Source organism: Hetaerina americana, unplaced genomic scaffold (assembly GCF_022747635.1).
Source record: "Hetaerina americana unplaced genomic scaffold, ioHetAmer1.1.p SCAF_4, whole genome shotgun sequence".
Classification (NCBI taxonomy): Eukaryota; Metazoa; Arthropoda; class Insecta; order Odonata; family Calopterygidae; genus Hetaerina; species Hetaerina americana.
In genome coordinates this window covers 101990742-103144174 of record NW_027286985.1, presented here as the reverse complement: position 1 = coordinate 103144174, position 1153433 = coordinate 101990742, and the positions used below count along the sequence as shown (strand labels likewise).

General features: G+C 39.1%; 13 protein-coding genes and 1 long non-coding RNA gene across 21 annotated transcripts in view; 5 read left to right on the top strand and 9 right to left on the bottom strand.

Annotated features, from left to right (window-relative positions):
* Positions 1-32605, bottom strand: part of l(3)80Fj (lethal (3) 80Fj) — a 65866-nt gene extending 33261 nt beyond the window's left edge. Inside the window, exons 1-20 of the mRNA XM_071590957.1 lie at positions 32568-32605; positions 32318-32476; positions 32139-32241; positions 31863-32058; positions 31498-31618; positions 26443-26667; positions 25316-25568; positions 22520-22698; positions 19373-19472; positions 17491-17588; positions 17152-17307; positions 16321-16486; positions 11863-12125; positions 11271-11457; positions 10333-10457; positions 10061-10239; positions 5843-6065; positions 4929-5127; positions 1911-2306; positions 246-415 (exon numbers count right to left, since the gene is read on the bottom strand). Of these exons, the coding sequence (XP_071447058.1) occupies positions 246-415; positions 1911-2306; positions 4929-5127; positions 5843-6065; positions 10061-10239; positions 10333-10457; positions 11271-11457; positions 11863-12125; positions 16321-16486; positions 17152-17307; positions 17491-17588; positions 19373-19472; positions 22520-22698; positions 25316-25568; positions 26443-26667; positions 31498-31618; positions 31863-32058; positions 32139-32241; positions 32318-32332 (3354 nt within the window). The 5' untranslated portion in view covers positions 32333-32476; positions 32568-32605. The remainder of the gene's footprint in view (positions 1-245; positions 416-1910; positions 2307-4928; positions 5128-5842; positions 6066-10060; positions 10240-10332; positions 10458-11270; positions 11458-11862; positions 12126-16320; positions 16487-17151; positions 17308-17490; positions 17589-19372; positions 19473-22519; positions 22699-25315; positions 25569-26442; positions 26668-31497; positions 31619-31862; positions 32059-32138; positions 32242-32317; positions 32477-32567) is intronic.
* Positions 32606-39588: 6983 nt separating this feature from the next.
* MCPH1 (Microcephalin) lies at positions 39589-59331 on the bottom strand. 2 transcript variants are annotated; one of them, XM_071590497.1, is made up of 9 exons: positions 58994-59331; positions 58790-58899; positions 58521-58715; positions 58232-58363; positions 53986-54116; positions 51766-52035; positions 51080-51245; positions 49475-49552; positions 39589-40042 (listed from the first exon to the last, which is right to left on the bottom strand). In XM_071590497.1, exons 1-9 carry the CDS (start codon positions 59058-59060, stop codon positions 39701-39703), a joined length of 1491 nt encoding a protein of 496 aa, XP_071446598.1. In that variant the 5' UTR covers positions 59061-59331; the 3' UTR covers positions 39589-39700. The 2 variants fall into 2 exon arrangements, with proteins under 2 accessions (XP_071446598.1, XP_071446599.1); XM_071590498.1 differs by having other exon boundaries at positions 39794-39957.
* A 99-nt stretch (positions 59332-59430) lies between these two features.
* Myd88 (myeloid differentiation primary response protein MyD88) lies at positions 59431-61837 on the top strand. Its single transcript, XM_071590499.1, has 7 exons — positions 59431-59691; positions 59760-59959; positions 60170-60265; positions 60337-60464; positions 60544-60712; positions 60784-60949; positions 61028-61837. Exons 1-7 carry the CDS (start codon positions 59543-59545, stop codon positions 61473-61475), a joined length of 1356 nt encoding a protein of 451 aa, XP_071446600.1. The 5' UTR covers positions 59431-59542; the 3' UTR covers positions 61476-61837.
* A 2304-nt stretch (positions 61838-64141) lies between these two features.
* On the bottom strand, positions 64142-80954 carry MED1 (Mediator complex subunit 1). The gene is made up of 10 exons (XM_071590818.1): positions 80683-80954; positions 80391-80515; positions 80189-80322; positions 79674-79809; positions 79344-79587; positions 72763-72964; positions 71842-72073; positions 71573-71753; positions 71283-71484; positions 64142-68955 (listed from the first exon to the last, which is right to left on the bottom strand). The coding sequence occupies exons 1-10, from the start codon at positions 80741-80743 to the stop codon at positions 64575-64577; spliced, it is 5898 nt and encodes a 1965-aa protein (XP_071446919.1). The 5' UTR covers positions 80744-80954; the 3' UTR covers positions 64142-64574.
* Positions 80955-81000: 46 nt separating this feature from the next.
* On the top strand, positions 81001-86894 carry Rala (Ras-like protein A). Its single transcript, XM_071590434.1, has 7 exons — positions 81001-81540; positions 81700-81826; positions 81909-82030; positions 82165-82251; positions 82340-82514; positions 85178-85294; positions 85535-86894. The coding sequence occupies exons 2-6, from the start codon at positions 81722-81724 to the stop codon at positions 85292-85294; spliced, it is 606 nt and encodes a 201-aa protein (XP_071446535.1). The 5' UTR covers positions 81001-81540; positions 81700-81721; the 3' UTR covers positions 85535-86894.
* Positions 86895-92064: 5170 nt separating this feature from the next.
* On the bottom strand, positions 92065-121692 carry Wdr24 (WD repeat domain 24). Its single transcript, XM_071590751.1, has 11 exons — positions 121443-121692; positions 121255-121362; positions 118741-118857; positions 115564-115786; positions 109104-109317; positions 104670-104921; positions 103971-104128; positions 103584-103794; positions 98460-99303; positions 95631-95941; positions 92065-94109 (listed from the first exon to the last, which is right to left on the bottom strand). The coding sequence occupies exons 2-11, from the start codon at positions 121349-121351 to the stop codon at positions 93822-93824; spliced, it is 2715 nt and encodes a 904-aa protein (XP_071446852.1). The 5' UTR covers positions 121352-121362; positions 121443-121692; the 3' UTR covers positions 92065-93821.
* A 6633-nt stretch (positions 121693-128325) lies between these two features.
* Positions 128326-199861, bottom strand: Prm (Paramyosin). The gene is made up of 18 exons (XM_071590924.1): positions 199574-199861; positions 198362-198418; positions 176287-176373; positions 174166-174332; positions 150018-150096; positions 147621-147740; positions 146681-146806; positions 144630-144826; positions 142723-142855; positions 141864-142080; positions 140642-140769; positions 138691-138803; positions 135914-136109; positions 134085-134213; positions 132840-133004; positions 132537-132743; positions 131129-131329; positions 128326-129735 (listed from the first exon to the last, which is right to left on the bottom strand). Exons 1-18 carry the CDS (start codon positions 199688-199690, stop codon positions 129523-129525), a joined length of 2652 nt encoding a protein of 883 aa, XP_071447025.1. The 5' UTR covers positions 199691-199861; the 3' UTR covers positions 128326-129522.
* Positions 199862-261419: 61558 nt separating this feature from the next.
* On the top strand, positions 261420-585332 carry Fhos (Formin homology 2 domain containing). Of its 4 annotated transcripts, XR_011701760.1 has the most exons (27): positions 261420-261463; positions 322361-322504; positions 323622-328920; positions 368610-368742; positions 370560-370641; positions 478826-478935; positions 516118-516176; positions 522198-522265; positions 529120-529225; positions 530203-530409; positions 532448-532628; positions 549959-550084; positions 556304-556674; positions 559397-559555; positions 561127-562044; positions 566154-566314; positions 568129-568311; positions 570312-570431; positions 572153-572287; positions 572966-573108; positions 576574-576648; positions 576736-576928; positions 577621-577747; positions 578702-578890; positions 581587-581731; positions 581818-581895; positions 584571-584593. XR_011701760.1 is itself a non-coding variant. In XM_071590660.1 (26 exons), the coding sequence occupies exons 1-25, from the start codon at positions 261443-261445 to the stop codon at positions 581880-581882; spliced, it is 9372 nt and encodes a 3123-aa protein (XP_071446761.1). In that variant the 5' UTR covers positions 261420-261442; the 3' UTR covers positions 581883-581895; positions 584571-585332. The 4 variants fall into 4 exon arrangements, 2 of the variants coding, with proteins under 2 accessions (XP_071446761.1, XP_071446760.1); XR_011701761.1 differs by lacking the exon at positions 581818-581895 and having other exon boundaries at positions 584571-585332; XM_071590660.1 differs by lacking the exon at positions 581587-581731 and having other exon boundaries at positions 561127-562043; positions 566156-566314; positions 584571-585332.
* A 5738-nt stretch (positions 585333-591070) lies between these two features.
* LOC139691968 (peroxynitrite isomerase THAP4-like) lies at positions 591071-597202 on the bottom strand. Its single transcript, XM_071589942.1, has 4 exons — positions 596832-597202; positions 596476-596676; positions 595293-595470; positions 591071-592889 (listed from the first exon to the last, which is right to left on the bottom strand). Exons 1-4 carry the CDS (start codon positions 596991-596993, stop codon positions 592102-592104), a joined length of 1329 nt encoding a protein of 442 aa, XP_071446043.1. The 5' UTR covers positions 596994-597202; the 3' UTR covers positions 591071-592101.
* Positions 597203-602209: 5007 nt separating this feature from the next.
* LanA (laminin subunit alpha) lies at positions 602210-749755 on the bottom strand. The gene is made up of 59 exons (XM_071590876.1): positions 749347-749755; positions 735671-735817; positions 711925-712052; positions 711386-711494; positions 707867-708037; positions 706568-706781; positions 705368-705577; positions 701678-701950; positions 699648-699785; positions 698018-698290; positions 695546-695680; positions 693542-693706; positions 692944-693102; positions 692197-692453; positions 690482-690757; positions 689044-689265; positions 683573-683747; positions 681671-681801; positions 678786-678938; positions 677733-677913; positions 675520-675677; positions 675215-675371; positions 674162-674398; positions 671884-672046; positions 671566-671686; positions 671253-671417; positions 670096-670348; positions 667807-668044; positions 665491-665719; positions 662950-663077; positions 662291-662415; positions 662000-662173; positions 658391-658521; positions 656739-656889; positions 654606-654832; positions 650490-650657; positions 650176-650338; positions 649220-649508; positions 648975-649114; positions 647624-647757; positions 645416-645571; positions 642911-643098; positions 641782-641990; positions 640882-641035; positions 632091-632274; positions 631184-631314; positions 627330-627614; positions 623384-623594; positions 623125-623232; positions 622468-622692; positions 621236-621576; positions 619498-619736; positions 619328-619360; positions 618269-618472; positions 616110-616276; positions 614727-614972; positions 613741-613894; positions 605721-605948; positions 602210-604169 (listed from the first exon to the last, which is right to left on the bottom strand). The coding sequence occupies exons 1-59, from the start codon at positions 749599-749601 to the stop codon at positions 603898-603900; spliced, it is 11058 nt and encodes a 3685-aa protein (XP_071446977.1). The 5' UTR covers positions 749602-749755; the 3' UTR covers positions 602210-603897.
* Positions 749756-759846: 10091 nt separating this feature from the next.
* Positions 759847-784753, bottom strand: Bem46 (abhydrolase domain containing 13-like protein Bem46). 4 transcript variants are annotated; one of them, XR_011701741.1, is made up of 6 exons: positions 784082-784753; positions 783763-783994; positions 781145-781338; positions 776818-776978; positions 772211-773276; positions 759847-759865 (listed from the first exon to the last, which is right to left on the bottom strand). XR_011701741.1 is itself a non-coding variant. In XM_071590494.1 (5 exons), exons 1-5 carry the CDS (start codon positions 784245-784247, stop codon positions 772743-772745), a joined length of 1287 nt encoding a protein of 428 aa, XP_071446595.1. In that variant the 5' UTR covers positions 784248-784753; the 3' UTR covers positions 772118-772742. The 4 variants fall into 4 exon arrangements, 1 of the variants encoding a protein (XP_071446595.1); XR_011701742.1 differs by lacking the exon at positions 759847-759865 and adding an exon at positions 766623-766749; XR_011701743.1 differs by lacking the exon at positions 759847-759865 and having other exon boundaries at positions 772118-772392; positions 772627-773276.
* A 57121-nt stretch (positions 784754-841874) lies between these two features.
* LOC139691842 (uncharacterized) lies at positions 841875-849328 on the top strand. Its single transcript, XR_011701695.1, has 3 exons — positions 841875-841958; positions 847511-847569; positions 849245-849328. It is a non-coding gene; the product is annotated as an uncharacterized lncRNA (long non-coding RNA).
* Positions 849329-850463: 1135 nt separating this feature from the next.
* Positions 850464-850850, top strand: LOC139692528 (uncharacterized). Its single transcript, XM_071590750.1, has one exon. The coding sequence runs from the start codon at positions 850464-850466 to the stop codon at positions 850848-850850; it is 387 nt and encodes a 128-aa protein (XP_071446851.1).
* A 13165-nt stretch (positions 850851-864015) lies between these two features.
* Positions 864016-894147, bottom strand: Edem2 (ER degradation enhancer, mannosidase alpha-like 2). Its single transcript, XM_071589632.1, has 19 exons — positions 893622-894147; positions 893438-893483; positions 888439-888539; positions 886714-886753; positions 885188-885300; positions 883925-884078; positions 882874-883002; positions 881997-882200; positions 880624-880749; positions 880434-880538; positions 877674-877861; positions 876403-876562; positions 875472-875675; positions 873453-873551; positions 872121-872348; positions 870182-870301; positions 869281-869509; positions 868478-868584; positions 864016-865983 (listed from the first exon to the last, which is right to left on the bottom strand). The coding sequence occupies exons 1-19, from the start codon at positions 893756-893758 to the stop codon at positions 865444-865446; spliced, it is 3030 nt and encodes a 1009-aa protein (XP_071445733.1). The 5' UTR covers positions 893759-894147; the 3' UTR covers positions 864016-865443.
* Positions 894148-1153433: the final 259286 nt, after the last annotated feature.

The following is a 1153433-nucleotide window of genomic DNA, read 5'->3' as shown; positions in this document are numbered from 1 at the left end:
TACAAGAATCACATTTCATACTGTTGATTGTTGCCAGTACGTAAAAAATTAACCTTGTAGGAGAATTTTATTGTAGGACTTGGTACAAGGTAAACTTTGCCCTCATCTAAAAAACAACCTTTGGGTTAATCACTGTGGCTTGTTTTGGTGGAAAAAATTTAATGTGTGGTAAAACTCAAGTCATAAAACCCAATAGATTAACACTAAGAGCAGTCTTTTAAATTTAAAATTCTCCGTGACAATACCCGCAATGCAGCATCTCTGACAGCAGCTGCAGAGTCCTGAAGAGCCACCAAAAGGCAGTCAATCTCCTCAGGGCTTGCGCGAGCACACCCATCTTGCCCTGAGCCAGAAGCCGCCACCTCCAACAATGCAGCCATGGCCTGCTGTTGCACCCGCCCCACTGTCGCTCGCCCTGACAAAGAAAGAAAACCACATAAATATTTCACATTCTCAGGGCAATGAGCAGTGGAGATATTACCCAATTATTGGCATTAAAAAGAGGTCACCATAAACAGGACTGATATACTATGTGAGTCCTCTTTGACTGCACAAAATGCTACTTTTAAGCAAATCTAAGAAGTATTCGAGTTGGTAGTTCTTTTGCAGAGTCATGAGTTGATTTCAAGCTTCTGAACACTGATCATTATGCATAAATAAATATCCCAGTTTTACACGGCTTTAGTAGTTTATTTTCAAAATATTCTTAGCTATTTAAAATTATACATACATCTATTCAATGCCATAATAAACCAACTGGCATTTGATGTTGATGAATAGAAAAAGAAATAATAACAATAGAAAAACTAATAATTTTTTTAATAGATTGGACCTTTTATTTCAAATTGTTTTAAAAGTGAAAATGATGCCTAAAATGTTGAATTTGCCAGGGTCAAAAATGAAAAATATGCTGCCAACGTACCAAAGCATGCTTTTGCACTGCCCATCACACGTCCCACTCTAGGGATCTCTGCCCTGAGTACATTGTCATAATTTTTGTACTAAACCTAAATTATTCAATTGATTGGCTGTGCATCTTGGAATGTGAGCAAAATGAATATAATCATCTCAAGAATGGCAGACTGGCCCTTCAATTGTATAACCTGCAAAATCCTTCAAACTGGAGCTGTCCAGACAATGGACACACCCTTTTCTTAGTACTGATAAATTCATAATAGAGAGATTTCACAACATGCGAGGGTCATCTGAAAATTCACTGAACTCAACATGAAGATACCGCACTCTCCAACAAAAGTTGGAGAATGTATTTCCCCATTCATTGAAAGGTACTCACCAAAATCTCAGCTATTTTGGACACTCAGTTGTTGTTCGGCTATCATTTGAGTGATTTAATGTTTGTTTTTAAAAGGCAATACACCTACACAAATCAAAGATGAGGTGGACGCGATTTTATAGGGACTCCACAGAATCGTTTACAACCGTGCAATATTGGGCAGCTAATTTTAAACGTGGCCATACCACCTTGTCTCATGGTGAATGTTTGGGATGGCCAAAAACTGTAACAACCCCCCATAACACCAACAAAGTTAACTAAATGGTATTGGAAAACCATTGAATTAAGGCTAGAGAGGTAGCAGAAGCTATGGGCATATCGAAAGAATACAGTTTTCATACATTGACTGAAGAACATCCGTAAGCCATCAGCACGTTAGGTCACTTTGGAACGAAAATGCCCTCACATGAACATTTCCAATTCCACAAAAGTGAGTGAGGGATTTAAATATGTTACTGGCAAAGCAATACGACATGGAATTCATAAGCTTAAGTTATTCATAATTGAGATAGATAGAGAATTAATAAAGATTAAAAGTTAAAGAGAAATGGTTAGACCTTCACTTGGGGGCACAGAAAGCAATGCTCTCCAAAAATTATCAGGCTTGAAAACTCACCTATGATGTCCACTAGAAGCTCAAGCATTTGCCGCCGGGGCAGTAAGCTTGGGTGATAGAGATTCACTGGTCCATTTGGAATTGGCTTGATGCCTCGCATCTGGGCATGCTCAGAGATGATTCGCAGCTCAGTTGTGATGGGGGCACCATGTTCACCCATTGCAATGGACTTTAACAGGGCTGAGCGTAAAAGTGGGAAGCAGTAGCAAAATGCTGGAGCCGTGAACGGCTTTGCCTTGCTGCTCCCACCACCCCTCCCATCAGAGGGAACCGTTTTACTGTAGAGGGAAGTGACTGTCCGAGACACAGCTGAACTGAGGTCTTCCTGCTCCCAAGAGGGATCCATGTCACAACTTGGCTGCAGAAGCCTGAGGGTGACGTGAGCCAACTGGTGACCTGCAACAAAAAACATAAATCATTTATTCATCAGTTTCAAGATCACATGTCTATCCAAAGAAAAACCACATGAATATTACACATAGGCATTTTCCGTTTTGAATTACTATAATTCTTTGCAAAAAATAATGCATAAAATAAAGCAATCGCCCAAAAAAGGATGCAATCAAGAAAACTACCACAGAGGATAAGTGACTCACAGCTAATTAACAAGGAAAGATGTTTCCACCACCACAAAAGATAAGTGACTCACTGCTAAATAAAAAGGAATGATGTTTCCACATAAGGTACAAAGGCTGAATAACAAAGAAGAATTTTTTTTTCAAATTTTCACAATAATATTGAATTATTAAGCATAAAAAAATTTCTAAGAGCCTCAGTTTGATTTTTGGACAATATTAAAGGGGCCTGGGCTGTTGTTTTTGGATTTCCAACCTTTTAACAATATATTTCTATTTCTTAAATAAAATACAAACCAAAAACAAATTTCACAGAATTTCTAGTATATTGTGGTAAGGTATGGACAGCAATAGAAACAGATAATTGAAACCATAGGAAATTTAGTACAATACTTTCTGGTAAATATCTGTAGGCGACCTGCTAAATATTGGTAAATTCACCTACTAGACAAAAGCCCATGACAAAAATTCCATTTGCTGTAATAATTGCATAGATAACATGCACCTCAAAAATTTTATTACTGTAAATATTGCATAATAATGCACTTTTAAAAATATTTGTTAATGTTTTCATGCAATGCACAGAGAAATTCACCTTGAAAAATGAGGAAATAAACTTACTTGTTCCTTCTCACATACAAAAGAGGAAATAAACTAATTTTTCACCCAGCATCATAAGTTTTTTCATTGCAATTACTTCTCAATTCAAGAAACCATGGAAGATAGAAAATAAAAATTTTGCAAATTTTATAAGGCTCAGTATAAATTATAAGTTTTCCAGTTCACATAAGCAAAGTGCAATTGTGAAGCTGGGAGAAAAATCAAATGTCAGGTGAAGCTAGTCTGAGAGAATGGTGAAGGAATGAAGAGGTTAAGAGGAAACTACATCAGGAAAATAAGCCTTGAATTACAGGAAGTATTTTTAGCCGGCGCTTGAACTGTACAACTGGGTGATCCTTGAAAATTGACAGGAATGAGTCCCTTAACTACTTGAGTTTTCCCTCATGCAATTGCAGGACTGACTTTAAAATATATCCATCCAGGAGCCTCTGATTCATGATATTTCAAAATTTTTTAATTATGCATAATTGTTGAGCCTACTTAACACCTTCAGTAAAAATTTGATAAACAGATAATCCAAATTAGCAATTATACCTGGAGGACTGAAAAAGAAACTTCAAACACCCCATTTAACAGTGAATAAATCACCCAAATCAAACCTTCAAGTAAAGTGGGGAGATTTATGGCAAGAATCCATGAGTACGTAAACTCTGGAAAGATAAAAAAGTCATCCTTTGAGGATATCCATGAATAGATATCTCTAAGCTTCCATTCTAAAACAGTAACTTGCATCAAAAATTATTTCTATTATTATTTTGAGAGTTGCGGGTAAATGAATCACCATAATCCGTCGACAAGAGTTAGTGAAGAAAATGAAGTTACTGGAGTATGTGTAGTTGCTGATGCTTTGATTTGGATGTTGCAGTAGTTATGCACCTTGTGCCACAGTCCACGAGGTTAAATCCAACTTTTAAAAACTAGAGTGTTTACCTTGGACTGTTAAGTCTGTTCAATTCAAATTCACAATTGTCCATATGATATTTCATCATAACATCTTGTCTTTTAAAACTGCCAAAACTTCAGTGCAAGAAGACACCTTGGTAACTTAGTAGCTAAAACACTCGACTGGGCATCAAGGGATCTGGGTTCAAATCCTAGACAAGGCGAATCATTTTTATACTTTGAAATTACATTGTATTGTAAATATGAGTAATTTTTTTTAGAAATTTGATGCTCAATAAAAAGAGATTTTCCAATGTATACACTGCATTATTAATTTCATGATTTTTCACATCTTTTGTATAAATGCACACATGCACATTATCTAGCAATAAGAAAATATAATAACATACAAGAAAATGATTTAGATTGAATGGACAACTAAAATAATTAACAAAGCAGTTCTATGTAGAGTCGGTGAAGAAAAATGTCTGGTGAACAATCAAAAGAGAAGAAGGGATGAACTTATCTGGCACATTTAGAGGGATTATGACCTGATTAAGACACTCATCACAGAGAAAAGGAATGGCTTCCCTTTAACCATGACAAATGAACCACTTTCACCTGATTCTAGAAACAGCTCGAAAGATAATTAAGGCCAGCTTCTGATATAAGACTTATGGATATAGTCCAAGATGCATGATGTACGCATCAGTCTCCATTTGGAGGATCTCTAATAGTTTTCTTTATTAAGTGCCTTCTTCAGGTCTCTTCTTCACAAATATGAATGCAGGACATACACACAGGCAAATAAATACACATAAAAACAAACGCAATCGAAAGGTAATTCAAGGACATTTAACTCCATAACACATCATTAATGCTTAGGAATATACAACATAGGGAAAACAGAAAATTTTAATTCAGAGAAATGGACACATACCTAAAACTTCATGTCTTCCTTTGTAGCAGCATCTCCTCAGGTTAACAAAAAGTTTGGAAAAATAGGGCGCTGCCAGGGGAGACTGAAGATTCCTCAGTATGGAGAATAGGATCTCTTTGAAGTGGACTGAGAGAGCATCACCGTTGCCCTCAGCAGCAGCATTCACCATTGAAACCACAACTTCAATCTTTTGATTGAGCTAAAGAAGAATTGCATCATACATTAGTCGTCATGGTATTCTTCAAGAACCCAAAAATTAAAAAAAAATGTAATTTCATCCATGTATTATTGAACAAACAAATTTGACGACATCAATAAAATAATTCACAGGTTAGATACATTGGCAAATGAACCAAATCCAACAAAAATGAACTGATCCACTCAATGGACCACATCAGTAGTACATCAAGCAATCTTACTTGTAACCCACAGATCACTATAGTAACTAATACTATCATCTCCAAAAATAGATGAAAAATACAATTAATAATTACAACTCCAAATTAATACGACTTATTGTAATTGGCATGAGAAAAAAACATTAATAAATTGATATATTTTTAAATATGATAGCAGCATTTTTTGGGAATTCCAAGATGGAAGAGCCTGAAAATCCATTCATGACATGACCGTTCCATGCCAGCCCTGGCAGCGGCGGACTAATGTTCTCGCATGCCATTTAAGAGGTCATGGGTTCAAATTCTACCTAGGTGGATTTTCCTCCACCCAGAACATTGGTGTTTTTGCCAATATATATGAATTAATTTTGAGGGGTTAGGTGCAAGAAGAGACTATGTAGTCTCAATCTTGCCCCAATCAATTAGTTCAAACAACAAAAATAAAATAAAATGAAAAAATGCAGAGGGCACATTTCATGAAGATGAAAAGGACGTAGAATGCATGCACCAACACACCTCTCTGAGTTTGGCCCGAATGGCACTCTCCTTCTCCAGCTGCAGTCGCCTCGCCTCCTTCTGTTTGGGGTTCAGCTCAGGCTCCGCTTTCCCCTTACCCTGCTTCTTCTTCTTCTCCTCCAGCTCCCGCCTCAACTGCAACTCCTCCAACTGGTCCTTGTAACTATACACCTTACTCTCTCGCTTCATGTTCATTGTATTCATCATGTTCTCATTCTGGAGCCTGCAAAGAGGTGATGCAGCAATTCAAGCCAATTCTTTCTTCCTTCCTTCTGCGTGCAACTCTATTTGCTGATGACTTTCAACCTTTAATGCGTAGTATTACCACCCTATGCTAAAAATAGCCACATTACTATCACTCTTTTATTCTAAAATGAACATATGCGATATAAAAAAATCTTTCAAAATAATGTCACACAAAAAAATAGGAAACTCATTTGTTCACAACCTAACCTTAGTTTCATTACCGAGAACTTTCTTAACTCAATCAGAGCTAGTAAATTGAAAGAATAGTGGCAGATGCCACAACAGTAACTTTTAAGTCATCCACTAATATGCATTAAAACGCACAAATTTCAGGGAGTAAAAATAACTCACCATGACCAGGAATTGAACCCAGATCCCTCAATGCCTGGCAGATTGCTTTGTTCAGTCAAGCTCTAAAATTATTCAAAGCCCCAAAAATTCAGAGTTTAATAGAAAGCCTTAGCAGCTTGACTAAAGCAATTGGCCGCATATTGAGGGATCTGGATTCGATTCCTGGTCAAGATGAATGATTTTTACACTCTGAACTTTCTGTATTTTGTGCAAACTATTTAGTGTCACTTGTTTACTAGTAGGCATACTCATGCATGGCAAACTTTCCCAAAGCCAAAGAATGCTTTTATCAGAATAACCACATGAGAATTATTTCTCCTTCATTTGTAGCACTAAAATCATGACAGTGACCTTGCTTACAGACAGGAGCACACAGAACTTATCACAAATAAGATACAATTATTCATGTGAATTATTAATCATTTGCATGAATAAAACCATAAACAAAGGTATCAACTTGGTCAATTTGGTAGTCAATGATAGAGTTTATCCAATATTAATGAGCAACCTCCATCAAACAACAACAAGAGCCTTTACCCATCAATACACTACAAAACTTATCTGGCACCATCTTAAGGAAGGTTAACTTCATCCTAAACTACAGTACTTTCCTTCTTACAACTTCATTTTAAATGAGGGAGTGGCAGTTGCTGTGGAGTATACGATGTAGTTTCCAGCATTACTTCATATAAATGACCCAGGACTTCAAACACAGAAGATGACAAATGCGTTGAAACCTAGTTAATTTTAATAAATTTATTTGGAAATATAAAGTGCATTCTTTGAAGTTTGTGAAGCATATTTTTTGCCATCCCCCTTTGATAATTTTAATACATTTATTTGGAAATACAATGACTGCTTGTTTGGAAAGTATATTTTTTTCCCTCCTCCTTACTCTCCATCCTCCCTTCAATTACCAGATTGTTCTTCCCATCATTTGAAATGGCCATTCCAGGCACAGTAATAAACTGATCTGAGAACAACATCCTTACTAGAACTGCTACCCACATTACTTTCTTGTTACGTATGGTTGCATATATCTGAGGATGCGCGAACTCCTATTCTACATCAAAAATTTTATATTCCAAACTAACAATCTCATTTTACTTCATGCCTGATTTGCCTTCAAATTAATGCATATATTGTTTTACAATTTTGAATCTAGTTGCAGTATTTTTCATTTTTCTTCATTAAAAATTCACATTTTTAGCATTTCAAGTATTAAAAAGGCTAATTTGGATTTTAAAACACATTATTGATTAATTTTTAATCTAAGATACTACTGTCCACTTATTTGCACTTTTATTTACTGCACTACATGTGACATACAATTCTAAGAACTCTGCAGCATAATACGTACTTTACTGTTGGCCAGCAATTGGCTTATCTATTGAGATGCTTCTCAGTCAAATAATTATGGAAGAATGACAATGGTTAATAAAAGTCAAAGCAAAATTATTTAATGAAATCTGGAGGATGTATAGATATTTACATTATCACTAGGGTAATTTTAAATTATACATGGTGGTTCGCACTCATGGAAAAGTCAATCATCAAAGACCTAGATGATTATCACTTCAACATATGGTAAAATTCATTACATAAGTTTCTCAACATTTCCAGTAACTTTAAAAATGTCATAATATAGATTCTGTGAGACCTTAATCAAACGTTTTTGAACGTGGGCTCCTGCTGTCATAGAAAATTATGTTTGAATATTGGAATGCAAAAAAGGTGAGAATGCTTGTTCTACTGTCAAGATTTCCAACACTTAGAATCACCAAAATGAAAGAAATTTATCCAGTCATTTGACTATTAAAAAATTATTCAAATCACCAATAATTTCCATTAAGAATTTGAAAATGTTTTAAATGGGTGAAAGCAGTTAAAATGGGTAAAATATTGGACTGTTTTTACAGCCCAAATTTGAGGATGACAGACTGGGAGGAGCTTCGTAATAATTGGATCGATGTGATGTTGTAGAATCAGCTGCAAATCAATACGTAGTATCCTGAGCGTGAACAAAGAAGCAGGCAATGTATAATCTATATAATCAGATTGTCCTGGCAGTTTGATAGCATCTTAAATTAGTTTTTTCCCGTTTCATTAAATACATCTATGACGGGCAACACATGGGTTTACTCTAGATAATTAATTCATAAGTATACAGAAAATGCTGTTCCTGGATTTATTTATTGATGTCAATATATTTTTCACATAAATGAAACGAGATGCAGTGAGCAAATGCACATAGAGATGATGCAGTATTTTGGCAGAGAAGTGTATGCCTACGTGGACTTGATCAATCAATAAGTGGCACATAATTCATCACTCGGAAGTTATTGACGAATTGACAAAAATAACAAAATATTTCATAAACATCTACTCAATACCTGGCAAGCTGCCACAAGGGTGTGTGATGGGGTAAGTTTCGCATGTAGGGCACCATCCATACATGCACTGCTTAGTTTCTTAAGGGCAGAGTACAGCACACCCTCACTAATCCAGAGCATGCGGGTACGTGGGTTGCTTCAATAAGACAAAACGCGGAAAAATCTACCGACTTTACAACTATAACCCCAGAGAACATTCCCCATTTTTCTTGTGTAGCCATGATTGCTAATAATTTCTAATGACCCCATAGAATGCATTAAAAAGCTAAGTCACTAATATTCCATAAGGAACTTCAAATTAAACAATGGTAATGCATATTCATAGGTATCATTCCATCAAATTTACATTGACGTGCATCAAGATACATAATTGATATTCTCAATTAGCTAAATGATTGGTTTTTTATGACCATTTCCTTTCATGATATTTAGTTCTAATGATGCAATGCATATTTCCTGCTGTTCTCCTGCATGCTTAAAATGTTACCATCAAATGTATTTACAAATTTAATTTCCTCATGTAACTAAAATATTTAAGAATGTTACAGCTGATGATTTTGTATCAGCATGGCTTGGTTTTACCAATACTAGAGATTTTACTGAAATTAAGAGATTTACACTTTAGCAAGCAGACTTCTCAGACAAATGGCATTGAACAAAGTCAAATTCAGGGACAAATCTGACGGAACGGAGTATTTGTCGAGAGAGTTATGAATTTTTAGGGTTGGAAATGTATGATTTGGGATTTTCATTCGTCTCAAATACTTATAAAAAATAATTTTTATTCCTTCCCGAGGAATTCTCAGGAGCATCAATTTGATATTTGATTAACTTAAAGAGGTGAAATGATAATGGAGGCAGGCCCATGTTATAACCCTGGTATGCACTAGCTGAATTTTTGTATAATAGACATTAAGGTTCTACTTGGAGCATTGATGTTTTTCCAAGGGAACACACTTAGACTTGTTTCTATGATAAGCAATAGCATGCAAAATGCTCATTAACATCACTAATAGGAATAACGTCACATCGACTTGCATCTTCGAAATGACATACTTGGTGAGCAGATTCAAGAGATAAATAAACAAATTGTGCACACACCACTTAAGTCATTATAGAACAGGTGCATCAAATTGTAATTATTTCATAAGCATTTGAAATTCAATCAACTGCTTAGCCATGCATATTTCTCCTCGAGCGAATGAGCATTTAGATTTAATTTACTTACCCACTGACTACACTCTTGTCAAAAAGTTCCCCCTCGGGTGTCAAATAAATAAAATATTCATCCTTGGTAATATTGAGCACACTTGGATCATCCAACGTTTGAGACAATACTTTCACCAAAGGAGGTAACATACTATCTGGACTCAGCCTCGTTAATGTGCATAACAAATTTTCCCAACTCTGAAATTGAAAAGAAAAATGTAGCAGCAATGGATGGTGGTTATAACAAACAGGAAACAAAACAGAAAAGAGAATTACGAAGAGCAAACTTACATGATTATTTTTATAATTGTCTAATGCAATTTTCAAAACTTGTTCCTTATTGGTTTGTATAAAAACTTTTGGATTTACTTTCATATGCTTCAGGATCTTCAACCACAGATCAGGGGATGCAGAAACTAAAAAAAGATATAGTTTCAGTAAGAAATGCCAACAAGTCAAGCCATATATACCTACCTTCATGGAGGATTGATTAAAATGCTTTCTAACAAGAGGGTCCACATTCTAGTTAAACCCATATAGTAATTCCTCCAATTTAAATTTTAAAAATATGCAAAACTTTATTCTTAATCATAAAGTGCATAGTCCTGAGAGATTGAACAATTTTTCTACAGCTTGAATTTAAGCCATTCAGAGATTGTTTCATTGTGTATTGGGACAAAAAATATCAGCTTACATTGGGACAAATACAGTAAGAGGAATAAATCAAATGGACTTTCTGGCCAAAAATAAGGTACAGACTTCAAAGATACATTACAATTTTTATACTGTAGTGGTTTATATATAAATAATGAAAGAAGATTTTGCTTTTCCACATGGAATGTTTTTTTTATCATGACCTAGTTTTGTTATGGCATAACCTCTTCAGGTAAACGTGATAAAAAATAATTCAATGTGGAAAAGCAAAGTGCCTTCTTTCATCATGAAGCAAATCAAATATAAGTAACCCACAAAAATTCAAATTTCGCAATAATTTTTAAACAGACCTCGTATGTTAAAGCAAGCTTTCACATATTAGCATCCAAACATGTCACTCTTCCTTCAAATTGCAGTCTCTTCTCCATTGCTTTCATATTTAGTTATTGAAAAATGCAACTAATTTGAGAGAGATAGACTGATAAGGTCAAAGAACTAATTAGATTTGCTTGGGTATCCATGAAATTCCAAGACTACATTGAGGTAAAGTTGTGAGAAATACACTGAAGGCTTACCAATGGCAGGGTGATGGCAACATATCATACTATCTAATGCGAGGAGATGAGCATCTTCAATGGTGATGTTTGAACCTGAGCAGAGTGTAACAATACACTCAACTAAGAGCTTGGGGGGGATTTCTCCCCCCCCAACAACCCCGCCCGTGTCCAGTCCTTCTCGATTCTCTAGGTCAGCATCCTTGCCCTGAAAAATCCAAAGCATTAGATATCAGTTCATCCCTGTGGCAAAAGTCAAGAATAATAAAAATACCCTTTGTAATTACCCACAAATATTACTTATTAAAAGAGATAATGGTAAAAGAATATTAAACCAAAATTCAGGATAACACAGGCGCATCGTTAGGTAAGGAATATGCCCATGTTAATCACAAAATTGAATAAATAGCTGTATGGCCTAGTGCTGTCAGTGAATGAGAGTGGGTGTGACAAAAGATTTTTTTAGACAACCCGAGCTAATTAGCAGAGGAACAAGAACAGAAACTGATACCACTGAGTCATCTCATATACAGTACACTTGGGGCATTTGTGCTGCTAAAACACACATAGAGCCAAAAACATAAGTTAAGAAAAGGTGCAAAGGTCCTTTCACCTTAATCTTGGCAGTTTCCATGAAGCTAGTCAGCTCTGCAAGCAAAGATCGAGCCAACTGAGTCCCACCCAAGACCGACACCAGCCTCCTGACAACCATCTCCCTCTGCTTACGGACACTGTGTGAGGCACCTGGGTGGACCAAGCAAGTCACAACTGCGCGATGAACAGGGTTGTGAGGCTTGGATGAAGGCCAGACATTATCAAGTGCTTGCCCATGGTCCAACAGGAGGAGTTCACACAGCTGCAAAACCCTATTAACAGCTAATGAAAAGCACCAAGAGACACAAGGAAACTATTAAAACCAAATTAATACAATTCTGAAAGTTATTTTTTATTTATCAAGTATTAACCTACTCTACAATCTAGGGCTTCCGTATACATATAAACAACAGTGGAATCTCATAATACAAGTATGAACCATAGTAGTAATTTTTAGGGGAGGTGATCAACAGCTGGTCATTTGCACCATTAGGTATGGACAGTTGTGGAAGAAGGGTGGAGAGAAACCTGGCGTTGGCATTAGCCTACTCTAAATAAAAGGCGCCAAGGGGTCCGCAGCTTAACATCCCATCTGACAGGCAGCGTACCCACTGAAAGTGCTCTCAACAAAGCACCTCAAGTAGAAATCAGGATACCACTGACAATATGTGTCACCACCGGGATTCGAGCCCAGGCCCTCCGAGTAAAAAGCCAGTACGTTAGCCACCACACCATCCCAACCCACACATGAATCGTTCTCAGACCTTTCGTGAAAATGAAACACTCGTTTGCGAATAATTTTTTTCCATATAAATAAATGTAAAATACAATAATGCATTCCATGCCAAAAAAATGAATTTTGGGCACGGTTTATTCAAAGAAATTTATATTGACATTATTTCGGATCGTGGTTCACTTTCACCTTTTCTTCTATCAAGGAATGAAACCACTAGGAATTCAATTTGATTCGTAGAAAATAAATAAGAATCGAAATAATTAGCTTATTATTTACAATACAGTCATAATTCATTTTTACAAGAAACCTATCGAGAGACATTTGTTTTTACAGACTTCAATTTTCTTTGAGAATGCGACATTCATTAGGTAAATTTTTAGTACGCATAGCCAGTCTTGTTAAGGTGATGCTTCTCAATAAACAATGCAAAAGAGAATTATAGTCTTCATCTCTTCCTCTATCTTCGAATGAACCAAACTGGATTACGAATTAGATTAGTAGAAAAAACTAATTAAAATAATTAGTTTATTATTTATGATACATACCTAATTCTTTTTTACTAGAAAACTGTCCAGAAACATTTTTTCCGACTCTTCAAAATGTTGCCAAAATGCATCACAGCACTATTATCACATACAGGCCGTATTAGAGTGATGCCTCTTAATGTACAATGCAACAGTTTCCCATGCTTTCAGAATTTCTCTTATTGCGCTAAATGATTGTTGCTTTGCTGTTACCTCCTCCTCTCCACAAACTTTTCTCCCCAACTTCCCATAAACCACAATGCAACTCCATAAGCTCTTCAAGAGACACTTCTGCTTGTTCTTGAGGAGAGTACAAATATATGATGTCGATTGATTGTATGTGCTACGCTGACACCTCTTTCTTGCTTTTGAATGATTTCAATTTCCATTTCTGCAGTTATTTTTATTCTCTTTAGACTATCTTCTTGCTGCTTTTTCTTTTGGGACATTTTTAGAAATATTCATAAAATATTATTTAACAGTGCACCAAAAGTCACAATACACCTGAGCACAAGTTTGGGAAAATGCATGATCACTAACGACACAACGATGCTCGTGGAACTTGTGCTTAACACAAACGTAAACAGCCGGTGCAATCATTCAGGGAATTCTCCTCTCCTTGTAACTTGTTATGCAAAATGGGAGTTATGCAAGTTATTCTTGGGCACAATATTTTTGCTCACAATGCGAATTATTCTCTATCCGAGGTGCTTGTTGAGCAAGGTTCCACTATACACCTGTCATAATAATCACTCAGTTTTCAAATATACATCAAAATATCCCGAATAATGAATGTCTTGGAGAAAATTACAAAACATTTGTAAGTTTTGGTAAACCAAGTAACTCACTGTTATTTCTGTTTAAAAAGTTTAAGAATTTCATAAATAGAGCCCCAAAATAACATCATGGCAATGCTGTGAAGTGCCATCCTCGTCAATTGACCTCCTGTTGGCTGTGTCAACCTACCATGCTTAGTTTGATCACCCTAGAGCTATTCACTCACATTCATTTACAGTGCGTTTTAAGATACTTAAGAGTTTTAAAAGGATTTCAATGAACAGCGATAAACATTTCTTTCGCTTTGAGTTCAGGTCACATTTATCAAGACACATGAACTGATGAAATAAGTTTAGGGTAATGAATGTACAAGGCATACAAATTGCTATGAATGACTTAAGAAATTTTGGCAATCACAGATGATGGCAAGTGTTCTGGAAGGCTCTTAAGGTCATCTGATGATGGCCATTTTACACAAGAACATGAATTCATTGGTTCCAATCATTGTCTGACAGCATGGGAAATAATAGAATTGTGCAGTACATTAACAGGTTCATACCATAATGTTCACATGGAAAAAGTAGAAATGGAATGGGTAGCTGTTGATTTTATCTCACAAATTCTGAGATAGTTTCATAGAGATAGATGTCAGTTCCAACCAACCCATGCATTATGACCTGATTCTGAGAGAAAAATCATGTAGGTTCTCTCAAAAATTGTTAAGGAACTTACAAGTTGCTGAAAGTAAGCAAGTACTGTAAGAAGCTTACCAAGACTGTTACTACAAGAGGCAAAAAAAATGAGAGCATTGCATCAATGCAGGAGCAGAGTACTTCAAATAAAGCTCACTACATTGCAGGGGTGTCCATAAAATTTACTAAAAATCTTTCTGAAGAGACCTCATTTACTTTACACAGAAGTTCAATAATTGAGATGAGTGATTTTCACCTATGACATTTTACAAGCAACTCTTCTCAGTTGAACTGTTTTCGCTAAGTGGATTCACTTAGTACTTAAAGGAAAGAAACAAATACCACAAAAACCTGTTTATCATGCATACCTTTTTTTTGCCAGATATTGAGGCAGAAAGAAAGTGTCCATTACACAAGTTCAAGTCTACCTTTCTTACTTATCGGCCCTTCTCAGAAGTCCCTAGGGTAAATGAGTCAACTCCCATCTTCATCCCTGCCTGCCTCCTGAGCCCTAATGATGCAGAGCATGATATCAGTGCAGATAGGCACACTTTGCTTGATTACAAGTCAAGGTCATCAGGCACTAGAAAAGAACACTCTCTAACGACCTTTAAACAACACATTGAGATTGTTTCATAAGTACATGTTCTTCAGGGGCTTGACAGGACTATTGGCAAGTTTTGAATTTTCTGTGTGGTCACTTGTGTATACCAAAGCTCAGTACTGATCCCAAAATGAAAACTGCAGAACAACAGGCTTTTACGGACAGTGAAAAACTAAAAGTAATCGAATATGCTGAATAAATAGAAGCTCATGCTGAAGTATGATGGTACGATATATCAGAATGCTGCATGAGGAATTGGAGGAAGAGCATGGCTTAACTTCTTGGAACTATCGAGGACAGAAGAGTCATTGGGGAAATTCGGCCTTTTATCTATCCACCATTCAACCTGGCCAGTCAAGTAGTAAAACAGACAAGAGTTTGATTATGCAGTAGGTATCAACAGAAATGCCTGTGACTTGCCCGACTGACAATTTTGGTCAGCTATTTTTTGATGCTGACAAGAATATTTAGAAACATTTCCACAAAAATACTATATGCTACTAAAAATTTCATATAACTGTTTTTGCTTCCTTATAGAGTTATACTTTTCAACTAAGTCTAGCATTTCAGACTATTTTCTATACTTCATGAGTAAAAAATGGGGTATGCATCTTATATGGATGCACACAGTGCATGGGTTTATTATCTAATGTTATGTATTTTCAACGATGCCCTAAACCATGATTTACTGCATTCATTTAGACTGATGCAGGGAAGTACCTTCCTCACTGGCCAATCCAAATACCACACGTGTCAACTTGAGACACAAGGCAATGTCTATTTCAATAAGTTTTCTATGAGATTAGTGTATAGTACATCTATAATGCAGCCCTATTCAAGAACATTTAGGCAAACCACATGGGCACAATTATAAAACTATAGGTTCTATCATTACCCTCCTAAGTGAGTTTTTTAATCATGTCCTTACATTACATTAAAAGGACAAGTGAATGGCACTCTTACATTCTTAAGCAAAAGTAATTAATCTGGAAAAACAGGATGAGACTGCAAGCCAATACGACAGTGTATTAGCAGAGCCACGTTTGTTGAATGACAAATATTCTGTGTGGTGCCTGACAGCAACTTTGACTCCTAGCTTTAATCACAAAATACACTTTTTCATTAAACATAGTTATGTACTCACCATCCTCAGAAGCAAGGGAAAGGAACTTTTCTGAGACAAAGAGCTGCTTCTCCATGTCAAGCAAAATGGCCATCAAGCCTGTCATCTTTGATTGGACAGTCACATCAGCGGTGGATATTTTCAGCAGGAGGCAAGCAGCTGACAGTGCCTCTGTGACAACTGGTACCTATAAATATTTATTAGCAAAGTAATAATAATCTGAGTCAAAATTCCTCCATGATCTAAATTCATCATATTACATACATTGATTAGACACACAATGCATTTGAATATCATGGAGATAAGATTCATTTTTTGGATAATCTTTGCATGATTATTAATTTCCTTCACTCTTTTTCTCTTTTACGAAACCATTCATAAAAAATCAGATTTCTCTGAGCATTGGAAGAGCATTGGAGAATGGGCTACATTACATATTTGCTATTTTTATCTTTTGTGTTTTCGCAAGTCCAAGTCATTACAAAAAAAAATAATTAATTTATACATCAAAAGGTATCAAATAATAATTCCAACTACTGACTTAGGCAAGCACCACCTCACTTATACATATGACGTCAGTACACTTGCTTCTCCAAATAACTTGACAAAAAAAATACTATACCTCAGTATATAAGTCGGAAATACATAATTTCACATTCCTTTACCTTACCAACTCAACATTGTAATTCATGTTACTGAAGCTTATGGAATCCAAAACTAACAGACTAAAACAGCTAAACATTCTCTCATCACAATGAAAACCAACTAACTAAGAAGCATTTATTTACATTAACATATTGTTATAAGTAATGTTTTGAAACATTTAAGGGAATTTTTTGAAACATTACAAACCTGTGTGGGCTGAGCAAATGCCTTTTCAACAACTTTTTGCAGCTGTGGAAAAAATTCAGCCCCTTGATAAAGGGTATTTCCACTGAAAGACACAGCCATGCATTGGATATAAGATGTTCTCACAGCAACAGTACTTGTCTTTAGAGTAGGGCCTTTCTGCAAGTGAATGAATAAATAGCTACATCACAGAGGTTCAAAATTCTCATTTCTTTAGCCAAAAATTAATGAATCAAAATGTATTAAAACATAAACTCAATAAACTCATTTTCAACACTGAACTTAGCTTAAGCCTTAAATGACTCAAATATCCCTTAATGAAATACACCTTGAATCGCTCACCTTAAACCACTCCAACACATTATTGGGCACATCATTACTGAATTTGGCACACCAAAGGGAAAACATATCCAGGGCTTGAATGAGAGTCCCCTCATGCACTGCAAAAAAATTATCAAAAGATCTCATTCACATCTACAGCATCTTAACCTCAAATGTACAAACAAAGAAGGGTTTTCTTGGCAGTTTAACCAGAGAAGCAATCAATCATTGGGGATGGGTGACAGTCAGAAAAATGAAGGGCATTGTCAAAGCGGATTGAAGTCATGACAGTTGATCTGGGCATTTAAAAATAATAAGCAAACAAAATAAAGAGTGAAAGGAGCTGAGTAATGGAAGTTGAAGTTTAAAACTGGGAATCTACCCCTTGCCTATTGAAATTCACCACCTAATAGGATTTTTTCAGGTATGCATCCTTTCCATTCCCTCGGAACACAACAATGGTTTATACTATGGGAAAATATTTAACCTGAAATTTGGAGAAACAACAAAGAACTAGCATATTTTATTAATTTTTACCCATATCGACCAAACTCTTTTGCTAAGGTAAGGATGAAATGCTGAAATTAGTTACATAAAATTCAGTACAGCTAGCAGGATCAATTTTTTTCATAAACATTTCATTGAGATACAAGCTGAAACAGGTTGCAAGCCTGGCAGGAGGAATTTTAGAGTCATCAGTTAGTTCCGAGGAGGAAGAGTTAATATAATTCAATGACAGAGCAAAATGAACAACTAAATGCGTTAGAATTATAATACAATATTATCATTACACAACAATTAGTTTGGAGTTCAAGATTTTACCATCTTAATCATTTTTAAACTGTGAATTGACAGCATGACACTTGGGCATTTATTTAAACCTAGACACTTTCAACCATATGACACTGGATAGAGTAAGATGCATTACACTTTGCTGAAATTGTATCAAAATAAATTGTGCCATTTGACTGAATTTTTATAGTAGGCTGCATGACATTTTCATTGTAAAGAACTTTCAGGGATCTTTTAACTAAACTTTTTTCAGAGTATGGCCTATTGTACCACTCATTTAGCCTTGCGGAAATTAATCAGAACTCTTGATTTAATCTTGTTAAGTTTTGAGACAGTAGATATCCATGGGTTCAGATGAGGCACTTATATGATGGGAATCTCGGTTTATAAGTTTCCTGAAAAAGATGCCAAATTAATTCAATGATGAGTACAACATCATGAGCTGAATCCATCAAACTGCAGTTGGAGTGCGAGCATTATGCTTTTTGGGGTAATATCAATCATATGGGTAATGTTACTTGACCAGAACTGAAACAACTAGGCATCACCACCAGTTTTCATATGCATGATTAGAATTTGGTGTTTTCCCCAAGCACGATTCCAGTTAAGCCTTCATGTGATTTCCAAATGGTCATGATGGCTGCAAGAATATGTAATGCCCCTGCAGAACTACTCAAGAGTTTATAGGCTCATTCACAATAATGATGATGGAAGAATTTGACCAGAAGTTAAATTAACTTTAAATGTTAAATTAGCATTAAAAATTTAATTCAAAAAGCACTGATACAGTCCCATAAATGGTAAATGTACCAGTATATGAGGACTATAGAACCTTCAATTTGATTTCCCATGCAGCAAAGATAATAAATCCCTTGTGTTATTCTCAACACACATCCATTAGTCTTGAAAAAATTCAATGACTAGCTTTCATGGGATGCACAACAATAAGCACATAACATCCTCACCTGTCTTTCAAACATCCAGCAATATAACTTTCAACATGGCATAAAACCAGCATTGGTTTCACTTTCAACGATGACCCATATAACTTGAAATTACTACACTCTTAAGGCTTTTTTTTACTAATTTAACCAGTGAGAATATTCCTCACCTTCACTCTGAAGCACTTTTATGAAATGGTCCGCAGCAAAAGAGGCCAGTTTGTGGACACTGCTTCCAGTGACACCATTGTTACTCAGGTTTCCTGCACCCTAAAAGTGAACATATCATAATAATAAAGACAACAACAACAGTGAATAACACCTAATAAGACTCCCCTCACTAGTTGAACCAATATTAACAAAGCCCTGCAGGAATTGAGCTGAAACAGGCTAACATTTCATATGGCATGAGATGTGACTTCACCGATGACAGTGCACCAGAGCTTGCCTTTACAGTTGCATCAGTGTGGCTAAGTTTCTATGGTTCATTCAAGTTGACCCTGATGATGAGGTCGACTCAGAGGGGAAATAAGTGCATGAGAGGGGCTAAGCTTTAAAGGCAGATGTATAATAGACACCATGCGCACGGACTGACTTTGGTTTCGAACAGTCAATTAAGTTTATAACAATGCCCCTCCATTGAGGGGAGTGCACCTGATACATTCATTGGGACTGGTATGCTTGCCCCCCTTGTGGGTCGAGGAGAAGAAACTGAACCTCCCTCCAACTCTCTCCCCCATTCCCTTTAGAATCTTTTCTCTCCAGATTGCTGCTCATAAGTGTCCCTTCTAAGAAAGTAATACCCTCCTCATTATTTGAGATAAGACTAGACTGACCTGTGCAGTTTGCAGTCAAATTTTTGCTAATTAACAAACTAACTAAGCCTTAGTGTTTGCTGTGCTTCTCTGGGTTTTTTTTCTCCTATGATCCCTTTCAGATTCCCACCACTACAGCTCTAACATCCAATTAACTTTAGCTATTTGTTTCACCTCATTTGTTGTGTCCATGAACAGAAATAAGAAATTGCATTCAGCCTTACTTGTAATTTTTCTCACCCCCTATAATAGCATAAAGAAAAGCATGAAACCATTGATCACTTATTAAGCTGTTGTAGGCACTATGAACTGTAACAGGATAAAAATTATCCATGGCATGGGCAGTCAACAAGTCAATCGTGATTGACAAATCGATTTTGGAAGGGTTATGGCTGATCATACTAACGTTAGAAATTTTAAATTTCTTTCAACTTTGAAAATTAACAGAAATTATTTAACAGGTGCTGACAACACACTTTTTTCTAGCATGGGCACAATCAGTAGCTTAAATGAAACGGTTTTCAATAATGCGGCTCCATTTTGAAATAAGCTAGGTTTGAAGTGGATGGACCTAGCGACAGTGTATGCAATATTTTCATGGCATGAACTTGGGAGACAGAATGGACGCTAGTTCTAATTTCTTCACGACTCTCATTTCTCGTAACTGTTTCCCCATTTTCTGTTAATTTCCATAAGAAATCTCCTCCTTTATAGTCTTTCCTTGGAAGGCAGACTTTTTAGTTATATTTACAGGGTTGTCATTTCAATTAGTTCATGAATAAATCTGATATTGTTTTTCAGGCACTAAAAGGTTTCAGTTCCTTCATTGCTCAAAATAATTTCAGTGCCTCTTATTATTCTTCCTTTATTTGTAAATGAATTTTAGTGCCACAGCAATTTATGAGCGGATTATTTTGTTTTTAGTAAGTATCAGTGACCTTGGCTAATCAGTTGAATGAACTGTCTTCATGCACACCTAATTGTAGTGGCCATTTTGTAAAAATTGTACAAAATTTAGGAGAGAGAAATACAAATGCTCAACATCAAATTTTGCCATAATAGAGGAGACTTTAAAGCTAAATTTGAAGCTTTTAGAATATGCTTGTTTTTTTGCTTGAATGAGTGCTTCAATAAATCAAAAAATTATCAGTCCAAAGAAAAACTGGAACTTCTATACTTCTCTGAGACAGAAATTTCTCTCTGTCATTTGCAATTCCTTTATGGCTACAGCCAAGAATAAAAATTTGAAAGATACATCGTGATTCTACAGAAAATATATTTCTTTCCTCTGGAAATGAAGTGATGAAAAGCATACATAGTTGACCACCTGTAACCTAAGTTTTCAGCAAAACAAAAGCAGCAAACAAAATTGCACCCGAAATGAAAGGAGTTACCATTTCTTGATTCAAATTAATTCCTCTTTCAGTAAAAAATTGTCACAATGTTTTCCTATGGCTGATCCCTGAAAGAATTTATTGTGGACATTTTAATTAAATTTCTTTTTTTAAGATGTCAAATGAACAATTAAGCTGTTATTATAAACATTCCTCCTGCAAACTAGTATGATGAGACAAATAGGGAAGAATAGTGAAAACCTAGCACCTGCACAGTGAATTTAGTAAATGCGGTAGTTTATGTTTACTTTATGTAATGGGTCAACTGATATGTGGCTCATCAGAGGACCTTGTCTTCATTTGTGTGGTCAGGAGTAATGAAGAAGAATTACCCAGGATAGCTTATTTAGAAAAAAAAAAGAATGAGAACTTTTTCAGAAGTAGAGAAGTTATTTCAAAAGCATTCATATCTGGGTAAACCCTTTCAAAAGGGTTTTACATTTGAAATAATATCATATATTTAATAAATTAGTGAATTACTACAGATGGAGCAAAATCAATTATATCTATTAAATGTGACTTCATTGCCAAGGGCAAAAACATTAATGAAATTTTTATTAAATTATTATCATTGCATTATTCACCAAGAAGTATCAGAACATGTAACGGACATTTTATTATAAAGTTATTAAAGCAATTAGGGGTAACTCTCTTCAACAACCAATTTTTCAGTGAATTTAAGGATTGACCAGTGCTATCATTGCAGACTGCTTTCAAATAGCTGCTGTTGACTTAAGTTTTCCAGAAAGATCACCCTGGGTTATAATGTGAATGGGGTGCCCCAAAGAGGCAATGAGCCTTTGACCAGGAATGAGGGAAGGAGGGGATCCCAGGCCACATTCTCCTGGCCCAAGAGATCACACACTTAGAGATGAACTTTGGGTGAGATGAGATGCTTTCTGAATTGTCAAAATCCTGAGAATTATCTCACGCTATTGTTATTGTCATATCATTACCCTGAACGACATTCAACAAATGTAAAGCAAAGCAAAATTCAAATAAATTAATAATTTTAGAGATGCAAAATTGAATGCAGAGAATAACGAGGGCAAGGCATGTGACTATATGGGGGAATGTGCTCCAGGGACCACAGTGAAAGAAGACATACCTGCAGCACACTGATCTTATGTGTCGCAACTGTCAGCTTTCCTTCAGACCCATGAAACACAGCAAAAATGTGTTGCAGCAGCTCTTCAATAGATGCAGAGTCACTGCACTGTAGAGCCAGATAACGGCATGCCTCTGCTGCCTCATCCCTCGTAAGATCTTCCTTGCTGTGCAGATTGGCTAGATACAAAAATCAAGACGGACAATAAAAACTTGATTCACAAGTATAAAAATATTTTGAAGTATATTGATAACAAAATTAGGAAGTAAAAATGGATTAATACATTAATATGAACATTTCAAGTAGTAACAATGACTCTACCGAGATTCTTTAATAACAAGGAGCAAGGAGGAGCATGGCATGTCTGGTGGTTAGTCTTTGAAACTGCCGTGCAACCTCAGCTACTGCCCCACCCACCCTCAAGCAGTAGACTAGTGCCCCACTGATCACAACCACAGCTACTCCCCGTGAACATCTCGCCTGAATCATCATGCAATATAGTAATTTCCTCTGACTCATTGTTGCACATTAAGAGTCAGGGCGAATTCCTCATTTTCTTTTTAGACATTTATTTGATTTGCTGTACCTTGAGGGAGTTCTGTTGTTTCACAAATTAATGACATCATTAAACTGGAGAGCATTTCTTATTCTTTCACCCCCTAAAATTTGTAGAGCATGGTGTTGTGGGAGTTAAAAAGCTTTTCTGTTATCTACTCTGGAAAGTCCAATGACCAACAGGTAGTCAAGCTAGTTAAGTACCATATGCTGCAAAAATGGTTTGGTTGGTGCCACAATTCAAATCTTATTTTACTCGCTATGAATAGTGTGGATGAGTAGGACATGGGTGGCCTGCAACACTTGTCTTGTGCATATCATAGAGCTAAAAGAGCTCAGCTGTGTTACAAATTATTGAAACAAGCAATCACAAATGCTTAAATAAAAGATTTATTTTTGGTAAAACAACTGACACTAGTAAAGAAAGCATTACAAAGAGGAATATTATGAGATTAACTTGGGGAAAGATATCTCATTTGGGTTGGAGATAAACAACCAGGAAAAGTAAGACAATTAAGGTCAGATAATTAAAAAAATATTATAAGATGCAACAATAAGATTATTAGCAATCATTGCAACAATTTCAAAGTGTAAAAATCATTTGTCTTGAGCAGGATATGAACCCGAATCCCTCAATGTCCACCTGAGTGCTTTAGCCAGTTTAGCTACCAAGGCATCCACTCACATTCTTCTTTAAAGGGACATGGGCTTTAATGGAACAAGTCGTTATGACAAAATACCGTTAATCCAGTGTCACAGGTGTTCATGCATGTTGCACCACAGCCCACGGGGTTAAAACCAACGTTAAAACACTAGGGTGTTAATCTCTTTGGGCAAATTCAAAGAAACTGCACGAGATGCCATGACAGTAACTTTGAATGGAACCATTCATTAATGTGCATTATGATGCAACAATTTGGGATAAGGGCATTGCATCTAGTAAGGACTACACCGAGAAAGATCATCAAAATTTGGAGATTGACTACAGACGTCATTGAAAAAAAGCACAGATCATTCCTTATTGGAGAGCCCTCATACATCGTAAAAATACAGAAAGCATAAACACTTCAAACATGAAGTAGAGCTCTTGTCCTAGAGAGTCTTGGAGTCGTCCAAAAAGCCATGGGATTAGACTAAAATTTCATTTCAACAAATGAGCACTTTCAAGAGCAGAGGATTTGATGCAAATAAGTGACGAATGAGAAATCTAAGAAGAGGTGCATCTTCATACCTTGAAGATTTCTAGCAAATGCATAATTTAAAGATTTATAATGAAGGGAATTTAGTACATCACGTTATTTGAAGTGAGCTCCCTGATAAATTATTAATTGAAGGGTTACCAAGGGCAGAAAGTTCAACAGCCCTACACATGCATAATACTGGAGGTAAAGTCACCATAGAGCAGAGTGGAAAATAGTAATTGATCTTTATTTTTAAATATTCAAGATTTTGTAAATTACACCATAGCATAATGTGATGATAAACACACATATGATGTACAGTAACCTTCATTTTCTGCCTACAGTCGCAATACTGACCGAGTGATTGCATTTATTACTGGAATTTCAATTCACATGACACTGATCCCTCCTTTCGTCATGTTCTGTTACCTATCAAATGCAAGGCCAGTATCAAAAGGGGAAAACACCTTTGCCTCCTTTAAGATACTTACATAAGAGCCTTACATATATTAGATTACTTTACCATTAAATAAAAATAGGTGATTTATTGATTGACATAAAGTTTCAACAGTGGGAATTTTATTTAATCTTAGGCCAATTTGACCTACTTTATTGTGGACCATGAGACCTAACCCATATTTTCTCACATTCAGAAGTTTACCAACCATAGGATTTTCCAGGAATGTCAACATGATTAATGAAGGACACTCAAATTCAGTGGATAAACTCAAAAAGCTACTAAAATAATTTTAAAATCAATCTCAGATAGTAATTTTTTCAATATTCCAAACAACTTATTAAAAACCTTAGATTTTACCTTTAAATAGTATTCACTCCGAGTCTTATAGCTGTAACTCATTCTTTTGACTTTCAAAGAAAGAAATAAAAATAGTCTAAGAAGAAACTCTACTAATTTGTGATTAATTTTATTTGAAAAACATTTCTGGATTAAAATTATGGCCACTTACAGAAGGATAGAGATCATGGAAATACAAATGAATTATTAAGATCAATTCTTCCATGACCAAGGAAATCATCATTGAAGTAAAAAGTGCCTTACCGATGATGTTGCGGCCAAGATCAATGGCATAACGACTCAGGTCCAAGGACAGCTTGGAAAGGAGGATTCCCACACTCTCTAGGGCCACTTCAGGACTTCGCAGCATGGCCTTTTGCAATGCTGGCAGCATTGTCTCCCTGAATTCCTCGTGGGATGCATGGCGAAGGAGGGGCTCACACTCCCGAATCAAATATGGTGGTGGCTTCACTTTGCTCCCAATGGCAACTTTAGCCACAGATGTAGTGAGAGGGCCCTGGAAGGCAATTTAAGTTAGTCTTGTATGCAAGCCACATCCCTGATGAACAGCACATGACATACAGTAGAGATGATAATAATAACAACAGTACTGAAATAGCCTGTGTGTCATAATATTAAGAGGCAAATTACAGACACCAAATTGAATGAAGAAGTTAATGGATTTACATGATTTTCAACAGTTGGATATAACAAATCAGATTAGTTTGGATTCCAGTCAACCTTTATCAGATGGTACTTAAGATGACACATTCAAGACACCTGACAAATCGTGGCAAAAGCTCACCACTGGCTACCAAGGAGTGACAGCCTCGAAGCAGGCCACATAGTAATAATAGTTATTGGGTGGAGATGGGGACTTACAGCAAAGGTCACCTGTACCAATAGGGATATGTGAATAATTTGTTATTTGGTAAAGGTAAGATTTTCAAATATGGGTGAATGATATGAGAAAAACCCGGCATCTGCATTAGCAAATTCATAACTAGAGTCGCCAAGGGATCCACGATTTAACCTTCTTTCAGACAAAAGTTGTATGGACAGACAATATGTATTGCTTTCAATTAGGAACCCAAAGAAGGGATGGAGAAACCACTGAAGAATCCTGCGACCACTGGGATTCGAACCCAGGACCTCATGGCAATCTGACATAACATAATAGAAACATTTTATGACACAAATGAGAGAAAAAAAGAAAACTCAGACAAAAGCTTGAAATAACAGTAATGAAAATAAATTTATATTTCCTTTGGTATGAATTCACTGCAAGTAATCAATTTTAGCAATCATGTCAATTGCTTCCAAATTGAGTTACAATAATTTCAATAATAGAAAAAATATTTTGTGATAAAATCAAATAAGAACATACTAACCTTGTACTTGTTGATTAGATCTACTTTTTTTTCAGCTGACAGGTACTGAATCAGATATGCTCCTAGAATGGTATTTTGAGCACTGGGTTCACTTGTACCCGTTAAAATATTGCTGCACATATCAATGCACTCTGGTACCAGGCTCCAAGTCATTGATAGAGTTTGATAGGCTTTGCGAGAGCGCAGAGAATCTTCAGCCGCAACAACCACCAGGAGAAGGGTTGCCTGTGGAGCAAGAGATCATAAAACATCATTACTGAATGCTCACAAACCATTGTTCTTAGGCTCCACTTCATGCCTGTCTGAATGAAAAAAGCATAATCGTACACATTTCAAACCAGGGTTTCACTTGAGCATTATAATTTGCAATACACACAGCATTTTTTGAGACTGTAACATTTTGAGAGGAAACATTACTATATAAAGATATTAGGCTAGAAATATACATTGAATAAATAAAGATAAAGAGATAAAATAACCAAGATAAGGAGTCATAATAATATTAAAATATTATTGAAAATAATATTTTAATATTATTAATATGATACATATTAATAATATTATATTATTGAAAGGTTAAGAAACACGCAGAAATGTGTGACTCTGGATGGTGACTATGTAGAGAAGTCTCACGAATAACAAATCAAAGGAGGTGATTAGACAGGAGGCTTGTGGACAGGATTTTATTCCTTACACCACACCTAGAAGATGATTTAAAATGTTTAAAGAGAGGAGCCAATCCATTCCAAAGGAAGGTGGGCCCAGACCTTCAGTCATTTTGGAAACAGAGGTAAACATTTAAATCGTTGCTGCATCATGAGAGATGATAGTCAAATAATGTTAAGAGAAGTATCAGAAATATCACTGGATTCCACCCAAAAGTTGGTACCAAGGTGAAAAAAATTACATATGAGATGTGTTTGTGTGCAAAAGTTTCAAAGACTGCTCAAACCAAAACATTGGGACATTTGCGTGCCATTGTGTTTGCCGGTGGAGTTACAAGAAGATGAGAACTTTCTTTCACAGAAAATCACAGCAGATGAAACTGGCCACATAAGTTGAACCAAAGAGCAAACAGCAAAGCTCTGTTGGAAAATCTTCAGCATCACCAACACCAAAAAGTTACCGCTTCTGCTGGTAAAATCATTTTTTGATATTCAGGGAACGGTGTATCAGCCATGCACACACAATGGTAAATGGAGCATATGAAGGGAATATGCTGAAAATTCTCCAATGCCACATCAATCACAAACAGCCAACTTTCAAAGCAACAAACTGAATGCTGCACCACAATAACGCATGGCCACACATTGCAAATGTTTATGCTATCTCATGAAAATCATTGTGACTCTTCATTGCATCTTCTCTAATGCCCTGACCAAGCACCTTGTGACTTTTCACTAAGCCCCTAGTGGAAAAAACACCAGTGGGTAAATATTTGCCCTCCTCAAGATATCAAACTCAAGCCTACGACCTCTCATCAATAATGAAGTCAGGCCATGGCACCATGCTGTGCATGCCATGCATTTCCTACTTCTTTTTCTCCAAAATGCCATTACTGTACACTTGTTTGATTCTAATCTGCATCCCCAAGACTAAATCAAAATACTATCCTAATTGAGAGACAGCAATCTGGCACCTGCTCGAATCTTTATTAACATATGATATTGCACTGTAAGTAAATAATTTAATGTCACAGCTTAAGTGACAACTTATCATTATCATATGCATTAAAAAGATTAGGTGTTCTATCACACTTCCCCTCTGTATATTCACCTACTTTGAGCTCAAGTCACCAACCACTTATTTCTGCTTAAACTGGGATAAAAGACTCAAAACATCAATTTCTCATTAACACCAAAATGTTTTAATTAATACATCCAAATGTAATGAAGTGCAAATGCTTTCATGAAGTTAAAGAATAGAAACCTTCCTTAAATACTTTTCTCTTACTTTAAGGAAATCACAAGTTAATTGGCTCAATTTGTGTTTCACATGATTAACCTTTCTTAAATTCATACTGGGTAAGTCTTTATCTGTTCTCACTGTATAACAAGGTCATCATATTACCAACAAATGGCATTCTCACCCTCTCTGTTGCCACTTCAATTGATGGTGGTTATGTGAGCCATCTTCTAATCATGAGGTCCTCACGCCTGTACTGAGAGTCACATATACAAGGTCACCTTAGTCTCACAGCAATAAAAGACATAGTCGACATCAGATATGCAGCTTTTGGCATGACCCTGATGACAACAACTTATGAAAATGCTCCAAAGAAATGTATAAACTTCTACATCTACATAATACCCTGCAAGCCACCGCAAGGGCATGTGGTGGGGGGGTGTTAGGTCACCAACCGTAAAAAGGAAAAACTTCAGCTAACTCCTAGGATATTAAAGCAGGTATTTCTTCAGGCCTGGAACATCCTTTGTCTTTGTTACAGGGGCATTTTTCCTATTCCATTTCATGATTTTGTCTATTATTTCCTCAACAGGTGCTCGATAGAATAAGTTATGTCGCACCAGCAATTTTGGTAACTGCATACATTGAGGCAAAATGTTGGCCTTATTTACTTATTTCTTTGTTTCTGTTTCATTTCTCTACATATAGCAAGATTGACTTCACTTATTGTTCACAGGGTTTACATACATTCTTTTCCATTTGTTTAACATTCTTTGAGTTTATCCTTTTAAATTTTCTCCCTCTTTTGATCACTATCATTCCACTATTTTTTTTATTTTTTCCCACCCTGAAGCTGTCTTGCTTCTCTGTAGTCCCCTCAAACCTCTACTATTATATTTTAAGTGGTAATGGTATGTATGTCTCGATCTCACCGTGGAAAATGCAAATAACTTACATGCGTGTTATATAATGGCATTGACAAGTTCTTAAATTCTGGGAATTCATTTCTAAATTTCAGGAAACATTAAAACTTGCTTTTTGGAGTAGAAATACGCTATGGTTCTCTTTGATTACTGTCACAAGCTTGCATTCCAGAAAACTAACCTATTTTATAAGTAAATTTCATAATTTAATGGAAAAACATACTTTGCTGTTTGCTGTATTCAGTTGGCGAACTTTTTGTTCCTATGGCTTTGTATGTCTCTGCACTAATTAGCATATGGCCTTCATCTGGTATCTGGTCTTTTAGCTAAATTTACCCATCCTAATGCAACTCAAGTGGTTTTAGCAGTAAGATATTGGCACTTAAGAAAGATATTAACCTCATCATGTTTAGAAGTGGGTTTTCTGACTCGGAATACATTTATAAATGTATTTGATGCCCCATAATGTGACCAGTTCTACCCCTTATGCTCAACTCTCTTAGTTTGCTTGTATATCAAAGTATCCAATTACCTTCTGTTATGTCTCATCTGTAGATTGTACTCGGAAGCAATTCCCAAAATGAATATAAAACTGGCCTGAGATCCAAGCAAAACACTCCCCTGCTTCCACAAACCACATAAAACCTCTTTGTTTATTCCTTACACTTATTCCATTGAACCATGATTCATCCTACGAGTATATGGCCAGCCTCATGGCAGAAACTGATGTAGCAAATACATTGGAGAATGTACTCCACCAATCTTAAAATTCCTCCGAAATTATGATTCACAGATTCATTTATTGCAATATGTGCCACCACATCCACAATTCATGGCACTGACCACTACACGGTGTTGTTAGCTTGATCACTTGGAGTACCAATATTTCCTCTGCCTATTGATAGTGAGAGGACATTAGTCCATCAGCTTCACTAACCCCCTTATAGGTCCTAGTATACCATGGGGCTGGTCACCAGGTAACGCCTGACATTAGATTCACACTCCTAATTAATATTCCGTCCAGTACTCACTACTCATATTCAGTGACAAGCCCATAAACGTTGGATAGTTTTATTAGAAAACTGGAATATTTACTATAATACATTATTTTGGTATATTAATATTTATCAAATGATAAGCATGTAAAATTAAAATTTGTCTCCACCGTGACTTTATGGAATTAGCATAACATATTGGAATTACAAAGTGAATAATTTCATTTCAGCATGTATAGTTAAATTCTTGGTTCAATTGATAGAAATAACTACAACTTGAACCCTTCTTTGTATTTATTTGTTAAACTTTGTCTTGTAAAAAGAACCGATCTGTAAATGATTATGTATGGTTGGTATACATTTGATAAAATGATATAGGCAAAGTAGATATAACATAATTTAAAAAAGCATTTTGATAATTTTGCTACTAATCGTATAATGTTGGCCATGTGATTCCATTGTGTTCTTGTAATAAGCAGGACACTTGTTAGATTTTAGCCAAAGAATAAGGAAGGCAAACCACTTTTCTGGCCAAAGTTAGGCAACACAGCCACCCCTTTTAACGAGAAAGACGTCAAGTCATAGTAATAGGTACCTACTCATAATCTAACCACATTTATCAACCTGAAGGTCAGTTTAATAGTTGAGAGTAGAGCTCACATAGTGCTAAACCCAACGGTATGCGAAATTCATACATTAGGGTATGGAGATCAGATCCTTTCCCTATGCCACCAATGGTTTGCCAGAAAGATCTGGTACTCAAAAAATCACACAGCTTGGATGGAGCTGAGAGTGCCCAGAGGCATCCCCAGGAATCAAACCCAGACCCATAATCTAATACGTACATTATATGATGGAACAAACAATTCAAATATTACAACAGAGATCTGAGCTGCATGACAGAAAAATATGATCGCCAGATTAATTAAGTAATGTAACCAAATTAGTCCCTTAAATTATGAGGGCTAGCGAGGATTTTGGAATGTGAATTCATATAGGTTTCTCAATGTGGGGCAGGCATGCATCCATGTGAATTGCCATTAATTCCCCATACTTAAAAACAAAACCCAGAAATTAATCAATTATTTATCAAAATTGAATCAAGCCACTATGCATAAGACATTTGATATTCAATTCCTATTTCATACGTAGGAAAGCATTGACTCCTTAAATAATTCAAATGTATCATTAACTTACTTGAATTTAAGAGTTTAACCAGCAACATTACTCACCTGAACCTCCATAAGGCGCTGAAATTCACTTTTGGATGATTCGGAACACTCCTTCCAACCATTCTGAATCAACAAGCTGGACCATACCAGGGCATAGAGTCCTGTCTGAGCTGTATTTTTCCTGTAATATTTCATCAAATATTAACCCAATGAAATCATGATAATAAAAACAAAACATCACACTAAATGAATCAAGACGTAGAAATGAAAATCTTTTGTTATAGCGTTAAGATGATGTCAAACTTCAAGATTGATTCCAAATAATTCTAATTCGAAAAACACTAAACTAAACTAAAGCACCGCTTTAGACGTAATATAAAATACAGAGTTATAGCCTTTGAAGGAAAACAAAAACGTCTTCATACGTAGGAATCAAAGTCTTGTGCGCTACAGCGACGTCGCTCAACATAGATGTCATATGCTTGATGGTCCAGTCCCCATGGTGCTTCACCAAGGCTATGATATAATCTTTAACAACAGCCTGCGACCCACTATCTCGGTATCTTTGCAAGGCGATGTGTAAAACTTTACAAAGATTTTTGATGACATTCTCGTTGACACCTATACAAATTGGCAATTGATTTAATGGATATTGATAATATATGATGTACATCTGGAAGTTAATTTGAATTGTCACATACCTGGGTTTTTCAAAACCCCTATCACCTTTTCGATAACAGCTCTTCTCTCTTTGCGTCTAGATGTCTGCAGACGGATAGGGAGGTCCTTTAGAGCTTTAGATAACTGAAAAGACCATTAGCAATGTTTAAGACACACAGTAACGAAATTACCTATACAAAATGACATCAGTTTAATATACCTCTGCCTCCGCCATGAAGCCTGGATTATGTGGCAGGCTTCCGTATAGTTACTTAATCACAATACACTTAATTTCTTCTCTATAACACACGTGGTACCTTTCTGACGAAAGTGCCGCACATCCAATACAGTTGATATATGGCCACCAATGGTTTTGGCACTAAAATAAAGTAGAATATGATATTTTTATTAATGTATTTTCATAGCGTAGACGCGTTTTGATTATTTATTAAATGTAAACATCACATTACAATGACTTTCAATGAAAATGCGGCCTAATTCATTTCAGAATTCTCTTTATAATCATCATCATGAATCAGCGGTAGGTGGCAGCATTTGTCTGTGATGGCGGGACTTAGAATCCACAATAACAAAAAATTCACTTACAACTCTAAGCCAAAGCCAAGTAATGTAGTATGAAATGCTCATTCTTATGAAGGCGAAAATAAATATATGTATGATCGATATTTACAGTTTGATTCTTTAGACTACGATTTAATCTTGATATTAGAATCAAATTAAGGACAATGGGTGCACATTATGATTAATATCATTGGCTAAATTTGTATGTTCCCTGAAGAACATTCTCATATTAGGGTATGCAATAAAATCTTTCACAATGCAAGTTTTACTAAAAATGCTACACAGTACCATATTGTACAATAAGCTGCCTCTTTCTGCAACAGTGATTGAATTAAGTTTCAGCGACTAGATTATGTGAGTTCCTTAAATTAGCTTCAAATGATTAGCTGCTAATACAGCAGTTTAGTAAGATATCATTCTAAATGATTAAACATTTCAAAAATATGCATATCTGTAGCATGAAATCCTAAATAATTTAATTCCATCTTCTAGGGAATCACTAGAGTGAGTGACAATGATAATTGCCAATTCAGTAGCCCATGTTCATAATTCTATATTTGTACAATTGATTTTAAGAATGTGTAGTGTCTATATCAGTAACAAAGAAAGGTATACATGGGATTCCTTTTAAACAGAAGGAAAAGTGACTGAAACCAATTTCAATACATACCCCAACCTCCAAATTTTAACATAGGAAGAATAATTCATTGAATGTGTGGTTTATCAGGACAAAATAAGGTGCTTCTCTTTCCATTTATTTATGTATTATATTGTTCTGTCGACCAGGCATGTGACATAGCGCACAGTCATAAAGATATTTAGAAAATAGCATTAGAAAATCTTCAATGAAATATAACAGTCAACTTCATTTAAAATTTAGAGAAATACACTGAAGCAAAACATACACCCCTGTTCACGTAACACAGCTGACAATCAATTTATCACTCAAAAACTCATCCACACTGTAATAGCACGATTAATAGTAGCTTTTTAAGTTCAGTTAAAAACCTTTTCACTGTGGATTTATTTTTTATATTCATTGGTAATTTGTTTAAATAAGAAAAGGAGTTGTTTCCTTGGGACCTTTCTAAGACACACCAATAGGCTGTTGAATTAAATAAATATTGTCACTTCCATGAGTGAAGTGACAATGAATGGATGAGTCAGACAAAAATAAAACTGGATTTTATTGTGAGCAATGCACAGTAAGAGGTACATATGGATTGAAATTAAATTTAAAATACTTCGCCTTTCCACATAAAAAAACTTTCATTACAACCTAGGTTTCGTTATGGTATAACATCATAGGCGAAGTATTATAAATTTAATTTCAATATGAAGAATTGCCACCAAGTGATGCCAGAAACTGTTTCATTTCGTATATATGGATGGTAATGACATTATTTTGAACTAAAAAAAACATTGGCCGCCTAGGAGTTCTGATGGATACCTGAGCAACAGCTTTCAAAGACCTTTTTGCATGGTGAACGCGTTAGCCACAGCACTAGTGTCTCCCCAAAATTGCACCATAGGACATACATATGTGAATGCATTTTGGCATAATATTTGTATTAATTTTTTGACATCTGAAGAGGCCGCTGTAATAAGTTTACAAATGATGAAGACTCCTTCTTCCATTTTATTGGTCATATCCACTACGTGAAAATTGAGAGTATTTTTTAGTATAAATCCTAAACATTTTGTGGAACTAGATTGTATTGATTGATTAGCATCAGTTCTGAGGAGAGGAGTCGAAATTGGTAGACATATTCTATCATGGAAATTCAGAAAACAGGTTTTATTTTCATTGTTGTAAGTGACAGCGGGCAATCAAAATTATTATAGGTTTTAATATTCATTTTCGGTGCAGAAATCTTGATGATTGTGAACTGCTTTGACTGAACACTGAAAAATGAATACCATACACTAGAACTAAAAGTGATATATAATGCTAACATTGGCTTAATTAACAGTGCCTCTAATAAATTTAAGGCTGCCTGGACAGTAATCAAGAGATGAACAAGGATAATGAGAAATTACACCTCTGTTCCTATTGATCCAGACAATGTTAACAGCTACTTTGTTAATTCTGTGAACATCACTCCATTGTATAACTAGTCCAAGCTGCAATGCTATGACACTACTCAGAAAGTATCCTGTCATTTCTATTTGAATTCAGTGGTGCTGGGCCACAATCTATGTCATAAAAAAGATTTTTAAAGTCCACAAGTCCAATATCAATGGCCTCTAAAATTATGTAATCAACTTAGTTATCCACATGAGAGAAAAAAAATTCCATTGTTTGGGTAACTTCCTAAACTCAAGGGGAAGGAAGAGGGTTCAATCCTAGAGGATAATTGGAAGAGTGGGGAGACAATGGGGCACAGGTCTGAATTTAAATTATTGCAAGGTTTGTGAATGGAAACGCAAATAATAACAGATCTGGGCCCCTTGTCTGCCTACCTTTTCACCTTACTTACCTGTGATTTATGGTGTCATTTGGTAATCATTCTTCACCTTTTGAAGATGGCCTCGCCATCAAAATGGAATTGCACTTTCCTCTTCTTTTGATTATTTCTTAAATACCCTTTGCCCCTCACTACCTGACACTACCTTCCACCACATCCCTAAACAGGTGATCACCCATTATCTAGTGCCACTTGAACTTGGGGAAGGGGCCATCAACATTCACAAGTAATCTCTCAGGAGCCCAATCATGAAAAGATTTTCCAACAAGCGATTGGTCACCCTTAGTTACAATGTCCCTGTTTTGATCCTCTACCCACTTTACTCTAACCCCACATTAGAAGTTAGGTTTTAGAAGAGACTCCATAGTCTCAATCTCGTACCAAAATAGGCAGCTATCAATTATCTATCAGCAGCTATGAAAACCTTCTAATAAAAAATATTCCCATTTAGCCAAAATTAGAGGTCCTTTCTAACATACATAGTATACGGCAATAAAAAATACATAGTAAAGATTAATTAGGTATTCCTCTGGCACAATCATATTTTTGAGCCTCTGCAATAAGCATGCCATTCTCATCTGAGCTAGTTCTGTAGCCATACTCATATCCTTATACCTAAGGATATATGTGGTGTCATCAGCAAATAACACAGAGTTATAAGGAACGTTACTTGGAAGGCCATTTATCACAACCAGGAATAGGAAGGGACCCAAAACTGATTTCCTCCTGATGATAGATATCATCTTGCTTTCAAAAGAGTTTTTAATTTTCATTCCTATGTATAACAACAGCATAATTTTATGCAAAAGTAGTTAATTGTATGCTTATCTGTCAAAATTATGACCAAGAAACATTATGAGAAATTCAGAATATATATAATGGATTTCAAAGTAATAACAAGTTAAATACTGCAATAGTCCCAAATACTGAGTATTGTGATATATTCTAGACTTCCTGAATATCCTGAAACTATAAAAAATAGTAGTGGTACATACACTGTGCAACCTGTCTTAAACAGCCACTGATGAGTTGGAATTATTATTGGCTTCTTAATGAGGTGGCCTCTGGACAGAGATGACTGTTGCAGTGAATCTGATATTGACAGCTTTAAATTTCAAAAATATTTGCATAGTGAAAGTACAGGGTTTGGCAGTTATCTCCAGACAAATTTCAATTTGAATTTCCTGCCACATCATGGTTCCACTGGTGGTGGAGATTGGCATACGTGAAAGCTATAGGCATCAAGTAAACAGTCATAACCTCAAAATGGCCAAGATGTTACGTACAAGTGCAGAGTACAATCGAAGAGCCGCCATTATCCAAAGTGTTCACTCAGTGAAATAGTTCGATTCTTCAGACACCCCAGATCAACTGTTTATGATATTGTAGCTAAGTATAATGCTTCGGAGAAGTCTGGGGAAGATTCCAATAACCCGGCGAGAGAACCCATGCCACAAATTGCCGAAGTCATCGAGAAGGCCAAGGCTCTGATTTTAGAGGACCCAGGGTGATAGCTGAGGATATTGGCATCAGAATTTTGAATGTTAATGAGTGAACAATGCATTTGATGGTAGAGATGGACTTACCATACAAGCCGTACACAATAGAGGTGCGACACATGCTGTCTGAGGCTGCCAGAGCAAAGTGAATTGCTCGATGCAACCTGCTATTATGTTATCTAAAAATTAAGTTGCAGGGCAAATCAGATTCTTTCCTGATGAAAAAATTTTCACAGTCGTTGCAAAGATCAACCGGAGAAATGATCACTGCCTCACCCACGACCCCAAAGATGTCCCGATTGTTGCCCAAACAAAATTTCCAGCTAGTGTTCACGTCCTAAGTGTTGTGTCCAGTGAGGGTTATATCACGTCTTAGGTGTTGTGTCCAAGGAACAAACTATCACAAAAGAAGTATATCTGCAAATTTTGAAGAATGCCGTGAAACGGTGGATGGTAACTGTGGCCTCAGGGAGACAATATGTCTTTCAACAGAACGCTGCACCAGCTTATACGAGTCATTTAATCCAAAACTGGCTATCAGAAAACATTGTCATGTTCTGGTCAATAGAGTTCTGGGGCCCAAATAGCCCAGACTTGAGCCCCCTCAATTATTATGATTGGAGCGTAGTCAAAAGAGTTACCAATAAGACGAGGCACCCTAATATGGCATCTCTACGTACCGCCATCATAGCAGCATTCGTGAATATGGACAGCGCTGTTTTAAAGAGTGCATGTGATCGATTCAGGGCAAGACTGGGGGCGGTCATTGCAGCTGAATGGGGTTGAGCAATGTTACTCTTGACAGATACCACTACTTGTATGAAAAAGGATTTTCATTTTCATTTGTATTTTTAAAAATAAATATGCTTTTAAACAAAAGTTTCATTTGTCCGGATTTAAGCACCATACCATATACATGATTGACAAATTCCTACTTCATGAACAAAAATATTTTCTTCGAGAGATGCTTTAAATTTCAACAATTTCATTTAATACACACCTGGTGGTGGACAACTCAAAGAGCTTTCCTCCACAATGAAAGAATGATCTGCTTGAGCAAATTTATCATACAATTACAGCTATAAAATGCATTTATTCATAAATATTACTTACCTCATGTATTAAAGTTAACTTTTTGACATTCAAAAGTTGCATGTGAAAGTCTGACATTAAAAATATTTTTTAGCTGTTTAGCATTAAATATTAATATAAATTTTGAATTTGGCTTTAATGTTTTTAGTTTTGTTTGCAACTAGTAGAAAATACTTCCATTTGTTAATAATCGGCATACACATCTATGATGTAAAATCAGTTTTTTTATTTAAACTGTGGATTAAAATTTAATGAAAAATACTTACATGCCTCAATAATTCAACATCCCAGTTTAATCCAATGTATTAATTTCTTCCAGTTCCCAGGTAGTACACTATAAGCTATTTTGTCACTGATCTTTCTTGTCTCAGGATACCTCTCTTAGCAACAGGCATTTTATTAATCTTGCTGAGATAAACAATGCAAACACTTGATTGTCAGATAAAAATGAAAGGGAAATACAAGGAATAGAAACAATGCCATTAAAAAGTGATGCAGATTTTCTTAGCTGAAGTATTGAAATAAAATATTCAATTGTTTCCGGCTCAACTTTATGGAAATTCATTTAAATAAACTGAAGAATAGAATGTATCTTTCCACTGTCCTTTTATTCACGTACAACTAGTTTCAACACTCAAGCGTCATCATCGATGACGCTTGAGTGTTGAAACATTTAATTATGTTGAAATAAACATGTGTCAAGAGGGAATTATTTCAGAATGCTCCATTATGATTTAATAAGCGAGTCATCCGGATTATGGAGGATTCCCAAAAACAATTGGTGCTGCTCTAGAAAGAAGGCTTTCACATCCACCATGTAATATCTAGGTTTTGGCCCAGAATATGCACTTACACTTTCTGAGTGGGTGGTTACTTCAGGTGCTTATAAGATTAGATTCAACATCATTGGTCATTCAATCCTAAGATGGGTTGACTGCAGCCCTCCATCCTACCCTATCTGATGCTAATTGGATTTAGTTATAAGATTATGATACCTTATATACTATAAGACATCATCAAGACTGTGGGAATGACCACTCTGAAGTGAGTGGTCATTCCCACAGCATTTCTACAATTCAAACTCATAAATGATGAATTTTTTTGCCGGCTGTATTAAATATCAGAAAGAATATACTCGCTAGCAAATTCCAGCTAACTGTGCACAAACTTTGGCTATTTTTAATAGAAACTTTTCATGGGCATCCTTATATCTGTGAAGTATTTATGATGGAAAGTTACTAGATTAGCGATCAGAAGCTAAATACTGAAAGGTACCAGGGGCAGGTTTAACTGCATATATATAGCTCTTCATTTACTCACCTACCCTCATATCAAATTAATTGAATAATGTACAAACAAAAATACACTGAAGGCTTAAAATGCAGAAATATCGAAGTGTGATAGTCGTTCCCTTGACCTTTTACCTGTGAAATTTCTGTTGTGTTTCTGCATTTTAATATATGTTAGCAGATGACCCAGCACCAAATATAGCCTGACAAGATGAGGATGGCCTACGGAAATCATGAAATTATAGCGCAAAAAATAAGATCCAGGAACAAATACAGACTAAAATGAATTATGACATTTTTAATTTATATACATAACTATGTGAAAGTGAACTATGAAAACTATGACATATTATGTTGATACAGTAATGAATACCAATAACTGACTTTAACAAATATGTCTTGGCAATGGGCAATAAATATAATGCAGCAACATGCTGAAGCAAACCATAAATATCTGCAATAGAGGAGACTGAATCTAAGAATATTTAAAAAGGTTCCACTATTATACACTTCAGAACTAAAAAAATAAACTGATGTAACCATTTAAAAGTGTATAATGTATTGACAGTTTAAAATACTGTACTATTTTCAACTTTTTCACCAATAAACACTCACAGAAAGCTTGCATAGAAAATATTTTTATTTAGAATTGCCAAGAAAAACAAAGGCAATTTTAGGTAGATCTCCTTTTGGAGCGTGTCTCAAGTAAATATGGAGGAAGAAACGGGCAGATCAAGTCTTCACTTATAGAATCCAGGACCCACTTTTCAGTCACATAAATCTGGTCCTTTACACGCCTCATAGAGGTGGAACTGGACTTCCCCTGGCCAGCAATGACTATTTTAGCTGCTCTCGCACACGACACCACATATCCACCACAGAGCAATAATAGCTCTCTGACATCTGAAGCAGGAGGGCTGGAACACGAAGCTGCAACATAGAAAGGCCCATGTCTGGAGAACAGGTAGTGGCGGAATATTGATGGCATACTTTTTTCACGAGCAATTCGAACTTTCTGAGGAAAGAGAGAAAATAAAATCAATAGCAATTTAGCTGCTTTGAATGTTCTATGGCTCACTCACTCAGAATCCAAAAAAAAGTGCTGGTTGGGTAATCTGTCTAGCAATGGAAATAACCTTTCACAATGAAGTTTTCTCGGGTTTTCCCCCAGGTCAGGGGTTCCATGTTGGCCCGATTGATAGCCTGAAGGTCGCTGGTTCGAATCCCAATGACTTTAATTTTGGCCAACATGGAACCCCTGACCCGGTGGAAGACCCGAGAAAACTTCATCAAGCAAATACGCCGGGAAAGCACCAGATCTTACTTAACCTTTCACAAGTTTGATTTGAGTGCATAAATATAAAATACCCCAGGGATATATGCCTTATGAGTGTATACTTATCATACTGTTATCCCAATAGTTTACATATTGTATACTGAGTGTGCTTATATGAAGTAAATATTATAAATTGTAGAGACTGTTCAGAAAATCTACAGCCATCAACTTTTCCTTTCAGTGGGTGCAGGTCAAAGTGGTAAACTGTCAATTGATTTGAGAATGAGTGTTTTCCATATTTGCTTTTACTTTTTGGGTCATGTTGCGCTATCACTGCACATGCAATGAATTATGATCCATGACAAATTGGACCGATCATTATGGAAGAATAGCAGGAAATGCTAAAATTTGAAAATCATGCTGTGAAATCCTTCAGGGCAAACTTACTTTTAAAGAATAACCAAGAATTAAACAGGAGAGGGGTGTCACTCCATAAAACATTCTAAAAATAACACAAGATGTAATTTTAGGGAGAGTATCACTCCAGGATGCATTACTCTCGGAACCCATGGATTTAATGTAATTCAGAAAAAAATCCTCCTTCACTAAGGAGGTACTTACTTTTCATTACATAAAAATAATTTTTGTAGATGATATAATTTAGATGCTGAAGTTGCCGATTGAAACAAAGTATACCAGCATATTTTGTGAAATAGCATCAGGTAATTACAGAAAGTACACTTGTTTTCTTGGAAATTAAAATAATCAGAACCAGTTTTGATGAAAGAAAACTCTAAATGCCATATTTTACACAAACTGTTCACTTACCATTGAATTTGAATAAAATGTGGACATTTTAAAAGTTAATTTTGAGTTCTTGTTATAGTCAAACAGAACATTAGAACTTAAAATAATTTTTGATTTCCTCAATCTGGAGTATAAAGAGATTTTAAGGTATGCTCCTACTTGCTGGCTTTTGCTTTCTGCAGAATGAGAAACACATTCTATTTAACTGGCCTGCTCTGAAATCTTATTTTCTATCATAAGGGGAACATAGATGTTCTATATTTATTTGGGAAGCCTTTATGTAAGGATACGATAATTTATTGCTTTTGCCCATGTTATCATTTGTTTTTTGCAAAATAATATGAATATGTTTTACAGTATCCTGTGTGACGCGGTATTTAATTTATAGATAAATTTTCCCCGATACCGCGAGACAAGGGAGGCCGTGACTCTACTTGTTTTGAGGGCGCCAGGCTAGCCGCATGGCTAGCCGCAGAGTCACGCCGCTGGCTGTCACCTGGCCCATCACACTCCTCGTCCCAGGGGAGGGCTCGCTCACCTTTGATGTGCCCCGGGGTGGGCAGCGGCTCTTCAGCTGAAATCACGAGGGACGCAAGGAGGCGCATAAAAATGGACTCCGACGAGTAAACTTCATAAGAACTATTTATTATCACAAGAAAAGGTGTGGGCGCTCCCAAGCAAACATGACGCGCGGTGCCGACGCCTGCTGGGCCACGATGTTGGGTGGCCGCTCGGCGGCAGCCGAAGATGGCCGCCTCGCTGTCGACTGCTGGGTCCCGATGTTCCGGTCGGGGCCTGCGGGGGGCCCACACGGCGAGGTCGGTTGCTGGCACGCGCACCCCCGGTGTTCGCAGGCTGTCGGTGACTCGACGATGATAGCACACGACCTTCTCTCTCGGACATCTCACAACGAACTCTGCTTCCCACGTGTTGGCCGGCACTCTCCGCGCGCGGCGCGCTCCGCTCTTCTTTTTTTCTTACATACATTGTCGGCGCCCACAGATAGCGCCCCGCCGTTCTACGGCTCGCGAGAGGGGCGCGCGTATTCGAACTGGGCAAGTGACGCTGCGCCAAGCACAACGTCACATACCCCCTCCCTAAGCCGGACACTCGTCCGAGTGGACCGCTTACAAACGAGCCTGCAACTGAAACCTATGAACACAATATAATAACAACAATTTCACAGATTTCTACCAGTAGTTCACTCAGTTTTGAGATTCTGTCTTCAGCTATTGGATAGAAAATGGATAGCACAACTTTTTCTAATTTTAACCACATTCTCTATGAACATCAAGTAATACATTTGGTATGAACAAACTTTTGGCATGAATCTTTCATACATTCCAAGGGAATTTCTCACAAAATTTCAACAAAAGCATCACTCGCTCAGATAATTCACTCTATTACAGGCAGTACGTCCTCAGCTCAAACACATCACACCTCGTTTGCAAACTTTCATTCACCACAATTCAAGGGCTATGTGCCATAACAACAATAATGTCCGACAGAGATTTTCACATCATTGAAAAATAAATCGCTCACTTTGACACACAGACAAGATAACATGAGGCAAACACACAATATACCTATTGCATAATACCAAAATTCATAAGGAATTTTTTTGAGAGTGTGCTCCTTGGGCTTGGCGCTCGGAGAACTCACCACTTTGACGAGTGGATCTTGGTGCTATATATCGTTTCAAGTCACCAATATCTACTTTCGCGTTTTGCTTATTGGAACGCGTTTCTACTATATAGACTGTTGGAGACAGTTTTTTTAGTATCGCGATTGGTCCTTCAAATTTAGGGGCTAGCTTGGCTGAAAACCTATCAATCCCACTGGACAGATGGTGGGTCCTACGCATTACTAGGTCTCCTACATTAAATTCGATGTTTCTTCTACCCTTATTATACGCTCGCGCCTGTTTTTCCTGAGCTTTCTCTATGTTCTCGGCTACTAGATCTCGTAACAAGCCTAACCTATCGGCCCTCTTTTTCCACGCTTGTGGATCCAATCTGCTCTCTATGCCTTCCCCCTTCTCAAGCTCGCGCCGCAAACTCTTCACTGGCAGTGGATGCCTTCCGAAGTTCGAGTAGGCTGGCGAGATCTTAGTCGAGGCCTGCTTCGCGGTGTTGACTGCATGCCTTAGTTCTTGTAAATGCTGATCCCAGTCTCTATGGTCTTTTTCTACAAACATCGCGATGGCCGTCTTCAGCGTTCGATTGGATCTTTCCACTGGGTTTGCCTGAGCATGGTATGGAGGCGTTGTTGTATGCGTTATTCCATACTCTGCCAATGCTTCTCTCACGCATTTGTTATTAAACTCTTTTCCATTATCTGTCAAGAGATACTCCGGCGTTCCCCAGCGAAATAGGACAAGCTCCTCAAGTGCTTTAACCACGTTGGCCCCCGTAGCAGCTCTGACCGCCTTTAGCTCCACCCATCTTGAAAATAAGTCCTGAAAGATTATTAAGTACTTGTTCTTGGCTTTGCTAAGCGGAAACTCCATGAGATCTGCTGCTACGACGCTCCATGGTCTCTCTACCGTTCTTTTACCCAATAGTCCCTGAGGCGCTTGCTGCGACGTTTTGAACTGTTGACAGTCCTGACATTGCCTCACAAAGTTGTGAATGTCGTGATAGGCCCCTCTCCAATAGTAATCTCGTACGACTCGATCGAAGGTCTTTTCCACTCCGAGGTGGCCCGATGAAGGTTCACAATGGGCATCCCTTATGACCCGCTCTCGACATTCTTTTGGAAGCACGAGTTTCCAGCCCTCTTCACAATCAGCGATTGGATCGAGCAGCTCATCGTACTTGTAACGATACAAGTGGCCCGCTTCGACCTTCCAATTTTTATACCTCTCCGGATATTTGGTGACTTCCTCGACTCTGCGTTGGTAGTCCTCATCCTTTACTTCCGTAATTTCAGCGATCTTCTCTTCGCCAGAAAGTTGCTCGTACATACGAGATAGTGCATCAGGCAAATCATGGATTTTACCTCGACGATGCACCACCTCGAAGTCCCACTGCTGCAACTCCAGCGCCCATCTCGCGAGCCTACCCGTAGGTTCCTTGAGGTTTCGCAGGTATTGGAGTGCGGAGTGGTCTGTGATCACGAGGAACTTGTAGCCCTCTAAATAAGGCCTTAGTTTTTTTATGGCCCATAGAATAGCTAATAACTCTCTCTCTGTCGTCGTATAGTTTTTCTCAGCTGATGTGAGAACTCGGCTGACATAAACGATTGGATGTTCTCCGTCCTCAATCACTTGAGAAAGAACACCTCCAATTGCTTCACTACTCGCATCAGTTTGTACGATGAAGGGTTCAGAGAAGTCCGGCCTTGCCAAGACCGGGGCTTCCGTAATGGCCCTTTTGTATGTCTCAAACGCTTTCTGCTGTTCCTCTGCCCATTCCCACTCTTGACCTTTGTGCAATAACTTGACCAATGGAAGCTTGATTTCCGAATCGTCCTTTATGAACCGAGCGTACCATCCAATCATACCAAGAAATCGTCTTAGTTGTTTGAGGTTAGATGGTGCTGGATAATTCACGACTGGAGCTATCTTTTCCGGATCTGGTCTAAGTCCCTCTGCGTCTAACAGATATCCAAGATATGCAGCCCTGGTACAACAAAACTCGCTCTTCTCCTTATTGATTACTAGCCCTGCCGTCACACTCGCTAAATTCACTCTAGGCGTGGACTCCACGCCGACTCCCCCTCCCTGAACCGGACACAGCCTATCAGGTTTGTCCTCAATGGTTACAGGGTATATCACACTCTCTGCTTGCTTTGGCGGCTGGAGACAGGCTGGCCTGTTCGATCCTACCAAAGACTTAACCCTTTCGCTTTTTTCCGACCAAACGGATTGGCAGAGCGGAGCTGACTCCGTCGACCAATGCGCCTTCTGCCCCATATGCGGTTGATTTGATGGGCGGAGACGGGCTGACCCGCTCGGCTCGGCGAAATCAACGGCTGGACAGCAAATATCAGCTTTGCGGTGGAGGTCGGCCGTCCGTCTCGACTGCTCAGCTGGAGAGCTTTTCCTGATAGCTCCATTGCATTGGCCAGATCGATAGAGGTTGGCTGTCCACCTCGATCTGTAGATTTCTTCATCCTTGATCTTTGCCAACGCCTCAGATGGGTGGTGGATGTTGGCTGTCCAACTCGACCCAGGAGCAGATGTTTCATCTGGCCCATCTGAGTTTATCTCCCTTCCTTTCCCTATACAATCCTTTATTCCACTATTTACATCTTCCTTGATCGAATTTGGTTCGCAGAATTTGGCTGTCCAACTCGGCTTTTCCAAAATCGAATCACCATTTCCTAACCTAATTGACTTATTCCTATGATTATCTAAATCTAATTCAGCCGGTTTGTGTTCGACGGATTGGTTTGCGGGGAAGCCGCTTGGGCTAGGCGACTCCCCGCTTGTCCGTTTTCCTGCCGAGTAAACAGATGTTTGCAATTAGGGCAATTAATTGCCAATAAGCCGACCTTGCCGCAAAGTTGGCACTTTCCTCGTGTCCTACCCTGTCGACTGGGGCAATTGACACTGATATGCCCTCTTGCGCCACAGCTGAAACACTGGACTCTCGGGCACACATTTGCCCTATGTCCCGACTCTCCGCAGGAATAACAAGCTCCGTCAAAGTCCGGTCCCTGGTCTCTCGCCTGTGAAGGCCTAGACAACGTAGGTCTCGTTATGGCCCGGTTGTCCCATCGGCCATTGTAACCTGCCCCAGAGGAGCTGGGCGTGACCTCTCTCGGAGAGGACGGCTCGCCATTTTTCCCCATAGTGGGCGGTATTCTCCCTCCCCCATCCGTGATGGACTTTTTCTTGACCTCATTGGGTTGAAGTTCGTTAACAATGCTGGTCTTCTTATTCATTTCCTCCACATTGCTCCCCAGGGCCCCTACTTTCGCTAGTTTTCTTGATCCTTGCTCTTCTCCTTTCCTCACATAAGCGCCAGTCGTGATTAGCGACTCGCTAGCTGGCATAGGATCATGATAACGAGCATTGATTGCCATTCTTCTTTCATACTTATGACCACAATCCATCAGCTCATCCAACGTCTTAAGGCGTCGATCCTTTATCTCATTTCGATATTCTGGAAGTAGATTGCTCAACGCGACCTTGAGCAGTTTCCTCTCTGACAACGGTTTCTTCAAATATTTAGAAAGATGTTGTAAGTTGCCTATAAATTCTGCTATCTTCTCCTTCCTCCCTTGGGTTCTATTGGTAATTTCCCTCATCACTTGCTCTTCGTCCCACTCTTCGACGAATCTCTGTTTAAATCGTCGTTGAAAGTCATTCCAGTCTTTGATGTACTCCTCCGTGGCCGCATACCAGTTGTAAGCGGTATCTCGAAGAGTAAACGGCAAAACCTTCAAGATATCGCTATCCGAGGCATTAGTGCTGGCTCTGATGTTTCCCAACTTCTGGAGGTACTCTCTTGCCTTTGAATTGCCGTCTCCTCGAAATTCAAGCTTCCAACTCTGGAACGCCTTTATGCATCTTTGCGAGATCTCAGCTGAGCGTGACGAGCTCGTACGATGTCTCTTGGATTTAGATGCCAATTTTCTCGGAGCACTGGCCCTTCCTAACTCAGAGCTGATGCTCTGTCTATGTCCATCGTTCCCTGATGTATCGTCCGAGTCATCACTGCTGTCAGTAGATAACGACCCGCTCGTTACCTCCGACTCTGAAGAAGATGACGAAGTGGATGTTATTTCCCTCCGATACTTTTTCTTGGAACCCTTTCTCAAGTTCACTTCCTTATCGTTCTTCTCACTGCCCAATTTTTGTAAAATTCGGCTAATTCCATCCGTCAGGTTGTTGATCATCTCGTTCTGCTGTTGCAATTGACTCCGCAACTCCTTTATTTCCTCAGAGTTGCGGTCGCTCTGTACTGGTATCTCTTTCTGATTTGATTTCGCTTCCGAAGGCAGAATGCGCAGTTTTTCCTTTTCTCTGGTCAAATCTGACGCTTCTCTCCTTTCCCCCAACGGCGGAAAATCATATGAGTCCATCAGCGGCAGTTTGGGCTGAGGGCCTCCCGCTGCGTTTGCTGTAATGGTCCGAATGGGGTTCAGTTCCTCATTAATTTCTCCGTTGCTTGCGGCAACTTTCTCCGTCTCGATGTGCTTCTTTTTATGCCCCTTACTGCATGCTCCTTTCGTTTTCCGCCCTGCCTCTAGGTCTTCGTCCCAGTTTAAGGCGTGTAGAGCTCCTGAGAGGATTACATCGTCAGGCTGCACATCCTCGTCCAATTCTTTTGACCATGGTGTCCCTAACCGTGGTTGTGCCAAAAGAAGCTTAGCCCGCAATAATCGCTCTTTGCGTACTAAGAGTGGCCCTACCAAGGAGTGTCCTTTACTTGACAACTCATTTTCCACCTCTTCTTCACTCATTTGCTTAATTATTTCAAATTCTGCCTTTACCGCTGAATGCCGTAGCAGTGCCCTCATATCTCTCTGATATCTCGCCAAAAATCCAGTGTCACCCTCCATTGTAAATTAGGAAGAAGAAAATTCTTAACCTATTGAATAATTAAAGGATTTGCCCCACCTAACCTAAAATACGCTTACTGCAAAAATTTAATCCTAATCTAAAGATATTTCCCTGTTCTACAGTTATTATAACAAATAGGGTAGAATAAATCAGAATTCTATATTAAAAGCATAACCTAACCTCAAAATTCAAAAATTACAAACTCCACTTCCTCTTTTCAAAGGATCCTCTGCCACTCTGGGGATACGTGGCCACGCACGGAGCTTCCCTCACGCCAATAATAGTAGTTAATCTTAGAAACCGATCGTCCCTCCGCAACTTAACTGGAAACAAGTCGCCTCGGGAATGTTCACAGCTTTCATCCCACCCTCAACGCCAAGCAACCACTCAATGCAACCGCACAAACCACATTCAAGTACAAAAGATTGAGTAGAAATTATAATCTCTTATTTACTGCTTCCCTCACAAAGAATTTTAAATTTTTTTAATTTCATGAAAATGTATAGCGAAAAAAAAACTAATTTATAAATCAAATAGAAAAATTGTATACCGCTCGCGAAAGAGCTGTACGTAATAACTGGCGCTCGCGCGATGTTACTCACGCATCGTTCCCGCTCACACACACGCTATGCACACCATGCCGGTATCACTCCGCTCGCTCTCCTTCACACCATTGTTGCCTCGTCAAGGCCGACGCGACGCCATTTTACACTCGCGCCGCATGCGCACTCTCGAAATATAATTGTCACTTTTCTCGCACAACAATAGAAAGGCTGCCCCACGTTGGGCGCCATTTGTGACGCGGTATTTAATTTATAGATAAATTTTCCCCGATACCGCGAGACAAGGGAGGCCGTGACTCTACTTGTTTTGAGGGCGCCAGGCTAGCCGCATGGCTAGCCGCAGAGTCACGCCGCTGGCTGTCACCTGGCCCATCACACTCCTCGTCCCAGGGGAGGGCTCGCTCACCTTTGATGTGCCCCGGGGTGGGCAGCGGCTCTTCAGCTGAAATCACGAGGGACGCAAGGAGGCGCATAAAAATGGACTCCGACGAGTAAACTTCATAAGAACTATTTATTATCACAAGAAAAGGCGTGGGCGCTCCCAAGCAAACATGACGCGCGGTGCCGACGCCTGCTGGGCCACGATGTTGGGTGGCCGCTCGGCGGCAGCCGAAGATGGCCGCCTCGCTGTCGACTGCTGGGTCCCGATGTTCCGGTCGGGGCCTGCGGGGGGCCCACACGGCGAGGTCGGTTGCTGGCACGCGCACCCCCGGTGTTCGCAGGCTGTCGGTGACTCGACGATGATAGCACACGACCTTCTCTCTCGGACATCTCACAACGAACTCTGCTTCCCACGTGTTGGCCGGCACTCTCCGCGCGCGGCGCGCTCCGCTCTTCTTTTTTTCTTACATACATTGTCGGCGCCCACAGATAGCGCCCCGCCGTTCTACGGCTCGCGAGAGGGGCGCGCGTATTCGAACTGGGCAAGTGACGCTGCGCCAAGCACAACGTCACACCTGAAAACATTCCTTGAATCTCTGAAGAAGCTTGCTGGCCAAAAAATCTGCATTTAGAATAGATCATCTCTCTTGCCACTGTCATTGTACCAAAGTACAAAACAGGCATTCATATAAGCTGAATCCATCGATTCATCCATATCAACCCAAGCAAATTTATTTAAAGTTGAACATTAATAGAATTATTTAAAATATTAATTGAGGCCATCTGTAGCCTATTTTGGACTCTGGACATGTTAAAAATTCCTTTAAAGAACTGAGCATCATAATTTATTTATTTCATCTTTTACTTGCATGAATGTGCATTTTATACCAATTACTTCATTCTTACCATGATAGCAGGTAAAAAATAGTTCAATTCAAATTCCTCTTCATTCAGCCACTTGTTACTGTCCAGGGACTTCAAGATCTACGAAAAGGTAAATAACTTTACTCAGGTAAACATTGTAACAAGTATTTGAAATGCAATGTAAAAAGAATGGGTAAAAAGTATGACAGGTTATGCTACAATGCAAGACATGAAAAGATGGGAGGATTATTGCTTGAAATATGTAATTACTCAAGAAAATTTGCCAGTAAACAAGGCACACTATAAGATTAAAAAACACCAAAATTTCACAAAAGCAGCCACTGCATTAGTGGATATTCATCATGAAAAGTTAAAAATCAAAATAAATAGAAGAATTACCTGGTAAGAAGTGCATAAGCCAGGATTTTCAAGCCAAACACAAAATTCTTCACTAAAAAACATGGCATTTCTATAAAGGTGTCTACCTGACATATGAAATCCCCACACAGAAAAATTCAACAATTAGTGGGGCCAGGGTCACCAATTATTTAAAAATACAATGGACCACAGACATACATTTCAAGGAAAGAAGCTGTTTCACTTATTTTATGTTCTAATTTCCTCAGAAAGCCAAATGATTCTTTTCCAGCAAAAGGAGAGCTGGCAGGAAATGTGCTGAATCCCCATTATGGTGTGCCAATTCATTCTAATGCATTTCTAAGGATATACTATTGATACTGGCTGATAAGGACATGGAAAAGAATAAAAGGCACACAATGCCAGGTTACAGGATCACCCAGAGAGCTGCTGCAAAACAAAAGTTTGACAATCCAAAATGACGCTGATGGGGAATATCATAAATACAGACAAAAACGGTTAGGTTTAACGCCAGAGACAACAGATTTTGCAGAGAATATTGGAGAAAGTAATGGCTACCAAGACTTCATTTACATTGTTTGACATGGATGATTATGTGCATAACTTTCACATCTCTCTGATGATTAGGAGGGTGCTGTTTTGTTTAAAATTACTAAGTTTTACACTCAGCCAGCTGAAGACTATCGATTTGCAGTATTTATCACAAAAATTTAATTGAGTTACCTGACTAAAACAACACTTAGTTTACCTTAATACTGCATATATTTGGGACATTTTGGATGGCTCAAAACAAAATACGAGAACTTTGTCTGTTTAGATGTAAACTATTTCTAACAGGGCAATGCTCATTTGGTATGAGGTGACCTTGCAGAATGTAACTTTTATAGAGCTTCACAGGCCCATCTAATACTACTGCTGATATTTTTATGGAAAATTAGATTGGCGTCTCTCAACAGACTATACTATTTACCTCTTAGTTTAGGAAGTTATTTTTGAGTGTTCAAATCAAACTACTTACATTACCCATTATTTATTCTGGAGTAGGGGACTTTTTTTATGTTATATATATATGTTTGTAACTGAATGAATTATTATGATGAATGGTTGATTTATATCCTTTCCTTTGGCATGAGACTCATTAGAAATGGACCAAATTGATACATGTGCATTGAATGAGAATCGCTTCGCTTTGTGGATAAGAAGCTGTTTTGACTCACTCAGCCCCCTCAAAAGGTTTCATACATGGAAAACCCTAATAAGTCTACTCACCCATTCCTTTGAAAGAATCCAACAGCCTCGAGCTATGCCACGAAGCATGTTAACTGTCCTCTTGGGTGGATAACTGCAAACAACATGCCTGCAGCTGCTACTTACAGCCTTCTCAACTTGAAATCCTCCAATTTTCTCCACAATGCTAGTGAGCAACTGCACCTCCCTTAGGAAAGAAATGAAAAATTAAAACCTTGCCTAGCAAACCAGGGTCGGTCCCCAGTGGCATAAGTGCTCTAGGAGTGCAAGGACTCCAATGCAATCTAAGTGGGCAATACATATTTGTTTTGCTGGATTTTAATTATTTCTGGGAGAATGTAACAAGGAATGCATCAGGACACTGCAGATGGAATCAAGCAAACTATATCTAAGTGAAGCAGAGGTTCTACAATCATTTTGGAGACTATGAAGATTAAATGTACCTACACACATACATATTTTCACTTTTATTTATAAATAAGAGTTATACTGCAGACACACCAGTGTATGCATTCCCAAATCATATATGCCAGCAATTCAAACTCACCTAACGAACACCAATTTTTTTCTCAAGGCTCTTGGAATACATTATTTGGTGGTTTTATTGTGTCCCTTCATGTGCATGGGGTGCAAGTGGGAAATTTCAAAAGATACATTGATGACCTCTCCAATTTTATACAGAGAATCACAAAAATACTTATACTTACTCAGAATCTAATCCAGTAAATACAAGGCTGGGCATTTTATTGAGATTCAATGATGCTTTGAAGAAAAATGTGATAGGAATTTGTGCTTTTTTGTACACATTTGTTTCAAATCCCTTTGTTCCACCAGGCCACCCTGGAAATGTTTCCCTTGGGATTTTGAATTTGCCATTCTCACTTGGTTTGTCATCATCCTGAGCACTTAAATTGGAGGGACAACTGTGGCGCGATGAGGAATCTTGATCTAAATCTTCCTTCTCCTCAGCCAAAAACCTGAAGACAGATGAAAAAATGTTCATCACCACAGAAACCTGCTAGACAAATAACTCATGTTAATATAATAGTAATGAAGAAAATACCATACCGGTATTTTGGTCAAGGGAGGAGGGATACTTTGTAAAAGCATCAGTCGTATCAATCGGCTACTGGGAAGAGGGATGTTGTCTAAAGAACACCAGAGCACAGAGAAGACACACCTAAGTTGAAGCACAGACCACGTTAAAGTCAAGAGTAGATGGTTGCCTTGATGGATTAAATACTGGCATAGAAGTATTTTCTTCATTATAATTATACTGCCTTACAATGTCTTTATAGCAACTCACAGCCAATAGTTCACCTTTTAAATGTTATCAAAGAAACCCATACAGAATTTCAGGCTGTGTGTCTACTATGAGAAATAGCAGTCCAGCAAGGACAGTGCTGGGCTGCAGACTTAAGGGCCTAGCATTGATTCCTGGTGACATCCCTGCATATCCTTAGCTTATCCATAACTACAGTTAAGCTGTGTGATTTTTTAGGTTCCAGATCTTCCTTTTTCTAGACCTTCCTCCTATTTTTATAGTTGCATGAGTGGTCTGTCCAATAATTACGCAAACTGAGGCCATAAAAACTTTATTTTGCAAAATTTAGTCTGCATCAATTTTGTCCCCTTCAAAGTAAGTACTCTCCATTTGTTGCTATGCACTTATTCCATCTTCTTTTCCACTATTTAAAGCAACCTTGGAAGTCCTCAGCAGTTTGGCTTTTTAGTTGTCTCGTCGTTCCTTGCTTCATAGTGTCCACATCTTCCCAGTTATGTCCTCTCATTACATTTTTGCATTTTGGGAATAGGAAAAAGTCTGATGAATCTGGAGGACGATCAAGGATGGTGATTGAATTTTTTGCTATAAACTAGCGAACAATCAATGCTGAATGTGCAGGTACATTGTCATGGTGAAGGATTCATCCATCATGTTCGGTTAAAATAGTGTGCACTGTTGATTTTCCTAAATTCAGTTCATCAGCTATCATTCGGACAGTTTTTCGACGATCGCTAAGGAGAAGGGACCGCACACGATCAATGTTGTCATCAAAACAGGTGGTTTAAGGTCGTCCCTCAAACCAGGTGGTTGAAGGCCGTGCATCATCCGTGGCATCTTGCCAGCCACCTTTAAAATGCTTTATCCACCTGAAAACAGATGTTTTCTTCAGAGCATTATCACCGTAATCAACAGCTGTCACCATTTCAGTAATTTCTTGATAACTTTTACCGCACTTTACCAAAAACCTAATGTGAATTCGTTGATCTGTGATTTTGTCAATTTCCATTTCTGACAAACAGTAAAAACAAGGAAAACAGAAACTAACATAACTGGCACCATATGCACAGCTCGACGATCCACCAAGCAGAGACGGCTCATTATAGCGGGGTTATAGTCTGCGTCATGGCCACCAGATTGCACCAGTTCACGCATTTATTGCACAGACCATGCACACATCTGTATTTCCCAACTTTTCAGATATGCAAGGTAGGCTTCAGGCAATATTATATTGGATGACCTTAATTTTACAGTCCACATTATCTAAATGCATTCATACGTCAATTAAATGCAAAGAATAATATATTTTAAAAACCATAAATACCATAATCAACCTGAAAGTTGGTTGGGTAGGTGATGGTAGAGTCCACCATATACTAAGCCTGAAATTCCCATATCAGGGTAGGGAGCCAGATCCCTTCCCTGTGCTGGCTATGTTTTCCCAAAAGAGTAAACAACTTGGCTGGAGCTAAGACTCTTGCCTAGCAATCAAACCCAGACCCTAGGGACAGGAGTCTAAAGCTCCAACCCTGGACTTCCCACATTCCATTAATGATATATAATGCAATAAAAATTAATTTGCAAAATATATAACATTATCCTGCATGAGGCATTGTAAGAAAAGTAAAAAAAATATTCATATCACCTGTTGTATAATTTTTTGGTCAATGGCTCATTAATATCAGCGCTCATTTGACTACAGGGGAATATGTCGTCATCTTGAATTGATGAAAATTTCTCTCCTGTTACATGCTCAAGTGTTCCAATAATTCCATCCTGGAAAGAGACAAAATTAAGTTGCTGGGTGTGCATAAATATATAGTAAAACATTTCATGCATTCTAATTTTGAATTGGTTAAAATAATGAATTAAATGTGGTGTGCAAATACCTGATCAAGGGAGTAATTGGTAGAACTATTTATTTTAATTTTCATTTGTTTGAGTGACGGGTCACGGGCCTCTGGCTTCCCGCCAAACAATAACTTTCCCACCCCCTTCTATATTCCACCTATAAGTGCCCTTAAGTGTACGGCTTTGGGTTTTACTTTCTTTCCATGCACTCGGCCGTAGTACGTTCTTTATCTATTTACTGTAATTCCATTTTATAATATTTATGTATTTTCCATGAAAAATGTTTCATTGCAGCACAATATCTAAAATTTTTCCTGGCATAAGCAGTGGTGGTACAAGTGATGAATTGAGGGGTGAGAGACTGAGGGTATGTTATTCCGCCATAAGAAACCCATCAGTGAAAAATTTATTCCTTTGGTATAGGTATATTGATGATATTATTTGTACCAAAAGGCAACTGGAAAATTTCATGAATGTTCTAAATAGCCTCAACATATTTATCATATTTACATTTAAAACAAGAACAATGGAACTTTGAACTTAAGTAGTCGTCTTAACATATTTGTCAGCAGGCAAAATGCATTTGCATGAAGTCATCAAGAGTGAAACACAGGCAGACCACAGAAAATACCATAATTAAGGTATATATGAAATGCAATAAAAAATAATTAAAATACAATACACAAATTTGAAGATCAAAGATATTACATGTTATATGTCATATATTCACTATGTTATAAAACAAGTTTTTTACAGAGTATCTTATACACACAGTTTGGATTCCCTGTGCTCCAGGCATTTAACTGTAGATGAAGTTTGCTCAAGAGTTTGAATCCTTGGTGTCTGATGCTGCTGAGGCTTTTTGATGTTTAATGGCTGTTTAAATGAATAAGTTTAAACGATCTTGTGTTTTAATTATGGAAATCTGAATTATTTACAAAGGGATTATGGTTTTTGTGTTTGTGATTCACTGCGTCCAATATGTAAATGCATGAAGCTGCCAAAATGTAGAGTTTGGTACAAGCCAATGTAGTGGGAGTATCCAATGGAACTTGTTTTACTACTTTTAAAATTCTTCAATGCATCTAAAATATTTTTCTTGTATCATGTGAGGATCCCCAAAAGGAATTCCAAAGGCAATCCTCGAATGGATAAAACCATGATAGGCAGCCTTAAGAACATCCAGGGACATAGATTTTGCTAAAACACGCATAGCATTGCAGAGTGAGCTTAATTTTCTTGTCAGCTTTATTATATCTTCTTCTCATGATAAATTACAATCAACGCAAATGCCTAAAAAACTCCCCTCCTAGGAAATATTTCAACAAAAATAAAAAAAATACCTTCACCAAAATAAACGGTCAAAGGTCATTTTTATAACATGCACATTTTACAGAACATTTTAAATCATACCTAAGATAAAACAAAAATAGAAAAAAGAGCAGTCCATACAAATTAAAATGTAAGAATTGTAATGTTCTGTACAGGCACCACAGCATGAATGAAATTCAAAGAAAGATTTAAAAAGCACAAACTCTGATAATAAAAATAGAAATCCATCTTTGATTATATGAAGAGTCCACCTAAACTTGACCTTAGGAGTGTCAATTTGGCAAAGGAAAACTCCACCAAGGACCCAGATAGGGCAAACTCAAAAGAGTGCAAGATCATTCTGTTTGCTCCATTCAATAATTGAAAATTATGAATGCTTGAATAACTCTCTTTCTTTCTTCCAAGCATTAAATACCAGATCAAATTGATTCACCCACCCTCTTCGCCTCCTCTCCAACTGACATCCCCTCATTAAGCCCACTACATTTCTCAGGGATGCAAGAACCTCCCTCAACCGATCACCCCCCAGCAAACAGCGGTGGCCCAAGTTTCTACCTCTACATATGGTTCGCACATAACCCAGGACCCACCATCCGTACTTCCCCACAATGCACACACCCTCTCCCAATCCCCACCCATAACCCTCTTTAAGAACCTGGATAAAATGCAGATGTTACACTGCAATGGAACCTAGGTTGTGGACAATGAAGAGTAATCCTCAAGGGAGTGATCCCACCTTGTACATAACCACCACAGTGTTTACAAAGCATATTTGACAATGTCTTTCTAAACGCAAGTTCTCTTTTTCGAAATACAAACATGACACAGCTAGTATCAATATGAAAATTGCCATCAATGCAACCTGTTTAATATTCCCAGACAGCGGAAGACAACTTATTTTTTTCAGTCAAGATAGTGTATTGACACATCTGTCAAACTGGCAATTGAAGTCTCCTGAGTGTTGTAAAACCAGTAGGGTGGTTTAAAGGAAAATGTTTCTCTGAAAATATTATTTAAAATTTGACATATTTAACTGTATTTCATTCCTCTAACGGAATCTTCAACATCCCACTGCCGATCAATAGGCTTTTCATCCATCTTTCCTGTCCTCTTATAATTTCTCCCAACAATTCTATCTCCTACCCAATCATGCCTAGCACTTCCTCATTGACCACAATTCCTTTCTGTCCATTTCACCTTCTCCATTCTTCTCCACACCCATATTTCAAAAGCCTCCAAGCTACACCTATCCATCTACTCCAGTGACATGTTTCTACACCATAAATTACTATGCTCCATATCAAAGTTTTGATGAGCTTTTTCTCAACATCCTTACCCAACATCTCTGTCATCAACTCCCTCCTCCTCGTGAAAAAGTATGTAAAATACAAAAGGACCTCATCAAGACAATAAATATAATACAAACAACAGAAGTATAAAATAGGTACATCAAAAAACAAGTCCCGCAACAGCATGTGAGAAATATTCATCCACTGGATATAGAGATATTTGGAATGCTAGACATGATTTCATCACTGATTTGAATTTGGCAAAGTTGGCCATTCTTGCAGCTACTGGTTGATACTTAGACAATTTAATTCCCATATTTGAACATGATCGTTGAGACTTAGGAAACCTACATTGACTGAAATGTTGAAATGCACATACATTAAAAGCATTAAACAGTTTCTGGAATTTAATTCAATGATAAGAGAGCATTAATACCATGTCACAATAGGTACACCTAATATTGGTTAACAAAATCAAATATTGGAGTACATTATTCACAGTAGTAACATAAAAATGCATACATTATTAATGCAATTATGCTCTACATAGTGAAACAAATGTCAACAATAATGGAAATTCATAAAAAATGAAAGCAAGAAACGCACTAATTTTAAGAAATCTAATGAAAAGGATGGTAAAAATTAAAATACCCTATCAGGATAACATAAAATGACAATCTATTGATTTAAATGGCTATAACTGTTATAAGCTGAACATATATCTCAACGAATATCTGACGAATATCTCAACAATATTCCCAACCAGTAAGTTCATACTTTTAGTTTCTAGCAATGGTCATGGTCTGATTCATGTTAATGATCAATGATTTTTCTGAATTTGATATTGCACGTGCATGTTACAGCCAATGTTCATGGGTTTGTACCAAACGTTTATGTAACTGTGAGCATCATTTCTTTTATGTATCTTAATTGAGCCTGTGTCTTTGCTCCTATTTGACGTGCCTTATATCATGTACATACACCACCCACCTGGTATTTTTATATTGTGATCTCTGGGCAAATAAAAAGTAATAATAATAATATGCTTTTTCCCTAGCATTTATGACTATAACGTAGCTTCGAACAGGAAAATAATGGGAAAATCATACAAGGAAACAACAGAGGAAAAAAACATCTTTCAACCCACAGCTAACTCAACCTAAACTTATAGTTGTCCCAGCTCTGGGAGCTCCTATGACAACATTTCCCGCACGATATGTCAGAAATCTTCCATATTCACATGGGAAATTTTAACAAATATGAAACTCCGGAGGAGTTTCCGGAGCTCGAGGACAACTATAAATGAGCTTGAATCTTAAAATGCATTTCTTCTCACAATGGGAACCCAGTTTAAAACAGCTAAAAAGCATTTACTCACATAGGCTCCATTAAAATGCTTTCACTTAGTTTAGTACTTGCCTTTATTAAAGCAGCATTTTCATCGAACAAATCTGGATTGAAATATGCTTCATATGGCTCGTTTTCTTTTTCCTGGGAGGAACGTTTTTTCTTCCTGAATCCTCTGCGATATGGCACTGTTCGTCTAGGCCTCTGTTGAGATGAATGAAAAAATAACTTATTCAGCGAAATGTGATCAAAGTAAGGTTTAACAATTTTTTCCCAAGTTAAAAAATAATTTTAGGTTCACTGGTCCTGTTCAACATTTTACAATATAACCATCTGAGAACGGTAAAATAAAGTGTCACACCTTCGCTGACGGAGAACTGAAGATATCAGGTTCTTCGTATACATCCAAATGTAATGCACAGTACGTTTCTTCACATGCCCGACTCAACAAACGTTTACTCTCTTCGATCCACAGCACAGACAACAAGGGTATGTTCCTTTTCCTAGCTTTTTTGTAAGTGGTTCTGGATCCCTCGTTAAATAACACGTGAGTCACCTATTTAAGTAGTTAAATATTCACTTGAAAAGATATAATATAATGCGAAGAATCTTTTCATTTCGATAGCATACCTTGTTACTGAATTTTTCCTCTATCCTGGCCCCCAACGATGTTAATTGTGTTTTTACACACTCACTTCGGTTTTCATTACCCGACCATACTTCAACGTACGCAGTTACACCTTTAAAAATATAATCAATTTAAGTCAAACAACGTTCAACTTTCAAAAGAAAGTTATTTAAGAGATACACAATAAGAGCAGAATGAATACCTACCGGAGAGAATGCTAGTATCCCTTAAAGGTTGGCTCAGGTGGCACTCATCGGCAATATCTAACTCCATCTCCGTTCCGAAATTGTCACACGAAATGAATGTTTATAATAACAACTTCTTGGTACAGTTTTTTAAATAATCGTTGACTCAGTCTTCCATTCAAATTTTAAACAAAGCACCATTTTTGACGCACTGAAGCAGTCATTTATTTAACGCTCACTACTACTACAACATATTCATGAAAAAACGAATTCAGCCTCGCCATGGAATAATATAACTGTCAACCGGACGGTATCCTCAAATACTGTAGTTTAACATGCACGAGATATACACATTTAGATGAACTCATATTTTAATAAAATCAACCTTGATCATTGCAAGGGAGAGAGAGCATTGCGATTAGCGCCTCTAGTGAACATTCTTGACGTTCTCGATTCACAATTGCCGATCGTAAATAATTCTGGGAACATTAGGGTCACATCAGATTACAAAAATGTTACGATAAAATTTACCCTTGCATTATATCTTATATCACACGGACTCGCTTAAGTATGGGTGCTACGGACTGCTCGACGGCTGGTAATGACACTGAAGATCTAGTCAGTGTCTCCGCTCGTGCCTTGGGAGTGAACACCATCAACAAAATTTCTGTTTCCTTAAATACTTTGAAAGTTCTACCAACGGATGAAGGGCTTCCTAGGTAAGTCAATTTTACCGTAATGCATGAATGTGGGAGTCAAAATAATATAAAAATGCTAAATCTGACAGGGATTGGAGAGGCCTGGCTCAACTTACAGGTTTGGATGGAAACTTAACAAGGAGCTTGGGTTGTAAGCCTGATCCTACCGCTGAAGTCTTGAAATTGTGGATTAATAATAAAGCAAGCGAGGCATCGATCGGTTCACTGAAATCATATTTGAGCCAAATGGATAGATGGGACATAATAGACGACACTTCAAGTATGATAGGTAAGAATGTAGATCATGAACGTGCGCAATTATTCCCATCAATGTTGACTAAATTGTTAGAGGTCCACTTGAAAAAGTGCATCTCCTTTATAAGGTATCTGTTTAAACTGGGACGTGCCAGGCGTTGTGTCAACCATGTAACAGACGCGTCATTCGAATGAATCGTGCTGTTTGCAGTTATCAAAACACTAAAATATTTTATCGTTCCAGAGCAAGATACAAAGGAATTTACAACACGCTTGAAAAATGTGGATATGTCAGAAAGGCACCTAGCAGTGGAAGCGGATAAGCACATCCTTACTGTTGGTTTGTATTCCGATACAATTCACCAGGTTCTCTCAGTTACCACATAAAAATAAATTCGTTCCTTCTTGCAGATGACGTGTGTCGGCTGGAAAATGGCTTGCAACCTCAGAACTATGATGCTTTTCTCTTGTTTGCGGAAGAAGACGTTGATTTTGCCATGCAAATAGTTGGCAAAATGGAAGACGATTATGGACTCAAAGTAATTGTTTTACATCAATTGGGAATTCTAATAATTAACAGAGGTAGCATACACAAGTCATGTTATATATTACTTCTAGCTTTGCATCAAGGATCGAGATCTTGTTGGGGGTTTAACATTTGAGCATGAAGCCATAATGAAGCTAATAGCTGAAAGATGCAACCGGCTTATTGTTGTTGTTTCACCAAACTTCCTAAAAAGCGAGGCCAACAAGTTCTTTGTAACATTTGCTCAAGCCCTGGGTATAGGTAAGTAATTTTCTTAACTGTCAGTGGCCTTCTAATGATGAATTGATTTAATTCACTTTCTCCATCTGTAGAACAGAGACAGCGTAAAGTTGTACCTTGCCTATACCAACCATGCCAGCTGCCTCCAGAGTTAAGTTACTACTTCTTATTGGACTTCAATCGAGCTGGGAAACTATGGAACATCTGGGAAAAATTGAGGGACTCCATTCAGGCCCCTCCACTTAAGTCAGACAGCCGGTATATGCACCTACCATCTTAATAATCACTGTTCATATATTTGAAGCATCATCTCATGCTATGCTACTACTTTTTCAGAATTCCACTCTATGAAACAAGGTCATGGGCAACTCAAGCAAGGACTCCAAATATGAACTCTGCATCAACTGAGAACAGTCAGAAATCCCTGTCGCCTCTGCAGCAACGAGAGCCACCACCTCCATATTCTCCATCTGATATGACACAAGGGGCTGTGCATAATTCAGATGGTGGTATTTTCTCAAGTGCACCAGAATACTGCAGTTCCAGCAATGCAGTACCGGTGGGCTGGAACAAAATTTCACAAAGCACCTCTGAAAGTAATCTGATTACGCAACTCCATTTAAATGGTAATAACTTGATTAACGAAGTACATGGCTCAGAGTCAGATGTCTGTCATCAGTTGGAAGTTGGTAAAGAGAAGGGGAAGCCATTCCGCTGGCTCAGGAAGCTCCTCCCGAGAGAAGGGAAGAGAAAGCGACACAAAAAGAAAGCTGTGTGTAATTAGTAGGGACCCAAGTGTGCTATCTGTCCAAGTAACTTGCGAACTCCTTTGAAGGGTGATTCTACTGCATAGTTGAGGACCAACCTCTTGGTGGCTATAACTTGTGAAACTAACAGTCATCTTCAATGCTGAAATTTAAAAATTTTAGTCAGTAGTGAGCTGGACCTGGAACTTTTAAAGATGAGGTTAGATAGTCCTCAATGGCATTTGCCAATTTGCAGATGGCATTGTTCATATACAAACTCAGGGTCACGGTCAATGTAAATGTGATATTGCAAATGGTCTGTGAAAAATTATTGTACATATGTATTTTTGAAGCAATTGTTTTTATAATGTTTTGTTTCATATGGAGATTAATAAATGTTATGGCGAATTATGCAAAATGTTTTCATGCAGTTATTCTACTTAGTGCAGAAAGCTTAGCCAGTGATAATGATGGTTATATAAGAAATCTGGGTGCTAGAAAGTACACAATAGAAAGAAGCCATGCACTCCACACGATGTGCAAGCACTGAATTTCAACATCTTACCAAATATTGGTAAAGCCAATGACTCAATTTAATCCTATAAGACTAACAACCAAATTTTCCTACTGTGCCCTCTTATAGAAAGTACACTAGGGTAGGGGGGCCTTTTCCAGTACTTATGCTGGCTACTGATTCTCAGAATGCTTATGTCCAAAAATTTGAAGCCAACGCTGTAATAGGTGAGCAAATTTAACTCTAGATGCTAAGAGAACAAACACTATTGCCTATGGCACTATGTCATTCTACAGAAAACATTCTCAATATGCATTGGTACTAATGGCATATTATTTTGGCTTTATGAGACTACACTGCACATGAGACATCTATTTATTAACTCATGCTATGAATGTTTTATTCAATCCACTGAAAATTAAACACATTCAGAATTGGGTATGGTTCCGACTGGCTTACGTTATTGGAATATATATAAAAAGAATTCGTAGCTAGTGGATGTTTAAATGAGACAAGATGATGTGCACAGAATAATGTGAATTTGTCTTTTCCAGGGCACAATCAACCAGGGAATTAATTAAAAGTGAGCATAAGACCATTGCTGTCATGATCAATCTTAGTATTCTTTCTTCAAGTTGAGATGCAAATGAGGGTGCATTTGAACTTTCATCAAAACATTGTGTCTGAACACACTTAGCAAATTTAGATGTAAATTCTTTTGAGTGGGTAAAATAATCAAAATTTTCAGCGGTTAACATAGCCTTGTTCATGCATTACTTCAGTTAAACATTTGACCTAAGTGGGCACCACAATTGGAGTGAATATTTCAGTCTGTCGACCTTACCATGGAGTGAGCACTCCATTTGTTCTCCTTGTTTCTTCAGTGATTGGACATGTAAGGTCATTGGTATACATGGAAGTTTTAACAATAGAGTTGGATATATAGTGTTTTAACAAAATAGTTTGCCATATTCTTGTTACACCTTGGAAAGGGGTTCAGGCAATGCAATCCCATAGAGTAGACATTGAAAGGCAACAGATCAGATAACTCGAACCTCATTTGAAAGGAAGATGTTCTTTGCAGTCACCAAACCATCTCCATTATAGGACTTTATACTAAGGTTAGCACCATCCTGTTTTAGTCACGCCATTTACTATTGCTTCCATCTTCCACACTAATTAGTCTTATGTACATTGATTAATTTTCATATTAGATATTAATGCCAAAAAAAGAATATATGCAGTCTATATTTTAGACATATAATTAAGTAGTAACGATCAAGATATGACACAAAATGTAGTTGCTAAGTCACTAACATGCAGTCATCGATCCAGTTATATTTAACAGCTGCCATCAATTGTGCAGAGCATCATCTATGACATGCAAAGAGTTCTTTCTCACGTGAACCCAAACATGCTTCTCTAAAAGATTACTGGCAACTGCAAGGTAGGCAATTTGTGCTGCATATTGTCAACACCACAAGTTGCAATTACTATAAAAATTTCTATAAAAATGTGCAACTATGAGGTGAGAAACTGATCATCCTAGCATACATCCCATAAGGTAAGCCATGCTCTTTTCTGTATTACATAACTAATTACTATACTGTGAATACTGCCCGAGGATTTGAATAATAATTATATAATGAAGAATGCTCCAGAAAAAATTCAAATTAGGACATCAAAGAAAACTTCAAAACAGAAAAAACAAAATTGCCCAATGTTAAGTTTTTAAGTTCTTTATTGTTAGGAAAATAGAGCAACCCAAGAATGCGATAAAGGGATAGGAACGATGCTAAGCAGAAACGGCAAGCACCCTCACAAAGAGGGCATTGCAGTACAGGAACTTGTAGACGAACACCGACGTCACATACCGAACTTCTCTCTTCAGAACAATGGTGAGGTAGAGAGCTGGGTGGAGGTATGGGAAGGAAAGTGGATGGGATAGGCATTGCCTTGATGGCAGTTAGTGTTGGGGAGGGGATTAAGGGACAAACTCAACCTATTCACCTGAGTCAGATGAACTTCTGCTGCAGCACCTGCAACACATGACCATTGCTCTCAGAGAAAAGTGGCAGTAATTGCTCTACACCAGAAACAAAAAAATGGCCTCATAAAAAACAATGAAAAAAAGGAAAGAAAAAGCCATTAGGTAAGTTAATTAATGACATTGGACTGCTAAGGTCTTCATATTGAAGTGTATGACTTCCATCTTTATTTTTTAAAATATATTAACAGACATTAAAGGTTATATGTATGCTTTCTTCCAATAAATGAAAGAATAACAATACCTGTGAAAACACTGGCATAGTAGTGAACATCCTATAGATACAATTTCACTGGGTTTCGCATAACCCATGATTCATAATTTGTACAGCATATGAGTGATGCCCATGGCAAATGAGATACAACCTCAAACCTTTGTTTGCACAGCTCTCCCAATTATTTTATAATAGCCTTATTTACAGCAATCGTCCTCCAGAAATAAAAAAACAACAAAACATTGAAGCACCAACAAAAAAAAACACTATTTTTATTTTGGTGAAGTATTATCCCACGCGTCTACCCCTAGCAAGCAAAGCCCCCAAGGCTAACGCACCGAGGAGACGGCGGGATGTGGGTGCTACTTGCCCAGGCCGACAAGTGCCTCGTCCATCAGTTCATCGTCTGTGATACACGGAGAAGCCTGAGATACGGTCGAGTGGGGAGAGGCAATTACGAGGGGGCTGCGAAGGGGGGATGCCACTGGGGCCGGTGACTTTACTATGTGAACCGAAACAGATGGGGAGGCAGGGAAGGGCATTGGAGGAGGGGCCGGCTGCTGAACGACTTGCGATGGTGCCGATATACTTGCAATGGCCATTGGTGGGAGGGGAGGGGGTGGGGGGAGAGGATGAGAGGGCAGTGAGGTTGCAGTTAGGGGCGGGGAGGAGAGCGGAGGCGGCAGTGGGACAATGGGGGGCTGAGGCTGCATTATGGATGTGGACACAACACCCTCTCCTCGAATGGCAGGTGGTACCATGACTTTGATGTCCAGTTTACTTTCTGTCTTAGCCCTTACATCACCAGTATCCATTAATGTGTCCAAAGTGTCATGTGGTTGGAGGATTGAGGGCAGGGGTGGGGGGGACTGTTGTATGGTCTTTGGCACAATGAGAGGTTTTGACACCTCCAGATTCGGTCCCATTGGCACAACAGGCAATTGCATCACCTTATCATCAGTTACCGTTTCACTGGGGATTAATGGTTTTGGAGCAAGAACAGGCACTCCTTCAATATGAGTCTTGGAAGTCTGGCTGATATTATCCAGACTTGTAACCAGATCAGAAATATGCTTCACAGATTCATCGATTGCCTTTGGTGTAGTCCTGTGAGGTTCAGCCTTACATTCTCCAGTTTCCACACCTTCTGTGTGAACAACAGAAGGTTGAACATCACTTGAGTCCAAACTACCACTTACAATACACGATGCTGTACCACTGGACTGTAAATGTGATGAAGGAAGTTTTGGACTCGAACAACTTGGGGAGGATGTAGGGGGGATAGAAGATGCAGAAGCAACCAATGATGAATGTTCAGAAGGTGTAGCTGCCAGTGGCTTAGTATTCTTCTCCGGTACTGTCTGTAGCCTGTCCTGTTTATCTTCAGCCTTTGAAAACTTAATTCCAGTGGAAAGTTCCGTTGTACTTGATTCCCTCTTTATCAATTCATGGCGCGCTGAATCAAGCTTCTCTCTTTCATTTGAACTTCTCTTCGATCCCTCAACAGAATCGCCCAAGCGTGAGGGATCATTGGAAATATTTCGAGAAAGTTTTGGAATTTGGAACTTTGGATCAAGTTTTAGCCCTTCCAAAGGCAATATTGAATCTACCTTGGAGTGACTTGAAGACAGGGATGCATTTCCAGTCAATGATTTGAAAGTACCACTGTTACGATCACCACCATCAACAACTGCCATGCCTGCTTCTAGCCTATCATCCCTTAAAGAGGCTGGGCTAGATTTCCTTTGCTCTGATGACTTAGATCCAAAAGGGGACGACAACTTTTCTTTCGGGCGAATTTTATCCCTTCTAGTATCTCCAGGGCTACTCTGTTTGGGAGAATTGGAAGACTTTGACATTTTTGACACCCCCAAACCTGAACTGCTACTTTTCAACGAACATGATTTTCCTGAACTAGTAGGTGTAGGTGCCCCATAACTCTTGGAGGATCCTAAGGCAACTTTTTGTTGAGGTTTCTTAGATGCTGGTCCACTATTTACTCCTGGCTTCAATCCAGTGTGAGTAATTGATTTAGGAGAAGATGAGAGGGAACCACATTTCATGCCAGAGGACATCCTTGCTGATGAATCTTTAGTTCGTGTTTTATTGATTGTCAATTTCATACCATCCAGACTTGGTTTTACCATATACTCTGGATTTTTTCCATCTGCTATGCTTTTCCCTGGTTCCCTACCCTTATTCTCAGTAGTTTTCTGAGATGCTGTGCTGCCCATTGCATCTTTCTTTTCTTTAGATCGCTCACTAGAAGATTCCTTTTTGATATCTCCACATATAATACCATCTCCATAGCTGCCCATGAGTTTATCTGATTTGAGTTTGTCAATTACTGCAGAGAGAGAAGAACCTTTCCGATTCCGTATTTGCTGCTGTTTTGAGGGAGCAGATGATGCCATTTTGTCACATGATGCAGTAGGAGACTTCTCAGAAATTCCAGAGGATGACGGAGCACTGGATGAAACAGAAGAGGTGTTAGAAGTAATACACCCTTGTGAATTTCCACTTGACATCATTTTTGACACAGACTGTACTAATTCACTTCCCTGAGAAAAATCAAGCTGCTTCAACTTTACAGTAGAGGCTTTCAACTTTGGACTCTGGTGACCTGAGCTCATATTACTGCTCCCACTCATGATTTTGCGATCCTTATCTTTCTCTTTGGATTTTCCAAACTTAAGAAGTACATCTCCAGAGCTTGAGTTCCCACTGCCACCACTTTTACCAAGATTTGCTGATGCTGACTTGAGAGCTGACATACTGGGTTTCCCAGAACCTGACTGTTTTGGAGACAGTCCAGCATGTTTGGGACTCACAGCTGATGAGTGTTTGGGGCTGCCTGTGTTATATAAAGGGGAGGAGCCTGGATTACTCGAAGAGTGCTTTGGACTCTGTGAAGTCTTGGGCTTGATAAGGCCTTGAGAGGAAAGGGGTGACGCTGCACCACCCTTCATGAGGGAAATTGGTTTGACCGATGTTGAGTGGGTGGGGGAGGATGAAAATTTTCTCATCCCGGAAGACTGTAGCGGTGGAGAACCACTGGTTGAAGGATTATTACTTTTCAAACCCATAGATGAAGACATGGACTTACTACTAACCATTTCCTGCTTGTTTAATGACTTTTCCACAGATTTTCCAGGGATTTGAGGTGGCCCCATTACTTCCAGTCTTACTGTTGGCACTTTGGATTGCTTCCCACCATCAATAGGTGAAAGGCTTTCTTCCCGCCGTCTTTTCCGTTTCTTTTCTGCTCTCTTCCCATCATCATCACCACTACAAGGAGGATGAGGAGAAGATGACATTAGTCTTTTGCCATCCTTGGCTTTGGAAGTCCTTGCAGCATCATCCCTCCTATCTCTGCTCCCACCTCCCCGATCCTCACTTGAAGAAGAACTGGATTTTGAAGATATTGGAGTAATTGTAATTGAGCTAGGCAGAGTAGTGGTTGCAGAGGTCACAATGGGAATTATCTCTATACCTGGCCTTCTTTCCAGACCCATCCCAGTCAGCACAGATGAGAGGTTCGGCGAAGTTATAATAGATGATGATGTAATGGGAGTTATACTTACTGATGGAGCCACCATGCTCTTATTACTCTCAGCCAGATCCAGTATTATTGTCTGAGGAGTTTGACCTTCTGTGTTTTTACTCTCCTTGCGGCCCTCAATGCGAGAGGACAGTGATGAAGACGACGACTTTTTCTTCTTCTCCCTATGTCGTTCAACATTATGCACTGGAGGAATGATTGAAGCCATTTTAACCTCATGGATATCAGGGCTTACTTCCAGCTCATGTGTCTCTGGTTGAGTTTGCACAGGGACTTCCTCTTCATAATCATAGGGATCATCTTTGGATTCTGTAAAGTCAACTATTGGAATTACTGGGGGAGTAGTGTTAGCTGCTGGAACTTCCAGTCCACCCCTCCCTGCGCCACCCCCTCCCTCAACAAACTCATCTGATTTGGAGTACGATGAAATGGAAGAAGACGATGAGGATGAGGAAGATGAATCGCCCCCATGGTGACCTAAATCAGACGGAGCAACGGTGGTTGTGGGAGTGCCAATGGGAGTAGATTCTCCACTAGTAGCTATCGTATCTGGGCTAGGCGTGTCATACTCCTCACCAGCTGTGGTCATTCTCCTCTTGGGACTACGAGAACTCCACAGCCCAGACATGTTTTCACAGGAGTTGCCCTTTCGCTTGCGCTTCTTCGGCTTCTGGGTGGTTACATGCTGGTCGTTTAAGAGAGTTAAAAGAACGGGAGGGGACTTCTGCTGCCCTGCCGCCTGACTCAATCCAGTCGGCAGGGCACCAACCCCTAAAGGGTTCAACATACCTGGCTGAGTGTTCTCCAAAGGAGCTTGCAAATTCCCTGAAACAGTATTCTGAACGGGACTTTGGAATGGAGGATAGGCTTCAGATCGGGAGCTTGCTGCCATGGTTGAAAGCTCTGCAGACTCACTTCCCACAATACACACCTGACTCAAAATATTTTGATTCATCACTGAACCCAATTGATCATGGGATGTACCATTTTGTTCTGTCTTAGGTGTGATTTTCCCATCAAAATCACCTGTTAACTTAGTGTTCTGGCTTGCATCCCCCAAGGCACTCATGGAAAAATTTCCAATAGCAACACCGAAGTTTCCATTGGTCTGCACTGTCTTGAAATTCTGACCTTGCCACTTCCTTATCAGAGCTCTCATGGTAATAGGGATGGACAGGCATCTGCCAAAGAAAAAATACCCATCAATGAAGCTAACAGTAATTAAAAATGCACTACTGTCACTGAATACACCTTAGACAACATTTTATGCATTATATAAAAATGGCTAATAGAGACCAAGTTCCACAAACCATGTTGGTGTGTATTTATTACTTAGACCCCACGATTTTATTACATGGCTCTTCTTAATTAGCACTCATTGTGGTAGAAAATGACATCACCTAAATTTTATTTTAGATTTTAAATTATAGACAAATTGGGACAGGCATTTCTAAGTGAATGCATTCAGGAATTAAAAACATTATAATGGAAGTAATAGTGTAAAGGAAGGAAGATAAATTTTCAAGGTATAACATGAAATAACTTTCTAATCTCTAAGACAAGCAACTTAAAACATAATTCAAAATCTGGTAAACTATCTGATTATGATTCCTGAAATACAAAGGCCAGCAAACTTATCCAATTATTGTGATCCTTATGTGTGAGAAATTTATGTTTAAAGGAACACTGACTACATACAAATGGAAAGAAATGCATTTCTTTTATGATATTCAAATTCAAGCATCTCATAAGAAAGGCCATTCAAAATTATACCAATTAATTCCTACTTAGAAAAAGGCTTTCAAATGTTTCCCAAGCTGAAAAAAACTAGACATAGAGGGGAATTAGGTAATTTTACCAAATTATCAGCTTAAATTTCAAAGTAGACTGGATTTTTAGGACTAAAAAGGCAAATAGTGTAGCAGAACCAGTTTTGAAGATGACAACCAGTCAATCAATGCTGTACTTTTCCTCAGTCCTGGAACTTCCCAATTAAAGTAAAATTTACCACTTAAGATACATTGCCAACCACTCATAATGCTCTATTTCTCAGTTTCTGGTTCATCAGCAATCCAAAGCAGCCAATCATCTGCTTACCTTAGTTGGTATGAACTATATCACAAATCAAACATAGCTAATGTTATCCACAGCTAAACCTTCCTTCATCCCCATTTCATTTCAGATGGGACTATTAAACAATACCATTAATTCTTTTTTCCTACCTTATAAAATTTGCTCTGCAGTTAAACAAAAAGCATACAAGGCAATGATGCTCTCTTTATCTTAACAACCATTTCTCCTAAATGTGACAAGAGCCCTCAAAGCATGGCACGGTAGTAAGGCTCAAAAGTCAATGTCTCTCATATACCTATAGCATCATCAATCAAGAAATGTAAGATTAAGAAAGACAGTGAGGTGGCACTAAGTGCAAGTGATGTTCAAAGAAAACAACAGAAATTTAAAAGAGAAAAGACCCTAGCTAAATTGTCCCATCAGTCTAGATCCCATGACCTTTACCAAGAGCCAATCACAATTAAAGGGAAGCAGAAAATACAGATATGTTTAAAGACTAATATGAATTAGGCAGGTGAATGAGGCTGTATGGGTTGAAAATGACTAAGGTTTAAACTCTCAAAAATATATAAATAATCTGATAGTCAAGGAGGCTTTGAGTATGGAATAACATACAATTCATCGCTGACACATGCATGAAAGGTTTGCATTATCCTCGATGAACTTTGATTCCAGCATGAATTTCCAGTAAAAATTGGTACAGGGACTAAAACAGGTTGTCTTTGCACTCGTGTGGAAACACAACTTCTGCGGATACAATAAGGTGTAAGACCTTCAGAAAGTTGGAGAAACAATACACTTTAAATTAAGGAGATCATTTTAATAGTAGATAAACTTACATCTTAATAGCGGATTAATTAGCATGAATCAATTGTATCGAACATATATTATACATTGTGCGGCAATATTACTTCCTTTTTCAATGTGTTTTGAGTAGGAAAGAAGGAAGTTACATTGCCACACCCCGTGTACACATGATAACTTACCTTTATGAATTAAACTTGGAAAAAGTATAAAAAATACATATCTTCTCCATGACATAAGAGTGATTATATGTAAATTTTGAGTCGGGAACATAAATATGCTATTTGATTGTATTTATTTATATGGACACCAATTCAGACCATAAACATTACACAACATATCAGCTTGTATTTATGTAAATGTGGGATATCGAGAGTTAATTAAAATCACTTGTTTGATAACTACATTATTACTATCACTCAACTAATCAGTTAATCATTTCATTGACTCAAGGTGTACATCTATGCATCACTTGCTATATCTATAACTTGGATTGTATACACTATAATTAAATGCCATATCTGCTGGTCATTTCATCCCAGAGAAAATGAATAAAACCAATTTCAATTTGTATTAAGGAGCAAAACTGACAGTTTTATCAATTACAACAAACACTTCAAGAAATAATTACCTTTGTACTACTTTGCTGGCATACTCAGCTGTTGCCAATGTATTATCACTAGCTGTACTGTATAATTTGCACTTTACACATGACAAATCAGTGAGGTCCAATTCAGCAGTCGCCATGCTTTCTTCCAGTGGATGTTCAAATGATATAGACAAATGCTGCCAAGATAATGCAGTAACTTCAAAGATGATCACATTATCCAACTCTGTGAGTAAAGAATTCAGATTTACTAGTTAATCACAAGACTAAAAAAAAAAGAAATCCAACATTGTCAAACCATCATGGGGACAAACCTTGTTTACTGAAAGGACGAATGCAGCTGGCCACCAAAACATTAAATAAAACTTGCTGCCTCAAGAATACAAGTATCTGAGGTATATGGGCTGGATGCAGAAATGGTATACTATTGACCATTATACCTTGTAGATTTCGATTTTCAGTCATGAAGTAACAATGATACTGATCTGGTAGAGTCTGCAAGATGAAAACAAAAATCAAAATTAGGAAGAATTTTTCCATTATAAACTATGCCAATTAAGGGTAACATGCTAGGCACACTCACAACAAAAAGACCCCTGTTATTGGCGCAATCGAGCTGACCGTCAGAGGAATGTCTAGCTATGAGGCTTAGCAGTGGGTGGGGTGATGACAAATCCCCGCACTCCATCTCAGTGATTTGCTGAATGCGACGGGCCAGTGTGGTGCACATGGGCAAAGGCTGCTTCAAGTGGAGCACAAAACAGGCAGGGAGGGTGGCACTGTTAGCTGTCGTGAGTGCTGCATATGAAGGAGAGCTGCCAAATGACAACAAAACACAATGATACTCCTTTGCAATAAGAACAAATTAACATGCACTGTGGTTCTGCATGCACTTCCGGCACTATGTGTTGAAATGGGGAAGCACATACATGAATGGCATTTCCACCAACATAGGATACCTTAGCTAACAAATTACATGATATTACATATTACAAAAGTGAAAATTGGCTACAAAATTTTAGTTTAAATTCAAACTACTATTATGACGTTATAGCTACAACAATCCTGAGAGCAGTTACATGCAATAATAAGAAACTCAGAGACGATAGTTCTGCAATTTTCAATGAAAATAAACCAATGAAGGCCATAAAAAAATGAATACCTTTGGAATAAATAAAAATGCTTAAAATCTATAAAAATGAATTAAAATGGCTGATGAAGATTCTGAAAGCCATTTAAACCATTAATTTTATTTGATAAAATTACAATTTAGTTGCTTTTCTCCCACCTTAACTTGTGACTCTATTTTACATTAAAGATACACTTTAATGAAGCTCAAAAAGCAAGAAATTTATTAATTTACACTCTTATGTGCATGTTGAATTTCTCCCAAGTTCATCCCATGCAATTTAGATTTACGACTGAAGTGTGCCCTTCCATCAAATTCAGTTCCATCATACAGTGATTAAATAATTGACAAGAGTGCACTCGGTTTTATAATTACCTTTTCCCATTAGGACTCCTGTTGACTGTAATTAATGGAGTGATTTGAAGCTTGTGTGATGTTGAACTTTCTATACACACCGTCACACTATGGCCAAGGTTTTCCGAAATCACATTTTCCACTGTAAGTGGAATTGAAGACTTGGATTCCATATCCAACAAATCATACGGCGAGACGAAGTACGTGAGTTTCAAAGCGTGACCTACAAGATATTATACAGCTATCAATAATTAGCAACAATAGCCATTTGATTTTTACTTAAAATATAACAATTTCATGCAAAAAATTAGAGTGAATAACAAGGGTAATTCCTCAAGCAAAATAATGTAAAAAATTAAGTTTAAGTCTTAACCAGAAGATTAAAAGTTAAAGGTAAGAGCAAGAGGTAAACAGAAAGCAGATGTTTGCTGAAATACATTGAATAAAGGTCAATGGAGGCTTGTAATGACAACCTTATTCATTATCAACAATCATTTTTAAGTTTTCAAATAGCAGCCCTAAAACATTGACACCCAAGACAGATGATTTATCCGAGTGTTTGCCAATTCAAAAAATTTGCTAACCCAGACACTTGTACTAGACTGATCATAACGAATAATATTATTCATAGTTTGGCTCAAATTTAGAAATAGCATATTAAATCACAGTTTCCTGGGGTCAGATGTGGATTTAGGACAATTTGGTATTGATTGTTTAAAAACAGCCACCATTCAACAACAACAGCGACTTTTTCCCCATAATATTACATACTCTCCCTAAAAGATGAAAAGTGGTCGCTCTCCAGCAAACCAAGATAAGAAGGCACTTGGCAGACCCCAAAACGATCCTTTGTAACGAGTAATTGTACCCTCAAACCTCCTCCTCTCCCTCTGAGAAACTAACCTCCAGGGAAAAACAAAACCAACCCTTCAACGCATCTATCCCACTCCCATGCCATGCCTTGGCCACGGCACTCTTACCCTTAGCTTATCCAAACAACCCTAACCTCCCTTCTCTCTGTCCTATGCATACATATTCCAGAGCTGTTTGTAAATCATATTGGTATCTGATGATGATACAAGTCAGTAAAATGAGTTCATCATCTGAGGGAGAGAACTCTCAATAATAAGGCAGAAAATTATTTAATAAACCATAGGGTATTCAGAGGAGATATAAGGAATACACAGAGGATCTATACACAAAAGATATAAGACCAGGGCATTTAGACAGAGAAAATGGCATAGATGCGGATAGATTAGGTCCAGGCATACTTGATTGCTAAATAGATATTATATTAAGGAAATTGAAATCAAATATGGCCATGGAGTTATACCACATTCTCATGGAACCACTTTAGGATTCACGAAAATGTGTAAGTAAGAGTTTTTATAATTTTTCTGGAGCATTCATGAGAAAGAAATTTGGCAGGAAGATTTTGTCAGTTAATTCCCATCCCAAAAAAGGGAAAGGTACCAACATGTGAGAACTGCAGAGCTATGACTTAGATTTTACACTAAGTCATAGTGGTTCTCATGATCTTCAATAAAAAAGATGTGGAGGATGGCAAATGATTACTTGGGGGAAGATCAGTTCAGGTTCACCAAGTGGGAGGTACACATGATGCAGTAGCAGTAATGAGATCATTAATACAAAGGAACATAGAAGAACAATATTTATATTTATTTAACAATATTCAAATTTAATTCGCCATTTAAATTAATAATTTTTAAAGAATAATTTTATCATAGTCATTGAAAACACTATTTAATAAACACGCAAAAATTCACAATGAAAATAATTTAACCAGAAACTCTCCCAAATCTTCGAAAGATAAATAAAAGAACATGGCTGTAATTTTGTAGTACAATGACTAGTGTCTATGGAATTCATCATCACTAGAATGATGCAAGTAATTGAAAAAACAATGTAGCAAAATATGGCAAACATTGCAAATTTATGCTTAACACTACTGAACAATCTCATTAGACAAAAATATATCACTTTAAAGTCCTTAGATAATTCAATTTTTGTACAAGACGCGACAGACATGTTACTTTCTCACAGTTTTCAATTGGAAAAAGACCAATGTCTTAACCTTTACAAGGCATCTTCTGGTCAGCATTTAAGCATACAAATACTGAGAACAAGTACCATGCCTATTGCTTTTTGACAACAGTAAGTCAGTATCCAAATAAAAGAAGCCAATACCTTAAGAAATTCTACATGAAAATAAAATAAAAATGAAGCTATCAGCCAAATGATTGAAAAGCCTGATCCCTGTAATGTAAATGCCATTGGATAGCTCTATTTTTGTGAATGGAAACAAGAAATGATCAGGCACATATAGAATGACTCAATGCTCAGGCTCAAACAGCAAATGCTCATGAATTTGTAGAGTTAAACAATATTTTAAACCTACACAAACTGATGGTGGTCTAGTTGATTATTATCCTGTATCATGCCAACAAGCAGTCATATAGATACGATTGGACTTATACGACAATTGGACGATTAATCTTCTTTCAGAACATTCAACACAGTACTCACATTTGGGTGCTTTCAATTAAAAGTATGGAGAGATGGTGTAGGTTCTATCATACCAGCAGTGAAAAATATATAGTAGAATAAGGTCCATCATAAAATATCTATCATTCACAGCACTAACCAACGGATGTGCCTTAATTGGTATAACATTTTTTTCTTGTAGGATAATATCCACAATTACCACTAGTTTAGACACCTATAGTTGTTTTTTAGATTTTATTTTTAGCCCAGTGTGAATTTACGCTAAATTACATTAGCATTTTATCACGCTAAAACTGTTAACATAAAAGTATTAATGGAGTTGGTTTCCTTTCATCTACTTTTTTTTTAACTGACCCAAACTTTAACATGTATCAAAAAATCAAGTCTTAAACATATTTTCATGCATTCAAACATCATGTAATAAAACATTTTGAGCAGAAGACTAACTCCAACTGCCCACCAGGGGCAGTTTCACTTATTATCTACAGAGAATAGTGCTTCCGAATCTCCCAAAACAGCTGATTCTCCGAAGCCAAGTCTGCAACTTGATTTCCCCTGAGATAGAGAAATATGTCGCTCTCTGAGAGAAAATAGTCTCTTAGCCCAAGTCTGTAACTCACAAAGCAACTTCAGGGAGATTGACAGCAGAATCTATCAAGTCAGTCCAGAGAGGCTGTACAAGTTTTCTACTATGCAGAGCTGCATATTTTGGGATTTGTTAATTGTACACTAAATTGTGAAGCACGATATGGACAACTGAGATTAATTTCTGCAATTCGGAGTAGTTATATGGAAGCAATAATGTATAATTCTGTGGAAGACTCAGATAGTTCACAAATACTTTTATTTGATTACTGGAGGAATCCCTACATTACCCATCAAAATGGTACAGTGTTTTGGTGTTGTGCCCATCTGCAGCCTGTTTGTCAACGATTGTACAAGTTCATTTACATGTAAACATTAATCATAATTTATGTCCCAAGTAGTAAGTAGTTGATGTGCATAGCTAATTGTTGCATACAAATAAAAAATACATAAACACAGTAATCAACCTGAAGGTCAGTTTGGTAGGTGATGGTAGAGATCACCCAGTACTAAACGTGACAGCATGTGAAATTCACAAATCAGGGTAGGGGGGCCAGTTCCTTTCCCTGTGCCGGTTATGGTTTTCCAGGACAATCTGGTACTCGAAAAATCACATAGCTTGGTGGAGCTGCAGGTGCCCAGAGAGGCTTGCCCAGGAATCGAACCCAGGCCCTTTGATCAGTAGTCCAACACTCTGCCCTGGACTACTGCAACCTACTGCATACTTACAATCATAATACCTTCGGTACAAACGAGAAAGATTGCAACAGTGTAGATGAAGTAGATACTTCAACTTTAAAATTTGTTGTTCTTCCTGTCAACTCAGACCCCAAGGGTAACACCTAGTTTTTGGGAATATGATTATCTTAGTGCATTCATTAAAAATAAATTGGTATACGGCGTGTAATTGATATAGGCTGGTTTTGGTTGAGGTGCTTTGTAGGCATCAACCAAATTCCTTCTTACTTTGAGATAGAGACAAAGGCAAACACTATAGGACTATGCAAAGATAACTTCTTTGATTTGATCTGACTTCTTTTATCTGTATCAGTAAATCAATAATAGTATTTTGTTGCTCCAGGTTATAAGCTAATTGGTTCTGTTGTAAACATTTTCCGTAAAAATCATGAAAGGGCTGTATTATATTACAGTGTCATACCACTGATTGATTGATATGCATCATAGACTGTCATTGCTTAGAATTTGAGTTTCAAATATCGATGTAATTGAAAAATAATTATAAATGTTTGCAATATTATTTCATTTGTTTGTAAATGATAGTTTTTTGGGTGAATATAGCACGGATATAAATTGCTCACCATAATCTGCGAAATGTATCTTTCCGTTAATACAGTATTCATACATTAAACAAAAATTGTAATCATATGTTTCCATAGACTATGCTAATGAAAAGACTTAGTTTAGTCTTGAGTGAGGTAAGAATCAGTAATTTTAAAAGTGCTGGATAATTAATAATTTATTTTATTTGTAAAAAAAAGTGACTAAGCTGAAGCAGGTTAACTAACTAGCTCGGCTGGTGTTAGGTTACATTATTATTGACTAATATGATTACTTTAATGCAATGTGCAACTGTTGAAGTTTGCTCTGTACTCCTTTGAATTCATTATTAACCTGTAATGGAGCGGTTAACTAGGTACGAGAACTTCATTTCCTTTTCCTGCTGCAAAGAACTTTAGAGATTTTGCTAAGAATTCTAATGATGTATGGCTTGAGGATATGCTATTTAAGGACAGACCTTTCATTAACTAAATAAATTAATGCACTCTCTGAGAATGCAGGGCCATTTTCTAAAACAAAATAGCTGCAGTTCCCTAATTCATTCTTAGAACATACATACATCTACCATATTACCTTAAATCCCACAATTGCATGCACATGAAACAAATATAGATATATTTCAAATGATGATTTGATAAAATACTTTCAAACATTGACTTCATCGAAGCAGTTAATCTCGTGGCTCAGTTCTTGACCAAGGCAAATAAAATTGTCAACAAAGCTATCATTATCTCTCTCACATATTTTTCAAACGTTGCAGTCTTTTCAAGCAACCATTTCAGAGCCAAAATAAGAATGCACATAGGTTTTTAAAATCAAATTTCACTTTCTATTCAGGCCATCTTACCATGATTTGTGCTAGTTAAACTTCAACTGTATAAAATATCTCAGTATTACTTGAAGATGAACTAATAAAAAATCCCAGCTTTTTTCAACGTTAAAATGATGGAACATAATATTATGATTGATTAGATTCAGTATGTAAATATTTATAGAAGATTAAAAATTGGAAGGAGGTATTCCTTTGTTCTATGCTACAGCAGCTGATGGGATGAGCTTGGACAGATTTCAATGAAATAGGTTTTGATCTAGAAATTTTCCTTTCCTTTACATTGCTTTTATGATTACCATTATTAACTTGTAGCTGAATGGATAATGCTGCATACGTATGCATTCAAATGTTGTGTGAAGATTAATTCGATTGCATAAATATAAAATTACCTATTATCCACTAACGAAAATAACTATGTTGATACTAATCTACCAGCAGTATTTTTTAGGGATTCATTTTCCTATGAATGAAAAACTTCTGGTAGATTGTTGCAGTAGCATCCTCAACAATTTATTTATCATAATATTAAATATGAAATATTCAAATGATACAAACTCTTTCATGCTACGCATGATACTTGTCTGCACAATATGAATTCAGATGCAATACGTAAACAAGTAGTAACCAAAGATTTCATTGGCTCGTGAAGCACTTTCCTCGAGTACTTCTCATCTTCCATAAACTGTTTTGAGTCCATACTTTTCTACCACTCTTTCCAGTTGGCAGAAAAAGTTATCTAGCCCAGTTACGGCCTCTCATCTGGAGATATCTAGAGAAGAAAACTTTTTAACGTTTCTCCAGGAGAGAAAAGTTACAGACTTGACCCCAAAGCAACTCCATCCATGGGTTAGCATGATCAGTTAAGTTTTGAAATATTTGTTACTTGAGCCCTCAAGATTTTTCTCATGAAATTTCATGACTATGAATGGTTGAGATTTTAATATTTCTGAGCTATCAACTTTCAAAAATGAATAATTCGTTAGAAAGAATATTCAAATTATACTATATTATCTTAATAATGGTTATTGGCTCCTAAAAGGTATGTTTGGGACAAGCGTGGAACATACCCAGTCACATGAAGCAAAAGATTCTTTGGAGATGAAAATTTTTCCGAAATATTGTCTTATTTTTCTCATCCATAACATTCTCTACCGTATCTTAAACACGACCATCACGCTAAGAATAGAAAAGAAAGCAACACACATTTCTATGGTAGGGGACATGGAATCAAAGTGGTAAGAAAAATACTTCCAAATCATGAATATTTGTGTTCACAAGCAGAGATTCAGTGACAGCCTTTAGAATCAATTTTAATAGGCAAATTATACACTAATTAGAAAATTTCAAATTTAATTAATACCTCCTCTTCTCTTCTCCAGGATGCCCACTGGAGATTTGTGAACAAGATTAAATGGCTCCTTAATGAATGTCTGCAGTTGTGCCAATGTGCCCAGGTCTTTTTCCAATGACTGAAGAGCAAGGAAAGCTTTGCATTTAACTTTTTTCTCTGCATTCAATTGATATATAGACGCCAATCCCTCGAGCTGCTGAGAAAAGTCAGCAAAATCTCCACGAGACAGACAATCCACAAGTTCTTCACAACTCTGAAATTAATAGTATGCATTCAAAAGATTGTTGCGGAGGCATCTTTGCAATCAGAAGGGCAAATATTTGGCAGGTAACCCCTCACCTGCTGTTCCACTTTACCCTCATGGTGAATTTTAACATCTTTGACCACTCCAGATGGCTCTAAAACTACTTCCAAATAAAACATGTCTGATGATATAAACCAATCCACACCAGACGGGCCAGCCATGAATTTCAACCTTAGGATAAAAAGTGATGCGTACATTTCATTGAAATATATTAAGTAACAAAAAAACATTTATCGAGGTGAAATCGGTCGAGTAATAGTCAAATAAAAAGACAATATAGGCACACAAGAGTCAATTCACAATTCCAGTAAATGGGGCACATTCAACAGCAACGACAGCTGGATTCCAATTATAAAGCCAATATGACGATAGCGAGCAAAGTGAGACACAGTAATGAAAGAGCCCATCAAATGCATAATCCACGAGTACCCTACGAGTAATTGGTAAACAAACTATTATGCTAGCAGATGTCATTCGCCCTATAAATTGTTATTATTTATCTGTATGCGGAGAAAAACATTAAGTTCATAAGTACATAAATACAACTTACCCCAGTTGTCTCGTTACACTCTCCAGTCGTTCTACCATGGCCTGCAGTGTGGTTACTTTTATGGAGTGTTGCAACGTATCTAAACATTTTTGCATTTGGCTTCTTTCCACGGTGTCCAAAGGGTAACGTTTTTCCTAGTATTTAAAGTATCGTTATACCAACTCAAAAACTAAACCACAAGTTTCAGTGAACGAATACGTACCAATAACGCCATTCGCACAGCTTTGGCATTTTCAGCAAATGACTTGAATTGACCGGCCTTGGACCTAAGTTTTTCCATTAGAAGTTCCATTTGCCATTCTTTCGCCTTATCCCCAGGTCCTGGGCCTGAAATGATCAAGAGCAACAACATATTCACAACAAACTTACTACTGTTTACATTTGAGAAATTCTTTTTGAGCTATTAAAAATAGTTATCATTACCATATTTCCGCATTTTACTTTCATCTCGTATAATATAGCATTTAAAAACGTCTAAAGTAAGCACAACAGACCTGTGGGTTTCTGAATTCCTGGTCCTTCGACTGCTACCTTCGTTGAAAACGTGGACGCCATTTCTTCCCAAACAAATCCAGTCACAACATTAATAAATTACTAACCCACAACTAAATCTAACATAAATATCCTTTTCAGGACTCATGATTACACTAATTTATGAACTCAAAATATTATAATTTCACCCATTTAATATATTATTGGTGAAGAAAAATAACTGTTCGACGTGACATCGCTTGGCATCAAAAATTTTGGGGGCACATTAACGGCTTCGTTTGACTACTGCTGACACCTTGTATTCATTCCCAACATTAAAGCTTGCGGTGTTGATTGCTTCGAGGTTGTTGAAGTGCTTATCCATTTAATGAAGCTTGATTATAACGTTCATTTTTGTTAGTGTTCATTGCTACATTTTCATTTTGGAGGACTATTTAAAAATTAAGTAGCCATCCTTTGTTTTCGACGACTGAATTTAATGGTGGAACTGTTGAATGTGATTTGTGGTTTTAACTCGTGTGAAATTTGTAATATGCTCTTCACTGTTGAATGTGGAAAATATACCAGCACTGATTGAGCATTTTGAGATAAAAAGTAGATATCTCAGTGCTCCAGGGAGTGTTCCTCAATAGCTGTGATGGCTACGCCTCGAATGAAGTCACCATCGTCAGAATCCTGATTCATAAATAAATGTCTGTGCAGTGAGAGATGGTCTTAAATGAAGTTGTGTGAAATCTGATTTCTCTCATTGAACAGCGTTTAATTGTAGTTGGTAGACCGTGAAAGTCATCAGAGAAGTGCATTATCATTTCGTGACTCCCGATTTATTAAATTTCCGTTGGTTGGAATTATTATTACGGGTAAGGTTTTATGTCCTCTATTGTTGACGAATTTGTTTTGATTAAAACTATAGTTTGTAGACTTATCTTACAATTTTAAATGAAATTAACTAATTATATATCTACAACAATAGAAAATAAAAAATCACTGATAATGATGACACATTGAATTTCTTATAGATAATATTATTCCTACTGTAAAATGTCGAAGAAACCAGTTCCCCAACCCGGGGTTCATAAGGTAATAATGGTAGGCAGTGGTGGTGTGGGTAAATCGGCTCTTACCCTCCAGTTTATGTATGATGAGGTGGGTTAATTTAAAATACCTTATTTACTGCAGTAAAATGTTTAAGGCTTAGTAGTTAACTCTAATATTTTCTTAAATACAGTTCGTTGAAGATTATGAACCCACCAAGGCTGATTCATATAGAAAAAAAGTCGTACTTGATGGAGAAGAGGTCCAAATTGACATCCTAGATACTGCTGGTCAAGAGGATTACGCTGCTATTAGGTAAATAAATGTTTGATTACGATTTATTTTGTGCTAAAAGAATCATATTGCACCATGTTTCTTAGCAGTTAAAGGACAATATTGTCATCTTAATTATAAAATGACTTGATTGACATTCTTCTTTTTTTAAATAGAGACAACTATTTTAGAAGCGGAGAAGGATTTCTCTGTGTTTTTTCTATAACTGAAGATGATAGTTTCCAGGCAACTCAAGAATTCAGGTATTGTTTAATTATTAAATCAATTTATTTGTACCGATATAAGAAACCAATTGGTATATAATGCAACTTGCATGTGGTTTGTTTTCAGAGAGCAAATACTGCGCGTGAAAAATGATGAAAACATTCCATTTCTCCTGGTGGGAAATAAAAGTGACTTGGAGGATAAACGTAAGGTTTCAGTTCAAGAATCTCAAGCCAGAGCCCGCCAATGGTCAGTGCCTTATGTTGAAACCTCAGCGAAGACACGAGAAAACGTGGATAAGGTATTTTAGCGAAACATCCAGTTGATATTAGCAATGATTTATGATCTAATTTGATCATTTTTCCTGAAGTTAGTGGATTTATTTTCCAGTCTATTAGAACGAATATGTACGTACTTGTGTTCATTCCTATTTACTAGACTTCACTACAATTTAAAACTCATTAAATAATACAATTGCCAATTGTAATTCGTGGACTCGAATTATTAATGAGTTGGTCTGCTTCTGGTTCGTCTTATGAGTAACTTCCTATCAGATTTATGCAAGGTACTTACATATCTCTTCCAAAATTTTGATGGCAAGTTTGTTATCTTTGGGGCTTCTAGGTTGAGAAGTCCTGCAGAAAGTTGCTACCTAATTCATAAATTAGTGGAGATGGAGAGCTTAACCTGGCATAAGGCTAGAGATCAAACACTATTGAGTATATGTAAAAGTTGATTATCATGTTCCTGTTCTTCAATCAATAAAATAATTTCAGAATATTAAGGTTTTTAGAGATTTAATTTGAGGTTTGGATTATCTCCCCACAAGCTGCATATTTGACGGAAGGGATTGCATGCTCCTATTACACATTCAGGTTAATCCATGGATTACCTCCCTACAAACTGCTACCTTGACATGGTGAAAGTGCTTACATGTTCCTATTCCTCATACACCAGTGTCGGCAGCTGAATTGTTTTCGATAGAGTGACCCATGCAATACAGGTTGAAAGGTTGGATCCAACAAAAAGGAGTCCGCACAGTGGCTGTTCCTCAGTGAGGTCAGATGCCTTCATTGGCACATTTGAATGATGGTGTCTCACCAAAAAATTATTGAGGAAGGCAATAGGAAACTACATCAATTATTTCTAAAAGTCTGTTATGATGGGCACAACAATGCTAATGAGTCCTGGCGACTACTGAACTGGGAAGTAGTAAAATATCTAGTAAGAGGTGAAGAAAGGAAATACTCAGTTCTTTGGCCTATGTGAAATGAGATGGAAAGAAAGCAAGGATTATCAGAGTGATAGGTACAGAGTTACTCGTATATTTAGTAAGGGTGGAAAGTCAATGTGGGGTCACCATGGTAATCAATTGGGGATAGGTTGATGACAAAATTATTTTTAATAGTAAATGCTAAACAAATGAACCTGGTAATTGTTCAGGCCTGCATGCCAGCAAGTCATTATATGGAGGAGGAAATAAACTGTGCAATCATTTGGAGGAGATAATTGTGAGTGGTCCCGAAAAGAAACATCCGGTTGCTATGGAATTGGAATGGGGCTGTGGGAGAAAGGATAGATGGTAGTGGACTATGGTTGAGGAACAAGGAATGACCGTGAGGATTAAGTGATGGGGGTTCCATTGGGGACAGGAGTCAATCATAATGAATTGTTGGTTTCAGTATCACAATTTAGTGCTCATGAAGTATAAAGTGAGAAACTGTGCAATGAATATGGGGTGAGAATTATTCAAAGGAAATTGAAGGTAATAAGATACTATAGAAATAAGAAGGCTAAGATAGGAATTACATTTTGGGGACTCAAACTAGAACAGGTAAACAAGTTCATGTACAGGTATTGAGAAGCATTTTGGATGAGGTGGACAGATTAGTGAAAACCTGGAATGAAGGATTGCATTGGGTAAAAGAGCATGTATTAAGAGGTGGCAGCTGATGACTGTCGGCCCAGGTAAAGGTGTAAAGAAAAGACTTGAGAAAACTTAAATACAGAGCATAGTTTTATCTAGTTCAAGAACTTCGTCATTGATACAGGAGGATAAGCTGGAGTCTAGCATCTTGAAAATTCACTTGCTCTCAAAGCTATTGGGTGCTCACATAGTGACTCTGTATGCTATATGACTGGTATTTAATTGATTTTCCCTTGTCATTTTCCTATATTTTATCATTTTTCCCATTCCATGTTCTTCCTCCACTTTCTCATCTACATAATTTCCTTGTTTTTAAAAATACTTTTCATAATTCAATTTATTCCTTCCCATGAGGGTTTCATTTTGAAGGCTTTTCTTGGCAATTTTGTGTCAGCCATCAGATATGTGCAGTTAAGGGTCAAATCAACCTGATTAATGCAAGTGACATGATAATGATAATATTTTCTTATAACTATTTAACTGAGAAATGTTATGACTGTAGGTTTCTCAAGTCCACTTGGGATTCATCATTGTAATTTCCCCGACTACTCTCTGCCTTAGTTAAATTCTAGGATGAGATTCCTCCATGGGAATAGTGTGCAATTACAGGTGGTGCTTCATATGCACCACAGGGTTGTTTCCTTGTGAGATTTCCTTGCAGTGTTACTTAGTACATAACTGAATTGTACTTCTGCCATCATGTGCACCAGAAATAGAGCATACGTGGCAACATAAGAGCTGTCATTGTAGGTAGAGTGCACCCATCTCACGGGAGCAGAGCTACCCTATCAGTTCCGAGCTCACACAAGGGCCAGTCTTAAAGATATTTAGAAATCTTAATAGTTGACTCATTTATATTTTGTAATAAAATTAGTGACAGTCGATAAAAATTGCAGTAATTTACATTCTATAACATCTGTTGATTTAGTTGCAATGAAATAACACTTAGCCACAAAAGGACTAAATTTCAAGCCTAAAATTTACCATGTATGCAATTTAGTCGTCATATGGGAATATAATGATATATTTTTTTTCAGGTGTTCTTTGATTTAATGCGGGAAATTCGATCTCAAAAGATCGAGGACAACAAGACCAGCAATGGACGAGGGAAAGACAAGGGGAAGAGGAAGAAGTTGAAATGTGTCATTCTCTAGGTCAGGGAACTTCTCATTTCATTGTTGGCTCAAAATATCCTTGCAGCATTTTTCTTTCTTACTTTAATTTTTATTGGTAAACAAATGTTGTATGTCACACCTTATTACTTGCACACATCATGGCTTTATTTTTACTTCTATCATACCTGTCACATTTATTATTGTTGTTATCCATTGAAAAATATATACATATATTGTTTAACCATTGTGAAGAGTTAGTTCCTAAGTAATTGTTTTCAGATTGTCTTCAACCTTATTGAAAGATCAAACTCCAGTCATCATGTCAAAAGGAGTTGCCATGTAGGTGTAGCTGCATAAAATTGAAAAAACACATATCCCGGGAGGATAAGGCTTGAGAACTCATGATATTTTAATGGAATCACATGTCGTAGACGAATGGATACGATGAGACTCCATTTTAATGCAGAAATCACATATCCCGGATGAATAAGGAAGGACTAATGGGAACTGAAGAAAGTATTAGTTTTAACAATTAAAAAGGAATTGAATCTCATCCTCATATAACCTTGGAAGAGGAGTCGTGTGCTAGTATAATCGTTTTGAATTATGATGAAGTTTGGGATTGGGTTTATGGACACTTACAATTATTTTACTATTTCCTTCAAAAAATGCCTGCAAAGTTTTTTCGGCCAATGTGACAAACATGATTAACACCTCCCCCAGTATGACTGAGATGAAGCTTGTTGCTGAAACATTACTAACTGGAGAAGTCGAAATAGAGGAAAAGAAACTGTGAGGAAGCCTTTTTGTGGAATGGTGTATAGGAAGTTGATGGCACAATTTTTTACTCATGGTACATAGTTGTGATTGTGATAGGTGCCAAGGTTTTTTAGGTTGAAGCACCAAATGAAACTAATTGTTGGTGAAATCTTTTTAAAGCAAATGGGAATATTCCTCCTCTATGGTTCTCAAGGATTAATGTTTTTTTATAACTCAGCTTTATTGTGTTTCAATTGCAGAGGGAATAATTGTCATTCCTCAAGCATTATGGAATGCCCTTATTTCTGTTGTAAAGTTTTATTTATTTACTTTGTGCAAATGTAATTTTGGAGCCTTGTTATTTATATCAAAGTTGCAATTGGAAGTAGCTGCAAGCCTCCTGAACTCTTAAAAAAGCTAATTCGGCATCATATTTGTGGTTCTTTATTGTGAATTGTTCATGTACTATATTATATATAAATATTTGTCATGCTATATTGTGGAATAAAGTACGCTACATTCATACCACAGTTTTTATGAATGTTTTTGATGAATTTATAAATAGTGCTACTGCAGATGTTTTTCCACATTTAATTAAGGTAAGAATTAGGATTTACTTCCACATGGAAGTGTTTTGTGGTCATGAGGGAGATCCTCATTGAATGCAGTGCTGGTGAAGGATATGGCCTAGCATTTTAATGCTGCACACTGCATGGTCCCTGATAACTCCCTGTGGTATGAAAGTCTAATGCCCAGATGGAGACCTAATCTCACTGCCTTAAATCTTAAGCAATGATAATGTTATTAATTTTGCTTCTTATAAGAAAACATTGAATGTATTATTGTACATACATAAAAAAATAAAAATTCTGAAATCATCTATCCAAACTTTTAGATTGATCTTTTGCATCAATTTTGATTTAGAACCTTAACCATTTCAGTGCAGGAATGTGGAATTTTCAAAGGGTAAGGGCAATGACAAGAAGTAATTGGGCATATCGAAGAAAAATGCAAGGTTTCTTCTGAAAGAATGGCTGGAAAATTCAATAAATGCAAACGAAAAAGCATCGTACAATTTGCATTTCAGTTCCTAGTTAAGTATTTCTGCATTATATTGCCATAACAGATGGTTCAAACAAGAGGAGAGGATTGGGAACAACTCTTAAGATGGGAAAGACATTTTTTTTACAAATTGGTGGAGAAATTCCAAAGAAACTGCGGGAGATGCCGCAACAGTAACTTTTAACGGAGTCATCCGCTAATGTGCATTTCAATGCAACAATTTCAGAGTGTAAAAATCATTCGCCTTGACTGGGATTCGAACCCAGATCCCTCAATATCCGACATCTTGTTCCTTTAAAAGCCCCAAAATTTCAGAGTTTAAGAGGACTCCTCGGTAGCTTAAGTGGCTAAAGCACTCGACCGGATATTGAGGGATCTGGGTTCGAATCCCAGTCAAGGCAAATGATTTTTACACTCTGGAATTGGTGGAGGCTTTTTAGCATGATGAGCAATATAACACATAAATGGAGCATTTCTGGCTATGTATTTGTGGACTTTCATCAAATGTCATTATTTGTTTAAATGGCATTTGGTTTGCTTTCACCAAACTCAAATAACCAGAGAATCAGCTTCTTTGCTGCTGTCTATGAATCACCTAGCATGTATCACACCAACAGACAACTCCACACACCTAACTACAGCCAATCCAGAAACAGAAAACCTATTTATCCTCACAGCACCATCACAAACATTCTAATTACTCCAGCTTTTATTCCTCAGCCCATGTTGTGACCTCATGCAGTGCATTGACCTTTCCCAATTAACCCTTTTCTCCCTTCTTTCTCCTGCTCTACTCCTGAAGTCCATCACTCCTGCCTGAGGCTCAGTGCTCTTTGAGTTCAGCACCACCAACATAACATGGATGACTCATGGAGCTATACAGGCAGGAGCAATCCTTCTCCAATGTACCTTTGAAATAATTGTCCTGCCACTGAGTACATCTCTGGAGGTCAGTGGAATGAATACTTGAGCTCTTCCATCCCGCCATGGTGTAGGGTAGGATTTCTCTATTGCATAAATTTAATCAATAGGTAAACTATTCCACATACTGAAGTGGTACCTGTCTATAGTGAACAAGGACAGTTTCTGAGAAGTGTGTTCTCAAAGTTCGTGGTTTCCTTTGTGGGGTTGATAAAACGTAGCAGCAAGATTGAGTATACCTAGAGAACTTAGACTTGAAGAACCATGTTTTCAATAAAGCACATTTACATGGATGATACTATGTATGAAATATTGGGAAATTATATATCTATCCATCATTCTTAGAATACCATGAATATGCCTGGAATCGGACATCCCACGAATATGCCCATGCATTCCTATTTGTCTGCCCTGTCTCCTAATTGAACTATCAATACCTTTAGAGCACCATTGAGTCCTCATAAATGGTGGAAATCACTAAGGAAGATGAGCCAACCCCTTCGCCTCCATGAGGTGAGTGGGGTGGTGTTTTGTTTGCTCTTCAAGGCCATTTTTCACTGGATGGCTTTTGACATGTATAATTTGCACTGTTCATACTGTGAGGAGATTGTCTAATGTAGGTTCAATTAATATGGACTATTTTTGCCAGGAAATAATTGTTTAGAACAGGTTCTACCATCACTGTAAGTTAATTAGGAGTAAAAAGGAAGAAAGTAATATCCACCTCAAACTCATCCAAAAGACAACTTATTAATAATATTATCATATCTCAACTTTAACTATTGTATTCTATTGTTTCAGGCTTCACTTCGTGGAAGTAATTGATATCCATTATTGAAATAGAAAGAAAGACTCGTACTTTTCCACAGATTTTATTAAACGGCACAACGCGTTTCACCGACTTGCGGCATCATCAGGTACAAATTTGCAAAACAGACAGAGCAAGCATATATACCCTCAGGACAGAGTGGGGGCGGGGAGGGTTGGAAGGATTTGAGGGGGGTGGGGGCTCGCAGGTGCGTTGATGGATTGTTTTGACCATTTCCAGGCTAATTTCTCGGAGAGGAGTGGGGAGGGGTATGGGAATAATTGCTCATTACAAAGTGTCGTGTTGGGGTTCACCAAGTGCCTTCTAATCTCTAATTGCTCGAGAGCGTCCATTTTTAATCCTTTTGGGAGTGTGTGTAATATCTCTGGGACAAAGTCACTGCTGTGGTCGAATTCTAGTAAATGCTTGGCGAAGAGAGAGTTGTTATTCTGATTTTTGTGACACCTAGCGTGTTCCTTGACTCGTAACTTGATATTCCTGCCGGTCTGACCGACATAAACGCTGTTGCAATCCTCGCATTTCAGTTTATAAATGCCTGATTTGAGAAGGCTATCCTGGGTGTCTTTTCCATTGGCTAGAAGTTTGGAGAGGGTTATGGGTGAGTAGAAGGCTGCTTTGAGTGAGGTGGGTAGGCAGTTGGAAATCCTATATGAAAGATCTCCCAGAAACGGGATCGAGCACCACTTAAAATCTTTAGATACTGCGGGCTGAGATACGAAAATGCTTTTTATGGCCATTGCTTTTTGTTTTTTCCGTAGTAATGTGTCAACTAGTTTGGGGTTGAAACCATTGTTGGTAGCTATATTAGTGATATTCACGAGTTCAATTTTGAAGTTTTTGGGGGAAAGGGGGATGTGTAGGAGGCGGTGGATCATGGAGTGGAGGGCTGCGTGTTTGTGAGAAAAGTGGTGTGCGGAATCATTAGAAATTATATGGTCTGTATATGTGGGTTTCCTATAAATTGCAAATTCGTGTCTATTATCCCTAATTGTGATTGTCAAGTCGAGGAAGTTGATGGTGCCGTTGAATAAACTCGATGTAAAATTTCTATATTTGTATCATGTCACTTACCTCTATAGGTTTCATATGCTATGCTACGACATACCTCTGATAATAAGCCTTGATTCTCAAATGAAGAATTTAGCCCTATGTGATGGACCAAGTTTACAGGGTGGATGAGGATCTCCACTATCTCACTCCACACGGCTGGATCTCTTAACTTCCTTGTCACAGGGGTGATTAGAAAATATGATTCTTGGCTATTTGAATATGACAAGACTCTGATTCTGCAGTTTTATTCCCATAGAAAGTTCACATTATTCCGCTTCCCTTTTGAAACTTTCACAACTAATGTGACTTTGCTGCTGAAATAGCAGGGCTCTTCTACTCATGCAAGGGTGTCTTCCCTCCGTATTAATAGAAAATTGTCCAGTAACATGTATGACTTAATTATGACTAGTATTACCACCATATATTTCTTCTCTGAAGTGTAACCATGTTCTTTGCAAATCACTGAATGCATGTATGCATTGTTTTTTGGTTGTTTAATGTTATCTTTTATATTCTCCTTGATCTCAATTACTATTTTCTCACCACATATATTAAATGTCACGGGTCAAAACTGCCTCACTCCTCTCTTAACTTAAGCTTCATCTTTGCTTTCACCACACCTAAATGTTTAATTATGTAACACAGACATGCAACTTGTGCCTAATAAGTCAATCGCAAAGAGAAACCAGACTGTGTCACATCACGAGCAAAGTAATTTAAAAAGTAATACCACAGAATAACAAAGTAAGTACAGAAAATACACCTATCATTCAATAATTTATAAATTTTAAAAATGAGAGAAATCACTCAACTGCATTGGGATTTTGAATCCAATTCTCCCAGCTCCCATGTAAGGTGTGATAGTTCATTATCATCAATCTGCCTTGTTCCTAAACACACCACAAACCTAGATTTTTAACCCCTATGATACGAGTTAACTTGTGCAATACCGTACACTTGTTTAGTTTCTTTATTTATTTATTTTAGAAGTTTATGGTCTCAGTCTTTTTGTTTTCCTTGGTGATGCAAATTTCATATTACAACAATATTTTAACCCATGACCTGTCTTCAACAGTCATCCTGATAATTTTAACTTTTGTTGGAAACAGAAAGTAAGTTTCAGTTGGATAATAAAAAGAGTGCATGATAATTTTCTTAAGATACACAAATGATTCTTCATACATTCACCTAGTTCTCAACACAGTTAACATTAAGGCTGAGGCATCAGTGACACCACAGCGCCAACTGGAATTCTGCTACCAATCCCACAAGCCAGAAATGCACCACATGCCGCAAACCATCTATTATTTATTTGTAATAGGATGTGGTCCTTGGTGAGCCTTGTGTTGGTTGGTTGGAGCTGGTGCTCATTGTGTTGGATAATGCTTACTTTTAGTAAGCCTCATCTCTTACTAGACTGTGGTTTAATTTCAGCTACATCTATTGCTTGATTTCATTTTCATAGTTGATTTAAGCAACAAAATTTTGTTTATTAAGAAAAATGGAAAATAATGACTTTCCTGTAGTGATTAAACACTTTAAGAGATCAAAGCCGAGTTGGATGAAGTTCATGGCACATCTGTTCCTGCGATTGCGACTGTTTACATTTGGAAGAATAAACATGGGGGTACATCCACAAATGTTGAACATCGTTTGGGATATTCAATGGAAGTGACTTCCTCTGAAATTCACATCATGATTTTGACTGATAGACAAATCAAATTTCATAAAATTTGGTCAGGGGTTCCATGTTGGCCAACATGGAACCCCTGACCTGGTGGAAGACCCGAGAAAACTTCATCAAGCAAATACGCTGGGAAAGCAACAGCTCTTACTTCATGGAAACACTACATACTTCACTCCAGAGACAAAGGAAGAATCAAAACAGTGGGTTTCTAAAGGTGACCTGGCTCCAGAAAAGGCAAAAATAGTGAAATTAGCCGAAAGGGTGATAGCCATGGTTTTTTGGGATTCATGTGGAATGATGTACATCAATTACTTGAGAAATGAAAAATGGTAAAAGGATATTATTATGCATTATTGTTGCAATGGCTGAGCAAGAAATCTTGAAAAAAACCTTATTAAGCCAAGAAAAAAATTTTATTTCATTAAGAAAATTCATGGGTGCACACCTGCAGATTCGATGGTGAAAATTATGGAACTATTATTAGAATTAATAAAACATCCATCGTATTCACTGGAGTTGGCCCCAGTGACATTTTTTATTTCCAAACTTGAAAAAATAGCTCCGGGGAAAATGATACACATTGAATGATGATGTCATCACCAAAAAAGATGCCTATTTAGGGAACCTTCTGAAATCCTACCTTTTGGATGGCTTAAAAAAGTTGGGAGAAATGCTGTGAATATTGTTATCGAGCTAAAAACAGCTTGTGTCGAAAAATAAAAAAATTTATCCAAAATAATTTGTTTTTTTTCTAAGGACTCATTGAAAAACCCACATATCATTCAGCAAGAAGGCACTTGAGGTCAGCAACCGCTGCAATGACAAGATGATATGGTGCTTGCTCCAAAGATTTCTCTAAAAATTTTTTAATCGGCAATTAGTCTTAGCACCGACTGTGATTCATCTTGGTATGATGCTGACATGCCTAGGAGAATTACCACCCGAAATGGATGCAGCCACAGCATTTGATACTGACAAACAAGACTTGTATTTTTTTTCAGCAGGAGTGAGTATTTGTACAGCCAAAGCAGGGACTACTGTTTATTTTCCAAATTGCAGGAGGCAATGATCCACATCCCTGAGGTGAACAGATCCCACAGTTCCTCCCCTTCCTCATAGCATTTCATACGGAATGTCCAAATAGGTGCCATTCATTATTTTCTGTGCTCACTGGTTAACAATTTAGGTGCCATCTCATGAAAATTTAGGGATAGTGCGATCTACAAGACAATATTCCTTAAAGAACAGACATCAACTAATCTTGTAATTCAATACTGAATCCAGAAGTTGTGCATCAAAGGTACAGAGAATTTTTCCATTTACCCAATTCAACAAGCAAGTAAACAAAACCAGACAACCACTCTGGTCATTGCCATACACATTTATCCGTGCTTTGTTTAAGGCCCTAAACAGCTTTCTCCCTAATTTTTTTCTGTTAATTTTGTCTGCATACCTGACAAATTTTATGACATGTTTTATGCTGAAAGTTTGTTCATCTGCAGAAATTAAGTTACATAAAGGAGTTTTCAGACATCTGACGGGGTTTTCCTTCATCAGTTCATTGGCCAGAAATAATCAAAAAGTCAAATTAGAGTGACTCTGAGCATTTTTGGGTAGACTATGAGTTAGTATACACTAATGTAGTGCTCATGCACAGGAACACTAGCAAAATATGGGCTCATGAGGTAATACCATAATTCTTGATATTTAAAATGAATGAAGCTCCTCCTCTTTTCTGATAAAATAGGTATTCTATTTATAATTAAAATAAACTCATTTTAAGTGACTGCTCATGCATGCTTATAACAGATAAAGTGAAACTATACTTCAGAGGTATTGTGAATTGAGGGAAAAGGAGATTGGTGAACATCCATAGCACTACTGGATTACTCATTGATTGACATCTATTATGCTCTCTCATCTATTGTATCACCTTATGGGCCTAATCTAGGCTCTGTTTTGTGAATTGGGAAGGCAATTTTTATTGATGCTGCATACCAATGATTTTAAAGCTCTTCCTCTAATGTGTAACTGTGAAGATTAAATATTATCAGCTATGCGCTAAAGCTCACAAACTTAGCGCAGTCAAGAAAACTCTTGCTTAGCACATATTTAAAAAAATATATTCTCAGAACAGAAAACAAAACAAGATACTTTCAACAGTGGGGGATACGTTTGGGCAGGTATCACCTCCTTAACGAGAAGATGGCACATGCCCTCGTGAATTGATGTCCAAGCCAAGAGTTCAGACATAGGCCTCAAGTGTACTCGCATGCATGGCCACAGCCAGTGGGGCAGTATTTGTGACTGGAGAGCCACTGCTCCATGTGATGGAGGTGACCACCATGAGAGCAGCCCTGGCACCAAGTGTATAGCCCCCTTACAGGTTCATGGCACACGCTGCACCAGTTGGTCAATGAATGGCACCTGTCGCACAACCACCCACTACGATGGAGAGCTTTGCCACACCGTCCACAACATGTCTGGCAACGTGTTGATTGCTGACTTAACTGCGACACACTAGGAATCCATGACATTTTGATGACCTGTTCAAGGAGCAAAATTTCCTCATTAAGTAACAAAATGAGTTTCTTCACTTTCTAACTTCATTTATATAATGGTTATGTACACAAGTCGTAGTGACAGTCATATAAAATTGAAAAATATAACTCTTCAAAAGTGTAGCTACTTCATGTAACAAGTCATTTCACCATTGAAGTAATTTTCATTCCTTTCCTCTCATTGATATGCCTACTATAAACACATATTCCTGACTTTTAAGGTAATCAAATGATGAATTATATGGAAATTTCACCATAAACAAATAATTTACTTCAACACAATGTGGCACCAATATTAACTTTTAATGAAACAGTGAAACAGGTAAGCTAATTTGTAAAGTATAAATCTGGTGTTGATTCAATGAACAGTTAATTAGCATTTTGTTAGCCAAGGAAATTTTTAAGGACTAACTGAAACATACTTGCCATTTTTGACAACCATTACACTATCATTTGTTGAGATTTGATTTTTTTCAAATGAGGTGGATAACAGATGGTTCCCTCCCCAATGGTTAAATTTTTCTAATTGTATAATATCTCTTGAATGACTAAAAACAGATTAAATGTAACCAAAAGAGTGAATTTTTAAAGCTTAGACATCAGCCACAGAATTGCTTAAGTGATTACCAGGCGCCTTATGTCCCATTATACATACTAATTCAATTATAATAGTTTCACCCGCCATATTTGATATAGGATAAACCAAGACATGACATACTTAAGCAAAATTTGTGAAGTTATGACTAGCATATACTTGGTTAAGAAATTATTCAACAAACATCAGATTTCTCATTATGACTTGGATACTTGTAATAGATACTTTTTCTTCAAGTTTAAAAAAGTAAATTATGACATACTCTAAGCTTCATCTTTAGCCCATTACTATTTACACTCTGAATGATTTTTACTCCTGAAATTATTACATTCTAATTCATATTTAGCGCATGACTCTGTCTGAAAAGTTACTGTCATGGCATCTCCTGCAGTTCCTTGGAATTTGCCATTGCTATTTATTCTTTATACAAATAACCTTCCAGATAATTTTTCTAAAGGAAGTTTGCTGATTATACAAATATTCTTGCTGAAGCCCCAAATCAACAAAAGTTCAGGGAAAAAGTAAATGGTAGTGTACAATACCTTCAGTAATAGCTTAAAAATATATAATATATTGGCTACCAATCTAAAAACAAACTGTTTACACAAGCTTTTAATTGACAACATCAGCCAAATTTGAAACTATTTAACTCAGAAATATTTTTGTAAACTATCTTTTTTTTCCTGACATCACAATGAATTAAAACTATAAAGTGGTCCATACACAAAAGAAAACAACCTCCCAATTCTCAGAGACAATGCTTTAACCTTTACGCATGCATATTTAGCAAATTTTCAGGCCCTAATTTCTAATAGTATCAAAAATTACATCTTAGCAATTATACTGTGGAGGATTGACTGGGTAATTCCACTGTTCTCAAAACATGAAATAAACACCTCATGGCATTATACCTGAGTGGTAGCATCCCACAGTTTTCGCCGAGCAAGGAAGTCCAAGTAGGCAAGCAGCCAGTGCTCATGGAAGGCCTCGTTCTCTTCAAAGTTGGGAAGGGGGAGACCATCGGGCCCAACACGATCGTGCCTCTGGTTTCCAAGGGCAATCAATATGGAAGAAACGGTTTGCACATCCCCACCAGATGCTAGGAGCTCCATGGCAGCCCGAATGGAAGGGCCTGGATTCCAGGGTTTTATGGCAACATCATCCGCACACGGGTGGATCTGAAGAGGGGCGGGAGGAGGACCAACCACTCCCTCTCCCTTCCCTACCAAGTAATAGGATGTGATTCAGTCTTAGATCTACACAAGCACATTAGAATACTAATTACTCTTATTAACATATATTGTACTTGGTTTTTTTTATTTTTTTTATTTAGTAAAAATTGTGCACATACAGCAGGATTGCCAATTTATAGTGACACGTATAACAGCATCATGTAAGGGCACAAACATACAAACATCAACAAGACTATAATTAGCAGTTATTAGAAATAGATTTTCATAGAAATAACAAAAACAGAGAAAGAAAGCAACAAAACCGGGATGTGGGGGTGAAAGGAGAGATTGTGCTAGTTCTTTCGAGAGAGATATGTCAGAGAAAGGTTTATAAATGTGTTGGCTGGGAGTGAGAGGGGGTCAATGCTTTCGGGAAGGGAATTCAGTAAAGCGGGGAGACGGAAGAAAAGGGAACGCTTGGTGAGGGACAATCTGGGAACGGGTTGGTGGAATAAAGAGTGATCGCGGGTAACTCGGGGGGGGGGGGGGGGGAACTCTGAAATTGATAAGGGAAATTAGTTCAGGACAGTCGTTACTGGAGTTAAGGGTGTTATGCATGAGTTTTAAATCAGATTTTAGGCGTAAAGTGGAGAGATTATAAATTGAGAGCGAGGAAAGAAGTGATTCAGTGGGCGAGTCCTGAAGATGGGGGACTCTGTACTTGACAATTTTACCGAAAAAATTTGTTATCGTGTTAAGGGTATTAAGGTTAGATAGGGCAGACATGGACCATATAGGGGAGCAGTAGGTAACTGATGGTAAGATAATGGTTGAGAAATATGCGGTTAGAGATTTTTCATCTTTTATTTCTGTGTAGCGGTAAAGTAGACCTAGAAGAGACATGGCTTAGCATGTAACTGCTTTGATGTGATCAGAGAAATTTAGTTTGCGATCAGTTAATACACCTAGATCCTTGACAGAAGCAACACGATTCAGAGGAACTGAATTAATTGTATAGTTAAAGGTAAGAGGAGATATTTTAGGGAGAGAACTAGAACTGTCTTTTAAATGGTTAAATCCTTAGGCTGAATCTTTTTTGTGACCCCATCCAGAATAATTGCCAGTTTTTAGCACTTGCTTATTCATCCTTTAACATCCTCAGTAATATAAGAATGACAAGAGACCATTATTGACAAAGATTTTGGATTGAAAAAAGATTGTTTTCTTTTTTCCAAGCATCTAATATCCATTATTTCTTTTTGTTGATTGATCCATCCCATCTAATTTTCAGCCATTAAAATGTCTTTTGGCAAATTTCCTCTGCACAACGTTTTTCTCTTAAATACAACTGATGGTAGAAGTTTTCCCCTTTGGAAGTCGCACTTGAAACTGAAGTCGAATTCAACCTCAAGTGTCGAGCTGTGGCCACAGAAACTCCTTTCAAACGAAGTCCTTAAACCAGGGAGATGAAAATCTGACAGGTACTTGGTCCAAATTTTCAAATTGTGCAGGACCTATGCCCTAACAAATTTTCTTCCATATTAAGTTTAAATTTCTTGACTAAGGCTTCCCATAGTCATTGGACAGTAGATTTTCCACAAAACTGTCAAGGATGAACCAATGCACATTTTACTTCTTTTCAGAAATCTCAACACCCATGATCGACACCCCTTTAAATTTTTCTTTTAGGTCCTATTCTGCAATCACTTACGTCTTTTGCAAACACTACTCCCATTACAAACACTACTCCCTGTCAATCTCTATAAAAGAACCCAGCCAAGATCTTCTGTACCGCATCATGCATTTATTCTGGTGTCAAATCTGGTAGAATGGACTGGACTCTGTCCTAAACATCTCACGACTTCTTCTTCTTCCTTCATTCCCATAAAATTGACTATCAAACATTAAATATCCTGGCTGCCTAATGACTTCATATTTCTTTAGCAAAATTAACAGCTTCTAGTTTAAATGTCACTGTATAAGATTTTATCCCTGCAGTAATTTTTTTCTTCGAGGGTAATTTTTTCGTGAGCAATTCTCAACATAAAAAACAAGACACTATAAGAATACAAGTTCTCACAGACTGGAAGCAATGGTGACTCCAGTTAAATCTTCAGTTCATTCAAAATAGATACAGTTAGAGCCAATCATATGATTCATTAAAAAATAATGAAAGGATATCAGAAAATTTGTAGAATAATCAATTAAAATAATTAACTTTGCTAAGCATCAAACAATTGGCATTTATTAAAAGCTGCACATTGCACTGTTAACCATTCACCCTTAATACTAAGTGACTAGTAATAGCGTTAACAATTCACCCTTATCTTAACTGCTCATTTGTCCAAAACCTGCATTTTATAGCAAAAGAAATGAAATATGCACAAAATATATGCACTTTTCACGAGAATTAAATATGACAAGGAGTGCAACATCTAACTAGGTGTGCACATTATCTATGCACTTTCACCAGCATTAACAAGTAATAGGTGGGCAGCATACACGAGGCATGCGTTGTTGATGGGAAAATATCATATCGGTAGCATGGCGCCTTACTACAAACTTTACCTCCTTGATATTGTTTCTGCTGGTTGAATCCTGTGAGGAGGGGATTCTCCTCATTGGCACCATCCCCATCGCTGTCCCAGTGAGGCAGTGATATCGGAAGGGCCTCCAGGGGCAGGTCCCATGGGTCGTCATCGTCCTCCTCGCTTTCCTTGGAGTCCTCTAGTTCACTCGCCTCATGGCCCTCCTCTTCCTTCTCATCCCCACCACCCCCAACATCACCACTCCCCTCCTCACCCACCTTCTCCACCACCGCCACCGCTCCCCCCTCAGCCCTTTGCTGCTCCTCCTGCCCCTCCTCCTGATCCTCGTTCCCCGAGGATGGCTGATCCACGTAGAAGAAAAACTCGCCATATTCCTGGAGTGGGGGGTGGGACCCCTGTGCTGGCTGCACCGTCCCTCCCCCCTCTGGGTCGGACAGGCACAAGAGCCCACTTGCGATGGACGTGAGGGATGAGGCCCTCTCCCTCATGGGCCCTGGGACCAGCCCCTGCCCTCCACCAATTCCCACCTCGTCCCCCGTGACCGCTTCTGCCTCTTCACCGGCACCCACCACACCCTCGGTAACACCCACACCCCCGACCCCTTCCCCCCCGACCGCATCAATGCTGATGCCCTCTACCGATACCGTCTCGCTCCCTCCCTCGGGGGCCACAGACTCCCCAACCCTCTCATTGGCCGCATTGATGAGTGCGACCCCATCAGACGCCGGGTCACCCACAGGGGCACTGTTCCCACTGTGGCTGTCGTCGGCACACCCACTGGTGATCTGAGGGATGGTGGCGCCACCTCTCTCGTGAGTGCAGGTCGTGTACAAGACCTTCATTATGTTCCACATGAGACTCACCTGCGAACAAAGCATGAGTAGGAACTGTATGTGAAAACTACTCAAATATGTACAGTGAAGACAAATTATGTTGAAATGGGGTGACACTTAAAAGGCACTAAGGGCATCAATGGGATTTACAGATGGTGGTCTGGAGCATAGCTATAGAGGTAGACAGTGAAAGAAATGGAGACACAGAGTGAATAAGCATCTTAGAGCAATAATAGGCAGCACTTTGAGTCTATCCATGGTTCAGGAATATATACTACGATATATGAAACCCTGGTCCCCAGATGTTATAGAAACATGGCTATTGGATGGATCTAACATGCATAGTGGGCAACATCATTCATATTGGAAAACACTACATAGGAGAGGGGAGCAGCTTTCCTAATGCAAGGGGCTGGCAGAGCATCATTCATCTAACGAGACCAAATCAAAGTTTTTCTAGAAAACTATTTCAACTATTATAAATTACTGATCCAGGTGTGATGGGGATCGGGATGGTGTGTTGGCTAATGGACTGGCTTCCCATCCAGAGGGCCTGGGTTCAAATTCTGGAGGTGGCAGATATTTTTCAGAGGTATTCCAATCCCTACTTGAGGTGCTCTGTGGAGAGCACTTTGAGTTAGTAGGCCGTCCATCTGATGGAACGTTAAACTATGGACCCCTTGCCACCATTCATTATGAGTAGGCTAATGTTGATGCTGGGTTTCTCTCCATCCTTCCCCCTTTCCCATCCATCCCTATTGGGGCAAATGACCTCAGCTGTTGGTTGCCTCCCATTGAAAACTACTAGTACTGGAGGTGTGATGAGGTGAAACCATTCCATAATAACAGAGATGAAAACTTGCAATTTTCCAGTTAAAAAAGATTTATTTTTGACAAGAAAAGATTTATATCCATACTAAAAAGAAAGACTCTTACTTTTCCACAGATTTTATTATACGGTACAACGCGTTTCACCGACTTGCGGCATCATCAGGTTCAACCCCAAAATACTACACGTTGAGAAGAAAGAGAAGAAACTAGATGCCCTAGAACAATTATAAATTATTCAACACAGGATCCAAAATGACCAGTTATTAAATGATAATTTATTTCAGTCTCAAGCCCCATTACTTGCAATAACATTCAATTAATCCACATCTAAGCTGTCCATCAGTACGCAGTTAATGCACATGAGCACACACCTATCCTCGCTCCATCTTCCTGCCTCACCCCATCCTTCACAGCAGCGTCATTTCAAAGATCCTGGGTTTACCCCGATGGAGAATTAACATTTCTTCTCCCCCCTTCCAACAGTCCCTTCACTGAGGGGCACCATCCTACTACTCCCTCCAATCGTGAAGTGAGTAGACTGTTGGCACATGAAAGAACCCTAATAGAGGGGACTGATCGGCCAAAGAACCGAGTTGACACCACAGGACACCATCCTCCTTCCCTGCATGCCGTGGGTAGTTGTCACAAGGAAACCAGTTCAGTGGAGAAGACTGTCTCATTGCAACCGACTGAACTCTCCTTGCTCCTTCATCTATCCTCCTTCCTCTACAAGCCTTCAATCTCCACCCCCCCACTTTTACTCATTTTTCCTATCACTAATATTGTTACATGATTTTTCTGCATCCACTGCTGATAAAAAAATGATGGCTGAAAGAAAATGAATTTTATTCTCAAGAAATGGAGCAAAAATATTGATTTGGGCATGTAAATGATATTTTGTCTTGGAGAATGCTCAATGAAAAATGATTGTGTTAGCATTGCTCTCTCTCAATGCAGGATCAAATTCCACAACAGATAATGAATGGGAATCTCACTACAACTTGAGAAATAAAATAGCCTACTTGGTCCATTTTAATCAAAGTTAGAGTACCAAATGAAAAATAAGGAGTCTGCACAAATTTAGATTGAAGGGGAAAATACAAATGTAGAAATGTTTTCCTGAATGTGCAAGGGTGGATATTACAAACACATTTAATACAATATGATTCTCTTGGGATCTTCAGATCTCTAAGGTGAAATATCTAAATTGCAGAAAAGAGAAAAACATGGATTAATTATGGTAAATGTCAAAATTCACTTTCCAAACCACTTTTTTTGTAATTTCCAATTTTTCCTGTTCTCACTGGAATTGTTCAAGGAATATTGTTTTTAAAAATAGTCAAATGAATAAGATACAGATGTTTCCCCAAGACAAAAGTGGACACCAAGAAACTTACAGCTCAATACCAGCAAAATTTTCAGTCTTATTTTATTTTTCAAAATTGATTTCATAATGATTGATGCAGGGAGGGGAGAAATACAAGGAATCAAAGATCTCCAAAAAGGCTCCCGAACTTTTTTATAGCTTGCCTCCAGTTGGTTATTTTTTAATCTTCTTGGAGGTGTTATTGTTGTGTCCTCAGAAACTTCCCGAATTACCACCTTCAACCACTTGGTTGATATCTTGTTTTGTTCATCAGTTACAGCCGTTTATGTGCAGGTGTATTCGTGGAGTGCACCAAAAAATTGAATACACGGAAATGAGCTCTTTAAAGGAGCAGCATTGTCCAGTGAAATTCTGCAACTCCTTCACGGAAACTTTTGAGTTGATTAGCAAGACATATGGTGAGGATGCTATGAAATGTACCGCACATTATGAGTGGCTTACCTGGTTCAAAAAGAGGTGGCAATCAATGAGTGGAAGACCATCAATATCGACTGATGACCCCCAAATCAAGAAAGTGAACCATCTTGCAAATCAACATTTGACAGTCAGGGAACTTACGGAAGTGTGGCAATCTCGCTTGTTTCGAGCTATGATACCCTTGCTAAAAATTGAAAAAGTATTGAGTCCCAAACAATTTCATGCTTCGCCTAATAACAGCAGACCACAAATAACATCTGAGTTCAAGTCTGTCAGGAACTGCTTGATTGAGCGAAAGGGGATGAAACCTTCTTGTCCATGATCATAACAGGTGATGAGTCATGGGTTTATGGACATGACATCGAAACAAAAGTGCAATCTTCAAAATGGATTGGTGGAACATGCCCCAGCCCCATAAAAGCTCGACAAGTTCACTCAAATGTGAAGGTGATGTTGACTGTTTTTTCAATGGAAAGGGTGTCGTGCATCACGAATACCTACCTAAGGCCAGACAGTCAACACAGAGTTGGAGATTATTACTACCTGGGGGTTATGAAACACCTAAGAGAGAGAATCAGGTGGAAACTGCCTGACCTTTCGAAGAGCAGTGAGTGGTGTTTTCACCACGGCAACATGCCTGTCTCTCAATGTGGCTCATTTGTCTCTCAATACTTATTAGTTCTTAGCCAAAAACAAGAGTGCTGCGCTACCTCACCCACCCTACTCACCAGACCTGGCCCCATGTGACCTGTTCCTCTTCCCTAAACTAAAAACCAGGCTCTAAGGAAAAATATTTGGCATCATTCCAGAGATTGAGAAAAATTTGATGGGGGAGCTTATGAGCATTCCGGAAGAAGCATTCTTGGACTGCTTCAAAAAGTGGAAACAAGGTTGTGATGAGTGTATGCTTTGGGAAAGAGATTATTTTGAAGGGATCCCAGACCAATCATTTATTAATCAAGTATTTTTTTCTAATAAAAAAGTTTGGGGAGTTTTTGAACAGACCTTGTATTGTATTATTGGGTATCAGGTTGTTTTGTCAGGTGAGGCCAATGTACCATTACACAGACTGTGTTCATCCAAATCTACCTTAAATGGTAGAATACCTAATAATAATAAAGGCCATTACAGAATTTCATGATGTTCTACTGAAAATCCATTGAGATTCTCCCAGTAGAATTTACATCACACATGATTTTGTATAGCATTATATTTTGCCCTCAGTATTGTGTCTTTCATTTAAAATTCAAGGCTAGTCTTTCTCTCCATAAACGTTTGTAAAAAAACTTGCATTATCAATTTGTATGTCATCATGCTTTGTAGCTGAAAGGATGGATAAGAAACAACAATTTTTCAATGCTAAAACATGGCATCACAATAATTTTGATTCCTTATATTGAGTTTATTTTGAACTTGGTTACTTAAGTAAGATTTTTTTCGTCACTTCAACTTCCATGACAATGAGGTTTTCCTTTATTTGAAATATTCTACTCAACTACATGAATTTCTCAATCCTTCCATCTGGAACTTATTGAAAACTGAATAACGAAGTATAACCAACTAATAATTATACTCACGTATATTTCACTGTAACACTGTAATTGAATTCCATTAGAAACAAGGAGCAATAAAATTCATCTCCTTTGATTTGATGATGTTGAGACCAGGCCCTTACCTTATGCCTCCCAAACTCCTTGGCTATAGCAGCATTGTTATCACAGATTTCAGCAAGAGGACGGCCAGAAAGGATGTAGCGCTCAGTGCATTCTTGGAAGAATCGCTCAGCAGATGTTTTATGAACCTGACTGCTTTGTTTCTTGCGCAAAACAAACTGGTGCATTGCAGATGTCGCCTGACAGAATTGCTCATTGTGCAAGGGTGTTTTCCTGCATTAAAATATTAGGGTCATTAATTGAAAACAAATTAAAATTAAATAATTCTGATATATGCCTCTGTAACAGTAATGTTCATGATACTGACCTAATGAAAAGACATTAACAAGAGCTAAATCAACAAGAGTTCATAATACATGTGATTGACTCTCTATGCTAGTAATAATTACCTAAGGATTCCAGAAATTTTATGCGAAAAAGATGAGGTGAAATTAACTCTGCATGCATATGACAAATCACCTCGACTATTGAAACAGACACCTTGAGGATTGGCTTTACTTGATGGTCTTGAAGCATCTTGAAATGCATGATGATAGAGTACACAATCCTAAAATAAGTCGAAAGTATTCTTGACAGTAATTTGGCCATTATTAATTTTAAAAAATTGAAGAAAAACTCAGTAATTTACATGGGCAAAAATATTAAAATTTAACCATAAAGTCAAGATCAATACAACATTAAGGAGTCAAACAATCACAAAATGGGGCATGTGATTGACATCAGCTGATAGTTTCCAAACAGCAATTGACATTGATAAATTCAGTGACAGCAAATTTTGCACAATCCATTTTCTTATGAATATAGGTATCCCTCAAGTAAGTGCTGAGGGTACAATCCAAAAGAAAGTGACACAATGGAAATGGACACGTGGATGTGCTGTACTTCTAAGAAGTAAATTCTTAATTAATGTAATTCCATATTACACATATTTCGAGCTATTGTCCACGCTGAAGAATAATGCAAAAGATTTTCCCATAAATTATCAATATTTTGAGTTAAAAATATTATGGATTAAAGAAACACCTAACATTACAGAAGAGTCTTATAAAACACTTGGAATTGCACACTATTACAACATTCTCACTTACTCGGCTAGTGGACAAAAAAACATGGGGATCACCCTTCCATGCAATTCCTGTAGCAACATCTTTGTGCTCATTGAAAGCTGCAAAAGGGATGTATGGCCTGCGGACATCCCATACACTAATGCTGCAATCAACAACCAATGCACAGCTTGCAATATGGTAGCGCCTTCCTGGCCTCCATTTAACTCTCCCCACAGACGCAATGGTGTGTATGGTATGCTCCAGGCTTGGCTTTCCTGACCCCAGGTCCCACACCTGAAAGAGAATGACAACCATCAGAAACTGCAACCAATCAAAGGATTGGTTTAATAGTAAAGGTAAGGATTGCCTAGCACTTAGGAGCAAAGGTGTGTGAAATTCACCCATTAGTGCAAGAGGGTGGCCAGTTCCTTTCCCTGTGCAACCCGCAGCATCCCTGGAGATATGGTGCCTGAAAAATCAAACAACTTGGGAAAAGCTAAGGGTGCCCAGATGCGTCATCTGGAATTGAACTTGAGCCCTCAGGTCAAGGGCCTCGCCACATTGATACACAGCTTCCCATTAGATCATCAAACTTAAGAAATGATGGATCCGGACAGAGGCTGGAAGGGTGACCTCCATACCTTTACTGGGTGCTTTGTCTCCAGTCTGTCCCCAGTCTTCACAACCGTTTGCAGCTATTCATCAACATATTACACTGCAAATCTCATGAGAGCATGTCACAGGAGCATAAGGAGTGGTCAAACATTAGGTCACCAGCCATTTGAGTAATTATTAACTGATGTGCCATAAATAATGATTCCTATTGTTCCTGAAGAGATGCAAAAGTTATGCTTCTCATAGTTTAAATGAATTGAAAGTTATGAAAATGAAAAATTTTAAATTTTATATGTGATTCATCAACACTGGTCATCAACAGATGATTAGTTAGGCCCGACTTGGCGCTCAATTATTTGAATGACTATCCACTTCATGCCTGGTTCTTCTCCTCTATTTACCCATCATTATTTGTTTAATGTAACTCACATGGGATCTTCTTTCTGCAGTTCTTCCTATCATTTTTTCCTGGATGATGTGTCATTTGATCACTGTATCCCAAAATATATCTCATAAGATTATCCCTTCTTCCAAAGATTATAATCCTGACTTCTGTTTTAAAGAGGTGAACAATTTGTTGTCTCAGGCGTAACTTTGTGGAATTTGCATAACATATTGAAATGTGATGAAATAATTGACTTTGTAATTCCGCACACTTTTTAATTACAAAGTTATTAATTACAAAGTCAATTATTTCATCACATTTCAATAGGTGAACAATTATTCACTCATACTTTTCATCCACAAGTATTTGGCTTTTCTTGCTATCCGACTACTTTCACTTCTAATCCTATTATAAGACAAATTTATTCCTTCAGTTCTCGAACAATTGAATGGCCCTCTCTCTTTAATCATTTGCATTGCTTCATTCATGATTCCGGGCTTACCCTTATTTCCATCCCATCAACAAGTCAGTTTTGCTGCTTCTTTTATTTTAATTTTACCATAAGGCCATTCTTCCTCTGCTATGCCTCTATCATTACTTTTTAAAAAAATTCTCCTGACTCACTCAATATGGGAATGAATAATAGGGTACACAATTATTAAGTAGGGAGAGAGAAAGAGGTGGCATTGGGAAACGCATGGGTCAAAAATAATAATGCCTCAGTCACTGGATAACCCATTAGCAAGGAGTGCTTTGAGGACCAGCTTGATATCAACTCTTGAAATTTATTGAGAAGTGCAACATAATGAGTGGTCACTGGGGTAGATTGCACTATGAGGGAAAATGAGTGTAAAGGAAGGCGTGTGTCTGTTTGTGAAGGACAAAAGCCAACGGAAGAGTAATTGGCAATTGGAGAAAGTGCCATGGTAGACTGAATTATTTTTTAATGTCATCAACATAATGGAGAGAAAATAGTTGGAGGAGGATTTGGTGGTTGTGTTAAAATTGTTCACGGGCAGTTTAGCTGAAAAGGGAGAAAGAGGATGAACAACCAGTTGATGAGTTGAAAATAGTTTTAGGACATGCTAAGGTTGGCATGGCATATGCATTTACCCATTGCGAGAGGGTCACACCCTATACTTAGTCAATCTCAGTAGAGTTTCCCTTATATTTTGAGTGGTATGTATTCTTCATCATCTTCTCCAAGTTTTTCAAAGTCAAAAACATTTTCAATAAAGTAAAAAAACTTCAAAGAAACCGTGGGAAATGCCCCAACAGACTTCAGTGGAGTCACTTGTGAATGTACATAGGTTGCAAGAATTTTCAGAGCAGAAAAATCATTCATCTAGACAAGTATCCCAGTCTATGCAAATGGTTTTTTCACTTTGAAATGCCTTTCTTTTCTTTATCATCAAAAAAAGCTTTTTAAATTAATAGAAACATGCTCTTATACACAAAAAACATTTTCTATCTACTGCAAATGTTTTTAGATCACTGGTAAACATTAAAAATCCATTTTTGTTTTTATACTGAAAAGGACCATTCTGAAGAAAAATTTTCAAAATGAAAAGAAGTGTTTTGGTAAGAGAGATTTCTCTGTCAATGGCTAACATTTGCACCATTAAAGCACAATTTGAAAAAATTAAAGTAAACTCTGAATTATCCATGCTAATGGATGCATGATGAAGCAAGAATAATTGAAAAACATGGATAACTGAAATATATCTGGAAAATATGGTTGTGATATTAACGGCTACACATAAGGAGAGTCCCTTTTCTTTCCATATGATTAATTCGAATTTGCTATCAATGGAAAGTACATTTTTTCCATTTTTAAGCTATTTTTATAACAGTGGCATTACAACTTACAAGAATTCAGATCTTTCATCAAGTAAATAGCAGAATATATTTTCCTCAGAAAGTTATAAAAATCTGGTAGTCAGGGAAAAATATATAGCTCTCAAAGGATGAATATGACAAAGGATTCCTGATATGAATTCATATTTGTCATACAGGGTCCATAAAATAAGTATCGTGACTGGTTCGCTGTAGCCTCAACGGAGTGGTGGATGGGGGTCCAACCGGTTGGATCGGTAGAGGGGTCCCCCAACACTCCGGTACACTTTAGTTCAGTCACCTTCGGGAATGCATTGAGACAGGAGGTGGATTTTTGTGATGCGTGATTGTTGGTGGTGTTGTGATGCCAGCATGGAGTGCAACACTACGCTGTGAAGTTTTGTGTTCAACTCAGGAAATCTGCATCAGAGACCCTTCAATTCATTAAACAGACTTATGGGGATGATGCCTTAAGCCGCACAAGAGTTTATAAGGGGCACAAAATGTTTAAGGAAGGCCGGGAGCTTGTCAACGACTAGCACCCTGTCGGATGCCCAATGACCGCTCGAACCGATGCTCAGGTGGCCAAAATGAAAAAATTTTGGTCTCTGAAAGGTGTTTAACCATCACCCCTATCAGTGAGGAGACCTGCCTTTGAGTCAGAACCGTCAGCCACATTGTAACAGAGGACCTTGCAATGAGGAAAGTGTGCGCGAAGCTGGTACCAAAAGTCTTGAGCAAAGAATAAACCTGCCACGGGTGGAAATTTTGCAAGAAATTTTGGACTGCATCCAGGAAGATGAGGATTTTCTCAACAATGTTATTACCTCAAAAGGAGCTCAAAGGATATCGGTTCGACTCCATCGAGGCGGTTCAAGCGGCGACAACAAGGGCTCTCAACAATATTCCGAAAACCAACTTCCAGTAGGCTTTTGATGAGTGGCAGATGCACTGAACTAAGTGTATCAATGCAGAGGAATGTATTTTGGATATTATTAAGTAATTGTAATGATAACCGTAAAATTTTGATTTTTGGAATCAGTCCCGATACTTATTGTACGGACCCTCTATGATAACAATCAAAATAATGCAGTGTAGATGGTTTATGGCATTTGTTGCATAGTAAGGGCTGCATAGCTTTTGCTCGCCTTAAAGAAAATTGGAATTTCAGTGTTAATGAACGCAAAGGAATTGATAATGGGAAAGTGCGGAGAATAGAAAGATGTTTAAATTAAAACATTAAATATGCTTTACATTATATTCCATGAAAATAAAAACTTTTAAGAAAGCTATTTCCGTAAAAGAAATGTATTTCAAAAATGTATTTTTTGAAAACTATATCGAGGCTTCTAAGCATTTAACTATTATTAAGATTGTTTTTATTAAAATTTAGAGTTACTGGGAAGAAAATAGCATGGATAATCCACAAAATGAATAATTGAGTTTACTGTGAGTCATTGTCATATAGATAATATTGATTTCACTGTATTTCCTGCATGGGAGACTTCATTGTTGGTTTCAATTTAATTTCAATAGGGATATCCGCATGCAATTGAACAGAAATTGAATTTGTGGCCTTTGTATCACTTAGCATGAATCCAGCATAACGGTTTAATTTTTGCCTTTTAAAATGATAATACCTTGATAGTTTTGTCACGACTTGCAGTAGCCAGCCAAGAGATTTCAGGATGCCAATCACAAGCAAATATGGGCCCACTGTGGGCCGTGAATTGCTCCTTGCACCTGTCTGGTCGCCTTAAATCCCAGAGCTGCACTGTTCCATTTTCTGAGACACCCGCAAACAAGTGATGCTGCCGTGGACTAAACTGCACATCCCGCACACTCTCAGTGTTACTGTTAATTCAAGAATATCAAAAAATTATGTACTGGTTAGAATAGTTTGAGATTAATTAAGATTCCCTGAACACAGTTTTCACTCTCACAGACAAATATTGTCAGTACAATAATCAAATCAGTGGAAAAGGGAGGTTATTCAGGACTTCTTGTCTGTGCTGTAGGACAACAGTTTCAACAGAAACGAGGAAGATTTTGGTGGATCGGAAATTTTTGAAGCTGGTGAATACAGCTGCCCATATACACCACCTAAGACCCTGATGCTATGAAATGGCAAGGATCTAAATGGGGGACCAGTTTATCCCTCGAATATTTAATCTGAGAGGTTCCAGTGATTGCAAGTTGACATGCTCAACTGCCAACCCAGATGTAATGAGTCTGAATCCCAACTTGGTGCATTTTCCTCCACCTAGTGCTAGGGTGTTTATGATTGCTCTTGTTGCTATTTCATATTTTAAAAAATATCACATAAAAGGTCAGAAGGCTCTTTTCACATTTGTGCAATGAAAATAAATACAAATTTCATTATGTCATTGATCAAAAGAAATTTACAAGACAACTAAGCTGTAACTTCCCAGGATTGTACTGTGACTTTCCATTATCACAGCCACAAATATTACAGTGCACTTTACCATATATATATAATTAGTTGAGCGTTTTCATATTGGTTACAGGGGTATCCACTAGGACTCTTCCATAGAAGACTTGTTGATCTTTCTTTACAGCAAACACTTAGCATATTTATTGGTAGTTTTCCCTATGGAGAGTCATGCCATCTTCACAGATTTTAAGGCAAAGGTTGTAATGAAATATTAGTTTTGATGGGAGTGCCAAAGTAAAATTAATGGCCATAATTGTCCAAGGGTACGTAAGAATTACAGTTGTGCTACTTACCCTGCCTGCACTACAATGTTTAATTCGCACACAAACATTTTATTTTTTGTTGAAAGTTTACCTAAGAGTGTGCCATTGTTTTGAGAACAATATTTTATTTAATTTTATCATAATTTTCTTTTTCAAAACGTTTTTAAATTTTATAACACCCAATTATGATGGAATTTTTGAGAAGGCATTGCTACACAATTTCCTAAAAATGTAGTAGTTTGCAAAGCAAAATGGTAACCATGTTGCTGAATGACATTTTAAACCACTTCTACTGAGAATATGGCATGGTCCTGGCACAAGCAACAGGAGAAACTTCAACAAGGAATGAAGTCAAAATATAACCTTCACAGGAGAAAAAGTAGATCGGAGGACTTGGATAATGAAATGAACATGTGGGTTAGGGATCAGAGGAGCCAAAGTATTGTGATAACAACTAAAATATAATTTTTGGGTTAAATTGGGGTCAGCTGCAAGAGGGTATTACAGATCCATAAAGAGCCATGGATTAGGAATGCACATAAATACAAAATTAGCACATAAAATGAAAAAGGGCAAAGAAAACAAAATTATTGATTTTTGCCAATACATGTGTTATCAAACACAGAAAAGAAAACTACTTGGAACTATGTCAAATTGCAAATATGAATCATGTCCAATTGTCATTTGAAAGTGCATAAAGGAATTCACAATGATAAAATGTATTCAGTCATTCATCAGTGGATAAACTATAATGGAATGAAGTAGGGAACTACTACTTGAAAAGCAAATATGATTGGAGCACTTAGATCATACCAGAAGATTAATCCTCTTGAGTTAGCGAGAAAGAAGCTCCAGAGATGAGAGATAATTCACTGCTGGTTTAGTGTCAGTGTATGGATCTTAAAATGTTAAATCTTAAAGTGTGATGCACCCATGATGAGCATGGAATATTGTCCCTAGATGTTTCAGACACATGGTAGGCACAACAAGGTGATCAACTATTCCCTTATTACACATTCAAACATTTTACAAATTTTTCAAATAATGCAATAGAAAAAATGTTTAAAAGAACAAAAAACTAAACAAATTTGGGGAAAGAAAAACCTTATGTGAGTATTTGCACAAACTACTCAATTAAGTTACCAAATATTGCAATGTTAATCTCATAATTTATATCATTGAAGATATTTTAGCTTTACAATTTTTTATAATATTATATATATTATTTTTATAAATATTATATATAATATTTTAACATATAATTTTACACATTTAACATTCAATTTGACTAGTATTTATAATGCAATCATATACTTATTTAAGTAAATATTTTGAGCTGGTTGTGATGTACAAAAGTATACTCTTTGATTTACCTATGCCATACACTGATGCCTTGATTACAGGACTTGAATATTTTAACAATTAAAATGAAGTGCATTTTATGACCAAATTCTATTAAAAAACTAGAAAAGTATTAATACAAATATAACACGGCATAAAATGTTCACGACAAAGAAAAAAAGTCAGCATTTGTGACACTTTCTTCTCATCAGAATTGAAAAGGCACAAATAGACAAATGTTTTATGCACGATATGGGTTGATAAAACATCTATAACAGAACAGTTAACTTTGAATAATTTTTAATTTTTCCATAGCTATTGCTTATTACTCACATTACAATGCCTATTCTAAAAGACAAAGAGTGATTCAAATGAATTAAATTCCTAGGGTGAACTTTTTCATTTGTTTTGATGGTTAAATATGTGTGGCTAATTATGAATTTTTAAATATGGTTTGTACATTTAATCATGTTTGAATTAACATATACTTAAAAACTCGAAAATTTTTGATTTTGCATAACGTTTAATGAATAACAACATCAAATGTATGCCAAAAGGCAATAATACATGGAGGAATACACGAATGAAACTTAAATAATTTAATACTTATAAAATAAAGTATAATTTATAGATTACCTATGTATATAACAAAATGTGGCAATATTTTGGAGATAACAGTAGCAATAATACCATATTTGAATTCAAACATCAGCGACCACTTAGGCACAGTTTTGTTTAGACTTTGGCCATAGTATAAAATTGGCACATTCCTGCTGCATGGATAATTGTAATCACTTACCACCTGCCTTTATGCCTATTTAATACCCAAGAATTATTTTAATGTGTTTATTAGTTAATACCACATTTTCTTCAACTTTCCCTCATTTTCATATATTATGCTCCAAGTTTTATTTCCAGTTATTTCCTAAGCACATGTAGTATGACTTTATAATTTAGGAAAAAGGTGTGATTCTTGAATATTTGATATTTCAACATTATGATTCTTGAATAGCAGGCTGACTGAGCTTTGAAAAGCACAATAATGAAACAGGGCTTTCATTCATTTATTATTATTTCATTTGACAAATTTTCCTAATCTAGCATATGGTCATTGAACATTCATTTGAATGATCACTACAATGAAAATTGGCTACAGCAGAGCCATCTTCATGACTTGTATGTGAAACAGAAACAAGGAAAACATCTTGCGGCTTGATGATATTATTCTATGTATTACGCATGATGTTTGAACTCTGTTCCCATCAGCAAATGCATGAACCATCAGAGTGTGTTCAGAATGAATGCTGTCAGGGTGTTGAAGGCTCTCAACTTTTCAGCTTTGATTCTTAAAAAAAATGGATACTAAGTCTTATGGCAGGCCAAAACTGGCTATTATAATGCAAGAAGTAGCTAAAAACAGGGGAATGCCTTACATCAGAAAGTTTTAAAGGGAGGTGTACCATTGGAAGAAGTGGACTTGTGTTTGCAATGCAATAAGCTCTTTTTATTGCTTTCCTTTTCAGTGCCAATGATTCATGGACTGAGGGTGGTTTTCGAGGCTTCAAACATTTCCCCAAGAAGGTAAATAAGCATAGTTTGTCTAAGAAGTGCATAAACAATTGCACAAGCTTTGCATTTCTGGGAAAGGCTGATAAAAGATGCTCACTCACATGAAAAATATCAACAACCACGAGTTATGCATTGAAAGAAATAGAAATATTCTCTGCAAGATGATACTTTGTGTCAAGGTTTGTGGAGTATCTGAACTTGTTTTATGGGGACAAGAAGAGATGGATGAATCAAGTACCTGAGTGTTTTTTTTGGAACTAGTATGCACAGTTAGCCAAGGAGTTGAATGAATTTTTTAAAACATACCTAGAAGGCCATGCAGAATCCAAAGAACCATCAAAATCTATTCTAAATGAATTTCTACAGCGTAAGCTAGAAGTATGTTGTGTAGAAATGATGCATGAAGTGTTTGAGCAGAGAATGTTATCAACTGTGGGCGATTACATCACATTGAATACAATATGTACTTATTTCACCATATTTATCGAATAAAGAGAGTCTTCAAGAAAGGTTTTGGGGCTTTTTCAATATCAAAGAGCTAAATATTGTGAGTATCACTAAGCTAACACAATGAATTGTCAACCATCATTTTAAATAAACCCGAAAACTTATTTGGCAAAGCTATGACGGTTGTGCCATTTTATGCTTGCTATGTCAGCATGCTGGGTTCCACGACTACTAACTCCTTTTCAAATTCAGACAAAGCATGACCTGATATTGCAACTGTGGTGCAACCAGTAATCAAAGCGATGTGGCCTTGAAATTTTGCAATCTCCTTCTTATTCTCCCAATCTCACCCCAGGTAACTTTTTCTTATTCCCAGAACCAAAAAAAAAGAACATTGCTGGGTTTTGCTGAGATTTGACAACACAAATGATGTCATTCAAGAGGTGGAACAATCTTTTTCTGTGCAAAATGCTGAGTTCTACAATGACAGCCTTTGAAAGGTCAATAAATACTATGAGAAACTTATAGCTATAGATGGTGAAGATCCCTTAAGAATAACAAATTAAAATTAAGCTTCCATCTCAATTATATTCCAGTAATAACTTAAAGACTATAATACCCCTCGTACAAGGTTTCAAAGCCCCAAAGATCACCCATGCACTCCTGCAGCCATCATATATAATATCTCATAGTCCCTCCTTCCCACATGAACTGATAAGTACTAAAAATGTCTATGCAATGAGCTGATCTTCACATTTCATTAGATATTCCTATACTAAGGGCATACATGGTAATTTGAGTATATAAAGAATGGGTTTATATAGTTGATATAGTTTCATATTTCTATTTATATTTTTCTTTTAATATATGAGAAGATAAAGAGGGTGAGGCATGAATAGAGAAGAAATCCTAAGAGGAAAAATATAACAGAGAAAGATCAAACACCAAGTATCAAAAAAACTGCATCAAGGAATACAGCAGAGCAAATAAGATAGACTGAATTACCTGAAGAAGGCAGGAGGATGTGGCAATGTGTGAGGTCATAGGTGACCATGGATAGGGATGAGGAGAAATGAGCAGATTGAAGAAAGAAGAAAATACAGCCCCAATAGAGACAAAGAAAGCCAACGAAGAATTGATCAAGAGTTGCTTGGAAGAATAAAAGACAAGAGGAAATGCTGACACAATGCACAAACTGGTGAACATAAACTTTGGAGAAAGACAAAATCCATACAAATGCAAATGGGAAAATGGTGATAGAGGATTCACGTACAGTATCAACCTGAAGGTTGTTTTGACAAGCGAGGGTACAACTCTCCCAATACTAAGCAAAACAGTGTGAGAAATTCACTCATCAGGGTAAGGGCTCCTTTCCCTGTGCCACCTGTTATTTTCCCAGGAGGATCTGGTACCTGAAAAATCACACAGCTTGGGTAAAGCTTTGGGTGCCCAGAGGCATCCCCCTTGAAGACTCTTCAAGTTTCCCTAATTCCTGGGCAACATGCACAACACCAAAGCCAGCTAACCTGGACACTAGTAGTAGTTTTGAGGGGAGGCGACCGACAGCTAAGGTCATTTGCGCCATAGGGGATGGATAGGAAAGGATGAAGGGTGGAGAGAAACCCGGCGTCGGCATTAGCCTACTCTTTACGAAAGGCGCCAAGGGGTCCACAGTTTAACGTCCCATCCGACGGACGGCGTACTCACTCAAAGTGCCCTCCACAAAGCACCTCAAGTAGGGATCGAGATACCTCTGAAAAATATTCAACACCGCCGGGATTTGAACCCGCGCCCTCAGGGTGGGAAGCCAGTACGTTAGCCCCCGCACCATCTCGATCCCCCACCTGGACACTAAATGACTAATTTTTTTTGTTAAATAAACTCATTCCTTGCCAAGTATATCTGAGAGTCAAATGATTTATACAATAAAATACAAAACAGCTCAGGATGATCAGTGGAGTCATTCATTCTAGGTGGTAAAAAATGTCTAATTATTCTAGTGATTATAACACATGCAGGCATTACCTGTAAAACGTTCGAGTAGCTTCTTTAGTTCTCAGATCAAACCACTTCATAGTCCCATCTTGTGAACCAGATATTAGCCAATTGGGCTCCGCAGAATGGAAGCTGACTTTATTAACAGTGCGCTTGTGATCCCCAAAAACATGTTCTTGTTTGGAACGTGATGATCTACCCAAATTCCACAAGACAACAGCTCCATTTGTAGCAGCAGTAGCAAGAATGTTATCTGTTGAGAAAATAGAACAAGTTAGAGGGTTTTAAGGTTATTCCTTGAAAAACAAAAGAGAAAAAATACCCATTCATGCCTATTAGTTTTAGCAAAATATTTAGTTTAAGCTGAACATAATACACTTCATTAGATAAATTCTTTGATTGGACTGTCCATATTAAAATTGAATTCAACCTGAACTTTAGTTTGATGGATGTAAGGTAGTATAGTGGGTAGAGCACTCAGCTACAGCAACCACTGGCCTAGGTTCAAATATCTGGACACCCATGAATGAATTTCACATGCTATACAGGTTAGCCTGAAGTGAGCTCTACCATTACCTTTTAAACTAACCCTCAGGTGGATTACTGTAATTACCTAACTTGGATATGTACACTCGGTGGTGAAGCCAGAGGGTTGAAGTGTACACAGTCTTTGAAATAATTAGATGAACAATACATCTACATCTACATAATACCCCGCAAGCCGCCGCAAGGGCGTGTGGCGGGGGGTGTTAGGTCACCAACCGTAAAAAAGAAAAATACCACATGCAAAAAAAACAACACGGAAAATTACACCCACAGCAGCGCACAAACTCATGCAAAAATCCCTTCATCCAATACTCATGCAAACACATACTACCTTGATCAAAAAGTTCCCGGAATAACCACCGTGTGGCGCTCCCATCGTTCCGATTTGAGTTCTGTTTTTTTGTTAAATTGGTACATCTGTTGTTGATATTCCCTTTAAATCTTAGTGTCATAACTTGACATTTGCAAAAGTTACGTAGCCAAGAGTACATCTATCTCTGTGTGTGTTGGCGATTTTTTACAATTGCAGAAATGGATTTAAATTTGCAACAACGAACTTGTATTAAATTTTGCGTAAAAAACGGATTTAGTGGCGCACGGACGTTGGAAATGTTGGAAAAGTGTTTCGGCAACGATTCTCTAAAAAAAACGGTCGTTTACCAGTGGCACGAGCGGTTCAGAAGTGGTCGTGAGTCAATCGAAGATGATGAACGCAGTGGCAGACCATCGACATCGAAAGTCGGTGAAAAAATTGATAAAGTAAAAGAAATGTTGGTCAATAACCGCAAATTAACCATCAGAGAAATAGCGGAGGACTTGAACATTGCCTATGGATCCGCCCAAGACATTGTGGTTAATGATTTGGGTTTCCGTCGTGTAGCAGCAAAAAGACCTCAATTTCATGCAAAAAAGAGACCGTGTTGACGTCGCAAAAGACATGATTTGCGAGGCTGAATCCGATCCCACATTCATCAAAAGGATCATTACTGGAGACGAGACGTGGGTTTATGAGTACGACACGCAATCCAGACATCAGGCAAGTGAATGGCGTTCACCAAATGAGCCGAGACCAAAAAAACCACGTCGTTTTCAGTCAAAAAAGAAGGCAATGCTGACGGTTTTCATGGATTACAACGGTGTAGTGCATCATGAATTTTTGCCAGAAGGCCAGACAGTAAACAAAGAGTATTATTTGGGCGTTATGAGACGTTTGCGTGAAGCAATTCGCCGAAAGAGACCAGAAATGTGGGCAGAAAACTCGTGGATTTTGCACCATGATAACGCACCGTCGCACAGTGCTATCATTATTCGTAATTTTTTGACGAAAAATGCAACAAATACCATCCAACAGCCACCGAATTCACCTGATTTGGCTCCCTGTGACTTCTTTCTGTTCAATCGAGTTAAAAAACCATTACGGGGAACGCGTTTTAGCAGCCGAGAGGAAGTAATGGAAAAATCGCAGGAAGCACTGATGGACATACCGAAAACCGAATATAAAAAATGTTTCGAGGATTGGATCAAGCGCTGGCATAAGTGTGTTGCAGTCGATGGGGATTACTTTGAAGGGGACAATATAGATTTAGATGAATAAACTTGTATTTTTAATTTTCTGAATAAATTCCGGGAAATTTTTGATCAAGGTAGTATACCGCAAAACAACTAAAAAACTGCACCCCATGATGCAGCACGAAAGACATCCTACAACACGGAAGCCAGGACACAACAAGCAAGAAATTGAAACATCACTACCACATGAAAATGCACCACGAAACACTCTACCCCCAAAGAGTCTCTAAATGGCAGGGAATGCGACCCAACGTTGCAGGTAGCAGGAATTTCCCCCCGCGGAGAGGGACGAGGGATTGAAAGGGAAACTTAAAAACAGATGAACAGAACATGAATGAAGTCATTCGGAAAGAATGGGTTATTATAGCAAAACACATAAGGTTAGTGGAAGAGCATGCATTTAAATACAACTAATTATTTTTTTATTTACAACTATTATTTATTAATACCATTTGGGTTCTTAGTTTTTTCTCAAAATATTGAGCTATCTGGCTAGTTAAGACAACAATAACACATTTCATGTTATAAAGAGGAGACAGCTGATGAGCCCATGCTGTCTGTGATTTCTTAGAAAGAACTGGCAACCAGAAAATCACAAAACTTGAATATCATTAGCAGTGAGCAGAGATATCTCCTAAATTACAACCCAGAAGTCTGTAGGAGCCTGTCTCTTATAACATATTCAGGAAGAACATCCCAAAGATGATCGAACATAAGATTTTAATGGTTAAAATTTCTTCAAAAATCTCTAAAACACAGTTACATTTGTTTCGTATTTCGCCACAAAAAGATAAATTACTGAAAAAGTCATTTTGTTTAAATCTTAAGGCGACTTTCAGTTTTAAACACGTATTTTAAGAAGTTCATAGAAAATCATTATTAATACAAAGAAAATATCAATTTTTGAGTCTCAAGATTTGCAGCCTACCAAAATTGTAATGCACGAAAAATATGGAAAATGACAGCAGGCTTCCATAGCTGTTAGATGAAAAATCTCAGAACAAATAATAACTGCATTCTGGGATGTGATGCCTAACCAAGGATGGGTCTAAATGCTACAAAATAAAACAATAAATTTTACATAGAAATCACCTTCTATTGAATTCCAAGCAACATCATTGCATGAGAAGTTGAGGTTAATATTCTTTCCCACTCTCAAATTAAAGCACTCCACAAACTCCTCTTCATCTATGGAAAAGACCTTGAAAACTGGAAAGATAATTTTCACAAATAATTTTACACTTTCAAGTGAGAATAAAATTCAAACGTGCACAGACAAAACCAAAGCTCATGGCCCTAGTGTATCATGCCTGTTTTGGAATGGAGATCCCAAGTCACTCGAGAGAAACAAATGTTTGTAGGTGGATCTCTTCCTGGATCCTCGGAGGCCAACTTGCGAGAGCTGCTGAGTCACACATGGGTCAGGTGAAGTGACCATCAGGAGAATACTGCAGGGATAAGGACTCTACATGAGAGGGGGGAATGAGCACAAGGTTTCTCTGGTTGATACCCATGCTGGTCACCGCTTGTCCTTACCTCTCATAAACCCCTTCTCTTTCTTTATCCTCTTTTCATACCCTCTCTCCTAACACATTTCAGTGCCATGACCTTTTAGTTTTGTCTGCAGTATTAATTCAATTACTAATATTATGATTACTTAGGGTTCAGTCCCATTATTGTTACCATTTAGAGTAATATAGTCCCCGAATTATCAAGGATGAAAGATTACAAATATTATTCAGAAAATTACATATCATGCATAATTTCTATTCAATAATCCATTTCTACTAATAACAATAGTAATAAAAATAATAGCATTTATTTCAGTGGGCCACAAAATACCATAGAAATTGCCCAGATTAATTAAACAGTGAAATTAATAAAAAAAATATATAAACATATTCATAATCATGTAGAAGAAAGGAAATAAGCACACTACAGCATATTATACAATTATAGCAAATAGAGCACACTATATTGTACCAATCATTTAAAATTTGCATAGTTTTATAGTATCGTAGTATTGCTGTACTATGATTTCCTTAAAAATAAGTGTTTTAAATTTTCTTGATGCTCAGGAGTGATTTGACTGATTTTATGTTGGAAAGAATTTTATTTGGCGTCATTGGAGCTGCATAGCGAGATCCTTTCTGTTTAAGGGATAAGGAGCAGTGATTTGCATGAATATTGCCACTATTGTGGGATAGAATGCATTTGGTGATTTGTGGGGAAAAAGTTGAGGGGGCTGGTTTGATGAATAAGGTGCAGTGTGAATGTAAACCAAGGGAATAACGTGAGTAGAGCATGTATTTGAAATAGGGGTCTATCAGGGTAACAGGATGAGGGACTTAACATAGCCTTAAGGGCCCTTTTTTTGGGGTGAGAATGCCTTTTTTTTAAGGTTATTATGTTAGGAAATCATGTCACATGAGAGCTAAGGCTGAATTTTTGCATAGAACATGGGTTTCCAGGTGCTCAAGGAAACAATTGATTCTAGCTTCGTGATAAGGAAGGTGCCAGTAGTTATATTGGCCATAATAGCCTACATGTGGAGAGAACAGCCAAGGTTTTCATCAATGTGTGGCCCAAGAAACTTGAGCACATAAATCGAGTAAGGGGGCTATGATTTATTTGGAACAACAGGCCAAAAGAGGAAGGTTTTATCTTACACTACATTTCTCTGGTTCAAACATTCAACATGCAATGATAAAAAACAGTGAAATGGTAAAATTCATATTTCTTGTCCATAAATTTATTTTGACGATACATATTATGAATTACATTAATTTATTTCTAATAAGGTAACATTTTTCGACACATTTTTGTCTGCTTGGTTTTCTATCTCTACATTCACGTGATTTATAAAATGAACTTTTAGACATGTTCTAATTATCGATATGTATTCAAGGAAATTATTTCCAATAGTTTGTTTGGTCAAAAAATAAATTAACTTCCATTGCAAAAAATATAACATTATGTGATATATTTTTTAACTTTGACAACTCCAAAGTTGGCTAATATGAATAGGCGAAGATAGAAATCATCCTAAAACATGCTTACCGGAAATATTCCATTATTTGTGATATAATTTTTATGGATTTTATACTTGAAATGTCCCACCGGTGTACAACCATCAGGATTTTAGATAATATTAATAGTTTGTCACCACTAAACATTATTAGTATGAAATGTTTATCACCTAGTTCCTTTATATTAAATAGTTGCTATCGCTGTTTGGGCATATGCCTACCAAAGTTAGCCTCTAGGAGAAATAGGAGTGAGGTAATATTAACCCCAAAAATGATTTTTCAATGTAATGTGATCAGTGTAACAGAGCAGAGGATGATAGCCGGATATCTACACCTAGTGCCCGTTGAAAATCAAGATTAAGTCGACAGGGCGTCCAAGGCTCAGAATGTTAAACTATATCAATAAAACACTTAAAACAGACACAGAAATATGAATAAATAGAGAATCAAATGCCAGGGAGATCTGCTATAATCAAATATCACAATGAAAATTATAATGTTTGTTAGTTTGCAAAGCGCATTTCCCGTAATTCATTATTATATAAATAGAGTAATCCTCTCATCACAATGTACTGACCATTTCTGCCGGCTATAACAACTTGTGTATTGTCTTTGTTCAATGCTAGTGCATTGGCAGGCCCCTCTTGGGCGATGAACATAGTTCGGGACGACATGTCTTCTGCTACTATTAAAGTACAAATTACAGTTTCACTACCGAATATTTTCTGAATCACAAGCAATAATGATGCACAACTTAAAACTTACACCATTAACAGTATTCGTCGAAATAAATGGTCATTTCAATGGGACGATCATAGTGCCACTTATATGCATATTACCCGTCTAAACGTAGCATACACTAACCAGGTCGAATTAATATAATTTATCACATTTCTCGGAGTATCTCTTTTTCTGTTGAATTGTTCTACTTCCAAAATTGTTCATCATACTTAATTTTGATCACTTAAGTAGTACATTTTTCGACGACTAGAGAAACCTCCTAAAGGGGAGAGTAATGTCGTTTACGCCTCATACTACTCAATACAAGGGTAGTCCCGTAAGTACCCTTCCTGACCTAGAGATGGCGGTAGTTGTTGAAAATAACACTGTAGTAGAACATACGCAATCTATAAGGTATGTTTAAACTTTGAAGAAGTACATTGTTTGGTATTCGTTTGGCAGTCACTTTTAGTGAACGTTGTCAGTGAATTTGAGAAAATGGAGAAAATTGGTCATCGTTATGTGATACAATACTTTTATTTGAAAGGCCTCCGGCCAACCGATATAAAAGCTGAACTGAATTCTACTCTGGGTGAGTCTGCTCCTTCGTTTACAACAGTAAAATATTGGGTAGCAGAGTTTAAACGAGGCCGTACGAGCTGTCAAGACGAGCATCGCATTGGTCGACCAAATAAGGTGACGACTCCAGAAACGGTGACGAAAATCCACCAAGTGATACTAGATGATCCTCGACTGAAAGTGCGCGAGCTAGTAGAAATTGTAGGTATTTCAAAAAGTGCGGTACATCGCATATTAACTGAAAATTTGGGCATGAGAAAGCTGTATGCAAGATGGGTGCCGCGTTTGCTCACACTCGAGCAAAACCAGTGTCGTGAAGATGTTTCAATTGAGTGTTTGACAAAGTTTCAGAACAACAAAGCAGAATTTTTGCGCCGCTTCATAACCATGGATGAAACATGGGTCCATTACGTCACACCCGAGACAAAAGAACAATCGAAACATTGGATTCAAAAGGGAGAACCGCCTCCAAAGAAGACGAAGACCGTTTCATCTGCAGGCAAGGTCATGGCGGCGGTTTTTTGGGATGCACGTGGGATAATTTTCATTGATTATCTGGAAGAAGGAAAAACTACCAACGGCGAGTATTATGCGAACTTACTGCAACGTTTGAGCGAAGAAATCAAGCAAAAGCGGCCGCATTTGGCTAAGGAGAAAGTGTTGTTCCATCAAGACGATGCACCAGCTCACAAATCCGTTATTGCAATGACCAAAATTCATGAATTAAAGTTTGAATTGCTACCTCATGCACCCTATTCTCCAGATTTAGCGCCCTCAGATTATTTTCTGTTCGCAAACTTGAAAAAATGGCTATGTGGTCAAAGATTTTCCAACCGTGAAGAAGTGATGTCGGGAGTTAATGGCTATTTTGAGAAGCAAGACAGTTCTTATTATAAAAAGGGTATCGAACTTATGGAACATCGCTGGGGAAAGTGTATAGAGCTGGGAGGGGATTATGTTGAAAATTAAATATTTTTTTTTCAAAATTTTTGTGTTTTCTATTTTGGGTCGGGTACTTCTGGGACCACTCTCGTATGGTTTAGGCACGAGGGATGACCATTTGGAGAAGGCAATTGAGTTCTTCAGGAGACAGGGGTCAGTCATCACCAACAGTTGGTGATGGCTGGGACCACCCTCGTACTTAATAGTCAGCTGATCTCCAGCTAAGGATGAGCGCAATAAGTCACTCCTCTATCATCCCCTTATTTTCCATGATTTATCTGACTTGGTATAACGTAAAATAGAATTTTCTTGTGAGGTTACCAGCTTTTCTGGATTTCTCACTTTCTTTTTCTCTCTCCTTGCCTTGTATGTAAACAAAGTGACCTTTTTAATTTGCAGGAGACCAGATCAGCACACACTGATGGGGTTATTCTTAAGCATATGCACCATCCCCACTCTTATAATACGCTCATTCCTGGTATATTGTCTTTTAGCTGTTCACCTTTTCTCATACGTCTCTCTTGCAGACATTATGTCTGAAGTAGATTTTCTTAAATGATGGATAAGGTGGCTATGTTATTGACAACGTTTTAATTAAAGTGGGCAGCGAGATTTCGTGCGATGTATTCTTTTACCACCTGTTCTATCCTTCCACCTACTGAAATGCTGTTCTTCGGCAACATTTCATATTGTTTTAAATTCCAGCCAAATTGAATAGCATAAGGTTTGACTTTCCCAACCACAATGAACTGGATCTATTACAAAGCAGTGCTAAAGATTCCATTGACTTCCACTTGAGGAATGGTGTTTACAATAGTTTCTGTAATTATTTCACATATGATACTATCAATAATGAAATGTATTTGCATTATTCAAATCAATCATGATTACAAATTATAATATGCATGGATGAATGTTTGGATATGAATTTATATCTCATATCCCTCGTTTTACTTTGCATACTACTGTGCTCGTCATTTTTGGAGGGGATAAAGCTTAGTAATTTATTTCAGAATAATAGGAAGATGGAGCAGTTTAGGTGACATTTTACCTTTCTCATGTGATGAATTGTAAAAGAAAAAATTGGATATCTTTGTTAGAGGCTGATCTGAAGTATTTATAATTAAATTGAATTCGTCATTTACCATAAACATACAGATACAGATTCTTAATTCATCATTCGATCTCAAAATCAGTTCATGCCTCCTATGCCACCTTGTTTCCTAGAGGCTACATGAATTGCCCCTACTTGACCCTCTCAAATAGACCCCTTAATTTTAAATATTCAATTGTTCCTGGCTCAACCTTGTGGAAATTCATTTTAATAAAATTAAGAATACAAAGTAACTTTCCACTGTCCTTTATTTGCGTACAACCGGTTTCAATGCTCAAGCGTCATCATCAAGTACCTGATGATGACGCTTGAGCGTTGAAATCGGTTGTACGCTAATAAAGGGCAGTGGAAAGTTACTCTGTATTCTTAATTTTATTACCTTAATTTTAGTTGGATTTCATTGATAAAAAATTAAAAATATTCTCCATGAAAATTTTTGATAAAATATTTGCACGAATACTCTTGACAGGGTACTGGCAACTTCAATATTGATTTTTTCCTTTGAGGCTCTTTGAAAATTGTGGATTTTGCCTCCTTGCTTTCATCCTTCCATCTCTTAGTAATTAACAGCAGTGTAACTTGTGTTACTTCCTATAGTTGAACTCTCATTGATTAATTTATCTCTGTTTCAAAAATTAACTGCAGCACTTTTGAATCTGACCTTTCTGATCATTATGACCTAATTTCCTAAATGATACTAGCCGCAGAGAGTACATCTTAGGCCTTAGACCTGTCACAGAAATTTCTTAACTGGTAAATTAAATAATTTCTGTTAGCTGTTCTCTTGAATCTTGGGAAGAGGTTATTGTCAGAATTATTTCAGTGATAAGCTTAGACAGTTTTTCAACATATTTTCTGAGTTTTAATTATTATTATTATTATTATTACTTTTTATTTGCCCAGAGATCACAATACAAAAATACCAGGTGGGTGAAGTATGTACATGATCTTGAATATAGCTCTTCATATTGTAAATCATTAATTATCCTCTTTTCATGACTAGAAAACTTATTCTAAATCAATAATTTCTTAATTTAGGCATGCCCAATACCTTTACCAATGAACTGCAATCAGTTATCATGGTTGCTGGTCTATAAACCTTTAATCAACACTTTCTATGGCATTTCTAGGCATTGAACCACTGCCTGCAGATGTGGTTCAAGCCTCCTGCATATCTAATTTGGAAATGTGCACCATTCACCCCACAGTTTTGCTGAAACCTGCAATTCATGCCCCTGTTTTCTGAACTAAAACAATTATTTCGATTTTGACTTCCAGAATTTTCCTCCCAATTGCTTAATCTTTCTTTTTCCATCACATCATAGGAAAGTTCTGATGTCATAAATTCCTTTGAGGGGAAATGATCATCAGGAGTTGACGATATTCTCATAGTGGTTGTGTAAAAGGTTTCAGATTTAATTTCATTTCCACTTTTTGAGATATTTATAGTCAAAGGGAGTCATTCCTGGTCTCTTGAAGTATGTAAACGAGTCAACTCAATGAAAAAATAGGTGACATTACGGAGTCAGAAACCATTGGAATGAATGTATGGGAGAACAATTTCTGCAAGGTAAATGATTGAGTTATCAGGGATGGAAAATCCAATACCAAAAGGTGAAGACTGCAAGTCCAGAATTAACTTTTTAATATAATTTCACTTTTTCATTGTGATTATGAACTACCTATGTCTTATGATTGCCTTTGAAACATTTTAAAAGTGAAAATCCGCTGAATTCCTTGCTCCCATTCAGTTCCTAAGTACAAATAGTAGCATTATGAGACATGTTAATTTTCCTCGGAAATTTCCAGCCGATTTCTCTGAATCTAGATTATACTTTAGATGAATCAGTGTTAACATTTATTTTTTTAGTTTCAATGAACTATCAAAGGATATAGCAAACTATGGGATTCTTCTACTAATCCTTCTGCGGTGTGTGTGAAGAATATTCCATGACTGGCTGCTCCATATTTCAACCCCTGAAATGCTGAATTGAATGCCATGTCACTCCCATGGGATATCTCTTTCAGTGCTAACAGCCAGGAATTCTTTTAATTTTCATAAAATTGTGAATTTATTCTCTTATATTGTGTCATTGTGGAAAGCTTGTATGTATACCACAGTAATAAATATATGCATTTTTATGTTTTTCTTTTGACGACATCTATAGTGGCAAATGCTGCTCTTTGATGAATAAAGATTGATTTGATTCGAAAAAGATTAATTTAATGTGACTAAGGTGTGGCATATGAATGAGTGCAACTTGACAGAATTTCAAACACTAATTGCCATAATTTCAAAAATTAGTGATTCCTCAGCAACATATATACTTTTTGTAATTAGCTAGAATATATTTTTTATTTATCAATCATAATATCAAGTTTGAAGTAGTGTGCATCATGTGTTTTAATATCATTATAAAAAAATCAAAATAGGAAGAAAATAGCATTGTCTGCATGTAAATAATGTCTGGCAGCTATTCCATTTCATTAACTTATGGCCTCTTTTAAGAGTAACGTAACTGAAAATGGACCTGAATTTTATTGTTTAGCAGTGTACTCTAGGCATTGGTAGCAATATGATACTATCATACATTTGTATCTATCCTCGCCTTACACTCGCAGTAAAAATCATTCACAAACATTTTAATGCTATATCTCATCTTTTAAAGTTTAACTTAGAATTCATTAAAATGTCAAATGAAGTAGCTTCTTTGTTCAATTCCTAGAAACACTGAATTTATAATACTTAGCATTGCATTAAAGTTCCCCAAGCATGTTGACTGATATTTGTTCAACATCAGTGTTACATGCATAATTATTGCAATGGGTAATTACTCGGACCAATGCTTAGTAAGTGAAAACCATTGAAAGTGGGTAATTAGTAATGCATGTTTTTTTAATGAATGTAAAATAGTATTACATAAGGTATTTTTAAGTGGGAAAATATTGTCACTAATTAAAAATTGCTGGTGCTTTGGAAATGGGTAAGTAATTTTGTGTTTTATATGTGTATTTGTCCAATATGGATCGTAGTCTTCATCGTTGTCCAATATGGTTCATTTCCTTACTCTGGCTATGAGTGCCGTTAAATTCGCTGCCCCTACTCTTTATGACAATATGTATGACTGCTTTCACTGTTATCCTTCCTTCTTGTGTGCTCATCCATTTCTCTGGCAGTGGGTGAAAAAAGCTCCTGAGCGCAATCTCTTGGCCAAAGAATCAGGGTACTTGGTTGCTTAAACTCCCAGAGGATTTTCATTTCCTTGATAGCTTAATTGGTTGAGCATTGGCCTGACCAGTTCTGCTTATAGCTATCTTAATAATGTGAGATACTGCTGCCGGTCCTTTAGATTGATGACAAAGGCCCATTTATGAGTGTAGATGATGGAAAATACCTATGAAAGACATTTACCAGCTATATATATATATAAGTGGTAAATTGAAATATTTATGCATTGCAGGTATTTTCCATAACATGAGGGTCAGTTATCTCGTGAATATTAATTTTAACAGAATAACTTTTAGCCAATTAGTGTGCCAGGCCTTGGAGGGTTTCTTCCAAATAATGTTTGAGTACAATTAATATCCTATATTGGCTGAATCAGTTGGTGTTTGATAGACAGAACTGTGTTTATTCATGTTATTCCAGAATTTAGCTGAATTGTTTTACTTTATGCCAAAGAATTATATTTTTTTACAAAAATACTTACCTTTGAAATTGTCATTGAGTCATTGTAGCTTACTTAATTTTTCTATGGATATGCTAATATGTACAAAGATACCTTAAAGAAATCATCAGTGTGTCAGTATTAGCTTGCCTAGAACAATGTAAACCCTGAAGCCACATTATATATCATTTAAATCCAATATGAGATCACTAAAATATGATTCAGATCCTGCATAGAACCATTGGGATATTCCACCCATATCTTACAGGAATTGACTCACAAAGGAAAACATTACAGTTGGAGTGTGTGACACCGAAGCTTTTTTCTTATGAAATAGTATTGTAAACAATATCTACTCTCCAGTTAAAGTTTGTACATTTTTCAGCCAGATGATGTTATGAGACAAAACCAATTAATGTTACTCATATAATCTTGAATAAAATTTTCCTCTGCCTTGTATACTTTTGAAGTATGTGCCTGCTTTATTTATTTAATTATAGGTCCTAAATCAGATTACTAATTTGTGAACTTTGTTTGATAAAAGCTGTTTAAACTAAAACTGACCTAAAATTGTAGCAGCTTCTTTCCTGCTCAATACTTGAACTTACAAATAATGTCCGCAAAATATTGCCAAATAAGTTTATTTACTTTGTTGGTACAAAAGTTTTATCCTGATCATATGTTAATGTATTAAGACATTTTTAATTTAGCAGCCACAATAAGCTAATAATTAAATTTTACTGTGGATTTCTCCTTAACTCTAACAAATAAGGCTAAGGAAATTATTATTAGGAACCCTGCTCCCTCCCCTGCAAAATTTAAAACTGATTTTCAGTTTTTCTTCAATTATTAAACCAATGAATAGAATTCTATTGGTAGTTTTATATATTAATATGTACCAAAGTCTGGTAAGTATATATGTATATACACACTTTTAATCGAAGTTTAAATATTTAATATATTTTTGCTTTTAAGCTCAATACAAGTGAAGCCATGAAGATGTTAGCATTTAGGCACAACAAAACTTTGCATCAGCATTTCACTGTAGTTGTTGATATGATTGTTCCCTCCTCTTAAACTATGCCCTTGATGGAGTCAATGGTGTGTTATTATTGGCACTTAATTGGTTTCATTTTTTCCCTCTGATCACTTGGATGCTTCATATGAGGCATGCATTGTGTTCCTGAATACATTTTATATGGGCAACTGCAGCCTGCACTTAATGGTTGCACATAAAATTATTTTGCTACAGTGGAAAGCATATCGAGTCATCTTTGCATGTGATATGATTTATTGTTTTTAGTCACAGCCCAGCTTCATGAGGATCACTTAACCTATCCAAGCCTCTAGGTTTGTCATCACCCGAAGCCATTTTAGATTTTTCCAGAGAGAATTTCGTATACACTCGGTTTCCAGCTATTTGACCATTTGCTTGCTTTTTCTCTTTCTCTGTTAACAGAAGTCCATAGAAAATGTAATGCTTGAAACACAATCATCCAAACCTTATTCTACACATTTTTTTCACTTTTTCCTCTTTTATTTTTTTCTCAAAGGGTGGAGTTAACACCACTCCTCTGCATATTTATATTAACAAACAAAAATAATTGTGTGCAGTCCCTCTCTTTTTCTCCCATCCCATCTTCCTGTTGGAACTTGCATATCCCTGCCCCGCCCTCCCTACTCGTCCTCCCCGTCCCCACGGAAGCCCTGTCCCAACCCTGCCCCCACCCCATCTCTCCTCTGCCTCCCTTTCCTCTCGACAGCCTCCTCTCTCTCTTTCAAATCTTCCCCACCTCCCGTCAGTGCCAATAGGTGTTGCTGCTTAGAAGCCAGTCTCTGTGGTGGTGGTCTGCTGCCTTGTCTCCTGTACCAAGTACACTTGGCTACCGGGCACGGTGCTGGTGGTGACGAAAGTGCGGTGCTTGGCACGGATGAGGGAAAGGTTGTTCTCAGCAGTGTCAGCCCTGTCCTCAGCAGCCTCCAGCTCACGCTGGAAGCGCCTCACACGAGTCACGCTCTGCTGGGACATGCCCTCCTGAAATAGGTTAGGAAATGTGTTGAGCTACAGAGCCCTCCATCCAAGTCTCGAATTCATATCACCCCCTTTGACATAATGACTCATTGACTCATGAAGACTCATCATGATTTTACCCTCTTATTTGAATAAAGAAAAAATATGAAAGACCCTATCATGGGAGGGGAGATAAACTCATCTTGAACCAAAATATTAATTAGCCATTTGATGTTTAAATCATATGTTTAAGTATACAATGCCACAAGTTATATTCAAAGGTGTTAGCTAGTTCAAGAAGGGGATGAAATCATCCATTTTCTTCATTTGGAACCAGTGAAGATATCAAATTTAATCTAGCTCAATGGGATATATACGATTTCATTTTACCCTGTTAAAGTGTGTATCCAGTTACATAGTAGTTGCTTAAATATCTAGAAGGTTGGGGAATAAAAGTTCTTGATTTGATCTTGAAAATACATCTATTCACAGATCATGAAACAGGGTGGGGTGAAGGCTTCTATGATGGTGCAGGTGAGAAAGAAATGCCTCTTAGATTTTCTTTGTATGGTCTATCTGGTGCAGTGACAGTTTCACAGGTTTACCAGTTGGCTTCATCAGATCTAAACTACTTTGGATGGATACCCTTTGGCCACTTTATATTAGCCTCCTCATCAGTCTGGTGGGTAATGATGAGCCAGACAGAATGGACTGATGATGAGACAAATATCAAGAGGCCAAAAATGTTTCCAAAAAACTTCTTACCTCAAGAAGAAAGCTTGTGGAATACCTATAAAATTGCCATCAATCCAGATGGACCAACTGGGAGGAGTACCTGAGAGGTGTTCCTTATGAAATGGAAGTAAAATATATGGTGTTCTTGCATGCCAAGATATCAATATATTTTCATGCATTTATCTTGTTCACATTCACAATGTGGTAATAAAATTATCATATACTCAAAAAGGAAAAGTATTCTAATTGCTTTATTAGTACTCCCATAAAAGGTCTGGGATATATGTAAGAGGCATCATATTTTTTGTCACTGTGATAAAAATATTGACTTAAATAATCTATAATCCAGTTAATCTACCCCAGTTATCAGAAATCAGGCACTGCACTTGGTAAAAATTCTAATTGAGTGGGGAGGGTGATGATTAAATAGTCATTTTCAGTGGACCACTGGTAAAAATGAAAAATACTGAAGCATAATTTCTCATTTTCTCAATTATCATTTGACACATGATAGCCGTCCCATAGGCACTGTTGTGAAAAATTCTGTTAGAAATCGTTAATTGAATCTTAATTATTAATATCATAATTATTTGATCAGGATATAAAATTGAGGTTTTAAATAAAATTATCTATTATAGATATACATTTTGAGCCATAACACACATTTAATTAATATACTCACGCATTCCTGGAGTTGCCTCTTGTAGATGTTGACCTTCTGTGTGACCTTGTCAAGGGATTCTTGCAGCAGAGCAACATTCTTATGGTCTTCCTCACATTGCAGCATCATTTCCTTGACACTGCGCTCCTTCTTGCGCAGGATCTTGATTGTCTCTGCATGGCGACGCTTCTCTTCATCAAGCTCCAATTCCAGATCCCTCACCTAAATTGAGCAATGGGACATATAAGATGATGGCAAATGGTTTTGTAAGTGAACACAGCACATTTTTAAATATATCGTTGCCCCTGAATACCTCACTCCAAAGCACTTGCACTAATTAATGGAATTTATGGCTGGTTGAAATAGCTGATTTATCTACACTAGGCCATTATCATTCACTATTTTAAATGAATGCTTAAACAGTAGCTTTTTAGGGGTCACCCACTAGTTTTCTCATACATGTGAGAATTTCACTGTGAAAAAATCATTCAATTAGACTGGTATGAGTTTTGTATCTTGCTCTTTGACTAAGCCATTGAAATAGTTGTAAAATTTGCTACAGCAATAATTCATTGGAAATAGATACTGAAAAACAGTATTTTATTTTTAAAGGAAGCAGGAAGAATATTGATTTGGACTAATAAAAGATGGATACTCTAACATCTTGGAGAATGGTCACAGAAAATATGACAAGTATTTTGGTGCTGATTTAGTGTAATGTTTCCTTCTCTGAATGATAATATAAGAGAATCTGACTGCAGCTAAAGTGCACTCAGGACATTTTAACATAAGCAAGAAAAGATGGACAGACAGAAAAGATGATGTTGTATACTTTTCAATCAATGGGAAATAATAATTGAAAGATGCTACTTCAAACTGTACTTTCAAAGTATTAATTTTGCTGAATTTGCAGGTTAGGTTAATTCTGAAGTCCTCCATTTGCTGATTCATATCCATGTTATCATTTCCTTAACTTTTGCTAATAATCATGCCTTACATTTCTTTAAATATTCTTGGCAGAAAATAAGCATTTAATTCCTAAATATGGCATGAAAACAGAATCATCAATTTGCTAAATAAATTTTTTCAACAAATCAATGGACAGATACAACTATCACAAATTTATTATTCAAACATGGAATCATTGTAATATTTTTAAGTTCATTTATTTAGAAACCATATTTTTTCAGCCTAATCATTTTGGTGCCTTAATTTTCAAAATAGCAAGACTTTACTACACTTGCAGCCACAGTGTTCAAGTAACTCTATGTGGAAGGTAGCTGAATACTAAGTAGGGGAAGGGATATGGTTTTTTTTTAATTTTATTCATTTATGTTCCATTAACTAGTAAAAAGTTTCGAAAGGTTTTGGAGCAAGGTTCATCAAAGAAAATATCAACAATGATTTGAGAAAAAAATGCTCAACATACTCTAGCCTCCAGTTTGCTGATCACACGACGTCCTCCAACAATGGCATTTGCCTCAACCTCCTCAAGGCGGACTGACAGATTCTTGACCTCAATCTCCAGAGATTTCTTGATGGACTCAATCTTCACCACACGCTCCTGTTCCTCATGCAGTATCTCCACAGTGTGCTTAAGCTCAACCTGCACTCGCTGGTAACGCTCATCAGCCACCTGCAAGGATTAATTATGCATGAGCAAACTTCACGAATAATTATCACCAGTTCACACCTTCTTCACCACCGCTGGCTCATTTGCTTGCTCGCCTACCCTCAATTCTTTGGTGACTTCATCATAGTCAGAGGCCAGGGTGCTCAGCTCCTGCTCAATCTTGGTCTTGATGGCAGACAGGTTGACGTTGATTGTGGTGAGTTCGTTCACACGGCTCTGGGACTCCTCGTACAGCAGCTCAGCGGAACGCTTGCCTCGCAGAGCCTGAAACAAGATAGAATGAGTAAGATCACTGCTTGGTATTTTCATATTGTCTGCTTCCAGTTTATTCTCTGACTAGGTGGAAATCTTTCAAAATTTCTAAATGACTGCTTGCAGTTCAACAAATAAATTTTTCACCAAATAAATAAATTATGATTCCATAAAATATATCTCTATAACTTTAATACTTCCATGCCCTTTATCATATTTATTAGTTCAATTGAAGTTCAGTAAGGATGTGTACCTTATGATAAATAAATTTGTCTTTCTTTAAAATAAAACAGTTTCTGATGGAAACTCTTCATAGTGACATTGAAAAATAACCAACGTGGCTTTTCCACATAGAAAATTTTATTTATAACCTACGTTTTGTTATGGTATAGTAACGGAACCTGAAGATGTTATACCATAACGAAACCTAGGTCGTAAATAAAATTTTGTGTGTGGAAAAGCCAAGTTAGTTATTTTTCAATTTCAATTGTCTTTCTTTTTTCAGTTGAAATATTTTTATCTAAAATATCCTATCGAATTGAGTGGCATTAATAATTGACTTCCATAAGCTTATAAGCTTCTGTTGCAACATTGGCTAGCAAAGCTATATTTTTTGACTCCATTCCCCAATGTGTGAATGCAGCCGATTAAAGTTTCCCAATGATTTTAGGTGTTGAAATTTGTATATATGACATAGTGAGATGCAGAAATCATGCCATACAACAGCCTTTCTCACATCAAAATTAGTGCAAGGATGGTTTGCTGCCATTAATTTTCATCAAGTTTCAGTGCTTCTTCCACTTGTCATTGACCAGATTCTTTGTAAGGGTCACATGCTGCGCAGAAAAACACTGACAAACCTGCAGAGAAAGGCTTGATAGCTAAATAAAGTCAAGGAATATGCAGTGTATTTCCCACTTATTTGATGCTTTTTAAAGAAGATATATATTTAATACTTCCTGGTAGTCAAAAGATTAGCGATTATTCCAATATTTACAGCTTTTTAGCATTTTTGCCAGTTGGTTTACAATGATGAACTTTAGGGGCCACTCAACTTTTAAGCATTAATGGAAGCATGAAAATAGTGCTTACAGCTTCAAAGTTGCCTCGGACTTCTTCCATCTCAGCAGTGAGTGACTGGATGCGACGCTGGGCGATTCCATATTGGTCAACAGTGACCTGCAATTGCCTGTGGACTTCATCATAGTGAGCCTGGAGTTCCTGTTTAAACAATAAGCCATTATTACTGGAACATATCAAGTAACAGAGAATATGCTAGTGGTTGGAAAGTTTTAACCTGCATCATATACTCTAAGATGACTCCATTTAGGGATATAGATTCCAAAAACTAATTTAATAAATCAATCATTATACTGATATGTAAATTCATAGAACTAAAAATGAGTGCTCATACAAAAATGTAAATTCAGAGAATTAAAAATAAGAGTATGGGAATGCTATTGCTAATTTATATTATTACTTTTTGGGGAAAATTTCACTTCAAAAACAAACCCTGAAAACTGTGTGCTAGTAACATATCAATCATCTATCTGTGGAACACATTTAATCAAATTCATGGGAATTTTATCCCTCCCCTCCCTGTTTATTCTAAGCTATGCTATATTTAGCAGATAGTGCTCTAAATTGTTTCAAAGAAATAATGACCTACTATCACAAATCAAATTAGAAAATGGACATCCATGTTATGATTAACAAAAATCTGGTCTGGCAAAATGTAGTGAATTCTTTTCATTTAAGTAGAAAATATTATGTTAATAACCAAAATATTACAGTGCTTAGAATCATTTCCAGGCACACAGTTTGTAACTGAAGGCAATGCCAAGCATAAATACACTTCATTTAGAGAATGTTTTGAAATGGAAAATTAAAGGAATAATCAATTATTAATTATGGTTTGGCTGTCAAAAGTCAGTTATTCTTGAAGCTTTGACTTGGACAGGGCTGCCAGTAGAGGAGAGGGAAGATAAAGGCTGTCAAAAAAAGGACATGTGGCATGGAACCACGTCACATATCAAATTGAATTCACAACATAAACCTTATTCTGTTCTTTGCTTTAGTGTAATCAATCCTCTCTCTCTCTCTTCTCTGGTTTTTATCTGTCTCCTGATTCACATTAATTTGATATTTTTAGTGTTTTTGGACTCAATTACCCAGTTCCAATTTTATGAGTGCCTACTGTATTGGAGCTAGGTAACATCTGCTATGGTTTTGGCATGGTTATAACTTGTTAAAACTAACTAGAATTCATTAAGAAATGTATATGCATTTGTTCAGGCCTGTTTCTCATTATAATTAGATGAGTTTTCAGCATTAGCCTCTAGGATGGAAATCGTTCAGACTTTCAGGTTACTAAACTTCCACATTGATAACCGACATTCATTTGCCTGCATTTAAAAATTAATGCTGTTTTGATTCAATGTAATTCATCAGAAGGTATCAGCTATTGCTAGTCAACATATTTACAATAACAATCATTGTGAGAAGTTTGATGTGACTTTTTGCTGGGCGGGATGTTTGATAGTGGCATGGGATACAGGCAATATGAGACCGACTATAATCAGCAATGAGAAAGTGAGATGAATTCATGTAATCACATTAAACTGCTAATACCTAAATATGCATATTTAGCATAAGCTGTATATAAAACTTCCTTGAGTTCGCTTTCTGATATTTTCACCATATGATTGATCCTAAGGGATTGATTAATACTGTAAAGCAGAACTGTCTGTCAACAGCAGCAATAATGACACTACATGGCAAGAAATAAGTGAATGTGAACACAACTGTATGCTACTGAAGCCACAAAAACCAAAAATTTGGAAGTTGACATTCCACGGTATAATTAGAAACCCAACTCTCTGCATGGAAAGAATTACTCTTAACTTATAATGATTTCTTACTGTAAGCTGGAGTGATTGCTTCTTGATGGTCTTCTGAAGTTCAATGTTGTTCTTGTTGGCAACATCCAGAGACATCTCCAATTCGGTAATCTGGATCTGGAGCTTCTTCTTGATTCGTGTGACCTCAGTCTTGAGCTTAGTCTCAGCCTCAACCACGCGTGCATTCAGCTGCTCAATTTCAATGCTGGTCTGCTTACTGGGATGAGAATCAAATGTCTTATTGTTGTGATCACAAATTTATTCAAAGAGTGGCAAATTTTAATTAAAATGACACTCGTTTGAAAAAATAGAAATTATCCGATAAAAATATTTTGGATTTATTAAAAATTTAGGGTAACTGATTTTTGGTTATGTGAAATGAAATTTTTTCAAAACATCATTTATTAGTTAAATTTAAAATAAAACATGTATAAATTAAATCGAAGATTAATGACATTTTCTAAGTGATATCTGAATTAATATAATGACATATAGAATAAAATTTTTCTGTCAGTGAAATGATGAAATCAGAAACACTACTCAAACACCAATAGAACCACCTAAATTCAAGATATTGATAAGAAAATACAAGAATTGAAGAACATCATGCAATATTTGTTGATATATTTAATGGCTGATTCAGTAAAAAGGGGCAGCCTAGAAATTACCAGTAACACTTACCTATGCATCCAAATCATGCATTAATGTTTTTTTATTGTTCATTTTTTTAAAATTGTGATAAAAAATTTGCATCATTCATGAAAAATATTATGATTCTACTTACTTTTTATGAACATAGTAATTAGAGGCTTTATTCACAAAATTCTTCACTTGAACTTTTAAGTCATCAAGGGGCCGATAACATTGTTCCTCATCACCAAGCCTTCGTCTACGCTCATCCATTTGAACTGCATGTTTCCTTTCATCATGGGTAGTCATGGCTTGAACCAATTCTTTCCCTTGCCTAAGCAGTGTATTCGCATCCACGCCTGTTGTTTGGGATTCATTTTTCAACAACTCTGCCCTTGCTCTTGTTTCCACACCACGCAATGCATTACGAGATGCAAACTCGAGCGTCTTGACTCGCTCTAACCCAGAGAGCTTGGGAGTGTATTCACCCTCTGTTTCCCAGTCGGAGCCCCCTTCATCATCCGTTGCACCTCCATGGATAACCTTCCTTTCCATTTTCTTGCGCATGGTCACCTTTGCCACGAGACGCTGCCTCACCACTGATTCTGTGAGCAGTTGCTGTGAGATGGCTTTTGAAGACCTTGTAAGTTTCACATCTGATTTGCGGAGGGTTCCATCTTCCTTCCTCAAACCAACTTCTCTCAGGTCTTGACTGGAGCTTGACTTGAGACGGTCCTTCTTATCCAACATCTCCAACACTGGTTTGTAATGATCAAAGGCAAAACGGTAATTGTCCTCATAAAGCAGGGACTGGGGTTTCTGCCACTGAGGTGCTGGTTTTAAGTACTGGGAAACAGCCATATTTCACAAATATGAGATCCTGAGTAACTTTTTGGAAAGTGGGATTAAGTTCTCTATGGGTCACTGCTGTAGTTATCCAGAATCCAGGTCACAATATTTGGAGACGTGATCACTTTGTGATGAAGTCCAATTTGATCTTAAGAGAGCCTATTGCTGATGAATGCTTGACTGTTCAAACCTCTTTGATAATGACTTCACTACTCAGGGGTAGGTATATATATCAAGAGGATAGGCTACCAACTCTATATCTATTTTTAGACATTCTTGAGCTCCGTCTGGATGGTATCCACTTGAAAGAGGCCAAGAGTCTTTGGCTTTAAGGAATTTAGTGGACAGTTTTTGGTCATGGATTGCTACAAAAATAAAGTGCACCTTATACACAATTTTAATTGCCAGAGAAATGCCTTAAAAACAGACATTCGCAAATGAAAATTGCATAAAGTGATTATGCAATTATGGCAACAGTGAACAATGCACCTGCCCTACTAATGGAGTCATTTAGGCTGAATGATGTAAGCAGCAAAGATACCTGAGGCAAATGACATTCTCAAGGCTCAGCTGGCTGAGTCGCTGATGAGTGATGTCATGTTATTACAAATTTTTTTTTTACCCCTACTGACATCGCTTTATATTTTAGAATAAAATTATTGCAACTATTCCATGTTATCATTGTCACTTTAAATTTTAAATCACTAACTGAAATAAAACTCTCTATGTTCTAACCTTGAGGATATCTGTGTTGCTCATTTTTTGGCCGTTTATCAAAGGGCCAGAAAATCATATATGTGCTTATCATTTATTCTTTGGAAAATCATTGGTTCTTGAGAACATCTAGCATAATTACCACTTTTTTATTTAAAAATTACATGAACTAAAGCAGAATGAAAATACTTGATGAAATCCACCCATTAGAAGAATTTTCATTAATTTTGCATATGCTCTACATTGCTGAAGTTTGCATGAGGACTTCATACTCCATGGGTTTGAATAGATCAGCGGTGGAAAGTTTTTATCTGCAGATTAATGTAAATATATGACAGTAATCCACAGGTTTTAAATAAAAACTAACAATTCTATGTTGACTACAGTTGTATGGGCTTGGTTAAGAAAGTCATAGAAGTTAACCAAAAAATATATCAAATCTTCGGTGCTATTTTACGTGAAATTTTTTCTCAATGCTGAAAGTAATTGCCACACTTAACATGTCTGTTTAATTACTCTGGCTAATTAAGTATATCATGTGGTAATAATCAATTCCGTTGAATAGGCATTCATTTTGTGCATTCTCATTGAACAATGACACTCACCGAATGGCTTCAATTTCTTCATCCTTCTCAGTCAGCCTCTTCTCCATCTCATGACGGAAGTGGCTGAATTCAGCAGAAATCCTCTGGCAACGCTGTTCCTCAACCTTGCGTCCCTGTTTCACAATGCAAAAATAATACAGGTCAGTCACAATACAATGGATATTGAAATCATGACTACCTCATGCATCCTAGTGCTTCTTCCTCTGTGTACATAAACCTAATGAAGTGAAAAATATCACTCAATTTTTATTGCAAATAAGGCTGAGTTGTCACAGAAGGTGATCAATAATTATGACTAAAGCCTTCAGAGTATCTTATTTTTGAAGTGAATGATAATGCAATATTCTGAATCTTACATACATTATTACCCTGAGCATCATTACACACTCAAAACACGCAACCGGGAGAAAAGGGGGAAATAATGGAGTGATAAGTGGGTCACGGAAACTTTAAGATAAACATGAAGCTTTCCTCTTAGATCATTTCAAAATGAATGGAAGGATGAGAAGGTTGATGCTGGAAGTGCAACTACAACCAATACATACATTTAAATAAAAGATAGCACAATCAAGGAGGTACCAGGTAGCAGCTTTTACCAGTGTTTCTCTTTATTTTTTCATACAACCATGAATTATGCAAGGATAAAATAAATAGTTAAAATATTCTGTTTTCCCACCAATCTCAACGAATCATTCACCATTGTAAACTGTTTATCTAATGCAGGAATTGGATGACATTCTTCAATTACATAAGCACAGTCATATTAGTCATTCCTTCAAGTTTAAGAGGTCTCCCATTTCACATTTGCTTTCTTTTTTTAGTTTCTTTTACAAAGTAATGTCTTTCGTTTTGTCTGGCATTATTGTTTTTTTTAATGGATCCCAAGTGTCTGCAGTTGATTCAGTGATATGTCTAACTAAAGAAAATGGAATGCATCTGTCACTTTTTCATTACCATCTCAATCATATTTTTCCCTGTTAGCTTCTTCAAGGTGCTCAAGGTTTCTTTGCCACTTAAACTGTGTACATATTTCTTTTCCATTAACCCAGAAATGATGGTGACACCCTAACACAGTATGGTCAGCAGCACTCATTTGAACAACCCTGGGTGTGTGGGTAGATTTTCTCATTTGTTCTCTGACTAAATAATTGGAGTAACATTAATTGTTAGTAATAAATTGTGCAGTGGATAATTCAATTCAGTTCTACAGAGTCCATCATTTGTATTTGTTTAGAATCTGAATTTTTAATAAGGATCAATACAATTTCAAAAGAATGCAAATATTAACAACTGAAGGTTTGTGAATAAACTCCATGTTATGTTTGCAGATAAACTCCTTGAAAGCCATTAAAATAACTTTCAGTCATTAAACTGGTGAATTAATACCAATCTGGAAACAACTGTGCTTATTATTTAATACACCAGAAGGTCCATTGTTGAATTATACTTAAGGAATGGATGACATGTTGTCATTTGATGGCATATTATTCTCAGTTGAAGCTATTAGCAACTTCTTTTCTAGTGGCCCTGGTAATATCCTTCTTGATACAATACATTTTTAAATGTCCAGTTACTGCTTATCTCCCTCTTATGAAACAAGCAAAGGAAATAGTTAGGTGATCTTAAGACTTTGCACACTTGAAGGGACAGTAGACCAATATTTGAAGCAGGCTCTAACTTGGGTAATTATAATTTGATTCTTTGTATTAATCAGGAATTGCTTGCCATGAATTTCTCCCAAATTATTTTTGTTCACCTTTTACATTTATTGATTGCACTACATTGCATTCAACTAGCTTTGAAATTTCCCTCGAATCATGGGATTTCATGCCCTTCTCTTCAAAGATGGTTTGAATGAAAAATTTGCATTTCCATTCTCACCAGTTTCATACAATTTAGTAATATCAAGGTATTTCATAATTCTCCAGTGCACTCAGAAATATTGACTTACAGCCTCAGCTTCCTTGTATGCAGCACTGAGTTCCTCACGTTCATTCTCCAACCGGCGAAGCTCAATCTCAAGCTCATGGAGGCGGCGGTTCATGTCGGTAAGCTGGTTGCGAGCATCGTGCAGGTCATCTGAAACAACGTTATATTCCAATGAATGCAATTAAGTGAAAAGAGAATGTATGGGACTTCATGTAATAATATTTCATTTCTCTCTTGTTAGTTCGTTAGTAATCGTCTTCAAGTCCTACCTGGCATCTTATTTAATATATCTAATTCTTTCATTTAGGTTACCCTGAGATGGTGTTTTCTCCTGATTTGATGGCCCATATACAATATGTAGCTGAATACATGAGAAAGACCTAATAAACTATTAATTTGGTCTTTTGAATCTTTAAAGGTCAAGACCATAACTGATTCACAACCACTAACTGGCAAACATATCTTTCCAATTGTCAATGAAAAGAGAGAGACTTAAAAAAGTAGCATCCTTTGAAATTAGATTATTCTTTGCAAATGACAATATTGAACCTCATATGCTTTGTGATCAATTTTTCAACCAATTTTAGAAATATAATGAAACATGATGAAACTAATATTGAAGGAAGATGTTGAGAGGAGAGAAATTAGAACAAGTAAAATCTTTAACAAAGATTCCTTGGAATCAGCAAAAAATAGAATTGAACAAGTTCTCCATGCAATGAAGAATAGTTCAAAGTACAGAAATCTGAAGTTAAAATGCATTTATGATGAAGAAGCAACACAACTATATATGCTCAAAAAAGGTGTAGTTTTAAATCAGAAATGAGTTTGAGCACATTTGAGGTAAATTTATAATTTATTGATAGAGCCATGGACTATTGGGGAAGCAAACCAAAGATGAATGGCAGCCTTCAAATTCTGATGCTGGCAGATAAAGACAAAGCTCGAGTAAAATCATAAAATACTCAAAGTCTACAGGATAATAGAAGAGAACCATTCAATATGGAGTACTAGCAATGATAGAAGAACCAGATGCATAACACTCATTGAAATCCAAGGAAGTTTCCCTAAAAATCTAGGAAAAAATATGCAGGCCAAACAAAGAGGGAAGTAAAAAAGAAAAATTTCAAAGCATAGAAGAAAGAGCATGGGATTGGGAAGAGCATGGGGCTGCCTTTGAGCAGTCATTGGATTTAAAAAACAAATTATGACTGTGACTACAGTGGGTGAGGGACCATTCTTACCGGCAAGTTTCTTGTTCTCCCTAGTAAGGGCATCCTTCTGTTCACGGGTCTTGTCCAACTCATGTGTGAGACGCTGGATTTCAGTCTGCTTGTTGCGCACATCACGCTGGCTCTGCTCGTACAAGGCAACTGTCTCTTCCAGGCGTGACTTGAGCTCAATGTTCACCTTCTCCAAGTGTTCAACTCTCTTCTGGAGTTCCCGGGCAGTGTTGTTGGCCTATTGGACACACATTGACGTAGGGTGGTGGGTAAATTTAGAAGACATATAAACAACTTTTAAACCAAACATAAACCCTGTCTTTATATCAAATTCAGGAGCTAGATTTTAAAAATTTCCCATAGGATGCATAACTTCTTCAATGTTTGATTTCAATCGGAAGAACAAATATGGGCAGGTCTGAGCAAATATTTCACATTCAATGCTACTGTTGATTATGAGGAAATCAGTTTGTTTATAATTCATGAGCAAAATTATGCACAATATTCTAGAATAATTCATTTTTTCATGCAGATAATCACTCTCTCTGTGGGCTGTGGGCAGGCTCATGTCTAATTTTGATAAGACAAAGCATCTCCTATGCTGGGTTTGAAAGGAAAAATATGATAAATGTAGAGAGGATTTATTACAGCTATAAATTAGAGAATTTGTTTGCTTTTATTAGCTTTTTAGTTATCAAATAGTTTAGCTATCAATTAGAAAATTGATTTTGAATATCTGCTTTACATGTACTGTGGGACTTGCTTAGCAGTTGCTATTTTACTGGCCAGATTTTTTTATGCTTTGAATATGTTCCATTTGAGACTGTGCTCTTATTTTGCATTAAACCTTTTACTCATAGCCATAAATATGATTCTTTACCTTCTCCAAGTCAATGATGAGGATCTCCACTTCACTCTGAAGGCGAGACTTATGCTTCTCAAGAGCATTGACCTTGGCAATCAGAGTTTCAATGTGTTCCTCTTGTTCACTCAGACGGGCCTGGAACTTACGCCTGAAAAATGAACAGCAATTAAAAACCTGACATTGCAGTAGGAACTCCTACCTATAATCATCTTCAATTCAATGCTGCTAAATAATTTAAAAAATGGATCATCATAAATTTTGGGATTCTGATACACTTATGTTTTCAATAATTCACTCATAGCTTTTTACTGACCACTGTGCCCAGAGCCATGCCTCATGTGAAGGTGATCATTAAAGAATCACAAATATTTCGCATTACAATAACATTTTCACAATAATTTCTGAAGGCAAATGAAATGATATATTCTGATAATAAAAATTTTAAGAATGTAATTGAACTTAGGTAATACTATAAACAATATGGAAAAATGATTGTCTTCTTCGGTTACAATTTCTTATATATATGAAGTATTCCAATTAAGGTTCAAACTGAGTTACCATCCTTGGAGCAAATGAACTACAGAGAATTTCAAACCTAACTCACTAATGAAAGCCAATAGATTTTTGTTCCTGAAACTTATTTCTTAAGTAACATGTTCACAACAATAATCATAATAGCTAAGGAGTTGGGTAATAATGCATTAGCCACTTGATACACCAGGGAAAATATAATATTTGTATGGTAATATGTTACTCAGAAAATTTACTTAGAATGTTGAATGGGAGTAAGTGTGATTTTTCTCATTGCAGTAGAGGCACAAAGAATATTCATGCCATTTCATTCTTTTCCACTGAGCTAAAAAATGGTGCTATCTAGTAAACAAGACTAAATAAATACCATGGGAAAATTAAAATGTGAACATCTATTGCTTTACAAATTCATATAATAGTGCTTCTCTAAATCAGAGCAAAGAAGGGAAAATATTAGCAAGGAATGAAAGATCAATTTCATAATCGATTTTCCATTCCTTTCTGAACCAAACAATCCATATATATTCTATTGTTTCAGGCTTCACTTTGTGGAAGTATTTAATATCCATATTAAAAAGAAAGACTCGTACTTTTCCACAGAAAAAGCATTTTCCATAAAAAGCATTTTCGTATCACAGCCCGCAGTATCTAAAGATTTTAAGTGGTGCTCGATCCCATTTCTGGGAGATCTTTCATATGGGATTTACAACTGCCTACCCACCTCACTCAAAGCAGCCTTCTACTCACCGATAACCCTCTCCAAATGTCTAGCCAATGGAAAAGACACCCAGGATAGCCTTCTCAAATCAGGCATTTATAAACTGAAATGCGAGGATTGCAACAGCGTTTATGTCGGTCAGACCGGCAGGAATATCAAGTTACAAGTCAAGGAACACGCTAGGTGTCACAAAAATCAGAATAACAACTCTCTCTTCGCCAAGCATTTACTAGAATTCGACCACAGCAGTGACTTTGTCCCAGAGATATTACACACACTCCCAAAAGGATTAAAAATGGACGCTCTCGAGCAATTAGAGATTAGAAGGCACTTGGTGAACCCCAACACGACACTTTGTAATGAGCAATTATTCCCATACCCCTCCCCACTCCTCTCCGAGAAATTAGCCTGGAAATGGTCAAAACAATCCATCAACGCACCTGCGAGCCCCCACCCCTCTCCAATCCTTCCAACCCTCCCCGCCCCCACTCTGTCCTGAAGGTATATATGCTTGCTCCGTCTGTTTTGCAAATTTGTACCTGATGATGCCGCAAGTCGGTGAAATGCGTTGTACCATATAATAAAATCTGTGGAAAAGCACGAGTCTTTCTTTTTAGTGTGGACAAACAATGCATGTCGTAAACGAAGCTCAGGCCAGCCTCTCTCTTCTTACCTGAGCTCCTCAACCTCTTCAGCGCGAGCGGCAGCCTCTGTCTCATACTTGGATTTGTAGGTCTGGACCTCACCATTGGCTCGCACCAACTGGCGTTCCAGGTCCAGGCGTGCCTCTGATTCCTCCTCCAGTTGCACCCGAACGGACTCGAGTTCCACCTCAACCTGGTGCAAAGTGGCCTCCAACGTGGCACGCCTCTGCATGCAGAGAATGGGTGGGGTTAGACAAGTCTCGCTTTGCTATTTTGCCATACAATTTGGTACATTGTCAAGAAACCATAAGGTTCTAGTGTTTTTTCTACGAGGTTTCAATTTTTTTTCTTTGATTGTGTCAATTAGTGTCCAAGGAAAGAGTTTAGTACTTTTGCTGCATCTTATATTATCTGTATTTTATATTGCAGCATTTTATAGTATCACTAAGGCTCTAAATTTTAACTCATAAGTCTCAATGTTTTTTTGGAAGATTTAAGATAGCATTTATATTGATGATATTAAAAAAAATTGTTCAAAATATATGTACATAGGTCCTCAATAATATATGCCTTAGTGGCATTATCACTTATACGTTAATATGTAGAGCTACACTAAATGTTAATGTCATGCGACTGTATACAATGAATATTTTTATCATTTCCCTATGCTTTATGGAAACCGGAGCTTTGTGTTGGTGGGTAGGACACCAATTGTTAAAACCTGTGTCAAAAGGGATTTCCATTGCTGGTCACAAGGTATCTCAGAAGCATTAGCAAAATCATGGTTCAAATTAAAACTGAGGCAATATCATTGGAGAACCCTAGCATCAATCAGGTTGATGCTGAATAATTCATCTATTTCAGGTATGTATTTTGATTTCAAAGAGACCTCATAATGAGTGTGGCCCATTGTGTAGCTATTAAGCTCTAAGGTCAGAAAAGTTGATGCCATTCAAGTATTAAGACTTTCTCTGTGGTAAAAAAGTCCTTAATAACCTCTAGCAGCTACTATTCAGACACTCTGTCTATGCCAAAGCCCTTATGATTTACATGAACACATTTTCTGTATCAAAGCACATACTATTGTGAAATGGAATGACCTGAGTGGTGCTTTCTCATTTAATATTGCCCCTAGTATTTGGAATGAATGCTAGCAGTATTTAGGACAAAGCTAATGATGTTGAATTAAACCATTCCTAATATTACTAGCATGTGTATGTACTCAGTCAATAGCAATAATTTTGTTTTCACTAAGTGAACCCTCTCATTTGATCATATTTGAGTCACCTGTAGTTCTATCTAGGTTTAGTTTCTCCAGAGAATGAATCATGAAAATTATGTCTAAAATTTGAATATTGTAAATATGCCCAGGTTGACAATAAAAGTCAGATTTGGAGAAATACTTGACAGGAAAAGGAGGATGCTGTCTACTTTTGCTCATAATTCGTACTGATACAGAAACTAGGGACATATCTCCTTGAAACCTTGAATTTAAATTTAAAAAATTATTAATCTACACTAAAAATTTGTTTTCTGTGAATCTTCCCCAGTAGTTTTGTAAGTAATGGTTCTTCCATATGATTATTTAAAAAATTGGCTAAGATTGGCAGATTGGTTTGATTTTCAGGGACATGGTTGGAGACAAATACAAGATTATTACTATGGAATTAGAGTAGGTACTAGTAAATGAATATTTATTTGCTTAATAAGGGCTAAATTCATGTCTGAGTCCAATAATTAACATAGATAAATATGGTGTTGTGAATAATAAACATTAATAAATTTTACTTTTGAAAGTTGAACCTCATTTTTAGCATATGTTATGAGAAGTTCAGATATGAATAGGGTAGAAATCGGGCCAGATCCTTTTCCTGCTCTACCTTTAATTTCCCACAAGGTTTTGGTATGCACATTTAATTGATTGTTCAGGGGCATCAACCAGATTTGATGAACCCAGGACCCTCCCGTCAGAGATCGAATGCTTAATAATCCATTGGAGTGCCCTGTCTCCCTTTCTTTTGGCTCACAGAGCGGCACTCCCTCATCTGCACAACTGAGCATCTACATGAACATCACTTACGCGCTCATCATCCTCAAGACGACGGCGGGCATCTTCCAGTTGTCCAGCCAACTGACTCTTCAGGTATGTGGCGTTCTCAATGTTCACCTTCAGGTCCTGCACTTCCTTTGTGAGCTCAATGTTTTCCTGTGGAGATATGAAACAAGTGGCTTGAATGATGTCAACTGCACTTTTGATCGGTATCCTTTCCACATTTATATCTGAATTTTAAAATGGAATAGGTACACATTTGAGGAATCAGGTTCATGATACATTTTCCATGCATCTTAATATGGTTTTTACAAAGATAAGAATGAAAACTAATGCTCTTTTATTCATGTAACATCTTGATTAGATTTAACTCACAATAAATAACTGAAATCATTTAAATTAAATTTTTAAAAAGAACATTTTCAACTATTGTTATTAGTATTGCCAATTTGGCTTAGAAACCATGAGCCAGATAAAACCCAGGAATAATTGATACATTTTTGCTCTTTCATTTCTCATAATTTTATCCTTGAAGTTACTATTTCAGCTGGATATTTACATAAAGACAATTATTTGACTGTTTTCCCCATTTCCATCACACGATTAGTATTTATGCTATGACTTCCTTTTAGTCAGTAAATTACATGCATACATTTGATGCATGCACTTCATGTTTGCTTGAATTTCTACCAAAATTATTTAATTTGGTATTAGTTTTGGCAATGAACCTTGTGATTGTATTTTTTGGTTTGCAACTTGTGATTGGGTATTTCCCACAATGGATGGGTAAATACACTGATAATAGGCTTGGTTTGAAAAGAAAGAAACTAAACAATTAGCATGTGTATGGTAGAACCAAGAAAATTTTATGCCTTTTTCAAAACAAAATTATCTAGAGTGTACATTTGTTATAATGACAGTAATTGTGTTGCACCGCCAAAAAGTCAACAAATGCCATACATCTTCTTACCTGGGACAGACGGGTCTTGTGTGAGGTGATGTCAACAATTGTGCGGTTCAAGTCCTCAATCTTAACACTGTAGTCATGGATTGTGATTTCCAGCTTCTCCACTTGCTTGACGCAAATCAGCTGAAATTTTCAAAGAGTCAATATTAAAATTTAAGAATGGAAATGGAGACATAGTATAACCAAGAAAGATAATTCATGTACTACTTTAAAATATTAAAAAAAAGGAAGTTAAATTTGAAAAAATATTGAGATGTGGAACTTCAGACAATTTTATAAACTAGATGAGTACTATTAAAAATAAAAATCATGCTCATCGCTAGATTTTAAAGTTTTTATTTTCTAAATAGGTAACAATAGATTTTTTGCTTAATTATATCCAGTCACTTAAGTTACTGCTAAGTAACTATTCAGGTAATATGAGTGTCTATTATTTATAAGGAATCAATCAAATGGGAGAGAAAATTGAAAATTAATCATCACATGGGGTGTGAGAATCATATGTGTGTACATTCACCATTTAAAATATTAGAATTCAATTATGAAGGCTAAAACTCAGGAAGAAAAGACAAGAAAGGAAATGAGGGGGGTTTTGAATTCAGTATTTAGTGTAAGCATTGGCACGATACAGTGGATGAAAAAAGGAAGAAATATGCATTGTCCTCTGTTCTTATATGAATGCTTCATCTATTCACAATTAAAAGTTTGTAAAGCTTTATTTTGTTGGAATTTCCTAGGAGTGTGAGCAAGTATTGCAGTATGCACCCAAGAGCCTTAATATAATATGGCCTGATTTCACATAAAATTAGATTGCATACTATTACCAGCACATTCTTGATTTATTTCTGATGTATTTATTATTAGATTTAATGTGTATTGGATTTAAAAATTACAATTCACAGATCTCTGTATCCAGGGAATGCATACAATATTTTTTCTTCTAATAAACAAGGGGTGTTTGGATTTTCAATATCTGATTCTTATTATTTTTTATCCAAGGGAAAACTAATCTTTTATACTGTCTCTTAATATTTAAATTATACTCTGATGTACCAGGGTTTTGGTGTGAAAATGTATATGATTTGCATTATCAGTGAATGTGCTAAAAACATCATTTTCAGGAAATATGTGATGCCAAGAGAGAAAGCCCATCATCCCACACGCGATAAAAAACTACTCTCTCAGGAATAACCATGACAGTGTGATATTGCTTTGGCCGTAAAGATGAATGCACTTTTTTATCAGCTCAAAAATTAAAGCATTGTTGCAGGGTTTAATTAAAAAAATAGATAGAAGAAGCTTTTTTAACAAACAGCGTTAGAAAGGTTTTTAATGCATTAAACATAAACAGAATGCCTTGCTTCAGTTTTTTTAAACTTTCATCATCATAATATTTTAAATATTTTGAATTCCAGAAATGCATGACTTATGAGTAACTAAAATTCATTAGTGAACCTTTTTCAGATATGAAAATGATGAAATGTATTTTGTGGTACCTGCACAAGCTACACTATCACATTGCCAGGTGTATGATCTAAGCTACAAATAGTTCAGGTTTACAAATGATACTTTCATCACTACTGGAAATTTAAACTTGAGAGAATATAATCCATTTTGGCATCACTCCATTCAGCATAAAGATGAGTTTGCTACCATATTTGAAATGGACTGCCGAGAGTATATGCCTGTGGCTAGTGGAGGCATGGGTTATGCCACTGAAGTCAAATAATTTTGGACAAGGGAGGGTTGGGGGGCCAGGTCATATGGACATGCATTGTACTAGCATAAAGTCTCACAATAGTTAAAAACAATGGAGATTTTCGATATTTTTCCTGTATTGGAGGGTGACATGATTTACTCATTTTCTTGAGGGGGATGTGGAATTGGGGGAAGACAAACAAGGGGGGGGGGTGAAATCAACAATTAGCCCAAAACTTAATCATATCTTTATTCTTTTACCTTAAAACTGAACTTCAAAATTAACTTATCTTAATTCTATGACCAATACAGGGCTGCCTACATCATATTTACGAGATATTGCCAAGTGTAAAAGAAGGAAGGCATTACAGAAAGCATAGCATTAGATTGAGAATAGATGTGTAAAAAAGGTGGGAAATATTATTTAATTTGTAAACCATGCATAAGTGTCATTATTTTTCTCACAGGTGAGAATAGATTAGGCACATGAAACTTATCACCAAGAGTTGATATTGTGTGAAGCACACAACTCTATTATCACAATTGAACAATAATCCCCTTAAAAATGGTTTTATATTTTTTTGGTCCACATGGCTCCTAACATTTATGTAAAATGAAGCTTCCTCTGCATTCATTTCACAGCAGGATCGAATTATTGGAAAAGATTTTTAAGCCAGATTGAAAATGGACATTTGCACTCACCCTCTCCTTATTTGCTGTTTCAACCTGAGACAGGAGCTCGTAGACTTCCTGCTGGAACTTAGCCTTCTCTTTCTCAGATCTGTAAACAAAAAGAAATACCATGAGTAAGTCTTTCTACCTCCAAGTGTTAACATGATTTATATACTTATATATAAACATAGATATTTATATGTATGTATGTGTATACACATACATATAGTATATAGGGAACATGTTAGCCCGGGAGTAGAGCATTGGACTACTTACTGGAGGCCTGGGTTCGATTCCCTGGCATTCCTCTCAAAGCACCCTCAGCTCCACCTAAGCTGTGTGTAGTACCAGGTCTGTCAAGTACCAGGTCTTGCTGGGAAACCATAACCAGCACAGGGAAAGGAACTGACACCCCTACCCTGATGTGTGAGTTTCACACGCCGTTGGGCTTAGTACTGCGTGAACTCTACCATCACCTACCAAACCGATTTGTATTCATTTTGGGAGTACACATGGTTTGATTTTGGTCTTACTTTGACTCTACCATTGTCAACCAATACCTTTAGTGAACCCCGCTGCTACCTCATGAAAACCCATGCCTTGCTACATCTCATAAAATAATTGAAATATGTATCCTCATTGATTCAGGGTTGACTGTTGTAAAGATCCGATCTCATAATTTCGGGCGGAGGGGAGGGTTTCATGTTCCCACCCCCGGTTATCCTCAGATCCCTCCCCTCCCCCGCCTCCCCCTTCACGGCTCACCTGGGGGAGGAGCGGCCTCCGAAGTGGTAAGAAAGCTGGGGGAGAGGGTTGAGATGGCGAAAGAAAGAAGAAATATCCCCACAGGAGGGAGCTGCGGTCGGAAATAGAAACTTCGCTGGGAGAGAAAGAGAGAGAGGAGGGGTGGGGTGGGTGGTGAGCTGTGGGGTTGGGGGTGGGGTGGCGAGAGGAAGGGGGCGAGAGTGTGGGCGGTGAAGTGGGCTAACGACGCGGGCGAACGCGCGAACAATCACCCCCCGAGCCGGCCCCTGACAGCGGCGGCGTCGGAAGCGTGTGAGAAGAGGGAGGGGGAAAAACAGCGACAGCATCCGGAGAGATTTTCGCTTTGTGTTACCGCACACAACTCAATGCGTCCATAGCGCGGCGTGGCACTTGCTCGGATGACGTCAGGCGGCTCGCGAAATTGCATCACGTCTCAAACAAGGCGGAGTGCAGGGGTCTCGGAGAATTCAAGCAAGCGAGTTGATTCGGCTTGAAATTAATGCGGACGGGCGGAAGACAGACGAAACTTCCTCATCAATCATTCTTTCTTCTTTTTTTGAGGGAGTGTAATTTTTTGAAGAGCTGAAAAGTCTGGGAAATTCGCAGAATGAGTGAATTTTGCGATCGAGTATCCTTTCCCTTCTGACTGCGGCCAACCGAGAGGATCGATGGCCAACTTTTTCTACCGCTTCAGCAGTGGAGGCTTAGAGGCCAATGGAAACATCTTCTGAACCAAAGAAAGTCTGGTGATAAAATAAATGGTTCCGATACCTGCAGTAAGTCAAGAGGACTAGTGCAGATAAGAGACTTTCGAGACGTGGGTTTGTACAAAAATAGTGAAAGTAAGTTGGAAAGGGAGGAATACCAACGATGAAGTTTTACACGTGGAGGAAGAAGAGAAGAAGCCCGTATAGTCTTTGAAATTCTAAGAAGTGGGTGGAGGAGACACGATGAGGTAGTGGGTTGCTGAAGGTTTTGATAGATGCGAGAAAGTCTGGAAATCTAGAAAGGGAAATGATGAGGTTATGTAAACTTTTTCGATGGCATGAAATGTGCTAGAAAGTATGAAGAACTGAAGAAGGACATCATGTTTGCCAAACAAGAGAGTTTCGGCTGGAAGGAAATAAAGAGAAATCACTGAAGTTATCAACGTAAAAATCGCTCGAGACGTACAAAACCTACCTCTGATTGGTACATTCCTTATGATGATGAAATTGCAAAACAGAAGAAAGTGGGAAAGAATAAAATTTTAATTCAAATACGTCATATTACTTATTTTAAATGGCATTCTAATACAATATTGCCGTTTCCTTTCCACAATATAACACCACATGCCATGAAAGATTTATATGCGCGTGTGTGAGAGGGAGAGAGAGAGTGTGTGTAACACATTTAGACAGTAGATATTTGAACAATTTTTCCAAAAATGAGGCGGTTGGAATAGAACATATTGCACCAACATAAACACTAACTATTTCATAAAAATTAGTTCTGCCCGCAGCAAGGTTTTTATTCGGGAGAGATTGTCCATTGACAAGGAAATTTGAGAAGTAATTCGTACCTATAATTCTGTTGATAAACGATATTTTCAACAAATACGCAGCAAAGTTTTCCGTGACTTTGGCCGGTTTGCTTCAGTTAGCAAGTTCATTCATAATCACCAGAAAATCAAGTCAGGCTAACTCGTAGAAGCAGTAATTTTGGGGATGAGCGACCATGAATTTGACTGATCATTTTCATTTTTATCTTTTTGGTCATTTACACTTTCTCCCAGAAGAATAATTTCTCCATCTGTACACAATATAAATACATATTGACGAATTAGATCACTAACGGAGGAAAGGACTTCATTAGCATTGACATATCTATTTTTATTGTCTCGAAATTCAAAAAGAAAAAAAGGTATTGCAAATGCGGCTTCTTAAATCAAGATTAACGAATCGGGCTTTTCGTGAAGGATTCGGATTTTGTGTAATCAAGAGGACATGTGAGCATTCGAGAATGCACAAGGACGAATGAAAACATTGCGGAATAATATCGCAATGGAGTCGACCCCTTGTGTCTCTTTTGAGCAAGCGAGATTCCCCACGTGGTTTCCTCGTCTTCTCGCCGCTACAACCGCCGTACTGACTGACAAAGGCTGGCACCAATTCTACGGCTTACGCAAGCGAGCGCATGTTATCGTACACTCGGAGGAGTTGCTCTTAGTATGGCCGCCTTGACTCGGTCTATTTCGGACGTAAGTTTTTCGGGAAGTGAGGATAAAGACTCCATGGAGCGATGACTTCCTGGGCGTCGACAGAACGGCTCGACTTGAATTACTCTCGTCCTTATCACTTGGGCGCCATCGCTAGCTAGTGCACACAAATCGAAGGCGGTGGAGAAAGAAAGTGGAGTCTTAAGGGAAGAAGACGGGACAGGAATGAAAAGGAGTTGACCAAATTGTATTGTAATATTCTTCTATCTCTGGACGCCCCTGGTGCTCCGTGAGACCCTTGGGATTCCGATAAACCTTTGGCTGGTGATCAGGTTTCCCAGGGGCCAAGCCACCAGAGTTGATGCGACACCCACGCGGCAGATGTCAACTCTGGGGGGACTCGAACCCTCGACCTTCGGGTCAGCAGGTGAGCGCGTTACCCACCTGATTAGCTTGGACGGCACATGCAAATACATTCCCATTGCTATTAAAAATGCTGACCCGGCATTCCAAGTATTAAGTAAATTTCAATTTGAATTTCAAATGCAGTTTGAAAATTTCATTCAATTAATCGAGGTAAAATTTAGCAAAGCACCTCATTGTTTGAAATTAAAACCGATATGTTACTGATTTTTCAAAATGGATTTTACCAAGTTAAGCCTTAAGCCATCGGTATCACAAGTTTAAACTAGCCTGAAACGATTTGGCCAGCTATCTAAAATCAGGATCAATTCTTTTTAATTCGGTGTTTGTGATTAACAAGACAAGTTCCAACATTGAAAGAAGGGACAAGTTTTCAAAGAGATTACGCATTATGTACCGAACGCCTACGGCGGTGCAGAAACGTTGAGTCTGCTGTTTCCCCCATATCTCTTCACTTAACAAATATTCTGATCCAGTTAGTATTACAATGGCATGGCGAAAAGTTGACTCCTTGCAATGAAGATGGCTAACAGTAAGGGATTGTGCTTCCGGAATATTGATAAATGGCTAGCTGGGTCGATCGTTCTACCTTGGCCGGGAGATGCTTATCCGACCGGCTCCAAAAATTTCAATTGGTAACGGTCAAAGTTCACTTCAAGCTCTACCTCCGCCCCTAGCGATCGGCCGCTGTTCACTGACAATGCGACGGTGTGCATCGCGTGAGTACAGTAGATAAGAGAATATGGTTTGGGAGAAATGAGTTAAATAGGTGTGGCTGAAGGTGACCGAAGGGACTCGCTAGGCGAGGAATATCAGAAGTCGTCAGAAGGGAAGAGCACGATTGAAACAGTGCATGAACGTGACAGAGCTCTAAGCAGTATAGCAGAAAATAGTGAAGGGACGCACTTTTACTTGGTTAAACCTAAATTTAGGCTTCTTTGACTCTGCCAGGCTAAATTGACTGATGTTGACACGGGTGGGTGATGGCGACACGACCTGACTGCGAGGAGACCTTCTTCAAAGTTCCTAAGCGAATACCTGTCTATCCTCTCTCTATATTGACGACCTAAATTTCACGTAAATTAAGCAACACGTCAGTACCGTAAGGCTTATTGAAAAACTTAGAATCATTCTAAATACTCAAGCCATATAAATATTGATCATTGGAAGTTTTAAAGGTTAATATTTGTGCTCGACCCGCAACCTAAAAGATTTTTAAGCACGGAGATTAGGCTAATAATTTTTTTTTTCTGCAGGTAGTGCAAATCCATGCATGTGTGTGTGTATATGTATTATATATATATACACACACACACATACATGGATTTGCACTACCTGCAGAAAAAAAAATTATATATATATATATATATATATATATATATATATATATATATATATGTGGGGGTGTGTGTGTGTGTGTGTGTATGATGTGAGGAAGTAATGCACGGCTAAAACGAATTGGGTGTCTCGTGACATTTCTCGCTACCACCATTTGAGTCTTTACTCAGTTTAAGTTATATCAGAGTAACTGTGTTGATAGACCAACCCTCTCGCACACATGTGGCAGTTTAATTTTGAGGAATGAATGACTTCGTGGAACTAGTGAAATTTGAGCGATGAATTTCTCCAATATACCCTAACAAGCTGGGGAACAGGAATAGGTTATGCTGGGCGGTGGAAAACATGAACACGGTGAAAAATGAATTTAAGAAAATGGTAAACGACAAAATAGGGGGAACCTCCTGAGAGCGAGGAGTCATCATTATCGCGAACCCAGCGTACTGCGAAATTGGAAAACGTGAATTCCAAGGAAGATTCTCGGTTAATCTTTGTGGCTGGAGAATCTTCGCACAGATACTAGAAATTGACGAGTAGCAATCCCCCCACTGCGTGAGATTACTTATAATTAAAAAAAATCACTTGACAGAGAAATCCTACGTCCAGGATTCATAACTCGGATCAAATATCAGAGCGGACACAGTACCCTGATAGCCTCAATATCGTCACCACTTACTCTCCCAGAAATAACAAAAAAATTGTCAGACCTTAAAAGGAACTTCACCCAATAACAAAAAAATAACGATTCCATATCCCTCCTCCCGTTCCATCACTTTCAAACGCTCCACAAAATTGTGCGACTGATTCAAGTCCACAAGACGTCCACTTCGGCCCGCCCCCGACCCCCATCCTCCGCATTCCTAACCGTGCAAACACCCAAGGTATAAGTGCCCTACCCTCTTTCCGCTCCACGGTTTCTTCTTCTAAACAAGTCTCAAATGCCACTTGCTCTTTGAAAAATATAACATATAGCCTCTCTTGTAGTTTCTGCCCCTCTTTGTACTTTGGCAAATGTACCACTACTTTTCCCATCCACATCAACAACCACTGTCAATCCACAAAATCTCCCGCATATCTTGATCACCACATTCCTAAAGATACCGCTTTCCGCAATCAATCCTTTGATAACTGCTTCACCGGGGTAGAAACAGAAATTCTCTCAGAATCTGCAGATGGCATTGAGGTGAGGAATTGGCCCACATTGGGCAGCAATGGACTTTTGAGCCGCTCGGTCTAAACCACCAGTGACAATAGCCAATAGTCACCATTCCCTCCCTTCCACCAACATGGGTACCCACCCACCTCTCTCTTGGGAACCCTCTCCGTCTTAAACTGACTTCCTCTCACGGTCATCCCCATAACGTCATTTTTATTCGTTCATCAAAGACGGACGGCATGGCCGACGAAACGTAAAACAATTCTGTGGGCGTCCTCTTTTATATGTGAGCATGTTTTAACGGTGTCTACAACGAATCCGCACACAAAAACTGCCTCATAAGGTCGCTGAGAACCGATCCACATTCTATCATACGCAGCTCTTCGAAAATACTTTCGTCCGCAGACAGCTTTTCGAGGTAAAATCAATGTTAATCATCGATTTAGTTTTTTGCTTCGTTCTTGTGGATAATATGGCGTGTCAACTTATATAACAGTTTCCAAAAAAACTGTAAAAATTAATCATTACTGAAGCGAATACTTTACTCCCGACTCTCACAAGAATTGGGACATCTTCACGTAATTCTGGTGATTCACGACCTTTCACCGATTTCTCCAACACGTTGAAAAACTCATGGCTATTTTTTCTAATACCCGAGAGAATCCACGGTGAATAATCGATTTGGTAGAACGAGGAAGGGGATAAGCGTCACATAATGTGTGCGATCTGGGGTCCCTCCCACACTCCACCCACACGCTGCTATTACGAGACGGAACATGACTCCTCCGTCGAGAATCTCAAAAGCTGTAAGCGAACTCTACCTTTGGTGTGCACATGCAAGCGAGGACCGTCAGGGAGATTTTATTAGGAGGATACATATTGTAATTACTGATCCGATTGGTACTCATTCGTTTTAATACATACATATATTACTGTCTCTCAAGTGGCAAATGAGGAATATAATTGCTTATGCGAGGCACTACAGAGAACTTAATCGTTGATACTTGACGACCCAAAAGCTTTTAAACTTCCTGAAATCAATTATGCTTAAAGATCAAATTTTAATTATTCATATGAATCGTTACCACGTGTCACTTTAAAAACCGAAATTGTTTTAGGTGAAATATTTGGTAACATTAATTTTTGCAATGCATACTCGATAGTTAAGCTTGTAACGTTAATTTAATCGGGAATGAAACAGGCGTAACTTTGGTTTTACAATCATGCATCCTCCTCATCGTCCTCTTGCGTACAAGGTGGCTTTCATTGCAGTTAGTATTTGCTGTATTTTGAAACGGGAGCGTGGGATGATTCACTGGAGACCACGGTTGAGAGGGAACGCGGCGTGAGGGAGGAAGTGCTGCGGAAGGAGGCCGAGGATGAGTCACTAAGGGCGCCGGTGGGCGGGTCGGTGGCGAAGTAGAGGAGAAAGGTGGGCAAGAGGGCAAGAAACGGCTCCTAAAGACCCGTCGACGGAGTGAAAACCATTTATGCTGACGAAGAGAAGGCACTCTGGGAGGATGCCGAGGATGGGGTAGTTTGCAGGGTCCAGGGGGAGGGTGGGATCCCGCTGGCCCCTGTTCCACGGGCCCTTGATCGACGGCGGAAGGTGGAATAGGCAGACGTGGGGGGTGGGGCAGCCTCGGGAAGGAGGGGGGGCGAGAGAGGGAGCGATACTGTTTCGAGGCGGCGTCCGCCAGGGTTCCGTTCTCGCCCCTGGCACTCTTCCCCCGTGCACATATATGGCTCGGGCGGAGAGAGGGAGGGGATTGTGAGGGGGCGGAGGGGGAGAGGGCGGGGGCGTGGGAAGCGCGGGCAAAATTAGGGGTCGAGGGAGGGAGGGCACCAGGTGGAGGGGTGGGCGATTGCGGGGAGGGACGATGAGGAAGTACAGTCGGGCGGCGGGAGTACCCTCCTATGGAGAGGCGGCGAACTCTCCCCTCCCCCTACCTGTGAGCCATATTATAAGCCCTCGGAAAACTGTTGTCAAGCAATCTAAAATGCTCAAAATCGCAAGCTGTGAAATATGCTCGAGGGACAACGGTTTTGCCCTTTACTGCCATTAGAAGCATGTGCGTAAGAGAAATACGACTTAGGAATCGACATGTAGGAGAACGGCTTCTGGTTGAAGGTTTTGCAACGGCAGTGACATAAGAACTTTGTTTCCTTACATATGCCGGACGAAAATATCAATGTAAAACAGTGCGGATATAAGTATTTTCTCGGAAAGTTAAGCGACCATTTGAATACTGCAATTAAATTTCAAAAGTCATTTCCTATTTGTAAAACATGTCATCGGTGAGGTTTTTTACGTGTGGAAAGCCGGGAACGTTTTGTGTATGGAAGAAAAAAATCAAGGTAGGAACTTCTTAACTGTACGTTAACTCGCAAAAAGGAGGAGCATGCGGAGTTTCCTTGTAACGCCAGATGAATTTTAGGGTTGCGGGACTAGCAAGGAACCATCGGATTCTGTCCATCATCCACGAAGAAATCCGAGGGACAACTTGAGATGCCGTGACAAGGCACTATAAAAACTGCCGGATTTGATCACCCAGCGGAATGGGATACGGGAGGGGGAAGTTGGGAGGAAAAGTATTTTCGTGAGAGGAGAGAGAGAGAGAGAGAGAGAGGTGATTTGGGGGGCGGTGGGAGGGGGAGGCAAGGTTGGATGGGGTGGGCAGGATAAAGACTGCGACCTTGTGGACGAGGACAGGCAGGAGAGTGACTCCCGAGGGAGACGGAAGGAAATTGGACGGGTTTGGCCGACCCTACTCTCTTAATTAACAGGGTGACACCCTCATTAAGGAGTGTCCAAAGACTAGAAAAGTGGCACTCTTCAAAGATTTGCAAGTCGGTTAGCGCAGGGGCTGAGAGACGGAAAACTGGCGGGAGGGCGAGAGTCGTTATCCAATGGCCACCGCTGTAGACATCGGTTACGCCTAGCGAGGCGCTCAAGAGCGGCCCGCATGATTTTTGCACTGAATCCACGGTTATCGACGTTGCGATCAAAACAATTACATTTATCGTTGATTCTTTACCTGTCGGCATGCAGAAAAATATTCCGGAAATTTTGTAGCTTAATCAGAACTCTGGTCAGCCGGATATAAATGAATATATTCTCAACAAGTTATAAGGAATCATTTTTTTATTATTATGCTTTCACGTTCACTGATAAATATATACCACCGTAATAAACCTGAATGTAAGCTTTGATAGGCGAAGGATTACACCGAAATATGCCTTGGAACGCGTGAAAATGACACACTCGGAGTTAAAAGAAGTCACTTACTTTCCCTGTGACATCTACAGTTGGAACTGAAATGCTGATAGTCAGGAAATTGTATAGCTTGCATAAGCTGTTCCCTTAACCCACTCGGATGTCACATCGCTAGTCAATAAAACAAGAAATTGATTGAAAAATAAGTTACCTGCGTTTGGGGGGTAGAGATAGACTCCAAACCGCTGACACGGGAGAAGGGGGTCTTTGTCAAAATCAGTCTTCACATTATCTCGCGTCAACTTATAACAAATATTGCATGCCATTAATGACCGGGGTCATCTGGATCTTCTTTCACTGCTGAACTTTCTGTCTTTGTCCTTTGCGGAATCTTTGGATGGTGGCAGTTTTAGACTTCCGCATGGAAGCTAATTGAAAAACATTTTCCAGAATAAATAAAACGTGGCATTGAAATCGTACAATCAGAAGAAAAACCATTTGCTCTCTTTCAGGCCGATAGCTTCATGTAAAAAGATGATAGTGAGAAAGGAAACTGAAGCGGAACGGTTGGAGACTGCGACTACTAATCATATATTCCTCATATAAATAAGCGTACATCAATATTAGTGATCATTAGTTTTAAAATATGAGCGTGACAGAAACTTCTTTCCAATACTGTACGTAATCGGCGTGGGATGAATTGAAGTACGGAGCTTCCAAGTGGTTGCGGTTGTTAATTTACTTTTTAATTTGGAGCAGGCAAGAATTAATAAAAAAAGAAATACTGGAGTAGTTCTAGATAGGAAACAGACTTGCAACTCGCAGATCCTCTCGTTCCGCTGGCGTGGACCCTATTTAAGTGGGAGGGAGGAGGGCACGAGGGGTGACGAGGAGGCCAAGAACCACTTCCCCCATGAGAATCCACAATCGCCGCAAAGGATACGCCACAATTTAATGTCGACGCCTAGACTGAAGCTTTCGAATCACGAAATGATGCCAAATACTTGAGGGACCAGAGGCATAAGGATTTTTCCCAAGCACGGATCTATGAACTGCTCGCGGAGGACATTGAAGACCACTTATCACCACGGGCAAGGAACACCTTCATGAATGCAGACTCTAAAGATGCGAGCATAACAGTTTCAATCTTAACTTTGTGGAATTGCTGCGCATCATACGCAGCATCGAAACCATGGTGGTGTGAAGTATTAAATCTTGATGTGGAAGTGCAAAGTCTCTTTTTCTTCTCTCCAAAGACGTTTATTAAACAAAGCTATGGCTTATTTTCCAAATTGGCCTGGCGAGGAAACTGTGGTGGCTTGATTGCTTGAAGGTTAGCGGTGAGGTGGATGGTTGAGGGGGAGATCGATCACCTTTCTCTCTCTTTACGTGACTTAAACCAATGAAAGGGTAATTGGGAATAGCTGCGGGGGGAATAACTGGGCTGGAGGAGCTGAAAAAGTTCGTTTGAGGAGGCGGATAGGGAGAAGGCGAACGACGGAGGGGGAGAATCAAGGGGTGCGATGAGGGGAGAAGCGGGGAAGGGTGCTCTCTCACTCCTCCCCCCCACCTCCATCCACCCCACGGGCATTCTTCTCCCCTTATGTGTTCCCACGCAACAATTCATTCAGGATTCACCGCGCTCTGAAATAGCATCCCACGTGACCACGTCACGTGATCGAGGGGGAGGCGAGAGCGCATTTATAGAAAAATGGGGATTGCGGAATCCGTGGAAAAGCCGTGCATCTGCCAGGAGCACGGATATTGCTCAACCGGTACTCGGTCGGCGAAATTGCTGGATAATCCAAAGATGGCTATGCTGGCTCTCTTGTGGCGGGATGCTGATACCGGGCCATGAAGGCGAGCCTCCCGGAATAAAATGGATGCGTTCCCAATATCGGCTTTGCCCTAAAAACACTCCGATGGAAGAAACATAACTAATGTTGATATATTAAGATTCAAGGACGTTAGAGTTCTCTTATAACGCGAGAAGATCACGGTTATCGTATCTCGCTTTTATTGAAATCTATGCATCACGTACTAAGTAAACACTAAGAAGGAATAAGAAATCAGGTACCTCGGGATCAACACACAGGTTTCTCTGCTGAATTCAAAGTTTCTTTGAGAAGCAGAGAAGTAAGAAGGAAAAGCGTATTTTTTAATGTTTAAGTCCATTACTGTCTTCTCATTCTTGTACTTCCTGTTTTCGCTGTATGTTTCAGTTTCACATCTATCTCCACTAAAATCACTGAGCGACTGCACCAGCCATCAAGCTGCTCTTTGCGGTTGACCACGAGAAATATCCGAAGACAGAACTGAAGCTTGGCTGAACACTTAAAAATGTAGAGCTCACATCATACCGCCAAGAAGAATGAAGTTTTCCCTATATACCCCGTCGTATGCAGATGACGCCAGAATTGAGGCAATAAATAATTGACACAATACAATGTCTGTATACGAAGTATGATGCACGTGCAAGCCGATAGTGGCGGACATTTCGTCAGGTTTCCCTCTTCTGTTAACAATTTGATAACTCATTCTGTGGCCGGGATGGCCGTTATTGGGAATTGGAAGTAAGCAGTAGCCGTGGGGAGAACTGCGGTGATTACCCGCGGCGATGGAACGCCTCTGAAGAAGAGAAGCTGGCAAAGGCCGGGTGGAAGAAAAACACGAAGGGTGCGGTAGAAATGAAACAGGAAGGCAGGGGGAGGTGCTTGGGTGTCATGAGAGGGCGAGGCGGCGAAGGGGAAGGGTCGTGGGATGGAGGGGAGGGGAAGAGGGAGAAGGGGAGGGGCGTGCCCAGCACTTACAGCACGGTCCTCCTGTTTCCGCGGTTATAATTCCTCCGAACGTTCCGTTTTTGACCGTCCTACCGAGTGAAGAACCACTTAGACTCCTCGTAAAATATGCGTGGCTTAAAGTTGACTTGAAAAGGGCCCTAGTTCCCTCGTACAGTAACCACGATGTAATTTAGCACAAATTCGCGCCTTTTGGTTGGTCCGCAATCGGGTCACACACGAAAGCTCTTCCCCAACAAAATTTTGAAACAATGGTTTTACGTCATTAGGCTTTAATTTCGCGTGGAGAACTTTTAAAAGTATTGTTTTCGTTCACAATGTAGAAAGTGACGGTTTAACAACGGTTGCCCAGTTCTTAATAATTATTTTTGAATAATTGCAGCTCTCTCTTCCATTCTATTATAATGTTTTTATTAATTAAACACTGATTTTTACAGCTATTAAAAATTTTTCAGGACAAAGACAGCGTGCAAGTCGAATGACTAAATCCTAAGTCGCGAGATTTTCCTGAAAAAAACTTTGTTTTATTTAATTAAAATGTGCTAATTAATTTTTTTGGTATAATTATTAGTGTATGGCAATAATTATTATTAATACCTCGTGATTTGAAGCCCTTTAAATCAAAAATCGACTGAAACCGACTCAATAACAGATTTTTTCATCGCACACATACTAATTGATAAAAGCGTACGCTTCAACACTTTGCCCAGTGCGAGCAGCACAACTTATCGGAACTTTACCCTTCAAAAGCCAATGAGCTAGACGTGAGCCGGAGATCATAAAAGGTAAATATCGGGAGTGGACTAGGTGCGCATAGATAGGTCTAGGCCCTGGATGACGTGCATCCATACCGTCTTCTAGATTAGTCACCTCTGGGATACATTTTGGTGAATTAGAGCAACATAAAAAATGTCTAAAATGGGAAATATACCGTATTATGGTGTGCTGTTGAGGGAAAGGGACTGAAAATACGATATTCATGCTATTTTCGAGAGAAAATAATGGTGTGGAAATTTATATATGTATAGCATTGAAATTAAGCTTACCTGCATCTTATAAAATAGCGGAATAGTAATAAGGAAAATAATCTCTTAAAACTAGTTAGACACTTGAATTTTCCGTAAATTTCCCAAGTAATCGTACCATACGGAAAAGTTCAGTAATTCCAATTTGTCGTCAAGAAGAACTAGTGCTTTTTCATATAATTAAAACTTTAAATGTGACTCGCACGATTATATTTGGGAGAGATTTCCACCCTAGATTTTCTCGTGACCATTGCAGGAGTAAAAATTTGCTTTTGGTCACAGCTTTGTTTCTAAGTAAAGCTCGATCAAATATCCCTTAATTTCATAAACCACCACCTCCGAAGCATCTTACATCACATTCACTTCGTAGGCACGAGGAAATCGATGAGTTCTGTTTTCGTCGGTACAGAATTTCACGACAGTGATTTCAATTTGTAGCATCCGTTGAGTGGCATCGGACCGCACGATCCCGGATTCGTCTCCTGTTGGTACCTGCCCTGTTAAAGTTTAAGCGGCAAAAAAAACATTCCAATTTAAGATCCAAGGCGTTTGACTTTCTGGGTACCAGGATTTTTCGACGGATTTGTGAGGCCCGAACGCCGGATCCCGGGGCGGCCTGAAGGAACGCAAGAGGCGAGGGTGGCACGCATGCGCCTATGTGGGGCACTGCTTGATGGCGACCTGTCAAACAGAACCTTAAAGTAATGCAAAAGTCTTTGCTATGGTGGTGATAAAAAATTATGGACGTAAAATGTATCAATCGACAGGAATATGAACTAAACGAGAAAAACGGTTATTTTGATTCAAAGACTTGAAGGTCGATACGATTGTGGGCTCCCGCCGTCAATTCCCTCGCCTCGCACCCACTGCCCATAACCACCCACCTGCCTCTCGCAGGGTTCAACACATCGGGTGAGTCTGGGGGGCAAGGGGTAGCAAAAGGGGACACGCAGAGAGAACGGAAGGGGGGAGCTAGGGGTCCGCGACAACCCTCTCCACCTCTCCCGATGCTCCCGCGGGTAAAATTAGCGTGCCGTTTGTGCCCTGCTTCTATTTCCACCCCCTTCCCTCTCTCTCTCTCTCTCCTCCCCCCACTCCCACCAAACGACCTCATTCCCCTTCGCCCTCCCCCCCCCACCCCGAACCACCTTCAGTAAGTCATATGCCCGCCCTCCCGTCATCATCTCTCCGGCAAAGTGCCCCAGGCGCGACAATTGGCTCCCCCCCCCCCCCGCCTCCCCTCGTCTCCCACGATGGGAGATTCCTGAAATTCCGGGGGGGGGGGAGGGTGATTGTTTCCTTCTTCGTCTCCTTTGCCGTGTGGGGGAGGAAGTCCCATCTCGCTGGAAGGGGAGGTGGGGAGGGGGAGTGTGTTCGCGGGCGCGTGGTAGCCTCGGGTGCGTAGCTTAGAGAGAGAGAGAGGGCGCCGAGGTCCTTTGATGCGGAACATCTTGATTCAGTACTCGGAGAGAGGAAGCAGGATGATTACCTCCACCTAAATATAACCCAGATACGTGTTTAACATAAGTATATTCGGAGTCTTCTTTCGCCAAAACTAATCGCGATGATGGCTAGTTGGCGCGCGGAACGGCCGGACCACGGACCGGCAAAATGGGAGTTCCTCTCGGGAGTCCGCTTCCTCTCCCGGGTTACTCATACATGTTGTTAACGCCCGATTGCGATCACTTTGGATTATCAGAAAGAGCCCGCATTTTAGACCGCACGCTGATGCAGTCATGTATACGTAATTTCAACCCTATAGGCATATCGTATGGACGAATGATATCGAGAGATTAGTTACAGGAGATATTCCGAATCCTTATTACAAGATTGTTCCCAAACGTAGGACATAATCAAAAATTTCACATTCCTCAAAAATTGATTCTTTTGCTAATTGGTGCGGTTAGGTATATCTGGACCAATCCGGTCTTCACACTTCGGGCACGGCGAGAAGAAATACTATAAATAACCGAAGAAAAGTGTAATTCTCCAGGATTTTGGTGTCATACGATTATTGTCTTTTGTATTTCTCATATCAGCTCAATAGAAATATAAATAAATCATTTTTTAATCTATTTCCTTCACTGACAGTATAGAAAAAATCAGAAAATATAAAAGATGAATGCAAGTTGTCCTGAGCAAGTAAACAAACATTGAACAATAATGTCATTCAGTAAAACAAGACTTTATATTCCCGCTTAAAAAACTAGGTACCATACCGTAATGATTAGATTGTTCCCAAAAATATTCTTCAAAATACAGCACTAAAATATATCCAAATTTGTTTCGTCCATAGACGACAACAGTTTTAATTACGCTCAATAACATTAAATCTCGGAAATGGATGTGACATGATATTTGCTCTGGACGCTACCATAAATAAACACAAATAGACTTGGTCTACGCACAAAAAAATGCTTACAGAAAGAAAAATATTTTTTTTAAATACATATTTTTTATAATTTAGGTCACCACCTCTAGGAGTATAAATTCAATACTGAAAGTAATAGTCATACTATTGAAAAGGTAGCAGCCCACCTACGGGTAATATAATTTATGCAAAACCATATTGATTTCAGCCCTAAATTAAGGATTAGGGAGGCTAATTTCAACGTTCACTTGACAAAGACGGTCGACCCTATCGAATGGCATGCTCCTTGACTAATCCCAAGTACCATTTTCATCTCACATGTTAAGAACATTATCTCACGTGCGGGTGCTGTGTGCTCATTTTTCAAGATCAGTGAAATTACTAGGGATTAAATAAGGAGGAATACCTTCCTGTTTTTGATACAGTTCTTAACAAAGGAACATGTAAATTAATAATAAAACAACCCATGAACACGCAAAAATGTTTAAAATTCATAATACTAGTGAGGAAAACTAACAGAGACTTTATCTAAATATTCTCGAGTTGTATAGATAACAGAAACGCAGCAATTCCACCATTAACTACTTGTGGCACTTTTAATTGTGCGTGGAATTACCTCAATTGTGGAATTGCTGTTTTTCTGTAAATTATATTATGAAGAAATTCCACCGAGTAACGGCTGAAACCGTGTTATATTCCCTATTCGTTAAAATGAACGATTATACGTCGAGGAATGGGCTTTATTATTGTTTAATTATAAATAACTCGGATTCAAGGATAGCAAGTAACTGTATACGTCCTTTAATATACTGTATAGATAATTACAAAAAAGTGAGCATATGATTCGGGGACAGAAACTCCAAAAGAATTTGGTTTGGAGGAGCTTCTGGTCGGTGGTTCTGTGCCCAGTAACGCACGAAAGTTTCGATCATATCTTAGAAGTATGTTGTCTTCCGTGAGAGCCAGGTTTTCAATTTGATAGGAAGATTTAGTCAAGCAATTTTTGCCTCCTACTAGGGTATGCACGTTTGATTTCGAGAATACCGGGAAAAAGATTGAAAAGTCTATTAGAGAGTCATTTTTTAAAGTTTATTTTTCAATGATAAAAAAGATTATCGCATGAATAGTTTGCGTGACTTTAGGCGTGAATGTAATGAGATATTATTCAGCCGCAAAGAATCCGGTGAGTGTTTTGAGAATAATAATTACTGTAGCATGCATTTGTACATATTCAAGTGAAATAACATATAGACAAGGCTGAAAATGTTTTGTGTAGTAATGAGATTAGCCTTATGAGACAACATCCTTAAACTTGTTAAGTTTATAGGGTCTCAATGGGTTATGACTTTTGGTGAGCACGCTTTACCTTGTCCAGAGGAAGATCGGTTTTTGTCGTGGCAATATTCGAAAACATCTCTTCCATGACATAAAAGTTGAGGATTATAGCGCTCTTGGGGATGAATATCAGGTGTAAAATTAGCATCGTCGCCTTGCTTCAAGGTGCGTGCAGCTATTTTCCTAGGACCCAAATCGTTACCACTGTATGGTGCTCTCTGGAGCAAAAGGTGAGGTTTTAGAAGAGGCGCGTGGCGGCGCTGCCATGGGTCCCGCGAAGTGTGAAGAGTGGTCTGGGCCAGGCGCATGTTTATTCTCGTCTACTCCTCTCCTAGTCCTATGCCATCTGGGACGTACGAAACATAACTAGCGCAGAGAAGATCCAAATCCTTCTGCATACGTGATATTTTTAGAGCTTATTTGGTTCCGCGGCCCCAAGTCTTCTTGAAAAACCTCTTCCATTCCACTTAGCACAAAATGGCGCCTTCCCATCCCTGCGCGTGGTGAGAAATGTCTTCAGCTCAAACGCGGCAGCGGCCACTTCCGACGAATTTCGAAACTGACTCCCATCGACGACTCCCTTGATGCTTGGGGTGTCGGTGATGGGGTCAGACGTTTCCCGTTCACGAACTGGTTATAAATGCCGCACATTTAGACTATTTTTAGTCCATTCCCATTACTCGTGGTTGACATTTAAAGTGTTCAACTCATTTTTCAACCTCGGAAAGATAGTGAAACCAGAAAGGATGAAATAAATCAAACTTCCCAAAAACCATTACCAGGGACCTGTTACTCCAGTCGGTATAGTACTTGACTACTGGCCGTAGGGCTCGGGTTCGATCACCGGGGATACCTCTGGAAAAACCCATCTTCACCTATGCCGTGTGATTTTTCGGTCACCAGATCTTTCTGGACAGGCGCAGTTGGCAAGGAAATGTTCCCCACCCCAGCCAGATGCGTCAATTTCACACGTCGTTGGATTTATTATTGGGTGATCTCTACCTCACCTACCAAACCAACTCTAGGGTTGATAACTGTAATTGTGGATTAACCATTACCATATCCCCGCAAAAAAATTTACCCGCAAATATGTTACAATGAACAACTTAATGTATGCATCAAAATTACACCGGCCATGAAATATGGCCAGTTCAACAGAAAAAAACGATAAAAGATCGCTAGTACGATACTACCTTCGCTTTAGAGATGCCAGACTCTATTTGCAGAGCATAAAAGGGTGATTGCTCCCCCAGACTGTGTTATTGACGCCATTTATTAAGAATAAATAGTTGACAAGATCTAAAAATATTCAGGGAAAGTCGCGAGAATAGTTCATTATTCGTATTAACATAAGCAATCTATTTTTTCAAGCCTAGAACTGCTCGCGAGTCGCCACGGGCGAGTGTCTTTGGCGAGCCCTGGGAATTGCCGAAAACCTAAATGTGTTTTCGGGAGTTTGGCAAGCTTCCCGACGGCCATTTGGATTTTGGACAACCAATGAAAGGAAACCATTTAATAATAAAATTCTTTTATTGATTCATGTGGTGAATTGCGATAAATGAAACTTGACACGTCTTTCTTAGATCAGTGACTTTTATCAATAACTGGTAAAATTTCATTAATGAATTTATATTAATGCCAGAGTTGCTACCACTAATCCCGTATATTACGCCAAAACCGGCACCGAGCGGAAGCCAAACTGTTTAAGTTTTTCCCCAAAAGTTTCAGTCAAAACTTTCTGAGAACCAGCGAGATAGTATTCGAACCGTTCACAAGAACAAATTGATCTCTCAGATTCGCCAATAAGAGATCAGATTGGATAATGGAATCGTATTTTTCTGTTTAATCAGCGGTGATCGCGGTGGCAGTTCTAGAAAAGAGGGAAAGAAGCTAGGGAGGTGGATCATTAAAATCCATTTATTCACGATTCTGAGAAATATTTCAACGGCATTTTTGTAGAGTGAAAGGATCTGGATGTGCCATAGAAAAGGTCCGTAAATCAGTATCATAGTGAAACAACTCATAATTACAATGATCCCATGATGCCATATTAACTTTTCTGATACAACGCGCCACTTTGGAATATAGTAGTAACTTGAAATATCATTAGAAATGGGTTTTTAAAAGCCAAACACAACAGTCGTATCTCCATCTCACCTTTTTAATGATAATATTAGCTTATAGTTGGCAATTTGAACGGAATCAAGACGTTACGCTAGGGCACATGGATATGCGATCATTAGAGTGTTCACTTCGGATTGGCATTGATTTTAAGTTGATTTATTTCAGGAATTATGCACCCATCTCCGCATGCATCCGTCTGTTTTCACGCTCGAGTAAAACGTCAACGTCTCCTCAGGAATTTAGAGGATAAAAACCTTCGAGTGTCCAAGATTCTTATTCGGCGGTGTCGAGGGGTGGAGAGGGAGCTCGTGGCAATGTGCGGATCTCGGAAACAATACGCGTTTCCTTGGCACCCTGGCGGGGTGTCCTGTTTCCTAGACTAAGCGCTCAAGAAGTTTTGACTGTAAAGGTTATCCGCCTTGAACAACGCCTGCGCTATTCTTACATCAGCGAGAGGGGAGACGGGAGAGGGAGGGAAGGGAAGGGATGAGGGGTTGGCGGAGGGCGGGCGAGGGAGGGAGGGGGAAGTGGGCGCATAACCGCCGCCGCCGCTGGTCCACTTTCCTCCCGCCCCCACATTCGCCGCCCCTGCGGTTCGAACCCCTCTTCATCGCGCTCTCCGGCGCCGCTTGTCGACCATCACGCCCTCACCCCTCGCTGTGTGGGCCACGCTCCCTGCAGGGTGAGAAGAATCTTCCTCTCTTCCGAAGCTGCGATGCCGGCCCTAGAGAGTGACCAGCCCCTTGGATAGACCCCGGCTACCTTGCGACTACTCGAAATGACCTGAATATTTTTGGTCAGAAGGGTTTCTTTTTGATGGAGGGATCCATGTGAAGGGAGAACTTCCGCCCGTGACATTTCCCAATCTTGAAGTGAGAAAATACGAGCAATACGTATCAGCGTAGGGTTCATTTGCGGATGCTACCCGTGCGGAAAAATATACTTCATGGAAAATTCCATTAGGCCAATTGCTTTATTCTCTTTCTACTGGAATAGCTACGTGTCAAAATACTGCCTTTCTGATTCCTCTTCTGAAAAAATATGGATTTTAAAACCATTTTTATTGCGTCATTACGTATGCTTATCTAAAATACTGCTTCATTTTTTGGGTAAAATTTATAATATTCGTTGTAAGGAACGCCCATGGTCGCACGATACAGCATTAAATTCTATTTAAATAAACTCAACGGCCAAAATAGAATAAAATTGATGAGACTTGAAAAAACATTCATGCTTTATGAAAAATATTCAAAAGTCCCTCACATGAACGATTGTAATTTTGGCGAAGCTCTTCAAATCAAAATTTTAAGGGAAGATAAATGCTATTAATCCTGCTAATGTCTTTCACATTATGTTTGTTCAATATTCTCATAGGGAGCGTCAACTCAGATTCGTAGATATTATTTACTTTTCATATTAAGTACAAGGAAGAGGACTTAGGAAATGGGACATAATGTGTCTGTTTGCAATAATGAGATCTTGCTTTATGAAATAGAATCAGGAAAATTCCATTTTCAGATCCGTAACAATCATTAATCAGGGGGACGTGGCAGTCCAGTTTATGGAGAGTCGGACTACTGACCGGAAGGCCTTTATTCAGTTCTCGAGTGAGCCTCTGAGCATCCTCAGCTCCACCCAACATTTGTGATTTTTTGAGTACCAGATCTTCCTGGGAAACTATAGGTGGCACAGGAAAGGATCTGACCCTAATGTGTGAATTTCACACGCCGTCAGGCTTAGTACTGGGTGAACTCTACCATCATCCACCAAACCGACCTTCGGGTTCATTACTGAAGTTTTTTTAATGATAATTGTCAGAGAGAGTTAAGACAGTGAAATATGACTGACTTTGCACAATTCACCGATAAATGAAGACTATTCCGTAAATAATGCGTATAATTACTTTCATTATTAACAATAGGGGGTTTACGGTTTAATGTTTTTGAATTTTCAAGGTCATTTGATTCGAGACTATTTTATTAACCTACGACTTTCATTTCAGACCGCATGATCGATATTAAAATTTGCGGGTTGTTTACATGAGATCCCTTCTATTCATATGCAAAATGGTATTTTTTTAAGAAGATGCAGTCACATTAATTTGAGAAACAGTCTCCTTAACCAGGTTCTTCCATGCTCTTTAGCAAGATGATAACGCCGGAAACTAGATTCGAGCATAAAGGAATGCATGCGTAGATATCGAGAGAAAAAGCATTCTGCAGAAAGAGAGGTCACCACAAGAAAGAAATAGGTTGCGGTTAGAAAAGTTAATAAATTAACGCGTTAAAAGAAAACGGAGCAAAACAGTTTTTGAGTGATTCTCAATATATTTTAAGAATACGAGGAAAGGGCCGAATCAGCCGAATAAAATTTTTTGCAGAAAATATTTTCCTTAAAAGTACTTGATTTTTACTACTCACTTAGCCAACCGAAGCACCATTATAATACTCATGGGAATATATTATTACCTTTACCTTTCCATCACGTAGTTCTAACTTTGGTTGAACAATGGACTAATGAGGATAAGTAATAAATGCAGAAGTTGTAGTGCGAGAAATTCTACAAAGAATAAGAATGATCAGGGAATTATGAAGAGAATCATGCCAAGAAAGTAATAGACGAAGAGCTGATGAATGAGGCAAAATAATAAGCAGGATACGCAGTGAAACATAAAAAATAGCACCACTGATCAATTACTTTGCAAAAAATACCTTGAAACCAAGTTCTAATTCATTTGTCAACTGAATAATGGGCGCGATAAATATTATCATGGATTAATGCTAGACGTAGTTATAAAAGCGAAATCATTGAAACTCCTACACTTTCATCAAACTTGGCGGTATCCTTTAGAGATTGACACAGCCCAGTATATTGTATTCGAAGGATGGAGGGCAATCTTTTCTGTGCCACGTTTTCAGTTAAAACTTTCCATTATACCCGCTGGACTATTGAAGGAACTGAAACAAAAATGACTGTATAGAGGTGCAAAACAACTGATCTGACGACCAAACGAGGACCATTTTAGACAATTTTATACTAAATGAAATACATTCTAATTCCATGAGGACATTTTTACTTAATTAATTTGTGTTTTCAATATCGCTGCAATAAGAACGTTGCTATTGCCATTGGAACACTGGAGAACCGCATTAATTGCGAGTTCAAGTTATTGCAGCGTTAAGTTTTCCACAAAATGACGAAACGTCAAAATAGACGGAATAAATTTTAGGGTCATACTAGGGTCACTTTCTCTCCTAGTCAGGTGAGGGAAAGGCTTTTCAATCAGAGGGGGAGGGGAGGGGCGAGTTGGCGAGTCGACCCCCGAGGTACGCGGACGCCCGTCAGCTTTGGAGGTGGACGGATAGAATGGAAGGAAGGGGAAAGCGAAGAAGTGGGAGGAGCGGTAGAAAAGAGAGAGAGAAAAGAAAGGAAAAGGAATTCACTGGATGGAAACGATGACAGAAACCTGGCAGGTGATCATCGAGATGGGGGAGGGAGTGGAGCAGGGGGAAGAATTGCAGGATTGACTGAAACACTGGGGTGACTGCGAAGACTTTGGCGACTATGCTAATTGAGATACTACTCGTAAGCTTGAGAAAACATCTTTCGGTAGGTGCAGAAATATGCGACCCCTTAATTGTTCAATGATTGTCAGAAACATGCCCGAGCCAATTAAATAGAAACTGACGTCAAATTCCGGATTCCTTCAATGTGGGGGACTGAGTTAAATGGCGCAATAACAATTTGTTCAATGTTATCAAAACTATGTCCACGGGGCAAGAAAAAAGTAGCCCTGAGGAACAGCAATATATTTTAGGTATTCGCACAGAAATATTATTGGTTCGATCGCATGCAAATTTTTACACGATGTGCTTCAAATCTTTGTAAGCTATTTCAAACTAACTTATTTATTTGTTACAAAAGTGCTATTAATGTCATGGGATGACTCTGTATTTAGAAAACTTTATATCCGTAAATATAGGTGGGTATCGTTACCTTTGCCGTGATCCCCGAACTTGTTGTTCGGGGATCACGACAAAGGTAGCGATAGCTAGTAATTCTAATATTTACAAAAAAATCAAAATGGAGCCATTTTATAATTAGGTTTTTCATTTATTTCGCTTTTCAATCAAGAGTTGAGTATGCCATTTATCGATGAAGAAGACTCGTAGGAATCACATTTAGTCCGACGCCGTTGCCAAATCCATTTAAGAAAGGAATTCACGAAACGTTTGTTATCTCAATCGTCCAATCTCAGGTAATAGCAGCACCCTATATGCATACGAATGAGGCAGGTAGTGCTTCCACTAAACTGTCGAGGCTTCGAAAAACTCCACCCTTTTCCTCACAACCAGGGCAACAGCGCGTGAATCAGTGCCCCCAAGAGCCGGCTGCTGTGTCGAAATATTCAACTGTGGACCAAAAATATAAATGAACAAAAATCCCTCTTTAAAATGGCTTTATTTGAATTTTATTTTGGAAATCCTAGCACCTTAGCAATGGAAACATGATGAAGGATGTCGTGCGCTTGTGTTTCTGACCTATATTTACCGATATATCGTTGTAACGGATACAAATTAACGGATATAAAGTTAATAAAATCTTTATAAAAAGTGAATAAATATCTCAAAAACTTTTCATGAGGACTTATAAAAAATGGAGATATATTGTGCTCATATTTAGTTGCAACAGAATCAGCAACATATTGACGTTAATCCCCAAAATGAATGGTGTTACTCCAGGGGAGCTGAAAAATTGTCCCTACGGTAGACAGTTAAGTATTTATCGCCATTAATACGAGCGTATTTTTAAAGAGCACAAATCATTTCAAATTTACGACTTTTTCAAGAACCACCGGGGTCCTAGTCGTAAATATGATCGCGGTGAATACTTCTGCTTTCGTTCTAAATCCTTCATTGTTCCCCTATTCGTCGACGAAATGGTAAGCAGCACATAGACTACGATTTCCCAAGGTGTCAATCGTAGTATACTTAAGCATGTCACGGAATGTGCACCTTAGCATGCGCTCTAAAAGTAATATGCTGTATGATAAATAAACATTCGAAATTAGTAGTTACTCTTAATAGCATTTTCTGATTGTATTGTTACATATTTCATAAAGTCACGTTCACAGATCTCGATCTCAGAAAATTTTGAATGAATTGGCGTAAAAAGTAGGTCTTGTTGATACATCTCTGGAAGGCGAGTTCATTGGACGGCGGGCCGCGATGGGGATACCACAAACGTGGGGAGGAGGATCCGGACGAAATACAATCGCCCGGCACCCGGCCTTTCTCGATTCTGACAATTTTGGCCTTAGTTCTACTAAGATGGACTCTCCAGCAAACTGCCTCCCAAAGGGTAATAAGGGCTTCTCGAGGGCCGGGGTGGGGAGAGGGATTTGGGGAGGAGGCATTGGTGTCACTCACCGGGCCTTGGCCTTGGTGAGCTGGTCGATCTGTTCCTGGAAGTCGACGACGATCTCCTGGTGTTTGCGGCGCAGCAGGTGGGCCGTCTCCTCGGACTCCAGGTGGACATCCTCCAGGAGCTTGCGCAGCTTTGCCAACTCGGTGTCCCGCTTCTTGTTGATCTCGAACTGTTGGGAGACGGAGAAATGGAACGGTGGAGAAACAACGGAAAACCAGGTTTCCCCTGCGCCCAACCCCACCCCACTATTCAGCACACACCTTCTTTCAACAATTCCCGATCACACGGGAGTGATGGGGAAAGCTGATGCTTATTTCGTCAATGTACGCCTAATACTAAACCGAATGGGCTGTGCGATACTAAAATTTTTGGATCGCGGTGGGACGCAAAAGAGCTTGAATGTTAACATTCAGGTCTGCAAGCCATCTGATGAGCGTGCGGATGGGGTGTATATATATATACATATATATATATATATATATATATATATATATATATATATAATTGAAACGGAGGAGAGCGAGATAGCGCTCGCGAGCAAAAACACAAAAATACCCATTACACGTGTTCCGAATTTTCTGGGGAAAGAAGAAACTTCCTTCTTCTACAGAGGTGTTCCTCCTTTCCCTTAGAGGAAGGGGATGTGGCTACCGAAAAAATTGGAATACGTGTGAGTGTCATTTTTATGTGTTTCTCTGTGTTTTTGTTCGCTAGCGCTATCTTGCTTCTCTGGTGAAATTATTATTCACATCTATGAGACTTTCCTTCAAGTAATATAGTATATATATATAATATATATATATTATATATATATAATATATAGTATATATATATATATTTATTTATTTATTTATACTCTCACGCACGATAAATAGGGCGCATGGAAAAATAGAATATCGTACAGCCCATCTTCGTTTCATTACAAATTTAAAAATGCAACACGGAATATTTTCCCCAGGTGGAGCGAAATTATAGTGCAATATTGCATATAAATTCAGAATGCCATTCGTCATAATGGATAGGCCTTCATGCCTGCACCACCACTAAATTTGCTCGTAACTTTTTTACTGTCACCTCCCTTTCAGCTACCACCGTAGCAGCTCGCCTTAATCATCCTGGTGGTATAGGGTCTTGACGTACAGTTATGTATTGCGGTTCGTCAATATCGTAGGAGTTAAAAATTACTTTTTTTCACGAGGTGGCTAAACGGACGTAAAAGTGAAAGATTTGACCGATCGCTTCCGCGTCAAGCATTTCCATTTATGTGGTTAACGCGATTAACAAAATGAGAAAGTGGTTGCATTAAACAGCAGTACATGTAGTTTAATTTCTAAATTATATCTGTGAGCACTTTGGTCAGTTAAAGATGGAATATCCTTAGTTCTAGTATCAAATGATGGAACGCTAACCCCATCTTAAAAAATCTTCCCATTCGGAACCATATTTTATAGTTTGACTGATTTATAGTCGGTTATAAAATCTTTATTTAACCGTATATATTCTCTAATAATAATGCAATCCTATTCTATACGTTATGAATACGAAGTTTACCCTAAATTATGAGTACATGTTTATGCGTATGGTGAAGAAATGTTTTAAAACTAATTAGCTCGTATTCCGATTTCTATAGCGCGACATATTACTTGTTTTCAGGATAATACAATAAATATATTTCGTAAAGTTTTGCGCCAGCAACTAGAATAAAGGGCGTGAAAATATGCACAAAATAAGATATTTTACTTAAAATGAGTGAAGATCGGTTTCTCCGGGGCACCCGTTGTTGGAACATCACTTCTATTCGGAAGCTTACATGAAGCGAATTCCGACCGTGGAAATTTACGTTAAAATTAATGAATACTCAGTGACATTTTTCCTCGGAATTTGAGGAACGAGTTCACCACGCAACCTCTTGACACTAGTTCCGCGTGTTGTTTGTTGGCTGCACGTGCTTTTGACTCAGACGGGAGGTGACAGGCCAGGTGGAGAGAGGGGGAGTGGTCGATATAGGCTGGAATGCGCGGACGCCGCCTGGAGCCAATGGCAGCGAAGCCTTTGCAATCGCTTTCAGCCGCTCCTCCCTCGGCATTGGCTGTAAAAACCGGGGGGCGTGGCCTTCCTCTCACCTGGCTCTCGGCTCCGCCTTCTGCTTCCTCTAGCCTCTCCGACAGCTGGATCACTTGTACGCTGAGGTCGGCTTTCTCACGCTCTATCTGTAGTGGAGAAGAAAACACAATGAGGCCATGGAATAACTTAAACTCATAAATGTTGTTTTCGCTCTTTAGTGGTAAAGGTTACATGCATTATTTTTCTGTATTATATATATATATATATATATATATATATATAATATTATATTATATATAAATGTGTGTGTGAATAGCAGAGAAGAAAACAAATGAGGAAGTACTTGGTATGGTGGGCGAAGAAAGGGGTTTATTGGGAGAAATCCTATGAGGCAGGAAAAGTGGATGAAGGGGGTATTGACCGGAAAGGGGATGTTGAAGACATTGAGGGGAGAATGTTAGGCAAACGAGGAAAGGGAAGGAACAGGATAGGTATGTTGGACGGGATGAAGGGAGGAAGGAAGTGCTCAAAGCTGAAGAGGGCCTGATGTAGTGTGTTTTGTTAGGAGTCTCAAAATATTTATTTATTAGCTGTGTCCATCCAAAAACCTACCTTAACCGGTAGATTACCTAATAATAATATGTATATATATAAATATAAGTATATATATATATATCAATTAGACATAGCCATTTCCCAATCATTTAATTTTCAATTGCGATGCATTATGAAGGACGGTTGACCCTGAAGATTTACAAGTTAATACTTATACAAGGTTAGATCATAAGTGTAGGAGTTGAATGCACCACGTAGCCAAACAGACAATCTAACTGCACTTTAAAACATACAAATCATAACTTATGTCAACGACTAAATTGACTCACTGCTTCAAAACATTTAGGCCGCTGTTCAACCATATCCTCCGTGGTTTTCTACATTTTCTACATTCTGGAGCATGGGTGACAAAACTATTTCTATGTATTACAATGAAAAGTGTAAACGTGAAGAAGTGGAAGAACCTCATGTAACCAATCTATCTAACTACCAACCATAATAAATTTTTCCTCAGATTTGAATGCATGTATATTTTCAATTTTGTTGGCTTATCCCATTATTTTTAATTTATTTTCATTGACACAATCGAATAGACGCGAGAGGACATTACATTAAAGAATTATTGGCTTTAATGAAAAAATATCATTATTTTTCTGGCATTTTCTCCATTATGCATTTAGTTCATACGTGATCGTGCGGAGTAAGCAGAGCATCGATAAAATTATATTAAAAGAGGGAATGGAAATTTAACGCACTCAGATCTTGATGCATCAAGTTTGTGACACACTAGCTCGCCCACTTGCCTCCGGTAATATAGTACACGTAGCCATGAGGCAGGGGTCACCCGTCTCAAATGTTATGGAGGGCAAACATTCCACTGTAAATTCTCATTTTGATTGTTTTTGTCAGTAGTGATCACCTATTTTTTCTTGATATTGACTAATTGGGGAGTTTGGAAAATTTATTTTCTATTTCATAAAATGCTCTCTCCCAAACATTGTGCATCTATACATGCGTCTAAGACATAATATTATATCTGAGTAGGGATTTTTTTTCGAGTCCTGTGAACCGTATTTGGTTCTAAAAAATTAAGGCACAGTATTTATACCAAACATATAACCTTTCTTTGGTATCTATTCGATGCCTTAATTTCCCTTTCTGGGGCGTAGTAGTCCAGTGAGTAGAGTGCTGGGCTATGAACCTCAGGGCTCGGGTTCGATTCTCGGTACAGCTACTGGACACCCTCAGATTCACTTAAGCTGGGAGATTTTTTTCGGGTACCAGTTCTTCCTGGGAAACCATTGGCGGCACAGAGAAAGGTCTCCCTAATTCACTGAATTTGTGAACTTCACACGCCGCTGGACTCGGATTGCGCATTGCAAGGAAACCTTCGGGCTAATTACTGTGGTGGCATAATCTTTTTTTTACAAAAAGTCGAGATTGCGATGGATATTAAAACTAATTGTTGGCTGTTTTTAATTGCGTCCACATAAATAATCAAAATAAGTATCCATTTTGCTCAATCGTGTCTTTGGAGTATGACATTTTACCTGAGGATCATTTAGTTTGGTAGAAACTCCGATACAATTTAGAACTAAACTTAGTCTCCTGACTTATACAAGTACTCTGACAGTGCACTTAGTTGTGTAAGGTGTGTTATAGAAAGAGTACAATCATTTCCCAACAAAAGTACATCGACTCCTATAATCCGGGACTTTACCTTGCATGAAAACGAAAGTACCAAACAAAGAATGAATTCAAGATGGTAAGTTTTAGTTGTATGATTCCTTGAGCTTACATGACTTTGTCAATGATCTGACGATCGTTCCTTAAATTATAGATGGAAACAAGATGCATGTGGCTATTACCTGAAATGACATTGGACCATTATTTCACTTTGGATGAACTTGCATTTGTTTACAAAACTAGAATGTGTTTTCGCGACTATTTAGCCTGTCAATTAAAGTTTAGCATCAACGAAACGTAATCGCGTAGGTTGCTGCTTTCCCTTGCCCTCCTGCAGGAAACATTTTACTCATCATTTGCCCGTCATGCCTTAAACAGATTGCATCCTTCCTTCTGGTTACTGAGCAGGTCCTGCCTCTGGCGTTTAAACGATTCATTTTCCACATTCTGCGTTCAAGGAAACGCCTTTCCCTCGTCCCTTTGACCGCCTTTTGCAAACAAAAAGGTTTTTGTTTGGACTAATCAAGTCTGCTTCAAAAGATTCCATCTCCTGGCCTTCTGTTCGCCGAAACAGAAGCGCAGCGATTTTAGTAGAGCGCGCGCGTTCTAGGTTTATTTTTGGACGAAGGAAAAGCAGACTGTATTCAACGGCACGCGACTGAATGGGCGCGCCTTGTCGGCGATGGGGTAAACGCCTTTCAGCATTGTTGTGCGAAGCGGTAGTGATTCATGTGGCCGGCGTCAGAGTGCTGACCCAAAACCAGTTGACGTACGCAGAACATCCCCATTCTTACTTACTAACTGAGAAACCCAATTTATTCTCACTTGGAGCTCGTGCATCTGTGGCAATTTCAAACATAAGATAATAGTATTAAGAAATAATTAAATTTTAAATCACGAGGCATTACTCAATTTAAGTCTAGCTGGAAGTGTTTAATTTTTACAAATGTCGAACGATGAAATTTGGAAATGTTTTTCTAAAATGGCCGGGAAAATTAGTTAAAGTAAATGAATTCAATGAACCGAGTTCTTGACATCCATCAACTGAATTCATGTACCTAAAACGTGATTTGCCAATAATTGTAAATTATGATTATGATTCCGATGACAAACGTTCTAATTTTAAACAATGATATTGAAAGACAATGAAAATAAAATATTTGGAAATGGCGGATGGAGAAAATTTCGATCGAGTTGTTTCCGGGTGTGTCATTCGTAATCGTCACGCTCTACATAAACCCTGTGAACCCCCATGAGTTACAACCCCTTATAAGTCCGAAGCAAAGTTCATAGCAAACGGTGTGAACAAAAATAAGAGAACCGGATGTTTGCATTGATAAATTCTTTAAAAAGCGTCGCAGGGAAAATACGTCGGGATCCACCGGGATCACCCGTGTCCTTGGCACACCCGCGCACCAATGATATCAGAGGACGGGTCACAGGGATTTTTCGGTGTACCCGTCCCATTTGAGCGTGGGGAGGTGCTCATGGGGATCTGCGTTGGGAACTCTTTCTATCGGCTGAACTTCTTATGGTTTATTTTTACGGGAGCAGAAAACGGACTACACCTGTCCCACCACTTGATTTATGGCGGAGATTAGGAATTAAAACACGACGGACGGGAGGATGGATTTTTCCAAGTCTGAAAAGGGCAGCATTCCGCTTCCTTGCCGATTTAAACTCTCGGTGCCTCCCAATTCACTCTCCTCAAGTGCAGACAGGCTAATCTGTTAAATTTTCTGTCGTTTGAGAATGAACAATACTTCCTGTTTTTTCACGTATGATTAAACGATAAATGCGAAGGAAATACATTAAATTTCCATTTAATCAGCAAGAAAAATAAATACTGGTACTGAAATGGCTATCATGCGCAGAACGCAATGAAATTTCTTGGAGAACCATGCAATGTACAAGGCACACGAATTTGTACAGAAAATGTGGGCAAACTCAGACAAGAATCGCTGTTGTGCGGAGAAAAGTCGAGATAAGGCCACAAACAAGGCTGTGTTTACTTATCACAGACAGGGCTAGAAGGTGACACGTTATTGATTGTAATCCCTCAAGCGATTCGAGCGTAGAAAGACGAGTCTTATCTTTTGTTAATTATAGTTTCTTCATTACACCTCTGGGCGCCATTCCATGAGCTTTGATAAAGCTATATTATTTTGAAAGATCCGTTTACGATACTAGACTTTTTAAGAAACAATGTTTGGAAAAACTTTAGTCGAATTAAGAAACCTAATTAATTAGGGAAAATAAAAAAATCTGTGAATTAACAACGGAAATTGAGCATTCCTTGTTATCGGGAATAATTAGGAAATTAAAGATCAATATTGAGCTGAAATGTTATTGTAATCATAATTAAAACAAAGGTGCCACGACGAATTGAAATTTATTTGTGGTAATCGCAAATAAAAATAACAGAATAACCAGGAGGTCAGTCAGTACTGCTTTACTCGCATTCAAACGCCACTAGATGGAAAAGCAGAGAAGCATAAACAGAAGAAAAGATAATGGTACAATGCGGTGGAAATAAAACTTCCTATGACTTTCAGAGTTCATAACCAGAGTTATAACGCTATAAACACTTTCCATTAGCGATCTGCGTTTAACCGACAGTAAATTTCAAGTTTAGAATTTTGACAGATATTGGAGCTTTAAAGAAAACTAAATGCGGACACGGTGCATTGCAGTAGCCGTTTCGTCCTCAGAGAGTAATGCTGGGTATATATAATATTGTTAAATTGAACAGATATAAAAATAGTCTTGCAAGAGAAATGCGCTTTCTCAATTTTTATGAAAATTAGGAAGGGATATTTGCCTCCGAGGACAAGAATTTGGTTTGAATTGTCTGCCATTGACACCTATGTCAACTGATTTTTATGAATTTACCAATTCAAATTTTCATGATGGAAACCAGAGACCATCATATGTTTTGGTTATTAAAATTTTGAATCTATTTCAAATGTTACATCACTCTTGTTCCCGTATACGCACTGATGTTACAGAATTGTCAATGATCAGAGTATCGATGAGTCAATGGCATCTCCTGCCATGCAGCGGAGTACGAAATTGTCAGATTTAATTTGTACCATTTATATATTGGTACCAATGCAAAATTACGTTTTGTGTGACGACACACTGTCTGTAGCCTCTACCCGTTGTATTTTGAAAACATTTCTCTCCCGTATTCGGTGAGATGTACGAGGGTCATCCGGAAAGTAGTACCCGTTCGTGCCGCATGAAGTGCTGACGACGCGAGTAGCCGCTGGACGAGGTCAGATAGCTTCAGTGGCTTGTCTGCCTTCTCTGAGCCAAGTTGCGTGACGCTAGCATTGCCTGTGTTGTTTCTGTGATTGTTTACAATGTTTAAAAAAATTGAGAACGCCGCCAGTTGTGAAGTGAGGGCAGTGATTAAATTCCTCAATGCAAGAAACGTTCGCCCATGTGATATTCATCGCCAATTAAAGGAGGTGTATGGAGACAATGTAATGGACGAGTCGTCTGTTCGGCGGTGGTGTCGCAACTTCAACATGGGGAGGGGGAACACACACGACGATGAGCGTTCGGAGAGACCGTCTGTCATTACAGACCAACTGGTGAGCTCAGTTGACGAATTCGTGAGGAACGATCGGCGCGTCACAATTGATGACATCTGTGAGCATTTTCCCAATGTTTCTCGAACAATTGTTCATGAAATTGTTAAACACCATCTGCATTATGCAAAAATTTGTGCAAGATGGGTCCCTCGCGTATCTCAATGAGCTGGCGGCGAAGGACTATGCAGCAGGAATACAGAAACTTGTCACACGTTATGACAAATGCCTTAATTTGCTTGGAGATTATGTTGAGAAGTAGTTTAAAGTATCCTCTTTCAAATAAAATTTTTTATGTTTGTTAATATTTACTTTTGTGTCTTTATTTCACGAACGGGTACTACTTTCCGGATGACCCTCGTAATATTTGAACGGTGCTTACGGAGCGGATGATCCTTTCTGGCAGACTACGGGACTTAGCAGACAGACATTTGTGTGCACGGAATATCACCTTATCACCTTCATGTCCACTTTAAGGAAGAAACATAGAATTTTTGTAAATATATGCTCCTAGGTATTTGTCAAAAAAACTGTAATATAAGTAGCACTCGAAGAAACATTATGCCGTATGGAAAAAATCTCGATAAAAATGTTGTTTTCCAATATCATACCCGGTTTTATGTAAAAAACAAAGTGGTCTCCTTCCAGAAGCAATCGCAGAATAATCACTATCCAAGACTAAATATAGATGAAAAAATGTCAATCTTTTCCTTGCTTAGTGACGACTTCATTTGTTATAATTCATAATATAATGCAAGACGTGAGCAGTGAACTTAAGAATAATGTGTAACCTTATGTATGGATGGATGGATGGTTTGTACAGATCTTACATGATACTTGTACTTACTCGCGTAAGCATGCGAAATTTACTCTTATTCTCAATATTCAACATCAACAAATTAACGGTATTCATTTGTAAGATTGGTATGATGTAACTCTTTTCTCAAGTAAAATAACCTCTTGAAGTCTACATAATTATTCTCTGACGCTCATAATTGCCATTATTAATATAATATTTTATTTAAAAAGTAAAAAATCAATAAATTTAAAGAAACATCCAAGGACAAATTTGATCATTTGAAATCGTGTTGATGATATCGTGGGCGGAACTACGTTATTACCAGTGCCCTCTTCAAATTGATTACTTTGCGCTGTTTCTGACGTCACTGGACGCACTTGAGAAATGAAAATAAGCATCAAAACATATATTCCAAGCTAGTGTAAATTTTAAAGTTACGCCCAACGCGAAACTTTACCTGCATGATTAAGTCACCCGTAAAGAACCAGGTGCTTTCTACTTAAATAAATGGTTCTGCCCATCCTTTGAGAGCTATGCCCATCATTCGCTAAAATTATAGTGGCAAATTGCTGTTTGCCGGCGGGAAGTATTTTCACCATGATATTCATATGACTTCCCTTGCCGCGCCTGTAAAATGATTCGGCGAGGATGCCGCTTGACTTCTCTTTGCGAGCCCACGCCTTCCCCACCCCGAGGTCACCCGATCGCAGTCGCGCTCTCTCGCGAGGGGTCCATCGCGTCCGGCGGAGTCGGCCCTCGGGCGGCGCGGCGGGATAATAATCTTCCCGCTGACTCACGCCAAACCCCTCCGCAACCTTCCCCCCCCCCCACCTCTCCACCGCTACCGCATAACCTCGCCTTCTCCTTCCCCGTCTAAATCCGGATCTTTAGTCAGCCTTCGCGCCGCACTGCTCTCCCCGAGCGAGCGGCGCCACCTCCCAACTACGTAAACCCGCCTTTCTTGCTTCCCTCCTCTCGAGGGAGGGATTCCCGCAATACACGGACAAATCTCCGTCCCACACGCGCCCCGTCATGCTGTATTTCGGTCCGACAGGGGGGCTACGGTTTTCCGTCCCAAATATTCGGCGACGGACCGGCGCATGCGCGCGACCCGACTCACGCGGCCTCTGAGTCGTGCCGAAACCCTCGAAATCCGCTCTGAGTTCAATCAAGCGTACGATTTAAAGGTATCGGGCCATCCAAAATGTATAACAAGTAACTAGATCCATAGGATGTTATGAGTCTGCACTCTTAGAGGAAATCGCATCATTTAAAAATGCACACACACATATAGTATACACCGCGTGCGGCAACATAACTTCCTTTTTTCAAACGCAAAATGCTTTCAAAAAAGGATGTTATGTCGCCCTGTTTATCTATATGTACGTTTATATATATACATATATATATATATATATATATATATATATATATATATATATATATAAGATAAATAAAAATTAACTTCGACTTTGGTAAAGACAGTATTTGAATTCTCTCAGTTAAGATACCATTTCTAATTCCTCTGAGCTATGGCAACGAAAAGTTTAAGTTAGTTTTTTTTCTAAAAAGGATTGAGTGTTTAGTTAAAACTGCGGTTTGAAGTATGACAACGTCGTTTTCATCGGAAACTATAATCTCCATTATAATTGCTGAATGTCGAATTCAATAACGAATCTCCGATTTAGCATAATGAGTAGTATATAGCTTGCTGCATTAATTAGTCGCGCAGCACACCTGGAAGAAATCTGATGGGACACATTTCTAAAAAAGAAATTTCGTTAGACGGAATTCTTCTCTAAATTTGAATGGACGGTCTCATCTTGCGATGAGACAGTTCTATTTGAAGTTCTGATTTCCCTGCGATAAAGAAGATTAAAACGTACCACGTGAGTCGTTGAATTAACATTGGACTTGAAAATGAATTAGAAAAAATGAAAAAAGCGTAATTGTTTTACATCACATCCAGGTATCAAAAAGAAGAATGGTGTAGAGTGACAGAAATTAATAGAAGGCCGCATGATGATACTTAATATATTGACTGTTCCTCGGTAATAATTTCTGAGACAAAATATGATGAACGTCTAATAATTAGGCATTGATCGGCGAAACAGTCAGTGGGAGTCTGACGTGTACCTCCAACTGTCGTCTGCTTGCTCTATTCACAGACTGGGTGGCTCCCGGCCAAGAGATCATCTCCCAAGGGGAGAGGAGTCCTGCCGTCTTAATATGAGGAGTCCGGAACAGTTGGGCGACGACATTAGTTGGCGGCGGAAGACTAACACCTCCCTGAATCCTCCAAATTATCTCTTGGCTTCCCACCCTCCGCGGAAACAGTCGAGGTCCTGAGTACATGACTTGAGTTGTTCCTAACAGATATTTTCCATGGAGACATTATTGCTGTGCCTCTTGGTCTTTGGTAAGAGCGTGCATCTCCGCAAATGATTTCATCTTCAATGCTTTGCAACAATGGAGAGGGGATGTAATTGTCCAATAATTAATTCAAAGAAACATTAGTGATTCACTTTTCAAACCCATTTTTTCAAAATTGGCTTTAGACTGCCTCTTATATTTCGGCCAGTGATGTAAGTCCTTAGTATCCTAACGCATGAACCCTCGTAGAAAACGATTCAATGGGTTTTATTATCAAAATAAATACTTTTACGGCCATAAAACATACAATTTCCGTTTATATAACTGCGTGGTGATTGAACGAAGAAGTAACAATATTACTAGTTAAATAAGTGGTAAAAGCATATTTAAAATGATTTTATTGTTAGATACCTTTGAAACCCCTAAAATATACGAACTCGGCGATATATTAAGATAATAAAATTGCTAGTGAAATAAGCGGATTTGAAATGATTTTTTGTAAGGCACCTTTGAAACGCCTAAAATTTACGAACTCGGTGATAAATTATGTTAATAAAATTCCAGTGACCTTTAGTAAAAATGGACAATAAAAAATTGCTAAATATGCTCATTAAGTACGATTGTTTGCCATAACTTAATCTGCACACCATGTAAGTGGAAATATACGTGTCTGTTGATGAGTCCTTAATTAAATCCAAAGGATTTCACTATAAATATTGATGTACCTCATTCTCTTTCGATCTAAAAGTGTGATAAGCGTTCATTATTTACCCACCGTGGTGCTCGGTTCAAATGGGAGTCTCAAATGAAACCTAGGTACCTTCCGCACGAAAATATAAATCCAGCGTCAAATGGCGCCCAAGCGTCTTCAATCCCTGCTGTCGTGGTCGCTCATTTAGCTGTCAAGTTCAAAGGTAAACTACTCCTTCTCAGAGGAGCAATTGCATAAAAGGGTCGTGCAGATCCAGCGAGCCGAGTCTCGCAGAAACCGCTTCGGCATCGCGCACTCTATTCGCTCGCTCTCTCTGGCTCTCGTCTGACCTTTTCCTCGCCTAGCAGGGAATTTGAACTGAGAACTCCCTCGAATCTCCTATAGAAGAGGAATATGTACGTACGTTAAGAATGATTAATCAAAAATAATTTGAGTGAAAAAAAATTCACAAGGTAATCTGGAAACTGCAGCAAAGTTACAGAAAGTAATACTGCCTACTGTATTTGTGTTGTGGTGACAAAGTTAAGAGGTTGTGGAGGAGTTAACTTCACGTGCCACAAATCTTACTTAGATAGTCCAAATTTAAAGGCATGCAAGAATTATAAAATTCGTTGTCAATTTATTTCACGGATTTTTTAATACTGCTTGAGAAAATCACTTCCGTTAAAAAGGTAGATAATATTTATCATTTGATTATCTCAATATTTGTAATTCGAAATATGCAAGGAGTGTGTAAGGTGGCTTTCAATAATTAATGACGATATTTTGCTGTTCAGCTTAGTTTTTGGAAATCAAAACCGTAATAAAATTCATTTTTTAGACGAAACTGTATGAAATTAAATTTTGAGCACTGAGAGATTTAGTGCAGGATAAATTCTTACTTATAACTCATTATTGTGGATGTCCGGCTATTTGAAGCATAAATTATTGCTACCTTTCCATCTAGTCATTAGAAAACTTAGCAACTACCTTTGAGATGGGCAAACATATATAATACGCTCTATATAGATTATAATACGCTCTACTTACATTACACCAAGGCTGATAAATGCCATGTGCCTAAAAATCTCTATATACGCACATCGTTTTACCCTATTTCGGCACTATTAAAGAGCACACATGCAAAGGATAAATTTAACGATCAGCTTTTGGTGTAAAAGTCAGCGTAAGAAATTGGGGATTTAACGGGTGCTCGTACTTTGAAAAGCATACTCCATATTGAATCAAATGATGAAGTTGCCGTAATAATCAATGCAAATACTTTTTCTCCAAATATTTAAACTTTACGAGTTAAGATTTTCACGTTACAATTTGCTGATTCTAAATTTTCTTTTTATCTGGATTGAAAAGGAATGAAAAAAAATTCTACCCGTATATTTCATTACAAATTCGAAATTTTTTTTTATATATCTTGTAAAATAGAGTAATGACAGTTAATTAAAGTGAAACAATTTTAATACCCTACTATTTTCACATACCAAAAAGCCGAAGCGTTTATAAATTTGAAATATATAATCAATAAATACTATTTAATGGTGACAGGGGGCTGTTTTTATTTTTCAATTCACGGACTTGTAAGAAATGATGACACATTAAAAATTAAACCATGATAATGGTCGGAAACATATTTCAATTAAATTAAAGCACGTAATATATTGTAACGCTGATCATGGCTGAAGGCAGATCACATCTCCGGATTGCCCAAAGGAATGTTCAAGTGTCACCGTAGCTGAAACGACTGGAATGTTAAAAAATGCAAAATCAAAACCATTGGCAATTACTTCGATCCGGGAGAAGCAAACTAGCGTCATGAGAGGGCGTTAACAACACCACCACTCGACCTACGAATCCGTAAAAGTCACCGTGGGCTGCCCGGCAAGCAGGTCAAATAAACGTGAAAAGTTCTCTCTTCAACGAGGAAAAGACCTCGACTAAGGTTGTGTAATGTGGAAGTTAATTCATTTGATGAAGAATCGTACATATAAGTTATAAAGCGGGGCATTTTAGATCATATATCATGTCAATGAAAGCATTAAAAGAACAATTATCATGATACACGATGGTATGGACGTGCATGATGAGGGAACATATATATTATTGAATACAGGCACAGGATGCGTGGAAAGTCAGACATCCTCAGAGTTACGAGATCGAAGTCACTTGAAGGTCCTTCATTTACGTGTATTTGTTTTTTCAGTTAGACCTCTGCTATCGAATAATTCAGCCACTCGACGGAAACGAGGGCACCGAAGCACCAATTGTAAATACCATTCAGGATGTTAAAAAATGAACCCGCCGTTGTGGCAGAATTGTTTGTCATGCCCACTACTACAAACTGATAGCTTTGAAATGCATAAATATGTTCAAATATATTGAATTTATACATGAATTTTCAGCATACTAATTGGATAAACGTCCACCGTCTGACTATTGGATCAATAGGTACGTTTTAACCTTGAAAATTACTGGTTTTATTAGGGCTATAGAATTATTCTCATATATCTAATTGGTGTCAAAAAGTGACTTAATGCCGAAATCATATCAATATGTTCAACAGTTTAGTAAAGAATTAGAGTGATAAAGAAGATGTATCGTGACCTAAATTTTTGGGAAATAAATTCATGCTTGCTTAAATTTTAAACACAGTTTACAATACTTATATTCTGCCCTTCCAGCTAGTCCACAGTTATAAAACTCCATATGTTTGGATTAAAGAAAACCATTAGATTTTCCACATAGATTTTTTTATTGCGACCTAGGTTTCGTTACATTGTAACACCTACAGGTACCTATACAGAGAAGAAGTGCCTTCTTTCATCATGAAGGATTTCATTTCCACCACCTGAAACTGAAACTGTGTCATATGTTTGGGTGCTTTTAACATCATTATTAATTGGGTTACATATTTCAACGGCGCTTATCTGTAAGTGGCCAGGAAGACAATTCGAATGTCGTGATAGGTAAAACAAACACGTAAATCAATCAATCAAACTCAAGCCTCTTGATCCACCTTATGTTGCACCGACTGAAAGTTGAAGCTTTTCGTCTCCCACACTCCCCCCGACTCAAGCCTCTACGTGAAGTCCTTCTAAGTGAAGAGAGAGGGCAAGAGGTTGGTGAGAAGGGCCGTCCTTAAGAACACCTCCCTGCCCTCGCTGTTTGGGAGAGGAAAATCCTTCTCTCTAATGAGTGAGCGTAAGAGTCCTCTCCCCTCGCATTTGGAGTCCGTCCAGAGGCGGAGATTTTCGGGGAGAGGCTCTCGGGGGAGAGGAACGGACGTCTATTTGCGAAGGTATGCGCCCCCCCCTTTTCGCCCACGGCTAACGCGACCCTACCCCCCCTCCCCACTCATCCATTTTTCTTCTTCCACTTTTCACCCCTCCCCCCACACCATCCCACCCTCCCCTCAGCCCCCCCTGTCACTCACTCCCCGAGGACGATTCGAAGATAACTACCCGGATCGAAATAATTTTATAGGCATTTACGCATCTCGGATGATTCGTTCCGCGTGACGATCGGGCCTCCATCGGCCCCGCGTTGAATTCCTAAAAGCCTTGATGCGAGGGAGGGAGAGAGGGAGGGGAGGTCTCGTCATCCCAGAGTCGCCCCGAGCGCCTCCCTCCTCGGTCGGGAGTCGCCTAGCACGACAGTTTCCCCCCGTGTCCCCCCGTCATCCACTCTACCCCATACACACGGTGGCCTCGGCGAGGGCGTGGTGGAGCAAACGCACACCGTTCAGGGATATTCCCCGTTACTCTCCGGAGTCGCCCTCACGAGTGCTCTCTCATCTCTGCAGCGATGCTTCAAGAGGGATGTTCGACAGTTTCATTCAGCAATAATTCATAAATAGCATCCACATTTCAGCGTGAAAACGAAGTTTCAGTCTCAAATTTGAACATTGCTTCAGAGCTCTTTGTAGACAATGATGATGCAACTTATAGCTATAAAATTTTAAAACCGCCTTGTCATAACTTATACCTATTGAATTTTAAAAAGACAGAAGTTACGTTTACTATTAGTCTAGTACTAGTGAGATGTTACGCCCGGGATCCGTGTGACATTTACGTCCCAGCTGGATGATAGATAAATATTTAATTTGAAAATACAGCCATTTAACAGTTTCATCTCATTACATGCTATTTAATACTTCGTGCTAACCTACGATTTTTCAAATAGAAGCTGGCACAAATAAAAAAAATCTAACGCAGCGCTGACTGCAGTAACTCCTCAACTATGAGTATTGAAATTTATCACCTGGGGTTCGACGGTATTCTCAATTTCAAATTTAGCTGATTAAGACGTAAGTAGATTGGAGAGTTGAGAATGATCTAACAAGCAGCTCGATCAGTCACTATTCGAGTGCATGCGCGCGTAAGCACTGGGGGCAAAACTGAAGCCAAGCTAAAATCTAGTATACAGTAGAAAAAATAATTTAATTTCATTCACGGATGAAATCCTAAGACCGGCTCTAATGCATTCAAAGTTCAATGCACGCGTTCAAATCACGTACTAATTTTCAATACACTAAAAGTAATGTAATTTTGGGCTTTGATCTTAAATGGGTCATTTCCATTAATTCGGGCGTCAGGTGAATTACCTGCGCTCTAATAAATGCACATGGAGAAAGACTTCAAATTATCACACATCATTTCGTCCTTCATGCCAGCCATTAATTTTAACTGATTTCAAATTAACTGAAATTAAAAATTAGTCCCTGGATTCCGGTTGTCATATTTATTGCCCTTAATTTCTTATATGAATATTTAAGATTGAATGTAATTTTTTGTGCATTATTTTCATTTTAAGATCTCAATTTAAACTCTGAGATGAGTAAGGATATTATTCAAAGAATTAAAAAAACAACACTTTTTCTTGAAAAAAATATATGGCGCATTTTAAATGTGTGTTCACGAGTGAAACATTCACGCCCAATTGAAAACTTATTCCAGGATTCATTTTCAATCCATATGAATATTTCATTGCCTCTTCGTTTGAAATCTTTTCATATTTATTTCAGAACTTCATTCTTTGTGACGTTTTCCGCTCCCCACTGTTCAGTTCAGTGTATTAAGTCACTCTGTTTGATAAGCTATTTTACCAGAAGAGTTTATTTTGGCTGGCATTAGCTCCAAGGAGCCGAGAGAATTAATGTTACATCCCAAATCATCGGGTAATTTTAGCAAGGGCTTCATGTATTACCTTCTATTTTTTGCTGGAAATCTTATCGCGGTGGATATTAGACCGTCTGGCTCGCTGCCACTGGCAGAGCTAGCGTCGCGACCCTTAGTCAATGCCATAACGACCACGACTACTGCTAGCATGGAAAATGTTTAATAGCAGTTTTATAAAAACCACGCACAGAAGAGAAACGTTGAGAGTGAAACGGGAAAAACATAAAAAGTTTGCGGTAATGTTTGTGGTACTATATGCAGTGGAACTACACACAGTGGAACTACATGTGTGGAACTGAGAACTATTCATCATATTATACTATTGACATTTCCTGGTAACAATTGTGGAATAAGTGAAAGATGTATGTAATTATCAATCAAGATATTCGTAAACTGCCTAAATACATGTAATCTTTCCAGAAAAGAAATTTCAAATAATGAAATCAGTTTGTCACGTCCTCGGATAATCCAAACTCCAACGTTTACATGTGATACAAATTATTTATTAATAATACTGTGCTAATAATTTTTTTAGAACGATATAAATATTTTGCCTAAATTCGAAAAAAATCCAAACACTGACTTAGAAGCATCATTTGAGAAAAAAAAGATGCTTGGCTAACATATCCTTGCGCAAAGCACAGCGTACTCTTGTGTGCAAGGGATTTTTCTATATTAAACAGAGGCATGAACTTCCTCCTGATATAACAGTATGTTCCGGGGTGGGACTAAATGTCCTTAGTTACGCCCATGAAATCGGTTCTATCAGAGGAAAAGGGGACCGAAAACTAAATATAACGACACCTATGGAAACTAAATGGAAGAAGGGACCTTATGGTCTCAATTTCGCCCGAATAAAAACGTTTATCCATCTATTTCTGGGGACATTCCACTGTAGATCCAAAAGACTGATACGTTGAATATCCTACAAACCTGGTTTCTTACATGTAGCTCTAATATTCAAATTATCAATCGTAATCTAAATGTCAAAACTAAATCCTAGTCCTATTAATTACACTTAATACTAAGCAAAGCAAATAGTTAAAATATTATTGCTTAACCAAATGACAAATATTTCAACATTAGGGATAAAATATCCATTTTAAAACGGAATTTGCTTTCAAATTGTGACTACAGGCCATGCTCAAACTGTAAGGCATGCATTTAAACTGAATTAATCTTGCAATTGCGCACTTTTACGGTTTACTACTGATCGATATGAATCACACCATAAAATCCCACTGATTTTCGTCCCGAATAGTAAATGTTTATTGGTAGACATATTTTAAACAGTGAAAAATAGGAGGAAAATTAGAAAGGAAGAGCCATCGTAATTGAGATAATGCATGAAAAAGATGAAACAAATACATAAGTACACGAAAAATTACTTTGACAACCAGAAATATTGATATATAGGTCAGTATGGCAGATGAAGCCAGAATGAATCAATTTGTGATATTTCATTTGATTTTAACAGTAAAAATAAGCTTGAGTCCTCGTAACAGCCGTTACTATTACCATTATTTCTTGCTGTTTTAGAATTTTTGGGCTCTGAAGCGTTGTTCATATGCTCGGAAAATTATGTTTCGTACCCACTCTAGGATGCAGAGGAAAAACCATAGAATCGAACACCCATAATCTCAACGCAACGAAAGTCTTCAACAGAAATATTATTCCATCACTTGACGGAATTGACTAAGGTGAATTGACTAAGGTTTATTTGAATTTAGTGAGGAAAGAAAGAAGTGATAAAGAAATAAAATGTTACGTTTTCAGTACTGCGAAAACCTAGGATGTAATTGGGTCACGAACACTACTCTTGTTTCAATAAATAATTCAAAATAAGAATCTACATTTTAACTTTCGTGAAAATGTAGTTTTAGGTGACAAAATTCTAGAATAAGAGACCAGAAAGAAAAATATACAGGTGATGTATAATGTAATGTAATGTGTAATATATACCTGTACAATTAATAGGGAATAAAGTTATTAGTTGACTGACGACGCAGGTATTGAAGGTCCATATCGTATGATAAAATTGATTGTAGATCTTTTGATCTTAGTTCATGAAGAAAAGGAAAAAAAAGATATCAAAAATGGTTTTATGACCATCCTTACGAATTTCGTTATAACTAATTGCATTATTACGAAGTATCAATAGCATTAGTGTTCACAACCAGCTAAAAGCAAAACAGAGACGCGAAACAAATTGATACAATTTTGATTAGTCAAAACGGAGAACGAACTTTTAATTTTAAAATGTCAAAGAAATCTTATTGAAGAATTCAAATTCAGAGAGAACAAATAAATTAGCTCCTCACCCTAAGATTTATATAGAATTTGACATCTCAGTTTGTCACGAAACGCAATTTCCCCACGCATGCAGAAAAGCCGACCCAGTTCATGAATGGGGACAACACGCTGACCGGCTCACACAAGGACCGAGGGTACGATTACCATTTCGGAAATAGGAAATATTTTTGTATGTAACTGTATTAGGAGTTAGGTGGTAGGAAAGACTGCATAGTCTCAATTTCATCCCAAAATAAAGTTGACTATCTATCTATCTATTATAGTTTTCCTCGGGTTTCTAAAAATGTGTTCAGTCCTTTCAGCTGAAGAATGACCCAAACCACCTACTAACACCATCTTATATTAAAAAATGAGAAACTCAAGTAAAAACATTACAAGTGACCAAGAAGCTATATCTCAAAATAGCCCATATTAGTACGAATGTGAATTCCTTGTAGTTTTAGGCCTATAACATTCAAGTCCAGAGGCCTGAGTACAAAACAGTTGGTGAATACGGCCAATGCATTTTTGGCACACATGTCATTTGCTTTCCGTAAATGGTCCCGTGTGCACAATTCTAAGTGTTATTGACTAAGCCAAGCTATCTACCTTGCAAGAGTTTTTGTAAACATTTAATTAAAATACTAGCACGGAAATTTAGGATAGTCCATATTCACAATCTTATCCGTATCTCGTGAGGATTCGTCGAAAATTACAACACCAAATAAGAGCACGAGATAGAATTAATTAAGATACGTTTTATTTTGTCAGTTCCAAAGATATAACATGTAACCTCCAAAGAAATAGATGACAGGAAGTATCGACCTAAACTACAAAACACAAAACTCGCAACAACGACAACTCACAATCAGATCCGACGGTCCAAATACGAGGGTCATCCGGAAAGTAGTACCCGTTCGTGCCGCATGAAGTGCTGACGACGCGAGTAGCCGCTGGACGAGGTCAGATAGCTTCAGTGGCTTGTCTGCCTTCTCTGAGCCAAGTTGCGTGACGCTAGCATTGCCTGTGTTGTTTCTGTGATTGTTTACAATGTTTAAAAAAATTGAGAACGCCGCCAGTTGTGAAGTGAGGGCAGTGATTAAATTCCTCAATGCAAGAAACGTTCGCCCATGTGATATTCATCGCCAATTAAAGGAGGTGTATGGAGACAATGTAATGGACGAGTCGTCTGTTCGGCGGTGGTGTCGCAACTTCAACATGGGGAGGGGGAACACACACGACGATGAGCGTTCGGGGAGACCGTCTGTCATTACAGACCAACTGGTGAGCTCAGTTGACGAATTCGTGAGGAACGATCGGCGCGTCACAATTGATGACATCTGTGAGCATTTTCCCAATGTTTCTCGAACAATTGTTCATGAAATTGTTAAACACCATCTGCATTATGCAAAAATTTGTGCAAGATGGGTCCCTCGCGTATCTCAATGAGCTGGCGGCGAAGGACTATGCAGCAGGAATACAGAAACTTGTCACACGTTATGACAAATGCCTTAATTTGCTTGGAGATTATGTTGAGAAGTAGTTTAAAGTATCCTCTTTCAAATAAAATTTTTTATGTTTGTTAATATTTACTTTTGTGTCTTTATTTCACGAACGGGTACTACTTTCCGGATGACCCTCGTAAATAGGAAAGTTAGCTGGAGAAGAATTGATTCATATGTATACAAGTAGGCCGTGACCAAAAGCCATCCATGCTATTTTGTGCTATTCGGAGAAGTCTTAGTCAGTCAACTCCACGAGCTCTTGTAAAGGAATTAATGAAGCAGGGTGCTTATAGAAGCGTGAGAGCATTCTAAGCGACAGCTATCGCATGTAGACAACCACGGCATAGATTTCGGAAGTAAAAGGTTATGCCATTCGACAACCCACTACCCACCACAAATGTAGGATTTACACAGCCTAGTGTTTGGAAACTAATGAGACATCCCTCCTGGTAACCTCGGGGAGATACAATACATGCAGTCGCGATCGGCGTGTGCTGATCAAAGCCCAAGGGCACAAAACTAATCAACGGCTTTAGATTATGCACACAAAGAGATTAGCCGCCCTTGTCAAAGAATTTTAATCAGGCCGGGTGCGAATTGTTCCTAATTCAGTTAGTTCTTGATGCGAGCACTCTTGAATTGACCCTTCTCGTCATGTTTGCAGTGAGTACTGTGATGGAAAAATCTTCATAAATTTTATCGCTGGATTAAAACTTGGGGAAAATAAATAATACCATTATAGAGCATGAATTGATTTAATAAATGATATAAAATTCTTTGGGGAATCTACTTTATTTATTTTTATTTATTAATTTGTATATACCCTTTAAGCCACCGCCAGGTGAGTGGCAGGGAGTGAATTTACACCAGAATAATTTTACCCAAACATGACCCTACCGTGGTCGAACAATGTTATTATGATCCCCTATCGTTCGCGGAAACAATGACGTCCTAAATCTATCTGTTCTACACTTTATCTCTCTAATTTTATTAGCTTAATCTCTCCTACCGTATTGCGATGGGGGTAATAATACATTTTCAACATATCTGCTAAAGAGACTTCTTTCCAATTTATGCAAGAGCTTCAATCTGTAATTTAAATTTCGTTCCGTGAGTGATTCCCAGCCTAGCTCCTCTAATATTTTGAATACGCTACTAAGTTTATCATAGCAACGTTTTGCAAATCTAGCTCCTCTACGCTGCACGCGATCCAACCAGGCTATTAATCCAACTTCGTGAAGATCCCATATACTTGCAGCATATTCTAAATGAGGCCTAACCAGCGACAGTTAACATTTCTCTTTGACTTTTTCATCACATTTACCAAGTACTCTTCTAATAAATACTAATTTTTTGTTAGCTTGTCCACATATTCCCCGTATGTTTTCGCCCAGGACGTATCGTGAGTGAGGGTAACTCCTGGGTATATGATTGAGTCTGCGCATTCCTTTTCGGTGTTTCCAATGCATTTCCAAGTAGGTGTTCGGGTGGGAATTGCTCTTTTTCCAAAAATTTATGAACACGCACTTTTTTAAGTTTAATTCTAATGACCAAGTGTCGCACCAGCGTTGTATAGCATTAAGGGCATATGTTAATACTTGATTCAATTCTTTATTTGTTTCTTCGGTTTAAATTCCCACTCTCAATGTCACTGGCTTTCTTCATATCTAGCTCGCATCCGCCAGCACTTCCGTCGGAATCCTGAAATCAGATCTGCCCAAAACCGTCCTCGGAGAGCGGCGGCACGGTGAGACATGGCCCCAATTTCGGACATAAGACCCACCCACGGGTCCACCTGCATCACGAGGGCCGATGACATCTTCCCGAACTTGGAGCGCGATGAAATGAAATGAAGAAGCGGAACGGAGCACTAATGAAGCCTTAGAAAATCATGGAAATTTCCGGCGTGACAATTTACACGTGTAATTGCAAATTCGTAAGCTCACTAAGCATCCTGTCCTAATTGTTTCACTTGGCATTTCCCGTTTCTATTCCACCACGTTGTGCCTCTACTTACTCCATAACACCTCTAGCCCTCCCTCTTAGTCCCTTCCATTCCCCTCGCCAAAAGCTGAAAAAAACGTGTTTTCCTCGTCTTCGCGTTTGTAGGGGTTGCCATGTGACGTTTCACTGTAGAGAATACAGTTAATTGCGCAAAAATTCACTTTGTCTAACTCGAATGTCTCTAAGTGACAAATTTTGCAGGTTGATGCGACAAAAGTCACTATGGGGCGAACAGTCCCAGGAATGAAAGACGATGAACACAATAAGTGAAACTGAAAATTTGTGCATAGTGAAAAACTTGCTCTAGAAAGAAACGACTGAGTGGTGTGACATGGTGCACCATCATTTCCCAGAACTAGTTTGGTTAGCCACGTGGATGGGTGTATCGGAAGCCAACGCATTGGAGTTGCCATGCCAAACATATGATCAAACCAATCAATGCGGAAGAGTGACGGATGGGTCGTTAAGCAGGCGAATTAGTTGGTTAATAGTTAAAAAGAACTTTGTGTAAGATACGCCAGCGGCGAACGTCACTGAATATATGACGTATTTCTGATGGAATGAAATACTTATTTTGACCGAGAAAGGCATCGTGTTGAGAGAAAAACTTTTAAATGCCATTAATGACACGTATAATATTCAAGAAATCTTATTATAAGAATACAAATTAACGTAGAATTTAATAGCATGCTATTCATCAATCATTAGGATATATCATCTGACGGTATATTGTGAAATTTGAAATCTTTTAAAAAATACAAAATCGAATTTTAAGTTTTGAAATTGATCGCCTACAACATATTTGTAGATGCAAATGGGACGAATACTTAAAATGAACATAAAACAAAACTCATTTGGGGCCAGAAAGTTTGGGTGTGAACCCATTTAATTCGCGGTTTTCATCCGGAGACTTATGCCGATTTCCTCGCAAAAACCATTCTCGTTTCGCGGCGATTTCGGCACAAATTTTTATTCATCACTCCGGACGCCATTCCATTTTCCCAACGACGCATCCCCACGGCGGGCGCCCGCACTCTTAAGAAGAGGGGCGCATCAATTTCTCTCGGAATGAATAGGGTCGAAGGGCCGGAGGGAAGGCGGGGACGGAGAGGGAATGCGGGACTAGGAAGTGGAAGAAAGACGGATGGGTTGGAAAGGGAGAGAAAGAGAGAGAGAGATAGAGGAAAAGGAGGGGAATCGGAGGACAGCCTCCTCCCCCGCGTATTATGAGTGGAAGTGTCGCAACGGTGTTTCGCCAAGGATGCGAATGGGCAGGGGAGGTCGGCGGGCCGGGCCTGCCCCTCGACTCGCTGCCCCCACCACTTCCTCCGGTCGGGAAGTGAGCGAGGGTAGGGAGGAGGAGAAAAGGGGGAGCACGCGTGTTGAGGGGGGATTTGAGAGGGGAGAGAGGAAAGGGGATCCAAAAGACCGTAATACTCACCCTTTGTCGCAGCTCCCTTTCGGATTCCAGGTCCTCCTGGATGAGACGGATTTTGTCCTGCAACGAAGAGAGAGAAGGGCGTGAGAAGGCGTTCTCCCAAGGGTCCTTGGATACCCCCGCCGATCGTGTCGCTCTCTCCTGGATTAATTTAAGGCTCGAGGCCGCGAGACTAAGATGACATTCCGAGCATTAAAAAAATCAATGAGCACTACATAATTCACTGGCAAGTGAACAAAAAGCTTTGATAACTTTATGCGGACGGTAAATATGATGATACCTTAAAAATTACTCTGAAAACCGTGGTAGAAGTGGGGTTTGCCAAACAACTTTCTTCAATGTTGTATTGCAATTTCGGATTAATTCACCGCATTCACGCCATCCAGAGATGGACATGGCACGCGAAATCAAGTCAACCCCACCATTATTTTACGACAAAGTAAAGCCTTCGGCCTTCGTGAATAATTTGGGAAATACTTTGAATTTTGGTGCCCAAAAATATAACCTTAAAACTTACGCATATTGTAAAGGAAAAACGTAGCCTCGCGATATATATTGAGGGATATTTTCATCTTCAAAATAAAAATGAAATAAAAAATAAAAGCGTGAACTTGCAGTGTCATATCGGCTCTTAATTAATTTCATATCAATTAGGAAGACTACTCAAGAATTTGTTCCGTAGCCATTGCAAGTGGATAAGCCAACTGCGAGACTTGTGCCGACGCACCGCATGATCTCAAATGACACTCAAACTGCAATAATTCACTGAAATTCCTCTCGAGATGAGCAATTATTTGATTCTTAAAATTCTCTCATTTCCTCGAGGGAAGAGGGCGACCGAGGGTAGATTAATGAATCTCCTGAAGAGATTTGAAACTTCCGACGGCATCCCCACAGTTCCACCCGATCTATCCGGAGACATTTTTCGTCCGAACGTAATAATACGTAGCCACGAGGGGATGGGAAAACGCGATTCACGCATCACTGTTGAGTCCACTGTCGATCGGCGACCACGGTGCACCAGAGACACACGGGCCGGGACACGTGAAAGGGAAAGATCAGGGAAAGTGGGCCGCGGCGTGGCGGGCACGTCCTCTCGGTTCACGGAACACGCCGTCGGGGCTGTGCGGGTACGCGCGCGTGTGTTAGGGGATCACGCGAAGAAGGGGAGAGAGACACTCGCGAAGCGGAGGTATCCATGCGACGGTTGCCTACCTCCAGCCTGGAGAGAGCACTGAGGTCGGCGGTGTACTCGATGTTGACATCGGCTTGTCCGCCACCCGTCGATCGGTACGTGTATGATTTTGTCGTCTTGGAGACCGATGCGGACATCTTGGCGGCTTTTGTTTTTCTTTCTTGGAAAACTTTTTCGGAAGTAGGGCACAAGAAAATCCGCGCTCGCTAGTGTCACCGTTCGGGCACTATCGTCGAATAACACGGACTTCGGGACGGGAGGTCGGGTTTGCCTCTTCAGCCGCCACACTCGGACTGCGGGAACACCACACGCACGCACCACTCCCTATCACACTCTCTCGCGGCCCCCCTCCCCTTCCCCTACCACCCCGCACCCCCTCCGGGAGGGGTCCCGCACCGGCTCGCGGCGCGGCGCTCGCGAAGGGCGGAGGGACCACCATTCCTCCAGGAGTGGCGGCGGGAGGGAAGGGGGGTGGCGGCGGGAGGGGTAGGGGGGTGGCGGCGGCAAGCAGGGGGGTGGAGGGGAGAGGGGGGGTCTGGGTTGCTCCCGAACAGGGGTGCCGGGAGTGGGGGTCACGGGAGCGGCGTGATGACCGTACACCGGAACTAGTACCTGAAGAGTCTCTCTCGGTTCCAGGAAAAATTGATTCACCCATTATTCGGGATCAGTTCACTCAACTGCACCCGAAACGAGAATGGCGGGCGGGCAGATCTACTCTTTTACGCGTTTGAAAGAGTCCGAATGCATTGTTCCTCGGTGATCAGAACACTTGGGCTCCGTCTACACACATTGAGACTCACGTGGAAAAGCTCAAATTCAAATTAAGCAATTTGCGGTGTCACGAAGAACTTTAAGAAGATAATGTCTACGAGACGCACACCTGTAAAATACAAGTGAAACGAACAAGTCAAAGGGATCTCTCCCGCTGAAAGTGCTATTTATCGTTAACCAGCCTCTGATTCGAGTATTTTTAATATTGAATCATTTTATATTTTGACTGATCAATAATATCCTCACACTTTGACTCGAGAATTGAACAAAATACAGGGTACGGTCACCCTTCCCTGTCCCTGGAAAAATGCTATGAGAAGATAAGCGGCGTCATATCCACTTCCACTGCTTGACCTGGGATGGTCATGCCTGGAAACCCGAAGACGCCAACCTAGATTAAACAGATTTGAAAAGTAACATTCGCGGCAGCTTTGCTTGTGGTAGAAAAAGGGAATAATTCATAGCCCATTATTTAAATTGGAAAGCCAGATAATAATGGGGAAATATTAAAGGTAGAGCAGAGATATTCGGGAGTTTTCTTTTAATTTTTTCGGAGTTAGCGGCCACACGGGATAGAGTAGAGAAATATCAACATGTAAATACATTGTTTTCCTTCTTTAATGAGTGGTGGCGCACTTCCCACCACCGCCGGCCCTTAAGGTGGCTCACGGTGGGGGGGTTTCTTCGAAGGCGCACAAGGAAGGACTAAGCCGGGGGGAAGTATCGGCAAGGGGGTGGGGTTCGGCCGTTGGGGACCGCGGTGGTCGTCGGAGAGGAAGGGGGGAGGGGCGTGAGGGCGGAGCGACTCGGCGGCTGCTAGGCGTCCCACTAGGGGCAAGGGGGGCGGGTCGGGGGTGGGTGGGTGAGAGATGGGGGGTGCGGCGGGTCCATTTTACCAACTCGCCCAGAAGAAAGCATTGCGACCCGAGGGACGAGAGGGAAACGCGGTCGCGCTCGGAAGCGATCGCGGCGACTCCGCGCGGTCTGGAGCGAAAGGTAATCTTGTCGCGATCGTTACCGACGGGTGCCACGACGCGGCGTCCATCGCACCACGAAACCATCCCTCGGCCACCCGACTCAAGAGTCGAGTCGGTCGACGTCGAACGCTTCCCCGAGACGAGATTTTCCGCTTTCGCCAACTCTTCGCGAGGGACCCGACGGCCCTCGAAGGGGAACACCTTCGGCCCGCGGGGAAATCGGAATGGGGTGAGGTGGGAACAATCGAGAATATGGCCACCATTCCGTCATCTTTCGCCCTCGCAGCCATTTCCGGATTTCCTCGTCTCACGGCAATTTTGAGGGCCGGCAGGAGTTCGAACGGCGGCCCGACTCGCGGGACCGGGCGGGGCAGGGGGAAGGGGGGTTGGAGGGGAGGGCGACGGTAGAGAGGGGGAGGGGCGTATGTGTGTGTGTTTCCGGGGTGTGTGCGTGCGCCGCAGCCGAGGGGGGGGGGGAGAGGGTGGGTGGGACTATTTCTGTCCGCGGCTCCGGATGCCTCGCGGCGAGGGGGCGACGGCAGCGCTCTCTCTCTTTCCCCCCGAGAAGCACCCTCTCGGGTTACCGCGGGGACGGAGGGCGGTGCGGGGTGCGGGAGCCTGTGGGGGGGGTGGACGGCGGAAGGAGCGCCCCCTCCTTTTATAGACATGGGGCAATTCCGGGAAGGATGCGGCGGGAGGGGAGGCCTCATGCAAGGGGGGGAGCGTCGGGGGGGGACGCGGGCATGAGTGGGGCAGGGGCACCCACGAGGGCCGGCGGCATGGCGGAATACTGTCCCCATCGGACGGGATTTTAGCGCTGAGGATCGGGAGGAGGGATTTGAGCGGTGTTCCGGGACTTTGCGTCGCCATTCTTCAATTCTTTCGGCGGCTAGGGGTGGCTAGGGGCGGCCGGTGGCGCAGAGTCGGAAGCACGCACAAAAAGAGCGAACGGAGAGGTCTCCTCCTCTGGGGGCGCTAGGAGGGGATGTGAGCATGGTGGGACACGAGGGAATTTTCCAACACGAGGGTTTTTATCTAACACGGTCGCAAATTAAGATAAATGAGATAAAAATCAGTTTTACCAAGTCGTTTCATTTTTGAAAAAATAAAATAATCCTTTATCGTGACGATATTTTACAAATCGGCGGAAACCTGATCCAAGCCACGTGAATCATTTGTGAAGGGCTACTTGCACGCACCCGTAACATCACTGAGTTTAGGAGACTTTAGATTGTGCAGCTTTGATTGGCACGGGTGGACTACCGGCCCCGATGCCGTTCGCAACTTCCCCTTGGAGGCCAGGCACGGCTCCCAAGTATCCCACTCACGCGCTGGCCTCGGCAGATGACGCACCGCCCACTAGGTGATGAAACAATTCGACCCATTAACACACACACACACGCAGGCGACGTAATTGATTGGTTAAATTCTCGCTCTGGCGTGACAGTATCCAATGTCTCCGGGTTGATCACTTTATGTCTCAGAATAATGAATCGCGTATATGCAACGGAATCAGGACTTTAATATGGTACACGGTTATTGCAAAACCATTCTTTTAATAAAGTTCTACCAGAGCTATTTGTTCTCTTTTGAAAATGGCTAAAACGTTTTCCTGGTAAATCCATCACCAATGGTGACAATGCTTTTTTTACTTTGTTGCAATTCAGCTAGGTGAGATTCAGCAGTTAATATGTTAAAACCCTGAAATTATTAATAACATTATTTATTTCATAATCATTATTATTTATTTCTTGATATTTCCACTAGTTCCGACTCACAGGTAGCCTTACTTCTACGTCAGCCCTGCGAGATTTAATTACTTCCTTTAGAGAAAACTGGTCATAATTGTTTCTCCATAGGGAGATTTAAATTATTTCCCAAATGTTTGTATGGTCTTGTGTGGGTGTGAGTGGATAAATGATGAATAGGCCTTGGTTACGGAACAATTGGTATCGCCAATGAACCGTGAAGAGTTATGAAGAGCACATTTTCCCGTCATGTTTACGTTTTGCTTATAGTATCTCTGAAAGTGGCTCCAGGGGCATGTTCACTTTGTCCTGCACGATTCCCCACATGCAAGTATTCAGCGCACCTGTAAATAATGACTGGATGACGAAGAAACACTCGAGGGCAAGCTGTGCAGAACCCGGGTCACTCTTTCCGTCCAATGACTTCTCTTTTCAGACCACAGGGATGGCACTGAATTGCCCCTCCCCTCCCACGAGTCGATAGCCCATAAGAAGGATGCAGCACATTGAGTTGAATTATTCGCTAGCATTTTCTATCGCATGCTAAAAGAACTTCCTCACTTTCCTCCGCCCTACCTTCCCGCTCGAATTCTCCAACTTTGCTCTAGTTAGTTACCGAGTGTTGGGCAAAAGGACAACTTAGTCCCAAAAGCGAACCCCAAACCGGTGAATAATGCGACAAATTATAAAAAAGATTTTGAAAATAGGCAAACATATTACAATGAGGATCTATTTGTCGAAATAGTATGTAAAATATAGACAGTGGTAAAATATATAGTCCAAGCATTACGACAAGAACGCTAAAAGAAGCAAGACGATTCAGAGATAAAGAAACAGGTCACTTGGCCACGGCGGAATTCCATTTTGTTGACCCAGTAATTTGGCAGTTTAGAGAAAAAAACGACGCAACAAGATCATTGATAAACATGTAAAACTAATGAACATTCCCTTTGAGGAAAGGGTAAGAATGTGGAATCAATGAAATGGTGAATCAACTAGGTTCTAGACAACCGAAAGGAAATAGAGGTCTGGTAAGGGGAATGTGAGTTTCGGGAGATAACAAATATATCCATGAAATGACTATCAGAGGCAGGAAACTAAATACTTTGCTTCAGCAAACAAACCCGGAAGCGTTGCTATGATCGTTGGCAAAATGGCGGGTCCCTACTCGATACCCTACTGTTTCCTCTCTACCTCCTAGGTAGATGGAATCTCAGTTTGTATGCACAGGCAAAACGTATTTGGGAATTTTACCTACCGTATTCGATAAAAAATCTCCTCCTCTTGGCCTTGTTTATTGAGTGCCATTATTATGGTAACATCAAAGCGAAATTCACAAAAATATTCCGAAGGAAAGGGATTTCGTATTCCAAACGAGTCTGAAGGTCCCTGTTTCAAACGGCTCAAAAAAGTAGAAAGCCGATTTCAATTCTCAGAGAAGAATGAAAAGCTGCAAAATGACATCCATGCTTAACTTGTCCTTAAAGTGAAACTTGGTGAATTTCTTTCTCAAAAAGTACCAATTCAAGGGTCACGAAAAAACATGACATATTTGGCGACGGTACATGTGAATCAGCAGCTACAATTTTCTAAAATTGGAATACTATACATGCACGTATTTCTTAAAAGGTGTGGGAAAGTCAAATGATGTACGCTTATAGCCTTTCTCGGGAATGGATTTTTAGAAAAATTATATATGACTTGAGGATTAAAAAACCTCTAAATTGAAATTTAAAATGAATGCATTACCTGGACTGAAAAAGGATCGCATGCTTTGAAGAATAGGCCTAAACTGTGGGTTGCAGAGGAGAGAAAGGAGAGAAAAAGGATCATACAAATCCGTGTACCTCGGTATCATTCATTTGCTGCTGCAAACCATGAAGTGACAAAGCAATTAAGTTCCTTGATTTTTTTCCTACCTCCGTCTGCTTCTTTCTCCTTGTAAGAGAGCAGCGCACAATGATTTGATGCCAACGCAATTACGGCTAGATCATACGTATCCTCTTTCTTTCGTTCAGTACCTCACTTCATCGCCTCGATCAGCGCCCGGTTCAGCGCCGTGGAGCGAGCAGGTCGCGGGCGACAAGACGCCTCCCTCGGGAACCCGCAACGGGCGTGCTCGCGGGAGCTACGGGCATCGGCGGGCATTCCCACCCCCGCCCCTTTGTCTGGCGATTCACGAAACGGGCCCCCCTCGAGCGCGTCTGATAGGGGGGCGGGGACCGAGCAGCGTGACCGCCGAAAGGAAATCCGATGGGTGGAAGGTCAGGGGCGGCGGGCCCTGGTCAGTGGCCGGGGTAGGGGCGATCGTAAACAGCAGTTCGCTCGGATATCCCCTGTCCCCCCACCCCTCTACGCCCCCACGGCGGCGGGAGGGGGGGAGGGGTCTGGGCCGGGAGTCGCCTGAGGTCAGTGGTTGCCGATGTTTACGTGGCCGGCCGACCTCCTCCCCTACCCAACCCCCCGCCGTATCCACCCCTTCGCCCCTTAGGGTGTCCGTCCCCCCGCGACAAACCAACAAGCAGGGAGCAGGAAGCGGGAGGGAGATTTGACGACTGAGAGACGCGGCGCGGGGGCGGCCATGCGGGCCGCAGGGCGCAGGCACCCGCGGAGCCCTCTCGCGGAGACAGTCGGGGCCTGTGCACGCTCCCTCCCCCCTTCGACCAACCCGCAGTCCACTTTGACGTCAGGGTTGACCTTTCACTCCAATTGATCGAGTTACTTCATATCTGTATCAGCATTATTTTTCATCGACAAATTGCAACACGATTGCAATTGAGTTAAATATTACAATATGAGGACATTTACTATTGCAGGTAAAACATTTCACCTATTTGGGAAGTATTTCATACGGATTTGGACAAAATCAAATGAATATTAGGGGAAGAGGAATTATGTTCAGTATAAAATACGTCATTAGTAGGAGGAAACTGATAACGTCGATCTTAAGGAAACGAGCAAAGAAAAGATAAGTCAAACACATGAGGGGGAACGTAGTGTTTTATGGTTCCCAAATTTGGTCATTGAGAAGAGAGGCTGACTTTTGAGATGATTGCGGAGGAAAATGGAACCAATAAAACGGACGAACAGGAACGAGAATACAACATGAAGAACTGCAGAACAAAATCGCGTAATAAAAAAAACATTTAATCTGATACATATAGAAGGGGTGTATATGACCGATAGAATAACAACAGGAGGGCTCATTTCGTAATCGAGGCTTTGGTGGCTAGGGTTCGGGAAAATTGGAATCACCAATTAGTAAAAGGGTCAAATGTCTCCGGAGCCTCCACCTTGACAAAATTCACTCATCGATTATATTGTTTAGGGGAATAACATTTGTATTCCCCAGATAATTAAAAATAATGTAGTGCTTGATATATTTTTAACATAAAATAAATCCTCTTGCATTAAAAATCATTCTGATGGGAAGAAATGCAAAACGAACTAGTAAATTCGTCGAATGTTTTTCAGCAATCCATAATTTTGATTTTATCTTTTCAATTAGGTTACTAATATTGGCTGCAAACTCATAAGCCAAACGATTATTTAACGGTCGTGGTGTTTTGGCCGCAGAAAGGACGCCGTATTAATCAACTGACCTTCTAACCGGAGGCTGAAATTAAGGGTTTGGCAAGGTTTGCGGGTGGAGACAAAACCTTGGGCACGAATAGCATCTTGTGAGACATTGTACTTCTTGAAGCCTTTCAGTGGCCCTTCTGCCCGACACAAATTACATAGATATCAATTACGGCCACTGCAAGTATATTTGTCATTGATGGTCACGCTGTTTCATCTCATCCATTCCAAGGAAAACATGACACATGTGCGATAACTAACTTAGGCGACACACTGCAACTCACTCTCTATATAAGGGGATGTCTCATTGTTAGCTTCTCACTTTTATCAGCGATGATATTTTACCTTTGGCGACTCATACTCGATCGATCTGGCAAACACCAAGTATGGAGGTTGAGTCGCCGCAATCGTTCTAATACTCTTTATTTGTATCCCGGTTTTTTACACTCTGAAACTTTTGCATTGAAACTCAATATTTGCTTTTTTAAGGTTCACATCTACTCAAAAAAATTGAGGAATTTGGCATAATTTGAAATAATTAGACTAAACGCTCTACATTAATTTCAAGCGATAAAATTTCACAATAACCTTGTTCATCAAATATTAAGGTTGGTTTTATACCTTATTTGAGTGCAAAATATATATTATCAGTACATTTGGATGAAATAAACACACACAAATAAAATAAGTTTGCTTATCTTCTTTGGATCGATCGAAAAAAAGATTCAGAGGAGGTTATTTTTTACATAATTCATGTGATAATAATTAACGACGGTGGCAGAGAGGAGGAACAGGAAAAAATGTTTAAACATAGAATGCACATTCCGAAGAAACTGCGAGAGATACCGCAACAGTAACTTTTAACGGGGTCATCCGCTAGTGTGCATTTCAATGCAACATTTCCAGAGTGTAAAAATCATTCGCCTTTACTGGGATCCCAGTCAAGGTGAATGATTTTTACACTCTGAAATTTGTTGCATTAGAATGCACATAAAAAGAATATCCTCACTGGCTTCAATTAACGTTTCGGCGCCTAATGCTTTGCATAAGAGAACAGTGTCGTAATATTCAGTTTTAAATCTAAAATTTGAAAATATCCGATGCAATGAGCAGTTGGTGGCATGGTATTTTCTTGTGAGGGATCCTGTATTTTTATCGTCGAATTATATGATCGAAGCATTGAGTACAGATTATTTCCTATGCCAGCATTCTTGTATCAGTCCAAGAGAGGAATTGTCAATACTAATTAATTGAGAAATGTCACTCCATTGAATTTCATTCAAGGTGAGGTTTTACCAGTAATATTGGAATTTATGAAAAATTTGGCCCGGGTGAAGAGGCATGTGAACACTTATGAATCAATTAACAGTAGAATAGGGAGGGCGATTACAGTAAAAGGACCGCTGGATTCAAGCCAAGTTGGATGGTTTCTCCAGTGAATACAAACAATTAGTCGAAGACTTCAAAAAATAATGGCCACTTATTTTTATCTCACTCAGAAATCCTGGGATACCGGGTATAAAAATCATCATTTTTAGCATTGCTCATCAAAATGCATAAAGAGTGGCGAAATAAACATACCATTGGAAGTAAATGATCCGATTTGGTTCAAAAAATCATTTTTTCAATACATATGCCAGCATGCAGTATTTAAAAGAGTAGAAATAGCATTTATCAACTTGCTCCCATTCTTCAAGGAGGCAGGTGGGATCTCAAAAATCTATCTATTTTATGTATCTCAAATGACGGCATTGATTGGTTTTATTACAATAATCTCTGTGTCTCGATTTGACGGAAATTTGGACGCCAGTGAAAGGAGACAAAGAATTTTAGAACTAAAAAATGTAAAACAAGGCAAGACGCATTTGCCAAACACCGATTTACTTAATCGCAATTGGGAACGACCGGAGTTTGGATTCCATGCGATACTGAGCACCTTCGTTTATTTAACAGTTATAAAGTTGATCAGGTATTTTTCACTTGCGAACTTTCTGCCGGCAACATTGTCTAATCCCCGAAACAAGGCGTAAACAAAATGCCGACAAAGGGCTTTTGGCCTCTAGGAATAAGGCATAGCACGAAGTATGTGGTGCATGCATGTTTATTCCTACGCCAAAAAACCGCCATTACGATGGGAACATATTCATAAAAGCAAGTGGAAGAATCTTATGAAATTCCCAAATACTAGAGACCTACCACATTGATTGAGTTGTTGCTTGAATTCTCATTGAGCGCTATTATTCAATAGACCACAATACGAAACTTAACACTTGATATTTAATAAGTTCGCTGTTGGTTACAGAAATATTCTCCTCGCGGGAAGATCTCCTAACACCCAGTTCCGCAGTCCGCTTTGTCCTGGCATAACTTCCATAACGCAAGCCTTCTATTTTTACCGCGGGCGGCGGTGTTTTTAGAATACCTCTTCAGATGGGCTCCCCAGAATGTTTCCCTCGGCTAGGAAAATAATACTAGATGCCAGAAAACAGTTTTTAAATTCCTTATATTTGCAGCACGGCTGTTCGTCTTGTGGTTGTTCTAAAACACAACTACCGGAGCGATATACGCGATAACAACTATTTAATAATTCAAAAAATTAAAAAAATATCTCTTTTGTAATGAGCATTAAGATTTTTGTTGATACATCTGGTTCCATATGATGAAATATTTCCATAGACGAGTTTGAATTTTACCAATGAACTATTTTTAACTTCCTTAACATCCTATGGCGTTTACATTCAAAAGTCATTAGGCCAAGGCTTAGTTCAAATGGCCTGCAGATGAATGCTAGAATAAGTGCGCTTGCAAAGAAGAAGAACTGGCGAAATTTGCCTTTTCTTCTATTTTAAAAACATCGAGATGCAAAATGAATACATTTTTTATCACTATTATTATTACGATCCTAGCCAGTCTTTCAATTAGAGAAAAATATTTTTACCAGGCTCTTGAAAACTAAAACACCTAGTATTTGATTTAGGAAGGACTTATGCACATAATATTCTGCTTCTTACTATTTTCTTACTTAGCTGCTCACACTTCCTATTCCTTCTTTCAGCCCTTCATTATGCCTCTGCTTCCACTTGCCCAGGGTTCGTTCTTTTGTCGCGGTATTCGCCTTCCCACACACGTCTCAAAATCCTCTTCACCCACTTCTTTTGCGCTCTTTTCCTATCCTTTCCCGGTCAGAATTCCTCCCTATTCATTACTCATTCGTCTGCATAACCATATCTCCAAAGCCTCTAATTAACCATTTCCCTCTTTGGTCTTCCTTCAGCTTTCAAGCCTTAAAACGCTATGCTCCATGTCAATATTCTTAAAAGCCTTTTCGTTGCATACTTCAGTGCTCCAGTTGCATTAGCCCTTCTTCTTTGCATTTATCTCTTTTCTTGACAAAATTCATCTTCTAGCATAACAAAACTTTTATCTCAGTTTTACTTTACAATTCTGCTCAAATACAGAAAAAATTTATAACTTCCTATTTAAATGTTTCAGTTAGCATTTCTCATTCTCTAGAATCTCATATTTTAGAGATTCTCATGTAAGAATAACTTCACCGCTTCCTTTCACATTGATTTTTCATCCTACAATTCCCGTCTAATTTATATGAACAATCATTTCATTATTGGTACAAGGGAGAGCAATGATTTGCGCCGAGGGCTAGCGCATACCAGGAATTGAATTCACCATCACTTTTGCCTCCTCTGGTTTTCCGCTTCTCAACCACCCCCCTACTCACCCAACCCACCCACCCCGGGGGCACCCTCCTCCCTCCCCCTCTTCAAATACCTTACCTCCCCCTCTACCCCACCCCCTCCCGGCAGCTTGGGATTTTGACAGCTCACGCTCCCCCCCTCCCCCGCATTGAGGTCATTTACTTCGACTCCCTCAGCGCTGGAACTCGCATCTTTCATGGTTAAAAAGCGCTCCATCTTCCCTTCCAGCCTTCTGAGTCTTTTTTCAGTAATGAGAATGGCCTCTCGCGGTACTTAGTTTCCACATTCACTTTTTTCTGTCGCCTTGAAATGAATTCTAACCTTCCCGTCGCAGCGTATTGATAAATAATAAAAAAAACTTCAAAATACCAATTCTATCTTCAGGTTTTAAGATTCACCTAGCATGCCTGAATATTAAATTAATACGTTAAAAACTATCTTACAAAAATTACACTAATTGGACGAAATCGATAGAACAAGGTCATATGTGTCTAGTGTATAGCGTATTTTCACAAAGATTTGGCTTAATCTCTTATCGTTCTTAAACCCGCATTCATATCTTCACAATGTTTTTTTTGGATAAGCAAAGAAAAATAGCTTAACTTTGGTGACTTGAAAAACTTAATCTCACTCTAATAGTACTAATATTTCATACTACTTCCTTTGCCTCTTTCACATTTTCATGAATTAAAATTTTAGTGTAATTATTCTATTCAATCATAGCTCACATTTCGGATATACGATAATCCCATAATTTTCTATACACAGAAGTGAAAATAATACTTTCCCTGCTTGTTTAAACTTAAATATGAGCTATTAAAATGAATGACGTCGGTCATTTATTCGGTAAGTCAAATAATATCAGCATTAACCTTTTCATCTTAAAATAATATCAGGCGGTCTCATTCTGTCCCATTTAGTTCTAAATAGTAAAATTTAAATAAATCTTGTCAATTTATGAATGATGGAAACCAAAGTTTTAATCGTTCAAACACTACTCGAGTAGTTCTGGCGCCTGGGAGCTCTATTTGAAGTGCCTTTATGACGGGGAGGAACAACGGAACATCCCTTACTCGGAAACAATCCCGTGGCGATAACCGTTCCTTCCCCTTTCAAGATGTCTGGCTTTTGTAACGTGGGCGTGGCTCGTGCAACTCCTACACCAATCAAAATTCTTTCCGGCTCCACCAATCGCACTTCATCTCACCTTGCTTCTACCATGGATATTTTTTAAAAATTTAACGCCGCCTACCTTTGTATCCACGACTGTAGTTATTTTAGTGTTACTCGAGAAAAGCATTAACTTTCAGTGACGTCTTGCTAGGAGGCGATGGAATTGAGGTACCATTGCTCCTTTGTACATATTATTGCTTTTCTTTAGGTGAAAAAACAAAATTTGATAAAAAGGCGTATGATAGCTAGGTCGGGACAGCTTTTGATTAATTTTGACATAAAAACAGCGATTATTCGAGATAAACTATCGAGACTTTTTAATCAATTGTTTATAGACACACATTAGTCAAACTAGGTGAACAAAAATCCTGTTCGAGTCCCACCTCGGGATTAGGTGCTGTGGAAATTCTGGTGGTTCGACCACTGGTACACACCTGATGACAGGCGGGGTTCCAAGGGGCGCGTGGACCACCAGCGGAGTCCGTAGAGAAAAAAAGTGCAACTCTCTACTTCCCGGATTGAATGAATTCCATTAGTGCTTTCTTTTAGGGAGAAATACTATAATTAGGGTGACTAGAAATTAGATGGTTTCCTATTTCTGGTTTTTTCTAGGTTTTCAGTTCAAAAATTTGTTTTTCAAAGTTCCGTGCTCCCATTTTTGCAAAATCGTATCCCATTGATGTAATTCAACGGACACTGGCACATTCAAAAAAGCAACATTTAAGCATATGTCTTTACGGGTAGAAAATGAATCATTAAAAATTATTTTTAAAATTAAATGGCTTACCTAAATACAAATCCCAATTTCGGCAGAGTGATTATCTCGCTTAGTATAGTTTTGGAGTGCGAAGTTGGAGTTTTTCACTTTTATATGTGGTTAGGTGAATTTTCATCAACTCATGACGCTTTTAGGCCTTTATTGCAGGAATTCATATGCGTAAACGACTATCGATTCAAGGTCATGGCAGCTTTGGGTAATAAGACGCCATGACCCTCCCAGGAATTATTATTTCCTCAAGGATTAGCAGTTAAAAAATAGAGCGAAACTAATGTTTGAAAGGCTTTCTATTAACTATAAATATAATTAATTCTCTATACTTGATATTAGAGATAATATCAATAGACACATTTTTAGGGAACAAATCATTCGTTGTATGGAGTAATTATCCACTCTGACATTCTCACCCAAAAAATTAAATACCTAACAACAACTACTACTCAGTTTTAGTGCAATGGTTGGCAGGCAGTCGTTCTCGTGGGGCGAATCTCGGTTAGTCCGGATAACGTCACAAAAGCATGTTCAATGTACACGACCGATCATTCATTACGTTCTGGAAGAATAAGTAACACACTGAAAGCCACCAGTTACTAAAAAAAGAGCTTTTTTAGACATTAATTTTAAATTAAGCTGAAGAAAAATGCAAACAATATTTCATTCAATTTCCCCTGACTATAATCTGTTATATTAACATTATTTATCCAAAATTACAAGTTTTACTCCTCAATTCAACGAATTTTCCAGGATTTTTCCAATGTTTTACAACTTTTCGTGCATAGTATGCTAGTATTGATTATTAGTTCATGCTCAAACTCAACGTTTAATGATATTATCAAATAATTTATAACCCTGTAGTCATAGCTTCGTTCCAATAAAACAATTGGAAAAACAACCTTGATGACATTTATGAGAATTTGGCACTGATTACAAAGGACAACAGAGCCGGATTCGCTATAACAAAGGAGCTCTGTCAGAGCTCTGTGGGTTTGTTGCGTGCCATCCAAAATTAAAGTTAACAGTGCGACGTCTCTGCTACAGTTTGGGAGAGAGCTCGGAATTAGGGGATTGAAATCAATTTCACGTGAATAAAGTGATACTTGGATATTGATTCCATCACATAGTGATAACAAAAGGTGACAACATTCAAAATAAGCTGGCGTACCATTCCCCCTACAGAAATCGTTTTCAAACTTAAATCTACGGTAATAATATGCCAGTGTTTCAAATGACTATCACATTATTTTATAAGCAATAATGAACCATCAGAAACATTACAAGAACTCCGACTATCAAAGTTACCAAACCTCGAAAGTTCATATTAAAAGGGTCCGTACAAGGTTATGGATCAACTCTGAGCGTTGGAAACAGAATGACAACTGCTTAATAATTTTCAGGCATTCAGCTCATATTGGCCTAAGTCAATGAATAATTTCACTCTGCAATGTAGACAGGTTGCAATTTAAAATGCCTTAATTCTGGTTATACGTTAATTCACATATGTTTAATTACAGTTCCGCGATCGCACGCGCTATCTTGAAATATGTATCGTGTCCACGTGCACATAAGTAAATGGTCTGATTCCTAACGCGTTCTGACCCCGTGATAGATCAACCCCGACCTATTCCCTCAATGACAGTTTATTTCCACGTTCGGAAAGAAGGACGGTAGGAGGAGGCCTGTGAACGCCAATGAAAACTAGGAACACGTAGGCATTATTTATAGGGTTTCATAAACAGATGATTCTATGGCGTATTTCCTCTGGGGGTTTGCGGCTGTCATTTCTCTTGTTTACGTCGTGTTTTCTCCTCGATTCATTTCTCATTGATTCCGCTTCTTGTTAGTGCCTGCGGGAAGTTCACCATCACTTTTAGAACGCTATAAATGAAACATAACGGTGACTTTCGATCTTTCTGGATCTTTGGAAAGCTTTAAACGTTTATGCATCAACATTCCTTCCTCTTCCAGTCCTAAGCTCGACCAAAATGTAACGCAATTCCGGCTATTGCTCTCATTTCCCTGTGCCTGGCTGTCAGTTTTACTAAGTGAAAACAATAGAAAGGCCTCAGGCATGAGTAAACTGCGTGGAATCAAACGTGAAATCCTCCGCACGAATGAGATGGAGGGAGAAGGGTTCCACAGGAAATTTGGACGAGGTCCACTGGAGGCCAGGCGTAAGAGCTTCCAGATGAGGTAGAATGAGCGCTACTGCACAGTTCTAGCAGCGATGGAAAATAGAAATCTTTCGTTGACTAAGATGATAATATTAGACCGCTAACCTAATGTTAATAACATTGGGTAAATTCGAAATATAGCAAGATATTATCTATCAACATTCAGCTTATATATATTAGTTAAGATACGAATGCTTACATTGAATAATTTATTTCTTTGAAAAGTATGGTTTATGATATATTTTGACGAAGAAGAAGTTGAGAGCCCAAGTTCCTTCACTGGTTTGGACTGAAATCCGATGAATGTCAGTCGCCTTCTTAATTTTAAGGTCTGGAGAAATGACAACGTTACCCATCCCGGGTTTTAAAAGAATTATGGTAGAGATCGTAGCTCTGTAAAAATATGCGGACGAATTTTTGGTTTGTTATAATCCTTACTTTTTATTCGGCGATTTACTACCAACAAATTTGATTTTGTTATTTGCGAAGTAAAAATCGAGACCTGAATGGTACTTAAGATTACACTCGTTAATTCATTACAACGACTATAGCAGTGAGTTTTCAAATATCCACTGATGTGAAATATTACTAGAACATTATAATGCGACAATTCCAGGGTTTAAAAATCATTCGCCTTGATCGGCAGTTTCTTGACTTGAATGCTACCATCTAGAACATTTGATTTAGTAGATAATAGTGAAATTAGGGGGTTCCAAAGCATTACTTCTTTAACATATCGTATTTATATTGAAAGCGACTCGAAATACTTTGTCATTTGATTATTCCATGAATATAGGTCAGCATAAACTTTTCATAGTGGATCATTAGTCCTTACGACATATTACCATATGATACGTCGCAACGATGCCATATTGAATTAATTTCCATTAATGTGCCAGTGATAATGGAATAAAAATAGGTTAGTTGAGCTAGATTTGACTGGAACCGCATATATCTAGAGAGTAAATGGAGGGAAAAAACGGTTTATTGTTATAGATATCATAAAAACACTAACACGACACTGCCTCATATAATACCTGACCATGTAAGAGTATTCAAAGGATATATGGCGATTGACTGGATACAATTCGACCAACTAAGAAATAATATAAATTTTGCGATAAGAAAATATATTAAGTCTACTACTCAATAGATGCAAAGTCTCAAAATGGACTTGGTAGCTCAAGGATAATGATTCTCATTAATTAAGTGAACAGAGTTTGATAAAAATAATTCTCAAATAATTATTTATTCCACTGTATCATTGGAATTACGATTGGTCAAGGACTCCGAAATTGGCTGAAAACTAATTTTGTAGGACAAACTATCGTTTCAATAAAGATCGGAAGATGTGATCCTCAGCATAAACCTTAGATCAAGATCCGATATTACTTCACGGAAACTCATGCTTACATTTCCAGGAATACTATATTTTTGTACACCGCGTCGATTACTAGAGAAACAACGAGTGCACGAAACATTTCATAAAAACAGAAATAGTAACCAGGAACGTTGCACAACTACCCTGATGGTCAACGAAACTGCTCTTTTTCGCTCTTCAAATAGACGATACACTAGAGAAACCTAATATTCTGTACCGAAGAGTTTTTTAATATACGTATATCATTTTAACGTCAAATTGTAAAAATATGGCAACAAAGAAACAACGATTTCCACACTAGGATGACATTTTTCACATAATTATTAGAGATTATGTGAACGGATGTTTTTGAAATGCGTAAGCGACTTTAAACGAATTACTCCTTAGGTGAGCATCGGAGAGGATTGCATGAATGCTATCGTAAATTGGCTTCTTTGAACAAGTAATAGGTCGCCGTAGACTCTCAGCAGCGTTTGGTCAAAATCACATTAGAGCCTACAGGCCTTGTAAGAAATTAAAGCAATAAAGAGGCCTCTCACTTTGAAGATTATTATCCTTATAATTAGATTTTAGTGATAAAACCATGAGAGTTCGCAACAGGAAGTAGGATAACTCCGTCTAAACCCGTCTGTTCTGCATGTTAAATATTTTCTTGCAATTAAAGATAGATATACTAATTTCAGGCCGGAGTAGAACGATGCGTGATGAGAGGTAAGTAAATCATTTCTTAAATAGGCTCTGTGTGTTCGTAATAATATAGTCCACAAAAAGCATCTTTAACGAGTGTTTAAGTGGTTACATAAAAAAAGCTGTCAGTCATTTTTTCAAATATAACTTGATTATAATACAATATTTTTTACCCTCGTTGAAAGATTGGTTCGCCTCTTTTTAAAATACCATGATTTCCTAGAGCCTTCAAACATTAATTCTTAGCTCATGCCTGGCATATTATTAATAATAGCTATTTGCTAACACTGAACATTGCAGGCTTTTTAAAATCTTCTTAAACCGTTGCTTGAAGACTTAACGAGATCATTAGATCAAGACCAAATTATGATGCAGATACTCTCTGAGAACACTTAATATTGTAGAAAAACACGATACAAGGTCTTTCGAAGGGTTTAAATTCTTGACAAAATACTTTTGACGGATTAATAAATCTTTTTGCTTGTTAATTATTTTGATTTAAGCCCCTTATAAAACCTTTTCTCTTCGCATAAGCATAAGAAAGTACGTTTGTTACCGTTCCCGCCATCAGTTGCGGTATCCACTCTAGTTCTCATGGTCTACCATTTCCCTCCCTGCTCCTCCCCCGTCAAATGGTGGGAGGAGGAGGGCTGGTTCACACCCGCGCCTCCACTGACCACATCAATCTCATGCCGATCGTAAAACGTTGCCAGGAAACGATATTTAGACCCGGTAAATATTTCCTTGAACAAATACGTTAGACTGATAATATTTATTTCATACGTTTGGCGTATAAATCACTTATAGGTAGCGATATAAGCGGTAGCTCCCACTCGTTTAGGGTTAATAGATATAGGGGATTGGAACTGTTTAGCCTGGGTGAATAATGGGGGATTAAGTGAATATGAAAAAGATGGACGTAAGTGGAAGCCAAACGAGATTGGATAGAAATCTCTCGTGTACGTTTCATTTCGTATAAACAATGGAGGCCAACAAATTCAAAGTTAGGTGTCCGGAAAGTTACTGAATCTGTATTATTTCAATTAATATGTCGAAAACTGTCATTGCAATTAAACCTCTTTCGCAAAATGAGAAGAAAGAGCGGGTCCGAAGTGCGGGGAAAAGAAGTGAAATACACGTGGATATTCGATCACCTTGCCAGTAAATCGGCTGCATTTAAAAGAGGCCGCTACTAAGACGTGCATATGGTTCCCAGTCCCAGGAACTCGGTTATCCTTGAGTTATTATGGGAGTGGAGAAGAATTTTTGGAAAAAACAGGAGACGCCCCAAGGTTGGCGGGTAAAAGCATGATTTTTGGCAAATCCATAGATACCCAGAGATGTGAAAAACTTCTAATTATTATAATCCGACTGTATATGCACTTTGGTTTCAAGGACATCGTGTTTTTTTGAATGGGACATCTTTAAAGTTACCCTCATGTTTAGAGTTATTTAAAAATTAGAGTTGAATCCTTCATGCCTAAGAGAGTAAAATGGCTCGCAGCTTTTAATTCCAGCCGATGAATTTCCACAGACACTCTCCCACCGACTTCGAGATCGAAAGCTGAGATTCAAAACTCATCTGCACAAAATTTGACTCATTCCTGCCGCTCATAGATCCTCCCCCTTCGCAAAATTTTAGCTTATCTCCTTTCTCACTTCCCCTTACGACATAAATTCATCGAATTTTATGATGATGACAGTTGTGAATATAGAGTTTCTACAAAAATAACCCTTGGAGTGGATATTACTAACAGGGGTGCAATCGCTCCGAAATCCGAGGTATATACATTCAGAAACGTCGCATTGTACATTGAGTTTTGTCAACTTCAACGAAGAAAGTGACGATAGTGCACTTTAAATCTTGCGATTATTTAAACTTGAAAGATGGATATCACACGTATCATCCTAGTAATTTCTTCTCTGTATGAGCATGAACAACAGATATCGTTTCATGCCGATTTCTTTTTTTCATGATATAATTTTTTAAACTATACACTCTTGTGACCGAACTTAGCAGTTTAGCATACCTTCCACAACCACATTAAAATATTGTATGCTTTTGCACAGACTTTAATTTAAGATGTAATGCGTTTCATCGACATGCACCTTTATTAAGTGCCTAATGAAGCCGCAAGTCGGCGAAACGCGTTGCACTTTAAAATAAAGTCTGTGGAAAAGCAGAAAATCTTTTTTATGAGCACTAAATACTGTCACGAAGTGAAATCTGAACTCGCTGAGTACGTATACCTGTATACCTTCTACACATTCTCATAGATGCTTTGATAATATATGCAAACGTATGAGTTGGGATGCTTTAATAATCTTCAAGGAGAAACCGTCATATAATTTGTCTCCAATTTTTTCAATTTTCTTTTTATTGCAAATGTCTCCATTGGCTCTCCCTTCACTCCTCTTCTTCCTCCTTTTCGTTGTCTCAAACTATCCTGGCATTCCTAGTTAATACGCGTGCATGTGAAACCCTCCCAGTCGCCTCACACACCCCTCCCTTTCCATCCGTCCCACATACCACCACTCCCCCTTCACCATTTCTCTCACCTGAAGTTAATCTGGTGGCGAGGAAGGAGAGGGCGAGGAATGCGTCAGCCGCGCGCGTTATTCCGGGATCTGTGACGAAGACGTGGAACAGGCAAGAGGGTGGGGGGCGGGGTGGGGAAGAGGGTTGGGAGGCGGGCGCGGCTGGAGCGGCTCAACTTCCCACTTTTCCTCGAGCGGCTCATTCCTTCCCTCCTCCTCCACCTCCTCCGCTCTCCGCGCCGCCTCCACATCACGCCGACTCCGGTAGTTCACTCCGCTCCCATCTTCCACAACCCACCTTCTTGTGGTGCAAGGAGTACTTTAGGTGCCGGTGGTACTCTCAATAGCACCGCGAGAACAGATCAGCGGTTCATATACATTTATGCCGAGAAAATATTTTTTTTCCGAATTCATTCGTTGTAAAATGTTTTTGAATGCCGATATCATTCCTACTTTAGTGTCAGCAGTGTTTTCAATCCATTGAACGTAGTATATCACACGATCTCCGAGTTCGCGGTTCAGATCAGTCTCACCGGACGCACTATATGGAACATTGTTCAATAAATTACGAAATTATTTCCTTTGGATGAAAGGAGTTTTCTCTTTCCGGATTCTGGCGTTCCCTCGGTAATCCTTCGCTTGAAAATTCAACCAAAAAATGTATTAAATTAAGTGCAGGAGTCTGATTCCCTCTCACCGGGCTTTCATCGGTGGTCCTTCTTACGCAACTGTATAGTTACAGAACATCCTATTACACAGAGCTACCCAATACGAGATCTGACACGCAAAGAACTCCGCCCACATCTGTTGAAAAACGGAAGCTGGGATTTATTCTTTCGGCCATATATATTTACACTTTTGATCATTTTTATATTTTCGTAAATGAATGAACCGATTCAAAACAATTTTAATTTTCTAGAAATTCTCTCTTCTTGACTTGGGCTAGTATGTTCGAGCAGCAAAATACACCCATTCTAAGTTTTAAGAAGGAAAACCATAAATCATTTTAAATTATTATGCATGGAGGTACAGCTCATTCGTAAAGAAATAATTTGACAAAATCTGACCGATGCAATGCTATTTCCGTCTCCCCCAGCAGATGGAGACGGAAGAAGTCCGGGCGCCCGACTATTAGGCTACCCGCGAACTTAGAGAGCGTGCAGGTTGCCTAACTTGACGGCGCACGCCGCGCTCACTGGGACGCATAAATGCTCTGAAAACTTTTCTCATTTAGAATGGCCTTCAAGTCCACTTTTCCATTTCGTTTAGGGATTGAGTAGCTAATTTTAAGGAATTAAATCGCCCGTAATAAAAGTTATAGTTCTTCATTTGAAAAGGGATATCACAAAGGCCTCATTTAGCATTTAATTTCAGATTCTACTCTTTGAAAATTTTGACACATTGAGAAATTATTATCTGACAGTTTTAAATATCACAAAAGACGCGCTAATTAAATACAAGGCGACAAAATTCTGCGACTAAATATTCAAATTTTGAACTAATATAAGCAATTAACTAAATGAAAATTTTTACTACTTTTGCTGGGGAAAATGTTTGCAAAGAAATGCGTCCTTTTAAGATGAGAGTAAATGAATGAACTAGCGTATAGGCTGTATCATAAAAATTTAAATGGCTATTGATAGTGCTACGATTGCAATTGCACCTCAAATACACGGGAATGGAGTCACCTTTGGGTCCACCTATGACGGTGGATGCGATGAAGAAAATATTTTTATCTTTTCGAAGAAGACGACGTCAGAGACTGTTTTGCTTAAAACATTGAGTTATGCTTGTAATTGACTGAGAAGGAGATCGAGTAAATCATCATCAATGGCTAATCAAATTATTAATACTAAGGCTAACTTATTAAGTAACCTCAATTGATATCAACTTATTTAAAATAATGCCACCTGAACTGAAATTAGAATATTCCAATATTTCGGACCTTTAAGAAATGTATACAATAAATAACTCACCGTATAAAATACTTTATTTAATTTTAATCCTCATATTTTCAAGTGTTCATGCCATGCTACGTGTTGCCTATGATATAAAAAACCGAATAATTCTGAGTTTTTAATCTGAAATTCGACTGATTGGGGGGGGGCTTATTCGACTGATTGTGGGGGGTGGGGGGTAATAAGCTTTCCTCCTGATGAGGCATCAATGACGACCAAATCTGATTCATTTCTCCTCAGCCGTCTCTCGGATGCCGTGACCATGATCGAGTAATCATTTCCAGCTGGATGATCAAGCACGGGGAGGAACAAAAGAATTCCCAAGGCATGCCTCGCGAACTGAGGCATGAACACCGGGGACCCTCTGTTTAGCAGCTGACTGCCCACGTCGTAGACGTGATCGGTGAAACGACTCGGCAGCATAATGAGCAATTGTCCAACGGAGGCGGTCGTGACCTCATGATGCAAATAATCCCTCACCAGGTATTTTTTTATTTCGCGAACAGCCAAAATGGGCCGCGCGGATAAGATGTTTTGAACAAGATATGATGAGTACAATCACAAACACCTTGGCCCTAGATGGATGATTACACTCCATTACTCACCAACCAAATTGGTGCCCTCTGACTAAGCGGAAAAGATGCCGCCCCCACCAAGGATGTTAATGAAATATGGTACTTGATGAAGATTCGGAGGGAGAATATTTAAAGGTTTTAAATAAAGAACACGATTATAAAAAAATGCAAACATCACTGAATCGTTAAATGGTTTCATATTTTTAACGCAAAATCTCCTACGTGAGGTATTTTGTTCTATGAAAAATGAAGACGCTGAAGAAGTTTCCAAAAACTGAAAACTTCGTTAACGCCTGATCAGAAGAATTGATTAATGAAAGGAGCATACGGAGGAACACGTTTTTGTTGTGGACTGACTTTTGACCAGAGTTATACATAAATCAGCATCAATGAAAGGGACGAGAAAATATGAGCGCGATAAAGATTCGTAGAGATCCTCAACGCAACAGCATGTCAATTTTCTGAATATTGCGCACTTTCAGAAGTTTTTTGGTTATATTGGCGGCCGACCACTAAAAATGGGATATTTTCGTGAAGAAATCGACTAAGATAATGGCAACTTTGATTCCACCCTCTGTTCAAATAGTTGACTTCCAATTGGGCACGTAAGTAAAACAGAATAGAAAGGTGGGAAACAATGGGAACACAAGTAAGAGGAATATTTCCAATCTCAGTGGGATGATTAAAACCCTACTCTAATCATCCTTTGGGTTACAAATTCGAATTAACTGAGGGTCTATCATGCTTTTCATTCTTATTTCAAGGTAAATTTTAGCGCTTTTTTGGGTTTTTCTAAGTCTTAATTTTCTAGGCTCCTTGAGCATATTCCAAGGCACTTTCCGATAAAATTTATTTTTAATATTCAAAACGGTTACTGGTCGTCACTTAAACTTAAGCAGTAAATTCAAAGTCGTGACTGACAGGAAATCATCAGAGTGCTCCACTAATTTTAGTTTATGAAATATGAAGCAAAAATATCTATCTATTGCATATATTTTTAAGGTATCTATGTGCCTTATTGTGGATCAATCTCACATATAAGTAATAAGATTCTCCCTGATAAATAATAGAAATTTATTGAAGTTCAGTAGAGCAATAATTAATTAGAGCAATTTAAAATGTTAGCTAAAGTAATATCTTCCACCATTTAATATGAAAGGGAAAAAAAATTTATGGCATTACACCAGAAATGAATTGAAAGTAGTTTTCTACTAATTATCCCTGATTCATATGCTCAATGAACGCGAAGAGCAAATTTTTGCATATTTGAATTCATTTTACATCCATTCTATGCGGAAAACTGCGAAAATATAATATTTAGATCAATCGAGGCATGCTATTCAAAAATGACTCCGTGCGAGTTGTAGGGCTCATCTATTTAATGGGCGTGTACACCAAACCTCGGACATTATTTTACAAGGCTGTAATCTGCCTTAACCAAAGAAATATCGGTGAAATTTCAAGGTTTTACTACTGTTGAGCAGCTTAAGGGAACATGATCTTGCATAAATCTAATTTATAGAGCAGATGCTGCATTTACATTGTGTACCTACACAAAACTTGACAACACTTCCAAGTTGCCATGTGAAATAAAACCCCATGACTTTTTTCCGTAGTTGTAAACCCGTTTTCAATGGCAATCCTCAATTACCAGGGCGTTATAAGTTAAGAGGAGATCAAGTATGCCATTACGTAGACATAAGTATAAAAAATGGGAGTACCAAAAATAAAATGATACTGTAATTTATTAGCTGAACAATGGCACGTCACCGTATGTTGAAGTCTGAAAGAGGTCCGTTGTTATGTAAAAATATACTAAATTATGTGAAAATACATTGAGAGAGACTGATATATTTTACACTACCGCTTATATTTGGATTTTAATCTGCATTGAGACCTTTCCCATCGACGTGACTAATTGTAATCTACCAGAGGAGCGGAACATTTTTTTTTGTCGGAAGGCCAAAATGTTCATTAGCTTTCCATTCGAGTGAGTCAATGGCGTTGGATACTTTTGGAATTTTGGCGGTCAGGGTAATTCGAGGTGGAGTGGGAGGAGGACACCGCTAGCATCGCATTTCATTTCCAATTCCAAAACTGTGTAGTTCAAATATACTTGCATGAAATGCTCGGCTGTAAGTTTTTTCGATCAACTTAACAACGCAGCAGTCTGGGGATAGGTTTTGTTTGCAGTCAGAACCAAAGGGAAAGATTGAAATAGGCTCAGCAATGAGTTCCCTTTCTTCTCAGCAAAAACAAAGCAGTATTAGAAATCCCATCCATTAGTACCATTTATTATTTTTGTTTTAACTATTTTTAAAAAAGAATTTGGTAATACAAACGTATTTTCTTTTAACATACTTTTTATATTAACATACTATTTTACCGTACGCTAACTACATTTACACCAGGTAAAAATAAAGAAATAACAGCTACAACAGATGTAATTGAAGAAACGCACGCGTGAACGAGCAAATTACCTAACGATGTTTGTGGATGTATTTGCTCAAAAACGATGCTAAGTGTATAAATCTTATTTCTCCTATTTTTAAAACTTGATAGTTTTTTGTGGAGTGGAAGCGCAGTTTTTTAACGCTCGGCTATGCTCTGACGGGTGTCGGGTTCTAATCCGGGCGATGCCTCCGGCCACGAACACTCCATCATGCCAGTTGCGTGTGATTCTCCAGATTTGTCTGGAAAGCCGCAATCGGCGCAAATAAAGGAACGGCCCTAGCCATGATGCGTGGATTTCAAATTACACATAGGAAATTGAGCTCTGTCCTTACATATGCAACTATTTTTTCACGTAATTGTAAGCTTATCCTTTTGATTAGAGTGATGGGGATAATGATTAGTACCATAGAACAATTGGTTTATTCTCTTAAGCCTATTTTTATCGAGTGAATGAATGAATATTCTAATGATTTGGATTGACGTTGGACATGGCTTGTCCATCCGCGGATGACTTTCGTCCCCGTCAGTGATTTCAGAGTCGCCGGTTGATTATTCGCGACGTTCGAAATGGGGGCGACGCCGGTGAGCAAATAAATAAACACTGGAAACCCTTCGCCGGCGCCCTTTTAGGAGCCGAAGAACCCCACTCCGCGCCCTCGAGCGGACGAGGGAGGAGTTACGTGGGCACCACCTACCTCTCCCCTTGGAGTCGGGGGTGGAGGGAGACGGAGGGGAGACCGGGAGGGGACGTCTATTTCCGAGCACGACCTTGGCGCCGCTGAAGGAAGCCGTCCGCCCCCCGGACAACACCCGGCGCAGCAGCATCCGGAGAGGAGTGGGCGGGGCGGGGGCGGGAGGATGTGACGTCGGTCATCCGCCCCACGCGCGTGCATCGGCGCGTGCAGCTTCTCGCCGAGGCCGATAGGTGATGCTGTGGCCGGCCGTTACCCCACAGGCCTAGGATCGCAGCGCCTCTCCGCGCCTCCGCCCAAGTTCCATCACAAGGGGGATGATGGAGCAGTTTTTCCGCGGGATAAGTCTTAAATATTATCTGGCCGTGTTCAATCGGTTAATTCAAAAAAACACCTAATTATCCATGACCCTCACGCAGCATGGTGACGCAGATGACTCGGGGCGCGCAGCCTTGGAGTGCCATCCGGTCAATATCGGCTGGCAGAGTAAGTGGGAAATCAAACGCCGGAGTTGCGCGTATTGACCAGAGGATTAGTACCCATCGATCATTTTATTGGTGTTAGGACACGTTTCTGACTTCTATTAGAATAATAGAAAAATGTAATACATATTTTTTGACTACGTTTATTTTCGTGTTTCAATATCTCAATTTCCTTGGGTGGGACACAACATATGACTAAGCTGTGGATAAAAAAATCAGGGCAGTAGTATATTTGTCTAGAATTTGTAATAAGGATAATGAAGCTGCTTAACACAAATAATATGTCTATTAAAGGAATCAATCCAATCCAATCTTTCGCAATCTTTAGGTTCCGCATGCTGCAGGCATTATTTATTTTCCGGCTACAATTAAATATCGAATATATCCTGTTTTTTTCCCAATGATGGATGAACTATAAATACATTTTTTGAGTTTGCTTGAGAAATTTTATCAAAAAATCATAAGGAAATTTGCGGTCCAAAATAAACGAATAATATATGATTTATTCATCTTTTATGCCTTAACATTAACTGGGATTTCTAAAAATGGGAAAATTATAAATATTTAATGTTACCCTGTCAAAAAATACGTATTTGAAAGCCTGCTTACCAAAACATATAACAAAATATGCACTAATTAACTGCTGAATTAAAAAAAGCATCTACTAATCTATCGCGTTAGAAATTTAGAGATTTAAATATGGTAATAGTATGTGTACCAAATCCCGAGGCCGTTTGCGGCATTTTACGAGTGACGGCGCCCAGGTGACGGCAGAATTTCCATCGAAAGATGGCGCAGAGTAACTGAACGTAACACTGTGACACCAATTCCCAGGATTTGAACGCAGGGCGCCGCGTCGTGAGTCATCTTGCCCCACTTGTGTCGGGTGCGCGAGGGGCCAGGCATCTCAGGGCTCTTTCAAGCCTTGGCCAATATCTTGGCATTTACGAGTTTCACTTTTGATATCATCAGTCCGGATGAATCACGCGAGGTGAACGCCTCGAGGAAGTCTGCCTTTTATGCAACTTCTCCAATGCAACAACAAATATTATTCAGTAATGACACGCATTAACAGCCAGGGGAGAATGTTCTTCGCGGAAATTTGACAGAGAGCATATGCAGGAGGAAGAAGACTGCCGAAAATTTAACATGCTTGGGCGCACTCGTAGAAAAAGCGACGGAATGGACGCGCGCAGTTGTCCTTTGAAATGAATCATCCTTGTTGTAACCCGGTGAACAAAGGCTCACCTTGAGTTTTTCGCCAAAGATGAATCAACGGAAATGAGCAACTGGTCCAACGTCTCTCATCCGTCATCCTGGATGATTACTTTTGAGGATTCATTTGCTACACAAAAACTGTTTCATTTATTTTGAATGATTCCCATGGAGTAATCATCGAGTGTACATACACGTATCCTGGGTAAACACTCATAAGCGCGGAAAGGGATGGAAAGTGAAACGTAACTCTCGGAGTGGCCATCAAGAGTGACTCGAAAATGAGTGATGATTGGATTTGAAGTCTTCCATCTTGGAAGAATCATTCAGTGTATGTAACCAATTTTGCCCCCCGCGCGTATACACTTACAGCGAAGCGTAAGTTTTTCCCGTTTTAACACCGCTCGTCCGCTGTTTATTTACGTATGAAAGTTTTGATGCAGATGAACGACCAAAATATATTTATTCTGGATTTTAATTTCACTACCTTTTTACCATTGCAAAAGGAAAACACTTGGTGCACTCGCACGTTCACATAATACAGTTTACTCCTCGACTTCTCGACCTCGTAAACAAATGAAATGCGAGCGCTCGAATGTTAATGACGTGAGTATCCTTCATAGCAGCTACACAAAAGCGGCCGCCTACGTAGCACACTTGACAAAGTATGACGGATCTACTGCGAGGCAGGTCGGCTTTGAACAGTCCGGCAATTACATCACCCGCGCCGGAGCATCAATCCTTACGATTCGAAGATTGATCGATTGCTGCGAACAGAAAGACGCTGAGTTGGTGTCTGTCTACTCCTTCCTGGAAACAAACGAGTGCTAATATGCACCTCTGGTGTGCAATATGGATCGAAACTTCATATCATTTTGAATTAAATAGTCGTATAACGTCCTCATAAAGTATAGACCGCCATTAATTTTTTATGCAGATATTGGGAAAAAATAATTAGTGCGTATTCCTGCTTCGCTTTTGTCTAGAAACGAAAAGAAAAAAAACTACCAGTGGACGAAAAAATATTCGACTCGAAAATAATAATCCAATGTTTGTCCATATTTTTTTAAAAACAATTTGTTGTCTCCGGCGTACTTTTATGGAATTTGCTTAAAGTATTGAAATGAAATGAAATTATTGACTTAATAATTCCACACACTTTATTTAAAAACGCAACCCAGGTTTCGACGCTCAACGTCATCATCACCTGAAGATGCATAATTCATGATGCACACGCTTTTGCTTCTCTTTTATTTATGGAATAATAAAACGATGGAATATGTCAATTATATGTCAAGTATATACTCAGGCTTCAATCTGAATCGTAAAAGCGTATGAATTCAACTCATAAAATAAGTAAAAGATATTTCCAAATTACCTAAAAGGATGAAAACAGCCTGCAAGAAGAAAGGAGTCGCGTTAGAGTCTATCGGAAGACAAATGAACAAACGACATTGGCAGGCGTAGTTGCGAGGCGAGGTGCCGGATCAGCCAATCTTGATAAGATTGTCTCTTCATTACAAAATAGTACAATTCTCAGTTATTACTTATTCTCAGTTATTATACTCAATTATTAATCATTAATATTTCATATTTGAATTAATGCATTTTTAAATATTCTATATTTGTATAATCTGTTTGACGGATATCCTTGAAATTTTTCCATACTTAAATTCGAAATGATGCCTCAGTAATTCACATTTATCTCACCATATTTTATTTTTATTGAGTTTTTAGAAGGGCACGGAAATAACACCCTTATTACTTCTCCATTATTAACTATCAAATATGAAGGTCATTTTTAAAAGTAAAACAAATCAAGAAAACTAATTTGCCGGGTATAGAGTATCTATAATCTGATTTTCTTCAGAAATGTTAACAGCATAATTAAATCTGTAGTTGATTTTGCTGGGTTTGATTATTTTGACAGCAAATGTTTTAGATTATTCGATTTAATTTTTCTGGTAATATTTCTAATTATGATCGAAATAATAAATTACTGCGTGGGTAGATGATTAATAATTTACATGCGCGACCATGTGTTTCCTCGTAGTAATCTTAAACAGCCTCTGCTGAAAATTATTGTAATCGATGCGGTTCCCTTGGAAGTAACCAAGTGACACAAAGCAGAATATAAACGCCATTGCATGCCATTAATGTTTTAAAAAACACCTTATACGAGTATAAGTTCTGTACTTGTGAAACAAAATAGCTGCTGTATTCTGTGCTCATACATAAATACAGTTTGAGGGAAAATTACTTTAAAAATATGTATAGCTGGAGGCTGGAAAATCATTTATAACTTATATTCATCTCGATGTGCAGTGAATATTTGGTACTATATTAATCCCCAAGTGTAAATTGGAGAGGACAGCAGAGGAATTAGAGAGAGAATCATTCAATGCCAAATCAAACATCGAGAATTCCACAGTCAAGCCAACATAATTATTGTTATAATTCATGAAATGTGTTCCTTTTATATTTTTTATTACAAATAGTCTAATTTTTTTACAGTTGATAAGAACTATAGGTGTAAAAGGACTTGAATTTTATACTTAAAACTAGGCTTTATAATTGTTTTCGAGGCGAAATCTATCTTTTTAAACCATACCCATTTGATTGAATCATGGGTATCTTCAAGATTATAAACGTGTTTGGAATATTTTTGCGAAATGATCTAACTCAATCTGTTATTGAACAAGAGGAACTAACACTTTTGCTTAAATAATTTAGGCTTTTCATGATATTTCTAAATGTAATACATACAAGTCTCTCGAAATATATATATATATTTTTTTAAGGTAATCTACCGGTTAAGGTAGGTTTTTCGATGGACACAACTACCAAACAAATATTTTGTGACTACTAACAAAACACAACCCTAAATTCTACTCTACACCAGGTCCCTCTTCATCTCTGAGTACTTTCTTCCGCCCTTCATCCCGTCCAACATCCCTATCCTGTTCCTTCCCTTTCCTCTTTTGCCCAACATTCTACCCTCTATCACAGTCTTCAACATCCCACTGCCGGTCAACACCCCCTTCATCCACTTTTCCTGCCTCCATAGGATTGCTCCCAACAAACCCCTCTCTTCGCCCACCATACCAAGTACTTCCTCATTTGTTTTCTTCTCTGTCCATTTCACCTTCTCCATTCTTCTCCACACCCACATTTCAAAAGCCTCCAGTCTACGTCTATCCTCCTGCTTCAATGACCACGTTTCCGCGCCGTACATAGCTACGCTCCATATCAAAGTTTTTACGAGTCTTTTCTTAACATCCTTACTCAAAGTCCCCGTCATCAACTCCCTCCTCCTCGTGAAAGCCTCTTTGCCTAGCGCAATTCTTCTCCTTACGTCCCTACTACTTTGACCGTGTTGGTCCAAAACACTACCGAGATACGTAAACTGTTCTACCTGCTCTAGTTTTTGCTCTCCTATTTTAATGTTAAGCTTGCCCTTTTTCTTTCTAGAAAATCGCATAACCTTTGTTTTATTAATGTTGATTCTCATCCTGTCGCACTGAATTTCCAATTCACTCAGCAATGCTTGCAACCCCTTGGCTGACTGACAAACTAAAGCTTGGTCATCAGCAAACCTAACTGATTTTACGAATTCCCCGCCCACTTTCATTCCTACCTCTAGTTCTTCCCATGCCTCTTTGATCATTTCCTCTGCATACAGGTTGAACAGCAACGGTGATAATGGGCAACCCTGCCTTACACCCCTTCCTAACACTGCCCATCCTGACTCCCCGTTTCCCACCCGCACCTGAGCAGTCTGAGACATGTACAGGTTGCGGATTAGCCTCCTTTCCCTCCAATCTATTCCTATTTTCTGCAATATACTCATTAGTTTTTCCCAATTCACTCTATCAAACGCTTTTTCGAAATCTACGAAACAGGCAAATACCTCCTGGTTGTGTTCTATATTCCTCTCGATTAATAATCTCATTACTGCAATGGCATCACGCGTACCTCTCCCCTTCCTAAACCCAAACTGATCATCCCCTAAGTAATCATTTGTCCTACTCTCTATCCTTTTGTTTATGATCCTGAGAACAACTTTAGCTGCGTGGGATATCAAACTAATTGTCCTATAGTCCTCACATGACGTGTCCTTTACCTTTTTCGGAATCGGAACTAAAACTATATATATATATATATATATATAAATATATATATATATATATGAATATATATATATGAATATATATATATATATATGATATATATATATATATATATATATATATATATATATGAATATATATATATGAATATATATATATATATATATATATATATATATATATATATATATATATATATATATATATATATATGAATATATATAAATATATATACATATATTCATATATATATATTCATATATATATATTTATATATATATATACATATATTCATATATATATATAAATATATATATATTTATTTATTTATATTTACGACTAATTATTAAATAATTGATGTACTATACAGCAAATAAATGCAAAAGCATACAATTCATATTTGTACTTGTACGGTGAAATAAAATAAGTAAAATAAACACTGTTTGAACGATCAAATCTCCTGAGTACTTGCGCAAATTAGATATGAAATTTGTTGCAGCGGAAGTAAATTTCACATGCGGCAACAATCGATCCAAGGATCATAATTGTTAGGATTTCAAGTAAATTAACACTAAGTAAAGGTAACACAATAGCGAAAATAACTTCACTAGTAGTAGCTGCCTAAATAAATAGACGAAGATCAGTTTGGGTTTAGGAAGAAAAGGGAAATACGATACGCCACAGCAGATATGATAACATTATTATTAAGTATTGTAGAATATAATCAGAATATCCTTGAAAGCGTATGGTAAACAACGACGGAGTAGAGTAAACTGCGGCGATGATATTATTATAGGATATACTTAGACTGAGGGGGAGGGTGGAAGACTGGGGCAAAAGAAGCATTTACAAGGAGTGGGGAATCGTTGGCAGATACACCAAGTGAAGACATAGCGTAAAGATTATCAGAAATTTTAAACTGAATCACTACAAGGCTCGGAAACCTGGTATTAATACATTTTGAATACTCTATTTCTCGATGAAATCCTAAAAAGACAAAAAAGGTGGGAGAAAACATTGAGAGGAATCAGGATGTCAATAGTCCTCGTAAAAGGGGGAATGATAGGTAGTAAGTGGAGGAGAGAAAGATAGGGAATAGACCTTTTACAAGACATTAAGGGCAAAATGAAGTAAAAAGAACTGAAAAATTAAATAGCAGAGAGAAAGCCGTATGAAGTCTACGATAAATATAATACAAAATATTTGTCAAGAATACTCCAAAACATAACTTAAATATGCGGATTACTACTGGTGTAAATGTCCGAGGAAGGCGGTCGAAAATTCCGGATTGGTGGATGTCCTTCCGTCAGGCCGTTGCGTTGGGATCGTTCGACTCAGAGACGAGATGGAAATAGGCACGAGGCATTCAAGGATCTGAAAGATGGATTCTGGGAGGTGAATTTAAAACAATAGATGTATGATTAGGATTATACTTCTCAAAATACAGGGATAACATATTTTAAAAATTAAAAAAAAATCATTTGCCAATTCATTTTCCATGCAGGATGATGAAACAATATATTCTTCCTCCGTATATCCTATGGGACCTCTCAATATGTCCCATAATCGTTTGTATCCAAATGATAAAAAGAAAGAAACTTTCCGTTTGTGGTAAAGATGAAACTAGATTTTTACACCCGCGGAGATTTCACTATCATAGAAGAGAATGAAGTTGGTTACATGAATTACATCTCTACAAATGGATTGATTATTTTGCAATGTGAATAGTTATACTACATATATCAAATGATTACCAATAAAAATGTAGGGTGTGGTGAAGGAAATTTAAAGGGTGTGAGACAGTAAATGGAGGATATAATTTAGAGGTACAACCATAACAAATATTGAGAAACGAAAACTTAGGTTAATCTGCGTAAAGATAGGGAAGAGAGAGTCATTGCGGTGATGAGTATGCATATTTAATAGATAAGCAGTATTCAGCAACGTCCTCCTACGGTACAGGTGTTAGGGTTTAAACCTTAGTTTCATATGGCTGCAAAAAGTATGAGAAGAGACATAACATTAATATCCATCAATGCGGGAATGATTTATTTTATTTTATGGGAAGTCAAGGCTGCTGGCGTGTGGCTTTGAAATTCCCTTTGGTTCTGAAAGCAGAGCGCTTTGCAATCCTTTTAAAAGTATTGAAAGAACAAATCGAGTAGCTTCGGGCGGAATGTGGTGGAATTCGAGCAAAATGAATAACTGATCGTAGCACTTTTCCACTTTATAACCTTATCAAGTGGAAAAGTGCTACGATCAGTTATTCGTCTTGAAAGAAACATTTCTCTCCTTTTGAAGGATAGAATATTAGTTTCTTATCAATGCGTCTTGTTTTATAAATGTAATTTCAGTAAATTATGATAAATGTAACATAATTTAATGACCTCTATTAAATTATTATACTGTTTGAATTAAAATTATAGATATCATCTTACCGTTGTGTCGGATGTCAGGTTGTGTTTTGCAAGAAAGGCAAAGAAATGTGTCGTTGTACTCATGTCTACATCTACATCAATACCCTGCAAGCTACCAAAAAGGTGTTTGGCATGGGGTGCAGCACCAGGAGGAAAGGGTAACGGATGAGGGGGTTAGGGATTTTTAAATGGATGGTGAAAGGTGAGGGAAACCTGCAAAATATATATAAATATAATCGTATAACCATGCGCAGTCACTACCTTGTAGGTTAATACTTATTATGTCGAGCCGGCTCCTGGGGGATTTCGATTGCAAGCATTCTGGTCTCTTATTGTTCTTGGAAAAAATGACCATTTAAACCTGTCAGTCTTGTAGTCATTCATCTCTCTAATCTTATATCCGTGATCCCTCCGTCCGTAATATGTTGGGGTTCGTATTATGTTCTTGATGTCATCGGAAAAGGACCCATCTTTAAATGTTTTTAATAAGTTTAATCTATATTGTAAACCCCGCTGTGTAAGGGAATCCCAGCCTGAATTTTCTAGCAAAGCACGCTACTGCGTTGGTCATAGCAATTTTTGACAAATCTAGCCCTCCTCCGCTGAACTCGATCCAATTCCGAAATCAAATTTATCTCCTGAGGTTCCCATATACTGGCAGCATACTCTAGGGGCCTGACTCGGGCAAGAAAACATCGTTCCTTCACTTTTTCGTCACATTTACCCAGCACTCTTTTTACAAATCCCAATTTTTTATAAGCACGACCGCATATTTCTCGTATGTGCTTTCCCCAGGACAGATCGTGAGTAATTGTTACACCCAAGTATTTAAAGGAATCTATCCTCGCGATTTCTGTTTGTTTCACTTTGTAACTAAATGGGAGGGAATTACTCCTTTCCCATGTGTCTGTGTCCATCCAAAGCCTACTTTGAACGGTAGAGTACCAATAATGATAATATTCTTAAAAGAGTTAGGTATATAATTCTAAACAAATGAACATCCTCTTAGTTCAAATTTGAGAGCAAAACATATTCATTCCCTTCTCCTTCATTTCCTCTCCCTGGATGCTGGAAACCATGGAGAAGTGTGAAAAGTAGAGGTGGAGGCACAAGGGTCTCTTCTTTAGGTCTCAAGACCAATGCCATGTCCACCCACACCCAGACAGCTACATAAATCCAAGAGAATTGGCTAAGAAGCAACTTCAAACTATTTCTCGCCCTTCATTTATATTATCACTGTAGTTGACATCATAATGTGGACTGTTGATCGATTAAAAGGTACCGATTGCGACATTTATATTGTGATTGCTGAAGAAACTTAAAATTTAAATGCCCTCTTTCCATTAAGTTTATTCGCACAAGGCATAAAATGCAAATGGTACCTTGGTTTGGGTTCCTCATTTCCAAGAACTTACGATTTTTTTTGGGATATAAGTACATTTAACACTCTGATAAGGGTAATAAATAATTATGAGGCCAGTATTTGATCAAGTTATGTATCACACAGCTGCATCACGAGGTTTAACTTGAAACTCGGAGGTAGTTTGAGAGCGCACCACTCATACAAGAATATCTTATTCACTTACAAAACTTCATTTAACCTTATTTCCTTCGCATAAAAGATTAATTCAGAAAGAAAAGCAATTGGCCATCTCCAATAATAATAATAATAATAATACAACCGCGTGAAATACATGGGCAGCTTGGAGAAAGCGATTGACATACTCGATATAAAGCTTTTTGGTGCTCCACAACTGCCTCCACTCTCCCAGGGGGCAGAATCTTTCTCCTCTCACCATTCCCGTGTCTACGGGGGGTTCGAGCGACCCCCTAGGGGACACTGCTCGCGTGGGCGGGCCGCCGTAGTGGGGTGAGAGCATTCACACCGCATCATCCCTTCGCCACGGTTTATTTTTATTTGGAGGCGCGTTAATATTTTTCGCATTTCTAATTTGAAAGGTGGAGTCATCCAACGTTCCGGACTCTCAAATCGGTGACATCTGTCGCGAGAGAGATAGAGGGAGAGATGCCCCATTCACCCATGGCGGCCATCTAGCGGGTGATAGCACCATAGGAGAATGAAGTGAATGTACCCGTTCGTCCATTTGACCCAAGGTGGCGCCTTAAAATCACCAAGGGTTATTGTAAATCGATTTTCACTGAAAACCTCAATTTTTGAATTGCGTAGATAGATTGGTAAACGTGGATTAAAAATGATGTCGGAACAAAAACCAAGGAACGTGGGCAAATCATTGCCTTGATTAAAGTTTTGGGTGTGACTCGTCAAGATTTAATGTGAAATTATTAGCCTTCCAAAGTTCCGGATTTTGCCTTGGTTTATAACTGACGCTCTATTGAGCGACGGAAGGGGACTCTATTGTTGATAGAAGTAGCTTCGTAATCTATCATAATGTATTGTAACACTGCAATGTAAAGAGTTTGTTGGGCCATTGTGTTTGTTCATTGCTATTAACAACCAGAAAAAAGCTAACAGACGACGCAATGTCTTTGACCGAAATAGGATTTGAGCCCGTAACTTTGGGATACTAGTGTATAGCCAATAGAATTACCGAGACAGGGCCACTCATTGCCTTAATCCTAATCTATTTTATAGTCGGTCGTATTTTATCGCCGCTGTTTCCTCCCCTGTACTACGCATAAGAGCCACCACTCCCACCCGCCCGCTCCCTGGACCCTTCCGTAACATCCACCATCGTGCCATTACTCCTCAGAATTTGCCAGAGCCACTTCTCTTGCCATCTTAAAATTTCACCAACCATTCTCCTTTCGTCGCCCACCAACTCCATTGCAACTTGACTCATCCGCTCTCTCTAACATCTTCCAGACGCGCACCCACCGAGTCTGCAAACTTCGCATATCAGATCCCGGGCTTCTGAGCTGTGCGTGATATCTTTTCCCAGTTAAACTAATGAAGCATTTCCTCGTATTTCAATTAAGCCATAGAGTTTTCATGCTTTCAAAAGATAAACTTTGATCTGTATACTCATCAAAACCGAAGTAGTACAATTAAAATATTTATTAAATTCTTCCAAGCACCTTAATACACGTACATGTGCTCATTTGAGAGCAGTAATTTCTTTTATTCGCAATGACTTCCTATTCATCACTAATTTGCAACGTGAAAGTTTTATAAACAACAAATGGGCACCAAAACAGCTATAGTTAATACAATAATTCATGCACTAATGACAACTCACAAGAGATATCAGCAACCAATACCCAAGTACCAAATTATTACTCGGACCAATTACTTCACAATTAGCTACAGCTTGATTAAATTTATTCGATTTAAGTGGGAATTAAACCTTGAGATTTTAGCCTTACATATTATCGCACCTCAAAAGACGAATAAAAATCCAGATGCAATACAAATTTGAAGCCACAACATTATTTTATGTAACATTGACTAATAACATTTTCTCAATACTATTCCAGGTAGCTTCTGATCAAAAATTACTCGCAATGGTATATTTAATGATTTTAATGTTCGATTACTAACAAAATTTCATAAAAAGTCGCGACATTTAGCAAACATCTGAGGATATTCATCTTCAAAACGTGACCGTTTCGATTGATCGAAGAATGAATTGGTAAGGATTTATGGATTTTAAAAAGTTTCAGACGTTTTCCATTATTATTTCAAAATGAAGAGACCTTTAAAATTATTCATTGTGATAAATAACGGATTTATTGAATACTTATAAAGTGGAGACCTTTTAATAGTAAAAATAAGGAAACGTATAAACGCACGTGAAAATCCTTAGTCGTTGTTCGTTAATCGAGGAATGAAGCAAAGTAAGACACAATGCCACATATTACTCTGTGTTTATTATCAGATACTATGTTAACAACAATATCCTTGCATTTGTAAAAAATAAAGGAAAGATTTAAAGATCTTACAAACAACTCGAGGTTCATGACAGCTCTTCTAGATTTTGCGATTCGAGAATAATCTTCCAGCGGCTGAAAATAACAATTTGTATTAGGAGTTACATTGATTGCATGCAGGATTCCCTCCATCGCCTTTTTGTGACTCAGTGGAAATTGTCGGCGAGACCAAAGAAGTGATGAATAGACGTCCGCATTATCGGTAATGCAGACGGCTGGATCATCAAAATTTTATGCCATAATCCTAGAATATCACTTAATGTTGCCACCCTATTTCAACATTGCAATTATAATTTCATTTTTTTTCAATTTTTTTAGATTTGATGATACATGAACAAATTTCAGGTAAACATCATTCTAGCCAATGCGATTTTATTGCGCATTGTTCAGCAAATGAGTGATCTAAAGATTTTGAATTGATTTTACCCGGGTTCTCATGAAAAAAGCATGAGTGTTGCTATTCAAAACATACACGGAAAAGAAGTTTCCAAAGTCCCCATAAAACCTGACATAAGTTGGTCGTACGCAAAATCGAGAGCAAATTGTTACATTCCAACAGAGATGCAGGATGAAATGATTTTAATTTTGCTTAACTTATGTCCTTCTAAACGCTTATTTGTACCTCGACATTTGAATGTTTGCCATGCATCCTCGCTATGAGATTGAGAATCTGTAATTGTAACTTGTAGGCGTATCTGGATTTACATCGATCTAACTATGAGCTTCGATGCGACAATCAGAAGTTGAATTGAGCTTTGGAGGTTACGAAGACCGCGTCCTATCTTATAGCTAATATAAAAAGTAATAACGCATTATGTACAGTCACACAAATAATCCTTAGGATAGACATTCTTATCTCCCAGCATATAATTTATATACGACCAAATGTTTGCGATTAATCACCAGTGAAACTAGAGTTTTAAAGTAATCGAAGGTAAAGTGTACATGACAATCTCACTATTCTTAGCTTCTCAATCTTCTAAAGACTTCTAAATCAAAACAGACTGCGGTATAACCTCACTTGTTGTAGCTTATTCTCACAAAGCCTATGCGTACTTGAACGTGACGGATTACGAGTCAACTCTCCGTAATATGCTGCGCTGAGTGATGATCAACTATAGCGTGGAGATGATGAGATTAGCTTTGCCACAAACTTTTACATTTGCTTTAAACCTGCTGAATCACAATTCCTTGTTAATGATCTTGTCGAGATTACGATCTATATAAGAAGAAAGAAGAATTCATACTAAAATGCTGAAATATCCTCCACAGAGGAACAATAGTATGCGTTTTAGATATAGATTGAGTAATTTAGAAGATTCATTTTTTCATGAATTTGGGCATGTTTTCTTGCCATGCTGTTTACGCTGCGTTTACGTTACGATTTACACGTATTTTGCCGTGGGAGCTGTTGATCGTGCGTGAAGACAAGAGTGCCATTTACCCAATAAACCAACTTTTAGAGGCTTTCTTCTTCGCAATAGAAATGCGGGTAATTTGAAAGGTTCTCGGAATCGAATAGAAACAAGCGACTTATCTTAGTTAATTTTTTTTAAATGTATTCTATCTGCACACCAATGCACTTGGTCCGGTGATGCTGAAATGTCTTGATCCCATCTCGAAAATTAGATCCCTTCAGGCCTGCAAAATAATCATCTATCCCGGCTGTTAGTTCTTTATTTGTCCACCGAGGAAAATTTTGAGCTTGGGAAGGAAAGATGGATGAGATGGAAATGTGATGGATCTAAATCAGGCGAATACGGCGGGCGTGGCGAAAATTCGTATCTCAATTCATGAATTTTTGCCATAGCAACGACACGTGTGTGGGTGTGTATTGTCTTGATGAAAGAAGACTTTATTCCTTGCCAAACCTGGCCTTTATTCGTATATCTTTTGCTATAGTTGGTCCAGGAGATTATCACAGTATTGTGTAGTAATTGTTTGACCAGTGAGAAGATAATCTATAAGCAGAATCCCTTTTCGTATCCCAGAAAACTGAAGCCGTCACCTTTCCAGTTGACCGTATTGCCTTTGCTTTCTTTGGTGGCGGTGAATCAACATGTTTCCCTCGCGTTGACTGCTGTTTTTTTCTGAGGTATGGCAGTGGACCCACGTTTCATCTGTGGTTACAAACCGGCGCAGAAAATCTTGTTCGTTGCTCTTAAAACGGGTCAAATATTGCTCAGGATTTCAACTTTTGTTGCGTTGGTGATCCTGCGTCAAGAGTTGCGGCACAAATTCAGCAAATAATTTTCTCATATTCAATTCCACTGTTAAAATTTGATATGCCAGTTCAGATGATATCCCTAAGGCTTCAGTAATTTCTCGCACTTTCAGCCAGCGATACTCCATGACCATTTTATGCACTTTTGCAATCATTTCTGTGATGATGGTACATTTTGGCCAATCCCAACGCGGATCATCATTTAAGCTGCCCCGGCCAAACTTAAACTCGTTTGTTCACTAGGCAACATTAAATATGATGGAACAGAGTCCCTCAGAGTGTTCTGAAAATCGGCATAAATTTATTGTGCTTTCATACCTTTCTTTACGAAGTATTAAATCACTGCTCGAATCTCAATGTTTCATCTTAACAAATCACTACACGGGAACGACGACAGAGAGGCGTCCACAACACAGATCTCTACCCAGAATACTGACGCGTTACGTGTTTATTCATAAAGGATTACCCATTTTTTCAAGGGAAACTCGTTGCGCTAGCGTTGAAATCTGGGGGTGAATCTGATAACCTTTTAAACTACCCTCGTGACTGCCCCTCGGTGCAAACTTACTTCTACTGAAGATACGAAAGAAACATATGGGTGAATTATGCTACAATTTAGGAGGTATGATAATGAAATGCCTTCGGTAACTCTTCGGGTGATCTAGTATTGCACTATAGCTTGGCATGGCAAAGTACTTTTATATTTTGTACTTAAGATAGCAGAGACTTAAGCAGTCATTAATCCAGCCGTTACCTTTAATCAGAGTTAATGTTACTTAGCTCAATAAAGAAGAATATGTTTTCAATAAAGTCGTGTACCTTTGAAAATTCTTTTCTTGGTTTATATATCTAATCCCAATAAATATTGTTGCAGACAACGATAAGCAGGCCAATCGCTCGCTTATGGACATTGTTGATAAGAAAAATAACCCAAAAGCAAATGGAAACCGGGAGTGACTACTGGATTATTACAAACCTTTAAGAGGGGTGTCCATAAGTTAAAACGACTAAGCAATCCTGTATTTTGGCCTTTTAAGGGAGATGATCATTTATTATATTTTCATTTTAAACAGGCATAAGATTATCGAATGTATGGGTGTCGCACCAATTCTTGAGAGAAGTAATTCTAAGAAAGGCATTGCAGTTCAGGGCAAAAAATACCATTATTTCCTATTTCCACATTTTGGGCAGCTAATTAGAAAAATGTTGGAGAGCTGGATTATCCGTCAAACAGCGGTTTCCGGAATTCGAATGGAGATGGATCTGCCCCCCTTGTGATCTTTTTTTTTGCTCGAGCCCAAGTACTTCATGTTGGCCGTCATCGACGAAAGGGAGGCTCTATTTCGGTACACATGAGTTTATTTACCTTTACCGCCATGACGTAACTGGAATTGCCGTATAGAACGGAAAATAGATGATGGGGCCCCTGCACGAAAATTTCACTCAAAACCATTCTCAGGTTTCTTTTCATTCTTACTAGTTTACGAGGAGAAAACAAAAAAAAATTTCTAATTAAAAATAATTCAAAGATAGCATTGCATGAAACTGCAAATTACCCTGCCTTAAACCGCATTTATTTAGCAAATAATCCCGAAAAAGCTGAATTTCTGCCATTTACATTACGTTATGGACATGAGTACACAGCAAGAACAGTTAAAAATACCCTAAAGTTAGTTGGAAGAAAATTTATCCGGGCGAGAATCGAACCTATAGCCTCTGGAATAGCAGGCGTGGGTTTTACGCTACTGATACTGAGTTTGCTTTGAAATAAAATTTAGAAAATAGCTTCCAAATAATGAAACTACCGTCCTTTCTAAACCCGGATTTTAAGATCACGAAAGAGTTCTCTGAAATATAAGGAAGAAATGCAAGCAGACAATGAACACACAACATCCATTCCAACTGTCTAAAATATATAGTTGAAGAAGGTCCAAACACTATTTTAAACGTAGCGAGAGATATTTATGGAGAAGATAAAATTATTTGAGCACTTAAGTCTTTGAGGTACACAGTCGCAGTGCATGCAACGTCACCGATTTTCGACAATGGTTCACAATGACAAAGGTCAAAGGGGTTACTGGCCCTCTACTTCCGCAGCCTCCCGCCGATAGTCTATCGGCGCCAGATGCTTTGGCTGACGGATTCGTTCGCGGTCGGGAACCTTTCCGCGATCGCGTGCCAACAAATGATTTTTTTTCGTCCACTCGCCTCGCCAATGATGTTCCTTTTTCCCTCGGCTCCCGCTAATTAAGCGCCGCGAGACTTCAGCCCCGCCACCTTTCACCATCTTAAGCAACCATACATTCTCAACTCTTTGCTCGCTACTCCGATATGACATCAGAACATCAACGTTGGAGTATTTTTTTGACGAGGGTTGATAGCTTTCGCCCGGAGGCCGGGGTCGAAAACCCCAACGAGTTTGCTCCTCTTGCACGTGCTTTGAGACGAATGTGGGTCAGCGCATAAAACCGATGAGCCACGGATGTGAGGTAACAGCGAGCAGATGCGATGTTGGGGCCAAAATAATCTTACCTGAATGTTTCGCATGATATACCTCTTCATGAAACTATCTTCCACTATGACTTGTAATATACATTATATTAAAAGCGATCTCATCGTTATTATAAATTGAGTTTTTCGCGGCTTTAGGTTTGCCTATTCTCGCATCCTGAGTGCCATTTTTTTTCGTGCCAATCTCCTGATGACAGTCTTCTTCTAGCCACTTCTCTTTCAATGGCTTCCTGCAGTATTTTCCCTGATGGTTGCTTCATTTTCCTTTCTGCAGTCTGGAAGTGTCAAGCCTTCGGTGGGATTCTGGTCTCGTTCAATTCAGCGGGGATGGACGTAGCTTTTTAGCTGGCTTTCATTTATCACATCTATGACTGTGCTGTGGTCCGCCGTCTTATTTCTCCGTACTTAAAACTATTCATTAAAGTAACAGAGAAATCTCCTACATGCCGAATTTCCGGCCACAAATCATAATTGACAATAACATATCAGAGTTTCCTATTAATACTTCGAACTCATGCGTTGTACATTCATGAAAACACTCCTTTGTACGTCTTTTGCTTTTATTGCAACAATATTAATACGTGGATGTTAATACATGGATTAATGATATGTTAATATATGGTCGGAATCAACTTCTTGAACATGGCTGATTAGGTCCAGAGAGCTGTTTCTTTTCTGTCTTTGACCAGTCTCTTTATGCCATGGATGTGGTTATTCGGAGTTCCTATTCACGAATTTCGTTGGAGCGGAGATGGAAATGACTACAGTCATTCTCGGACCCGGAAACTATTAGTCGGGAGATGAAAGCATAAATATTTACTTTCCCGATCTTGAAGCGTATCCATATGCGGTTCACTTATTAGGCGATACTTTCGGATGAACAGGATGGTGCCGATTACATCCTTCAATGCAACATACCCCTAAATAGATCACTGATGTTACGTCGATATGGAAATTGTTATCGAAACAAAGAGAGGAACACCGAAAAGAGGCGATCACAACGTATGATTAGAGGAAGGAATAAACGCTATTTGGCCAAAACCGAGGTGCCCTTCAGCCTCGTCCGTGGCATTAACATAAACGTTTACTTGCCTCATCATTATCACGGTAATCAACCTGAATGTGGTTTTTGATAGGTTGTGCTCTCCCAGAGGAAAGCTTTAAGGCGTGCGAAAATCTCACTTTCAGGGAAGGGAATTGATGCATTTGCCTTTTTTTTCCTGCGCTTCCGTTCGGTTTCACACGAATTCCCAGCATCCAGGAATTTTCACCGCTTGTATTTCAGTTTGAGTCGTCCGAATGTATAAATACTTACCTGCCATTCATAGGCGTGAGGTTTCCCGAGGAATTGGAAAGGACCGCCGCACCTTGGCGATATCAATTGAGGTGATTTTCCTCGAGGCGAGTTCTATCGGAGACCATGGCTCAATGCTCTATAATTTCACCACGATGGAGAGGCGCACTCTCCGGCCTCTCGTATAAATAGAATAGGTCCTGGAAGGGATGGGGGGGGGGGGCGGGGACGGCGGGGATGGTGCTAGGTGGCGCATTTAGGGTGTCACTAGCCAACGCGACCTCCGCGGTCACTTGTGCCGCCTCGAGTGTCGCGGAAACGCAAGAATAACAGCCTTGAGATGACAACCGCGTTCAAAACAGAACTGCGTCACGCACGGCGGGGAGGGGGGGAGGATGAGGAGAGAGGGGATGCTGCATTCTGCATATATTCAAGGTGAGGCCCGGTGGGTGCGCCCTTCGAGATTTACCCGCTGGGGGGAGGGGGGGGGGTGGCGGTGGAGAGATTTGTGTAATCGTGATTTGGTTTGGGCGCGAAAATATTTACGCAGAGAGGGTACTTCTTTCTTCAAAGTTTCAGGTGGATGAAGACGGACGTACATGAAACATCATTTGGAGTCAAGAATCGAAAATTGCAAGCGGAAATCGTTTATCCACCATTTCACATGCCGGTTTAGCGTTATTCCACGACTAAGATATATCCGCGGCGTGATAAAGCTATAACGAAATCTCGAAGGAATAAAAAAGAAAATTATTCAAGGAGTGCATGGGCATGGGATGAACTGCGTCACAATAAACGTTGCAAAACAACAGTCGTCCAAATATTTGATCCAAGTGTTAACAGAATTTTATTGAAACCTGGAAATAATGCGGCACGGAATTTGAGTTAAATGATTAGTACAGCGAGTTAGTCGTAGGTTTTAAAATCGCTTCAACTGAAATGGGAACGCGGAAAAGGGTAATACTCCACCTTCCATTCCTCAAATCAAAAATTAACTATCCATAGACTTAGAAAATATAATTCCACTAAATTTATCAACCGCCTATAAATCTGAGGAGCACAGATTGAGCGCTTTGAGACGGAAGGAGCAACGCGTTTATTTCAGCTTTGGTACCAAAAAAATGGACTTACGTCTTAGTGTATGACTTAAAAATAGCGTTAGGGATTTCCGGAGCAGAAAAATAATAGAACCACGCTTTCTAGCGCTACAGATTACTGTTCAATGTTTTCGTATAAACTCGAGGTCAACAACCATGAACAGTAAAATGGATATTGTATTTTCGCCAAACACATATGTATCCATGGCTGCGCAGTAGATTGGATTGAAATTAATGTTATCAGTTTGTGCAATTTTTTCGGCAAGCACTCGTAATTTTTTACCGGCTATAAATATCAGCAAGTTCATTGTATCCTTAGCATTGCTGTTAATAATGAAATATGGGCGAGTTATGTTAGTGGATAGAGAACCCGGCTGCCAACCAAATGGGCCGGATTTTATTCCCAATGGCTTTGCTCACCCTCAGATTCCCCTTTACCATCTTGAAGATAATATCAGTATTTCAGTTTTATCTGTCATTTTTAAAAAGCTATAACAAGACTCTTACTTTGAAGGGAAAACGGAAGACAATGTAGGCATATTGTTGTAAAGTATAGGACCCATATTAGACGATTTTTGTCCAACATTGTCCAGTTTACCAATTGAAGATCTTTACAATGGATCCGTTTTTGATATTGAATGCAGAGCAAGGCGGTATTCACAACGCGAACGATTTGAACGCGACGTGAGTCGAAACAAATTCTCACCCTTCAAGGTCCGCAGAGACTCACTGGTCTACTACTACAGATCCGCTCCTTTTCCAAATAATGGCTCTATGGCTATATATAATATTTATATGGATCAATCAACTACCACGAGTATACATTAAGCGCCATTTGACCACTTATTGAGGGATGAATCAATGTGAGTTTATGCAGCGTAAAGGTATGGCAAAAAGAGAGACGTTGCATAGATTTGACCTCATATTCCACGCATCTGTCGAAGCTTCTGTCGGACGCGCAATTGTTTGTCACAGTTCAATTCTTACCGTACATCCGGGAAGATCTCAAGACTAGGCACTCACAATAAGAATAGAAAAACCAAACTTTTGGGGAAAAAAACGACCACAGTTTTAAAATAAAAATTAGAACGCAAAAAACAAATTGGAAAAAATACTCTTTTTTGAACAGAACTATTGTTGAATGGAACCAGCTGCTTGGAGGTTTGTTTGAGCCCTTTCCATCCAATTGAAGGAGTTTTAAGAATAAGTGTAAAGCAACCACGGGGTGATAAACTTCATTGATCAGTGATTATTACACTGTTGTAATTATTAAAATATTGTTTTTATATAATGTGCACGGCGTGAGAAGATGTATTGCAAAAGTGAATGATGTGTTAGCGGTGCGTGATTTTGAACGGTATATGAAACTGAAGAGTGCGTGAAGAGTGGTCAAAGTGCGGGGATGGTCGGAGCGAAGTATGGTGTCAACCTAGCCCATATGTGATGGTAAATGTACGGTTGGTAAACTTAAAGTTTTATTGTATGGCATTTTGACTCATTTCTGTTCTTCTTGTGTATGTATGTATGTGCATTGTAATAGTGGCCGTTGACAAGACTTGACCGTTGCCACCAGGAGAATTGCCTAATTGCAATGAGGTTTATATTATAATAACACTACCTGCGAAATATTTGTTGATAATGGTACCATAAACCATAAACAAAGTAATCAAACCGAAGGTCGGTTTGTTAGGTGACGGTAGAGTTCACCCAGTACTAAGCTGGACGGCGTGTGAAATTCACACATCAGGGTAGGGGGGGCAGTTCCTTTCCCTGTGCCGGTTATGGTTTCCCAGGGAACCCGAAAAATTACAAAGCTTGGGTGAAGCTGAGTGCCTTGCCCGGGACTCGAACCCGGGACCCTCCGGTCAGTAGTCCAACGCTCTACCCCCTGGACTACCGCGACCCACGATAATGATACTAGAGATATGTATTGTCTGTATAATATTAATTACACTGTGTTTGTGGAAACTCACTTATCTGTATCCTCTGTAATAATAAAACAATAATCTGTACGATTATAAGCTTGCAGCACTAAAAAAATTCAGGCAACCGCAAACCCCAAAGCAAAGAGAACCTCATAAGAATGCTATTGAAAATGAAATTGTCGTTCACTAAATTGTTGGACATTTTTCTCTTAAAAATTATTATTTGATGGAAAACTTTAAATATTACGGATATAAATAGGTCATGACCCAGGTTTCAGTGCTTAAGCATCATCACCCTTGGTGATGAATGGTAAAGTGGTGGAAAAATGGTGGAAATGGTAAATCATTTAAACCCGAGTAGTAATTTATCTATCAGCATTTGCATGCATACTTTTGAAATAAAATAGAAATTAGATCATGAGGAGTCGGCCCCTCCTGGGTCAACGCCCCGCAAGGCCTTGTCAAAAAAACAACGCAAAATCCCCTCGCGTGTTTGCGATATGTACATTGGACCAGTGCCGACACTTCCCCGACGCCCTTCCTGTCTGGCACGAGGGGGAAGGTGATGAGGGGGAGGGCTGCCGTGGAGGACGCCGAGGGCAACGCGTGGGCAAGGAAGAGTTGAAAACCCCCTGAATTACGGGTGAGACGCGCGTCCGCAGCGATTTAGATTAAGGGGGAGGTCGCGAGACTCACCTGGGCGCAGGAGAGGCGGCGCTTTCTTGGGACCGACGCCCACCGCCAATGGAGAAATGGGCGATTGGCTCGAGGGGGGGAGTCGCGGTAAGTATCGGTGGAAGGGAGTGGGGAGGGGAGGGAGGCGATGCCGGGATGCCAATGTGAAAACGATTTGATTGAGAGGTCTCATTTTATCACACACGTGCGCGTCGAATTTCAGGAGACCCAAAGCCCTCCTCAATTCTGCTAACGATTTTATTTTATATACTGGCGTACATTGTGAACGTTTAAAATATGTATTGCTTAAATTTAAAATAATGTTTAATGAAACCTTTGAATTCAGCTCATACACGGGAATGAGAAACGAGCACAAAATTCCAGATACTTTTGACTACATCCGTTAAAGACTAACAGAAATTAGCAATTTTAACGTAAATCTTACATGCGGATTACAGATTTTGGCGAGATGGCGCAAGGAGTTGACTCTTGTTCTTGCCAGTGCCAACATAATTTGTGCTAGTGACAGATCGTCAAGGCAACTATGTAGAATAATAGCTAAATGCTCAATCTTTCCAACGATGTACGCAAAGTTGAGAATTAATTTGATTTTTCATGAAAAAAATAGGAGATCTTTCTTTTCGAATCACCCTCATATGAATAAGGAATGAACTGAAACCTTATTTTTGAGAAAACAGGTTAAATAAACATACACCGAACAACTTTGACGTGTGGGTTAGGAGAGAGGAAGTAAGGTTGTGAAATGATGATCCATGTGACGCATATCAGTTTTTGGCTTCCTACTGTCAACAATAACATCAATGCGGGTTTCTATGGGGCCGCTAAGGAATACACGTTCTGGATCAGTTAACTTTGCCTCATAAAGCCACCGTATCAAAAGATAAGGATTAATCAAAATGCCTTCGACGGCTATATGGCGGAGCTAGAAAGTGTGGAAGAAATAAAAGGGTTTAAATATTGTATCTTTAGCATTCAGCTGGTAGCTGGATGTTAAGGGCTGTGACCAAAGGTAGTGAGTAGAAAGAAAAAAGAGAATGTAGCTTTTGAAATAAGGACAGCAGAAATTATAACTATTAAAAGACAGATAGATCAGATACGAACCTCATAAGTTGCGCGTTAATTCATAACCATGCGCATATCTATTAAATCCTAGGAGCCGTCCATCAACTATTTTAATGCGGAGGAATACCAGTAACAATATTGAATGTAGGATCAAATACGACGACTCAAATGAATGACCAAGAACTCTATTTTCCCCCGAGCAACAAATTATGTATCCATATGCAATATTCCCCTGTCATCTGCAGTTTTCCGGCCTGCTTCTCAAATTCCAAGATTGAAGCATCAGAAATTAGACTCTGATGGAATTACTAACTTTTTTCCAGTGGATAATTGCATTTGATGTTACAAAGAATAATTGCATTATTCCTTACATTTCACTACCATCAGATAACGTATGATTCTTCGTAGTTTTGACAGTTCTAAAGCAAAATGGATTTTTAATATGCTCAGAGAAAATAAAAAATACTTTCTCATTAGATATAAGGGCATCTTCAACATTAGTTGAAAGCAGGTTATTTTAACGTGCAATCGGAACTTCGTCGCACTATCAGAGTGTTATTACTAACATGATTGCCCAAAGGACTGTTAGGATGGTGTGCAACAAAGCATAAAGGGAAGTAAATATAATGCTTGTTTAGACCTAACTGATGCCAAGTCTTCATCTTCCTCGGAGGTCTGATGTAAGCAAATGCTCTTTTGAATTGAGTTAGGGGAGAGTGGGAGGGGCAACGAGAGGACGGAAAGGTGAAGCCGAGGGCGACCTGTCCGCCCCCGCAGCCCTCGCTTCGAGGTTGTACCACCTCCCGTCGGCTAACGTACCTCCGTTTATTATCATAAAGTTGGGACAAAATAGTTGGTGTCCTGGCGCCTCTTGAAATCTCTTGCCAATCGATAAAATGACTTAATTTAGAAGGCATCTTTATCAGTCTTTCCTTGAAGAAAAAATTACGTTTTTGAAACCTTCAAAATATTTCACACTGATAATAAGCTGTGTAAGTAAAGTAGTAAAAGTATCGCCATGAAAATTTAAACATACATCCACCAGAACCCCAGAAGCCGTGGTGTATTTCTTCCCCAGGTTAACTAAATACCCCTTATCTCGCAAACCAATTCTCGTATCGAGTTCATATTAAGTATTACTGTGAGTGGTCTAACGTTCCAGGTGGGCTTACGATGGATTCAGAGAATCCTTTTTGACGACGCAAAACACTTTAAAACGTCAACTGGACACACTTTGTGTAGACCCGCCCGATATACCTATTCCTTTCCATTCTCTCTCCATCACAGCCTTCAACATTCCATTGCCATTCAATATTTACTTCTCCGCTTTATCTGAATTCTTTGGGTTTCTCTAAATAACCTTCTTTTCTCCTCCATCACCCTTGTACTTGCTCATTTGTTTTCCTTTCCATCCAGATCACTTTTTCGACTTTCCCCAGACCTATATGTTAAAAAGTCTCCAATCCACCTCTTTCCTCAAAGACCAAAGCTCCGAATCGCACAATACTATTACGCCCAGTATTATAGTTTCCGCTGATCTTTGATTTTCACATGTACTAAAAAGTCCTGTCACCAAATCTCTTTTCTTTGTGAAAGTTTGTTTACTTAATACAGCTCTAATTCCGATCAGCTGACTCCGGCGCCAGCCTTCGTCGAAAGCACTCCTCAAATAGGTGTTTTGCTCCATCTCCCCTTATCTATGCCCCCGAACTTTAATTTTTCATTTTAACGTGGCGTAGCGTTCTTATTTCTTGAGAACCTCATCGCCTTTGTTTTATTTTCATTTATTCTCATCCAACTCCTGGCAAAGTATTATTGAAACGCACTCAACACCAATTTCAATATCTTAGCTCACGGATTAAATAAACCTTGATCACTTCCACCATTGCATGTGCAAATTACGCTATTTCTCACATTTTATTTACTTACTATAACGACAATTTTCTAACATTAAGTAAGTTTACCGCATATAACTGACACATCCCACTGTCAAAGTAAGAATAAGTTAAATTACATAGAAATAATTCATTTTCTAGTTTGAGGCTAGTGCAAACATTTGCAGTGGATGCAAACCTACACAAGTTCCTGAACTCTACGACATTTTACATATAACTTTTTTCCTGTCAAGGGTTGCATTAATCTTTTAAGAGTTGCTTATTTTCGTCCGTTTTTGTTGGAAGATAGCTGGGTGCATCAAATAGCGTTCCCGCAGCATAAAAAAAGCCTCGCAACTTAAGAAGGTGGAAACTCAGTATATCTACAAATGGTACACGTTCGAATTGGATGGCGATGGGACCTTAGAGAAATTTCATTGTTGAAGACAAAATCGATGAAGGAAAATCTGCAATAATGCCCGAATTGAAGCATAGAGAAATATTAATATCATAAGAATCCACCACAGTTGTTTTTTCATTACCAGAATATTTCACCGTATTAATGTGTCTAGAACAAAATTCTCAAAATTATCATAAAAAGCAAATAGAAATATATTTGTACAATAATAATATTTTTATCCAGAATAATATTACCTACTCGGATAAATTAATCAGGCACTCATACAGAAAACGAGATATTAGGGACGCTATAACTCAAACAATGGTAGTTGAGCTCATTTAACCCATTCCAGCAGGGAGCGGGCGTCTGCCCGCAGGTAGATTACAGGTTTTTGAGATATTTACTATGGTTTGCCAATTCTCAAAATTATCATAAAAAGCAAATAGAAATATATTTGTACAATAATAATATTTTTTATCCAGAATAATATTACCCACTCGGATAAATTAATCAGGCACTCATACAGAAAACGAGATATTAGGGACGCTATAACTCAAACAATGGTAGTTGAGCTCATTTAACCCATTCCAGCAGGGAGCGGGCGTCTGCCCGCAGGTAGATTACAGGTTTTTGAGATATTTACTATGGTTTGCCAAGGTATCAAGATGAAAACTTTTTTCAATGTAATTGAAGATATTTTGAGAGCAATTAAATTTTGCAAGATGAAGCGCGAACAGAAGTGAATGCAAGAAGCGATATTTCCGGGAAAAAAAGATTGATGCATCGAAAAAAATTTACACTTAGAGCAAATTTCTGCCCACATCATTTAAAATGTCGGTAATTGATGTTATTGAGTTCAGTTATTCCAAGCTGTATATATGTTACAACTTCATCATAGATCATTTCCTGCAGATTAAATCCGTAGTAATAATTCATAATTTAAACAAAATAATTCCCAATGGTTCATAATTTAGTTGGCAGTATATTTCCTATTAAATGTCAAATGTCTATCAAAAAGCCACACTGAAAGAAAAAGTAAAACTTCATATGCTACACATTGTCAACCCTTCCTTAGTCTTTCTGTTTTTTATTTCCCTACTCACAAGCGTGGCGAGCACAATGGCTTCCAGTTGACGGTAAGTCATTGGTAATAACCAATGGCCAAATGAAAATGCAATCCTTCTCGAAGAAAAAAAGGACCGCGCACAATGGATGCTAAAGCTTTTACATTGAAGGTAATTGCCGAGTGAATAGCAAGCCGTTCGAATAGATAATACAAAAACCAGCACGACTTGAAATTGACAAATAATGGCCAGAATTTCTTAAACAGCATGAAGGCACTGAACTCTATCGGAGCAGAGATTAGATGGCTTCTGCCGCGGGGCGACGCGACATCAATGTCACCACATCGAAAGAGGCATTAGCTGTCAAACCAGGCCTGTTCATTTAAAGCATTTAAGGGAAAATGTTTACACTCTGTAATACATTTAAGTTTGAACATGCACATTAGCAAAGACGGCAAATAAATTCGATTAAATACAAATTATTTAGCATAATTTTATAGTGGAAAATTGATTTTTAATTTGAATAGGTTTTCTAATAATCCCAATTACATTTAAATTGATAAGTAAAAATAAGTAAATATTGCACAACAGTTTCACTTTAAATCATCAGGTTTTTGGAAGAAGAGAAAAGAGATCACAGTTAAGACACCAATATCACTGAAATACATTATTATCAAATTTAAAAGGCACAATTTTATCACAAAATTTCATGTTTGAGGTCGTAATTAGATTTGATAAGTAAATAATAGAGGAGTGAAAACTTTAATTTAGGGTCTAACTGTTGTATGGTTCCTTAACATGGTTTATGGAAGCATTAGAACAGGGTTAGATACTCGCACCTTATTTTAGAGACGGGAAATGGGTTTGGAGAATCATGGAAAAAAGGACCGCAGGCAAAGAAATGTCAGGTGAAGAAGAGTGGATGTTGTGAGAATTTGAAGAAGGCAGGAGAACTAGATTCAGGAGATTTCCAAGAAGCATTCAATGCTGAAGATCGTGATAGGAGGGAGGGTAAATGTATATGAAGCCTTCCTTGACTTTTGCATAAAATGTTTGCCTAATAAAACCCGAATCCCACTTTGTTGTTGACCATGTTACTGTAAAAAACACAAACACGAAAAGTCGTTTGCTACTATGAAGTGGTGTCATAAACCGTTGTGAAACAAATGCTGATGTTGTTATATATCGGATGTGTAAAAATCATGACGCTTGGCTTAAAAATTATTAAATTCGTGAAGATAGTAGCAATAACAAAATTATTTTAAGTAGAAAAAAACAAAGGGCAATGCAAAGTTGTCTTTTTTAAATATTTCGCACATGAAGGCCAGGATTCGGTCGTCTAAATAATCGACTGAATCAAATTGAAAACATTTTTTTTAACTGCTACAATTTTAAAAGTTTCCTCCTCGTGACCAAAAATAATCCATTTGAATGAGCACTTTAAATATTGATGACGCGCCAGCCCTGATATTTTTTTAATCTTAAAATGGCAGGCGGACAGAAGCAGCAGGAACAGCTGAGAGCGTCGCAAGCCGTTCCTTCCTCCACTTCCCCTTCACCCACCTTCGCCAACCCCCCCCCCCCTCCCAACGCACACCAAGCCTCGCTATTCCTATTCACCCACTCTCCGCTTCGACCTCGCTCGACGCGGGGGCCAAGTGCCCCCCGCATCTGTCGATTTTCCGAACGGGCAGTGGCTAACGAGGATGATTGCAGGCCCTTTTCCGGAAATATTCGAATCGCAGGTCACAATATTGCGGGCATTCAGGTCGCGGGGTTTGCGACAGCCTTTGCACGACCACTTGCTACGCAATTGGTAAGAAAGGAACGGAACCCAGAAATGTTCATTGACTGCTCAAGTATATACCGTCCCGGTGAGTGGAGTCCCACATTTACTGGTCATTGTACATAAGAAACGCATGGTATTGAAAAATGAAACATGGGTGAAGTGAAAGTGTGGTTTGAGAAGCGCATGAAAAAGGGGTGGGATCAACCAACAGGCGTCCTTTCCCACCCACTTCTAGACAGACTGTGGATTTGATTTTTGGCACTGTTTTCGGGTCTAGGGTGAAAGTCAGGCACCAAATCTAGACTCACCGACACATTATTTAGATGCGGGGTGAATTCAGGGCAGTGCAGTGATCGTTCACTAATAAGTACTGCAATTTCGAAATAATTACGCGTTTCACCGTCACCCTCCCTTAAATATAATACCAATTATACCGAAGATATTTTGCAGGGTAAGTTTGAAGTAATGGAGACGTGATATTTCAATGGGTAGAGCTCTGAGCTAATGATTGTACGGCCCGGGTTTGATTCCCAGCCACGCCTCTGGGCACCCTCAGCTTTACCCAAGGTGTGTGATCTTCCGGGTACCAGTTATTCCTGTGTAACTGCAGGCAGCACAGGGCAATGATCTGCTCTCCCATCTACCCTAATGTGTGACTGTCACACGCCGTTGGGCTTAGTACTGGGTGAATTCTACCATTACTTATCAAACAGACCTTCGGGTTGACAACTGTAATTTCAAAAGTACGTGTGATACAGGTATGTGCAGTGTCTTCTGCGGGAGATTTTCTGTGATACTTTCCATTCGTCAAAACTTAATTCCGCGGAAAAATGTGTTTCTTATATGGAGTTGAATGGATAATGGAGAGAAAATTATTAAGAAAAAAAGGAAGGCAATGAAAAGCGTTTCTGCCATAAAAATTACTATGGTAGCCACAAAATATATGGATATGAAAATAAAAGCAATGAAGAGAGACATATGGCTGCAACCTCAATGTTCCGCGTTTAGAAAATTATGATGATGACGAATTGAAGTTGAAGAATGGCTGTGAGGAAGAAACAATCTTCCCAACTATATGTAATATATGTTTTCTCTATTATTTTACTGCTTCGAATGCAGGCTCTATTTTACGCAATAGGTCAAATGCTCAATTATTTAACATCTAAAGCAATAGAAAGAAAACTAGAGTCCTGGAAAGCTAAAGAGAGAATTTTCAGAGTGGCGTTGTGTTAAGAGAAGAGAAATCGGAATCTGCCTCGGACGCTGTGCAATATGGGATAGAAAGAGCTCGACGGATATCAAGTACGAAACAGTTTATGAAGGCAATTATGATGTCCAGGGTACTACTGCTGATCGAAGAAGATAGATCTGGTTTCAGGCAAGTGAGCAGAGGGAAGATATTCGTGTGGAGAGTGGCACTCAACGGATCAAAAATACAGGCCATTGTGCAAGTGAACTAAGAGAAGGGTAGAAGTCTTTGAAACCTAGTGCTAAGGATAGCATGGAGGATGAAGTGACATGAGTGGAAGTGTGCGAAAGAATAGAGGAGAAGTAAAAATGAAAAAGATAGCCATACCTATTATAATCCATACAAATACTCGTATATACACCGTTGGGACAAGAATAGAAAGGAAAAGGGATGGTAATACATAATGTATGTGGGAGACTAAGAGGCAAATAATGCACAGGCAAAATAATGGAGGAATGGAAAGAAAGCAATGGATAAATACATTAAAATAATTTCTTGAATGAAGGAGGAGCTATGTATTTAAAAAATAAAACCATAATTTTTCAAACGTGATCATTAACGCGCAATCAAACTCATTTTTGGCGACGGTACTTGAATAACTCTTAAAGCAAAGTGTTCAATTCAATTAATTGTATAATTACTTGTACAAATGGAACGTTCTAATTGTACTCAAATTTCACTTTAGAAGTATCCGTATGCAAATAAATGTGCAAATGTAATTTTTAAAAATCTCTGCCAACGAGTATATTTTTTATCGTATATTTTTATCTTTAAATTTCGATAATTTCTGGCCTCCTAAGACCTAAAAATGCCCGTCGCATTTCTCCGCCGAATCACCTGGAGCAGTTTCCCAAACCTTTTCGAGCCACCGCCCCCTTGGATCCATAAACCTACTCTCAATACCTATTATATAGCTTTAAAATAATCATCAAAATCATAAAATAAAATAACCAAATGAGGAACATTGGAATAATTCAATTAAAAACAATGACTAATCAAATGTTTATTTAGAATTCAATTGATGTACACATTGTTTTCATGTTAAATTTATGCAATAGACTTAATAAATTATAAAAGGAACTTAGGTGAGAATATTCTTTTAACAAAAAAATAAATTATCAAAACGAATAATTTTAAGAAAGCTTTTTTATAGTTTACCTGTAATGTTTTACTTAAATTGAGCAATTATATAGCATGAACATTTTCAAGTTATGAAAATGGAATAACCAACCACGTTTTGTTAAAATTAGTTAAACAATTAAGTGACCATTCATTATATTTATTCATGGTCTAGAAGTCATGTAAGGAGATTCTAATATCTAATTTCATAACATATTTCCATCAAATAAAGGTTTAATGCGATGGATGGGCTTGATGACCTAATACCAGTTTTCCAACGTCCGACTTAATGCCACTTAGCAGGATTCTTAAATCACCGCGTTCACAAACCTGAAGTCAGTTTCTCTGCTTGGAAATAAGCTGAATGACTGCACTAAAACCACGTTCCATCAAATATGAAGTCGAAAATGCGACATAGACTTTTTTAACTGCCATCCATAATGCAGAATAACGATCGGAAACCTCCTTCTGTAACCAAAGCAATTTGATAAATTATCTTAAACTTTGGTTTCAATTTAACTTCATTTTGTAGTCAAATGAATTCTTCCTCTAATAATCCAACTTCCTCAATATCTGTAAACGGGGCTGTCACACAGTCTGGAATTTCCAACACTAGAAGATCCTCAAATCGATGCGTCATATTTTTATGCAAGGTGGCTAAATGTTCACAAAAGACTCTCAAATCATCATCACTCATACCAGCTTGCTCTTCCAGCTTAAGCAGGGAATGAAGTGATCAAGCTCGCGGCGATCTATGCTGCGCTCAATTAAAATCAACATGGAAATAAAACAGTCACCACAGTATTTGCTTGCATAAGGTTAGTATCATTTCCCTGCAGTTGTAAATTCATTTCATTGAACTTTGCAAATAGTTCAGACAAAAATGCAACGCCACTCCTCATCTCTGTAAGGTTGTCGCTGAGCAAAGCTTCTTTCTCCTCAAAAAACTGCCCGAAAAATCAAAAAATTATAGATACGCCTTATAAAATTGCCTTTTGATAGCGAACGAACTTCCGTACGTAGAAAGAAACCTTTAAAATCTACGTCACTCTCATCACACAACTCTCGAGAGAGTCGATCATTAAGACCATTGAGTTGATTTTGTTAATCGCTGTCATTACGTCTAAGGACTTCTGAAGGCGATCATATAGTATTTTAGCCACCAGATTTTGCCTGTGAGTGATATAATCAATTGCAAAAACGTTTGGCACGTATTTTCTCAAGTTTGCAATACAACCATCCTTTTTTCCTGAAGAACTGCTCTACGATACGAAATATTGACTCCCTTTTAGTGTCAGTTTCTAATTGCCTTTTAAACAACGACTCTTAAGGTAGATTTTCATCTTAAATAAAGCGTACGTAAGTCAAAACACAAATTCATTTCATAGCAAAGTTGACTCGTCCAACTGCGATGAGAATTCTGTTGTTCTCAGGATGTTGCACAATATACCTTCCACATTTTCAGCCATTTCATCTATTCGTCGTTGAACTGAAATGTGAAGGACTGGATATGAAATGTACAGTACTATATGAAATGTACAGTACTGGAGAGTGCGGATGGACAGTGTTAGGAAAAAGTGTAAGGCAAGGTTGCCCATTATCACCGGTGCTGTTCAATGTATATGTGGAGCAAATGATTAAAGAGGCATGGGTAGAACTCGAGGTAGGAATGAAAGTGGGCGGGGAATTCGTAAAATCGGTTAGGTTCGCTGATGACCAAGCTTTAGTTTGTCAGGCAGCCAAGGGGCTGCAAGCATTGCTGAGTGAATTGGAAATTCAGTGCGACAGGTATGGGATGAGAATCAATATTAAGAAAACAAAGGTTATGCGATTTTCTAGAAAGAAAAAGGCCAAGCTTAACATTAAAATGGGAGGGCAAAAACTAGAGCAGGTAGAGCAGTTTACGTATCTCGGTAGTGTTTTGGACCAACACGGCCAAAGTAGTAGGGACGTAAGGAGAAGAATTGCGCTAGGCAAAGAGGCTTTCACAAGGAGGAGGAAGTTGATGACGGGGACGTTGAGTAAGGATATTAAGAAAAGACTCGTAAAAACTTTGATATGGAGCGTAGCTATGTACGGTGCGGAAACGTGGTCATTGAAGCAGGAGGATAGACGTAGATTGGAGGCTTTTGAAATGTGGGTGTGGAGAAGAATGGAGAAGGTGAAATGGACAGAGAAGAAAACAAATGAGGAAGTACTAGGTATGGTGGGCGAAGAGAGGGGTTTGTTGGGAGAAATCCTATGGAGGCAGGAAAAATGGATGAGGGGCGTATTGACTGGCAGTTGGATGCTGAAAACTGTAATAGAGGGGAGAATGTTATTTTTATTTGGTAGTTGGTATTTTTTGCATTTGGTATTTGGTAGTAGTAATATTTATTTGGTAGTTGTGTCCAAAACCTACCTTAACTGGTAGATTACTTAATAAAAATAATGCAGACCAAGTACTTATGCATATACCCATCCTTGCTAATATTTATTTGAAATTATGCCACAAGCACATAAATATTTTGTTTTGATGTTTTGCTTATGATTACTAGTAATTTCATTTTAAAAAGCAACCACTTGAAGATTGAATCCACGTCTTATCATTAACTCAAGCGTGTATTTATTATGTTTAGTTATTATAATTAAGTTTTATTTTGACAAAATTTAATATTTAAACCTTTATTATAGAAACAGAATGGCAGGAAATTACTCATTAAAGAATAAATGTAGACATGATAAATTGTTATAACTTAAGTATGGATTTACAGAGTCCCTAATAAACAAGAACATGACTATGCACCTACTATGTGAAAGGGTGTTCTCAAATGAGGCGATGGAACCTTCCAAACTAATTGACCATTTTAGGAAGGCACGTCCAGACAAGACTTTAACATTTTTTTCAATCACTTCGTGACATAGTGCAAAATCGCCCAACACTTTCAGGTATTTTGTTTAATACTTCAAAACACATCACTGTAATCATTTCATATAACAATGCAATTTATTTATCACGCTAGCGCGAATTCGAAAATGGTACGTAGGGAGTTTGTGCCAGAGGTCTGTCTGAACATGAACCTTTGCCGCCTTTCATAGAGAAACCAAACAAACACTCGGCTGTAAAGTAAGATCCTCTCGAATACGATTTATAACACTGGTCTAGTCAGTTGAGAATGAAATAATGTTTCTTTGGCTCCTATTATCTCCTTATGAGTCATATTAGTCCATGCAATTCCCTGAATTGTATTCATAAGAAAGGCAGTTCAAGGGACAGCTGCGGTGAAATTGGCTTTGGTTCAATGTTTAGATACTTGTGTGTGCGTTGGTTCAATTAAAGTTTATTCCATAGCAGGTCACCTTTTCATTTGATGATATATCAGTAAGAGGAATTTTGTGAAGAAGTACGTTTACTACTCAATTTATTTGTAGGGGCAAAATATTTCCAAAGTTTTCTTTTTATTCAAAGAATCATTGTGAATATTACCCATAGTTTGAAAAAAGCTATGCTTCAAGGAATTGCACAATGGAGGCAAAACTGCGACTTAGACCATTGAGTCAGGAATTTGTTTTATTTATATGTAGTCGGAGAAGGAAAAGTTCAATCGTATAAATACGAAGTATGAAAGAAAAGATCCTCTTTTTGAACTATACATTACCATTTCATGAAAATATAAACATTATACTGGCCGTTTATTTTCATAATGTACTTCACCAACATAAAATAATAAAAAAATTACATAATAGTACAATAAAAAGAATGATATCATGCGATAAATGAAAAATAACTTACCGCCACAGCCTTGATAATATCGTTGGAACCAAATTGTTTGGAAAATGATTATTATTTAATGTAAAACCACCGACTCTAATTATTGGATGAGCTGAATCCTCTCCGGATTTACACCTGTTTTATTCACACTAAACTTACTGCCGAAGTACGCAGAGTTGTGAAGTTGTGCTAAAGATAGACCAAATGAGAGTAAACCCTTTCAAAAATTTCCCTTGCGCGAGAAAGGGTTGGAAATATTTTTCAACCGTTCCTAATTTAAAATGTCAGTAAACACATGGTTTCAATTACTTCCAGATGCGGGAAGCAATGTAAACGTTAAAAACGAAGCTTTAAAACGGAGACAGAAGAAAGTTACCCAGCCTTCGCAAATGCCACATAATCAGGACCCTCCGGTGCCCCTTGCCGGCCCCTTACCTATTTTCGCCCCCATAGACTAGAGCACCGCCCCACGGGGGGCGATAGCGCCCACTTTGGGAAACAATGGCCTAGAAGTATCTAGTAATCATGCAAGCAAAAATGTCGACAGCACAAAATCCTTTTTGTGTCACTTCAAACTGATTTGCCAAACTAACGTCTCCTTATTTCATACGTGAGTTTACTTTTCTTCCCTTCCTCCAATGGTAACCACTCTCCCTTGATCTCGCTCTTTTTAAGTCCAACGCAAATTGCCTCGTCCGAGAAACCACGGTCCTCAACCATCCTTCCTTCGCTGCGCCCTCCGCCATTCAGAGGTACGCAGCACACAAATACCTTTACTTTACGCTTTCTTAACCTCCCAGCTCAAGTGTTCTCGTCTACAATTCCCTATCTATTGAAAACGATCCACTAATTATCGAGATGAAATCCTGGATGCCATTACAGCTAATTCCTTTTTACGTAAGATATTGCCAAAATTCGAAAACCGTCCCAACTTGCTCATTACAATTAATTACGCTCACTTCAATAACCCGCGGAAATACCAACGTAAAGATACGGCACATGAAACGAAACGGCATACGAAACGGATGCATACGGTTCGCATATACGAGACTCGTTTTTACCGTAAATTGCAATCCCTCGGTGGACTTATTCGTTGAGAAATTATAATCTAAAAGCGCCATTGACTCAAGCCACACATCACGGCTACACCATCCCTTGGCCAACCCTTTTAACCTTTTTCTTCTACAACACACCCAATGTTGCATGGCACGATATACGATCGCTATTGAAAAGGATTGAGGAGTGAGGAAGGGATTTAAAAAGATGGGATGAGAATTGAGGCACCTTAACGTTCGTTCATGTAGAAGAAATTCCTACATCAATTGCCTCTTGTATTTCTATCAATCGGAATTACTCACTAAAATATAGAATTGGCTTCCATATTCAGGAGTAAAGCGAACTCCTAAAAATGATTTCGATCCAAACATTTCAAACTATTGTGGGTATTAAACGACATGAGAAACAGTGAGTGCCATAACCTTTCCACTCACTCCCCCTACCGACCCAACTTCCAGCTTAACGAGAAACATGTCTTTTATCACACTGTGCCCCTCCTTCAACGGGTCGAATAATCTTTTCGCAAAAATCCCTTTATGGCCTTTTCCAAATCCACAAAATGAATTAACACAAATACATAGAATCTTCTATATTCATATTTAATAGTTTTCTCATAATTTGAATGACAACAAGGAATAACTTTCTTTGTTCGCCATTCCTCTCATATGAAAAACATATTCCCGTCCCACCGTAATATTTCGACAGTTCTATTCCGTTTGGATAACTGCAGTCAAATCACAACATTCCAATCACGGTGTGTCATGATCAAGCACGCAAGTCGAACTCAAAACACTTCCACGACCGCCATCGACATTCGGAGAAGCATGCAGGCATCGGGCGCACCATCGCATCGGGTCCACCAGCGGCGAGTTATTCGCGGCAAAGGTTTTCTGGCGAGAGCACACCTTCGGATCGCAATGAGGGGATCGGGGGGCCCCCAAAACCTCGGAAGTCTCTTGACCTGGTTGACGAGTCTTCTTTTCGGGCGGGAGGGGGCGGGAGGGAAAGGGTTTAAGGGCGGGAAGCGGGGCTGAGAGAGGGGGGGACCTGTGTTCCACCGCGTGAGGGAATATTTAAGTGTGGGAGGGGGGGAGGAGAATGAGCTTCCGGGATCGGAACGAAAGAAAGGGAGAGGAGGAGGGGGTGCGATGGAAGGTCTTTGATAGGGAGGCGAGGCGGGGAAGGAGAGTGGTGCCTTTAGGGGGGGAGTGATGGGGTCGAAGGGAGGAGGAGGAGGAGAGGGGTTCCACGGGGATGGAAATAGAAAGGAGAGAGGCGGCTGGCTAGAGACGGGAATTCCCCAAGGGGGTGGAGAGAGGGGGGTGGGAGAGAGTGAGGGGGGCGCGATTGAAAGAGAGAGAGAGGGAGGCTGGAGAGAAGGAGTCAAGACTGGCGGTCTAGAGGAGACCGCCCTCGGCTGAAAGGCGGACATGTCTTCCTTCAGGACTTACGTGAGTGCGAAAGTTGTTGTTTGTGCACACGCATCCTCCCTTGCAATTGCTTTTTCCCCGACTAACTCAACCGAGGGGGGGTGGGGGGATTCTCTGGCGTGAGGGCCGTGTATTTCATCCCGCCGGTTGTGACGCCGGGAGTGCGCTTACGAGAGCATCTGTCGCCGGGCGGATCGTTTTTCGCTACAGTTCGGCTGGGTCGGAGTGAAGGTGCGGTGCCGTGGTTCCCCCACCCCCCGGACTAACCCAAGCGCGACCTTTCGGCCCCCTGTACGCCCCTCGAGAGCGACAATGACCCGTGAGTGGTCCCCCTCCCTCCCCCCGCTGACCCCTTTCTCTGCCACGAGAGCGACCGGCCGGCGAATCCCTCGATGTGGGCGTGCGCGCGCGCCGCGGGTTGCCACCCCTGCCACACGCCTCGCACCCGCCAACCGTCGACGACGCCAATGAAAAGGGCCGCGATCTCTCGTGCCCCGGTGTGCATCCCCTGTGCGGGGATCGACGTCTTCGAGGGCGACCTCGGCACGCGCGTGTGGGTGTGCAGTGATGAATACCCCAAGTGTTTTTGACCTGGGCAGAGGATTTCCTGAATAAGTTTCCAGGTAGCCAGAAGAAGCGCTCGTATATTTTGACCATTCGACAAAGCCGAGTTGTGGTGGATTAGTCAAATCAAAAAAACGTTGCTTTTCGACGCAGAGGAAAGGCACTGAAACGATGACGCCGATTACGTTAAGGCTGCTCACGATATTTTAAAGGGTAGCGAATTACTCGCCCGATGAAAAAGTTTTTCACGGAGAGAGTAAGATTTATGTCATTTGCTGGCGACAAAATCTTCTCTCTGTCAGTGTCTTAAACTGTTATCCTTTGAGAAAAAATTTACTTGCTCTACTCGTGATTCTTGATAGAAACTTGATATATGCCGCATTAAACCGATAGCAATGTTCACAGGGCTCGGTAGACAAAATTTGGAAGCATCAAGAGATATGTATTATTTTGTGTCCAACGGTAGCGAGTGTGTGCATATGCTATTTCGATTTCTTGTACAAACAGGATTACTTGCTTATTTCGAGTAGATGTTGATGTCGTGCAGCAATCCAGCGCCGTCTATTGATATTAGATGAAAGCTTTGGTCAACAAATGAAGTCTAGTGACAAACAGAAATTCCGTAAATGCCATGCGAGCCATAAGAAGTGCAAATCTATGTTTTAAAAATCTACATCTGTGTTATATGTGTTATATATATATATATATATATATATATATATATATATATATATATCAACAGATACAGCACAACCACTTTCATTTTTTTAAATTGGGGAGACAGTGTCTATTGCAGAGGGAATCCTGTTCGGATATCCGGAGTTCACAACACGGAATATACGCAACTGGTCTCCTGACAGTATTTTCATTAAAAGGCAATCGTAGTTGCAGGGACCTTCCTCCGAAGTGACTGACGCTCTAATCCATTAAACGGAGACTTTTATAGTTTGTTTCAAATGTCACATATGTATTCCTTGCCTTTCGTATATCCTAATACTCTTCGTTTTTTAACAAAGCAACACGCCTGCTTTCGAGAATCATTCAAGTTGAAAATAATTGAAGATTATCAAACAAGTATTTTATTCCATTAATATTAAACTTATACACTCACTAATAGACAATTCCTCACATATTCCGAAAAAAAACTTCTCCGCATCCAATGAGAAATCGACTCCACGAGGGCTCAAAATTCGGAATAAATTTTTCAGATATTTTCGTTTCCCGCTATTGGATCGGATTCACTGTTTGTTTACCAGCAGAAGCCGCCTGACCCGGTGGTAAACCGGGAGTTTCTCGGTAGATTGTCATACAAGGGCCAAATTATCTGACGCGCCACCGTAAAAATTAGTTAACGCATGAGTCGTTCTAATTTCCCGGGACTATTTTCGTAGTCGGTTCACTCCTGCTCATTAGGCTGAAATATGACATTTTTTATGAATATCCCGTTCATCAAACTAGAAGTTATTTTTTCAAATCTTAAGGATCCTTTATATCAGCATTATTACCACTGTTGGCTTAATCATACCTTTAGATCCCGAGAATCAGATACTTAATTGATTCTTAGCAAAGAGATATTCAAAATTCAAATGTTATACTTAATTCCCAATGTTTCCGGCTAGAACGTGTTGCACCAAGAGTGCCGACTATGTTTGTTTCCCAAGGGCGGATGATTAAACCAAAATATTCAGCATGTAAATAATGTAAAATCTGCGTGTAACTGCTTAGCTTCACGTATCACATCAACCCAAACGAAATACTGTCAGGCTTATTCACTCGGTATCGTTTGCCATTAATCATTACCCTTTCTCTGTTGACTTGTATGACAAATGTAATAAAAAATTTTTATCATAATAAAATATTAAGTGACCCATCCATAAATTTCGCAATTCACAACATTTCCATGGACAACTTAAATTATGCGCAACTTTTCATCGCCAGAGTGTATAAAAGATTTCATTCAGTATTTCGCTCGAATAAATGTTGAACTCGGCACTATTTTTAATATTAGATTTCGAAAATTTGTTGATCATCAGCGTCCAAGAATCAAGGTTCACGTACATAGCAAAGCAAAACTAATGTCCTATCTTGAATATGAGGTCTTCTTATTTGAACTTGAACCTTTCCCTTGAGGAAAAAAACAGAATAATCCTGCCGATCAAATATAAATGCAGAATATATCTCAAAAATCATTAGTCAGTCATAAACTATAATCATTTAAACTACCTGAGAACTCTATTTTGTCAACTAGTCTCAAGAATCGTACTAATGTTTCGACATAACGGAAATATTCAGATGGTAGTTATTTTTAGAGTCAAAATTTAGTCTTCTCAGCCCATGGCCAGCGGGAATCGGATGGTTTTGCACTCACGCAGGTCAAAAGCTCTTTCCCTCCCCATCCTCCCTTCTGAACTCATTCCAAGCAAGTCTTCAAAATACGCAGTGCTACAAGAAAGAGGGAGGGACGACCAGCAATCGTCTTCCACAAAGAGAAAAGTGAAATGAAAACTACTATCATACGCTGATAATGATGAATAATGTTAAAAAAAAAACTTTGCAACTTCACATGAAAAAGTTAAAAACTATTGTTTAAACATTATTCATTTTGGAAAAATTCCACAAAGTTTCGCCTGAAAGTATTCATTGCTGCTAATGGTTACTTCCCTTTTTTGCCGCAGATAAATGAAACTTCCAATAGTGAAAGATATTTTCCTTAGATAGTATCTTATAATGGACAGAGAAGAGCAGAATGTAGTTACAGTGGTGCAGCTTTCGTTTGATTACGTGTGACCTATGAAAAAGAAAAAATATTGAAAGATGGACATCTTCAAACGAGAAAAATCGTCGTACTCATCAATGAAATATGATAGTTATCATCCCCAATTTTAATTTGCAGGGAGGGTCCCATTAACCAGGTTTCGGCCATCGCATTAGCACTACCTGACTAGTCTGGGTAAGAGGCACATTAAAACATTCCATAGGAGTGCTATAAAGTAGTAATAGGATCACAATCGCACGTTAAAAGATCCGCCCACATTGCGAACTGCAAAGTTTACAGAGGGTTCATGTATCCTGGCGTTGTCCAGGCACGGCAGTTTCTTTTGGCGAGGACCCACCTCCGCCTTCTAATAAATTTTGATCAACTTGACATTCGAGTCGTATTTTAAGATTTCGAAAGACAGCTTGCCTGCTTGCTCTGCGAGCGTAAACAAAGCTGACGCGCAGGCGCGGCTGGAAGAAAAAGAAAGGTGTGAGGCGTGAGGAAGGCAGCACTGACCCGAACACGTGCAATTGTCCATTTCTCTGCCGAGAGGCAAGCACGGCTGCAAAAAAACCTCCGCTCCGTCTTTTAGGGTACTTTGGAGGCTTCGTCAAAAGCGCTCATTGGTTTGCGTCCGCCAGCATTTCCTTGTGCAACAGAGAGCAAGTAATGAACATAAAAAAGGCCTCTTTGCTATGAATAGGTCATTGAATTGATTTCTCCTTTGCTGTTTCCTCGCGAGCAATATGTCGATATTGGGGGAATGTTCACACAACTACAAGTGTTTAACGGTTGACTGGGGGGATCGAGATGGTGCAGGGGCTAACGTACTGGCTTCCCACCCTGAGGGCGCGGGTTCAAATCCCGGCGGTGTTGAATATTTTTCAGAGGTATCTCGATCCCTACTTGAGGTGCTTTGTGGAGGGCACTTTGAGTGAGTACGCTGTCCGTCGGATGGGACGTTAAGCCGCGGACCCCTTGGCGCCTTTCGTAAAGAGTAGGCTAATGCCGACGCCGGGTTTCTCTCCACCCTTCATCCTTTCCTGTCCTTCCCCTATGGCGCAAATGACCTTAGCTGTCGGTCGCCTCCCCTCAAAACTACTACTACTACGGTTGACTGAACCTATAGCATGTTAAATTTGCGTAAACTACTTCAATTAAACGAATACTGTTTTCAAGTGCATGTTCTTGAAAACATAACCCAAAGCATGTCCAGAGAGCGTAAACTCTTCCTAATATTTCTTTCAACTAGCATCATAAACTTGCATGAATTTAAGTGCCTATGTTGTTTCGTTTTGGTAAAAAGTGAAATTTCATTTTCCATACTGCATCATTGATTTCTCTCAGTGATAGGAGATATTTTCAGCTAATGCATGATACTACATGTATTAAATACTTAAATATGGGAGGACATTGGGCAAGCTTTTGAAAAAAGTGATCGAGTTATCTTGCTGTGATGCTAATCATTCGAGTTTTAGCGATCATGCCAACGACTGCGCTCAATGCAAAAGTTTGGTCGTCTTTCTGTTGGAGGTGCCTTTCTTTAACAAACAATATTCAGTTATTATCTTGATTTTCTGCTCACTCCTCATCTTCTACCTACATATGTGCACAGTCTAATAATTATATTATAATTATTTAAATACTCTAACATTAGGCAAAAAAGGTGGAAATGGTGTTGTGATTCACCCTTATAATGAATAAGAACATATATATGAAACAGAATGCATTTAAGAGTAATGGCACTTAAAGATTCTCGAATTTCCCAATCGTACCTGTACCATCACATATGGCCCAGGTTACACTATACAAAACAAAGCACCGTCCAATAAAAGATAATTTATTCGCTAAATATAATATAATTTATTCGCCAGTTGACATTTTGTTTCCTATGGAATTGCTTTGACTATAGTTTCAAGGTGTTACTATTGGGATTGAAATGGCTAATGAAACGGTTTATGCATGATTAATTTGTAAAATGGAAGATGTGGAGCTATTGGCTGTTAAAGTAATAATCTCAAGAAAGAAGATCCTAAGGCCAATAAAAATAATTAAGAAGAAACTCCTATACCGGTATTTCGGTCACACAGGTGACCATCAACGGGGAGAAAATCAAATAGGGCACTTGAACTAAGAAGAGGAATGTGCACAGGCACCGTCCAAAGTCAAGTGGGTGTTCAGGTCGGGGGGTGAGGTATATATACCTGGAGGGGCAAGGGGGGAGGGGTTAAGTGATGGTCCGTAGGTGGGGGGGAGTTTGTTGAGGTCACGTGGGAAGGAGTGGGGGAAGAGTGGCGGATATTAGGAGGGGGCTGTCTGTTTCTGAAATGACTAACAAAATTAAAAAGTGAACTGTTGATGATGCCTGGTTCATTGTTCATAAGTTTATTCTTGTTTAAGTGTATGTGTAAGCTCTCACAGGCATCGAGTTTATAGTGTTGTATCGGTTTTAATAATGTTAAGTCGTTGGGAGTGATAGAGTGTTCCGTTTCAAAAATGTGTTTGGCGACCGCTGATCTATCGAAACGTCCGTTCTTAAAGTGTCCTATGTGTTCCTTGAATCTGATTTTGGGATTACGTTTGGTCTGTCCAATGTAGGAGAGTTGGCAGTGTGAGCAAGTAATTTCGTAAATACCTGATTTGTCTAACTGTGGTGTTATGTCTTTCGGGTTCCCTAAACACGTAAGAAGAGTGTTACGGTTCGCGTAAGTGACATTGGTACCAATTTGTTTAAAAACCTTATCAAGGCCTCGGGTTAATGTGGGGAAGAAAGGTAATGCGATAAATTCATTATTGTTGTCTTTCCGTTGTGGTAGAAGTGTAGTATGTTTATTGGCAATGGCATGGGCCCCACATTCACATGAGAAGCACGTTTTAAATTGTGGGGCCCATGCCAATATGGAACGGTTTTCCGTTTTTAAGGTGAAACGTAATTTTTTGTCAATGATTGTAGTACAGTGATTGAGTGCGGTTTTTGTGTCTGTAATCATTTTATTGAGTGGGTTCTTATGTATTTTAATGTATGGGCCTTCTGCGATTGTGTTTTCGGTGCGTTCAATGTAATCAGCTTTGTCGAGTATAACTGTGGTGTTACCTTTGTCAGCCTTAATGTAATAACAGTCTTTATTTCTAAGTTCCTTTATGAGTGCGCGTTCTAACGGGTCGCTATGCGGTCTAGTGTTAAGTTTGGTGCTGTTGCGTTCCAACTGTAATTGGCAGGCATGTCTTACGAATTGTTTCTCGGATTCTTTAAGGTGTTTAATGTGCGATTCTATGTCCACAACTAAATCTTCGGTGGGGGGATATTTGTATGGGAGGCAATGTTTTAGGCCTTTGTTCAAAATGTTGTTTTCTTCATCAGTGAAATGTTTGGAGGAAAGGTTTAAGATGAAATTTCTTACGGGATTAGGTTTACTTTCAGGAAAAGGACTATTTTTGTGAATAGCTTGGAATTTGCGGTCTAAAGTTTTAAGTTTTTTATGCAGTCTGTGTTGGTTTACTGTGTCCATGTTTAGAAGTCTTTCGTTAAATGTCTGTAGTTGTATGAAATTTAAGTGTTTCGTGATCTTCAGGTGTAGATTATAAGTCTGAGTTTCGGTGTGTGCAAGTTTAGCGTATTTTTGTTTGATTTCTGTGTTTAACCAATGTTTTTTCGCTAAGAGGATAGCTTTCGAGGCGTTAAGGTTGTTTCTAGGAGCAGTGATTTTCATGAATTTAGGAAATACGTTGTGTTTCTTGCAACGTTTTAGGAAGTGAATATCGGCAGTGGTTGTGTGCGATTTGAATCTGAGGGTTTGTAATAAGTTGAGCTCCTTAGGCTGGAGGGCCATATTCAAAATGGAAGATGTGGAGCTATTGGCTGTTAAAGTAATAATCTCAAGAAAGAAGATCCTAAGGGAATTTTACAAACAAACGCAAGGCACAGCTATGGGAAATCCTCTTTCCTGCTTTGTCGCTAACATCTTCCTACATTACTTTGAAAAAGACTGTAAACACACGTTTGACTATTTCCCCAACATTTGGCTTAGATACGTAGACGACATTTTTGCCATTTTTGACACCAGCAAGTGTGACATAAATGACTTTTTGGACCGGCTGAACAAAAAACACAATTCCATAAAATTCACCTTTGAAGTCGAACAACATAACTCACTGCCTTTCTTGGACATACTAGTAATTAAAAACCATGAGGGCTTAGAGTTTGACATTTTTAGAAAAAAGACCCACACCGACAACTACATCAAAGCAGATTCACACCACCCCTTTCAACAAAAAATGGCAGCTTTTAATTTTCTCATACACAGACTACTGACGACACCACTCAACAAACAACGCTATTTCAAAGAGTTGGAAAACATCAAACAAATAGCCATTAACAACGGATACACACCCCAAATTATAGACAAATTAGTTAGAAACAAAAAAAGAAAACTTGCCAATAAACATACTACACTTCTACCACAACGGAAAGACAACAATAATAAATTTATCGCATTACCTTTCTTCCCCACATTAACCCGAGGCCTTGATAAGGTCTTTAAACAAATTGGTACCAATGTCACTTACGCGAACCGTAACACTCTTCTTACGTGTTTAGGGAACCCGAAAGACATAACACCACAGTTAGACAAATCAGGTATTTACGAAATTACTTGCTCACACTGCCAACTCTCCTACATTGGACAGACCAAACGTAATCCCAAAATCAGATTCAAGGAACACATAGGACACTTTAAGAACGGACGTTTCGATAGATCAGCGGTCGCCAAACACATTTTTGAAACGGAACACTCTATCACTCCCAACGACTTAACATTATTAAAACCGATACAACACTATAAACTCGATGCCTGTGAGAGCTTACACATACACTTAAACAAGAATAAACTTATGAACAATGAACCAGGCATCATCAACAGTTCACTTTTTAATTTTGTTAGTCATTTCAGAAACAGACAGCCCCCTCCTAATATCCGCCACTCTTCCCCCACTCCTTCCCACGTGACCTCAACAAACTCCCCCCCACCTACGGACCATCACTTAACCCCTCCCCCCTTGCCCCTCCAGGTATATATACCTCACCCCCCGACCTGAACACCCACTTGACTTTGGACGGTGCCTGTGCACATTCCTCTTCTTAGTTCAAGTGCCCTATTTGATTTTCTCCCCGTTGATGGTCACCTGTGTGACCGAAATACCGGTATAGGAGTTTCTTCTTAATTATTTTTATTGGCCTTAGGATCTTCTTTCTTGAGATTATTAATTTGTAAAAGGTAATACCTTTTTAATTTCACAATACACTGTCATAAAAAATATTCCGTGCCGTAACTTAACAAACCATGATACGAAACATTAAGCAAGTGTATTGTAAATGGTTTTTTAATATCAGGGTAAGCTGCTGTGGTCAAGTTTTCCGTCGGAACATTCATTATTCCAACGGATGCTGAAGTACTGAAGTATCAAACAAAAAGCCAAATCCTAGAGTTTTGGCATCACCCAAAAGAACAAATTGAGTGGCTTCAGGCGTGATGTGGTGGAAGTCGAACATAATGAATAACTGATTGAAACACTTTTCCATTTGATAAAAATATTTTTATTTACGACCGGGTTTCGATGTATTACATCATCATGATGACCTGATGATGATGTAATACATCGAAACCCGGTCGTAAATAAAAATATTTTTATCAAGTGGAAAAGTGCTTCAATCAGTTATTCACCCAAAAGAAGGCTCGATAATTCTGAATACACTTTGTTCAACTAAATAATGCTCCGAGTTTGCATCCCCACTCAAACATACATATACATCAAAGTTTAATCCTCATGACTCTAAAAAATTCACTTTTCTTTATTATTAATACGACATCAGCAAGATTGAAAATATAAATTATTTGATCAGTAATCAAGATTTATTTTTTTTAACATAAGTCAGCGCACTCAAGCTAACTTCAATCCTGTAAGTAATAACTCGACTCTAAACAAGAAGACTTGACTAAAACCAAATAATCGTACTTACCATTCAGTTATTTATTCAAATGTAAAACTTCCCATTCACATTTGATGAAAATGATACCATGATCACTTTAAGTGAACTGGAAAGTATAAAGGATCAATCAACTCTTCCCAAACCAAGCAAAGGGTACAGAGTCTAGGGCTTAAAATGCATTATCTTATCATCATCAGGATTTCAATCCTAAGATTGATTTACTGCAGTCCTCCATTCTACTCTATTTAGTCTTAATTCTCTCGCCCTCTGATAGGTTCCCTGTTTTACGTCCTTCTTGATTTGCCCTATGCACTTGTCTCTTGGCCCTCCTCGCGGGATCTTTCCTTCAACTTTCCCTCCTCTGTATGTTTCTAACTAATCCATTATGCCTCAAGATGCGTCCAATCCATCTAGTTCTTCTTTGCAGTAGAAATCTCTACATGGTCCTTTCCTCTTCTGTTCCTCTATGTATATACTTCATCATTCCTCACTCTATCTGTCCATTTAATATTCAGCATTCTCCTCTAGCACCATGTTTCAAATACTTCTTTTCTTAGTTGGTCCACTTTTCCATGTCTCCGATGCGTATAGGGCCATGCTCCACATGAGCGTTTTGACGAATTGCTTCCTTGTTTGCAATCTTATGTCCTTTGAACATAGCAGTTGCCTCTTCTCAATGAACGCCTTCTTTGCTTGAGCTATTCTTCGCTCGATGTCGGTCGAGCTTCTTTCATCCCAAGTTACACTGCTGCCCAAGTAGATGAAAGATTCCACTTGCTATATGCATTATGAATTTATTATCTAAAGCTGTGACTCTTCTGCATCTACATCTACATCTACTTAATACCCTGCAAGCCGCCGCAAGGGCGTGTGGCGGGGGGTGTCAGGAAACCACCCGTAATTTAGAAAAGAAAAAAAACCGCATGCAATAACCACAAAATAAAAACATGGCATACATTCATGCATGAACACTTACACCCCACACACATGCAAACACTCAAACTACATCTTACATGCACATGCACCTGAAAGTATACCTAACAGCTATGTAGTGTTTCACTTTGCTTCGACTTGTAAATTCAATGTTTTCAATATTTCTAAAGTGACTTCGGTTTCTTACTATTATGATTTCTGATTGTTCGGGGAAAGAATGAGTATTCGTACCGATCTGTCTTAGAATCTATCTCCCTTAGTTTATCTTTGTGGTCTGATCTACCTAAGTGGTGTGGGGCCATTATAATTCCTTCAGCGTCATAGTTAAACTCGTTTGCTCTGAACCTTTCTAAAAGTCTAAGCCTCGCTTGTTCTCTCCGCACTTCAAGTGGTTCCCAGCCTAAATCCCCTAAGAGACCTGTCACACTTGTGTTCTTATCATAACAATTTTTAACGAATCTAGCGGATTTTCTCTGGACTTTATCTAATTCTTTTTGCCAAATTTTCTCCCAAGGATTCCAAATACTTGCGGCATATTCCAAATGAGGTCTAACTAGAGCAAAATACCACCTCTCTTTAACTTTTTCATTACATATCCCCACCACCCGTTTTATGAAGCCAAGTTTCTTTAAAGTTGATCCGCATATTGCCCTGATATGTGCTCCCCATGAAAGGCGTGGTGTTAGAACAACCCCAAAATATTTAACTTGATATGCCGTAGTCAATACTGAACCCTCTACTTATTTTGTAGTTTATATCCTGTTCCTCGCTTCCTGTGTTCCAAAATTTCAAAACTGCGCATTTATCTATATTAAGTGTTAATCCCCATTTATTGCACCATTCAGAGATATATTCTAAGTCTATAGAGAGTAGCTCGCGATCTAGTTGGCTCCTTATTTCCCTGTATACCACCGTGTCGTCAGTAAATAACCTCAGATTGATACCAACGTGTGTGCTTAAGTCATTAATGTATATTAAAAACAGAAGAGGCCCTATTACACTTCCCTGGGGGACGCCGGAGTTACATCTCTATCCGTTGAGCACAACCCGTCTATGACTACTATTTGTTTGCAGTTTGACAAGAGGTCTCAAATCCAATTAATTATTTTCTCGTTGATCCCATAGTATTTAAGTTTATGTGCTTAAGCCTTGCGAAATAACGTGCATCCACAACCAGCTCTTTCCTTGGTGAAGGAGGACACTCAGCTTTTCCACATAGAATACTTTTATTACAACCTAGATTTCATGACTGCGCCACATATTAAGGACCTTGAACGATAAGGGACCAGAATGACATTGTCGACCCCTTTAGGGTAAAAATTTGTCACATGTGTATTCAACCCCTTTCATGCACCCTATCGGTGGCTTGCAGGGTAATAAAATATCTAATATATCTTCCTGAAAAATGTAATTGGCATTATTCTTACTAAGAAATTAAAATGCAAATGACTTCGTTTTGAAACATTTATTTATTCAGATCAAAAAGGATATGTATTGATAACAAACATTTGATTATAATACACAATGTAATTCGATAAGTCGACGCAAAATATTTTATTTACAGGATTAATCAATAATTAGAATGATATCCATAACTTCCAGTGAATTCAGGACCGCGGTAATTCTCTTCGTAGTGTTTCATCATATCAGCGAGATGAAGCTGCTTCATTCGTAGCTCATGTTCGAGATCATATAATTCTCTGGAGCGCAATTCCTTTATTGCCCTCACATATCTTCTAGTCTCATACAAATCCAGCATCCCCTTTTCGATCAAATTTAGAAGATACACATTTCGACGCTCCAATTCATCCAGCTTATTCAAGAGTGCTGTAACATGTCTTGCCAATGCTCTATCGTTTTCATGCATTGCCTGCTCCCGTGCCGTCTTTGCCATTTCGTATGACCACCGCGCCCATTGATATTTCGTTTGAGCACGGCTTAAATCTTGATCAACATTTTCCCTCATTGAGGCCAGTCTCTGGTTGAAATAAGCATTGCCATCAGCCTGAAGTTGTTTCTTTGCACGTTTAATGATTTCTTGAACATGTCTTGTCTATTAAAGGAAGAGGCCGATGCTTAGAAATGGTGCTTCGTTAATATTAAATTATCAAATGCAAATGAAATGAAAAAGTAAATTTAAAGAGGTAACTCTATTGAAATACTGTTTATTATCCTCCATAATGCTATTCTCATGAATATTGATTGTCTACCTTTTATGTAAATGGCATGAATTTAATGATAAAAAGAATAAGAATAAGTTCACGCGGAGGGAAGAAAATTGTCGAGGACATGACAATGGGTGGTAGTGCGTATATAATGACAATATGCGGAGCATTGCAAACGGTAGTGTCATTTAAATTTCAGATACCATACCTCAGTGGATTGACCTCTTCTCATGTCTTGAGGTGCAGTAGCGGGAATCCATTGTTGCTGTGTTGCTCCAGCCCTTGCTTGTTGCCAGTAAATAGGATTCTGCTCAGAACGGCTTGGCTTTCGTCTCGCCGCATTTCTCCTCGCGTTCTCTCCAACTCTTTCTTGGATTGTGTGCGGACCCCCTCTTCGCATGTCGTCACCAGCACCTCCTGACATGCTCACGAAGCCGTAAGCACCCGGCCGCTCAGGGATGGCTCTGGTCGCAACGTATAGTCGGCCATCTTTTGAGATGTGACTGAACTGGGGATCCTTTGGATGGTCTGCAGGCGATGGCTCGCCTCCTTCGATCAGTCTTGTGACCCAGTCCGGAATTTTGAAGGCGCATTCCTCTCCGGGTTGACTTTCTTCAACCGGATGGTCCTCCCAGTTGAAGCGGGTAACGGTTGGCGCTGGTGGGAGCGCCTCGTGCCCTTTCGGGGGACTATTGAGGTATATTCCCCTTAGATTCCCTTGAGTCATATCCAGTAGGATGTTGACGAAGTGCACGTTTCTGATCCTCATCTCCGCTAAGCTGCGGGGTTTTGATCGGATCAAGAACTTGATCCATGCGCCCGCTTGTTTGCGCAGGGGTTTGGGAAGCTTATCGAGAGCCTTTTCTGCATGAGTAAGGCAGAAGAAATAATCATCCATGATTCTTTCATCTCCCGAAAATCGCTTTCCGTAGGGAGCACCTCTTCCTTTGCAGGATGCCATTATAGCAATTGTACTAGTCAAGCACTAAATATTACATAAAGTGATAAAGAGGACCGAAAAGTTAATTGATCTTCACAACTTCACCACTAGTAGCTTTTTGAGTATCGGTAACTATACATATATATATATATATATATATATATATATATATATATATATATATATTGGCGGTAGCATTGTTGCGATATCTCCTTGGTTGCAATTGTTATTGTTTCCGTAAACATACATAAATGGACGCGTCAAAATAAATAAATAAAATACATAAATAATTTAATTAAAACCAATCAACGAAAATCCCGCATCCAACATTCAAGATATAGTCATACCCCCTTTTTATATTAGAAGGGCCGACCAATGCCTCAAAATGAGAGAGTTAGATACTCGATATATATTCAACTATTTGTTATTCCCGCACATTATTCCCGACTGCAATAAATCGGGTAAAAATAAGATAGTAAAAGATACTTGATGTTGAAAGTATGGATACACATTATTAAATTTCCGAAAGAGATTTTTGAAAGTTTAATTTAGTATATCACTATTTTCGACGGCGGGAACCTATTATTTATTTAGGTATTCCCCCTTTTTACAGGATAAAACTCCACAAACCTATCTCCTTAGTTGTATGTACCCTTAATTCCTGTATTTTTATTGACATGGCCTGTACATTTTCACCATCAATGCTATAGGAACATCCTTCAAATTTATGCAATCTGTAATTTAACCTTCGCTCCGTGTGTGATTCCCAGCCAAGCTGCGTTAATAGTTTGCATACGCTACTAAGTTTATGTTTACAGAAATTTACAACGTACTTCAATTTTATCAATCAATCACACATTATAATAATCCCATATACATGGAGCATATGGCAAATGCACACACACCAGCAAAAGGCAAAAATTCTTTATTGCCCTTAAATTATATTTAATCTTCTTTAACATCCTATTGTTTTTAGCTTAACCACACATTACCCATATGTATTTCACCCAGAAAAGGTCGTGAGCGAGACTGACGCCTAGGTAATTCATCAAAACTATTTAATGGAATTCTAATTACCAAATGTCGCACCGGCGATGTAAATAATTATGGTCATCAAATAAAGCTGCTGTATCCTCGGGAATACGGACATCTCTGTAAATCTCTCCTTTGTCGGAAAATAAACGCATCTTACTTATGACTCCGGAGTCAATGTCGTTAACGTCAAGTGGGAATAAAAGAGGTCCGATGAACCTTTCATGGGGAACACCTGAAGTACCTTCTAATGCATTTGAGCAAACGCCATCTATGACTACGTATGGGAAGGGTAGTATCGTTCCTTTAATGTAGTTTTAATGCAGTCACAAGTTAGTTTTATTAAATTGGCGTATTTTCATACTTTTTATTTTTGTCACTGATTGTGCGAGGAAAGAACAATTTTTTAATTTTGAAAAATAGGGCACATTAATTAATGTTGGGTCACTGCAACCCTATTCGGTAAATGAAATGAACACTATCCTATGTGCCAGTAAGGTTAGTGTTCCACCCTTCCTCTGCTCCGCCATTCCCTTCTCCATTAAGTTCTGATGGTTTCATGCGAACGGTTCAATGTTTGTCCCTACGTGAATTATGACAACACTTTCATCACCATCACTAGCCATATTAGCTATTTTATTGTCCAATCGTTCCACTCTTATCCCCAAAAAACACTGAACGCTTTCATTGATACTTCCGCCACAATCTCTGACAAAACGTAGTATGGAGCACCAAATATTTTCACTTTGGGTGACCCTGGATCACCAAGAGACGTCCCCTCCCTTGACACTGTGACCTCCCTCATTGGAATCACTTCCCTCCTCGGTCTCGCATTTATCCTATACTTCCTTCCATCTCCTCCCTTCTTTGGCTGCTCTCTCCGTAGGATACTTTCCCGTATTCCTCCAGCCCAATCGGCATCCGCGTCACATGAGCTTGTATCACTTCTGGTCGGTCTTAAATCTTCCGGTTTCCTCTTATCATACCTTCGGACTAAGTGGGGATCATCTTCGACTTGCTGTTTCACCTGCCGCCTCATCTCTGTTAATGATGCTTCCAGTTCCTCCTTTTCAGCGGAAAGGCTGAAAATTGTCTTACGAGCGATGTTTAAATCCGCTTGCAGATTTTCAATTACCTCCTCTTTTTCTTCTAAACCTCCTCGATTCTTCTGACTTTCACACTTACTGCACTGCCAATTGTCACTCACGCAATCCTCCAGTTTACTCTTAGAGCAATTGAAGTGGTACCAAGAGCAACACCCACTACACTGGACTACAGTTCTCAATTTTCTACGGCAAATAATACACTTTACATCCACCATTTCGCCCTTTCCCATTTCGCCCACAGGAGTGTTCCTTCTAGCGGTCGCTAATGCTTTGCTTTGAAACACGACCGTCTCCCTCGAGGGTCCGTGAGTGAGTGAATGAAAAACTCTTTCAATTGCTTTAATGAAAAATTGTTTTATATACTGCAATGTTATTAAGATAAAGTGAAGTAATCAAAATAAATCATTAAACCTGTTCAATCATTATAAATATGGTTATTCTGAAAAGGTAATTTAATTTATATTCAATACAAATTGAAATATATAAAAATATAATACGAATATATATTTAAGTTCTGCAGTTAATCCAGCACTCAGGTTTCTATAATGTATAAGCTCCGCCTTATGAATTATTAGGAATATTCCTCAATAAAGTTACCTTTCAAAAACATGTTTTACCAAGATTCGGCCATATTAAAATCAAGACCAAAATTCAACACAGCCCTCTGCTTCCAAGAAAAAAGATACGACTTTTACGTATCAGAGATGCACATTTTCTTTTTCACTGAAAACAAAGAGACCTTAGGGGATTTTCAAGTGAAATATTACATTGTATATACCTTCAATATACTTAGCATGTATATAATCACACAAGGTCGTACTCGCGAGTTTCGAGTGATCAAATTTTTTAAAATATTTTTTCGGAAAGTACTATGTCGCTATTTCAATCGGCTGAATTTCCATAAAATATGCCAATGAGTGATAGAGATTATTTATTAAATTATTTTCCAAGTATAATAAAATAAAATACAGTAAATGTAATAAATAGATAAAGAACGTACTACGGCCGAGTGCATGGAAAGAAAGTAAAACCCAAAGCCGTACACTACGGCTTTGGGTTTTACTTTCTTTCCACAGTAAATGTAGTTTGGTCATTAGCGATCCTAACTGACTTAACGAGCTCGCCGCCCACTTTAATTCCTACCTCAAGTTCTTTCCATGCCTCTACAATCATATTCTCTACATATACTTTGAACAGCAACGGTGATAATGGGCATTCATAACTTGCAACTATTCCTAGCACTGCCCATCCGTACTCTCCGTTCCCCATACGCACCTGAGCAGTATGAGACATGTACAGGCTGAGGATTAGCCTCCTGTCCCTCCAATCTATTCCTATTTCCTTCAATATACTCATTAGTTTTCCCCAATTCACCCTATCAAGCGCCTTTTAGAAATCTACGAAACTGGCAAATACGTCCTCATTGTATTCTATATTCCTCTCGATTAGTGTTCTCAATATTGCGAGGGAATTTCGCGTTCCTTTCCCCATCCTAAGCCCAAACTGATCATCCCCTAAGTAACGAATTTCCTTGCTCTCCATCCTTCGTAGATGATTCTAAATACCAGTTCAGCTGCATGGGAAATGTACGGCGATTATCTTCATTTCATCAATTTTAGTGGCGATCATCTTCTTTGAACACGGCGTAATTATTTTTTAGCCTTCCTTTTCGGTGGGTCGAATCCACAAAATAAAAACATGGCATACATTCATGCATGAACACTTACACCCCACACACATGCAAACACTCAAACTACATCTTACATGCACATGCACCTGAAAGTATACCTAACAGCTTTGCAGTGTTTCACTTTGCTCCGACTAGTAAATTCAATGTTTTCAATATTTCTAAAGTGACTTCGGTTTCTTACTATTATGATTTCTGATTGTTCGGGGAAAGAATGAGTATTTGTACCGATCTGTCCTAGAATCTATCTCCCTTAGTTTATCTTTGTGGTCTGATCTACCTAAGTAGTGTGGGGCCATTATAATTCCTTCAGTGTCATAGTTAAACTCGTTTGTTCTGAACCTTTCCAAAAGTCTAAGTCTCGCTTGTTCTCTCCGAACTTCAAGTGGTTCCCAGCCTAAATCCCCTAAGAGACCTGTCACACTTGTGTTCTTATCATAACAATTTTTAACGAATCTAGCGGATTTTCTCTGGACTTTATCTAATTCTTTTTGCCAAATTTTCTCCCAAGGATCCCAAATACTTGCGGCATATTCCAAATGAGGTCTAACTAGAGCAAAATAACACCTCTCTTTAACTTTTTCATTACATTTCCCCACCACCCGTTTTATGAAGCCAAGTTTCTTTAAAGCTGATCCGCATATTGCCCTGATATGTGCTCCCCATGAAAGGCGTGGTGTTAGAACAACCCCAAAATATTTAACTTGATTTGCCGTAGTCAATACTGAACCCTCTATTTTGTAGTTTATATCCTGTTCCTCGCTTCCTGTGTTCCAAAATTTCAAAACTGCGCATTTATCTATATTAAGTGTTAATCCCCATTTATTGCACCATTCCGAGATCCTCTTAGAGAGAGCCATCCCACCATACGGAGATGCCGGACTGTAGATCCAACGCTAAACCACCAACTTATTAAGCCCTCCAAGAACTGCGTTCTCGGAGAGTGTTTTGAGCCTTCTAGGATCCTCTTCACCCCGCATGGCTAAACGGATGGTGTTTATCCCTCGATCACGCTGACCACCGCTCCTACCGGATCGACTTTCACACCCTCTTGAAGCAGCCCGTTCCATAAATGAGTATGGATCTCCTTAAGTGAGCCATGTTCATCCTTCGAGAGGCTTAAATGCAGTCTCATTCTCATATGGTGCATGGGAATGGACGCCTCGTCGAAAAATTCGCGAATTAAATCCGCCGATCCGTCGGTCGCGATCAGATGGTCGTCTCTCGAAGCGTTATTTTCTGCCGTTGAATTGGGGATGGACGGCATTTTAAATGGTATTTACGTCCGGCGGATTCATTTTTAGAGCGGGATGTAATATGGGTTGCACGCACACAGCTCGCGTGTCGTCGCTCCCATCTGCCGGCCATTGCTGCGCAGTCATCCCCGTCAATCGGCTCACTTGACCTTCGACCTCGGAAAATTACGCGGAGGCCACGAGGACGCCGATGCGAGACAGCATGGGCGCGCACAGAGAGCACGTGGCCCTGCGTTTCAAGTCGCATTTCACGCACTGAAGTGCTGATTGCGGCCACGAGAACCGACGTCTCACGGGAAGACGCTCTTTCACGCAATTGGACTGAACGAGTGGTTTATGAATAAATCGCTGCGAGTTGACATTTGGGACTGCGGGTGTTGTAAAAGAAAAATCGTCGTTGAAACGGCAAGCCCCTTCTACGGGTCAAAGGTTAAGCTGAACTGGGGTTGTTTAAAATTCCCCATCAAACGATCTCACGGAAGAATATGATTGCCTAAGTTACAGCTCGGGGTATCATGGCAATAGAATAATGATCTGAGGGATCGGGGAGCCTACAACAGTCTATCTTTTAAAATAAGGTCTTACATAAATATATATATATGGATATATATATATATATATATATATATATATATATATATATATATATATATATACACACACACTAGGGGCTGTAAAATTAAAACCGAGCACCCGCCATTCCGCACCGTCCGCTAAAAGCTGGAAGTTAGTTTTTTACGTATCGATACTGCCATCGCTGCGGTAGTAGAACTCAATAGTGACAACTCACGGGCGCACGCAGTTGTTGGGTTAAATCCTTGTTGGTGCGCGGAATGGTTGTTGTAGCGAGCGTTCGGTTTTTATTTGAATGCCCCTGATACACGGTACCCTGCAATTCACTCCTAGGGTGTGTGGTAGGGGGTGATTATTTACAAGACTACTTTTCACATAAAGTACTTTCCACCATTAACACAGTCGGTTTACATTATTCTGATTCCTTATCATTCGTGGGAAAATGACATCCTAAATACATTTGTTCTACGCTTATATCAATGATTTTTTTTCAACATAATTCCTAAAGAGACCTACTTTCTATTTACGCAAGAGATTTAATCTGTAATTTAACCTTCGCGCTGTGAGTGTTTCCCAACGTAACTCAGACTACGCGTGATGGACAACAAACTTAAGCAGCAATATGGAGTGCCTTTGATAAACGATTGAACATAGAAGGCCGCAAAGGAAAACCCCATGCAAACGAACGTGTACGATTTGTTCCCGCACGGCTCCCCCTCATTTTTCTAGCGAGTATTCTAACTAGTCTGCATCAATGCAAAACCGATATCCATTAAGTGAAGCAACCCAACGCGGGGGTCATTTGCGTCATTGTCAATAGGGTAGCAATACATTGAATATGGCGTGGCAGAAGAGAGGGCAGATCGTGTCCACACTGACCGGAATGTTACGAGTTCAAATGAGGGATGTGCATCTAGGCAAGCCGCCCTTAAACCCAAACTCCCTAGTCTAGGTTTCCTAGAACACTTTCGGGCACCACATGTGGCGTTCGGGATGGAACTGGGCCCCCTACCAAGAAGACGTGAATTCGAGAATCGAATCATGGGAGACACCAACTAGCGGACGGTTTTGAAAACAGAGCGCCAAGGATAGAAGTGTTGTGAGTTGATTTCGTTGGTGTTAACACGTTAAGGTTTCGCTCTTCATTTTAGTATTCAGCTCCATTTTTATTCTATTTAATACCGTAATTAATAGTTAAATGAATTTATAATTTTGTTGTGTAATTACGACTAGTTTTTCGTCCTATTTTATTAATTTCGGAATAACAGTAGGGTGTATCATAATAAGGGAGTTTATTACATTCTGTATTTATTTATATATTTGTTTCAGGTTCGTATTTTATTGTAAACAAAGGCTTACATTTCGTTCTTCATAGTTTCAGGAATTGACGGATAGTTCAGTGTTATTGACATTTGTTTTCCATTCGAATCAGGATAGAGTTAAGTCGAGAACCTTATTTTAAGTTTTTGTTCAATTATTACAATAAAATTTCGCAGTTATAATTTTTATTGGCGGGTGCTGTTTATTTCTTAAATTTTCGTATTAGTGGTGTTATTACGATAGCTTACGAATTTCAATTACGTTCGCAAGTTTATCATCGGCAATGGAGCAATTTCCCCGAAACCAGCAGCATTCTCGCATCTTTCGGACCGAGAAAGATATATGACAGATAAAAAATATTTTTTTTCCAACTAATGGTACAGTTTTGGTTGAAATATTTGTGAGTTTGACAGATATTGTGTGAAAATTGGGTGCTTAATACAATTTACTACAATGAGGTAGTTTTACCTCCGTGTGTCTCAATGTTCTAGTGCATGTCACTATTCTTACGAGAAGTAGTCTGATGATTGAAGGTAGGTCTGTGATGGATCCTGCGAATAGCTTTGCAAACACGCTGCAGACTGGCTAAGTAACACTCGCCAACTTAATCAACTCTCCGCCAACTTTGATTCTGATTTCCAGCCCCTCCTACGCTTCTCTCCCCTTTCCTTGAGCGTGTATGTGGAAAATAATGGACCCAAACTATATCCCTGTCTCACTCCCCTTCATGATACCACTCGTCGTAATTTTTCTTTGGCTATTATGAATCGTGCAGTCCACTGATCAAAGGACTATGCATGTTATAAACATTACTCCTTACGATAAAGTTATACCCAACAGTAATTGCAATCACGATTAGGTTACCGTATACACACTGCATTGATTACTATTGTGACCTTATAAATTAAAAGGTTTGGGATCATGCTTTCATTTCTTGTCAACTTTCTCATTCACATCACCAGGCACCTAAGCTGGGATGATCTTCTCTTTTAGTTTTTGGAAACCTAAGGATTTCTTATCTTTTGTCTCTGTATCTCATATTCCGTTCATTTTAAAGTGTGCCATATCAAATATTATCCTTTGGAATGCCACAATGTAATAGCTCACAGATGAGACACTAAGTGACTATTTGGTTACATCTTCGGATAAGCTGAAGTATAGATGACAGATAAGATCAAAGTTACCGCTTTACACCTACTGATAAATTTTAGATATATAAATATAGTATCGTAAGGTAATAAAGTATGGACACTCGTTACTCGTATATATACACCTACGTATAAGGTAATAAAGTAAGGACACTCGTATGCATGCCAATACGGTCAGCTAATTGCCAGGTCAACTACGGCACACAACACACGTGACCTGCCTGGCCTGCATATAAAACGACCTCTCCCCTTCCATTACATTTCGCTACTCGTCTTTTCTCTAAAATACCTCAATAGCTCCTCAAATACTAAATTTGATTTTTCGTTAATTCTTACATATAGATTCGAATTCTGTGCCACGAACTCATCAAAATGTTTGAATAACTACCACTGCACTGGCATCGCCTACACTCGTATGTGATGTCTCCTTTACCACCGAAGACTCGGCCATTTTGAAAAATGACGTAAGCGCCGCTGTCCGTGATGAATTGCACACGCCACATGGCTTAGCAATTCTACCTATCTCAACCAAACGTGGTAATTGACCCAAAAAAAGTGAGTCGATTACGATGTTGGTCGAGGCTTGTAAGGAGAGAGAACTGGCATTGCATCTTCCCGAAGCGTAAGGAGCCAAGGTGTTCACACATTATAACGTCCGCACGAAGAGCCGCGCTCGACATGTTACCCATGGTGGTATTCCGAGCCGTACCCCAAATAAGATTCGGCGTGACTTTGAAATATTTAACCCGTTAAATATTTAAGCAGCCGAAATGTCAAGGAAAATTATATGTATAGGTAGTTAACTGCCGAATTGAAAAAAATAAAGTCGCAGAATACCACCACCTTATTCGAGGCACAGGTGCTGCTATAATTATTGAAACTGAAAGCTGGTCATCCAATTGAAATGGCCGAAAGTGGAATTATTTTCCGTTTACAGAGTCAAAAGGGTAAATAGAATCGTAGGAGGTGTCTTAATTGCAGTTGTGCCTTGCTAAGGCAAGATTTTTCACTGAAATTAAGTGCTGAAATAATTTCAGATAACGGTTTGAAAGGTGTTTGTTTCTCAATATTAAAGTCTTGAATCCAAAAGAATTTATGTATGCGCGTTTAACAGGCCGTAGGATGGCAAAGATAGCTCAACACTAGAACTGGACCAACAAATCAATAGTTTCTCACCCAAAAACTACGAATCAGGTATTAAAATCGATGGAGATTTCAGTGCCCAATCTATTGATTGGAGCACGCACAGTTTTAATTCAGGGGGTAAAGATATGGATACCAGTGAGCCACCATTATACTTTCAAGAAGTTCTCTCGGGTTTCTCACCGGGTCAGGTTTTAGTACACCAGTGGTGTACTGTAACCTGACCCCGTGGGAAACCCGAGAGAACTTCTTGAATACCATACGCCGGGAAAACCTGATATCCTTCATCACCATTAAATTCCTTTATGTTGAACTCCATGCTACAACTTATCACTTCACTAGGTAAGGGCGAAAATGTTCTTAATTTGCAACAACTAAAATACTCGAGAAATGTCTCAAATATAGAAAATAGTAAAGGAATTAGTGACCACAGGGTAGTAAATGCTGTTTTCGCTAAATTAAGTCTGCAATAAGAAGATTAAAAGGAGAATTTACTTATTTAAGTGACTGGAATGGCTTAAAGTGCATGCTACAGAATTTATTTGCAATTTTAAGAAATATAGTAAATAACAAAATATTGAGGATGCGTGGAATCACTTCCTGAACATCACTCGCTCAGCAGTCATCGTGGTCATTCCAAGTAAATTTATAAAACATAGCACGGAATCTAGATGGTACATCGCGGGTGTTGGAAAATCTTTAGTAAGTTAAAAGCAATGCCAAACCAAGATGAAAATATAAGGAATAATATCTCTAGCGGAGGTTCAGGGAAATAGCAATACAGTAAATTCACTCAAAAACGGTAAAGGCGAAAGAGTAACCAGCGGTTGGGGAAAGTCCAATTTATTAAATTCCTTCTTTCAAAGCGTCTCCTCCAATACCTCAACAAATATCTCTGATAGATAACCAAATCGTTCCCACAAGCCGATGGCCAAAATTTAAATACCGTATAATGGAATAGAACGTTTTCTGACAAAGTTGACTCTAATAAATCCTCCGGGCCCGGTCAAATACCCATTCGTCGCTCCAGGACTCCTCGGCAGCTTAACTGGCTAAATCACTCGGCCGGACATCGAGGGATCCTGGTTCGCGAATGATTTTTACACTCAGAGGAATGAGGAATCCCGGTCAAGGCGAATGATTTTTACACTCTGAAATTATCACATTGTAATGCACATTTAGCGAAAGACTCCGTTTAAAGTTACCGTCGCGGCATGTTCTACAGTTTTAAAATCAGCTCGTATATTTAAAGATCTGCCGTCGGATATTGCGCCGTATCTAGAAATCATATTTAAGTAATCGCTGATAGATCACAAGGTTCCCAGTGAATGGAAACAGTAAATGTAACACCTACATTTATAAACGGAGACAGGGAGGAACCAAGGAATTACTAACCTTTTTCCCACACATCCGTATGGATCCGTGCCACATGGTTGTGGCACCTCGATAATCAGGAGTTATTGATGATAAACCAGCACGGTTTCTGAATGGGTTAATTCTGCGAGACACAACTTGCGCTTTTTTTTCATGACATTCTTGGTTCGAGAGAGAGCAATGAGTGACGCGGTTTTTCTAGATTATAAAAAGGCTTTTGACAAAGTACACAATAGTACACCACTCACAAAGCTAGAAGCGTATGGTAAAGATTGTAAAAATATCCTGGGCTGGATTCAAGTCTTTTTGAAATATCGCGTACAAAGGATAGTTATATATGGATTTAGGGATGAAGCGGTGGCTTACGTACAGGCTTCCCACCAAGAGGGCCCGGATTCAAATCCAGTCAAATATTTTTCAGTGGTATCCCGATCCCTACTTGAGGTGCTTTGTGGAGAGCACTTTGAGTGAGTAGGACGTCCGTCATATGGAACGTTAAACTGCGGACCCCTTGGCGCCTTTCGACAAGAATAGGCCAATGCCAACACCGGGTTTCTCTCTACCCTTCCTCCTTTTCCATCCATCCCTAATGGCGCAAATGATCTTAGCTGTCGATCGCCTCCCATAAAAACTACAGCGTTAAAAGTCACTTCAAGTGTTCCCCAGGGAAGTGTTATCGTGCCTCTTTTATTCCTTCTTAAATCAACGACATTGTTTCCGCAATTAACGGTAAGACAATTCAGTGGTTTACAGAGATGTCCGTTATCATGAGATTTAAGTGACTTAAGGAGATGGACGAAATTCTATACAACGATGGTGCGACACTTTGAAATAAGAATTTTACTTGAAAATTTGCGTAGTGATTGATTTTAGCAAGAAGAGCAGTTTCCTCCCTTACACCTACTGCATTAGGAATGCCGAAATAGAAAGACCGATTAAATGCTTGGCGTTACATTCATTCACGACCTCTCACGATTTATTGGAAGAGTATTGGGTAAATGTTATGAAAAGGTCAAAGAGAAATGTTATCTTTCGCTTATTAGGCCTCATTTAAAATATGCTGCTCATATATGAGATCCTGACGAAGTCGTAGTTTCACAAAATTCTCGCGCATGCGCGCACGCAAGTGGACGACTTTGCCAAAGTTATCGATGCGGCATTACACCTGTTTCGTTAAATGTTAACTTTCGTTTTGATGAATGCTTTATGCATAGGGATTATCTAGTATGTTAATGCTCTATCAATGTTATTTAAGGCTCCTTAACATTTATACCTGATGAACAAACCCTTGAAAAGCTCTTCATTCAATATTCAATTCATACCGAGAACTTAACTCCTTACTTCTTCCTGTTCTTACTTACGTTAATTCCATTTCATATCATCGAACAAACCTCTTTGTTTTTCTGATATCATCACAGTTAATTAATAGTGTTTTGAAAACTACGGTGGGTGGTACTCAAGTGGGTGGAACGTTTAGTAACTGGCCGGGGGTTCAGGCTGAATTACGATGCGTTATGACGTCAGACGTCCTCGTTACTTCAAGGCATTATTACTGACATCATTGCGTTTGTCCTTAAAAAACAATTTCCATTGCAAGGAGCGCGAGATGGTTGTTGGTTGCTCTTCAACCGCGCTTGAGAAATCATCGTGTCACGGTTGACGCCGAGCCTGGCTCCCTGATCGGAGGCGATGGCCAAGTGACCGTTTTATCCCGGTCGTCTGCCGCGAGAGGGAGAGGAGCGGGGGAGGAGGAAATTCATCGCGAGTGGCTCGCCAGGGCGCACGAGACTGGGTCCCAAGGGACTCCAGGTCGAGGACTTGAAATGGTGCCACGGGGCGCCCCCCGAAACGGCGCCGCGGGTCCTAGGACTCGGGGTCGATGGGATGGCCGAAGGGCAGGGCATTACGAATTAATGTCGACTCGCGGCGACAAATAACAAAGCGTATCCTGATTTCATTACACAATAAGCAATAGAGATATTTCCGTTGATATTTGGACACTAATGGATTATAAATTTAAGTTTAGTATCATCATGTGGATTGCTATCATATCATAGTCTTGGGATAATGGCTGGGAATACTACTGACTGTGACTACAAACTCCATGAAATTTAGCAACCTAGTGCACGATAATTAACAGTAGACATTCGATTATCTGTCCCGTTAAAAGTTAGTAATTAGAGTATTGCAGAACAGAAATACAGAGTAAATCAATGCTTATTAATTAACCACTCCAAACAATCAATTAAAGATTCAAATATCGATATTTTCCAATTATTTTCCACCAACTATGACCGCAAAACTGCGAAGCGCTCTGGATGATGCAAGCGAGTGTAGTTGTCGGCATCTGAGACTCCTTGCAAGAAGAGAGGATCCGTCCGCTCAGATGGAACTGGATCCTGGGAGTCCCCCATTCTTGCCACCTTCAGCTGGTGGCTGCCGATTGGGACGCAAGAGAAATTAGAAGAGCGAAGCAATTTCCCCTAGAGAACGCAAAGTAGTAAATTATTATTATTGGTAACCTACCAATTAATTTACAAAATGTTGGATGAACACAAGCCAGAAAACGGTACAACGGCAATTCCCTTGCCTCTCCAAGAAAAACAAAACCCAACATGTTATTCTACATCAAGTCCCTCTTCATTTCCACATACTTCATTTCTCACTTAATTCCGTCCAATACCCCTATCCCATTCCTTCCCTTTCCTCATTTGCCTAACATTCTCCCATCTATTACAGTCTTCAACATCTCACTGCCGATCAATACGCCCTTCATCCATTTTTCCTGCCTTCTTATGATTTCTCCCAATAATCCTCTCTCCTCGCCCACCATACCCAATACTTCCCCGTTTGTTTTCCTTTGTGTACACTTCACCTTCTCCATGCTTCTCCAAACCCACAATTCAAAAGCCTCCAATCTACGTCTATCCTCCTGCTTCAATGACCACGTTTCCGCACCGTACATAGCTACGCTCCATATCAAAGTTTTTACAAGTCTTTTCTTAATATCCTTACTTAACGTCCCCGTCATCAACTCCCTCCTCCTTGTGAAAGCCTCTTTGCCTTGCGCAATTCTTCTCCTTACGTCCCAAATACTTTGACCGTGTTGGTCCAAAACACTTCCGATATACGTAAACTGTTCCACCTACTCTAGTTTTTGCCCTCCTATTTTAATGTTTAGCTTAGCCTTTTTCTTTCTGGAAAATCAAAAGCCTCCAATCTAAACCTATCTCCCTGTTTCAAAGAACATGTTTCCGCGCCGTACATAACTACGCTCAGTATAAAATTTTTGACGTGCCTTTTCTTAATATCCTTTGCAAACGTTCCTGCCATCAATAGCCTCCACCGAGTGAAAGCTTCTTTGTCTAACCATAATCTTCTTCTTATGTCCCTACAACTTTGACCATTTTGGTCCAAAACACTTCCAAGATACGTAAACTGTTCTACCTGCTCAAGTTTAAAAACTCCTATTTCAATATTTACCTATTCAGCTTAAGTTTAATATTAATTGTTAAGGTAAATATTAGAATAGTGAAATTATGCGCAAAAACAGCTTCAAAGTAAACTGGAATAGGTGAGGAAAAATGAAATTTGTATGTATTATTACGAGTAATTCGCAATTTTACTTAGAGGTTTTTACAGAATATTGGTGAAGGAGCAGAACTGAAAAGATCAAAAATATGATTTTCGAATGCACCGATGGGAACATGGAAGAGCTAGTGTTCAGATATTCTGACTTTACTCAAGTTCACTACGTGAGAATAATGAAAAACCTCGAAAATCGAAATCACAAAAGCATACTGAAACGGAAAAGGAGACAAGCTTACATATAAAAGCAAGATATGGAACGCTCCCACAAGGAAAGACGAAAAATGCGGGTGGCGTATGAAAAGCACATTGAAGCTGGCAGTGAATAATAAACTTATTTACTTCATTTTTCAATGACTAGAATTACTTTATTGCACAAAGTGTGGGTCGAACACCTTCATAGGAAGATAAACGATAGAAAATTGTATCCATGTGGTTTAGGAACGATTATTTAAAACTGACCCAACATTTTCTCCGGATAACTTTCTCGAAGTTGTTAAATAAAGAATTATCATTATACTAAAATAACTTATACATTGATGGCATGAAGTCCCAGCATCCAACGGTGTGGAAATATTGACCCAAATGAGTCCATCCCCCTCTGAAACTTCCTCGCTGAAATGTATGCAGTCCCAGTTGGAGATACTGAACTGCTACTCTCGATCGTCAGCGCGTCGTCTAGGAGACACTGTTATGGCAAGCAAAATAGCCAAGGCAACAGATGCCTGATTTATTCATATCTGCTGTCATTATTTTTCATAATGGCCAAACTTCTCAAACATTTATCCTGAAAAAAGATCGGCCCGCTTTCACTTTTGGGCCTCTCAACGAGGAAATTCACTCCCCAATGCTCCTGGTCGCCCGTTAAATGTTTCGGGTCGCCGAATCGTATCTCGAGCGATGAAGGAAAGGAAGGCTTTGGCACGCTCAAGAGGAGAACCCCGCGTGCTATGCGCCCCCCGAAATAGGCCACTGCGACCACTTTCAATGTGTCGACATGGGCACGCGTGCATCGGTTCTCTTTCTATCTCTCAAGGTGAGCGGATGCCAGTCGTTGCCGCTCCAAGTGTGAATGCATCCTCGGCTGGGCGGTGAGAGAGCTTCCCTCGCCGCTGAGGATGTCGGAAAGATCGCTCTGCCCTACCGAGGGCAGAATCAAGAAGATCACAACTACGTAGTTTGATCCATCCCTTGAAGTCACACTTCTGATCGGTCCGGAGTACTCAATACCCTCACGACAATGTTCACATTTTTTTAAACTGATGATGCGTGTTTTGCATAGCAAATTACAGAAATAACTCAATGTTTGCTCTTAAGTTTATGGTGATGGTAGATGATTTCACTTGGTGAAATTGAGACATGCTGAATATAAGCCGCTTCGTAATGTTTCCATATTTTGCAAAAGCGAAGCCGAATTCAGCATACGTACATTCACGTCACCCTTAAGAGATGTGTGGCACCGAAAGTCATCAGAGGGATCAAAGCCTTTTGAAAATGATGTGATTGTACATTAAAAACGGTTAAGGCATTGCATAAAAGTGTGGAATATTCCACAGTATTTTGTTTTCATCAAGACATTAAGAGAATCACGAAGAGCGACTTCAACGCATGATGCAACTCCGATAGCAACAAACCCATTTATAAAAATAAAGAAAATTTTAGAACAGGTGACTTATGGTCTCTTCTTTGTAATCAATTGATAAACAAACTAATAGGTCACACTGTACAATTATTTAGGCTTTCTAAAAATTAGACCATTTTATACTATTTTGACATTTTTTAACAACTTTTTAAGTGTCAATAGGATTTTTATTAGCAGTAGTCTATCAGGTTAGGGTAGAGTTTTGTTGGCTGCGCACTGCTCTACTTCCAGTACCTAACTATCACGACCTTAATTTCATATTACAATAAGTTATTCTTTAGCTCAGCATACTCCCTTCCTCCCTTAATTCTATCCAGAATTCTTTTCCTCCCTCTGTCTTCACTTTCCCTGCATTCTCTTCTCTTATGACACCTCCAGAATCTCACTGGCTCTCATCTATCTCCAGCAACCTGTTGTCCTGCCCCCTTCAAATTCCTCATAACAACCTGCTCTCTTCCCCTACCATGCCCAGGACTTAATAGGTTGTTTTCCTTTTCGTCCATTACACTTCTTACATTCTTCCTCACACCCAAATATCGAAATCCGGCAATCTACGCTTATCCTCTCACTTCCAAGACCTAATTTCCGAGCCTACTACACTCCATAATGTTTTTCTTAACTTCATTACTTGGGGAGTCTGTCATCAACTCCCATCTGTTTGTGAAGGCTTACTAATACAATTCAATTCGTCTTCTTATGTGCGTACTATTTTCACATTCTCCTCCAAAGCACTTACCAATAGCTGAACTGTTCTTCTTGTCCTAGTTTCTGCTCTTAATGCGATGTTTGTCTAGGCCTTCCTACTTCCTGAGAATCTTACCTTATCGTAAGAAGACCTTCGTTTTCTTACGATTGATTTTCATACATACTCATCAACTTGATTCTGAAAAGCCACAAATAATAAGTACAACCCTTTGGCTGACTAGTTAACTAAAGCTTTCCAATTTTATAATTCCCAAATTTTGCTTCTACCCTCGAGCCCTTACCATGCCACCCTTAGGAAATCCTCCGCATATGTGATGAAAATAGCAGGTGATAACAGATCCTTCTAACGCTCCTCAGCCTGAAACTACCCATTTTCCGTCTATCTCACTTAGCTATCTTCACTTGTCCTCTCTGGGCCTTGTATAGGTTCTGGATATGTCGTGTATCCCTCTACTATTCTGCTATATTCTGGTACATATTAAATAAAAATTTCCATTAAATAAAACTCAATTTCAAAATTAAATAAAAATTACAGGGTAGCTGTAGAACTCATTCACAAAATTTATGAAGTATACAAGTACATTCTAGTGGTACTTTTATGCTCCTTGCTACTACGAGTAGTGAATTCATTATTTCCGTGACATCACGGACATAAGCGGCCTTTTTCGAAGCCCAGGCTAATCTCCTTGGTACCCATTTGTTTTCTTCTCTATCCTTAAGTTGATTGTTCAAAGTATTACTTAAACACATTACCCTAGCACTAAGCAATACTCCTAAATGTTTGATAAAGTATTCAGTTCTTAATCCTGCTTTGGATTTTTGTAAATATTACACTAGTCTTGATATCCCGATTATTTAATATAACGAAATATTTTTTTTTAAAGGAAGAGGATAACCTCACAAAGGAATGTCTTGACGAATATCCAATTGCAATTTTCGTATCATATATCCCAATTCTACTTTTGAAGAGTACCCTTTGATTGAAGTAATATTCTCGTTGGAAAATAACGAAATATTCATAATAAAAATAATAACCATTGCATTATTTTCAACAAAAACGTATAAGAAACAGAAGTGGCAACAACCCAAGTATATAACATTAAATAGATTTTATTTATAATATCCGTGAGATTAGACTCAATAATGGATAATTGTTACTTGAAATGTGAATTACTGTCTTCGAAATTCGACAGCCGTTAATTGGCAACGTTTATAAAATTCTGCGTAGTCAAATACTCGTATTTATATTATCCTTCCCAAGACTTTTATGATGGACAGTATAGAGAATATCAGTCCTGGTAACTACGGGACTCGGCCGTGTGTTGTGCCCAGCTGCGGGAGAAGCAAGGCTTCCGCGGTCATCTCACAAAACCCTTGCAAGGGAAAACGACAGCAGCAGGACCGAATATGTACAAGAAGAAAACCAAATCAGTTAGAATAGAAACTTGGAATGTTAGGACAATGTTGAGGACAGGAAAATTAGGGAATATGAAGTAAGTGACGGGAAGATAAAATATAGACATTAATTTTAATTTTAATTTTAATTTTAATTTTTAATTTTTTGGACCCATTTGACCAATGGTTTCCTGGGTCCACTTTTATTTTACTTCACAGTTAGTTGGGGATTCCTTTGAATCTTAGTTCCCCTTTTTACAAACAATAATGAGACATAAGGAAACAACATACATAACAAAAGAGACAAAAATAATCAGACATAAGGAAAGTTTTTCTAAAATTTTAACATCTACAGGTGCTTATATATGTTGGGAGTTAAACTAATGATAAACAATTCAAGAAAAAAAAATCACTCAATAGACATATAGAATACATTGCTACATTTTACATAAAATTTTACACAAAATATTTCCCAGTTAGTTCGCTTGTTGTGGTTCACTATTTGCTGGTTTTCTTATTGCAAATTTTCCGAGCAGGTTATTGTTGTTCTGTAGGCAGAATGTGATCATTTCCCTAAAGCTCGTTAGCTTCTCTTCCATATTGTTCCATAAGAGTTGCCGCTCTGTCTCATAGTAAACACAATCCTCCACTCTGTGTTCTGCTGTGTCTTCTTTTCCACAGTTACACAGAGGGGTAAAACATTTCCCTATGAAGTTTAAGTAGGAGTTAAAGTTTCCATGTCCGGTTAACACTTGTGTGCTTGCTGATGTGTGTTTAATATTTAATTTAATCCGGTCATCTATGTTCGGAAATATACGGTGTGTTTTCCTTCCCTTTTCTGTTCTGTTCCATTCGTCGTTCCATTCTCTATGTGTTTCCTGTCTCAGTAGTCTTTTTAATTTTGATATTTCTACTGCATTTTCTGCATCTAACGAGAGGTTGAAATACTCTATATTTAATTTTTTCCTCGATTTGTTTATAGCAATTCTTTCCCAAATTCGGTATTTTAGAGGTGGAGTTGCAGCCACTATACAGAGTGTGTCGCAGCTCACGGTGGAATAGCTGTTGCACATCGCCATCAAGCAGGCACGCTGTGTCTCCTTTAGCTTTCTCTCGAATCTTGCGAGATTGACTCTATGGGACCAAATATCGCACCCATAAGTGACAATGGGTATTACTACTCCCTCATAAATGTTTTCCATCGGTTTGAGGCCATATGTACAACGGCAAAGCCTTCTTATGGCACCAAAGATAGTCTTAACCTTCGAGCAAGTGTAGTTCACGTGAGGTTGGAAGGTAAGTTTATCGTCTATGTGTATGCCGAGGTATTTAAAGGTCTTCGTTCTCTTTAGCTGTTTCCCATTGATTTTACATGCCGGGTCTCTTAATATTTTTGCTCCTAGGGTCATGTATTGGCTTTTTTCTATGGATAACTTCAGTTTGTTACTTTTTGCCCAGGTTTCTAGGATAAGTAGAGTTTTCTCCGCCAACATTTCCAGCTCTTTTCTGCTGTTTCCAGGGATAGTTACTGCGATGTCATCCGCGTATGCGATAATATCGCACCTATCCGGGAGTTCTTCTCTTAAAAGCGAATTGGTTAAGAGGTTCCACAAGGTTGGGCCAAGAACCGAACCCTGTGGGCACCCCTTCGTGGCTACTTTAGAGAACTTGAGGTGTTTGCTGGAGTATTCTATCACGCGGTTGGTAAAATAGTTTTTTATAAAAAAAATATAGACATTGCAGGTATATGCGAAGTGATACGGAAGGATAGAGGTGATTACTGGAGTGATAGTTATGGTGTTATAAACAGCGGAGGGGACGAGAGCCAACAAAAGGTTGCCATAATATTGAATAAAAGAAGAAGTGTAGTCAACACAGAGCAATAAACGGATAGAATATTACTGGTAGAGATAAAAGCAGAACCGACGAACTTGGTCATTGTTCAGGTAAACATGGCACCGAGCAATCATAAGGAGGAAGGAGTGGATAGGATATACGAATAGTTAGAGGACGTAATCGCGTGTATTCACACAGGAAAACATTCGAGGTGATATGGGATTGTAATGCCACGGTAGGCGAAGAAAAAGATGGTGATTAGGTGCTGGACTACGGTTTAGGCTCGAGGAATCTCGTAAGCTTATCACTTCAACTTAAATTTTTGAAATTTATAGAAATTTTTAGAAAGTACATCAGTTTCCTAAAACTAAATGAAGCAGGAACTAGATTATTAATCAATAAATTATAGTAAAAAATGTGGACACCATGTGTTAAAATAAACCTCCTTGACGTCAGTTAAATGTAATTAAGTGCACTTATAGGAGGACGAGTAAGTTCGTGAAAGCCAAAGCCATTGACAATATGTGACATGGTTTGTCTGATTGTTTCATCGTAGTAAGCCCGCATCCTTCTAATATAAAAGTATGTGATCCATGACGAAATACCCATTTAATAAAGTGTTTTAATCGCAACATTTTTAACAGTCGGGTAAAGGCAACAGTGTCTCCTTGTTTTGCTTTCTTTATACCCATGATTATCTTAATCATATTATTTAATATGATTCATATTATTTAATATGATTTACCGATATTTAGCTTGTTTGGGTTTTCCATTCATCCAACATAGATAATACTAAAGCCTCCATGAAATACTTCACTGCCGTAGTACAGAAAACCTTCCTCCACCTCAGGTGTGGAGTTCCGGCAGGGTATACCAATTCACATTAGAGTTCATGCGACGGAGATCTTTGTAACCAAAATGTCCCTCAGTCAAAAGTTTGCAGAAACGAACTGAGTGGAGTCACGGTTCCTTCCTTGTCCTCGCTGAGCACAGCACCTGCCTTTTCCGGGTTATTCCTATTCCAACCTCTCTCCCAGGATATATAATCCGTCCGCCCCGACCTTATTAAGGAGGGAATTAATTTAGTTATTTTATGCGTGATTTAGGAACTTTCGGAGAGGGAAATGTGGCAAAAGGGGTTCAGAGGGAACACGAGACCAAGGGGTTCGGAGAAGGTCCGAGAGTCACGTTACGAAACGTCGCTTTGGAGCAGAGGTGACAAATTTGGTAGAAGTTAAACAATAATAAATTGCATGATGTGGAACCGGTGTGGCCTTGGTATGTCAGGAGCACTCGGTCGGAAGAACCATACGATTGATGACAAGGCAGTGTCCTGACCCACTCATACCTTGCCACGGAAAAGAGCTTCCACGACTCACCTGTGATGGATAGTGCAGGGAACCTCCCTACTGGCTTCCAATAAATATGCGAATGGACGCAGCTGCGTAGAAATCAGGCGAGACATATGAAGAAAATCTAGGGTGAAACTCTGCTCGTCTAAGAACGTCAATTTCATTTTTTTAACCGTGTTTATAGTTCAATGTCATACAAGAAACTTCAAATAATCGCTCTCCTTTCAAAAGTTAATAATTTATTATATTTTCAATCAATGCTTTTAGCTAAGTGATAGAGCCTTTTTGCGTAAGGTTCTCGTTGGTGCACAGCTAACTTAACCGTCGGCGCATCCCTCGCATCTGGCCCGCTCCATTTCCACTCGCGCCATTCATGTGTACGAACACATTCGAGAGGAACCATTTTTCAACGAGTTTTGTTTTTGTAATTCCATTCACGTCAAAATTCTTTGACAAGATACCGTAGCTGTCTTCTTCGCTTTTTCCAAATATTCGTGTTGCCGGCAAATTACTGCAAACTCGCAGTGCGTTAACTGTTTACAAGCATATATTAAGTATAAAGGTCACTGGCATTCCTGTATACCCGCTACTGGAGAATTATCTCTTCTTAAATAAAAATCCCTGGACATTATGATAAGGCATTGCAACAATATTTATAGCACCATTTGAATATTTAGATGGTTAATAATCGAGAGAACTATTCGAAAAGTGCTCACCAAAGGAGAATTCTAACGGAAAATGATATTTTAGTGCCGTGAGTCACATGGCAAAATAAGGACACCATTGGGAAACAGTTTAATTCTAAGTAAAAGCGTGCAAGAGCCCTCTGTCTCCTTGAAATATGTTGCGATGTATTTATTTTATGAAATAAAATGCGGAGTGATATTTAAGATAAACACTGTAATAAACCGAGTGAAGAGTAAGTTATTGACACTATTGAAAATGAATGAAGAAAATTTTAGTTTCTATGCCAAGTAAAAATAAATTTACAACGAGGAATTGTATGCTCCAGCGTTTTGGTGTGGTATTTTTTCCAAAGCATGAAGAGTTCAAATTTACAAAAACCGCCAGGGGGCAGCTATTCTTTGAGAGTTTACGGCAAGAGATCTGACAACGTTTGAATGTCCAGGGACCTTTTTCCGATAAAATTCATCACTGTCTCGCACCAATATTTTGACGCTAGAACCCGGAGGAAAATAGAGTGACTGGGGAATGCTATATTATAACTTTTCGCCAATTCTTTCAATCGCATTCATCCTTCGGGGTGTCGTCAGCGCGGGGCTCGGCGATTCGTCTTTCGCGGCTGCAGGCAACGACCGCCGGTCAAAGGGCCTCTCCCGCGCCCCTTCTCTTCCACCTTGACTCGGTTCCAAGAGACGTTTTCCTGTTTCCCCTTGCCAATCCCGAGAAACCTTGGCGACGACGGAACTACGCCCACGGCTGCTGTTGAACTTTTTTGTCCTTGGCGATTATAAACATTTTAAACCCGGAAACCGCATTTTTCTTGCTGAATTTCACAACATAACTTCGCCCATGAAAACACTTAACGCAAATCAATCATCAAATCAGTGTTCTCTTGGGTTTTATTTGAGGACACAGGATCAGAAAGGATTCTATGACGAGGATTTTTAAGAAATTCACGTTTTCTGTGGCGATGAGCTATTCATTGTAATCATTGTCATCATGACCATCTGTGACTCATCGAGGGTACGATTTAATGAACAGCTAATATCGTATATTCTTATGTTTCTGGCAAATTTAGTGCTTGAGCTTTATTTACCCCAGAATCCAAGGTCATTGTCAATAGAAACATTAATTATAGGAAAATTATGGATATGTAATTTTCATGTCCGAAACAGCATTCAAATTGGCGACCCATAATAGCAATTTTCAAGTACTTTAACTGTCCAGAAAAACTGGTCTGTATATACATTTGCGTCTACAGTCGATTATTATGCACGATTTTTTGCGTAATTTTCGTGATAAAACTATACAAAAATATTTACTTAGGGGCAGTTTCATGTGAATTTCAATAAATGTTTCCACGAGCCACTGTTTTGAAGAAAAAAATCACACCCCAAAGACGTTTAGTTAAAAGATTATATTGAATTTCTTATCATGATTTTAAATGCGGCTGAGTTTAAGATTTCCAAAAATAAGAGCTAATATACAACAGCATACTAATCAACGATGGAGTGGTGGTTTAAAGTACTTTAACTTACCCGGTATTCGACGAAAATAAATTGGAATTTTACCACGTAGAAAACGAATCTCGATTCACTTAAAAACTTTAATTACACATTTTTAATTTTGTTTTAGTTTACATTTCAAAATTGAAATCCGCTACCGTTATTGTAAGAATCGCAATTGGTAAAATTTTAATGCATCTTCTAGGAAGTTAAATAACTATTTACAATGAAAACAAAGCAAGGGTTCACAGTTATATGAAATATCTAATAATGAGATGTCGTGGACAAATGAATGGATTTCGACTTTGTACCGCGGCGTCCAGGTTCAAGCTGGACGAAAAATGTCTCGGTAAACCCCGCGGAACCCTAGCTTGAGATTTTCCAGGTAGCAGAACGCACAGCAAAAACCGTAGTTGGCACAGGGAAAGGAAACAGCAGTTGGCCCTCCTACACGATATGTGTGAATATCACACGCCGCAGGACTTGGCTCGAATTGAGATCCACTCTCATCTATCAAATACCAAATTTAGGGCTTAAATTATTTTTTGAATGTTTTTTTTTTAACGGTGATGAAGCTAGGGCTGCCAAAATTAACTTTTGCACGTTTTTTTATGAATCGGTTGGTAAAAAGTATAGGGTAAAAAAAATATTTTTCCGCTCATATGAAATTTCCATTTGCTTCATAGGCTGCGGGGAAAAATATACCCCTCCCTGCTCTTGTGATCCTAAAGAAGTTTTGGAAGAAAGCTTCACATACAACCTCCTTCGCACTGCCTATTTTTCAGTAATTTCCAAGGAAATCGAGCGATAATCAGTTGCTAAATCTAGAATATGAAAGTTTTCAATCAAACTAGGAGGCGAACATAATTTAGGGCTCCTCCAAAGGCGCTTACAAAAATATAACAAAATTAATATCTACATCCACTTAATACCCCGCAAGCCGCCGCAAGGGCGTATGGCGGAGGGTGTTAGGGCACTACCAGTAATTAAGAAAAAAACCGCATGCAAAAGCCACAAATTTATACAGTCCCCAAACAAAACGTGGTATGCATTCATGCAAAAACCCTTACACCCACACACGCACACATGCAAACACCCAAGCTACCAACTAACATGCACATGCACCTACAAATATACCTGATATAGTCGAAGTGTTTAATTTTGTTCCGACTCGTAAATTAAAGGTTTTTGTTATTTCTAAAGTGACCTTGGTTTTTTACTATTATGATTTCTGATTTTTTCGGGAAAGAATGGGTATTTGAATCTATCTGTACTGGAATCTATCTCCCTAATCAAATTTCGCAAACGACCATGCTAAGAGGCCCAAAGCTAAAAATTTTGGAAATATTGATAGAAAGTTCTGACATGTATTAGCAATACTTGTATCTAAATTTCTTTGTTGGATAACTTAGATTTTGTGCTATTAATTATATATTTTGCCAAATGGTTATCAAATTTGAAAAAAATAGATCAAATTAGACTTTTAGATAGACTAGAAAAGAAAAAAAAGAGCCGGACTCGAGAACTTGTACCAAATGGGCCATTCGTTCCAAGAATAAACGGAGGGTGCCTTTACTGACTAACGACCGGAGTGGCAGGCAATGATTTCCCCTCATTCGCGCTCCTCGCTTCCGTCTGCCGCATTACGCGTCTCGACGGCCACGGGCGCTTCTCTCACGCTCAGCTCTCGATCAGCTCGCGGGCGGGCGAAGGCGAGAGGAGGCCCGATGTGCCAAAAGAAGACATCGGAGGTATATACAGCCTATTATTACCCTCCGGAAATTAGTCCCTCTGGAAGCAAGGAGCATGGAGTGAGGTAATTATATTCAGAGCGATATCGAGTGTGGGTTATAAACTATAAATTTGGGACAGGAATGCAAGGATAGGGTAGGATTGTTTTAATTTAGGTAAAAAATCCGTAGAGGTTGGAAAGGATCTTGTTTAAAGGAAAGCGGTGTCATATTGGGCTGACGAGAAGTGGTTGGTAGGCGCATCAGACAGGAACGGCTGGGGGAAGGTTTGAAAGGTAAGGAGAACCGGTGCCAATGAGCCTTATCTTGTCAATTATTCTTTGATGCGGGACAGAAGGTTTAAATGGTTGGTTAATGGAAGGACGAAGTGTCATGTCATGGGAGAATTTCTAGTGTTTTCTCTTCTTACGTGCTAAGCTGGAATGACCGATGTTTTGATGAGGTATTTGGTGGGACCGACAGGAAGGGCATGGGACAATAGGGAGGACATGGATGACCATGTGAGTCGAACCAATCTACATCTACATAATAGCTCGCAACCCGCCGCAAGGGCATGTGGCGGGGGGGTGTTAGGTCACCACCTGTAAAAGAGAACAAAACTACTTGCAAAATCAACACTTCCATGCAAAACTATACCAACAGTGGCGTATAAATTCATGCAAAAATCCTTTCAACTTACATGCATGCAAATACATATACCATCAACTGACAAAAAATTCCACCTTATGATGCAGTAAAAAATTCATACAATAACGTGCTAGCGAGAATTTTACAAGTAAAAAGCGAAATTCCACTACCACATGAACACGAAGCATGCAATGATCTCCTCCCAAATTATAACGGTAGGGAAGATGACCCAAGGCTGCCGGTGGCGGGAGGCTCCCCCCACAGAGAAAGACGAGGAATGAAAGGGGAAACTTAGGAAGAGACAAAGCAGAGCAAGCAATACTGTTAAGGGCACTACATTATTTAATTGCATTCTAATGCGGTCATGCGGGAATGGTTTTGACAACAAAACACACGAGGCTAGTGAGAGTGCATGTATTTGAGTAGAACTAATTATTTACTAGACGCTGATGGTGGCAAGTGGAATTTTTGCTCTCTGTAACCCTGCAGTTGCTATCCCGTATTGCCCGTGGAAGGAGTCCTTGAGTCTGCTGGTTCGGGCATCAATTTTCCGAAATTTATATACATGATCCAAGCGACGAATGCCTGTTGGAGTGTGAATAATTTGCGAGATCTCGGTTCTGAAACATGCGGATGTGAATTTTTTTAGTAATTTCAATCTTGCAGTGAATCGTCTCTCTTCTAATGATTCCCACCCCAACTCAATATGCATTTCAGTGACGCTTTGCGCTTTATCGTAAGAATTTTTAACAAAACGGGCTGCCCGGCGTTGAACCTTCTCAATTTTCCGAACGAGGTCTTTTTTACTCGGATCCCATACGCTGCATGCATATTCTAAATGAGGCCTTGCAAGAGCTCGGTAACAACGTTCCTTAACCTTCGAGTCACTTTTGCCGACAATGCGTCTAATAAATTCCAATTTTTTACATGCTTGCCCCAAGACTTGACGTATGTGAGTCCCCCAAGTTAAGTCTTAAGTGAATGTAACAGCTAGGTAGTTTACCGCATTAACTACTTCTAGGTCAACTTCAGATAATTTGTAAACAAATTCCGTTGATCTTTTAAAGAAATTTAACACCGAACAACTATTGAGATTAAATGACAATCTCCATTCTGAACACCATTTAATAATGCGATCTAGATCCTGTGCTAGAATTAAACGATCCTCATTCCCAGATATCTCCCGATAAGTCACCGTTTCATCCGCGAACATCCTAATCTTACTTTTCACTTCGCGGTTCAAATCGTTAACAAAAACCAAGAAAAACAACGGCCTGATTACACTTCCCTGACCAATTTCGAAGCACTCATTGTCACCGCCGTTTGGTGTGATGCACAGCAATTTGCTGAGTCTAGAATGGAACACATGTACCTACTGATGTTTAGAATGAATTTTTGGGAACACATAAGCATTTGAAATTCGGTAGGAAGGCGGGCGAAGTTTTATGTACACCCGCCTGCAAATATTAAATGATTGGCATGTGTACCGAGTGTAAATATAAGCACCGGTTCAGAATTAAATGAAAATATTGCAAGTATTGGGAACCCATTTGAGAAAAAACTCGTTAAGGGATAAGCTGAATTCTGAAACAAGATAGAACACATTTGTCAAAGGCTTCCATGAGGAGCTAGCGTTTATAGGTCATCACAGAAATTACGATGGAAGCCCCCTCCCTCGTTTGAAATTATATGTACAATGTAAGCTGCCAAAAGGTCGAGTGGCAGGGGGTATTAAACCACCAGCCATCCTAATTTTATCATACAAGAACATTATGAGCAATTTGATTTGCGGGTAGTTCGAACTGTGGTATTTGACGGTTTCTTCTGCTTCGATTGCAATTTCTACGAAAGAAAAAATTTCTGCTCGGCGGTTGATATTTCCGAGGTTTCTGGTGGCGATCTCTCCTCCAAATACAATGGAAATCTGGAATTATACCCCCTCGTTCAGAATTGATCTTTAATAAATTATCCAGTCGGTCACGTCATTCATGTAATGGAATGACGTGAACTACGGGATGACTTACGCCGCAGAATTACGACGGGTGAGCATCGTCCTTTTTGTGGTTCCCTATTCATACTTTCAAACGCTGGTGTTTTCTATTCGCTCAGAACGATTTTTAACATACAGTTTCTCTCGCATCGCATTCAATTCAGAAATTAGGCACACGGGGTCAAATTTGCTCCTAGCACATTCAGGTTGTCGCCTAGCTAACGTCAAATTGCACCTTTTCTCAACTTTTCATTCCAACGTTTCCCCAGTATTGATGCGATAGAGCCAAGTCTCTATAATGCAGCCACGCAGAAGTGTCTTATGTGTTTTTTCTAATTCAGGTGGGATTTGGTTGTGACTCCGTGTTTCACTAAAACCACAATCTAAGCTACGCCCATTTTTGAGAGAGTAATACATGCTGATAAGGATGTAGTGCACCTCAAATTTACTCCTGGTGAATAATTAGAAGTCAAACTTTATCGAAACAGCAGGCCATCGAAAAGAAACAAGACAAAAAGGCTCCAACCCTCCTCCTCGCACAATTCCATATTAAAAAATTCACGCCACAAATTGTGATCGAAGTATCTTGTTGGTATCTGCTATTTCAATGAAACGCCCTTCATATTTAGTCTCAATGAAGAGATTATCGTAAACTGATGGGCTAACAAATGGGATGTAATAGGCAGAACACGAATAGCAAAGAAGGCTTTCTATCAGAAGAACAACTTTTAACGGCTAAAATACTGGCATAAAATAACGGAACTGATTCACTGAAGCAACCAATCGATTCCTTGGAATTAGTCAAAGTATATAATGAAATGCATTTTGCAACGACTGAGTGTCAACGAAAATACACGGGACCATTGAACGCGACTGATATGTGGAGATAAGAATGAATAAAACGACAAATTAATAAGTGAAGAAGCACTCAGTACAAGGTCGGATGAAGAGAGAAGCCCATAAGGCACGCTAGTTAACTGAATACTATATTTAAGGGAACTATTGAGGAAACTTATTAATGAACAAAATATTTACAGGCAAAGTAATTTTGGTAATTATGCATGGATTGTGAGTTGGACGCATTCAGAATCAAATATAATATGGGTTAAGCACTAAAAATAATTGTTGAAAAATACTTAAAGGATGCTTTTTAGCTCAAATATTTTCAAAAGTACTTCAACTGATAACTAATTGTTGTCTACAACTGGAACCAGGCGTATGGTGCCTGACCTTAGTGGTTTTGGTGCTATGCTACATAAATTGTTTTCATCTTGAATTTCGACTGAGTAACAACGACAAGAGGAAATCCTCCCTCCATCTCATATTATTCTTTCTCATAATAATTCACAGTAATGTTGTCCCTGTTGTTAATTCTGTCGCGTATAAACTTCGCTTTAGAACTAATAATGAAACAATATTTTTACACCAAATGACCTCAAGAGAATAGCATTGAGAATGCAAGCAAAATATTTTGAATTGACATCAGGGTGGCATGAATTGCTTAGATTGGGTCTACGTTGTATGTCATCTGGGTAAATATGTTCATTTTTCGTCTCACGAAGCGGCTCTCCACACAGGAGACGTCGGTGTCAACAGTGATGCTGTTTGATGATATTCGATACACTCGCTCTATGCTTTAATCATCGATATTTTTTAACAGAGGCAAATCTAGAACAAAAACTAATACAGTCATCAATCCGAAGGTTGGTTTGATAGTTGAGGGTAGAGCTCACCCAATACTAAACCCAACAGGTTGTGAAATTCACGCATTAGGGCAAGGGGGCTATTCCTTTCCAATGCGCCGTTTGCGATTTCCCAGGAAGATCTGGTACCCGAAAAATCACACAGCTTGTGTGAAGCTGGGGATGCCTAGAGAGGCCTACCCGGGAATGGAACCCGGACCAATTGGTTAGTCGTCCAACGCTCTACCTACTGGACGACCACATCCCTTTAAAATGGTGAATATCATAATGCTATTGGCCAACTACTTCGAATGTTCAAGGCATTTATTAAAAAAAAGAATATATAATGTTCTTTTAATGTATAATTTTCTTTAGATTAATTGCTCCATTGTCGATAACATATGTTCAATAATGATATTTTTATCTCAATCCATGCCTCCATCCTAAATCATCATTGTCTCGGCAAATTCTAAAATATCGACAGTTTATAACTAAAATAAAATATTGAGCAAGCACTCAAAAATCTTTTATATGATTATCAATCATCGTCAGATGATTGAAACATTGGAGAAACCAAGAAAATATACCTGCAAATGACACAGAACAGAGCCCAATGTTGAAAATACTTGGCTAATAAGCCGAAAAATAGAAGGAAAGACAGGAAAATGCCTCACGGTAGAGTAACTCGGAACTCTGGAACACCCTAAGGGCATGAGAGACAATACTCGGCTTGAGGGTATCGGTCGAAATTATGATACACGTACTTACTTGGGATGGACTATAATCACAGAAGAACAATCCACCACATCTACAAATATCAGGTGATCGAATGGAAAACTGAAGGACAGTATAAGAAAAAATGCAACAAAGGAGTTAGAAATGGATTCAACTTCTCGCCAGCATTACTAAGTGTATATATCTAAAAGAGACAGTAAAAGAAATCACAGCATTGGGAATCAAAGGGGTCAAATGCGAATGGGGAAGAAATTAACGTGCTTCGTTTCGCAGATGACATCGCAGTGGGTGAAGAAACGTGAGAGGACCAGCAAAAACTCTGAATGCTCTATGGAATAAGTCTCTCAGGAATCTAGTGTGAGGATCCATAAGAATAAAACTAAAATCCTAGTGCGGGGAATAGAGGAGCTGAAGACGGATGTCACAATTCGTGGAGTGAAACTAGAGCGAGTGGAATCCATTCACTGGGACAGCAGAACAACTTGGGATGGAAGAAGCTCGACCGAAATAAATAATAACTCATTCTAAAGGGCGTTCATGGAGAGAGGAAACTACTATGTTCAAGGAACTTGAGGTTGCAAAAAGGGAAGAAGCTCGTTAATACGCTCGTGCGGAACATGGCAGGCTGCATGATCAGAGACATGGAACATTGGAAAAGTAGAATGGTATGAGGCGCCACTTTGTGGAAGGGATTCATATCGGAAAAGAAATACTTAGTTATTCCACACATATTTTATTATACACGACCTAGGCTTCAACTTACAAAGCTGATGATGACTTTGCAAGTCGAAACCTCGGTCATGTATAATAAAATATATGTGGAAGAACTAAGTATTTCTTTTCCGACTGGGAAAGTAGATCAGCGGGATAGCCTTAGAAACATGTTGGAGAAGAATGCTGAATATTAAATGGACAAACAAGGTGAGGAATGAGTAAGAATACAGAAGAGGAAAGGACAATATAGAGCAGTCTACGACAAAGAAGAACTAGATGAATTGGACATTTCATGAAGCACAATAGATTACGTAGAAACATAATAGAAGCGAAGACCCCACGAAAGAGACCAAGAGATAAGTTTTAAGGATGTACCGCAGAAAATCTATGATGGGGTGAGGGAATTAAAACCGATTAGAGAAGAATAGAGGGCTACACTTAATGAATCTTAGGAAAAAAATACTAATAGTGATATTCATCCATCGACGGTTACATACATGTATAGGTGTAGTCGAACTGTGTGTGGATTTCCCCCATAGAGATGTGATGGGTCGTTGTTTGCGTTAAATATATGTCTTATTTCCGCCCGCTTGTCTCTTTTGAGAAGCTGGGCGCCCTCAGCTCCTGGGCCCTGGGGCCCCGCGGCCCTGCACCGCATGCGCATCAGCTCGCCCTCCTTCCCGGCCGGCGAGGCAGCCTTCCCAGAGAGCCCCGCACGTCACCTGCACTGACCACCGCCCGCTCCCTCCCACTCCCTCGCACTCGCCCCCCCCCCCCCAACCCTTTCAAAACGTCCACTCCCCCGCCCTTCCCCCGCCGCACCCCCTCCGCCCACTCGCATCGTCTATTTTCGGCGCGAGAAAGAAGCCGTCCCTGTCGCTGGGCCAAGGAAGGGCTGATGGGGGTGGGGGGCCCTTTTCCACACCCCTCTCGTCCCCCCCTCCTCCTCTTCACCCCCTCCTCCTCTTCACCCCCTCCTCCTCTTCACCCCCTCCTCCTCTTCCTCCCCCCCCCCCCCCGCCTCCCTCCCTCTTTCCCCGCCCCGCGATCCCCTGCTATTAACGGGCGACCTAAGGCTGAGGAGGCGTCGGCGAACAAAGGCGACGGAAACGCCTTAGGCCGCATGGACGGGCCACATCAACGCGGAGAGGACGGATTATCTACGGCGGGGGTGGAGAGAGAGTGAGGGGTCGGACGGGATGGGTGCGATATGGGGGCGACCCCTTTGAGAGAAATTGAAATCGAAAGTTACCATCTGCGCGTTGCTTCCTCTCTCGGTCGACCCTCGAGCAAAGTTATTCGCGGAGAATTGTGAACCTCAGGCTCCTACCGATTCAAATTGATTCGTGCTCGAGAACACGACACCAGGTGGCGCAACGATAACATGGGCAAACGGAGAGCCTTCATTCCATTCAGTGGACCCAGAGCATTCGGGTAGAACGATGCCTTACTCTTGGGTAATGCTATCATCTCGAAAACAGATGATATCAACATTGATGAGGCAGGTTGCATGCCTAAAAAAATCAAGAGTATTGAGAATAAATGCAAGACAAATTTAAGAAAATTTGTAGGACACTCTTTGTAATTTTTTTATTGGTTCAACTTCAAACTCTTCCTCTCTACTTAATTCGTGCTCTCTCTCAAGCAACACGCAACTTGATCCTGATGCAGATACCAAATTTCCGTCTCTCGATCTCACCCCACGCCAATTCCAAGTTCCCTATTCCATCGACTCCCCGCTACATTTAATTCCCTAAACATTCAGTACCCTTCCCTGGACCTCTCTTCCTCACTCACCGCTTTCACCTCCTTCCTTAAACGCCAGATAGTAACTCAACCCTCTCTGTTTGCGTATGCACTCTCTTGCTGTCTTATAGATGTTCTTGACATTTATTTTGTTGATATTTCATTATTGTTTATTTCTCCCACCATTTATTTGTCTTTATGTATATTATATCAGTCAATGTGAAAGCCTTTGTGCCGTTTTTGGCTGCTTTGTTAAATAAATAAATAGGCGGATCGTGAATATGAGGCATAGTAAGTCGCTGTAGCAATACGCCGCCGCGAAAAGATCTCATATTTCTTCCGCTCAGTTAATGCCTGCAACGATCAATATTATTCAGAAATCAACGGAAAATAGACTCAACAGGTGAGAGGAGTCGCACCTTCCGCTGGGAACTTTGACTCAGCCCGTGGTTTCCTGAGAAGACCTATGGTCTAGCAACATGAAACAGCTTTGGCGGAGCTGGGCGTAGGCGTCACACGGAATTGATCGTCCCGACCCAGTGGGAGCAGTTAATCAGTTAATGTCAAAAATGTCTCGTCACGACTTATAATTAAAATATGGAGAATTCGATGAGGTTCCGAGAAAATTCACTATTTTTGCTGAAGTTCGCCACGAGAGGAGAGTAACCGCGACGGGTGTGGTGGCGGAGTACTGTTTGGAGCCTCTTGTTCTCGAAGAGAGCAGACAGTTCTTCCGTTCTTCCCTCGCACGATATGAACTCATGACAAAATTGGACCGCAGCGCCCGAAATAGTTAACTTGAAACCAACCATTTTATGAATTAGCCAACAGTTATTGCATGGTGCATGTAGGCTTGTATGTGTGTATATGTACAGATGTTTTTGCGAACGAGTTAACATGTATTCAAGTGAACCTATAAACAAATATTTCTGTATGCGTGTCTGGTGAAGTGAATATGTCCTTGCGACAGTTTGCGGGGTAATGTGTAGATGCAGATGTAAGGAATAGAGTATGGGGTTAATGCGTTTATTTACATGTTGTGACTTCTTTCTGGACAGATTATGTACATTTTTTAGGGTGCTTTGCAAACTTTCATATGATTTGCGTACTTGATTAAACTTTTTGCCTTAGGATCTTTGCGGTGTGAGATATGTTATAACCCCATGTATGACAAATTGGATAAGATTATATGTTGATAAAATAAACAGTGACTGCAGGTGTTAATCATTTACGCTCCCAATGGAAAAATCAGTTGAAAATATCTTGAACGTTCAACTCTGTAATATTGGACCCTTGAAATTTAACCTTTTAATAATTGCATCATGAATATGCACCTCTGCCTACTATGTCACTTTGATTATGGTCCGAGTTTTTACATGGCCAATTATGGTGTGTCACTTACGTGCATAAAACTAAGACAAACGGGACAAGTGCAACGCTATGAGACATCCTCTTTTAGGGGCCGTGGCATACTGTGTTTCCAGGAATAATTCACGACTCCTTAAACGAGTAAGCGTGTAGAATTAATATGTATAATACGTGGTAGTTTCTTAAACTGTCATATGACTTCACGCCCGGTGCGCAGGAACCGTCCCATTTTTAAAGAAAACTCATTTTCTGCTATAAAATATTTTTTGATAAGTTTCTTTGATTTTTTTCTCATATTCATGCGTCACGTCAAGTGTGAAATAAGCTTACCTGTGCATTATGGGAAGACGAAAAAAAATACTAATCATAGCTTTTTAAGTGGATAGCCCACCTTTGCGTCAAAGATTCTATTAGTGTGAAAAACGTTCGACCATCTTTCCTTCACCAAAACATTTTCACATCCAATTGCTTATTTCGACCAAAGCAATGATGCTCTGGTGCCTAACACTCAGAATCGGTGGCCAATGGGTTGTCCTACAGTTCATCTACTTCTACTTCATACCCCGCAAGCTGCCGAAAGGGCGTGTGGCGGGGGGTGTTAGGGCACCACCCGTAATTATGAAAAATACCGAATGCAAAAGCCACAAATTTGTACAATCTAAAAAACAAAACATGGTATACATTCATCCAAAAACACTTACAACCCACACACATGATGCAAACACACAAACCACCTAACACACATGTGCACCTATGCCTGATGTCTTTGCAATGTTTATACCTATCGTCCTTTACGTTATGCTTTGGAAGATTGTGAGAATAGTTAATGCTTTTAAAGCCATTTTTGTAGGCGTAGTTCATGGTATGAAACTTAAGTTCGACTGTCATTATATAGCAATTCCCATCCGAACGTGTATTGCATTAGGAACACCGAAATGGAATGTGTGGACTCAGTTAAATACCTAGGCATTATCCTCACTCACGATCTCTCCTGGGTGAAATGCATACGGGGAATATGTGGACAAGCTGACAAAAAAATAGGATTGATTAGAATTGTACTTGGTAAGTGTGATGAAAAGGTCAAAGAGAGAAATGTTATCTGTCGTTGGTTAGACCTCATTTAGAATATGCTGCTAGTATATGGGATCCTCACGAAGTTGGATTGATTGCCGAATTGGATCGCGTGCAGCGTACAGGAGCTAAATTTGTAAAACGTTGTTACGATAAACTTGTTAGCGTATCCAAAATATTAGAGCAGCTAGGCTGGGAAACACTCACGGACAGTTGCCTTCAAGTATTCGTCCACTGAAGTATTAGTCTTCAGTACCTTCAAGTATAAGTCCATCGATGAGGCTTCAGTGACAGGACGCCCAATTAGGCTCGAGTATTAGCGCAGGTGTTTGAGGGATCGCGACGTACAATCGGCCAGAAGAAGAGGAGAGAATAAATGGCGCGCGGAAGGGCACTTGCGATAGGAGTTGGCGAGCACTCTTTACACGCCCTGGGCGAGATTCGAACTGGTGAACTTTGGATCAGCAGCAAAGTTCCACGATGATATCGACGGCTGCCTTCATCCTCCCATACATCATGTGGGAAGAAAAGAGGTGCTCGGAAAACTAAGCGTCCAACAAGTCAGTTCCAATGGGGTTCTTTATTATGCGAATGCGTGGGCTCTGCCCATGTCTCACTTCCGGGAATCAACCTCTTTTCCGCGGAGGGAGAAGTGTTTTTGGAACATTTTGGTAATAGGTTTTTCCAGTCGACAGAATTTCTTTGGATCGTGTTTTCCACAAATCGGTATTTATAGCATTTAAAATATTCCAGGACTGAATGCCAACCAAACGCATTCAAATAATGTTCTTGGAAACGGAAAATAATAGATTTTTACAAATTTAATCATTCCAGTCTTCTCATAATAATACATAAAGTACATCCCGTATGATTGGTAATACTTGAATGCTCTATGCATTCAAAATTCAATCTTCATTCATTCAATGTTTATATAAGTTCAAATGCAATGTGAATATGGGTAAATGAGTGCATTGGCCTTCTGGAGAAGGTATTCGGGGCATTACTCCCCGTGTCATTTTTTAAGTGAGCCCTTTGTCATTCAATTCGGTCAGGATGGGGAGAAATTTAGCATCGCAGCATGTGTCCGCAAATAACACGGGGCGTAAACGCACGTGTGGAGTTTGAATCTATAATTGGGCCGATGTATTTTAACCTGTTCGTTTCAACTACATACGTAACAAAAGACTTTTCTCAATCACGACAGTTTATGTTTGTGCCGAAGCCTCTCAACGCAATCCCTACTGTGCTAATTGTGCCAATCCTTCCACGAACCGTGTGAAACGCAGGCCCAAGACGCCCGCGAATGCCCGTGGCTTCACCCACCCCCTCGATCACTGCGGGGCAGCGAACGGAGCTTCACGGATGACGACTCTTGCTTTCAAGGCCACTTTCAGGTTAAGAGCAATTAAATGAGAAACGATTGCAGTCGAGTTGAATCCGTGAAAACCTCCTGGAGGAGAGAAGCAAGACCTAAGAGGAGATCAACTCTTGACGGACGATACTGAATCCCGTATGAAGAAATGAAATGACAAACAAGGAAGTATGGAGAAACGTAGAAGAAGTAGACATCATATGATTTCCAAAAGGAAGAGAAGGAACAGAGAGATGGGGTAGATCTTGATGAACACCCCACATACCTAGAGACAGATAGATTTCCAAAATGAAGAGGGATATATGCTGAAAATATCCGAGCATAAGACAACAGGCTATAGAATGTAAGGTGGTTGCCGTGAAACATTATTTATAATGACAAACTAATGATAGGAAACAATTGACAGGCGCAGGGCACATTCGTCCACATATCTGTAAAATGGAAAATAGTTGAATTACAGTTGCAAAACGCAAATGGGGGTGAAATTAAAACCTATTGCTTTTAAATATCTGCTGATCAGTTTTTCAAATATTTATACATATGTATGTATTTTACTTTAGGGCTAAGAATGAGCTTCTACGTTTCTAAAAATGGGTCTATCGAATGCTCAAGACCCCTAAGTAATGAACAGGAATAAGATTTTATTTGGTACTAAAACTCCTTGGCCCTATGACCTCTCGTTTTGCTTGAAATTCTCACCTGCATGTGCTACCCGGTCAGTTGTCCACGCAACAAAAACAAGAGGAGACATTGCACGTTCTCATTCGCACCAGGGCAACTAGAGTGTGTATGCTCCACGAGAGCGAAGGGAGGGGTGCGCAGAGCGAATAATCAGGGCGAAGTCGAGAGAGAGGCCGGGTCCCGTCTCATCGCCTTCCCGCCCCGCCGCTGCTCTCCCTCCGAGCGCCCCCTCCCGTCTAATCTGCGGGGGTGGCGGTGGCCCATCTCCTGGCCCCGCTCCAGGCGAGGTTAAATCTGATCGAAGACAACGGGGGGAAGGGACTCCATGAAGGGGGCACGGGCCACACACAGGGGAAGGGGGGGTCGTGACACTGGTGTAATTAAGGGCCAACAGCCGCCGCGCAATGGTTATGTACACCGCACGAGCGCACAAATAGGGGGCGTGAGACGACGGACCCCCAGGGGGCGCAAAGGATGGGAGGGGTCGAGATGGACTGCGTACGTTAGCCGCCCCGTGCGCCCACCTTCGGAGCGAAAAGGGGAAAACCCGAACGAACCCTGGAGCACCAGTCGTTTTCATCTGTTGAACTTCTGGGTGCGAGGCACAGCACCCGGGTCCGCCGTCGTCCGGGAAAATTTCCAACTCCTGTGATGCCGCTTTTGCATTGATATACGACCCTGGCGAGCGTACCTAAGCTCATTATTCTATTTGATCTTTGATCTATGATCACAATTATCCTGTGATCTTTGCATACATTGCTCCAATTTTCGATTTAAAGTTTAGTACGTGTATAATTACATATAACACTTGGGATTATTTGCGGAAAAATTGAAAAAAAGAAAATCTCTGTAAAAACCAAAATATTTAGATATGTAGTGACAAAAGACTGTTTCATGCAGGATAAAAATTAGGAATATCCGTGACTTCGGTAAGTTTGTGTTCACTTTTTATGTTTCTATCATTACATTGTAAGAACATATAGTGGGAGTTTACTAATAGTACTTACTTAAGGTACTTATATTTTTATTGCCACTGAGCTGCTCATTCTCAAATGAGCATTATCAAAATAACGGAAATTTTGTCCATAACGTGGCCAGTGACGGAATGTTTTTAGTCACATCAAAGAACTTTACAAAATTCGAAAAATCGGGAACTGCGATTGAAGCAGAAATACTCATTCCCATAATTTTAATTAATCACACACAATTTTTAAGCATTAGTCAAGGCCTTTTCTGGAGAGTTTTCAAACTTTATCATCTCAGATATCATCAGGTGTATCATCAAATTTAGATTCCAGGTCAATCCAACAAACTTAACCTGTCAACCACAATCTTAATTGTTACTGCTATGTGTTAAACTGTTGACCCAGCTTAAAAAGAGTTCGAATCGTATTAAAATTCATTCAGGGGAAGTTACCATTTCATGGAGAATTTCTGGAAACACATTTTTTCCACCTTTTATCATGATCTCGAAGCAATCTTTAGTTCCAGGAGAATTTCTTTTACGTATAAACATATAGAGGTGCATGAATAATTAAGACTAAGTCACACATGCATCAATGTTTACATAAGCAGAGATAAATACGTGAAGGGAAATGCCTCTCAAGAAATTATTAAGTCAATGAGGATAAGGGAAAGATACATAAAAGTTGAAATTCTACCGCAGAAATACGTGTGTCGTCTTTTACCTTCATCACGACTAAACTTTTCCAAATGTAACCGCATGAGATCGCCTCCAGAGTCCTTCTTCCTTTCCGTCCATGCGAGAATCTGGATTCGTTCGATTCCTAATGTGGCACGCCTGAAAATGTGCATTCGAGCACGTCCTTATGGTGCCCGACGCCCCTTGGATGAATTCCATCATGATTGAACTCAACGAAGGACTTACCAATGAATCCTCTAAAGTGCACATGCACGCATCATGTGCGTATTACAAGGAGTTTTTTATGGAAGTGTCTCCTTTTTTTCCAACAGTATTTATTCGATTGACTGAAAACAAAAGTGAAATAGCGGGAAGAATCGCCACGGCCGCGTCTATCCGTTCGATGACTGCACTCTCACGAGACGGTTTGTTGATGCGACGCGACTAACCCCCCTCCCCCCGCCCCTTGCGAGGCCTTGCCGGCTCCCCCCGCCCCGATCACGGCAGTTTCCCTCGACCCCTCCCCGCCCCAGAGACAGATAAAAGCGTGCGCGGCGCCGAGGGTTTACGTGCTCCAACCGTGACATTTTCCACGGAGATGGGATTTGAGAAGGGGCGGGAAGCCATCGGGATGGACGGGAGGATGAGAGGGGGAGAGGCGGGGGTGGAGGTGGGGGCGCAGAGAACGAAGGCTACCCGAGAGATAGGAGTTCATATCGTAGACGTGAAGGTTGGGAGGGGGAAATCATAGCCGCCACTCCGTGACCGTGAACGAAAATTAATCGCAAAGATTTTTCGTTTTCCACGACAGTCAAGATAGGTATTTAAAAGCCTTGCGATACTTTTAACGTCCGATTGATGCATAGCAAGCATATGGATTACCTTCGAATAATACGAGTGGGGTAGTCGTTCGTTTCCGTCCATCAACGTATGCAGCTGGCTAAGGTCCAACCTATTAATTTGAGAGAAGTGAAAACCCTGGTTGATACCCTGATTGATGATCCTGCATCAAGAGTCGCGGCATCCATTTAGCAGATAATTTTCTCATATCAAATCCTACTGCTTATTTATTTATTTAGCCTTAGTCCGAAAACAGCACTTCTTGGTCTTTACATGAGACTATTGACAGTGAAAACAATTGACACGATTACAAACACTCAAACACTCCGAGGTGGAGGAAAACCCACCCAGGACGGAATCGAACCCGCGACCCTTGGGTTGGCAGACGAAGACTTTACCCGCCACCATCGAGGCCGACAAAATTTGATATGCCCGTTAAGACGACAACCATACAGCTTCAGCTTCATCTTTCTCGCACTTTCAGTCGGCTGTCCTCCATGACCATTTTATGCAATTTTGCCATAATTTCTGGGGTGGTGGCACATTTTGGTCGAACACTACACGGATTATCATCTAAGCTGTCCCGACTGAAATTAAACTCGTTTTTCCCCTTGGAAACATTTTAATATAAACAAAAAGGGTCCCCCGGCGTGTTCGGAAAGTCGGCATGAATTTCCTTTGCTTTCGTACCTTTCTTTACGAAGCATTTAATCACTCGAATCTCAATGTTTTGCATCTTCAGAAATCACTACATGGCAACAATATCAAACAGGCGTCCGCACCACAGAACTCTTCCCAGAGCACTGCCGCTTTACGTGTTCACTCATTAAGGATTACCTATTACCGCGCAGGAAACTCGTTACGCTATTCCTGACATGTGGTGATGATTCTGAGAACCTTTCTAACTACCCTCGTGCAGCACAGACGATGCAGTTACAAATAGTTTTAATTTTCATAATATAATACGATAATTCAACCAGCTAAATCAGTAGCCTCACATATATTATTAATTTAGAATGTATACCATTTTCAGAGCAATTGTCATTGATGCAAGATATATGTGCATTTCATAATTTTGAGTCACTCCAGCATATCACCGTCAGCTTTAATTACGTGAAAGCTAATATTCATTTATTTTAATTTGATTATCGTCTTTTACTGGTCATTTGAGATTATATTCATTCTATTGACATAAAAAATAAATATTACTAATGTAATCACGCTTAATTCTGTACATTCGTTTCAAATGAAAGAAACAAAACAGTTCATAGTAATTTCCCTCACTTTAGTGAAAAAAATGTGCATGAAAAATTACAACAAAGTATTCCGTTTATGTAATAAAAATCATATGCTTAAATTTAATAAAATTCAATCAAGTATCGTGGTAATTATTCGGATCTACAGTAGCCATAGGGATAAGTATTACAGGGTATACAATGCATACATGCATGGTTACCTGCGAGCAACCGCAAGGGTGTGTGACAGGGGTGATAATGCACCAGACTATTTTTGACAAAAAATACCTTCCCCACTAACGCGTATCAATTAGAGGACATTACCCATCTCCTTGGAAGGAAAAATGTAATTGTTACGGGGCATTGTAATGGTAGTGAGCGAAAGGAAATATGAGAGTGAGGAAGGGGAATATTGTTTAACAATTGGGAATCTCCGCGGGGAGAAAACTACAGAGTTCTGCAGGAAACTGTTTAATAATAACGAACAAATGGTTGAAACGCCGCAGTAGGCGTAGATGTATATGAAAAATGCCCCGAGAGTCAGAAAGATAACCTATATTATGGTTAGATGCAGATTTAGGGACAGCGTGATCAATTTGCCGTTTCCCGGGAGCGCATACGGATTCAGACCGTAATATACAGTAGTACTAATGACGTGTAACGTCATATTCAAGAGGAAAAAAACAAGGAAGAAGGATGTGGTACTGGTACGCAAAAGAGATAGTTGGAATAAAAAGAAATTGATACCAGGAAGCAGTGAAAGGGGTTGAATAAGGACAGGGAGACGGGTACTATAAAAGAATGATGAAAAAATGGAATTTGAACGCTGCGAAAGAAACTATATGTGCAGTAAATAGGAAATTTACTAGAAAGCTATGGTTTACAGGTGAGATTATTGGCGGCAACCTGAGAGAAGGAAAAATGTGCAGTGGAAGACACAGTGCGAGGATATGGAGAGTTTGCAGAGAACGGGTTGAAATGGGCGCGCTGGACCAGGAGATGAAAGCGCTGCCAGGAAGGAAGAAAGGAAAATCCATGCACACTATCAAAGATAAGGCAGCAAAATAATTAATCGGTTCAAGAAAGATTGAAGAGAGGTGGAGAAGATTCGAGAGGATACGTATGGTGAGAATATTAGGCTAGCAAGTTTATACAATTAAAGAGAATATGACGTAGGTAAGGCTAACTTAGGTCCAGGAAAACTGATTGCGGGATAGAAAGGACATCAAGGCAACTGAAATCAAATATGTGGATAAAAGTTGGTGGTAATTAAAATGATTTACATGTACGTCACTCTCGGGATGAGATTCTATGAAGTTTAATTGGCTGCTTCGCGAATCAATTATTCAGATCATTGCAGTTGGTAAATTCATGTAAACATTTTTCCGATTGGACTACTATATGATTTTCTGGAGGGATATGGATGGAACTTATAAATCTCCATCAGAATTAAATTCCCACTTTCTGGAATTTTTAAGTGCTCTTCCCGCCGATAAGGTGGGGAAACTTTCACTTCCACTCGGGAAACGAAAGAGGAAATCAAACCGTCGGTAAATATATACGAGCATGCACCCACACTGTTAATCCTCGCCCCGACATGACTGGCTTCAGCATATGCCGAAATTCTTCGGCTCCAACCTCATCTTAGAAATAGACATTTTGATTTGATCATACTTATTTTAACAAGGAATTTCTGTTCAATGATTTCCATCATAAACACAGGATAACGTACAAGATAGCGTATCTATGACTACAGCCGCGAATACTTACAAGCATACACCTAAGACTGAAATCCTTTGAAACAAATTCTTCAGGGCAACCCTTATATAAAACTTGTATATATAGTTGTATAAAACTTGGCTAACCAGTTGATCCAGATTGACATGCTTGACCTAGTGTTAGCATTATCAATAGCTGGCATCAAACTTTTATGCATGATAATTTAGACAATTCGTTTTTCACTCTGGTGATAACGAGGTATTCAGGATACTATATATCCACCCTGGAAAGTGAAAGTCCACAATGAATGGCGAGGAGGCATACCGTGGGAATGTTCGACCAAGAACGACCTGAAGATGAAATGCTCGCATCTATCCGGATTAACTGAAGCAACTATCGGTACTACCTGGGTTAAGTGAAGATAAAGGGAAATTTTCATTCCTCAAAATAATGCTCACGGGGAAATCACTAAGGTCAATGGGACAGGCGAACCCCTACATGCCTCGACTCCTCTGTGAACCAGAGTTGTCAATTGACACCAGATGTGAAGCAAAGACGAATAAAAATGATTCTGGTCCCAGTTGCGATTAGCACGGGTGATCTAGAATATTAGCGATAACGGAATGGAAATGAAATGAGGAACGAAATGGATCCAAGCGAAATTGCGTGAAGGGTATTTTCGCTCGCTTTTTCAGCCACTGCATTAAGTGGCGGATCCCCTGATGAATAACGAGTCAGACATGGAACACAAATGATAGGCAGTGTGTGGAAAAAAGCGGCGCAGCAGCAGTGAGAATGGTGACCAAACAGCCACCCTTGGAGCCTCCAGGAAACTAAACTTTGCCATATGCATTAAGGAGTCAGGGAAGAACTGCCATAAAACTCAACGAGAAAACTCTACCAATCGCCACAAACGTGCTGATCTCGCTCCTGTAGCTTCTCCTCCGTAGTAGTATTTGAATGGAGAAGAATAAGATAAGGAATATGGCAAGAGAATTTTTTTCGGAAAGCGAAACCATCCGTATTCACTCCAATAGCGAGACAAAATCATGAAACGCATTTACATCAGATTAGCGACGCAGATTTCATTTCCTCTCCGAATCGGAACCGAGACGAAATCAAGGATTTTTTGGGAAGCTCAGCGTGGACGCGGGAATGATCGGAAAGAGATGGCGCTCTTTCGACGGCAGCGACGACGGATAACTCGCGCGGTGGTAAGGGCGGACGATTGCTCTCGAATTCGCTGCGACGACGACGAACACGGGAAGTACTCTGTTAAAGAGGGCGGCCTCTCCCTCCCTCCTCCCCGCCACTTTATGACCACTCCCCTCTCCCATATCCCCCGCCGCCGCGGCAAGTGGTTCACCCCCCCACTTCCTCTCCCCCTCCCCCCGCTAGAGAGCGCGACATGGCGAGGCGGCTGACGGCGCTCGCTCGCTCGGGCACGCGCGCTCGGCGTTCGCCGCCAAATTCACACGAAACACATTCTGCGTCTCCACGAAAGAAACGTATTCGCTTCGAACGTGGTTTAAAAAAATATCGCCGCGCAATATCACGAACCACTCGTATGGGTTTTGACCCAAGAGCACTTCACCGAGCCGTGGGCTACACTCTGCGACAGGATCGCGCTGCACTAAAGTATTTCATCCCGTCGAGGAAAAAATTATTTCACTTGATCGTCTCCCGAGCGGAGATTTCTCGCGTCTGATAGGATAACCCTTTGACAAACTTTGACCACAGCTGACAATTACAACTATAGGCCGGTTCAAATGGTCTATGTGCTTCCTTTTTGCCATATTTAAACAATGATGAAGTCCAAGAACAACGTACGGTCTCTCGACTGTTTTTCCGAGGTGGACCAAATTAATGACAAGATGACCAATACTTCGCAGTGGGTGATGAATTTGAGGACTTCTCCGAAGTAACACCGTCACATCATCGCCTTGGTATCGTCTAGATGATAAATGTTAAACGCCGTACTTAGTTCAGACAAACGCCTCACCCCAATCCAATTGGGGATTTGCGGGAAACATTCCCGACGCAACCCATGCTTTAGAAATGGATACTTACAGGGAGGAATTGATGGAATGACTAATTATGGCTTGGCAACCATTCCTTTGGATTACTCTCTCGACAATCATCCTTCTACAAAGGTCCTCGAGTCACTAAATTAAGAGAGTGAGTGATGCGGGTGGAATCACATCCCACCATTGCAGGAAATTAAGCAACAGTGGTGTCACCCCCAGATTTCAGAGCCAAGTGACTCACTGCGTTTACAAATTGAACCAAATATCTGTCTAAAGCACTCGATTGAGCAAAGTACACTGTAATGAGGAATATTCAGCGACTACGGTGAAATAAGGAGGGTTTGAACCGTTGGCTGTGATTTTGCAGTTCTATATCCAGTAATAATTTCCTATATGGTAATGGATTCCAATTCCAATGAGTTATTTCCTAATTAAGGTCACATTCACCACCTACGCCACAGTTTAAAACAGGCACATGATCTAAAACAACCGTAGACAATTCTTTAGGGAAATTCGAAATAGTGAGGAGGATTTTCACTCCTATTACCATAATGATATAATACCATAATGTTAATTTTCTATGATTGGATGCTTTTTTCATAAAGTTTTTTCATACTTTCTATGGGTCTATAGCGTCGAAATATCGAGTAGATGGTACCCATTACTATTTACTATACGCATAAGAAAGTCGTTTTCGTCGCTTCATGGCATCTCTTGACTTCCTTACTTCACGTTCACACTTGCTGACCGCCGTAATAGCTCTTTTACGATGGGATCGATTTAAATGGGACGCCTTGGAGGAAGCGAAGGAGTCATTCGCTTCGCATATTAGTCCAGTTGATAAGGCGGATGCTTAAAGCATTAGCTCGCATGTACAAAAGAGCACAAAGAAAGACATTCACGAACTCCATTTTACAGACTTTACAATAATGCAAAAGAAAAATGAATGGCCACTGTTTCTGTGAGATACTTGGTGGTGTTCTCTTTTTCGCCTTTGGCCAGGGACTCCCCTGCGTGCAATCGTTCGCAGGAGTTTTTGAGTGAAGGGTTTTGTGGCCTGAAATTTTCGTTTGAGTACAATATTGGTACTTGGCTTTTCTTTTTAACTCTCCCCTTTCCGAACCGTTTATCAGGATAAATCACTTAAGGAAAGTGAGAATAAGTTTGCGAACCCACGAAATTATTAAAAAATAACCTAGCAAAGACAACTGAGTTAGAGGGAGAACATTTGTCTGGAGAGAAAATGGTTCTTTTAGTGGGAAGATACAAAGAAATGAAAACAATGGCTTAAGACAAGAAAACATAAGAGGTCCACCAGGAGAGAACTAGCAATACGACAGAACAATAAATGATTGATTAGGGGTTCAACGAATGGAGACCAATATCAAATACGTATTTAGAAATAATAAATCATTTGAAAAAGATTTAATAGACTTTTAGATGCACACTAGATGAGGTTGGATGTGGGTTTATGGAGGCTGAATAATATTAGTGTAACCGTCATTCGTGGCGCACAAGGTGAATTGGAAGCATAATTATGAAACAGAGATAGAAACATTCTGTTTCTCGTATTCTATGCCTTTTGATCAATATCTTGTGTGACGTGTGATCGCAGAATGATCAAAAGTATATAGTATGTGATCCACAGTAGAAAATACCGATCAAGCATAGTAAAATCACAATACATAAAAAACTAGACTTTCGAAGTAATGGTAACAAGAAATCACCACCGAAATTGGCAAATAATATAAAATTATATTTATTTAGGAATATATTTATCATAAAATATTACTCTTCCAATTATTTTGTCCTTTTTTAATGGTTATTGTCCGCATTTTCTAGCTTTTAGTGACATTCCGGGTAATAATGCTAACTCATTTTAATATTATATCCTTGAAATAATCTCTATTCGTATCCAAGTTTCCGTCTCTCTTATTTCATGCTCTCTAATGCTCAAAAGTAATAAGTAGTACATCAGTGGAATCCCTAACCTGGTTCTGGCCAAATCGTTTTGCTTCGGTACTTACAAAATAACAAACAATTAAAAAACCAAGTCTTTTGCGTTCATTTGACTGCCTAAATGGAAATCGCAGACAGTACAATCCGCAATGGGTGGTCTAAAGTAGTAGAGACACGTTGTAATTTGTGGACATTGAACATACAGTGAAATTAATTAACAATTGGCAATATTTAATTAATCATAGTATTCCACCATATGACGCCTAAAACGTCTCTTTTTATATAGTGAAATGATACAATTATGATTGCAAAAATGGAGCAAAGCTTCCGTTACCTTCATATTCCTACAGTAAAAATCTCCGTAAGGCGACCAATACTATCACACCACCTTCTCCCTCTACACCCTCCCTGAACACCACCCACACACACAGCCTCCCAAATCGATTTTCCACCCGGACACCGAACCGCATTTCATAACGACTATCACCCACCTGATTGTGAAGTTATGGATTGAAACGCATTGTACGTAATAAATCGCGATGGAAAAATACAACGTTATCATTTCGCATTATGGATGGAGTAAGTGTGATTTTCTTTTCTTAAGTTTCTTCAAGATTTTTAAAAAGTAAACATAAGCAAGATGCCCTTGCAATATTTTTTAAACGGCGGTGTCTTAATGCGGATCGAAGAGTATCTTAATTGGTTTAACGCAATGGAAAAAAGGGAAAGGCCAACGAAATTAACACACGAGTGCATCCACTGCCTGATGTTTAGAGTATATTTGAGTTAAACCGTAATTCATACACGATAATGCCGTCATTACTCTTAGCACCTTTTAAGAGTAGTGAATTTATTTTTGAAGAAAATATGCACATTTTTGAAAAGAGTTTGAGTTTTTTCAATAAATCACACGCATGTCGACCATTTCATACGGAAACAATTTGAATAAACTAACCAACCCTACGGAACACTCTCTCCTCATCGCATTGTCTGATGCTCTGATATAGACTTATCACAGTTGCGGGCAACCATCTAAGTAATTTTATTTTTTGTGCCCTGTATCTCAGGTCTCCCCTTGGAGTAGCAAGGGTACGACGTCCTACACATCCCCTTCCTCTTCCTACTTGAGGGGCGGCAGTGGTCTGACGTCATCCTCATCAGCCGCCTCTGCCTCTTCGGGCAAGGATGATAAGCCATACGGATCGACGACGGTGAGTGACATAATCCTTTGTTTAAATAAAAGTTTCCAGCGTCACTTGGTGGAAAATCTTCATATTGAAATTGAAATTAAACCACTTGGTTTTTCCACATAGAACTCTGTGGAAATCTATGTGGAAAAGCCAAATGGTTTAATGTCAATATCGATTCTTTGTGTAATAATCCACGGACTGCGTATTCCAAAGTGAACTGACACCCTGCCCTGAGCGAGTGATCTCAATCACAAAATACCACCTCAATCAGTAAAGGCGCTCTTTAGTTGATTCCCAAAATGAAGCATCAAGAAACCCTCATTCTCTAACTGCCATTGGTCACCTCTGTACTCCAATATGACTATTCAAAGGACTATTGGAGAGCTTAAGGTGTGTAATTATGGAGCAATAAACCACTGGATTGGATATAATTAACTTCATTGGCAAAAATGCTTAACAATGCTCCATGAAATATAACAGGGGCATCTTCCTAGGGTTCAGATCTACAATAACACCTCCATTTAATTCACATTTCCGTCTTAGGGCGTATACATGGAGCTAAATATTAATCAAAAAGTCATTAAGAGCGATTGTTGGAAAACATTCGTGATTTATTCACTTTGATAAATGTGCATATCATTTTACTTTGATAATCAGGCAAGAAAATGTAAAAAACAATATTTAAAAGCCCATTTACATTTGTCTGATATCGTTTGCAGAAATCTTTTTGTAGACGTCTACTTATGTTTGTCAATACATTTCATTATTTCTTTTAATTTTTTTGATCCTCAAGTTTCAGACAACAAGATTTTCCTAATGAAAAAAACGAGCTACTAGTATCGTAAAAGTGCAGAAGATAATTTTCTACTCCGTACTTAAAAGAACAGACCTAAAAATATTTTTAATATACAACCGGTCACATCTATATACAAGTGTTTACCTCTAATGATAGCATCTATTGTTCTAAATAAGTTTCTGTTTAATTTTTCACAATTTTTATTCATATTAATTCCAACACTAGCAGCCCGTCGAAAATGAATAGATGCACACAATGATGAGGACTCATAAAAAAATTCACCGAAACTTTCTGCAAACTCGTATCCGTGTCTGACCTCTCATCTCTGCTGTCCTGTTTTAGGGTTCCTCTTATTCGCGGAGCAGATACGGAAATGCCAGCGAAAAGACGGACACGGGTGCGGACGGGAAAGATGGGAGCGGCACCACATCCTCTACGAGTGGCTACCGGTCCTCCAGCTCACTCTCGATGCCTTCCAGGCCCAGCAGTAGCACCAGGACCACGTACCGCACCACCTACGGAACCTCACCCTCTAGTTACGCCTCCCCGACGGGGAGCAGCAGCATTAGGGATCGCTCGGCGTCCAGGGATCGTCTGGGAACCTCCTACCTTTCTCCCCCATCGACCCCCACTTCCCCCTCCTCCGCCGCATCATCCACCTCTTCCTCGTCCAGGTTCCGGGCCTCATCCCCGGCACCCGAGGAGTCGACGACCAGATCGGCGGCCGCCTCCTCCTCCTCCGGGGTGGGCTCCTACTCGCGCCCCTCTTCCCTCCGTCCTCTCTCCTTGGCCTCCAGGGCCGGCTCCCTTAGGTCAAGGTACGATGCGGAGCGGTCAACGCCCACCTCACCCTCTACCTCGTCACCGAGTCTCAGGAGTCCCAGGACAGAGATTTCTACGACGTCCTCTCCGTTCAAGTGGACGAGCAGGTACTCGGGCTCCAGCGGGCTGAGCACGAGAAGTCCTGGATGCGAGGTGGCTCCCACGGTGTTTGGGGTGTCTGGGGTGCAAGAGGAGCCCAAGGAAGAATCCAAGACACCGCAGAAGGCCGAGCAAAAGGCAGAGAGCGCGGAAGAAATCAAGGGCGGCGAAGAAGAAAAGGACACCATCACCATGGTGACGAGGGGTACTTCCCCGAACCCCCCGGCCACTTACTCTCGGATCAGGAGGTACGAGTGCGCTTGGCAAATCGAGAAGGAAGTGCCGCGGCCGAAGGAGGCCGATAAGAAGCCATCGGTGGACGCCGAGGTGCAGACTGACAAGGAGAAGGAAGAGGAAAGCGGAGGGCATACGTCACGCTACTCCCGTTTCTCGAGTTCCCCTTCTTCCAGAATTTCCTCCTCCCCGTGGTCTTCGTATCTGGACAGATATTCCGGCAGCACCTCCTCGTCGTACGTCCCGAGGACCTATTCCCGATATGGCTCTCACTCTTCGTCTGCGGTTTCCAGTCCTTCCCCCGGAGCATCGAGGAAGACCTCTCCCGTAAGGTCATCCTCCGCTTCAGTTTCTTTGTCCACGTCAACCCCAACCACTCCTAACACGCCGACAGTGAAAGAACCCACCGCAGCTGTTCCGGCTCCCGACTCTACCACGATCGAGAATTCGAAATATTCAAAGACGAAACCTGATGGTAAGGGCACTAGAGGTGACGGAATCTCGCCAATTACTCACGAAGAAACAAACACTATGCTGTCGAAAACCCCGGGCAAATCTCTGGATTCGAAGACGAACGCCGCAAAAGCATCGTCATCAAACTCATCGGAAAATCATATTTGTCAAAGTAGATCAGAGGGGTCCCGTTTAGATCAACCGAAATTTGATGACAAATCCAATGAGAAAGCAAAGTCGTCCACTTCCACGTCGTTCATCACATCATCGGAAACTGAGCAGTCCAAAAAATCATTCCCAAAAAGCGTCAGTAAAGAGGACACGATGGAAAGCAATACTAAAACACCATCGTCAGAAGTGGAAAAACCAGGGCCCCTTAAATCACAATCAATGTCTTCAGAGAACTCCAAAAATCCTTTTCAGAAATATCCACTCAAGTCCTCCTCCGAGTCATCAAATTCGAAAAGTTCAATGTCGACAACATCGGAGAATTCCAAAAATCCGTTTCAGAAGTATCCGTGCCCATTATCTGCAGATTCATCAAAATCAGAAGTTTGTAAATCCTCAACTGCTGACGACTCAAAAAACCCTTTCCAGAAATATCCTTGTCCATCGTCGGAAAAGTCGTCAAAGTTGGAGAATACAGAAAAGCAACATATTCCGGACGGAAAAAGAACAGGAAAGGTCAATGGAGCTGGACCCCAAAAGTCCCAGCTGTCTCTTTCAGTGGGCTCTCTGTCAAAGGCATTGGAAAGAGAAGAGTCGCCGTCCACGGGTAGATCCTCCTCGCATCCACCCCGCGCCTTACCTGGCGCTTCACCGCCACTCTCTAGGCCAGTCTCAACAGAAAGATTAGACGATTCATCCAGTAGCAGGACGTCTGCCGGGGTAAAAAGCTTGCAGTCGCTGGAAGTAGACGTCTCATCCACGGCACCATCCAAGCGTTCTGCGGGAATATCCAAACTACCTCCCTCTTCGAGACCTCCTGCCCACCCAGCATCCCTTCAAAGATCATCCTCACTCGCTTCATCCCTCAATGTGGCGAACAAAGACTTTAGGAAATCGCAGCTTAACGTCTCCGAGGACGCTGGAAAACATTCGGACGATATGTCGGAACCACCGGTGAGAAAGATAACAAGACGCAGGACTGCTAGGACCCTGAGTGGAGGAGAACCACCACCCGAGTTCCTCTCCGGATCGTCGGCGCAGAACTCTTCCGAGGGAATCGACCAAATACCATCCTCATATTTTACCCCATTTTCAAAGAAAGCTTCTTCGAAGAGTAAAATGGCCGACAAAGAAGACGTATCCGACTCCGATGAATCGGACGCCACGAGTGCGGAATCTGTGGACGATGAAGATGACATGGGTGAAGTGGCGACAGACAATTTAGGTAGGGCCGGAAAACCGCCCCTGATGCCACGGAAGGAGGGATCGGAGGGGGGCTGCTCACCGTCCTCCCGCACCAAAACTCTCAACGCGCGCACGAGAGGTGAAGCGGGAGGAGAGGAACGGAAGGACGATGCCTCCCTTAGCTCCAGAAGGGTCTCACCCTCCAACCGACCTTCCCCTCGTCCTCCGTCCGAGAAAGTGACGGAGGAAGGTGAGAGGGAAGCTGAGTCGACGGGAAGTTCATCGGCCCGCTCGAAACTCTTCAAGTTAAGTAGGGTGGTGTCGGGTGAGAAGGCGTGGTGGATGGAGGGCAGCAACCAACCTGTGCCAGAAGGAATCATTGTGAGGGTGGACAGCGCCACCGATATTAAGGATAAACTCACTGGGGAGACAAAAAGTGGTTCGACGGAGAAATCCGGTTCCGACGTGATAAAAAAGAAGCTCTCCAAGCTGAAGAAGGTTGAGTCAGGTGAGAAAACGTTGTTGACGGACGGAAGCAAGGACTCTGTACCAGAAGGCGGAGCAGTCAAGGCAAGCACTAGCGATAGTCTAAGCGGCAAGGCTGAGGTCTTATCTGGAAGTAACTCGGAGAGCTCTGAATTATCAGGGTCACTCAAGAAGAAAAAAGGATACAAAATATCGAAACAACCATCAGGAGAGTTAGCTTGGTGGATGGAAGGAAGCAAGGAGCCCGTGCCAGAAGACATATCAAGAATAGAGAGTGGCCACAATCTGGCTAGCGTCCCCGAGGATTCAGAGGATGTACTGCAGACGACCCCTTCGACACTGGAATCGAAGGAGAAGAAATCAAGGAAGGTGCCCAAACATTCCTCTGGGGAATTATCGAAGAGGAGCGACACTAATTCAGAGAGCTCAGAATCCAAGGCTAGCAACGAAAAGAGCCTCTCCAGTGGCACAGGAGATGAATCAAAGCATATGCAAAATAGAGAAGGAGATAAAAAGAGAACGGCTTTCAAGCTAAGTAGGGTGGTGTCGGGTGAGAAGGCGTGGTGGATGGAGGGCAGCAACCAACCTGTGCCAGACGGAGTCATAGTGAGGGTGGACAGCGCCACTGATTTAAACAGCAAAGCCGCTACGGACAGTACGAAAAGTTCCTCAACGGAGAAATCCGGTTCCGAAGCAATAAAAAAGAAGCTATCCAAGCTGAAGAAGGTTGAGTCGGGTGAGAAAGCGTGGTGGATGGACGGAAGCAAGGACTCTGTACCAGAAGGCGTAGCGGTCATGGCAACCAGCAGCGACAGTCTAAGCAGCAAGGCTGAGGCCTTATCTGGAAGTAAGTCGGAGAGCTCTGACTTATCAGGGTCACTCAAGAAGAAAAAAGGATACAAAATTTCGAAAGAACCATCAGGAGAGTTGGCGTGGTGGATGGAAGGAAGCAAGGAGCCCGTCCCAGAAGGCATATCAAGAATAGAGAGTGGTCACAATCTGGCTAGCGTCCCCGAGGATTCGGAGGACGTGATGAAGACGACCCCTTCGACACTGGAATCGAAGGAGAAGAAATCCGTTGGATTGAGAAAGCGGCTCACCAGATATTCGTCAAAGAGGGACGAGGGTCAATCCGAAGGTTCAGAATCTAAGGCTAGCAGCGATAAAAGCCTATCCAGTAGCACGGGTCATGAATCAAAGAAAGTTCGGGCGGGAGAAGGTGAGAAGAAGAGGTCACCCTTCAGTATCCGTAGGATCGAGTCCGGTGAGAAGGCGTGGTGGATGGATGGCAGTACGGAACCCGTGCCGGAGGGGATCATCGTAAGGATGCCCAGCACAAATGACGTGCCCTCAATTCCGTCGTCATCAACGGAGGGAAAGTTGAGCGCAAAGAGGTCAGATTCGATAGAGTCTGGAGAGAGAAGGATAAGGTCAAGGAAATCTCTAGTGGGAGCCGACAGCAGACAGTCTTCTGGGGACAGATCGAAGTGGCTGGAAGGTGAAGACTCTAAGGAAAAATCGGAAGACAGCAATCAATGTGTGAAGACCAGGAGGCCACCAAAAGCTCCGTCGAAAGATGCGGAGTCCTCGGAGGGCAGCGAAGGGCCAAGGGAAGGCAGGAGGAGAATTTGGAGAGTTGAGTCCGGAGAGAAGGCGTGGTGGATGGACAGCAACCAAGCTGTGCCGGAAGGCATCGCCGTGATGCCCGGCGGCGACCAGGCTGCTAAGAAGGCGAAGGCGGAGAGGAGGGACAGTGCTTCCTCCGAGTCCTCCTCCTCGTCTTCGTCCTCGTCGACTTCTTCGTCCTCCTCGGACGAAGAGGAAGACATACCGAGCGAAGGCAGCTCGGAATCGGAGGAGGACAGGCAGGCTGGCCCTGCGCCGCCCCTGGGCGTAAGGACGAGTCCGGACGGAGTGGAGGGATCGGGAATCGACGGTGGCGTCGCGGAGCGGCCGGGGGGCGGAGGCGAGGGAGGAGCGCGGGAGGAGGATGAGGGAAAGAGGGAGAGGGCGCGGCGGAATCTCCGCTTCTTCATCGGACGGCATACGAACATCGACGACCTGCTGGGCGGGGTAGAGCTGGCGACGACCCCGACTGGAGAGACGGTGGCGGCGATGGTCGCGGCCGTGGAGGCGAGCCAGAGGACGGACGCCGGCAGGGGAGTGAAGATGGAACCGCGACCCTCGATGACGGGTAAGGCAGCTTTTCTCTCCCCCCATCTTCCTATGCTCTACTTCCCTACGCACTATTCGTGGCGCAAGGTCACATTATGGGAATTGCAATCCTTCAGCGTGCGCGAAAATTTCTCCGAAACAAGTGAACACAACAAGTCAACAAACATTGCTATGGCTGGAGAAGTTCTCCAATAAAGAAATGGGTGGGAGATGATGTGTTTATTATTCGCTTACGCGGGACCCACGATTGCCCGGATACGAGGAAAATTGGGATTAAACGATATGTGAAAATGAGCGTGAGAAGGAGCGTCTAAATCCTATGAAGCATAAGATGTTTCATTCGATGGAATGGATAATGTTGCTTTATTAATTGCAAAGTGTCCTAGGCAAATTAATTGTGTACGCAACGGTGTCAAGGCGGGGTGAAATTCTTAGGAGGTATTCTCCATCGGTTATTTCTAAATCCATAGACTCGCAAAGAAATAGTTTCATGTAACATTAAAATGTCAGAAATTTGATGAAATATTACCTTTACCAATGTTCAACTTAGAAGCGGCTAAAAACTCATTTAATTTGCAATGAAAAATTAAGTATAGAAAGTTCTACTTTGCCCAAGGAGATCTCTTTGTTTTGATGGATATATATGGTTTAGTCACGGATTTCTCCAGCCAATAATTGATATTTATCATTTGCTTTCGTATATGCTATTATAGTAAAGTGCAAAATTTCGAAATATTTTGTCTAGAAGAAGAGTACGATGTTAGAATAATAACTTGATCTCGGGACATTATTTGATTTAATTTACAACCGCCCGGGATATGAAAACAGTGTTTATTTGTTATATCCGTGGGCTACTTCACTGCGAGAGCCCAGCTAGTAGACAACTGCAACCATTACATATTGTTCATGCATTGAAAGATTCACTTTCATGAGTAAATAAGTGTAATAAAGTAGGAAATAAAAATATCCAAATATGTAGAAATTTAAACAACATCAACCCTAAAGAGGACAATTTGGGAATTTAAAATCGGGATGTTTATGACTGACGGCGTCTCAGTTCGCCCGTGTTGACAACTACTTGCATCGAACTGTTCCTGCTCATCCGAAAGATAGGATTCAGCGAAATGAAGTAGCAATCTCATGGTAAAATGAATCTTGGACATTGTAATTAGATTTGTTAGGTGTTATATCCGAGCCCCGTTTTAATAGGAGTTACCGTTTAAATATCGAATGTGAATTTTACACTAGTAAAAATGCATTTGATTAATGAGATAAGTAGAGATGGTTCCTCTACCCTGCTGTGTGAGTTTTACTCGCCATTGGGCTTAGTACTAGGTTAAATCTACCCTCACGTATCAAACCAACCTTTACTTTGAATACTCTTGTCAATGGAAACTTGTTTGTTCAATGTAATTCCTTGAGCAAAATATAATTTCAGACTATTGTTCAATTCTTTCCAATTACAGGAGAGTAAAATAGTATTTTACAGCGCTTCATTTGCAAGATAAATTGATTCTTTATCTTTTCCGTTCTTGTATTAATTTTGATAAATCGAGGAAATTTATTTAATATAGGAATAAATATGAAAATTAAACTGCCTTAAAAATATTAATATTTTAAAATATATTTTACCTATCGGATGATTTGCATGAGGGCAGTCTCTCTTTGGGTATACTACTAATATCGCATGTATTATTTAAATAAGATCAGGTCTGAGTTTCAAGATTTCATCAGAAGAAAAACGCGTTGTCATGTATCCGGCATGCGCTCTTAAAAAATCTTCACTCCTGGTGAATACATAAGAGTCGAAACCTTTACTCTAGATAATATTCAAGTGTTAATTGAAATTGAAAAATAAACAACTTGGTTTTTCCACATAGAAATATGTTTTATTTACGACCCAGGTTTCGTTTTGGTATAACATCTTCAGGTAAAATACAGGTTAACACAGTATATATATATATATATATATATATATATATATATATATATATATACATACATATATATGGACATAGGAACTGTATTTTACCTGAAAATGTTATACCATAACGAAACCAAGATCGTAAATAAAACAAATTTCTATCTGAAAAAGCCAAGTTGTTTATTTTTTTCAATTTCAATATGAAGATTTCTCTCCTTTATTTTTCAAGTGTTAAGTCTACAAGATTAAAAGAACCTCATTGGGATTCATCAACATTTTAGCTTTTATATTCGTTTCCGCGCTCACGCATTAGTATTAGGATAAGGAGAGGAAGGCGTTTGATTAAATCCGGACACAGCATTCATCCACTCCGAGCAGATAATGATAAAATAACATTGATAAAGCAGGAAATAAATGCAAAGTCATCGAAATGTAAAGAACAATACCCCCAGGGCAACAACTCAGGAATTTAAAGTCGGGGCGTTTTGACTGACGGAGGCACATTTCGCCCGTGTTGACACCGGTGTACTTGCGCATCAAGGACAGCTTCCCTTAACCTAACACTTAACTGTATCCGCTCATCCGTGGGATAAGAGTCAACGCAATAAAGTAGCGATCACATGAAAAATTGAAATTTGGATATTGTAATTATGTATGCTGGATGTTATTTTTATTCGCTTTGCCCACCACCCCCAAAGAGGTGTGATTTCATGAGAATGAGAACTGTATAGGAAACCGAATTCCTCAAAGGGAAAAATAGCAGTTTATGAGCATTAAAATTTCACAAGATATGTAGTAACGTACCAGATAATCTCGACGACCGAACCACTTTTAGTGAAAATACTATAGTCGCTCAATACTCAAGAGTTCCGATGATTCCCTTAGCATTCTCCTGTGCGACATACACATACGTTCAAGGGAAAATTACATATCCTATGAACATTATGTCTAGCGAAATAGGGATTCTTTTAATAACACTTTCACAGTTATAGCATAATAAATTTATATATATTCTAATTTAATAGCATTACGAATGCCTAATTGATCAAATAAAATATTTGAAAAACTATAGAGGAACACCAATTTTAAAACATTTATTCTAAGAAAGAATACAGAAGATAAATAAATACCTCAAAATACAGGACATCGGCATGATTTGGGAAATTAAAAGATTGTTGTACTTAAACGAATGACGCGTGAGAATAATCATTAAATAATGTCGTTGATATCATTTGACTGTGATGATTATATAGATTAGCCACAAAACATTGCTCATATCGCTGTGTTTGACTGTTTGTTTGACTTTGTGTTTGAATGTTTCAACACCAGAGCAACGCCACAAAGACACTGAAGGCCATAGAAATGGATGCAGCCACAGCTTCGCCAATTCGGAATAAAAGTGGTGATCAGCGATTCACGCGTGTTTACGCCATTGTCATTAAACATTGCATGCACTTGGCGAAGGGTCAACGAAATTAAACACTCCGGTATAACCCGGCAAGGCCTCAAGATCCGAACGACTCACGAAGTGATTGGCGCACGCGCTTGTAATGGACGAATTCTGTCCCGTTGACCTCCTTTTCGGCGAATGGATAAATTTTTGAACGCCTCCATATTTTTTTTAAATATTCGCAACAAGGTTTTCCATTTATAAAAAAATATTAATTAGTTCAAAAATTATTATTTTAAAATCCCCTAATATTCATTTGGTGATTCCACGAGCCAAAATCCGTTGCCCTGTTGACATATAAACCCTCAATTCTATTTCTACTTAATTCTTTACTTTCATTTTTAAATGCTTCCTGTCTAACAAAGAGTCACTCTCAAGCGACGAAGCCATCTTTTAGCAAAAGGTTCGGCTTTTAAAGCAGCGAACTTTCTTTTAAACTCGCAATAAATGCATGACTTAATTAAAACAATTAATAATATCCGAATCCCTGTCACTAAGTTTACCGCTGGGGCAACCGTAAAGTCCCTTTGGCGCTGAAACTGTTAGCTGCAACTTCAACGTGAGAAAAATAAATGAAATACGTAAGTGCGATATTTTTCAACTTAGTTTCAACTGATGAAGGCGCAGTTACTTGCTGGTGCCACAATGATCCTGGAAGAGCCTGACAGAGGACAAATAATAACCAGATTGACCATGTATGTAGTATACTCAGCTTTTTTCGTTATTTCTATAAAATTACGCAAAAAAAATCACATTTAAATGACCCATTATGTCATGTAAAGGCATTTGAAGAGCACTCTTAATATAAATCCCCGAAAATCAGATTACTATATGCAGTAACGATTTTGTCAGGGTAATATGTTCTGTAAATCGTACTTTATATAGAGCCGGAATTAAAAATTAAATGTTCTCTCATTGAAAAAGGTTGCATACGAAAGAAAATAACAGTTGACAACACCAATTTCCATTTAATATTCTCAGAGAAAATCGAATATAGTTGTTTTAATTTACTTCTGAATTATTCAAAAGGAAGAGGATCTCCTTTGCCATTTATGTTCTATGCACGTCTGTATATCAGTAGAAGACTGCACATATCGTATCTGAGATGTTGTTGATTTTCTACTAACCATATCTAAGCCATTAAAATAATATGTGTACGCGTCCATACGATTAGGAAGCAAGAGTTTCGGAAAGGAAAAAAATAAGAATTCTGCTACTTGCGATTACGTGAAAACATTTTTACCATTGCTGTGTTGTGCCATTTTAGTTACGAAAAATTGTCACCCTGTCCATCGATGCAAATAGAAGCCATTATTGGCCACTGAAATCGAGGGTAAACCTGGTGCATTTCTCAAACCAATTTGAATGGATGAATTAATTTATGAATAAATCTGCGATGGTGCTGCATCTGATCAAATAACTGCTTCACTCCGAGCATGGCTAAAGCACGTACTGCGAGTCTGCTGCGAACAGTGAAAGATGAACTCTAATTGTCCTCTGCGCCCAACTTCTCGAAGACTTTTACGATGGGCCTCTGGCTACAATTCCCCGACGCAAGGATTTTTTCGGCAAGAAAACCATATGAGTTTATCATCCAATTAAATTCGCAATCCACCGCCAATAAAGCGAAGAGTAATTCTAAGAAATTCCAAGTGACACTCGTTTTTCCGGGACATCGTCTTGTGCAAATATACATCAGAGAGGCCCATTTTCTCAATAGATTGTAATTACCAGTTGATTGACAAAATAATTGATAACAATACAGAGAATCTTCAAATTTATAATGTTCAGGAGTGCTCAGGTTACAAAAACATAAAAGCGATTCGTGTTATCCCTTTGCTAACTTTATGACTTATTTTATAAAGACTAGTTTTGTTTCGCTTTCTCCAATTGTTACTTCACTTAGCAGTAATGAAATGATCTAAAGATATCTTAAATTTCGAGGTGAATATTACCTGATTCTATTCAATAAATGGATTGATAACATAAAATAGGATAAAGTGAAATGAAATCATTTTGTAACATATTGCATTCGCCGACTTTAGTGTGATACCATCACTTAAGAACCAATTACCTAAGAACAAGGGTCGTTTTCCATTGGAAAAGATATAACGTTAAAAAGAAACACCATAGCAAGTATCACTCTCTGTGTGATAACACAGTTTTTCATGAATCCCCACGCCAACGTCTTCAGTTCTTTACAGCTTCAATATATATTATTTCGGGAAAAAATGTATACCCTAAGAGTCCGTCGTGACTCTTATGTCTTTTATGTAAGAGTGTGTTAGCAGATTTTCATTAAATATGCCATTTCAACTCTTATCAGGTAAATGAGGTGGGAATAAATGAAGAATCAAGCCTGTCATCAATATTCCAGCAGTATCGATATTTAATTGTGTTGATGTAAACAACCTATTTCGATGCAAACTTCATGCCTACAAAGAAGTAATCCAGTCTATAGAAGAGCTCTTGCGATCAAAACATAACTTCCCACCCGAATGTACGTTAATTTATGGTTACCCAGAATTTTCAAACTAAACTTGCTCGTTGTATTCTGTTAAAAATAGTGTTGAGTTGAAATTGGTTCAGGTCGCTCTTCGAGTTGAATACGGGTCTATTTACAGAGAGAAACGAGCATCCCAATAAAAAAGTGCGGCGAGAATGAAACAGTGACATTCGATACAGCTCGGAGAAACGTCTGAAAAAGGAATGGTCCCTCTTTCCGGAGATATCTTGTCCGAAAGAGATTTTTCAATATAGGCAATCAACGTATTATGCCAACAAACAATCGAAAAATACTCGTAAACCACGGAAAATGACTGATGGATACGATGAGCTTTAGTACATTAAAATTCAACCCTCGTAATATGTAAACAGATTAAAAATAAAGGGGAATCAAAATATTTGTAAAAGTGATCCTGACAAAAAAACTATCCTGATGGAAATGCCAGCATTATGTGATGGTATACATTTCACAACAAGTCAATACTATCACCTAGAGAAAAACGACATCACCGTCATTATCATAAACATGGAGTGTGCCTGTGCAACTAGGAAACAGTGATCGACGACTCCTTGACAACGAGTCAACTGTTAAGAACTCATCGTGCTCAAACAGAAACTGCTTAAATGGTTTGGCGAAAGCCAGAAATTCTAAATAGCTGAGGTATTCGAGGGTTGATCTTCAACACACACGAGCAGATCTAATGGTAGTTGTTTACATTTGTTCCCGGTCTGCCCCTTCGAGGAAACCCCAGGGTGTTCAGCATGAGTCAGCATTATTTTTTTACCCCAGGGGATGCTTTAAATAGACCATGAATAGTTACATTGGTGACGATCCTACGAAGACAGAATAACAGTATGAAAATGGAAAATGACGCTATATTCCGCAGTTATACGTAGTTCATCGTCTTTCAGTTTCACCAGACTTGGCATTTTACGCTATGGTAACATCGCTTTTGCGATATCAAAAAATAAGTTGTCATTACTTATTTTCAGGTACAGATTAGGTCCTGTAATGTCAACGTTTTAAAAATAAAATCAACGAAAAGGGTCCACAAACATAGATTCAAAGGAAACCATGTGAAATAGCAAAATTATCCACTACAACCAATATACGAGATATGAACCAGATTTTCTATGGCAGCTGAAATTTCAACAGTTCGCTGTGAGCAAAGTAGAAGATCCACAGTCTTCACCTTACCACAGCAGGATGCGTACTGAGTGTTAGGGAGGTTTAAATACCAATATGGTGGTGGCTCTAGCCCCATCAGCTGCCCCGATAGGCTGAAACGTAAGTTATTTGCTTGACAGCCATCGTATTCTCTTTCTCGTAATCTTGAGAGAGAGAGAGAGAGAGAGAATCTACCAAATGGCCAAACAATTGATTTTGCAAAGATTTTATTTTTCTGGCTAGGCAATTTGTGCCTGGCACCGTATTTATTAATTATTTGACTTAAACATGAATCATAATATCCCTATTGGTGAATCGTTTACGTCTTTTTTACACCTTAAGATGTCGTTTAAATGGTTTCAGGCGTACTACGGCACAAAAACGTTTTGTATTAAAGCCGCAGGTGTTTTCGCAATTCCTAACAAGTTTATATAAATCGAATTTAAAAAAAATCGGTCTGCTTTTTCATATTTATGGCCTGTATTTTCATATTTGTTTCTACTTCATGCCTCATAGAAATAATGCAAGAACAATTTTGCAACGGGAATGAAATATTTTCCTGGTTTTCAATGGTTCCAGCTGCCCAATACTGCTCAATGCTCCAGCGGCTCCGACAGCCTGGTTCGTAACGGGTCCAATGGGATCGCCTACTAAAGCCAAGGACGCAGGACATGAGCCCTGCCTTGGATACGGGTGTTTTTAATGCGAGGAGAGTGTAAGAGAGCGCTATGCCATTTAAATGTTTGACCGTTTATTAATAACGAACAAAAATATTTTAATATGATTCCCACTGTCATACAACGCTTTGATGAAGTTTTTATCCAATTTATCTTCGGAATTCCCTTGATCAGCGATCGGTAATTACATTTAAATTTCATAGGCAAGGGCAAATTGGACTTTTCATGGCGTAACGACCAACATCCGGATTACAATGCTGCAATAATTACACCCCATAAAAACAAGTACCATTATGAGCTCTCCCTCCAACCTCGTATGAATGTCTTCCATACAAACTGCCATCTTCCATCCGCAACCAGTGCGTAATGAGCACACGGGCATAATTGCTGCCCGTTTCCCAAAGGGATACCTGAAGATTTTCCTCCTCAAATGGTGCACGGAAATTTATCTGTGGCACCTGTTTTTTACAATCAAGTTCAGCATTGATGACCCCATCGAGTTGCATAGCGACTGTCTTGCATAAGATATTTAGATATTTATTTACGGGAATAACCCTTTTTACACAAAGAAAGGCAAAACATATGTTAGTTCCACAATTACAAAAAAACATTTACAAACAGGTACCAATTACATAAATTTACATAATCGTCATTGAGAATTAAAATATAATTTAGAATTAAAGAAGGCTTCTGATTTGCAATACATGAAAGATATTTTCAGATATTATACAGGTAAGTAAACATTCCTAAATTGGTAAATTAATATAGACAAAATATCAATATTAAAACATATTCCAAATTAAAAAAATGGAAACAGAATATTAGAAATATAGCATTTGTTAGAGGCCAGATGATAAACAATAAAATGATACATGGTACAAAATGATGAATGCTAGTTGTAGACATCGGCTAGACCTTGTGGCATTGATTTCGAATATTTCCCCAATGGGCATTAGGAACAACTTATTGACATCTACAGACATCCACTGTCGTGCGACATTATAACTTAACCCGGCCCCCATCCGGCGATTGCCGTTGATATTGGAAATCCCTAATCCAGATTTTACTCCCGCCTCTCTCGCCTTAAATTACAGCCACGCCATCTAAGGAGGAGGCAACACCGTATCTAAGACACCTGGCGAACGAAAGCACGCATGCACTAATGACTTAATTTCGAGTACACATTTCATGCAACACTATTGAGGTCCATAAGGGAAACAGTTCGGGTCAACTGGCTACTCCAATCTATTGTTGGCGATAAAAAAAATCCAGGGGAGTCGCAAATGGAAGCGCGAAGTCCGTCGTAGGGGCGGAAAGCAGGCGTGCGCGCGTTTCCTCGAAGCATAAAAAGCGTGGAAGTGGGCGGCGGCTGGTGGGGCAGGAGGGGTTGGAGAGGGGGTGTCGGTCGCATGGGGGTCGTGGAGGAGGAGAGAGTCAGACGAGGGGCGAGGGACAGGGGTCAGGGGGGTGGGTGGTGGATTCTGGGGATGGGGGACAATTACGCAATTGAAAGGGGGCGGTCCGCTGTCGCAGGGGGAGGGCCCCCTCCGCTCACCCCCCTCTCCGTTCGCGAACATACTAGCTCGCATTGGCCATTCGAATTTCGCTGCGAATATTTCGAATCCGGCTTGAATGTTTCACATATTCATGGCTCTGGACAAGCGAGGGAAGGAGAGCGGGGAAATTTCGTCGGAAGAGCGTAAAGTGGACCCGGGCGGCATTCAGTCGGGGGGGGGGCTTCTCCACTCATCCGCTCCGAGTCGAAGATTTTTGTACCGAGTCTACGCACCTGCGTCGAGCAAGTGTGTGAAAAAGTCTGTCCAATAAATACGCGAACTAAGGCCATACAAACTTTATTTTGCAAAATTTGGTCTACACCGATTTTTTCCCCTTCAAAGTACTCTTCATTCGTTGCTGTGCACTTATTCCATCTTCTTCTCCACTGTTTAAAGCACCCTAGGAAGTCCTCGGCAGTTAGGCTTTTTAGTTTTCTCGTCGTATCTTGCTTTATTGTGTCCACATCTTCCCAGTGATGTCCCCTCATTACATTTTTGCATTTTGGGAATAGGAAAAAGTCGCTGTTGGCGAGATCTGACGAAGAAGGAGGATGATCAATTTTTGGCGGTTTAATTTTTTGACAGAAACTGGCGAACAATCAATGCAGCTTGGGCACGATTTATGCACCAATGCATTTTTTTAAACCCAAATGTTCAGTTAAAATAGTGTGCACTGTTGATTTTTCTAAATTCAGTTCATCAGATATCATTCGGACAGTTTTTAGACGATCGGTAAGGACAAGGGACCACACACGATCAATGTGTGGTCCCTCCTGTACACAGGTAATTGAAGTTCGCCCCGACCTTGCATCATCCGTGGAGTCTTGTCGGCCACCTTTAAAACGCTTAATCCACTTGAAAACGGATGTTTTCTTCAGAGAATTATCACCGTAAATAGCTGTCAACATTTCAGTAATTTCTTGATAACTTTTACCGCACTTCACCGTGCTCCGTGATTTCGTCAATTTCAGTTTCCGACAAACAGTAAAAACAAGGATAACGGCTACTAACATAAGTGGCACCATACCCACAGCTTGACGATCGGACATGCACAGACGGCTCATTGGGTCTCAGGCAACTGGCGCCGATAGTGGGCGGGGATATAGTCCACAACATGGCTGCCAGATTGCACCAGTTCGCGTATTTATTGTACAGACTACGTACTAAAAGAAGTAAAAACTATTCGAGAAAGCTGTGAATGTATGGAAATTGGTTAATTTACACCATGGGGGGGGGGGATCAGGAGGAGTGCACCAAATGATATACTCTGTTCAGTCTTTCCTAACTAAGCATCCTCACCCTGCCCCCCTCCCCCGTTACTCAAAACCTGAAACAATGCCTCTTGTTACGGAGGCACTACATAACCCTAGAAGAAAATCCAATAGAAAAATCTATGGCTCAAGACTGCATTAATCCTTTAAACAAAGGTATAAATGTGCAATTTCTACATGCAACATAAGGAATAAAATCCAAACTTCAAAATATAGAGAACTATTAAAAATACACATTCATAAAAAGTCACACAGCTCAGAAATCACATTCAAGAGATCAAATAGTGTGCTTTTCCGTGAAAATGGAAATTCGTTAAAATTCACATTCTCTGTAAATGTTAACGGGCCGAAGAAAATTCCTACAAGAAAAAATATTATTCGTCAATAACGTAAACATTTTTGAGGTAATAGCCAATACGAATCAAAATTGGAAAAATTATATATTCATTATCATTATATCATTACGATAAAAATAAGTGAACCTCAGCGCGCCCATACTAAGAGATTAACGAAAGGGTACACTTCAAACTGTAAAACAATTTTTCCCCATCCGAAATGCTCTCTTAATAAACGAATTTTTCATTCATGATCCGATATCAAACTATTTCGCTCGTCAGAGAGAGAAATTATGAGAAATGCGGAATACGGTCGCATCAAATTGGAACTATCCCCCTTGTCATCGATATCACTTAGTGAATCATCCGAGATGATGTCATTTACCAATGTGGGATTTATTTTAATCGAAAGATTAATGACCAAATCGTGACACTTTTTAACAAGTTTGAACTATTTATTACCGACCAGTTTTCAATGTACTACATCATCTTCGGGTCTCAAGTACGGTGTTAGTCATATGGCACAGCGATACCTTAAAAATTTTTATCTTGTGGAAAAGGGCTATCATTTGGTCATTAAAATGTCCCAATTCTACCATATTGCGTCTCAAACTATTCTGAATTCATTCTGAACAAAAAAGGTACATCAGATATAAATTCTCGATTTCAACTATATTTTACCCTTTAAGAGAAAATTTAAATGTATTAATAACCACAAAAAACAATTTGAATCGGATGATCTAGCGTTCTGACGCTTGGGTTAATTCTGAAAGAGAAAAGGGAGGAGGTGATTATGAACAAGACGCAACGGACAGTCAAGGGAACCACTGGAAAGCCTTTTCAAGACATTTAATTACTACTTCGTCGCAACTTATTTTTAACATAAACAGCGAAGAACAACGCCTGTCGAGTTTCAGTTGACAATTCTTTCAAATGCTGGATTTCAAACGACTTCCGAAACAACAGCCTTCGTGCCCTCTTCGTCGAGATGCTGAAGGCGTGTTGGTACGGACATATTTAAGACTCGCCAAAAAAAAATGACAACGCCGTTCACCAAGCGTGAGAATGTCGCGGAAAAAGTCAATAGGTCTAATACGAAGTCTGCTCTAAGTTAGCCCTTTCATTTTGTGCGATAATCGCAATAGGATTTTTACTCGTTGAACGACATGAAAAAAAACATAATCGACAACAGGCCGGAAAACTCTCGTAAAATATCAATCCTCATGTCTATTACGAGAAACTTTTCCTCGAATCAGTCGCGACCTTTCGCTCGGTCCGCTATTTACCCCTCAATTAATGCTCTCTCTTCCATCTCCCCCCCCCCGCCAACCCCCTCGCCACTTGCCGGGTTCCCTTGCAAGCGCCCCACCTACCCACCCCAGTCCCTCCATCGGGACCATTCCCACCCCGATATTTCCCCTCTCCGCCCCTTTTTCGCCTCTCTCGCCTCAAGGTCTTCAATTGTTGCCGACGCGTCAACGAGCGAGTCCCACGCGGCGCATAGCGCCTGCGCAAAGCGAGGGACGTCGTGTTTTTGATGCTCAATTGTCCCTCGCTCTCTAGGTCTCCCCCCCCTCAATTGGCCGTTTAAGAGGGAGTGTGGGGGATGTTTAAGGCTTGAAGGGTTGGCGGGAGGGCGGGAGACGTTGGGGGCGAGCTGAGGTCGGAAAGGGGTCGGACGAATTACTACTGCCGCAGAGTAGATTGCTCCTCTCCCCCGCACTCCTCTGTTCGCGCCCCGTGTATCCTCCAATCCACATCCGTGCTTGTTTTTTGCTCCCGTCCCACACCCTCTCTTCCACTCCCCCAAAACACAGACACACACACACAAGGAAAGAGTTTCCCAGGACTCCGATAAGTGTTCAATTCGAAAGAGATGTCAAGTCATTTCTTCCATCATTACAGTACAGCCACGCTCGCGAAATTCAGTACTCAAGAAACACACGTCATCGTATATCGAATTGATAATATTCCTCGCTTTACCGGAAATAACTTTAGCTGTATCGAGTCACCGCAGCTCTATTTCCTTAGTCTTCCAATATTTATTTATTAGCCAATCATTTTATTTATTCACCATTCTACTTTCGATGCTATCGCGTAGTACTTTATTTCGCTACTAGTATTATTTTCTAAATCTTCAGATAGAGTTTTTCAAGGACTTTTTTTAGTTGATTGTCGACAGTCTTACGCCTCCGTTCCGCTTCGTCACCACTACTTGGGTATGTGCTCCTGATTCCCATCCACATCAGGACGCTTGGTGGCGTCCAGTTCTATTTGGGTTCGGATGGTGAGGAGAACTCCATTTATATCTTCTTTCACTGTAGCATGGGGTCAAATACAACTTTCAGGATTTCAAACCTGCCTTTGAGATCGCAACAGCGATAGATATTCCGACCCGAGAGGAAAAAAATGGCTCGATCATATTTTGCCATTTTACCGACGATGATTACCAAAGTGTGTATTGATAGAATTGTGTGTGTCTGCGGCGATGAATGGAATAAAGTGAGTACGACTTCGAATACAAGTTGGAGGGTTTGGGATTGAAATATTGTGGGAATTCAAACAAAAAATTATTATTTTCTATGAATTTTCATAATTTCCTTTTTTTTAAAGCGCATCGCCTACTAAACATTTTTCCCCCTCACACAGTTCTATAATTAAGTTAACACGAATAGAATGGTTTGAGGCGTCACTTTGTGGAAACGAGCCATATCGGAAAAGAAAATACTTTGTTCTTCCACACATATTTTATAATGCACGACCTCGGTTTTGACTTAAAAAGTCATCATCAGGTGAGATAGTATTTTCTCATCAGGACAAATTATTTACTTTTCCGATAAGTTAACACGGTTGGGAATTAGACTATATATCCTAGGGGACATCATCAAACATCTAACAGGATGGATCGAAACCCTTCTTGATCACAAGGTTACCGAACTGGGTCCTAAGTCCAGACGAAAGGCAGCCCTGTGCAGCGACTGCACTTGAGTGAGGCGACTGCAGAGACGTCGCACCCCGGTCTTTCACGTGAGGGCTCCCCACGTCAGATATAGTACCGAGGAAATAGACGGGAAACCGTCTCCATTATCTTCCCATGAAATTGTGATGGACGCAACGAACAGAGTAATGACTCCTGGCAACTGCTAGTGAAATCAACCCACTGGGGCGAGTGTCGAGCCCGGCGGGGAGGGAGACGAGGCCTCCATCGCACAAAATGCTCGCACGGAGAATCCAAAAGCAGGAGAAGGACTAAAAAATGGACAAGAGGACTGAAACCATGAGATTGTTTCAACTATCCTGAGTATGTGAAAGTTAAAAAATCAAGAAATGGAAAAGGAGGCACTTAAGGCGCATGTGAAATTATTTGGAAAGAAATTTGAGATTCTAGGCGCGCACATTTCTGAGTAATGTAGAGTGGTACGTTTAGTGGATTTGCCGAATCACTGAAGCAAATCTAGGAAGAAGATGGTAAAAAATATGAGAAATTCAATGCGATTGGTTGTAATAAATTATATTTAAAGCATTCAGTTGTTAATCAGGTGTACATCACATCTAGTCATGTGGAATGGGGTATACGTATAGCGCACCTGAACGACCAGAGGAAATTCATGATTGAATAAATTCCTGGTAAAAACCATTTGATAATGATAAACGATGGATAGGCAGTGATTGGTGTAGTTATAAGTGGGAACGAGGTAGAGGCACATGCTTAGAGACATGGAATAACCTCAGTCAGAAAAGCTAGTTAAAACTTCGCCGTGGGAATGGTTTAATACTAATTAATACTGATTAAAACACCATTACAGGAAGGTAAAAGAGGAAAATACCAGGAGCACACACATACACGTGATTGTGGAATGACGAATCCAAGATAAAGTGTCAAGACAAACATAATCTGTTTGTACATTATTCCATGCTTGAATCGAACATTAGTCCTCTAGTGACAGCATCTACCTCACCATGTGATGCTTTCAACACTTGTTCGAAGTGGGGCGTTTGGATGGAGAACAGTGACGTCAGTCCCAATCTGAATTCGGAGTCCTCGGATGGGAGTAAGGAGAGCGGTGGGGCGGAGCCGGTGTCCAGCGAAGGATTGCCGGAGTGAAAGGGCTGAACGCGGAACGTTTGGACGAGTAAGGCTGGAAAAGAACGATTTAACGCAACACAGTCTCCAGCGTAATTTTTTATGGCTTTTGGAATGTTCTCAAATTGGAATTGATAGCTTGGTTCCAGGAGCACTAGAAAGCGTTGTAGAGAAAGCGCAAAGGGAGGTGACATCGATCGAGGCAGCAGGAATAGATAGTATCCACTCAGAATTACCATAGAGTTTAGGGAAAGGAAGGAAGAGATTCCTTAGATTTATAATCCGGTCTTATGATGAAGGAGGAATTTGGCCATAGTATTTCCTCAGGCCATTTTTGATCCCCATCCCGAAAAAGTGTAAAGCCATGAGGAATATCTATGCAGGACTATACGATGAGGTATATATGCAGTAAAGGTTATTCTGAAACATCAATCGGAAGCATTATAAAATGGAGCAAACAACTGGCTACCATTTAGTTTGGGCTTAGAAAGGAAAAAGAGGAAAGCGCCAAGCCATTACAGGGATGAATACATTAGTAGACCAGAACATCAAATATAATCAGCATGTGTTTGTGTTCTTCGTGGATTTTGAGAAGATGTTCGGCCGTATAGAGTGGGCAGAGGTGATGGAAATATTGCAGAATATGGGAGTAATCTGGAGATATTTGCGACTTGTTTGAAACTTAAGCACGAATCAAACGGCACTGTTTAAGGGTCGCAAAGGGAAAATCAAGATGGGCAGTGATTGGTAGGGAAGTGAGACGCGATTACCCGTTATTTCCGATTCTTTTCGAAATATATGCCGAGGAAATGTTAGAGATGACACGGGAATTATTTGAGCTGGGAATAAAAGTGGATGGTGAGATGACTAAGCCGTTTGAGGTTGAAGATGTTTTAACTACAGTGAGTCCGAAGATCAATGGATAGTAAATTTTATTGAACGCTTTACTTGACCTAAGCGCGAGGTAAGGATCGAAGATTGCCCTGAATCAAACATAAGTAATGAGATTCTTTAGAAGTAGGAAAACGAAGTTAATCATATAAAAGTGAGGAATCAACTAGAACTGTAGGAGCAGTTCATACATTTGGGCAGTACTATTTTAGAGGAAAATGGGGATAGTAATATGGGCATTGGAAGACTAATGCGCAAGCGAAAGAACCATTTACAAGGAAAAGAGAATTGACGAAAGAACTCTAAGTAAAATATGGATAAAGGATTTGTAAAGACTTTAATATGAAGCGTGGTGGACGAAGGAAATATTAAGAGGTAGTGGAGTGAGTCGAGACGGCGACAGAAGGGATAATGTGGCATGAGAGGTAGAGGAAGGAAGGTGACCTTCTAGAAAGCCCGAAAGCAGGCAGAACTACGAAGAAATGAAGAAAGAAAAAGATGTAGGGCAAAAAGAGTAACTTCTTGTAATGCGTAGAAGAAACGTGTCATCACGGACCGTTAAAAATCTACCTGTGAATAGGTATAATACTTTAAATGGATGTAGGATAATTAATAAGGAAAATTAGTCGAAAATAAATGCACTTCAAGTTATATTTTCAGCAATAAATTTAGCTTTATGGACGAGCAAAAAATTAGAATGAATTATCAATGGATTATTTATTGTTGATTTGTAAACAATGAAACGTGTGGTAGCCCTATGGGTAGATCTACTGAGATACTGGTATTGGCTACTGACCGGATGGTCCGGTTTCGATTCCTAGAGACCCCTCTGGGCACCTTCAGCTCTTGCTAAGTTGTGTGATTTTTCGGGTTCGAGATCTAGCTGGGAAAACGCAGGCGGCAATGGGAAAGGAACTGTTGCCCCTCCACACTGGTGTGCGAATTTCACACGTCGTATAGAACTAAAAATTACCATTAGGTTAGCTCTGTCGTCGATTATCAAACCAATTTTTGGGTTGATCACTACGGTTTCGTTCTCTTTTAAATAAAATAAACAAGGAAATTTCGATGCGTTGCCTACAATATAAGCCCTTTCGCTTGGGTGTTATTACGTATTCCTAGGCAGAAAACTATCATTTCCCGAGATTTCGTATCTTCAGGCTGCATCTGCAAATCCATGAGCCTTCTGTCTCCAAGGGCAAGTGAACGTGGGGGATCAGGAAATCTCTCACGAGCAGTCGCAGTGCGGTGTCATTCGGATGCCCCAAAGGATGCCGGCCCGGCGCAATCCAATCCCAGCGCTCCTTGCTCGCCTAGGCAGCTCCAGCCGCTCCCTCTCCTCGCTCTCCTCACCGCACCACCCATCCGCCGCCCACTCGGACGCTCGGCCCGTGACCCCTCGGGACAATCCCCGGCCGATGCAAGGCGCTCGAACGTCCGCGAGGGGACGGAGCGACTCGAATCGCTTGAGCTCATTTCCTCCGACGCTCTCCATTGTGTTCAACCCGGATGTCGCGCCGTCCCTCATCGCCCGAGTATCCCGCCGCATAATTATTTAGAGGCTCGTTTGGAGATAGAAGAAATGAAGGGAGGTGGCCCAGGGTCTTAGAATATATACGAGTACATATACCTCGATCCTATCCAATTAGAGGCTCAGACCGTTGATGTGCAGCCTCTTTTACCACTCATAATTTCATAGCCTTGATTGGAGTGTAAAATTCCGGCAATTTCTTTTTTTTTAACCTGATCGATTCAACCTTCACTGAGGCAAAACAGTATGATGGTTACGTTAAGGGCCCATGCAGTACTCGTATCTATCTGGATGCTTTCACGCCAATGAATGTTTCTCAGTTCCCAGGATGAGTCTTCTTCTTCAATTGTAACTTTTACTGTTTCTTGAAGTGAAGAATGCCATCATTTTAATTTTCGGTATCATAAAAAAATGGCATCAAATAAAAGCCAACTTTCGAGTTTAAAGGCGCATGTCACCAACATACGAATATGATACATGCCAGGATATTCATGTCATATATTGTCATACATGTCATGGGCAGGTCTTGTGAAAGCTCAATGGGAAACCACACATTTTATAGAATTTTCAATTTTTATGCCAAGGACAAACGAAGAAGAGACAAAGTAACGAACGAGGAAGTACACAGACGAGAAGAAGAGGATAGGATCATATGGAGATCTCTACGGCAAAGAAGAAATAGATGGATTGGACACACAGCGAGGCACAATGGATTGATAAGGAATATAATAGAAGGAAAGATACCACGAGGAAGACTAAGAGATTTGTGCATGGGAAAAATTAAGAAGGACGTAAAACAGAGGAGATATCAAGGATTGAGGGCATTGACATTAAATAGAGTAGAATGGAGGACTGCACCAAACCAATCCTAGGATTGAAATACAGCTGATGATGATACAAATGACATGAAGCATAGTCGAGAAGCAGAGGAAAAAAGAGCAAATTACACCATGGGGGTCATCAATATTTTTAAAAATTCCGAATTCTGCAGATGTGAGAACAATAAGCAATGAGTCTCGTCGGCATCACATTGGACGACGAACGTATTTGTTTCTAATTTACCACCGTGGTTACGAAGGAGAGATCGGGGCACGAGGGCTTTTAACCGGCATCCGCAAACTCTTGCGTGGGATCATCGAGAGACGACTTCCTTCGCCGCTGTTATAGGCGCGCGCACGCACACAGGCACACAAACACGCACTTACTCCCTCCCTCGATTGAAAGACCAAGGCGGTCACCGCCGCCGAACCGACAAATGGACGATGAATCGTCCCCAGCCGTTCGTCTCGTTTAAACGGCCATCTCCTTTCTTCCATCCTTTATTCCGTTTTACATCCAGGACATTCCACACCATATAAAACTCTTCTTGCGCGCAAGGAAGCAGAAGTTTTTCGCCGTTAGCTCCCTGCTCATGCATTGGGGAAAACATGAGGCTCAGTTGGGACTCAAAAGAGTGTTCCTTTTCTACTGTGAGAATCACCAAAACCCTGAGTGATTAACTTAAAAGTTACGTCTTTAATTTCAGCACATATTCATAGGGCTTCTGTGAATTGTCTTTACTTGCAAATCGTCCGCACGCTTCAAGAATTCTCGTGTGCTAGATGGAGACTGACCTTTTGACCTAAGGTTTGTGACATTTCCAATCCGACTGAGCCGATAATCAAAACTCAAATTCGAAAGTAATGCAAAAAATTAAAATACATTTCGGCACGATAAAAAAGATTCTAATCCATGGCCTGGAAAGTACAGTATTTTCCCGCTTCTAGCGATAGTTTTTCGGCTTAGCTGCTCTTTAAATCTGATAACCAACACTCAAATGGGATAAATATTTTCTCTTGTACGTCTCAAGAGTATTTCTCGATCCTAGGATGCCATAAAGTTGGTGCAGGGATTGATGGGCGCATTTAAGTCTCGAAGACCAACTAAGTAAGAATCTGTAGTAGACACCCTAAAGCCATCGGTGATCGGTGCCATCTTCGCAAGCACTCTCTGTCCTAAGTACGGGCACACAGAAGAAAATACTCGCCACCCAGGGGTAATTTGGAGTCAAGGTCATGGCCACAGGAAGCACAAGCTTTTTATACATTACGCTCGCCACTTAGTCGAGTGCTAAGGGCATAAGTGCTTCCGCGTCCATTTTCAACCTTTCCGATTAGTTCAACCCTTTCCCTACATTCTTATTGATAAAACAATTCGTTTATTCATTTGAATGACGGTTGGATGAGTACGGGAAGAATTCATTTCTCATCTGCCTCCGTGGCGTTTGAAACTCACACATTGACAGCAAAATAGGGTGAACAAGTGGTAGTAGTGGTTACTGTGAGGGGTGACCGATAGCTGAGATAATTTTTCTCCGTGAGGGGCACGGGTGGGTATTTGGCAAAGGCAAGATTTTCAGGTAATGGGGTAAGGGTAGAAAGAAACCTGGAGTCGACACGGTTTCTTTCCTGTATGGTTTCCTCGGAAAGTTTTCCTAAAGAAAAGTAAAACAGGCCCTTGAGGTTAGCTGTGGATATTTTGCGAGCAAACTTTGGTCTATTACTCTGGAGCCGATGAGGATAATACGTTACCCGGGGGATGAAAACCAAAGCGCATCAAACTAAGTGGCGCTGTATTTTGTCCGCTGCGGCAGGGGCCGCGACCGATGGGGAACCTACGTCTTACACAATAACGTAGGCCCGAAGCCATTTATCCCAGGAACGCCGACGACGTGAGGAACTGCTCCACCCAATTCCTCAGGCCGTTTAAAGTCGGCCGGGCCATCCCCTCCCCCTGCCCTCCAACCGCCTGCGCGACCCCTTTCACGCCGCGCCCTCTCCCGCCCTCCACCAGTGGCGTTCCCCCACCCTACTTCGACCCCTCAACCCCCCCTCCCTCCCTCGCCCCTCCCTCCATCTTTCTCTCATTGAAATGAATTGCGTTGTTGTCGTCTTTCCCGAACGAGGACTGAGTCGATTCCTGCCCGGGCGATGGCCAAAACGAGGGGACAAGAGGTCGAAAAGGCTGCCTCGCGGGAGGAGTGAAAAAACAGCGGCGAGAATGATGACCGTCGGGGGAGTGGAGTGGCGGGGGAGAGGGGAAGTGGTGCATGCGTCGCCCGTGGAGAAATTCACGCATCCCTCGAAACCATTCGCCGCCTCCACACGCCCCCTCGCTCCGTGCAAATAGAGGCGCGGATGGAGGCGTGGGGGCGGCGGGAGGGGACAGTCTCAATGCACCACGCAAGGGAGGGTAAGGCGCGCGTGCGACTGCGAGGGAGAGGAGGGAGGGAGCATCCGTTGGCGGCGTCGCAGATGACTCCTCGCCCGCCCGCGCGCCCGTGATTTTCGCCGCGTTGCCCGCTGCTTGATGATGTCGACTTTCGGGGAGATGCACCCCGAGTCGAAGCCGGTTTCGGACGCGCTGGTGGATGTCCGAGGTTACCAATACGAGACCTAACGGACGAATCGAGTTGATTCAATTTCCGAAATAATTTATCTAATCAAGAGTCGATAAAACTTGACCCCTTTCAAACACTTCAACTTCCGTCGCAGACATAAATTTTCTCTCTACCACCATGTCGGGTGTCACCTCTATCGTAATGTCGAAAATTGTGTCGAAAATGCCTCCAAATAGCCCCATTCGATAAGTAAAAAAACAAAAGGCTGAGCCAATAATTTGTCACGCGGTCAAGTTATTGTTCCAATACCATATCAACATACGACCTAGAGGGGAAAATACACTGCTCACAGATAATTAATTAGCTATTTTCCCACAAGTTATGACAGTTTAAGATTTAAATCCATAAACGCAGTAATCAACCCTAAGGTCGTTTTGGTAGATGATGGTAGAGTTCACGCAGTATATAGTTCGACGGTTGTGTGGAATTCACACATCAGGGTATGGGGGCCAGCTCCTTTCCCTGTGCCGGTTATGGTTTCCCAGGAAGATCTGTTGCCCGAAAAATCACATAGCGAGGCTACCCTCGCTATATGATTTTAGCTGCAGCTGGCCAGAGAGGCTTGCCCGAGAATCAAACCCGGGCCCTCCGATCATTAGCTTAGAGCTCTACCGACTGAAATACCACGTGCTCCAGTTTAACATATGATACTTAGTATTTTGAGTGACTTTGAATTAGTCAGTAATGTATGAGAATGATTAGTCAAAATTAGAAACGATTGGGAGTATTCTCTACGTCAACCTCCAATTAGAATACTGAAAATGAGTAAAAATTCAGCTAAGCGAGATTGATAACGTACTCAAATGGAGTAGAGAAATATATGGCTACAACTATAAGAATGTGTTATATGCATTATTTCTTATCCTTCCTTGACAAGAGTCAGCACCTACTATCAGTTATAGCATAACTCGTCATATATATCAATGGCCTCCCTTTTGGAAGAACTAGAGGTTTAACACCATAAAATATGAAACAAAAGGAGTACTTGGTAGATGCTTCCAGTATCCAGTAATCCGTGATACTATTTCTAATATTGCAATGTAAGTTAATGCGCTAAAAAGTTCATGGCAACTCCTTAGAAACGCACCATATGAAGTGTTGGAGAAGAGCTAAGTCGGGTACGGCTCGAGAAAGAAGCGTGCTGAATGTAATACGTGGACGCCGACTTGATATTTGATTTTTTAGTACCCTAAAAGCCGCCACTAGGGTATGTGGCAGGCGGTGAATAAAATCAGATTAATTTGGACACGAATAAGACCCTACCGCGGTCGGACAACATTGTTCTGATCCCTTATCGTTCGTGGAAAAAATAACACCTTAAATCTATCTGTTATACACTTTATCTCTCTAATTTTATTAAACTGTTGTCCTTACCCTCCATCGGGAAGACCTTCATAGCTGCCACTGAAGCAGTTTTGATAAGAGAAGGGTGTTTTACTCAAGGCAGCTATATCCATTGATGATTCGCGAAAAAAACACGACTAAGATTGAGAAGATGTAGAGTCCAGTAGCGGACCCATGGAGTCCCAAGTAATATTTATGCCACTATCCCTCAGAACTTGACTGTACAAGGTCTATGATACCACAGAGACAATTCGCTCAACAGAGCCGTCTGATAAGAACAAATATGTGTGATAATATGAACCAACATTTTTGGTACTTAAGGGGATCGCTAGTTCACTGCCTGGAATTGATTGGAACCATCACCTGTGTGGTCTTCATTTGTAGTGACTGCTCCGGGTTGCTGCTAGCCGAGACACACCAAATAACGTTCAAATTTATGCACGAATATGACCTCCACAATGTCAGTAGCGACCTTTCTCCCTACTGAGGGTAATTCAGTTTCAAAAGTATAATCATTATGATTCATATTAAAATTATTATTGGTAATCTACCATTTAGGGGAGATTTTGGATGGGCTAAAGCCTGAGAATCATAACATTGATTAATTCAGTTTATCAAGGCATACCCTACGCCCAAAACTACTTAGAACCGTTCTTCGATTCCCCATTATTCCTTCTTCCCTTGATTTTGCCCAACATCCATATCTTATTCCTCCTCCTACTTCAGTTGCTTGACTTTCTCCCCTCTATCAGTCTTCAAAAGTTCAAGCCTCAATTGAAATGTTCGGCACCCTTCCTAATCTCTTTCGGAGTTCTCCGAACAACCCTTTCTTCTCCCCCATCATAACTAGCACCTTGTTAGACGATTCATACAGTTTTCAAATAAATGCAAAGTAAATTATGTGCCCTTTTCCCCGAATGATCCCGATAGCATCTATGACTTTTCGAGGGAACGGATCTGGATTCTACTTCCTAGCAGATACCATTTCAGTACTCGAATATTTGATTCAAGAAAAAATCCACCTGTACTCAGCCTCTTTTCTCGATATCAGGGTCTCCATGGCGTAATATGTCTTGTAAAGAATCGACTATCACGTGCAGCTAGCTTTAGAATCAATTGTCGTCCGTCACAGGCTTTAAACATTGGTAAGTCACGCATGACTATGTGACCGTCTGCAACTACTAATGGATTAAAAATCATTTACGGGTTAGAAATCATGCCGGTACATAATAAATCAAATAGAGTTTTGCTTCCATTGCTTTAAGCATCGGTAATATTTGAAAACCAGCAATAAAAATGTTTGAACTGGCTACAGAATTTCTCAAAATTAATTTAGTCAAAAAAATTTAAAATTGATGAAGTTTGTTTTTATAATTTAAAAAATTGTAACCGAAAAATAACGTTTTGGATTTTGGGAACTCGGTCAACTACTCACTCGGCGGTTCCTCTCGTAGGGAGAGAATTAGCGATACGTCTTCCATCCCTCCCGAGCGAGTCGTCCTCCGCCAAAGTTCCATTTGGTATGGACCTCCAGAAGGCCCGAAAATTTTGCAGCTGCTGAGTGAATTCTCTCCACTGCGTGTGATGGGGAGGGGGAGAGTGGTTGAAAATATTTCTTCCGCGTTTGAAGTGGAAGGGAGATCATACGTTTATTGCTTCGTAAATTGAGACAAAATGCTCTCTCCCCCGAGTTACATTTTTATTATTTCCATTGCTCTTCGAGGCAATTGCATGTCGTTTAAGGCGCTCATTCTCATTTGGCTGCATCGCTTCTACCGCACGATTTCCTATATTTTGTCAACACATAGATATCATCAGCAACATCACTGACAACATCAAACCTCAACATTTTGAGAAGGTGATCAGAGAGTGGACGTAGAGTCTGTTTGACCTCCACTAAAAGACATTCGTCTCTGAAAATGAAATTGAAAATCGCTAGGTTTAATGTTGCCCAGAGCGTACTTGCCTTCATATCTTTACATCTTCGCTTTATCTCGTATACAGGAAATGTAAACTCATTGCTTACCTTTTGACACGGTGCATATGGTTCAAGCGATGAGGCATTTTGATCCAACTGAAAACACACATCCCAAAGACTCCATCCCTGCAATTTAAAGAATAGGGTATGTATTAGAAAGATAGCGCTTTTTTGACAGTATCTTTCTTTGATTCGATATTATTAAGAAAAAACTATGTTTTTTTATTGACATACTCGTCTATCATATGCATAATTAATTTAACAACTTAAATGCTCTAAGGATTCTTAATTAGTAGTTTTTGTGGGAGGCTACCGACAGCTGAGGTCATTTGCGCCATTAGGGACGGATAGGAAAGGATAAAGGGTGGAGAGAAACCCGGCGTCGGCATTAACCTAATATTAACGAAAGGCGCCAAGGGGTCCGCAGCTTAACGTCCCATCAGACAGACAGCGCACTCACTCTAAGTGCTCCCCACGAAGTATCTCAAGTAGGGATCGGGATATCACTAAAAAATATCTGCTGCCTTCGAACCCGGGTCCTCTGGGTGGGAAGCCAGTACCTTGGCCACCGCCCCATTCCGATCCCGCTTAGACCCCTTATATATTGTCTCATAAATCCCTATGGTGCTAATTAATTTATAAGATAAAGCTTTATTCATAAATAAATAATTTTCGATTGCTTTCAAGAACAAAGATGGCCTTCGCAGAAATCTGCAAAGAAGAATGTTAGTTAATTTTTACAACTCTTAAAAGCTTGCATTTGGACTACTGACATTCTCATGAAGCTATAAGTAAAGTAGGAAAATTTTTGTAAAAGGCAGGAATTTTCCAAATAATTAAATTTATGAGACTGCTTGGAAAAATAACGGTACAGTATTATATAGCGTGAATGAAAAATGCAAACAAACATATATTCAGTGAGGAGAGGGAATGGGAAAATGATTATTTCACTTAATTCAATTTGAAGTCCAATTTGACTATTAAATTCTATGTAAACGCATTGGAAAAATCTCGTCGTCTCATCAACTCTCAAATCAGCTCCTCCTTCCACCCACTATTGTTTCTTCTCAAAATGAAGTCTGCGCGATTATGCACGCAAATGATGATTTTAAATAATGAAAGCAAACTGCCAATTATTCTCTTTTCATGGAATGTTTGCAGTTGGCGTGCAGTTTCTCTAAGCTCAATTTAGCTGTAAATTTTATTCATCACTTTCGATCAATTAGCATCAACAGAGTAACCTACGCAGCACAATTATTGTTATCCCTTTAATAAACCTAGCAGATTTCATTAAGAAAGTAAAATCTAAAACCCAACCCGATAGGTGAAACAGCGCTAGCATGAAAAAAGAATCTTAACCATAGGAATGCTTCCGTTCCACTTTACAATGCACACTAACGCTCAGCTATCACTCATAAATTATCAGCATTAGATATATTTTCACAAAACACATTTGCCGAAAATCCCATTAACATATTTAAAGAATGAAGTGATGATGAATACATGCGAAAGAAATAAAGACAAATACGGATTAAGAGAGTCGACTATCCTCTTAAATTCCATGAAATAGAATATCCCCATGAAGCATTTGTTTATGATTTTACTGCATCCGGAAGAGACAGCGGATTTAAGTCCTTTAGATGTGATGATTACTTTATTCCAACTGCTTGCTCAATGACACTGAACCAAAATGCGATTTAATCTAACGTATAACTTCCTTTTATTTAACAATTTTACTTCCATGTTGCGCACTACAGCTACCCTTGGCCGTTCCTCGGCCTAAAACAGTCTCCTCATATTACACAGTGTGCCACGTGTGCATAAAATAGGTTCCCCAGCCACTCTTGATGAAACGAGAGAAGGAGCGAGCACTTGTCGCCTTCTCTCACTCCCTTTAGTGTCGTAATCACGCTGGTCTCTCGGATAGGGTTCCGCGGCCGGTGACAGCCAGAACGACGGGGAAGTCCCTTGGTGCGTTTTTAAGAACATATCCCCCGCCCACGCACCCCTATAGACTACGAGGCTTGAGCCAGCCATTTGCCCGAGGGTGTACACCGTCATTATCATTCCAGTTAGCCCTTTAAAACTTCTTCGTTACGAGCAGTAATTATTCAAAGTGCCTTAGAATTAAGGAGGCACAATCAAGCTTTAAAATCAGTCTCTTTCAGGCTTGAATGAATGTAAAACTTCAATATCCGTAAACAGTTTACCTTTCTAAACAAAGTACAAATGAAAAATAAGTAATGCTTTTTCACCACCCCCCTCCCCCACAAATGTAACACTATATATTCTTCGGATTGCCCTTACCCTTTCTCACTTCGACTTGTGTTGTCGTGACGATTACCCTTCAGTACGCTGAAGAGGGCTACTTTGTGGCCAAAATACGCGTATTCGTATTCACCTTTCTTATCCTCTCCTTTTTTACCTTTTACCCCTTCTTGACTTGTGGCGCTAGCCAACTAATTTCATTTGTACTTCGTTTAGAAAGGTAATCTGTTTACGGCTATTGGAGTTTTACATTCATTCAATATTACTAGCCGTAAGAGCTCATTTCTATCAATATCTTTCAGGCTTAATCAGGCAAAATCAAGCTTTCAATTATTACCATTATCTTGATAACCTGTTAATAATCAGGTGAGATATGAAATATTTTGATAATTTTAATCTTTATTATTCATCGCTGGTCCTTAGTACCTCAGTCGGTTCAATCAATTTTAACATGAGTTGGAAACCTATTTCCTGATACCTAAATTCAACAATTGTCTTACTGGACACAGAACTACTACCATATAAGCCTCCTGAAAAATTGTATACCTACTTTTATACACCCCTGAATCTACAAGAGACTAGTTAGCCTAGTGGGTAAACCAATCATTTTCTAGCCAGATAGACGCGGGCCCTAATTGAGGTAGTGCCTCTAGGCATCTTCATTCAAAATCAAAGCTGCACGATATTCTGAAATGCTCAAATAGTCATAAACTTCATATGACACGGGGAAGGAAGTGGCTTACAAATGAGGTCTCTATTGGCAGGAACTCCACCCACACCCGACAAACGTTCGTGTTGAATATTATCGTGTTATACCTACGCCTACAAGAGGTTAGTTTGGCAACAAAAGGTTGATGGGTAGATGCTATCCGCCAAAATACTACTCTCGCACTAACCGCAGATTACTATTAAGGTTGCTCCTAAGTTAATATCTGAATTGCAATCTCATATAGTTTTACATGAAACGTAATTCCCTTTCAAACTGAAGAGCGTCGTTTTTTAGGCCTTCTCACTGATTGCTTGAATTCTCAGCCATGCAGCATTGCCCATTTCTCCGGCGGTGCAATGTTCGTCCATCCAAGCCACGGATACCTCTGACTCGAGCCTAAACCGGCTCCGTTTAACTACGCAAAATAGTGATTAATGGTGGCTAGAATGCGTGGGAAACCTATTTCGACTCCCTCGGGCTAGGTGGACATACGTCTTGCGTCGTCTGGGGGGGCGGCGATGGACGGGTGCCAGGTGAAGTGGATTGTTTCCAGACAGGAAGGGTCGAGACACGCAAAATCCGCAACCCCCCACTGCCCCCAACTCCCTCGTGCGTCCTTTTCTAGGTCGCGAGGGAAAATAAACAGGCAAGGAAACGTTTACGCGAGCCCTGACGGGTTGGACTGCGGGCGGCGTGACTTTCAGGACGTTGAGAAATGATGACCCTCATGAAACTATGATTAAGGGGTATACGATACTATCCAAGTAAATGTCGAGTTCTGTGGGTCCTAAATTGTGTTTACCTAATCCTATGGGCATGCTATTCGAAAGAAGGATTCGGCCGCGATTTGGCCGCTATTTCGGTGTACTGTGATTTATTTTTTTTAGCCTGTTTTGCCGTCTGCCTCCATTGTAATGCTTAATCATGCAAAACCAACAGTCTCAAATCGAAAATTTTCACATGATGTTGAGTCGCCGAACTTGGATTATTACGAAGTCCATGAATCAATGCGAACTTTCTTGATCACTTCGTAATTTGCATGAAATCACCCGCAGTCGAGTGTGACTTACGAGCAAATGAGTGACTAATTTGCCAGTACTATGAAAAAAATTCAGTGCTGTTTTAAGATAGCAAAACCTGACAGTTTAAACATTTTTTATTATATTAAAATTCTCTTGCAAGAAAAACTTCCTGAGTACCTCGCGCCCAGGATTATTATGGCAATAACTTTGCAGTATCAATGCATAAATAATGAGAATATCATTGCACATCAATATTCCACGGCTATAGTCGGGAATGAGGATAAACAGGATCTCAAATGCAATATTCAAATTGCTATGATTATGAGGGATGAAGGCTTCACAGGTGGTCTCGTGGACAACCTTGACGCAGTGGAAGAGCCTGTGTGTTGATGATCTCTATAGTTATACTAGCAGGGTCATCCATGCATCCATCCATAGGTCGAAGGGTAGGAGCCAGATGAAAGGTAGTTCGAACGAGTGTTCTTCAGTGAGGCGGCTAAAAAGGCCATTGGGTGATGGTGTCACGTTAAAAATACTGAAGACGGAGGCAACTGGAAACTATTTCAGTTGAATATCCCACGACTTAATTAACGTTGACGTAACTAAGAGGATGAGTCGTGGCAACTACGAAACCTTGCCCCTTGGGTCATGTGTCTTGCATCGCAGGAAGAGATGCAAGGCTTCCACGGTCGTCATCTCATGAAATCCTTGCAAAGCGGAATCGACGGTAGCAGCAGAGAAGGAGACGCAGAAGAAGACCGAGTCAGTTAAAACAGAGAATTGGAATATTAGGACCATGTAAAAGACAGGAATTAAGAAAATATAAAGTAAGAGATTGAGAGAGGAAATGTAGATACTTTAGGGCTGTCCAAATTGGTATGCAAAGACAGCGGGCATTATTGGTGCGATAATTATGGAGCAATCAATATATGCTCAGCGGATGGGATGAGAGCCCGCGAGTGGTGGCAATAGTTTTGATCAATGAGGTAGGAAAAAAGAAGAGAAATTAAACGAAGAGAAAACGAGTGGTAGAATATTATAGGTAAACTCAATAACTGAACCAACGAACTTAGTCAATATTCAGGTCTACATGCCAGCAAATAACGTTAGAGAGGAAGAAATAGGCAGGATGCATGCCCAATTGGAGGAAGTTGAGCGTTTCTCAGGGAGGAAATATTTAGTATTTCTAAAGGATTGGGATATGACGGTGGGCGAAGAGAGAGACGGTAGAGATATAAGACTACGGTTTCCTAAAAAGGAATTACGGCGGGGAGAAGCCATAGATTTCCGCAGGAGACAGGATTTAATAATAATGAACATTTGGTTGAATCATCACAATAGACGTAGGTAGGTACGCGAGGAAAATGATAACACAGGGAAGGAGATTGAGGAAATGAGATGTAAAAGCATTAACCGGGACGAAAAGAGAGAGAGTAGCAGAAGGCAGCAGAGAAAATTGCATGGAGAAGGAGACAAGTACAGCAAAAGAAAAATGACAATACATAGAAAAGGCATATTGAGGGCCACAAATGAAACTATAGGTGCAGTAAATATGGATAAGACTAGAAAACCATGTACTATTACAGACGAAGTGATTACAAAGACAGACGAAATAAGGCAGGGGAGTTATTAATAGACCTAGGAAAGATTCAATGGAGATAGAAATGAATACATACCGGAACTATATGTTAGGGATATTAGGTCGGCAAGTTTAGACATACAGAGAGAATGTGACGTAGATGGGGACAGCTTACGTCAAGGCATACTTGAAATCTGGGGAGAAAGATCACTGAGGGAATGAAATTCAAATAATGCTGTGGAATGGAATTCAAATACATATCCTCCCTTTAGAACTACTGAAGGGTCTAGGAAAACGTGAAAGGAAGAGATTTCAGGGGAAAATTCGTAGAATTTATGGAGGATGATTTGGCCGCCAGACTCCGTCAGATAAGTTCTAGGTCCTATCCCAAAAAAGGTAAATTCAACCTTATGTGAGGACTATCGAGCAATAATATTGATTTCTCAAATATGTAAGGAGGTACTGATAGTCATCAATAAGAAAATGGGGAGGGGGCGAAATGATTAACTGGGGGTGGCCAGTTAATCGAGGGTTCAAGAAGGGGAAGGTATTCGTAATGCCATAGCTTTAATAGCAGTATTGAGTCCACTAATAGAGAGTACAATCAGGATGTACTTGCCTGTTTTGTAGATTTCGAGAAGGCGTTCAATAAATAGAATGAAATGGATAAATACATTGCCGCACATAGGAGTACACAGTAGGGGTGGGAGAATTATCGGAAACCTGTACATGTCGCAGACCAGGCAGGTACGACTGGGGGCGGAGAGTCCGGGAGGGCAGTGTTAGGAAGAGGAGTTAAGGTATAGAAGTCAATCATCTCCCGTGTGGTTCAATCAATATAAATGCGGAAGAAATGGTTAAAGAGGCATAGGAAAAACTGGAGGAATGAATGTAAGTCGGCGGGGAATACATGAAATCAGGTTTGATCAAGCTCTACTTTGTCAGTCAACCAAGAGGTTTGCAAAAACGCATTTGAAAATCTATTTGATTGTATGGGATGAGAATCACTGCCGTCAAAGCAAAGATTATGAGGCTTTACGAGAAATGTGAAGTCTTATTTAAACTTTAAAACAGTCGGGCAAGAAAGAACTTGAATTGGTGGAAAAGTTTACGTACCTCGAAAGTGTTTTGGAGCAAAACGGTCAAAGTGTTATTGTATTTAAGTATTAGGGACATAGGAAGAACAATTGTGTTTGGTAGAGAATCATTCAAAAGGAACTTCATCATCGGAGTAAGATGATAAGTTCAGAATGGAGGCTTTTGAGATGTGAGTGTGGCGAAGGGTGTAAAAAGTAAAATGGGTGAAAAGAAAAACAAACGAAGACTACCCAGGCGTAGAGAGTGAGGAGAGCGGTTTGCTGGGCAAAATCCAAAGGAAGTAGGAATTATGTACATTCTTTGTCCATTCAAAACCTACCTTAAACGGTAGAATACCAAATAACAACATGCTTCGGATTTAAAGGTAACTTTCGGCTACCTTGGCCACCCTGATTATTCATCACTTTTATCGTTCAGAAGGGGGGCAAGGCAAACATTTTACAATGGAGGCTTAATTTCTTGAATGTTTCGAAGTATTAAGAGGCTATTTAAATGCCGAAGCGCGTCAAAATGCATAACTTTGATATTCTCCTCAAATTTACCTGAAATAAACGGTTTAATATAGGCTTAAATAATACTTTATCATGATTAACTTGCTAATTATTATACTATATCTCAATCAACGCGCTGAAATTTGGTGGAATGAAACCAATGGAATAGAAATCTAGGAAAGCATTACGCCGAAAAGAAAGAAATTCGAAAGATCAATGCCGCCGCGCTTCGAGCTCTACAGGAACACATACCATCGTATGTTGAGTCGAAAACTTTTTTCTTATTTTGGGTTGCTCTAGTTCGCGAAGGCCTTAGCTGTCGAATAAACGGAAAAAATCCATCGCCACTTCCAGGAAAAAGGCTGACGAGGATATTTCCGGATTCCTTTGATCTTCATTCAAGGGAGAATTGTTTCTCTCCTTGAAATATGTCAACTTAAAAGCAGCTTCGTGGCGTCATTCTTCTGAGCCATTAGCATGAGGCTTTCGGCACCCTTGTAGGAAGATACATTTTCCAAATATAGATCTTATACTGAAGGACTTAAAGTGTTTGTAAATATCCACAGCGCAAGTGCATTTAAGAGCATGTAAATTTTCCAATGCATGAATTTATACGCCAAATACGATTGCCAGGCCTAATGTCTTCCCTTATTATTTGCAGTGATATTCACGAGGGTTGTATGAAACTAAACGGCACGTAGAAAATACGGTAGTCGGCAATTTGTCTCATAATTAAACAGTTTCTTGGTACAAAACAATAAAAAATTGTTTTTATCAGTGGTATGACAAACAAATTTGAGTCAAGACACGACTTTAGGGACTCACTTCGAGGGGTAAAACAAACGCTCCGCCCCGAGTAATAGCGTCGATCTGGTCCGAACGTTCAAATTCAAAATTGGAACTCTGATCCTCCGTCGATCGAAGTGAGCAACGTTCGGTTCTGGAAACCGAACTGAATCGAAAGATTTCGACACCAAAATGTTACTTCACGAGCTACGACGAAGACAGGCCGTCAGGAGCAACCTACATTTTTAGAAGCATAAAATCAAATGGAAATCGTTTTAATATCGACAACGGAACCACTTGAGGGAAATGGGGAGGTATGAAAAACTGGGCAGTCATGCATTTTCGATAAACTAAGCCTCATCGATATTCAAAGATCAGCGGAAAATACCGCGACTGTTATTTTAATGGAGACATCCGCCAATGAGTATCGACATGCAGAAACTTCACGGCGTAAAAATTATTCAAAGCAGAATATCCCATCGGTATTGTAACTTGAGCTGCTCCTGTTTCTTTCCATTCAAGTGCAGACCATTGTAAGAAAGTATTAATTCAAAAGTACGTGGTTTATCAAATTTAGGTCTTTCATTTTCCTTGACACGAAAAAAGCACTATTTTCCATGCTGGACTACGGAGGTGATGAAGTATTGCATCGAAGCAAAGGTCATAGTAATCTTCTGGCTTCCCGTTGTACTTCAAAACCCACCGAATCTCGCATGAATCATTTCATATTATGCATCATTTTCCTCCGTGGCAAGTTTTTCACATGTGACAACGGTGCCTGAGCCGAAACATTTAAAAGGGTTCGATTAGAACGCTTGTCATTCTTTCTTACCTTCTTTCCTTCCTTACTTAGAAAGCACCACCATCTTGCCCATCCTCACCATTAAAATATTAAGAACATAATGCATGGCTTGTTTGGGCTGCTAGTATGCATTAAAATGCAGCCAATCATTCGCATTGACCGAGATTCGAACCCGGATCCCTCGATATCCGGCCGTGTGCTTTAGCCAATTAAGCTACCGCGGCGTCCGGATTATAATTCAAGCTAGGAGTTCACTGCTGACTCAATTTTACGTGAATAATAATGTGGTACTTAATAATTTCTTTAGAATTTGAATGCAATGAGAAACGATGGAAATAAAAACCTAGACATCGTTTGCCTCGAAGAATGATTTGAAATGCCGGACCGAGATGTTCTAACAGCAGATAGGTAATTTCAATCATTTTTCCGCCCATATAGCCAACAAGAAGAAAATACCCTGCGTAGAAATCATGAGAACGCGGAGTTAAACTTTAGTTTAAGTGTCAATTCTCGCCCATTCACGTGATGAGGACGAACGCCTTTCCTTGCCGTGCACTGCGAGCGATGGGGAATCAAAAATAGTCTCCTAGAGGGGACGACCTTGCGGCCACCTTGCGGCCAACGGGCGATGCATGTGGAGCGCGCCAAGCTCTCTTGCGACAGCGGCGCGCATTTCAAACGCTCTCGAACCAGCGCCCCCATCTCATGGCCTGGATGCAGCTTCATCAACCACGGAGCGCTTTGTTAAATAAGCATTTTCATTAACACAATTGAATTTAAATATTTTGCACCTTCACAAAGTACGAGGCTAGCGCCTAGAATATCTTTTTTCTTCCAGTTCTTTGGATTAAATTGTATCGCAGAAACTGAAAACGCGTCAAAGAAGATCAATGATTTTCATCGATAAAGAACCTACTTCAAAGAATGTTTTTTTAATTCAGCAACATACACTAACTGCTGTAGGTACTGCATTAGCATATCTATACTATCGCCATTGCGTAAGCCTATGCGACCTTAGGAAGGGTTATTTCACTTTTCAACCCTAAGGTCAATTGATAGGCGGGGTTGGTCCAAGGGTAGAAGTCAAGCGGTAGTGTGCCCAACCGCGTGTGAGATTGGTATAGGTGGTTACTGATCCAATGCCGCCTGCCATTTCCCGGGAAGTGTCCGTGATCAGACAATGAGTCAGCTCGTGCTACGAATCACCCAGATTTGAACCTGATAGGATTGAGTCAGCAGGAAATCACAACCCGCAACAGACCAACCCGTTATTCAATAAGTCCCTGAACTTATTGAATAGAATGTTATTTTTGGAGTGCGCAAGGTATAATTTACATCGAATACCTTGAAAAGGGAAAATCTATCAATGGCGTCTATTACATTGAGTTATTGGTGCTTTTGAAGGACGAAATCGCAAAAAAAAGACCGCACATGAAGAAGAAAAAAATCATTTTTCGTGAAGACAATGCACCACAGTGCCACAAGTCAATGAAAACAATGGCCAAATTGATCGAATTGGGCTTCAATATGCTTCCCCACTCACCATACTCTCCGGATGTAGCCCCCCAGCGACTACTGATTGTTTGCTGATCTCATACAAGATGCTCCAGGGAAAAATATTTGGCTCGAATGAGGAAGTCATCGCTGCAACTGAAGCTTATTTTGAGGATAAGGACAAATCGTTTTACAAGCATGGTATCTAAAAGTTAGAAAAGCGTCGGAGTGATTGTCATAGCTCTTGAAGGTGATTATGTTGATGAATAAAAATGAATTTTTCTAAACAAATGTTGTTTTCTCAGTTAGTCCCGGGCCTTATTGAACGATGGATTACCTTGTCACTAAGTCACAATAAATTACCATTCTCTTCTCATTTAGAGCAGAGCATGGGAGAAAAATTATTCAGGATGGCCAATCGGAATAAGAGTAGCTTTGGAAGGCGCAGTTAGATATTTGCAATTCGTGAGGCGATGAATAAATTTGAACTCTAGGCCATTGCCGCAACAAGCCCTTACTTTAAAAAACATCACAAAAACAGGAATTTCGATCTCAAGTATTTTATTTTTGAATCGCAATGCCAAGTTGGCAGAGAGAGAACGATAAATAAATCACATGTATCTCTACGTCAACATTAAATTCAACATCTTGAAAACCCGCAGCACGAGGCCAACTCCTATTAATGTTTATCCAATAAATTCTGCGGTAGAAACCGTCGAGTCTTCCCTTGATGCAGTATACATGTATAATCCGAGATATATAAAAATAATTTCTGAAGGTCTGAATGGCGATCTCACCAATATTAGTACTTGCTGTAATAAATGGGATATTCAGCTAAATCTTAAAATAAAACGCACGCAATAATACTATATATTACTGTGAAAATATATGCATTGATTCATAAGCAGATGGCATTGCAGTAGTTGCTTATAGAATCAAGTGGAGCATTTGTTATCGCACTAACATCGTATCTGACGATTGGAAAATATGTGATAAATATCTATTTCAAAGAAACTTGGCTTCATCGAGCGATGTGAGGAAACACTCGAAAAAAATGTCAGTGAGAGATGTTGATTTAATGTAGACCTCACCTTGGAGACTCGTTAAGCATATGAGATGCTGCGCAGAAAGATCTATTTTCTGATTTGACCAGAGATACAGAGAAAAGCTGCCAATTTCGGGAAAATTTCTCGGAGTATACAGAAAGCGTCCTCATTATTATTTTATATCTTCGGTTAGGAGCCGCTGAAAACAATTTTATTTATTTATTCACCCTGCAAGCCACTGCTAGGGTGTGAGGCAGGGGGTGAATACACACCAGAATAATTTTTACACGAACATGTTCCTACCGCGGTCTGACAATGTTATTATGATCCCTAATTGTTCGTGGAAAAAAATGACGTCTTCAATGTATCCGTTCTACCCTTAATCCCTCTAATTTTACTAACATGATCTCTCCTACCGTTGTATGATGGGGTTAATGATACTTTTTCAACATCTCTGCTAAAGAGATCTCCTTCCAATTTATAGAAAAGCTTCAATCTGTAATTTAAATTTCGCTCTGTGAGTGATTCCCAGCCTAGCTGCTCTAATAATTTGGATATGCTAACACGTTTATCACAAGAACATTTTGTAAAACTAGCTCCTCTACGCTACACGCGATCCCATTCAGCAACTAATCCAACTTCGTGAGGATCCCATATACTAGCAGCATATTATAAATGAGGCCTAATCAGCGACAGATAACATTTCTCTTTGACCTTTCTATCACATTCATCAAGTACTCTTCTGATAAATCCTAATTTTTTGTTATCTTGTCCACATATTCCTCGTAAGGGGTTCACCCAGGAGAGATCGTGAGTGAGGGTAACTCCTAGGTATTTAATTGAGTCTACACATTCCATTTCTGTGTTCCCAATGCAGTAGGCGTTCGGGTGGGAATTGATCTTTTTCCAAAAATGTATCTTTGTATTAAAAATCTATACAACTGTTCAAATTATTTGCTCTACATTCCATCTGATTCTCCTGTACGATATATTGGCTGGTGACCTATTACTCCCTTTCATGATTCTCTGAGGCGACTTGCAGTGTAATTGCTAGATACATTCGTAAGTAGCTTTGGAATAATGACGGCCTATTCGACGATTGGCTTGCGTTTTAACTTCTTACAACAACTTGAAATTAAACCACTTGGCTTTTGCACACACATTTCAGTGTGGAAAAGCCAAGTGGTTTAATTTCAAGTTCAATATGAAGATTTTCCGCCAAGTGACGCCAGAAACTGTTTAATTTTTTTACAACAAAAAAATTTACTTAACATAACGATCAGGGCATTACCCCTACCCTAGTGGCGACGGGGTAACACCTCGCTTGTATATCCAGAGGTCGGGGGTTCGAGTCCCGCCTAGGTAGGTCTTCTCCACCTTGGGCATGGATGTTTGTGACCACCTTTATGGTGATGCATTAGGGCTAGGTGGATGAAGGGACTATGAAGTCTCAATCTCGCCCCAAAGAAGTCGTTAAATAAATAAATAACATGTGATATTTATTTATTGAGTCCAAAGACAGCATCACGCAAATTACACCGGACGAATACTAATTAAAAGTTAACGGATAACTAATATAAAGCACCAGGAAATAAAAATTGAAGAACGGTTTAAATAAAAGAGGGAGACAAAATGAGAAGCAGAGGAGAAGGAGGTCATAAGAAAATTAGGAGGGAGAAAGAGCATGTTGGGAATGTGACGAAGTCAGGGAGGAGTTTCATCTTTGCATTGCAGATTGATGTAAATCTTAAGAATAATGAGCGTTTTTTGATAGAGAGGCAAGGGGCAAGATCTGATAAAAGTTTAGCGTCAAAGATGACACCTAGGTATTTTTGAATGGTGACTGCTAGCATTAATACAGCGGCATTTTGATTATCATGTTCTTTGAGTAATTTACGGAAAGTGAAGGAGAGAATATTTCTTTTCAGGCAGGATTTATTTTAAAGTATCGATTATCGGAATACTAAGCAAGTGAGGGAGTTCTGAAAGCTAGACATGTCGTCGATGGAATCGATTTGCTTGATAAGACACTCACTTCTATGATAACTCTTTCAAAATCCCTAATGGCGTCAGTTATTGAAAGTTGCGATGATTCCTAGGCAGCTGCTATTATACGTATTCAGAAGGTGATTAATAATTAAATATCGTACCCGTGATTTTACATCTAGCGTTTATATATTGAAAACGTAAAAAAACCGTATGAAGTACTCTACTGTTCTCGGGTTTTGAACAAAAACAAATGATGCAGAAAAAAGCATCGATTAGAAAATGTAGAGGGTATGAGGTCTATAAGGTCGGCGGCGCACGAGCACATCGCCCATTGATTAATAAAAATGCATGGCTCCATTGCCTATGGGGATTCACCGTTTTGGTGGATCCATTGTGGTCACGTAATGATAATTCATTGGCACACCTGTTGGCTAATTATCTTAACGAGACATACATCTGAAAGCAACTTTCCTGACTTCAACAGTAAGCCATATGGTGAAAATTAAGCGATAAGAAATGACCACTCTTCCAGTGAGTGACTGTCCGGATGCAGAATGAGGTACAATTCACAACAGGACATTTAAGACCGATTGAGGCGTGTAAGAGGCTTTAAAACTGTTCGTCTCCTACGGACAGTTCATCGATTGGGTTTCTCTGAAAATGCTGAGTGGGCTAATGCCGACGCCGGGTTTCTCTCCACCCTATATCCTTCTCCATCCATCCCTAATGGCGGAAATGGCCTAAGCTGTCAGTCGCCTCTCCTAAAAACTACTACTCATACATACGGAGGACCCCGAAACAGGAAGAAATGAAGAAAAATTAAGCGTGGCAACTGAACGTGTATTTCATAATTTTGGAAAAAAAATTAGTATGATTATTTGGCAGTCTTATACACACACACACGCATATATATATATATATATATATATATATATATATATATATATATATATATATATATATATATATATATATATATATATGCGTGTGTGTGTGTGTATATATATATATATATATATATATATATATATATATATATATATATAATGTATAACACTTAGCACTAGTGGACACAGACAAAAACACAGAAACACACAAAAAAGAGACTCACTATTTTTCGAATTTTCGGTGGTCGTTACCACCTTTATCAAGGAAGAGAGGGACAGAACTGAAGGGAATACGAGGGCTGGAGAGGTGGATGGAAGGGGAAGGTGGGGAGAGAATTCCGAAGGGACGGGTTTGGAGGGGCAGCGTTAGAAGGGTGGGGAAAATGTAGAAGGTGATGGGGGTGGAAGGGGGATGAAAATATAATTGAAGCAGGGTAATTAATGTCTAATATTAATTCCTGGCCAGTTCCAGGGCTCCAAGAGCCAGATGAAGGATTGCTCTAATGTTTTCAGTTTCAGAGGAGGATCAGAGGATGGGAGGGATGCTATGATGGGTACACTATAGCATTTATCAAAGGGAGTGTTGTGTTCGGAGGCGTGTTTGGGGATAGGGAGCATATCAATTAAGGAAGAGTTTTTGCATGAGGCTCGGTGGTTGTTGATTCTGATATTGAGGGGTGTGGTGCACTGCCCAATATAATAGGCAGGGCAAAGTTGGCACTTCAGAAGGTACACTACATTGCTAGATGTGCAAGTAGAGGAGGGAATTGGTGGGAGAGAGTTAAAAAGCGGGTGGGAGAGGGATGGGATTTTGGTTTTGAAAATAGGGCATGTTTTGCATCCTGGTTTATTGCATGGCGTTGGAGTGGTTTTAGGACGGGTTGGGGATTTAAGGAGTGGATTTGTTGATTTGAGGAGATCGGATAGGTTGGCGGGGCGTTTGAAAGTAACTGAAGGGCATTTGGGAAAAAGGTTGGCGGTGGCATTATGATTTTTTAGGATAGGGTAGAGGTCTTTCAGGATTGATCGTAGAGATTCTAAGCCCGGGAAGTATGTTGTGCAAATTGAGAGAGGGTGGGGTTCCGCGGTGGAGGAAGGTTTGGGAGTGTACATTAGTACGAGTCCTTTTTACAAAACGTGAAAGCTCACTCACTCTTTTTTATTTGCGTACCTGTCAAAGTTTAGTGTTAGGGTGCGGTGTTAAGTCTTAGTTTTGAAAAAAAAATTCGATTCAAATTTGAATACTGTGTCGCACATCACGTCAATACTTCTTTGAAACGAAATACTAAAGCCAATGTATGTAAAAAATGTGAGTGTGATCGGTTGCTCGCCCAGTGCCTCTGAAACGCTGACCTCTGATTCCCTCCCGTTTGGCTGCCCCCAGGATCGGACGAGGAGGAGGAAAGCAGCCAGAGCGCCTCGTCCCCCCTCGAGGAAGTGGACCCCAGCCAAGTGAGGATCCACGACAGCACTGCGCAGACGCCAACGCTGCTCTCCGGCACACCGCAGCAAGGGAGGTGAGTGACAGGGGGCAAGTACGTGTAATGGGCCGTAATCGCCTCATCTCTCGCGGCCCTCCACTTCACCATCAATTATCCTGTAACGCCATCCCATTATTATGACCTCGCAGATTCTCCCATCGCTAAGGTCACAAATCAAAGTGGAATGAGATCCAAAAGGCTTTCTTTGTGCGTGTGTTCCCAAATTGGGATCATAACATTACGAGTTGTGCTAATGGAAAATTATTTAAAAAAGAATGCATATTTTTTTCAAAATATCCGTTATGCATCTGAGTTGTGTAAGGCCTTAGACAAAAAAATCAACCACCTGGTATTCACACAAAGAGATTCAATTCGCTACTCTCTCTAGGGCGAAATGTGATATTTCGGATGGCCCATCCTGATGCACAAGTTCTATTTTCATTTGTTATTTGACGGACATTATTTTATATCACTTTCAATTTTGGGGAGATCATTGCAATAATTTAAGCTATTGATTCATACAAATTGTATTTCAGAGAACATCATCATCCTTCAAGAAATATATGTAGAAGTACTCTAGTAAATATGAAATATTTTTTCCACAGAAATAGTAAGAGCTGTTAATACATGATGTTTTAATATCATTTTTCAAGGCTTCTAAAACATTCTAACGCTTTTTGAGCAAAATGACCCGCACGAGTAAGGAGGGATTGCACTGCATATTGCGAGAACTTGTAGTGAGAAATTATATCAGGCGTCACGCCTTAATGGAATCTTTCACCGAGACACGAATTCTTACTTCTATTCACGATGGACGCACGTAATGATTCTGGGAGATAAATAGTTCAAAAATAGGTTTTGGTTTAACTAATAAGACGAATTTTAAAGCATTGATAACTACCCAACCACTCGTGGGTGGCTATTAGGTCAACTATCAGATGTCCGAGCGGTCCATTTAATGAACAGATTATGGTCAAGAGTGCTTAACGAAACAGCGACGAAGAGCCCTTCGACGAAATACCATATTACCACGACTATGTTTCACAAATTTATAATTCAACTACGGGACATGCGATGCAATTAACTAATATAGAAATATCCAGCATGCATAAAAAAGTTCCAATTTAATTAAGTGTAGACACAGAAACGATAGACCTTCCAACATCCTTAGAATCTTCGGCACACGAAATTATTCCGTGCACTGTCACTTTCAACTTGAAAATGTTCCCCATCATTTTTGATTCATCGAATCGAATTGCATACGTTTAGCGTAAGACTGTTTATTTCTAACCGATATTGATTAACTGTATCCTCTCTTAGGAGAGAATCTGTGGGATTCTATATCGATCAGTGAGAATTGAAAGAAAACACAATCAGGAGCTTGAAATCCCCATGTCTAATTAAAGAAGATGGGCATTAAATTCTGTGGTGCCGGTTAGATTAAGGACTCAGGTGAAAGAAGGGATTATACCTGTAAAGTCTCAATCTTGCCTCAATGAAGTCGTTAAATAAATATTCGAGTCCTGATTTGCCGTTGGCTGTCTACAAATGGGCAGAAGGCACACGAGGATACGCGTATGAAAAAATAGAAAGAGAACGTATACAAGGAGTAAATCCGCCAGTCGGGTATTGCATCATTCGATTTGGTTTTGGGTTTTGGACTTGGGCAACCAGGGCCAGACGTGCAGTTGACCTTGACCTCGTTGGCGGCAGTTGATGTCCGTGTCACCCACTCATGTATTTCGCACCTGTCGAGGGGCCAGGGGAAATCATTCACATTCACCGTTGTTTTCTCCCGCGCCCCCTTCCCTCTCCGTCCCATTGACTCTCATTTCTACCTCGATTCTCCGCAGGGATGGCGCCACTGCCGCCGCCGGAAGTGACGTGACGGGACGACCCCCGCCGCCTCCCCCGCCCCCTCCCCGTGGGCGAAAGGTACGTACGGAAGCCAACCCTTCATCCACTTCCACCCTCCGCGCGAATTCTGCCCGAGGAATACGTATTTCGCTCGTTTGAAGGAGTTCGAAAAGAATAAAAGGAGTGCTGAATTCTCGGGATGCTATAAGGCAATCTTTTCAAACTAAAAACATGCTTTGAAGTTCCTACAACTACTGAATGCCGTTCATCTTACTCCTCTGTTCTGTAATTTTGTTTTGTAACTGATTTATTCTAAATGCAATTACGCCCCGTGGATTCACCGTAAGAATAAAGCTCCCCTTAGAGTAACAGAATTTTCTAACCTGTGTAATCTTACGATGGGCAAAAGATAAGTAGATTCGAAGAGGACTCAGCCAAAGAATGTTTGGTTTAAGGAGAAAATACTCTTCGGATTTGTTTTTCTCACAGGAATAACGTTTGGATCAAACTGCCGTTGGCATGCGTATATTATTTACAATCATTCCGAAGACCCAAGACGGCGACAGAGTTTCGGACTCTTAACAATGGAAACATAAATTCTTGTGACCTTCAGCTGCAATTTTGCTTAACACTCCGCGCGCCATTCATGGAGTCTTAAGGAATTTCTCCGTCGTCGATATCTTTGTCTGTGGTGCCCAACCTACGATTTCGCGGACCCGACAAGTCACTCGATCCGACCTACGAGGGTCTATTGAGGAAAGAAATAGAGAAACTTTTAGATTTATTTTTAATATATTTATTTTGAGGCACAGCTGAACAGATCAAATGCACGAGAGTCATAAAAAAGAAAGTATAAGATGTAAATAATGCTCTATACTTGGTGTATCAAAAGAGTAAATTTATTCTTAGCGTTGATCAAGACTGAGAGAAAATCCAATCCACCTTACACATTTACAAGTACGAATCGTTACAGAATTCCCTCAGAGGTAATTGGCAATACTTGAGATGAATGTATATATGAATTAACTTTTGACCCTATAAAGAATGAAAAATAAAATGGTCGGTTCACAAAACGGAGATATGAACTAACTATTAAAATATCCACATCACGCTGGAAACCTGTGGCAGGAAGTGACCTTTATTTAACAAAAGTGAACTCGATTGCTAGCTATTAGACGCAGGCAGATGCCGAATTCTGTAAAAGCGGCTGACTGGAGCACAAATCGCCAACCATGCTAATTTCAGCATTTTATTTAACAACTACAGGTCAAATGGAAAACAAAATTGGGGAAATCATGACTTCCTTAGACCAGATGATTCAAAGATCACAAAGGATCTAGCTTCGGAAATTGCGCCGTATCTAGAAATAATATTTAAGAAGTCGCTGGTAGATCACAAAGTTCCCAGAGATTGGAAAATGGCTAACGGAACACCAATATTTAAAAACGGGGACAAGGAGAAACCGAGTAATTACAGAACTATTTCCCTCACATCCATTTTGTGCAAGGTTATGGAACATATAGTTGCTACTTTGATCGTGAGGCACCTCGATAATCAGAAGTGATTATTGGAAATTAGCACGGTTTCCGAAAAGATAGATCCTGCGAGACACAACTTCCGCTTTTTGTTCATGATATTCTTATTTCGGGAAAGAACAGTGTTCCAGTGGAAGCGATTTTCCTACATTTTAAGATTGCCTTCGACAAAATGCCTCATATTAAACAACTCGCAAAGCAAGAAGCATAGAGCATAGGTAAAAATATCCGGGGTAGGATTTAAAGACTTTTTGAATGGTCGGGTTCAAAGAGAAGTAAGAGATGGAGTTAGCTCAAATGTAGTAGAAGTCACTCCAGGTGTTCCCCAGGGAAGTGTCATCGGGCCTCTTTCATTCCTACTTTACGTTAACGACATTGACTCCGTAGTCACTAGTAAGATTAGTTTATTTTTGCCTTGATATCCGTGATCCTGCAACAGTGCTTGTGACACTTGGCAATTAGAATTAAACTAAAAAAAGTGCGCAGTGATACATTTTTGGGAAAAGATCAATTCCCACCCGAAAGCCTAGTGCATTGGGATCCGAACCGAATGTGAATGTGTAGACTCAATTAAATGCCTAGGAGTTATTCTCATTCACGACCTCTCCCGAGTGAAACACATACAGGGACACATATGTGGAAAAGCTAACAAAACATTAGGATTTCTCAGAAGAGTACTTGGTAAATGTGATGAATAAGTGAAAGAGAAATATTATCTTTCACTGGTTGGGCCCCTTTAGAATATGCTGCAAGTATATAAGATCCTCACGAAGTTAGATTAATTGCCAAATTGGATCGCGTGCAGCGTAGAGGAGCTAGATTTGGAAAATGTTCTCATGATAAACTTAGTAACGATCCAAAATATTGGAGCAGCTAGGCTGGGAATCACTCACGGAGCGAAGGTTAAGTTACAGATTAAATTGGAAGGACGTTTCTATAGCAGTGACGTTGAAAATGTTTTATTACTCCCATCGTACTACGGTAGGCGAGATCATGTCAATAAAATTAGAGAGATTAATTGTAGAACAGATTGATTGAAGATTTCATTTTTTCCACAAACGATAGGGGATCATAATAACATTGTCCGAAGGTCATGTTTGGGTTAAATTATTCTGGTGTTTATTCACCCCCTGCCACACACCCTGGCAACTAATCTAACTGATATAAACACAAATCTGTATCATTATTAGAATATATTCCAGATCAAGATGATGTCGGCGCGGAAAGTGAAAGACCAGAGTACGGAATAAAAAAGAAATAATGATCAAATAAAAACCATTTTGCTCCCCTTTTCCGGTTAGAGTATAATTTCGCAGTTTATCACCGCTTAGTTTGCATGAAGATTTATTTCAGCCGTCAATTCATGAGCGCGTATGTGTATAATCGAAATTAGCTGAACGTGAATTTCCTCGAATGAGTGAATCTAAAATGGAGCAATCTCGTGACTACAACCGGAATCTCTCCAATTCATTAAAATGTCATTAGTAGCTTTCGGAAGACTTATGTGAATCGACAAATTGCCCCTCCGATGCCAACTACCATTTCACCCCACTGAAGTCATGCGTAAAGAACCGATGATATTGATTTCCCAAATGGTGAATGAGGAGGATTCATAGAGACAATGATATCGTCCAATACAAGTCTGGACAGGTCGTCAGGGGTTAGATTGCCTTCGTGATAACCTTCAATGGCTTCAATTCTTCCAAAATGAAATGTGGGAAAATAAGAGAATAACTGTGCTCACATTTCTTCTGGTGATTTGGGAATATGTATTCTTGTATCTTTAGTCTTGGGCGATCTACTTCCGCTTACCAATTACCAGGACACAGGTGTGAAAGGATTTACTTGCATCACTTTTAAAAATATAGGCATACGTTTTCCATGCAGAATACGAAATTAAACGATTCTACCACATTCCGAGAGTAAAAAATGTTGGCACGTAAATACAGATTCCTGTTTAAGTTTTACCCGTGGAAAACATTTAAAATGACTCGTTTTTATTTCAACCTGCCAATTAAATGTATTCTAAATCTTCATAATTTTATTCTATACTCCGATTATTAAGGTGGCGTAATCGTTAAACATGTAAAATTATCCATATTAAATTCTTATCTCTAGGATATTTTATATTAATATCTAATTAATATTATATGCTTGATGATTTAGTAGGTTTGCGTCGTCGTCATTCCTCTCCCATCGATGCATTTTTGTGGAAAATTACGCCAAAGCATGCACATTTTTTCAACAAGGTCTAATTCTGATCAAGGAATACTTTTCAAAAGTGGAACTGGCTATTATAATGCGATCATAACAAGTGGTTTTTCGTCGGCAAAGCCCTTGTGTGAAAGTTGAAGTAACGCAGAGTAAGATCAAGAAAAATAACATTCTAGGGAAATTCGTTTGAATAATACTTAAGAACATCAGCAGAAGGATGAGATGAGAGGAAATCAGTACTTGGGAGAAGATCATTTTGGATTTAGAAAAGGGATACGAATACGCAGGATGCCAGAGAAGCCACTAAGAGTAAGGGACATGAGATTTTAATCGCGGTGAATTCGCATGCTTCGTGGATTTTGAAGAAAGCATTTGACAGAGCAAACTGAGGCTAATTAAAGAACATTTACAGAACATGAGGTAGACTGGAATGATTGATGAACTATCAAGAACCTACGGACCACAGACTGCGCTGGTGTGGATAGCTGATGGAGGGATGAGCAGTGCTGACAAGGGTTCATTATCACCTGATATTTTCAATAAATAGGCCGAGGAAATGACGAGGAAGACTAGAAAAGACTGGAAGTGGAATGAAAGCGGATGAGGAGCTCTTCGAATCAGAGGGATATGCGAATGATCAAGCCCTAGTGAGTCAGTAAGCAAAGGGTTACAGTTATTAATTAGGTAATTGCAGAATCAGTGTGATATGCATTGGATGAGAATTAATCATAAGAAAACGAGATACCTAATGAAATTCTCAATAAATGAAAAGCTGGCAGAGATAAATGTTATAGCAGAGGGACATAAACTAGAATCCGTTTGGCAGTTCACCTGATTGGCAAGTGCTTTGGAGGGGTTTGGGTAGAGTAGAAGGGGCATTAAAAAATAATTGGATTAGGAATAGAAGCGTTTACAAAGAGTTGGGAGCCTTAGTGGATGGCACCTTAAGAAAAGATGTAAAGAAAATATTCAACAGATTGAGTCGAGATGTAGTGGAAGTTCGTCATTATGAGAAAAACAAAATGTGTATATTTCCACAGATTTATTTTGACGTACAACGCGTTTCAGGTAATCGAACCATCTTCAGGTGCAAGACAAGATTCAACATGTGATACATCACCCACACCCACATACATTTATCCCTGTTTGAGGAAGAGGGGGGGAGAACAGATTTTGAGGAGTAAGGTAGGCGGGGACAAAGAGGGGAAACCCAAAGAAACAGGGAAACTAAATAAAGGTACAGGTAAAACTAAGGGGGTGGGGAGGATAAGCACTAGTGGTCATTATTTGAGAGGACGGTGGCAGGTAGCTGGTATCCTGGCGGTAGGAAGGAGGGAAGAATAAAGAAGGGTTAACATATTGAAATGTAATGAAATAATTGACTTTGTAATTCCACACACTTTATTTAAAAACACACGACCCAGGTTTCGACGTTGAACGTCATCATCAGACCTGATGATGACGTTCAACGTCGAAACCTGGGTCGTGTGTTTTTAAATAAAGTGTGTGGAATTACAAAGTCAATTATTTCATTACATTTCAATATGTTATGCAAATTCCACAAAGTTACGCCTGAGACAACAAATTTTAAAGAAGGGTTAAGTTGTATCATAGCGGTAGGTCCTTGTCTTGTACCTGAAGATGGTTCGATGAACTGAAACGCGAGTATGCTACAATAAATCTGTGGAGAAGTACAAATTTTGTTTTTCTCATATTGTAAAGAAAACACTAGTGAACAATTTCACATAGAGCGTCATTGTGTAAGGCTTGGAAACTTGATCTTTGGGGCTAGAAGATATGTGTGGCTTGGAGGCTTTCGAGACGTGGGTGTGGGGAAGAATGGGGGAGATGAAATGGAGGGAAAGGGAAACAAATGATGAAGCCCTGGACATGGTACGGGAAGAGAAGAGGTTGTTGTGAGAAATTCGAAGAAGGCAGGACAAGCGGTTACCGGGGATAATTAGAGACAGCGGAATGCTGGAGACTGTGTTAGAGGGTAGAAGGCTGGGAAAGCAAGGTAGAGGGAGGAAAAAATAGGAATTTTGGATGGAATTAAGGGAGGTAGTGTTAAAGGCTGAGTTATTGTAATATTAAATCATAAGGTATAAGTATATTTTGTGTCATTATAATAATAAGGCTTAGAAGTCGGGTCAGGGCCCATTACACACCTGCCCTCGTAGATTAGAGGTAACATTATTTAATCTCACGTTAAAACATACGCCCCTGTCCACATTAAACAATAATGGGTGCGCTCAAGAGAAGCCCTTCCTCGACGATTTTTGTTTTGTACCTTGCTAAACGTCTTTCCTGCTCCCTTCGCAAAGCAAGAGCTTCTCAACCTAATTCCTCCACCATACACGCCAAGCCTACTAATCATTTCTTGGAGTCATTTTTGATATACCTGGCGGATTCCCTCTGCATATTTTATCGAATTCCTTAATTTACTCTTTCTCCCATGAATCTCAAATACTTCTTGCTAACTGCAGTCTGATGAAGCTAAGTAACACCTCTCACTAACTTTTTCATTTCATCCTTTTCCGCTCGCTCAATCAAACTTAGTTTCTTTAAGACTGATCCGAATGATCTTCTTACGTGTGTGCCTACGGAAGCGTTTTTTATGTAAGTGTAACTCCAAAGTATTTCAACTGTTCAGAGTTGCTTAATAAAATTGCATGCACCTCATTTAGAATTTCAAAAAAAATATTAAAACGAAAACTAATGCAATAAATTATTTCTCTGTAAGCTACACAAAGCTGAATTAGTTGGAAAGAACGAAATATGTAGGAACATATGTTTACTCTCTGCTGGGAAAAAAGAGGACTGCGCGTACATAAACTAACATGAAATCATACTTTCTCAGCAAAAAGGCGCACATATTGCTTAAAAAAATTATTCCTAGTCATTACGAATCCACGCACGTTTTTTTCCTGCGACGAAACAAAAATACAATTCTCACAATTTCATTGCGCACGATAAAGCGTTTTCATTTTCTTCCCACGCTGAGGAAGGGCGGAAGGAAATACTCGTCGCAACACGAGAGAGAAGCATAACGTTCAAATCCACAGGTATCCTCCACGGTCATCGACCCATAAAAATTGCCCTTGAACCATCCAATATTCCCCTTTTTGTTACTTCACAAAAGATTTCGAGGACAAACCATTACTTCCGCCAACGACTCTCTGACCAGAAAAATGCGATTTTTCGCCCCGAGAAGCGCGCGGCGAAAAAAAAATGATAAAAAAACAAAGTCAAAGTCACGTATATTACACTCCCTCTCCCCCCCCAAGACTTATTCGCAGACGAAAAATCCAATCCTCCGGTCTGGACAGGGCGGCGCTTCCTCCCGCGTCGAAATCTGGAACTATTTCCACCGAAAGGAGGAGAAGAGAAAGTGAAAGTGTTTCGTCCTTTTCCCGCCGCCGACCGCGGCGCCACCTCCGGCGTACCTTGCTTTTTAACCCCCGAGACCGAGGGACGCGAAGGCGTTACACCGGTTCTTCGCCCCCCCCCCCCAAACCCCCCCTCCTCACAACACTCCTGCGTGTGCCCACCCCCTTGCTGCAGTCGCCCTCTCCCCCTCCACAAGTCTCCAATTCGACCCTCCTCTTTCTTAATACCTCTCTCCTCCTGCAGCTCACCTTCCTCCGCGGTAACATCTCGGCGCCGTGGGTACCTACCACCGGGCCCTCCCACCCCCGTTCCTCCCCCCGTTTCCTCCCCCCCATTCCTCTTCCCCCGCCGTCTCCCCGTGGGAGCGAGAGAGAGAGATAGCGAACTCGGAACGTCGGCCGGCCATTCAGTCAGTCACAGTTGGGCGTCCCGGCGTGGAGTATCGTCGTCTAGCAGTCCCCAGCGCCGGTCCGGGTTGTCGCGTGCTCCGCGAGCGGCAGGTCCGCGTCGTGACATCTCACGCCGGCGACGAGGGGGGGTTCAGTAATCGGGCGGACCGCGTGCTCAGCTGGAGCCGGGTTTCCCTCCTCTCTCATCAGTGCGTCGGTGAGGACGGGCGGCGTCGAAGGGAGATCGTGGGGATGGAGGGGGGGGCGACGGACGAGGGGGTGGCGTGCAGGGTGCAGTTCCTCAACGACATCGACCCGTTCACGTACGCTACGCACTTCCCGGAGCCGCCGCGGCCGCCGACCCACGTCTTCCGCCGCGGAGTGCCGCTCTCAGAGCAGGTGGCCGCCGTCCACGCCCTGCTCAGGGCGCCCCACAGGGTGAGTGTGCCGTCAGAACCCCCCCTCGAGTGGGGGGGTCTCGGGGAACACCTCGGGCCAGATGATTTCGTGATTTCGCCAAATATTTTCGCAAACTCAAAAATCATCACATCTACCACCATACGGCAACAAATCCGGCATCCGCCTGCCGCAATTATTGCGAGCCGTAATAGCTCTTGGTGTAACAATCCTGCCTACACAAGTAACACCACGGTAGCCTTTTGCAGTTAGGATTGGAAGACTTGGAGCAGATCTGGCCTCAGGGCGGTGCATAGTTTGGTCAGCTTACCGCTCTCGAGCAGGTATCCCATGTTTACGTATCCCACTTGCGACCACCTTCCACGTAAACATCGGTCCCACCCTCAGCATTCCCTTTCTAGCCACTTCGGTTGCCGAGCGACGATTGCACCCGAGGCCTCCTGCCCTCAGAAGCACGGAACCAAGGGAGTTGGTGACCTCGTAGTGAGAATTTTCAGGTCGGTACAGTGGACAAGACGACTCCGGATAAGGGTTCTCTTGAGCCCACTGAAAATGGATGCGCTCTCGTGTTTCTTTTACGAACACAACACATACCTCGAAGTTAATCATTCTTATTCGCCCGGCATTCAGGCGTAAGACCACCAAAGTGGCTCTCCAACTAGGGAACTCGGTTGGTGACTAGCCGATCATCTCGTTTGGGTCCATAAAATGCGTTCCTTTTTAGAATATATAATTAATTTACAGACCTCGTATAAGTTTTTCACCACGGATTTGTGAGAACCTACGTAACGCGGATGTTAATGAATGTTGATTCAATGCATACGTAAAACGCTGAAAAATTTGCATAGATATGTAGACTGTAATGCTAGTTAACTTAATCCCAGCAGCTTTTAGTGTATGAGAGACTCTCAATAAATAAATGTATAATGCCTGATTGGCACGCAAATATTTTTCCACACAACTTCCTATCCTTACCTGGACCTGAAGATGACGTTGAACGTCGAAACCCGGGTCGTCTCTTTTAAAATTTTTCAGTGGAATCACAAAGTTTCTATTTTTCATTTCCTATCCTTACTTAGTATATTCACTTCATTCACCTCCACACGGCGACTCATACGTGTATGTCGCCATTTTTCCCTTCGAATTGCAATACTTAGCCTCTTAAGGATATTCATAATTCGCATTCTAACTTTTTCCTTGGGCCATTTACATTTCCTGAGTGTATCCTATTTTCTAGTACTCCCATTAGTGACATACTATTGGACTCAAAATCTTTTTTGTGCTGTGTTGTAACTAGGTGAGCTTCCGAAACGAGGTGTCCTCGTGATTTACGCTGCGAATTGAGAATCACTGCACGTGCCTTTTCGGTCTCCCTCACACCCCACACATTTGTTTCTGAGATCTCGTTTTTGAAGAGACGACGGTCCACGACTCTCGTCTCGTTAGTTTTCCTGCTCAGTGCGGCGAGGCAGGTGGAATGGTCGCCGCTCTCCGATCTGAAGGTCACGGGTTCGAGTTCTGACAGTGGCCTGGACGCTTTCTCCGACTTTGAGGGGATTTGAAACGCTTGGAGGGATTCATCCCAGTGACTCGGCAGTAACGGCTCATGACGATAAATAGATCGTTGTTTTGCGCTTTGCCTCGGCTTCGAACGTTGCGCAGTGATCACATTTTTTGTGTTGTCAGCTAGTTAGGTATGGCTTGAAATGACGCCAAAACATTGAAATACTTTAGCTTCAGACTTCACGTCTCTTTACTCTCCGCTTTATGATGGAAAAATTAGTTCTGTCAACCGTTTGGGCAAGGGAACATCATTAACACAAATCACGGATTTTTATCGAGCCTTTTTCTCTTTAAACTTCTTAAAATTCCTGTAATATGCATTTTGCGAAGATTAGGAATGTTTAAATAAAGAATGACTAATTTCCCTTTCATCTTGAAGGGACGGCGGGTATCCTTCTCCTCCTACTTCCAAATCTAGAATGAATATTAGACTAGAGGCGAGAACTAGGAGAGCTTTATTCAAATATCCTCTATTATGTGGCAGATCAGGGGAATGAATATTGGGTTCTTCTCGCTCTCCTTGGATCCCCAATACCAAACTAAACTCAGGCACGCTCGAAGCAGTCACGCAGCCAGAGACCTGACCAACATTTAACTACCGTGGGCATGTACTCTTTTGCTCCTACCCATGACAGTTTCGATCTATAAATACCCACCAAACATAGAAATGCTCCTTACTTTGCCTCGACTTTCGGGTGAGCTGTCGGACCACGAGCACCCTGCCTATTCGACCCTCACCATTTGTTCGGCTTCCTCTCAATGACCGCCCCGTCGATCGACAGCCGGCGAATGTTGGTGAAAGCGTCCGCCACCTGCACCCATTGTGCTGAAGAGGGATTTGAGGGAAGAGAGGTTAGGGTGTAGGATGGAAACACAGCGGCAACACTGAGGGTTGGACCCCTCCCCCCCGATCTGATTTATTCTTTTTCTTTTTTTCTTTCTATCGCTGCAACGAAACACAGAACATGGCGGTTGTGTTGGTCTTCCGTCGGAGATGGGCAAACATTTTTTTGCCCACCAAACTTCCCTGGTGTTTAGACTTATTACAATACGCAACAATCACCCGGAAACACATGAACAATTAATGAAATTCCTAAATTTTGTGGACTTGGGAAAAATGTTATTCATTCAAAGTAAGTGGTGTGAATCGAAATGCTGCACAGCATAAGATTTGAATGATAATTAAAAATAGTTTTTTCAAAAAAATTATTGCCAAAAAATTCCCTTAATACATTTAATAAACAAGATATACTGGTACCTTAAAAAATGAATACCAATTTTAGGATTTCCTCATTTTTAACTGAGACAGTTAGTTATGCCTAGTTCACATGGGAACAGTAAAAATAACTATTATCCATTAACGAACTTTGGTTATCTTACGCTCTCAGAATATCTTAGCGCTGAATTACGAGAGGGGTAGCAGGAAGTGTTAGACCTTGAGGAAATAATTCCTAACCTGAGCAGCCTTTTCTGGTGGAATAAACCACTTGAACAAAGTCACTCTGGAACCTTTGAAAAGGCAGATTTGGCGTGAGGCATTCTGGGATTGGGCCTCTCAAAGAAGGAAATAACGGCATCAAGGCATTCATTGACTAATACGAATGAATAAAGTTGATTTGAAGGTGAAAACTTGGACACATTTGCTCGTATCGAAGATGAGCGTGAATAAAAACGATTTCATGCCTTGATCATCAAACCTTAATTTAACCCGACTAGTGATGTGTAAATCTTCGAAATTTCTCAAGCGTCCCAGGACGGGAAGCACGACAAATGAAATAGTAGTTACATGGCCGAGATTATTTAAATTTGGAAATTCAATGACCAAGTATTTATTCCCGAAATTTATTGGGCTAACTATAGAGCAGCAGATAAAAAAGATTGGAAGGGATGGAGATGTGGCGTTTCAAAAGAACACTGAAAAGATAATGAAAAGAATGGAGTAGTAAGTGAAAAAGTACTTCAAAGGGGAGGGGAAGAGAGAAGTCTACAGAGAACGATTAGAGGAAGAGGGAAAATGAGTGGACATTCACCCTGAGGGGGGGGGGGTATTGATGGAAGCGTGGAGTGGAAGAACCACGGAGGAAGGCTATTACGAGAAGCAGGTAATGGGAAATGGCGGTGCAAGGACCTCTGAAGGAATAAAGAGAAGGTAGGGAACAGAATAATTTGGTGAGCTACGAATTCACCTTCGGAATGATAACTTGTGGTGATGAACCTTAGTTTAACGACTTCTTAAATTATTCACTTACAAAATATGGGATTATTGCGTCAATCCATCAAAGAATGCATGTCGCAAGAGTCAGCAGGTCTGTTTTGATTGTAAACTATTCCAGTGCTTTCCTAGGCAGACGTAATGGTTATTTTGTGCCCCGGGAGTAAAACGTTAGACCCTCACGAGATACCCTTTCCCTATCTCTCTCCGGTCTAGGTCGACTGCGAGCCTGGGCGGGGGGGGGGGTAGGTGAAGGGGGATAGGGATGGATTGGGTAAGTGCTGGGGAGGGGGACAGCCGTGTGCTCCCACCCTCATTCGATCCGAGTCCGAGACGAGGTTCGGTCGCGATGGGGACCTCTCGCGAAGGCGGCACCGGCGAGCTCTCCCTTACGCCGTTACGACAACGAATTCCCTCCTCCGCATTCCTACTCTCAGAGATCGAACCCCGGCCGCCCACCTCGTCATCATCCGCCCTCTTCAGTCAAGCGTAGCCAGATATTCCTATGGCGATGATTCAAGAGCCGAAAAATCTAATTGGCATTTGTCGTTTTTGTGAAAACTTGAAAAGACTTAAGAGTTGGATACCATAAATCTATTCCACGGTGAAAAGTTCGTCATTACTTGGAAGGAAAAATATGAGATTATTTTAATGCAACAATTTCAGAGTGTAAAAATCATTCGCTGTTGCATTGAAATGCACATTAGCGGATGACTCCGTTAAAAGTTACTGTTGCGGCATCTCCCGCAGTTTCTTTGGAATGAGATTATTTATTCATGATCACATAAATGGTCCAAATAAATGATGAAACGGTCCACAGCGACAAATACCCTTCAATTTTTAACGTATCATGTTACTATTGCAAGGTTTGTATCAATGCCGTTCAAAAACTTACGAAACAATGGCGATATTTTAAGTTAATGAAATTTGTTTACGTGTATTCAATCTATTAATTATGTTTTTTACAGTGTACTTCATACGCCGCCGCCAAATACGAGAATTAACTATAACCTGACTATATTACCTTTTTCGCGACTCTTATTTTGAGCGAAACCATAAGATTGTACTTAAAAGAGTAATAGATTCTTGAGTCAAATTTTTAAGCGTCTTTCCGACATTTTTAAAGCATAAACATATCCCTTTTCAATTTGCTACTGTTTCAAAACTTTTTTTGCTAATAAATTTAGTAAACCTGCTTACATACAGTATTTTAAATATAAAAGTAACAGATGCAGCTCAACTAAACTTATAGGATGCAGTAATAATTGGGAAAAGGCATACTATTTGATTTATAATATTTTCTATAATAAATAAAAACAATAATCCCACTAATAAATAGATAAAGAACGTACTACGGCCGAGTGCATGGAAATAATGTAAAACCCAAAGCCGTACACTTGTGCAAAGTGTACGGCTTTGGGTTTTACATTCTTTCCAATAATCCCACTGGAGAATAGGCCTGGAGAGTTGAATTCCCGAAATAAAATCATAATGTCGATGATCACATGCCTATCATCTTGTTACTCGTCCTCACGCAGCATCCCATTTGCGACGTTGCATACGATATCATTTTTTTAAAGCATTAATGAATAAGCACACATTGAACGAGGGGTGTAGGGGGGATTAACATCATGCTCAATTTGAACAGCCTTGAACGTAACAAGGGGAACTCTTCCGAGTATCCACTTGGCAGCGCACTATGTACCTGTTCTTGGCACTATGTTTCATCCTAAGTATCCTGTGTTATTACTTCTCTTTCTTGAGACTGGTGAATATCTGTGGCGCCGAAATATTGATATTCAATTTTCCATAAAAAAAGGGCGTTCTTCGCATTGCATTCGCGACGACGACAATATCTGTCACAATGTATATTTATCTTTCGTGGGGTCCATTCAAATTAAAGGCTAGTTATTTCTTCGTCTTCGACATCATCTTGCTAGGAGTACTAACTGTGGCCGGTGGGTGTGTAGTGATGCGAGAATGGGAAGGGAAGAGCTCTGCCTGCTTTCCTGGATGCAACGCTTGAAGCGTCAGCGGTCGCTCTGGTTCCAGCCCCCTCAGGGCCGCCCAAACCTGTTCGTTCGTCTCTAATTATTATTTCCGAACAAATTAAGGAATGCGCGCCCGAGCCAAAGCGGCGAAACCTGATCGACGGACGCGGTCCGGGCTCCGACTGCGGGCCGAACTTAGCCCCCCGAACTCGCGTCCTTCGGCCCTGGGAACCAGACAGTGACCAGCCGACCGAGGGAGTCTGGCTGGCGGAGAGGGAGGGGGGAGCGACTCACTTAGGAGCGGAAGGGGTTATTGTGGGAAGTGCATTGGTAGGAAATGTTTCGTCTCAATTCTTTGTCAAAGACTCGTGGATTCGAAAGTGGTTCAATGCTAACGTCCAATCTTTCTTAAGAGGCACGAGAGTAAGTCAATAAATAACTGGCAAAACTGGATAGGGGCAATAATAATCAAAGCAAATTCCTGAAATTTATTTAACTTTCCTGCATATTCACCCTATTTATTCGGACACATATCCCATCTCTTTACAAGTCCTTGATAGCGGGCAGTTAAGAAGTATTTTGTATGCTCTCTCAGCCAACGGGTAACCTCTACGGCTAATGGCATCATAATTAGCTAGAAGTCGGCCGCCAAAATGAATTTTTTAAGGCCCGGAACAGATGAGAATCACTGGGGGGGGGGCTAAGTCGGGACTGTGGACGGTGGATATTCCAAGCGCCTCCAATGAAATGTTCGCAACAACTCCTCGATATTTCCTACATATTTATTGACTTACCCTCGTAATTATTTTTCCTCTTTTTCGCACAATTTTACAATTTATACTTCTTGCAGTTTTATATGATGATATGGCGGGATTTTCATGCTATTTCTGCGCCTTGTCACCAGTTAAATTTAATATTATTTCTTGAAAACGTGAACTATTTATTATGTGCCATTCTTCTGATTCGTGTTATCTCAGCACCCTGGTCGGCCGTTGCGTCGTGCGGCACTGGTGTGGGTGCCAACTGCCGCACTTCAGGGCGCACCCGCAAAAAACCGCCTCCTCCTCTTCCTCCCATAATCATTTGCGAACTTCGCACACCGTGCATTAGCACACCACTCACTGGCCCGGATTGTGGAAATTATTCTAATGAGATTTCGTTGCAGCTGTTGGGAAGAAAATGGAAAATCTGTAGACAAAATTATAGAAAATATTATTTTAATTTTTATACGATATTAACTTCTTGGATAAAAAATAGCATGCACGCCCTCTGGGAGAAAAAAATAGTGGTACCATCGCAGGCGCAATGGTTTTACGTAACGGTGACAAAAAGTATAATCCGACGAATCAAATTTAAAATAAATCTCTCATTAACCAGTATGGCTTGCCTCTCCTTGCGGAAGAAGTAGTGCATCAATGCTTATTGGAAATAAATAGGTGAACGCATATTATATTATGCACCAATAAAATGAGTGTTCCAAACGATGCCGAAGTCTTGAAATGAAAGTATCATCGACAGTAATAAAGTCGCGAGGGAGTCTTTTCGGCTTCTTCAAAACAGTTCCCAATGTGATTTATTTACGGTGGAAGAAAGACAAAGAACTCCTCTTAGCGGCGCGATGCCGCTTTGATTTCCGCTTAAGCTTTACTTTCGATTTTATGGCCAGAGGGTAAACGGTTCAGAATTTTATTGGCCGGGCATTCATTCCTGGGGACGAGTCGCCCAACCCATTCGATCCGGAGAGGGTATCCGCAGGCCATGGGAGAGCGGAGGCGAAGTACGTTGAACGATCTCTGGAGAAGCCGAAGGGAGGAGTGAGGTGGGGGCGGGGGGATAGTTGCATTTCTAAGGTTGAAAAGCACGCTTGTGTTACTTCGGAAAGAGAGCACCAAGGATGTGTCCTCATTTCAATCCTGTCCGCTCGGAGCATTCATTTCGTGCGGTCCCTAGATTCCTCTTTGTGAAGTCGAATTTACAAAGCGATGTATTTTGGTTGGTGCTTTCCTATGCGGTTCCCCATAATTAAAAGCATCACCTGATTATTAGGTACAATTTATCAAATAGTGCCATTGCTGTAAAATATAACAAGGTAAATTATATGAAGGTGAGTCCGTACGGACGGACAAATATTTTTCCATGCCCTCGTTACGAATTAAAACTCGTGAATATTCGTACAGTTTTCTCATTCACGAAAGATCCTACAACCTTGCCGAACTGACCCAAGGCGTCGGCCGATCTGAGAAAAACGAATGTTGTTGTAATCGATATCATGAATTTGAGTCGTGATGACAAAGAATATATAACCAAATGTATTTACTTCTGCTCACTTATATTTTAATGCAGTGAAACACATTGTGACGCTCAAAGTGCCTTCAATAGACGCATAATATAGATTGTTATATTTTGAGAAAGTGTAGCAGATGATAAACAGGTCCAGGTGAAATTAATGTTTGCGCAGAGGAGTACGTAAAAAGGTCCCAGTTTCGGCTGTATCCAGTGTCATCCACTGAGGCGTCTCTTTAAAAATATATATTACAACTGGTAATTAATTCAAAGTGAGAATGATATGGAACTATGTCTCATCCTGTGAAATTTAGAGAAGCGATTGGTGTTGTGACTTTGTAATTAGAAGGTTCATAATCATCACAGTAATCAACCTTCAGGCCGGTTGAATGGTAATGGCTAAGCCTTACGACGTATGAAAGTCACGCATTCAAGGTAATGAAGTTTTCCCTGTGTCAACATTCGATTTTCCACGAAGTTCTATTATCAAGAAAATTGCACCGTTAGCAAACCATCTCGTATTTTAGATGGGGTTTCTTCCAAGGCATCACTTGGAAGCCGCACCCGAACGCTCACACATTTCGCTGCCATGCCAACGACTTTAAAAAAACTAATTTTGTCTCTATATCCACACAATATCCCGAAAACCGCCGCTAAGGCCAGTGATGACGAGGGGAGGGGGATGGGGGGAGGGGAGCGGAGATAAATTGCAAATGCCTTCCTCATGTTCCTTCAGCATTCTAGCGAGGATTTATTCGGGACCTGTGGCTTCGTTTGTTTTATATTTTGCAACCGTTTCACTATCCTGGGGCAATAATATGCACTCATTAGCTACTTAGCCTGATTGGCCAACGGACCTTCGCGCTGTAATTTATAAATGTGAACGGCTTGTTGTTGGACGTATCGTTCTGCAGGCAGGGTGCGCATGAGTGGAGACGAGCAACGTTGAGCTGGAACTGAAGAGACCTCTAGAGAACGCCGACTAAGAACACTTCTGGCAACCATCGTGTTTTTTTCCGGACCCTCGGAATGTGATCGCGGAGACCAGCAACCGCAACAATCGGACTCTACTCTCATTTTCTTTTATTCTACTCCGGCACTCTCCCGAGCCAATGATAGAAAGCGCGGCGTTTGTATGATTTTCCTAGGATACCCGAACAAACTCTGGAGGTTGAAAAGTGTTGGAAGGAAGTGCATGCACTGTGTCATCCTACCTCGGAGATAGACGAGGGGTGCTAATGACCCGAGAGCTCAAAAGGGATTTGGTGAGCTGGAGAGCAGGGAGAGAGGAAGGGGGGTTAGAAGTGGATGTGGAAGAGGTTTTTGAAGCCTTTTCTTCCCTTTCATCCTTTCGGGATTCAAGTCGGTTCCGCATCATCTTCCGAACGTGAGGGCTCTTCCTCCTCCTTCCCTCCCACCCCCTCCGCCCCCTCCCGCCTGCCTTCTGTTGTCTTCCCTCCCCCTTCCCACCCCCTTTCCCCCTTCACCCACCCTATTCGAGCCACGCACTCCCCTCCCGCCGTCCAGGCCGGGCCCAGTCGGAGGCCGGCCCCTTCCCGCCCCCAGACCCTGCTCGCGTTCACCAAATCTCGACGCGCCCCTCCCTCCCGCCCCTTGACACGCACTCGGGCGAGGGCCACGCACGTGCATACCGGATTTCATAGCGTATCAGTTGGGTTGAGAAATCCTAGCAAGTTTTCCCGGTCAAAGTTTTCGACTCAAAATCCATGACTCGAGGAAAAGCTGAATAAGCATTTCTTCTACTGATATTTTTTCCCTGGAAATTAAGTCCTGGATGTTTTCTACATTCTTGACTCTTAATTAACACTAAATTCGACTAACCAGAAGCCAGACCATCATTCCTCACTCTTTATTACTCTGTCCCTCGGTCAAGCTTTGAGAGAGATATATATATATATATATATATATATATATATATATATATATATATATATATATATATATATATATATACGAGTATATATATATATACGAGTATATATATATATATATATGTATATATATATTTATTTATTTATTCGTCAAACCGTCATAATGTATATTCTTTGAGTTGAAATTGTGTTTGAGAGTATGTGTCGAGGACGAGTAAACAAGCACTGGTCACTTTCGAAATTAACAATTGAAACGAAGTCACAATAATGCGAGCAAAAGTAATAACATTGTATAAATAAAAATTTTAAGGACTGAAGATCAATTGACATGGTCCATGACTAGATTCAAAACCGTTCGTTTTGTTTCAACATGCATGAAGGTGGTTATTGGTTCTCCCAAGCCGAGTGTGGCATTTTCATCTTGAAAAGATCTGGTTATTTGTTGACTCTGTTTGGTGACCTCTCTTTCCATCTCTCGCTTTATATTCTCCAATTTTCCTCTCCTCCACATTGTCCGAACATTCCAAGTTCCTATTCTGACTAAATTGGTCTTCTTCCCCTGCGTCCTTTGTCCTGCTACTGTCGGTTTTCTTTTGCAAGGGACTCGTGAGATGACGACCGCGGAAGCCTTGCCTCCCCCGCTACCGGGCACGACACACGGCCGATTGGGCCGAATCCCGCAGTCTCGGGACTCATATTCTTTGTAGTGTCCATCATTTTGCTTTTTCCAATGATAATTGAGGTGGTTTCCCGTTGCCTTCCTCAATAGTGTTTTTAACGTGACACCATCACTCAATGGCCGCCCCACTGGGGTCAGAAGACTTTCCAGCCGCCTCACTGAGGAACAGACGCTGCATGGACTACCTTTCGTCTGGCTCCTAACATTCGACCCATCTTGAATAGGTGACCCTACCAGGAGCAATTATCATTGCTCCCGCCAGCACCACTCTAGGGTTCATCGGAACGCACAAGCCCTTCCACCACGTCAAGGTTGCAGTCCATGGGAGGGTTTAAATTTGTATATATTTTTTCTTTTTTCTTGCGTTGCCAAGAAAGGAATTTCTCGGGGACCTTAAACAAAGGCAGATATATTTTTGTAAATAAACAACAATTAGAAAAGAAATAAATTTGGCGACATTTTGAATGAATATACGGTGAAGCATTATGGTGGGAATAAATGATCCAAGCAAAATAAAATGTTAAATGAGGTGAGGAAATGGAAAAGGCTTTCCCTGATTTTTTTCCGAGTACGGTTTACGATGGCACAGATCTCGAAAATTCGATAAAGCTGTATCTATGGACTACTCCGGAAGTCACCGTATGGATGCGTGGCAGCGGGTGTAAGGTAACCAGCCGTAATACATCTAATCCAATACTTCCACAAACACATGATACCCCGTGATTAACTTAAAGCCACGTGAAAGGGATGTTGAGAGGCACGTTGAGAGAATACCCTCCTCTTCAGCCATTCTTATTTAATCCCATGGAAGTTAAATAAAGATTGATATCTATAGCACGAGCATGTGATGTTTCATGTGTTTGGAAACATCTCCATTCAACTTTTCATGAAGATTAAATTTCCTTCAGTTCATCTGAGCTCACTTTCGTCGTCCATTTTAGTTATCGTTTGACTTTCATGGACACCGAAAATTGACACTCCAGAAGTTTGTATATTTCATAAATTAATTCGAGCAAAGTTTATGAAAATGATGATATTCGAAACGTCCACTCAGCGCGAGAGACAGCAAAACCACGTCACTATTCTGAAAACGGAAAAGTTTGAAAACATTTTCAGGGATCCACTTTCATTTTGTGGACCGAAACGACGTAAAGTAGCGCTATACAGCTCCCCCCCCCTGCAATCACTCCTTGTACTCATCTCACTACTCAAATCGCAAGGTACCGCAGTGAATGATATCTTCGTCCCTCAGTACCAATCCATTGTCTTGCAGTGGATGATGGCTTAAGGCAGTGACATTCTGAGCCACTGCATCCTGGAATAATGCATCTGTGGGAGCACAAATAAACTGTATACACCCAAGTGGTTCACTGGCTATTGTTCGCAAGCTCATCAGCAGGCTATGCAGTCGCTGACTGCTTCTTCTGTTTGGTTTTGCTGGCCTACATTTTCAGTTGGTACGAATCAAGAAAGTAGCGTCATAATTCACCGAGTGATATTCGTCCCGTGATGCAAGGAAGCATTTTTCAACATGCATGTTCTAATACCCAGTATATCCATGGACAAAAACGTTTAACCGTACCTCAATAACTTCCCATATCCCGTGGCTCGGCCCTCACCTCGAATGAGCCCAGGTTCGGCCAAGTCGAGGAGGCATCCTCGGCCAGCCGCGGCCGATTTACTATTAATATTATTTGGTTCGGATCAGGGTTGGAACGCCTCGGGTGGGAATCAATATGGATTAAAATAATCGGTAAAGGACGCATCAACACCTTAACCGCCGCTGAAAATCTATTGCCGAGTCAATCGAAAATCGTAAACTACCGTCTCTTGGCCGACCAGCACCCAATCCTCCCCGTTGCTCTCCAAGGAGCCACCTTGCAGCGGAATCCCGAAGGAAGGTATCCTCCCCCCCCTCCACTTGAGAGAATTCCCCGCTCCCTCCTCGTCTCCCTGCCTAGAGTCCCGCTGGGTGGGTGGGGGGAAGGGGGAGGAGTAGCGGAAACGGAATTCCCTTATCCCCCTCCCACCTTCCCCTCCAGCACCTGTCTCCCCGCCCTCTCCTCCGCCTCAGTCCCCTCTCTCAAACGCACCCCCCCTTTCATTCTCCCTGCTACAACTATGTACGCGTGCACATTAAGATACCCCCTCCCCCTGCAATCATTCCATTCGCCCCCCACCGCCCGCCCCTTCCTCGGGATGGGATCGGGTTGGCGGCTTGGTTTGTGTCTACCTCGTACCTGTTCGCCCGGAAGGCCCGGATTCGGTGCCCCGGATGTTAACGGCCGGGCGGTTGGAAGGATTCATCCATCGACTCTCAGTTTCCTCGTGTTTACGGAGTCCTTCCATTCTTAAGCCACTTTCCACCCCCGTATTTCCTAATTTAGTTGGACTACTGTCTCTTCTTCTCGAAAAATACCTTGTCTTGAAAAAGTGGCACTCTTGAAACTTGAAAGTCGTTGAACGGAAAAGAAATAGTCGGAAAGGGCCTCTTATAATGCCAACATAAGCCAAATTTTTAATTTACCAAATGTTGCTGTGCGCCATATTTTACATTCACACATGAAATTAAAACTGCAGTGCCTACCTAAGTCATGGAGTAAAAATATTCAGTTTGTTAATTAAATAGGCCTGATCTGAAGCACCGAGAGAAATTGTAGTTATCAAAAGAAAACTCCGTTCTGAGTCGTTTTAAGCCAAGAGTTTTACGTTCTAGCGTATTTTGAATTTTTCCCAGGTGATTTAAGAGTAAGTTGACATTTTTATAAAATAATGCCACTTTGTTTGTGAGGAAAGAAACGGCTTCGGTTGTTACAGGGTGACCAGGCGGCTCTTTCTCCATCGTCACAATATCCATACAATTTTTTGAATGGGCCTCGAATTTTTTACTGAGATTAATATTCCTGTGGTGCATCGCCTTTCTCTTCGCCAGATATTACTCCTCGTTACTCTGCCATCTACCTTAGAAGCAGCATTTCGTTCAAGGAGATGAGGTTTGAGGAGAGTAACGCCATCAAAAGGAATGGCGTGATGACGTGCAACAAAGACTCTCAAGGTCCTCCGAATGTGACTGACACCGACATTTCCGGAAAAGGCAGAAAGAGAAGTGGATCTCATCATATGGGCAACAGTTTGGCGGGTAGATTTACTTTTCCACTAGTGAGCAATAAATGTATTTTACCTAAAAAATAACAGTATTGTTTATTATTAGTGCTTCGATCAGCAAACAAGTAATAGTGAGCCCGATGCACGAAGCTCCAGAGCGATGGTTTGGACTGCTTGTCAATGCCCCATTTTATGCCCGATTTGGACTGTGGTTGGCCTTGAAATGGTCAGGTACCAAAACTTATTAATTTCTATGAGCTTTCACGGTTCTAGTATCACACATAGGAGATACATTCAAACTCGAGAGATAAAGATTCTTCTGGCGCTAAAAAATGTACGTGAGGAGGAGTACATGCATACTGCTTCGAAGTGTTCTTTCAAATTCGTCATTAAGATTCATTTGCCATTCAGAATCTGATGCCTTTTAATCCAAACGTAATGCTTGATTTGAGTTAATAAAGTTATTATATAACCATTAGGATTCTAAGATAGAAAAAAAAAAAATCCCCATTGGTGCCACGAAATGACCCTGTCGTGCTAAAAACTATAAGTGGCTCAAACTCTATGTATATTTGCCAATTATGCTAAATACAGGGTCTAAAAACCTGTGATAAATACCAGAGGGATTGGAATCTGCCGTCGCTATTAAGCTAATTCAACATTAGCAGGGTGTGTTGTAAGTTAAAACTCGACCGGGGAAGAGATCAATGCAGAAGAACTTGCTTAACTGCGGGCAATGCCGCTGCATTGGTCTGTTCCCCGCTCGAGCCTTCTCACACACCTCACCCTGTTGATGGTCCACCCATGCTGACCGAAAGATCGATACTAGAGTTTAAGCATTGACGTTCATTTTCGGATGCCACACCTCGTAGGATTCATAATAGCCAACAAGCCCAATCAATTGCTTCATTAATATCTTGCTGGTGATAGATGCAGCACTGAACATTTGCATAGTGAAAGGGGGAAATGCTTCACTTGTTGAACGTATAACTTAGCATGTAAACATAAGGTTGCGTCACATTCTTCCCATGTTTAACATATTCCCTCCGCAGTAATCGGTCCAGAGGTTGCTTCTAATTGATGAGGGTGGAGCTCACTTCGCCTCGAGCCGTCTCAAATCCACACATTCCGAGGGCCATTTCCTTTCCCTGCACCACCCTACGTGTTTGCCTGCGAAGTTTCAGAGAGAAAAATGTCGCATTGCTTGAATTTCAGGTGGGGTGCACTAAGGGATTCGAACCTCGGCCGGTGGCCGAGCGCTTTAACTACTAGAATACCACCTCATCTGTATTTATCATACAATAGGTACTACTGGATACTTGGTAGAATGATACTTGCAAATGAAAGATGCCTTAGTGCTGGAGTGGCGCTAGTTTCTCGGGCAGATTCTCACGCAGTGAGATGCACTGAATTTTAAAGTTTTAAAACACTGGCTTTCTCACTTTAAGGGTAATTAGTGTAATCGGGGTTACCTCACTTACAGTACCGAAATACACCATGCATTCCAACTTTGAGTGGTTCACATCTTTTCTCTCTGCATCACTTCGCCCAAAAGCACCGTTTGATTAATCAACCGTGAACAGAATCGCATCAAGAGTATGCGCATGACTGGGGAAGTTGGGTGTCCAAAGAGGAAGCCATAACATTTGCGCTTTCATTATAAATGTATGCACAAAACCGCTGGTAGCGAGAAAGCACAGGAGCCCATTTTGTGACCACGAAATACCTTTGATTGGGGAAAAAAGTCTTTAAAGCTTCGAATTGCAGGAACAGGAAGCGTGTAGTATTCAGTGAAAGTATTCGAAGCCAGCCAAGCCACTGGCTGGCAAACCTCGAGGGGAGGCAATTGTGTGGAATTTTCCAAATTATCCTCTCTTGCATGAAAACTCTTTGGAAATGGGAGCGCTCAAGAGGTTCAGCCATTTCAATTGGGTCTAAATGTAATTCATTTGGTATTTGGAACGCTGAATTTCTACGCAGGTTGGTTTTCAGGCAATTATCATTATAATTCCTGGAAAAATGCTCTCTTGTTTTGTAAGAACAATTTTAATACCATGCCTTTCGTGGATACTTTTTTTCCTTAATTCGATGGTCAATCGCAATTTGTCTTAAACTCCTATAGAGATAGAATTGTGAAAAATTGATGGGTTACACTCTGGAGGGTTATTACTCCTAACTATCTTAAAATCCTCATAGGCCCGGCATCAGCTGTGGTAGCCGACCCATTCGTAATGCGCCACCAGTACCTAATGATGAAACTGCTGCCTTTCACCATTGGTTCAGGGATCTATTTTTCTCGTTGCCTCGTTACGAAATGTCTTCATTTTATTTTTTCTGTTAATGTGCGGTTGTTTCGTTCCGAAAAACCATTAAAAAATTTTTCTAAACTGAAAAATACTCGTCGGTCTCGCGAATGGAACCAGCAACCTATGGCTCCACAGGCAGGCACGCTACCTCTGGTCTACTACCGTCCCCAAATTTTAAGTAACGCTGCGTAAAAAAAGCAAACTATCCACTCACTTATTTACACGCCGGGACGGGCCTGTCGGAAATAAAAATAATGCGAAAGGCATTTTTGCTGTACAAACCATCATCCCTCAAAGTGGGAATCGCAGACTGGCTCACCATCCCATTAATCCAGATTTCTCCGGAAAAATATATTGAAACCAGGTAAGACATAACGAAATCCTCCATGAGACGTACCGCTCGGAACCGGTAGACTGGAGATACTTGGGAACAAAGGTACGTGTAGCGGCAATTGGAAAAGATTCGCAGGAGCCTTCGTGAGCGGCACTTTCGTGATCCCATCGCTACTTCATCAATTTTCTGAGAGAGCAAATGCTATGGGCGACGGAAAACAGAAGCTCGATCAATCGCTATCGTGGGAGTAGGACTACCTGGGAACTGCTAAAAGTAGGTAGTGTACCGTATCTACGGGCATACGATTTACGGTGCTGAGTTCCCGAGTCTCTCCCATAAAGACGACCAAAATCTGAGTTCCACGATGTGCTGATCTATTGTGCGATAAACTTCCCTCGAGGTCACAGAATTACAACCAACATTCAAAGGCTAACGACCAAAGGTCAATATAACAGAGCCGAAAGTCAGAACTTTATCACCCCAAGAAATGATTTCTTATCTGCCAATTTGGACTTCGCACGACTTGCAGAAAGATTTCGGGACCTAGCCTTTTGGAGAGTGAGGAGATGGCGAAACAAACGCACAGGGTTTAAACGACAGAATTGAGTTACGTATAAAAATCGCCTCCAGAATTTAACGGCAGTTTTCACTACTTAGAGAGACTTAACCCTCGGCAAAATTCATATGTACGTTTTTACAATGCTTCAATACCTGTATAAAGCCCCAAAAATTGAATTTATAACCGTTAGAACTCCAAAAGGTAGGTACTCTAATAAGTTCAGTTTTCTTGATGAAAACTCTCCACTCATAATATAGCGCACGTCAATTCATATAGTTTGCTCTGTATGAGACCTTTTCTTGCGTTATGACTAATATGAGGCGTATAATGAATTGCTTCATTCATTAATCTAGGGACACTAAATCTGAATGTACAAGGTTCTGTCTCATACAAAGGAAACCGTCATTACCCCACCCAAACTTGGAGATGATTGGGATAAAATAATTTTCATCATCGGTTCACTTTATTTATTTCGTGTGGGTGCCGTCATTACTGAGACACGAGTGGGCTTTCTAAGTTTCTTTTACCATTTAATTGACGATTAGTTACTTCATAATTTGAAAGAAATTATCTTCATGGAGCTTATTGTGAAATCTGGTCATCATTTCGTTTAAAGCAAATAAACACTTGGTGGTAATGAATAGTCCCACCAATTAATGGCGGGGTTTTGACGTTTCCAGAATATCTATCACATATCGCTGAACGTTTCCTTCCGAGTAGTAGTATTTAGGGGAGGCGACCGATTTGCGTCATTAAAAATGGGAGGGAAAGGATGAAGGGTGAACAGAAAACCTTCGTCGGCATTAGCCTACTCTTAACGAGAGGCGCCAAGGGGTCACACAGTTTAACGTCCCATCCGACGGACGGCGTACTCACTCAAAATGCCCTCCACAAAGCACCTCAAGTGCGAATCGAGATACCACTGAAAAATATTCAACACCGCCGGGATTTGAACCCGGGCTGTCTGGGTGGGAAGCCAGTATGATAGCCACCGAACCATTTCGATCTCCGTTTCCTTCCGAATAAACTCTTGTTTGCCCTGCATTATACCCCTCTTTAGCCTTTCATGCACTATACGAGCACCGGTCACACTGCCCTCCCAAAAGATAATCCTCTTCTTTTTTCTCCCTCGATTCCCTATCTCTCCCACTTTCAGCTTTCCACTTCCTCTCAATATTTTTCAAACCACTTATTTGCCATCTAATGTCATCTGACTTTCTTCTCTCTTCCCCATCGTATTTAAAATTTCGTATTCGCTTTTCTCCTTCGTTCTTCTCCTTCGTTCTTCTTCACACTTCTATCTCAAAATCCTCCAATTTATGCTCATAATCCTCTAGTCTCAATATTTCAAAATATCGGTTGATACAGAAAAAAATTCTCCTACCCGTGCTGTGCACATGCTAGAAGTTCCGATCTATAGTTAATTTCAGAGGAGTTACGACCGACGAGGCTGCTCGTCTCCCCGCCCGCCTCGTATTTATCTCTTCGCTGCCGAACGGTCAGGAATGCCCTTGCTTCCCTTATCGCCTCGGCCCGACTCGGCGACCTCTTCGCAATATACGAATATCTCTCTCTCTCCCACCCTCTTTCTCCACCCCCCTCCAAACACCAAGGGATCACGTCCGCGAGTTTCTTCAGCTGATGGCGCGGCCGGCCTTTTATATGTATACCGTTCGGCGGCGCTCCTTTCTTCTCGAATCACTCTCGTCTTCACCCTAGAGCAGACCACGTGACGGCGGCGGGGGGCCACCCCTTCCCCTTTCCTCTCTCTCTCCCCCCCCCACCCTGCCACCGCCGCCCTACGCATCCCGAAATTCACGCGCAATCGATAAACGGGATGATGTCTCGCGAGCAGCAGGAGGAGGGGGGGTCTTAATCGCAGGCCGCTTGCCAAAAACGAGAGAAGATGGACTTCCTTCCCCCCCCTCCCTGCACGTTTCCTCTAGCTTCACGCAAATGTGATGCTCGTCGACCGTGACCGGCAGCGGAGAGGGTGCATGCGACGCAGCATCCGGTCGGGTCTTGAAACATTTTTCGGGTTCCAGCGTCTCGGTTGCCACGGTAAACCGATTGGGTTACCCCGACAACCGAGGGACTGTGGACCCGCTAGTCTGAGGCGCGTCATCCAATCCCGTCGTGGGAATTCCTGACTTCAGGGGTTGGCGTTTGCCCGCACATCTTTGCCGGCTAAGGTCCATAGGAGCAGATATGATTAACAATCAAATACGTCACCTTTATGCGGTCATAGAACAGGTGGTCAACGCGATGCGAAAGGGAACCGAGAATGTTTCCATGGACGATATCCCTCTTGAGAAAGGAACTAAGAGACATTTCGGGTGCATAATTTGATATCATGGAGCTAAATGTTTTATTGTGATTTCCCATTACTCAGAAAGGAGATTCTTAATCATATTGCCCTTCAGAATGAATTGCCTTCATAAATTCACAATTCGGCGATGTGTTGGTTTAAATGAAAATATTGTCTAACATTTTCCTGACTTTCCTCAACGAATTATGAGCTTTCGAAGAAAAGGTTTCAGGAAAATTAGCTTTGTAAAATCCATTTCTTGAAATTCTGAGGATTTTCTGCGCCTTCCGAGACTTTTCTATTAGTTACGATGACGTCCTCACTACTTCGAGTCACACGGAAAGGCAATAATTGCATTCGAGGCACTTCGGTGACTTATGCAATCGTGAACAGTTGAAATGGGTGAAATTTCCATTGCCTCGAACGTCATTATCCTTTCCTGGGCAGCATCCGAATCTGCGACCTTCAGATTAACGGGCGTGCCTTTTACTGTTGGGCTAGTTTGTTGAGGTTCATGATACCACGTCAAGGGCCTTCCATCTAGCCAAATATTTAGCCACAATTTCTTCAAGAAGGCTATATTTATTGTGAAAGAAAGTAGAATCGCAATAGTGAGTATAATCGACTTGGACGATTAGTTTCCATCAAAGGCCTCGTTCGGGAACTTAATTTTTTTTTAATTTCTGAGATGCATAATGTTCTTCAATGGAATGAACCAAACAGACGACTTGAGAAGCGATAGACAACTGTCGATCGACATTAGCGTAAGAAGTTGTTACTTCCGTACTAATTTTTGGAGCCGTAGAATGACAGTCGTAGTTAATGCGAACCATATTTCCCTTCTATATATTCGAACACTTTTAAAATGAACGAATTGCTCGTCGGTTGTCATTTTCCACGAGTTACTGCTGAAAGTGTTGACGTTTTCATCGAAGGTGTTTTGTATGAAGCCTTTGCTTTTCCATTCTACTTAGAAGTCTTTTTTCAATTTTGAAGGTCGAAGTTTTACTGCCTCTTGCAGTATTTAAGCGAAAGAAGTTTTGACAGCGTTTATAAGCATAAAAAGGGTATGTTTTACGGCGATTTAAAAGGAAGAAATTGTTATGCTGTGTGCCGAAGTTCCATTAACATTCAATCTACTTTTAAACTCTCGCAGACAAAGCTATAGTCCTTGGCTCAGTGTCGCCGGGTATTACACGCAGGACCAATACACGATCAATGGAAATGTTGTCTAAATATGGAATACGAAGACCTCTTCAAAAATGGAATGACGGGACACATTTGAAATTCACGTTTAATCCATCTGTATAGTCTGCACTGTATAAATCGCGATGTTAAGCAAAGGAGCTTACGTCATGAGCCATTGCCTCGATAAGGGATGAATGTGGAATGAAAATCACTCAATCAACTCTCCCTCGGAGCATGGATTTCGACGTGCAGCAAAGGCAACCTCGTGCAAAAGTTACCTCATGCCGTCATTGTTGGACCGAGAAAACGTCGAAATTCTTTTAGCCCGTGATAATAACAGCATGTACGCATATTAATATAAATACAATTCATTCAAGGTAGGTTTTGGGCGATTTCTAACGACTGTTTATTTCCAAGCATCATGGGAATTCCCTAATGTTTCCCCCACATTATTGTTGTCTCCTTGATTTCTGCCTGCCTTCACGTTGTTTAAAATTAAGAGTAAATAAGGAATATCATGCAAATTAAGAGGCATAGGGCACGCCGAACTGAATAGAGGAAGTTCGTTGAATGACCGACAATCCTTAGGTTTTGGGGATAAATATTCAGAAATATCACCACTGGATGATATTTTCCAATACGCCAGTCGCTCGAGCTGTTTCACTAAAGGAATGTCATTTACGGCGATATTCTAATTTCAACTGTACTGACGGCATCTTCATGGAATAACCAAATGTGCACTGTGAATAGCAGTCTTCACAAATATCTACCGAGATTATTTTGAGTAATTACATGAATCGAGAATTCTTAGAATTTGCATAATTTCTCCTCGATCGGTGAATCCAAAAGCTCTCATTCCACTTAATAAATCAAACAGAACAAAAGTTTTCATAATTCGATGTTGTATTCTTGTTTGGCCAAAAAGAATATGTTTCCACTTCTTCCTCTCATCTGTAGTCTTGATGACCTGTTTTTGAATAAGGCATTTTCCGGATTTCCGTTTTGTAATTTTGGTGAATTGCGTCGGACTGCGCTTTAAACTCGGTCCGTTGGCCTGATCGGCTCAATTTTGCACAGGTCATGGAAAAGGTGCTGAGTGGATGGGAAATCTGCCCATTTGGCATGCTCGACGACACCACCGATATATGTGCGACATATTAAAAGAAAACAGGAAATGAAAGGTGAAGTGTGAGCATCTTATGAGTAAAAGTATGATTCCTGGAGAAAACGAAGCGTAGAAGATAGTTTCTCGAAGCTTCGTGCCATTTTTTTTATATTCGCAATGACTGGCCACGAATCTTTCACTTCCGTGTCGTGATTCTCCTTTAGATGTGTCGTTTAAGGTGCAAATGGCGTTGCGCCTGGATGGTCAAATCTCGGGGAAATTCTTTCATCATCAATTCAATTGGGTCACAAAAAAGTGGTAACGATCTAATTAAAATTCAGCCCAACGCTTACTAAGAGGGTACGCATGGGTACTGTTGTATCTTTGCGTTTGTCTCATTGTTGACATTAGTTAGCCCTATCAATTATATTATAGCTGTGTAAAACATATGGAGATCAATATATCAGCAATCAATCTGTTTTTTTTTTATAAGTCTGAGCATTCATATCAGACTACCGCACCTTCCGTCAGATCTCCTTAACGGGCGAGGGAAGGAGACACGGTGCGCGTTCATTTTCATGCCCGTTGTGTCGGAGAGTTGGGGATTCTCGACCGCGTGCACGCGTTGGTGTCATTCCTCGTGCCCATGGTGCTCGCCCTGGAACGGTGCGAGACTTGCGCGCAAAAGGAAATACTGCATGAAATGACGAGGAAAACTATGGAAAAAATCAAATCTAGTAGAAATTTTAATACGAATCAAACGCGTTGTGTGAAGTTATGTATCACGTTATTTTTTTCCCAATGAAAACTGAGTCCACGGTAAAAATATTTTGAAGGATTTACACTCATACCAGATGTATACGTACGACACTAAATAAATGTATAACCTTCACCGTCGCGACTTTAAAAGGCAATTGGGCAAATGTAAAGTTCAGTTTTAAATATGGCAAATACACTCCACGTATAGTACTACGGCTCATTTTAGTTCAGTGAAAGGTTCAATATATTTGATGAAGCATAAAATGAACAACACGCCAAGAGCTCAATTCAATTTCAAGTAGACTAAAGCGGAACGAGTTCTAGGCTATTTATATGAAAAATGATACCAATATTTTTCTAAAACTTTGGTTCCACTACCTTGTTTTCATTGACTTTTTTTTAAGTCCGGAGGATAATGTTATTTTACGGAAATAGAAATTGGAGTAATAAAAGCTCCGCTTCCCCACTCTTCGGTCTGCGGTGTGAGTAAGCGTCGGGAGGGGGGAGCGAGCCCGCGCACGCACTCGCGACAGCAGTGTCACCGTCTTGGGGAAATGTCGACACGCTCAGGCAAACAGCGGCTCCTTGACCTGCGCTGCTCGCCTTTTGACGAGGGCGATCTGGAGGGAGGAGGTGCAACCCGCCCACGCGCCATCAAAGGCTCCACTGCCCCTCCCTCCCCCTCTCTCTCCTCTCGACCCCTCACGGGAACTTTTTGCCACTCCTCGAACGGATGGGCGTTTATGAAGAAGAGTCGAACGACGGAAATATGTCGCGGAGTTGAATTGACCGAAAGTTGACTGCAAGTAGGATATTGCATTGGACGACTTCACTGTTATGTTCCCTAGAATTGCTGAAAATCAAACACCTTTAAAGGAATGCTTGGCAAACTGAGAGGCATATTTCCTTAATATATTGTCTGTTTTGTTGTGCTTGATGTGAAAGGTTGGCTTTATACATGCACAGCCTAAGTTACGTTCTGATATATATTGTGTTATATAGTGTGTGTGTGTATATATATATATATATATATATATATATATATTTTGATATTTTGTTTATGTTGTTCTGCGAAGTATATACACATACACACATACTGGTATATAAATATCTTCGAAATAGAACGCTCTTCAGCCACGCACAAATGTATAAAAACACTGATATAGGTTTTTACAACGAATAAACACAAATAACAGGCACTCACATATGTAGTTATGGCGTTTCGACGGCACGGCCGTCATCATCATCGGAATCTGATGATGACGGCCGTGGCATCGAAACTTCAAAACTACAGATGTGAGTGTCCTTTCTTTGCGTTTCTTTGTTTTAAAAACCTCTATCAGTGTTCTTATATATATATATATATATATATATATATATATAAGAACATATATCCATATATATATATAAATATATATATATATCTATAAGAACATATATCCATATATATATATATATCTATAAGAACATATATATATATATATATATATATATATATATATATATATATATATATATATATAGAGGTGTATGTGTACAGCTTCATTAACTCGTGCGAACATTTTCATGCGTGGTATTTTGTAATATCCCTCATATATCATCAGGTTAACTGCGTCTCGTTCTGTTTGACTTGTTCAGTTTCCACATGGGGACAAAAGAAAGCTACAGCAAAATCCACTATTAAAAACCTTCATTGCACGAACAGGATTTCAACATGTTATGTGGAACCTGAAGGTCACATACTATTTTTAAAAGTCCCCCCCCCAGCATGCTTGTTTAAACTTTGTCTTTTACCCTTGGCTTATCAATCGGCCTCTAGTTAAATAATATTGTCTGGAATGAAAGAGAATTGAAAAAAAATCAAACCGCTAGGAAAGCCTTGATTCAACCCGATTCAAGGAGAAACATTGCCTGGCAACCTTATTCCCGAAAAAAGCTGTAATTACGTAGACATGGTTTTGACAGTAATAAATCAGTAGGTAGGCTAGAAGGAAAGGGGTTAGACCCAACCGTCCTCGACGAAATGTTTAATGTAGTATAACGCCCCGTCGCGTCGTTTCCGTCTTTGGGTGACTCGTTCTCCGTGTTTCGGTAACTTCATTTACGACACTCAACGCCAAGAATGATTTATTTGCACTCATTCTTTGACGCTTACATTCGCGCTTTACTTCATTCCTCAACAACTGTAAAAATGGCGACGAAATGAAAAGTTTAGAACTAAAACAACGAAACGACATATTGAAGAACATTTGTGGGACCTATTAGTAATTAGAGTGGAAATAAGATGAGAATATGTAGAATAATTGAAACTGAAAGTGTTGAGGTTGTAGGAAACAACATTTTATTGAAAAGACGATAAATCGGGAAAAGCGGTAAATGCTAGAGGCAAACATATTTATTGAAGGATATTCAAGAAAGACAGCAAAAGTGGATAGAGGGTTCATACGGTTTGGTATGTATACTTTAGAAGGAATGGAATGTTGAAGGCCACAATAAAAAAAAGAATAATGGATATAATAAGACGAAGAGAGATTAAGAAAATTTGCAGGCATGAGGGTGGGGAGTTAGATATTATGAGGATTGGGGTAGAAAAATTCTTAAGCGAACAATTGTATCTGATACGTCGTATAAGTTGATCACGATGTCTTATATTTTTACAGGGATCGCCCATAACCTATCTCTACCCGGCAGAATAATTGGTAATACGTAGAACAGTTATGATATCGCATAAATTGAATAATATCATGCGACAAATTTTCGTTGAACAAATTATCACTCGTTCAAAGGACTTATTTTATATTTTAATTAATTTTGTCAATTTATTAATTAATCCTACCAGTGATATATATGTATGTGTGTATATGTATATAGATATACATATATATATATATATATATACATATACATATATATATATATATATATATATATATATATATATATATATATATATATATATATACACATACCTGTACATACGAACTGAATCTATGTTAATATTATTTTAATATATGTGTTACTGATTATATAACAGAGCGCCGTAAAAATGGCGACGCGATTCAAACACTTTGATATTGGTGACCAACACCCGATCTATATACGAGGATCTTGTGCGTCGAGGTTGGTCAACAAATGTTTACCCTGAATCTAACTTTCCCTTCGTTATTTTACCCATGACTAGTCAAAATATCACCCTTAGTTATTAACTCTGAAGTGTGAATTGTTCGATATGGAATGGGGAATTATTGAGTTCCGATTAATAAAACGTTGAGGAGACCATGATAGTCGTTTTTCTTGACAGTGGATGTTCAGGGAACTACGGGTTCTCGGGAACAGGAAATATTTCTCTTCCGTCTTATTTGTACCAATGGCATGCGGCAGCGATTCGAATAATACGTGTGTGGGATACTCCACTGAAGAAACAAGGCCATGAGCTACACTTAGACCTTCACTTCTGTTCAGCAATAGGTTTTCATTTTGCATTAATGCGAGCAACTATTCGCAATTCCTCTAGTGTTTTTGTCTCCATCCATCCTTCCATTTTAATTTACTGCGCATGTGAGGTACTAGGCAATTAAATCTGTGATGATTGTAGTAAACTTTTACATAGTTGTGAGTTTTCCTGTGTCCACACAGTTCATGGGCAAAAATACGTTACAATCAGCAGCAGCACAATGAATTATGCATTGAGTGCACTCTGTGTTTCTATAATTGGGTACGTCGATAAAGTGAATGGCCACTTTGTAGACAGACTATCTTGGCAGGCAGCAAATCAAACATAAGGGATTCCTCAGAAAAGAAATTCAGCCCCTCAAATTCCGATGTTTTTTTGAGAAAGGAGTAAATGTGGAAACTAACAAATGGTCCTGTCATTTCATAAAAATTTCTGAACATATTTTTTCGGGGTTCGTCGTTTTATTTTCGCTTCATCACAAGTCAAAAGCATTAATAAGGAGTCAGAATTACGTTTTTGATAAATTACTTTCAGTCATGGTTCTTACATCCTGGCCGTAATTGTGCCATATCAAATATTTCAATGCTCTTTCAAACGGAAAATTCTATGATCAAGTCGGTCAAGTGAGTTTTTACCTTTTTAGATTACGCAAAAATAACAGAAAAGCATTTTCAGGCCACACGTACTCTTGACTTCATTCCCTCGAGGGGTTCCCACGATATGCCCCACGTAATGAGTTGAGTAGGCCGTGAAGAATTTCGCGGAAGGATCAATTTTAATCTTCACATACTTAAGAACTTTTTGAATCCGTTTGAGCTATTTAATATTATATTTTGCAAAGATTTAGTTCTTCATCCAGAATGAAAATCAGCAGCTCTTGAGGGACTGACACAGGTAAAAGTGGATTTTTCTTCCAGGGCACTCGTATTGCTTTCGTTGATTGACTTATAAAGAACTTGAGCTCACCAAGAAAAGTTAATTGTTCATCCAGTATCACCAAAGCAAATTGAAAGAAATAAAATCTACTCTGGGGTATTCATAAATTTTCGAGAGCCTGTTTGTATAGTTTTTGGACGGGAAGAATTGTGTAAATAGTAAACTTCGTGACGCAGATGCTCGACAGCAGCTTCGAGATGTGAGATGCACTCCAGCGGCGCGCTCGGAGATTTCCTCCTGGACTTCCTGCCCATCTGAATGGAACAAGGCAGTCGAGTGTGTCAACTTCGGGGTCGCATTTCATAACATCGTGATTTGCTCCACTGGATGTCTTCTTTTTGACACGGAAAGATGAGACCAACGGTGACAGGCGTATGATTTCCCGATACCTCCACGATGTCGGAATAAGATTTCGTCTCACTTCATATCGCCCAAGAATTTTTCATTATACGTCGTCAGAAATGTTTGAATACTATTGAGGTGTTCTTGAAACGGTTTGAAATATAACTTCAGGTTTCTTATCGTTATTCTTGCGGATAATGTAACGCAGTTGTTACGTACAAATTTAAATGAATTAACGTTTTACGGATCTCTAGAATAAACTGTAAGTACTCTCATCGTTTATTATATGCCTCTATTCTCGTTTTTTTTCCTTCATATCTTGAAAGAGCATGGGTGTGGTGCCTAATACGGAGGGCGTTCGGATACTGGCGGGAGGGTTCCGAATTCTAATCCGAGTAATACGTCAAAGTACACACAGATGAACCAAACTGTTTAATTTTCTGAATTCGAGAGTCTTGTGGAAAATCGCATGTGGCAGTAAAACCAACCGTCTTCGTGGCTGACTTATCTTGTTAAGTTTCTGAATTATATTTTGATTTCTTAGAATGTTTCCGCGGCGTGTAGGCGAGGCGGGAAGATCATTCAGCCAGTGACCGTAATGCTCCTGGTTTACTGGTTAACTTTCCACTTTTTCAACTGTGAGATAAAGAATGTCACCGGCCTTAAGGCTTGTCACCAGTCAAGCGCTATCCTTACCAATTTAACCGACTCCTCTGAGAATGATTTGACGACCGGTTTGATTTGTTTTTGCGAAAGAAAAATGAGAAAATTACGCGGGTGAAACTTGTTTCGCATTGTTTAACACGGACTACGTAAGGTACCTAGGACGTAATTGCATCATCGAACAAATGCATATTGAAGTCTCATAAATGTAGCGACACGCCGAGTAATGTAGACAATTTCATGGACGCTGTTGGTTCAAGGGCTAAATATAGTATGAGTTGCTGGAAGTAAGAATGAGCGCTGTAAATAATTATAAAACAGGATGCGTTTTGTTGACTTTAGACTGAGGATGAAGCGGCCTGTACCAGAAGCGTAGAGCCTTCGAGGAGGTGACTGACTACATTTTGTTCCGGAAACCGTTAGGTTCGAAAATTGCCCGAGGGGCTTGTCGGTTGCCTGCATATCAGGGCTGAACCGATCGTGACGAGGCAGAGGTCGGTCGCATGCTTAGTGGCCTGGCTAGCAGGAGATTCCCGTCGGGACTGTCTTGGCTTTACACTAAACGTCCCTCTGTCCTGAAAAAAATTCATTTTCTCGCACTTTTTTCCGATTTATTCTTTAGAAGAATATCGACAGTAATTTTTCTGAAAGCGTTTCGATGTAGTATAATACAATTTTTGGGTATATGCACGCTACGGAATATGTGTAAAAGGTAGTAGTTAATATAATTGATGGTTTCTTGCGTAACTTTATGGAACCGATTCATTATAAATAAATGAAAGGACTAACTTTGTAGTTCCACACGAACGATTTGTTCACACTTGGTGAATTCATACTGGTGTGAATAAATCGTTCGTGTGGAACTACAAAGTTAGTCCTTTCATTTATTTATAATGTAGTAGTTAATGGCCAAGCATTATTGGAGTCATAGCGCGTATATATAGAGCACATATATTCAGTACTTATAAAACTACAGAAACAAAACTCCACAGTCGTAATACACGATGCACACGAAGCGAAGTATATAGCATACCTTCGTAGCTGTTTGCGGGGAAGTAAATTTATTGCCAGGGACTAGCCCGACTGGCGATAAGGAATTGACCGTTGAAACGATTATATTAACCTTGACAAGCTTGAGGAAGAGATCTGAAAATACTCGGTAGTAAAAGTGATCATACGGTAGGCTCATAAAATAATTTCAACAAGGTGAATTGAATTATTAAGTTTAAGAATAGAAATACGGATTATTTGAAAAGATAAATAAATCAGTTGGCAATGCTTTATGCTTTATCTAATAAGTGCCATTGTTCGGAGTAAAATGTATTCCCAAGCATCCGGAAGTATAATTTATTTTTTAACAGTTTTATTGGATTGGTTGAGGATACTCTGAGGTTTTGGGCCGGAACGAGGTGAATCCACGACCGTCAGTATACCCATTCGCTGTCTCAGGGTGTCGTTATGACCTCCGAAGGAAAAGCGGCCCTAATATGACTCGGTCCATTCTTTGGCGTCTCTGATAAAATTTTTTGTGAGTCTTTCGCGTTCAGTCTTTGAATGCGAATATATTTTAGACGGACGATGATTATTGTCTCATTAAATGAAATGTAGCATTTTGCATAATGAGCGATTTCACCTTTTTAATGTTGTCACACACGAACAGCGAAATAGTCTTTAAATCCAAAGTTTATTTTCCTACAAGCGTCTACCACCAACTTTAGCCCTTGCGAGGTTCCAACACTATGCTCCACTGATACTACTTCGCCGCCAGCTGATTTTGAGCTTTCGAATTTCTGGAAGCGCGCAATGTTTTTTTCTTTGTTCTCAAGGGATCGTCAGCGTTTGCTTATTAATTAATTCCACCTCCCACGCCGCTGCCGCCGTCCAAAACTCCTCTCTTGTAGCTGCAGTTGTTTGGCGAAACTTTCCCCGCTCCATAAACGCTTCCTGTATTCCCACGGCGCGGTACGTTCGTTCCTCTCGCCGCAAAAATGCGTCACTCCCGGCTGCTCAGCCTTCAGCTCGCCCCCCCCCTTTCCCCCTCCACCCGACGCCCTACCCCGATTAACGCGCTGCCTTTGTTTCCTTTCGGTTGTGGTGACTTTCATATCTGCTCCCAGTCCACACAAAATGTGCAAGCAGGCAGCGGTGGGCGATTGGAGGTAACATTCTAGATGCCATCGTGGCCAACGCGTGGGAATCCGCTCCTTTCATCGCATTCTCTATTTAGCTCTCCACGCGCCGAAAATCGAGAGACTCCCTTCCTTAACCTTTATTTGGCTTTGTTCAGCTATCGTAAACCATGATAATAAAACCAAAATCCTGAGTTTAAATTAATTTTAAAGTAGAGTGGGCATAAAAGAAAGAAGTTTTTACCCCAGATGTTTTCGTTATTACTTAACAAGATCGTTTCCAAATTCATAGTTCCGTCAATTCAGGCGATAAGGCCTGTTTCGCATTGCAATTTGACCTTCGTGGGAAGGATGTCTGAAGAGACGAAGATAATACTACATTCATTCATTCCGAGGTAAATTTTCAGTCAAATTTAACATTTATTGAAAGGTGAAGCGTTTATGAAGATGGAAATGTTAGTCCTTTGGCATTTTTATGTCATTTCTTCGATATTTATGTTAGCCTAAAAGAACTGGGCAACGTACGCATACTTTGTAATGTACATACACATAGACTGTTCTCTTCCGCGTATCTCGTTGTTGGTTAGAAATCGAAGATGAGAATGATTACGTGAAGGTTGATTAAGCTGATTGGAAAGGTCTGATGCTAAAGAATTATCATACCGCTAATCAGCACCGATAGCTACTACTACCTCAACTCATTGATGTCATTTCATGCTCACCTATCATTTAACTCCTTTTTTTTTTTAATAATACAGGGTTGTGAGTAAAAGCGGTTGTCATGGAACGTTAATTTACATTAGGTTTGGAGATTGAGGCTCCAAGCTGTACTTCAGAAAAGTGTTTTTGGTTTGTGGATTGGGGAGGAAGGAGGCGAGTCTTGACGCAACTCAAGATATCCGTTGGGAAAAGTTGTGACGATGGTTGGTTTTCCACAAAAATTTCTTTTTCACCAACCGATTTTTTGTTGACAATCGACATCAGCAAGTCACTACATCGGGCATTGGCCATCCACGAAGAAATACTTAATTTACGTTTTTCATTTTACTATGGAACGAATTCCACAAAGTTTCACCGAGTACAGGTAACTCAATGGGGACAGCCTACAGTGTTACATCAGCGTAGGGCATTGTGCTGGAAGATGAGCAGTATCCTAGAAAGGGCGCCCTCTTATGTATTTTTATTGCTCGAAGTGGGATACCAATGACACAACCCGGCCGCTCACCGCGAACCGAAGCCATTCTTCGAGGCATGGGAAACTGGGGCGTCAGTCACCACAGTGGTGCCTCCGACCCAGCGAGTGTGTTCCAGCGACACACATTTCCGCCGTCAGGAGCGGCACTCCTGACCGCGAGGCGACGGCGGCACCCCTTTGCCTTTTAGAATTCCCGGGAGGGGGGACTAGACACGCCCCTAGGGGGTGATGTGCTAAGGGGGTGAACGAGGCCACTTTTATTGTTTTCGAAAGGGGGTGAACCGTCGAGACTTGGAATCGGCCGCGATATGCCAACACTTAGACGACTGAATATATCGGTGGATATTCATGGGCAGTTTCATACGATATGCCAGAATACGTGCCGATGTAAATATATCGATACTTAGTATTAGGCGAAGGAGGTCGAAACGCCAATTTAGCCATTTTGGTAAGAAACCATGTGTAGTCGTTTTAAACCTCAATTGATTTCAATGAAACTCATGGCGTAACCGAAGAACTGCCCCTAAAAATGATCGCATGTTTAAAACATTAAGTAATTGATAAATTTATAAGGAGAGCTCCGAGTAAGCTTGATATAGTCAGCTATATATTTGATATTGCTGGTATCTACCGCGTAATCTGCCTAATGTAAAAGGAGCCCTTATTTAAGGAAAATATTTTCCCTCAACGTCATATATATTATAAATTTTATGTTTGTATCGTGAGAAAACCTCCAAAAATCCCATGTGAACAATCTGTGACAGAAATAACCCTTCCAATAAAGTAGTGGATGTGCAATTATAAGTGTAAAAACTGTATTATTACACGTAGATATTATTGATACATGACGACCGAGATTCCACTTCATTTGGTTTATTGTTAGTAGATACCTTTTGATGTCATCAACAGGCGAGATGCACGCGCGAACAAGCGCGCCCCTGATCCGTTCCATTTCCATTCACTTCTCTCCGGGCTGGGCTCTCGTCCTGACTCGGCCCATCTGGTGAAGGTGCGCGAGAAACCCATTCCGGCGCTCCCGGCGTCGAGATCGCTCGCTCAATGGGTGCCAAGTGGGATTGATTTGTTATGCAAATAAAAGGGAAAACTGTCTGCATCCAGGAAAGAACCGTCCCCGAGGTATGTAGGTGGATGTGGCGCGCGATCCTCTCAGAGGCTCATTCGGATGGCGCCGACATTCATTCGGGATCGGCACTGAGCGCATCGACGGCGAGAAGCGATTCATTTTTTCTTTCAATCCCCTAGATATTATTTTTTTGCACCCTTTACGCATCGAACCCGATCATTTCCAGTTATCTTTTAATTGAAAAACCATGTGACATACATAGGCCCATAAACCTGTTGAAGAAGTACATACAATCTGGAGAGAAGAAAGGAATACCATGAACGGTCGCAATGTTTGCTGTTCTTTGAAGCCACGCGAGAATCCTTTTGAATTCACCTCATTTAATAAATATCGATATTTTCTTACTGTATACCATCGGGAAAACAACCTAACATCGAATCTCTGATTGCCATCTGATCAAATTTTCAAAATATTCCGTTGCTTTTAGATTGTTGTTTGCATTGATGATATCTCTCAGGTGGCATTGTAGCCAAACGAGTAGGGGGTTTGCAAATGACGAGTTCAATCTGTGAAATTTGATGAGGTCCCAGTAAAGATTCTATTTGAAAAGTGACAACTCCCCAAATTATGATCACAGTTTAGAATTACATTTTGACGGACCTTTTCCCTAAGTGTACGAGTTATCGTAAGATGTCGCATCAAAATGTATGCACTATACTGCTCCTACTGTCTTTTTCATTGCGCCAACCTAAGGATGTTGTAATGAAGTATGTGACTACCGAAAGGTTTTCCTGACATCGAATGCAGGGTGATACACTTCGTTCAAGATCAAAATCTCAGTATCACAGCATCCGATATAGTGCTTAATTTTCCCGTCTTCGCATCTCTAGTGGCTCTATGGAAGGCATTTCACTTTCTCGGTCCTATGCATATTTTCCGATTTCCTCATTAGAGGTGGAATTTTGCAATTAGGTTGGAATCGGAATGAAACATTTTCCATATAGTGAAAGCCTTCCTTTCACTTCTCTCTCTCTGCTTACCAGAGCAAAAATCGCGCATGGACGGGGTCAGTTTCAGAGACCGTGACCCTGTCCGGTGGATCAATGGTGCGAGATTGAAAATAATAACATGAACGGTAAAGTTTCGCGTGCCAATCGGCGTCGTAAATCTATTTTAAAACACCGGGCGTCACGGACGCGTGTGTTTGGCTGGGGATTTGCAATCGATTTCTCTGCTCTCCTCCGTTGACCCCCCCCCACCCAACTCTAGCTAAGTTTGCGAGAGGAAATGTACGGGGGCAGTACAGTGTTTTGATTCTCGTCGCTAGGTGGCGTGCCACAAACTTCCCAGCCTCGCGTGCCATTCCTTCCTTGGTGCCCTTCACTTTCTCCAGCGCACTCGCGACCCCTGGCGACCGCCCAAATATCGAATTTTGGGTGCTCCGCTGTTGAAGGTGTGGGTCACTCAATTCCGGCCACATTATATGCCTTTGAAAACCAGGTGAACCTGACGACATCTGTCAGCGAAATGTATCTTCTGCCGCCGCCTTGTTTAGTCAAGAATGATTGGAAACTCATCTCTATTTCACCGATTGAGGTAGATAGACTATACTGCTGCAATAGAAATCTTTTTTTTTCTTCGTGCCGTCCTTGGATAAACATATTACTCGATTGTGAGTATCGTATTTATTTTGATGATAGGGATCTAACAGTAATTTACGAAATTTCAAAAATAATATGAATGGCAAAAAACCCTGGGACGTAGACCCTGAATCGGAAAGTGCTCACTAAAGGCTGAGAAGGTCAGTAGTACTATCTACCGTCGTAGTCTAAAAAGAACAAACAGGTTAAAAATCATGGTCTTTTCATTATTACTATCGAGCTGATTGGCATCTTAGCGCAATTTTGAAATTGTTGCTCTCACGAAGAGATACGGCCTGCTGAATAAAACCTATACCACTCATAAATACGTAATGATGGGCATATTTGTCTTGGTGGTGGCAGCGGAACGACCTCCAATAATCTTCCTCACATATCTTGGAAACAGCAATTTTAATCATTGTCAACACTTGCAACGTGACTTCTAGATGTGCTTTTTCTGAATTGATGTCAGAGCAAAACGTTTACTTTCCTTTCTGATGGAAATATTTACATTGATTTCGCAACAAAATAAATAACCGCTAATGCAATACTACTCGGACTACAATAAGGCCACAGTTCGACGTTAAAAGTATGCAAAACAATCCATGAATGAGCAAAAATCGTACTCAGTCGATTCAGTGAATGAAAGAGTTTTAAATTGCTCAAATATTCGATTTTTAAATCCAATCCTTTATTTTCAAATGCTCCATTTAACTGGTATCACTTCCATAGATTCACACACACACACACCTAGATTTGAACTGTTCCCTATTCTGTGGGGAGGCGGTATAACTCCGCTCCATCTAGTGGAGTACCACTCCTAACCCCAATACTTAATTTCTACGACGATGACTTCATTCCATTGCCCTGCTGCAAGAGAAAGTTCAGGTCGCGAATGCCAGGGATCTCCGCTCGCTCCTCCAAGGGGTATGCGGGGTCGCGGCGCGCGAAATATCCACGGAGGAACGATATTAATCATTGGCATTCGCCTTGACCGCGATGGGAAGCGGGAGGAGATGGAAAATACGTACATCCCCCCACCCTAGATCTGGGGGGGGAGGGGGCAGTGAGCTTTGCGCTCAAGGGGAGTGAAGCACGCTTGCACGCTCGCATGCCGGCCGGACCCACCTCAGTGCATCCTCGAGCAAGTCGACCGCTAAATCACGACTCATTGCAACGGAGCAGACGAAGAGAGAGAGAGATACCATTCCCTCGCACTCCATGGATGGAGCGCTAATTCCTCGTATGGGAGAAGAGATATGAGCGGTGAGTGCTCATGATGATATGGGGTGGGGGATGGTAATTGATGCGTCAAGTGACTCGTTTGACACAAGTTAATGTTATGAGCGTTCCCTTTAAAGGACATGGTGCGGATGAACGTGTAAATTAGGGCACCGCGGATCTACAAGTCCATGTTTTTCCACCCCCTCGGCCCCCCCCGCCCACTGGCGTGAAAGTGGCCGGCGGAATTCCCACGGAGAAATCCCACGCTTGGCTGACCGACCTAATCCCTCCTTCCCCCCGGGATGCACCTTCTCCTTCGCCCTTGGCTCCCGTTCTTTGGCGTAGGGCAAGTGAGTTTTAATTTTCCTCCGGCTGCTCCCTAATGATGATAGCTTTCCCTTTCACCCTGATGTAAACACAATTTTGGACAATGGTTTAACATTTCAATGAGTTTATTCGATGAGAATATTATCTAGTAAATAGACCACTTGAAGGAAAATAATTAGAACGTGACCCATACTAATTAAGCCTCGAGACTTTTACTCCGTGGTTTTCCACTTGAAAACAGTAAAGTTGAGGGAATTTATCCGGCACCTTATTGATTGGATCAAAGCGGCATGAAACAACCTTACCAGTAGAATTATTCAAGACACACAATCACCATAAATTACGACCGTGATACTATTTTATATGAATCTGAAAGCTTCTCGATTGCTCCGCAGATAAGGCGATACAGTGCACATGCATGGTTCAAAATCATTAGTCATTACGTCATTAATATCATTGGATATATTAGATATATTATATGTACATTATATATGTATATAATGGGCTGACACAATATAACACAAATAGAATATATATTTTCAGTCTCACTTCAAGAAGGCCTCTGAGAGGGCCGAAAGCGCGAACAATTTACCGTATGAGTTTTAAATGTTGCTATTATATTCTATTTGTCTTATATTGTGTCAGCCCATTATTGTGCTGCTCGTGTGAGTTTTTCCATACAATCGTTATATATATATATATATATATATATATATATATATATATATATATATATATATATATATATATATATATGTGTGTGTGTGTGTGTATATATATATATACATATACATAAATGTAATATATATACACGCATATATGTATATATATGTATATATACTCAATCATACTCATTATATTGAAAAGTGTGAACGATGAACACAGGGAAGGGAGAGTAGGACGTATAAAAAACACCATCGCAATCGAACACTGGCGTCAGCTCCTGGTTCCGCACATGCACTCAGCCTAAGCAGTGGACATCAAAACACCCATCACTGGCGTATTAAGACTCACCTCAATAAATAATCAGTACCAAAGTAGTAATGAAGATTAGATATACTAGTGAGCTTTTTTGCATATTCTAACACCGCATTCAGTAGAAAAATAATTTCATATATACAAAAGTCGTTATTACCTAATATTTACGAGGGGTCATGGTAGCTATAGCGTTCGGATGCCAAACGGTGGATTGTAATTCAACCACGGATGATGTATTTGGGTGCGCCCAGTTGAGCCAAAGCTATGTGTAATTTTTTCAGATAACGGAACACTCTGGAAAACCGCAGGCGGCGCAGGAAAACAAATTGCTTCCCCTAGCCTCGGATATGGTGAGCTATACCTACCCTAGCAAACTAACCTTCGGGTTAATTACTGCGGTAATAATTGATGACACAGTATCGGCATAATGTGAATATCTCGTGTCGGCCAGTGTTATGAATATAAACGGACTCATTATGATCAACGTATGGTGTAACACAATGTGTACGATCAATGAATCAACTAAATTCATCTCTTTCTGAAGAAGCAATGTTGATAAAACAGAGGTAATGAGGCCCAAGAGAAATAGGACAGCTAAGTTGACATTAAATTGCGAAGATTAACACTAGGACCAGTTAAAAATGTCACCCTTCTAAGAGGTGTTTTTGACGAAGATGGTCATATTAGTATAAAAATACGAATAACTACGCTCGGAAAAGAGGCTTTTACGAGAAGTAGACGTCCATGAGCGGGACGTTGAGTTAGGAGGTTAAGGAAAGATAAGTTGACATTTTGATATGGAGGAGTTTTGTGCGGCTGGGAAACTCAGTCGTCGAAGCAAGATGATAGGCGAATATATTGAAGTTTTTGAGATAAAGGCTCAGAGAAAGATCGAAATAGAAAAATAGTGTGACAGGAAAACAGTAATATATGCCTAAAAAGAAGTAATGGGGTCAGTATGAGATCAGGAAAGGTTGCTGGTAGAAGTGCAGATCAGGCTGAGAAAGTGGATGCAAGGCGTTTTGATTGGTAATAGAAGGGTTGAAATCTGTGATAGAGGGGAGGGAGACCGTTGAGCAGAAGAAGTTGGCAGAGGAAAAGAGTAGACATGCTGGAGGAAATGAAGAAAGGCAGAAAGTATTCGAAATGGGAAATGGATTTATTGCAGTGTCAGGTGTCACATTTCGTGTTAGATTTTAGAAATATAGCTGTGGGTGTCCATCCAGCATAGCTTTAAGGCTAACTCTAATAAAATAATAATTTTATATGAAAATTTAATGACTATAAACGGTTGTTATTTCACAAATGGGGACAATTAAATGAAGTATTTTGGAAATTACAGGTTTTCGAAATGATGTAAAATCAAAATTTGAATACATACTTATTCCTCAATAAGAAATTATCCCTTAATAAGACATTATCCCTCAGTTTGTATGCAAAGAAGATACTTTATGAATAGCCAAATTAATCAAAATATTTCTAAAATATTGGCATTAAGAACTTTGAGCCAGCGAGTGGAAAAGTATTGTGGTTAACCACTGCGTCAAAGTCGGTCTGATATTATTCGAGAAAATCGAAAAAACAAAATTAGCCTCGCACTTGGGCCACATCAGAAGGCTCCTTGTCTTTGTTTAAACAATCCCCGCTTAGGAAAATTGTTTCTAAAACTTATGCATTCGAACTTTGCATTGAATATTATATTTAATTAAAAGCGCCCCTTTCCGGCGATCGATGTCGCCAAAAATCAATAATTTACACGTTTGACTTAAACATTTTTCGCTCCTAGTTTTTAAGCTATCGTGCCCAAAAAACCTAATTTCCTTTACATACTTGTGAGGTATTCTCCAATAAATAATAACCAAATAATAGTCTTCAACCCAATGGTCGGTTTAAAATACAGAATGGATATGAAGGCAAGCTCAATTGTAAAACTAAAAGAATTTTAGCGTTATTAATTCGGTATCGCTTACATGTGAATTTCACCTCAACCACCAGAAGTGTTTTCTTGTTCTTAAAAACACTCACTTTGTTCATTTTATTTCTCGTTAATGGCGCAAAGCTTTCCGTGAATACGTTGCATTACCATGACATTGGCTGTTGAAATGTATCGTCTTAAGATCGAATTAATTCTAAAAACTACAAAATACTCCCTTCAGTTTCAGATTATGGATTGCTCCGTTGTTTCCAATAGCCTCAGCATTTTCATTTACATGATAGTGACTATATAGTTGAAATATGTAAAAATCAACGCACTGAAATCAATATATTTAAACATTTATACTCTAATACTGGTAATGCCGATTTGAAAATGTGTGCCCAATGCCCACCGGTTGTGATGAGATGAGACGTCTTTTATTATTTGATCATTTGTTTATTTTAATGCGATGTGCATGTCCGTGCACTCCCTTGCAAATTGAAACAGTACGATTAAAATTCATATCAATAGTCTAAGAGTTATTTTCTCTTTCGTCAAAAGAACGGATGCCCACTCTCAAAGTGTGGAAAACCGGCCGGCACCGATGGCGGTGGGGTAACGCCCTCGTCTGCCAACCCAGAGGTCGCGGGTTCGAATCCCGAATTGTTGGTTTTTCCTCCACCTAGGGCTTGGGTGCATGTAATTGTCAAATTTTTATATCAACGTTCAAATTCCGATGCAAAGGTCGAAGTGCTGTTTTCGGAATAATTCAAAATAAAAAATAAATAGATAAAACAGTCGACTTTCCATGGTAAAAACTTCAATCCTATCTCCTTAGCTTCACATTCTGACAGTGAGTTAAGAAATTAAGGGCTGACATATGGGACTACCATCGAATTTATCACAAAAATACGTCCCTACGGAAGGAAAAAAATGTCCGCGTGAGGACGAAGAACGACATCTCCTTGGAAACAGCCGCGACTCCAACCGTCCCGCTAGACGCGGGGTGCTGTGAAGCAAGTCGGTCGCTCAACCGGGTTAATGGATCTCCCTCGTGCCTTCTTTAGCGCCGGCGCCCACTCTCATTGCCGTTTAAGGAATCGCTCGTGCATTCCTTTTTGAGTGAGCACCTCCCATGTTCACCCTGACCACCCTCTTTACCCTTCCAAACCCCTCGATTGTGACTCGCGAGACATGCTATCCCCGCCGCGTGGGGAGCCGCACTCGACTCCAGTCGCAAGCGCTTCGTAAACATGTGCAGTGATGGGGCTCTTGGGCTTTCGAGACTTCGATGGCAACTGGGCTCATGGCAAAGATGTGAAGGCGATGCTTCCATGTGGAGCACGCTCATCCTTTTAAAACGTCCTTGATAAGGTAGAGAGATATTCCATTGATATTATGTATCTATTTTTCACTCATCTGGGGTTCCACTACCACCCCAGCGCCAAATTTGGGCAACCGGATCAGGGTTCGGAATTTTCCGCCAACATTGCGTTTGGAGCCTCAGATGCATCCCTTAGCATTGGACAAACACCCTCCCAATCGCTATCCACTGATGAGTTTTGTAAGCATTTGACATGCGATTTGCAAGTATTTCTGTGAGTGAATTGATATTCTCCGCAGTGCTAGCTCTTCATCAAAGAGAGTGGTGAAGGAAACTCGAAAACGCGAGGAAGAATGACAAGACCTTGTCATCAAAGGTTTGTTGTAGGAATAGATATACGGGAAGATATTAAAAATGCGCACTACACGTGCTGGGACCTCATAATTTTAAGGCCTCGAATAGGCAAACTTCATCTTCAAGGGAGGGGTGCATTGCGTTTGCTTCACATTGAGAGAGAGACCACGCGCAGACTCACCCTGGAGACGCACGTGCGTAAGTATTGTTATAAATGTACATGGCCCCCTTCGCCGCCACCCGTGCCCTCATTTCCTTTTGCGCCTTGCTTTCTCTCTCTCGTCTTCTCTCTTTCTCTCTGTTTCTCCGCGGCCGTCATTCTAGTCGATGCCTTCGCGGGGAGAGATTTCCTTCGTCTCCCCGGTGCGGTGCCCAACTCCCCCCGCCCCGATCCCAATGCCCCTTTCAACCCGCTGCGACCCGCACAATCCGCAGTCTGGGCGAGGGCACGTCAGTGCGAAACGTCAAGGTTTAAAACGTTTGGGTGATCCCGAACAATTGAGTTCTTTTCTCAGGCCGGAATGGCCCGGGGAAAAGTTTTATTTAGCCTCAACAGCACACTCTAACCCCACTCAAAGGGGATCGGAGCAGGGGTCATGCTGTAATAATTTTTTTTAACATCTCGAGTTAGCAAACTCGTGTACGTGTGTTACATATTTTATTCTGTTCCTATCAAGATTAGTGGCATATAATTAAGAGCCATGTCATAACATTAAAAAAAACCTTTTGTTTATATTTGATGGGGTGATGAGAAATGATTTCCCGGATGGAGCCGGGAACGGCTCCAAGAGTGGAAGGGTGCACGTCAGCACGTTATCCACGCTAGCCAATTTCACGATTGTAAAAATGTTTCCACTTCTTATTGAAATGTCAGTAGGAGAAACTTGAAGTTTTCTTCGACTTTTGAGCCATATTTCAGTGGCAATATAACGCGCTTGGCATATCGGGATACAGTCTAGTCGTGGTTATAGCTAACTCCATTAAATTGGTGATTAAACTGTGCAAAAATAAGTTTTGTGCATCTTTAATGCATTACATAAAGTATATACACTCTAAAAATCGCCTGATTAAAAATGATGTAAATCGCCTGAACTTTCAACGAAGCCAGGGGCTTTGAGTCACATCATGTGCATCTATGCTCGCGATAATTTTTCAGGGCAAACATTTATTCGATACCAGAGCCTCTCTCTCGCTCTATTTTCCTGTTCCGGATGTAAAATGAAATACCTACTCAGCCCTAACCACTTCTTATTTCCGTATTACAAAGCATAAATGACTTGACGCTAAATGAAGAGAGCTAAATGCTCGTGATTTATCTGCATGTGCAAGTATAAGAGTTTAGAGAGAGGAAGGAACAAAATTATTCTGAAAGGGTGAATATTTTAAAATTGAAAAGAATTGTTTTATTCATCCTGGCGTTCGTGCCAAAACAAAAGTGCTGGCGAGTATGTTTAAGTGAATGGACTGGATCGCGATTCCCCGCCAGGGGTCACCACTCTTCCTAGTAATAATTTAATCCTTTAAGCGAAAGTTTTGTGCCCGTTAGTCCTCCTTCCCCGTCCGCATCGACCCGACGTCCACCTAGACTCTTAAGCCCAGCCAAGTCGTCGACTCAAATGTCATGGAAAAAAAAGAAAGGGAAATGGTTACGTATCAAGGGCATTAGTTTGTGTTACCGTCCAACAAATTCATACATTAAAATTTTTAATTGCGGTAGTTTAATCAACTCGTTATTCTTAAAACCAGTTAAACATAAAAACCCTGCTTCCGTTTACCACATTAGACATGCGCATAAACTAGACGAAGCTCATAGTCTCAACTGTAAGTCTTCTGATAAAATCGGAAATGACAACAGTTACAATGATTGACGTGGTAGGGTTTTCATAGTTTTTCTTACCGCGATAGGATTTCTGCTCTTCACACGTAATTAATTTCTAAATGAAGCTGATCTAAGAATTCAAGGTAATTGGATTAACTTACTCCCAAAAGCAAGATACCATGGATACATTGCCGATCTCCATTCCCAGCAATCCAAAGGTTCATACTCGATACAGAACCACAGAAATATGTAATAGCATGTAGATATCGCACTTAAACCGCCAATTTTAATAAGAGCTAGTATATGGGATCCTCATGAAGTTGGGTTGCAGCGTAGAGGAACTAAAAATTAAAACGCTGTTCATGATAAACTGAGCAGCGTTTCAAAATTATCAGAGGAGTTAGGCTGGAAATCACTTACAGAGCAAAGATTAAATTATAGATTAAACCTCTTGCATTAATTTGAAGGATTTCCCTTTAGAAGTGATGTTGAAAATTTAATATTAGCCCCATCGTCCGACGGTAGGAGAGATTATGACATTAAAATTAGAAAGATTAAGTGCAGAATAGGTAGATTAAAGATTTCATTTTTTCCAGGAACGATAAGGGATCAAAATAACGTTCATTAAATGAAGAGCACAATGTATATTTCCACTGCTCTTTATTTACGCGCAACTAGTTTCAACGCTTAGGCGTCATCATCAGGTACCTCGATGGATAGATAGATTAACGTTGTCCGACCGTGCCAAGGAAGAAGAGTATTTTGTGTAAAAGGTAGTCCGGTATATAATCATCCCCTGCCGCACACCGCAGTGGTGACTTGCAGGGTACCATGTATATGTGTGTTTAATGTACTATATTGCTACCCTTTGTTTTTCATTACGTTTCCCCACAATCCGTCCGTCCGTAAAGCCGTAAAGCGAATTATTCTAATGTATGGGCCCCATGAAAGGTTAAAGACTTCTCTCGGAGATATAGGTCTTTTTTTCTTTCGAAGGAATGGGGCCTACTTTGTAACTTATCGCAGGCAAGTGTCTCGAGATCCTTAAGGCGCGTGCCAATTTTCAGCACCCGCACGCTCTCGGCCAAAGGAGCACCAGGGGGCCGACGCCGTGGCGACGGCGGTGTTTATGCGTCTGCCGCCTGCGCGTGAGGTGGGTTCAGGAGGACGGGGGGAGTGTAAGGGGGGGGGGCATGGATGTGCCCTCTCTTTCGCAAAGCCCCCACCCTCTACCCCCCAAGCGGGGAATGTTCCGCTCCACTGCGATAGCGGACCTCCGACGGCCGTTCTCGCGAGTGTATCGCGGATTTTCTCGAGGCCCATCCGCCGGGTGAAGCGGCGGACCTCCCCAAGGAATGCGTCGGATGGCCGCGATGATGCTGAGTCTCCAGTTACGTTAATATGGGAATGTTCCTTCCCCATCATCCAAGAGTGGCCGCCTCCGCATCTTCCTGCGCGGAATGACCTGACTTAAAAATGGAGACGAAATGGTAATGCTACTAATTCTGAAATATCGGCGCAACACGCGAGTCTCCACACCGCTATCAGAAAATCTGGGTTGGGAACACCAATATAACGAGCAATACGTAAAATATTAGGTAAATAAAAATCATATGGCACGAGCATTAATCCTGACACAGACGGAATAAATTTCCTCCCGCATTACATTGGTAGGCGAGATCACTAGGAGAAATTATATGTATATATAATATATATATATTATAATTATATGTAAATATAATATAAATATATATATTATATATATATTCAAATTATGTGTATATATAATATATATATATATATATATATATATATATATATATATATATATATATATATATATATATATATATATATATTTTTTTTTTTTTTTTGAAAGGAAACTGAAGGCCTAACTGATTGATGTAAAAATATTTTCCCCCGTACAATTCGTGACCACAGTGTTAACAACATTGACTCTGTTGTTACTAGTAAGTACGTTTATTTGCCAACGATACAGTGGTTTACCGTGATATCCGTAATCCAGAGGACAAAGCAGCTCTATCAGATGACCTTATTGCTATACAACGCTGGTGTGACACTTGGCAATTAGAATTAAACTTAAAAAAGTGCGTAGTGATAAAGTTTTGCAAAGGGAGCAATTCCATCCCGAACGCCTTCTGCACCAGGAACACCAAAATGGAATGTGTTGACTCAATTAAATACGTACCTAGGCATTACCCTCACTCACGATATCTCGTGGGTGAAACATACGGGGAATATGTGGTCAAGCTAACAAAAAATAGGGATTTATTGTAAGAGTACTTGGTGAATGTGATGAAATGTCAAAGAGAAATGTTAGCCGTCGCTGATTAGGCCTCATTTAGAATATGCGTCTACTATATGGGATCCTAAAGAAATTGGATTGATTCCCGAATTGGATCGCGTGCAGCTTAGAGGAGCTAGATTTTATAAATATTTTTATGATAAACTTAGTAGCGTATCAAAAATATTAAATGAGCTAGGCTGGGAATCACTCATGGAGCTAAGGTTAAATTACAGATTTAATTTCTTGCATACATTGGAAGGACGCCTCTTTAGCAGGTTGGCTGAAAATGTAGTATTACCCCTATCGCACTTCGGTAGGCGAAATAATGCCAATAAAACGTAGAAGTATCAAATTCGGGACGAATAGATTTTTGATAACATATTTTCCACGAACAGTAAGGGATCTTAATAACATTGTCAGACCGTGGTAGGGTCATGTTCGGGTAAAAATCAGTCTGATGTGTGCTCACCCCCTGCCACACACCCTATCGGTGGTTTTCAGGGTGCATAAATAAATAAAATTAGAATGCATCGCGTTCGATCAATCGAACTTCCCGAAAATGACGCATTTAAATTACTGTGCTCCCGCTGTCCCAATGGTTACTTCGTATGCATGACCCCAATGCATGTGAGCCATTAATCCGGGAGTGTCAAGCGTGGTTGACTAAATTCAATCCTCCGAGTCCCTAGGCGATGTGACAGCAACCTAACCGATATTTTCCCGATACCACGGACAGGAATATATGCGCACAGTAAATAATATAAATGGCGTGCATATAATAATAATACTTCAATTTATGGTGGAAAATGATCCCCGTATAGGTAATAATATTTAATACTGAATTAAGCAAACAAAAAGCGAAAACAACCAATCATGCTGCAGGTGAGCAAAAGGAAAGCTCTATGGATTTAAAATTCTGCTCTCTTGATTGAGCCTAATTAACGATTGGCGTCAAGATGGCGCACGGCATCATCCCTAGTAAGCACTTGCATGCATGTTCAGGCGTTTCACATCGTAGGGTGGCGTCAACGGCGAACTTCAACCGGCATCAAATATCAAGTTCACGGCTGGAGCTTGCGCATGCGCACAATGGGTCTCTATTGCAGCCTATCAATCTTTCATGCTGTTATCTGGATGGAAGTGTTACATGCACGACGTCGTAGACACTTAAAGGTGAACAATGGTTTTTTTGGTCAAGAAAACCTAAAAAGGAGGTATTATTTTTAAAAGCTAAGATGTTTGCATTCAACCGAGCAGGTGAAAGTGAGTCGACTTAGATGATTGGCAACCAAAATGCCATTTGACGGCCAGTTGGACACCGAATTCATGAACGCAAATCCATTCGCGGTTGGCATTCCAAGGTGACGCCAATCATAACCTTTATTAAACGTGGAAGTAAACGTGGAAACGTGGACTCACCACCACAGGCCCCCGATATTTTAGTAGTCGTGCTACCTCAGTTGCTGTGGTAGCAGGGTCTCCGGGGGTAGTAGTAGTAGTTTTGAGGGGAGGCGACCGGGTCGAACCTAACCCGAAGAACAGAAAGGAGCCGCTCGGAACCTCTCAATTTCGATAACTGGAACCCGACCACGTCTATCAATATAAAATTTGTTCTTGCGCGATTAATTTCTTGCGCTTGGGGTCGAAGTCGGAAGGGGCACTAATGATTTATGGTCGGTATGCGGTTGGGAACTTTGCTTCGAGTGGAGGCGGGCAGGAACCGTTGTTTTATATTTAATTCTTTTAAACGCGGCATACTGCTTAATATGTTACGTTACAATGAATAAACGTGCGTTATAGTGCAGATGCGTTGTTTTTCCAACCGGCTTACTGATTTTTTATGGAGTTTTCCAGGAGCTTCGTGATTTTTTATGAATACGTAATCAGACAAATTTTCTCTCCGTGCATTACGTAGCCCTTTGTAAGACAGTTATCGAATGAACAGGTTTAATTGCTACCATATTCGACATACCCTTCCACAGGGAGCATATCAGCGGATGACGTGATCATTTCTATTTATCTAAAGAAAATTCCTTTTCTTCGTTCCCAGAAGTAAAGAACCAACCTTTCCTTGTGAGGTGAGTCAATGACATTTTTGTGTCAAATTTATTGTTACTTGAAGGTTCCTTGGCGGCGTTTCGCCAGCGACATCTGATCGCGAACTGCGAATGCCCAGTCCTAGAAAATGAAATCGCGGTAGAGGGGCTAGGACAGGGGCAAAATAAAATAGCTCGCTCAAAAAATTTTCAAGTCTATCGATGTCAGATGTACGCACAAAAGGGAGTCATGGATGGAATCTATCACAGAATAGGACGTGAAAATTTGTGCAAGCGACTCAATGAATTAATATTTAGAGATCTGGGATGCATCACGCGTGGCTCCGACTTTGCTGAATATTACGGGGTGTGCCTCTTAACACACGCAGGGTGTGCGATCTTCCTGGGAAACCGTACTTGTCAGAGACGAAGCATCCGGAGCCCATTGTCACGATGATTTCATGCATCGCATGGGTTAGTAAGATATGAGCTCCGCTTTCTCATCTAAAGCCACAGTCACCGAAAATGTAACTGAAAATTTTATCTCACAATAGAATGTGCGCGCAACGAAGTAGACTAGTTTCGAAAATAGGTTCGCGAGATTATGGACTAATGTTGGAAAATATTACATATGACACTTGACTTATTTCCTCAGGTGAATTTGATTTTTTTCGAGGTCATCATTATATATTTTTTTTAGAGGTGCCGGGGCGAGATAGCTATCGGCAGGTTATGACAGAACTCCGCGAAAAGTTCCCCGTCGTGGAAAGAATGCCCATTGTTGAGGTGGGACTTGCGCAAAAGGGCAAAGTGTGCGATGAGGGGTTTGGGGTGGCCGTGGGATACTCTGCGATAGTGGTTTTCGGGGAGGACTTGAGAGTTTTTAGAGCGATACAGGAGAGAGGCGCGGGTCTCGGAGCGCTGGGAGTCATATTTAGTCTTTGCACGTACACGATGAGTAGGATTTTCGCCGTCTGAAACAGGCGAGTACTCTGGAGCAGATTCAATTCACCTGTAGCATGCAGGGTGTTGGGGGAGGGAGAGTGTCGGGAAGCTCCTCTCACTCTTTTCACAACAGGGAAGACTGAAGTTCGAACGAGATTCGAACAAGTTGCCGAAGTAATTTATAAAACTGAGCTTCTGTGTTCGCACATTAATCGCCTATCATTTTTTCAAATAAAAAAATCTGAACTTTCTAATCCTACCCTTGCCTTTCATGACAACTATTTCATCGTTTTATAATCTTTCATCGTATGATTTTTACATAGATGTATGAATCAATTAGCTAAAAAGTATATATTGGATATAGGGTTCACAAACGCTGACACAAAAAAATACGTATAAACGCTCTTCACAAACTGTTCCTCTCTGGAATCCTTGGTAAAGTGTAAATCCCTCGTTGCAATTGCCTGTAGACATCTAAGTGCTTTTAGGTGATGTAAATCGGCCAATAGAACAAAATTATGATTTCCTTTTGAGATATTTTTTAGCGTTCGATCACCATGTCTGGAACGCGGCTACAAATTCTCAGAAGGGAAATATGCATCGAAATTTTTAATGTACGGAAAATAACCACCAGTGCAGTCACTAGCGACTTCAAATTATTCTGATTTGTCGATTTTCTCTGCTTATCATGAAATAAGCCTCAGGGTTTTGAAGTTTCAATTTGCTGTGAATTAAAATTATTATGATGCATTGAAGGACATAATGAGTCCTTTTCGGTATTGAAATAAGAATATCAGCTTGAAACTAAAAATAATTCCACTCTATGTCAAATCGTGCATCGAACATTCAAGATGGAGTTAATGAATTGGTTGGATAAATTTGCAGTCATCAAAGAAAACAATGGCAGCACCTTGTAAAGATATTTTACGAGTGATTACTGCAAGAAACTTATAAAATAATTTTTGTGCAATGGCATCACGAAAGCGAGATAGTGGAAATGCGAGAGTGCTCATGGGATTCAAGGCGGTTATGTCGTTGCTTCCGAAAACAAACAAACCATACACTATTAAAAATTCCTCATGTGAGAAAAATAGTTTTTCATTGTCTCTCTGATTCATTTCCGGGTGATAAACAAATTTTGGAAGCAAATAATAAAGCTTTAAATGCAGCAATTAATTCAGCTTTTTCGTACTCCTCGTTTTAATTGGAATATAAATATTCATATCAAATTATTATCTCACTTTAGTGAGTTAGTTGGCTTTATAAAAATGTAACGGTTAATTGATTTTTGTTTTCACCATTGCTATCCGATTTCATAAACAAATAAAGACAGCTTCCTAAGAAAAACCCTTATTCTGACGTATATTCCCGATCACCTATAGATCCCTTAGTATTCCCAAACCCCTGCCTATGTCATACACCAGGTTAAGAACACTGTTGTCCGTTCACCAATTAAACTCTGTGTAATTTAAATGTTCATCGATTTTCTAAGCCAATTAAATACGGTGCAATATATTTGCGGAAATTGCCCTTCCAGGTATCGTCCCAGTATTTCGTGTCTGGCTAGCTGTAAACAGACGAGGTGACGCAGACAAATTTTCTCTTGAGTGTAACAGAAGCCATCTTCAATCCAAAGGTCGAACTGGTAGGTGAAGGTGCCATATGCATCGGAGGTAATCCAAGTATTTATCATCTGTCATACGGCACATACATTTAAAATACTCATTCTGGGTAAGGGTATTTTTTGTGGCCTGATATTTTTTTAGGAAATTGTAGTACGCTGAAAATTATGTCGTTGGAGCTTCAACTGAAAAGACTGTAAATAGTAGAAAATTCCACCTCGTGTCCAACCAACCATTCCGCCACATTAGATCTTAATTGAAACGGAGCTTTAATCGGTCGAAAAATTTCCTCGCTAATGAATGAAAAAACATAACAATAGTCTTAGGCTTAAATAGTTATTCGGTGCCATTAAATAGAGTGTGTTGAGCTCTCTCCAATCCAACCACAATACCATCCAACATAAATGGCTGTAGATGTTAAAAAAAACAACTTCAGTGAAGAGACCTGGGATTGTGTGCATTAGAGAAGGTTTCGCCAAATAGACAAAAGACGAGGACGTTTAAAAACTCCCTTGGCTCGCGGCCACACCTCCGGATCTCTCTTCTCTCATCAGAATTCTCCAGGCCTTGCGCATGCGCACCCGGCCAGCTTCCCCCACATACCCTCCCTCCCTCCGGGGCGTGACAGGAAGACGACGCCGTATGATTGCCCACAATCCACGACGACGACCTAATATACATACATTCGAAAACCTTCGGAATGCTAATTGTTTTTGCATATGCAGATTTTGTGGTGGGGGACGGATTAATTCTTACGGGAGGAGATTTTCGTCGCCTCCGCGTCGTCTTAATGACGTAACTTGAGACGCCCGCCGGGTGATTGGAAGAGGGAGAGTGTGTGTGTGTGGAATTTCGACGAAGGGAGAGGGAAGGGGGGGGGGAGGGCGTCCCTGGCGAATGAGGACCCGGAAGGTTTGCGGGGTCCGTGGAACCGCGTGGGTGGCGATTGAAATTATCGAAAATTTTGAGAGCTGAGGGAAGAATATCGAATGGAAACGACGCCCGGGGCCACGACGACCCTGGGAATTGACGCCCTTCGTGGTTGTCTGTCTATACGAGGATTCAGTGCCGCTCCAGTGTAAAAAGAAGTTAAGGCGCCATCACTTCCTCTTCGGCGGACTCCTGAAGGGGGTTATAACTTCCATTAATTGAGCAGAAGGTTTTGAAAATCTGGATAAAGGACTAGGGGAAACCTTAATTGAATTTCGTACTTCATGGCTCTTAACTTAGAAGGACCGTTTTCCTCATTGTCATTTGGACGATCATTCAAATATGCAGTATCGACGATCATGCATGTGTATTCTATTACTTCTTAATGCTTCCGTGTCAATGCTGTCTGCATGTCTTGTGAAGACTCGAGGTTTCACTCATGGTGGCTTCTCTAAGAAATATGAGAAATGAAGTTGTATCCACATTTCCCAATTATGAAGAGTTGGAAGCAGGGTTTAAAATTAATTACGCTCTGTTTAATTTTGTGGGAAGATATGGACTACGATCAATAAAATAGCTGAGAAAGTCACCCTCAACATGCTGCAATGATTTCACACAATATCCAAGGAGTTCATATGGCTTCCATCGATCACAGGGTTTCGATTTCATAAGCAAATATTTAGTCTAATGTAACTGTAAAACCACATTCATCAAACCAAAGGTTATTTGGTAGGGGAGTGTAGAGAATATCTAATGCTAAGCCCAACAGCGCGTGATAATCACGCATCAGGGACCAGTTCCTTTCATTGTACCACCTGTGATTTACCTGAAAGGTCTGGTACCTGAGAAACCACGATTGCCTTGGATGAAACTGTGTGATAAAAACAACAAGCAATTCAATGCCTTCAGGATCTAGATTCATTGCTCCTGCCTATCCCTTCCAGCAATACTAGGTTTTTGTCATCAAACTTCCATTCACAGCGAATTTCGGAAATTTCTCTTCACGAAAATTTCGGCCCAAAAATTCGCCGAAAGAAAATCCCAATGTACTCCTAGCGTCAGAATGAGAGTGAGAAATTGAAAGATGATTCAGAAATATTTTTCGGATCGAAAAAATGCGAGATTCTAATTTTATTACAGTAAAATAAATAAAATGGGTGGTCTGTTTAAAAAAATCAAATGCCAGTCATGTCTTTTTATCCGAAATTTCAATTATTAAGCTCTCTGTGTGAATCAATAAGAAATTTAAAAAAATAAAAGCCATTGCAAAGTTCATAGTCTCTGGAATCACCTGCCATGCGACTGTGAATCAATTGCCGAATATCAATTACAGTTTTATGAAAATGAATAATTATATATGTCTTGGGGTAGATTGTTGGTATATGACCCGTGGGTTCGATTCCCGGGCAAACCTCTCTGGGCACCCTCAGCTCAACTCATGCGGTGTAATTTTTCGGGTACCAGCTTCCTCATAGCTGGCACAGGGAAAGGATCTACTCCCCCTCCCCACCCTGATGTGTGCATTTCACACACAAAAGGCCTTAGTCCTGGGTGAACTCTACCATTACGTACCAAACCGACCTTAGGTTCGATTAATGTATTTATAGTTTTTTTAAAAATAAACAATTATATTTTACGAAAGTCTCAAGGATGTGACATCTATTTGACTATCTAAGATCGGCTAAAGTGCGCTCTAAATAGAGTCATCGAAAATCAATGAAAATAAATAAACATGGAAATGCGATGAGTGATAAGAATAATCAAGAAACGACAATCGCTTCCGTCAATTGAACTGAAACGTAATAACCACTAATTTGGCCAATTATTTTCCGATAAGCCAAAGTGTGAGAAAAGCAAATAGTTCACAGCCAATGTCTGGGTCTCATCATAATGATTCTAAGATTTCTAGGTTTTGGGAAGAAAGGTGGCGGTTACAATTAATATACAGCTCTAGATATTGCGGCGTGGACTGGGTCAAGCAGCATGAAGGCAGCGGTCAGATTTGGGAACGGTAACGAAAATAAATAACTGTCCTTTGCTGCAGTAGCTATTTTAATTATTGATCGGTTACTATCACCAATCATATTTTTTCAGTTTCATTTAACTCAACTAATCCTTAAGATTGCAATGCTCAACTAATCGCAATTGCATGCATGAAATTTGATCGACTATGTTGGTCTCATGTTGATTCTTGAACTGGTGGAAACATCGTCAATATCTCAACGTGTCTCAGCTTGTCGAATACGGGACGACGATTGCGGGCACTTTGGGTTTCAAGAAAGACAATGAAATATTCAGGAGGAGATGTCTTCATTCACTGCTACACTCGCTGATGCATGCGCACCAAGATGCTAAAAAATGAAATGCACGCGCAAAAAAAAGTGGTCGCCCCCCTTCGAGGGAGAGATTTCAAGTAGAAGCGGAAACGCTGTCGGAGGGCGTGGCGGCGAGGGATAAGTTCCACCACTACCCCCTCCCTGCCCCACCGCTCTCTTCTCCCCTCCCCTCACCTAAACCCCCAGTCCTCACCCCTCCCCCGACGATCCCCTAGAGGGAGGGGGCATGCAGAGTGAGAGAGCTTGAGCAAGGAGTCACGTATCTATAAATACGAAGGCTCACCTCCGCGCTCCCGGTACCCCCACCCCTCATCCCGCCGCCGACCACCCCACTCAACCGTTCCCCACCCACGCCACCTAACTCTCCAGCGGCGGCCCCCTCCCCCTTCCAGGGCCTTCTCCAACGGGGGACCGATTCCGCGAAGTCCCTTCCCCCTGCGTGAGCGCACGTTGCGACGCGCGAAATTTCGCTCTAGCCTCTCGTCCTAAATCTGGGCTTCCAGCGAGTCTCTGGGGCGAAGGACCTCGAATTACGGCTAGGCGATGTGTGCTGACTAGTGTGCTCTGACTATAGCCATTTGCAATTGGTAATCATGTCATGGACAGAGCCCCACCTTAGGTAAGAAACTCGGATAATAGATTTGGAATAGAAAATTAGAGAAGAAAATGTAGTTTCTTAATCTAATGTTGGAGACTCAAACCGAAGATCAAAACAAGTAGCGGAGAAGTACTCCTGGGAGGAAAAAGGTAAAGTGCAAAGATGATGAGATCACGCGGAGCCCCGAACGGGAAAGAGGGACGGATTTATTGGGCGCGATGAATTGGTTTTGGGCATGAACATCGGGAAGATTGAGTAAGACATGAAAATAAACACGAGCACAGTATACTTGTAGTGCTTCGTGCGTTATCTAAAGGGATGCGAGACGGAAAAACTATCAGACGTAAGGGAGTCTGCCAAAAGTCTCGGAGAACAATTGGCCTGAGGGAAATGAGGCGCACGTTATTATCTACGTGTAATAAACATCTGGTGGCAGTAATTGTCGAAGTGTGCCAAGGGTGAAAGTTATCCTGAGCAAGGAATGTTATTTGTCTCGCGGAGATTTTTTTAATGTCATGAAGATTTAATCTTTAGAGGGAATATCTGGGAAAGTATGTGATCAATTCTTTAATTCCAGAGCCAAAATGATGGCTGTTGATTGTTCTATTGAAAAGTATTTACAGCTTGCAAAAAGGAAATCCTGTTTTCCAATGCCGTCAAAAATGCGATAATTCGGACAGGATTTTAAAGATCTAGTTGAACCAGACTGTTCAACAATGGGTTATAATAGAAATCAAAAATATATTTGTTTGAAGTGCTGATTAAGAAACTTACCGATTTCTTGCAGTCTCTCGCTATTTTAGGAGAGTTGCTCAATCATCATGTCGAGGCGACATATCTTGCCCGCTCAATGAGGGCGCTTCCGAATCCAACTTTCAATGTGTTAATAATTTTAGATTTTCGGAAATTGTAAAAATATTGTCTGGTTCTTCAACATAGTTTTGTTTTGTGAATCATCTGGTGGGAACGCCGCTTTGGGAATCAGCTTCATATAAGCTCCATCTATTATCTCGCGCAGTTTAAACCATCAGAAATTTTCCACTCGCCATTCCAACAAACGAAAAATCGCGATTTTATTCCAGCAAACGAGAGCATCGTCACTGCCCGCACAAATGTGCGAGTAAAGCTGGAACTGTAGAGCGAGAGAATTATTGGCCAACTAAACGTTTGGATCTTTTTCTACTCTCGTGGTTAGGTGTATGGTTTGTGGGTGTGTGTGTTGATTTCTCATCGCCCGTCGTGGGCATAGTTTACGAGACACACAAACACAGGAAACGCGGACCAAGGGAGAATAACTTATTTCTCGATTACCACACGTACGGTCTGGGGTTCCTCTCACGCACATTTCTGGTTTCGCAATGGGTGATCGGCATAATATTTTTTCCTGTATTCCGGTGTTTTCTTTCGAAGTTTGGCCGCAGAAATGCGTTGCCCTTGGCGATTTATTTTTTCCTCCCTCTAGGCCCGTCTTTCCTTCTCCCCCCCTCCTCCCCGCATCTCCTCTTCCGCGTGTTCCCTCCTCCCGAACCACTTCCACCCCCGACTCCTCGCCCTTGACGAACCGCGGGGAGATGAGACCCAAATGCATCATTTTTTGTGGAAATGGTGACTCTCCGTCCACCTAGTCTGGGCCACACACGACGGCGGGATGTCTCGTCGGTGGATGTGTGTGTGTGCGTGAATGACAGAGAGAGAGAGAGATGAAAAGAAAGGTAGAGGGAGGAGATTGATCGAACCGAACCCGCTTTTCATGCTGGATTCCTCTCTCCAGTGAACCGAAACCCGGACGCACTTCTTCCGCGTTGACAATGATGACTCTGGTGCACCGGGAAACAGGGTTGGCGGAGATTTGAACGCGGTCGCCATCGCAACGGCCATTTTTAATGCCCCCCATCGAGTATCGGGCGAGGATGAGCGAACCGCCGTTCTCATCGTCACCATCTATTCCCGCATCCAACAACCTACTTGCGCGGATACCGGGTTCACCATGAGAAACGTGGGTCGCTTCGTAGCCATCGAAATAAAACGCTATGAATTTTCCGGGATGTGATATCCACAAAAATAACTTCATATCTCTAATTGAACTAGTTAAGGACGTATGAGGAACGATGGTATTACACAGTGGTAAATATTATGGAAATTACTTTTGTGTAGTTTCTCCCAATGTACATCAATTATTATCCGCATTGCTAATTTTACTGAGACAATAAAAATTATTTCCATGAAATAGTTCAGAGATTAACCTACAGCTCTTAGGGTGTCTATGCTGGGTCTATTGATGGGGGTATTTGGCATCAAAATGCAATAATTACACAGTAAGTTAAGTAATATTCGTGCAAATCCTTAATATCTTCCCTTTTTTAGTATTAAAGTTATATTGTAAATAAGCATTTTCAAAATTTTATATCTCGACGATCTTTCTACAAGCGAACAGGCATAATAGTCGACGGGAAGGACATTCCGGAGTATTTGAGATTATAATTTAATTTGGTATCATACGTTCTTACTGTTTTCTCTTCTTCCTTCTCTCTTCTGTTTGATTCGCTTCAGACACTCCACGGTGTAATTTACACTAGTGAGCACGTTTCAGAGCCGAAGTAGACAGAAAAACCAATGTACTGCCGTTGGCTCTGGAGACTGCGTCTGAGGAATCTAAGTTATTCGAGCTGTAGTTTCTCCCTTCCCTCCGTCATGAGCTGACGCGGGACTCGAAGGAGAGTGGCGGCGGAGGGAATGTAGGGCGGCGACGAAGAATACAAGTATACTCGTAGTTTGTTTCGTGAAGTTTACGAAAATGCAATCAAAGACTTCGTTGTCATCAAACTTAATCAAAAACTTGTTCCACCTTTGGATTTTGAAAGCAAATATAATCATTTGCGAATGCTGAAGGAGCAGCGGAACGTGATATTGTAAAACGTTTTCATCTAATGTTGCCAGAGCACCTAAAAATCCTCTAAAATATCAAATTTAACTATTTATCCTGACAACCTGAATTATCTTCAAATACGAACTAGAAGATTGGTTCTCTTTTTATAGTAGGCATGTCCTTTTTTTTGGAATGGCAAACGAAACGGCCTCCTCAATTTACAATGCTGCTTTCCGTTGAGACAATAGTGTATTATACGTACGATTGCCGCTGCTAACACTGGGTTGTTACCATCGAACCTCGGCAACTCCTTCACTCTATCCTTGTCACAGAAATGGAGGGGATTTGAATCACAACTAAGAACTTTTAAAAGAAAAAATAAAATTCTATTCCGCCTGATGATTAGAACCACTCCTTTCCCGTTAATACTCATGCGCAATAGAGGACCGAAGGCGGAGAATTTCTACTTTTACAATGCTTCGATCAGCTATTAAACAACGATGGTAGGCTGAAAACTAATGCACACATGCTTGTAGGCTGCAAACAAAATGACCATTAGAAGCACTCCTGGTGGCACGTGGAAGTAACATTCCCCCTCAACACGCATGCGCATGTCTGAGGTTGTAAGATTAATGCAGTGTATTGTGAGAAGCGGAAGTGTGGAGACGTGCTGTAATGCCATGTCAACGTGACTTTTCTCGAATCCACGACTTGACAGCTGCCTTCACCTCATCATCCGAGGTGTAATGATTATTTATTTATTTTAAAACATTATTCACGTACCACAGTAGCGCCAATTTAAAGTGAAAAATATAACAAACATGAAAGAGGACAAAATTCAATAACAGCATAACAAGAAAACCCTTGGCGTCTCTTGAGTTGAGGAAAAAAAATCGTGAGATGCAAGAATCGAGGGAATAAGGAATATGTGCAATCGGTTTAAATTTCAGGTTTTGCAGAGCCTCTCCAGTTGCGCGCGAGTGGTGTGGACGAGCGTTGTCATGCTGCAAGATTATTGGCGCCAGGTTGCCTGTAACACGACAAACTCGACCAATATGGTTTGCGATACGCTTTTGATTGATTCGCCGGTCATTTTGAATCAAATCTTCGACGAGTTTGCGATTTTTATCGTCTATGGCAGTGATCGGACTGCCTATGGCTTTTCCAGCCTCGCAATCGCGAAATTGTGCTACCCATCGATTTACAGTTGACCTATCAACAGCATCGTCACCATAAACAGTCTATAGACGACGATGAATCTCAGTAGGAGTCACTTTTTCAGCAGTTCAAAATTCAATAATAGCACGTTGTTTAACTCACGTTGACATAGCACTAGAACACGTCTCCATACTTCCGATTCTCAAAATACACTGGATGAATGTAACGACCTCAAACCTTCGCATGCGTGTTGAGGGGGAATGTTACTTCCACAGGCCACTAGGAGTGCTTCTGAAGGTCATTTTGTTTGTGGTCTACAAGCATGTGTGTATTAGTTATCAGCCTAACCTCTTACCACCTGAGCACTGGTGATGAACCGCGACAAGGGAGTACAGTGTACGCAAAAAGGGCGAATTGACGACACCCCACGATGTCATCGCCCCATGTGTATCCCTCAGGAGTCGGGGATCAGCTTTCGACTCTTGGTAGGGAACCGGACGTGAAAACGATTTCGTCGCCGATGCATCTTGGGGGGGGGGGTGAGGCGTTCGCCGCGGGGCGCTTCGTGGAATTGTTTCTCCCCTTTCATCATCGCCATCCTCTTCTTCCTTTGTTTACCCTCACATCGCAGCCTCTCCTTTGCCTTCGCCTCCCGAGTCTGCGGCGCATGCACGCTCGTGACCGAGAGGAAACTCGAAGGAACTTGTTCGTCGGGGGGGGGGGAGACGCGGCATAAGCGGAAAGGGGAGGACTGAGAGGGGGGCGGGGACAAAGGGGGCCGCGGCGGCTGAGGTCTGTTGATGCGTGAGAGGGGTTGGGGGAGGGGGAGATAGAAAGGATTGGCGCCGGGCCCAGGCAGCATTGTAAACAGGCCACGCTGTAAAACCGTGGCATGCCGTTCTGCCATGTTCGAGGAAGGAGGTACCTGGTGCCAAGCGTTGGAAGGCGAGACCAGAACCTCTGCAAGTTCCGAAAGTGGGTTACTGTAATGCAGCCAGCGAAGTAGTACTTCATCGACGCAAGAAAAGCGGCGTACAATGATTATAAAAGGGTCTCGCTTGGATGTAGTCGGTCAATTGCATTGGATCCGTACGATAGTGGTGCATGCGTGAAAGGCGGAAGGGATGGGAGGAGTAGAGTGGAGCTGGGAGGGAGTGTTGGTTGGTTTATAGGGGGGGGGAGACGCGAGGCAGAGAGTGGTTTCACACGCACTCTGGCCTTTCTTCAAAGAAGAGGAGGAAGCGAGGCGGGGACGAGCGGGTTGTGTTGACGCCGGAGCGTGCATCGGTCGGTGCGGGAGAAGGGAATCGCATCGGAAGGGAAGTCGTCGCGTCGATGCCGGGGGAGTTATTTCGGTGTCGGGAGAGTGTCTCTCTCTCCTGACGGGCGGGTTGGCGGGGGCCTTTCGGTGGCCGCTCGGGCTCTCGGGTCGCGGTCTGGCGGTGGAAGGGAATGCGTTTGAGGGTTATATCTGGATTTCCAGCCGAAGATATCTGACCTGAGCGACGGGATGAGGTCGCACCTCCTCCCTCCCGTGCAAGTGACTCAGTCGACGCCAAAACCATTCTCTCCTCAGCTGACACCTTTCTCCTCCTCCGCCACCAACGCTGCATCGACTTTCCAATCTTGAGGTCACGGATTCGACATCTTTCTCTCCACCTCCCAGAAAACCTATCGTTTCCACATATTTTCCTTTTCGTTCGATTGGTAGCGTGTGCGAAATGGTGGTCATCCAGGTTGAATTTCTGCCGAGGTCACTGATTTGGACCTCGAGTCAGTAGTTATGGGCAGAAATGTTTGTCGCGATGGGCACTTTTTCAGTCAAATTGTAAGAGTCGCTACATTCCGTGACAGTCGCCCAGATTGTCTCATTGTTTAAGCTCTTAGATTCAAACCCGCTTAGCATTTTTTTGATTTCGTATTACGTGTCATCGAGGATTCGACTCGAAATCGAATGCTCTATCGAGCTCGCTGCTGGAAGCTCGTCTTCGAAGGTTAACTGATGGAAATAGCAATAAAAAATAATTCCCGGAGAGTTGGTATCAATCAAGCATCGTTAACTATTGTAGACAGATCTTAATGAGACGATTGCACTTATGGTATTACAGTGTAGGTTATGCTTTATATCCAATTTACTGGTGAATTCGAAGTATTCGAATTTGATGTCGTAGTACGCTCACGGCTCACATCTTCGGGATTCATTTTGTTTGATTAAACATTTGGGATTTGTTTTGAAATTAGTCTCTTTAAAATGTCATTAACTAGATTCGGCGTCTTCCATGCTCGATATGGATCATCTATTAAGGAGAACGAATACCGAAGGTACCCACTTTTATGAAACGCGATGTTCAAGCGGGAAGGAGAGTTTTTAGGGAGTCCAACCGTCTGAAATTCATTTTAAGGAAATTTGAAATTTTATAAAAAGTTTTTTAAGTGGTGAGGGAATAATTTCGGCCAATTCTGACGAAGTGTTTTTTTCTACAAGGACAACGAATGGTTATACATATTTTAAAAACACGCTTCTAAAATCAAGAAATGCATAAAATGGAAAACCACAAAAGACGTCTTGAACTTGGCCGGAGTCTTATTTCCCGATACGAGAGACATTGATATTCTGGGGTGTGAGTTCGATGAGGACGGAAATGTAGTTAGGTGGGGGTGAAACGCAGAAGAAAGGGACGCAACAAGGAAGATGAAGTTGAAAAAAACGCCCTCGCTTCTAAGAAATAGCAGAGCGAAGGAAACTTGCGAAGTCACACGCCTCCAGCGAGAGGCAACACGTGGTTCAGCCCCCAACCGAGGAAGTAAGGCGCTCCCCGGGAGGGTGAGTCGAAGAGCGCCGGGAAAATTTTTGACCGCGAGAGAAGTTCTCCCGCCGCCCTCCGCTGGCATACTATATGAGGAACAGTCCCCACGATTGGCCGCGCTCATTAGTCGCGGGCTCCGAGTATTGGCACGAGGGTTTATAATTAAACCGAAACTTTACAATATATGACCCCAAATTGTTGCCGACACAGGGAATATATAAAATGATAAAACAGCACGAGTGCAAAAAATGTTCCGTCAGCAATACGGATATTGAGCACTCATTGTAAATAACTCGGCATTTTTTTCAAATCAACAATTTTAGTGAAAATAGTGAGTTATCTGTCATTGTTGTCACCACCGATTCATCTTCATCCAAATTAAAAGCCCATGCTTCCGAACACTGCATGCCCCTACATGTCCGCTTAGCCATTCGCAGGATATAAACATTTTTAACGGCACTATAATTGTTAAGCATGGACGGGGGTAGACCAGAGGTAGCGTGTCTGCCTATGTTGTCGAAGATCACTGGTTCGATTCCCGTGACCGGTAAAAACTTTTCACCTTCGAAAAAGTTTGTTAATGGTTTTTTGGAACGAGACAACCGTACATTAACAGAAAAAAATACAATAATGGTGTTTCGGAACGAGGCAACGAGAGAAATGGACTCTTACAAAAAGGCTACCCTGTACCCATGGTGAAAGACAGTAGTTTCGCCATTAGGCACTGGTGGCGCAGTGTAGGTCGGCCCGGCATCAACTGGCAGGGGCAGTGAATGTGAGCGAGAATGAAGTTCAAGGTATCAGCCTCAGTACTGCGATGTGGAAGACAACGGAAACCACCACATTATTTTCCCTAGAATAGAGTGGAATATAGCGCCTCTAGTAGTAAACAAATCCTAGGGTTGAAATTCTTATGATGATTACTATGCAGATAATGCGGGTCTAGGCAGGCAGGTATAGCCTCACCCTTTAACGCATTGCCTTACGGTAACCATTTGAAGGTAACCATTAACATAGTATTGCTCCAATTCAATCACTGCGGTTGTAATACATACTGATGAGAATAGAGGCATTCCGTGGTATACCCCTAAATTGTCGTGCCTGAAAGGTGGCGGATGTACGCGCGAATCTATTCAAATTGATGCAAGTTTTCCCTCGTGTGCCCCAGGGTCACGCGAATGGCCCCGTTGTCAGCCAATTTAGGGCCCCCAGGAAGCGAGCGACTGAGATGAAGGCCGCTGCTGCCGCCCCTGGAGGGCGACCTCGGGAATCTGGAATTAATATTCCCCCCTTCTCTCCCTCTCAGGAGAAAGAAAAGAGGCGGCACACCGGGAATTCGAAATTTCTAGAAATAATTTCGGCTCGGGATGACTTGACGGAGGTTCCAAAATACACCTCCAGCCAAACGCCGACGGGTGGAGCAAATTCTGCCCCCTCTTCCCCCCCACCCTACCACACCCCACCTCACGCCGCCCCTTCGCTCCGCCTACATTCTCCACCCATGGAAATGCCTCGGCGTCTATAATGAAGACATTTTTAATGAAGGGCTACGTGCGTGGACGGATTAAGGCGAGCGGGCTTTAACTCTTCGATTTCTGGAGGGGTTTGACCTCCCAGCGACCGGTACTCTGCGCCCCCACCCCTTATTAATAATAAATATACACAATGAATAAAATCAAGAATCATTAATGCGCTCATTCAGGTGTACTTTAAAAAAAAATTAGAATGTCTTGAAAGTAATGCTTTCGTCGCCGCAATATTCCCCGTTTGATGTCCTCACTTCTAATTGCATCTTCGTTTTGGATGATGTCCAATTTTGAAACATTTTCCACCTGATACATGTTTTGTCTTCATGATTCGGAACTTAAACTTCGCCGTCCTGCTTATCGTTAACATATTGATTTAGTTTTCATATTAATTATTTCCATAACGTACGTTAATGCCTTGCCTTCAAGTACATTTTTCATCAATTGCACACAGCTCTTCGGTTGACGTACAAGGATTTACCTCCTACTGACCATGTTTACTTATAATTCAAATAAAGCAAAAGCCCACACCTGAATCAAGTACTTCCCGAGTTAATTTCCTTTCTCCACAATATACACAATGATTAGCACCAGAGTTCACGGCTAACCATTAGAGGCGCCCATGTCATTCAGATGTCACCATCCCTACTCGACTAGGTTACCCTAGCTAACTATTTTGCTTAGTATTGCGTGTGTATACAGTGGTCCAGCGAGTGAGACGAAGCTGTCAGAGGTTTGAGATTGCAAATAATAATTTCATGAATTGTTTAGAAACAGGTTTATTAACAAAATACGAATAGTTTTGGCATTATTGGGATTCCGACCATTCCAAATAGACTGGGACAACCGGTTTCCAAATGCCTGTCGCTTTCCTGAGATTTTTTTTCAAACTATTCGATTTTTGATCTTTCCCATCCTCGATGTCTTGACGCAATGATCTGTTGAGTGGGAGTTACTGTCAGGGTACACAGTGCCAGGAAAAGCAGACGTGTTTTGACTGCGTCGTAAAAGCAAACGAAGCTGATAAATGGAAGTAAGATGTCATGTTCCTCGTTGCATATAGTACATGACATTCATTAATGGGAATCCGAATATTCATTACAAGCCCAGAAACGACGTCTTAAATGATTTCATGGGGGAAGTGGTTTTTAGAGGTGCATATATCCACAATTTATTAATCCACATTGGAATCTGGATTAAAATATTCCCACTAAACATTTTCAGGCTTTCATATATTTAACTACTCGAAGAAAAGTTTTGCTTTCATGTTCCGTTCAATTGTAATCATTTTCGAATTTTCTAAAGAGTGGTTGACGTTTTCTTTAAAACCCGCTGGAATTATCAGCAGTATTTCTTCTATAATCCTATATACGGATTTGATCTCTGGGGAAGCCTTTCAGTGGTACGAATAAACTTAACCAAAATTAAACGAAACAGTTTCTGGCGTCACTTGGTGGAAATTCTTCATGTTGAAATTAAATTAAAAATACTTCGCCTTTCCACATAAACCACTTTTATTACTACCTAGGTGATGATGTTGTTATGCCATAACGAAACCTAGGTAGTAATAAAAGTGGTTTATGTGGAAAGGCGAAGTATTTTTAATTTAATTTCAATTTACCAAAATTAACAAAGAAAAAACATATTTGACCGCTTGCCCATATTCTTTCATTTTCCACCTCTCCTTGCCGTTACTTCTCATTAAAGAAGAAAGTAAAATTATCGCCTATTTGTCTTCATTATTTCTGTGTGCATTCCATGAGAAGTTAGACCTGTGCTAGACTTATTCGGGGACTTTTTTTTCAAGGGCTGTAGGAATATCATCATCATTATCAGAACCTTCGGCTGTTCTGCCATGTGGCTGGTTTTCTTATGGCTGGCCTCCGTGTCTTCCTATCTTGAGCCATTCTTTTCTTTTTTGCGTATCTTCCCCAAATTTTAACCATGCCCAATACCGTATACCTCCTACCTCTTCCTCCCTTGTCCTCTCTTCCCCCATCATTCCCTCTTAACACAGTTTTCGACAGGCACTCCCTCCTCGTACAATGCCCTAGCCAATTAGCCTTTCTTTCCTTGATTCCACCAACTCTCTCTCTTCTCCAATCCTTCCTATTACCTTCTCATTCCTTACTCTACCTTCTCGTCGAAATTCTTTCATCCTCATCCAGACCCACATTACAAAGGTCTCTTAGTCTCTTTTTTACGTCATATTTCCACAAAGTTCATGTCTCTGCTCCATATGTACGTCATTACACTCCACCAATCTCTCCATTTCAGTTCATTTTTCAGTGGTCCGCAAGGTAGTTCCGTCTTCTGTTTTAATCCCTCTTATAATGGCTTTCATTAATGTTTCGCATTCCTCCATTGACACTTAAACTGCTCCGCGAATCAAAGGCGATGAAGTGGGAATTGACGCCCTTTCACTCGAATCTTGCCGACCGAGAGGTCTCGTGGTGGACGCCCTGGTTCGCTTCTCCACCGCCCTTCGCCGGGAGGAGGCGCGCACGCCTCTCCGCTCTCCCCAATCTCCTTGTCTCCTCCTGCGGCCCAGCCCACAATTACCTGCTGCCCTCCGCGAAGGCGCAGGTGACCTTAACTGTCGAGCGCCTTCCTCAAAAATTACCCACTTGGATTATTATGACTGCATAATTATGTACAACTTGACCTTGGACAGATGTCACAACAACATCCTATCGCCGGTGAACGACCATTCTTACATTTTCTATCGTTCACACGCTCGAAGATAATAATAGCACGCATAGGGGGATATTTAAAAGGAATTTCAAAGAAAACACTAGTTGGTCCTTGGCGTATTTTAACCGAGGTCAGTGCCCCTACATTTAATTTGAGTAGGGAATACAATTATTGTATTCTACATATATTCCAATGAAAATAGTCGTTACACTTTTATGCAATTTTACCCTGCGTCGTTTGCGACTATTTATTGAGGTTGCATCCAAAACACTCTAGGTGCACAATGGAGTGCGCAGTTTATGCTGTGGTATGATATCATTTAATGAACAAACATGGAGGTGAAAGAAACCACCACCATGATATTACGCTGTCACATCTACAATGCATTTGTTAAAGCATCCGATTAGTAAAATCCCCTTTCCATATATTCTTCATTTGTGCCTTCGTCTTAGACATTTCCTAGATTGAATGCTATCCGTAATTATATTTGAGTAACCCTTTTCTAGCCATACCGTTTCCTGTTCCTTATCGATTGCTGCCTTGTGCCTTCACCACCTGCACCATCTTCGGAAACAGAGATTGCGGAAATAGATAGAATTTGCACTTAACAAGAAGTTCCAAAAAGTTTAGTTTCAACCGATGACAATCTAGCCGAGATAAATTCTTAAAATGCACCTTCCCATCTCCAAACCGCTTTCGCGATTGGAACCTTCCGTGTTTCATCCATCGGGCGTTCAACAAATAAGAGGGGCCGTGGGGCAGCCAACCTCGTCCGCGTACCGCGCCCTCGACTCCCAAATTATTTTCTCTTTGCACAGGTATCTACATCTACATCTACATAATACCCCGCAAGCCGCCGCAAGGGCGTGTGACGGGGGGTGTTAGGTCACCAACCGTAAAAAAGAAAAATACCACATGCAAAAAAAACAACACGGAAAATTACACCCACAGCAGCGCACACACTCATGCAAAAATCCCTTCATCCAATACTCATGCAAACACATAAACCGCAAAACAACTAAAAAACTGCACCCCATGATGCAGCACGAAAGACATCCTACAACACGGAAGCCAGGACACAACAAGCAAGAAATTGAAACATCACTACCACATGAAAATGCACCACGAAACACTCTATCCCCCGAGGTGACCCTAAAAGGCAGGGAATGCGACCCAACGTTGCAGGTAGCAGGAATTTGCCCCCGCGGAGAGGGACGAGGGATTGAAAGGGAGACTTAAAAACAGATGAACGGAACACGAATGAGGTCCTTCGGAAAGAATAGGTTATTATAGCGAAACACATAAGGTTAGTGGAAGAGCATGCATTTAAATACAACTAATTATTTTTTAGACACTGAGGGTGGCAAGTGGAATTTTTGCTAACTATAACCCTGCAGTTGCTATCCCGTATCGTCCGTGGGAAGAAGGAGTCCTTGAGTCGGCTAGTTCTGGCATCTATTTCCCGAATTTTATATGCATGATCCAAGCGACTAATGTATGTAGGAGTACGAATAATTTGCGAGACCTCGGTGCTGAAACATGCGGATCTAAATTTATTTAATAATTTCAATCTTGCATTGAATCGTCTCTCAGCCAATGATTCCCACCCCAAATCCATGAGCATTTCGGTGACGCTTTGCGTTTTATCGTAGGAATTTTTTTACAAAACGGGCTGCCCGGCGTTGAACCTTCTCAATTTCCCGAATGAGACCTTTTTCACTCGGATCCCACACGCTGCATGCGTATTCTAAATGAGGCCTTACAAGAGCGTGGTAACAACGTTCCTTGACCTTCGAGTCACTTTTGCCGACAATGCGTCGAATGAATCCCAATTTTTTATATGCTTGACCGCAGACTTTACGTATGTGAGTCCCCCAAGTTAAGTCTTTGGTGAATGTGATACCTAGGTATTTTACCGTATCAACTACTGCTAGGTCACCTCCAGCTAATTTGTAAGCAAATCCCGTTGATCTTTTAAAGAAATTTACCACTGAACATTTATTATAATTTAGAGTCAATCCCCAGTTAGAACACCATTTAGTAATGCAATCTAAATCCTGCTCTAGAATAAAACGATCCTCATCCTCAGATATCTCCCGATAGATCACCGTGTCATCCGCGAACATCCTAATTTTACTTTTCACTTCGCGGTTCAAATCGTTAACAAATATCAAGAAAAGCAACGGCCCGATCACACTTCCCTGAGGTACCCCCGACGTGACTCGAACGCTGTCGGAACTAGCGCCATCAAGGACTACCCTCTGTTCCCGCTCTGAAAGAAAATCTTTAACCCAACTTATGGCGCCCTTGTTTATACCCGCGACGTTTAATTTATGAATGAGTTTACCGTGTGGGACCTTATCAAATGCCTTTTGAAAATCTAAGAATATGGCATCCACTTGCCTACCTCTCTCACCCGATAAAAGTAAATCATGTGTAAATAATCCTAATTGGGTCTCGCAGGAGCGGGTTTTCCTGAATCCGTGTTGATTGTCACTTAAAAATTTAATATTGTCAAGGTGTCTCATTATTGAACTGACAATTATGTGCTCTAAGATTTTGCAACAGATAGAAGTGAGAGATATAGGTCTGTAATTACCGGGATCCTCCCTGTCACCACCTTTAAAAATAGGCGTTATTTGCGCGGTTTTCCAAATCTTAGGTACTTTGCACTCTGTGAGGGATTTGTTAAATATAAATTCAAGGTACGGGGCAATGTTTGGAGCTAAATGTTTTATCACCCTAGCTGGTATATTTTCGGGACCCGGGGATTTGTTGGGTTTAATCTCGTTAAGCAATTTTAGAATTCCTTGTTGGTCCACTGTTATTTTTTCCATGGGTGGAGTATGTATTGTTTCTTGGAGATATGCGGTGGCAACATCATTCGAGAAAACGCTTTGGAAGAATGAATTTAAGATGCTAGCTTTACCCTCACTGTCTGTATGAATTATATTGCTACAATCCCTTAAGCAAGCCACGGTTTGTTTATTCCCTTTTACTTCCCTAACATATGACCAGAAAGCTTTGGGGTCAGTGTCCAAGTGCTCGCAAAGTACTTTGCGTTTAAAGTCCAGTAAAGCGCTACGTAATTGTGTTTTGGTTTCAATTTTGGAGGATCTATATGTGTCCCATAATTGTTTATTCTCAGGGGATGATGTGTTCACGCCTGCCCTCTTTACCCTAGAGTGTAGCATTCTCTGCTTTCGAAGGGCTTTTCTAACGTCTTTATTGTACCACCTGGGGTCGCGATTTGCTTTAACGTATTTTATAGGTATGAAATCTACGATTCCTTTTTGCATGATATTGACAAATTCTGTCCAAGTTTCTTCCACGTTGACATGACTTAAGTGGGTTTTGAACTCGGGTAGTGAAGAGTTTAATTGATTGGCAAAAGATTCAAAGTCTGCTTTATGGTAATTATAAATTTTTCTTTTTGGTTTAATGATCTTTTTTATTTCTATGTCCAAGTGGACATTAATTGCTTTATGGTCACTCAAGCCCTCATCAGTTGATACACTAATAATACGTTCAGGCGTGTTTGTAAGAAATAGATCCAATATGTTCTTTCCACGGGTGGGCATGCGTACTGCTTGATGGAGGGAGTTTCTTTGAACCAATTTTATCATGGAATTGCAAAATTCGCGATCGCGGGTCCCAGATTTAACGGGTTTTATCTGGGTCTTTTGATTTCACGTCAATCACTCATCAGAGTTTAATTGTTACTACAGCGAAACCATGGAGTCATTGGCAAAACTTTGGCAGGAAACAATTATGGATGTGAGAATTTTTGAAGATTTTGCATTTGAGAGAAAGGCGGAGGCCCTCTGTCTCCGTAACAATGCTTCGCTCGAAGCTCCAGTGTCGTTGGGTCCCAAGCCTCACTTTTACAAGAACTCCGTTTGTTCAACGCTGGAAGGCTGTCGTCTATCGAACAGTGTTAAGTAAATAAGTAAATGGTGATCCCTTCCGTGGAGGTTTACGCTCCAACACAACAGACTATCCTGAGGACTTGCCAAGGATCTTATAACGCCATGGGGCCACTCACCTCTCTATATCGTTGGACTCCGCTCCTCCCAGAAGTTACAATCCATTGACCACTTAATAGTTGTCTAAATATTTTTTTCAACTTTGGCTCCCTGTTCGTTTCATTACATCAAGTAACCACATTTAATTGAGCCACAGCTTTGAGCCTCGATCTAATCCTTGATGGCCATCGAATGAATCACAGAGTACCGCGTGGTAACTCGTGTCTTGTTGAGAGAGAATCGTGACGTTCTCAGTCTCCAATAAGTCAGCAGCGGGATAATAATGTTGGAGCGGTAGCCGTGGTAGCAAAGTTTAAAGCTAACTGCGTCTACTTAATGAATGCTCGATGATTTCATCGTGTAGTCATTCAGATGTACTCGTTCAAATAAAAAAGAATAATGGGAAATTCTACTGGGTTATTTAAAGGTTCCCATAACATAATTTCAATTTGATATAACGGCCAGAATTACTCATTTACCCAAGAGTTCTAAATAGTCAATTAATTCTTGCGAAACATAATCGTCGAGGTGCATCTAGCTATCTGTGATTCGGGTACGCTTTCTCGGAGAATCGACGAAATGATTTCTTTTTTAGCGACGGTCGTAAATATCATCAGAAAATCACTGATGCGACAATAGCATGAAACGCCTCCTAATGGAACAGGAAAAACTACAATGGGACGATGGGATTGGTGAAGACAGGTTCCGCCGTCGAGAACCCAAGGACAGAAGGGATGCCGTAAATCTCACACCCGCGTTTACGACCAACACTTAACAATTAACCTGAAGGGTCTTCAAGCAGGGAGAGAGAGGGCTTTTACGCGGAAGGGTAAGAGACCGCTCTCACGCTCATTGCTAGAGGCTCATCCCGTGCTGTCTCCGGCTCAGACGCGTGGAGTCGCGATTCCGAGAAATCAAGTGCTCACCGGAGGGGGAGTTGAGAGAAGGACACGATCTGGTCGGGTCGCCGAGCCACGCGCACAACTGAGCCGTCCGTGTCTTACGCAGATGTCACCTCGTAAATAATTTCGTGAATCCCTTCACGGAAATCAGATTCATGAAACCAGTTTCGCGATGCTGAATGTCGCGATATCACTCGGGCCGAAAATATTCATGAATTTAGGGGTGATCGACGACATCTAGGAGAAAGGTGGTGGTCCTGACGACGCGTCATGGTAAGGAGCAAATGTACAAAAGACTTGGACGGGAATTGAGGGGGGGGGGGAAACACGTCAAATAAAAGTATTTGTCGCCGAAATGACCCCCGGAGGCCTAATTGAAGAACACAGATTGTACTCAATAATAAAAACGGCGCCGAGAAAACAAACGAAATGGATTTCACACCAAGTTTTTGTCAATTTAATTCAATATTTTCAATAAGGTTTTCATATGTCGCTCAACCAACTCAACCTCGCCGGAAATCTGGTGAATTCTGCGAAAAATTCGTAATGCGAGGTATTTAGTGAGTAAAATCTTGAAAATCTCCCTTGATATTTGTAGACAGAACAGTGAAAGCTTAAAGATTCTAAGGTGGAGAAAATTATATACATTTTAACTTTGATTCCAAAGCAACGAAACATTATTGAGTTTGCGGATTGTTGTAAAGCGAATATATCGGCCACTGATTGACACAACTACCAACGTACAATAGTAGATACTAACTTAATAACTCTAACTACAAATCCAAAATATTAATTTTAGAGTCCTGCTAGGCTGGAAATCACTCACGTAGCGAAGGTTAAACTACAGACTGAATCTCTTGCGTAAATTGGAAAGATGTCCCTTAAGCGATGATGTTGAAAACTTATTATTAGCCCCATCGTGCAACGGTAGATCTTGTCAAAAAAATTAGAGAAATTAATAGTAGAACAGATAGATTTAAATTTCAGATGTCATTTTTCATACGAACTATAAGGGATCAGAATAACGTCAGATCGCACTAAGGAGGAAGGTGTTTTGAGCCAAGGGTAGAATGGTGTTTAGTGACCCCCTACCACATGCCATCGCGACGGCTTGCAGGGTATTATGCAATGTAAAACCTAAACGTCAAAACAAATGAAATGGCGTCGGGAGACCTTTTCCGCAATACTCGAGAACATTTTTACGAGGTACCAACCTTCTACTGAAATATCGAATGGACGATATAAATAGTGTGATTTCCTCCTCATGCGATATACACAACGAACGGAATGAGAAAATCTTTGTCATCTGATGAATTCAAACGTTGTGACAGCTCTGCAACAGACCTTGCTGCACGGCGTGGTGCGGCGCGTAGAAATGGTGCACCGCCGATCTCGAAGCATTCTCATTCGACACCTCGTCTTTCCGATACCTCGGCTGACCTCGACGGCAACCGCAAGTCGAATACGCCCGCGGGCACGAGACGGGACCCCGTCCCAAAACGACCAATCCGCAGGACGTTGTCGCCTCCCCTCGCTCGCCCGCTTCTACCCCCTTTTCATGGGCCGGGTCCCCGCGGGGCGTCGAAGATCCTACGCCCCTTCTTCCTTCCTCACCATGCGACTCCTAGCGCAGGGGCGCTGGGTCATCATTCTATTTGGAAGGAACCGGTAAGAGGCACATGGGCCCTGTGGGTTTGTAGGGAGCGTAAGGATTTGCATTTGCGGATGCAATTTCGACGCCATTTATATGCCCTCTTTACCAGAAAGGGTGGTAAGGAATAGAGTGAAATGTCTTGTTTTATCTCAAAGTCACAGTTCTGTCCAATGTGACTCTTACGTATATTTTTAAACAATAGCTTAACAGTGCAACTTGTAAATGCAGCATGAAAAAAAATTTGATCCCAATACCGGCGTCAGGAGCTCTAAGGGGGGGATCGCTGCCACGTACGCGACTCCCTTGTGACCGGGGCGACGGAGTTTGCACGACCACGGGCCCGGGGCGCATTCGTGACCTCTAGATTATTAAAACGGCGAAAATGCAGAAAACGGAGGAAAAGCTGCTCTCCTTTGAAAGGAACGATGAAATAGATGCCTCGATTAACATCAATCAATCTTTCCCTCCCATCGTGGACATTAGCCTGCAGAGGATGGCGATAATATGTTTTCGGTCCCGTTAGCTCCGTGGCTTCAATTTCCAAGGGAAGGCAAGAGGGGGGGGAAGTTGGTCGGGGGCTGGGATGTAGGAGGAGCGAGGGGTCCAGCCGCTGCCTCGGAGGGAGTGAGGGTGGCGGCCGAGGCCGGAGTCCACGGAGGCGCACGATCTCCAATGGCCGGCGAGCACGGGAGTACATGCATATTACGTGTGTATGTACCTGGAGGTGTTTGCAGGTGGGAGAGGGGGTGATAGGTGGAGGTTTTTAACCCCTTCCTGCCGCTCTGCTCCCTCCCTACCCCGGCTCACCCACCCACCCCTCTCCCTGCCTGACACACCCTCCCCACCCGAGCACTCTTACGCCACTCACTTCGCAAGGTCAGTGTCAGCCACTGCGTTATCTCTTGCTATCCAGCCGCGGCTGCCTTCTTCCCCAAGTCAATCCATCGGACTCTTTTTTTAAGTTTCCTTGTTGGGCACGTCTCGAATGGTCCTCGTATACGATAGCGACCAACACGGATTAGACCCCTTCGTGGACGCCATGGAGGTAGGATTAGTGCGGTGCGCGTTACTTTACCCGATAGGGAGGATCCCTTGTCGAATTAAGTGTTACAAGCGGAAATATCGTCCAATTACGAATCCAGATACATCCATACCTATCTATCCTTCTCTCTTACTCTCTCAAACCGAAATCCGTATTCTTTCATTGCCCACTTAGCCCTGAGACATGTATGGCATTAGCAATCGAGCACTTGCCACAGTTACTGCTTAAATCAAAGGTGGTTGATGAGAATTCTCGCGAATACATTTTTCTCGCTCAAACCGTGCTCCGAAAGAAGACGAAAGGGCGTGTGTTGAATTATTGCATCACATTGAGAGGTTGGATAATATTAATTTTAAGATTTGTTTAGAGGATATATACAATAAAAATAATATGGCATGCTCGGAAACAATCATTTTACATATTTCACAAGTTAAAATCTTCTTAAAGCTCGGGTCTATATTTAAATAAATTTCGGATCGTGATTGCAGGCCCTACCACGCACATATCTTGGTGGATCGCGGAGTGTTTGTTTAGATTTAGATGTACATAGATCTCGCGGGTTGACCAACAACCAATTCCAGATATATTTTTCACGTACTCCTTTAAAGTAAAATTTGGATTCATTTAAGGAAATTTGGAGTAAAGGAAAATTTGGAAGTTCAATTTTTTCATCATAGAGGAATAATACCGCCTGCACTGGATTGCCGTCTCGGCTCATGGGGGGGGGGGCGGGAATTGACGACTGTATTTGGCAGAGCGTAGCGGGGGATGGGACAAAATTGCCCTGCGCTATTGACATTCAAGAACACATTGCGGTGCCTTCCTTAGGTGTTTCAGACGCATATTTGTCAAATAGAGAGATGAAAGAGCGAATGAGAAAACGTGAAGGAGACGTAAATATTTCAAATGACTTCTCAATTCGAATATTAAGCGTTCATTTAATATTTATTACGGGAATGCTTTGCATATTGTGCGTATAAAAAGTGACTAGAAAAGCCGCCCGGTTCGTGAAATATTTTTATTAAAGTGCAAAAAGAGCTAGAGAGTTAACAAAGCAGGAGTTCTTGGAGATGCGAAGGACTCAAATTTAGATTTGACCGGTTTGTAAAGGTATCATTTGCGGACTTTATGCCTCCTCGCTACACTGACATGTCAAGAGCACCAAGAGGATGGCCTAGCTGGCAAGTTTAAGTATTCTCCTCTTCCCTCTGTGCAATCCACGACCGCGGCACCGTGTGGCAAGTTGTAAGTAAATGTAGACGTGTATGGGACCTGCCCATTAAGCTTCTCCTGGGCAAGGGGAGATCAAATGCGAGCTCGGCTAGGCGCCGCGTCCAAACCCGCGTCCGTCGTGAGCGTGGGCGTAGTGTTCCTCCGCAGTAACAAGACGCCGTTCGTTCCCTCGCGGATGCGGTGGTTCCCCCTTCGTCGGAGCAGACGGGGTGGAGAGATTAAGCGAGTGGGACTCTCGAGGGAGGGGAAACCTGACCGACGCTGAATACACGTACGCATGTGTGCACGGATGTAAACGTGCGTTCACGTGAAGGGAATGCAGGCGGGAAGTCCCACCCTGCCACCCCCAACCCCCCCCCCGACCGCTCCCCAAGGGAAATCCATGAATCCCTTAGGTTTTTTTGTTCGAGCTTCCGCTACAATCGACCTCGGGAAGCACGTTGCGTGTAAGTATGATTTGTAAACAGGCAGGCACCAGCTTTCTTGAGAGGAAATTTGTAAACATAGGATGAGAGCACCATCTCATTTCTTAACTCCGTAGAGTGGGGGAGGAATTCGTTGAAACCGAAACCAAATTTGATAAATATACAGGCAGGGTGACCACAAATTTGCAGGACATATATGTGTATAAAGTTGCTAGACTAAGATTAGCAGGTTATCCCGTTTTGTTTTTTTCCTGAAATTTGTAATACAGATGATCTCATGAAACCATGATAAAGATGCTGCTTCATTAGATGTAGATTAAATTCTACTGAGGAACAAATTATTCATAAAAAGAAGCATAATAGGTACATATTTCATAACGAGAAAGGTTTCTTCTTATTATGAAAGACATAAGTTTGCTGAGAAAAACGTAAGATGAGCGGATCTCTAAAGTAAGTGTACGTAAGGCTTTGAACAATGTCGACGGGTTACCCAAACACGCCCGGGAAGGGGCATTTAGTGAGAGGGAACCGTGCTCACAATAGCGACTGTGGGCTGGCAAATATATCACAAACGCTGTCGCCTTAGTTGTATAAAAATTTCAGGACAAATTTTGCATTTTTCCATGGCATTTCCTTACTCTCCAGACACTTTCTCAAAATCCAGTATTTTCAGGTTTCATGGGCGTACGTCCACTCTGATAGATGTCTTACGTACAATTAGTATTTTTCCATCGTCTCCTTTTTTTCACCAATCATCCCTTCAAAGCACGCAGGTGGATTTTCACACTCAGAGGGGGGGGAGAGAGAGAGAGAGAGAGAAGCGATAGGAATAAGGATAGAGATGTCGCTAATTGGCGTCTCCATATTCCGATCGCAATCGCGGTTGCGCACTTGCTTGTCTCGGTCGGACTCCACATCTCTTCACACTGCACCTGCGCACTAAGCATCACATACTTTTTCATTGTGAATCTGTGACTACTCAAAGAGCATTACGATCACGGGGGTGATTTAATTTCCAATGCCTGCCCTTAAGGGCATGAATATATGGATGGGAAAAGGAATGTTCTTATAGACGGAGTGACTGCCACACTCCGCGGCTGGAACCGCTTTCATTGACGTGCACCTGATGGAATTGCATTCCATCACGTCCAAGGAGAAGGAGAATCCAATGAGACATCTCACCGGAGGATGACTGATTTGAGTAATTTGAATTTCGGGCCCCTGCCGCCGCTCCCGGGGTCAGGTGGTGGCCCACGCGGCCGGCGGTGTCATGCGGTGCCCACACCAATCGTCACGATAAGTCACGCAACTGTCGCCAAGGGGGTAACGCAATCGTGCCTGGATAGGCCGGTAAACGGTGAACCCCCGGGAGCGGATCGAAGGGCTTCCTCTCCCGCCGCCTCTCTCCTCCCCTCCATTCTTTTGGGAAGTAAATCCCGTAAATCTACACCCGAAGGTACATTCTACGTTCACGAGGTGTTCTTGCAAACATGGCTGGGGCTAATCGCACTCTAGGCATGCAATGCCAAAATTAAAATTTACTTATGTGTGTGCTGGTGTAAATTGCATGTATGAATTGCCTGAATGCAAGCACATAAAAATCATGTGCACGTATTAAAGTTTTAGAAAAGTGCAATTTATTCGAGTTGAATACTAACAAAGTATTACTACTAACGCCGCACTACATTGGTAGGCAATGGGTACCACGGTGAGAAGTCAAGAAAAATTGACTGCTGAACCGGTCGATACATAAGAAATCATCTTTCCTTCGCACAAACCGAGGCCACAATAGATGGAAGCATAACTGACGATAAACTGATTCTGGGAAACTGATAAACTGTTTCCCAAACAACAATTATCACCAATGAACAATATCATAAATGGCTAAATACCTAACACCATCTCCCACACGCCTCCGTGACGGCGTGAAGGACACGAAATATGAGTATATACATCTGCATTTAAGGGTGAAACTTAATTGAGTCTTTTTATTCATAATATTCTGAAATCGGAGGAAGAGAATTCTACTGAGGTGGGTGTTGTCTTTTTAATTATGACAAGTCTTTGACAAGGTCTCTTGAGAGAAATTAATGCATAAACCATGATATTATGGTATTAAGGAGAAAGTAACTAACTGCGTTGGGGGCTTCTTATCTAAGCGTAAACAACAAGTAGTGATCAATAGGTTAAGTTCAATAGAGGAGTACCACAGGGAAGTGTTATTGGCCCCTTTCTTGATACTTCATTCGACTTTTCTCGAACACGCTGACAGCCTAAACACTTACGCATCAACATTTAGTTCATAGCAAACAACACCGTAATTTACAGAGAGAAATGACCCGAGCATATTGCAGGTTACTATCTGGCGATTTAAACCAGATATTGGTGGGTGTCAGGAATGGGGGAGTGACAATAAAATAGCCGAAAATGTACTGTATAGTTTTGGATTAAAAGAAAAGGGAACGATTTTATTTAATAATTTACATCTTGGACCATCTCGTCTTTCTTCCTAATTATCGCTTTTGCGTCTCGATGGAATAAATTGCTCTATCTCGTCACGCTATTTACCACCCGTCATACGATTTACAAACTGTCCCAAGGGTGTTTTGTGGCTTTGCAGTGAGTTTTTAACCTGAACGATTGCAGTTCGTCTTTCAATTTCTCCGGAAGCCCATAAATATACCTTTATTGAAAATACTTTACCTTGTTTTCCATCAATTCCGCAAATTTAGTTGTAATTTCTAAAAATGTAGTTTTTGGGTCACTAATACCCGAAGTCATGTTCACGTTTATGATAGACCCTGGGGTTTTAGTTGCAATTGTGTCGAGTATACTGTTACTTCGTGTCGGCAATTTAACTACTTGTTCGAAGAGAATTTGGCGAATACCTATATTTGCAATTTTTTTCGATGCTCCTAAGCAGTAATTGTCTCAATTAATATTCGAAGGATTTAATCCGGTGGAGATAAAGCTGGAAATACGTATACTGCTCCTATGGTTGATGGATATATTTGACGCATAGAGTGTAAATTTAGTCATCGCGCCTTGAGTTATTGTAGATGTTTTTTGGATTAAGGGGGTCTCCAGAATGAATAAATAAATAAGCTTCTGAGATTATAACCCTTCACATTTCACCAAACACTTTCTAAATCGTCGCCATCGCATTAATAACGATAAATAATGAGTACGTTAACTGGAATTTATAATCTTTCTCCGGTCGAGTCTTTCCTGAAGAAACCTTTCGGGAAAACGTCCCAGTCTGTGATATCCAATTTTTTGTGCTTGTGCTTCGGAATTTTCATGTGATAGCAGTGCATGTTTGTTGGTAGTGAGAATGGCATTGAGCTAGGTTTCTACCAACTGCGCTAAACTCTCTCTATGTAGATAGATGTAAGGATAGAAATAAGGATCAAATAAAATGCGTGTGCGCGCAGGCGATGGCCTACCTGTGATCTGGCTCCAAAATCAAGGAGAGGAGAATCATTATATATATATATATATATATATATATATATATATATATATATATATATATATATATATATATATAAATATTATCATTAGGTAATCTACCGGTTAAGGTAGGTTTTTGGATGGACACGACTACCAACTAAATATTTTGTGACTCCTAACAAAACACAATATCCATCATCCTACTCTACATCAGGTCCCTCTTCATTTCTGAGAACCTTCTTCCTCCCTTCATCCCGTCCAACATCCCTATCCTGTTCCTTCCCATTCCTCGTTTGCCTAAGATTATCCCCTCAATTACAGTCTTCAACATTCCGCTGCCGGTCAATACCCCCTTCAGCCACTTTTCCTGCCTCCACAGGTTTGCTCCCAACAAACCCCTCTCTTCGCCCACCATACCAAGTACTTCCTCGTTTGTTTTCTTCTCTGTCCATTTCACCTTCTCCATTCTTCTCCACACCCACATTTCGAAAGCCTCCAGTCTACGTCTATCCTCCTGCTTCAACGACCACGTTTCCGCGCCGTACATAGCTACGCTCCATATCAAAGTTTTTACGAGTCTTTTCTTAACATCCTTACTCAACGTCCCCGTCATTAACTCCCTCCTCCTCGTGAAAGCCTCTTTGCCTAGCGCAATTCTTCTCCTTACGTCCCTACTACTTTGACCGTGTTGGTCCAAAACACTACCGAGATACGTAAACTGTTCTACCTGCTCTAGTTTTTGCTCTCCTATTTTAATGTTAAGCTTGCCCTTTTTCTTTCTAGAAAATCGCATAACCTTTGTTTTATTAATGTTGATTCTCATCCTGTCGCACTGAATTTCCAATTCACTCAGCAATGCTTGCAACCCCTTGGCTGACTGACAAACTAAAGCTTGGTCATCAGCAAACCTAACTGATTTTACGAATTCCCCGCCCACTTTCATTCCTACCTCTAGTTCTTCCCATGCCTCTTTGATCATTTCCTCTGCATACAGGTTGAACAGCAACGGTGATAATGGGCAACCCTGCCTTACACCCCTTCCTAACACTGCCCATCCTGACTCCCCGTTTCCCACCCGCACCTGAGCAGTCTGAGACATGTACAGGTTGCGGATTAGCCTCCTTTCCCTCCAATCTATTCCTATTTTCTGCAATATACTCATTACTTTTTCCCAATTCACTCTATCAAACGCTTTTTCGAAATCTACGAAACAGGCAAATACCTCCTGGTTGTGTTCTATATTCCTCTCGATTAATAATCTCATTACTGCAATGGCATCACGCGTACCTCTCCCCTTCCTAAACCCAAACTGATCATCCCCTAAGTAATCATTTGCCCTACTCTCTATCCTTTTGTTTATGATCCTGAGAACAACTTTAGCTGCGTGGGGTATCAAACTTATCGTCCTGTAGTCCTCACATGATGTAGCCTTTACCTTTTTCGGAATAGGAACTAAAACTGATCTCACAAAGTCTTCCGGCCAGATTCCTTCCTCATAAATACTACGGATCAGCCCATATAACCTCTTCCTCCCACATTTTCCTAAGCATTTCAAAAGTTCCGCGGGAATATTATCCACCCCAACGGCCTTATTTAGTTTCATCTCCCTTAATGCCCTTTCTATCTCATCGTTTAGTATGCCTGGACCTAAGCTATCTTCCTCTACGTCATGATCTTTTTCTATGTCTAACTATTTTGGTCTAAGCTCTTTTCTATACAGTTCTTCTATATACTCCTTCCATCTCTCTTGGATCTTCCCTGCGTCAACTATTACCTTACCCGCCTTATCTCTAACTGCAATCGTTGATCTCCCTTTCTTACTTCCCGATAAAGATTTGACTCTGCTGTACAGCGCACCGATTTCACCCTTCCTCTGCAGACTTTCCATATCCTCGCACTGCGTCTTCCAACATGCTTCTTTTGCTTTATTTGTTGCCCGCCTCAATTTATTGTTCAATTCTTTGTACTTCATTTCGCCTGATTCTGTATTTATATTCTTCCATTTTCGCCGCTCATCCATCTTTGTAATCATCTCATCCGTGATCCATGGTTTCCTAGTCATTTTAGTGTTAACGGTTCCAATAGTGTCTTTTGCGGCTTTAGACAACCCTTACTTAATACTTTCCCATTTTTCTTCGATAGTACTTAGCTCTTTACCATCCTCCATGATTGACTCTACCGCCTGATTGTATTCCTTCCTTTTCAAACCATTTAATGCTTCTACATTCCATTTTCTGACGCGCCGCCCCTGTCTTATCTTTTTGAAACGGACGCTACATTTCATAACCACTAAATTGTGGTCAGAGTCCGCATCCGCTCCCGGGAAGCTGTGCGAATTTATCACACTTTTCCTAAACCTGTGTCTAACCAGGATATAATTTAACTGATACCTTTCTGAGTCACCTGGAATTTTCCATGTATACCTGCGTCTTTTGTGGTGTCTAAACCAAGTGTTGGTGATGAATAACCCCTGTCTCCTGCAGAACTCAACTGCTTTCTCCCCGCGGTCATTCCTCGTGCCTAAACCGTAGTCCCCGACCTCGTCACCATCTCTTCCTTTGCCTACCGTCGCATTCCAATCCCCCATCACTATCAAATGTTTCCCTGCAGGAACACACGCGATTTTGTCCTCTAACTGGTCGTATATCCTATCGACCTCTTCTTCTTTATGGTTGCTCGGTGGCATGTATACCTGAATAATAACCAAGTTCGTCGGTTCTGCTTTTATCTCTACTAGTAGTATTCTATCCGTTACCTGCTCTATGTTGACTACGCTTCTCCCTACCTCTTCATTTAATACTATGGCAACCCCTCGTTGGCTCTCGTCCCCGCCGCTGTATATTATTCTATACTTATCACTCCAGTAATCCCCGCTATCTTTCCATCTCACCTCACATAGACCTAAAATATCGATATTTCCTCTTCCCATCTCTCGCTTAACATTCTCCAATTTCCCTGTCCTCATCATTGTCCTAACATTCCACGTTCCTAATCTAACTAATTTGGTCTTCTTTTCCTGCGTCTTCTGTCCTGCTGCTGCTGGTTTTCCCTTGCAAGGGTTTCGTGGGATGACTGCTGCTGGTTTTCCCTTGCAAGGGTTTCCCGTTGCCTTCCTCAATAGTGTTTTTAACGTGACACCATCACTTACTGGCCGCCCCACTGGGGTCAGACGCCATTGCAGCCGCCTCACTGAGGAACAGACGCTGCGTGGTCTACCTTTCGTCTGGCTCCTAACCTTCGACCTATCTGGCATGGGTGACCCTACCAGGAGCAATAAGTATTACTCCCTCCAGCACAGCTCTAGGGTCATCGGAACGCACAAGCCCTTCCACCACGTCAAGGTTGTAGTCCGAGGAGGGAGTGCTATATACTATATAGTATATATATATATATATATATATATACTATATAGTATATACTATATATGTATACTATATAGTATATATATATATATATATATATATATATATATATATATATATATATATGTACCAATATTATGTTCTTATGTTCTTAATATTAGTACAAAGTAAAATTTAGAGTACGTTTTAACACTTTAAAAGAATCTCTGGGTCCTTAAAAAGTGTAAATTCACATCATACGCTTGTTAACTACGCATGGTTAGGTGCATCGTTACTTTTCACCACTAATTCCTCATTTTACCCACGATCGATTACGGATCAGAATAACTGTATCAGACCGCGCTAGGGGCGAAAAGTATTTTATCATTCAATATCTCATCTAGCCTCAGCTGTTGTCCTTCATGGTTTATAACAGTTCTCCTTGTATGCATAGAGACTTATATGTCAATTTAACACCGTAGAACACGTGCCATTAGTAATCATAAGCTGCATTATTTGAATTAATTTACATAAAACCTTTTTAGCTAAAATTTAAGAAAAACTTAATGTTTGATATTGAATGCCTGGTGCGTAATCACCCCCTGTCACAAACGCTAGAGTTGGCTTGCAGGGTACCAATTAGATAGCTAGCTGTACCACTCGTCATTTATGCATGATCTAGAGTGACACATTGAGTCGCCCGGGCACGATCGAGCCTCCGTAAGTCGGCGTGGCCGGGCAAGTAGGCATGGCGCCGTTCGTAAATGAAGTCGAACGATTTGTTTTGCGGGGTGGTCCCGTCCACCGTGACGCTTCCTGTTGGGGTTGGGGGCGAGGGAGGTCTTGGGCTCTCTGTCACGCGAAGTGAGACTAAACTAGTAAGTGAATCATCAGCGCTCTCTCCCCCCCCCCCTACTTATTCTGTCGCTTTGTATGAAGACCATGAGAGTCAACTCAGCACTGCGGAAAGTGGTTAAATGTTAATATTCCTCAATCTTGTTCCGAAAATTTTACACTTTGAATATTACCTATTTTCGTTTATATATATATATATATATATATATATATATATATATATATATATATATATTAATACAAGAAAATAGGTAAACCTCCCATGGACTACAACCTTGACGTGGTGAAAGGGCTTGTGCGTTTTGATGACCCCTAGACCTGTGCTGGCGGGAGTATAGCAGCACAATAGAATACTAAATAAATAAATATATATATACATATATATATAGGTATGTAGTCTTGCAGAAGGCCTTGGAGGAGGCCGAAGGCTCAAACAATCGACAATGTGAGTGTCCTTCATGTGTTATGTTTTACCAGTTTTATTTTGTATTCTATTTTGCCTTTATATTGCTCTCTTGAGTGATTTTGTATTATCGATATATATATATATATATATATATATATATATATATATATATATATATATATATATATATATATATACACACACACACACACGGTACGTTGCCAGCGATCGTATCGTAAAATTCTTGCAGGGACAATGAACCTGGTAGGAAGAACAACGATCAAATGTGAGCTTATTTCAATAATCACGCTTATTTATGATAATCTACTGACTAGCGGTAGGTTTTTGGTTGACCCAGTTAGTCTGTTGCAGGCAGTCGCAGTCCCTTGGGAACATTCGTAATCCCTGCTCAACGCGGCACAAAATAATCGCAATCCAATAATCTATTCTTTCCCTTGCATACTTTTTGTCTCCCTTCGCACCCTTCAATTTTTCTCCTTTTCTATTCCTACCTCGCGTACTCAACATTCGCCTCTCTATCATAATCTCCAATATCCTCATTATGCTTACGTATGGATTTTCTGCGGAGCTATTAATTAAAAAGGCTAATGAGAGGGGAGAACGGTGGCAGGGCGACGGAGGGGGGCGAGCGGATAGATTGAAAATGGCATAGGAATACGGTGACGTCAATTAATGGAAGGCCAATGTATTTTAATAAAGAACGGTAGTTTTTAAAACGTAGCCATCCAATGAGAGTAGAATTTACTCGTAATAAAATACACTCGCAAATGCAGAGATTTAAAGTTCACACCTAAAGGTCACATCTAAGTGACCTATTTGAAACAAATCATCAAAGTCGTCCTGTTTGCAGTTGATATAAGACGTTTAAAGGCGAAGAAAGACAAATAGCTCATGCTACCCTAGCGCCTTATGTGACTCATCTGTTTTTACTCCTTAGGCTATCTTCGTCGTTTTCCCACGAATATTAATTAAACGGTCACGGTCCCTTAGCCGCGTTATAGATTGCCACGCAGGCATGGGTGAGATATCCGTTCCATTAAAAGGAAAATGATAAATATTCACCTTCGTATTTGACGTTCGGAGGAGTTCTATGCGTGAAATTATGCAAAGCAGGATGCAGTTAAAAGAGATTGGCTTTGGTTATTTTCTTTGCCCTTCGTGGGCGCGAGAAAAGAAAAAACTGAAAAGGAAAATGGGATTTCCTCCAATTTTGTCTATGAAGTTGCCTGGCAGCATAGTTGACAAATGGCCGGGCATAAATTTAAACTTGGGAGACAGGAGAGCAAGACGTATGTGTTTATCATTCTTAAAGAAGTTTGTTCACACGCGGTTTTTTAATTTTAACATACCCACAATATACATCGGAAAAAAATTCTATGAAAAATAGAAGATTTGTTAGAGTTAACTATTTGTGTGTTACATGAGCAATCTAAATTATGACGGGCATTTTAAATGTCTCGCTAATTGCACGCTCTTATTGCGTGCCGAAATAATTAAAAAAGCTTAACAGAAATAACAACAGATATCAACCGTAAGGTCGGTTTGAGAGGTGAGGGTAGAGACGAAACCACGTAGTTAATAAGCCCTCTACGGCTTGTGAAATTCACACAAGGGTATGAGGGAAAGATCCTTTTCCTGTACCGCTTTTGGTTTCCCAGGAAGTTCTGGTTCCCTAAAAATCATGCAGTTCGGGTAAAGCTGAGGGTGCCCAGAGAGGCATAACTGGGTACTGAACCCTGGCCCTTAGGTCGATAGCCCAGAGTTCTAACTACCGAGATACCACCTCTCCCTCACAAAATAATAGCGACGAAATACGAGCATCAACTCAAAGGCTAACTTAACAGATGGGGTGGAACACGACTCGTCGCTTTAATGGCAGCGAAACTACCGCTCGCTCAATAGCGTCACCTGTACGCGTCCCCCTGTTTACCTCCGCGGCTCTCGACTATTCACTGGAGCGCCGGGTACTATTCCAGGTGAAGTCTCTGGATACCCTCACCTTGACACGACCTACTATATGTGATTTTTCGGATACCAGATCTTCCGGGGTTCTTCAGCCAGAAGAGGGAAGGAACTGCCCCCCTCAACACACTGATGCGTTAGTTTTACATACCATTTAGGGCTTAGAACTGGGTAAGCTCTACAATCGCCTAACTAACAACTCTTCGGGATATTGTGATACTTATTCGTTAATTACCTGTGAGTTCATTCCGTCAGTTCATGAAATCGAATATTACCAACAGTGCATTAAATGTTAATTAATAAAACATCCTAAAACGTTGAGCTCAATAATGTTGAGACACATTGGGTTGTAAAATAAACCTTTTAAAACTCTGCGCCTCTCACAATTAATGATGCAATTGGGTGATAGAGTCGGAAGGGGATGCAAGGGAGACCTTTATTATCTGAATCTATTCGTATGGGTCAATTATGATTTTTGGGGAGGGCATCGTCGCTCTCCCCCCTCCGTTGATTGCTTCCCAGATTGTGTCCCGGAGTTTCAGTAATGGCGCCAGTCGTAATGTGTTACAGAGCCCTGACCTTTTCCTCCTTCATCACCACCCTTTAGGGCTCTACATTAAATCCTTTCCTTTCCCGAGGGCCTTCGTCAAAAAAATTAGGGCCGCGTACCATCGCCCCTGGTCCACACCCAGGCGGAGCAGAGGGGGGGAGAGAGGCGGGCGGCAAAAGATGGCGTGCACGGGACCTATCAATCCGTGAGTCGGGCGACGGAATGAAAACAAAAGACGGCATCGGCCGGCCGAGATACGAGTTATACGTACTTATATAGCGGGATTCCGCGTTTGTGTCCACGCGAGATGGGAAAGGGGGGGGGGCTGCAGGGAAAAAAAGTGGATCCGGCTTTAATCAACTTTGAGGAATCCAATTTCCGTGAGAGGGAAATCGTAATACTGGAGAAGGGCCCTCTGGGTTCGGGGGGTGGTGAAGTCAGGCCAGGAGGCGGCCGATGGAGCGGGTTCTACTCCTCGGGGTGCAGATGCATTCATTATTGCATGTTACCCTGCAAGTCTAGGGTGTGTGGCAGGGGGTGATTGCACACCAGGCTACTTTTAAAGCAAGATATTATCCATCCCCAGCGCGGTAGGATAACGTTATTCTGATCTCTTATCGTACGTGGAAAAAATCACATCTAAAATCTGTTCTACACCTAATCTCTCTAATTTTTTTGACATGATTTCTCCTACTGTAGTGCGATTGGGGTTATAATACTTTGTCGACATCGTTGCCAAAGAGAAGTCCTTCCAATTTAAACAAGAGATTTAATCTGTAATTTAATCTTCGCTCCGTGACACCCTGCCTAGATCCTGTAATCTTTTGAATACACTACTCAGTTTACCATGACAAAGTTTTACAAATCTAGCTCCTCTTCGCTGCACACGATCCAATTCGGCAATCAAGCCAACTTCGTAAGGATTCCATGTACAAACAGATTATTCTAAATATTGACTGATTAGCAAACTATAACATTGTTTTTTAACCTTATCGTCACATTTCCCCCATACTCTTCCAATAAATCTTTACCTTTGGTAGCTGGCCCTCATATTCCTCGGATATGCTTCACTCAAGAGAGGTCGTGAGTGAGGGCAACACGTAAGTATTTAATCGAGTATACACATTACATTTCGGTATTTCTGATTCAGTTGGCGTTTTGGAAGGAGCTGATCCTATTGCAAAAATCCATCTCTACGCACTTTTTTAAAGGTAAATTCTAATTGTTAAGTATCGCACCGACGTTGTATAGCATTAAGATCATCTGCTAAAGCTGCTGTATTCTCAGGACTACGCATACGTATTTCTAGTGACCATGGAGTTACTGTACTCAACGTAGAAAAGGAATGAAAGAGGTTAAATGATACTCTTCTGCGTGAAATTGCGACAACCCGGACGGCAGCGCCCTCCTCGCATCTCCACTCGCGGACGAGAGGGCTGCTTGGGAGGAGGGGAGGAAGAACGGGGGTCGAAGGCCACTCTCCCTGCGACTTTTCCCTTTCAACTCCCAAAGTGCACTATGCTCTTATGGGCAGTTTTCCAAACCTGCGATCCAAGTGTCCTCAGAGGAGGCGCGGGCCGCTGCGAGCAATTCAAAATTATAAAAACGGTAGCGGGAGAGGGTGACAGTTTTTCATCGAGCTTTCAATTTGTGTACGCCCCAATACATGCACTCTTTCTCTGCTTCATTATTAAGCTGTTTTTAATGTCAAGGTCGGTTCACGTATTTCAGGTTACTGCGTATTTAAGTAAGGGCTGGAAATGTAGAAAATAGCAATGTCACAATTTACATATATTTTATGCATGTGAGAGGAAGGTTGGGGACCGCAGATCCTCGAGGGAGCATTGGTTGTGGGAAAATCTGGGGTGTCGTTGACTGAAGGGAAATTTTAACGGTCAACTATTGAATTAAAAAGAGAGCTCGGAGGGTGATTGTTGGTGGAGAGGACACAGGGAAGGATAGGGGTAGAAAATATAGTGAAAATCAGGGGTCGATAGCACTGGGTCTCATGCGTTGACAGCCATAAAATGGTCGCACTCGTTGGTGCCCAGCCAGACCACACTCACACCAAAGCGTCGGGCATGACGATGGCCTGCGTACCAGTCAGGTTTAGAAATAAAAACACAGCCGTGCGTGAGAACGGAAGAAATATAAATTATTCACAAAATGAGGACATATATGATGAAAACATGTGTCGACTAAAAGCATATTTATTGAGGAAATATTAAATGCAAGAGTTGATTTTCAGAATATAATTACAACTTATAGACATTGATATATTCCCTTCGCTCCAAGTCTTATAACCTGATCTATTAAAAAAACATTCATCGAACGTTAAGAATTCAGATGCATTTACCCCAGAATAGGTAAGAGGCGTCGTAGAAAAAACCTGTCATTAAAAAGAACCAGGTGCAGTTCCCGTAATAGGAAGTCGGTATCCGTGCTAACACCACCCTATTTCCGTAGCCTATGACCCCAAAAGTCCGTCCCCCTATGCCTAGCGCCTTTTGAGCAAACATGCATCGAATAGTAGGTCTCGCCTGAATGTAATGTGTAGGCCCCTTTGGTTAGCACACACGAGGCTTTGCCTGGGATTCTCACGATTCTGTTTGAGATCCTTCTTATGAAAATAAAAGCCCACGAGGAGGCTTGGTCGCTGAGTGAGTGTGATATATTTGCTCAGACCAATGAAACGTGACAGATGGAGGTAAAACACTATTTTGTTGCTTCGAAAATTTCCATATTCATGCTTTTGTATTTTTAAGTTCCGCTTGGCATTAGAAAGCTAACCACACCAAAAATATGCACGATCGATCGAATACCGGTGTATAGTGTTTACGTGTGATTCCGAAAGGTCAGACAAAATACCACGTAAAGTCAGCAAATGGTGTCAACAGAAAGCTGGACCTACCGACTACGTATGTTAGATTAATTCCAAATATACCCGTCACTGTGTGTATAAAAATGAGCAAAGTTAGTTTTTGATGCCGCGTGAATCATATTCTAGTATGATTCCAGAATACATTTTGAAATAATATGTTTTGAATGAAATAATTTGTTCACGGGTACAACTTCAATTTTGCAAAGGCAAGAAAACAGAATTTTACGAATACAAATGCACTCGTAAAGCATTTCAGAGAATTATATGACAAATTAAAAATGGTATGAATGAAATGATTTTAATAAAAGAAGCATTAAGCAATAAGCATGTATCGCAACTATTTTACACTACGCAATGAAGAAATTTAAGTTAACGGGAAGAAAATAGGAAAATATTTTTGATGAAGACTTTGAGGAGTGGTATTGTTTCGTGTTAGTTCGAACTGGTATGTCTGCAGCATTTGCGGCCCCGATCAGAAAGATTTAATATATGAATAAAAAAATATAAAGGAAATGAGTCAAATTCATAAAATAACTTGAGCGAATAGAAAGCACCACACGATCATTATAAATCCTGTGATAGGAGCAGCTCGAATCGCGTGGATTTCGTTCATGACTTAACCTCCCCGAATGCGTATAAAACCCGTGACTCAATACTGCCTCGAGAGTTCTTTCATATTAGTGTAACGACGTGGCACATTGTTGTGCCGGCATCCCAGCGATCATGGTATTTGTCGTGCAAATCGATTTAAGGAGTCATTTCTTATCACGCGGAGATTTTTTCCTAGCTCAAAGTGGATTACTGGGTGAAACCAAACCAAACCAATTAGTCGGAAATAAAGTATTACCTGATTGGGTTCTAAATATCATAATTAAAATCGCACATACGAGTGATCTAACGCCCCCATACCACCTGCCCGTGGGAGTTTCTGGATAAGTCTACATTGCACGAGCGTTAAAATACGTTATCATACCGCCTGTTTCTGATGATGAAAAACATTTTTTCCTCGCCGATATTTTTTTCACGCTGCGAAAAAGGGAAACATCCTCTAGGGTCGAGGTCTGGTCAACGGGAGGCTCGGAAACACGCACCACGGTGAATTTCACGATTACGTCGCTCAGTTAATGTGGCTGGCGATGACGCAATATTTTAGTCAAATCAATGTGAAGTGCATCACACAAACAATTTATATTAATCCATGTACATGACATAAAATTAAAATGTTTGCAAGATAAGTATGCGTGTAAAAAATTAATGATCAATATTTATTGAACAGATCTTGTATTCAATCAAGAAAAGTATAAATTGTCAGTGTTTTTGCTGAGTGGTGTACCGAAGATAATGTCGTTCCCCAAAACCCACCATCTTCAATAACGTGCAAGGCTGGGGTTCACGGGTTTATAACTACCGACATATTTCTAAACCACGCCAACTAATGAGGAAATAGGTGCTGGTTCTAAAAATATTACAGAAACTAAGAAAGTCTAATTAAAGAAAGTAAATAGTGTCATAGGACATTATTTAAGTAAACTATATTGCTTTGGTATTCATGGCGCGGTCGACCCTCGTATGCATAGGCAAGAGTATTTGTAAGAGTTATTCCAATATTAAGTATTAACTTAAAAATAGTTGTTTGGTGCCGAAAATGTCCTAAAACTTTGGAGAAAATACTGTCACGTTTTCAGATGACAAACGCTGCTTTTCTTTTATTTACGTTTCCCTAGCACCACTCTTTACGTATACACTTCTCTCTAAGTCTCCAAATGGAATCTACAGATTAAAATACTTACAATTTTTATGTTTTCTCTGGTCTGCAACAATCAAATTATGCTTAAGAAAAGGACCTTCCACTGACATAGCTAAGAAATTAGTATATAGATTTAGAATTTTCTCAAAATGTATTCAAATGCGGTCATTTGGATTTCATTCAACGATAGTGTGCGGGATAAAGACTCGCGGTTGTGTGGAAATTATCAAATAAATGATATCTCTATCAGCAGTGAGCGATGATATTTTGCATTTTGTGCTTATATTTCTTGGATATTGGTAGATTAAAAAAAATTCGCTGACATAATATATTATAACTATCGCACTACTTCTGCGAGTAGAGCGCTGGGATACTGAGCAGGGGTCCGCGGTTTGATTTCGGGTAACGATTCTGGGCAGCTCTGCTCGACCCATATTGTGTGATTTTGCGGGTGCTAGATGTTCCTGGGAAATCGCAGCCGGCAGAGAGAAAGACTCTGGCTCCCCGTAATTGCGACTTTGACACGCTGCCTAGAGCTTAATACTAGGCGAGCTCTACCCTCGACTATTAAACTATCCTTCGAGTTGATTACCGGGAACAATACATCAAAAATCATCGATTTTTATAAAACAGATCGTATTTTTAAAAAAATTGCAAAAAGATATCGAGAAGTCACGCTTTATGGACGATAACGGCTCGAATATTAGTCCAAATTTATCGGGAACGGCGTAAAAGTTGTTTTGGCATTAACGAGGGCAGAGAAGTGTTTGAACCCGTTCAGTGTTCAGGAAAGGGCTCCTTAATCCATCCTCCTTCGCCCTCTTCGTCCTTCTTAATCCCTATTACGTGGGAGTTAGCCAAACCACCCCTCTCCCCCCCGACACCTGACACACGCCAGGGGGATGAGGCTTTTCCTTCCTACCCCGCACCCCACCTTTTGTGAGGTTTCATTGCAGAAGGGGGTGAAGGAGCGGAGGAAGAAACCCGCCACCGCCCCCGTCGGCGCGCATATTGTGTTGGAAGGGGGGCACTCCCACGCGGGGGGGCGGGGGGAGTTAAGACTCAGGGGCGGGGGGGAATCGCTCGACCCAGCAAATTGATTACGCATGTAGCAATCCACGCTTTTGTGTTATAACAGCATAAACAAACGTCGCGAGTTGTGTGAGTCGAATGTGCTCTGTGGATTCGCCCGATCACTTTCCCACTTTTAATCACTGCGGGCAGCACCTGGCATTCATTGCCTTAATTCGGAAATTAACTCCCGCGATAATTTCGACGGCAATCCACGAAGCTGCGTGTTAAGGAGAAGAGCTCAATTTGCCAAACAATCAGAAAGATTTCTCTTAAAATTAGCTTTTGGTGTGCCACTGAGACTATTAATAATAACCGCGAATATGCCTGACGATTGAAGTCGAGTATCAAAGTGGAGAACTGAATTTGCCCGTCACTTCAGTACGTAAGGGCAACCACAGAAGCATGGGCAAGAGGGTGAGAGTTCATTTATAAACTGTGCTGAACGCATTTGGTGAATTGCTCGTACATGTGGATTTATTACATCTGAATAACTTTCCGGAGGAAAGCTCCGAAGCTTCGTTGCGGCGGTTTAACGGAAGATTCACGCGCATATTAACTTCACGCGAAAATATTACAGATTCTGGTTTCGCGAACTTTAGTAACACGTAAAATCTGCGGAAAGTTTCGCCCTTTGTGATTGGTCTACCTCGGGCCAATCAAGCTCCCCAATTTCCAGCGCCACTCCAATAATCGTTCAGCTACATATAGTTTAAAATGTTAAATGTTTCTGCGAAAAAAAAATATTTTAATTTTAAAGAGTAAGAATTTTAAAACAAGTATTTCTAAAGAAGCATTTTTATGGAGTTTAAACATTAAACATATGAGATGTTAACCGTTGATATTAAAACGAACTTCAACCTCAGACATTGCGCCGTTACCATAAACTTACCCAATTATAAAGTAGTGTTCAATACATGAACCTCATGCCTTCCGATAACAAAATATTTGTCTGTTTTCGCCCGATTACAAGTCAGTAGGCGAAAGATTTCCTTATATGTTCCATTTTATGCGCAAAGATCGAAGAAAAAATGTTTTTAGTTTATAAATACTTTTTAATATGAATTTTCATTTAAACAAAGATATTACTTCATGAGAACGGAGGTCTTAAATTCATGTTAGATTGTATCAGTCTATCATACAGTAGTACCGAAAATAATTTCATACTTTTGATTGTGTATCTTTCAAGAAATGTTCCCAGAAGAGTTGAATAATCGCTGATCTTCACTGATTTCCTAGTGTGAATTTGAACATTCAAGTTGAAGGTTATCAAACAAGTTATTCTTGTGAAATGCAGGAATTTCTCTATCAGATCGAATATGAATGGAATATGTGTACATGCCATTCTTTTAATGACGAGTTTAATGCCTTTATTTTATTATTTTTATTTAATAATACACTATAAGGTGTGTGGCATTGGGTGAATATGCACACACCGAACTATCCTGGACCCAAAATACATACTTTTCTCATCTACCGCGTTCGGACGACGTTATTTTGATCCCTTATCATTCGTGGCAAAAATGACATTTTAAATCCAACTGCCCTACCCTTAATCTCTCAAACTTTTCAGCCTTAAGTTATAGTGCGGCAAAAAAAATTCAATCCATACCATTCGTTTTACGTCATATCTATTTCGTCATTATTGACAGTTTTCAATGTCACCCTCTTATGAATGGGTTTAAACTTTCTGTCCCCGCGGGAGTTTAATTGAATAATTTTGTCCTTGAGCCAGGAGTTAAATCGTTTACATGAATGTTCAAATTTAAATGTCCATCAAAATTAGCGTTTCAGAATTTACTTTTACACCCATAAGAATTCAGGTATTGCTTACTTCAAATATAAAAAAAAAAAGATTCGAAGAAATTCAATGCAAGAGAAATCTCCATTTTTTCCCTACTAGTAAGCAATAGAAGCCACGTAGCCTTTTTTTCGAACTTAAAATTTTTCAAATTTAGGACACCTAATCCACTCAATGTACGCTTAAGAATCCGGAACTGTTTTGCACGTAATCAAATCGGAGAAATTTTGGACCGAACCTGTCTTCCGCCATTAAGTAGTAGCCACGCGCCGCCGGCTTCTAGAATTCTTGAAAATTGGTTCATATTAGGGAGAGAATTTTCCGAAATCGTCGCCAATATAATCCATCGCGCTGTGCCCGAAGGGACTGACGACTTTGGATTCCGCACGGGAGGTCCACACTCTCACGGGCTGGACTGGGCCCACCCGGTCTACCGGCCATCTCGCCCACCCACTCCCCTCGACTGCGGGGAGGGAGGGGGCGAGAGAATGGGGGGGAGCGATCCCCATCCATCCTCTATGCCTCTTTTGTCCGGCCGGCTGTTGTCGCCGAAGGGTGTTGCTGTACGATGCGGGAAAAGAGCTTTCGTAGGGTCGTGTGGGCGGTCGTTACACAACAGAAGCCTTAGGTGACCCTTAAAGGAGACGGCCGGGAGAGGGAGGGGAGGGAGGGGAGGGAGGGGAGGGAGGTTGGCGGGGAATAAGGAGAGTTCGACGCGGAGGTAAGATGAAAACACAATTGGAGGGAAAATTACACAATCGGAGGAGACTCTCTCTCTCTTGGATTTGCGCCGCTAGCACCTCGTTGGAAGGTTCAGCTGTAATGGTTCGTTTCTGATCTGCAGAGAGTCGCAAAAATTAATCTCCTCGGGTGAACCAAACCCCTGGAAAAGAATTTCTCCGTTGCTTTTCCAGCTTGACTTATTAAATCATGGATGGGAACACAATCAGCCACCGAGTGTCGCTGAAACGCAAACCCTCACTTTGCGAAAGGTATTCTCGCTAAAATCAACGTAGTTCCAAGGGATAATGCAGATATTGAAACACTGACCTACTGTAAAATGTAATAGCTTTTTCGATAATCTCTTTTAAATCTCTTCTAATTTGATAATATTTCTTTCAGTATGTCGCGAATTTAATCTGACTCCATAAAGCATAACCGTTTCTACACTCTTAAGGTTGTTGAGAGTGACCATCAGGAGAATGTCTCGTGAGCACGGATCCTTTCCGAACCAGTGTGCGAATACATTAATAAGGTTTTTCCAGGTATCACGACGAGTGAGACTACTTTTGAGTATATTTCATTTATATCGGTTTAAATATGAAAAAAACACAGTAATCAACTCGGTTTGGTACGTGATGACGGAGTTCACCAAGTCCTAAGCCTGACGGCTTGTGAAATTTATACATCAGAGTGTTAAGGGGGCCCAGTTCCTTTCCCTGTGCCGGTTATGGTTTTCCAGGAAGATCTGGTAGCCGGAATATCACACAGCTTGGGTGGAGCCGAGGGTGCCCTGTGAGGCTTTCCCGGAAATCGCACCCGAGCCCTCCGGTCAGTAGTCGAACGCTCTACCCCCTGTACTACCGCGACCCTGGATTTGAATATATAATATTAATTCTTGATTTCCTTTAAATATATTTGTTGTGTACAATGGAAAAAATATGAGAATTTAATTCGCTCGTTTCATTAAAAGATTGGATAAAAATACCGGCACTGGAAATTAAAGAGACTTCGCATGAAAATAGTTATTGCCTTGAAGAAAGCAAAATCCACCAATTAAAATTAAAAGTTGCCTCAAGAGTCATATTCGAAAAGCAAGATTGAGGGAAACATCTGGAGGAATTCTTTTGCTGATGCATTCATGTTCGAGAAAGCAACGCTGGGGAATTGTTGCGAACGAGATGGAAAATCTCTGGAGATTTTTATCCCGAGAGTTAATTTTTTCATCGTATTCCACGTAGGTAGCGGCAAGCGGCTAACGTTCGCGCAATTCATATCCCACTCCATCTTGGGAATTCTTCGCTTCATTCGTGTGAAGAAATCAATTTGTATTTCTTCGCGCGTCATCGAGCACGCCTTCCCGCTTGTCTGTTTCCAAGTGATTCGTGCGTGGGGAATATTGTTCTTTCGTTGCTTTCGTCGGCCGCGGAACAATTACCATCCGATTCGCGCCTCGAAAAAGTTCGTGCCGACGGAGAGAGAAAGAGAAGGAAAACAATAAACATTGAGTACTCCCAGCTGCAAGCCCTCGTGCTTGGATGCGTATGAGTGTGTCGGTGCTCGCGCAAATGCGCTCTAACGGTGTGCCTGGTATGTTTGCAATTATTACTCTCCTACAATTTTATAACACCACTCCAATTCTCTCAGCTCAACTTGACGATATCGCGAATCAGTATTCATCTGTTTGACGATTGTTCAACGAAAGAGCGAGCGAAGCTAACAATTTCCGAAGCCGCTTCATCATAGCAAGTGCTTACGAAAAGATCACTGCATATCCACGAAACACATTTAAATAAAATCAAAAGTCAAGGTATTGAAATGCCGAAGTTGCCTTAAATTTGACAAATAACGGTTTTTTTCAAATATTGAATTATTTTCCGCACTGCGCAACTAGTTATTGACTTTGGACTCCCTCTCTCTCTCGGTGTGGAGTGAGTGCATCGGCCACATCGGTCGTCTTCTTTCTTTCGCGGTTGATTTGCGTGTTTGCGTGCAGAGACAAGGGGATCCGCTCCCCAGTTCCGCTCGCGAAGATAACTGGGTTTAGCGGACGCTTGAGACTTCCAGCACGCCTCGGCGCTCCTCCTTTCCTCATTCCTAATAAGCATTCCCTCCGATGTCAATCTGAGGAAAATCACACACATTTCGCGTTTCTTATTTGCATCGGTGATCTCCCATACGCCTATACGATTCAAATACAGAAAATGCCGCGCCCCCGTCAAAGCGTTTTGAGAGATCTAAGGTCCCTTTCAAACACCTTCCAGTTATTTTGGTGGTAAACTTTTGGCGAGTCGAATACCAATTGTCAAAGGTCATTCATCGTGTGTAATCATTTGAATCTTCAGTGAAAATGGTACTTAGCGTTGGGCTGAGTAGCTAAGATACTTGTGGATAACAGGCTTTGTGCTGAGTCGGTTGAAAGTCTTCCAACCCTGATTGCAAGGTTGAATCATTAAAATGTTCAATCAATCATAAATGATCAGAATACTTAAAAAAAAGCATCATTGAAAGTTTAGTAATGACGTCTACAACACTTCGTTTCTAAATTCACAATTTAATGTACACGAATTTGGTTTTGTTAAAGGATGACATCTTCAATGAAAAATATACTTCACATCTACTCTTTACACGTCCATTCCTCGGGTATACGTGGCGATTGTAGAAGAATGGATTATTATGAAATCAAAAGTTTAAGTGTTGATCGGAATAAAAGGGGTTAACATTTTATTTACGACATCCAGTAAATTATTGTAAACCAGAATGTTCCAGGTTTTTTTACCATTAGCGCGTAAATAAAAAGTATTATCACCTTCATTTAATGTCGAAAAGGTGAGAGTACGTAGGTATGAACATTAACAAAGTTTAATTGAAAAATTATTTCTTGAATACGCAAACACTGCTATCACGGCCGTAATATTCACTCCTTACCATAATGATGAAAAGTTTTGCAAATTCAAAGAAAAAAATGGAACTTTTTTCAGTCTAGTCGTTTTGGATAAAATAAACCATTGCAAAAACACTTTTCCCGTGGCAAATTAAAATGAGCCTCTGATTCCCACGTGAGGGTATTTCTATCAATATAAATGAGCGCTTCCGCCTAATAATAGCTTTTTGACAAACACGTGTGTCGTCGAGGAAGCGGGCACGGTGAGCGGCAGCCAAGAGATTGGCCCGAGGAGCGAGTCAGGCGTGTGCGTGCGTGTTTATTCTTGCGTGCGTGTGAAAATATCGATGACGTCTACGCCCTAAATGCCCAACTTCGAGCTTGCTCAGCAATAGGCTTATTAATTGTATCTCACTAAGAGACGAGAAAAAATAAAAACGACCCTTATTCAAGGTATCACAAATAATTGCTTAGTTTACCTCATTATTCAATGACTCTGTTTATATCCTTATTTCCCTCAAAGACTTCTCTCGTATAATCCGGATGGATTACTGATTTTTCTTCCTCACTTGTGATGACAAAATCATCGCTTGGGGCACTGGTACGGAATAGAACGCGGAAATGAAGTCTAATAGGATAAGCATTGGGAAAAAATCGTCTATTCATCGAACGAATAGATGAACGAGTCGAGCACTGCGCGCCAACTATCCATTGGGAATAAAACAACGCTAATAGCCGAGAAATGTTCATTTTTTCTTCCTGACCGGACAATGGGGCGCACTTGTCGACCTGTTTATAAATAGAAGCCCTTGGAGACTGTACCCACGGCGCGTGGGACACCTGAAGGTGTACGCCCAAGCCCTCTCTCGGCTCTTCCGAAGGCGAAGCAAAAGAATAGAGTTCGCTCCCTCCGAGTCCTTTTCTTCTTCCCTCCTCCGCGACGACGGACGCACCATATTCTTCTCATTTTATTGTCAATTTTTTTATTATTATTCAAAGCGGTGGCGCGACTTGAAGAGGGCGAGGGAGAGTGGCGTGTGTGTTCGTGCGAGTGTGTGTGTGTGTGTGTGGTTTAAGTGTATCGCCAACCGGACGGCCGTGAGGGAGATGTAATCGCCTCTCCTCCCCTTCTCCCTCCGCCATCCCCACCCACATACTCCCTCTTTAGCCATGCAGAGAGTATCTCTGAAAAAATGCGTCTGAAATATGCGTAGAATAATGTGTTAGTTAAAAAATTATATCCAAATGGCAATTGAAATACAAGGAAAAATACCAAGAAAAAGACCGAGAAGGAAGACGTACGTTTACAAAATGAAGAGTAGGAATATAAGAAGGGAGAACTATCGAGGCGTAAGGGAATTAGCACTGGGCTGGAAGGATTTGAAAAGCTGCTCACAACCAACGTGCGGGTTAAAGGGCTAATGACGGAATATATTACTATCGTGTGCATAAAATTTCCAAATAAATAGAAGGTTTCCGTCTCTTCGAGAATATTTAAGTTACGTACATGAAGCTCCGCGAGTATTAGTGCAGTGCCCTGTTATATATATATATATATATATATATATATATATATATATATATATATATATATATATATATATATATATAATATTTTTTGTATTATATATATAATATTTTTGTATTATATATACATATATAAATGATAGAGCAGGCGCTTATCTGGCTCCTGGATGCCTGGAATTACACAGGAATTAATATTAGAATTAATTACCTCGATCTTCACATATTTTCATCCCCCATTCGCCCCCACACCTTCCATACAAACCTTTCCCCGCCTTCCCCTTCCATTCAGCGTTTCTAGCCCCTTCTGTTATAACCTTTCATTCAGGTCCTTCCTTCTCTTCCTTGAGAAAGGTGGCTTGTACCACCGAAAATTCGAAAACTTGTGAGTTTCTTTTCTTTTTTTGTGTTCTATTGTGCCGTCCCAATATTATACTGCTCGTGTGAGTGTTTCCGTATCGATATATATATATATATATATATATATATATATATATATATATGTATATATATATATATATGTATATATGTGTGTATATATATGTATATATATGTATATATATGTTTATATATATGTACAGGTATATAATGTTTACCAATACCTAGTAAAGAATCCGTATTATGAACTACTACCTACTACTACTATATTTCAGTGGGTCTACTTTGAAGTAGTATTCTGCCAAGATTACAACTGAGTGCAATACAATGGATAGCATTTTCAGTTCATCTACTCTTCAGTAAAAATTGACCGCAATGAAGCCAAAGACGTAGCCTTCAAATTGTCCTGATACATACTATATGAGACCAAACTTGGAAATGGAATGGCCATGTGTTGCTAGGCTCTTTTGAAAGGATTCGGCATATTCACTTACATTAATTTCGAAAAGATGCCATTAGTTGGAGGCGGCACGAGGTGCATACTTATGAGATCGCCCCGGAGTCGTGTCGTCAGCGAGGCAAGCGGCGGGGGAGGAGCGAGAGATTGAGCGAGGGGGAATGAGGAGGTTAGACGAGACGGCAAGGAGTTCGTGCGAAACGTTCAAAATTAAGCATCACTTCTCCCCCCCCCTCCCGCTCTTGGTACTAAAAGTTCGATTTTTTAATTCCCCCCATTAGCGCCACATTTGGGGAGGAAGCCACCGGCTCCTCATCTGCAGACTCGAGCGTTGATGTCACTTTGAAGGTCGGCCGCCGACAGAGACGAAGCGATTTCCGATTCGACAAAGACGTTTTCCACTTTTTTTATATTCGACGGGATTCCAATTGACTCGGTGAAAAATGTTCTCTGTCGTCTAAAACGTAATCCCCAAGGCTTCGAGAATGTACGGAAAGTTCAATTTCAACTTCGAAGCGGTCAAATAACAACACAAATGGTGACGGGCATTCGTTTTCCTTGACTGAGCAATTTGCGTCGGCAAACGTTCTCCGTTTTATTTATTGGAATATTTCTCGTTCGATCTCAATGTTTCCTGGCACCACTTGGTTATATTCCATAGATCACGATAAGGAAATGAAGCAATCATTTAATGAGCTTCATGACGGTCGTAAAAATTGTTAGTTTCCTTATAAACGATGGAATTCTGAGTTCCACTCAGACGTTGCATTCCGTTTCAATCTATGTTTTTAAAGAGCCTCGTTAAAATATGACTTTAAGCAATGGGTAGATTTAATCAGTGGACAATTAACGCGAGAATGCAGACCAAAACATTTTTTTCATAGGCGCAGAAGCTACGTTTATTTCATAAAGACGTGGACAGCCATCAGTCCGACAGGGGGTATATTTTCAATTGAGGAAAGCCGGTATAACGCTGATTTTTAAGAGGGACAAAACAATGCTAGATTCTTCCCTAAAAAAAACCGGAGTGGGGCCGGGAGGTGACGGGGCCGAAATCAAGGACGACCGCCACTCGAAAGCATTTCCGATGGAAGAACTTAGGAATGAAGACTTTAGCGTTCCACTGTATAAAGAGATTTTTTCCTTAAAAACATGTTTCACTACACTTTAGAATCTTCGGATATACTGTACAAGGCTTGACATTTTTTATTTTAAATCCTTTTTGTCAGCATTTTCAAGCCATGACACGACTCGGCAAGCGTATTCAAAATTAATGAACAAAAGTCGACTTTTCGTGGGACGGATGCCCCCAACCTCTCCCGTTCCTCGCCATCACTTCGACGGCGGCCCATTGTTCCTTTCCGATCACGAATCATAACGGTCCTCTTTTCTCGCCCCCCCTCCCCCGGAGGCTATCCCCCATCATGTCCCTCCCCCGATCGGCCCGCCGACGGGGGCACCAAATGAGACCCCCTCCGCCGGCTTTCTCACGGCCACCGCGCCGAACGAATCCTTCGAAGTCTCTGTGAGACCGGGGGACGCGGCGCGAGGAAAGGAGATGGGCGGACGACGACGAGGGAACCGGGCGATTGACATTCAAAGGAGGCGACCGTCGCCGCCGCAGAGGAGACGACCGTGCCCGCGCGTGCGTGCTGAAACTGGGGAAGGGGTGGGGGAATCTGAGGGATGGGGTTGGGTGTTTTTGCTGCTTCGGCTGAAAGGGAGAGTGTCCTCCAGGTGACGACGGGACGGTGGCTACTGCATTGGGATGCCAAATGCGAGGCCATCAATGGGAGCGCGTGCGTGAAGCCTCGATCGCTGGGGCAAGGTTAAGGGCAGAGGACCCTACCGAATGGAATGTGCAAGCGCAAAGGTCACGGGGGCGGGCTTGTCGGTGAACCGAAGATGAGCAGATCAGTTTGGGGGGGGGGGAATAGCAATTGCAACGCTATTGGCCCAACAGAGTAATCTCTTACTTTCATGTCGATTCCCTTAGTAGGTCATAATGTTACGAGCGTGGTATCATATTGGCACCGAGTTTTTATTAAACTGATTACATCATTCGGTCTTTTTTTCCCAAATTATTTTTGAGCGTTGAAATTTCATTGACTAATTATAACATACGTATTACGGCTCTAGTAGGCTGCTCTGATTTATTTTAACTGATGATTTAGTGGTGATGATTTAATTTGAAGAAATAGAATTTCTTGGTATACTTTCCTGATTTAATTAAATATAAATGTTACATTTCATCAAAATGAACACTACGATTCCACCAAGTGAAGCCTGATACCATTTCAAGTGCTAGTTTGGCGATTCAAATCCTGTCCAATTAGCCTAGTATAGAGCCCGAAAAATTAACTGTTTAGTATACTTTTTATTTTTATAGAATATGCATTTACTGCACCTGAATTGATTTTCATTTAAATTAATAACAATACAACATTTTCATATGCTATGAGTCCTTCATGCACATTAAAATAATATCCGCATTCATTTTACGTTCCTTCGATGGCATTCAGTGAATGCTCTTGTGACCATGACTCCAGTTGTTCGTTAAGAGGCGAATGTCAACTCCCTCTGACATTCACCGGGTTCGCCGCAAAACTCATTCGCCCTTGTTGAAGTCGTGAGCGCGACAGGGCGGGCCATCCAAGCCTCAGAGCACAGGGCGAACCTCTGAATTAACCAAGCGTTTTCTTTAAGCTTTCCCTTGTTGTATTAACCCTAAGCCACCATCTATTATCTATTCCGCTCCATCCAAATGATGGAGCGAAAGGGAAAAGCAATGAATTAGCACGAATCAAAAACTTTAATGGTACCAATCGGAGATTATTGATAAGATCGCAGTGCTTTCGGAGCAACCGATGTCACTATCAATTTTTTTCCAAATTACCTCATCATGTAAGTGGTATAACTTTTATCAGTGTTTACAGGTTTTTTAGCCAGTTTTTAATCTTATTAATTCCCTCTTCATACAAATACCGTCGTCTGGAGAGTAGAGCTAAGTCACTTCCGGCAGGTGAGCGATTGGCAATATTCACAAATCAGTGACAGGAAGAGACATACGAGGGAAAACCGGGCGTCTTTTCATCAGCCAATAAAGATCTTATCACGACTGATTAAAATCTCATTATCTCCTTCGATATGTTGTAGATCTTCCATTAGAGAACCCAGTTCGCAAACCAACCCAGCTCTATGATTTTCGGATAGGATATGCAAGCTCCTTGTTTGTAAATAATTTATGTATAATCATCTACTGGTGAAATTAAAATGCTAGGATATATTGGTTTATTAATTTTACATAAAAATGTCTAATGAAGACGTTTAATGAATCGCTAATTTTGGTAATATTTCATGTGGCTCTCAAATATGTCTTAGCTAAGGAATAGATTGGACAGTGGACCAGCATGCTCTTGGTTTATCTCTTGAATTACCCTTCTCGAATCTTTTCCGCTTTTGTTAACCATTCGTGACTTCTTCATTTTCAGTTGGACGATGTTGCTTTGCAAGTGTACAAAGATGGCGACTACGGCGCCTACCTGGACTTGGAGGCGGCTATCAGTGAGCAACCAGAAGAGTTTGAGGGATTTCAATCCAAGTGAGTACAACTTACGTACTACTAAGTAATCGTTAATAATTTTGTTATTATTAATTATTTCAACGGGAGTTTTTCACAAAAATATAACATAGAGGCCCACTTCCTTGGCAATCAACGGGTAACATTTAAGAAAGCACATTACTCGAACTAGCATCGAATAAGATCACATACATAGATGGAAACGCCAATGACGAAGATTTGATGTTGTTTTCTGATGCTTAAATTTCGAATTTAATTACGACTGTGCAAGCAATTTTGGTTCTCAGGGTAATGCTTTGACAAAAAATCACATAATGCCATCTTTGCAAAGGTAAACTAATTTCCTTATTAAATGAGTTTGTAATTTTTCTCATACTTTATTTCACAGTACAATGCGGTTCACCAACTTGCGGCATCATCAGATACATGTACTGTGAAATAGTCTGTAGAAAATTGCAAACTCATTTAATACGGACATCAAACAGTTCAACGAAGTGGAGCCCGAAAGTGCAAAGTATATTTGTGAATTGATTTGCCTGGTGACTCATCTGGTGAAATGATTCCCCTCCCTACATAAAAATTTTCCAGTTAACATTAAGTTGAACAGACGTGGTTTTGCAGCTCAAATGTAAGGGATTGGAAGATAAAATGATGAATTTCAAAATCTTCATTGCATGGGGATTTGCAAAAGTATACGCTTAAGTTTGTGTGGCTGGATAGTCCGCTTCGTTTTTCCGTCGATTGTTTTTCGAATAAATCCAATGAAAGCGAAAGAACAACAGAAAAGAACGTTTGATGAAAAATGTTTTGCGCGTAATCAATACAAACTCAGGAAACTACCACAGCACATAGATTATTTCGATGTATACGGATTATGCACGATAAAAAATCCCGTTTGAGAAAGGTTTTAAGCACCAAATAGCGTCCTTTTTGGAGAGTCATTTATTTTATCATTTCCTTCAACAATTTATTTAGGTGGCGTATAATTATAGATACGTAACTGCTGTTAAAAACGGGACTTTGAAACTCATGTCAGAGCGACGTGCACAATTGATCTCTACCGTAAATGCTAGAGTGAGCTTACTGGGACACCAAAAATCTGCCCTCTTCACTAAAGGAAGATGTTTTACATTGAATTTTAATATTTCTATAGAGCCATATTTTAGTATCAGGTATTCTAAACGTTAGTTATAATTTTTGTCTATAAACGTCTATTAAGGAAAGTAAATATAAAGGTAAACTTCGCGGTGAGATGTTTGCCTCAATGTTACAGTTTATTTTGTCAAGATGAGAGGAATTCCTCTCGATAGAATGGATAATTTTTTTGTGAAGTTGGTGAAACTTGACTTTCTAAATGTTCTGAGCTGCAGGAAATCGAGGCTTATCGCTTAGGTATTAATATCAATTATTCCTCGTCGGATTTGGAAGGAGTATGCGAGAGCACACGAGCTACCTCTTTTGTCCTAACTCCCCAGAGCATTGTCTCGAAGGGAGCAAATATACCGCCCGGACATCATCGGTCATAGAGACGCGTCGATGGACCGATCGCTTAGTCACGCATTTATAAAATTCAAATCTGCGCCGTCTAGCTTTGGGGTGTTTCACGTAAATATGTCTTCATAAAATTTTCATACTTTGTACTCTTTAAACATTAAAATTTGGTGGAAAATTTAGTTGCAATACATAGAGATATTACAAAAAATAATAGTTTTATGGAAATTATTCTCCCCCCTCCTACGGCCTCTCGCTGAGGATCGGCGAACATCGGCTCACGGACAGACGCGCCGCATCCTCTGGAACACCATTTTGAGAAATGCCGAACCTGGGTGTTCGCGAGCACCCGCCGAATTCGAGAACCCTCTCAGCCAAAAGTCTAGACCGCTGTCCGCGAGACAACCGTGTCTGCAGTGCAGAAACAATTGATCGATAATTATTATGCTCTTTTAGATTCGAGAAGACCCCTGATGCCATTTACATGACGGCAAATGGCATTGGAAGCGGTGGGAGGGGTGGAGAAGACGCCAAATGAGGCGAAGGAGCATGGCTGAGCAGGAGAAGGGCGATCGTTCGGGGGGTTGGGGGGGGGAAGTGGAGCGAGTCAGTGGGACCCGATAACTGAATGCTAAGAGCGCTTCAGGGCCTTAGAAGGACATTACGGTCTCGATTCACGAATTTTCGCGAATGAAAATCGACGGCGCTACGTGGGGGACATTCGAAATGCTCCGAAACCAAAGGAATGAATGAATATATGACTATTCTTCTTGTCGCGTCGACATCCTCGACGATTCCTTCTTTGTCTTCGCGTCCCACAAGAACAGTGCCTTTGCAAATGCATTCCGCGGGAAGAGCATTTCGACTTCTCGACGTTTCCAGCGGTCCCCTTTGAAGAAAAAAATGGCGAGACTTCTATGCTCTATGAACACCTGGGAAAACGATTCTTTTTTCCTAAGGCTATTTCCGATCGACCTCGCCAGGTGTCGGCAGCAGTGGCGGTGGTGTGTGGGAGGATGCATTTTATAGCTCCTCGTCGCAATAACGCTCGCGAGTTATTATTTTTTGTAGGCAGATGGAAACGTGTTTCCCCACGTCTTCCCCTCAGCATTGCGGCGCAAATACGCTCTCTTCGGAGTTCGTTTTGAGTTGAACCTTGCTCCTTCAAAATCAATGTAAAAATATTCTCGAACGTTTTTCGCTTGCAATAATTAATATTGTAAGCGATAGTGGTAGCGGTTATATCTTCGCGTAACACGATTCCCTAAACTCCAATTTCCGCTAAGGTGGTTTATTGCTATAACTTTGGTTGAAAGTGAGTTGTGAAAGAATTATTTAAAAAATTGCCTGAGGAAATCAAGGAATATTTTTTTAATAACTACAATGCGTGCTCTCAATAAGCTCGCGTTTTAGTGTTATTATAGTGCGCGTAAATCTTGTGACATTTTCTCTCTTTCAGTATTACTGATTCTCTGAGTTGAGTGCAGGCAATTTTGAAAAATGCCCTTGATATTAATAAAGTGGTTGAAAATTCCTATCATTTTGTGCAATGAATGTTTGAAAGTTTTTTTAAGGAAAGGTTCTGGCCCGATCATAATCCTATCTTTAGAACTGTTCGAATAGGCATAACGTAGAGTAAAAATACTAATGATAAAATGTTGAAAAATAGTATTGGTATAACTAATTATCTAATTTATTCGAAACCACGCGCCAGGCAATCGTTTTCCAAAACAATATTACACAAAGTATAAATCTGGAATTGTAGATTATAATTATTTAGAACTCTAAACGTTTAAAAAATTGTATTAATTCACTTAGGATATCAAGATATCTAGTCGGGTGATATCTAATGATCAAGACATTAAGAGATGTAAAGATATAGCATAATTATATTCTGAATTACAAATTATACTGATATAAGATTATGAACTAATGATTAAACGAAAATGTCTCTGGCTCTAATATGTGACACTACTCCATCAAGGTAAATTTACCTGTCACGGCCTAGGTTTCGAAGGTGTCATCCACAGGACTGAGACCTTAAGTTGACACCAAGTGCCGAAACTTTGGTCGTGATAATAAAATATTGAAGTGGACTATATTATGCTTGCATCGTGCCTTCCTTAAACGGCGGTCTTACGAAAATTGCTAGTATCCCATGGGTTATGTTGATTAAGCCGCAGGTTCTGATTTGATTTCACCTTCCCCCTCTGAAACATTGTTGCATCGGATTTAACTTAATTGATTGCAGTGACATTCAATCAGTCCTTGGTCTATTGTCCAGATTATTGAAGACCTGGACGTGTACTTAAATATACTCAGTTGCAGATGAGGGTCCTTCGGATGTGTCCTCGACTTTTCCCAGGAGATACGTGATCATAACGATTCAGCTTCGTCTCGACCCGTCTGCGACTGCAAAGGCAAAGAACCCTATGAACTGGGAACACGGTACAAGTCTACTAAGATCGGGAAACATTTGATGAAAATATTGAATATTCGTTTGGTGATTCTAGAAACTTCATGCACGCCACCATTTGTCCTTTCCCAGCATCTCCGCTGGTTTTGAAATGACCCGTTTATCGGATATTCTGTTTTTTTTACCGAAGAGTTAAGAAACTTGCTACTTGATTGACATTCCTTCTGAGGATGGAGGCTTCAAATTTTACATCCCATAGCTTCGTCGGGTGATTGTAACTACTACTAGACGTGCCCTGCAGCCTATGCAAGGGCCGATCAGTAAGGGCATAGGAAAAACGATGGAATTGGAACATGCACTGTATTGAGGTAAGATCGAGAGATTGAGATAAGAAAGAGAGAACTCAGCAATAATTTAAAATAATGTTTATAATGCGCACTGAAGCGTATTCTAGCCGAATTTAACTCGTCACTTTGAATGTTTTCTACGAGACCAGGAGAATGATTGCTGAACTTTAATCAAGGGTGGTTATAGAAAATTGTTGATTCAGTCCTTCATTAATACAATTCAAAATTTTACTAGCCCAATTATTTATTTAATTTTAAAATTCTCCTATTCCCTCCAAAATGATTTATTTCTAATTTGCACTAGCATTCAATAAATACTCTTCGTCTTATTCAACTTGATTCAGTAAAGAGTTAAGTATTTTTCACACATTATTCCTTAATGTTTAAATGATTTTAAAATATCTTTTTCTGTTGTATGTCTACTTTGCGGAAAAATATGGCAAATAAGTTCCTATACTTACATTCGAATACTTATGACTTCACACACCCTACCACACGCCATGTGGCTGCTTGTTGGGTTCCGCGTAGGGGTTTAATACTTCACCCCCAATAGATATCCATTCACACTATTATTTAAAATTATCTAATTCATATTCCCTCCAAGATTTATTCGCTTGATATTACTCGAGAAAAAAATTTAAAAATTCACATCTCCCCTCATTAGTGCGAAACAAATTCGAGGTCTTTCCCGCGTATTTCCTCGGCAATTCCCGGCCAAGTGCCGACCTCCACTCCAGAGGTACGTACGTAGAGCATGTCGGCGCATGAAGCGAGAGAATGGAAACTAATGAAGCCTTGGAAAGAGCTGACGAAACTTTCACCTCTCACTGCAACGGGAAGAGTGAAGCGATGCAATATTCGGTCAAAATCCGGTGGAGGGCTTTGACTCCCCCCGGGGAAGCCTGCACGCGCTGCTGCGAACAGGGGGGGGGGTACACTTCCTCCCGCCTCTCCCAGAGCCCAGAGTGCCAGCGAAGAGGGGGGAGCGGGAGGAAGTGGGCGCCCACGTGGAAGAGGCTGGCTGCGAGTGAGAGGATGGAGACGGGGATTGCTATATTTTTCCTTTTTTGAGTCTTTCATCTTGAGGGCGGGGAGGACGTCGTGCGAGGACGACGCATTCACGGCGCTGTCTGCGGGATATTTACATGAAAAAAAGTGGAAATTTTCACTACTTGAGACGGAAAAAAATGACTGAAAAATCACCTCACGGGTCAAAATAAGGTGCGAAACCTATTATATTCTTCCAGATAATTTATAGAGCTAGTACGGAAAGAAAAAAATGTAATTTTGAGTATCCACTGCAGAAAACTGATAAATCCCAATTATTTCGCTTTCGGGGATAAAACGGATCACCTTCATCGCCTTGAGGCGAAGTTGAGCGAGTCACGGCGGCCGAAGGGTGCTCATTTTATTCAGGTAAGCATTTTCCAAACATGAAGCACCTAGTAAGTATGGCGCGGGAAGGAATAGGAGGTTGTTTAAATAATAACTAGGAGCTATTAAAGTTTAAAATAAGAAGAAAGTTCTCTTGCTATATATAAAGACCATGTCTCGTGAGAAGTAAAACAATATAGTATTCCTCACTTTGATAATCAACATCCATATAGTATTTGAACAGTAGTGTAATTACCGTGCACGGAAAAGTCACACTCTAAAAAAAAAACTAAATTTTAAGGTTGCATTGGGATGCTGTATGGGATAAAGCGAGGAAGGAAATATGCGGAATGAAAGAGGGACTTGTTGTAGAGTAGGATGCTGGGCTGTGTTTCGTAAGGAGAAACAAAATATTTATTTGGCAGTTGTGTCCATCCAAAACTTACCTTAAACCGGTAAATTACTAATCATATTAATGGACAAGATATCGGGTATGTCTAATAGAATGACTGAAAAATTAAAATAGTATTCAGAAAAATTCTCTAAGTTCGCAAAATGGTTACATGTTTCATTCCGGATAATTCTTCGGGAAAAAATTGTTATACGCCCACTCACAGAAAGACGTCAACGACTTGCCGTCAGAAAATTGGCGGACAGTGAGAAAAAGGACCGATTGGTGGCCCTGCCTTAATTCATGTGTGTGTGAGCAGAATGGGGGCGAGGGTTGGAGGCTGGGAGATATCCAACGCAACCCCCGATCTCCCCCACCCCTTTCTTCGAAAGGAAGAGAGAAGGGCCCCAGGGGACGGAGGAGGGGTCGAGTGGTGCCGGGGGGGGGGGGTGCATCCCTTTGCGAAGTGCCACCTCTCGCGTTCCTTCTGGAGGACACTCCTCTCCCTCCCCCCCACCCCCCGACCCCTCACACACACACACACTCACACAGACTCACTCGCAGGCCGGGTCGCACTCCGCGTCGCCCATGGACCCCATTATCTCCTCGCAATCTGTTCTCACATGAGCGAAACCATCACAGGAAAAAGGAAAAGGGTAAATCTTTCACAGGAAGATGAAGCTTTCACAAATTTAGCATTCCGCTGATTATTCCAAAGTAGACACAGCGGTCGTGCTATGCGGATGGTGCGCAACATTAGTTAGGTAGGCCTTAATAATTAATGGAGGCGGTGAGATAAACAGCGGAGTGAGGGAAATAAGGCGAAGGGAAGTTAAACGTACTTATTTTGAGGAAAACACCAGATCACCTCCACCATTTCAGCTGCGGTGAATCGGGAGAAGGGACATCTTACTGAATCGTGTCATTCTATTCCGTCTCTATTACTGACCCAGTTGTGTCATGTGATTGTTTAGGACCTCCTCTCCTTGATTGCTATTCATTAACAGCGTAAGAGGGCTGCGAATCTAAGGACCAATGCTAGGTTTGATGCCTCAAGTATTCGTCTATTCAGACCTTTCTCAGTGTTACATCTTTCTCTTACGTGCATTTTAGTTACTCTTATATTTGCAAGAAGAACTTTTGAAAGATTCCTGATAATTTTCTGAAAGAGCCCCGTTTTCTGTGGATATGAATCGGCATCAATTGGTTAGTTTTGCATGTGGTGTTATTTTGGTGTCCTAACACACTCGGCACACACCCTTGCGAAAGCGGATAATTATATATATATATATATATAATGTATATATTATGTATATACTATATATATATATATATATATATATACCGATGATATAGAAACACTCACACGAGCAGCATAACTTTTGGACGGGACAATAGAATACAAATAAAATAGATAACACTTAAAAGGACGCTCACTTTGCATATATATATATATATATATATATATATATATATATATATGTGTGTGTGTGTGTGTGTGTGTGTGTATACATATGTGTATATATACGTGTGTGTGTATGTATATATAAATATATATATATAGTTCGTATTTTCCATAAATATGGCTCAGGCTTTTGATTATCCCATTATATCTTCAAAATTTCGACCCTGATATTTCATTTTGTGAAATGAATTGATCCTTCGAATACTGAATAATCATACTAATAAATTCAGCTTCTCCACGCTCGTGAAGGTTCTAGAGCAAAGGTCAAAGTATTAGTTTTTATGGAAGGCGACCGGCAGCTAAGGTCATTTGTGCCTTCAGGGGTGGCTGGGAAAGGAAGGGTGGAGAGAAACCCTACTACTATTATTAGCTCGCTCTTATCGAAAGGCGCCAAGGGGTCCGCAGTGTAACGTCCCATGCGGCGGACGTCGTACACGTTCAAAGTGCTCTCCACAAACCACCTCAAGTAGGGATTAGGATACCACTGAAAAATATTTGTTGTCCCCAGGATTTGAACCCGGGTGGGGAGGCTGTACGTTAGCCACCGCACCACTCCGATCCCCTCACTGGCTAAAATATACGTAGAAAGTCACAAAAACACTCTCAGTAATATGAGAGCGTTTATGAGCTAAATGAATACCAAAACTCTCCAAGAGCTGGCAAAATGAAGGTGAGCATTTTAAAAGTATAGCTGGTGGTGCACTATGGAATTTTCAACGGGGACGCCTCTTCAAACCCTTTCATTATCGAAGAAGCCCTTCGCGCTCCCTTTCTCACGCACGAACGTACTTAGTGCCCTTGAGTCCTTTGCACTTAACAAGTAATCCCCTCGGCCCACCAGGTTTGCAGATTAACAGTTGAAAGGAGCGCGGCCTGCCTTATCTACATCCATCGAGTGCTGTGCCTCCAGCATCCAGGGAGACGTTTTACAAGAGTGATAGTTGTTGCTCGAGAACCACTCAAGAGAGGAAAAAAAATTGGCTGTAAATTAGGTTTTAAAAATGGTTCACCAATTGTGCGTCGGTCTTCAATCCCTCTGATGACTGAACCAGAAGTCTCTTTGCCTCGAAGATTAATAACACTCATATTTATTATAATTAGCGTAATTTATAATGTGGCGGACACTAAAGGGGCATCCGTACTGCATGGCAATCAAGCACACGCCTAGAAGTGCAGGATTCTTAGAGGCTCGGATGCTGTAGGCTTGGATTCTGAAGAGCAGATGAACTAATAAAACGAGAATAAGTGTGCAGAGGAAGACCAAGGAGCAAATACGCTGACGAATCTATAAGGAATGCATGAGACGAAATAGGGTATCTCGTATGGGTGTGGGAACTTGAAAGGTAAGAATGGAGAGGAGCTCTCTTACCAATCTTCAACTTGCAGAAATGATGAGTCAATGAATGAATGGCCGTTCTTCTACCACCAGGAAGACGCGACGAATTAGCTTAATTTGGCTACCATTAGCACCTTGGTCCTTGGACACGGATATTTGGACGCGGATGTTGTACACTTGGTTCAATGTAAAACTCTGAACTGAGTGAATGAGGCTGGGTTTTCAGTGATTGGACGTCGCAGTGCGGAGGTTGCTCGACCAATTAGGAGAAAGGACTTCGATGAATGCGTGTGGTGCGGTTCCCTTCTTCTAACACAAGTTTCCTTTCCGAGTCAAGATGACTGACTTTCAATCCATGGGGAAACCCGAAGTAACTCTTTCGTCCGCACAACAGTACCAAAAAAGCAACCTCTGCATATTTACATTAATAAATAATCAATTACTCATTAGTTTCATGGATTTCATTAACGCGAAGAGTGTGTCAACAGTTTCACTATCCATATTGTGATTGTGAACGTCATTAGTTTGTTCTCTATAAGATTTGAGATTCAGGAAACGTTGGTTTAACTTGTATATTTTATCGATCCATAAGTAGTAGAGTAACTCAAATATTTCGTCAATAAATAAGAGATAGAGGATATTACCGGTTTTCTTATCTCCAGAGATAGTATCTTGCGTTTATAAACCAGTTCTCAGGAAAAATTTAATGAAAGAAAAATAAGCTGTTCTTCACTAATTAAAAAAACCCAAAGAGCATTTAAGCTATAGTTTTGACCTTGGTATAACTGTCTCTGGTGTGCCATCAACTCCTCACTGTATTCTCTCGAATGCATAAGAATGGACGTACGATATGCATTCGTTTTGTCCCAGCGCACGAAGGGGACCGATTAAACTGAACGAGAAATGGATTTTGAGAAGAAAGTGAGAGTTGGCGACGCGCGTTTCTCTTGCTCGGTGAAAACTTGAGACGTAAAGTGCTTTCAGATACGAATGAGTATTAAAGCAGTGGTGTATTAAGTGGTCTAATCTAATTGGTAATGCTCATTAAGGCATGAGGTGGTATTCATCGCCGATGTTTCGTTTTCCTCCCCGCCAGTGGGAGGAGGGAGGGAAGGAGGAGAGGGAAGAGTCGGGACGCGATCGATTTGAACCGCGTACGTCCAGAACAAAAGGGATGCATTCATTTACACGAGGGAGGGTGGGGGGGAAGAAGGGTTTCTCAAGGCACGAAACCCTTTCATATGCCTTAGCCTTCGCTCCCCACAAAATCCTCGTGCCCCTTGACTTCCCCTTCCCCTCGCAATTATGCTCTCAGACCCTGGGAGGCTTTGTGCTCGGAGCAGCACGAAAAGGGAGACGGGGGGGGGGGGGAGAACGTGGGTGGGAGCGATTGCTCGAAACCTGGGACGGCGGTTCGGATGGGGCGATCCTCGGAGGTTAACCTATAGGGGAGGGGTGTCGGAAAGGGGCGAGCTGCGGGGCTGGGCGAAGGAGGGGGACGCCGGGGGATGGTCGCCTCCTGAACGGCGCACCCTTCAGTCCTCCCCCCCTTTCCACACGCCCACAAGACTGCGTTGACAATATATTTCTGAATACTCATCTCGGAGAAGATGCTGAGAATCAATTGGATGTTGATAAGGACGTCAGAGAAAGAAGAATGATAGGAAAGCAGGGAAGAGAAAGGAAGAAGATAGGCATGTGAGATAGGCATTAGATAGGCATGGAAGATAGACATGTGGTATGAGGGCATGAAGGCAGATTGTAAGCATGTGGAAGTGCAAACAGGAAATGTTGTGGGCAAAACAGGAGGAAGTCTGCATAAAATTTCATTACAAAAGTAAAGTATTATTTCCTTAAACAGTTTTTAGGAACCGCCCAAATCCAGCCTATAAAGGTTACGTAGATCATCCATGATTATGACGACATTAGATCTGTTTTCCCCGACCTTTTGTCTTGAGGCATCTCTCACTATATTCTAACAATGTCAAACATCAATAATGTCTAAAAATATGAAGAATGTCATGGGGAGGAGAATAGAATCAGTCAATGAATTGTAGTGAAAAATAATTCAACCATGATTAACTATGCCACGGTGATACAAATTATAATGTACACTTAATAACGTCAAAATTGACAGTAAAAACGTACTAATAACGGATGTTTGAGTATCAATCTTTGAATTAAACTTCTCGTGTACCACTAAAGAATACCTCAAGAGAGCGCATCGCGGTTTGGAAAGCGGTTATAAACATACACTATTAAATGCATTTCCAAAACATTCGCAATGCATTTAAACGGTTCAGGTGTAGTTGAAGCGATATTCTCATCGAGATAGTCACGTGGTGGTTTCCCAAATGTAACTGCAGAGGGAAGATAGTGAGGAAGTAATGAAAATCCCGGCCCTCAGAAGAATGACGCAAATAAAATGGTTTGACAGTGTGACAAATGAAGAATTACCACGAAGAGTGGGTGAAGAGAGAGGCCTCTGGAGGACACCTACGAAGAGAGGGAAGCTAATTGCGCAGAGATGGAGGAACGATAGTTCACTGAAGACTATAATTGAAGGGACTAACTACAGAGGGGAAGATTTATGGAGGGATGCCGAGGATAAATTCCAAGAAGCAGGTGTTCGAAGATGTCAGTGTACAGAACTATGAGGGAATGAAGAGAATGACAGGTTTTTACAGGGCATAGTGTGGAGTACTCCTACAAACCAATTCTGTTTTATAACCTGCGATGATGAGGCGTAGTTGCCGATTGGCTATAGCATTCAATTGCGGAGAGATGGAAGGGTTCAGGGCTCAGATCTCGGTAATCCTTGAAACACTCCCACGTAATTCCAAACTGAATGGTTTTCTGGAAGGCGAAAAGTCTTCGGAAACCACTGACGTTCAGGAGAAAGAAAATTTCCCAATAGATGATAGAGAATAAATGATATAATGACATCCTCGGGTATGATTTTAAATTAAAAATTAAATCCCTGCAATACGTTAATAGAAACATTTTTAAAAGATTATTTCAATTCAATGAAGGCTGCGCTACTCTTTAAAGTGAATCGGTCAAGCACGAGAAAAGTAGCAAGGGGTTCAACACAGAATATTTCGCTGTTAATACTTAATTCATTTCTGTGGAATTCCAAAAGAAGACACATCTTTATGTAAGAGCAACACATCAACTTGTGCGCAAGTCTTCCAGTGTTTAAATAAAATTCTGGTCCCTCCCCACAGATACCTGATTTGTTTTAAGCCGAAACGACTCCAGTATCAACCTAAAAAACGCCATTTTAAAGGTTGGAGTGTGAACTTCGTGCATAGGGTGGGTAAGTACTCTGGCGAAGATCCTCCTTCCTCTCTTCCGCACGTTGAGACCAGCACCGGTATTGAATTAACACCCATGGGAGAGTGAAGGCAATGACTTTCTTTTCAATGCCATTTTTATGCTAAGTGAAGCCAGAAACTGTTGGCATTACCAGTTGTTCGTTTGGAAATGTCGGGAGGGCATGGATGCTGGAGCCTCCACCATCATCTCTTATGGCGGCGAGGACGTGCACCCTCTGTATTCATTCCTTCCCACCCTTCACACATGCGGAACATAGATATATATATATATATATATATATATATATATATATATATATATATATATATATATATATATATATATATATGTACATATATATAAATAAATCTATATGTATTAAAATATATACACAATCATATATATATAAACCATAAACACAGTAATCAACCCGAAGGTCGGTTTAGATGGTAGAGATCACCCAGTACTAAGCCCTATACGGCGTGTGAAATTCACACATCAGGGTAGGGAGGTAGGTAAGGTAGGTAGGTAGGAAGATCTGGTACCCGAAAAGTCACTTAGCTTGGGTGGAGCTGCAGGGGCCCAGAGCGCCTCGCCCGGGAATCGAACCCGGGACCCTCCGGTCAGCAGTCCAACGCTCTACCCACTGGACTACCGCGACCCACATATATATATATATATATACATATATATATATATATATATATATATATATATATATATTTGTGTGTCGCCGAAGAGCGTTCCATTTCGAAGATATTATATATATATATATATATATATATATATATGTATATATATATATATACATATATACACCTTCGCCATTTGGTCTGGATGGTCAACGTCGCACCGCCACCCTCCGGCATCCTCCCACATGAACGACCCCTTTACATGGTAAATCTTCCCAGAAGTCATTCCTCCAACCACCACCAATCTAGCAAAAGCTCCGGAGTCAGAATACTGAACCTCCAGATTAAATGGAAGCAGAGCTGAAGATACGGACTTCCCTTCTTGGTGTAGCGTCGACGCGCTTGGAATCCTTTAAAAGACCTAAAGGCTCTTTGCGAAACCTTTTAGTTAATCTAATTTTATCACTCTATTTCAAAATTGTAGAGGTGATGCCATTGCATTAAGTTTTCTCTTGAAACAAATTAAATGAACAGACAAAACAGTACTCGCCCTAAGATTGATTAATTCTCGAATGTGTAACATTAGGCCTGACCCTACGTGATGAAAACATGGTATTGGAATAAAAGAATTCACAACGGATGTTGCACAAGTTTTAAAATTAATTCTACCGAACAATAATTCATTTATGATTGATTTGAACAAAGTTTCATCAGTCCTCGCATTATTTGTTTTCTACTATTTTCAATGAACGTTTTCGTGGCAATAAACCGATATATTTTGTTGGCATGTGAAATTAAACTTTCATTTGTTAATAAAATATGAAGCTGTTAATTTAATTGAATTGATTTTAATGTCGTGCCCAACAAATTGCGCTACGCGCCTTCCTCCTCACGGAGAGGGAGGCAATGACGTGTCTCGTTCGAGATGGGATCCGTGAGGAGTGAACGAAGGCATTTTATCCCCCTCTCCCTCCTGCAAGCCCTACCTCCCCATCAATCTCCTCCCCTCAGCCTCCCTTTCCGTCCGCTCCGCTAACCCTGCCACTGCTCCCTGAAAACACAAGTGAAAATGCGAGACGGCGACTTTCGAATGGCACCCTCGGGTCCGGGGAGGGAGAGATTTCGGGGCGGAGGGCGAGCGTCGCGCATGGGGTGCGCAAGTGGCCCGGCAAAGATCCTTATCGCGGATGGGGGAGGCAGGGGGGGAAGAAGGGTTCGGATAGAGAGGTAAATCATGCAGTGCACTCATTAATAAAGCATCGTAAAAGGAAATATGCATCTTTTTAGCGATCAATTTTAGGCAAACGACAGATGGTCATGTTAAAATATGGGTAAATAGTCGGTAGGACGATGCTTTCGTTGCAGGAAACGTCACTTCAGACGATATCGGAATTCCGTGTATGAGTGATTTACAAACTCCGCTGTATGGGCTCTACGCTCCTCTCGGTAAATGACCTTTTCAAAAATGCCAGTTTTGATGCATGCAACTCGAGCTCAAATAGCCAATACTTAAATATATTCGAAAACCGAAATTTTGCGTAAACACATCGGTGAACACGAGGTACTACAGACACTTAATGTCCGAGAGTGATACCTTTGAACACATATCGCGGACATCATAAACTTTCATACAGCAAAGAGCCATGTAGTGTAACTAAATTATTTTTTAAATGAATTGATCTATAGCCTTTGAAGACGTATCATTATATCTAATATATTCCTTAAATAGTTTAAACGACGTGCGTGTTGGGAACATATGACAAATAAGACTCGACATGCGAAGACGGCGAGAAATGAAATAACTAAGACACGATGAAGGATGATAAATGCGGTAAACCTGGAGGGGAGGAAATTATCAAATCCGCGGTTACTGGAGTCCCACTGTATGTTCTCCATTCATTCGGGACGAATAGATAATTTCCCAGCCCTTTGATATACAACTCCCACGACTACGTGGGCGTGGCCGTAGTGCGAGGAGAGATGCGAGCAAGGAAGGGATTTTTTCCTCTTCATGGACAAAGAGTTGTGAGGGCGGTGGTTGCCCTGGCGACGAAAAATATCGCGGGAGCGTGAATGGGTGAGTGGGGGAGGCTCGGCCGTGTTTAACGCTTTGCTTCTTCCTCCCCCTCCCTCCCTCTCTCTATTCCCCGCAAGGGGGTGTTGTGGGGGAGGAGTGGGCGCACGTGTGGGGAGGGGAGCGAGACGCGCGTATCTACGGGCGCAGTAAATGCGGGAAGGGGGGGGTGGAGGGGCGTGTGAAGGAGGGTCCCTCTCTCTCTCTCGGACGGGGAAAGGGTGTTCAGGGAGGGAGGGAGGGGACAAAAGAAGAGAGAAAGAGAGATGGGGGAGTTATGCATTCAGGAGGGTGGTGCTGTTGGAGGACGAGGGGGTGGCTTGTGGGGGGGAGGGGGCGAAGGGGCGAAAATCGTCTGGGTAGCAGGGAGGGAGATGAGCCGCGGGGGTCGACGCGCAGCCGAAAAAAAATTAATAAAAAAAGCGAGAGAGCTCCCATTTAATTCCGTCGCCGTCTGCATCCGGAGGAGGAGATCTCCGTCTCGCGGGGAAGCAGCCCTCAGACGAGGAGGAGAAGGGCAGGAGGAGAATGGGAGGAGGAAGTGCGATCCGACCCGACCGCTAGACTCACGCCACCGCACTTTGGAACGCGCCTCACCTTCCTCCCTTATTTACATCCTGACTGCGAGTCGCATACCCTTAATCTCGAAGAATTTTCAAATACGAATTTAAACTTCATTCCCAGGTTATGGCGAATGACGAAGATAAGGAAAAATATTCGAAAAAAATGGAAGAGGTGGCACACCTTCAAACCACGGTAAGACCCACGACCCACGGGCAACACTGATGAAGGGAAGGGTAAATGAAATGGGCACGTTCCGAGGTGTGGAATCTCTATTGAAACAGTTTTTGAGTCGTCACAGCTTGGATGAAGCGTATGGGAAAACCAAGACTGATGTAAATGAAACGAACACTTATACGATATGGCATTTTTCGATATCAATACTTTAATAGAAAACAGGGCCTCTCGGTTAATATTTTTATTTTCCAAGTAGTACAAGGAGTTTTTACCCATTATAGCATTGCAATATTTATGTTCATTTGCTTAAGATTTCTATCTGTTCATATATACAAGAAATTATAGTATGATCTTAATGGTGAGGTATTCAGCATAATGACTCATTCACAATGGCGTTCTATTTGCTTCCGTGAGGATCTGATCACGAGAGGATATGGAATTAGTCGCTGTTACATTTCGTCCTTCACAGAGATTAAGCGATAATGGCTTGGTTTTTTCCCTACTATACTGCTACCTTTTTCTCTTCTTATAATATCCCTTTCCTAAACGAATAATATACAGAATATCGGAACGCTCCCTATGTAAATTAATCGCCAAGAACCGGAAGATGTGAAAAGAATGCCAATTTTTGCTCAAATTTCTAATTAGGATAATGCTTTCCTTGTCTTTTCTATAGGAATAAGATGTCACCTTCAGGATTTTTTATAGGAACTTGAAGTATATCCTTGGTTTTTTTGAGGGGAATAGCTTGGCTATAGCAATGATTTTGGCGAACTTAGGGAACGAGGATTGATGCAACCGTTTCAAAATTTTGTTATCTACGTATGTGAACAGATGCGGGAGCTATCCGTCAACAATACCTGCCCGCGAGTAATTCTTCATTCATTTCAAAGAACCTGTTAAATGTTTTTAGAAATCCAATGCACTCACTGCCTGAAATTCGTAGCCTTTTTAAAAGGATTCTCCTTGTGGCAGCAGAGATGAAAACCCTTCGAAAGGCATTCGCATTTCCGCTTCCACCCCTTGCACATGAATCCACGCCCCGATGCACCCAACCCGCCCCGCACGCCTCTTAGGGCTCCCCGCCCCCGCCTCCCTCCACAAAGCCCCCCAAACACACCCCCACTCGCCCTCTAGTTTATTGCCCGCAAATCGATTCGGAAAGCCTTCGCAGTCCCTTTCTGCAATCGGAGTGGATTTATGAGGGCTTTGCGGAACAAAGCGAGGGAGAGAGATGCCACTCAATCCCTACATCCCCGTACGCCAACAGTCAAAAGGGCTTCCACCGAGGACGTTAAAACACCCCTAGTCCAGATGCTGGTTTTGATGACACGGGAAACAGCAGCGACGTAGGGACACCTCGGGCGTTGCGCATTAAGGTGATGTCGCCCGCGCATGCGTTTAAAATGCGGATTTTTTGGGGGAATGATTTAGCATGTGTATAAGGCAAATCGGCTTGCTTGTTGCCACAGGATCGTCAAGGAATTAGTGGGAATCTGATGATGGACACTCTGTGTGACTAATCGTCTGAAAAGCCCGTGGCGAATGAGTACGCGCGAACCCGTCTTAGAGTGTTCTGCAATTTATGCACTAGGCACGTGCTACGCAACATCAATCTGTTTCCCACGTCACATTTTGACATTTATGACCGTGCAACATTTTTTCATGAAATTAGAAATAGCGCATTTGGACAGCGCAGAAATTGGAATCAGTTTCCCGAATTCCATCGCCGTGCAATATTATTCCCGCGTATAATATAAACCAATTATGGTCCAATAACAGCCGAATCTTAATTCTGAGTTGGATCTTTGAATTTCGTGAGGCTTTGGAAGTCTATTATGCTATCTGTCTTCTGGAATTATTTATAATCGAGGTACCGGGCGCGCAGAGACGATCGGCACAAGCGAGTAGGCGGTTATTATTATTATTATTAAAAATACACATGTGCTGATGGACATTGTCAGGTGGCACACAAGTCCCAAATAATCGCAAAAGATAATAGATAAAATCAGACTTCAAAACACAAATCTCTTTAACAAAACAAGCGAATCCCCATCCCATTTATAACCATTAATCAGCAAGAAAAAAAGATAAATAAAAAAAAATTAAGCTATTACATATAATACAGTACAATACACCACGCATCAATCAAATTATTACATATATACCTTACATCTATTCTTAAAAGTATACACTCTGTTAGGAAAGGGCTCGAATATTTTTGCAGATAAGGTGTTCCAATCAACAATTGTTGATTTTTTAGCGGAACTGCACCCTTTCTGACTGCAAATGCGGAGAACACATTAAGCATGATTCACTGTTAATAGGCGGATTGGGCGATAAAAAGCACACGTCCTTCCTTATGATTAAGCTAATGTCGATGTCTGTATCCTCTTCTTCCCAATTTACGCCGACAAAGAGGCACTTCTGGGCCCACCACAACCGCGGGTGTGTTTGCCGCATGTATTTGGCACTCAATCTCACTTGCGACCCTCGTTCAAAGGAAGTTTTATTAGTCCACAGATACCACTGGTCTGCTTAATTTATAAAATCCACCATTTTTTATTCCGTATTTGATGACAAATTATAAAAATATATGGACTAGATCCTAAGAAAATGTAGACATGAATACGGGAAATCGAAATAAAATTATTGTAATTATCCATCTAAATGACTCCATTAGTGAGCAATCCTAGAAAATTCTCTATTTTTTTTTAACCGCGGGTGTATTTGAAATGGTGATTGCCGTTGGAATATCCTCTTAATGTGCAATTTCATCTGTCTGATGAGGAGTAGCTGGGTGAACTTTGTCACGAAAAATATTGGCACAGAGTCATGTGTTCCATCGCAAGATATATACACGAAAATACAAATTTTCGTCAGACTCCCATGGGTTCTCATTCCTTCTCTCACTGCACCCCCTTCCCATCCACAAACACCCCTCCCCACCCCCGCCCGTCTATTCTGCTCCAATTGTCATCGGAACCCAGGAATCGAGAACCGCCAGAGTTTAATTTCTCCGAAAATAAACCGTGCTCCCCATCTCCCCCCTTGGTGGTGGGTGGTGGCAGCCTGCAGCTTTCGTAAGATCCCCCAGAGAGGGCCCCGCCCCGCGCGCTCGCGCGAGACAGAGAGAGAGAGAGACCGCCCGGCGATACCGACAAAGTCGTGGGCGACGTGTGCTCATGATTCATTCCATCCAGCGATCTGTGGTTGTATCGCCAGTTCGAGTTCCCTCTTGCCACCCAACTGTTAGGACGGACAACGGGGCCGGGTCATGCATTCGATAACAGCAGATTGTGAATGATCCGATCGGGAGATTCTTAAACGGTCGCTGTGCCTGGGAGCGGCCCCGCTCGCCTGCAGTTCGAGAATTTATAGTCCCCGAGGAGAGCGGTTGCATAATCCGCCGCCTACGTCCCAGGAGGCAGCACCCGTATAAGGAATACTGAAAAGTGCAGCAGGGCCGTATTTCTAGTATCCATCAGATTACTGTACCGGTGCAACGAGGCAAAGCGTAGGGGAGTCTCACAGGAGGGGAACTTTCGTCATCAGCAAATCCAACTGCCACGGCCTACCACCCGCCGGAACCCATGCGCTCCTCTAACCACGAAGGGAAACCAGATATTTTATTTGCCGAAAGGATATGCAAGTCGTAATTAATATTGTTCAAGTGAATTTTCAAGTTAGGATGGAAACTCCATGGATGCATGGATCGTCCTCCACTGTTAGAACACAAAGAGAGTGTGAATTTGATGTTTTGAGGCTCTACTTTGTGAGAATTCATGATCACTGAATAAATAAACAGGATTTTTTCACACGAAAAACTTATACTTATATCGTACTTACCACCGGTTTGGACGCATAGGTGACATAATCAGTTATCATACGTGATGATGTCGCCTATATGCGTCGAAACCGGTAGTAAGTATAATCAAATTTTTGTGTGAAAAAATACTAAGTTTATTCATTCAGTGACAAAGAGATTGCTTCTAAATGAACAACATGTTGGAAATACAGAAACCATAAAATCCAAACTTTGAGATTAATCACTGTATCTCGATTGCCTCCATTCTTACAGGGATAGTAATTTCTCCGGCGAAACAATTCAAGCATCTTTGGAAATTCCCGTCTCCGAAGCTCTAAAGAAGTTCGTGCGAGTTAATTGATAGAAATAAGCGATGAAACCGCAGATCTCTGCGATGAAAGATTCGCGAATGTTTCCTCGTGATTACACCCCCCCTCGCAGACATTGCGCATGGATGGCACGACTCTTTTGTTCGCCCCTCTCCTTGTTATATCCCGAGCTTCGGGCAAAGCTCAAATGCCAAAGCGGCGAAAGTTCTTTTCAGTTGTTTCCACGAAACATGAATCGCCGGAGCACCCACTGCGAAGTGAGACGAAGACACGGGCTCTCTCACCGGAGAATACCAACAATAAAGTGCGATCTTAGCCAGAGATTATGGTTTGCTTTAGAGAATGAATCGCTGCGGTATTAATTTAAAATGCTATTCCGGGAGGATGAACTAGGAAAGCAAACACCACACGGGCATCACAGTTTTTTCATTCAAAGTTAAGGCCGTGATTGGTTATCCATGCGCAACCCAGTTTGCAATTCTGAGAAATTCCGCTTTCATCATGGCAATGGAATGGCTTTGTCCCCGCGCTGATACATTGAGGCGTGTTTAGTTAATGCACCCCTTGAACCTTTTGTTTTTTTTTAATACTTTCTGCTTTTCCAAGTAATGATGGGTTGCGAAGAACACAGAGGGGGAAAGTGTGTCGACCGCTGAAAATGTGGCTCTGAAAACGTAATGGGTATACCACCAGATTTTTTTCCAATGTAGTATTAATGTTAATATGCCTGTGCTGCAAGATGGGAAAAATCTAAAGCAATAAAATACAGAAAGTTATTTTAAAAGATAGTTCAACTGTCCGTCAATTCATTTATTATGAATTGAATAACTTCCAAAGATTACTATGCGATTTTCTACCAGGTAACTTCCAAAATTCCTCCTCAGTCGGTAAGCCAAAGGATGAAATAGCGCAAAAGACGCGCGAAACAGTAAGAAGATTGTCCAATAAATTGGATTAAGCCACCTATGAGCGTTCAGTGGAATTGTCCGGTAAAATATATAACTGTTCATGTACTATATTTTTACACATATAGATAGACACATTTCATTTTGTAGGACATCAACAACCTGTTGCAATTATCCCTCATGCCAAAAACACAGCGGAGTTGTTGCCAGTAATCATAATATCACTATACTAACTAGTTCAATGCCATATCATAATCAATTAGCCATTGAATCCTAGAATCATCTAATTTTACGAATGATGTGAACATGATGCGTGTAGATTTCAAACCTAAACGATTGCGAGTGTCCTGCACGGTGCACAGAAAAGATGCCGCTAATAATGAACTGTTGATACTACGGCATAATTGTTGAGGGATAAGAATAAACCACAATTGTGACTCATGGATATCTACGCGTATCTGTGGTGCAATCTCACAATCGTAGGTGCTAGTTGGATAATTTGGAAAAATTCTCTTTCTGTCACCCTTGCATCCCTTTTCGGGAACATTGAAAAATTCAACCGGTAATTGAATATTATTCGAGAGCATACTATATTTTAACTTTCGTTAATCTTTAGGCGATTCTACTCTTATTTGAAAAACATTCATGTGAATAAAATTTACGTTTTCAACCTATCTGGAACATTCAGAGAGGCAATAAATCGGAGGTCTTCAACCTAAAATTGCATCATTCTTAGCGAAAAGATCAGTTATTAAAAGCCACTCCTCCCCAATATATCCCATATTCAGTGGAAAATTCCTCATCCCCTAATTGTTTCTTCTTCTCACATTCGTATTCATTTGGGCCTCTCGTATGCATTGCCTCATGATCTATCTCTCGCGCCACGTTTACCTCTTCAATGTCTCCTTCTTTCATCTTCCAAAAAATTCCATCATACATGGTTTGCATAAAAAGTATCGGGAAAAGTTTCTGAAAAATAGATCAATTTCCGATAATACTTCAATGTCTCAAAATTCTTCAAAGTCCATCTCTTGAGCGTCGACGCACTTTTGCCAGCAGCTTTTCCACGACTCGAAGCCTCCCTGGTAGGCGGACTGCGGAAGTTCCTTAAGGGTACGTGTGCAAGCTTCTTTGAGGGCACTTTAAGAGTCCCAAGGTGGTGTCCTTTGAGGGATGGAGGATTTCACTTTTATCGGAATTGGAAATAGTCTACTGGTGCCAAGTCAGGACTGTAAGGGGGTTGGGGAGTCGTCGCGATGCCGTTGTGGAATGTCTTCGCAAGCAGACCCGGGACTCCGTCCTAAGACCTTCTAGATGAGTTTGGCGCACATCTTTCGCATCACCGAACTGATTGTCAGTGATAATGGTGTGTCATCTTATCAACGCCAATACAATCTGCGATCTTGCGCACCCTTAACCGGCGGTCTGAATTCAGCACTTCACGCACGCGTCAGGAAAAAATCATGACCTATACTTTTTATACAAACCTTGTATTTCATCATGCACCCAGTCCATTCGCTACTTTTTCTTTTTGATGTGCTCGATATAGCCTCTCCCTCTCACTATTCTGTCCCCTCTCATACCTATGTACATGTATTGCTTTCTGGTCTCCTTTTCCTGGAATTTTTTCACGCATTGCTTCTTTGACTACAACCGTATTTTCTTTGAGCCCGAAAAAAAGCCGCCTCATGATCTTCAGAGCTAAACTTCCTAACCTGAGCACTTCTCGGTTTTATTTCCGTCCCTCTCCATCCACTTCAAATTCTGCTGCTGCCGAGGTTTTTGAAAATGGCATTCGTCTTTTCCACTAAAACCTCTGTTATTCACCAAAATGCCGTTCAAATGGGTGAATACTGAGAGAGACTCTCCAGCTGATTCTGTTTGTGAAGTTGTCGACGTTGCCGCGATAGAATGTTGCCATAATTAAATTATGAAAAAATTTTACGGATAGTGAAACCGCAGAACGCTCGCGGGAGCGGCTCCGCGAATCGGAAACACCGGCAGCCAATTCTCAAAGTTATAAGTCCATTTATAAGTCTTCAACAAACCAATGATAAGCATAACGTACGCATTTCTATCCAAGCATCGAGAAATTTAGTTTATGACAAATAGTGAGACAGAAATTTTCATTAGACGCAGATATCTGTATAAAGGGACATGTAAATTGGCCCGTATCTCGGAGAACTGGGAACTGGAAGATATTCACGAGTGCTCTGTTCAGGCGGAAGGGTTAGCCTTTCGCCCTTTCGGGTTCTGAGACGGGGGGTTAGCGTAGACTCCGCCACCCAACACCAGCCCTCCCCCAGAGCATCCCCTCCGTCCCATACACCTCTTCCCCCGCGCCCCCTGATCTCCGGAGGAAGATGCTGCTCCGAAGGAAGCGGTACTTGCTCCCCTCAACTCCCACCCCACCCTCGCCCCTAACCTCCCACCCCCTCTGGAGAGAGCGAGCACACCGCGGGGGTCACCCACGACTGACCCCAAAGAGGGGGAGTGAGGAAGGGGTCCCTTCACCCTCTGCCCCCTCCTAAGGCGGAAGAAGGAAAGACGGTTTTTACGGGCCTTGCAGCGACGCCCTCCTCCCGAACCGGGGGATGATCCCACCCGCTCGTCGTCGGCCGCGAGAGGCAAGCGCATGCAAAGGGGCCGTGGATCACCTCGCTCTGCACGACGGCCGCACGGCAAGGGAAAACGGCCTCCGACCCAGCCAAGTCGCCCACGATCGAAGTAAACGAAGATGTACGTAGTCTGCCGGATAGAGTTTACAGAGAGCAGGGCGCTTCAGCATTCCGTGCCAACGACCGGTTTTGAAAATCAGCCTTGATTCCGCAAAAATTTTAGACATTTCTTATCAAATGAAAAGACTTCCTAGTTAAACAAAAAGTATGCATCCTATACAGCAATCACTTAACCTATTTCGGGAAACGAAAGACTTTTCGCGTTTTATTTGATGGAGAAAATAAATAACAACATAAAATTGAAACATTTACTATACAACATACTTCAACAATACAAGTATAGTACTACTCTTATATCCAAAGACGAATACTAATGAAAATTTTCAAGTAAACTTGCTGTAACTGTTGGAGAGCTGAAATCTTTCAATTCGAAGTAATTCTCGAGTCAGTCAGAATGATCACTAAGTCTACAGTCTTCCTCAAATGCCAAAAGACATTTATTACAGTGTTTTAATTATGGATGATTTGTTGCATACATTTTCAATATAGTGAAATCTACCTAGCAAAGAAAACTTACTGATCACACCATGGACTCTCGTTTTTTTCTGAATTCCAATACTGCCATTCATGAAATGTTTATCGATTGGTTTATTTTGACTCTGCATATTTACATCTGCATTGAAACAATAACTCCGAAAGTCGTCGAAAGGGCGGTATAGTTTTTATTTTCGATTTTTTAATTAAGAATTCAGGAGCGGTCGCGCCTGATGTTATTATAATCCTGTATCGTGCGAGAGAAGATCGATTACTCACTTGAATCTATCATTGGTGGTGTCTATATTTCATATTTTATGATGGTGCTTCCATCTGTCTAAGTAATGTGTAGCTAAAATAAATCCCACGGTGTCAATAGTAAATTCAGATGCTTTATTCCTTTCTAGAAGTCTTAGCCTCGCCTTCTCTCTCGTCGTGAATCAAAGGGCTCCTCCCATCCTCATTCCTTCTACCCTTACTCCTCTCGAAGCCGTTTTTAGCAAATCTAAAATTTTCTCTCAACTTCATAGACTCCCTAATTAAAATTAAAGCAAACCAGCGCCCCCATTACCTTTTAGCTACGCTTTGACGTCTACAAATTTATTTAATTTGTAATAATTGGAAAAAACTAGCATCCATTCAATCTAATTAATGTGTTTCGGTACGATTTTGAACATTACGCAATATTACGATATTAACGCTCATGTCCAAATGTGTTCAGTGTATCCGAATTTTCCGATATCAAGGTAAATATTACGTCTTCGTTAAAAATTGAAGGAATCGTGCAATGCATTAATAGTCGTGGTTTTCATGCGTGCATAACTTCAAATATAATGACAACATTGCCACACAGTAATATGAAGACCTCTTTATCTAAATAAAGAATACAATCTTACGCATTGTGAATTAGTTAAGGAATGATTGAGAGGCAGGAGTAGGCTCCATTGTTTTACATTCCGTTGATTTATCATAACCAGTTCCACGGAGCTCAGTTTAGGAAAACTTCAGGTAAATTATGATTAGGATGGATATCCCTAGACAATCATCGTCCGCAGGCACACGAGAGTATTTATTTAAGTTGGTCGTAAGGCTTAACCGGGCACCTGGTTCCCACGCCTGACCAGCAATTAGGGGATCAGGGTTCGTATCTCAATGAAGTAAATTAATTTATATGATGATATTCGGATAGTGTGTATGAAAACATCGTATGCTCGTTAAAAATTGATTCAATATGATGTAATTGTTCCAAAACTAAAAATCGCATGCCTTTCATTTCCTTCCCTATCTGGATACTGACTGAAAATAAACGAATTCATCACTTCATCCATCGCTGCTAATACCAATATTGGGCATTGCATCTCACTAATCTACCTGACAGAAGTCTGAAGTAATTGTGATAACGATATCAAGTTTCACCTCTGATATCATGGAAAGTGAACAGAGATGGCGAGTTCTGTAGTGGCCTCGACTTTGCGACGTCACGGATGGACGAGCTCCGCTTATCACGGCGAACCAAAACCGCCCCCCTACGGGCAAAGCGCGTGACTTGACTTTTGGACGACGCCACGTACATGTTTTCATTTTTTTAATGGTATTCTTATATCTGAAGTTGGTAGAGAAGCGCAGATAACAACAGAAGCAGAAAAAAGAAGGCTGGAAGCTTTAGAAATCCAGTGCTACTGTAGAACTTCATGAATAGTAAATAGGTGTGTGGATTAACCAATGAGTGGGTTTCATGAAGACTAGAAGTCAGAATCCTGATGAGCAAGGAATGAAATTCGCCAAAAAGATGTATTTATGTCGAAAGAAAGAGGATGGCCATTAAAAAAATTAAGTAGTGAGCTGCGGCGAACCAATCCTATGATTGATGACTTCGGCAATACATCGAATGATACAGTGATTGATCTGCTATATCCATTCGAGTACTCTTCTCATTCTACGAAGTGAATTTTGGTGAGGTGAATTCCCCGTAGCCATTCCATCGCACATGGGACCAAGTACCGGCAGTAATCTCCCCCCCCCCCCTAGTTGGCCTTGCAGCGTAATACGACCACCTCGCCCTTTGGCATCGAGATGGCCACGGCGGGGGCTGGGCGCGGATGCAGCGGCCGATCGCCCCGTCGCGCCCGCGGGACAATTTGACCGTGGACGCACCGAAATCAAGTCCATCCTCCTCTTCCCACTCCCTCCAACCAGCAGGAGAGGAGGAGATGGAGGTTGGGAGAAGGGGGGGCGGCCGCTGGAAGACGACGACGTCCGATAGAGGGTGTCTGCCCCTCCTCAGGCGCGAGAGGGCGAAGCGGAAGATGCAGGTGTGGGGGAGGGAGGCGCGGGAAGGGGTCGGTGGGTGGGTTGAACGCCCTCTCACCCAGCCCATCCACCTCTCTCTCTCCTCCCCCCCTCCGTCCGACACTCCACGAGTTCAATTCCCCGCACAAACGCACGCTCCCTCCTCTCTCGAATCCGGGTCTCCTCTCTCTCTCGACTCTTTCGAGACGATCCCCCCCTCCCAGCAGAGTTCTCATCTCCGGCCGTACGCCCCTCTCTCCACTTGAAATCGAAGTCGTGCGCCCCTTGCAAGAAACTGCCCGGGCCTTCCCGCGGATGTGCTCTGGGTGTCCCTGACGACGGCGACGCCGCAGATTTCAACGCGTGCCCGCACCTCGAACTAGGGGGAACCGCGTAATTACTCCCGAGGGAGATCGGTGGTGACTCCCGGGGTGCGTCTTCGGTAGCGACCCCGTGGAGTGGCCGTTAGGTTCCTGGCGGAGATTTCCCAGTTCGAATCCGGATGATTCTTACGGATGCTCTCGGCTCGATCCAAGATTATCTGAGCACGGGGAGGGGAACTCCCCATGTCAATGCATGAGTGTCTCCCGTCGTATAACTGCTTTTGCAATGTTGCTGGAATTCAGGATTTGCTTGCCACCCTATGTGTAGTCCAAATGTATTCAGCACACTTTGCACCCAGCAAATTATAGGATTACAGGCATGATAGATATAAAACGATTTTCGAAAAAAAACGCTGGTGGGTTGTGTTTCATCATAAATGACGGCAATGACTATTTTGATGATACCACAGCGAAAAAGCTCTCTGAACAGGAGTAATTTGACAGTTTTTCTGCATTTTCAACAACCTGCAAAGTTGTCCAAAATTGGGAGGTTGCTCGGTCATAACAGAATTGCAAAATGTACTGCTAACTGACTGACCGGTCTCGGGCGCCATTAGTCCGTGTATTTGTCAAAGGTAGACCGAAAGAAATTTGCAAATTCATTCAACCTGATGCATATTCTCTCCGTGATGACCGTGAAGTCAAATGATGGCTGAGCACGTTCAAAACGCTGTCGATTAAATTATCATTTATGCAAAGGCCGCCTTATTAGTAAATATGTACATGAGAAAAAAATGCCCACCTAAGTGGATAATATTCTAAAAAAAGGTTTCTATGCTATCAAATAATAAATGTATTCCAGCAACCTTTTTCGCCTTGAAAAACTAAGTGCTGTGCTTGCAAGTATTTAAAACGAAAAGTTTTCTCCCGGAATAGGGAATATTCTAAAAAAAATTTCCTCTGAGATCCAAGTACATAAGGCAATTCCAATAATTTATCTGCATTGAAAATCAGAACCGGAGAAATCTTCAGCAAGCAAAACCTAAGGCCAAACCATTTCGAATACGTTTCAGTTTTCCTAATTCTTTGGCATACACGTATTAAATGACGTTTTTATACGAAATTTCTTTGAAGAGAGTCAAATTCTCAATGCTTGCAAAAGGATAATTATTTTCAGTGATATAAAAAGTTTTGATAGCATAGTTAAATGTAGGGTACATATTATATTAGTAGATTTTCTAATTGTGTACAAGTAATTCTTCAAAAGGAATCACCCCTATTACAAGGAAACGAGCCATTACAAAGCTAAACGTCATTTGTTCCACGATAACCTTTCAGACTACGAGTACCTCGCTGATCTTACAGTTTCCAGAGATACGTGTATTTTTGACATTCATTCTGCCAGTTCCGAGACCAAAAGGAAAAGATGGTAAAAGGGAATGGCTCCCAGGGGTAGGGTCATAAACAGTCGGTCAAAATGCATAAAAACGTCATCCGACACACACATCTTTAGGAGATCGTATTAAAGATGAAGTATTCAAACTACATGTGTACGAGACTATACTTGTACTAGGCTCGTACTATGACGCGCAAAGTAGTTATTTACGATTAGGAAATCAATGAAATGGGCTTCTTTTGTTGTTTCTGAATGATGTTAGCGAATGTTAAGAGTATTTTGTAATACTTGGCGCATTTTAATGGTGCCAGGATTAATTTTCAATATGGTGTCCATGGTAAAATTCTTGGAATAAGTAATTGAAATGGTTTCCGTTGTCTTCCTTAGTACTGTTGTTTAACGTAACACCATATTCAGCCCGAAGGTTGGTTTAGTAGGTGATGGTAGAAATCACCCAGTACTAAGCCCTATACGGCGTGTGAAAATTCACACATCAGGGTAGGGGGGCCAGTTCCTTTCCCTGTGCCGGTTATGGTTTCCCAGGAAGACCTGGTACCCAAAAAATCACTTTAGCTTATTTATATATACATATATATATATATATATATATATATATATATATATATGTATAACGATTGTACGGAAAAACTCACACGAGCGGCACAATAATGGGCTGACACAATATAACACAAATAGAAAAGAATAGACACATTTAAAAGAACACTCACACGGTAAATTGTTCGAGCTTTCGGCCCTCTCAGAGGCCTTCTTCAAGAGAGTCTCTCTTGAAGAAGGCCTCTGAGAGGGCCGAAAGCTCGAACAATTTACCGTGTGAGTGTTCTTTTAAATGTGTCTATTCTTTTCTATTTGTGTTATATTGTGTCAGCCCATTATATATATATATATATATATATATATATATATATATATATATATATACTATATATATATATATACATATATATATACACACACACATATATATAAACACTGATGTAGCTTTTTAAAACATAGAAACATAAGGAAAAACACTCACATATGTAGTTATGACGTTTCATCCGTCGTCACAGCCGTCATCATCAGAATAATTCTGAAGATGAAGGCCGTGCCGTCGAAACGTCAAAACTACATATGTGAGTGCCCTTTCTTTGCGTCTCTATGTTTTAAAAATCTCTATCAGTGTTATTATATATTTGTGCGTCACCGAAGAGCGTTCTATTTCGAAGATATATATGTATATATATATGTATATATAGTATATAAAGTCAGTGTTTATACGAGGGTCATCCGGAAAGTAGTACCCGTTCGTGAAATAAAGACACAAAAGTAAATATTAACAAACATAAAAAATTTTATTTGAAAGAGGATACTTTAAACTACTTCTCAACATAATCTCCAAGCAAATTAAGGCATTTGTCATAACGTGTGACAAGTTTCTGTATTCCTGCTGCATAGTCCTTCGCCGCCAGCTCATTGAGATACGCGAGGGACCCATCTTGCACAAATTTTTGCATAATGCAGATGGTGTTTAACAATTTCATGAACAATTGTTCGAGAAACATTGGGAAAATGCTCACAGATGTCATCAATTGTGACGCGCCGATCGTTCCTCACGAATTCGTCAACTGAGCTCACCAGTTGGTCTGTAATGACAGACGGTCTCTCCGAACGCTCATCGTCGTGTGTGTTCCCCCTCCCCATGTTGAAGTTGCGACACCACCGCCGAACAGACGACTCGTCCATTACATTGTCTCCATACACCTCCTTTAATTGGCGATGAATATCACATGGGCGAACGTTTCTTGCATTGAGGAATTTAATCACTGCCCTCACTTCACAACTGGCGGCGTTCTCAATTTTTTTAAACATTGTAAACAATCACAGAAACAACACAGGCAATGCTAGCGTCACGCAACTTGGCTCAGAGAAGGCAGACAAGCCACTGAAGCTATCTGACCTCGTCCAGCGGCTACTCGCGTCGTCAGCACTTCATGCGGCACGAACGGGTACTACTTTCCGGATGACCCTCGTATATGTGTATATATATATATATATATATATATATATATATATATATATATATATATATATATATATATATATATATATATATATATAAATATTTTGCTGCTGCTGTATTTTTAGATTTAAAGAAAGCTCTAGACAAGGTTTCTCTCGATAAATTGACACACTAACTAATCTTATCTTCTTATCTAACCGTAAACAATAAGTTGTCCTGGAATGGATGAGTTAATTAGTGGAGTACGTGACTTAAAGAGTGTCACAGGGAAGTGTTATACTCTCCCCTGCTCTTCCTGTCACGCATTAACGACCTATGCTGCAATCTTAGATTATTTGTAGACGACACAGTGGTTTACACATATACAAGGACACTGGCAGACAGCGTGCTACTCCATAACGATGTAGGCCAGGTATCGAAGTATAGTGTAATGAATGGGGCTTAGAATTAAAATTGGGAAAAATTAGAGCGCGGAAGTTTTAAAATAACAGAAAAGATAAACAAGACATACTATATAATACTTAAAAAATGGAATCGTGTCAAGAATTTCAAGGGAGTGTTATAACTTTTCGCCCTTATGACAGTATTAATTCTTTTCATTTTTGTCTCTCATAACATCCGTGCATCTGAAAGAGAACGGAAAGTAGTCCGAAACACATCGCGTTATCGGAAAAAGAATTGGATATCTCAATTGTTTTCCTATATCGATAGCGATGATAAGTGTTAATGTTTCGTACATCAATACATGGGCCAAACTCCGAGAAGAAATGGAAGAATATGAATCAATAATTATTGGTAAATGTGAATAAAGCAGTAATTGCGCGCTAAAATGGTTTATAATGGCAAACGTAATAGGATGAAAATGTAACTTGGACCATTACTCCTTGTTTTTTTACTAGATTTACATCCTTAAGACTACCCCAAATATCCATTGTATAAATGAAAAGATGCTTATGACTGTTGGGAACTCAAATATTCTTTATCCTGTATGGCCGCAGTGGGTTATAGTTAGTTAGTAGTCGCGTTTGACTGACCCGGACTGGATGTTGAATTTAATAGCAGTAATTGTCATCAATGCATTATGATACGGGACTAGGACATCTGCGGAATTATAAACTGCTGTGTGGTATAGGTTTGCACGAAAAATAATGACATTGAGCGAGTTTCCTTGATTGTGTGACTTGTATTTGAAACAAGAATATAAAACCGAATGGACCTCATTTGCCAAATAAAGCTTTTGAATTTTAAAAGCATGTGATCCCGAGAAGAATAGGCCTCATGGTATAATCGTGACATTCAGCGCGTGGGAGTGCAGCTATTCAAAGAACACTCAGGGTTATCAAATCTGAAACCAGTAGCAGTGATTGGCCAGGACGGCCACTAAGGAAGAATAATAAAGGCGGAACTCAAAATGTCGAATTCGTCTTAACGGGGAAGTAGGGTTGAATAATGCAAGCCGAGTGAATGATTAAGATTCGGTTTCCGTAAAGGAAGGGGTGGTTTCAGAGCCGCGCACGCCACGTGAATTTCAGTCCGCGGGGGTCGGCGCCGTCCCCTCTGAGAGCAAGTCCCCTCTTGGGACGACCCTCGGAGGGAGGGCCAAGGGGACAAGAGGGTGAGTGGGGACCAGGGGGGTTGGTACGGAGCCGGGGGCCACCAGTGCCACTCGCAAGGGAAACCTGACCTGCGAAAAATTACTCCCCATGCGAAAACGGAAAATAATTATTTTTTCCGAATCCGCGCGGCATTATCTTTGGCGTTTGGAGGAGAGAGGGTGTGGGGATGAAGGGATGAGGGGAGGGGGCGAGGGACTCAAACCGGTCGACATCAAACAAAAGACCGCCACGGAGAGCGCACGCACGGACAAAAGAAGACGCTCGCGCGAAATGGGTGGAAGGGTGGTGTTCGGGGGGGGGGGGGGGGGAAGGAGAGAAAAAACAAAGGCGAACGCGAATTGACCCCCCTCCCCCCTTCTCTTATCTCTCCCCCTCTCCCGACCATCGCCCTCCGCCCGTCGCCAGATCCCGAACGCGAAAAACTCGACCATTCGCCCCGCTTTGGTCTCCGCGCCAAGTATTTGGGATTCATCCGATAGAGAGTAGCTCTAAGAATTGGATCCATAAAAGATTCGATGGATTTGTAAAAATAGGGGATTCCAAAGAAGATATTAAGTGAGATTAAGGTAATATTCTGCCCACAGCATCGACATACATGGAAACAGCGCGGCGGATTGCAGGTTATTGTGTGGATATATGTGAATGCCCAATCCTCTGTCCTGACCTATCCGATGACCTCTTTTCCTCCCCCCACTATAAGAGACATCGAAACTCGGGTGTCAAACGAAAATAAAAATACGCTGTGTGGAACAGTTGCAGTGTATTTTACTCTTTTTTCCCCTTGAACGACATTCGATATTGACGGAAACCATTGTTGATCACACACAACGACTGCGGCGAAAAATCCAATCATTTACCATTCCTTCGACTAGCATATCAAATGTGCCCACAGTAATGCCCCGTGCCCAAACACCCTCTGCCACACGCCTCAGCGGCGTCTCGCAGGGTGTGACGTGGACGCAGACGAGGCGCTCACGGGGTTGGGGAGGGTCGCCGGCGTGTGTGCGCGGGGTTGGTAGCCCTGGCGGCCATTGATGAAACCCGCGGGGTTGCGGCCTGCGATGGGGGGAAGGGGGGATGGCGAGCGGACGGGGAAGAGAAGAGGGGGGCGGGATGGAGGAGAACCGGTCCCTGGGGGCGCCCGGGGGCAGAGGCGTCCCCCCCACCCCTTCGGAGCGAGAGGGTCAAGCAGGAAGACGAGTGGGAGAGGGCGGTGGACGAGGTGGGGTGGGGACGAAGGAGGAGGGTGATGGGCGTTTGGGGGTGTGCACCCAGGAGGGAGGGGGTGGCGGTGGGCAGGGGTTGAAACCGAGGGGGGACGAGTGGCCGGGAGGGAGGAGGGAATGTGGCAGGGTGGATGCGGGCGGAAGGTTGATTACCGCGCCGAAATACGTTCGGCATCTATTCCTGAAATACGGCGACGTAGGAGTGCGAAGGGAACGCAAAAACTTTTCTCGTGCTCTCGGATCGCACCGAAGGAACGCACTCGCTGATCGAGCATCGGGAAACGCAAACGCTCGGGGTAGAGGCCAAAATCCGCCAGAGGGAAATCGTGTCGCGACCAAAGTAATGCTTCGATTACAAATCACTACTAAATATTAACCTACCCTCGTGTCTGTTTTCGAAGGGTGTCGGTATTTTTCCTTTTATTTTTTACTTACGTAAATGACACTCCTTTTTCTCGATTGGCATATATGTGACGGTACGTAAAGAAAACTCCGCGGACTGAGAACGTCTGGAGTGGGTGCCCCCCCTGCCACACACCCTGAGGGCTGTCTTTCTGGGCATACTGTACGAGAGGAAAGTTTCTTAACGGGAGAGGATTTTTTTCCACAGTTTACCTCACAGAGAATATCGGTTTTTACCTTTCGCAGGTTCCGATGTTCATACTTGCAATCATTAACTTGGCTTCATTATGAAATAGTAAAGTAGAAAAAATGAAACCGGGCAAAATAATTATTCTCAAATTAAAAAAAAATATCCTTTCCATTATGAGTGAGTTCCAAAATATCATTCCTTCTTTCAGTTTCTTGCCCGCCGGACGTGCGTAATAAAGCATGCTTACCGCCTTAAAAAATGTACTAGAGCATCAGATTAAATTTTCTTATTCAGTTTTTCAAACCCTTGAAATGCTAATTGTGGTTCTTCATTTTTCTCCGTTACCTGCTAATTCAATGACATCCCTTATATATGTCGTAATACATCTTGAATATTGGTCCTTACAATTTATACATTTCGGGCCTTGATTTCCAAATTACTTATGCCAAGTCCAGAACCACTTCTCCAAGTCTGTGAAGGAACACACACGCGTAACCAGTTGTAGATGAAATGCACTCACGGGCATACATACAACTATCTGCTCTCTCTCTCTATAAATCGTGATTCTCGCGCACAATAGGTGACCACAGGCAAGGAGATGTTATTGACTAATAACTAATCCTGTGGATGGAATGAAAATTACAGTTCCGGAAAAAATAGAGATTCCAGAATTTGAAATGGAACTCGTTTTGGACTGGAAAAATATGGAAATGGGGCTCTCAGTTTGGATATTTTATAAAAGTCAAGGGAACTCCTTGTGAACGCTTTTTTCCTCGTATCAATTAAAACCACTGTGAAATATCACATCTAGGCATAACGTTACCCTCAGTTTCCGATAAAATATAGTTCTACGGCCATTAAATGTATTTGTAATACTTCGAAGCAAATGCCAGTAGTGTAACAGCAGTTACTCTAAAAGCGTAAATCTCAAGCATATATGTGGGCATATTATTCCAGGAAGACCCCGTTATTATCATCATCGGTGCTAGTATGTTAAGGATGCGTTTGTTACACTTAGTCCTTTCGGAAATTCTTGGATCATAAGACTTAAACAATCACATAACATTTCCACATAAATCTAATATCTATGTTCTGATTCAGCCCTGATGAGCCACAGACTATCGACCTTTGCTAGTTTAATTGCCTTTTAACGTGGGGTGGAGCTGGAAGCGTCCCAGTGGTCACTTGCGGAACAAATTCCCCAGCGGGCGAGGCATCCTTTAATGCTGCTCTTTCGATTTAGCAAAAAATACTTTAACCTCTTCCTCTTTTTAAACTGTTAACCATGGAAACTGTCAGCAGGATAATTTGACTTGGCAGCCCGCCTGGGCCCGAAGAGTATCAAAGTGGGCGGCAGTGCCGTGCCCTCCCTGCCCCCGGAGGGCAAGGCCCAGCCGCGCACGTTCGAAGCAAACCCATTAGGTGCTGTGTTTATAACATAACTGTAAGACCTCATTTCCTTTCCACTAATTATCCCTCTCGAGGCCATTTGAAAAAATCACGAAAATAATTTCAGTAAACACTTTTATTACCGGATGAAGTAGTCCTTTGGATTATGACTTATTTAGTTTTACATCGCGACATTAAGGGAAAAGATCTGGACAAGGAGTTTTAGTTCCTCGAACTTAGGAACATGTCTTGAAATGACCTTAATGCCTAACAAAAATAACTCCGGCTCCGAAACGGAATAAAACTTCTTTCCACTTCTCTTCCCCTGCCTTACAAAGAAAACTATCAAAGACGGTACGGAAATAGTAGCCTCCTACATTTCGAAACGGTATAATCGGAAGTGGCCGTTTTAAGGGCAAATCATTCTCCCCCCCCAACCTCAGATTTTTTTAAATTAAATAAAACAGAAGACTCGGGAACCATTTACCTGTTTCTGTCGGCAAGCAATAAAAACTCGGCTCTTAGTGAAATGTCTAATTGGAGAAATATTTAGGGAAAAAGAACACGATGTTAGCACCGGCACGCTCCTCGGCAATAATCAGAGTTATGATGATTCAGTCCGTTATATCAAAATGATGATAGAAAAATACGTCATAGCACGTTCTCTGATGTTGACGAATCTTTATTTCGTTTACAAATTTATCTTACTATATCACTGGATGAATGTTTTCCCTCAGAATCCAGGTCAAAAGCGATCAAAAGAAATAATAAATCTAGATACAGATAAGAAGAGAAGAACCCAGGTGAAGGAGGCATTTTGCCAGGAGAGAGTCTTTCCAACACTTAACAACACGAGCTTGGGTGTAAGGAAGCGCTTCATTAAAACATGTATCTGGAGCATTCTTTCTCTCGGATAGAAAATGAATAATAAGAAAAGATAAACGAGAATATTGAGAGCTGTGGAGTCGCAGTTAACATAAAAATTATTAGGGTAAAATGGGTTGACTGAATCACTAACGAAGCAGTCATACGAAGGATCATTGAATAAGTTTATATGGTAAAACACCGCGGATTTTGAGATGTACAGGCTATTGGGCAAAGAATCTCTATCGGTGTCAACTGGTGACAGTGATATTTATAAGAGTAGGTCGGAAATAACGCCGGAGAAAGGTCAAGAGAGAAATGTGTCACGGAGATAATGAGTTGTGTTACTCACTGAATTACGGTGAAGTGAATTTGCCACCATGAGGAGAGAAATTAGCTGCCATCAGTGGTAAACTGAACTTCAGATTGATAATAAACGATAGTATGTTTATTTCAACGCCAACAACTGCCCCGACTATACGGATCCCGGCATTTACGGACTGACGGCGGCATGTAAGAAATAATTCTTTCCAGTGCGACAGCTAATGTCACGGACGCTTGGAATGATCACTTCTATAGCCATTCGGTGCCGATGAAGCATCAGCTAATCATTCGCAGTATTCCTCGTGTTAATTATAATAATATAAAGGTCATCAAATCGCGAGACCCTCTCTTCCTAAGTAATCAATCGTGTCCAATTGAAGTTATTCATGCCCGAAGCGATACATGCTGTTCATTCAACCGTGCAAATTAGCATTTATTTATGTAGACACTATATGGAAGCGAAGACCGTTCGAAATAAATTTGAGAACATAACTAACACCTTAGAGAAAATATTATTGATATGGCCGTGCTCCAAGCAAGAATAGATATTGATTAAGGAATATTATGTCCTAAATCGCCAAATACATTAAAATATAACTCTATCATAACTGACATTTCATGCATAAACTAATTCTGTCGGATCTTCTGAAACCAATGTAATAAAATGCTGTAAATGTTGAATAATTAAGTTTTTTCTTGGATCCCATTCAACCTCTTACTTTATTTGGAGTGGGATGGCATTTTAAAGCATGGGTCCGCGCGCTGGAATGTGGTGAGCCTAGAAGAACACGGAGATGTATATAGGTCTAAAGATGGGAGAGGTTGGTGACCAATCCTCAATACGAATGGAAAAAATTCGATTAACACGTTTCCAAGTGAAGGAAGTTTTGGAGAAGTGGCTTGACAAAGCTGAGAATCATTTTTGATGGAAATAAAATGAAATAAGTTACCATCTAATAGTTGTTACTTCGACTGCAGCACTAAAGACTGGTTGTTTTACAGCAAGGTACGGATAGTTCAACTCCCACCTTCGTGAAGTTGAAGTTGTATGCGAAGGGTGAAAATGTCAGAGAATGAGTTGCTTCTGGCTTTTTATTATCATTCATATTGAGTTTATATTTTTATTGAAGCAATCATAGTTCTCAACTTATTATAAATATATGTACGATATATCAGATTATGCTGTTATTAGTTTTCAATTAAGCCGACTCTTGTAATCATCTACCAAACTCTTTTCCCCACTATCGCCAATAATTTTATAACTTTCATGCTATTCCACGGCAAAATTAATGTATTCGACTAATTCTTTTGTTTCTTTTTTTCCTCAGTCGCAAGAACTCCATTGTTCTCCGCACTCAACTTTCCGTCCGGGTCCATGCAGTTATCGGTGAGTATTGAAAACATCTGTCGCTTTCCTCTTCGCATATTTTTATCGCCGCAGCTCAACAAATACGTAAATCCAAAATATTCCATCCATATATTGTGTATAGCAAAACAGCTAACGGAGACTGGCTCATACATATGATGGGTAGTCCATGGGACATTTCGCATTCATAAGCTCCCTAATTTAAAAGGATTGAATCAGGAAGTATTTTTACATCTAAAATGATGTATTAAAAAGGAGTATCAGTAAAACAATGGAAGGTACAAATTCCAAGAAACTGCGAGAAATGAAGCGACAGTAACTTTTAACGGAGTCATCCTCTAAACAGGCGTTAAAATGAAACGTTTTAGTGTGTAAAAATCATTCGTCTTGATCGGGATTCGAACCCGGACCTCTCGATCCCCGGCCGAGTGCTTTAGACAGTTAAGCTAACTTTGAAATTTTTCCCACCACGGGGCAAAGCGGTAGCTCAACTTAGGGATTCGGGTTCGAATCCCGGTCGAGGCGAATGATTTTTACTCTCTGGAATTTCTGCATTTTAATGAACATTAGCGTATGACTCCGTTTAAAGTTATTCTCCTCTCCCGCAGTTCTTTAAATCTGTTACTCCATATTGCCAAGTAATCCCTAGTTACAGCATCGCCTTGTGTACGGAAAGGCACGGATTGACTGAAAACTATTGATTAGCTGTTCCTAAATCATTTATTGGTCGGGTCTTTCATTCGGTAAATATAAGATAAAATTTCTATTATTGATGTCTATTTGCTCAATCATGAATAGACGTTCCCGAGAAAACTCTTTTTAAATACCTTGTTTAAGCTCAAAATTTTCTCAGTTAATGACCGCTAAATGAAGAGTGGCATCGTTTACCTTTGACATTCCATTCTATTACTAAGTACTGTGCATATTGGACATTATCCTTCTCGTATGTTTTGTTGTCAAATGATTTTATTTCTTAGTCTGCATGCAAGTTATGCTCAGCTGTAATTTTGAATTCTTACATCGGCTAAATAAGACGCGCATAGGATAAGAATAAAGTTGTATTCATCATTCAGCTGGTATTCCCGCTCCTCCCCCTCCCAACGCTCTCGGAGTCACGTTTCCTGCCACACCTCCCGCGAAATTTTGAGACCAAAGAAAAGCAAATATGTGCGCATATTTGCGCAGTTCTATCTTTCCACTCTCATTTGTCCAGCGACGCCGGTTTCCTCCTTCGAATCCGAGGATGGCACGGGCGATGGGAAACAAGGAGAACAATGGCCATCGCAGCCCGCTTCTAGGCCCCGGGACACTTGGGTCAGGCACATGCGAGTAGATGACCTCTGCCGTGGCCCATCCCAAGTTTCGCTTTGTTGTTTTTTCGTAAGACCGCAGAATGCACATCGTCAAAGATGATAGTATTTACTGAGAATTACCATCACAGAGATTCATTGGCAATTTGTTGCTTCATTTCATTAAGTAAAGCCCTTTTAAAATGGCGATGAAAAGATAGGTTAAATTAATGGGAAAGTTAATGTGTTATCGTTAAAAGTTTCTGGTGAGGAAGACTTCAAGAGAGAGCTCAAAATTTCAAGTGTTAGAGTCCACAAAGAATTAAGTTCAACATTCATGAAATAAACATTATCTTAAAAACAAACTGATAATTCAGTTCCATTACCTCATACCATACCGGCAATCCTTTCTTTTCTTCTGCGCAAGGGATTGGAAAATTCCACATATTTATTAAGCGTTTCTATGAAGGTAGTTAGTAAGATGAGTGAGATCCCCTCTGACCTTCCACCGGGTTAGTCTCTCCATTGCTGCCGGCGTTTCTAAAACCAAATCAGTCATTGCCCTTGGGGCTTCTGAATGCCATTTCTTCAATTTTGTTACATGTTCGACCGGGGATCAGGTATCATCTGATTGGTCTGCAGACCATTTTTCGTCTTGGCGTCCTCTGATTGGCCTTGCGTTTTTTTTACTTTCTGATGAGCGTTTTAGAATAGGTCTCCAGGTGATACATAATTGAAAACCTGACTCCCTATTCAAATTATTCTTTTGGAAGAGGATCTCAATAGCTTCGCCAAAGCAGCATTCACAAGCCCGTAGGACGATGACCGATTCGATTTTCGTAACGCGTCGACAGCGATGGGGACACTATCCCGTTGTGGAAGAACCGAGAGCATTTCAGTCGACAGATACGCCGGAAGAGAACAAGATCTTTCATCAGTTCGTATGGCATCAAATTGCCATGTAGTTTCTTTTATAAAGAATTAAGACGATCAAGTTGCGGAACTCAGATGATCCTGCCCTACTGGATAGCATTCACTCCACTTCTGCTTGTCACGTGGACAACATAACGCGTCTGGTTATGGTGGAGATGTCTCCCGCTCATCTGTGATCTATGGTCTGAGGTAGCGGCCAATTAGCGGCGTCGAGGAACTAGGTTGCGGGCCGCCGGCCCCGGACGGAGAGCGGCGGCCGGCTGATGGCCGAGGGGGTTTCTCCCCTCACAGAGCGAGCGACCGTGGGAACCGAAATGATCCGGAGGAAAAGGAGACCCGAAGATTATTTTATTACCCACGCGACAAAGTGCACTTGCGCGAAGAGCTTCCGTTTCACGAGATGTACGAGACAGGACACTGCCGGTGCCCCTAGGAGATTTAGCGCAGCTGTCGCAGTGCATGAGGCCATGTAATTTACAGTACAAAAGCACAAATATTTACCATAAAGTGTTCCTTACCGTGAAAATGGCATAGCAACGATTCAGTTCCATCAATCCAATTGATTGCTAAATGATTCAGTCGAGGTAATTTGGGCCCTCTAAAGGTATTTTCCCCATAACTATAATAATCGGAATAAATTCCAATTTCATTTGTTAAAAGGTGCACATGAATAATTTTTTGTGCAATGGCCAATCGGAAAGCATATTGCTTAAAGGTTACCGGATGAAGATAAATCTAACTCCAGAAAATCTGCTGATATTCCTCCCAAGTAGTCGACGAAGGAGAGCGTCGTCTTTACTCACGCGATGGACACAAGTCATCATGTCAAATAAACTGCAAATACTCAATGGAACAGGTTATCTTGCGAAATAGCATTTCCCATTTCAATGTTTTATTTAAAATTAAAAAGAGAGCAAGCTGCGTTGGTTCATCAGACATTCCCTCCTGCAGTCGTGTTTTCTTCGCCGTTTGTTTTATAGCCACGTAAAATTGGATATGTTCCGTTTTGTTGAATTTACAGCTCATCTCTCTCTTTTGCATCTCACGCGCCTTCAGAGTGTACCGAATCCTAGGGAAAGGTCGTCATTGAAGGGCTTATAGGGCTCCATCTTACTTGAGCGAAGCAATTACGTCATCATAATAATCACTGACGGCACCGTTCGCGGTTAACAGACTAGAGGAGGAGACATCCGTCGGTGAAAACTATTTTGATAGAATTAGAAAATTCGGGCATTCCTGTCGGCCCTGCTCGTTCGATATCTGACATTACTGCCACATCCACCGCATTACTTAACCGAACGATAATGCTACACCTGATTTTTTTCCGTTAGCAATGATTTGGATGAGTTTCCTTGAAAATTACGTGTATTAACGAATTATTTGAAGAAGTTTTCAACTCAGCGGTGGCTGCATAAGAAGCTAGTATTAATAGACTAGCAAATAAATTTGAATAAAATCCTGCTAAAATCATATTTCAGAAGCATCTCTCATGTGTAGGATGTAGTCTCACAGCAAAAAATAAGAAACATTAAATTTGCATGTAAGTGGTTGACATTTTATGATGAAAACATTTTGCCGGAAAGATCCAAAATTATTGCATAATTCCAGGAGCACACGGGAAAATTTGCATAACTTTGGTGGAATCTGAAATATGACATCCGCCCTGAAGAGGATAAACGCGAACTTGCCAATTTTTCGTTTCGTCTCCAGTTCCCCCTATTCTATTGGGAACTTTCAAACCTGTCACGTAGAACGCAATAAAATTCGCGAATACCATGTTAATGTCAGGTTTTCATACTCTATAATAGCGTTTCTTGAAAGACGAGCCCTCTTTGTCCGAGAAACTGGGGAGGCTTTAAGCATTTCGTGTATGTGGTTTCCAAATGTTTCCGTATTTAACTCTCAAAATCCAATCAAACGGTTGACTTCCATTCAATATTAAATTGACAATAGCTAAAGAAGCGGCTTCCTCAGTTTCAATTTATAAGGATTTAAAATGTTCTTGGGAATTACCGCATAGCATTTCATTTTTGTGACTCAAATGAAGAGGCATGAAAAATGGTTTACGCCATCAACCGAAAATATTGAATGTGATACATCGGAAAACTTTAAATTTGATCCTCGCAGTCCGCCCTCCCCGGAACCAGACTTCCACTTGCCCAGTCCCGCACGAACAGACCAGTACGTTATTCTGCGCGGTTTCTCTAACAGAATGAATCCAAAAAACTGTGCGTATAATTGGGTAAACATCTTAAGTCTGGGACCCTTTAAGAAAAGGAGTCGCATACTGTCGCATTCCAATCCCCCATCACTATCAAATGTTTCCCTGCAGGAACACACGCGATTATGTCCTCTAACTGATCGTATATCCTATCGACCTCTTCTTCCTTATGGTTGCTCGGTGGCATGTATACCTGAATAATAACTATGTTCGTCGGTTCTGATTTTATCTCCACTAGTAGTATTCTATCCGTTACCTGCTCTATGTTGACTACGCTTCTTCCTACCTCTTCATTTAATACTATGGCAACCCCTCGTTGGCTCTCGTCCCCACCGCTGTATATTATTCTATACTTATCACTCCAGTAATCCCCGCTATCTTTCCATCTCACCTCGCATAGACCTAAAATATCTATATTTCCCCTTTCCATCTCTCGCTTAACATTCTCCAATTTCCCTGTCCTAATCATTGTCCTAACATTCCACGTTCCTACTCTAACTAATTTGGTCTTCTTCTCCTGCGTCTTCTGTCCTGCTGCTGCTGGTTTTCCCTTGCAAGGGTTTCGTGGGATGACGACCGCGGAAGCCTTGCCTCCCCCGCTGCCGGGCACGACACACGGCCGATTGGGCCGAGCCCCGTGGTTGCCAGGACTCAAAATATCTCTATCGTCCATCATATTTATCTTGGGAATGATAATTGAGGTGGTTTCCCGTTGCCTTCCTCAATAGTGTTTTTAACGTGACACCATCACTTACTGGCCGCCCCACTGGGATCAGACGCCATTGCAGCCGCCTCACTGAGGAACAGACTCTGCGTGGACTACCTTTCGTCTGGCTCCTAACCTTCGACATGGGTGACCCTACCAGGAGCAATTTTTATTACTCCCGCCAGCACAGCTCTAGGGGTCATCGGAACGCCCAAGCCCTTCCACCACGCCAAGGTTGTAGTCCGGGGAGGGATATATATATATATATATATATATATATATATATATATATATATATATATATATATATATATATATATATATATATATATATATATATATATATATATATTTATTTATTTATTTATTTATTTATAAATGGAGGAGCGATATAGCGTTAGCGAACAGAAACACAGAGAAAAACATACAAATGAAACCCTCACGTATTCCAAAGTTTCGCTGGCCAAAACACCTTCCTCTGGGGCAAGAAGTTCCAGTTCCTTATTTCCCCAGCGGAAGGTGGTTTGGCCACTGACAATTAAGAATACGCGTGAGTTTCATTTTTATGTGTTTCTCTATTGTTTCTGCGTAATTATATTCATATTTATTTATGGATTAAAAATACAAGAATATATTTGATTCCATTTCTTGACCTGAAAAACACTTAGCATGTGTTTTTGGAGTTACCGGTCACTCGTTTCCGAATAACTGTTTCAGCCATTCGCTAGACCCCAGGTCACACATCCAATATTCTCCAAGGAGTTTCCTCTGATGTGTAGGTGTACATTTTATCATGTGCTGGTGCAATCCCTCTCATGCCTTCACCTAATCCCACCTTTATTTCATGCCGGTCACTCATATTTTCTCTCTCTCTCTCTCTTCCTCGTCTCCAGAGAAGCTGCTCAACTCGGAGGGCCGCGAGCTGCGACGGGCGCTCTTCTCCCTCAAGCAGATCTTCCAGGTGAGTTGTGTCCACACCCAGCCGCCCTTCCGCGCATGCGCGCGCTCCACGCCGCCGATCCCGGCCCTCGTAAACCTCGTTCCTTCGGTCGAATGCCTCCTCAGATGGATCTTTTTGTTCGTAATGATTCTCAATCTGTGGATGCCCATGCACATGTATGGCGATTCGATCCCAGTTTAACGGTATACGCCAAGTGGTGACCGAGGGCAGTGGTTCGGCGGGAAGGAAATTAGCACAGGGGGAGGGTGGTTGATTCTTTCCTCAAATCTGGTGGGGGTGGAAACAATCATCCCTAGAGAAACGGGTATCACGGCGAGGGGAGAGGGGCGGATTCGCCGCTGCGGTGGGAAATGAGGGCATAGAAGACTGTGCCGAAACTGAGATGCGCTTCTCGTTCCGTCTTTCAGGGAATCTCAGGAGGGAGCATGGGAGTAATCGCTGAAATAGTTAAATAATACTACAAAGACGAACAGCTCGTCGAATGGGTAATGTTTGAGGATGGATATATTTACAATATCAAGGGTCAATTTACTTTAATAGTGGTTACTTGGGAATAAGTTGTGTTTTGCGATTTGCACAAATTTGCTAATAAAATTTAAAGAAAGGCCATGAGAACTAAAGTGCAATTGGTGTAATACAAAGGAAATTAAAAATTCTTAACTGAAATATTTGGAATAAGGTATGAAATGGAAGAGTAAAAATAGATCGTATGATGCGGACATAAATATTTATCAGTTAAATTTCATCGATTATTCAATTTTTTATCGAATTTGTTTATGGGTATGTAAACAGTAATTTTATTATCCGCTATTCACACCGATTTCCTCAGAATGTAGTATGACACTACTCTACTGTTTTAAGTGCAGTGGTGTCGTCAGATTCAATGGTAATTCGTAATAAACTTCAGGTGGAAAAATCTTCATGTTCTTATTTCATTTTCCAAACAAGAGTCAACCATTCATAATAAAATAATTGTTTCACATAATCCTGAGGTTCTTTACCTACGCGATACGACTCATTTTCGTAAATACTTTTAATTTGGACTCTTCGACATTCGTGAAGATGTGTTCTTCCCAAACACTTGTCTTCAAACGCTCTTCCGACACGCCATCATGCCCATTAATTCCAATTAAAAGATCGCACCAATGCCACGCAATCGAGCTTGCATAGCAAGTCGGAATTTTCACAGTTCTAAGGTGGCTTCGCCGAATGAATCGCCTTAAAAGTTGCCTTGATCTACTGGCAAATCATTGGAAACGTAGGTGGTGCATCAAACATTCCATTAGCATTTATAACTTCAATAAAAATTCATTATTTTAACTTTCCCTATCTTTTCGCTTAATCAACTTCTTCTCCTCTAACTTAACATTTCAATAACAAGTTAATTATTTGAATAATATTTACAAAGTCATAAAACCATAGCAATGAACCTCTTTCGGGGCACTAAATAGGAACAAATACTTCCATAAATACTACCGGGATGAGCCCAAGAGTTGGCGTTGGAGTTGGCGTGAAAAGAGAGTATGTGTGGGACAGTGAAACGTCGTCTAATTTCTTCCTACCACGGACGGTGGATCGTATCCAATAAAACTACTTGGTGTCGAGCCCCTGTTGGTGTCATTGAAAAGTGCGATGTCCACTTGGTCAATCAAAGTTGGAAAATTACGGTAGCGGCAGTCGTGCGCTCTGATAGCGAACTTGTTGTGACTGGAATCGACGCCCTTATCTGAAAACGCGATAATAATCCTCTTTAGAGGAAATCATGATAAAAAGTTATCTCATATCGTACCGGAAAGATAATTATTAACGATCACTCACTCAGCACCTTTTCCCCGCAAGTAGCGTTCGGTAATATTAACGCAACCGTTAACATCATTAGGCTAAGCAGAACCTACCTAATTTCTTCTTTAGCTTTCTCTCAAATTTTGCCAATGCTCCCCTCACCTAGTCTCTCTACCTGAAGCCAGTCTACCTGACAAGTATCTCGTCTTTCCACTCACCTTTTCAATTTCCCCTGTCACCGCCGCGGACCCAAAGTCCAAGGAAGGGGCAGGGAGCGATCGTCAATTGCCTCGTCAATTCGCGAGAGCAAGGGAAGCCCGAGGAGAGTGAATTCCTTGGGAAAGGAAAAAAAACGCGCTCTGTTTGTAATTCTCGCCCTCATATGAAGAGAAAATGTAAAGTCTGCAATCCAAGTCACGTGATTATTGGTCAGACGCATGAGTACGGAATAGCGTTTCTCAACTGATACGTAACATGCCGCAGGAAATCAAACAATTAGGGTTAAGTTTGATAACATATTCACAAAATGTTATATCCGAAGAAATTTCATCAAGATATAAAAATAAAAATTCTACACTATACTACAAAAATTGTTTTACCGTCATTAGGTGCAATTGATGAGAAGGGAAATTTTTATGAATCGATGGAACTGAAACATAAATAAATTTGAGAAACACGCCCGTAATTTTCGTAAGTAATTGTATTGGAATTAATTAGCAAATCTTAAGGTCAAGATTACGTTTCTGTGCAACATCTTCATGGTGTTCCATGTAAGATGCAAGAACTTTCGCCTCACATGGTACAGGTGAACTGACTTTTTATCATGATTTACTCTAAACAGTCTACGTTTCCTGGTACGTCTAACTGGGCCTACAAAAACTTCATCGACACCCGAAAATACCGTACAGCAACCAAACCTAGGCCGTGCAATTAAGTGGCATTACAAAATGTGCTGTGTTTTTTTCATAGCCATTTATTTGTGCTGAAACTAGGGCTTGAATCAGTACAAAACAATTTTTTTTTAACTTTTCAGCAAATCTTCTCGTGTTAGTGAAAGACACTAGTGAAGAGGGACCATCTAATATGAAATAGACCATATTGCGTTAACAGAGGGTTGAGGCACTCCAATGTCCGCCTTCATATAAAGCGAATATGATAGATATCGTATACATATCGAATTTAAAAATAAACCCCATGGTAATGTCTCGAAAACCATAGGTTGTATTTCATATAATTTCACACCCTACATACATTGATTACTGCAAATGGAGCGTGGCCACCGCGCAAAAACAGTAAATATTTTGTAGCTCTCTTGTTTTCCAACTGAAACTGCGAACACGCATATATGTGATGAGAATGTCCCAAGACTATTTTATCGATTAACCATCTAGCGAATGAATAAATTGTATGCCATTTGAAAATCTTGCCAAATGCCGTTAATTATTTATTATAACCGAATAGTTTTTTTCCATTTGGAGACCTCGAATATTTTGGATATCCCGCCGAGATACAGATCGAAAATTCAACGCAAGAAGTCGCGCAATATTTTTCCGACTGAAGAATCAAGTTTAAATTACCGTTTACATTTTATTCTGCGCCGTAAAATCAGTTTTTGTTCCAATGGCCACGTTATAGTGCTAAATGGTGCTTGCACGAGTATTCTAAAGCCAGTGCTGACGACACGAGTGCGCATGTTTGCGATGAAAGATGCTCGCAAGGAGCAGAATCCACGGCTGCTGCTCCAGCAGGCCTCCATCTCTCTCTCTTGGCGCTTCTCACATTGCGTCCGATAAATATTTTACTCGGGCGAGAGACTCTCGTGTTATGCCAAGGATCTCCGCAAAGGCCGATCGACCCTATCGGAATGCACCGAATACGTTAGCGGACGGGCCAATATGGTGCGACCACATTCGGCTTACACCATTCACACACATATTTCAGAAAAGATGAATATCAATATGCATTGGATCATTGACACTAGTCTCGTTCACTGGTGATGAAATCACGACTTTGCCATAATTTTTAATCATTATCACTTAACATTAGACACCTGTGAAATTCACTCTGCAATCTTGTATTATCCATTCGTTAAAAAAACTGCTCTTAAGTTACTATCGAAAACGAACGCTCTTCGGTGACGACATTAATGTATGAAAACTTCGGTTTAAACTATTATCTAAACATAGTGTAATTGGCACGCGTATGGCTCCTGTATAGGCTAATCTTTTATTGGCAAACTAGAGCTCATCTTTCTCCACCAACAAACCCTTAAACCACTTCTCTGAGCCCGCTGCATCAACGACATTTTCCGAATTTGGTCCCACGGACGGGAAACATAGTTTTCCCTCATTTCCTCTCTCAACTCCTCCTTCTCGATATCTTTCACTTCATATATTTCTGATTCAAATATAACTTTCCACGATATCGACATTCACCTCCAGGACAAGTTATTTAACGCCTCAGTCCACATTAAACGGATCAACATTCAACAATACTTTCACTTCAATAGCTGCCACTCATCACATACAAAGCGCTCCATCCCTTTTTCACTCTCAGTCCGTGGCCTCCGTCTCTGCAACAACACTCCCTCCCAAAAGAAATACATGACCAGCTACACAGCTCTTTTGGGAAACGTGAATACCCGGAAAAACTATCTAATAATAAAATCCTCAAACCTTCAACTCCATACATTCTTCTTCCCAAACCAAACCTCCCAAGATTCCCTAACCTAGTCACCACTTTCTTCCTCGGAACCCACAAAAGAAAACATATAATCCATGAAATATTTCCAATTATTTAAAGCAGTCAGTCTACATCACCTTTATTCCCACAGTGTCCCTCCGTCTTGTTCAAAACCCCATCGAATTTGGGAGACATCTTTTAGTCGGCAAGACCACCTGCTGGCAAGGCCCTGTCTCTTCTCCGCCTCTCTCCGCACCAAACAACCGCCCACGCTGCAATTGCTGCCATCTTCTTCGACCCGCCACCTCCCTTACTACCAAATTCCAACCCAAGATTTATTCCTTCGCCACCTGCACTTCAAAAATATTATATACTGCCTCCCCTGTAACTTCTACCCTGCCTTCTACCTGGGTGAATGCACCGCCACCAGTTCCCTCCGCATGAATAACCACCGCTACTCCACTTAATCTTCCATCTTCCTTAATCATCCCATCCCTACCCATACTGCTTCCCACGACCAATCTTTCGATGACTGCTTCTCTGTTTCGGTCAGCCCTCTGAAACCATCCAATAGCCGCCTACCCATACCTTCTCATTCCCTTGTCCATTTCTTATTCATCCCTTACTTCTTCTTTCTCCCCCCCCCGCTCACCCCTCCCCGCATATATCCTCTCTGCTCTTCCACCAAGAACGGGATTCTGATGATGACGGCCGTGCCGTCGAAACGTCAACTGGATATGTGGATGTCCTTTCGCTATGTTTCTGTGCTTAGATAAATGTCCAAAGGCGAGGTTAGAGTTCACCCAGACAGCGTTTGAAATTCACACATTAGCAGGGCAGGGGGGGCAGTTCCTTCCCCTTTGCTGGCTAAGGTTTCCCCGGAAGATCTAGTACCCGAAAAATCGCATCTCAGCTCGGGTTGAGCTGAGAGTGCCCAGAGTATTGCGTATATTGTAAAATATATTATTATTTTTGTGTCAGACGCATGCACCTTCAATTGATATTTCTTAAAGTTAATCTTATTTGAGTAAAAGCTTAAATGCCGGAAAATATTGGTGTTTTAAAATACAAGGTGGCTATACTCACCCTGCCACCCAGCTGGAATGATTGCTCCGTGACTGTTCCCTGAAAAGATTTTCTTTGGTTTCGTTACTCATAGATATATATCGTAAGTGGTATCGAAGGGAGCGTACACAAGAAAGTATTTAGATACTCGACTATAAGGGAAAGAACAACGAACGCGTCCAAAGTTACGAAAATAATTTTTTTGTAAAATCGGTTTGCAGTCGAAGTATATAGATTTGATTCCGCTCAGATTCGAAAATTTCATTAGATTAAAAATTCAAACCTTTCAATCGCAAAACCCTTACATACCACATTTTAGACCAAATATTTGGATGTTGCATTAAAAGCTAACCTTTCGTGTAGCACAAACATCAGAAGAATAATCTGCATTATCGGGTTTCACCGCGTCGTTGTTTGATTCTGACAACAGTTTCAACGAAGTTGCATTCGGCGTCTTCAGGTCGAAGAAACTGTTGTCTGAATCAAACAACGACGCGGTGAAACCCGACAATGCAGAATGCTTCAAACCACCGCCGCGAAAACCTACGCAGCCATCAGAAGAATAAACAGGTCAGCTTTAAAGGAACTTGGTTTTATCAGACAGGTTGTAAGAAAATGTAATAAAAAAGTATAAAAATGATGTGTTACTTCGTTTTAGCTCGGCAAAATCGGGAATACGCGGTTATCATTTGGTCTTCAATAAACGTAACGATGGAGAGATATAAGCATGAGAGCCTATAGGGTTGAAAATAAAAAGCAATACAAAGACGGAGAGGTACAGCATTTACTGGTGACATCGAGGGAATTTCTCATTTAATGGCCCCAGATGAAATTAGCAGATTTGGCCAAAAAAAGTATGGGAGAAGAAGGGAAATGAATCAACGGACAGATTCAGCTAAAAATTCTTCCCATGTATGATACGATGAAATCAGACGTGGCCACTCATTTCTAAATTAAAAAAGCGAAAACGCCATTATTTAACTATGTTAATAGGTAAATCGTTATGCATGTGTGTAAGTATACTTGTGTTATTGTATGTGCGAATATATATTTAGACTAATGTGTAAATGAATGAGTACATAAAAGGCTGGTGTCCTAACAGCCCTTGCAACTCGCCTTTACGACGACTTACGGGGTATTTTGTAGAGGTAGATTTAGATCTCTACCTTCCAGAATATGGTTCAAGTCCTTGATAACGCTAAACAGAGGCTCCAGTTCCTCCCCGGTTTCTTGAGTGATGAATCGTCTGGAAGAGGAAGATGAAGAGATGATGCCATGAGTGAACCTGTACTAATGCCTGCACTTCCACCGCCTTATCATTTCAGGAGGATAAGGACCTGGTGCACGAATTCGTGCAGAACGAGGGTTTGGCGTGCTTGATCAAGGTGGGATCCGAGGCTGACCAGAATTACCAGAACTACATCCTCCGAGGTACGATCCCCGCTCATTTTTTTTGCCATTACGAGAGTTGTAAAATGAATTAATTGCATCCATTGGTACTAGGAAACACGCGGAACAACACCCGTAGCTGATTGGCTGAAGTGCATATTCTGTTTGCTTACGCGATTCTTTTGATGACGCGGTCTTTTTTTACGTATTCCCTTCGTATGCTCTTCATCTTCAATAAAATTTTTTTATTATGTTCTGCATTGATTTGTTTAATACCTATTTTTATTCCTTACGGATTATCGCATGTTCATAATATGTCCTTCAGCTGTCGTACTTCACTTAAGCGTGAGTGCGAAGGCGCAGACTCGCTACGCGATGTCTACTCAGGTGGATATGGTCCCTCTGCACTGTGGCACGGAAAACCAGCTGCCGTGTTGCGGAGGATTCCGTGCCAGAAAGAGCTAATCCATTTTCGACGCCCAGATCAATTGACTAAAACCTCCTGATTTAAGACCAATGTGTGGTTTGGGTCATCACTTTATCGAAATGATTAACACTGAAATGAAATCAGGTCCAGATGATTAAGTTTTGCATCCAAACCTAAATCATTTAATGGTATTTTTCGTGGAAAAATACGGTGTTTGAATTTCATCACGACTGAGACTTCACATTCCACCGTGAATGAGAGCTTTGTCCTGTGAGCGGAGCGCGGAGATCGAAACACAATGTCGCCGTAGCCCACGGAGTCCCTTCAGGGCCCTTGGCACGCTCCACAGCCAATCGACCGAGGACTTCGGTACAACCCCTGCAGGCGGATGACTCTTTGATGAACAATTCATTCATTTTCTCGTGTCTAATTTTTTAATTCCGTCCCGTCTGTTTGTTTTCTTTGTGTTAATCAGCTTGTGTCTCAGCGTTTGTCTGTCTGCAAAATAAGAACTCTCCTTCTCTTCTCTTTGGCCGTGCGCCACTCCACTCCCCCGCCCGCGGATGACTCACTCGCCGCCGATGGACCGCAGCCCTGGGCCAGGTGATGCTCTACGTGGATGGCATGAACGGCGTGATGGCCCACAACCAGACAGTGCAGTGGCTCTATTCGCTCATCGCCAGCAAATTCCGACTCGTGGTCAAGACGGCACTCAAGCTGCTGCTCGTCTTCGCCGAGTACGTCGAGTCCAACTGCCTGCTCCTCATCCGGGCAGTGCACGCCGTCGACAGTTCGCAGGGTCAGTGAGCGGATCACGGGGGGAGGCGCGAGGCATCGCGCGGACACGCATTCACACGCACGCGCGCACACTCGGGAGTACTCTTTTCTTTTCAATGAATACCAGTAGTATGACGATTATATGTAGATTTTTCACGAGCCATGGAAATTATAAAACAGCGTTGCAGTCTCAGAGACCACCTCTTACCTTCCGCTATTTCTTATTTCATCCCCACATACTTCTCACCTCCCTTAAAACCGTCCGCATAAATGTTCCTTGACCAGGTGTGAATGACCCCTTAGGGATACTTAAGGTTTTGGCTGATTCCAAAATGAGATTTTTTCTGAAGGGAAATGTATAAATTTCCCAAAATCTTAGGACCAAATAGTATTCTTTGGCCAAAAAATAAATATTTGTAGCAGATTATTTTTTAATATACTGTATGCATCAATGAACTTGAGCAATGAGGAGGAATGGCAGTTAACAAGATATGGAAAGAGATCAGAAAGATCGAGGACAACTGGTCTAAAATCCCTACTCGGGGAAAATAATCATTTTCTAAGGAACATTAACACTTTATTGTTAAATCTTGATTATCTTTGAAATAATAACCGCTATAGAACCGCTAGCTGTAAACATTGCAGTCGTTTTTTCGAGCGGCGTGAATGACTTCATTTGCAAGAATAATGGAAATAACCGAAGCAATTATGTAGTTGTTTATTATAGGAATATCCAGTTGTGACTCACTACGAAACCTTATTTTAAATGTTTTAACTATCATCAAAAATCTTCGTAACTCAATGTTCTTACACATGTCGATCTGTTTAGTTCATACTAAAAACCTCTCGAAAATACTTCATCATAAGTTTCGTCTTAATTTGAATACGACCAATTGGCGCTGTGCTATTTTTTCATCGTATTGAGTGTTTTATCAAATCGATGAGAAATAATTCGCAGATATTTCTTTAAATACAATTTTTTATTTGTGGCTTCTAGTTTTTCCAAAATATGATGCAAGATATTATATGAGACACTCGATATAATGCTGTAGTTTACTGAAAAATATCTTCACCAGTGGGAACAGTTAAAGTTCATTGTTATCCTACGTTCATAAATAAACATGTTTCAAAGCAATAAATTAAGTGGATTTTTTGTTATTAAATCGAAAAATACCTAAAGAAATTTCGGTATTTTCAATTTTATATATCACACGTGAATACTAGGTGTCTTGTTAGACGAAGTGGAAAAAATTAGCAATGATGAGTCTATGTTCATTCAAAACCTTAAAACCAAAATCTTAAACGGAAGACAAAAAATAATAATCTAATAGAACTATAAACTGTTCAATATTGATATTTTTTCCAATGCTGACAGACCCAGTATAATGTCCTTTGCAAACACACGTCTTGTCATTAATGGATTGGAATGGAAATAGTTCATATATTTCAAGCTAATGATTCCCCAGACGCTAAGGCAATATTATTTCCACATTTATTCTCTTGAGATAATGCCAAGACTTTTGACTATAAAGCTATGGCGATTCAAAATAATGTCATGTAATGATAAACTCGGATGGAGAAAACCAAGGTCATTAGACGTTAATCCAGTTGTATACTCGTGAGCCATATTTAAAAAAAGGTTCATAGTTCAGTCTATTTATATGTTTCACAAAATGTACCGCAAAAAAACATATTTACCCTGCCGTGATCATTTTGAATTTTTAGTTTTTCCGCCAGTATAAATGGGACATTTGACCGAGACAAGTTCGTGGTGTAGATTTTCAACAAATGCGCAGACCAACTCTCACCTTTTATCTAAATTCTTGGGCTTATTATGTATGTTTTTCATTCAATCTTCATGAATCAATTGTGCAATATCATGGAAAATCATCAGAGTAAATTATTTGAACTAAAATTGACAGCTAAGGTAAAAAAAAAGAATTGACGCAAAATAATCTGGGGCCAATTAGGTTTCCAAGTTTCCATGAACGTGGATTTGTATTGGTGATCTCCGGCGTTTCAGGTTGCCGGGGTCAAAGTCCACCTTTCATTACTTGCAGGTTTAGCTCCCTGGTCCAACATAATGAGACTGCTGAAGGAGTATGATTCAGCCGACACCGAGTTGCTCATCTATGCCACGACGCTCATCAACCGGACTTTAAACGGCATTCCAGACCAAGACACTTACTACGACCAGGTGGACGCCTTGGAGGAACAGGGAATGGAGGCGGTTGTCCAGAGGTTAGTGCACGGCCCGAAAATGAGAAGCGTCCCCAATGAGTGCTAATGTTAAAACAGAACAATGGGGAAGAAAGTTATGCGGTGAAGAAAATATACCATGCGTCATCTGTCTCTGTGGCTTTCTTGCCATTAATTTTTTCACTTGATATGAGTTTGGTTGCTTTCCATTTGGACCTCACTCTTTACCCTAATTTCTTACATGCTGCCCAAGATTAATTATCGGGAAATCCGCATCGTCTCAGCTAAAAATCAATCAAGAAATGCGGCATTTCAATATACTTGTACGGTAGGTCTCTTTGAAAAGTATCTTTGACTTAAATGTACCTTATGCTTTACAAAAGCTACATTAGAGTCAATGTGGCTTGAAAGCTACACTGATGTACCTAATATCAATAATGGCAGCGGTAGTCAATGTAGTTTATAAAAAAATAGCAGCATTGATGCACATAATATCAATGATGGCAGTGGTGGTCAATGTGGCGTATAAAAAAGAGCTGCATTGATGCACATAATATCAATGATGGCAGTGGTTGTCAATGTGGCGTATAAAAAAGAGCTGCATTGATGCACATAATATCAATAATGGCAGTGGTTGTCAATGTGGCGTATAAAAAAGAGCTGCATTGATGCACATAATATCAATAATGGCAGCGGTACCCGAGCTTATCCTAAAGCCTATGCAACCTACGGTTACCTCTTTTCTTCACGGCAAAGCGACTGCAGTCCGTGTATCGCGATATATATTCGCAAATCACAATGGCGATCAATGGAATCAACTACAATTTTCAAATATAATCAGCAATACATTTTATTTCAATTAAAAAGTACAATTTGCATACTCAATGATCGTTTGTTTCAGGAGAAACCGAATTTTATTTATTACGTATAGGATTTCGAAGATTTATGACGAATTGGTAATAGCTGCTCAGTCCCTACTCGATGGTTGACTTTCATGATTCTCACCACAAAAACAACGTTTAAGGATCTTGAAGACATTCGTGCGACTTGGTCTTTCCTTCTCCTCACAAGAATCACACAGACGGCTGTGGGTTGCTGCTGAATTTCATCGCTTAACCCTAAGAGTTGTAAACCAACTTAAGGAGCAATTCTGCCGCAGTGAAGCACTGGAGCATACCTGAAAATTTTGTGACTAAAAAGGCAAATTAACCGTGTCGTCCGGTTTGTTGGTTATCCAGGGATAAAATGTTGAGATTTCTCATTGATTCGGTGTCCACTTTATTATAAAACGTAACTGTTGACTCTAAAACGTTGACTGTTAGTGTAGTCAGAGCGCGAAAAAAACGCCATAATATATTTTATTACTATTTATGAAGGAGGACAAATAACGAAGGTGGACTGAGATATTTCTAAAACAGAGTATTCCTGTAATTTAGAAGAGTCATGATTGAGCGAACGCGTCATATAACTACTACGTAATTCTTTCGTGGCGGACTTAGGGTAGTGGATAAACTGGAACGTGCGATATTAATTCGTATTGTGAAATACGGAAACGGTAAAAAAAATGGGGACGACCAGATATAAACGACCCACCGACGACGTCGGTCGCATATGCATACAGGCCTCTCGTTCCCTCGGCGTAAACGCGAAATGACATATCATCTAATTAGAAATGGGTGCATCCCACCTCTCACTGAGTGTTGATGATGACCGAACAATTTTTACTTAAAAATGAACAATACAAATGGAATTGTTTACTTCCAGCCGTAGACACGAGCGTGGCCATTTGCTGTAGAAATTAGTTCTGGTAGTTGGGACGGTACTCTTGTCCTTGGGTGCTGTTGGCTTTGCTGTCATTCCATTTCACTCTATAAAATGCGGAAACATCTTAACTCAGTTTTTTAACTGAAGAGAGTAAATACGGCAGGAATATTCATTTATAGAACGAGGATATAATATTTTTAACTTATGCGTTCATTTAAAGGTTTTTCGGTTATTCTGAATTCCTGGTATATGAAAATATAATGGTGATTTGTGTTCATCTTGTGTCTACGATGCCATCCATGTGTTCATCGTGTCAATGACGAAGTTTGATTTAAATTTAAATGTTATCCATTTTAAAAGAGGTATGTGATGTCATCTGTTAATGAATATATGTCATCTCCTAATAATTTGCACATGGGATCCTCACGAAGTTAGATTAATTGCCGAATTGGATCGCGTGTAGCGTAGAGGAGCTAGATTTGTAAAACGTTGTTATGGTGAACTTAGTGGCGTATCCAGAATATTAGAGCAGCTAGGCTGGGAATCACTCACGGAGCGAAGGTTAAATTACAGATTGAAGCTCTTGCATAAATTGGAAGGACGTCTCATTAGCATTGATGTTGAGAATGTATTATTACCCCCATCGTACTTCGGTAGGAGACATCATGTCAATAAAATTAGAGAAAAAAAGTGTAGAACAGATAGATTTAAGACGTCATTTTTTCCACGAACGATAGGGGATCATAATAACATTGTTTTACTACGGTAGGGTCATGTTCGGGTTGAGTTGTTCTGGTGTGTATAAACAAATAAATGAAAAAAATCAGTACAAAGTGTTGGAACAAATCAGAAATTCCGCACGCGACATATGACTACGTTGGTTGAATCGCTAAAATAAAACTTGTTGATTTTATGCACTTTTGTTTGCCTTTCCGCAGTGTCACGGTCTTTTAGGCACATATTTTCCGAATGTCAGCGAAACCAACTCGCATTTGAAAATCCACCCAACCGCCAATAAAAAGAAGCCGCCAAAAACCGACACCTGGTGTCGTGGGAGGGTATTTGACTGCGCTTCCTTTCATTTACTTGACAGCGGGCGCCAAATCGATGAGACGCTCTGTGCACTTCGCAACGCGATTCGTCGGGCACCCCTCGCTCACGCACAAGCCCGCTAACACACGAGCGCGCACATTTGCCCTTTGGCGTGTTTCCCGCTTTCTAGTATCCTCCACATTCCAGCTGGCATCTGCACCCTCCCTCCCTCCACCTCCTCCTCTTCGCGACCGTCCCCCCCACCTACCCACACCCCCTCCCCATCTATCCTCCGCACACCCCCTCCCCGAGGCACCTTCTTCCGCATCCACTAATGACTCCTCCCGGAGGCGCACGCTCTCAAAATCTCTCTCGCGAGTGCTAATGTCGTCCCAAACGATACAGGCCGTGGTTATTTTTACGACGCGCTCTCAACCTGCGCCAACTTAGTCCCCGTCTATGTACTTAACGTGCACAATTTTGTGCATAATACATGACTAACCGCGGTGGTATTTTTATTCTCGAACGCCTCTGTAGTTGTCGGGCACGGAATGGAATCGTTTTCCGAAACGTCGAAAAAAAAGGCCCCGCGTACATCGCTCGCGTGCATTCGATTGGAAGGCGGAGGTTTAAAATGTGACTCCGCGGTAGCACGCCACCGAGCGTCCGGAAGGGGGGAGGGTCATAAGAATGATCGTGCATTATGCAGGTGGCTAGTTTCAGAGAGAGATTTGAGTTCCGCGGAAGAAGGTCTTTTCGGTGGGGTGAAAACAGCTTTTCATCGAAGTGCTACACGAACTTAATTTCAATACATTTTGCTACGGAACGCAGTTTCCATGTTTAACGCCGACAGTCAAATGTTTTATATTTATAGAAATGTTTATATCATAATATATAAATTTTTATATTCATATAAGTATATATATTATTCAGAGAAATGGATTAAACTTGAATAAGAGTAGCTATTGGTTATCTCTGGTGAATGAATATTTTTAAAATTGTATTTCCTTTACATTTTATTCGTAGTAACTTCGAGAGGTCTTAACTATAGGCTTTTTATCACGACGTAAAATTGTAAATTAATGCTTTCCCTAACTTCGGCTTTGGCTATTTTTTTTAATTCAAACCATAATTTATACATTACTGACCAAAGAATACTATAGCTTTTTACTATTAATTTTATGCAGACTCTGCGCAACTAGCAAGTAAGTCACATAGTCACACAATAACAATGGATTTTGAGATAATTGGTTCTGTGCGATTTTATAAATTGTGTTGAAAGTGCTTGAAATCCTTTTTCTCTGGGAAACCCACTGAGACATCTCCCGTGTTTAGAACGTACACACTTGGAAAGTTAGGTAACCCTCGAGTGTGGTCGTATTGCGAAAGAATTCCATGTTTTCAACTCATTAATTCAAGTGGAATTACTGAATCTCTGTCGCTTCCAAAACGTTCCCTTGGTAATTTACTCGAAATTTGTACTCAGGACCATCTGAGAATACGTGGCTGGGTTATTTATGTGGACTCGACGCGTAATATTATTTTTAAACCATAAGGTTCCGCAAAACTCATATGCACAGCGGTGGTAATATTTATTAAAGGGGGTGACTGACAAGTGAGGCAGTTTGCGTCATTAGGGATGAGTGGGTAATTTGGTAGGGGTGGGATTTTCAGGGAATGGGAAAAGAAGGGTGGAGGGAAACCTCGTTATGGCATTAGCCTCCTCTCAACTAAAGATTCCAAGGGGGTTCGCAATATAATGTCCCATCCTGCAGACAGCATACTCCACTTGAAGTGCTCTCCATATAGCACTCAAAGTAGGTATCGAGATACCTTTGGAAAAACATATACATTTAAAAAATATTATTCCAATGAATAAATGTTGAACGAAATGAATGGTTCCACATACCATAGTCTTTCGGAATTTCGTAGCAAATCTTCGAAGCGATTGGGAAGGTTTAACCTACGAAAGGTCTTGAGGAATTTTCTAAAAAACATTGTGCCTTTTATGTGAGTTTCCTTCGAAAAACACTCCACTCCCCACACGCGTTACAACCAGTCAGTGAAATGTTTTTTAAGGAATTGTGTAATAATAGATAAAAAATACTCACATGATAACTCAGTTGTGTGATGTATAGTACTTGGTCTCAAATTATCGAGGGAATCGAGATGGTGCGGGGGCTAACGTACTGGCTTCCCACCCAGAGGGCCCGGGTTCAGATCCCGGCGGTGTTGAATATTTTTCAGAGGCATCTCGATCCCTACTTGAGGTGCTTTGTGGAGGGCACTTTGAGTGAGTACGCCGTCCGCCGGATGGGACATTAAGCTGCGGACCCCTTGGCGCCTTTCGTAAAGAGTAGGCTAATGCCGACGCCGGGTTTCTCTCCACCCTTCATCCTTTCCTGTCCATCCCCTATGGCGCAAATGACCTCAGCTGTCGGTCGCTTCCCCTAAATACTACTACTACTCAAATTATCGAGTCACTCCTTGACGACACCTGTACTTATAGAAATATAGGCCACATTAATTAGATTCGTCGCAAATTATCATAACATAGAAGGTATTAACTATTAATGTCACATCAGTCATGGATAAATCGGGGAAAAATCTCAGCAGCTTCCCGCTCTGAGAGCGGTGGCGCGCTAAGGAATCCACTTTGGCAGACCTCGGGAGTGCCACAGAGGTACTATTTTCGGTTCCTTCACATTTTTAGGAGTACTGAAAACACAGCGAACCGCTTATATATTCTCATATGGATAACCGAGTTGGTGAGATTGAAAGGAAAATTAATATTCTTGGATTACGTGTGTACATGTATGTATTGGAAAAGTCAAGTGAACGTTTTCATGCGTGTCTTGGATAAACTAACGTCTGTAGAATTAACAGCTCACGTAAACATAAAAGTAATGTTCTCCGAATGTTGAGGGTTCCATCCCCGCCAGGAACTCCACATTTCATGGAATATCAAGGTTTTTTTGAGCATAACTCGGTTAGAAACGAGTTAAATGATAAATTCTAAAGTTAATTTGATGAGTAATTCTAAACTCGCTATTTTATTTTGTTCTTCTCTTTTCTACGTAAAGCGTTTATTTTATTAGAAAAAACTTGATACGTCAAATAAATTCTTCTGAAGAAACGGGGGTTCTTATAAAAATAATTTTAGAATGGAATCTATTCGAAAAGAGAGGAAGAAAAAACACTTCAGCAATAAGAAATGCGATTGTTCGTCAGCTCCGAAAATGACCGATTATTTCTTTGACAAATGGGCACATTGTTTGACATTAGCTTCGCAGCCGTTTATGTATTTTTTATTAACTCGACCATTAATTTAATTCAATTTAACGCAAATTTAATTAAACTCAAAAGTTAATTTAACTCAAAAGTTAATTCTTATTAAAGCTACCTGACATTAATTAATTAATTTTATCGGGCTTTATTTATGGACTCAACGTCAAAGTCAACTTGCTTAAGTCTGCCATGGAGGAATGAGCGGTTCGGATCTCCGCGGTCTGCACTGGGAGTACCGCGCCGAATGTAATCCCGCAGCTATAGTCCTGGGAAACGGCATACACCTGCTTCACTTTTGGGAGACAACGGAGAAAGAGTTCAAAATGAGATATTTCGAGTGCCTGATATCGAGAGACGGTTCGGCGATGAAGGTGACGGCGCAGCCTTAGGTGATTCCGCAGGGATGAGGAACCAAATTCTAGCAGTCCAGGAATAAATTATTATTGCCGTCTCAACTTCCACGGGGAGCCATTTTCTCCTCCTCCTCGTTTCTCCGCGACAGGCTAAAAAAATTGCTTTGAAATATCCGTATTTTCCTGAGGGTAAGTTCGTTTCGGAACTCGGAGGGATTTGTCCTCGCGGTCTCGATGTAATAAGTGTTTGGGCGTTGTTTACATGCTCCTTGTGCTGCTGAGACACCTCTTGGCGGCAAAAAAGGGACCGGGGAGATATAAAAAAACAAATTGAAGAGTTGGGGAATGCCGAGGAGGGGAAGGATACGCTAGTTTGGCCCAGTTTGAGGAGGGGCGGCGGGACGAGTGTGGGTGTCGCAGGGCGAGTGGGGAGATCGGGGGTTGGGGAATGGGCAGGGTCCCAAAACCCCCGCAGACGCCCTTGGAGGAAGGAGGGGAGTGTGACACCGCGCGCGGGGGTGGGGTGGAGAACGGCCGGGGGTAGCGAAAGGAGAACCTTCTCCCTCGAAAGTTTTCACGCCTCGGGCAAGGAGGCCCGCCATCTTCCACTTCGAATTCACACGAGGTGAAATTAAAAACGCGAATGAAAGGGAATGTTAATGGAACACTTTTAAAAGGGAATTATTTAAAATAAGTTTTTGCCGGAGAAGTTAATTCATTGTCCCGCTTCCGCCAACCAAAATAAAGATAGCTAGTTGATTCTGAAAGAAATCTTACGGAAAATTCTCGTATTCATATGGCTGGGGAGGCGATGATATCCCGAGAACCGTCCATGAGTCTATTAACCAGGTACTGCACGGCGACAGGAGTTGACTCGCATAGGCGTTCACTTGGAAGGCCGAATATCGTGTAGGGGTACACGATATTCGGCCTTCATGTTGATCACAGCCACTTCTACACGTGAATTCAATTCATCGACCGTGGCCGACAATCGATTCTTCGAATCAGCATCAGCCGTCATGAGCGAGTGTGCCACAGTGGACAAAAACTTCTAATGTAACGCGTTCACGTGACGTCCTCGAGAGAGAGGAATGGTGGTCGAAAACAAGGTCTTATGATTCTAATAGTATGGGGAGCTTGGCCATGGTTTTGTAATGATCGGAAAATATGCGAGGGAAGAAAGAATATGTAAATCCATTGGTGTTGGATCACTCTTCTCTTGTTCTATCCAGGTTATAAATAAAGTGTTCAGGGTCTCAATAGCTACTTCTCTTTAGTAAAAGTAAATGCATCTGCTGGAAAAATTTCCATCTAGCTAACGTCTTTTTGTGATTGGTAGTGTAAAGGTTTATTTCAATAACCCCGTCGTAACAGTTTTTCAAAATTTAAACGATTCTTCGGTGTCCTTTGTCTAAATCCTCGCTTAAAGCCTTCTCCTATTGATCCCAAAAAACTTTCCCAACATTTCAAAGATAGTCTAACCAATGTGACATAACACCTCACTTAATTGTATTTTCTTACAATCATAATGAATTGTTCGTCAAAATTTTCAATCGAATTTTCTTCCGGTGTCTTTCTTCCATGCAATTTTGGAGGCAAGATTACCGAATTTCTACTTGGTGGCGATCTGAAAAGTTCTCTGCCTTACGTGTATGTTGTACGCGATTCTGTGGTTCCCATTTCCTCAATACCGAAAGTTCATTGTTACGAATCTGTTAATATTTCATCATTATCCCCCTTAAATACTCAGTTGTGAGTTATTATCTGAATGGCGAGAGGGTAGCCTCATCAGCTAGAGTCCTCTTTTTTAAAGTAAGTATAGTGGTCGTCTGCGGGTAAATCGCTGCAGTAAAAACGGCGGAAATTATTCCTTTGGACACCTAAAACTTCGAGGAATTTCTGAGTTGTCCTTTGTACGATCGTGAAAGGGGGGGCAGGTCAAGTGACCCCGGTGGGAGCCCACCTATCACGCCTCCTCCGAATTCCAGCCGACCCGTTTCGCCCCATGCCCAGGCAGTGCACGCCCACTATTAGTTAGTCCGACGGCTCCGGTTTCGACTTCCACTCGCCTCGAGAGTTCAGACGCTTGTTTTGTCGCGTGTACCTTTCTTTTGAGTGGAGTTCATCGAGGGCAGCAGGCCTCCCCGTCGGGCATGTGCAAAAAACAATTATCATCGCTTCGACTGAAACGTACCACTGATATCAAACAGAAGAATGCCGTCTCCCTCCCAGCTATTCGGAACTATATCTCTTTAATTTTCCCATTAGTAAGATTTAACCGGCATTTGTGGAAATGACGAATGTCGTGCGAAATTAACGCAGCATCGATTTCCAAGAAAGATTTAACTAAACGATCCGGTTTTAACACAACCATGTACACCTCCTGAATTAAATTATTTTGCTTAATTCCGTTGCAGTTTAACAATTTCATCTTCACATGCACATTGTTGTGCTAAATAATGGCTACACAATTATTAGTTAGCGATTAATAAGTTAATGTCATCCATTAATCGTCATTATTATCCGACCTGCCGATTTGGAATGAGGTTTGAATTTTTTTCCGAGCTGTAAGTACTCGATCGAAATCTTTGTGATTAGTTTAATCTGGCGTTGAGTTTTAGAGCTTTTATGGAACCCATTACAGTTTCGAAAGTGATTGCATGCCGCTTTCTGGAGCTATTTTCATGAACCGGGAGACTTTTCTCTGTGTTTTGGTTAACTTCTCGATTCAGTGTTTTCTGGAATGTGAAAATCGTCTTTTCCTTTGAGTGAACCTATCAGAAAAACATTTTAGGGAATATTTTTGGCAGCAGAAGTCGCACATAAAATAGATTAGGAATCCGAGAGCTACCCGCACAATAACTGAGCGGCTTTTTAATATTTATTTCCCCCCCCCTCCACCTCTTGGAGGTTGGAGGTCTTTTCGCGTCGTAATTCCCTCACAACGTAAATCGTCAATTCTCCGCAGCACGGAGATGTCTGAGATTCGAACCCGCGGCCTCCGGGTCAGTGGCCACTTAGGAGCGCTCTCCGAGAGGCCAGGCCGCCCCACCAGCCATTTGCACATCTCTGTGAATTAGTGGCGGGGAGGGGAGCGAGGGAGTTACTGCTGCAACCCGTAAGCACGCGGCCGAAAGAGGCCGGGGAAGGGCGGTCGAGGGAAAGGGCCCGAATGGACGGCGCTGGAATGGAAAGACGGAAGGGAGGTCGTTTGAAAAGGCTTTTTAATTACCGGCGATGGGCGAAGTAATCGCCAATTATTTTCCAACAAGCTGACTGAAGCTCCCGATGCAATTGTTAATTCAAACCGTGAGCGATTCTCGAATGCCTCTTCGAATGACTGGACGGTAGTGAGGCTGAAATCACCAAACAAACGTTACCCATCGATAGCATAATGCACGTATAGTAAGACAAAAACAATTGTAGCTCATTAATCATCACGGCACACGTCGAGAGAGTTAATAGCAATGATTCTATGCATTGATTTCTCTTTCGATATTGAAACCAGCGGTAATCCGCAAAGACAAAGAGACGGAGCGGAGGTATTAGATGACATTGCAAGAAATGAACACGTTGGAAGAAGGTGGTGCTTTGTTGAATGACCTTTAAGTGTAATCCGAGCTAAGACGATGAGCTATATTCATATGGTTGCGAGTTCCATTCTTATTCTGACCAAAGAAAAAAACTATAGAGTGGAACGGATAGTTTTTTAACGAATAATGTATATTAGCAAACGTAAACACGTGAGGAAAATTTCGCCATCATTGTCACAGACATGTAGTATTGAAGTTGAAGGTATACTAATGTGCGCCTCTAAATGACTACGCAGCGCGCTACAGAATCGAGAAAGGATCGATGAAAATAAAGAAAAGGCTCTTAATTTATAAAAACCTAAGCTTTATTATAAAAACTCTCAAATTCACGATCCATTATCCCCTAATTACTCACGTACATGCGTGTTTACGCTTTCATTACTTTATTAATTACCAATCTTTATAAAATATTATTAATAATATTAGTTTTTACACAGTGTTGTGAAAGTTTCCGTTAATTTAATTTGTTAGTTAATATTTACTGCGCTACAGATTTATTCTAGAAAATTCGCTAAAATTTTACGGATATTTGCGGGTATTATTTCCTAGATGTAGGGACTTAAGTTTCATGAGATATTACCGAAGTTCATATTAACCCGTCAAAAGGCTATAAAGGGACACATCCATTTAGAAAATCTATTATCGCGCTCGATATTCTTCCTCGAATGCGATGTGCAATGAACTAACGCATATGCAGCCAGCCAATCAGGCATCACGACAACCAAACTCACAATGTGGAATCCCACCGACCATGAACACGAATTTATTTGAAACAGTACAAACTGCTATATAAATTACGGTCATAAAAAGCTCAATTTTATTCCCATGTAACTGTAATTACAATTGTTCAATCCTAACAAAATTATGAAAGCTGTTTAATCGCAGCAAATTCATTAGTGTGATATTGCATTTGCTGTTTGTTCGAAATTCCTCCGCGAATCGCAAGGATTGGCGACCGCTGAACTGACTTGACAAATGAAATTGCATTTTGTACCAACGAATCCGAGCAAGTTGCCAATTTCGAGTCTTCACCCAAGAATACTTCAACAGCTGGGCATTCACCGAACACTGCGTTCTTGTGAAAACAAAGTTAAATATCAACTGTGTTTTCACGAGGCAACCCGACCTCTGATGCACCATGTGCTCAAACAAAAAATTCTCTTTCTTTAACCTTTTTTTGTGCTGCTTCAAGATTACTACTTCATATTTCCTCCATTCACAACGGGAGGGAGAAAAAGTGAATGAGCGGGATGCATGTATTTCAAAATAATTGAATTCGAAGGCCGAAGGTGATAAATGGGAAAATATTAGTTAGAGTTTAAGAAGTTTAAGATATGAATGAGAGGTATAAATTATGAAAAATTGATGAGGGGCTCTAATAATGTATTTCTAGCGTGTTTAGGAGAGGGAAACGACATTATGTAATGATTTTCCATGTCTATCCAAAAACTACTTCAGATAAATAGAATAGCTGTAATAATAAAAGCCAACGGTATTGTTAAACGGGAAGTTGTGTTTGACAGTTGACCTATTGCGCTCTAAAGCTCTAAGGCGTGTGAAGGTTGAGCGTACGGAAAAGGGCGGAGGACCGATTCCCATACCTTCACCCCCTTTTAGTTTCCTATGATAGTTAAACTGACCGTACCTGAAGCAACCTGAGTAAAATCTTGATTGAAGGAAACTTGGTCAAAAAAAGTTACCCGTCTCTAAAAATATTTTTCCTTATTAGTGGATATAGTTTTAAGCTCAATTCGTCGAGATTAGATAGGTTATTCTAAGTTTGAGTTTATGATTTAGCCAAAATGTGTACGAACTGTGTTTAAAATGCGTTTGTGAACCAATTCTCCGGAAAAAATTATAATCCGGGATGATGCTATTCGAGAATAATTCAAAATTGCCGATCCAGGACTGACGAACTTTCGAAGTTTTTGACCATGACCGATTCAAATTAAGATATGCAAAAATCGTCATTCTCCGTGGAGCCTAAGCCAGAAACGAGCCCGTGTCCGACTATCCTTCCCAAGCTTGACCCCACACGAAGCGCCAAAAATCGAATATCTCCATGAACTAGCGAGGGAAGCAAGTCATTAAAACGTTTTCATCGCAAATGACACGCAGAGCGCTATGAACACGATGAACAACCATTTGAATTCGCGTTGGCTGGACCAAATTCTAGCGAAAATCGAAAATATCCGCGGGAAAATGATAGCCCGGAGAGAGGGGGAGGGACACCAAACCGATGAGGGGCCGCCAATGTCCGAACTCGGACGCGAGGGTGCGGGACTCTCGTGTATCGGAGACTGCGTGGAGTGGTCCACGAGGGAAAGGGTTAGAGAGGGGGGTTGGAGAGTTTGATAAAGAGGGGGTGACGCAAAGTGGAGGTCGGGAGTGGGAGGGATGAGTCCACCTCACCAAGGCCCTCGAGGAGTGCGTGTGCGCGCGCGCGCGTGTGCGTGTGTGTGGGAGGGAGGGTTGGGGGGGGGGAAGGGAGGGAGGGAGTGAGAGGGTTGCTTCCCGAAATGCCTCTCGTCAGAGTGTCGCTTGAGAGGCCCACGGCAGGATCGCCCTTCTCCCTCTTCGGTACGTAAGAGCAACCCCTCGACCGAGGGCCCCGCGTTCACCCCCGCCCGCCGGGTGCAATCCCTGTGATAACCCCCGCGTTCATTCACTCTCGCTTTTTTCCCCATCGCTCCTTCTACTCTCCAGCCGGTGCCCGTGAAACCAAGGGTTTGTGCGATTCAGTGAGTGTGTGATTCACGGAGATCTATTTCGGTCATATCCCAGGAGGTTTTTTTTCCGTGAGTCCCCTGTCGTCTTGGCAACTCGGCGACTGTTGGTGCCTGTCGTCCTGCGCGATCAAGGGACCGCGATTTTGGACCCACGGTGGAGAGTAATGATTTCTCAGTCGTAGGATATCGCAAATTTTGGTGCTGCTCGTTCGTTACTGCGTGAACCCCAATAAAATGGAGATGTTCTTTTCTTGCGTTGCAGTGAAATACATTAAAGGAGTTTATATGGAGCGGTGGAAAGATCTTTTTCGGTTGTTTTCCAAGTAAAGATCGTTTGAACCCTTTATTTTTACAAGTTCCAAGTGATCATGTACCATTTGGACCCTGAATGAGACCCACGGGGACCAACTGCTCTGCGCAGGTATATACTATATTTTAATATGTCAACGTTTCAATTAGTGCGAGATCTTCCGAATGCTCTCGCATTGTTAACTACGCAGCTGAACGTCTGTTTCCCGCTATTTCTCCGTTAACTGTATATTTTATTGCATGTTCTTACCTTTCTCTAATCCGTGCCGTCTTAAATAATTAGTTATATAGAATTGTTATAACTTCATCTGGTAAGTAATAACTGCGCATTCACCGCTTAAAATGTTTTAATTTGATATTCAGTCGGTGCGTTATAATTACTAGGTAAATTTAAAAAAATCAATTCGACAATTAGACACCTCGAAATAATTGATGGTGTCCGGCGTAACTTTATGGAATCGATACATATTGGAAATTAAAAAATACTAACTTTGTGATTCCACTGAAAATTTATTTCGATACGACCCGGATTTCGACGTTCAAATCATCTTCTCGAAAATGGCGATACTTCTCGAAGTCCTAAAACAAAATATTCGCCATTAGCTTTTGGGTAAGTCGTTATCTTTTTATTGTCATGACAGTTAAAGTTTTTACTGCTAAGGAAAACAGATTAGTTTTTAACCTGTGGTTGTATTCGGGAGAAATTGAAAACGTGCCTGAGACCATGCGTAAACTTTTGTTTGGTGAAAAATACGAAACAAAACGTGACCCTGGGTACGTAAGGGGTCTTAATTACTGCCAACGTAGCTCCATTTTGGATTATTTTCCGTTTACTATTGGCATATTTCGGTAACGCTTTGCGATTCGGTGACTCATAAGGAGCAGCTGGCTGGCACGATATTTGAAGAGGATGTCGAAACCCTTCGGAAAGTGGCGCTTTCGAGAAGCTTTTTCCCAACCGACGCCAGCTCGGCCTAAGGAGAAAAATTCCAACACTTCTAGCTCAAGTTTTTTATACCCCGTTCACATCTACAACTTACCGCAACTTACATCAGCAGCCTGCGAGGGTGTGTGGCAGGGGGTGTAAGGCCGCTAGCATTCAGTTTAATTGGTGATTAGTGTAATTATGTAATATTTTATTTTCGGTTAATTCAAATATCCGTACGCAATTATCTATGCTGTTATGGCCATGAATATTAATATGGAAAAATAACTACGAAAATCACTCTGTTCGGCTATCAAATTTCATTAGCTTCTCATTATGGTCTTGCTTACTTAATAATTGCGGGGCAAAATTCATTCCCTATAGGTCAGCATTAATCTCAGGCGATTTGTATTTTAGTTAGATGGAAGGTGTATCAAGTAATGCTAATACTCTTAGAGATGACGCGCATGCCGACATCATCCTAGCATTCATAAAAAAAACTTGGAAGATTACAAAGTTGAATAATTTACGAGTTGTATTTATTTAGTAGTTTAAGTTTTGTATATGATCTTTGTGTTTACAGTCGCACACAATACAGAATATCCTATAACGTTGGGATGCTTCCTGTTTGCTGAAAGCAAATTTTCACGAAAGTAGAAGCAGTTCGCATTGTTTGCATAGGTGGGCTGGAATTGGGAAATTTGTGCATGATTTCATCATTATTTTCATCATAAATAAACATTTAATCCAATTTAGATCGATTTCCTATCAGTGAACCTTCAGTGTGTCCTCAGTCGTCTATAGGCTAGAGGTACCTATCGTTGAGTTATAAAGGTCGAAAATAATTCTCCGCAATCTCTCTATACAAGTGATGCAAGTGGCAGCTTGCTTATCCGAAGTTATTAGACTGGCAGTTTTATGACGTGCCTAAGTTCAAGAAGCAATATACGTTAAATTGAAGCTTAATAAAGACTAATAATATTTAGCGAGAAATTTAATTATCATTTTACGGGACAAAGTTTATTTTTTGATCAAAATAACGAATGGAATATTGAGCCATTGGGGCGACCAATCCAATCATTATCGAGTAGAATATTGAAATGATTATTAACAGAGACAGTAAAAAAATACTTTCTATTGACAATGTAACTGTGATGAATGGACGGAAGTGTTGATTTGGTTCTCACACACTGGATGCGAACGTTCCTCGGAAATCCCGACGGATGAGGCAAACTGGGAGGAACTAGCGGTTTGCTTTCTTCATTCTGGTTCCTATTTTTATCCGAAAAATTATTTACTGCCAACACGAATAAGAACTTGAAACAGTAAACAACTCGGTATACCATGTTTAAGAAAAAATATATGAAATGAAATTTAAATAAAAAACAGCGTAGGGTGACTAGGAGATATTACAACCAACCAATTTAAGTCTATAATTTCGACATGTTACTACTCCAGAATACATTTGTATAATATGACGAAACTCCATGATACATTTCAAAAGCCTAACTCTTGTACAAAAAATCTCTGTTTTTAAAGTAAGCGAAGGGACAGAACAAACGTGATATATCTTTCTTCCACATAACTCCTCAATATTTTTTCCGTTTTTGGAAGCCTAAGTTCTACTACAAATAAAGTGGTTTGGAAGCGAATACTAGGCATGAAGAATTATTATGAACTTTAATGTTCACGAACACACTACCGCCGTATTTGGAAGCTGAAAATCTTATTTTTTTTGGGCCTTAGGTGTTGATGTAAATATTTAATCTTTCTCTATCCCTGGATCCCCTCAAATATCCGAGTGTGCTCCAATTTACTTCATCAATAACTCGCCTAGAGTGTCAAACCCAATGATAGAACAGCAACTGTTAACCTTTCGTGTTGATGAAATCATACGCAGATGTATAATTTTTGCCTTACAGTATTAATGATCACATGTTATGCGATTCATCATCGGTTGGAATGCGTCTTGCGAGTAACAGTGCAGATCGGTTTCGTCAAGCGCTATTGGGTCGACTATTCTTATCCCATTAGGGGTGCACCGTAGGCGTTGTGCAATATGTGCTTTCGAATCTACGACTTAATATCGAGGGCTTCTGAAAAGAATTCATTCTTCAATTTTAACTGAATTTTTGACGCTAAAATGTGGCGGTATTTTACCGTTTAACGCTGAAATATACTGATCGGCGCGGCGTGGCAGGTCAAGAGGGTGGAGCTTTCGACGGTTGAACGGAGGGCTCCGGGTTTTAATCTGGATGATTTCCAAGGACACCCCAGGTAAACATGAGGTGCCTGATTTTCTGGGAGTCAGATCTTAGAAATCGCAGGATGTATGCGGTTCAAGTTGTGCCTCAAATTACCAAGAGTTTCGGGTTGATTACTCTAGTGTTTTGACTTAAAAATATATAAATACGCAAATTTTATTTTCCCCCATTTCACATTCGAAGTGCTCATAGCTGGCCAATGACACTGAAGTCGCTTTCAAGACCAGACGATTTAGATTATACCTCGATTAGCTAGAATATCTCGGCTAAGCGGCGAAATATGCCTTCTGCCAGAGCAAAAATTTAATGTGCACTTCAGTTTATCTGAACGTTTGTTTCATGAGGCTACGTTTCTTCAATGCAGCTCCGCAGGTATTCCGAAAATGTTTTTACCAAGTCCAGGGCGTGACACCCAAGTGTTTCATTTGGTCCACTCCCTATACGTATCTACCTCCTCGAGTGAACATAAGAATTAAGGGATTTCATATTCACTTCATTCCCTATTGCATCGCTACGTTTCGTGATATTCCCACTGCACTTAATTTATCAATGCCATACTACGCTTTTTTTAATTTAGTTCGATATCCCATTCGGATCATCAAGCAATATTTTTTCCTGAAAATACTTTTAAGACTTCATGGTCCATTTGATTACTTACATACCGTAAGAATAAATCGGCATTGTTTTCCATTATTTCAAAATTAATGGCTGCGGTAGATACGATGGGGAAGAAGAAATGACGTTTGCTTGGGAAACACATGGTGCTACATTCGCGAAATCGGAACTAAATTCGAAAAGTTTCTTTTTTTTACAATCATAGTGAAAATCGCAAACACAATTGATGATTACGGTACTAACTACTCATAAATGTATTATAAATGTACTCCCGTGCCAAATCAACATCTTGCATGAGCGGCCACGACTTCTTGTGTCTATTGGAGACAGTTAGTCAGCCTCCCGGGTTTGCTGCGTCGTAGAGGGAGTTCAAACCCTGTGGGTCCATGACGTTGACTTGCGTGGGCCGTTGTCGCGGACATTCGGAAGTCTTTTTCGTCCAAGATAGTCACAACTAGGAGCAAGCACTAACGCCCACCCCTCGACTTTCGTCTTTCCAGGTACATGTCCAAGCAGGGGACGGATCTGGACCTGCTGCGGCAGTTTCAGATCTACGAGGCGGTCCTGCATCACGAGGATGGAGAGGAGAAGGCAGCGCCTCTCAAGCAGCTCGACGAAACTATTCGGTCAGTACCCTCTCCCCCGCCGCCCACCCTCCCTCCCTCCCGATGCAAACGAGTGCATAATCCCTCCTCATAAGCCGCCGTCCTTAAGGTCGGAGGGCGGGCGGGCGGGCGAGAGGAGCGGGCCTTGGTCCACTCGCTCGACCGATGGCCGACAAGGCCACGGAGCCCAGCGCGGACGCGTCTACCTGGAATATCACACCTCTCGGACGGTCCGCTATTCCTCCTCCGTGGCCAAAAACTCGAAAAAAAAACTGGAGAGACATTATTTTTCGTCTCTATTTTATTCACAAAACGATTATTTAAACGATTCCCGAAGGTAAATTCATCGGAAAACCGTTCTTTTAGGGAGGAAAACGCTTTTATGCAGTAAGGAATTGTTAAGTGTAATTTAACATGTTATGAAGTTTCCAAAAGTCTTCTCTCATTGTCAGTTATTTGGCTATCAATTATGAAAGCCTTTCCCATTGCACCAATATACACTAAGATTACGCTGCGCGAACTGAAAACCTTCACTGAGAATCGTAACCCTTCTCTACTGCGTATGTGCAACGCGTAAAGCCCCCTACGCCCTTGGTGTTCTCAGAACTTACAGACGTCCATTATTAGGAGAGGATTATTAACTTAAATATTTATTCAAATTCCATCAATTGAAGTGTATGACATGTGTATCACCAATATGAAATAAGAATCATTCCTTGTACATGTTTACCTGTTCATAAGACCAAATATGTATAATAAGATTGCATATTGCCAGTTTGTCGAGTAAAGGTTAGGCATTTGTATAGTGGAGTATTATTAAATACGTTAAAAAACAGAATTCCATGACATTCAACGTCTATTCAATGAGACCCATCGAAACCAGTACACAGTTTCATGTACTTAATGTTTCTTGTATAATATATTGCTCCTGATGTGCCTCGCAAGTAATCATATACTGAAGATTCCCTTGGAATAAATTTGGCGGGAAATAAAAGTGCGTATTTGCTCCATTTACAGTGGTCTTTATTACGTTCAAAGAAAAGACAAACTGGGGATCGGGATGGTGCGGTGGCTTACATACAGGCTTCCCACCGAGAGGGCCCGGGTTCAAATTCTGGACAAAAAAAACGTATTTCCAGAGTGCTATCCCGATCCCTACATGAGGTACTTTGTGGAGGGCACTTTGAGTGAGTACGACGTCCGTCGGATGGGACGTTAAACTGCGGACCCCTCGGCGCCTTTCGACAAGAGTAGGCTAATGCCGACGCCGGGTTTCTCTCCAACCGTCATCCTTTCCCATCCATCCCTAATGGCGCTAATGACCTTAGCTGTTGGTCGCCTCCCATAAAATCTACTCTCGAGGAAAGAGAAAATGCACAAATACGTATTCAACTCAAACTGATAGTATACCTCTCCAAGCGATTGGTTAGCCATGACCCTCCAGGATATTTCAGATAATCTGCAGTTATAACTCTTCAGAAAGGCACTGCCATTCGGGAAATGTTAAACTCGGAAGTTAGATGGAAGCATCCGAGAGACGCGAGCGGGTCTCGGGCGACGGACCATGGGGAGGGGGAGGGAGTGCGGGGAACATGCACTGCCTTGCGTGCTTAATATTTGCCGCGCGCATACGAAGGAATTTCTTGTGGCATCCCTTTGATACTCCTTCGTGTGCGTGTGTCTACCTTTTTCGGTCGTCCTTTGGAACAGTTTTCCAGGTTGACTTTGGCAATATCAAAATGCGGCCACTTGCTAACTTATTACAGTTCACACCAGTATTAAATAAAACAACAAGGAACTTAATCTTCCTTATGCCCACCTTTTAATCATAATATAATTTATTGGCGCCGCCGTCGACTTGCTCCCTTCAATTCTGCACTACATATTCCCGAAATATTTATTCTGTAAATAATGCAATAGCATGAAAACAATTCCCGCCATCCGCATTTTGAGTCCATGGCAAAGACACGATCTAGCGCTGTTGCACCCGGGGGTCATCGAAGACTGAAGATGCATGAGATCGGACGCATTTTAGTGCATACTTTCCCGATTGAAATATTTCGAGAAAAATTGAGACACAGCATGACAGAGTAAAATTTGGTAACTGGCAAATGTGTTGCTGTCAAATACAGGCGGTGGCGTCTATTTTAAAATCCAATCGCCACAATATGGAGGAAACTGAGGAGTGCTTTCAAAAATTACTTTTATTTGTACCGTCGAGGCTGTGGTGCTGTGAGTGCCAAAGCGAGCCATAGCGTATTGTTCTCCTCCTCCGCCTGCCCAGGGCCCCCACTGCACTCCGTTTCCTTCGCGCGCCCCTTATCTAGCATCTCATAAACTCCCCGACCACCGTTCACACCCACTCTCCTCGTCTCCTCCGCGTTCTTTTAATCTCCCTCGTCTCCCGTATCTCCCGTCGTTCCCGGAAAGCCATTCGAATCCCAGCGCGGGAAATACGAGTCTGTGCGTCTCACCCTGCTCTCCCCCCACCCCCTTTCCTCCTCCCCACACCCCTTACCACCGCCCACTCCCACGGAAGGTGCGTAGCATCTTCAACTGATCCGCTCTTTCCGCGAACCACCGACTGCCCCCTCCCCCCACCCTCAACCCCATATCCCCGGAGGAGTGAATACGCGGAGAGAAAATAAGAGGCCTTTAGTCTCCAAAAAAGGCTAACGCAGACAACTGAGGTGGTGAGACTTGTCTGGAAAGTTTCCCATTGGCAGTATTATACTTTGAATTGCGATAAAGTTCAGCTAGAATAGCAAGAAAATATATTTATAAAAATGAGACCACGAGATGGTGGGGTTACATGCACGATGTTCAAATTTCACTCGCCTGTAATTAGAGCGCTTGCGAGCAGACGGAAACGTGGCCCGCATGCGTTCTACATCCTAAAAGAGGCGCAGGACACTATTGACCCGCCAGGGTGCCTTCATCATGCATACCCTGCATGCTCTCACCGCCTTGTCGACTGGCGGAAGGTCATGGTGGCTCAAGAGACATCTAGAATTCGCTCGCCCTACGTTGGTCAACGAATTCCATGATGCTTTCCTCCAGTGAGGAATAGCTGTAAGGAAAGATATCAAACGTTCCTAAGAATTGTAACGATGAGGGTGTGCGAAAGAGGAATGCGGAGGAAACATCATAGCACTAGGAAAATAGCCGGTGTGACGTCACTCAAGACTTAAGTCAGTCTGAAAAGGTACTCGTCATTTAACTCACTCCACAGAGACGCAGTTATTAACGGCTTACGAGCACTTGCTATGATTCCCTCTTTGCGGTAAACGTGCGCACCTCTTTGCAGAGGTGCGCACGTTTTCCATCGATCACAAACGCTTTTTTAGTCAAACCGCTGAGTCGATTCTGTTTGGCGATACAACAAAGAAATCGGAAAGCAAAAGATTCCCTTGGAGTTTAGTCGCATCAACTTGCTAAGGTACCGGAAACTACCCAATATCGCGGCTGGTTTTCTAAAGGATTAAAAAATTACAGCGATTCATTGAAAATACAAGTAACTGCAAAGAAAACGCATTTTTTGGTATTCAAACTGCACTCAGTGTTTGAAAAAAGGCAGCGAAAAATTGGAGGACGACCCTTTGACTAATGAGGACCTATGGCGAGTACTTCTTGTCGCTGAAAATTACAGTATGCGACTTCGAAATATTCCATATGTATGCTCGGCTTAGTGAAAAGCGATACTTTCATCTCAACATCTAATTAGTACACTGCATGAATAGCAGAGATTTCAATTGACAATCCGTTACAATTATGCATGTGAGCATTTAAATAAAAGAAAAATCTGGAATAATGCTTCGTTATGCGCAGTCATTTATGGAGAATGTTAGAAGTGGATGCAAATGTCTACTTGTCTACTTGAAGGCGAATGAAACAATTGTTCTCTTTGTCCCCTGGTGCCTCATTATCTGCACATTTAAGACGAAGTAATCTCAAGTGTTAGAGCATGTAAAAACGATTTCTGATTCATATTAAATGTCCTTTTATCAGATCAAAACAGCCAATTATTTTCTGTTCTTTTCGCCTGACCTGTTAATTTTCTATCGAAAATCATCGCATATTCACAAATGGTGGCGTCCATGTCTGCTAAAAATAATCGTAGAGATTGAACCAATTTTGTTCCGAAATAATCCGAATAATGCGTACTGTAGAACGAAGGGGAAATGAGGAGCATTGGCATGTTTTAATACTTGTGCGAAAGAGAATCAAGACGGAGGAGTAAGACGAGAGCCAGTAGGGTTGATAACGCTCAAAAGTAATAACCCAACTCGGCCTCGACCCACCGTTCCTCGTGATGGACCCATTTTCCAAGGGCCCCGACCGCATTGCTTCTGGTAGAGTTCCTGCATTTTGTAAACACGGACAGATCACTTATCTGTGGGCAGTCACGCCATGCTACCTGAACGGGGAGGGCGGTGTAAATCGTTTTTTGAAGTTGCCTGTAAGTGTGCAAAATTTTCATCCATTTATGGTTGAAGAGTATCTCGAGTCGCTAAGCAGTCGCAAGTATTTTCATGTGCAAATATTAACACATCGATTACATGTAGCTAAATATGCTTTTAAAAATATTTCACATGATTTATTTCCGATCGAAAAATTCCGACTTAAATATCGATTCACTTCAACGCACCTAATAGCTTCATTATCTATATCACACCGTAAATAAGTTAATTATAAAAGTTATTTCTGGCCAGAAATTACTCTCGGAAGGTAAAATCTATCTTTTATATTATCTACCAGGCCGATGTTTGCATTTATTGCTCGTGAAACGCTTTCACGTTGAAATAAACGATCATAAGTTACGATTCACCTTACTTCCTCGAAGGGTCACGGAAATACGACACTTCATTTACTTGCACATACGTACATACAGTAGGTCCCTCTCGTTCATTAGGGAAAGACAATGTACGGGTGTTCTAACTGGTGCCACTGAGTTTTAAATATTTTTCCAAAGGCATTGAAGCGAGGTAAATTAAATAAATATGTTTGAGAAGGGCCATAGCGTGCTTGGCAGGTACCAAATATGGGTGCACAAGTCATCAGCACCTTTTCGTGCTCGAAACTAATACCTTGGCAACTCTAAAGAGCATGCTGGACGTCGTCAAAAATGTTTAGTTATGAGAAATGATGGAATAGTTTGGAAATCATCTTCTTTAACTGTTGCTTCTTAAAAATAGGTAGTTTTTTTAGCTCTTTTCTGCTGGCGTGGAATAGATTCGGAATCCGTCCTATCAATGGGAGAATGAGTCGGGTTTCCCCGGGGACGACGTTTAAAGGTGCCAAAATAAACTCTTGAAGGTGCAAATTGACTCCTTATGCATAAAAATGGCGAAAATTGTTATAGCAACATCAGTAGTCTTAAAGCACTTGTACTTTATGCGTGCTCTACCTGCAGTCGGAGAATTTCTCGCCTCTTTGATTTAAGACTCCTCTTGTTAATACAAACATCTCCAATCAGGTGGAGACAAGAGCACTGCGAAATCTTACAGATTTTCGATATTTGTGCAGTTATGCTGAGGTGATGTGAACTGAGACACATCGTCCGTTCGACAGCCTTATGAAAAATTTCACCGCCAGTCATCATTCTGACCGAGTCCCGCCTCCTCCTCCGTAGTCCCACCCCTGCCCAAATATTTTAAAAGGTTTGCCCATCGAGCCTCTGCGCTATGATAGGGAGCCACCTTACCCCTGCCTTTGCAAAAAATAGAATTTTCACGCCCACCTTCCCATTGTGAATATTTTATCTAGCAGTTGGTATTTTCACCCGAAATATCAGACTACAATCTGTGGGAATTTTAATGCGCGTACATATCTAATTCAAGGTTACATTAATTGTTGTCTCCCATGCCACGTTTTAAAATTTCCATTGCAACACCGTTAGATATCACCACATTCTACTTTAATTGGTGCGAAGCTTTGGAGAGAGCTCTGTCTAAATCACGCCCCAATAAAGAATGTGTTATTACTGAGGGCCATCTGTCAACTATTGAACGGTTAACCATATATCGTTTGAGTGCACGCCTTTTGAGTGACATTTACAGTAAATCTAACCTATAAATATCTATGCTCAAAAACGATTTTATTGGACGACGTTGTGGATAGCAAAAATACGTATTTGTATAGTTGACGGAGGGTTCACTGTGCTGTCATTGTGGATTTCTGATTGGTATGCCTCTCTTTGCAAGCTTCTACGTTTATCATCTCTCTCGTTCCTCTCCGCAGAAAAACCCTGCGCAACCGGAAGTCCCTGGCGGACTCCGACTCGAGCGAACGACGCAAGTCGCGAAGGCACTCCACCGGGACATCCCCGATGTCACAGGCGCTCTCGAGGCAGCAGCAGCAGGCGAGGAGCGGCGGCCAATGCAACGGCCACCACCTCCGCCTGAGGCCGGCGCGCCCCAAGGGGGCGGACCACCCCGAGGGCGAGGAGGGCGAGTCGTCTTCCTCCTCGTCCTGCCACTCGCCCTCCCCACCGGCCCCCGGCACGCCCAACGCCTCCCCCCTGCAGAACAGCAACCACCGCCATCACCACCACCACAACAGCCACAACAACCACCTGCAGACGCAGTTCGCCAACGGCACGTCCAACAAAGGTACGTTCGCCCGCTCGAATGCGCTGTTCGCCCCTCGCTCGGCTAATCCCACTGCACATCAATCCCACTGCACATCAATTCCACTGCACATCAATCCCACTGCACATTAATCCCACTGCTCATAAATCCCACTGCTCATCAATACCACTGCTCATCAATACCACTGCTCATCAATACCACTGCTCATCAATACCACTGCTCATCAATACCACTGCTCATCAATACCATTGCTCATCAATCCCACTGCTCATCAATACCACTGCTCATCAATCCCACTGCTCATCAATACCACTGCTCATCAATCCCACTGCTCATCAATACCACTGCTCTTCAATACCACTGCTCATCAATCCCACTGCTCATCAATCCCACTGCACATCAATTCCACTGCACATCAATCCCACTGCACATCAATCCCACTGCACATCAATTCCACTGCACATCAATCCCACTGCTCATCAATACCACTGCTCATCAATACCACTGCTCATCAATCCCACTGCACATCAATTCCACTGCACATCAATCCCACTGCACATCAATCCCACTGCTCATCAATCCCACTGCTCATCAATACCACTGCTCATCAATACCACTGCTCATCAATACCACTGCTCATCAATACCACTGCTCATCAATACCACTGCTCATCAATACCACTGCTCATCAATCCCACTGCTCATCAATACCACTGCTCATCAATCCCACTGCTCATCAATACCACTGCTCATCAATCCCACTGCTCATCAATACCACTGCTCTTCAATACCACTGCTCATCAATCCCACTGCTCATCAATCCCACTGCACATCAATTCCACTGCACATCAATCCCACTGCACATCAATCCCACTGCACATCAATTCCACTGCACATCAATCCCACTGCTCATCAATACCACTGCTCATCAATACCACTGCTCATCAATCCCACTGCACATCAATTCCACTGCACATCAATCCCACTGCACATCAATCCCACTGCTCATCAATCCCACTGCTCATCAATACCACTGCTCATCAATCCCACTGCTCATCAATACCACTGCTCATCAATACCACTGCTCATCAATCCCACTGCACATCAATTCCACTGAACATCAATCCCATCACTATGCCTTTCCGCTTCCGCTGTAATTTTAGACGACTTAAACAGATTCTAAGGAGGGTGGTAGACTAGTAGAGCAGAGAGCCCGAGTTCGATTATGGGTATCGACGACAGCTTCACCAGAGAAAGCAATTATTTTGGGCACCAGAACTTCCTGGGAAGCCATAAGTGGCACTGGGAAAGGAAATTCCACCCTTATTACTCTAATATTTGAATGTCACACGCCGTTGGGCGTGTATTGTTAGAATTGGGTGACCTCTCCCCTCACACACCAAACCAACCTTCCGGTTGAACACTGTGAAATTTTTTAAGAGGCTAAAAGGTAACCTGGGAAGTTTTCCTTTTAAGTTTATCTGGTGCTGAAAGAACTTCATGGACCCATTCAAGACGAGGCACGCTTCTTTTCGCTCTGAAAAACTTCCTTTCCGGGGGTTTGCTTGCTTAAGTACATACATACATCGCTGAGTAAGCATTAGAAACTATTTCTTGTTTTCTTAGAGCTGTAAGTGGTATCTTATCTATTTTCAGCCGTAAAAATCTGTGTTCAACATGACAAAATGACAAAAAAGGTGTTATCTCATATTTGCGTAAGAGAATAATCACATGCTGCCACATTATGGGTTTAACATACTAAAACTGAAGGCAATGTTCCTAAACCGTTCCAATACTCTTGGTGAGAAATTTAACAATTTCAAATTGTAAAAATCATTCGCCTTGACCGGGATACCCTTGGTGGGATTGTGGATCCGTCCTCGCAAATTCCAGTGTTAGCAAATGATATCAGAATTGAAAGGGTGGGAGGAAGGACAAGGTAAGTCCAATAACTTAGTAGTTCCGGGGGAAACAATTAAATAACGAGGCTCTTGCGGTAAACTTGAGAAAAATATTATTATTTCACCATCCCCTTCAGCGTGCAGGAAAAGTTATCGTGCATTTCTCAAACCTTCGGTAGAGCAATGCAAGAAATCATTAAGCAAGCAATTAAGCACTTGCTCCAATATACTATATTTTGGGAGGGAAAAAGCTGGCGAGGATAAATGGTAGTACCTATAGAGACAGTTTGTTCATAGCTGCCATTTTCACTCAAAAAGTGCTGTTTGTACCCTGGTGCCATGCATTGTTTGTGAAAAGAATGGGACGAAAAAACTTCAATTTCTCAGGACTCGAGGTAAGACATAAAATGCAAGTATATATAACTGATGACCATGTTTTCTGAATAATAGTGGTGACAATATACACAGGTAATGTGTTAGTTTTTTTTGGTTTTGATGAATAATCTAGTTTCCAACTTTGTTAAGGGAATTTATAAATCTATTTCATCCATGCGGTAAACCGGCGAATCCGCCTCTGGTTTTGTGTGAAAATGGTCATTGCTTATCGTATTGACTTTAAGGAAACCCTTTCTATGAGGACTTTAGGCGAGAGGCCATGAGTGGCCCAAAAGTCATTCTCGCAATAAAATTAAGTAATGAGCGTATTTTCAATTTAAGATGACGCGCGAGCGTAGAAAACCAGTATCAAATGGACCCACTACGGGCTTGCACCGGCAGTTAGTTCCACATCGGTGAAGGATGCCGCCGTGGCTCTGGGTCTGATTCCTGTTTTTTTCATTGCAGCAGCGAGCGAGAACGTGGGGGTGACGCCGGCCCTGCGGAGGCGGCGGGAGAGGGCCGAGAGGCAGCGGAGTTTCATCCGGGAGCAGCAGGAGAGCGGCGGGGCGTCACTGAGGGCGTCCCTCGGCGGTCAGGCAGAGGACGGCCGCGCGGCCGAGAACGGTGAGCTGGGTAGGGCGAGCGGAAAGGGAGGGGCTGTCGGCCACCGCGGGTGTCTCTCCAAGGACACCCGCTCCAACCTCTCGATCATGAACGTGTGGTGGAGAGTCATTGAAGGGGAGTGAAGGGAAGGACCCTTTGATGATTGCAATGGCTTCTTTCGTCGGTGGATCAAATTCGAAAAAATAATAAGTGCACATCTTGATATTGGGACTCGAGTAATTGCATGGAGATCCGAAAGGAAGTTTTCTAATGCCATTCAATGATACAGTTACTTTCTTATTTGCCAAAAATACTAAGTATGGACACGAGGCTAAGTTTTATTTGTTGAATCGTGCTACCCTTTAAATCTGTACGCTCAAAATTTATCAGCTTCAGACACAAAATGGAAAGTAATGAATTTCACTATTTTCTTAATAACAGTAAGCAGATTTCACTGAGTAGGAAGCAAGATTTTACTGAGATACTTCCGAGAACCATACTGGATTAGCAATAATTAAGCACCTACAAAATCCACCTTTAGGCTGAATAATTACAGTTTTTCCTCTCGATAACGCGCACCCAGAACTTTGGAGTTCTCATTAATTTGTATAGAGGCCGCGCATCTATTTATATATATAAATATATATATACTGGGTCGCGGTAGTCCAGTGGGTAGAGCGTTGGACTGCTGACCAGAGGGTCCCGGGTTCGATTCCCGGGCAACGCACTCTGGGCACCTGCAGCTCCACCCAAGCTAAAGTGATTTTGCGGGTACCAGGTCTTCCTGGGAAACCATAACCGGCACAGGGAAAGGAACTGGCCCCCCTACCCTGATGTGTGAATTTTCAAACGCCGTATAGGGCTTAGTACTGGGTGATCTCTACCATCACCTACTAAACCAACCTTCGGTTCCAACCATTACTGTATATATATATATAAAATTATATATAAATAAATAAATAAATATATATATAATTATATATATATATATATATATATATATATATATATATATATATATATATATATATATGCATTCATATTCAGTCATTACTTCTATATCTTCAGATGAAGACGGATTGTTTCCGTCGAAATATCAAGAAAATACGTGTGTGTTTTCTTCTTTTTTTTTGTGTTTCTATATTGTGTGTTACTGTGTATTGTACTATATATATATATATATATATATATATATATATATATATATATATATATATATATATATATATATATATATATATGTATATATATATATATATATATATATATATATATGCGCGTAAAAATTATATATAGTGTATGTAAATATACGTCTATATCGGATGCGTGTGTGTAAAAATACGTCTAAGTTTGGAGTTTTTCAATTTTCATTACATAACGCGCATCGTCATTTCTTCGATCATCTCAATATTTTTGTACAGATAACGCGCGTGCTATCGATGGGAAAATACGGTACTATTCAAACGCAGACATCATAGTTTTGTTTGGCTCAACTGTATAAACCTGTATAGATGGCAAAAAGGTGAATGCAAGAAATAGCGAGTGTGACGTGCCCGCCGCATCGCTTACCCCTTTTCATATTCCCGCAAAAGGTACCGCAGCCCTCTCGACCAATGGCCACGCAGAGGCCCCGTGGTCGTCCTCGCGGAACCACAAAGACCCTGGCGACGGCTCGGGGGCGGAGGACCAGGAGGGCGAGCGTGCCGCCGTCCTGAGGCTCCGGCGAGAGAACACGGTGCGGGACCTCACGCAGAAGTTGGCCAACCAGGGGGGGCTTCTCACCAGCCCCACGGAGGAGAGGGTGCAGAGGGAGATCGGGGACATGAGCGGCATCGTGTCCAAGGCGAAGGAGGGCCTCGCGAGGTCAAAGTCCAAGGCCGACCTCCGCAGCCCCACTGACTCCTCCGCCTCCTCTCAGGGCCGGGCCCCCACCGAGATGAAGAAGTCCGAGACTGAGCTGCACTGGGAAGAACTGCTGAGCAACTCCAAGAGGCCCCTGACGCTCTGTGACCTCGACTTCACGGACCTGCGCGAGGAGGACGACGCGGACATCTTGTCCCCCGCGCTGCCCGTACCCGGCTGCCCCCCGCCGCCCCCGCCCCCTTCCTGCGTCTCCGCTCCCGTCCCACCTCCCGCCCCCAGGGTCCCCCCGGCGCCCCCGCCCGGAGCCTTCGGCAGACCCCCGCCACCTCCGCCGCTGGGCTTCCAGCGCTCGGCGTTTTCGACGTCTGCGTCGCCGCTCTCGGCTCCCGCAGCGTCCTCGCCGTCTTCGCCGGCGTTCGCCGCGGCCGCCGCCAAGAAGAGCAAGAAGACCGTGAAGCTGTTCTGGAAGGAGGTGCGGGAGGACCCGGTGGTGCTGTCGAAACTTTCCGGGGGTTCGCCCTCGGCGAGAGGTTCGTCGTCCGGCAGCGGCGGAGCCATGATATGGGACGAGCTGCAGCCAGTGACCATCGACACCCAGAAGCTGGAGCACCTCTTCGAGTCCAGGGCCAAGGACCTGATTGGAAAGGTTAGAAAGGGAATGGTGCCCCATGGTTACTCTGAGAGGACCTCCACTGTGAGGGTGCACATCAGAGTGCGAGCCTTTGATGCAAAACAAAGCCAAGGGTCCCCCATGATGGCAATTGTGAACTGCTAGACGTGTGTGCATGCTAAGTAGATGAGAGTGAGAAAAAGCATGAAAAACAAGAGGTATGCTGTATTGAAATAGCTCAACTGTTGAATCGCTTAAAATTAAGAAATAATAAGACTCCTAGTAAAATAATTCTCCTTCAATTATTTCTGTAATAAGAAATGAAACAAGACTTTTGGAAATTGTAGGCTCATATTTTCATTTCAAAATTTAAGTTTTAATTTTCTGCTCAATTACGAAGGGGGCTTGTAACGGAGGGGGATATCATTTCTGGGAAGAGTTCACTCTATCAGATGAAGTATGACAATATGGATATAATGGTTACAAACAGCTGAAAACTACTTTTTATTTACGGATGATACACTACTCTTAGTTAATTGTTTTATGGATAGGCCTCTCATTGAGCAAAACATTTTACTTTATTGATTAAGTGTTTAATCTGAAGAAGTATTTGTTTGCATGAGGTTTTCTGGCACAGGTATGCATGTTTTCACAATGAGTCCCACTTTTAATGAGCCAGTTTTTAGCAGTTTTAAGCTAAATTCTATGAATACTTTATTTGTGTACATTGTTATTACATGTTATTCGTGTACATTAGTTATTTTTAAATACAGAATTAGAAGTTCCAGGGATGAAAATATTTAGCTGAGAGTAAATATGTGAAGGGGTAGCAATTAATCATTGACTTCTACATTAGACCCACAATGAATGAAGTAGCTTTTTGCACCCATCACAGCATACCTCTATTTCATTGCACCATGAACATAGCCGTAAATTGGGTGTCAGAATATCTCCTGAAGACCCATTATGCCCTTATGTAGTTGTGGCAGATCCAATGCATGCCTCACTGGATTTTTTTTTATCTTCCTTCTGAAAATACGAGCTCGTATGTGCAAATGCACGCCTATTTAAAGAGCCAAGGGACCAAATAAAAATGTGTGTTATTGCATTCTTATATGAGTGTATTTTTTGCAAAACAATTCATGTATAATATGTATGGGCTTCAAAAAGTAGACTTCCCCTCCGTGTGATTAGAATTAAAAAGAGCCTATAAATCTAAACAGTAGTATCAGAATCAAAGAAATAAAAGTAAATGCATTTATATTTCCAAATCTGTATGAAAATGTCAACATTTATGTTCCTGTATCATTCACATACAACAGCATGGCTACCTGGTATTTAGTTCTATAACCTGGAAAAGTAATGCATTCGGTCAATGCCTGTCTTTGCACCACAGGTTGTTTCTGATACAGTTCTGATGCCTTGAAAATGACTCACCTTAATAATGGCTGAGGATATCAATATAAATCGCTTGTATTTGAACTTTAGACCCATCAATGAATTGTGCTGAATCCTCTCTCTACTGGGTGATGATGCAACCCAACAGCAAATAAGGCCACTGAGAAAAGTCTTCATTGCAAAGCAATTTTCACTTAATTGTCTATAATGCACAGAATTTTATTCTATGCATTATAGGCAAAGACCTGAAAAAGATACCACTCTGGAAATGCTGCCCTAGTTAAAAACAAGTGGCGCAGTAAATTCATTATGGATAAAGGGAAGTTGAAAATAATAAATGGTAACCAATAGTAGAACAATTTTGTAATCATAATGCATAAAGGGTGGCTGGCAGGTAGAACTTAAATGAAGAGTCTTCAGCAATATCCTTATTCTTCACTCACTTTCTACTTGCACATCACCAGATGTTTGACATTGTGCTCCAGTTTAGTGTACTTATCACAACATACTAATCAAGTATGTCATCGTCACTCTATATCTATTTTATTTAAAGCTGCTGTCAGGGTTTGGAAAAAGAAATATGATCACAAGAAAGTAATTGTAGCGGACTGTTAATCATTAAAAGAAGAAAAGATTTTTATTAGTCCCTTCTCATCAGCTTTCACCTGCTTATCAGTGATCATTTCAACCTCACAAGTCTCCATCATTGGTGTGGTAGTATTTTCAGCTAAGAGCTGGAAAATTGAGGCACAGAGCATGCAAAGGCAAAGGTAATGGAAGGCAAAAGTGATGCTAAGGTATTTGGAGATCCAGATATGCAACCTTGGATACCGAGAGATATTTTCACTCAGAAAAGATCTTCATTGGTAGTAAAAACACCCATTATCACAATATGCATGGTTGATTTTGTTGGCTCTTCTGTTTTATTAATAATAATTTCAAACAATTGATGTTTATTATGACCCCTTTATCTTTTAAAATAAATATGAGTATAGTAGTATACATAGTAATGAATGTGTTTTTTGATTTTAACTCCTGTATTTGTTTTGCAACCAAGTCTTTAACTCAAGTAACTGCAATCATAGTTCCGAAATATTCATTCATAAACCTCATATATGGTAAATGGTGACTGGTCTGTGCTTGAGCTGTGGTGTTTTCTGCAATTGTGATGTCGTGCCTCAGTTTGAACTAACAAATTTAGCCCTAAGAGTAAATGTAGCTACATTTCTCATGTTTTATAGGTTGCCTTTATTTTTTTTCTCTGTGTTGTGTTGTCAGTGTTGTGGTTAAAGTGGTGGGGTAGAAAATGGTCTTGCATTTCCTTGTGTTGAATTGAACTGAAATGGTGTTTAACTAATAATTGTCTGCTTTTAAATTTTTATTCCTCTAGAATAGGGTGATAATTTTTGTGTGGTAATATTTTGGAATGCATGAAGATATTTCTTGGATTTGAATATTTTTATGTAGAATTTTTATAAATTTTTTAAAATGCTCATTTTGAGCAATTTTTGTGTAGAAATATTTATTCATGGCAAATATATGGATATAACATTTTTTTAATCTAGTTCCCCAGTAAACTGCAAAAATCAGAGTTGATTGCACAAATTTGCTTTCATGGCTAAATATTTAGAAGATAGAATTTATCCTATGAAAAATAGAATCTTGAACCAATATGTGGAATAATTCTCAACTAAATATCCCCTAACTGTGCTTCACACGGTTCTAATTCCTGTGCATTTAATATAATTTAATGCTTTAATATGGCTCAGAAAATATGGTACACCATGTCATTGATGGTACTTAACTGTTTAATAACGTCACTGTGCATTTTGTCTTTCTTTTACTCCATCTGTCGCTTACTAATGGATCCTTTCTTCCCAATTTAAATGCTCAACATGAATTGAATATGGCATGCCGTTCGTTTCCCATAGGAGGTGAGTACAAGTGGTCCCTATGTGCTAGCCCTTACTTATTCCCATCTCCCGATTGCTTTCATTTTGGTCACTGCTTGGGGATTGTATGTAGAACTTTGGGTGTCACCTGTTTACTTGATAACCCATGTGATATCAGTTACTTTTTTAAAGATTAAGGTGATTGATTAAATATGTCTTGAGTTCTCAAGTGGCAATAATTCATTGCACACTTTTTGAACATCCCAATGCAGGATTAATCTAAGATTAGGTTATAAATATAAACTTAAAATCCCTTGATAGAGATAATTTGAATTTCATTCCTCAAGAGATGTTGGACAATAAAACAGAAACCTTTTTGTATTGATATTCCTTCATGGAACAAGCAAATTTATTTGTCATTAAAAAGGTATACTGTATATTGTTATTCATGCATATGCTTGGGATTTCTATCCCAGGGTAATTTTTAATGGGTTTAAATAATATCCAAATGAAGTTAATAATTATTTGTCTATTAATGAAACTTTATGTTTATATTTAATGTATGTTATTTATTCCATCTTTCATTAAAGTATTTAATCATCTTTATTTGATTAACACATATATCTTGTATTCAAATACCAAAATTAACATTCCTTTCAACCAAAGACTTCCCTGAACATTGCATAAGTTTTCAATGATGCATTAAAATAATGTGCCTGTGAAAAAAAGTTAAGATGCATATCCTATATAAAAAGAGACAAAAGTTAATTAAACACCTTAAAGTATTTATTATTTAGGCTGGGTATACCATTTTATTAATGTAAAACATTACTTCACATGATCCTCACAATCCGGCAGAAACAACAAGAGTTGAACAAGAGCAAAGAAATCATTGTCTTGGACCCAAAGAGATCAAATGCTATTAACATTGGGATGACTAAGCTCCCACCACCAAGGTCCATCAAAACTGCAATCCTCAAGATGGATTCCACTATCGTAAACAGGGAAGGCATTGAGGTAAGGCAGACTTCTACATGGGATTAGAATTTACTATAGGTAATTGAGTATGTATGTTTAAAGCCAAATAAGGCATGAAATCAAAGGTTAAGACTTAACCAAGGGCATTCTATAAATTGTTAAATCATGAAAGGGACATGATATTGAAAGCATGGACATTCTGAAAACTAATGAACCTACCAAAACCATAGGTACTGGGGCGGTTAGTTAAATTTTAATATATAAAATCCAATGTTTACATTTTAATACAATGTATCACACTGCTTGAGTCCTTCTATTGTGTGAATATTGCAGTTGATACATTCCAGAAACACATAATCATACATCCACAGAGGAGAAATCTTCCATATTGCACCAAACTCTTTGCCACTGGAGCCCTTTTTCCTGGATATTACATCCATTCCCTGGCTCCATTATAAATATGAAACTGTTACCTTCCATTCTGAGATACTCGTCAAGATTTTGGCCTGGCTGGGACAATTTTTAACTTTGGTAGTGTCAGGAGAGGATATCACCATTACTCCATATTCGCACGAAATTCTCATGTAAGCTATATTTTGGCAATGTCAAAACATTTAAATTATTATTATTAAGCAAAGACATTTAGAACACATTCCATATAGCATCACTTTATAATATAGATCCTGTGCAGCTTACAATCAAATTTTTACTTTAATTAGGAAATCTGGGGATTGAATGGTCCTATTTGCCAAATTTCCTTAGCCATGATATCCCTTGCTAGGTTTCCCAATATTTTTTAAGCTGTTCAATGGCTGTGATGGGAAGCCAAATGTACATACTGCCAAACTGTTATTATTAGATGCCAAATTATTAAATGAGGCAAAATTTTACAATAAGCTGAAAATTTGTAGAGATTGGCTGAACACACTGGAGACCACTGCCAGACCTGAGGGTGCAAAGCTGACCATTTTATAGTCCATTCTTAAATAATGGAGAAGGGAATTTCCCAACATGATTCATTCGTTCAGAGCATTTTAATGGCAATGCAGAATCTTTAGGTACAAATACCAATTTTATTTGAAGGTACTAATTCAGGGAAAGATTGCATTGGTACAGTGGCATGGGAGTATGCTATTTGCAAGATGGGATGTTCAGTTGTGGATCCCTTGGCATTTTTCATTAAGAGTAGACTAATGGCGATGCCAAGTTTCTCTCCACCCTTCCTCCATTCTGCAAAAATCTTGCCTCCCCCAAATTAGCCACCCATCCCAAATGGTCTCTTCTGTCATTCTTCCTTAATGACTACTGCAATACTGCAAATTCAGGTGAAAAAAAATATGTTGTGCTAAAAAATGATGCTTGGCGTTGAACAGTGGTGTACTCAATCTACTCAGAAAAATTGCCATTTATCTATCATTTTGAATGTTTAATATCCACTAATTAATTCTTGGGACAATTATATACTTAAATTTATTTTCTAAGCTTCTTAGATCATGTGATAACCAACTGGAAAATTTGAAAATCCCAGATGTTCATCCCCATGTTTTCTGCATTCCATTAGCAAGAGTGGAAAAAATGAGTTCCTTTCATTCTTATAATATCAAAGAATTGAGTTATATGTGTGCATGGGACCAGAAGTAAATTCATCTGAAAGGGTGAATTAATGTACACATCTCTGTTTAAATGGAGATAAATATCTTGCTCAAAACTTGGTCACTTTTGTTTACTCATTGCTGGTAGTAGGCTCAATAATATAATTGCAAGTATGAAGTATTTATGGTAGGCCATGCCCCTCTGATTCAAGAGACTATTTTTTTACATTACTGACAGAATATGTATCTCTAAAAATGTAGAAACTGCTGACCATGCTGCCCACTGAGGAGGAGAGGTCCCGCATTCAGGAAGCACAGTCTGCCAACCCTGATGTTCCCCTTGGAAGTGCTGAGCAGTTCCTCCTAACCTTAGCCTCCATCTCTGAGCTCTCAGCAAGGCTAAAATTGTGGGCCTTCAAGCTGGACTATGAGAACAGTGAGAAGGTGAGTTGCAGTTTCAACACCTGGCAAAAGGAGCATGTCCAATCTCAATAATTTACTGAAATTTTAATTTCAGTAATATCTATTTAGGTGGATCGTAGTCTTCCGTGGCGTTCAGGATTCGTGGATGTCTCCATTTTTCTAATGTCTAAAAATTGGACGAAGCCGAGATAATCACCAAGGAAAGAAGATACTATCCTCGGCTAATTAGAGAATCAATTGAGATCACAAAAACGCCGAGAAATTTCAACCGGGAAGACGGTTACCACCTGACGAACGCCTGGAAGAGAGTGTTCCAGAAACCAACCAATCACAACGCAGCAGCGAGAGAGCGAGGGCTATATAAGTGCAGCCAAAATGATATCGGCACTTCGACCTGAAGATGCCTGGTGGAATCCAGGCGAAACTGTCGTCAAGCATGACTACCAACGCGGCGGGAACCCGAAAAATGGAGACATCCACGAATATCTATTTAGGTGTTGGAATGGAAAACCAATAATTTAGGGTGCATATGCAGGAGAAAAAGTCTTAGTCGATCAGCCATTCTAGGGATTACCTATATTTATATTCAAGTACACCAAATGGTAATGGAATAAATGAACAGAACTATTGTTAATGAAAAAATAAACCTAGATAATGACCTTGATAACAGTAAAAATCAAAATAAAAGGTTTTAGAAGAACATGAATTAGAACAGGTGGAACAGTTAGCTTACAGGATGTATGCAGAATTATAACTGAGTTGAGAAAAGTAAAGTTGTCAAGAGGATACTGCTACCCACTAAATTAATTAATTAGCTATTCATGTGATAGAAGTATATGTAATTCCCAAAGTAGCAGGATGTGAAGCTCTGCTTAGTTTGGACTGGATGCATAGAGGAAGTATGAGTGATGTGATCTGTGAATATGGGTTCATGGAAAGTGGCAAATTTTTACTGTCCATTTTTTATTGAGATAGTCAAACTCTTGATTAAGTTAAAATTGGTTTTGCCAATGTAAGCATAAGTGTCAACCAATTGCATTCAGTGTAGAGTACTGCAGAGGAGTGTTTGAGGTAAAAACAGAAGGCAAGAGGGCGAGAGGGATGAGTGAGTGAGTTAGTGGTCAGGAAATAATGTGGATTGAATGCAACGGTGGTAGACAATTATGACTGAAGTATACTTTTCCTAATAACAGGGACAAAGACTATTACAATTTTTCACTCAATAAAGATTTATTCCCCTTTTAATTTTAGTTTCTTAAGTTGAAAATTGTAATAGTCTTTGTCTCTGTAATTATGGAAGTCCCATCACATCACACCTGAATCTGTAATTTATATATATGTACTTTACCTGTTTGGTCACATTGTAAGAATGGATGGGAGCCTATTCATGAAATAGAGGGATGAGAGAAGAATTATGACTTAGAGAGGATTGGGTGGCCTGAGAAATCATGAGTAAATGTGGCTGAAAAGATGATTGGGTAATGCAAGACAAATAAAGCTTCCTAAGTTATTATCTGGGATGTTCCCTCTCCTTGATTTCTTTTTTCTTTAAGGATGCCATTTTTTTCACCAATATTTTTGCGAAGTTTAACTGGCTTCTTTTAACTCAATTGATGACAGTACACTTGACATTTATGGGAGTACCAAGGCTCTGGTCACCCCATGGCTTTCATTCTCCTTTCTCTCACATACTTCCCTGTCTTTCCCCCCCTTCAGTTAAAACTGTGTGCAAGGTGATACTTGGCCACACTCTGCACCTCAAGATGATGTAGTAATATTGAAATCAAAGTTATTATACATTAATTTCTAATAGACAGTTGAAAATATTTGGTATTTAGTTCCCCCTCTGTTGGTAATTATGACCCAAACAATTTTTTAATAAAAAATTAACATTTAATATGAAAATTGTTAATGAAAAAAATTCAAGCCTAAGAGCAGTTTTGAGTTTTATTCTTATCCGTAAAGGGACTGCATTTATAACAAATCTGGTGGTTGAATACAAATCTGATTGCTCTTCACAGGAAGTTGCCGAGCCTCTTATGGATCTGAAGCAGGGAATGGAAACCCTCAGGGCCAGTAAAACATTCCGCAGCATACTCAGTACTCTCCTATCAGTTGGAATTTTCTTAAATGGAAATGAAGTAAGACTATGATGGAGTGGAGTGTGATTCCATATTATCTGATGTGCATATTTTAATTATATGGTACATCTGCAGTAGACTCCCATAGTATTATAATACTAATGCTGAATGAATGATGTGCTTTACATTTCACTATAATATCAAGAAACTAAATGAGATTATGTCAGTAAGAATAAATAAATACCACATGGATTAACCATGGAAGTTATTGGAGTAATCTGTGCAAAGGAGGTGTGCACATCTTGTCCATTTTAATATTTTGAAGTAAATTGGACTAAATTCTAGGATATGAATTTATGCTGAAAAAATTTCATTGACTTAATCAAGTTACATACAAGTCACCTTTCTTGAATGAGGAATTCCTATGAATGAAAAAAATAGATGAAGTTGTTAGTACATGCAAATAATATCTTTGAACTTAGATATTTTATTTCATTAATGGCATGTGATCTCTCAATGCCATTTGACTGTAATTCTGTCAATTCCTACCTACAAAAGCTGGAACACTACAAAATGAAAAACTCTGAAACGAAAATTTCTCCTTTTGGTCATAGTATGAAAAATAAGTATTAACTTATGGCAAAAACTCTCAATTTATTCAGCTGAAGCATGGTGTTCTCTAAGATTCTGTACTTACTTCCCTTTCTCAGTCATAGCTAATGGACATATGATCATATCATGTGATTGTCTCATTTATGCTTATGGTAAAGTTTTTATCCATTGGTGTTTAAATCTATCCAAAGCATCCCAACTGAATAAAACAGTCTTCGCACTGACTTGATTATTGGTTAACATGCTTGCATTAAACTTGAGTAAAATATTATAATTGACAACACTTTATAAATAATGATACTAAAGCTGCAAGACTTTATTTTGGTGAGTAGGCTAACCTGGGGCACCCATTACACCCTTGTCTGTGGAGAACTCTCAATACCTAGCTCTTTTAATGCTCAAAAAACTTAAATTTTTAATGGCCAGGAAGCATCTATTACCTACTTACTGTGCTTGCTTCCATGCAAAACTATATTATGGCCTTTAAATTTGGGGAATTCCCTCTTATTAGAGATATATTTATTGTACAAAACAAGAACCTCAAGTTCCATCATCATTACTCATTCTAGATACAGTTCCAGATCAATCTTTAATGGTAATTTTGGCTATCCATTCTTTAATTATCTATTAATCACTAAATCACTATGGAATGTGATGAATAAACTAAGCAGTTTCCCCACTAGATCTTAGACTCTGACTTGTGCATAATTATGACTCACAGCAAAAATGTGTACCAGATAAATCACATTGCTGACTTAGTAAAACCTATAAATTATCAGTAATTTTCTGAGACAATTTAAATTAAGAATATTACTTTGAAATTGTATATAGAGAAATGGTCAACCAGATGCATTTTTATCCATTAGACAGAGTTCTAATGTTCTGGCTGCCATAACATTTTCAAGTCACTTCATTCTTTATACATCAGCCCCAAAATCAACAGTCCAAATAATAAAGAGTCAAATCATTATTACATTTATTGCACCAGATGGATATTTCAGAAATGTTAAGTTACAACATGATAATGCCCTAACTAGTGTAGCAAGTAGATTAAGCATATTAAACATAGGATGTGTTACATATGTAGAATGGTTAAATAGTAGTACCCTCTGCATAGCTCATGGTAAAAGGAGAGCACAATACTAATTCTTATGATGTGTTCATTGCAGGTGAAAGGATTTCAGGTTGAGTATTTGGCCAAAGTACCTGAAGTCAAAGATACCGTCCACAAACACTCCCTTCTTCACCATCTTTGTCACATTGTCATGGAGAAGTTCCCAGATTCTTCTGATTTGTATTCAGAGGTAAAGTTATTGTGATATATGTATTAAGTTAAAATTGATTTTTATTCCTTCATAGTCAAAATTTTCGAAATCTCCAATAGATGTTGCTTATTAAGAGGTTGTAACTGTCTTAACAACCATGAGAATTACTATTAAATGAAAGTACCACCACCTACCTATACTCTAGTTGTTGCCCTCCTATTTAAATGGTCAGCTTAGCCTTTCTCTTCCTGGAAAACCACATAACCTTTGTTTTATAATGAATATGTAATCTTGTTAAGTGTCGTTCGAAACCTACAGTAAATATGAAAACATTACAAATGCTGATGAAATATCTTTTTGGATGATATCTAACAAGTAGCTGCTTTGCTGCTAGATTCAGTGTTGGGATTTCATCCTTGATTCATAGTGGAGTACATGTAATAACTTTAAATCCATCAGCAGATTGCTGGAAAAATTAGCAATCCTGAGTGTACATAGCAGATTTGACATTCATCAGGAAAGCAAAATATCTAGAATTCATTGCCTGAAATTCTTCTGCATAGCAATCAAAGTATCCTATACATTAACTCAACACCACATGTCTATTTTGATGGGTTAATATTTCATCTTGGTTTCTTGGATTCAAATGATTTTTGGAAACAAACTTTGAGTAAAATAATTTTTATTCTTTTCTCATAAACATTGACAATATCACAGATAGGTGCAGTTACCAGAGCATCCAAAGTGGACTTCGATGAACTGGCCACAAGTATCCAAAGAATGGAGCAGGAGTGTAAGGCATCATGGGACCATTTGAAAGTAATAGCAAAGCATGATGGATCCACAATGGTTAAAGTGAAGTGAGTATCCCGTACATTTCATCACTAGAGCATTCCCATCACAGGATGTAATGGTAATGCAACTTTCATTCTGATTCTAAAAATAGATCTTTCTTTTTGATTTCCTTCTAGTCTAATTATTCCACATTATGTTTTCTTTGCTGCCTTGACTGTGCCTTCTGTCATTCCATGCCCCTCCACCACCATCCCCCTCCACTCTCTTCTCCCACAACTCCTGAAAATAATCTCTTGGATGTACATTGCATCTGTTCCTCCTGAATTAGTTAGGGTTGCAACAAAAGTATTCCTATATCAAGTATACTGAACAAGACAGCCTTTTGTACACAATACATATTCTGTTGAATTTCTATGCATCATCTATGTATATCATAACACCTAGCCAGTATTTACCAGCAACAAATATGCTTTATCAAGAATTCATTGACAGTCAGCCATAATACACAGAGAGTACAAGCATTGTCACAAATGAAATTCATCAACAGCTTAGGGTACACTTACCTTTTGATATCATCATTCTTTTTATGCATTTAGGATTATTAATGAGTTTAGTAAATAATACTCAGGCAGAGGATTCAGGGTCTTCAGTTGATTCATGCTTCTTATATAATTTTGTTATAGCTTTTTAAAAATTTAGAGCAGTAAAAACTTAAGCAATTAAACAATACCTACAGCTTATTTTAAATGATGCGCACATTTGGAATACACTTAATTTTACAGCAAATAAGGTACTAAATCACTACCCTACGGTTCAATGTCATTCATTGCCTGAACATGACAGTACTCTGAACATGAAAAACCTGAATGATACTCTACTCATAACCAGTTTTTGACGCACTGTCTCCAAGCAACTGGTGACACTGAAAATGCTATGCTCAGCCTCAAGAAATAAGGATCACATAACTTAAGCATAAAAAAATCTGTTTATCCTACTGTTTTCTCAATTATCACAATGAAATGCAAGCAGCCAAAGTACCTAACTTTGAATTGAAGTAGTCCAATTTGAAATCAGTTGCTTGCAGCAATATGTTTTCATTACAATCAGGTCACCGTAGCAATTTATTTGCCCTAGAAATTTGTGGGAATAATTTTCCTAAGATTATCACGCTGTTTCAAACTCAAGAATATCAAAGGTGTAAGGTAAATCACCTGTAAAAAGATATCATTCTTGGTAATTGAATTTTTTAGCTTTCTTTATACTCCTGCCCCTTAACATTGAAGCACAAAAAAAGCATGATGTTCCATCACCTAACTGCTAACTTCCAGTGGCACCTTATACATTCTGTTTCCACACTCTCATTACTTAAAAAAAAATTACAAAAGTTTTGATTAAATTTCAGGCCAGTAATATTGGGTTAATGAGTATCATGTCAATTGTTACATAATGGTGTGAAGAGTGAAAAAAATATGAAATTATCATTTTCACAATAACTCTTATTGGATAGATAAAATATATTTTCAGCTGAGTGGTATTAGACCATTATATGTTGAATATTTTCTGTCTTTATGTCAATCTCACCACAGCAACAGCAGCAGTATTAGGTCTCAGAGTCACTATATTTTTCACCTACCTCCATTTATTTAAACTTTTTTCCAAATTCTTCTCCGTCTTTTCCTAATGAATAACTGTTCATAAGGAACCAATGCAAAGCCCTTTCCAAAAGCATTGGACTTTGCATGCTACCAGAAGTATAGATAAATGAAAGTGCATCTATAATAAATTTCAAAGCCATGATCTGGTCCCTTGAATTGCTATCATTATCATTTATTTCAAAATTTTTCCCAAAAACATGGTACAGATTGTGTATAAAAATACATACAACATCATTAACAATAATAAATGTGAGAATGGAAAGTTCAATTAATTTTCTGCACATTTTGTTAAGTTTAATATCCACTACTTGATAGACTTACCACTTATTAGACTGGTACATGTAAATATGTAGTTTATTTCTTGAGGATCCACTGATGTAGATGAGGGGTTTGGAAACCTCTGGTGTGAGGGCTAATTAGTGAGAGATGAAATCCCCTTAGATTTATGGTGCAGGGCTCCTCTAATGATCATTGTAGGCTCATTCAAAGTGTGTGTGACATACCAATAATTCATAATGCAATCATTGACGAGAAAAAAAGGTTTTATACTGAATGACTATCAGGAGAGAGCATTTTGGTTATGTGAGAGTGGCATAGCTGCTAGAAATATTCGAAAATTAAGGGCCGTTTTCTTTTATTTAAGTATTTGCAGATCAGAGAAAAGTTGTACACATGCAGTGCCATCTATTCATTACCTATGACGTCATCAAAGTTATTTTTTTGATTCAGTAGTCGTTTGCATGTTGGTTTATGCAGATAAGAATGTTCGTGAAAATCATGGATACCGCCAGTTGCGAATTGAATGTGGTAATTTGATATTTTTGTGCAATAGGATTATCAGCCACCTAACTCCAACAGGAATTGTGCCTAGTTAATGGAATTACAGTGATAAGTGAAGGAAATATTAGAAAATGGTGTCAAGACTTCAAAAATGGCTGCACAAATGTTCATAATAAAGGGTGAAGTGGCAACCAGACTAATAAAATCGTTCAACAAGTAGGCCAAGAATTGCCATCTGAACGATGATTGATGATTACTACTCTTGACTAATAAATTTCCATTTGTTGGACACACCACTTTTTGCATAACTGTTACAGAAAAGCTCAATTATCACAAAATGTGTGCCGGGTGGGTATTAGAAATGTTTACTGACCAACACAAAAAGCAAAGAATGTTGAGGGGCGAGTATTTTTGGACCATTATCAACAGTCCTTTCCATACCCCTAGCAACTATTTTCTCTTCTTACACTAGAAAGAGTGGCTCAGTGGACAATGGTTTAAAGATGAAGAGGAACTCAAGACCATTGTGGTCAACTGGTTCAATTCCCAGACAGCAAACTCCTGTGCTGAGAGATTAAAGAAGCTGGCACAGCATAACTAGAAGCACATTGAAGGGAATGGCAATTATATAGAAAAAGGAAGTTGGTTTTTAGGAAACTAAAACCATCAATAAAAACTTTTTATAAGAACATATTTTTTTATGATGGAATGGCCCCATTAACTTGTGAATATGCCTGTGTGCATATGTGTATATAACTGTGACGTTTAATATAATTAATTTATATAACTGTGGTTTAGTATAACTGGTTTAATATAACTTTGTTGCGTAGCCAGTAAGTTGGTTAGTAAAATGTCATGTAGGTGATTTCGCTTTACATTTTTCCGTGCCAATTTCTTATTTTATATTATAATTATTTTTATTATACAAACAGCTGATGATAATTGGGTGGTAAATTAATGGAAAACAATTCAAAAACAAATGCAGGAGTACAGGCTCCAGTATGGGCTGTAATTAAGCCATACAGAAAAATTATTTAAATCACATTAATACTTGTTTTCCTTGTGTTAACTTATGGTTAACCCTTATATTCACAGGATGTCTGACTTCCTGGCTGATTGTGCTGAGAGGATTATCGTTTTGGGTATTGTCCATCGACGGGTCATGAATAGGTAATATTCTCTATTCTTTTTAGCATTTTCATCAACTCTTGGTGTCATTCCTTTTCGAATCTGAATTATTTTCCTTTTGTTCCATAGGTTTAATAAATTTTTGCTATGGCTTGGCATTCCAATGCATCGGGTTCAAGATACAAAGCCAAATGAGTTTTGTAAAGTGATATCAGAGTTTGCTTTGGAGTACCGCACAACACGAGAGAGGGTGCTACAGCAATTGGAGAAGAAAGCTAGCCACCGAGAAAGGAATAAAACAAGAGGAAAAATGATCACAGATGTAAGTTTGCAATTCAAAATTAATACTGTCAAATTCATTAACTTAATATCTCTTAACTTTTGTTTCAATATGAAGGTCATACTTGCAGTATGTGTCAGTATTATTCCAGTTTATGATTTTTATACTTTGCTATATAGATAATTGATAATGATTTTGAATTTTAGTACTTAGGAAGGAAAAAGGAATGTCAAAATCTCTATTGAGTACCTACATGCAATACAACGCTACTTAAAATAGCTAGACCAAAACAAATATTCTGCAGGCAACCTGTATAGCTCCCAATCATAATTTTCTCCAGTCAAATATTTTACTTGAATGCTTGATATGGAAAACATACACGTAGATGAGGTAGTGGACATAAGTAGTTAATTTTATCATGAAATTTTTCAAAATTTATCATTAGTATAGATTCTGGCTTCCTTTTTGCTAACCATTGAACCCCATTGTTACATGTAAGATGTTAGTTTTGGGGCATACAAAATAAATTCATATAAAAATATATGAAATGAGATTCACGTCCAAAATTAGTTTACCTATGCTGTTTGACAAAAATAAAAACTAATTTGTCCATGAATGTAGCAAAGATATCATTCTACCTCAGTGATATTTCCCACTTTAATCATTTACACATTCGAATGACCTAATCATTTTAATTTTTAACTTGTTTTGTAATAACTGATTCAATTTTTAAGGTTGGAAAATTCCGAACAAAGGAGGACAGGGCAGATGCAGAGCTTCGTCAACTCCTGGGCAGTGACTTCTCTGAAGCTGATAGTTTCCATGGCACTTTACCTTGGCGGAGGCAAAGGAAGGAAATTGGTAAGCCAACAGATTTCAATGAGAGGGGATTTTTATAACAGCTATCATGGCTAAGCAATACAATAATCAATGAATTACAAAAGAATAACTCAACTTAATTAAACAGAAAATATTTACTGACCTACTTAATCTGGTGGAAAATTCATGCAAAATGCATGATTGCTAATACAGTTATAAAATACTCAAATTCCACCAGTAGTATAATTGGTTTTTTATCAAGTTGATGTAATCAATTGGGAATTATTTTTAAAGTTGGGACATTGCCTTGGCTGCCGGAACTGTGATAACCAATATGCAACTATAATAAAGGAAGCCGAAAGTAATTAACCAATTGTTCGGTATGCAGATGATGTATAGATACTTGTACACTTCAGTAAATAAAGTTGCATTTTTTTAATTTTCACCATTATGGAAAAGTTGTACTAGTTAAAATCAGTGCATAGTGCAGTTACAGTATGCATACAAATAATCTCTAGTAAAGTGACAATAACTTCCCTCTAGGCCAATACTTGCAAATAATTCTGTTTACAGAAGATTAAATATCCAAAAACCTAATGTATGCAAATCAGTATTGTTGCCATAATTCTAATTAGATTTCAGCAAACTTTTGCCCCTACTATTAGCAGTTGGTTATACAAGCAGCCATACAAACATAAGTACGACGGAGATTTAAAGTTTATATAAACGCTAGAGCACCAAGTCATAGTCTCATTAGATGAGCATATTTTTTTCTGAGTTCCATACTATGTATATTATAACCTCATGATTCTGATTATGACATTCCAGCCAGCAGTAATGATTAAATATCATAACATACCTTTTCAGTAAAATATTGGTTTTGCAATTCAAAGTGAGATAACTTTTATTCATAGACTATAAAATGTTGATATGTCAAATTTTTTGCCTGACAAGTATTATATAACTTAAAGATTACTTTTATTTACTTTTTCTTAGGGACCACCAGGGATAGGGGTCTTACCAGCCTACTTAGAGGTGGCAATGTCAATGATTGTCAAGGTGACAATATGACTGATGGTGATGATGAAATTTTAGAGAGCCTTGTTAAAACAGCAACCCAAGGACCATCAACAAGAACAACTCCAAGGGAGAGGAAGCGTACACGACATGCAGATCGCAAATCCTGTAAGAATTTGATTTCTTTTCTTTGCCCTCAGATGACCAACTGTAGGAATTTCATATCTTCAAGTTTGACCTATATTTATAGTGAGCTTTATCAAAATCCAAGTTTCTACATTTGAATGGAGCTACAACACAACTTTCAAGAGAAATATTTCATTTAAACTAAATATTACATCATGTAAAAATAGATGTGACATTTGAAAAGAATTAGATTAATCAATCAGTTAAATGATGATGCTAATTGACTTTGAATAAGAATAACCATAGCACAGGAATAAAGTCGAAAAGACACCCATTTATTTTACCTGGAAACTGAGAGTCACAGGCACAGAAATAAAAACAAATTACATGATTGGATGAATCTATCTTCGAAAGGAAGGGTGCTAAAATCATGAGATTCTGGCACCTACGAATTCCTCTAAATCAGTATGAACACATTATGGAACCATCGCTAGATGGTTATAAGATAATGTAAAAAAGAAAATCCAAAGTTAAAAAGTCAAAAATATATAATATTCAGAAGAATTAAATTATATACCTACCAGACAGAAATACTGTAGATGTTTAAAACTATATGGGAGAAAACAGACCAAAAATGTTTGAAAAAAGGAGAAGATAAAAGAGAGCAAAACCAATCGCAGAACAAATACTACACTACTTGACATAAACTGGCATAAGCTAATACATATTCAGAAATTCATTTTAAGCCAAAGTAATTTAATTTAATCTGTCACTCAAACCAACATATTCCAATTTCTGATCAAATGAATTCGCTGAGGTTCACAAAAATACTGATGGAATTTGCAGTGAAGAATTGTGATGAAATTGGTTAATGTTCATGACAAACATTGGAATATTTGGGTATGAATCTTGGCTTCATCCAGTGGATTTTTCTCTGTGTATTACCCAAAATTAATATACATACTGACTTAGGCTATCGTTTATGTTTGTATAATCATGCTTTTTCCTATGGCAAACATTGTATAATCATGCGTTAAAATTTAATGATCTATCATGAATTATGGAAGGAAAGGAAGTTAAAGAAGTGGTAAGAGAACAGCTGGGGGTAAAAAGGATACGGCTTGCAGTAGCTGGCCATCAACAGGTGTATGTGTAACCGCTATATTCATAAGAATAAGAAGTACTATTAATATTAACTATGTAGTATTACTTAATGAGTTATTCCTAAAGTAACATTGTATGAGCACCTCCTCTGCCACATCCGCAGCAACCACAAGACTGGCTCTTCCAGCACAAGCCACACTATTTTTTCACTTAATTCTACTAGAGGGAGGAATATCTAACTATTTTGCTTAAGTACCCTCAGAAATTTACCATGAAGGTAGATGGCATGGTGGTGGACATAAGTGGTTAACATAGATGAGTGAAAATTATCAATTGGCTGTGTTCAAATTCCAGTTTAGTTTTTCATGGTAAATTTAAGATAAGACGTCAACAAAATATAGGTGAAAGAACTGGTGGAAGAATGGCCAAAAGTTACTTAGATTTTGTTTTGCCTGATTAATGTTGCCAGTAAGATGGTGGAAGTGCAATGCTGCTAACTGCTTAAAAAGGAGGCTTTCTCCTCTTCTAGCTCATATTTATCACTCCTCATTACTTTAATATTGTTATTAATTTCTTTCATTTCTTATGTCAATTGGAACTCATAACTTTTTTCACCCCCTCTGGTCCTCTTCTGTGGGTTCACCCTTTCTTTTATATCCAGTTCCATAAAGACTACCATTGGTTAAAACTTCAATCTTTGTACGAATCATCCTTGATTTCTGCATATAAGACAGTCAAATTAGTGCAAAAAATAATTTTCTAATAGAATGATTCATATTGCTAATCTATGTTTAATATGTCCTGTCATCATCCAAGAAAATATGCAGGCTTTTCTGCTGTTTAACATTGTGTGAGAGTGTAAGTTGTATTCCCTTCAATAAAATTAGTAGTTACATCATAATTACTCTACTAATTATTATAGGGAGGTTTAACTGTGGACTACTTGGTGCCTTTCATGAAGAGTAAACTAATGTTGGTGTGAGGTTCCTAAGGGTACCATGCCTCCTCCACCATTCTCCCCTCATTACCTGAAAATCTATTCTCTACCCATCTCTATAGGCACAAATTATCTCAGTAGTTGGTCACTTCTCTTAATTACTACTACTAAAGCAACTTGAATGCTAACCCAGAGAAGCCTCAATAATGTGCAGACCTTTATATATGTTCAAATTCTTGAAGATGAAGCCAAGAGAATAAAATACACCCAATTACTCCCCTAAGTCTACAAGACCTTTTAAATTTCAGCTTCATAATGTTTTAATTATTTTATTTATCATGTATTTCAGCAGTTATTGCAGTCACCATAATAATCCCTCTGTGTTTTTGTAAATTAGTGGGGAATGATTGTCATAGGAGCCTGTATAGTTTGATGGGAAAGACTTGTATGTGACAAAGGTCTGAATGTTTCTTGAGGAAAAATTTAATTTCCATATGCTAAGACAACTTTCTATATGATATCTACATGGTTTCAGTTAGAAATTTTTCATAGCATACATTCCAGTTGGGTCCAATGAATGATTGGACCCAATTAATTTTAGACTTGACACCTACCTCATATATTTTGACTTGACAAACACTTGACTTGACTTGTTTTTTTTCTCTTTCCATTCTGATTTCATCTTTTGCTCAATTAGACTCCACGCTCTTAGCTCGTTGACCAAGATGTGCTGTTACCAGGAAATGGCTTTATTTAATCCAGCAATGGTGGTGGCCAATTGGATTCTGTTTCAGAATGGTGGAAGTCTCTCTTCTATCAAATTCACTTAGTTCCACACATTGGTCAGTCATATCAAATATTTTTTCCTCTGGTTTATGCTTTGAGAAACTCTAATGCTTTTGTTCTCATACTCTCCTTACCCCTTCAGTAAAGCGGTCACGAACTCGGGAGAATAATGTATGCCAGCTCCTCGCAGAGGCTTGCAATGAATAGTTAGGTCACGGCGGTATGTCTGGTTGCATTCCTTCTCTCGTGTCTCTTTTTAATTGTGTGACAGAGAAAATCTGACTTAAATGCATGGCTGTTGTCCTTTTGTGTCTTTACCCTCAATTAATCATTTTCATAGGCATGGAATTAAGACTCTTGAGTGCCAAAGATGATATTTATCATTATGAGAATAAATAGCATATTAAAACTATGGCTGATCCAAATTTGATGTAATATAATTTGTCAGTGTTGCTAATGACATTGTGTTAACTGATCTAACAGGAGTTTCTTATTGTCTGGTATTATTTAACTCTTTTTCTCAATTAAAGTTATCAAAAAGGAATCAACCCATAGTGTTTACCAATTTTAATCAACCATTTAAATCTTGCTTCAGAAATAATGAATTCCTATCCATTTTGATTGGTAAATAATTTTCAAGAGTTCCTCCATCTTGGAATAAAATTAAAATTCTCATTTATTTTTTCGAGTTGTTATAATTGGAAACCTGAAATATCCCAGTTTTCAATATGTCATCCAGTGAATGTTTTGATGTGTGAAACAGTAGAGAATTAAGGTGATTATGAATCAAGACACCAAGTGATGCTGATGCAGATATATATTGCACTCAAAAATAGGAAAAGAGGATACATATTTAACGAAGGATGATTTCAAGAAGAGAATACATGAAAATGTCTTTTCTCTTGAATAAAATTCTACCCATAACAATTTCCATTAAATCATACTAAAATATCAGTGAAATAAATAGGCAAAGTGGTCTTCATTAATAATTTTTAAAGTAAAGGTGAGACAGCCAAAGCAAGGCAATAAGCCAAGGCAGTGTGACAAGTTTAATATAAGTTAATTGAATGTTGATAGAATTGAGCTCTTCCGGCTTGTAGTAATGAATAAATGAAAAACTCCAATAGCAGTAAACAGTTAACCTTTTAAAACAAAATACAAATGAGATTATTTGGCTAACGCCAAAAGTCAAAGGATGGGGTAAGTGGTAAATAAGGGAAGGGATTAGGAAGGTTAATATGAATATGCATATTTCAGCCACAAAGTAGCACTCTTCAGCGTACTGCAGGTGAATTCTCACGACAACACAAGTAGACTTGAACAAGGACAACAATTGAAGTCACAATGAAGTTTCATCAAGGTGAAGAACCTAAAGGAGTAAACATTAGAATAGAAAATGAGGTGTTAACAGTGGATAGGGATTCTAACGACCACAGACAATGCAGCAATGCAAAATCTCTTAGAATGAAGAATTGTAGATATAAAACATATGAATACAGAAGTCATTATTCAGGTGGATTTGACCATGCAAGCAAGATCATCCCTGTAGTAAATTTTCAAAATAACACCCATTCTATTGATAAAATAAAGAATACAGGACTTGAATTACAAAGTTGCCATTCCCAAGTCTTTGAAACATAATGGTTAGATGATCCTGCAGATTAAATGACAGACAGGAAATGGTGAGGAACGAGGAAGTATATAGAAGAGAGCAGGATTAAATTCAGAACTCTAAGGCAAAGAATAATTAGACGATTGGACACACCACAAGGCAGAAAATGGATTAGTTAGAAAAATAGGTAATAGCATGAAAATTGAAGAGTAGATCATATGTGGAAGACCAAGAGGCAAGTAATAGGACTAATTAAAATTTACGTAACACAGAGGAGCTATCATGGCTCAGAGAAGATATAATTAACACAGAATAGAGAGGAATGGAGGGCTGCAGGAAACCAACCTTAGGATTGATATATTGATGATGATATATATTTTATGGGTGGCACTGCTGTGGCAATGTTACCATATTAATCTGATGGACATAGGTTTTTTCTTTGCATGATATTTAACCATATGCTGTGTTGTGTATGAAAAATGCCTGATTGTTGTGATGAATTGATATCAACTATTATGACACTAATCAGCGACACCAGCTTGCAGAAATTTTAGAAGAAGCTATACCATTTGAATCTAAGTCAAACTAAAACATATTTACGTCAGTATTAAACATACTATCTACTTGATCATCTTAATTATCAATGATCATCTTAATTATCAATGTAAACTTCTACTTGTTTAAATGTGCTTGATCCTAAATGCAATTATGATGCAGAAAAAGAAAATTGACTATAAACACACAAAGGTTTATTAGCCCCACATTCATTTCACACTCCAAATTGATGAAAAACAAATTATGGTTCCGTCATAGCACCATTTATATTGTAATGTATCAGGATGACATGACAGATCTGTAGGATGCATGGCTTTAAAGTAGGTACATTATTGCAGGTCATTTGTGTTTTTGAAATTAACATGTTTTTGATTTTTACCATGCATTCATTTTATAAAAATAATTCAGCAACTAATCACTAATAGGCATTTTATACCATTGCTGTTTCTCATTTATAAAGTGGTATAGTTCCTCAAGCAACAAATTGTTTTAAAAAAATGCCGAACAATAATGCTGAAATGTGTAGTCTAGTATGTCCTGTAAAATTTTTATTGCAGTTCATTCATAAAATAATATCTTATATTGTAATAGCAAGTTAACAATTTTACAGTGATTTGCATTACATGGATTCAGAAAGCAAAAATAACCTGGCATGCTGTTATGTACAGTAGACTTATAAGTCTTGACAAATGAAGTTCATGACTAATGATATCTTTCTAATTTTTCAGTAAGACGGACTCTAAAGAATGGACTCTCTGAAGAAGAGAAGCAGCACTTAGCAGCCTACATTAAAGGCTATTAACCATGGAAAGCTATGCCTAAATTAGCATGAGGCATGGATTTTCCCTCATGCACCTGTGATAAGATATATATACATCTCTTGCCTTTGCAATGAAGCAGTGATTCCTAAGCAGCAGCTGCATATGAAAGTACATACTCACGTAAAGAGGATTCAGGGAAGGAAAATTTTGTGAAGATGTTTATCACCAAGTCTCTGGAATATTGTGATACAGTGTAAAGCTAGTCCCATCAAGCACTCACACTTGATAAATTATTACACATGTGTGATGCTCTGCACAACAAGGAGAAAAAGGAAGCTGTTGATATCTTAAATGCATTTGCATTGTGCTTTTGTGTTCTTGATGAGCACAACTTGCGAAAAACAAAGTGCCAGTGTATGTACTTGTAACGTTTCTGAAACAGATACAGTGAGTCACACCTCCATTTTCTAGGGTTTTTACAGTTGAAAATGAGGTGTTTTTTTAATCCACAATAATGTCAGATAGTCATTGCTTGAGTGCTTGTTTGAGTGTGAAATGTATGCATGAAATGTGACTGGATGGCAAATATGAGTTCAGGCTTATTACTTGTTAAACAAAAGTGATCTTAACTAGTCTAATTGTGCCTATGATATGAACATTGTCTTTGCAGAAACTTTCAAACATTAATTAGAATGTCATAGAAATAAATTATTATACATTTTGATAAAAGATATTTTGATTTCTATGACAATTATGACTGGAAAACTTAAATTTTCAGTGGAACTGAAATAAATAAATTTATAATGATTTTTCAAGGCAAACTCTAGCATCATTCATCACTGCAACAGTTTATAAAAGTACTAAATTACATTTAAGAGTAAAATTATAAACTATATATGTAAACAATGAAGCCTGCCACTTGTAAACTTTTGCATGAGAAAAAACTTTTATTATTCAACAAACCACTAAGAAATGGGGAATTTACATTGATTAAAATGGCTATATAACATGATCACTATGTAGAGGAAAAGTCATACATAGCAAAGCAAACACAAATGATTTTCACACAGCATCAAATTTTAAAAGGTGACATTTAAAAAAATCTCTCTATCATACAGTAAAATTAAACATTCATTTAAAGGTCATTTTTTTTAAACAAAATATATTTTGCCCTGATGCATCTGGTGAGCAAAAAAAGTTGTCATTATTTCATTCCATTACTCATCAAAGTGACGTGGGTCATACACTTGCAGCCTTAAGTCTACAAGGAATTTTATTGCTTTTTAAAAGTTTTATTAACAAACGCCACAGTAGCACTGTTATGGGTAAGCTGAAGACATTCAATGAATAATTGTTTTGATTGTTCTTTTATCTTGGTTGTGAAGTAATGGACCCATATTTCATCCATGGTTATGAAACGGCGTAAAAATTCTGCTTTGTTGCTCTGAAACTTTGTCAAACACTCAATTGAAACATCTTCACAACACTGGTTTTGCTCGAGTATGAGCAAACGCGGCACCCATCTTGCACACAGCTTTCTCATGTCCAAATTTTCAGTTAATATGCGATGTACTGCACTTTTTTAAATGCCTACTATGTCTGCTAGCCCGCCCACTTTCTGTCGAGGGTCATCTAGTATCACTTCGTGGATTTTCGTCACAGTTTCTGGAGTCGTCACCTTATTTGGTCGACCAATGTGATGCTCGTCTTGACAGCTCATACGGCCTCGTTTAGACTCTGATACCCAATATTTTACTATTGTAAAGGAAGGAGCAGACTCACCCAGAGTAGAATTCAGTTCAGCTTTTATATTGGTTGGGCGGAGGCCTTTCAAATAAAAGTATTGTATCACGTAACAACGATCAATTTTCTCCATTTTCACAAATTCACTGCAAACGTTCACTATTGATGGCTGCCAAACAAATACTAAGTAACGTGGCATCTTCAAACTTGACATATGCTTTAGAGATTACATACTTTCTCATACAGTGATATTTTGCAAACAACTACCGCCATCTCTAGGTCAGGCCGGCTACTTCTGGGACCGCCTTCATGTAATGATTTGCCTGGTAAGCCTTAAATTTTCCATTGTCGAGCTAATGCATATTATGAATTGCTTGTCCTGATGAGTCTTGAATAAATCGCCACCATTGATAACTTGGTCACATGTTTTCAAAAATGGGTGAGAGATGACCAATTCACATCCTCTCTTTTTAGTTTTATGCTGAAATTCAAACACCTTTGCAATCCAGAGAAAAAGGGGGGAGGAAGCTCTACGCCAACTGTCTAGAGGGCGACCAAATAGAAGTGGTGGAGGAGTGCAGCCTCGGAAAATTTCACTTGCCTTTAAGACTTAAGTCGTGTCCACTTCATGATCCTGTTAGCTGTAGCCTGACCGCACACAGGAGACTGTACTTTTTAATAGTATGCTGGAAAGTTTACATCAAGTGTGTAGCAGAAAGTTTGTCACCTGGTATCACACGAAATTTCATCCAACGTTTTCTATGTAATTGGTTTTGGTTGATTTCTTCTCTCTTCTAATACTACAGGTATTATTTTTGTTTTGTATTCAAAAATTGACTAGAAAAATTAGAATTTCATTAGTTAAATTAAATATGTCACATGCGAAAAATCTCACGTTCTTTTCTTGTTGGGAAATCAGTTTTTTTAAAGATTAATAAACCCATAGAGTAAAAAATGATCTACGCATTGAATCTTGTCTAAAATTTTCATGAAAGATAATTGCGGCTGCCTGATTAAATGCTCTTTTCAATTGGTTATCTCATCACTTTCCGGAAATTTTAGTAATGTAGAATGCGAAGGGAAGTTGCATCCTACAGATGAAGGCGTTCATGTTTGCATATACTGTCACACATTTCGGGTAGTCGATCGATGTATCACTGTGATCATCAGATGAGACCTCGACTGACCGATCTATAGATGTGACATCTTTGACCTTTTCAAACCCTCTACACTTGTCTCTCCCAGGAGGCGATGATCTTCTTCCCCAATTGATTGATCGCTCCCCCAAACTAATCTACGCACTACTTCACAAGGACATGTGGCAGAGGGTGTTAGGTCAGCAACCTTTCTACCTCTACTCCACTACTTCCGCAAACTAATTGACCCGCCTTTCATCGATAGGATGCTTGGAATGGGGGTGACCGGTCATGCATCATCCTTTTTATGCGTATGAGTGTTGTACAGTTAGTCACTAATTACTAGTTGGCACTCATGCAGTAAGCACAATTTACAATACGCATTAGCTCTACCATGGAAAATTAAGGCTTTCAAGGAAAATGCAATCTTAACTCTATACTTTCCTCATACCTTATTTTTATCAACCCAAATGTTGGTTTAGTAGTTGATGGTAGAGCTCACCCAATACTAAGCCCAATGGCATGGGAATACATACCACACAGAAGGGTATTGGGACCAGATCCTTTCTGTGTCACCTGTGGTTTCTCTGGAATATCTGGTACCTGAAAAGTCAGTTTGGTTGAAGCTGAGGTTCTCCAGCGGCATCACCCAGAATCAAACCTGTGCCCTTTGGCCAGTAATACAGTGCTCTACCTACAAGACTACCATGCCCTTCGATTACCCTTAAGAGTGAAGAAAAATTATGTGCATGAAATAATCAAGAATTTCTTTCCGAAGTTTTGGTGATTGCAGTCAACTAGGAAGTCAACTGGGAAAAAATTATATTTATGTCTTTGATAAGCAGGTTACTCACTTAAGATAATAATAATAAACAATTTTTATTGCTCTGGGAGCAAAGTCCCTTGGAGCAGAATACATGTTACATGAGGTTTTGAAACCTATGGAGTGAAACAGGTTTACATAATGCATAGAATAAGATTAATTAAACCAGTCACAAAACATAATTTAAATCAGTTGAACGAAACATATAGTACAATACATACATAAAAATACAAAGAACAATAGTTAAATATTTAGCCTGATAGAACAGTAATAAGGTCATTTTGATAGTGTGGTAGACAGATATTCAAACATGTTCCTGGATAATTTTACTTTATTAGGCAAACAGTTCCATAGTTTACAGGATGAAATACTGAATGACTTGACTGAATTTAACCATGCCATTGATTTGGTCAGCAAGGATATCCAACTCATCAGTGAATGGCTATATATGAAGATGGGTAGGACTCAAGATATATCTGTAGATCGTCGGCATGAAACTGATGTTTACAATGAGTTATTATGGTAGCTAGTTCTTTTATAAAAATAGTAAATAATAAAGGTCCAAGAATTGACCCCTGTGGAACTCCACATAGGACAGGTTGGAAAACAGATAATTCCCATCTTCATCTTTAACAGCTGGCTGACGATTAGACAGATAGGAGCGAAACCAGCGAAGGACAGAGTAAGAGAACTTGAGTTTGCTCATACATTCCAGTAGTATACCGTGGCCTACTGAATCAAAAGCCTTGCTCAAATCGAATTGGACTAAAACTGTTACCTTTTTTGCATCTATGGATTTGCGTATATCATCAGTTACCTTTATCAAAGCCGACTGAGTGCTATAGAGCTTACGAAAGCCCGACTGATACTCATCGAAGAAATTGTGCCACGTAAGATGCTCCACTGTAACTGTATGAACGATTCGCTTGAGAGGTTTGGAAATAGAACAAAGAAGTGCAATAGGTCGAAAGTCAGACTTTTCTTTCGGAGTTGTTATTTTCATTATCGGTCGAACTAGGGCAGATTTCCATAAGGGAGGAAATATAGAGTAATTGAGTGAACAGCTATAGATGTCTAGTATCATAGGCATTACTACTGGGAGAATAACATTTAGCATTCTTGCACTGATTCCATCGATGCCTGTTAAATATTTTAAACTTTTTACTTGTGTTATCAGCATTTCAGGTGTATAGTGGGGGAAATAAAGCCTTCCATCATCAAAGTTGGAGAATAATGCATGATCTAATGAAGTGAGATTATTTTGGGATTGAGTAGAATGGTTACCATCCTTGTCATAATTTTCATCCTTGAAAGCAGACGTGAGAAAGTAGCTATTTAAATCATCCAAGGAGAAGTTCATTTTGAATGGAGGACGTCTAGAATTTCCAAGCCCGAGGTGCCTCAGCTCCTGCCAAGTTGACTTTATGTCCCATTTATCGGAAAAGCACGAAACAGCATTTTTGTTTAGCGGTACGGATTCGGTGCTGCACTTGATTGCGAACTACTTTGTATTGTTCGTGATGGTTCGGGAGTTGAGTTCTTCTGAAATTACGGCAAAGACGATCCCTAAGCGCCATTAAGTTCCTAATTTCGGAGGTTAACCATGGAGCTGGATGACGTTTTGGCTGAATAACTTTTTTTGGCGCATGTTGCAAGTTTATTTGGTGCAAGAGTTGCATGATTATTGTATTGAAGATATTAATTTTTTAATCCACCAGGTGGGTGTTGAAAAGTTCACTTAGGTTAGTTTCAAGTGAGTCTGCTGCAAATTTGGACAAATCAAAATTCTTGAAATCACCAAAACACATATAATTAGGTTTATAAGTTGGCAGTTTAAATCTATATTTAATGAAAACTAGGTCGTGTTCAGACAAAAAAGAGACATGGAGTTGTCCATACTCTTCAACCTTGGACATGTTGTTGACAGTAAAGAGGTCTAGGAGGGTACTGCTATTCACAAGATTATGGGTGGGCTGGTAGGGAATGAGGAATAGGTTACAACTAAATAATAGATCACTGAGATAGGTGCTATTGTGCATTTTCTTCATGATGTCAATGATAAAGTCACCACACAGAATCACGCCTTTGTAGCTAGGAAGAAGATGGATCAGGGAAGGTTCAAAGTCTTCAGACATATAGCCTGTTTTGGGGTGTCTGTACACGACACAAAACAATATTTTACCCTCCTTTCCAGCTATTTCAATGAACATATATTCTGGCCTGAAGGGGGAGCCATCAGACTTTAACAGCAATTTATATGATAAGCTCTCGTGCAAGTACACACAAACAGCACCACCAACTCTTCCTGGTCTGTCATTTCGCAGAATATTGTAATTACTTAGTTTGACATATTCCGAGGAGATGTTTTCGTTAAGCCAACTCTCAGAAACAGCAATGACATGATAATTTCGAGCAGAAAAGTAGTTCCGGAACTCATCAAGGTGTCTGAATAATGACTGTGCGTTTACATGGCACATTTTTAACATTTCTGCGGAGTTAGGCATTAATTGAAATTACTGAGATCTTCGAAACAGATAATCACACTTCGTTCCCCCCCGTCACTTATTTTCGTGTAAATCCTTCCTCCTCGTATCCAAAGATATTTGAATTTTCCTGCTCTTCTGAGTTCCCTGGCTTTAGCGTAAAGTTTCCTATTGAATTGTGTGAGGGCCTCGTGTATGTATATTGTCTGATTGGGGACGTTATTAAACCCAATGTCGCATGTACTAAGGTCGCATTTAACTCTCTGCCAGCTAAGGAACTCGCTAACCATTCCTTGCCTCAAAAATCGAAGCATAATGATGGGGGGCCAATCTGAGTCACTACGAGTTCTCACACGATAGACGTAATCGATGTCCGATGTATCCACTTGAACTCCTATTGCCAGGCCTATCTGATGGATGATAGCACTAAGTATTTCACCTTCTTTGATTGGAACCCCCTGGATCTCAACTACATTTCTCTTGGTTTCTTGCTCTAATTGATGGGTGTATTGTGTAGGTAAGATGATAGGATCTCCAATATCTCTCCTCCCCTAGAAATAATCATACATTCAAGCCATGATCTATCAATTGAGACTGATAATGAAAATTCCCGATTTCAGATTGAAGTCTCAATTCTTTAGATTTGCACTGATTATGATGGCAATGTTTTGTGGTCCTTCCAAAATTAAACAGTCAGGAGGGTCTCAAACCAGGACCTATTCAATACAGTGAAAAATCACTGCACCCTCTGGAGGGTAACACAAAATGGATAAGTCAAGAACTTAAATGGTTCAGTAATATTTTACTATTTATTTTAAAAATGGAAAAAGACTAACAAGTGTTTCCTTTCAAGCATTTATTCCAACTCACAATTTAGCATTTCCCCCCTGGAAAGTCGAGAAATGAGTATTTAGTCAGACCTGAGGACCTATTTCCAGGTATTTATTCATAATTCCATAATGATTTGATATTTGATGATCCAGACATATTCCAGCCGACGAGGTGGCAACAAAATCAGGATGCCATTCAACATACAGTTCCAGGCATGGATTTTAAGAGAAATACTTAAGTGAATAACATTATATAATAATCACAGCCAAGTATACCATTAATGTAATTCTAACCCACAAACTTCAGAAACTAAGGAGGACAAGTCATTTGCCCTCACACTTCAGATTTTATTCATTTGCAAAATGACCAAATCAGGGTGACCAAAAATTAATTACAAATTCAAGCCAACCTCCACTGATTTAGCTGCTCCCTTGACCAATTGTACATTACTGGGTATGTTTGGTCCCACAAAGAGGTCATCCTCAAGGTGTTGCAAGGCACCAGTCATTACTCCGTCGCTGCAATGTCCTCTCCGATGGGAGTGGGAACCCACTCTCCAAGAGGGCCTCATAGCCTTCCACACCACATGCATGCCTCAACCCAAGTGCCTTGACTATTGTGTCACTCGACCACACCACTCCACTCTGGGAGCCAGACTCCAAGAAAGTCAGCTGATCTTCATTGAACACTCTCTTAACACCTTGCCTAAGGTTCTCCATTTTGTGCTCCATCTGCTTCAATTTCCTCCCCATCAAATTCAATTTCCTGCAGAGCTCAGCTATTCGTCTTCGGTCTGCAGCAGCAGCGGTAAGTCTTTCATGTATATCTGGGGGCTGACACTGCTGTGTGGTCAGAGGCTTCCGTAAAGTGACTGGGGGTAAGGTGATGGGCCGCTTCACCAAAGGCCGAAAGGTTTTAGTGGAGGGAATGGTGATTGGCTGTGAATCAATGGGCTGTTGCGTGGGGCACTGTGGAATACAGTTTTGGGGTGCCTGCAGGTTAGCGCTCAGGGTATCTGTGCAAACAGAATTGTCCTGCACTTCAGTAGATGGCAGTATGCCCTTTTGGTTTCCAGGGTGCAGCACTGCAGTCATTTTGGTGCCCCCTTTCACAGAGTCATGGGACTCAGTGACACTGTGCTGATGGCTCAAACCTTCACCTTGAAGACATGAGCCTGCAAAACGATCTATTACAGACTTCTCCTCAATGGTTACACCCCCTGGTTCAGATTTAACCACAATCAGAGCCTCTATCACATTCTCTGGAGTTCCTGTGAAAAAAATGAGTCATTTTGAAAATTACAATATCAACTCACGAAATAAAGAAGTGCTATTCCTCAAAAGTTTTCATTCCACATGCATGGATGTATGATCCATGCCTAATAAGAAAAAATAATTATCATACAATTAATATTATACATACTTATATTGATTTATTTTATACATACACATATTGATTTACTTTAAACAAAATAGGAACATAAAAAGATGTTGACTGTAGTTTTTACAGTCAGCATAACGCATGGCAAGGTTCATAACCTTCAGATACTCTTTAAGTGGGCAACTCAAATAAGTAATTCAACTCAAATGGGCCACTTGTGGAAGCAACCTGGAATGAGAGTGTGTGCATCTACATTTTATTTTTCCTTTTAAATTATGTTAGTGTTACTAACAGGTCACTTCTGCCGGAGTAAAACACCCATCAGTGTGCGTTTAAATGTAAGTCAGTAGGATCACTATGGTTCAGAAATCCTTATGGGTGAGTGTTTTTGTTAACTGTCTTTCCTAATTTAAAAGTAATTTTTAAATACTTTTATTAAAACCCAGATTATTCACAACTTTTTTTCAACAAAGACTGAGCGCACCCTTCCAGTTTATTTCAATGGCTGTAGTTACTTTCTTTGGTTATTTAAATGAACTTTCTTAAATTATGACCAAAGCCCAAGAGAAATGACATTTCCTCATGCCTAGATATTATTTTGGAATTTGAGGGATAAAAGAAACTGATCTTTCAATTCAGCTGTTATAACAAACTAAAAAATATACATAATTCTTTGGACTGCACATTTTCAGTCAATTTACAATGCCTTTTTATCTTTCCATTAAAATGCTAAGCAAATTGACCTAAAGCAGTAATTTTTGCAGTATATTTAGGAAATAAAAGAATAAAATGAATGCCATACCACAGGTAAGAATGGACAAACATTAAATTTCCAGCTATTGGTATTACCCAATACATTAGCACAATGCACGCAAGAATGTGAAACTCTTTCTCTTTCAATTGATTCTCTTTTATTCTCCTTGGGGTATCCTGGCATTCAAGTAGGTGATATTATGCAAGAGAATCATAAACAAAACTTTAAAATAAGTCTAGCCATTAAAATTAAGATACTCCTTCCATCATATGCATTATTTTACATTAATTATTTTCTTGGAAAAAATAAGATCTTTATTTGATGGATAGTGCAGTTTTCTTTTGAGAGAAATGGATAATACATACACAATGCCTTTATGATTTACACATGAAAGTTTTCCATATGAAAATGCTTACTATGGTCTACATGCTCTACTACTACTCTATTTTATTCTCTTGTATCATATGGCATAATAATAATCACCTTGGGAAGTGGGTCATCAACTAAGTTAACTAAAATATTTATTATTCAAAAGAAATTGCTTAGGCCCATGTACACTAAACCCTATAGAGCCCACTGCAGACGACTCTTTCAAAGCCTTGCCATATTAATAGTCCCTTGTGTATTTATAATTCAGTAATTTTTGTAAAAAAGAACATGGCTCTATTCCCATCAAATAATGGCACTCACACCTATGGGACTAGGACAAGAAATCATCTGTGTGTAGTGTCTGCTAGCATGACAATGATGACCAAGGGACCTTCACGTCCCTTGGTCAACATCTTCATCATTTTGATGCACAGAACACATCCCAAGGGATGAGCTCTGTGCATCAAAATGTTCAATAGGCTTCTCATTAGTTTAAAAAGAGAAATCATTTTATCTTTTTGAAAAGAAATTGTTTACATCCTTGAATGAAAAATGTTTTTGCAGTGTGAATGACTACAACAATTCAGGGTAATATTGAATTTTATATTGAGCACATAGTTACGCACGTAGGTGTAATTTTATTTTTCCTGGCTAGTAATTATTAAGTTACTGTACTACTTCATGTACCCTAAACTAGTACATAATGTGTGATATTCTGTACCATACTATGTATTTGTCAATTGGGGAAATAAATTATTAATATTGCTGCAATGTTTTGAGGAAATACATACTTTGAATCAATCATTTAGAAGTCACTATTGCACACCATGGCCTCAAATTCCACCGAAGGCTTAATTTAGCAGAGTAAGGGCAAACGTGAACTAAATCACATGAGCTCTTTTATAAGACATATCAATTGGCCTCTCTTATTATTATTAATGTAATAGTGCCCACTTTTCTACAAAAAAACTTAAAAAATCCTTTACCTACTATTGTTTTGTTTCTGGCTCAGTACTTATAATCAGTACACATAATAGTATCTTTTTAAATTGCTTTTCAGCGTATTAATTTTGAAATCATTTTGGCATACCCATTCATAAATATTTGCCATAATATTCACTCTGAAGGCTACAAAAATACTACAACGTGGGCTACAGTAAAATTGCTTACCATCATCTGCAGATTTTTGGCCAGTATTGAGACTGCATTCAGGGTTGAGAGGAGTGCTTCCCTTTGCAGAGGTGTTCCCTTGGAGTGGTGGGGGGTCAGCAGATGGGTTGGGAATGGCACTGAGCATCTTTAGACCATCTGCTCCTCCATCATCAATTTCATTTGGTGGGATATGCACCTAAAAGAAGATTATTTGCAAAAAAAAATGCTTAGTTTAACAGCAAAATTTGGGGGTTTGTAAATGCTTTCTACTGTTATATACATATGCATCATTGTTAAAAACCAGTCTGATAGAAAGGCCAAAGGGCTGTTTTCGGATTAATTAGAAATAAATAACCATAGTTCAATAAAATATCAATGGTGACTCATCCATATAAGGCTCGTGAAACTGCAAATCCACCTTGGTTTTTCAAGGGTTCATTTCTACTTCTCATTATTTTCAATTTTCAAATCTTAATGGGAAATCATTAAACTTGACTTTACTTTTGAAATTAAAAAAAAACAGTTTTATCAGTGCTAATGCATGAAAAATGGTTCATACTGTATAGATGTAAGCTTACAAATCTTTTGAAGCCAATTTATTTTTCAAGGGTTAGCAAGGAACGGAAATGAAGGAATGTAAAGGGGTACAAGTGAGTTGAGAGCTGCCGGTTTCTACAGCTTCTTGGATCCAATTGGCTCAATAGTGGCATGGTGTCAATATAGCTGAGTAGGATTGCTTCATGCATTTAGCGCTGAGAACGAGGAAAGGTTACAGAGGAGGACAAGTCATTAGCAAGAATGAGCTCACTAAACTATACTCTTTTAAACATCTGGAAAATGGAGTTAGGGAATGCACTGCAATTTGAAGTAAACTATAGACTGGAGTGGAAGATCTGATAATGTCTAAAAAGGTCTGATGTCAGGTGTATGAGAGTTGCATGAAGTAGCTAAACAACGATAAGAAAACTTAAATTTATCCTTATAAAGGATCTATCCTCTAACCAATCTTCAATACATCCACATCATTATGATAACCCCACGAAAGTCATAGGTCGTCACAAAGTATAATGCAGTAGTATGGACGTTATTCTCGTAATTTATGGTAGAATACTTGGGCGCAAGTCGCCAAACAAAATGTTTTACAATGTCAATGATTTAGTGTACAACATTCCCAATGGCATACATAATATTTTCTACTTACCTTATCCCCATTCTTTTTGGCCATTTTTATTCTTCTTTTAGACCTAGCCTTGCTGCCTTGACCTGGCTTAGCTCTTTTCACTGATGGTTCCCGAGATTTTGTAGACGTCCGTCGGGCAAAAATTGATGGCAGGGCATTAGGTTTTAATTTCTTCAGTCCATCAGCTCTATTTTGCTCATACTGATCAGCGGTAAAGTGCTTCTAAATTTGCATTCCACGAGAAAGAAATCAACTCAAATCAGATACCAACAGAACTTCAATCAGGGTTGTGCTTATCCTACGGCGCATGTTATTCCTGATATCATTTACAAACATTTCATTCTAGTTAAATGCATATCATTTTCAACTGGACATACCTCACAAAGACGGGAGTCATTGCCTGGAGTCCAGTTACTTCGGGAAATCCTTTCCAACCATATCTTTCGTCTTTCTTCATTCCCTGACCCACCTGGCAGAACATGAAACCTAACACCTTTCTTCGCTTGGGTAAAGCAACCAACTGCACAGCACTGAGGCATGATAAAATGAAACAATGACAAAATTTTGGAGCAAAATTAATGTTTTTCTCCACTCTCTTAGGTATTATAGGCGATTCCAGTATCTACTCGGGTATTCAGCAAATAGTTCTACACATGATGAATTCCTTAACCTTATTTTCACACCCCTGCGAATGGTGATTGAAATTATTGTCATGTTTAATATACTAAATTATTTTATACACCGTGCCTCAAAGGCGCACTACGTTTTAATATCACATAGCAAATTTTTGCGACAGTGATGGTCCCATGCTGTGGGACGGCTACTCATGGAACTATGGGGTGCAATCCCGGGAGATACAAAGCGTTCCATTGCTTTTTCCCGTTCATTATTATAATTTTAAAAGTGCAACTTTTATATTTATGTAACAGTGGCATTTGCTCAATACACTTGGTAGTAAACTATTGATTTCTTGCAATGGTCTTTCCATGGAAGGGTGATCGGTCATCTTGTATGGAGTAAATGGCACTGTGCTTCTGAGAACAATCTGCTCATCTATCCTCAAAGGTTGAAAAAGACGTGTGAGCCATTGGCTGTGATTGCGAATTTAGGTAAATTCCTATAGCCAATAATAAGAAAACTTGATGAGATTACTTAAGTTTTCTTATTATTAGCTGTAGGAATTTACTTAAATTCAAAGGATTAGTATAGAGGAGCAGCTCTGGAAGCACATGAGCCAAAAATAATATTCATCAAAGTAACATAGGTGAATTAGTATTCAGTGGGGTTAATCCATTGATACTAATTAAAAAGAGAAGTGGTATCGGTTCTGTGATCACCCATCTTATTGGTTTGTGTTAATGGACTGCACAACTGCTCAAATGCTATTGAAAGAATGAAACCTGATTTTTATTCTAATGACACTAATGTACATAGTGCTACTAATGCAAATCACGATCTGCAAGTGATGGTTATCTATATCCATACATTAAAGTGAAATAGCTTATTTCACACACGTTAAAGCCATAAAATGATAATGTACTTGTAATAATTACAGGCTAATCATTTCAACTATTTACTGCAAGTAATTTTTAAGACATTTATTTGAGGTAAAATCTTTCAAATTGAACCAATGCAAACATTCTGTACAATAAGTTAGGTTCAACTTGTTATGTATTTACTATTTCAATCTCAGGGAATAACAAGTCAATAATACTGCTGAATTTGTATTATGGTAACATGTACCGATTTGCAAATTAAATATTTTCGGATGTCACCATCATTTCTATATTTATAAATAGATCATTTATTAGTCCAAACTTTTTAAACTATCAATGGAATGCTTTCCAAATAATTTATGGGAATCCTTTTTGTTCCAATAATCCCTGGGGGGGGGGTTTATCACAAGTCAAATGCTTCTGTTAATTAGGAGGGGGACTTAACAATTGTATACATTTATATGCTCTACATGTTATTCATACATTAATTTGAAGAATATTACTCTGCTAGTTGGCTATATTTTGGTGACAAGACTCAATACCAAAAGTCTTGTAAATGATTTATACAGAAATAATAGCATTTAAGGGAGAAAATAATTAACTTGGATGCTAAGACAAAGGAAACTAACAATCCTATGATCAAGCTGCAATACAAGGATTAAGAAAGGAATACAAATAAAATACAATAGATGAAAATAGAAAATCCAATCTATCTTAGCTTACAGAAGCTAAAACCCAACGTTAAGGTGCCTGGGAACTTGTCAAACAAACTACCACTAAAAAAATTAAGCTGGGTAAAGATAATATTGTGTTTATATATGCAACAATTATTTTGTCACAAATATCTACTCTATCCTTTCAAATATTAACTCACCAAATGACTTGGTTAAAGTTGGCTTTAACCTTGTGGACTGTGGTGCCTCGCGCACCACTACGAATGCCTGTGACATTGTATGTACAGTATTTCGTCACAACATCTTGTTCCTTTAAAAGCTCCAAAATTTCAGAACTTAACAGGACGCCTTGATAGCTTAACTGGCTAAAGTACTCGACCAGATATTGAGGGATCTGCATTCAAATCCCAGTCAAGGTGAATGATTTTTACACTCTGTAATTGTTGCATTGAGATTTTGTTAGCATTATTACAAAGTTTAAAGCATCCAAAAGTGAGTATATGTATGGACTTTGCAATTATCTCATTAAAGAGACTAGCAACCTTTCGGTTTAGGTTGACAATTGGCTGGGGCCATCAATGAATGTCTATTACCAGCTACCTTCCCCGATTTTCTTAAATACAATAAAAGCTATTGGTCAACAAAAAGGGAGGCAAAATAATTCATGTATATCTTAAATGGGTGATTATGCATGAAGGACGTATACATATCTTTGGTCCCAATTTTGGCTAAGGTCTTTGAGTCTACAATTAAGGAACAAATGATGAACATGTGAAACCAACAATTTTTTACTCTATCAGTATGGTTTTCAACCTGTGAAATCATTGGTTATGGTGGTAGAAATTGCAAATTTTTGAAATAATATATGAGGCTTTTGAAACATGTAAATAAATAACTTTATCTCTGTGTGAGTTGGCAAAGATGTTTGATTGCATATTTCATTAATTATTATTTGATAAGTTGTATTCATAACTTTCCCCTCAAACTGATAATATTGTGCATTTCAATGCAACAATTTCAGAGCGTAAAAATCATTCGCCTTTGCATGTGACATTGTATGTACGGTATTTCGTCATAACATCTAGTTCCTTTAAAAGCCCCAAAATTTCAGAGTCTAAGAGGACGCCTCGGTAGCTTAAGTGGCTAAAGCACTCGACCGGATATTGAGGGATCTGGGTTCGAGTCCCAGTCAAGGCGAATGATTTTTACGCTCTGAAATTGTTGCATTGAAATGCACATTAGCGGATGACTCCGTTAAAAGTTACTGTTGCGGCATCTCCCGCAGTTTCTTTGGAATTTGATAATATTGTATTTCAATAATCAAAAACAGTGGCCTATCTGGAAGAAAGGTAATCAAAAATGAATAATGCAATGATAAATATACCAAAGGGCTTTTGGGACCCTTCCTTTTTCCAGCCCTTTTAATGCCAGTGGGCCTATATACTGACCGGTGGGGTGTGCATAAAGAGTTCCAGGGGCAGATCTATAAGCTGGTTGTTTTTATGCTAGCACCTTATATTTTCTATGTTGCATAGCTTTTTTAGATAACTTTGAGTATCTGTCATCCTCTCTCATCATTGCTGACGGATGCTCATGATGACAATGAAACAAATGTTTGTTTTTTGGTTAGAAGAACATAAGGTGTTTTCTAAACTGTAGTTTATCAGCTTTTCTTCAATAGCAGAGGCCATATCTGTATAAGCTGATACAAGGTCGGTCCCAGAAGTAGTAGGGGTGAGTCGGTTAAAAAAAATAGATTGCCAGAATTGATATATTCACTCAAAAGTCTCAAAGTAGCACCCCCTTTGTCCACACCCCACTGACAGAAGGTTTCCCATGCTTGGATGCCAATTTCATCGGAAACCATGCAAACACTATATCTGCAGTCCCTGTCCAACAAAACTTTCACTTTTGCAAGATTTTCATCACTTTTTTAAATCAAAGGTTGTCCTGAATGTTTGGCATCTTCAACATCTTCTCTTCCCTAATGAATCAAGTTGTGCTACTCAAAAACACCTGATCTACTCATGGGGTTATTACCATAACCTGCCTTGAGCATATCATGGGTCTCTTTCCCAGTGGTGCCCAGTTTAATACAAAATTTGATGGTGTAGTGCTGTTCCAATAACCGGTTCATGATGACGTGTAATGAGGTCACGTCATAGAGGTTTTGCAAACAAACGATAGGCTGTAAATAATTGCCAGTAATAAAAGATAAGATATTTCCTTTTAAAAATGTTTGTTTTCCTATAGATCCATAGTTTTTTTACGATCTCCACCAAATTATTCAGCATAATAATATACATATGCGTCAAATTATACAATTTGTATTTTGATTTCACAACTGCCTTTTAAAATTTTTCCACCTAGCCGATACAAAAAAATGCTCCAAAATCTAGCCTCTCATTAACCATGGCAATTTCTTGTTCAGGCACCGTTACACTCTACATATGCAGTTAAGAGTTGGCGAGAGCTTGGTTGGAACAAAGAACCATACACAACTCTTGCAGTATCTAGCAAATAACTGTTGGTAGGGGTGTAAAATTTAGGATGTTGTGTGACTCTCTAGTTAGCTATTGTTAGGCATTTTAAATATACAGAGTGAAGTGCAGAAATACATCATGTGAAGTATAGAAAACTGAAATCCAAAAAGTGGCCTAGGATATAGTGTAGTGATGAAATTATTGAAAATGGGGAATTACCTAAGAAAAGTTTATCATATTTTCATAAATGATTTTTGTTATGCCTGTAACAGAGGCAAATACTTGTATAAGCTTGGTTGTCATGTCACTGGTATCATTTTTAGATGCACAAATTTTTATCCAAACAACTGACAGAGAAATTAACTGCAGGAGTGAAGAGATATTTCTGCCAACTATGCTCACTGAAGAAAACAGTGAAAACTTTCAAAAACGAAAATGTTAGAAAAAGGTAGTGAAACCATCAATTACACAATCGTATAATGATTAAATGGGTGGAATCGACATAGCTGATATGATGCTGTACACATATCTTGGTGAGAGATGGACTGAAATTCTGGCAAAAAATATACTTCAACATATTTTCACAAATGTTCCTCAATAGTTATATAATGTACAATGAAAGCCTCCCCTCTGAGAAAAACCCTGTCTTGTTTGCATTTTACTTTTATTATTGTGGAAGATATTGGAGATGAATGGCTCCAAAAAAAATAACAAGTGTGGGAAATTGAAGGAGCACATGAAGCAAGACAAGAAACCATCAAAAATATTGCCTGGAAAAAAGGAGGAAAGTATGTACATAGAAAGTATGCTCATAGGGGAAAGTATATAAACCCAATTTTCACCACTTGTCATATATTAGATGATAAATTTATAGTGCATCATAAATTCCAATTTGTTGTGTTTTGTTGAAAGGAGATGAAATAGAAATGGCATTGTTACCTCTGGCTTATTTACCTGAATATGACAAGTGCTACTTCCACTCCATTGAAGAATATAAGGGATTTCTCAAAACTATGTATTTAAGAATAAACTGTACAAGGATATTATTTTGAGACTATTCCTTCATTTCATATTTTAGAGGCACAAAGAAAAAGTTTTACCAGACCTTAGAATTCCAATTTATTGACATCAATTTTTAATGTTGCCCTTATCCTTGGTTATTAATCAAAAAACCATGGAGAGAAAGTGATACACAAGACATAAGATTTTTTCATTATTATTAGCTATGGCATTACTCCCCTTCAAAAAATGTCACATTTCAACTATCTTATCCTTGACCACTCTACAAAGGAAATATACCTAATTGAAGCAATGCAGAGGAAAATAATTCCATAGACCAATATCAAATGCTAAAACAAAACAATTTAAAAAGAAAAATCAATGTTTAGCAATTGTGGAAAACAAATTTGAAATATCTGTTAAATAAATTCCTGTTTCTGCCAATTTACATCGCTGCACCATCAAGCTTTAATTTGGGAACTTAATTTAAAGATTCCAATTTCATGTTGAATTAACTGTAGTATTGACATAAATTAATGTTTTAACTCCACAAAATGAAAAAAGTTTCAGTTTGGTTTAATTTGCAATACCCATTGCAAAGGATCCTTTCAATTCAATTGAATGTAAGTACCTAGGTACCTACCATACCTTCTGTGATCCTGCAGCAGTACATAAAACACTTTATTTCTCATATATTTATAATAGTTCATTTTAGTCAAAATAAAGAAGACTAAATGAATAATAACATCCAAGTAATCATATTAAATATTATCCTTGGTCATTATAAACAAAGAGTAAAGGCATTATTTTTACTGAATCATACCAGTAATACAATTGATTAAAACAACAGCAATGGGGGACGAAAGAGGGTGATGCTGATTTTTTGTTAAGATTTATTCTTTTAAATGACATAATACCTCTTTTCCCGCACATAAAAGGCCATTTAAATAATCTCAAGAATGAAAGAAACAATTTAAACTTATTCACTGCAGCAATAATTGTGAAAGAGACTTTTTCTCCTCCGATAGGTAGGTTCATATTTTTCCAATAAAAAAACACATACCCACATCATTTTTGAATACTATAAATATGTACTTAGAAGATTAGCTATAGTAATCAGATTCTTATATGCCAGGGGAGATAACAAATGTTAGTCTTTAAATAAGACAATAACATTTTTTACTTTTACTTCTTCAGTTGCATTTATATATGAAATATTTAAAAAATGCATATCAAGTTCCACATTAGTATGCGTTTGAATTATTTACCCTAAGTGTCATATAATTCAACGTCAACTTGGAATTTTAATTCAATTTTACCAAAATGGAATTATGAAACTAGAACAGAAGGCTCCCGCAATCACAGACAAATATCTTTGTAAAGAAAATTTTGAATTTTTCATTATTCATTTTTTCTACTGTTCAATATTTTATCATTTATCCAGTAGTTGCCTACAAATTGATATCAAAATAATGATTACCCAATTTCCAGAGGATTAGTGGTGAACTGCACACAGTAACTGGAATATGACATCATTGTATGTGGCCTGGGTGCATTCTTTACAGTTGCTAAAAAAAGGCATTTCCATTATGTATTCAAAACTTAGTTCCTGTTTACATGCAATGATGTCACCATTATTAATGGTAAATGAGAGCATAAAACCAATGCAAAAAATGTAATAGGTACTAAAGATCTCTCAACAAAACTTCACCACTCAAATGAAATACAAGTACTACTGAGAGCATCCTCCATTTATTTCAAACGAAATGAGTCCACATTCGAGCATTACTTCTAATTGGTGGGGCACACTCCCATGGTGACATTGCCAATTGCCTGGCTCACGGACAATTGGATTGGTTTTGAATTTATCACAACATTGCGTACACAGCCAACAAATGGAAGCCTGGTTTCTATGCCACGGAATCGGGCTGGCACAACATGCATGTGCCCACCCAGGAAGAGAGGATTTGCTGTGTCTGTGGATGATGAACCATATTCGCCGATTCCAGGCTCAACGTGCTCACGGTCCACAGCAAGTGACACCATATTCTTGTTCTTTATTGCTGCAAATGGTTAGAAGGAAATAAAATTGATTTTTACAAGTCAGATTCTAGTATAATATTAATTTAAATTTCTTCACCATTTAAAAAGAAAACATTTTCACTAAAACCACCTACTACCTTGTCAATTAAGTCCTAGATCTGAAGAACAATTTAATCATATGAACAGACAAATCAAATTTGTGAGTGTGCAAAAAGTCTATGGTATGTACTTTGAAGCCATATAACTATTAATTTCCTCTACCCCACTTACCACCATTTTATCAAATTAATACTACTGTTCAGAAAGATGCAATTTTCTCTCATAATTTACAGACTAGCTTACTTCAGTTGGTCATCAATAATTACAAATGCTGCATCATCTAAGAGTGATATTTTTTAGATGTAGTAAGTAGTGGGCACTTTGGCTATTACACATTCTTCCTATTTATTACCCACCATATTCTCCCCAAAATCCACTTTCTTGGGCATATTTTCTCATAAACTCCTCCTATTTTCCATATGGTCTTGATCTCTCAATTAAGATAGCTCAATGTTACATGGTAGAGACAATTTATGCTCAGCCATTTCAAACAAACTAGTAATTTTAGTAGCATAATGATCTAATTGAATGCCATGGTTGGTAACCCATGGCTGGGTTTATTTTTACATGCATGTGGAAAAGAAGCAAGTATAAAATTATACCTGTAGCACTGACCAATTCATGTTTAACCTCTATCCTGGAAACCCAACAATATATAAGATTGGTAATGTAAAAAGATAGATACAGTTTACCGTTACACTTTTTTAACAAATTTTAAGCAAACGAGAAAAAAACTTCAGCTGCACAGAACATTCTATCATCAAACAAATTAGTTACTAACTATTTCAGACACCACCATAATAAACCATTCAAATATGCAATCATACAATATCCAATGCACTGTTTTTTGGAAATATTAATGAAGTAAACGTTGTAATTTCAAATGTATTTAGGGCAATAATTCAAGTTATACTTTCATCATGTTGGTTATGTTTGGGTTAATTATAATCAATCATGATTAGAATGAGAAATGATCCAATCTGTTTTGTGTTGAATGCTATAGAAGGCAGAATTAGTCAACACATTAAACCAATCTAGCAAATCCTCCAAACTTTGAGATATATAAAAAATTCATGTAATGTTAGGAAATCATGTTCGCAAAAAGTGAATGAAATAGAGAGGAAGAAAGAAAGCATTTAATAGGTGAAATTAAACCCATACATGAATGGTGAAAGTAAATAATGAATTTTTATTTGGAAAGGGCTGCATGACATCTACCACATCATAAAACTTGAATGTGCTCACATTGTAACCAGTAATACCTGCAAACTATTTCAAAAAAGAAACAAGCAATGATAACATTAAAGCCTAGTAGTAGTAAATTTAACTGGTTCATATTCTTTGAATCAAATTATATTCAGCTCGTTTCAAGAGAAATTTTCATGATGGTGGATGCATACGAAGTGAATTGGCTGGACCATGCAGCAGACAAAAGTCCCCCCCACTCATCAATAGACACAAACATAGCTCACCTGAGATTGTGTGCCACTGTCCATCACAGAAGAAGTGTGGATGCGGTGGTACATATGCTGCTGATATAGCACCTTTCCCATTATCCACAGTGAATTTGATAACCCCATTGACCATCTGGAGCACTAGGAAGTCACGTTTTCCATGCACAGACATTAATATGCCTGTTATGTTCCTAGGCTTGATGTCCATTGCTATCTCAATCTTGATTCCTACTTTAAATAAATTTGCTGGAAAAGAAATATTGAACCATTTATCAAATTATATTGCAAGAGCTAACATTTTTGTTACATTTAGAACTTTCAATTCTTATTTAATTGTGTAAATGTTGAATGGCGAACAGAAGTACCTAGTTTATAAGTACATAGACCCCTTATTTTCCCAAGGGTCCCCAAAAATAAAAGAAAAACTAAAAAACCTCACTGGTTTTTCTCAGCTTTTTAAATTTGAAAATATAGGAAGTTCCCGGGTTACTGAAAAACAAACTCAATAGCATTCTGTATTATGAACAAGCTCCCATTGCTCCCCATAATGATACAGTAGAACATGAGTATACATGGTAGCTGAGGGGAAGATAACTGTAGTTAATTGAAAATGATGAATAATCAGAAATAAATATACACAGTAAACCATCAAACCCACACTATACGGGGGCCAAGGGTAGACCATATGAAGCAAAAACCAGATTTTCTGGGGTTTTGACACATGGCAACCCCATGGAACACTTTTATCCTCTAATTTAGGGTGTCCTTGATCAACAATCATATAAAATACTTATGCATCTGGGAAACTTGGATTCACTTGGTAAAGCTTGCATATTTTCTTTTCAAGCTATTTGTTACCTACCCATTTCCTTTGCATTATAGATCTGGAATAACTGTGCATCATATTCCTAAATCAGTGCCTGCAATTTCTCCACAAGTGCTGCCAGGGTATCACCTTTAGAACTGGTGACACACTTTCATCACAAATACAATTTATCCTCCTTAACTGTCATAGCCAACCCCTGCATGCATTAAAGTTCTCTTCATGCAAGTATTTCACAATTTTTTTATGCAGCATCTTGTATGCTATTGTCATGCGTTTCTGCTCCTTGCACATACCATCATCCATAGATGGCCCCTTGCTATCATTCATCTTCTGGTAACATAATTTTCCTGAACTCCCTCCCATAATCATTAATTGCCTATGCATATAGATAGCATGGTAGGGTGAAAAAAAATTGTTCTTGAAATTTGTTCTGGCCTGGTGATGACTTGGCACCAGCTGAAAGGGCATCCTGCTCAACCCTCTGAGTTCACTTCACCCCATATCACTGTTTTTAGTCAGAGTAAGCTACAGAGTTTCAAAATTTCACCAAAAGAACTTCCTAAAAATATGTATGTTCATGTGCTCCTAAATGGTCAAAGCTTCCATTGAAACTGCCTCTTGAATATGAAAAAAAGGTTATAAGGCACCAGCTCAAGACATCATACTGGTAGGAATAATGAAACCATTGTCACTTTATAGTATTTGTGACTGAAAAAGTTCTAGAGGAAAGTTAAAAGTGAGACTATCATAATGTCTGTTAGAAACTGTGATAGTAACAATGCACTTCATGGAAGAGAAGATGACATCGTGAAGGGAGGAAAGTGACAACCCCAGTGAAAATAAGAGTGGAAATGAGTTACCAGCAGTAATGATGAATTTCTGGGATTCTACAATGGATAAACATTGATATACATGCAGCTGCTAATTTTTTAATGTAACTTCAAATTTATTCATATTAAGTGTTAACATCTAAATATGTTGATACTTTTCTGTCTGATCCAAGTATTTTTCATACATTCTAACCTGAAGAATCATGGTACAATCATGGTTTTTCAAGTTTTTTTGTAGGAAAAAAGGTCATCATATTTTTGTTCCTCTATAAAAATAGTCCCATTAGAGGTTTTATACATCTGCTACAGCCTAAGAATTCCTTTAGAATGCATTCCTTCATATGTATGTATGAACCACTATTCATTGCTAGCCATGTGAAATAAGCTGATGAGACTCAGGGGGTCAAGCAGGTTTCTTACAAGGTGGATGCCAAAGAGGACTTCCAGGAGTCCAATGGGAATTGTCCAAATCAAAATTTTTTATCCCCATGTTATTAATCATAAATGGCTCCAAATAATCTCAAGGCCTGAATGAATTCCAAAACATTGTTTTGCAACCCAACCTAATGAAGAGCTAAGCATATTCCTGACAGACTACAGCAAGGTTGCCTCTCACAACCCCTTAATAACAACCCCACCTGTACTACAAGGCTACACTGCAGATTTCGTAAGAGTCTGAATCAGCTAGGTCCAGATTGATCAGGGTTTACTGTGCACATATAACTTCTTGGCTACAATGGCTTTATTTTCATTGACATCTATTAGATAAAAGAATGCCATATATAGTTTACAGATCAATAAAATGACATTATTCATCTAATTATATGAAACAATTTTTTGTTAGCATAAATTCAGGTAAATTGGTGATGAAAAAAGGAAAAAGAATAAAAGCTAAAAGATAGGATTTGGACTCTCACATGTATGAGAAAGTATTCAGAAATCCATTTTGAAAAACGCATGATTTGGATAGCTTGCTTTAAGGATGGATGAAATTGATATACCAATTGAAGTTCAAAGGATTCAAATTTCTAAAGTAAAATGCATTTTGATGGGGTTGATTGAATATGCAAAAAGTCGCAAAAATCCTAAGTTGAAGGCAACCGTTAATTTGGAAGAATACATAGATAGATGCTTACTACAATACTCCAGTTTAACATACTTTTATAGACCAGGAAATAGTTGAATTGGTGCAAAGTAAAAAAGGTGAGAATAAGGAAAAAGATGATGGAGATGAAGTTTTTCGATAAAGAATATCGATTGACAGCTGAATTCACCATGCAACTAGGGCCATGGTAGGTTTAGAGCAAAGCAGTTTAATCAGGAAATAACATCATGAACATTTACTTGCTGGATATCGTCCATGGGAAAATGAAGCATGTAATCAGGTAATTTCAAAATAATAATAAAGATTGGTATCATAGCAAAGGTAAAAGCCACAATTTTCTGTTGTTCATGATGTAAAACCTTGACAATAGAATGTGGTGAAACTGTTTTGCATTTTGCATGAAAATTTCACGGTCACTCATAATTGAAGAAAGCAAAGAGTCGAGTTTTGCTTATGATAATTTATAAATCTCTAGCAAGTCTAGCAATAAATAATGAGTCATGTCCCAAAGAAATATGTGATTTTCTCTTGTGCAGTTCGACATTCATATGTGTGTTTGTGATTTAAGAAACAAATTATTTAATAGCACTTTCTATATTCCATTGTTCCAGGCTCAACTTTGTGGAAGCTCATGTTCATTAAATGAAGAACACAATGTGCATTTCTACTGTTCTTTATTTACATACAACTAGTTTCAATGCCTAGGCGTCATCATCAGGTACAAATTAATCAAGTTGCAGTCCATTTATATACCATTCATGAGGGAGGGGGGGTGGTTGAGAGAGGGGGGGAAGGAGGGGGAAAAAAGTGGTTTATAAATGGACTGCAACTTGATTAATTTGTACCTGATGATGATGCCTAAGCATTGAAACTAGTTGTACATAAATAAAGAACAGTGGAAATATTGTGTTCTTCATTTCAATCACTTTCTACATTCACAAATAAACTGTAAATGGAAATATTTTACGAAGGCCATAATAAAATGTGGTACAAAATATGGAAATATAACTCATTGACCCTTACAGAAACAAAGAAAGCAATTATACACAACAGACGTTCTTCAGTAATTAATTAAAAGAGATAACCTCATTATAAATAAATGAAAGGACTAACTTTGTAGTTCCACACGAAAACGATTTATTCACATGACCCGGGTTTCGAAGTAAAACTTCATCATCAGGTGAGCTCTCTCTCTTCGAAACCCGGGTCGTGTGAATAAATCGTTTTCGTGTGGAACTACAAAGTTAGTCCTTTCATTTATTTATAATGAATCGGTTCCATAAAGTTATGCCAGAAACCATTAATTATAGATAACCTCACGCTCGAGCTACCCCCAAGACACACTATAAACACATATGTGAACTATAGCATAGAATTTCTAACATAGAAATGAAGTATTCAAACAAGCTTGATTGTTTGCAACCTGTTTTACATTTGCTTGAACGTTGACTAATTCACTTTGAAATTAATAATAATAAAACTCTGGATATGGCTAATAAAATATCATAAAATATTTTTCTAATTCATTTGAAATTAGATTATGGGTTGTATTTTTTTTTTTTTAAGTAATCTACCAGTTAAGGTAGGTTTTTGGACTGACACAACCACCAAACAAATATTTTATTACTCCTAACAAAACACAAAATCCATCATCCTACTCTATATCAGGTCCCTCTTCATCTCTGAGTACTTTCTTCCTCCCTTCATCCCGTCCAACATCCCTATCCTGTTCCTTCCCTTTCCTCTTTTGCCCAACATTCTACCCTCTATCACAGTCTTCAACATCCCACTGCCGGTCAACACCCCCTTCATCCACTTTTCCTGCCTCCATAGGATTGCTCCCAACAAACCCCTCTCTTCGCCCACCATACCAAGTACTTCCTCATTTGTTTTCTTCTCTGTCCATTTCACCTTCTCCATTCTTCTCCACACCCACATTTCAAAAGCCTCCAGTCTACGTCTATCCTCCTGCTTCAATGACCACGTTTCCGCGCCGTACATAGCTACGCTCCATATCAAAGTTTTTACGAGTCTTTTCTTAACATCCTTACTCAAAGTCCCCGTCATCAACTCCCTCCTCCTTGTGAAAGCCTCTTTGCCTAGCGCAATTCTTCTCCTTACGTCCCTACTACTTTGACCGTGTTGGTCCAAAACACTACCGAGATACGTAAACTGGTCTACCTGCTCTAGCTTTTGCCCTCCTATTTTAATGTTAAGCTTGGCCTTTTTCTTTCTAGAAAATCGCATAACCTTTGTTTTATTAATATTGATTCTCATCCCATACCTGTCGCACTGAATTTCCAATTCACTAAGCAATGCTTGCAGCCCCTTGGCTGACTGACAAACTAAAGCTTGGTCATCAGCAAACCTAACTGATTTTACGAATTCCCCGCCCACTTTCATTCCTACCTCGAGTTCTTCCCATGCCTCTTTGATCATTTCTTCTGCGTACAGGTTGAACAGCAACGGTGATAATGGGCAACCCTGCCTTACACCCCTTCCTAACACTGCCCATCCTGACTCCCCGTTTCCCACCCGCACCTGAGCAGTCTGAGACATGTACAGGTTGCGGATTAGCCTCCTTTCCCTCCAATCTATTCCTATTTTCTGCAATATACTCATTAGTTTTTCCCAATTCACTCTATCAAACGCTTTTCCGAAATCTACGAAACAGGCAAATACCTCCTGGTTGTGTTCTATATTCCTCTCGATTAATAACCTCATTACTGCAATGGCATCACGCGTACCTCTCCCCTTCCTAAACCCAAACTGATCATCCCCTAAGTAATCATTTGCCCTACTCTCTATCCTTTTGTTTATGATCCTGAGAACAACCTTAGCTGCGTGGGATATCAAACTAATTGTCCTATAGTCCTCACATGACGTGGCCTTTACCTTTTTCGGAATAGGAACTAAAACTGATCTCACAAAGTCGTCCGGCCAGATTCCCTCCTCATAAATACTACGGATCAGCCCATATAGCCTCTTCCTCCCACATTTTCCCAAGCATTTCAAAAGTTCCACGGGAATGTTATCTACCCCCACGGCCTTATTTAGTTTCATCTCCCTTAATGCCCTTTCTATCTCATTGTCTAGTATGCCTGGACCTAAGCTATCTTCCTCTACGTCATGTTCCTTTTCAATGTCTAACTTTGTTGGTCTAAGCTCTTTACTATACAGGTCTTCTACATATTCCTTCCATCTCTCTTGGATCTTTCCTGCGTCAACTATTACCTTACCGGCCTTATCTCTAACTGCTATCGTTGATCTCCCTTTCTTACTTCCCGATAAAGATTTAACTATGCTGTAAAGCGCACCGATTTCCCCCTTCCTCTGCAGACTTTCCATATTCTCGCACTGCGTCTTCCACCATGCTTCCTTTGCTTTATTTGTTGCCCGCCTCAATTTATTGTTCAATTCTTTGTACTTCATTTTGCCTAATTCTGTATTTATATTCTTCCATTTTCGCCGCTCATCCATTTTTGTAATCATCTCATCCGTGATCCATGGTTTACGAGTCCTTTTAGCGTTAACGGTTCCAATAGTGTCTTTTGCCGCTTTAGACAACCCTTTCTTGATACATTCCCATTTTTCTTCAATAGTACTTAGCTCTTTACCGTCCTCCATGATTTTCTCTACCGCCTGTTTGTATTCCTTTCTTTTCAACCCATTTAATGCTTCTACATTCCATTTTCTAACTCGCCGCCCCTGCCTTATCTTTTTAAAACGTACGCTACATTTCATAACAACTAAATTGTGGTCTGAGTCCGCATCCGCTCCCGGGAAGCTGTGGGAATTTATCACACTGTTCCTAAACCTGTGTCTAACCAGGATATAATCTAGCTGATATCTTCCCGAGTCACCTGGCATTTTCCATGTATACCTGCGTCTTTTGTGGTGTCTGAACCAAGTGTTGGTGATAACTAACCCCTGTCTCCTGCAGAACTCAACTGCTTTCTCCCCGCGGTCATTCCTCGTGCCTAAACCGTAGTCCCCCACCTCATCACCATCTCTTCCTTCGCCTACTGTCGCATTCCAATCCCCCATCACTATCAAATGTTTCCCTGCAGGAACACATGCAATCATGTCCTCTAACTGATCGTATATCCTATCGACCTCTTCTTCCTTATGGTTGCTCGGTGGCATGTATACCTGGATAATAACTAAGTTCGTCGGTTCTGCTTTTATCTCCACTAGTAGTATTCTATCCGTTACCTGCTCTATGTTGACTACGCTTCTTCCTACCTCTTCATTTAATACTATGGCGACCCCTCGTTGGCTCTCGTCCCCACCGCTGTATATTATTCTATACTTATCACTCCAGTAATCCCCGCTATCTTTCCATCTCACCTCGCATAGACCTAAAATATCTATATTTCCCCTTTCCATCTCTCGCTTAACATTCTCCAATTTCCCCGTCCTCATCATTGTCCTAACATTCCACGTTCCTATTCTAACTAATTTGGTCTTCTTCTCCTGCGTCTTCTGTCCTGCTGCTGCTGGTTTTCCCTTGCAAGGGTTTCGTGGGATGACGACCGCGGAAGCCTTGCCTCCCCCGCTGCCGGGCACGACACACGGCCGATTGGGCCGAGCCCCGTGGTTGCCAGGACTCAAAATATCTCTATTGTCCATCACATTGTTCTTGGGAATGATAATTGAGGTGGTTTCCCGTTGCCTTCCTCAATAGTGTTTTTAACGTGACACCATCACTTACTGGCCGCCCCACTGGGGTCAGACGCCATTGCAGCCGCCTCACTGAGGAACAGACGCTGCGTGGACTACCTTTCGTCTGGCTCCTAACCTTCGACCTATCTGGCATGGGTGACCCTACCAGGAGCAATTTTTATTACTCCCGCCAGTACAGCTCTAGGGGTCATCAGAACGCACAAGCCCTTCCACCACGTCAAGGTTGTAGTCCGGGGAGGGGATGGGTTGTATTACAGAGTATTAATTTAAACGGTATTCAATTATCCCTCAGACATGAAATAGGATATTCCAAGATTTGCTTAACCACTTTTAATACCAGTCACTTAATAAAACTTGCATTTAGCATATTGACCTTCAGTGACAGTAAGTTCAGTGTTTCAATAAATGCTACCAGTAGTGCAGCTTTTAGTAAATCAATTTTCATAACCTACTGGGTTAATTGCCATTGTGACTTTCACCTGATTACCTCTGCAAAGATAGTACTCAATTGTTTGAATGCAATGAAGAAAAAATGGAATGTGACACTGAAAAGTGAATTATTTACAATTACTTTTTCCCACATTTAGTTACCTATTCTGACATATCCTCCAGCAGCAGAGAAGAAGAAACCAGGTTCCACTTTCTCAGAGCATGGGATGACACCTTCAGCAACTGAAGGATCACCAACAGTTTTACCATTCATGCGGAAGTTTCGAAGGCATCCTGGGAAACTGCTGTTCACACCCTAAGCATGATGAGAGGCAAATAAGGAAGTAACTTAATGCACAGCCATTTATCTTCAACTTTCTATACTTATTCAGTGATGTCCAACACTCCTTCAAAAAAACAATTTTAATCAATATAACAGGGATTATATTATTATTTAACTAATTTATAGCCTGCAGATCATCCCAGACATATCTTAATGAGAAAAAGGAATATTATTTCAGTTGGCACTTCATGCACCCACAGATTGAGTGCTTGCGAACAAATTAACAAGTATTATTACTTTTCCCAGTTCTCGGCATGCATGGAACAACCTGTGGGCTTCCACAATTATTGTGTTTATTGTCACTTGTTTTGGATTTGATTTTTGGGAGAATATCCAAATGTTAATGTCAAAATAAATGGAGGTCCAATGGACTCAATCGGAAAAAATAGCTTGCTCATTACTTTTTTACTAATCTATGAAGTTTGACAGAGACTGTTACCTGATGCCTGACTTTGTCATAGACTTGCCATAACGAACCATTCAACAAAAATTACATAGCATATGCATCTAAATTGGTCTAATCATATTCAATTGGACATTACAATTTGCTGATCACATTGGAAAACATCCCCTACTGTTCATTTCCCAAACACTTCCATGTACAATTAAAATTTAAGAAGCAGAAATCAATTTAACATATCCTGTAATGGTACATTATCAATTAGCAAAACATTAATGAGTCACATGTTTAAGAGGAAGTCAAGAGTTTATATATTGAAAATAAATTATGAAAAAATGTTTTTTGTCATTGGTACAGCAGTTGCATGCAGGGTACTACAACACCTTGCAGCAAGGCTTGGCTCACCCTCAGATTTCCCTTTGCTTCCAATCCAGCAGTCTCCGAGATGCCTCCAACAAAGAATGGTGGCAGCACATTGAGTGCCTTAGTGTTGCCTTTCGATGACCCTTCGCCCACCTCAGCATGGTCCACATTGAGTTTCCCCAGTGTGTGCTGACGTGAGAAGGTCACTGAGTGCCATTGCCCATCATTGTAAGTTTCTTCTGATGTGATGAGAGCAGGCCCAGAGCCACAGTTGAATGAGTAATAAAGCTGGGAGTAAAAACAGGTAGTTAGTGAAAAGATGAACTATGACTTTGAAATAACATCAATATGCGCTATGTTAAGATTAATTCAACTAAGTATGTGCTAGAATGCACTTGGAGTTGTAAAATTTTGAAATGTCATGATGATTTGATATCATTTGGCATCATTTATGGATAAAATATAATTCATTAAAATTTTCAGATTTAATGGACATTACTCAGGTATTGATCATGGGATCCAAAGTTTCCTCACCATCATTATGCTTAGCCTAGATATGGGGGATGATAAACTGAAGATAGCTAAGAAAAGCTTTATACTATTACTGATGGATTAAATATCCTCATTTTAGAAAGAATTTTGGCCCAGATTATATATGTAGACTAGAGTTTTTCACTTTGTTTACACTTAATGATTTTGTCAATGTCGTTTTGAAATAAGGATATCTTTTGCATACTGAATGCAATCAGATCAGAATGTAATGAATTTGATTTTGATATTATAATACTTAACTAAAAATATATCATAAAATTCAGATGTGACTAAATACAGTGGAACCATAAACCTCTAGAACTTAAGATGCTATCCTACCAAGGGAACATTGTTTATCAGTAACCGTTTCTTTTCCATAAAAGAAATTGCAAAATCAACCACTTAAGGTGTGCTGCTTATACATAATAATTTTAATGTTCCCGTTGGATCTGCGACTCTCTTGATGTTCATCTGCAGCTCCATTCCCTTTCTCTCTCCATTCCAATCACATATCATATAATGAGCTATTTAGTATGTCACCATTCATCTAATCACAAGGGAAAGGGAGCATGAATCTTCCATATTTTAAAATAGGAAAATGAATTCATCAGATTAATAATGGCGGTATATTTTTAAACCACTACAGTTTGGCAAAGATGAAAATCTGAATCCATTATTGAAGAGGATTCTGAGTTCTGAAACAGCATTGCCATGCTGAGAGTTTCATAATGTCTTAAAAGCAATTAAAATCGTAAAGGGAAAACTTTACCCTAACAGTATCTAAAAATTAATTGCCATTTTGAAGGCATTCCATCAGACAGAGTTTTTGCAACTCCTTAATGAACAGTAGCTAAAGCAATTGTCCCTGGTGAGTGAAGAATATGAATAACTTACGATTCCACCTTTTAGAATCAGGGAGATGTAATCTATGTGTCTTTGATCCGCCACATAGAAAATGATACCATCAGGCTCCATGGTATTGAATTCAATAGTGAATTCATACCTGCTCCTGAATCGTGCGGGGACACTTTCATACTCAAGTCGACTCCTCCTCTCTGTCCCTAATAAAGCAATAAAGGGAAGGAATTATGTCACATTCATAGAGATAAAATAATTGGAAAAATTTATTTTGAAACTTGTAAAACTAAATGAAATAGGGTGCAAACTGTTTCAATCTTATAACACATGAGAGTGAAGTATAATCCCCTTTACAATGATTATTATGTACTAAGAAACTGTAGAGTGTTACATAAGGTATAGTACTGTGGTTCTATAAAAATGTCAAGCATGTTTTGGTTACTCGGACAAATATTGGTTTCTCATATGCTGAAAAGTCCGGTCAACTTTTTGGCTGGATTTGATTAACAATAACTGCATTAATGGGTGCAATTTTCTCAAGTACTATGGTGAATGGTGTGCTAAGCAGTCACATTGATGTTTTCTAAGTTTGCAAACATTTATCCTGTTTGGCCTTAAAATATATCACCAACATTATATGTGCATGTTGGACAATCATGCTCATTGCAATATTAGTTTGATGCTTTCCATAAATAAATTTTTGGATACAATCTGTGTTACAAGAGTAGTTTGAAAGGTTCTCAGAATCACCACCAGATATCAATGTTGGTGCGACAAGTTTTCAGCATAGTAATAGTTAATTCTTTACGAGTAAGAATGTAACACATTAGTCCTCCGGGAAGATATCTGTTGTGCGGATGCCTCTCTGTTGTTGTTCCCCTGTAGTGATTTGTGAAGTTGGAAAAATTTGATATTCAAGCAATGATAAAATACTTTGTAAAGAAAGGTATGAAAGCAAAGGTAATTCATTCTGACTATCAGAACTCTCTAGCGGACTCTGCCCCTTCATATTCAACTGTTGTCAAGTGGACAAGTGAGTTAAAGTTTGGTTGGAACAGCTTAGATGATGATCCACATAGTGATTGGCAAAATGTGCCACTACCCCAGAAATGATTGCAAAAGTGCAGAAAATGGTCATAGGCAGATCACCTACCGAAAGTGTGACAAATTACTGAAGCTGCATGGGTATCATCTGAATGGATCAATCACATTTCAACAGAGGAATTGGATATGAGAAAATTATCTGCAAGATGGGTGCCATAACTCTTGATGCAGGATCACAATCACATCAAAATTTGAATTCACGAACAATATTTGACCCATTGTAAGAGCATCCAACCAGATTTTCTGTGCCCTTTGTAACCACAGATGAAACTTGGGTCCACTACTATACCCCAGAGACAAAACAATAGTCAAAGCAGTGAAAACTTGTTGATTTACCACCACCACAGAAAGCAGAGGCAATATGGTCAGCCAGAAAGGTGATAGCTTCAGTTTTCTGGGATGGGAAAGGTATTCTGCTGATAAATTATCTTCCCACTAGTCAAACAATTACTGGAAAATACTACACTAACCTCCTGGACAAACTACAGCAAAAGATGGATAAAAGAGGACCAGGTTTGGCAGGGAAGAAAGTCATCTTTCATCAAGACAATGCACACCCACACACAAGTGCTATTGTCATGGCAAAAATACTTGATCTAAAATACAAATGGTTGCCATGCCCACCTTATTCGCCTTTTTTGGCTCCATCAGATTTCTATCTCTTCCCTAATCTCAAAATGTCCCTCGGTGGATGGAGATTCTCTTCGAACAAAGAACTAACGGCCAAAGTGGATGGTTATTTGAATGGCTCAAGGAACTAATTTTTGAGATAGGATCCAGACATTAAAGCATCACTGGATCAAGTGCATTAGGGTACAGGGAGACTAAATTGAAAAATAAAAAAGTTTCACTGAGGTAAGCCGTTTATTTCTATTCCATTTTGAGACCTTTTCAAATTACCCTCTTATTATGTTTGAGCTTTAATGTCATAAGTAAATGTGGTCATATTTTTTTGCACACAAATACCGTGCAGGTTGATAATTGTTTTCAATCCTAGTGAGCATCATTAATCTTCCCTCACAAATGAAACATTCAATAAAAATATAATGAATGCAGAGAACTCTGGGAATAACACCATGCGATTCACTCACCAAATCTGTACCCGCTGGCGGCATTCACATCTGGATCAGGGGCTGGTTCCATTGGGAGGTGACACCTGGCTTCACTTGGAGTTATGGGAGGTGATGTAGCCATTGTTGTGTGAACCGTCGTCATTGCTGTGAGTGAGGTGGGATGAGGTTCCAGTGGTGATTCCACACTTGTGTCCTCCTCACTTTCATCGGGTTTATCATCGTCTACAAAGTGTCATGGCAGAAGATAAAGAGAGGCTGCCTCAATGGAAAACATGCTCATTATCCCCAAAAATTTTCCTTGGAGACAAATAAAATCATATCTGGCATGTAAGTGAATGTAAATACAAACATTTAATTAGACATGATAAGATGAGGGAAAGTGAAATAGAATTCAGGATCATGTAACTACTTAATTATAAATATTGAAACACAGCTATGACTTATGATATATGCACCAGCAAATCCAGTTAATCCAAAAATACATTGCAATTACAAATTTGATATTTTATTCATAATCAGCCATTGTAAAGATATTATAAAAGAGGAAGAATGGTGAAACGTAAAAGCAGAGAGGGAAGTTTTCGTTAATTGGTTGACTTATTTCATAGACTTCCAATCCTGAGAGAGAGAAATTGATGATTGTGACAAAAGAAGGAACCAAACTATGATGGAAATTACACCGATATTCAAAGATTTTGAAATTACAAATGCCAATCATAATCTTAGACATGCAAAATGTCTCCAAAAACGGAATAAAATCAAAAATTTAATTTTGGACTTAGAGGACACAATATGTTCATTTTTCAATACATACCACAGCATAATGATCTTAACCTAAAATGTAGCCACTAACACAATGTCCATATACTTCATGCAATTCTGGCTTCTTCTTTGCCAAGCCTCATTAGTCAAAATTGGAATATATTTTAGTCATATTTTGGAGAAGCAAAGGTGAAACGGAAAAGAGTAATTCAACTTATATTTACATTACTCCTTGGGATGAATGAATATTTTTTCTCAACTAAAAAATTTTTTCTGCATTTTTTTTAATGATAGGGCACAAAATATTTCACTTACCATCAGTGCCTCCGGAATCTTCATCTGTTGGTTCTGTACAAAATGAACAGTGAGAGAACAATATGGGTGATCTACACTCTATATCACTCTAAATCATGCTAAATATCTTTAATGCAGTTTTTGATGAATAGATAAATGCTCCAAAGGAAGTAATTTTCACATTTACTCACCTACGGGAAGTCTTCCATACTCATATCCACCAGTGACACATTTCCCAAGCACTGTGTGAATGCCTTTAGTGGAATTGGCAAAGTTGATGACCTTCCCATTGATTGTGGCCTCACCCAGGCAGCCTACAAAGGGAGCCTCACTAAACACAGCCCCAGGGGAGATTCGCATGTCAGATGGCACACCTCCAAAGTAGAGTTTTCCATAGCGTATTGTCAATGGGTCCATGGGTTCACTTGAACTGAAATGAATTCATATTATGTAATTCTTAATTTCATATGCTCACCTCTCCAAAAAAAAGAACCATAAAAATTTCAAGTTATGATTTCTTTTAAAAGGTTTTGTTGCTTGGCTGCTTGAGAAATATCACCTTATTGTGAAGTAATGAGGGAAAGCTTCTGATCATGTTTCAATATAACTCTTTGGAATGATCTAATTTCAGAATCTTATAAGGAACAGCATGTTAAAAACCATTAAATAAATAATCAAAAATTATCTAAAGATTGGATTAGCAGTCAAAGCCCCTTAATTTTTTGAACTGAAGATTGCATTAAAACTGTAGTTCCTAAACAGAAAGATTGGTTTCACATGAGTTTGCTCAATGTTCAACTCATCGTAGGGTGAAATGGCAACTATTATTATCTTATTTCATTCACAACAAAACTAAATACACCAAATAATTAATGTTCCATTCAATCCTGATCAGTATCAGGCAACCAGATGAGGAGGACAAGAGGATGGAAAGAAGGGTGCATGCACCGTCTGGATAGAAGTTGGAAGTGAAATGGGAGCCTTAGCAATTGTCTTTCCTCCCAGCATTACCCCAAGTAATTTTCCTCTTTCATTTACACGGTCATCTTCCCTCTAACCTAATCAGACTACTCACTGTATCTAAGTCTGCACTCTTCACATCATTCCCACAGTACATCTAGCATGTATTAAAAACAATGGCAAAAAAATAAACTGCAGCATATCAACACAGTGGGAAAACACCAGGTTGAAACTATCTGATTTTCTTTAGTCTCATATGATTAGAGAGACCTGTAACTTTTAAAGCACAAATTTAATGGCAAGTAAGCATATGGGTTATGTCATATGCTATTAATCAATTGTAAAAAGTGATACATTTAACTTGAGCTGAGTAAGCATACAGTAAACTAAAAAAAATATTTTGATCATGTTGTATATTTATGTTGTACAGTATATATTTAAGCTTTCTTTGGATTAGTTAATTTCTCTTGTAAAGCACAAAGACAGAATCAAAGACTCTACATTTTCATGGAAATGCAAAGCTTTTGAGTCTGTCTTCCTGTTGGTGCTTTACAAATAGATTTCCACAAAGTATCAGCCTCAGCCATCTCTCAAACTATTTTCTTTACTTATTAACTGGGTCAGTCATACAACAACAGTTTAACTACCAGTACATTATTTACATTAACGACTCATTTCTTCCTATTTTTGCTGTGGTGTCAATATAAGGTCTACCAACAGATTCAGAATTTAGCTGGAGTTTTTTTATCATTTCCATTCATTATAAGTATGCTTTTAAATGACTTTTGATAATGATATTTCAAATCATTTTAAGTTAAAAAATTCACCAGTCATAATGACTCCATCTGTTTAGCTCCATATTTTTCCAACAACTTTCAGCTGTAATATGTTCCAGACTATTCATGTATTTAAAATTAACAGAAGTGTGCTAGTGAGATTTTAATTTTGTTACACTTTCTGAACACTCACCTGAATGACTCATAGTCATCAATGTGTAAAAGCATGGAATCTAGGCTGTATGTGGCAGTCACAACATGCCACTGCCCATCACTGTATTTGGTTGGATTGGATAATGCTGAAGAGCTAGTTGAGACCTTTGCCCTGCCTTGGGGACCAAGCATCACCAGCGAGCCATTGACTAAGGACAGGGAAACACCCATGGATTGCGTTGAATCAGTTGCGTAGAAGAGAAGCCCATCATCATGTGTAGTATTAAATTTAAAGTTCAGTTGGAGGAAGTTGTCTGCCGTTGTATTGGGCCAAATTATGAAGCCAGGGAAATTTTCCAGGAATGAAACAATACTGGCCACCTGAAAATGGAAGGACAGTTCAGATTTTTTACTGAATTTTTTTAACTCAAGGTTAGCTCATTTTCCAGTTGAAATTAGTCCACATCTAGAACTACACTTTGGTCTGCTAGTGACCAAATGCAGTCATGGTTGGATGCATACCATTAGAGAACTTTATGATTTGATACTTTATTGTGGAGTAGTTTGAATGGATCTGCTCATTAGTTTCTGCTTTTGGTGTCATGGTTTACCTGAGTGGTAAGGGATTCCCAATAAACTGTTGTATGACAGTCAATCATTATTCTTAAATAAAATTCATATTATTGAGTAATTTCAATGAATTACTCAATGTAGTCTTGCCTACCAATGCAATTTGGAGTTAGAATTACTTCCTCAATGTCAGAATTAAACTTACACTATATAATGTACAGAGAAGCACAGAAAGTTTTACCAAATCCTCTGCATCCCATATCCTGAATTCCCATTCCTCTAGCAACTTCCATTACTGGTTTGTGATTTTTTAAATGTTTTTTATTTATTAAAAAAATTAATTCATAAGACTCCTTTGCATATTGCTTGATTCAGAAGTTAATATCCACTGACTCTAAAATCCTCTAGACATAATCTGATTTTGGATATAATTCAATTGCAAACCTTAAATGCCTAAAACAAATATTCGGCAAAGAATTAAGTATTTGCTCTTTCTTTGGTATGAACCAAAAAAATGCATATTTGAAGTGTTCATCTCTTTCCCAAAGAGAAAGAACATGCATTTTATAATCAGGATTTTACATAAATTGAAAGAAGGAGCTTGGGCTCAAGGTGTGCCTTCAAACCAGAATTATAAGAGAGTTCGGATTTGTACACCTCTTCTATTTTCCCATCTCTGCTGTCTTGGAATGTATTACTCACCTTAACAGGGCACCCAGGGGTCACTCCAAGTGCTTCTGTGTTCTGACTGAGGTCAACAGGAGTGCCATCTATATGAACTTGATCAATGCAGCCATCAAAATCTCTGTTTGTGACACTGGTGAAATGATGGTCCCCTGGGTAACCTCCAAAATATACAGACTCAGATACTATCAAATCTGTTGCACTCCCTGGGGATGTTCCCTGATCAAGTAACTCTCCATCAACCTGGAAAATAAGATCAGATTATATATTCAATATACTTAATTATAAATTACATGCAAAACAAATTGTGATCATATTGAAAGGCCTATTGAGAAATGTAAGCATAAAAACAAAATTTTTACCACAAATGTTAATTTGAAATTAATATAGTGCATATGAATGAAACAATATTGAAATAACTATAAGGCACAATATAGCAGCTTAAATATTCTGAGCTAAAACATAAAAGCTTGTCAGTAGATGCTTTAATCAAGCAAAAAATTGCTGACAATATGTTCCACTGAGTTTAACTTTAATGCCATCACCTGCAAAATAAACAAAAATTACTCAATACGATGATTTTTTATCAAAGTCTTGGAAATTTAACATATATGGTCAGTCATTTTAATTATTTTGGAATGAACTTAAAATGAGGGATTGAGGATAATAACTAACCTTGAGAGCCCCTTCATTCCTCTGCCTCACAGCCTCAACAGTGTGCCATTTGCCATCACTGAATGATTTCTTTGACTTAAGGGAGACTACACCAGACCCTAAATCATACTGTGGTGAAGAAATAAGAGCAGGCATATCAGTATCAGCATGCATGGCACAATCACCAGTTATTCTAGAGTATTTCAAACACAACTGGCCACATTTTTATTAAGATTAAAATTATGGCCATCAATCTAGCAAAAGGTATTGGCATAAGTACCTGATAGATTATCTTTCCCCCTCGCATTTCTACAGACAGGAAGGAGTTATCTTTTTCTACAAGGAATAGTAAGCCATCTTTGGCGAAAGTTTTGAAATCCAATTGCACATCGCTTCTCTGTCGCATTTGGTATCCTCCACCACTCAAAATGGCATAGCCACTTCCGTCAAATCGGAAACCCGTCTTTGGCTGTAGGTTCACTAACTTATCCCTAGGAAGGAAATAATATAAAAAAGTTTTTTACCATCCAAATTTGCATAAATTTCATTACAAAAACAATATCCAAGATTATGCTTTAGCAGATTCTTGGAAACTATATATGATCCTATTTCAGATATCTCTGACTGGTAAACTGTTGGGAACAAATTATATTATACAATCAGGCATCTGCACATTGGATGGTATTTCCATTCCATATAATATGCCCAACAATTGCCTAATATTCTTTATTAGGTGGAAATCAGGTAGCATAAAATGTATGGGACCAATCCATGAATTTTTTGTTAACCAAACATCATGCTATTAGAATTCTATTCTAATTGTTTCTGCTCTTTAGAGATACAAATATACATGGGTTGTTTATTAAGTCTGTAGGAAGAAGTACAAAATAAATATTTTGTGTAGATTTCATTAGACTTTTTTCTTGAGTTTTTCCCTCAAACGGTGCAATAACATAATTGTCATGATTCATCATTTGTCTTTTTTGCAAGTAATCAATGTGGATGATTCCGCCAATTAAATGATTCCAAAAATTGTGGCCATCATCTTGTCAGTTGATTTCATAGTCCCTGCCTTCTTTGGAGCTGGATCAGCTTTAGAAACCCACTGTTTCCACTGTTCCTTTGTTTCTGGAGTGTGGTAGTGTTATATTCATGTTTCACCCGCAGTTATGTATGGATGCTGAAACTTGTGAGGCTCATGATAAAGTGAATCGGCCACATGATTGCATCTATTCTCTACTGAGAGCAAATGTGGCACCCATCTTGCCAAGAATTTTTCCATATCCAATTTTTAATTCAAAATTGAAAACACTGTGCCTTGTGATATGCCAGTGGCTTCAACTATCTTGTGAACTTTGACTCATTGATCACTTAAAACCATATGGTAGATTTGGTCAATCAATTTAGAGGAAGTCAACACCACTGGATGTCCCGAAAAATATTGATCATTTGTGGATGTACAGCCACATTTAAACTCATTCACCTAATAGTAAACAATCACAAACACTGGAGCAGATGTGCCAAGAACTTCGTCTTTTTTGGTGATGAGTCCTTAAAATTAAAGTGTTACTGCAAGAAATTAATTTTTTTCCATTTTTCTAAATAAATGAAAGTTTTTTGCTTCAGTTGACCGTAAACATGAAACCACATGATGGATATTGCTGGCACTTTGGCAGAAGTCTAGCGAGAGATGACACTTAAAGCAAACATTTTCCGCAATGACGAGTGTCATCTCTTGTATTTTCTAATGACTTATTGAGGGCCCCACGTACTAAGTAAGAGTGCATGTCCCATCTTTCCTTGGCAACCAGAATACATCTGTGATATGAAGGCACTATACTTTCATAAGCTAAGTAACTCATTTAAGTTTCAAGATGAAGTTAACTATGGCAACATATACGTTAAACTTTAATGTATTAAAATTAATAATAGGATCATTCTGGGTACTGGTGGTTATATTTTTGCTTCAAGAAGTGCTCCAAATCATTTCATACAATTTGTTCTCATTTGTCTATATGAATTTCCGAAAATCTGTTGACACATTTTAATATCCCTTGAATATCAACAACAACAACAGGGGAAGTCATTGTTATAGCATCCCAGTCATCGCTACTATCGCCACTCTAACATTCATGTGTGGTGGCAACATCTACTATGTCTCTACTGGTTAGTATGGTTGTAGTGGCAACATATCCATCTTCTTGAAAATAATCTCTCAATGTGATTTCTGTGGTCAGTTTCATCACATCAGACACATGACTGAATAAATGACACAAATCCCCAGTACCTCCCCAATAAGCTCACATTATTGATAGCCATTCGCTGTCAGTGGACATGAAAATCTTGTGTGGTGAAAACAATTTGTTATTGCCAGTGGATATTAATCCCCAAGTGGCATACAACAAATGCAATGATTACAAAAGAGCCATTGGCCCACTTGCCTTATTTGTTTCAATATTGGACAGATATTACTGGAGTATTAACTTTGGGCAGTGGCCTTAAGATTTTTAATGATACCCTGATGAAATGACTGTAAGATTATTTTTGGCTTTAGCAGCAAAAAGATGGTTTTAATTGAATTCAGCCTTTCTGCATTGGGATTTTCACAGCTGTTATTAACAAATGAAGCAATTTTGTGCTTCTGATGTGAAAAAGCAGTTGTTGAATACCCAAGTCAGTCCATAAAAATGCTTCCCATCATCCAATCCTTTTTATTTACCATGTTCCTCTAGTCCTGCAATTTCTGTATATTTTTGATGCATCGAGGATTGAGAAATTTATCAATAGCAAAAATGGGCATCTTTTCAGAGGCATGTTTCGTTTCCTAATTTTAATGCCACAGTGTCCACCTTTGCCAATGACACAGGACCAGAAACTGTATCATTCTGGCCTTTTGCTTGTTCAAACTAAATGAACAGGGCCGAGTACAAACCATCAGGTTTTTTAGCATGAAGACGTTTCCTTTCCACCACAAACTTGCCTATCTTGAACTTCACAATAACGTTTCGATAATCGTGAACAAAATTGAATTTAACATCCCAAATTCCAGGCAAATGTCAGTTTTGGATCTATTACTGTATTCAATTGATTGTAGGAGCTGCATCATCACTTTGAGTGAAATTGCATTTTCTTAAACAATTTATTAACCATTGTTAGAGGAACTATTACTTTTCCTCAAAGTTATTACTTCACCACTAAAAATGATCGCAAAAGAGAAGACCTTGCTCGCAGATTAATGGAGTATTCACGTAGCACAAATTTTCAGACTGAAGATTGGAATCAGCTGAGTGTAGGATTTCAAGACATAGGGCCTAGGAGGAGTTTCAGAAAACCATGGAGCCAGTGACAAAGTGCTTCAAATTCAAACCCTTCTGCTTTGTTAAAGGATGTGAGCTCCTGGAAATTATTCATGGCAGCAAAGAAAGGTGTTAGTGTAGCCTTCTCTCCAGGGGGGGGGGAGAAGATGGAAAGGGGAGTGCAGGCACACATGGTCGGGGATAAATTGAGTTGGGGCAGCCCCTGCCCTGCTAACGACCATGCCCACATGGGGGAAGTGAAGTTGGGAGAGAATCTTCACTGGTATCCCCAATGGAAAATATCCATAAGAGTTTTTTTAGGCAGGTCCTGACAGAATCCATAATAGAGTACTGGGATGTACAGCCTAAAATTCCATTTCATGTAATCAGAAGAAGTTTGTAGTGATTTCCAATCTGATGACCAAAAGTTGTTTTCAGGAGAACTGCTGTTTTGTGTCAACCATTTTTGTGTAAAATGAATAGATATACATGTAGATTAATATATAAATTAGAGAGCATTATAGAACTTGAAATGGACCATGACTGTATTTCATGCTGTTCCCATGTTAAGCAGCTTCAACCATAATTATATTTATCTAATTAACAGGCCTTTCCTCATACCATAGTAATCATTTAGCACTTTATCTAAAAAAATAAATGAAATGTTTGCTATTTTTCATTTGCTATCGATTCTTATAGAGATAGTGCAATGTGTAATGTCATTTTGTTATCATGTAGAATCCCTAAAACCAGTGCAATAATTTCTAAAGCATTATTAAATAGCAATCCCTCTGAGGAAATTGCAACTAAATGACTCTAAAACATGACTTCATTTCATTTCCTTTTAGTCCAAAGAACCATAAAATATTGTTCCTGAACAAACTGATTTGAATACATGTGATGTTTGAGACTTGAATACTAAGCAAATACCTTTCTATGGCACCATCCACTATATTATCTGCATCATTAAAATTCCAAAAGGAGACTGGAGAATCTCCAACCACCAACTCTTCCAGCTCCCCTTCAAATGCAGAATATTTGACATCAGGCTGCATTTTGAACATAGTTGGGTAACTGCCAATAAATAACTTAGACAGATTCTGGTCCAAATTGAGAATTGAAGATGTTCCAGGCAAAACAACAGCATTCTCATGAAGTATCTCCTGGCCTTCCTTGGATTCCTCACGGATGATTAATTTCACACTCTTGCCTACTCTGAAAAATGCATTCATTAAGATGGTGAGAAACTGTATATAAAAACACAACGCTTGAAAAACTTCATGTGTTAATTAAATGGGAGCTTTGAGAATTTTATTAATGTGGGTGACAATGGCATGCCATTACCAGTACAAACTGATAAACACTCTGTGAGGAGGATTGACATGTGTCATAAAGGAAAAAAGGAGTATATAATGTAATGCCTTCTTATAATTATGCTCTAAATGTTACATACACATTTCAAGCACTTAGTACCAATGTTCCAAATGTTGTTCCTAAGAATAAGAGAAGCTGATTTGTTTTCCATAAAAATTAGAAAAAGTACATTGAATATTCAATTTAAATTCATTTTTTATGCCCTAGCATTGACTTAATAAAACATTTTGTGCACAAAAGAAATGAATTTGTTTTTTATTTCCTCTTATTTGATGTATCAGTTACTACACCATTGCTTTTAACACATTTTTCTACTCAGTAATTCTTCATGCTTAGTAGTTCATAACTCTCTTGCCCCTTGAAACACTTCTCAAATGGGTTCCACTAATTATATCGGAGGTTAAATTACTATATTAAACCAGTTGCATACTGTAAATCTAGCATTTATATGCTTCCAAAACTTTCCTCTCTCAAACTTTACAAGGCATACAGTGTTTTTAATGCTTCTGAAAACAATAACATTATTTATTGTAGCAGCATTTTAGGGGAGGCGACCAACAGCTGAGGTAATTTGCACAATTAGGGATGGACAGGAAAGGATGAAGGGTGGGAAGAAACCCGGCATTAGCCTACTCTTAACAAAAGGCGCCAAGGGGTTCACAGCTTAACGTCCCATCTGACGGACGGCATACTCACTCAAAGTACCCTCCACAAAGCACCTCAATTAGGGATTAAGATACCTCTGAAAATATTCAACACCGCCGGGACTTACGCCCGGGCCCTCTGGGTGGGTAGCCGGTATGATAGCCACCTTATTATCACATTATATCTCGATCCCCACATTATTATTATTATGGCCTTTAATGAATACAAAGCTAGTAGTCGGTAATTAATTCCAGAGGCAATAAAATAGGTTTTTACCAATCATAAAATCTAGTTCAAAAAATTAGACATATTCATTCAATTCTGACTTTGTGACCTATGTGAAAATGATGCCAAACTGAGAGGGCTATCCCATTACACTCAATAAGTATTCACCGTAGTGAGTATGTACTTATTGAGTCTGGTGCTTGAGCACCTATTCAATATGGGACAGGAGGTATTCAGACACTTCAAAATGCTTCCACCTTACAACTGTTGACAGGATGGATTGAAACAGTTTCCTCAGTTTATGCATACATACTACCTTGATCAAAAATTTCCCGGAATTTATTCAGAAAATTAAAAATACAAGTATATTCATCTAAATCTATATTGTCCCCTTCAAAGTAATCCCCATCGACTGCAACACACTTATGCCAGCGCTTGATCCAATCCTCGAAACATTTTTTATATTCGGTTTTCGGTATGTCCATCAGTGCTTCCTGCGATTTTTCCATTACTTCCTCTCGGCTGCTAAAACGCGTTCCCCGTAATGGTTTTTTAACTCGATTGAACAGAAAGAAGTCACAGGGAGCCAAATCAGGTGAATTCGGTGGCTGTTGGATGGTATTTGTTGCATTTTTCGTCAAAAAATTACGAATAATGATAGCACTGTGCGACGGTGCGTTATCAATCCACGAGTTTTCTGCCCACATTTCTGGTCTCTTTCGGCGAATTGCTTCACGCAAACGTCTCATAACGCCCAAATAATACTCTTTGTTTACTGTCTGGCCTTCTGGCAAAAATTCATGATGCACTACACCGTTGTAATCCATGAAAACCGTCAGCATTGCCTTCTTTTTTGACTGAAAACGACGTGGTTTTTTTGGTCTCGGCTCATTTGGTGAACGCCATTCACTTGCCTGATGTCTGGATTGCGTGTCGTACTCATAAACCCACGTCTCGTCTCCAGTAATGATCCTTTTGATGAATGTGGGATCGGATTCAGCCTCGCAAATCATGTCTTTTGCGACGTCAACACGGTCTCTTTTTTGCATGAAATTGAGGTCTTTTGCTGCTACACGACGGAAACCCAAATCATTAACCACAATGTCTTGGGCGGATCCATAGGCAATGTTCAAGTCCTCCGCTATTTCTCTGATGGTTAATTTGCGGTTATTGACCAACATTTCTTTTACTTTATCAATTTTTTCACCGACTTTCGATGTCGATGGTCTGCCACTGCGTTCATCATCTTCGATTGACTCACGACCACTTCTGAACCGCTCGTGCCACTGGTAAACGACCGTTTTTTTTAGAGAATCGTTGCCGAAACACTTTTCCAACATTTCCAACGTCCGTGCGCCACTAAATCCGTTTTTTACGCAAAATTTAATACAAGTTCGTTGTTGCAAATTTAAATCCATTTCTGAAATTGTAAAAAATCGCCAACACACACAGAGATAGATGTACTCTTGGCTACGTAACTTTTGCAAATGTCAAGTTATGACACTAAGATTTAAAGGGAATATCAACAATAGATGTACCAATTTAACAAAAAAAAACAGAACTCAAATCGGAACGATGGGAGCGCCACACGGTGGTTATTCCGGGAACTTTTTGATCAAGGTAGTATGTGCTTATACTTATTAATACTTGGAGTGAGATCTCTATCTTATGAACCTTGGCAGAATGAACTCCTAGGTCAGCCCTATAAAATGTACATGATGCAGGCCAAAAACTTCTAAAGTGAATCAATTCAACTGAAAGACACCATATCCTGGAGTCCAAACATGAACTTTTACATGAAATTAACCTTTTTAAAAGTAAATTTTTACTGAAAAAATTAGAAACATTAACTTTCTCAGGATTACGTTGGCATGATACATCACTGCTGCAACACTGAGCAGGGTGACTAAATCATGATTTGTCTCCTATTTGCCTTTGTCCCTTATTGACAAATCCAGTGGTTGTTCAAGTTGTAGCTTACTTCAACTCATATCTTCAGCATAGAAGGAAAACTCTGTTTGGCCAAATAATAACCCTTTCGTCATGAATGATTGTTATAAACTTTTTGAAAATAGATGGATGAGAGACATGATCATATACTTACTAATTATTCCTTAAAAAGTCCCTGTTATGAAGTGCCAGTTCCTTATAACCCTTAATAGTTAATAAATTTCCCAGGTTCCTCTGAAGCCCAGTGGATTGCAAACCTGGCTATTGTGGTGAGTTTGTCAAGCTCAATCACAAATTGATGCAATTGATTTTCCTTTAATTTTGTCTTTATTTTCATAAATATTACTTCAGGGTTTTAAAAGTATAGATCAAATGAAACCCATTTTTTTTATAAATAAATAAAACATCTCATGCGGTCTTGATTTTGAGGAAAGAAATTGACTAGGGGCTAATAGTCTGTGGCCAAACCATATGGGGGCAGACTAGGCAAGCGGTCACAAGCCAAGTTCTCGGCACTATCCCCATTTGAACAGTCTCTCAGTCTGATACTGGTCCCATTCAAGGTCATATAGATTAGGTTTTCAAATTACCTTTCTATGATGGCTTGGTACCAAACATCATCAGCTACATATTTGTCACTTGCTATACTTTGCGGTGAAGATCCCAAGTCTATTTTCAGTATTGGATACCCATTTTCAATTTCCAAAGCCATGAAGTCATCCTGGAAATATAAATGTTATATTTCAGCTCAATGTACATACAAAATCTCATATTATCTATTTACATTATTGACAGCATTTGAAATGGAAGAAAATGTTATATTAGGTTAGAACGTGGTTTTCCTACAACTCTGACAAATCAAATACATTGCAGTTGCCCAATGGATTACATAAATACTTAAGATTATATAAGACCAACATAATATATAACAAAAATACCAATGTATAAGGTGATGAAGTAAAGCAAAGGCAGTAAAAAATTTGGTAACTCATAGTGGAACATGCTGAAAGCCTACTTTGTACAACCCTAATTGTTATAATAAGATTCTAATTATACACCATAGCATCAGGATTTCACCAAGACTTGATTAATCTTGATGCTTCTAAAATTTAGTTGCATAATAATTAATTTAATTTAAGAAATTCAACATTAGTGAGAGCTATTATGGTTATAAGGATCTCAGGTTTTCCCGGCATATGGTATTCAAGAAGTTCTCTCGGGTTTCCCACCGGGTCAGGTTGCAGTACACTAACATTTCAATGGCTGACTCTGCCATCGTCTTCAGGGTGAAGTCTTCATCATCTTCATCCTGAAGATGATGGCAGAGTCAGCCATCACAACGCTGGTGTATTGCAACCTGACCCGGTGGGAAACCCGAGAGAACTTCTAGTAATAGCGCTATCTTCATCATAACTGTTCAAATAATTTCAAATTTAAGTCGGCTAAATATCATTAAAGATACATAAAAATGGTGGAAATCATTATAAAACACATTACCGATACGACTCTCCTTAACCTCTTCTTGGTGTCAATTTCATTCCCAAGGTATAGTAGGAAACCATTTTGTTTGTCTGTTTTAAAGTATATTGAAACACGAGCAGATGTGCCCAGTTGGGCCAGTCCATCAGGGTTCTTAAGTTCAAGTGTTGTGTTGCCATACATCTTGATTCCAACTTTTATTCTGAGGGAAAACACAAAAAAATGAATTAATACAAAGAAATACCTCTTGAATTTCAGAGAGAAATGGTAATGCATTCGGATATTTCATGGCAAACATTCCAAAAATTCTTTTAAAAGAGATTCTTGTTTCATCTTTGTTGAAAATGTTTTCTGCAAAATGATGGTGGACAAATAAAGAGGAATATTTGCACACATTAATTATTTTCACAATCAGAAATACCAAAATATATATTGAACAGATAATTACATTAAAATTAACAAAAATGCTATAGTCAAACAGGGAGGTCAGTCACTGTAATACACCGCAGCTCTCTCAATATTATTTCTCTTGAGTCTAAACAAACTTTCAGTTTACTCAGTAGCGCTGAAGTTTCTTCTTATGTGCATGTACAGCTTTTATCAATATCATAATACTGATTTTGTGTCATACACATTTTTCTTGGTCACTTGAGACTTTTGGCTGACTGGATTTCTCTATCTTTCCCAACATATCAGCTTTCAAGTGGCCTGTTTTTAAAGATAATTTTTCCATCAGGATAGTACCAAATTGATCTGCTCTATAAATCAAGCCTCGTGGTATGTACCTGATGTGAAATAAACACCTCTTTTCACGGCCAATCTGGTTTACACCCAAAGATAAATTCTTAGCCAGATTACAGGACCCATTGATATCAACATATTTTTCTTTTTAGGATATAGCAAATATTTTACTGTTTATAGAAGTACCTTCTCTTTTTGATAGATTGCTTTATTATTTCCTGGATTATTACATTGATAACAATTTTTACACTATATGCTGCCAGGAAAAATATTTAAAAGTTCATTTCTTAGATTTTCAATGTATGTACCATTGTAGTTATTTCTATTTTGGGATAGTTGTGAAAAATAGCTACTATTGCTCTTCTTTTTTCCCATTAATATGTTGCCCAAATCGATTTCAAGGTTTTTTATATTTTTAAAATGTGATTGCTGCTGCATGGGCGTTTTATACTATTCCCTTTCCTGGCCTTCTATTAGGGGCATATTTGCAACCTTTGGAAAACACATACAAATCTTCTGTGAGAAAAGGCATGTTAAGGCATGAAGTTCTAACTGTTTCTGAATGTCAGAACAGCCATGTGAGCCTTTCTGTCACTTGGTAGCCCAAATCACTGCTGCGAGCAATTTTCACTAATCATTTATTTTCAACAAGCCAAATTGTACCCATTGCAACTGAATGCCCACATATTTTTGGTCATACTTTTGATGAGACCATCATCCATCCCCTGCAACAGCAAAGGGTGGCTCTCCAACAGAGGAAATGTATTCATCTTTATCAATAGGATCCTTCCTTTGGTGCCTACTCAGATCTTCAACACCAGAAGTATCCTTTTCCAAGACTATTGGTAACTTTATTTTCCTCAGTGTAATTTTGTTGCCAAAAATGTTTTATTGCCAATTTTATGTTTTGAATTCTCATCTTACCTCTTCCAGCAGAGAACAGCTCTGCTACTCAGCTAGTAACCACTCTCCTTGGGTGGTATGTCAACTTTATGGGTAGCTAGAGCTTTCAATTTCTAGGATTATGGTCATCAGTTTAGACCTCATGAATGATCAAAATGCATGAAGCAAACAAATACATGTCATTTGTATTCTATATTTATCACTAGGAGCGACCTCATTATTGATATTCCATCCCTTTTCTGAACCCAGACATCATCCCCTTTAAAATTATTTTTCCCCATGACCATATTTCATAAATGATCCTAAGTACTACCTTACCTACATGTGAAACCAAAAATAATTACCCTACAGTCATCAACACACTAATTCTAGTCTCCCTAGAGAAGGAATTAATACTGACTGCTTTGTCTTCCAGCCAAATTCCTCACTCATAAATGCTATGACTTAGCTTATGACAACTCTTCCTTCTTTCCTGTTTTCCTAAACCCTTGAGTAGTTCCACAACGATGCTATCTACCCCCACAGCATTGTTCAAATCCATTTCCTTAGTACCTTTTCTATCAGGTAATTAATTATGCCTGGACCTAAGCTATCCTCATCAACCTCTCTGCTCTCATTATATGCCTAAAATTTACTGGCATAATAGCTTTAGCATAGAGCCCATCTGTATTCTTTCTATCATGCACTCTTGAATCTTTTCTGGGTTGATTAATGTATTTACCACCACATATCTGGCAGTGTAGATGGATATTTCTTCCTCACTTTCGAATGGTAGTTTGACCTTTGTATTCAGCATCCCCATTTTCCCCTTCCTCAGTAAATTATTCATAGCATTGCATTTCCTTATTCACTACATTCATTTCACCCCATTAGTTTCTCATATAGCAAATTGTTTAGCTCCTTGTATTTTCTTTGACCAGAATCTGTAAGTACATTCTTTCATTTCTGTCTCTCATTTATCTTCCTAAGCAGATCGTCTGTGATCCATAGCTTCATCAACCTCCTCTTATCAGCAGTGCCTTCTGTTTTGTTTGCTCCATTTGAAATCACTTTTTTGAGATGCTTCCACCTTTCTTCTACCATACACTAACTTTTATCCTCTCTCAGAAATTTTCAGCTGCTTTACAATATGTACGACAGAATACAAACCTAAACAGCCCAGAAAGCTTTATACCATACATGTAAACCTGATAAGCACTGATGGTGAAGAATTCCATTTCTTGGCCACATTTCAATCAAGATACAACAAGTAATCTCCAAGAATAAAATGAAGACAGCATTTTACAACACACACACTTTAAAAAACATAATGGGGTCACCCAAAGACAAAATTGACATAGTGCAACATAGTGGGATTTATAAACTCAATTGCATAGATTGCAACACCATTTACATAGGACAGACAGGGAGGAAATCTAATATTAGGATTAAAAAACACCGATCAAGCTTCATAAAGAAAGACAACAGATCTCAATTTGCCAAACACCAAACACCTCTTGGAAAAGAATCATACAAGTAACTTCCTTCATATGAGACATTCTTTACACAGAAAACAAAGGATGCAGGTTGAATGCTTTGGAGGAGTTGGAAATTTGGCAATCCTTTCAGTCGGATAGATTTGAGGTGGTCAACGAAACAATATACCTCTACCTTCCTCCCTCCTAAATTTTCTAAAAGACTCCAAAATCTTTCCCTTACAACCCCACCCTCACCAAGGCAGTACTGACCATCTACTATCCCTTAATGGGGGTCAAACCATTGAGGAAAAACATCCCCCCACCCTCCCCTAGCCCACTAATAGGTTGCTGCACCAGTGCTCAACTTACCCCCTCTCCCTTCCACCCCTCTTTAAGCCAGGCTATATCAGTTAAAAATTTTTCATATATGTCACCTGATGAAGATTTGCCGCATCGAAACCATGATCGTGAGAAGTAATAAATCTTAATGAGAAAGTGCAACGTTTCTTTCTCTATCCGTGTCATGAAGGAATTCCTAAAAGTTAAGCCTGAAACTGTTATGATTATAAATCTGTTAACATCACTCTAATAATCCCTGCTATCCATCCTAACTTACAAATTCCTAACATAGCAACATGTATTTTCTTTGTCCATATCCTGCTCGATGTTTTATAATATCCTTATCCTAAAAATCATTGTAACATTCAAAGCCCCTATTCAACCTAGTTTGGTCATTTTATGGCTTCTTTCCTGCTACTGCTGCTTATTATGTGGTGAAATGATATCCTGTGATAATGACCATAGTGGCCTTACCTCCCATGCCACTGAACATGCAACCCATCTCTATGGACAAAATAACTGAAGAGGTTTTTCGTTGCCATCCTCAATAGTATTCTTAATATGGTAACATCACTGAAAAAGCTGCCTTATCTGGGTCAAAGGCCTTTGCAACTGCCTCACTAAGGAATAGATGTTGTGCAGATGGTCTTTCATCTAGCTGTCACCCTTTGACCTAACTGGCATGAGTGACTCTACCAGGAGCGATTATCATTTCTCATAACAGCACACCCCCAATAGTCATCATCAGAGAGTTAAAGCCCTTCCAAGGTTTTAGTTCATGGGGAGATAGGAATATAAATAAATGCAATCCATACATCCATTGTAAATGCAATTATTCCCCTTTTTATACTAACATATAACACATATTTTGAACAAAATGATTTGCATACTCTACCAAATCCTGGCATCATAATTTTTGAATATGGTGAAGAGCATGACATGGTATATTCCCATGCTCATTTCAAAGCCCTGTACCAACTAGGTTTTTATATAAAAGAGCTAGTTCCAGCATTTTTTCTGGGATGGGAACCCCATCCCCTGAACTAGTGAAGAGGAGGCAGTAAAGAGTGCTGAGTTGGGAATTCCACTATCTCTCAATTCCACTTTTCTACAATAGGATGGTGCATTGTATCATTTTCCTCTGTCTTAAGCCAATTGTTTAATCAAAGGATTTACAAGGTCGTTTGAGCTGTTTCAGCTAAAGTAGGGGAAGGGCAAAGGAAAAGAGACAATATGATTAAGAAAAGGCTACGAATGATGACAAGTAAAATTGATTCGTGCCTACAATGTATGAATTCAATCTCCTGCATTTCACATAAGCATAGAAAATACATACATGGGATTGAAGAGATGAAGGTTCCCTCAAGTTGAAGCAACCCACCAGAGAGTAGGGTTGAGGCCATGCAGGGAAGTTGAAAAGAGGTACCTGATACTTGATGATTAGAACAAGTTCACATTTTGCTCAAAAAACATGGATTAATTTTATATGGACACCAATTATAATTGGAAAATTATAGTAAAATTGAATAAAATGGGGAATCAAAGAAGATTAAAATGGTGAGTCGGTGGTTAAGTCTAAACCTAGATTAGAGGATGGTCTCAAAGATATTCATTCTTTAATTTAAATTGGAGTATGAGACATAATTGTTCTACTTTTCCTTCCTCATTCAACTCTTACTGAATGTCAATAGGAATAACTTTTTCAGCAGTCAAAAATTCGATAGCAGCATGCTGTTTAACTCACGTTGACATAGCACTAGAACACGTCCACTTCTCAAAATACACTGGATGAATGTAACAACCTCAAACCTACGCATACAAGTTGAGGGGGAATATTACATCCACATGCCACCAGAAGTGCTTCTGAAGGTCATTTTGTTTGTTGTCTACAAGCATGTGTGCATTAGTTTTCAGCATACCCAAGTATATTTCAAAGCCATGCCATTAAATAAGAGAATTTTGGAATTCATTTTGCTCATAATAAAGGCATGCAGTCTCCTGCTAGAGAAAAAATTTTTACTCATCCTTAAGTAGAGCTGTAAACTGTGGCTTTAGAGATGATGTTGCTGTTTATCTGATACACAGATGAATAATGTGAGCCATACAGGGGAGTAGCAGACAAGACTACTAAATATAATGTGAATGTGAAACATTTTCAAGTATCATCTACATAATTATTTGCCATGGACTTATTTAACCAAATAATAATGGTAACTGAAGAGTAATCACATGGCCTTGTGTGTATGAGATCACACTGCACAGATCTGTACCATATTGTTATAAAGAATTCACTTACAGCACCACTTAGTGCAAACACTACCATTCATTCAGAGTAAAGTATTGCTAGAGCCTCCTAAAAATGTTAGGATTTTGTGAACTGTCTTTTCATATTTACTGTAGCTAAAATTTACCATCTTCAATTCCATTTATTTATTCTCCCAATAGTTTAGTACGTACTTACATTTATTTTAGATAAATATTAAATTTTATTCAGATATTCTAAGTTGATCAAAAATTGTTTAGGTGCAACTCTAGAATGATTAGTTTATAAATAAAAAATTTTAAAAATGAACAGATTAAATTATAAGAAGTTGCTTCAGCTCCATTTGCATTGACTCTACAGATTAATTTATTTTCATAGAGTGAGTACACTATGAAATGCCTAAATGGAAGGAATGCTCGGTAAACTTATTATATTTATAACAATATATTTATTCTTCAATTTTAATGTTTACACTTGCATGGAATTTGTCCTTAAAGCATTATTTTTAAATAATGGTTTACATAAAATGATTTAACTTACAACAATTGATAGGTACAGGATTTTCTTAGTTCATTTTGTGGACCAAATGAATTGTCACTCATACAATAAACACAGTAAAAACTAATAAATTTTCACAAAATTTGTGAACAAAATGAGCTACTGCGAGTTGGTACTTAAGAAACTTATTATAAAGTTCTTTTCCTACAAGTTCCATGAACTCGGCAGATACAACAGGCCTATGATATACTAAGGACCCATTACTTTGATTTCTTATGTTATAAAAATTAGTTTCATTGTTTTTAACAAAGGATACCTATTTATTTAATGCATATAAATTGATGGGTACACCACATATTTCACGGAGAATTCATTGACACTAATATAATATGCATAATAATTAACTATATTATTACTATTCACAATATTTCCTGTGAAATTCTTCAACACTTATTTTTATCCTAACCGCTTTTCCTTGCAATCTGAACAATGTCATCCCATTTTCAAGGGAAAATTCCATTAGACAATAATTCACTTCCTATATTTCAATTTAGCTTCAATACTTTGAGGTTTATCAAAATTTTAAGTCCCAAATACAAGACTGACGTTTCTGATTAAAAAAGCCCACCACCATGTCAAATACAATCATCAATTTTGTCATTCCAGTTTAATTCACAATTAATTTCTCTTCCCACAAATTTCCAAAGTCCAACCTTTGTAAGTAATTGACTACTTACCTATTTCTGCATATGACTTTATGTGCCTCAGCAACATGAAGACTGTTTCATGATTACTAATACTTAGATCATCATTACTTTACCTTTGCAGAATTTCAATAACCTTTAACTGAAGTTTTCATATGATTACTTTTATTAAAAATTCATCCCGAGATTTGACGAGATTATTATTTAGTTCACACTTCTAATAGACCAACTTCTATTATTTTTTTGAGAGATATATTCCACAATAAAAAATTGTTGAACAAAAGCTATCCTGGTTCCATTTAATAGAACTATGGAAACATAATCCATACCTGGAGAATACTTTATATCATTCTTTGTGTAATTGCCTTTCTCATTCGATTTTAATCAAACAATAAGTCATTGTAGAGAATTTATTTCGTCAATAGGTTAAAAATTTTCACAAATGTTTGGATAGATTGGTATAAATTCCAATTTATCCAAAATATCCATCAAGTCACAACTGATTATTTCAGTCATTGCTTAGATTTCAGAGGACTAATAAAGAAGCTACATAAAGTCAAATTTTTAATTGGTAAACATTTCTAGAAAGCTATTAAATGCCATGTTCTTTCAGCATTAGGAGCCAATAACTATAATGAATTTAGTAAAATTACTAATGATGAAATAATTATGACAAAATCATGTTCATATGCTCCCTACCTAAGGCACCAAAAATGCCTTGTTTTATATCCCTATGATAGATAGCTGTACCAGTAGGCATTTGTGACAAAATTATCATTTGAACTTTTTATTCAAGCTGTTAATGACCATTTGATAATTCATTTTTGAGACAGACACTAATGTCTTGGTCTTTGTGTGAAAATATATAAATATGTATACACTATGCATAGTGTTTTAAATATTATTAATGATATTTATGATTTTCAGCTATCTAAGGGAAAATGAAGAAAATGATTATGTGGATGCATAAGGAAAGAATGAGATCTTCAAAGAAAAATAAATCATTTACCTACTAACCCATTAGGTAGAACAACTGGTATTTTATGTACATAGTACTTATGTATTGTTGGCTTATAGTAATGCTTGATATATAATACCTCATGTTTGATTCAACATGCTACATTGGAATCGTGAGAACAGCTGCTTTGAACAAGTCAAAAGTAGTCTATTAAAAAATATATACAAGTCCAAGCATTAATAGTTCACACAAATACTTTCAAGATGTTTTTCAAATATGCTACCTTTAATTTGCTGACTACCATGTTCTACCATAATAACATGCATTCTTTGTTCCAGAAAAGGGGGGTAAAGAGAGAGGCATATTTTAAAAATGAACACATGAAGAAAATTATGATTCATTAATGGGCAAGAATGAAGGAATATATCCTAACTGAGAGAATTCAGTTTGACACTTGATGGCTTATAGTACACACTCAATTGTTCATGAAGTGAATATTTTTCAATGAAGATTACCCAGGTGATAACTTTGTGAAATAAACATTTAGTGCTGAAGGATTATCACAAAAAAATGTTTCACTGGACAAATGGCCTTAAAATTAGGTGCAGGCATTCAAGCAATGCAGGATTACATGCACGAGGTAGATAAATCTCATAAGAGAAATCAAGGAGAACCATTTTTCAGAAATTCCTACTAATTTTTAACAATGGTAGAGACAAAGAATAGAAATGCTTTTAACAATAGGGAAAAAGATTATGTAGACAAAATATTTACAGCTAAAACAGAAAATTAGGAACTTGTACATTTCTTCCTTAGCCACAAGATGTTATGCTCCAATCACCCACAATATGAGGAAAAGGAATCAAGGTGGGAATAAACCTCAACAACAGATTCACTTGCATAGGTAGCATATTGTGCCTGGTGATTAATTATCAAATCCTCTTACCTATTCACAGTGTCCCTTGCAAGTGCCAATTTCTTCCTCAAGACTCTTATCTGCTCCATTAAATCTTCATGTGCAGTTTCGATATTTTTCTGCTTTTCCCCAACTTGGCTCATTAACTTTGTGATATCAGGAAGGAGGGTGCTCACCCTGTCAGCTGAAAAGTGATAAAAGTATGGAATAGAAGGATAAAGAGACAATGATATGATTTTCCACACACAGTAAACTCCCGATCCATTTGCAGATTACCCAGCACAGAATTAATTAATTTTAAAGTTGGAAACAATGGAGAACAACCTGATTTTATGGAAATTTCCATGAATGAACAGAGGGCACAAAATTATTAGAAAATCTATTATGGGAACTCAAGGGACAAAATAGCTGATTTGAAACTGATATTTTTTTCATATCACTCATAATGATTCTCTTGCAACTTCTTCACATTGAAGTGTGCTCATTTGTCATCTTGTTCTCATAGATGATAAGTTTACAGCAAAAGAGTTTTTCATCATTTTCTAAAACTGAGAATAAAGACAAAGAGCCTAAAACAAGATGTTCCATTGATTTATCCTAATTTCCCTGAGTATTCAGCATTCCATTACCTTTCAGATGGATGGTGGCTTTGAATGAACAGAAAAATTGACACAGTTGAAACAGAAAAATATTACTAAAGGTATTAATGTAAAAATTTGGCATGCATTTTTTCAAAAAATTAAAACCCCTATATTTTCTCTATAGTATACCTAAAATCATAGGTGGGAGTCAAAAATATTTTAGTCAAACAAAATGTAAAAAAAGGCTTCTGAGGTGGTCAAATGGCATTACTCTGAGGATAAAACAGGAATGAGAATTAAAACTACTAACTGAACAAAGTAATTGAGGTGAGGAATGGATGGAACTCACCTTGGTTCTGCACATGTATGATGTCTTTGCGTGCATTATCTATAGATTTTGGAATCTGCTTGGCCTCCTTCAAGTCTTCAGGCACACTGAGAGCAATGTTTGCAATTTTTGAGAGGGCTTCCTGGGCCATCACACCTGCTTCTTCCGCCATGGTAGTTGCATCCACAGCCACCGATTCAAATGGTTCACTTGGAATGCTTGAAAGAGCACTGTTAACCGAAGAGAATTCATACAAGATTCCATTATACTCCAGAAAGGCCTATCATTAGGTTGAAAAATGTTTATTAATTAATGAATATAAATAAACAAAGGGATCGTATAATCCTTACATGCCCCTCTTCCCCTGAAATAATTTCTCTGTGCAGTTTATTTACAGAAATGTACGATCTTTTGGGTGGAATCTGACAATGTTATTAACAGGAATTGTGAAGGTTAAGGAACAGGATATTGATTTTTTGCTGCAGGAGAAGATGGAGAAATTTAATTATAGTAAAATTCCTTTTCAAATATATGTGCTGATTTCAATTATATCTTAGATAAATACAAAAAACTCAATTCCCCCTATTTGATTCACAAGGGTAGTTATTACTGGATAATATATGACTTAAATATTTAGATGATTAACCATTTATTACATGGAATTATTGTTAGCTTTTGGCATAAAACTTTCAATACTTATGATTCACTTAAAATTATTGAAAGAATAGACCTGTTTTCCAGACCTAGAATATTGTAATTTGGTCCTAAACACAACTCCTCATGCATATATTATACATGAACCCCTGTAAACAAAAATCTGGCAAGTTTGACACGTTGTTAGCATTTTTCCAAAGTTAATGATACTAGTAATGAGGGGAAGCAACAAATATAATTGGAAGAATTGCGTGGTTTTATAAAATTCATAGATTATGGAAAAGGTCTTTTAAAAAATGGAAACGATAAACAAAATACATAATTTGAATTGGATGAGCAACACCCAATGAAATCAGTTTAGCACAAGAGGAAGAGACAGGAAGGAAGCAGGAAGAAGAGGTGTGTTATTTTTGTTGACAATTATATCTTTAGGGATTGCAACCTCAACTCAACCCAATGTCCTGTCTCCCTCTCCCTTTTGAACTCTATAACTCACTTCTTCACTGATTTGTCTACAGTGTCAGCATAGTCGTTGAGATCCTTCACTTGCAGGATATTTTGCTTGGCCACATCCAAATTTGGAGTGAGGTGAGATTGCGCTGCATCCAGGGTTCCTCTGGCATCTTGCAACAGCTTAGACGAGCGGAGATCGGACTCACCAGTTCGCTCCCCTAAACCCTCAGACTGGTAAAAAGAAACATTTAATTAATGGACAAAACAATTTCACATTAATTTCCTTAGTTGTAAAAACCTGACATGGCCCACAAATTACTTTCTCCATTATGATTTTCCTATTTATGGCCACAGATAAGGACAAAATTTGATAAATGACAGTAACATTCAGCATTATTCAGGTATATTCAACAGTTTTTATTTGTGTTACCACAGTCCAAATAGTCTGAAAACTATATTTCTCTTAGGTTATTTTTTGCTTTGTTTTTTTTTAACATTCCCTTTTATTACAGGATGGAATAGAATTGGCATTCGCCCTATTATAGTAAATGAACCAGTGGGGGCAATGAAGTTTCTATGGTTATCAAATTCCATGGGACTGAAAAAACATTGAAACTTGCATGTGAACAATATTTTATAAGATTTTTGTGTATAGTATGATAACTGGAGAACAAAATAAGAAAATTATTTCATATTTTAATGAATAAAATAAAATGGTACTTCATAATAATACTTAAAACCTATTTTGTAAACTTTGATTCCATTACTTGAAACCCTACCATGGATTTGTCAATCATTTTGGTGGAAGTCATTTCCACTGGACATTCCAAAAAATGTTCATCTTTTGTGGATGTATGGCCACGTTTAAACTCATTTCCCCAATTCTAAGCACAGGAGCAAATGTGCCATTAACTTCACCTGATTTGGCATTGATCACTTTCCATGTTAAGTCTTTTCAATAGAACTGTTTCATCATCACCCATAACTAATTTTTTCCATTTTTTAAGCAAAAAAATGCATTTCTTTAAACGATTATGAAATGAAACCATATTGGGGATATATCTGTAACTTTAACAACAGTCTAGTGAGAGATGAGGCTTACTAAAAGCAAACCTTTTCCAATACTGGTTGTGACACCTCTTGGATTTTATAAGGATTTTTGAATTACTCAACTAAACAACATTGTAAAATTTTACAGAGTATTATCAAAATAAATTGATGATTGTTTAACAACTTACGTTCTTATGAAGGAACCTTTGATGCCACCATATGTGAAAATTTACTGAGTTATTTACTCAATCGTCATGAGTGCTGAATATCATATAAAAAGAAGTGCAATCTTAACTTTGAATTGCTTGACCTATTAAATACTTTTGTCTAAGGTTTTGGTGTGCAATACAGTTGGTCAACCAACTTGATGCAGGTCTCCTTTATCACAGAGAGAAAGAAAGCATTTCATCCTCTCCCAAACCTTTTTGCTCATTCAATAGATTAAGTTACCCTAAGAGAGGTCAATGTCACCATGCTGCTGGTGCTCACCACCTGCCTTCTATCATAAGCTGGAAATCCTTTATTCTAGGGAGCCTCATGAGATATGGGAAGTGGGAGGTAGAGTTAATATACCCCTATTTATACCCACTCCCCTTTGGACATATGCTGATGTCCCATTCTGATAAAAGATATAAAATTGTGCTAATTTATTGTGTGTTATTCAATTATCAATGAATTATACAAAATGCATCATCAGTTTGATGTGATTTTAAAGATATGATGGCAACAGGCCTCCTCTGATGCAAAGCCCATGAGGTTTTCCTCAATACCAAACTTCATTGTGTGTGCATCTAGAATATCAAATTCATTCAGTGTCTTTGAGTGAAAGAGCAAAAGAAGGGTCTTGGCAATATGGAAACACATAGCTAGTATCTAGTGTTGCATCACTCAGATACCACACAGGATATGGCTTAAAATTTTCAATTCGATTCAGCTTAAGTTAAAAAATATTGGCTACTATATAGTTAATTTGCTTAATCTGCATCCGCATTACTGAGGATTTGCTGGACATATTTCTGATAAAACCAACGCTAATGACACCCAACAAATGAGATCACATTACAAATAATGATAACAGATGATTTGTTCAGTAGTTATATAGTTGTTAGTTAAAGAAAGTACAGCATCAGAATGATATGCACTCAAGTATTTCCCTACATTAATAAGTTTCCACCAGTATAGCATCAGATGTGCAGCATAGCTCTACCACCAAACTAAGGCTGTAGTTAAGGGTAAGGGGGTGAGAGGGTCACCCAAGTTATTACTCCGTGAACTATTTTGGGGAGTTAAGTACCTTCCAATGCACCCAACACTCAATGAACACCAGAGATAAAATTAATCCTTTTCCCTTTCAAAACATAAAACTTCATTGGGCTGTAAGTACTAGAATTCCAAAGTTTGAAGGCACCTTATTAACGAAGTGTAATGAATCAAACAAAAGCCATGTTGCATGAGAACATGCAATACAGACAGGTACAGAAAAGACAGATTCACGAACCATCTCAGTTGCATTGTTTGCAGCATTCCCAGCATCTTCCGCAGCTTTCAGGGCATCATCAATAGCCACCACTATGTTCTTGTATGCATTTGCTGCTGCAACTGCATTTTCTGATGTGTTACGGGTATCTGCCAACAATTCATACAATTCTGAAGCCTAGAAAGGAGTTTATAAAAAAGAAAGCACATGAATATCATTTATATCATAGCCACATTGACGTCAATTGAAAAACTTGAATTTAAATAAACTGGAAATAGGTATTATTGCTATGATTCCTGCCTACTACTGAAAGAGGCGTAGTCATTTGTGTCCATCGCTTTCTCCCAAGATGACTGAATGAGTTGATTTCATTGGGTCGCATCCGTACACCTAATGACTCATCTCCAGCACAGGACCAGCTGGACACTACGAACCATGATCCTGAGACTCTGAACACCTGTGTCAACCCCACAACATCAATTCATTCAGTTATCTTGAGAGAAATCATAAAGCAATTAACACGTATGAGAGCACCTCACTTGGGGTGGCCTGCAGGCAGCGCCTGTCTCACACAATGGCAGAAAAACAATCCAAGTACCCACATTAAGCTGTCTCCTTCCACTGTGCGCAATGGTGCCACTTGAGCATCACTACTCTGTGCTGGAAAATTCTAGGTCAGTTACTTTTTTTTGAAAGGCCTCATATTCTTGTTTGCTTTTCATCACTTCAAAGGTTCTCCCTATTGACACCTACCATGGACGGAAGAGGTTTTTTGATTACTTATTAATAGTCACCACCCTGATTTTACTCAGAAAGGCTTACTTTAAAAAATGTATGGTACTCAGAGCTGACTTATGCGGTGTCTCTCATCAATAAATTGATGTGTGCAAATTTTTTATGTGATCCGACAATTTCTAGCTGCTATGCACAAGTCTTGAGTTTTGAAAGTGCTCAAATGTAGTCGTAATCTCTGATGGCCCCTACCACACCCAAAGGTGCATGTGGTTGGCATAGGTATACACTAATTGTCATGAATAGTCTGCAATTTATTGTACTGTTCCTGAAAAGCATCATACATCAGTATGCAAGATCAAAGGACTGTTTCCCATCCAAAATGGCATTTGATTTGCATTGCTTCTTTCAATGCTTTGCTTTCCTCCCCTTTCAACTCCTCCCACCCATGGCATTCATGCCCTCTTTCAGAAGCTCATGTAATTACTTAAATGAATACTATTAAAATCCATATTTGACATATCTTTATGAAAATAATGACAAACCGGTTTGTTTATTGACATTCTCCAAAATGATGAGAAATAAGTGTGCTGCTCACAATTTTGGAAACGTACCACCCAAAATCTCAGAAAATATATCATTTATGCAGGCCTATTCAATGTATATGTGGAGGAAATGATTAGAGAGGCACAGGAAGAACTGGAGATGGGGATGAAAGTTGGTGAGGAATTCATAAAATCAGTTTGGTTTGCTGACCAAGCTTTAGTTCGTCAACCAGCCAAGGGGTTGCATGCAGCATTGAGTGATTGGAAATTCAGTGTGATAGATATGGGATGAGAAAAAATGTAAATAAAATAAAGGTTATGCAGTTCTCCAGTAAGAGAAAGGTTAAGTTAAACATTGGTGTAAAAGGGCAAAAGCTCGAGTAGGTAGCCAGTCGATGTATCTCGGAAGTGTTTTGGACCAAAATGGTCAAAGTAGTAGGGACATAAGGAGAAGAATAACTTAAAGAAAAGAAGTTTTCATAAGGAGGAGAGAATTGATGATGGAGACATTGTGAAAGGACATTAAGAAAAGACTTGTTAAAACATTGTTATGGAGCATGGTTATATACGGTGCAAAAATATGGTCATTGAAGCAAGAAGAGTGGCATAGATTGGAGGCTTTTCAGATATGGGTGTAGAGAATGATGGAGAAGGTTTAGTGTTCATAAAGGAAAACAAATGAGGAAGTGGTAGACAAATAAGGATAGGGGATTGTCGGGAGAAATCATAGGGGAACAGGAAAATGGATGGAAAGCATATTGAATGGCAGTGGGATGTTGAAAACAGTGATTTAGGGGAGAATGTTAGGCAAACAAGGGAGGAGCAGGAATAGGATAGAGATGTTGGACAGAATGAAGTGAGGAATGACATATACAGAGATGAAGAGGGACTTGGTGAGTTAAACTAAAGAAGAGGAAAAGAAGAGGCTAAGAAAAGAAAAGCAGGTACCCACCCTGACATCAAGTTCCTCCGAGTGTGCAATTGCATTCTGGGCTGGTTCCTTCACAGATTTCAACTCCTCATCCATCTCTTGGATCGTATTGTTCATCTTAGTATTCTCATCCCTCAGATCATCAATATTTTTATCTGTGAAAATATAATATTCAAACAATTAGGATAGGGATAAGATTAAGCTAGCTCAACATTGACCAAGTCCATTAGGACAGCAACAATCAGCATTCTCCAGGTCATGTTATAACCATGAATGGACAAATGGAGAAGTCTAACTTTCTCCAATTAAATCTTTAATCTTAGTCTTAATGCTATAAGCCTATCCTCTCAGCACTCCTAGGTCAAGTTTCTAGATTCTCTCCAGGCTGTAACTAAATTTTTAATTATTTCAGATTAATTATATTTTCAGATTATAAATTTCAAGTTATACTAATACATAACTTAAAAGTAAAAAAAAGAAAAATTGCTTTGCATGGATTTAGGAATTTTTCAAACATTTTTCAGAGCATAGAGATAATAATTCATTTTGAAGAGTTCCTCATTATATATAAGTAATGGAGGAAAGTTTTACTTGGTTTACACAGTGAAGTAATTGAATACTGAAGAAAGTGAACAAAAAATGGTGATATTTATTTTAATGTCCCATGTTTTCAATTTCAATCAAAATTCCAATAATTAAGCTGTGTGAATATTAATAATATGGGTTGATGGTTGATTTTCTGGCAGCAATATGTGGAAAATTATTCACAAATAACTACACATATAAAATGCATCAGCTTACTGGATTCCATCACTACTGAATGATTTTCAGAAAAATACATGGCACTACTGGTAATCAAAGTAATGTGGCTTTGAAATTTAGCCACATCTGCCCTGTTCTCCCAATTTTATCCCAAGTAACTTTTGCGCTTTCCCAGGACACAAAAAAACCATTGTGTGGATAGAGATTTGACAACACACATGGTGTCATTCAAGAGGTGGAACTATGGTTTTAGATAAAATCTGCTGAATTCTACAATGACAGCTGTTGAAAGGTCAAGAAACGCTAGCGAAATGTATAACTCTGGATGATGACTATTTTGAGAAATCTGAAGAATAACAAGCAAAAATGGGCAGTGTCTCGGAACTGAGTTCTCCTCACTCTATTTTTATTCTTTGATAATGACAATCTTTGTGACTGAAAACATTAATACAGGATTGTTTCCTTCCCACTCTACTGGACTTTGGATTCTAGTACTGCTAAACTTTTGATGACTAGTTGGGTACACATCACTATTCTAATTACTCAGCAGCATTTACATAATTAAAAAAAATATGAAATCACACAAACGATATATTCTATCTTTACTCACGTATATTTAAGAAGTTGGCATCTCCTCCAGCAAGTATCTCATGAGCTTTCTTGAGGTAATCTTTGGCTTCTCCCATTAATGCTGCTGTATCTTTGGTCAGATTATTAACTGATTGAACTTTCGGAGCAAATTTGGCATTTCTATAATTATCACAGGAAAAAATTGAAAAATATATTGCAAAATAAATGAAAATATATAAATAGAAACTATTTGGCATAAAATTCTTCAATTATTTATGGCCTTACCTATTTTGCAAATTTAGCATTTCAGCTTCAGTGTATTTTTTCTCTGCTATCAAGCTGTTGTTTTTCAAATCCTCCAGTTTTGAGTCAAAATTCTCAATTTTCTTACGGAGTAACTCAAACTCTTTACTCTGATTTTTTACTGGCAAAGAAACATTCATAATGTTTTCAAGAACACTAATAGATTTATCAAGCTCCTGGTTTGCATCTCTTATGTGAGGTTCAAAGTCAGTATCTTGAATTTCCTTGAGAACGTTTTCTGCATTTATGATAGCATAGTCCACCTTGGGTCCTGGAATTCATAAAAAAGTGAAACATTACCAAGCCTAAAAAGAGAAAATAACGTAAAACAAGTTACATTCTCACTCACTAGTAGCAGATAAGATGCTTATATCAAGACAAAAATAATATAAATGGTTGTAGATGTTGTAACCTTTTCTGAGACTGGAATTGCATACATTTCATCTTAGGTGTGGCGTTTATATATATATATATATATATATATATATATATATATATATATATATATATATATATATATATATATATATATATATATATATATATACCATAAACACAGTAATCAAATCAGGGCAGGCCAGTTCCAATACATACATATATATATATATGTATATATATATATATATATATATATATATATATATATATATATATATATATATATATACATATATATATATATACATACATATATATATGTGTATAGTAACCAAATAGTTCAGAAGTAAAACTAATACATCACGACAGAATGATCAACTGGGCAGTGATTCTCTGCAATTGAAAACATAACACGATGCCAATTGTGTTTTTGGCTCATGCTAGGATGCACACTAGTATGATAATGAATGCAAATAGGTTAACATCAATCCCAACAGAATTTTTCAAAACACATCTAGCTGGAAAGAGCCAATTTCAGAACATCTATGGATTTCACTCACCAGCACCACCTTCTAAACTGTTGGCCAGGCCACTCACTTCAAGTACAATGTTTGTGGCACCTTCAACTGCCTTTTGAATCAACTCCTCCACTCGGAGAGCCTCCTTCCGCACCTCATCACCTTCCTGTTTGGCCTTGTCACTTCTCTCTGCAGCATATTCCACCTTGGGAAGGCAGAAATGAAGTGAAAGTGTACTCCTCAGGTTAATCCATTCATAAGTGCAAATGTAATAATTTCAACAGTAAATACAAGGGTTTGGTGCATTTATAAAATCAACAAATTATTTAATACAAAATAATTAAGTAAGTACTCACTGCACGATGAAGATTTCTTGAAGTATCCTTAAGGTTTTTGAGCTTATTTTCTATGGGCTGCAAGTCAATTCTCATAGGATCCAATAATTCTACTTTAGGAGTCAATTCAGACACTGACTGGTTAATGTATATCAGCCTCTGAGTTGTAAAAAAACCTAATGCAATGGTCTGTAAGGGAAGTCATCATCAAAATCATTAAATTAAACTTTCAACTAAAGAAATAATGTTAAGAAATAATTAAGTAGATTTTGTCATTGTTGATATTATCAGCAGGGAAAGAAATAATTCACATTATATACTTCATAATCAAACAAAAAGAAAATTGATAGCATATTTTGAATGCCACAGCACATCCAAAATATTTTAAAGTATGAGATATATGTGCTAAATGAAAGGACAAGAATCAAGAGTGGACTCACAGATCTTCTAATTTGTCCCAATATCCAACCTTTCATTTAGTACAAATATTAATGTACGATACTTACACCTTTGTATTATCTCTTTGTCTTATCTAAATTAATTAATGCATAAATATAATATTTAATCAAATTTATTTATTATTGAACCTCATGTCAAGATTTCTGTTTTTAAAAGCATTTCACATATCCTATAAAACTAGATAAAAAGAGATACAGATAAATTAATACTAATTTAATGCATTTGAAATTTAGTTGCAAAATCTATTGACTTGAATTACTGCCATTTCTGCTGGGTATGGAATGCTTTGTTTTATCATTCATGTGACCAACCACCAGCCTCTAGTGCCTAGTTATGCTCTCCTGTCAACAGTTTCCACCCATTGCTATATTGGTTTAATGTATGTCTTCCTTTCCTCTACCTACAGTTAATTTTGTTGAATACACATTGTGTTTTCCTTTCCATACTGATACAGTGTCCTCTGTTAATGTTGAGACCATATTTAGAAAAATTTTCCAAGCCAAAAAACATTTACATGGACTATTTAATGCAAAATTGATACTAAAGATGAATTAATGATAAATAAATTCAATTCTCCTTCATGTGGAAATACACACTTGAATGGCAGAATAAATTTGGCTTTCAAAACCCTTAGACCATGTTAAATAAGTAGGAAAACAGAAAATATATTAATAATAGCTATTCAGGGTAAAATCTTAAGGGTGAATTTTGAGCTATTGATATGGAATAAAAGTGTACTTTGTACGCCACATAATATGGCAAAGTTTTGGCAGGTTAAATATTACCCAGCCTATGGCTGTATGATGACACAATATTTAAAGTGGTGCAGCTTAAGACCTTTCTGGTACCACAAAACTCACTAATTATCCCATTCAACTGAGAAAAATAGTTTCATCCAAAATTACTCACAGAAAAGGGTTAAAAGATGATTCAGGCCACTTAGTAAATTATAATTATGAATTTCAAAATATGCAGCCTATAACTATAATACAAGTAATAACAATCAATTAAAAATTTTATTTTTTATTATGCATTTTAATATTTTTGCTGGCATATGCTCAGTCATGTATTCAGAATATTTGTCTTGAAGTATTTCCTTAGGATACACAGGGAATTAAATACTACAAGCTTGTAGCTGAGTGTATGTGCATTAGCAACCTCTGAGCAACAAGCATAGATGATGTTCCAAGGCTTTTTAATTGCATCAATTTTAGATTTTATAATCTTTTCCCTCATCAATTTTTCATGCCCAAACAACTGTAATGTTGCGGTACAAGGTATGTCCAATAAATATGCGAACTGGTGCAATCTGGTGGCCATGATGCAGACTATAGCCCCGTTCACTAGCGGTGCTAGTTGTCTGAGACCCAATGAGCCATCTGTGCTTGGCAGATTGTCAAGATGTGCATATGGTGCCAGTTATGTTAGTTTCTGTTGTCCTTGTTTTTACTGTTTGGTGAAAATGGAAATTGACGAAATCACGCATAAATTTTTTGGTCAAGAGAGGTATAAGTTATCAAGAAATTACGGAAATGTTGACAGCTGTTTACAGTGATAATGCTCCAAAGGAAACATCTGTTTTCAAGTGGATTAAGCATTTTAAAGATGGCCGAAAAGATGCCACGAATGATGCAAGGCCAGGACAACCTTCAACCAACCACCTGTGTTGACGACAACATTGATCGTGTTCGGTCCTTTGTTCTTACCAATTGTTGAAAAACCATCCGCATGATAGCTGATGAACTGAATTTAAGAAAATCAACAGTGAACACTATTTTAACCAAACATGATCGATGGCTCCTTCACCATGACAATGCACCTGCACATTTAGCATTGATTGTTTGCAAGTTTCTGTCAAAATATTCAATCACCACCCTCGATCATCTACCTTAATTGCCAGATCTTGTCCTCTGTAACTTTTTCCTATTCCCAAAATGTAAAAATGTGCTGAGGGGACATCGCTGGGCAGATTTGGACACAATAAAGCAATAAATTACAAGAATACTAAAAAGTCAAACTGCCGAGGACTTCCAAGGTTGCTTTAAACAGTGGGAAAGAAGATGGAATAAGTGCATAGCAACCAATGGAGAGTACTTTGAAGGGGACAAAATTGATGTTGACTAAATTTTGCAAAATACAGTTTGTATGGCCTCAGTTCACGTATTTATTGGACAGACCACATATGTAACTATAAAAATAGTGCAGGGTAGAATTTGTAAGAAATAAATGCAATGATACAAAAATGAAAATAATTCATTCAAAGTGGGCATGAATCTTCCCATCATGGCTGAAATTCTACTCCAGTTGTTTTATTTCATTAAAAGATTGGATTTTTCATCAATGGGCCCAACTAGCTCCTATAAAATAATTTGTGCATGAAAAATTTACATAATGTCAAATAATGATTCCATATAAGCACATTTTAAATTGGCTGAGACTGCTGACTCAGTTGTATAAAATCAAGTTTCTCAAAACATAATAGCAAGTAAAATCATAGTTTTATTTCATTCTCAGCCATAATAATGAAGTCATATTTGGATGATCACCACCAATTTGTTGAATTTGATTGCTGTTGATCTGCAGCTCTTAAAGTAAAATGTGGTGTTCTGCAGGGATCTGTGCTTGGCTCAGTACTTTTCATCATCATGATTAATGATTTGCCCTGTAATATGAAATCTAAATCTGCTTTGTATGCTGATGACACTACTTTAGTACAAAAATGTCAAGAAGAAGTAAAGGTACGATCTAGTGCTACCCAAAGACAGGGTAAGGAATGGATTGATATTTATCATTTACATTCCAACTAATATGAATATGAGCATACGACTGTATAAATATCTGCCTACTCAGTTAAAATCAGATGGTATCCAGAGTTTCAAGAATACTGGTTACTTGCTCACCCACTCCACGCACTGGATGAATTCTTTTGTGACAATCTTCAACTCATTTGAGAACTTATGTTTATATATTGAGTAATATTATTTTGTTAACATTTAATATGGTTGTACCATTTACAACATGACTAAACTATTATTATTATACATTTAAATTAACTCACAATTGGAAGACCAAATAAAAGGAGACCTTGGGGCTTTTTTGGTACATAAAAGTCTTCTACAGACTACCCTTGATAATAGAGAGTGAGAATGAGGAAAACCATTAAATCTAGGTTCAAGTACCTTGGAATACTTTATCAGATACCTAAATCAAGCCTATATTCCTCGATTTTCTGTAGTTTACAAAGTTGGAAAGTCTGCTTCAATTATTTTTCTATTTAGATTCTTAAGACAATTCATATCAAGTCAAAGAAATGTTTCCTTTACAGAAACCATATTAGGTCTCAAAAAATGCTTTGATTACCTTGTCACCTTAAAATTGGCATCACTCATTTAGTGGCTGATGGAACAAGTTGTAAACAGATTTTATTTCAAAAGAAATTGCCAAGTAAAAATGTTTCCCTCAAATATTTTTGAAAACGTGAAATTACCATGACATAAACAAATGCTGTATCCCTTGGGAGAAAACACCCATGGATTGATTAGATTTCATAGCTCAAGCAGACTGTGCTCATTATGTAGGATTTCCATATTGCTCTTGAAATTTCATCTCATTGGTACCCTGAAGATCTTTCTATCTATCACAAAAACATAACTTTTGGAAGACATTGCTCAAACTTACATTGAAATCTCCTGCAATAGGGGAAAGGATGTCCATCAGATCTCCTGTGACATCAAGCAAGTCATGGATGCAAGAGTCACACTCAAAGCAGCCTTCGTCTTGGACTAACACCCAGCGATATGGACAGTGGTCACACTTCTCCCCAATGACACCTGGTAAGCACTCACACTGGCCAGTGTAAGCATTGCATCCAACACCAAGGGAGTACTCAGTGTTGCAGCCACAAGCTATGGAATAAAGCAAAATGAATTAACATACACAGCTGAAATTTGTCAGATCACTACACGGATGTGATCACATTCTCATGCACAGGCAAGCATAAAAAATAGATAGAAAAAGATATTCCCACCAAATACAAACTTTGACATTATTAATGAAATTAAAAATACAAAGTAACTTTCCACTGTTCTTTATTAGCGTACGACCGGTTTCAACGCTCAAGCGTCATCATCAGGTACAAAATAAATCAGTCGCAGTTCCACTTATATACCAATCATGAGGGAGAGGAGGGGTGGGTGAGAGAGGGGGGGGACGAGGAGGAGGCGAAAGAAAATGGAGTTGCGATTGGCGTTGATGGGGAGGGGGAAGAGGGGTGTTAAGTGTCAGGACAGGTGTTTGGTTGGTTTAGAGTGGGGTGGGGTGGGGTGGGTGGGGGGGTTTGTCGGGTCTATCTGTGAGGGAAAGGGGTACTTCCAGGATTGGGGAGAGGTATTCAAATAATATATCGTTAACCACATGACCCGTTTTTAAGTTCTTTTTGATTTCAAATTCTTCCCACTTGTCCATCCTCATTCCTTTTTCACTCTTATGTAACAGTTCTGGGTTGAAATCACTCCCATGGTTTTCTTCCCATAAATGTTTAGCGAAGTGCGATTGTTTTAGGTCACAAGTTCTAAAACAGTGTTTGTGTTCCTCCACCCGTGTCTTTAATGACCTCCCCGTTTGACCTATATATATATAGCACCACAGTCCCCCAAGTTAACTTATACACACCACTTTTATTTTGCGTACATATTTTGTCTTTAGTCTTATTCAAGAATGATTTTAAATTATTATTATAATAAAAAGCTATCCGAAATTTCTCTCTAGGAAAAAGGTTGGCTAACTTCTGTGAAATTAAACCATAATATGGGAGTTTGCACCATTTGTAACCTATTTCCTCCGTATTAAAAGGTTTGAACAAAAGATTGTGTGCTTTGGGGGAACATTTTCTTTGTAGCATTTTGTCCACTAAATTTTCTTTGTAACCATTTTTCATTGCTAAACCCTTAATCGTTTTGAGTTCTTTAGCAAAATTACTTTTGGAAAGGGGGATGGCTAACAGTCTGTTTAAAAGGAAATGAAAAGTGGAAAGCTTATGCGATATGTGATGACGGGAGTTGGAGGGGATGATGTGGTCTGTGGTGGTACTTTTCCGAAAAATTGCAAAATCAAAGTCCCGTCCCTTTTTCGACACTGTGATGTCTAAAAAATTTAATTGATTATTCTGTTCTTTCTCACAAGTGAACTTGATACTTTCGCATTGGGAATTGAGGTTGTTCATAAACTTATCTAATTGTCTATCAGTGCCTGTCCATATAGCAAAGATATCGTCTACATATCGAAACCAACAGTGAATATTCTTGGTACAAATTGAGGGGTTGTTGAATAATTTACTTTCAAAATCGTCCATGTACAAGTCAGCAAGTAGTGGTGATAACGGGGACCCCATGGCTAATCCATCCACTTGTTTGAAGAAATCATTGTTTCCACAAGGTTGAGCCAGAAACAATTGAATATTTGACATTATTATTATCATCGGTGATCTACCAGTTATGGTAAGTTTTTAATGGACTCAAGCTACCAAATAGTACAGCAACAATTCTCTCGTCCCTGTCCTATCAATACACAACCCGACATGCAACTTTACAATAGGTCCCTCACAAATTCGGCATTCTAATTCAGAATTTATACTATTTCTACAGACTTTTTAGAGCATAACTAAGCCCAGAATTAAGGGCAACATGCATGAATGCACTTTGGACATAAGTATTTCCCATTTGCCTTTTTAACACTCTAGTACTAACAAATAATTTTTCATCAATTACAGCCTTACATATTTTTGTACAGGTATTTTTTTTCAATTGTACTTACACACGCATCCTGATGGACCATAATTCCAATATCCTGGAGAGCATCGATCACAAGTGCGCCCCGTGACACCTGGTTGACATCTGCACTGGCCCGTGAAGTCATCGCATTGAGTTGACTCAGAAGCCACTTGGCAATTGCAGGAAGTACAACCCTAGAAAACAAAAATTGTTTCATAATTGTTTACCTACTCTTTGTATGCTTGAATATTCTCTCCCTACCTTCATTGTTAAACATACACTCACCCCTACCTTCATTATTAACTAACTATTCTTACTTTTTCCCACAATGATAAGCTTCTGTTTGCAATCCCTTAATATTTAGAACTCCTTGTATTAGCACTCCCTTAATATAAAAGGTCCTCCACATGCCAAGAAGTTTTCACACAGCAACACTATGACTCATGGTAGGCAACAGAAAAATCAAAATGACAATATATAGCTATTATTTTTTATTTTGTTAGGTCAAATAAAGAAACAGATGGATATGATTATTTTTTACTAAAAATGTATTATGCCAAGCTCCCCAATGCAATGCAGTACTTTAAACTATTCAGAATATTTTCCAATTCGGAAGAATGAATAGAGAAATTATTTTCCTAATATTATCCCTTTATTAAAAAAGTTAATGGGTAGATATTTTTCTAAAATAATCCTTAGATTAAAAAAGGAAATGGATAGGTAAATAATATCACAAACTTAATGCCCAAATATGGAATTGCAAGAGTTTGCATGTTCATTTATTTTACAATCCAATTATTTTTATCCACTGAATTTTGAAGCTATGAGGAGTTACTGTATGCTATGGAAAGCTAAGATGCACACACATAAAAAAATCACATGCACTCTATGTTGCAGGTATACAATGGAGGGAAAAGCTGAATAAAGGTTATTGATTTTTCTACATTGCTTTTCACAAAACAGTCCAGGAAAAACTTTTCAACACAAAAAGGAGAAACACAAACCAAGCCGATAAAATGTGACCAACAACATGAGTAAATATTTTTTTATTCCCAGAAAAAATCTAATGACTGTTCAAAATCACCACTAATGAAAATGTACAAAGAGTGCAAGCATAATGCTATATGTTAGCATCTGGATTTTTCTTTAAAAAAATGAATCTTCATTTCTGATGCTGATCATAAAATAGGTATCTTCTGGATAAAGTGTTTAATAATGTTGTATGGTACTTGTTCTTTTTCTATAATTACAAAGGAAGTTATATTTAAAAATATATCATTACGATAATTTTACAAGGTAGCTAACTTGTTTTAAATGAAAGTCTACACTATGCTTGCAGCAGCACACATGATAAAGTTGGTCAATGAAAATTAATGAAGATTGGTATTTTCCTCTCTTTTATAAAATTTCCGTGGGTACAAATCCAGAGACATTGAGAGAGTAATAGGAATGATTAAAAATTATTCTTTTCTGTTGGTTGTTAATCACCAAGATTAAAAAAAAACCTTTGGTGGTGCTTTCGCTTTTTTGTACTTTCTTGTATCTAGTAGAAATGAGAAGAATTTACAAAAGAAATATTTTACATCTTTCCAAATTCATTGATATACAGATACCACATAGCTATAATGCATGCCCATAATGATGCCCCCACATGTCCATAATGTATTTGTACTCCATTTTCCCAGAGACACTCACAGTGCACGAGGAGAATCCCCAATGGTTGGAAGCACAGCGGTCACATTTCTCTCCAATGACATTGGGATGACAGTCACATTCACCAGTGTAGCTGTTGCACAGATCAGTGCCACACTCCTCACAGTCACAGGCTTTAATAGAAACGGCAAACATATGAGACATGAATTAATGAATGAGTCATCAAACAAAGCATAATAATACCTGAATTTTACACCATGGAAGAGATCAATTTTATTGAATGCAAAATTGGTGAAAGTGTAAATTCGGGGCATAGACAATAACATTCAAACAAATGTGTTAACTGGCAATCAGATGAGCCATAAGGTGAATACAAGTTTTAAAAAATAATAAATTATATTGCTGATTTATTGGCAAGTAATTACAGGATGCAAGAACATAACTTCCTTTTTTGAAGTGCGTGCCAATCAGGCTGTAGAGATCGTAGCTATGTAGGAGTGGTCTCATTTAACAGCCAGAGTTCTAAGTTCTTCCCCCAACCCTGTCAGTCACCATCATGAGTTGGAACACTAAGGAGCATGAGTTTGCCGTTGAGGTCTACTTCTTGAACGGGTGTTCTTTGATTGAAACCCAGTGGGCCCTCTGAAATGGCTTCAATATAGCCCTGCTGGGTCCTCTCCTGGACTGGAAATCAATTGTTACATGGCTCACTATGTTCAGACAAGCTGCAAGTGTGACAAGACAAAGAACTAGAGACCCTCGGCCCATCAGATCATCACCTCAGAACATTGAGACAGTGAGAGCCACCATCTTGAAATCCCCACGGCATTCTGTGCACAAATATGTGTCAGCCCTTGGATTTTCTGATCTTTCAATGAAGTGAATTCTTCATGATGACATTCATTAGCATCCTTACAAGTTGGCAACTGTGCAGAAACTCCCCAAACGTGTATTCAATTCTTGGAGGTATGTATGTGAGGCTTTTCTTAAAAACTTTCCTGAGGATGCATTGTGTTTTTCAGTGGTGAAGCCCATTTTCAAGTGAGTGGATAGGTCAACAAACAGAGCATACACTACTGGGCAGACAGAAATCTGAAAGAATAGAATCAAATGCCTTTGCATTCACCTAAAGTCACAGTGTGGTGTGTAATTTCCTCAGGCAGTATTGTTGGTCCTTGCTTTTTTGAAGAAAATCAGGTCACAGTGACAGTGAATTCAGACTGGCAGGTGAACATGTTGGAGGAATTTTTTTCCACGACTTGATGAACTGGACTAGGGTAGGGGACAATTGGTTCCAACAGGATGGAGCAACAGCTCACACTTCTAGGACATCGATGGCTATATTGAGAGAACACTTCCCAGAGGGCCTCATCTCAATGAGGGGCAATTTAGAGTGGCCAGCCTGCTCCTGAGATTTGGCCCCTTGCATTTTTTTGTGGGGTTTTTTGAAATCCCACTTTTATGTCAACCATCCAAGGACCCTACAAGATCTGAAGGACAACATCCGGGCAGAAATTACTGACATACCTGCTGCTATGCTGGTAAGGGCCATGACAAATGCCAGAAATTGGCTTATTCAGCGTATGGACAATGGGGATTGTCATCTACCTGATTTGATTTTCAAAACTGTGTAAAACAAAACTTCAAATATGTACCAAAATAAAATAATAAAGAATGATTCTGTTTCATAAAATGGGTTTTATTGCATTTTGAAAAAAGGAAGTCATGTTACAGCACACTGTATTTTTTATCATTTTTAAGGGAAATAATAAAATTAAGGGAAATTGTTTACAGGGCATAAGTAAAAGTGTTTGACAGAAGAAGGGGAAAATGATTGCATGCATGGAACTCTATTCAATTGGGCCTGCAAAAGTTGTGGCTACTATTTGTATGATTTCTTACTGTTACACCCCATCAAAGGGCATGCAGTAAACTTGATTATCCACACTAATGGATGCACAATTAAGCGCAGATGATCAAAAAACATGAATAACCAAAATATGTGGAAAATATATTCGTGATATAAATGGATTGATACATGGAAACATTCCTTTTCCATTCTTCATCAATTATTTGTGTTTTTAAGCAATGGAAAGCACAATTTTTCTGTTTTTTGGCTATTCATTGGTGTGGAATTACACTTTTCCAAAAGAGAACTATCAACAAGTGAATATAGCAGAACGTACTATATTTCCTCAGAAAGCTAAACCATTCACATAGCCAGGATAAAACTAATGACTAGTGTAGGATGAATTTAAAAAAAGGATCGCTGGTATGAATTTACATTCATCATATGACACTGATTGAAATAATGCCGTGTTGATAGTTAATGACTGATTTGTTGCATAGTAAAACAATATATTTGCTCCCCTTAAAGGAAAATATGGAATTATCTGGGCCAACAAATGCAAGGTAGACAATAATGAGAAAGTATAGAGAGTACAATAATGTTTAAATTAAAACATCAAATACTACTGGGAACTTTTCATTCTGTGATCAAAATGAAAACATTTTAGAAAGCCAAGATATTTCAAATTTGTATTTTTTTAACAATGCATAAAAGTTTCCCAACAATTAATTATCTTTGTGATTTTAGTAAAGGTTCATGGCGATGAAAAGAAATAGCATGGATAATCCTTAAAATGGATAATCAAGAGTTTACTGTATTTACTGATATGGGACCAAGTTCCTATTTTTAATTCTTGATATGCATATAACTGTAGGCATCGTATAACACACTTGAAATTTTGCCAATTCTAATTATTTGAACTCAAAGTCATAGTAATTGTAAGTAAAGAGATAGTCAAAGAAATGAATAAAATCTTACGCATGAATTTATGCATATTTTTGTAGGAATTTTTTTACACAAAAATTAGCATGAAAAATTAAGTTTGGAGAACAAAATATTCAGAATTCTGAAGCTGAATTCGAAACATTAGTGAAGTGTACCTATGATCGTAGATCGTGTTGACATTGATAAGGTGACAGTGCCCACCATTACCACTGAAAATTTGGCGATGCTGAAAAAGATCCACACTAAACTTGTCCCAAAGATCTTGACAGACAACCAAGAGAAAGTTGAGTGCCTGTTTGCAAAGCCCTTCTGCAATGCGTTGAAGAAGACCCCAACTTGGCACCAGCAGGCTATTTCCTCTTTCCAGAAGTGAAATCCTTCCTCAAAGGACACCACCATTATATCCCAAGTCCTGTCAAAGAAGCTTGCATGCATACCCTTAAAAACTTTCTGGGATCCACCTATCAGGGGACCTTCAAGTCTTAGAAAAGCTGCTGGCAGACGTGTATCAACATTCAAGGGATGTACTTCAAAGAATTTAGAGGCATCATAGCAATATCTAGAATTAATCTATTTTTTTCAAAACTTTTCCTGATACTTTTTATACAAACTATATATGAAGACATGGTAGAGACAATCTTTATGCTAACAACGAATTGGAATTTATAATGAATATTTTTTCCTTTGGGAGAGATTAAAATTAGGTAGATCAAGCACTGTTCACAAGATAAGTTTGGGGCCAGTCAGTATAGATGTTCATTGGTAGAGGGGTTAAACTTTCGAGTTTCATAGCCCACGATATTTTCCTGGAAAAATATACAAACATTATTCTGGTTATGCCTACACCTGAGACTTACTTTGACAATCTTTCAGGTCAACAGCATCTCCATAGTATCCAGGAGCACATAGGGCACATGCTTCTCCATGTGTGTTGTTCAAGCATTTCAAACAATCACCAGTGACGGAATCACAGGAACTAAAATCATCTGCATTTATGTTCCCAGAACATTCACAAGGTTTGCAGTAATCACCTGAAAAATAAGTATTACAACACAATATTTAGTGTATGGCCCACACATATATCAGCCAATGAGTAAACTACAAGTATTAAGCCCTGCAAACAGCCAACTAGAATATAATGTACTGACCAGGCATTTCCGGTTTCCCATAATAGCCAGCAGCACAGACCTCACACCTTGGTCCATAATATCCAGGATAGCAATCACATCGGATGTTGATTCCATCAGGACTCACATCACAACCCACAGCAAAGCTGAAAATAATTTGACATCACACTCTAAGCAGTCAGTGCGAGAAAATCACAACTAGATGATATAAATTATTAACTATGACAATGAATTCCACAATAATTGTGCATTCCTTAATTTAATATTATAGAATATTTTGGAAACGAATTTAAAATAAATACAAGTGCATACTACACTCACTAGGTACATACATATTTTACACTTTTCTACACTTGGCACTCATACACCTGGCCAGTTTGTCTAAGTTCACCAATTCTTTTATACGTAAATCAGCACATTTTCCTGGAGAGCTACCTTAAGCAGCTTAAGCTGCTTCTCAATATGAAGGCTACTTCGGGTTCACATACTCTCTCTTACAGACATATTATTAAAACAGTGCCTTTCCCCAAAGATAAATTAATTCAAATTCAGTTATTTACTACAATAGTTCAACATCATAAGGTCTTTATTTCCTTCATTCAGCCATAGAGAGTTCTACTGGCTTTATATATGCTTCATTACTAATGAAAGTCTCAATATTAGAAATAAACATCACTTACTTGTTGGATGCTATTGGAAGAGGGCATGCGCAGATCAAACAGTCAAAAGGAGTGCCATAAGTGGCATTCCCATGGAATCCTTGGACACAATTCTCACAATGATCTCCTGTTGTGTTGTGTTTGCAGTCCTGCAAAAATTGAAAGTTTGCTATACCTGCTCATAACAAAATAGTTTGTCATTTCCAAATGACAAAACATTTGTTTAAACAGAAGAGGTCAATTAACAACCTAGACTTCAAATATTAAACAGAATCTTTATCTAGAAAATCTAGGAATTACACCAAGAGTATGCAATAACATTTCCAACTGAAAGTTTTCCATTGAAAAAAGTGATAGCTTTATTTGAAAACATTGACAGATTTTACTTTTTAATTTACAAGAGAGGCTACTATTGAAAAGGCATTCATTTTCATACAAAAATCCTCAGGTGCTTTTTTAACTTTTAATACAGCCAATCGCATTGTAGAGAACATAATGGGCACATAATCTATTTAAAAAGTTGACAAATATAACAGGAAAGCATAGGACCATAACTTTACACTGATACTTTGAAAATAGAGGGAGAAAAAATTAGCATGAAAGTTTTTGTAATGATTGGCTTGCTCCAATCATAATATCTGCATCACAACAGAGAAATCGATAGTAGATAATATATTTTGTTCCTAACTATTTTATATCCAAATAGAAAGAAAAAATATGTCTGAGCCTTGTGGCATAATAAATAAGTGGAAATGCTTTTGGCACAGTATTTCCTTCTATCCACCCAAATGAGGAGATTAATTTCAACATCAGGTTGGAAGCAACCCATAACTACATCTTGTATATGCACTAAAAGTATGGTTAGCACTTTAGATAAACATAAAATAATTGCTTGTAGCTTAACCATTTACTGTAATATCTATTTAATTGAAAATTCAAGGGACTAAAAAATCGATTCAAGGATTTTAAATAAATAAATTTATAATATTTGTCAAGTAAAATCAAATTAATATTTATCTGGAAATTTTTCATTAATTTTTTATACTGTATTCAGGAAGTAGTTGCTTGATACCTTGAAATTAAGTAAACAATACAAAATCTAATGCCTACTCAAAGGTATGAATCAATGAACCATGGGCTTCCATCTTCTGGCCTAACTCACAAAATCAGCTCAACACACTGTATGTATTGATAGAGGCTCTGAATTCATTTGCCTATTCCTCAATTAAAAAATCTTTTAGCATTTTATCTCTTGGACAGTTGGGATAAGATAATTTGCATTCAGGAAATGTCCTGGTCATATTAAGGAATGAGATTATGGAACCTAAAATAGCTATAAGTTTCATCTACATCAATCACATGGTTTCATTTCTATGGTCAATTGAACCAAACTTTTTCATATAGAAATGTAGAAAACTTGAATTTTGTGCAGTGCAGTACACTTCTATTTAAAAGGCTTAGCACCAACACAGATCAAAGCTGAGTAGGATGGATGGAGTTCATGGCACATGTGCTCCTGCATTTGCAACTGCTTACAATTGAGTAAATGAGTTTAAACATGGCCATACATCCAAAAATGATGAACATCGTTTGGGACGTCCAGTAGAAGTGACTTCCTCTCAAATTATCACAATCCTGACAAGTTTCTATTCATAATTGTTGATGAAATATGGTTAAACTACATAATACCATCCAGAGACAAAGAAACAGTGGGTTTCTAAAAGTGACCCAGCTCTGAAGAAGTCAAAGATGTTGACATCAGCCAACAAGTTGGTAGTCACGGTTTTTTGGGATGCACATGGAATCATTTACATCAATTGCTGCAAAACAAACAACATTATACCTGAAGATTATCATGTGTTGTTATTGCCCCTTTTGAGTGAACAAATCATGAAAAAAATGACTTAATTTGGCAAAGAAAAAATTCTCTTCCCTCAAGACAATGCACAGAAGCACAATTGGGCAGTTTCAATGGCAAATAATATGGAATTAAAGTTTGAAACATTACTACACCCATTGTAGTCACCAAATTCGGTTCCAGTGACTTTATATTTTTCCAAAACTTGAAAAATAGCTTGGGGGAAAATGATTCACACCGGACAAGGTCATTACTCACACAGAAGCTTATTTTGAGCGCCTTCCAAAATCTTACTCTTTGGATGGCTCAATAAAAGTCGTAGAAATACAGGACAACAAATTATCAAGCTAAAAAGTGATTATTTGGAAAAAACCTACCAAAATAGTTTTTTCTATTTTTTCCTATGACTTTTGCACAACCCACATTGAAGAACCTAAAAGACCATGTGCTCTCATACATGATTGCTTTACACTTTCCTTCTCCTTCTTCACTTTATGCATTTTGCAACATACTTTTTATGTATGCAGCTTTCTATTCTGTTCTCATGAGGACACAATGACAAGTTTTGCGATGGATTTTAATGTGACATGATCTTCCAAATCAGATCCTTAAATTAAGACCATTCAGCACCCCACAGTTCTGGATGACCCTTGTCCATTGCAAAGAAGTGAGAGGAAAGTTTCCTCATATACAAATCCACTTACTATACAAAGGCCAGTGAGAGGATCACATGTATCAGCATGACCGTTGCATTGACAGGGAATGCAGAATCCACCATATGTCCCCACTTTGGAACGGTAGAAGCCGGGTGCGCACTCTTCACAGGATAGACCTTGGTAGTTGGGGGGACAACTGCACTGCTCAACAGACAGAGCCCTCCCTGCCCGTGGGTTGTACTCCTTATCAGCTGTCTCCAACACCACTTGTTCCAGCCTAAAGCAAAGAGGCAATTATTAGCAAAGCCTTTAATATCAAGGAAAATTTCATCGATTTTAATTTGTGGTCAACAAAATTCTTGAGAGAAGAACCTAAAAATATTGAGTTGTACATGATATCAATACAAGAATAATAATGTTAAATAAAAATATATAATAATGCACTATATTTCCCAGACCATAAGATGCACTTTCTTTACTCTAAAATCTAAGGTCAATATAATCATTAATGGAGCAAATTCGATTTTTGTTCATACATTTTTCGATTACATTTAAAACATTTTTGATAGCACTACTTTTCACTAGGTGAACCTTTTTTATAGTGACTGGAGAAAAAAGAAATGTTCCTGCTCAGCAGAATTAAAAATTTATTCACAACCAATTTTGATATAGAGCATTATTAAGCAAACGTCAATGGGCCAGAAGATGATACCCTGTTTCAGATAGAGTGACAATAACATTTTTATTCTGTGGAACAGCAAGGTTTTTTTTCTTGAGCTAAATTTTTTAATCTTAACCCTCTTAGTGCTGCCTTATGCCCGTGGTACTAGCGAACCATGCCAAAAAAAGGAGGGTAATTTTATCAAATGTACCATCGGAGGGAAAAAATTATTTTGAATTCAATTTTAAAGATATCCACAATTTTTTTATTGTATAGTAACTTAATTGGGTAACAGTAAGGAATGAATTTTACATCATCTTACAAAATAATTGTGGTTGTTTTAGTCTACTAAACAGGAACAATTTTATTACCAATAAGAATTTGATATTAAGAAACTATACTAATAAATTTTTTGAAATATTTTATCATGAAAACACAATTTTTATTTAAAAAATTTAACAAAAAGGTATGCGGAAAATATTATGATAAAATAAAGAATTACTTTAGAGTTGCATAACTTACTGTCTGCTTCTGCAAAGTCACACATTTTGTAGAAAAGTCTGTTCTTACAAATGTTGTCGAATCGTTCATCTAACATCTATTGCTAACCATACAAATGCTATGCACTCCTTTTTTACAATTAATGCACACTGTTTAGGACCTTTTCCTCTCCTGGCCATGTATCCTGCCATAAACTACACAAATATTTTCTTTTTCTCCTGGTAGTTGATACAGTCCGGCATTTGAACTACCTACACGAGGAGATATGCAACACTCTGTCTCCCCAAGGTATTCCATCTCAAGTGACTCAATGATACTTGAAATGTATTGATGCCACGTCATTATTGTCATTGGACTATTTTCTTCATATACAATAAAGAAAAAATAAAAACATATTTTCTTGAAATCGCACTTGATTCAGCCGCACACTCGAAAGGGAAAAACAGCACTGAAACTCAAAACAAAAAAAATGAAATGTTCTCTGCATACTATCAACAATGTACTTTCCATCTCAAGGCAGTCAAATAAGCAAGCCCTGTCAGAAAGAGAAACACTTGCAATTTCATCACATAATAAAGAGCCCGAATGACTACCTAGGATGGAAGACAAGGGAAAGCAATATTTATTTTTGCACAGTAATGCTTTCACTAGCATTGTATTGCCCAAGTCTTAGTAGTTTGTATTAAACAGATTCATCATAAAACCATTCAAAAGTGCAGAATTAAACAGATTCATTTTTCAGTGGGATTACATAGTGAAAAAACCACTCAAGGAAAAAAACAAGCGTATCATTAGAATGAGCTTCCTCACATGTCAACAGTTCAACGTAAAAATTACAGTAAGATTTATACCTTTCGAGAAGTATTTAAAATAGAAAATAAAAATTAAAACGCTATAATATGAAGCAGAGATGTCATATTTATGATGAAAGAAACATTTTCCAAGATAAAATAAAAATTGAATAAAAACAATAGCTTACATTTGAACAGATATATTGGGGTGCCGAACTTTTTGCCCAAGATGCAAAAGCCTATATATGGGCCAGCCGCACTAAGAGGGTTAATTACCTATCATTGCCAATGGCACTATGGGTTTTCTCCCATAGTGAAAGGCAAATGTATCACATTAAAAGAATTATTTTCGAAAGTCCTAAACCTTGCTCAGAACAATGACAACATTGAGGAAGAGTATAGGAAGCTCACTTTGTGTTGAGGCTGGGCTCCCAATATGTGGCCTTAATGTAAATGCCCTGAAGGTTCTGGAGCACTTGCATCAGCTGCTCACGTGTTGCTGGGAGGCCATTTGGCAGAATGAAGTTAATCTCTGTAAGGTCAAGGGTGGCATGGTAACTCTCATCTGCTGGTGGCTGCTCCAGTGAGAAGTGAAGGAGGTACATGTCCCACCCATGCAGGATAACATCAGCCCCACTCACAGCACTACCTGGAAATTGTAAAGGGAAGAAGAATTATCAGATGGAAACTAAATGGAGAATATGACTTGCCGAGGAATATGACTAACACCTGGGATTTTTTATGAGGTGGCAAAAATAGAAGCAAACATGGACATTGCATGAGAATATGATTTTTTCCAGCATTTTTAATTAGTTAAACTAATTTTGTTAATTTAGAATAGACGAAAAAAGTAATCTAAATTAAATTCAGTAAAAAATTGAAAAATGTTTAACAATGCCAACCTGACTGTAGAGAATATTTTTATGACCTGTCACTTACCTATAATATTCTACATTAATCGCATTCCATATGATACATGACCATTTTTGCATGGAAAAAGGAGCACTTAGTATATGCCTAAAAATTAATTTGACATTAGCCTTCACTAATAACTTCAGTGTGATTTTAAAGCAAATTGCTTAATTAAGACATTAAACAAAAGACAGTAACAAATTGAAGATAATTTTAATTAAATAATAAGTATTGTCAATGCTCTTCCAAACTTCAGTGCATCTACATTGATCCAACCAAATTTCAAGGTATCTTAATAATGCTATGTCAACTTATATTTCAAGCAACAAAGAATTACTGTAGAATTTACATGTATGAATCATTATCATCTATATTACATATGAATGTCTTCAATTTTGCTTCAGGTTCATCATACTTCAAGAATTTTGATGCCTTTACACCTTTAAGCCATATAGCCTGATTCCTTTACATTTTTCTACAATTTTCCAAGCTTATGCTATTGTGTTCAACATTGAAATTGATACATCATGTTTGGTATCCAGGGACTCATAAGTGCCTATATACAGTGTTATATTGAGAAGTATACAGTATGTAAGAGCCAACTCTTAGCACAATGTTCATATTATCTTCTAATGACAACAATTTTCTCACATGTTTATTTGCCATTTTAAAATATTTTTTTCACAATTGTTGAAAGGAACAATTCAACACTTAATAATACATAAAGTAAATTTACTATGAACAGATGTTAAATCCATGGCAAAATTGCATGAAGTATGAGAAATAATAAAAAGAAGAAAGAGTGCTAAAAATTTAAAGCACAGCAAATAAGAGCAATGTCAGCTTATTCCCCGATATTACAACAGAGTAGTGGCCAAATAACTTCTAATTGAATATCTTTATGGTATCCACAAAATTTTGCCTATAAATGTGCCATTCATTCTATGAAATTGCTCCATTCAAAAACAATTTGAATAACAACAATGAGAATGACTGGCATACTTTTTTTTAAGGTTATGATACTGATGCTGTGTACTAGCATTAAATTAAAAACATATGTTTTAACCAAATAAAATAAACCAATATACATAGCTCATGTTTTTGTACGTGTGTGTGTGTATGTGTGTATATAGTGTGCCAGCTTGCTTCTTGTCCATTTTAATAAACTGTGGGATATTTAATAATTAAAAAGGATAAATAGTGGAATGAGATTTCATTTAAAGGATTAAAAAATTATATTTATTTATCGACTTAATTGGGCGAGGTTGGGACTAATAGTCCCTTCTTCCACCTAACCCTACATTACAGACATTTGACGACAATCACATACAACCAAGCCCTAGATGGAGGGAAATCCACCTAGGTGGGAATCGAACCCACGACCTTTGGGTTGGTAGGCGAGGACGTTACCCCGCCGCCACCGAGGCCGGCCTTTGTAAATCAAATAAAAAATTACTGGGGGCATAAAAGCAAGGTACACAGTGTATTTACCAGGGAAACCAAAATGAGAGACAGAAAACTACTAGGATATAATTAGCTTTGGATAGGGAAGGAATGAGATCACAGAAAACCAATCTAAGATTGAAATAACCAATCAAATGAAAGTTTAGCAGGTCAATTTCGGTTGAAATTTGATGGCTGTAGCATTCCATTATATATCACTCTATAATGAAAGTATTTAACTGAAAATTAATTTTCTACTCTAGTCAGCTTCATAAGAGTAAGTTTCTATCATTCATGCTGGGTCAATGGATTGATAAAGATAATGGACTTTTGAAAGATTCTCACCAAAAGGACCAGGTGAATAGATGACTGTGAAATTCAAAGTTCCACCATATGAGGTAATTCTGTTTCCAAAATATGCAGCTGGGGCCACAAAATATGCCACCTTATCAAACAATTCCTCTGGAGTTAAGTCAGCAGATACAACACCACCAGATGTTTCAGGAAGGGTGTTGATAGGTTCAACCAAAACCTGGGAAGCAACATTGCCTCCACCAACATCAATGGAAGCCAAATACCAGTCTTCCATTCGAGATACCTGAAAAATCAATAAAATTGAGATGATTGGAAGTTAAATAATAGCTTAAATAAATGCACTTCATTTCAGTAACTGCAATGCACTGCCTATGATGAAACACTAATTTTTTGCTAGCAATTATGAATTTAGGTAAAGATGTTCACAAATGGACATTTTACTAAATATATTCTATTTATAATAGTGGCCGATATTAAAAATTTCCATTTCATAGGCATTCAATATATTTCAAATTACATGCTGAACTTGAACATAGGGTAGGGATATATGTAGGTAGCCATTGATCAGTGAAAGTTACACGTTCAAAGGAGAGGATCAAATTGTTTCTACTATGTTATTTGTTGTATAACATGAATTTATTATTCCCAGAAAATTATAGACTGTGGCTGTCTAAGGTAGCAAGATTTTGAACCTTGGATCCTTTATCTTCACCCTAAAATGTAAATAGGGATAAAACAGGTACTTACAACAGGGATTTTTTTACACATGCCAATTTTAACAATAGAATAAGATGCACAGTAAAAAATCCAAGGATGAACACCTTTAATTAGAACCCCAAATAGTTACTTGAACAATGAGCTATTTCTCTCTTGCATCAGTATAAAATGCAGTTATCATTAAATAATTCAAATAGTGAATTCATTAACTTTTTAAAAAATTTTATCCTCTCTTTATCTGATTTTCTAACAATGAACATAAGTTGGAGAACCAAAATGCAAGGGGTGCTCAGTGTGGAAATAAAATATTGTTGAATTTTAAGGTAATAATCCTATACAAAAAAGTTACTTTGAAAGCCATCAGCAGCAAGGAAAAAGATTATATGAGCAAAGAAAAAATGTATCCTTCCCTTTAAGATGAGATGCGTTAAAAGTCAACTAGAATAAAAACAGTACAAATATTTACGTACATATGACCTGTATAGAGATGAGCTAGAGCAAACACTTGATCTTCCAAAGCAAAAACATTTGGTGCACCCATCTGGATTCTTCTCCTGAATGTTGAAGGTTCCCTCTTTACAAATGTCACAAGCCAATCCATTCACATTGTTCTTGCAGAAGCATTCAGCAGAGTGCTGTAAATATAAAAATTCCACAAATGTGTTACAGAAATAACTTTCATCAGAGTACACAATATGCCTTCTGATGAACTGTTTTGACACAGAGCAATAAAACTCATTTCTGTGAGTAAGAAACTATGTTAACCGAAAGTGGCTCCCCCACCTGATCACATATTTCTGGAGTGGTTCCCCTGAGATCACAGCTACAGAGTTCACAGAATGGGAAGGACGAGAAACCAGCAAGGCAGCTGTCACATGTTCTACCAACAACATTCTCTTTGCACCTGAAGTTGAAAAGAACATTCACGTCAGAGTAAGATATAAAGAAATCTTATTCAGATATATTTATGACATGAAGCTCAATTTTTTCTCGAAATCATTACAACCAAAGGGTTGCAAAATGATGGTGCAACAACTTTATTTTTTTCTCAACTTCACAAAATAATATATGCAATTGCAATCTACTTTTCTAAAAACTCACTTGCAAAGACCTGTGAGCAAGTCACATTGCAGATTTCCTCTCTCAACTCCAAGAGGATTACAATTGCACTCCTCACAGCCAATTATTTGGTCATAGCCATACGTGAAAGGGACACACTGGTCACAATTTTTCCCAGTCACCCTTGTAGGGCAGATGCAGGAACCTGAAATCACAGGGGAATTTGGGATCAATGAAAGTACAAAATAAGTTAGAGGTGGAGCTAGTCTGTATTTTAATATGAAAAAAATGACACTCCATTACTTACAGCTTTAAAATGAGTATAATAATGACTTCATGACATCTATTTTTTTAACACATAACTATCAATATCTTTCTCATGCCCCATGAAATTCATGGGTAGCATCTAAAGTAATACATTTATGTTAGGTAACATCATGGTATGTAAGGTAACATCTTTGTTTGAATTAGATGCCTTTCAATGTATGTTACTAAAGAGGTCAATCAGCTATTCATAGAAGTGTTACAACTAATTTAATTTTTTCATTGATATTTCTTTAATTATTAAACTTTGAAAAGTATTATAATGCAAGTTGGTAGTCCATAACAGCATTAGGAAAATCTGAAAAAAACATTTTCCTAATTAAATGTGTGAGTGAGATAAAAGTCAGAAAATTTTGTAGTGTGATCTTTAAATATAAAACTTGGGGAAATGATGTATAATCACTGAAAAACACATAATTCCTACTATTCTTCATACATTTAAATTTTTTACTGATTCATTAGCCAAGTATTTTGTGACTCTTGTCATGATAATTTTGATGTGATGTGTGTTAGTCCTGACTGAGTTTGAAATGATGAATCTCTCTTTGTTGAGCAACATATCAGTCGAGTCTGTTCAGAGCAGAGAACCCTTTATTGCTACTGCTATGAGGATTGACTGATAAGTAGTACCCCTTTTGGAATTAAAAAATATTTGATACATATTTTCTTGAAAAAACGTTTTTAACTAATACATATTTTCTTGAAAAACATATAATATGTAAACTACAAACCTTAAACTACAAAATTTTAAAACTACGTTTTCATCATACAAACATACATTTGTTATAATGTGTGACAAGTTTTTGTGTTCCAGCTTCTCTACTGCCAGTTCATTGAGAAAAGTATGTAGTCACCCTTCTTTCAGTTCTTCATCACTTCGAAATTTCGTTCCTGCCAAAAGGTTTTGTATTTTTGCCAAGAGATAAAAAATATGAAGGAGCCAAGTTCGGGCTCCATAGTGGATGGTTGGAACTTTCCTATTTGAAAGTTTCCCTAAGTTGTTGTGTTTTCCCAGCTGTGCAAGGCTGGGCATTTTCATGGAGGAGAACAGACACCCCAAATGCTCATCATCATGGATGTTCTCCACCCCAAGTTGAAATTTCGTTATTGGCACTGAACAGATAATTCATCAATAACAGTGTCTCCGTAAACTCCTTTGATTAACTATAATAATCACATGGACGCACATTTCTTGTGTGGAGTAATCTGATCAACGGCCTTAACTTCACAAGTGGTGGTATTTTCAATTATCTTAAAAAATGAGGAGCACTCACAGAAACAGCAAAAACAATGACAGTGCTATGAAACTTCATACACAGTAAGCAGACAAATAACTGAAGGCACTTGGCATTTGAGCAGTGGCTATTCACATTGCTAGTGCTCCAACAAACTGGTACTATGTTCCAGACAACCCTCATATATGAGGGCATGAGTAAAGTCTGCTACAATTACAACAAATCCTGTACTTAGCAAGCCAAACAAGCATTAAGGGCACAATCAGGCAATAACAAATAGAAACACACAGCGTTCTGTCATTGTGGAATACATTGGGGAAGAACCAGAATATCTCATTAATCTGGATGAAACAGTTCCTGGTCTACGGAGAATGATAACTGAGCATTTGATATTTGCCCAAAATCTACCATAAAAATTCTCAAATCTCCATTAAAATATGTATCGAGAAGAAAAAAGGAAAAGTGCAATCAAATATTTGGAAATATATTCCAGTTGTAACCTTTCAAAAAGGGAATGGAGATCAACTACTCAGAATGCAGAAGCCATAAGATGGCTGTAAGTAAATTGTGGCACATTTCAGAGCAATTTCCTTATAAGTCAGACCTTGGGATGGGGAAAAACTGAAATTGAACTCAACTTGAACATCTGAGCAACATTTACCTATTACTTGGTACAATCAACGTTTTTGCCACCATGCACACATTGCTAAGAATCAGGCAGGGAAAAATGAGGTACAAGAAACCAATATAAAGAAGAGTACCTGTTTCTGGATCACATACTGCAGTGGAGGGGCAGCTGCATGGTCTGCAGTCTGGGAACCCAAAGTAGCCTGTCTTACAGTGCTCACATCTCCTCCCAATTACATTCGGCTTACAAGAACATTGGCCACCAAACTTCTCACACTCAAAACTCAAAGAGCCTTCTATGTCACAATGGCAAGGCAGAGCTCCATTATTGTAATCTGATGTTATAGAGAACACTGCATCCTGGCAAAAACCTGAAATGATGACCATGGTGATTTCAGTCAAATAATACATGCACAACATTTATTAAATCATTATAAAGCCCAACTGAAATAAATTAAGTCTGTTGAATAAATTACTAGTGCCTGCCAACATGTAGGCAAACTTTTTCCAAAGATTGGCAGTTATTTGTTATAAATAAAAAATAGATGTAAAAGACAAACACTGTTAACATTCATTCTGGAAGAATATATTTATATTTGTTACATATCATAAATATATCAATAAATTTCTATCAAGTGAATTTCATCCAAATGTCGGCAATTGAATTTAGGGTTACCAAAAATTAGAACAATCATTAAACAATTGAATTGGAGTTAATTATTTCACCTTATTTTAAATTAAAAATTTTTGTGAATAGATATATGAAATTGGGAACAATGGATAAATAATTTGACTTGAGGAATTTAATAAACTTTAACAACTTGATTTTAAATTTACTACATGTTACAGGCTCAGTTCATCCTGGTAAAAAACTATAACCCATAGAGCTGTCATTTTTTCAATACCAGATAAACCATACCCTTAAATTTTACAACAATTGATTCCATATAAAGAACTGTCAAAAAATTTTCTAGTATATTTTTAGAAGTTATATACTTTCACAGGTTTTTCATAATCAAAATGAAAACACAATTTCCTCAGGTTTTGCTTGTTTCCTGCAAGCAAAACCTGAGGAAACCAAGCAAAACCTAAGGCTTGTCAAAGTCCTTAAAATCAATTATTTCATACAATGGTCTCTCACATGATTATAAAATAATATTCGTTATTATGACTATTTTAATGCCCACCTTTGGTTTGACTATCCATATGGAACTCATTCTTTCCACACTGTTTTAAGAAAAGTCCTGTTTGATCCAAATTTTGCTCATGCAAAATATTTTCAGTAAACTGGTCGGATGGTACCACAATCACATAATCAAGCCATACGGTTTTATGGTTGGGTTCCTAAAATAAAAACCAATTCTGACATTCATGAATCAAATAAAAATACACCCATATTTCAACCCATTGCATGACTATATAAACAGATGAATCTGTGGTGTTGTTTCCAGTCAATTAGGTATCCAAACCATTCTGTTCTACCATTGCCTACCTTAAATGTAAGAAGGAAGTTCTCCATCAGCTCAAAATGAATGTTTCCATTCGGCTGCTGTACTATGGACCGGCAACCAGATGATGATGGACAATGCTGAACAGGAAGTGATGCTTCATAGATCTGGCCATTTTGAACTAGCACATCCACATCAAATTCTATCATAAAAAAATACAAGAAATATTAAATATGGGTCTAGGGCACTTACCACTGTCACATAATGGAGTTTAATTTATAAAATATCCTTAGTTTTTCAAGTGTCAATGAACATAGTGAATAAATCAAAGAGAAACTACATATATCACTTGGGCAATAGTTTCTAGGTTGTGGATATGATACCGAAGTATTCTTCATAGTTTATTAGGGCTACTAATACATATGAATTAAAATTAATTTAATGTATACATAGAATAGACGCATTCAAATTTTTGTAACCTGAAACAAAAATATCAGAAATTTTAAATTTACTTTTTCCTTAATTGAGGCTAATCAGTGCATTCAAAACATAAAGGAAAGTTATAAGAAACGTTCAAATCAACTGCAGGAGATTGCATGACAGTATTGAAGTCATCTGCAAATGTGCATTTAAATACAACAATTTCAAAGTTTGAAAATCATTTCCCTTGACTGGGATTTAAACCCAAATCCCTGGATGTCTGGCCCAGTGCTTTAGCTAGGAAGCCCCACAGATTTGAAATAAGCTTAAGAGCTTAAAATAACCTAGTATTCAAAGGCAACACATTCTCCTGGCAAGTATCTAATACTTTCCTATCTTAAAATGCCTGTTAACCCAATTTGATTAACAAGGACCAAGCGTGATTCATTTTTTTAACTTGGTTTTCTTTCTTCACCTATATGCAGGAAATGTACAGGTAGGTGAGTACAACTGAGCTCTTGTAATTATTTTTTCTTTTTATTCCTTCCTCCTGTGAAGGTAGGTAGTTCTTTTGCTTTCATATTCAGTGTGCCCTCAAAGAATACAGTTGGAGGGAAATTTCCTGATAGTATTTGATCAGTCATTGCAAGCATACTTCATATTGTCTACAACTTAGCTTACCAAAAGGTCGGAAACAAATTTTATGATTCCACTACCTTTTTCGAGAGCTTTACTCAATTAGACCTTACCAAAAAACTGCAAGGACTGGCATGGCCTTTTGAATATAACAAATATGGCATCTGTATTACATCAAGCATTCCTATTGATATACATGTAAATGCATCAACTACTTCAGAGCATTGGAGAAATTCAGAAAAAAAACTGATGGTTTAACTCCATAAAAGCACTTAATGCATGATTAGGAATATGATCAATGAGATTATACCACTGATCCCCCATTTATTTACACCCATTGAAATATCAACAATTTTTTAAGATGTCAGTATTGGAATATTACAAAAATTAGCATTAAGAGTCAGAAAATCTACCATTTTTCTGGTGTTCTACCTTACTTAAGGCTTTTTCATTGGGAATAAAACTAAATGGTTATAAATAAGAAACAAAAAAATTTAAATAGACATTAGAAAGAAATAAATTAGAGAGTTACAAAATAGTTGTAATGCCATTTTAGGTTTGTTAGGTATTTTAATGGAATTTGGTGTTGTGAGGAAACCTATTACATACATAATTTCTTTTGAAATTGGCAAAAAATCTATCAGATCATTGAAATAAATTTGTATATACAATAATTATGAAAACTTTGAGGTGAGAGAAATAGAGTGCTAGTGAATTCATTCTCCATCTTTTTTGTTTCTGTCTGGTTCATCCTTGTTTATGAAAATGGGGATTTATCTGTCAATATTATTTGGCTCAGGGAAGATGCCTAACTTATTGTCATTCTTTCATGAGAGATATAAGGTGTTTGCACCCATGGAAATAGATGCAAAGAGTTAATTATTCTACATGTATTGTTATGTCATTAACTTGCCATTTTATTCTCAATTGGAGAGTAATATTGGAAGGGAGGGAGTATAAGCAATAAAATTTTCATGTCAGAGAGTTTGAGGCACTTACTTGATCAAAATTATATACTCTGGGATGCCAAAACAAATCAGAAAAGGGTGCAAATGCCACTGGTAGAGAATTTGATTTGCGGCTTTATGCTAAGTGATAATCATTTATTTTGAAATTATTAGATAATTGAAAGTATTTGATCAGGTACATCAAGAACCCATGACATTGAATATAAAGTCTAATTGATTTCCTCATATCTCACCTGGGAATTCTGGCTGGTAGAAATGGATAACAAACACGTATGAACCCTCCTGTGGAACTTTACCGATGACATCAACCATTGCATCCACATGATTCAAATAAATAAGACCTGTAGAATTGTCTGAAATGCCAGTAGGGAGTTTAGTAGGCATCTGATCTTCATTGCCTAATTCAAACTCAACCTGGATGGAAAGAGGAACAGATTCAAATTTCAAAATCAATATCAATGTCTTACCTTAAGAAAGTGATCATTTGAGTCCAAACAACTTTTGCAGTTTATCATACATTGTAATGTAATAAAATATGGGTAGAAAAGTTTTTGAGATATAAAAACTAAACTTTACAAAAAAATCAGAAGTCATGAGAAGCGAGGGATTGAGAAATAAATTAAAAAATATGAATGGTACATTTATTACTATCTATGGCAGTTGTTGAAAATTAATCACCATCTTTATTTCTAATATGCTCCATCATTTTCCCCAAAACAGTGAAGGTATTACCTAGCTGTGATAAAGCAGGGACTCATAAAATAAGGATTGGCAACTGGGAACTTAAGCCTGCAAGCATTATTAATATGAAATTAGTGTGGAATGGGAGAGACAGGAGAAGTACCAGGGAGAGGGATAAATATGGTGAAACCTTTCTTTGTGAATAAAACTTAACAATGGTAATACATATCAGTGCAACTTGTCCTGTTATCCAGAACCATTTTCCTCCATTTGCTTCACCTGTAGTCATGCCAAAGTCAATGACTCTTAGATATCTGGTTTAGCATAATAACCATGTTAAAAGCAGCGGGTAAGCCCTCTCAATCCTCATCTGCTCTATGCATGCAGATGATTAAATGTTTTCATAAAGGAATTTTTTGGAATGATTACAGGGACATTTTTTAAGTTTTAAGACTCAATTCCATTACACAAGAATCAATGCTTACCTTTCTGGAATACAAATCATTGAAACTGAAGCTGATAAGACAATTTTAAGCCACTCTTGGTGACTTCATGAAAATAACCTGAAATGGCTGGTCTTTTCTGCTTCTAAATGTGAAACTCACCTTTTTTGAATCAGGAGCGATTGGGAATGATGCAGGGACACATGTCCCATTTTTCCTGACACAAAAGGATTTTGGTTCTATATAGTCAGTGGACCAATTATCTTGAGGTATGGCTACAATAGATTCAATGGCTATATTGGAGTTGTCGTCACCCTGGAATAAAACATCAACAGAGAGAAAACACTAGAGAATTAAGAAGCACATGTGCAATACAGTCATAAAAAAATAAAAATGTCTATATCCAGGTTGAGATAAAGAAAATTTAAATTCATAAAATAATCAACATGAATTATTAATGGTACAATTCCTTGATGCTTTCAATACATATGATACACTCTAACCCTTGGCATAGCATATTTGCAATTCTAGCTTGAGTTGGCATGCATCCATAATATATATCCTATCTCTTGATATACATGACAGTCTCAGCCTGAATAAGTTAAAGATGTCAGTATTCTTGATGTCCAGAGTCATTCTTTTCCTTCCATTTCTGTAGTTTAGAATTTTGCAGCATGTCACCATTCCAAAATAATTTATATTCTGGATTTTTATATACTTCAAATTGAAAATTACCCAGTCTCAGAGTAGCTGTCCCATATTCCAAAGAAAGAAACCATTACAAAGGTTAAATATAGTAAAAGATCAATTATCAGTATGCATAAACATTAAACATAGCACTCCAATGAGGCAATAATTTACAGATGAAAACAACAATCGGTGCCCTTAGCTAATAAAATGGCTGTAATCTTTAATTTTATGACACTCAGTTAATTCCTGCTAGAAGTATAGCTACTCATAATCAATCCAATTTGAATGTTAATTTCACCCTTCATAGTTCTAGGGAACTTCATTATCTTCATTTTCTATTCATCATCATCACATGTTGTCAATCCAATGATTGATTTGTCACAACTCTTGAACTATTCTATTCCCTGCCATCTCTTCAGGTCTAGAGGTCTTCCCTTCTAGTTCTCCCCCTCCCTTCAGCTATGCTCCCTTCAGCCATGATCTTCAAGTGAACTATTGTTCCACAGGATATGTCCAATCAAATTCCCCCTTTTTTTTAGAGAATCCTCCTTATGCTTCTGTTTACACTCAATTTTTAAACTACAAAATTTCATTTATTACTATCTCTACCCATTTTATTTTCAGTATTCTTTGGTAGCATCACATTTTACTCACCTGCAATCATATTTTCCCTGCTGTCCTAATCATCCTACCCTCACATTCATAGAAAAGCAGAATCCATATATATTTCTTAATGAATCACTTCCTCATGCTTATGCTGGTTCTATACATTGATAGTAGTTGTTTATTCTGATAGAAAGTCTTCCTTAACAATCCTATCCTGCTTGGTAAACTTAAATGTTAATTAAGTTCCTGTAGCCTGACTTCTACATTGCGTGTGCATCAATTTCCTGTCATTGAGGCTCATTTCAACTTTCTTTAGGTATGTAACTTCAATTTTCAGTTCACACTGTCAATCCCTTTCTCCAAATCAAGGAACTCAACAGAGAATAGCTGATCCTTCTGTATCCTCATCTCTGCAATAGACCTGAGAGCAAGAATAGCTTCTCTCATCCCTATACTCCTTTTGAATTCAAACTTAAGTTACTCTTCTGATTCCTTCTTCATTCTTTGGTGTACCATTCTTCTAAAGAATCTTCATTGCATGGGTCATCAGACTAGTTCTGCTGATTTGTCCACATTTTTTGGCCTTTTTCTTTTTTGATATAGGGGCAAATACATTCTTCTGGACGTCCGTCAGCATTTCTCCTCTTATACGCATACAACATATGAGGTTGTATAGTTGTTTCAGGTTCTTATTTCCTGAATTTTGTATTAGTTCTGAAGATACATTCTCAATCACTAGTGCCTTGTTTGTACTTGAATCCTTGACAACAGCATCAAATTTAAATCCAAGGAATTTTTGGTGTCCTCTCTCACAACATTAGCATTGTCTTCTTCCAGTATTCTCACATGCATTTCTTTTTCATCATAAAGATTCTCCAACAATCTTTTCAACTCTCCCCTTTGTCTTCATCTCCAGTACGAATTTCCACATAGCTATCCCGAATGCCAATGATATTTGCTTTGTGTTCATTGAAATTATGTCTCATAGTTTTAAAGCTGCTTCAACTTTTCCATGAACAAGGTTATGGTGAGCTTCCTTGCAAAGGGCCTTAACAATTGTTCTCCGAGTTTTCTTATTTTTCTACTGAATTCATTTCTCAACCTTCTGTGCCATATCTGTCCAACCTCAGTCCTTGCAAGTCAGAATTTCCGACTGACAATCTGTCATTAAGGAGTATTGAAGGGGCATTGAAAATTTACAATAAACTAAGACTATCTGTGAAATATTCTCCTACAGCTAACACATTAAAAATGGCTGAGAACCTCCTGAAAAATAGTACTCCGACCTTAATATTTTGCCTAAGCAGACCTTTAAGGCTATTACTAAGACTATTTAGCCTAAGCAGACCAAAGGTAAATTTATTTTGTATTAAACTCTTTACATATGTATCACATTATTGGAGTTTTCTCATGTTTGTACTCATACATTGTTTTACCTGTGACCTGCCCTAAGAAGCAACTTAATGTAATAATTACTATTATTTCAATTCAGAAAATCACTATGCACTTATACAGTTCCAAAAATGTTCAAACAGTTAGAGGAGATACAAATTATGCTCTTAAGAAAAATATAGTCAAAGTAATTAATAAGTGCTTAGCAGGTGCACAACAGTTTTAATTGAAAGCACATGGCTTTAATTTCATTCCTCTTTCTCTCCAAATACGTACAGTACTTTTTGTTTAATCTAGGGAATATACATATATATTAAAGCAGAGTATAATAAGCATTTGAATATGAATCTTATTCTCACCTTTACTCCTAAACTGATGAAGTTTGAATCAAACATGAATACTCCAACCTTTCCATACTTGTCTTTCACAGATTGTCGACACAGAAATGAGTAATGGCATGGATAAAGGGTCACTTTTCCATTTTGTCTCCCTGAAAATGTGTCAGAAATATTGAGACCAGGCTAAAGAAAATAACACTCTCCTTCCATATGATTCATCTTTTAGGGTAATTTTCATATTAAATTCCAAGTTAACTTCATCTCGGAAAAAATACAATGAATAATCTTCCCTGATTTTATAAATACATAAACAGGTTATAAACTCATTTTGCAATATTTACTTAAATCAATGCAGTCAGGATTTATCACAGGTATAAGTCAATGATGAAAAACAACCATATTTACAAAAAGTTATCAAAATTATTGGAGAAACTCATTACCATGAACTGGGGCATGGCTACCTTAAGTTCCAAAAAGGGGATTATATTCTGAAAATTCAAGCAAAATGAAATATAAACTATGTTACAATGGAAAAGGGAAAAAAATCATAGCATAAATTTTCTTCATGCAAAAAATAAAAAGTACTACTACCTGCACTGTACTCATGGTTTCATTCATATTATTGTTCAGAGTAAAGCACTCTTAAGGCAAATCAATTGCAATTAACCTTCTTGCAATGCAAAATAAATAAAGTAAACTCTTTGTTATTTCAATATTTTTTAATTCAAAAGGCATTGTAATTTGGTGGCCCGTAAAAGTAGTTCCTGACCTATTCCATAAATTTTGGTATGCTTAAGTATCAATCAATCAAATAACGAAATGTTATGAAACCCATTAATACTGAAAGTATATACAGCAAAAAAGCATACAAAATCACTCAAACAAAAAGAGTGCCTATCCAAGTCAAACATAGCCTACACTACTTCAACATAATATCCTTATTGAAGTCATACCCTCTCTGTATTAAATTATGATTTAAATTGAGTGAAGGAATGATGTCCTTTAAATTCCAATAGCTCATTGCTCACATCATAGGCACATGCAAAACATGGCAATCACTCCATCAGATAGACATTTATATTATGTAATAAACTAAGACAACAGAAGATCAATTACAGACATATGGGGTTTTTTATAAAAAATAATAGTTAAAAAAACTAAATTGTCCTTTATGCCTTCATTTATTCCAAGGGAAAGACTCATTTTAAACAAATGCTCTTACAACCCAATGGTTGACTCTTCCTGGATTCCTGACTGATATAAAAGGTTTGTGAAATTTAATTGGAATCCATTCAACTTCACTGTGATTGAGGAAAAAATCACCTCCATGTTAATAAACAAGTAATGGCATCTACAAAGGATGTAGCTATCAAAAATAAATGTATGGGCACAATTCCTGAAACAACACACTGAAAAAACAAAAACACAGACCCACTCCAAGTCCCAACTGTAATAAATATGAAGAAATGTAACTAAATATTTTCTAACCCCTAAATGTTGGCTGGACTTCATTAACCTTTTGAACTTTAGTGTGCAAATTTTCTACATACCATGATGCTTCTCAAAATCCCCAACAAGCTACCTAAAATCTTCATAGTTAACTTATCCTCTGTTTTAACAACAATTATCAACCCATATAGTTTTTTATTTGAAGGTTCCCTCACTTATTTGGTTTTCATTTTTGCAAGTCACCATTTATTTGGTGAAGTTACTGTGAAAACAGACACATAAGCATCTAGTGCACATTATGCCGGAAAGACCACAATTTTAAAAGTAATTTCACAAAAGTAAATAAATTCATGTACCAAGAGTTCAAAATAACCTGAATATGCTATCCATCAGAATAAATACACACAACAAATACATCGAAGCCAAATTTTCTGAGTGTGTTTTAAGGAAGAATCACAAAAAGATTGTGTGTACCTTTTGTGGAGCTGGTTTCAATCAGCACAGTTGAGACTTGAGCATCCTGATCTGGGGTGAAATAATTAATAAGAAGTATATATGGCCCAATCCTTGAAAGACTCAGGTCCAGGTGGATTTCTGGCTGTTTCTGATTTAGCAATGGCAATTCTTCTTCTCCAAAATGATCAAGCACCTGCAGAGCAAATATGGATCAAACAAGAATGCTCACTATTAATAGCCATCTCTAAATAATTTTCAGAACAGTGGAACCTTGCTCAACGAGCATCTCATATAATGAGTAAAAATTATTTCGACCCTTCATATAATAAGTAACGAGGAGAGGGGAAATCCTGGAATGATTGCATACCTACTCCTACAGTTTATGTTCAGCATTTGTTCCACTAGCATCTTAGCGTTGCTAGTGATTGCACATTTTTCCACACTTGTTTTCAAACATATTTTTTCAATTTTTTTGCAAAGTTTAATAATACTTTGTAAATAGTTTTAAAAATTTCCCTTGAGAAGAATCCAAAAGAAGAGAGCCATAAAAGAATAAGAATGACCAAAGAAATGAAAAGTTAAAGCATTGAAAAGCAAGAACAAGGCATGCGCATGGCTGATCTAGTATGCATATACAAGTGCCTGACATCAACAATTTACACTATTCCCAAGAACAAGAACAAAATTAAGGAGAAGATGCTTCAGAGGGAGTGACAAGAATATCTATGTAACAGTTACTTATTCTCAGCGACATTGAAGGGCTGTTTCTTATATAGATGTATGAAAAGCAATTGCAATGCAATAATAATAATGAGAACATCATTTATGGGAAGAAGAAAGTGATTTTTGCTGACCTTGTTAGGAAGAGGCCAGTTTCAACAAAATCACTACAACAGGTTTTTAATTGTGATATGTCAGGGCTTTCTTTTTAATTTTTTGTGAACAAAATTTTGAAGCATCAGCAAAAACAAATTTCTCTCGATGATTTTATTTTTTAAAAATTAGGAATTCATCATAAATAATATACTAATTATTTTGATTCTTCTTTGTTTTCTACAAATTTAATTCACATTTCAGGTTGGTTCATTCCATGACATAAGAAAAGATGATGATGATTCATGATCCTAAACAATGTCTATATAATTTTATTAGAATAAAACTTGTACACGATTTCTTTTTTTCAGCATTAAATATATTAATGTATTTTACATCAAATTATATGGGATAAATTGTTTTGCTTAATGAGTACTATGCTTTATAAGTGAGAATCTGGAATGAACTATGCTCATGAAGCAAGGTTCCATCATAATTTATCATCAGAAGGGTGCAAAGGTGAAAGGGGATTGCTGGAAAAATCCTTCACACATGGTGCTGAACTTGAAAATACAGAGAAAAATTGCTTAATGAGCACCTTTCAGAGCAATTTAGTTGCATAATGAGCAAAAATATTGGTCCTGAAAATGACTCGCTTAACGAGCAAATTTTTCCATAATGAATAATGAGCAGAGGGTAATTCCCAGATTCATTGCGTGCCTGATACTACAGTTTATCTCTGGCAGTCGTTCTGCTAGCATCTAAGCATCGCTAGTGATCACACATTCTTCCATACTTGTGTTCATACATATTATTACTGGTTTTTGTGCAAATTTTAATAATATTTTGTGCATAGTTTTAAAATCGACCCCAAAGAAAAATATATCGGAAGAAAGCCATAAGAGAATAAAATAAAAAACCAACAGAAATTAAAAGTAAATAGATTGAAAATCGAGAACAAGGTGTGAACATGGCTGATCTAGTATGCCTATCAACAATCAGTCGACATCATGATTGGCCTTTTCTTCAAGAACACAGAGAGGACTAAGGAGAGAGATGCTTTAAATAGAGTGACCAGAGTATCTACACAACAGTTCTGAACTATGTTGAAAGGTTGCTTCTCATATGCATAAACAAAAAGCAATTGCAATGTGACACCACTAATGAGAATATAATTTGTGAGAATGGGAAAGTGATTTTTGCCGACCTTTTTAATAAGATGTTAGGATTGTCAATGGCCAAGCAGGTATTTAAGGGGAGCCGTCCATGTTTTGAGAAGTTAACAAGAAGAACCATCATCATCACCATTGTGAGGCATGGTGAAGCAGTAAGCTTGCTTTAAAAAGCTTGTACCTACTGAAGGTTACCTGACACAGCATGTTTTTAATTGTGACAAGACAATTCTCTTCAGGAAGAAGAAGACGCCAAAGTTATATTTGAGCACATAATATTTTTTTGTGTCTGACTGCAAGGCAAAGAAAGGCCATCTCAAGCTGCTAATTTGTACAAATGCAAGCAGCAATTTGAAAATCAAACCCTTACTTGTTTACTATTCAGAAACTTCAAGAGCCTTTAAGAAGAGTTAAGTCCAATTTAATAGGCTGAATGAGATGTGGAGGTCAGGAGAAACTTTTGCATTGAATGTACCATGCGTGAAAGGCATGGCCCTAATAAGGCAGTGGCAATGCATGCCATAACATTTAACAATAATTCAGAGTTACAGTTTTGCCAAATTTTGAAGCATGGGTGAAAACAAATGTCTCTTGACGGATTTCCAGGAAAAAGAATTGATTTAGATTCTTTTATGCTTTTACAAACTGAGTTCACATTCCTGTTGGCTTAATTCTGAGATAGAGAAAGGGCGAATATGATCTATGATACTATACAATGCATGCATAATTTTATTTGAATAAACCTTGTATATAATTTTTTTTGTCAACATAGAATGCATTATTGTATTTTACATTAATTTATGTGCATAAAGTTGTTTCACCAAATGATTATTTTTCTCTATGAAAAAGATTGCAGAGCAGGTTAGGCTTGTATTATGAGGTTGCACTGTACCAAGTTGTTTCAATTAAATAAAAACTTAAAATTATGATTTTAGCCGGAGGAAAAACAAATTATATAGGTTCATAGCAAACTAAGTTACAGTAATATTTTGCTTTGACAGTTTTCCTATGCTCAGTTCTGTTCATGTAAATGCTAACACCTCTGTCCCAAAATCTTCAGAGAAAGTCCATTCATTCGATCAGAATTATATTATTAAAAATGCACCCACTCACTGAAACACCTGATTCAGAAAAATATTACAAAATCTTTAAGCCTACCATTAAGGTGAATGATACAATGAGACATGATCAGTGAGTTTTTAACTCTCCAATGTGATGAGACAACCAGCATGAAGAGCTTCAAGGATCTACAAACTGAAATCAGATAGCATGAATGAAGGTCACATTCAGAGTAGTCACTTATAAAAATGTCATCCCCATGTCAAGAAAAGTAACAGTACCAAAGTAACAGTACCAAAAATCACCAGCCAAAACTAAAAAATGCTCTACCCCTCTAAAAAAGACTAATAATGCATGATAATTATTATTACACCACAATGTCCATAATATCTCTCATCCAGCAACGTTTTTGAAAATAAATATGATCAACCAATTAAGTTAATTCTTCATCAGTATCATGCTGTGAGGTGTTTTTTGGTTCATGTTCCTTCCATCACAAGTTCAGCTGCTTCAAAGGTAGCAGAAAGATTCCACTTCTACTTTCTCTCCTGTGGGTACATGGTATGCCTTCAGGATCTCCCCTTCTCATACTAAGATTTTGGATTTTCTACCTAATTATGCCCATGTTATATGCTTGATGTAGTTGATCCACTGCACTCAAACTGACTGGTTTTATCTACTCTTTTCTGGATGTGCAAAGTCATCTGTGAAATGGAGCACATTCATTTCTTCTCCACCCCCCTTAAGTCCTTAGATGCCCATTCAATGTGCTTCTTAAGCCACATCTTGCAAATGTACCCTGAAAAATACTACAATTCGCATTCTCATTTAAATATTTATTTCAGCATTTATTTTTCTTCTATATTCCATTTACCTGAAGTACTTGATGTGGCTTGTTTTTATACAGTTGATTGATTATTCCTTAGCCATTTAAACTCTTTTCTAGAGTTTTTGGCAATTGACAATTTCATTCATCTCTCCAATGGCAAATGCTGTTCCTGAGTCTATGAATGCCACACATATGAGGTGTGCTCAAGCTCTAAGGAAACCCAATTTTTTCTTTGGTGCTGGGAAAAGATAGATTTCTGTGATGGAGCTTAAAAAATACAGGCACTATATAAATAGAAGGACTGATGGCTGCACCATATAGAGCACAGGAATTGCATAGATGTCTCCAGCTAGAGAAGCATTTACTGTACTAAAATAGCATTCAGTAGTGTACAAGAAATATATGATCATCTGCTTTCTCCACTTAAGAGGTTAAATAACCATCAAACTTCATTGCCAATTGAATTAGGCATGTGGTATTAGTGCTATGCATGAGAAAAATGTACATCTGTGGGTGCGACAGTTCAAAGAAGGCCAACTATCATGGGGCAATGAGTACAAGAACAAATGATCCTGTTTTTCCTGTTTCCTGTGAGTGCAAGAGAAGGCAACAGAACAATTCTCAGTGGCTATGGAATCATGGTTTCAGCACTGTGAAAAATGTATGCATCGAAAGAGAGATTATGTTGAGAAGTTAAAAATAACTTTCAACTTTCTGGGGTTAGAGGTTTGTCAGAAAAGAAATAGGAGATCTCTGAATCTGAACACACCTCATGAAGGCTTTTTTATGGGTATAATATGTTCTACTAGGATCCTTAGTATGGCCTCCCTTCTCATTGATGGTGCCTCTGTTCTTCTTGATTCCAAATTAGTTTTCTGAAAAGTTGCATTTAATTTTTCCTTACGTCCTTTGGCTGATATTTCATGCTAGTTTTTTACATATGTGATGCCAGTAACAAGATTCAGTGTTCCTAACAGTAATTAATGTTGAAATCAATTTTCTCCAACTGAATCTTTTATGTAGTCTTTCATCATTCCAAACAATGCCTTTGGTGCTTTGATAATTTTTGATATTGCCATCATGTCATTCCTACTGTTTAATTTACTTTGTATCACAAATATGTATGACTACTCAATAGTTTTAGGCAAGTCCAATATAAACCAACAGGTTTTGCTAGTTGCCAGGGTTTGCAAGGGTTATTTTTATAGCATTGATTATTATACTGTCACACAGTGTTCCAGTAGCTTACAAGACAGCCATTTGAGTGATCTTACATATCTAAGAACTTACAAAACTTTAAAGTTACTTTTACTCACATTTTCTTCATTGTTCCTTTAAATAGAAATAAAAAGATAAAAAGGATGCACTGAAGTGAATACCAGACTTAAACATATGAAACTGTATAAACCTAGGCAAAAACAAAAAAATTAAAAGAATGATTTAACAATACTGGAACTATATCAAAAAGTGCTTCTAAATCAAGCAAATATAAGCCATATACAAAATCTTCGGCATGGTTAGTATCCAGATGGAATTTTGGTGTATCCAATATGAACTATATAATAAAAAATGGGGTATAAACCATGGATTAGAGGAATACATTTTAATTTCTTTACCTTCTCATCGGTGAAGTACTCTCTTATAGGCATTCTTTCGTTTCCCTCAGGTATGTAACCACCTTCTCCATGAACCATGTCATACTGGGAAACCTGGGGATATTGGAAGTGTCTGCAAAGAGTCTGGTTTGTATTGCTGCCCACAATCACACATGGATTGTTGACACTCTTGGAGAGGATGGTTGCTTCATAGAAGGCTGATGGCATAATGACAAAATAATCCTAGGGGAAAAAATCAAGTGTGAGTGTGACATGAAAGCATAAAATACACAAACACTTTATTTTGTACAACACTCCATTTAAATAATGCATAAGGTGAATACTGCCGGTAGGAATATTTGGGAATTTGGCTCCATGGTAGAATAATTAAAATAAAGAGGATAGTTGAGTGACAAGTGAAAAAGTATTGGGAAGAGTGGGTGAAGAGGAAATGTTATGGAAAGCATAAGAAGGAGATGAAACCAAATTCAGCACATCTAGATATACGACGGTTTACTTAAGAAAATAACAGAAGGAACCATGAAAGAGGAGAACCAACATAAAGTTCTCCTGGGTCAGAATAAACATCCCATGCTCAAATTTGTTCCTCTCCTTGAAATGGAATGATTTGATACAGTGAAACTCCTCTTTTACTCTTTTGTTGGGGGAATGGGGGAAGGGAAGAAAGGAAGAAAGCTTAAATCGCAGATATATGTGTTGAAGGAAAGCATTATTTACAAATTGGATTTTGGCAACTGAAGCAAAATCATAATGATAGGTCCCATAATTATTTTACCTGGAAAGGCCTTGCTCTTAAATGTACAGCATCATGGCCAATGACTTCAAAAATCTTTTGCATCCCTTTCAGTGCCAATGAAACCAATTTATAGTACTTTTATTTTCACGAACAAAGATGAGAAACTACATTAATATGGAAAGCTCAAATATTTTTACTGATTCATATAATTACTCTAAGGCATTTCAGCAAATTTCAAGTAATATATTTACACACATATGAGCAGAAGCCTCTTCAAATTTGGGCTATCATTTTGATCAAATATGAAGCGACTAGGATATTAAATTCTTACATAAATGTTTATTTTAAGATTTTTATGCTGTTAATAACCATCATTGGAACGAGAGTGCTACTTTTCCAGTACCACAGGCTTTCCTAGTCACACATACCTTAAAAAAATATGTATTTGAAATTACTTGACTCAATTGAAGGTTTTTTCATAATTAAGTAACCATAATTCATTTATTTTGCATGAAAGTTATAGTAATTTCACTATTTTTTATCATGCCCATTTTTTAGTGGGAAGGAAATACTTAAACCATTGAAACCACTCCAATTACATTTAGTACACATTCATTGATAAAAGTGGACAATAGAGACTAAAATATTTCATTTGAATGATTCTATTAAAATCAAGTTACTGAGAATAATTGTAATCCTTACCAAAAACATATACTGGTCAGTCTTAATTTTAATAGACCACCTTCCAGGATTCATGACCATAGGTGATGGAATAGATCCTGATGGTCCAGACACCGTAACAAAAGAAGGTTGCTCATTTGGCTTCATCACAACATGGAAGGTTTGCTCTATGTCACTCGGGTTATCTGGAGTAATGGTGATGGTTCCAAGAGCAGTTTCCTGGGTTGGATTCACATACCGAAGAATCATACGATAGATGGATGACTTCTCGATGTAAACATCTTGAATGATTTCATTCTGAAAATGAAGGAGGAATTTATTTTATGATCTTGGACATAAAAAGAATTCCTTACAGAGAAGAGTATATCATAAAAGCAAGTACTAATGGATGAAGTCAAATTATAGCATCATAAATTTATTTGCTGGAGATTAAATGCCAGAAATTTATCGGTAATGATATAAATGGAAACTCTCCAACTTCATTCTGTGCGATTAATTCAAGTTTTTTCACAAATGGAAAGCACAATATTTTCCTTTTTCAGCCATTTCTTTAAGAGTGGAATTATACATTACAAGAAAACAACTATCATCAAGGGTATAGTAGAATGTATTTTCCCCAGAAATCTAAACCAATCTTATTGCCAGGAAACAAAAAATGACTTGACAAAGGATGGATTGTAAAAAGGATCACTAATGTGGATTCATATTCATCATATGATACAAAGTAATAGAAATGACTAATTTGTCGCATGGAGTAAAACAATGTATTTGCTTGCCTTAAGGGGGGATATGGAATTCTCATGGCTAATGGCTGTGAAGGAAATGAACATGGGAAGTTAAAATAGTATAAAAATGTTCAAATCAAAATATTGCAAACAAATGAAAACTCTTGATTTGTTGTAATAAAAAACTGTTAAGAAAGTCAGTTATTACAAACTTGTATTTAAAAAAAGTATATCGAAGTTTAAAATCATTTGATTATATTTACAATAGTCATTTTATCAAAATTTGCTAGGAAGAAGAATGGCATGGATAATCTGCAATATGGATTATCTACACATGGATAATTGAGAGTTTACAGCACCTATAAAATAACAGATGGACATTCATAAAGTAGAAATTCATAGAGACATGAAATACCATTAAGGGTAGACTAAAAAATAAAAAGGAAGTATCTGTATAAATATTAATTACCAAGACATTTAATGTTATTCATTGCTGGATCAAATGCTGAACATTTCTCAGTAATTAAAAGACTGTTAAAGAACATATTATAATACAGATGAAAACAAATTCTTAAGCTTCTTTAGAAATTTGTAGCAGCTATATTAAAATAAACTGTGATATCTTGGAGAGGGTATCGCATTGAATCTAGAATAATTGGGAGTTCAGATAACCTTTCCTTTTTTCCAGTTTCAAAGATGATAGCATACATCCATTCAACTGCTAAAACTATGGCTAGAATTAGGGAAAGAAAAGATACAAGACATAATGAAATATGTTTAGCTGGGCTCATTTGATGGGGTATGTCAGCAGAAAGCAATGATTTAGCATTTTTGACTGTAGCCTTAACTTTTAAGAGGAAAATTTCAGAATTCATCCAAATACCTTCTAGGCCACAAAATGATCATACTTTCTGTAATTACGCATCAGTGTAATTGTGAAATTACCTTTTTCATCAAAGTTAATTTCAATTTTAACAATTTTTTGCCTATATGATGGCTCTCATAACAAACCTGTAACTGGGAGAACACTGCATAGCCCTTCCAAGAGAAGTTTGAGAATGCACGCTCATTGAATCCATAGCGCACTGGGGTGTAAGCGGCCGTCCTTCCATCCTCTGCTTCGAACTGGTATTGATGTAGGGTGGGAAAATAATGAGCCTTCAATGGCTCAGTGCAAGTCAGTCCCTCAATCCTAGGCTTACATGGACATTGACCCGTGTCTTTTTGGCATACCATGGTGATGGAACCACCAATGTCACATCCACAGTCTGGAAAGAATCAGTCCCCACATGGCGTACACTTTAACAAGGTTTATTATCCCTTGGCAGTAAGGCTATCTTACATCATAGAAAACATTAAAGAAGAACATTACTAAGAATAAAAGGGGTAGCTGTTATCTAATGGAATACAGGTACTGAGTACAACTGGTAAAAGAATTTTAAAATATAGAATTACTAATTTTTATATTAGAACCAAATATGAAATCTAATGATCCATTCACAAGAGTTAATTAATGTATGAGGCACTAAAACATAAAAATTTCATTTAAAGTATTTTTGTAAAAGTGTGGCTGACACTATAATGCAAGATAAAAGTAGATGTTCATAAAATTCCATAGCCTAGCACATGCAACAGTGTTAGACCGAAAGCTGAAATATATTCACATTTAATTACAAATAAAAAAATAAATGTTTCATTCTAATTGTTGAGTAAAAAGAACAAAAGTCAACAGATATTTAAAATTATGAGTATAATTACCATTGCATCCAAATAAGTTTGTTTCCATTAGGTTATAAGTTCCATCATTACATAGATCACATTTTCGTGACCCAACAGAAGACTTGCAAATACACTGACCAGTCTTGTGATCACACTCCCCAATTCCTCCCATTACACCAGGTGTATAACAATCACAGTCTGCAAGATGGAAATAGTTTATCAAAAGCTGCTCAAAAAAATAGAAAACATTGAATGAAGAAAAACTTTGTATAATGACTAAAATAGGAAAAATTATTAGCTTCTTGTATTTCAAAGAGTGAGAAACAGTGCTTTAATGACCACAACTTTAGCTGACCCATTGCTCTCCTTGAGGAAGCATTTAAGTAGAATTTTCAATTGATCATACTTTGAAAACATGAGCCCAATGATAACTTTTCCTAAAATGAAGCTCTGATTATTTTGCTTCTTCTTCCATTGGAATTGAATTTTTTTCCCATTGGGTCCCATCCTTTAACACACCCAAAGTGAAAGCATTTACCAAGAGATAGTAAATATGGATGTAAAAATTGGATTTTAGATAATACATTATGCTGCTATTTGATTTTTTCGACTTGAAATTACATAAAAACTTTCAGACCTTCACATCCAGTTGGGTTTGGTGCCTGAAGATTCCAGAAAAGGGGTTTGCATTCATTACATATTCTTCCTTGCACATGTTCCTTGCATTGGCATAGCTCTCCAGGAGGTAAGGACCCACAGCCAGTGAATGACTCTACAACCCCAGATGGATCACAATTGCATTCTGAAAAGTGAGCAGTTTTTGAGGTTGTCAAAAAATTATCCCTGAATGAAGCAACATAAAATGCACAAAAAAGACAAAAGTAATAAAAGTCCAAATATTGGTGCAAAATAGTAAAAGAGGCATCATACAAAAATATATATGCAGGAATCCTGAAAAATTATACATAAACAGAGAAAAATGCACATATTGATCATTATTACATACATATAGGTCATATTTAACATAAAAATATTAAACACACATATGTTATAATTCATCATTAATAAATTTAGAGGGCTGAAATACTTTTTCCCTGTTAGGAATATTTTTGCCTTTTGTTTTTATTTGCCTTTTAACAGAGTCATATCTGCTACACCTGTGAATTTCTGAGGTAATTTATTGTAAAGGTTTAGTCTCATTGACTTTGGCCCAAGGCTTGCAGGTTTGGTTCAATTGAATTTGATATACAGGTCTGACTGGGATCAGGGGACTGGTAGTTAGAATTTGCCTGGAAGGCTGATAAGTGTTGTTTCATTATGTCACTTTGAAAAGAATGCAAAGTATTTCCTGGCCCATGAGATACACTTTTCTTACAGCAAAATGTGGTACAAAATTAGCCTGCATCATATGGGTGCACAGGTATAACTTTGACCTATTAGCAAAAGCCGATTCGCTGGAAAAATATTCAGAAAGAATTTTTTCCCACATCAGGCATAGAAAATGGTTGCCTTTATTACAAATTTTTATAATCACTGTTTTGAGTCAGCTGAGGGCAAGAGTTTTTAAATATTTTATTGAAAGAACTTCCTAAGCAATGAAAAATGCATTGCCTGCGATTTTTCATCATTCAGTTTCAGATTATTTTCTTTACACCAGTGTATTGCCAGCTGTAATGCTGATGTACTCTTCAAAGTTAATTTGATGAAGGAGGTTGCAGACACTAATTTATTGGCATCATCAGCATATAAAATTTGTTTCATTCCATTTACTTCCATTAAAAGTGTGGGCAAGTCATAAAAACTGTGTTTTCCCATCGATACTTTGCACGTTATCATTACCAAAATGTTCAGATGATGGAAAAAATGACGATGCGCATTATGTAATGAAAATTGAAATATTTCAAACATTTACATACCTATGTACACAACAATTTAAGGAAGAGTCTCGCTAAAATAAATTAGTCTGGAAGCATGCCTTTCTAATAGCATTCCACTTTATACAGATGCGCAGCATCAATACACCTTCAAGATAACTATGAAGGCCTGGGCACGTGGTATCTATACAAATTCATGATAACTACAGAATTCTAGGTGCGCGTTATACATAAGGTGAGTGTTATCAATGGGAAAATATGGTTATTTAAATATAAATTTGAAAGAGGACAGGACCAAGATTGGAGCTCTGAGGCATTCCTTAACTGTTAGTGATGGCATGTTTACAATTTTTTAATATGACTGAGTCCATAGCCTGAGTACCCCTCTTATTCCACAACACTGCATTTTTTTTAACAAGAATGCAATAATGTATAAGAAAAGGCCTATTATCTCCTGTTCATTATCAAGAGAGGTCAAAATGAAGTTGATAGTCTCAAAAGAGGTGAAATGGTGGGCCTATTTTTAATGAACCTATGTTTATGACATGACAATATTATTTTTACAAAAGTGATGCAAGAGTCTATTTATGACTCTTATGTTAATACTTCAAAATATCATTTTCTTCAGCATATACCTTTGACAGCCTGTTCATTTATACAAGTTCATTCCAGGTAAATTAGTGAGGATAATTCAGGAAAAAGAAAGCATTCTGAATGATTAGTTTTACCTCAACAGAACGACTCATTAATTATTCTAAAAAACGAACCTTCACAGATTGGAAAGTTGTAGAAGCCCTCCTTGCAACTATCACAATTGATTCCATCAAAGTTCGGTTTGCACTGGCACTTGCCCTCATTGTCACATGACACTCCAATGGCTCCATGATGATGGCAGTTACAACCTGGAAGAAGCATGTATGAACAGTTACTATAATAAATAACCCTCTCATAATTTCATTTGATAAAAATTTCCTAAGATCAACTAAGTTAAGCTTAATGACTTTAATTGTGACTCCTTTCAACAGTAATCAATATTGAGATTCCATGCCATCTCATAATTTTGGGCATATGACCACTATTTGATCCTGGAATACCATTCAATATCCTCTTTGTACAAAAAGCATTCCATTCTTGTTTCTTTCTGACAAATCTTTAATATTTTGAAGAATAAACAAGAAATAGAATGCAAAATGCTTCACTAGCATAAAATAGTAACATGTAAAGCCTATATGGATTATATATCAATGAAAAGTAAGTATGCAATCAATAAAAATAAATTTCTTGAAGGTGGACTAAGATATTTCTCTATTGGTTGTTGCTGGTTGAAAATCTTTGACAGTGAAATCAATTTACTAAATATGATCCAAGTTAATTTAACCTTTAATTTTAATTAAACCTCTTAAAATTTATAAAAAATTACATATATCTCTTTAATTTACTCCAAATTTTACCATTAGGATTAAATTATAATCTCAGAATTACACATGGGTCCAAAATTTTATCAATTACAACAGAGTTCAAAATCATGAAAATAATCACTGTAAGGATACACCTTAAAATGCCATGGTATCACGGGGTATTCGCAGTTAGGCCCTACAATGAGATACCACATGACAGCTAAATTGTGCTTTCATTTACAATTTTTAACCTGCTAGAAACTGAATATCATATCATTGAAGATGATTTTTTTTAATCATAAAAATAATACTAAAAACCCAGATGACAATTTTTTCACATAGTCTTTGTGATTTTTCAAAACATCAACTTAACAGGTTTATACCAGTCTGGATTGATTAAAATTTCAGAGTTGTACATATTTGCCAGTCAAAAAATCCAACTGCTCCTGATAATAATTTAAAATGGGACAACTTAGAAAGTACTCTTAGACCCTTGACTCAACAATGCTCTCATTATATTCAGTAACAACATCACAATACTACAATATTGTGGCCATTGTAAGGGGTAAATATTTACATAGGTGTCCATGTAATGATTTAATTATAAACACTATAAAAAATTCATCATTGTTTAAGAAATTCATTTAAGTGCACCTTACAACTAATGCCAAACATTTAATCAGAAATTATGGCGTCTAGGGCAGAAGTGAAACTGAAAGATTGTCTTTCATGGCCACCAAAAAATTTGTTGTTGAAAACTATAGTTGTAGCCACACAGTACAGTCAACTATTTTGGACCAAGTGACAAATGCAATTCTGTAATAAAAATTAAAACCTTCAAGTATGAAAATTATGACAACCACATTCTTTAAATACCAAGGCACTTATTTCTATACATTTTTTAAAGAACTTTCCCAAGATGTCGTCAACTCTGTTTTATTTGACATTTTAGGGATACAATTGATCATTTTAACAATGCAAAATTATTTATTTTAATGAAATAATTCTTTCTACTTATGGATTTAGTAAAATGGTAATGCGTTTTGAACTTAAGCAGGCTAAACTGGCTGTTACTTTTGATGTTCTTCTTAGGATTAAAAACAAGTAAGATGCATCCCTGCATACTGAAATTACATTAAAACATTCCAAAAACTTGAAAGTGAAAAAAATGAAATGAATGGTATTTCACAAAATTTTAATAAATACAGATACTTAAAAGGGAAGGGAAAATGAATAAAAACCAATGATCACCAAAAAGGTAGAGGAGATGAAGATTTCAACAAAAAACAACTAGATCATGCAAGAGGTCAAAAATTTCTAGGCTCAGAGGTAGGACTGGCAAAGTGAAAATGAAAAAATATAATAACTAACATGAAAAAAACACCCAAACTTTTGGATAAATTTTGGTTGTTAGGTAGAAATTGAAATTGGAACTAAGAAAGAGGGTGAGTTTTCGTTTATGGATTTGAGATATAGATATTACTGGCAAAAGTTGAGGAAAGTATGACAAGTTTTGCAATGCTAAATTGAAGAAGAATTTTAACCTTCAGATTGATGGACAGAGGGAAATGCAAGTGCTGAAAACCAAACAAGACAAGAAGAGAATTAGAATGGGACAAGGGCTGAGAAAGGTATTTCTTTAAAGATATGTGCTGGTGACCATGATAATGGGAGGGGAACAAGGTGACAAACATGGTTTATTAATTGAAAGAGGATATAGAGCAATGACAAGGAGGGGGGGTACGAGGAAGAGAACTGAAGAAGCACCAGGAGCCTAGAGCAACAGACAGCTCATGATGAAACTTTGCACTGAAAGAGAGTGAGAGTGAAACTATATCTTACCAAGACATTCGGGGTATTGAAAGTAACCAGGACTACATTGATCGCATGTTCTTTCAGCAAAATTTGGAAGGCAGGGGCAACGGCCGGATGCATCACACACAGAGGAAGCACTTCCTTGAGTACTACAGTCACAAGGTCGACAATCAGGGTAGCCAAAGAAACCAGGAAGACATTGATCACACCGTGGTCCTCCATATCCATCTCGGCACAAGCAATTTCCATTCTCTTTCCCACATACTCCAGGCAGAGTACCTCTTGCATCACAGTTACAGTCTGGAGAGTGAGAGAAAAGTTAAAAATAAAGTTACCATAACCACTTCATCCCTCCAAAATCATCTTTACTGTCCCAACATTTACTGTTTCAGCTAAACGGTAGAGGACCACATCAACAACCTCAAAAGAAAGTCATTTTGCTCCTCATGCATTTCTTTGGAGCTATTTTAAAACTTTTAATGAGTTATTAGACCATGCATGGTTGGATTTCAAAAAGTCTTGGTTTTATTTCTTAAATTATTAGAAGGTAATCTATTATATACATATTATAAGGTAATCTACCTTTAGTGGTAGTTTACCTATTATAACAATAATATACATCTATTCTCTCTGGAGCTGGAAAAGAGGTCATGACTACCAAATAAATGGACACAACTACCAAATAAATATTTTGTGACTCCTAACAAAACACAAACTCCAGCAACCTAATCTACATTAGGTCCCTCTTCATCTCTGAGTACTTCCTTCCTCCCTTCATCCTGTCCAACAGCCCTATTCTGTCCCTGTCCTTTCCTTGTTTGCCTAACATTCTCCCCTCTATTACAGTCTTCAACATCCCACTGCCGATCAATACCCCCTTTATTCACTTTTCCTGCCTCCATAGGCTTTCTCCCAACAAACCCCTCTCTTTGCCCACCATGCCAAGTGCTTCCTCATTTGTTTTCTTCTCTGTCCATTTAACCTTCTCTATTCTTCTCCACACCCACATTTCAAAAGCCTCCAATCTACATCTATCATCCTGCTTCAATGACCATGTTTCCACTCCATACATAACTGCACCGCATATCAAAGTTTTGACGAGACCTTTCTTAACAACCTTATCTAACAACACACTCATTTCTTACCATATGTAATGTACCAAGTCTTTTCTTAATACCCTTACTCAAGGTCCCTGTCATCAACTCCCTCCTTCTTGTGAAAGCCTCTTTTCATACTGCAATTCTTCTCCTTATGTCTCTACATACTAATTTTACTGTGTTGGTCCAAAACACTTCTGAGATACATAAACTGTTCTACCTGCTTTAGTTTTTGCCCTACTATTTTAATGCTTAGCTTAGCCTTTTTCCTTCTGGAAAATTGCATAACCTTTGTTTTATTAATATTGATTCACATGCCAATTCCGTCGCACTGAATTTCCAATTCACTCATCAATGCTTGCAACCCCTTGGCTGACTGACATACTAAAGCTTGATCATCAGCAAACCTAACTTGCTTTATGAATTCCCCGCCGGCTTTCATTCCTACCTCCAGTTCTTCCCATGCCTCTTTAATCATTTCCTCCTCATAAACGCTGAGCAGTAATGTGAAAATCTGCCTTTAAAATTGTTGCATTTTGACTAGAATAGAATTCACTTACATGTGCACTCTGGGTAGTTAAAGTAGCCATCCCGGCATTCTTTACAACTTCTTCCACCAAAGTTGCTCCTACAAGGGCACTGACCATCCTCTTTGCTGCACACGTCTGACAGAGAGCCGACAGGATGGCACTCACACGCTATTAAGGAAAAAGTACAAAGAATTAGTGAAAAGATCACAATGAACATATCTTCAGTTCAGTCAACTGACTTGAAAGTACAGCAAACTCCCGACTATTTATACTAATGAATGTACAATGTAGCAGTGATAGCCAAAAAACATTGATAACTGAAATACATGGAAAATATGGTTGTTATATAAACGGATATATATATATATATATATATATATATATACATATATATATATATATATGTATATATATATGTATATATATATATATATATATATATATATATATATATATATATATATATATATATATATATATATATATATATATATATATATATATATATATATATATATATATATGTATATATATATGTATATATATGTATATATATATATATACTCATATATACAGAAACATATATAAGGAAAAGGGATAGGAACACGTATAAAGGACGAACACAATAGAGGTGGGGAAGGCGGAATAGAACGGATCACAAGAGGGGTTTCCATATATATATATATATATATATGGAAACCCCTTCTTCATTCCCTGTGATTAATTTGAGGTTTTATAGGTTTTAAAATAAATATTTCCCAACTTTCAGCCATTTTTTAAGGGTGAAACTATAGATTTACAAAAACGCGAAACTATCATCTATCATAAAGTGAACAGAAGAACATATTTTTCTCAGAGAGCTAATCCAGTCATGTAGCCATAAAACAACAAATGATTGGCAAAGGAAAAATTTAAAAAATGGATCGCTCATATGAATTTATATTTTTCATATGGTATTGATTAAAATAATACAGCACAAATAGTTAACGACTAATTTGTTGCTTAGCAAAGCTATGTATTTGCTTGCCTTAAAGGAGAATATGGAATTATTAGAGCTAATGGCTGTAAGGGAAACAATTTAAAAAGTATGGATGGTACAAATATGTTCCAATTAAAACATTAAATACTATAGACAACGTTTTGTTTTGTGAAATTAAAAACTTTCACGAAAGTGGTGGTATTTCAAACTTGGATTTAAAAAAAAATTATAATGAAGTTTCAAAACATTTAACTATCTTTACAATTGTAATTTTACGAAAATTTCAAGGTGCTGGGAAGAGAGTAGAATGGATAATTTGTAACATGAATAATCAGCATATGCATGATCAAGAGTTTATGGTGAGTATTACCAATGAAGCAAATAAAAACCATATAAATCAACCAGAAGGTTGATTTTGATATGTGAGGTTAAATTTTACAACAAATTAAAATTAGAAACAGAGCAATTCAACTAGTTGTGAATTGGAAAAAGGCAATGCCTCAGGTACCTATTAGTAAATTTCATTCTTAAACACATTGAGAGATATAGTAAGACAGTAAAAGGCCTAATGATTAGTATGTATGACTACCTAATGTTTATGTTTTTGAAGAAATAGCAATAACAGATGGGGAATGACAAGAGTACCAAGAATTGACTCGGAATTTTGGATGGCTCCCATGGGTGATAGATATCCTAAATGGGTTTTCCATTTAATGCATCAAACAACAACATGTATCTCAATAACAGCTAATTTAGAATGGCTGAAATACTATCTCAATTTTATTGAGCACTTTTTCCTACACAGTGTTTAGAAAAATATATCATACATTGTGTGTTAAACCACATATTTTCAAAACAGATTAAGCTTAAATGGCAATGGCATTGAGTCAATCTGACAGCAAAAAACTCCATATTCTTCTACTCATACTTTCCATACATACATTGTACCATAATTTTAATTGTAGAATGAAATATTTCATTAGTGGTGGAAGTGAAAAAATTACTAGTTACTCTCCACATTCATACAATGGGAAATAACATTACAACAGAGTAAAGGCCAAAATACATTTTCCAAACTTACATGTGCAAATGGAGAAGTTGTAGAAGCCATCAGCACAGCTGTCGCAGTATTTTCCTGCATAGTTCTGTCTGCAGGGACACTGTCCCCCATCAGCCTCACAGTGGAAACCTCTTGTTCCATTCAGGTGGCAGTCACAAGGACGACAGTCAGGATAACCAAAATAGCCAAAGCTGCAACTGTCACAATTAGGGGGTGTGAACTCTGGCTTGCACTCACATTGCCCTGAACCCTCAGCACAATTGTTGGTGGAGTAGAAGTAGTTACACTGGCAAGCTGTGAAATGATGATGGCAGAGGAAGAGAAAAGCAAGCATTTATCAAAACATGCTCAAAGGGAGGAACATAATTAACCATATCCAAAATGCATTCACTTAAATGAAATGAAATTAGCAATAAGTATTACAATTTTGAAGATATGAAACATAATAAATCAGCCCCATGAATCTGCCCTTCCCTAGAACTAAATTTAAATTTTTGAACCCATTTGACCAATGGTTTCCTGGATCCACTTTTTATTTTACTTCACAGTAAGTTGCGGATTCCTTTGAATCTTAGTTTCCCCTTTTATCAAGAACATTAGATAACTAATAAAGAATTTTTCATGCACAGTAAGTACAGTATGCTTTAGGTTTTAAGATACAAACATCATGGTTAGTCTTTAAAAATGTTCCGAATACATGTCTCTTTGCCAATTTGTGTACTAAAATATCACAAAAACACTAATACAATGGGTTATCGCAAACACTTAAAACATTCAGTCAATCAGTGTGTTAGTAAAACACCATTAAGTCCCTGACATTATGTTCATCACAATCACTAGAGTTTAATACATGGAACTCCAGTTATACAAGCAACACAAATAATAAACAGACAAATGGAAACAACATGTTATTCTAAAATTTTAACATCCACAGGTGCTTATATATGTTAGGAGTTAAACTAATGATAAACAATTTAAGAAAAAAATCACTCAATGGACAAATAGGGGAAAACATTGCTACATTTTACACAAAATATTTTTCAGTTAGTTCACTTGTTGTGGTTCAGTATTTGGCGGTTTTCTAATTGCAAATTTTTCAAGCAGCTAATTGTTGTTCTTTAGGCAGAATGTAATCATTTCTCTAATGCTTGTTAGCATCTCTTCCATACTGCTCCATAAGAGTTGTCGATCTGTTTCATAGAATACACAGTCCTCCACTCTATGTTCTGCTGTGTCTTCTTTTCCACAGTTACACAGAGGGGTAAAACATTTCCCTATGAGGTGTAAGTAGGAGTTGAAGTTCCCATGTCCAGTTAACACTGGTGTGCTTGCTGAGGAGTGTTTAATATTTAATTTTATCCTGTCATCTATGCCCGGAAATATATGGAGCGTTTTCCTTCCCTTTTCTGCTCTGTTCCATTCGTCGTTCCATTCTCTATGTGTTTCCTGTCTCAATAAGCTTTTTAATCTTGATCTTTGTACTGCATTTTCTGCATCTAACAAGAGGCTGAAATACTCTATATATTTTTTCCTCCATTTGTTTAGAGCAATTCTTTCCCAAATTCGGTATTTTAGAGATGGAGTTGCAGCCACTATACAGAGTGCATCGCAGCTCATGGTGGAATATCTGTTGCACATTGCTATCAAGCAGGCACACTGTGTCTCCTTTAGCTTTCTCTTGAATCTTGCGAGATTGACTCTGTGGGACCAAATTTCGCACCCATAAGTGGCAATGGGTATTACTACTCCCTCATAGATGTTTTCCATCGGTTTGAGGCCATATGTACAACGGCAAAGCCTTCTTATGGCACCAAAGATTGTCTTAACCTTCGAGCAAGTGTAGTTCACATGAGGTAGAAAGGTAAGTTTATTGTCTATGTGTATGCCTAGATATTTAAAAGTCTTCATTCTCTTTAGCTGTTTCCCATTGATTTTACATGCACGGTTTCTTAATATATATGCTCCTGGGTCATGTATTGGCTTTTTTCTACTAACACTGGAAAGGTACACGTTCGTCAATTACACTTTCGTTTGTCATTGTTTCCTATGTGCCAATTGCACACACATTGTCGCTGAAGGGGTGGACGTTGTCGCACCGAAGCAGCATTTAAACGAAGGGCAAACGCCCAGTCAATAGGGATTCTGGTCTGGTATTGGCTTTTTTCTATGGATATCTTCAGTTTGTTACTATTTGCCCAGGGTTCTACCTTCCCATGGACTACAAAACTCAACAATGTGCAAGGGTTTGTGAGTTCCATTGACCCCTAAAACTATATTGGTAGGGTCAACCACAGATTGAAGGTAGGCCAGTCAAAAGGTAGTCTGCACAGCATCTGTTCTGTAGTGAGGTGACTGCATGGTGTTTGACTCCAGTGAGATGGCCATCTCAGAGTTGGTGCCACATTAAAATCAATATTGAGAAAGTTATGGGAATTAACCTCAATAGTCATCCCAATACTGAATATGGACAGACACAGAGCAAAAATGAATCCTGGCAACTATGGGAATCTGCCCACTGAGTTGGATGTGGTGCCTGGCAGTATGGAAGGTACATCCCTACAGCCTTGAGTAATACTAAGTTGAAAGCAGAGGAAAATAAGCTCCAGAAGAAAACTAAAATGGTTAGTACATGTGCATGGAATATTAGGAAGATGTTGAGGACAGGAAAGCTACAAAACATCAAGAGAGAAAGAAGGGATTACCACAGTGATAGCTGTAGAGTAATTAATATTGGGGGAAGTCGAGTCAACATGGGATGACATTCAATAGTAAACTGAGGAGAAGGGTTGTAAATATAGAGCATGTGAGTGATAAAATTATACAGGCAAAGTTCTTACTAAGTGACTAGACGACTAGATACTACTAAGAAAGTAGACCTTACTACTGTAGTGGTGATCCAGGTGAATATACCAACAAGTGGTCACTAGGAGGAAGAAACGGACAGTTTGTCTGATACATTAGAAGAAATATTAGAAGAAGTGTTAGGAAAGAAGCTGCTAATAGTCATGTGAGATTGTAATGCAGTGGTAGGTGAAAGGAGGGATGGAAGAGGATTTGGAGAGTATGGTTTAGGAATTAGAAATGGTCACAGAGAGGAAGCAGTGCAGTTCTACTGAAGGATGGGTATGATAATATTTTACACCTGGAATGAACATCATGAAACTTGTGGCAAAAAGGAACTGGCCTCCTATCTCACATGCGAATTTCACATGGAATAGGGTTAAACATTAGGTTATATTGCTCTGTAATTTGTTTGATCTGATGCTGCAATTTATGATTATCTTCTGACACAGTTTCTTTGGTTATACATGTTATGACCATGGAAGGGAAAACAGAGTTACCAGCAACAAATATACTAACACAAAAGAGCCACATTCTCGGTCAACTCTAATGAACTGCAAACATTCTAACATACTAATTTCTGCTGGGCTCCTATGCTTAATGATTATAGTACAGGAAGCAGAGTGTTCTGGTTCAATTTCTCCCTGCATTGTGGTACTGAAAAGCAGTTTCTTTCATTTACAAAAATAAATAACTTATTTGATTACCAAGTAACTGAATTTGCTGTCATTTTCTTGTTAAACTAATAAAAATACAAATCCATGCAGAGGCAACATTCTTCGTTAGCATAAAAGAGTTCTGGCTGCCAAAGACAAATAAAAAAATACAGAATGAAGAAAAATAAAGATCAAAATAGTGAAGTGTGCTTACGTTCACACACATGTGGATCTTCTAATGATCTCCCAAATGGACGGAAGAAGCCTGGCTTGCAGCGATCGCAATTGTTGCCCTCCGTATGATCACGGCAATTTTTGCACACCCCGCCTCCTTCATACTTCCCATGGATGTCCAATGAAAGCCTCTTCTCATCGATCTCCGGATCATACTCACACTCATCACTGTGGCCAAAGCAGTTGCAAGCTGTATTAAAAAAAAGAATATTTCAATGTATGTGTGCATTCAAACAGGTGATTGAATTCCATGAAAAAATAACTACTATTTATGGCAGAAAAATTTCAATTGAAAATATTTTCTTTGTTATCAGAATACCAAAATAACATTGTGGAGTTTCCATTTAATGGAAGAAACACCCACAGTGCTAGGAATAAATCCAAAAATGTTGCCATAATAATTAAAAATTAAATAATTAAATAATTAAAAGATTATCTTCAAACTTCTAATTTTTTAGACAGTGTGTTGACCATACAGGTACATCAATACAGTGTTGATGGTGCATTTAAATAATAATAATCTCATTTAATGATTAAAGCTCTGAAAATACCAATAGGAGGATATATTTTGGATTCATTATGAAAAATCAATGGATATATCAACTGTGTAATACAGTAATTAGTTTCATTTATAAAATTCTATTAATTTTTTGATGCAATGGAAGGTAACCCCAGCAACTATAAATTGTCTTGACATCATGCATTGTTCAAAGTTAAAATTAAATATTTTCAAGACAAGTGCTCAGTTACCAACCAATAGTCCTCAACTAATGGCTTAATAGACAGAGTAAATTCAATCTCAAGAGTATAGTTCAGAGGTGTTGAGTAATAACGATGCTAGTACATATTTAGCATTGCTTCAAAATTTAACAACTGAGTTCAATCAGGCAAAAAGGGAATCAAGCCAATCAAAAGAACTCAATTAATGGTGAGAATGCAAATTTTCAAATACACCAAAATCTAATCTACTTGTATATGGATGGATAACTTGTGAACAAAGAGAAATTATGCTGATCAGTTCAAACAACCCCCATGGGAAGCCAGACGACATGTCAAATATATGGCCACGAGGATCTCATGTGGCAATAGGCAAAGAAAGAAGAAAATGCATGACTAAATCTTTTCCATTTGGCAAAAAAAGACAAAAAAATCGATTATAACAACAACATTGATAACTCACGTTCACAATTGAATGGCTCAAAGCTATTGGACTGCCTCCAAGCCTTCTGCACATAGCCATCACAACAGCGCTCACACTGTGAGCCACAAGTGTTGTGCTGGCAGCGACACCTCAATTTGTAAGGGTCATCTGGGTCTGTTATATCACAGAGATCAGCATGGCCATTACATACACAACGGCCACCAATGCTTATGTCCTTTATTGAGTAGAAATACTGCAATAAGAGTAAAAATGGACATGTAAATGATATATTGCATCATTGAAAAATATACATCCATAGCTATGGGCTTTTTTTTGAAGTCATCTTATATATGTAGCAATGGACAACAGTATGGGTGTCAATTATAATCTTTGTTCACTACCTTGCTACAACAGGATTCTTTGCTGCCTCAATAATGGATATCTGAGCTGGCGAAACAATAGATATCTTATTAACCACAGCAATGGAGTCTAGAGTAATTACTCAAATATAAACATACCTAATTTAATCATCAATAAAAGCTTTGGTTAAAAAGTATCCCGTAAATCTATTTCTATTATATTGACCATTTATTTTAAATGTATATTACATAGGCATTGGGATTCAAATGAATTTATCATTTATTTACCACTGTTTCATGAACTACAAATGTTATGAATACATAGTTATATAGCCTTTGTAAACAGGGAAAGTGTATTGCATATATATAAAATGCAAAAAATTTATCCCTAAAATGATTGTCCTGTTTCATTGTAATTTTAAATCTATTGTCAACAGAAGAAAATTTGAAATAATATACATAATATTTTACATACTTCCCATTTGTGGGCAGTTCCTTGGAGCTCAGAGAAAAATAAAAGAGGGGAAAGATTTTCATCTTTTTGATTTTCATGCCAATTCTATGCAATGTGCTACTAGAATGCATAGATATTTTTCAAAGTAATAATTGTTTCGAAATTTTGGGTACATTTTTATGGTTCTGCGGTTTAATATCATGCAAAAAATAGCCTTTGACTGATTGATATTATTACTTTTATTTAGGGGGTTCTACTGGTAAGGAAAGTATTAATGGTCCAGGGATTAGGTGATTACTATGACATACTCCTGTAATTTGGTAACTTGTATTAAGCCCACCACCACCTTCAGTAAATATGCTTCAAGTCAGACCTCACCCTGAATATGAGCTATTGTGTGTTTATGACACCATCCATACAATGTGTTTAGATGAAGATGTGGTGAATGCACAAAATGTGTGAAGCCACCTTTCCTTCAAGGAAATAGAAAGGAGAGACCAAAAGGCTAGGTGAAAGAGGACATACTCGTCGTGTGACAGTTGGATCCTGACGTGCCACTGACATCAAATGGCCGAGCAATGTCTTGGTCCGCAACAGCCGCAAGCGTACATTTGTGGCCCTCGTCCACTCTTGCAACACCGTGGAGTTGAAGAAGTCATTTGCAGATGGGCGATTGTTCAGCAGTGAGACCACTATCTAAAAATAGAAAAGTTCAGGTTCATTGCAGCATTTTTTTTCTGTCAATCAAAATTAAACATTACTTCAGCAGATTCACACTCTCTTAAAATGATCAATAATGTAAGCATAGTTGGCAGTTGGTGTACAAATATATTAATGAAAGAAACCTGTCTTTGGAAAAGTGATAGACTTAAGCACTATGAGTAAAGATTTTACACTTAAAATGTATTAAATGAACCAAGAACCAAGCATATTGATGAGAGTTTGGAATGTATCCATTTATCACCACAAAATTTACTGCTTTAAAGTGAAGACAGGTATGATTTCTACGCATAAATATACATATACTTGAATATCTATTTGGAGCCAATGATGGTAGTGTAAAAAATGAATGCAATGTGCTGTTAAAAGATAAAACACATAACCCAAATTAATCTTGAATCATGTGCAGTGGTACTCCAGCTGCACTTTCAATACAAATTTTTGCCCAGTGTGTTTGGTTTTCCATACAAATATTCTGTACGTGTAAAGACAATATACCCATATTGTTTTTTGTTTTGAATCTGTTTTCATCTTGTTCATACAGTTAATTTTTAATTTGTCTCAGAGACCCTGATGAACCCCATAACAAGAGAATGAGGGATTCTAATAAAAAATCAGCAATCCACTTTACTATGTTGGCCTGGAGAACTATGAAGGTAAATCAATAAATAAGTTGGAAATATCAGCAAGACAAATGGAGGGGCTGTTACAAACATTTCATTGGGAATGCTTGGAAAATCTACCGTATAGTTCTGACTTAGCCCCCCACATTGATTCTCATCTGTTCGTGCCCCTAAAAAAATCATTTGGGTGGCCGATGTTTTGAAAATGATGCTGCTGTAGACCATAGAGGTCACTCATTGGCTGCAAGCAAAAAACTTCTTTGTTGCTGGCTCATATCAAGGACTTGTAAAGAGATGGGATGATTGTCTGAATGTACAGGGTGAATATGTAGAAAAAGTAAATAAATTTTAGGAAGTTACTTTGTTCTTAATTGCCTCTGCCCAGTTTTGTGAATTATTTATTGACTTACCATGATATCAATGTTTGGAACATAATATTTACCTACTCATTTCTGGGAAACTTGCTGTTCCTTTGCAGCTTCTGAATTCTATGGCCAATGACTACATATTAGGGCATTATATACTAATCTTTCTTTCACTGCAAGGGTAAAACTATCGTCACCCTAGTTATTTATGCTCGATTTGGATTGATTTTTTGCCTTCACATATCATTGAAGCATGGGATATGAGGGATAACCAACCCAAAATTCAAATTAGTCAAGCAATATGTTAAGGCCAATTACCATACCAAGAGTATTTCTACATATTATCTACCCCAAAAAATAAGGAAACATCCCATATTTCCTGGCCCATTTGCCACACTTTTTTACTCCAAAATGTGCTCAAAAATCAGCCTTCAACTTATGGGCTGGGAGTAAGTGTCATAAGTTAGTGCCTTATACCCTTTATTTCATATTCAAGAGGCAGTTTCAGTAGAAGCTTTGACTATTTAGGAGCAAATGAACTTAAATGTTTTTGCTCCTATCAGTATTCAGAATGCACCTTCTTTTCCTTCTATTCTCGTCTCATCTTCTCAGTAGGAGGTGAACCAAAATTCCCTTCACCTGCCTTTTTTCATTGTCCTCAAGGGTAATTCAGGACTTCAATATCAGTCATTGATATTATCAACATTTGTATTAAAAGCGACAATATTCTATGCTTATATGACACTCTCATACTACTCAAGGTTGAATGCTTGTAGACTCTGAATTTATCAAGAGAGATACATACAATGCAGGTATAAGAGCAGAGACAACATCCCCAATGGTGCTCCCCACAACACAGTATTAAGGTGTACGTCAGAACCATATATGAAATGAAACTAAGCTTACTACAGTACATAAATGTAGAATTTATTTGGAAATTTTTTAGGAGATTCTTTCAACAAAATATTTTAACTCTTTTGCTCACTACTGACACAAATCAGTGATATTATTGAAACTCATATTAAAGGAAACCATTTTCTATGCATCAAGTGGGAAAAAATACTTAAGAGTGAGTATTTTTCCAGTGGCTTGCACTTATACTAGGGTCCCACCATAACACACAGTCCACGCAAAAGGTGGCAACAATGTTGCTATGTATTTTTACTGCCATTCCTGGTGTAGGAGAACTGCAACTCAGTGGCATCTCAGAGATGCACACAGTTGTTGGGTTATATCCTTGCTGGTAAGGGTTGAGAGGTTGATGCTAGTAGGTTTGGTTTTCATTTGACTGCCCCCCATAGATCAAAGTTACACCCTGTGTATCCCCGACCCATAAGACACAGGCCAATTTCGGGGCATATTTTGGATTTAAAAAAGTGCATCTTATGGACCTTGGAAATAAAGTAATATCTTAAGTATTTTTTCCCAAATCAGACATATATGGTAGCATTAACACAAATTTTGCTAATATTATTGTTTTGAGTCAGTAGCAAGCAGCAAAGCTTTAAGAAGATTTATGACGTAATTAGTACGGTTAAAAATCGTGCAGGTTGAATGTATGATCTCGAACGTGATCGTCATTGCGTACCCATTTTGCGATGTTTATCCACTCACGCATTCGTACTGAGAGAAACTTACATAGGATGGAAGAAAAGAGTTGCCATTTAGCACATTTAGTTTCATCTCACATATAGTGCTGCTGCATAACTTGATACACCTTGGGCTAACAAGGCCGTCGCCTCTCTGCTAATTCATACATACATTGTATCCCTCCTGATGAACTTGGAGTCCACAGACATTCAACATTAAGTATTTGAGAGTATCGTAAAGGCATAGAAAATGGTTACTTATTATATAAATTTCAATAATATCAAAATATTAACAGAAACTAACCATCGCTTAAAATGTTAGAGTGATAATAACCTCATGGGATCTAAAGAGTGAAGACTGTCCTACAATATTGCATTTAAACTTGAATTCATGAGTCATTGTTCAGAACATGGAAACAAGGCAGCTGAAAGGCACTTTGGCCCTATGACAATGAATTTCTGGGATTCTACGGTATATAAATGTTGATATACATGTAGTTGCTAATTTCTTCATAAACCAATCAATTATCTTTGCATTAAGAATTAGCATAAAATAATTTGATCTTTTCTGTCTGATCCAACTATTTTTCATTCTAACCTGAAAAACCACAATGCATCTTATTTACCAGGAAATACGGTATGTCAAGACCCATTACTTTTTAAAAACCCTAGTAGGTATCCTAATTACAACTGACGTTGCATGTGCAAATGTTCTTTAAGGAGGGTGGGTTTATATGAGGAGCATACCTCTCCACCTTCCAGGGGCACCACTTTGGAGTACTCTGTTTCACAAATGACTGTGTCATCCTGTTCAATTGGACCTAGGGCATCACTGCCAAAGTATGTCTCACAGTCACTGGAAAAAAATAAAAAAACAAAAAATAAATAAATAAAGTCCTGTTAAGTGAAATCATCTTGAGTGTTCCAAGGGGTTCGTGTCTCCATTGCTGCCAACACATTGGAAAACCAAATCAGTCATCATCCTCAGCAATTCTGAATCAGAAGCCCTGAGGACAAGGATGGAATTGGTTTTCAAAACTTCGGCAGCAATGGAGACAGTGGAAAACCCAGGCAGAGTTCACTCCACAGATACTCAGGGAGAGGACCATATTTTTCAAATAGTCCTGCTAGTATGAATAAAAACCGGGAAATAGGCATTTTTATGTTAAAAGTGTCCTAAAAGAGAGATTTTGTGATTCAGTTTCATGATTAGAATTCTTCATATTGACATTTTGTGAAAAACCAAGTGTGTATCAACAACTTAACCATTTTGTGTTTCACATTACCTTGGGGAATCTGAAAAATACTGCCATGGTTTATATGTCATTCCATTATCTGTTGATCGCTCGAGAGCCCAAACACCTGGCCGAGGTGAATTTGCCATCTTTATGAAAACATATGCCACATGGAATTCCTGTGAAAAAAGCAAAATTTTAGTATATTTAGGTATTCTATACCTATAAAAGTAGACAAATGAGGGCAAATTTTGGTAAAAAAATTGGAATATCAAAACAGTAAAAATGATCGAGGTGTTCAAAATAACATTAGCCTGCAACTTCCTGGACGACCATGCAAGCTAGAGGGGGAGAAATATGAGGTTGTGATGTCTGAAAGAAGGCCTAAGAAAAGAGCTTAAAGGAAATTTGTGAACTTTAATCAATTATTTACATGCTGTCTTTTAGAGGGACACACTTGAGAATACTATATGACAGTCATATACCATACAACTATACCGGATAAGCCACAAACTGTAAAGGAACTTCTTACCACAAGTTTCTCTCTGCGCTACAAACTCAAATTGGACGATTCTTTGGACATCAAAGAAGAAAATGAGCATCGTTTTGATGCGAGATTTTCTCATTCCCGCTTTCTTGGGGCGGGGGGATGATATTCTGCGCCACTCGCTGCTCTGCCTTTCGGATTCTGGGTCGCACTCGAACATCCAGGATTTGTCCCTGGTTACGACAGAGTTAAGGAAGTCCGGCTCATTTTGAATCAAATCCAACGATTCTTGACTGAGTAAAACTCTCAAAGTTCAAAACGAACAAAGTTCTTTCTGGTCTTCCGTCGACACTTAGACCTTGTGCATTTCCAGATCCTCGGTCACTATCCCATGTACCAAAAATGTGTACATAAGTATGGTGTCAGCAATTTACTGGGTACTCAATCGATGATGAGGATGCAAAACTTCGCGCACATCGTTTTCGTCGGTTCTGGCCGTAGTTGGGCACCCAGAATAGGGTTCGTTGGCGACCTCCACCCGCTCCTTGAACACCTTGTGCCACCTCCCGGACAGAGACCTTGAAATGGAGTCATCCTTGAAGGTCTCTTGAAGCATCTGGAATGTTTCGGTTGCGTTCTTTCCAAGCTGCACGCAAAAATTTATGGCGTATCGCTGTTCAAGTGCACGCTCCGTCGTGCCGTGTTACAAATTCGAAAAACACACTTCACGCGGAGGCACGCCTTTCCGCTCATACTGCTCGGGGTAACCTGGCGACCGCCTGCGTTGAAAGGGCAGACCCCTCGCCACATTTTCCGACCGGTTTTACCACGCTACCATGGATTGTCGCATCACAAAAAAATCATACGCAATACTTTCATGTGCATTTATTTTATCACGACAGTCCTGTATCTACGTGGGGGAGCCAAAAGTAACGGGAATTGGGCTGCGGTGGGGAGCGAGAGTGGGGAAAGTCTTTGTTTGGCCCGTCGCACGTCAGGCTCACGCCTCCTGCGTCAGTATGCGCCGCGCCGTCGCTGTGACTGGATCGGTCCGTCCTGGATAGCTGTTTCAGTGGAACCACTTTTTTCATTTCGGATAAAAACTTGATGGCGGATTATCAAAGCAACGCGCTGCAGTACAATTTTGTTTCCTGTTGGAGAAATCGGCCGCGGAAACTATTGTAATGCTCAAGACTGCTTATAGGGAAGCTGCCCAAAGCAAAACCAGAGCCTACAAGTGGTTCACAGGTTTAAAAAATGGTGAAATGCAAATTGAAAACCAAACCCGTTCAGGCCGCCCTTCAACATCAAGAACTGACGAAAACGTCGACAAAATCAATGCCCTCAATCGTGAAGACCATAAGTAGGTTAGAAATACACCCAATCTAAAAATAGTACAAAACTGATATTCTAAAAGCTACTATTTAGACAAATGCAGTGTGGATCAGTTTACGAGTGAAAACATGTGATTTTCGGCTGTGTTACATGTAAGGTCGTGTAATTATGATAATACGCCTTACTCATTTTGATAAACGGTACAACCATATAAAATATCACTCGCATAAATATGTCTAAATATATGAACATAAATTCTTACAAGTGATGAAGATTGTCACAACAGAATTCATCAAATGAGTAAAGTGGGTTAGCAAGTAACCAGGTATATGCACTCTACAGGATGGGTTAAGGAACCATTTGGCCTCGATTTCGCCCAAATAAAGACCTCTATCTCTTCTTGGTATTCAGGATAAAATCCAATTTCAATTGAGTTAGCAGCTAGTTATACAAACGAATGCTCACATTGTGAAATGAGTTGTAAGTTGAGGACAGTCTACAATAAGTACGATTAGTGTTCAAATTTGCTTTACCCATAATGGTGCAGTTTGATCAGTTGTCACAGATGTGAGATCCTAATTGGTTAGATTATAGATAATCTTTCACATGACTCAGAGCTTTATATATATATATATATATATATATATATATATATATATATATATAAACCTTTTATATATATAAACCGTTTATATATATATATATATATATATATATATATATATATATATATATATATATATATATATATATAAACCTAATAGGGTCATATTTTAACACCTAATAAAAAAAGGCTTGCAGGAATCATGTGGTGGCATATTAACAAGAGAGGGAATAGCTCTCATTTATAGCAGCAAGTTTTGTTTAACTTGTGGGGAATTACATCATAACAACACCATAATTCAAATTAAATTAAAAGAGGGCATGGTAAAAACAATACTAACTTGAAATGAGAAAGTTGAGCTTTCTTAACGTCTTCAGGGAATTTAACTCTGAAGTGGGTGGGGGTTGTTGAGAGGATTGATGTAATACTCTCAATCTACAGCCTTGTCCTGAGGATTGACCATGGACCTCTGGTTTGGATCCAAGTGGGAGGCATTAATCAGAGGTTGCGAGCTTTTTGCAGGGATATCGGGGCATCTTTCATCGACCTGCAGCCTGAGATCCAATTGTGTAGAAAATCTCTGAACCATTCTGGCATTCACCACACCTCTGAGGCTGCCAGGTATGTCGCAGGTGGGATATTTGAGCACTACAGGGCTTTTTTGGTTAAAATGTAGGTCAGTGCGTAGGTCAATTAGTGGGTCTGTAAAGTCTTCTTCGTCAAATTATTTAGCTTTAAATGAAGTGAGGGTCTCTATTGGTAGTTAATTGCCTAAGTTTAAAAACAAAGTTGCAGAATATCATCACCTTAGTCAAAGCACACTCATGAAACAGAAAGCTGGTTATCCACTGATATCGCTGATGATGAAATTTTTCCAAAATTCTTCTCCCTTGACAGAAACGACAGAGCAAATAGAATTGGGGGTGGTGTCTTCATTGTAATTAAAAAAATTCTTGCATCATCAGGGCTGAGATAATTACAGGTAATATTTTAAAAAGCGTTTGACGCTCAATTAAAAATCCTGTATCCAAAAGAATTTATACATGCAAATTTTACTGGCCCCTTCACTACCAAGATAATTCAGTACCAGAATAAGATCATTTTATCCGAATGCAATGATCATGGCATTATAATTGGTGGAGATTTCAATGTCCCATCTATTGATCAAATCACATATAGTTTTAAAACGGGAGATAAAGACTAAGATATCTGCGAGTCACTAATGAATTATTTTATGTTGAGCTCCATACATCAACTTGTCACAACAAGTTGATGCTGGAATATCATCGCTCTTAGCTGGCTGATGACACACATCAAACCGGCTAGGAGCGATAATATTCATGACTTGTTATCAACGAGCATAACCAAAAAAGTCTTAACTATAGAATAAAAAGAGACGTTTCAGGCGTGATATGGTGGAATATCATGATTTATTAATAATTGGCAATTTTTAATTAATAATTAACTATAGAAATCTAAATATGTGCAAGTTTTTATACTTGTGGCTAGAATTTATGTTGCAATCAAGAATATTCTGAATGCTTCACACTTCGACAGCTGTTATAGCATGCATACATGATACAGCATACATACATTAATGCATTCAATTTAATTTGCAATTAATTTTTTTCCATATATCATATGAAATACCTTTAAAGGTTAATTTATACATGAACGATATTGTTAAGGAATTTTATTTGAATAAACTTAAACGCATTAACTTTACTTTTAAGTATTAATTTAATTTTTCCTGAGTCCCAACCAATCAAGAGATATTAACTTTTTACATCTGGAAGCATACTAAAAAATTATCATTACAGATATATTTTCCTCCATTAAATCTGATCAGGTGGATCATTGGTCGCCATCAGCGCATAAATGGCATTAAAATGAGGGCAGAACAGCAATGCAGGCTGAGGTTTTGAAGCACATGAAGTGAGATTAATTGAGACAACATGAAAATCGTAAATCCGGTGTAATTTATCATAGATTCCTATTCATTTCTTAAATTTTAAAACTGCAGTTGCACGATAGCAATAAGTCTTAAGTTTGTAAAAGCAAAAGCTCATAGGAAGTTTCCTTGCAGCAATTCACGGTGAGTTCAATTGAAGAGGTTTCACAATTCCTTTGGCCAACAAATCATTGAGAAATCTCACGGTTCACGAATGGGTTAAAATGAAAAGATATTTTATTGAAACGATATTATAAATGGCAGTACATATGTATTAAATGTAGAATATTGAAAATTTCGGAAAGCAAGCAGTTTCCCTGCAGCAGGAAATCTTTGAGGCGCTTCCGAATAATGGAACACCACTTCATCTGGGATGGAATACATGGATGGAGAGCGGTTCCCTCCAATTAAACTTGGCACCCGCCGAAATGCAGGGGATTTACTGCGCTGTCCTCAATGCTTTTCTGCGGATACCTTTTCATTTGACGGTTTCCCTGATGACCGCGGCCAAGTCCATTCCCACAGCGTTACCGGTACTTACGCATGCACTCCGTCCAAAGCCATCGCTTGACACCCGCCCCATCTATCTCCCAGCGGAGATCGAGTGGGAGGCATTATCATGGAGAAAGAGCCAACACTCCCAGCACTGTTTGGCAAGTGAGTCGCTTAGTCCTTATCGCAGTACGGCCCGGAAGACGATAATTACGGGCTTCCGGTCTTCCCGAGGGGAGCCTCGTCTTTGCCCTCCATCCGCCTCCTACATACGCCGGTCCATGATTTTCATCTCCCATTTTTCCAAATGCCAACGAAAAGCGAGACATTTTCTTTCATGTGAAAAATCGTGAGAAGGTATCACTCCCAAAATTGTGCTGCTGAAATTCACTCCTCCCTTCTCTATTTTCGCATTCACCTCCATGAAGAACTTCATAAATCCTTGATTTTTTCATATTTCATAATCGGCCAAAGTTGAATCGTTCTTCGTCCTCTTCAATTGTCCCCTGTCCTTCAATTAGGACATAATAATAATACTTTATTCATTTTAAAAATGGTACAACCATATTAAATGTCGTCAATATAAGTATTATTTAACATATAAACATACTTTCTTAAATGTGATGAAGATTGTCACAAAAGAATTCATCCAATGAGTAAAGTGGGTGAGCAAGTAACCAGGTATATACCCGATTCTTGAAACTCTGGATACCATCTGATTTCAACTGAGTAGGCAGATAGTTATACAGTCGTATGTTCATATTGTGAAATGTGTTGTAAGTTGATGAGACTAAACAGACATAGAGACTAAAGAGCCTCAAACACTCCTGAACATGAGATTGTTCTCGGAAAATATTAAAATAATTCTTGATCATTTAATTTCAGGAAATAATTCGCCCTTGGAATGTTATCTTCGTGAAACTGCGGAAAGTAATTTAGAAGTATCTGAACTGAATTCCCCGACCAAAGACAAACTTTTTCTATACATTGCATTAAAATACGTGAAATAAGTTTACATTCTTCAAAGATACTTTTAATGGAGTCATCCGCTAATGCGCATTACAATGCATCAATTACAAAGCGGCCAAAGCGAAGAATTTCCACGCTATGAAATTGCTGAATTTCCATTCTTCTTCGAGGAGTTTTCCACGAACATCTCTTTTCAGCCTCCTCCTCATGGGATTTCTCCACTGGTGATTCAGTCCGTCCATTTAATCTTGATATCTGTTACTTAATATACAAATTTGAGATAGTAACATAAATATATATGTATACCATCGAAGTATTACGGTATTGCGGCAACGCAAGTGAGGGCGGAGGAGCGTAATGTGATTGTGGCCAAGCGCTTCTCCTGGCCCTGTTAAGGTGCACCCTCGCTCGCACGCACCACAAATCGTTGGCTCAGTAATATCGAATGACCTTCCTTCCCGAGCGTGGATTGCCCAGATTGGCCGTCCTGCGTAAGTAATGCAAATAATACACATCCGCTCTTTACTTCGGCCGTCGTGCAACCAAATTATCTCCACGCCGCAAGGCAATAACTCTCCCTTCGGAAGAAATAGCAGCGAACAGCGTTTTCAGCCGACGTAGGCACCCTGTATCTCATCGTAGACGTCGAATTGATTCCAGCCTTTCCGCCTTACGCGTTACCTTGGACAAAGAAGTGCAATATTTATATATTGCACTTCCTTGTCCAAGGTAACGCGTCTCCCGCAGTTACTTGGAACACACCTTAAACATTCATTTTATTGAGATTTAAGACACCAACCATTAAAAACCTTAGGGCTAATAACTAACCAGTTCACATAGAATGTGAGAATATAACAAATTCTAATTAAACTGGAAACCTTGAACATCACTTGGGTAAAATGACGATAAGCTATCTAATAAGTTGAAGTTAGTTGGATTTTTTACTAGCCAATGGTGAATAAATGTTCTTACAATACTAAAATAATAAACCTACCCACAATGTTAAACTACCTAAAGTACTGAGTACAAAACAACACATAATTTTAAAGCAAGGAGTTGTCGTTGTTCCGGTTGCAGATGGAACCCCTATAATTTCTCCGACATACGGAAAGAATTTGCAGGAAATTTTAGGTTAATTTTATAAAAATGCACTTGAATTTCTTATCAAAGCTTTAAAATTAAATTTAAAAATGCAACCCTTTAAACGCAAGCGATTTTTCACCCACCATTTTGAAAATTTTCATTCGTTAATTCCGATTTCGGGTGGTTTACTCCAACGAGAAGCAATGAGGGCACCACTGCTCATCGGCCGTATATATTTTTGAAGTATCGTGGTAACACGATGTGCTCCTCTTGAGCTGGCAAGCTCAAGTGTTATGATTAGATATACTGAGATCTCCCTTCATTAACTTTTCATAAATTTTGTTACTTTATTCAGTAATTATAGTATGCGCGTATCAGGAAATAATTAGCTAGGTTGGACGAAATCACCGGGGGAGACTTCGTCTCTGTCAAACACAACGAATTTTCTTTGTACAAATATCGTATGCCAAATGCCAGCATAAGAAACACATCAACCCTTCTCTAATTTTCGGCAGTCTTATGATCGCCCTCGGGATTTTTAAAATGACAAATGTAATACTACATTTTAATTGATGCATAACGCTCATGTCAACGAGGCGAATTCCCATGCTTGAATTAGAGAGAGCAGAAAGATAAGGGCACTGAAAAAATAATACGCTGTTACAGGACCCATACTCGTAATTGATTGCCATAATGGCTCGCTTTCGTAAACATTTCTAACGAGAAGAAGATAAGATAATATTTCAAGGAGTTGGAACAAAATTAAGAAGGAAATTGTGGGAATTGCAGGATTGTTTGAAAGATGCATGCCAATTTTTAATCAAATTTTAAATATGCAAAGGTACCGTAGAACCTCTTAACATATTTTTTCAAGGCCTAACCTTTGGGGGCGTAGTTTTGCCATCATTGGCACCAATCTAGTCGGTGATACCTAAGAAAAGTTCAAAACAGATTACATTTGTCGGACATGCTACTATATGCTGTGTTTCTACGAACAGGAGGTTAAGGAAGAATTGTTTTAAAATCATTGTGACGAAGAACAACCAAACTCGCTGGAAATAAAGATAAAAAATCATATGGGGGAAGCCAAGAAAAGAAAGAAGGGGATGAAAAAATTGGTGAGAGGACAAACAGAGTTGGAGAGGATGAAAGAAACAAGCAGATGACAAAAGAGAAAAAAAGGGTATGAAGGAGCTAGCTGAGAAGAGAACGGAGAGAAGGCAGTTGCAAAAAACAAGTCTTCGTACTGATGACTGCTGACGGTAGAAAAGATAATTTCTCAATTATAAAAATAGCTTTTTAGTTTTATATTTTCATCCCATAATATCCAAGTGGGTATTCAAGGGAACTGTTTCGTTAATAAATTTAGGGCCTTTTTAAAGGCCATTCAATAACACCAAGCCTTTCAAATGAAGTAATTCTGACACTTCGGCCATGCATTAGAGAAGCCTTCAGCTTATCGGTTCTAAATGCTGATAGACATTCGATTAATCATTCGCATGAAATCCCCAGGCATTTTTTCCCACCATGAACACCACGTCGGCTTCCGCTGTGTTCCAAATACGTACGTTAGCAGTCGGACACAACTCACGCAGCTGGTTTGAACAATAAAAGCGTATAATTTAGGAGGGATGGGGAACTGCTGCTTCCCAATTTATTAGAGCTCGCCGAATTCGCGCGGGATGGACCGAAATGTACCTATATAATTTGAAATGATGGCCGCCTGGTGCGGAAGGGAGGAGGGGAAGGAGTCACAGCTGCTTCAAGAACTCTCGTCTTGCCTCGAGAACGGAGATGCCGCCAACCATTTGCTGAGGGGGTGGGGAATGGAGAGACCCCATTGGTGATGCAATAATAAGAACGCTCTATCGAGCGATTGAAGCGCCTTGAAGTTTATTGACTCCAGAGATATGCAGCGGAATTTAAAGCAAAAGAAAAATCCAAGGATACTTTTTAATTTCATCGAATCATTCGAAATAGCGACAGAGATGTGATGAATGAGAGTCCATTGTATAGTTGAAAAAGGAATTCCTGCTTCAGACTTAAATCAAATTATGGTCGCTTCAAAGAAAAGCTCATTTCAACACCGTCCTCGCCCGCTCCGGAGAAAATAAAACATGTTCTGAAGTGACACAAAATGTCACGAATTCGATAATGTCGCTCTCCATTACTTTCGCGATGGAATCTCGAGGCGATGCTTTACGGTGGCTGGCGACTCAACTCTTTCAGCATCGGTGAAAAGAGAACAAAATGGAGGGAGAGCTAACAGCGACTTAGCGCCGCCATTGACGACATGTAGGAGCTGCGAAAGGAATCGATCAGCCGATGAACCAGTCCGATATAAAAAAAACTGCGTCTTTCGGTTCTAGGCTAGTTTCTGTTCGTGGAGTCCCACGGTTTCAGCGAAGAAGATAATTTATTTGAAACATGAATATCTAACAAAGAATTAAAAAAAACACGCACTCACTTATTCATTAAAATATATAACTTAATGAAAAATAATAGCCTAAATTGCTAATACTATACGCTGGTAAAAATGTGACTTTGGTGCACACTGTTTTCAATTTAAAAAATATTTGTTGAAGTAACTGTGCAGAACCGGGTACATAAACAAACAGCACTGAAATTACAACGGCAGCTCTTATGAGTTATGAAACAAGGAATTAAGGAAAACAATTATGAGGTTAACCTTAAACTAGGGCTGTTCAATGAATAATGGTCATGCGTACCCTTTCTTGTTGCATAATGTACAGTGTAAAAATTAATTTTGCATTATAGTATATAATTTAATGTCTAATGCATATGTGTTAGAAGTTTCATTGAATTACCTCTAGTATTGCGCAAGACAGATTTCTTATAACCTTTTTCATTTCAAGAATGCTTTTACCATTGTTCTGTGTAAAATCAATCGCGATTATACGGGCTTGTGTGCCACTGGACAATGCATGCACATCTATAAATAATAATCAAATCGATCGACTTTAAAGATATTGTTAGATTTTTCATCAATGATTTTACAAATTCGCCTTTTCCATTGATTACTAAATCAGGTGATTTTTATTATGCCTATAACAACTAGGGGAATGTTAAAATAAGCACTCCATTTTTGATGGATAATATCTAGGGAGTAAATAGATAAGGTCGTTTTTAATTACAAAAACTTTCGTTTCGACAGCAGGCAATGGTGAATTATGCACCATGTGCACCACGTGCATCGTAAAGCGGCGCCTATGGCGCCCATTTTGCGTAACGAAAAAGTTTCAAAACCTCAATTGGGCGCGTCATCGTATTCTGTTCACCAAATTGGCCAGAATTGTGTAAAGATACAAACATGTTGAGGGTTAAATGACTTTTACGGCTACCGTATATTCTTTTGAAGGTTTTGGATCTTTACTTCTCACAATCAGTTCCTTCCGCTGGATTAAGGAGCGAGAGGCATTCGTCGTTTCGTTTGGTGAGAAGTGAAAACGTTCACCTCTGGTATTCAAGTCCGAGGCAGATTTGAAGAGACGTATTTGGAGAAGCCATTTTTATTTTCAGGTTACCTACCTGCCTTGATTGACCACCTCTTCCATATACACCACCTCTGAACTACTACCCTCTCATGTACCCCTAAGAATGAAATTTACCTCCCCTATTATATAATTTGGAACTACAGTAACAACGAAATTGGCCGCCCACAATGAATGAGGAGCAGACGCTTTGTTAACGAACTGATTCTGCGTAAAACTCCTCTTCCACTAAATATCGAAGAAAATTCCTTGTAAATCACTTACAGTCGTCAATCTGCAATTACACTACGTTTAAACTCCCGAGCCATTTATGTTCGAGGCTCACGTTCAAATGCTTGCTTTCGTTCGAATTGATTCCGCAGGGGGCTTTGAAAATGGGTGGAGACAATTATTTAATTGCTTTGCGGGTCGTCTGGCGTCCCTGATGCAGACATACTAGCTCCCGCTGCGGGAGTGCGTGCATTCTTGGCGCGTATCGTACAGCGGCCCGCGGGGCAGCTCTGAAGAGGGACAATTGCTCCCGTCTGTGTGGGGGTCCCATCCCACAGACAACTCAGCAAGCGGCAGCTGCCCTCTTCCTCCCTCCACTCCTCCCCCTTCTCAATTTTCGGCCGGAGCACCCACGGGAAAGGGGGAGGAGGTCGTCTTGCGTAGACGGTCCATGAATGACATAAGGGTCGAAGAAGCTGTCGGCTAGCTTCAATTAAAAAAAATTGTTGCTGCTCCGAGATGGCATCGTGTGGGAGGGGATGATGTAGCGTAGTGTGTCCATGTGTGTGTGTGTGTTCGTGCAATTGATGTGATGTCATTCGTCCGCATTAGTGTAGCACGAGGGCGTGGGCGACGGCTTGAAGGAGAGCTTGCCTTCTCTCTCCTATTCTCGCTTGCATCTGTCACGACACATACAGCGTTACGGATCTAAAGGAGTGTGGCCGAAGATTTCCCACATCATCGTGGGAAGCAATTAGTTTGACATGGAATTGATTGGGATGCGGATATCATCACTTCCAAGTCACAATATTGCTCATGAAAATATTTCCAACTTGTTTGGGAGAAACGCCTGTTTTTGTCGTGCTACGGACCAACTGAAAATATGACAAATAAATAAAGCAATGTATAGGGATAAATAAATATTAAAATGAAAACAAGAAATTCAATGACTCTCTACCATGTGATGATGGGTCTACACCGAATAAAATCTCCAGAAAAATAAGATATATCCTAATTAGCGAAAGAGGTTATTATTATTTTAGTTAAACGATTACTAAACATTTTTCCCGAGGAAATTATTTTGAGTTTTGCGAATAAATTTTATTATTACTTCACTACTTAGGAACACAAGAATTATAATTTTGTCCTTAGATCTTTGTGCCCACCCCTGTAGACTACAATGCACATTAGTCTGGATTCCATTTTACAGAACATTTTTATATTTTTGTTTTGCGAAAGAAAAGATTTTCGTAAATAACCTTTGTCCCACATAACACGGTTGAAGATGATTTGAAGTCGCCTGTTCGACTAGAAATGGGCAGAAAAATAACTCTTTGAAACTTCTGCTCACATTAACCACCGCGCTACAAGGGGGCGTCGAGACGGACCCCTAGGGAGGAACATTTCTGAGAAATTGATGGTATGGACGTAACGGAAAGAGTCTGGAATTCAACCTCCATGTTCACCCAAGCAAGTAGAATATGATGTTATATCTGATTTTCTGCAACAATGTGTGACCCTTTTGCGTCCTCCTTGCATTTTTTCCAAAGTATCCAGTTTCCCTAGCCTAGTGCCTCCGTTTTCATCGAGAATTGCAAGTCCCATGATCCTGATATTGAACATTGATGTCCAGAAAATGCATACTAAGCACGACTTTCAAGGATGAGTAATATATGCAATAACAGATTTCATCCCAACATATCTCAAAATGTAGAAGAACGGTTAGGTAAACAAATTAAATTATAGAATAAATGAAACGGAAATCATAGGATAACGAAAGAATGCAACGGTCCCCAATTGAGTAATCTTTCCCAGCGTGAAAGCTAATGTCTGTGAAGGCAAGAGTTTATACCATTGGCGTACAAGGGCACCGCCCTATTACCTCCACCAGCGATATGACCGGGATACATTCTCCCTACAACCATAGAGGGTATACCTATTTCGTATCACTCATTTAATGCAATCAAACTTCCAATTCCAACTTCACAAAGAGTGCAATTTAGAGAGCACACACCTCGGGGATAAAAAGTGTGATTTCGATTGTGCATACCTCGGCATTAGAGACATCAAAACAAAAAATGGAAACTATCGAAAAAGACTCAGAAAACCATATGTAGAAAACGTCCTTCTGCCGGGTTGCTGGGTAATATGCAGATGAAGATGTAAAGTGTCGGCGGTCATCAAGCTGATGTTCCAAGAATCGCAGAAATGACTATCGTTTAACTGGACTCCAAATGGTCATTTTAGAGGCTTGAAGTTCAACAACGACAATGATGTCGATATTCTGGAATTATGTCGACATTCAAAGTGAGGAGAAACTGGCGGGGAAAAAGATTTCAGTCGCAAACTTGCTCGATATATTACAGAGAGTGGCCCACCCCAAAGAAGGCAATTAGATGGAAGACAACTGTACCCGCAAACTTGGAAGTAAGGAAACATTTCATTTAAGCAAATTCAAAAGAGCATATTATCCTAAAGAAGTGCGTCTAGGGAGACAATATTTGCATAAAGAAGAAGATTGGAAATAATGAAAATTTCGTGGTACAGAAGAATGATGAAGATGAAAGGAACGTGTGCCACTTATGAAGAAACTGTGCAAAGATGGAAGGAAGAGTTTAAAAAGTTTGCGAAGTAGAAGAGAAAAGTAACTGGATTTAGGCTAGCAAATAGAGGCATCCTTACATAAACCATGGAAGAAACAATGGGTGACAAGAAAAGACAAAGTAACGACGAAATGCCTGAATAAAATAACGAGAAAGGATAAAAATGTAAAACGAAGGAACAAAACACTAATGTGTGAAGACGACAGGGTGAAGAGATGTGGCAAACTAAGCTTCTAATTGATCGCTACTGATGATGAGGATGGGAGAAGTTGATAAATGGAAACGTGGAAGTAACTACAAGAAAGATAATGCAATTGACAGCAAAAATGTGTGTGCATGGAAATGATTAATGTTTCATGGGCATAAATAATAGCACAGCTACCACCAAATTACGATTTTATCGACCAAAGAATTTCTTAAATCGAGAGATATAACAAAATGTTACAGAAAAATGTTTCGCTCGGGTATTTTAACATTAAAACATTGAGGAATGGAAGATTATTTTAAAATTCTAAACAGATGAATAAAATACGGAAATACAGAGTTTCATGAGAAATCGGTAGAATGAATCAGAAATATGTGCACATGTAACTGTAAATATGACACTAAAAGAGAGTAATGAAGATGAAATGGACGGATCGCATTACTAACAACGAGTTTTTAATGAGAGCTGGAGAGAAAAGAACTCCAATGAAATATTTGAAAACCTCAAGGACAACCTTTATCAAACCATTTATAGACTAAGTAGTCTGACGAAGAGTCTTCGAACGAAAAGCGAAAATAAAGAAATATGACATCTACAGACGAAGGCGCCAGCCAGTTACATGGAACACTTAATGAAGGGGGTACATAGAAGAAATATGTCGACGAGAAGAGCTTAGTCGATAGAGGAATGGAATGGGGAACAATTTCAAACCAACATTACGAGGCTCGTACTTAGAAGTGATGATAACGATGCGATTAAGTGAACAACGAACTAGACATCACATTAGTGCTTTGTTCCTTCGTTTTACATTTTTACCCTATCCCATTATTTTATTCAGGCATTTCGTCCTTACTTCGTCTTTTCTTGTCACCTATTGTTTCTTCCACGGTTGATGTAAGGATGCATCTATTTGCTACCCTAAATCCTGATATTTTTCTCTTCTACTTCTCGAACAACGAACTAAAGCACTCGAACGGACATTGAGGGATCTAGGTTCAAGTCCCGGTCAAGGCGAATGATTTTTACACTCTGAAATTGCAGCATTGAAATAGACATTAATTACACCTCTTGCCTCAAGAAATATCGCTTACGAAGCACTGTGACAGCGCTGACGAAAATATGAGCAGCAGAATAATTTAATCGTTTTAGGAGCAGACAAGGTACACCCTTCGGATGTACTCTTATCTAAAGTTCAAATCGATACGAATCGACACAAGTCTTCACGAGCCAACTACTGAGTGCAGTGATGAGGTTTCTCACATTTTATCCTGGAGCCACACGCATCCTCTTGGTGGTGGAGATCCTCCAATGGGGGAGGCGTTGAGGGTCGGGGTCCATGGGCAGGGCGAAGGGAGTGGGAGCGGGGTGGACCTTCCCACACACATGTGGCCCAGATGGGTCGGTTCCAAGGGAGAGGAGGGGAGAGGCTGGGAGAGCGGCGCTTAAGCAGTCATCCCCAAAAGAGAGAGGCGACGCAGGCATGTGTGTCAACCCTCCCCCCCGCCCCACACACTCTCTTCCCCTGCATTATCTCCTTCGAAGGCATTTCGGGTTCGACCGGAAGGCGGGGGAGGTCATGGCATGTGCGGGGAGTGGGTGAGGGGTGGGAGGGAGGGTGAGGAGAGGGTTCGGCCTTACGGATATCGTCCGTACGTACAACTTCCTCTGGCGAAATACTTATGCCAGCTCGGAATCCACTGGGAATTTTTTGTCCGTTGGAAATCGAGAATGCGTGTAGCTCGCCGCAATGTGCCAAGTGACCGCACGTCCCACGGCGACCGCATCATCCGCGACCGGACTAATTAAACAAAAGAAACAATTAATTTAAAGAAAAGTAACGGCCAAGGATGTCGTCTTCACTCGACGAAGCTTTTCTGATCATTTCCCGAAATAATTAACTCCGAAATCTTCGGCCATTACCCTTCCATTAATTGATGCTTTAACAACCTATATAATTTTTATAAAATGAAACATTTTCAAATTTTCCCTTCCTAATACTTCGATTTCATTATAAGACTTGCCCCTCGAGTCACGCATCACGAATGCGAAATCTGGAAGCAAAAGATGTCACCTCGATTACACGTGGAATTCAAATGTGCGGTAGGAACGTTGGAATTGCTGAGATCCGTCTCGAGCTCTGCATTCATTAGAACCATTAGAAGCAAGCGCCCATTTATACATTCAAAGGTATTCGACGTGGCTGGTTCAGCACACGCGGAAATCGGGCCTCTTAGAATGCGTTTTAACTGGGCCGAATCCTCAAAGATTTGGCCGAATGAGTCGTATGTAACATAAGTATTCCAAATCAAGGAAGATACCAAGGGCAACCACCGACGCACCGAAGGTTCTGCGTCCCCTTCCACCAATGGCGTCTGCATTTTGCCCTCAAACCACTCTCTCCGCACTGGCTGTTGCAGGTTGACATTTGTCACGAAATTTAACCCTCTTGTTTGGATCGTGGGATCTGCGTTCGCGTATGAATGCGACGAAATTTCACTCTATCCTTTCCCAGCAAAAAGTTCCGCATTACTCGTAGATATCTGGAAATCTGTGCTAATACAAGAGTTACCTATATTGCCTCGCTTTGGAAATTTCTTCACTCTTTGAAACAAGAGCTAATTAATGTAAATTTAAAATGAACTTTACCTACGGTCGTGAAGCAATGGAAAACTAAAAAGTCGAGACCGTAAACTTTATTGTCAATCAAGTTTAAATTCTCGACTATTTCGTTTTCCAAGAGCTAATGAGTTCACAGTATGAATTTCGAGCTCTCTCTATGAACTTTATTTACATGACCAAAGTTTTAACGGACATGAAGATGAGAAAAATTGTCGAAACCTAAGTCAAATATACCAAATATAATTTATGGAGTGTCATTTCACAAGATTTTCCCCCACCTTTATCTTCAAAATGTCTTCGGAATTGCTATAACGCGGTGTGCTCGTATAAGGTTTTCCCAGCCCACATATGGAGTCATTTGTTCAATGAGATGTGACCGCATGGTAAAACTGGAACAAAGATTCCAATTGGATTGGTGCACATCTCTGTAGATTCATACAGAAGTCGGCTATATCCCAATTTATGTGTGAAAATTTTCCGTGCAGATTCATTACAGATGGTTTAATTTGAAAGTCTCGATCAGTCCAGGTTCAGTTCGGTCCCTTGAGTTAGTCCGGGTCCAGTTCAGATCCAAGATTGTCCTGTTTTCGAAGACCATCGCTGAAAAGATGCTTCGGAGAAAACGACCGATTTCAGGAAGAGAAGCGAATTTTTAAGTCACGTTTACCAGACGAAAGCTACCCATCCCAATTGAAAACGTCGCTTCCTTAATACGCGAGGTTCCACGAGTATGATTGACTTCTCTACACCAAAAATTTTCCACTGGTGGTATGAGTGCCATTAGCGCTGTGTGAGGTGTTCATTAGTGGTACGCAAACAGATGAGGATTAAGATTTTAAAAAATGAATAGAACTTGCAATCTGATGATAGTCGCGCGAAATATGAGACTTCGACATTTTAGTCCATTATTTAGTATGCCCGTCAGTATGCGTGTATGTGATTGATCATCATTGAGGCAGGTTTTCTGTACTCGTTTTAGTAACAAAAACACATACAGGAACAGAATGCACGTAGGTGGAGGCCTACCTGATATTAAAACTGAGCAGAACTCAAGTTTCTCTCAAATAACTAGTTTCAAAGATGCGGACCAGGCATCACGTTGATGATTAATTTTCCCCTTCACCAATTCCTACACTATATAGTATGTTATGAGATACTTTGTTATGACAAAGTACGGTTACAAGTGTTTTTCACTGTATGATTCTTCAACATATTTTTCGTAATTTCGCACATTGTTGATATTTGAAATAATTAGCAAATTGGGTCATCACGAAAAAGGCTAGAAAACACCGCTCTACATCAATCAATGGTCTCCGAAAACGATTATTAAAGAATATCTTTCTTCTGAAAAGTGGCAGCTAGCGCAAGGTACGTGGGCGCAACGCAAAGTACGCAAGGCACCCTCGCCTACGTGACAAATTACCCGGCAATCAGCGCCGCTTCGCCCGGGGTCCCTCGAGCGACCAGCAACTAGCCGGTCAAAGGCCGACTTATCAAAGACCAAGACGGCTGAGTGTTAAGTGTTACGCTATATTAGATTGTGTGTCCCTGATTCATTTGCTGAGACTTTCTCTCCTCCTATCGCTTGGTGCCGGTTTCGGGTCAGAGAGGTCTCGCACAGCACAAGAATCAATACATTTCTGTGCTTGATAGTCGAATGATGCTTCACTGAATTCCACCTCGACGTATGACAATGTTTAATACGAGTGTGTAATCTATCCCTTCCCGACCCGCTTGACTTAGTGGTTTCTCCAGCCCTCTGAGAGTTACAGGTACAAGGCGATATATCCGCAATGCGTTGTCATAGACCAGGCCGCATCGATAATCAGCGACATTCTTACATTGGACTAAACTCGTGAGGGAATCAACATAAATGTCCGGCTTTAACGCCTATAAAACTCAAATCTATACAAGCTTAAGAGCGATCGCGCCCGAATTGGATACCCGGATGCCGTTTATGTCCTGGTTATTTCGATTGTATGAACCAAATCATACGAACTGGGCCAATAAACCGAGTAGAAGGCGAACTGTTGACTTATTTTCGGCTTCCGATGATGAAATAAATTGTAAATTTAATCAATTAGTACTAATTTACTTCGTTCTCGATTATACTACAGTTGATTTCCAAGTTACTACCACAGCGAGAATGCGATGCCTGTCAAAAATGTAGACACCATTCGTCTTCCAAATAAAGTAAATTTGATATTTCATTCGATAAAAATCGATTAGAAACTAAAAAAAAGTATATATATTGAAGTCAACAGCCAACTTTATCTAAGCACGATATTAAATATATATATATATATATATATATATATATATATATATATATATATATATATATATATTTATTTATTTATTTACACACACACAACATCTACGTTATTGGACCAGTATACTTCTATGTTCAAAGTATAAAGGTCAAATTTATCCATTTTCAATCTACGAGCACCATGTGTGGTTGGTTTCCCGAAATAAATTCCCAAGAGCCAAAGGGGACAAGGCGGCCAAATAAAATTTCGAATACTATTTTAAAGAGTAAAATACATGCAGGGACATGAGAAATGAGGTAAAATAAGTTTTATAGGCCTCGTAACATAAAAGCCTTTTTTGCCGATTCGAACAAATCATAGAAGGTATTTAAAAAAATGAATTATCATGTGCACTACAGGAATATCACAAATATTTCTGAGAGAAATTTTTTGGCGAGGCTATATCATAAAAACCGAGGTAATATACAAGAATGTATACCTACGACAGATGATATACGTAAAATACGAATGTACGCGTACGATCCGAAGATAATGTCAATAGAAACTGTCATGGTTTAAAATATTCATCAGAGAAAAATGTCGAAATAAAATTTCAGATATATTTATTTAGACTGTATAATTATTTTGAAACCTTTCCTGAATTTAGTTGCTATCTGATAACGAAATCATCAAATAAATCATCCTTACGCAACGTCCCTGTCATGAATTCCCCCTCCTTGTGAAAGACTCTTTGCCTAACGCAATTCTTCTACTTACGTCCCTACTACTTTGACCGTGTTGGTCCACAACACTTCCGAGATAGGTATCAACTGTTCATCCTGCTCTAGTTTTTTCCCTCCTGTTTTAACGTTCAGCTTAATTGCCTTTCTGTAAAACCTCATAACCTTCGCTTTATTTACATTGATTCTCATTCCATATCTATCACACTGAATTTCCAATTCACTCTGCAATGCTTACCACTATTCGACATCCCCGATAGTGTTTTAACCATCTTGTACAGCGTACCTATTGCACTCTCGCACTTCGCCTTGCATCTCTTGCTTTATTTGTTACCCGTTTCAATTTTTTATTCAAGTCTTTGAACTCCCGTATGTCTAAATCACCGTTTACATTCTTCCATTTCCTTCTGCCATCCATCTTTGTAATCATCTCATCCGTGATCCATGGTTTCCTTGTTCTTTTCTTACTAACAATTTTTATAGCTTCATTTCCGGATTTCGATATCCCTTTTCTGATATACTGCTGAAATTCAAACTTGCGGGATATTTCAGACACCTCTAACCCTTGCTCAAGCGAAACCTACCACTTTCTTAGCTCTGTCAACAACGGTCGTCTTTCCCTAATGGAGATCTTCCAAAATCGTTAATTGAAGTGTTTACAAATCTGTCAGAGTATCTGTAGAAATCCATGTATTCCTATGCAAATTGAGCCATGTTTCTTATTAACATTTGCTTCTGGATAGTATACCGCCAGCCGCCACAAAGGCGTGTGGCAGGGGGTCTTAAGTTACCAGCCATGAGTACACAATCACAATCATTACACCTCGACACACATATCAGTTCGACCATGGATTCGGACAAAGTTAATCATCCGAAAAAAGGTACTCACCACTACCATTACTAATTATCCCTTAGCGCCTACGATCATATCTATTTTGAACTCCAATCGTAAGAGGGAAAAAACGACATTTTGAATCCATTCGTTCAACAATCTACCTCCGATGTTTTTCGCACCTGTCCTGACATACCATGGTAAGTAAGGGTCTTTAATACGTCTTTAACATCCTTGGATAAGTAACCTGCCTCAAATATACGAAGAAAAAAGTTAATCTGTATTTCAACTTACGGTCAACTAATGGCTACCATTCCTAATTCTTCCAATGGTGTCGTGACACTGCAACGTTGTTCATAGCAACTTTTCACAAACCTAGCTGCTCTAAGTTGCACTCGATCTAGTTCCAAAACTAAGCCTACCTCGTGAGGATCCCATACACACGCAACGTACTCTAGTTTGGGCCTCACTAACGCAAAATAAAGCTCTTCAACCCCCTCATCACATTTCTCAAGTATCCATCTATATGAATCCCAACTTTTGACTTGCTATTCCCCAAATTTTCACGAATGTGTTTTCCCCAGAACATGTTCCTATCTATCGTGACACCCAAATATTGTACCAATTATACGTTTTTCATGTTGGCTTCCTGAAAAGTGTGTTTTCGGGTGAAAAATACTTTTCATCCAAATATTCATTGAAAGAAATTTCTTTAAATTGTAGAACCTAGCCTCAAGAAATTTATCATCAAGAGTAACTTTCAAGGAGGAAACTCCCGGCGCCTATGTCGTCCCAGTACATGCGTCATTTAGGTCCGTGGAGGGGGAGGCGACCACCCGAGAAGGAATGCCGAGACACAGGAAGGGTGTGGGTGGGTGGGGTGGGGTGGACTGAGGGGGGCAGAGAGAGAGAGAGGGCGTGGGGAGATTAGCTGGCGATTTGGGGTGAGTGAAGGGTCAAGGAGGGCAATGAGCGAGACAGATAAGGGCGTCCCGTGGTTGGCCACGAAATATTTCGAAACGGAAACGCCAGCGAGCCATTTGTGAGGGGATGTGAAAGCTGGATTCACATACAAGAGTCAACGATCTCAAATTGCTGCTATCCTTATCTCAAAGTAATCTTTGGCAGGTTGGAGTAGCAGACCCCCTGCTGAGAAAGAATGAGACGGTTCTTGTTGGATCTCAATTAGAGATGGCAATTCATGGCATAGAATCGATTCCATTGAATCAGTATCGATCGCATTCCATCAATTTGATCCACCCAAAAGATATAATTCAAAAGAATGTTAGCGACTGAAAGAATCACATTCCATTCAGATCGAATGAATAAGTAAAATCGCATCAATGGGAATCTAGTGAGATGGATGCGATCAACCTCCTACGGATACAGATCGTAAGCACTCGGAAACACTGCCCGGTTTCAATGAGTATTTAGCTATTAATCCGAAACTCAGTTTCTAATTTTCTATGAACTCGCTGCTTTTGCTCATCGTTGATCATCGCGACAGTGCCAGCGGGATACAAGCAAACAAGGCCGTGCAGGAATAAAATTTAATGTTAACAAAATACCTTCTTGAAAGTTGAGTACCAATGATTTTTAACGTTTAATTAGTGAAAGGGGATGTATTGTTTATGGGTGAGGAACGTATTATTACAGGCTACGAGGGTAGGCTGAAAACTAATGCCCTCATTCTTATAGACCACAAACAAAATGACCTTCAGAAACACTCCTCGTAGCATATGGAAGTAACATTCCCCCTCAACACGCATGCTCAGGTATAAGGTCGTTACATTCATCCAGAGTATTTTGAGAAGCGGAAGTATGTAGGCGTATTCTAGTGCTATGTCAACGCGAGGTAAACAGCATGCTGTTATCGAATTTTTAACTGCTGAAAAAGTGACTCCTTCTGAAATTCATCATTGTTTAAAGAATGTTCATGGTGACGATGCTGTTGATAGGTCTACTGTAATTCGATTGGTAGTAAACTTTCGTGGTTGTGAGCGTGGGAAAGGCATAATTGTTGATGGAACACGCAGTGGACGTCCGATCACTGCCACAGACGATAAACATCGCAAACTCATCGAAGATTTGATTCAAAATGACCGGCGAATCACACAAAAGCGTATCGCAAACCATATTGAAATATCCAAGGAACGTGTCGGCTTCATTGTTGAGCAATTGAGATACCGTCAAATCTGTGCACGATGGGTACCATGCCGTTTCATAGACGAGAACAAACAAAACCCTCCTTATTCCCCCGATCTTGCGCCTTGCGATTTTTATATCTTTCTTTAACTTACAGAGAAACCTCAAGGGTAATCATTACACCTCGGACGATGGCTAAAGGCAAAAATTCGATAACAGCACGCTGTTTAACTCGCGTTGACATAGCACTAGAACACGCCTCCATACTTCCGCTTCTCAAAATACACTGAATGAATGTAACGACCTCAAACCTGCGCATGCGGGTTGAGGGGGAATGTTACTTTCACATGCCAACAGGAGTGCTTCTGAAGGTCATTTTATTTGTGGCCTACAAGCATGCGTGCATTATTTTTCAGCCTACCCTCGTATAAAGGTGGAAAATATCTTATTACAAAATAATTGAAAAATAAATTATTTGGTTTTGCGCTAAGATTATCAAATGTCGACGACAAAAGATGACTTTAAAATGCATTGGACCGGTTTCCGTTTTTTGATTTTACTCCCCTAATAATTTCTATAACTTAGTGAATACGACTTCGTTATTATCGGTTCCACAGCCACTTTTAATTTTTATATCTGACGGATTGTAAATTCAATGATCAAAATATTTTATCCTATTTATTACCTTTTTTTGTTTTCAATCGAGCTCCACGATTTCCATGGCAACAATCTATCTCCAAATAGTAAAAGTTCGAACGAGGTCTATGATGAAATAGGAAGTTTCAAGGTTTATATATTCAGTTTTATACAATGAGTTCACAATTTCAGGCTTGATGTACAGAATTAAACCATGAAAAAGACTTCCTTTTCCTTTAAGAAACTTTTCCATGAAATTAGAAACTTAATACTGACCGGAGTTTCACCTTGAGCACAATGAGGTACAAAGCAACTTGCATCATGAAATGACGCACGAGTACTTTCGAATTTTATGTAAACGTGTATTGTTTTTACTCTCCAACATTTACGGATCGGCTCTTGTTTACATTCACGAATCGCATAATAACGGAAATGAATGCCGAAACCGCATACAAATCGTTGAATATGCACTCATGTTTAATTTTCGCATTACGTAACCCGTTGGAAAAGTAGATTTGTATGGGCGAGGTCATTATTTTACCAAACTTAAATGGAATAATCACCATATGCATTACTCATAAGTTTAATTATTGAAAAACACCTTTCTGCAGTTCTTTAGCACAAAAACTCTCATCCCTCATCACACAAAAAGTGAATAAATTTTTTATAAAACTGTGAGTCAACTAAGGAATGATTTCTATATTACGGTGCAATGAAAGCACAAGTGCCAGAATACAACGCATATAAGTTAATTTAACTCATTTCTCCTAAGCGACTGCGTTCGAATAATTTTCTAAATCGTTCATAATCCATTTTTGAGCCCTGTGCTTCAATCGGGAGAATAAAATTTCAGTCTAGATAGCGTCAATTGCCCATGTTTAGCTTGTCTGCATGGAGAGCGAATGATCGGTTGGAGATAGGTCGGATAGGTTAGAGTCGATACAAGTGAGAGATCGATTGTCGTAGATGGATTCAATATCGTCTGAAAATAATCGATCACAAAGTGCTCATTAGATTCAAAGTGCACACTCCAGATACGCTCGCACCAGTGGGCGGTTGCGGGGGAAATACGCGGTGGGGCACGGGGAAAGGCGAGGAGGTTGCCCGATGGTTGATCCTTACCTGTCCCAGGTCGATGGTGAGGTTGACTTCGTTATACTTCGTGCCTCTGGAGAGCGGAGGACTCTGCCACCACTTCTCAGAGCCGTCCACGGCGTTCTCGGGAGGATGCCATTTGTCCGGCCGGCCAGGGTCGCACACGTCGCACACCTGAAAATATATGCAAAGATCTTTTAGTGCAAAAGGAGGTGAAGAAGTTGGGACTCCCTTCAATACACACAAATCTCGCATACCCGGAATCGTAAACAACAGAGGAATACCGAAAAACTTAAGAGAGACACGCCGATGGACACGATTTATCAAAGTCAGGTTGTGGACCACTTTTTAAACAGCCTGAAATGAATGAATGAAATGTATAGTTATGAGTACCAAGACTCTATAAACAACATTTTAAAATTCATTCAGCATTCAAAGTATTGGTTAAATAATTTAGAAATCCAGATTATATGAACCACAATGAAGTTCGCAAAACCTCAAGGCCCGCGAAAACGGGCGGTCATCCTAGAAAATTCGTCTTGGCATCATAAGGCAGCACGGAATGCACCTCAAACTTCGTTGGTTGGGTTAATGGACCTACTTCCCCTCGATGAAAACGGAAAAATACGTATTGCTCTCAGAGATGACTCCGAGATCAGCTGTGGCTAGAAAATACCATTTTTAATAATATTCCTCAAGTTGATGTAATTATGGTATCACACATTATAAATAAAACGAGAGATTCAACGCTGACGAGGGACTGAGGGAAAAATAAATAAAATGAAATCATTCCGCAATACATTACTTTAACGTACAATCTTAATGCATTTCTTATTTCTTTATCTTTGTTAATATGGCGTTCATTTTTTACATTTTGTATATTTGTTATTAATTCACAGATTTGAAAGATAACCTCAGTTCGTGTTTCCATTTTCCTTTGTTTTTTAATCAATTTCAGTGATATCTGAGAATCTCAAAGCGATAATGTCATTGTTTATATGAATTCAAAAAGGTAACGAAGTCTGAATGATGAAGGGTAGAATAGATCCTAAATACAAACTGAATCAGGAAGATGGGTTTTAGCGAGAGTATTGGTGGCCCCCTCTGATTTTGGTTAGAACCACCTTGGCTTTAGTTAGAATGGTCGGGTACTTTGCAAATTCTCTATAAATTACATTACTCCCTATTAAATGAGTTTGTAATTTTCCGCCAACAAATCATAAACTCATTTAATATGGACATAAAACAATTCCACGAAGTAAAGCCTGAAAGTGTCAAGTTACTCGCTTTATGTAATCTTAATGTTCGAGCGTTTGATCTAAACAAGGGAAGAAGAAACATAGAATGCATCAATCTTATGAAATTAAAAAATGATCGTGTTCATATTACATTATGCTCACATTCACTTTCGCAGAATATTCCACGAAAATTGGTAAAACACCACCGGGAGAGTTACCCCTTAAATGAATTAGACAAGCACTCAACTCTCAATAAGAGATGTAATTGAAGATTAGCTTTAGGAAAATATGTATTTCATTTAATTTTTTCTGCGAATAGTTTTAAAAAAATCAACCTACTAAAATCGTGTTCGTGGATGAAAAAAACCTGTCCCGATATCGATAATTTGTTTTTTTTAATAAAGAAGCTGAATTTATTAGGTGAGATGAATTGATTAAAGTGGAGGTAATCAACAGTATATATCTGATTTCCTCCAATTGCTTATTTAAAGGAGGCAACTGCGGCATTTCTACATTTAGAAGACCAACGTTGCCTCTCCTCCTGCTAGAAATAGAATCCTCCTGCTTTTTTTACACAGTTTTAAAAAACAGTTTTTTATAGAACGTAAACTTATAGTAACCTAATATTTATTATAATAAATAATCATCAATCACGGTAGTGCCATACGTGAAGTATTTGCGAGTTAAACTTATTAATCAGTTCCGATTATCTATATTGAAACTAGGGGTAAAAAATACCTTTAACGATTCCCTTATTTTCTCTGAAATCTATTATATGTGTTCATGATCTTCGATGATGAACGACCTATTCTTATATCAATTTAAAATTGTCATTTGTGCGTTAGTTAATATTAATCATTTCAATTTATTACATCATTTCAGATATAAAATTTCAAAAATAGTAACACAGTAAAGATGCAAATTAATTAAGTGCCTTCTAGCTGATCCAATACAACCATTAAGTCTCCAGGAATTATACACATATTGGGAGACTCTCTTACATATAACGTAAGTATGACTACAACAGAGAAACCTGAAATACGTAGAAAAACATTTTTATTTTTCTTAACAATATCTCTAAAATACCAAAGAAACGTGAAGAAAACCATACTCGTGTTGTTAGCCAGCCACTCCGTTTGATTAGGCTTGATGAAGTCAGTTCTCTGACAATTGTAACCTTAACCTACTGCTTAACCATCAGAGGATTAAATGCAATTATGGCTGGATAAAACATCAAAAAGATAAGAAACAATATGCAAAAAGCACGGTCCGATGCTAAAGCAGGGAAGAGTTCATGGAATTTAATAGTATGGCTGTAATTGTGAAAGGTATTGTGGATAGGATGGATTGTGGCGGGATAATGTGTTTCAGAGGGGCTTATCCTAGGAAGAGATATAGCCTAGAAATCGTCAACAAATGCGAAAAGTTGTTATATGCACACAAAATAACGTACTCAAGTACGTTAAATTTTTATTTAGAGTAAACTACCGTTCACGGTATGTTTTCGATGGATCAAAAACTAAATCTATGCTACTCCTCACCCTGGCCCAACGTGACAGCAAGTTAATACTCTCAAGCCAACATTAAAATTATCAAACCTTCGAATCCACCAACTTACAGCCTCCATTCCTTCGGAATTGTGAAAAATAAAAAAAAATGTAAGTTCCACTAAATTTTATTTAAATTCGACCAATTACGTCGAGCAGTCAATATCATCAGATAGTTGATGATGTCGACTGTTGGACAAAACCGGTATTTTTTAAATAAAATTCAGTGGAACTTACAAAGTTTTTATTTTTCACAATTCATCATGAAGTTTCATAAAGTTAAGCCGAATACCATAGAATTCCGCCTTTATTCCGCCCGAAATGTACATTCTCTTTCTGCATCCACCGCGGCTACCTAATATTCTACCTTCTACCGCAGTCTTCAGAAATCCATTACCACTCAATTTGCCCGGCATCCGTTTTTCCTTCCTTCTTTGAATTTCTCTCAGCAATCCTCTCTTTTCCTCACCACATGCCTACAACTTCTTCCTTTGTTTCTCTTCCCACATTTTTGCTTTTTCCATCCTTCTCCACAACCATACCTCAAAAGCCTCCAACCGAGTGCTTAAACCAATTAAACTTAACTCCGTTAACGCAACTGTCGCGGCATCTCCCACAGTTCTTTTAGCTACGCTTCACAATAAAGTTTTCCCGGGTCCTCCCATTAAATTTTTATCCATGGTCCTTCTAAAAACTCACAATTTTTTGGGAAGGCTATTTTTATCCAATGCGATTCCCCTTTTGAAGACCTGACTACTTTGCTCTCCCTCTTCTAAAACACTTCCTAAATGAGCGAACGGTTGCAATTGCGCTAGTTCATGCCTCCAACTTTAATGTTCATCTTAGGCTGCCTATTTTACAAGAATCCCGTTAGCTTTGTTATTTTCTCATCGATTTTCATCCCGAATCTATCTCACTGATTCTTCACTGCGTTTCCCAAAGTTAACTTCTTCTACATATTTTTATTAGTGATCTAAAAGTGACCAAGTGAGTCTACTCTACTAGCTTCTCGGTGAAGACCAAGCGAAGAACAAATCCTGGGTTTATCCCGACGGGGAACGGACCTTTCTCCCCCCCTTCCGACAGACCCTTCCTCGAGATCAGCCCCTCACACACAGCGGCTTAGTCCCGAGTCGACGCTGAGGGGCACCATCCTCCCACTCCTTCGGGCCGCGAAGCGAGTAGACTGTCGGCACCCGGAAGATCCCCAACGGAGGGGACCGATCGGCCAACGGATCCGAACCGACGCTACAGGAACTCCTTTCCCGCACGCCCTGGGGAGACGGGACGATGGACGCCACAAGGAACCCAGGTAAGAGAAGAAGACCGTCTCATTGCAACCGACCGGCCTCTCCGTACTCCTTTGTCTATCCTCCTCCCTCGCCTTCAATCCCTTCCAAGCCTTCAATCTCCACCCCCCTTTACCTGGTTTTTCTCCCATCCTCAAGAGCTACTGTTTTTCCTAGCCGCTTAACTCCTCCCAGCGCGTGGGGACACCCCGGTTTCCCACCTACTAGGTTTTATATATATGTGTATATATATAAACCATAAACACAGTAATCAACCCGAAGGTCGGTTTGGTAGGTGATGGTAGAATTCACCCAGTACTAAGACCGACGGCGTGTGAAATTCATACATCAGGGTAGGGGGGCCAGCTCCTTTCCCTGTGCCGGTTATGGTTTCCCAGGAAGATCTGGTACCCGAAAAATCACAAAGCTTGGGTGGAGCTGCAGGTGCCCAGAGTGCTTTGCCCGGGACTCGAACCCGGGACCCTCCGGTCAGTAGTCCAACGCTCTACCCTCTGGACTATATAATATGTATAATTATAAAATATGTGTATATATAATATGTATATATATAAATAAAATATATGTATGTAAATATTATATTTATATATATATATTATTATTAAGTAATCTACCGGTTAAGGGAGGTTTTTGGATGAACACAACTACCAAATAAATATTTTGTGACGCCTAACAAAACAAAACAATCCAGCAACCTATTTTACATCAGATCCCTCTTCATCTCTGAGTACTTCCTTCCTCCCTTCATCCCGACCAACATCCCTATCCTGTTCCTTCCCTTTCCTCGTTTGCCTAACATTCTCCCCTCTATCACAGTCTTCAACATCCCACTGCCGGTCAATACGCCCTTCATCCATTGTTCTTGACTCAATAGGATTTCTCCCAACACACCCCTCTCCTCGCCCACCATACCAAGTACTTCCTCACTTGTTTTCTTCTCTGTCCATTTCACCTTCTCCATTCTTCTCCACGCCCACATTTCAAAAGCCTCCAGTCTACGTCTATCCTCCTGCTTCTCAGACCACGTTTCCGCGCCGTACATAGCAACACTCCATATCAAAGTGTTTATGAGTCTTTTCTTAATATCCTTACTCAACGTCCCTGTCAACTCCCTCCTTGTGAAAGCCTCTTTGCCTAGCGGAATTCTTCTCCTTACGTCCCTACTACTTTGACCGTGTTGGTCCAAAACACTTCCGAGATACGTAGTATACGTATATATATAAATAAATAAATAAATAAATAAATATATATATATATATATACATATATATTTTTATATATATTGGACTCTGCAAATTGAAAGTTTCACTTGGAAATGATGTGGTACATCGAAACTAGTTAAATATATATCATTATTAAGTGGAAAATCGCAGAGTTTTCGTCTGTTATTATGGAAGGGTTCCATCACAACACACCTGAATCTGTAATTAGTATTACTACCGATGTCTCCCAGCCAAATTCCTCCCGCGTATGTGCTCTGAATGAGGTCGTAAAAAAGTTTCATCCCACGTTTTCCAAATTTCTTGAGTAGCAATGGGTGGGGGTGACATAACATACCACTGTTGTCAACCTGAAGGCCGGTTTGATAGGTGATGGTTGAGTTCACCCAGTACTACGCCCGACAGCGTATACAATTCACACATCAGGGTAGGGGGACCAGTTCCTTTCTCTGTGTCGGTTTCCCAGGAAGATCTGGTACCCAAAAAAGCACACAACTTGGTGAAGCTGAGGGTGCCTAGAGGTGTCTCCGGGAATCAAACCCGGTCAGTAGTCCAACGCTCTACCCATTAGACTAAAACTTCCTTGTAACATATATATGTTGTAATATTAGCGAATAAAATCAATTAAAAAGTATAAATATTCAATTCACTAAACATATTTTATATTTTAAAATAAAAACCTCAGCCCGAATAACTAAAATGATAATTTATGAAGAGCTAGCATATTCTAGGAGGAGGTGTAATTACTCTCTTTACCACCTTCAATCCAACCATGGACAATGCCTTTGAAAATATTCTCCTGTGATCAAAGCGGCCTTACATTAATTTTAGCCATGTGCTGCGAAGTTACTTATGCTCCAGTCAGACATTTGAAGCAGGCTATTATTCGTATCACTTAGGGTTTATACGGAATCAATAAGGTGGTGTGGTAGAGTCGGTGGATTAAATACGGCGAATAACGGAATGAGTAATGATAGTGGAGGATGCAATATGAAACGAAGTTAAACACCCGAAGGGAAACAGCTGGATCAAGTTAGATCATTCACATATTCGGGAATTTTGGAGACTTAGAATGGAAGATGTAAGGAGCAAGTGGAATACAGGATAGCAGTGAGAAAGGGAGCTTTGTAAGGATGAAAGGACAGATGGCACTTGGAAGAATTCTGATTGAGCTTAAATGGAGGTTTACTGTAGAGCAGAGCTCTGTGTGGTCGATTCTCAAACGCCCATACTTTTTAAAGCTTGAATCTCCCTCTAATTGAGTTAATTTTTTACTCCTAGTCCACTGATCTGAGGTAGGCTTTTGATGGCCTCTGAAAATTTCTTTATTCCTCTCTTGGTTTCATATCCCTCAGGCGCTTCGTAGCATTAATGCCTTTTTCATGGGCCTAAATAAATTTTCGCCACAACTTAATTTCTAATTATCTCTTCTTTGCCTTCCTATTCCACTGTTGCTAAATTCATTTAGGATTTATTTATGGATCTCACTTAATCTCTCGTATTTGCTTTCGCTTTTCACCTCCCGTAAATTTTCTCAGCATCTTGCGTACCGCGTCCACCAGCCTCCAGACCATATAATTGTTCTTTGTACTGTTTCCTGTACCCTACTGGTTGATCGTTTTGATTTTATCATTGAATTCGATAAGATAATGAAATGAAATTATTGGCTTTGTAATGCCACACACTTTATTTAAAAACACGACCCATGCTTCGACGTTGAACGTCATCATCAGGCGGTCCTCATAGAAGCATACATGGTATATATACCTTCTGATCGAGGGAGGGGGGTTGGTCAGAGAGGGAGTGTAAGGGAGGGTTGAGGGGTAAAATGGTTTTAATGTAGCTGGAATTAATGGTAATGGTTTTAATGTAAAAAGAGTACTACATCTTTCGGTGTCAATTGTTGACTTGGAAGAGCATTATATCTAGGAGTGGGGAGTGGGAGGGATAATAAATTTCGTTGGCCAGTTCATCCTTGCAACGGACGCATTTCAAAATTTCCAATTGCTCCAAAGCATCGAGCCTTTGACCTTTATTTTCAAAATGAATCATTTTAGTCACAAAGTCACTTTTGTGGTAATTCTCGATTAGGTGTCTCGCAAAGAGGGATGTAATGCTCTTATTCTTTACACGTTCGGTGTTCTTTTATCCTTTATTTGAATTTTCGTCCTATTTGCCCAACATACATACTTCGTGTTACATTCCGAGCACTTTAATTCATAAACTCCACTCCTCTCGTCTTTGAGAACTTTGTCTTTAGTGCGAGAGATCACGTTCTTCAGTCATGAACCACTGAAAAAGGCACATTTAATTTTTTCCTTAGCTAAAATTTTGATTACTTTTTGAGAAATATTCACTACATAGAATTTTCTTCACCATTTGGCAGTGGGAAACGAATTATCTATGATTTAATAGGAGAGTTGTAAATAACCGTTAGCTGAACACTCTATGCGTTCTTTTAAATAATACCCTGCTCACGTTCTTCCGTTTCCTTGTGCATCCATCTTACTAATCATCTCTCCGGTAATCCGTGGCTGCTTATTTATTTTCTAATCTAACGTTATTATATCAGTTATCATTACCTTGTTTTTAGAACTTACCCAATTATTATATAATATTTTTATCACTTTATCTTAACTGCTGATAACATAACTAATTTCTTCCTTTCATTCATTTTTTATCATTCTAAGTTTCGTCAAAAATCACTACAAAACACGACATCAGTTCAAATAAGCTTCCCATTTCCGCTATGATTCATCATGCAAATAACAGGGAGAGTCATAAAATCACGGGAAGATAACTGAGGTGGCTTCCCGCTAATTATCTCAATTGTTTTAAAACCTCACACGATCAAATTAAATGTCCTCCCTGCAGAGGTCAGTCGACTTTGCAACCACTTGACTCACGTACTTACACAGCCGCTCTATGGTCTGTCTCTCATTCGATACATGTGGAGCAAGTGATCTTACCAGGATCCATATGGAACAAGTGATCCAACCATGATCTATATGGAACTAGTGATCCTACCATCATTACTCCCGCCAGGTCTTTGGGTAATCGGAACAGTCAAGCCCTTCCACCACGTCAACATTAAGTCCAAGAGTGGACGGTGGGGGAGGGGTCCAGTCCATCGATGTCTTAATCCTAAATTACTGTTTTCCCTTTCTTGTCCCAAATGCATTTCGCATTGGGTTCCCTGAAGGGGATCTCATCATCAATAGTCGCGCGCCCATATTGCTCACTTATTGGCTGAAAAAGTCTATCCAAAGTTCCCTAACATTTCTTGCTTTCCGGCTAAATTTATACGTATAATGACTTCCTCAAGAGTTTTCGTCTCTGAAGGCAGTCTTAGTGGGTCATCGGGATGTGCAAGTCCTTCAACTAAGTTAAGGTTGAGGTCCATGGGAAGGATATATTCATGAATATGTCGCATACACTACCTAATTAAACTCTAATGATTGCAAATTCTTTTAAAAATATTTTTCACCGCCGCTTCGAAACAGTCATTTTCAAAAGGATGAATTACAAACATTCCAGCGCAGTGAAATTCTCAAAAGATGAAGCACGGTATGGGGACTGTATGGAAGGCCAGCCAGTCAATGAAAAATTTTTGAGTAAGTTTCGTTTTTCAGCTTCCATGCCTGGAAGTAGGCAACTTTTTCAGGTTCATCGGGTGAGTTTCCTGCTTACTTCATACTTCCTGTAAGGCACTAGTTTGGCGGTGAAATTTGAATCAAAGTTGTTTTTTAGCAAAAATTACGTTATACTTGAACATCACACTGAGAACTTTCCATTCTGAAGTCGTCGGGTCAGGTAACTCGGTGTCATATGAGTTTTAAAAAATAGCCTACTTGCCTCCAAGTTGCTTAGATTGGTGCCTCTGAGCAAACAGAACCTGCGGACTTCTGCAGAATTTGCAGAAGTCCGCGATGAAAAGGATTCCTTTTAAGGAGTTACCTTCAGAGGATTCTCGTGGGTTTTTACGCATAAGGTTAATATGTATGAGCCAAAGTAATTTCTTTCTGGCAACCATCTCCCATTCCCATGGCTACAATTCTCATACCCTTACACTTCACTCATATTTGCATTCACCTTTGCCGAGTGCTTCGTAATACTCAACTATGGTAATCGTTGGAAAAGGATATGGGTGTTGACTTCTTATAAAAAAATTATGGTATCCCGTATGGCGCGGGAACATCGTCAATGAAGCAAGATAATAGGCGTAGTTTGGAGGATTTTGAAATGTGGGTACGGAGGAGGATGGAAAAGGTGAAATGAACAGAAAGGAAAACAAATGAGGAGGTGGGGAAGGAGAGAGAATTTCTGTGAGATATCCAAGGGAGGCAGGAAAGATGGATGCAGAGCATTCTGATTTGCTATGGGATGTTGAAGACTGTGATAGTGGGGAGAAAATTAGGCAAAAGAGGAAAGGGCGGGAATAGGGTAGACATGTTGGATGGAGTTGAGGGAGGATGGGTGATTGAAGAGGGGCTTAATGTTAGTGGTGCCCAATTTCAGGCTGTGATTTTGGTTAGGAGAGTGAAGAAAGGTATTGTTGCACAATTGTTCATGCAATGTCCATCTAAAACCTACCTTAACCGGTTGAATACCTTTAACAATAATAATAATATTATGCATCGCACCATTTTGAGTAAAATAACGACATAAATACTCCTTCAGAATTTCTGCGAATGTTATTCCTCATATTACGGGTTTCATGTACTAACTACTAATGATTTTCTCATGTGGGAATAAACGATATAACTTCGGTTAAATGACAACCGGAGGTGCGGAAAATAAAATAATACTAATTACGTATATTTTGGAGAAAAAATTAAGCAAACTTCATCACTCAACAGGGGCAATTTACTAATGAAAGTGTAGCAATTTCAACGAGTGCGTCATTCCGGTTTTCTTTCATAAATGGACCTCTATCGCCTCCTGATATTTTCACTAAACATTTCTAAGACTTCACCGACAAATAATCACTGAATTTCTCTATACCCAATCATTTTTCATCTTGATATGAAGATTTCCTAGTCTCCTCAGTCTATTACAGACTCCGGGAAGAATCTTCAACAAAATTTTACTTCTTTAATGCCATCAAAAATATAATCCATATTCAACACTTGCGACACGTAAGTCAACTTATAAATTGATCGACACCTTTCAGCGGACATCACTACTGCATTTGTTCTTTGCACGTTGAACGATCTCAATGCTCACGTATAGTTTCGGCAGCAAAAATAGAAAACTGTGGCCCGCTCTGTCGGGAGGGCTCCTTCTTCCCTATTTTTATACCTTAAGCGGAAATATAGGAATAAGAACGAGATGCTCTTCCGTTTTCGAATCCTCTCAAAAAATGTACCTACAGTGTTATTCCATAGGCATGGCCTAGTCTTGACTGGCTTCACTTTCGTATCAACGGCAAATGTACGAGGGTAGGCTGAAAACTAATGCACACATGCTTGTAGACCACAAACAAAATAACATTCAGAAGCACTCCTGGTGGCATGTGGAAGTAACATTCCCTCTCAACAGGTTTGAGGTCGTTTCATTCATTCAGCGTATTTTGAGAAGCGGAAGTATGGAGGCGTATTCTAGTTCTATGTCAACGCGAGTTAAACAGCGTGCTGTTATCGAATTTTTAACTGCTGAAAAAGTGACTCCTACTGAGATTCATCGTCGTTCGAAGGCTGTTTATGGTGACGATGTTGTTGATAGGTCTACTGAAAATTGATGGGTAGTGAAATTTCGTGGTTTCGTTCCTGGAAAAGCCATAATTGTTGATGAAACACGCAGCGGACGACCGATCACTGCCACAGACGATAAACATCGCAACCTCGTCGAAGATTTGCTTCAAAATGACCGGCGAATCACTCAAAAGCGTATCGTAACTATATGTGTATATACAACGAACGCGTTGGCTTAATCATTGAACAATTGAAATACCGTCAAATCTGTGCACGATGGGTACCACACCGTCTCACAGATGAGAACAAAAAAACCCCTCCTTATTCCCCCGATATTGCGATTTTTATTGTTTTCCTCAACTTACAAAGAAAAGCTAACTCGCGTTGACATAGCACTAGAATACGCCTCCATACTTCCGCTTCTCAAAATACGCTGAATGAATGAAACGACCTCAAACCTGTTGAGAGGGAATGTTACTTCCACATGCCACCAGGAGTGCTTCTGAATGTTATTTTGTTTGTGGTCTACAAGCATGTGTGCATTAGTTTTAAGCCTACCTTCGTAAGTTTTATCACATAACTATACATATGGAGCACGATGACGCTGAATGACAAGAGCGCACAACTTGACTTGAAACAGAAAAATAAGCTCGATGACCGTGAGACGCTGAACGCAGGTGTGGAAATAAATGAGGTAATATGGGGAACGTGGAGGAAATATAATAATAAAAATGGGCTTACAAAAGAAGTCCAGAATGATGGAATACGATAGAGAACTTAAAAGAGGGTGGACTAGGGAAAAGACCGACAAATAGGAAGGAGGACAGCGTTAGCAAAAAGAAAAGAAACTACAGTATCCGAAAGCCAAGGAAATCCATAATGCAACGAGCAGAGATTTAATTCGAGAATGTGCACGATCATTCCTCGCAGCAAAATATTGAAGCTGCCAGTGGGATAGTTGTGACAACTTCGAGGATCATTGTGAGATGCACTGCATTACATAACAAGGTAGACTTCTAGTTGAGGATGTGGGAAAAGTGAAGAGTGAGAAATAGTATTTGGAATTTTGGCAATGAAAAAGAATCAAGCACAGAATATGGCTGAGGGAAACAATGTAGACCTGTTTGGGGCAGGTTTCGATTCCTAAGTTAAGGACTTTCGCGGACACGATTCCCCAGAAATCAATTATAAATATAGTAGCGGAGCTAATTAAAATATTGAATTAGGAGGATGACTTCTCACGCGTTGTATAGACTAATCATCGCAACCACTCAACAACCTACGGCGGTACAAACCCAAAATACCGATACTGTCAGAGAGAATACATTAGTGCGGATTCCCAAAAAGATGAAAGGAGACATCTGAGAACATTGTAAAATGATTGCCCCGACGACGCATATATTGAGGGTCTCGATAAGAGTCACCTTTGGGAGAAAGCAATGCAAAGCTGAGACGTTCATAGATTCAGACCAAATCTTATTACAATTTATGAGGGAAAAGGAAAAATAATTTAAGCACAACTGCTAACAGAGAAGAGATGGGAGAAAAAATTGGACAGGGTGGATTAGAAAATAATCCACCTTTGCCAGCTATCATAAAGACCATAGAATTGTCTTGAAATAGTAAGTGAAGATATTACGGTGCTTAAGTTTGGATTCGAATCTACCGAATGAGCCGAATAAGAAAGGGAAAGGGATTGTTATGATTCACTTCATGTTGTGAATGTAAATCTTTAACTCATTTTAAAATTTGAATCGATAAGCAATATTTGAAATCAACAATGAAGCTTCAGAAAATTTTGGTCACTGAAAAAATAGAATGCTGAGTTTCGAAGGAGATACGGAGGATAGCTGTGGTAACCGAGGGAGGAGAAGATCTGAAGAGGAGACGGTCAATTTGTTGGTTATGAAAAGGTACGGCAAAAGAAGAGTAGTAAATAGGATACAACGATAAAACTGACCAATCAATAGCTTCACTAAGTGAAAGGAAATTTATATTTGAGGATTACGACTTCCTGTGAAGGAAGAGGAAAAACTTTCAAAATAACAAAAATCTATTCATGGCAAAAACTAGGGAGATCATCATGATGGACATATTGAGCCTATGTATTAAAGGGTGGCTTTAAACATGGCCAGAGACAGGAACACAGAAACTTTGGAAGGGTAGGAAATGAGGGGGTGCGTAAGCATGACGACCAAAAGGATGGATTGAGTCAATAAGGAGGATGTTGTACTGACCAATGGGCGAAGAGAGAAGCCAGAAGGAAATTAAGACAAGAAGGCATCAAGTCATCGGACTCTTTTACGACACGACAGGTAGCTGAAGACACTGGGGGATGGCAAAATAAACGACTAGAATTCAAAGGGAAAATTCCTGATACGACACACCAAACATGCCTGCCGGTAAACTCGCGAGGCAAAATTTAATTGTCAATACAAAAATGTACCATCGCTGCCTAGGTTTTTCCTCCAGTATAGGAGATGCCATTTGCCAGTGATTTAATGTGATTTACCACCGAATACACAATGTTATTGTACCGAATATACAATGGCAATCCGGTGGCTTGAAGGAATCAATCCACGCACTCCCACCAGATTTTATCCATAAGTGGACGCGCTTCTTCCACATGGTTTTAACATAATCCGGGAGATCGGTTTGCGCGGCCGATGTCCAGTGAGATGGCCCCGCGCACACTCACCTGACCCTGGATGAGGTTTACGTTGACATCCCTGTCGGCGTACGCGCCAACCAGCTGGCAGTAGAGCTCGGGAGTGGACATGGAGTGTCCATCGGCGTCCTCCTCGATGCCGCACGTCGACGTCGCCCATATCCTTCGCCCTTCCGCGAGATTGAAGTAAGGAGGTGTGAGAATCTGCCCCTGCACCAAACTCCCCGTGAAAACGGAGATCAGCGTGACTCCCACCACCAGGGGGACCAATGGGGGGGCCGTCATGGTCCCCGGCGAGCGACGCGGTTCCACGCCGCGAAGAGTTCAACTTTCCCTGCGAGACAGATTCACTTCAGACCACACCGCAAAACACGCTCACTGACGTTCGGGCACAGCGATGGGAGGGTAGTTATTCAATCTGTGCCTTCCGCCGCCTGGCCCTCCTGCGTCGCTTCGTTTGGCGGCAACGACTGAGCCAACGACGATCCGGTGGCAGTCGGCGGATGGGCTAGTTGGGACCGGCAGACGCTAGGTAGCGCGCTCTTCGCACGTCCTCTCGAGAGACTTGCGGAAGATTCGTGACCCTCGGAACAAAGGGGGCCATTTTGAATCCAGATCTGCACACGGTCGGTCCTCCGAAGTGATGGGCACTTTGAAAATTAAGAAGAATGCATTTTATGAGACCAGCTATTTAGCAGATCGTGTGAAAAGAAATCCTCTATGCTTCTGGTTTAGTCCGTACCCATTTAAATAGAAATAAAAAATTGACACCATAAGTTCACCAATAGATCTAGGATACCAATCTGATGAGGCTAACTCAATACACCTCTCAAAAGAGTTATTTTTATCCCTAAAACAAAAAACAGTAATCAATCCAAATTTAATCAAAGCACAAAAAAAACAGTAATCAAATAGTAGGATTGTAAATAACATGGAATAGAGCGCAACTCGAACAAAGCCGTAAAGGCAGTGTGAAATTCACAAGATGCGGCGGGGGGATTCCTTTCGCTGTGCCCCCTGTGGTTTCCCAGGAAGTTCTTGTGCCCGAAAGATCAAACAGATTTGGTAAAGCTGAGGGTCCCAAGAGGCGTCCCTGGAAATCGAACCTGGACCCTACGATCAGAAGCTCACTGGAATACTAATGCTCCCTTTTAAAATCTAATTCAAATAAATTTTCTTGGGTGGTTTGGGTATAATCGTCATCACTGCATGATTCCTCCGAAGCCTCGTTCACGGCTGACCTTTCTTCCTTATCATACACCAGTATTGTTCTATGACCTGAAAGGCCCATATTTCTCAAATTCCACATCAATTTTTTCCTATTCTATCTTTTATTTCCCGTTAGCGTACGTCGTGTGGTACTTTCGTTCCCCTTTTTTATCATATTCTTGAGAAAACAAATGCATCTGTCGATTAGTTATTTTATTATTATTATTATTTACACAATTACGTTGCAATTAGGCGAATTTCCTGGTGGCAACGGTCAGGTTAGGTCAAAGATAACTCTTACAACGAAAATTACATACGAACACATAAAAACAGATAAGAGACAAAATATTTTTACATAATGACACTTCCACATCACATACAAACAAACTTCCACATCACATACAAAATGCCGTCCACATCACATACAAACAATATTATCATAACTACAATGAAGTTGCACCCAGTGGCTGCTTTACATTTCAACTTAAAACTTCTAAAATTGGATGGAAAGGGCTCAAAAAAACCTCAAGGCAGCTGGTTCCAATCAATTATAGTTCTATTTAAAAAAGAGTATTTTTTCTTATTTGTTTTTTGAGTCCTTATTTTTATTTTGAAGCTATGGTCGTTTTTTCCCTTAAAGGTAGGCTTTTCTATCCCTGCCATAAATCTTTCCACGCTTCGTCCTTTTTAACAATTCTATACATCGCGCCTAACCTACTCCTTTTTCTTCTATTTTTCAAACTCTCCCATTTCAGTATATCTAACATTTCTGTGACACTATCTGTTCTTTTGTACCTTCCGTGTCTTGCTGCCTTTCTTTGAACTTTTTGTATCCTTTTAATATGTCCCACCTCATATGGATCCCATACTATGGAGGAGTATTCTAGGATAGGGATAACCAGTGCCTTATATGCTTTTTCTTTTGTGGCTACGCTACTTCCTTTTAAATCTCATCACCCAATGCAATACTTTAAATACCTTCCGTGTCAAATTATCTACTTTGTCCCTCCACCCAAGATCCCTAGTTAAATAAATGCCTAAATATTTACATTGACTGGTACATGGATTCTTTCTCCAAAGAGGGTGTAAATTTCCTTTTCTGCATTCTTTTTATTTGAAAAATTTATATGCTTACTTTTACTTATATCAATGCCCATATTATTATTTGTAACCCAGTCACCAAGGCGATCGATGTCATTTTGTAGTATTACTTGGTCATTTACATGCTCTATTCGTCTGCAGTCATCAGCAAAGAGTCTTATTTGAGAATTTAAATTGTACAGGTATGGAAGATCGTTTACGTAAATTAGGAAGAGTAATGGCCCTAGAACACTGCCTTGTGGAACTCCTGATAATACGCTCGCCTCATTTGAAAATGTATCCCCTAATTTTACTTTTTGAGTTCTGCCTCTGAGAAAATTTTTTATCCATTGTTTTACCCTCAAGTCCAATGGTAACGAATCCAACTTTAACAATAATTTATCGTGAGGCACTCGGTCAAAAGCTGCCGAAAAATCAACAATTACTGCATCCATCTCCTTTTCTTCGTCTATTGCGTCGCCAATATATTGACTTAATCCCAAAAGCTGCGTTTCACACGAGTATCCCGTTCTAAACCTATGTTGGTGTTTGAATAGCCATCTATCTCTTGCCCACCATTCCCGAATGTAGTCGGCGATTCTTTTTTCCATTATTTTGCAAACAACTGTGGTTATGCTTACCGGTCTATAATTGTTGGCAATTGTTTTATCCCCTTTCTTGAAAATTGGTGTAATATTTGCTTTTTTCCCATCATTGGGCAAGGCATCATTATTTAAAGTTACTTTGAATAGATGACTCAGGTACAAAGCTATTGCGGTATCACCCAGTTTTAGAATGTCAATTGAGATATTATCCGGTCCCACTGACTTATTTTTCCTCATCCTCCTTATTTTTTTCACAAAATATGAGTCCTCCAAGATAATACCGTTTGTCGAGGGCAGTAAGCTATTTGGTGCTGTTTTGCTGATGAAGTTCTCTGTCGTTTCTGAGCAATTTAGGCAAGCCTTATTTTCCTTTTTGTTTTCTATTCCCCGAAAAACTGAATCTGAACGTGTGCCTAATGCATCTGGTTGTTATTCATTTTCATAAAGTTCTCAAAGTTGATTCCCTCTTAAAATCATCTATGCACATACTGTTTTTCTGACCATTGGTCTTTAGAATATGCCTCCACCACATGTTAAGGAACCTTATATATACGTTTTCTTGTTTGTAGCCATAATGTGCTTGCAGCACTTTGCCTCATCGCAAACACCTTCTTAGCTCGAGTTTTTATGAGCCTGATGTCGGGCGTCGTTCATCCGTCCGATGTTGGTACTTACGTTGCTTAGGAGATAAGATGATAAACCCCAAGTTTATTACGCCTCTTGGCCAAACGTCTTCTACGAGCTTCTTATTCCCCACGCGAGGATTTGAGTTTCATTCCTATTTAACGTTACATCCTTGGAAGAACTTTCACCATTGCTTTTAAAGATTCTCTCCGAAGGTTTCTTCCAATTCTTTGCTATAGCTGCGGTGATATCCGCAAAACGGGCAATGTTATTTTCGTCTGCTTTGACTTTAACTTCCCAATTCCCTTGCATTATGTTTCTTGTTATTCACCTTCTAAGCATGCGTTTAATGTTTCCGGTGAGGTGCTAAACCCTAGTCCGACTCATTTCTTAATTTTCGCATTTATTTTTCTTGTATTTCTCTCAAAATGTGGTGCTCGGTTTTTGTAGGGTTATTTTATTCTTATAACGTTACCCATTCGAGTTTTTTTCCAGCAGTTTGAACATCGTTTTCATACTGAAGTGATGAAGGACCTTCTCTAAAACCATGCATGATCTCTGTATGGCTCTCTCTTCTCGAAGTCACATAGCTACTGTTCTACTTACGAAGCTGTCTTTGCATCTTTTTTTTCTCTTTGTCATCATAAATTTCCTCATTGATTGTTCCCAAATTATCTAAATGATAAAGTTCTCTGTACCCAATTGTTATTTTTCATAGATATTTTAGTACCCTGCAAGCTACCGCAAGCGTGTATGGCTGGGGGTGAATACACACCACACTAATTTTGATCTGAATATGTTTACCCCTACCGCGATCGGACAGTGTTATTCTGATTCCTTATTGTTAGAGGAAAAAATTACATCTTAAATTTATTTGTTCTACACTCAATCTCTCTAATTTTATTGACATGATCTCGCCTACCGCAGTACGATGGGGGTAATAATACATTTTCAATATCACTGCTAAAGAGACTCCCTTCAAATTTATAGCAAGAGCTTCAATCTGTAATTTAACCTCCACTCCGTGAGTAATTCCTAGCTTAGCTGCTCTAATAATTTGGATACGCTACTAAGTTCATCATAACAATGTTTTACAAATCCTGCTCCTCTACGCTGCGCGAGATCCAAGTCGGCAATTAATGCAACTTCGTGAGGATCCCATATACATACTTGCAGCATATTCTAAATGTGGCCTAAACAGCGACAGATTACATTTCTCTTTCACATTTCATCACATTTACCCAGTGGTCTTCTAATAAATCCTAATTTTTTTAGCTTGTCCACATATTCCTCGTATGTGTTTCACTCAGGAGAGATCGTGAGTGAGGGTAACGCCTAGGTGTTTAATTGAGTCTACATATTCCATTTCGGTGTTCCCAATGCAGCAGGCGTTCGAGTTGGAATTGCTCTTTTTCCAAAAATTTATGACGACGCAATTTTTTTTAAATTTAATTTTAATTGCCAAGTGTCGCACCAGAGTGGTGTAGCATTAAGGTCATCTGATCAAGGAGTCCTTGTCTAATTCCTTTCGATCACCACTTAACCCCAAAAATGAATAGAGAAATAGATATAAAAATCGTAAATAATGAAATAGAAAGTGTAGATTCGATTAAATATTTGGGTTTTATATTTACTCGGGACCTCTCCTGGGTGGAATATACACGGGGAATATGTGGTTGAGCTAACAAAAATTAGGCTTTATTACAAGAGCATTGAGGAGATGTGACCAGAAGGTTAAAGAGCAATGTTATCTTTCGCTTGGTGGGCCCCATGTAGAAGATGGAAATAAAATTAGAGAATTGTTGAACGGATAGCTGTAAGACATCATTTTTCCTATTAATTATGAAGGATCAGAATAACTGCATCCGACTACGATCGAGAGGAAAATTATTTTTCTCTTTTCATTCTAAGTAGTCTAGTTCGAAGTTATTATCTTATCTAACCTTAGTTACTAGCATCTCCTATCGTATGGGTAAAGTAGTGCATCTCACTTAGATACCGTAATGCATGTACCTATAGCTAGCATGATCTTTATTATTCGACTTATTTTTACAGAAATATATTGAAACTCAAAAATAAGAAAGATTTAATTTTTGATGTCGCATGCCTGGGATATAATCACCCCTGCCACACATCCCAGCGGTGGATAGCAGGGTACCTTGCAGAAAAAACTCTCCCAAAGTGCTTTAAAATATATTTTTTCAGAATACAGAAAAAGTCCAAAAATTTTGGAACTAACAATGATTTTTCCATGACATTACCCAAATTCAAGCGTCACCTATTAACAATGAGCTGGACATACGACTGTATGTTTCACACATCCGATTTTAACAGCAGTGTAAACCTCAATAAAGTTAGCACTTTTCTTTGAATATATTAAAGCTATATCAATTTTTAATTGGATTTTTGCGTTAATAATTATGTTCCAATGCATTTCTAAGTTTATTTGTAACCATCTTGCATGCAAATGTTATTCCTCGATATATCCTACAATGACCGTCACTTACCGGCTACAGTATTTCTTCTTATATAATTTTGTGACAAAGTGAGCTCAATTACTTTGTAAATGGGTGTAGTCCATGAAATAATATAAGATCTACTACCACCATCATCGGCCATTCTATTTTATAATTTTTTACCTCCGAAGTGCCACATCACGAAGTTGTAAGTGCGCATGATGTTTCCGTTCTGCACAGACCGTCCATTTCTTTGCAGCGACTCTAGGTCCAATCTTCCCTGAACTTTTTTCACTTTCGTACGTCTGTTAGAGACTTGTTTCCTCATCTTTGTCTCTTGGGCACTTGTATTTGCTCTAAGCTTCTTCTCTAAGCTTTCTTATCTTTGAAATTACCAGAGAGGCTTCTCTTGCACTCGATCTACTATTCTACTACTTCTATAAATGTCTTAATCAAGTCGACTCGTAAAGAAGGCTCTGATATTCTTTAAGAGTATGTTTGTAGTGGATTCTCCTCAGGATTTCCACCGGGCTCAGTATACGCCGGCATTGCTGCCGACGTTTCAACACACAAGTTGTTTATCGTCTTCAGGGCTGAATGTCCAGGGTTTAGTTCAGCCCTGAAGACAATGGACGAGTCGTCCGTTGCAATGCGGAAGTATTCACGAAGTCACTTCATCTTCTCCGTCCTTAGTGTCTTATAATACCTCTAAATATTCGTAAATAATCAATGTGAATTTATTTTTTGTATTTATTCATTTTCATTAATAGCACATACAGGAGGATTCTCAAAAAGTGTTATAATAAAAGTTTCCAGGAATAAAATAGCCTGATGTGGTCAGCGCATTACTTCCTTCAAACGATTTTTCTTTATATGGGCAAAAAATTAGAAATTGGCAAGAACGTACTGCATTACAAAGGTCTACTTCAAGTTGTTATTTAGGCCTTTGCGAGGAGAAATGAAGAAAGTCTCGAAATCATTTCTTATTACAGTTTAATCTTAAATACATGATTTTTAAAAATATATTTTTCTCTGGGCAAGTGAATGCATTCAGCATTCGCCCAAACAAGGCGCCAACGGTTGGATTACTGATGGTGGCCACATTTTTATGGGCTAAAAAACTTGGGCGCATCTTTATGAACGTTTCCCTAGGGGCACGATAAATACTCACGCTATTTAGAATAGCCCGCCCCTGGCGTTCCTTCCGTGGCGGTGGTGAAAGGGACCATAATGCTTGATTTTGTTTTATTTCGTACACTGCGAGCCACCACTAGCGTGTGTGGCAGGGGGTGATTACTCACCATACTTCCCTTCCTAGCGCTGTCATAGGGTACATTTAGGCTTTCCTGTAGCATGACTGGACCAAAATGTATGACTCGGGATGGAAGAATTACTAAGGGATGTAGGGAGTCTAGGGAGAATTGCTCAATGGATTTTAATAAATTGGTAACTAATATCCAGGAAGTGTGGTCATTCCCTACTACATCATGTGATCATTTAATATTGCAGTAGATCCAAATGAAAGAGTCATAAAAAGACCTAGGGTAGTAAATTAAAACTAAAAGGAATTATAAAACATGGAAGCATACCTATTGCAGGAGGGAAATCGTAAATTCTTCATTACAGCACCCTTATGTATCGACTCACAAATGCCAGTGCCCCCGCCAGTTGTGGGATACTTCCTGTGAGGCATCAACAAGGCCCTCGTTCAGGCACCTCGTCGTAGCATCTTTGACATAATTCAGTGGTACACAGTGGTACTCAAAGGGGTTATACTTGGGTCACACTCGAATACCCATGCCTCGTCACTAGTAATTACCCATTCTAACAAATACGGGTCACTTTCTCCGTGGTCCAAGAGGTCCAAGGCAAGATTGTCAAACAAGCAATCTTCCGACAGCACCTTGGGGACCATCTTGGCACACCTTTCTCACGGCTAAATCTTATGTAAGAATGCAAAGCAATGTAGTTTTCTGCATATTCTACTCTTCTGCCAACATCCTGACACTTGGGGGTCAATCATAATTCAGCATGTCTCACTTTTTGCACATTTTCATCACCATACGTAGCTGATAGATGTCCAAAGTACTCCTCATCGTCAACCTCCTCGCTACCCTCCTGGGACATCTTGTGTCAGCGGAAAACCATCACTTGAGACATTTCTCCATCAGCATCCTTAACCATTGTCACAGTCTCCGCACTGTAGATGTTTTTAGAAATGAAACAAGTATAACTTGTTTCTCGCCAGAGGGCAGAAGGAAGAAGCGTTTCCGACGAAATCGCTTGCGAATGGAAACGAGAATGGGGATGAGTGAATTGTGTCAACATTTTCGCAAAATCGCGTCAGCTATAGCCAATAAGAAAATGGGTACACGATAGTATATATTTTGAAGCTCAAGTATTCTCTCTCCAAATCACATGCTCACTGTCCTCAACCTTGGAGTTGCGAATGGCATTCCACTGGAACACTTCAGGATATCCTTCCGTTTCTTCCGATGATGAAATGAATTACTTTCAATTGTAGCAGCTTCAAATTTGTGACGCCAATGAATTACTAGAATGAACAATGAAGTGCCAAAGATTACTGCAAACTTGAGAGAAATTCACTTTTTAGAGTTTAAATAAATACGATAGGGTTCCTAAGAAGTAGTGGGCATTGGGGCAAACAATTGTAACGTTCAGAACAGGATAGGAGACCTGTATTTATAAAGCGTACGCTACGAGAGCTAAACAAAATGCAGTGATTAAAAGTGGCCATATAAAAAGTTTCCGCTCTGTCTCGGATACTCAGACCTGACTAGAATCAGGTCTGAGTATCCGAGACATGTATATATGTAGCAACGTATACATGTATATATGTAGCAAAAGCTACATATATACATGTAGCTTTTGCGTCACGACTATCATGACAGACCCCAGATTGTGCCGGGACGACGACTATGCCTAAAAAAATATACCGTGAATTTTTAGTCCTTTTTATTTACTTTTTTACCGTTAATTTTTTATTGAAAGAGACAGCCAAAGCAATGCATCCAAATAAAATTATCACAATTCAATAACACAGAAATTAAGAGAATTTTGCGATAAAATAGCACAGGTTAACGTGCATTATCTGTTTACGAGAATGAACAGTCCAAACAACGATTACCGCATATAAACGCTAGTAAGCACTGAGTCGATTACAATTTTACATCCCATAGGCTCTTCATTGTCGAGTTGAATCACGCCAGGCGCTCATCAGCGGTAAACCGCGTTTTTTTCTCGGTTCGCTTCTCTCAAGAGCTTCATCGTCGACTTCTCAGCACACTTAAAATGCTTTGCAGCCTGGTCAGAAAACATTGGCAGAAAACATTAATTCCGCTTCGTAAGTAATAACTGAAAATATAAATGACAGAAAAACCCGGCAATTTCACAATTAATATTTATTGACGACGACAATGGTTTCGCCACTGAGTGGCATCATCACCAGATGATGCCACAATTCTTTTGCTAAGTGTCATACCAGCGTTTTTTATCATTAAAGTCATCTGCTAAAGCTACTTCATCCTCAGGATTACAGATATCTCTGCACACCATTACGTCGTCGGCAAATAAGCGTACCTCACTATTAACCACAGTGATAATGTCGCTAACATAAAAAAGGAATAAAAGAGTTTCGAAAGCACTTCCCTGGGGAGCACCTGCAGTGACTTCTACTGCATTTGAGCTAACACCATTTACGACTACCCTTTGTGCGCGACAATTCAAAAAGCCTTTAATCCGACCTAAGATATTTTTATCTATGCCATAGGCCTCTAGCTTTTTGAGTAGTAGCCGTATTACGTACTTTGTCAAAAGCCTTTTTATAATCTAGAAAAACCGCGTCACTGAAGCATTACTCTCTCTCCCAAAACAAAATGTCATGAACAAAAACAGCAACTTGTGTCTCGCAGGATCTCCATTTTCGGAATACGTGCTGGTTTTGCATCAATAAATCTTGACTATCGAGGTGGTTCATTGCCCAACTAACAATTACATGTTCCATGACCTTGCATGATATGGATAGAGTAGTTTAACAGGAGCTGTCCATTATCGCCCGTTCCTTTCTACATACACTAAGAAAAAATCGTAAAATGTAGGAGTGGAATTCATAAAATCAGATTTTTGGACGATCAAGCTTTAGTTAGTAAGTCAGCCAAAATATGCCTGGCTAAATAACGCTTCCAAGATATTAACGTACTCGTTCGATCAAGAATTAGTCTGACGCCAAGCAACTAATAGCAAACAGCCTTTTCCCTGAGTGCTATTGGTTATGTGATATAAATGAGCTTCGCAGAGACGAACTTCTAATTGAAGGGACGAATTTCATATTTGTATCGGGAGGGAATTGACTGAATTATTCATCAATTTCTGCACTTCATGAATTGAGGTGAGATGAAGAAGGGAAAGAAGACATACTTGTTCTAAAAGCTGCCGAGTTTCTTTCAACCTCTCGTCAATGACATGGGTGCAATGAATCTTGGAGACTTCTTCAAAGCTCTTCAGCCTCAAATTATCCTTCGTAGTTAGTCGACATTCACTAGGAGCCATTTTAGACTAGGATTGAGATAAAATGAAACGTTAACAAGGATTATATGCATTCATTATAAGCATTCACAAGTTCTGAATAAAAATAAACAAATATGTCATAATCTAATATGTGGCCGGAGAAATACCACAAAAAGTCTAAGTTTTTGCGGAAATTACTTGAGTATTACACATACCTGTCAATTTTATAACTTCAGACAAATCCAGTTGTCCATTTATCAATCACCTTCTTCAATTATGTGGATGAAATCAGCTGAAGAAAACAAAGAGTGTAGCCATGGAGACCAGTCAACTACTTATCGAAAATTAAGTTTTAATTTTTCTAACGTAGACTTTCACGGTTTGTATAAAAAGTATCGGTAGCAATATTTTCCTGAAGTGTGCGTGAAGCAGTGAAATTAGACCGTCGATTAAGTGTGCGCAGGATTGCAGATCGTATTGGCATTGATGAGATGAGAGTACACCTCATTATCACTCAAAAATTGGCGATGCGACTGATCTCCACTAAACTCGTCCCGAAAGTCTTGACGGACGACCAAGAGCAAAGTCGAGTGTCTGCTTGCAATGACCTTCTGCAACGACATCGCGACGATTCCCAAACCCCCTTACACTTCCGACTTGGCGTCAGCAGACTATTTCCTATTCTCAAAAGTGAAATCCTCCCTGAAAGGACACCGCCATGGGACCCTAAGTGCCGTCAAAGAAGCTGGCACGCGCACTCTTAAGGGTCCTCTGGAATCCACCTACCAAGGAGCCTTCGAGCCGTGAAAAGCCCACTGGCAAAAGTGTGTCGACGCTCAAAGGATGTATTTTGAAGAATGTTGAGGCGTTGTAGGAATATCTGAAATGAATCTATTTTTCCGAAACTTTTAATACACACCATGTGTGCATAAAATTAGTCGCAGCCAATATTATACACTGTGAATAATCATTGGGCAAGAACTATAGATGAAGGTAAGAATGCAAATAGATGATGAATCCATAAACTCATATTTCTCCCATCTATCCACTCTATTTTCAAGAAAAAAACAAAACATTCGACGTGTTCCAAAATATAGAACACATTAAAAGTCAATTAAGTAACAATGGCGAGGAACTATGAAATAATATAAGAAAAAGAACCAGCCGCTTACGTGACTGGATCCCTATGTCGCTGGACGACTGAAAAAAATGCGAGAACCTTAAAAAATTAGAGTCGCACCCGCGATTCACTACAATTCGGAAAATTAAAAAACTTCTAGCTAGATTAAAAGATTCAATTCCGAAACGTCACACGGAAGAGGTATACTGTACACGTTTCTCCAAGAATTTGCGGAAAACACAATGAAACAAACACAAAACATTGAGCCGTTGCAGAACGTGCTTCTTGAAGATCAGGTCACCAGATAAAAACAACTTCTAGGCACAAACAAACAATATATTTACACAGGATAAACAACATCAGGAGAAGATGGATACACGTAATTCAATTCTGGGAAAAGCTACGAGGGTAGGCTGAAAATGAATGCACACATGCATGTAGACCACTAACAAAATGACCTTCAGAAGCACTCCTGGAGGCATGTGAAAGTAACATTCCCCCCAACACGCATGCGCAGGGGTCGTTACATTCATCCAGTGTATTTTGAGAAGCGGAAGTATGGAGGCGTATTCTACAGGGTTCGTCCGGAAAATAAGTGTACTGAGCTCAGGAAAAAAAATTTATTACACTTTTACATATCTTAAGCTAATATTCCTCAAAATAGGACCCTTGTGAGTCGATACACTTGTTCCAGCGGCGTTCCCATTCCTGGAACGCTCCCGCGAAGGCATCATCGGGAACCTCTCGAAGACTCGTCGTCGACCTCTTCTCTGCCCACCACGAACATCTTGTGCCACCGAAAGATCATGTTTCTGGACATGGCTGACTCCCCGTAAGCCTGGTTAATCATACCGACAGTTTCGGTAGACGATTTCCCAAGCTTTACCGCAAATTTGATGGAATAACGCTGCTCCAAAAACTTCGGCATCGCGTTCCGTGACGTGGGTCGAGCGTGGAGGTTCGCGTTAACAGAGCTCCTCACTACACCACAGCTCAGAGCCGACTGCCTTTTTCAGCGTCGCTTGCCAACATACCCCCCTCCAATCGCAGCCCGTCAGAGCGGTGCTGGGCGCGCCTGGAGCGGCGCGCCCAGCCCAGGAGTCAGTACACTTATTTTCCGGACGAACCTGTAGTTCTATGTCAACGCGAGTTAAACAGCGTGCTGTTATCGAATTTTTAACTGCTGAAAAAGTGACTCCTACTGAGATTCATCGTCGTTCGAAGGCTGTTTATGGTGACGATGTTGTTGATAGGTCTACTGAAAATTGATGGGTAGTGAAATTTCGTGGTTTAGTTCCTGGAAAAGCCATTATTGTTGATGAAACACGTAGCGGACGACCGATCACTGCCACAGACGATAAACATCGCAACCTCGTCGAAGATTTGATTCAAAATGACCAGCGAATCACTCAAAAGCGTATCGTAACTATATGGGAATATACAATGAACGTGTCGGCTTCACTATTGAACATTTGAGATACCGTCAAAATCTGTGCGCGATGGGTACCACGCCGTCTTACGGACGAGAAAAATCAGCGTTGATTGGAATGCCTCCTTACTCCCCCGATCTTGCGCCTGGTTTTTGATTTTTTCCTCAACTCAAGAGACACCTCAAGGGTAATCATTAAACCTCGGACTATGGGGAGAAGGTGAAAAATTCGATTATAGCACGCGGTTTAGCTCGCGTTGACATACCACTAGAACACGTCTCCAAACTTCTGCTTCTCAAAATACACGATGATTGTAACGACCTCAAACCTGCGCATGTGTGTTGAGGAGGAATGTTACTTTCACATGCCACCAGGAGTGCCTCTGAAGGTCATTTTTTTGTGGTCTACATGCATGTGTGCATTAGTTTTCAGCCTACCCTCGTGTTTGGAAATTCAAAGAATGACCGTTCAGGAATTCAAAGAATGAGTCCACCAATCGGAGGTGGCCCTCTCCGGAGTTATCAACGACCCAGAGCAGGGCAATAACCCGACGGAAAAATGACTCCACAAGCCGCGGAGTATATGCGGTGCGTCATGCACCACTATGACTTGGATTATTGCTAACCTTCGAAATAGCCGTCTTCAGGAAGGTTCTAAACCTATGGTTCGGGATAAAGACGGGAGATGGGTCTTAAAGATGTTTTCCTGGATGTAACTTCGCAACTCAGGTGCAAGGAACCACATGGTGTCGATCGACAAACCAAATGTCTTAATTCATACCATTCTGTCATTGAACCTGAATGATTAGAAGAGTAAATAGCTTCTGGAGGTTAAATCGCATTCCGCTTTGCCAAAAGTGGTAAGAGCTATGGAGCAAATCATGCAGAAATCCGATTCCCTTTGCCTAAACTCAAATGATGCATTTCTGTTCTGAGGAACACATTGCTTCCCAAGTTTTCCAATAAAACGTCATTGGATGAGTCTGCAAGCTGTTATCCATTTAAATTAAATGGACCCTTTAATTTTCATTACAATTATGCAAATTCATGCTTATAGTATTTTTCTGTAGATCTAATAAGTCTCACATGATGCACCCAATTCATTCCCCCAATAAAATGCAAACATTTGATTTACTATGAGAACGTGAAATCAGTCTAGGATTTGGATTCTTGGAATAAAATGGCAGCTTCTCTCTTTAATACATTTTCCATTAACAACTATTTCACTTGCAACTGCTTAAATACATGGGCCATCAAAAGGCATAATGTTATTTTTATGAATTGCTATAATATTACTTTAATGATTCACATTGCAACATACAATGATCTATGAAACTATGCCAGGCACATTTCTTAATAGGCTATTAATATGTAAACCATTATGGCTTTGAAAGAAGGTATGTGAGCTATTTGCTGTGAATGCAAAGTTAGGTAATTTCCTACAGCCAGTAAAAAGAATTTGGAAAGTTTCTATAACGTCTATCCAAAGTTGGTATGACTTATTTTTCCCCGTATAGATGGATGGATGGGCGGTAGTTTATCTGGCTGGGTACAAGGAGGGAAAGTTTCAGGAAAGGCTGGAGGCCAGTGGCACTTGGCTTTCAACCTTGGCGGAGCGTGGATTGTTCATTTGCGAAACCTCTATAACATGACCTTGTTACACTCCATCATGAACTGGTTGTTGCAACAGGGCTATGCCATCAAATTTTGCATGAAACAGGGCAAAACTGGGAGAGACTCATGACATGCTCAAGGCAGATTATGGTAATAATGCCATAGGTAGATCAGGTGTTTTTGAGTAGCACAAGTTGTTTCAGGAGGGTAGAGAATATGTTGAAGATGCCAAACATTCAGGACACCCTGCCATCTCAAAAGGTGATGAAAATCTTGCAAATTTTAAAGATTTGTTGGACATGAATCACAGGCAAAGTGTTTGCATAGTTTCTGATACACTTGGCATCCCTAAAAGTAATGAGCATCGACTTGTGACTGAAAACATGGGCATGAGAAAGGTGTGTGAAATTGGTGCCGCGAGCGGTCTCAGACGAACAAAAGGAAACTGGGGCATGGATCTGCCAAGAGCTTTTCCACCATGTGTGTGAGGATCCAAATTTTTTAGACAATGTCCCACCAGGTTTCTTCCTGTTCCCCTACCTCAATTCCATGCCAATAGGAAGTCACCACGGCTCTGTGAAAGTGTTACAATAGGAAGTGATGAGAGCTTAGCAGCATTCCGGCCACCACCTTCCAGAAGGCATACAAGGCATGGAAAACCTACTGGCAGCAGTGTGTGGGCACACAAGGGTGCTACTTCAAAGGCTTTTGAGTGACTGCATCAATTCTGGCAATGAATTTTTTTTTGACTCAGTTCTACTACTTTTGGGAGAGACCTTTTTATTGCGGTTTTGGTCAGCTGTTGAACATCATGGAGACTAAAGAGCTTGACAGCAAGAAGACATCAGTACCATATCACTGTTCAGTGTCAAGACTTGAAATTACACATTTTGACTTTCCTAAGTATTAGAGAGTGATCACCCATTTCATGAGTTCCTCTTCCTGAACTTTTCCCAATTTTCCCAGGGAGCAGTCCTTCCTTTTTTGCATTCTCTTTGGAGTTTTTTCGATCTAGTTTCAAAAATTTTTGGAGAATCATCCCTCAAATACCACATGATGACAAGCTGACTTAACTCAGTCCAATTAGAGCGTCAGTTTTTCCAGGTTTGGCATGAGCAATAAATTACTGGGAAGATTAACTGAACTCACGAAGGATTTACGATTCCCACATAATATTCTAGATTTTGCATATCAAACTCCCAGCTTAACAATAAATCTGCTCTCTTCCCAATTTTTGAAGAATTTGAGCATTCCAGACTTTTTCCAGATTACCCAATTTTCTGTGCTAAGTGGCCATTTTGACATAGTATTCAAGGTTACCATCATATGCAATTTTTCTTTTTTTAATTCATCTACATACGAGGGTAAGGTGAAATGTTCTCGGCCTGACAATGAAAGACTTGATTTTCAGTTAGGAAATGATTTTATTTTTCAACATGATTTCCCTTGACTTCAACACACAGTCCAGCATTTCTCCAACATCAGTATTCCTGCAGGGAAATGAGAATCTGGAAGGTTGTAAAAATATCCATCTAACGGTCTCAACTTATCCATTTCAACTTCTTGATTGAATTTTAAGTACTTCCTAGAAACAAATTTCTTGAAATTTGGGAACAGATGGAAGTCTGAGGGTGCTAAATCAGGAAAACAAGGGGATGATTGAGCAAATTGCACCCCTAAGTCCATTGTTTTCCCATCATCAACGAAACTTTGTGAGCAGGTAACAGCAGGTTGTCCTGGTGATAGTTGACATTTTTCTTCTTCACGCCAGGCCTATTCTCGTGAATTTTGCCATCCAGCTGGTCAAGAAGGCTTCATTAAAATTCACTTGTAGTTGTTCTGCCTTTTTAAAGGTAATCAATGAACAGGATCCCTTTTGCATTCCAAAATACATCAGTGATGACCTATCCAGCAGATGCGATCGACCTCACTATCTTTGGCACTAAACCACTGGCTTTCACTCCCTGCTTTGACTGCTGTTCTGTTTCTGACGTGCAGTGGTGGACCCATCTCTCATCCATGTAGATAATTGCTGCACAAAATCGGTCGGTTCCCTCTTGAATCAGTCTGAACATTGCAGTAAAAATCGTTCGATCATTTGCTTTTGAATGTCATTTAGCAAATGCGGCACCCACCTTGTGTAGAGCTTTCAAATCCCTAATTCTTAGCACAAGATGTTTTGCTCCCTTTCTTTTGATATCCTTAAGGCCTTAGCTGTCTTACTCACCTTCACTCGCCAAACGCCCTACATGGTATCATGCACCTTTTCCCTGGTTTCCAATGTGGTTGCGGTTTTTTGCCATCCTTCACTTGGGCCACCTTCGTGGGATGTGTGACCAAGTTTTAATTCAGCTGCCCACTTTTTAACAGTTAATATTGAAGGAGCAGAGTCCCATACACTTTTATCAACTTTGAATGAATTTGCGTAAGGATTAATCCATCCAAAACGAAGAATTTAATGACCGCACAAAAATCAAGATTTTATCCATTTTAACAAAAAACACAAAAGACATCTACTGCAACAATACAAGTAAACAAACTACTCACGAGAACAAGTTAAAGCTTGTCTTGCAAACTAATGACATGTGCACCCAGGCAGGAATCACAAATTTTCACTGATTGGAACATCATTTCTGTGCAAAGCCAAGAACTTTTCACCTTACCCTCGTATTAGCCCAAACGCCTGGTTAAGTCAACAGCCATGCATTCACATTTCCGTTATATTCTGGTGGCTAAAAAAATTCAGCTTCCAAGAAAGCAACAAGGCTCCTAAAATGAAAATATCAACATTTTATGGCATTATTTAGATAGTTACCAAGTAAACTCATGTGTACCCTATTTTTGATTATCAAGGAAAAACTTTGAAATATCACATATTGAGAGAAAAAATACGTGGTCTGTGTTATTTATGCGTGAACTGGTGCAATCTGGCGCCAATGGCATGGACTATAGCCCCACCAGTTGCCTGAGACCCAACCAACCATCTATGCTTGGCACATTGTCGAGCTGTGCGTATGGTGCCAGTTGCATTGGTTTCTGTAATTCTTTTTTTTTTCCATTAGTCGAAAATGGAAATTGGTGAAATCATGGAGAAACGAATAAGCAACAAGTTTTTTGGTGAAGTGCGGTAAAGAAGTTATCAAGAAATTACTAAATCTTTACAGCTGTTTACGGTGATAATGCTCTGAAGAAAATATCTGTTTTCCAGTGGAATAAGCACTTTAAAGATGGCCGACAAGACGCCATGGATGAAGCAAGGGCAGGACGACCTTCAACCACCTGTTGATAACATTGATCGTGTGCGGTCCCTTGTCCTCACCGATCGTCAAAACACTGTCCGAATGATAGCTGATGAACTGAATTTAGGAAAATCAACAGTGCACACTATTTTAACCAAACAAGATGGATGGATCCTTCACCATGACACTACACCTGCATATTCAGCATTGACTGTTCGCCATTTTCTGGCAAAAAATTCAATCGCCATCCTTGATCATCCTCCTCATTAGCCAAATCTCTCCCCCTGCAACTTTTTCCTATTCCCAAAATGCAAAAATGGGATGAGGGGACATCAGTGGGAAGATATGGACACAATAAAGCAAGAAACGACGAGAAAACTAAAAAGCCTAACTGCTGAGGACTTCGAAGGGTGCCTTAAACAGTGGAAAAAAAGATGGAATAAATGCATAGCAACGAATGGTGAGTACTTGGAAGGGAAGTAAATACATTTACTACATCATTTGCGGGAGCTATAATGGAATTTTGAGAAAATTTTCAAAATATGAATGCCATGATAATATTGAAAACAGCCAACAAACAGCAAAATCATTGTCATAGTCCTTTCTAATTTCCAATTCACCAAGAGGAAAAATTTCCAAATTTACTCTGTGGTAGTAGAATTGATCGTATATGTGCCGTAGAGACAAAAAAAATTATGATCAGCGCAGAATAACACATCAACATATATAGAGATATTCGTTTTTACCAACTTTTTAATTTCCATAATTCACACTTTTGACCTAGTTAGAAGAACTAGAGTATGGCATAAAAGATTACACGTATTTCTGGGAGTGGACCGAACAATTATTGTCAAAACCTGAAAAATAGGGGAAACTAATCACAGAAGTAGCAACAAAACTAGTCTCTCTTGAAAGACATCATGGCAAGCTATAAAGAACCATGTCACATAGCTACGAGAACGCGTAAGAAATTAAAGACTACTTTCTGAGAAGGGCTGATATAGCAGAGGACTACGCCACCAAGTAAGATGTCTACCTTTTTTTCAAGCTACAGAGAAAAAAGGTGTGTGGTTCATGGGTTTTTACAGTATTAATTGGATTACGGACTTCTTATCTCAATACAAATGACAAAATTAGCTGTTGGTGGTACGATCTCAGAAGAGGATAATTATCTATCCAGGTTCATAAAAAAACATGCTGGAATTACCATAAATGTATGATTCTGAAACCAATTGAATGGCCAATACTAATGCAACAATGTCAGAGTGTAAAAATCATTCGCCTTGACCGGGATTTGAACATGGATTCCTCAAGGTCCAGTCGAGTGCTTTACCCAGTTAAGCCATCGAGGCATCCTCTTAAACTCTGAAATTTTGGGGGCTTTAAAGGAACAAGATGTTGTGACAAAATACCATACACACAATGTCACAGGTATTCGTAGTCATGCGTGATGCGCCACAGTCCACGAGGTTAAAGCCGAATTTAAACACTTAGTCTGTTTATATCTTGACAAATTTCAGGAGACAAATTTCTTGAGATATTTCAGATTAACGGAGTCATCCACTAATGTGCATTTGAATGCACATTAGTGGATGACTCTGTTAAAAGTTACTGTTGCGGCATCCCCTGGAGTTTCTTTGAAATGGTCAATACTACTTCCTGCCTAACACGATTTTGAATTATTTCATTACAAATCATCCCCAAACCTCTCTCTTCCACTCTCTTCTCCAAACTATGCCATTTCATTAATAACTATGCCCATAGGTAAATTTCTTAAGTAAATTTGGGTAGTCAGAGTTTCAGGATGTCTTCACTTAACCTTTTGCACTTGGATGTTGAGTGGGACTCGACACGGTTAGCAACGGCAGCAGCTCGTATGTTGAGCCACACTCGACACGGAGGTACACCGCGAGGGAAATTGGGATTTTTGTCTATTTTTCCAATAACTTTTCTTGTAATCATCTGCATGAAAGGAAAGTTAAAGCTTAATTAATAGCATGGCTTGTTTTATAAATGAATAGTATCGACCCATGATGTCGTCGTCGACATAAATGCCGTCTCCCAAAGGATGCCACCAGCTACGCAGATGTTTTTTGTAATCTATTTACTGTGTTGTAAGTTCTTTTTCATTTGCATTGTTTGCCCTTCATTACTTGGAAGTCAGCTAAATGTAAAGCAATGTCTTTTAGAGATTATCGGTGTCTGAAAAAAGATCGCCAGAATGTAAAGTTACCTCAGTCAGCTGATCCTTCATTCATAGTTCATTTCTTTTTAGTTTGGACTTTTTCATTTCCTTTTCTTCCTAGGGTCCGCTGTCTAATCAAACATTCTGCGTGCTCTTTTCCTATCCATTGCATAGTCAAGAATCACGAGTAGGAGGGTCCAAGATATGATCTATTATATTCATAGTAAAACACGAACCTTAGGCCTTTTCCTGGAGTCATACTTTTTTGAGGTTGATTCATCATTGTTTGCAGAGTGTCCAAGACATGAGTGATTGATTCACAGTAACTCGAACCCTAGCACTTTTCCTTTGTCGTGGTTTTTTGAGGTTGCATCATCCTCCTATGGTAAAGAACCTTCCATATCTTAGTCCCCGAAATTTGATTACATTTCCAGAAGCATAGCGCAGGTGTTTTCCCTGATTACAGAGGGTTCTTTTACAACAGATGCTTTCCATTTAGTTGGACAAATGCTTTGCCAGCTAGTAGTTGCTCATTCTTAACGATTTTCACCTCCTCACGATGGATAAGTACTCCAAAGAATTAGAAAGCAGCGACGAAGAATTTTACATCAAAACTGACGAATTTATTAACAAATATAATAGTGACAAAAGTGAGTTATCTGAGAATGCGCTTGGAGATGATGAACCAGTCGCTGGGCCAAGTGGAACTATGGAAAGGAAAACGTCCAAAGATCAGGATGAATGTACTGACAGTGACGTTGAATTCATAACGACAAAACGAAGACGCACAATTGTTTATTCAAGTGATAGTGATGTAATTATAGGTGATAGCATTGTGCATTCGGGCATAAGGTCCAGAGAAAGTAGTGTTTCTGGTGGAAAACCGGGAAAAGAAAAGTGGAATGCTGTATCTGTGAATGACCATGAGCCTAGCAGAATCCCCTTCTCCACTGGTCAGTTACGTGTTGGACCTCAAGTTCCCTCTGGATATGCCACACCAATAGAGTTTTTTCAGTTGTTTTTTACAGACACATTGATACAAAATACAACAGAAGAAACTAAGAAGTATGCTAGGCATAAAATTAGCCAGAAAGAACTATCGCCGCGATTCACTTGGAATAATTAGAAAGATGTGACAATTGCGGAAATGAAGGTTTTTCTTGGCGTAATACTAAATATGGGTGTATTGAATCACCCTAACTTACAGAGTTATTGGTCCACGGATTTTGAGTCTCATATTCCATTTTTTCAAGCTGTTTTCAAAAGAGAAAGGTTCTTGAAAATATTTTGGATGTTACACTTGAAAATGATCAAAAGTCAAGTAAAGATTTGAGAACAAGAACCAAGAAGGTAAACTGCTTCCTGTCATACCTTGAAATGAAATTTAGGGAGAGATTCTGCCCTGGAAGGGAGATTTCCATTGATAAGGCTGTTGTTGGTTTCAAGGGAAAGATACACTTCATCAGGTATAATCCTAAAAAGCCAACAAAAGGGGGTATTCGTCTATATGTCCTCTCAGATTCCAAAAGCGGTTACGTACATCATTTGTCCCTTATTATGGTGGAATAACAACTGAAACATTGGTGACACCTGATCTCCCTTTTACTAGCAGAATAGTTTTAGAACTGCATGAAAGATTGAAGAACTCAGTATCTGGTTCTCAAGGCTATCATTTCTTCACTGACAGGTATTACACTAGTGTCACTCTTGCAAGGGAATTGCTAAAGGAAAAAACACACTTGACAGGGACAATAATGCCCAATAAGAAAGATAATCCAACTGTGATCAAACATCCAAAGCTAAAGAAAGGAGAGACAGTAGCTTACAGGGATGAAAATGTAATGCTCCTTGCATGGAAAGACAAAGAGGATAGTCACAATTCTCAGTACGTGGGACACTGCAGAGACTGAGTCCATGGAAAGAAGAGTTTGCGGTGGTGGGAATGAAATAGTTTTCAAACCCAAGGTTGTGACAAACTATACCAAGTTTATGGGGGGAGTTGATACAGCAGATCATTACACAAGCATGTACTGTTTCATGAGGAAAACTCTAAAATGGTGGCGTAAATTGTTTTTCTGGGGGCTTGAGGTCAGTGTTGTAAATTCATTTATATTGTATAAAGAATGCCAACAAAGAAAAAATGAAAAACCGATCTCACATGTGTAATTTGTTAGGAAACTAGTACACGATCTCGTTGGAGAATTCCGAGATGGTACACAAACTTCCAGGGTTAGATTACCATCCACAAGCATAGAGCAACGTTTAGATGGAAAACTCCATTTAATCACACCTCACCTTAACAAAAAACATAAAGATTGTGCAGTTTGCTCTAATCGAAAAATCAAAGGAGGAAGAAGAGAGACGATATATATCTGTGAGACATGTGAATGTAAACCAGGTCTTCATGCTGGTGAATGCTTCCAAAAATATCATACCATGAAAAATTATAGAGTTTAAATGATGGTTTATCAATAAATTTATCAATAATTATGTCAAAAAATCCAAATAAATAAGATTGTATGAAAAGAAACTCAAGTTTTTCATTCTAGTGCCATGCTTAGTAAATTTGGGGTATTTAAAAAATTGAATCCCGAGTAGACTAAGGCGATCGAGAAAAAAGCACCCGAGTGCAAAGGGTTAAATTAATGGTCTTAAAAATCACACAAATATTTTATCTCATTTAATGTCAATATACAAAATAAATAAGACATCATTGCAGGTGCTTTTTTAATTTATTTTACTGCAAATACTTGCTCCAAATACGTTATAATGGACAATTGCAATAATCAACAAAACACTCGCTTACTTGGTGACACTAAAATGAGATGACGTGAGGCACTACACCACCATCTCTCCTCCAAATCCTCCAGCCCTAAGGTCGTCTCTCCTTTCAAAGTCAGTTCTAGGTCCTACTACTCCACCCCACTTGGGCATGTCCCACCACTCAAAATCATTCTTGAAGCATGTCTCCATAATATTCTTCTCATTCTGAGATAGAAGGAAACAATCCTCCTTTCAACAAAAGGCCTTTGATCACAATCATTATTTATTCAAAAGAACATGGTCACACGCAAATGGTGAAGTCATAAACAATACACACGTTACATTTTTTTAAAAATTGGTGATTAAAAATTATTTTAAAATGTTAGTGATAGAAATAAATAATAATAAATAAAGAACACTATTACTGTGACAGGATAGTGATGAAAAAGTCTTAAAAACCTTGCAGTGGCATGACGATCATCACCAGCGTGAGAATCACTTTGCTCCAGAGTGCAACCTGATTCTTTCCAGTTCCGTTAACCCAAGAGAGGAAGGGGCAGTTCACCCATGAGGCATCAGCATGTCTTACTCAACAGCAGTGGAGAAGAGGAGGTGCTTGAGGCATTTCCTGAGGTGTCCCGAGGCGAAGGGGGGCCCGGCCCTGGGGGCCTTAATGGACCTAGTGCTGAAGTGGGCGGTGCTGAGGATGAGTGTGTCAAAGGCAGCGATGCCACGTGCCGTAATGGGGGTGAGCAGTTGGCAGCATCACCCCCAGACTGCACCACCAGAAGGGTTCCATCCCCTGTTGAGTGCATGGGTGGGGCCTTTACAGGGCCTTCGAGAGGAATGGGGGGATGCTGGCCCCCTCGTTGGCAACGCAGGCGGCAGTCGTGGATGAAATTAGCAATGGATCGGTAGTATCCAGGGCAGCTCCAAGTATCATTGTGCCCTCCAGCACCAAATTGCAGCAGCTGCTTCTGCGTGGCCAATGGTGGACAGAGCGAGTGGAGATCACACATCATGCGAGGGGGCACCAACGTGTCTGCCAGTCCAGACACAAATAGCACCGATGATACGCCCAATTTCTGGATCTTTGTCTGTGACAGAAACTGGAATTTTGGAGGAAGGGATAATTATACACATATATTCAAATATAAATTGTCCTCATATGGCTCAAAGTACAACTTTCACTTGAAAGTATATGAAAATTGCCAGAATTATCTCTACAAAATAAACAAATAGTTCAAAGTAAAATCAATACTTTCCATGAGCATATTATTCCAGTTTGATTGGAATAATTAATTACTAATATTTTTGCTTCCTATTCATAGCCCCTCCCCATTAGATTCTCCCTACTTTTTGGTTTTATTTCATTCCTGAGATGGCATTGTAATCATTTCTTTTGAATAAAACCTATTTGATGCTGATAAATATTGATTTGGTCACTGATCCCCCCATTTTTATCCTGTTTCTACTATTCTAATGCTATGGCATTGGAGATAAACAAAATGGTGTTTTTCAAGTATGTTATTTTCTACACACACAATCACAATCATTCAAAAGAACATGGTAATGTATGTGATCATCACTTACAAAATAATAAAGTCATAAGTAATATACATCATCAGTTTACTGCAGTCCTCCATTCCTCTCTATTCAGCATTAATTTGCCTGTATATCTTCTCTCACCCCTGTTAGCTTCTGTGAGTTACTTCCTTTTCAATTAATCCTAAGTACTTGTCTCTTGGTCTTCCTCATACGATCTTCCATTCAATTTTCCCTACTACACATTATGTTGTTAACTAATCTATTTTCCGCCTTATGGTGTGTCCAATCCATCTAGTTCTTCTTCCCTTAGAGACCATTCCTCTTCTATCCTTCTATATACTTCCTCATTCCTCACCATTTGCTGTTAGGCCATTTAATCTTCATCATCATCTAAGCATGATGTTTCAAAGGCAGACCAGGTTTCTATTCTCTAGGGGTCCACTTTTCCAAATTTATCAGTTTCTGATCCGTAGAGTACTAAGCTCCATATGAATATTTCGAACAACTGCTTCCTTGATTGCAGCCTCTGGCTCTTTAAGCATAGTAGCTGCCTATTTTCATGAAAGGCTTCTTTGCTTGATGTCAGTTTAACTTCTTCCATCCCTAGTAACACTAATGCCTAGGTTAAGGTAGATGAAGGATTACACTTGCTCTAGTTTCACAAACGTGATACCCATCTTCAGCTTTTCTCTTCCAAACAAAGGATTTTAGTTTTCTTCCTGTTCATGCTCATACTTTATTCTCATTAGTAATTGGCCCACGGCATTCAGAGTTGCTTGTAGACCCTCTTACATTTCTGCAACTACTGTCATGTCATTTGTGAACTGGAGAATGTTAATTTCTTTGCCATTTACCTTCACTCGTGTGATACCCAAATCTTGTACTTGCTGTATTTCATCTTCTAGATATAAGTTGTACGGGTTAAATGGAAGAAGGGACCATTTGGTCTCAATTTCGCCCAAATAAAGACATCTATCTATCTATAAGTTGAAAATTGCTCTCATCAACTTCAACTAGCATCCTCATATACCTATGTTGTGATGAATAAATTGATTACAACTAGGTATGGCATTTAATTTGTAGCAGTAGTGGTCGTTTTAGGGGAGGTGACTGACAGCTAAGGCCAGTTGCACCATTAGGGATGGATGGGAAAGGAAGAGTGGAGAGAAACCCGGCATCGGCATTAGCCTGCTCTCGTAGAAAGGTGCCAAGGGGTCTGCAGTTTAACATCCCATTCGATGGGCGTCCTACTCACTCTTAAGCGCTCTCCACTAAGCACCTCAAGTAGGGATTGGGATACCACTGAAAAATATCAGCCGCTTCCAGGATTCGAACCGGGCCCTTTCAGCGGGAAGCCTGAACATTAGCCACCGCACCATGCCGAACCCTGGCATTTAAGTAGCTGCTTTCTTCAATACCAAATTACTTAGTGCATAATCTGAGATGATCTTATATATGAAGCATATATATTATGATACATTCATAGATACTAGTACCTCTATCACACACAGGGTAGATGAAACATGCCAGCATGATTGGCTTTTGAACATGCATTTCAGTAGCTCCTTTCCTGATTCCCAATTATTTATGCCCAGAAGAAGTTTCCAAGCACAAAGCACATAGTGTGAGACATTAACATGTAACTCCATGACATATCAGACAAGCAAAACTATGTAAGTATGACTGGCCTTTGTCAATCATTTTCTAAGGCCTACCTTCATTGATTCTAATTATTAAATTGTTTGGCAAAATCAGCTGTCTTTGGGTTATTCCAGTAACTATATTTACCCAAATATCAGTTGATTCTTTCTGTTGCAATTCTTAATGAAAAAATTATCCATAAGCTTAAAATTGACCCACAGAATTTTTATTTTCATTTCCCTGGGCCAAGCATTGCATATTAATGAATTAAGTATGACATTATTTTTCATTAAAAGAAGTTTCTACTAACTTTATTTTCAAAACAATAGTCTTCTTTCATATATTTATTGTTAAAACTATATTTATATTTATTACTCCCATTATACCCAATTACCAGGGACTATTAACATTTGGGGATCGGGATGTTGCGGTGGCTTACTGCTTCTCACTGAGAAGGTCAAGGATTGAATCCTGGTGGAGGCAGATATTTTTCAGTGATACCCCAATCCCTACTTAGGCACTTTGTAGAGAGCACTTTGAGTGAGTACGCCATCCATCAGATGGAACATTTGACTGCAGACCCCTTGGCGCCTTTCATTAAGAGTAGGCTAATGCTGACGCTGAGTTTCTCTCCACCCAAAAACTAACATATACATGCACCTACGAATGTAACTGATATCTTTGCAATGTTTAATTTGGTTCCGGCTTGTAAATTCAATGTTTTTAACATTTCTAAAGTGACTTCGGTTTCCTACTATTATGATTTCTGATTGTTCGGGGGAAAGAATTAGTATTTGTAACTATCTGTACTGGAATCTATCTCCCTTATTTTATCTTTGTGGTCTGATCTTCCTAAGTGCTGTGGGGCCATAATAATTCCTTTAGTGTCATCGTTTAACTTGTTTGTTCTGAATCTTTCTAAAAGTCTCACTTTTTCTCTTCGTATTTCAAGTGGCTGCCAGCCTTAATCCCCTAAGAGACCCGTCACACTTTTGTTCTTATTATAACCATTTTTTACGAATCTGGCGGATTTTCTCTGGACTTTATCTAATTCTTTTTGCCAAATTTTCTCCCAAGGATCTCAAATACAAGCGGCATATTTCAAATGAGGTCTAACTAAAGGAAAATAACACCTCTCTTTAATTTTCTTATTACATTTCCCCACCACCCGTTTAATGAAGCCAAATTTCTTTTAAGCGGATCCACATATTGTCCTGATATCTGCTCCCCATGAAAGGCATGGTGCTAGAACTATACTTCAAGCAATAGATCCACACAGGTCATTTAATTCAACATCTTATTTACAGAATAGTATTTTCCCAAATCCACACAGTGCATTCGGGAACTTAGTACAAACTACTGTAACAAATTCACAGATGTAGAAACATTCTGAGACCATTAAATAAACACCTAGGACTGCCAGCAGTAGTCTCTTTTGTAATTCTTTTTTGCATGCCGTACCTTATTTTTGTAGCAACAGAGTGGTAAATAGTTCAGAACCTTCCAGCCAAGAAGGACAGCTGCCATGTCTGGAATGCTTGTGAAAGTGTTCTCGAGAATGAGACACCAAATCTTCGATGCATATTCTGGATGAGATGCTAAATCAATTGCCACAGCTCCACCTACAAATTAAGGAAAAAACCTGACAAGTTGTTAACAGTTTTCTTAAATGTAAACCTAGTGCACTCATTTTCTAGCATCAAAACATTGATCTGTTTACCTTACGTGTGAGGAGGAAAAATGTGGGCCTAGGTATCTTATGGTAATTACTCTTTTGTTGGGGTATCAGTACAAATAAAACTCCATTACATTTCAATCATTATCCATGCTAGAGCTAAAAAGGTGACAATGAACAACTGTTACAAAGGCTCAGGGTTGGGCATAATGCCCTACTCTTGTAATCTTGATCTAGGACAGCAGTCACAAACCATTTGTCCTCACAGACAACTAAACTCACTTTCAAATTCCACAGTTCAATAACAAGATTTATTTGAAAACATACAAACATTTATAAAATAATGGCCATTAAAATTCAATTTTATTAACAGGGTATCTACACTTATTTCATTACGACTGCTATACCCTTGACGTCTAAAAACTGTTTAATTGCCACAAAATGGTTAAACCTTGTTTAATCCAAACAATATTAGCATGATATTTTGCTGCTGGTTTTTTAGAATTTCTCCGTTGGCTATCATCATTTTATTACTGATGGCAACCGCTGTCCCAGGGTATTTAGCAAAATGTATACAATAAATATACATCGTTAGAATACAGAGAAAATGGCTTTTACGCTGTAAGAAGAACCATGGATTGTATCTTCAAACCATTTTGCAAAAGAAAGACTTTTTATGAGAAAAAATAAGACATTTTCTTATAAATCAAGTGATAAAAATGTAAGTGACTTAAACACAGTACACCATTAATTATTTTAACACACTTCTTGACACTGGTACGTGGTCTGTTCAAAAGGTTCCCAAACCTTTTGAATAGCGCGCTCCAGTTGGTTGTTTTTTTCTTGGAGTTGTGTCCTCGGAAACTTCCCAAATAATTGCCTTCTTTGTTGCTATCTTGTTTTTTGATTAAATATGGTTGTTTATGTAAAGGGGTGTTTGTGAAGTGCAGCAAAAAATTGAATCTGCAAAAATGAGCTCTTTCAAGGAGTGGCATTATTCTAAGAAATTCTGCAAATCATTCATAGAAACTTTTGAGTTGATCACCAAGGCTTATGGTGAGGATGCTATGAATTGCGCTGCATGTTATAAGTGGTTAACCCAGTCTGATGACCCCTACCTTGAGAAAGTGAATGATCTTGTTCGTGCTATCCACATTTGACTGTCAGGAAACTTGCAGAAGAATGTGGCATCTTGATTGATCATGCTACGGAAATCCTGACTGAAAAATTGAGAATGCATCGAGTCACTGCCCTTTTCATGTCTCGCCTGATGACAGCAGGCCAGAAACCACATCAAGTTCAAGTTTGTTAGGCACTGTTTGATCAAGCCGAAGATGAAGAAACCTTCTTGTCCAAGATCATAGCAGATGAAGAGTCATGGGTTTATGGCTATGATATTCAAACAAAGGTGCAACCTTCACATTGGAGTGGTGAAACATCTCTCTGCCCCATAAAAGGTCTGCAAGTTCGCTCGAATTTCAAGGTGATGTTGACTTTTCTTCGAAGCAAAGGGGGTTGTGCATCACAAATACTTACCTAAAGACCAGAGAGTCAACATGGAGTACTACCTGGGGATTATGAAATGCCTAAGAGAGAGAACCAGGTGCAAATAGCCTGAACTTTGGACGAGTAATTTTTTCACCATTACAACACGTCGGCTCATTTGCCTCTCATAATTTGTGAGTTTTTAGCCAAAAACTAGAATGCTGTGCTTCCCCATCAACCCTGCTCACCAGACCAGGCCCCATGCGACTTTTTCCTGTTCCCCAAACTAAAATGTTCAAAGGAAAAAGATTAGTCACCATTCCAGAGATAGAGAAAAATTTTACGTAGGAGTTTATCAAGAATCGGGGAAGAATCGGTTTCCAGGACTGTTTAAAGAAGTGAAAATACCATTGGGATTAAGTGTTTGAGTTGGGAAGGAGACAACTTTGAAGGGGACCCTAACCAATAAATTGTTAGTTAAGTATTTTTTTGTAATAAAATAATTTGGGAAGTTTTTTAACATACCTCCTATTCATCCTTTTATGGGTAACCTTTCACAGTTTAAATAGCAAGTGACATTTTTTTGTATCTGATATGCCTACCTTGAAGGGTCAAGAGGATGTAAGCCTACAAAAATGATGGTAGGACCTTGATACATCACTATCTGCCGTTGAATCCAATGATATCATTGGTATATATATGTATGTTAAGCTCAAGTATTTTAGACAAATTTGGCACCATATAATGAATGTATTGATGCTTTTCAAATTCCAATTTGGTCTGACACTAAGTATTATACCCATTACCTTTCAATTCATGCAATAACAATCACTGCAGCTTCTGGGAAATGTACTTTCCCAGCTCTAACATCAATCAAGAATAGCCCAAGGGTCACAAGGCCAGAAGAATGGTTATCTGATTGGCCAACCAATTCCATAGAATTTGTTGCCTCCCGCATAACTTTATGAAATTTACATAACATATTGAAATGAAAAGAAATTATTGACTTTGTAATTCCACACAATTTTCCATAAAAATTCCATAGAAAGCAAAAAATTAAAAACTGACTAATATTGATGATGCTCTTCCCATATTGTAGGCATAAAGGAAAAGGAAGTAAATTTAACAAACATTTTATACATTTATGTTACCATGTTTAATACCATATTTTGGATATTAAGAAATGAATTAAGGTGGTAATCAGATGGTAGTAATGGGAGTATTAATTACCATTTATGCTGTCTATGGATTAACTTACACAAAATAAATATTGTTCTAATGTGGACTCTTGTGTGGAAATGAATACCATAATTGATAACTCAATATTTTAATTTTTGAAACCAAAAACAACCACCATTTGTCCATCAAAAGAAGAATTACAACAGACCTCATGTCCAAGACTTGCCTAGGAACATCTTACATTCATTGAGGATGGCCCTGATTACAAGGTGCCATCTATTAATGTTGTCAAATGCTTGAGGAAAAGACCATTGGCTCAGAATAATGCACCTTGGAAGTGCAATAACCCTTGGCTGTGAGGACTAATGTGAATCCATCTGCACCATCCTATGATGTTCTCTGTACTACATATTAAATTGGCCTGACGATTGGGATATGACTTTGCAACAGCCATGTATCATCTGAAGACAGTGACAAGAGTTTACAACATTCTGTTGCATATATACCATTACACAAAGGTTGACATTATGAGCATATTCTTTAGCCATTTAACTTATTTTCTGCAAGCAGCCGCTCAACATCCAACCTCTGGGGAATGACCAGTGAATACATCTACTACAATTTATTTGTAATTAATTGACTCAAAATGTCTAGCATGCCTAATGATAGCTGCCAACAACATGAATTAGAATCATCAATTTAAGGCAAGAATTTTTGGTTTTTCACCATTAAACCATAAACACAGTAATCAACCTGAAGGTCGGTTTAGTAGGTGATGGTAGAGTTCACCCAGTACTAAGCCCTATACGGCATATGAAATTCACACATCAGAGTAGGGGGGCCAGTTCCTTTCCCTGTGCCGGTTATGGTTTCCCAGGAAGATCTGGTACCCGAATAATCACACAGCTTGGGTGGAGCTGTAGGTGCCCAGAGTGCCTTGCCCGGGAATCGAACCCGGGACCCTCCGGTCAGCAGTCCAACGCCCTACCCACTGGACTACCACGACCCACTTTTCACCATTATTGCACAATATATGAGAGCATCATCCACGAAGGTCTTCTTTTAATTAATAATGAGCATTAATGGAAGTTTGAAAATGACCATTACAATGTGATATCATTTTTCCTTAAATGTGCATGACTTCAGATCACTTAGTTCTTCAAATACCCCGGGAACAGGGATAATTTCCAAATATTTAAAAGTAATCCCTGAATCTTGAACCTGAATTTTAATCTTTTTCCATGTAACATTCAAACAGTAATCCACAGGAAGTGAATAAAAATCCCTATGTTCTTAACAGAAGAAACATGAAAGCAATGCATATCTTCTGAGAGATCAAATTAATAATGAGGTTAAGGATTACATAATTCCTATCCCACCATATTCATTAATGTAAGGTCTTATAGCAATGAAAGGGGGTTTAAGAGTGGATGGAGTTCATCAACTCACCCAACGACCTGCCAAAAACAATTATCTCCGAGCAGTTGATGTCATTGCGAGAAAGAAGGTAGTTGAGGGCAGCCCTGGCATCCATGTTCAGCCCATCCTCTGATGGAGCTCCTTGGGACAGCCCATAACCACGATACTCAAGCATCAGAATATTGCATCGCACCTGTTGATACAACCCAGCAACATTTTGGAGCCTAAAAATGAAAATACAGGTGATTAAGGAAATCGCAACTTTCCTGCATGAATTATGACAGCCTTCCCAAAATTGGCAATACTCTTTTTTACAACCGCAGGTTTTGAGCTCTAAGCTAAGCATATTTTTGGGGGCACCAATACTGTTATCAGTCAGGTTGCAATTGCGTTTTAAAAATATAATTTAAAACAGAGCATTTAGAAATGAGGTGGAGCTGACATTTTTGAAAGGGATATACTAGGTTTACTTTAGGGTAGGATCTGGTTCTCTCCTTTTATCCATGCTTGTAACCAAGAACCCTACAAATACCTTCTCCTTGTACATACAACCATTAATTTCAAACCAGTGATGAGTAGAGGGAAATTGACAGATAAATAAATTAATATTGGGAGCCCTCTTTTCCTCACACTGATCAAAACCAAAATAACAGAAAATATAATGTACAACAATTGAACTTTGGGGAAAAACATTTGGAATTTCATTAATCACCAATTACCCTTATGGCTGGTGACCTAACACCCCCTGGGACATGTTATCATGCCAGCTTGCAGGGCAAGACCAAGTTAAAATAAGTAGCCACTGCAATTTCCAGTGCTGGTGGCAGTGGGGTAATGTCCTTGCCTGTCAACCCAGGGGTCGTGGGTGGGATTCCCACACAGGTGGGTTTTCCTCCACCTAGACCTTGGATGTTTGTAATTGTCTTTGTTGCATAATTGTTAGAAGTCCTATGTAAAGGCCGAAGTGCTGTTTTCAAATTAATGTGAAATAAATAAGTAATCAGAGTTCACCAACGAAAAATAAAAGGCTAGATACTTAATCATATAAATTTGAAGAATTAACATTTTCAAGCTGTTGATAGGAAGCACCCTTTTCATCAAATGTAAAAAAACTATTAGACTAAATACAATTTGAGGCAACCCATTTCAAGTTACTGATCAATGGGAAACATTTACAAACCAAAGTAACTGAGTCACACTAATGTGGCCTTCCAACTGTTGTTTTAAGTTTCCCATCCATCAATAGACTGTCACTGACTGAGGAATAATGCACTACTTTGTGCAACCTACTTTGTAAAATAAAATGGTTAACTGAAGTTTAACAATAGGGTTTCATGCTGAATGAGACCTATCCTGCCAGTGTAAAAGTGAAAATTATAGCTCAATCCAGCACATGAACCTGTAGAAGAGAAATCTCCATAAGCTTTCAAAGGCTTAAAACAATTCACTTTCATTTGAATAAGTGTTGCCCTTCAGCCATTCAAGCCAACTCATATGAAGATTACAAGACACGAGTTCAGTGGGTGACAGATGAATATTTGGACATGGGCAAACTGGTTCTGATAATCCAAATAATGGGAGTGGATCATAAATTTATAAAAATAATTTCAAAGTGTGCTGTGGATTTTATTCTTGGCAAAGCTGGTAGAATTAGTCAAAGTGACCTGAATTCACAATATAAAAGCATCTTTTTTGGAGATATACAACAAGCAAGTTCATGATTTCCCAGGTTCAGGCCAATCAGATAAATCATGTGACAAAAAAAACCTTAACTACTTGCAAATATGGTTGTGACTAACTTGAAGGTCACATAGGCTCAATCAGCAATTCCACCTAATAGGGCATATTTGAACAACTAGACGGTCATCTTTCCCACAAAACTGGGCACTCTATTTAAACAGATTAAGAATGGAAAACACCAGTTTGAAAGCCGTGGTAAATATATGACTGATAGTGAGTTCAGCTTACATGCACATTTTGTCTCATTTGCAAAGGTATTGGAACTTAATGAGTTCAGTGCACACATGACAACATACAATTATAGAGAATTTGTCTAAGAATTTTTCTAGCAATGAATTTTCTACTGCAACATGCCATTTAAATGCGGTAAAAGAATCAACAAATAGAGATAACAAGAGAAGTTCAGAATATATGAAAATCGTCATATATTACAAATACATATTTCTATCATGATTATACCCCCTGAAAATAAAAGTGTTTTCTACGTGAAGAGCTTTCTGGGTAATGAACTGTCTTTTCAGAGTTAAACTTTATGCTGAATATCTTTGGAGAAACTTGAGTGCATAATGTTTTATGACCATTTCTTTGACACCTTCAGTGTTTACTTTGTCGATTGTTTAGTAATATCTATACTGGTCACGTGTCTTCAAAGAGTAAGAAATTGCTATTGTATATAATTGACTCGTAAAGCTGTAATTTGAGCAGTGCTGTACAACTATGTACTAAGTGCAAAACTTGTAGACATTAAAAACGTTTATGAACAGCAGAAAAACGTCTAATCGAATTTACGACCTTAACTTATAACTTAAATCACTTTTTATACAGTGAAAATTAATTATCAGCATTACTCTATTTTTATTCTAGTCACATAAACGGCCACAAATTGTAGCTATTAAAGTTTGGCACACCTGTGTCCCATGTTTCCCGCATTTCCATGAAGGAAAAGCACAGTTGGAACTTGAGATACCAATTCTCCAGATTGACGGATGAAGAAAAGATGCAACATTACTCCATCTAAACTTCGAATGTATATATTTTCGTATGGTAGGCCGAACATTGTGGGAACCGGAACAAATACTCGGGAATGACTCGGCTGGTCTGGATGAAAAAGTAGTTGATCTTCTGTGTGATAGAGAATTCCTGAGAGAAACGAATAAGCACTTTACAATATGCCATATAAACCTTTTTCATAGCAATAACTTAACTTAGTCCAAATGCATTCCTTACCTGTAATGGCAAAACATAGAAGCAGGAAGGCCAAAAAACCCCCATATACCCAATACAGAAAGAAGCAAGCGAAAACAGCAGCACTGGATAAAGCCCAACATTTCATTAAGGCTGCAGCTATAAATTTAATAAGCTTTGTGCACGAGGCACTTAGTCGTATAGTCATTTTCAGATACTTTTCCTACATGCATCAACTTGATAAATATGTATTATTTTTGTAGTTTCTCTTTGAGCAAAGAACGTGTTCCCATTAAGACACAATGATTTATAGAAAAACATATTACCCTTATGGTTCCCTATTGCGAAATTTCCATACTAAAAGACAGCGAAAATTCATTTCAAATGCCGCAAGTAATTCTTTCCACACAGCAGTATCTTAGTCTAGGCCAAACTTTACATGATGAACGAACGGGTAAAATAATGCTAAAGTCACCGTTGCACAATTTTCTCCTCACCTACGCAATCATTCTTCTTAAATCATTCGCAGTTTACTGAACTAGACGGTGAGCACTTCTATTTATTTGTAAACGACTAATGTCACTGCCATTAACTGACCGAAATGCTTGAAGCCCTTCCTCTCATTACAAATATAATTAGGCAATCTTACCGATGTTTAATGAGGAAAACAAATAAAGTGACACTCAAGAAAATTAACTTAACAACGAAACGTTTAAAAATACAGTGCTGGTTGTTCGTCATGTGTTACATATTTTTTTTGACGAATGCCATCTATCAGTAACAATGCGAATTAGTATAAAGTGATAAAAAGCTGATTTTGGCCCAAAGTTAATGATTCCAATAAGGCACATCGTGAAGAATAAAATAACTAGCTCTAAATAATTTAGACAATGTTGTTGCCGTATAGAAAATATTCAGCAAGAAATAATTGATCAATGTAGAGTTAACTAACTAATATAAATGCTGTGAATAAATTGCATGAATTTATTTTTAGGTAAATTATTCCCAGTTGGAAGGAAGACAATAACATATATAATTTATTTACAGACAGCTCCCATAAATTCGGAAGGTATCTACTATAGACATTATCTGTGTCATATGTTTCAATCGGTACCCTTATTTTATAGGTACTTTAGACAAGTGGATAAAAATTTACAGCAATACTCACACACACTAATCTGGGGATACCCCACGTTTTTACTTCCTCTCATAAATATACCAATCACTGGTAACTCACTTGTGTCTCCATTTCCCCCACTAGATGAATATCAGCTTATATTAACTTCTATGAGCCACCACTAATCTTGACTATTTAACTTGTTTATTTCATTTATTACTCCTTTGACTTCCCATTGGATAAATCTACATATCTCCTTATATAATATACGAATTAAGCCTAATACAAATCCACAAAAAAATGTGCATCTTCAGCATGAAAATAATGAATATTCCATTAATCAACAGTGCATCCATTACTTGGTTCAATACAAATTAACCCTAATTGAGCTTCCTCCCTACCTTTGACATCTCTTCCTCCATCCAATTAAGCTTCTCCATCCCTAGTGTTTAATTACCCTTATCAAAATAGCAATTTACTTGCAAGTGACATATTTAAATATCTCTCTACTTAAAGTAGATATTATTTACTCTTTAATAGATATCTAACTCTTCATAAATAATACAGGAAATGTACACAACCAAAATGAAATGAATAGTTACCACAAAGCACAACTAAAAAAAGTCCACTACATCCCCTTGAAACATTCATCTATCATCTTTATTATGAAAAAAGAAACATCCAATGAAATAAACAATCTTAAAATTAAATTTTATCTGATAATGCAAAACCTCAATGCCTCACCTAAGGAGCTGTTACAAAATTTGAACATTATTCACTTTACTGCCACCTTATTTTGGTTCTCTTTGACATTCCATCCTTGTGTGGATTGAAAATGACTTCAATCCCTTGCTCACACTACCTTAATTGGAACCACGGCCCCTATACCTTCTAATGAAGAGGGGCTGAAATGGAGTTCTGTCGTAGCTCCTCTTTGGCTAACCTTTGGCTCCTCTCCTGAAGGTTTCCTTAATGACGTATCATAGAAGGAAGAGAATATATAATATCCATGAAACATATACAGCGCTTTATTTGCTAATTCTTATAGGAGCATTATGGAGTTAATTTGATATATCTCTTAAGTTTTGTAACCAAATCCAGCAACAGATGTACTGAATTACTCATAGTGTCAATGGATATTTCCAAATAGACAATTTTGCATGTAGGAATGATTGCGCTTATCTAGTAATGAGTGCTGGCAATGGAATTTTTCAACTTACGGCTTTCTATTGAAGTTTAAAATTAGTTTACATGGCCCATGCTCCCTTCAGTTGCATCAAACCCAAATTACTTTATTTTCTACATTTTAACCATTTCCATGCATTCTACCATGGCCGTGTGTCGTGCCCGGCAGCGGGGGAGGCAAGGCTTCCGCGGTCGTCATCCCACAAAACCCTTGCAAGGGAAAACCAGCAGCAGCAGGGCAGAAGACGCAGGAGAAGAAGACCAAATTAGTTAGAATAGGAACGTGGAATGTTAGGACAATGATGAGGACAGGGAAATTGGAGAATGTTAAGCGAGAGATGGAAAGGGGAAATATAGATATTTTAGGTCTATGCGAGGTGAGATGGAAAGATAGCGGGGATTATAGAATAATAACAGCGGTGGGGACGAGAGCCAACAAGGGGTTGCCATAGTATTAAATGAAGAGGTAGGAAGAAGCGTAGTCAACATAGAGCAGGTAACGGATAGAATACTACTAGTGGAGATAAAAGCAGAACCGACGAACTTAGTTATTATTCAGGTATACATGCCACCGAGCAACCATAAGGAAGAAGAGGTCGATAAGATATACGATCAGTTAGAGGACATGATCGCGTGTGTTCCAGCAGGGAAACATTTGATAGTGATGGGGGACATGAATGCGACGGTAGGCGAAGGAAGAGATGGTGATGAGGCGGGGGACTACGGTTTAGGCACGAGGAATGACCGCGGGGAGAAAGCAGTTGAGTTCTGCAGGAGACAGGGGTTAGTCATCACCAACACTTGGTTTAGACACCACAAAAGAGGCAGGTATACATGGAAAATGCCAGGTGACTCAGGAAGATATCAGCTAGATTATATCCTGGTTAGACACAAGTTTAGGAACAGTGTGATAAATTCCCACAGCTTCCCGGGAGCGGATGCGGACTCAGACCACAATTTGGTTGTTATGAAATGTAGCGTACGTTTCAAAAAGATAAGGCAGGGGCGGCGAGTTAGAAAATGGAATGTAGAAGCATTAAATGGTTTGAAAAGGAAGGAATACAAACAGGCGGTAGAGGAAATCATGCAGACAGGTAAAGAGCTAACTACTATCGAAGAAAAATGGGAAATGATCAAGAAAGGGTTGTCTAAAGCCGCAAAAGACACTATTGGAACCATTAACGCTAAAAGGACTAGGAAACCATGGATCACGGATGAGATGATTACAAAGATGGATGAGCGGCGAAAATGGAAGAATATAAATACAGAATTAGGCAAAATGAAGTACAAAGAATTGAACAATAAATTGAGGCGGGCAACAAATAAAGCAAAAGAAGCATGGTGGAAGACGCAGTGCGAGGATATGGAAAGTCTACAGAGGAAGGGTGAAATCGGTGCGCTGTACAGCAAAGTTAAATCGTTATCGGGAAGTAAGAAAGGAAGAGCTATGCTAACAGTTAGAGATACGGTGGGTAAGGTAATAGTTGACGCAGGAAAGATCCGAGAGAGATGGAAGGAGTATATAGAAGAACTGTATAGTAAAGAACTCTGACCAACAAAGTTAGACATTGAAAAAGAAAATGACGTAGAGGAAGACAGCTTAGGTCCAGGTGTGCTAGACAATGAGATAGAAAGGACATTAAGGGAGATGAAACTAAATAAGGCCATGGGGGTAGATAACATTCCCGTGGAACTTTTAAAATGCTTAGGAAAATGTGGGAGGAAGAGGCTATATGGGCTGATCCGTAGTATTTATGAGGAAGGAATCTGGCCGGAAGACTTTGTGAGATCAGTTTCAGTTCCTATTCCGAAAAAGGTAAAGGCCACGTCATGTGAGGACTATAGGACATTAGTTTGATATCCCACGCAGCTAAAGTTGTTCTCAGGATCATAAACAAAAGGATAGAGAGTAGGGCAAATGATTACTTAGGGGATAATCAGTTTGGGTTTAGGAAGGGGAGAGGTACGCGTGATGCCATTGCAGTAATGAGATTATTAATCGAGAGGAATATAGAACACAACCAGGAGGTATTTGCCTGTTTCGTAGATTTCGAAAAAGTGTTTGATAGAGTGAATTGGGAAAAACTAATGAGTATTCTGCAGAATATAGGAATAGATTGGAGGGAAAGGAGGCTAATCCGCAACCTGTAAATGTCTCAGACTGCTCAGGTGCGGGTGGGACACAAGAAGTCAGGATGGGCAGTTTTAGGAAGGGGTGTAAGGCAGGGTTGCCCATTATCACCGTTGCTGTTCAACCTGTATGCAGAGGAAATGATCAAAGAGGCATGGGAAGAACTCGAGGTAGGAATGAAAGCGGGCGGGGAATTCGTAAAATCAGTTAGGTTTGCTGATAACCAAGCTTTAGTTTGTCAGTCAGCCAAGGGGCTGCAAGCATTGCTGAGTGAATTGGAAATTCATTGCGACAGGTATGGGATTAGAATCAATATTAATAAAACAAAGGTTATGCGATTTTCTAGAAAGAAAAAGGCCAAGCTTAACATTAAAATAGGAGGGCAAAAACTAGAGCAGGTAGAACAGTTTACGTATCTCGGTAGTGTTTTGGACCAACACAGTAAAATTAGTATGTAGAGACATAAGGAGAAGAATTGCAGTAGGAAAAGAGGCTTTCACAAGGAGGAGGGAGTTGATGACGGGGACTTTGAGTAAGGATGTTAAGAAAAGACTCGTAAAAACTTTGATATGGAGCCTAGCTATGTACGGTGCGGAAACGTGGTAATTGAAGCAGGAGGATAGACGTAGACTGGAGGCTTTTGAAATGTGGGCGTGGAGAAGAATGGAGAAGGTGAAATGGAAAGAGAAGAAAACAAATGAGGAAGTACTTGGTATGGTGGGCGAAGAGAAGGGTTTGTTGGGAGTAATCCTATGGAGGCAGGAAAAGTGGATGAAGGGGGTGTTGACCGGCAGTGGGATGTTGAAGACTGTGATAGAGGGTAGAATGTTGGGCAAAAGAGGAAAGGGAAGGAATAGGATAGGGATGTTGGACGGGATGAAGGGAGGAAGAAAGTACTCAGAGATGAAGAGGGACCTGATATTGAGTAGGATGATGGATTTTGTGTTTTGTTAGGAGTAATAAAATATTTGTTTGGTAGTTGTGTCCATCCAAAAACCTACCTTAACCGGTAAATTACCTTAAAAAAAAAAAAAAAAATATATATATATATATATATATGTATATATATATAATGAGTTCCTAAAGAGGAAAAAACTCTTTTTGTAGGAGCAACTGTAACCAGAAGCGACAAATCATTAATGAGATATGTAGCTTTACATAGAAATGAATCCATTAAAGCATTTTTCTAAATAAAATTTGGTGTTATGTGATTGAAAAATTTACTGTTATTTTTTATCCAGAAGCATTTTAAAGATTTTAATTACTCAAATTGAGAGTCATCCTTCATATCATCTATTACTTTTCCATGTAAATATTTGCTGTAGTAGGATTTCACTCTTATTCCAATCCAATAAAATACTTATTTAAAATATAACCTTGGACATATTATTTTACTTCTTCAAAAGTTACATTTCTTCAGCCATTTAAAGTTTGTATCTCTTGTGCCTTTGTATTTCAATTCATACTACAAGTATCTTTTTCATCTTCACATCTACATGATAAGAAGATTCTGGTTCAATGTTTATTTATTCAGCTTTTTTCATGATCCATTCAAGTGATTTATCTGGCCTGAAATTATTCAAGTAAACTTGAAGCTTCTTTAAATTTCTAAGAGCTTAATTTAATTTCACATCAAGTCACTATGACATTTTCTAATGAAATTCATTGAACTCAAAATATAGTGCCACACACACAGTGACACAACCTTTTGCTCCAACAATTTTCATCACATACTTATCATATTTTATCCTTCCTCTAGAGTTTTCCCCTTCCATGTTCCCCTTATTTATGATCTTCAGTCAACTATTGTGCCTCAGAATATGTACAATCAGTACATCTCTTTGTCTTGTAATTGTCCTCTATAGGCTTATCTCTTCATCTACTGTTTGAAGTGTTTCTTCATTTGTTCCTTTCTATCCATTATATTATCAGGATTCTTCTGTAGCAGCATATTTCCATCATTTCCAATCACCTTTTCTCTGCTTGTCTTATCATCCAAGTCTCATATTCATAGAAAAGTAGATTCCATATATAATTCTCATTGAATTACACCCTCTAGTCTATGCTAGTACTGTTAGTGGTTGCTTTTGATAGAAAGCCTTCTTTTATCAATCCTATTCTGCTTACTATGAGTATATTCCTATTGGTTCTTTTATTACCAATCAGTGCTGCTTAAACAGAAAAAAAACTATTCCTTAATTCTGTGTTCTAGCTTAATCTTACTTGGAGACTTTCTTCTCTGATCAACTACAACAATTATCTTAGTTTTAATATTGTTTATCTTTAGGTTGTATTGCCCTCCACCATATTGACTAATGTTCTTGTATGTAAGGTCTTATTTTGTCTCTACCAGTATTACTATGTTTCCTACAAATCACAGCATATTTATCCTCTATACTTGAGTTTGTAGACCAACCCTTCTCATTACCTTGATCTTACTGGTAGCCTTCTCAGAAAACATTGGATCAAATATCAATGGAAATAATGAGCAACTCCGCTTTACTTCTATCTTTATTTCAGCTTATTTCCTGCTTTCACGGCATGTAATAATTACTGTCTGATATCTATACATGGTGAGCATCAATCTCTTGTCATTGCAGTTCATTACAACATCCTTTAGGGTATGTGGCGTCATATTACAGTCTGTATTTTCAAAAGCTTTCTTCAGACAAAGGAATAGGATATACATGTTAGTCAATTGATCTCTCTATATTCTCTATTCTACATTGTGTTTGAGAGCAAGAATAGCTTATCTTGCTCCTATACTTCTTCTAAATCCAAGGTCATCCTCACTTAAATACTACTCTATATTCTCTTCAATTCTTCAGCATATTATTCACACTAGAAATATCAATGTAAAGTTTTCACATATTTCTGCCTTTTTATTTTTTAGTGTAAGAATAGTTACACTGTTCTGAGATTCCATCAATATTTCACTCCTCACATATAGGTACATAACACATACTAGGTTGTATGAAAGTGTAACCTTTATTTACTGAATTTTGTGTTAGTTCTGAGGGCATATCTTCTAACACTGATATCTTGTTTATGGCTTGAGTTCTTTACTGCATTATCAAATTCAGATCTAAAAATATAGTATCCTTTGTCATCATTGCCAACATTAACAATCTCTTCTTCCAGTGTTCTTGCATGCATTTCTTTTTCATCATAAAGATTCTCCAAACATCTTTCCATCTCTTGACTTTATCTTTATCTTCATCACAAATTTCACCATAACTATCCTGAATAATATCAATATTTGCTTTGCATTCATTAAAATTTTTCTCGTGGCACTGTAAGCTGCTTTAAATTTTTTCTGGGCAAGATCACACTACACTTCCTCACACAGGCTCTTCATACATTATCCTCTGGCTCTTCTCCCTTTTCAACTGATTTAATTCCTCAACCTTTTGTAGCATATCTCTTCTTCCTTAGTCCTTTAATTTTCCTGCCTTCTCTTTTCTATTACACCCAACATATGGTCAGTTATCGACAGTTTCCTTTGAACTGGCTACTTTCAGCATACAGTTTTACTTATGGCTTCTATCCTAAAGTCTAGGCTGAAGTCCAATCTTCATTTCCAGCCATCTTTCTTAAATTGATTCTTTGATGTTATTTTTTCCATAGCCAGTTCCAATTTCTACTGAAAATGGCTGTTTCCTTAAATTGGTATAACTCAGATTGATTTGAAATTCTCTTTTTCAACTTCTTGAATTACAGATTCATAAGCACTAAATTGGGGTCATTGTCCTTATCTGCCTCTAGATAGCTTTTCAGTCTTTTATTAAATTCCCTTATCTTTGCTTCGTGAGTATACAGTCAATTTAGAATCTTCTTTTACGTGTATAGAAGTATACATTATCTTCAAAGGTAGTTCTGAAATATGGTGTTTGTTGTCACTTATTTGTATGTATTGTCCACAGAATGCCAAAAGTATTTCCCCTCTTTTATTTCCCTTCTCTAGACCAGACTTTCCAAATGTTTTTCTTTTCTGGTCTCTCCAACTATGGGATTATTGACTCCAAGTAAGCTTTGAGTTTATTTTCCAATCTCATATTGGGTAATGTTTTCAAATAATGATCAATAATATTCCAGGGTTTCATAGACAGAGAAAAAATAGTAAAGTTATTGAATTACAACTAAATAATTGAATGAATATTAAAAGAATTACCTGTTTAAAATGCCTAATTGCAGTATCATTAATCACTAAGTCCATTGTGTGAGTGAGCTAAACAAGGAACGAAAAACGTTTTAGAGTGCATATCTAAGATTTTTTTGTTGAAGCTCAATGAATTCTCTTTTCATATTGGCCTTATTATCATAGTTCTGTCCATGAAGGTTTTTTATATTTATAAATTTATTTTGATGAAGCAATTTAATATAAAACCATACAGTCCTTGTCTGTAAGATTAGGTGTTTTCCTAGTGTATGATTGTGGTGAAGTCTTTGCATATTTTCCACTGAGCCAGGGTTTAAGTTACTGATATTTCAATGGCTAAGTCTGCCATTGTCTTCAATGTTCTGATGGAGTTAGCCATTGAAACTTTGGCAACTCTAAGCCTCACCTGGTGGAAATCCCACCTCACCGCAACCCTTGCCTGTTCGTATCCTCCATAGATGTTCATAGCAGGGTTATAGATAGCAAAAATTCCACTTGCCACCCTCAGCATCTAGGGAATAATTAGTTCTACTTGAATATTTGCTCTTTCACTAACCTCCTGTGTTTGTTATCTTAACCCATTCTTTCTGAATGACCTCATTAATGCTCTGTTCATCTGTTTTAAAGTCTCCCTTTCAATCCCTCATCTCTCTCTGCGGGGGGAAATTCCTGCTACCTGCAATGTTGGGTTAAATTCGCTGTCTTTCACAGTCTCCTCAGGGGGTAGAGTGTTTTGTGTTGCATGTTCATATGATGGTGGAGTTTTTCATTCTTGCTTGTTGTGTCCTGGCTTGCATGTTGCTGGATGGCTTTCATGCTGCATGCTGGGGTGCAGTTGTTTGTTGGTTTATGGTATATGTGTTTGCATGAGTGTTGGATGAAGGGATTTTTGCATGAAAGTGTGCGCTGCTGTGGGTCTAATTTTCCATGTTGTTGTTTTGCATGTGGGGTTATTCTTTTACGGTTGGTGACCTAACACCCCCCGCCACACGCCCTTGCTGCGGCTTGCGGGGTATTATGTAGATGTAGACAATAAGCTTAAAAATGTTTTTGGAACTAATTTAAGTTTTTCTTTGAGTTACTGCAAACATTATGAATTATTATTTCAATTTGATCACCAAGGATTATGTAAGGTTTTTCTCAAGCAGATGCCAATAATATTTTGAAACATGACCATTTTCATAATATTTGGTTTAGAGTGTTACTATTAATCAATAATTTCATAATGAACTCACGGCCTAAATAATGAGACATATTTTTTCCCTATAACCTTGATTATAATATGTATAATTGTTCCACCATAAATAAATAACTATTTGAAAACATTTACTTTAACTTTAAAAAATAACATTATTATATTCACAAAACTGTTCCAATGATCCACAAAAAGATCAAATTTGTCAAGCTAATTATTCCATTATCTATTTTACTCATTGCATTATGCCAATATCTACTGAGTAATATTTATGTTTTATTATTTCCATTTTACTTTGAAGCCACAGAAATAAAATTGGATGAATGAATAATTCTTTTATATTAGTTATGTCACAAAGCAAGGCAAAGGGGTGGAGCATTTGGCCTTGGGAGGATGGGGAATCTATTTAATATTTGTCATTATTATTTCCTTAAGTAATTATCACTAGGGATTACAATGATATCTTGTCATATGTGGCCGATTGTTATAATTACAAAATGTGGATAATGTTGATAATCAATACTAAAGATGGATCAAAATGTCTTTGTCATCGATTCCCTCCTTGTGAAAATTTCTTTGCTCAATCCAACTCTTCTTCTTATATCCCTACAACTTTGATCTGCTTGGCCCAAAACATCCTAGCCAGGTAAACTGATCCACCTGCTCTGGTTTTTGTCCTCCTTTTTTATCATTTAATTTAGCTTTCTTCTTTTTTTAAAATCTCAAGACCTTAAATGAGTTAACAGCGATTTTCATCGTATACCTACGACACTGATTTTCTAAGTTGTTCAGCAAATCTTGCAACTTCTTGGATGACTAGCAAACCAAAGCTTGATCATCTGTAGACCTGATTTGATGACTTCTCCACTGACCTTCATCCCTATCCCCATGTCTTATCATGCCTCTTCAATCATTTCCTGTGAGAGATATTGAAGAACACAGGTTATAATGGATACCCCTGTCTCAAACTGCTTTCTAACACTGCCAATCCCGTCTATCCACCTGCAAAATGCACTTGAGAAATCTGAGATGTGTGCAGGTGATAGATAAGTCACCTATCCCATCAATATACTCCCATCTTCTTTGGATGTAAATTATTTCTGCCCAATTTACTTTTTTAAACCCCTTCTCAACATGAATATATGAAACAAACAAATATATTCCGATTGTACTTTTTTCCTCCCTATTAGTGAGTTCATTACTGCTCAGGTATCATCGCATGTACCTTTCCCTGTCCTGGAACAAACTATTCATACCTTAAGTAATCATTTTCCTTCCTCTCCATCTTCTTATTGATCATCCTAAGTACCACTTTAACTGTATCTGAAGGGTAACTTACTAATCTATAGTCCTCAAATATGGCTGCCTTTGCCTTATTCTAGGATGGAAACTAGCACCACCATAACAAAATCTTCCAGCCGAATTTCTACCTCATTAAAGCTGCAATTAGTCTATAAAAACTATTCCTGTCACATTTCCCTAAACTCTTAAGAAGTTCCACAGGAGTGTTATAAGTATACCCTGGTGGCCGTCCTAAATTTCTATTCCCTTCCTTTCTGCTCCATATTTACTCAAGTCCTGGAATTATGTCTGCAGAAGGGTAAATCCTTAGGGGGGATGGCACAAAGAGAGGGGGAAAATGCCACACCCTTGCATTAATTTATCAGTTGAATTTTTAGAGGAGCAACTCAGATATATACCATATATATTATGGGTGATCAATGTTGAGGCTTAAAGATCATTAAAATATAAGTAAAGCATACTTTCTCAATGCACTCCTTAGTGCTTAATTCATAATATATGCCAATGATCCATTAGTTTAAATTGATTGGTTTAAAGGTGCAAATGACTTCAGGCATCAAGGCACCTAAAAATTAAATTACTACAAAACTGATTAATTTAAAATTTATTCAAGTTTAATTTAACATTTATACCCTGAGTTTTACCCAAATGACCCATCACCAAAGAAAAAGATATCTACCATTGAAGATCTGGAAGAGCATGAAACATAATTGCCTTGTAAAGGGCTGAAGTAGAGAAATCTAAGATAATTCTAATATTTTTTTCTGAAATCGTACTTGTACACCAATTTGAACAGAAATTACCTGGATTAAAGATGCACCATCAAGGCAGAAACATTCCCTTATTATGTACGCTTAGGCTTGGCATACTACCTATCAAATATTGCAGATAATTCTACTACCACCAAACTCATTGTTTCATATAGAAAGTTTATAATCTTGGTGTAGTGAAATTCATTTCACTAGATAATCTGGGGGAAATGAGAGCTGAAAGAATAAAAAATAGTACTTGGAAACTGTTAATTTTACGAGTTAGCTTTACTTGGCGATAACAAATTTACGATTTGATGTGCACTGTGAAGTTCCTTAAAAAATCTTGGTAGACTAACTTAGCTTATGCATGAATTGTTAATTAAGACTAGAATTCAAATATATACGATGTGTAACTTCTGAGAATCAAGTGTTTCTTTGAGTAAAATAAAAGAAATCATCTTCTAAAAATTTAACCTATTTCATATTTATCCAAGAAACAAATTTTCCCGGCTAAATATGATAATATAAATGTCTGGATTGAAAGCATGCGAACACACAAATATCAACCCCCTAAATAAAATTTGTTGTCTCAGGCGTAACTTTGTGGAATTTGCATAACATATTGAAATGTAATGAAATAATTGACTTTGTAATTCCACACACTTTTTTTTTTTTTGTGGAAAGTGTGTGGAATTACAAAGTCAATTATTTCATTACATTTCAATATCAACCCCCTAGTTCACCTAAAATAGAAAGAAAATCTCCCGACTAATGCACACTTTAGGCTGAAAGGGATGAATGTTTTGGACTTTCTGTTTGTAGTTTGCAAACACCCTCTGCATGTACAACCCAATTTTGACCACTGTTTTTATCGTCTAAATTTGTCAATTGTATATTATTTACCCATCACCTGCGAGATCTTTTCATACTATTATTTCTTATCACCTGCTAGTAGTGTTTTAAATCACATAAACTATGGTGTGAAGCAAAACGCGATGCAAGCTTAATAATATACGTAATATGCAATACCGCAGTCGCAGGCAGCGTAGACAAAATTATGAAGGCATGAGATTGGTTTATCATGATATTTGCGATAAAAAATTAATGCAGCCTACCAAGAGATGTTTTGAGCATGGCGTGCCTATATTGTTTCTCAAAATATGCAAAAAAGAGTGTAAATAGGTAAAATACTTGTTCATGAATAGAATTTTTTTGTATTTTACCCTATGATGAATTTTCGTTACTACGCATGTTAATTGCCCATTCCATAAAAGATACGTTCAATAACATCCGAAGGTACGAAAAACCTTAATTTTATATCGATGTATAATATTATAAATACATATATTGCGACGGATTTATTAATCCAATCGATGCATCACTTTCATTACATCATACGACAGACGCGCCGACTTAAATATTTCCCAGACCATGGATCCGTCTGATATGATCCGGTCTCCGGCCATTCTCTCTTCCCCTTCCTTCAAATTATTCGCCATCCTTAGCACGGCTGAGGATACCACTCATATCCAGATCCTTAGCCGTGAAACTCCTTCCAGGTTGTTGCCACGCTTCAAAACGACAGTGGGTGGGGTAACGCCAGGTCGGATATGTCGGTGAGGTCAATCACCAATTAGTAGAATGAGCCACTGCAGTTGAACTGTGGTGGTAGTTCAAAAAATATACGGACCGATCGTCACTGCTGACAAATGCAGCGCTTCTTCTCAGATAACGATCGATGTAAATTGTGTTGTCTCGTCAGTCAAAATTAACTTTCTTGGTTCACGGGGATATTTAATCCTTGATTGAGCACGGAAATGAGAAACTCGGAATTTAGACCATGAGTAGATTCATTTTGAGCATTGCGTTTGTCATAAATTTTGATTTTGCTTCAGATTCAACTCTCATCCGCCATTCATGTAATACTATGATGTAATTCATTAATACATTCATGTAATACTAGTATGTGAACCAGTTTTTCCAATAAGACACTGTCTCAGGCGTTACTTGGTGGAAGTCTTTCATAGTAACTGAAGGAGAACTAACTTAGGTGGAGTTTTAGGGAAAGGAGGAAATGAGAAGAGAAATCCGCCGTCAGCACTGCCACAATATTTTAATGTGATTCAATGACGGGGCACACAGTTTAACATCCACTCTAGTACGCGGAGTAGCTCACTTGAATCGCTTTCCATACGGGATCGAGCCAGGATTTTCAAACCTGAATGTTTAATCGTTCCACGAATATTCTGAATTCCAGAATGAGTCAATTGATTTCGGCTACACCTGATACGCTCTGGAAGGAATCAGTTACCACTGCATTACTCCATTTAGCAGCGGAGTAATCGAAATATTTCTGATCTTTAGAGTTCTACAACAAGATATGTAGTAATAAGGATTATGAACAATTCACCAATTCCCTTTCCTCGTTAAATCTCCAAAATGAGCAACTACGATAAAAGGTAAGAATCATTTTCAATCTTATGGATACATACTAGATTCTCTATTTATGAATTCTCTACATGAGGTAGTTAATAGGTAAACCAAAATAGTTAGCTCAATACTCTATATGCTCCTAATTCAGATGCAGTTATACATATGAAGCCCGCCTTGGTTTTTTTCAACTTTTCATTTCATAAAAAAATTTCGTTTCTCCGGAAAGAGACCGACTGGAAAAAGTTTTCCTTCCTTCACAATGTAAAAGAGATGGGTCTTTATCAAACAATCTACCACGGAAATTATATTTGGATAGTCCCAGAAAACTAAATCCTTTGGTCCTATAAAAGAGATTATAATTGAAGAATAATAGGTGAGCAGAACGAAAGTGTTGCATGTTCCATGCAACACTTTCCATGCAATTCCATGCAAGAACTACATCGGTTTTCTTGGTGCGTCATGCCATCAATGGTTATCCAATACTATATGAAATTCAATAGAAACGCCGATTCGAAAGAATTGACACCCACTGTTAAACTTATTGATGGAAGCATTGACGTTAAAATATTCCAGTTCTCAACGACAATTTGCGTCCCTCGTCGTTTTCTGGACATTATAAATTAAATATTGAATAAGAGAAAGATGGAAAACATGCTCGTTTCAAATTTTGCCCGATTTTCCAATCCGGGTCCGTTTTGATTGTGAAAGAACAGTCCTCTCTGCCTTCACCCTGTTAATTTCAAATATCATGGGGCCTCGCAACAGGTTAGTTGTACTCTTCTCGGTTTAAATTTGGTTTAATTTTCAGTTACCGTGGTTCAGCTCAAATTATATGCATAACCTCAAATTATGCGTTTGTACTGATGGTGCAGTTTTTATCCTGATGTTTAGGCTACTTTCTTGTAAGATTCGAATGTGAAAGTTGCCTATGTACAAGGATAGATAATTTCCTTCGAAGGCGTGAGGAAATGAACGAGCAAGCTCTTGGGCTGGATTTTATTAGTTTCAATTGAAAATCACGCTATGAAAGCTCTTGGAGTGAGGAGGACTATGACTAAATTCGAAACGATTGAATCTAGAGCGCTAGAGATATTTAGATGAAATATAAAGAATGACTCATTTCTAGAAATCAAAGAAAAATTTTCTTTTCCTCCGAATACTGAATTACTCAATCAATCAGATTGAAACTACCTGTATGCAAGAATATTAAGTTCATAGTTTCAAATAAAATCAAATTATTTTTATTTATATTTAGAAATAAAAATTATTTACCAATTTCGAGAGAAAATTAAACTTTTGAAATTTCAATGCACAATTCCTGACTCAATGCAGACTTTTTTAATTAGCTTATTACCCCGTGTGTGTCGTTTTTTCTAATCAGAAATCACACATAAAGTAATGAAGAGCATTCGAAGAACACTTTTGATGGCGGAATGAGTCAATGCCGATTCTCACGAGAAAGGATGCAGAATGTTGGTTTTTCATATTTAGAAGGAATTTTTTCACTTGGCGGAATCAAAATTTCTTTTAAGTTACTTCAAATTGCACGTAGATTGACTGGGGTTTCACGATTTTTTGCCCAGAAACAGGATGTAACAATGTTTATTTTGAATAAAAATATGTTGGTCCACGTTATCCTTGGTGTGCTTCTTCTCTTGGATTTTTGATTTCATTGAGTTGGGCATGTCCTTATATTCCTCCTTTATCAATTCTTACTTTTTCGCTGCCGATTCATGATTCCACTACATTTGAACAGGTTCTACATCATCATTTTGTCCCAGTAAGACTTTTCCTATGTCTGTCAAAAACGACTAAATTGTTTTCCAGTTGAAATGTTCAAATACCTCTTCAATTTCATGCGTCCAATGAAAAATATTTACTCAAAAATTTAATTAAACTTTCTTGATCTACGTATTTATGTCCTCTTCTCTGTATAAAGTTAAGGCTAAGAAAACATTCATTGCGCTGCTACTTATACCTGCATCCAAATTGGTTCCCAACAATCATATCCTCAATTGTGCGTTCCGCATTTTTGTAGACGATCCTTACCAAGATCTTGGACGCATATAATTTCAGGATTATGATGCAGAAATGTGCCCGCGATTATCCCATAATATATTTTTAAAATAGACTTTTTAAATTATTCTGGGAGTGGAGCGATATTCTACCGATTCAGAGAACGTCTAAGATCGGTATATCAAGATAAATTAGTTTTTTCATAAAAAATGGCGCCTCGTCAACAAGACGACGCGAACTAAACCTTCTCCAATTTCCCTTTTGTGGGGAAGCCTCGGAGTCAAACCCATCACATCCATTTAATCTCCCGATTGAGTTGGTCGTTGCATCCACCCGTAACTCTAGGCTCGTTCTTGACGCCATGAAACCAAACAGACGTTCCGACAGTTGCGTGAAGGCGGCGGGTGAGCTTTTAAACACCCATGACTTGCTGAATGGGGGAGAGCAGAGTTGGACGGCATTCACGATCGATCAGTCACGGCTCCAGAGCTCAGTTCCGCCTCAAGTTCATCCCACTATAGCGGCAGAGGGGGAATTCCCAAGACGACGGAGGATTCAAAATGTCAGGACGCGATCCGGCACGCACCATAACCATTGCCGAAAGAGAAATGTTTCGCAAAGTTGAGGTCGAAATCAGGTAACCCGGGCATATTTTGAATTCATATGGATAATTCGCAGGAGCTGTAGGAGGCTGAATTTGTATTCAACGCGAACGAGCCCCATGTCCTGCACTTCCCGTGACCTTGTGCACGTGCGGCCCTCAGGTCAGGTCCTTTTGAAATCGATGGCGCGAATATTATATGCCCCTCTCCGCTCCTCAACTCTTTCGCGCGCACACGAACGCCCAGCGAGTAAACGCACCCACCCAGATATGGGTCGCGTTGTCGGCCCTGACCCACTTCCCGCAGGGGAAAACTGGGTCGCAACACGAGCTCACAAAAATCACTCGATTGGGCACAAAGGCAATGTGAGGTAGGTCTTTTCTGTTTCGGTTCCATTCAAGTCATGTGGCCATACAGTTGGTTGGTGATTGCACGCTAATAAGATAGGGCAGGTCGTTATAAGAAAATTATATTTTTGCTTCAGGTCACTTGAATAATTCGATCAATTGATTTAATAACTCGAAATAGCTGTTAGAGTGAAGAAATCAGAGTAAAGCTGCCATTAATAATAGGAAGACATGTTAAAAACATCATTCGTTATACAGAGCGTACATTTCACTAGGGAATCGCTAATTGGAATACAATAATTATGGCAAACAACTCTTTTCACTGCAACGTCGTCAAAAAATTGTTTAATAATGTTTGTGTTTTCAAAGATTCTCACTGCAATGTCGTCAAAAAATTGTTTAATAATGTTTGTGTTTTCAAAAATTATCCTCATAATTAAGAATAAATGACCGCGGTTCCAGCATAGCCTCATTTTCAAAAGCAATTTCAAATAATAAAGTGCACTGACTGTTTGATATTTTCATATATTGATTAATGTTAATCGAGTTGAAAATTTTAACACAATTTACTTTCAAAATAGGAGATAATAAGGAGACAAATGCATGATAATCGAGACCCATTAAATATTCACAAAGCACGCTGAAAGAGGAGAAGGACTGTTTCACACGATTAACTATTTTCTACGAAACGAATCACGAGTCATTTTAGTTATTTTTTTAAATAAACCAATCAAGGAAAACTTGAAACTCCGTATACGTATCTAAACCATTGATACTCGTCATGCTCTTATTTATTTGTTTTATATCTTATTGGTAATAATCGAGTCATCGAACGGCATTAAACCATTTGCCCTTATCGCTTTCGTTTATTTAAGGACGTGAACTGACAGGAGAAGATGAAGGAAGGAAACGCTTAACTTCTTTAAAATGCGTGTACATACATATGTTGTCATATAGGCGCAATTTGGTGTACTCATTTTTTTTAAATGCTGCGGAGAGTATGGCCATACAAGACTTTCGGGAAATATGCTGCGCGCACTAATTTATCTGGCGCGCGTCTATTGCCTACGCTTCTATATGCTTCTTTAGAGGTGGGCACATTCCTATTCACGTTCATTTATAGTGGAGCTTTGTTAGGATTGTTTCAGGCGAATGAGATCACTCTGTGTTAACAACGCCACTACATTGCATTACATCAAATCTAGAGACATCAAGGGAAACAACTATATTACGAGGGTCATCCGGAAAGTAGTACCCGTTCGTGCCGCATGAAGTGCTGACGACGCGAGTAGCCGCTGGACGAGGTCAGATAGCTTCAGTGGCTTGTCTGCCTTCTCTGAGCCAAGTTGCGTGACGCTAGCATTGCCTGTGTTGTTTCTGTGATTGTTTACAATGTTTAAAAAAATTGAGAACGCCGCCAGTTGTGAAGTGAGGGCAGTGATTAAATTCCTCAATGCAAGAAACGTTCGCCCATGTGATATTCATCGCCAATTAAAGGAGGTGTATGGAGACAATGTAATGGACGAGTCGTCTGTTCGGCGGTGGTGTCGCAACTTCAACATGGGGAGGGGGAACACACACGACGATGAGCGTTCGGAGAGACCGTCTGTCATTACAGACCAACTGGTGAGCTCAGTTGACGAATTCGTGAGGAACGATCGGCGCGTCACAATTGATGACATCTGTGAGCATTTTCCCAATGTTTCTCGAACAATTGTTCATGAAATTGTTAAACACCATCTGCATTATGCAAAAATTTGTGCAAGATGGGTCCCTCGCGTATCTCAATGAGCTGGCGGCGAAGGACTATGCAGCAGGAATACAGAAACTTGTCACACGTTATGACAAATGCCTTAATTTGCTTGGAGATTATGTTGAGAAGTAGTTTAAAGTATCCTCTTTCAAATAAAATTTTTTATGTTTGTTAATATTTACTTTTGTGTCTTTATTTCACGAACGGGTACTACTTTCCGGATGACCCTCGTACAATATCGAAAGCTTTAACATCAGGCCCGATGTTTCAACACTGTTAAGATAAGAATGCGTAAACTAATTTTTTACAATAAGTTACCTGCAGTTGTTGTAGTTGTAGCTTATTTAGTAGCATTATTTCTTTAAGGTTGATATTCTATTTTTGGTATTTCTTTACCATATCTTTTTAGTGTAGGTTATACTTCGTATCTATACTCTTAGCTTGGTAAGATTTTTTTCTCTTTTATTTAGTTGTAAGAGTAATTCTGGAGTCTGGCGTGACTTTATTATTCTTGCATTGACTCTAACTAACTTTATATATTTTGAGTGTTGGATTATTGTTTGATTGAATTTATCTTAAGCAGTCAATCAAAATGATGAATTGTGGTATCATAGATGTAATTTATCACTTTATGCAATAAATTGACGTTTAAGAATTTGTTTTATTGCTTTTTTATCTTTTGTTTATGAGTGTTTTGTTTTTTTGGGATTTTTTATAGTTTAAGTAATTTATGTCAATTTATTGATTTAAATATATTATTAATACGTGAAAATCCTTAACGCCGTTTCCTCTCGGATTAGATATTCAAATAATAGCACGAAGCAAAAATAATAGCAAATAATAGCACGAAGTGCTGGGACAACAGGCAGCAAGCATCGCCACCATCTGTGGTGCTGTCCCCGAGACGAGACGAGGAAGTGGCTTCGTGACAAGGGGGAGTGAATCAAATGAGAGGTTCAAGGGTAGGTAAGGAGTATGAGAGGGGATGAATATTGGTCTACAGTAGGTATTGTTAACCCCAGGAGGTTCGAAAGAATTCAGGCAGAAGAAAGGCAGTCGGAAGAGAAATTAATGTGGACGGGGTAAGAAGAAAAAGAGGTGATGTGGCAGAATAGGGTAGATATATATACTTATATATATATATATATATATATATATATATATATATATATATGTATATATATATATATATATATATATATATATATATATATATATATATATATATATGCAAACAACTACAGTAATCAACCCGTGGGTTGGTTGGGCAGGCGAGGGTAGAGATTACTGTGCAACAAGCCCTTTATGACACATCGTTTTCCTCCAGATCCATTTACTTCGGCTCTATCGAATTGAGAAAGTAGTTGTTTGAGGCAGAAATGTATTTATCATTCGATTTCCGACCGCGCACCGACTGTTATAGACTATTAGCAACCAAAGGAGGCCCAATATTGCTTGCATGTGTTACTTTTATGCGAGTCTGTGTGCGCAACCCGTTGGAAGAAAGTATTTCTTCCCACTCTATGTCGAGAATAGACCTTTCCATATGAGACGTTGTAGATCCGCTTGGAAGCATAAACCCTTGGTGCACGCACGTTCAGTGCAAACTCCCAAGTAGGAAATACAGTTTACCCACTTTTTCTATTCTAAAAGCTAGTATCCCTTATGAAGGGGCCTTTTACAGCCGGCATACCGTTGCTCACTCTAGGCGGTATGTAGCGTGCTAACATGTCAAGACGCGAACATGCAATTTGTTAATTGAAATTTTCTCAATATTTACTTTATTCATGGTTATTATATATTCTAGAAGAATTGGCAGTAGAGCCGAACTTTAATTTCCTGAAAGAATAAATCATAGTCTACGTGCAAGATAATTGAGCTGTGCTTCGACAGCAAACTTTGAACGTATTAAAAGAGTAAGGAAATCTTAAAATTTATAAGTCTCCTTTTAGTCGTTGTTTTTCTTCATCCTACTTTGCTTTAGAAATTGAGGAAAAGAATAGGGAATAGTATGTAAAAATAATTAGAATAAAAGTTGTAAAAATATCAGAATTACAATATCTTATTGCAGATATGATTATATTCTAATGCCGATGCAGTGGTCGGAACATTCACACGTGAACACGTTAATTAGCTCAATTAAATTAAAAGCAATGATATTAATTGTTTTATTTTGAAGTAATTAGAGAAGAAAAACAAGATTTTAAACTCATTTTTGGCTATAAATAAGCCTGAAATCAATTTAGCTATTTCTTCATGACGGGAAATTTTCTAACATTCGAATGTTAGAAAATTTTTCATGCGCAGAATTCAATAGATCTCTGTTTCATAAAGTTTCTTCATTACTATATACATATATATATATATATATATATATATCCATGTTCTCAATGCTGTATCCTGTCATCTATTGAGATTAGAGCTCGGTTGCTCTTATCAGTGATTTTTCAAATGCACGCATCTTATTGATCCACTCATGTACCAACTTTTGAATAAACCTTTTAAATTTAAAGTGCTAGTACTAAAATGTACATAATCACATCAAAAGTTCGAATGAAAAGTTTAAAAATATAAGTTAAAAGGGCAACTGATCCTATTGGAAGCGACTTTCCGAAGTCGGCTTTCTGAAAAACAACTCTATACTACATTTATTGTCACCTCTATGAGATACAAAAACTCGTCCTGAAGATATTGTAAAATTCGACAACTCTTGGATCCATCCAAATTGAAATAGTAATTACGGGATTGTGATTTGAAACGGAGTCTCATTTTAAAGGAGAGGCGCAGAACAAGAGAAAGCATGAAAAATTTGTGCACCTCATTTTTCATGAAAACCCGTCCAGTTAGTTGGTCTCGCGTGACACGACATTGAATAAACGGAAAAACAAACAAACGGAAATTCAGCTGGCATATCCAAATATTTTCCAACAAGCGAAAAGAAGAGATAATCGCTGTGAACATCAAAAAAGGCCATCAAACTGCCATAATCTTAGTTTTATTTACATAAATACCTAAAAGGTGCCTATAAAGACTATATGAGTACGGGAAACGAGCGCTCGCGTTTGTGTTAAAAAACAGTCATAAACATCTGGATCCCCGAAAGCGCGTAACTTGCGGTGCGTGCCTCGGCTGTCATTCCAATGGTGTTTGCTCATATCGGGCGCTTCCCTTACGACCATTCTTCGGCGTGCAGAGAAGCCTCGGAGAGCTCTCAAATTCTTGAAAGAGATATCATTCCCCAACGCAGCACGAATTGCATTCCTTCTTCTGAATCCTCCATTAAGAACGCTCAATGGTCTTCACTAGTGTCCGCCATCTGGGGTCAATAGCACCAAAATGCCATTGACTGACTTGTAGAAAATATAATTAAAATTTTAGAACTAATTCGGAATTATCACGGACGTTTACATGCCATCGGTTACCGGTGAAAGATTTTGAATGATGTATGGTTGATAGTTCCTCAGTAACACTAAGTCCAACTTGTATTTGGAAAGTAATAATATTTCGGGGAAATTTACTGCAACAGGGCTCTGAAAGGTATCATTGAAATCCTTTTACTAGAATATACATATATATACTAGTATATATATATATATATTCCTGTTTCATTTAGCAGTGAATAAGAATGTGTATTTTTGGCATGATACATAAATGAAACCATTTCGAAGCGTAAAAATCATTCGCCTTGACCGGGATTCAAACCCGGATCCCTCGATGCCCGGCCGAATACTTAACCCAGTTAAGCTGCCGAGGCGTCCTATTACCTCTGACATTTTGGGGGCTTTTAAGGAGCAAGACATTATAGCGAAATACCGTACATACAATGCCACAGGCATTCGTGGCCGTACACGTTGCACCACAATCCACGAGTTTAAAGCCAAACTTTAAACATTAGGGTGTTTACCCCCGACAAATTCCAAGAAACCGCGGGAGATACTGAAATAGTAACTTGTAACGAAATCATCCGCTAATGCGCATGCCTATGCAACTATTTCAAAGCGTAAAAATCATTCGTCTTCCCCGATATTATAATAATGATGTATAATAATCAAGATTTCTATTTCTTCATAGTAGATATCACTGATTTTTAGCGCTGTTGTTTTCAAACGCTTATATTTATGCCTGAACATTAACTTTATCTTCATAATAACGTAGCTTCTACACTTTATGAGTTAAAAATTTAGCGGGTATTCTGGTTTCAAATTTAGAATAAATATTTTTATGGTTGATCCACATAAAATTGTAAAATATAAACATGCTTAAACCTTTGTCATTAATAACGTCACAATTGTTGCACGTATCACCATAAATAAAGTTTTATCAGTTAACAAGATGATATGGCTAACAAATATTAATAATAATCTCCGGATTTCATAGACTTTACGTCATGGTTGTGTCCTTTCCGCGGAAATTTGCGAGATTAAGGTTTGTGACTACGCATTATATAAAACATGTTTTATTTAAGATTTTAAGTTGACAGAGATATTTGAAACATTGATTTTATGCTACGGAACTGATCAGAGTCTTTCATGAAGTAGGAGAACATGGAATTGTTATTAATTTAGTGGTGGTAAAATTGCGAAAAGTGCCGGAGGGGAGTTTTTTCAATGTGAAAATTTAAGAAAATGAGATACATTTGATTGACGGCCATAGGAAAGGGAGCATGATCCTTTCGTTTACCTAATACCCCAATGTAGGTGAAACATTTAGGTATCACGTTTACCCAGGAATTCGCGAGCGGCGCAGGGAAAGGAACAGGCCAACTTAAAGCCCTGAACTTGGCGTATTCCGCCCGCCGTTGGACTTGCACCTGGCGCGAGGTGAACTCTTCCTTACGCTATCGAACCTGAATCGGGATCAATCACTGTAGTTACACTGATTCGCACTGAGGTTCTGCAAAAATTAAAGTTGGCGGTCGATAGCGCCGACGGACGCTCTCTGTTGAGCAGAGAATAAAATGCTTTGATTGCAGCCATCTGCGGAAGCGTTTATTGCTCTCTCTAGTTTTAGCTGAACTGTAACCGGGAAGACGAATTCAAAGGCAGGGCTCCTCTTCATTTATGCATGCCCCCACACGAAGCAGGAAGGGGGGAGCGGGTGGGAGAGGGGGCGGCGGCGACGGTAGGGGGCGGAGGGGACGCGTCGCGGCGAGGCGGGTGACGGGCGAAATATTCGTCGAGAATTGATGGCCGCAGGGGGATGCGGGGTGATGGTGGGAGGGCGGGGGTGGGGTTCAGGGGGTGGGGTGCAGGGGGTGGGGCGCTGGAGAGAGGCGTTGATGCGCCCAAGGGACTTGAAGGGACTCACTCGCCAAGAGCTGCCTCCGCGAATTAGATCGCAATGGAGGGAGGGTGGAAGAAAACAGACAGCGGGTTAACGGGTGGATGTAGCCGTGGGCGATCTAGGGTGGAATATACGAGGTGCTGATCAGTTGGAATGGGAGTATATAATTTCGACGTATACATTTGGATGGAAATCTAAATTATATAACAGCCTTGACATGCACCAACCACAACCGCTAGCTTACATCACCGTTGCCAATAGACTTGTTAGATAAGCGTTAAAGTTTTCATTTTCTTCAATTGCATATTCCATTCTTGATCCATTTTTACATAAATATGACTCCTTGGGAAGGAAATTATAGGGATGGATCATCTCCTCACCAGTGGTTGCTTTTGATTCAAATGTTACACAGTCCTTTTCCACAACTGTCCAAAAAGGAGTTTATGCATATGATCAGGGTCCATGTGAGTTTCTTTATTCTATCGTAGCGTTCAAATTACAGGACTGATTTCGATGAAAGAGGTATCGCTATAGCCCAGATAGTATCCGAGTAACATATGCTATATAGTGAAATGCTATACCGGGAACTGAACTACGGATCTTCACCTTACCGGGAAAATGCCCTAATAATTGAACCTGTGTTTGCCTTTTATGGATGGGTGGTCTGAAAAGTATCCGACTCAAAATATTTCAGATATTTTCAGAAAAAATGTCTTGTATCTTTGTTAGGTCAGAAACTTTTCAGACCACCCTCGTATGTGTTCCTATCCTTTTACCTTGTATCTATATTCATGTGAATGAATTTTATATAATATATGTGTGAGTATATACATATTATATATATGTGTATATATATATATATATATATATATATATATATATATATATATATATATATATATATAATGTATATAAAGTTTGCATTAGAGAACAAAGCAAAAACACAGAAACATACAAAAAAAGAAACTCAGACGTTTCCAATTTTCGGTGGTACAAACCACCTTTCTCAAGAGAGAGAAGGAAGGAACTAATAAACACATATATGACGAGTACAATTCATTCGCATGGATGTACAGATATAAGGAAAAGGAATAAAAACACATAAAAGACAAACACAAGCTCTATTAGTTAGAGAATAGTCCCGGTTAGTCAAAGATCCGTGGTTCGAGTGCCAGTCAAGGAAAGTTTTTACGCTTGTAATCGGCTCAAGTCCACCTTCCCCACCTCTCCAATACTTGTCTTTAAATGTGCTCTAATCTCTTTTCCTTATATCTGTATCCATGTGAATGAATATATGTTCACCATTTGGAGATTTTTCTTTGCATGATGGTATATATAATCATAATAGCTATATAATAAACATATAAAATATATGTATAATATATATAATAAAATAATAGATATAGATATAATAACTATGCATAATAAATATTATATATATATATATATATATATATATATATATATATATATAATCATAATAGCTTACTAAAGAAATGGCTCTTTCTTACTCTGTTAACATGTTAACAAGGCAAGAAAATAAATTGTGCATATATATGCGTATATAAACCATAAACACAGTAATTAACCCAAAGGTCGGTTTGGTAGGTGATGGTAGAGTTCATCCAGTACTAAGCCCGACGGTGTGTTAAATTCACACATCAGTGAAGGGGGGCCAGTTCCTTTCCCTGTGCCGTTTATAGATTACCAGGAAGATCTGGTGCCCGAAAAATCACATTGCTTTGGTGGAGCTGCAGGTGTGCAGAGACTTACCCGGGAATCGAACCCGGGACCCTCCAGTCAGTAGTCCAATGCTCTACCCCCTGGACTACCACGACCCACGTATATATATATATATATATATATATATATATATATATATATATATATATATATATATACATTCATATGGATTATAGATATAAGGAAAAGGGATAGAAACACATATTAAGGACGAACCTAGTGTTAGAGCGTTGGACTACTGACCAGAGGGCCCGGGTTCGATTTCCGGGCAAGCCTCTCTGGGCACCCTCAGCTCCACTCAAGCTGTGTGATTTTTCGGGCACCAGGTGTCTGCCTGGGAAACCATAACCGGCTCAAGGAAAGGAACTTGCTCCCCTTAATACCCAGCTTATGGGTGAATTCCTCGCGCCGTCGGTCTTAGTACCGGATGAACCCTATCATCATTTACCAAACCACCTTCGGGTTGATTACTGAGTTTATGTCATATACATGGGTGGTCTGAAAAGTTTCCCGCTCAGAAAATTTCAGAAAAAAATGTCTTGTATCTTTGTTAGGTCGGAAACGTTAAATTTTCATTCAGTAAATGTATATTGTTTTCTTTTGGGATATAATTGATCTGTTTCTGGTCAGTTGTTAATTGTTGTAGCTGGTATTTACTATCGACAAGATGGTAATATTAATGTATCAAAATATAAGTTTTTCCATGAACTTAAAAGAAATACCTAAATTCTTCTAGGCTCGGCGACTGGTCATAAACATTATTTTTTGGCGAAAAATATTTGCAAGGCTATCTTAGGTTCACACCATACCTACGACCAGGTGAATTAAATAAAAACACCAATCGAAGAAATAAAAGAAAGCTTTTCTTTGATGCTGATATTTCAATGATCGAGGTCTCAATACAAAATACCTGAAAGAACAATCTTGGCGAAAATGAAAGATCTGTTAGATACATAAAATATGAATGCCTCACTGGACCGTTGATGAAGCAAGTAATATAACTCACATTAGCTGTTTTCTGTTCCTTCCAATTAAGTTATCTGTAATAAAAGTTCACCATTTCATTGCCTGAATAATAGAAGAATATTTTTCATAATGTACAGATTTAGTTTATCATACAGTAATGATTGCCCATTTTCAGCCTGGCTCTATAATTCCTCATTCTGAGATCTATTAGAACATGGAGCGAATGCATAAATGTATAACTTGTGTGACTATCTCCGGCATTAATACCTGATTTCCTGGCTACCGTACAACAAAATAAGATAATTAAAAGTGGCTTTTATTCTACGGGGGAAACATTAAGAGTTTCAGTTCGTACGTTAGTACTTCATAAATCACACGATGAGTAATTATTCAAAGGTGATACGTAATGCATCCGATTCCATCTCAACAGCGCGTATCGAGTTTGAACCACGAATGAGAGGGATATATCAAGGGAATGTGTGCCTGTGTGCGGATTTATTACTTTTTGAGGAAATTACCGGGATGCTAAAGCTGTAGGAAAACACTTGAAATGCCTTAGAACATGTCTTTCACTGCATTTTATTTATGATATTTAATGTATTGAGTTCAAAATACGATGGTACGTTAGTGAATAACTTGGAAAACTGGATAGAGAAAATTATAAACAAATTAACTGCATGAAAATTGCTGCAATTTTCTAAATATTCCCCCTTTATATGAAGATAGTCATCCCAACTCTTTATCAGTTCTTGAAAGCGGGCAGTGAAGAAGTATTTTGTTTGCTGTCGCAGCGAACGAATATCCTCCACGGCCTACGGCATCATAATTATATAAGCGTTGACCACCCAAATAAATTTTTTAGAGGCCAGAGCAGATGAGAATTACTGAAGGAGGACTAATTCGGGACTGTGCAGTGGCTATTCGAAGCATTCCCAATGACATTCTCGTAACCGCTCCATGCGTTTGAATTGTTGGCATTTGCGAATTATTTATTGACTGACACTCGTGCATTTAAATCAGAAATAAATGACAATCAATCATATTCTGCGATAATCCTGAAATACCTGATAAACTATTAAAACTCTGGATTGATACTAGATTAGGACTCGTATTTGATTAAAGCTGAAGTTCGTGGAAGTTCTAAGATCACCAAAGATTTACAATATTAGGTTATTTTTAAAATACTGACGCACACGTTTTTTTAATTGAGAGGAGTATGAAATTATACCCTATCACAGATCTGATGTGTATCAGGTATGTAATCTGATGAAAAGAAGAAACAAATGCTATCCACACTGAACCTTATGCAATAAAGTGTGATTGAATGATTCATAATGCATATGTGATCAATCTACATTTTTAAGCGTTCGTGAAGTGATCGCGTAACAAAGAGGTGGGAGTTCAAGGGGGACGGCGCATGCGCGGATATTGAAGGGCGACCTAGGGCGTGACGCTCGGGATCCATATTGAATTGGGCAGGCGGATACTGGGTCACCTAGATTCAAGCGGGGAAGTTTTCTCCGCGAGCGAGACCGGAGAAATAGGTCGGCCGGAGAAAATGGGTCATGACTAGAGAGAGGGGAAGGTATGTCGCCTTGACCTGGCCTGACCTAGAATTTGCTCTCCTGCATCGTGATTCCCATGCCGTGACGTCAAAAGGGCAAACAGGAACGAAAAATCTCTTTATACGTTGTGGGTGTAAACACCACGAATACGTTAGAAAAAACTATAAAACAAAGTGATGAAATATATCATTAAAAATAAAAATTGACAAATACAGAAATACATTTTCCTAGCATTAAATCATAACAAATTTTTGCAGAGGAAAATGGAAAAAAATATATCATCAAGCGAAACAATTCATTTAAATATGAGTAATGGTATATGAAGTTGGTTAATTTTAGATACGAGTGAATAGTATTTCCTTCTGGGTTGACATCAATGTAACCAATGGCTACTAATCCAAATATTTTTACTGAAATACTTCTCCTCCCCGTTCTCCTCCCAACTAAGTTTTCCATTTTTCCGTATTTTCCTGCTAAAAAAAATGTCCTGTATTCCGCATCTTCCTACATGTCTCATTTTATATATTGACATAAGAATTACGAAAAAGACTTCTTGTCACGTTTTTTTAATTCGCGCATCAAAAATTCGCGCAAAAAGCCATCTCCGTGGTGATTTATATCTCAATTCACCTCCTTCCCATTCACGGTCGTATTCTGCATTTAATTTGGGAAAGTTGTGTGGTATGACTAACAGCGTATTTTTCCGACGAAACGAAAGCTCTTCGTTTCAATTTACCGCCGAGGCGAAGTAAATTCTAATGCTCCAGGTTATCCAACTCGCATCCGTAGCCTCATACACATTTTCTGCCATGAGCCACGAGACGGCTCCCACGCCGGTGCGTGCGAAACCTTTACGTACGGGGATAGCTCGACCTGACGCACATCTTGATGCCGCAAGGTAACTATTGTCCGGAAACTGCAGCACGATTGTTTCCAGTCAATTGGGCACTGTGGCCCTTCCAGCCTCTCCGATGACGTCATTGGTAAACCATTTCGGCATTCTCATCTCCGTTTTTCTGAGAAAACGATTTCTGATTGCGGAAGGAAAGTTCTTTCGACGCTCCATTTCCTTTGCGAAAAGAATTGAGATTGAGTTTCAGCATGAACGATCCCAGTGTCCCTGTATAAACCTAAGTATGTGCACTATCACATGAACAGAATATACGAAAGATTGAAGTTCAATCCATCATCGTTCAATAATCAAGTTTTCACCCTTCTCTTGTTTGTATTTGCAAAAAGACTTTATTTTTTAAAGATCTTTTCTACTCTGAATTGATAAATATAATTGCAAATGACCTCAATATTCTATCATTTGCAATATTCAGATTTAATTACTCGGTTTTTCATATTCTGTATGAATTTGGACTTGTGAGGAGGAAGCAGTTTGACGTAAGAATGGGCCGTACCTATATTGCTGTTAGAAAAAAACTATATTTTTACAGTTTGCGTATAGCATCAAAAGAAGGTAATTAAGGTAAATGCAGTCAACGTTAATATGAACAAAAGGGGCTTCAATTGAGTGATTTCAGGCGTGATGTTGAGGAATTCGAACATAAAAAAAAGATAGTAATGATTTTCCACGAGATAAGTTTAATAGTACGACGGAGTTTTAATGTATTACATCATATTCGTCTGAAGATGATATAATACATTGAAACCCGGTCGTACTATTAAACTTATCTATTGATAAATTGTGACTATCTTTTCTTTATCAAAGGGATTTTAGCATACTTGTGGATTATCGATTGTGCGTTTCCGATTTCCTCTGACCTAGTTCATATACGTAAGAAACTTGTAACATTTCTCCAAGCTGAAGTTAAAATAATCAATGGTTACACCTTACTTAAATAATACTGACTAAAGAAAATTCCTCGTAAGAAACTCCTTTTCCCGGAAATTGAAAACACTTCCGGTATCCCTTCCAGGAACTCGCAATTTCCGATCCTGGCAAGAAAGGCAGTCATATATCACCAAGCCAAACTCCATCAAAGAAAATTTATACCAGGGAAGGTCCGTATCAAGAAGCATACTTGAGGAGAAACCAGTCACCTGCACCAAGTGCAAAGAGAAGAAATTTGCCAAAGCCAAAAAGATTCACACATCAGTGATGCTGATTAAATCCCCCTACTGAAGGCTAGCATTGTGATTTCATGAATATCATATATTTCTGTGAAATATTGGATGGCAGGGGAAAAGGAAATGAACCCCATTATTACCCTATTAATGTAGGAAATTCCCTCGCCACATGGCCCTGTGCGGAATGAGCTCTACCCACGTTATCCACCCTCCAGATGAAAAACCTCAAAGCCTCTGTAAGATTTCGATGGTCCCACGCCATTTCGAATTTAAAAGGTTTCATTGCACATTAGGAAAACGTGCACGGATGCCCCGGGCGTTTCTCTCAATTTACTCGTCGCTACTCTCCCCGGAGCGAATGACGGGCCCCTTCCCCCGCTCCCTTCCCAACACACGCTCCTTGCGTCTCCCCCACCTGTTGAAAGCAGTTCTTTCCCCGGCGGAGGCAAAAGGGGAGGAAGGAAGCCTTTAACGCCTCCCATGGAAAACCAAAAGCATTAGGGGAGGAGGATGAAGAGGAAAGCGACAGCCATAATCCCTCCCGCACCCTCCCTTGGAGTTGACTTGCCATCAGTCGCACACCTTCAACATCACCGATTCCACTTCAATCCAAATATTCGCAGATTGCAGCCTCCAATTCTCCTCCCACCAAACTTCGACTCTCTTCAGACCCGATAGCTCTCCTTTCTCTATTGGAAGAGTCGGAATAGTAGAAGCCTCTTCACTCGGTTCGGACTTTTCCTCCCCGGATCCACCTTGTGCAATTTAATGATTTACAATCGTATCCGTCTTATTTCAAGGTGTGTTAAATAATTCTAGTTCTTTTTCCATTATGATACATCGTATGATCTTTTGTACGGCCAATCTGCTCTTTATTTCCCCAAATGCTCGTTTCATCTTCATGTAGAAATCTTCTTCCGAGTCATCGGGTATCGTCGCGGTCAAACATTGGATATCGTATTCTTCTCCAGTCTGCTTTCACAATTGTCCATGTTGCCATACTCCTCGAATACTTCGGCGTAATGTTTCCTTGCTACTATACTTATTCCCCTTTAGCACAGTAAATGCCCCTTCATGGTAAATGCCTTCTTAGCTTGTCTCATTATTTACTTCATATCCGTGGAGATCCCTCAATCCGACGATATACTATTGGCAAATTGAATGAAATAAGTATTCTACTCGTCCTAATTTCTCTCCTCTTAACGCAGCATCTGCCTGAATTTCCTCTCTTTCCCATGCTTCTATTTTAGATTTTTTATACATTTCTATTGCTCCTTTGAATAACTATTAAGTCTATTTTGTAGTCTTCTAGATTCGCTTCTATTGCTGCTTTGCTACCATACTGTGTCATTATACTGCTATGACGATTTATTCCAATTTCATCTCAATTCCCTTGGCGTATTCTCCTGTGCTTCTGAATTTATCACATATTCCATGAATATATTGAATAGTATAGGCAAAAGTTGAATTTCTTTTATAACTTATTTTGCCTTCCCTTTATCAAAAGTCTTACATTCACATTGTGATAATTGGTTCTTATTCGTGAGGGTATGACTTTTATGTAATTATCACTAAGATATAACCGAGTGATATGGATAAAATGTATTCTATATATTACTTGATTCTTATTAAAAATAGTGTTATAATTTACTGCTTTTAATGTTCATTTTTTTGTTTCGGGAAGCTGTAGATTGAAGTAACTCGCATCGCGGAGAAGATAGAAGCTCGAATTGAGTTCTTTAATTTGAAAAACTACAGTGACTGACCAGTCCACGATGTAACGATTACAATATCTGTGCATGGAAATGATATCCCGTCGGTATATGATACATACCGTATCATATGACCTCGGGTTGAAAAGGAATTTTCAAACTTCTCATAAGCCCCTCACAGACGATCCAAGAAGTGGAAGACCATCACTCACGGACGTTGCTACCTTTGTGAGTAAAGTGACGAGAACTTTATCCTGCAAGACTGACCCAAATGATCATGAATGAGACTGATCTTAGCTACAGCAGTGTCTGGAAAATTATTCACGAAGAACTGCACCTGTCAAAATGTGTCAGCAGGCTGGGCTCCACGACTACTGACTCCTTTTCAGAAGCAACCACGGCGCGACCAGCAATCAAGGCGATGTGGCCTTGAAATTTTGCCACATTCACCCTATTCTCCCGATATTGCCCCAGGCAACGTTTTCTTATTCCCAGAACTGGGAACGAACTTTTGGGGGGGGGGGTAGAAGATTTGACAACACAGATGACGTCATCGAAAGATGGAACAATGGTTTTCGACTCATTCTGCTGCTGAGTTCTACAATCACGGCCTTGGAGAGGTCAAGAAACGCTGGGAGAAATATAATTTCTGGATGGTGGTTATACATGTCTTAGGAATAAAAAACAAAAGTTAATATCTCGATTATTTTTTCATGATAGTTAAAATTTTACGATACCCCCTTGTTTACTTTGTTTATAGACTATTCTTCTGCCGTTGTAGTCCCTCACAACTCTTTCCAAGAGTTTGAGCATGTTTTGCCACTATAAATTGTCTAAGGTCTTGTCTAAGTCCACGAATGATTAATACAATGCCTTGCTGACGTGTATTATGCTAGTATTATTAGACAGTTTATGGCCTCCTTCGTCTCTCCGCATTTACTGAATGCCAATTTGTTTCCAGACAGGTTGTATTAATCTTTCCCTCTGCCCTTCGGCTGGTTATTCGTGTTTGTGGTAGTGCGAATGTAATACTGAACGTTTGGCGTTCCTAAATTTCTCAGCCATTGCAATTATTTCACTCTTCTCAGAGTCCTCCAAGTAGACTTTCAATATTGTATCGAACTTCAATCATTCTAAACAGGCTTTCCGTGGCTCTAACTCCGTTTGTCTTCATAATTTCTTCTCTGAATCTGTCTCCTGAGCGCCTTACGTAACTGATAGTCTCTCGCCGCTCCGTCGAATCCAATTTTCAGTACACCTGAGCCACGGTTTGCTTATCCCACTTCGCTCTCATCTGATTACGCCATCCTAATTAAGACATCTCTCAGAGGAAACGAGTATTTGATACAATTTTTCGGTGCACTCCTTCCATCTTTTTCCTTTGCCTCCAATTTGTATTATTCTATTCCCATTCTGTGATGTTGTAGAGTGTCTTTTTTTCTTTCTCCTAAGCGAATTTCAGCTACTTGGGTATTCTTTTCCGATATATCCCTTACGCAGTTTATGAAGTTTTTAGCAGCAGATTAAATTCCACTCTTCTTCTGCTTTCTTAGATTCCCGTAAAACTTGATTTCGTAACTTTTGGTACAATGCTCCCTCCTCTTCATTTCTTGACTTCATATAGTTCCTTCTTTCTGGTAAAAGCTCTCTCTTACACGCGTGGTTATCTACGGGTCTGTATGGTGTCTTGGTGTCAGCTTATTTTTGTCCAACAGCTACTCTGATACTTCTGGGCAGGTATGTTTTCCTATTTACAGTTTTTCATCGATGGCCTCAGTGAATCCTGTGTTTTTCTCCAGGGCGTTTATTTTTCATTTTAATTTGTGTCTTCTCCCCTTATAATGTTTGTAGCTGAGTTTGATAAACATAACCACCATTTCATTATTTATAATTGCGCCTGAATAACTCTAGAGCTGCTTCATTTGATTATTTTACGTGTCTCATATGAATGCAATTGTTTAGTATCTGGCTCTTTCCTTGGCATCTTAAATGTGTATCTTCAACAGAGATGCTGTTGTAAGAGCACGAGTAAACACACAATATTAATAAAGAGTTAACAGCAAAATAAATAAATATATTCATCCTCGAAAAGTCGAGCACCTCCGGTACTATTGGTGGCGTAGAAGCTGCTTGGCCTGGGGAAAGAAGGAACTGAGGGCATTCCCCAGAAGAAAGTGGTTTGGTAACCGAAAATTTGGAATACGTATGAGTGTGTGTTTCTCTGTTTTTATGTTGGCTCGCGCTAATTTGCTTCTCTTTTAAAACTATTATTCACATCTGCGAGACTTTGTTTCAAGATATAAATGTACGTATACACACACGCACACATATGGTTGTGTGTGTTTGAGAAGCGCAGCATAATATCTGTCATTTTAATGCTCGATGTAAATTTTACCTTCAGTTCAGCGCTACTTTTGTGATGAATATTCGGCGCCGCGGAATGCACCTATTTGATAATATATGAGAATTAGAAAATCAACATCAACATGAATTGGAAAATTAGTATAATGTGGTTGGCTTTCCCTACTTTACTTTTCAATAAATTGAAAAACATGTACATGACATCGTGTCTCACCATGTTTCTCGGTAAAAGTAATTTTTTTACATAAGGAAAGGGGTTATCACTCAATCATTCATGGTAGGACTCCAAATTTAAGGAAGGAACGGAATAAAGTCTACAAAAAATGGTCGATACGCTAAAAAAGAGAAACTAAGTTTAAACTTTTTCAAATTAATTTCAATTGCCACGCTGAAATCGCGGAATTGATTAGTCCCCTAAGGTGCTTGTTATCTTCGAGTAATCAGGTTCAAACTGAAAATTAAATGGCTGTGATTACAATTATTATAGTAGAGACACGTATAGATAGATGCACGTTTCTAACAAATACAGAATTGAAATGAAATGAAATTATTGACTTTATAATTGTACACACTTTCAAGAAAAAAATTAACAAATAAGGAATTATTTAGAATGAAACACGGTCATTAAATCTAGTAGGGAATATCTATTTTATTTATAAATTCGGTATGTCAGCGCAGAAAATATTGTTTTCTAAACAATGTCCCTTCTAATATCGGCTATTTACTAATAAAATAATGAAGATACGAAAATTTTGCACTCATTCGGATATTACCATTTGGGACGACTTCGTGATTTTTCTGGACTACGTTCCGCCATAGAAAGGAGGGATTAACTCTTATTTTGGGCAAGTATCAGCCCGGAAAGATCGGCGCAGAACCTGCGCGACACGAAAACAGAAGGCTATAACGTAATGAGCATCGGCCCACACCTTTCGGTAAAAGGATTAAGCGCTTCGAAGTTTCGCCACGCATAACTTCGACTAACTAGGAGAGAGACGCGTAAAATACGGGTCCCATTATTGACTAAAGGATAGTCAATTGCAATGACAAAGTTTAATACACGATAGTTCAACTCCTTATCCCTAAACAGCAATGTCCACATACTTTTCCTCTTAATCGATTCACTAAAAAGAGGGCGAGTGCATATCTTTAAGAGGAAAAAGAGAAAAGAAATCGTTTCTGAGCTGCTCCTCCGGAGACGATTTTTTAGGCACTGCTGAAAACGGTACAAATTTCCCATTTCTCCCTGGAGGACTGGAACAAGTTTCTTGTTTTCATTTCCGTGTCGCCGTTAGAAGGATTGTTTTGTCTGGTCCTTCGCTCAGCGTCCTCTCCAGCCGGCTGGTGAAGAGCCAGGGCGATGAGAGCGGTCGGAGCGCGCGGGAAACAAACAAATAGACGGCGAGGAAGAAAGAGAGAGGGAGGGAGAGAGAGAGAGGGAGGGAGAGAGAGAGAGGGAGGGAGAGAGAGAGAGGGAAAGGCGTTCTTCTTCCGCGCGCGCGTCCCTCCGTCCTCCCGCCCCTCGCGAGGAAGAGAGAGGAGGGATAGGGAGATGTGGAGGGGGACTTGGGTAGGGGTGGCACATGCGGGGATCGATAATGTCAACGACCCCCTCCCCTCCTCCGGCCCTCGCGTGCTTACTACGTACGCTCCGTCGTTGGGGAGGGAAAGCGGGGAGGGGGGAAGAGAGGAGTGGGAACCGTCCGTAGGTAGGGGCGGGTGGGGAGATCCAACCCCATTTCTTGCGTTCGACGTGCCCTACTCCCTTCCCCACTCCTCGAGCTTCACGACGACGCCCTCTCCCCTCCCCATGACCCGCGCGCGAAAGGGAGGGGGTGCAAAAGAGGGGAGCGGGCGGTGTTTGTTGCCTCCTTCGGCGCGTCGTCGCAGTCAGTGGCATCGTGAGTGTCAGAGACGAAGGTGGTTGAGAGGCAGCGGCACCCCGGGGGCGTTGTTACGTCCGTTTACCCAGAGGCACACCGAGACGAGGGGCGTCCCACGTGATCGCGAGGCGGGAGATCGTCCCGGAAGTACCCCACAAGTGAGTGGCACACATCTGCGTGCGGCCCTCGCGGCCGCTCGCTCCCTTCGGCCCTCGAGGCGAGCGTCGTCTCCCGCCCTTCGACCCGACCCCAACCGCGCGCGCCCACTTCCCTTTCACCGGCGGAACACACCGCCCGGTGAGGCGAACTCTCCTCTGGGGCCACGAGGCGCTCTCCCCAATTCACTCTCCGGCTCAATCACTCTCATAGGCCTGCGTCTGTCCCCGCTTCTCACATGTTTTACTTCCCCCGTGACCTCGCGCGTGGTGTCTCTCGGCGCCTTGATTGTCCCTCCTCACGTTCACAAATTTCAAGCATGCGTAAGTACGAAGAAGCTTCTGGCTTGAAACCCAATTACTCGCTCGCTGATGAACGTGTTTGGCCGCTTCCGGGTATTCTAAGAGTTTGGACCTGTGGTAGGTCCACTGGTTTTGGGGAAAGAACCGAATGGGGAAAAAATCGAAAATTTGGGAATGGTGACCCGCTTTCTAACTCGGGGAAGAATATTTGAATACCCATCCGAAAAACATGGGACTCAAATGCAAACTAGTGGAAAGAAATGTCATACTACGGCTTTAAGAGTACGATAAGATCGAGTCAGAATAATTCGTTAACGAAGTCGAGTTAGGATTATAACAATTCCTTATTTTACCACCGCCTATCGAATCTTAATTGGAATCATTAAAAAAAGCATTAATGAGTTCAATCAAGCACTGTATCCTTTTCGAACGGTCACCATGGGATCTCCTGCACTCCGACCTCCCTCACTCCCTTTCAAATGGCAATTCAGGCTACGAAAACCTAAAGGCTACTATTTCCAGACTTTACACGCGATCGTGAGTTTTCACGGAACATTAGATGACGTGTTCTTGAATCTCTGACTTTGTATTCCTTATTTTTCGCACATAACGGGAAAAATAAATTTCGATCACCTAGTCGATAGAGATCTTCCTATTTACTGCATCGAAACCTATTTTCTCTATCAATATGCTTAGCTATCCTCCAATAGGCAACCGAAGGTCAGGAGTCTAGCTAAATGCATTCACCGCTTACTGGCACATTCAAGTGTATTTCTACGCCTAGTTCAATGCTCTCCCACCAACTCACTAGAGTACCAAATTACTGCTCCCACGCTTACAGGTGGTATTTGAGTTTTCTATTCGGTTAGTAGGTGAGTGTATTCATACAAAGGAGAGAAAAGTATTCAAGAAAGTGGCCGGAGTTTGAATCCTAATAAGAATTTATTTCCACTTAAAAAACTTGGGAATCTATGCAAGGTAGAGCAAGGCAAGCGATTTTGTTTTACGGCTCTAAACTATTGACGTACTGCCGTGATATATGGAGTGAGTCGCGATTGAATGACGGAATTGCACATTAGATAACATTTAATTTCACGTTTTATTCATGAAACGATTGGAATAAAGTTCTGGCGTTCCTTCCTAGTGATTTCAGTCGTTTCTCCACGCGATGGCATCTCTGACACCTCGAATATTTTTCCTTACGCCGCATTTAAAAATTCTTGAATGCCTTAGCCAAAAAGAGATTTAATGCTTCTGCATAAAATATTAGTTACTAATCGGAGGTCAAGTAGTTTTACCCTTCCGAGCATTATATATATATATATATATATACCTTGATCAAAAAGTTCCCGGAATAACCACCGTGTGGCGCTCCCATCGTTCCGATTTGAGTTCTGTTTTTTTTGTTAAATTGGTACATCTGTTGTTGATATTCCCTTTAAATCTTAGTGTCATAACTTGACATTTGCAAAAGTTACGTAGCCAAGAGTACATCTATCTCTGTGTGTGTTGGCGATATTTTACAATTGCAGAAATGGATTTAAATTTGCAACAACGAACTTGTATTAAATTTTGCGTAAAAAACGGATTTAGTGGCGCACGGACGTTGGAAATGTTGGAAAAGTGTTTCGGCAACGATTCTCTAAAAAAACGGTCGTTTACCAGAGGCACGAGCGGTTCAGAAGTGGTCGTGAGTCAATCGAAGATGATGAACGCAGTGGCAGACCATCGACATCGAAAGTCGGTGAAAAAATTGATAAAGTAAAAGAAATGTTGGTCAATAACCGCAAATTAACCATCAGAGAAATAGCGGAGGACTTGAACATTGCCTATGGATCCGCCCAAGACATTGTGGTTAATGATTTGGGTTTCCGTCGTGTAGCAGCAAAGTTGGTGCCAAAAGACCTCAATTTCATGCAAAAAAGAGACCGTGTTGACGTCGCAAAAGACATGATTTGCGAGGCTGAATCCGATCCCACATTCATCAAAAGGATCATTACTGGAGACGAGACGTGGGTTTATGAGTACGACACGCAATCCAGACATCAGGCAAGTGAATGGCGTTCACCAAATGAGCCGAGACCAAAAAAACCACGTCGTTTTCAGTCAAAAAAGAAGGCAATGCTGACGAATTTTTCATGGATTACAACGGTGTAGTGCATCATGAATTTTTGCCAGAAGGCCAGACAGTAAACAAAGAGTATTATTTGGGCGTTATGAGACGTTTGCGTGAAGCAATTCGCCGAAAGAGACCAGAAATGTGGGCAGAAAACTCGTGGATTTTGCACCATGATAACGCACCGTCGCACAGTGCTATCATTATTCGTAATTTTTTGACGAAAAATGCAACAAATACCATCCAACAGCCACCGAATTCACCTGATTTGGCTCCCTGTGACTTCTTTCTGTTCAATCGAGTTAAAAAACCATTACGGGGAACGCGTTTTAGCAGCCGAGAGGAAGTAATGGAAAAATCGCAGGAAGCACTGATGGACATACCGAAAACCGACCGTAACTTTTACAAATGTCAAGTTATGACACTAAGATTTAAAGGGAATATCAACAACAGATGTACCAATTTAACAAAAAAAACAGAACTCAAATCGGAACGATGGGAGCGCCACACGGTGGTTATTCCGGGAACTTTTTGATCAAGGTATATATACAAATATATAAAAACACAGATGTAGATTTTTAGAATATAGAGACACAAAGAAAGGACACTCACAATTTGTTATTTTACGTTTCGACAGCACGGCTGTCGTCTTCAGAATCAAATATATATATATATATATAAATGTATATATATATATATATATATATATATATATATATATATATATATATATATATATTTATATTTATACATACATACATACACATACACACACTAAAGTGTATACATGAAGAAAGTTTAAGACCGGAAAGTTTGCCCTAACTGTGAGTCGAACCAAGGGTTTTCATCTTTCAGGAAGGAGCGTCTTAACCAAATGCACAAATTTGCTAAATAGACGATAATTTAATAGCCACGTGGATGTTTTGAGCGCTACGCCATACTGACGTTGCTACGTGAAGCACTTATTGCTAGTAAAGTAACACGCCTCACGTCTGCGACCCTTCTCCCCCCCTCACCCCCCTTCACTCCCCCTCAGCATTCGTGTTGACGTTTCCATCGAACTATTAATTATTAACTGTTGCCGAGCGTAATTCCAAACAAATAGGAAATATAGTATTACCTCCAACATGTTTTATTTGCAAACGATAAGAGAGGATGTAGCCCCGAGAGGGACCAACAGCCAGTTCTCGAGAATTTTTGAAATGTTTGTTCATGTGACCCCGAAGGGCAAACTCAGATGGACTTCACGTCCCATCATCGGTAGGGGGAGAACCCCTCGCATCTGTGTACGGGGGCTGCCTGCTACATACACGCCAACAGCCCACAATACTGCGATGATCGATGAGATGGGCGATCGAACGACAATCGGACTGCCCGTGTTCCCCCCCCGCAATTATTCATTTCCATCTGTACTAACTCATCCAAGTTGAGGGGCGTTGTTTCTCTCCGTCCCTTTTGGGACCGACTTGGAGTGTGAATAAGCCGCGCGTGCCGCCTTGAATTCCCGGGCCCTCTCGCGCTCGTCGCCTCACTCCCCCCGAGCGGGTAAGATCGGCCGCCACCAAAAGCCGAGTTCAACTGCTCAAGTGGACGGCGGTAGGAATAAAAATAAATAGTAATGCCTTTTGTCTTCCTAAATATATATTAACACCCACATATTTATTACACATAGCTAATGCATACAGTCGTAAGTGCACCTAAAAATAATATAATTTTCATTTTTACCCTGAAGAACCCATTAGTGACCTTTCAGGCCGAAGGGTAACTTTGTTTTAAGTCAAAATCAAAGAAACTGCGGGAGATGCCGCGACGGTAACTTTTTGCGGAGTCATCTGCTGAATGTTCATTAATATGCATTCATTTTGAAATGTAAAAATCATTCCTCTTCACCGAGATTCGAATCCGTATCCCTTCATATCAGGCCGAACGCTTTAGTCAGTTAAGCTACCAAGGCGTCCTCTTGCGCTCCGAAATTTGGGGCGGCTTTAAAGGAACAAGATGTTGTGATGGAAAGTCGTCAATACAATTCACTGGTATTCGTAGTTAAGCCACAGTCCACGAGGTTAAAGGCAACGTTTTAAACACTAGGGTGTTTATCTTTTTTACGTCAATTGCCTCAGCCGACTCCTAATCTTGCACAATTACTTCCAGAAGCGAGCGAACAAGATCTAGGTCAGTATGTGTACGTGCACCGATTATGGTCATGGAATAAACTATTCTTTAAGTAGCTTATATTTTCATGCACTATCGACCACACCATTGAATTTGAAGGCTATTTTTATATATTTACATTTCTACCGCGATCTAAGGAATGAATGGGAACATTTTACAATTTAACAGGTCACGATGTGGAAACTATTTCTTCTCATCTCACTATTGAGGATTCTCAGGAGTAGAATGGCTGCAAGTTAGAAAAATTCTGGCAACGTTTGAACCCAGAATGATTTCGCAAACCTAGGGGAAAAATAAGATAATCCAAGAAAATCCCAGACTACGATAAAATATGATTTCACCATCCTATGGAAAAAGAATAGGAAAATATAAACATTTTGATGCGGAAATAATATTTTCTTTCGTCTGTTAAAGAAATTAAGTGCCACGGAACCGACGTGGAAAAAAATTCCAATTTACCTTCGTCATGCAATATTTTACCAGCACTGGAATGGATAAAGAAAACTTTAAAAGCATTATGCGATTATTTAGAGGAATTTTCAGCGCTTTAGGAACTTATGTAGCAATTTAAAATTGATTATAATAATTTATCTCCATCGCCAAAAAAATATAGGTTGCGAATGTAAGTGGAAGCCAATAAATAAAGTAGTAAAACCAATGGACCTGAAATTACAAAAAAAGATCGGCCAATATCCCACATCATTTTACATTATCATAATCAGGAAAGTTCTTGCTAATGGGACGCCAAACAGGTCGTCAAATTACCGCGAGTTCCATCTCGAGTACCAAAATATGATTCGATCAGGCATTAGGGTAAGCATATGCCTGAATATGTAACCATCTTTTCCTGATATTTGTGTGTAGTGCTAAATTCAGAGTCAAAGAAGCGTGCTCGTGTACTTTTAAGTACATTCCGGAATCCGCCTACCAGGGAGTCTTGAGTCGTGGAAAAGCCACGACTCAAAGACTCCCTGGAAGACTCCGTGGAAAAGCCACTAGGGTCAAGGTAGCCAAGGGGTATAGCGTTGGACTACTGACCGGAGGGCTCGGGTTCGATTCTCGGGCTAGCCTCTATGGGCATCCTCAGCTCCACCCAAGCTATGTGATTGTTCGGGTGCTAGATCTTCCTGGGATACCATAATAGGCACAGGGAAACGAACTGCCCCCCCCACCCTGATACGTGAATTTCATTGGCTTTATGGAGCTTAGTAATGGGTAAACTCTAACATCAACAACCAAACCGACCTTCGGGTTGATTACTGTGTTTATGGTGTAAAGCATATACACATGTATACGCAGGTATATACACATATATGGTCACTCACATTTCAGAAAGTGTAAGCTTTCGGCCTCCTCTTGGGCCTTCTTCAGGTCATACTAGAATGTCTCGGACGGGGAATACGAAGTTTGGCAGAGGGGGGGTACAGAGTATGCTGGGAAGGGAATCAAAGATTACGGATGCGGGTGGGAATTTAAAAAAATGGGAAAGCTAGTATGTATGCGGATTCTCGAGTTCTCATCTCTATACTGGTGGCTGAATCGCATAGGGATTCTAGGATGGGTAGGGAGAATCACGGGTCGAAGGAAAGGTTGTGGGAATCTGCATGTGAAGGGATAGGAAGAGAAGAGAGTTAGGCAGAATTACAGGAGTAGTGATGATTGCTCATTTGAATGGAAAAGGGGTAATGCATTCGCCTACGCAAAATAAAGTACATTGTTTGCATGACAAAAGCTAGATAATGTTTGTCGAGAGTCAATTAGCATATTTTATTTTGTGTTCTTTATATTATATATATATATATATATATATATATATATATATATATATATATATATATATATACACACACACACACATATATAGTTATGCGATTTTCTAGATGGAAAAAGGCTAAGTTAAACATTAAAATAGGAGGGCAAAAACTAGAGCAGGTAGAACAGTTTACGTATCTCGGTAGTGTATTGGACCAACACGGTCAAAGTAGTAGGGACGTAAGGAGAAGAATTGCGCTAGGCAAAGAGGCTTTCACAAGGAGGATGGAGTTGATGTCAGGGACTTTGAGTAAGGATGTTAAGAAAAGACTCGTAAAAACTTTGATATGGAGCGTAGCTATGTACGGCGCGGAACCGTGGTCATTGAAGCAGGAGGATAGACGTAGACTGGAGGCTTTTGAAATGTGGGTGTGGAGAAGAATGGAGAAGGTGAAATGGACAGAGAGGAAAACAAATAGTCCTCACAAAAAATACTTCACAATATAACGCCAAAATATATTTACAAATAAAAGGCACTACAATGGGCACGCGTATGGCTCCTGCACACGCCAATATTTTTATGGGTAAACTTGAGCATAACTTTCTGCACCAAAATCCCTTAAAACACTCTTATGGGCCAGCTATATTGATGACATTTTTCTCCTTCGGTCCCACCGACGCAAAACTTTATCCTCCTTTGTTTTCTCTCTCAACTCCTCCTTCTCGCTATCTTTCACTTCATTTATATCTGACTCGAATATCACTTTCCTAGATATCGACAGTCTCCTCCAGAGCAATACGTTTAACACCTCAGTCCATATTAAACCGACCAACAATATCTTCATTTCAATAGCTGCTACCCACCACATACAAAGCGCTCCAGCCCCTTCTCACTCTCAGTCCGTGGCTTCGGTCTCTGCAGCAACACACCCTCCCAACAGAAATACAAGGACCAGCTACATGACTCTCTCAGAAAATGCGAGTATCCTGAAAAACTACGGAACAGTAAAATTCTCAAACCGTCAACCCAATACATTCCTCTCCCCTAACCGAACCGCCCAAAATGCCCTAACCTTATCACCAATTTCTTCCCCGAAACACACAAAATTAAACATATAATCCGTGGACTCTTCCCAATTATTAATGACAGTCAGTCCACACCACTTTTATTCACATATAGTCCCTCCGTTTCGTTTAAACGCCCGTGGAACTTGCGAGACATCTTCAAGTCGACAAAACCACCTGCAAGCACCCCTCTCTCTTCTCCCCTCCATGCAACCACCCACACGGCAAATACTGCCATCTTCTAAGACCCTCCACCTACCTTGCTACCAACTCCCAACCCGACGGCACCTGCACCTCAAAAAAAATTATGTATCACTTCTCCTGTAACTTCTGCCCTGCCTTCTACGTGGGCGAATGCACGACCATCCTTTCCCTCCGCATGAATAACCACCGCTTTTCCACCAAATCTCTGACCTTCCTTAACTATTCCATCCCTACTCACACTGCTTCCCACAACCAATATTTCGATGATTGATTCTCTATTTCGGTGATTGAAATCTTGCAGAAATCTGCAAGTAGCATGGAGGTGAGAACCCGCGAAATGGCGCTTAAATGGGTGCTACAGTCATTTAAACCTCCCGAGCTGATTCAAGCCCACTGAATGTATCCAATAGCCGCCAACATATCCCCACCGACCCCCAGTCCGTTTCTTATTGGTCCCTTACTTCTCCTATCCTCACCCTTTCCCCAAACATGTCCTCTCCATTCTTCCAGAGAACGTCATTCTGATGATGAAGATCGTGCCGTTGAAACGTCAAAACTGCATATGAACTACGTATGAGTGTCCTTTTTTGTATATCTATGTTTTAAATCTCTATATCTGTTTTTTATATGCATGTGTGCAAACAAAGAGCGTTCTATTTCGAAGATATATATATATATATATATATAATATATATATATATATATATATATATATATATATATATATATATATATATATATATATATATATATATATATATATATATATATATATATATATATACATATGCACGAGAAATGACCGCGGGGAGAAAGCAGTTGAGTTCTGCAGGAGACAGGGGTTAGTCATCACCAACACTTGGTTTGGACACCAAAAAAGACGCAGGTATATATGGAAAATGCCAGGTGACTCAGAAAGGTATCAGCTAGATTATATCCTGGTTAAACACAGGTTTAGGAACAGTGTGATGAATTCGCACAGCTTCCCGGGAGTGGATGCGGACTCTGACCACAATTTAGTTGTTATGAAATGTAGCGCCCGTTTCAAAAAGATAATGCAGGGGCGGCGAGTTAGAAAATGGAATGTAGAAGCATTAAATGGTTTGAAAAGGAAGGAATACAAACAGGCGGTAGAGGAAATCATGGAGGATGGTAAAGGGCTAAGTACTATCGAAGAAAAATGGGAAATGATCAAGGAAGGGTTGTCTAAAGCCGCAAAAGACACTATTGGAACCGTTAACGCTAAAAGGACTAGGAAACCATGGATCACGGATGAGATGATTACAAAGATGGATGAGCGGAGAAAATGGAAGAATGTAAATACAGAGTTAGGGAAAATGAGGAACAAAGAGTTAAACAATAAATTGAGGCGGGCAACAAATAAAGCAAAAGAAGCATGGTGGAAGACGCAGTGCGAGGATATGGAAAGTCTGCAGAGGATGGGTGAAATCGGTGCGCTGTACAGTAAAGTTAAATCTTTATCAGGAAGTAACAAAGGGAGATCTATGCTAACAGTTAGAGATAAGGCGGGTAAGGTAATAGTTGACACAGGAAAAATCCAAGAGAGATGGATGGAGTATATAGAAGAACTATATAGTAAAGACCTTCGACCAACAAAGTTAGACATTGAAAAAGAATATGACGTAGAGGAAGATAGCTTAGGTCCAGGTATACTAGACGATGAGATAGAAAGAGAGAAGAGGGAGATTAAGGGAGATGAAACTAAATAAGGCCGTAGGGGTGGATAACATTTCCGCGGAACTATTGAAATGTTTAGGGAAATGTGGGAGGAAGAGGCTATATGGGCTGATCAGTATTATTTACGAGGAAGGAATCTGGCCGGAAGACTTTGTGAGGTCCGTTTTAGTTCCTATTCCGAAAAAGGTAAAGGCTTCATCATGTGAGGACTACAGGACAATAAGTTTGATATCCCACGCAGCTAAAGTTGTTCTCAGGATCATAAACAAAAGGATAGAGAGTAGGGCAAATGATTACTTAGGGGATGATCAGTTTGGGTTTAGGAAGGGGAGAGGTACGCGTGATGCCATTGCAGTAATGAGATTATTAATCGAGAGGAATATAGAACACAACCAGGAGGTATTTGCCTGTTTCGTAGATTTCGAAAAAGCGTTTGATAGAGTGAATTGGGAAAAACTAATGAGTATTCTGCAGAATATAGGAATAGATTGGAGGGAAAGGAGGCTAATCCGCAACCTGAACATATCTCAGACTGCTCAGGAGCGGGTTGGAAACGGAGAGTCCTGATGGGCAGTGTTAGGAAGAGGGGTAAGGCAGGGTTGCCCATTATCACCATTGTTGTTCAACCTGTATGCAGAGAAAATGATTAAAGAGGCATAGGAAGAACTGGAGGTAGGAATGAAAGTGGGCGGGGAACTCGTAAAATCAGTTAGGTTTGCTAATGACCAAGCTTTAGTTTGTCGGTCAGCCAAGGGGTTGCAAGCATTGCTGAGGGAATTGGAAATTCAGTGCGACAGGTATGGGATGAGAATCAATATTAATAAAACAGAGGTTATACGATTATCTAGAAAGAAAAAGGCCAAGCTTAACATTAAAATAGGAGGGCAAAAACTAGAGCAGGTGGAACAGTTTACGTATCTCGGTAGTGTATTGGACCAACATGGTCAAAGTAGTAGGGACGTAAGGAGAAGAATTCCGCTAGGCAAAGAGGCTTTCACAAGGAGGAGGGAGTTGATAACAGGGACGTTGAGTAAGGATGCTAAGAAAAGACTCGTAAAAACTTTGATATGGAGCGTAGCTATGTACGGTGCGGAAACGTGGTCATTAAAGCAGGAGGACAGACGTAGATTGGAGGCTTTTGAAATGTGGGTGTGGAGAAGAATGGAGAAGGTGAAATGGGCAGAGAAGAAAACAAATGAGGAGGTACTTGGTCTGATGGGGGAAGAGAGGGGTTTGTTGGGAGAAATCCTATGGAGGCAGGGAAGGTGGATGAAGGGGGTATTGACCGGCAGCGGGTTGTTGAAGACTGTAATTAAGGGGAGAATGTTAGGCAAACGAGGAAAGGGAAGGAACAGGATAGGGATGTTGGAAGGGAAGAAGGGAGGAAGAAAGTACTCAGAGATGAAGAGGGGTCTGATGTAGACTAGGATGTTGTGTTTTGCTAGGGGTCACAAATTATTTAATTATTAATTATGTCCATCCAAAAACCTATCTTAACCGGTAGATTACCTAATTATATATATATATATGTATATATATATATTCTATATATATATGCTATATATATATATATATATATATATATATATATATATATATATATATATATATATATATACACGCACACCCACACATTCATATATACAGCATAGCTATTATGCGACAGTATGTGTATATAATTAAAAAAGGAAAATATTATTGCAGCTTGTGTGTTACTTTATCACGCAAAAACCATTTTAATATGCTGTAATTTCGCATAAGAAGAAATAAAACAACGGAATATAGCAAGATGAGTAATAGAAATTTAGATGTGTTCTACACGTATGTTCAAGACAGTGACGGGCCAAATTTTTTTTTAACAATCAGAAATGTTTCTCAAAATTATAATCAGACCATAATCTCTGGAACTCTAAAGCAGTCGGGTGTAAATACATCCTTTTCAATTCTAAAGGAGACATATCAAACTAATTTAGTGGTATGCTGAAGACTGGGACGGAAGGGAATATTTTGGGCAAATAGGTTTTGGGGGGGGGGGATGTTGCGTGATGGGAGGTGAAGAGAATAGGTTTTGTTGACGTCGTGAAGACAGATAGTAGGCATGAAGGATCTAAATATACCAATGGTGCGGGGTGAGTCGGAGGAAGTCCATGCGATATGTGATATGTAATAAATGTTAGGTTCCATCCAGCATCTATCTTTAATGTGACTATACTTGTTAGTTAATGAGACATTGCCTGAGAATATCTCATTATTAATACTGTGATAATATATTTCGCAGCACAAACAAAAGAATAATAGAAAACAAATACATATCAGTATAAAAAGCCCAAAGAAATAATAAACTCCTTCTTTCCGGTCACTACAGGACCGTACCCCTGGCTAGATAAGGGGCTGCCAGTTAATTTGAAAAAGCGTTTAAAATATAATTTCAAGGCTAAAAGTTTAATGAAATATTTTTCTTTGGCATGATATTTTTATGATAACGGGTAGAGGCATTAAAGAAGGAAATATGCTTTTCTGCACAATATTTCAACATGTCCGGTAGGGCGCATTGATTTCAACGTTTTGTCGCATCAGCAACGCCTCAGGGCGGAAAAGTTTTCTCTAGTGTTGACAGTTAATCATGCCAAAATTTTACAAACAAAAAATTCCCAACCCTGCCGAAATGAGAATGCTCGAGCCTTATGTCATTTCAGAAGTTAAATAACCGCACTGCTATATCATAACCATAGTTTAATATAAATTTGGAGATTGAGGTCTCAGAAAGACATGCACCGCGCATTTATACCATCTCGTTTCCGAGATTAAATGAAAGGCAAAAACAATTCTTTTTCTTCAATGTATTTCATAATTTTTTCCCAAAAAGCGGCAGACGCAGAAATCAGGCACAGCATATGAGTTATGAACTGTAATTTTTGAGATACAGTTCCTGAACAAAGAGACCGGGTAAAAAGAGGGCTTAACTATGTTAGCCGAACGGTCGTATTCCGCCCAGCTGAGTATCAAAAAACGGCGCGTATGTAAAAGAACAGCAATAAGTCCCTTAATTATCTGTACATATTGCCATTAAGTATTTAAGGAAAATCTATCTAAGAATCAAATTCTTAGTTTATGCCCGCGGCGGCGAGAAATGCGTAGCTGGAGCTGTACTACGGGACACGACTAAATTGAAAGAATTGGATTAAGTGAGGGTTCGTACGAACATTAGACGGAAGAGAGAAATGTGCTTAGCGAGGCGTGTGGGAAACCTTTTTCGAGTCGCTGGCCGAGCGAATATTCTCGCAAACATTTCCCCCCGACCCAGGGGAAGCGTGAGGGGTCCTCTCTCATTCCTCATTTGTATCAACGACAAAATTTCCCAAATAATCAGCGAAATTAGGTTATTCGATCATTAACCGAGACTTAATGAGTTATAAAACGGAATGCGAGGCTTTTCCCAACCACTAGATGTCAATGATCATGAAGATTAGGTACCTCCTCGTATGACTAGGCCTACCAGAAAGATACTGCACGAAAACTATACCACTACCGTAGAAAAAATACTACAATACAAGTAACCACATATTTTATGAGGGCAATATAATATAATTAAACCGCCATTATTCTGTACAGATAGGAAATACCACAAAGAGAAATTTACGGCGATACAAACTGATACATAAAATCCCTACGCACAATTCGTGACCACAGCTGTATAAAATATTTGACATGGCTATTTAAAAATCCTCAAGCTAAAATTCTACTTAATTTTCAAGCTTGATGATCAAATTTACAATAATCCATAATGGTTGGTGTCTTAACATTCTTTACCATATTCATCTGTGGCATCTTTATGGGCAAAATGCAGACGTAGGTGTACACTATCTCGCCGACAATTCTCGTTAGTATCATTGGTGAGATCCGTCGCGAGGATTTTGAATACGTTACATCAAATACCTGCTCAATATACTATACTGGATCACGATGAAACTACGCCAATGACTAAAATAAAATTATGCATAGGTAATGTTGAGATATCTGTTCAAAAACAAGAGATTTCCCGGTCATCGCCACTGTAATGAACCGAAAGGCTGGTACTGGTAAGTGAGGATATAACTCATGCCACATGAAATTCTGTCCGTAGAATGTTCTGCGTAATAAGGGAGCTTAGTTTAGACCCCTGCCCCACCTGCGGTCACCCCCTACTTTGTAAATCGCATTGCTGGCGCGGAGTCGTCCAAAGACATAACCCGGTATCCTACGAACGTTCTGACAGGAATTCCTTGGTTATGGACGGTTCTGGGCTCTAACATCTTGGCTACCACGCAGACCAGTATGAAGATCGGACTCAACAGCTGGCATATGGTAACAAAATTAAATGGTGGGGACTTGATGTCACTCACCAATGCGCCGCCAGAATCGAGTTGGGACAGACAGATGCCGTGAGAGGTGCCTATCGATGGCATTGGAAAAGCAATGCGTCGAAGATAGCTTGCCGTCTCGAGCGATTGGCACCGTGCATGGCAGAGTTTTTCAAGGAAGCTTTTTCCCCATAATTGCTCGGGAAATCCTCAAATGGCAATCAAATCCTAAACTGATAATATATGAACAAAGAAAAAGAAGCCTAGCACCTGTGGACAGTGGATTAATTCTCTTTTTTTGACTCACTGAAAGACAGTAGATTTGTCTCCTTCAAGCTATAATAGTTTACAACTTTAAAAAAAACAAATAACTGGAAAAATTCGTCCATTATATACGATCGGTGAATGTAATCATCGCCAGAAGTAGTCCCAAACATTCATTATACTTCCAATTGGGCGAAAAGACATTTATTTAATGACTTCGAGTTCGCCACATCGAGGCTTTCGTTGGCCCGATCGGCGATTTATTTCCTAATCTGGTAACCCTGCTGACTAGTCAAAAATCCACATCTTCGAATCTTACCCCTTACATAAAACTTCAGGTGCTCCTTCACGGATGTGTTAAACTTTTCAAGGGTGCGTGATACGTCTATGGTCGCAAGTGTCTTCCATACTTCGAATTGAAACTTTCCCATGTACTTCTCTATTGCTTCTCTCGATTTCGACCTTTCTGTTTATAAATAAAACTTGCTATCTTCACTAATGCGAAGTAAAAATCGAATTGTATAACAAGACAATGCATTTTTCACCCGTGGCTCTTTAACCTAGAAATGAACGCTAAACTAAGAACCTACAAGTTAAAGTAACTCAATAGCCGGCATGGAAGTCTCCTTGTTACGCCGACATTAGCAATCCTTTATCTACCGATGGAAACAGCAATCAACGCCTCTCAAACTAAATCTAAGATTGGGGAAGCTATTCATTGTGTTTTCTAGTGCGAAATTTTCCTCCGTTAGCTTTATCTCAAACATTTGTTCTCTTTTTCCTCGTCCAGAAGCATTATCCGTCGTTACTCTAAGCCCAAGAGGCCTTGGGGATAGTTTTGGAGGTATCAAATGGCACTTGTTTATGGACAACATTTTTCAGCACACGAAAATGGAAAAAGCTGTGTGGGGTCCTTAGTTTCTTGAGCTATCTCCTCACTTTCCGAGGAAGTAGGCTTCCGATTCTTTATTACAACCATGTTTCAATCGCTCCACTTAAGTAGTGATTCAATTTTTGCCATAGATTCTGTCGATGGTGACGCAAAGATTTCATTTATTTTTTTCCACCAATGACAAGGTCTCCATCCATGTTTCTTTCTTTCCTCTCCAACGCACGACTTCGATTGTTATCTTCGTACATTCGGAAATGGACTTGAGAGGGATTTGCTGTTAAATAAATCGATATCGGGCTGCTTTCCTCCCTGTATTATATAATTCTTCGTTGTAGCTAACACAAATATTATTTTACAAATTATATGCAATTGCGACATTAATAGAAATATTAATGATTTAACAAAAACCTTAGGCCTTCTTCATGGACCAATACGTAGCCCATGACAAGTCACAATCGCAAACTCTTTGTCTAACAAAATACCCACTGACCTCAGTTTATTATGGTCTATTCGGTTGTAGTCTCTTGGATGAGCATGCAATGTAAAATAGTAGACTGCTTCAACTTTACCCATATTCAGGTTGATGAACCACGCTCATTCATTCATTCCGTCTAAATGAATTTAACATGCAAGGGCTGTCCCAAAAGTAGTAGTACTGAGTCAATTAAAGCAAATGCATTGCCAGAATTAATACATTTACTCAAAAGTCTTCGAAGTAGCACCCTTATTCGCCCACATACCTCTGTCAGCGGGATTTCCACGCCTCGTACAGCTTCTGGAAGGCGGCGCCCGGAACGATGCTAAGCTCCCTCGTCAAGGGCCTACTGTGACGCTTACACCGAGCCGTGAAGACGTCCTTTCAGCAACGATTTGAGGAGGGAGAAGAGGAAGTCTGGTGAGATGGTAACGTCACGGCTGTAGGGTGGCTGAGGCATGGTCGAGAAGCTCTTGGTAGATCCGCGTGCAAGTTTCCTTTTGTTTGTCCGAGAGTTCTCGCGGTACCAATTTGGCACCCACCTTTCTCATGTCCATGTTTTCGGTCACAAGTTGATGCACATTGCTTTCAGGGATGTCAAGTTCATCAGAAACCATGCGAAAACTTAATCTGCGACTCCTGTCCAACAAAGCCTTCATTCTTGCAAGATTTTCGTCACTTTTTGAGGTCGAAGGGCGTCTTGAACGTCAGGCGTCTTCAACATCTTCTCTACCCTCCCGAAACAACTTGTGCCACTCAAAGACACCCGATCTATCCATAGCGTTATCGCCATAAGCTGCATTGAGCATGTCATGAGTCTCTTTCCCAGTTTTGCCCAGTTTCACGCAAAATTTGATGGCGTAGCGCTGTTCCAATAACCGGTTCATAACGGAGCGTAACGATGTCACGTTATAGATGTTTTTCCACAAAGAGGGATTTCCACAAAGGCTGGGAGCAAACTGCCAACGACCTCCAGCCTTTCCTGAGACTCCCCTACTCAAACCCAGGCAGAGAAACCGCCGCCCGTTCGTCCGTCTATCCGGGAAAAAATAATATGTACTACTTTGGGACAGACTTAGTATTTGTACATACATGTTGTACGTAAATTCATATACAATATATCACCTCGGTTCACAAGTTAAGTGCGTGACAAAAAAAATTTCATCAGATCTTGTTAAATACTAGAGAGCCTTACACTTCAATAAAGACAGTAGTTTATATTATGTACTGACTGAATGCCCCTAATAGAGAACAATAACTTATCACGAAATAAAACCATAAGGAACTTGACGAGTTACGCTTGTTTAAAATTACAAATTTATGCAATTATGTGGAAGAAGAACCAAAAACGCACTTTAGTTACGTTTGCGAAGTATTATATCAATGTCAAACTGCAGGAACGATATATACCATTGATTACAATGGGATTACTCCTTCGAAAATCAAAACGGCACACCTATTCCTAGGCACTAAGGGAAGTCGTAATAAATATCGCGCCGTATCTTGAAATAATGCTCATAAATAGGTTGTACAAGGAGCTGTTTCTTTCGATCCGAAAAATATTTCACGTCCATTTTTAAAAGCAATATATCAGGAAGAATTGACGTAACTCTATTGAACCCTTTTTTACAGGCCAATTTATTTGACTTAACCCTTTTGTAAAAGTGTTATAACACATTCTCGTCAGAACTATTTGAGGATACTTATCTCGAGACCGCAAATTTTAAAATTGTTAGTTTCGAGAGACTAAATCTAGGATTTTTGCAAATGATCACTAAATTCTTGATTTGAAAGATGATAACAAAAGATAATTATCCTGAATAAAAAATATTTTGAGAGTGTTTATCGTGATAATGTTATATCTCAGATGCAACGTCAAGAGATCTAGTAAGGCGTGATACATTTGGTAAAACAATTTCTCTACAAAAGAGAGTAGAAAGTATTTATCGACTTTAATGTTCTGATACCGTTAATACGCATTCAATAGCCCCTTGAAGAAGTGTAATCAGGTCCCTGAACGACCGCAACCACTTAGTTCCTCATAAAATTCGGGAAGTTACAGATCAATCGGCAATCTACAGAGAAGTGATATCTATTGCCTAAATTAATTTCTAATGAAAATACGTAGTCTAAATATTGACATTGAAATGCCCTCCTCTTTCCCACAATGCTTCCTAATCTTGGGATCCATTAAACTTGTGTGTATGGGGGACGGTGGATCGCATTTACGAAGGAAGCAGACAGGGAACGTACGTTTGTACGTACACGTGCGAGACTGTACGTTGTGCGCTTGCGTTCCCGCGGAGCCTTGGAAGGAAGGGCTCCACGTTAGTTCCTTCAGAGCGGATCCAAGAGCCGTAGCCTGTATTTATTATTTATGCCAGTTAACCCTTTTAGTTGGAAAGGAACTTTTGAATTCATAATCATCATTAATATTTCAACCCGAAGATTGGTCGGCTACAACCCTCGATTCTTCTCCTCCATACAATGTCCTTGGGTCTTGATGGCGCTTCAGTCGCTTTGTTTGATCTACTCATCTATTCCCATCTTCCTAATGAGACCCTCCGTTTATTTTGACTTATATTTCCGGCCGAGTGAGTCAGATAGGTAACGTATTCGCCGGCTGGCCCAAAGGTCGTGGGTTCGAGACCCGCCTCGGACATGGATGTTAGGTTAACTCTGGTGGTTTGGCCCCCGAGGCACCTGATTACCAGCCAAAGCATTACCGGGATACCAAGGGAATAACGGACCACCAGAAACAGCCAGACACCAAAAAAAAATATGTTCTGACAAATGCTGCCTCAAGGTATGCTCAATCCAACCAATTCATCATTTGCTTAAAGCGATGTGTGGGACTTTTTCCTTTTGTATTCTTCTGAATTTTTTCTCATGCTTTACATATCCATTTGGTCTTCAGTTTCTGCTTTCAGGGATGGGTTTAGAAAATTCTTCCCGGAACAGGAATGCACTTATTTATTTGAGGTTTTCTTCAATGGTCAACCTCTAATTCACAGTTTCCCTTTCCACTCATGTTGATTTCTAATTCGAGACTATTCATTTTTTGGGCTTTACATTTACAATAAAACTGTTGGTATCCATGGTGTCTTAGTAAAATTTAGCCATTACTGAACCATTTGAAAACATTAGTAATCTTCCAGGCTTGTTAAATCGTGAAATATTTCCATTTTATTATTCAGTAATGCCATTTACAACTTTTGAAAAAACATAAGTGTGTAAAACTATTCCTCTACACTAAGATGGCTTCCCCATGATCCTCATGGGCCAATCAAAGAGGATGATCTTGTATTTGAAAAAATCATGGGTACCTAAAATCATCAGAATCAAACCCAGGTTAACTCAAAGCTCTATCCACTGGACTAACATGCTCCTCATCCATCAAAATAGAACTCAATTACTATTTAAGATTTTTAAAATCTAAATAAAATCAGAAATCATTCTAGTTTCCCTAATTGTTATGAATACTGGGGTTGCCATATCTATCCCCTCACGGCTTGTGAAGCTTGGTAGATGATTGCAACTTTTTTTAACCAACAGATACAAGAATCGGTTTCATTGCTGGTAAACTGTTCAGACATTTGGGAGGGGATGGATAATACAATGGCAATGAAACCCATTGCTCACCAGAGACAAAGAAATAGAGATATACTTTTTGAAAATATTGGATGGTAAAAATCCTTTCAGATTAGAAGGGATGTATTCGCTAAAGCTCTCTGTTCCTTCTGTTAGCTACCAAAAGTGGTCCCAAGCAGCAGCAGCAATGTATTGCCACGATACCATGGATTGCTTCCTGTTACCTGGGTACACTTGCCAGATGGGCCGGTGCATTTGCGACCAGGAGCGCCACACAGGCCTCTTTTCCTGTATACCAGGTATGGATGGTCCATGGGATGAATCTTTTGTAATAATCATTCTCCTACTGACAACATGCATTATATATTTCTCACTTTGCACTTATAATACATTGAAACATAAAACATGTATCCTTCTGTAAACCAAAACACGGAGCAAATATTCATGATTAATAATGATGAAATTAATGCTACTATGAATTCCCACCACTGGTGTGTATCTGAAACATGAGAGACCCCCCCCCCCCCTAGACTACCAAATAAATTTAATACAATGAAGATCACAGCTAGAAAATGGGTATCTCAGTTTATTTCAAAGCTTGATGTGCTGAGCTAGGCATACTCTCAATACTAGTCAATTCCAACTCAAAAATATTCATTCTAAATTGTTATGCATATTTTGTCCAAATTAATTGGAAAAAAATTAGACTTGATGTAACCATTCCATTAGTAATATCTAGTAATGCATCAGATCTTTGACTGAAGTATTTTCAGCTAATAATTGTCTCTCCTTGTAATTTTTTAATATCCTAATGTGTATTGAGCATTTTTTAAGACTCAAGACATGCTTCCCACCAAGAATATCATAAAAAATTGACTGATTAATTCATTTTATCACCCTATCTATGTGTTTTGCCATGGGATGGCCATTGACCATTGTTGGCTGTATTTAAAATTTTTTAAAGGCCAAGTGGTCCATTATTACTCATTGGTGGATTGGTACCTTTTCCAAACAAGGCTGAGACAATAATGCTCTTCCCTATACAATTTAACCCAGGTAGATGATTGCTGCCTTTCTGCTATAGCATTAGATTTCTTTATTATGGCTCAATGTAACTCACTTTTATGTCCTGCACAAGAAAAATATTTGTCATTTTGTGCTAGTTTCCATTTTTGGGTTAATTAATTAGAGCCTTAGTTGTCATAACAATGTAACACTTAAATTGGAATGGAGAAATTAGCCGAGGACTAAAGAGGATAGATGAGTTGCAGAGGTGCAGTATTAAAATTTAACTCTACTCAATCAGAAGTTTAATGCTTATGAATAGTTATCAACCTTTTTCAATGGGGTAATGACTACAAAAGCTTGGGGTTCCATTTTCCACGCTTTGCTGGACAGGCAGCTTACCAGCAAGATAGAGGTTGGGATATTTTGTGTGATTGGTCATAAAAAGTAAAGCAGTTTTCATTTCATTATTAATTAATTGGGGAAATATGAAAAAAATTATAAAATTTATTAGAGTTATTTTTCTACACAGTTTTTAATAAATTGCATATTATGCCATAGAATATTAGTACACATTTGCATTTGAAGAAAAAAATGGAACATTCAGAATAAATAACAAGAAATCAATGGCTTCCTGGGATTACTTCATGATATTTACATTTTATGAAATTCGAACTTTAAGATAAATATTATGAATGGTTCTTGACGACCTCAAATCAACTTACAAGATATCACTTTTCAAAGGGAAATTCTTACCAACATTCCTATTCTATTCGATCCAGGAGTTTCTGGAGAGAGATAACTCCTAATATTTGTTTATTTTCTTCGTGATATCTTTGTGATCATGCTTACCTACATTTTGCTGTTGTTGAACTTTTTAATTGATGGGCCATATATTATGTATGTATTACATGCTTTAATCCCTGGATGGGTAAACAACTATTATTTTGGATTGTATTGCTGAATAATATCAAAAAGCAAGATCCCAGTATATTTTAACTCTGTATGTTTTACTGCACATCTAGTTTATATATTTTGTCACCCCTACTCATTAAATCATTATTTTTATAAATTTATATTCTTAGAGTCTATGCTTGGATTTATTTAAGTTTGATATACTACTCTTAGAGAATCTTTGTCTCAAAGAGATTAAAATTATTCATGACATAACTAGCTTAACATTTGTAAGTCATTCTTTCCCAGCCCGTATCCACGGTGACAAATGTCAAGATGACTTAGACTGCCGCACAGGAGATGTGAACTTGGTGTGTGTAGGGCTGGATTTAAGGACATGCAGGTGTCGAAGGTGAGATCACAATTTAACTTCTTTCAATACAAAAGTAGTATTGATATTTTTATTCCTGAGCATGCTCAAATCCAATAGAATAGACGAGGAGATATGTAATTGATTTTTAATATGTTGATTATCAAGTAATTTTTACCTGATACTTTAAATATATAATAACAGCTACCTCCCCTAACCAATATTTAATGGCTGTTTGCTGCCTAGTTTGTCATAAAATACTTAATATAAATATTTGCTAAGCCTCATATGGGCAGTAGAGCTTTGTATGAGCAGAGGCTTTAGGAGAAATATTATGAATTGGGGATGGGAATCATTTCAAGAGTTGGAATTTTGATTTAGATCCTATTTGATCAAAAGATGAGCTAAGAGTTTGACAAGGAAAATATTTTTAGAAGTGGTAAAATCTAATTTGGCAGAGGTTGGTGAAAAGTATGAAAAATTAAACTTTTGGGGGGGGGTGCAGGAGCTAACATCACACAATAAACACCATTTAAGCCAATATCATGATCAAAGTTTTGATAACTCAGGAAATCAATAAGTAGTATTATCCATGTTAATTGAGCATATATCAACCAAATCTTAGCAATCAGGAAATATTAATGAAACTGAGTAAAGTGGAGACATGTTTTTTAATGCTGCTCTTAACTTAATAATTATGAATATGACATTATAAAAAAATATCTCTAACCATCTATTCCATCCATATGTTTCACAATGGAGACAAAATATGATCACGCATGACTATGCCTCATGAAATTTTCAATATCAAGCATAAAAGCAAAATTCACTCATAATATTAATGGTAAAATTACTTCTAATTCAGTGATAGATTTCAGTTTTTATGATTTTGATCAAGCTAATGTAACAACTATTAGGGGTCGTTGATTCTACAAAGTGGCTTCTACGGCATACATAAAGGCAGTGAATAGTGTTATTTCACTGAAATGATGAGTGGTTTTGGCTTTTATAATCTTATTCATACTATTTCACATTCCCGTATAAGCTATTATTAGTAGCCATAATATCATGTATGTGATATCTCTCCACCACAACCAAAATTGTTGAAAATATTTAGGTACTTAAGGCACTTAAATATCCTCATCACAAATTCTAATTGAGTTCATTTTAAACTTCTGTAATTCACTAATACTATTTAAATTAGCACTGATTAACCATTTTTTATTTAATTTCCTCATAATTTGTCTCTAAAGCATATTCAGCTTCATTCACTAGTCACTAACATGGGCATGCTAACTGTAAGCTAAGCATTTTATAAAGTTCCAATGTAATGTAACCAAGAAACATTTGAAGCAAAAGTGAAAAGGAGGGGAATTCCATCAGAATGATGCCCTGGATAGCTGGTCTCATCATTTTCACCAGCCAACTCACTGTGAGACTGAATCTGAATTATTGGGTCATGCAGGTCAGTGGATAAGTGAGCATATTGGTTTGGTTGCACAACTCTATGTAATACTGGAATCACTAACACCAAAGGAGTATGCTGTTTTTTACATCACAAGAGAATATGTTGGGAGGGTGAGTGATAAATCTCTACAAATATCTAAAAACTTCAGAATCAGTGGACATCATGAAAGATATCATCAACGGATATAAACTATCAACAATAACCAAATCCAAGAAGAATGTTTGCTAGCATATGAAGTATGGCATTTGGTGTACATACTTTAATATTTATTGATTTAAATTTTTCATGTCATTTTCAATTTTTTGACTTTCATTATCTTCACCAAAAGTCATTAAAGTCATTTTCATGCCTCAATAAAATGCCACTTTATAACCCATGTTCATTGAAAGGGAATCCACAAGACTACTAGGTTAAATGAATTTAACAATTGTTCATGCCATGATATACTCCTGACACGCCCTTTGTTGTATGGATCATAATTAATTTCCTTTAAATTATAATAACTGACATTGGCTATGCATAAAATTACAGATGAAACCAGCACTCATGCTTGAATAGCACCTTTTCCTGGATAGAATCTCAAATATACTATCTAAGTGAGGGATTACCTTACACATAGCTATCTGCTTTGGAAGTGGTTACAGATAATGTATATTCAAAAATAGTTCATTTGAAATGAAGATACCTGGTAATGGAGTAATATGTTTGTATCCACAAAAGTCACTCTATAAGTGCAATTTTTAACCATTAAGGCTGAGGATCCTTGCAACATGAAGGAATCTTTCTTCCATGACAGTGCTGTGGGGTCATTTGAACTTGCCTTAGGAAATCCAACTCCCTAAGACCCATAATTTTCCACCTGTCAAATACGTATCTGAGCACCTCTTTAAGATTCTGGTAATTTGAATCATATAAATATAAAGTCAAGAATGTAATCTATAGCAGGAGTTTTTTTCTGTGGTATTAATGTAAAATAGAATTTCTTACGATAAAACTCCATTGCTGAATGAATTGACATTCACATCTGTATTCCAGTAATGAATAGGTTCCCTTGTTTTTCCAATCATATTATCCTTAATTGGAGTGCCTCATTAAGTTAGGATTTCAATCAGAGGTTTATGGAAAAATTAATTCAAAATTTATTTTTCTGTTATACAAGACTAAAAAAACTAAAATCGTGCATGCGACTTCACTTTCATTTCTAATTACAAGATATCTATCTGTTCATGAGACACAAAGTTTGACTACAGACAGCTAATAAAAACCTCCACATGGCATTCAAAAAATTTGTGCAGTTATTCAGGTGGGTATGGTGCAAGTGCACTCTAATGCATTTAATGACTTTCAATTTCATTTGGAATTTGTTCTTTGGGATCATCAGAGAATATTTATACTATTTTACTAACTTCAGTGGTTTATTGGCTGAAACACTTGAATTCCACAAATTTGGATGAACAAATAATTATGAAAATATCAATAGTGTTAAGATGGGCAATTTAAAGTAAATGCATCATGTATTATTTCTGATTTAATTAAACTCACAAATTTGACTGAACTAGGTCTTCATCATGATTTTGCTGACTAAAACAAGATAATAGAAGAATCACTCTGTATGTTTACTGCTTGGTTCTGTAAAAACACCAGTAAGTTCCTTGCTTTGTCACATAAAATTGTATAGCTCCTCAGGGGCTAATCAGTACTCATTTTCCATTTGGAGTAGTCTTTGAAGGTGTCAGACTTTTAACTTACTTCCTTTACAACAACCATAAAAATAGTTAAATAAAATGTTTACAGAAGAGAACTTGATTTTTAAAACAAGATGCATGCTATTGAGTCATGATGAAAACAAAGGTATCAACTGGGTCAGACTGGAGGGCGCATCAGTAATGTCATGCATGCATCTTCTACCCTAATGGCCATTGATACAGATTTTGCCATGGGCATAAGTCTTGCCTGGAATCCTGATCATCCCCTTCCTACACTCCCCATCTTATTTTAAATACAAAAAAGACAACCAGTGAAAATTTGACCAGCAGCAAAATCATGACATCTTTCAGGTTTCCTCTGTTTTTGTTAACCCTCTGTGATAGGATCAACGTTTTATTTATCATTACTCATTGGATGTTAGAGAGATTTCATTTTGCACTACTGTTTGGGGAGTAGGGTTTTAGAAAACTGATTCCAAGTACTGCCTTCAATTTTGCCATTCATAGAAATTTCAATATTAATTTTCTCCCATTAAAAAATGAAGGTAAATATTAAGGCCATTCCCCTAATCTTCATATTGCATTTCTAAATGCAATTTGATCCTCACGATTTGTCAACGATTATATTTTAATATATGAAGCAGTGGGTAAAATTAATTTTTTTAAACATTTTAAAACATTTCTTATAGATCATAAAAAATGAACAGAAAAAATGTAGTACTGAAGTACCTAGAACTGATATCTCTCCAGTTTTATGCTTTAAAATTGAAATCTAGTCATAAATAGTTAATCAATATGTTTAAGTAGTTTTAATGGCCATGATTTCAAAAGCATAATGTGATGTAACTTCAAATGTAACTTTAGTGGACCTTTCCTTTCAATTAAGTTTGGTATTTCACTGTACATTCAGTATTCAGCGGATAACACTGCTGACCAGTTTCTTTAAAAAATATTATAATTTAAGATTCAATCTTATCTTAAACAAAACTTGAGCAAAATTGGTTTAACCTGGAACAAAGTAAAGTAAAACTTCAATGGAATCAAATTTGACATCATCCCATGTTCTTAGGCAAAAATTAGACCCAACCCTAGATTGAAACACAAGCAAATTAAGCACTTTTTCTTAAAATGGATGCTGGAAAAAATTGACTGTCAGACTTTAACAGAGCAGATTCCCCAGTAGCGCAGAGAAGAGCGAAAGAGATTATTAGCAAAGGAAAATGTGCTACCAACCCTTTACCAAGTATTGGCTTCAATTATAAGCCACAAGATATTTCTATTATTATAGCAAAATGCTTTATTCCCATTATTTGTTGAAAATTTAGCATATTTGGAATTAAACTGGTGAAATTTCCTGTCAATTTTCTATGAACTGCAATTGGGTATTATTAAGAATCAGAACAGCTTTAAAAAAAACTCAAAGAGTATCAGAATATTTTACTTTTTTTACAAATGAAATGAATCTTTGCAACACTTAACCAATGATGACCAAATTTTCTTGATGCATAGTTTATATTCACATAGATTGATATTAAGTAGAGTCAGTCTACTCATTTATTTAATTTGAAATGAAGAGCTCAATAAAAACTTTCCTTCAAACTTTTTAACTTTGGAATCATAGTTAATATTAATATTAGAATCATGTGCAAAGTTTAACTTGTTGGCTGAAATTAGCCAACTTGCTAAGCCGAGCGACCTACCCTTATTATGTCTTGAAGGTCTCATTTCCAACCAACCCCTCACATAACCCTGACATTTCAATCCTTTGAGTGCACAATGTAATGTGTAACAGTGAAAAATCTATTCATCAGAATCATTCCTTTTTGTGTATTGAGGAAAGAATACCTGGACTGGATTTCAACAAAAAGTACATCTCTCTGGTGCATCAGAGTGGTGTAGTAACATGAAGACACCATTGTTTCACAGTGCAGTGAGCATAAAAGCATGAAGAATGTACTTATATTGCAATGAAGGCATGACCACAAATGGTGATGAGTTGCTCGTTGGAAGGATTGTCTGCCAAGGGGTGGCGGCATGCTCGTGAGTGAATTTTGAGCAGGAGCAAGGTGAGGCGTGTTTGACAGGGCAGGGGTCATCAGGAGTATTGCTCTCCCTCTCTCTCTGAGGGGAGCCTGTCTCTTGGGGGTCCTGTGGTGCCATGAAGGAGAGAACGTAAGTAGCTGATATGCTGGCTGCTATGGATGGGGTGACACCACTTTAGTGTCCCGTAGTGTGAATCTCAGATGTGCCTCATTCCTCAAGTGATCATCCACTTGATAAGCAGGCAATCAGCACAAGTGAATTTTAATGCTTGGTAGAAAAATCTTAGAAGCATTTCACTTGTTTTTGCTTTTGGAGCTCAAGTTAAAAAGGAAATTTGTCAATCCTTATCTGAAAAAAATTTTCATTTCAAATTTCAGGGGTCTTGTATGGGACATCATATCCAAAAGATGCTATAGAGTAGATGATGATGTTTACGGTAAGTGATCAACAATGTGTTTCCAATTGAACTAACCAATTTGAGCAGAGGCTCTAAAACAGTAGCATTAAGTAAACATTTTGATTATGTAACCCTAGCATCATTTTTCTTTTTACCTTTTCCGAAGATTTGTATGGGCGTAGAAATTTTCCTTTGCATATATTCATACATTTCATTCATATATTGATAATATATTGCTGGAATCCAAAATTTAATGAATATGTTATTCGTAAACACTGAATTTATATAGTTGTTTATTTATTTTATTATTCCATGTCTGAATTATTATTATGACAAAATTTAAGATTTGCAATTCTATTGAAGGCGAAATCACCTTCTGGCCTTGTATGGCTTCATTTGAAAGGGTGACCACTGAGTCTGGCAATAAATATTCCCTGACTTTTCCAGACCTAGGAATGAAATTTCCAGGTCCTTATTTTCCATAAATACAGCCATTTTTTCACATACTCCAAGTAATATACAAATTTCAAGCTTCCATAAAGCTAATTTCAATTGATAATTAAACTATATGCCATGGCGATCCACTTTATCAACCCCAATGCATGAGATAATGATCAAATGATAACACTTTTCCACTGGATATTGATTTGATAAATGACCAGTTTCTATGTTCCAAACCATCTCCAGGTGACCTAAACACTTGACACCAAGGATGTGGCCACAAATTGATTAAGATCTATAATATTTGGAAAAACATTATTTTATAGATAAAGACAGCTGTTGAAAATGCAATGCAATGTAGCAATGAAATCATTTTGGTTGATATTGATTTCTTAAAGATTACAACCAGATAATACAAACACCATCCAAAATATTCTTTTTTGGCTTTGAAACGGGCACCAAACATACTTTCATGTACCAGGAAAGGTAATTGATCATTATTCACCAATCATCCATGGAGCATTACGAATACTTTCAAGACAGAGAGTTTTGCCAGTAACCCAAAAATGCTTTATATACAGTACAAAAGGTATTCACAAGACACATGAGGGTGGCCTGAAAAGTTTCTGGCCAAGAAAATTTCAGAAAAAATGACTCGTATCTTTGTTAGGTTGGAAACTTTTCAGACCACCCTCGTGTTTTACACCTTTTGGCAGTTGATTAATTAGGCCTCTTTTGTGTTTTATGTCTTTCAACTTCATTATTAACTGACACATTTTTTTAATATACCTCTTGAATGAAGTTATGACTTTTACATATGCTCTATTGATGAGGTTTATCTGACAAACCTATTTGATGAATGAATTACCTATACATGCATGTTGGTTTTGATTGATCAATCGGATTTATTATGTTAGGGCAAAGTTTACATTCCTAATTTCCTGCAATGGCAGGAGCTGGACCTGATGTGGTGGGACATGCCATAGTTTGTTTGTCAACTCCATGAGGAAAAAGAACACAGCTTGTCTCTTGTCCTTACATATAAGTACTTATATTGAAGTCTAAAATGAATTGGTCACCAGATGATTCAGTGATTGAGCAATGGAATTATATTCTCACCACTTAAGCAAAATTTAAATATGTAATACAGTTTTTGTGAATTGCAAAGCTTTCTATAGCTTTTCCAAGGCTTTCCCAATATATATGCGTATAAATAAATGAATACATATACATATATATGCATTTACTATTACAATATTCTTAATGATTTCAGGGGGGAAATTTGACCCAATTAGAGATGTAATTATACCAGGAATAATTGTGATGACAATAGGAGCCATGATGTACCTAGGAATCAAGCTGTTTTGTAATTGGTAAGTTCTACCAATTCATTTGCATCATTATAAAATACAGACCATGCTCAATTTTCTAACATTTTAAGAATAAAAATGATATCTTGCTTTCAAAATTTGGGAATTATTTAACGAAAGAGTTCTTCTCTTCTTCAAAGTGGGAAACTTTGGCACAGGAGAAGGCGCCAGGACACGTCACAGGAACCACATCATCACACAGGGACAACATGGGTCACCTCCTACCAAGGTAAGGAATTGTTTTGCACCCAAATAAAGTTCAATCCTAGTGCCCACTGCATGTCAGATCCCCTCCTGATGTCAAAACTGCATTGCCATCATTGAGTTTTGCTGACCCTAAAATATTAACCCTATTGACTCCTCACCTTCTTCTTTAATAAGCAAAATAAAAAACTGGCTTAAAGTTGGATCCCCGCAATCACAACCAAGGAGATGGTCATTTCATATTATGCCAGCCACTCTCCCTTCAGTTGCTCAGCCTTGATGAGGCTATAGTATGACAGTTGACCATCAAAGGTATTAATGGGATGTATTCAAAACAAACTGTAATTAAATGAATTTGAATGCACTTCAGAGAGATAAAAAAGGCAGAAAAATGTTGACTTCCAGGCATGGAATGTAAGTCACTGATGGGAAAAGGACTAGGGGAAACTAAGTGATTTTCCTTCAGTGTAAAACTCTTATTATTTGCACATTGGATATGAAGCATAAGGATTTACATCTTGCAAAAACTCATAACATTAACACAAAAGGTGAATTCCATTTAGGCTACATTTTATGACTCTAGAACATGAGAAGGTCACAACTATAATGGGATCTCAAAAGTGAGCTTTGCAAGAGTTTGCAAAAGTGGGGAATATGTCTTTCTTTATCTCATTTGCAAAAGATTTTGTAAAATATATGCTAAGCTAAAATGGTAAACAAAACATTTGAATGAAAAAAAATATTCTGCAAACTGGAAGCTTTCAAAAAAATGTCAGCAGTGAATGTGTTAATATCCAGAGTACACATGAATGGGTGCATATTAATTTTTAAAACTCCAAAATATCTTAAAAATTGTATTATCTTTTAACTGTTGAGATGGAATACCATAATGTAAGGCTCTGGTAATCAATTTTAAATATGAATGATCCACATATGTCTTCAGTTGTAGGTTCACTCTCAGGCCTTGAGGGAGGTGCAGCTTCCATCAATGGTACGAGAGCACCCAGCAACCACCACTCCTCGTCATCCAACTCCACTCCTGCCTGCGTAAGCCTCTACATGCCCAATGGTGCCGCCGCCAACCAGGTGGCCATACCGAGTGCCCCTACGCCAACAACTCCATCGCCCCCACCACTGGCACCCCCTCCTCTCGACGGACCCATCCCAGCCCCTCCCCCATACGAAGAAGCCCTCCGACACAAGGTGGTGCTCAGCAGCAACTATCCCCTGCCACCACCAGCAGCTGTGCCAGGGGGCAGCAGGGCCAATGGGGGACCCACCCCATCCACCTCGCGCCTTGGGTAGTGCCTTGTGAGGGGGGATTTGCATGGTCACTGCCAAATGGTTGAGTTGCAGCAGTGAGAGCCAAGGGCTGGTGTTGCAAATGTGGGAGTGAAGGCACAATGGCAAATACAGTGGAACCCATTAAAGGCAGAATCTGTACAAGGCAGATGCTCAATGTCACACCACAATCACACAATTGATTTAACTTGAATACAATTGATATACCTTGAATACAATTGATTCACCTTTATCTTGAATGTTGCCCCACTGAAAGATGGAACATGGGCGTCATGGACAGAAGGCATTACAAATGATTTCTCATTTAACAACCAGTCACATTTGAAGGTGTGGGTATTGAGGATACAGTTTCAAAGAGAAATGTCATCAATCAATTCATTTGGACCTAAATATTGATTCCCATTATTATGCCTTTTTTTTACAATTAGTCGGGTGCAACTTCAGAAATCTGGATTTCAAAGAAAGCCATTCAATTAAAGTAAAGTAGTTCTATCTTCATTTTTTGTATATTCCATCAAAATACCTATGCCATCATAACTTGTTGAAGGGGAAAACATGTTTTTAAACATCTAAGAAATATTAAGTGGTCCTTCATGATTCTTCCTTGAAAAGTTTCACTGTATTTTAGCGGTCTTCACCAGATAGTTTCCAAGAAGATAATACCATAAAATCTTGTTCCACAACAAGTCTCCACCTTCTGACTGTTGAAGTGAGGTTAAATATGTATTAGCATCCACTGCCTTAATGCTAGAATGGGCAGTCTTCATCATAAAGACTGACTAATAGGTGATGATGGGTGTGGTTTGGCCAAAATATCTCATTTTGTGGCATTTGATTGCTGAAAGGCTGATAAGAATGGAGAGAGACTGCGTTTCTGCTGTTGAACAGATTGATGACTATCAAAAAATGATTGTTACTGTTAAATTTGCTCAGTAGGTACCACCTAACAAGTGCTAGCACATGGGTCTTAGTCCAAGAATCAATTTGGATAGCCCCACTCCTCTCCTGATGAAATAATGTCACTCCTTCAGTTTTACTACTGTTAAATATGATTCAATTTGAATGTTGATGTGGAAAAATCAGAATTTTGTAAAAAAAATATTTGAAATCAAGTTTTATTTGGTTCAGTGCTGTAGCCTTGTGCTAAATGGAGGGTATACTGTGACACATAATTTTGGAATTCATCAATGATTACAGACTGAAAGCCAATGAGTACACATGAATCCAGGATCAACAAGCCTGAATATTAACCTTTTGGCAAACACTAGAATTGTGTCATGAATTAAAACAAGTCAATGTAAATCAAGGAATGATTTATCTCAAGAAATTTTTATCGCTTTGTACGTGTTTATGTGTAACTGGCACTGTTTTCATTTTTCCATTCAAGCAGTTGTATTATAACCAAAACATGTAAAACCATATAACTGCAAATCTATGTACATCCCATTCACACTGCATTAGAAGGTAAACAGAATTTTCTCTACCAAATAGCAACAGTAATTTCCATAAAGTCAAAAATTGTATGGCCTATAATGCAAATGAGCTCATGTCTTCATCATTTTTGTGATTGTGTAATGGCCCTTGAACAAGTTACTAATTTATTTCAATTTTTTAAAGAGATTTAGGAGTATTTTATCTTAAGAATTTGTTAAAAAACATCCATTTCCATAGGGACCTACCTGATACTACAGTTACACTAAGGGTCTTTACCAAATCAGTTTGATGAGACAAAATGTTCACTCATGCCAATTTTTTTAGGGGTAATAATTTTATCTTTAATGCAACAATGAAGTGGCAGATACACTTGGAAGAGAAGTGTTAAATGCTTACCATTTTAGGAAGCCACAGGGTAAAAATAATGACCATATGGACCAGGGTAAGCATCATTAAAAAAGTGACTGATTACAATAATTTTTAATTGTTGATAGAAGGCAATCAGCCAAAGTTGAGATGGTGGCAGCCATGAAGAATGAGATGAACATGCTGATATTAGTGATCACAATCCATGTTGGAAAGAACAATGCAAAATGTTGGTCCCATAAGTGAAAAATAAGACTGATTATATTATTGACTAAGGATCAGTTTTTATTTCACGATGTGATAGAAATGTTTGTAAGAACCAGGTGCCACCAGTGGCATGCATTTTTAGGCGTGTTTGTTACTTGTACATGTGGCAAGAAATTTTTTATATATTGTGGTATTACATGGATTTTTCACTGTTTTTGCCTCAAAATGCATGTGATGTATAACTGGTTTGAAAATTCCAGGAATAAATGATGAATTTGCTCAATCAGACTAAAAACTGACTTGTATAATAAATTATTCCATGCCTATGAATCACCCTTCTATTACAAAAAATGATATATTGAACTACATAAAAATATTTATTATTTAAGATGTGAAATAACAAACACATGTCATCCAACATTAAATTCCATTTCTAACATCTAATCTTCCATTTCTTACATAACTTCCAATAGTTGGAATAAGATCAGCTCTTCCTATTTTGAATACTCAGAGAATTTAGCCAACTCTGTATAACATGTTAGCAGGAATAAAATCACTAAGGAATATACGAGGAAAAATTTAATGGTTTGGGAGGGCCAGAAAGCCGTGAGTGGATGTGATCCCAGAGGCTCTCAGAACAAGAACTTCTAGAATCCACACGAACAGAAGAGAATGCATAGAGCAATGAATGAATGCAATAGAGCAGGAAGAAGCATGGCAGTAAGAAGGAGATTTGCAAAATAGAGCATGTTTTACTTAAAATATATTTACCTTACCTGTTCTAAGAGGGAAGAGTATGAAGGGTGTCTATGTTATAATTTACATTTCACTGTGACTTTTCAAACTTTTGATGAATGATTATAGTTAAGATTCTGTTAGGTTTTAGCAAAGGGTGTTGAATGGCATGAATTCAAGGCCACAATGTTACAACTTTGACATTACCTATGGTCGGCAATTTAGTCCTTTATGCATATGATATCCCTCCCCGGACTACAACCTTGACGTGGTGGAAGGGCTTGTGCATTTCGATGACCCCTAGAGCTGTGCTGGTGGGAGTAATAATAATTGCTCCTGGTAGGGTCACCCATGCCAGATAGGTCAAAGGTTAGGAGCCAGACGAAAGGTAGCCCACCCAGCTTCTGTTCCTCAGTGAGGCGGCTGCAATGGCATCTGACCCCATTGGGGCGGCCAGTAAGTGATGGTGTCACGTCAAAAACACTATTGAGGAAGGCAACCGGAAACCACCTCAATTATCATTCCCAAGATTTACATGATGGACAATACAGAGATTTTGAGTCTTGGCAACTACGGGGCTCGGCCCAATCAGCCGTGTGTTGTGCCCGGCAGCGGGGGAGGCAAGGCTTCCGCGGTCCCACGAAATCCCGAAACCCTTGCAAGGGAAAACCAGCAGCAGCAGGACAGAAGACACAGGAGAAGAAGACCAAATTAGTGAGAATAGGAATGTGGAATGTTAGGACAATGATGAGGACAGGGATATTGGAGAATGTTAGGCGAGAGATGGAAAGAGGAAATATTGATATTTTAGGTCTATGCGAGGTGAGATGGAAGGATAGCGGGGATTACTGGAGTGATAAGTATAGAATAATATAAAGTGGTGGGGACGAGAGCCAACGAGAGGTTGCCACAATATTAAATGAAGAGGTAGGAAGAAGCAAAGTCAACATAGAGCAGGTAATGGATAGATTATTACTAGTAGAGATTGAAGCAGAACCGAAGAACTTGGTTATTACTCAAATATACATGCCACCGAGCAACCATAAGGAAGAAGAGGTCGATAGGATATACGATCAACTAGAGGACATGATCGCGTGTGTTCCTGCAGGGAACATTTGATAGTGATGGGGGATTGGAATGCGACGGTAGGTGAAGGAAGAAATGGTGATGAGGTCTGGGACTACGGTTTAGACACGAGGAATGACCGCGGGGAGAAAGCAGTTGAGTTCTGCAGGAGACAGGGGTTAGTCATCACCAACACTTGGTTTAGACACCACAAAAGACGCAGGTATACATGGAAAATGCCAGGTGACTCAGAAAGGTATCAGCTAAATTATATCCTGGTTAGACACAGGTTTAGGAACAGTGTGATAAATTCGCACAGCTTCCCGGGAGCGGATGCGGACTCTTACCACAATTTAGTTGTTATGAAATGTAGCATCCGTTTCAAAAAGATAAGGCAGGGGCGGCGAGTTAGAAAATGGAATGTAGAAGCATTAAATGGTTTGAAAAGGAAGGAAAACAAACAGTCGGTAGAGGAAATCATGGAAGATGGTAAAAAGCTAAGTACAATCGAAGAAAAATGGGAAAGTATCAAGAAAGGGTGGTCTAAAGCAGCAAAAGACCCTATTGACTAAGACTAAAAAGACTAGGAAACCATGGATCACGGATGAGATGATTACAAAGATGGATGAGCGGCGAAAATGGAAGACCGTAAATACAGAATTAGGCAAAATGAAGTACAAAGAATCAAACAATAAATTGAGGCGGGCAACAAATAAAGCAAAAGAAGCATGGTGGAAGATGCAGTGCGAGGATACGGAAAGTCTGCAGAGGAAGGGTGAAATCGGTGCGCTGTACAGCAAAGTTAAATCTTTATCAGGAAGTAACAAAGGGAGATCTATGCTAACAGTTAGAGATAAGGCGGGTAAGGTAATAGTTGACACAGGAAAAATCCAAGAGAGATGGATGGAGTATATAGAAGAACTATATAGTAAAGACCTTTGACCAACAAAGTTAGACATTGAAAAAGAATATAACGTAAAGGAAGATAGCTTAGGTCCAGGCATACTAGACGATGAGATAGAAAGGACATTAAGGGAGATGAAACTAAATAAGGCCATGGGGGTGGATAACATTCCCACGGAACTATTGAAATGTTTAGGGAAATGTGGGAAATGAGTAGGGCAAATGATTACTTAGGGGATGATCAGTTTGGGCTTAGGAAGGGGAGAGGTGCACGTGATGCCATTGCAGTAATGAGATTATTAATCGAGAGGAATATAGAACACAACCAGGAGGTATTTGCCTGTTTTGTAGGTTTCGAAAAAGCGTTTGATAGAGTGAATTGGGTAAAAATAATGAGTATATTGCAGAATATAGGAATAGATTGGAGGGAAAGGAGGCCAAATTGCAACCTGTACATGTCTCAGACTGCTCAGGTGCAGGGGGGGGGACGGGGAGTCCTGATGGGCAGTATTAGGAAGAGGGATGAGGCAGGGTTGCCCATTATCACCATTGCTGTTCAACCTGTATGCAGAGGAAATGATTAAAGAGGCATGGGAAGAACTGCAGGTAGGAATGAAAGTGGGCGGGGAATTCGTAAAATCAGTTAGGTTTGCTGATGACTAAGCTTTAGTTTGTCAGTCAGCCAAGGGGTTGCAAGCATTGCTGAGGGAATTGGAAATTCAATGCGACAAGTTTGGGATGAAAATCAATATTGATAAAACAAAGGTTATGCGATTTTCTAGAAAGAAAAAGGCCAAGCTAAAATATAAAATAGGAGGGCAAAAACTAGAGCAGGTAGAACAGTTTACGTATCTCGGTAGTGTTTTGGACCAACATGGTCAAAGTAGTAGGGACGTAAGGAGAAGAATTCCGCTAGGCAAAGAGGCTTTCACAAGGAGGAGGGAGTTGATAACAGGGACGTTGAGTAAGGATGTTAAGAAAAGACTCGTAAAAACTTTGATATGGAGCGTAGCTATGTACGGCGCGGAACCGTGGTCATTGAAGCAGGAGGATAGACGTAGACTGGAGGCTTTTGAAATGTGGGTGTGGAGAAGAATGGAGACGGTGAAATGGACGGAGAAGAAAACAAATGAGGAGGTACTTGGTCTGATGGGGGAAGAGAGGGGTTTGTTGGGAGAAATCCTATGGAGGCAGGAAAGGTGGATGAAGGGGGTGTTGACCGACAGTGGGATGTTGAATACTGTGATAGAGGGGAGAATGTTAGGCAAACGAGGAAAGGGAAAGAACAGGGTGGGGATGTTTGATGGGATGAAGAAAGTACTTGGAGCTGAAGAGGGACCTGATGTAAAGTAGGATGTTGTATTCTTGTAGGGGTCACAAATTATTTAATTAGTAATTATGTCCATCCAAAAACCTACCTTAACCAGTAGATTACCTAATGATAACATATGATATCAGTGAGACCACCCTTTAATTCCACCTCCTCCTATTAAGATTGTATGATATTTGTGAGCTTTGCCATAAGCAACTGCAAAAAAACTAAGTCTAAAAATGGAGTCAACTGGTTTGCTAAGAAATTGGCTTTTAACAAGTACTTAAAAATTTTGAGAGTGAGCAGTACGATGACTTCTAGCAACACAGTTAGTTTCCATAATTGAAGGGACAGTTCAACTTTTTCCTGTCCTGGTAATATGTTGGATGATATATGAATAGGTAGAAAGTTATTGACAATTGAAAATATCAATTATTAGAAATTAAATCAACCATGTCTGGCAAGATGGAGTGGAAAAGCATTATATAAATGAAGAATGCACTTTGTGCCAGGCAGCACAAAGTCCAATCTTCATTAATCTTAATATAAGCTATGCCTTATAAGAAGTGTCAATCCATCTGAGAGTTTTTCACACATTTTTGGTGATTTTATAAGTTTCAAATCTAATAGAGAATGGTATGATATTTATAGATCCAAATGTACTGCACATTATTTTATTCATATCTTTTATAAAAATGGTTAGTTTCACAAATGTTTATAGTACAGTTGTCACACAAAGGCAATAGGTTTATGATATTTTTGAGATGCTTAGCAAATTGTTTCAAGATATTATATCCACAAATAATTTTTGGGGAGAAACAATTCGTGCCAATTTTTTCCACTTTGATATGAATAAGTTTTAGAGAATGTGGATTCTGCCAAATTTCATATCTGAATTCAGAGACAGTTCAAAGGTTACAGAGCTCCACATAGGTTGAATCCAATATGGTATGAACAGGAGAGGTTTATTATTCTACATCTTTGTGAATTTAAGCATTTAAAAAACTCTATTACTGAGATCTGACAACCTATGAACAATTGTGAACCACATATCTACTGAACATTGAATTTTTTGACATAATGAGGCATGGGTACAGCATAATCCTGATTATTCAGGGTGAAAGGGAAATACTTACACTAGATAATGAAAAGCCTAGATCCACTCTCCAAACTAAAAATGAATGCAGTATATATTATATTTAGGTGACTTTAAGAGCCCACAGGTTGTACTGTTTTCATTTAAATTCTATTCTCTCACTATTTACCAAGAAAATGCAGGTTTTACCCAGTGAACTTCGGGAGATATGAAAATCAATCGATCATTCAGCACATTATAAATAATGAAAACACATAACTTGGGTTGTTTATACAATAGATTTTCCAAGACATGTATCTACACATGTTTTGATGCATATTTCAATGAACCATGATACAGAGTAGATAAACTATGTAAATAAATATTAGTTACTTGATTTTGCTCGTCATTTCTCAGAGGCTGCCTTCTCTAGAACCAAACTGCATCAAAAGCATTGGTGTACAGGGAGACTTCAATTGAAAAATACAAAAGTTTCACTGAATTAAATTGTTTATTTCTATTTCATTTTGAGAACTTTTCAACTTACCCTCATATGTGCAACTGCTGTATTGGTGACTAAAAAATTAGCCCAATGTGGCAGTGATGGAAAAAATTAATTTTTAATGGCAGTAATCTGCAATTTTTGTGTGCTAAGAATCCTATTTTTTAATAAATTCAGTGAAATAATTTTACAATTTGCTACAGTTGCGTTCCATGGAAAATAAGTTGAGAAGAAGGAAGTAAATGAAGAAACAAAATAAAAATGATGCTATTTCAACATCTGCTTCAAAAACATAATGCAAGTTTACCGATATTCTGGGTTAGCACAATGAACAGATGTCCTTTGTTCATATATTCATATCTGGTATGAGACATAGATTTTGCATTTTTACTAAAGACTTAAAGCAATGAGTGTCTTTCCTAAACATAATGTAAAAGATTTTTTTAAAATCATGGTTAATTTGTTTAGCATTTTAAAGGACAGATGGTCTGGCATATTGATTATATGACCCAAATATGGAAACAAAAGAAGGCCTTTTTTTTAAAGTCGATTTATTTTGAACTGGTTTTCCAGAGTCCAATTTTTTGCCTCTTGAATTTTGAAATACTAGGGAAATGTGTATTTCACAAAGAATTCGTCACCTAAATGTCCTGTAACTGATAAACCCTTTCCCTGTGTCCAGAACCACCACCTTGATTCATTCAAACAGAAAGCAATACAGATGAGAAACTTGTGCTTCTGTTTCAGCACCTCCAGCCACAGGCCAAGAAGATTGAATGCCCACCATGAGAGTTCTCTTGCAAGTGAAGTGTGGCCATTGTCCTAAGTAATTGTGGTTCAAATTTCACCGATGAAATACACATCAAATTGGTCAAAAACTGTTTTTATTGCATGGGATAATTTTGAACTGGGCTTTTATTCCTTTAAACTTATCCCCAAGCATTAGGTCATCTGTGAATATGAGTTATCCTTCTTCTGTGGCTTGATGGAAAACATTCAACGCCATTAAATGAAACCTTTTGGAATGAGTGACTGGAATTCTGCAAACCATTCTCAATGTTGATGAAATGGAAACCAATTTTGTTTCAAATGCCAATCTATATTAAAAAAACTTGAATATAATTACCATTCTTTCTCTAAAATTAAAATTTATTAACAGAATTTCTATCATTCATACCTTCAATCACATACATATTTCCTATGATTTCTTCAGATAATGTGTGCATGAAAGTTATGCTAATTTTGGTTGTTTTTGAGTTACACTGCACATTTAAGACACCTTATGGTGATATTTTATATTTTAGGCATGTTACTTGTCTAATATTTTAAATGGTCCTTATCAACAACAATTAAATAAATCATAATTAAAACCTTTGATATTGATTCGAGACGTCATTTACTCATACAAATGAACTTGTTACAGACTTAAAATTAATTACTAGGGGCTCGGTGGGAAATATTGGTACTTCTATTCACAAAGCACACCTAATTTATTATTACTGTGGGATTTTTTTGATTTTAAAATCAGACATTTTAAGCTTGTGGATAATCCATCAGAAACAAATATGTATACAGCCCAAGCAATGAACATACTTGTGGTTATATTATTTAAAATGAATAACTGTGCCATCATCTGAGCTTGTTGTTTTATTTTATGATTATCCCTGGTCAAGTGAAGATAAATATGAATGGTGGCAATGAGGTTCCTCATAGAACATTTAGATAATAGCAAAAGTGAACCAACTATTCTTCCTTTTTATGTCAACAACTACCGCAGCGGTGCCCTGCAATGGCAGTTCACATAAAGCAGCGGCTTTTCTTCTCCATCTCATTGGTACACTTTTACATGGAGTTAATAACATTATGGTTGATTCTATCATGGTTTTACTGTAGAAATACAGCTTGATGATTCTATTTAGGAAAAAGATGGATGCTTAAAGTGAAGTCAAAACTCTGTTCTAAAGTGATATCAACTTTTAAAAGTATATGTTACATGTGAAAATAAAATTCAAACTAAATGGTAAAATAGGCGGTTTTGACATACACATATGTAAAACAACGGAATAATAAACCACATCATGTGCATTTGAAAATTAATGGCAGAAATGAGTGCATATATAATTAAGAAATTGCAATTTAGTGATCACTGAAACACACTATATTTGTAGAGATAATTATTATATGACTGTTAGTTACCTTTCCCAAAATAAACCTTGTGCTTGGAAAAAATATCCCTCCCAGCTTTTCAATACCCTTTCCCCTAATAAAATGAATTTTTCTAAAAATCAGCATTCCAGTTCCAAGGCATAATATACAGGTAAATTATATCTAGCCACACAATATTGTGATAGTTTCATGGATGAGGTAAGTAACACATGAAAGCAGCACCATTAGTGAGGTTCTAACCTCAGCAATTTGCACAGTGACTGACACATTTGCCACTAGTTATCTTTGATCCGTCATAATATTCCAATCCACCTTATGGTTAACGCCAATGGATCAATTCTATTATTGAACCATAAGGCACATGAAATCGCAAAAATGAAGGTGGATTCAGGAGAAGTGAGTAAAGACCAAAAATGATGAAAGTCATGCTCTCAACTAACAATATGCGAACACATAAGTTGGATTAACTTCTGGGCTTGCTTAATTCCTCCCAAATCAATTTGATTCTTTCCACCCATGAGAGAGTGTGACCATGCAGATCAAAATACTTTTGAATCACTGCTGTTGGTATCTCTTGATACTGAGAGTTCTAAACTCAAGACTAACCATTCTTCAATGCTGCATTTTACATGAAACCTTTACTTGCAAAGGAGTTAAGTAGTTAAAGATAGCCTCAATTTTGCCCAAAAATAAAGATGAATATCTATCTATTTACTGTTCTTTCTTATATAACTCTTTGGGCATAATGATAGTTGCATACAGATGCTCAGTGGATACTCATGCACCTAAGCCTGTGAGATATTTCAATTAAGGAAATGGAAAGAACCAAATCCTCTCTCTGTGAAGTAAGACATAAGGAAGTATGAAGACGAGTAGAATAGCACAATGGGAGACGGTATGGAAAAGACTAATCAGAAGAATTCTATTATGAGATACTAAGGATGGCATCACTTTATAACATTCTGTCTCAAGGTACGTCAGATACCTTGAATCGTAATAGGTTTAGGCTAGGTTTATTAGGAGAGGAAATAGAGGGCTACATGAGATGGAGCAATTGAAAATTCTTAGCCAAAATAAAGAGGGAAGCAAGAAGGCACAAGAAGCTATGAGGGCAAAAGGGAATTCACATTAAGGGAAGGCAAGAGTGGAGGGCTGTAGCCAATCAATATTCAGGACAAAGGGATAATAACTGAAACATCTTTGTCTTCTGTTGTGAATTTTGGGCAACACCCACAGCTGTTTCACAACCCAAATGAGTTTTGAACCTCAAAAGACATTCTCAGGATCACCTAACTCATAGAATTAGTCACAAGCCAATGAAGAATTGCAACAATAATTTGACATAGTTTTCATTTATTTTCAATGTGTAGAAGATTTAATTGGTTCCAAAATTATTCCTGGAAATGATACAAGATGCACCTAATTTTGCTAATGCAATACAGCTCAACCCACCAATCAAAGTCTTCAGTCTGATAAGTTGATGTTTTCTGGGGTACAAGGTTGTAACTCACTGATTACAAAGTTAACAGCAAGTGAAAACTGCATGCTCAAGGTACGGAAAAATTCATTTCCTGGCAGAAATCAGATGCTTTGCACTCTTTTGTTGAACTATATGTTTACTCATGATTGGCCATGGTTACAATGTGTAAAAATTATTCAAAGGCATTATATCCAAATTGATACCTTACAAAAGTGGTTTGGTTGTAGAAACCATATTTTTGTGGAGGCTTCAGTTAAATGGATTAGATGAATATACTTCTACAGCTGACAGGAATTTCAGTGAAACTGTTGTGTTTTTGTGAATACTACACATGGATGAAATCACAAATACAAATATACTCATGCTGAAACCATAGCCTGTCATGTTTGAATATTTTTTAGCGGAAGACAATTATTTGTCATTTTCCTCCAAATAAGGCCAGAAACCTTCAAATCTATTCCCCCATACCACCAGTAGTTCTACAGTCATTACAACACCCTTCCAGAAAGCCATAAAACCTACATATGCCCTAAGTTTACATACGCATATCCAGATTTGAGACCAGGACATACTTGTTGACATTTTCAAGTATTTGTGGGCCACCACACCGTACATATACAGTAAACTCTTGATTATCCATATGCAGATCATCTATTTCGTAGATTACCTGTGCTATTATCTTCCCAGCACCTCAAAATTTTAATAAAATTACAATCCTAAGGATAATTAAATGATTTTAAACTTCAACATGCTTTTTTAAATAAACAAGTTTGAATTACCTGGTCTATCTTTTAAGTTCTTAATTTCAAAAGATCTAAAGCAGCAAATAAATTTTGTTTAAATTTCAACGTTTTTGTACTGCCTGTACTTTTCTATTATCATTTCCCTCACATTCATTAGCCCCGAGAATACCATCTTCCCTCTTAAAAGAGAGAAAATACACAGCTTCACTATGCAAGATATTTATCATTAACTATCTACCCTGCATTTTAATTCCACCCTTATAAAAATGGCTGAAAAATAAAAAAAAAATTTACTTTCTATTGCTGAAACAAACGTGACTTGATAACATGGAGTGAAAAAGGAAAATTTCTGTCATATCTGTTTATATCATGACCATATTTTCCATGTATTTTGTATATTTCTGTGTTTTTCGATTATAGTCGTAGTTTTAGGAGAGGCAAACGACAGCTGACATCATTTGTGACATCAGGGAACGACAGGAAATGATACAGGGGAGAGAGAAACCCAGCATCACTGTTAACCTTTTCTTAACAAAAGGTGCCAAGGGGTTCCGCCGCTTAACGTCTCATTCGATGGACGGCGCACATACTCAAAGTGCTCTCCACAAAGCACCTCAAGTAGGGATCAGGATACCACTGAAAAATATCTGATGTCTCAAGGATATGATCCCGGGTCCTTTGGGCGGGAAGCCAGTACATTAGCCACCGCACATCCCAATCGCATTTTTTGATTATCTACACTTCATCATGCAACAATTAGCATGCGGATAATATCGAGAGTTTACTGTAATATTATGTAAAAATATGGGAATTGGAATTTGTATGAGAGCTAAGCTCACATATGAATTGAAGCACTCTGGGAAGAGGTGCCATTTTTCTTTGTGCTTGTGGTTTACCAAATACCATAAGAGCATACAATGCAGGCAAGGGTGCTTCAAGGGGAAACACCCAAATATGCCCTCAGGACCCACTGGTTGGCTTGCACCACTGTGCCCACTGTCAAATGGACGTCCCCATACTGATTTATCCATTAAAAAGGGTACCCACCAAATCCTTGTTGGAACCAGCCAATACTCAAAGGATAGCCATTTATGGCTAGGTGTAATGGTAGGTAGTACTTTTGGTGGAATGGGAATGGATGAAAGTGTTGTACCATGAACAAAAATAAATTTTAAACACAGATACTTGAGTAATGTACTCATGAAGAAATAACAATTCTTTCATACAAGACATTCATCACTATGCAAGTTTTGAAGATGTAACTCTGTGAGAGAAAACCGCCAGCCACAAATATTTTCTAAAATTTAATTGAGAGAAAAAAACTCATTGCAACACACCATTCCCCCACCATGGCTGACAGAGGGAAGGAGACCTCAACTTGCTTCCCAATAATGCTACACTCCACCCCCATTGCATGCATGGGTCTCACTTGCACTCGGGCCATTTCTAGAGAGACCTCCACTTCGGCCTCATCATACCATGACTGTGATAATTTTACACATTTACCATCACCCATTTTCAATAATTTCTGTCAAAGTAATTTTGCCCCTTCACCATATTCCACAATTATTATTTTTTTTTACAATAGAGAAAATTGTTCACACTACAACTGGTTGAACATCATTCTATTTCTGAATCGAGTGCCTTTAGAGACATGGTATGGTATACTGCATTCATCACCTGTCAACGTGTCCCATCCATCCTATCCTTCATGATGGCAGCACGTTCATTACGGTGCTTCTTTGGAAGAAACAAGTCTCGAGAACCTTCACTTTTTTTGAGCTTTACAATTTTATACACAGCACCAGAAGCTGTCAACAAACAAACAAACAAACACCCTCTGTTGCTCACTCACTTCTAATGGAATACAATATTGGATTCATGCATATGAGAAATTAAAGAGAGAATGCAAAGAGAGGGGAGACAATGAATGCTATCATGTGGCAGTATAAACCACATCACCCTCCTCTCTCTTCCTCTACTAAAATTCCTCTGACAACAAGGCAATAAACTCCACAACAATCAACTATTTCCAATACCATAAAAACTTCAACAATGTCCATGTAAGCACCGACTGGAATCGTAAAACAGCACTTGAGGGATGGATATGCAAAAAACACTTGCACATCTGAGAGACAGCGCATATTTAGGCATAGGGACAATCCCTGCTCGCTCTCTCACCCCCGTCATTACTCTGAAAGCAGTAGAGTACCCTCAGGTGTTCGAATAAGATCTGATGTAACCCCTTCGTGACTTAAGTGGGTCTTAGTCTCGGGAATGCAGAAAAGCAAGCATATCTGCCAACAACCTAGACGTGAGCACTCCTTTAGTGTGTTTTCTCGCTTCAGTGACAAACACTACAATTTTCACTGAGCAACACTATTAATATTAATAACTGCAATCACACAAATCAGCTGTGCCTCTGTGGTTTGTATATACATGTACTAATGTCTTTAACAATATATGTTAACCACGGAAAGAGTAATGCAAATTTTGATAGAGCACCTTAAGGCCCACCAATTACCCCCCCCCCCCCCCACATATACACACACAACTCTTTTGGGGAGTCAACCCTTTCCATCCACTCATGCATACACACAAACACAGTTCAGAGTTCATCGCGAGTGTTGTCCCCAGATGCCAGATCGCAAGTCCGCCCTTCCCCACCAACCACTGCCTGCACCAAAACGCCCTCCTCCTCCTCTCGCAGCCCCCTCTCCTCCTGCGGCTGCTCCTCCTTTGCTGCTGGGCACTCCTCACCCTCTGAGGGATCACCTCCTTCTCCCTCCAGCCTCGTGTGCGGAACCAGGGTGCGGAGGGAGGGATTATCCTTGGCCGCCACCAGTGCCGCATTCTCGATAGCCGACAGGCAGAGGAGAATGTCTGAGGTCACCAGTGGCCTCGCCTTACCCCAGTCAACCTCACCACTTTCCCTCGCCTTGCTGCTCAGCAGGTGCTGAGTGGCACCCACCACAGACTCCATCTTGCCCTCACACTCAGCCACCGCCCGTTGCAGCAGTTCGCCCACGCTGCGCCCCACCTCCTCTGCCCCTCCCTTAACTCCCCCTCCCTCTCTCACCTCAGAGGATGATGACGACAGCATCACGTCCCCGGCATCATCCACCGGGGTCACCTCTGGCTTGCCGACCTTGAGAGGACCAACAATACTGAGACAGGTGGCATGAAGGGTGGAAATGGCCTAAACCGAGATTAAAAGAGTGCCCCTGACTACAACACCATACAGCATAGAAAATCTTCAGCACCATATGTATACTGTCCATTTCTATGAGCCTATGTTAACTCATTACACATGACTGAATGGTAACTTATATTTTGTCAGAAACTGACATTAGAGAAAAGATATCCTTGAGATATATTTGCGGCAAATCACAACTTTTGATCTGCGGGAAAATTTGATTTCATTCAATAAGGGAAAATAATATTGCAATCTTGATATAATTCTTACACCACATTCATTCCCCTCTTAAAATAATATTCTTGTTTTTTTGGTCAATTCACTATAATGTGTGGTTTAATTAAGTTTTTCAAACATAATTTGATGTTGATTTTAGTTTCATAAGTATAAGTGGCAAAAGCAAAACATTTTAAGAAAACTGTATTTATTCATTGTGCATGTAAATATGTAAAAGACATTTTTATTTTAGAACTTAGACCTGTAAATAATATGATTTTGCTTCAAAAACATGTTGAGGTACATTATCAACTTATTTATTGACATTGATTACATTTATATTGTAAAATTATGCATCCTGTGACATCACAATTCCTGCACTCCCACCTTTCATATCAGGTGTAAAAGTATGAAAGGCAGATTACAGACAACAAATGGTGCACCAATACAGTTTATGGTATTAAGATTTGACACTTATGACATTTTGTTGTGCCATCAACAAGCGTCAGATGCACACGAGTGATAAATTGAAAAAGTGTTTGAATAGTGTTGTGTTGCTGAGCTCAATATGTCAAAATTTATACCAAACAAACAAGGAGCATAAGCGGACAGCATTAATATTTTTGTTTTCATTTGAAAAAACTGTTGCTAAATCAACCCGATTACTTTGAGAAGCTTATGGTGAACATGCTCCATCGCAAGATACATGTGAATTACCGTTTCGGCATAAAAAAAGTGGTGAATTCAATGCTGCAGACAAGGAACACGGAAAACCACCAAAAAAGGTACAAAGATTGCAAGCATAGTTGGACGAAGATGATTCACAAACACAAAAATGAGTTGCAGAGCAATTGAGAGTTAGTCAACAAGCTGTTTCCAATCACCTATGAGAGACAGGAAAGATTCAGAAGACCGGCAAATGGGTACCACATGAGTTGAACAACAGAGAGATGGACAGGCACCAAAACACATGTGAAATTTTGCTTGCATGATACAAAAGGAAGTCGTTTTTGCACTATATCATTACTGGGGATGAAAAGTGGATATATATTTAAAATCCCAAGTGCAAAGAATCATGGGTAGACCCAGGCGCACCATCCACATCAATCGCAAGAATGAATCGCTTTGGCAGAATGATAACGCTCTATGTTTGGTGGGACCAGAAGAGTGTGGTCAATTATGAGCAGTTAAAACCTGGTGAAACGGTTAATACAGAACACTACCAACAAAAATTCTTTGATTTGAACCATTTGCAGCTTGAAAAAAGACCAGAACACAAAAAGAGGCAACAAAGTCATTTTTATTCATGACAATGCTCCATCGCATACGGCAACACCAGTTCACAACACACTGGAAGCACTCAGCTGGGAATCCCTACCCCAAAAAGCTTTCTCACCAGACTTGGCTCCTTCCGATTACCACTTGTTTGCATTGATGGGTCACACACTTACCGACCAGCACAATGGAAAGATTTTTACTGGCGTGGTATCCACAAATTGCCCGAAAGATGGGAAAAATGTTTAACTAGCAATGGAGCATATTTTGAATAAAGCTCTTTTTATCATTCTTCCGATTTTTTGTAAAAAAAATCCAAATTTCATACTTGTACAACTGGCAAGCTTCATTATACCCTTTGGTATTGATGCATTACATTGACAAATCCCTAGTAGTCACACAGGAATTTGCAATTTTAGGTCATGTTATAAGCCCTGCCCTGACTCGTAAAATTTCTTAACCTTTAAAAATTCAGATAACTATAACAAGGCATATACACTATTCCTTTAGGCTTAACTTTGAGTAATAGTATGATATCCAATGCTGGTATTTAGAAACTTTGTAATTTACAATGCAGTTTTTATTTTTCCTATCGATTCCAATGCCACAGCATGATTATTGAGGTACAAAAACCCAGTTTTACTCTTACAACTGTACCTTGACAATAAAATTTTGAGGTTAATATCAATTGGGAAAAATATCATGGGGAAAGTTACCAAGCATCTAATTACAAAAAATAAAATTATTTTGCCAAAATATTTTAAAAAGTCACTGAAGATGCCATTTAACAATTTGAGAGAATCAATTTCTTTGCAATTTGCTTTGACACCAAACTGACATTTCATTAAAGGAATATTGGATATGATACCTTTATTCTGGTTTTAAAGAATTGACATCAATAAAATAGCCATTAAGTGACATGAAAAACTGTACTATTTCAAATTACAAAACATACCTGAGCCACTGCTTTCTTACGTAAGAAGTCATGAACAGATTCCTTCAGCTGCTGCAAAGTTGCATCATGTGTGCTTTGCTGACTGTTCTTCTTCTCCAAGTCATTTTCTGAAAATCATTCACATACTTATTAGAACAACATGAAGTGAACTTTTGATAAATTAACGACACAACTTAACAATAAAAATTTCAATGTAAGGTAGAGAAATCAAATCAATGCACAACTATTTAAACATCATTATGAATACTTAAATAGATATTTTCATTTCATTAGATGTTTTATTTACTCTTCTAACCTAAGGTTTGAAGCAACACCATTTTGGAAAATAAATTTTTAGAAGTTTCAGACTCAACTCAATTTACATGAGAGTTAACACATATTCTGTTTTTTTTACTTCAATTTCTGCTACACTGTAAATGCAAACATTTATGACATGGAAATCCTGAAAAGATGATAAATGTACAAATTTTCCATTAACTACCATGTTGATAAAATAATTAGGCTCACTTAATCGATTTTTCGACCATACACTAATTGTCACCTGCTGTGATTGTTCTCTTCAATTTATGGGAAGACAGAAAACAAAAGAGCAGCATAGCTTATGAATATGATGAACAATACACGAGTGATAAATTAGCAGAACCTAATTTCCTGCATCAAAAATAACACCGAATTCATTCAGAGTTTGAAATGACATGACTTGGGTGACCTCACATCAATAGCTCAATGGCTACATCTGTGGCCCGCAAAGGCTCACATTTTTGTGTCCATGTTTTTTTGAGTCCATTGACTCACTCACTCACCAGCAAGGACTGAGGCACTTGAGGTGAGCGTCACGAGCAATGAGGGCGTGTGTGAGAGGGCATGCAACAGAATGGTGGCATCACTGTAGAAGAGGAACACAACGGGTATTGTCACATCATCCTGACCATCGCCTGACATGGCAAACATGGCGGAGGAGGCAGCTGATGTCCCGGGTGTGTTGTCCACCACCACAACCCCAACGGCACCCGCAGCCTGAACACGACGTGCCTGCAAAGACCAGAATGCAACAATCATCTCAACTCAAAACACATCTTCTCACCTAAAACAGACGGAATAAGCAAAATAATGCAAGTCATCAGAATTCTTAAAATATCACCAAACCAAAAGCTCGAGGAATCTGTGTCTCATTTTGCACATATTTAATGGTGCATAGAAATTAGACAACAATGAATACCATCATCTTTTGTTGAAAGCATGGTGAAGAACTGATCTAATCTAGATTGATAGAGACACAAGCAAATATTGAGTAATTAATAGCATAACATTTTTCAATAACAAGATCCTAAAGCCTTAGCACCTTGTTATTCAAATTATCAACTGCCAATCTGTTCCTCTCTAGTTTCAGCAATGGAATGAGGGATATTTAGTGAATGGAGCAGAACACAGTAGTGCAATTATCAGGGAGGTAAGAGAAATTGATAAATTAATAAAACAATTGCATGAGTTCAAAAACCATAAAGAAATGCAAATGATTTAGTGGTTTTTACTTATAAGATGAAATTGAAGGTTTTCAAATGTTCCTTTTTCCCTCTAGCATAACACTAAAAACTAAAATTATAGATTATAAGTATTGATTTATAATTATTCCTAAAAAACTGTGACATAAACAATATAAAATAAATAAAAAAAATTCAATAAGACTCTTGTGAATCCCCTTACCTTTTCAATGAACATGCAATCACCCCTCTCCACAATGGCAATCCGACCAAGCAACCTTCCTGCATTCTCCAAGTCTCCGCAAACACGCAATGGTTCTGCAACCCCTACACGAGCAGTCACCTGAGAAGAAACGCATGACAATGGAGAGGAGTGTCAAATAAGGCCATGAATATATCTTCAAGTATTCAACCGTATACTTTAAAGCTGACAAAACTTAAGCATTTACAAGTGCTCTATTACTCTGAAACAGGCCCCCACTACATCAGAGTCAATCAAAACTACTAACTCATCAGCTGCCACTCTTCTTTTACATGTACAAAGAAAAGTGAAAAATTTTACATTTCATTTCAGACAAAATTAATGCCTACCTATGATAGAAAAATAATTGGGATGGGATACTAGATACTGAGAGTCCTTGCTAATGCAGGCATTTGGCTAAGAAGCAACACAGCTTCTTCCACATCCTGCCTTTGTATTCAAAATATTAAATAATACAAAATTGAAAATTTTAAGTGCTAACCCTGTATGAGCTACTGCTATGGTCCCTTTATCAATACATTTCAAATTAGGACTTTCATTCATTTCTCAAAGAAATTCATGCTTTTTTCCAGTTTAAATTTGTTTTTGGAATGATATTCCAGCACTTGCCTAGATTCTAATAACACAAACTACACACACTCATACTATTTTTATGGCATGAACACCAACATTTTCACCATATACATACTCCAGGTGTCATTTCAGCCAGATCACTCATTCAAATTTATTTGAAACTGAGAATTCGCTTCATGTAGCACAGGTACACTGTAGATTCTTTTGATAGCAGTGCTTCCTTATCTTTTTGGGTGTTTACCTGCGTGGGTTTTTACTAGGTGAGCAATGCCACGCTCTCCCTAGCTTTTCCGACAAACCTCATTCTTCGCTTAGACTTTCCTTATTTTATTGTTCTCTTTATTCACTGTCATTTACTTTGAGTATATTTGTATGTGTAGGAGTATCCTTAATTTATACATGCATAAATGGATATGTATGTATAATTTTTCCTTTTCTTTTCAATGTGCAAATCTATGCATAATAAATTTTTGTCCGTCTATACGTATTTATATGAGTATATATGCACGCAATTATTAATTTTATGCCTAATATAATATGTATACCATGATGGGTTAAATGGAAGAAGGAACCATTAAACTTATTAAAAAAAACATGCATGAAAAGGGAATTAGAGAGCTTTGCCTACTTCTCAGGTTTTCCCTGCATTTACTGTCAGTCAACAAATGCAGTGAAAAAAACATGGTGAAAATGCAAGAAATGTCCAAAAGAATACAGTTGATTTTTTTCTAATAATGCTTATTTTAAAAATATTTAACACAGATAAATATTGTTAAGGTACAACCATCATTAAATAACATGTTACATATACATTAATGACTAAAGTATATCCTTTCCTAATATTAAAATGTGTTACCATGTTTCTGATGCCAATATAATATTAAACAAAAAAATGCCTACCTTTTTTATTATAAAGTTTATTTAAGTCTGGAGATTATATTTGCTTGCATTGGGAGAAAAATATTCCCAACAATTTTTAGAGTACGCACAATTAGCTCGTTTCTAAAGATGTTGAGTGTTGCCGTGGATAATTTGTAGCATCATATTTGGTATTGGGTACTAAGAAAAACTGGTATTGCCTCATCAGTAAAAAAAATATTTTTCACATATTCAGTATACCTTTGTTACTAGGTTCTATACTGAAGCCAAATTATGTACAAACAATTAATTGAATGCTGTTCCCTGAAACTTAAATGCCTATTGAACTAGTAGTTAAAACTTAACAATTTTAACTTTAAGTTTGGGGAATTAATACTTCTTAATTGGTATCCATGAACTAATCCACACTCACAAGCAGTTGCATTTGGAAAATAACAGCCAAGTATACCTTTTGATTTCCCTTCAGCTCCTGACCAAAGTGCGCTGGCCCTGCACTCAGCACCACCTTTCCATCAGAACTGATTTTTGACGATTGCTTTGCATGGTTGGCTGCCCACTGTGAGTGAAACACCACTGCTTGGGGAGATGTCTCTGACTGAGATGACTGCATCCTTGAGATCTCAACCATCTCCTGCATGAACAGGATACCCTCCTCCCCATCGGAGGTGGACTGGGCCTGTGTGCCAAGGATATTAAATTTTGATTATTATGTTAGACTTATTAATGACTCGTCTATAAGCTGTGGGTATTTCAAGCAATTCATTTCACCTGCGGCAAAAGAGCAAGAAATGAAGAATTTTTTGACCTATAGATGAAAGAAGAGGATAAACCTAAGGAATAATTCTCATTTTACCAAAGAAAATATTTGATATGGCTCTCACAAGTAGAATAAATGGTTGCAGATGAATGCTATTTGTTCAAACCATTTATAATGGAATACATCATAATGTGACTATTAATTATTTCTCAGCAAACCTTCAGCTTGCCAAGGAGCTAGGAGACTGGGGATTGATTGAAGTGAAAGACATAAAATAACATATTAGGGAGGTAAAAAAGAGCATAAACATATATATACAAAGAAATAATTTTTAAAATACTACTTAGTGTTGACTCACATGAGTATAGGAGCATAAATGGTAAAAGAAAGTGTTTCCCATCAAAACTCCAAAGTAGGCATTCCAAGTGCCACGGTGGTGCTGAGAATCCACTTGCATTACAAAAATCTACATGAATTGCATACATGGCATAAAATTGCATACAAGTATCCATATGAAGGCTAAAACTACTTTCTACTAATAACATGGCTGCTAAGACTTATTTTAATTAATTTTTTAAAAGAATATTTGAGAACTAAACTGTCAGTGCATAAATTTGAAATCAATGAACTATTTTTTAAATCATCAATGAGAAAAAGGAATTTGAATGACCTGGAAACTACAAAGCTAGACCTAAGCAGGAAAAAACTGGAAAATTACTTTTCAAATTACACAACAGTGTCCATATATTCAGAAAGTAACCAGCCAATGAGAAAATATCAATGATGACATATAATCCCATAGATGTACACAAATGAAGTAGACAAGACACTGGTTTAAACCTAGTTTTTTAAGAAACTAAAACAATTACATGCTCTTCCATGTAAGAGATAAGAAAACAACACAATAAGGGTAAATTAAGCAGTTAAAACATGTTTAGGACAATTCAATAAATTGCAAAGGTTATCACTTAAATTAAAGTTGGAAGAATACTATACACAAAGGAAAATACTTGAAGCACTTACACTGGCCAAATTGTGAAGAAGTTGAACCCTCCCATCAGGCAATGACAGGACTGTGATTCCCATGTCTCGGATTATCTTGGCATGCTCTTCATTGCCAGCCTTTGGTAGAAAAGGAATAAGGACACGTGATTACTGATGGCCACCCAAACATTCAAACACCTAAGAAAGGATGGTATTCAATATGCGCAAGTTACCCCTTTCTCTCTAATATACTTCAACAACTGTGAAGAAAATTTTGGCATTTTCAAAATCAAGCACACTATAATGAGCTGAGTCTACATTAATGTACCAGTTTTTTTGGCAAAAACTATTTTAATTTTTCTAGCTAGTAAATTAAACACATTATTAACTTGCATGAAATAGCCTATTTTCACTCATTGAATACTGATAAGGCAAGAAATGCTTAAACTTGTTCCTATTAAACTCCTTATGAAATTTCATTCGAAGAAGCTATATTAGACAAAAATAACAGTTTCAGGTTTAACTTTATGGAATTCCTTCATTATGAGGGTAAAAAGAAACTAAACACTTCCACAATTAAGTATTCCTTTGTAGTGGAAGAGTTAAGTTTCTTTGTGCCCTCATAAGCTCTATTAGTCTAGGCTATGGATGCACAAAATATTTGCCATGCATGCAAACCATTAATGAAAAACAATGATGAAATATAATTTAACACAGTTGAATATTAAAACACAAGTATGTTTTAATCAATGAGTAGATCTTCCCTGCAGAATCATCACTAAATTTAAAACAATACTGCAAATCAATAATATAATAAAACACAATAAAAGATGTTGAGTAGCAATATATTGCATGATTTATACAATTACAACTCATAAATGATTTTCAAATGTGCTATTTATGTACAGAGCAAGGAACTTTTCATTATTTTATTCATAACATTAATGTTCACATTAAAATGTAGCAATATTTAAAAAACATAATTACAGTATGCAATTTTACTATGGTCCAAAAGTACAAGGACTCTTTTTCCTTGATTATTTTCTCAACATTTGGATCATGGTAGATCTAATTGAAAAATATTTTCAAATTTCATTCTAAAGTTGATTTGTGACCTAAAATTTGTTTCAAATTAAGAGTTTTGAAAGTTTTCTCGCATATTTAGGAGCTACTAATTATGCTGGCATAATAGAAACCATTATCCATGATATTGGAGAAATATAATTATGGCAAGCATTTATATAATCATGGTATCCAACATTTACACTCCCATAACCACTTTCCAATTATACTAAGCATTCTCTGGGCATTTACTCCTTCACTAATCACAGTGCCATGAATGATACAAAACACTTTTAATAAAAATCGTCAATGGTAATTATAGGTCATTTGAACTTCTTTCTCTTTACCCCTCTTCAAGTATCTTTGCTCACAGCATGGCTGATGGTTCTCTTTCATTGGTTCACCCCTTTCCTCTCCATCAAAAAATCATTATTCTTTAAACTTCCATCAATCTGTAATGCAATGATGAAACCCCTCCCAGACTTCGACCAATTTCCAACAACTCATGCCTTCCTACCTGGCTCTTTTTCCCTCCTGACTTTCTTAAGACCTCCTTTTCCTTTACTACTCATTTTGTCTCCCTCATTTATGTAAACCAAACTTCATTGGACCCCTGGGCCACAGTGAAAAAACAGCTGAGACTGTAGTGATGCCTTGCCCATTGGCTACAATGAAACCATGCCAACAAAAATCATGTCAGACCATGCCTCAATGCCTCGAAATTCTTCAAAGTACATCCCTTGAGCGTATCAATACCTTCTAGACAAGTTTGGTGCAGATATTTTACAATACCAAGTTTTCAGTGATAATGGTGGGTACTGTCATCTAATCAATGTCAATACACGATTATGCACACACTTAACCAACAGGATGAATTCAGCCCTTCATATACACTTCAGGAAAAAATTGATAACAATACTTTTTATAAAAACTTAATAGACACAAGATTTTTAGCAAAAAATTATGGAGTGTCATAATGAATGGAAATGACCTCACCTGATACTCAGAAGCTCTCAACTTGCGTTGCACTGTGCTCTTGGGACAAATTCCATCCACCATGTTGCGCAGAGGCCGCCTCACAGACTCTGGGAAGAGGTGAAGTGTGTTAGGACATGATCGTGCATTCTCTACATCCTCATCCCACACTGAGTATGCATCTGCTGCTGGCCCCCTTGCACGCTCCTTGCGTTCACCAATTGACTGCAGAAGAGAAGGAGAAAGTGGTCTCTCACTCAGTTGAAAGACAATGGAGATGATTACATTCCTCGACCATCACTAGTATATTAATATAATTCCACTCATTTAGAAAATTTAAATCTAGTAGAATTCTGATACAGTGAGAATCTAACGGTAAAAACTTATACTTTAAGAAGATAACAAAAATTACAAGTTGCTGATTGGTGACAATCTTTGCCATTTCAAATCCTAAAGATGTTATCATTATAAATAGATGTATTAGTACTCGAGAAAAGCATATATTTAATGCTTTGGATGCTTCTCTTAAGAGGATAGAGATAGAGAGAAGAAATTTATGACTGCAGAAGTTATTTAACCACTACACAACTCAAGTAGCACTTGCTTGAAACCATAGTAAAGGCAAGATGGAACTCTAATGACTTTTCTTTCTCAGCTTTCCATCATTAGAGATAAACAATTAGAAAAATCAACATTACACAAAGTCTGTTTCTCAGAGGTTCAAAATAATATACAAGTTCTTGTATGAGTCTCATACATGCAAAGTTTTCTAATAGCAAAAGATAAATTACAACATTTACTATCAGACATTTTTGTGTCCCAAAATTTTATATTCCATGTATGTTTTTTTGTAGAGGACTCATTAAATCACTTATAGCTTTGAGAGATGGGCCTCCAATCAGATATATAAATGAACAAGGAGGGCAGTAGACTGTATTTTTCCATTACTTACATCAACAAAAGTGAAGTTTGAGAGACGGGCAAGTGAGAGTGGAAGCAGGTGGGCCTCTGTTGTGAAAAGGAACTCATCCAAATCCAAGATCAGGTCATTTGGATCCGTAAAAAGAAGGTACAGGTACTTGAATGTTTCTGCCAGCACAAACGAATCCATTCTGAAATTAAAAGAAGATCAAATTAAACATTCAAAGATAAGGACTATGTTGCACATTCTTCAAAGTTGAGTGATTTTTAAATGTTCAATAGAAGAAAAGTAAAAACCTTGAAAAAATTCCTGATCTTTCTTTGCTAACAATCTCAGATTTTCTGTCAACCACCATTTCAATTACACATTCGATAACATGAACCTGTTTTTTATATCCACCCTCAAATTTCAACCCAAATCTTCAGTCTAGCATTGAGCTGAGAACTCACAAGATACAGTAAACTAAACAATTTCAGACATCTAAACTAAAATCACTTGCTACATAAAACACTAGGAAATACTAATGTTAAATTTATAACCACTTATTAGCTGATTCCTATCAATTAGAAAGCTAGTATTAATGATTAAACGTATATTTTTGTGCCTTCCTGTGATTTTTAAGGCATGCAATGCCATACTAATATAATATTAATAATTATGAGAGCAAAATCTCAGTGAATGCAACAGATTAATTTCAAGAAAAGAACATGTAAAATAATGTAAAAGTTGAGGACAATATGTGAGGTTTAAATATGAAGTGACCCGAATATATTGATCAAATATCAACTCTTTCTTTTCAAAACCTAAGTTGGATTTTAAGGTTCTCTTGGTAGGCACTTCCTCAACGTATGAAAATGAAATAAACGACAATTACATACCTGATTATGCTACTCAATTAAAGGGTTATGTCAATGGTGGTTAGATCACGAAGTCTTTCAACTCACTCAAATAGTCAGTAGGGGAAAAATAAAATGATATACCTACATCTTCATAAATTCCCCGTAATCCACCAAAAAGGTATAATAATAATAAAAGGTCTTAATTGGGACATGATTGAGACTAAATTGTTTCTTCTTCCACTTAACCCCTGATAAGGAAGAAGAAGGGCTTTTAAGGGTTAGGAAAAGGGAAAAAAACATTCACTGAAAACTTTGAATAGATGTGCAAATCCCAACTTGGGTCAGTGGAAAAGCCAGCTCCAAATAAGCATCAATTCCACTCACGATAAAAGTCCTCAGGTATACTAAAAAGGAGGGGACACAAATGACTAAGGAATGTGTTCTAGGCCTATCTTTACTCACCTGTCCTCATGCACTCCAGTTCTCACATCCTTCACAGCTGCATACCCACACGGGACCCTTGCGTACTTTTGAAGGCTGCGCAATACATGACGCCCAACTTCCAAGTAATATGGATCCCCAGTGGCGCGGTACAGAAAGTATGTCGATTCAAGGAATTCTGGCCGTAGAGGGTGTTGACCCCAATGCACCTGAAAGTCAGCCAGTGGCCAATGGCCATTCATTCAGTTATTTGTGGCATGAGTAGCATGGGAATCCCAAGCGAGATGGGGACTAATTGTATTGCATTGTGCCACGCTGAGGATGAGGATACAAGCGTGAGGGCAAACTGCAGCCATGGACGGTTCAAAATTCCACTTATTTCACTTCCAAAGAAATTGTGTACTTGATTCATGTGACCAAAATATTACACTGTGGCAGGCAGTTTCAACAGCCGTATGGGTTTGTTGGGGTGAGCTCTACACACATCTATCACAAGCAACTTTCAAGTAGATTACTGTGGTATGAAATGTTAAATCCATTAAAATGTTATCACTTTTTAATGTAATTTTAGAGATCTACACCTACATAACATAACACAAGTTACAATATAGAGGGCATGTTGAAGAGGATTGTGGCAGTTACAAAGATAATTATAAATATAAGTAGACAGTAAAATCTACTTTCTGAACTCCTAAATCAGCTATTGATATAGAAATTGGAAGATAACTTTCAGTTGGAGGTTTCATGGGCACATTTATAGAGGAGTACAGTATTTCTGTTACCAAAGTTTTTCTATAACTTCTACTTGATGAATTGTCTTTTGTTTTTAGAAAGCTGTCAATCAGGAATCCCATGATTTGTAAAGGGTATCATCTTGTTCATAAATATCATTTTCAGGAATTGTAACAGAGTTATGAAAGTTGCAATTTTCAAATCTTGTGACTTATCATGGGTACAACTAGTATATAAATAATAGTTCAAGGATACGGCAGGCAGAGGAAAAAATGAATGGTGCAAAGGCTAAGGTAATTTTAAAAGGTATGTGCAATTATAATGAGCATTATTAATGGAAAATAATGGATTTCTTCAATGATTAGTGGGTAAAACAAATTTATTGTACTATGAAGCCTTGGTAGAGTGGGGGAATAACCATATTTTGCTGAATACAAACATGCTGACATAAAGGTGAATTCTACTGTGATTATGTACTCTGCTCATTAAAGCTGACCTCAAGTCTCTGCTCAAAAACAAGTGCTGTGAGCGTTTTTAATATGCAGTACAAAATTCCTCCACTAATACAACCAGACAGACCAAACCACCTTCTCTGAGATAGATTTCAGTACTCACGGTACATGAGATTTTGACAACTAAAGCTTATTCACAAAAATATTATGAGATCAGTTCAATGGATTCAAGGCTCAACCCAGTGAAATTGCATTTTGAGGAATTAGACAAAAAACTTTGAAGGTATTGTCATACTTAAGTGTGACAGGACTGGCTTCTCATATTTGCAACATCTTCAGGCACAATTATTTCCAGGACATGAGTCTATACCTATACACAGAAAGCAACAAGAGAAATGGGTGAAGGGGAGGTAAGGAGTGATTGGTCGTTTTTACGTGTAGAGGGGAGAGAACATCAGGGAAAGACAAAGGAAAGGAAGGGATGTAGATTGGAAAAAATAAGCAAGAGGAGATGCTGAAATTGAGCCAATGGGTTTAAGCACAACACAATGTGTGGGGGTTGCACATGCAGCAGAGAGGCTTCAGACCCGGAGGGTTTGGAGGGGGGGAGAAGTGGGGAAAGAGGGAGCTGGATGGCAGAGAACTCTAAACATCTGAGCCTATGCCTTAACCTGAACAGCTCTCTGTTTTTTATTTCTCATTCTGATTTCTATAATTTTTTCACAAGAGTTTTTATATGAAGATCAACTATATCATCACATTAAACGGCCAATATTAGCCAAGATTAAGTAAACCATTCTTAAATTTACTTAGTTTTTTTCAGTTTCAGCAGCTGATACTTCTTTAATGATGCTATTCAAAGATATTTTTTGATGATTCAACGAACAACATAATGTCATCAAATTCACTGTTTCAGGCTAACTTCATGGAATTTCTCTACATGGAGAAAAATAAAAAAATCATTGTAGAAGTTTTTTTCAAAATTATTTCTATTTACTTCCCACCACAGTTTTAAAATGTACTGACAAAATAATGCTACCGAGTTTCTTAGGGATAAAATCAGGGCATGAAAAAATTGATGAACTGAGGAGGAAAACATTCCGAGGAATTTACTACGAAAGCTCCTCTACAACTTCGAATTTTTGAAAGAAAAACATTTCATCATTACTCTAAATTTTTTTTGGTCAAACCTAAGTGGGTTGCGGTAGTCTAGGGATAGTGTTGGACTACTAACTGGAGGGCCCAGGTTCGATTCCCGGGCAAGCCTTTCTGGGCACCCTCAGCTCCACCCAGGCTGTGTGATTTTTCAGGAGCTAGATCTTCCTGGGAAACCATGACCAGCACAGGGAAAGGAACTGGCCCCCCTACCCTGATGGGTGAATTTCATATGCCGTATAGGGCTTAGTACTTGGTGAGCTATATCATCACCTACCAAACCAAACTTAGGGTTGATCACTATGTTTATGTTATCCTAAGTAAAAATCGAGTAAATTCCCTTTGGATAGTTTTTTTTAAGCCAGAGAAGGTAGTTGAGTATCACTACATTCACAGTGTGACCATTTTCCATGTTTACAAAAACCAAAATATGGATATATACCTGAAAATCTGTTGTGAATGCTTCAGGAATGAAATTGTGCCTCTGCATCACCTGGTAGAGCATTTCATGTGTCTCCACTGCTGGTTTGATGTCCCCCTTCAAGACCTGTTGAAGAAGGAGGAATAGCATGACATGGAGAGGCAGGAAAGGAAATGAACAAGTGAGACCACAAAATCGAGCCAGTAAATACCTGCAGCCCTGGCCAAAAGGCAAGCAGAGCATCCATGAAGTTCCTCGAGTTGGTGTGCGGCCGATGCATGTGGACATCCAACAGCATTGGTCCCTGGCTGATATACTTCATGACTGCTGAGTAATGCTGGTAAGAGAGGTCAGTCAGAATTGAAAATTATTAAAATCACATTAAAAAATACAATATTGGCATTTGCTATTTCATTTCTTAAAAAAACATTTATCTTTCAAAAGAAAATTCTCAATTTAATAGTTAGCTCTCAAATTCTTTTTTCCTAAAAATAGAAAACCACCAAGCATAGAAAATTACTTCTACATCAAGGAGCATATTATAAGGTCATCTATTATTACTTTCAATACTGATGACTAATGAGTCAATAGCGTATGATTCTGAAGCAAAAGAAAGAAGTGGCAAATACCACAAACAAGAAATACGAATAATAAATTTACAAAAATACTGAAATTACTGCAAACAAGAAGGGTCCACCACACAACGTTTTTCCTGCCTTTATGAAATTGATGAAGTCACGGAGCAACGAATAAGCATAAAGTTTTTTGGTGAAGTGTGGTAAAAGAAATTACTTAAATGTTGACAGCTGTTTACGGTGATAATGCTCTGAAGAAAGCATACACTTTCAAGTGGATTCATCATTTTAAAGATGGCCGACAAGAAGCCATGGATGATACAAGGCCGGGACGACCTCCAACCACCTGTTTTGAGGGATGACCTTAAACTACCTGTGATGATGACAACATTGATCGTGTGTGGTCCCTTGTCCTTATTGATTGTCGGAAAACTGTTCGAATGATAGTTGATGAAATAAATTTGATCTCTCCCCCGCGACATTTTCCTATTCCCAAAATGCAAAAATGTGATGAGGGGACATTCTTTGGAAAATGTGGGAAGACACAATAAAGCAAGAAACGACGAGAAAACTAAAAAGCCTAACTGCCGAGGACTTCAAAGGGTGCTTTAAACAGTGGAAAAGACAATGGAATAAATGCATAACAATGAATGGTGAGTACTTTGAAGGGAACAAAATCGATGTTGACTAAATTTTGCAAAATAAAGTTTTTATGGCCTTGGTTTGTGTATTTATTAGACCGAGTAGTATACTTGAACCAGGTCTCTGGAAAGAAAGTGACATTCTAGTAGTGCCCAGCCAACATTCACTGATCAAGAATTTTAAATTAAACAACATTCCTACCAAGTACATAGTGTTTAAGACAGAAGCAACCTTTGGAACCAATTTTTTCACTACGGCTTGCACTTCTTCTTCATGATCTCTTATGTTTGACAGCTTCAAGCTGAGTAATTAGAGTTATGACTACATTACCCATCAGTTCATCGATGAGCACTCGTGTTCAACTCACTCGATTGAAACGTCCAAGGTAGCGCTCATCTCCAAGTAATATGTATGCCTTAAGACAATACTCGTAGTATGAGTCAATGCCAGCACCAACTCCTGAATCTCTCCGCACCCAATCACCACTGTGCACATTCAGCACAGTGCCCATGAGGTCAGAGCTTCGGTGCCTCATGCGCCACAGCACATCCATTGCCTTATGAGCCTTTTCCTGTTTTGAGAGAATATCATTCCGTTAAAAAATCACTGTCCCCTTACACCACCAACAGCCCATTTCCACATTTAATTATTATTACTCAAAAACACATTCAATGATACATTAAATAATGGACATGTAAATCATATTGAATAATAGTTGCAAATTGATTTAGCTGGAAGACATTTCTCCAAACTCCTGAGCTCTCAACGATAGTTGAGGGACCAGGGAGTACTAGAAAGTATGAATCCAAATAGTTTTTGGGCTTTTTACAAAGTATGTGGATTGGTTGGCAGTGAGAGGTAAGTTAGCTAATGTATACAGTTTAGAGCAGCAGTAAAATTAAAAATAAATTACAGGAAGTAATGGTAAATTATAACAGACCGGTAATAAATTAAAGCAAAGCTTTCATTGCATTAATTTTTTATGCTTTGATTTCAGCAAGCAGTCACCACCTTCCATTTCAATGCTACAATGTAAATTCAGAAGGAAAATTGTTTTAATTAAACCCAATAATAAGCTCAACACAACAAGTACAATGTTTATGCTAGTGAAAAATGGCAAATTTATATTTTAAATTACTTCCTCATGCTGACAGTCATAATTTACTTCAAGTATTTTTTGTAAGGCACTTCATTCTCCTGCAAGCTTAAGTTGAGAGGAGAGCGCTCACTTATATCACCAGTACCTCAAATACTGATTCCCCTGTGAGTCTTGATAACGCTGCCATCTCAAGGATCATTGTCCCAGCACATGCAGTACATGTCTCCCTCGAAGATTCTAGTTTCTGACTCTTCAGTCCATACCTTAGGTTTATCTGGAATCAATATGCATCATTTTTTTAAAGAACATTCCACAGATCAGAGACACACAATTATGACCAAAACTACCCAGGTTGCATTTAAACCCTCAACCTAATGAGAAAATTTGTCATTTATTTTGTAACATTCTCAAATATGAGCATCACTATTAATTGCAATAAATACTTAGCATTAACACAGAAAATTATTGTAAACGAAATGGTCAACCTTTGACAATCTAATGATTTTTTTAAGCCATTTTCATGCCATGCCCGAATCACTGGTATGCCCAAGATCCTAGGGGTTCATTTCTCAAAGCTACATTTATTCCTGTGAGACACTTGAAATAATCTCATGCAGAACCTTTTAATTTTTTCCAAAACTTATCACACTTACACGTAGAATGCCTCATGCTATATTTACTCTCAGAGGCCGAAAAATTGCAATGAGGATGCAATTAAATCCCCTGTCACCTGCACTTTGAAGGAGAAGAGTTCAGCCTTCCCCTCCATTCATCTGCCTTAACGTACTTAAAAAATTAATAATATTTTGCCCTTTCTGTGAAATAGCACAAATCTTCATGTATATTTAGCACACCTTTAAGCAATGTAGCCTATATTACATGAGATACAACAGTAGTGATAAATTTATTTTAGCGATAAATATTAGACTGCTTTTGTTATTTGACTCAAATTCATGATGGAACTTCACAATATCGACCCCAACCATTGACTACAGCAAAATGAAAATACTTAAAGGGCATGGAAAAGAAAATTAACACATGAAGGGGTCCATGAGCTGATAGTTGAGCTAATGACAGTTTTGGTCTTGCATGCCCTTTCCTTTAAGCGGCTGGTTTAGCCTGCCCGTAAACCATCTTGGATTGAAGTTGCACCTCTTGCAGTAAATCTTTGAATGCTAAGAGCAGGAGAGCCTCACCCTTGCATGAGGGATCCCAGTGGTGGTGTTGAATGCTGGCAGGAGTCTGTAACCAACATCTCTGGCCAGGTCCAGCAGCTCACTTCGATACCAGCTCATTATACCAGCCCGCTGCTGCAAGTACTCAGCAAGGATGTGGCCTGAGAGCAATCCCCTGGAAAAGACAAAAATTTTCAGAATGTCACTAATGTTAAAGCCAAATGCTTGAACTTACTCTACGGCAACCAAATCTAACATGAATACCTAAGTAATACTTCTCAGCAAAGAACATATCTGAACATTCTTTGAAAGGATTTTTCAAAAGTTAGAGCCATTTATGTTAGATGATGGTACAGTACTACATTTCACAAAAGAAAATATATGCATCAGATTGAGGATGAATCTAATATTAAATTAATTTTTTTGAAAAATACAGCAGGTTGATATTATTTTGGCTTTAGCTGGGAACCACGGAATTATTGCATAGCAAGCCATTAAATTCTCTGGAATGAAAGGTAGATATTTCTTAGCAATGTTAGAAAAATTCATTGTTGGGATCTGACTCCGAAGAAGGCAAAGACAGTGAAATCGACTGACAAAGTGATGGCCATGGTTTTTTGGAAATTAAAAGGAATCACCAACATTGATAGCTTGCAAAAAGGACAAAAGATAAGCGAAGAGTATTATGTATTGTTATTGCACTGGTTGAGAGAAGAAATCAAGAAAAAACATCATTTGGCAAAGAAAAAAATTCCCTTCCATCAAGACAATGCAAGGGCGGACACCTGTGACGTTTTGATGGCGACAATCATGATATTAGGGTTTGAATTATTACAACATTCACTGAATTTACCCCATTTGACCCCAGGAACTTTTTTTATTCCCAAACTTGAAAAAATGACTCAGGGGGAAATGATTTGAATCGAACAAGGAGGCCATCACCAAAACAAATCCTATTTAGATGAGCTTCTTAAATACTACCATTTGAACAGCTATAGAAAGTTAGAGCAACACTTGAAAAAGTGTAACCAGCTAAAAGGAGATTATGTTGAAAAATAAAAATAAACTGCCCAAAATAATTTACTTTTCTATTTTCCCCTAAAGATACATTGAACGACCCATGTAATTCAGTTCAAGGGTAAAAGTAAAAATTAAAATATTCATTTGTGTGACTATTTATTGCCATGTTAAATCATAGGTAGGGGATTGAAAATTCTTGGTTAGCAGTTTTCCAATATGTTCTATTGCAATGACAGTTAATAGCCATCTGGCTTCAGCATTTACCCAAGTATTCTGATGTTTGTCTCAAAAACAGAGACCACTATGTCACTGTCAAAGGAGACATCTCTGGCCACCAGTCTTACAGCTTGCTCAAATTCTTTCAGGTCCCCCAATATCTGCAAAAAAGTAAATAATTATAAATAATGCAACAAACATTTTTGAGAGATGAAAATATAGTTATAAAACTATAATGAAACCAAATGTACAAGTCTTGGGAACTTCCATATGATAAAATCAAGCCATAATCTAAAGCAAAACACTTTCAAATGTAGAATTGTAGAAAGTAGAATTGAGGAAAGATATTAAAATTAGTGATCCACCAGTTGCACTCTTTTCAGTTCCTGTCTTCGTACAGTTCTTGGTTTTTCCTCCAATAGTTCATGAACGAAGAGGTGTTACGCTATCCTGTTCTCATGGTCAAATAAAGTTTGATCAACTTCAAAGAAATTATCACCTTATTAAAAGTAATGTTATACAACCATAACAAAAACCATTGCACAAGACTTATAGATGAACTTTTAAAACTTTGATTATGCTTATAGTCTGAGAACAAGTGGCTAGGAAAAAAACCTACTGATAATTGGAATAATCATAATTTGCAATTACCCTGGTGTCACTTCAATTCTTTATCATATATGCCAAATATCAACCATATGTATCAGCACATAAGCCTTTAACTGCTACTAATCAGGTACATGTTCTTCCAGGCTGCTATACAGCAAATTCACTAGCTGGATAGATGGTGTTGCCATGATATGAATATCATGCCATTGAATAATTATATAAAGACAAAATAGTACTCTTTTTGGTCATCTTTGTATTAATTATATGGTTACTTGAAGTTATTTTCTTCCAATGTAGTATTCAATATCTAAAGTATTTTCTTTCTGTGAATGCATGTGCTGGTTAATTTCACCCATACTTCACAATCCAGCAGTCTCCCTTTCAGGTGGAATCAGAATAAAATTTTACACATTTCTAAAATAGTAAGTTTATGAGCTGTGAAAGCTGGTCCTATATCCAAAAAAATGGTTACATAGAGGAAAAAGACCTAAATAATAAAGTGTTCTTTCTTGGTCATTTTTTCCAAGGATAATGGCAATTAACATAGAATAATATTCCTAGGAAGTATTTTACACCATTAAATAAAAATACTAAGGGTGAAAATTGTAATTTTTAAAGTAAAAAATTATAGTAGACCAAGTTCAAGGGATCAGGAAAAAGAATGTAAATCATAAGTGTATACCGAAAATAAATGAATGCAATAAAAGCCAAGTGATTTTACTGATTCACCTTGGCACTGTAATAGAGCTTTTGGTAATGAGAGGTTGCAAAGTGCAGGCTAGAGCATTCTTAACTTTGACAATGCTAGTCTAACACTCCAGGCAATCTACAGATAAATTGTGGCCACATCTGTGATCAGTGCTGCTGGCTTAAGTAAGGAGAAATAAAGGTCACTTCCAGAAATCTGGAGCAGATTTATGTGTATATGTACATGAATTGCTTTTGTTGGTGATGAAACTACTTACCACAAGAGTGTCCAAAGAGTCCACCAGGGTGAGCGAGAAACTGGAAAGAGAAGAATTAGGGTGAGAGAAGCAATTAAGTATCACAGAAAGGGCTTCCTCCAGAGACAACACATACACAAACAAAGAGGGACAATTTTTAAACATAAAATTGACAATTTCATCTTGTTTACATCATATTATTGTTTAAATTATACTAGAGACAGTCAAATGAAAACCTTGAAACATCTATTTTTAACCTCATAATATCTTACACATTGGATACAAGAGATTTTCAGCTACATTATTTTCATTTATACTCTCATGGTGTGCAATAGAAATATTCCAGTACTTATAAAGTTGATGATACATCCATAAAAGCTATGGCTTTAAGTGCTACGAAGGCCACTGGTGCCCATACTTGGTACGCCTGACCTGGTCTTGGGGAGTCTCTTAGAGAAGTAAACCTGTTTAGGAGCTGCCTAGTCCACACGTAAACTTGTGAGAGTGACAGAAATGAATCACCAACTTTCATTCATTGATGATGAAATTCAATATCTCTCCTCTTTAAGTACTAAATGAACAAATGAGAGAATACTGTTCCTCTGTGGTCCATGATGCAAGTGCAGCTGCCATGTTTACGCTATTGTTGCTTTCTGGCAGCATGATGCAAATTGTGGGTCATTCACCAAAACATGGCGGTCACTATTCCCAACAGGACTTACAATGGGACACCATTTTGAAATTTTACTACACTTCTGATTTCACTTGATTCACCCTTTTAGTTGATCTGTAGACTTCTGAGAGATCTAATTGCTGGATTCATATGTCTTCCAGGATTGCTGTCTTGTGCATTGTTATCAGTGACAACAGGTTCACTCTCTCTCTTGGGAGCCTCTTCAGATTGAAGTAATTTGAAGTGTACTTTATCCAGTGTATAAAGGGACTACTGGTTTATTTTGGTTCTTCTGAAGGCTAATTGTCATAATGATCCTTTTTTCGTGCTATCATGGACTATGGGTTCCATGACTTTTCATCACTGAAGCTAGTTGGTATCTTGATTGAAGCTGTAATAAGCTTTGACTATTTCCACCACTTCATTGTTGATCCTTTGGTAGTATTGCTTTTCTTCCACCCGTAACTTTCTGTGCAAAGTTAATTTAGTGGTCAGGTTCCAAAATACATGATCGGCAATGGCTCAAGGCAAAAATATTTCTTTCCAATGCCCCTTAAATATTTTGAGGAACTACGGCTGTTCCTGTTTGTCCAATGTATGCTTTTCAACATTATAATAGCAATATTATCAATTATTTCTTAAAATACACCCACACATTCTCCAGTGAAATGCTAAAATGATCTCATCTCAATACATCAAACAAACCATGCTTTCAACTTTCCCACTTGAAAGACCCTGTCTCTCTTATTTTTCTGATTTTACATCCTTATTGGAGAACCACTACTTTTAATTTCCACCCAGAACTGAACTCTGGGCCCCCTGCCCTTGGCCATACGCTCAATCCACCACATGACCAAAAAAAAGTTATCAACTTTAAATTTAACATAAATCTACATTTAGTTATACTTGTAATATATACAGAACCTTGACCTCTAATTATCACATATAAATATTCAAATTCCATTGATTAAGAGGGTGATGAAATATTGGTGAGTAATTGGTCACAGCCGCCAATGAAAAATGTCACTATTGCTTACTAAAGAATCTCCCTTCAACTTTGCCTCAACACTTACTTGCCAAGGGTGTCATCAATGTCACCACGACTAGGCTCTGTGCCCCTCCAACGGCCACAGCATGTCAGGGGCATCAACTCATCCGCTGGATATGCATTCTCCTGAAAACAGAATGGAAATTAAGCAAAGGTACAAAATACAGGTAAAGTACATCCCCAATACTACATATGGGGAAGTAAAGGCAAAAATGGTCACTCCCCATGGGATGATTATGGTAAACATAACATCCAAACAGTTCATTCACTCTAAATAAAAGTGTCACACATAAAAATATTGAGCTGCTTGGGTTCGTAGTTTTTGAGTTTCTGTTAGTTAAGTACATATGATTACGAAGGGTCTACGTTGAATCAATAAACACTATATGCCCATACCAGTCTGATTTTTATACAATTTTTTTGGGCATAAATATATTAGTTATGATGAAATTATTTTTTCAGGTTTTTGATCATAAATAGCCTCCGAATTCTATTTTGAAAAAGATAATTTCACCTAAAATAGTTTCTTTATAATTCTACGCAAGATATTAACCCTTGGCACTCAAATATTTTCAGCCTTGATATCAGCAGCTCAATTGAAATTTAATTTCTAAATTCCCCTGGTTTGAATGAAATGCTCAAGGAATAAAATTCAGAATCTTTCGGAAAAAGTATTCATTTAAAAACTTTGACTTTCAGATTAAGTATCCTAGCTGAAATCTCTAAATTTTCCAATAAATGATGATTTTTTCAAACATTTTCCCACAAGAAGTCAAACTTGTTCTCAAAAGTGCCATAAAATTAACTGCCTCTCTTCTTCATCCCTTGGACCCCTTTCTATTTGTACAAACCATACAGCCCTTACGTTTTTCTTTTTCACAGTGAGGTAAACTGATACTTATTTTTCCATTCAAACACTCTCGCGGGTCTGAAGATTTTGGCCGGCCCCTGGGAGTTTGCACCACCAATCTGCAACTCACTCCCTAATGAATTCGATCTGTGAATTGTACTTTTCAAGACTCTAGAAAAAAAGGTTTCACTGTGATTTCAATGTCTCCCTCGTAAAACAGTAGTGTTTCACAGATTCAATGACTTTTAGTGTCTAAGCCACCTATAAATTTATTTTAATTCACATCCACCACCTTTCGTGTCTCTGAATCTCCACTGCCTTATACCCTGATTCACACTGCCTCTATTTAAGAAGTTTCCCAACTGCTTAGCATTGCAACTATTCCCTTGCCCTTCCCTGCCTGGAGAATTGAGTTTCTTTCCCTGAGGGCAACCAACTCTCCTTTTTTCAGCCTTGGATTTTTTATTAGTGCTGTGCTGTTTTTCTATATGGCATCACAGTCCCTGCCAAGTAGCATTTATATTTCATCAATTCCCTACCGATTGTTGTGGTTGTATAATATATTTCTGTGTATTCCTATGGTATCCTCGAGCTCCAAGATAAGACTCCTTCAATATACCATACTGTTTTAGAAAACATTTGATGCAAATTAAAGATCAGATTTAGTTAGGGAGTCAGGGGTCATGAGACCAAAGAGAGAAATAAATGAACACAGCCACTTCAGTTATCTGTTAAGACATGAAGATGATTACCCAATTTAGTTGAGTTTTTTGGGTTGTATGTAATTAAGAACACCTTACCTTGGAATCCCATTACAGGCTCATCAATGGCTATCTTCCATCCCTTACTCTGAATCTCTCTCTGAACTTCATTTCTAAATGACTCAAAAGTGACCTTCTCTTTTCTGGCTCTTCAATCATTTATTCCAGGCTTATTGTTTTTCAACTGTATCATCCAAAATTTTTGCAAAAAACGTTTCCTTGTGAAGATTGCTGAAAAAATATCACTAGAAAGATACATTCTAATGACCAATAATCTGGTATTTAAGGATGCTAAATAATGCCCATGCTCAAAACTATGCTCAGAAATTCTGTCATTTCCTACATTGTGACAGTCAAATTATTCAAAGTTGAACACACACACACAGTATTCTATTATGAAGTTTACTTTGAGCATAGATATTGGTCTCACTGAGGAAATAAGCAATTCTACAATTCTTTAAGTTTTCTAGTATTGTCAACAGTTTAAGCTTGTGTAGACTTCTGGTTATCAAAGAATTCACCACCGTTGTCAGTACTATTTCTGAATTTTTCTTCACTTCAAAAGCAAAACTCGTCATCATTTCTTCCAACTAGAATTTTCTCGACAGCTCTGTTAAACGTTTTCATGGCCAAGGGAAGAAAAATATCTGGGATTACAATTATTCAACATATGCTCCGGGAAGAAAGGAGCTCCCATTTATATGATGTCATTATAAGAGTAGAGTGGCACAATTAAGGATGAAACATGCCCAATGTAACAAAAAATAATCTTCATAGATATCCAAGCAAGTGAAAGTACCAAGTTCAGAGAGTGGACATAGAATATGAATACAATCAAAAAGCACCTGGTTCAGCTAAAATTGCAGGTGCTCTGAAGAATGCAAAGGTCTCTCTCTACTCTCTAGCAATTATCATGATATATTTGACAGCTTGAAAAAAGATGGGGAGAATAAAAAATAGAAAGAGATATGAAATACAGTTTGAAGAAGAAAGATGAGGTAAAGTGAGATGAAAAGCAAAAAAAGAACCAAATAAATTTATAATTTAGTAAATTTGAAATATGCATGAAATACACGTAATCAACAAATAATTGAAGGTTCCACCTGCAAACAGTTTTAGATTGTCTTATGCTGATTAATGGATTAAATAAATGATCAGCATAGCTTCATCAATTGCCGGTGGCATCCGTCAAGACAATATTTCTCATACTAGATTGGTACCAATTTTGTTCAGGAATTTGAATGATAATATTTATCGGGACAGTGAGGTAATAATCTTGACTGTTATTTTAGCTTCTAATGCAATGCTACTACTCATGGAATACTGCTAAATACAGGGTGTGTCAACATAACTTCCTTTTTTCAAATGCAAAACACTTTCAAAAAAAGGAAGTTATGTAGCTGCACCCTAAATTAACAATACTTGTATAACCTAGTTAATAGGATATATTCATAGGACATGATGGTTAATAATCATGGGATTCAGTCAGCAAGTTCAGGAATGGTGGCACCACTGGCAGTCTTCCTTTGTGGGCAATGCCCCTCAAATCATTAACTAACCCCCTTTGTTAATAATGATGAATTACTAGTTCATTCAATACTAATACAAGGTTCGCTGAGAATATACATAGTTAAATCTATAATAACTGAAGCCAGTTGTGGTATTCTTTAAGTTTCAATGCTAGAATTGCATTAATTTGTGCTATAAGGGCTGCATTTTATTTTGCCAATCATGGATTTTTCATAAGGTACCTGTCAACACCCACATGTATTAAGCCATCCAAAACCTGATTGATTAAGCCAAATGACACTTATCACATATAAAAAACATTCAGGTGGTCCACTCAATAAATAAACATAGTTTTGAACTAGGCTACTCCATCACCCAATATGTGACTTTTATTACAAATGACTTACATCTCCTAGCTCAGTGCTAGCAGAAGTCTATATGTGCACATGAATAAATACTAAACCAATATCAATGAATCCTATGCTATAAAAAACACACTTTCCAAAGTTGCCAAATATTAAACACAAGAAACCACACATAATATTAATAACAAAAAGCCACTGCCATTTACACCTTCCAGTATGAACTCTTGCTTGGCAACAGCCAGTTACTCTGCCCTAAATATTAATAACAAAAAGCCACTCCCATTTACACCTTCCAGTATGAACTCTTGCTTGGCAACAGCCAGTTACTCTGCCCTGAATTCTTCTCATGTGAAGTATTTCACATACATTCTTCCCTATTTGGTGATGGCCGCCTGGCTAATCAAAATGGGGCAAACCTTTATAGATGTCTCCATCCGATATAGAGTGCATAATATTAGTTTACAAAAATATTATTTGAATTTGTCTACACGTCACTGACCAATTCTATTTCATGTATTTAACTAACTTTACAAATATACATTGTCCTGTCCATAATCATATGAAACAATTCAACCGACAGCTAGATGAACTAATTGACAATAGATAATAACAAGATTTTTCAACATTTTCAGTTAATAATAAGATAAAATTTTTATTTTCACTGGATATGAGATAAGCATTCTTAAGGCTTAGGACGTGCAATTCAAGTATCACCCTTTTGAAAATTTAACTGGGAATGATGGTAAATAGCACACGAGTTCCTGATGAAGGATCCAAAATTAAAACCTACAGCAGGCTTTTAAATGGCAATGCAAATGCTTCATTATTCCTGAATTTCACCGGATAAGTAGTGTAGAATGATTGATATTAAGGTTTGAATTTAGAGAACTTGTTAATTGACTTTCAACTCAGAGCAAAAAGCTTTGGAATAATTAACTCCCAATAATACTTTATTCCCTCCATTCCCAACTATCAACCAGCCTTTTGCCTAGCAAGCTTGTAGAGGCAAGAGGTGTCATCAAAAGAGGACAAATACATAATGTGATTTGTTTTGTCCAAAAGCAATTTATTATTCATTTATTATTTATTACTCGGAGAGCTCATTTATTAAGTCTAGTACAGGGTTTTATGCTACATCGCGTGGAAAAGATTCACATACAACTTACAGCACCACGCAAAGTCCACATTAAATAAAGATAACAGAAACATAGAAATTCCACAATTCCTATTTACAGACGATCATGGTTTCACCACTGTGTGGCATCATCAGGTGGCGACGACCAGATTAAGACACAGTGGTGAACCCATGGCCGTCGATAAATATTAATTGTGGGATTCTTGTGTTTCTATTATCTATACAACGGAGCCATTCCACCGTGTAATGTCTAAAACATTGTCATATCCATAGAGAGTGTAGCATAGTAAGAAGATAATGTGTAACTCCCCTGAAGGGCAAACATTTATTATGAGTTTGAGTGTATTTATGTCCAAATTACACGTATGATCTATAAAATTATGTAAGTAATCGATTAAGCTCACCATATACGCCCTGTATGCATGGAAAAACATGTCCCGAGCTTCTTCCCTGAAACGAACAAATGAAACGTCAATTACCAATTTTAAGATTGAAATTGGAGGGATTAAATGAAAACCTCTTGGGGCAATTTTTACATTATATCACAGCAGCAAATCATTATCTATGCGTGAATCAGCTTCAACTCACTTCAACATCTCCCTTTCTTCTTTCCCCATGGCAGAAGAAACCTCATCTGTGTGAGCTCCAGCACAGGAAAACACCAATGCCGAAACAACTACTGCAAACCACCTAATGCGGTGGATATGTGAAGGCGGGGATTCCATTTTCTTGGATTAAATAATTTACTACGAAACGAGTTTCAATTGCCTAATGTCAGGACAGGAAACTAGGCGATAAAAACAACATTGCTATTGGTGAGATGAAACATAACCTGAACTTCCTAAAACATTTTCCGAAATCTATCGGGCGATTTATTTGGGGGCCAAAGACAACAAAAAATTAATAATAAGCCGAAAGAAGTCTTGGAATGCATTCACCTTTTTACTATGGCCATGTCTAACTAATTCGTGAGCCTAAACTAATGAGAATACGCCCGATCAGCTGATAAGATCACAATTGGAACTTATTAAGAATACCAACATACTTAGAGGAAAAACCTCTAATTACACCCCAACTTCTACCACAGTAACATAACAACACACCCCCACTATTACGATTGCTGCGACGATTAACGATTCGATGATGTTTTTGGTGGACCCCGTCGTTTCCGCCCCATCACGAAATGGTTCCGAAGGTTACCAATCACCAAAGTTGTCGCAGCTCTCGGATTCAATTCGTCCCAACAAGATTATTTACCACTGGTAGCGCTAGCTGTCATCTAACCGAAGAAAGAGCGCTTTATATCAAAATATCCATCTTTGTGTAGCATTAACAAAAATATATTGATTGCAATATTTTTAAAAGAAATCCGCGAAAAATAAAGTCTTTCTCCAATTATAAACACTGCTTAATGTCTTTGGTAAATGAGAAATTAGGCCTGGGACATAAGAAATATGGTGAGGTATGAAGAAAACAAGGTACTTTACACAATTTTATTTAAGGTGCGACTGGTTTCGATGCATAGGTGACTATCGGTAATGAACTAACCTGGTTTGCGGATTAGATTATAGAAAAAAGAATCGAAATAATTATTTTATTAATAATGATAAGTTCTCAATTTTTCAAAAGCATATAGCCCCTGTCTTAAAGGATGCTGCTTCTTAATGTGCAATGCAACAGTTTTCAAGGCCTCAACATCACACTCTTTTGGTCTCTTCACTTCTTGAAGGCTCGTGGAGTTTCTGGAAGGTTTTCATTTTCAAAACATCGCTTGTATTGGCACAAAATATTAGCGTGAGACAAGCCTTTCATTGGCTTTTGGCCACCAGACGAAATCGACAAAATGGTATTTTGAAGCCCTGAGGACGATGGCTGAGTCAGTTTACGAAATGCCAAGAGCAATGGAGACACCAACTCAGTTGAAGATCTGATAGGATTTCCCTTAACCCTTGGAATGTCGAAAAATGAACTCCATCAGCATTACAAATATCATGCTAATTGCATGCATTGAACTCAGGGTGGATTACTACAGACAAACTCAAATAAAATATATCTGATTTTAGGATGGAAATATGTTCATATACATAAAATAGATGCATTTTCTTAATAAAGTGCATATGGCTACAGAAAAATATCAACACAATCGTATACAACCTGTAAGATGTGAACATTCAAGAAAGAAAAGATGCAGGGATGATATAAATTTTTCTTAGTTTCATCCTCATATTAGCCAATAGTTTAATCGAATATGATGGAATGTATCTGATGGGTATCTCCCTCATGCAAATCTATTAATCTTTTAAATTTAGCATTGCAATGATTGGGGGAATGGTTGCTTAAGCTGTTGTTTTCATGAATGCTCTATCAGGGGTTAGGTAGTGGAAGAGACTCCATAGTCTCAATCTCGCCACAAAATAAAGACACATATCTACCTATCCATCTATCACATACCTTCTACTAAGGGCCAATTTTTGAAAATGGCTCATAAATCAATTGGAAAGTCCCCTGGAAACAATTAAAAATGTAGTTGGAAGACATAGATTCGTTGAAAAACTTATGTGATATGTACTTGAAGATATTTATTTCCATCAGGAGGTGATGCATGAGCAAACTATGATGACACTTAAGTTGAATTATACATTTGAGAAATACCAATACTCATATTATTTCCAATTTTTGGAAAATCAAGGCTATAAAATATTTATTGCACTTAACTCCTGCTTTTGTGTATCCTAGGTTTTGTGCATGTATAGGCATACTGATTGGATGTTTGAGATTATTTGTTGGGGTGGAATCACAGGAATTTCAACAAGTTGACAGCTACCTTGCGTAAAATCATCTCTTACTCTTTTTCCAGACTCGAGAAACTAATAGTGTCGGTTTCAACACACAGAAGATTCTAACTAGAAGTCAAAACAGTTTCTTATTATGCTACATAACACTAATTGGCCAGATGTGCCAATTGAGCATGAGCACATGAGCATATTTACAGGGCATACTACAAAAATGTTGATGCTCACCTGAATTATAGCATAAGCAATAATTAAGTTTTATCTTAACCTCAAAATTTTTTGAGAATTTCATTATTTTCTATTTATTTTTGCCTTAATTTTAAAGTTCACGATTTTCTAATCAGACTTTATAGAGCCTGGGACTACACCCAAGTGCACCTGTAAGTGCTAACTAACATAAAAAAGCAAATATCCTTAAATCCTCTACTATATTTTAAAGTAACTCATTTTATAGCCCTGCATACTTTCTGCCTCCCTTTGCTACATTCCAAATGCATTTTAATTTCCTCCATTTACCTAGCTTTCCCATTATTCTCTTCTCTGTCATCCCTTTCAGTTTCCTATTGCATCTCAGAATATTCTGCATCTGCTTGTCCTGTCTTCTTTGACTTTCTCCCAACAGCTGTCTATCCTCCCCAATGACCAAGTGTTCATGCTATACAAAATGGCCTCGATGGAAAGCTTTTTTACCTGTCTTTTTTTAAAATCTCTGCATAAAGTGTGCCTGTCATTAACTTTCCTCTCTTTTTTAAACATTTCCTTCCTCATTTTCCTCAGTCCTTGAGTAGTCTTACAGGAATGCTATTAATGCCTATGGATTTCTTTCGCTTTTATTTATTTAATGCTTTTCCTATTGAAATTAAATTTAAAATACTTCGCCTTTCCACATAAACCACTTTTATTACTACCTAGGTTTCGTTATGGTATAACAGATGATGTTATACCATAAAGAAACCTAGGTAGTAATAAAAGTGGTTTATGTGGAAAGGCGAAGTATTTTAAATTTAATTTAATTTCAATATGAAGAATTTCCACCAAGTGACGCCAGAAACTGTTTCATTTATCTAATGCTTTTCCTATCTTGTAGTCAAGTATTCCTGATCCTAAAATGTCATCATCGATAAATATGCTCTTTCCTTATCCAAATTCCTTGGCCAATTATCTTTTTCATTCGTCTCTTTATAAATTCTTTCCATCCTAGCAAAACCTCTTTTCTTCTATTATTAGTTTACCTCTTGCATATATAATAGAGCGAACAGATTTAACTTGCTTTCATCCTGACAGTTTCTTCAGCACTTTTTATAGAGTGCTCATTTAGCCCTATCTCTGTTGACTCTTGATATCTTGGCACAGCTCTTTCCACCATATTTCCTTTAGTCTATTAGTTTATCTCCTCAATATGCTGTTATGCTGTGGTACTTTCTTCTTCCTTACCCTCTCTATTCAGGTCAGGTCTTTCCATTTCTTTCATTCATCTATATTTCTAATAATATCTTCTGTAATCTATAGTTTTAGAGCTATTTTTCCATTTACCATACTATTGTTTTCTGTACTGCCTTCTTTAGCCCTTGTTTGAGATATCCCCATTTTCCTTCCCCTGTATCCACTTCATTGTTCTTAAAAACATTATCAAGTACATCTTGGTTCTTCTTCTTTATTGCCTCAGTCAATTCTTGTATTCTTCATTTTCTAATTATTCTTTTCTCTCTCAATCTCTAAATTCAACATTATACATCATGAGTACTAAATTATGATCTGTGATTCATATCTGCTCCTGGAAAACTGGTAGTCCTAGTAATCATGATAATTCTTAACCTTAGCCTATCTATAATATTATTCAACTGATATCTTCCTGTATCTCTAGGTATTTTTGTGTGTGCTTCTGCTGTGGTTATACCAAAAAAATGCATTTTTCACAAAAAGTTTGTGTAGGAATTAAAATTATCTCTCACCCATATTTATTTGTTGACATTTGTACAACTTCTGCAGTAAGGATGCAAAAAAATACTTGTTCACATAAAACATCATATGGGGAATGTAAATGGAGTAAATTCTGATACCACAGAGTGTAATTACATCCTTAATTAGAACAAAATGGAACGCGAGAAAAAATCTCACACTCACAGGACAGATGGTCTGGCAAACACTCCTGGGTTAATGCGAATTATAATAATTGCCCTAAAGATGTATTGTAATTATGATTTATCTCTATCCCTCAAACCTCAGACTAAATTGGTAGCTACGTAATAATGACTGTGATCCCCTGACTGATGGGGCTAACCAAAGCTCGTGAGTGGCTAGCTGAAGTTTGATCATTCACAAGAGTATCCTTAGATCCATGGACCTCTATATTTTTCCTTGGAATGTAAGTTAAAGAAACCTTACTTCTTACTCTGCTGACATCATACATTTTAATTCTTCATAAGCTACCATAGAATCTGATTCATACAAAGGTTTCAGATAAATACCTATTCCTGATATATCCTCCAGCAATTTACTCACTGTTCCCCACTCTAGTTTTTTAAAAAGATGTACCTTCTTAAATTCAATGAATCCATTCTTAATATCCTCAGTGTCACTTTCAATAGGTGTTGTAGTTATTCTTATGCCTTCCACTCACTTAAAACACAAATTGTCTTCAGCTAAGATTGATTCATTTGGGCTCTTTGTTTAACTTTTGATGATGCTTCTTCTTAATGATTTATTCATTAATTTATTGGTTTAGTAATTTCCCTAAACTTATATTTTTTTTGCTCTTGTGGTTCATGCACTCATCGGATTTCATGCAGATGAAATATTTTGCTTCTGGTTTGCAAAGACTACACTTTATGTACATTATTTGCTGCTACTCCATTTCTTTTCTTTCTGAAATTGCCATAAACTTTCTTCCTGAAAGAAAGCTGATATTTATCAGTCATTTTTACTAGAACTATCTCATTTTTTTTTCCTTCTTCATTAAATCTCTGCCAGTGACAATAAATGTTTTAATGATGATAGGAATTTATATAAACCAATAGATATAATTACATATTGTAAGAATTAATTGTGATAATAGCCACCATTGCCTTGATTTAATTGTAAAAAATACGGAACTCCTTCAAGGAAATACTATAAAAGCCTAAGAATATCTTGGCAATTTGAGTCAAAAATGCAAATAAAGCTCCTGAAAATGAATCTCAGAGCATTCTCATAAGCCTAAGAATATCTTGGCCATTTGAGTCAAAAATGCAAATAAAGCTCCTGAAAATGAATCTCAGAGCATTCTCATAAGCCTAAGAATATCTTGGCCATTTGAGTCAAAAATGCAAATAAAGCTCCTGAAAATGAATCTCAGAGCATTCTCATAATTTATTGGCATGACTGTCTTTTCATAAATTAATTTGAAGGGATGGTAAAGCTCATAGGAGATTGACAAATAATATTATGTTCCAGCAAAGCATTGGTCAAAGAATAACTCTATAGCTTCTTTCAATGACAGCTATCTGGAGTTGACATGATTCAGGATTTATGAGCAGGAATTCTAAGATCAGACTGACTTTAGTTATTCTCCCATCTTGTAGGCCACCATGAAAGAAATTGAGCACAAATTGAAAACAGACCATTGTCAGCTCTACTTCAAATAGCTCAAGGTCTACCAGAAAAGTATTGAGTGTTATGTGAGAATTAAAAGCTCCTAAGTTAATAAAGCCAGTGCTTTCATTGGTATAAGTGTCATTTCTGTCATTTCAATTTATGCAGTCTTATTTAAATTTGAGCCTTCATGGCAATCGGGACGGTACAGTGGCTAACATACTGGCTTCCCACCAAGATGGCTTGGGTTCAAATCCTGGAGATGGCAGGTATTTTTCAGTGGTATCCTGATCACTACTTAAGGTGCTTTGTGGAGAGCACTATGTGTTAGTATGCCATCCGTCGGATAGGACATTAAACTGGGGAACCATTGGGGCCTTCAGTTAAGAGTAGGCTAATGCCGAAGACAGGTTTCTTGACAGGACACCCTTCCTCCTTTCCCATCCAATCCCTAATGGAACAAATTACTTTAGTTGCCAGTCGCCTCCCAAAAGACTACTACTAAGTGAGCCTTCTCATGACAATATGGTCAATTTACCTTGAGAAGCCTAACATTTAATACACTATCAAGCAGTGTGTTAAATATGAAGCTTAATTTTTTTTTACTTGTTATTGGAAATTCTGCCTGTAATTGTGTTATACAACAGATTCATAGAATTATTTTACTTATTTGATTGCCCTAGTTGGAATTGTATTCTTGAGTTTGCATGGAAGTGAATCACAAAACAAGAAGATGCCTGATGGCTGGGTATGTGATTCATGAATGTAAGTTCAAATGGCAGGACAAGCTTTGGTTTTTGTACATCCTGTTTGTCTTATACCCCACAAATGAGTGCCTTGCACTCACTCTTACGTGAGCACCAAGTAACTCCAGCAAAGTCTCTTCCTGTTGATGAACAAGCATTATCAATTCAAGGATTGTTTTCATTGATCGTCCAGATTATTCTGTTTCTTGTCAATCTCTTCATTTCCTCATGGCTCTTTGTCTGAACAATTTCCATAACGAACTTCTAGTAGTTCATCACTTTCCCTCCTCTGTCATTCTTCCTAAGAGTTTCCTTCATTTATGATCTATCATATTATGGCTCATATATTATTATTATTGTTATTATTAGGCAATCTACTGGTTTAGGTAGGTTTTGGATAGACCTAATGCCAAATACCTACCAAATAAGTATTTTTTTTCTCCAAAGGAAGCACAACCTAATCTACAATATCCAAATCTACAACAAGCCGCCCTTCATCTCTGTGTACTACCTTCCTCCCTTCATCCCATCCAACATCCCTATCCTATTCCTGCCCCATCCTCATTTGCCTAACATTCTACCCTCTATGACAGTCTTCAAAATCCCAATGCCTTACATCCATTCTTCCTGCCTCCTGATTTCTCCCAGCAATGCTCTCTCCTCGCCCACCATACCTTGCAATTCCTCATTTGTTTTCCTTTCAGTCCATTTCACCTTCTCCATTCTTCTTCACACCCACATTTCAAAAGCCTTCGATCTATGTCTACCCTCCTGCTTCAGTGAACATGTTTCTGTGCCCTACATAACTATGCTCCATATCAAAGTTTTGACGAGCCTCTCCTTATTATCCTTCAACTCAGCTCAACTGTCATCAATTACCTCCTCTAAGTGAAAGTCTCTTTGCCCAGTGCAATTCTTCTCCTTATATCCCTACTACTTTGACCATTTTGTCTTTTTTGGTGTTTGAACTAAGTGTTCATGATTACTAATCCCTGTCTCCTACAGAACTCAATTGCTTTCTCCTGCAGTTATTCCTCGTACCTAAACTGTAGTCCCCCACCTAATCACTGTCTCTTCTGATGTCTCGCAGGTTCGACGGGATCTTTAAGTCCACAAATCCAACTTCAAGCACCCCCGTCTCTCCCCCGCCCCTATCCGCACCATGCAACCGCCCACGCTGCAAATGCTGTAATCTTTTAAGACCCTCCCCCTCACTCAGTACCAACTCCCAACCACTCGCCACCTGTACCTCAAAAAATATTATATATCGCCTCTCCTGTAACTTCTGCCCTGCCTTCTACGTGGGCGAATGCACGACCGCACTTTCCCTCCGCATGAATAACCACCGATATTCCACCAAATCTCCCACCTTTCTTAATTATCCCATCCCTACTCACACCGCTTCCCACAACCAATCTTTTGACGACTGCTTCTCTGTTTCGGTGATTGAAATCCTTCCCAAATCTGCGAGTATAATAGAGGTGAGAACCCGCGATATGGCGCATATCTGGGTGGCCCAATCATTCAAACCGCCCGGGCTGAACCAAGCCCACTGAATGCATCAATTGGCTGCCTACATATCCCCCCCACCCCCTTGTTCATTTCCTATTGGTCCCTTTACCTCTCCTTCCCCCACCTCTCCCCCGCACATCCTCTCCGCTCTTCCCCGAGAACGCCATTCTGAAGACGACAGCCGTGCTGTCGAAACGTAAAATAACAAATTGTGAGTGTCCTTTCTTTGTGTCTCTATATTCTAAAAATCTACATCTGTGTTTTTATATATTTGTATATATATATGTATATATATATATCTCATATAATATCTTATATACACACACAGGTATCCTGTATGCATTATTAATATAATTATGAGTAATTAATATATGATTAATAATATGTACACGTATCTAATATATAAAAGCTATATGAGCTACTTTGTACATTTCATTGTCAAATGAATGTCGTAAATCAAAACCGCGTCTGGGGAGGCTAATAAGAGGAACCAGACAGGCCAGGGACGAGAGTGAGAACTCCGGCGGTGTCGGGAGGGCATGCCAAGTGTGGAAGAAGAGGTCGAAAAGAGAGTATAGCCTACGGAGGCGCTGGTGTGTTTATTCGCTGACCCCATCGTTCCACCCTCCTCCCCACATATGCGGCTGGAACCCACTCACCTGATGTCTCGATGTGCTGTAGAGACGCCCACTGACCCGAGAGATGGCGAGCGAGGGGTCCACGGTTCATCGCTATCAGCCGACGAGGGGCACGAGAAAAATGTTATTTACCTTCCCACCTCTTTACTCACCTTTTCTGTATTTACCTTTGCTCCGATTTTGCTCGGCAGAAGAAACTGTGCACCATATTTTCGGAAATTTTAACCCTGGAGGCTAAAGTTCGTTCAGGTACCGTCTCCGTCGTTCTCGAAACTTGATTAATTTTTAAATAACATTAATTTTTTTAAAATTGAATTTTTAAATCAAATTAAATATTGTTTTGTAGTCTTTTGGTTCGTTTATGAACGAAGTTGAGGAATAATAGGGCCTTATCGTATGTACCGAAACAAACTTAACTGGATTGGAATTTAAAGAACTGCGTTGGTTTCATTATTTGAGTGTCAGAGGGATGGGAAGTCTTTCTTTCCTTTTCCACATACCATCACTAATCCTCCCCGGGAAGAAAAGTGGATCGGGAACCTCCGCCATCACATTTGGAGGGAGTAGCGAGAGCCAAATTGGCGAATGAAGATGTGAACTTAGAAGGGCCCGTATGTCCCCATCCGAATGTTCTTGGAATTGGCTATCGATCGTTTTAATAACCCACAAACCCAAGGATTTATCACCGCGTCCCCTACCATAGCGTGGTGAATTTTTTAATTTATCGGGTGCCCCACTTTCCAGGCGGTTGGATACCGTATCAAAATATTTGCATGCTTACATACTTAGCCACATAAACATAAACACACGTAACTTCATGCCCATCTAGATAATGAAATCGTCGATGTTTCCAGTGAAGCTTTAAATTGTGCTTTTTCAATAGAATAAATAGATGTGCTTAAATTTTATTTTGTCTCGGCATCAATAATTTCTTGTGTCTCAAGTAAACTGGGGTATTACGTACATTTCTAGAATCCTTAGCCTTGCCCGGTCACTGTGACTCAAGGCTTTTGAAGTGGAGAAGGATCTGATGTTTTTCCATCGTATGTCCATGGTGAATTCTTGTCGGGATTTCCACCGGATTTAGTTCCGAATTGCTGCCGAAGTTTTAAAGGACGTCCATCGTCTTCAGGAATGAAGGACATCCAGTCCTTCAAACTTTTAAAATAGACTCCCGCTAAGCACGCGCGATTGCACAGAAAAGGATTTAATATTCTTAATTTGTTCCAAATATATATGATATCACTATAGAAAAATTCCTCACTCGTCGGGCCTTAAGGAAGTGGTCACCATTGAAACGTTATCACCGGTACCGACACATTCTCCTTGGCCCAATCCTTTCCACCGTGGAAGAAATTAGAAAAAAAAATTCGCATCAAGAATGACTATCTGTAACAGGAAATGATTTCGAGAATATTCGTTCATTTGCCTTGCAGAGGCACAAAGTAAACTATTAATAGTCTCGAGTAATGCATTGAGTTTATGCCAATTTTTGATTCTTTCCTGAACTTAACAATAAAAAGAAAAATCACATGCACTGGTCGTATCATATTACTTGGCTTTACGAAATCTGCAAAATGGGAGCTGTGGGCCACGATGTGACGGGACAGCATGGGTGAACGTTTAACTTTAAAATTTACACGCTTGCCTCTCACTGCGTGGCGATGGAGGGTTGAAAAGGAAACGGAAAATGATTGATAAATGTCACCATGCCATATTGCTCAAACGAATCAGCCTTTAAGAAAAAAATGTAAAAACACATTCCCTGTCATTTTTGTCGGATAGAAGCATTTTTTCAGTTTTTTACCAATATTGACCCGAAAACGTTTCAACGCAGTCACGCTGCCCGAAGAAATTAAGCCGCCCTCTCTTTCTAAGTGGTCTTTCATGATTTAAGCCAAGGTCCCTCAGAACGTTTACCGAGTAATTCCCTACAGCCGGACCATTAGGCTCACGTTTCATCTTCGACGAATCCATACTGAGTTTTCTAAAAAGTATATGTGGGTGGAAAATCTGAGGATTTCGAGATGATATTTCAAACATTTCTCCTTTGCTTAATGCATGAATGTATGAACCCGCTGGTTATAATCTGTTCAAAAATTAGAATGCAATTTTTCCTTGGAGCACTTCTTTCCTTTTTGCTTGGAGCACTTCTGTTTCCGCCATTGTTCCTGGTTTATTACTTCAGCAGAATATACATACCGTTTATCCCACAATTCCTGAAAATGATTGCCATGTTGGCGTTGTAACCCGAATATTGACGTTGCCATGGTGTATATTACGTATGTGCTTTCGGTAAGAATATTGCGAAATGGCCTAAAGATATCCACCTGAAAGAATATTATCTTCAAGAAGTAAATTCTGCATTTTTTAGTTCAGCCTGACTAAATTTGTGTTTTGGTCATTGCTCTGTTTGACATAACTCGCGTGATTAATGCATACTCTCAGTTCGGAGATATTGATCACGCCCAGTTCTCATTAGTGAACGAGTCGTTCTGTGAGTGGGTATTCAGCGTGTTGAGTGTTGCCTTGTAGGAAAAGCGGTTTTTGGTTTTTACGTTGGAGTCGTAGGTGAATCACCAAATTGATGATGACCTCTCATAAAAAATACCCTTTTATTATCATTGTGGCTAAATTTCCATAAACGTACTATCATGCCATAATTGGCATAAAACGCCCATAAATTGGAGCGTGGTATTCTGTAGAACCAGCAGACCTGTTGGTTTTTTCTGGCTGTTTTCTTCCCTTCATTTTGAGCTAATCAATTTTTGATCTCGTGGCTTTACGGTGCGGGTTTGGATTGGGATTTATTATTTCCTCTCCCTTAAATGGGCGAGGTTTTGTCTCACCTCTGAGACAAAAACAGGCATGCATAAAGATGTGGGTCGGAAACCTGCTCCTGAAGGTATAACTAGGCTGAAGGCTGCTGCGGTAGCGTTGGTGCCTACATTTGCATGCCCACAGCGGAGTGATGGCGACCCCTCCGCCTCCGTCCGCGGCGCGGGGATGAGAGGCCAGCCTCCCGTACGGCGGCGGGGGTCGTGCATCTGGACCACCGGCGGTTAAAGAAGAGGAGATTTGCGAAAGAGTGGAAATGGAGGGATACGGAAAATATCTGCTTTCAGGACTGATGATAGCTGTTTCTTTTTTACTTAGGCGTCATCGGTGTTTAAAATCGTTTCTGCCCACGCAAAAACAAATGGACGACTTTAGGTTTTACGAGAACACTTTAAGATCGAAGGGTTGAAATGACTTCGATTATTTTGGAATCGTTCTTATCGTCTATTCGAAGTTGATGTTTGGTAACATCGGATGCCGATTCACTCGAAATTCAGAAATCGAAGTGATTTGTAGCGGACGACCAGAGAAGCACATATACCTCCCTGAACTACCCGACTAAAAGGAGTAGTAGTATTTGTTAGGGAGGCGACCGAGAGCTGAGGTCATTTGCACCATTAGGGATTTATGGGGATGGAGGAAGGAGGTGGAGAGAAACCTGGCGTCGGTATAAGCCTACTCTTAACAAAATACGCCAAGGGGTCTGCAGTTTAACGTCTCATCCGACGGACGGCTCACTCACTCAAAATGCTCTCCACAAAACGCCTCAAGTAGTGATCGGGATACAACTGAAAAAATCTATCATCTCTAGGAGTTGGAACCGGACCCTCTGGATGGGAAGCAAGTACGCTGCTTCATACCGATGCCCCGAATAAAAGTAATTGTTTGGAAATGATAGATTTTTTCAACGCGCACCTATCTTAAAAGCATTGTGAATTCTCTTTATTCTATTATTATCATTCGTGCATGGTTATCTGGTAATTTATGACCGCAAGGAATTGCCATATTTTAATTTAAAAGGTAATTGGAAAACGTGTAGTTAAAAGACCAAACTTTTTGATGACAGACTGGCTAAATGTATCTTACATCTAACATTATATTCAGTGATTATTTTTTATAAATTTACCATATAATTTACCCTGTTTTAAAGCAAGTTACGTTTACGTAATATGCCAACAAAGTAAGCAATACAACCGTGATTTTTCTGTACCTTTTCCAAGATTTTAATGATTTAAAACCCTCACGGAAAACACCTGCATATACTTTTTTAATTACATTCTTCGAACCTTGAAGTGTTTAACGTTCCATTTACCGTATTTTTCCTCCGCCGGCACGTCGCCCTTCGTTTTGCAATTCCCGGAGTGCAGTTGGAACAATTTCGCGTCGCTGGCGTTCGCCAAATCGAAGTAAATCCACTTTCCCCGCCCGGCGGCGGTGGGACGAGGGCGGTCGGGCGGCGCGCGGAGTGGCAAGCGGAGCAGAAAACGATGGGAGTGGAAAAACAGAGGATTGAAATGGATGGTGAAGAAGCGGAAAAAAGCAGTCGTAGGGGCGGTCGAGAGGAGAAGGGGCTAAATTTCGCCCCTTCCGCGAGTGCCCTCGGGAGAGGGTGAATAGACCGACGGTGGCGGACGCAAGACGGGTGAGGCGAGCGTTTCAATTAATTCCGTTCCGGGCGAATGCGCTGTAATTCTCATACATTCACTTTCTCCCACATTACTAACCACGTAGGTACACCCTTTCTCTTTTCAAGTTTTTCTTTTTTTCATTCCTCTTTCATTATTCCACTTCCATCCTCTCCGTCTCCCAGAGGGAAACAGTAGACAATCGCATTGCGGGATCGCGCTTTTGGAACATAGTGGCCAAGATTGGTTTGGTAGGCACATTGGGATTTCAATTGTGATTTTCCCTCGGCACTGGATTTAATTAGTTCCCGCTGCCCCCACTTTACAAGCTTTCCTCACGGCGGGTTTCGCTCTGACGTTATAAACGGATTCACAAGAAAAGTGGTGAATGCTCGTGGTTCCTTATTGACACCTAAAGAAATTCTCAGTTAATGAACTATTGACATTATAAATAGCAGTTTTTCCCCGCCTGGAGCATTCCATCGTCGAATGAAAAAAGCCACAATCGTAGGGCGCACGCTAGTGTCGTTGAAGTCAATGGTGGCGGGGGAGGATAACGTTTTGGCTTGCGCTTTGATTGGCCCGTAATTTGTTCTCGGACAGTTGTCATAGCTCTGCTCGGTTCACTCCGTTGATTTCGAAGAGTGTTTGCCGCTTATGTCACGAGGAGAACGCGTGGTCGGGCTGCCGAAGGCCTCATGGAAGCTGATCGATGATTGGTGACAGAACACGTAACTGCAAGAATGTGACCGTTTTGACTTGGCAGTTGTCAATATTCGGGTAAATGATAGGGAAATGATGTAATTAAATTGTTAATAGCAGTAGTCTATCGGGTGTGGGCATATTTTCGATGGACCCATGCACTACAAACTCACAAGTCCTGACGAATATGACACAAATCATATACTCCATGTTGCAAGAACTCTATCTTTAACTTAAAATAATTTCTATTCCCCTTAATGCCTTCAAAAATGCCTATTCTATTATTATAGGTATTACGCTCCGTACTCAAGTTTGTGTTTTACAACCTTGCCCACAACCAAGTGGTAAAATCTACAAAAAAAATAATGTACGTATTTTCAAGCTCATGAAACAATAATGCGGCCAGGAATTACAAGATTAATTCCAGATAAGTTTAAATAAGCGTACAATAAGGGTACAAGTGCACCAGAACATCGATGAGGAATAACCTAGACTACATATAGATATTCTGTCGGAGGTTTCCACGATGCGAATCAGATGAGCTCTGCATACTTTTCGGGCTTTCACCGCGTCTGTCGACTTGGGCCAACAGCAGTCAGCCTACCTGACCTGAAGCCTTCAACCCCTTTGCCCTGAAGGTGTTAGCTGGAATGCTGGCGAAACTGTTATCAGTCCAAGTCAGCAAACGTGGCCAATACCCGACAAGCATGAAGAGCTCAAGACTTAATATAGCTTTTAGACCAAAGTTGTAAAACCTTAAGAATCTTAGAACGAATTAGTCTTGAAAAAAGGCATACTACTCCATCAGGATTTAAATGGTGGACAACCTTAAACCAGGGCCCTTCAACGGTTTAAATATTATTCACGGCATGGAGCCATGCTAGTTAACTTACAGTTCAATTAGTTTCCTTACTGATGTATTTTTCGTTCCTTTGGCTTCTTCGCGTTAATTGGCCTAAGCCTTCATAAAAATTTGTGACATCCGTGTTCATTAAGGGTCATTAAATCAGAATTTTCAATGTCGGGCAAATTCATTTGGTAATTATCGCTCTCGAAAACACCTTTCAAAACACAGAGAACCTTTGATAAATCTGATTGAGACTTTTCCCTCGCTGCTAATTTTTAATCGTGTTTCATTTTTTGAAAGAAACTTTAAGTTTAATGAGTAGCTTTGAATTTCTAACGAATCAGTGGCTAAAAAGCTTCTTGCAATCAGTTCAATTAGTATTTTACAATCAAGTTTGCCTTCGAATCCTTCTCAGCGCTCAATCGGTTTTCATTTACCTAGTCTTTCGGTGATTTTCTTGGTGTATCTGAAACAATAAATACTTAATGTTATTATTATTAAAGATATGCATTAGAATACAATGAGATGCTTAAAATGTATAAATTTGGTCAAAATTTACTCAAAGCGAAGTATCTGCATTTTGGAGAATACCAACCTGCCGTAGTAAGCAGGATTTTCTCTATTTAGAAAGCAGTGATAATTTTTAATATTTCGGTTAATTTGCATTTGTCGAGGTGACCTCTTCAAAAGGATACAACCTAGACTGTTTATGTTTATGCCGTGAGGCCATGCTTGGATTGAATATTTATTTTTAAAATGAATGTTATTTTCAAATGTCTGAGAGTTAATATCATAATTTTAAAATGATGTCCAGCAAATATTCTGGTGGGTATCTGCCTGGGCATTTAACTTTTCTCTCCAATTTTGCCTTTGCCTAGATACGCAATCCACGATTTGAATGCTTTGCTTAGTCTACTTATAAACTCTTTATGACCAAATGTATTTTAAAGATAAAAGTCTGAACGCAACGTTAGGAGCTTTAGTATTGTTATTTCACTTGGTTTCCAAGTAAATGAATCTTTCAGAAATATATGCATATTTTCATTTTAATAATAGATAAGGGAGAGACGGAATAGATTTTCATTGCATTAGTGAAGTCCTTCACTTCATACGAATGAAAAGTCTTTTTGATTAGTCATTTCTTATTATATTTTGGAGTTTATTGCTAACAAAATGTATATGCTACTCGATTGAATGCATTGAACTTCCTTAACAACTCTATCTCCGTGATTGAGTCAAATGCACCACGTCAATAACTGCCGACATAGTTAAGTCTGCCGCAATAGTGTTTCCATCTTCTTTGCTATGTCGTAAGAAAAATCTTACTGAGGTTGGGGTTAGACCACTGTATGTTTCAATGTATTTTAAATTCAGCAACGAAAGCTGTCTGTTTTTGTCTCAGGTTTTGATATTTTGTAGGGTTTTCTAGAAAAAATATAGGAGAAAAAGCTGACTTATAATTTCTGATGTAAGTGTATCGATTTGTGTCAAACAATAATGCTTATTTAATTGAATTATAGGAGAGCACAAGTTTTATGTGTCAGGCGAGACTCACCCCACGTGAATAGTGCCACTAGGAAAATACAGGCAAAATATTAATAAATTTATTTGTTTAAAACGGGAAAATATTTCCATATTACATGTTTTAACATGAGGTAGCTATGATAATAAGTCAAACAAGAAAAAATGAGTAAAATAAGGTAGTTTTAATTACTTACAGAAATAAAAAAGTACAAAATACATTAAAAAATACAACAATTGCAATATAACTTCCATTGTACTTTTGTGTACCAAGTTATTCTCAAAAAATGAATTTAAAAAATTAAAGTTTACGCTGGAAGTCGGTTTCCGGAATACTGTTGAGGGCTTTTGTCGTCGCCGCTTGAACCGCCTCGATGGGGTCGAACCGATATCCTTTGAGCTCCTTTTCAGCTATCCTTTGACCTAATAGCGCTGTCGAGAAAATCTTCATCTTCCTGAACGCAGTCCAAAATGTTTAGCGGAATTTCCACCCACGACAGTGTTTGTTCCTCGCTCAAGGCTTTAGGCACCAGCTTCGCGTACACTTTCCTCATCGCAAGATCCTCTGTTACAATATTGTAGACGGCTCCAACTGAAAGCCGGTCTACTCAGTAATAAGGGTGATGGATAAACGGCTGTCAGAGTCCAAAATGTTTTTCACTTTGGCCACCTGAGTATCGGTTCGAGCGGTCGTCGGGCGTCCGACGCGGTGCTCGTCTTCGACGAGCTCCTGGCCTTCCTTAAACATTTTGTGTCACTCAAAAACTCTTGTGCGGCTTAAGGTATCATCCACATAAGCCTGTTGAATGAGTTTAAGGGTCTTTGACGCGGATTTCCCGAGTTTGCCGCAAAACTTCACACTTCACAGCGTAGCGCTGCTCAACGGTGCGCTCCATGCTGGCGCGACGACACCACAAACAATCACACGTCACAAAAATCCATCTCTTGTCTCAAGGCACACCCGGAGATGACTGAAATAAAGTGCGCCTGAGTGGTGGGGGACCCCTCTACGGAGCCAACCGGTCGGACCCCCACCCACCGCTCCGTTGAGGTTACAGCGAACCAGTCATGATGCTTATTGTACGGGCCCTGTAATTATCTGCACCTGTGAGTCTCGCTGATCATAAGAAAAGCAATGAAATAAAGGTTAAACAAAATAATGAAAACGTACTGTCACTTGGAATGATTTCTGGGACCCCCAGCCACCAGGACTATTGTTTGCATTAATTCTGACCCCTAATCATTCGCGGAAAAATAGCATTTTAAATCTCTACATTCAATCTCTGTAATTGATGGCTTGATAGTGCGAATCCTCGTAACTGCCAGGAGAGGTAAACGATTTGTCTAAAATTAAATTTCGGTTACATATCTTCAGCATGAAATTGCACACCTGCGCCGCCATCCATCCATCATTGGAAACACGCTCAAGAGCAAGGCTAATCGATGATTCCGAAAACCTTAGTGACTACATGAAATTCTTTGGCGCCAACAATAATAACTTACCTACGTATTTTATCGGTAAAAATGTCTTTTCTATCGAAGAATGGATGGATCGATAATCTCAGCGACTGTTAAAGACTTTTTCAATGCTTCAGTAATTTTCCAATAGCATTTATTATTTGTTGATGAATTAAAGATCGTTTTTGATTATCACTCCCTTGACACCTATATGGTGTCTAGGAAGAAATATGAAAATACCTCAATACACTTTTCAGTGTGTGACTCCAGCTCAGCCAATTCATTAGAGTGCACATCCCTAGGGCCGTCCTTCAATAACATGAGACTCTTCTCAACTTTATCAGTCCTCCCCCGTTCTTAGAATCCATATGATATTAGCCCTTCTACCCTCCATTTTACATTATTATCATTGTTATTATCAATATATCAAACGAGTGCTTTTTTAAAGAAAAAAGCAAAGTTAAGCTTGACGAAAGATGCTTTTATTACGAGTATGACTATGTACGAGTAATGATCACTTCAATTATACAATAGTACTGAAAAAATTACAAAACCACGAAAGAGAACTTGCTTTTTCATTGAAGTGGATTCAAATACATAATAAAGTGAAAGGAAGTCAAATTTTTAAAAACTATTTAAACACAATATTGAATGCTTAAATAATTCTGAAGGGAGAGTTCCACTAGTGCGCATTTACTCGTTTTCTTTGGTGGTCAAAGATAATTAAATTTATCATAAATGGCATAAATTATACAATAGTACACATCACATATGAATTTTCCAGAACCGCATCCTTGGCTGAAGCAGGTTTGCCACAGTTGAGCAAATAACCTAGCGAGTATACCTCGACTTTGGTCACTGCCAAGCAGAACGGCTAATCGGCGGAATATAAGCTCTCACAGGTAGTTAGGTGACTCGCGTTATCCGCTGCAACAGTTGGTTGTTTTTCCATTTTCCTTCACGGCAAGTAAATACCAATGTCAGAAGAGAGCGCGGCTTATTAGAATATTACATAGCAAATGGATGCTACGGTGGATGAGAGTCGAAATATTTAGTACTACTATTTATTGTTCAATGTTTCTTTTTTATTAATTCTACATTCAAATAACTGAAATTGTTATTCTCTTTATTTATTGCTGCAGACGTAATTTTTTCTTCCATTTGCCTTTCAGGAATTCTGAAATAAAACATTTGCTCACTCTAGGTTAACATCTTATTGACAAATAATCATTCAGATCTTTATTTCGTTTAAATTATCTAAATTTGTAAAGGATATATTTTTTTATCTACTGTATTTAGAAAATATTGTGTTATATCTATCACTCAAGGTTAACGGGTGGTCCAAAAACTTTTATGTTGATATGAAATTCGATGTCCTCTACAGTATCTAGGGTACACGTGTATAACTTAGAACTGATGTTTAAGGTCTTCCAATCAATCGATTTTTGCAGATATTTCTTCAGCCTTCTTCAAATCGAGTAGTATAGTTTTTTGATAGAGTAATATCCCTGTATGATTTGGGAACAAAGCTGAAATGCAAAGTATCTCAGGACACAATTCATTTTAGAGATATTATTGACAAAAAATAATGAAAATGTGTATTGGAAACTTAATTAATTGATGCTTAACCGAAATGACGTTCTAGGTTGTGTGCAAAAAAGTTGGGGATAGGGAAATCAGTATATTAGTAGACTTTAGTTTTGCTAGTAAAAAATCGCCACCTTCGTTTCATGAACATATTATGGATATGAAAAATGGCGCCCTTGGTGGCGGTTTACCGTGTACTCTTATATATTTCTCAAGGTAATTAACTGTTTCGCATAAACTTTGATCACATCTGACTAGCTTAAGTAATCAAATGAGCACGTTCAAACATATCGAAACTGTTTGACTTTTCCATTAAACTGATTCAACAACCTCGATATTTTTTTAAAACTGCTCTTATATATAAAACAACTTCGATGAAAAGTCAAAAAGTTTTTAACGCTCCGCGTGAACCAAAAACCTTGTGATCAAAATGCAATAATTTTAAGTCAATATTTTTTCTTAGTGTTATGGTACGTCTTTGGCTACGGGTAGAATGTGCTCTTTCTGAAGGAAGAGTGGCAAAAGGAGTGTAGGAGAGAATGTAATACTTTTCAACGAACATTGAAGCATACCTCTGGTAAGTAGACAGAATTCATGAGTAATTTGCGTGCGATTTTCACGAATTCTTTTGAAAAAAGGTTAGTTGAAAATGTGAGTTTTCGAAACCAATTGGCTATTTAACGAGGAAAAATTGTCTCACTGGCTTTTTCCAATTCTCGAAACACATCTGGAACTCATTCTTTGGGAGAGCTTCTAGCTCTCTCAGCGATACCTTTTTATCTCATCTATCCTTGTAAATCGACGGCCTTCTATGGTTCTTTTTATTTTAGGGGACAGAGAAAATGTCACACGGGGAAGATCTAAGCGTTGAGTAAAATGACGATTGCCACTCGATGGCGTGATAATGTTCGTCATAAAAATCTTTAATTGTTGAAAGAAAGTTTTATTCCATCACAATCTTGACTTTGTGCAGCCTTGATACACAGATCATTTACGAACACACTCTTCCCCAATTCTAAATACGATAATTGTCAATGATGCTCGGAATATTGACTATTACGCTACGTCATAACAATTTCCGAGACTTAGAAATTCATCGAAACGAGCATAAAAACTCTTCCACCTCACATGAAGATATGCAAGGAATCAAACGAATAGGTTGTGCTTGTAATTAAGCATTTTCAAACGTTTAAAAAAAAGTATGTAGGTATTTTACAGTTCCTATGCCGTGCATGCCAAATTGCTGGAACTCACTATTTACAAATGCCAGAAAAAATTTTTTTTCCCTGCACATGCAAGTAGAATATAATTTTATTTTAGGACTAATTTTGTACATTTGTATTACCTGCTGGGTTATTAGTCACCTTCGATAAGTATGAATGGCCGCTAAAAATTGACAGTTGGTCCTTTTGTAATTGCTAAATATACCTATAATTTGCCGGAAAGCTACCCAAGAATAATTAATCCCTTTGATTGGCATTCATTAAATAATTGTTTAATTATGACTCTTTGTCAAAGGTATCATTCAATGTTTTGTTACTGATTGCATACTATGATATGCTTCGAAGAAATTGGAATTCTCGTCAGCTTTGTTTAAGCATATACGTGCTGTAAAGGGGGCGTATACATATATCTGGGGAGAGTTATATTAATTATAATGATGATGTTATTCTTCTTGAATAGAAAATATCGAGATAAAAGACAACCAGTCAAAGAAAGGGATAGCGGTGGAAGTGTTATGGGGGTAAGGCTGTCAATCCGATGACTTCAAGGATTCATCTTCGCTCTCGTGCAACTCACGACCTCAAAATAAGGGAACATGACAAATTAAGACGTATCATTCTGACTTTTTCCTCTCCTCTCTTTCACGACTAGTGCCGAAGTGGTTGCCACCCACTCACTTTTGCGTTTGTTTGCGTTATACATAGCAGGACATATTTTGGGGCTATTGAGGTGCCCTTGGGTGTCATGTGGGTGTCATCCAAAGAATGGGAAGGAAGGTCAGCCTCTTCGTTTCCTCTCCACAGTGAATCTCCTCTCCTAAACATTCCCTCCGATTCTGACAGGACTTCCGACAGCGACATCCATCCCAAAGGCAGACAGGCGAGCTTGAAAAAAATCTGTCTCAGTCACTTCTTCTCTTGCTTAGTCGCTTTTCTTCGTAGCGAGAGTTTATTCAAAAGAAAAATAAGGACTTTTCCTAAGACGAGGTTGACGTCTCGATAACTAGGACGCAAGCCGCTCCCTTCTCGGAAAGTTTTCGGATTCCTCCTCTCATTTTTGACGGTTTTCCTTTTTATTTCATCTCAGCATTCGCCTTCGCCGCCTCCTTTCCATTCTAACCCAGTCTCCCTTATCTGTTCCCGGGTTTTTAGGGATCTCACGCCCCCGCTTCCAGCCCCTCCTCTCTTTCTCCCCTCCCCCCCTCTCTCTCTCCCTTTCTCTATAGATCCGTTCCATTACGTCGCATTCCTCCCACCCGTTAGCAGGAAAAGCAAAAATTATGGGGATACAGAAGGGGAAAGAGTCGGCATCATTCTTATCTTGGGGAATTTTGGAGAAAAAATCTTTTCTAAATAGGTTAATGCCTTATGATAATAGCTAATGCATCTCTCATTGGCAGACCACACAAATGCAATTCTGAATTTAGTCAAAATATTTGCTTGTTCTGTCGCGCATAATTTTCGTCTCAGTATGAATGGTGTGAGTAGGAGTATACTGCCTTTTGTTCAGCCTTTACCAAACATTCATTTGCTAAACTCTCCATATTCCAACATATATACGAGGGGCATTTTAGCCATTTAGTTATTGTAAACTTTCAATTATTACTAAAAGTAACCAAGAGGGAAACTTAATTTTTATTTTTTATTCTTAAGACTTTTCTAGTCACCATGCAGAGTTATACACATTTATCCCATCGTTTCTTGACCCTTCAAAGGCCGTCATTGCAAAATTCAGCAGATTGCATATAAAACCATTGTTCCAATTCTTAAAAGATGTCACTTTTATGTCAAATCTCCGACCCCATACACGGTTTTTTAAGTTCTGGGAGTAAGAATTAGTCTCTTGGGACGAGATCGGGGGCATTGGGCGGATGTGGCCAAATTTCAAATCCACATCGCTTTGATTACCGATCGTGCCGTGGTCGCGAATGCAGGTCGCGCCGTGTTTGCTTCTGAAAAGGAGTCAGTAGTCGTGGAACTCAGCACGCTGACACCTTTCACATGTGCGGTTCTTCGTGAACAATTTACCACGCACTGCGGCAGCTATGAACAGTCTCATTCATGATCATTTGGATCAGTCTATTTGGATGAAGTCCTACACTTGCTTCCCTGTGGCAGCATCGTCCATGAGTGATGGCCTTCCACTTATTGGATCGTCTGTGAGAGACATGTAGCACTTATGAACATTTCTTCTCCTCCAAATAACTGTGTCATATGACGAGAAATCATTTCCATAAACAGCCATAATTTAATCATGGATTTACCGGGCACTCTAATCTTTCAAATGAAGGAACGTAATCACAAGGCGTGCCTCCGTCTTCTCCAGACTGCGAGTTACTTCAATCTACGTCTTCCAGAAGCAGAACAAATCACAATATTAATAGCTGTAATTTAAACGTGGTTTTTAAACATAGATTATTATGCACAACAATCTTCTTCGAGTTTAATGTCATCTGAATAGCGAAAATCTAGCAAAGTGTATTACCATTTTTTCCGTCCATATCAAAACCGTTGAAATTGGAGGAGTCCTTTATCAGTTTCTGATAACTTTCAGCCACTAATCCAGCGCATCTGTAAGAGTTAATTATTGTTTCTCTTGACATGATTTTCTTATCTTGACTCAAAGTAGGCAAAGAATAAAGAATATTAACTTATAGCGGACGTGATTCGTCATGAGTAGCAAGCCGTTGGCACAGATATTGGTTACTTGAGGGAAGCGTAAGATTTTCATTTTCTCCAGCATCCGAAAGTTAAGTTTAAGGGGCTAATTTTAGCTGGTGGAGCATAAACTCGTTTTGAAAATAGAACTGTTTTTAATCATCCTTCTCACACTGACCTTCCCTTCAAACGTATCCTAAATAAGAGTTACTTTTGTATCTTTGGTACATAGTTTAAAGTTAAATCTTCAAATTAGTGTCAAGTCAACCACATTTTATCGAACCTATCGCTGATTCAAACGATAAATTGCTCACCCCCTTGAAAAATGTGGGCACGCACCCATGATACCGTGTCTCACGAAGTTATTATATCCACAGCAACACATATCTGTTGTTTAGGGAGGGGTTGTGAAGGTAACTCACCGGATTTTGAACCCGTTGCTGATCCCTGACCGCCAACCAAACGCTATACTCATGGTCTCCACTCTACACGGTAGGTGAACCTAAGCCATACCCGCTGGACTGCCATGCCTCCTCGTATTTGCACTGGTGCATTCGGATGAAGCTGGGCTAGAAGTGGTGCTGGGATTCTGATAATCAGATCAAGCCACCTCGTGTTATATTTTCAAGGCTATTGTTCCTAAAAGTAACGTTTAAGGTTTCAGGCGATATGAATTAACAAAATACGTTTTGTAAACTTTAAGTGGAATCTAATCAGAGAGACGGATTCCATTCTTGGAGATGGTGACGCTTTCGCAAGGGCCTGCTATAAGAGCGCGACACAAAAGCTGTGCCGTAGAAGCCACCTCTTAAAAGGAACTAGTTATACGTGGAAATGAACTTGCACGCAAGTGTGTATAGCAGAGCACTTATCTTGCGTGAAAAAGTGACAAAGGAGATGGATTTCCAAAATACCTATCAACAGCGGTGGGGTGTGCATAGCATTAATATCTGTCTAAAGGAAGTCACAGGGAGATTGCGGGAGTCACGTTTCGACTAGGTTTGAGTTAATCCCTGGCTGAACTCAGTTAATGGCTTGCAAGATCAAAGTTTAGGACGGCGACGAGTTTCGAGTCAGTCATTAAATTTTACCGCTGGCAGTCGCGAAACGTGAGAAGTTTCAAGATCGGTTTTCGGTCCATTAGTCGATGTATTCCATCGGGCGAAGAGGAAGTAGTTTCCGTGTGAGAGGGCGATATACGTGATACTATCTTTGATGTGATCCGTTTAGGGGAGGCGGAGAGGCGCCAATTTCAGGTTTGTATCAAGGATCGGGGTTATAAGGGACGGAATTAAATACTTTCCTGCGGTACAACGAGAAACACGAGTAGAGTTGGCATGTCGGTCAAATAGACCACTTCAGCTGTGTTGTAGCTGATCAATATTTGTGAACTAATAATTTTGAAGATTAGGGAAGAAGAGAACGTGGCCTCTCTTGCAAAAAATACAAGCTGCACTGAGTTTATTTCGAACCTTGTTTCGTTCATTTCACGTAAAAAATGTATTGATGTTAATGCGAAATAGTTTTTGGCAATGCTGTAATTAAGTGAGCTAAATGAGATTATTGCAATTAATACTAAGCGAATAATAGATTTTCTTTTCGGTCAACTTCAATTTGAATGCAAACATCTTGAACTATTTATTTCGTAATGCCTGCACTGTGGCACTATAAGGGCAATAATTAAGTGTACCAGTGGATTCAAGAACAATGTATCTTTTAGCTGTTATGCCTATTTGCTTATGTTTCTCTATCCAGCCACAGTACCTATACCTTCAGGTTGATGCTACATTCATACTGCAATAAGTATTTCAATTAAAATGTGCAAGTTTAATTATCAAGTAATTAAAATGTTAAATAGGTGCCTTAGTTGTATTTCTTGGCTGTATTCCCGTAGATCACGTAATAAAGCTAGGTTTATTTAGAAAATTTGTTGCTAGATTTCTAGCCAAAAGCTAAAAAGTTACATCAGAAGTAATGTTACTAAATAGGTGACTCGATGGCTGGAGATTTGGAGATGGCGTTTGGAGATAAAAAGTGTAAGTTGCCGCTACGTGAGCGAGAGGAAAGAAACATTAAAGGTTCCTTTAAATATATGGCCTATATTCTCACCAAATAGTTGTAGAATTATCACAATACCGACAGTGATTTACTGCTATGCTGGCGACTCCTCTTGGGTTCTGAAAATTAATATTGTGTTTAGTTTTAAGGAATTGACAGAAATGGCCTCGATGTCTGGTAATATTCCCCTTGTAATCATCATTTGAGTGGAGAAAATTCGAATTTAGAAATTGCTGATCTCTATTAATTCCTATTGTGAAATTCTTCATAAAGACGTTTCTTTTCTTGGTTAGAGCCGCGTAAAGGGATGCCTCCATAATGCACTGCATTTTTCATTGTTTTTATTTATCTGGAAGTCAAAGTAAAGGCATAAGAATATTACTGGAATTTAATGCGATGAATCCACTAATATCACGGGGGTGACAAAAAACTCCATCCATAAAGAATTCTGCATTTGAGGATAATCATCAGCATCAGTATTTCAATCCTAAGATTGGTTAACCGCAGCCCATCCATTTTTTACATTCCATTCTTTTATATTCAGTGTCAATTCCGTAACCCCTTAATGCGCAGCTTCTCTGTTTTTCGTCCTTTTCTTAATTTGTCATATATACTTGGTCTTCTCTTGATCTCCTCGTGGGATTTTCCCTCAAATTTTCCCTTCTGTTATGCTTCTCACCAATCCATTCTGCCTTAGGTGTGTCCAATCCATCCAGTTACTCTCTGAGTTCTCCATATGATCCTTTCCTCTACTGCTCTTCTGAATACCTCTTTGTTCTTCGCTTTGTCTGTCCATTTAATCTTCAGAATTTTCCTCAACACCATGTTTTAAAGAATTCCTGTGGTCCACTTTAAAAATTTTCCTTGCCTCAGATCGGTAGAAGACATGCTCCATACGAACGTGTCAACGAACTGTGTCTTTGTTTGCGACCTCAGGTTCTTTGAACATATTGCTTCCCTCTTCTCCATGAAAGACTTCTTAGCTTGAGCTGTTCTTTGCTTGATGCCGGTTGAACCTCTTCCATCCCATGTTATAACGCCGCCCAGTTAAGTGGAGGATTCCACTGGCTCTAATTTCATTCCTCAAACATTGAAATCTGTTTTCAACGTCTCTCTTCCACGAAAAGAGATTTCAATTTTCTTCTTGTTGACGTTCATATTTAATTTCCGAAGTAATTGATCCATAGAATTCAGAGTTGGTTGCTGGCTCCCTCGCGTTTCAGCAACTACTGCGATTCCATCTGCAAACGAGCATTGTAATTTATTCGCCATTCACCTTCATTCCTTTGATGCCCAACTCTTGGGCTTCAAATTGGTTCTTTTCGGTGTACGTTGAATATTTCCGGCAAGATATTTACTTACTTTACTTTCATTTGCATGGTTCTTACGTGATAGTTGTAAGGAGGATGGAATATTTGTCTGCTTTTGCAGTAAAATCCAAAGCCCTTCTGGTGCCTTCGGCAACTCGTTCCATTTAACGTCGCCAAAGGCCTTCTTCAAGTCCACGAATGCCACGTGCGTGCATAATGGTTAGTTTATGTGCATCGTTCGCTTGGTCACTACCCTTCGAGCTTAGTATTGCCTCTTCTACTCCCTGTTTTTTCCTGATTCCGAATCAGTTTTCCACGATGCTTTCTTCCATCTCCCCTCCAATTCTTCGTCTAACTACTCGAATGAGTATTTTCAGTGCGTGAGATATCAGGCTGTGTTACGTTACTGTAACGCATGTGATTATTCTTGGTTTCTTCAGTGTTGCTACGGCATTGAGGATAACACATCACATTTTATAAAGGTACGGATTAATGCATCCTACAAATGGACCTAGGCATTAAAATCAGATCATCCTGTCTGAATCACACCGTTCTATCCATTGGACTGCACACTCCCATTCTACTGTAATTTAATTTTGAATGTCAGGTGATTGTAATAGGGAATATGAAATAAGTTGATATCATTGAATTAACATTATTTATCATGCTGATTAATGGAGAGAAAAATGTATAATATCATTATAGAGGACGCTTCAACCTAAATGCTCATGCAGAGGACCCTGTTTCTAGCGTAGTGTGCGTAAATTAATGCAGTTCGCGTAATAATAGTCTAGCAGCATCGATTAGAATGCTAATAATTATACAGATACTTTAATCACCGCGACAGACATCGTGTAAGCTCACATATTGGTGATAATAAATTGAGATGAATTTTCGGCAAGAGCGGATATTAGATTAATTAACAGATGCAGGTAACACTAATTAATACGTCACTCATCGCACGACTGTGCGCTAAATATATTATTACAGGCAATTACATGAGCTTGTCAACGATCCTCTTGGACTTGGACACCGCCGGCAGTGTTCGAGCAGAGAGAGAAATTTATAGGGACGGTTAACTGAAAATAGCCCATAATTTTGTATCAATGCAGGATTAACTAGTAATCTACCGATTACGTCAGTCAGAATTGCACATTACGAAAATCGTACACATGAAAAAATAGAAAAATTAAAATACAACAAAAACCAGAAGGTTAAGCTACTTAGAGGTTATGATGATTCATCAAACCTACCCCCTGCCTACCAAATGGAATTTAAGGATTGGTTAGAAATATGTACATTGCTCGTAATATACTATTCATTTAATCTTGCTCGTGAAAAAGAAATACAGTCGGAACATGTTAAAAGTCTGAATGAAGTGGAGAAATTAAAATTTGAATCGAAGCAATTTAAATTTAAATGACTGCTAATAGCATTAGTAAATATTGGAAATTATGCGAAAATATATAACACTCTAGTTAAAATTTAGATATAATTTGTCATTAAAATGATTAACAGACCTTTTCTATGTCACCACATTAAAGAGTACACACCCATAGTGTGACAAAGTCACATCATAATTTGAATGAATCCTATGAAGATCAATTCTCATTAGCTCTGAGGCAAAGATGAAAGCAGCATTAGAATCAAATAATCGTGGAATAACGATTCTTTGCTTAATCTTGGCTATATTTATCGGGCCATGCATTTTAATTATGATATCATTGACTCTTAGGAAAAATAACATTCACCCAAAAAACACTGAAGTAATACAGGCCATTATTCGTTGGAAAGTTTCCGCAGCGTTTAGCTACTTGTCTCTGCATTTCCGGGTTCTCCATCCGCGTTGGTTGTCTATGGATGACTGCAGTTTCGCTGGCCATCCTGCCTGCGTCTTCAGGCCACCCTCGACCTGAAGACGCAGGAAGGATGGCCAGCGAAACTGTAGTCATCCAAAGACGACCAAGGCGGATGGAGAACCTGGAAATACAAAGACAAACAATGGGTAATTATGGGTAATCTATTGTGATGATTTTACCATCTGACGTTCCCAGTAAAATTGTTTCATTAAAAACGAATTGTGTATAATAACGATATCGACCCGGATTAAGTTATCCCATGATAATATTTTATTTTAATATTTTTTTCATTTTCACTTGTTACTCGTAAATTGATCCACAAAAATTGTATCATTAATGTTCAAAAATCAAAATTATAACTTTAGCAAATATATTTTGTAAATGTTATCAAATGAATAAATTAAAAATTTGATAAAAAATTAAATTCAATATTTGTTTGATAATTTTATGAAAATTTCAAATCTTGGTTATAAAATAGGTGTTATTTTCAAGATTATACTGGCCTCTCTCTCATGGTTCTATATATCATAATCTGATATTAGTATACGCTCCTTGCATCGTATATTGCATCAGATTTTTCAATTTAGGATACAGTCTCCGCTTTTTGTTTGTCCTGGTATTTTTTACAAAACTTAAATCACAAGGAAAAATAATTCTGAAGATTCACGGCCTTAACAAAGTTATTTGATTTCCAAAAAACGAATATTTTCTTGGGTACAATATTAAACGAGATTGCATGCTGTGAAAATGTGCCAAGCTCTGTTTTTTCATCCTGTGATGCTATCTTTTGTGGCTGCTTGGAGTTGCTCGAAAAACCCATTAGGTCTACATGACACCCTAAAAAATCGTTACGGGGTGATAATTGAAATATATCCTTTTGAATTAGGCTTTAAAGAATATTATTCTGATTCAGATACATGATTACATGCCATACAACCACGGATGATCTGATAATAATTACCACAAATCTCTCGTGGTTGGAGGTAGACTGAATGGTTTTGTGCTGTTTGACTTTGCTACTCGTCTTGAATGAGATATAAGAAAGGTGAATTTTGAATTAGTCGCAATTGGAAATATATCAAATCAATATTTGCTTTGAAATTTGCATACAGATCTTTTCGATACAGCACGGAAGAGAAAGCATATGCAACCTGAAAAAAAATTCCTCGCCTTCACCACGTAGAAAAGTAATAATTTCTCTAGGTAAGTGGCAAAGCACTGTTGCCAAAGATTTTCTTGAATGTAGCGTTGGATCTTAACTATATTATATATATATATATATATATATATATATATATAAACACAGATGTATATTCTAAAAATCTACATCTGTGTTTTTATATATTTGTACGTCGCCGAAGAGCGTTCCATTTCGAAGATTTTATATATATATATATATATATATATATATATATATATATATATATATATATATATATATATATATATACACACATTATTATTATTAGGTAATCCACCGGTTAAGGTAGGTTTCTGGATGGACACAGGTACTAAATAAATATTTTGTGACTCCTGAAAAGACATCCAGCATCCTACTCGATATCAGGTCCCTATTAATCTCTGAGTACTTTCTTCCTCCCTTCATCCCGTCCAACATCCCTATCCTGCTACTTCCCTTTCCTCGTGGGCCCAACATTCTCCCCTCTATCACAGTCTTCAACATCCCACGGACCGGTCAATACCCCCTTCATCCACTTTTCCTGCCTCCATAGGATTTCTCCCAACAAACCCCTCTCTTCGCCCACCATACCAAGTACTTCCTCATTTCTTATCTTCTCCGTCCATTTCACCTTCTCCATTCTTCTCCACACCCACATTTCAAAAGCCTCCAGTCTACGACTATCCTCCTGCTTCAATGACCACGTTTTCGCGCCGTACATAGCTACGCTCCATATCAAAGTTTTTACGAGTCTTTTCTTAGCGTCCTTACTCAACGTCCCTGTTATCAACTCCCTCCTCCTTGTGAAAGCCTCTTTGCCTAGCGGAATTCTTCTCCTTACGTCCCTACTACTTTGACCATGTTGGTCCAATACACTACCGAGATACGTAAACTGTTCCACCTGCTCTAGTTTTTGCCCTCCTATTTTAATGTTAAGCTTGGCCTTTTTCTTTCTAGATAATCGCATAACCTCTGTTTTATTAATATTGATTCTCATCCCATACCTGTCGCACTGCATTTCCAATTCCCTCAGCAATGCTTGCAACCCCTTGGCTGACCGACAAACTAAAGCTTGGTCATTAGCAAACCTAACTGATTTTACGAGTTCCCCGCCCACTTTCATTCCTACCTCCAGTTCTTCCTATGCCTCTTTAATCATTTTCTCTGCATACAGGTTGAACAGCAATGGTGATAATGGGCAACCCTGCCTTACCCCTCTTCCTAACACTGCCCATCAGGACTCTCCGTTTCCAACCCGCTCCTGAGCAGTCTGAGATATGTTCAGGTTGCGGATTAGCCTCCTTTCCCTCCAATCTATTCCTATATTCTGCAGAATACTCATTAGTTTTTCCCAATTCACTCTATCAAACGCTTTTTCGAAATCTACGAAACAGGAAAATACCTCCTGGTTGTGTTCTATATTCCTCTCGATTAATAATCTCATTACTGCAATGGCATCACGCGTACCTCTCCCCTTCCTAAACCCAAACTGATCATCCCCTAAGTAATCATTTGCCCTACTCTCTATCCTTTTGTTTATGATCCTGAGAACAACTTTAGCTGCGTGGGATATCAAACTTATTGTCCTGTAGTCCTCACATGATGTAGCCTTTACCTTTTTCGGAATAGGAACTAAAACGGATCTCACAAAGTCTTCCGGCCAGATTCCTTCCTCGTAAATAATACTGATCAGCCCATATAGCCTCTTCCTCCCACATTTCCCTAAACATTTCAATAGTTCCGCGGAAATGTTATCCACCCCTACGGCCTTATTTAGTTTCATCTCCCTTAATGCCCATTCTGTCTCATCGTTGAGTATGCCTGGACCTAAGCTATCATCCTATACGTCATGTTCCTTTTCTATGTCGAACTTTGTTGGTCTAAGTTCTTTACCAAAGAGTTCTTCTATATATTCCTTCCATCTCTCTTGGATCTTTCCTGTGTCAGCTCTTATCTTACCCGCTTCATATATATATATATATATATATATATATATTATATATATATATATATATATATATATATATTTATGATATCTAGACGGCACAATAGAACACAAATAAAATAGTAACACTCAATAAGACACTCATATGTAGATTATTTAAGCTTTTGGCCATCTCCAAGGCCTTCTTCAAGTAAGACTCATTTAGTTGTGTTCCATTGTGCCGTCTAAATATTATACTGCTCCTATATATATACTTATAATTATATAGTGCTCCATAAGTGCTGAAAAGGATAATGGAAATAGTATTTGCATAAGTGGTAACCAAGATTGAAAAATACATTTTATCGTTAACGACTCTGCGGCACGTAATCTAGAACTTTGGCAAATACAAATTCAAATGCTAGACCCATGTATAACTTAGTCCTTTCGACATCTGTTCATTAGTGAAGCGGCTGTGAAATCGCTTGACCACAATGATCCGATTCCAGAAATAATTTCACTTTCAGGAAACACGATCTTCTTACGTGAAGGGAATCAGGCTGCAATAAAGGATTAATTAAATTGAGTGGGTGAATTGACAAGATAACGAAACAATGCGGGATGAATTAGATGTTCATATCTTCACCAGAACATTTCCTACAGAAGCTTTCAAGCTTCGCGCGTTTAAACTTCAGCGAGTTCTTTAATTCAACGTTCGATGGCGTTGGCATCAAAGGTGTGAAACCAAGCTCGAAAGGGTCCCTCCGCGAGAATAAAGGGACCTAGTGTATAAACCTGGCGGTGTTGAGCACTCGGGTTTGAGTAAAAATGAACATTTTGAGGCAAGGTATTATGTTTTCTTCATGTAAACTCATAAAAATATGCGAAAACATCGATTCCTTAAGATGCAATGGGGAAAATATCACGTTTAAAATACCCAGGTTTGGTTCTATGATGCGAGGGTAGTGCTTACTCTGAATAAACCGTAGGGCATACGAAATACAGGGTTCGTCCGGAAAATAAGTGTACTGAGCTCAGGAAAAACAATTTATTACACTTTTACATATCTTAAGCTAATATTCCTCCAAATAGGACCCTTGTGAGTCGATACACTTGTTCCAGCGGCGTTCCCATTCCTGGAACACTCCCGCGAAGGCATCATCGGGAACCTCTCGAAGACACGTCGTCACGGCCTCTTTGACGGCGTCCAAAGTCCCGTATCGCGTTCCTTTCAAACTCCTCTTTATCTTCGGGAACAGAAAGAAGTCCGGTGGTGCCAAGTCCGGGCTGTAGGGCGGGTGCGGCTGCGTTGCCACGCCGTGCTTGGCCAAGAAGTCCGACACGACAAGCGCGGTGTGAGACGGCGCATTGTCGTGATGCAGCCGCCAGATGTTTTTGATCGCTGGCCGGACGCGGGCGACTCGTTTTCGAAGCCTGTCGAGCACTTGGACGTAAAATGCAGCATTTACAGTTTGTCGTTCAGGTACAAATTCGTAGTGGACGACTCCCCTTTTGTCAAAAAAGACAATGAGCATCGCCTTGATCCGAGATTTGCTCATGCGAGCTTTCTTTTGACGGGGTGATGATGGGGTGTGCCACTCCGCACTTTGTCTCTTCGACTCCGGGTCGTACTCAAAGATCCAGGTCTCGTCACCCGAAACAACGTTCTCTAAAAAATGTGGATCATTTTTGCAGTGATCCGCAAGTTCGATGTCGCGATTTCCAAACGATTGAGTCTTTGATCATCACTGAGCACTTTCGGCACCAACTTTGCACACATTTTTCGCATCTGTAATTGGTGCCTAATAATCTCGTGCACTATTGTTTTTGGCACATTACACTGCTCTGCTATCATCCGAACACTAAGACGACGATCAGAGTTCAATACATCGCGAACTTTTCGCACATTTTCGTCGGTGAGTGTCGTTGATGGGCGTCCAGGCCGTGGTTCGTCGTCGACCTCTTCTCTGCCCTCCACGAACATCTTGTGCCACCGAAAGATCATGTTTCTGGACATGGCTGACTCCCCGTAAGCCTAGTTAATCTTACCGACAGTTTTGGTAGACGATTTCCCAAGCTTTACCGCAAATTTGATGGAATAACGCAGCTCCAAAGACTTCGGCATCGCGTTCCGTGACGTGGGTCGAGCGTGGAGGTTCGCGTTAACAGAGCTCCTCACTACACCACAGCTCAGAGCCGACTGCCTTTTTCAGCGTCGCTTGCCAACATACCCCCTCCAATCGCAGCCCGTCTATGGGTGCTGGGCGCGCCTGGAGCGGCGGGAAAAAATCAGTACACTTATTTCCCGGACGAACCCTGTACACACATTCAGGGTATTCGAGATGGATTGTTTCTTTCCTGGTGGCAACACCTGATTTTTAACTTTCTCAAGTTCTCCGCATGTATGAATCGCGAGTAATGTTCTCAAATTCGCAATCTCTTCTCCGGAAAAGTCGCTTTCACTCAAAATGAGGCTTTCAGCCTAGACGTTCATCCAGTGGATCGTTTTTTTTACATAAAATAGGCGAACTTCGAAGGGAAGATTATTTTATTCAGTTAACCGCGGTGGCTTCTTCCGGCCCGGGCAATCAGGGAGTTTCGATTATGGACTGAGAAGGATCTTGCGGTGACCAAATGCAGATGTTATGGGTACCTCAGAGTTTATTCAGTTAAAATAAAAAAAATTAGAATGATTCGGAAGTCGTGAGTGGACGCCTGTGAATATTCATTCACCAATGAACTCATTTTTAGCGAAGTCATTCTCTATGGTATGAATAATAATTTTATACCATAAAGTGTCTTTAATTTCGAAAAGTCATTTTTTGTGTCCAGTAAGAAACTACTTCGGATGCATATGTAGATGTTCATTTCTTGCATTTTAATATACCGTATTTTATTATTTACACGACATCCATTTTTTTACTCATTACTTCCTTCCCTATCCAGGTTCCGACTTCTTTCTTTCGATAGCGCCATTCGGAACTATATTTTGTTTAACACGCACATGGCACATCGTACTACATACTTCATTTTAAGCGCATTTTTCAAAACTAGGTACACATTTCCAACGTATAAGTTTCAAATATATACACGAGTGTCCAACCAATTTCAATCAAGAGATATATTGACATTATTCTGATTCCACAAATATTTTGTAATTCATGGAAAACATTTTTGCGATGCCAATTAACAGTAGTTTTTCAGACAGCGCAGAGTAGTAGCAAAAAAAGCTTCCGCTATCATGTCATTAGCTTGAGGTGGGTCATTTGTAATATAATCCAGTCAACATTTTCATAAGAATAGTTATTTACCCTCAATTATTAGTTGCACACACCAGCTAATGTATTTTTTATTTTGCTTGCGCACACGTGACGTATTGAATTTTAGAACCTATTATAAATGCACAAAGCTAATTATTTACTTACGTTCTCAGCTTACTCGTTTATTGTATATTTCGAAATTCCGTTGGTTATTCTTTTAATATGATTGGCATTTGAGTACACGGTGAGGTGAAAGAAAGAGAAAAAACAACTTTGCACTTCCACACACTTTTTTAAAATAACACGACCATGGTTTCGATGCTGCGCATCATCTTCAGGTGAATATAAAAGTTTCGATGCTGCGCATCATCTTCAGGTACAACATAACAAAATTATTCAACTTATATAGCCAGGAGCCAGGTAGGGGAAGTCAGGGAGAGGGGTGGTAGCAATCATTGGTGGGTGAAGGGAAAGGGAAAGTGAGGGGGAACTAATGGATGCAGACGGTACAAAGGGGGGTGGTTGTTTGCAACGGTTGACCCTCATTAACGGAGGGTCGGTGACTGTCACTGCCTTGGTGGGGGAGGGGATGGTGTGGGGTGGTATTCAAGAAATTAAGGAGAGGGGAACGCGAGAGGTAAAGGATATCGTTGACCACCTCAAGATTACCGGACTGAAGGGATTCCCAAATTTCCAACTCCTCCAGAGCGTTCAGCCGCCGACCTTTCGTTTCTGTGTGTAAAATGTCTGCTGTGAAATTGCTGGAATGATTGTAGTCTAAGAGGTGTTTGGCGAATTGTGATCTGTTGTCTTTCTTCCTGAAGCATGAACGGTGTTCCTTAATCCTAATGTCGAAAGTCCTCCCAGTCTGTCCAATGTAGATGGCGTTGCAGTCTGTACAATTGAGTCTATAAACTCCGCTGTGTTGCATGACGTCAATTTTGTCTTTAGTGGAACCTATTATATTTTTTAAAGTACGTGAATTGTAAAAAGCGGCTTTGATATGGTTTTTTGCGAGTATTTGTTGTGTCCTGAGTGAGAGATGGCCAAGGAAAGGAATTCTTCGCCATTGGTGCGTGTCCGGTTTGGGTGTGTGATATATGGAATTCCGAGCTATTTGCGTTTGTTTTCTGTTGTACATGTTGTCAATCAATGTTTCAGGGTAGCCGTTGTTGACTGCAATCTGTTTTATAATGCGGAGTTCTCTGTGTTTGTTGTGAGTTGACATTGGGATGTTGCAAGCTCTGTGTAACATGGAATGGAAGGCTGCATGTTTTTGTGAATGGTGGTGCCTGGATGTGGAGTGGATAATTTGGTCGGAGTAGCATTTTTTCCGGTATATCGAGAGGTCGAACCTTTGGTTAACTATTTTCAACGTCAAATCATGAAGATGATGCGCAGCATCGAAACCATGGTCGTGTTATTTTAAAAAAGTGTGTGGAAGTGCAAAGTTGTTTTTTCTCTTTCTTTCACCTCACCATGAAAGAATTCCACCAAGTTAAGCCTGAAACTGTTAGATTCATTTGAGTACACCTTTTTCTTCCATTTAATTCGTCTAATAATTTGTCATACGATTATAGCATCCAAATTTTAACCGAGTCCTTTGTTGATGCCTGGTAATATTTTATGCCTAACACGCACGTTCAAAAACAGGATAAACAACACTTTCCGTTAGGTCAAGTTAAATGCCAGTAAAGGCTACTCGTTGACGTAAATCCACAGCCAAAAACCGATAATTAACTTCTAAAGGTGATCAGTGGTGGTTCATCCGATTTCACTTGCGCTACCACATAGAAACAACAAATTATTACAGGTTTACGAGCCAACAAGAAGCCAGTTCATGCATTCAATATGAGGCATAGCAATAGGAGTTACATATCTTTCGTTCTGATAAATTGACGGAATCCCTATCTTTCACTAATACGAGTTTAAATTAAACAGCGCATAATTTGTAATTCCATTTCAAAAAGAGATAACCATTCTATTGCTAAGTAAAATTGCTTATATTACAATTGTTTCGCTCACTGTGTCCATCATACCTGAACACGGCGGCACAAAGACCCTGGAATGGACCCCTACCCCTCTTCCCCCCTCGTCCGTCCCAAATGGAGCGCTGGGGCTGAGGGTTGTGTATCAAGCAAGCATTCATTTAGAGCGCTGCTTAAGATTTTCTCGGCGAGCAGGGTACGAATGCAGCGAGCATTCGCGGGGAAACCCTCCCACTCCCCTCGCCTCCTCTCATTGTTATCTATTCGGGTGGTCCATTTCAGTACGTTTGATGTTGTGACAGAAGCGGAGCGTAGGAATTGGTGGCGACAAAGCGATGGAAATGGTGAATTATTGTCTGGGGAGACAGGCGGCATATAATTGCTGTAGATCGAGGTTTTGCAGTTGGTGCTTGGTATGGTTTTATCGTTTGCTTGTGGTGTGAAGTCAAGTGGCGGCACGCCAACTTCCCAAACTTTTAAGGGTTTTTGCACGAGCAAAGACCATCCTCTCACCGATCCCACTTCCACTTACGCAGATACCGAAGAAGATCCCATGGCCTCGGTATTGTGGTCACGGAACTTACTAAGGCATTTCTATCACAAAATGCTAGAATTTGGAACTAAATAAACTTTGTATTCTAAACAACTACTATATTATACATATATCATATATGTGTATGCATATATACACATATTTACTCATGTAAATATATATATAAATAAATAAATAAATAAATATATATATATATATATATATATATATATATATATATATATATATATATATATATATATATATATACACACATTCAAACACGAAATCCCGCCAAACGGCGAATAAATACTCATATATACAGAAACATATATAAGGAAAAGGGATAGGAACACGTATAAAGGACGAACACAATAGAGGTGGGGAAGGCGGAATCGAACGGATCTCAAGAGTAAAAATATCTCCTCAACCGGGACTCGAACACCGGATCTTTCCACTTGCCGGGCGGATGCTCTTAACCACTTGAGCTATCGAGGATATGTAATTTACCCTGAGATCCGTGGGTCTTATATATATATATATATATATATATACAGGGTTGCACCCAAAAGTGGTAGGACTGATTTTCTCTGGCGCGAACGGAGCGGTGGAGGGGGGTCTACCTGGCAGGGTAAGGTGGAGGGGGCTCTTAGCAACAGACCGACACCAACCTCAGTTGTCTGCGGGCTGTCGTTGAGTGAGGACACCGTTTTTAGTGAAGCAAATTTTTTGTCCGCGTCGAAAAACAAAATGAATCTGAATTTAGAGCAACGTTATTCCGTGAAGTTTTGTGCGAAACTCGGGAAGACGGTAACTGAGACCCTCAATATGATCAAGCAGGCTTATGGGGACACTGCCTTAAGCCGTTCCACAGTATTTGAGCGGCATAAGTTGTTTAAAGAGGGTAAAAAGCTCGTTGAAGACGACCATCGCTCCGGACGGCCGTCGACGGCATGAACCGACACGAATGTGGACAGAGTGAGGACACTGCTGAACACAGACCGACGCTTAACCAGTGAAGAAATTGCAGACCAGTTGGGTCTGTCTGCACCCAACGCATTATTTCACAGGATTTGGCCATGCGCAAGGTGTGCGCCAAGATGGTGCCGGAAATTCTGCCATGGCGCGCTCGTCGTCAGACAGCTCCTGGCCAAATACGGCGTTGCCACGTTGCCGCACCTGCCCTATTCTCCCGATCTGGCACCACCGGACTTCTTTTTCTTCTCCTGATGAAAAGACAGCTCAAGGGACGACGTTTTGACTCGATAAAGGCCGTTCATGAGGCTTCAACGAGGGTCATCAACGGCATCCCCTAAGAAAATTTCCAGTGGGCGTACGGGGAATGGGAGCAACGTTATACTAAGTGTGTAGCAGCTCAAGGAGCATACTTTGAAGATTATTAAGTCGATGTAAGTATATCGTCAATAAAATTCTTGTAAAAAAATCAGTCCTACCACTTTTGGGTGCGACCCAGTATATATATGCATACACACACTACTCGGGTTTCATCACGTCGTGACATCTTTGGGTACACAGTCTTAGAATTAACAGTCTTAAATTTGAGAGATTCAAATCCATTTGATTTTAATAGAGAGTAATTACACTTAGTGACTCCGGACACCATTAAGTCAGTAGATTGTTCGAAAATGTAATTTATTTATTTATCGACTTTATTGTGGTGAGATTGCGACTTCATAGTCCCTTCGTCCACATAACCCCTACTCACTACAATGAAGGCAATTACGAACATCCATGCTCTAGGTGGAGGAAGACCCACCTAGAGGGGACTCGAACCGGTGACCTCTGGATTGGCAGGTGAGGGTGTTACTCCGCCGCCACCTAGGCTGATAAGGGTCAAAGTAGGTAATTTTATTGCGATTTCAAATGAAATTGAACTTCTAGTTGAACAATTGGACGAGCCTCGCATCAGACGTATTTCCTTGCCATAGTAAATCTGTTTTCGGGTATTTTTTGGTTTTGCAGAGCATCCGTGGATCCAGGTCATCTTGTTATTAAAGCATGTCGATCACATTAGCGCATTTATGGTTGCGGGCGCCGCTAGACATTCAGAGAATACGTGACAACGAGAAGTACGGATCACTTTATAAACGAGTGTATAAGTACGGTGCATAAGTGTACATATATTTTTCATCAGAATAGTTATTTTGCCCAGTGAAGATGTTTTTCTCCCTGATAATCGGTAATCGGTGATCAGTAGTGTGTGGAAGCAATTTAAAGTGGTAGTGGAGCCGTAAGTAGACCATTTTTTGTAGTAGTAAAGTTATTTGACGCAACATCAACTCACGTGAAGTAATGATTCCAGCATCCTGTGACGAAAAAATTTAATAAAAGGCGTTAATAAAACCCTCACTTAGACCAGCTGCCAAAATGGTCATTATACGTTTTCTGAGTCTGCTTGACCTGGAACTTTCTTGCCAAACGTTCCATGAGAATCACACGGCCAAGTTCGACTTCTGCTGTCAGTAGGTTTCTGTATTCACCCGGCTAAAAATGATAGCAATAAGTTGTTAAAGTCTACTTTGAAAGTAATAATGAATATAATGTATTTTTTTATATCGTGAAATATCTACCATTATTATTGTAAAAGTATGCTTTGAAAAAGATCTGCTTTAGTATTTTATTTTAATATTATTTAATTAGCTGACATTCACTTAGGTATTAAGTTTAGGTTTGTGCAGCACCAAAGCTCGTAGGATGAAAGAAAAAATGATCAATAATGCTTCATGAAGACAAGAAAGCTGCAAGGAAATTTTCATCAAAATAATGCTGTACTTTATATACGAATTGCCTCTCAGAGGAAATAATGGATTATTTTCTTATATAACTAAATCCCCTTTCCAAGTATGGCAACTTTCATGCAGAAGAGTTGCTGAATATTTGTATGTTTTCCATCTTTGATTCTTTTACCAAAACATTATTTTGCACTGGAAATTAATTCTTGTCAAACTAAGACTATCAGGAGACATGTGTATTTTGTATTAATGCTGGGAGAGGGTATTTATACGCCGCTGTTTATTATAAAATACTTATGGTGTCAGTGAAAAGTTCAAGGATAATGAGAGGAGGAGTTGAATGCGGAACAGACAACTTGGTATTCTCAGAATGCCATTTGCTAGTATCAAAGCGGATCCGGGGAGAGAGTGGGTAACGAGAAAAATTAGTGCGTATGAGCGATCGGAAGTAAAGCAAACAATTCCTAAGGCAATTGTGTTAGAAGACGATTGGAATGAATAGCTGTCCTTGACTCAGGCGGAAGGAGATAAATTTATCAAATATATTTTCCAAATAACTTTGCTAAGTGTGGGTACTGTTTGTGAGAGTTTTGACAACATGGTGTTTATTGAATGTCCTGAAATCAATAGAATGAAAGGTGGCACGAAGTGAAAGATTTTTCGAGAGCAGAGAAGAAGATATAGCATAAGAGGATGACAGGAGGAAGATAAGAGGATAGCCAATGGTTATGAAAGAAAAAGAAAGAAAGGCACAATCATCATGAAAGAAAGCAAAGAGAGAATATAAACAGCATAAGCAGAAAAAGGGAAATTGATTTTGAATGCAATAAGAAGCTCCTTTGTAAATAGCTAAATGAGGAATGGCAAGGAAAATTCAAAGGTATGAATACAATAATGAATAGACTTGTTGATATTGTCTGGGATAAATGTGGAGCCAATAAATGTTGTGCTTAATCAGATTTGCAAAACAGTTTTGTGTCGTGTGTGAGCGAACCAAATTCTTTGGAAGGTAAAAATGTATGCCGGGAATGAAGTTTGATATAAATGAGATTGAGATTGCAATGTCGATTACAATTTTTAAGAATGGAATTCTTGCATCCTTGGGTGGTGCATCTTGTAAAATGCTGAATTTCTGCTGTACGTTTCATACGATTCATCAATGCGCATTGTATAGCTTATGCCTATATTTGTAAGGTTTAGTTTTACTGAAGGATTTGAAGAATATCGTAGTTAACCCTTTGTATTAAGGGATGGGGAATAGGATAGAATGCGTCTTGATAGAATGTGTCTCTTAGGAGAAGGCAGAAGACAGGGTACATACTGTGGAAAGTTATGAGAAAATATTGGAGTGAATGAGGACATATTGAATGTAATAACTATGCTGTATGAAAATACGGCGTAGTTATTACATTTAATGGTGGATTCGGGAATGCTGGATATATTCGGGAGCCCCTGCAGTATTTACGGCCTAATAATGGATGGGGCCTTTAGTCACTGGTTTGGAATAATGCATGGTTTAATTTTATTCACCACTGCGCAGTGATGCTAAAAGTTACTCTGGCTGCTGAATATGTCCAAGAAAAAATATTTAAGGGATGAATTAATTGTGAAGATAGATAAAATGATTAGATAATTAAATGTATCTGCCAATTGTGGAACTGACGAAGATCCCAGCATATCCGAAGCGAATAGAGAAGAGTTTCAATGAAGTAACAAGGAGAATTTCATTAAGAGTCCAAAACGAAAACAGTTGTTTTAGATAGTCAGAATGGGAAGAATGATTGCATTGTGTTTATGCATAGGGCGAAATAATTGAACCTGAGGATGACTTTGTATTTCTTGGCAGAATGCCTGCGAAATATTGGAGGATAAATGAAGAGATTAAAAAGTAAACATATTCCGTCAGAAAGGTTGTTGTTTGTATGTAGAGTAAATCAAATGATTAATGTTTCCGTTCGATCAAAAAAATGGCAACAATTCTTCTCCCATACTATTACATGCGGCAAAATTTGGTTATTTCTGGATCAGCATAAATTTACACCTGCATGCAATGTTTATGCGGAATATAGAAATGCTTCTGTTAAAAAAATCGCTGAGGTACGGCGGAAAATATGCAGGTTATGACAGGTTGTGAATTGGATGCACCGGAAATCGAAAAGCACGAATAAAAATGCGCTCTACGCTGGTTCGGTCATGCTGAGAGAATGATTGAGAGTCGATTCACCAAACAGATGAAGGAGGGAGGTGCGAATGTTTTGAGTAAAAGTGTGATAGATAGAATTGGGTGCATGGATAAATTTGGTCGTAAGGAATTGCAATGCAAGGAATATTAGATATCTAAGGAACGCGTGCAATGCATGGATGCAAAAGAGGCGAAGAAATGTGCAAGGTTAGTGTAGCATTAAATCCATGCATAATTATATGCTTATGGTGAATGAATAGATTGAATTGAATTGAAGAAACTAGTGAATAGGAGTAAATTTTCTGGTGAAAAGCAAGCATTTTTTTACTTTGCATCTAGGGTCATAAGACAAAGAACTGCGGGAGATGCCGCGACAGTATTTTCAACAAAATTTTTGAGAGGACACTTCAGTAGCTTAGTGTTCGACCAGATGTCGAAGGATCAAGTTCGAATCCCGGTCAAGGTTAATCGTTTTTATGCTGTAACGTTTTTATGCATGTTTTTATCATGTAAAATGCTGGGATTGTTTATTTTTAGCATAAAAATTGGCATTTACAAGAATTTTCTATGCTTTTTCCTTAGAATTTATGAACATAAATTATTTATAAGAGATAAAACATTGTATATTTTGAAATTTAGCTAGCCCTAATTTTTTTCCGAAAGATTTAAATAATCTTACAATAAACGTTACCTTACAATGACAAATAATCAACTCATAAATTACATCTAATATTGTATTAAATTTATATTCACAACCTTAAGAATTCAAAATAGACTAAGGGTCATAGATCATAAGTTTTATTTCAGTGTTTTACTGTTAGCAGTTGTACTCGAATGTGTTGTAAGTGTCCAAATATGAGTTAATGGCTTCCTGATGCTCTCCATGTAGGTATCTGGTAATTATATAGTCACCATAAGTCAAAAATCTTCTTATAATCAAAATAAGAGGTCATCATTTTTATCAGTCTATTAAAGGTGAAGGGGGAGGAGCAACGAAGATTTGGGTACCACTGTTATTAATATTTTCAGAACCTCATAGTTAAAATAAAGTATTGGCAAAAAATCCATTCTACGTAACTAATGTTTTAATTTTCCGTTGCAACTTGAGAATTATGAAACTTAATGCAATATTTTTTCAGCCATTTTTACAGCAGGAGAGTTGATAGCTCTATGTTAAAAAATCACAAAATGATACCGGAATAGAGCAAAATCCTCTTAAATACCATCGAAATAAATGTGTTTTGATTGAAAAAATGTGCAAATGTAAATTTTTGATCGGTCACAATAGTTATGTTCCATTTATAAAATCCTTTTAACGGGACAAAATACTATCCCTTGTGTGAGGTTTTGGAAGTAAATCAGGGTACGCGTGTGAGTGGACGGTGAGGAGGATATACTACAAGGGGCTGGGCGAATTCCGAGTCGCACCTGCGCGAGGTCTTAAGCCTCACTCTTAGTTTTGCACCTCAGCTTAGTGATTTAATCCTCCAGGCAGTGGAGGTTTTTAATGCATCTTTATATCAATTTCATCTCCTCCGCCCACTCTCTTCGCCTACTTAGAGTTTCGCGATCTACTCTCTACTTCTCTTATCTTTCCACCCCAAGTTAAAACCTCTTCGTTTGCCTTTCTCTCCATCAATACAATTGTTTCGTCATCCGTTTCCTTATTTACATCTTATAAACGCATATTCTGCGATCATCCCCTTTCGGTAAATAAAAAAATTCTGAGCCATGCAACACCGCTCTCAATATTGAAACCGTGAGCAAAGTTTTCTTTACGACTGTAGCCAAGAGTCTCTGCCTTGAGATCCCTCCTGATTAAATATTTATTTTCTACAAACTTAATTCTTTTACTTGATTTTCGTCTGTAGTCTTACAAATATTAATCTAAAGTACTAAGGATAACTAATATAATCCCTTGACTGAGTAATCTTTCATATATATTTTGTATTTGTTCTAATTTTTCAAAATATGATCACCAGTTTTCAGTTTAGGGTTATCTTTATGCATTGCATTTAACAGTAATATTAAAATTCACCGAACAGTAGCAAAACTCCTCGCTGTCTCTGGCTTTATTTTCCACAGGCTCAATGCTCATACAGTTCCTTGCCTAATTTCACTCATGCTCCCCACCGTGATCATGTCTGTGCTGCCATTTTATCAACGTAAAAGGTGAAAACCACGGGCGCTTTCGGACATTCCCGTCACAGTCTGTCCGAAAACCTCGCTTCACTTCCCGAAAAACTTAACCACCCATCCTCACTCTACATCCAATACCCCTAAACTACGAGTATCTGCAGTTTTTTGATTAATGCATGTGCTTCAAAAGGACTCATTTCTTCAATCCGATACTGGATTCTATAATAATTTTATTCGATGTATTCCGCCTACTCTCTTGAAGGCTTCGTTATAATTTGTCACAAATAATTTTTATTTCCCAGAGGTTTACCTTTCAATTAATAATCCCATGAATAGAGTTGTCTTGCACGTCCTAGGCTCCTTTCACATACCCGAACAAATATTGAACCTCACCTGCGCACTAATTTGACCTGTTCACCATTTTTTTATTTATTGAAGACTTACTACTTTTGCCACATGAGAAATTAAGCGTAATACATTGCTCACCCTGATGCCTTACGTTCTTCTAGGATGGGGATTAAAATTGACTAATAGAGGTTGGAGACTTTCCTCCCTTGTGGCTGGGGTTTTCAAGTAGGAATGGGAAGCCTTTGGCCGGCTGCAGAGGAAGTTAAGAGAGACGGAGGGTGGAGCTTATAATCGTCCGACCTATCGGAGGGAGGACGCAGAACGTTGTTTATTTAATTCATTATACTAAATCTTCTCCCGAGCTCTTCTCGACTGCCTGATGAAACTTGGCTCAAAGGCATAGAGATAGAGAGAGTTCTCATGAGTGTCTGTCGTCCACCTCACCCGCGATGTTATTATAAGGAAATTTAACAGCAAAGTAAATTTGGATGACTTCGTTTTCAGAAATGAGCGCGAGAAGATGTTCTCTGTACGATTATTTCTCAGTTTTGAAATGCTTATCCATCCTAGAGCCATGAGTTGTCTCAAAATACCCAAAAAACCTGTTTCATATTGTAAAACTATCCTTTTGCACTTTCATGGATACGATACGTGGAGGAATTCCGCGATGGCTACCCCTAAGGTTTGACCTTCTATTTTCACCCATTTGCCTTACGATAGGATTTGTTATCAATTTCAACTGCCCTCTGGTTCTTCATTTCCTGTCGACCTTATTTTTTAAAATTTTACTCTCCTAATTTCCTGGGCGCCAACCACCTTCACCCTCGTTGCATTCTAATGTGCTAGTAACAATGCCAACTCAGCACCCGAGGCATTCATGCACGTCGATGTCTTCCGTGAAATTATAAACATTATTTCGATAAAGACGGGAAATATAGCATTCGAAAGACAAATGGGAGAGGGGACAGGCTAATTGCTGCGCATTATTTCATTTCCCCGCCAATTCCCGCATTGCGACCAATTTTATTTTGGACCTCTGCAAGGCATTTGAATTTAGCGGATGGATGATATACCGAAAACGCTCTCTAATTAAGTTGATTAATTCACTGATTTATGCGAATTCATTAAAATTTCTCATCATTTTGAGACATTCAGTGGATACACTGTAACAATCGTGTCAAACTGGACGTCCTCTAAGGTCGATTGGCTCATTTCCCCGACTGTGAATTTTAAAGTAACGAAAAAGTGCGGGGACACTGGGCATTAGGAAAGTTGTCACATCATTTAAGACGAGGAATAGAAGAGTTATAAAAAACTTAAAGTTGCGTGCATGTTTATGCTTGATATTTTATCTATTTTAGTTTGCCTCTAAAATTCTTTCTGATGGCATACTTGGCTACCTTAAAAGTTATCCAACTTAGCCTCACTCGTTTTTAAGCTTTCCCTCTTCTTTGATTTAGTTTCTCACTTATTTTCATTGATTTAGTCTACTTACTTATTCTTTTCCTCAACTCTGTTTTGGCTTTTTTCCATTCCCTTCTCTATTCCATCCTCTTTAAAAAAGCTGCTTTTATCACACTCCGACTTATAATTGCCGCACCCATCATGCCTACCGTTTTATCCGTATCTCCTTTTCACTTTCTTAAGGTCCTCCCCTCTTTCTCAAGGCTTTCAATTCCCAAGCACGGAAAATATTTTAAAGCGATTATTTGTAAGTTTTCCTTTTTATTTAAGTGAAAAAGTATAACAAACGAATTGCGCAACCTCACTTGCATTTTAATCTGCTTGAAATTCAAGTTAAATTACATTGTAATCACTAAATTTCAACCCAAAACTTATCCATATTACGCGCACCCCATAACAGAGATCGTCTCCCTCTATCTCGAGGCATTTTCCCTCTTTACGCACACCAGCGATGTTGTTTGATCAAGTGTTCGTTTAAAACCCTTTTCTCTCGCAAAAATAAATTATTTTCCAACCGCGTTAATTTCCTGGTCCGAGAGTATATTTCCGTTAATACTTCTTTCCCTTCGCCCTTTATCGCTATATTACAATCAAAGAAGACACTTGACACCCAACTTCATAGATTGTTTTCGTCAAGGTACTTTCCCATTAATAATGTATTTTTTCAAATAAACACGTCTTTTGGATTTATTTTACTCTGGTTTAACATTCAGCTGCTTTATTTTGTGGTCATAACTTAGATAAATATATTCTTCATCTGTATTTCCTTCATTTTCTATTCAGGAAACATTTTTTAAGTTCAAAAGCTTTATTTCTTATCCCAAATCCCTTATCTCAGAATCGTTTTAAATTTCATTTGCCCATTCTGATAGCATTATTATTTTCGTATTCATGTGTTGACGTTTCAGTACAAACTTAATTCGTGTATGCATAATTTTTTGTTTATGATATAGGAAATGCAATGCTATGGGTTTACCAGAGCTTTCAAACTGCATTAATATGTATTTCAACCTAGAATATAATATTAAAGTCCATAATTCATATGGATATTATTATTCTTTAACTGAATTTTTGAGAAACCTCATAAGAAGTTTTGTCATTTATATATAATGCTTCTTGACTTTAAACACTTTGGGGCCATTTTTCTTTCAAAAATAATAAGATGCGGTAGGTTACTCACAATAAATATAAAACATGATGACCCTCTAGCGACCATCAAATTAGCAAAGGTTTTAACAATATGAGACCTCTGAGGAAGACATGTTGAGCGAGAAATCATGTTGACGATGGTATGTTGTTTCCCCGTTACGTAGCAGTATTAGAAGTGAGTGATTTAATGAAGTGAAGAAGTATAAGTGATTTATTTCATGTATTTAGTACGTTGTAACGGTACTGTTACAAATGCGTATGCAATAAGGGATATTGCTCTCCGTTGCAGTAATCACTGGGCATCAAAATCAGAAGAAAAAGAATGATGATTAAAAGGGCTGAGATAATCATCAAACCACTGCAACACATCGGGAAAACAGAAGTTCTTTTGCTGCTGGTACTCAATTTATTTTGTGATTCTTACTGACTCGAATAACTCGATGTTTCACTTCAATAGATTAATGACTTCGAATTTTGAAACAAATAGTAAATTGCACTCGTGCGAATTAAAGCCAATCGTGCCCTTAGAGTAGAGTTCCATGTAGGATTAGAAATATTCCAAGAGATGTTCATTTCCCGTCTCAGTTGGAAACATTCGTATTTAATCTTGTTGAAAACTTATTGTAATCTCATTCCTGGTGATGTTTACACATGGAAGTCTCGTTCTTCGCTTTGATTTTACACGTCATTCGCTTTTATGATCGTCACCCATTTGCTACACAAGGCAGTGATTCTTTTTCCCAAAGCACTACCTCGTGCTCATTGCCTTTACACCCTGGAAGTAAATACGACCTCATAACTTTAATGGCGAGATTCAGGTGATTCTGAGTTCTTCCGTAGCTAGTAATGGACTCCAGCGGTGGGTTCTTAAGATCGCTTCTGGGTATTCGCCACTGTTGCCACACTCCCCTTATTAATGAGTGGATTTTCATGAGATGATATTATTCTTGCTTTCTACAATTACATATCTAATAAAAGCTGGCCTCTCGACACTCACCGCGACTGCCCCTTTGGTAGCTTAGGGCGTGTTGCGTCATGTTGTGACCTACTACGGAGCATTGCTTCTGTACTTTTAGCTATTTGATAATGCACTAACTTAACTTTCATCCAAAAATCCCCCAACGCGTAGAAACCTCAAAAATGTTTGGGTACCGTGACCTAAATTGGTCAGAGAGGCTGAAATAATTGACAAAATGAGACATATTCTGGGCAAGGATAAATATTTGATAAAAAACTGTCTGTTATATGAATGAAGTTAAAATGCATGCAAAAAGTATTAAGTCAGCTTTCGATTACTTAATTGTGCTAACATTTTTTCACTGCAAAACAGAACTAAATGCAATTACTGGCGACATTGCAACTCATTGCTTAATAGTTAATTTTCTTTCATTAGCAATTAATTTTGTTAAACACGGGTTAACCACATTAGCCTAACTCATATAATTATACATAAACAGCAAATGACCAGGGACTTTCCCGGTTTTATAAGTGTTCACCTATCCCCTAAGACTGGAGATCATGCGAGAGTTAAATAACCACATTCGTTAGACAAAAAATTCAATAGCACCAAAGATTCCGCGAAATCCCTCCGTTGACTATGGTCTATTTCCACACTACGAGAGTGGTCTGAAAAGTTTCCGACCTAACAAAGATACAAGACATTTTTTCTGAAATTTTCTGATATTTTCTAAAATTTTCTGAGGTCGGAAGCTTTTCAGACCACCCTCGTATTAGTTATTACTGGTGTTTCAATAATGATCCATTGAATTAATACTCTGAGAATTTTTTATTAAAGAAGTCATTCCTCTTATAACATGAATGTAAGATTAAGAAAATCTATAAGGGATAGATCAATATCCATCCTGTTTGAGAGACCCCATATACAATTGAGTATTGCGAAAAGCATGTGGGATATTGGAGTATAAATGGCCTTTGTTCCATTTTATTTCGCTAAACATTAGAATTTCCTATCAGTGAATGAAAATCTGGATAGGGAATTTATTTTCTATCTCTTATTAGCGAATGGATTGATACGATCATTAATATGCCAGGTCATTACTTATTAAAATTTCTGTAATTTCAAGAAGTAATTAGCGTATTGTGACTTTTTAAAGCATGAATAATATCAGGTAAGATCTTTAACTTATCAATACGATTTTGGTATGCATTGGGCGAAGCAAAATATCTCCCAACAAATTTTGCTGATGGGAATAAAAGATAACTATTCAAATGAAAATAATTAACTGAATTTTAATAATGATAAATTGTCGAGGTAAATCGATATTTTATCTGTTTCCTCAACAGTTTCTATCGGCAATATGTCTCGAGAACAGCGCATGTTCCAGATAGATATTTCGTATATTTTTACGACGAACGGAAAAAACCCCCGTACGCGTTTCGTTTGCTTAAGTGCAGAGATACTTTATTTATTTTTACAATTTATATTATCTCTGTAACTTCATGGAAGATTTTTCCTGCAGAAATCTTCATCGCTGTTTGTTTCAGGGAACATAAGGTATTTTGAGGATATTTAATTTTGTAAAGCTCAGATCCAGGCCGCAGTTTCCCGTGATCTCTCTCACGAGGCTCTACGAAACTGGAAATCAATTGAAATAAATAGGAGTTTGGCCGTACAATTCTGTAGTAGCTTCGCCCTGTAATCTGTGATTCTGTAACCGCTCATTTCACTGCCAATTTCGAGGCGGCTAGAAAAGTTGAAAAAAATAGCGAAGGATATCGGATATCTCAAGGTATATGCCACATCACCATGAGTACACTCTTCAGCTATCACTTAACCTTTCTTTCACCAGGCAAAGTGTTCTTTCTTTTGTGGAGAAATTATGAACCATAACTCACGTTCCCCATTTCCAGAACTTATAATCCGAAATCGTGTCTCAGTTTTTCTTTAGGGTAGACCCTAGGGGAAATTCTGGCTGCAATCTCGGAGACATTCTACTTGAAAGACAGAAACCAAGGGCATGCGTCTCGTAGTTGCAACCTTCACCAAATTCAGCTTTTATCGGAGACTGCGGAATAGAACCTGAACTATTGCAAACGAAAAAACAATGATTGAATCATACTAAGGACAGCGAGTGTTTATTTATTTAACATCCTTTCTTTCACCTAACCCCTAAACAATACATTAAAGACAATCGCAAACATCCAAATCCTAGGTGGAGGAAAACTCACTCGTCTATTGAGGTTTGAATCACTGGATATTTTATGCAATATTGTTTTAACCAAATGTGTATAACTTACTACGGAAAATTGGTGACTACTTTTTCACAGAGCCGCTGGTTGCAATAGCTAACAAATGGAATCGTAAATACTTATTCCACTTCAAAAAGAGACCGCTTTGAACAGGGTGACTCAAGCAACACACTATTTGTATCCTTAGTTGAGCGATATTTTTTTCGGAAGCTGGTGGTAAACTTCGTGTAATGGTCCGGTGTCATGAAATTTATTCGTCATTTTGGACAAACTCTTTGAGGATTATTGAAATAAAAACTCCGAAAAAGACGCATACAGGGTACGTCCGGAAAATAAGTGTACTGAGCTCAGGAAAAAAAATTTATTACACTTTTACATATCTTAAGCTAATATTCCTCAAAATAGGACCCTTGTGAGTCGATTCACTTGTTCCAGCGGCGTTCCCATTCCTGGAACGCTCAGGAGTCAGTACACTTATTTTCCGGACGAACCCTGTAGTCGTTTAAAATAACGTTTCCTACTGTTATCTGAACATTTAAATTTTTTGCAAAATTATTAAAAAGGGAATTTCTCATGTTATCGCATAATATATTTATGATATAAAATGATTAGTAGTACCGATCACCAATATCGGATATCTACACTCGGGTGTACCCCATCAAATTTCGTTATTCACATTTGACTCGGTGTTGCTTGAAATCGCTTTCCTCTCTCCTCTAACTCCTTCAGCCAATATCTACTCCGCGGGAAAATGTAAAGGAATCTATAATGATTTTTCATCTTCCCCTCGTAGAGATATTTTGGCGACCCACAGTTCTCTTTTGGGTAAAACCAAGTTTTAAGGGAAAAAACGACCACAGTTTAAAAATAAAAATAAGAACACCAAAAATAAATAATGAAAATATTCCTTTTTAAACAGAAGTATTTTTGAATGGAACCAGCTGCCTGGAGGATTGTTTGAGCCGTTTGAATCATATTTTAGGAGTTTTAAGAATAGGTATACAGCAGCCTTTGGACAAAGGACTGGGTATTAAACTTTATTTGTCGGTGATTACTATACTATTTTATTTATTAAAAATATTGTTCTGTACGTGGAGTGGATGACGTGAGAAGTTGGATTATAAAAGTGTGTGGTGTCAACACGGTACGTGATTTTGGATGGGGCACGATGTAGAAATATGTGTGATATTGGAAGGAGTGTGATGTTGGATAGTTCGTGGCTTTGTATGGTTTGAACCTGGGCCATGTGTGATAGAAGAGGTACATTTGGGAAATTCGAGACTTCAAGTTCCGTTGAATTAAAATACATGTTGTTTCATACGTGTTCTTATTGTACATTATAAGGGCGCATCACTAAACCGTTGCCAACGGGCTATTTGCCTATTTATAAGAAAATATAAATAATAATAATATTTGAGGCCCGCTAAAGAGGGGGTATTGATGAAAGAATGGCGACCTAGGAGTATACAAAACTGCCCACCCCTGGTGTCGAACACGCCTTAGCGCACAAGGGGAAGAGGGAGGAATGAAGAGAGGATCGCATCCCTTAAACCCTGCCACGGTGACGAGGGGTTGACCCTTATGCGAACCATCACCTACTTTCCTTCAGGCTTCCGCATCAGACTACGGCAATACGAGTAGCGTTTTGGTTGCCAGAGCTCTGTTCTGACAACCGCGACTAGCGCCCTGAGTAGTTGGTAGCCCTGTCGAGGAGCGGTGTTGGAGAGGGAGTCCCTCGTTCGTTTGCGCTTCGCCCTATTTGGGGAGCGGGCGTCGAGGAGGGCAAATGAATCGCGGGGCGTGCCAGTGTTTTGTTTGCTCGCCTGTTTACACCCCATGCCTTCCGAGAGGGTGGGGAGGGAAGCGTGTGCCGGAGGGGTGTGTTTGCTCTGCGCGCTTCCGTTGTTCCTCTTGCGGCGTCGGCCGGGGGATGGCGATGATTAAGGGGCTGGGAGAGTGGATTAAGGAGATGTCGGACGGGACGGGGGGAAGGGCGCTTTATCGCATTTCGTGCGGTTGACTGCCGCTGTTCGGAGCGGGGTCTTGGTGGGAAGGTGGGGGGGGGGGGGGGGGTTTGATAGTCGCCAACGAAACTCCTCCGTTGACTCTTTTCTATTTCCACACTATTAGAGATGCCCGGTGTTTGAATAAAGTACTTGAGTTTTCATGATGTTCATCTGAAATTAATAATTGTTACTATCGAGGACAAAAGACATACCGGCGTCCTGGAGAGAATTGTTTGAGTATGTTTTTATATCTTTTGTGTATTTCTGTAGGATCTACTCCCATCCTTCGCCATTATCGATGGACCGCAGTAAAAAGTGAGTACAAGGAATTAAAATTGTATGGACAGTTTGGTATAAGAAAATTGTGTCTTCCATGCAGTCACTTTTTAATGCTTGAGTATCCACGTGAGCAAAGAGCATAAGGTGAATGATTTTTAAATGAAATTTTTTGTCTCATGCGAAAAATTTATTGAATTTACTCAGCATATTGAAATAAAAGTAATCACGTTGGAATTCCATACAAACTTTATTAACGACGAGGCCAGGGTTTCGACGTTGGGCGTGGACGAAACCTACTAGTAGTCGTGTCTTTAATAAAGTCTTGTGGAATTGCAACTAAAAATCATTTCAGCATGTGAATTAGTATTTCAATGCAACAATTTCAGAGCGTAAAAATCATTCGCCTTGACTGGGACTCGAACCCAGATCCCTCAATATCCGGTCGAGTGCTTTAGCCACTTAAGCTACCGAGGCGTCCTCTTCATCTCTGAAATTTTGGGGCTTTTAAAGGAACTAGATGTTATGACGAAATACCGTACATACAATGTCACATGTATTCGTAGTCGTGCGCGAGGCGCCACTGTCCACGAGGTTAAAGCCAACTTTAAACACGTATGGTGTTTTCCCTTTGACAAATTCCAAAGAATTCCAAAGAATTCTTTGGAATATGTGAATTAGTCTTTTTTAAAGCTTGATTGCCTAATACTATCAACATGCCCAAGGGTTTATTTTTGTGGAAGTTAGGCCAGAAATTGGTTTTTAAAGAGGAATTTTCTTAACTTAATTTTATTTATACTATTTTTATTGTTATTTTTCGCCTTGAGCGAGATACCCGTAACTTAACCCATTTCATGTAATTAATTTTAACGGACTCCCGGTAAATTGGACATTTTTTCAGTATCCCAGATAAAATATTTTGAATCAATATTTATTTTCTGAATTATGTCAACACATTATTTTAAGTGAAGAACTATAAAAAATAGATTTTATAGAATATGGATTAAATACATAATGAATATTTTGTGCCAGATATACCTTATTCGTCATTTCAAATGCAAACAACCACTTTTACAGAACTATCCTTCATGTTTATTGTGCATTTGCATAACTAAAACACGGTGGCTATATACATAACTCATTCTATTATTTGAAATTCACTCAAATATGATAAAACAATTTCCTAACTAAGGAAATTTATGGGCAAGGAAAATTCTGGCTTAAAATATCGTTATCCCCTACAGTTATGACTATCTTAATAGCAATGTGTAACTTGAAGTTGAGCTTCATTGCAGATTGGTATAAACTTTCTTCATGATGTAAAGCAGTAAAATCGTTTATGTTGATGTTTTTCTGCTACTTATTGAATCCCTAGAGGGCAAACAAATAGTAACGGGTATTTAGTGCACAAAATAGTTTTAGTATAGATCCAATTATGACGTATTTTCTGCCAACTCTATACTACACAGGGTGGGTTGACGTTAAAACGTATGACGTCACTGCTCATGTCACTGTAAAACGTCAGGTAATTTCGCTAACGACACCATTACATTCTGGATGGTTTTACCGGAGAGGAATATAAATTAGCACCCATAATGTAGAAAAATGGTTTGATCACCCCCCCCCCCACCCTCCACTTCTGCACGACCCCATCTGCTGTTCGGGGACCACAGCCCCTTGACCTTCGGTACGAGATTGTGAAGACCCTTGTGAGGCATTTCAGGGGTTCCTCTTCCCTTTTGGAAGGAAGTAAACAAGTACGGTTCCCATGAACAAATACGCGTTTGATATATTTAGAATCCAAGTAAACGCAGTCCTTGCTTTACAATCCGTTCCTCACATAAACACTCGAGTACAAATATGCTCGTAGGTGCATTCAGTTCGCTGGCGTAGTCAGTTTTTCACCACTGTGCCACACAGGAAATCTTTGATCCTGTGTAATTTATTTGCATCCAATTACAGAAGATGGATCAGTTCACGTCTAATTACGAGTGGATTTGATTTAATAAAGAGTTTTCCGCGGGAATTGACATTTAGACGCTTTTGATATTCATCGTACAAAAAAAACTCAATGAGTTATTTTACCAAAAACATTTATTAAACTGAACATAGCTTGGACATTCTGTATCATTTTCAAGGTTCGACAAATGTTTTAGAACTCATGATTTTTTAAACGGCGTGACCACTATTTATTTCAAAATATTATATAAAATAGGAGGTTATATAATATGCTATGGACTTTCTTTTCTTTTAGTTGGCAACCCATTACTGATCCAAATCAACAGCAAACCTATTTTAAAAAGAATTTATACTGAATTTTCAAAGGGTGCGCTGATACAGCGGAGTGAAAGTAATTTTTAATGAGCGCCTATTTTCGTAATTATTATCTCTGCGTCTTAAAAAAATATCAAGGTATTGGTCCCATTCATCCTAGCCTATGGAAGAGATTTTAATTTGAAAAATACGTCCACTCATTTTCTGGGTCGGAATAAAAATATCAGTCAAATGAGCGACACCCATTGACCCATGATTATCGCTCCAACCGCCTTAATTTTCAATTATTTTTTCCCGCTTCATGGGAGAGGGGATAGTTCACGTATTTCCTCAGCCCACCTTCCGTCCTGGCGCCCACCGACCCTCGACGCAATCGTCTTTAATCCACAAAGGAATACTTCTGATTCTCAATATTCTCATATGCATTGCCCCTCATCACCCACCGACACACAGCACTCACCCCCTCCCTTCTTCGCCCCTTTTGTAGACTCCTCCTGCTCCTTCCTCTAGCAATCCTAGCCTACCCCAACAGCTCCACTTACTCGCGTCTTGAATGCTAGTTAGCGAACTTTTCGCCTTAATAAGCATGCCGTCTAACCGTTGCGAAATACCTGTAGCTGCAGAATTATTTTCCCCATCCCTCATCCACCGTTTGTTTCCTAATTCTCATGCGTTCGCCTATCCCTTTCCTCATCTCTGTTATATTTTGCCCAAGTATCGAGGAAAATTGTATAAATCGTGTTAAAAACGAGTTTGAGATCGTCTTCAGCGGACATCTCCGCCAAGATTAACTCTCCTGTATCTCATACCATTCTCCGTCCTCTCTCCCGTTCGCCCGGCCCCTCCGATTCCACATATTTTCTACCTCATATTTATATTTCCGATTATCTGCTTGAAGTATCCCATTCTCAGCTCCCTTTCTCTGTTACTTCCATCCATTAACCCCTCTTCCCGATTGTCTTCGCCTTTGAGTATGCTCAGTAATAATAAGTTTACCTCTTCGTTTTCTTCGCTGTGCAAAATTCTTTCTCCTCCTAATCTTCGCGCGACTATCACATTGCGGATTCATCCCGTCCCTTTAATCTTCGTTGCTTTATGCGCTATTTTTCCAGCATTGATTCTGTCATTTCCCTTCTCCTTTCTCCAGGATTATATTTTCTCTTATTCTATCCGACTCTATGACAAAACTTTGCACGCTTTGGGTATACGGTTGAATGAAACATTTTCTTACTTGCCAGCTCTTCATGGAAGCAGTCACGACGATTTTCTTCGGAAAGAATACTTCAATTAAATACTTAGGCGTTAACCTCACTCACGACCTCTACTGGGTGAATCACATACGGAGAATGCGGGACAATGTGACAAAAAATTAGGATTTATTGGAAGAGTACTGGGTAAATGTGATGAAAAGGTTAAAAACAAATGTTATCTTTCGCTGGTTAGGGCCCATTTAGAAAATTTATCTAGTTTATGGGATCCTCGAGAAGTTGGATTGATTTTAGAATTAGATCGCGTAGAGGAGCTAGATTTGTGAAACGTTATGATAAAATTAGTAGCGTATCCAAAATATTAGAGGGCCTAGGCTGGGAATCACTCTCGGAACGAAGGTTAAATTACAGATTGCATAAATTAGAAGGACGTCTTTTTAGCAGTGATGTTGAAAATTTATTATTATTCGCATCGTACTACGGTAGGAAAGATGATGTCAATAAAATTAGAGAGATTAAGTGTATAACAGAAAGATTTAAGATCTCATTTTTTCCACGAAAGATCAAGGATCAGACTAACGTTGTCCGACAGCGGTATGGGTAAAAATATTTGTGTCAAAATTAGTAAGGTGTGTAATCATCTCTTGCCATGCATCCTCGAAGTGGCTTGCAGGGCACTAATACACCTAAACCTACTTTTAACGGTACATTCGTAACCACGTTTATAAAATGTCAATACCAATCATAGAAATATATTTATTCTACGATTATTATTACCTCGTATATGCTAAAGTCGCCGCCATTTTTTTAAGTTAAAACAGGGAAAAATATGTTCAAGTTTCACGGTAGATGTCACAGGAAGGTTTAAGTTTCATTTCTGGGCAGAATACAGAAATCAAAATCAAGAGATATTAACGTCTAAGAACCTGAAACTGCGCCAGCTATATAGAGTAGCCATTTACATAAGTTAACTTCAATACATTAAAAGAAGAACGCGACGTATTTTCCACTGTTCTTAATTAAGGAAAAATAAATTGTGTTCTTCATTTAATGAACATGAACTTCCACAAAGTTGAGCAAGAAACCATCGAATAAGTTAACTTCAAAACCATGAGCCTAGGCATTTTAAGCCTATATATAATTATTATTATTGGGTAATCTACCGGTTAAGGTAGGTTTTTGGATGGACAAAATTACTAATTCAACAATTTATGACACCTAGCAAAACACAATATCCTACTCTACATCAGGTCCCTCTTCAGCTCTGAGTACTTTCTTCCTCCCTTCATCCCGTCCAACATCCCTATCCTGTTCCTTCCCTTTCCTCGTTTGCCTAACATTCTCCCCTCAATTACAGTCTTCAACATCCCGCCGCCGGTCAATACCCCCTTCAGCCACTTTTCCTGCATCCATAGGATTGCTCCCAACAAACCCCTCTCTTTGCCCACCATACCAAGTACTTCCTTGTTTGTTTTCTTCTCTGTCCATTTCACCTTCTCCATTCTTCTCCACACCCACATTTCAAAAGCCTCCAGTCTACGTCTATCCTCCTGCTTCAATGACCACGTTTCCGCGCCGTACATAGCTACGCTCCATATCAAAGTTTTTACGAGTCTTTTCTTAACATCCTTACTCAAAGTCCCCGTCATCAACTCCCTCCTCCTCGTGAAAGCCTCTTTGCCTAGCGCAATTCTTCTCCTTACGTCCCTACTACTTTGACCGTGTTGGTCCAAAACACTACCGAGATACGTAAACTGTTCTACCTGCTCTAGTTTTTGCCCTCCTATTTTAATGTTAAGCTTGCCCGTTTTCTTTCTAGAAAATCGCATAACCTTTGTTTTATTAATGTTGATTCTCATCCCATGCCTGTCGCACTGAATTTCCAATTCACTCAGCAATGCTTGCAGCCCCTTGGCTGACTGACAAACTAAAGCTTGGTCATCAGCAAACCTAACTGATTTTACGAATTCCCCGCCCACTTTCATTCCTACCTCCAGTTCTTCTCATGCCTCTTTAATCATTTCCTCTGCCTACAGGTTGAACAGAAACGGTGATAATGGGCAACCCTGCCTTACACCTCTTCCGAACACTGCCCAACCGGACTCCCCGTTTCCCACTCGCACCTGAGCAGTCTGAGACATGTACAGGTTGCGGATTAGCCCCCTCCAATCTATTCCTATTTTCTGCAATATACTCATTAGTTTTTCCCAATTCACTCTATCGAACGCTTTTTCGAAATCTACGAAACAGACAACAAACAGACAACCTCCCGGTTGTGTTCTATATTCCTCTCGATTAATAATATCATTACTGCAATGGCATCACACGTACCTCTCCCCTTCCTAAACCCACACTGATCATCCCCTAAGTAATCATTTGAAGCCTATATATATATATATATATATATATATATATATATATATATATATATATATATATATATATATATATATATATACTCATATATACAGAAACATATATAAGGAAAAGGGATAGGAACACGTATAAAGGACGAACACAATAGAGGTGGGGAAGGCGGAATCGAACGGATCACAAGAGTAAAAATATCTCCTCAACCGGGACTCGAACACCGGATCTTTCCACTTGCCGGGCGGATGCTCTTAACCACTTGAGCTATGATATAAATTATTTTATTCGGTTCAGAATATTACAGAGTTTGTTAGCATTATGCATAATATCAGGTCACAGATTATGGTACATCATGTTTTTCTTTAGTATAAGTGTATACATGGATACATATATGATACATATACCACATACATATCCACTTGTACATACATACGCACACATGCATATCCACACGCACATACATAAGCATATGCATACAGACGCATACTCGTGAATTTGACCATTAACATTTAGAAAGAAAAAAAAGAAAGGAAGACAAGGTCCACAGATATTAGGAGGGAGATTTTAGCTAGCAATGGAAAATTATGTATTGTAAGAAATTATCAATGGCAGGGTTGAAATTATCGATTCAATCAGTCATTCAGCAAAAAAAAAAAACTCTCCAACGATGGACGAAGTGTGTCCGGCACCGGGTGGCTACCGGACATCACTTCCCAGAGTTCTGATCGTGGCTAGCGTCGCTCCGGTCGCGACTCGACCCCGGGCGACGAGTGCTTCGCCGTTTCCCGGGACGCCTCGTCCAACGGGTCGACGAGCGAGGACGCGGCATTTCGCCACATCCCTCCCCCCCGGCCTCGTCCGAAGAGGAAGAGCCAGCCGTGGTCTCCACGAAGACCGGGTAACTCGGCAGCGTTCCACAGGGGGCCTTCTTCGAAGGAGCACCGCTGGGGGCCGCCAAGGGGCAGGACGCACCCTCGGGGAGGGTCGGAGTGGCGGACTGGGGCTCATCTGCGGAAGGGTTGTGGTCGGGAAAAATCAGGGGAGATAGTTGCTTGTGGTCCGTATCTTGAGAAGCGCTGGGAAGATCGTCGACACATTGACTGTCCTTAATGGGGAAAGAAGATGGGGTATGTGGGATTTTTGACTTTGGGAAACTTGTATGCGGGTCGACTTCCGGGGTCGGTGACGCTTCCTTTACAGTCAATGATAAAGGGGTCGAGGGATGAGCTGTTGGGGACTGGAAAACATCGCAATCAGATGCATCCTCCTCACCTGTCACCAGAGGTTCTTGGGGTGTTTGAAACCCGTGATGCAAGGATTGCGTAGCGAGGGCGTCGATGGCGTGAGCGGGGGGAGGGGGGGCGAAAGACCATCCCTCCTCATTTGACGAGCTCACGGAGACGGGGGCTGGAGGTCGTGTGATATTAGGCGAGGTGGTAGGTATGTGAACCATTTGTAGAACGGTATTCGAGACCAGGAGCTTGGGTTTGTCTGTCCTCTTCTTTTTCGGTTCCCTTTCCTCCGTTGACGATTTTCGCTCCCGCTGACATTTCCCTCCGATTGAAGGGAGATGCGGGGGACCAACGGGAGCAGCCGGGACCGCACCCTCGATGAGTAGAAGCGACCGCGCTCTCTCCTCCACAGCCACTTCGGGCTCGTCCATCTCCATGGCGGCGTTAGGGTTGGAGGGCATCGTCATTGCCTCCACATAGCTCTTACCTCCCTGGTTCCGAGGGCAGGTCTTGCGCTCGTGGCCTTCTTGATTACAGCGGGCGCAAGTGCGGCGCTGACCCTCATAGATGATGATGGCCCGGTTGCCGCCGATGTGGAGGTACGAGGGGATATTTCTCTCGACCGTCATCCGCACAACCCTGGTGCCAGTAAGCACCCGCGCCATATTTTCTCCCTCCCACCTGTTTTCCCACGAGCGATGTATTTTACCAAAGCGTTGGAGCTCGCCTGTTATGTCTTCCAATGGGGTCTCCACGGGGAGACAAAGAACCCTGACATTACACGGGCTGCCGGAAGTCTCGTCAATTGTTATTGTCGTCCTCTGGTCACTTAAAGACGGAAACGGTAGTTTCCGCGGAGTATTGTCTAAAATCCTAGTCATTGTAGCTTCGGTTGCCAACTTCAGGAATATCAAATGGCGATTGTATCCAAATTGGATCGCCACTATGTCTTCGGGTGTGAGGCCCAGCGACTCTAACGTGAAGAGGTGGACCTCCAACGGGGTAGGGGGCTTCGCCTTCTCGTCAACTTGCAAGGCGAGCGTGTTTAAACGGCGCACAGCCATTTGAAGAAATCAAATTCAGCACACTAGCATGAAGAAGGAAAGCGCAACAAAAAAAAACGAGCACTTTAAAGGGAAATAAAACACTCACGAACGCTCCCTCCCCGCCAGACGCACCCGGCGGTAGCAAACAAAAGGAGCCTAAGCTCTACACCAGGAGTCAAGGTCAGTCTTGATCCACTAAACAAAACAAAAGTACGGCCTTCCCGGCGGAAGAAGTCGAGAGTCAAACTGCGCGCTTCTTGATGAACTAGGCGGTCAACCGCCGCTCGAAACAAAACACGATCGGAACCTCGATTTCCGAGAGAGTCCGGCAGTGCCGCTCTCCAAACCCCGGCGACCGAAGCCTCGGACGCCGGCGATTTTAGACACTCGGTGAACACAGGCACGTCCTGCTATCAAGGCAGCTATCGAGGAAACGTAATTTACCCTGAGATCCCTTTTCATTATATCTGTCCTTTATGTATTTTTACATATTTAAAAAAATTAGATTTAAAGTTAAGCTTTTGATAAGGAAAAGAACAGTGCGTTTCGTGGCACGCATAGCCAGAAGAAAGAGATGAGCCACATTGGCCAAATACACATTCAAACACGAAATCCCGCCAAACGGCGAATAAATACTCATATATACAGAAACATATATAAGGAAAAGGGTATTTCCTGTATGATGTTGTATGAATTCTAACCACTGTCCTTTCCTCTTGTGTATTGTCTATTTCTCCTTTGGTAGGTGAAACAGCCCCCTGACGCCATCTCTTGGCTAAAGAATCGGGGCGCTTGGCGACATATAAGACCCACGGATCTCAGGGTAAATTACATATCCTCGATAGCTCAAGTGGTTAAGAGCATCCGCCCGGCAAGTGGAAAGATCCGGTGTTCGAGTCCCGGTTGAGGAGATATTTTTACTCTTGTGATCCGTTCGATTCCGCCTTCCCCACCTCTATTGTGTTCGTCCTTTATACGTGTTCCTATCCCTTTTCCTTATATATGTTTCTGTATATATGAGTATTTATTCGCCGTTTGGCGGGATTTCGTGTTTGAATGTATATATATATATATATATATATATATATATATATATATATATATATATATATATATATATATATATATATATATATATATACACACACACACACGAGGGTCATCCGGAAAGTAGTACCCGTTCGTGAAATAAAAAGACAAAAGTAAATATTAACAAACATAAAAAATTTTATTTGAAAGAGGATACTTGAAACTACTTCTCAACATAATCTCCAAGCAAATTAAGGCATTTGTCATAACGTGTGACAAGTTTCTGTATTCCTGCTGCATAGTCCTTCGCCGCCAGCTCATTGAGATACGCGAGGGACCCATCTTGCACAAATTTTTGCATAATGCAGATGGTGTTTAACAATTTCATGAACAATTGTTCGAGAAACATTGGGAAAATGCTCACAGATGTCATCAATTGTGACGCGCCGATCGTTCCTCACGAATTCGTCAACTGAGCTCACCAGTTGGTCTGTAATGACAGACGGTCTCCCCGAACGCTCATCGTCGTGTGTGTTCCCCCTCCCCATGTTGAAGTTGCGACACCACCGCCGAACAGACGACTCGTCCATTACATTGTCTCCATACACCTCCTTTAATTGGCGATGAATATCACATGGGCGAACGTTTCTTGCATTGAGGAATTTAATCACTGCCCTCACTTCACAACTGGCGGCGTTCTCAATTTTTTTAAACATTGTAAACAATCACAGAAACAACACAGGCAATGCTAGCGTCACGCAACTTGGCTCAGAGAAGGCAGACAAGCCACTGAAGCTATCTGACCTCGTCCAGCGGCTACTCGCGTCGTCAGCACTTCATGCGGCACGAACGGGTACTACTTTCCGGATGACCCTCGTATATATACATATATATATATTGAGCCTAGACATTGAGAAAATATCAGTGATATTTAGGATGCTGTAAAACCACTTGAGAATTGGAAAATATTCTTTACGACCTATTGTTTCATTCCTATTATCTATAGGACACCAAGCCAAAAAATAGAGAAACTGCGGAAGTGTCACAACAATATTCCGGTCTGGGCAAACTAGCTTAACAACATTTTGTAATTGAATTTTACCTTATTTATTAAAAATTGATTTCCCACTCTTGGGATATTTCTGCAACAGAAATTGAAGCTGGAATTAAAAAAAATCTTTTAAGTATTTTTCATTTTGCCTGAGGGTTTCCTCAACTGTAATAATTTCTGATATAATGTGGCATAGACTCATATCATATAAGGGGAGGATTCTTAGTAAATGGGGGAACGTGACGAATGTGAAAATTACATGACGAATGCTTTGGGTAACCTAAGGAAAGAGGAGCGCATGAGACACAGTCACTAATCGGATTAAGAATGATGAAGCTGGGGTGGATTCTAAAAGCCTAACTTGTTTTTCTTTCTTAAAGTATTGTTTATGCCCTCCCAGGAATCGAAATGGCTATTTACAGGGTACCACTTTAATAAAATGCAAGCCTTAACTTCGTACCTTCCACCTCAGGACCTGAATTCACTATTACTCGGGAATTCAACACCAAGGTGGCCTAGAGCCCAAAGTTTACGTACATATTTGGGTTGAGCTATATTGATCGGCTCCTTGGGCCAAAAGTTATGAGGTGCAAAATTTGACGACCAAAATAGCCTCATCACTCGAAGCGAGGGAGCAAAAACCTTATGAGATCAAGGCACAGAATCTTCGGATGATCTCGTAACCCTCCAATCTCTGGGGCGTTTCAAGGGAGCTCTTCGCGGGATATCTTTATAATGCGATTCAGTATCTCATTTTTCCAGCGATTTTTTTTCGATTCAGTTAAGGACGATACGGCGGTCTCATACCTTTGATTATAGTAGTTTTGACTCCGTGAATTTAGTGGGTATCATATGCTTTCAGGAGAAGATCCATGTTTTAACATATGATTATCATATCGTATTTCTATGAGAATTCCGTGAGCCTTGCGCCATATCGTATTCAAGGCGTGAAGGTAGCACATATCATACAGCCTCCCTGATGTACCTGGCAGCCTGTGCACCAATTGAAATCTTGATAAAAATCGACGCTTCTCATCAATTTTCCCAGTAGTCCGAAGCAGAGAGTAGACACAGCGTCCGTAACTGAGGCATGTTTGTTAGTAGTTGAACGCGTTAACCGCCTGGCTAACCCGGGTCGTAAATCTTGCCGAGTGTTTAATGCCAATCGTAAGGCCGAGGGTTAATTTGAAAGGTATTTGGTGGTTAAACTCACTCAATAACAGGCTCGAAGGAGCGCGAAATTTACATACCAATGTGGGTGTGTCGCGGCAGTCCATTCCGCTATGCCACCTGCGGTTTTTCAGGACTGCTGAATAATCCGAAGCCAAAAGCTGAGTGTTATTTTATCTTTACTTTATTACATAGTACCTTACAAGCCACCGCCAGGGTGCGTGGCAGGGGATAATTACACACACACCAGAATACTCATGACCGAAAATATTTGTACCCCCTAGTCCGGTCGGACCACGTTATTCTGATCACTTATCGTTCATTAGAAAAATGGCGCCATAAATCTATCTTTTCTACACCTAATCTCTTTTGTTTTATTGACAGAATCTCACCAACCGTAGTACGATGGGTATAATAAAAATTTACAACATCACTGCTAAAGAGAAGTCCTTCCAATTCATGCAAAAGATTTAATCTGTAATTAAACCTTCTCATCGTGAGTGATTTTCAGCGTAGTTGCTCTAATATTATGGATACGCAACCAAGTTTATCATGACAACGCTTTGCAAATCTAGCTCCCCTACGCTGCACGCAATCCAACTCAGCAATAAATCTAACTTCGTGAAAATTCCATATACTTGCAGCATATTCTAAATGGGGCCTAACCAGCGAAAGATAATATGTTACTCTGACCTTTTCATCACATTTACTCAGTACTTCCCAAATAAATCCTAATTTATCGTTAGTTTTTACAGATATTCCCCGTATGTGTTTCCCCGTATTTGAACCTGCGACCCTTCCGTTAAGCAGCCCAACACTCTGCCTGCTTAGAAAGCTCAAATCCAATCTTGCGTAGCTAATACCTCTACAAAAAAACTTGAAATTTTCGTGAGGCAGCATTTTTCCCAGCCAGGGATAACCGACACAAAATACACGCATAAAGAGGTATGGTGCTTACCGGCGCGTCAGTCCCGGCCGACGCGGGCTTAAACAAGTAAGCATTAAATGCACGTGAGGGATGGGCGCACGGAATAACGATCTTTAAAGTAGAACGGGTGCTTGGTTTGACGGCGTACACAAAGGGTGGCCACGCGTTCGCAAGGTCGCAAGGGGAACCATTTTACCCAACCGCCGCCGCCACACCATTAAGTACCTATCGCCAACCTCCTCTCGGCGTCCGGTTGGGCCACGCTTGCACTGGAAGCGAAGGCTTTCCGAAGATTTATCGAATGGCCCAATTAAGCGGTCGCGGAAATGCTCACGGCACAGGAAGGAATTTGCCGGATGGGTCGGTCGCTAGCTGCTAACGAGATGGCTCCCTCGTGGCAACTGTTCGGTTGCCCTTTCGACGGAATGGCTTCCTACGCTGTGAATCCTGGTATTCAACCTAATATTGAACGGAGAAACGAATGCCGACCGTATTAAGGCCTTGTCTCCTCGAAAACAGTTGCCTTGGGAATGCTAATAATAACGACATGGGCCTTAAGTGTCTCTTTCTTGGTTCGGTGTTGAGCAGTAGCGGTTAGGAAATTTAACAGAATTTCATTATTGTCAGCCTTATAGATAATGTAAAGTAAATGTTGCAAAGGATAGTTTGGTTCGAATATGTAGATGGAGTACTTACAAATGTATCTAATTTCTGCAAACGCTAAATATTTAATCGAACGTGTTTATAGGATAATGAATGCAACAGAGCATAATCAGTTCATATAACAGTGTGAAATGAACCTTTGGAGGAGAATGGAGAGACTTATGAGGCAGCAATCGTTTTCCGTGGTCCAAAATATAAAAAATGACGAAGAAATGCAAAATGGTAATAAAATTCAGAAAATATCCAGAGGAGACTCCTTTCTAAAAAAACGGGAAAATAGAAATTATCGAAATAATTTGTCGATGAAAACTTTATTTTTGATTAGCATATAAATTACATTGTTTATCAGTATCAAACCTTTTTACTAGATTATTTGGAAAAGATGCGGAAAAGTTAAAATTCAGGGAAATGATATATTTTAAATAGTACCTATTCAACCATATGTAGAACAAATGTTCATGTTGATGTACTTAAAAATTATAAAATAAATTCCTTATAAAAAATGATCCTTAAAATTCGGGAGTATGTTTCCCTCTGGTTGAGATTGAAACAAGAGTGATGTTCCGTGGTAACTGGACGAGGAAATGCGCTTGCGTAAAGGCGAGGACTACGAAGAAGCAAAGCCAGTGTGTGTAGCTTAGTGCGTATCTCGGTAAATTAAGCTTATTTATGGCAATTTAGAAAACAATGGATTAGGTGACTTACCATGCTGATGAACTTTTTATCGTTGGTAATCGTTTTTTTCGGTAATCGTAATTTTATCGTTGGTTGGTATCATTTTGCTAGAGAGAAGGGTGTTATCGTCACGAACGGGAATATCGAACATTGTTGAATAATAATAATAATTGGGCCCGTTCGAGCAGGATCAGGCAATTTATTGTTTCAATTTCAGTTTTTTTGGATACCTTATGTTTAAACCCCCAATACAATTTCGTTAATTTTACAAAATACAAAATATGAGTTACATGCCATTCCTTTCAGTTACTCTCCCCGTTCTTACTTTATCTTTTGTTGATAAATCTTTCCAATATTTTCCTGATCGGTCCCTCGTGAAGATATTTCCCAATTTGTTGGACGTTATGCAAATATCCAAGGATAGCCTCCAGTTCGCGTCTTTCCTCGGCATAAATTGGGCAATAAAGGACTCTGTGTATTGCCATATCTTCCTCCAACATACATTCACACGTTCCCTCCTTTTTTTCCCTATTTTCTTGAGGTATGATCTAAACTCCCCGTGCCCCGTTAAAATTTGCGTAATACCTTTGTAAGTTTTAAAGTTGATCTTCATTCTTTCCTTCACGCTAGGTAAAAATTGTCTGGTTGTTTTCCCCTTTTATAAGGTTTCCCATTCCCGTTCCCACATATCCAGGAAATACGCTCTTATAAAATTCCTGTTCCTGCTCCATTTCTCAGTTGAAGACAAAGCTACATCTCCCAGAGTAGTCTCTTCCATCTGCTTCATCCGTGCCTTGATTCTTCTTTCCTCTATTGAGACCGTTATTGGACTTATCCCAGTTATTATTTGTAGAGCTTCATTACAGACCGTATTGTAGCTCCCGGATATTGCAATCAGGCAAGATCTTTGGGCCTCCTCCAGTTTTCTCCGGATTCTACTGTAATTAAGTCTCTCTCCCCACACCTCACTGCCGTATGCCAATATTGGGATGGTGACTCCGTTGTATATAGTTCTTAAGCTATTTGTGGTGATGCCAAATCTGTTTCTGCACAGCCTTCTTAAGCAGTTAAATATTTTCTTGACCTTGCCTGCTGCGCAATTTGCGTGCTCTTGGAATGTTAGTCTCTCGTCGAATTCAATGCCTAGGTATGTGAATGTGGAGGATCTTCTGATGTTTTACCATAGATTTTTATAGTTGGGTTTCGTGACAATTTTTTCCCGAATACGACGTACTTAGTCTTATTCACAGAAATTTTTAATTTCACTTTCGTACTCCATGACTTCACTATATGGCATCATTCTTTTACGAGTTTTTCTATTTATCTCCTGGAATTTGCAGGCTTTGTGATCACAACGTCATCAGCGTAGGCTGTCCATCTGCAGTTTCCAGGAAGGGACTGATTCAGTAAATCGTTCACGGAGATGTTCCAAACAAAAGGACCGAGTATGGATCCCTGTGGTGCCCCTTTTGAAATTTTCTTTTCAACTTCCAGATTATTTAGTTGTATTTTGGTGGTTCTATTCAAGAAATAGTTTTTAATAAGTTCTACTATTGGTCCCGGGATTTTATAATTTTTGAGCTGGTTTATGCAATGGGGCCACCATTATGAATCGAATACTGCTTCGTAATCTATGAATAAGGCCACCTTATACTTATATTTACGATTTTTGATTTCTTGCAGCAGTTTTATTGCCGCGGCTGCGGTGGATACGCCCCTTCGAAATCCAAATTGGCTTATGTGGAGTAGATCCTCCTCACCAACTGCTTCTTCAATTTTCATTTTGATGATTCTTTCGAACATTTTCTCCATTTCGGGTAGTAGTGTTATGGGTCTGTATGCCTTAGCATCAGAGGGGTCTTTTTCCTTAGATTTGAAGATGGTGTATAGGACACCCTTTTTCCATGCCGCAGGGAAGTACTTGTTTCTGCAACAGTCCTGTAGCAATCTAGTTAAATAGTTGAGGATAACCGACTCGGCTGCTTTGATCAATTCAGCGTTTATGCCATCAAAGCCTGGGGCCTTTTTCATTTTCATCTCTTTAATCGCGGTTCTAACTTCCTCATCGGTGATATCTATCTCCGTACTTTGCGGACAAGGGAGGTCAGCCTCACGCCTAAGTACCTTTTTCTCTTCAGTTTCATTTTCTGCTATGTCATCCAGTACTAGCATGCTGATGATGTTGGAAATGGTTTCGTCCAGGAATAGAAGCTCCCCTCTGGCGTTGGTCTTAGCTGAGTATGTTGGTAGGATTTTGAGTTTTTCCCTCGCGATTTTATATATTAACCCCCAGGGGTTTTCCTCAATATTTGACCTCGAGAATTTCTCCCAGCTTTTTTCCTTGCTTTTTTGCACTTGTTGTTCATAGTTCTCCTTTGCCTCAAAGTATCTTCTTTTGTTGATGGTACGTTCTTCGTGGCTAATGCTTTCCTGGTAAGTTCTCCTTAGGTTTCTACAATTTATCTTAAGCCTATGAAGTTTCTCATTCCACCACACTGTTTCGTTTCGTCGTGTTCTGGTCAGAGGGATCGAGGCCAGAGCGGAACCTTGCAGAGCCTCCGTAAGTGATCTAACTCGAACATCGATGTTGTTAAATAAAAGACTGTTAATATTACCAATTGAATGCTCATATATCCGGACACATTCCATCCATCTGGCGGGTTGTCAAGTCAAAGGACGTCGCCATCCCTATCATCTCCATCTCATCTATTTTCCTCCAGTCTTCACCTTTTGCATCAATACCTGGTTCTTCGACTCAGGTGTTCTGATCATGTCTCTCTCCTCAGCCTCGCCTGCAGAACTTATTCCTAGTGTACTGTTCTCAGATAGAATGTGATTATAATTTGCATCTACTTGCCCCTTTTGAGTGAATAATTTGAAACTACGTGTCATGTTAATTTCTTAAAAATATTAATGAAACTTCTAAGTACTTAATGATGCATTTAGATAACGGACGAGATTCGCGCTGCGGTGTTTCATAAAATTCGAGGACCCAAGAGTGCAGGGGAAATGCGACTCCTTAAAATTGTTCCTTGAGTCTAACGTGAAGGTTTTTGTTCCGGCAGCACTTCCCTCACTCCGTAGCTAGGACACGGAAGATGGAACGGCAAAGATATAAATCTGTCGAGCGGACGCCCCACTACCTGGCGGCAGGGATGCTCAAATGAACGCGTCGGGAGAAAGTCCACGCAGCAGTGTTAATTTGTACATAAACTATTTCACCTGTGATGACATGTAATGTACTGCTCCCGTTTCTACGTTTTTCCGAGGGTAGAAAAGGTTAATGAGCTTGACCCGTATTCACATATACCCTCATTTCTCGCGGTAAAATATTGCATGGGTAACTAGCATGTTAATTGATGCATGATCTCCCAACGCCATAGTAATCGTAGCAACACTGGACAAAATGACTGTTGACATACCAATGATATCTGTTTAACACATCCTCAGCTGAGTTCAACGGATTAGAATATTATTAAATTTAATAAAGACTCAAAGTGAATTTTTCACTGAAATCATCATTTGATCGTAAATGATAATTATTTACATGGGGTTTAAATCAATCACAAAGATATAACCAGCCGATTTTTCCTAACTTCTGGCCATTATGCACCAAAAATGCATTATCAAATACTAGCTACAGTTTTTCTAACGTTTATATCAGTTTCCATCGTTTTCTAACTTGTATATCAGTTTACATCCTTTTCTAGCGTTTATATCAGTTTCCATTTGCAATATATTGACGTGAGTAGTGATAATTACATTCCGGTCAATTACGTCATTTACAATCACGAGTAATTTAAACAATTGTTACAGTTGAGAATTTCATTTTCAAACAAATCTGGTTTTGCCCTTCAGGAGAAGACAAAGGTGATAAGTCACAGTGGCAACAGACGGTAAGCCATTAACTAACAGTTTCTCACATCAAGAGTGCCATATGACTACCCTGTGATAAATCTCTGTAATTATGAGCACATTTTCAATATATCAAGTCTCTAGATCCTATTAAAATCGATCTCACGGGATCTAACGCCTCTTCTCTCCCATTCTCACGAAAAGGGTGCCAGACTGCGTGGAAGGAGTGGATCAAGAAGGGTCTCCGACGGTCGCATAAGCCACATAATCGCTTAAAACCAGACAGGAGAAGAGAGATTATCTTTATGAGATGAAGATCGTACCTCTATCTAGAGGGATCTAACCATAGCCAGTTCACATTCGCCAAAATCATTGTCATGCCCAGAGGAACTTTAGTTGTTTAGAATTCCATGTATAACTTATGCAAAAAAGCAATGTAGTTTCGTATCCGCGAATTTCACTATTTATTTTCACGCTCAAGTTAGATTTTTGCAAATAACTTGCTCGTGATAACACTCATCTCCGCGCAGTGAATTCACTCAAAGCATCGATCTTTCTTATAATACCGTATAAGTATTTCTGAGAATTTCTAAATTAGTTTATATAATCCATTAGGAAACAAACGAGTCATGGGTATTTTGTCACAGCGAACCGAAGTTCTGCTCTTAAATTAATGTTCCCCAAGTCTATAAAATTTATTTCAGATGTCAGGAAAGAAAATTTTTTTTGACACAGACAGTAAGAATCATTCAAGTAACTGATGGTTCCATATATGTCTTTTGTAGGAGAATTATATGAGTTTAGTGTAATCACTCGTTGTAATATCATTACGGGCACTAAAATTTTCTTTCTACTTATTATAATACAAGTACAAAATACATTTATTTTGCCTCAAATTCAGCGATGTTTCTATCTGAAAAAGGGAAAACAATTTCATAAAAATGTCGTGAAATTTATCCTAAGAAGGGTATTTTTAATAAATATGAATTATTTAAGGAATTACAAACAGAAAATCTGAATGCACCGATCGCTTAGGCATTTCATGTTGTGGTTATTTTTCTGATGTATTGTTCATAGGAATCAATGACGCATTTGTAGCATGAATAATATATATCCATTATTCTTAATTTGTCATGTGAGAACTTTAACTAAATTTAATGTAACCGTTGCGATACTCTACGTTTCTTCAAAGCCAACATATTTATTGGTTAAATCCCATTTGACATGTGCCGCGTTTACGATTTCAAAAACATTCATTCTTTCTCCAGTGTTATTTGACCCACTAAAACCAGGGAACCAGAGCTATATTACTTATGTCGCTAATTTTTACTTCCTAGAAAACATGCGGATTAAAAACTGCAGAAACATATATGCTGGATTTATTTGGGCAAATATCTAAGAGCCCTTCTTCCTTGGCACCTCCTACTTCGGTTCCCTTTCTTTGGTTCAAATCGATAAGTATATTAGGAATTGGTCGGCCAAAAGGTCGGAAGAATTTGCATTTGTTTTTTTTGATTCTCCGAGGAAGGATCAGCATTGGCTGCATTACTAATAATGTGAATGCACTGCAGCGATGGTCGGAAAGTCCTCAAGACATGGCATTCGAAATGAAGACGGCAGACTCAAAAGTGACTCACGGGACGATGCAATTCGGGGACCACGAAGAGGAAGCCACCGCATACGAAGGGAAGCCATCATAAGGCTGGAAGACTATCCAAATGGCCCGATAGACATTTGGCAATCCCCACACCCTCAGGAAGTAATGCTCCAGAGACTTCGGAAAGGAACAAACATCATTAAATTTGAAGCAAGGAGAAGAATAATAATGCCGAGTCCACCAACCCACCCACTCTCCCAAATATGCACCCACTCCCCCTCACGTGTGCGGCCAAATTGGGGAGGGGACACGGTGATGGGGTCTGAGTCTCGGTTGGGTAGTCGGCGGGAGGGCCGGGGCCGAGCTGGTAACTAAGTGCCGCGCACGCCGAGTCGAGACAAATTACGGGGGCAGGAGGGAGGGGTTGCCTTTAAGCCAGAAAAATGCGACTGGGGCGGGAGGGGGGGAATGCGTGGGAGGGGTTGGCGCTGGAGCTTTGCGAGTGTAATTCCAGCCGGGCGAAATGGCGGGTGGGTATTCAAAGGAGAAGTGAGTCGGGGGTGGTTGAGGGGGATTTTAAGATGAGGCATTTACAGAAGGGGCATTAATAAGAAGGCGCATCGCCCACTTCAATTTTTTTTGTAAATTTATCCGCAAGAGTTATTACGTAAATCTCTCGGGAGTGTTGCGGACTTACCTCTGGCTATTATAGCATATAGTTATCTAACCAATGGGGATTCTTTATTTTTTTGAATTATTGAAGACGATACTCCGCCGATTGCCTTTTCTCAGCGCATGTGCGCCGGTCGATCGTCCTCTTGAGAAGCACTCGTAATCCTCCATCTTGATTGCTCACAAGAGATAAGATTTTGCGCATCAGATGAGAGATGTGTGTTGCCATTAAAGCTTCGAGTGATATTATGGCACGTTTTCCTGCTATTAATAAAGTCGAAACCAGGGTCAATTTCTCAAGCTCCCTGCGGTATTTTCTACTTGATCCGTTGCAATCGATAAATAAAATATTATGTCAGCGAAATTATTAGTGGTTTTGTTACTTAATGCTACACCTCACGTTTTACCTCACGGATCTTTAAAAAAACTGGCCTTCTCCTTAAGGCTGCCGGAAAGTTTCTAATTACTGTATATTTTTGTCCGTATTCTTTGTGGTGCTGATGGTTAGTGTCATAAAAAGGATTTAGCGATATGTTAATGGTTAGTATTTAAAATAAATAATAAGATCGTTTACTGCTTTCAATCTGATTTTGTTTCTCATCAAGTGTAAAGATTAAAACTTGGCATTCCGGTCATATCGAATGATTTTTACATCCTGAAATCGGTACATTGTAATGTACGAATAGCGGATAACTCCGTTAAAAGTACTGATGCGGCATCTCCCGCAGTTTATTTTAATATATTAAAAATGGGTGGTAAAATCTGTGATTTTCCACGTGGCAAGGCTGCGTTTCCATGTTTCCTTGTCGTGTTATCCGTCTGATCTCTTCTAGACTACCCCGCAGTCCTCGCGTATTATTTCTTATTAGTTCGAAATTTTTGACATATTTCTCAAAGTTTTTGCACGTTTCTCCTGGCTTATTATAATTAAAGCGAGGGCTTTCAAAGACAGGATATGCACGATGTGGAAACCTGTATTAGCTAAAAGTTTCATAACCGCAATGAGTGCTCAGTGACCGATCGGCATTTTTCTGATTTTTTTTGCACAATCAATTATGATCTCTCGTTCATTATATTATTTATTACCGATTCTGCTGGAGATAAATTCTTAAAAAGTCTCCTCGTTTTCAATTCGTCATTCAGTCGCTTAGTCACCGAGTTACGCAATTTCAATGAACTTGAACTTGGCCCTTGATCAGCAATACCTATGTCAACTGCGTAGCATCCATCCGAGGAAGACCGACTGGAAACATAAAGTTTTCGAACATTAACACGTATATTTAAAAAAATATATTATTTTGTGTCTAACTTAATAACGGCTTCATACAACGCATCAATTGCAAAGTTTAACAATCATTCACCTGGACCGGGAACCTGGTTCTCTAGGTGTCCGAAGTCGAGGCACTGTCCCGGATGTCCACGGATTTAGACTCGAATCTTGCTCAAAGGGAATAATTTTTGCATTTTGTAATTGATGTATTTGAATGCACATTGGCGGATGACTTCGTTAAAAGTTGCTTTCGCGGCACATCTCGCAGTTGATTGGGTGGAATCATACCATTAGTGCTGTCCATACATGAAAAATATGGGAAGTGTGACGTAAAACTATTGTCGGTTATGTTTTGTGATTTTGAGGGTGGAAGAGTTTAATTGCCGTGCTATTTTTTTAACTGGTGTATTTTATTTTAATTATTTTCTTTTCATTTCATGGTGAGCGTTGTGATTGCTTTTATTTTTATTAAAATTCAGTTGAATGTTGAGTTTTCTATTTTCGACGAAGATCCTCAGGCACGGTCTTTCTCCGTAAAACGTCTCAACCACGACAAATCACTGTTCAGGTGAATAGAATATTATATTCAATAATACCGAATGGAGATACATTACAAGGAACTGCGCGAGATGCAAACTGGCTAAACTGACTTAACCCGACCGGGATTCGGGTTGGAATCTCGATTAAGGTGAATGAGTTTTACACTCTGAAATTGTTGCCTTATAGTGATACATTGCATTTACATTGCATAATACCCTACAAGCCACCGCTAGAGTGTGTGGCACGGGCACTATTACACACCAGACTACTTCCGACGCAAAATACTTCTCCTATCTAACGTGGTCGGACAACGATATTCTGATTCCTAATAGCTCGTGGGTAAAATTACATTTCATATCTATCTGTTCTACGCTGAACCTCTCCAATTTTCTCTGCACATCCCTGATCGCCGACTTCAGCAGAATCGCGTACATGGTTGTGTTTCGTAAAGAAATTCTCGGGAAATATTGTGTGTGGACGGATAGGAGTGACAGGGAGGAATCTGACGTTGACGTAGACCTAATGGTGGCTGGTATATTAGTTTGTGGCGCGTCAAGATAGAGAGAGTCACGCGATAGAGTGGTTAGTTCCTTTCCCGCGACGGAAGGAACACGAACTATTCCGAAATTCCTTATTCTTCCTGTACTCCATTCACGCAGCGGCAGATTGTCTTCTAATGTCTCTTTGATAGAATGCAAAGGGGAACTAAGAGGACAATCTGGTTGCTTTGATAGAATGCAAAGGGGACAATCTGGTTGTCACCCTCTTCCCCGGGGAATCCACTTTTCGCTGGGTCGTTTGCGGTTTCAATGGCGCATGGAGAAAATCAATGGCCTTCGAGTGATTTTCTCTCTTTAGTGGAAGTTGTTGTCTTAGAATCGTCATTATGTTCAATGTAATTGTTTTTCTGGTAATATATTTAACTAATTTGCAAGAAAGCAATAACTGCAGTTCTTCCTTGTTCTCCAGCAGGACTCAGAATGTTTGAATAATCACATCCGTATTCTTCAACGAAACGTTGAATCATAATGGCCGCGGTTATTTAATACTCTTTTTGATTTCAGTTTCTTTAATAAACACAAGTATATTCTCCATTTTACCTGGATTTTTGAACGCCATATACTCTTACGATTCGTATGCGAAAAAAGTTTTCTTGTATTGTTCCCTCTCATTGTAAATCAATATTGTTCATATTTATTTTACCAGTCTTTTAAAAACTTTTCCTTGATATGCTTCAAATATTAAAATCGGTATTTTAAACCTCTTATTATTTTCATTGTTATTGAGAGTCGAAAATTTTCCGTCAAAATGGAGGAAATGCGAAGGTGCTAAAAAGGATTTATTACATTCAATGTTTTCACTTGTACCATTAGTATTGCATACTTCCTCAATTACACGCTCTAGCATCATTTTCTCATCACTTTCAGTCACTATAATTGAAGTCGTACTCCAAATGAATTCTGAACTCTACTTTTCAAACTGATTCTTGAAATGAACTGTGTTAATAGATGTCGACGACAGAGTCACGCCAAGGTTTTTGAGAGATAAATACGTCTTTTGGGATGTGATCATTCGCCGCACGGTCGTTCGTTTACCGTATAAAGTTAACACAAAGTTTCGTAACATAAAGGCGTTTTCTTAATATTTGAGCGAGCCTCAAGGGCATTCCTTCACCTCTTCGCCGTACTCGCGGCCCTCCGCTCCGCTCCTCACCAGTTGTACGTACGTTTGGCATCCGGTGCTTCTCGAGTTTCATTGTGCTCGCTGTCGCCGTTAAGCTTTCGTAAGTGGACTAACGCTGCATTTTTCACGTCATTTTTGCGTTTCAATCTCACCAAATCTTGATATTCGTCCAATCTCCTCTAAAATCTTCCGCAATCCTTCCGTTTTATTATTAAACGCTCTGAATTTGTTCATTTCTCGACGTTTTTGCACGCCAACCATATAATTTTCACTTACTACAGTGAGCGCTCTTAAAATTGTACGAGGCAGATACCTATCGTAGCCGGAAATTTTGTAAAATCGCTATCTGGATTTAGCAATTGCCTTGCGCAAACTCTTCAGGAAACCGGAATCTGCGATACGCAGACGGAAAAAATTCCACGTAGAACTTCCTGCTGGAAATATTTTGCGCTATGAAAGAGGGAAATAAAATTTTAGACTAATTTTTTTAGGCTCTGTGGTTAGGCCTGGAGTTATTTAACGTTTATCCAACTACATTTCCGAATCGTTTCTCTTCGAAATTAATTTTACTTCTTTGAAATTATGTCACCTATAATTTTTAAAAAGAAACAAGAGATTATTTGTCATTAACGTATTTTTTTACATTTTAAGAACACATTTTGCACTTTGACTTCCGGATAAGACTCTATAGGGGAGTATGTTGATCGAATGTTCCTGTTGAAACCTGTTCCGGTGCTTAAAAGTAGGAGGATTAAGTAGCGCGTTGTTGGAGGAATAGGAAACTGTGCAGAAATACCATCCAGAGGTGGAATAACTGAGGGATATTTACTTTTTCATGTACAAGTGGTTTTTTTTAATAATCAGAATATAAATACGCCAGAAATGGGTATTTTTACAGCTAATTACAATATTAGAACTATTTCCCGCCTCCATTCCACATGGTAATCTACTCGAAAAGCTGATGTTGCTAGTGACTTGCGCTTGACTTTCTGGGTTATTGAGACGTTATAATTTAGCCTTTCTTCCCGGTGGGCAACCTCTTTTAAATTAATCCTCAGTAAAGATACTTTGAAGACACCCACAGTGTCGTAAAACGCTTTTTTTGTGGCGTCTTCCTTCGGGTCTGATGTAAGCGGAAGTCGACCAAAGACCGATCCAAGATGTCTACGCACGATATCAGATCTATGCATAATGCATCATCTCATGCTCGTCAGGTACGAAAGCTACACATGACTTTACTTAGACCGACAAGAGGTGTGATGTGTTATTTTATTGAATATTTCAAAAATTAAACAATCTTAATTCCATCTGAATTAACATCTATATGATCATACATGCTGCTTACGAAAGACGCACATCTTCATGTACTCACATTTTCACTAAGCCTCATATCTTCAAATGTTTGGAAGATGGCATGGGTTACAAGTACTGTTTTTTAATGCATCAAAAGGATAAAAAAATAATTGAATCCACCTGCGTTAACATCTACTCGAATGGACTGTTATAATATAAAAGCTCCACTACGGCTTCGTCATGGTATAAATGGAGATCTGTTCCATTAAGTCAGTATCATTCCAGCAAATGAATGGCCTCTCTCTTTTTGGCCTTCCCTCCCACGTGCCACCCGCCACACGGCTTGGACGTAGGAGGCACCGCTTCAAATACTAACAAGAATAAATGAGAAACTCCCGAAGATTTCGTTCAATATGGGAGCGACTGAAAACGTGGGCGATTGTTCCTGTGTCTCCGGGGGAGAGCTAAGGTTAATTTGCGCGAGAAGCGTTGTCTGGTGCATGCATGTTCCTTGGAAATTTACCATTACTTGGAGTGTACTGTATGTCTCTGTCTCACATCTTTAAAACTTTACGCATTTTCCGCTGCAGGTCTGCTAAACGAGAAACCGCCTCGCGTAGGAAAATTCGATTTAATTTTCGGCTTCGCAAACGGTCGCAACTTCTCCTGATTAGATTTTCTGTCTGGAGTCACTCCGCTTCGAGAATCGTTACACAAAATAAATTCCAACAACCAAGAGAAACTTTCAGATAAGAAGAGCCGCTCGTATTTTGAAATAGAGGGCATGAGAACATTTGAAAAGAAACGTTGAAGCGAGTAAGAATTGAAAGGCTGAGAACCAGTGTATGACGTTGCATCATTTGTCTACCCAAGTATCACACAAGTTCCCTCCGTTGGATTCTACACCAGTTTCACTTTCGAGAGTTTTAGAGAATGAAACATGAAGCACACTTGCAAGGATCCGCTTCATGTTTATTGCCACCAGTTTCGATGAAGTATATAATTTTCAGTTCACGAAAATTAGGTAATTAGCCAAAACAAGCTGTAGGCGGCAAAAAATCTTTAAAGTGAAAACCTTGGCATCGTGTTATAATCGAGAAATTCCATCGCAATCAATCAGACATGATGCCTCAGCATGCATTTAACTTGAAGTTTGGAGCGTTCATGTCAAATTAGGGCATTTTTGAGTCTGGAAATATTTTTCAGGTGTCATAACAAAGATAATGGGAGCGTGGTACATTATTCATCGACCGTTTGGGGGTAAATTCATTAACAACTTGTCATGCACACAAAGACAAAACAAAGTTTACCCATAGAAGCTTTACTTAACACTAAAAACCCTGATGGCCGAAATCACAATGAAAACTTTCTTAAACTCCACATACTTTCTTCCTCTCTTCATTCCATCCAGCATACCCATTATCTTTACCCCTCTTCCTCGTTTACTCGACATTTCATTTCCCACTCACGATGCCCTGTGCCCACAGTATTTGTCTCCTCTAAGTATCCTTCTACATCTTCACCCTTCCCAGACCATGCCTAGAGCCTTTAGTTTTCATTTTTACCCGTTTTATGTGCCACCTGCTGACGTGCTCAGATTTTCACTTGCACGTCGACGCTCAATCGCTATTGCCTGGGAATAGTTTAGCATTTATGATAATAACACGATTTCTTGGGAGGTTTATCGGCCTCCTAGGGGGACAGTGGATTCGAAGTACGGCACACTTGGGAGGGGGTACTTTTGTTAATATCAGTTCTACAGTTTATCGCTCTCATCATACAATTTTATTATTATTTTTCTTTAATTTGTCCGAGATGTATTCTAATGCCGTTTGATGGGCTTATTATTGCCCATGCTGCATTGCTTATGCATTTTTTACTTCATCAAAGCATCGCGAAAAAGGTAGTGTTGAATTTTACGTAATTTTGGAGCAGGATTATGATGAAATATTCTACTAAATAAAAAGTAACCAGTATAAGAAAGGAAATTTGACATAGATCCTTGAACTCAACTACTATTCAATCACCAAGAAACTCATACAAACATTGTGAATATCGTGAAGAAATACCAGGCGTTTAGAAAAGTAAATTGTTTTAAAAGTGAATTTTGCTCCCTATCATAGTGCGTCATGAGTTCTCGACTGCTATGCCTCCATACTCGCCGGACAAAACCATACCAAAGATCGAGTTCCAGAAGTGTTTCGAGGATTGGAAAAATCCCTGGCATGTGTGTCACCTCTAATGGAGACTGTTTCAAAGGGTCAACATTGATCTGCATTCACCATGTTTGAAAAAATTTAAATTATCATATTAAGATATGTTTCGTTTTGGAAGTCTGGCAAAACTGATACTGCAAGTGATTGGTCATCATCATGTAGTTCAGATTAAATTGACCTTCCTCACCATTCATAAACAACGCAGAAAGCTGTTACCAAGCCTATGCATAATAGACCACCTAGTTCAAAGAGTGATCTGTTTTACCCAGGAGATAACTACGATTATCTGGCTAAAAATGTTGGGGGTAGTAAATTTAGGGGAAGTGACGGGCAGCTGAGGTTAATTACATTAGTCTACTCTTAAAGAAAGCTGCCTAGGGGTTTGCAGTTTAATACCTCTTAAGTGAGTATGCCATCCAATGGATGGCGTACTCACTTAAAGTGCTCTCCACTAAGCAACCAAAGTAGGGATTGGGATACCACTGAATAAGATCTGCCATCTCTAGTAGGATAGCCACCGCACAATCCCGATCCCCCTGAAAGTGTTGCAAGTTCATTAATGATTCCAGGGATAACCAAATAGAAGTGCATTTTGCAACTTTGCATTCCTCGCCTATTTGTGGATATTAATCATGTGAAATGCCATAAAAAATTAAAATTCCATCTCTAGGTCAAACCTATCCATTTATAAGTTTTTTGTTAGAAAGCCATGTAACACAACCTCTACGATTCCATTTTATTTAACTTTTCATAAACTTAATATTTCAAAGGGGGAAAAAAACTAAAATAGGATTACTCCGACCAATTAGTGGTTAATATTAATCTGAATATTTAAAAACACTTCATACACTGAATATTTAATATTAGATATAAGCGGTATAAAGCAAGACAGAGGCGGTCTTGTGCAGCCGCCACAGCGCGAGGCCTGACGTGGTTATAATATAGCGGGAGCGGTAACAATGTGATCAGCGGGAACATTATGGTTTCGACAAGACAGCAAATAATAACCGCGCAACGACGAAGGGTACGGTAAGGTTTCTATTGCTTGTACATATGTTATTTGTACATTCCATTACTTTTCCTGCGAGCTTCTCGCGAAGTCACAAAATCTCTCACGTGATCGTAATTCGTAACATATTTGTAATTGACATCTGTGGGGCCTCGGCGGGACCCTGTTAGCGCGGGGTCCGATGCCGTCGCACCACTTGCCACCTCCAAAGGCCGGCAGTGACATCACAGTTTGCGGGTTCAAATGTGGAATTTTACAAAAGCAAAAGGAGCAAAAAGCATGCATGAATTAAGAAAAGAAAAATATACTCATGTAAAAAAAACTTTGCACCCGAGAGGTGATAACAAAAAGCATGGGTTCGAGTCCAGCCTAGATTAGGGGTGTTCTGTCAACACTTGTGGTTCGGCTCCTAATGACAAGCCTCAGCTTATTGGGAGCCCAATGATTGCTCGGACCACCAATGAGGTCCGGAGAACAAAATAGGTGATCCTTATAAACCCTGCAGTCGATTTATGAGTCAGTCTTGTTGAGTTACTCAGATACAAATATCCTATCCCTTTAGATTCACCAAACGACTAAAACATGTATTTCTGACATTTAGGAAATTTAATCTCAGTTAATATTATATAATGTAATGGTAATAATGTAAATGAAAGAGGACAATGTTCTTGCCACGAACTGCTGGCATAGGACATAAAAAATGATCTAGGTACTTTATTACAACTTACTGGTCAGGGTAAAAATCAGAACATAGAAGGGTAAGATCTACAGAGTGTATAAAATTATACACAATCAAGTGATGAGTATGAATAGCATTTCATATGACTCTTTTTCGTGCCACAAACTAACAAGCGAAGAACAAAATTAATGTTTACACTTGTTCGGAGATAACATTAGTGTACAAGATCTTGTATGTCATTCGTCGCCCATAATTTAGTTATTTATCTGGGCCTTCTGTTTGTGACGAGACTATTTATTATACTACTGTGCTAATTTCGACAAGAAAAATGCGCTAGTTTAGGTGATATTGTCTTTTAATTAATTGAAAATGACTGAAAAGAAGATTCTCGTCATAAACTAAGGGTCCTGCATTCTACGTGTAGAATGCGGGGTCATAATCATAACGTTTGCGTACACATGAAAATAGAGGGAGCGCCATTGGGTTTACTGTGGCGATATCATGAAGAAAAATACACCAGTTTAGGAGGTATTGTCTATTACCTGGAATTTCCGATAGAAAAGACAACTGCTGTCGTGGGCCAAGTTTAGTTAAGTGTCGTCACGATCGGTGGGCCCTGTCTTCTACTAGGTCGAGCACAGGGTTTTCGTGTTCAGGCAAATGGAGGAAGTACTACTCGGTCTACTGTATCAGTTTTAGGGATATTTATGCGCTAGTTTACGAGAAATAGCAGAGTACTTTGTAGAATCCGATTGAAAAGAGGATACATTTATGTATGTTGGTGTTACTGAAAATCTACTGTCTGTGCCGGCCCGCAAGTTCAGTGAACTCTCGTTGACTGGAAGGATGTGTTAGTGTCTGTATGTAACTATAATACTATGCTTTCAATCATCTTTATTATCAATAAAGTGATATTACAAATTGTACAACAAAATAAATTCCCATGCAGAGTACATATATTCGAAGTATTTATTACTGTTGTTAACATGGGTCGTTCAGGCGTATTCTTATATTTATTTGAATAAGTATCATTGGTATTCAATAGAGACCACCAGGAACAAAACATTGATTCACATTAAGGTCAACTAATGATAAGATCTCTGTGCCCAATCAATGCAAAAATTATACAATCCATGCGTAAATAAAATAATTTTCTATTAAATTGAGACTACTAAAATATAAATTCTATTTTTCTTCAAACTCTTGAGGCTTTGATACAAATGAGACGTCCAACTTCACATTTCCTAATGTTCTTCCTTCAGTCAGCATTCGGCTACTCACATAGAGTTCAACCCACTTCAACAAAGCAAGTATGGATTCTGGACCAGGAAGTCTTCGGTCTGCAGCTGTCCTTACACTTGCAGAAATAGTGACAAGGAATGCAGCAGCCATACCTTTTAGGGCCCTTATGGCATCCTCATCACTCACATCATCTCCGGCATAAATAACCCTAACCCTTTCACTCCAATCTACAAACAAACAAACTATGTTTCAAAGGGTCAACATTGATATGGACGAATAGAAAAAAGTATTTCCAAATTACTCAAATTTCTGTTATTTATTGAATAAACCTAGAATGAATGGATAAAACATAATGATGATACGCCAGGATATATTCTAGATTATTTGTTTCATGATTAAAAATTTATAAATGAGGCGCAAATGTTTATTATGGCTTAATTTTCATTTTATTGTACAATAGAATTTTTTTGAAAATTCTCTTCGCGACATCTCCTGCAGTAAATTAAAGGTGTTCGTCTGGCTGATAGTAATAGGTTAACAAAAAAGTACATGTATTGACTTAAAGTAGATGCCAATGACCATAAAAGGCCATAGTAATGTTTATAACCCTTTAGTTTACTAATGATCTCATTGTTTAAAATACGAAAACGATATTTACCTACCATATTTGGCATTGCGCTAAGGCCTAGAGTAAAGCCAGGTTTGGAATATCTTCATTAGGCGTTTCCTGGGAACTTACATCAAACATTTTGGTCAAGTGTAGCACTAATTTGGAAGTTGGAACTTGATTCCTGAAGACAATTTTTCCTGATAAACCTTATCGAAACCTATGCGTCATTCCGCAAACCTCTGTAATGATGTGTCACCAAGGAATAGTGGCGGTGTCTCAGCTTGTAGCCAGTCATGGACATGAAAAAATAGAATTCAGTGCGAGAAAAAATATGATAACTAAAATTTTTATATTATTATTTGTATGATTTGATGAAATGCATTATTTTTTCAATAAATTTCGGGCTAGTTACATTTTTGTGTGCAAAAAATTAATTCTTGAATATGTCATAAGCGTCTGTCTAAATTTTATGCCATTGTGTTCACTGTACTCTGGGGCTTGTGTTTTTTCCTCAGTTTAGCAAAACTTCCCTGATTGAAATTATCGGTAAATAGCTTGGGTTTATCTTAGCGTCCCCGAGGGAAGCCCAGAGATTTTAGTGTTTGTGTAAATTTCGTATTCCTCCGTATTAATTATTTGCGTGTCGATCAGGGTTGTTTATATTTATATTGAATGTGTTAGTCTATATATATATCTCTTCCTTGATAAAGGTGGCAACGACCACCGAAAATTCGAAAAATAGTGAGTCTCTTTTTTTGTGTGTTTCTGTGTTTTTGTCTGTGTCCACTAGTGCTAAGTGTTATACATTATATATATATATATATATATATATATATATATATATATATATATATAAGGTAATCTACCGGTTAAGGTAGATTTTTGGATGGACACAGCTACCAAACATATATATATATATATATATATATATATATATATATATATATATATATATATATATATATATGTTTAATATAAAATGTTTAATATAAAAGGGATAGGAACACCTAGAAAGGACGAACATAGGAGAGATGGGGAAGGCGGAATCGAGCAGATCACAAGCGCAAAAATATTTCCTTGACAGGAACTTGAACACCAGATCTTTCGACTAGCCTGGTTGATGGTCCTATGTTCTAACTACTTGAGCTATTGAGGAAACATAAATTACTCAGGTAACTGCGTGGTTCCTTTTATCTATACCCATATGAATGAATATTTGTTCGCCATTTGGCGGGTTTTCGCGTATGAATGTGTATTTTGCCAAAGTGGCTGGTTTGCTTCTTTTAGCTATGCGTGTCCCGAAACGCGCTATTCCTCTCCTTTCCCTATTATCCTATCTACTTGTGCTCTTGTCCATTTCTCTTTTGGTTGGTGAACAGCTGCATAACACCATCTCCTAGCCAAAGAATCCGGGCACATGGTTGCATGACCTCCCACCTAGATTTCAGTGTAATATCGATTGCTAGAACCACCCTACTTTTACCAAATGCCTGTTTTTGCCGGCAACCGAGGCCTCGGCTGTAGGAATTTGAAGAGCGGCACTTCCGCACTCCCTCAAAGATCGAGGTTCCGATCGTGTGTTTTTTTCGTGCGGCAGTTGACCGCCTAGCTTTTCTTGAAGCGTGAGTTTACACTCTAGTCTTTCTTCCGCCGGGAATACCTTGCTTTCGTTTGGTTTACTGGTTTAACATGGACCTTATCTCTTGGTGAAGATGATAGACCCCATTTGTTTTGCTATCACCGGGAAAGTTTACCTTGGAAGGAGTATAGACGAGTGTTATTTCTCTTTGGAGTGTAGGTTCTTTTGGTGCGTTTTCCTTCTGCACGCAAGCGTGGTGAATTAGATTTTTGAAATGGCTGTCCGCCACGTGAACACGCTGGCCTTGTAAGTTGATGAGAATGCGAAGCCCACTACCCCGTTGGAGGTCCACCTCTTCACGCTAGAGTCGCTGGGCTTCACACCCTAAGATGTAGAGGCGATCCAATTAGGATGCAATCGTCATTTAATATTGTTGAAGTTGGCAACTGGAGCTACAATGACTATGATTTTATACAATACTCCGCTGAAACGTTTCCATTCTCAAGTGACCAGAGGACGACAATTACTATTGATGAGGCTTCCTGCTGCCCTTGTAATGTCAGGGTTCTTTGGCTCCCCGTGGAGATCCCGATGGAGAACATAATACGAGATGAGCTCTAATGTTTTGGAAAAATCCATTGCTCGTAGGAGTACAGGTGGGAGTTAGACAAGATGGTGTGTGTGCTGACGGGCACTATGGTGGTGCGAATGACGGTCGAGAGGGATATCCCCTCGTTACTCCACATTGGCGGCACCGGTCCATCACCATCTATGAGGATCAGCGCCGCACTTGCGCCCGCTGAAACCAGGAAGGCAATGAGCGCAAGACCTGCCCTCGGAACCAGGGAGAGAAAAACTATGCGGAGGCGATGGCAAAATGGGTCCAGAAAAGAATAGGACAGACAACCCTGACCTCCTAGTCTCGAATATCGATCTACAAGAGCCCAAGTCCCTACCAACCCGTCTATTTTCACACGACTTCCGACCCCCGTCTCCGTGAGCCCTTCAAAAGTAAAGGAATCATCTTTCGCCCCTCCTTCCACAGCCCACGTCATCGACGCCCTCTCTCCGCAATCCTTGCATCACGGGCTTCAAACACCCCAAGAAACCCTTGTGATACGTCATGAGGATGAAACGATTGCGATTTTTTCCATCCTCAACAGCTCGCCCCTCGGCCACTTTATCATTCACATTTAAGAAAGCGTGACTGACCCTGGATTTCGACACATACACAAGTTTCCCGACACCAAAAATACCAGATGCCCCATCGTCCTTCTCCATTGAGGATATCCAAGGAGTCCAAGCGCTTCTCTAGAGGTGGATTAATCTCCCTTTTTCGCAAACGCACCCCTTCGGCAGATGACCCCCAGTCAGCCACTTCGACCCTCCCTGAGGCCATCTCCTGCCCGTGACGGCCCCCATCGGTGCCCTCTCGAAGAATACCCCCGTGGAACACTGCCGAAAAACCCGCTCTTCATGGAGACCACGGCTGGCTCTTTCTCTTCGGACGAGGTCGGGGGGGGGGAAATACAGAAATACCTATGGAGCTCGGGTGGGAATCATTAGAAGAAAGACGATTCCATTTTAGGTCGAACTTACTAAATAAATTCAGATCCACATGTTTCAGCGCCGAGGCCTTGCAAATTATTCGCAAGTCAACATACATTAGTCGCTTGGATCATCCATATTAAATTCGGAAATTAGTAAATGCCAGAACTAGCAGACTCGAGGACTCCTTTCTCCCACGGATAATACGGGATAGCAACTGTAGGGTCCGAAATAGCTAAAATTCCACTTACCAACCTCAGCGTCTAGGGAATAATTAGGTCTACTCAATTGCATGCACTTTCACTAAACTCGTGTTTTTTGCTGTCAAAACCCTTCCCGCATGATTGAATTGGAATGCCATTAAATAATGTAATGCTCTTAGCAGTATTCTTGCTCTGCTTTGTCTGTTTTTAAGTTTACCCTTCCATCCCTCTTCTCTCTCTCTGGGGGGTGATCCTCCCGCTGCCTGCAGCCTGAGGTCACATTCCATACCTTTGTCCTTGGGGTAGGAGACCGTTATTTGTTGCATGTACATATGGTTGTGGAATTTCACCTTGTTACTATTCAAATTCTAAATTGCACGTTATTAGACAAATATTTTACTGCATCCTAAGGTGCAAATAATTGTTAGTTGATATCATATGTATTTGCATGCGTGTAAGTTGAAAGGATTTTTGCAAGAATGTATATGCCACTGTGGGTATAATTTTGCATATATGTGTTGATTTTGAATGTGGTTTTATTCCTTTTTACGGATGATTACCAAAACCCCTCGCCATACGTCCCGCGGCTTGCTGTGTTTCATATAGATGGAAATTAACTCTGTAACATTCTGGACCGAATAAAATATTTTATTTAATGGCTCAAGTGGTTAAAGCATCGGTCCAATAAGTCGAAAGATCCGTGGTTTGATTCCCGGTCAAGGGAATCTATTTGCGCTTGTGATCTGCTCGATTGTCTTCACCGCCTCTTCTGTGTTTGTGTTTTATATTTGTTCCTATTTCTTTTCCTTGTACCTGTACCCATGTGAATGAATATTATATATATATATATGTTTATATACCTACATATACTTCGATCAATACTTTATGAGTAAGGCTGCCTCAGCACGACGGGGCGAAGGCGGTTGGACGTGACACTCTTCATCCCGCCTCGACTCGACGGCGAATGGGTTAGCTGAGAGCAAACCGTTTTGAGCAAACAGTTCACCTCCGTCGACCTCATCTGCGGGCGTGGCTGGGCTATCTCACGCACACTGATTGATTGGATTCTAAGAGCAAGCGAGTTCAAGTCCGATTGATGCTGAGTCGATCCGAGAGAATCGGGTCCCAGTGGAAGAATTTCATTAATGCACGCTCCGCGAGGTTTGGATTGAGAATTCGCGTCCGAGAAGAGAAGCCCAGTCCTGCTGAAAGGGAGGGAATTCAAATCTCAACCGAGGGCAAATTACCGTGTCGGGTCAATACGAAACGACCGTGGATTGCATCATGAAGGAATGGGAAGGAGGGCGGGTCTTGTTTTCTCCTAGATTACATTTTTGGGCCGTAGAACAAACGTTCCATTTATATGGGGCCGGGAGATTTTTTTAAAGTTCATATGGATTCCCGCTGGAAATGACGTGGAAAATAATGGAAGGAGTAGCGCATTCCGAGAAGGAATGAGAAACAAAAGGAGGACGAAATTCGTCCCTCTATCTCCCTCTTGTGCGCTCTTCCCTTTTTGTCGAAGGAATTTTTGGATGGGAAATGGTAGGGAGGGAAGGGGTGCTTTCGCCTCCGCGCAACTCTATTGTTTTTTCTTGCATCCTTTCCGCCAGATGTCGCGAGAGTAAAAAGTCATTCTCCACTTGACTCCAAGAGACGTCGTGGTGTAAAGCTTTCTTTTTTTAAATATGTTTTTATGTATTTATTTTCGGGCGTGCGAGGGCCTGTTCGCTTGAAATATCACGCCAGCAAATAGTCTCCCCTCCCCTGCCACCTTGCCTTCCTCCCCTTCTACTCCTCTCCCCAGCTGGGCGTGGGACCCGCCGCTGGAAATATAAGCAAAAATAAACGAGAGCGTGCCCACGATTTCATTCTAGATGAAAACGCATGGAAACGCTGGAGCATTTTTTCCACCCAAGCCGCCGAGGTAGAGAAATATTAGGGACGGTGTTTATTTTGTCCGAGGAAATATGATTTACACGTCTGAGAGGTCTTTCTCTCATTAGGCCAGAGAGTCTTTACTAATCAAATTAGCGAAAGACTAAAAACTTTTGATCTCTATTTTGTATCTTTCTTGTTGACGTCACCTGTCCCACTACCTTTTTATCTTGAGATTTTCTCTTTAGTAATCAACTTGTGAAGAGATTCGGATCGCGTCCCCAAAGCCAAATGTTAAAGCATTATAGAATAATTTTGAAAAGCGCATTTTATTTTATACCTTCGATTGTTGAATACACCCTGGCTCATTCTATCCTTTCATTCATACCGGTTTCTTGTCTGCGTTAATGAAATTTTATTAGAATTAGTCTGACGGTATGGGGGGCTATTGCTTGGCCCAAGGACTTCTAATTTCGGCCAAATACATCACTAAATACCCTCAAATCACACAATAACGTTTATTACTCCTCAGGTCTTCATTATTACCTATGCATACTCCATTCAATCCTCCTATTGTTTTCCTTCACATTGTTTACCCAATATTCTTCTCTTCTTCCACAGTCTTCTAGATTTATTTGCCATGCATCTCCTGCATACATTTCTTCTGCCTTATATGAATCTCTCCAAACCATCTTCTTTTATCTTCCACCGCGAGGGATACATCCAGCACAGGCTCTTGAAGTTGAGCATTGAAGAACTACCCTGGGTACGGCGATGGTTGAATTTTTCGTGGTTACTGATGCCCTACTATAGAGTAATGTGAACCGCATCTCAAGTGGAGTACACTGTCCATTAGGCACGTTAAACTATGCGCGTTTTGGCGATTAACTTTATTACAAAGCAGGGTTTCTCCCCACCCATTTCTCCCACAATTTCCGAACACTTTTATATCTATCAAATTATTATCGTCAATATTTATTCATGCAAAAGATCTGAGCTGTCGGTCACCTCCGCCAATAAGTACGACTACATAAAATAAGAAACCCATTCATTATAATCTTCATCTACATAATACCCCGCAAGCCGCTGCAAGGGGGTGTGGGGGGTGTTAGGTCAAAATTAGATCGATTAACCTTAAAGTTATATCAAAACAAAAATAGATTAATAAACGTAATATCTCGACAGAATGGCAATTAAAATTAGGTTGATTTTTATCAACTACCTTGGGATTAAGAAATTTATTGGGATTAAGAATTTATTCCATATGCGGACGAGCGCGGAGATGAATCCGTGCTCGTCCGCATATGATTCTGAAACTTGAAAAGTGAAAGTTTTGTGGGTAATCTCGCCATGTCTAATAATCCTTTCTTCTCACCCCTGCCATTCTTCAAATTTTATTCCGACTAAACTTCCTATCTCCCCCTCAGCCTTCTCTGGGATCTAGTCTCTAAATTAGAGGCGTTTATTCGCGGAGGAAGTTTTCTACCGTAGAATTCTCTTGACGCATTTGTCTAACTCATTTGGGGAAACTCCATTTTCCCGACGGGGATGGAGATAATTCTGTACACGGGGAAGATAAGAAATTCTCGTGGAAGTGAATCGGGGAGCCAATAAAATCCTTCCTTATGTCTTCATTTCCTAGTCCCTGCACTTTCCGCTATGTACCTTCTTCCGGGAGATCCGACGAGGTCCACGATTACCAAGGAATTTGCACATTTTATGTATTACTAATATCATTATTCAAATGAGGATATTACTGCCGCTGTTATGTTAGCAATACTCCCTTGAATCAGACAATAGTATCTGGGAAACTGGAGTAATGTGTTTTTCACCTGTTTCAGCATAGGTACTTTCCTAAGGGTGGAAGGAATTATGATACATGTTGAAACTGTCAAAATTCATGAAATGTATCATCAGGAAACAACGGAAGATTTCTGTATTCCTTAAAAATATAAGAATGAACATTAGAAAATTAAGTTAAAACCCCTTGAGCGCGCAGGAAAAGCGCTTTAATCTTAAGAAAGAGAATCTCTCCTCTGTAATCGAGAAGGAAGTAGTCTCACCTAAACTATCTTCCTCAAAACATCTCCAAAGCACTATTTAAGAGTTTAGGAAAACCTGGAAGGAAGATTTTCTATGGGCTAATGAGTAGAATTGGTGAGGGAGCAATTCGGTCGGAAGATTTCCTTTAGGTTTGTGTCAGTTTCTATCCCAAAAAAGGGAAAGGCAGCCATATGTGAGGAGAAAAAAACAATAAGTTTGATTTTGTGCGTGGCTTGGGTGGTCTCTTTGATCATCAATAATATAATGTTGAGAAGGGAAGTTGATTATCCATGATCAGTTTGATTTCAGAAAAAGGATAGGCGTGCGCGACATGGTATGCAATAAGATCACCGATAGAGAGGAATGTGGCACAATCTAGATGTATTTGTTCAATTCAGAGATTTCGTGAACACGTTTGATAGAGTAAATAAGATAGCATTAATGAATGTTTTACAAAGAAAGGGATTAATACATATTAAATACAAAAATCAAGTCATGACGACACATCCATTCCCTCTTGGAACAGTACCAACTTTTCCTTCAACTTCTTTCTATATATGTTCCTTGTTTCTAAGATATCATTGAATGTCATTTTAAATACCTCGCCTTGTAAAACTAAATAATTTGGTGTTCAAAGATGGCCGCAAGAGGGAGGAAAATGAAGTCAAATGTGATGTTGTGTGGAGGGAAATCGAAAAGAAAAGGTCTTTCGCGTGCCTCGAAAACAGCTTAACGGTGAGCAGAAAGGGCCCAATGGGCATGGGAGGAAATATATTTATAGCCTATAAGGATAATGAAAATGTGACAACCCAGGTGGCGGCGGGATAACGTCTTCGCCTGCCAACTCAGAGGTCGTGGGTTAGATTCCCGCTTAGGTGGTTTTTCCTTCACCTAGGGCTTGGGTGTATGTACGAGTATTTAGTTATCTAAGGACGTCTGAAAGCACATAGCTATTATTATATCCTAGACTGTAACACTAATTGCGGATGCCCCAGATTAGATCAAGTGGATAACTATAACACCTCCATATAGATGTTTATTTGAACTACTTAAATCACATAAATAGTTGAACGTAAAGATTATACTGGTGGTGTACAAATAATAAGATGCATCAAGTAACCATGCCGGGGCTGAAAATGTAGCATTTGAATTTAATTTAAATTATTTTGGGTTATGGAACCACAACTTAGGTACAAACTGGTAATTTATATCAATGCATTTTAAGGGACATTCAGGGTCGAATTTTCAAATTAATTCATGAATTAATGCATAAAAACAAAAAAGAAAATAATTTATCAGCGCTATATAAAGACTTAAATCTCTGGAAACATTGTTAATAGCACACCAAGTTACATTAATTGCATTGATTTTCATTCGATTTTTTTTATAAATACTTGAACAGTTTTTCAAACATGTTATCTTTCCCTATGGTCTTATTTAATTCCTATTTCCTTAATGATTTTTCAACGTTTCACTGAAAATATGCCTGAACCTAAAGTTTTTCTCATCTGTGTCATATCCTCTTTCTTTGTCGAAATATACAAGCCTATAATAGATCTTCTTTGCATTATTTTAATTTCTCTTGATTTAAGTAGTAATAGTTTTCCTTTCGTATCTCTAAAAGTGTGTTTGGTTTATCCCCTTTTACCTTCTTAGAGTTCTCTCACCTTTCTTTACAGTGAACCCAGATCTCGCTTCCTTTATAAACTCTCCATATTCTCGCACTGCGTCTTCACCTACGCTTTTTCCGCCCTATTCCTTTTTCGCCTCAGTTATTTACGTATTTTATTCATTGCATTTATTTAGTCATAATTCAGCGTTTATATTCTTTCATTTATTCTCTTATTTATCTTTTCTAATTATCTCATCTACAATCCATAGATTCTTTGTCATTTCCCGTTCACGTTTGCAATTTTGGATATCTCTTTTTTGAAATGTTTCTATCTTTCAGTGGGGGTGGCCTTAGCAGGCGCCCTCACTTAGGAACAGACGCTGCGCGGACTACCATTCATATGTCCCCTACCCTTCATTCTATCTGAAATGGGTGACCCTGCGTGGAGTAAATATCATTGTTCCCGCCAGCACAGCTCTTAGGGGTCATTAGAACATACGAGCCCTTCCACCACGTCAAGGGTGTAGTCCATGGAAAAGGGAAAGAGGCATTAATGTTAACGAAAATAAAACAATAATCTCTTATTGAATATTTTTAAAATGCGGCGGGAAATAACTCATTTACACTTTTTAAATGCAACACGATTCATGCTTTTGCATTGCCTACTCAATCCTGCAAATGTTAGCGTGGAAAATGCCGTTCCTGAAACGCGCACTATTGCTTTTCTGGAATGCTAAAAATGCTGGTTTTGTTGCCGTGGATATAATCGGTAAAATCTGTGACCAAATTATAATAGGTTTTATTTAAGAGAAACGGTCCTAGTGCCATGAAAAAAAATGGCTGGGAGAAACTATTGACTGGGAAAGAATTTACTTAGCATGTTACTTTAATTGCTCATCAGTGCCAGCGTAGATAAATAGACATCAATACGTTTAAATTGAGGACACATTTAAATTAATGGCGGCCTTCCACTTAAATATGTGTCACCTCATTTCAATAGTGAGTTTTTCCTCGTTTTTCATCAGCATGCCTGTCATAATGGCACTAAGCGTGTTGCGCTTTGTGTAAAGAAGACGTGTTTATTGTTGTTTCTCGTAGCCGTTGTACTGTGACCAAATAGCGAGTTATTTTGCGAAGGTGACCAAAACGATGTTGACATTCTTTTTCAAATAGATGTATAATAATTAAAAAAATATATTACCAGCCTAAAGGAAGAACCATAAATGAGCAGAGTATTTTTTTCAATATAAGAAGCCGTCTACCAGGTCAGAGTAGGTTTTTTGATGAACCTTTGCAGTGCGCAAGGCTATAATAAAAAAGCCTTAAATAGCATGGCTCGTAAAACCCTTGAACTCCCTACTAAAACTACGTATGGCTTTAGCTTATTCTCAATCTCGGCATATTTTCCTACCTTCTTCAATCTCGTCCAAAATGACTATTCTTTTCCTCCCTCTACCTCGCTCTGCCAGTATTCTCTCCTCCTTCACCGGCTTAGTATCCTCTCAGTATCTCCCGATCCACTTTTCCTGCCTTCTTCGAATTTCCACCAGCAACATTCTTTCCTCTCCTACTATGCCTATGAACTTCATCATTTGTGTTTTCCGTCCATTTTATTTGCCCGGTCTTCTCTGCAGCCACATCTTAAGGGCCTCCAATCTACGCTTATTCTCCTGTGTCAGCATTCAAGTTTCTGGACTATAGAAAATTACAATTTGTATTAAAGTTTTTGCTTGTTCTGTCTTCACATCTTTAATCAAGCCGCCTGTCATCAACTCACTCCTCATTTTAAAAGCTTATTTACCTGGCGGATTGCCGAATGCGAATTGCGTTTTACCTGGCGAATCCTTATTTTGTTGTCTCTATTGCTCTGATCTCCTGTTGTGGCCTGTCTAAAACGTTCTAGCTTTGTTTTACATTCTAAGGTATATCTTAGCTTTCTTATTTCTTAAGTCTCACATTATTTTCGCTTGCTTAAGATTAGTTCTCATCCCGTAGCTATCACACTTACTATGTCATGTGCCGATTAATAATGGGAGCTCTTTCCCTGAATGACTAACTAACGTTATATCATCAGCCAATCTAATTGATTTGAAGAGTTACCAGACTACGTTCCCCAGCCTTCAGCCTTTTTTATACCTCTCATGCCATTTTTTCTTGCATTTGAAAAAAAGTTGAATAGAGTGAACAGATTGTGTTTAAACCGTGGATGAACTAGATAAATTCATGTAAGAAAGCTGTAATTCGTTTTTTTCATACCTGTGGGTAAGAGTTTAAAGGACTCGACCAGTCTTGAACTTGTTGCTTTTAATTTATTTCCATATTCCGTGTTGATGGAGTTCCTGAAAATTTTAATTTTTGGACGTTGAGAGCACTCTACTTGAATGCAATTTTAAGTGCATATGCATTTATATATTACTCTAGTGTGGAATAGACATGTGTCGTTTATTTGACACTTTCGTGGCTACCATCGATTAATGCCGTCTCAACCATGAAATAGGGCCGTGTGCGTACGTGGAAACCCCTCCGGAGGTTGAACGACCATTTTTCGCGGGTTTCCTCCAAATTCTGTAGAATTTAGTATTTCGGTACAGCTTTGTCTTTCTGAGGACGATATAATGCGTCGAAATCAATTGTACCTGAAATTTACCGAAATTCTCACGTGAGGTTTTCCGTTGATGAATGCATTTGTGAATCCTTCAGTGATCTTTACAAAAAGCCCACACTGTTCACCCTAAGGCCTGATCACTTACTCAGCATCAGGTGTATTAGTGTACCGTTGGAATGGAAGGTTTTGTCATTGACATCGTCTTTCCCAGTTAAAGTCTCTGCGCCCTTCACTGAGGGTATTGAAAGCTGCCTTCACTTGGAAAAGTAAATGTTTTCACGCACACTTCTTAGATATGCTTCTGGATTTCTTTTGATACATTCCTTTGAATGTTTGGTATCGAAAGAGAACAGTTTAATATCTCTGAGACAATCTCGAGGTCTGATTTTATGTCTCGCGGAGAAACTTTCAAATCTTTTGGATCGGTCGCTGAAACAATTCGTCTTTTCGAAACATCATACTTGAGAATATTGCCGCTTCTCTCATCAAATGTATGGTGTGAATAAGCTTCACTGTGTCTGAATCCTAATTTCAAAGGGAGACTTCCAAAATATTTGTTGCTGCACTTTATGGCCTGCTTTACTCTTTGCATACTTTTCTTGGTTTCGTGTATATTTTTTGGAGATGTCTACAAAAATATAGATCCAATGGTTTCGCCTAAGTTACCTTTCAGAGGTCTTTGCAGAGATAGATATGGGCATGTATGGAGATAGCTAAGATGTAATTTAACGTTCGCAGTAATGCTTAAAAATTCGAATTGCTTCTAGTCTGGCTTTCGAACCAAATGGTTTGACTGCAGTCAACGCCTTGACAGAGGCTGTATGCCTTGATAGAGGTAAAAATACCTAGACAACTAACCTGCTGTGGTAGTAATCCATCACAAATCTGTATTGAACGGTATACTACCCTTAATAAGACTTATAATGCAGAGTGTGTAATAAGAATTTGGCTTGAAAAAGATAGCTTTGGAAGGGGGATGAAGTTGATGACGTGAGTAAGGTTGCACGAAAAGGTTAGTGAATATGTGATATGTTGCCGAGTACTGCTCGGTGCGGAAACTTTGTTGTTGAAGAAAGTAGATTTAAGATTTTTTAAATATGTGAGCAAAGAATGATGGAAAACGTAAAATGAGCTCAAAGGCAAAAAAGAGCTAACATAGTAAGGAAGGAGAGAAAGAAAAATTTAATGAGGAAAAAATGTGAATCGAGAGCATTTTAACTGACGATAGTGTATTGCAGAGTGCGATGAATGAAGGGATATTAGAGAGGCGAGTTTGAGGGATGAAGAGAATAGATGTATTGACTGAATGGAGGAAGAAAGCATGCGGGATTGAGGAAGGGTTTATTGCAGCGTAGAATGACACGTGATTTGTTAGATGAGGCTAAGAATTGTAGCGTTGGCTACTCTCTGTGCCCATCCTAAACCTATGGTAACTTAAACGGTAGAATGCTAATTGTTATGCGTTAAAGAAGGGGGTTAGAAAATAACTAGGAGAATCGTTAATTTTTAATTTATTAGTTAAATAAATAGAACAATGTTTTGTAATTTATTATGGCTAGAAGTATTGTGAAATTTGGAAATAATGCTTAAAATAGAACTAATTTTATTTATATTCTAGTGTCCCTAAAGGTTTTACGCTGACTTTATCATAATAAATCATTACTGCGATGCAAAAAAAACTGATGGCTCATCTTTCGTACGGTTTTCATACTCAGTCTTTAATTTGTTTTGCATTTTCAATGTAAAAATTCTGACTTATTATTACGATCTCTGAAAAATTGGTGACAGAGAAAATGTTTATGGGGACTGCATTTAATAGTGCGTGCCTTGCGAGTACTTAATTCTAATTTTAATAATACTACTCACCGCAGTGACTCGATGATGGCATTCTTCTCTGTTGTTGAAACGCAATCATACTAACACTTTCCTATCGAACAAAGTAGGCACTATGTAAATATTGTTGCAGAAAAACGTGTATATCTCCAATCTTCTTTCTACAAAATATTCATAAAAACTCTGCCCTACTTTATACTACATAGCAATAAAAAATTACCATGAGCAGTAACTATTTGATATTTTAACGTTATAATGTTTATGGAGCAATCCAACGATCAACTTTGGTGCACTAAGAGAATAAAGATGAACTGAGCAAGAAAGCAGTGCAATTTTGTGAAGGATAGTGTGGGGATTTCGTAAAATAAATGTAACAATACTTCTCCCTCTTCTAATTATTAGGTGCCAAGTTTATGCATCAGTATATTACTTCCTGAATTGCGGCTATACTTGTTATTATAAGAGCAATTTCAATCTGCAGTAATTTACGGTGAAATATTCAATTACTTTGGTTTTCGCCCACATTCAATCACAAGTTTCTCTGTACCACTGTCAGGAAAAATAAACGAATAGTTGAAATCATCTTCCCGCGTTGCTGATTAAGATTAATGAAGTTATATCAATATCTAATTTCTTCTAAGTCAGAATTCGGGCTATTAAGATAATGGGAAGGTTGTGATGTGGGATTTATATGCTGAGCACATTGGAATTGTTCGAAAATTACTTAATACCCGCTTATGAACCAAATTTTATTTTTCTTAATATTAACAATAAATGGACCAAAAAGAAAAATTAAAGCTGTTGAGGATAAAAAGAACCACCATTTCATATAATCAAACCGGGAACTTTTGGTACGGCAGCCCGATACCTTACCCTCGGTCAAATATATTGTATGATCAATTGATTAAAAAAAACAATGTCTTATCTAAATAATGGTTTCAATTCCACGCAAGGAACTCAGCCATTTCAAAAGTTTAAGTTGAAAATTAAAATGGTGGGCTACGGAAAATTACATCTTTTTATTGAGAGTAGTCTTCAGAACTCTACCTTAGTTGAAATAGTGTTTTGGGACGGTGTCAGTGCATAGAAAAAAACTGAAATGGTTACGTATCGTGAGTCAATTTTGGCCTAAAATCAATATACAATTGTATGCAAAAACATCGCATGGCTACGACGACAGAAAGCGTTCATAAAATGGCAATAGCGTGTGCAGGGGTTGTCAAAATAGAATTTTATCTAGTTTCTGGGTTTTTTGAAATCCCGAGGTTGAATTATTTTTATGAAAACATTCTTTCCACTACTGCGCATGAATAAAATTAAAATATCTTAAAACCTACATCCATTTAGTCGCGGGATGTCCTGTTGCCAAAGGAGATGCTCTTTAAATGCGAAAATTCATCTCCATGGGCTCAAAGCAAGGAGTGCCACTTCAGGGAAAATCGGGAAGTGACTCCTGCAGCCAGCGAATTCTCCGAGCAAGTAAACAACACCGTGGACTTTCCAAGGGCTCATGATTTAAACTCGCGTCGTAGAACCTGGAAGGCGAGTTGCAGGCTTGCCTCTGGATTTTCGAGAATTCTCCAGGAAAACTCACTTTCTCCCTTCTCTGGAGACGCGAGCCGCAGACCTGACTTGGAAGACTCCCGGGAGAACCTTATTCTCTCCGTTTTCTCCATTAAAACGAAGTCTCGCTGAATGGGGCTCCGTTGTTTGCTAAATACTTTTGCACGACAGCATGACGTGAAAGTAACGCGTCAAACTATTCCGCAATAATTCATTTCCACGCCCAATGCCATCTTAAATGATTCGCGGGTGACGTAATGAGGAATGCATTATCACTTATCCCACAAATGACGCCCAGATATCTACCCGATGAAAGCAATCCGTGGAGCATTTTAAGTGGAACACTTTGAGGCAGACGATGCTTCGGTAATCCGTGAATGGAGATTTTTGGGTAAATTCTGGGCGACTCGTTAGAGCAGCAATCGCCTCAATGAATAACTACCCGAAATAGTTTTGCTTGGAGTGAAAATAATATTTTATCGGAAAAAGGAAAAACCACTGCGTATTTATGTGAAATCCTATTTCAGCGATTTTTGCGATGTGTGAATATTTAATCTGTATCGGGTAAACATTTGGTATTTCATTATAATTCATAGATGAGACTAAAAGCGAGAATGTTGGTGGTCGCGGAAAGGCCAAGAATTTTTCTGAAAAAAATTTTCAAATCATCAAAAATTAGAGGTGAACATAATGCCTATTCTTCACGCATTGGAATTGGGGATCATAGGTAGAATTTAGATAGAAAGGCCAAGTACCTCAATTCGAGAGCCGGAAATCATCAGATTTAAGATCGTGATTTACTGACGTCAAGTTATTCCTGCAATTAAATTTCACCGAGGACAGTTAAAAATGTTTGTGAGGTACATAATTCAATTTGAAAAACTTATACCTTATTTTTTAACATTCCGGGTCTCGAAAAGGTTAAAATTAAAAATCAATCATCATTCATGCTTCTAAATTGCTGCACCCTTGGCGAGAATTCGCTTTTTATCTTCTTCAGTGCTTTAAATTAAAAGCTGCTTATGTTTTCGCTATGATTTCCCTCCTTATGTTTATATACCCAAGGAGTTATTGATATTTGATTTATATTAAATCCGAAGATTTGCTTTAAAAACCTACAATTATGGTTTACGGTGTTTCGAATATGCCTGCTCTCTCATATTTTAATATTGTGGCTTGGTGCTTCGTTTTAAATCTATTTTGAATAGGTTGGTACTTCTGGACGCCGTTGGGGTGTCCTCAGACTTCTTTTTTACTTTTGAAACTCAACATCTACATCTACATCAATATCCTGCAAGCCACCAAAAAGGTGTGTGGCAGGGGGTGCAGCACCAGGAGGAAAGGGTAAGGGATTAGGGGGTTAGGGTTTTTCAAATGGATGGGGAAAGGTAAGGGAAACCTGCAAAAAAATATATAAATATAATCGCATAAACATTCGCACTCGCTAACTTGTAGGTTAATACTTATTATGTCGAGCCGGCTCCTGGGGGATTTCGATTACATGAATTCTGGTCTCTTATTGTTCTTGGAAATAATGACCATTTAAACCTGTCTGTCCTGCAGTCAATCTCTCTGATCCCTCCGCCCGTAATACGTTGTGGTTCGTATTATGTTCTTGATGTCAGCGGAAAAGGACCCATCTTTCAATGTTTTTAACTAGTTTAATCTATATTGTAAACACCGCTGTGTAAGGGAATCCCAGCCTAAATTTTCTAGCAAAGTAGTTACGCTACTGCGTTGGTCATAACAATTTTTGACAAATCTAGCCCCCCTCCGCTTAACTCGATCTAATTCCGAAATCAAATTTATCTCTTGAAGATCCCATATACTGGCGGCATACTCTAGGCGGGGCCTGACTAGGGCAAGAAAACATCGTTCCTTCACTTTTTCGTCACATTTACCCAGCACTCTTTTTACAAATCACAATTTTTTATTAGCGCGACAGCATATTTCCCGTATGTGCTTTCCCCAGGACAGATCGTGAGTAATTGTTACACCCAAGTATTTAAAGGAATCTACCCTCGCGATTTCTGTTTGCTTCACTTTGTAACAAAATGGGGGGTGTTACTCTTTTCCCAAAAATGTATTACTACGCATTTTTTCAAATTTAATTCTAATTGCCATGTATCGCACCAAATCTGGATTGCATTTAGGTCGTTAGCTAACGTGACTCTGTCATCGCGACTTCGAATGTCCCCATAAATCACCGCATCGTCAGCAAAAAGACAGAGACAAAAGACAATTAACCACGACGCTGAGGTCGTTTATGTAAATAAGAAACAAGAGGGGGCCTATGGCACTTCCCTGTGGTACACCCGACGTGACCTTAACAGTATCGGATGATACACCGTCCCGGACGACTGTTTGAACACGAATTTTTAAAAATTGTCTTATCCAGCATATAACACTCCCGTGTATTCCATAAGTTTCCAACTTCGCGAGTAACTTGCAATGAGGGACTTTATCAAAAGCTTTTTAAAAATCTAGAAATATTGCATCAACTGGAATATTACTTTCACCGGAATGCATTATATCATGAACAAATAGTGCGAGTTGAGTTTCGCAGGATCTACCTTTACGGACCCGTGTTGGTTATTAATCAATAAATCTTGGCTATCGAGGTACCTCATTATTGAACTAAAAATGATGTGCTCAAAAATCTTACAGGAGATGGAGGTGAGTGATATTGGCCTATAATTACTGGGGTCCTCCCGGTCTCCATTTTTAAATATGGGTGTCACAGAAGCTATCTTCCAGCCGCTTGGCGGCTCTCAAGATGAAGAGCGATGGAGTCACCATGATCGCTTGCAGGCAGCAATGAAGGATTAAAACTTTAAGCTTTTCATCGCTACCTGGAGGTGAGTAATCCGATCGCCGCTGGAATAGACATGACGACTAAGCCATCTCGGAAATTGCATCGGGATCTGCGTGGTGATGTTTTAATACTCTCCGAATGGCGGGAAGTGATGGCGTCGCTCCTCGTAAATAAAGGTGAGATCATCGAGACCATTTTGGTGATGTCGATCGAACAACATCGGTGGTACCTAGAATTTTTTTGTTATTATCGGTTGTCTTTCGATTATTGATAGGTTTTGTATGCACCCAAAATAGGATTAAAGCCATTGTCGAGGAATTCATTGGACACTACAATGCTAAATGTGGGCGCCATATTAACAGTTTTCGCTGGACATCATTGCATTCATGATTTTCATTCACTAACGCCATTGACGATTCTCAAATTTATTACAATTAATGATAAAGAGTTTTAGTTTGTACAGAAAAAAGAAAATTGCTTAATTTAGTATAAAACCCAATAAGTAATAATGATATATGTAATTCAGTCGTAGTGTAAGTCAACACTTTTGCCAAATTAACAGTATTTTGCCTCATCTTTAATCCGGATAGAGATTTCAAATGGAAAATCTTTTTGTTCATTTATTCATCAAGGACAACATTTTTCAATTAAAAAAATAGATAACGAGGGTAGGCTGAAAAGTAATGCACACATGCTTGTAGACCACAAACAAAAACAAACAAACACAAGTTTCGAAATCATATTTCTGTTTTGGAACATACTCACCGTTAAGGCACCGTCACATTTATTCAAACGTGTAGCAAGGTTTTTCATTCCGTCACTGAAAAACCCTTCCGAATTTTTTCGAATCCAGGACTTGACAGCTGCCTTCACCTCATCGTCCGAGGTGTAACGATTACCCTTGAGGTGTCTCTTGAGTTGAGGAAAAAATAAAAATCGCAAGGCGCAAGATTGGGAGAATGAGGGTGTGGAATTGGTTCGAATTTCAGGTTTCGCAAACCCTCTCCAGTTGCGCGCGAGGTGTGTGGACGTGCGTTGTCATGTTACAAGATTATTGGCGCCAGACTGCCTTTAACACGACAAACTTGACCAATATGTTTTGAGTGATCCACCAGTCATTTTGAATCAAATCTTCGATAATTTTGCGATGTTTGTCGTCTGTGGCAGTGATCGGACGTCCGCTGCGTTTCATCAAAAATTATTGCTTTTCCTGGCTCGTAATCACGAAATGTCATTACCCATCGATTTACAGTAGACCTATCAAAAGCAGAGTTACCATAAACAGCCTATAAACGACGATGAATCCCAGTAGGAGTCACTTTTTCAGCAGTTAAAAATTCGATAACAGCACGCTGTTTAACTCGCGTTGACATAGAACTAGAATACGCCTCCATACTTCCGCTTCTCAAAATACACTGGATGAATGTAACGACCTCAAACCTGCGCATGCGTGTTAAGAGGGTATGCCACTTCCACTTGTCATAAGGAGTGCTTTTGAAGATCATTTTTTTTGTGGTCTACAAGCATGTGTGCATTAGCTTTCAGCCTACCCTCTTACTTGGAAAGGGTTGGCGTAACCATCATTGAGACTAAACGATGAAATAAGAAAAGAGATACGAGTAAATATTTTTGAACGACGACAAATTCAGCTCAAATAAAGAGCAGTCTATAAAACTATTGCCAGACAGTACAATTGTGACGCGGAAAAATACAATTGGCCCGTGATGAACTTTTGGAGAAGGACCAAAGAATGGTCACGCTATGAAAATACTTGAAAGGAAAGCATAGGAACAGAAATAAACATTGTTAATAATAAGTACATGTTAAATAATATAGGGCAGAATGAAAACAAAAAAAATGGGCAAAAGAAAATTAATATACCTTATGTAAACACATACCTTTTGGAAAAAGGGATGTCCGTCCCAAAACATATGAGCACAATCCCAAATGTGGCGTCAGAAGAATCAACTTGCCTACTACATGTACCATCAGATCCAAAAGGAAAACACTTTCATTACAATACATACTATTTATTCATACATATAGTATATAGGTACCTGAAAAAGTGAAATTTTAGTTCTTTGGCAATTTATATTATTTATAATTTTGGTCATTGAGAGAGTTTTTACTATCTTTAAAATCTTGCTTTAAAGGGTTAACATTTGAAGCGCTTAGTTCTGGTTTTGAAAGGCTTTTGCTGAATTGTTTATTGAAGTTTACATAACTAAATGTGTATCGAATATGATTTATTTTTACACGGAGAATAAGTATGGTCTTCAATTGCTATGCAATATCTAAATAGCGATTGTGTTAGAGTATGGGATAATACTTAAAAGTACCCAGACATTGGTTATTTCTTTCATGCATTACATTAGACATTAGCAGTTCTTACTTTTCTACTGAAATTTCTTAATGTTCTTATCATTTTCTATCATAATGAATTTACATGAATTTTTTCATTGATTTCTTCAGATTTATAAAATTAACGTACTTCCTCTTCCACGCTTAACTACCAGAATCGATTTTTTAGCAGTCTTTATTTTCTCCTAACCTCTCAAACCTCTTCCTTCCGCGGTCTGCAAATTCCCAAAACGACTTACTTCCTTAATCGTTTACTAATGCTCTGTTCTTTGTCTTTCTATCGGTCCATTTCACTTTTTGTTTCATTCTGAATCGCAAATCAGAACAGCCTCCAACCTGATATCATTCTCTTCCATTTAAAGGTCAGGTTCAAGGACACGAAATTGCCCTATCGAAGCCTCCGCTTATCTTTGATTAAATAATACATCCATTCATTTCCGCTTTTTCCGAGTTACTTCTTTTGTTTCCTCAATTATTGCCACAATATCTTTGCAACCGCAATTTTTTCCTCTATTTTCGTGAAAAAATAATCCCGCGTTTTAGCATTTTATCTATAAAGAATGACCGCGTCTGTACTCGGAGGGATTATGGTAAAATTTCCAATAGTTGCCCACCTCCGCTACGATAAATAGTTCCCCAATCAGGGGGAGATGGCGGTGCATTTCTTTGCTACGGAGTGATTCAAATTTGAACAGTGATGGCTTATGGCAATAACGACGATTCCATCGCGCCTTCATTGCACGGCTTCATTAATAGGAAATAGGGGTACGAGGGTGGGCGTCGACCGGGGCGTCGGAGCGTAGGAAGTTTGACTTTTAACGTTGGATGTGGGTGGGTGGATGTGAGGCGTCATCCACGGGTGGCCTGGCCCGGTCGTCAAGAGGTGCGCGTGCCTGGGATGGGGTTAAGGCAAAGTTTGAAATTCTCCGGGGGGGGGGGGGTTTGGAAAGTGTCCGTTTTAGAATTCCATTGGCCCTCAATAATCGATCGATTGGGTTTCATCAATGAAGGGAGAAGGGAAATGAACGCTCGCACCACCACTTTGAATCGTTAAAGTCGCCCCAGAACTTAAGAGCACACCTCTTGGAAGCCTCGATTAATGCTGCCGGCAGGTGCGCATGATGGTGCTTGGGGACTGGTGGTCATTTAGGGAAGCCAAAAAACGAGGAAAACGGGGGCTCGTGTTATGAGGAGGCTAGAGTACACGTATCCTCTCATCCAGAGGACGAGGTTTTTGAATCCCGGTTGAGTCCAAATTTTCCGGAGGTCTTCTGATCCTTCTTATTTCAATGTCATGCGGCGGAAACTTCAAGTGGAGCACGTTGTCCGTGCAATGAGATGAATTGTAAATCCTTGGCGTATTTCGTTAAGAGTGGTCGACTGGTGACTCCAGATTTCCCTCCACGCTTCTTCCCCATTCCCTGAGATCCTATCCCTTCCAAACTACTCCCATTCTGTCCCTGATTGAGATACTGAGCTCAGCTGTTAGTCTTACTGTGAGGAAACTGAGGAAAAAAAAATATAACAAACGAGCTTTTGTGTACTGAAATAGGAATTAGAAACAAAAGGGGAGATGTGAAAAAGTAACTTCTCAACTAATCATAATATGCAATGATTATAGCGGAAACTTGACGGTCTATAATGTTGGGCGAATGTGATTCCCACAGTAATTAGAAGCTTCCGGATTGCAAATCTTCAGCTGAAAACGGTTTATGCTACCGCTTTAAGAGAGAGGATTGGGATTTGCTGGTAGGAGTGTTCGATTTTGGCTATAGGGATTTGCTAGAGAGAATACGTAGGAGGGCGATGAAAGATAAAAGAAGACAGTAGCGGGAAGCTAATATCTAGTGGAGGGCAAGTCTACGGTTGAAGGTAAGCTTTGAAATCAAAATCTAAGCGAGCTCCCAATGCTAGGACTCGATCACGGGAGTGTCGGGGGTGGTAGTTAGGAAGGGGTGGGGGGCAGGGTTTATATTCATTCCTTAACAGAGGGTGCACGAAAGTGAAGTTAGCTCAGTTCAGAGAGATTCTGCCATCGGTGATCGAATGTGATACGCTGCTGCTGCGGCGATTGTTTAACCTATTTTTGAGTGTGGTGCTTTAAGACTGCAGGAGAGGAATATGTTTTTGCCTGAGGAGCAAGTTCCCCGAGCGTAAATATGCATAGAATGTTGGCAAAAAACACTGGTGAAGGAGGATGAGGAGGTGTGATGGCTTGGACATTTTAGACATCGGTGCTTATTGCACGGCCTCGAAACCAATGGCCTAGGCGATTAATTGTCCTCGTTTCATGTGCCCATGTCCTATTTGGAACGCCACATACAAACTGAGCGGCCTTTATTACGTAGATGGATTTGGGATCCGATCGAGTTCCTTTTGAAATCATTGCTTCTTAAGTTATTCTGGTTCTTTTTTCACGTGACTACGCTGCTAAGGAATTATGCCTCCACCTTTGATAAATTCGAATATGCTTGTTCATGGATGGCGTTGGAAGTGAAATGTGCGCATGGAAATGTTAAGGAAAGCATATGAATTTATTAAGGAGGGCGTGAAAGAGCCAAATTATAGTAACTAGAACGATTGGTCAAAAGTATTATGAAAATTGTTACAGCATTGTACGTCGCCCGCCTATGTGGTCTCGGCAAAAACTAGATACCCAGTGATTTTAGTGGTAACAAAGGGTAAATATTTTTAAAGATAACTTGTAGCTTATTATACAGGTTTCATAATGCGTGAACCGTATTTGATAATAACATTGACCATTAACTGGCGACCCCGTTGGCGGCGGGGTAACGTCCTCGTCTGCCACGCCAAGGGTCGCGGGTTCGATTCCCGCCTGGGTGAATTTTCCTCCACCTAGGGCTTGGGTGTTTGTAAATGTGATCGTTTTTATCGTTGTTAATAGTTCGATGTAAAGGCCAGAATGTGCTGTTTTCGGACTTATACTGAATAAATAAATAAAATTTATTTTTGAAAATAAACTCATTTGATGCGTACTTAGTAGAATTACACTAAAAACTAACTTATCCCAAGTATTTTAAATGAAAATCAACAGAGTGAAAATTTTTTAAATACATTAATTATATTTATTCCAAAGGTCTTTTTTTATTTAAAATATTTTTACTTAATCTTAATTTAAAACTTTTTTACTTAAAATCCAAATTTATTTATTTAGCTCACACGAATAGTGCGTATTGAAATCTCTTTGTCACAAACCGTGCAAGCGCCTGCTCATATTCCGTGAAGTCACGACGACACATCCATTCCCTCTCGGAACAGTGCCAACTTTACCTTCAACGCTTATCAAAAAATGTTCCTTGTTTCCAAAATATCTTTGAATTTCATTTTAAATACCTAGCCTAGTCATCATCATCGTCAGTATTTCAATCCTAGGATTGGTTTACTGCAGCCCTTCATTCTACTATATTCAATGCCAATACCCTCAATCCTTGATACCTTCTCTGTTTTATGTTCTTAATTTGTGCTATGTACATGTCTCTTGGTCTTCCTCGTGGAATCTTCCCTTCTATTTTAATTCTATTATATTTCTAATCAATCCATTGTGCCTCAATATGAGCCCAATTCATCTATTTCTTCTTTGCCGTAGAGTTCTCCATATGTTCCTATCCTCTTCTGCTCTTCTTTATACTTCCCCGTTCGTTACTTTGTCCATTTAATCTTTAGTATTCTCCTCCAGCGCCATGTTTCAAAGGCTTCTATTCTTCGCTGATCCACTCTTCCAGCGAAGAATAGAAGCTTCGTCTTGTAAAACTAAATAATTCGGTGTTCTAAGATGGCCGCCAGAGGAGTGAAGATGAAGGCAGATGTGGTGTTGTGTGGAGGGAAATCGGAAAGAAAAGGTCTTTCGTGTGCCTCAAAAACAGCTTAACGCAGAGCAGAAAGAGCCCATTGGGCATGGGAGAAAATGTATTTAGTTTAGAAGGGTGGTGAAAATGTGATAACCCCGGCGGTGGCGGGGTAACGTCCTCATCTGCCCACCCAGAGGTCGCGGGTTCGATTCCCGCCTAGGTGGTTTTCCCTCCACCTAGGGCTTGAGTGTATGTGGTTGTAAAATTGTTATATCAATATGCAAAGTCCGATGTAAAGGTCGAAGAGCTCTTTTTGGACTAATGTAAATTAAATGAATAAACAATGAAGAGACAGCTCTAAGTGCACGGGGATATTGCGGTTGAAGCATCACATGAAAAACCAGTGCTGAGTAGATCCACTCCGTGGGCCAGAGGAAAAGGTGAACGAGAGAACTGAAGGAGGAGGGAGATGTTGAGGATCGATTGGGCAGATAAAATGAGAAAGGAGGAAGTGTAGAGATGGATAGAAAAAATAAAGTCAATCAGGAACCTTGCATGGAAAATAGCTAAATGTGCACGCCTCGAGGTGTAATCGATTCGTTGATATAGATCGAATAAATATTTTCACTTAACTTGGTTTCCAATAAACTTGTGAAATGAACTTGATCTAATAATTGTTGGCAATATTTTTGCTCCATTCCTTCCGTTCAAAATAGTTCAAAATTGCAAGAATTCCCAACCAAGATACGTGTTTGAACTCGGTATGTGCATTCTAAATTTGATGAACGTATTGATTTTTATCATTCGCAATCAAAAAAAGTATTCAGTGTCGCAGGATGAGTTTAAAACAAGCTATTGATTTGAAACTATGTATATTACATGGAGGGCATCAAGCATTGCTGAATAGTCCTCCTAATTCCTCTACCTATACCTGAAGTTCCTCCATAAAGGGGGAGAAATCTCACTAGCCGAAAACACCCGGGGTTGAAGAAAATAAAACAAAATTTAAATGAATTTCTTTTGTGGAAATTCATGATCTGAAATAGTTCAACCCAAACCGCCTAAACTTCCCTTCATAGATATAACTTTTAATTCTATATCTCGGTCCTAAATCTTTGCTTATAGATGAAGTAAGTTATTAAGCATAGCAGGCATAACACTTCCTTTCAATTCCGCATCCGTTGGCAAAATAAACTCTCGCATTGAAATTGCTAAGAACGAATTTGAGTTGTCCAGATACTTATAGAGTCCAAGAAAGTCGAATTAAATGAGAATTAAAAAATATTTTCTTCACCACCGATTATCTAGCTGTCATGCATGTGATAATTTAACCTTCGCTCACTTGAAATATCTAAGGAAAAGTTGAATTTTCATAAACACCTATTTTGAAATCAATTCGTCAAAGTTAGAAACCGTCAACGCCACGAGTAAGCGCGGCGGCAACCTTCATTTCCTCTAAAATATTCTGTGAACTCAGCTTTAGGGTAGAGGGAAAGGAAAAAGCTTGTAACGGTGGTAAGGGAAATAGCTCTGCCCCCCGAACTCGTCTCTCATCCTGACCCCGCCCTTCCCTCCTGCTCTGTCTACCGTGCGAATCGCCGAAGAAGATGAGTGAGGGCCAGACCCCTCTGGTGGCAATCGGAGGCATCCCATTTCCGCTCGGTCAACGGATGACCGTCGTGAGAGATGAGAGCATGGACGAGACGACCTAAGGGAGGTAAGAAAGGGGGGGGTGGCGGCGAGATAAAGAGCGACTTCAATATCCCTCTCCTTCCCTCCCCCTCTCTCGAGATTACGGAGATGGAGGAACAGGAGGTCTGCTTTCTCCCTCCCACAACACTCTTTTTTTCCTTTCCGTGTTCCGGCGCTTCCCTCTCCCCCACTCACGCAACGGCGCCGGCCCTCCCGGGTCTTCCTCCCCTCCCGTGCTTGCGAGCAGTGACGTCGGCCTCCCTCGGACCCGGGCGCCGGCGCTTCCCGACGCCACACCGAACTCATTACGGTGTCCACCGTGGTGGACTTCTCTTGTTTGTTACAAACGCTTGTTTAGATTTAAGGGTTGAATTATTTTCTGGCCGACGGTTTGAATGTTGCGAGAGATGTTCGATAGACATTGGACGGAGTGTTAATTAAGAAACAAGATTAGGACCTAAGAAGATCCTCCATCCTTGTGAAGTGTTGTCGTTCAAGGAAGGCGGCATTTGTGAAGGGGCTGTTGGAAAAATGGGATGAGAGTCTTCCATCCCTCCTCTCCTCATCCCTTGCCCCCGACGGAGAAAGTGGGACTAAGCGAGCCTTCCAGGAAGGCGCAAGACACTACGCATGTCTGACATCAAAGATTGAATTATTAGGAGCTCCCAGTATTGCACCAGATTAGGGATTTTGGATGAAAATTAAAGAAATATAAGCTGGTAGTTCAGGATTTATGCACAAAATATTCCTCGCAGGATGAGTAATCACAGCAAATCAAGGCTAAATTTCCTGATAAAAGAAAAAATTACTACCACCCGCCATGAATAAATAAATATTTTAAAATTTTGGTACCAATTTTTACGTCAAATATATAAAACTAACCTCTTATGTTAGAAATGTTTTTATATTAGGAGTTTAACTTCCATATTCAACTTTAAACCGACATCAAATGATAAAATATTATCTGATATTGAATTCTCACAGGGTCTTTAGGTATACGCTCTGCAAATTTCAACTATTTTATTCACTTAGATGACAGTTTCAAATCATTTTCATTGTATTTCGATGAATAACTATTTACGTGGTCAATTATTGATGACATGTATTATGATTAGTGATTGCCCACAAATAATGAAGGTATGACGTGTAACCAAATGTGTTTCTCATTATTTTATTTTGAAAAGTCAAAAGTATATTTATTGACTGTCAATGACGAACCCATTTTTTATTTTTATTGATATGCTTCTCCTAACATTTGTGTAGCTGATGATAATTGCCATTTTGGAGTCGCATTCGTATTGCAAGATTATTACATAGCATAATGTACTGTGTCTGCTTACTTTATGTGTATATGTATGTATATATATATATGTGTATATATATATATATATATATATATATATATATATATATATATATATAATATTTTTACTTTGTCCTTTTAGAATTCATGCACGCTTACCTTCATCCAAAAATTTTATTCCAAAAGGGAATTAGTATTAATGATCCAATTTATTCTATTCCCTTCTTCTTTGAGACTATAACCAACAGTAATGTTCACATTAAGATCCGAGTCCAATGTTTTGTGGGGCAAATATATCCTTAGATTCTTTGCCACTCGTCTAAAACACTTCCTTGTGGTCTCTCCCAGTTCAGTTGGTCTGTGGGAATTGGATGTGGGTGGCGGGAGGGAACGCTGTCGAGCTCGGTGTCTCCCCTCCCCGGAGCTCCGCCCTCGGCTTCTCCTCTCCGATGGAGATCGTCCCATGGGACACGAGTGATTTATTCTTTACATTTACCTGCAATCGAATGGGGCCAGAGAAAAGAGCCAGGTCATACGAGGTCGAAAGCATCCATTCCGACACGATACGTCTGTTGGAATTTTTCAGACCATTATAACGGATAGTCTACGTATTAGGGGGAAGGTCTGAGGCTGACCCTTGAGACTATTACGCAGCGTCGTATATTTCTTAAGAAACTCCGGAAAACAAAATGCATGTCTCCCTCTTCACCGCTTCCTTCCTTCCTCGCCTCTCCGAACTTCCCACCCTCCTACACGTCGCCCAGAATTGCCCCTCCCATCCTCCCTCACTTCCCCAACATTCTTTCTCCTCCCTGCCATCAACATACCATTACACCTTAATATCTTTACCATCCGCTTCATCTTTCCCTTATGGATTTCCCGCAGCCAAACCCTTTTTCTTCCGCGGACAGCCCTTCAATTATTTTTAAAGCAAATGTTTCGACCTTATAGATGTTTTAGAAAAGACTTAGCTTTCAACTGGAAAGATGTTGAATATGATGGTCACGGAATCATCATTTGGGTCGTTCAAACAAGTGACCTAGTGACTCACGTCAAGTTAAGGGAACTAAAGGTGACACATTCAGGATGAGTAAGAAGAAATGGAATATTTAAGCATGTTCTGCCACATTAATAATGCGTAGCTTGCCAGGAATTTTGGTTTACTAAATGAATGATACTGCTTATTAAAGAGAATTCACGCAATCAATGTCAATTCTAGTGAACATGGATTGCGTACTAGGAAAATTTACTCGGCAGTCCATATGCATTCAGAATCTGGCTTTCACTACTTTTTTAATTATGCGAGATAACCTTTGGCCGTAGACTTTACCGAGGCGCCCCTCACGATTTATATCTTCCACTTTCGTCTCCGTCAAGGACACGAGATACGGCGCTCTGTTCCAGAGTCTTCATAGGCCGACTTGAAAAGGAGTTGCTCTTCTCACAGGCACCCTCAAACCATTTTTGGGGTCCGTTTCATCGAAGATATCTTCCTCATCTGGGCACGCCGATTCCCTTACCGCATTCATCTCCCGCCTCAATTCCTCTCCTTCATCTCGTTTGGCTCCGAGACCTCCGGAACCGGCCTCACTGCCGCAGATGCCGAGATTGCCCTCCCCAACTTCAAATTTCCCAAACCCTATTCATATTAAACGACCCAACCACAATGTTATCTCCGCTTCGACGTCTGCCTGCCTCTCTATATTTGGCATCCGAGCCATCCCTTGGAGAACGTCATTAGTTGTTTGTCTAGGATAACTTCATCTCTTCACTTTCTCGGTATTTTCACCAGGTGCTTCAGTAAGATTAATTAAAAGTCACGGCTACAAAATAGACTACCTGATTAAATGAATCACTCCTTGGTGGTATAGCTTGATTTCTGAGTCCATATCATTTGAGGTAAAATCACAATTTATAACTATCGGTTTTAAAATTTACTTCTCCTTTCACACATACATACATACATACATATATATATATATATAATATATATACATATATATATATATATATATATATATATATATATATAATATATATATACACATATATATATTTATACACATATATATATATATATACATATATATATATATATATATATATATATATATATATACATATAACACTCTCTCTATGGTTGTGCAATGAGCTTTGTATTACGAACGTGATACAATTAAAGAGGTGATATGCTTTTTTCATCATTTATTCCTATGCTTATTCTAAAGTATCTAAGACATTTGGCCCTTCAGTTAATTTTTAGTCTGTGAGTGAATCGCCTCGCGACCAAAAGTAGGGTTACTGGATGCCAAGTACCTGGCTCATAAGAGAAAGAAGAAAAGGAAATATATTTTTGGGGAAGAAGGGACACATCCTGCCGTTTTCAGTTCAAATGCTTCAGCGTAAAAACGTCTTTCAGCGCGTTTTTCCAAAAGTTTTATGTAGAATTTAGAGTAAGTTGGTTTTATCGGCAGTGGTGCTTTCGAACCCTAAAAATGAAGTATTCCGAATGACCAATCGCGCTAGGCCAAATCATAAAAAAATATACATGTTTCATAAAAGTCACTTTATTCCATACGTGTTATGTAAAACTTCTAAACATTATTTATTTCCATTCAATTGTCCGATGTAGATACGTACATATTCTGTCGTGAATGTGTTTAGCAATCGTTAGCCATTCCCTTAGATCTTCTCCCGCCGTCGTCGAAGGAGAGAGAATGGTGCTAACTAGAGCAGAATACCGAATGTGTAACCAATTATTTTTTTCACTCGTGACACACGCTACTTAACGTTATCTCAACGAATTCTGATTTTAATCTCTTTATCGCCATCATTCTTGGAGTTCCAAAGTTGAAATCAGGCCTGGCACCCACGTTGCCTTGCCTAGATAACTCCACGATAAAAATAGAAATTTCGAGTCGGTAATTTTAGGGAGTGTCACGCCGTTTCCTCTCGTATCAAACTATATCTCACGGATTTGGAAACAGAATGAAAAAAAACTTCTAACCTCAATCCTTAATCTTTTCCCTCCCTTAATCATTCGGGTAACCAATTTTACGCTAATTTTAGTTACATTTGACAGAGTATCAATATTTGTTTAATAGCACGAGCAGGATGATTTCTTTCAGATTTCTCGTAGATTATGTCGTGAAATTAACAATTTTTCCCCGATAGAGAATCTGATAAAAATTGTCAGAGCAAGGAAAAATGTTTTACCAGACTGGGGATGGTTAAACCCGATTGAAAAATTCTATGCATACGCCAAATATACCCAGCGATCCAACTAAATGAGTCCTTTCTTGGTGAAAAAGTGGCAAAGGAAGATAGAAATATAAAAGTGTTTTAAGTGTTGATGTTAAGCGAGGGATTGAATATTAGAAACATATTAATAGCACGCATTTTTCGTTGATAAATGCAACCTTCACCTCTTTCAAGAATGAAAAAATCGACGTCGTTTAATTTAGTTTAACTTTCAGATTAATACAGGAAGCTTGAATAAAAAGTACCAATTAGATAATATTTACACATATTGCAAGAACAGTCGTTACTTTATGTTGCTAATAGTAAATAAAGGCCGTGTCACTCGAGAAATAAGCTATAAATAAGATGTAACCCTTTGTTACAAGTTTTATTTTGTCTTGATATGAAAGGTAGCAAACCAATAGTAGTTTGACGAGGTAGATGTCATATCTGAATTGAATACGTATGAACTATTCCATATCTCTGCGTGTTTCATCCTTCTTGGCTGTGCCTGCATTTCCAGTCATTCGTTTTTTGTAGTTCATTATTGATTTTCTTATTTGCATTTGTAGATAGTGTTGCTTCTCTAGATGCCATCAACATATTTGGTATTATGGAAATTTTTTATAGTTCTGTCCCAAAAAATTAGTAGAATAAATTGGGGAAAACTTTATTGCAGAGTACAAATTACTAAAATCCTTCAAAACAGCACTCTTGTGCTGTCTTGTGCATCGGTGTGTGGTATTAACACACCGATGTCAGCGCTTCCGCCACGCTTCTTCGAAGGCGTCGACGGGAATCTCGTTCAGGCACCTCGTCACGGCTATTTGACATAATCCAGTGGCTCGAAATGGTACTCAAAGGGGTCGTACAAGACCCATGTCTCGTCACCAGTAACCACCTATTCCATAATATTCGGGTCACTTTCACCGTGGAATAAGATAAGATTGTCGCACAAACAGTTCCCCGACAGCACCTTGGGGATCATCTTGGCACACCTTTCTCATGGTTAAATCTTCAATTAGAATGCAATACACTGTGGTTTTCTAAATATTGCACTCTTCTGCTTACATCCTAACTCGGGGGTAAATAAGAATTGAGCATGTGTCTCACTTTTTGCACATTTTCATCACACTGTGCTCCTGATGGATGTCCAGGGCATTTACCCTTCGCCAACCTCCTCGTTACCTTCCCAGAACATCCTGTGCAAGCAGAAAACCATCACTTGGCAACATTTCTTCATCTCCGTAAGCATCCTCAAGCCATGGATTCCGAACTCGATATCCCGAGTTTAACACAAAATTTTATCTCATATCATTGCTCCATGTAAAGTGCCATCGTAAATTTGTGACGCAACCCTCGAACAGGGATTCAGTCTAGCAGCGAACCGCAGACTGAATCGGCCACTGACGCGGGCCGCGCTGCTTTTCCAAGATGTCTTACCATTTTTTTCACCGCAAATTGTTACACTCCTATTGTCCACTTCACCAAGAAAATTCGTTTTACTTACTTTTGGGGACATATTTCCCATATTTCACGAAGATTTAACTACAATAAATTCCTGCTAGTGGAAAATTATTTCTGCCTCTTTACCAGCTAAATGACATTGTGGTCCCACTTAAGTGTGAATTGACGCTTGACCTTCCGAATTACAATATTTCCCCTTCTGCCCTTATATTGATACCGAGGACGAAAATGCAAGCTACCACCTCTCCGCACCAGTCATTACCATGAATACTTTGAGCAGCGGAAAACAAGCGTTTCTCCAAAGTCAACGCACATCAAGGTGGCATTTGGAAAAATTCTAATGAAAAGATTCAATGTTATTTGGAACGTACATGTTTCAAAAGATTTAAGCGCCCAGCGATTGGTTGCGGATTCGAGTCCCACCTCGGGAATCGTTTTGACGATGTGGGGAATGATATCTCGGATAGAATGGTCTGTCGGGGGCTCAGGGACCCGCAAAGCCATCATAGATGTAGAAAGATGAAAAAAGAGTATCATTCTTCTACTACTTTTTGGAATGATAAATAAATATGCATATATTTTTGTTCGGAATGTTTAATATTGGAAAACTTACCGATATATTGAGAATCAATTTATTTCAATATCATATATGTATGCATATAGTAAAAAACGCGAAAATTCTTGTGCTATCAATGTATTTGCTTTGATCGCTTCACAGATTAAGCCATGCATCATCGGTGGACGAAGACATTATAGATGTGGCCAAGTTGAAAACAAGTTCTCAAAGTCATTTCTTTAAATTTATATAAATCTGTTACAAAATGGAAACAATGGAATTTGTAAATGGAACATTTACAAGTTAAACTCTTGTTAAAGATTTAGGAACAAAACCTTTTTTGGGCTGTCATATTAGTCAGAAGAAAAATGATTTAGGCTTGGTAAACGTCGATCTTTATACCACCGTATGTGATTCAAAAACAATATTTCAATAAGAATTCGGGGAAATATGTGCGGAGTGAACGAAAAATTTCCCCACGTCTTTAAATTGTTTTGATTAAAGATAAAGAAGAAATTAACGTCTTATGATCACAGTATAGTACTCGCACTATACAAAGAAAAATCTTCATTTGAATCCTCATAATTTATATTCAAGAACAAATATTAGAATATTTGAAGAAAAAGAAAGTATTTCGAATTTTCAACTGTCAATAACGTAAAACCCACTCAAGTGCAATAGGGTCAAGTTCTACGCAACCTGGCTGATACGCTCGATATTTAAAATACTTAACATGTATAAGTTAGCTAACTTCAAAGCTACAAATGAATTAAACCAATGGAAATTAATGCTTTTTTTGATAGGGCGTATGCAATATGTAAATAAATGTTTCAGGAGTTAGGAGATCTAAAAAACTTATCTTATTTTCCCTTTCAAAAAACCCCCCTGGTGGCTATTTAAAGTCAAAGACGTTGCTGAGTATTTCCTTCTCAGATTTAAATTGGTTGACTTGTTCATCTCAGGGTAACAGGGTTAAAGGGGACGGTTTCTCAAAGTCAATGGCTAATTACTTACAAAATATAGTCAACTTAAGCATAACTATGTACTCAAATCCTTTGAAATGTAGACTAGTGATCAATGATGCAATACATTTATAGTAATAATTAAGTTTAGCATGATGCAACTGATAGGAATTTTTGAATGAAAATATAGTTTTGAAAAGCGTGCCTAATAACGCTAAACAATTAAGAACTTTATCCATGAGCTCAATTCAACACTTTTATACCCCAAACCTCACGACAACATAATACTGATATTTCATGATTACGAACATTTTATTCGTTTCTATTTCAGAACCTTTTACCAATCAAGGAACTTTAATGCATATTCTGAAAAAAATTTGTTAGGTAATATGAGTCCGAAATTTTCTGCCTTTAGAGAGTTAAAGAAATAGCTAAAATATAGTTTCGAAGCAATTCATTCACAATTTATGTGTCCTCATGAATTTATGAAAGGAAATGGAATGAATAAATATGCATGCAAATTCACTCAAAGAAAACAGATAGCGCTTAAACAGGGATCGATGCTTTACCTGCGATGAACACTTTACCTGCAAAAATATTCGAGCCCTTTCCTAACAGAGTGTATACTTTTAAGAATAGATGTAAGGCATATATGTAATAATTTGATTGATGTGTGGTGTATGGTATTATATGTAATAGCTTAATTTTTTTTTTAATTTATCTTTTTTTTCTTGCTGATAAATGGTTGTAAATGGGATGGGGATTCACTTGTTTTGTTAAAGAGATTTGTGTTTTGAAGTCTAGTTTTATGTATTATCTTTTGCAATTATTTGGGACTTGTGTGCCACCTGACAATGTCTATCAGCACATGTGTATTTTTAATAATAATAATAATAATAATAATGCTTTCTCACATTTACATATGTGGTATTCCCTTGCTCATATTAACTCTTAGGCTTTAAGGGCTATTTTTGGATCGTGCCTACCTTTGTGCGGTAATGCGTAAGGGTGAGAAATGAAGGGTGTACGAATAAACGTATTGTGGGATTGTGTGGCATCATAGGGCTATATTTCCGGAATGGTTGCCCATAAATGCCTAAAACATGGCGTCGTTTGTCTCACGGAAGGCGCTTTCACAAACACTCCTTTACGGAAGTGAAGAGTAAGGAGTGTGTATTTGAAAGCACTGACAAGCCGCGCCCTCCCCATTTCCTTCGGTCATCCCAACCTTCGCTTCCCAAAGCCGCAAGCCAGAGACACACCTGAGGTCTTTTTAATTATTAATAAATGCTGTCTGGGTGATATTACTTAGATCCGGACTGCATGGGGATGGAACCCACATTACTTCATGGAAGCAGTAGGAGTACACCATCGTAATATTTCTATATGGATGGTGTAGAGTGCTCAATAAAGTGGTTAATGACTCTTGAAGGATGGTGAGGAATAGTGCTTTATTCAGTCTCTTGTAGCATGCACGTACGTTGTGATTATTTAATCTTGGCATTTTCAACACTTTGTATCGAATATGAGTGAAATTATCCAAGTAAAATCCATTAGAACATTTTTAATTTTTGACCCACGTTTCAACTTCTACTCGTTCTAAAACTTTACAAGGTTGAGGACTTGCATAAAAAGAAACCTTATTCTGAAAATAAAGCATTTTTTGTAATTTTATTCTCTATTTTATTCATAAAATAAATTTCCATAAAGATAAACGTGTCTCTGTTTACCCGTTCTGATTGAGGAATGAGTCCTTAGGTATACCCCATGATAAGCACTGGGGTATGCTGTAATTCAATCCCGTATCTTGCATTCAACTTAGACGTATTTTGATGGGATCAAGTGAAAGTATTTCACTTAAAACAATTTTTTTATTCCAATAAACTGGCAAAAATGGAGTGGAGCTATAAACCTCCTTAAGGATATGTGTAAATTTATTCCCACTAACATGAGCTCATGAAGTGTGAGGATGGGAGTTAGGAGATCCCATGGAAATTTACGCTACAGGGATACACGAGGGAACTCAAGGATGTCGAAATTGGCGTCGTTATTTCTGTCAAAGAGATAGTTCCCTTTATATCAGTCGCCACGCTGCGGGAGGGTCGCGGCGGGGGAGAGGGTCGCGGGAGGCTTCGGTGACAGTGGAGGATGATGCTATCGGAAAGGGGATCGGGAGCAGATGACGGGCGAAAGCGGAAAGGATAAGGGATGACGCGAACCGATTGGGAAGGAATGTCGGTGAAGGATGAATGGAGAATATATTGGAGAGAGGAACCAAAGAAGGAAGCCTTGGGACGGTGTGCGAGGGTGCAAAGCCCTGGGGACTCCCTTGCGAGCGAGAATCTTATTTGGTTTCGATTTTACTGTGAGCAACGATTCACTTATTCGATAATGTGTACGGTGAGTTTCAAAAGCCAGTGGTGAACGTGAGCTTTTCCTCTTTCGCTCTCTTTGATTGCCCATCCATTCATACGTTGCCTCTCAAAGGAGCGCGTGATTCGAACTGTTACATTTGCAACGCGTCTTTCTCTTCATTTCTGAGCAATCGAGCGCGTTTGTATCCATGAGATTTGTCATTCGCCGAGTTGAATAGGTTTTTGACGGTTACTTTGTATTTTCCAAACCACGAAGCTATCTACAGCCGATCGCTTCTGTCTTTACTCCAAGTTTCAGTTACGCAAATCCTCTTTCATGGCCTCCACCAGCGTACTGGCTCCCACAACGCACCGCCGGAAATGGTATCTGAATAAAGTTTTGTGCTTCAGGCCACATTTGCGACGAAAAGGAAGTTAAAATGATGTCCTCTAAACTGTCATGTATTTATATAGATTAAATTGCAAGTATGTCTATAGAGCGATTGAAATGAATGTATATAACTTTAAACTATAATTTTATGCAAATATATTTCACCATAACTCTATTTGAGCTTTTTGTAAAAAAAAGTTTTAATCATTTATATTAAGGTGTAGTATCATGGAATAAATATGAGAGAAACGTTTGAAACGAAACGAAACTCCATTGCTCTAAAGTCTTTTGAGTCCAGTTATGCACACCATTCATGACGTGAGTGAAGAGAGATGAAATGGATGGTATTTACAACTGCGTTTAATGACATGGCGATGGGAGCTCACATGGGAGTTGCTGACCCTTCGCTTCTGCTGCTCCCTTTGACATCGTTTTCCCCGAAATTCGAGCAGTTGAGTGCGATGAACGAATCGGAGGAGAGCGAATGGAGTGAAAAGCGGGGGTTTCTGGGCGTACTAAAAGGTGTTTTTTTTATTCTAGGCTCCCATTGGATAAAGAAGATCCGCTTGTGGAGGGTCTTGCCAAAGAAAATAACATTTACTATATCATTGAAACTTTTAGAGTTGGAGCCTCTGCAATCAATCATTCAATAAATCAACGTTAATGTTCATACGGAAAATATACCTTAGAGCGGTAGAATGTCTATTTCTTTTAGATTTTCTAGGGGTTAGAAAGCACAGATTAAGTAAAAAAATCAAATGTCACTCCCTCTGATATATTTCATGCAATTCAATCAAATGATACCATTCATGCAGGGCATACAAAATGGCATTGGCCTGAGATAACGCCTGGATTTACATTATTAGACGAACTCCTAATATAGATTAAAAATTCTTAAAGTTACAGAAATAAGAAATGATCTCGTATCGAAGAGGCTATAGAATGTGTCACTGAAAAATTTTGAGGTCAGTAGAGTTTTTCGTTCAGCCTCAATTATACCGATCAACCAACGGCTGTGAATTATTTTAAATTTTCTAAAACCTTGGAAACGAAACACAATTATTTCCCTGCTAAGCCCACGATAAGATATTTGCAGCGAATACAACGGTGTAGAGTAATATAGGGGACTATATATATAGTATAATGTACGTGTATAACCAAGCAAGTATGAAGAGAAAAAGTTACTTACGAAATCAATGCTAAATAAAAAGAGGATGTCCCTGTGGAAGACAAAGTAGAAGAGATTTTATTGCAGATTTATTTTAATTGAAGTGTTTAGCTTTTATTTGTTTGAGAAAAGGATCGGCCAAAATTTTAGCAGCTCTGGAAATACTACGAGGGTCATCCGGAAAGTAGTACCCGTTCGTGCCGCATGAAGTGCTGACGACGCGAGTAGCCGCTGGACGAGGTCAGATAGCTTCAGTGGCTTGTCTGCCTTCTCTGAGCCAAGTTGCGTGACGCTAGCATTGCCTGTGTTGTTTCTGTGATTGTTTACAATGTTTAAAAAAATTGAGAACGCCGCCAGTTGTGAAGTGAGGGCAGTGATTAAATTCCTCAATGCAAGAAACGTTCGCCCATGTGATATTCATCGCCAATTAAAGGAGGTGTATGGAGACAATGTAATGGACGAGTCGTCTGTTCGGCGGTGGTGTCGCAACTTCAACATGGGGAGGGGGAACACACACGACGATGAGCGTTCGGAGAGACCGTCTGTCATTACAGACCAACTGGTGAGCTCAGTTGACGAATTCGTGAGGAACGATCGGCGCGTCACAATTGATGACATCTGTGAGCATTTTCCCAATGTTTCTCGAACAATTGTTCATGAAATTGTTAAACACCATCTGCATTATGCAAAAATTTGTGCAAGATGGGTCCCTCGCAAGCTTACAGATGAGCACAAAACCAAGCGTATGGCTGCAGCACTGACGTTTTTGGGACGTTATTCTGATGAAGGAGACTCTTTCTTGACTCGCATAATTACTGGTGACGAAACATGGGTTTGTTATGCATCACCTGAGAGTAAACGACAGTCAATGGAGTGGCATCATGCTCATTCACCAAACAAACCAAAAAAATTCAAGACAGTTCTGTCCACCAGGAAACTCATGGCAACCATTTTCTGGGATCGACGAGGTGTATTGCTTATTGATTTTATGGCCCGTGGAGACACTATTAATGCCAATGCGTATTGTGAAACATTAAAGAAATTACGGCGGGCAATACAAAATCGGCGGCGAGGTCTATTGTCTACTGGTGTCATTCTCGTTCATGACAATGCCAGGCCTCATGCAGCTGGGATAACACAAAAACTTTTGCAGCAATTCAAATGGGAAACTTTCGACCATCCACCGTATAGCCCGGACTTGGCCCCTTCAGATTTTCATCTCTTTACAAAGCTTAAAGACTTTTTGGCAGGAAAAAGATTTGACAGCGATGAAGAACTTAAAGAAGGAGTGACCCTGTATCTCAATGAGCTGGCGGCGAAGGACTATGCAGCAGGAATACAGAAACTTGTCACACGTTATGACAAATGCCTTAATTTGCTTGGAGATTATGTTGAGAAGTAGTTTAAAGTATCCTCTTTCAAATAAAATTTTTTATGTTTGTTAATATTTACTTTTGTGTCTTTATTTCACGAACGGGTACTACTTTCCGGATGACCCTCGTATCTTATAAGGTACATATAGACTATGGGTATATTTTGGACGTGAGATCATTTACCAGTATTACGCTTCCTTTTTCTTCCGAGCAATTCCCACCAGATGAAACCCTCGTTGTCATAATGTCATTCCCCAGATTTCCATACATTCCCTCATCGCCTATGCCGTCCTAAACGACTGGTCTCTTTCCTTCTTTCTCCCCAGCGTTCGTCCACAACTCTCCCCTCCATCACGGCTTTACAGCACCCCACTACCTCTCAACATCTCCTCCGTCGACCCCTGCTACCGCACTCGAATTTCACCGCGCAGCGTCCACTCTTTCCTCAGCCATATATAAAACTCCTTCGCCGGAATCCCCTCCCTCCAACCCGCTTTCTCAGCTCTCCTCCATCACGAAAGTCTTTGATCCACGCTCATGATCTCGCCTCAATGATCAGGTTTCGGAACCATGCACCACTGTGTCTCGTTTTCAAACATTTACCGAAAAAATGATTGAATTAAATTTCAGTTAAGGTGATTTGAGTGAGGAATTGTTGTGAGTGCGACTGGCTTCAAATCTTCGTGCGCTTGGGTGCAAATCGGGGTAGGGACGACGGATACATATTGTAGAGCATATTTCGCCTTCCAATTTTCCACGGATCGCCCTCAAGAATGGGATCGACCCAAGACATATGACTCGAGGAACAGGCAGCGTCTTCGTGCCCAAATGATCTTCGGCAGTCAGCTCAATCCCCTCGTCGTGCTCCTGCAATAAAACTTTCGAGACCTTGCTGTTTCTCCTTTGCTTGCAATGCATTTCCACCCAAGTTCGTCCCGAGCCGAGACTGGCGCTCTCCGCATTATTATACACGCGTATCCACATTCGGATTTGACTTTCAAATTCGACGGAGGCGTCGCCGGCTCTATCGGATCGCGGCCGTCGCCATGGAAACCCCCTCCTCCTCATCCAACTTCCTCCTCCCCGGCGCCACGTGGTTGCGGGACTCGTAATTGTGGCTGGGACCCTCAAGGAGTGGCGCTGTGTAGGCGTCGGACGCCGTGGGAGCAGCGAGATGGGGGGGATTGGACGTGAGGAGGGGGTGAGGGAAGGCAGAAGTTGGGGGTGAGGGACAGCACACTTGGTATATGAAAACTCGCCACACCCGACGTCGGGCGACCCTTCTCCTACCCGCCCCCCATCGATCCGAATTGGGAAGCTGCTGCTGGAGATGGGCGGGCACATACCACGAAGACACTTGTTAAAAATCTGGTATTCAAAGTTTTCGATCGAACGTGTCACGCTCGGCAGTAGCGCTATCCCCGAGCTCGTTAAAGGATATGTCGTTGGCCCAATCGGTAACAAAAATCGTCCCATGTGGTGAGTTTCACTAACCGATGACGTGATTTTGGGGCAGAGTATAGCAAGAGACATTCGTCATACTCGGCTTTTTACGAAGATTTGATTGTAAAAGCACTAAAAGGTGATCGAGGACCGAAAAATTGCGTTAAACTATGGAGTCAGAGAAAGTTAGAGAGGGGCGATAGAGGGTGTGGCAATGGAGGCTGGAGACGGGGATGAAGGCACCCGTGTCGATAGCGAGCGACCCGCGATCCCTCGAGCGGCCAACTGGAAATCCGCTCTTCATGACTGAGCAGAGTGGGAGTGAACCGTTGATGAGTTGGAGGAATGAACGTCGAGAATTCACTCCGAAAATATTATCTCGCGACATTTTGCGTTTTTGACGTGATATTGAACTTAAATTATTTTCACGTCAAACCAATATTTATTAGTTGTGTACATGATTAATACATTTACATTATAATATATTTGATATACCGGGAATAGTGCAAAACAAGTAGTACATGAGAGATAGTTATCTGAGGAATTAATTTATTTTGACTTTACACAATTTAGGAGGCACTCTTGAGTCCTCTAGTCGTGTTTCCTCCCCTGCATGGGCAAAACTAATTCCAATTTGCGATGAAAATACCCCAAAATGTAATGTGTAGGTGCGGCGTACGAAATACAGTTCTATATTTTGCGTAATTTCCATCCACGAGATGGCAGAACGAGATAAAAATGGGCGCTTTCGGGTATCTTGGAGATATCATGAGTCCCTCATAAGCATGATCATAATATCGCCGTGTTCAGAGCAAAACCAACTTCATTTCACTTCGTTTCTGTCCGAATTGCCCCCATCCCATGAACGTGTATTGGACTAAATGTGCGAGGGCGGGTGACTGAGGCTCGGGAGTGGGTAATACGAGTCGAAGGAGGCAGTCTCAGCATCCTATCAATCCCTCGAGGTGGCATTCCTGGGACTCGACTGCCGCCTTCTTTACCTTGCCCTCGTCTCAGAGGAAGTCAGGGGTGTGGCTGAGAGCCAAATGGACGGTCAGATGAAGGGAAGTGGAGGACGTGGAGAAGGAATTGGTGCGGCAAATTTGCACTTTAGATTAGTGTCCACATCTAGGAGGACTTCGGAATGAGGTCGAGCACCCACCGTGTTTGGATCGCCCGTGCCTACACCGCCTCCGCCTACCGGCGTTCATGATTTTCTCCGCATATAATGATTACCCGGAGACGACTGGGTTCTTTAGCGAGAAGGAGAGAGAAAGATCAGATGCCTGATGGTCCAATTGGTCGTGTGGAATACCTTTAACGAGTCAGTTTTGCCCATTTAAATGCTTGGCGGAATAGTTTGATATTTGCTGTAGTAATAGTTTGGTATAAAAAGAGACGTTTCAGGCGTGATATGGTGGAATATCATGATTAATTAAAAATAGCAATTTTCCACAAAAATAAAATTTAATGCGACCGGTTTCAATGTTACTACATCATCATCAGGTCCTGATGATGATGTAGTAACATTGAAACCGGTCGCATTAAATTTTATTTTTGTGGAAAATTGCTATTTTTAATTAATAATAGTTTGGTGTTATTTTCTGGAGTTTCTGAACGCACCAGCCGCAAGTGTTCTATATTTCCCGTTCCCCAAATGCGACTGACTTTCCGATCAGCGGTCTTTTCATCTCCTTTTACCCTATTTTGCCATTTCTCATATAAGTATTCCACTCACGAAATTGAAAGTCCGCGCCCTCGGGTCCAAGTGTTTGGCGATAACGCGGGCGCAATTGGTTTCTTCTTCTTGTTTAAAAGAAACGAGGCGAGAGGAAAGGTCGAAACTGCTGCGAATGGTACAGAACGCCTCACTTTAGTTTTGATTTGTTTCTAAACTCTTAGCTCGACTCTGGTCACCATATAATGGTGTTATATTTATACATTTGACACGTGTATATACTTATATTTATTGATGTGTTGCAAATTATTTGCCTTACTTTTATCTTACTTTATTATGTTTGTTATACTTGTATTTATATAATTAATGCATAATTAACTTTTGCTTACATCAATATGTATTAATTTTTATATTAATACGAGGGTCATCCGGAAAGTAGTACCCGTTCGTGCCGCATGAAGTGCTGACGACGCGAGTAGCCGCTGGACGAGGTCAGATAGCTTCAGTGGCTTGTCTGCCTTCTCTGAGCCAAGTTGCGTGACGCTAGCATTGCCTGTGTTGTTTCTGTGATTGTTTACAATGTTTAAAAAAATTGAGAACGCCGCCAGTTGTGAAGTGAGGGCAGTGATTAAATTCCTCAATGCAAGAAACGTTCGCCCATGTGATATTCATCGCCAATTAAAGGAGGTGTATGGAGACAATGTAATGGACGAGTCGTCTGTTCGGCGGTGGTGTCGCAACTTCAACATGGGGAGGGGGAACACACACGACGATGAGCGTTCGGAGAGACCGTCTGTCATTACAGACCAACTGGTGAGCTCAGTTGACGAATTCGTGAGGAACGATCGGCGCGTCACAATTGATGACATCTGTGAGCATTTTCCCAATGTTTCTCGAACAATTGTTCATGAAATTGTTAAACACCATCTGCATTATGCAAAAATTTGTGCAAGATGGGTCCCTCGCGTATCTCAATGAGCTGGCGGCGAAGGACTATGCAGCAGGAATACAGAAACTTGTCACACGTTATGACAAATGCCTTAATTTGCTTGGAGATTATGTTGAGAAGTAGTTTAAAGTATCCTCTTTCAAATAAAATTTTTTATGTTTGTTAATATTTACTTTTGTGTCTTTATTTCACGAACGGGTACTACTTTCCGGATGACCCTCGTATAATGATTACTGTAGTCATTTCTTCAAAATTTTATTCAATTTTTATGTACTTTCTTGCTATTATTTTCATTTATTATTTTGAAGTTTTTAAAATTTTTCATTTATGAATTTTCTTAAATTAGGTATTTTTCAAAACATTTATTCTGCAAGTGTTTCAAAATAAAATATATCATTTTTCTTTGTGTTCCCTTAATGCGCATCACCCTTTCACTACTATTAGGTTTCCATCCGCACATTAGCCGAATCTCAGTTTGTTTCGCAGGTTTTTCACACCCCCACCCCTTCCGGTCTGGGCGTTTTCCTGAAGTGATTTTTTTCGGAAAAGAGATCAGCTCACAGTCCTTACACTTTTCCCACAGATGTATCTCGTATGTATATATCTTCTCATAAACTTCCCAAATTTTCCCCAAATGTAGCATTTATTTAATTTATTATATTGAAAAATATATATTTGATCTCGTATTTCCTATAATTACTGTAAAAATTTCTACTCTGTTTAATACAATGATTATTTACACATTTATGCATGTAAATGACGAGGGGTTGGGTGGAGGGAATTTCTAGCCTCAATATCGCCTCAATAAGGATGTTTTTATAATTATTGCTTAACCTTAAGAATGATTATTAGGGCGAAGTTCTTCTTGATGAGTGGAATCAAGTTTTTATGCACCCAGTGATGAAAACATAATGATTGGAGATTAGAGCTCCAGTTTTCCATGTGATAATTTATAATAACAGACGCTAATTGGTAAGTACGCAAGCACAAAAACTACCCATATTCTACATATATTCCCAATCTTCCATTTTCGATGAGATTGATCAAAGAATACCTATTCCTGTGCCGTCTGCGCTTAACAAAGAAGTGCAGTGGAAAATTACACGCATTGGATTTAACTCTAGGAATTACGAAGTTAAAACTACAAATCATCATTTCAACACGCAACCGTACGGCCAAATAGTGAATGCATTTCCCGCTAGACCGACGTTGACAGCACTTGAATTTAAAAATTTTAGATTCGGAAATTAACTTACAGGACCGTTTCAAAACCACCCCCCCTCCCTGCTCCCATCCCGGGCCTATGAAATAATTTGCCGTAACTTTCCAACGGTGCCAATGGTCTCAGAGGGGAATCATTTGAGTTGCTGTGAGCAGAACCGAAGCGGACGCAAGTACGGACGAAAGGAAACACGGGTCAAGGGTTCCAATCGGTCAACAAGGCACCCGGTGGCAAGTCAAGGCGAGAAGCATGCAGGCGATTAGAATATGTTCGGCCTGGCCGCGCGCGTCCTGGCTCGAGCCTTTTGCACGCGATGCCGAAGGCAAATGAAACGCGAACTGCATAGCCATTCGCAACGCTTCGCTGTAGGTTGATCAATTCCAGCTCTGGAATAATTCCATGGACATCCCACCGGGGCCATCTTGATTACCCTTTTTCTATCTTCAGCCTCTATCTCCATCCCCTTTCCCCATTGGTCAATTCAATTTTGCAGAAAATTCCAAAAATCCACGGTAATTATAGGAATGAAGACCCTAGATAATTAAAGAAGGAATAGAAAACGATTAGTAAATATTGAAATTATTTTATTTTTAACGGAAATGAAAGTGATTAAAAGAATCTCGAATGTTGGCAGAATGGGAGTATGGAAACGTATACGATTTTTCAATGGATAAGGATAGAATAAACTACGCATCACAGGCAGTCAAAAACCCGTCTAGAAAATCGGAAATGACAGCATTTAAGATATGATAGCATCTCGCACACCGCAAGGATTGGCCTTTACTTTCGGTTCGCCAAACCAGCATTCGGGCTAATTACTTCGGCTGGTTGGTATTCCTTTCGGTAAAATATCTCATTTTTTTCCGATCGTATTTCAAGAAATATAAACTATAAATCTTAACGGGAAATTGCATGGCTCTTGGAAGATAACATACTTTTTTTCCATAGATTTCATCGATAATTTTGTATCCAAGATTCAAACTCGTGTCTCGATGATTCAATCATGTGATACTATTAGTAAAAGGAAGGATAAAGGTGCTTAATCCAACCAAATGACATTTGGGCCGATTACTGTCAGTACTTAATTGCATATTTAATGCTGTGATTAAACTTCTATTTTATATTTGACGACTGACCCAAACATTTCCAAGGGCTTTGAATGTGTACTGGGAACGGATTTTTAGCAAGATATTCTGCGTATTAATACCAAATAAATCAAGCACTTAACATTAACAATATAAATAGGACCTCGTTAAGTCTTAATCCCTCACTCGCACTACAAGACTATTGTTTAACTTGTCAATACTGTTTTCAAAGCCCACGATTCCCCTGGAACAAAATGTTACAAACGATGCATTACATAACAAGAAAATGCTGTTAACCGATACTAAATATGCGGCAGTAAACAGTTTGGAAATTAATATTCCGTTGCTACATCCATTTAACATTCAATTATTAAAACACCTGAACTTATAGAGGATAGGAGGAGGAGATAGTTGTTAGTCTACGCCGACCGCGGCTAATTAAATCGGTCAATGCGTCAGAAGCAAGTTTCAATTTCAATCCTATCGACGAGTGCTGAATAACTGAAGTGGGAAGTGCCTTACTTTTATCTTACTTTATTATGTTTTTTATACTTGTATTTATATAATTAATACATAATTAACTTTTGCTTAAATCAATATGTATTAATTTTTATATTAATATAATGATTACTGTAGTCATTTCTTCAAAATTCAAAGCAGGGCTCGAGGTTAGGTCATCTCCGGAACTTGGGCGACCGCTTTTTGTCGTTATGGGCCAAAAAAATTGGCGTTTTCATTCGGCCCTTTAAAACGACGAGACCCCATTCACGGAGAGTTATCCATCAAACAAAGCGAAGGAGGATGCAGTTACCACGTGCGACGGCGGGTGCGTCCTCGGCGGGTGGGGCGAACGGTCGGTTGGCGGCGATGAACCTCCTCTAAATGAATCTCGCGGGTTTTGAGAGCCCATCTACCTGAGGGCCCATTAGCATTGAAAGCGGGCAAACAATTAGGGCGGGCGCTTACGCCGCGTCGGGCCTCGTTTTAATTTGCTTCCTCCCGCACCCCATCTTCCCGGCACCCCCGCGCGGTGAGTGATGGGGGGAGCGGGTCAATCTCTCTCGCTCGATGTCGACGACGGCGATCGAATTCCAGAGGAAGGAATTCTGCGGGAGGAGGCACTATTTTGTGCGTGCGCTTCCGTGAAACGACTCCAACAACGACACGGTGTTTTCCGAAATCAACTATATCTCTTACTAATAAAGTCGAAAATGCCGTTTTGGCCCTCACTCGAAACATCTTTATAAGTGCAATTTACCCTCAATGGATGGATCGCCCTAAAGGGAAAATATTCACTAGTTATTCAAATCTCAAATTGAATGATCTCCTTCCAACATCAAGGGCTTGTTTCGAAAGGTGTATTTTATTTGGAAAGAATATTTGCGAACTGACCCTGGACTTAATATTTACAAGACCTTAATTTTACTCCTGTCCTGATTGTAAATGAAGTTCTCGAAATGGACTCCAGACAACCAAGGAACTGATGAAAAATTACTATCAATATAAGTAACAGTGATGTTAATCTTTTATAAATAAAGAAAACTGAGCATAAAATAAAATGCTCTGACATAATTATGTATCAACCCTCTATCAAAGGTTATTCGCCGTTTTGGCAAACAGTCCTTAAGCAATTTCGGTACTCATAAGTGGGCGTAAATGCTTCTTGATTTAGGTTAACGAACCATTACGGACTGTTTGTGGAAATCTGCAATGTTCAAACAATCCTGAGCGCCGCCAGTTTCAAATAGCGAGTTTGCGGACTAATTTCTTGAGTTAATCAACTGTTTCAGGACCTTAACACAGATGACGTCATAGTACCCTGTTCATTTTCCGCTTCGTGGGTTAATGTCTTTGGGTACAATTTGTATGCCCAGGTAAAATTTCCCTTCATTTTATGAACGTCTTTTCTACCGTAAACCCCCAGGTGAGTGGATAATGTATGATATTGTACGTCGTCCTGGCATCGTTAAGTTTTAGTGAAGCAAGCGTAAATTAGATCTTTTTGGGGTATCAACGCTGTACGCTGTAAAATATGCCCGTATATAAGAGCTTAGAAAATTAAGTTGGCTAAATGACGGCATATTATACAGTTCACCATTTTTACTGCCGGAAATCTTTGCTGCAAGTGATTTATTATCCACACTTTAGAAGCAATTACTGTTAATCTCATGCTTCGAATAAATTTTTCTGCGTAAAACCTTTTGCTTCATTGGAATGACTGTATTCATTCCATCACGTTTTTCCTCCAACTACCGTATCCATAATGTCCTTCGTTTAATTTCCATATTTGAAAATCGTAACTTCAAAATATTGGTTTACACATATTATTGTCCTGTTACCTTTCACTATATATTTTCCTTTCCTTTCTATAACGTAGTTTTCCAAAAGTACATCATACTCTGCTGATCAGTGTTTAGTTCCTATTTCGAAAAAAGTAAAAGAAATATCATGTGAGGACTACAGGACAATAAGTTTGATATCCCACACAGATAAAGTTGTTCTCAGAATCATCAACAAAAGGATGGAGAGTAGGGCGAATGATTACTTAGGGGATGGTCAGTTTGGGTTTAGGAAGGGGAGAGGTACGCGTGATGCCATTGCAGTCATGAGATTATTAATCGAGAGGAATATAGAATTCAACTCGGAGGTATTTACTTGTTTCATAGATTTCGAAAAAGCGTTTGATAGAGTAGATTGGAAAAAATTAGTATGTTGCACGAAATTAGAATAGATTGGATGGACAGGAGGCTTATCCGCAACCTTTTCATGTCTCAAACTGCTCTGGGGAAAGTGGGGAACGTAGAGTCCGGCTCGGCAGAATTAGGATCAGGTGTAAGACAGGGTTGCTCATTATCACCGATGCTGTTCAACGCATATGCGGAGGAAATGATTCAAGTGGCATGGGAAGAACCGGAGGTATGAATGAAAGTCGGAGGGGAATCCGTAAAATCAGTCTATTTGAATTAAGTTTGGCCCAAAAATTAAAAGAAAAACGTGCCGGAAGAGAAAATATTAACGATTCCTTGTGGGCAGATGAACTAATGGATTTGAGGGAAGAAAGTAAAATGTGTACATTTTGTGACCTAACGGCATAGAGGACCAGAAAATTTATACCAAATACAGATATTAAGCCAAGAAACAGGTGCTAGAGGCAAAACTAGTGCCATGAAATAAAAAATGTCAGCAAGAAAACGCTCTAATGGGAGACTTGAAGCCTAGTGAAGCCTTAAGTATCACAAATAAGTTCATAAAACCGGCAAACAAAAAGAGCCAGGAAATTATAGGCACCCACGTTTAGGAGAATGAAAAAATAAAGCTACAGGGTTAGTTGAGCGGCTTATTGCGCCGAGCATGCTCGAAGCAACAGAATCCCTATAAATTATATGTAGGATGTTCAACAAGTGCTTATGAGGAAAGAGAATTGAAAGAAGTTACATATAACACCATTGTATAAAAATAAAGTAGGAATATATATATATATATATATATATATATATATATATATATATATATATTTTTTTAAGGTAATCTACCGGTTAAGGTAGGTTTTTCGATGGACACAACTACCAAACAAATATTTTGTGACTACTAACAAAACACAACCCTAAATTCTACTCTACACCAGGTCCCTCTTCATCTCTGAGTACTTTCTTCCGCCCTTCATCCCGTCCAACATCCCTATCCTGTTCCTTCCCTTTCCTCTTTTGCCCAACATTCTACCCTCTATCACAGTCTTCAACATCCCACTGCCGGTCAACACCCCCTTCATCCACTTTTCCTGCCTCCATAGGATTGCTCCCAACAAACCCCTCTCTTCACCCACCATACCAAGTACTTCCTCATTTGTTTTCTTCTCCGTCCATTTCACCTTCTCCATTCTTCTCCACACCCACATTTCAAAAGCCTCCAGTCTACGTCTATCCTCCTGCTTCAATGACCACGTTTCCGCGCCGTACATAGCTACGCTCCATATCAAAGTTTTTACGAGTCTTTTCTTAACATCCTTACTCAAAGTCCCCGTCATCAACTCCCTCCTCCTCGTGAAAGCCTCTTTGCCTAGCGCAATTCTTCTCCTTACGTCCCTACTACTTTGACCGTGTTGGTCCAAAACACTACCGAGATACGTAAACTGTTCTACCTGCTCTAGTTTTTGCCCTCCTATTTTAATGTTAAGCTTGCCCTTTTTCTTTCTAGAAAATCGCATAACCTTTGTTTTATTAATGTTGATCCTCATCCCATACCTGTCGCACTGAATTTCCAATTCACTCAGCAATGCTTGCAGCCCCTTGGCTGACTGACAAACTAAAGCTTGGTCATCAGCAAACCTAACTGATTTTACGAATTCCCCGCCCACTTTCATTCCTACCTCTAGTTCTTCCCATGCCTCTTTGATCATTTCCTCTGCATACAGGTTGAACAGCAACGGTGATAATGGGCAACCCTGCCTTACACCCCTTCCTAACACTGCCCATCCTGACTCCCCGTTTCCCACCCGCACCTGAGCAGTCTGAGACATGTACAGGTTGCGGATTAGCCTCCTTTCCCTCCAATCTATTCCTATTTTCTGCAGAATACTCATTAGTTTTTCCCAATTCACTCTATCAAACGCTTTTTCGAAATCTACGAAACAGGCAAATACCTCCTGGTTGTGTTCTATATTCCTCTCGATTAATAATCACATTACTGCAATGGCATCACGCGTACCTCTCCCCTTCCTAAACCCAAACTGATCATCCCCTAAGTAATCATTTGCCCTACTCTCTATCCTTTTGTTTATAATCCTGAGAACAACTTTAGATGCGTGGGTTATCAAACTAATTGTCCTATAGTCCTCACATGACGTGGCCTTTACCTTTTTCGGAATCGGAACTAAAACTCCTCTCACAAAGTCTTCCGGCCAGGTTCCCTCCTCATAAATGCTACGGATCAGCCCATATAGCCTCTTCCTCCCACATTTTCCTAAGCATTTTAAAAGTTCCACGGGAATGTTATCTACCCCCACGGCCCTATTTAGTTTCATCTCCCTTAATGCCCTTTCTATCTCATTGTCTAGTATGCCTGGACCTAAGCTGTCTTCCTCTACGTCATGTTCCTTTTCAATGTCTAACTTTGTTGGTCTAAGCTCTTTACTATACAGGTCTTCTACATATTCCTTCCATCTCTCTTGGATCTTTCCTGCGTCAACTATTACCTTACCGGCCTTATCTCTAACTGCTATCGTTGATCTCCCTTTCTTACTTCCCGATAAAGATTTAACTATGCTGTAAAGGTTACCGATTTCCCCCTTCCTCTGCAGACTTTCCATATTCTCGCACTGCGTCTTCCACCATGCTTCCTTTGCTTTATTTGTTGCCCGCCTCAATTTATTGTTCAATTCTTTGTACTTCATTTTGCCTAATTCTGTATTTATATTCTTCCATTTTCGCCGCTCATCCATCTTTGTAATCATCTCAACCGTGATCCATGGTTTCCTAGTCCTTTTAGCGTTAACGGTTCCAATAGTGTCTTTTGTGGCTTTAGACAACCCTTTTTTGATCATTTCCCATTTTTCTTCGATAGTAATAAGCCCTTTACCATCCTCCATGATTTTCTCTACCGCCTGTTTGTATTCCTTCCTTTTCAACCCATTTAATGCTTCTACATTCCATTTTCTAACTCGCCGCCCCTGCCTTATCTTTTTGAAACGTACGCTACATTTCATAACAACTAAATTGTGGTCTGAGTCCGCATCCGCTCCCGGAAAGCTGTGGGAATTTATCACACTATTCCTAAACCTGTGTCTAACCAGGATATAATCTAGCTGATATCTTCCTGAGTCACCTGGCATTTTCCATGTATACCTGCGTCTTTTGTGGTGTCTAAACCAAGTGTTGGTGATGACTAACCCCTGTCTCCTGCAGAACTCAACTGCTTTCTCCCCGGGGTCATTCCTCGTGCCCAAACCGTAGTCGCCCACCTCATCACCATCTCTTCCTTCGCCTACCGTCGCATTCCAATCCCCCATCACTATCAAATGTTTCCCTGCAGGAACACACGCGATCATGTCCTCTAACTGATCGTATATCTTGTCGACCTCTTCTTCCTTATGGTTGCTCGGTGGCATGTATACCTGAATAATAACTAACTATATGGCAACCCCTCGTTGGCTCTCGTCCCCACCGCTGTATATTATTCTATACTTATCACTCCAGTAATCCCCGCTATCTTTCCATCTCACCTCGCATAGACCTAAAATATCTATATTTCCCCTTTCCATCTCTCGCTTAAAATTCTCCAATTTCCCTGTCCTCATCATTGTCCTAACATTCCACGTTCCTATTCTAACTAATTTTGTCTTCTTCTCCTGCGTCTTCTGTCCCGCTGCTGCTGGTTTTCCCTTGCAAGGGTTTCGTGGGATGACGACCGCGGAAGCCTTGCCTCCCCCGCTGCCGGGCACGACACACGGCCGATTGGGCCGAGCCCCGTGGTTGCCAGGACTCAAAATATCTCTATTGTCCATCATATTTTTCTAGGGAATGATAATTGAGGTGGTTTCCCGTTGCCTTCCTCAATAGTGTTTTTAACGTGACACCATCACTTACTGGCCGCCCCACTGGGGTCAGACGCCATTGCAGCCGCCTCACTGAGGAACAGACGCTGCGTGGACTACCTTTCGTCTGGCTCCTAACCTTCGACCTATCTGGCATGGGTGACCCTACCAGGAGCAATAATTATTACTCCCGCCAGCACAGCTCTAGGGGTCATCGGAACGCACAAGCCCTTCCACCACGTCAAGGTTGTAGTCCGGGGAGGGATATATATATATATATAATATACATATATATATATATAATATACATATATATATATAATATACATATATATATAATATACATATATATATATATATATATATATATATATATATATATATATATATATATATATATATATATATATATTATCTATCTAGCTATCCTTCCATCTCACCTTGCACAGACCTAAAATATCGATATTTTTACTTCCCATCTCTCGCTTTATACTATTCTCTAATTTTCCTATCCTCAACATTGTCCTAACATTCCTAGTTCCTATTCTAACTAATTTTGTCCTCTTCTTCTGCGTCTTTTATTCTGCTGCAGGCGGTTTTCCTTTGCAAGGGTTCCGTAAGATGACGAGCGTGGAAGCCTTACCTCTCCCGCTTTCGGGCACGACAAACAGCCGATTGGGCCGAGTCCCATAATTTCCAGGACTCATATTATCTATACTGTCCATCAATTAAGTCTTGCGAATAATAGTTGAGATGATTTCCCGTTGCCTTACTCAAAATTGTTTTCAACGCGACAGTATCACTCAATAGCCGCCACACTGAGGAATAGAAACTGCTTGGACTGCCTCTCGTTTGGCTCCTAACCTTCGACCTATCTGGCATGGGTGACCTTACAAGGAGAAATTATTATTGCACTCGCCAGTACGGCCATGGGGTCATTAGAACACACAAGTCCTTCCACCACAGCACGGTTGTATTCCGTGGGAGGGATATCTTATTATGTGTTATATTTAATTAGTGCTCTTTCTGATTTATGAGCGAATTGAATTTTTGCCTAATCATAGTTGTTGTGCATCGGACTTTGTAATTACTGTTTATTCATTTATCTTTACGTATTTAAAATTTGCTTTTTGCTTGCTTTGCTTTTTAATTTTTGAGCCTAACTATACTGAAGTTGATCCTAATGTTAGAAATACCCATTTATAATCTTTAGCAAATGCGCAAAATCGATTCAACTCATTACATTATTTTATTATATCCTCCTCTATTGTATTCCTGTTTAGGGCTTCCTAACCTTACTCTATAAAAACCCTGGTTGAATTATTACTTGTACATATATTATTTTAATATGCTGTTCATACGAATTGCCAAAAGCAAGTGCTTAATATACGGCAGACTTTCCTGCCATTATTGACCACAGGGTTGAATCATTTCGTTATCATGAAATTACAAGGTATTAATTGCACATGAATATTAGGAGATGGATTCCATCACTAACATCGTGTGTATCGAAACTGAGGAAATTAAATCCAGATTTGATTGTTGTGAAACATTTATCATCTAACTGAAACTGCATTCCCTTTTGCAGTAGCTTTAAAATTTTAATTGCCGGTGTACGCGCAAAGAGGAATGAAGGTTCTTCATATAGAGTCGTTGCATAATGAAAAAGTTACGAGCCCACGGAATGTTGAAATCCATGGATTTTTGAATGAAGCAATCCCGAATTCACCCTTCAACATTTCATCATCATAAAGCATCCTTATTCTTCTTTCGCTTGAGATGACTTCGCAACACATTGTTTCAATTGTTTTTCTTATCAAATTCAGCCTTTTCCATATTTAAATACTCTTTTATTTTCTTGCTGTGTTTCCCTTTCCAATCTTCTGTCGATTACTGCCCGTCTTCGATTTTTCTTCCGCGTGGGTTCTTGTAACTTACTACTTTGTTCCGCACATCATTGACGTAATTTCCAGGAAATCGGAATGGTCCAGGTTTTTTGATTTATAGGGAAGAGTTAAAAATACGAAGAGCTCCTTATTAAATCATTTTCTTCACAGAGTTTTGTCAGCCCATCTCCATTCACGTCAGTTCTTTTATGTACCAGATAGCAGCAATTTTTTCTCTGTGTATTCACAGATGCGTAACATCCTCGTGCAATCACGATCTTTTAGATGTGAAAAATTTTGTAGGTTTATTATCATTCTAGAATATGTCCGCTTCATTCTTGTTTGGTCTATTAAATTATTTAGCAACATGTTCATTAAATGGTATAGAGACTTAATTCGCACATATAAAGGAAAGTGTAGATAATTGTGTCTCCCATTTTTGGATTGGAAGTGTATTAGTGAGTCTCAAACATTGAAACTATAAATTATACTCCCAAGCGGCCAACATTATTCAAAGGAAAACCACTAAGATCAACATGCCCAAATAAAAACGGATTACATATTTGTATTTGGTTTTTGGCCGATTTTTGCCGATGGCTTGCACCAACACGCTGGAAAGACTCACTGAGTCTTTCCAGCGTGTTGGTGCAAGCCATTCAGAATACGAAGGCTTGCTTTTACTGCTATTAGCTGCGGTGGATTTGTTATCACCTGGATTTGATTCTCTGCTATACCTTCCAGTTGAGTAAAAGTTGTAAATATTGGTGGGATAGACCTGTTTCAGCTACCAAAGCACAGCCAAGATTGTTAGACATAGTCTTCTTTGCCGTTGAGCCTTACTACTTGTCCATCCCTTTTAAGGACCACTTCCTATCACTGGGGCAAAAAATTATCTTAGCTCTGTCCGCTCATCCGCCCTCCTAGAATGACGTTGGCGGATATCCCAGATCACACTCGGACCCCAGAGCCTCTTAAGTGGGAAACGGGGGTCACTACCTGAAGGAAATGTCGGTATTTGAAGAGTAGAGGCTGTATATTAGGCTTTACTCAGCAGTTCCCATAGATTCCTTTCTAAAAGCTGGAATAGATGGAATTTTAAGTTTTATTGAAAAAGCTTTTTTGGAATCTAGAATGGTGGCGAACATATGTCGTATTGAACGAGGTTATGCATGACGTTTGTCATGAATACCCTTGTTTATTAGCTATTAATCAACCTTCTGCGGAAATTTTGTTATTTATATGACGTATTTAACCATCCTTCCTCTTGGAATTTCGGTTTTCATATTAATTATGAGGTATGAGTAACCTTCAGGTTTTCACATTTATTTATAGCATGTTTATTTACCATTATGTTGAGCATTTTCATACAGATAGGGAATCGTAAAAATATGCGATTTTTATCATGATAATTTATCGACCCACTTTGTTTATTAGAAAATACCTGCTATAATAATATATTATTCGCAAGGTGCCTAGTGTTGAGAAGGAGAGTTTGCTTAGAAATATCTTTCGAATTAGAGCTCAAAAATTGGTATTTGCCATTAATCTAGGTGGATGTTAAAATGTTGAGTCGATTGGTTGATTATATCCCTTGGCAACATGGCGTCTTAGTTTACTGGTCCGGGTCAATCTGGAAAATCATGATTTTTTTCGATGTCATTCAGGTGAGGGTGGAAGCTGTTCGAGGGACCGGGAATTTGACTCGCGTTTGTTTGATGGAAAATCCAAACTTTTGAGCGATACAGCACGAGAGATTTGGAGGAAAAATTTATTTGACCTATTCTAGATAACCTTTTTACCCTCTTGCAGCAGGCATTTTTCCGATGACTTGAAAGATGCCTATCACGAATAAAAAAACTCCGTCAACTTCTAAGTAGTAATTGTACTTGACAGTTCGATATTAGCCGTGACTAATTACGCATAAATATTGACAGCTTTTCTCCTTCTGTCACTTAATTTTTGTTAATGCAAAATATACTGAATTATTTGTAACAATTAGTACTACTCTCACAAATTATATGCCCATGGAAATAGATTTTTATTATATTAGAGTAAATAATAGTTCAAAGTGGGGAATATGTATTTCCAATGATAATTTCTCAAACTAAATTTAAGCAAGTGACAATTTCTTTTCTCACTGATACTTATTGTAACTGAGAGCTGCAAATGAAGGTCCCCTCTGTTTTAAGATAGCTCAATGACACTTTAATTCAACAAATTTTATAACGCCTCTATAAATATGCACCGTGCCCCTTAATTTACCCTTAAAAAATATAGGTTTTTGAATAGAAAATAAGATCAAATCCACTATGTAATATTTACACGGTATTTTCACCGGTATGATATTTCTATCTGCAAGTTCTACAACTTTTATAGAAATTGTTCTGTCACATTATTTTCAGGATTTTTTATGTAATTTATAATTTTGATTTACCCTTATATTTAATAGTTGCGGGTAAAATTCCTTTTCTTGCCGTTCCCCCTCTTTCCAACAATCATCTCTCCCTTCGGAGGGCTCTCGAATTTCCACTATGCCTTCTCACTTCTTCTTTCACGACTCGCCCTTCTCATCAATCGTTCGTCGCTGAATCACTTAGTCCTCTAGACGCGCTTTCCATTCAACTCACTCATCGTTCATTATCTTCCGATGCAAAATCATCCCTCGAGCAGCAGCAGTGGAACATCTGAGTGCTATTGAATTTGATCATTTTTATTCCAGTGTGAGGACATCAGTTTTATGATTTGGAAGCCATAGAGAGTGAGAGAGAGGAATTGTACGGGGGAAGTCCGAGGATGAAGTGCGAGAAGTAGGTTATAGAAAATGATCGTGCATGGGTCTACACGTGAATGAGTAGATTGGCTGAATATTTTGGAGGGTTACTATAAACCAGCCCTCGGATTGATACCCCTTTATGGTATTGATGGATGTTTTAATGAATAATATTTTTATAAATAAAAACCATAAACACAGTAATCAACCCGAAGGTCGGTTTTGTAGGTGATGGTAGAGTTCACCCAGTACTAAGCCCGTAGACGTGTCAAATTCACACATCAGGGTAGGGGGGAGTTCCTTTCCCTGTGCCGGTTATGGTTTCCCAGGAAGATCTGGTACCCGAAAAAACGAATAGCTTGGGTGGAGCTGCAGGTGCTCAGAGACTGGCCCGGGAATCGAACCCTCCGTTCAGTAGTCCAACGCTCTACCCCCTGGATCGTTGCGACCTACATTTTTTAAAATAAATACCATACTAAAATTAATTAATTTAAATAAAAGGAAATTAATAAAAAGCTTATTTATAGATAACGCAACGTGGTCTGCGATATATGAGGCGCAATGAATATTTACGAGGTCTGTTCAAAAAGTATGGCGAATTTTGAATTTTCGTGGGTTACATATATTTGATTTTCGATTTTTTTGTGGCGCTTTGTTGGTACTTATGTCTCCCATTTATGCCAGAAAGTTCGGCCATTTTAGATGTTCAAATAATTGTTGATAGGTCTTTTGCTTGGACGTGTTTTGGCTTGTCTCCGGTTTTTATCTGCTCCAAAAAATGGATTAAAGGATCTGTATCAAAGTTTCTGTGGAAAACGAAATTAAGTGCGCGGACACATTCCGAATGTTGACTGTGGCACATGGAGAAGCTACCTTGGACCAAAGCAACGTTTATCGGTGGTACTAAATGTTCTCAGAGGGCCGAGAAGATGTGAAGGACGAAGAGGGCGCCGGACGCCCGAGCAAGTCAGCAACAGAAGAAAACATTGATGAAGTGAAGAAAATAGTTTGACAATCGCCAAATCACCCTTATAGAAGTTGCTGATGACCTAAATATATCGATTGGCTCGTGCCATTCGATTTTTACCAATAATTTGGGCATGACACGGTTAGCCACGAAATTCGCACCAAAATTTCTCAATTTCGACCAAAAACAGCACAAAACATCGTTACTTGTACGCGAATTTTTGGCCAAAAACAACACACCAATGATGCCGCAGCCACCGTGTTCCACAGATCTGACCCCCAGTAACTTTTTATTGCTGCCCAAACTAAAAAGAACCCATGAAAGGACGACGCTACGCTACGATAGATGAGATAAAAACTGCATCGAAGGAGGAGCTAAACAAGATCACAAAAAATTATTATTTGAAATTCTTCGAGGATTGTAAAAAACGTTGGCACAAGTGTTTAATATCTAATTGGGATTACTTTGAAGGGGACAAAATTAATATTCATGAAGAAATAAATAATTTTCGAAAAAACAATAAAGTCTTGATACTTTCTGAACATACATCGTATGCACCATCGTGCACGTGGTGACAATTTTTGGTTAATTTTGACCAGCGCGAAATCAGAAAAAAACTTTGTTTTTAAAGTATTTGCGGAAACATGAACACAGTAAGTGATAAAAGAAAAATTCCCCTACAACATGTAGTATTTTATAATAATCTTTTGGAGATAAGAGCGTAAAAAATAAGTTTGTTGAAAAAAGAAATATCTGTTGCACGAGCCTTTTAACAAAGTTGGCGAAGTTTTTACGAAACCATGAATTATTTAAATATAACTTATTTGGCTCTAATAAAATGTTTTCTGGAGTGTATATGCCAATTTAAGACAGATAGGAAATCAAATTCGGCCAAAACATTTACAAATGTTGCAGGGTTACAGGGTAAGAATGCCCTCGACTGGATTCCGAGAATTGGAATCGGGAGCAGTCGCTTACTTGTCAACTATGACCATTTCGCCAATTAAGTCTGCGCATTCCAACAAAGGGGCCGCTTAATAAAATCATTTAGCGATTGGTGGAGGCTCATTCAAAGGTGTTGGTATGAACTAAACTCGGGTGTACCGGAAACATACCAAGTGCATAGCGAAAGATTGAACAATCTGCGAAATCACACTGCCTTTCAAGCGTCCTTTTCAGTCGTAGTGTGTATTATTTGAGGCATTGGTCATTCAAAAAGTGACAATAATGAATTATTTTTCCTCTGATGCAGAGATTTTAGGTCCTTCTTTGTTTTACCACGCACAGTAGCAAATGACTAAAATCCTGAATCTCACTGGAAATACAGAAATGTAAGGCCGTAGCTGACTTCAGTAATTTTAAGAAAATGAAAGTTAACGATAAGGAAGCAAAATGAGAAGGAGAGTAAGGTTTGACTTTTAGATTGGATTGACCCTGTTGCGCCTATAAGTTCTGCATGAAATTACGTACCAAATTCAACAATCGTATGTGCGGGAGAAAACGGATTCTATTGAAGTTTCCTTACCAATTGTTTATTTTTGTCATAACCATGTTACTAATTAGGGACGGCAAAATTTGAAGAGTTCATAAGTATAAAATTTTTACATCTTCAGGTTCTCAGTTTCACCATGTGTAATATTTGTTTTCTAATATTCGAAAATGATAAATTGGCAGCAAGCAATTTGGCGTGTAGAGAAGAGAAGTGTAGTGCTCCAAGATGTATTGTACCTGTCTTTTTAAACCTCTTACATCTGACGCGCAAGTAATACCGAGTGTATCGATATCAGATAATTAAATTTAGTGGTCAGTAGGATGACTATTGACCTATTATTCACTTGAATGTAGCTTGGGTTTTGGGTCTTCAACTTTTGGATGCCTTTCATTTATAATGGGTATGCAGTTAGGAGTGTCTGAGAGCTCTGCATCTGTTTGATTAATCAAATTATCGTACATAGCAATTAAATTTCACAAAGATTAGCCAAGTTAGCTAGTACGCCAGTTGGTCGCTCGAATTATTATGTAACAAGCAGCGATTGCATAACAAGTCGATTCAGTGGACTATTTTTTTCATACAGCCAGAATAAATCGGTAGTGTTCATAGCCTGACATTAACTAGCTTCACTTAAAGGAAAAGATTATGCGTAAAAACAAATTTTATTTAACCATTCGTTGTGATCATTCCACTCTTTCTTTACTTGATGACGAAAAATCATTTATTTTTAAAATTCTTGTGCATATAATGATTCATTTCCAATGGGTAAACTAGGGAGTAAAATCATAAAGTGCATCTTTTTAGAACCATTATTACTTTGTCTAAATGATAATTTGTCGCAAATTCCGATGTTTTTACTAAAAGAATTGGAATTTCCAATAGACTATTATTTTACTTTTTATTTTCATTCCCTATTAAAGAAATGTTTAGTTTCATGAACTTTTAAACGCTCCCTAAGGCGAATGGTCGAATTTTAATTTAATTCTAGTCCGTTTAATGCTAAATTGTTTTCCCTTTGAGAAAACGTTGACACATGTAGTGTTTTAAATTATGGACTCAAATTGGTGCTAGCATCGTATCATTTTTTCACAAGTTTCTCAAGAATGACAGTAAGATATGCAATTTTATATAAAAATACATGCATAAAATTTGTATGTGGGCACATGAACTCCCTTGCCCTACCTCATTCACTGACGGCCACGTTTGCTGGATAAACATTACATGAAAACTTGAAGGCTAGGGAATTCGCTGAATGACTAGGCGGATCAATAGTCAATTCCAATCCAATCCAATTTAAATAATTTCTCTTTTTGGACATTATATAAAAACTTTTCCTTCAGGGTACTCCCTCTCTCATTAATGGCATTTCATTCCCTCCGTCTCGCAGGTGAAATTTCTAGGCTTCAACTCAAATCATTGGCCTAAGTTTTTTCGTTAATTTGGTTTGTATTTCAACCAGTAATTTAAGAGCCGAGAGAAAAGTGTCTTCACCATTAATGTTTAGAAAAAGCACCTTATCTTTGAACTTATAAGCACACTCATCAATCATCCACCCTGCCGTCATTTATTTCGGCCAAACTTGGTCTTACTTTCTCTCACCACCTCCAAACTCACCCAACAACAAACCCAACAAAACCTCACTCTCCACCTCTACAACAAGCGCCAGATGGTGCCGGTGATATAAGCAACTCCACGATGAGCTTGGTAAATTCATCCATTTTCTTTGGTCTTTCCCTGGAAGGCCACAATTTCCTCTCTAAACCAAAGCCAAACTCCAATTCTCTCGTCTCTACCCTCGGCCAGTTAAGTTTTAACCATCAAAAGATTGCATCCATTAATAGGTTTACTCTTAGAGGAACTAAATCAAGCACCCATTTGTCCTTCAAGCATCTTACTCTTACGAAATACTGTCATTTTTATTACATTTCCATAAATTTACTCTGTGAAAAATAAAAATACCCTATTCAGCAAATTTTTGAAACAATTTAGCAAACTGGATTAATTAACCAAAATATTCTTCATGAAATTATTCTACAAAAATTTGCTGTCATTAGAGTTAATCTGCTAGTTAAATGTAGCAAATTTCAAGTTTAGTAGATGAATGTATATTACTAGTTAAACATCGCGTGGCCTTCGTACAGCGTAAAGTCTTGCTAGCTGTAAATTATTCTCTTCTCTTCCTCATATTTTACACCGCAATCTCTTTCTTTACAGTCTCCTCCGAAAATATTATTCCTTCCTCTTTCCCTCTCATCCAACGTTCTCCCTTCTGTCACGGCCTGAAGTATTCCTCTACCTCGCAACTTCTCCTGCGGCAACTCTTTCCTGCCTTCTTCGAATTGCCCCCAGAAACTTTCCCGACCATATATAAAACTTCGCCGTTCGTCTTCCTGGCATTATTACCTACTTTCTCCATTCATCTCCATGCCCACATTCAAACAGCCTCTAATTTGCTCTCATCCTTATTCTTCAAAGAAAGGCAAGGGCACTACACCATCATAATGATCATATCACCGTTACACATTCGCACAAGAGCCACGAAGCTAATATTGTTGGCCCTTATGGTCTCAACGTCAGACAGGGCAACAACCTGTACTATTATGTGCAAGCAATATATCACCTTTAGGAATTAGAAAGTTTCTTTAAAAGGAATTCTGAAGTAGTTTGTCAAGGAAAAACCTCGTCAGGGACGGCACTTGGCACAAGAATACGGCGCGAGTAAGGGAAAATTTGGAAACAAGCTGCGGTTGCCCAATAAACATATTGCGTCGGGTATGGCTATGCTTTGAAATCAATGCGATGGATATTTTGGCGGAATATTTCGGCCGTTTACGCTCACCTTTGTGCTTACATTTGTAAAACAACTCTCCAGATGTAATCTGGCCGCAAATCAGTCTGGCGCAACAAAACGCGTTGTACCGGAAAATAAAGTCTATGGAAAATTACGATCTCCTTTAATATGGACGTCCCAACGTTACTTAGGAACGGCTCTAGGATACTTTTGGGCATTGAATTTCAACCTTTTATTCCACAATTATAAAAGGAATATTTTCCTGTAGTAGAATCGTGCCTTTAAAGCCCTGTTGTCTTCCCTCCCTAGATAAAGGAGCTTTTCCAATCTTTCTTTAATATCTTTCCATGCAGCATCCCCACAGTGAGATTGGTATAGGCACTTCAAGCTTACTTCCTTCCTCCTTGATTCGAACGATCCAATGCGTGAGCCTTAAGAAATTTACCGTCAATAAAGCGGATATTTGCTGAACTTTATCCAGTGGTGTAATCTCCCCGGAAAGATAAGAATCACAAACTGACGCCCCGTATTCCACATCTACATAGTTTCCAGCAAGCCCCCGCAAGGGCGTATGGCGGGGGGTGTTAGATCACCACCTGTAAAAGATGATAAAACAGCATGCAAAACAGCAAATTTATGCCAATATACGCCCAAAAGTCGTATAAATTCATGCAAGAAACGACAACTTACACGCATGCCACGCAACATACACGCATGTACTGTCGACTAACATGCACCTACGAATATATAATGTATACCCAGCGTATAATCTTATCCTGACATGTAAATGTATTTCATATTTCTATAGTGACTATGGTTTCTTACTATAATGATTCTTTATTGTCCAGGAAAAAAACGAGTAATTGTATCTATCTCCCTCAACTTATCTTTGTAGTCTGATTTATCTAAGCAGTGTGGGGCCATAATAATTCCTTTAGTATCATTTTAAACTCGTGTGTTCTGAACCTTTATAAAAGTCTAAAGTCTCGCTTGTTTTCTTCGTATCTCAAGCGGCTCCCACCCTAACTCCCCTAAAAGCCCCGTCACACTTGCCTTCTTATTGTAACAGTATTTAGCAAACCTGGCGGATATTCTCTGGACTTACCTATTTCTTTTTGCCAAATTTTCTCCCAAGGATCCCAAAAACTTGCGATATATTCCAAATAATAATAGTTAGAGCGAAATAGCTACTCTCTTTTACTTGCTCATTACATTTCCCCACCACCCATTTAATGAAGCCAAGTTTCTTTAAAGCGGATCCGCATATTGTGATCCAATATTGTGTCTAAGTCTCTAGAGAGTAGCTCGCGATCTAATGGAGCCTTATTTCCCGGTGTGCCACCGTGCCGTCAGCAAATAATCTGAGGTTACTACTAACGTGTGAGCTTGAGTATATTGTGTTGTATATTATGGATAGAAGAGGCCCTATCACACTTCCCTGGGGGACGCCGGAAGTTACATCTCTATCCATTGAGCACAATCCATCGATGACTACTATTTGCAATCGAATTGACGAGAAGTATCTAATTCAATTAATTATTTTCTCGTTGATACCATAGGATTTAAGTTTGTGTGACAATTTACTGTGTGAGACTTTATCGAAGGCTTTTTTGATATCTAGATATGCTGCATCGACTTGTGTGTTGTTTTCTCCCGCTCTAAGTTTATCGTGAATTAAAAGACCGAATTGTGTTTTGCAAGATCTGCTCTTCCTAAAACCTTGCTGGTTGTGGATTCGTATCTCCCTACTATCGAGAAATCTCATAATGGTACTGACAATAATGTGTTCTAATATTTTACAAGAGATTGATGTTAAAGAAATGGGTTGGTAATTGGTTAGTTTCTCGCTATCGCCGCCTTTATTAATGGGAGTTATATGGGATAGCTTTCAGTCACGAGGTTCTGAGCTTTCTTCTATCGATTTTTGAAAAAAAATTCTAAACACGGGGTAATATCTTCAGCTGATTCATTCAATATTATGGCAGGTAATTCTTAAAAACCTGGTGCTTTGTTTGCTTTGATATTGCGGAGCTGATGCTCTATTCCATTCTTGGTCGGTGTTATGTCTCTCATGTGTTCTCCGGGTAGATGTGGAAGCTCGTCTGGTGCATTTGTTTCTTTATTGTAGACCCTCTAGAAAAAATTGTTTAAAATATTTACCTTTTTTACACTGTTCGTAATAAATTCACCGTTTTCTTTTTTCAGCGAACGTACAGTTGGACGTTTACCCTGCATTTCTCCAACATACTTGTAGGAAAAGAATGAATTTGGATTTTCCTCAAGATATTCACATAGCATTTTAGATTTTGAGGATCGCAGGGCTTTGCGCATGATAATTTTCGTTTTACCATAACATTCTGTCAGTTTCTGTTTGAATGTACGAGTTCTGTTCAAAGAGTATCGCAAATTTTGAATTTCCGCTGATACGTATATTTGATTTTCCATTTTTATGTAGCGTTTTGTTGGTATTTATGTCTCTCACTTATGCTGAAAAGTTCGGCCATTTTGAATGTTCAGTTAATGGTTGACACCTGTTTTGCATGAACGTTTTTTGGCTTGTCTCCGATTTTTGTATGTTCCAAAAAATGGATCAAAGAATCTGTATCAAATTTTGTGTGAAAAACGAAATTAAGTGCCCGGACGCATTCCGAATGTTAGCTGTGGCATATGGAGAAGCTACCTTGGACCGAAGCAACGTTTATCGGTGGTACGAAATGTTCTCAGAGGGCCGAGAAGATGTGAACGACGAAGAGGGCGCCGGACGCCCGAGCACGTCAACAACAGACGAAATCATTGATGGAGTGAAGAAAATAGTGTTTGCCAATCGTCAAATCACCCTTAGAGAAGTTACTGATGACCTAAACATATCGATTGACTCGTGCCATTCGAATTTTACCAATGATTTGGGCACTACACGGGTCGCCGCGAAATTCGTACCAAAAACAAAACACACTGATGATGCCACATCCACTGTATTCCCCAGATCTGGCCCGGAGTGACTTTTTCTTGGTCCCCAAGCTAAAGAAACCCATGAAAGGACGACGCTACGCTACGATAGACGAGATAAAGACTGCATCGAAGGAGGAGCTGAACACAATCACACGAAATGATGTTTTGTAGTACTTGGAGGATTGGAAAAACCGTCGGCACAAGTGTATAATATCAAATGGGGATTTCTTTGAAGGGGAAAAATAGATATTCATGAATAAGGGAATAATTTTTTAAACAATGCAAAAGTCTTGATACTTTTTGAACAGACTTCGTATTCATATAAACTAAATCGTCACTTTTTAAACTCTTTTAAAAATACAATTGTAACCATTGCCATCGTAATCCCGATTTGACTTCTCCGTTGTGTCATATAGGTTCCTTACTGTCATATTCAAGATTGGATGGAAAGTACGCCTTCAGTCCTTTGCGTAAAATATATAAGAAATATTTCCAAGTGTTCTCTGAATCGGTGGTCAGGGTTTTTATCTTGTATTCTGGCAATTCTTTTTTAAATGTTCTCGTAGTTCGTTAAAATTTGTCTGGTTGAATTAGTATACTTTACGCTTTTTTGTTTATTTTCACGAACTTAGTTTTAACTCTACAAAAATAGCCTTATGGTCACTGATTCCGTCCATTATTTCAATTTTCGTAATGATTTCGGGCATAGAAGTAGCAAAAATATCTAGTATGCTGTGGCCCCGTGTTGGCCATTTAACAATTTGTTCTAAGGAGTGTTTTGCGAATATATAAAGGAGGCCTTAGCATGAATCTCGGTTTTTGGCAGATTTTCCAACGCAGTACGTGTCCCAGTCAATTGACGGTAGATTTGTATCACCAGCGATTATAATAATACTGTTGTTATGTTTGTTGCTGACAGTGGAAATTTGGTCGTCGAGCTTGAGTATATTATCTATATTGGAATCTGGGGGTCTGTCAAATGAACACACGAATAGGCTTCTGTCGTTGAAGTCCTTTATGTTGCACCAAATACTTTCTATGTCCTTTTATTCGCAGTCATATCATTGGCTACTAAGATGTAATTTACAGAAATGAGTTGTCCCCCACCAAATCTTCGTATTAGGCCTGTTCCTTCTGCAAATTGTGATAATACTTGGAAAAACCCCAAAACCCCATTGTTTGCTATATCTTCCGTGAGTCAACACTCCGTTCCAACTACTACGTCTGCCTTTGTACTAACAAAATATGTTCCAATACCGATTTTTAATTTCTAATGCTACGACACTTTAATGTTGCAATTTTTATTTGGTCTACCACTTTTTGTTCCAGGGTTTCCTGCATGCTCACGAAACTGTTGGACGAGGATTCATTTTTAATAGAGGCACTAGTATTATATTCACTCATATGACTATCTTTCTTGTTTTCGAGGCACCAATTTTATTGATTCTTTGTGGGTTGTATGTCGTTTTAAAGCAAGTGTTTATTTTTTCTAAAATTCTGAAGTGACAAAAAGCGCTGAATTTTACTGTAACTTCCTCAATATATGACCTACGCTCTTGCCTATCAACTATGCTAAACCCGCGAAACGTGTTTGTGACACCTACGCGCTAAAAACTGCGATGCCTCGACAGAAAATGGATTCCGGAGTAATTACGTGGTAGCCGACACGATGAAAGGCCAGGCCTCAGAACGACGAAATCCACTCCATTTTATCCACAAAACCCCATCAATCTATGAAACATATCCTCTATTCAGCTCCAGACGAGCCTTCCGCGGTTAATGTGCGGCACAATGCTGCAGATACTTACATTTGCTGTGACCTCCAACTCCGCCTCGACCCGTTTCACCTCCGACTGCTTCTCCTTATAAAAGCGCAGGATCTCTTCAGGTCCACGTTCCGGAGCGTCGTTTGTCACAATGCGTAGCTTAAAGCAATCTGTAATACTGACGGCCGCCTTCACCACCTGCGTCGCCTGGGGTATCCTGCCACCAGGACGACAAGACTCCAACAACTCCCTCCCGTTGGACCCAGAGGCGCAGTGGAGACATTATACGCCGGACATTGGAGTTACCTCTAATAATTATTCCCTCCCTTCCTGTCCGCTGACGTGTTACCCTAAGCAACGCCCTAGGAGGAGGGGTAGGCGCTGCAGGTACGGCGGGACTGTCAAAATAGTATCATATGTAAAATGAAATAGTATTCTTAAATAGTTCCAACAAAAGTTTTAAAGAAGATATCCTTTGTTTCAGTGGAACTCTTTCCCAGAGTTCTCATAATAACGTGTAAAGCTCTAGTTGCATGCGTTCAATATGTGGCCTCCATTTTAGATCCATACTTAGGATTACCCCTAGATAATTGCAGAGAGTCATTCCTTTCAACAATTTGCCCCTCAAGTGGTAACTGTTCGATATAGCAGTCCTAATTTACGGAATATGACTAATTTTGATTTTTCTATCATCAATGGACATTCGATTCTGGTTCTTCCAATTGTAGGTTGTATAGGTCGTTTTGTAACATAATGCCTTTAATGATTGTTTCTATTTCTCTGTAAATAATGGAATCATCTGCAAACATCTTGTAAACATTACCTAAATGAGTCTGAATGAAAACCATTGAATTATAAAAATAGTAATTTATTTGAAATGTAATGTAAACCTATGATAACAATGTTTAAAGACTGTTAAATGAAGAAAATTGTTTGTATTTAATGAAAGAAATTTTATGCACATAATTTTTGCACTCTAGTTCAAAATTTTCATTGTATTTTAACAAATATTCTCATCGCGTAATTAAACTTTGGTATGAACTTAGTGGCACTAGCCTTATGAATCCTAAAAAGCTAGCTATGATGTATTCTCCAGCCCTTTGGTTGTTTCACTGGATTCATTTGAAAACCTTCAACGCTGTGAGGGCCTTGTAGCAGATGAAATCAATGCTGGGATGAAGATTAATCTCTTCCCAAGTTCATACTCTTTATAAGAAATTTTGTTCTAAATTAGAAAAACCTTCGTTAAATGTTATTTCAATAGTTGTAGACAACCAGTAAAGCACCTAAACTAAGAAAATTGAGAAAGTTTCCGTGCTGTTTTTCTTTTGAATACGAAAAATTCTTGAAATTTCTTGAATTTCTCAATTTTATTCGCAAATTTAACATTTCATTCTTGTGAGTAGACATTTAGGATAAAATTATTTTTCGTTTAATTTCTTTGTAATCTTACTACCAGGTAGGTTAAAAATTATCGAGATCTGATCGCTCCAAGCAATCGATTGAAATGTGAGTTCTCAGCAGCGCTACGCTTCGTAGCCCTCTTCGCCTAAATAGGAATAAAATAAATTACAGCATATCGACACAATATGTCCATGTTACAATCAGATTAATGTGATTAATTGAAAGAAATTTTGACTAAATGATGATTTTGTGGACTAGACGGAACGGGGTACATTTTTGGCATTGTAAGCAGTGTCAATGTAGCTTATACATGTCATATTGGCGTGATTCCATACGCCTACATCAGTGAATCGACAGATACATCTAAATCTACTTAATACCCCGCAAGCTGTTACAAGGGCGTGTGGCGGGGGGTGTTAGGACACCACCCGTAATTAAGAATAAAAAAAACGCAAGCAAAATTTATAAAGCTCACAAACAAAACAAGGTACACATTCATGCAAGAACACTTACACCCACACACATGCAAACACTCAAAGTACCAACTAACACACACATACACCAACAAATGTACCTGATATACTTGCAATGCTTAATTTTTTCCGACTGATACATTAAATGTTTTTAATATTTCTAAAGTGAATTTGGTTTTTTACCATTATGATTCCATATTGTCCGGGAAAAGAACGAGTATTTATGTGTGTCTGTAAGGGAAGCTATCTCCCTTATCTTATCTTTATGGCCTGATCGACCTAAGCAGTGTATGGCCATTATAATTCCTTTAGTGTCATTGTTAAACTTGTTTGCTCTGAACCTTTCTAAAAGTCTAAGTCTCGCTTGTTCTCTTCGTATTTCAAGTGGCTCAAATCCCTTAAGAGACCTATCACACTTTTGTTCTTATTACACCAACTTTTAACGAGCCTGGCGGATTTTCGCTGGACTTAATCCAATTCTTTTTGCCAAATTTTCTCCCAAAGACCCAATAATATTTGTTAATAATTGTCCTACTCCTTACATATTACTTCCCATTATCGCCGATCTCAGCTCCCACTAATCTTTTGACTTCTATGAGTTTTACTCATTTCTTTCCGTAGTTAGTCAAACGAGGAGTCTCATTTTCGTAATATAACTTATGCATTTCGTATCTCACTGATCCTATTTTTCTTCATTCTCTCTTTAAAGTCTCTCCAACCACTAGCTTAGTAAATCTGTCTCAACATTTATTTTAGTTCCAGGAGTGAATGAAGTAAGACTAATTATATATTCATTGATAGCATATTTTAACTATCGCTAACCGTTTTGAACTTCATTCACATATAAGAATACCATCACGTCCTATTCGTATGCATTCTTTGCTTTAAAGTCTTATTCTTAGACCATTTATGATTAAATATTTTCTTTTCTTGCTCCTCTCCTCTTTTATGAATTCAATTCATGATGAACTTGATCCGTTTCCCATTTCCTCGAATGCATTTACCATCCGCGCTCAATCTCCCCCCTCCGTATTCCATCACTCCGATATGTTGCCAATTTTGTGTCGCTAATTGTATGCATATGTCTCTTAAATCACGCCATGTTACATTTTCTATTATGAATAAGTAAATACTATTGTGTGTGAGCCAATATACTAAAACACAATGGATTATCTCGCCTTCTGATCGTTAACATCGTCACCTAGGTCGTTCCTCTACATCCACAGTTAATGGTGGGAAATATCCCGTAATCAAATACACATCCTCTTCATTCTTCCATATCTTCTGACGTTTACATCTCCCTTTATTTGCTTTGAGTGCTTCGTTCTTTCCTTCCTCTCTTTAAATATTCCCATCCATTTGTCCCTCCATTATTGCCCATCGTGGGGTTGTTGTGCACAAGAGGATTTCCAATAAATCAGTCTCCTCCTTCGAAGAGTTTTCAAGTAGTTTTCTGTCCCTCTTTCGCACGTTAACCCCTCCATCCATTAATAACCCGCCCGCCGATGTTTCGGATCTCGGAGCTCACCACCATTTGGAATCTTAGGGCATTCACTCCCCTCGCCTGAATACTTCCAACTTAATATCTCACCCATTTCTCATCACCCTCTCTCTCCATTCCCTTCATGTATATATCTCCTCCACCCATTCGTATCCCCCTACCACACCCTTCATATCCCTCCATATTCCCCCGCGACTCATTCACACGGTCATCTCTCAGCAACTTCATCTCAACCGCCGTGCTCCTTTTCCTTCGCCCATTCTCTCCCTCCCCACTCCCATCCCTCACCCCTCCCCTCCCCCTCCCCTCCCCCTCCTCCTGCTACCCTCTGAAGGAACAATTCGGGACCCTTTCGCCTCCCAACCCGCCGCTTCTTCCCTTCTATCGCCCCACCACCACCTCATCATTTTCACTTTCCATCCCTTCGCCTTCCAAATCCCCCCTTTGCCCTCCGTCGGACTTTCAACTCTCGGGAAGGAAAAAAAACTGTCTCAACTCTCCACCTTCTCCACCCCGCTGCCCTTTCCCTCCGAGCGAACACGGTCATACTATCTCGTCCTCAGGCCAAGGACAGACGGGTTAATCGCCTGAAAATCGGTCTCGTGTTTTTTATTCCTTTTAGATTTGCTCGTGTGTGTGTGTTTTCTCGCTATAAATCCTCAAGAACAGTTGCTTATCGTCTGATGACCGTGGTGAATACCTACGTACCTGCACATGAGAGAACGTACAATTCGTCAGAAATGCCCACATGCGCGGACAGATATTCACGCACTCACGTACGGGAATATTGACAAAATTCTGCGGAAATAATGCTGAGATTTAAAGTTCAATTACATTGGAAATTTAAAATGTGCGCATTATAAGGTTTAAAATTTAAGGTCATAAGAACGATCAGTTAGAGGTTAGTTTTGATATATGAGGTGAGAGTAGTGACTTGAATTCACACATCGAAATCAATGATGCTACTGTTTTACACTGTTATTTGTCATTTTGATGGCAGTGTAGCCCGGGGGACGCGAGGGTCGGAGAAAAGATCGAATAAACTCGGAGAGGTTTGTGTGACGGTATCTGGTTATTAATGGTAGGTGATCATTTTGCCGAACGTACAACTAAAGTCTGGCAAGTATTTTTGCGGGGATTGGGATAGTTCGGTGGCTTTACGTACTGGCTTCCACCCAGAAGATCCGGGTTCGAATCCCGGCAGCAGACAATTTTCAGTGGTAACCCAATTCCTATTTGAGGCCCTTTGTGAAGGGCACTTTGAGGAAGTGCGCTGTCCGTTGGATGGGACGTTAAGCTGCAGACCCCTTGGCGCCTTTCGTTAAGAGCAGGCTAATGCCCACGCCGCGTTTCTCTCAACCCTTTATCCTTTCCTGTGCATCTCTAATGGCGCAAACGACCTCCGCTGTCGGCCACCTCGCCTAAATAATACTACTAGCATTGCTGCATATTTATAATGTAATGTAAATGCTGGTTTGCAAAATAACATTTCGAACATTTCACATGGAGTTTTCTCCAATGCATTAATGGGAAACTTAGGCCAGCAGTAAGTATCATGTCAAGGAGTAAGCAAAATTTTCTACGCATGAAATGGTTAAAATTTTTGTGAAGTGTTTTATGCCTGGGAAAAACAAACCTTCTTCACCCTTTCGGTCTTTACCTGACCGGAGGCACTAAAGGGTGGTCAACTGGGACCCAGGTCCAATGGGGATCTACATCTACATCAAAACAATACTCCACAAGCCGCGTGGATCGTGGATAGGTGGGTGACGAGGGTTATAGGGCCACACATGCAGACATATCAGTTCATACTTGCATGTATTGACTAATATAAAAAACATTTGAGCACATAAATTCCTAATTAAATTCAATTTTTTCGTTGTCTCGACAACTGAGGTTAATTATATCACATACATTCCTACATGCATCATTCAATAGCTTGATTGAGTCTCAAAATATTAGGCTTTGACTCAATATGTATATCCGGGCTCTTGGGTTCGATTTCTTTGTGATTGCTTATTGTGTGAGGAATGACGAATATTTGGATTTGTCTTTGACGGTGTTTATCACACAAAATAATAATATTTTACATTTTTTTGTATTATTACATTACTACCTGCAATTAGTACCCTACCAGCCACTGCTAGGATTTGTAGCATCTTAATTTTTGTGTCTATTTATCGTTAGAGACAGTTGACCGCTAAAGACATAATGTGAGAAAGACTTTTCCATCGCCAAGTTAATGACCATAACAGTAAGAAGCATCATTTGGACACGACAATTAGAATTTCCATGAAAATAAAATGATCGCCATAATCGTCACTTTGTGTGTTGACCACACGCCCACGTAACGGCTTACCTACACGAGGGATGCTCGTTGGGCTAGTTGTAGTCGAGGTATATCTTACGCTACATAGTGTTCACTTCCTTTGAATCTGGCCGATGCCGACACTGAGTTTCTCTTCATCCTCATTCCCTCCGATAGAATGCCCGAGTATTTAATTTTTCATTTTCTGATGGGGTGAGTTGACTCAAAAACTGATTACTCGTTGTTGGTCTTGATAGTGCCATATATTTTTGCAATGCATGTCTTCTCCTTGATAATTTTGAAGCGATGCATCACCAGCCGGCAAAAGATTCTATGGATTTCACTTACATGTCTCCATCCCATCGTCTCGTGAAATGTGCATTAAGAATAGGATGGCGGAGATTGTAAAGGTCATCTTCTGCCCGACCTTGAAATCAGCGGTACTGCCGAATCCCGATAGCATGGATTTCAGATGATCTGTCCGAAGTACTAGGGCATAGGTCTGAGACTGCACGCATGTAATTTCCTGTCAAGGGAGGGCAACTTGGAATGATTGTGTGGCTAGCGGCGGGAAAAATCAGGAGATCGGAATTGAACGGAACTCGGAAGCCACGGAGATCATTTACCTCAGGAACTGAAGGAGTAAAGGACAATGGGGAACTAGGCATTTACGTAATTGCCTGAAGTGGGAAAGGAAGGTACGGAGGTTAGCAGGAATACCCCCCTGATAATTCTCTCTTGAATTCGTTAATGAATAATGCATGAAGTCTCTTAGAAGTAGTGTGCAATTGCACCTGCCAGAATTACTCGAATTCCGTAATTAATGCTTGAGTGAAGTCAAACCGTTGAGAGGATTATAGGAGTAACATGTAACGGTGCTCTTTAACACATTTACATCCATACTGAGTTAGGATGAGAATTTATAGCCTTTGGCCTTTAGTAGTTATTTCAGTGTTTTTCCTTGATTGACCACATTTGGGCGACATTTCCTGAATAAGCCGTTTCTTTCGACCCCATTTCCAGGCCATAGGTGTCGGTACAACCAACTTCCCCTTGGCGGAGTCGATCGGTGCTTATTCATGAAGAAATGTGCCCACATGAGATTAAAATATTCGATACTACAAAACTGCTTTTCAGCATCATGAAAGTGAAATAGTTTTTATCTCCGAGCGCATTATTCTTCGCGGTAATTGTCCATTCGGCAGCACCAAACGTAGTTATCTCAATCAACTTCTCATTTAACTTTATGATCGACATTCTATAGGTGAAATATACTGCCTAAATAATTTTTTCAGGGAAGATAACTTCAGATATTAAGTTTTTTTTTACGCCCAAGCCGCCAGTATCACTTCCAACCAAACCTGGCCAGATCCGTAAAATCACTATCACCCAATGCATAAACGCTTCAATGAGCAAGCTCTACGGCTCCGCAACAGTATAATTATTTCACAACACGGTTTCCATCGTCTTCTATGTTTCTATATAATACCTAAAATTAACTAGTGCACACAGTTAAAGGAACTATATTTTTGAATTCAATATCCAACATATCGTGGCCGAAAACGTATAATATATCATGTATAAGGTTTAAGGGATAGTGCCATCTCAGAATTCATCTTCTTACACTATATAGCACATTACACACCAAAGCTGTTGTTTTTCTTATCCTCACAATATCCGTCAAAATTAATTTTTTATAGAGTTTTTGGAATTTAGAACTGCATTTGAATGTAATAAAAGTATGTAGGTAGCCTAGGAATTCTGATGAATGCAAATGATTTGACAATTGTGTAAATTTAACTATTATTGAGGGCGGTTAAAAGATTCATAATTAGTTGTCAGATCTGTTAGTGTTGAATGCATGGAAATGTTTACGGAATTGTACGAAAATAAACGGGGGAAATTCTGACCAAAAACAGACATTTGTGAAAATTGTCTCACTAACGATATATGCATGCATAGGTATATTACTCCCCGGATAAAAAATTCAAGGCAAAATCAAAATCCCTACCAGACGTCTCTGGGGTTTTAAAAAGAGGAATTGTCTGGCAAAACCGATCTCCTGACAGCATTTCTCCATTATTTGAGTGCTTTACGTATTCTATCCAGAGAGTGCGCATATAAAATCATGAATTAATCTGGAAACTTTTGGCGTTTCAATAATTATTTAAAGAAACAAGGGTATAGTGCGGAAACGTGAGTCTAAACGGCCTCGAGATGATTACCTTTTGTTCGTTCATCAATATAAGTATTATTTTGAAAAGCGAATATTTCACTGTGTAACACATTTGACTTTAACATTAATTCCGTTTAAATATTATGAAATATTTATATTTCCGTTGCAAGAATAGATAAGTGTTACAAAGCGTATTATATACTATAGTTTGCATCGTTTACCCAATGTTGTCGAACTTAGACACCATAGGAAAATAATACCCATATTATTTTTCGTGTAAAATATCGTGCTGATATAACTACCTGCCAATAAAAGATAATTCTACTCGTATTGCTACAAAGTTGGGTGATAAATTTTCCCAGCGATGGCTATACGCTGACACTGAGTTCATAAATACTACCTTGATCAAAAAGTTCCCGGAATAACCACCGTGTGGCGCTCCCATCGTTCCGATTTGAGTTCTGTTTTTTTTGTTAAATTGGTACATCTGTTGTTGATATTCCCTTTAAATCTTAGTGTCATAACTTGACATTTGCAAAAGTTACGTAGCCAAGAGTACATCTATCTCTGTGTGTGTTGGCGATTTTTTACAATTTCAGAAATGGATTTAAATTTGCAACAACGAACTTGTATTAAATTTTGCGTAAAAACGGATTTAGTGGCGCACGGACGTTGGAAATGTTGGAAAAGTGTTTCGGCAACGATTCTCTAAAAAAACGGTCGTTTACCAGTGGCACGAGCGGTTCAGAAGTGGTCGTGAGTCAATCGAAGATGATGAACGCAGTGGCAGACCATCGACATCGAAAGTCGGTGAAAAAATTGATAAAGTAAAAGAAATGTTGGTCAATAACCGCAAATTAACCATCAGAGAAATAGCGGAGGACATGAACATTGCCTATGGATCCGCCCAAGACATTGTGGTTAATGATTTGGGTTTCCGTCGTGTTGTTGGTGCCAAAAGACCTCAATTTCATGCAAAAAAGAGACCGTGTTGACGTCGCAAAAGACATGATTTGCGAGGCTGAATCCGATCCCACATTCATCAAAAGGATCATTACTGGAGACGAGACGTGGGTTTATGAGTACGACACGCAATCCAGACATCAGGCAAGTGAATGGCGTTCACCAAATGAGCCGAGACCAAAAAAACCACGTCGTTTTCAGTCAAAAAAGAAGGCAATGCTGACGGTTTTCATGGATTACAACGGTGTAGTGCATCATGAATTTTTGCCAGAAGGCCAGACAGTAAACAAAGAGTATTATTTGGGCGTTATGAGACGTTTGCGTGAAGCAATTCACCGAAAGAGACCAGAAATGTGGGCAGAAAACTCGTGGATTTTGCACCATGATAACGCACCGTCGCACAGTGCTATCATTATTCGTAATTTTTTGACGAAAAATGCAACAAATACCATCCAACAGCCACCGAATTCACCTGATTTGGCTCCCTGTGACTTCTTTCTGTTCAATCGAGTTAAAAAACCATTACGGGGAACGCGTTTTAGCAGCCGAGAGGAAGCAATGGAAAAATCGCAGGAAGCACTGATGGACATACCGAAAACCGAATATAAAAAATGTTTCGAGGATTGGATCAAGCGCTGGCATAAGTGTGTTGCAGTCGATGGGGATTACTTTGAAGGGGACAATATAGATTTAGATGAATAAACTTGTATTTTTAATTTTCTGAATAAATTCCGGGAAATTTTTGATCAAGGTAGTATGATCAAATGTGAATGTGGAATTGATGTCGTTTGTTAGGTTTCAATCACAATTTTATCATTAAAATCTCCAGAGGACACCCCGGGGAGCTTAGAAAGTTCCCTTAGGGTCCTTAAACCCCCATAATAAATTGCTACTGTTTCGAAATTCACTGAATTCACGGAGAAACCCATTGAAAAAATAAAATAACTTGGTGATGATTTCCTAATCTATCATTTTTACATTTTCAAATAGCCTTTAAATAAATTTCAATAAAAAAGAAATATGTTCTTTTTGTTGTCCTTCACGCCAATTCGAAACTAGGGGGTAAAATACGCCTCCTATTGCATGAAAAATTGTGCATGACAGTTTGAACTTAAAAAAATAAGAATTGAAAATTAAGCAGACGAATAAGCAAACAATTTTATTTCAATCTTAATTTTAACATCTGTTATGTTTCACTTATTTTCCTGCTATCATTAGGAAAAAATCTCGAAGTCCGGCGTCATGACGCCTGCTAATGGTCGAAATTTCCTTCAGTCGCCACCAGCAATATCTCATGTATTTTCAGATGCCGACTTGAAGTGGGGATATATGATTTATTGTTGAATGTATCCTATGAGGAATGTTTCTGTAATCGTCCCCCCCTCACCCCAGTGCCGAGGGTGCTTGGGGGTGGGGGTAGGGGGAGGAAAAAGATGGGGAAATGGGGAGTGATAGGGCGAGCTGTCCTGTGGAATGTGGGCGCGATAAATCGCTGGACCGAATTTGTCTGCCGCCCGCTTCCATTCCAATCCACCGGAATCAGGAACATGTCGGACGACGGCGATAAATTCGATGAACCTTTTAATAAAACGCTTAAAGAGAGAACAGAAGCAAACGGACAGCGTGGTAGCCGAGTGGGTGGATCGATCGGTTACTGACCGACAGAGAATTCCGGGTTCAACTCCCTGGCGACGCCCCTGGTTACCGCTAGCTGAGCTCATTCTTGTACACTTAGGGTATCAAAACGTCATGGGGGGGACAGTGAAGGGATCTAGCTCTCCTGGTCTGACTGTGTGAATTTCCATGACTGGCTTAGAACCAGGTGCCAAAATGACCGACACGATGAACATAATGTGGTTCGCGATTGCTTCTTCTCTTCTTAACATGCGGCCTGGAACATGCAACACTTTTTTCGCCTGAAAAGGACTGGGAATAGCATTTGGCTTTCTCCAGAGCCATTGTCTTCCCATCGTCCCCTCTGTTACGTCGGGTAGACTCCTTGCTCTGAAAGCAATGGGGATTTTCTTAAGGATTAATAGCCCATAACTCGTTCATAAATTTAGAAATGCATTAATGTATTATTGAGATCTTAAAATGCATATTTAAAAAAATTAATCTGATAAAATTAGATTTGATTTTTGAAGAGTGATTTTTGATTTGAAGTTTTCCAGCGTATTTGTAATCTTTCACAGCTGATTTTCACCACATCGGTATCCAGCTCGGTTTTTTGAGAGACTCAGTATGTATGGCAAGAAAAACATATGCAACATACATGTATCAATATAACAACAATGTACCTAGCTTCAGAGAAGATATCATTCTCAGGTCTGGTTGTTGTATTGAAAAGATTTGGTTGCCGTGGCACTGTCGTTAGTACACATATTCTTTGGGAATATACTAAACACGTCCACCAGATTAATCGTAGCAATGAACTTGGTTACATTAAGTAGGCAGAATGTTTTTATTGGTAGATTTGTATTGTATTTGATTTGAATAATATTTAAATATGTCAATAACACTGTTAGTTTTTCTAATATTTTTACTTTATACATCCGAGGTTAGATAGAAACATTATACATTTTGCAGCATAACCCTTTTTGAAAACAGAGCCGCTAATTCTACATTTCGTAAAGAAAAGGTTTGGTTGAACATGGTCACATTAATACAGGAATTGCATCTTAGAATTAGTCAATAGCTTTGTAAGTCGAAGTTGGTGAATGCGATTTTACGGTTTTAGGTCCTTGAATACATTTAAGGGACATCCGCATAAACATAGACATAACTAGCGCCAGTATGTTACAAGATGAGGGTAAATTTAAGCAAAAAAGTCGCTTTGGTTTTAGCTATAATAATCCAGTGCCTCGTGGGGGATTTTTTCCCTCTAATATCATGACTCCTAATTCCATCAGAGACATTGATAGTTTGCTATCTATTTAGAATAGTTTGCTCAAAGGACATGCGCACTTTCAACAGTTTGACGTCTGCTAATTGGAACAATTTTTATTATTGGAAGTTTATATTTTATGGTTCACTTAGGATGGATACAGACTGATAACCGTTAAATTTAAACTCTTCATCTCCATTAAAAAAGACAGCATGATAACCCCAAACTTTATTTAACCTTTCTTCAATCCCAAATGCTTCGTTCCGTCCAATATGCCTATCCTTTTCCTTCCCATTCATCGCTTTTCCTCTTTCTGTCAGAGTCTTCAGTATGTAATCGCTAGTTGATATAGACCGTAGCCACTTTCATACCTCCTTACCTATTCCAACAACGCTCTCCCCTCACCCAACATGCCTAGCCGTACTTTATTGGTTTAGCTTTCCGTCCATTATTTCGTTTCCATCCATCTCCACGCCCGCGATTCTAAAGCCTCCATTCCACCCTTGTCATCTTGCTTCAATGACCATGTTTCCTCACTGCTGGAAACCACACTTTGTGTCAAATTTTTCTATAATTTTATCAAAATATCCTTAGTGACTTGCCTGTTATCATCTCTCTCCTTATTGTGATTGATTCTTTGCCTATCACTGTTCTTCGTCTCATGTTTTTACTACTTTGACCATAAAACTGATCGACGTTGATCGGCAAAACCTGCGAGACAGTTAACACTGTTCTACCTGCTCTAATTTCAGCCTTCCCATTCTAAAATCTAACTTCTCATTAGCCTTCATCGAAAGCCTCATAACCATTGTTTTGTTTACGTTGATCTTCATCCCATACCTATTACAATGATTTTCTAATATGCCCACCAATAGTACAGCCCTTGTAAATATTGCTAATTCATGCTTGATAGTTAACGAAACTAACTGATTTTATGAATCGCACTAACCGAATATCATTTCTATTCAAATTTTTTCCCATACCTCTTTAACCATTGCCACCACATATATTTAAAAGAGCAGGTGATGAGGGGCATCCCTGTTTTACTCCACTTTCCAGCATTGCCCATCCCATAGTTTGCTACACATTCATAAATCCTACCCGATTGATTTCTATCGGACGCCTCGAAATAATGCAATTTGATACAATGCATCCTGATTGTATTTCAAGTTCCTCTCTATTGGCGTCCTTATTACTGCTATGACATCACGCGTACCTCTCCTCTCACTGAACACAAGCCGATTAACCCTTGAGTGAATCATTTGCCTTCCTCTCCATTGTCTTATTTATGATCATAAGCTTAAGTTTTTCTGCGTGCGAAATCAAACTTCTATGGTTGGCTTTCTCTGTTTTGAGATGGAACCAATACTGGACTAACCAAATATTCGGCCTTTCTCATTAAAGGTTCGAATTAGTTAATTTAAGATCTTTTATCCAATTATTTTCTAAGCCTCTACGCATTCTTCTGCGGTATTGCTGTCCATCTTCACATCCTTATTAGATTTCGATTCCCTTAATGCTCTTTCTATACTGCTATCAAGTGGTATGGTTCTATGATATCCCCATATATGTATTTCATTTATACTTATATACGTATTTCCCATTCGTACTTCATATTCTCTTGTTATGTCTAAACTTGGTGTCCTATTCCTGCCCTATAGATTATTTTTGTTTTCTATGCATTGCTCTTGAGTATTTTCTAGACTAATAATATTCTTGCTTTATCTCAAAATGCGTGCACGGTTTTTCTGTTATTACTTCCCGATAGTACCCTTTTCTCCATTCCTTTGTCAACTCTCCATTTCCTCACGGCGCGGTATCTTCCAACACTCTTCTTTCGCCCTATAAGTATCTCGCCTCGGTTTTTTATTTGCCACTTTGCTTTTTCCTTCTTCCTAATTTTGTGATCAAATCATTTTCCTTTCGCGTCTATTTTCCGAATCATATCATCTGTAGCCCATGACCTCTATGTCTTTTTCATTTTAACTGTAAAGATACTTTGGCTGGCAGCTTTTCATATCACTTATCCACATGTTATACCTTTTCTATGTACTCTGAATTTGTCTACTGTCTCCAGGTATTACTTTCTTTTCCTTACGTTCGAAGGCTACATTCATTTACTCTTCTGTATTTCCTGTTTTATCACCTTATATGGGATTTTAAACTTGGTATTAATATATGTTCTGAATCCACTTCCGCTCCTGGAAAACGGTGCAAATTAATCACGCCGTTCCTTAATCTGTGCCTAGTTGTAATATAGTCTACCTAATATCCTTTTGAACCCCCGAGTATTTTCTATACATACCTAGGTCTACTGTGATGTTTAAATCAAGCGTTCGTTATACTGAAACCCTGTCTCCTGAAGAACTCTATTGTTTTCTCTCTTCGGTCATACTTTGCTCCTAAACCATAGTCTCCTACCTCAATAATATCTCTCCCATCGCCTATTGCTACGTTACAAAAAACTATACAATTTACTTATTCCGTCTAGTTGTATCTCTTGTCGGCTTCTTCCTCCCAATGATTGCATGGTGGCACGTAGACCTGAAGAGTGCCCAACTTCGTTGTTTCAGCTTTTGTTTCTCTCATAATATTCTATCACTCGCCTGTTATATGCTCAATACGCTTTTTCCTACCATTTGGTTCATTATTATTGCTACCCCTCCCTGGATGTCGATTCCGCTTTGCAAGGATTTCGTGATATGACGATGGCAAGAGTCTCTCTTGCTGCTGGGCAATACACATGCCCTTCTTCAATAGCATTTTTAGCGTGACACCATCGCTCAATGGCCGCCCCACTGAGGCAAGACCTACACGTATTTATAGGCACCTTAGTATGTAAAAGGTGCAGCGCGGACTACCTTTAGACTGGCTTCTATCCTTCGGCCTATCTGGCATGGGTGACCCTACCAGGAGCAATAATCATAGCTCTCGCCAGCACAGCTCTTGGGGCCCTCGGAACGCACTGGTTCTTCCACCACGTCAAAATGGTAGTCGAGTGAGAGGGAGATGAATAAATATAACGTAGTTAATATTTTAGTGTGGTAAACTTTTATTTGGATTGAGAATTACACATTTGGTCAATGAAAGGAATTCATTGGTGCTCGAAAGTTTAGGTTACTCGGTCTTAACTTCCAAGTTACCAATAATTTCCAAATTATTATATATTTCGATACAAGTCTACCTATTGTCCACTTGGTTGCGGACTCCTTTCAGTGGAAGGGCAAATGTATATGTAAATTCTGATGCATATTAATAAGCATAGTTACGTAAATTTACGTCAAGTTTTGAACCAACTGATACCTAGCTGCTCAAGAATTCCTTTTAAAATCCGCTTCTACGCCGAAAATCTTAAAACTAAGGGAATTTTGAATGAGTCCACTCCTTACGTAGGCGTTGTCTAGATTCCCTACTTACCCGGAGCTATTTTATACTCCGATCGTTAGCAGCCTATATTATACCTACTCATACTTATGCTGAAACTGTTGAAGCCGTAATCACCAATTCACTGAAATATTCAACGAAGCTTTCTCGGCGATGGACGGTTAACGCCATGAATGTCCTTCTTGTTGCATATCGTCCATTTTCGGGACTAAAGATATCGACTGTAAAACCGTCTTCGGTAAGGTGGAAGACCACTGTGGCATACCTAAATCCAAGGCATCACTCATTGAAGAAGCCGCCTTTATTAACTTATATATGTGAAATATTTAGCGTCCAAATTTCACCGATGCATCTGAATTAATGTTGAGGGTGACTATTTACTCTAGGGAATAACTAGCTCTCCATGTGATTAATGTGGTTTTATTGTTCAAAATTATGCCTTTCACTTGTCGTAATACATAACTACTCGTTACACCGCCCGGCAACCTACTAATGCCTACATTTCTCCTCGTCGACCCAGGAAAAGTACATAACTTTAGAAACTGAATTCCAAAATTTTATCATAGGTTAATGAAAGGTTTAATGCGTTCCAAAGTTGATAAAAAGTGAAAAGTGACCTGGGCCATGGCGCATTTAGTTTTGCTTCCTATTTTTCAAAATAAGTTTTATCTATTCAAACACCAACATGGGTTTAGAACGGGATACTCGTGTGAAACACAGCTTTTGGGATTAATTCAATACATTGGCGACGCAATAGACGAAGGAAAGGAAGTGGATGCAGTAATTGTTGATTTTTCGGCAGCTTTTGACCGAGTGCCTCACGATAAATTATTGTTAAAGTTGGATTCGTTACCATTGGACTTGGGGGTAAAATAATGGATAAAAAATTTTCCCAGAGGCAGAAATCAAAAAGTAAAATTAGGGGATACATTTTCAAATGAGGCGGGCGTATTAGCAGGAGTTCCACAAGGCAGTGTTCTAGGGCCATTACTCTTCCTAATTTACGTAAACGATCTACCAAACAATTTACATTCCCAAATAAGACTCTTTGCTGATGACTGCATTATATACAGACGGATAGAGCATGTAAATGACCACGTAATATTACAAAGTGACATCGATCGCCTTGGTGACTGGGTTACAAATAATAATATGGACATTAATATAAGTAAAAGTAAGCATATAACATTTTCAAATAAAAAGAATGCAGAAAAGGAAATTTACCCCTCTTTGGAGAAAGAATCCCATGTACTAGTCAATGCAAATATTTAGGCATTTATTTAACTAGGGATCTTGGGTGGGGAGTCCAAGTAGATAATTTGACACGAAAGGCATTTAAGGTATTTCATTGGGTGATAAGAAATTTAAAAGGAAGTAGCGTAGCCACAAAAGAAAAAGCATATAAGGCACTGGTTATCCCTATTCTAGAACACTCCTCCATAGTATGGGATCCATATGAGGTGGGACATATGAAAAAGATAGAAAAAGTTCAAAGAAAGGTAGCAAGATATGTACTCGGAAGGTACAAAAGAACAGATAGTATCACAGAAATGTTAGATGTACTGAAATTGGAGAGTTTGAAAAATAGAAGAAAAAGGAGTAGGTTAGACACGATGTATAGAATTGTTAAAAAGGACGAAGCGTGGGAAGATTTATGGCAAGGGATAGAAAAGCCTAACTTTAAACGAAAAAACGACCATAGCCTCAAAATAAAAATAAGGACTCAAAAAACAAATAAGAAAAAATACTCTTTGTTAAATAGAACTATAATTGATTGGAACCAGCTGCCTAGAGGTATGTTTGAGCCCTTTCCATCCAATTTTAGAAGTTTTAAGTTGAAATGTAAAGCAGCCACTGGGTAAAAAACTTCATTGTAGTTATGAAAATATTGTTTGTATGTGATGTGGACGGCATTTTGTATGTGTTGTGGAAGTTTGTTTGTATGTGATGTGGAAGTGTGATTGTATGTAAAAATATTTTGTCTCTTATCTGTTTTTATGTGTTCGTATGTAATTTTCGTTGTTAGAGTTATCTTTGACCTAACCTGACCGTTGCCACCAGGAAACTCGCCTAATTGCAACGTAATTGTGTAAATAAAATAAATAATATATTATATTGAAATTAATCCAATAATGTTGTTTAATTGGAAAACATTAAATATAGAATAGCTATTCTTAATATAAGGTAATAATGGTGTAATTTTGCAGGGAAATAAATGCACAATGAAAATTAAAATTAGCAACGGGCTTTTAATAAATCGAATAATTGCAAATAGAGAAAAAATGCCCCCCTTGTAGTCTCCCCGTTTCCATCTACCATCTTCAATTCATTTTTTCAATATTTATTAACTTTTAACTTGTTACGTGTTAATACAAAAGGATTGGCTTTACGTCAGTATTTATTAAAAAGTATTTGTTCTGTTTTTGGTGAACTTTGATTATATAGGTAAATAAATATTGATGCAAAGAACAATTACGAAGGTAATCCCTGAAGTACCCGACCCAACGAAAACACAAATATTTTGGAAAAACTTTTTTTTCAACATAATCTCCTTTCAGCTCTGTAGACATTTCCCAGCGATGCTCAAAAAGTTCGATACCCTTTTTATAATAAAAACAGTCTTGATCCCCAAAATAGCCGTTAACTTCCGACATCACTTCTTCATCGCCGAAAAATATTTGACCACAGAGCCGTTTTTTCAAGTTTGCTAACAGAACTTAGTGGATTATCTTCACCATTTCTGGAGTGGTCGCCTCATTTGGTCGACCAATGCGATGCTCGTCTTGACAGTTCGTTCAAGGGCATTATTAACCTCTAAAATCATCCCTTCCATCCAACATTTATTTATTTATTCATTAAATGCTATTAATTAGATCATTACTGAATGATATCTTGTTTTCCAATTTCCTATCGATAAGATGTACATTAAAGTCATTGTTTCATGTCTATTACTCTTAATTCTAAAATTTAAGAAATTGAAATATTCAAGTTCACTATTATAACTAAAAACAATAAACAGTGGCGCTGTGTAATAAAAGGTGCAAATAAGTCAATTTCTTCAGTTTCAGGCGAAATATTAATTAAAAGTTATTATCAAACGATAGTGGATAGGTTTAGGGAGTATTTAGATAGGCAATAACTAACCACCCTCATATTTCTTTCCCTGGACTAATAAGTTTCAACCTGGTAACACACACTACGATGAACTCTTCTTCAATGCCACTTACAGCGTACTTACCTGAATTCCGTCCAACGTAGAATCAATTCACAGTCAAATAGTTACAACATAATATCATATCATAGAGAAATTAGTTTCACTAGCTTTTATCTATGTGTCAATGTTACTAAAGTTTTATCCTAAAACATGGCCAAGGCAATTTGAATACGCGTTAATGGGCGCATTTAAATCCGTTTCGTTTAATTACAATATTCATAAAATAAACTTGATTTCGACTGCCTTGGCATTCAAGCCTTGGAAATTAGGTATGAATGGGAAAATTCCCCCCCCCCGCGGCTTAATGCAATGTTTATATTTACTGGAAGATTCTAAAATATAATATAAACGGTTCGAGTACCTATTGACGTCATCATCGTGTCAAGGGGTCATTAGTTTGAGGATTAGTTTCTAGAGATCCTCTATTGTGATAATCAATTCGTTCCTTCATGCTTCCTTGCCGCGATGTCTTAGATCATTTGTATTTAGGTTTTAGCTCTTGGCCTTCGTGTGTTATTCTAACATCAAAGGTTCCTTAACATATGATTCTCAGTAAACCAACTGTCTACTTATAGAAATAGACTACTTATAATATATTACGTCGGGAAATTACCCGAGGGATGGATTCAGGGGGGGTTATGATAGTAGGTGGTCGTTTGAAACGGGCCAGAGTTGGCATAGTGAAGTTTGCAATTTACGGCTATTGGTGGCTAGGGCCGTGCATCTCTGATTTAATCAATTTCAGCATAAAATGTTGCACATTCGAGCTCTTCTCAATATTTTAATAAAGTATCGAATATAAGGCAATACGGAAAACATTCACCAGCGCCGAGCGACTTCGAAGGCGCGTGACCCGTTTACAGCAACACAGCGCACATGACGTCGTGTCAGTTGGTGTGTGTGTCGAGTTCGTATCGAGACTGGGGAAAAGTGGGCGTGCAGTCGAGCGAATCCAAGTTTCCACACGGGAGAGAGAGGCACTCTTGAAGCACTCGGAGGAGGCAAGAGGGCCTCTCGATCGAACACTGAAGGACGAGGGACTGAGAGTGAGTGTGCGTTGGATGGGCGTCGGGAATGGAAGGCGATTGAGGGACTGGCAACCAGCGGGGAAAAAGAAGATCAGGCAAATGTCCCTTAAGGGGTGGCGAGCTCCGGGGGAGGAGGTATGGGGAAGGTGCTCTCGTTTGCTCTTAATTAACTCTTCGCGAGAGCGGAAGCGAATCCTTGGGAGTACGCAGCGGGAGTGGCAGGGAGTCCCCTGATGAGGGTACGCGGTGAAAGTTGGCCAGAGACGACATTGGCAAGAGAGGACACATAAAGATTGAGTGACATGCACCACTGATGAAAGAGAGCCAAGTAATACTGTAGAAGCAGCAGCCGATGGGTGCACCATATAGAAGACTCTCCTTCTGACGACGGTCACCAGTCTAGTGGCGTCCACCAGAAGGCTGGCACTTATATTATCGGGCCGATATAAGATACCAAAATTAGATCATTCCCTTAATTAGTTTTTCTTAAAAAGAAGACTTTATGGTAATAGTCACAGAGTAAAACCGCGATATTATGGTTGTGATCACGTATCGGAATCGATTGCAGCACCATTTCATGCTCCTTAGCGCTAGTTTTGCTGGAAAGAACAAAAATCAATCCACTATAATTGAATCCACTATAGAGAAATGACACTCCAAAAACCAACAATTATCAAGTGACCATCGGCAAAAACTCCCGCCGAAATGCATTCCTGTATCAAAAACACTTTAAAAACGCTTTCCTGTATCAAGTCACGATAAATGACTCTGATTTCACACAATACTTAAGCCTCCATCACGTTTTACTAAAGTAATCATGCGTTTTTTCCTCGTAAGCACGAATATTTTGCATGAACAGCCGTCATAGGTATTTATTTATTAATATATACCCAGGAAGCCAACGTAAGGGTGTGTGGCAGGGGTTGAATACACACCAGAATAATTTTACTCGAAAATGACCCTACCGCGATTGAACAAAGTTATTATGATGATCTCTCCTACCGTAGTACGTATGAGGGTAATAATACATTTTCAACATCACTGCTAAAGAGACGTCTATCCAATTTATGCAAGAGCTTCAATATGTAATTTAACTTTCGCTCCGTGAGTGATTCCCAGCATAGCTGCTATAATATTTTGGATGCGCTAATAATTTATTATGACAACATTTCAAAAATCTAGCTCCTCCACGCTGCACGCGATCCAAGTGGGCAATTAATCCAACTTCGTGAGAATCACATACACTCGCAGCATCTTCTAAGTGAGGCCTAATCAACGGCATATCACATTTCTCTTTGACCTTTTCATCGCATTTACCAAGTAGTCTTCAAATAAAATCTAAATTTTTGTTTGTTTTCCCACATATTCCCCGTATATGTTTCACCCAGGAGAGTTCGTGAGTGAGGATAACGCCTAGGTATTTAATTGAGGCAACTCAATCCATTTCGGTGTTCCCAATGCAGCAGGTATTCTGGCGGGAATTGCTCTTTTTCCAAAAATTCATGACCAGACAATTTTTTAAGTTTAATTCAAATTGCCAAGGGTCCCACCAGCGTTGTATAACATTAAGGTCATCTGACAAAGCTGCTGTGTCCTCAGGAACACGTAAATCACGGTAAACCACTGCATCGTTGGCAAATCAACGTATCTTACTAGTGACTCCAGAGCCAATGTCGTTAATGTAAAGTAGGAATAAAAGAGGCCCGATGACACTTCCCTGGGGAGCATCTGAAATAACATAAACTGAATTTGAGCTAACTGCACCTATATCACTACTCTTTGTTTTTCTTTGCCTTTGAACCCGACTATTCAAAAAGTCTTTAATCCAACCCCTGATATTTTTATCTATGCTATATGCTTCTAGGCATGCGAGTAGCTTACTATGAGGTACTTTGTCGAAGGTATTCTTAAAATCTAGAAAAATGGCGTCCACTGGAACATTGCTCTTTCCCGAAATAAGAATATTGTGAACAAAAAGAGAAAGTTGTGTCTCGCAAGATCTACCTTTTCGGAAACCGTGCTGATTTTTCATTAATATTAACTTCTGATTATCGAGGTGTCTCACGTACGAACTAGCAACTATACATAGTATATGCTCCATAACCTTGCACGAAATGGATGTGAGGGAAATAGATTTGTAATTACTCGGTTCCTCTTTTTATCTATTTTTAAATATTAGTGTTACGTTAGCCGTAGTCCAATCTCTGGGAACCTTGTGATCTACCGGCGACTTGTTAAATATTATTTCTAGAAACCGCGCAATTTCCGAAGCTAGATCCTTAAATATACGAGCGGGTATTTCATCGGGCCCAGAGGATTTATGAGGCTTAATATTTTTCAGCAAACGTTCAATTCCATTATATGAGATTTCAATTTTGGGCATCGGTTGACTGGCACGATTTGGTAAGCTATCAATGGTATTCGGTGAGATATTAGTGAACAAGTTTTGAAAGAAGGAATTTAATTAGTTAGCCTTTTCCAAACTGCAGGTTACTCTTTCGCCTTTATCATTTTTGGGTGAATTGACAATTGCGTGACTTACTTACCTGAACTCCTCTGACGTATGACCAAAATGCTTTCGGATTTTCTTTCAAAATTTCCGCCAGCCTTTTCCTTTTGAAATCCATTTACGTTTTCCGAAAATCAACCTTGGCATTCGCCCTAGATATCTTATGATCATAAGTGATCTCATTCTTTTTGTCGCTAGAGATATCATCCCTAATATTTTTCATCTTGGCGTGACATAGCTATTGATGTGGCAATGCTTTTCTAACATCCGCGTTTTACCATCTAGATTCCGTGTTATCTTTTATAAATTTACTGGGAATGAACTTGTTGACTACTGAGCGTGTGATCTCAAGGAATTGATTCCACGTATCCTCAGTATTTCGGTGATTTCTATCTTTAAAACCAGCAAATTGATTCTGTATTACACACTTTAGGCCATTGTTTTTCCCTTCTTTAAACCAATAAATTTTCCTTTTAGGCTTCTTATTTCGGACCCCATGAAGCAAAAACTGAGCATTTACTGCCCTAGGGTCACTAATTCTTATATAGTTTCCTTAAGAATTTTTCAGGAGTATTCGTTGCTAGCTAATCAAGAATGTTATCACCCTAGTTGGTGAAGTGACAAGCTGGTTCAATGAGTTCGACATCAAAGAATTCAAAGTGATTCGCAGATGTCTTTGTCTTTTCCGCCTGTCTTCAAACTGTATGTGCTCCATTCAATAGATGGGACATTGAAATCTCCTCCGGTTATAACGTCGCGATCATTGCATTGGGATAAAAAAACTTCTATATACCGATCCTATTCTTGCATTGAATTGTATCTGTGGATAGGTGGCCTGTAAAATGCGCAAAAATAAATTATTTTAGATTGAAGACTTTTAATTGAGCACCAAACGCTTCCCAAACCACTTCCCAGAATCACCTCAGCCCTGCTGAAGCAAAAATTTTAACTGCAATGAAAACATCACCCCCGATTCAATTTGTTCTGTCATTTCTGGAAATTAAAAACATTTTGGGAAAACTTACCCACCAACGATATTAGGGGATAACCAGCTTTCTGTCCCAATAATAATATCTACGCCTGTGCTTTGAATTAGGTGATAATATTCTGTGACTTAGTTTTTTTAAACTTCGGCAATTTACTTTCAATAGAATTAATGTTCCCTGACAAAACGGTTTTTGGAATTTTTCGCAAGGATCATCTTCTCATTTACAAATAATCCTGTATAAAATTTTCCCTCCGGTGTTATCTGATTGGCGTTAAATGAACCATTGCTAGCCCTGAACCTCATTTCATAAAGCCACATAAGTTGGTAAAGAAGACTTAAGATAGCCATTAATTGACCTACCTGCTGACGTGCACTCTGATCTAAAAAGCTAAATGGTAGTTATCTTCAACACAATGTACATTATGGGCCAGAAGAAAGCGATCAAGACGATAACTACTTGAAATAACATCAGGCGTTAAAGTGCATTTTGAATCACAAAATATGTGACGCTATCTCATAGAAAGGACCCCAAAAAGTTAATTTGGAATAAACAAGGGTGTATCACTTATTGCCAAATTCGCCGTTGTAGTTGACAAGGAACCAAGGGAAAGGAATCAATGCTCGGATTTTGTGTATCCTTAGATGAACTATTCCCCAGTCCTCGATGATAGAAACTGTATTCATCAATGCCACCGACTATACTTTAAGATGGATGTGCTCAATCATTCCGTTGCATTTTCATGAACACGGTTGTCATGTACTGCAAGCCGCCGCCATCAGTGGTTGTGGAAATCGTTTCTGGGCGTTTTTAAGTCCCATGAGAATCTTATGCTAGGAGAAAAATTGACTTCCGATTTTTCTTTTGGCGAGATGAGACCGGCTGTACACAGCTTGATGCCGGCGGTATATTGAGGCATATAATTTGTGCACGTGTGGGCGATATAAACCAAAAGTGCGAGGGAAGATTGCCGGAGTAAGTTAGACCTGGAGTTTCCGCTGAATACGTGTAATAAACCACTCGATTGCAATTACACATTCAGTACGCGTATTTGCGTTGGAGGGGTTAGTGACATAAACGGGCATATTCAATTTCATGTCATAGAGAGGCCAAGTTTTGCGGTAGTCTGTGAGCCATTCGAAACTTTAAGAACTTGTATGGAAGGTACTTGGATGTTTCTTATTCTAAAAAGCGCAAGGGTCGTTGAAGGTTATACCTAATGTAAAATCCTAAGAGCATGTACTAATAGTCTTGTCATTTCCAGTTCCTATAGTTTAAAAACAGGATAACTTATTCATTGGCATAAGCATTGGAAATGTATGAAAGGCCAATGCAGTACATAGTTGTGCGAAAATTTGATTTCAGGTTGGGAAATAGTTTTCCGCAACTTAATTACGACACAGGGATTTCGAAAAAATATGATTTCAAATATTTTTGGGATTCATTAATCGTAGATAATGATTAACCATGACATATTAACGTGTGAAGGAGACCCGAGTGGTCCAAGGAATTAATATTAGTTGAAGTTTTCGATCGGTTCAATCGATACAACTAACTCTCTCAGACTATTTGTGATCATAACATTATCACTCACGATATATTGGGCTTCTCGAAAATAAAATGATACGAAATACCGTAAATAACCAATTACTCCAATGGATTAATCAACACCTCCTGCAATACATAATGGTCGATTTCAGAGTAAGATTTTGATATGAGCCTCTTTATCGCCCCTCCCTCTCTTATATCGGTGTCACAAGCCTTGACTTTGACCACATGGAAAGGAGTTAAAATAGTATGTGCCCCATGATTTACCGTAAATTATGCTCAGAGATCATTTTTTCGTTCGTTTAAACTTGTTATCTGATACCTGGCATCGCCAACATGTCGTGAGAATAAAGAATAAAATGAAGTTCCTCTACCACTCGACAAGGTTTTTCTACAAAATGTTCAGGCAGAGATAAAATGGTTAGGAGATCATCTAACAAGGAGAGAATTTCTGCTCCAAAGTGGCGATGGGTGGGGAGTGTGTTTCGAAATGGAGCCAAATGAATGTGAGCAAGGTGCCGTTCCCTTGGGATATGTCCGGCCGTGGTGCTGGCACGAAGGTATCGTAGGGCGCCATGCCGCTGCGAGAGCTACCTGTTGATGTCGGGCCCTCATTCGTCTTCTCCACCGTGGCGGACGGAATTCCCGCATTTATAGGTGCTGCACGCCCCCCTGGACGCGGTCTACGGATATCAAGCGCACTCGTTGCATTCGGCCGACTCCACCCACCGCTGCAGTGTGCGACTCCAGGGACGATCCATTTCGCGGCCACTCAACATCTGGACGAATCAGTGAGACGGAATTCAATATTGGAATTAGTAGCGGTGATAGATATGTTTGGGTGCTCTGACTATTAGGGCCATTTAGCACCATTGAAATATACAGTAATTTCAAATGAAAGATATGACTAATCAAACCTTTCGCCAATGGTCAATTTTTACATAGCCCAGATTTTTCTGTCGCTTTGACCTCACGGTGACCGTCTCCAGAGAGTTTCCTGGCCAGCGAGCTTAGGATAGAGTTAGAAAATTGAAATTCCACACTTGAGTAGATCCTTGGTCAGTTTCCACCGAAAATGATAGAATTTGTAATTATTTATTCTAAAGGAGGATTTATAGCATTGATTGGCGAAAAAATTATGTTATAATAATAACAGACTTTTTTATATTCGAGGTGACATGATTTCGTCGAAGTAACACGGGAGTGTTGGATAACAAACTTGGACAACAACAAACAAATAAGAACACATAAAAAGATCACTCGCACGTTATTTCTTGATTATTTCGACGAAATTCAGCTCCGTCTTCATCGGAAGAAATAGAAGTCATGACTGATATATATAGTATATATATATATATATATATATATATATATATATATATATATATAGTATATATATATATATATATATATATATATATATATATATATATACACACACACACACAATACTTCCTTTTAGGTGGTTTGTGCCCATAATCGTCGGGATTTGAAATCGAGTGCCCTGCTGATTAAGGACCCAAAACACTACATACGGTGTGCCGCGACTTTCCGTGTTGAGGAATACATCAAGTTTAAGTAAATGCCGACGGGCTGACTTAATTTTTGTATTGTGATACGAATACCATAGATACCAAATCTCTCGCTGTTGCTTTCGAGTAAATGACGCGGATCTGGTTTCACCGACATGTAGCGAGTGTTCCGCTCTCGAGGAGATCACGGTGACGTGGCGTGTCGGGGGAGGTACGGTGGTGGTGGCGGAGAGTGCAGTGTCGTCGCGTCGAGAGAGCGACTTCCTCCTCCCCTCACTCCCTTCCTCCCCGCCCTCGCACTCCACGGTGTCGGCTGGGTGGACCGAGGCAACCGCGATCGACACACAGGACATTGGCTGGATTCAGGTTAGCAAGGGGGGAGGAGAGAGGGGTTGAAAGAAGAGGCCACCACCCTTTGAGAGAAGCTGTATCGATCCTCATCTTTAATAATACAAAATGTACAATTCTTTTTTCACTCATTTAAATAGCCATTTCGCAAATTTAAATCCAACCGAATGAAAGAGATGGATAGATTAAGATTAAGGTATTAATGAAAATCAATAAAATTAATATCGTCGCAGATGTATTTCGATCAAACAGCAGCAGCCAGAAAATTCGAAATAAAGAAGGAAGTCATCAAGCTATGCTATTGCTGTTTAACAAAGTATAAATAATAGTTTATTTTCATCCCGACGCGATGAACGCCAATATTTTGTTTATATATATTTATATATATATCTTTCGCGTTAAGTTATCTCATTGAACTTGACGCTAAATTGGTTCTGGAAGAATTATACCCAAAATATCCCAACGCTTTGAAAGATACGAATTTCATAAGACCGGAAGAGTTTATTGTTGCAAGACCTGAAGAGCGTGATGTTCCTTCACAATCCATCCGATGTGACAATTATTAACGACGTATGCTGCCACACCCTTTTTCATGTTGTAAATATGTATTTCAGAAAACATCGAAGTAAAATAATTTGCACTTCAAACATCGGATGTTATTAATCCATAATACTGCGTTGAAACTACGCGAAAATTGGGTACCTCATGCGTCACCGTGTTTGGCCCTGAAGTTCTTTTTGCGGCTTGATAAAATGATGTGTGATCTAACCACCGCTTCCTCCATTGAATCCACCCTGACACTGGTAAACGTCGCATCACCTATCACAGTGACGTAAATAGTAATTATAATCAGACTTTGCTCTCCTCACTTGACAATTGGCGCGCTTCCACCAAGGCTATGTGAACCATGAGCATTGCTAAAATCTGCCCCGGAGAAAACCCCGGTACACCCTACTCTGGTAAATGTTATCTGCACACAGGCAAAATGTGCTTGAATATGTAATATACATTTCATCTCCTGTTATAATACGTTTCAATAATCCTGCATCGCCGTTGACTTCATTCCGTGACTCCTGAGCAACTTCCATTCGCCGCTGTTTTTGTTCAAAATTTTGCTGTCACGCGTTTCATACCCAAAACATTCGAAAATATTTCATGACATGAGCCAATTGACATGTCAACATCATCAGCGACCTCTCTAATTGTGATTTGGCGATCATTCATAACCATTTATTTCACTTTTTCCTCGTTTTCATTTGTTGTTGATAAGCTGGGGCGTCCGGGGCGTTCGTCATCTTCAACGTCTTCAAGGCGATCTTGAAAACGCTTATACCACTCGTAAACTCTTGTTTTATTCATAGCAGACTCGCCATAGACCTTTGTTAATATTTCGCACAGTTTCCCCGCTTTATTTTATTTTTTTGCAAAATTTGATACAAATTCTTTGATTTATTTATTTCAACATATGAAAATCACTGAGCTCATAAAAACACATCTAACTTTTGCAGCTGCCAATAATAATACAAACAATAACAATAAACAATGGATACAGCTGAAAATTTTATTATAGTTTAGGGACATGCATACCAACATAATACAAAATTTTGATAATCCGACTATCTCAACCCGCGAAATTCAAAAATGCCCGTTATTTTCTTAGTACACCTCTTGAATGTCGTAGAAAATAATAATATTGTTTTATGGTATCGGCTTTTAAGAAGCCATGTGAATTCTAGATTTGAAAATTCTCTTATTACTTGGTTGAAAGTTGCATTTGTGATGTGGTGTCACCAATAATTAATGTAGTTGTAGAATATATTCAATGTTAGAGATCTGGGTCTTCATCAGGAAGAAATCTTATGCAAAAATGAATAAACGGCGCTTCTATCGCGGAAATAGGAAGAGGAGAGTGTGGAAATGGAGTACAATTCCACTTTGGACGAAGAAAAACTCAAGAGATATGGGCTGTACCTCAGCAAGTGGACGAACTATTTCTCCTCCATTTCTAACTTCTGGAAAGGCAACTAAGTCCCATAAATCTGCCGCACTTGATAAAAACTGCGCCGAAGACTTTTAAATAAACGTAAAACGGACCGATAAATCATAAATTTCCCCTTAGTGACACCACGGGAGAAGACCTCAGAAAATATATTTCGAATTTTCACTGGCAGAAAACAAAAGAGCTTTGGTTGCAATGTAAACAAATAGACAAAGAGACTTTATAATCTCGGCTAATGTATTCAAGTCGTTTACAGCGGTAGAGTTCATAACGTTTTGGAGGTTCTGCATATTACGAGGTAGGCTGAAAAGTAATGCACAGAAGCTTGTGGACCACAAGCAAAAATGATCGGGCAAAAAGTACATTAAAGTGCAATCCTTAAGTTCACAATTCGCAGAGCCTCCCCAGTTGCGCGCGAGGTGTGTGGACGAGCGTTCTCATATTGCAAGATTTTTGGCGCCAGGCTACCTTAAACACGACAAACTCGACCAATACGGTTTGCGATACGCTTGCGATAAGTAATTCGCTGGTCATTTTGAATCAAATCTTTGACGAGTTTTCAATGTTTATCGTCTGTGGCAGTGATCGGACGTCCGCTGCGTGTTTCGACAACAACTGTGACTTTACCAGGCTCGCAACCACGAAATTTTACTACCCATCGATTAACAGTAGATCTATCACCAGCCTTGTCACCATAAACAGTCTATAGACGACGATGAACCTCAGTTGGAGTCACTTTTTCAGCAGATAAAACTTCGATAACAGCACGCTGTTTAACTCGCGTTGACGTAGCACTAGAACATATCTCCATACTTCCGCTTCTCAAACTACCCTGGATGAATGTAACGACCTCAAATCTGCACATGAGTGTTGAGGAGGAATGTTATTTTCACATGCCACCAGGAGTGCTTCTGAAGGTCATTTTTTGTTTGTGGTCTCCAAGCATGTGTGCATTAGTTTTCAGCCTACCCACGCATTATGGAAGCATGCCCGTGGAACTGAATCTCGGGTTTTTGAAGCACCGAATCGAAATACCCGGATTTATTTTATGACTTTATGATGACAACACTGGCTCCCCCAATTATGATGCAGGTGAGTCGAAATGTGTTGAATGCGCCGTATGGATATTGATGGAAGGATAATTGGGTAATGTAATACCTCTTTTCATTGATAACATTTACGACAGTGTCAACGTGACCCACTCGGACTCACTTGAGCAAAGTTCTCACTGTGTTGAAACTTTTGCAGACAACAGGAGGGAAATCCAAATCATGCAAAAAAAGCCACCGTGGAGTGAGGTTTTGGGCGTATTTAGTTTCGATGGATTCTGCGTGATGAAATAGAGGTCCATGATTAGAGTTGGGGAGCAGCATGCACGATATCCGTTGTCGGTGAGAAGGTGGCGTCACTACCAAAGCGGAATTCATTGCTTTTTACATTATGAGTCAATGAATGACGTCGATCGCTACGATAGGATTATGACATATTACCTTTTTGAGCGATTTATTCCACAAATGGTATAAGGAACTGGGAACACACTAACTTCACCAAGTTTTGGCGAATCATTGTTTTCTCTACCGCAAAACAATTTACAATATTCCTCTCAATGATATTATCCTGTGCATCAAATAAACCCTCTTAATCCCCTATTTTGCTCAGAACCCCAGTCATGCATAGGAAGGAGGATTCAATTCATGAGCACGAAGAAGAGTATAGGCGTTCAACCACGCATGAGAAGTTGGCTAAGCAGAATAAGTTTACAAGTTCAACAGGCATTAACTTACAGCCTATTAATTAAATGACTCAAACATTAATTTTAGACAGATACACACGTAACTAATTACTGTGTAACAAATTTTACTGTGGTCGATACATTCACATGACTATTCCTCAGAATTTAAAATATTATCTCGCTCGCTAAACAGGACTGAATTTCACCCCAAAAAGAATTAAATGTAATTTTGGGTGCCCATATTTTATGCATTGCATTTTCCATTGCCTGAACCATTTAAGCAGGGTGACAAAAACTCACTGAACAAGTGCCGAAATACCATCGTCATTGTGAAATGCCAATGAGGCCAACTTCCTTATGTTGCCCATTTCATTACCCACTTGTGAAACCCGATAAACCCGATAAACGATACCAGAAATCAAGCGTATTATGAAAAGTTAATTTATGTGATGGCTTCCTCTGCAAAGCTAGGACGAAGGCAACAGTAATCAGAATCAGTCCCTTGCAATTTAAATCCTGATTGTAATTTGAAAAGTTGACTAACACAATTAGTATTTCTATTAGTTATTTGTATCACCTATAACGGTCATGTATCTTCCATAGAGTCTCACCTTCGTCCTGTTTCACGCTATGAATTACTCTAAACATAGAACATTTAGTATGAAGTTAAAGGATATTTTGTGGCGTACATATAAGTCGGGGTTTTGAAGTACATTAATGCGTAATGCCAAGATCTATCTAAAGCATAATCTAACGCGGTAGACTATTGATAAATAATTAATATGGTTCATAGACACAGCTGCATTACGCCATTTAATTTTTCATTTTTAATTTATTTGACTTTAGAAAACCATGCCCAGCTATTAATTGCCTCACTAGAAAATCGTTTGTGAACAAAATAGGAGAGATTGAATGAATAGTGATTGGGTGGAATCGCCAAAAAATATATGAGAGAAGAGAAAATGGTTTGGAAGGAAAGGATAGACCAAGAAAGGCCGAAGATGCTCACACGGCGATCGTTATTCTCGATGAAAATTATAAGCTTCAGGAATAGGATTGCGCCTATGGTATGGTTTAGGGATTTTCGCATGAGTGTGTGCGCTGCTGTGGGTGTAATTTTCCACGTTTTTGTTTTGCATGTGGTATTGTTCCTTTTTACGGTTGGTGACCTAACACCCCCCGCCACACGCCCTTGCGACGGCTTGCGGGGTATTATGTAGATGTAGATAAGCGACTGCGGAGGACTATCTTTGTTAAATTTTGAATTACCAATTTAAGTGTGTAAACATACATTTCTGATTGCTCAGCGATTAGTTCGTCGTCAATATTCATTTCTAGTCTCCATGATAGCCCCCTGATGCTGAAAAGAATTGTGATTTGAGAAAATTGGCCGAGCATTGCGCACCAGGTGCACTTTACATTTTGCACTTATGAATGTGAAATTTTTTCCAGCATTTTTATCGATAATTGCAATTTTTTGGCATTAAAGTTTAAAAAATCGAAGTTTTAGCCAATGTCTTTATTTCCATAGTTAAGTAGCACAAAATTTAATGCATAATACACGTGAACAATGCTTGCGTTAAAAAACCGTTTATTAAGTTGGAGCTTGTTAATAGAGTTCTTATGTTTTGTGTGAAGCTACAACTTTTTTCGCTCTTTAGTTTTTATTAAATTTTTAACATCTCCACGCTGCAGGTTGATGGCCTACTGGGTATAAAAATGTCTTAACTTTTCGAATATGATTTTTAGTTATGATTGAAGTAATGGGAGGCAATGTAGAAGGAATTCACTTCCAATCATGATTATTCAATTATTTCTTGGTTTAGAATATGTTTTTATTTGAAAAAATACATGACACACTCAATTCAAGAAGTATAACAATGCATATTATGGCTTGTGGAATGAACGAAAATAGTTCTTGCATAGATCCTCATTGCACTTTTTTACATATTATATTATTATTTCACTTTTTATGGCACTACAAATCACACAGCTCAGGTAAGGTAGCATTTTTCTCGGCATTAGAAAACCAGCATTTATCAATTGAATCGTGTTTTTTTTGTCGTTGAGGCATCAGTGTAGTGTCTTCTCTTCTTCGCCTAGCCTTTAATTGGTATTCGTTTTGAACTTTTTCTTCGAGCGAAAGTTTTCAAATAGTTCATTGGTCACCGCCGACCTACATTCTAGTTGGTCGAATGCTTATGGAATTCGCCAAATAATTCCAAAATACGTCAAAATGAAAGGCTTTAATTCTAATTTTCGGACTGAATCAAAAGAGAGAGGTAATTTATTTCACCTTATCGGTATCCAATATAGAGTGACTGCGGCTAGATATCCACTTATGCAATAGAGGCGATCCCTGAATGATTGAAGTCGTGCAAATATTAATAATTTTGAGTAAAAAAATGGATATGATTTACTAATGTTCGTTTAACATGACATCATTAAAACCATAACATGACTGCGGCGCACTCACACGGCCTCCGTCGCTACAGTGCGTTCTGAATTGAGAAAATAGTCACTGAAATACGAAAAGTTTCAAAGAAACTGCGGGTGGACGTCGTGATAGTAACTTTCAACGGATTCGTCTGCTAATGTGCATTTCAATGCCGCAATTTCAAAATGCACAAACCATTTTGGAACCCGGACCCGTCAACGCATGGCCGAGTGCTTTAGCCAGTTAGGCTATCGAGGCGTCCTCTTGCGCGTATTACAAAATGTAGGGGGGTTTAGGAAAGGAACAAGATTATTGACGAGCAAGATGTTCCTTTAAAGCCTCCAAAATTACGGCGTGTAAAAGGACGACGCCTCGGTGGCTGAACTGGCTAAAGCAACCGGCCGGATATCAAGGGATCCGGGTTCGAAACCTGTTCAAAGCGAATGATGTTTACGTTTTGAAATTGTTACATTGAAATGCTACTCGATTTGGTTCTGTAATATGTTTGTTGAAGAAATAGCATTAAGATGAACTTGGAATGAAGGGTTTTGAGATGCCAATATGTTGAATACTGGGGAACGAAAGGAGAGATCAATAGTTCAGGGAACGGTATGAGGGCAGTGAGAGATGTGAAGAGAAATGAGGAAGAGGCAGGAAAAGTAAATGAGTACGTTATGAGCTGTTGAAAAACGTCATGAGATAGATGGATGAAGTTTATTTCATATGCAACCGTTCCAATCAATGAAGCACAATACACATGCAATAATTATGTGATTCGCATTTTTTCTGCTCTTGTAATTAAAAATAATGATGATAAAATGGCTTTCAATTGCAGGTAATCATCAAAACAAAATTAACTTCTACCGATATAAATTATCTTTTGAGTCTCTATTCAAGGTAATGTAAATAAAAAGAAAGTTTTACCACCATATTGCAAGCGTGTTAAGTTCTTTGCATTAGAAAAAATATGCATAAAAGTATAAATCAAATCAGATGATGAAGCACACGAAAGCCATATGAAAATGACAATTTATATGACACATACATGGTCTGTTCCAAAAAAAAGTGTACTAAATCAGCAGAAAACCTTATTCCAGATCAAAGTACAAAGCACTAAAAGCACAAAAAGAATCATAAATTGACCAACATTAGAAAATAGCTTGCAATTTCTATTTCTAGAATCGCACTAAACTTGTAATCATAAGCACAATAACAGACCAATTATCCTCAAATTCGTTGTACATCCCGCAATAATTGGTCATTTCAAGTTATCATAAATAATTTCACGCTAACATTTCCTTCCAGCTCGACTTTTTATAGCCACCTGTTTCGGCTCACTCGTAAAATTTCCTTGCTTATTGCATGATCGTAACTTCATTAATAACTTGCTTTAAGGACGATGCCCATATAATTTAATATCAACTTGCTTGCTTAACAGCTAATTCGACAGTTGATATGCACACATGACTTCTCATTTGATTGCCTTATTGCATAATAAAACGTGCAGACTCGTAATAGATCGCAAAATTCCTCATTCGTAGATAGTTTGACTGCGTTCGAATTTCGTCAGAACTTTCCAGGAACTATCATGAAGTTTGGGTGGTCTTAAAGTTTGGCGCGGTGAGAGCAAATAAATTGATCGCGTCAAACGACCATTTATAAACTTCGGACATCTTAGCCGAGAAACTTTATTTTGGAAACCAATTTTCACTTATTCCCTAAGCAATGCGAATGTCAAATTAAAGAACCCAAGTCACGAACTTCAACTTGCAATTGCTGGCACTTGATGATGTAGTAACGTAAATATGTGTAGCACGTGATTAAGCTTTTGTGACTTTTTGTGAGTTGGCAAACGAACCGATTCAACTGCACCGTGTGGTTTATGTCTTGTTAAAAATCTGTTTCTACCCCAGCTCCTGTTCTATCAAGTAATACAAGGCATCTATCCTTCCGGTATTTGTGAAGATTCTTTTTCTAAGCCTCACAACTGAGCGGACGATATTTAAAAAGGGGAAGCTACTACGATGCAATGCTTAATGCTTGGCCATAAGGATTTTCTCGAGTATTCTCTATGGTGTCGCTCCTTCGCTTATTGAAGTTCTACGATGGTTTTTATAATCTATGCGCTTCTCCCAGATAGTATTTTTTATGATAATTACCTTCAGTTGATTTTACTATAATTATATTACACTAGTTTTTATATTTATAAAAAACCATGTCTCGATTAATGTTTTCCCAAAAAGACGGATGTAAAAAACGATGAACTTTGAAAGAACACTATTCTGTGAAGGGACTATGAAAAGCTGAATGTCTACCCTTTATCAATAAAAGAAAATTTTGGCTAAGATTTGAGGTGAATATTATTAGTTTATAAATATTTGCTCTAATTATTTTTTGTATATTTTACTACGCGGTGATATAATAAGCAGAAATGAATGTTCTGCTATATGAATGACTAAGTTGTTATCACTTCTCCAGATAGACTTCGTTTTACGCTATATTCAAGAGGGAAAAATACTGGTTGAGCGGGAGGTAGTCAGGAATGGAGGAGGGACACGTCGGCCTTGTCGTGAAGGGGCGGAGGCAGGGAAAATCATAAATGGTGCTGTGGCGAAGGGCACTCGTTTGTGATGCCTCTTCTACGCACGAGGGACGACTGTCAACTGAGGCAAGCGCTGAAATGTCTTTGCACAATTTAAACTTTTTCATGTATTCCAAATTGAGGGTTTTGGCAAAGTTTTCCTGTCATAATCACATCGTACTAGCAAACATATCAGTCGATCAGTTTTAGTTTTTAACTTCTTACTGCCTAAAATGCGAGAAAATAAGTTCTTAACTTATTACCTCACATTGTACTTATTTCGGGACTTCGATCGTTGAAAATCAGGCTGCGTCTATATTTGCCCATTTTGGATTCCAATTTCTGGGCACTTTGTCATCAGATGGGAATTTCATCAAAAGCTTTTATCGATTTGCCATTTAAATGATAAAAAAATATTTCAATTTCTACTCACTAAGGGGCATGGTAGTGGTGACGCCTCAGGGCACCCTCAGCTTTAACTAAACTGAGATTTTGCGGGTACATGCACACACACACACACGCACATATATCCTTGTAAAACGCAGGTGATAAGGGGGAAGGAGCTAAACCTCTCTCTACCTGAGCCATGAATTTTAAACTCCAGCTTCTTGCTCTAACCTTTCAAATCCTCGAGTTGAATTCTATGTTATAATGAGCAGGTTTCACGGATTATAAATGGCTAAAGAAGTTATTCTGAAAGTAAAAAAATATTAAAATAATGAACCTACGGTTGATGAAGATTTTATTTTTAATTTAAAGTATATCTAGCTTCATATATTTAATCAAGAAATATAAAAATTATATATTTACTATGGCCATGTAATAACGTATGAAGTATTTAAATAATATGTTGATATTATGGATTTACGGCAATTTTTAATCCGCCGGAAACATTTTGCCGCGTACTATTCTTAATATTTAAATAATTTATTCTTTTGGAAAAGTATGAAAAGTTGTTTTCTGTGGTAAATCTCCTTTTTAATGATATTGCCCAATTGGAATTATTTGCCCAACCATTACGTTTGTTCCTTGAAATAATTTATCAAAAAAACTGAAGAATCTTCTGTAACTCTCTGATGTGTTTGGGTGGGCCAATAGTCCTTGGAGATATCATTTGGAATGTTTGAAACTTCAACAGTTCTATTTTTGATATTAGAGATTGAAGTTGAGCTGAGGTCACAACTCGTGAAGAGTGTCCCGTTTGAGTTGAGCACATATTGAAACTAACGTCTTCTTCGGACTTCATTTTGAGTGTCTCCATCGCAGCAAGGTGTGCAGGAAGTAAGACGTCTGAATTGTGAGGGAGCGCTTTGGAAATACACTTTGAAGTCTATTTTCAGGGAATCATACAAAGAATACCATTAACGACATAATAATTAGAGTAAATGTTCCAAGTGTCATTGCATCGACACGACCTTCCCCGCACAGAAGAAGGGCGTAGCCGGAGATTCGCGGAGTCTCCCGAACGCGGGGTCGAGAATGGGACCGCCTAGTCGACCCCCCTCTGAACCTTCCGGGCGCCCCTTCGCCCCCCCCCCCTCACCGCATATCCGGAGGGAGAGAGAGAAGGAAGGAAAGAGAGAGGGAGAAAGTGAGGAAAACGCGGGAGAAGGGAGTTTAGTGCCGGCGTGGACTCCGCGTTGACCGGATGCGACGAAGAGGCGAAAGCGATCATTGAAGGGCATCCTGTCACGGTGGACGCCGTTCGATACTCTTCTCTACAGCGACAAAAGGGTTGAGTGAAGCCTCCGGAGGCGTGGGTTCGTGGATTGCTGCGAGCCACGGTGCTGAGTGGCGCCCTTGAGCGCTGGGCTGAGACGGCAATTTGGATGGAGAGTGGGACGCAGAGTGCGTGCGTGTGTTTCTGCTTACTAATTTGATTTATCGCGCCCGTTGACGATTAAATAGGCTGTTCAACCAATCGCTCGGCCAACCGCTCTGACCTGCCCCATTCGGACACTCGCGATTGGTTTTACGACCTTGACGGTATTTGATTTAGTTAATTTTTAAACGCCCAAATTCTTTTGACGTGTCCTCTCACACCCACCTGACGATATGGAGCAATGAGAATGTCAGAGGTGTCCTTTGACCAGTCGAAGAATGGTGCTCGATGCATTTGACTTGCTTGATCTCTCCTTGACTCCAGAGAGTTATAAAACAATGCTAAAATAGTCGGAGATTGAAAAGTTGGGGTGGACTTCTTTTGCTAAAAACACAAACGGTTTGCTGCAGCTTAAGCGTATACTAAGCTTGAGACTAGACATAGAATATTTTTACCGCTGTAATGGGTGATGGGAAGGCGTGGTAGCCTGGGAGCATTCATCTACGTACCTGAGCGTTCTGGATTCAAATCTTGGTGACGCCTGTAGCCAGAAAGTAAATCCAAGCATTATCTGAATGTTTAGATCCAAGAATATTTTGGTGATGTTCAGACAGCATGGGGAAAGGAACTGGCCAACCAACAATGAACGTGCGAATTTCACACTTTGAAAGACTGGAGGCCACGTAAAAATCGACCTCGCGTGCTAAACTGACCATTGTTCTTGCCAACTTTGGTTTTAGAAGAAAACATTTCTTCTTTAAGGGGACCACGCGAGCTTCGCAATTCAGTTTGCAGTAGCCTCTCCAACGGGCAAACCGAGGGCAGCCTTCTGCCATCGAGTTACCCATTCCTTCTGACGAGGGAACTCGCTGGATCGAGTCAAGTGGTCCTTGGAGGAAATGTCCCGTGTTCGTTTTCCAGTGTCCCGTCCTCCCGGTGACCTTTCTCCTCCCCCCCTTCCCGAGTAGAGAGCCAGAGTTTGAGAAGGGGGTGTGTCTCTCGGCAAAAGTGGTGTTCTGGCGCACCCGGAGGCGAGACGCCCTCGTCTGTCCGGAGGTGGTGAGTAGAGTTACCTCTCTTTTTCTTCGTTGCCCTCAAATTTACATCTCCACTCGCCCAAGGTCACTTTACCTGTAGGTGGAGTCGTATTTTATGTGAGCATCTTGAGGCGAGTGTATTGGTGAGCAAGTATTCGTTCCTCGGTCGGAGGGAACAAATTAGGAGCACGAAAGCGATAGCAAAGTTGAAGTTGAGGAGCCACAAGTTGATTCTGGACAAAGAAAGGTTTTCAGGGACTTGCATGCGAGGCATAAAACTTCCACTGGCCTGGCCTGGCATTTGGTCTACCATTAAGCTGCCCTGCGAAACGTGTTCTAGGCTTATATAGAGCTAATCCCTATCTTTCTTCTCTTGCTGCAGGACGATGGCAGATCCAGGGGGGTAAGGGGAACAACTTTTGGATGCATCGTCGCGAGCGTTTAGAACGAATCGAAATCTCTAACCGTTCGTTCTTTTACCCTGCAAGTCCTTATATTCTTAATGGTACATGTAATTACACGGATCTCTTTAATCCTCAACTCTCCCGGTGAAATTAACCTTTATTGGCGTTATTTGGGCTTATTTATGCCAAATTCCTTTGCCCAATAAATGGTTCTCGAAAGTATTTTGATTTGATTGTTATTTGTTTGAAAAATGGTATGATTAATCCAAAAAAAATACTATTATCTACGCATGGGAAAATACATTATTAATTACTGTGGGAAGATACCCAAAAGGCAATTAACGTAGTTTTCTGTATTTCCAAGATATTTCCAATAAGTTTCCGATTGGAGACAAAATGTGATTTCCTGGGTCGAAGGCGACGCTCATGCGGAAGGCAGACGTAGAAATCGGTCACATAGACTTAGCAAGATTTTGGATTTTAATTATTCTGGCAAAAGTTTGCCCTTCAGAAAGCCATTAGTATCTCCCAACTAATTGGGATAAAGTGGGTAGATACTTTTATATATATATATATATATATATATATATATATATATATATATATATATATATATATATATATATAAAAGTATCTACCCTATGTATATATATATACATACATATATATGGCCATCTCTTGGCCAAATAATCAGGGCACTTGGTTGCATAAAGCACTGTTTATATATATATATATATATATATATATATATATATATATATATATATATATATATATATATATATATATATATATATATATATATATTAACAACAGGGAAATAGTAGCCGGGAATTTCTCTGAAAATATAGTCGATAACACCATGAATGTCTAGTCGCAATGTTTTTTGCCAAACACAGTAGCTAATTCCATTGGCATTGAAAGTTAAATACAATTCTTTTGGTGCACGATTCAATTCTGAGTGCCAACTCTTAAAGGATCCATGCAAACATTAATTGAAAACATATGCTGCACGATGTACACGTCGTAGAAAGATTAATTGATGTATTGAAAGAATTACGAAAGAAAGTCTGCTCTCATCGCTAAGAAGTTTCCTACGATTAGGTAATACTACTATGGTAAGTCTATACTTACAGAGAGAGAAGAGAGAGTTACTCGAGGAACGTGCAATATGAAAATATTGATGCAGTGTTAGGATTAAGATTCTGAGTTAGGATCCTCTCTTTCTTTACATTTTATGGGAGCACGGGGAGCACATTTAATGGGAGTATGTTCTTTGATCCTAAGGACTTCAATTTTCCAATATTTTGACTCACAGACGCCACGATGTTGTTCCTTGGTCTATCCCTAATTCCTCATCTGCCAATATATTATCTCAGAATGGCGTAGAATAAGTATGTCAAGCTACCAGAGATGTTTAGGAAATGGCACAGGCTCTTAATAGCTAAACTATAAGTTCATCAAAATGATTATGAAATTGTTACACACTAGCTCCTTATTATAACTGCGCTCAATTCACTTTCTAATACAGAGCGTGGCAATATAACTTTCTTTTTTGAAAGCGTTTTGCGTTTGAAAAAAGGAAATTATATTGCCGCACCGTGTATGATCGTGGCTAATACCCCGCCACACGCCCTTGCGGCGGCTTGCGGGGTATTATGTAGATGTATTAAATAAATGGCGAGGTAACGAAGATACATGAAACTGACCATAAGTATTTGTTAGGCATATCAAGTAATATTGGAAGTATCTGAATTTTTGAGTAAAATCCTCTTTGATCGAAAACATCGTCGATTTTTTAATACGTATTCTGGTTTTCTCGAATCGAAAACGTTGTCGTGTTTACGGTAGTTATTGGCCTACTAAATGTCGGTTTGTCTCTTTGTAGCTGAACTATATTGAGTGTGCGCTGAGCATCCGGTTTCCATGCCAAAGTATTTAAGGATCAATCCCTGGCAAGGCGAATGATTTTTACACTTTGATATTGTTGTATTGAAATACATATTAGCGGATGACTCCATTTAAAGTTACTGTTGCGGCATCTCCTGCAGTTCCTTGGAATTTGGAGAAGAGATGGTTGGTGGGATGAGTCGAGATACTGTTCACTATGCGTTTCCTCGAATCTTATCTTAAGTGCTATTCATCAGAGATGACCTTTGGAAAATGACCATTATTTCAGCCAGTTAATGGCATTACAATTGATACTGATTATAAAGGCAGAGGAACAGTAGTAACACGGCAGCAATTACAACCTCCCATACAAACAGTGGTATTTAGTCCATTTTGGTTCCTGGGAAATTTATGTTGATTGTGGTGGTAATGAAGTCCATAGACCCCAAAATGAAAGTGCGGCATGATAACCTCGACTTCCGAATCAAAAAAACCTCTTCATGGAGCGCGTCAATGAAGGGAACGATGGATAAATATTGAGTTTTGCGTAACAGGACAGCTTGGAAACCTACTAGAAACCGAAATTCGACTTGGCATATGGGAGAAGAAAAAAATCTTTTTTTTACTTTTAATCGTTCATCTATATAATTCTACAAATGGGTTGTGGTTCTTTGGTGGTTAGAGAGTTCCGCTGCGGACAGGGGGTTCGATCGCTGTTAACCCTGGCTTTCGTTGACACCCCTTAATATTTTCGTTTTTATGTTTTTAAGTATCCGATCTTCCTGAGGAACTGCAGGCTAAGGAATTAACCCCTTTTCCCTGATTTATTCTGGATTTTACACGCCGTATAGGAATATTCGTATTTTGTAAGACAACCGAGAAATTTTATTTTTCACTGGTTAGGATCATTCAGAATATGATTCTGGTATATTGCATCCTCACGAAGTTAGATTGATTGCCGGATTTGACCGCGTGCAGCGTAGAGAAGCTAGATTTGTAAAACGTTGTTATGACAAATTGAGTAGCGTATCCAAAATATTAGAGCAGCTAGGCTAGATTTCACTCGATAGAGCGAAGGTTAAATTACAGGTTAAATCTCTTGCATAAATTGTGAAGATGTCTTTTTGGCAGTTATGTTGAAAATGTATTATTACTCCCTTTTTGCTACGGTAGGAGAGATCAGGTCAATAAAATTGGAGATATTAAGTGTAATGCAGAAAGATTTCAGATGTCATTTTCCCCACGATTAGTAATCAGAATAACCTTGTTCGACCGCGTTAGGGGGACAAGTATTTTGAATCAATAATAGTTTGGAGTGTAATTGCTCCCTGCCACACACACAGTGGCTTGCAGGGTACTATTTAAGTAAATAAAACCGCACCAAACAAGCTAACCCTTGGGTGGAATAGCGTGCTTTGGCGTTAGAATGAATTTTACGGCAGTATTTTTTTAAGGCCGTGACAATTGCGGAAACCTCTTCACTGATTCTTTATAATTTCAACAGGCTTGTACAAAATGGTAAATTATTATGACAGCTGTTTCAAACAACATGCGAAGACCATCGTTATTTCTTGTTTCTTTTATCCTCGACCGCGATTGGGCCTTTGGTGGGAATCATGCATTTACATGTAGTACCTTTCGTTTTTCTTAGAGGCAACGTGGTAGCCTAGAGAGTACAGCGTTTGGCTACTGAGCAGAAGGTCTCGGGTCTAATCTGATGGCTAACCTGAGAGCATTCTTGCCGCCTCCAAAATAATATATTTTTTATTTAAATAGTTTTCCTGGGAACCCACTGGTGGCATGGAGCTAAAGAAACTGTTCCCGTTAAATGATGGTAGTAATTGTACACACTGGGAAACACGTAAGGTGATCTTTACTCTGCTCCGCCTATAGATTCAACCGTCGTTGATAACTGATTCATTGTTCAAGGCGCAATTATACCCTTTTTATCGTTTAATTGGGCACCTTTGTGACGCGATCTTTCATTCTTGTTTTTGGTGTAATATATGTATACTTGTACATGCAATTATGCGCCGTCAAATACATGCCAGATATTTCCTATGAAGGTAGCGTCTACTAACTACTGCATTTAAGCATTATCAATGCGAGGAATAATGACGAAACGAAGACACTGAAACAGGGTGTCCAGTCAACCGTGAGTACTCGAATCTGCTATGAATTTTATTACATCGCTAACACAGTCAATCTGCCGTGCATTTTTTTTCAACCTGCAGTGGTAATATAAATTTGTTTGTTGTGTGAATGGGTAGGTATGAATTGAATCTAAAAATTGGCCAATTTTTATTTCCGGAAAAAAAATCCATCGAACTTTTTTATCAAATGATGAATCTTGAATCATTAAAAATCAATGGAATATATTTATTTCATCCTAATTCAATTAAAAATTTTCATTTAATGAATGTTAGCTATTTAATCATCGTATTCTTCCGTAAAGATACATTTTAATTGATTACAGGATAAAGGTTTTTCGAAAGCCTTCCACGCCAATTTATGGTGAAGTATCTATATTTTTTCCGGTTATTTCCTACGCTGAAGTCTTAATGTGACGTGAGCTCGTCTCTGAAGATTAGTAACCTGCATACTACTAACCTGTATGAAATGGAGATTCTAAAGGGCCCAATCAAAGGGTGATAAGCAGTTTCAACTTAAACTCATAATATCATCATGTCTTAAATATATGACACTCTTGCATTCATTGTTCACCCATGACTGTGGCAAGTACTGTTCACCGCCAATATTTACACTCAGTATATGAGGTAATAAAAAAACTCAATGGAAAGAAAGAAATAAATTATTCATAGTAAAGTATTTATTACTAATGATTTAAAACAGATAAAATGTTCTGCTTCGTAAGGATTTTTCTCCACCGTACTTTATTTCTTCATTGTCTGTTATGGCTACGGCCAATAATGGGAGTGTGGGAAACAGGATATTTGCTCCCTAATCTAGACAAAAATCGAATAATAAATCGTTCTAATTAATTAACAATTTAATATTCCATTCAAGCACAATCTATTTCATTAAGAATCACGCTCGATTAGCAAATTATTGTAAATTCAAGAAAAGATTGAATTCAAGGCAGAACCAACGGTGAATTTCATTTTGGTTTCAATAAATTAATTGCTTTCAGGCAATTTAAAATGAGAAAATAACGAAATTACCGTTTAGGCCTTTTTCCATATAATTTTTGATTTTAGTAAAAAAAATTCAGGTGACTCGCCATTGACGGAAATCTTGTGACCATTTATATTTAATGTATGATTTTAAGTATTGTGCACACTCGTGCATAGGAAGACATAGATGTACCACCACGCCGTTCCCTCTTGGTGTGGGTAATATTGCAAAAATCAAAATTAAGTTATTTGAGAACATTTATATCATTATTTTCTCCCATACTCCTATACTATTACAGCATTCCTCATATCCATGAATTACGTATATTTATTATGCAAGGTCTGCTCCAAAAGTAGTAGGGCGTAGTCGATTTAAAAGAATTCATTTTCAGAATTTATATATTCACTCAAAAGTCTTCGAAGTAGCACCCTTGTACGTCCACGCCCCGCTGCCGGCGGGTTTTCCACGCCCCGTACGCCTTCTGGAAGGCGGTTACTGGGAATACTGCTGTTTCCTTGTCACGGCCAGTTGTAACGTTTCCACTGAGCCGGGATGACGTTCTTTTAGCACGGATTTCAGTTGAATAAGAGCAAAAAGTCTGATGGCGCAACTTCAGGGCTGTCGGGCGGCTCAGGCATGGTCGAAAAGCTCTTGGAAGATCCGCGTGCGATTTCTTGTTGTTCGACCGAGAGCACTTGCGGCACCAACTTGACACGCACCTTTCTCATGGTCGTGTTTTCGGTCACAAGCCGGTGTAAATCAGTTTTAGGGATTCCAATTTCATCAGAAACTATGTGAGCACATAATCTGATAACCCAGCCCAACGAAGCGCTCACTCTTGCAAGATTTTCGTCACTTTTTGTGGTCGAAGGGCGTCCTGAATATTCGGCGTCTTCAATATCTTCTCTACCCTCCCGAAACAACTTGTGCCACTCGAAGACACCCGATCTATCGATGGTGCCATCACCATAAGCTGCTTTGAGTACGTCATGAGTCTCTTTTTCGGTTTTGCCCAGTTTCACGCCAAATTTGATGGCGTAGTGTTGATCAATTAACCGGTTCAGTACGGAGCGTAACGAGATGACTTTATAGAGGTTTCGCAAAGGAAATATCCGCACTCCGCAGAGGCTGGGAGGCCACTACCACTGACCTCCAGCCTTTCTTGAGACTCCCCTCCCTCGCACCAGCCAGAGAAACTTCCGCCCGTCTGTCCGTCTATCCATAAAAAATAAGTCATACTACTTTTAAGAAAAACCTTGTAGACTTGTGTGGAGATCAATTGGAGTATCAAAAGGGGATAGGAATTCGCGGTGCAATCAAGGTAATGCATATATTAGTAGAAAAAAATAGTATACCCTCCGGTCTTTTGGATATTGTAGTATAATTGGAAACCTATATATATGAATCAGATGGTACAGTTAAGAGCAGCAGATGAAGAATAGGGATTGACAGTGATAAGGACGTTATTAAGTTAGGATTGTTCATTATCGCTGATTTTTAATATATATGTCAAGGAAATGATTAAAGTGGCTAGGGAAGTAAAAAGATTGGATTTTTAATAAAAGTGCTTGACGTGGTGATTAATTCATTTAGATTTGAAGAGGATCAAGCGACATTTAATTATACAGCCTAGGAAAACGATAACTATTCAGTTATTGCTTAGCCCTTTACAGGAGAAATTCAATAGCTAAAGGATCAGGATAACACCCAATGAAACGGAAGAAATGGATTTCTCAAGAAATGGGATAGCCTAGTAATGAATTAAATTTGTTTGCATTAATTAGAACATGCAGAGAAATTCACGTATTTGGACAGTATTTTGGAGGCAAATGGGCGCAGTATTGGGGAGATCACGATTGAAAAATTAGCTATAGCGAATTAGGAATATTTATGAATAATGAAATTGATGACAGATTAATTATTATGTTGAGGAGGTATTATTAAAGACTTTTGTGGCACTTTATGGACCGGGAGCACTTGGATATGTGAGTATGGAGAAGAATTGAGGAAGCAATTCTGACAGAATGGAATAATAATGATATTTTAAATGTGGTGGTAGAAGGGGGGAAGTTGATAAATGAATTCCAAAGAGGACAGAGAAAGTTGTGGGGGAAATAGTTAAAGGTAATTAGTGGGATGTTAAAGGCTGTAATAGAAAGGAGAAAGTTATATATGCGGTCGGGGGAAGGTGGAGAATGGGATTTTTAAACAGCATGAAGGCAAACACAAAGAACTGAGGTGAGAAATACAATAGGGTAATCAAAAGGAAGTGATTGTAATGCGTCGTAGAAAATATTCCTTTGGGATTGTCCAGAACTTATATTTAGCAGGCACATTGCATTTAAGTTCGACGTTCATCTTGCCTTCCTGATTGTTTTAACACTATTCAGAATCCTTTCCATTATTTTCCCCGATGCCTCCTCGGTCAACTTCTTCCATCGTCTCAAATCATTTATTCCTCTCTTACGACGCCCCAACTCTTAGGGGATCCGATTGGTGCAGTGTCTTGTGTGCTGGCTCTATCCCTCTCCAATAGGCTGTGTTAAAATCCTAGGAGAGGCAGAATGTCGTGTAGGTAAAGGGATCCTTGCTTAGATGTCATGTGGAGAGCACTTGAAATTGAGTGCGCCCACTATGGGACGTTGGACTTGGTCATCTTTCGTGGGCCACTACCGACGCCAGGTCTATTTCCAACCTTTCCTCTTTGCTCGGTAATCAACCCCGACCAAATTACTCACTTTTACTCAATCGTACGAGGGTTGCTATTTATATTTTCAGCCTAATAATGAAAATGCAACAATTTCAGAGTGCAAAAATCATTTGCCTTGACTGGGATTCGAACCCAGATTCCCCAATGTGCGGTCGAGTCCTTTAGCCTCAAGGCGAAGGCAAGATCAAGGTGAATGATTTTTACACACTGAAAATGTTGAATTGAAATGCATATTAGCGGATGACTCCGTTAAATGTTACTGTTGCGGCATCTCCCACAATTTCTTGGGAATGTAATAATGAAAAGACAGTTTTTTATTGTTGAAAATGGCTTTATTGTTTTTGAAGTACTTATCCATGATAATCACTACAATTTTGTATGCACTCTAATCAATTTTCGTGACACCTTTTCCACTCTGATTGAGGTACCTCAAAACCATGCTTTTTTAATACAACAGCGGCTTCTTCTGGCGCCGAAAAACGTTGGCCACGCAATTTTTTCTTGATAAACGGGAATAAAAAGAAGTCATTTGGTGCTATGTCAGGGCTGTACGGAGGATGAACCATCAATTCAACGTTTTGACAAGTCAAATAGGTAATCGTTTCAGCCGATCTGTGAGAGTTTGAATTGTCATGATGACGAATGATGCTTCGTTTCCGCTTCTTTTCCTGTATTTCACCATGCACTTCCGGCAAACAAATGCTCGTGTACCATTAAAAATTTCACGGTTTTACATTGCTCTAACGGTACGGGGTCCATATGTCCAGTTATTCCGAAGAAACAGGGGAACATTTGCTTCGATGTCCTTCGTGCACGAATCACTTTTGTCGGCTTTGGTTCGTCTTGAAAGACCCATACAGTGAATAGCTGTTTTGTTTGAGACTCATACGTATGAATCCAAGATTCGTCACCTGTCTAGATGTTTACACAGCTTTTGATGCAGCGCGATTGTATTTGTTGAGCATTCCTTTGCACCAATTGAAACGAGCATATTTTTGAGCTTTTGTCAAATTATGCGGGATCCAACGCGAACAAATGTTTTTCATAGCTGTATGTAAATGGAATATCTTATTGATGCTCGTCATTACTAATCCCTAAGGATGCCTCAAAATCACAATGAGTAATATGACGATCTTCGTTTACTGGTTCTTGCACAGCATTAGTTATCTGGCACTACAATTGATTTTGGACGACCTTCACGACTTTCTTCGTTGAGCGAACGGCGGCCATGATGGAATTCATTATCCCAGCGTTCACAGTGGCAAAGATTGGGGCTACATCGTCAAAAATGGAGGTAAGTTGATCGATGCACTCCTGTCTTGACAATCTACGTCGAAAGTCGTAAAAAATCATCGCACGAAAATGTGCACGAGTTAACTCCATTTTTTCGCCCAGACAAAATTTTCGAGTCACTGTAAACAAAAGAAGTTATGATCGAAAGACAAAATGCTCTGAAGAAAGTTAGCTTTTAAAGGGTCAAACTTTAAAATGGCGCCTAAAGCACTTAGTGTTGTCAAGGCTCAAAATATAAATAGCAACTTTTGTATAAACTGCCTCAGCTGTCGTTCACTCCACCTAGTAACGACTACCACTGATAATCACATCGACCCAATATGTTGCGATCATATCAACGATATTAGAGAGACTAATTGTTGAGAAGATTTAAGACGCCATTTTTCCTATAAACGATAAAGGATCTGAATATCGCTATCCAACCGCGCTAGGGAGAAAAATGTTTCGGGTTTAAATTAGTCTGGTGTGTAATCACTTCCTGTCACATACTCTAGCGGTGGCTTGCAGGGAACTTCAAAGCTAAACTAAACTAAATAACTAGACACAATGAAATTATTCGTCACTCTCTGCAAAATTGTAATCTTTTTTATCGTTAAAGCTATTTATTTTGAGGCAAGTTTCACTCTAAGTTTAAATTAAAAGCTTATGTTGCGCACTGCATTTTCCACTAGTTATACGCCCTTGCCGAAAGCCTAATCAAGAATTACAGAGCCTGTAGTGGTAGAGCGCGTGAGTACTACTTCATGTGCCTTTTGTGCTTTACAGGGAGACTTTTGCAACATTTTTTCTGCTAACACTCGAATTACATCGTATACTGATTCTCTCCAGCACATTTATTTTGTTTTTATTTATCAGTTTAAGTAAAGTCTCATCTTTGATTTAAGATTTAATAGCGATCGATGGGGCATCTTTCATATATGAACTATCCGTATTTTTAGTGTGAGCGAAGTTTTTGTTAATATTTCAAATATGGTATCACTCCTTCGTAGGATACAAACTATGTAGCCAGGTGTTCCCTATATTTGTGAAGGTGATAGACTTGGTCAAGTCATTCTGATAGTTATCCTCTCTTTTGTAATGCAGAGCTATTTTTATGAATAAATTATCTATGTCAATACTCTCATTAACTGAGGAAATGCCGGATCGATGATATAGTGTCTAAATAATAGAGAAATTTTCGCGTGTAGATATGTTGAATACGCTGCAGAAAATCCCGAAAAATTGTAAAGAGAATGAATGTTTTGTCTCAATTTTGTATTCTGTGTTTGGCAGCATCGCTGAAAACAGAACTTCGTTTAATTATATACTATAACATTAACGGCATATTTCTGGTTCTCGTACTCTTTACTCTGTTAAGTCTGCAGAGCCTATTTCTTTAGTCAGTGACATTGCCAGATTCAACGGTCAAACTTTGAAAGGTTGAATGTTTGTTGCTGTTTATTTCAATTTCATGAAATGCGGAATCATTTAGTGATTTCTCCCGGTCAGAGGCATATTTGTTAAGGTCCTTTCATACTATTTTCACAATTTATATTTACCTCGATCTTCTCTATTTTCTCCTGCCCGCAGGTAAATACCCAATTTTTCCTTAGAGACGTCAGGTTGCTAAGTTTTTATTTTCCAAAGTTGGGTAAATTTCTAGCATTTTTAAGTATTTTTGTGGCAATTTCCCTCTCCTTCAACGTTTTTCCCGATAGTCGTCTCGTCGAGACTTCACAAACAGCATTGATGTGTTCTGAGGAACGGGAATGGGACGTCTGGAATACAACACATGTGTGCCTAAGAGCAATACGAAATTAGCCTTTTTTCAATAAGTTTATTGTTATTTAACATCAAGTACCGAAATTGTGTAATGCCTAGTGATAATGTGTCATGGTAAATAACCGGAGAAAGAAATAAGATCTGAATTTTAATAAGATTATTGTAAAATTTATTACGCACCTAGTATAAGTCTGGTCTCTGCTACATGAACTTAAAGGGACCTAATGCAGCGTTACTTTAGGTTAGGACTAATTAAATAGTGCTGTATACTTAACGGCTTTTGTGTTTATGGTAAGGGATATGTAACTTGTATCTCGTCAACACTTTTCAATCTTTTTGATTTAAATTGAATAAAATATTGCAAACAAAGTGGAATGAATGTGGAAACACTCGCGATTTCTGCTATGTGTATTTCTAAATTCTGATTTTTAATGGATCTATTATTTCTTTGCGCAACATATCTTTAAGTTCACCAAATAAAAGAAATTCTTGTATTTGTAAACAACAATATATATGCTATACATCGAACAACCAATTAAAATACCTACTAGGAACTGCAAAAGTATAGGTACACACTTGAGAAAAATCCGGGTTCCATCAATGTTATCGTGGGTCGTGAGCACACTTGGTAAATCCGATTAGAGGTCCGTCTGGCATTAAGTCCCAAGAGATCTCAATGTGTGGTTGTCAAACGGAATGGGAGAGGGCCTTTCCCTTCCTTCCATCTAAACGATCTCCCGACGTCACGTTACCGCGGGCACATTTCAAGCGGCGGTTCTTGTAATTGGTTGACTCCCTTGAACGACAGAATTGCGATGTGCAAATTACGTGTGCCTAGTTCCTCTCTACTTGAAGGTGATGTTCAATTTTATGGGAGATTCAACAATTGTGTGAGTGAAATTACCAATAAGAGGAGGCACATTGCCATTTTATTGAACACTGCTATACAACTAGAAAAGAAGTTTTGTCTCAGCACATCTATGCGGCGACGGTAAGCAAGTGTTGTGCCTTAGTTACTATATTTGGATTTATTTGGCTTGCATTGGAAAAGGTTTGGTGCATCGTAAACTTGAAAATGATGTTGAGGCCCTTACAAAATTCCTTTTTAACCTGGCTGTTTTAGTACCCGGCCTAGGGACACGAATAATCGCGCCGTTATTATGAAAACTCAACAGTATTCAAAAATCGATAATTTAGGAGAGAAGAAACAATCGAAGGTTGCCGTTGCGCATCGTCATTCGACTGGCTCAAGCAGCCCTCCCTCATTCCACTCCACAAGAGCGGCGGTCTCCTCGGGCCTGACCTCGGAATCATCACCCTTCCCGCTAAGCACAACCCCCATTTCACCCCGCGCCGCCTCACCCCCCCAATAACAACTGCAGAGCATTGACCAGCGGGGTGAGACAAGTGGAGGACGAGAGTGAATCCGTACTAAACAAACACGATAGAAGGCCACGGATGGGGTGTCGATGGAAAGAGAGAGCGATCGGATGCTCTCCACCCACTGTCACCGGGGACCGACCCACTCCAGGTCTCCCGTCCAGGATTTCAATCGGATTTGGCTCTCGCCTACTGCTCCCTTATCTCTTTACGCCCCGCCCCTCCCCCCTGCTTCACTTTACTCCCTACCTTCCCCACCCCCACGTCTCGAAAGGGCACCTCCCTTCGCGCCATGGTCCCCGGATCCGGGCAAATCTTGGTCGAGCAGTACACTGTGAATACTTAATGCGAAGCGCCATGTAACGCACTTACACGCACGCAAGCACACACGCCCTCTCTTGCACGCTAGCATGCACAGAGGCCCCAAGGTTGTCGGAGAGGGGTTTTGTGAAGTGATAGAGGGAATCACCCCCTACTAATCCCCTATGCCGTGTTAAATTCACTTATCCAGGGAATCGCCTTGTTTAACCTTGGCGTTCTACTTAGGTTCTAGTGCTTAAATAAATCACACTTGGGTTTCTGGATACTACTCACAACAGTCGGAAACACGATTCACTAGTAATTCACTAGTATTCACTCAGAATGATGAACTTTCACGACATGTCACCTGAATCTGTTGAGTATATACGATTCACTAGGTTATCACCGTGTTTTTATCGATCTTCCCGAAATTATTTACGACAAGGAGTCTTGAGACCCAGAACCCATATCTTGGAGCAGGTACGATGGGAGTTGATGATGGAGGTGAATTCGAAGTTTTTCAATGTACACATATCAAAATAATGAATATTTTTTATTCAATACAAAATTATTATGACTCAAGTATAGAATATTATCAAAACATTATCAGGCTTTTGAAATGCATACTTGGATAAAAATGGAAACTATACTTATAAAGTCCAGAGTATAAGAAATACTCACTAGTAGGCATGAAAGGGGAGAGAGAAAGTCGTTGAAAAAATTGCAATTGTATTGAACCGCAAGACAAGTGGGTGCAGGAGGCACTGAAAGGCAACGAGATGCTGCAGGCTGTAATGCAAGGGTAAATAGTGATAGAGGGATTTGGATCATAGATTGATGGAGGAATATGAGTTACTGGAGGAAAAGGATAGTTAGTTGGGACTATTGGAGGTTGAAAGCATTCAGCCCTAAGGAGAGAGTTACACAAAATGAATTCTGCATGGAGTTTTACAATATTTTCAGCCATATTGGACAGAGATTACATAAAATGCTGTTTATAGATCCCAGATCCATCGAAAAATCTATCCTTATTACAAATAAGAATGGAGATTAAAATGAAACGCCGAAAAAATCATCGAAATAAAGTTCTTAAAGGTAAGAAATGGAAAACAACGTAATCTATATGAATGCTTTTTATTTATCTTTTCATTATTATTGACGTACTTAGCAATTCTTCCTTTAATTTCCTAATTAATTCTTGGCCAACTTTCGTCTAAAGATTTACATTGAGGAAATGCAAATGAGGATACGTAAATGCATTTCAATTTATGTGACTTCATTTGGCGGTTCAAGGAGACTTTCAATTTACGGCCATCATCATGCATCTCTCCCACTTGGACTTTGTTATTCAGCCAGACCCCATTTTTCAAGATGTTTTGGAATATCTTCTCCTCAGATTTACTTGGTCAGCCTCCCTTTTTATCTTAAGGACGGTTTCTTTTGACGGTCGGTCTGTATTTATTGCCATGACATTAATATGCCTAAGACATAACATTGTTTGCCTCATTTGAATGTCATAATTATCGTTTTATGTGTTTGCATTATTCCCTTATTGGTGACGTCATTTTTCCGTCGCTAAGTTTCGGCTAAGCGCCTAACACTTCCATCTGAGGACACGCTGAAGAAAAGTCATCAAATATTCTTCAAATAATATTTTAATTCACTGGAATTGCTGTAGCTTTTAACTGATGAAGAAATCCGAATGGAAAGGAGAACCATATCAATTCTCTTCCCTAAAGCCTGATATTTTTGATTCCGTCCAAGGCACTCTAAGTTTTACACACGGAGAAACCCGATATTAGACTTCAATTCGCTGGGGAGGGGTCCAATCCAAATTACTCATTCCGATCATGTGGCAGTTCCAAATGTGGTCCCCATTGAATATGGTCCATTGGCGGTGGGAACTTTTCCCAACCTGAATGGAAATAAATACATTCATTCTAAACCTTCGGTCATTTTAAACAAAGCAATAATGCAGGGTAATCACAGTTTAATTTCCTAGATGTGCTAGAATTGTGCAAAAAAAATTATTCATGGTGAATAAAGCAGTGGATTCATTTTTTGGTTCAAAACAATTTTTAACTTTATCGACTCCGCAAAAACGAACTATTTACTCTTATATGAGATGAACTCTTTTAACTACCAGAGATTAGCAAAAATGCGAGCTATAGCATGAACAGCGATTGACATATTTTCATCGAACGCTTCGATTCGGAATCTGCTAGCTTTTTTCACGAAATCAAACCATGATGTTGATTCACGTAGCCGCAGGTGTGCTGAAAATTCCATAAGAGGAGTTTTAACCTGGAAATACTAATAACTGCGCTTTCCAAGCAAATTTCCTCGAAAATGAGAATTTAAAACGGTATGTTTAACATGGTGTAGTTTAATATTTTATATAAAATGACTGTGATATTGATTAAAAGCATATTAATTAAAGGGAATCTGTGTTTATTAAAAACTTATATAAACATTATGGTATTTTCGTTGCTGTGAATATATATTACTTTCCGCAATACGGCGGGATATACATACAGGTCTTTATAGAGCACTTATATATTTTAATTTCTCGTCATGATGAGTAAAATGAAGAATTTGAAACGTATTGATACATTTTTCGGTTTGAAGCTAGAATGATCTATTGTTAATAGTTATCAAAGAGAAATTATATTATTTGACAGTATATAAGGCAAAATGGAGTGGTTTTAGGACTCATATCTGATAGATATTGAATAGTTTAAAATTTTATGAATCAAATATTACTAGAAATGAATATTAATTACTTCCTTCTCAAAAGTTCAAATCTTATGAAGATAAGTGAAGCTTTCAGTTCAATGAATGCTATAACATATTCTTAATTTTTAAAATGCTTTTAATCAATAGATAAATGTATTGGAACGTTCAACTGTTGCAATTCAGACACACTACCTCCTGTCGATTTAGTACTTGTTATGAATTGATTTGAGGGCAATTTCAGGTTACACAAAGGGAAATGATCGCGTTAATTAGAAGATAATAGCCGTTGGAGGGCGTCAAAACACCCTTCAATTATGCATATTACCTTTTATGAGTTTTAAATTGATGCAAATACATCCAATGGAAAGCTTTCTTACTACCCTGAAGCCATTCGCCTGAAAAACCTAGTTAAATGGGCCTTTCGTTGGAGAGAACTGTTAACCGCTCAGTGCACTCAATCGGTCGACTAGTTAAATAACGGTCAGAAAGCAAATTTAAATCTCTTAACCGCCTCTCCCGATCCTTCCCTCTCGAAAACATAGTCACTCTCGCTCGTCCCTGAGGGAAAGCGAGTAGTGGCAGCGCCCTCCACCCCCTCCCCAAGCGGCTAAATCCGCAAGCGCCTAAAACGCAATCGTGTATCCGTCAATCCGGCTTATCTATCCGCATTATGCCTCGGGTAATCTATTCGACAAACGCTTTCTTTCCATCCGGCGCGGTATCTTCAATTACAGAGCTGAAAAATGTCCAAAAATGAACGTCCCTTTGTGGCATGAGATTACATCCGGCAGATTATCATCCTCCGGCGTTCAAAGGGCACGTCGCCGGGTTCAGTCGCGCGCGTTCTCCGCGGACCCCTCGCGATGATCTCCTTCCTCTGCCTCCGGTACCTTATCACCTCACGCTATCCCCCCACCACGTCCCGGTCACTTCCAAACCTCCTCCTATACCCTCCTTTCTAAATCAAACTGTGATCTATTCAAATTTTAACTCCCTCCTTTGCACGGGACGCTTTAATCGCTCGCAAGGCCCATCGTGCCATCGCCGAAGACTTTCACGCGAAGGGCGCGTGTGATCGATCCAATCACTCAAAGCGAGGCGGCAAAATAGCGGGCGGTTCCTCCGGAGTACGACGCGAATCATTATTAATGCGCACGTCCCAAGCAATATGGAGATGACTCAATGCTAGATCGCTGGTGCATTCCTTCCACAGAGATTATATACGCCGACAAAGCACAGAGAGATGTCGCCATGGAATTGGAAACATTGTAGTCGAAAATGTTTGTATCCCGTCGCTGGAGGCAGATAACCGGGCGTTTTCATCGCTAAAGCCATTGATCCTGGGGCGGATCCCATTGTGTCAAAGCCCTGAATGTCAATAAAACTACGCTCGGCAATTGACCAGAGGGTCTCGAGTTCTTAACCCCAATGGAGACTTCCTCTAAAATCCACGCAGTGCGATTTTAAGTCAAATAAAGCATCGTGAGAAATCGAAAAGTACACCAGGTAAAGAGGCGGAGACCCCCTTAATTTCTTAATTTCCAGAACGTGTGCATATTAAAAGCCATAGGACCTGTATAGATTCTGATGATATATATATATATATATATATATATATATATATATATATATATATATATATATATATATATATATATATATATATATATATATATATATATATACATTCAAACACGAAATCCCGCCAAACGGCGAATAAATACTCATATATACAGAAACATATATAAGGAAAAGGGATAGGAACACGTATAAAGGACGAACACAATAGAGGTGGGGAAGGCGGAATCGAACGGATCACAAGAGTAAAAATATTTCCTCAACCGGGACTCGAACACCGGATCTTTCCACTTGCCGGGCGGATGCTCTTAACCACTTGAGCTATCGAGGATATGTAATTTACCCTGAGATCCGTGGGTCTTATATGTCGCCAAGCGCCCCGATTCTGTAGCCAAGAGATGGCGTCAGGGGGCTGTTTCACCCACCAAAGGAGAAATAGACGATACACAAGAGGAAAGGACCTTGGTTAGAATTCATACGACATCATACAGGAAAAGAACAGTGCGTTTCGTGGCACGCATAGCCAGAAGAAAGAGATGAGCCACATTGGCCAAATACACATTCAAACACGAAATCCCGCCAAACGGCGAATAAATACTCATATATACAGAAACATATATAAGGAAAAGGGATAGGAACACGTATAAAGGACGAACACAATAGAGGTGGGGAAGGCGGAATCGAACGGATCACAAGAGTAATAATATTTATATTATAATATTTATATATATATATATATATATATATATATATATATATATATATATATATATATATATATATATATATATATATATATATATATATATACATATCACCCGTACCCACTCCCTATTCCATCTACCTATTTCTAGAATATCTCTCACTAAGCTTTCGTCTCTTCTCCCTTCTAAATTCACTCACTCCCTCACACTGTCGATCCGTTCAATTTGTCATGCAACAATTTCACCACCCAAGCTTTATCCCACCTTTCAACAAATTAAATTATTCCCTTGTCCATGTTCGGTTCTTGTTGTTTATTTTTATGCTGTTATTCTATTTTATCCTCTTTCATGTTTGTTATATTTTTCACTGTAAATTGACGCTACTGCTATATGTGAATAATATTTTGAAATAAATATATATAAATATATATAAAGATATATGCATACATATTAACAACATTTTTGAGTCAAAAATTAAGTTGAGAATCAATGCAACTGACTAACACCATTTGTTGTCCATAAAGCCTTTCACACATATAGAAGAGAATCATTGGTGCGGTATGAAGTAACAATTATTTAGAATGAATGATAAACACTTTTTTTAATGCTATACGTTTCACGGTTATATATCATGTTTATTTATAGCGAGTACTGTTTTAGATTAACTTTATTCTCTCACATTTTAAATTAAACTCCTTTAAATATTTTTGAATTTACTATTTATTTTACAGCGAAATGAATGAATGCTAATACATTTTCTATCATCATCTGATCAGAATAGGTTACGGGACTAATAATGCCCGAACCTATTCTGTTGGCCGCTGCTCTAATATTTTCATTTAGGTGTAATGAGTTGGTTTAGACTTAATGATTATTATAAGCTCATCTCCAAAAATGAATTTATGTGCTAAATTATTTCTCGAGGTTTTTACTAGTAGGAATATAGTATGTGTTCATAACAATGGCGGTAAATTTGGTGACAAAATATAGAACACGCACAACTGCTATTATTAAAATCATTATTCCACAGCACTAATTACATAAACAAGGTATGTCCAGAGAGTAAGAATGCTAAATTTGTCTATTTTATAAAAATAATAATTAAAAAAAATTGCGTGATATTAAAGGTATATATGTTACTTATTTTTCTTTGTAGTCACCTTTCCGTTTTATGCACATGTTATGCCATGCCACATGTTATTTGATTCCATCCTCATAGAACTCTCCCGCCATCTCCTTCGTCCACTTACAGACCTCTTGTTTCACCTCGTCAACGTTAGAAATTTTTTTCCACCCGCGTGAGTCTTCAGGAAGGTAAAAAGACGAAAATCTGTATGCGCGAAGTCAGGGGAGTATGCAGGGTACTTAAAAATGTCCCAACCAAACGAATCCAAAAGCGCCTCAGTGGGTTTGGCCGTGTGTGGGCGGGCGTTTTCGTGTAACATACTCACCTTCTTTCAACATTCCCTTCCGTTTATTTTGAATTGCTCTCTGAGGTTTTTTAGGGTCTCAAAGTATCGTGCTTCATTAATCGTCTCCCCCTTAGGCAAATATTCGATCAATATGATCCCTTTTGCCGTCCCAAAACACGGATGCCAAAATTGTTTTGCCCGAAATGGATATTCTGAATACTTATTTTCGCTGATCGAGAACCATTTTGGTGCCACTGTGAGGACTGTCTTTTTGTCTCAGAGGTGTAATGAGCCACTCATGTTTCATTACCAGTCACAATGGAGCTCAAAAAATCCTCGCCTTCCAATTCAAATCGCTCAAGGAACTCGCGACAACTAGCTTCAATTAAATTTGTCCTGGCCTGTCAGTTGTTTTGGGAACCATCTTGCATACAATTTTCGGAATCCCAGCGTTTCTGTAATTACCTCGTGTAAGAGAGATCTGGAGACTTGTGGATACGTTGCAGGACTTCCATCCACTGTCAATCGCCGGTCTTCACGAACAGTTTCTTCGATTTATTGCACCAACTCATCGGTCAACATTTAAAGGTCTTCCACTCCTTTGCTCGTCATGAATATTCGTGCTTTCTTCATTTAATTCACGACACCGCTTAAGCACGTTCCTTCGATTCATAAAATCTTCACCATAAACAGTGTTGATCCGTGCAGAAATTTCAGTCACCTTTTTTCCCTCCGTGACAAGCAACCTTATGACAGCGCGCACCTCGCACTAGGCGGGATTTCTTATTAACACATTTCGCAGAAACGGCCACTACAAGGCGAGTTTCGGTGCTAAGGTGGCTGGTGCCCGTTGTGTTCAGAGACTACCCCCACTATTCCTCAGTGTTGCTAAATATTGAAAAAAATACACACGGCACGAGAGCTCAACAGTACTCTTACTTGCTGGACATGCCTAATACGATATTCATATTCGAGTCGAACAGCTTCTGCAAAGAGCGGTTGGTTACGAGGTAATCACAAAAATGCCTAAAATATCTAAACCTATGATTTATTCTTAGCCCATGTCAAATTCTATTTTTATATTACTTTATTAGATTCGCATATACATAAAATATTACAATTCCACAAATTAATATTGATCTTTTCCATATCCTTTTCCGTATTTTCACACTGTGTGGCATCATCAGGTGTCCTCACAAAAAAATGAAAAATCTGATGGATGGAAGAATATTTTTTACTTTGTGATGTGCATTCAAATAAAACCTTTAGTTTTTGAATGTTAAATTTATATTTTTGGAACTTTTTTAAAATAATAAGGGGATTTGATGTTCAGTTGGGTATAGCGATGAACTAATGGCCTGATAGCTTAGGTTCGATTTTTCTGAACCCTCTCTGAACACCCTCAGCTTCACCTAATCTGTGTAAATGTTTGGAAAATAAATGAGAATGTGAGAGCACGAACGATTCAAATTATATATAGTATATATAAAATTATATATATATTATAATATATATATAGTATAAATTATATATGTATATATACATATATATATATATACACACACGAGTGCATACAAGTACATGCATTTCGTACATATACACACACACTCAAACAAATATCTAATGACTAAAAATTCTAACTTTCGTTGAAGAGCGCGTTTAGCGTTTAGGAGAATATAGAGAACCAAGCTGTCTTCGCAGTTAAAATGGAGAATTTATATCTCCATAAAACTCCAATTCAATTTTCAGTAGATGAATCCTATGGTGGAGTCCAGGCGTTTAACTGACTTGAGAATTATTCGGTCGATGGAACGAAAGTGTGGGTCAGATTATGATATCTCGAATACTATGTGAGTGGTGAAGAGGAAGAGCTCGGGTAGACCGAGGGAATCGCATGGGTGGAGGTCGACGTGCGGAGGTAACTCTTCATTTCCCGGGGGGCGATGGCGCACCAACGGAAAGGATTAAGCGGAGAGAATGAGCGAGGGGGCTCCGAGACCCCTCATATCCCATCATCCCTCCCCGTTCATTTCACGCTCTCTCCCTAACCCTGCCTCTCCCCCATTATGACGGCGAGAGAGGGAGGGCGCCACGTCTCCTACATGAAGGGGGAATGGCGGCAGGGGGTGTGCGTGTGTAGAGCGAGCGTCGTCTGTCCAAGAGACAACCCACATAACTCCGGTCTCCCCAACTTTCCATTATCCACGAGAGGAAATATCAACAAGTCAGCGCCGCCGCGTATTTTAATCAAGGCTCGCCGTCCCCCCTCCCTCCACCTCCCCCTCCCGCGCCGCGCTGCCCTCTCAAACCTTCTTGATTACGAAGGCGCCGCGAGATATAGCAAATGAATCGCTCCGTCCTACTCCTTCGGCTTCATGGCCACGCCATGGCCTTTAAGGGTGTGCCGCGAGGGAACTCGTGGGTTATATAGGTTCCTTGCGGTGTGATGGCGCGCTTCATCGTTGTAGAGTCAAATGGGTCTGCGAATGGGGAGACGACATTGTACGCTGGTCCCATGCTCATATTTCTCGCCACGTGTGCACAGCAATCCAGCCACTGGCTAAATTCTACATTTACCTCTCGGATGTGTTCATTCACTTCCATTTATCCTTTTATTTCATCAATCTCTTCGCCTTGGTATTGAACAGTAGTTAAGGACTTCCTGTTCCGTATAGTATGGGCGAGAAATAAATAAAAATAAAGTATAGTAATATCATTTTTGGGAGTAAGATTTGTTTATGAATTTCATGCGTCGAATATGATTTCACACCCACTTTTAAGCATATGCTCGCCAATTTTTCCATACCGGCATTTGAGCTCTCCATTCATAATCAGATGTTCTTTAATTGAGGGAGTCAACCTTGCTCCTCACACAAACCTTACACATGTTGACCTCAATTAAATCTTCAAATATATTAATGTAACAATTTCAGATTGTAAAAATCATTCGCCTTGACCGGGATTCGAACCTGGATCCCTCAATGCCCGGTCGATCTCGTTATATCTTCGATTACAAAAGTTTCTGTAGGAAAAACGAAGAGGTTATTGCTCCTTCCTTAATATGCATTGATTAATAAAATATAATGTGCCTTGTTGTATCATCGAGAAACAATTATTTTTGCACAGTTTTCCGTAAAATATTTACTTTCCCTTTATAGCAGCCCTCCGTATTGTATATTTGTCGTTTTCTAGTTTTTATTCCGTTATCTACGTTACAGAAGACAAAAAACCGAGCCTAATTATTTTAATGAACTTAATTAGCGGAAACTCAAAGTGTTTTGACAAAGTCGAGATTAAATGATTTTGATCACCCAAAAACTATGCATTCATCTGGTTCCATCATATACCGCATGCTACAAAATTATGAAGATGGTGAGTTATTACTTATTTTTAATAATAACTTTTGAAATGCTGGTCAGCGAAAAAACTCCAATATATATATATATATATATATATATATATATATATATATATATATATATATACACATATATAGTGTAATAATTGGTACAGTGGTTCTCATTCACTTATTTAGCATGAAGAAAATTAACGGTTCTTTTAGTGAATCGCTTTCCCGTATGAATGTTTGCAAGGTTTACAAGGTGTGATCAAAAAAAGAGGGGACTGATTTTATAACTTGTTTATTTCGATGGATACAGCTTAATCGAACTTGTCGCCCTCGAAGTCCATGTCTTGGCTGACGACACACCTTTGCCAGCGTTTCTTCCTGTTCTCGAACTCTACCTGGTATGCCGCCTTAGGGATGATTCTCTTCAGATCCGCCGTGCAATTAGTTTTAATGAACGCAATAGAGTCGAATCGGCGCCCTTTCAAGGTTTGTTTTTAACTTTGGAAACAAAAAAAGTCTGAAGCCACGTCTGCGGAGTAGGGTGGCTGCGGGATCACGGAAGTTCCGGTTCTGGCGAAAACTCTATCACGATCAGCGCCGTGTGAGCCCGCGCGTTATCGTGGTGGAAACACCATGTATTGTTTTATCCACATGTCCGGCCTCGGTCCGGCGCTACTCCCCTTAGTCTCTTCATAACCTTTAAGTAGAAATCTTTGTTGACGGTTGGACCTTGAGGGACGTATTCGTAATGAATCGGCCCTTGCAAATCGAAGAAACACACCAGCACTCAAAACACTGGCTTCGACTCATAGCTTTATTAACAAAGGCTTGCTGAATCATTCCAAATGTCTCCGTAGCACTTTTTCCAAGTTTCACGCACACACGCTGTTCTTCCAGCTCCTTCATTGTTGCCTTTGAACGCGGTGACGAACAGGTAAAGACACGTACCGCTGCTGTCGCGTAACATCTCGTTTCGATCCGTGGAACGGTTTTAGCAGAAGAAAATCAGTCTGGTCTTTTTTTTGATCACGCTAAATTGACCACTTCAGCCAAAGACGGCTTTCACACTTTCGCCCAATTTAATTACAACTCTTAGGCATGTTATCAAGTTATGATCTGCAAGAACTGACCGCCGTAGGTAGTGATTATAGGATAATTTGAAGTTTAATAACTTTGTTTTGTAATGCCATGTTTCATACTGTCGGATAGGCTAATTTTGATATTTCAAATCCACTTCTCCGCCATCATCGGATTTAGGTGTCTTTCTCTCAGCCAAAAGGACGGATGACTTTTTATTCCTTTATTATTGTATTAGTGGAAGTACATTTTCGCGTACAGAAAATCATTTTTTCGAAGTTTCATACTGTCCTAAAATATGCTCAGGATCTTGGACAAGGTTGAATAAACTATCGTAAACATTTCAATGTAATCATCCACTGTGCCAAAGCTGACTTGTGAGCACGATCGAATTAACTGGGACTAGTTTACAAAGCGAAGAGCCTGTAAACGTGTCCACTGTAAAAATTTGATTTCTAGAATAAATTATAAATTTAAAGTAAGATAATCTTTTAGAAAATAGCAAATTTTCGAAGGTGAATCAACATTAATTCCGTATTTTACTGGATGGATAGAAATTTTTCTTTTTCAAATCGACGTTTTCACCCGTTGTTCATAAAAATCATCAACTTAGAATGTAGAGATCCAGTTTGAATATTGGTTTGTGGAATGCTAAATCAATGAAGTTCGGGTGAAGACACAGAAGAATAGAATGTGCTGCTCGAATAAATTTTCAGCTAAAATTTATTAAGGACTTTTGCTCAAGATTTGTAATTCAATTAATGTAGGATTATTGAGTGCTTTTATAAAGGAGAGTAAATTAAACAAAATAACAAATTTTTACGTGAGATTTAAGAAAACCTTCCACAAGTGCGAGAAAAAGTCCTTTTATCTCCGATTTCGGTTTCAAAAAGTATTTTAATGACACCTGTACTCACTGTTAAACTTTGGCTATTATTGGGTGGGTCTCCCGGCAAAATGGATCGCATCCTTCCCCAAGGATGTTAAGAGCAATCTCTCAACTCTAATTAGCCCGTCCTTCTCAGGTGGCAAGTTTGGCGCTCATGAGAAATCCTATTATGTTATTAGAAATATCAATTATTTATTAAATTCTATCAAATGGATTGTTTTAATGTTTAGAGTTAAGTGTTTAAAGAAAATGCATTTGGTCAAATAATGATCAAATTTGTTTCTGATGGTCGTGAGATGCTAACCAATATTGATCATTTTTTCAATTGTAATTAGTTCCATTTTCCTGACCATATTTCCTGTAACCAATCATTTGAAAAATTATTTTCAAGTACAAACTACAGTGTGATATCTTGAGCATTAACGTAATTTAATTATTATGGGGAAAAAAGGCATTTATTATGGGAAAAGGAAGAATTTAGGGAACAGCATTTGAGCTAAATATCCACTTAAATCTAATCTATGATCCTGTTGCGCGATGTCTCTTTATTCGTTGCCTGATAATTTTTCAGTCTTATTGCATTGTGCGGGATCTACTTCTCTAGAGGATTTAACTATAAACAGTTTCTCTCGTCGAAAGTCAAGGAGACGAAAGGAAAAATGAGAACTCATTGAATACTTGTCCTTTATATTTATTGCAGTTAAAAATTGTGGCCTTTAGCGGCAGGCAATAAAATTCATATGATAATATTTTTCAGGATTCCTTATACATTTTTTACATTCGGTTAAAAAATAAATCAATCTGTCGTGGAACATAATCATAATCACAGAACTGAAAAAAGCGCTGCATCGCATTGGAACTTTTTATACGAGTATTAATGAAAACTCAAATTAACAGGGAGATTTTAAAAACTCGAATGAAGCATTAGCATGTTTCGGAAGAGCTAAATAACGCAGTTGGAGAAATTGTCGTCTGCTCACTGCAGGGTAGGAAAATTATCCTCAAGAAATTCACCGAGTGCTCCTTGAGCCAACTTTTATTTTTCTGGAGGAGGCTTATTCTCGAGGAATACCATTTTGCATTCCACGTCGCTTGCACCGCACGGGGTGGACGAATAAAACTTTTTTAAATAAAAACAAACTTCTGTATTCTTCGCGATGAATTCTCGTTAACTGCCGGAAAAGAAACTTTGAAATCCGTGAAAAGTGCACCAAAGGCAATTAAGGGTCCTCGGTGAGATTTGCTAGTTATGAAAATGTTTTTAACAGTACAACAAGACCGATCAATAAATTAATTTTGTGACTGCAAAAAAATGTCGTGACAACTTATAGTATCTTACACCAGAATTCGTAGAATTTTTATCACAAAAGCACTGAAAAATGATCAAAAAGGGACTTCACACACCACATATTCTTCCATCTATAATTCCGACGACCAACTCGCTCACTCATTAAATGAAGAACACAATGTATGTCCCCACTGCTCTTTATTTAGGCACAACCAGTTTCAACGCTTAGGTGTCATCACATCAGGTACAAATTAATCAAGTCGAGGTCCATTTATATACCATTCATGAGGGAGAGGAGGGGTGGGTGAGAGAGGGGGGGAGAAGGAGGGGAAAAAGTGGGGTTGCGATCAACGTTGATGGGAAGGGGGCGAAGGGTGTTAAGCGTCAGGGAAGGCGGGTTCACAGTTGGGGGGGGGGGTTGTCGGGTCTTTCTGCGAAGGAAAGATTTACTTCCAGGATTGGGGATAGGTATTCAAACAATAAATCGTTAACCAAATGACCCGTTTTCAAATTCTTCCTGATTTCCAGCTCTTCCCACTTGTCCACCCTAATCCCTTTTTTCATCTGGTGTATGAGTTCCGGGTTGAAATCACTCCCATGATTTTCTTCCCATAGATGCTTGGCGAAGTGAGATTGCTTGAGGTCACAATTTCTAAAACAGCGTTTATATTCCTCCACCCGTATTTTTAATGATCTCCCCGTTATGCCTATGTATATAGCACTACATTCCTTACAAGTTAACTTATAAATGCCACTTTTATTTTGATTTCCAACTTTGTCTTTCGTAGTATTCAAGAATGACTTTAAGTTATTCGTATTGTAAAAAGCTATTAGAAATTTTTCCCCAGGAAAGAGAATGGCTATCTGTAGTGAAATCAATCCACAATAAGAAATTTTAAACCATTTGTAACCTATTTCCTCCACATTTACTGGTTTGAACAAAAGATTGTTTGTTTTGAAGGTACCTTTTCTCTGTAGTATTTTTTCAATTAAATTTTCTTTGTAGCCATTTTTCATTGCTAAATCTTTAATCGTCTTGAGTTCTTGAACAAAATTAATTTTGGAAAGAGGAATGGCCAACAGTCTGTTTAGTAGGGAATGAAAAGTGGAAGGCTAGTGAGGTATGTGATGGCGGGAGTTGAAGGGGATGATGTGGTCTGTGGTGGTACTTTTCAGGAAAATTGCAAATTCAAAGCCCTGTTCCTTTCTCGACACTGTGATATCTAGAAAATTTAGTTGATTATTTTGTTCTTTCTCACAAATGAAACTGATACTTTCGCATTGGAAATTTAGGTTGTTCATACAATTTGCTAACTGTCTATCAGTGCCTGTCCATATAGCAAAGATATCGTCTACGTATCGAAACCAACAGCGAACATTCTTTGTAAAAATTGACGGGCTGCTGAATATTTTTCTTTCAAAATCGTCCATGTACAGGGCAGCAAGTAGTGGTGATAACGGGGACCCCATGGTTAATCCTTCCACTTGTTTGAAGAATTCATTGTTAAATTTGAAATAATTTTGTTCAACACACAATCTCAATAGTGAAATGTACTTATTGAGGAAGGGTGGTTCGTCCCCAGGACGTTTTCCGCCACTACCAATGTTTCCAATACTGGGATATTTGTAAATAGGGTTTTGTTATCGCATTACACTAGGATATTTTTGGAGAGCGGGGGACCTTTCTTGGAGAGCTGTGCACAGAAATCACTGAAATTTTTCACTCCAAACTTAGATTGGAAATTCGTCAACTCTTTGAAGAGGGAGTTCAAAAGGGAGGCTAGTTTCCTCGTGGGGGCGGATACACTGGAAATCACTAGCCTCATTGAAATTTTTATTTTATGAATTTTAGGAAGGCCGAAAAATCTGGGAGCCCTCGTATTCATCACTGTTGCTTTGTAAATTTCACTTTGTTTGAGGATATTGGGGGTGGTTCTTAAGCACTTAATAACTATTCTTTGGAATTTTGTGGTGGGGAGTCATTTGAGAGTTTCATTATTTTTTTCACTGTTGATGAAGTCATTACACGTTTTCATATAGTCACTTTTATTCATCACTACCACTGTGTTGCCCTAGTCCGCTTTTTCAACGATTAGATTGTTGCCTTTCAAAAGTTTTTTTACAAGAGTTGATTGAAGTTAGCTCTCGAGAATAGAACCTACTTTTTGAGAATTTCACATTGACAAAGGATTTAAACTTCCTAGCTATGATCGTCTCTAAGCCGAAACTTTTTTCCTTAGGGGGTCTTCACAGTCCACGGCTAAATTTTCCAATTCCTTCAATCCAATTGGAATGTTTGGGGCATATTTAAAACCATGATCAATTAATATTTTGTGCTCGATATCAAGTTCTACATTTAACATATTCATAGCTCTGTTGTGAAAGACGGATGGTGTAGCTTCCGCTGTGAGCTTTTTTGAGGAATGCTTTGACCTTTGAAGACGGTTAATTTTATCACAGATGAATAATAACCTCTTTCTGTGCGTGATTTCACTGCTTCTTTGTCGAACGTACTCATCCAGTAACGTCCATTTAATCCAACTCAGCTCTTGACACAGCTTAGTGCGTAGCAGAAATCTGTAAACTTTCTCTCTTACTATCAGAGTTTATAACGTATCATAGATGAGAAAATTGAGCATTTCAATGTTGAGGAATTCAAGCAACATTTAATGGATTCCATATGTATCTTGGATTTCTCTCCGAGGATATTGCAATTTGAATAAGTGATCATGCCTATAAAGTGGAGTTTGAGGTTGTAAAAGAAATGGAAGTCATCAGTGACCGTGACGGAAGAAGAGTGAGGCTAGTGGAAGAGCTCAGGTAGTGTTGCTTTAGTTCCTAGAAATGACGGCCGAAAACCATTTGTTTTGAATATAGTCTCAGGCCGACGATGTTTTTTCCGGGCTGCAACGAAAATGTTGCATATACATGAGACACTTAAAATTTATGAGCACTTTTTGTTTTTTCTTGCCCTGGAATGACTGACAATTCTATGGAGGGAATCATTCTCTTGTGCTAGTGAATTGATGGCTTTACATCTTAGTTTCACTACAGATTCATACTTATCCTTAGGATTTTTGTAATACTAAACGGATGCGGGACTTTTTAAGGCAAGGAGGAGCATTTGCTGACGAAAAATGAGTTGAAAGTGTACTGCTCCATTTTGGTTGGTGCGTGGAGGATGGGAAGTGATTGTTAGAGAGGAGAACGGGGAGCGGGAGATGAAAGAGCTTCGGTGACGGGGGTAGAAGGCAAGGCGGTGAAGTCAGCAAGAGAGACGATTAAGTTTGAATATGAGTCCGTGGTAATTATCTAATAAAAAATTGTACTAAGTTTCGTGCTAGCAGGTACAATTTTAATGAGCATTTTTCCGTCCTGGTAGATAAAATGACTTTAGTAACAGAATAATTGATGATTTCGTGTTATTTCGTTTTACTCAACGCGAAGGGGTATAGAACGTGAAGAACAGAAAAAGAAAACAATTACCGAAAAAATTTTGTGAGTTAGGGCATATTTTGGAACCGAGAAATGTAAATAAGGTGATCTGTGGTTGTTAACAAGGAAAGGTAGAAGTATCGCCGGCGTAAAACGAAGGCAATGGTTCATACTTATCATAGGTATTAGAAGTTTTTCTAACTGCAGGGGCCGTTTGATGGCATTGAAAGGCACTGGGATATTTTGGTTGGTTAATACGTAAAACGAATGATTGAGAGGGCAGTGCAACGTGCGGAAGACGGGGATCGTAATCTGGAATTTTGGGGAAATGTATGCTTGTGGTGATGACGTAAATATGATTAAAGTTGGCTGGTCAAATGTAGGAGATAGTAGGATACATAAAGAGCAACATTTGAGAAGAGGGGGCTGGCCTGAAGGATATGAGTAACGGTATTTAAGTAATTAGGTCACCTCAGGCATTTCGGGGAAGAAGATAGTGCAGAGATTGAATGTTGTTTGGGGCGTGGCGTGTGTTGGGAGGGGGGAGGGAGAGTGCGGCGATCAAGACGGGAAGGTAAATTGCCAAATTTCAGGAGGGAGGCTTTGGGGTTAATTAAATGGCTGTCGACTGATGAATGATCTATGGCAACGCGATGGGCACGTGTCGAGAGTGAATAGTGGATTGCGCACCACTACGGAAGAAGGTGGTTGTGCCACGAAACATTTTTATCAACCCTTGAGTGAGTTTCTTTTTTTGTCTGCTCTATATTTCTTTATTTTGGAAAACTTCGTCATAATCAGACATGTGGACACCGTATTTATCTTTACAATTGCTTCTCTCCGCATCCATTGTCATTCTTTTCATTATATTAACCCAAGTTTCCTCTACTCGCCTCCCACCTAAATCTGACAATTTGCTCTTAATTCTCGTTGATCACATTCCCTGGGTCCTCATTCTTATTTGTTATTATTTCAGTTATGTAATTTTTATCACAATTTCGCAGCGTCTAACTTTTTTGATGCGGTTATTATCAAATTATTTTCATAATGAGCAGATTTATTCATTCAATCTCAAATAGTTTATTTGGCCATTTTCATTACACGAGCGATGGCTTTTCAACATTTTTTTCTAGACACATCGTATGTGTCTTTCAAGAAATCTCATCTCTTTCCACACCGCGGTTATTCCTTGTTTCTACGCCATAAACCTGCCTCCAATTAGTTTCTTTGCCGACTAATGCTTTTTAGCCTGTAATGACCATCCAGGTATCACTTTCTATTAGAAATTATCCAAATTATTTCCAATATTTAGGTGGAAGACATTTAGTTTTTCCTCCCAGAAAATATGTCCCAGCTTTACAAATGGTTTTCAACAGCATTTATTAATCATATAATCGGTCTCTATTTCAACAATTTCACAAATATTTGAACTTTTTCTAGCATACTTCAATATTGAAAAATGCTTGCAGACTTATCAAGCCAAATCTTTTCATGCCAAGAAAGAATTTTTTCCTTCAATCTGTGGACACATTTGAAAGCCATTTAAGATCAAAAGGTCATTTCCTTGTGATGGTCAATTCTTTGTGTAATTTCAACAATCATCAACGCGAATATATTTAAAATATTTTGCAAAATTGTGAATCACCAAAAATGGTCTCGCAAAATTTTTACATTCGAATATATTTTGATTGCTCAGAATATTTCAGGCATCTTTTAAATTTTGAATATTTTCATAGGTATATTAATAAATAAAAATTGGAATTAATAGCAAAATAAAAATTTTTAATATCCTATCTATTAACTGCTCTCCTTTTCCCAAGTTCACTGTTCAAAACAGACTAACAGCGTTCACTTTCCGCAGCTCCGCTATAAATTTCTCGGTAAGAATCGCTCCATTAGTCCCCACCGTCTTTCCATCTCACTTCACAAAAACCTAATATATCTATACTTCCGCCCTCCATTTCTTGTTTTTCGTGCTTTCTAACTGTCCCACTCTTTGAAACATCTTTCTTTTCTTGATTTATGGTGGAAGAATATGAGCCATTAAGCCACATTATAAAAATATTGGGTGAACTTGCCAAATTTGTCATTAGATGTATTTGGCCAAGATGAAAATGAACGAATTTAAAAATTTCTCTAATTTTGAGATAAAGAAGAATTATTATTCAATTATCATATAACATTATTTTACCTCATTAAAATATAATGCTATATAGAATCAATTACCTCATGAAAAGAAGAACCGCTTTCCTTCAAAATCAAACTGTGGACATAATTATCACGTTATACTTTGAATCCCAAAGGTTTTTTATTTATCCAAGCAGTTGGACATTTTACAGTAACAATGTTAACAGTACCATTTTTTATGAAATGTAACACTACAACCGATAGAATTTTTAAAATTACCGCTAACTACAAATATTAATCAAAGAAACTGCGGAAATTACTGCTAAAAACAAACCTTAACGGAATCATCCGCTAATGCCCATTTCAATGCCATCCTTTTAAAGTGTACAAAAAATATTTCGTCTTGACTGGAATTAAAACCCGGACCCCACAATTTGAAATTATTGCATTGTAATGCTCATTAGCGGATGCTTCCATTATAAGTTACCGACTGTTACATCTCCCGGAATTTGTTTAAATTTTGGCTTAAACCTCATGGAATTTGGCGCACGATTACGAATACCTGTGATATTGTAATGATTGTATCTGTTACAACATCTTGTTCCTTCAAAGCCCCAGAAATTTAAGATTGTAAGGGGATGCCTCGGTAGCTTAACTGGCTACCGGCGTATTCGGTCAGACATCAAGGGGTCAGGGTTCCAAACCCGGTCAAGGTGAGTAACTTTTAATATTTATAATTGTTGCATTGCACAAATGGTATTTAGCCGGCCATATTATGATATATTTCCGCGTAAACGAAACAAAATTCCACATGTATCTGTTCTACCAATTAATTCAAATTCAATTAACTGTCACACTATTGAACTTCTAGAAAACTTTCACAGAGGATAAAATAATGCGATGTCATTGAATTTTTTCATTTCAATGCATATTCTCTTTCTGTTCTAACGAAAGTAAATCCTGCGGATTAACGCAAGGATTAAGGTGTTTGTCTAAGTAGATGTTATAATACTGTAATCCCTTTAAAAAAATAATGAAGATGTCGTCGGAAGGCTAACAGAATGGTTCCATACATGATTTGTCCTTGACCTATTCTCAATGTTATCGAAAGTCAAGGTAGTTCACTAATATTTGGACAATTGTGCTAATTATTTAAGCGATGTTAAAATTTCAGCCTTTAATTTACAATCTTCCCTCTTTATGGGCATATGTAGGGAAGTCTCTTGTTGCTACCATTCTTCCTTTAGCTTCCCAACCCAGAACTTACCCTGATGGTTTCGAGTAGATTATGTATATGTTTACACATACAAATATACAAATGCATTAAATGATTAAAAAAGAGAAAGCCACTCGAGAAACATTAGTTTTGGCAATGCGGTGTCCTTCTCAAGTAGAAACACAGTTTTATGTACCATCGGACTGATAAGTATGAATAAATCCACAAAAAATGTTTATTTATACAGAGTCACTAAAAGAATTTCGTAGAGAAGTAAGTGGTGGAACTGTTGGCAGTTCTCACGCAGTGAGCCATCAAAACATACCGGTTGAATATTGACTTTACTCCTGCGACAGCGATAAGCAGAACATTTAAGGCCTAAGGACTTGAAGGAGGAGGTGAAGAGGGACATTGACACTTGGTGTGGGAGGAATAGAGACACACGAAGTCTATATAAAAATTATCGATAAGAATTCTTCCTTGACGCGACTGTACTTATCGCACAACGGAGGCTCAGTGGTAGGGGATCTGACCTTCAACACGCACCAAGTGCCAATCGCCAACTAGTATTCATTCGGGTTGGATCGTGTTTTTCGTGGACCCCTGTCGAGTCACTCGGTGCAAGCACAAAATGCAGCGAACGGATGAACAACGGTACAATATCAAATTTTGTTTTTGACCGGAGAAACCGGCACAAGGACATTTGGCATCATTGAACAAGTGTTAATTAATGAAATTATGCCACCAACTGCATTTTTTAAGTAGACCAAGCTATTCATAGATGGCCGAGTGAGTGCGGAGGGCGAGCCCCTCGCTGGACGGCCATCAGCGACAAGAACCTACTACAGCGTGTAACGTGTGCATAGTCTTCCCGAACGTCTTAACGGATGGTCAAAAGGACCTGCTTTAAGGTAAGAAAAACGACATCGCGACGATTCCCCAACCCTCTTGCATTCCCAACTTGGCACCATCAGACCATTTCGTATTGCTAAAAGTAAAATCCTCCCTCAACGGGCACCACCATGGGACCCAAAGGGCCGTAAAAGAAGCTTGTTCTTGTATTCTTTTCGACCTTCTGGAATCCGCCCACCAGGGAGTGTTTAAGTCGTGGAAAAGCTTCTGGTAAAAGTGTTTCGACGCTCAAGGGGTGAACTTTCAAGAGTTTTGATGTATTGTAACGATATCTGAAATAAATCTATTTTTCATAAACCTTTCCCGATACATTCGTACAAACCTTGCATAAAACGCAACCCCACACTCCAGATGGATCGAGTCTGGAAACCTAACTGAAGCACTCGCTTTGTCGTGGAAGTATCCACATGATACCCCCAAAACCAGTGCTTGAACATATGGCAGAGGGTTTTTGAAAACCAACTATGAAAATTGAGGGAAGTGCCTGTGAAAAGATATTCATGGTTAATCATTTTTGTGCTGCACTTTATAACGCATACTGCACTATTCGAGGAAAATAGTTCCTCGAATGTTTGAAAATTCCAATTTTGTCCCTATTATCCCATCCTACAGCCCTTAATGTACACACCACATATTTTCCTCGATGTTACGTGTTAAATCGCTCAATTGAAACCTTTCACGTGCTTGGTTTTTCATCAGCCAGAGAGTTTGTTCAGTTCTCGGCTCAGTATTTTCCGTGATGGGTCGAAAATGCTCGCAGACAATTGGATGCAGTGCCTAACCATGCGGATTCGATGAGGGGAGACCGTCATGCAGGAAAAAATAGCGTTAAAACCGACTGCGTTGCAAGCTCGCCTTCAACAGTGTTCGCTCAGCAGGCTTAAATGAAGTCGTTGAGAGATATTGTCAAATTAACGAACGACCTTTATGGAAATTGCCTCGTTGTTCGTTCTGTTGCAATTAAAGTGGACGTACTTTGTACAGTTTGTTCGTTGTCGTCGATTCTTTAATACCCTTTGCTTATTACGCCTAGCTGGTATTACCAAATACCGATGAAAATATTGGATTCGAGCACAATTTGCGCGTACTGGCACCCCGAAAACAACCACTAATGGTTATATACTTTAGACGTGCATTCTTCACTAGTTAAGAATATCATATTTTTATAAAATCCCAAACAAATTCCCAATTTACAAATCTCACATAGTGTCGCCGGACTGTCGCTGGTTCAAAATCAGTTGTAAATAAATCATCTGATGTACAAAGACAAATTGGAAAATCAATAATAAGCGCGTAAAAGAACATTGAGTTTTTTCATTGAGGAAGCAAAATATTCAGTTATGAATTGGCAAAATCGTATTTAGTAAAGGTATAAACACCAATAATGCTGTAACGAAAAAAAAATACTGGTCAAATAATTCTCGCAAGCTCATTTGAATCAATATCAGTAATAAATATTGTTTGAAATGTCCGTCTCTGGACGACAAAATAAGTTCAAAATTGTTCATCTAATGTCCTCAAATGTGAGCTATTTTTATACCGAGAGTTTTCCAACGGGTCATTTAAATTCCCGGTTTCCAGCCAAAAGTGAAATTTGCTCAATTTGTGGCTCATCGGTCGATTCTTCCCTTTAACATGGTCACTATTTCATAATATCTAATATCATGGGTCTAAGTCATTGAATAGAGTCGAAATTTATTACCCCCCAGGAAAAAAACGCAACTGACACTAAATTGGAGCGTAAATATGACTTGATACAAATATGATAATGTATTATTCAATTTATGCCGTAGCATGTTTAATTATGCCTACCTATAAGCTGCGTCTAGTATAAAGAGTATATTGTTCGGGAAAATTTGAATCATGTTTTTGGCTCGTGTTTAAGCTAAATTTGTTGAAAATATGAATAAAAATGCCAATCACATTTCTTTGTTACATGTGTGGACACAGCCGTAGTCCCAAACATCCGCAACCGCTTCGCCCGTCCCTCTTAGAGGCCGCTTTGTATCAGAAGCTGAATTATGGAATACGAAAACTATTCCTCCTGATCCATTTAGGCACCTTATCTACTATACATTAACTCTTCCTCACGCTTGTATTCAAATGCTATATATCTCGATTAATTCTCCACTGTGATAAAATCATCTCAGTTTTCTACCGTCGGGTAGACGGGATATTCCTCTGGAGAGATGAGATCAAATTGGAGTCAACTTCACTCATCCTTAAATATCTTTGTGCAATACCATACAAAATATTTCAGCGGAATATTCAGCCATTATAAGCAAGCATTTTTCAAACATCATTTGAGTTTTTTCAATCTATGGAGTCTATGGTTAATTTGTTTCATAATTCACCTAATGCATCCTATCTGTGGTTGTACGCTGACCGAATTTCAATTCTCCCAACAATTTCTTCATGTTTTTTCAACAAGCGCTGTTTCCTTTGATCATCTTCTTCAGAATGACTAGTTTGACAATAGGCCATGCATTTCAATGTCCGCTGCCGCAGTTGTATAGCATCAAAACCTGAATCAAAATGCACATTATTTGTTGATATTAGCATTGTATTTACTTTTAATTTATATTGGAGTTTTCGCATGAATAATATATATTGGCAAGTACTCTTAAATTTAATGTTCAAGCTTCTTTTTGCATATAATAAATTAACTTTTTAAGAAGTTGTTTATCATCGAAAACCAGAAATATTTCCCTGTTTGCAGGATAATGCGCGACTTCACCGAAATTCGCTGATTTAAACAATTAATATTTATATATTTGTAATTGAAATACATTAGAAAGGGATTGGAATGAAACGGTAGCTGATGTGTTGGCTTCCCACCCCACCGACCCAGGTTCTAATCTTGGGGTAGCAAGTTTTTAATGTAGTATACGAATCCCTACTTGGGTTGCTATATTTTAAATATTTTGAAACGCATTTACGCTCACAGTCACTCAATCACTCGGGTGTGCTCGGAAACGGTGACCTTCGTGAATCACACTTAATCGTGCACTCAGGGTTTACAAGGATTTCTCCTATGCCAGGGACCTGTCAATCACACTAAGGAAGGTGGTAGGTTACGGTAGTAAGTTGAGTGAGTGTGTTTAGCCTGCAAAACCGGCCTCTTCCGACAGGAATGAAACTTGTGTCCTTCCTTTTCTATTTGTTCATTCCTGTGTGTGATTGACGGGTCCCTGTCACAGGAGAAATCCTTGTAAACCCTGATTGCGCATGAATGCGGTTCATGAGGGTCACTGTTTCCCAAAAAACCACGAGTGATTGAGTGTGTGATTTTCAATTTTCCCCCAAATTTTCATCTGGTTTTTACTTGCCCACTAAAACAAACCCATTCCAATCAAGTTAACGGTCAATTCGTTTTTCCATTGTTTCACGGCGGTAGGTAAGTCCGTTTTACGTTTACAAACTTATTGTTCTGTAGTCCTCATAAAGGGCTGCCTTTCTTTTTTGGAATAGGAAATAAACCTGATCGGATGAAGTCTTCCGGTAAAATTCCTCCATCATAAATGCTATGAATTTATCGATAAAAACTTATCCGTCCAGGTTTTTCTACTTCCTTAAATAGCTCTTTTGAGACGTTACCTATCCCTTTATCTGACGTGTTATTTATTTCCATGTGCTTTCTTCTACCCGAATCTCTCTTCTCTCATCTTTCTTCATTTCCCTCTATCGTCTAACTCTCTAATCATCTCGACTTTACTCCATGGTTTTCTTGTTCCGTTCTAACTACTTGCTTTAGATTTGCGTGTTTCATTATCCATTCTTTGACGTTTCCACCTTATATCCACTGAACCAGTCTTCTTATCCTCATCCATAATTTTTCAGGCCTCTTATTATGCCAAAAAAATAATTATCACTAATTAATAATTACCCGCTAATTAATCAATCACTCTCTATATAATTCATTACTCGCAGAAAGATCAATTAGTCAATAACAAAAGGGGAGAAATCTATAATTTGGCAATTATCACTTTGATGTACGCTGCAAAAATAAAGTACTTACACCTGCGCGTGTCCAAGAGTAGAAAAGTAGTATTCGCGGTCCATGGGGACAGTCGACCACTTATACGCTCTCGTAGTAGGCCTGTTCCCTCTCCCAGAATTCTGCGCACTTTTTTTCACGCGCTTAGCTCTCGACCAGACATAAGGTAATACAACAATTTTCTCTTGTTCTACTAGAACTAGGTGCCTTTCGCGGCAAGACATTCATCTCAGTATGATCCACCTTTGACAAGTAAAGTATTAATGCAACAGGATCATGATGCATGAATTTCAATTTGTAACTGTAAAAATATCTGTTTATAGGGAAACAATAAATATTAAATTAAATGAAAAATAAATAACGTCGATATTTAACATGTTACCCATAGGCGATCTTGGGTAAACATTAGGCTCAAGAATCCTCACATTCTACCCATTCTAAAAAATTGCCTCACCCGATGTCATAGTATCACCATTATGATACTATTTCCCATATTATACACGAATATGAAAGCCAAAATTCCTCGGACTCCGCCGCCTTCTTTAGCAAAGTTCGATCGGAGAAAGAAAGTTGAAAATTGACAAGAAATAACGAGTTTGTATTATTCTATTCGTAAAATACTGGGCTGAGCTACGATCTTGAAACGTAATCATAAATGTGTCTAAAGAATAAAATATTCTTATTCTTTAGGCTCTGCTACTTATATCTTACGAAATATTGTCATTTCCTACCACATTCAAATAAATTCTTTTAGTGTTTTTGTCGGTAGAGGAAATAAATATTACAGTGGAAACGTCTTTTATGACTATTTACAGCGGAAATTATATTTTTCTATAAACAATACTTTGAAACAGAAGATTTTCACTCTAGATAAGGCCAAGTTATATTCGTTAAGTATCATTCTTAGGTATTTTTTGTGCAAAAAATATTGCTTGAAACCAATGTTACTTTTTATTTAGATAACAATAATGAAGAACTTTTGACGAGGCTTGCTACAGGTTTCAGTTCTTCAGATCCTTAAACGAAATAACAGAACCAGTGTTGTCGGCGTCTAGAATATTTTCCCTGCACACTAACCCTGGAGACTGATACGAGTACCAAGACATTCTACGCTAGTTACCAAGCCGTTTGATTGGTGTTTATAAAAACTTGCGAGAATTTTTAATTGATACTAACATTTTTTACGAGTAGAGGAAATATAGTAGCTAATAAATATTATAGAAAATATGTAAAAATCTCCATTTATTCGTAAACAATTAATTAAGATCAAAAAAATCTGACATCCCCATTGATCCAATCTCTTAGAAAAGTGATTCTTTGACTTTTCCTTTGTTTTATTTTCTTTGATTTTTTGATATAAAATAAACAGACGATGTACCCTAACATATCCTATATTAAAAATGTTCGTTTGTTTTACGTTGACGTGGAAGGGACGATAATATTGGTTCACGATCCTGATGATATTCCCTGTGTCTATGAAATGGTATTATGGAAAACTTACTAAGTAATGCATGCATTCATGCATCGCCAGACATATTCAACGTGGAAAAATACCGGTGAGAATTATTAGATCACAATTTTAGGCTTCCAGCAAGAAAATTCATTTCGGCCGTCGAGAATCATCAATATTACCAAAATTTATCATCTCACCAATTTAACCAATATGAATTCATGATGACAGTCTCCACGGATAGCTCCGAGGAATCAAAAAATCCCGATCTTCCAAGGTAATTTGGACCTGAGTGAAGCTAAGAAGCCGCTTTCCGTCAAAGGAATGAAAGGCTTGAAAGATCGATCGCACACTTAGCCCACGATGGCATCGAGGTAAACACCAGCTCTCGAGCACAAATGGGAAAGATATTGCGGAGAAGTTTTTTTTACCCCAGGATATTCATCGATCCTCAACCCCCCGCCGCGAGACATTCGGTTTGACCCCGTCGGTCGTTCAAACTCGCCGAGAGAAGCCCTTGGGACATTGGGGGAGGAGAAGAAGGCCACCCTCAAAGAGACGACGAAAGATCTCACTAGCATCAAGCATTTTTGTGATTCGCCTCCGAAGCTTTCGTTTACGCTGGAATCTCAAAGGAAAAAAATCGTCATTCGAGCCTCGCCCCACAGGCGCATTCATTATTCCTTCGTCAGCCCTCTGGACTTCTTTACCTACGTATTCCCTTCAGACTATCATCAAGTAAAAAACACATTACGCATAAATCCAAAGCGTTGCTTAAATATTCAAGAACTGAATTTAACTGTTGAACACTTTAGCTACTCATTATGAGTAAAATGTAAATAAAAATGACAGACAAATGGATAAATGCGATATTTTGAACTACAGACGTTTTGGATTAATTTTCTTTCTTCAATAATTGTATCAGAGAATAATGAGCAATTCAATAAATCTCTACTGAACTCCATTTCTATTATTTAACCCGATAATATAATCACAGACACATTGCGGGGTCTTAGTTACCCCCTTCCATGCAACTGAAGTAAACCTGATGGCTGTGTTCCTTTCTTAAGGCAGAATTGCTAGATTCTAAATCGTGCCTTCTCTAAAGAAATTTAGAAGGAGTGATTCACACCTTTGTACTGAATTTTTCAAAAATATTGCTGTGAAAACTAGTTAAAGTAAACTTCTCTATTTATATGAATGTTGCGTTTTCTGTTTTGACATAAAGAGCTATCAACTGAGCTTAAAATTAAACCAGTTAGCTTTTCCACATAAAAAACTTTTATTTACGACCAAGGTTTCGTTATGGTATAGCATCATCAGGTAAAAATACAAGTCAAACAGAGTATACACACAAACTGTATATAGCTCTGGACGGAGGGAGGAAAGCAAGGATTGGTTGAGGTGGGAAGAGGGGGCGGATATATATACCTTTGGGTTGATTACTGAGCTTATGGTTTATATATTATATAGATATATACTACCTTGATCAAAAATTTCCCGGAATTTATTCAGAAAATTAAAAATACAAGTTTATTCATCTAAATCTATATTGTCCCCTTCAAAGTAATCCCCATCGACTGCAACACACTTATGCCAGCGCTTGATCCAATCCTCGAAACATTTTTTATATTCGGTTTTCGGTATGTCCATCAGTGCTTCCTGCGATTTTTCCATTACTTCCTCTCGGCTGCTAAAACGCGTTCCCCGTAATGGTTTTTTAACTCGATTGAACAGAAAGAAGTCACAGGGAGCCAAATCAGGTGAATTCGGTGGCTGTTGGATGGTATTTGTTGCATTTTTCGTCAAAAAATTACGAATAATGATAGCACTGTGCGACGGTGCGTTATCATGGTGCAAAATCCACGAGTTTTCTGCCCACATTTCTGGTCTCTTTCGGCGAATTGCTTCACGCAAACGTCTCATAACGCCCAAATAATACTCTTTGTTTACTGTCTGGCCTTCTGGCAAAAATTCATGATGCACTACACCGTTGTAATCCATGAAAACCGTCAGCATTGCCTTCTTTTTTGACTGAAAACGACGTGGTTTTTTTGGTCTCGGCTCATTTGGTGAACGCCATTCACTTGCCTGATGTCTGGATTGCGTGTCGTACTCATAAACCCACGTCTCGTCTCCAGTAATGATCCTTTTGATGAATGTGGGATCGGATTCAGCCTCGCAAATCATGTCTTTTGCGACGTCAACACGGTCTCTTTTTTGCATGAAATTGAGGTCTTTTGGCACCAACTTTGCTGCTACACGACGGAAACCCAAATCATTAACCACAATGTCTTGGGCGGATCCATAGGCAATGTTCAAGTCCTCCGCTATTTCTCTGATGGTTAATTTGCGGTTATTGACCAACATTTCTTTGACTTTATCAATTTTTTCACCGACTTTCGATGTCGATGGTCTGCCACTGCGTTCATCATCTTCGATTGACTCACGACCACTTCTGAACCGCTCGTGCCACTGGTAAACGACCGTTTTTTTTAGAGAATCGTTGCCGAAACACTTTTCCAACATTTCCAACGTCCGTGCGCCACTAAATCCGTTTTTTACGCAAAATTTAATACAAGTTCGTTGTTGCAAATTTAAATCCATTTCTGAAATTGTAAAAAATCGCCAACACACACAGAGATAGATGTACTCTTGGCTACGTAACTTTTGCAAATGTCAAGTTATGACACTAAGATTTAAAGGGAATATCAACAACAGATGTACCAATTTAACAAAAAAAACATAACTCAAATCGGAACGATGGGAGCGCCACACGGTGGTTATTCCGGGAACGTTTTGATCCAATATTGAAGTCCAATTCCTGATACAGTGATATACAACCTTGATCAAAAAGTGTGTTGCAGTCGATGGGGATTACTTTGAAGGGGACAATATAGATTTAGATGAATAAACTTGTATTTTTAATTTTCTGAATAAATTCCGGGAAATTTTTGATCAAGGTAGTATACAATGTCTTCACAGGAAATGGACAACCTATCACATATGGTATTCCTTTTATTGATTCAAGGCATAAATTGACGTTTTCTCTGATTTAGCAATTATTTTCTGCAGAAGCTGCTTTTGGAATGTAGTCTGAATACAGTTTAGGCGTTATGAAATTTTAATGCTGGTGGAAAGGGTAAAAGCACTCTTTAATAGCAAGCCAAAATATCTTCCTACCTTACTATAGCTTTGCTTTATATGATAAATCCGGTATAATTGTTTCACTAATTATGTATAAGGGAAAATTCATGTTAGAAAATGACGGCCAACGAATGATGTTTGCTCCCCCTTTGGTTGTAAGCGCAGTCGCGTACGGTACTATTGTCTTATTTTGAGGATATGGAAATAGTGTTTATGCCTTAATAAGTTAGTTTTGTATGCCCAGCTGGAATACATTTATAGAAGAATTATTATAAGTCTACCGATTTCGGTAAGGTTTTTGAGAAATACTGGGACTGCTGTACTCCTAAACTCTGACTAATATGGCAAAAAATATACTTAGGACCATAATACAAATAACAATAACTTATTCTTTAGATTCACATGATTTCTACCTCCCTAAACACCATCCAGAAGGAACGCTCAAATCCTAAACTCAATTTCCCTGAATTCACCAATTTATTACCATCTAGGAGTAATAGTGGCTTCAGGGGATACGACCGACAGCTGAGGTCATTTGCACCAGGAAGGTTAGATTAGAATTGAGGAAGAGTGGAGATAAATCCGGCGTCGGGGTTAACTTACTTATAACGGAAGGCGCCAAGAAGTCATCGGCATAAATATCTCGCGATTCACCAAAAAGGTGTCTAGCAGGAAGTGCAAACACCAGGTGAGAAGGGTGAGTGATAATGGAGGATGTGGGAGAGAAAGGGAAAACTATTCGTGAAAAACTATCAAAAAATGTGCAAATTTGTGTGCATGCTGGAGGAAGATTCAATTCAAAACTAGGGATAATTCACCTGATAAATTGGTTAGTTGTAATGCAAAAAAGGGAAAAAGTAACCAAAACCATTTATAAGACAGGCCTATACAAAACAAGACAGGTCATGCAGGACTGAAAAGTAAGAAGGGGAAATCTCCATTGCATGGACATGCTACTCCTGGGCTCCCCCAAAGACACATTTAAAGAATACGATGCTCTGTAGTAGGAATTGGGGGCGGACCGGCCACAGAGAGATACGAGGGATGGAAGGAGAAGCTTGGAAACAAAAAGCAGTGCAAGATATACTGTAACGAGCGCTGTATTTATTAAATGGCGGTTTCATGCGCTCATGCGGGAAGGGTTTTGGCAACAAAATAACGAGATTAGTGAAAGAGCATATATTTTAGTAAAACTAATTATTTCCTAGACGCTGTGGGTGGCAAGATGGATTTTTGCTATACATAACCCAGCAATCACTATTCCGTGTTATCCGTGGGAAGAAGGAGTACTTGAGTCTGCCAGTTCTGGTATCTATATCCTGAGCATTATATTCATAATCGAAGGGAAAAATGTATGTTGAAGTTCGAGTAATTTGCGAGACCTCGGCCCTGAAATATGCGGCTCTGAATTTATTTATTAAGTTCAACCTACCATTGAATCGTCTTTCTGTCCTGGTCGGCAGGTTTACATCTCATCCGACGGGTGGCGTACTCACTTAAAGTGCTCTCAACAAAGCACCTCAAGTATCTGGATACCACTGAAAATGAAACTGCCGCCTCCAGGATTCCAACCCGGACCCTCAGGGTGGCATTCAGTACATAAACCGCCATCCCTATTTTTTTGGACAGATCTTGGAAGTGAGGCAATGATCAATCTAAGTCGTTTTGTAGCTCCAATGAAACTGTAAGACTACCAATTATAATAACATTCACTTAGTCAAGTTCATATTTTTACGCAAACTACAAATTGGAAAGACATCATGAATACGTGGATCAATTAAATGCATTTTTGATAACGTTCATCTCTTCTCTTTCCATTAATATTTGAACTTTTACATCTCCAATGATATAAACGGAATTTCCGTTCTAACATCCTCAGAGTTCCATCCCCTTCAAATGCCCACTTCACCCTGTCTCCAAACTCTCCATTTCCTTCGATTACTTTTTCCACCAATATTTAATGATCTCTTAGTTTCTCGTCTCAGTTTATCGTTTAGTTCTCTCTACTTTCTTCCCCCTAATTCTGTATTCACGGCCTTACATTTACTCCTCTCATCCATTTATCGTATCAAACATTCGTTTATCCATATGCTCAATTTATTTTATGTTTAACATACCTATTGTTCCGTACGACGTCTATTTCCTTCCTTGTTTGAAAAACTCCCAATTTTCTGCTCTAACCGTTCTGTTTTCCTCCATCCGAGTTTCATTAACTGACTATTCGTACTCCTTCCTTTTCTCCACAATTAAGTCTTTTCATGGGCACTAAACTATATTTAGAAACAGCACCTGCTCCCTGGAAACTGTGACGACGCTATTCATAAATCTACGCCCAACCATCATTTAGACTAACTGATATTACCCTGTAACTCCAGGTATTTTCCATTTGTAGTGACCTAAAATTAGTTATTTAATCCAGGTGTTTAATCCAGTTAATATCCAGGTGTTAGTTTTAATTAAACTATTTCTCCCGCAAACTCCAGGTTCTTTCCCATGGTCGTTCCTTTCTCCTAAACCGTACTTTTCTCCCGTATTTTCCTTAGCTTGCCTCCTTGTTCCAATAAACGTAATATCACAGTTAAGCGTTGACATCTATGCACATTCGCATTCATTTTGTCGCTCGTATGCACTGCCCACTTCCTACTTCCTATGGCTGATTGTCAGTATGTGCACCGGGATTACCACTCATTGACCGGATTTCCTTTTGACTCTATTATTGATGATATTCATATCATTTCCCAGTAAATCTAGGCAATTTACTGATGAAGTAGTGAAGGGCAGATACCTTGATTTTTTTATTTCTACTGTCTTGTGCATTGAGTAGTTTCTCATTATTGTCTTCCATTAGTACAACTTTGAAGGCCTCTTTCAATTCTCTTATGGAAGGAATGGAGTCGTCTCTTCGTGGAATTTGTTTGCTCTTTTTTTTCAATCTCTATTCCCTCTCACATGAGCCTTGTTTTGAAGCGTTTCTCGCTCGCATTGCTCGTGTCTACCTGCGGCGTTCTCCACGACCGCTGACCTCTCTCGCGTGGCCAGGTCGGATTTCACTCCAATAATCCTTCCTCTCGTTCTCGGTTGTGCGACCACGCTCTCCTATGCACACTTTTCCACAGGTTTTATTTGCGTTTAATCTCTCGTTTCGACTCCTTTGCCTTCCGGTGAGCTCTCGTTTTTCACGCCCCGATTTGTGATTATAATTTGGGGTAATGGCTGTAATGCTCTATTTTTAAAATGTCTGAAAGTTCTTTAATGATCCTCCAATTTTCAAAATGCAGTTATTTATTAAAAAAACCCTTTCTCAAACTGAGAAATTCTTGAGCAGAGGAGAAATAACGACACCAGGGCTTCAATCCCGAGGCGAAGAACTAAAAAATTATTCTTTCAACAAGAAAATAACAACTCAACACAAGGCTCGTTAAATTAATTAGTTTTAAATTGTTACTGACAAATTCTATAAAATTTATTTCTTAGGCTCTAAGTAATAATAAGACGAGTCAATTGAAAGGGCGAATATTCACTCTTGCTGCATGTAATATCTCATTTTACAGCATTACAAAAGATGTAATTAATTAGCAAATACCAATAAAAAATAATAGCAAAATTACAGCTGTATATACCATCTTGCTGCTGAAATATACAGAAGTTTGTAATTAATAGTTAAGCATAAAAAATTTTGCAAAAAATATAAATGATCTCAAACTGGGTTTAAGCTATTGACCTTGATGATTAATCAAATCCAAATGGGAACAATGAGCTGTTTTACGAACAAAGCGGATCAAGCGTGATAATGGGGAATGGGAAAATATTATCGACGAAAGAATATGTGATTTCCCACTGATTAAAAATTTTCTTTAACGGAAATAAATTAATTCAACGATTGAAAATTGCAATGATTTAGTCATTAATGTAAATATTTAATGTATGCGAATATATTAGCTTTGATATGATATCTCTTGTGATTTTTAAATGATTTTTGGAAATATGCAGCTGAAAAAAATACAGTTTTAAAATGACAACCAGCAAATTCCTGAGACCATAATTTTCCCACAAGTTAAGGTTTCGTGTCGTTTTAATACTTTTAGGCAGTACATTTACTTATTCTTTAAATTACCTTTATCGTCATCTTTGCTTAAATGAGCGTGTTATTTTTTGGGGTGATTAGTTTACGTAAACTTAATTTTCAGTATTTGGAATCAGTAACCCACTATGGAGATTTTAATGAAAACTATGGCCTTAAGGATTGTTGTGAATAAACATTTGACGACAAAATCCACTGTGAATTTTTGTAAAGAAAAACTGAGTCCTCCTATTTTGCAATTAGCGCTACAAAAACGTTTTGATAATTTTCCTCCGCGATTGGGTGCATGTGATTATGTTTTCGGTAGTACATGTTTACGAGTAACATCTATTTCCCATTTGCAGCCATCCAAAATGAGAAAGGCTTTGCCACAACTTCCAGATGAATGCATCTTCCATTCATCATATTCACAAGCATTTAATGTAGCGAATTGTTTCTTCACGAAGATGTATCAGAAGTGGTTGGCTACAACTCTTTTAAGGGATTGATTGTTTTGTAAGATGCAGGATTAACAATATACTATTTTGAAATGTTTATATCGTCTTATTCCTAAGATTTTTGTTGATTAAAAGCAAGTGGGGCTCTATAGTTTCTCTCAAAAACTTCAGTACGCATTTGGAGAGAGTCCCTCTCTGCCTACATGGAGAATACAATATTACTAGCTCAAAGGTACCTACGCTTCCCACTCGTTGTACACTACAACCTGGCGAATGTGAGGTGCAGGGGAGGACTCATTTGACAGTCTGAGAGGCGCTCCTTAGCTTGCGTGTCTTGGGCACCCCTTTGAAGTCCTTAGTCGCGCCCTCCTTCCTCTAGCCGGGCATCTCTATTCGGAGCGCAGAAGTGGGCGTGAGCGTCTTGCGCGTGGAGTTAATTAGGTTTAATTTCGCCACCGCGCGCTGTGCATTTAAATGTTTTTTTAAGTGGGATACCTTTTCAACCCTTGAACAAATATTTCCATGAAATGAATGAGTGAAGAACCTCCTTAAAAATTTTAAGAAGCGAACTTCATTAAAACTTTAAGGAAGTAAGTCTTGTAACTTTTCCTCGTTGGTCTTAACATGCAACATCGTGAGAAAACACTTGGGACAATATCGACAACAACTGATGACCAAAGTCGATAAATGATGCTAAAATGTTTTGCTATTAATCTTACGTCCCAAAAGTAGGTCATTAATTGAAAATATCAAGAAGTATTCATTATCATTGTACAAAATTAAATATTAGAAAGTACTTTCAAGACCTTCATCAAAAATTTTAAAAATTTACTGGTTGATTTCAACCATTATTTCAATCTGACAAAATCTTTTAATTGACAGGGGCCGTGCCTAATTTTGCTGGATTGTTTGATAAGCACTTAAACTATATTAATAATCAACTTTTCCACAATACCTAAATAATCAAAACAATATAAATTAGCAAATATTAGATATGTCTTTCTTCTCTTAAGATGTCCGCGTGGCAGTCATACTATCAGGATTCATGCCCTGTGGCACTTTTATTCTCCCGCATTCCCCCTGGGGTTGTCCGTCCAAGTTCGCGAATGATTGAGGAGAATAACGAATGTAGCATTAACTTTGATTTAATGTGGCGCCACATGCTGGAGTGGAATTATGCTTGGTAAATTAGTTTAGTTCCTGATTATAATTTTAATTTATATTAATTAAATCCTTGTTGCCGCGTCACGCTTTGTGTTTACCCCTTTTTAACCCTGACTGCATGTGCTGTGTTGAGTCTCGCGAGGGTCACTGCTTTTCACTTCTGGGTGGAAGAGTTCTTGAAAACTTAATCGACTTATTTTCTTTAATTAATTTCTATTTACGCTGGCTGTCAAATCACTGGCGTCGCGTTTACTCCAACAAACCTTGAACGTGTCTCTGTTTTAGGATCATTAAGGGGATCACTGTGTTTGATTCACCCGAGTGAGGGAGTGCGTGCCATTCTAGTATTGATTACTTTCATTTTATTTTAATTGTGTCTGGGTGTATATTCCTTCCTAATAATGCCTAATAGTGAATTATATTATCCGGTTTCAAGCGCTACTTTGACTCTTGAATTAGAGAAATTGTGCATTACGCTTTGAACGCAAACGTAGATCTCAGGCGATGCAATCAAAAGATTTGAATTCAATGTTTTTAAGAGGTTTTCTTCCTTTATAATTATTCTTTAATTAAAATACTATGGCCACTATTATTAACTGTTAAACATGCGTAAAATTAACACCATTTAACATTATTTTATGCATCACATGGAGAAACTAGTGACATTTCTTCGCAAACTACATACAAATTAAAATAAAAATTCACTGTTTTTCCAAATAGAATCAACTATAAAAATTTTATGCAAAGCATTAAAGTATTTTCTTAAATTATGAAGGATTTTCGCGATAATACGCGGGAAACTGTGTCATTTACATACAAATTCCTCGAAAATGAAAATTTTGCTATGATAATCGATACTAAATTGAAGGAAGTGAAAGTTTGGGTTTATCATAAGCCTGCAAGATTTGCTTTGGAGGTCCTAATGTGAAGGGACAATGGAAGAATTGAAAAGGAAGCAGCATTCATTGCCATTGCAATATTTGAGTATCGACTTCGAGTGTCCACCGAACGGATATGAATAGCTTCATTTATATAGCTTTATGTAGGCGAGAATAATCAGAGCATGGTTGTGAAAGATAACTGTGACGAAAAATGTAGCATTCAACCCAATTCAAGTTGAACTTGATCGACAACCCTGTCGTCAGTTTTTTGTAAAATATTTCTTGAACGAAATTTGGTTTGAATTTTGATTTTGAAACATTTGATCGTAGGAGAAAAGAATCTCACAAGCAGGGATCAAACACTGGCGTTTAAATTAATTTCTTCCAAGGTGTAAGTACTGTTAGGATACAACAAATCGAAACGCCGCATTACAGAAATGCCGAGAGAAGAGGTAATTAAACTACGATTTCTCAGTACAATAATCATTTACCTCGGTTTAAATGATATTTCCCTTTCGATTTTGAAATATTCAGTCTTTATTTATGCATTCCTACTGGCATACGATTTCAGTAAGTCAGTTTTGCAAGTCTTTGTTCTTCATAGCTGGTGTGTAAAAAAGGAACTACTGTTGTCACGCATTTGGAAAGCAAACAATTCCTTGCAAAATAAAACTTGTTATTCTAAACAACCTCGTTGTTCCAAAAATTACACTGCATAAAGCAACGCTATGAAATATCCTGACGCTCATAAATTTTTTCTGGCAGACAGTTCTGCTTTTAAGAATATAGATCATTTGAAATACGAGTAGCACTTTGTATTCATGGCATTCTTAATTCAGAAGAAAGGAAAACATGTGAAAGTAATCTTCTTATACTTATTAAAACCTAAGATGAACTTCCTTTGGAAATGAGACTAAATGAAATTTTTGGATGTTAAATAAATAATTCATTAACCTATTAAATTTAAAAACAAAATTTAGAGTTTAATTTTCCATTAATAACCTATTGATCATTTTAAATCTATTTATAATTTGTCATTTAATCATATAGACCTTAAATGTTCATCATTTATACAAAATACTGCAAATAGCAAAGTTATTAAATTTTGACAGAATTGACTTCGTTTATTCAAAGTTTTATACTAAAGACTTCATTGCAAATTTTTTACATTCTTAACAAGTACCATAAAACCATAGCTGTTTGTTTCCAACTGAACATCTAATTTATGTAGCTATTTCTTCAGTTTTTACCCAATTATTCCTAAGATTTATCAAAATCGTATAGAGAAAATGAATTATCATTGTATCATTAAGATCTATTAATGAGTTTGGCATTTATACCGGTATTTCGAATCACATTGTAGTTGCGCATGAGTATTTTTACGTGGTTTTTAAGCTCACGTGAAAAATTGAGAAAGTGTAGCTAATAGTTCGATTGCTTTAAGTATAAAATAACTTTTTTTGGAATATTTGATTATGCATGGTTGGCTATTAACCCTGGTGCTGTTCAATGTATATGTGGAGAAAAAGGTTAAAAAGGCATTGGAAGAACTAGAGATAGGGATGAAAGTCGGAGGAGAATCCGTAAAATAATTTAGATTTGCTGGTGACCAAGTTTTAGTTTGTTAGTAAGCCAACGGGATATAAGGATTGCTGAGTGAATTAGAAATTCAGTGCAATAGATACGGAATGATAATCAATATAAATAAAACAAGGGCTCTACGATTTTCCAAAAAGAAAAAGGCTAAGCTAAGCATTAAAATAGGACAGCAAAAACTAGAGCTGGTAGAACAGTTTACGTATCTCGCTAGTGTTTTGGACCAGCATAGTCAAAATAGTTGGGAGGTAAGGAGAAGAATTGCGCTAGGTAAAGAAGTTTTCATGGAGAGGAGGGAGTTGATGACAGGGACGTTGAGTAAGGATATTAATAAAAGACTCGTAAAAACTTTGATATGGAGCGTAGCTATGTACGGTGTGGAAACGTGGTCATTGAAGCAGGAGGATAGACGTAGACTGGAGGCTTTTGAAATGTGGGTGTGGAGAAGAATGGAGAAGGTGAAATGGACAGAGAAGAAAACAAATGAAGAAGTACTAGGCATGGTGGGAGAAGAGAGGGGTTTGTTGGGAGAAATCCTATGGAGACAGGAAAATTGGATGAAGGGGGTTTTGACCGGAAGTGGGATGTAGAAGACTGTGATAGAGGGGAGCATGATGGGCAAACGAGGAAAGGGAAGGAACAAGATAGGGATGTTGGATGGGATGAAGGGAGGAAGAAAGTACTCAGAGATGAAGAGGGGTCTGATGTAGAGTAGGATGCTGTGTTTTGCTAGTAGCCACAAAATATTTATTTGGAAGTTGTACCCATCCAAAACCTACCTTAACCGGTAGATTCCCTAATAAATAAAATTTGATTGAAATTAAATCCCTGGTGCCATATACTGCATTATTTTTGCAGGTTACTCAAAACTCTAGGCATTATTTACGTTTATGCAATATTCGGTGATATTTAAAAATACTAGCGAATCATGGCGAATATTTGATGCACAGAATGACACTAATTAATTTAGCATCCTATATTAAATTGAAATAGTGGTCACATTCCAAGAAACTTGGGAAGATGCCGCGACAGTAACTATTAGTGGCGTCATCAGCTAAATTTTCATTACAATCAGCAACTTCAAAATGTAAAAATCTTTCGATTTGATCGACATTTGGACCCGGATCCCTCAATATCTGGTCTAATGTTTTGGCCAGTTTAGCTACCAGTTTAGAGGTTTTAAAGGAACAAGATGTTGTGATGGAATACCGTGCACACAATGTCACGGGCATCCATTGATATGCGCAAAGCGCCACAGTCTCCCAGGTTAAAGGCCACTTAAAATACTATGGTGTTTCACCGTTGACATTTTCCAAGAAACTACGGGGGTTGGCATTCTAGAGTAAAGATGAGTTTTGGATGAACATAGATGCAAAGTTCACGTATGGAATTTTATAAAATAAATCAAAATGTATTTCGTATTACATCAAAATGTAATACGAAACAATGTACTCCACTGAAAACTTTCGTTGAATTGACTATGTGTCATGGGAACTGAAATTCTGATTTTTACCTATTGGTGGCATAATTTCTCAAAACATAACGTAGATGCCTCTATCTCAGAGTATTACGATATTGGCCGAGAATGATCAAAAGGAATATGCCTGAAAAATAGAGATATGGTTGATGATTTTAGTTTTTCAAATGCGTCCTTCTTGACTTAGACTTTTACCGGATTAATAACAAGCAGTTGTTGTTTTCTGTTCGGAAGCCTTCTTCCCCTATTTTTTTAACACATAATACCTGGATTGCCTTCTAGCTAGCTTTGATGTGATTGATTCCTCTATAGATCACCAACAAAATCTCTCATTAGATCACTTTTCCATTTAGTTGAACATGAAACTGTAACATTCTACACATTCGAAAGAGAAAAAAGAGGTACTGATTAAACGCTATAATTTACGTGCAAGTAAATAAACAGATTTTTTTAAAATAAATTAGTTTCTTTAATTTTGATGTCACCGAAAATAATATTTTCTTCTTTGACGTTTTATTTGATTTTCTTGTTGACAAATACATATAAATGCTATTTGAATGTCACATTAAGGACATTACTTTACCGTAAATTTCCTTGAAGTCGATTCGGATATCCCACCCTACAGATGAATGTAAAGGTGACTAAGTATTTAATGAAGGCAAATATTTGACTTATTTGTAATGGTTGACTTATTATTTAAAATATTTTATTAAGTTATTTTGAATTTATTCGAACATAAAAATATTGATTGCTAGTCACCACCTTCCATCGTTTGGTGGTCAGTTATGTCTCTTCATTTGTGGTTACCGAGGGAATATGCTTGTTACTTCTTCCATATTCTCCTCTATTTCATCCCTTTGTCCTTTCATCGGAGACTTCGTGGGTATAGCGTTGCGAAACCCGGCCAGCATCACCAGGCCTCCCGAATACACGTCTAAGGATGTCAGCGGCGGCTAACCTTTTGACTTTCTCTCTGGCGGTTTCCATAGGTCAGGTGGTAAGCTCTCAGGCGGAAATTGAAAGGTTCCACAAGGGTCGCCGAGAGAAAAATTCGGACCTCTGACCAGGATATCCTCCATAATAAACGGATTATTTCTACAGGCTAAGAAAACTTATGAATGTATGACTATATATATTTTAAAAGCAAAAAACTCAGAGCGTAATATCAAATTAATTACAGCAGAATATTTTCAAACAACAATTCTGAGAAATTTTGAGCATTTAATTTGCAAAATCCACTTCTTTCAATTGAGTCGCTGATGTGTTCCTATCTCCACGAGTAACATGTATTTGTGAGGAGATATTGCATTCGGCGATAATCGAACTTCTATCTCTACGAACGATTGTATTTTTAAAATCTCATGTACAGTCTTGTATGTTTTATAAACATGTACATGATTAAAGTCTTCGATAAAATAAATGAAGCAATTGTTTCACAGTTTTTGCTTGACTTACTTTGGGGGTGACAATAAAATTCTAGAGTATTGAATACAATTGAAAAGTCAATTATAGATAATCAAAACTAGTAACTCTATTTTCCATAATGCTTTAACATTTGACGTCGGAATAAAAATTCTTCATGAGTGCGCCAGGTATGACATTTTTAAATATAATTTGTTCCTTTGCTGAAAGTTTATTTCAATTACTATTTATTGCTTTTAACTTGAAATATATTCTTAAAATAAACACTCGTTTGTACACCATGATATACACTTCAAGTAGCCATAAATAATATTTCGCCCACACGATGGTGATTTTAGAATGAAAGATAAAAAACGTATGCCTGCATAAAACCATATTCAATAGTTTCAATGGAAAATTGCAATATTACGAATTTTATAATACTAATATAATATTACACGAATAGGTAATTTTGCCTGGATTTTAAATAGATTATTCTTTTACGCCACGCTCTTGGGTTGATAAGAAATAATTTACGGTAAAATCATAATGATGAAATATATAGAATAAGTAAGTAGAGCACTGTAATGTAGTCCTAGGGGTTCCCTATCGGTTACGGGTGACACCTTCGGGCACCCTCAGTTTCACTCAAGCAGCGTGAATTTTCAAGTAGCCACTCTTATTGGGAAACTTGGGGCGGCATACGGAAAGAACTTGACCACCCTAGCGTGAGTTGTGAATTGGTTTTAGATGAGCTCTTACCTCACCTATGAATTAATTTATGGTCATCCGTACTAATAAGAATATCAGTTGATTACTGTAGCACTGTTCTATTATGTTCAAATGCAGCTTGGTAAGCTGTTTAAGACCAAAGGGACTTTTAAGAATCCGTAATCCTTATCCGACCTAGAATATATCGACGACGAAAGGTAGAATATCACTTATAGTGTTGAGTATTCAAACTACCAGGTATTCTCATAACGATTTGAATAGTAGAGAAACTTAAAAATAGAATTGTAGGAACCTGTAGAAGAGACAAGTTTACTTGGAATAATGTTGGAGAAAACAAGCTCTATACTATGGTAAATTTCGGTCATATTTACATGTAAATCATTCAGGAAAAGTATGATTCCACAGATACTAGGCTAAGTTTTTAAACTGTTGTTAAGATAGGAGTCATTGCACTAAACAATTGTTAGGTCTAAGTGCTGATGACGCAAGGTAACGAAAAAAAACGATAAAAGATAAGACTCAGCGAAAACAGTTGCTGCTCTAAATGTGAGAGATAGATGTAATCATTTAGCAGATTGAAGAAAAATTTGATTTCACTGGCCATCTTGCACCATTTGCATGGGAGGGATTTAGATGGGAGGATTAATGAAGATAGATGGACAGGTGTAGCCATACATTCAATCAATAAATTGTTTACTTTTGGAAAACTGTCTAAATCAATCCAATGGAAAGGCAAGAAACAAATTTGCTCCCTCAAAGGAATGGAGTTTTTCTTTAAGAGATTCAGTAAAACTACCGAGTCCTTTAAAAGTCAGTTTTTTCATTCATTTGCATGGGGTACTTGGGGGTTGGGGAATAGGGATGCATTCAGCCGGACACAGAATAAGGAAATATATCTCAATAACTTTAAAATTAGTAATTGTTTAACCAATAATATTATACAGGTATTGACACGATTTATATTTTGATTATTTTTTAACTTGCGAGGGCACAGACATGATATGCCTACGTTTGTACCTTCATCACGCAGACAGCTAAAGCCAGGGTTAGATTTCCCAACTGATCACTTTCTTTTGCAGCATCCCACCCAAAAATGGACGGGCCTCCAAAGTTCTATTGGAAAATAACGTTTGATTAAACCTTTATCTACGAAGAGATTTTTTGCTTTAATATTTGAAAAAAGTACCTAAACAAATTCAATGTTTCAGCATAGATATATTAAATTACCCAAAATATTTTTGACGGCCAAAAAAATCCTCTGGATTCCTAATCCCTTTTATTTGAACCAGACTGAGCCCCAGTTTTTGAATTATTCCTAGTAACTATGTGTCTTTACCTTCCTTGGAAGAAGGGTTCAAATTATAATTAGAGTAATAGGTGGTATAAGCTTTGCATTTTGCTTCCATTTGGATAACAATTTTATAGACGATTTCATACAACAACTTCGAGGGCCGAACTGTTAACCTACCAAATTATTTCAAGCACTTTTGTCAATCTGTTACTAATCGACTGCGATGACATTGGATCTTTATAGGTGTTATCCAAGTTGTCTGATTGCATCTTATTGGTTATTCAACACTTGATACACCGTGACATTTCTTCTCCACGGAGAACGGGGTTAATGGGGAATGCTCTTTGGAGATGTTTACATTTTTGCCAATAGCGGTAAAATATTCATTCGGAGGGTAAAATGATATAACAGAAACCTGCAGTCACTCGTCGAATTCCGTCCTTTGTGTGCGACACCCATTTTAAAGGAGGACATGACTGACTACCCTAGTGTTAAAAAAAAACAAAATTTGTCATCCTGAGGCCTCTGAGTCTACGTCTGGATATATCTACGAATATGATGTAAATTCAGGAAGTTCTCTCGGGTTTCCCACCGGGTCAGCGTGGTGTGCACCGACGTTTCGACGGCTAACTCTGCCATCGTCTTCAGGGTGAAGTGCAGAGCAATGAATTCGCCATGTATTTATACCCTGTCGTAGGGTCAGGTGTCCTCCGATTGGTCCGATGTGTTCCCAAGTGCCGAGCCGCCCCGGTGACGTCTCGTACTTTCAATTTTTCTCAGCACAGGTCTCCACGTGCTGCTGATCTGGAAGCCAGTGTCCCTGTTGAAGGTATTCTGTCCTTCCAGTCGGATTTCCACGGCTTCCTTCGCCACTCGGTCCCAGTAGCCGTTCGTGTGACAAAGTCTTTTGGTGCTCCCCCAGTCAATCCGATGACCATGCGTGATGCTGTGTTCGGCGACTGCAGACTTCTCAGGGTATTGGAGTCTGATGCATCGCTCATGCTCCGTTAGTCGCTTTTCAATTGTGCGGCCAGTCTCCCCGATGTATACCTGGCCGCACTCACACGGGATCCGGTATACCCCCGGCGCCTTCAAACCCCGTTCGTCTTTTGCCGTGCCAAGGAAGTTCTTCAATTTTCCTTGTGGCTTGTGGATGGTCTCCACTTTATGTTTCCTTAGTATCCTGGAGATCTTATGGGATACCGTGGAAACAAAGGGGATGCTGACCCTGGCAACGGGTTTTTCTCTTTCCTCTCTCTGACGGTCGTTTCTGGTAACAATCTAAAATATCTCACCTTGGAGAGAATGAGGATGTCCCAAGCAGCGAGAAAAATTGCAATATGTTCCTCATTGAATTCTAGGGTTGTAGTTAATTTTTTTGGTACAAATGTTTTGCATAGGGATAAAATCTTTTGACAAGAAAAAGTATTTTTTTTAAATGGTGGTTCTTTATTTACTTTTATGTCAATGCGTATTCGTGTCTGTTCATACCAGCACGTGCTAAATATGTAGGCCTTTAATTAGAGCTACTATTAATTAAAGTATTACTTCCCGACAATGTCCCCATTCAAATTAATTACTGGAACAATATTTTTTAACATTGTTAAAGCGTATGTGCGTCCGGTGCATTTGCCCCTGCCTTTGGGTCTTTTTCAAATTCGTTTTAATACATTTAAGCTGAACACGTTTAACTAAAGCTGTGCTGTTTTCTGAATTTCAGTAATAACAGGATCTGCCGCTTTAGGCACTGGATGAGGAAGCCATCCTCTTTCCACTATATAAGAATTTAGCAAGTCGTAGGGCACGAAAAGGGCTAAACCCTCCCATTTAAAACCAATCTTCTGGCTTTGATATTACATACCACATGAAGGTTTTCACCGTTAACCTTTTACCTTAAAATATATAAAATAAAATAAATGTCTAATCATATATCTTACCCTACAGCCAGACCTTCATGTGATTTCATGAACTATTACCATTCTAAGTAAGATATGATCATTTCCATGTCCCATGAAAAAACTTTCGTTTTCATGAATATTGGTATTTTTAGCCATTATTTCTTCTCCCATCCCTTCACATACAGGAGAGTAAAGACATTTTATGGAATCAATTATCAGAGTAAGGCTGTAAAGTTTGCTTATGATATCAAATTGATTGCTAATAATAATAAAATATCTCTTCAACATTTATTTTCCCGTATGAACGACAAATTAAAAAAAAGAGGCCATCGGGGTTTGGTAGGTAGAGCTTACCAGTATTTACCAGTATTTATTTGGCTTACAGTGATTAACAATCGCAGTCTCTTATACAGATTTGTAATTGTTGAAGTTGCCCAGAGCACTGTATGAAATGGAGGCTTGCGAAGAAGAAGATAGCGCATGCCTGGAATGAAATCCTAGCATGCGGAGGCACTATGTTTCACTCCGTCCGGCAGCATGCAAATCCGCTCTTCCCGCTTTTAATGACATTCATATTTCGGCGCGGTAATGACTCCTCCTCCTCCTACTTTCTTTAACCGCCCTTCCCTCCCTCCCCCGTTCCCACAGAATTCCCTCCCATTCCCCTCCACTCGCGGCACCCCTTCATTTCCACTCTCGGGGGAAAAACGGAAACTTTTAAAACTCCCCAACTTTTTTTTCCTCCTCGAATAGACGGAAAGGAAAGGGATTTCTTCTCATTCCCTACCCCCCGTCCTTTCCCTCCTCGCCTCTACCTATTCAGCTGTTTAAAGGAATCGCCGAGTTCCAACGGGAGTCGTCGTCTGCTGTCTGGGTGTGCTCCCGCCGCGAAGGAGGCAAACTGGGGGGGGGGGCGAGGGCGAGCGCAGGGAGAGGGAGCCTCCCCTCCCGACAGACAACCCGAGAGACTCTCGGCAAAATAAAAAGAGCTGCACTAGAATCCGAAAAGTAACGCAGAAGACGATAATGGATGAATGCCGTGTTAATGGCCGCCCGCATTGCATGCACGATGAAAGTAACGAATGACCCGGGGCTCTCCACTTCTCTTCTCCCGGCTGAAGGCTCATCACTTAGTCAGCAAGGCGGCCAGCACCTTGTGAGGCCGATGGATCCACCTCGGGCTGTCGAGGTCGCATTTGCTCCTTGTGGGGGCGTGCTGGAGAATTAATTAGCGTGCTGTTAACTCCGCACCGCGGGGGGTGGGGTAAATGAAAGAGGGTTTGAGACCCCTTTTGCGTCTCGTCATCCCCCGCCCTCCCTTCGCCACTCTCTGCTCTCTCCCTAACTCCCTTTGATGACCTGCGAGCTTAATCCTCCGAGTGCGCGAGAGTGAGTGTGTGAGAGGTTTGGTCACCTCTGCATAGGGTTGCCAAATTCCTGAAGACTGGGATGCTGGGAATGACCCCTCCACAAGCGATGGAACCGGACGGATTCTTCGAGGAAGTCTTGATAGTAAAAGTTACCGCGCGAGTTAACGGTGAAAATTGTAGCTCTTCTTAAAAATGAGGAAACTTTTCCGACTGAAATGTCTTGTTTCTACTAGAAGCACACTTTTTCCTACTTCTGATTATTGTAGCTAACCTAAACATGTGTGTGGCAACTCTTTTAAGAGGAAAATCCTGAGGATAACGGATAGCAAAACATTAATAATACTGTGTAGAGCAACATTGGAGGGCGAACCTGAGAATAACCTCAATTAAACAAAATTCATGGCTAAACAATTTTTTATGCAATAATAAAAGTAAAATTGATCCCATAAACATGGTTACCTTCCTTAACTCTGTAATGGAAAAGTTCTCTTGCTGTTGAAGTAAAAATGCTGGATAAAATATACAAACACGACATAAGCCTGTTGAAAGGAGAAAAATTAATCACTAATGATAACTAATTTCCCAAATCGTTTCCTTCTTAAAGAAATCATGCCGAGCTTGTTTTTAAGGTAATCGGATTTTGGAATCTAATGAGATAATTAATATTTTTTCGTGGAAAGTCCTCCAGATACTCCTTTATTTATTTCTCTTAACGATCATCATCATAATCATCTCTGGTTGGAAACCAGAGTGTGTTTACAGCTATGCTCCAAATTATTGTTTTACCTACAGCTAATTGCACCGACTTCTTCCCTCATCTCCTCCTCATTATTCCTCCTTGGCCTTCATCTTGTTATTTTTTCACCGTATTTCCTTCAGCTATACACCTTTGCAACCTCTCTTGCCTCCAGTTGTGTCAAATACGTTGACTTTATTATTGTACTAATTGCTCCCCATAGGGCTCTGTCTTCAAACATTCTTCAAAATTATTCCCTGCTTTGAAACTCTGATTTTAATACCATCAATCACAGTACTACTTCATTCTTATCGCTTCCAATGTTCTCTTGTATATTCAATCTATCTTCCACACGTTTAATATTCATTTAAATTAGTACTCACACTCCATGAGTTAATGTTAATGAAGCTTCCCCGATTTTATGCCATTGGTTTCTAAACAAAAACCCAATCAAATGCTCTTTCCAGTTATGTAAGGTAATAACGCAAACGTGACTGAGTATGAACTACAGGAAAAGACCATACCCAGCCTTTGTATAATTACAATTTCATCAAGTCCATGTATGCACTCAAGCTGTCCAAATAGTTCGAAGTGAATGTGAAGTCGTTAGCAGAATAAAAGGCGTCCGTTATGGACCAATCCCGCACCCCGTAAAGAAAAATATTAGGTGTTTACCGAGAAATGTGATAAGTGGTACATGTTATTTCCTTCGTTATCTCTCGGTGGAAAAGTACTGTAATGCACACCGTGGTCTCTCGGATTTGGAGCCAACTGGGTAGGCACCTTTAGAAATTAAGTTTTTAAGAGATTCCATTTGCAGGCATAATCTATGTTGGTGTATTGATACAAAATAAAATTGTTAGAGGGAAACTGGTTCGTTACTAAGGTTGCATAGATGTTCGCTATGTGCCTATCGATTTTTATTAGTGATGCTCGTCTAAATAGGTAGATATTTGATTTTTGATTATGATCAAAATTCTTGTTAAAAAGTTTTTAAGTTATGAATAAATATTTTCTAACAAATAAGTGGAGCAATACGGTTGGTCAACTAACAATTGCTGCATAAAAATGGTGGATTCAGCCACAATTTCAGTCTTCACAGCAAACCCGTGTGTGTATCACACTCAACCGACGGAGCCTTTCGCTTCGTCTTTTGATTTCAGGAACGGCTTCCGACGCATTTCAATGCGCCGAATTTATGATTTAAGAAACACGGCATGCTTTACGAGTCTCCCTTGGCGTTCTTTATAGCGCGACCGTTTTGCACAGCAAGGAAAACTAAGTCGAGCAATAAAGCATATCAAGAGTGGAATTACAAGAAGGTGCGCAGCGTCTCATATTATTTCCTTCTTTTGTCCCGTGATGGAGGGAGGGGGAGGGAAAGGGAGGGAAGGTGTCGACGCAGCACGCCCACCGACCCGCCCCCTCGGGAGGGGGACAAAGAGGGAGGAGGGGTCGTATGGGTCACACAATGGGACGCGTAGGGCGAGAATGGGGCTCTCCACGGCGGAAGGTTTGCGTCTTTTGTTTTGTACTTCTTTTGTTATTGTTTGCATCCCGGAATTTCTTTCCTTCCTCCTTCCGCTATCCGGTTCTAGGGCACAACTGGCTGAGAATACGGATCTGCGAAAATCCCGAGGAAGTGAAAGCTGAGAGGCCGCTGTCTCTGGAGACGCGTGGGCCGAAGGCATGGGAAGACGACCCTCCTCTCACGCAAATTGCTGGATACTTACCTACGACGTGAATACTTGTGAACTTCGAGTGTTACACGGGGTTTACTCAACGCGCGTCTTTAATAGCTTTGATGGTAAGGGCATTTTACGGCAGGCGTTTACCCGGAATATCAGCTAAGAATTGAATTCACACCTTCGAATTTTGGTTTGCGAACGGAAGTTAACTTCATAGTCATCTACACGACCTTGTACAAACTATGCAGGTATTAAAAATTTTTACTGTCTATAGTTTCAGATAACACAATTCCTTAGCTATTTCCGGCACGATAAAGGCTGCAGACGAAGCATGCCTAACAATATAAAGATTAAACACTATGCATGTAATATTTATCTACAATAAGACGAGAAGTAGGGCTCTATAATGAAATTTACAAACAAGAATTTGAATCATTGTAACACATGAGTAAATTTGATTTGATTATTTTTTCTGGAACTAAACACTACTATTTAAACTCTCCCAAACTTTGTGTTACGGTATCGTGGACTCAGTAGCTTAACCGAAACAAGCAGAAATTTAGGCAAACAATCTTATTATCACATGACGAATCCATATACATACTCGTACGCATAATGATAAAAACATGAAGATTATTTTCGTAATGGCCTATGTATACGTCTTGATGACGTTTATTTTTGAAAATAGAAATTCAATTACTCTTTGTTTCAAATATTTAATGCTATCATGATTAGCACTTTCCAATAACGATGCCCTTGGTTTTTCCATCTTTGTTGGTCCTGGCTCCCAAGTCAAAATAGATTATTTCCAAGCTCCTGTTCGCTCAGTTGATTCTTTTTTCCGCCTCAGATGTTCTTGGTTTTGTTTCCAATTTTCACCAATCGGAATCGGGCGTTTCTTATTTAAATTAATGAGCGTCTTCTTTGGGATCCCTTTGTTTTCTGCCACGACAAGAAGACAAAACGTGACATGCTGTTTTTTCTACACGGTTGTACCCTCGAGTGGAACTTAATTTTTATATCATCATTTACTGCCAACTAGAATTTGATGTTGTTGAGTTAAAACTATTTGTTACAACATTAAAAATTTTCCTTGCATCTTCGACATAAATACCCCGCGATCCACAGAAGAGGTGTGTGGCAGGGGGTGCAAGCACCAGGTTGGATGGGTAGGTGATAATGGATGATACGAGTGAGGGGGAGGAAAGGGAAAAATAATTAGTAAAATTCTATCAAATTACGTGCAAATTTTTATTCATGCTGGAAGAAGACTCAATTTAAAAAAAATGGGTTAACTCACCTGATAAATTATTTATTTGTTATACGAAAAGAGGTAAAAAATAATAAATACATCCATTTATACGAGTCTAATCATCCTTATCCCCGAGTATTTTTCCACTAATTCCATATTTCATCAAAGTATTTGGTTTTCATGCCTGTTTTCTTAATTACTGCTCAGTCGATATACCATAATAATTTAACCCCCGTGATAAAGTTTAGTTGCACATTTTCATTCAAAAATATTGTAAATTTCTTGCTTTACAATGATGAAATTAAACTAAATTAATTGGTACTACCTCTTTGACTGTATCTTTGAGAGGTAGGCTAGGTATAAATATCCTCAGTTATGACTCTGCTTTCTTCTGTTTAAACATTTGATTCCTATAGGAATAAAATTAAGGTATTTTTCTAGTTCAGCAGATAATTTACATGGCGTAGCTTAAATTTATTTTTCTTGCACATTACTAAACTCCAAAACATTTCATCAATTGCGTCATTTTCACTTCTGATTTCTTTTACTAGCTGAGAACGTTGATATTTTTAATTAAACAAGCACATTTAATACAAATAAAATAGACGAACCAATACTATCATAATCACATATTCAGTATCTAAAATCAAACTTTAAAATTCGATGCTAAAGTACTCTCTCAATATCATTGATTATACATATAAATTTTTGTCGATGGAATTAATCGAATGGAAATAATCAAATCGCCGCAAGTATTTGGGATCCGTGGGAGAAAATTTGGCAAAAAGAATTAGATAAAGCCCAGAGAAAATCCGCTAAATTCGTTAAAAATTGTTATGATAAGAACATAAGTGTGACAGATCTCTAAGGTAATTTAGGCTGGGAACCACTTGAAGTGCGGAGAGAACAAGCGAGGCTTAGACTTTTAGAAAGGTTCAGAAGAAACGAGTTTAACTATGACACTGAAGGAATTATAATGGCCCCACACTACTTAGGTAGATCAGACCACAAAGATAAACTAAGGGAGATAGAATCCAGGACAGATAGGTACAAATACTCATTCTTTCCCCGAACATTCAGAAATCATAATAATAAGAAACCGAAGTCACTTTAGAAATATTGAAAACATTGAATTTACAAGTCGGAGCAAAGTTAAACACTGCAAAGCTGTTAGGTATACTTTCAAGTGCATGTGTATGTAAGATGTAGATTGAGTATTTGCATATGTGTGGGTTGTAAGTGTTCATGCATGAATGTATGCCATGTTTTTTTTGTGGATATATGATTTTGTGGTTATTGCATGCGGTTTTTTTTCTTTTTCTTTTCTAAATTACGGGTGGTGTCCTAACACCCCCCGCCACACGCCCTTGCGGCGGCTTGCGGGGTGTTAAGTAGATGTAGATGTAGATGAATCGTTATTCTGAGGTACACCTCCAAGCGGTTAAAATCTAGAGTTATATAAAGGTCGAATTACTATTGAGTCGTTACAGTATAACTTCTCACGAACAGTAGGGGCTTATTTGATTGTAGAGAGAGTATATAAGACGTCATTAAAGCTAATTACAGCGTGGTGTGAGGCGCATTTGGCTATCTTGCTGGCTGGGACTCATTGGCAACGTGGTTCAAAATTCCCTGAGAATAGCCGGTTGCAAACGTCCTAACACTGTCGGTGCTTCCTCGTAGTCGAAACATGCATGTATGTGTGTCTTTGAGTTCGACTGCGACAGGCGTATGCTTGCTAAACTACGTGCAATTGAGTCTGCGTGAAAAAGTAAGCTCTGAAATTAATTTCCTCTATGCCCATATGTACCGGAATTCCATTTGACGCTACGGTAAGCAAGCACGAATTTCCTGACTCCAAGGCTAAATCATCGTTGAGAGAACGAGTTTTGAATTATTTTTAAGTAATCTTACTCCCCGTTACCATGAAGAAAAACATTTTTTCGCCGAATCTCTATTACTACGGTTAATAACTTCCAAGAGGAGAACGTTCACCCATTCCGCATGCATTGCAAGGCGGCGGCGGCAGATGGCTTGGGCGACCTCCCACCGCATATCTATAATCCCCATGAGCCCCATAGACATTCGACGCTCTCATAAATTTCAGGCACCCAATGATTTATTTTGTTAGCGCAGCCATTTAAGCCCGCAAAGGCACTATGTGGGCACTGAAAGAGAATGACAACCCTAGAAAAGGGAAGTCGATGGGAGGGAAAGCGAAGTTGCGTGATTGAAGAGGGAGTCTCTCCAGTCTTTTGCCCTCCCTCAAGATTTTCAAGCGGCCGAGGAGAGGAACGCAAGTCTTTTCGTGCTCGAGTGCGTACACTCGCTAGATCTCACTCGCGTGCTCCCGCAGTCTCTGCCTCTCTGTCGGCGGGTGGGCGGCGGTGTCGAATGGGGGGTGAGAGAAATGAACCCCTTGAAACTCCTCCCCTAGGGAGAGATGGGAGTCGGTAGGTCGACCGCTTAATTCCCTTGGTTCATTAGTCGGCGTGCGGGCCTCCTGCTTCCGCCGTGGAGGGACCCCTGTTGCACTATTCACGGGGCCCAATTCTCCCCTGGTGGCACACGGGGATCCGTGAATATTTCAAATATGGGAGGCCATCGCCCTCCGCTTTGTCTCCTAAACCCCCCAAAGGGGTTCCGACTCCACTTTCTCCTGCTCCCAGGCAATCATGTCATGGGAGTTGGATGCACGATACGTACTGTGAGAATGTCGTCGTTCCCGCTAAAGATGAATCACCGTGGCAATCGGGTCCACCACTTACGTGTTCTAAGTGACCCAAAGGCACGAGCCTTTTGAAAAGTGCCTTGGCACGTGTCAGCGAACTCCGGCAAAAATTATGAAACCGCTTGCTTTGGTCAGTTCTCAAATGTAACTCTCCCCATCACGTTTTCTGTGTTATTTTTCCAATAAAACAAACAGGGACATTAATTGAATGGCGGTCTTAACAGCGATCCTCTTCTGGCTGACTCACTTCATTCGTTTAGTGCTCAAAAGAATTAAAAAAATATTATCTTTAACACTGGATAGTTTATAATTGAAATTTATATATTTTTGTGCGGGTATGAATCAAACTCTTTTCAATAAAATTTTAGTGAAAAATCGTCTTCACGGAATCAACTAGTGTTAATAGGTATAAATGCTGAATAAACAAGCATACAATGATTAAAGAGCAGATTTTAGACTGATAATTCAGCTTTACAGTGATTGTCACTTGATATGTATTAATGAACTTTCAATCAATTGGCGTCGGGCGAAAAATGTACTTTGTTGACGGAATTCTTCCGTATTGAGGGCTTTGCTCCTGTAGTTGAAGGACCATGTAGTACGAAATATGGCAGAAACGTGGGGCCCCTTGCATTCCAAACTTGTAGATCAAATGATTTTTCCAAAGGCGTCCTTGATTGCCTACTTTTCAGGATCGACCACAGCCAACTTACGGCGTAACCCTCACGCACCCTAACCCACGTGCGCTAAATTTTCTAAATCAGGTCCGTCCTATTGGTTAGAATAGCAATCAAGTAATCTGAGGTGGATTTTAATAAATACTAATATTTATAAGATATTTCCTATTGAAACTCAACTCTATCACTGCCTTAGATGATATTCCTTTCTTAAACCAGGCTGGCCAGTAGCATTTCACCATGAACAGAGGTCTGTACGTAATAAGTAGATCCCTTTGGGCGTACACATATCACTGTATTTGTGCCTTCCCCTCACTGACTTTTTTGGTCTTAACACTTAAGGTTCCTTGTGGAACGTTCCAATATGCCATTTAAGGATCTTCGTAAATTTTCACAGCATCGCCTTGCGAGGGAATATCTTCGGGTACGGATTGCCATGAAAGTAAATGGCGCATCGGAAATTACTCCTGAGACCCGATCCAATTTGCCGTTTAAAAAAAATTGCTTCTTTAAGACAGTGCGTCGCGAACGAGTATCCTCGGATATGGATTTCTGTGATGCAACAAAAGTTATTAAATGGTATAATGTAATGAACCCAGGGGACGCTATCCAATATGCCGTTGAAAAATACGCGTTACGTTCCACGATACAGTTTCAACTTACGGTGTCGTTTAGCAGCGAAGATTCCAGCACGTTATATCGGAAAGGGTCCCAGGTGTGAAAGTTGACCGGGAGAGTCCCCTGGTCGATGGGAGGGTTGTAATTTTGGATTATCACCACACCTTCCCCCCTCTCCCAAATGCTTGGCCATATTTTCAATGGTATAGGATTGCTGGTGCATTAAACCGCTGGACTATTGTCCGGTTAATAAAGTGGAGGGTTGAAGAAGGGAACAGCCACTGGTTTCAAGGAAATGAGTAGAGGGATAGTGGAAGGAGGAGGAAAGTTGAATGTGTGGAACATCAGCTTTAAGATGAAATATTGGAACTTATTTAATGCATCAATCGATGTAAATCAACTCGATTAGTGGATTAGTGGAGTCTATAGTTCTGTCCGAGCAAGCTCTATGTTATGAAGAATTCAAGCAATCTAGTAAATGGGGGTTGTTCCTTTCCCAGTGCCAGCATTCCCTTCATATCCCTCGGACTTCTAACAACTAGAAAGACCCACCGCTTGGATTTTTAAATGGGGTGCACAAGGTTTGTGTTTGACTCAATATTTGAATGTGGGACTCTTCTTACAGTGACAGTATCTCTCTACCCACTTACTATTCACTTGACCCCTTTAAATATTATGATTTGATGTACAACTAATTATTTTCAGCTGAGTACAAGACAATTTAATTTTAAACAGTTAATTTTAGGATTCCAAGAGAATGATAAGCCAACAATATCTTTTTGTAAATTAATGATCACAAATGGATATCAGAGGTAGTGAAATATTTATAGTATGAATAAGAATTCAATTATTTTTTCAAAATTTATGTTATTATATCAGAAAATAATATATTTATATAAAAAATTAAAAAATATTGGTGTTATACGAAATAAAAGCTTATATATTTTTACCACAAAAAACATATGTTTAGCATGTAAGGAGGCACCGTTTCTGATCAGCTAAAAAATGCTAGCGATGATTTTTTGCGGCTGAGTGCCGACTTTATCTGTTAATTTAAATATCAAGGGATCGATTCCCGTGTAAGTATATTTTCATTTTTATTTTAGGGCTTAGGTTCTTGCAAACGTCTATTTTATTGTTGATAATTAATGTATTTAATTTGAATACCAAGTTGGCTGTTTTCGAATTATTAGTTTAATTTAAAAATATGAAATTATGTAATCAAAGTTTTACAGATAGGTAAGTGCAGAAAAGGGAGAATGTTCCTGCATCCTGTCACGTACGGTTTTCGGGATTTTGCTGCCTAATATTTTAAGTAGCTCACATCATAGTATGCACGTGAAAATTCTGCAACGTGCAGCCAATTAATAGTCGAGAATCTCCAAGAATTTGTGCGTAGTAAATAAATCCCATCGAGGAAATCTTTCAAAAGCTCATCTTCAAGAAATGCACATTACTAGAAGAAGAACGCAGCGACCGAACGGCTAAGCATTTTATGCGAAAATATCTGTCACTTCGGCTGCACGAACACCCAGCGTCGTTTCTTTGCCCTTTCTTCAATAAGCTTGAAGGCCTTTACAACACTTTTTACTTAGAGCTGACAATGTCTATAAATCATGTATTACTTACTGCCTCTGAATCAATTTGAACGATTTCTGCTTTCCGCGAAAGTGGCAGGGAGTTTTCGAAAATTTAAGGGTATATGCTTCCTTAGAATTGTAGGCTCTCTTCCCTGTTCTACATGTGTTCGTTCCTCGACACTTGAAATACAGACGCCTTTTTTCATTGATAGTCTGAAGATTTTTATACCGTCCCGATTCATTTTCGCCATTTTCCGGATACTCAAACAACTGATACTCAGTGATATGTTTGAATAATTGCATGCATTAACATTCCTACTATTTCGATTAAACATTTTCATCCCCATAGAGGTTTTCGATCTTAATGAAGGGGATGCTAATCCAAAATGTTGTAAAATTAAGGTGCGGTGAAATGAATTAATTTTAATATTTTATACATTTACTAATAAAAAGAGATCAGATCTATATTTATTGGGTCACAGCCAGAGTCGCTTGACATTGAGAGGCTCGAATGTCTCCTCGGGGAAGGATTCAGTGTGTAGAGGTGCGGAACGGATGGGAAAGGCGTTCGTTCGCTGAGCGAAGAATAGGGGGGCGGGGAGAGAGATCGTGGGGAGGAGGGGGAGTACGGTGTGGGTGAAAAGGCGGTGATCAGTGGGGGCGAAGTAAGAATTTTCTCTCTCCACTCCGTAAAACGCCGAATTTCTAAATTTTTTTCTGGGGAGAGAAAAAAGAAAGAAAGCATTTATCACGTAATGCTGATGACTGAGAGAAAACATCGCAATCAATCATCACCTCCTCCACCATAGGCTATGAGAGAGGCTGCATTGGGGAGCTCTTTTTACCGTCGAGAGAAGAGCGAGATAGACTAAGACTTTGGAGACAGTAGAGAAAAGGCACTCGAATTTCCTTGTGACACCGTCGAGGGAAGTTATGACACCACAGTGTGGAACTACACAGTAAAAATAAAATGGACCACAGCAAGATTTCAATAATCGTCCCTCCCTCGTACAATTGAAGATCACAATAAAAATATGAGATATCATCTTGAAATATTTGTACACAATCACGTTATCGACAAGCCAATCTTTTTACGATCAATGCAAATTTCCGTCAAACGATGTCCTTAAAGGATGGTATCCTAAATCTACACACAACAAAGCTTATAAGATATGATGTTTAGGAAAATGTACCAATAGTTCAATGAATCTATTATCATTTAAAAACTGGATTTACAACGAAAGAATCTTTTCTATCTTCACTGGAGAATTTTGGAAGTAATTATTAGAGATGACAAACTTCCATCGATTTCTTATGACATTGTTATTTAACTGCGCGATATCGGCAGTTATTGACATTTTTAGTCCCTTCTATACTATTTGCCCCGATATCATTTTCCGATATCTTCCACACTTTTCAAAAAATGTTTTGAAAATAAAAATCATAAAAATACAGAATATTAACCTCATTGCAATAATTCATCCTGACTCAAAATTATTTGCATATATTTTTGAAGTCAAATTAGGAAACAATTTCCAATAAGGATTGGTCATTGATGACAGACTTGGGGCTTTTCCAGCAACTAACGTCCCTCTTTATCTAACGATATTAAATATTTAAAGATGGCGACCAGTTTAAATGGCTTCAATTACGTGACATGCAAGAAAATTTTCCCACCGAACTATCGTACCAAATAATGAATTTTGAATATTATCATAGTTTAGGTGTTGGTATATTTTGAATTACGAACATCGGATGGCCGTCACTTAATCAAATATTCATTAGCTTTTTCCCTTCACTTTTCCATTTGTTCCCAGCCGTAAGTGGAAATTGGCAAGGTATATATTTTAGATGTAAATGCATAGTAAAAATGTTTAATAATTATGCATACTATTTTGGTTCCTTTTGCCTGATATTTGCTTTGCTGTTTGGGGGACTAAAAAATCATCTGAGAGCAAACTCAAGCCTCATCATAAATTCACCATTATTTAAAATTTAATTGTATAAATATTTTCAAATTAAAGGTTTTTCAAGATTTTAGATTTTCAACAACTTTACTTTTAGTCCCTGATCTCGTTAGAGATTCGAAAAAAAGTAGTGGTACTATATCGTCTTTATGAATGTTCTGATAAACCCCAAGGTTCTTAATTTTTGCAGTACCACCATCTAAAAGTGAAGATATACTTATTGTTTAAATTCTTAGAAATTTCTCTCGAAATTTCTCTCTTGCTGAATTTTAATACCGACCTCAAAAATTAGCCCTTAGCCCTTCTCCTCCCGACTGACTAACGGCGGCTGTAAAAGGTATTTTCTTGTCCCAGGACGGAGAAGAGGTAATTTGAGTAATGGCGTTAAGTTTAAAAACACCGCAGAAGAAGACAGTTTAAGTCAACCTTTATTGCTTTGCTACGCATTCAAGCAATTAGTAGAATAATGAATTCTTTCTTAAAAACAAGACCCATGCGGTGTGAGGCAGGTGTCATGTCCAGCATTGGCGACCGGACGCAAGCCATACGCGGTCGTCATTGAAAGAAATCCTTTCAAAGCTACGTCAGGATTGAAGGAGAAAAAAACGGAATATTTATTTTGTCAAAACTTTCCCTAGTTCTTATGATGGAGATGCTTTGTGAGGGGAAATCTTCGAGAGAATTGGAATCCCCATTCGATAAAAGTGGAATAGAATAAAATATAAAAACCAGAAGAAAGAATAAAAAGTAAGTTCGGGTGTTATAAGAGGTGTTTAGTCATTACAAACAATGTAATGAAAAGGCAATTTGTTATTTAGTTCGCGGAAATAGAAGTACTACAAACCATAGCTAGAACACCAAATAAATTACCAAAAGGTTACCACGGTGAAGATAGTTTTGATTTTAATAGCGATGAGAAGCGAGTGACGTGAAGGTAGTGCAGTAAAAATTAGCAGAGAACATATAAAAAAAACCATAAACACAGTAATCAACCCGAAGGTCGGTTTAGTAGGTGATGGTAGAGATCACCCAGTACTAAGCCCTACACGGCGTGTAAAAATTCTCCTTACGTCCCTACTACTTTGACCGTGTTGGTCCAAAACACTACCGAGATACGTAAACTGTTCTACCTGCTCTAGTTTTTGCCCTCCTATTTTAATGTTAAGCTTGCCCTTTTTCTTTCTAGAAAATCGCATAACCTTTGTTTTATTAATGTTGATCCTCATCCCATACCTGTCGCACTGAATTTCCAATTCACTCAGCAATGCTTGCAGCCCCTTGGCTGACTGACAAACTAAAGCTTGGTCATCAGCAAACCTAACTGATTTTACGAATTCCCCGCCCACTTTCATTCCTACCTCTAGTTCTTCCCATGCCTCTTTGATCATTTCCTCTGCATACAGGTTGAACAGCAACGGTGATAATGGGCAACCCTGCCTTACACCCCTTCCTAACACTGCCCATCCTGACTCCCCGTTTCCCACCCGCACCTGAGCAGTCTGAGACATGTACAGGTTGCGGATTAGCCTCCTATATATATATATATATATTAATATATATATATATATATATATATATATATATATATATATATATATATATATATATATATATATATGATTACTTCTATAGCTTCAGATATATATATATATATATATATAAATATATATATATACATATATATATAAAAATATATATATAAATATATATATATCTATATAAATATATATATATATATATATATATATATATATATATATATATATATATATATATTTATATATATTTATATATATATAAATATAATGGGCTGACACAACATAACACAAATAGAAAAGAATAGACACATATAAAAGAACACTTACACGGTAAATTGTTCGAGCTTTCGGCCCTCTCAGGGGCCTTCTTCAAGAGAGACTGAAAATATGCTATGGATCAGGAGAGGGGAAAGAGTTATGGGCGTGGAGGGGAGGTGTGGAGGGGAGGTGTGGAGGGAATGCTGGGAGGGAAATTAAATATGGCGGTTAAGGGTGGGAATTTCGAAGGAACGGAAGGATAGTATGTAGGCGGATTCACGAGTTCTCACCTCTATGTTGGTAGCTGAATCAGGTAGGGATTCTAGGATGCTGAGGGAAAAACACTGGTCGAATGAAAGGTTGTGGGAATTAGCGTGTGAAGGGATAGGAAGAGAAGAGAGTGAGGCAGAATTACAGGAGTACCGGTGATTATTCATTCGGATGGATAAGGGGGTAATGCATTCACCTATGTAGAAAGAAGTGCAATGTTTGCATGATAAAAGATAAATAATATTTTTTGAGAGGCAATTAGCGTGGGAACGAGGTGGGGGGATGTAGGGAGAGGGGAGTAGGCATAATAAGAGGACAGGTTTTACATCGGGGGCGGTTGCAAGTTGGGGAAATATTGGGAAATTTGTCACGGGGGGGCGCCAAAGGGTTGGTGGATCTCAGAAGGTTTTTGAGATTGGCGGGTCGTCTGTATGCGATAGATGGGCATTGTGGTAGTAAGGATGAGGTCGCGTCATTGTCAGCAGCAACCCCTTCAACCTCTTTTCTGGGTCCGCTACATAGACGATATTTTTATTCTCTGGACACATGGCTCTGACCCTCTCAACAACTTCTTATCCGCCTTAAATTCATCTTTCACGGTTCAATTCACCTCTTCCATTTCAGACTCCACCATCACCTTTCTTGATACAGACGTCTCACTTCAAAACATCAAATTCACTACTTCAGTACACATCAAAGCCACTAACCATCAGCAATACCTACACCACACAAGCTGTCATCCTCAACACACGAAACGCTCGATTCCTAACTCTCTCTCTATCCGCGGACACCGAATTTGCAACATCACAGCCACTCTCAACAAATACCTTGCCAATCTACACCTTGCACTCCTCAAACGCGGTTACCCAGAAAGTTGCTACGAAATAAAATCCACCGTTCCACCCGACCACACACACCACACAATAACAAGCCCACATCTGACGCAGGACTCAACCTTTGCACCACCTATTACCCCGGATCACACAGACTGAAAACCCTCCTTAAAGAACTGTTTCCAATTTTACATGACAATGACGCGACCTCATCCTTACTACCCCAATGCCCATCTATCGCATACAGACGACCCGCCAATCTCAAAAACCTTCTGAGATCCACCAACCCTTTGGCGCCCCCCCGTGACAAATTTCCCAA

What these genes read in the sequence shown, in the direction of transcription:
- MCPH1 (XM_071590497.1), bottom strand. Translation starts at nt 59,060, where the DNA reads ATGGAGTTAGATATTGCCGATGAGTGCCACCTGAGCCAACCTTTAAGG. An exon ending in GGATACTAGCATTCTCTCCG is followed by an intron (nt 58,900 to 58,993) that starts GTAGGTATTCAT and finishes ATATTTTTAAAG; the next exon opens with GTGTAACTGCGTACGTTGAA. An exon ending in TTTACTGGATTAGATTCTGA is followed by an intron (nt 51,246 to 51,765) that starts GTAAGTATAAGT and finishes TTCTTTCCTAAG; the next exon opens with GGAGGTGCAGTTGCTCACTA.
- Myd88 (XM_071590499.1), top strand. Translation starts at nt 59,543, where the DNA reads ATGGGTGCTACGGACTGCTCGACGGCTGGTAATGACACTGAAGATCTA. An exon ending in AAGACGATTATGGACTCAAA is followed by an intron (nt 60,465 to 60,543) that starts GTAATTGTTTTA and finishes TATTACTTCTAG; the next exon opens with CTTTGCATCAAGGATCGAGA. An exon ending in TGCTCAAGCCCTGGGTATAG is followed by an intron (nt 60,713 to 60,783) that starts GTAAGTAATTTT and finishes CTCCATCTGTAG; the next exon opens with AACAGAGACAGCGTAAAGTT.
- MED1 (XM_071590818.1), bottom strand. Translation starts at nt 80,743, where the DNA reads ATGGCGTCCACGTTTTCAACGAAGGTAGCAGTCGAAGGACCAGGAATT. An exon ending in AGTGTAACGAGACAACTGGG is followed by an intron (nt 79,810 to 80,188) that starts GTAAGTTGTATT and finishes TTTTATCCTAAG; the next exon opens with GTTGAAATTCATGGCTGGCC. An exon ending in TCGTCCTTTCAGTAAACAAG is followed by an intron (nt 71,485 to 71,572) that starts GTTTGTCCCCAT and finishes CTTTACTCACAG; the next exon opens with AGTTGGATAATGTGATCATC.
- Rala (XM_071590434.1), top strand. Translation starts at nt 81,722, where the DNA reads ATGTCGAAGAAACCAGTTCCCCAACCCGGGGTTCATAAGGTAATAATG. An exon ending in TCCAGTTTATGTATGATGAG is followed by an intron (nt 81,827 to 81,908) that starts GTGGGTTAATTT and finishes TCTTAAATACAG; the next exon opens with TTCGTTGAAGATTATGAACC. An exon ending in GAGGATTACGCTGCTATTAG is followed by an intron (nt 82,031 to 82,164) that starts GTAAATAAATGT and finishes TTTTTTAAATAG; the next exon opens with AGACAACTATTTTAGAAGCG.
- Wdr24 (XM_071590751.1), bottom strand. Translation starts at nt 121,351, where the DNA reads ATGTCGTCCCGAACTATGTTCATCGCCCAAGAGGGGCCTGCCAATGCA. An exon ending in GCTACTCGAACGTTTTACAG is followed by an intron (nt 109,318 to 115,563) that starts GTAATGCCTGCA and finishes TTGAATTAACAG; the next exon opens with TAACACTGAGAGTGTGCGGG. An exon ending in AAAATTTCTGGAATCCTTAG is followed by an intron (nt 103,795 to 103,970) that starts GTAATTATTACT and finishes ATTTTAATGCAG; the next exon opens with GAAAACACCCTTGCACAATG.
- Prm (XM_071590924.1), bottom strand. Translation starts at nt 199,690, where the DNA reads ATGTCCGCATCGGTCTCCAAGACGACAAAATCATACACGTACCGATCG. An exon ending in ACAAGACCCGTCTGTCCCAG is followed by an intron (nt 146,807 to 147,620) that starts GTAAGAAGATGT and finishes ATATCTCCACAG; the next exon opens with GAAAACATTGAGCTCACAAA. An exon ending in TCCGAGGCAACTTTGAAGCT is followed by an intron (nt 133,005 to 134,084) that starts GTAAGCACTATT and finishes ATCTTGTTTCAG; the next exon opens with GCTCTGCGAGGCAAGCGTTC.
- Fhos (XM_071590659.1), top strand. Translation starts at nt 261,443, where the DNA reads ATGTCTTCCTTCAGGACTTAC. An exon ending in CAACGGCACGTCCAACAAAG is followed by an intron (nt 556,675 to 559,396) that starts GTACGTTCGCCC and finishes TTTTCATTGCAG; the next exon opens with CAGCGAGCGAGAACGTGGGG. An exon ending in ACATGCAGATCGCAAATCCT is followed by an intron (nt 578,891 to 584,570) that starts GTAAGAATTTGA and finishes CTAATTTTTCAG; the next exon opens with TAAGACGGACTCTAAAGAAT.
- LOC139691968 (XM_071589942.1), bottom strand. Translation starts at nt 596,993, where the DNA reads ATGCCTCAGTGCTGTGCAGTTGGTTGCTTTACCCAAGCGAAGAAAGGT. An exon ending in ATGACTCCCGTCTTTGTGAG is followed by an intron (nt 596,677 to 596,831) that starts GTATGTCCAGTT and finishes ATGCAAATTTAG; the next exon opens with AAGCACTTTACCGCTGATCA. An exon ending in CCAAAAAGAATGGGGATAAG is followed by an intron (nt 595,471 to 596,475) that starts GTAAGTAGAAAA and finishes ATCTTCTTTTAG; the next exon opens with GTGCATATCCCACCAAATGA.
- LanA (XM_071590876.1), bottom strand. Translation starts at nt 749,601, where the DNA reads ATGACGGCCCCCCCATTGGTCCCCCTGGTGGTGGGAGTCACGCTGATC. An exon ending in TGCCCCTGGAAGGTGGAGAG is followed by an intron (nt 708,038 to 711,385) that starts GTATGCTCCTCA and finishes TTCTATTTTTAG; the next exon opens with ATAGTGGTCTCACTGCTGAA. An exon ending in GAGCCCAGCCTCAACACAAA is followed by an intron (nt 665,720 to 667,806) that starts GTGAGCTTCCTA and finishes TCTTTGCTTTAG; the next exon opens with GCTGGAACAAGTGGTGTTGG.
- Bem46 (XM_071590494.1), bottom strand. Translation starts at nt 784,247, where the DNA reads ATGACTATACGACTAAGTGCCTCGTGCACAAAGCTTATTAAATTTATA. An exon ending in TGTTTTTGGCAGGTCGTTGG is followed by an intron (nt 776,979 to 781,144) that starts GTGAGTTGATGA and finishes CTTAATTTGTAG; the next exon opens with GTGGAGCTGTGGCAATTGAT. An exon ending in TCTGTTGCTACAAAAATAAG is followed by an intron (nt 773,277 to 776,817) that starts GTACGGCATGCA and finishes CCAAAATTCCAG; the next exon opens with TTTCTGTCACAGACAAAGAT.
- LOC139692528 (XM_071590750.1), top strand. Translation starts at nt 850,464, where the DNA reads ATGAATGATCCACATATGTCTTCAGTTGTAGGTTCACTCTCAGGCCTT.
- Edem2 (XM_071589632.1), bottom strand. Translation starts at nt 893,758, where the DNA reads ATGGAATCCCCGCCTTCACATATCCACCGCATTAGGTGGTTTGCAGTA. An exon ending in CAGGGGAATCAGTATTTGAG is followed by an intron (nt 882,201 to 882,873) that starts GTACTGGTGATA and finishes CTCTCAAAACAG; the next exon opens with GAAAAGGCTCATAAGGCAAT. An exon ending in CCTTTTGGCCAGGGCTGCAG is followed by an intron (nt 880,539 to 880,623) that starts GTATTTACTGGC and finishes CTTCTTCAACAG; the next exon opens with GTCTTGAAGGGGGACATCAA.